Genomic DNA, 1080033 nt, shown 5'->3' with positions numbered 1-1080033 from the left:
GCCCAGCTGACATTGGACTATTTCTGAAGGAAGAGTCTTGCATTTTGCCCTTTAACAAGACTTCACAGGTGATTTAATGTGACTCCAATAGAGGCCACATCTGAGGTGTCCAATGGGTGTTATTTTTTGAAGCTCCTCTTTCATTTTTTCCAGTGAACGAGTTTCAGCAGGTGTTGAGAAGTCTGAGGCGGCACTGGGTGAGCTGCCATGAGACAGTGTATGTCTGGTGTCTAATTTGATTTGACTTGTTTTCATGTCCATGAGAACTTGGAGCCAGGAATAAAAAGCACAAGCGGCAGAGATGACAGCTCCTTGCCACACGTCCTGCCTCTCTCCACTCCAAGGGTTCACTCAGTAGTCACAAAGAGATGGGTCACAAAGGAGTGTGTCAAAGAATTCATGTCAGACACACATAGCATGGGTGATTGTTTTTGATTACTTGTTTTTTTTTTTGTGAGACAGAGTCTTGCTCTGTCGCCCAGGTTGAAGTGCAGTGGTGCAATCTCAGCTCACTGCAAGCTCTGCCTCCTGGGTTGAAGCGATTTTCCAGCCTCAGCCTCCCTCGTAGCTGAGATTACAGGTGCGCATTACCACGCCCAGCTAACTTTTGTGCTTTTAGTAGAGACATGGTTCCACCTTGAGGGCCAGGCTTGTCTCAAACTCCTGATCTCAGGTGATCCACCCGCCTCAGCCTCCCAAAGTGCTGGGATTACAGATGCCCGGCCTACTTTTGATTACTTCTGAAAAGCCTCAGAAAAACCTCTTCCCCAAACTAGCCACCATAAGGCAAGAGGGTGATTTATTAAGCATGAGTTGGACTGGCTTAGCTCTCCTGGTTGGCTAAAATTGGCCAGAAAAATAAAGTAATTTGTGGTTGTCAGATTCTAAATTAAATGATTCAAATACTACTGTGGCTGATTAAAAGGTTTTATTCAATTTCCTCCTGACCACATGCTCTCCTGTGAGAGGAGGAGATACTGTTTCTAGAAGAAATGCACTATTTGGAGTCTGTTGATCTAATCTAATGGATGGTGGTTATTAAATACCATCTCCCTACTTTTCTTCTAAATGAAAGGTGAGACTAAAGAAGAAGAAAGAAATGACTTCCTGTTTAACTATGAATGATTCTCTCTTGCCAGGTTTCTGGGTAGCACCCTCTACAGTGAACCAGGGTGGGTCTAAGACATTTTTAAGTATGCTTAAAAGACCTCTAGGCAACCATAACAAAGGTCAACAAATGAAACTCAAGCATGAATAAACAGGAAGAAGAGTCTGGGATTGCAGTTGACCATCTAATGGTGCCGTGCATCACCCACGGTACCCGCTGAAGGGACAGTCTCGTGCCAGCCACCTTAGTGCCCTCCCTTCTCGGCCTTGCTGATTAGACCCCGAGGGAACCAGGACCCAAGGCGGCCAATCCAGATGTGTCATGTGCCCTGGCAGAAAACAGATGAGCTGGCTTAGGAACATGAATGAGGAACTCCAGCAATGAGGAGGTTAGCAGCAGCTGATGCAGGCACTGAAAGGGGGAGAGAGAGGTCAGAGAGAGACCGCAGGACTCTGGGAGAGCGCTGGAGTAACCAGATGGCCAGAGTGGGCTTTACTCTGGTCCAGGCTCTGTCCCAGTTTGTTGCACTCATCTTGAAAGCAAGCTCAGCCCTTCTTCTTCTTCTTCTTTTTTTTTTTTTTGGAGACAGAGTCTCACTCTGTCGCCCAGGCTGGAGCGCAGTAGTGGGATCTCAGCTCACTGCAAGCTCCGCCTCCCGGGTTCACGCCATTCTGCCTCAGCCTCCCGAGTAGCTGGGACTACAGGCACCCGCCACCTCGCCTGGCTAGCTTTTTGTATTTTTTAGTAGAGACAGGGTTTCACCGTGTTAGCCAGGATGGTCTTGATCTCCTGACCTCACGATCCGCCCGTCTTGGCCTCCCAAAGTGCTGGGATTACAGGCTTGAGCCACCGCACCCGGCTTTTCTTCTTTTTTAAAAAAATTTTATTTACTTATTTTTTTGAGACAGGGTCTTGCTCTGACACTCAGGCTGGAGTGCAGTGGCGCCATCTCCACTCACTGCAACTTCTGCCTCCCAGGCTCAAGTGATTCTCCTGCCTCCCAAGTGAGTAGCTGGAACTTCAGCCACACATGACCACGCCTGGCTAATGTCTGTATTTGTAGTAGAGATGAGGTTTTGCCAAGTTGGCCAGGCTGATCTCAAACTCCTGGTCTCAAGTGATCTTCCCACTTTGGCCTCCCAAAGTGCTAGGATTACAGGTGTGAGCCACCACTCCCAGCCTGCAACCCTTCTTAAGGTGGCCTAAGCAGAACTCAAAGGAGCCCAGCTGAACCCAGGAATCAACAGAAGATTTTCAGCAGGAACCACAGAGCAGTTCACCACCATATGAAACAAAGCGGCTTTTGGAGAGTGAGTTGTGTAATCTACAAGGGATATGATGAGGCCAGACCATGGGGCAGGAAATGGCCCTTTGGCCAAAGCAAGGAGGAGGGTAGCAGGCACTGGGGGAGAATGGGGCTCACCTGCCTGCGGCCACCTCCCACTAACCTCGCCTCTAGGTTTCCGTCTCTGGAGGAAAGGATGCCACAGCCTGGCCCTCCTACCCCAGGCCAACAGACAAGGGGGCTCCCAGAAGGGAAGCTTGCTTTGAACTCCAAGTACCTCCAAGGTCTGGTAAGACAGCATGACCTTGGACCTTGGAAGGGAGCACAAGTGGAAACACACCCAGGCTCTGGCTTGGCCCATCGATAGGTGCAGAATCCCTCATCTGGGATTCCCTCGGTTTACTGGATGAATTTGTTTCCATTTACACTTTGGTTTTTAGCCAATGTATAATTTTCATTATGTTAAGAATTGGTCTCATGTAGTGAATAAGGCCATAGGCCTTGGTGCCAGGCTGTTGGGTGAGCTTCTGGCCCTGCTACTTAATGTGTGGCCTTGATCTAGTCACTTAGCCTCTCTGTGCCTCAGTTTACTCATCTGTAGAATAGGAACAATCTGCCCCTCCCTAGGAGCATTGTCTATGAGATTAAAGGAGCTGTCTGTTCTGTGCCAGGGCTTGTAACAGATCCTGCCCATGTCAATATCAGCTTGACTTTTTTTTATTTTTATTTTTTGAGACAAAGTCTGGCTCTGTTGCCCAGGCTGGAGTGCAGTGGCACGATCTCGGCTCACTGCAACCTCCGCCTCCTGGGTTCACACCATTCTCCTGCCTCAGCCTCCCGAGTAGCTGGGACTACAGGCACCCATCCCACGCCCGGCTAATTTTTTGTATTTTTGGTAGAAACGGGGTTTCACTGTGTTTGCCAGTATGGTCTCGATCTCCTGACCTTGTGATCCACCCGCCTTGGCCTCCCAAAGTGCTGGGATTACAGGCATGAGCCACTGCACCCGGCCAGCTTGACATTTTATTGGACATTTGTGTTTCTTTTCTTTCTTTCTTTTTTTTTTTGTTTTTTTTGTTTTTTGAGACTGAGTGTTGCTCTGTCACCCAGGCTGGAGTGCAGTGGCGCGATCTCGGCTCACTGCAAGCTCCGCCTCCCGGGTTCACACCATTCTCCTGCCTCAGCCTCCGAAGTAGCTGGGACTACAGGTGCCCGCCACCTCGCCCGGCTAATTTTTTGTATTTTTAGTAGAGACGGGGTTTCACCGTGTTAGCCAGGATGGTCTCGATCTCCTGACCTCGTGATCCGCCCACCTCGGCCTCCCAAAGTGCTGGGATTACAGGCTTGAGCCACCGCGCCCGGCCTCTTTCTTTTTTTTTTAAGACAGAGTTTTACTATTGTCACCCAGGCTGGAGTGCAATGGTGTGATCTTAGCTCACTGCAACCTCAACCTCCGCCTCCTGGGTTCAAGCGATTCTCCTGCCTCAGTCTCCCGAGTAGCTGGGATTATAGGCTCCCGCCACCACATCCAGCTAATTTTTGTATTTTTAGTAGAGACGGGGTTTTACCATGTTGGCCAGCCTGGTCTCAAACTCCTGACCTCGTGATTTGCCCACCTCAGCTTCTCATAGTACTGGGATTACAGGCATGAGCCACCGCGCCCAGCCCTTGTGTTTCATTTCAAATGCTTCTGTCCTGGCCCTTTGACCGTTTTTTATGGGGGGGTGTTTTTCCAGTTGACCAGCAGGAGTTTTTTTTTGTTTTGTTTTTTCGTTTTGTTTTTTGAGGCGCCCGCCACCACGACCAGCTAATTTTTTGTATTTTTAGTAGAGACGGGGTTTCACCGTGTTATCCAGGGTGGTCTCGATTTCCTGACCTCGTGATCCACCTGCCTCGGCTTCCCAAAGTACTGGGATTACAGGTGTGAGCCACCGCGCCCGGCCCAGCAGGAGTTCTTAATAACGCCAGCGCCCTCCTCCGTCTGCGCTGCGTGGCTGAGGCCCATACAACCTCCAGGGGGCGCCCGGGGCTCGCGCTGCCTCGACGCGGTGGCCCGTGGGTGTCCGGGCCGGAGAACTGCAGATCCGAGTGCGTCCTTCCTCTTGGTCCCCGAGCCTCCTCCCTCTCCCTTACCCAAAGACAGTGAGCTGGAGCGCGGGCGGCTGGATGCATAGCGCAGCCTTCGCAACGGGTCTTTTTTCGTCCCACTTTTTATGGGACCTTGGGCTTCCAAACCGACGTTGGATGGTTTGTCAGCGGATACTTTCACCGCCCACCGCAAACTTGCAGAGCCAAGCGGGGCTGCTCTCCGGAGGATCTCGGAGGACGCCCCCTGCCAGCTGCCAGCATCTGGGGGAGAGGGACTGCGTTTGGGGTGGGAAATGAAGTTCTGGTTTTTCACATTTACTGGCCTACACTGGCGTCTCACTGTGACCTAGGAACTGGAGATGGAGGCTAGGGGTGGGAGTTGGGGAGCCACAGGCGGTGGGACGGGGGTTTCCACCGAGATCGGTGGTCACCAGGCAACAGCTCCTCACCAGGCAGAGGCCTTAGACAGCAGCATCATGGGCGACGGATGGAGACCATGGGATTCAGGGGCCTGAGAGGGAGGCAATGGGATGGCCACAGAATCCAGCCAGAAATGAAGGGACAAAAAAATCCTTGGGGCTGCAGACCAGAGGCCTCTGTGGTGGCCAAGGATGAGGGAGACACAGGGTGCTAGGTATGGCAGAGGTGTTACCCTAAAGGCCAAGACTGTACAGGGCTGGACCTGGCAGCTTGGGTGTGGCAGGGAATGGAGAGAGACCAAGGAAGTTTGTGACCTGGACAGTGACATAGGTCGTTGTTACCCATCACAGTTGCCCAAGATGAAGGGAGGTCCTTGAGTTGAGAAAGGGGCTGGGTGCCTGTAATCCCAGTGCTTTGGGGGGGCTGAGGTGGGAGGCCAGGAGTTCAAGACTGCAGTGAGCCATGATCATGCCGCTGTACTCCAGCCTGAGTCACAGAGTGAGACTCTGTCTCTAAAAAAAAAAAAAAGAAAAGGAAAAAGACTGGGCGTGGTGGCTCCAGCCTGTAATCCCAACCCTTTGGGAGGCTAAGGCTGGCAGATGGCTTGAGCCCAGGAGTTCAAGATCAGCCTGGGCAACACAGTGAGACTCTGTCTCTACAAAAAATGCAAAAATGAGCCAGGCATAGTGGTGCTCACCTGTGGTCCCAGCTACTTGAGAAGGTGAGGCAGGAGGATGGTTCGAGCCTGTGAGGCAGAGGTTGCAGTGAGCCAAGATCGTGCCATTGCACTCCAGCCTGGGAAAAACGTGGGGAGAGAAAAAGTGAGCCAAGCCCCAAAGCAAGGGCTGGGAAGGGAGAACAGCAAGCAGGAGCCTCAAAAACTGGGGCAGTGGGGACAGGCGGTGTGAAGGGGGTGGGATTGTTCAAAGGCACAGGAGCAATGGTTTCCAGGGATATTGGGGGTTCTGGAGAAGGGACAGCAACTCCCAGGAGATGTGGGGAAGCTGTGGACAGCAGGGGTCACCTGCAAAGCTGGAGATGGAAGGAGAGGCTGAGGTTGTGTCTGTAACAGATGGCCCCGGCTTTCCAGAGCGTGGAGGACAGCACATGGGGAGTGGGTGAGAAGATATGAGACTTCAGTGGGTGGGAGGACAAGATGGGGTGACCAAGAGCATGAGGGTGGGAGTCTGGACAGGACCCTGGGCTCATCACATGGGCTTCTGGGCAGAACCAGGGTAGCAGAGCCTCCACTCACAGCCCGGACACCAGCCTCTCCTTGGAAGGACCCATCTCCTATTAAGAACCCCGTGGCACAGTGGCTCATGTCTGTAATCCCAGCACTTTGGGAGGCTGAGGTGGGCAGATCACCTGAGGTCAGGAGTTCGAAACCAGCCTGGCTAACATGGCAAAACCCCATCTCTACTAAAAATACAAAAATTAGCTGGGTGCGCTGACTCACGCCTGTAATCCCAGCACTTTGGGAGGCCGAGGCGGGCAGATCACGAGGTCAGGAGATCAAGACCATCCTGGCTAACATGGTGAAACCCCATCTCTGCTAAAAAAAAATACAAAAAAATTAGCCGGGCGTGGTGGTGGGTGCCTATAGTCCCAGCTACTCTGGAGGCTGAGGCAGGAGAATGGTATGAACCCGTGAGGTGGAGCTTGAAGTGAGCCGGAGCTTGCAGTGAGCTGGAGCTTGCAGTGAGCCGAGATTGTGCCACTGCACTCCAGCCTGGGCAACAGAGCGAGACTCTGTCTCAAAAAAAAAAAAAAATTAGCCAGGCATTGCGGGCGCCTGTAATCCCACCTACACGGGAGGCTGAGGCAGGAGAATCACTTGAACCTGGAACCCGGGAGGTGGAGGTTGCAGTGAGCTAAGATCATTCCATTGCACTCCAGCCTGGTCGACAAGAGCAAAACTCCGTCTCAAAAAAAAAAAAACAAAAAACCAAAACAAAACAAAAAACCACGCTGCACCATGACAGGTCCTTAGTGAGTGGGTCATGGGCTCTCACTGCACACCAAGGAGCCCCACATGTAAAAATGCTTCCAGAAACATTGAGTGCTTGTAAAGACCTACTGCTGGGCATATTGGCCCTATTAGAGGGAACATTTTATCACATTGGAGACAGAAGTAGGTTGTTTCGTGGTAATTGCTTTCCTAAACCATAGAGAAAAATGCATCACAAACCCAGCACAATTAACTAAAGTGGTCACATTCCTCTTCTTTGATTTAAAGCTGTTTAGAAATATTAGCAACTGACTTTGCTTCCAGGTTGTTGGTGCTTTTTTTTTTCTCAACTGTAACTTTTTCTTTTGAATCCCATAAAATATCCTGAGGACACCAGGAGGGAGGAATGAAAAGATGCTTGTGTTTCCAGCTCTGCAGCCAACTGCTACTCAGACAATACCCTCAATGTGTAACCTGGGAGTTTAATATTCTCAAATATTTATAATTATGCAGAAATAGCCCTAAGAAATGTTCAGCTTCTTCACAGCTGGATAATTATCTACATTCAACGTTCACAACCTCAGAGCTGCTTCTCAGAGTTTGGGGTGCCTCTCTGCCACTTGGGCATGCAGAGTACATGGGTTCTGTGGGCAGATTCCTAAGGGGGCATAGAGGTGGCATGGGGAGATCCCAGCGTGCTCTCTCTCTCAAGAGTCCTGCTCTGTGGCGCACGCTGGAGTGCAGTGGCATGATCATTGCTCACAGTACCTTCGAACTCCTGGGCTCAAGCAGTCCTCCCATCTCAGCCTCCCGAGTAGCTGGGACCACAGACGCATGCCACCACACCTGGTTATTATTATTTTTAAAAACTTCAATAGGTTTTTGGGGAACAGGTAGTGTTTGGTTACAAGGATATGTTCTTTAGTGGTGATTTCTGAGATTTTGACGCAGCCATCACTGAAGCAGTCTACACTGTACCCAATGTATATGTAGTCTTTTATCCCTCACCCCTCTCCTACTGATTTTTTTTTTCTGACTAATTAAAAAAAATTTTTTTTTGTTTTTGTAGAGACGGGAATCTCACTTTGTTGCCTAGGCTGGTCTTGAACTCCTGGCCTCAAACAGTCCTCCCACCTCAGCCTCCCAAAGTGCTGGCATTACAGGGTCAAGACAGGCTCAATCATTCCCAGCAAATCCTGCAGTGGACCCATGAATAAAGTCCTACATTGAAGAGTCCCTGTGGAAGTGTCTCATGGAGCCCCAGGTGCGCCCCACAAAAGGGTGCTGTGGTCAAAGCAGCGCTGCCTCTGTCTGCCTTTGGAGAGGCACCATGCATTCCGCTATTCATACATTTTCTCCTTGCCTGTCATCTCTCCTGCTGCTCCCTCTGTTCCACGCATATTTCCAGAAGAATATCAAGAAAACTATTTTTCCTGCATAATTACCCGCCTCCTCTCCACCCACCTCCACACATCTTTTCAGCTTTGACGTGGCAGCTGCTCTGATTTCTTTAAGTGGACTGCATTCTGCATTTACCAGGCAGGTGGAATTCTATGAAGGGAGCCTCCAGCTGAGCCTGGGAGTGAGGGCCCTGGACGTGATCATCCCTCCCTGCACCAGACCTGCGGCTCCCCTGTCTGCATTGAGGTTCTCCTTCCCACAGCCCCTGGGGCACAAAGCTATTGGTTCCTGAATGAGTGTCACCAACCAACTGCCTGGTCCTCTTTCTCCCATGCCTAGGCTGCCTCAGTCCTGACCCTGTGACCTGAAAGGAAATTCCTCTATAGTGAGATCAGCTGGCATCTTCTCAGTTGCAGCTTTCTGAACTCTCGACCCAAACTAGCACAAGCTGAAGAGAATGGGCTGTCCCATGGAACCAGTCTTGAAGCCCCAGCTGAGTTTCACTGTCGCTGCTGCTCTGGAATTCTTTCCACCTGCCCGCCTTGGGCTATGGGCTTCATCCCCAGGCTGGCCACATCCCGCACAGCAAAGGGGTCAAAGGTGTGCCAAACCCTGGTTCACACTCTGACTGCCTGGAAGAGCCAGCAGTTCCTTCTCCAGGTGGCTTCTACAAATTATCAGGAAAGCATCTTCCCTTGCTAGGTGCGGTGGCTCACACCTGTAATCCCAGTATTTTGGGAGGCAGAGGCCGGTGCATCACTTAAGGTCAGGAGTTTGAGACCAGCCTGACCAACATGGCAAAACCCCGTCTCTACTAAACATACACAAATTAGCTAGACTTGGTGGCACGTACCTATAATCCCAGCTACTTGGGAGGCTGAGGCAGGAGAATTGCTTGAACCTGGGAGGCGGAGGTTGCAGTGAGCCGAGATCATGCCACTGCACTCCAGCCTGGGCAACAGAGTGAGACTCTGTCTCTAAATAAATACATAAATAAATAAGAAAGCATCTTCCCAGGGGCCCATCAAAAGTCCTGTGGGTCCGATTGGTCCCAGTGGGGTCTGGTGCCCGTCCCTTAGCCAACCACTGTGGCCAGGTGGCTGGGACATGCTGATGAGTGTCAGTCTATCAAGGCCTGTCCCTGCAGCTGGGAGAGTGTGAGAAGTCCGTGAGCTGCATGGGGGAAGGACGGACACCCAAGTCAAATGTGGAATACTGGACCAACGAAAGTGGGACTGGACGGCAGAAGATCCCGGAAGTGAATGTTCACTTCTTTGTGTAACTTGCAATTGAGTCTCATCACCTTCTGTCTCTGAGAAGCAAAGACCAACCTCTTTCTCTGTGCACCTCAAGATGTAGTTTTCCAAGCAGGGTCCTTGCCTGTCTCATGGACTTGCTGTGTCCCCAGCACCGAGGACGCTGACTGGCCAATGAGGTGCTGCACCAGGATGAGCAGATGGAAGGAACCCAAGGGAGGAAGAAAGAGGCATGCTTGTGCGCAGGTGGCTTTGGGGCTCTGGATAGATAGAGACAGCCCTGGGATCCATGGAACCGTCTGGATGAGGGGCCCAGGGCCCAGAGTGACGCATCTCTTCTTCCACAGTCCTCACTCTAAGGTGGCCAGGAAGAGAGCTGTTACCAACAGAAGTGTGGATGCCTGTCACTCAAGTGTTTCACTGCACGAGGCTGCGGGAATCATTCAGTAAGATTCTAGAAGCATTCATGGGACATCTATTCATGCCAGGCCCGGGCATAGGCACTGCAGTGCCCACAACAAGTGGACAAGGCACAGCTAGTCTTTGCCCTGCAGGGGCACACTTGGCAAAATCAGGTCCCCACAAAGCCAGGACAAAAACAAAGGGAACCCTGTCATCGGAGGTAGGAAGAGCCACCCCACTGCCCCCTCGGCACCTCTGCCAGCCTTTCTCTCAGCAGCCAGAATGAGCCCCCAGGTGCCCTCACGTAGCTGTGAGGTGTGCCAGACACTTTTCTTTTATATACATATGATTTGTGACAAGTCAACCCCAACTTGCATCATAAGACACTAAAAGGCTTAGAGGGAATTTTTCCCACATGGAAGACTCAGAGATGCCCAGATAGTCTCTCCTTGGTTACCGCTAAGTCTGACATCAGTCATGGTGTTCCATTTGTTTGGTATGTCTATGATAATATGTAAATCATGAGCTTCCCATCACACCAAGGCTTAGAGGGAAGAGCCTCTCCCGAATTTCCCTTTTGAGGAAGTTGGTGCCTTGGACACAATGTTCTTCTCCCTTGAGGACTCTTCTTAGTAAGCAGAGTACATTTTTTCTTCACTAAAAAAATCTATTTCTCCAAATTTTTGAAAATTGGTTTAATATCCTGCTTTAACTTCTGTGCCCAATTCCAGAGGCACCAGCCCTCACCAGGACCAGGCTGTGTTTAGCACCCCATGCAGGCGAGCCCCCCAGCAGTGGATGGCACATTCTGGGGGCCTCACCTGAGTGTCGGACACATCTGCAATTTCTCCAGCCACAACGCAGCCTCCGCTGCCTGTGACCCTGAGGTGGTTGCTCGGGTCAGCGTGGTCAGTCTCTCTAGCCACCACCCCTGAGGCCCCTTTCTGGCTTCCAGAAGGGATTCTCTCTGCTTGGGGCCGAGACATCGGTCCTGACAGGGCTTGTTGGCAGATGACAGGGATTTTCAAAGTCAGAGCCCCAGAAATGGCTTGACTTTGGCCACTGTTGTGATCGCCCCTGAGTTGTCACCACCAACCCCTCCCAGCCAACAGCAGCTAACTCTGTTATCTAGTCCCTTGCTCCTTCTGCCTCAGCGTGGACAGCTGGGTCCCCACACTGGAACCACCCGGGTTCCAGTGTAGGGTCGTCCAATGGTCTTGCTTTGCCTGGGTCTGAGCGGTTTCCTGGGATGCGAGACTTTCCATGCTAAAACTTTCAGTGGGGTCGAATCCAGAGGTCTCTCAAGCGTCTGCAGAGAGAACAGAAGTCTCTTCCGTTACCAGTATCCTCCTTCTGTCCCCAAGAGTAATCACTTCTGAGACAGTTACCTAAGGAAATCATTTGTTTCTGGGGCAACTGCCCCTCAATCATCAAATAATCTGAGAGGAGTCCACATCCTGGCATCTGGGGAACCCCGCTCTGGGCATCACCCTCATTAGAGCCAACGTGAAACCGTCCCCGTTAACAGAGCCTACTGCTGGCAACTCAAGAGGCCGTGAAGTGCCTGGGAAAGACAGGCGAGGCAGAGCTATTACTGAGCATCTTCTCTGTGTCCAGTGCTGTTCTAGAGCCCACAGGCAAGAGGAGGCTGGTGAACTATGACTCATGCCCTCAGGACTTACAAACCCCAATTCTTGGGAGAGAGTCCCAGTTATTTCCTACTGGGATACCCGGCTTGACTTGAAATCTGAATGTTGGGGTGGGTCTTACGAAGGAAGTTAAAACCTAAATTCCACCTGCCCCTTAAGAAGAAGCAACAAAGGTTGCTTCTTCAAGGGAAAGGCTTTCCTGTGAACAACCTCCATTTCTGCATAGAACACTTATTTCCAGAGCCAATTCCTAACCTTATGAAAACACGAGGACATCAGTGAGTGTCAGTTTATCAAGGCCTGTCCCTTCAGCTGGGGAAGAGTGTCTTTGCTTTGCCCCTTAGACCTTGGTTAAAGTTGCCTACAAGCCAAATAAATTCCAGCTCTAGGTCATCAAGATGGACCCATCGAGGTACAAATGAAGTTTCCAATTCAAGCTTCTCCCTGGGCAGGCTGTGTTGCTCGCATATGAGTAGGCTCTGCTCGTCGACACATCCAGCAGGAAAATGCATGCATGGTGCCACCTGCATTCTCACCCTGTGTCCCAGGCTGGAGTGCCGTGGTGCGATCTTGGCTCACTGCAACCTCCGCCTCCAGAGTTCAAGCAATTCTCCTGCCTCAACCTCCTGAGTAGCTGGGACTACAGGCGTGCGTCATCACACCCGCCAATTTTTAGTATTTTTAGTATTTTTAGTAGAGGTGGGGTTTTGCCATGTTGGCCAGGCTGGTCTCGGACACACAGCCTCAAGTGATCCGCCTGCCTCGGCCTCCCAAAGTGCTGGGATTACAGGCGTGAGCCACCGTGCTCGGCCAGAAAACCAAGGTTTAGAGATGTTTGTGACTTGTTTATGGTCTTGTAGCCAGAAAATAGAAGCAGCTTTGGGGACCCAGGAAATTCAACTCCAGAGGCCACCAGCATAACCACCAACTTATAACAGGGACCCTTCCTAAAAGATAAGGAATCTTGCAACATTTGATGTGTGAACAATGTATTTGGGAAACCTTTTTTTTCTGGGAAGAGAGTCTAAAGCACTCAATGGATTTCGAGAACGCACCAGGACACCATACAAGTTGAAGAGAAAGTCTGGGGGTGGTGGACCACCTCCCTTTTACTCTGAAGATAGAAAAGGGCTGAACTGTGACATCAGGACTTGGGTGCAACCCCAGGAACACACGTGGAGGGTGGAACTGTGTGGACTAGAATGGACCCTGAGGAGTTGTGAAATCATCTTCCCTGGAAGCGTTTGTGAAGGGAAGGGTCCCCCACTTGGCTGCGAGGACTCAAGTTTGACCTATGCGAAGCTCTGGGAATGTGACCCCTTGAGGACCCCAACTTAGGGAGGGAGGAAACAGCTTGAGCTTTAGCAGCCCAGCGAGGCCACCTGCTCCCATGCCTGCCTGCCTGATACAGGCCATATACCCAATATCCACTGGGTGCCTACAGTTTGAAGCACTGTGCTTAGTGCTGCATATGAAAGAGCGTCTTCATTTCTCACAATAGCCCCAGGGGATAAATACTATTATCATTCCCATTTTACAGGATGAACTGAGCCTTCAAGACGCTAATGGGCTTGCTGAGGTCACCCAGCTGGTAAGAGCTGGCCCTGGGATTTGAACTCTGGCAATCGGCCAACAGATCCCCTCTATCCAGCACTCGGCTGCTTGCTCCTTCAACCAGGCCAACCTCCGTGGCCTGGATGACTACTCTTGCTCCTTCTTTCGGGCACCAAGGATGTTTGTCTGTGGAGTCCCTCTGGGGACGCTACAGCCATCAGCATGGTGACAGAGATGATCATTCCTACAGTAAGAATGGAAAGTGAGAGGAGAGAGAAGGAAGGAGGCCTCCTCACTCCATACCCTTGTGCCCATCTCCAGGATGAACCTGGCAAGACAAGGCTAAAGAGACCACAGCCACCCAGCCCCCTGAGTAGCTGGGATTACAGGTGTGTGCCACCACACCTGCCTAGTTTTTGTAATTTTTTTTAGTAGAGACAGGGTTTCACTATGTTGGCCAGGCTGGTCTCAAACTCCAGACCTCAGGTGATCCGCCCACCTTGGCTTCCCAAAGTGCTGGGTTTACAGGCATGAGCCACCACACCTGGCTCAGAAGTTGCACATCTGCCGTGGAGAAGGCCAGGGTGTCAGATCCCAGCTCCAGTGTCAAGAAAGCCCTTCTCAGGCCCTTGCTTCTCTTTCTCCCTCTCCCCAACTCTAGTCCATCCCTGAAGAGATGGACAGCACTTCAGCTGTCACATGGAGGATGAGTTGCAGCAGGGAAGAAGAGACCCGCCACAACCTCCTGTCACCACTGCAGGACGTGATTCTAAATAGGATAGATTTTTGATGATGTGATGATGGCTGGAAAAACTATGGAGCCTGCCCGGGAGTTTTTCCAATATGTGGGGATGAGAGTTGGAGGAAGAGCAGGTTTGCAGATGCCAAGCCCAACTTATTCCGTACACTGGGTACAGGAAAGTTGGAGATAGAAGGGTGCAAGGCCTGTCCAAGGAACCAGCCTCTGTGCCGCTCTTAGGTGGAATATGCTGGGGGAGGTTAGAGGGTGATGATGAGTAACTGGCAAGAATGGATCACATTGGCCTTATGGGCCAGGTCAAAGAACCTGGAACTTACCCTGAGGGCAATGGAGAGCCATAGAGGGCTGTAGGCAGGGAGTGTCATGATCCAATTCATGTACTCTAAAAGTTTGTTCCAGCTGTAACTATGGAGAGTGGGGCAGAGAGGCCGGAACAGCCTGGAGAGGCCTGAACTAGGACAGAGGTGACAGAGTTGGCAAAGAGGGGGTGAGCTGGTGCAAAATTAAGGAAATGAAACTGGCAGGCGATGCTATATACTAGTCTCAGGGCCCCTTGCTGCCCCAGTGAGTCACTGAGGCCTAGGGGAGGAGCTGAGCACCTACTGCACACCAGGCCCCATGCTGGGTCTCCCCACTTGTTCTCCCAAATAACCCTCAAATAATCCTTGAGACAGGAATTATCGTCCCCACACAGTCAGTGAGGAGATGGCCTCAGAGAAGCCTAGTTACTTGTCAGAGGCCCCACCCCTCTGGGCAGTGATGCTGCCAGGACTGGAATCCAAGTCTGCCCTGGGGCAGGGGCACAGTCCTGAGTCTACAGACCAACACATCTGCCAATAGCTGGGGCAGCATCTCTTGTGGAGGGCACCGTGTGTGGCTCCATGGTACCCCCTCACCAGGTACACCCTCACCAGGGACGTTCAGAGAAACAGCCAAAGTGCCAGAGGATTGCTGGGGGTCCCAAACAACACAGCAGGGCACCAGACATGGTACACACCGACAAGGACCCTGAGGGCAAAGTCGTGGGGGAAGCTGAGAACTTGGCCAGAGCTCCTTCCTGAGCAGAGGAAAGTGGGCAGGGACGTCAGCAGAAGGTGAGGGGGACTCGAATCCTACACGTGCCCAACACCCTAACCAGGCAGAGCCATAGCAGCTGGCAGCCTGCACTGCCTCACTGCCAGTCTCCGGTGCTGGGAGTCTTCCTTCCCTGCCCTTTGTGGTGGAGTTGCAGGTGACTAACTGTCCTTCATCTACTTGCTGAGGAACAGAGCAGGGCCAGCCAGGACTGGACTACAAGGGGCTGCAAAGTGCCAGGCACGGTTCTGGGCTCATACCTGTAATCCCGGGACTTTGGGAGGTTGAGACATGTGGATTGCTTGAGCCCAGGAGTTTGAGGCCAGCCTGGGCAACATGGTGAACTTTCATACTTAACTCACCCCTCTTAATGATCCTTGGTACAAGTGACTGTTACTATACCCATTTTACAGATGAGCAAATGGAGAAACAGAGAGGTTAAGCAGCCTGCCCAGGGTTATACCACACCTGGGCACTGACCAGGCTGGGGCTTAAACCCAGGCAGTCAGGCTCCACTATAACCACAGTACACCTGCACCCACCCATTCCTCCCACCTACCCCTCCTCAGCCTTCCCCTCTCTGTACCCCCTCCCCACCTTTCCCATCTCCAGAGATGCTTCCACACCCATGGCACGAGGACCTGGGTACTGACCAGGGCTGAGTGACCTTGACCTAGCCATGGCTTCTGGACGAGACCTTGGCTACTCGCCTAACCCTAGTGTCTGCTCTGCCCTGCCCACCTGGCTTGAGGGGAGTAAGGCCAGATCTCTGGGGTGAAGAATGGGCACCCTGCAGGCACGCTGGCCCACAGGAGGTCAGATGAGGGCTGAGAGCTAGGCCCATGAGTCCCACCCACCACAGCCTCACCATGTGCACAGACCACAAAGACACGGAGCCCTTCCCTTTGTCCCAGTTTAAAATGTCAGGCCACCCTCCTGAAATGTGCAAGAAGATCTAGGCATGCAACTTGGTAACCCACTGTGACCACATTAAACCACTTCAGCTGTCCCTCCCTACCTCTCCCGCTACTGGCTTCAGGGTGGCCTCCGTGAGAGGCTTCAGGGTAGCCCCCATTTCAGACACCATTGCTTTTCTCATCTTGGCCTGGTCAGTCCAGGCTCTCCTGCCTCCCAGACCAGTGGTCACTGTTGAACAGAAATGGAAGGAGGGCAGCTGTTCCCTGGACACAAAGAGGCATGAGGATGGGGTCTTGGGCCCAAAGGACAGGCCAGACTGGGTCTCAGCCTCTCCCACTCCTGCTGCTCAACTGTTCTTTGTCATTGCCATGGGGACTCTGCATCCCAGCCCACCAGAGGCTGAGGCAACCCATTCTTCTCGTTTTATTTTATTCTTTATTCATTTTGAGATGAGTCTTGCTCTGTCATTCGTGCTGGAGTGCAGTGGCATAACCATAGCTCACTGCAGCCTCCAACTTCTAAGTTCAAGCAATCCTCCCACCTCAACCTCCTGAGACGTTGGGACTGCAGGTGTGCACCACTACACCTGGCTAATTTTTTGTTATGTCTTTTTTCTTTTCTTTTGAGACAGAGTCTTGCTCTGTCGCCCAGGATGGAGTGCAGTTGCGTGATATCAGCTCACTGCAACCTCCATCTCCCGGGTTCAAGCAATTCTCCTGCCTCAGCCTCCTGAGTAGCTGGGATTACAGGCGCACACCACCATGCCCAGCTAATTTTTGTATTTCTAGTAGAGACCATGTTTGACCATGTTGTTCAGGCTGGCCTCGAACTCCTGACCTCGTGATCCACCTGCCTCAGCCTCCCAAAGTGCTGGGATTACAGGCATGAGCCACCCCATCCAGCCTCATTATTCTCACTTTAAAGACAAGGCTGGTGAAGTCTGGAGAGGTAGGGCCAGCTCAAGGGCACCCAGAGAGCTAGTTGCAAAGCCAGGATTCAGGCTTCAGTCTATTCCTATAGCAGTGGGTGCCCTGCCCTATGAGACCCTCCTAACATGCGCAGGAAAAGCCATTTCAGGTTCCGATGCCCTAGGACACCCTAAACATGCCATCGAAGCAGAGAACACAAAGCCCACTATTCCCCTCGGTAGATTTTCCGAACCACAACACCCATGATTTTCCCTTTCATTTGTTTTCCCACTGATCAACATGAAGACAACATAAAGAAAACATAATGAGAGGCTTCCTGAATTAGAGACGGACCATAATGGCAGAGAAGTTGAACTATAGATAGAAGAATGCTGGCCTTCTCCAAGCTGCCCCCAGGATGGTCTGCTCGGGCAGGGCCAGCACCCTCTCATTAAGCAGCCTCATAGCCCTCCCTTGGGTCCTGGGAGGCAGTTGGGTGGGGTCTGGGGCATGGGTGAGGTTGTTAGCAGGGCTGGATGGGGGGCACTTGCCAGGCACATCACATAAAGTTTTGGGGAGAGTTTCAGCATCCTTCTATCGTGGACAACATTTCCTCTGTTGGGGCAGGGGGCAGGGAGCTGGGGGCAGGACTGGGGTCAGGTTGTGGACAGGGGTCACCTGGGCTTTGGCAAAATGCCTGGCTGCCCTCTTAGGACAGATTCTTAGACATGGATGATGGATGTTCTGAGAGATCCAGGGGCAGGCGGTTCAGCATGATCGTTAGCTGACCTTAGCTGACCTTCCTTGGCTACTTACTGTACACCAGCCTGACGCTAAGCATTTTCCATTATGGTCCCATTTAATCCTCTTAATAACAATATACAGTAGTATTAGGATTGTCCTTATTGTACAGAGAGGTTAAGCAACTTGCCCAGGGTCACACAGCAGGTAAGAAGCAGAGAGAGACTGAACCTAGAACCTGTCTCTTGTGCCTGTTGGTGTAACCACAACACTACACTGCTTACCCCAGAGGGCTAGGGAAGAGACCTATGGAGGGAAGTCTCCAGCAGGGAGCCAGCAGGCTCTGGGCTCAGCCCCATCTGGTTTGACAGGCCCTGGATATGGGAAGAGATAGATAATGGCTGGCTATGTTTGAGGAAGACAGGAAGCCAGTAGGGGAAGAGGGAGGGAGGGACAGCTGACATGGAGGACAGTGTTCACGATCTTCAGAGCCTCCTGGCAGAAGTGACGAGTTACATCCACTAAGATGCAGCATACCTAGGGGAAACGGGGACAGCTGGGACTAGTCCCCAGAAACAGGATCCAACATCGGGGAGGCTGCACCGTGTCTTAGCAGTAGTGCACACAACTGGTACCCATCAAAGGGGGTTGGTTAGAAAAGCCAACATACCAGAAGTTGGCCGGGGGGCACAGGCTCCAGGGTCAGTGGGGGTTGGGGACTATGGGTCCCCTGAGTTGAGGACACCCAGAGCCACACATCCTTTGGGCTGCAGATCCTCAAGTTCATGGGCCTCCAGGGTTCCTAAATTGAAGGATCCCCAGGGTTATCGGCTCCAGAGCTGAGGGCACCCAGGGCCACAAATGCTGGCTCCTGGCCCATGTCTCCTTCTAGCTTCTACTCCCCTGGCCAGAGAACCACCCCAGTGGTTACAAATGGGTTTGTGGCTAGTATCCGAGGGCAGCGAGGCTCTGGTTAGAGTGGGAGGGGTTCCACATGGAATCCAGACACTCTTGCCGTCAACAGGGACCCCTGAAGATGGCATGAGATGCTCCTGGGTAGGTGGCTTACAGGATGATGTTGTCTTGTCAGAGGCGTTTGAGCCAGACCAACTCCATTTTGAGTAGGGGCTGGGTAAAATAAGGCTGAGGCCTACTGGGCTGCATTCCCAGATGGTTAAGGCATTCGAAGTCACAGGATGCAGCACAAGATACAGGTCATAAAGACCTTGCTAAAACACGTTGCAGTAAAGAAGTTGGCCAAAACCCACCAAAACCAAGATGGTGACGAGAGTGACCTCTGGCCGTCTTTGCTGCTACACTCCCACCAGTGCTATGACAATTTACAAATGCCATGGCAATGTCAGGAAGTTACCCTATTTGGTCTAAAAAGGGGAGACATGAACAATCTACCCCTTGTTTAGCATATCATTAAGAAATAACCATATAAATGGGCAACCAGCCGGAGTCGTCATTCTTTTATTACTTGACTTTCTTTTCTTTTTTTTTTGGATGAAGTGCAGTGGTGCCATCTCGGCTTACTGCAACCTCTGCCTCCCCGGTTCAAGTGATCCTGGTGTCTCAGCCACTGAGGAGCTGGGATTACAGGCATGTGCCACGATGCCTGGCTAATTTTTGTGTTTTTAGTAGAGATAAGGTTTCGCCATATTGGCCAAGCTGGTCTCTAACTCCTGACCTCAGGTGATCCACCCGCCTTGGCGTCCCAAAGTGTTGGGATTACAGGCATGAGCCACCATACCTGGCCATTACTTGCTTTCTGAAAAACTTGCTTTCACTTTACGGACTCGCCCTGAATTCTTTCTTATGTGAGATCCAAGAACCGTCTCTTGGGGTCTGGATCGGGACCCCTTTCCAGGGTCTGAGATGGGGTCTTGGAGGGGTGTCAGAACAAAGGAGAGGGGCTGTGCCCTGTGGCCTGAGGAGAGCAGGATACTTCTGTAGGGGGTGTGGGAGAGGGGTGGTTCTTGACCAGAGCAGAAAGGAGGCAGCAGGCAAGAAAGACTGGAGCTCAGGCAAGATGGAACGGCTCCCTGCCCCAGATTGCCCTAGGCTGAGGGGCAGTGTCAGTCCTCCCTGCAGGGCTCCAGAGAGCCTGGTGGTGCTTAGTCTAAGGAGGCACATCTAACACAGGAAGGACCGGCCATCTGGGAAGGTGACAGGTACCCTCACTGGGAGTCCTTCTTTAGGCCTGGAGGGACAATCACCAAGATTGCTGCAGGGGTCTGCCCTGTCGTCTCTCCAGATCCCCAAAGTGGAGGTCTTCTACTCACTGTCCACTAAGAGTCCGGCCACGCCTGCTACTCAGGGTGGCTGCCCTGGAGCTCCCGACCCTAGGAGTGGCCTGGAAAGCACGAGAAAGGCCACAACAGCCAGTGGCAGCCTGGCCTGGACTCCCTGGGACCAGCCCCTCCAGGGACCTACGTGAGTGACAAGAAGGCTAGCTTCTTTCTCCTGCATAATGCACTGGTGTTAATAAGGCCAGCGTTGTACACATTTACAGAACCTTTGATTTCACAATCACCAAGGGCCTTGCAAGTATTAATTAAGCCTCAAAACCCCTGGAGCCTGGAGCAGATTCTCATTAACCTCGTTCGGCAGAGGCTATGACTCTGCTTCCCTGCCAGAGCCTCATGCATGTAGCATGGCTCCAGCCCTGGGAGCCTGGCTGGCAGAGTTCCCTCCCCACGTTATGGGATGGCGGAGGTCAGGAAGGCTTTGGGGCTTCTAATAACTCCGTGGCGCTCATGACAAAGCCCAGTTCAGACCAGACAGATCACAGTCTTCTATTAGAGTAGCCGACACAGAAAGGATTCCCGCTCCCTTTAGGCTTTATTGAGATCTAAGTTACACACCGCACGCTGCACCTATTGAGCGCGTTCCATCCAGTGGCTTTTAGTGTATTCACAGAGCTGTGCATCCATCCCCACGATCAATTTTAGAACATTTCATTAACCCAGAAAGAAACCCTACATCCCTTGGCCATTTTCCTGGCATCCTCCCCAGCCCTAGGCAGCCACGGATCTACTTTCTGTCTCTAGAGATTTGCCTATTTTGATTTGTTTTTATTTATTTTTGTTGTGGTAAAATATCCTTAACATACAACTTTCCACTTTAACCATTTGCAAGTGTCCAATTCAGAGGCATTAAGTACATTCACCTTATGGTTCGACCGTCATGACCATTCATCTCCAGAGCTTTTTCATCTCCCCCAGCTGAAACTCTGTGGCACTGAACATCAACTCCCCGTTCCCCCTGCCCCTGGCAACCATCATGCTACTTTCTGTCTTTATGAATTTGACTACTCTAGGACCTCATATTAGTGGAATCATATAGTATTTGTTCTTTTGTGTCTGGCTTATTTCACTTGGCATAATGTGTGTGTGTGTGTTTGTGTGTGTGTGTGTGTGTGTGTGTTTGTGTGTGTGTGTGTGTGTTTGTGTGTGTGTTTTGAGACAGAGTTTTGCTCTTGTTGTCCAGGCTGGAGTGCAATGGCATGATCTCAGCTCACTGCAATCTCTGCCTCCCGGGTTCAAGCAATTCTCCTGCCTCAGCCTCCTGAGTAGCTGGGACTACAGGCATGCACCACCATGCCCAGCTAATTTTTTTTTTTTTTTTTTTGAGACAGAGTCTTGCTCTGTTGCCCAGGCTGGAGTGCAGTGGCGCAATCTCGGCTCACTGCAGGCTCTTCCTTCCAGATTCACACCATTCTCCTGCCTCAGCTTCCCTAGTAGCTGGGACTACAGGCACCCACCACCACGCCTGGCTAAATTTTTTTTTTTTTGTATTTTTTAGTGGAGACAGGGTTTCACCGTGTTAGCCAGGATGGTCTTGATCTCCTGACCTCATGATCCACCCACCTTGGCCTCCCAAAGTGCTAAGATTAACAAGCATGAGCCACCGCGCCCGGCCTAATTTTTGTATTTTTAGTAGAGACGGGGTTTCACCATGTTGGCCAGGCTGGTCTTGAACTCCTGGCCACAGGTGACCCACCCACCTCGGCCTCCCAAAGTGCTGGGATTACAGGCGTGAGCCACTGTGTCCAGCCTTGTTTTGTTTTTTTTTTCTTTTGTGAGACGGAGTTTGGCTCTTGCTGCCCAGGCTGGAGTGCAATGGCATGATCTTGGCTCACTGCAACCTCCGCCTGCTGGGTGCAATCGATTCTCCTGCCTCAGCCTTCCAAGTAGCTGGGATTACACACTTGGCATAATGTTCTTAAGGTTCATTTTGGCCTGTTTTTAAGATATGAAATACTTCAAGCAAAATTACAGAAAACAATACACAACGCATCCCCGTAATTTAACTCAGAAATCTCGGACTTAACAAGTGTTAACATTTTGCCATAATATTTGCTTTTTGTTTCTTTTTGTTTGTTTGTTTTGCTAATGCCCTCCCCAGAGCTAACCAAGTTCTAAAGTTAGCGTTTATCTTTCTGTTTTCTTTTTTTTTTTTTTTTTTTGAGACGGAGTCTCGCTCTGTCGCCCGGGCTGGAGTGCAGTGGCCGGATCTCAGCTCACTGCAAGCTCCGCCTCCCGGGTTTACGCCATTCTCCTGCCTCAGCCTCCCGAATAGCTGGGACTACAGGCGCCTGCCACCTCGTCTGGCTAGTTTTTTGTATTTTTTTTAGTAGAGACGGGGTTTCACCGTGTTAGCCAGGATGGTCTCGATCTCCTGACCCCGTGATCCGCCCGCCTCGGCCTCCCAGAGTGCTGGGATTACAGGCTTGAGCCACCGCGCCCGGCCTCTGTTTTCTTTTTTTAAAAAATTTTTTCTTAGCTACCCTATTAACTGAGAAGTTAGTATGTATGTTTCTTGTTCCTGTTTTTTTGTTTTATCACCTAAGTTTATATCCATAATCCCATACAGTACTATTTTGTGTTTTTAAAACATATACAAATGGTGTCATATATGTTCATCTTATCACTTATTCTCTTAACATTGTATTTTGAGATGTGCCCATCTCGACACACATAGCTCTGGTCTATTTGTTTTTTCTGCAGTACGTGATCTGACTATGTGTGATCAATAATTATATGTCCTATGTAACATGGGATTACACATCCTATGTAACGTGGAATTTATCCTGGGATTTCTCACTTCTGAATTCTCACCAGAAAACCATGGTGATATGGTTTGGCTGTGTCCCCACCCAAATCTCATCTTGAATTATAGTTCTCATAATCCCCATGTGTCATGGGAGAGACCCAGTGGGAGGTAATTGAATCATGGGGGCAGGTTTTTCCTGTGCTATTCTCATGATAGTAAATAAGTCTCACGAGATCTGGTGGTTTTATAAAGGGCAGTTCCCCTGCACACGGTCTCTTGCATGCTGCCATGTAAAATGTGCCTTTGCTCCTCCTTTGTCTTTCACCACAATTGTGAGGCCTCACCAGTCATGTGGAACTGTGAGTCCATTAAACCTCTTTTCCTTTATAAATTACCTAGTCTCAGGTATTTCTTCATAGCAGTATGTCTTTATTAACAGCATGAGAACGGACTAATACACAAGGCGACTCGTGTCTCACCTGGGCAGACACAGACACCTCCTGAGCAGAGGAAGAGCCACCTAGCAAGAAGTTGAACACATAAGTGGGCCCAGGACTTCGACTCTTCCACCACTACCCAGCTCTGTGATCAGAGCTGTGAGGGGCACATCTGGTGTAGGGACAGCACTTCATGGTTTTCATTTCAATTTCCCCAATGACTAATGATGTTGAATGGCTGTGTTTTATTACCAGTTAACCCTGTGGCAAATGGCCCAGATACAGATGCCCGTTCCCTGGGATGCTGGGAGCTCCCAGACCACCATGAGACCTCTGTGAGGGAAGGCTGCAGGCCCAGGGCTGTCCCAGGACCCCCACTGTGCTCAGCATGATTGGTGCTTACCACCCCTCCATGCTCAGTCCCTCACCTGTGACAGGCCAGCTGCTGGGTGACACCTGGTTCAAGCAGTACAAGGTGCTGAGAATTCCTCTGACCATCCATAGTGGCCCCTCTTGGGGCACAGATCCACTTGTAGTATCAGGAGTGGGCCTTCCTCTATAGTAAGCCATTGGGTGGAGCTGCCAATGCTAAAAGCCCATGCCAAAGGTGGTGTGCTGCCTCCCACGAGCTCCACTCCAAACTTGTCAGGAGAAGGGTGCTGCCCCATTGAATGGCTGGGGCCTCACAAAGAGGGGGAGTGTCTGCCTCTGCACCTAAAGTGGGCTCCCCAGTGACTCACTATCAGGTCCTGTCACCCTGTCCCACCTCCCAGCTCCTGCTGGCAAGAGCCCCAAGGGAGGCTGCAGGCAGTTGGGCCCCAGCCTTCACCCCACCATCCAGAGAGAGCCACACTCAGGTTTCTCACCCCTCCCCCATTGTCCTGTGTCTGACATTGACCACAACCCCAAGTGGTACCCCAATAAGGCCCCAGCTTCACCCAGGTTTGACGCTAGAAGTGCTTGGTGGCCATCGAGAAGGCCAGGGGCAGTGGCTCATTCGATCTGCTCAGGTTCCCTGACACACTGGAACCCCAGGACACCTTCCCTCCCCTGTGGGCCAGCGGAAGCCCCGGGGGCTGAGGGCCCATCTGTCTGGCCACCTTCCTCTGTAGGGGCATGCAGCCAGGGGTATTGCCACTCCTCCATGCAGGGCCCAGGTAGCACCTGAAAGACACAGAGGAAAGCCCAGAGGATCTTTGAGGGAGTGACTGAGCCTCAGGGCAAGGCCACACCACCCCCAGGCCGTGCACCTCACAACTGCAACTCCCAGGTGGTGCCAGGGGGCCTGGGGGAGTGTATGCTGCACAAATACACACAAAGATCACAGCCTCCCTCCTCAGGGCACACCCCACCCGGTTCCCCCACATTCCTCTGCTCCTGAGGCAAGTGGCAGCCATCCCAGGGGACCTCCCAGCAGGGCTGCAGGAGGCATGAGGGGCACCCCGCAGGCTCCACCTGAGTTGCTGGCAGGACTTTGTGCTCCAGGTGCAGGGATCCCCAGCCTGACCATCTGGCCTGTGGCCAAACACCTCCTCACTGAGCCTCTACCCCAGATTCCTCAGGCTGCACCCCCATTCAGTGCCTGGCTCCAGTCTTCACTGTCTAAGCCCCAGGGGAGTGCCCTGGACTGAGAATAGCAGCTACACCCACAGCTCCCCACCCTGTGCCAGGCATAGCCCAGCTCCTCACAAACCTTATCTCCTGGTACTGGGGCAGAGCCAAGGCCTCTGCCTCCACTCTGGCCTTGGACTCCCTGCCTTTGTTATCTGAGCCTGGACCCCTGCACCAGGACAGTTCCCCCCACTCCAACCCTGTGACTGCTACTGCTGCATTAGCCTGGCTAACATGAAACCAGTCCTGACTGGGCAGGCTCTCTTCTCTCAGGGATTTGATGTGCAAGGGGAGGAGGGCCCCACTGGTGGTGCCACAGGGCAAGGAACAGGCCAAGGCGGTGGCAGTGACCAGGGCAGTGACCACTGGGTGTACCCTGCAGTGCAGCCTAGAAGGCTGAAGCGTTGAGGTCCCTGGGAGCCCTCAGAGCCCATGCGGACAAGGTTGACCATTTCTAGCCAGGGCCTCGCTGGCTGTTCCTCCCCTCGGGATCTCCATTTCATATTATATCAAATAAAGGGTTCGGTGGATGTGTCTAAATGCCCTCCCAGCTTTTGGAAACACTGAGACTGAAACCCTGGATGGTCCAAAAGACTCGTGAGTGGCTCACAGGCCAGGAGCCATGGCCAAATAATCACATTCCTCACAATCAAATGAAATTCTCCCAGCTGGCCTGTTGTAGATCTCGGGTCGAGATTCATGCACTATAAACACTTGGTATCAACTGGCTGACAAGTTGCAGCCTGCACCAGAGAAACAAGAGGGAATGGCTTCCATCTATCTTCCCAAAGCCAACTCAGAGGGTCTGTGCCATGTCTCAACCCTGGCAGGCCCAGATTGAAGGCACGAGAACATGGATTTACAGTCCCTTGTGATCAGGGTCCAGAATCAGCTCAGCAAGGTGGAGTGAGTCTCGTGGGCCTCCAGCAAGTGGCACAGGGGCTTGGGATCCAGGCCTCCAGGCTTCCCCGCACATCCCCGGTGCTGTCCCCTCCACACCACAGAGACCCACAACCCCTGCCCCACTGCTCCTTCGGCCTCTTCTTCTCTGCCCCTTGGCCTCACATAGTGTTTTGAAGGTGAACTCTGCGTACAGTGATACAGTGAATGCCATTTTGAGGTCACCTGTGGACGGAGCCTTCTGTAGATCAGTATAAATGACAGAAACGTGCCTGGCCAGTGCTATACTCGCCATGCGTAACCAGAAAAAGGTTGTAGGATGCAAAGGCTCAGTGATCACAGCTGAGACCCAACTCCTCCTTGGCAGGGATCAAGTTCAGACTTTCAACCTCCTCACCGGGCGGTTTCCTCTCCCCTGCCCTCCTGCCCCTGAGGATGGGGGTCTCCAAAAACACCTGAGTCCCTTCCTTCCTAGAAGTTCAAAGTTGTGGTCCCAGGGAGTCCACAGCCCGAGGAATTCAGGGCAAGAAGGGATCATGTGCCCTTGTTTCACAGGTGACTAACAGCCTCCCAGAGCCTGTCCAGGCTGAGAGCTGTCAGACATGAGTCAGTGGTTTCCTGCTGGACAGGGGAGGACAAAGCAGTCCCCACCCGCACCTGGCGGTTCCACACTGGCTGTTCCACAATGGCGGTGGACGGGTGGGCGGGGAGATGCATGCCCTGGCCCCACTGCCACCTCACAGTGCTTGTTCCAAGCTTCGCCCCTGAGCCCAAACACCTATCCCTCATCCCTCCCACCATCCCTCCATCTATTTACACACACAGTGTATGGTGGGAACTGGTGAGAGCAGCATTGCTGAAGCCATGAGAGGAAAGGGTTGGGGGCACAGGATGTGCTGACTGTCCTCTGCCCTCACCCCACATCTGTCCTTCCCTGTCCTCCTGACACACTGCGCTGGTAGACCCTCCCTCAACTCCTCCGAATAAGCTTCCTGGGCTCTAAACCACTCTCCACATTGCCTGCCAGGGATCTTTCTAAAACACAAACCTTGGCGGGTATAGGTGGTGGCTCACACCTGTAATCCTAGCCCTTTGGGAGGGTGATGCAGGAGGATTGCTTGAGGCCAGGAGTTCGAGACCAGCCTGGGCAACATAAGACCCTGTCTCTTAAAAAAAAAGAAAAAATCCTGGACAGGATTTAACAAGTGTCCCTCTTGTTAAATACTGTCTAAATCCCTTGGCAGGGAATGGGAGGCTTCACAACTGGATCCAACCTGCCTGAGTCATATCTGGCTCCTAGGAGACATTGATAATGTTGATGAATGAATGGATGGATAAATGCATAGCACACCCCAAACTCTGGAGGGGCTCACACCCTACAGATTGTACCACCTCCTAACATCAGGGATCCTGAGTCACAAGCAGGGCCAGCTGGAAAGGCCAGGCCCCAGCAGTAATGGGTAGGTACATGGGCGTTGACATTGTCCTGTAGTCCTGGGCACTGGCCCATAGCTCCTTCCAGTGGGGAATGGGCCTAGATCAGTATCCTTCCACCCAGGAGGGTCCTCAGGACTCTAGGGCCCTCAGTTCTGCGGGTCCTTCCTGGGAAGTCTGCTGAGGGACACCTCCCTGGAACAGGTCTCTGAGCCAGTGACCATGACTGCTTCTGGGGGCCCTGGCACCAGCTCAGATACTTAGTTATGCAAAAGTGAGTTTCATGAGAGTTGGGCTGTAATATGGGACGGTGGCCTCTTCAGGTGCAGCGGGATTTTTTTTCCAATGCTGCGCTAGAAGGTCCCTCAGGCCCTGCTCAATATTTCCCACCCCTGGGGCATTCCTGGGGCCAAGAAGCTTCCTTAGAGAATGCAGATTCCTGACACTGTCTTCAGGAAGTATTTCTAGGACACCCCTCCCTCTTTGTCCTGGGCCCAGGGAGTGCAGGCCTCAGGGCTTTGGTTGTAGTCACCAGCCCGGTAAACCCAATGGGAGACTCAGTTCTGAAGCTTCCGATGCAGTTTGTAGCCAGCGAAGAAATGCTATGTGGAAGCCTCATACATGCTGATGGGAATGGCAAATGGAATGACGGCTTTAGAAGATACTTCAGCAGTTTCTTTAAAAGTTAAATATTTCCCCCGACATGGTGGTGCACACCTGTAATCCCAGCTACTCAGGAGGCTGAGGCAGGAGAATCACTTGAATCTGGGAAGAGGAGGTTGCGGTGAGCCGAGATCGTGCCATTGCACTCCAACCTGGGCGACAGAGCGAGACTCTATCTCAAAAAAAAAAAAAAAGTTAAATATTTCTATTCTGCTGTATTGGCCTAAAGAACAACAACAACAAAACATTAAAAATATAACTATTACATGACCCAGCCTTTCCACTCCCAGGTACTGATTGATTGATTAATTGACTGACTGAGACAGGGTCTTGCTCTGCCACCCAGGCTACAATGCAGTGGTGCAATCATAACTTACTACAGCCTCGAACTCCCGGACTCAAGCAATCCTCCTGCCTCAGCCTCCTGAGGAGCTAGGACTACAGGCTCATGCCACCACGCACAGCTAATTTTTAAATATTTTGTAGAGAAGTGGTCTCACTGTGTTGCCCAGGCTGGTCTGGAACTGCTGGCCTTAAGAGATCCTCCCACTTCTGCCTCCCAAAGTGCTGGGATTATAGGCATGAGCCACCGCTCCCAGCCTTCACTTCTAGGTATTTACCCAAGGGAAATAAAAGCATATATTCACACAGAACCTTGCATACGAACATTCATAGCAACTTTATTTGTAATAACCCCAAACTGGAATCAACCCAAATATCCATCAACAAGTGAAGAGTTAACAAATTGTGGTATAATCTATGCAATGGAATACTACTTAGCAATGAGAAGAAATTAACTATTAACATACACAACAAGGATGAATCTCAAAATAATTACACTGAATGAAAGAACAAAAATAGTACATAGTAGATAATTCCATTTATTTAAAATTCAGAAAATGCTAACTCATCTACAGTAACAGAGAGCAGCAGATGGGTGGTTGCCTGGAGACGGTGGAGATGGGAGGCAGAGATCACAAAGGGACAGGAGGAAACTTCTAGAGCTGATGGATGTGTTCATTATCTTGACGGTGGTAGTGGTTTCACAGGTGTATGCATACATATGTTAAAATTCATCAGATTGTACATTTTAAGTATGTGCAGTTTACATATTTCAACTATACCTTAATAAAGTTGTTTTTGTTTTTGTTTTTGTTTTTAGAGACAGGATCTTGTTCTGTTGCCCAGGCTACAGTGCAGTGGTGTGATCATAGCTCACTGCAGCCTCAAACTCCTGAGCTCAAGCAATCCTCTCACCTCAGCATCCTGAGTGGCTGGGACTACAGGTGTGTGCCACCATGCCTACTTTTGTGAAGTTTTGTAGAGAAGAAGTCTCATTTTGTTGCCCAGGCTGGTCTGGAACTCCTGGCCTGATCCTCGCCGCTCAGCCTCCCAAAGTGCTGATATTTCACACATATGACACTGTTCAGGGGTTCTGAGCAGGTCTCTGGCCTGATGACTGTGCAAGGGAGACTCGTTCCCTACCCAGCCCCATGGCCTTGTCCTTCCCATTCAGCTCCAGCCTTACATGAGCTGGTCTTTCTTGGGGGAGCTGGTTCATACAGGCAGGTGAGAACTCCTCCCCTGCCTAGATCAATCAGGGAACAGTGCAGAGGGAACAGTGCAGAGGACAAATATAGGAAGCCCTGGGGGAATCAGTCTTTGGGGATCAAATCTAGGAGAATAATGCCCCAAAATGATGCCCACCAAGCTGCTATGTTGGTAGCTAGAGACACATGTGTACCAAGGGCCAAAAGTCTTTGCACATAGCAGCATATTTGTGGGGAGGAGCAGCCAAGAGCCAGAGGCACTGTCCCAGGGGAATAGGCCTGAGCTGGAGGTAGAAGCGCTGTCCAGTGATGATCAAATGATTTCCTGATGCCACAGGCAGGCAATCATTTATGCAACAACTCTTTCAAAACCCAAGTGACACCCACGGGGGCTGTTTGCCTTGTTCATCCTTGAGCAGAGGCAGCTGTGAGCTGGTTGTTCTCAGATCTCTTCCCAGCTGGGTAACTTGTTTTCCACCAAAGGGCTCCTCAAAGTTCAGCCTCTTCTAGAAGGTACCTCTTTGCACCTTTTTGGGGGATAGACCCCCTAATGTCACATTGCCTTAAAATTTCTCAAGGTGGCACCCCAAAGTGAAGTCCTAGAAACTCACTTCGAAGCCCACAGATTTTAGCTTAGGAAAGTTGCTAAGGCTCTTGGCATCCTCCATCGCAAAGGATCTAAAATAAAGTCCGTTTTCTTTTTGCATTTCACAGTGTGTTTAAGGTAGCTGCTGCATGCGGAGCCCTGTACTAGACGCCTTGGGGAAGGCAGATGAATACCCTACTAGAGGGAGGCTTGCGCACTTGCTTACTGACTGCCACAGCCTTCAGAGCCAAGCCCAGCAAGGGTCCCTGGGGACATGGAGAGTGGGTGGAGTGGGTGTAAGGAGTGGAAGTCTCGGGACTTCTCTCAAAGAACTCACAATCCCATAGAGGCATGAAGAGGCAAACACAATGCAGGGTGCTTTATGCACTGCTGGAAGAATGTTCCAGAACAGGTGTACAGGAAGAAGGTGGGAATAGCACCTGTTTTATCTCATTCTCATTCATAACTGACTCTTCAGCAGAATTCAATGTGCTGGTCTTTCTGTTGGGAGTGCCAAGTGTCAGGGCAGGCTTTGTTGGGAGGTGCCATTTGAACAGTTTCTTGAATAATAAACAAAGCTTTGCCTGGCTGATAAAGGGAGGAGGGGCAGTCCGGGCCAAAGAAACAACATGAGCGAATCTCAGAAAACATCTTATGATGTAAGATAAGAAGTGCCTTAAAAGAAATACTAACTTTGCTATGGGAACTCAAAGAATTCCAGAGAAATTCCCAGATTACAAAAGATGCAGTGATGTTTGCCTCTTGATACCTGAATGTGTGCCTCTGAGTCTGGCACTGGCCTAATTCTCCTCCCTCTGCCACTGTAGGGAGGAGACAGCTCATGCTAAAAGCCCTTAGAAATGTTTTCCTCCGAAGACACACCAATTTCCCACTGGGTAATTAGGATGTAGTTGAAGCTTCCTAGAATGGTTGCGGTCTCTGAAGGATACAACTGCGGCAGGCCAGGGATTGGGACTTCTTAATTGATATATTTAATCCACATTTGAATCTCATTTTTCATTTGGCAAGGGCACATGCCTTTTTTTGCCATCTGGAGGAGCTTGTTTAAAAATTCATCTATGCGGCCGAGGAGGGCGGATCACCTGAGGTCAGGAGTTCAGGAGCAGCCTGGCCAACATGGTAAAACGCCGTCTCTACTAAAAAAAAAAAAAAAAAAAAAAAAAAAAAAAAAAAATTAGCTGGGTGTGTGGTGGACACCTGTAATCCCAGCTACTTGGAGACTAGGGCAGGAGAATAACTTGAACCCGGGAGGCAGAGGTTGCAGTGAGCCGAGATCGTGCCATTGCACTCCAGCCTGGGCAATAAGAGTAAAACTCTGTCTCAAAAAAAAAAAAAAAAAAATCATCTGTGCATGTATACAGGTAAAATGGCCAAAGTGCTGCATTTGATTGGAAAATGGCTTCATTCTATAATATATTCTCTAATGATTTAGGATCAGAGGACTTTTCATTCTTCCAGACCTCGGCTGCTCTATGGCCAATACAGTGTTTTCCAACCTGCTCCTTGTCCCAACCTGATTCTGAAATCTAGAAGGGCTTCTCTGGGCTGGGACCTTCCAATGCACACTGTTAGGGTGGACATGACCAGCCTGCCTGGCCAGACCTCACCTTCCAGGGATCTTGTGTAAGGGCCATGGTGACAGAAATGACTGCAGTAAGCTCAGGGAAGGACAGGAGGCTCCCTAACCAATACCAAATGGGGCTGAGGGGACAGGAGGCTGCAGTGCCAGCTGACCCTGAGTGTTGGGAACCTTCGCTGGGGAGAGAATGGCATCCACATTCTCTCATTAAAACCCTCTGGTGGGCCAGGCGTGGTGGCTCATGCCTGTAATACCAACACTTTGGGAGGCCGAGGCAGGTGGATCACTTGAGGTTAGGAGTTCGAGACCAGCCTGGCCAACATGGTGAAACCCCATCTCTACTAAAATACAAAAATTAGCCGGGCATGGTGGCCTGCACCTGTAATCCCAGCTACTCAGGAGGCTGAGGCAGGAGGAGAATCACTTTAACCGGAGAGGCAGAGGCTGCAGTAAGCCGAGATTACGCCATTGCACCCCAGCCTGGGTGACAGAGTGAGACTCCATCTCAAAAACAAACAAACAAAGAAAACACTCTGGTGTCAGGGAGGGCTATGGTGACCCTGGCCAGGTGGTGGGTGGCCAGGTGGGGGACTGTAATGGAGGGGATGGAGAGGTTAGAACTGACTCTGTGAAAAGTCTGCACTGCCCCCAGGAGACACTTATTCTAGCTCCCCACAGTGCAGAGGAGCACCCTAGCTTTCTGGTCTGGGAAGCTGGTCCCTCCAGGATAGGCATGTACCACTGGCTTCTAGATCCAAGTGGGAGAGTTTTCCCTAGAGGCCTGGCTCACAAGCCAGAGGCTACCCCAAGCCACTTGCAGTTAAGCCACCCTCACAAGCCAAATGGCAGCACTCCCAGGGATGCTGCGGTGCAGAGGCCATGAGTCCAGGCTCCCCCAGGGGCCTTTCATGCTCCCTGGTACTGGTACTGGGTCATGTGCCTCCCCTGCCATTGGCATCTGGCCCAGCTTGGTTAAGCTACAGGACTCCCATCTCTAGGAGCAAACATTTAGCTGGTACCTCAGGGGTTGAAAAAGGATGAAGAACTCTGGGCATAGGCACACAAAACTCAGCTGCTGCTGTAACCTAGACCTTAGGCCAGATTGGATGACTAGGCTTCTGTTTTATCCCAAGGACCCAGCCCCACCAGGCAGTAAGAGGGAAGAGAACTCATGTGTATTGAGTACCCTACGTGCCGAGCACTGTGCTAGCCCCTTTACCTTCGTGTTCTCATTTAATCCTCCCAATCATGCCATGGGGTAGGTGAGGTTACACAGCAAGATCTGCCAACTTCTGTTTTACAGGATATAATTGTTGAAAACAAGCAAAAATGCTGGATGAAGCATGAAAAACACTGCGTTAAAAGCAATGAAGAACTGGCAAGAGAAAAAGGAATAAGGTCAGAATCTAAGGAGAGGTAAGAACCTAGACAAGTAGGAAGCACTGAAGTCATTTTGGCTCTGTGGGTGTTTGCTGATATATAAGTTTGCTGATATATATATCAGGTTTTGGTTTTTTTGTTTGTTTTGTTTGTTTGTTTGTTTGTTTTGTGTGTGTGTGTATGTGTTTTTTTGATATGGAGTCTTGCTCTGTTGCCCAGGCTGGAGTACAGTGGTGTGATCTCGGCTCACTTCAACCTCTGCCTCCCAGGTTCCAACAATTCTCACGCCTCAGCCTCCTGAGTAGCCGGGATTACAGGCACCTGCCACCACGCCCGGCTAAGTTTTGTATTTTTAGTAGAGATAGGGTTTCACCATGTTGCCCAGGCTGGTCTCAAACTCCTGGCCTCAAGTGATCTGCCCCCTCGGCCTCCCAAAGTGCTGGGATTACAGGCGTGAGCCACCACACCTAGCCAAGAACCTCAGTTTTAATGATCTTGTGGGCCAGTGTGACAAATGTCAAATCTCAAGGCCTGTCCCCAGTGGAGAATCTATCAGGAGGCTCTCCTAGATTAAGCTGGCACCCTAACAGGTCTCCCTGCCTTGGGAATGCAAGAGAAGAGGGGAGGAGATGTCACTGAGATGTTGTAACCACAAGCTGGCCATCACTTAGATTGGCGGCCCAAGTTCACATCATTTGGGTGATTCATAAAACCTCTACTCATGAATTTAAAGTACCCCTGGGGCCAGGTGCAGTGGTTCATGCCTGTAATCCTAGCACTTTGGGAGGCCGAGGCAGGCAGATCATTTGAGGCCAGGAGTTCAAGACCAGCCTGGCCAACATGGTAAAACTCCGTCTTTACCAAAAATAAAAAAATTAGTCAGGCGTGATGGCACGTGTCTGTAATCCCAGCTACTTAGGAGGCTGAGGTAGAAGAATTGCTTGAACCCAAGAGGCGGAGGCTGCAGTGAGCTGAGATTGTGCCACTGCACTGTGGCCTGGGTGACAGAGAGAGACTCTGTCTCAAAAAATAAAATAAAATAAAATAAAATAAAATAATAAGGTACCCCTGGACTGCTAATGCCCCTGGCACCTGGTAGAGGGACCCATCATCCTTTCTGGAGAGAGGCATATTCATCCTAGGCCTCAGTTAAGTACCCACCAATAAGTTTTCAAATATACTCAGTGGTATATAAGCCCCAAATAAGTCAGCTACAAAAGGAAACCTGAGAACCAGAAGAAACAACAGACAGCAGACGGACCTACAACAACTTGAGATCATGGAATTATCTAGCATCGATTAGAAAACATAGTTACCATGTGTAACAAAATAAAAGACAAGCTTGAAAATACCTGTTGGGAGTAGAAAACTATAAAGAGTGACCTAACAGATTTGAGAAGGAAGCAAATTTTCAGCAGTCTTGAGAAAGGGGTATATTTTTCAGAGGTGAAAAAGATATCATAACTGAAATTTTAAAATGCAGTGGAAAGGACAGTTTGTGAGCTGGCAGATGGTTTAGAAAAAAGCAATGGGGGCCAGGCACGGTAGCTCATGCCTGTAATCCCAGCATTTTGGGAGTCTGAGCTAGGCAGATCACTTGAGGTCAGGAGTTCGAGACCAGCCTGGCCAACGTGGTGAAACTCCGTCTCTACTAAAAATACAAAAATTAGCTGGGTGTAGTGTCAGGCACCTGTAATCCCAGCTTCTCGGAAGGCTGAGGCAGGAGAATGACTTGAACCTGGGAGGTGGTGGTTGCAATGAGCTGAGATCGCACCACTGCACTCCAGCCTGGGTGACAGAGACAGACTTTGTCTCAGAAAAAATAAAAAATAGAAAAAAATAAAAATTGGCCAGGCATGGTGGTGTGGGCTTGTAATTCCAGCTACTAGGGAGGCTGAGGCACGAGAATCACCTGAACCTGGGAGGCAGAGGTTGCAGTGAATCGAGATCATGCCACTGCACTCCAGCCTGGGCAACAGAGCAAGACTCTGTCTCAAAAAGAAAAAAGAAAAAAGCAATGGAAAACAGCACAGAGAGACCAAAAGACAAAATATATGGAAGAAAAATTAAGAGACGTGGAAGAGATTAGCCTATGATTAGTAGGAGTTTTAGGAGAAAAGAAGAAGGAGAATGGAGAGAGGCAATATGTGAAGAGATATTGGCTGAGAATTTTTCCAGAATTGATAAGACACACCATTCATAGATGTTAAGAATCCTAAGGAATTCCTACCAGGATTTTTAAAAAACAAGAAAAGAAAGAAATACATATTTAAACGTGTATCGTAAATTGCAGAATACACACACATCACTCACATATGAGAGAGAGAGAGAGAGAGAAAACCAGAGGGAAAATGTCAGTATACCTTAGACTAACAGCTGATTTGTCAACCTCCACATAGAAAGGTAGGGAGGGATGACCTGACACCCTAGAATTCTTTATCCAGTGAAAATATCTTCCAGAATGAGCACCAAACAAACATATTGTCAGAAAAATGAAAACTGAGAATATATAATTAGTGAACTCTTATTAAATGATATTCTAAAGGATGCACATTAGGTGGAAGGAAAGTGATCCCAGATGGAAGATCTAGGACGCAAGAAGGTATGAGGAGCTATGAAAATGGTAAATACGTGGGTAGAGCTAGGCAAACATGGACTATATAATATAATAATCACTCTAAGGTTTTCTGAAGTTACAACAAAACAAGAGATAATGAAAATATGCAGAGTCAAGATGGGGGGAAACAGTTAAAATGCTTTAAGGTCTTGCAATACCGAAGAGGAAGGTAAAGTGATTGACTAACTTTAGACCTTGATAAGTATGCATGTGGTAATTTCCAGGGCAGCCACTAAAAAGAAAAAGAAAAAGAAAAAGAAACACCATGTATAACTTTCAATTTGTAGAGGAGAAAAAAGACAATAACAAAAAAATTAATGCAAAAGAAAAATAAACAAGAAAAAGAGAGAAAAATGGCACAAAATAGAACAGTGGATTCAGGATCACGTAGTATGTGTGTGACAGAGCTGGGCCTTGTTCCCTGTTCCACGGAGCTTTGGAAAGTTGTCCCCTACCCCTAGAGTACTCCAACTGTCTCCTACCCCTAGAATACCCCAACTGTCTCCTGACACAGCCCCCAGCACTACTTGTCTACTGTACCTGTCTGAGCACCACCAGGCTTCACACCCACCACTTCCTCTGCTCCCCGCTCAATGCTGGGATCCCTGAGGCCAGAGACTCAGACTATGGCAGGGGCTTATCCTGGGCGATGAGCTAATGACTATGTGTGGCCCTCTTAAGTGTCTGTACTTCTGTCACAGTCACCTGGGTTTTGCCTAACCCTGTCTTGAAGTTTGATACCTGCTAGTACTGTTGACCCACCTCCCCTCTCCTCTTTACCCCAGTTCTACTGGTGCCTGGATTCTGAACTTGTAAGCTCTCACCTGGGCCTTTGCAACAGCCTCACAACTGGTCTTCCTGACGCCACCTGACTCTTCTGATCCACCCTTTAAGAATGCTGAGGCCATGCTTCTCTTTGGCTCAGAAATGATCCATCCTATGAGAAGGCCCAGAGTCTGAACAGACAACATTAACAATGATCATCTGTTGGGCACTTACTGTATGCAGGCACCTACTGTGCACATCACAAGCAATATCTTCATTTACTCCTTACAGCTACCCTTTGAGTTGGTTTTACTGATGAGGAAACTGAGGCTTTGAGAGAGGAACCAACTTGCCCAAGGTTGCCCATCTATGAAGCAGTAAAGCTAGATCTATGTGTCTGACTCAGAGAGGTCATGCCCATAAAGCATTAAGTTGGCTTTCAAGGATGTTGATAAATTGATCCCAAGCCAATATCTTAGCCTCATCATCCCTATATTCACCTATATTAGGCAACACAGGCCATTTGTTGTCCCCTGAGCATGCCCTTGTTGATCTCCACTCCCTACCTTTGCTCACACATGTTCCTCCTCCTGAAATTTCCTTCTCTCGTTTCTATCCTTCCAGAAGTCTTGTCCTAAATGTCTCCTCCCCAGGGAAGATCTCCTTCCTTTAATGATTGTCAGAGCCTTGCATTACACTCAAGCATGTTCATGTGTCACCTTCTCTAGTGGGCAGCAAGTTAATTGGTAGCCGAGACCAAGCCTGATTCATTCTCAGCTCCTCAGAAGTGCCCCGTACTGTGCACGGCACGCATGTTTTCTGAATTCTTTCAATCCAGTTCACGCAGACAGGTAGAAGCTGCACACAAGCAGATCCTTTCCCGAGCAGCACAGCTTAGAGGATGTGGCACGTTTTACGGAGCTTGGCACGTGGGGCATTTGTGCATGTGCTGTGTAATCATCCCAGCCACATACCCTTTCTGGGTATGGTGCAAAGGAGACATTCTTGTGGGCAGAGGCGCTCCCGGGAGGTGTAAGCTCTGAGCTCAGGACCTCTTTTCGGTGGACGCTCTTATTTCTCTTACCTTCAGAAATGAATGCCAGCTTTATTAACCCCAAGCCTCCATCCCTGACAGGGGCATGCATCTCACTGTCAGTGTCCTTCCCAGAACTTATAGGAAAACTGTAAACTGCAGCTTGCAAACCTCCCACCTTCTCCTGCCAAAACTTGGACATGGGCAAATCACACTGAGACAATCCATACTGGCCGGGCGCAGTGGCTCACACCTGTAATCCCAGCATTTTGGGAGGTCAAGGTGGGTGGATTGCCTGAGCTCAGGAGTTCGAGATCAGCCTGGGAAACATGGCGAAATCCCATCTGTACTAAAAATACAAAAATATTAGCCAGGCGTGGTGGTGCTCACCGGTAGTCCCAGCTACTTAGGAGGCTGAGGCATGAGAATCACTTGAACCCGGGAGGCGGAGGTTGCAGTGAGCCAAGATCACATCACTGCACTCCAGCCTGGGCAACAGAGCAAGACTCTGTCTCAAAAACAACAACAATAACAATCCATATAGATTTGGGCGGTGTGGAGGATGCCAGATGAAGAGGAGATGTGATGGAATGAGGAAGAGTCAGACTTGTCTGTGCCCAGGAGTTTACAATTTAAGTGGGAAGATAAGACACATGGGAAAGCTATGCAGAGGGAAATGAGATGATGCTTAATTACCAGTTTCAGGTCACAGGTGAAGAGGTTTTGCAAGACTGAGCCTTGCAGACAGGCTTAGCACATGGAAGGGTGGCCAAGCCTGAGGGGTGACAGGGCAGGAAACAGGCCTGCTCACCTCACAGAAACTGGGATCCAAGCTGGGTCTTGGTCTCCTGAGAGGAAGGGCATTCGCGCATGCAGAGCTGAGGGTTAGGAGAAGGGTATGCACCTAGTAAAGGGTGTGGGTGTCCACCCTGGCTGGGTGGACAGAGACCCGAATGAAAAGGCTGGGAAAAAGTTTGGAAATTGGCCAGGTTGAGAAACTTAGGTCCTGAAGGGGTCAGCAAGGCATTGTGGAGGGCCTGCTGCAAGCAGAACTGAAGGAAGGTACATCCAGGCAGCCTTTACTTCCTCTCCTCCACAGCCTTGGTGCTGTGAACTGACACCCAAACCCTCCAGGAGCACTCCCTTTCTAGACCCAACAAAGGGCAGAAGAAAAAAATAAAGCCTGGATCCATTTGAAAAGGGGCCAACCAGCCCCTCCCAAACCTAGTTCTTTGACTTGCACCCAAGACTTAAATACACCCTTTGAAACTCCTCATCCATTGAAGTTCCTTTCCTTTGAAACCATAAAAGAATGTAGGGCTGCATTTTGCCTTGGTGGTAGGAAAATTCCACATGCAACTTGCAGCATTTACAGGGTGGAGACTTCTGTCCTGGGAGCAGGAGGTCTGAGCCCAGGCCTTTCTACAACAGTGACAGCCAGGGGCCTGGCAGTGCAGCCCAGAGGTCGAGGCATGTTCTGGAGTCAGGTCCTGTGTGATAAGCCAGTTAAGTGACCTTAAGCAGGCCACTGGATCTTGTGAAATCCCAGTTTTCTCACTCCTAAAATGAAGACAACATCTGCCCTCACTCTGGAAGGCTGCATACCTTTCATGCACAGGGGTGTATGCACGTGCCAACAAGGGTATCAGGCCAGCTGACATCTGGTTGTTTTTCTCTCCCTGTGGGAACTTCCATATCCTTTGGCAGTCACTGCTGCAGATGAATACATGGGATGGCAAATTGTCACCAGAAATAAACAGCCATCAAGAGTAGAATGGCCTCAAAGGTATGCCATCTAGTCTTTGCCTCTGTGACCAACACCAAATGAGGCTCCATGACATCCAGAGCAGGGTGAGAGGGATCTCTGTCCCCACCAAGTGCTTAAGTGTACAGCAGGAGGTCAGAGGCTGAAGAATGTATTATAGGAGACATCAGAGACTGGAATAGATGGCAGCTTCATTAAGAGGTGGAGACAGAGGTGTAGTGGGGAGAGGGCAGAATACTGACTCAGAGCACCAGGAATCTTAAAAAGAAAATGGCTGCACCGAGACCCTTACCTCATACCATAGACAACAATTAACCCAAAATGAATCATGGACCTAAATGTAAGAACTAAAACTATAAAACAACCAGAAGAGAACATAGGAGAAATTCTTTGTGGCTTTGGATTTACAAAGATTTCCTAAAAGTACACAAAAAACACAAGCTGTAAAGATAAACATCAATACCTTGATCTAAATATCATCATCATGATTTAAAACTTTTGTGGGCGGGGTACAGTGGCTCATGCCTGTAATCTTAGCATTTTGGGTGGCCGAGTGGGCGGATCACTTGAGGTCAGGAGTTCAAGACCAACCTGGCCAACATGGTGAAACCCTGTCTCTACTAAAAATACAAAAATTAGCTGGGTGTGGTGGCATGCACCTGTAATCCCAGCTACACGGGAAGCTGAAGCACAAGAATTACGTGAACTCTGGAGCTGAGATCATGCCACTGCACTCCAGCCTAGGCAACAGAGTAAGAGTCCATCTCAAAAAAATAAAAATAAAAATAGCTTCCTGCCATCTTGGATCATGTGGAAGCCTACTGGGAACAGGACTTCTAAAAGAAAATATATCTGGAAGGCTGTGGTCCAAGGCCATTTTTGCTGGGTATAAGCGGGGTCTCCAGAACCAAAGGGAGCACACAGCTCTTCTTAAAATTAAAGATGATTATGCCCGAGATGAAACAGAATTCTATTTGGACAAGAGACGCACTTATGTATACAAAGCAAAGAACAACACAGTGACTCCTGGCGGCAAACAAAACAAAACCAGAGTAATCTGGGGAAAGGTAACTCAAGCCCATGGAAACAGTGGCATGTTTCATACCAAGTTCCGAAGGAATCATCCTGCTAAGGCAGGAAGCCTGTCATGGGGACACAGAATCCGAGTGATGCTGTACCCCTCAAGGATTTAAACTAATGAAAAGTCAATAAATAAACATGGATTTGTGCTCTTGTAAAAAATAAATAAAATAAAATAAAAATAAAAAAGATTTAAAACTTTTGTGCTTCAAAATGCACTGCTACAAAAATGAAGAAGTATGGGCCAAGTGCAGTGGCTCACACCTGTAGTCCCAGCACTTTGGGAGGCCGAGGTGGGAGGATCAGTTGAGGTCAGGAGTTCAAGGCCAGCCTGGCCAACATGGTGAAACCTCGTCTCTACTAAAAATACAAAAATTAGCCAGGTGTGGTCGTGGGCACCTGTAATCGCAGGTACTTGGGAGGCTGAGGCATGAGAATGTCTTGAACCCAGAGGCAGAGGTTTCAGTGAGCTGAGATGGTGCCACTGCTCTCCAGCCTGGGAGACAGAGCAAAACTGTCTCAAAATACAAAAACAAAACCAATAAAAAGGGTAAAGAATTTGAAGAGACACTTCACCAAACAAGATGTTTGGATGGCAAGTAAGCATATGAAAAGATGCTCAACATCATTAGTCATTAGAGAAGTACAAATTAAAATTACAATGAGATACTACTACACACCCACTAGAATGGCTAAAATTAAAAAGACTGACCATACCTTGTGTTGACAAGGATATAGAGCAGCTGCAACTCTCATAAACAGCTGGTGTGGATAGAAAATGGTTCAACCACTTTGGAAAACAGTTGGCAGTTTCTTTAAAAGTTGAACATACGGCTGGGTGCAGTGGCTCATGCCTGTAATCCTAGCACTTTGGGAGGCCAAGGTGGGTGGATCACGAGGTCAGGAGATCGAGACCATCCTGGCTAACACGGTGAAACCCTGTCTCTACTAAAAATACAAAAGATTAGCCAGGTGTGGTGGCAGGTGCCTATAGTCCCAGCTACTTGGAAGGCTGAGGCAGGAGAATGGCATGAACCCAGGTGGTGGAGCTTCCAGTGAGCTGAGATCGTGCCACTGCACTCCAGCCTGGGCGACAGAGCAAGACTCGGTTTCAAAAAAAAAAAAAAAGTTGAACATACGCCAGTTATTCGATTTCTAGGTACTTTGCCAAGAGAAATAAAAGCATATATTCACATAAATACTTGTGAGTGAACAGTCATAGCAACTTTATTCGTAATAGCCCCCAAACTAGAAAGAACTCAAAGTCCACTGACTAATGAATGGATAAACAAATTGTGGTATATTCATATAATGGAATACTACTCAGCAATAGAAAGGAACAAACTGTTTATACAATGATATGGATGAGTCTTAAAACAATGACATTGAGTGAAAGAAGACAGACCCAAAAAAGTGTACATACTGCATGATTCTACATACATACAATTCTAGAAAATGTGAACTAATCCATAGTGACTGACAGCAGATCAGTGGTTGACTGGGGGCAGGAGGGCAGCAAGCAAGGATTTCCAGGGGTACAAGGAAATGAGTGATGGAGATAGTCATTGTCCACTGTGGTGCTGGTTTCACAGGGCAGACGTATGTCAAAAATCCATCAAAGTGTGCAGTTTACTGCATATCAATTATGCTCAATAAAACTGTGCAAAAGAAGGAGGACGGGAGGGAGGCAGTAGCTCTTGGCCCCAGGGGGACAACCAGTCACTCCTTAGGGTTTATCTACAGAATCTATGAATTCACTCTCCTCTACCACCCAGGGGTTCTTTACCAACTCAGTTACACCTCCCCAACTTGTCCCAGGTTCTTTGAGGGCAGGGACTGTGCCTTCTGTATCAAGTCTCTCCTGTTGAGAAAGTGGATAATGGCAATGATGAGGCAGCTTCCGTGGGTGGTAGGAGAGGGGCCGGTCTATCATTAGGACCAGGGCTGATCACATCTGGATCTTGGGGGAGTCTACCCAACTGTGGGGCAATAACACCACTGTCATTTCTACCTTGTTTGTAGAATTCATGGTGACTCATTCCAGGAAGACTCCCAGCACTGCTGAGGAACAGGATAAGGCAGAGGTGAGATGGTGAGCTACACTTGACTGTGAAGGAACTGAACCCCCAGGGCTCACCCTTCAAGTTGGGGCTGTCGGACAAGATGATCCTTATGTAATCTACAGAGAACCATTTACTTCTGGAGCGAGGAAGCCAATGCTGTGTGCAAGGTGCTCCTCCAAACCTGCTGAACCTAGATTCCAATGTTTACCACACTGACCTGATTGAAGTCTCTGTGGTCTTGGTCACCATCATTCTGGTTGAGGCACCCCGAGGCTGACAACCCTTGCTAAGCCAGAGCTGGAGCTCTCCCTTCTAGAAGCCAGGCCAGAATCCTGCGTGGCCACCAAGTCTTGACTTTCGGAGGCCAAACACTTGATTCAACATGATGAAGCTCATTTCTGTTGCATTCAAGCACCATGAGGGCCTTCGGTAGTGATGGTTCCCATAGATTTGTGTAAACCAAAGTATGGACTAGCTTACACATGCAATCCTTCACTTTGATGCTGGTCCTGCCAACCTCTATGATCTGCCCTCACCCCTGTGGATTTTCCTTGATAGCGTTACTCTTACTAAAGAAAAGCTTGATTCAAAAATCCAACCACATGGGCTGGTTCGAAGGTAGTGTGTTATCTCAGTTGATTGCTCACTGTCAGTTACAGGTTGAACTCCTTGTTCTACTCTTTCCCCCTTCTTGCCACTGCACTTGACTAGTTTAAAAAAAAATCCAACCACAAAATGGACATACGTGTTGGGTTATATGACACTTATGTGACAAAGGAATAAGTCATTTGATGAATAAGTGTCCTGGGTGTTCCTTTAAATCAGACACTTGAGCCAGGCACGGTGGCTTAGGTCTGTAATCCCAGCACTTTGGGAGGCCGAGGCAGCTGTATCACCTGAGGTCAAGAGTTTGAGACCAGCCCAGCCAATATGGTGAAACCACGTCTCTACTAAAAATACAAAAATTAGCTGGGTGTGGTAGCAGCGCCTGTAATCCCAGCTACTTGGGAGGCTGAGGCAGGAGAATCGCTTGAACCTGGGAGGCAGAGAGTGCAGTGAGCCAAGATGGTGCCACTGCACTCCAGCCTGGGCGAAAGAGTGAGACTCCATCTCAAAAAATAATTAATTATAATTAATAATTAATTAATAATTAATTAATTAATCACACAGTCTCTCATGGGCATTCACAAAATAATCTGGTCTGTGGAAACTCTCTGCAGGGGGATTTTCAAATGTGCCTGGGAAGTAAGGTGATACATCTAGTGAGAGCCATCCTTTCATCTGGGCCCTGCTAGGTGCTCCATTTCCTCAGGAAGTTCCCCTGACTTTGAAAGGGGCCAAGCTGCAGAGGGGGGAGAAGGGCGTGTGTGGCGGAGATCTGCACTTCCTCTCTAGGCCATTCTCGGTGCCCCGCTGACCTCCATTGACTCCACAGAACTTGCCCTGCTCTCTAGCCTGGCACAGTGGCTCCGTTGACTTTGAGCTCACCTCCCATGCTCCCAGGCACTCCTAACCGAGCTCAGCTCCTCAAATGGTGGGAAAGGTCTGTTGTTTAGATCTCTCATCCATTAGACATCAGGTGACACCACTTGGCCAAGTAACCTAGCAAATCCTGCTGATGCATTTTAATTGAAACCATATGCCCAGAATGGCCACCCCAGTGAGCAGGGCAAAATGAAGTGGCCTCTCCCCAGGATGAGCACCTACACAAGGCACAGCACATTGCCACAGCACACGTCTCCCCAGTACAAATGCACTTGTATCTTAACAGAAGAGCTCTCCTGGCCACTGCAACTGGGGACACAAGGGTGTGAAAATGAGCAGGGCACTAAGGCTAACTGCAGAGTCAGATGGAGGAGGACATAGGCATCTGAGATCTAAGACCGATCCTTGGAGCCCTGAGGCAAGCTGTGAATCCCACAATGGTGTGTGCATCTAAGTGGCACCAGGTGGAGGGGAATCACGGTTCTGACCCTGAGACCACCCACCTCCTTGATGGGAGCTCAGGCCCCTATCCAAATAGTTACGGTGTGCCCACTAAGTGCTGACACTGTGGACTCAGTGGTAAACAAGGACAAGCCCTTGCCCTCAAGTTTTCACAGCTTCATCTCTGTGGCATCAGCCCTGAGATATCATGAAGCAAGAGCAGGGCTGGCCAGATTGGGTGCCAAAAGTGGCCCAGGTAGAACTGCAGAACTCCATCTCTTAGTGAAGGGAGAGAGAACTCAGGATAGGACAGGGCAGGGCCAGACATTCTCAACTGAAGCCACTGAGACCTTGGCCAAAACCAAACAGGGACATGTGTGTGAATTCTGGCCGGGATCAGAAAGCAGCCAAGGCTGGCCAAGCTTCAAGAGGGCCTGAACCAAGTCGCAGGTCACATCAGAGCTTCTTCTAAAAGGGCAGCTCCTATAGCAGCCTGGGGCCAGAGGTGCAGCAGCCTGGGCTGGGAGCAAAGGCTGGGCTTGCAGGGAAGAGCAAGAGTGTACAAGTGAGTGGAAAGATTCAGAAGGTGGCCTGATAGGTGGCAGAGGAGGAGCAACCCTAGTGGGCATAGAGGTGACAGCTAAGGATGGGGCCATGCTGTGCATCACAGCCCAGGGGGCAGACCCTAGTCAGAACTATGGCTCCACGCTACCTTCCCACAAGTCCCCATCTGAGATGCTTGGAAGCCAGAGCCCCTCAGCTGCTCCAGCTGGCTTCTGGTTTCTGCTTTTCACTCACCACCTCCCTCCTAGCCACCCTTCATAGGCTTCAGCCTTCTTGACTGTGTTACCTGTGTCCCTGCTGTGGACCCCACATCAGGGTTGGGCTTCCTTGGCTTGGCTCTGGGGTAGCCCCATGTCCAGCTGTCTCTCCCGTCTTCTGTCTATTGGGGTCCCACCTGACCCAAGTCTGGCCTCACCCCACACCTACCTGACAAAGTATGAGGTTCGCTGGTGGTTCCTGACAAGGCTTTCCATGATCCCACTTTTTAAATTATTATTTTTATTATTATTTTTGAGACAGAGTCTCGCTTTGTGCCCCAGGCTGGAGTGCAGCGGCATGATTTCAACCCCTGGTTTCAAGCGATTCTCCCACCTCAGTCTCTCAAGTAGCTGGGACTACAGGCGTGCGCCATGCCCGGCTAATTTTTGTATTTTTAGCAGAGACAGGGTTTTGCTATGTTGCCCAGACTGGTCTCGAACTCCTGAGCTCAAGCGATCCATCTGCCTCAGCCGAGTGATCCATCACTCAGCTCAAGTGATCCATAGCTCACTACAGCCTCCACCTCCTGGGCTCAAGCAATCCTCCCACCTCAGCTTCCCTAAGTGCTGGGATTACAGGTGAGAGTCATTGCTCTCGGGCCTCGACCCCACTTGACGTGGGATGGTCCAGACAGGAACAAGGAGTATGTGGCTCTAGAGAAGTGGGCCAAATGCAGGAAATCAGAAGGTTGACACTTCGGTAAGAAACCAGGGACCACTCAGGAGCTGGGTCTGGAGGCGCCCCAGGTCTGCTGGGCAGGCATGAACTAGAAGTAGGTTTGGCTCCAGATTCAAGAGACAGAGTTCTGAGGGCAATCAAGGCTGGGGGCTGGGGAGCCTCCTGGAGACCCCAGGAGCTGAATGAGAGGTGTCGAGAGTGTCTAAGCTGAGGTTGGGGCAAGGAATCTGAAAGACTGCAGGGAACTAGGCAAGTGGCTGGGGACAACTGTCAAATTGGCATCTTTCTCACCTGGGCTTACTGTCTTCCTGTCCCTCGGCATCTCAGAAATGCTGCTGATCCCTGAAGGGTCGGGGCCACGCAAGCCAGAGAGGTGGAAGAGGCTGGCAGGGTAAAGAGCCACAGTGACCATGGGAGCTCGCCTTGTAGCCCTGGCTGGACAGGATCATCCCCAGGGCATGTCAGCCCTGGGGTCTTCAGAAAGTCCCTTAGCTCCTACAGGCCAGAGAGACATAGTTAGTAAGTCTTGTTCTAAGGAATTTCAGGTGAACTGCTCCCACCTATTCACCCCAAATCTAGAACAAAGTTGGGGTGACACATGAGACAAATACTCAAGATCCCAAGATCTCAAATATCAGTGAGTGAATTTAGTTTGGGGAAACATATAATCAATTCCCAAGGAAAATGTGGCTCCAAGGCTCCTAACAAATGAGAATGACACCAAGATACCAACACCCAGCAGTCCTACAAGTGGCATCTACAACCATTTGCAGCTGCATGGCCCATGCTGACTGGAGCAAAGGCTGCCAGAAGCCCAGTGCGGGAGCCACACTCTGCCACACAGTCTGCTGTGGGGTCCTGGGCAGATCACTTCTCCCTGGCCTCAGGTTCCTGATCAGCAGGACACTCGCAGCTCTTGTCAGGCTGCATGGGGGAGCCTCATCCACTGAATACCGCTCACTCCCCGAGGGCTGAGCTCTGGGCACAGGCTGTCAGGGCCATTCACCTTCTTCCATCAGATAAACTGAACTTCCCCTAAAGCTCTGCAGCTGGGGGAGCCTCAGCCCTCACAGAGCACTCAGGGACTGCCTCCAAAAACTGCCAATTCTCTCCACGTGATCAAGTGGAGTGACCAAGGACAACTGAAAGGAGAACAAAGAAAGGAGAACCAGACTAGAGGCATACATGACCTCAGAGAACACGCAGCTTCCTCCCCCAGACCACAGGGCTCAGTAGCACCCAATTCCCTGCTGTTCTCGAGAGGGACAGAGTGGTGTCAGCTGGACGGGCCCTGCAGCTTCTCCACTTGTGGCATTGGCCAAGTGACTACCCTGCCCTGCACCTCAGCTTCCCCACGTGCCAAGTGGCATGGTTGTGAGGATAAAATAAGAATGTGTATTAAACAAAGGTCACATAACACACACCCTGTGAGTGTAACTTCCAGGCTTCCCTTCTGACCACACCATCACTCCACCTCCAAGCAGGGCCAACAACTGCTCTGTCGCTCTCAGTTTATCAAAACACAAATTAGAAGTCTGTCTCCCCAGGCTGTCAGAGGAAATGGTTCAGAACTGTAAACACGTGTAGCTGCATTTCGAATAACAAAAACGTGGGTGTTCCGTGTTGCTTCCTTTACAATCTATTATTTTTTCTGCAAACGCTACCACTAACAGCACAGAACGTAGCATTTTGGAAAGTTTTAGTGGCTAGGAATAGAAAAAAAAACAAAAACAAAAAAAACCCTATGTCAGCCCCAATTACTTTAAAAGATGAAGAAAAGAAAAAGAAAACAAAACAAACCGAATTTATTTTTAGAAATGCCGTTCTTTGGGCAAATATTGATTTTAAAACAGCAAGAATATTTATACACACATTAACAGGATTTCTCTTACAAAATCTTTAGCTGCTGAATCTCAGGAAATCCTGGAGTTATTTTCAAATTTTTCATTCTGACACAAAGCCAATTTCAGTTCTTGTTAAGAAGAGATTCCATCCTGGCTAACATGGTGAAACCCCGTCTCTACTAAAAATACAAAAAAACTAGCCGGGCGAGGTGGCGGGCGCCTGTAGTCCCAGCTACTCGGGAGGCTGAGGCAGGAGAATGGCGTAAACCCAGGAGGCGGAGCTTGCAGTGAGCTGAGATCCGGCCACTGCACTCCAGCCTGGGCGACAGAGCGAGACTCCATCTCAAAAAAAAAAAAAAAAAAAAAAAGAAGAGATTGCCTTCTACTCATATGAAACAATGTGAAATTGATTTTTCTATTCTCGATAATATTTGTTGAGAAAATAGTCTTATAGTTTTAAAAACAAATCTGGAAATATTTTGAAAGTAACTTTACACTATTTCTTAATATGACATTATTATTTTGATTGGAATATAGTTTCATTAGTCAAAAATCACCTTTACTTTTACTAGTGGTTATCACGTTCACTTCATGTTTCACTACATTAGACAAGGAGCCACACAATGGATCAGCGAAACAGAGCTTTAGCCAGCTTAGTCTGTAGTGGGATTTCTGTACTTTTCCATCAAATCGTTTTAAACATTATTTTGGTACCCGAAGCCTTAGTGACATGACTGTAACCATCACGAACAAAACTATTATTACACTACAGAAACAAAGAGAAGAATTAGGTTAAGTGGCTGAGGCCACTGAGGAGAAAGGGACAAATACAAACTCCAAATAGACACAAACAATTATTTGGGGATCTTTTTGCAGAAACCATGACATCTGTGCCAGTGAAACTCAATATACACGCACCAGGGCCTCCAGTGAATCCAGGCTATGACAGGCGGGGGGGGTCTTGGGCACTGGGTCTGAGGAGTGAATCAGGCAGCTGCACAGGACCCTGAGCTTGAAGTTTAATGCTCTTCAGTCACCATCTCGAAATCCTTAATAATTCTATCATTGAGTTTGTGTTTTCTAAGTGATATCTGATGGGACAACACCTAGCAAAGAAAAGGAAGTAGGTATCTGAATTGAGGCAGGTGTGACTTGCGCCTTTTCCTTTGGTTAGAAACACGTTGCATGCTGGTACGAATGTACAGCCTTTAGCAGCAACTTGTTATTAACTAGTAAAATTCACGTGCCAGGAGCTGGGAGCCTCCATTCACTTGAGGTCCTACCTCCCTCCACCTCCCCACCTCCCTGGGACAAGTTCTGGGCCACCTGCCCCTCCACCCAGTGACTGCACCCATCCTGGCATGGGTCTGGGTGCAGATACGGGAAGGATCAGGGTTGGGCGTCTGTGTGAAGTGATGCTTCTCAGCCTTCCTGCCCATCAGCTTCCCTCTGTGAGCTTTTTAGTGAGAGGAGGTGTGAATGTGACCAGTGGCTGCTCAGCAGAGGGCAGAGCCTCAGGCACTGAGAGGATCTGCACTTGAGCTGTAAGGATCTCTTGTGCCCGAGGAAGAGCAGCATTAAATAGCAAATTAAAAACAAAAAACCAAAAAAACAAAAAAAACCCCACCATACAAGTAGAGAGAGACTGGGGGAAAAGGAAAAAGCTTTTTCCTGCTTCGTGAACAAGGGGCGTTACATTTTCATTGGCACTGGGTCCCACATATTATGTAGCTGGCCGTGGAAGCAGGCACTTAGAAAGAAAGTGCCAATCCTAGAAAAAGTAGAAATAGCCTCACTGTAGGGTATGGGGACTTCTCCCAGCAGGGCTCAAGCAAGAAGGCTGATAAACAGCACTGAGGGCCCAAGTGAGGGTGGAACCAGGCATAGGGAGTCTGGTATCTTTTCTACACAGTCATGTGGAAGGTTCAACCATCACCTAGCAACCTGGTAGCAAAGAAAAGGAAGTAGGTATCTGAATTGAGGCAGGCAGGGCTTGTGCCTTTTCCTTTGGCTAGAATGTTGGGGACGATGTTGCATGTCAGTAGGAATGTACAGCCTTTGGGAGCAACATGGCATTAACCAGTAAAATTCAAGATGCACATAGACCCTGGAGAAATCCCTGCATGTGTGCGAGAGGAGACCAGCATGAGAGTGTTATGGCAGCAGTATGGGAAATACCTCAAAACTGGAAATAATCTTAATGTTCATCAAGAGAATGGAGATGGGAGCATATCCATGCAGCAGGAAACCATAGAGCTATGAAGACAAATCAATCAGAGCTCCATGTGTCAGCATGGAAGACTCTGGAATGTAATATGGAGCAGACCTGTGGGCACCCAGCCTTTACAGGCCACACTTCTATGTCCCCCAAGTTGGCTGAGTCTTGGAGCAGGGAAAGGCCTGGCCTCCTGTGGGGTAATATGGGAGTCATCTACAAGACCTACCTACATCCAGTCCACCAAGGGCCCAATGCCTGAGTTTCCACCATTAGTAATCTGTTCCTTTGAGTCAAGGCTATGTGCTCTGTAGGCAATCAGAGAGACCAGTGGTTTCATTCTGCAGAGCTCTGCTGAGCAGCTATGGGTCACACTCATACCTCCTCTCACTAAAAAGCTAACGGAAGGAAGCTGATGGGCAGGAAGGCTGAGCAGCAGGGTCAGGCCTAAATTCAAAGCACAATGGTATTTAGGATGGGTCTGATGACAAGAGGTCAGAGGAGGCAGCTAGAAAGCATCAGGAAACAGAAATGCTAATGAAATTATAAGAATTTTAAGAAGGAGTTGCAGAAACTGGTCAAATATCAGGAGGTAGGTCAATTCAGGAGAAGATCAAAAATATGTCATTTAATAATCCAACAAGAAGTCACTGGTAACCTTAGTGGGGACAGTTTCAGTAGACTGATGGGGATGGAATCCAGACTTAGTGGGTAGTAAAAGAAGCTGAGGAAATAGAGGCACAAAATTCGGGCTCCTTTCAAGAAGTTTGTGAAGTGCAGGGTGGGAACTCTGAGGAGAGAGAAGGTAAAGGTTTTCCAGAATGAGAAAGAATTATGCTTGTGGGGTGAAGGAAAGGAACCACACAAGGGAAGGATTAGAGAATCAGAGAAAGAGGGGTAATTTATTGAACTGGATCCTGGGGGAGGCCAGAGAGTGTGGGAGGGAGAGCTTGAGGGAAGACTGGTCTTGGAAATACCATGTGGATCCTGTTAGAAGCAAAGAAAAGAGCAGTGAACCTGATGTGCTTCACTCTCCCAGGGAAGGAGACATTAAGGTCACTGGAGACAGAGATAGGAGTGGGGTGAACAATTTGAGGAGAGTTGGACACACAGGAAACAGTCATCATGGGGGAATGGAATTAGAGTCTAGCCTAAGGTGTATTAGGTGTAAGTAAAAGGACCAGCAAAGAGCTGGCTGAGTTGGAAACCATGTCTCTGTACTGGTGCTAATTTTCCTCTGTCCCAGTAGAACTTCACAGCCCCGAAGCCCCGCAGAGAAGCTGGAAGACTGGATTATTCCTGACTGGGGTAGGCAGGGAAAGTACAGCTGGACATGGGGCTTATGGCCACTGAGAGCTCTGGTTAGACAACAGCAGCTCAGGGACAGCTGGGGTTGACAAACAAAAGAGACTTTGCCAGTTCTCTTTTCTAACAGAGATCACTATCTGTTACAACTTTAAAAACGTTAAATAGAAAAGCATTTAGAATGGCTGGAGTTGATGTTTTCAACATTGAAGTAGCAACCTGCACCCCACCTTGCTCTGAGTCACTGACCAGGGTCAAGTGCCTTCTATCAGCACGCGGCCTTGCCAATCTTCAGCTCTTGGCATAGCATCAGGTCTGCCCTACAAACCCAGAGGTCAGTCATAGCGGGATGAGATTCTTATCTACTTCCACCCCAGCCCCTGTAGGCAACTGCTGCTGCAGGTGCTTAAGAAGAAAAGTTTATAAGTTCCTCAAATGTGGCATTTGGGTTAACCTATTGACCTACTGAAAAATTGACTGGATTGAAAACTATTATGTCCAGCGACTGCTTTTTTTTTTTTTTTTTTTTTTTTGAGGCGGGGTCTGGCTCTGTCACCCAGACTGGAGTGCAGTGGCACGATCTTGGCTCACTGCAGCCTCAGCCTCCTGGGTTCAAGCAATTCTCCTGTCTCAGCCTCCCAAGTAGCTGGGACTATAGGCACCTGCCACCATACCCAGCTAATTTTGTATTTTTGGTAGAGATGGGGTTTCACCATACTGTCCAGACTGGTCTCAAACTCCTGACCTCAGATGATCCACTCACTTTGGCCTCCCAAAGTGCTGGGATTACAGGCATGAGACACCATGCCCAGCCTTGCCACTGCTTTTTGAATAGGGAACATGCTGCTGGACACCAGCAGTTTTCTAACCCTGGTAAACACCTTTAAGGAATTTTCAGTTTTTCAGAATTTTGTTTATGGGTCTATTTTTAGTTTGTGTGTTTTATAACTTTTAAGTCATTTTTAGCCAATTATTTCTACTTGGCACTGTTTATACTTATAAAAAGAATTATTTAAATATCCAATGATAGGATCTGTTTACAGTTTCCTTTATTTATTTTTATTTATTTATTATATTTTTTGAGACAGAGTCTCGCTCTGTCGCCCAGGCTGGAGTGCAGTGGCCGGATCTCAGCTCACTGCAAGCTCCGCCTCCCAGGTTCACGCCATTCTCCTGCCTCAGCCTCCCGAGTAGCTGGGACTACAGGCGCCTGCCACCTCGCCCGGCTAGTTTTTTGTATTTTTTAGTAGAGACGGGGTTTCACCGTGTTAGCCAGGATGGTCTCGATCTCCTGACCTCGTGATCTACCCGTCTCGGCCTCCCAAAGTGCTGGGATTACAGGCTTGAGCCACCGTGCCCGGCCTCCTTTATTTTTTTCTTACTAGAAAAGCAGAATTTTGGCCAGGTGCGGTGGCTCATACCTACAATCCCAGCACTTTGGGAGCTGAAAGCAGGAGGATCTCTTGAAGCCAGGAGTTTGAGACCAGCCTGGGCAACATAGTGAGATCCTGTCTCAACGAAATATTTTGAAGTTAGCCAGGCATGGTGGTGTGTGCCTGTAGTCCCAGCTACTCAGGAGGCTGAGGTGAGAGGATCGCTTGAGCCCAGGAGGTTGAAGCTACACTGAGCCATGTTCATGCCACTGCACTCCAGCCTGGGTGACAGTGAGACCCTGTCTCTAAAAAAAAGAAAAGGAAAGAAATGCGTATTCATGACAAAAAAAATTAAAAGCAGAGAAGTGGCCGGGCGCAGTGGCTCATGTCTGTAATCCCAGCACTTTGAGAGGTTGAGACAGGTGGATCACTTGAAGTCAGGAGTTCAAGATCAGCCTGGCCAACATGGTGAAACCCAGTCTCTACTAAAAATACAAAAATTAGCTGGGTGTGGTGGCAGGTGTCTGTAATCCCAGCTACTTGGGAGGCTGAGGCAGGAGAATCGCTTGAACCTGGGAGGCAAAGGTTGCAGTGAGCCGAGATCATGCACTGCACGCCAGCCTCGGTGACAGAGCAAGACTCCATCTCAAAAGAAAAAAAAAGCAAAGAAGCAAAAGAAGAAATGAAGGATGCGTGTATTACTTCTCAGAGATGACCACTGTTAGTTAACACTGAGAAACACATCTTCTAGCTCCTTTGGTAAGCCTGTATATAATGAATTCACACCATATTTACTTTTTGCAACCATTTATAATTGCTTTAAGGAATCCAGCTCTCCAGAGCTGAAGTTCCCCTCACCCACCCACCTGCTCTGTGCCCTAAGTAAGGGGTGTTGGAAGCAAGAGTTGAGGGTGCTGTGAGGATAGCATAAGACAGAGACAGACATCGTGGGCTCCCTTTGGAAGGTGAAGTGGCCACATCTGCTTCAGGGACTGCAATGCTGTCACTGAATTACCAAGCTAACAACCACTCCTGGACATCTGTGAATAATCTGGAACCTTATAATTTTGTGTTTTTGGAGAGTTTGACAAAGCCATGGTGGCTCCCTCAACCAGGGTCGCTCAACTTATGGCTGAGTGGAGCTAGTGAAACTTGAACTTGAACCATAAACAGACTAAGAGCAAAGTTTGAAAGATAAAACAAGTGAAAATATCAACAACCATACTAAATGGTTGTTATCCTGTAGTAATATGGTAAGGCCATCCCTTTCCTCACACAGCATGCCAAGGTGCCCCCAGCAGTAACAGTATGGGTGTCCAGTTTCCCCTGAAGTTTCTGGGACAAGAATTGGACAAAGGTCAGTGAAGAACATTTAAACCAGCAGCTGCTCAGCCCACAGGGCTGCACTATGAGTGGGCAGCAGTGAGGAAGAACAGAACCAAGGTGGGCATAGTTGTGGCACTGCAGATTGGGGTCAAATCAGCAGACATGTCTCAAGACCAGTGTACCTTAGGGTCCTGCAGCCCGGAAAACACTGTTTGGGGACAAAAAGTCACGTACCCCTTATACAATGAAAAGTCACGGTCTACTTGGGCTTGGGAGGGACAACATTACACTTTATGCCTACATGCCTAGCTGCAAGGCCTGCTGGGGGAGAAGGGTTGGAAAGTTCTCCAGAAGCAAACTGGAGTTTGGGCCAGAAAAGGGCCAAGACAGAGGCCATGGGAAAGCCAGGCCAGAGGGGGCATGCAAACTGCAGACAGGACCTCAGATTTGGCCTCACAAGGTCCTGGGAACTGGACAGCTTGAAAATTTGCGGATAGGGATCTTAAGAGGTTTCAATGAGCTGTGAGTCCTCCAGGAGAATCTGGTCCACAAATGGGCAAGAAAGATGAGATTTGAGACTTGCAGGAATGAGGATGATGCAGCCCCCACCTCTATCCACTCCTTACTCAACAGATGAAGAAACTCATTGCCCAAGAGATTCAGGGAAAAGGGGGCTGAGGGAGCTCCAGGAAGAGGCATGGGTGGCAGTAGAAGGGAGAGAGCTTCAGCTCCACCAGACCATGATGGGGGTAGGCACTTTAATGGTAAGGTAGGGAGTAATGAAGGCACCTTCCAAAGCTCTGGTTTTCAGGGTAGGAGCTGAGCTCATCACCCCTGATTTGCTGGGCCAACTAGGTGGAGGTCTGCATGTGCCTAGGAGCTTAAGATGCACAGCTGGTGTGTATCTAGGCTGACTCCATCATCCGGGCAGTGCTGGAGGCCAAGGCTCAAAGAGGACAGGCTGATTTCCTGACTTGCAAGGCAGAGGACAATCAGGGCAATCTCAGCCCCAATTCCAGCTTCACTTGAGGTTCCAGTCCACTGGCTTAATCTCCAGCCTCTATGCAGAAAACTTCCTGCCTGAGATGGGGACAGGGCTCTGTCTTAGTCCCATTTTCTATTGCTAAAACTGAATACCTGAAAGTATTCAGTTATACTGAATATTTGGTATAACTGAATACCTGAAAGAATACCTGAATACCTGGGTAACTTATAAAGAAAAGAATGTATTTCTTACAGTTCTGGAGGCTGGGAAGTCCAAGAACAGGAAGCCACATCTGGTCACCTTCTGGTGAGGGCCTTGTGCTGTGTCATAACATGGCAGAAGGCATCACAGGGCAAGAGGGGTGCACTGAGAGCCAAACTGGCTTTTATAACATTAATCCATTAATCTGTTAACCCATTAATCCAGAGCCCTCATGACCCAATCATCCTTAAAGCCTCCACCTCTTAATATTGCTACATTGGAGATTAAGTTTCAACATGAGTCTTGGAGGGACAACCTACTCTTGCTCACCAGAGTTCATTCCTCTTCCTCTGCCTGCTTGGCCCACTTGGGGAATGAGGAGCTGCTCCAGACCCTCCAAGATACTGCCTTCCTGTGCCCACCATCGAGTCCTACAAACCTTGCCCTTTCAGCCTTCAATAAGGAAGACAGACATGAGGAGTTTCTTTCATGTCCCCAGGACACAGAAGTGGGTCATATTCCCCACGCAGTCTCTAAGAAAATGGTGAGTGAACTGGCCTCGGGGGCCTACATGGTATATAAGGAGAGCAGAGCCTCAGACAGATCAGGAAGGATTCCTATCTTGGTTCTATCCTATTCCAGACCTTAAGAAAGTTCCCTAATTTCTATGATTCTCCCATTTCTTGCTTATAAAATAAGCACCCTTGTAGGGTATAAAGATTAAACTGAAGCTATGTAGGTAACACCTGGCACCTTACCTGGTATATAGGTGGGGCCCACTGAATATTAATGTATTTACCTCTCAGCCTAGTGGGCTCACTATGCCTTTTCAGACCTGCTAGGACCTGAGCAAGGGCATCCTGGAGATGGGGGTGAACAACATTCATTCAACCAACATTTTCATAAAGTCCCTGTGCACTGATCACCCTGGACATCAACTTCACTTAAAGATTTTTCTTGAAAATAATTATTTTGATATTAAGATGAATATTCTGGGCCAGACGTGGTGGCTCACACGTGTAATCCCAGCACTTTGGGAGGCCAAGGTAGGTGGATCATCTGTGGTCAGGACTTTGAGACCAGCCTGGCCAACATGATGAAACCCCATTTCTACTAAAAATACAAAAATTAGCCGGGCGTGGTGGCACAGGCCTGTAATCCCAGCTACTCGGGAGGCTGAGGCAGGAGAATCACTTGAACTTGGGAGGCAGAGTTTGCAGTGAACTGAGATCACATCACTGCACTCCAACCTGAGTGACAGAATGAGATTCTGTCTCAAAAAAAAAAAAAAAAGAAAAAAAAAGAAAGAAAAGAAAAAAAAAAGTATAAAGACGAAGTTCCTCTTGCCTAGCTGTTTCCTAATGATTTTACATTCTGCATTCAAATTAGAAATTCAAAGCAGAAAGTCAGAATGTCTTTCCATAGGATACAAGGCTAGAAAGCCAATACCTCATGCATATTGCTCTTTATCAGGCTGAATCAAATTCAGATTTATACTTAGTGTTACACAATCAGATGAAATTACTTTAGAGAGCCTGGGTGCAGTGGCTCACACCTGTAGTCCTAGCACTTTGGGAGGCCAAGGCAGGTGGATCACCTGAGGTTAGGAAATCGAGACCAGTCTGACCAATATGATGAAACCCCGTCTCGACTAAAAATACAAAAACTAGCCAGGCGTGGTGGTGCACGCCTGTAATCCCAGCTTGTCAGGAGGCTGAGACAACAGAATCACTTGAACCGGGGAGGCAGAGGTTGCAGTGAGATGAGATCGCACCATTGCACTCCAGCCTGGGCAGCAAGAGGAAAACTCTGTCTCAAAAAAAAAAAAAAAAAAGATTGCTGTAGAGGCAGAGTTATTTATTCACTGTACTTTACATATTGTTAAGGCTATCTTCTTATGAGTCAAAATCACACAAAAATTAGAAAAATTGCTAGTAAGATAAGGGAAAACAAAATTCAAAGCATTGGACTTGGGAGATCACATTATTCCCCCCAAACAATTTAATAACACAAGAAAGTAGCACCAGATGTGGAATTGTACTGTTAACGCATTCAACAAATAGTTCAATATTTACTGTTCTCCAGGCACCATTCTAGGCACTGGGAACTCAGAAGTAACCAAAATTAGCAAAACCTGCTCTCAGGAAGCTTTCATTCTAGTCTGAGGAGCAGACAGAATATTCCTGTTCAGTAATACAATTCTTAGTGTAGTAGTAGTGCTGTTTCTGCTATTTTGTTTTCTTGCCATTTTTCTTGGGGAAAGAGAACGTTCTACCAATCCGCTTCTAAAGTTTGTGGTCATGTTTATGATTTCTTGCCATGCCCCTGCCAGGAGTAAGACAAACTGAATACCAGAACCTTTGGAGTCAAAGTAAACAAAGAACTGGAGAGCTACCTGCAGTGATTCTTCTAAGAACTTAGCTGATACAAAATGGTTCAGAGGTTCCTAGAGGAAGAACTTGAAGTGCCCCCGGGAACAAATGGGGTAGAGAACTGAGCCAGAAGAATGCGAGACCAGGAGCCGCCATGATGGGCTACTAGCATAAGCAGAAACAGGAGTGGGACTGACAGGGAGAAGCAAAGTTCAGTTCCATGTGAGGAAAAGCATTTCAAAAACTAGAGCCTCCCCCCAGTGGAATGGGCTGATGGAAGGGCAGTTCTCAGTCTCTGGGGGTGGGTAAACAGACATTTCATGGCTATGTGACCTTGGGCTAGTCCTGTAAGCCTCTGGGCATCCGTTTCCTTGGCTGTAAAATGGGGAATTCTTATATAATAGTACCTAGTTCATAGTGTTGTGGCTAAGATTAAATAATAGAAAGCATGTAAAATGTTGGAGCACTGCCTGACACAAAGTAACTTAGGCATTGAAAGCTGTCTAGATCAGATGATGCTTAAGAACGTACACTCTATGTTGATTTTGTAATGGATTTTATTTTAATTGGTATCAAAACAATATTATAGTCATATTTGGCAAGAAAATTAAAATCTGTAGTTGTGATCTTAACATAACAAAAACCAATCAGTCACAAAAACCAAACAGAACCTACAGTTCTCTACATGAGGATCCCTCTGAATGATGCTATCATATTTCTGATACGACTATAGTCCAACCCCAATACATGACCCCTGGCTGCTTTGGACACATGTGATCTCAGGCCTCCTTGAAGGTGTGCCAGGCTACTGGGCAAAGACAGGCATCCGGCCATACCAGTGTCCAGTGTACACTGGGATCAGGGAACACCCTAAGGGAGGAATACCCCCCAGCCCAAACACATGCTCTCCAGCAGGACTGACTTGGCGAAAATCTTCATGATAGGAAGACCCCAGCATCGTGACAACGCTACCGAGAGCCCATTACTCTCCTGAACAGAGCAACAGTGCCAGCCTCAGCCCCAGGGCTGATGGACCCAGGTGTCAGTCTGAGGGCAGCAAAGGATGGAATCCCAACTCACTCATGACGGCTTCTGGGTTCCAAGGGCAGAGGGCAAATCCAAGCAGGTGTCCTCTTCCACCCCCTGTGAGAATGCCCCACAGGCAGCTACAAATCCCCAGGTGACCTGCTTATATCCTAGCCCCACTTCCCAGCCCTGACAGTTGGTAATTGTCCAAGGGTCAGAGAGGCAGGCAGTCAATCTGCTTATGTGTGCCCAGCAAGCCCTCTGGTCTCTGCCATCCCTACGTCAAGCTAGTGTGGCTCTGTTCACACCTGCTTTAGGATCAATGACCAGCCTTTAACTATCAAGCCAATGTCCAGTCCCCAAGTTCTTTCTATCCCACTCTCCCACCGACCAGCTCTCTGGGCATGCTAGACTTGTCTGAACTCTCAGCAGATACGGAGCTCAGGCATATCCCCTCCCAATGCCCTCACCCCCACAACTTAAGAATGAAAATCTCAAACAACAATATCTTTTACACGTGCGGTGCTTAGCACTTTTCAATGCACTTTTCATATCCTGTATATATTGAGGATTTTTAGTTGCAAGCAAAAGTAACTACCTTTGGCTGTCATGTACAGCAAAGGAATTTATTTAAAAGATAGTGAGTAGGAAAAAAAAAAGAAAAAAGAGGAAAAAAAGATAGCGAGTAGCTCATAAAATCTCTAGGAGGCTAGGAGAACCAGGCTTGGAAGCACACAGTCAGGAACAACGCCCCAAATCCCAACTCAGCACTAGTCTAAGAAGACATTATTGTGACCACCGAGGCTGGAATACTGTCCCCGACCCCCACCACAGACGGTAACCCCATGCTGGATGCTGCCCATAAAACTCTTGTCACTGGTAACTGAGATCATGCCCATTGAATCACTAAAAGTGCTGCTAAGCAAGCCCTGCCCCTTTGCTGTCTTTTGCTTCCAATTAAAAATTGATGAAGGGAGCCAATAGTGGGTATGGTTTGTCTGGCCAGAGAAGCCTGAGTCTCAGGCCAGTGCTCATGCCCTAGGTGCAAAGGAATATGGCTCTACCTCATGACACATGGAATTCCTCAAGCACAGAAAGGAGGCTCAGACGTCAGGCAACCAAAATGAGTGACACACATCTAACCCTGCATCTCACAGTCAATCATCACACCTACACGTGAAGTTGTCAGGATGATTCTTATTTCCTTTTCAGATAGGAGGAGTGGGACCAGGGCAGCTTCTCTACAAGCAGGTTGAAATAAAACAGGGAGAAAACCAAACTCTTGCTTTCAGGTTTCAAAAAAAAAAAAAAATATATATATATATATATATATGTATGTGTGTGTGTGTGTGTGTGTGTGTATATATATATATATATGTGTGTGTGTATATATATATATATATATATACACACACTGCGGGAGTGTAGGATAAGAGGAACTAGGTTTGGCTGCAGGTCATATAAAGATCTCAGCATCTTAGCTTACCATAAGCTTCACATGAACCCAGCTGGAAAGGTTGCTGACTTGGCCACTGTGAAGACTTATGGCCAGGACAGGGTTCTGGCCTCTGGGCCTGCCAGATTTCACCTGGGGTTGAACATTCTGGTCTGGGCACATATTTGCTGAGATAGGCAGTTATGGTGGAGGAAGTTCTATAACACTTGGTGCATGGGCCCTGCTGTTCCTGAGGGTAGAACTGGGTCACATGAAAGCCACAGGGGTAGGCTGGGTACAGTGGCTCACACCTATAATGCCAGCACTTTGGGAGGCTGAGGCAGGTGGGTGACCTGAGGTCAGAAGTTTGAGACCAGCCTGGCCAACATGGTGAAACCGTGTCTCTACTAAAAATACAAAAATTAGCCAGGCATGGTGGTGCACGCCTGTAATCCCAGCTACTTGGGAGGTTGAGGCGGGAGAATCACTTGAACCTAGGAGGCAGAGATTGCAGTGAGCAGAGATAGCGCCACTGTACTCCAGCCTGGGCGACAGAGTGAGACTCCGTCTCAAAAAAAAAAAAAAAAAAGAATGAAAGTCACAGGGGGAAAATGCCAGCTCAACACCTGAAGCGCAGGTCAAAAACTGGACAGGCTGTCCCATGAGGTGGCAAGGTCCTCATTACCAGGGATGTGTAAGCAGACGACAGAAAGCCATCTGTCCGAAATTTTAGTTGAACTAGATGATGAACGCAGTCCCTTCCAACTCTAAGATGCTATGATAAGCTTCCGCTGTGTGCTAAATATTGGGCACCATCTACAAGGCAGGACATTGGCCCTCCAAGAGCCTCCTGGGGACCTACTGAACTAACCAATTACCAAAAAAAAAAAAAGAAAGAAAGAAAAAGAAAAGCAAAAAGGTGCATCCTTACTAGATATTAATTACACGTAAAAATAAAAGGAAGGATCATTTTATACTCTACATTAGTAAAACCTGAAAGTAATGCCTAATGTTGGTAAGGCTGCAATAAAGCTGAAACATTCATTCATATTGGTGTTTAGGTAAAATGGGTACTACCATTTTTAAAAGCAATGTAGCGTGCGATGGCTCACACCTGTAATCCCAGCACTTTGGGAGGCTGAGGTGGGCAGATCACCTGAGGTCAGGAGTTTGAGACCAGCCTGGCTAACATGGTGAAACCCCATCTCTACTAAAAATACAAAAATTAGCCGGGTGTGGTGGCACGCGCCTGTAATCCCAGTTGCTCAGGAGGCTGAGGAAGGAGAATCATTTAAACCCAGGAGGCAGAGGCTGCCGTGAGCTGAGATCATGCCACTGCACTCCAGCCTGGGCAACAGAGCGAGACTCCATCTCAAAAAAATAAAAAAATAAAAGCAATGTGGCAGATGGTATAAAAAAAAAAAAACCATATTTAATCCTACAACCCAAAAACTGCTTGGGAACTCACCTTAAGAATGATTTGTAAAAGGTAATTGCTATAAACTTGAAGATATTCATTACATTATTATTAATAGACAAAAAGTCCTAACTAGGGGAGAAGTTAAGTGTGGTATGGTAGATGATAGAATACTGGGCCATCATTACAAATGGTGTTTATAAAGAACCACTGTTTCTGAAAGGCAAATCCTGCATCTTGTTCACCACTATAGTCCCAGCACTGTCTAGAACATAGAAACGTTTCATTAAATATTTACTGAATGAATAAATGGACAACTGAACAAATGAATCCAAGCAAAGGAAAATGCTTATTATATGTTATATATTTTCTAAAAGAACCAAAAATTATTCCTAAGCTATGATTTCCAGAATATGAAAGATTATATACACATATGTCCTAGATGTGGACTATAATATGGAAAACTTAAAAAATTAAAAATAGGTCAGGCTTGGTGACTCACGCCTGTAAACCCAGCATTTTGGGAGGTCAAGGTGGGTGGATCACTTGAGATCAGGAGTTCAAGAGCAGTCTGGCCCAAACGGTGAAACCTGTTTCTACTGAAAATACAAAAGTTAGCTGGGTGCGGTGGTGGGCACCTGTAGTCCCAGCTCCTCGGGAGCTATGATTGCACAAGAACCGCTTGAACCCAGGAGGTGAAGGTTGCCGTGAGCCAAGATAGACTGCTGCACTCCAGCCTGGGCAACAGAGGGAGACTCTGTCTCAAAAAAAAAAAAAAAAGAAAAAAAAGAAAAGTTAGGTTTATGTATTAGGGAGGATATGCTGTTATTCTTATTCATTCAAAGCATTTTGCTGAGTACTTATTACGTACCAGATACTGTTCTACATGCTGAGTATAGCAGTGAACAAAATAGACAAAGTCTCTACCCTGATGGAGAGCTTATTCTACTGGGTCACTGGAGAGTTGAGAGTGGGTATACACAGACAAAAAAAAAAAAAAGAAAAAGAGAGAGAGAGAGAATGTATATGTCACATGGTGATAAGTGCTATTGACAAAAAAAAAAAAAAAAAAAAAAAAAAAAAAATACCAGGCAAGGGTGATAGTAAGTGTCAAGAGAGAAAAGGGTGCCATTTTATAGGACGACCATGAGCATATTAGGGAAAGAGCTTCCAAGCGAAGAAAACAGCAAGTACAAAGGCTACAAAGCTGCTGAGGCCACAGTGTTTGGTACAATCAAAGAAGATTAAGGTACTGGAGCAGAGAGTCTACGGGAGGGGTCAATGAGGCTACAGGAGTCAAAGTTCATGCTCTATAGGCTACCATAAGGACTTTAGGGTTTGCTCTCAATGACACAGAAAAGCCTCTAAGAGCAGAGGTGTGACATGATCTGACTTGGGTTTTAAAACAGTCACTCCTCTTGTAAAAATATTTTATGAAAGTTTAGGATAAAAAAGAAGAATTTTAAACATTGGCCAGATTATCATAACATTCATGAACTGATTCACAAAATATATTTTGAGCTGCCCCCAACCCCACTTCGAGGGGCTGGAATGCAGGCCTATTTCAAGATTACAAAGACATATCAACCATACGAAAATGTTTTAATATAACATTCTTTTTTTCAAAGATAGGGATTGCTCAAAGCAATTAACTGATTTTGTCCTTTTTTCTTTAGACATTACGGAGATTGTTTTTCTTAATTAACATTTAGATGCACGTTTCATATTCTATACCAAGTCCTGTAATTGCAAACTGAGCTCCTGCTTGGGAAATCCTAAAGTTGGCTGCTTATTTGACTTGTCTTAAATATCCCACGCACAGCACTTTGGCAACATCACTCACAATCCGGCATTATTGATAGGAGACCCTTGTGGGAAGTCTAAATGTGCTGGCAAAATTATTTGAAAAACTAATAAAATCCTTGTAATCCCTTTCAAAGATGCAGAGAGGAATATGGCTGCATTTCAAATTTGTGGCATTTCAAAGGCATGAATTAAGCTCTAAGCTCTACATTTGGAAAAAAATAAATCAACACAAGTTCTCTAATTTATGTTCTAAACTGAGAAAACAAATCGTTGCTAAGAAATAAAATTTGCAAAAAATATTCAAATTTGTTTCCGAAACACATTTTCTAGTTAATATGCACATACTTAAATCTACAAAGTATACCAAAACATAAATTACAGGAATCACTACTGTTGAACTTGGTTGATACAACTTCACCATGAAATCTGGAGTCACTTCTTGGTTTGGTTAATTTTATTCTGATAGTCTGCCTTTTAGGGATGTATAAAACTGATCATGTGTATTGATTTTGACACAAGACTTCTGTGAAAATGTATGAGAGGCCAGACGTGGTGGCTCACGCCTGTAATCTCAGCACTTTGGGAAGGCGAGGCAGGTGGATCACCTGAGGTCAGGAGTTCGAGACCAGCCTGGCCAACATGGTGATTCCCTGTCTCTACTAAAAATACAAAAATTCCATATGAACTTTAAAGCAGTTTTTTCCAATTCTGTGAAGAAACTCATTGGTAGCTTGATGGGGATGGCATTGAATCTATAAATAACCTTGGGCAGTATGGCCATTTTCACGATATTGATTCTTCCTATCCATGAGCATGGTATGTTCTTCCATTTGTTTGTGTCCTCTTTTATTTCACTGAGCAGTGGTTTGTAGTTCTCCTATTAATTCAAGATGGATTAGAGACTTAAATGTTAGACCTAATACCATAAAAACCCTAGAAGAAAACCTAGGTAGTACCATTCAGGACATAGGTATGGGCAAAGACTTCATGTCTAAAACACCAAAAGCAACGGCAGCAAAAGCCAAAATTGACAAATGGGATCTAATTAAACTAAAGAGCTTCTGCACAGCAAAAGGAACTACCATCAGAGTGAACAGGGAACCTACAGAATGGGAGAAAATTTTTGCAATCTACTCATCTGACAAAGGGCTAATATCCAGAACCTACAAAGAACTCAAACAAATTTACAAGAAAAAAACAAACAACCCCATCAAAAAGTGGGCAAAGGATATGAACAGACATTTCTCAAAAGAAGACATTCATACAGCCAACAGACACATGAAAAAATGCTCATCATCACTGGCCATCAGAGAAATGCAAATCAAAACCACAATGAGATACCATCTCACACCAGTTAGAATGGCAATCATTAAAAAGTCAGGAAACAACAGGTGCTGGAGAGGATGTGGAGAAATAGGAACACTTTTACACTGTTGGTGGGATTGTAAACTAGTTCAACCATTATGGAAAACAGTATGCCGATTCCTCAAGGATCTAGAACTAGATGTACCATATGACCCAGCCATCCCATTACTGGGTATATACCCAAAGGATTATAAATCATGCTGCTATAAAGACACATGCACACGTATGTTTATTGCGGCACTATTCACAATAGCAAAGACTTGGAATCACCCAAATGTCCATCAGTGACAGACTGGATTAAGAAAATGTGGCACATATACACCATGGAATACTATGCAGCCATAAAAAAGGATGAGTTTGTGTCCTTTGTAGGGACATGGATGCAGCTGGAAACCATCATTCTTAGCAAACTATCAGAAGAACAGAAAACCAAACACCGCATGTTCTCACTCATAGGTGGGAACTGAACAATGAGATCACTTGGACTCGGGAAGGGGAACATCACACACTGGGGCCTATCATGGGGAGGGGGGTGGGGGGAGGGATTGCACTGCGAGTTATACCTGATGTAAATGACGAGTTGATGGGTGCTGATGAGTTGATGGGTGCAGCACACCAACATGGCACAAGTATACCTATGTAACAAACCTGCACATTATGCACATGTACCCTAGAACTTAAAGTATAATAATAATAATAAATTTTTTAAAAATACAAAAATTAGCCAGGCATGGTGGCACACGCCTGTAATCCCAGCTGCTTGGGAGGCTGAGGTGGGAGGATTGCTTGAACCCAGGAGGCAGAGGCTGCAGTGAGCTGAGATCGTACCACTGCACTCCAGCCTGGGTGACAGAGCGAGACCCCATCTCAAAAAAAAAAAAAAAAAAAAGAAAGAAAGAAAGAAAACAAAGTGTATGAGAAAGCTCATTGCCTCGCTTCCTCCTCACCCCACCTATCCCGGGCAAGAGGGCTTCTTCTTAGCACCCAATATCTTGGTTTGTGTGAATCTCATGTCAGAGGGCTCTGTACTCCATCTCTCCACCTTGCCATCATCAAACACGCCACTCACTGTACATTGGCATGGAGCTACCAGGGTTCCTGTCTCCTTCAAACTGGTCATCTTTCCAGGAGACTTGCCAATAACCCATATAACAAACTTGCCTTTCTCTCTGTCCACCCCAGCCACCCTGCCCCCTCATTCCTGCCCAGAGCTCCTCCATCTCTGACCAGCATTGTTTGCCCTCCCTGCTCTTCCCTGCCACCCACAGCATCTGTCCTCTCACTCCACCAAGAACCTCACTACCTGCATCTGCCCTATCCATCCAGGCTTCACCTTCCTCTTAGTGGACCACCATTTCCACCTCTCTTGTCAGTGTCTCCAAGTCCCTTGCTTTCTTGTTTCCCTTGTCCAGCAAAGCCCAGTCTGGACCAGCCTCACCAAAGCTATCTCAGGGCCGACAAGATGCTGGAGAAAGCCCACAACCGCATGGATTAGTGCTTCCACACCCATGGTCTCCAACTTCAGCAGGCCCCCACCACTACCCTGCAGCCTCTGTGGATTGCCATTAGCTTTCCCTCCTGTTTTCCACAGCAGCCATCTTGAATCTTTTCTTCTTTCTCCAAGTTTCCCACCCCACTCCACCTCCTCACACTGAGCACATATCCTTGCTTCCAGCATTGGAGAAGAAGTAATGGCCATGGAATATGAACTCCCTCAATTTCCAGAGCCCACCTCTCAACTACCTAACAACATGTTTATTATCGTTAGATGTTCTAATTTCTCCCAACTCAAAACAAAATTGTTCCTCAACCTATATTCCTTCTGGTTTTCTCTCTGCTCCCTTTCCAAAGCAATCCATTCCCCCCAGTTGTCTACATGTACTCCCATTCACAGAGACTTCTGTCCCTGCTACTCCCCTGCACCCACTCTCTCCCAGGTCACCAGTGACCTTTTTGTTGCTAATTTGGTATTAGTTTTTTCAGACCTTGGCTTATCTGAAGGTACCACGCCACCCCACTTCCTCCCTGTGGCTTCTGTGGCACCCCACCCTATGATTTTCTTCCAGTCTCTCTGACTGGTCCCACCTTTTCCTCTGGGCTCCTCTTTCTCTACTTGTTCCCTAAATGTTGGCATTTCCCAAGAAATTTTGTTCTTTTCTTTGACCCTCTCTACTGAAGGATTTCATTCATTCCCATGGGTTCAATTATGATCTATATGGTGATAATTCGATAATTTATGACTATCCCTTAATCAGATCCCTCTCATAAGCTCCGAACCACCTCCTAGACACCTTGTTTGGACATACTATACCCAATTCAAACTTACCTACTCCTCTTCCTGCCTAAACTTGCTCCTTTACTGTATCACATCTCAGGGGACAGCACTCCCATCCATCCCCCTAGTTACCCGGGGCAGACACCTGAGCATCGTCTTTGACTTTTACCAGTTTCCTCCATGCCCTCAGCTCTCATTCACAAAGTCCTCGAATATTTACCTTCTTAATATCTCTTTGATGAGCTACTTTAAAAAGATGGGAAATTTGATGAACTATTAATACTTAAAAAACAAACAAACAAACAAATAAAAAAATATCTCTCAGATCTACCCCCTCTTTTCCACTCACCATGCTGGATCACTGCAGCACGTTCCCGATCCACATCCCAGCCTCATCTTCTCCTGGCCGTTCTCCAAACAGCCCCTCGACTTTTTCAAAATGCACATCTCCTTAAAAACCTTCATTAGCTTTAGAATAAAATTATATTCTCAGCCTAGAATACTAAGTTCTTCAGGATCCAGCCCTGGTCAATCACTCTAACCTCTCAGTGTCTGAGATTCAGCATTCTAGTTAATCTCCTCTACTTACTGAGAAGACCCATGGAACTTCACTGAGATCTTTTCTTCCCCAAGAAGAAGGGAGAAGGCCAGCACAGTGTTCCCCTGGAACCTTTCACAGCTCTAGCTTCAAAGCACTTAGAATTCCATTCATTCCTTTAGGTTCTGTGCCCTAAAACCACCCCTTAAAAATGACAAAACAAATATATTGAGCATTTTCTCATATGAGTCAGGCCTTTCATCTCATTTAACCCTCACAATTCTGAAGAACACATCATTTTAATTTCACAAATGAGAAAACTGAGACCCAGAACAATTAAATACTAAATAACCTAATCAAAGTCATAAAATTAGTAAGAGAGAGAAGGGGGATTCAAACTCAGATTACCCAAGAAATTATCCCCTGTTTATTCATAGTCAAACCAATTTCTGGTAATCCAAGAATAATGTGAAAACAGACTAACATTTGGCAAGTGCTTAATATTTATAAAGTACTTTACATAAGGAATCTCATTTATCCCTTATGACATTTTCAAATAAACAGACTGCAAATCCAAGAAGGTAGTTTAGGCAAGGTCACACAGCTAGTAAGTAGCTTTGAATTTCCCTACCTCTACGCTTAAAAAAAAATTTCTTTTTTTTTTAAAAAGACCAGCCCAAGCTGGTCTCAAATCCCTGGCCTCAAGCAATCCTCCTGCCTTGGCCTGTCAAACTGCTGAAATTACAGGTGTGAGCCACTGCACCCAGTCCCACCTCCATCCTTATTAGCTGCTACCTAACACCAATAAATAGCATTTTACAACTGAAGAAACAGCTCCAGCCCAGGGTCACACATCTAATCAGAGGCAAAGTCAGGATTAGGATCCAGGTTTCCTAACTCTACTTGGCTGGGCAGATGCTGTTATAGTCTCTGAGTGCTGACAGAATTGTGGAACCCTGACTTTTTCCTATTTATAACAATTTGCCAAAACTGAAATTGGATTCCAGTGGTAGATGGATGGTGGTGCACTACTTCTGAAGGGGTAAACTGACCTCCAAAGGGTTTCAGCTCTGGCTCCAGGTGGACTTCTTTGGTATCCCTCTGCAATACTCGGGTGATACTCTGCTGATGCCCACCTGGTGGCATGGTCCTCCCCTGATCCACTTTTCCAACAGCCTCTGCTCTCACTGCATCCACTGAACGAGGCACTCTGCTTTAGCACACGTCCCATTTCCCCCTGCCTCTTTACCATTTTCTCTTCAGTAATAAGTCCCCATCTGTTCAACCAGCTCCAATTGCCTTCCCTGATGGTTTGGCCAGGATCAAAGCCCCTCTGCCATGCCTCTTAAAGTCCTGTTGGTTCTTCCCTAAATGCCATCTGTTTTACTCACTCCCCCACCTTAGCCTTCCCTTCCTGGATGTTACTAACTCAAGGATGACAGAGCTGCTTTCTCTCAGGCTCTCTCTCTTTGGTTTGAATTAGGTTCAGAGTAAAAGTCCCCTTGGTCATTTCCTTGTTGTCCACAAGTTAATTATTCTCATATATTAAGGCATTCTCCCCAGAATGTATCGGCTGACATACACAAAAAAAGTCTGGAGAAGGTGATAAAATGAAATGTGTAGATTAACTAGGCCATCTAGCCAACAACGGAATGTTTAGTGGAGAAATATTCAGGAAAGATGCTACCTAGAATGAAGCCTAAGATGCTGAGCAGACGGTAGAAAGAAGAGCAGGAGGCCAGGCATGGTAGCTCACGCCTGTAATGTCAGCACTTTGGGAGACTGAGGTGGGCCTGGGAGGCAGAGGCTGCAGTGAGCTGAGATCACACCATTGCACTCCAGCCTGGGCAACAAGAGCAAAACTCCATCAAAAGAAAAGAAATAAAATAAAAGAAAATAAAAGAAACAGCAGGAATCTTAGGACGTCTTTGCTTTATAACTGACAGGGCAGATCTTTCTCAGAAAAGGAGTGGGAGGTAGGGCATTTAGGCACAGAAAGGAGTAGGGCCAATAGCTAGAAATAGCGGAACATGAAGAACTGATGACATTTCAGGGAGAACTGACAGCAATAATAGGCATGGGTCTATCAGTCTCTAGCATCAAAGGATTAAAAGGGTACTCAAAGCATTCAGGTAAAATCCCAACCCACTGTACAAATGAAATAAACATTTCTTCAAGGGGGCGGCATCCCTCTGATCGAACACTTCCAGCAATGAGAAATGCCCAACTTTAGGAAATCAGAATTTTGGAGGTGTATGTGAATGAGGTTCCTTTATTTTCTTTTTTAAAATTTTATTCTTTGTTTCTTTGTTTCTTTTTTTTTTTTTTTTTTTTTTTTGAGACAGGGTCTCACTCTGTTACCCAGGCTGGAGTGCAGTGGTGCAATCTCAGCTCACTGCAACCTCCGCCTCCAGGGGTTCAAGCGATTCTCCTGCCTCAGCCTCCTGAATAGCTGGGATTACAGGAATGCGCCACCATGCCTGACTAATTTTCGTATTTTTAGTAGAGTCAGGGTTTCACCATGTTGGCCAGACTGGTCTTGAACTCCTGGCCTTAGGTGATCGGCCTGCCTCAGCCTTCCAAAGTGCTGGGATTACAGGTGTGAGCCACCACGCCTGGCCCAATTCATTTTCAATTCAACAAATATCTATATTTATATCTAAATAGCTAGTGAGTGCCTACTACGTGCCAGATACTAGACACTGGACTGTAAGTATGAATAGTATAGACATGGCCCCTCCCCTGTGGATCTTATAATGAGGAAGACGAGTACATAAACATGCAAGTAGAACAGGGGAAGTAGAGGGTGCTGCTCAAACACAGGGTGGGGCACTCAACAGAGAGCCCAGCATCTAGATGTCTTCACAAAACAGGCGGTGTCTAGGTTGGGGCTTGCCGAGGAGTTAGCTGAGGGCAGGGTGGAGGGACCCAAGGGAGTAGGAGACTTCTCAGCTTCCAAAGAAGTTAAGAGTGTTGCAAAAAGGTGGAGTCCAGATCTCGAAGGGGAGAGTGGGCTTAAGTCCCGGGGCATGGGAAGCGCCCTCCATCTGCTGCGTTAGGGGAGATGCTGCGGTATCGGTAGTGGTGTGAAGGAGGCCAGGACCTGCGATGGGAAGACGGAGACGGGAAGGCCCTGGTAGCCCAAGGGATGACCAAAAGTGAAGCGCTCCTCTATGACAAGATTGAGACAAAAATAAAGGAATAAAGTTCTGAATGCGGTGGGAGAGTCTCCTCCGTCCTCCCTCACCTTTGCTGGGCAGGAACCAAAGCGGCTTGCCCTCGGTTTGCCCCATCACTGACGGGTGTGGTGGGGGCACAGCTCTTCGCCCTTCTTCTCAGATAGGAAAACTGAGGCCCCGGATCCTGAAGCAGAAATCAAGGTTTTCTCCTCGAAATGGCCTCCCAAGAGGCTGCCCGGGGTCTCACACGATCCTTCGAGGGTCCTGCGGCCTGCCCCACTTCTCTGCCAGCCATCCTCGCCTGGTCGTCTTTGCTATGGAAACGGTCCTCCCGCCCTGCTCCGCGCCTCCGTGTCTTCAGTGCACCCTGGGAAATGCAGTCCCTCTCTGTTTGCCTGCCCGCGGCGTGAGCCCACTCCGCGTCCTTAAAGAACTATAAGTCCCAGAAGGCTGTGTGAAACTCCACCGGTCTCTGGGGGATGTGGTCTTGAAGGATAGACCCAGGAACCAGCGGGCGGGGCCGGAGGGAGAGGGGACGACGCCCCCAATGGGCAGACTCCTGGGCGGGGTCCGGGTCACCATTGGCTACGGCGGCGCGAAGGAGGCGGGGTCAGAGGAATGAAGCGCGGAGCTGTTCGCCGCTCCAGGTGCTGAGTCTGAGGGAGGCTCCGGACCCGAGAGCCGCGAGAGCAGCCGCCGCTGCAGCCGCCGCCAGATCTGCGGCCGGGAGCCCGGGCTGAGGAGCCGGGAGGAGCAGGGTGCGCTGCCGGGCGCTGACCGCCCTCCCGCCCGCCGTCAGAGGTCGGTGCTGCTGAATTCGCTTTTGTTTTCTTGGGGAGGGGGCGAACCGAGGCGTGAGGGGCTCGGGGAGTTGACGGGACGTGTTCTCGCTGCTCTCAGGACCGTGGGTCCCGGACAGTCATAGACTGACTAGGGGCCTCCTGTGGCCCGGCGCCGGAGGTCGGAGCAGCTTGGGTTAGTTTTTGTTTTATCGTGGAGAAGGCTTTTGAGTATGAGGGTCGAGGGCTGGGGGACACCACCCCCAATCTCTCCTGGGAGAGCGAGGAGGCTTGGACCCTCCTTCCCACTGTGCCTGGCGACCGGACTGCTCGGATTACTGAGGACGGGAGGAGGGGGTGTTGTGGGATGAGGGGACTGGAGGCAGGGGGACCCCTCCCCGCAACACTTCGGCTGCTCGAGGTTACAAAGGAGTCTGGTGGTGATGGATGAGATCGCGGACCGCTATCCCCAGCCCAGACCCTCCCAGGGTTATTAAAGAAAGGCGTCTTGGGATGCCGGGAAGACCCTTCCCCAGACCCCTTCCTCCACACTCGCCCCCTCCCTATCCCCCCTCCTCCCCAGGCCCTAGGGTTTTGTAAAGAGGAGGATCGAGGATGTGGACGAGACAGAGGACTCTTACCCCTTCCACTTGGACCCTCCTAGGTTATTGGTGAGGGGTGGAATTGGGATGTGGCAGGGAAAGGCTGGGAGACCCCTCCCCATCCTGCTCGGAGTCGCGGGTGGAGGAAAGCACTGACTCTCGGAATCCCCCGCGCTCGGGCCCGCGCCTAGGGTTGGGTGGCCTGGGTGTGGGAGGTGGTGTAGGGGGATGTAAGAGGAGACGAGGGACCCCTCCCCATCTCTCCCCACCCGGGCCTCATCTCCCAGGCCCTCCCTACCTGGATCCAGGCCTGGGGCTCTAAGTCGAGACGACCCTCACTAGCCCACCACGCCCCGGGGACTGAGCCTCTGGCACCTCAGCTGGGGCCCAACCCCAGATGGGCATGTGCAGAGCGGGACGGGGCGGATCTCCTCTCAAGCACTCAAGAGCTCCAGGTAAATGCTACCCCCAACCTCGTGCCCGCGAATCTTTGGGGGCTGCTCCGCTCCGATGCAGGGCGCACCCCAAACCGAGGCTCGGGGACCTGCTTCTAGGACCCGTGGTGGCTGTTCCCAGGCACGGGGCTTTCGCGCTCGGCCCAGGCATCCTCGAGAGGACAAAGCGGCGGTCGCTGCACTGGCAGGCCTGCGCCGCGGGCTGGGCGGGGGGCGCGGCCTCGGAGGGGGGGCTTCGGGCGCGGCGCGGGCAGCTTCCACAGAAACGTGCTGGGAGCGGGGCGGGAGACAAAGCGCACGGGCTTCTAGCGGGCCAGCGCGAGCCGGGATGGAAAATCCCGAGGGAGGAGGCGGCTGAGCCGGGGCAGGGCACTATGCCCCACATCTTTCTCTTTTCCCATACCCCCTACCCTAAGGCCAGCCAGGCACCCAGGATTCTGTGCACACGATGGTAAACAGGGCCCCTTCGGGGGCCGGTACGGGGGGCGTTCAGGACCTGTGACCTGTGACCACTAGGACAGGGACAGGTGAGGGCTCCACCTTGAGCAAGGGGCCTGGAGTTCACGGGGCATGAGTGAACCAGGATCCAGAGGGACATCCTGACTGGACCCTCCCACGCCCCATCAGCCATGTTAGGTCAAATTTGGTTCTGGGGTGGGGATGTGTTTAAATGTGTGAGGGTTTGCATGGATGATGGTGTGGGTCAGAGTGTGGGTGTGAATGTGTGACCGGTTGAATGTACCCATGTGTGTTTCAGTCTTCATGTGTGTGTGTGTGTGTGTGTGTGTGTGTGTGTATGTAGGTGAACCACTTACTCATTTACTGCTGGACTTGGATGTTGTGGGGGTGGGGAGCAGGGTAGTCACATCTTCAACTCTCAAGCCACAGCAATGGCCTAGGGTCTGAGCGGATGCCCTCAGGGTGAAGGCAGCTTCAGGTTGCTTTGTGCCTAGCCTGCCTGGCCTGCGTAAGGCCCAGTAAGTGGGGAGTTCACAAGTATGTGGAGACTTCTTCAGCCCTTCTGAGGTCTCAGGTCTGACCCTAACATACTCACCAGTGCCCTGTCCTTCCCATTTTATCAGAAGCTTTATCCTACTGTAATAGGCTGCTCCAAAGACCTGAATTCTGCCCCCTCACCACCACCATGTGCTTCCAAGTGAGGCTTAGCAGGGGACTCATCAACAGAGTCACTTATGATGTGGGTGCAAGACTACGTGGCAAGACAACTTTTGCCGCTTTGGCCTCCATGTCTGGAAGGGCATGGCACTGATGTTGCTGGTCAGTCACAGGTGGTGTCTCAGAAATACTAGGTACACTCAGACAAAAAACAAGGGTAACACAGACGTACACTACAAGGTGATAACCCTAGAGGATGAGCATGGCCCTCCCAAACTTGCCCTCCCCAATAAGTTACCCTGATCTCACAGCGCTTGTATAGCAAAGGTACTGTGCAGCTTTGAGATAATCTTCACAGAGATCTACTTCCCATAGGATGAGAGACCAGATGATGGCCAGCAGAACAGCAGAAAGAGCAGGTACCACACAATGTAGCCACCATCTATCTAACCCAGGCTGCCTGGTCCAGTTCCCACAAGTATCCACTCCCAGTGTCCACAGCGACCTCTGCTGGAAAGAGGTTAAACCAGACACAATTTGGCAACTAACACTCCCCCACGGTGTAGAGGCTCAGAGTGGGTGTGAGCGTTGTTAGGTAAAATCACAAACCTTTTTACTGGGGGGCTCCCTCCTACCTTCAGAGTGTCAAGTTGATGTTCTTGTCTGAAGTTCTTTCAAGTTAGTTCAAGCCATGGAATTGCTGCTGTCTTCAGCAATGGAAATGTTTAAAGAGGGCTTGAAGGCCTTTGTTCAAGTTTCTGACCAGTGGAAGGTGGGCATCAAACCCATTTATAAGGATAATGCATGGAAAACACTTACCAAGGTCAAAGAGGTTTAGGCATCTCCTGTCTCTCCCTCTACCTCTACTACTCTCTTCTCCTCTTTTCCTGTTCCACATTTATCCTCTTCTTTCCCTCATTATTAAATTAGTCAATAACATTTTTCAAAAGTAAACCCTCTTTTCCTCAAAAACAATGTAGCCCAGAAAATGAAGGCATCTGGAGGCTATTATCAAATGCAAAAAGCTGCAAATACGGCTCTTCCAGGCCTAATGACAGAAGTGGGGGAGAGAGATGAGACATGCTCAATCCTAAATGCCCATCTGGTGACATGTGTCTCTTCTCCTGGAGTCACTCTGAAGGAATTTCGCACAGTTACAAAATCTTAAGAGCTCCTCAAAGGAAAGAAGGTATTTTAATACCTGGTATTGTTCTTACTTTGGCATCCATGTGATTTGCATTGAACTATGTGACTCAGTATCATAAAGTAAAAATAGGACTTTAATCTCTTCCTTGCCTGTTTGGAAGGTGACTGCATATGGTGTGTTGTGTTCTGCATTGGAGAGTGAAAAGCTAAATTGCCTCATAAATTGAACCACCTGCTTATCCTGATTAGAATGGTGCTTAACATCACCTACAGGCAATAACGTTATTTTATGTTTCTTTTAATTTATACCTGAATCTTTGTCTTGTAAAACATTTCCTCATGCTCATACATTATTACTTTCACTTGAAGTTAATCAAGAATGTTTAATCCTTGTACTGAAGCCAAACAAATTAAATATCAGCAGATTCAGGAAGATGTGGGTGGTGTTTCTGTTCTTTTTGGGCTCAAAAAAAAATTTGGAGTTCATAGAAAAGAAGGAAAAGGCCCTAAGATTTGGTAAATCTTGTGAGCATTTCTGAAAGGCTCCTTAGAAATTTCCAGAAGGGCTGGTCATGTTGAAGAATCTGAACATGCATGCAAGTGGCAGCATGCATGCTGGAAATGAGACTGCAGCCCTGGCATTCCTAAATCACTGCACTAATGCAGCCTTTGGAAAATTTCCCAAGACCCTCCTGTTCCCTGGGGCAGCCGGCTCGATCGCTGTGGAGTAGAGCTGTCCAAGGTTCTGGAGTGCTGGCCTCACCCACCTGGTGGGAAGGGAGGACTTCAGGGTGTGGACTAGAAGCAAGAGCTGAGGGCCATGGCCTCCGAGAGGATTCCCCCAAAGCTGATTACAGAATGGAATAGGAGGAAACAGAGCTGTGGAGGGTATTACTGAATTACTTCGAATGAACTCATCAGCAATCCCTGTTTAAAGAATTACGAGCTAATAAGAGGAGACATTTTCTGACTCAGGCTCTTCACATGTAAGAATGTATTTAATCCTCACAGTCCTATGAGGTAGGTGGTGGCATAATTCCCACTTTCAAGGTGAGGAAACAAAGCTTTGAGGGCGTTCCCAGGGTTGCACAGAAAGGGAAGAGTTTAGGTTCCATCCTGGATCTCAAACTCTGGAAGTTCCTCCTTACCACTGTTTTTCCCTATTGCTATTATAGAAATAAAATTGAACTATTGGATTGTCCTATGTAAGGTTATAACCAAATGCCAGAGGAATAGGATTGGGGGCCAACTAGGATTTAGACACAAATCAGTCTTTTCAAGTTCAGTAAGGATAGTGCCACCTACTTTACATCTTATCCAGGTTTGTTAACTGAACTTGTTTACCAAAGAATGGGGAGAGGGCAGTATAATGACCCTCATGACCAATAGCCCAGGGGTTTCTTTCCAGCGTGGAAAATTTTCATAGGAAGCCAAGCGTAGATGGCAACAAAGTGTTGTCATTGTTTTTCCTTTTTAAGAAAGGAAGGAAAATTTAAAAAAATGAGGAAGCTGTTATTATTTGACAAAGAGTACACATAGAGCCAAAGAAATAGAGCTTATCTTTATTTCCTAGCATCCTGTTACAAAGCTGAAGACACTCTTATTGTTAAGAGATTCCTTCCACCTATTCCCACTCTCAGATTTTCATAGCAAAGCCTCTAACACCTAAATAAAATTTTCACTGTGTGGGCCTCAGCCAATCTCAGGGAAGCATTACATTCCTGTCCTTATGCCACCCAACCAAAGCTCTACCTCCATATGTGGCTGCAAGACTCTAGAAGGTGGGAAGGTTTGGGGTTTGGTGAATTTCAGACCACAAGTCTGGTCCTCCTAAAGTGGCAGTTCCAACTGCTCCAATCTTGCAACATACACAGGGACTGGTTTCTGAGAACTCCCCTTTCAGTTTGGGTGTCTAAAGAGGGTAGAAAGGAATGAACTTACATTTTTTCTCCTCTCCCAGGGCCTCAGTCTGTACAACACTCAGATAGGGGGTTAGCCTTTTAAGAAAAATGCTTCATATCCAGCTGAGTCTCCATTACATTTTGAGTGATTTCTTCCCCTTCCAAGTTGGGGCTTTGCAGAGCTCTGATGAAAGGAGCAAAGGCTGCTGCTGCTTCTTCCGAGGGCACTTGGAAGCCAAGGACCCGGCACCCCGTCTGGGTCTGCTCTGACTCATATGACTGCAGACAGATTTGATTGTTTTCTTATTTAGAGTCATTAATTAACTCTCCTCAGCATCAGAACAGCATGTAATAAGAAGGAGACCATTTGCGGGGGTCTCTAGGCAGCCATGCCTAGGGCTGAGTACCATCTCCTTTGCACACAGGATCAGGAAATGGTTTCTAATCCTGGCTATAACCCTTCAGAAATCTTAGATTGTTAAGATTTTAGGCCAATATGAGAAAGTGCAATTAATTGCTCAGGCGGTTATGATCATTCTGGCAAAAACTGGGAGGCCTAGGAGTCCCTCAAAGGAGGACTGGATTTCCATTCATTCAACAGACGTTTCTTGTGCCTACAGAAATGTGTCAGGCACAGAGCTGGGCACAGGGAACACAACCACAATGTGGGATAAGTCCTTTCTTACAGAAATCTTGAATGGAACAAGGAAACAGGCACAGAAACCCTGAAAGAATGTGTACTGTAAGCAGAAAGAACTTTAGAAATGGGAAGAATCTTAATAATCATAAACCATCATGTATTTTTTAACATGAGGAAAGAGAGTGAGGGAAGTTGAGGGTTGCTCTGGCCACAGCCCTGGTTAGTGGTTCTAAGATGGGGCTTAGAACCCAGATTTTTTAATGCCTAAAGCATGTTCTTTCCACTGTCCTAAACTGTTGCTCTGTTCATTTAATTATGCAAAGGGCACATTTCCATTAATATAGGCTTCTTTGATCCAATACCAATGCAAAACCCAATTTTAAAGTTGAAATAGCCCAGGCACAGTTGCTCATGCCTATAATCCCAACACTTTGGGAGGCTGAGGCGGGAGGCTTGCTTGGGGCCAAGAGTTCAAGACTAGCCTGGGTAACATAGTGAGACCCTGTCTCTATAAAAAATGAAAACATTAGCTAGGCATGGTGGTGAATGCTTGTAGTCCCAACTACTTGGGAGGCTGAGATGGGAGGGTTGCTTGAGCCTGAGAGTTCAAGGCTGCAATGAGCTATGATTATACCACCACATCCTAGCCTGGGCAACAGAGCAAGATTCTAAAATTTTTTTTAATTTAAAAATGTTAAAAATAAAGTTGAAATAGAAACAAATAATAGAAAAAATAGGAAAAGTAGAATGTCCTTCTATATATCTGTTGTCCAATATGGGGCCATAAGCACTTGAAATATATCTAGCAGCAATTAAGATGTGCTGTAAGTATAAAACATACACCAGCTTTCAAAAAATTAGTATAAAAAATAATGTAAAATGTTGCATTAGTAATGGTAATATTGATTACAGGTTAAAATAATATTTTAGATATATTAAGTAAAATATATTTAAATTAATTTCACCTGTTTCTTTTTACTTTTGTAATGTAGCCACTAGAAAATTTATATTATATATGTGGCTTGCATTTATAACTCATATTATATTTCTACTGGGCAGTGTTGTTCTAGACCGCTTCCATTTAGGAGGATATTTTCTTTATAAACTGAGGCATTTAGCAAAGTAGGTCTGCAACCAATTAGCCTGGAATTTGAATCCTGGCTCTGTTATTTGGGCTGTGTAACCTTGAGCAAGTTGTGCGTTTGTTTCCTCACCTGTAGAATGAGGTGATAATAAAGCCTGCCTCCTAGATTTCGAGCTAAATCACTTAGAACAGTGACTGACAGGTCCAGAGTGAGTGTTCACTTAATATTAACTATTGTTATTACTATTGGAGGAAGCTTATGAAGTGTTACAAGATAAGGGCTGGGAGGCCGAGACAGGTGGATCACGAGGTCAGGAGATCAAGACCATTCTGGCTAACACGGTGAAACCCCGTCTCTACTAAAAAATACAAAAAACTAGCCGGGTGAGGTGGTGGGTGCCTGTAGTCCCAGCTACTCGGGAGGCTGAGGCAGGAGAATGGCGTAAACCCAGGAGGCGGAGCTTGCAGTGAGCTGAGATCTGGCCACTGCACTCCATCCTGGGTGACACAGCAAGACTCCGTCTCAAAAAAAAAAAAAAAAGATAAGGGCAACAGGAAGGAGAGCAAGCAGACAATTTTCAGATAAATCAAGCTAAAGATTTATTACTAGTTAAAACGTGATTGAAAACACTTGCTAAGTATGTGGCCCCTATTTTCTGACAGATAATGATGTTGAGGAAAGATTTCAAGCCATTTACATAAGCATACAATGAATAAACAAATTAGCTAACTGCATTATGCACAGGTCTTGACTTCAGCTAATGAGTTGAGGAAGAGGATGATTGTACCAGATGACTCAAGAGCTCTAAGTCTCTTGGACTCCCAGATTCCTCAGGGAATGACAACCTTGTGCTCTGGGAGAAAAATTCTGGACAGGAATCAGACATACCCAAGGTCAAAGCTACTCTGCCACTTACTGGGCTTGGTCAAGACACTGAGTCTCAGTTTTCTCTTCTGTAAAATGGAAGTAGTATCAACTCTCTCGCAGGTTGTAGTGAGGATTAAATTACGTAATACAAATAAAATATCAGGTACATAGTAGGCACTCAACAAATGATAGCTGTGACTAAATGGGATTTCAGGTATTCTTTAATAGAGAACTTTTTGTTCTTTAATATAGAATTTGCAGTTCAGGCCAAGCACAGTGGCTCATGCCTATAATCCCAGCACTTTGAGAGGTCGAAGCGAATGGATTTTTTTAGTCCAGGAGTTCAAGACCAGCCTGGGCAACATGGTGAAACCCTGTCTCTACTAAAAATACAAAAAATTAGCCAGGCACGGTGTGTGCACCTGTAGTCCCAGCTACTAAGGAGGAGGCTGAGGTGGGAGGATCACCTGAGCATGAAAGGTAGAGGCTGCAGTGAGCCAACATTGCACCACTGTACTCCAGCCTGGGCTACTGGAATGAGACCATTTCAAAAAAACAATGAAAAACAAGAGAGAGAATTTGCTGTTCAGAATCTTCAGAGCCTTTCCTACAACTCTACCGTGTCATTCCCTATCCTTATTCAGTCCCTGAGGAGATTGAATGGACAGTTTCACCTGATTAAGTGTGTCTACACCAAAACGTAGGATCTCAGGAACTTTGGGCACACTCTACACAATCTTTCATGTTCTTCTCTGTCTGATTAATGCACATGAGGCTCTTTCCCGGGATAATGAAGCAAGTAGCAAAATGGGCATTGTTCTCTATCATGTTTACTCTGAAGTTCTGACCTCAGTGTTTAGAGCACTTTACATGTAGCTTTGCTTTAAAAAAGAGATAACATAAATATGGAAACCAGAGCCCAGAGCCATTTCTCCCGACCCCTAGGGCAGACCATGGGTCCATTCACTGCGTAGCTCTGAGGGAACACACATTGTTGCTGTTCTCAACCATCGCCTCTTCTTCCAAAAGTTTGCCTTCTGGAGGAAGACGGCCGAAGACATATGTATTAAGCTCAGTGAAGGCTTATGTTAACAGAGCATGTTGAACTGTAAAGAAAATACTGAGATTAGTCCTATAGGAAAAGTGAGGATCCCTTCAAATGTTTTAGCAGGAGAGCAACACAGTTTCTTGACTCAAAGAGTGGTGGGTGAATTGAGGTGGAGGGAGGCTCACCTCTGGTTCTGTTGAGAGGCCCCTGACTTCCAGGTACCAAGTACCAGTGATAAGTTATCTGGGGATAGTCTGGAGTTAATATGCACATTTTCCTACTTATTCTTTCTTTTGTTCATTCAACAAATGCCAAATGATGGATAGCTACAGTGGGGTGTTTTGAGAACCTTCCCCAGGAGGAGACCAAGGTCTGGCTGGGGAGAGGAGAGACGCTCATATGCAGATTGAACCAAGGAACAGGGGCTGGAGTAACCATAGGAGGCCTGATTAAGGCAGGTTGGCTATGGCAGTGGAAAAGCTATGGATGCCAACCAAACTTGAGTCTGAATCACACTTTTACCACCAAATGTGTGGCCTTGGGCAAGTGCTTTAACCTTTCCAAACTTCCTCTTTCTCCTCTGGGGCAATAAAACTAACTTTTCCTGGGCTGCCATGGAAATTACATGGCAATATATATGAAAATGGTTAGAGACAATACTAACCCTCGTTCAAGTGTTTACAGTGGGTCAGGCATTGTGCTCAGCAACACATATGTGTAAAAGAATACCATTATTATCCCTACTTTATAGCTGAGGAAAGCAATGCTCAGGGACTTTAAGTAACTTGCTCAAGGTCATGCAGATAGTAAGAGGACCAGGACCCCAACCCAGGCAATCTGACTGCAGAGCCTGTTCTTAACCCCTGAGATCACTGCTTCTCTGGTTCAAGATCAGCAAGAACCCAATAACTATTATTTTGAAGGAGAGAGAGGTGATTTGTGGGTCAGCTTGTGGAGAAGTCTTATGCTTGGTCTTCAAGCATGGGTACAATATGGAGAATCTCTGAGGGGTGAGTGGGATGGGGAAGGAAGGCAAGGGAAAGTTGTGATCAAATGAAGAGGGGTAGGAATGAGAATGCTATGTTCTGGGAGCACTGAAACGGAGAAGTTTCCACATGAAATAGATGTTTGGAAGGAAGAGTTGAGAAAGCCTTGAATGTCAGACTAACAAGTGTTAGAGAATCAAAAAAGTTCATAGGCAAAGAAAGGGATATGAAATCTGAAGCCTTCAGTTTGAGGCATCTCACTGAATCTGGGTAATTTGTGGCAGTGTTGAGTGTGCTCACCAAGTATCTGAAAGCCAGAGCTTCTGGAGGGTATTGCCAGGTAGCACCACAGTCGAGCATTCCTACCAGTACTATTTAGTTTTCAAAGAATTTACATGGTCTTTTCTCTCATTTGGTCTTCACAAAAGCCCTGGGCAGGTGAAGGGTAGCAGGTCTGCCACAAGGATTCCTGCCTGTGTCAAGTTGCAGGCAGGAAAGTCTGCCACGAAGCACAGATGCCAAGAACAGCTGCAGTGCCCAAACCTAAGCACAAAGCTTAGAAGAGGCTTTCTCTGTGAGGGAAGAGAGAAGATTTGCTCCCTGTGCTCTGGGAGGCAGGAAATAGTATCCTTTGGTTCATGATTCCCAGTGACACCCCTGAGCAGCTGCCTCCCAAGGTGGCTGCTGGGAGGGCCTGAGTTGGGGTCACTGCAAATTCCACAGCCCTTTTTGGTTGCAGCACCATCAGTCACCTGCTCCCATGCAAACAGCTTGTCTCACAAAAGATTTTTTTAGACCTGCCATCTTGAATTCATTCTGCTTATTTCTCTGTAGGCTGCAGGGGCTGAAAACCAAACCCCATCCTTCTTAGGCTGGTTAGAAGGAAAATCTGTCTTTTCTAATGGCTGCAGTCGCACTCTGCGCCAGATTTCTCTCCATGGCTATGCTTCTAATGACAATGGAAAACAAAGGCAGGAAGGGAGAGGGGCACAGATGCAGCACTTCTTCCAAGAGGCACCAGCAGTTCTGTGGAGGATGCAAGGCAGTGAGGAGGTAACTTTCACAGCTATGAGAGAGTCTCTTGATGAGTAAAGAGTTTTGATGTGCCCGATGATAGAGGATGAAAGAGATCACTGTGTTTTGTTTGAAAAGTCATGCTAGAATTCCAGATGCTCTCCACAGTTCTGGAAGGGTGAATACAAGGGTGGGAAAGGCCACAACAATTTTGACAAGTTGTCCAGGGATAAGACCTTAGTGATTATAAACATATAACTAATGAGAAATGACAAACACCTGGAAATGAAATGTTAAGGCTCATCTGGCCATTGACCCCAGTAACAATGTGTGTCAGCACATGCTGAACTCAACAGGGTTGAATGGTGACTTCTGGAAAATAAAATCAAGTTGGAAAATCAGAATGATAATAATACAGGCACAGATGTTTGGAATGGCTGTGCATCCGAAAGTAGGGCTGTTTGGTTACGTCAGAGCAACTTCATCAGCCAGGACCAAGTGTTCACGCCTTGCTCACACACCTGGTTCCTACTCTGGGTTGAACCCTGTGCCAGACATTGGAGAGATGGAAGTGAATGAGACACAGTCCCTGTCCTCAGGGAGGTAGTCAATTCTAAAACAGAACAAGAGATGCAGTGTAGAAAATGTACAAACGAACATGGCCACTTCATGAAGTTCCCTTCTAGGTGCTTCCTCATGCCTCTGAAATTAATGTAGCCCAACAGGTGAGGCAAGTTGGGATCTTATAAATACTGCCAACCTTATCTCACATCAGGTCTATGCAGACCTGGTATGTGGAACCTGAGGTAGCAGAGTAAAGGCAAAGGAGGTAAAGGCTGGTGTATTTCAGAAGCTTGTATACAGTCAGTGAGGATGATTTGCCTTTGTATTCTTTATTTGAAAGACAAGCTCTTGAGACCCTTTGCCTGCAATTAGAGCATGCTGTCACAAGGGGCACCATGAATTAGTGTGGTCCAGGCAGCCATGTGTCCCACAGGCATGGTATGCTGAGCAAAGTACAGTTTTTCCATTGTTAACCTTCAGAAGAATATAATTTTAAATTAATTGACTATAATGGGATTGCACATTTAATAAGATCAAGCCATAGTAACCTATATGTAGTGAGTGGAGGGTTGTGAATTCATCAACATTCATTTAACAAAATCCATTGTGTGCCTACTACTATGTACAGAGAAAAGCACAAAGTCCCTGCTTGGTACTCAAGTCCTAGAAGGAAGACAGAGATAGATAATTACAGTGCAGTGAGATAAGTGGTAATATGGAAGGAGGAGCAGAGAGCACTGGGAACATGGAGGAGTGAATAATTCTACCGGGGAAACACACACCACACACACACATGCACACTGTTGTGTGTTGGGTCCAGACAGTAGCACCTGAGTCAGAGGGTTTATATCAACACACACAGAAGGGGAAAAGCCAATGTATTGGAATCCTTTTAGATGCTATAAGGGATTCAGATTGTTCTATTGCATGAACTTGGACATATCACCTCTGTCTCTTGACCTCAGTTTCCTAATCTGGTGCTCTGAGGGTTTGGCAGTGGCTATCTTGACTATGTGGGTAGAGCAGCATGGAGGTTAGAGTAATGACTTTGATCTCCAGTGACCAAGCCTGGGATTGTCCTTGCCCTGAGACCTCCTCAGCACTTGTATGTTGGGACCCTAGTGATGCCACCACTTGATTCCAGCTGAAATGTTCCAAGGAATCATAGAGGATAAGCTAAGATTCTGGTTCCAGAGGAACTTGGTGTTTGTGGGGTACAGACTTTGGTGTAGAGTGGAAATGGTCTAGATCTCCTGAGGTGCCATTGGCTTCACCACCCTCCCCAGTAGCCAGGCTGGCCCTGCCATAGCACTGACCGCTGCACACACTGCCTGCCCCCTTCTCCCCAGTGGTCTTCTGACCTGTGGCCTGTCCCTGAGGCCACTGTTGGGAAAGCCTTGTCCTGGTCAGGCAGAGGATCGCTGACAGCAGGCCAGTCCCACTCCTGCCCCTCCGGCCCCCCAGAAGATGAGGCCCTTCTTGGCCTGGGACTCCCTCTGGAGAACTTGGGCCCTGGCAGGATGTCCCTCCCACCCCAGCCAGCCCCCACCCTGCCTTTCCCAGGCCCCAGCCCTCCCTGTCTGTGGCCCTCAGCAGAACAGGCACCTCTGTGTTAGGGGATACAGAGGAGCAACCAACTTGAGTAAATGAAAAAAAAAAAAAAATGCCAGTGTTTAATTTTAAACAAACCATTTAAAGCTGCTAATTGCCCTATAGAGAGTTTTAATATGCAATATATTAGAGCAATACCTGGTTAAGAGAGCAGACAAATGGAGGCGCTGAAAAAGCCCTCACTGAAATTCCATTTACAAGTCTTTAAAAGGACTTTTTAGGTGAATGCCCAGGAAACAATTTGTATGCCCAGGAAATTTCACAGCTGAGACCAATAGGCCTTTACCCACCTGTCTAGGCCAGGGCCAGCTCAAGTCCCCTTCCCCCAACCTACCCTCACTCTGGTCCCTCAGCCCTAGAACCCTCTCTCTGCAGAGTTCATCCCTACCAGCAGGGACCAGATCTGCTCAGGCTGCCTTTCTCAAACAAGGGCCAGTGGAGCCAGAAAGAAGGGCTTCCAAACACAGGTGGTAGTGATGACACTTTCTGCCACGCCTCCTACCCACCATTGCCAAACACACACACCCTGTGGCCTGGACAATCCCTTCATCTTGCAGGAAGCACTGGGGCACCTCCCAGGAGTGGCCTGCCACTCTCCTGCTCCAGGCCTGCAGGACTCCCTTCCTGGAGCTAGCAAACAAAGAAAAACCAACATAGGGCCTTTAAAACCACTCTGCAGAGGATGTCGCCTCCACCAAAGATGAGAAGGGCAGGCTGAGATAAGCAGAGCTGCTTAGAAACCGAACACAGAGTCAAATTAAAACATTCATTGGAGGCAATAGAACGCGGATCAGTGGAGTGAGAAACAAGATGTCTCCCTTCCAAATCACTGCAAAAGAGAAAAGAAATCATCAGCTATGGCTCAAAAGTCAGAAAAGAAAGGAAATGCAGAAAACATAAAACAGATGACAGGGGGCCACCTGGAATGGTTATGACGATAAATCTAAGCATTTAACATTCCCTTGTAAGAAGACAAAGGTTCTAGATTAAATTAATACAGGAGACCCACCTAAAATTAAATGGCTCCAGGGTAGGCAAAGCCATCCCAGGTAAATGCAAACAAAAGAAAAAGCGTGAGTGGCTATATCAGACAAAGCACAATTTAAGGCAATAAGCAGTGTCAAGTAGGATAAAAAGGGTAATTTTATATTCATAGGAGCAATTGTGAAAGCATAACTGTTCTGAACATTTGTACACTGAGTACTTTAGCATCGAAATACATGAGGCAAAATTTGTTACCGTTAGAAATACAAGAAGCTGGCCAAATGACAGTTGTGGGCATAAATTTACATTCTTCTCTCAGTACCTGACCTCAAATAACCAAAACATATATGACAACAGAAAGGAGTAATATAATGAAAATTTAATTAAAAGGTGGGTACTGAACTTTGTACCAGTCTGAATGATGCTTGCCATGTTTTAAAAGCCATAAATTGATGCCTGTGACATGTGTTAAATTTAGTACACATTTATGTATACAACATAATTATAATAGCAGTTTTCAAAATCCTAAACCACTGAAAAGCCACTGAAAGAAAATAGACCAAAATGTTAACATATGGTATGTTTAGAAAGGTTGAAATTTAGGCATTTTTAATTTTTCTTTTTTTCACCTTTTCTTCCCGTGTTCTTTAATGATCAAATAAGATTCCATGACCTAAAAAAAAAAAAAAAAAAAAAAAAAAAAAAAAGAGAAAAAAAAGAGTAAGACTCATTCTCATAGCACAGGGTTTAGAATTTCCAAGATCTGAGACCATATATTCATGGGGTTTGGGTAAAATCTAGCAAGCAAGGGCAGCAGACAGGAATCCCAGCAGGCCCCACACAGCCTGGGTTTCTTTGCTCCTCCAGGTCCTCCTAGGTCATTGCCTACTTGAAATCCTTTGTTTTCCCCAGGGCACTGCATTCTCCTAACTCAGTTCCCACTCCTCCTGTCTCGTAGCTAAAACGTGGTTGCCCCAAGACATAGCCCGGTCTCCTTGCATACCCCATCTGCCGTGCCCTGGTGACTTCACCCACTCTTGTACAGGGATATAGCTCCCCATTATGTGCTATGGACTCCTGAATTCATCTCTAGCCCAAAACTCAACACAGAACATCAAGGGTGTACATCAGCCTGCTGACTGGACATCACTCCCTACATGTGGGGAAGGAATGGTAGATGCAGGTAGATGTGCCTGCAGTCAGTCCCTGTGAGCACATGAGGGTGGGGCAAAAGGATTGAGTGTGAGGCAGGGATGCCACAGAGGCTGGTGATGAGAGCATTTAAACATCCACAGTCAGATGTAGTAGAAGGTTCTTACGAAAGAATCAGAATAAATCATCACCTTGGGTACGGCCTACTCTATGCCATCCCAAAATAAAACCAATGGCTCTCTCTGACTTACATGATTATGAACTGTGCTTATTGCAGTAATCAAGAAAAGCAACAGCTGAGAAGGGAGGCTCATGCCCGTAATCCCAGCACTTTAGGAGGCCAAGGCAGGAGAGTCATTTGAGCCTGAGAGTTCAAGACCAACCTGGGCAACATAGTGAGACTTCATCTCTACCAGAACCAAAAACATCAGCTGAGCATGGTGGCACACACCTGTAGTCCCAGCTGCTCTGGAGACTGAGATGAGAGGATCACTTGAGCCTGGGAGATTGAAACTATAGTGAGCCATGATCGCACCACTGCACTTCAGCCTGGGCGACCCTGTCTCGGAAAAAGAGAAAAAAGAAAAGAAAAACAAAGGCAAATTTTTAAAACCAGACCCAGGCTGCCCTAGCACTTGGAATACTCACTTTGGACCCCTCAGATTTTCTTCTGCCCACCTCATACATCTAGCTGCCAGACAGACTCTGCTCCCCCACTGAGATTTGTTGGTCAGTGGTTTCTGGTCTGTTCTCCTTACTTCTCAGGGCAGAGCAGAAAGTCTGTAAGTTCCCTGAAGTTTTTAATCTAGCAGTAAAACAAGTAAGGATGAGATGAGGTTCTTAGCCCACTGATGTGGTATGTTAATTTAAAGGCTTTTATAACTACAAGGTACTGTCTCTTTTGAAAAAGACAAAAATAAACTTAAGTACTTTTTATAAACATATATTCTTATCAATTTCAGCTCTAAGTGCATATTCTCATTGGAAAGTAAATTACTTTAAGAGAGCTTTCTAAAATTATTACATATAATTTCTCTTATATAAGAATCCTAGGTTTGGATTGCTATCCAGTTACCATTTTATTTTAAAAGACAAACATGCATGAGACCACTCTGGAAAGATGGTTCCATGAAACGCTGCAGCTCTCTGGCTTTGGAGACGGAAGTGAGTCCTCTAACGAGTCACATAACTTTTATAATTTGCAATCTCCTCTTTTCAAAAGTGAAGAAAATAATACCTACCATAAAGGATTATTGTAAAGAAAATCCTGTTTCTTTTTTTTTTTCTTTTCTTTTCTTTTTTTTTTCTTGTGAGACAGAGTCTCACTGTGCCACCCAGGCCGGAGTGCAGTGGCACAATCTCAGCTCAGTGCATCTCTGCCTTCTGGGTTTAAGTCATTCTCATGCCTCAGCCTCCCAAGTAGTTGAGATTACAGGCCTGCACCACCACACCCAGCTAATTTTTGGTTTTTGGGTTTTTTTTTTTTTTCTTTTTTTTTGGAGACAGCATCTTGCTCTGTTGCCCAGGCTGGAGTACAGTGGTACAATCTCAGCTCACTGCAACCTCCACCTGCCGGGTTGAAGTCATTCTCCTGCCCCAGCCTCCCAAGTAGCTGGGATTACAGGTACCCACCACTATGCCTGGCTAATTTTTGTATTTTTAGTAGAGAAAAGTTTTCATCTTGTTGACCAGGCTGGTCTCGAACTCCTGACCTCAAGTGATCTGCCTGCCTTGGCCTCCCAAAGTGTTGGGATTACAGTGTGAGCCACCACACCTGGCCAAAATCCTGTTTCTTAAGTGTCTAGTACAGTCTTGCAGTACAAGCTCAGTAAACATAGCAGTTATTATTCTCATGTCAAACAGTGGTTTTCAGGCTCCCCACTCCTGCCCCATGTGCATTATAAATGGGAGTCCATGTGGGAAAAAACCTAGGTCTGATACAATTGCCAGCAGGACAGCTTTAACTCCACATCCCTTCTCCTCTCACTCAAGAAACATCAGAAGGCACTGATTCTGACTGCAACTGAAGCTAATACAGAAAAAGTCCCTAGACTCTTTACTTTTATTTTTAAGTAAATTAGTCCTGGACCTTATTGTCTTATCATTAGTAACAAATTAAAGGGCATGCACTAATGTCTACAAGACAAGTTCCAATTATCTGAGAGCCTGTTTTCTCAGAACCAGGCATGTCATCACTTCCCTGGGAGTCGGCAGCCCCCTTTATTATGTGAGACTTGGTGGCCTAGCTCCTTGCCTCAGTTATAATCTCAAGTAACTGAAAATCTAAGGCCACATTTTCTTACTCCCTCAGTCCCTGTCTTCCCACTGGTATGGTGCCTTGCCTTTAGCCAACAGTTCCTAAATGTTTCATAAAGAAATATATCTGAATTCTGCCCCCACTCCCGGCACAGGGACTAGCGAATATGCATTATGGGCCAAAATCAGGTCAGATGACCTGGCTTCCAGCAACAATGTGCACAGAAGGCAAATGATTCAATAGTGCATGTCTATCCACTTGACACGACATTCTGCAGCCACTGGAAATGATGCTCTCGAAGACTCAAAGGCCACGTGGAGATGGATCTAACATTAATTGAATAAATAGACCATAAAGAGAGTGTCCCGGTTCAGCCATCACATGCATGAATCCAGGCAGAAGAGGAAGGCCAAACAGGATTTGTTGCTATGAGAGGGGCGTGATTCTGCATGATGTGTTTCCAAATTCTCTTCCATGTTTTTTGGCTTTTATAATGAACAGTGGGGTGATGGGGCAGTGGGAGGGAGAAGGCCCCAAGACTTGAAATTAGCTCAGGGCTTCTTCATAGGCACGTAGCCAAACTCAGCGGGCTGAACTCAGAATGAAGGGTAAGGAGCCAGACCAGGGGAAAGGATGGGTAAGCTAGAGTCCATTTAGGGATGAAATGTGGACTTGACCCAAAATAGCCGTCATGCTCAGCCTCGGAGTCTAAATTAATCCTCCTCTTAGTTTATTGACATCTATGAAATTGATTCTCACAACAGAATCACAACCCCTGGCCCTAGCATTGCAGTCGATAAAGCATGACTGGGGAGGAGGTAGGAAGCATCTGCACCCAATATTCACAGAGGGGCACCATGGTGGGCTTTTCTAAGGCCTGTGTGTTATCCTATGCATTACTAGGGAGAAAGAGAAACTTTGGTGGAGGGAGGGGGCGTAGAGGGGAGATGGGAGTATGTTAGTGGCTGGGGGAGGCAGGGCAGCTTTTGCTGCTGTCAGGTCAAAGCTGACCTTGGGTACCACCTCCTCTACACTCATGCTGGAAGCCTGGACCCACTTTAATTGAATGAGCTCCTAACCCCACTCCAACCCCACCCTGCAGATTTGGGGGGTAACAGGTGCAGCAGCAGAAGGGCCTGGATGTCTTGCTCCAGAGGGGACTCTTCATCCTAAACTTTCTAAGAGGGGAGTGGGTTTATCCCTTTGTCTTGAGTCTGGACTTCAAAGGGCAGGAGGTAAATAGCAGAACTGGTCTCAGGGAGAAAAGGGCTTTCCAGGAAGTCATGCTGGGAATTGAAACATCTAACCCCTTCCCTTCCTTGCTGCTGACCCAGACTTCACTACCCTCTCCTAAGAAAGGACACAATGCTTGGTCCCAGGAACAGGTCCCTCCCTTCATCCTCAAGTCCTTCATTTTGAAAAGCACAGAGAAGGGCACAGCCCAAAGGGCTCATACTCATTGCTGACAAGAGTAACTAGGACAGGCCAGTATCAGCCCTGGGCTACACAGCCCCACCTCTCCCCAGCTGGGCTGCAACTGATCATGCTACCCGGCAGGAGTAAGGACCTGTGGTGCCCATTGCATGCACCCCAAGCTCCTTTTTTCTCCCCCAAGCTCTTGCTGAGAGCAGAAACAATTATCCTCCTGGAATCAATACAGGAGCCTTGAAGCCCTGTGCCCCCAAACCTACCCAGATCCCTCTCAGGAAATCCAGCCCAGCCCCAACGTTTCCAGAGTAGTCAGAGCGCCCTGATCACTGGGCACAGAGACTAACTGAGATTTTCAGAACAACCCTTCTCAAGCACAGAGCACTAACCAGCCCTCATGGAGCACTGACTGTTGCCTGGCTCTGGCAGCCCCTATTACACCGAGCTTTACAGGATCTGGCAGACAGCTAGACTGGAATGGAGCCCACTGTATCCAGCAAGAAAGCAGGCAGGCCTTGGCTTTGCCCACAATGGAGCCTAGACCACTAGCAATCCATCCCTGGGGCTTCCATGCACCCCACCTCAGGGTACCTGGTAGACTGGGGCCAACTCTGAGTCTATAACCCTGCAATGGCCTAGCCCATAGCCCATGTCTGCCCTGTCTATGGCACCCAATGTATAGCCAGAAGAGAGGGGTTATCTCCTACAGGGCAGCCAGATATAATTACATCACTGAGATTGACTTTCCTCTGGCTTGACTAGGCTGACCTGCTCTGACCACAGTCACCATTGTCTGCTGGGATTTTTTTATGTGACCATATTTCCTAGACAGCAGAACCCAACTGGGCCTGGTCTCCTCTGGGCTCTCCACACACACTGCTGTGCATGACCATCTGTGTCCAGGTCTGCCTCCCTTCTCTAGGGCAGGGACCAAGTGTGACCTCCTCCAGCCCCTAGTTCAGGTATCAATGGAGGGTTCTGTGATGTGGGGACCTTAGGGACTGTCTCTTGCAAACCTCCCAAGCTCACTTTTTCTCTTTCTTTGTCAGATATGGAAAAGAAGGGGTTAGATATTCCAGTTCCCAGCATGACTTCCTGGGAAGCCCTTTTCTCTCTGTGACCAGTTCTGCTATTTACCTCCTATGTTTTGAAGTCCGGACTCAAGACAGTATGAGAACAAAGGGATAAACCCACCCTCCCCTTCGAAAATCCAGGATGAGGAGTCCCTTCTGGAGCAAGCTGCCCAGGCCCTTCTGCTGCTGCTCCTGCTCCCCGCAAATCTGCAGAATGGGGTGGGAGCAGGGTGAAGGATGCATTCAATTTGTAAACCAGGGTGGAGTGGCTGTTTGAGGCAGCCTGTGTTTCTCCTCTGTTCAAAGCATTGCCTCTGGCACACTAGTCAAGGATTTGTCCTACTCTTTCTGATCATACACTGTTTATTGCCCTCTGCTTCCTAATGTCTTTTTTACCATGGCCAGATCTTCTTGGGAGATGCTCACAGGGCCTTTGAGCTGGAAAATCTTGGGCCGTTAGCCACTGTAAGTGAAGTCAAGTGAGTTTGTCTCCACGACGTTTATTTCCCTGATCCAAGGATGAGGCCTTGGCCTACTCACATACTCCAAAGCAACATAGAAATTGGGCGTGGATGAAGGTGGACATAGCTCATGGGAAGTCTAGGACTCCGACAGAGGCACAGGAAGATGCTTCCCTGTGGGTAGATCCACTAAGTGGCATGGGACCCTCCCCTCTCTGAAGTCTTCATCGTTCCTTTGCATTTCTGGGTCTCAAGCACAGGGAACAAGGGACTGGATCCTCAGGTGAACCTGTCTTGTATCTGCCCCCGCTTGCAAAGCTCCTCCCGTCCCCTCTGTCCTGCCCACTCCCTTCTTCCTTCCTTTCTCTGATTCGATGTCTCAGCTCCCACATTTGGAGGTGACTGCTCACAATGCATCAGCACCCCCCCAGTCATTTTTAACTCCCCATCCCACTCCTGTGACCCAAATGTTAGATGTTACACAGATCTCAACCCAGAATCATCCTGTTGACTTCTGCCCATAGCACTAGGGTTGTGCTGTCCAGTATGGGAGCCTCTAGCAACGTGTAACTATTTAAATAAAAATAAATAAGATTAAATTAAAAATTCAGTTTCTCAGTCACCCAAGCCACATTTCAAGTACTTGATAACCATGTGTGGCTACAGGCTACCATATTTGACAATGTCGAAACAAAACATTTCCATCATTGCAGAAAGTTCTATTGGACAGTTGCTACCAGAGCCTCCAGATACCTTAGGGTCCCAATTCTTTCACTAAATGCATTCACTATTCCTCCCAGTTCTTCTTGCAGTCTGGCAAGTCTGACGATACAGAAAAGTGGAAAGATCATCTTTGAAATCAGATAGACCTTAGTTTAAGGCTGGGCATGGTGGCTCATGCCTTAATCCCAGCACTTTGGGAGGCTGAGGCAGGTGGATCACTTGAGGTCAGGAGTTTGAGACAAGCCTGGCCAACATGGTGGAACCCTGTCTCTACTGAAAATACAAAAATTAGCCAGGCATGGTGGCACACTCCTGTAATCCCAGCTACTTGGGAGGCTGAGGCAGGAGAATCGCCTGAGCCCTGGAGGTGGAGGTTGCAGTGAGCTGAGATCTCACCACTGCACTCCAGCCTGGGTAACAGAGCAAAACTCTGTCTCAAAAAAACAAAAACAAAAACAAAAACAAAAACAAAAACAAAACAAAACAAAAAAACTCTGATTTTATTTATTTATATTTTAAATCTCTAATTTAAAATAGGCTGTTGAGTGGACCTAGGAAGCCTTAGCCTCCTCGTCTGTGAAATGGGAATAACCATATTGACCTACGTGGATTGATGGGAGGGTTAAATGAGTAAATTTACAGTAGCTGGCAGAAAGAAGCACTCCACAAATGAGGTTATTATTGTTCTTGTTATTAATAAAAAGTTGAAGAGCCCAGTGTGAGGCTGAGTCCGTATGAAATATTTACAAGTGTACACACAGTCAGGGTTGGAAAATGAGTGCAGTAACAGAAACAGCAATGACGAATGTACATCTATCCCTTGGCCTCTTGGGGATATTTCTATTTTGGGTGCTATTTCCACACCATATTGATTTTAAATCAATTGTTAAGAGCTTTTCATTGTTTCACAGTTTTCAGAAGCATGTCTCTCCCTCAGATATTCAGTAGCTCCCCCTGGCAACTTTCATCAACGAGTCACTTGTATGGAGGCCAAGCAGTAGGGACAAGCTAGTAGGTCAGCCAGGAGTCAGCTCCAGGCTGCTGTGGGGAGACCCACAGAAGCTTCTTGACATAGTCATGAACTGGTTGTCAGTGTGACCAGGGTCAGCCAGCTCACCACTCTTTGTTTCCTCTTCTTCCAGTCTCCAGTCCCCAAAATGACATAATAAATGGGGTTGTCAAAGATCAAATAAGGTTATTGAATCAACATTCATTTCCTTGTGGGTACACCTGTGTCTGACATCCGTGGGGCTTGGTTCTGCATTAAGCCTTAGTAGATTCTCTCTTCTAATGTTGACTAGATACCTGATCATATAAATGTTCTATTTAGAACTATGCTATGCATCTTACAAAAGTGGAACAGGATTATTGATACTGGAGTGGATAAGATGGTCTAAAATAGAGCCTCTATTTTATTTTCACCTTTGTTGTGTCTTAAGTCTGAGGTTTATTTTCCTTGAGGAAAATCTAGCCCATCATCAGCACTAGGGATCCCTGCTTCTTTTTAAGCAAATCCACTGTCAGTTCTCCCTTAGCATCCTCCACATGGAAGCCTCTGTGCTGGGGGTACCTTGTTACTTCAGAGACACACATGTGATTGACTTCCCTGCAGCAGAGTACAAGGGAGGAGGGCTGGCAAACCCAGGTGTCCTTCCTTCTGGGTGGCACACCTCTCCCTCTCTTTCAGCAGAGAGGGCTTGTTCTCCAGATCCTCACCACCCAGCCCCAGCCTGGGCTGGGCCAAGGCCAGATATCTTGCTGAGTATCCCACCAGCCTTCCAGCCTGTAGGTTCATGCATCCTCATTGCCTCACAGTGCTAACAACAATCTGAAGAGCTTAGGGTCAGCATTGATGCATCCCATGGGGCTGCCACCTTCCTGCCCCTGTCACCACAGCCTCCTTGGTTTCTGCCCATCCTTCTTCTGACTCTGGCTCCTTAGGGCCTCCCCCTTGTCCTCATGACATCCAATAGAGTTTGCCTCCCGTGGCTGTCACTCTGCAGAAGCCAAAGACCCTCTCCAAGAGATGAGGAAGCTAGGCTCCTTCGCTCCCTCCCACTGATTATTCATGTGGAACTTTGGAACCATCCAGCTGGAGGAGACCCTCTTGGCATGCAAGCCTCTTGGCCCCCCCTTCACCCACCCCAAGCAGTCTATTTCTTTTGAATAGGAAAGATTCTCCCTCACCAGTTCCAGCCTTGACTTCAGAGCACCTCCAGAGACATCCATGCAGTTCCCTTTTGATTTCCCATATGCACAGAATTGACAATAAAAGGTCTAAAGCCATAGATTCTAATTCTGGCCCTTGTAAGCCCTACTATCTGATAAGCAGGAGTGGGTGCTATGACTACCAACCCACAGGCACCATCCCATCAGCTGAGGCCCAGGCCTCTCTTCCACATCTTCCTGGGAGGAGATTTCTGCATCTTTTATTAGGGACTGTTTTCTTAAGAACGTTCTTCTGGTTTATAATACAGCCAGGCACAGTGGCTCAAACCTGAAATCCCAGCATTTTGGGAGGCCAAGGCGGGCAGATCACTTGAGACCAGGGGTTCGAGACCAGCCTGAGCAACTTGGTGAAACACTGTCTGTACCAAAAATACAAAAAATTAGCCAGGCATGGTGATATGCACCTGTAATCCCAGCTACTCAGGAGGCTGAGGTGGGAGGATCACTTAAGCCCAGGAGGCAGAGGTTGCAGTGAACCGAGATCGTGCCACTGCACTCCAGCCTAGGTCGCAGAGTAAGACCTGATCTCAAAAAAAAGAGAGAACATTCTTCTGGTTTATAATAGAGTCATCAAGACAACAGCTTTGCAGGAGAATGCCACAGCATCTATTGAGCATGCTGATGCCTGGCATGGGGCTGAACCATTCTGTGTGGATTCTCCCATTTCATCCCCTCAGCTGTCGTAGATGCAGCTACTCTGATTACCTCCATTTTACAGATGTGAGAATTGGGGTTCAGAAGTAAAATTACTTTTCCCAGGTCACTGTGGAGTCAGGCCTAACATGACTTGAGGGCCTGACTGTTTGACTATTATCCACAGGCCCTTGCACACAGGACCAAAGCTCTGCAGGCAGTGCCCAGGAGTCACAAGGGTCTCTGCTGATGCTCATTCCCCCTGCGGCACCTGCAGCCCCATTGTGGAGGGACAGGTGAAGAAGGCAGAAAGGCAGACTTAATGCTGGGGCTGGGAGTTCAGGATTCAAAGCTTCAAGATGGTATCTTTAGGATAATTATATCCTGCCATGTATACACAGGAGTAAGGACACGGCAGTACTCCTGGCCAAAGAGAGGATCCAGGAGAGACTGCTGTCCCCATAGCCAATGACCAGGGCAGGCTTAGCCAGGGGGCTTAGGACCCTCTGGCCCCCCTGGCTAAGCCTGCCCTGGCCATTGGCTAACTCCTTGGACTTTGTACAGGGAGGGCCTAGACTGGGCAGGTGACCTCCCCAGGCCAAGCCTTTGGTCACCTTGGGCCATGTCCACCCTCAGTGTGGACTGCTTACCCCCACTGAGGCCTCCAGACCTTCCATCTCCCGAGCACTGCTCTGCTAGGTGACATCACTCCCTCCTCAGCCACTGCTGGGGTCCAGAACCACCCACATTGGCCTCCATAACTTGCTTCACTTGTGCCAGTCTGTTCTTTCATGCTCAGAGTGCCCCATGGGGTCTGGAATAATGCCAGGCTTAGGAAGTACCTGCTGGTGGGTAAAAAATGAGGTGGTCCTAGGCTCCCTGGCTAAGCCTGAAGCAGAGATCTGGGGTGCAGGAACAAGACCACTAGGAAGAAAAAGACTCAACCCAGTCTTAGTTCATTTTCTGTTGCTGTAACAGAACACCTGAGACTGGGTAATTTAGAAAGACAAGAAATATATTTTTCTTACAGTTCTGGAGGCTGGGAAGTCCAAGGTCAAGGGGTCGCATCTGGTGAGGGTCTTCTTGCTGTGTCATAATATGGTGGAAGATGGAGAGAGATGGAGAGTATGCCAGCTCAGATCTCTCTTCCTCTTATAAAGCCGCCAGTCCCATCATGGAGCCCCACCCTAACTACCTTAACTAATCCTAATTACTACCCAAAGGCCTCACCTCCAAATGCCATCAATATATGAATTTGGAGATTAGGTTTCTAACACATGAAATTTGGGGGACACGTTAAAACCATAGCAGCTAGTAAGTCTCTGAGGAATCCCAGGAAGCATCTTCAGCTACTCAGAGCAAGGTCACAAGATGGGAATGATCTCTGAGATCCCTTTTGTGCCATAAAGGAGGTGACAAAGAGTCCAGAAAACCTGGGTCAAAATCCTGACTCTGATGCTAACTTGAACCAATTACTTCACCTCTTTGAGCCTTAGTTTCCTCAACTGTAAAATAAGGTGATACAAGTGCATGTCTCTTAGGTTGTTGTGAAGATCAATGAGCTAATAACTTTGAAAATGACTGTGAAGCCCCCACTGAGGACTGTGTGAAGGTTTACCATTACAACTAAAATCCTCTAAATCAGGTTGGGGCTGTATATATGTACAATGGTTAAGGAAACTGGTGCTTTTCAAGGAGACTCCAACATTTTAGCTGAAAAGGACCTCAGAGATCCTCACATTAACCTCCTCACTTTAACGAAGGAACCAGTGCAGCCCAGCCCAGAATCTCCCAGCAGCCTACACGCCACCTCTTTCTCTGCAGCAGGTACACCCAGGGGAGGCAGGGACTCGCCCACTGTTCCCTGGAGGTTAAAATAAGGAGACTGCATGGGAAGCTATTTGCAGTCATCTCAGATCTGTGGCTAAGGAGAAAATTCCCTCCCCTTTTCTCCAAACCTTCAGCATCATCAAACTAAACAACCCCTCAAGTGGGAGGTGGAATTCTTCACCACCAGTTCTCACCTGACTGGAGGCCTCCAAGCAGCTGGGCCTGTACTTTTTTTATTTCAGCAACAGCAAAATGTTCTTTTCCTCCTCTGAGTGCTTTACTATACTCTGTTTCCTGCACATTCTTCCAGCTCCTTTCTCGGGGGCTTTATAAGTCTGTCTTGTCCAAGCACCTGCCCAGATCACAGGTCAAATGAGAACCAGGTCCAACATCCATGACTTTCCCAGTTCTGGGCAAGGGAAGAAGTTAATTCAAATTCTGCGAGGGCCTCTGCCGAATCATAATAGTTCCTCACTTAGGATAAATTCCACTTCTTTCTGAGGATTTCTGCTGTAGTTTGGTGATGCTGAGGAATATGTTTTCTTACAGTTTTGGAGGTCAGAAACCCAAAATCAATTTCACTGAGCTAAAATCAAAGCGTCAGCAGGCTGGCGTTCCTTCGGGAAGCTCTAGGGGAGAATCTGTTTCCTTCTAACTTCTAGAGCCTGCCTATATTCCTTGGCTCCTGGCTCCTTCCTCCATCTTCAAAGCTTCAGCCTCTGCTTCCTTGTCAAACTCTTCCGCCTTCAGCGGTCTTGCTTCCCTCTCATAGGGATCCTTGTTGTTACATTGGGCCCATCTGGATAATCCAGGCTTCTCTCCCCATCTCGAGATGCTTGACCTTATCACACCTGCAAAGTTCCTTTTGCCACATAGAGTAGCATATTCACCAGTTCTGGAGATTAGGGTATGGACATCTTTCAGGATCTAATATCAATCCTACCACAGGCAGGTCACTGGACCCCTAAGCCTTGGTTTCATCAAATACGTAGGGAAGAAAACAATTGCCCACCCCTAGACTCTTTAATGGGTCTAACTCAATGGTGCCCTGGAATGTCAATGGCTAGGAATGGAGGCCGAGCTATGAGTATCAGGCCTCATTCCCTAGTCATGCCAGAGAGATGTGTCTGGGAGGTGGTAGGGTGAAGGAGTGGGGCTTGGACGTAATTGTTTTACCAGACATGGCTTCTTCAGGTATACTGGGGGTGTGGTTTGCACAAACACTATCAGGTTGGTCATAAGTCTGTCCCCCGAGCTCATTGCCATGCCGGCTTTGGCCCCATTGCCTCTGGCCTCTTCATCCCCCACCCCACGTACCTATCTTCCTGTGCTGTCATTCCAAAGCACACATATAACCACCACGTCTCTCCCTTTTGTGGCTCCGCTCATTCTTGGGTGGAGGTCCAATCTCTTTACCTTGAATTACACAGTCTCTGCCATTCCCCACAAGCACCAGACAGAGCCACAGCAAGCAGGTGGCAGATGTGGGAAGGCAGAGCTGGGAATGGGGGTGAAGCAGATGAGGGAGGATGAGGATACTGTGCAGATGGTGTTGCAGGAACGGGCCTGACTCCAGGGGCCCCTGTGTACAGAGGCATTTGGTGCCAACATGCTGGTGGTCTCTGGCTGTGAACCCAGGTGGGCCAGTGAATGAGTATCAGGTAGAGCCCAGCCCATCAGAGCTGTTGGCCTGGTCCTTACTCAAATGGGAGTGGCTTCTGAGTGCTGGTTGTTATTCTGAAGTCTGGAAGGATGAGAGGGGAAGTCTTTTCTCTGCAAATGATTTTGGCCAAACCCCAGGGATGGAGAATGCCCACTAGGACCTGGCTGAGCTGAAGGCCATAGCTTGCTGAGGGAGTAATTTGGTCTCTCTCTGCATTAGCTGAAGACATGTTGAAGTGGGTTCAGGGCCCCCACCTACCTGAATCACCACCATGAAGCTTAATTAATGCTTACAAAGTGCTCTGAGGCCTTGAGTGAGAGGCCTCATGTGAACACAGAATGTCCTTATTAATCACTGTGACAGCACCAAGTGAGGTGGCCTATGGGGCAGCTGCCTCCACACACAGAACAATGGATGCAGCCGAACAGTTAAATTGCGATTTTGAAGAGTCCTGATCAGCTGGTTCAAAAGCAGCTTAGCTGGAGGAGGCAGGCCTGCCTAGGAGCCACTTAACTCACCTGGCCCTTATCTCCCATGCATTCAGTTGAGGCAATAAAACACCCCTCCCTGCTGGGCAGGGATAATAGGAGGACTGTCAGGTAATGGTGAAGCATCCTTTTGAAACCTGGGTAACCAGGCTGTTAGTCTTGCCAGAGGGAGCCAACTGGAAGATCATATAGGCTCTGTACCAGGCTGAGTGTCTTTGGACAAGTCCCTCAACTTCTCTGAACCTCAATTTCGTCATCTGCAAAGTGGGACGATAACAATCACACCTTTTTCCTTATAGGATTGCAAGGTTCAAATGAAATGGATATGAAAGGTGCCTATAGTAATGACATCAGTAATAAGAATAATGGCCGGGCATGGTGGCTTACACCTATAATCCCAGCACTTTGGGAGGCTGAGGCGGGTGGATCACTTGAGGTCAGGAATTCGGTACCAGCCTGGCCAACATGGCAAAACCCCATCTCTACTAAAAATACAAAAATTACCCAGAAGCAGTGGCACGTGCCTGTAATCCCAGCTACTCAGGAGACTGAGGCAGGAGAATCACTTGAACCTGGAAGGTGGAGGTTGCAGTGAGCTGCGATCGAGGCACTGCACTCCAGCCTGGGCAACAGAGCTAGACTGTCTTAAAAATAAATAATAAATAAATAAAACAGGAAAAGAGAAAAGTAATAATAATAATGGTATCAGTAATAAGAAAAATAATATTAGTAGCAATAGGCTGGGTACAGTGGTGTATGCCTGTGGTCTCAGCTACTTGGGAGACAGGTTGGAGGACTGCTTGAGCCCAGGAGGCTGATGCTGCAGTAAGCCAAGATCACACCACTGCACTCCCGGCTGTGTGAAAAGCAAGATCCTGTCTCTTAAAAAAAAAAAAAAAAAAAAAAAAAAAAAAAAAGAATAGCTATTCAGGATACTACATGTTCCAATAATCAGTTACTCTGATCCCCATTTTACAGATGAGGAAGCCCAGGAACAAAGTGACCTCCAAGTTCCCACAATTAGCAAGAGGTGGAGCTGGAACTCAGGCAGTCTGGCTTCAAAGTCTGTTCTCTCCCCTACTCTCTGATGCTGCCTTTATCATTAGTGTCATTATACTCATTTTAGGAGTAAGGCTTCATTATAGTTGTCATCTTCATCATCATCATTTCATGGGGTTCATGGAAGCTGGGCCCTGGGGCATCTGTGCTATGTTGGAGGTGGGGAGGGTTCTCTCTATTCTCCATAGGAAGGGAAGAAAGTTATTGTTGTCAAGATAGAGGTTAAGTACATGGATTTTCTCACTCACCAAAACTCTGGAAATGCAAGGAAATGTGTAGGTAACAGGATGTGAGGAAAAACAGTCAACAGATCCTGGATGCTCCATCCCCATCCTGCCCCACCCCTCAGGCTAGGCATTGAGGGGGACATTGTCCCCACATGTGATAGACAATGGGCTGCCTGTGGGTGACAGGGCAGTAGATTCCTGGTCACCCAGCCATCACCTGTTTCTCTTGCACTGGCTGATCTCCCAAAGGAAGGTTCCAGAGACCTGACCCAAAATCCTCAGTCTTGTTAATGTGCTCAATCCTTGTTCCAGAACTTCAGCCAGTCCCTGCAGTGGGACCCTGGCTCAAGGGCCATCAACCTTGACTTCTTCCTGTCTCATTGGTGGCCATAGCTGCTCTGGGGCAACTTCCTCCAAGACACACCTGACCCTCCTAAACCAGCCTCAGAGGTTATGGTCCAGCATCCCCCACCCCTCCAGGACTAGACAGCCCAGCCAGATACTAGCTGGGGCTGCTAGCCACTACTTCTTCATCCCTCTCACCCCTCCTGAGGCCTATTTCTACAAATAGATAATACTGGGGCCTGCCCTGTACCCAGCTTTGCCCTCATGCCACACTCTCTACATCCAGCCCTTGTTCCCCTTCCTCAGCATCCTGCATTCACACCATCCCTCTCTCCCCTTTAAGAGGATACACCTAGCAGACCCATTCTAGACCCAGCACACAGAAGGTTCCCTGCTCTGGCCTTCTCATCCCCGAAAAGGACAAGGAAGTCCAGACCCATCTTTAGACAAGCTCAAGACTATGGTTCAGGCCCACCTGACATTTACAAGGAGACAGAGCCAGGGGCAGGCTTACTTTAGAAATGAACAAAAGACTTTCCCAAGCTATCTCCCCTTTGAAATGGGCTTCTCTGTTCTCATATGAGATCCAAACTGGTTTGCAAGGTACGTGTGGTATATGGGGTGCTCGTGTAGACTATAAAATGCACTGAATCCTCCTCTGCTGCCTGCAGGGGGATGTGATGTCAACATGGATGTTGTTCTTTGCCTTCCCCATTTGCCTTTTGGGGAACATGTCCCTATCAGGAAAGTGAGTCTCTCACCCTAGGAAAGCTCTCTACTTTAAAAAATTTAGTGCAATTCTTTTTATATCAGATGGTTATATTTAAAGTATTCAAAGGCCTAGATTTGCATCGTCTTAGTTAAATTACTCATCACCCATCTCTCATCTACAACCTTTTTTTTTTTTTTCATTTTATGAAGGCTTCATTTACATAAAGAGTCTAGTTTTCCTCCAGCCAAGTAGGTGCTCATTTCTCTTGTGGGTATTTGAGTCATGTATCTACCTGCATGGAGGAACTCGGTGGGCATCTACACGGGACCTTCTGCTGCTGCACACTGTCTGCTGTGAGCTGCAGGTGCCTGGGTAGGCATCTTTCTCCCATGAGAAAGTGAAACCCAACAAGCCAGAAATGCATCTTGGCTGACAGCCTGCACACAACAGGAAGGGGTGGGGGAGGATCCAGCAACATGATAGGGCACTTTCTTGAGAGCATGTGATTTTATAAAAAGTTGTTATGAATGTGTACCATTTATTGAGCATTTGATATGTACCAGGCATGTGCTTGTTGTATTTTTCTTCAGAATAATTATGTGATGCAGGCATCAGGCCCACTCCTTGGCTGAATAAAGTAGGGCTTAGAGAAGTTGTGACTTGGCAAATGTCCCAGAGCTGGTAACCGGCAGACAGGTCTGTCTGACACCACACCCCCATGGCTGTATGCATGTGTTTACTCATTTATACCCTACTTCATTCCACGCAGCATTTGAGGCAGCTCAGAGGGAGCTGTGTGATATAGCAAAACAACACAAAGAACAATAGCAAGGAAGGCATGTTAAGGGAACTCTGAAAGTACCAGCACCTTTGTCCAGTAGCACATAGGTCTAGGACTGGGCTCCAAGCTTCCTCGCAGCCAAAGCAAAGAAAGCCCAATCTCTTCCCCAGTTGTTGGTGTTTGTACCATAAACACAATCCAAACAGACCAAAGGCCTAAAGAAGCACAATGTTTCCTAAATCCAAGTTCAAAAATAAACAAATGTCTCTCAAGTGACTCCTTAGGGAGGCTTGAACGCAATAAAAGAGTAACAGTAGGACAATCGAGGGGGCTTTGTCAGTAGCCCCAGCACAGCAGGGCCAGAGTGGCTCTGGAATGGGGTAAGAGGCTATCAATCAACCCAGCCCCTCTTAGCTGAACCGGGACAGCTGTCATTGCCTGGGTTCCCTGAGTGTATGAAGATTTGTTGATGAGTTCAGGGAAGTGAAGAAGGCAGTATCAGGCAGATGGAGAAACAGACCCAGACTGTGGGTGCAACTGAGGCTTCGGCAGTTCTACAGGGAACTCAGGAGCTGAGATAGCCCCTCAGAGTTGTCCCAGATGGGGGCCAAGGGGCCTGGCCTTGGTACCCCCTTCCCATCTGCCAGTCATTTGGAAACGGCTTAATTTTGAGTGAGGCAGTTTCCCTCGGCTGAGGGCAATGCCCAGGGAGGGACACAGCTGTGAGATGCACTAGGGGATGGGTGCACCAGCCCTGCACCAGCCCTGAAGACAGGGTGTAAGTGGAAACCACAGCAGCCGCCCCAAAGAGCCTTTGGGTACAGCTTTTGTGACTGAGTGCCCTGGCAATCAGGAAGCAGCTTTCCAGCCACAGGGCTTTCCTGGGGACTGAGGCATCCTCCAGCGACACAGGCCTCCTGGACTTGACAGGCCTCAGGACCAGCCAAGTTGCCCCTGGAATATAGCACGGCCTATGCTCTGACACACCTGTGCTCTGACCCACCAGACAGATAGGGCTTGAAGCCCCAGGGTCTGCATGGGTGACAATAACTTCAGCCTGGAAACTATTAAACACTCACCTAAGGCACACCTACCTATATTCACACAACTTCAGAAATAAAAGCGCCACAAAGCACCTGGCTTTTGCAGTATTGTTACTTCCTGGTGAACCTGCCAAGGTAAACTGTTTGCTGAGCATACAAGGACAAGCTAGAATAAGGGGACGAGTTTGGTGTTGCTGTTAAGAGGGAAACTGCCAAGGTTAGAAGACAACAACAGCCTTAGATTGTGTAAGGTTTGCCAGTAACATTCTGGACAGGAGGGTCAGGAGGGATTAGGGACAAACCCAGCTGGGCGGTGGCAATGATTTGTGGAGGGAAGAGTGGGATGGGGAGTAGAAGCCTGGAACAACGCAGGGTCTGAGGCCCCAGAGAGAGGGATATGGGAAGGGGCTGACAGGGAACAATGGGGAGACTAGGGAAGAGGGCGAGGCCTAGAGCAAGAGAAAGGGTTGGGCTCTGAGCCATGACCCATGTCAGTTTTCATTCACAGGAGTTCTCCCTGACCTGGGCCCAGCAGGAAGTGCTGGCACACACCTGATTATGGGCACAGTGGCAGCAGCAACCTGTTACTGTCCTTCATAGAGGTCTGGTCTCAGAGTCTTGTAGAAGGCAGAATCCACAGTTCCATCCAGGTTCCATTTGGTTCTGCCCGGCTCTCCTAGCAGCCCTTGCAGCACAGATGTTGTCGGTTTGAATCTGATGTGATGAACTCTTTAAATAGCTACCCTAATGGATAATCAATCATTTCAGAGCTTTAATACTAAATCAGGCCGTTGGACACATTTGGGGGCAAAGCTGTTTGTAATGGAGCCAAAAACTGCCCTTACTCTTTTACTTTGTGAAGCAGAGTATGTCACATTAAATACCTAAGGGTCTAGGGCAAGTCTCTTGTGACCTAAAAAAAAAAAAAGCTGAAGAGGTAGACTCTTGAAGAGTCTGCAAATTACATATTTGTAGATCTTTTGAAATTAGATTCTTCATCTGAAGAGTATAATGAATAGTAAAATAGAACCTCATGTTAACATTTAAAATAAGCATCTGCTATATATATTTTTGCTATATTTTTAAAAGTCAATATTAAAATAATACAAACACAGTAGTCATGGTTACACTTTTCAGGTTACCTAAATTAAAAAGGTACTGGAAGAAAGAAATTTTAAGCCGTAGGTTAACGTTTCCGTAGACAGATCTCGTGAAAATGCCTGGGAAGCCTGCTTTGAACCTTCTGTCCAGGAAAACAAACCATCTGCAAAGCTGCAGAGTTGGCTCAAACTGCAGCTAGACCCTCAGCATTGCTGACCGGGCAGAATTCCCCACAGCTTGACCCAGTGATGAGCCCGGCCTCTCAGACATCCCCCTACTGCCTGACCCCTGTGGACTCTTGCCTCAGGGACCCACTCCATGCTCTCTAGCCACCCCTCTGCCGAATCCTTGGGTTTCTCCACAAACCCAAATGTCAGTGACTCCAGGAGCTTCTTCCTGGCCCTCTTTAGGTCTCACTTTGAACTCTCCCCATGGGATTTTATCCACTCTCTGGGCATTAATTACCAGCTACCTGTGGGGTGCCCTTGCCTACTTTTCAGTCTCTGGTTTGAGTTTCTTCCTAATGGCACAGTTTATGGCCCATGTTCTCATGGATCCACCTGGATGTTCTCCAGCCACCTTAGTTGTCCCCTGCCCATCTATGACTCATCATAGATGCCCAAACCCACACCACCCATTCCATCTCAAATGAGGCCTCAGCATCCACCCAATGCATAGGCCAGAGGCCTGAAAGACCCCTTGCTAGGCCCACTCCCTCTCACTGTCACTGTCACACAGGTCATTGGTCCATCAGTCTTCCAGATTCATCATCTCCTGCTTTCTGTCATCATGTCCCTGGGTGACCAAGGCCGCCTCCTACCTGGCCCTGCTGCCTCTGAGCCTTCCCCTCCCGGCAGCCCACGTGGCCTGTGTAGAACACAAATCAGAGCATGTCACTCAATCTGATGTCTGCAGGATCTGGCTGCTGCCAGCCTTCCTCATCTCATGCCGTACCCTGTTGGCCAGAGCCAAGAGCCAGCACTTTCCCTTACAAGTCTTTGTGCATTTTGCCATTCCTTCTGTTTCTGCTTGGACACAAACCAGGACATGAAGACTGGCTCCTACCTGTGGGGCTTAGAGGCCTCTCAGGCCCAGAGTCTCCCACCAGGAAATCTGACTGCCAGACCTAGCATTAGGACTGACTCCATCTCCCAAACTCCCTCCTCTATTCACCAGTGGGTGGCCCAATGTGGGAGAGACCAGGCTGAGCCTACCCTACAGGTGGGACTGCACATAATTGAGCCTGGGTCAAGTCTTGCTAAAGAAGAGTCACAGACATTTCTTATATTCCCAAAGTTACTTTCACAGATTTCCTCCAAGTTCTGAATTAATAAAGAGGAAAGTGAGGCTTTTACTGACCAGGCTGTTTTCAAAATATTCTATTGTCCTCCCTTTTCTTGTTCACTTCACAAAAGCAGTGAAATTCCAAGTGCCCTTTTAAAATGTCGTCGAAATAGCCATCTTGAAGTTATTTATCTTCCAGCTGGAAGGACTTCACAGGTCACCCAAGCCCATATTCAGCCTAGCCCTGTTAGACTATGGGAACAGAGTTGAGTGGCTGAGGTGGGGACAGAGACCAGAGCAGGGAATCTGTCTCTACGATAGCCTGGCAGCGCCGTCCTCAGATTCTGTATAGCCAGCAGGCCAACCCTTATCTGTCCACACCTCAGGTGGAAAGTCACAGCTAGGATGGTGAGAAGGTTCTGAGTGTCCACCCACCCAGACCTTGACAGGAAGTGCCCCAGGCCCTTCAGGAGAGCACCAGAACAGCACCAGAGCATGCCAGGCTTTATACTTGGTGTGTAGCAGCTGGTCAGGGATTCTGATCCAGGACTCCTGCTCTGCACAGCCCATGCTCTACCCACTAAAAATCACTGACTTTGTGTCCTTGAACCTACAAGCAGGAATTTAACACACGGAGGGGAGAGTGGAGAGGGGATTATTATGAGCTGTTTCCAGAGGAGGATTAAACCATTTTTTGGATCCATTTCAATGCACTGCCACGTTTTCATGACTAGCCTGGAGTTCTGAGTCCATGTATCTTTTTATAGTTTGACCTTTACACAGGAAAAAACCTCAATGATTTTCCACTATTTTGAATAAACTGAATGATTTTCTGTGTTTTCTGAATGATTAAGGAATGAAAAAACAGAGCCTCTCATCATCAAAGGCCTTCAGGGATAATTTTCTCTGGAGGACAGAGTTCACAAAACTCCCTTCCAGGTAAGCCAATCCCTTCCTCATGATGGAGACCTCCTGTTGGATAGAGCAGCTATTGGACTATCTTTCAGCTGCAAAGGCTTCACAGCTCATGCTTTCCCATGTGGAGAGCGGAGCTTTATCCTGGAGCAGAGGCAGAAGCAGGGCTGGTCCTTCACCTCTCAGAGTGGCCAAAGCTATGGAGGCCAGGGCAGGAACATCGGTCCCCACAGTGAACTGATGGGACAGTGACAACCATCACCACCACCCTGGAAAGCATCACCCAAACTCAGGCCCTGTGCATCCAGCAAAGCCTCATTCACTTGGTGTCAAAGAGCAGGCATTCCAGATAGGCCCCAGGCCAAGGACTTGAGCCACGCCAAGGGTGAAAAGAAAAAAGCATTAGCAGCATGAGCTGGGATACATCACTTCAGCTCTCTAAGTCTGTTTTCTTTTCCATAAAATGGCATAGATAATAGTTACTTGTAGGATTGTTAGGAGATTAACGTGTTTAAGAAGGTGTGTATGTAGTAGGTACTCAAAAAATGTGCTTTCATCCCCTCTTCAAATGCCTAACTTTTAAAAGCACAGTATATTCCTCTAACATCTACCATACACTACCCTGCCTTCTTAAGCAATGAAGATGGAATATTATTTTACAATGTCTTGATAATTTGGGGAGCCTCATTATGAAAATATGGGAATCATAGAATCTCCAACTTGAGTGGGAATTGGGAGCCTGTCCAGGCTGATTCCTCACTGTGATGATCTCGCACGTTCAAGATTTGCAGAGCCTCATAGTTTTTCTTTTGGGCTTGATTTTCTTTGTAATTGAAACCAGGTACCAATGTCTGTCAGAACTATGTGTTAAATGAAGCAGGTAGGCTCTGAGTGAGGGCCTCTGCCTACAGGTGAGCGTGCAGGGACTGGGGGTGCTGCGGCCACCATTTTGACTCTTCAGAGCTGCTTTCTACTTACTCCTGGATTTATCAGCTATGTTTGGAAAGATAGGTGTGGCTGGAAATCTGTTGGATTTCCTGATCTGAACCCTTTATATGTTTGATGTTAGGTGGTTTGGTCATTTGTGGGTCTTGGGGGCTATCATCCTGGCTGTGGGTTTCCTCCCTGCCCACTCCCAAGGGTTGTATCTGGCAACCAAGAATGGCAGTGTGTGTTGGCACAGGGCTTGGGCCGCTGTGAGCGTACCATGGCAGGCAGTGAGATTTTCTTCTGAGTCCCCACCAACCCCTCATTCCTCGTCATCTTCATGCCCTCCCCTCCTTAGGCTTTTCCTAGGAAGTTGCCCCAGGCCTCCCTCAGCCTCCTCTGGCCTGCTGGGCACAGCTCTGCCTAGCAACTGCCTCTGCCTCCCTGGCCCATGCACTGCACTTTCCCAGAGCACATCCTGCCTCCTTCTTCCTTCCCCCATGCCCTCATTTCTGTTCCAGGCATGCTGGCCTCCCAGACACCATGTCTCAAAACTCCCCAACCCCAGCCTCTCCCCTCTGGCCCAGGGGGTGGCCAGGTGCTGATTCAGACTCCTGGATTTCTCATGTCTATCATTTTCATTCCTGCTCCCAATTCTGAGCTGCCTCCCAGTCTTTGGCACTTTTTGATGCTGTCCCACTGCCCTAGCATCCCCAAGATGTCACAGTCACTTCCTCTGGCTGCTACCAGGGCAAGGCAGAGAAGGTATTAGGAGCTGCACTTTACGGACTAAAACATCAAGGTTAATGCATGGGACTTGCTTGAGTGACCCAGCTTGTTCTACAAGGATGCTCTACATGGCTGCTGTTCCTCCACTGCTGGGTGTAGGCCTCATCTTTGATTGTTATCCATTATCACTTCCACCTGCCCAGTCTCAAGTCCTGTGGCAGCCCTGCTGGCCATCAGCTCATGCTCAGTCTCTCCTCCCTCCATCACCCTCCCATCCCTCACTCCCCAGCCTCCACCCACGCCTGCAGTGAGAGGGTGGGAGAGGCCCTAAGCAGGAATCAAGATGGGTAGGTGTTCATTTGGGCCCTGCAAGACCAGGTCTGTAGCCTGAACTATCGTGGTGACCTTGTAGGTGATGGTGGTTGTCCTCAGACACCAGAGAGTTGTCCTCAGATACCAGCTCTGGGCTCCTATCTAACCAGGCAGTGTGGCCGCCACACCTGGAGCTCCCCACTCCAACACTGCAACAGCACCCAGGTGCCAAGAGCCCAAGGAGTTTGTGCCCCCTCTATGGTCACTGGACTGAGGTGGTCCTGGCAGAAGAACAGGCCTGGGCCTGAGGCTGGGGGAGGGCACTGTGCTGACACTCCCCGAAGATCTCTCCTGACCCAGGCCTGCTTTGCCTGGAGGCTGCCCTCCCTCACGCCCACAGGGACATTCTGGTCGTAGAGGAGTGCAGCCACATGGCCTCTTCCTGCTGGCTCCTCAACTCTGGCCTTCTCTCTCACCAAGCTGTGGCCACCCCCACACTCCAACACTGGCAGCTGATGATGCCCGCCCCTCCCTGCTTAGGCAGAACCCACTGGCATCTGCTGTGAAGTCTGAGCGATTCCTGACCTCACTGTGCAGATGCCACAGCCCATCATTAGGAGTCTTCACTCTGCCCGAATTCACAGATGCAGGGTGCCTTAATACTGCAGGCATTCCTATTACTCTTTATTTTACCTAAATGACTTGTAACAGGAACATTGGGCCCTTCAGTTGGCCTACGATTTAAGTCCTTCTCTGTGTCTGGGAAACTTTTGAATTAAAAACAAACAAACCAAAAAACTCAGGATGCTGGAGTATTTCCATCTGTGATGGTTGAGAAACAGATAAAATGACTCTCAGTCCAACTCTGCAAGAAAGTGAGGATTTATAGTCAGGAAGGCTCTGCGCTTACAGCTTTTTAATGAGCCTTAGGTGTCCAAAGTAGGGCTGATTTAAATCCAGTAGTATCTACTATGATTTTTAACCCCTTGGGTGGCCAGATTTGGCACATATAAATAGAGGACACTCCTAGCCCCACTGCCCAAATAGCCTGAGGCTGGGGGTGACAGTGCTGATGCCTGGCGGAATGGGGAGGAGATTCATGTGTGTTTGTGCCTGGACCTCAGAGTGGCATCCAAGATGACAACACCAACGATGTTCATGTTAGTGGGGCCACCCTAGTCTGTGGATGGCATGGCCCCTCGCCTCTGTCCTCACCTCCTCCCTCCCCCGGGAGCATCTGGGGTCTGAGCCCTGTGCTTCCTGACACCTGCAGGGTAACCACAGTTTGTGACACCAGCCCCAGCACCCACGGTGCACTCGTGTGTGCCGGGTGCTGGCTGCAGGTCCTCTGAGTACTGTCTTCAGTCCTCTTGTGGTGGAGTTGGGGGCAAGGAACTGCCCCACCAGGGCCTGCACTTGATTCTTACAGTCCTCAGGGTACAGGCAGGACTTGTCTCTGCCTCATTAGGGTCAGAGAGGCCATGGAGCTTGCCCACATGGGTGACTAACCTCAGCCTCCTCTCCCATGAGGTATAAAACCTCTGTCAGGTAGGTGACGGTCTGAGGGAGGGAGCTGGTGGCTCTTCCTACCTCCAGGACAGGATAATAACCAATCATCATGACCACGTACCAAGCACGTCTGAGTCGGACACTGGGACAGGATTTTGTGTGCAGTTTATCCCCATGACACCTTCACCTCGTGTTACTTAGGTACTGTTAAAACTCCCACTTCAGAGATGAAAAAACGGAATCCCAGAGAGGAAACCTGACTTACCCAAATCCCCCCAACTCCAGCAGGCGTTAGAGCTGCTGCCCACAACACAGACCCAACCTGAGTCAGGCATGTAAGACTCACACTACTCTGCCATGACCACAGGTGTGTCCTGCTTACAGATATGCCCCTCCCCTGGGGGCTCCATGTCCAAGCTATGGCCCTCTTCCCTCACTGCACCCCCTCCCCGCATCCCCAACCTCTCAGGAAAGGCATTCTCTGCTGGGGCCAAAGTGAGCCCTCCGGGCAAGGTTTCAAGCAAGATGATGAAACACAAAAGAGCTTTAGAGCCGCAAAGGAATGAGCACTGAGTAACTGAGTACAAAAGGTGACTGAAAAGCAGCTGGGAAAATGCAGTGCCTGCCGGAATTCCACCCTTAAAGCCTGCTGGGAGAACAGATAGAGACAGTTCAGCATTGTCAGCAAGGGCTCTCCCCCGGCCACACACACACCCCAGTCACCTGCAGTGCAGGACCCTTGTGAGACCTAGGTGACCTAGGCAGAGCCTCTTGGTGTGCACTCCATAGCGGCAGGAGTAGGGGTGCAAAACAGATCCTTCTAAAACAAAGCCCACTTTGGGATTGTGCCCACTCATCCAACACTTCATAACTGCCCAGCTGCCACTGGGCAGGCCCACTGAGGTGTTCTCCATGGCGAAAAACTGGCAAGTTTGATTGTTGTCATCAAGAGCTCCAAAAAGTGCCCACTATTGCAAATGACATTTGCCGTTTTATGGACACCTTTCCCTTTTTTTTTTTTTTTTTTTTTGAGGCGGAGTTTTGCTCTTCTCGCCCAGGCTGGAGTGCAGTGGCACAATCTCAGCCCACAGCAACCTCTGCCTCCCGGGTTCAAGCAATTCTCCTGCCTCAGTCTCCTGAGTAGCTGAGATTACAGGCACCCCAGATAATTTTTTGTATTACACCACACCCAGATAATTACACCACACCCAGATAAGTTTTTGTATTTTTAGTAGAGATGGGGTTTCACCATGTTGGCCAGACAGACCTCGGGTGATCTGCCCACCTCAGCCTTCCAAAGTGCTGGGATTACAGGTGTGAGCCACTACACTGGGCCCACCTTTCCTGTTTTTAGTTTGTGAGCTATTATCTTCCAACACTAGCAGTACTGGTGTCAGCTACCAGTACCAGGCAGAAACCTCAGGGATGCTGGGAATGTGTCTTTGCCCTCCTAGAGTTCTCAACCCAGGAGAGACAGAACCATGGTTGAGTTATTTATGTGCAAAATGTACCAGGCACTGTCTGGGCAGACCAGAGAAATAGAACACAGCCTCTACCTAAGGATAGGCGACAGACTGCCAAATGCCTAGGTCTAGGTCCATGGCCTTGACCTTGGGAAATGATTCATTCAGCAATACGCTGATTGAATGGGAGCCATCCCAGAGTCACCCAGATCTTCGCGGGCATGTCTGTCAGCATTGCCCAGGCTTTGCTTCTCACCAAAAAAATTTCTAAATCAATCTTTTCTTTTCTAAATATTCTTAAAATATTTCCCCCATTTTCCCAGAAGTTGCCCCTGACTCTCTTACTTGTATAAATTCATGAATAATTAAATACCCATGTGGGCAGAATATTCCTCACAGCTCAAAGGTAACAGTGGCCACATTAATTTCATAGGCAGCTTTATGTGTGGCTACAACAAATTTTACTAGCTTTTTCATTATCTTTCCACGATATGAAGTTGAGAAAATAATTTTCCCTTTGCAGATTGAAGTTTTGTTTATGCAATTATCTTTTATTTAATAATAAAAATGTTTTAAAAATCCATGAATTGGCATACTTTGTTCATTTTAGTAGCTGGGGCTATGTAATGAATTATGTTTCCCTTTTTCCTTGGATTCTAGGAAGCGCAAAGATAAATTTGGAGCTTAGTCACAGAAGTAAGACAAGCCACTGGTGGTTAGAAAATTTGTATTCTTTTCTGCCTGGGTTCCAATTTCCTATTTCTTTTTTTTTTTTTTTTTTTTTGAGACGGAGTCTCACGCTGTTGCCCAGGCTGGAGTGCAGTGGCGCGATCTCGGCTCACTGCAAGCTCCGCCTCCCGGGTTCCCGCCATTCTCCTGCCTCAGCCTCCTGAGTAGCTGGGACTACAGGCGCCCGCCACCGCGCCCGGCTAATTTTTTGTATTTTTAGTAGAGACGGGGTTTCACTGTGGTCTCGATCTCCTGACCTTGTGATCCGCCCGCCTCGGCCTCCCAAAGTGCTGGGATTACAGGCTTGAGCCACCGCGCCCGGCCACCAATTTCCTATTTCTATCTTAATAAACTCTCTGTTATATCTTCTGTTGTAAGCTTCACCAATTCTTTTTTGGTAAGAGGGAAATAAATGAAGTTGATTTTTAAAAGAAAGTACTTTTTTAAACACTTCTTTTTCCTCTGCCAGTAGAAACTATTATTTTCACTGTTTTTTATAAGTAGGCAAACACATATTGCAATATTATCAATACCAGAACTTCACATTCAGCAAGTTAGAGTTCGCACACCAGCCCAAACAATAAGGCATAAGAAGTATTTAAGATCACAGGTTAAAAATACAACAATATGCTACACATTCTAAGAGGTGATAATAAAGATTTTAGAATAAAAATTTAAAACAATTTTTAAAAATACAACAAAAGGCTGCTGTAGTAGTTCACACCTGTAATCCCAGCACTTTGGGAGGCTGAAGCGGGAGGATCCTTTGAGGGCTGGAGTTTGAGACCAACTTGGCCAACATAGCAAAGACCCCGTCTCTTAAAAAAAATAAAATTAAAAATACAACAATAGACTCGAAAGTCAAACATTAAAGTTGAATGTAATTTTGAATACCTACCAATCAGGAATTTTAAATTACATAAAAGAAAAAAATACTCTTAAAATAGTATTTCAAAAGAGGTTACTGGTCATTTAATGTATTCTTTTCCAGGAAAGATAGCTTTAATTTATGCCTAAGAGCAGGGTTGTCTGCCCTTCCATGATGCTGTCTCAGACATGAATGTTATAAATTGACGGAGACAGTTCTCCTCGCCTACGTTTGGTTTTCCCTAAATGCCCTTAGCAACCTATGTATAAATCCATGCATCTTGCCAAGCTACACTTATGGTTAAGCAGTAATTATAGTGTGCCTGGACAGAGCCCTCAAATGTTCACCTCAAGCAAGACGAATCTCCCTTCAATATTCTCCTGATCAAGTTTCTGCCCTATTTCTGGCCCCCACGTCCCAATCTTACTGGGCAGGAATCTAAAGACCACATTAATGAGCAAACAGCCCAGAACAGCCATCCGATTTTACAAGACTCCCCCAGGCAAGCATTAAATCCTCTGTCCCTACTGCCCTACCCCCATGCCCTGATGTGCTGCTGAGAGTGGATTTTTCATTCCTGCCAGCTGATTGTGTTCAGCAAATGTTTGTAAATGTCTGTGGCTGTGTCTCCTCCACGCTACGGTGAGCTTCCGCCCCCTGAAACTGTGTTTTCTGAGTCTTTTGTGTCTCCTAATGGTGCCTGGAACATTTTGCACATGATAAAGAACTCAAATAAAATGAACAATAAGCGTCCCCAACCAGCTAAAGCTTTTACGAGCTCTCAGTGAAAACTCTGAACCACATCAGCGTCTGATAAAGGCAAACATCTGGAGATGCCAGTGGCAGATGCCCAATTATGCTGAGTCTGATGAATGGGCACGGAGTTATTTGGGGCTCAGCAGCAATCCTCAGCTGGACCTGTTGGTACTGAGGGCGACAGGCTTCCCTCTTTCCAGGCACCATCCTGGCCTTCAAAGGAACTTCTGCTCATCTACCACCAGCCCCAGCCATCCCAACCAACCACTGCCACAAGATCTGCTGCCCCATCCCCAAGGAAGAGGATGGCCAGGTTAAATTGATTTTTTCATTCACTTTTTTATTTCACAGAAATATCATATTTTCTACAAGAAAGTGTTAATTATACCACAGACACCATCAAATGGTACTAAGTGATAACTAAATGTTCAGAAGGTTGACATGTATATTATTTCAAGTAGCTTCATGATTTATTATCTAATTTAGATAAATGGCAAATAGTGATATCATAATAGCCCCCTTTTATTCTGGTTTATGCCTCATTGTCTCTGGGTATAGAATAAAATGAATCATCAAACAGCCCCACAGGAAAGACTGGCAGACTGGTTAAGAGCATAGGCTCTAGCATCAGACCCTTGGGGGTTCAACTCCCCGCCCTGCTGTTGACCAAGGGCAAAAGTAGGCAGTACTAAGGGTGTCTCAGAGGGGACAAGGTTGATGATCAAGTGAGATAAACCACTTGACACTGTTCCGCATCAAGAATGTGCTCCACGTGTGTTAGCTGGAACTAAGTCTGGGGTTGAAGGCAGACTTAGTTGAAGGATTTCCACTCCAGGGCTCAGGCCCAGCTGAGAGGTGCATGCACCCATATCTGTCTCTGAATTGTACCCAGTGAGGATGGGGCTTCACTGTGAAGAGGCAGTAACTGTGGCATGCCATCCTGTGGCCAGGCGGGCATTTCTTCAGGGCCCAAGCTATGTTAACTTACATTTCTGAAAGAGGAAAAGGACTTTCAGACTGAGACTTTTACACCAAGAAGTCACCATTTTCATGAGTGTAGTTAGGCCCATGATGGGGGCAGAACACAAGGCCTCCCAGCCAAAGTTATTCTCTGTCTTTTCTTTGTCTTTTTTTTTTTTTTTTTTTTTTTTTTTTGAGACAGGGTCTTGCTCTGTCACCCAGGCTGGAGTGCAGGGGCACTATCATGGCTTCCTGCAGCCTCAACCCTTAGGGCTCAAGCAATCCTCCTACCTCAGCCTCCTGAGTAGCTGGGACCACAGGTGTGTGCCACCACATGGGCTAATTTTTGAATATTTTGTAGAGATGGGGTTTTGCCATGTTGCCCAGGCTGGTCCAAACTGCTGGGATTATAGGTGTGAGCCACCACGTCTGGCCTGTGCATATCTCTTAGTGAAACCTGCCAAGGAAGCTGGCAAAGTAACGGAACCGTGTGGTCCAGGCCAGCAGGATGGAAGATACAGAGCAGTCATGAGTCCTGAGGCTGTGACCCCAAGTCCTCATCAAAACATCTGCCTTGGGGGAAGAAACTCTGCTGGTAGAATAGGTGTCTACAAGCAGTCCCAAAAGCTATAGGTCCTAGAGGGCAGATGCCACAAATGACAAGTCCCCAAAGTTAAAAACAAAAGCAGCAGAAGAGGAAAAGTTCATTTTCCTCGAGTTACCAAATTCCCAGATAAGAGCCAGGTCCTACATCTGCTAGGCCCACAGGGCCGGGCAAGTCTGTACGCATGCGCCTGGGGTTACCGAGAGAAAGTTCAGAACCGCCCTGTTTCTGCTGCTGCCAAGGACAAGTCTCCCACACGGTGTTCCAAGCCACTGGAGTGGATCTGTCAAGCACCAGGGGCTTTTCATTCCCAATTTGGATGGAAAGACTTCTTTTCTATGCTGTGTTCCTGTGTTTCAGCCTGTGTTTCAGGTTGTCCTGATGCCCCCAGCATCTATACAAAGATGACAGCCTCTCCGGTCTAGCACCTCAATGGCAGGCGGGCTGGGGGCACAGGTAACCCCTATTTCCTACCTGGTGAACCCCTGACAAGTCCCTTCAGACCTGCTTCTAAAGGTTGCTTGCCAGCCCGTCCTCAAGCCCCACCCCCTGCACACCCACTCTCAAAATTGCTAAGCTGAGGCCCATGGAGATTCCAGGAGAAAACAGAGCAGCTGGGTGTGGTGGCTCATGCCTGGGAGGCCAAGGCAAACAAGAATCCCTTGAGTCCAGGAGTTCAAGACCAGCCGGGCAACGCGATGAAACCCTGTCCCTACAAAAAATACAAAGGTTAGCCGGGCCGGGCGTGGAGGCTCACGCCTATAATCCCAGCACTTTGGGAGGCTGAGGTGGGCAGATCACTTGAGGTCGGGAGTTCGAGACCAGCCTGACCAACATGGAGAAACCCCATCTCTACTAAAATACAAAATTAGCCGGGCATGGTGGCGCATGCCTGTAATCTCAGCTACTCAGGAGTCTGAGACAGGAGAATCGCTTGAACCCGGAAGGTGGAGGTTGCGGTGAGCTGACATCGTGCCATTGCACTCCAGCCTGGGCAACAAGAGTGAAACTCCATCTCAAAAAAAAAAGGTTAGCCGGGCGTGATGGTGTGCACAGAGTAGTCCCAGCTACTCAGGAGGCTGAGGTGGGAGGATTGCTTGAGCCCAAGAGGCAGAGGCTGCAGTGAACCATGATGGTACCACTGCAGAGAATGAGACCCTGTCAAAAAAAAAAAAAAAAAGAAAAAAAGAAAACAGAGAAACAATGGCAGGTTGTCATCCTGCCCAGCATCCCAGCTGCACCTCAGCCTCCCTGGGACCTGGTGTTCCTGCAAAAGAAAGTGCATGGGACTTCTGACAGCTGGCCCCTCTGACTCCTGTGTGTGTGGTCACCCCTCTAGTCACAGGCACTCAGTAAGTGCTGTCACACAAGAGTGGGGAGCTGTTCCCCTTCATTATGGAATATTTGTCAGGGTATCCTTCAAGGCATGAGGCCCAGCCCTGGTTTTTAAATGAGCTGGGGTAAAATTATTGTGCAAACAATCAAACCTCAGCAAATCCATTCTAATTCATTTCATTTAAAACTTTTGTTTTCCATAAAGGATTAGGCTAGGAAAGAATTTAATCACATCAAATCCACCTCTAAAATGGTTACAGATCCCGGGATCAAGAGTAATGATTACAAAAAAAGAATAAAAATCCCTGGATATAGAGAACTCATGTTTGGTACTGAATTGGTCAAACCAGCCTTCCTGACGTCAAGAAGTAGCCTTTTTACAGGACTAGGAAAACTGTATTTGTTGTTTTCAGGCATGAATGAAGGCAGAAATAGAGGTGAGGCCAGGTCAGCTCACTTCTCTTTACGCAAAGGTCAGTTCTGACCTGTAACAAATTTGTATTGGCATCTACTCTGAGCCTGGCACTGTTCTGGGTGTCACAGATCCAACAGTGAACACAACAGACAGAATCCCTGTCCTCAGGGAGCTCGTGTTTCAGTGGAAGAAGAAAGAAAACATAGAAATGCATAATGAGTTAAGTGGTGATGTTTTGGAAAGAAAAATGAAGCAGGGAAGGGAATAGAGGGGAGGGTGACAGGAGGCATTATTTGTCCGGGATGGTCAGAGAAAGCTATCCCAAGGGGGTGATGTTTGAAACAGGGACCTGAACAAAGTGTAGGAGGGAGCCACATCACATCTAAAATCAGAGCTGTAGGAACAAAGGCCCTGGGGCCAGAGGGAGCATGACACTCTGTGCTGCAGCCTGACACAGTGTCTACAAATCCACTCTACATACTCCAGAGGCAAGACTAGCTCATCATCATTATAGAAACAAAGCCTCCCCTCCAGCAAGTCAGCAGAGCACATCTCAGGCCCAACAAGCCCTTCTCAGCATCTTCCTGGAAGTCTCCTAACTCAGCATACACTGGTTTTCCAGGGGAATGACATTCCAGTTGGAGGCTGCATTCCTAAGAATTCCTAACTATTGAATGCATTCCAGCATCCAATCAGGAAAGGCACTGACCTGCCGTCACCTTGAACACTCAGGCATAGCACTCCCCATGCTATATAGCCAATCACTACCGAACAGACCGCTGGAAGGAGTCACCACGCCCTCCACCACCAGCATAAATGTACCCACTGACCTCACGTGGGCCCTGCTCTGTGGGGCTGCTACAGCTTGTGCAAGATGAAAAGCCACACTGAGTTGAGTCATGACTCTGGCTTATTGCTTGTCCTCAGATTATGACAAATATGCACACAGAATCAATCCCTGCCTCCTGGCCCTCAGCACCCAGCTGCAGCCCCCTTCCTAGGGTGGTGTGTCACATGTCACATACCATCTCCATTTTATAGAGGAGAGAAATGGAGGCCTGCAGAGGTGAGGTGCTGTATCACTCAGGGTTCAATCAGGGAAGCAGAATACTACAAGTATAATGGAATCAGAGATTTATTCTAAGAATTAGACCTTATTAATTGTAGGAAGAGTCAGGGAAATGACGGTCTAAAAGGGAGAGAGACGTGACTCAGAGGAAGGTCACTAGCCAGCCGTGGCGTGGGTGAAGGAGAGTCAGCGCTTGCAGGGAGGTCCTGCTAAGGAAGGCTGGGTAGGATTCTGTAGCACCTTGTTGCCTCTTTGTGGCTACCGCCTCTTTGAGTTTTCAGAGAATTGGCTGGTGTGGGCCTGGGGTCGCTATTGGTCATCTAGGCTGGCAGACAGGAAAGAGAGCTGAACACAAAGCCATGACAAGTGAGGATAAACTGGAAGCTGCTGTCCTCTTAGCCATTTGGCATGTTGGCCTTGCTGGGATTCTAAAGATCTGAGAGGAAGGCATTTATAAGGTCCTAGGTGCTTTAAGAAGGCTTCCAGGCCAGGCGCGGTGGTTCACGCCTGTAATCCCAGCACCTTGGGAGGCCGAGGCTGGTGGATCACGAGGTCGGGAGATCGAGACCATCCTGGCTCACACGGTGAAACCCCATCTCTACTAAAAATACAAAAAAAACTAGCCGGGCGTGGTGGCGGGTGCCTGTAGTCCCAGCTACTCGGGAGGCTGAGGCAGGAGAATGGTGTGAACCCAGGAGGCGGAGCTTGCAGTGAGCCGAGATCCCGCCACTGCACTCCAGCCTGGGCGACAGAGCGAGACTCTGTCTCAAAAAAAAAAAAAAAAAGAAGGCTTCCAGAAAACTGGTATGACAGCCTGCCTTGTACCTATGAAATTCTCCTGTCCTGGCCAGCACACTGCCCTGAAACTTCCCCTTGCAATAAGAAGACTGAAGTTCCTGGCACCAGGCTACTGGTGTGGGGATCTCAGACAATTACCATTTAGGCGAGGCCAGGATCAGGGAGATTCTTGGACAGATGCCCTGTCCCACCTCCACCCTGACTCTAAAGCATGCTCCAAAGACAGGGCCCTGTCTTCAAACTCACCCCCCATAACATCCCACTTACCCCCCAGCCCCTGCTGCCTCCTATACGCCATCACCCCCAATTCCACTTCCAGCCCCAACTGCCCAAACTCAAGTATTGCATTTTCTACTCCCTCCTGGATATCACCACTGAGCCAGGCAGCAAAAACCTGAAAAATTGGCTCAGAAAACCACCACTGCCAGTGACATCAGGTCCAAATGTGTCAGCTACATGTTGAAGTGCTCCCTGCAACAGGATATGGCATGCCGCTCCCCTCAGCCCGTTCTTCCGTCAGGTGGACTGGGACAGAAAAAGGGTGAGACCCAGGGATGCTGTGAAAAATGCCCAGACTTTGGAGCATGACAAATCGGAGCTCAAGTCCCAGTTCTGACACTCACTGATGCTGGCCTGCGTAGTTCATTCAAGACTCTGTACTTCTGTTTCACTGTCTGAGTTCTGAGGCCAGCACCTCACAGAGGGTGGCACTGGCAGTACTCTGAAGGCGATGGGTGGGAGTCAGGAGAAAAAAGTTCAATCCAGTGCAAAACTAACAGATCCAATCACAAGCATCCAATAATCTGATTATTATTTGGCCTCTGTGATCCCACAAACCACCACTTAGAAGAGAAATCCTCTCTCACTCAGAGCTGGCCAGAAGTTGCCATGTACCTGAACCCAGTTACACTCCTCAGCCACAGACGGGGCTGGTATGGCCAGCCCTGCACACTGGGTGATTGCCCAGGTTTGGTTTTGAACAGAGCAGTGTTTCAGGTGTCTAGGCACCTTTGTCGGTGCTTGAGAGGCACAACCATGGTAGATCAAGACTGCAGGGACTCATGGCCAGTCTGAAAGATGCCCCCATCTGTGTGTGGGACATACAAGTCTGCGTACTTATAGCATATAGTACTAAAAAAGTTCATCTCTTCCATTTAATTTTTAGAAAACTGTCAGAAAGTGCAAGTTGAGGATTCTTGTCTGAATCTAATCCAACCACTACTGTAGTCTAACCCATGGGCCAGCTTCTGTCCCTTGATAAATGTGACTTAGAACAACCATATTGAATTAGGAGCTGATTATATCTGATTTGCCCTGTAACAGGGTTAGGTCCATTTCCTGGGATGTAGCAGAAGGGCCTGATGGTCACCAGGCTAATCCACAATTATCGTTTAAAATTACAGACCAAATGGGTCATGCTGGCAAGGTCAGGGGGACACCCTAGCAGAGCTGGGCTGGACTTTCCAGCACCTCCACAAAGCCCTTGACTCTTACCCAGGACCACATCACCCCTGACACGTATTTGAGGTGGTTCCTTCTAGAGGCCACTTGGCAGAGGCAGGAGGTGGGACTAGGAGGTTCTGTGGCAGGGTGGATTGAGAAGAGCACTGGTTTTAGAGTCAGACAGACCTGGGTTCAAATCCCAGCTCCTCCACTGTGATCTTGGTAGCATGCTTTACCCCTCTAGGCCTCAGTTTCCTCATCTGTAAAATGGTGACTACAATAGTAGCTACCCTGCTATGGCGTAGAGTGGAGAGGTGTGGTGACATCCACACTGGTGCCTGGGGAGGCATGAGGCTGTGGAGAGAAGTTGGGCCCAGGCCAACTTGGCCTTAGCCCTGAGACAAGGCAGGGCTTTGGGTTTATCGTGGATGTCACTGATGTACTGTGTTTATAACAAGGGGCTCCTTTCTGGACATGGTCACTACAAAGCAAAGTCCATACCTGGCCACTGGTGCAGTCTTCCAAATGAAGAGGACAAGGCAACCTGGCAGTCTAGGCAAGCAGCAGCTGATTGGGTTCTAAGTCATCCAGAAGAATGGCCAGTGGGGGGTCTGACCACCATTCTTCCTTCCTCCCCACCCACCCGCCCCTACATTGTATCAGCTGCCTCTAGGGAGCCTGGGCCTCAAGGCTCCTTCTTTGTGGGTGTCTACAAGATGGGATGGATGGCACTTGGCTCTTAAAGGGGACCCCACAGCCCTAGAAGGGGTTCCTACTTCCCTCCATTCCAGGCAGCAGATGCACTGGGGGCGTGGGGACAGCAGAGTTTTTCTCTTTACATCCAAGGCCTGTGGGACCAGGGGCTGACACTCATAAATGAAGGATAGTGGTGAGTGGACATGCTATGGGGCACCAGACCATGGGGCAGTGGGGTAAGATGGTGGCTCCTCCTTCTCACCTCCTGACCTTCACCTTGAACCCAGAACAGGAGCCAGGTAATAGGAGAAGCCAGAAGTCCCCATGTGGGGAAAATGGGGCCTCACTGCACAGCCTAGCCAGTCTTGATTTTGAATCCTGAAGTGACCTCCCCTCAAGCCCACCCAGAGGGACATTTTCTGGCTTCAGCATTTGAATGAGAGTCTGAGAACCCAGAGGTATAGGCAGAGGCTGGGCGGGCCTGAGGAGGCCGGGAGGATTTGCTCTCTTTGTTCAGAGCCAACAACTACAGGCTCAGTGTTTTTAAACGTTTGAATCAACAGAGAGACTGTTTATCACTATTTTAAATAAGAAATGTAATTAGAGGTTAGTGAGCCCCCAGAGCTCCTGGCCACAATGTCAAAGGCTTCCTTGACCCGGAGTGGGGAACAGAATGAAAAGTGACCACAGACACACTCCGCTTCGGCGTGCTCTGCCACAAATCCCGCCTGATGGGTGCTCCCACCAAGGCCCATAAGAGATTCTGTGGCTAATGGAATGGCATTTCACGTAGGTCCACGTTTTTCTCATTCCTAGGTGGCTTTTCTTTCTAAACTTGGGAACATGGAGATTCTATTTTAAAAGCATGAATTACTGTCCAATTTTAATGTAACTAATGCCAACCAAAAACCAACTTTGAACTGAGGAAAGGAAACAAAAGCAATTTATGGGATAATTTTGTGTTCACATCCCTCAAGATTACTTGAGAACACTTGTCTGATGCATTTATTTCTGGTCAAGAAAAGTGAATAGCCAGCTTTTTGGTGGTTTCTGGAGAACAAGGTGAAGGTTGGCCACATCAGCCTGGAAGACTCCAGCTCGGCCACCTCAGGCCAGGATCCTCCTCGGGGCTCAAAGAGGTAGTGTCAGGAGGGTAAAAATAGCGCGAGGGATTCGGCACCAGCTTTCTGACACATGGTTTTCTCATCCCAGGGACTGCCACGTAGGGCCCTCCTTTTCCAGCTATTCTAAGTGAAAAAGAAAAAAGTCAGATTATTTGAGAACGAAATAAAAACAGTGCTATATTTTAACCACCTTTTCTGTGATCTGCCTCTTCTCCCAAGTGCTCTTTTTGGCTCTTCTTTCCTCACCAAGCCAAAAATGGGATGAGCCCCAAGCTTCTGTCCTTGACCCCCTTTTTCCCTCCGCCTGTTCTCCCTGAGAACAACATCCACAGCTGCAGCTCCAGCAGGGGCCCAGGTGGTCACAGCCCTAGCACGTTCCGGACGCCCACCCACCTCTTGGACTCCCTTCCTCCCTGACGAAGCCCCAACATCCCAGAACCAGATTCTGCATCTCCCTCTGAAAGGCTGCCTTTGGGGCATATTCCTCCCTGTGGTTGTCATCCCCTGGCCTTGCCTGTCTGCAGGAGGCCAGGACTGTTTGACATGTGACCCAGGTCCCAGACCCTCTAGAGGCCACCTCTGGGGTGGTGCCAGGAGCAATGGGGGCTCACTGTAGGAGGTCCTAAGACGAAGCACTGCCACCAGGGGAGGGGGGAAGGCTTCCTGAAGAGACCCCCCCGCAAAAGGCAAGAAGATGAGGAGGAGCTAACCAGACGAGGCGTGGAATTCCAGTTTGGGGAAAGGCCCTGCTGGAGAGAGACTGGGACCAAGGAGGAAAGAGGGGAGCTCTGAGGACAAGCTTGGCAAGAAGTGTGACAGGAGAGGAGGCAGGCGTGGGGCATGGATTTTATCCTGGGGGCCATGAAAGAGTTCTCAGCTGGGAGGGTGCCCAGATATGTACCTAGAAAGATCACTCTGGCTTCTGTATGGAGAACAAATGGAGGGCACGAGGCTGAAGGACACTAGGGAGAGACAATGGGCTTGACCGGGTGTTCCCCATCATCCCTCAGCCCCAGAGCAGAACACTACCTGGTTCCTGCTGGGTTTGTACCTCCCAATCCCCGCCAGTTTTCTGACCATTCAGATGTCCAGGACAACAGCTGATGGATGAATTCACACTCAAGTGTTAAGAACAAATCGTGGCAGCATCCACCTTGAATCCCTCTGGGACAGAGGAGGAGGCAGGTAAGAGGGGAAGGCGGCGGCTAGCAAGACTTCCCAACCCCTGGGGTGTTCCTCCCTTACCTAGGGGTGCTCCTGTCTATTAGAGAGCCCCATCGGTCAAAATGCTAACCAGGATGGGGCCATAGATAAGTCTTGCTCACAGAATCTGTGCCACCCTCTAGCTGTGTGACTGAGCAAGTCACTTATGCCCCTCCGAGCCTGTTTTCATCTCTGAGTACGGGATCGATAAGACCTACCCTCCCCAGGCTGTTTAGGGGGTAAAACAAGACATTGTGCATGGAATGCTCTGAACACAGTGCCTGGCACACAGTGGGTGCCCCAAAACATTTTTGATATAACTCATATTGATGAAAATGATGATTCCAGTAAGCTATAGGCACTCACGACATACACATGAGTTCACACAGTTTTTAGATTTCAAGTCTCCATGTTGCATTTTCGTTTTGTTTTCTTTTGTTTTATGAGAAAGTAGCCTCATTGAGGCACTAATTCAAACAATTGGGAGTAGTTCTCACAGCTCCTGCTGTGCCCCCTGGTGTGTACAAAGGGAATCGAAGCTTCTGGTGATGGACATGCCCGCCTGGCTAGAAATCACTTTATTGATTCCACCAAGGTTCCCGGAAGGCTTCTATCAGGGACTGGGCCCTGTGCTTGGAGCTGAGGGGGCTCTAGGCTGCCTGGAGTACAAAGCCCTGGGGTGTGAGACTGAGGGGAGGGGGTTGGAAGCTTTAAAGCTGAGCCTTGGAGGAGCTGGACCACCAGGGTGTTCCAGACACAGGGTACAGCATGTGCAAAGGCATGGAGGCGTGAAAGAGCATGATATGTTCCAGGAACAGTGAACGCTAGAGGTCAGGGCCGTCAGATCAAATCAGTAGGAGAAAGGGAGGGGCACAAATGAGGCTGGGGAGGGTGGGGCCTGGTCACTGGGGGCCCTCAAGACAGGCCGGGTAGAAGGATTGATCCTGGGGGTAGAGGGAGATCTGGAGATGCTCGACAAGGGCAGAATGAGCTCAGAGCTGCTGGTGGTAGGGATCACGGACTTCAGCCCGATTGGGAGGGAAGGGGCTCAATGCAGGCAAGACAGGAGGAGGCCCTGGTGGAGATGACAGCCAGGGAAAGGTTGGGAGTAGGGACTAGAAATGGACTCAGGAACTAGGAGTAATTGGCCTTGACTCTGGACAGGACACTTGGGGCTGAGGGAGGGGCCAAGGACAGAGTAGACAACTAGGAGCTGCACCCGCTGAGGCTGGAAGGGCAGGGCTGGGCTGCCCAGGCTAGGCACACTGAGCTGAGGCACCCATGAGACAGGACTCTGCTCCCTGCCTTCCCTCAACCACTTTCAGTCTGTTTGTCTCTCTTCTTTAACTGCCACAATAGGAAACCAAAGTCTTTTTCATTGTTTGATATATTCCTCATTTTTAATTTAAAAAAAAGAGTTAGTGAAATGTTTTCTATTTCCTTCTCAACAGAAAAGCAACATTACCTATATACATAGTCTCTCATATATAGGAATGTCTAGATTTTACTTTTCCCTTGATGTATTTTTTTAAGACAGTTTAGACACTGGGATGAAATTTAGAGCTGTCTGTCACCTTGGTGCTCAGCTAGCTGCCACTCAGGGTCACCCCCTAAGTGGGCCCAGACTAGGGCAGCCACAGGCCTGAGCTCACCTGCCCCATCTCAGGCTCATTGCTCAATGACTTGAGGTAAACTGGGACATGATGGCTATGGGACTCACCTATGGGACTGAGATCTTCCCTCAAAGCCAGAGGGCACACTTTAAACCCTGGAGATGATGACATTTTGATAAAGTTTAAAAAACTATTTAACTTTGCAAGACAAACAGCTAATAAAATAGAATCTTTTTTGGTAACCACCCATACACCAATCAATCTGTCACTCGAAAAACTAGTTCCCAAGAAGTGTGAAATGAGGCCACTCTCGAGTTCTGTGGGAACAGAGAGCCCCTGAAAAGCCTTCCTCTCGACCAGATTACAGTTGCCACCCAACACAAGGAAAATCTCTGATTCTGAGCACAGGAAATACACAGCTAATGAGTAGCTCAATCAATACTGAGTTTTGGAAGGTGAACCATGAGGTTAGGGGTCACTGTTACACTGTTTATGTGCCCCCAGCCCACATATGACCTATAATCCTGCCTCTTTTTTTTTTTTTTTTTCCTTTTCTTTTCAATTCCGTCCCCCTTGGGAAAGATATATATAAGCATTTCCCACCCCAGGGGGGGCTAGCCAAGGGAGTGATGCCATGGGGGCCTCTTCTGCACTGCAGCCATTCAAGCAAGAATTTAAAACAAAGGGTCATTCAACACCACCAACAAAAATCAATAGGACAAGCCTCAGTCATAAAACACATCTCTGTGCCCACCTGAGGCCACCATTGGAATGAGACTTCACCTCACTCACTCTCTCTGTATCTCTAGCTCTGCCTGATTGCCTCTTGTTTTTTCTGTTTTCCCTTAGCTCTAATTCCCTATTTAAACAAACAAACAAACAAACAAAGTCTCATACTGTGCATAGGATACAGTTTAAGTTATCTTAAATCTTTTGGGGAACAAGAGAAAATAAATGAATTAATTAATCAGAACCTGCCCAAAGCAGCTGTGACTGAAGAATTCTGAATCCTGCTGTACTAAGAAGGAAAGCAGACAGTTACAAGTGCTAAATGATGAGCAGCAGTGTCTGCATGCAGTAGGCACCCAATAAATGTCAATTAATTTGTTTTTTAAATGATGGAATCTGAAGGAACAAAGGAGATGAACTGGATTATAACTACTTTGAAAGAAATAAATGACAACAACAACAAAATACTAACAGAAACAGATCAGAAAAAAACAATAGCCTTAATTCCATGGTGAAAATGATAAAAGAATTGGAAAACACCTGGAAGTAGTAATTGGCATTAACAGAAACAAATAGAACAAAGAAATTAGTTATGTTGAGGATAAGGTAAGACATGAAACCTAAAATGTAGACAAAGAAAACAGAGGAGCAAATAACTGATTTGGAAAATGGAAAAATTGTATCACAGCCCTAAAGTAGTCCTAGAAAAGAGAGATGAATGGATGAGGAACACATAAAGGAGACATCAGGAAAGAAATAATATAAGTTTCCAGAAATGAAAAAACAGCTCAGCCTAGAACTAAAGAAAACACACTGTGCCTTTCAAGTTCAACTCTGAGGGAAAGAAATAAGCATTTGCTAGTTTAAATTTTGCATTATAAATTATCCAATAAGCTGAAGTGAAAGGAGATATGTTCTTCTGATATTGTGTAAGAATGACAGGAGAACTGACATCACAAATATTGAAGACAAAATGAGCCTCAAAAAAATGTGCAATTCTAACTGCACAAGTAGATTCTAACCACATCAGTTATGCTCCTAAACAAGACTTGTTCTCTACAAGTAGGGGAAAACAAAGTCATGTAAAAATTGGGGAAAGTTGTGCACAACTGTACTTTTTTAAAGCAAAGGAGAATATCTGATTTTTACAAAAATATAAAAGACAAAAGCTATCTTACATAACAAGAAATTAGAATTAGAATGGACCAATTGAAGAAGAAAGAAAGAGTAAGTGATCTGACAAAATGTAGTCACTCCCAAGAGTCCACCTACACACGAATAATTCTCAAGCCTGCTCCAATCTGGACCTCAACTCTGAGTTCTGGGTCTGAATATCCCACTTCTGTCTGGATATGTCTATGCAAATGTCATTCAACACCACAAACCCTGCCTTCACTCATTCACCCACCCCCACTGCCAGCAAACAACTTCACTAGCCATACAGTTACCTGAACCAGGAGACCTCTGAATAAATTCCTGGTTCATTTTCCTTTTTGTTTTTTGTTTTTTTTTTTGTTTATTTGAGACACAGTCTCACGCTCCATCGCCCAGGCTGGAGTGCAGTGGTGCCATCTCAGCTCACTGCAACCTTGACCTCCTGGGTTCAAGCAATTCCCCTGGCTTTGCCTCCCGAATAGCTGGGACTACAGGGTCATACCACCACACCCAGCTAATTTCTATATTTTTACTAGAGATGGGGTTTTACCATGTTGGCCACGGTGGTCTTGAACTCCTGACCTCAAGTGATCTGCCTGCCTCAGCCTCCCAAAGTTCTGGGATTATAAGCATGAGCCACCATGCCCAGCCTCCTGGTCCATTTTCATGTTACCCAGGTACCCCTTGGTCCCCATCCATTTGTATAAGTCTGCTTGGGCTACCATAACAAAATATCACAGACTGGGTGGGTTAAACAACTGAAATTTAGTTTCTTACAGGTTAGAGGCTAGAAATCTGAGTTCAATGTTCTGGTTGATTCAGTTTCTGGTAAGGGCTCTCTTCTGGGCTTGTAGACAGCCGCCTTCTCACTAAGTCCACATATGGCTTTTCCTTGGTTCATGTGAGCACTTTGGCATCTCTCTCTCTTTTTTTTTTTTTTTTCCCAGACAGCGTCTCATTCTGTCACACAATCTGAGCTCACTGCAACCTCCGCCTCCCGTGTTCAAGTGTGCCTCAGCCTCCCAAGTAACTGGGACTACAGGCGCACACCACCATACCCAGCTAATTTTTGTCTTTTTAGTAGAGACAGGGTTTCGTATGTTGGCCAGGCTGGTCTCTAACTCTTGGCCTCAAGTGATCCTCCTACCTTGGCCTCCCAAAGTGCTAGGATTACAGGTGTGAGCCACTGCACCTGGCCTGGCATCTCTTCTTATAAGAACACTAATCTTATCAGATCAGGGGTCCATCCTTATGACCACTTTTAAACTTAATTACAAATACTCCTCAACTTATCATGGGGTTACATCCCTATATACCCATCTTTTGTTGAAAATACAGTTCCTTGAAAATACATTTAATACACCTAAACTAGAAAACATTATAGCTTAACCTAGCCTATATTAAACATGTTCAAAACACTCACATTAGCTTACGGTTGGGCAAAATCATCCAACAAAGTCTATTTTATAATAATAACATTTTATAATAAAAAATTAAAATAATAAAAAGAAAAGGTCAAAATTCAAAGTACAATTTCTATGGAATGTCTCTTACTTTTGCACCATTGAAAAGTTGAAATATCTTGGCCAGGCACAGTGGCTTATGCTTGTAATCCCAGCACTCTGGAAGGCCAAGGTGGGCAGATCACGTGAGGTCAGAAGTTTGAGTCCAGCCTGGACCACATGGTGAAAGCCTGTCTCTACTAAAAATACAAAAACTAGCTGGATGTGGTGGTGGGCACCTGTAATCCCAGCTACTTGGGAGGCTAAGGCACGAGAATCACTTGAATCTGGGAGGTGGAGGTTGCAGTGAGCCAAGATGGCACCACTGCACTCCAGTGTGGGTAACAGAGTGAGACTCTGTCTCAAAAAAGAAAAAAGGAAAAGTAGAAAATTCTTAAGTCACACCATCGTAAGTCAGAGACCATCTATACTTCCTTAAAGCCTCCATCTGCAAATGCAGCCATGCAGTGGGTTTAGGGCTTCAACATATAAATTTGTTGGGGACACAAACATTCAGTCCATAACACCATTCTATCCTCTTAGATGTCCCCCAGATATGTGACCCTTCTCTCTTCCCACTGCCTTGGCCCTTCCATCTCCCTGCTTTGCCTACTGCACTGGCCTTCCTGCTTGTCTCCCCTCCTGCCTACCCCATGCTCCCTGCAGAATTATCTTTCCAAATGGATAACTGATCACTGAATGCTTACAAAGAGTCGTCACCAATATCATCTCATCTAATTCTCCCAACAGCCTTGCAAAGTAGTAGAAACCCAAGGCTCACAGAGACTAAGCGAAGGCCCAGTGTTGCCCAGGGCCAGGTTTGAACCTAGATGGGTCTCTGAAGTGCACAGTCTTTCCAAGTGTGTCTCTCACCTTTGTAATCCAAACTTCTGAAAGGGTGTCAGGTCCACAATATACATAACAATTAATGACTGGCAGATGAATGGGCTTCATATGTAATCATAACTTCAACTTCATCTTCTTCAGTATTTATAGGCAAGTTGATCTCCCTACTGAGTCCAACTAACAGAGATCCAGGCCCTCTGTTTTGCTGCTTCTTTGAGGGAAATGAGGGGTTAACATTTTGTTAATCAAAATGAAAATGTGTACTTCTCCTGTTAAAGACAGCTCCCTCATGTGACTTCAATTATTTACTAGCAGATTTATTTGCACTGTTAAAGGCAGAACTTTTTCAAGCATAAAATGACAAACTACTGCTTTGTCTTAATTCCCCATTAGCTTATGTCCTAATCTTTGTTCACTGAGGTGGGGGCACTGTCCCACTCACTGGAAGATGAAGTTGAACAAACCAGGTGAGACACTCCGCACCCTAGAGTGTTACTCGGAGACCTAGGAGGTTTGAAGGGCAGCTCCTCTCACCAACCATCCCTAGCAGCTACTCTGGGATACTTCTACACCTCTCCCCCAGGGTCTCACCCAAATGTAGACAGGATGCCTGACCATACCTGTTCAACCATGCCACCCCCCTTGCCTTGGTGTTGGCGTCAGAGGTGTTTGAACCAGGGCAACTCCATCTTGAATAGGTGCTGGGTAAAATGAGGCTGAGACGTACTGGGCTGCATTCCCAGAAGGTTAGGAATTCTTATTCTTTGTTTGAGACAGGGTCTCACTTTGTCACCCATGCTGGAGTGCACTGGCGCCATCACAGCTCACTGCAGCCTCGAACTCCTGGGCTCCAGCGATCTTCCCACTTCAGCAGTGCAAGTAGCTGGGACTACGGGCACACACCACCACACTCAGCTAGTTTTTGTATATTTTTTAGAAACAGAGTTGCACCATGTTGCCCGGGCTGGTCTCAAACTCCTGAGCTCAAGAGATCTGTCTGCCTAAGCCTCCAAAGTGCTGTGATTACAGTGTCAGCCACCACATCCAGCCTAGGTTAGGCATTCTTAGTCACCGGATGAGATAGGTCAGCACAAGATACAGGTCACAAAGACTCTGCTGATAAAACAGGATGCAGTAAAGAAGCTAGCCAAAACCTGCCAAAAGCAAGATTGTGACCAAAACCACCTCTGGTTGTCCTCACTGCTCATTATATGCTAATTCTAGTGCATTAGTATGGCAAAAGAGACTCCCACCAGCGCCATGACAGTTTACAAATGCCAGGGCAATGTTCCAGAAGTCATACTTGGTTTTATATGGTCTAAAAAGGAGAGGGGCCGGGCGCGGTGGCTCAAACCTGTAATCCCAGCACTTTAGGAGGCCGAGGCGGGTGGATCACGAGGTCAGGAGATCGAGACCATCCTGGCTAACATGGTGAAACCCCGTCTCTACTAAAAATACAAAAAACTAGCCGGGCGTGGTGGCGGGCGCCTGTAGTCCCAGCTACTCGGAGGCTGAGGCAGGAGAATGGCGTAAAACCCAGGAGGCGGAGCTTGCAGTGAGCTGAGATCCGGCCACTGCACTCCAGCCTGGGTGACACAGCGAGACTCCGTCTCAAAAAAATAAAATAAAATAAAAAGGAGAGGAACCCTCAGTTTCAGGAACTGCCCACCCCTTTCCTGGAAGAGTCATAAATAATCCACCCCTCGTTTAACACACTATCAAGAAATAACCACAAAAATAGCCAACCAGCACCCTCAGGGCTGCTCTGTGAAGCAGCCATTCTTTTGTTTCTTCTCTAATGAACTTGCTTTCACTTTACTGTGTGGACTCACCCTGAACTCTTTCCTGTGCCAGGTCCCAGAGCCCTTTCTTGAGGTCTGGATCAGGACCCTCTTCCCATAACACTGGGGGCTTAAAGGTAACCCCTTCACTAGGGTTCAATCAAGATTTTTCCCCAAGGTGAGCAGCTGCTCTTCACCCTCACTCACCCCAAACTTCAACTGTAGCATGAGGCTGGGAGGCCCCAGGTCTGCATGAGGTCTGACACTGACAGTCAGATGGAAGGCTGTGTGACTTTGGGTACATCACTAAACCTCTAGGCTCCAGCCTCATCAAAGGTACCTGGCCCCAGTATCACCATGTGGGTAAATAAATCAACCTCCTAGGTGCCAGGCGCTTTGCAAACATTATTTCTGGACCTGTAAAGTCAGTGTTATCCTCATTTTAAGAAGGCAGAAACTGAGGCTTGGAGAGAGGCCCTGGGGAACAGGTCCATCCATCTCCACAGCCGGTTCTGCTACAGAGGAGAGGTGGAAGTATCCAGGAACCTGACCAAGCTCAGTGCATCTAGGGACATCTCCCTTGGAGCTGCACATCCATCAGGGGTCACCCCAGGTGCTGGTCTGCGGTCTTGGGGCCTGTGGGCTTGAGGCCTCCTGGTGGACAGGCAGGCAGGCAGGCGCGTGCTTGGGACCACTGCTGTCTCCAGACACTGCCTTGCTGTGCTAGGTAAACGGCCCACTTTCCACACCCACCCTCTAGGCCCTCCCTGCTCTGCTCCCACTGCCTATTTAAACCAGAGGCCTGACTCGGCCCAGGCACAAGCCAGCTGCCGGAGCCAGGAGAGCAGCACTGCAGGCCCTGCTCAGCCAGCGTGAAAGGTTCTTCTGTTTCACCATTTCCTACCGGTGCGTTTTGAATGATGATGCTGAGCAGGTTTGGAGCAGGAGCTGATTCTGCTTACCTGGGAGTATATTGAGATGGGTAGCTGGCTGAGGGAGGCTCTGATTGAATTTTTCCCATTTCTAATCCCTACCTTGATGTGATCTTATTTTCAAAGAGGGAAAAAGTCCGTGGTTCGTGAAAGGATAGGGGGAGAGCATATTTCAAAACAAGGCCTGGCTCAGAATATCAATGATCTGACGTGTTTCTCTTTTCTTTGAGAAAAGAGAAGGGCCTATAATTTCAAGGTTGTCGAGATTCCATTTCCCCTCAGGAACCCCTCCCTAAATAGTCAGTTCTTGTTATTTAATTCTATTTTGAAAAAAACATGCAGGGAGTTTTCAGAGGAGTTGGTAGGGCATGGGAGGTGGGGTGGAGAGTGGGGAGGGGCTGTGCAGCTGTGCAGCTGTGCAGCTGGTGGGGGACAGTTTGGGAAATGTCGGAGGCCAAAGATCCTGCTTGACAAACTTCTCACTCAGGGATGAGAGGTGAGCTCCTCCCCACTTAGAGAGAGGGCAGTGGGGGCTGGGAGTCACACAGGCCCAAATGGCTAGGAGTGGCCTGCCTCCTTTATGTCTAATGCCAGATGCTTGCAAGCCTGTGACCTGGGTCAGGTCAGTCCAGCAAGAGGGTGAAGGACAGAGGTGCATGCAGGTTGTCAGCCAACTGTGAGTAAAGAGGCAGGAGTCCCAGGGACAGAGGACAGACTGGGACAGCAGGTCAGCCTCCGCTTCCCAGCAGGCTGGACTCCCCAGGCTATGGGTGGGGAGGGATCCTGCCAGGTACTTGGCTCTGAAGGCAAAAGCCAGGGTGTCCACATGAACATAAGATCTCCTGGGGAAGCCAGGTCACCACGTGCACAGCGTAGACCTGGGGGGCTCTGGCTTCCTTCTTCCCACTCTGATCTGGCACCAAATGCCGGTGCTCATTTGGTCCTGGCCATGGCCATCCAAGATCTTGTAGTGGCCCCTAATGTTACAGAGGAGGGAGCCTCTGGGGCTCAGAGGTTAAACGACTTGCCCAAGACCAATGGCCTAGACCAGAACCGGGTCTCATTGGAGTCAGAGGCTTTTCTGCGCAAATTCCTAGTCAGAAGGGAGCCAACTGTTTGCCGTGGAGGAGACGCTCCTGCCAGCACTGCTGCAACATCTTCGGCTAGGGGACAGAGAATGGACGGGGCCTCGGCTTTCAGATTCTTCTGAAACACTCAGTTTGGGTGATTTGCAAAATAAGTATACATAAGGGATGGGGTGTGAAGAGTAATGGGTCACCCTACTCTGGATGGAGGGGTGGTAAGAGGGCTTTGGACCGGGCCATGGGACTGGCTTAAGAAGGTGGAGCACACAAGGACAGCCCTGGCTGCACTAGGCGTTGGGCCGGGGGTGCTGAACTTGAAAGTAGAGACTGGGCCTGAGAAGCGGCAGGCCCTGGAGCCAAGGATTCGGCAGGTTAGTAGGAATGAGGCCTAGAACTGGGCCAGGGCTCAGGGAGCTGCCTGGGGCCAGGGATCAGGGGCGGGACTAGCGGGCAAGGGCGGGGACTACGAACTGGGACTGGGGCCCAAGTGTGGAGGGCAGCGTCCCTAGAGCATAGTGCCAGGATCCTTCACCTCAGTCAGCAAGGGGTGCAGGGAGCCAGTGACATTATGTCCAAAGCCCTAGGGTCACATGAATTCCCTCCTAGCTGTCCCCTTCAAAGACCCCTCTGGGTTCACCAAGTGTCCCGCTGAGCCTCCCTTCCACTGATCTGCTCCCCCTTATCTGCCACCAGATCCCTCTGGTTCCTCTCAGTGTTGCTCTTCCTCCCCTAATCCACCCCATCCCAGTGGCCACTGTCCCTCTTCCCTGGCCTGGGTTCAGCTGTCCCCTACCCTCAGTATCTTAGGGAAACAGAGATTGCACAAAGCTCCCAAAGCTCTGATTGTTCTGGTTCTCCTATTAGATTAAACCTGGGCCCTGTGGCTGGAGCTTTTGAATTCACCTCTTCCCCACCCTCCACCTTCACCCCTGCAACCCCTGGGCCCGGCCTGGGTCCCGGTGTCCACGTGGAGGGCTCATCCATCCCACCCTCAGAGTTCTCTCCTCTTGGCAACCGTCCTCCCTGAAAATCCGTCACACAAACCTCAGGCCCCACCCACTGGGGCTGCACTTCGTCCACTGGAACTGCCGGGCACACACCCGTGCCCTGGCGACGTGGAGGGTGTGGCAGTGCCTCTGGGCGCAGGTGGGGCCCCTTGGTCTTTGTACCTGGCTCACCTGTTGTGGGCTGCTTGGTGGCTGTTAGGGGAGCTCTGGAGATTGTTCCGGGCACCCCTGTGAACTGCTGATCTCCTTTCAGGTCTGCGGTGACAGCTTTTCTTCAGAGAGAAGGACAACGAGGTCCCAGTGGCCCCTCCTCAGGTAAAACCAAGGCTTCTGGAACCAGAGGGGTGGGGTGGGGGTGGGCAAGGGAGGGCTCCAAGCCTTTCCTCACAGGCTACTTGTTAGTGTTTTTATAAAGAGATGCTGTGTGAGATTAAGAAAAGGCTCTCCGTGGCTCAAGCCTGTAATCCCAGCACTTTGGGAGGCCGAGATGGGCGGATCACGAGGTCAGGAGATCGAGACCATCCTGGCTAACCCGGTGAAACCCCGTCTCTACTAAAAATATACAAAAAAAACAACTAGCCGGGCGGGGTGGCGGGCACCTGTAGTCCCAGCTACTCGGGAGGCTGAGGCAGGAGAATGGCGTAAACCCAGGAGGCGGAGCTTGCAGTGAGCTGAGATCCGGCTACTGCACTCCAACCTGGGTGACAGAGCAAGACTCCGTCTCAAAAAAAAAGAAGAAAAAAGAAAAGGCTCTCCTGCTTTTTAAAATGTTTGAAAACCACCACTCTGGGGTAAGTGATTTGGAGCTGACCGTCTGGGTCCCATCCCGAACCTGACTCAAGTGGAGTGCACCCAATCTATGGAGAAAATACTAACTCCTTCAATATATGGGAAAAGGATTTGAAGCAGCACTTCATAAAAGGAATACAAATTAAGCATTCTGAAAAATGTAACCGGATACCACTGCCCACTAAACCATCAAAAACTTTTTTTTTTTTTTGAGACCTGTCTCACTGTCTCTGGAGCTGGAGTGCAGTGGTGCGATCTCAGCTCACTGCAACCTCTACTTCCTAGGCTCAAGTGTTCCTCTCACCTTAGCCTCCTGATTAGCTGGAACAACAAGTACATGCCACCACACCTGGCTAATTTTTGCGTTTTTTGCAGAGACTGGGTTTCGCCATGTTGCCTTAGCTGGTCTCCAACTCCTGGGCTCAAGCAGTCTGCCCACCTTGGCCTCCCAATGTGCTAGGATTACAGGCATGAGCCACTGTGCCCGGCCAAAATCACATTTTTTAATGTTAAAACCCAGAGTTTGTAAGGATGTTGTGAAACACATATTCTCAAACAATCAGTAAATTGACAGAACCTTGGTAGAAAGCAGTTTGGCAATATGTATCAGAAGCTTTAAAATTTACTGAGTAATTCTACTCCTGAATCCATCCCAAAGAAGTAATTCAGACTACTGGACCATTCTCAGGAATAAAAGCAGAAACTAGTGACCCCTGACAGTCAGGAACCTCAGACTGAGAGTCAAAACAAGACCACTGTTAAGAACCCACGCTTTCCCAAATATTGACAAATTAAGTGTTTTCAGGGTTGCCAGGGTGGTCACCAGGCTGGGGGCAGGGAGATTTGGGGATCCAAGGTGGTGGTGACTGGATGGAAGAAAAAAAGCGGAAACAGATGACACCAGCAGCTCGCAGGGAGGGAGGAAGATCATTGGAGTTTTCACCAATGGCTCAGTGGGGGTAGGTGACAAATGTAACCTTCAGGGGACTGAAAAAAGAGGCAAAGGTCTTGTTTTGTGGGAATTGAGGGGGAAGGACAAAGACAGTGTAGGGAAAGTTACTCTTCCCCCAGAACTTGTCCTGGAAGTAAGGGTGGTGCTTGATGCTGCTCATTTACATGTTTCTGGGTATGTTTACATATCTCTTATATTCAGCCTTGGCAAGAAAAGTAGGGAGAAAAAGGAAATTGGAGTCAGGTGACTTGGCTGCACCTCTCAGGGACTGCCATTTACCTCTCTGAGTCTCCATTTCATCTGTAAGTGGGGCCAGCTGTACCCATTTGGAGTAGTTATGTGGGGTAGTTGTGCAGTGTAGCTGAACCCCCAGTGTGAAAAACATATTCTCTGAGGTATGTGCTGGGCAGTGCCTTCTCCGATGTCCCCAAGAGGCGGCTCCGTTACTCCTGCCTTTCTGATGCTCATGTCTAATCTCCCTCTTGTCTTTTTGCCATGGACTGGTTCATAGCTGTGTCCCCGCTACAGCAGGGAGAGAGAAAGGAAGGCAGGGAGGGAATGAGTTTGAGGTCCCAAGCAGGCCGCAGGTGGCCTCAGATGAGCCCACACTGGCTGCAGCTCCAGGTCAGCAGGGGGCAGGGCTGCCGCTTGTTCTCAGTTGGCAGGGGTTCCTATTATCTGCCTACTCTACACACAGCTAGGGTCAGGTGGTGGAATAAAATACTGAGTGCTTGCGGGGGGAGTTGGGGGCACAAGCTTTGTTCTCCTCATGTGGCCTCAGAGTTAGAAAACAGAACCCTCATTTGCTGGGACTGGAAGTTGGGATGGGTGGGCAAGCACCTTACCCCCCAACCCCAGGGCTCCACATGGGCAGGGTCCCTGGTCCTGTAGAGACAACCCACAGAGCCACACACACAAGGCCGTCCCTCCTTCTGCTTTGAAGGATGGAATTTGCTGACATAGCTTGAGCCTCCTGTCTCTCGGTTCTGTTTCTAGCTTGATAGATCTGAAGGTGTCAGATCTATCAGGGGCTGGTTACCTACCTTTCTAGTATGCAGACTGTAAGCTTGAGCAATACATTCTCAGAAACACTCAGCTATCAAGACAGAAAGGGCCTGTTTGACCTCAGCCTAAGGTCCTCTAGTCATCCCAGGGGCCATGGGATGGCTGGCTGAGTTTTGACAAAGGGATCATCTCTGTGAATCTTGAACCCTGAGCTCCTCGGCTGAGTCCACATTCCTTCACACAGATGACAGCTCTCAGGGAACAGCCCCAACAGAAGTGTGGAGGCCTGGAAGGGCAGAGTTGGGAATTGCTCGTGTCAGGGCCCCTGGAGCTCCAGGAGCAAGAGGAAACAGAGCAATCAGGCCACCTGCCCTTCCCTGCCTAGGTGCCTGGGCAACCTCCTGGAGTCAGCAGGCACTACTGAAGGGCCACAGGTGAGCAGTGTGGTATGACGTGTAGTTTAGAAAGACCCCACCAGCTGCCGGGTGGGCCAGACCAGGGAGATCAGGTGGAATCTGTTGCAGTGTCTAGGTTGAAGAGGGCGAGGCCTGAACTGGGATATGGCTGTGGGAATGGATCCAGGGGACTAGAGGGCAGAGTTGTAAGCTGGGAAGAGGAGACAGGGTATGGAGGAGATCCAGGGCCCAGAACTACTTGGGAGACAGAACTGTATGTGGGGAAGTGGGGGGAGGAGGAGTAATAAACTTCTAGAGGAAGATGTAGAGTTGTCAATCAAATACATGTGGACAGAGATCAGGAGATACCTGGGCTGGCTGTCCCCTGGAAAGAGGTGACCCACAAGGGATCAGCCAAGAAGGGAGGGAAGAGGCAAGAGAAAGTCCAGCCCCTAAGGAGAGGGCAGGGGAGGGGCTCTGAGGGATCCTCCAAGGGCCCTCAGAAGGAGCAGTCCCATGGTGCGGGGACATATCCAGCCCTTCTGGAGTGCAGGATACAGATGCAGCCGGCATGCTCTGAGCAGAAGGGATGACTTGAGCCAGCTTGCTCTGCACGGTGTAGGTGGGATACTATCCGGACAGGCTAAGCATTTAAGTTAAACAAACCTGGCTGGGCGCAGTGGCTCAAGCCTGTAATCCCAGCACTTTGGGAGGCTGAGACAGGTAGATCACCTGAGGTCAGGAATTCGAGACCAGCCTAACCAACATGGTGAAACCTCATCTCTACTAAAAATACAAAAAAAAAAAAAAAAAAAAAATTAGCTGACACATGCCTGTAATCGCAGATACTTGGGAGGCTGAGGCAGGAGAATCGCTTGAGCCTGGGAGGCAGAGGTTGCAGTGAGCAGAGATTGCACCATTGCACTCCAGCCTGGGTGACAGAGCAAGACTCCCTCTCCAAAACAAAAAACAAAACAAAAAAACAAAACAAAAAAAACCTAACTGGGGGCAAACTAAGTGAATGCAGGGGATCCTCCCCTCGGGCCCATGTTCCCCAGCTGCCCCTCCTGGAGGACGCCTCCTTGTCTGCAGTCAGTGATCCGGTAGTCATTACAGTCCTCAAAGGCATGGCCTTGGCAAGGCAGGATTCCCTAAGTGGCTCCACCTCCCTGAATCCACCCTCAGTTCCCTTTCTGTCCCACCACCACACCTGTTTCTCCCTTGCGCATGGCTTGCTCCACCCAATACCCACAACCTTCCTATCTCCACACCCTCCCTAGGAGACACCCCACCCTCAACTATACACATCTAATAGGCAAAGTCTCTGCTGCCAGAAACCCTAGGCCCTTTCCGTGCAATACTCTGAGCAGCCACGGTGCTGCATCTGACTCGCCCAGTGCCCCCAGCCTCCCTGCTTACCAGCTGCTGCCCAGCACTGCCCCTGCCAGCCCTGGGTACACTGTCAGCCAGTCAGACCTGGCAGTGTCTCGCCAAGCCGGGCCTCTGGGCTCTGACACTATCTGAGCCCACCTCAAAGGACCCCCAGTGCTGCCTCCTGCCCCTTCCCTGCAGGGCTCACTTGGCCCCTGTGACCAACCCATACCCTGACCCCTGGCAGAGGTTTCTGGTGGATTTACTTCTCCACGTCTATGGATTTACTGTGCTACCTGTGTCACCAAAGCAACCGCTTCTCTGAGCAGAAAGAGTTTCCACTACAAATTAAAAGATTAAGACTCAGCTCACCTGATGTTTCGTGGTGCTAGAGGAACTTGGGTAGGTAGGAATGGACTTTTTTAGGCCACATTGTGGGTGTGTGGAGTGAGTCTTCTGCCTGGCCTGGATTCAGGACAAAGGAACATCGTTATTGCTTCATTATCCTTGAGAGCAGGAAGAGTTGGATTGGATTGGAGGGTAGATCTGGCTGCATTCTTGGGAAACTGCGAGCTGTCCATAATAAGGCTTGTTTTCAGCATCAAGTAAATTGACTAATTACACAGCCAATCAGAAGCTGTCCTCTGTTGGTCAGGATGGGATGGGTCACGCGGTGGTTATAATCTAAGGTTTTCTTCTTGCCCACATTACATGTGGGTTAGCTAGGGCCCTGCTCGTGTCTCTTCACCCTGGACTGAGGCTGACGGAGCAGCCACCATCTCCAACACTGCAGGTCAATGTGGCAGAGGGAGAGAGCTCTGGAAGTTTCCACATCTACTGTTTAAGTACTTAAGCGCAGCAATACCCGATATCACGTTCACTCACAGCTCATTGGTCAGAACTCATCACATGATCCCACCCAATCACCAGGGGACCAGGAAGTGCAGTCCTACCTCTTGGCTGGACATCAGGTTCCAGATGCTCCAGGGGCCAGAGGAAGTGAGGCAAGAGTCCCGTCCCCGGCTTGGAAGTACAGGTAAACTAAAGGGAAAAGAGCTCTGGCCTCCCCTTTCAGATATACAGCAGCCCTTGGTTGGGCCTGAGCTGGGGCATCCTCTCTCAAAGGGGAGGGTGTTCTGGCTGGTTCTCTTGGAGCCAAGGGCTTTCATGGTGCCATGTGTAGAGCAGTGGCCTGGGGGTCAGAGGTCTCCAAAAGGGCTCAGGATGGGGCCTCAACCCTCAGCAGTGAGGCCTTGCTTCAGTTCGGAAAGCCCAGCCGCCTGGGAGGGTGAGTGAAATGCTGACACCTGATTTTATTTACTCATTCTCACTCACTTGCTTTTTAAGCTCTGCATAAATTTTCCTCTAGGACTCAGTTTGTTAAATGTTCTTTGCATAGAAAACTTTAGGCTGAATGTGAAATGATTCTGTTCCGAAGAATGTTAGCCCGTCTGTTCTGTTTTAGGAAGGTTTGTCGTCTTAATCTGTGTTCTCTGGTGCCTTGAAATGCCTACACATCGTGCAGTCGGCCAATCCGTTCCAGAAGGAAATGCTGTACTTGAAATGCAGGCGACACAGGGTCTACCTAAATCCTAGCATTTGTGTGGACTTGTGTTTAAAATTCTACTCCCACAGAAAGTATGCTGTCATTCCCTCTTAAGTAAAGTATATTCCAAGCCTTGTTTGGCTCATGAACCATTAACATCAGCCTTTGTGTCAGGGAAGTAGGGACTTGACTGGGACAGAAACCTCAACAGCAGAACCTGAGAGAAGCAAGGCCCTCCTGGTCTCCTTCCTGTGAAAGGCAGAGGTGGCGCTGAGGGCAGAGGGCCTCCTGAGGATGGAGGTGGTGCTGGTCAGCCAGGAACAGGTGACGTGACCTGCTTTGGTAGGATCCCTTGCTTTGGCGACTTGCAAGGCCCAGCCCAGGCACAGGCCTCAGGACTCAGGCAGGCCCAGAGCACTTTAGGTTGGAGGCCTTGTCTGGCTAGATGCTCAGCTGTGGCCTGCAGCCTCCTGACTCAGGACTGCTCTAGTTCAGCCCTGGAGCTGCCCCAATTGGAGGAGGTTCCCCATCTTCATCCTGAAGCAAGCTTTTGCCCCTGGCCTCCTCTCTGTCTTGGGCTCAGCCTCCATGAGGGCATAGGACTGGTGGGAGCCCCGCGGGCTTCTGCCCTTGCAAACACTGGCAGATAAGTCTGGTCACCAGGCGGGTTCGTGAGCAGAACGCAGGAATGAGAGGAGGTGCTGCCTGGTGTGGCTCAGATGTGGGTCTAGGTGTCAGCCTCCATCCAGTCATCTCCTTGCTGGCAGGCACCCTTTGTGGTCACCAATAGATGACTTTGGAGTGGCAGGTGGTAGAGAGTGGGCAGTCAGGTCTTCAAACTCAGCTGTCCCCCTAGGATGGGGTCCATGCCTTCAGGGCAACTGCCCATGTCACCGTGGCACAAGGTCCTGGACCCAGGGGTACTGCTGTTTGAATCATCACGTTGGCTGTTGCGCCTCTAGGGCATGCACCACACTCACCTGGCTTGAGATTTGCTTTCCAATCACGCCCGAGTTGGCTTCATCTGGGCTTTCTGACTTCACCAGGGAAATGCCGAGGCTGGCTGATTGAAGGAAGGCCCCAGAGCTGCTCACAGCCTGTTCCTATTCTCAGAAATCACACAGTGCAGTAATACCTCCTGTGGGAAGTTTCTTTTTGAAAACTGTATGGCCCCTTTGCCTGCACCTGGCTTCTGCAGAAGCCCGTGCCTCGGGCTTGCACAAGCAGCCCACAACAGATGGCTCTGATCACCTCCTGCGAGGAGATGGAGGCCCTGACGTCGTCCCCCGTACTGTCCTCGCCATGCACCTGGGAAAGCAGAGAACCCTCTTTGTAAGGCAAACCAGCCTCACGAGGAGGAGACTTTGAAGGCTCCGGCTGTATCTTCAGGCCTTTGCAGCAAGGGAATTAACAGTGATAGCAAAATGATAAAAGTAAGCATCCTAGAGATGAGGCAGGCACCACACTCGGTGCTGCATGTGCACCATCTGCAACTACCCTGAGACGGTTATTACCAAGGCTTAACACGTGAGGAAACTAAGGCACAGTCAGTTGAGCAGCCTGTCCAATATCCAGGAGGACGACCTGGCCCTGCTTGTCCAACACCAGAGTTTGTGCTCCCAGTGTCTGCTCCGCTGTGGTCTCCCAAGGGATGCTGATAAGGCACAGGCCAGAGGCACCAGGTTCTGCAGGGCCTCCCGGGACTCAGGGGAGCCTCCACTTTGCCCAGTGGGACGTCAAGGGGGAGCCACAGGAGGTTTGCACAGGAGAGGAGCTGATAGAATCGCATTTCAGAAAGATCACAGAGCTGGCATATCTGAGACAGGATCCCTTCAGTGGGAAATGCCAGAAACCAACTCAAAGGGACTAGAGCAAAGACAAGGGGAACTGCTGAATCATTCATTGGAAAGTGTGCGGGTTGTGCTGGCTTCGGCTGCAGGGAGATCAGAGCTCAATGATGTCTCTAGGACTTGGTCTCTTTCCTTCCAGCCCTAAGGTCTGTTTTCCTCTGAACTAGATTCATTCTCAAAGAAGGTTCCAGAAGCTTCAGGTTCCTAGTCTTCCATCTCAGATAAAATGCAGGCCTCTTTCCTCAAGGGCCCAATAAGAGTTTCAGGGAGAGCTTAGGGTAGTCTAGCTGGGTTTTGTGACCTTCCAGGTCAGGAGGGCTGGTGCTGAGTGGCCTGACTGGCTCACTGCCCTCGCTGTGGAGTGCAGCAGGGTGGGCTTTGGCCTTGTGGTGGTGCCAAGACTTGGAGCTCCATCCAGGACGTGCAAACAGACACGTGCCTGATTAGAGTGACAGACGTTGGGGGTGGGGGCATGGCTGTGTGCACGTGCGTGGGGTGTGCAGGTCACGGAGGACTGCAGGGAGAAGGAGGCAGGTGCTTTGGATCTAGATGGATGAACAGGCATTTACCTGGCACACCTGTGTCTGTAGGAGCCGCTGCCACAGCACACGTGTTCTTGCCGGACCCCAGACCCCAATTCTGCCTGGGATGTGGCTCTCAGGAGTTAGCGTGGATGTGTCCGACCTGCATCACTCAGAAAGGCATCCGCTTCTGTCTTTCTGTCCTCCCAGCCATGAGTTGACTTAAGTTTCAGCAGCTCAGAGCTCATGTTGCCATGCCAACTCCTCTGCAGCAGGCATCCAGGCAGAAATGGCCCGGCCTGAGCTCAGTGCCGCAGGCGGATGCAGGCACCTTGGGTAATTGGATTGGAGCAATCCACGTGGCTTTTCCTGCGGAAACCAGGGGCCTGGCGCAGCTCCTGTTTAGACATGAGCTTGTGGACACAACAGGGACTCAGAGGAGGCCTGTCTGCTCTGGGACTCCCAGCCCTGCTGCCGGGAAGAGCGGTGTCAGCAAGCATACGAGCCAGAGGAAAGGGCAGTGGAGGGGAGACAGGCCTCACCCTAGTGCGAAGGTGGGGCAACTCCCAAACCTCCTCAATTTTCCAGAAGCCCCCCAGACTCAGAGATCCCTAGAAAATGATGTAGGCTTCCTCATAGAGGCCAGGGCTTGCCTTACCAGCAGAACTGGTCTGGTTTGTTCACTTTCCCACCACCAGAGAAATTCAAATTCAAAGCCAAGATCCACCTAGGACCCTTTGCACCACTGTGCAGGCAGAGCCTGTGTGCCATTACACCTGCAAGTCTGTTGCCAGGGAGCTGGCGAATGGGATGGCTGTCTTGGTGCTGGTGGTATTTGACGTCCAGTAGCAGAGCTCCTGGCCACCATGGCTTGTCCAGACGGGACCAGCCTGGCCAGGCCTTATTCCTGGGATCACCCTTCGCTGGTGATGGCAGATCAGCTGCCCTCTGAGCCCTCAGGCCAGCATCTAGGGAGAGGGGCTCTGGCTCAGTGCAGGCCTCTGAGCAGCCATAGTCTCCCACCGTTCGTGCCGTGATGCCTCAGCTCACATGTCAGCAACAGGGGTCTCAGGGCTGCAGACTGACTGCAGATCATCAGTCGCTCACAGGAGCAGCCGCAGTGTGTGGCTGCCTGCTGTCAATGCCACACACCCACCAGGGGTGGCTGGGGCTGTGGCCTCTTGGGTCCTGCCCAGGACTTGTTCACTTCTTCCCCTCACATACGGACTTGGGGTTGTCTGGGCTCCCAAACTCCCAGGGCAAGTTCCCCTCCTACTTGGGTCAACCTGCAAACCATGGAGTTCTCTGCTCCCTGAAGCCCAGTCCCCTTGTCACAGTCAGGCCCAGTCCAGTCCCCACTGCAGGGAACAGCAACAAGCTAGTGAAGTCCAGCAGCTCCAGCCTCAGCAGTGTGACTGATGTCTCTGAGGCTCCTGAAGGCGCTCTGAGAGTTCTGTGGGTGGGCTCCAGTGACCCCCAGAACCATGCCCAGGACCACAGGCTGGGGAGAGCAAACAGGGCACACAGGGGCCAACCTCAGGGGAGGAGTGATTGGGAGGTCCTACCAGGAGGGGCACAGCAGGCAGGGAAGGAAGCAGGGCCTGGCCAGGTCACCAGCCTGGTCCCTTTCTGTCCTCATGATCGTCCTGGGAGGTGGGAAGTCCTGACTAGTGCAGGGTTGCACTCAGGTCACCCTGAGTCCCAAGCCCAAGCTAAGCAGTGGCCAGTGAGGCTGAGGGCCAGAGGCAGGTCTAAAGTCTCCTTTTCTAGGTCAGGGTTGACTCCCAGGAGCCCGGCCTTGGGGTGCCGTGTGGCCTCCCACACTGACCCCAGGGCTCAAGAGTGACCATGGGGCCTGCCAGGACCCATGACGACCTGGAGGCATCGGGACTCCAACTCAGGCCTGGAGAGCATGGTGTCGGGGATGTCATTCTGGGCAACCTCGGAAGCCACACACACCAGGATTCACAAAGGGGACAAACCCACAGATGACTGTGGACTTCAAAATAAGGAACCCTGGGGGAACAATGCAGTCTGAGGTTGAGCTGCAAAAACTCAGCCCACAAGGCCTTTGGGGGTCCTGCCAGTCCCCTCAGAGGGGTCCACAGTGGACTCTGCTTGGCAAAGTTGCCAGTCCAGGGACATGGAAGCAGAGAGCGGGGGCACGGAGTCCCCCACGTGGAGATAGAACCTGCACCGGGCCCACTCTGTGGCCCAACTAGGCCAAAGGAGTGCAGGCAACAGGGAGGGGACAGGCACCGGTGCGGCTGAGCACCGCCACGCAGCGGGCCCCGGGCCGGGGAGCGCGTCCTGCCTTGGCCACCTCTCTGAGGACTCAGAGAGGTGTTTCTCTGAAGGGGTTTCTCTGAAAAGTTGCCAGCCTCTAACGGTTAACTCTAGTTCTCCTCTTTCATGGGAAAGTGTAGATCAGACTAATTAATGTGTTGTTGCTTATTTACCCTCCTTTCATTTCCCTGAGACAAGATAATTAACCACAGAGCCTTAGAAACCAGCTCCAGGGTGGCGATCCCTTTTGTGTCTCCTGCACCAGCCGCTTCTGTGCAGAGGCGGGGGCCGCACACAGGAGCAGGGCAGGGGGCAGCAGCTGGGAGGCTGCGAGGGGCTGTGGATGGGGGACCTGGAGTCACTAGAAGGGGCCTGGAAGGGCAGCAGGAAGGGCTGATGTGCTTGGGTCTGCCACTTCCTAGAGGAATGCTCGTGGGCCACTCCTGGCCACCAACTGCCAGTCACCTCAAATCCCATCAATTCCTGAATAAGGACCAAAGACATTCCTCTGGCCGGCCCAGGAGAAGCATAAAGATCAGGACTGGCCGCTCACTACCATTGCTGGCAGGGCCATGGGGAGCTTGCCCAGAGGGTTTCTGGGGTCACAGCAGGAGAAAGGGGGGCCCAGGGCAGCTGAGGAGAGAGTCTGTCTCTTCTACACACTCCATAGCCCCATCTCAGCCACTAGCAGATCCCAACCCTGATGGACCAGTGTCAGGGATGCGCCACACGGGAGAGCAGGTTTGTGGAATTCCCTTAGGAACCTTTTGATGAAGTGAGTCTGCACCCTCCTCTGACCCATAAGGGAGCTCTGGCCACACTGTGGAATACCAGCCAGTTCTGCCAGGAGGGCAGCATGGTGCAGACAGGATAGACCTTCTCCTCCCAAATCCTTCTGCAAAAGTGTCCTCGGCCGGGCGCGGTGGCTGAAGCCTGTAGTCCCAGCACTTTGGGAGGCCGAGATGGGTGGATCACGAGGTCAGGAGATCAAGACCATCCTGGCTAACACGGTGAAACCCCATCTCTACTAAAAAAAAAAAAAATACAAAAAACTAGCCAGGTGAGGTGGCGGGCGCCTGTAGTCCCAGCTACTCGGGAGGCTGAAGCAGGAGAATGGGGTAAACCTGGGAGGCGGAGCTTGCAGTGAGCCGAGATCCAGCCACTGCACTCTAGCCTGGGCGACAGAGCGAGACTCCGTCTCAAAAAAAAAAAAAAAAAGTGTCCTCATGCCAGAGCTCAGCCTGCACAGCCCTTCCTGCTGGTGGAGCCCAGGGTGGGGGTGGATGAGGGAAGAGCTGGTGGCGGCAGAAGCATAAAGGGCCCCTAGACAGAGACTGGGAGACTGGACTTTGTCCCCCAAGACAATGAGACCACCAAGGGGAGAGAGAGGATCAGCTGTGTCTAGGAAGACCCTCTGCACACTGGTGGTGAGCTTGGGGCTGTGGCTGAGGCTGAGGACAGTAGGACAGTAGCAGGAACTCAGGTGAGGATGGTGCTGGCCAGGCTGGGCTGGTGACCTCAGGTCACAGAGATGAGGGAGACTCAGGAACAGCCCTGCTTCATGACACTGGGGTGACTTCCAGGTGGCCCCAAGAATCTGGGCTGGACCCCTACCCTGAGGCCTTAGTGCCAACTACAGGGACTACTGGTGGCTGGAGAGCCTTGGGAGACCCCATCCTACCCCCATTGTCCCCAGAGACAGGACCTGCAAGCTCTCCCTCTGGCCCCAGCTGGTCCAACAGAGACAGGTGCCTGTGGGTGGCTCCGTGTCCCCTCCTGTGGCTGTCAGTCCAGCCAGTGTGAAGGCAGCCAGCTCCACACAATGAGGGCTGCAGGTTTGCAGGGGGGAACCCTCCAGCTTGGTGAGGGAGAGCGAGTGGGCTGTCGCTCCCTCTGCAGGTTTGATTTATCTTGCAGCAATTGCTGGGATTTTAAAGAAAGAATGAGGGAGTACGTCCTGGAGTCTCCCAAGCCAGATGGCAGGCGGGGGCGGACCTGGACACCCACCAGTCCTGCTGAGCACTGAGCCACAAGCACTGGCCGCAGAGTGAGATGCCCATGTCCCAGATTTCACTGAGGCCCAACGCAGAGCTGGTTTCCCAAGGCTCCGGGTTGCCCGGCTGTGGTCTGCATAGACACATGTGCTGTTCCGAACTGCACCCTTCCAGTGTTGGCTTCAAAGGCATTTCCCCTGAGGAGAGTGACAGCCTTGTGAAGCTGCTTATCAGAACCAGATACAGACCCAGCTCAAGTTCACCTTTAGACACTAAGCCCTAGAGATGGTGGCTGCAGGCTTGTCCTGGGCTGACATGCCCCACAGAAACCCCGTCTGCAGGCGGGAAAACAGCTGCCCCCACTCTGGCTGGAGGCATCCAGGTGAACCTCCCCTCATCCCCCATCTCCTGCATACCTGCCAGGGCAAGCCTGGGACTCTAGGGCGCCCCTGTGCAGCCTGTTCTTTCCTGAAGCTTGCGGTCTGCTGGGCAGGTGGCCACATCCCATAGCATTTGTGATATAGAACTGCAGAGACCAGGCCACACGTGGTGGGGATGGGAGCCACCAGTGGAGACACCTAAGCCACCGGGGCAAGGGGTCCAAAGGTCTTCTAGGGAGGGAATTTCTAAGTTGAGTCTTAGAAAGGGTGAGTGAGGCGAGGGGCGGAGGGATGGGGAATGGCAGGCAGGGACGGGACATGAGTGAGAGGCAGGCGTCCAGGGGAGGGGGCTGCAGAGACCCGCAGGCCTGACGGAGGGGCTGGGCTCCCCACTAAGGGCTGAGGGAGCTCCAGTAGGTGTGAGGCAGCTGTGACACAGCGGACTACACGGAGAACGTCCCTGCAGCCCTTGTGGAGGCTGATAAAGTTGGGGAACCGTGATGCAGTCCCGGGCCAGCACAGGGGGTTCAGCAGGAGTGGCAGGGACTGATGGGGACTGAAGGAAGGCAGAGTCTGGTGACACCTAGGTCCCTGGCTTGGGTGACCATGGATTCAGGAGGAGGTGAAGGTGTGGGGCCAGGACAGATGGCACCATGGGCTCAGACCCCCCAAAGTGCCAGGGCAGGAGCTGGGCTGAGTCAGCAAGAGAGTGGGTGGAGAAAGAGTGGCCCAACTGCTCTAGTTATGAAAAGTCTGGGTTACACTTCTACAGGCTCCCGGACGGGGTGATGACACGTGGGTCCCTGGAGGCTGGGCAAACACTCCAGATGCTTGTCTTTATTGATTTTACATTCAGCACAATAGATGTACCTGGCAGCCTTGCCCAGGCAGAGCTCTGAGTCTGCTCCGAGACCCACTGTGGCTCCCACAGAGGACCCAGGGTGGGCTTATTCAGGTGGCTATGGGTCTCGACTGGGCTGCATCTTGGAGAACATGAGGGACAGCGGTTAAAGCTTAGGCCAGACCCATACAGCCCCAGGGAGCTTCTCCAAAAGTCACAGGGACTGTCGGGAACTCTGATGGTTCTGGAAGTTGGTAAGACCCAGGCTGTGCTGGGATCGTCATTGCTGGGGGGTTTCTCCCATGGTCAGTGGAGTGGAAACACCAGGCTTGGTGTGATCCTGCAGGATGGGGCCACAGTGAGAGCCCAGTTGTGCACGGAGGGGGACCGCCCTTCCCTGTGGCCCTGCCAGCCATACTGCCCTCTGCTCCAGGCGTCTCTGGCCCCTTTGCTCTGCCGTTTGTTCCTGCTCTGTCGTTACCTGGCAGGCACTCTGTGACGAGTGGCCATGTTTGTGGCTCCTCTGACCCAGGGTTACTGCTCTCCTGTTCTAAAAACCGCCCTGGCTCCTGAAGGGCTTCCAGCGGCCCCCGGCTAGGGTGGGCCCAGGCGTCCTCTAGGATGCCCTGCCTGCTCCCTTTGCACCCACAGATCTGTACCTCTCTGGAACCCAGGGCTATTTTCAAGCAATTGGGTTACAAGGTCAAGAAGATTAGTTAGGGGCAGTCATGTCACCAAGCTATTCGCTCCAAGAGAACAGCACGGATGGAGGAAGTGGTGTGCTGGGGCTGTCTCCCAGCCACCTGCTGAGCCTGCCGGCTCCAGCCTGGTTCTCAGAACTGTCCTGCTCATACCAGGGGAAGCAGGAGTGGGATGAGCTGGGGCGACGGCCCCATATCTGACCCGCTCCCTTAAGATCACTAAAAACAGTCCCCCTACTTTCTGTTTCTGCAGGGTCTGCAGTAGGTAGGCCTTGGCATGGCCCACCGAGGTGAACCATGACCGACTGGCCAATACTCACCATTGACCAGCCAGAGTTGCATCTCGCCAGGAGGTGACCCCTCCTCCAGCTGCCCCCAACTCCTCGCCCACCCTCGCCCAGGAAAGTGCCCGCGGCTGCCACGGACACCATGTAGTAGGGCCGGCTGCGGCGCCCAGTGAGCTGCGATGGTTTTGTACACGACCCCCTTTCCTAACAGCTGTCTGTCTGCCCTGCACTGTGTGTCCTGGGCCCTCATCTTCCCATGCTACTGGCTGGTGGACCGGCTTGCTGCCTCCTTTATACCCACCACCTACGAGAAGCGCCAGCGGGCGGACGACCCGTGCTGCCTGCAGCTGCTCTGCACCGCCCTCTTCACGCCCATCTACCTGGCCCTCCTGGTGGCCTCGCTGCCCTTTGCGTTTCTCGGCTTCCTCTTCTGGTCCCCGCTGCAGTCGGCCCGCCGGCCCTACATCTATTCACGACTGGAAGACAAGGGCCTGGCCGGTGGGGCAGCCCTGCTCAGTGAATGGAAGGGCACAGGGCCTGGCAAAAGCTTCTGCTTCGCCACTGCCAACGTCTGCCTCCTGCCCGACTCACTCGCCAGGATCAACAACCTTTTTAACACCCAAGCGCGGGCCAAGGAGATCGGGCAGAGGATCCGCAATGGGGCCGCCCGGCCCCAAATCAAAATCTACATCGACTCCCCCACCAACACCTCCATCAGCGCCGCTAGCTTCAGCAGCCTGGTGTCACCACAGGGCGGCGATGGGGTGGCCCGGGCCGTCCCCGGGAGCATTAAGAGGACAGCCTCTGTGGAGTACAAGGGTGACGGCGGGCGGCACCCTGGTGATGAGGCTGCCAACGGCCCAGCCTCTGGGGACCCTGTCGACGGCAGCAGCCCGGAGGATGCCTGCATCGTGCGCATTGGTGGCGAGGAGGGCAGCCGGCCACCCGAAGCTGACGACCCTGCGCCCGGGGGCCAGGCCAGGAACGGAGCTGGCGGGGGCCCGAGGGGCCAGACGCCCAATCACAATCAGCAGGACGGGGATTCGGGGAGCCTGGGCAGCCCCTCGGCCTCCAGGGAGTCCCTGGTGAAGGGGCGAGCTGGGCCAGACACCAGTGCCAGCGGGGAACCAGGTGCCAACAGCAAGCTCCTGTACAAGGCCTCGGTGGTGAAGAAGGCGGCCGCGCGTAGGAGGCGGCACCCCGACGAGGCCTTCGACCATGAGGTCTCTGCCTTCTTCCCCGCCAACCTGGACTTCCTGTGCCTGCAGGAGGTGTTTGACAAGCGGGCAGCCACCAAATTGAAAGAGCAGCTGCACGGCTACTTTGAGTACATCCTGTACGACGTTGGGGTCTACGGCTGCCAGGGCTGCTGCAGCTTCAAGTGTCTCAACAGCGGCCTCCTCTTTGCCAGCCGCTACCCCATCATGGACGTGGCCTATCACTGTTACCCCAACAAGTGTAATGACGACGCCCTGGCCTCTAAGGGAGCTCTGTTTCTCAAGGTAGGAGGCCTCGGCCCAGCCCGAGGACCACGCGCCCGCCGGTCCTAGAGCCACGCGGGCAGGGGGGCTGCAGTGGGGAGTCGTCATTGTGGGGGCTGGAGTGGGAGGTTGGAGTGGGAGGCAGACGCGGTCTTTCCTGGAGCTGAACCACAGGGCCCTGGCTCGGGGACACAGTCAACAAGAATGCAGGGATGAGCACCGAGGCTCTGGGCTCAGAAAGACCCATCTGAGTGATCCTGGGCCTGTTCCTCAGATCTCTGAGCCACCATTTCCCCAACTGTAAAGTGAGGAGACGGTGGGAGTGGACCAGAGCAGTAAGACCTGGGAAGGGTTCCAAGCTGGCGCAAGAGTGGCGATGGTGGTCGTGGAGATGGTGGCAGTGATTAAAGCGAAGAAGAGCAGGAGGCAGGGCCCCTGTCTGATCATACGAGGCAGAGAGACCAGCCCAGACCAAGCGCACCAGGCAGGCAGATGGGACCCTCATGTCTCCAGGCCCTGACACCGCCTGGCTCACTGAGGTCACTAGCTTCCCTGGCCTGGACAGCCCTCCCTCCTGGCTGTCGTGCAGCTGCCCTGCCAGGCTGTCTGCCCACCAGCCATGGTTTCGCTTCCATAGTCACTAATTAAAGTGAATCATAATTATTTCTGCTAATTTGGATTCGATTGGAGGAGTTTTTAGGCCGTGGTAATTTGGTCATTATACATTATCTTCCACTGCGCCTGAGACGCTCAGAGTGTTGACTTTTGTTCTCTATCCAAAAGCCGCTCATGGTGCTTCCAGAGTTTTCTGAAGCATCATTTGGCCAGTGGATGCAGCACAGGGCTTTCTGCCCCGAGAGGCAGCAGCCGCTTCAGATGTGGGTTCTGTCCCTTTAGGGTGAGACATGAAAAAGTGGCAGCTCTGCAGGGAGGGCTGTGGCTCAGAGGCCTGCCCAGGGCGGGTTTCCTCACTTCGCAGTTCCCCTCCAAAAGCAACCACGCTCTGCCTGCCCAGGGAAACACTGGTGCACGACCTGGTGCCTGCCAGGAGTGGCGGTGCTTGTCTCCAAGCCCTGCGGGAGCCAGGCAGACAGCAAGGGCCCTGGCCCCCACTTCTGGTTCCTCGATGGCTCTTGTGTGGCTGTGCCAGGCCCAGAGTTTGGGTCCTCTGCTCTTCATTAACTGCAAGGGATGCTGAAATTGAAGCAGCTCCTGACAGATAGATCCAGCGTTCCCATTTTGGCATATGGTTCGTTGGTGTTCTGTTCTCTGGATATATTTTTGTCTCAGCAGCTAGAGTGACTTTCTGGGGAAGAAGGGGATGTGTTGTCAGGCCCAGGGTGGGAGGGTGTGCCCCTCACTCCCACCCTACTACAGGTGGCTCAGAGGCCTCCCCTGCCCCCTACCCCAGCCCACTTCTGCACAGATCAATCCACACATCCTCTCCCCACCTCCCACTTCCCTCCTCCATGGGGCACCCTCACAGTTCCCACCGAGGTCAACAATGTCTCCCTGGGACAGCCCCTCCTCCCAGGTTCTGTCCTGAAAGTTCTTTTCATCTTCCTGTACCTCCTGGGTCTCAAACTGTAACCTGATCTATGACATTCAAAAAATTTTTTGTATTGATCTTTTTTTTTTTTTTTTTTTTGAGACGGAGTTTCACTCTCATTGCCCAGGCTGGAGTGCAATGGCACAATCTCGGCTCACCACAGCCTCCGCCTCCGGGGTTCAAGCAATTCTCCTGCCTCAGCCTCCCAAGTAGCTGGGATTACAGGCATGCACCACCATGCCCGGCTAATTTTGTATTTTTAGTAGAGATGGGGTTTCACCATGCTGGTCAGGCTGGTCTCAAACTCTCGACCTCAGGTGATCCGCCCGCCTCGGCCTTCCAAAGTGCTGGGATTACAGGCGTTTTCCACCACACCCAACCTTGACCAATATTTTAAAATCAAGATATTTCACAGACTTTGCAGGTTCTCTCAGCAGCCCCAGGCCCGCCACATTCCACACCCCACGTGGCTGCAGTGAGCTGGAGCCGTGGTTGGCTGCTCTGCAGTGGGGTTTCCCAGAGACCACCATGGTACCTGCCTGGGAGTGGGACTCTGCAGCTTCCATTTCTGTCCTTTCTAAGGCCCCTCTGCTTTGAACTGGCCCAGACCTCCCCCCCAAGCCCCCAGCCCCGCATTTGGCTGCCTCCAGGACACATCCCCATTCACTCGCAAACCAGACTCAGCCTCTGCCCCAGTCTGCCCCTTTTCCAGGTTCTGCCATCCTGAAGCCAGAAGGACCACCTTGGCTGCTCTGTCCTGTGCCCGATCCATACATCCCCGGCCCCTAGCTCACTTTCCAGATGGCCCTGGGTGCACCCCACATCTCCAGCTCCCTTGGCCCAGGCCCCCTCCTCTGCATCAGCCCTGCTGTGGTTTCGGTCACCCTCCCCTCCAGCTGTCCCCCGTCCTCCTTGTCCAAGGCCAGGTGTGACTCCTCTTATGCCCTCTACTGCCTCAGGAAAAGTCTGACCTTCACTTTGTACCACCTCCCCGCCGCCCACCCCCCCCGCCACCCTTAGCTCCAGCCCTGCCCCAGCCACAAACCCCACAAGGGGTCCCTGCACCCGTTGCCCCTGCCTGTCTTGGTCCCATACTGGATGTGGCTACACCACCTCATGGAGCTCCCTCAGCGGCCGCCCGCACAATCCACTCTTCCCTTCATGGGCTCCTCTGCCCTCATGCCCAGGGTCTTGTCTGTCCATCAGACAGAGCAGCAGGACAGCAGAGCTGTGGTGTGCCCGCCACACGCGGACCCCAGGGCGGCGAAGTGAAGTACATGGGGCTGCCTCAGGGAGGGGCCCAGCCGGAGAGGGGCCGGGATGCCGGAGGGACTCGCTGTAGAAGCCAGCGGTCCTCTCCTCCCCGGAAGGCCCTCGTGGTTTCCCGTGTGGGACTTCGGAGCCTTCAGGGAAATGTGGCTCTGTGAAGGAAGGGACTGGAATCCCTTTTTCCTCACCTACAATAGAGCCTCATTCTGGATGCCTCTCCTGTTGACAGTCTTTGCCCACCAGGACTCAAAGGCACAGCCCCTCGTGTGATTGTTTGTTTTTGCAAGAGAAACACAAGGCTCTGTGGCTCCCAAGGCCACGAGCCAGGAATCAATAAGGCCCAGCAAATAATCAAGTGGGTCTTGGCAAGATCACATAGCCGATGAGGAGGGAGAAGCGGGGTGGGAGGCAGCAGGGCCTCGCCACTCCTCCCTCCAGTGGGTTCTCGTCGTGCAGGCCAAGTCTGAGGCCTCCCTGCGGGTGTCCGACCCTGCCCGGGATGCAGCATGGGGCAGGTGACACCAAGTGCTGGGTGAGTGAGAGGCTTACGCCTAAGACCAACAAACGGGCTGCTGAGGAGACACCTGGCAAAGACACCAGTCCCTCAGAAAGCAGCGCAGAGCAGCTCCGACCAACAGATTCCACTGGAAGCTGCCTAGACCACGTGAGCCTGTGACCCCGGCCCACGACGCAACTTCTGGCCTCAGTGTGTTCAACGGTAAAAGTGGCATCGCTTTACCACGTGCCTGAGCCGTTATAAGGACCCAGCAAAGTAATATCCATGCGCCGCCCCACCCCAGCACAAGCATGCCCGGCCTGAGATGATCCTCACGGAGGAGGAGCAGTAGTTGCCTGGAGATGGCGCCCCCGTGTGGCCATTTATTTATTTATTTATTTAGAGACTCTTTCTGTCGCCCAGGCCAGAGTGGTCCAACGGGGGGTCTTGGCTCACTGCAACCTCCGCCCCGCAGGTCCAAGGGATTCTCCGGCCTCCTCAGCCTCCCTGATAGCTGGGATTACAGGCATGCACGCCCAGCTAATTTTTTTTTTTGGAGACAGAGTCTTACTCTGTCACCCAGGCTAGAGTGCAGTAGCATGATCTTGGCTCACTGTAACTTTCACCTCCCAGATTCAAGTGATTCTCCTGCCTCACCCTCCTGAGTAGCTGGGATTACAGGCACGTACCACCACGCCTGGCTAATTTTTGTATTTTTAGTAGAGGGTTTCGCCATGTTGGTCAGGCTGGTCTCGAACTCCTGACCTTGTGATCTGCCCGCCTCGGCCTCCCAAAGTGCTGGGATTACAGGCGTGAGCCACTGTGCCTGGCACGCCTGCTAATTTTTGTATTCTTAGTAAAGATGGGGTTTCACCACGTTGGCCAGGCTGGTCTCGAACTCTTGAACTCAGGTGATCCACCCACCTCGGTCTCCCAAATTACTGGGATTACAGGCATGAGCCACCGTGCCCAGCCTCATGTGGGCTTTTGAGCATGGCAGCTTCATAAATATTTTGTTTTTGTAGCAGAACCATCAATGCTGCGTGATCTCACAGCCATTCCGGGGGCAGGGATGCTGTTAGGCTAAGGTTTGGGTCTGTCTGTGAGCAAGAAGTGAATGGTGAACCTATGGGGCCGAACAGCCAGACGTTCCATACCCCTGGGTGCCGGGGAAGGAAGGCTGTGCATGTTAGGGCTGGGAAGGGGATGGAGAGCTGTAGAAGGCCGGGAGCACCTGCTGCTGAGGACCTCCAGAGGGAGGAGATAATACCAGCCCGACTGACCGCAGCAGCAAAGGAAGGACAGAGCCAATCGAAGCTGTCGGAGCAGATAGGCTGTGATGTTCGCACTGCTGTGAGCTCCACAGATGCGGGGCACCCACCCTGCAGCCCTCAGCCCTCAGCCAACAACTGGGAGAGGCTGCGTGTCCTGCCCAGCTACCTCCCTGGAGTGCTTTTTGGGTCTGGGGTCTCCTCATCTTGGGAAACCCAGTCTGGAATGGATTTGCACAGCTCGGGGAGGGCACAGAGGCACAAGAGGGAGGGAATCCCAGGGGTAGGGGATGAGGAGCCGGTGAGCAACCTCTCTGTGTGGGGTGTCTCCATGGCCATCCCTCACCTCTCCTGGGCCGGGCACTGACGAGGGTCCCATCTCGCCCCCACCTGGGGTAGGGCAGTTACGAGTTGCCTGTGGGGTACAGTGGAGATGCTCATTTGTATTAAGCCCGTCTTTGGGGGCCTGCCAGGGTCACCAGCCACCTGGCGGGTGGAAGGCTCTGTCTTGGGTAAAGGAGGTAAGCAGGAGGTTGGGGCAGAGGGGAGGCCTGAAGAGGCTGCCACCACAGTGGGCTCAGGATGGAGCCAGGGGTGTGCAGGGGCCAGCCTAGGACACGGACCAGCGAGCTCTCATCCAAGACTGGGGACGACAGGACCACGGCCTATAAAGCAGATGACTCACCATGTAGCCAGAAGGCGACGAGGCCAGGAGGGGCAGGGTCTGGGCCTCTTACCATGTGGGGTGGGCTCTGAGGCCACACCATGGCACAGGGGCAACCCCCTGAGATTTCAGAGGGAGAGAGCACCAGGGTGTGACTGAGGGAGGGAGGAAAGAGCCACAGGCAGGAGTGGACAAGGAACTAAGAGCCGTGGCCATGCTGGTCACTGGGAGATGGCAGGACCTGGGCCTTGGGGGAGCCTTGGTGCGGTTCGGCACTTCCCCCACGCTTTGCACAGATGGCCACCGGCTCTCCCCACGCCACAGGCCGAGAGTTTCAGCATCCGCCTCCAGCCCAGATCCGTAAGCTCTTAGAAGCAGGACGCGTCCTGTCCTTACTCGGGCCCTAGAATCTAGCCAGGAGCCTGTCTTGTGAGGGTCTGACCTCGTGGGTGGGCACTGCCAGCGTCCTGTGCTCTCAGGGCCACGGCAACTGGCAGGTGGCAGCACTGACCCCCTCCTCCCCCAGGTGCAGGTGGGAAGCACACCTCAGGACCAAAGAATCGTCGGGTACATCGCCTGCACACACCTGCACGCCCCGCAAGGTAGGGCTGCCACCCGCCTGTGCTTTTCTAGGGATGGGATCAGCGCCTGGTGCCTAGCTGGGGTCTGGGGCCAGCTTCATCATCCAGTCTCTGTACTTCTGCCCTGCAGAGGACAGCGCCATCCGGTGTGGGCAGCTGGACCTGCTTCAGGACTGGCTGGCTGATTTCCGAAAATCTACCTCCTCGTCCAGCACAGCCAACCCCGAGGAGCTGGTGGCATTTGATGTCGTCTGCGGAGATTTCAACTTTGACAACTGCTCCTCTGGTGAGGCCGGGCTCCTCCCCACTCGGGTCTCCAGCTCTGGGGAGGCTGTGGGCTCAGTCACAGCGAGACAGACTTCGTTACCAGCTCAGAGAATTCCTGCTCCTCGAGAGCGTGTGGGTGGGGTATTTAGCAAGACTGATTTCTCTGCCCCCTGGAAATCCTAGAACAGGAAGAGCCCACGCTCTGCCTAGAAAGCTGGAAACAGAGATGCCCTAAAAATGAACCTCTGACAAGGAAGGCTGGGGGCCTCTGAAGCAGACGCAGGACGAGTCCACTAGTAACACTCATCAACGGGGTGCCGCGCTCTCACTTTGAGCCAGCTGCCATTCTAATTGCTGTTTCACTTAAGTCTCTTAACAACCCTGAGAGGGAAGCATTGCATGTCTCCACGTGGTGTGGTGGAGAAGCTGAGACTCAGAGAGGCTGCAGAACCAGCCCAAGGTCACACAGCCAGGCAGTGATTGCACAGGGATCTGAACCCTGGGAATTGCGCCTTAAACCATTAGGGTAAAAGACTCATCATCAGTGAAACAGCAAACACTTGCTGTAAATAACTGATCTGTGGATCCGATGACCATACGGACCTTGTGGGGACCTTCTTTCCTCTGTCCAAGGATAGTGGTCACTGTCACTGTCCTCAGAGGGAAGGCCGAAGACCAGGGCGTGTGCTCGGGGAGGTGTTCTCAAGGACACAGAAAAGCAGCGACAAATGAAGCATGGGGGCACCTGACTGGGACCGAGATCCTACTCAGGGGCAGTGGCCTAAAGGACGGGGACCTGGCAGCATGTGGGGAGTAACTGATGGGAAGCAGGGGCGCAGGTCGTGTGGGACAGCAAAGCCCCCTGATGCCTCAGTGTTTCCTCCCTCCCCGCACAGACGACAAACTGGAGCAGCAGCACTCCCTGTTCACCCACTACAGGGATCCCTGCCGCCTGGGGCCTGGGGAGGAGAAGCCGTGGGCCATCGGTGAGCTGGGACTGGGGGAGGAAGATGGGGACTGGGCTCACCATAGGCTTCCCTCAAAGACCACTAGGACCTGCCCCCAAGACCTCACTGCTGGGAAGGGCCCCACTCTGCTGCCCCTGGCTAGCCCGTGCCCACAGAGACCACGCCCTAGAGGCTGCCTGGGCCCCACCTGCAGCAACTGCTGTCGTCCCCTTTTCCCCCGCAGGTACTCTGCTGGACACGAATGGCCTGTATGATGAGGACGTGTGCACCCCCGACAACCTGCAGAAGTAAGCACTGCACTCCCAGGCTGGGGACAAGGCACTGACGCCCTGACTCAGGTGGAGACAGGGACTGGGCAGGACCCACGCGGGAGAGCTCAGCTTGGGCTCATGAGGGCTTTTGTTTGGCGGAAACCTGTCCCTCATCCCACCTTTGATAGCTTTTGAGAGCTGGGAGCTGGGCCAGGCAGGTGGACGTCAGGCCCTTACGCCCAGGGGGACTGGCCTTGCTAAATCTCTAGGGGTGTTTCCTAAACCTGTTTTCAGGAGCTGGGCCTCGGCCTGCTGGGTACAGGAGAGGGCCTGGAATTTCCCAGGCCCAGGCCACAGGTCGACCCCTGTGAAAGAGTTGCTGGGTATGGCGCCTGCTGCAGGCAGCCTGGTAGCTTGCAGTGCCAATCAGGCAAATAGACACCAGCAGCAATAACACACCGACCATTTTCAAAGTAGACACAGTTCCATCCCAGCCAACATTCATTCTTGAGCCCAGTGAGATGTCCATAAAGAACACATCTGAGAGGCCAACAGCAGAACCAATTTATAATTCACAGCCTGAGACTGCAGTCATGGCGATGGTTCCTTGCAGCTAATTTAAGCCAATTAATTAGATTATAGACTAAATTTGAAACATCATCCTATGCTGAGAAAATTCTTTTTATGAGATGATGATTAAAAAATGACTACCAGTAACTCTCAGATCATTGACACTGGAATTAATTATCAAAGGCAAAGGACAGTGACGGATTCCATTTCTGAGCTGGAACAATGTTCTGAATGTCATTAGTGTATTTATCTTAAGGCTGAAAAAAACCTTGTGGAAGCCCATGTTTGCAGGCCCTGCCTCACCGGGTGCCCCTTTTCCATCCGTCCAGGCACTCATCGACCTGGCGGCCTGTGCAGGGTCTCTCAACACTGCACTTCCCATCCTAGGCCCTGGCCCAAGCCTGCCCTCTGCGGTGGGGGCTCCCAGGAGGGGGTCCTAGGTCTCTGGCCCAGTGGTGCTGAGGCCCCAGGGGACAGGCTGACAGGAAGGAGACGGGCACACTGCTTGTCTCAGGGCAACAGTGCCAGAAAGGGATTCCAGATGTCACATCCCCCCGCTCCAGCGTCCTGCCCTCCCTGTGGATCCCCTAGCACCATGGGTTTCCTCACTCAGAAGCGGGATGACAGCCTGTTCCCTGAAGTGTCTTGGGGCCCACAGCAACCACTCTCGTTTCAGAGGAGGAAACGGAGGCTTGGAGGCTCAGTGACATAAGCAGAGTCATACAGCCACGTAGGGACAGCCCCACATGAGACTCCTCGGAGGTGCTCTCCTGGTTCCCTCAGCCCAGTCAACCTGGGAACAACAGTCACAGGGGTCCCCGAGATTCACGGCAAAGACCAAGCTCCCCAAAACAGCCCCCCTATTGGCTCAGGGCAGAAGCCCATTCTGGGGAACGGGTGGGATCAGTTTTGTCCGAGTTCAGAAAGGGAAAGGGAGTGCTGGCCAGGCTGGGGTGGACGGGACACCTCGACAGGCTCCGGAGCCCCGATTCAGCCAGGAACCTGCAGGCGACTGGGCCTGCCCCCAGCTGAGGCCCTTTTTGGGCCTGCAGGAGAGACAGATCTTAAACCCAGAGCTTTGGTGCCACCACCCGCTCCCACACTGGGGGGAGACCATGGCTCCACAAACAGCCCCTGCCAGGCCCAGGGGCGGGCATGGGGGCTCACCTGCCTCCTGCGTGTGTGGACAGGGTCCTGGAGAGCGAGGAGGGCCGCAGGGAGTACCTGGCGTTTCCCACCAGCAAGAGCTCAGGCCAGAAGGGGCGGAAGGAGCTGCTGAAGGGCAACGGCCGGCGCATCGACTACATGCTGCACGCAGAGGAGGGGCTGTGCCCGGACTGGAAGGCCGTGAGTCGGGCGGGCCCATGCAAAGACAGAGTGGGGCCTGGGCCCTGCAGCTCTCGACAGCTGACTCCCTGAGACCCCACGCCCCGTCACTCCCTCAAACCCTTAGGGCCCCAGGTCCTCCAGGTCCCAGCCCACCCCAGCCAGGGGCCTCACTTCGGGGATCCCCAGCCCGCTCCCTGCAGGATGCCCTTGGAATCTGACCAAGGCTGTTTCTCCCCTCTCCCACTCACCCCAGGAGGTGGAAGAATTCAGTTTTATCACCCAGCTGTCCGGCCTGACGGACCACCTGCCAGTAGCCATGCGACTGACTGTGTCTTCAGGGGAGGAGGAGGCATAGACCGTCTGGAGCAGCGGGGCCTCTGCCAGCCCTTGGAGCCGCAGCCCATCCCTGGGCCGTGTCCCCTCCATCGAGCTCCTGGTGCTTGGGGGAGGAGGACAGGAACAGGGAGGGAGCCACAGTCAGTGCCCGGGAACCTGGAAGCTGCGCTGCTCTGCACCTCTGGGCCTCACCGCAGACAGACAGAGGAGTCAGGCCCGCCCCGGGAGCCTCCAGCTGCCTAACCAGTGCCATTCTTTCACAACGTGATTTTCTACAAATCTACAGCACAACCGAGTTTGTAACCCGTGGGTTAGTATGAGGACCGGGTTCATGTACTCTCTGTATCTCTTCTTAAGCTTCGTCCAGGGTTCTTTATTTTTGTCTGCTGCCAATGTCGTCTCGCATGCCTGCACCCTCGCATGCACGCTGCCCGCATGCCACGTGCCACGCTGTAGCCACAGACCCCTTGCTCGGGCCTCACCCAAGGCCAAACTCCAAACACAATCAGAACCAGCCAAAGAAGCACTTCCTGGGCACGGCCGCCAGCTCTCCCGCCTCCAGTGTGGGCTGGCTCCCGCAGGGTCCCAGGGCTGCGTCTCTACCAGCCAGCCAGGGCTCTTCCCAGGGTCTCCCATTCAAGGGCGATTACATTTTAAAAAGAAAAATAGAAAAAGGTTAATCGCAAAACCAACCCTCACTTCACAGGGTCTGTAAGTCACTCACAGAACTTTGCTCTTCCCGAGACAGGGTCCCTTCGCCAGCCCAGGCACAACAGGGTCCGGCAGGCTCTGGCGCCCCGGGCTTCCTCTGGGGGCCTCCCATCTGGGCAGTGGAGCCATAAACGGGGAATCCGAGAAGACAGCATCCATTTTTTTTTTTTTTTTTTTTTTTTTTTTTAACAGGAAGAAGGGACTCACAGCATAAAGGGGGGTGGGGGGATCCTGATTTTGAAAATAACCTATTTGTAGCTTCTCTTCTATCAAAACCAACACATCCTCTTCTTTCTGCCAATCCTCTCTCCCCTCCGGACACCTCTCTGGTTCGGGACCAATCCTTCCCTGGGGACGTGCCCCACCCGCGTGCCGGCTGAGCTCAGGAACCCCTGCCTGCCCCCTGGGTCTGCGGTTCTGGTCTCCCAGGCCCATCCTCAACAGCTATCCCAGCCAACACCAAGGCCACAAGGGGACCCCGGCCTAGGAGGCAGGAAGCCAAGGTGCAGACAGCAGCCTGGCCCTCACCAGTGCACGGGCTGGGGCAGCGAGGCTGACAGTTGCCGCATGCCCAGGGCAGGGTGTGGTACTGGCACCCAGGTTCAGCATGGCAGAGCTGGCCAACAGCCTGTGGTCCCCGATCTGCCTCCAGCCCCCAGGCCCCTTCGGCAGCACTGCCTCTGCCCACCTGCCTTTAACAGACGCCAGGGCTGCTCCTGTCATGCCGCGAAGGTTTTGTCTGTTTCATAGTTTGAGACTCAACTTGAGGGACTTTTTGACAATCCCCGCTGACCTCCGCTCCTCGTGGTGCCCTGGCCCTGTACCTAGCCTGGCCCAGGGCTGGCTTTGCCTGGCGAGGCTGGAGGGAGCACCAGGACCTGCTGTCTGTTGTCAGCCCCTCCTGGTGCTGGTGCCCTGATGCTGTGCCTTGTCACCCAATGAGCTGCAAGAGGGACCAAGAGGAGGCCACGCAGCCAGCCAGACACCCAGCCCTCTGCTGGGGCAGACAACGCCGCGGAGCCCGGCGCTAGGACGTGCGTCCTTGTGACACTGGCCTGTCTGAACTCACCTGGCCTGGGAAGCACCGTCTGTGCCCGGATCCAAGCCCTGCCACCTAGAGTCCAGAGCCAGGAAGGGGCTGCTGAGGGAGGGCATCCTGCTGGGCTCTCTACTCGGCCCGCCCCTCCAAGGGTCTGGCCTGTGAGCCTTGACTGGGCTTCATGCTGTGGAGGCCCCCCCCCCCCCCACTCCCTGAAGCAGCTGGGACTCTGCTCACACAAGCGACTGGGCTGGCCCTGGACCCTAAACCCCAAGCCCGTGCTGGCTGCCTGCACACACAGAACAGCTGAGGCCCAGGCAAGGCCCCCACACCAGACCCCAGCATAGCTTCCCCACCCAGGCACTCCCTTCCCAGGGCAGCAGGTGTGGGAGTCAGGGCCGCACGCTCCTCCCCTCCCACCTCACAGGCAGCCTTAGGCGAGTCATTTTCTGTCATCACAAGGTTGCCTCTGCCTAGTCAGGTCCTGGTGTCCAGAGTAAGGACGTGCGGCCCCCAGGCCCCTGCACACCTCCCTCAGCGCCAAGGCCGGGATCCCCTACCCACGTGTCCCATAGTGGCTGCCTGTGGATTCCCGGGCCTTGTGTACAGGCCAGGCCCTTCCACTGATTTTTAAGTGAAACATTGCTGAATCTCAGATTCTGTGGCATCTAAGGCCTAGCAGGGGTGGGCACACGGGTCACCCGAGGCCCGCACCAAGGCTCTGTGCCTGCCCCAGGCCCAGTCTCAAAGGAAGCCACGAGGCGCGGGGGCCGCTGAGGAAGGAAATGTTCATTTTCATTCGTCCATAACCACCTTAAGTTTTAAGTATATCAATCTTGATGCTTTTTAACTATTGCTTTTTAACTTGCTGAGATTTAGAAATACTGTTATAAAAAAACTTTTTTAATTTCTGTATTTTTTCTGTATTGTATCTTCACGGGACATTAGGGGTTTTCTATGGTAAGCACACCTACGGTTTTGGTAACATTATCAAATATATATCCAGACGGTTCTTCCCTAGAAGAAAAATCTTTACACCTGATAAGATATTTTGAAAAGAGAGGTGTTCTTTTTCCTTATTGGTGCTGAAAGGAAGGATGGATAACGAGGAGAAAATAAAACTGTGAGGCTCAAGGCTGGTGTTCTCCACTTATTTCAGCGACAAGCTGGGGCCAGGCCTCAGGGGCATGCCTGGGGGCAGGGGATGGAATTCCTGCCTCCAACTGCAGGACAGGAGCTGCCCAAGTCTGCCTAAATGCGAGGACACCGGAACTCTGCTCATACAGGCGGCTCGGCTGGCCTGGCACAAGCCTCACCTCCTGAGCTGTGAGCCGGAGGCCACTGGGTTCTCTCACTTGGTGTCTGCTGTTACCTGAGAGCTGGGACATAAGCAAGGGGGGTTAGTGTGTGAGAGAAGCAAGGCCACAGCGCCTCTGGCCTCTCAGGTGAAGTGGGGCTGGGCAGGGGCTGCTCCCCGCTGTACCCCACCTGCAGGAGGGGCTTTCCAATCCGAGGGCGGTACAGGGAACAGGGCTGCCTCGCGGCTCCTCTGATAGCCACTTTCCTGGGTCTGCATCTCAGTAACTGCTCTGGAACAGCTGCCTTGTGTCCAGTCTCAGGTCCTGGCAGGCTACCAGCTGGTGCAGCACTGAGGCCAGACACCTATGGATGTGGCTTGAAGTTACCTGGCAGATGAAAGGGCCAGAACCCAGGCCCAGCCAGGGTCTTCAAGCCCCAGAGACCCAGCCACATTCAGTGTCTCCACCCTCCCAGCAGAAGCCAGAGGAGCAGAGACCCGGAGATCCCCGAGTGGGACGGGCAGGACAGGCTGCCATGGGGACTGCTCGCCAAGGGTGGCGTGGACAACCGCACCCGCCAGCCCCACCAGCCCCCTGTGGTTCCACTTCCTCCCCAGCTGGGGAGAGATGTCTCCACACTGGAGCTTTCTCAGCACCTCGGACGCACAAGCAGGGGGGTCTCCCCCGCCTCTCCAGGGCTCCAAATTCAGTCACCCTCTCATGCTCCCTGCCACAGCTGGAGCCAGAGGCCAGCAGTACAAAGATACAACATGGCACAGTCTTTCCCATCCCCGAGGCCGAGCAGCTCCCGGAGAGAAGAGAGCCTTCAGCCTTCCCCACTAAAAAGCCATGAGCCACTCAGAACCCACAGCCCTCAGGCCACTTTATTGCCCAGGAGTGGTGAGTCTGGGGTGTCTGCAAGCCTGAACTCCATGGTGATGTCGCCTGTGCTGGGGTGAAACTCCACCACATAGCTGACCGTCTGCGGGCCACCCAGCGGTGCTCTGGGATCCAGGACAGGGCTGAAGAAGTAGACAGCCTGCTTGCAGTGGGGGTTCCAACAGCAGCCTCCCTGTAGGATGAAGAGCAGGAAGACGGTGAGAACTCCCTGGCACCGGAGCCTCCTTCCTGGCCAGCCTCCAGCCCAAGCAGCTCGCAGCAGAGAGAAGCTGCGCAGGGGCCAGATGTCCCAGGGGGTCATCATCTGGCCTGAAGAACTTGTGAGACACACCCAGAGCACAGGGGCAGGGAGGCCTCCCCAGGCGGCGCCTGCTCTCAGGGTCTGCACGCACACTGGGGCTCGGCGCGCAGGCACTACCTCAGGGTCTGCAGGCTCCAGGAGGCCAGTGCTGAGCGTGCACTCCGGTGTCAGGTGGTACTCCATCCACAGCACTGCTGCGTGGCTCCTCCCAGGCCTGCCAAGGAGAGGGGGGACCCAGCAGAAGCAGTCACACAAGAGGCAGGGGGGCACGGCTGCAGCTCCTGCTGCTTTCCAGAAACCTGTGGTCTTCCCCATTTCCTTCCTGCCCCTCCGGGAGCTCCTAGTGCCACATCCAACTGAATGTTCCTCAGAAAAACCCCAGCCAGAACAGCCGCAGCCGAGCCCCGACCTGAGCCAACCCGAGCCCTGCAGCCAGGCTACACATGGGGCAGGGCCAGTGTGGTTGCAGGGTCCGGGGGGCTTGAGGCACAGCCTGGCACTGAAGGCTGGAAAGCCCCTCTGATAGCCCAGACAGCAACCCTGGGAGCTCAGGTGGCGGCGCCCACCCTGCCTGGCTGTCTGTCCCGAGTTGGGAGGCGCTTCCGGGGAAGAAGTCACTCCTCGGGCGAGGTGGGGTGAGGGCCGGAGTGGGACAGGGCTGCCCGTGCCTGGACGCCAGCAGCACTCCCTGACCCTGACCTGCTTCAGCTCCCAGGAGGGTTCAGGAAAATGGTGCATCGGTGACCACAGGAACTAAGCTCCCATCTTCCTGAGGTGTGATCCAACAAGGGAGCCTCAGCTGTGGGGAGTGAGCAGCGCCCTCCCTGGCTCCCCCGGCCGACTGGCACACACGGGACCGTGGGAACCACCACACACGTAGGGCCGCTCTGACAGGGAAGGGCAAGGTCACGGGAAGGACGAATACCCCATCCACGTGTCAGCGTCTCCCAGGCCAGCTGTGCTCACCATGGGGGTGAGAACTCCAAGGGCAAGCAGCAGCCCCTCCCTGCCCCCCGGGGCCCTCCCTACACCCACCTCCTGAGCTCCATGGTGCCCTCGGCACACAGGGGCCGTGGGGGCACCAGCTGCCGGAAGTCAAAGGCCAGGATCTGCCGGGGCTCGGAGAGGCTGCGGCACGGGTACTCCCACAGTGGGTGGGGCTCAGCCTCCCTGCTCTCCCTGAAGTCCAGGGCACGCTGCGAACAGAAAGGGGCCTGGGGGCTGCAGAGACAGGCCGGCAGCCAGACAGAGGACCCCTCCCCGGCTTGGCTCTCACTGACTGCAGTCACAAGGGGTGTGTGTTCTCCCATAAAGATGCTGAGTGCCCAGCAGACCAGCGGCTCCCCAGGCACCGCTGGCTCTGAGCCCTCGCTCTCCGGATTTTTAAGATGGGGTGGTGTCGCCTGTCTCAAGCTGTTCTGAGGACCACATGTCTACGTCACTGGTGAGAACACCCAGCACCTAGAAACCTGGCGACCACAAAAGCTGTGTGGCCCTGACAGGTGGGCCCCAGGCCATGGGGAGGGATAAATGCGTGACAGTACAGCCCCGGTGCCTGGCAGCAGGTTGGGGGCACCTGCATCCAGGAGGGATGCAGAAAGCTGCCTGGAGGAGGGGAGCTGACAGTCAAATGGGAGCCAGCAGAAGGGCCAGAGGGGCCCTTGAGGATAGAGCTAAGCCAGGAGAGCAGGCCAGGGCATCCAGGCCAGCTGGGCCACTCTGCAGGGGTGGCGTGCGGGAGCTATCCAGGGCATTCCTGCAGTGGGGATGTGGCCAGACTCAGATCTACAAGTTCATGTGGGCTCCTTGTGGAGGACGGCCAGAGCAGGAGGGGCTCAAACCAGGACGGCAGCAGTCGGGGGACAGCCTGGGTTGGAGGCTCACTGGGAGCATGAAGACCAATGGCAGGGGACGGGAGGACTCTCGAGGGAGGATGCCCAGGGCCCTGGGCCTGGCTGGTCGTGTGAAGTGGTGCCAGGTCTAAGACAGGGCACTGGAAGGGCCAGGCTGAGGGTGGGGAAGGGCAGGTGGATTTGGAAAGCGTAAAAAAATGCCTGGCGCCCCACTGTGGGATACCCACCACTCTCGGCCATCTGCCTGAGCACACAAGAGACAGACACTGGCCCAGGACCAGAGTGGCAGAACCGTATCAGCAAGAGGGGACAGGGACAGCCAGGGTGGGCAGGCCGAGAGCAGGGGCCCAAGGGAGCACATGGATCCAGAGCACGTAGGGCTCAGCACGAAGGAGATTTCTAGAAGCATGGAACAGTCAGTGATCTGCTGTGAGGGGCAGGCAAGATGCAAACTGAAAATATCCACTAGGTTTAATTTACTTAAAAGTGTTCACACACAGGCAATCCATGTTCACTGTGGGAAAATGTGAACAGAAGGGTGAGCAGAGGCAGAAAAGCCCCACCTCCCGATGCACGGCCGCCGCTGCGGGGCCGCCACTGCTTCCCGCCCCTCTGGTGTCCATGAGATTTTTTTCTTGAGACAGGGTCTTCCTCTCTCACCCAGCCTGGAGGCAGTGGCGCAAACGCAGCTCACTGCAGCCTCGACCTCCCAGGCTAAAGCCATCCTCCCACCTTAGCCTCCTGAGTAGCTGGGAATACAGGTGTGCACTACCATGCCTGGCTTTTTTGTAGACACAGGATCTTGCTATATTGCCCAGGCGGGTCTCGAACTTCTGGGCTCAAGCAATCCACCTGCCTCAGCTTCCCAGAGTGCTGGGATGACAAGCAGGAGCCACGTGCATTTCCTTAATACACAGCACGGCCCATGCTCCTCACCCCGCCCCTCTCACATGGATGGAACAGGACTCTCAGCTTCAGTCCCCATGAATCCAAGAACCACTGGCACTGTCAGGACGGCCCATGGTTCTGGGGAACGTGGGCCCAGTTACTACTGTTCAGGGCGCTGCCAACCCCTACACCATGTAAATAACCTGTGGGACACTCCTCAGGTACCCCTCCCCGGGAATGGAGCCCCCACCGTGGAAATGACTAAGAAGGTTCCCAGACTGTTTTTGGAAAGGCTGCCCCAATAGGAAACAAGCTGCGGGCACTGGCAGGGGCAATTCCAATGACGGGACATGTGGGCCCAGTGGAGATTCTGACTCAGGGTGACAGCACGGAGCCAAGAACAGGGCTGGTACCAAGCAATGCTCATGGTGAACCACACAAAATGGCAGCACCTGACCTCACTGCCCCCAACAGAAGAGCCTGTGCTGCCCAAGCCAGGACCCTGTCAGAGGCCTGTGCCACAGGAGCAGGTGGGCGGGACTGCGCAGTGTGGCCCTGCTTACCTTAATCATGTCGTCCATGATGTGCACGTCGAAGCCTTCGCAGTCACCACAGGGGCTCCGGATCCGCCACAGGTCCTGTGAGGAAGGAGCAGCCCCGTCCACACCCGCCCGCCAGGGCACAGGGAAGTGTGGCAGCAAGAACAAGAGGCACATCTTGCTGTTCCCTGCACACCTGAAAGAGACCCCCAAGCATGAAGGGGCTCAGAGAGAACAAAGATCCACAGCGGTTTCTGTAACAGACTGGGTTGGGCGGGAACCTGCAAGCTCTGACATGACACCTGAGTCCTCTCCTATAAGGGACAGTCAGCCAAAGCTACCAGGCTGGGGGCTGCACACTCCTATCTGGGCCATCCTCAACACCATTTCTTCAGGAAGAAATCTGTAAGCCAGTTCTCTCCCCAGCATCACCTCCAGTTCACGAGGATGCCGGGGAAAGAAAAAGGCCCTGCCCAGAGGAATCCAGAGGACACTCAGGCCACACGGCCTTCCCTCCCTTCCTCCTGGTCACACGCATGGATCATGACATCCCCTCTTTGGCCACGAAAACCAGTATTCATGTGGAAATCTGATTAGGTAAACAAGTAACACAGGAGAAACGCCCAGAATGTGTGATGGAGCCACTCAGCTGAGACAGAAAACCACTCTCATCAAATGAGATGCGCTCTCCATCCAGGGCAAAGCTTTTCGAAATCCTTTTAATAAAACTGCCCTTCCCAAAATGACTTTGTGACTGTGGTTCTGCTTTGATGAGAAAATTAAAAGGAAGCTTTTCCATTTTTTCTTGCATAAAGCAGCTGACTCTCCCATCTCAAAATGCTTTTAACAACTAAAGCCTCGGCTCTTAACAAGAGCAGAGCAGGCCACACGGCGTGGCTTCTGAAATGCTTAATTTATATTTTTTAGGCCGGGCGCGGTGGCTCAAGCCTGTAATCCCAGCACTTTGGGAGGCCGAGACAGGCGGATCACGAGGTCAGGAGATCGAGACCATCCTGGCTAACACAGTGAAACCCCGTCTCTACTAAAAAATACAAAAAACTAGCCGGGCGAGGTGGCGGGCGCCTGTAGTCCCAGCTACTCGGGAGGCTGAGGCAGGAGAATGGCGTGAACCCGGGAGACGGAGCTTGCAGTGAGCCGAGATCCGGCCACTGCACTCCAGCCTGGGCGACAGAGTGAGACTCCGTCTCCAGAAAAAAAAAAAAAAAAAAAAAAAAAATTTATATTTTTTAATTATTCTGATAAGCCACAATTGTAAAATGACAACACTCAGCCATTTCCATTTCGTATGTCAAATTATCGCATTTCTAAAAAGGCAAGCATCTTCTATTCAACCCCACAGTGTGCTGACACAGAAAACACAAGCTCCAATCATCAAGGCCCGAGTTGCTCTACAGGCGCCCAAGGTTCCTGCAAGAAAACAAGGTTCCCCACTCGCCGCCTCTGCTTTTTTCTGCAACACCCCCTGGGTGGCCTACCCTGAACTCCACAACCACAGCGTGCAGCGAGGCTGCCTGGGGCATCACCACGGCGCCTGGCCCCAGGTGCTGGTCCACAGCGGTCCGCACGTACCAGAAGTAGAGGCTGTGCCACGGCAGCAGGCTGGTAGTGAAGAACGGCTCGCCCAGGAGGAGAGACACCTGGTGAGCAGGGCGAGAAGCAGGGCCCAGGTGTCAGGAGGTGTCAGGAGCGTTCACAGGAACAGGGAGCAATAGGCCACTCAGTCACTCAAGTTACTCCCTCGCTCCCTCCCTCCCTCAGTCACTCACTCATTCAGTCACTCATTCCCTCCCTCCCTCCTCAGTCCCTCTCTCCCTCAGTCAAAAAGCAAGGCAGCAAGGCACTCTGTACCTGCCCTGGAGGCTTTAAAGAATACAACCAGATACGAGTCCCCTGCTCAGGAGAGCAGAGTGGAAGAGGGAAGCAGACAAAGTGCAGCTGACCCCATGCGACAGAAAAAAGCAAGGAAGGGGGTCATGGCGGGACCCCAGAAATAAATGTGCCAGAGGGGGCTTCCAGAGTGGCATCCTGCCAACCCTCACTGGACACTTTATCTCAGGACTTACTCCATCTCCCTCCCCAGGCTCTGAGCACAAGAGCAGGGACTGGCGGCCCAGCATCCCCAGCAGTGGGCCAGTGCCGTGACCAGATGTTCCGTGAACATTTGTGAGTAAATGAACAAATGCATGGCAAGGAGCCTGAACGGCCAAGGGAGGAGCAGCAGAGGCAAGAGTGAGGCCAGGAGACAGCAAGGTCCCCCAAGGTGAGGGTGTGGAGCTGGACAGGAGCCAGGACAGGATAAGGGGCTGGACTCATCCCGGAGGCGGCAGCGGCGGGGGTGGTGGGTGTCACTAAAAGCTTTCAAGAGGGGTTCAAAATCAGAAGGAATGTGATTTAGAAGATCCTGCTGAGGACCATGAAGTGTGGAAGGGAATCTGCAGGTGCTCGGGACGGAGGTGACCTGGGAGAGTGCAGAAACAGTCCAGGCAAGAAATGGAGACTGCAGGGTGGGAGGGGTGGGAGGAGAGGAAGGGGTGGCAGAGGGTGAGGCAGCCGATCCCGGGCAGGCCCAAGCAAACAGGCACCAAAGCGGGGCCAGTCAGAGATGAGGGAGATGCAGCGGGAAATGCTGGGAGACAGAAAGGGCTGCCCTGAGTGCTTCCTGGCCTCCCCCCGACAGCATCAGGAGCAAGGCAAGAACGCCCACTCCCACCACTCCAATTCAACATGACCCGGTATACCGGTACACCACACAATGGCTTTCAGAATCATCTCCTATGCCCTCATCTATGACGGAGAAAAAGGGTGACTTGTGGATGAATATTTATAGCAGCATTACTCACAACAGCCTCAAAGTAGGAGCCACCCAAATGTCCATCAGCTGATGAACAGATAAATAACATGGTCTATCCACACAATGGAATCTTATTGAGCAAGAAAGAGAAATAAGGTATTGATTCAGGCTACGACATGGATGAGCCCTGATAACATGAAGCCATATGAGAGGCCAGCCACGAAAGACCACACACTGTCTAATTCCATTCACACGAGACGCCCAGAATGGGCAAGCTGAAGACAGAAAGGAGGAGAATGGGTGCCCTGGGCTGGGGACTGCAGACCAATGGTGTGTGACTGCCAATGGGTAACGAAAGGGTTCTTAAACTGATGTGGCGATGGTTACACAACCTTATGAATACACAAAAATCACTGAGTGAATCATAAGGTATGTGAATTATATCTCAATAAAACTGTTATTTTTAAAATGGGCAAAAGGCTTGAATAGACATTTCACCAAGCAAGACAAAAGCACATGAAATGATGCTCACCATCATCAGTCATTAGGCAAACACAAATTAAAACTATGCGGAGATATCACCACACTCCCACTAAAATGGTTATAAACAAGCCAATACTAAGTGCTGGTGAGGATCCGAGAACCTGGACCCTCAGACGTTATCGATGGGGATGTCAAATGGACAGCCACTTCGAACAACAGTTCAGCAGCTTCTTAAAAAGTTGACCGTAACTACCACATGACCCAGCAATCCACACCAAGGCACCTGCGTAAGAGAACTGAGGACCCATATCCTCACTAAGACCGGTGAACCCATGTTCACAGAAGCCTTATTCAAAGTGGCCAGAAACTGGACACAATCCAACTGTCGATAAGCAGGTGAAAGGACAGCCACACCGCGGAATGCCATGCAGCCTTAAAAAGAATGAAATGGGTGAACTTCAAAGACATGATGCTCAGTGAAAGAAGCCAGACTCGCAAGACCACACACTGTGTACCTCACTTTTCAGAAAAGCCAGAAGAGGCACACACTGGAGACAGAAACCAGACCAGTGGCTGCCAGGCCTGGGGCACGAGCATGCTGATTATCAACAGGCTCCCGGGAATTTGGGAGGTAACAGAAATGTTCTCTTTTCATTCCAATTTTTTTTTTAAGAGACAAGGTATCACTCTGTCAGCCACGCTGTAGTGCTCTGCCATAAGAATGGCTCACTAGGCCGGGCGCGGTGGCTCAAGCCTGTAATCCCAGCACTTTGGGAGGCCGAGGCGGGCGGATCACAAGGTCAGGAGATCGAGACCACAGTGAAACCCCGTCTCTACTAAAAATACAAAAAATTAGCCGGGCGCGGTGGCGGGCGCCTGTAGTCCCAGCTACTCAGGAGGCTGAGGCAGGAGAATGGCGGGAACCCGGGAGGCGGAGCTTGCAGTGAGCCGAGATCGCGCCACTGCACTCCAGCCTGGGCAACAGCGTGAGACTCCGTCTCAAAAAAAAAAAAAAAAGAATGGCTCACTGCGGCCTCCAACTCCTGGGGGCTCAGGCGATCCTCCCACCTCACCTTCCTGGGACTACAGGCACATGCCACCACTCTGGGTTAATTTTTCTTTCTTTCTTTTTTTTTTTTTTTTCAATAGAGACAGGATCTCCCTATGTTGTCCAGATTGGTCTTGAACTCCTGGGTCCAAGCGATCCTCCCACCTTGGCCTCCCAAAGTTCTGGGATTACAGGCATGTGCCACCATGCCTGGCCTGGAAATGTTCTAAATGAGACTGGGTGATGGTTGTTTAACTCCATACATTTACTTAAAAAATCACTGAACTGTATACTTGAAATGCATTAATTTTGTGGTATGTCAACTACATCTCAATAAAGCGTTTTTTTTGTTTTTTTTGTTTTTTTTTGAGACGGAGTCTCACTCTGTCGCCCAGGCTGGAGTGCAGCGGCCGGATCTCAGCTCACTGCAAGCTCTGCCTCCTGGGTTTATGCCATTCTCCTGCCTCAGCCTCCTGAGTAGCTGGGATTATAGGCGCCCACCACCTCGCCCGGCTAGTTTTTTTTTTTTTTTTGTATTTTTTAGTAGAGATGGGGTTTCACCGGGTTAGCCAGGATGGTCTCGATCTCCTGACCTTGTGATCCACCCCTCTCGGCCTCCCAAAGTGCTGGGATTACAGGCTTGAGCCACCGCACCCGGCCTAAAGCTGTTATTTAAAAAAAAAGACTAGCAGGAAAGATGAAAGATGACAGCTCTGCTTTGGATAAGTCTGGTTAGTGGGATATCCAAGGAAAGGTGACAGGATAGCAGCTGGACATGAGATTTGAATCCAAAATTGCAACGAGTGAAGGCCGGCTCTTATGGTCACTGACTCACACATGAGAAGGAACAGGATTACCAGAAAGGATGCAGTAGGGAGAAGTGGGGGACACGGGGAGACTGCCACGGAGCAGCGCGAGGGAAGGACAGCCAGGAAGGTGAGCGGAAAGACTTCCCCAGCACAGGAAGAAGTCCCAGGTCACAAGGACAAGCGGGTAGAGTAGATGAAGGACAAGCGGGTAGAGTAGATGAAGCCTGCAAGGAGACCATGGGAGTAACGACGAGGTTGCTGGCAGAAGCAGTTTCAGGGCCTGGAAGCCTGACTGCAGCAGGAAGCCATGGACGGGGAGTGAAGACAGGAGTGCGGTGGAGAGGAAAGGACACTCTCTGCTCCTAGGAAAGCTAAGAGAGAGGCTCTGTCCTGACCGGAAGGAGCAGAGATGAGGCTGAGCTAAGAGCAGTACAGCCAGGTGTGGTGGCTCACGCCTGTAATCCCAGCACTTTGGGATGCTGAGGCTGGCAGATCGCATGAGCCCAGGAGTTTAAGATCAGCCTGGGCCACATGATGAAACCCTGACTCTACGAAAAATACAAAGATTAGCCGGGCGTAATGGCATATGCCTATAGTCCCAGATTCTCGGGAGAGGTGGGAGGATCGCTTAAGGCTGGAAGGTCAAGGCTGCAGTGAGCCAAGATCGTGCCACTGCGCTCCAGCCTGGGTGATAGTGCCAGACTCCGTTTTCAAAAAAAAAAAAGAGCAGTGCAACCATCTGCTCACCAGGCAGCCCCATGAAAGCCTCACTACATCCTTGACAGTGGGAGCTCCTAGGAGGTAAGGTTACATGGAGGATCCACTGTGAGACCCCAAGGATGGGGTGGGGCCTGGGCTACTTCAGTGCCGTGCTGCCTACCCTAACACAGCCCAGCGCGGCCAGAAGGCTCCCGCTACTCACCTTTCTGCTCTTCAGGTCCTCACTTGTTAATAATTCCGGCCGTTTCTCTATGATGTTAATTTTATCTTCCAAGTGGTTAGCCTTGAAGATCTTAGAAAGAAAATCATAAAATTACTGTATTCATACTATTGTTTTTGTCAGGAAAAAAAACCTCTCCAAGTTGCATTCTCCGCTTTGAATTTTCTGGCAAATAGTTCTGGAGCACCACTTTTATCTGCTTTGTGGAAATTCTCTCCTTGGGGGGCATCCTATAGACCACAGACGAGATCAGGAGCAGAATGTGATGAAAGCAGAAGAAATTTCTCCCGCAGGCGCACACCAGGACTCAGTGCGGGCCTGGAGTTCTGGTGACGGGGGTTCCCCTTTGGAGAGGAACTGAAACCAGTTACTGGCCAGGGAGAGAAATGGCGTCTCCCATCAGGCTGTGAGCACTGGCTCCCTCAGCACGGATGTCCCAGAAACACGCCCTACACTCGGTTCTACCCCAACAGTAGCTTTATGTGAAGTGAGGAGAAAAGCCTCAACTTCAGACACAAAACAACAAAGCAGAGTGCAAATGCCTGCCTCTACTTCAGTGACAGCCCCCAAGGCCTTCGGCTGCTCTCCAGGCAGCAGCCAAGACAACACAGGGGTGCAAGTGAGCCGCCACTCCTTCGTTCCCCCGGGCCAATGCCACTTCAAAGCCATCAACCCAGACCCCACAGGTCCTCTCCTATTTCAGCAACAACAATTCTCACTTACTTTTCTCAACAGTTTGTGAGAAGCTGCTGAGCTCTCCACTGTGAATACCTAAAGGGAACACCATGCTATTAGTTGTAAGATATTCACTTAACAGAGAAGAAATTAAAGATTAAAATGCGACAAGACCATCCCAAGGCAGAGGACACACCTGAATAACCCTCCCTGCACTCATTCCCTCCCCGGGGCAGCTTGAGCACCAGCTCAGCAGCCTGACGCCTGCCTGCACGCACAGGCAATAAACCCCAGCCCCTAACCCGAGCATGCTGCACCCACGACAGTGGCCCTTGCAAAGAGCCTTGATCACAGAATTGTGCACCCGGACCACACAATGCCCTAACTCACGAGCCCACCTCAGGAGGCTGACAAGGGTGCACGTCTGTACCTGCTCCACCCCCAGGTGATGGGCCAGCACGGAGAGCAGGCTGCCATCGCTGACACACAGGCACACGCTGTCTGGCTTCAGCACCTGCGGGGAACGGGCACCCTCAGCACAGGGCTTCCTCCAGTTTGCCAGAAGATTCCTGCTGGTAAGCTGTCAGAAACGCGTCCCTTCTCACCCCGCTTGCCCAGACCTCAGACCATGCCCCTGTGTCCTCATGCAGTAACCACCCCCAGCCTCAAACACGCCCGCCTCGCTCACATCTCCCCACTTGTCCCCACTGTCAGAAAAGACACTCCTCAACCCAGCCTAGAGGCCCCGCTGAAGGCTGCCCCACGTGCAGGCCACCTCCCAGGCCATGACAACAGGCTTCTTCCCTGTCTGGTGACAGTACAGACAGCTAAGGGCCTCCAAGGCTCGAGGGTTCACAACTGACTTTCCAAAGGCAGGGATGCCTTTCTGGGTGACAGATCCCTCTGAGAGAAACTCAGGATGGCTTGGATCCTCCCCCATCCTCCAAAATGCACACGTGCACACTTATTTCTGTACACACCCCCAAGGGCCTCAAGAGACCCTCCCTCTAAGCCCCATCTATAATCCCCAGGCCGAGTCCCCTGCTACAGGTAGCAGGGAGCAAAGGTTTTCAGGCAGGAGAGTCCCATGATCAGATCTACATTTAGAAAACTGGAGAAATGTGGCAACTCATGAGAGGGGTGGCCGAATCCACTGCGACCACCCACAGTAACGACTGTGCCTGACAAGGCGAAGGCATCCAGCAGGAGCCCAGCCAGAGGCTCTCCCAGTACAGCAGAGAGTAGCCCCAGGTCTCCAGCTTTCTGCTGCAGTGCCCGCCCCAGAAGGCGCTCGCTGAAGCCATTCAGAGACAAGAGGACACAGGAAAGAACTTAGCAAATCATAAGCAGGGTGCTGGGGCTCATGGGACAAACTTCTTTTTCCCTTATCCCCTACAACCAGCCAAGGGGCTGGACACTTACGGTGCTCAGAGCCTGGATGTATCGATCAGTTCTGTCCTGATCATTGATCTCTCCAAACCGAGGCCGGTTCCAGAGCAGGTGAGCCTGGCAGTCGCACACGGGGCGCATCTGGTGGACTCTCTCATTCTTTTCAGGGCTAGGCCAGGAGATGAACAAACAGACGTGGGCTGTGAGCGCCTCCACAGGTCTCTAGAGGGCATGAATCTGGACACTGGTCTCCAGCTGGCATGAGAAGTTACAGCACCCGCTAATTCCAGACTTTTCCTACGCATCTGCTCTAAACAGATTCCAGCAACCCATGACAGCCTCTCCTGGGTACACACGAATGGACACTGACACATCGGTCACAAATCTTTGTTCTTATATTATTCTGTCCAGACATAAATCAACCCACTGGCGCCTCCAGAGGGTCTGTAAATGGGGAATTTACATTCAAGTTTCAGAGGCTCATCCTCCACCCCGACGACGCTCGGCGTACCTGGTCCTCTGCAGGCTGTACCACACGCAGTAGTCATCGTGGTGGGCTACCAGGCAGAGCGCTGAGCCCTGCACCACAGGCTCCTCTTGTGGTAGGAAGTACACACACTGCATCCAGTGGTCCCGCCACTGAAACGGGGAACAGAGTCAGCTGTCAACATGCCGCGGCATGAGCAATGCTTCTAATCCAGGAGCCAAATGCCAGAGAACTGCCAGTTTTCAGGCGTCCACAATGTAGACTGCAGCTGGCTATTGTGGCCAAGGAGATAAAGAAACAAACTCTAAACTCAGAGGCCAGTGGCCCAAAGTTTGTGGGAACCCTGCTGGCTTTAGGAAGACACAATGTGGCCAAGGGCAGCGATCTGCCAGAGTGGCTCAGGGGAGGGGACAAGTGCAGGCTCCAGTCCCCACCCCATCAGAGGAGCACCAAAGCTCTCTCTTCAACACGCAGGGCTGTGCCAAATGTTTCATTTGAAGGAAAAAACAACGGTTTAAACCTCGTGGTTTGAGGGGAATCTTTTCGGAACAGTCCCATGGCGCACACTCCAAAGGCTTTAACATACTCAGAATTTACAGAACAGTCAAATGCAATGCACTACACCTAACTGGATTGTAGACTGAGGAAACAAAAGCTATCAAGGACTTTTGGAGACAGAGAAATTTTATTTTGAACCATATGTTAGATGATACTATGGAACCAGTTTTTCTTAGGTGTGATCATGTGTTTCGTTTATGTTGCAGACTGGTTTCATTCTTGGGAGATATGTGTTGAGGTATTTAAAAGTAAAGTGTCAGATGTCTGCAACTTATTTTCAAATGATTTTGCAAAAAACTCCGCAAGCGTGTGCGTGTGTGTCTGTGTGTGTGTACCGAGAGATGCAGGGAGAGAGGCAGAAGACAAAGACAAAGCAGGTGTGGCAAACGTTAACAACTGGTCAATTTACATTAATAAAGGGACTATCAGTGTTCATTTTCACTTATTCTGTGGATTGATAATTTTTCAAAATAAAAAGTTGGGAAAATACAAAAAGGTTTTGGCTTATTCTTTGAATTGCAGTATTTAAATAACCGAAGATTCTAAATTGTGAAACATGGTTGACAATGATCCAGAGTCAATTTTTAATAGGCTGTGCTAGTCCTTACTACAAAGCCCACATACAGGATTTTATCCTAAAAAAACCCAAACAAAAAAAAAACAAAACAAAGAGTTATATTCCCATAAAAATGCAAACCACAGAATTATTTATACCAGCAAAAACTGGAACCCACCCAAATGGCCAGGGCTCAGAACGGGATATAAGCCCTCGTGCAGAACACGGACAGACATCTTAAACGCTGCTGCTGAAGGCCCGGAACAGAGATGAGCACCGACGACACCCACGCATTTGGAGAGGGACCAAAGAAAGGGAGCTATTTTGAGTGAAAGGGAGGACCATGAGTGATATTTTTATTTTATATAATGAGGTTTATTTCTCTCATAATTGTTAAGCTTCTTTTTGAAAAAGGAAGAACTGTCCTAAAAAGTAGATGCCAGCTGGACGCGGTGGCTCATGCCTGTAAATCCAACACTTTGGGAGGCCAAGACTGGCGAATCGCTTGAGGCCAGGCGTATGGGACCAGCCTGGGTAACATACCGGTGACCCCCACTTCTACAAAAAACATGAAATTAGCCAGGCATGGTGGCACATGCCTGTAGTCCCAGTTACTCAGGAGGCTGAGGTGGGAGGATCGCTTGTGCCCAGGAGTTCACAGCTGCAGTGAGCTAAGAGGTGCCACTACAATCCAACCTGAGCAATAGAGCAAGACCCTGTCTCTAACGAACAAAAACAGGAGATGCCTGGCTCAACTCTGATGAGACAACTGCCTGCTCATTCTGTTACCTTCAGGAACTAAGAAAAACTTTGCCCTGTGGGACTCCAAGAGCACAGGTAAGGAACGTACCCACCCGCCTGGTCTTGAATTTAACAAAAAGGCAGAGAATGACATTCCCACACACTTAAGACGCCTACTTGAACATAAAAACTAGAAAATGAAAATCTGACCAGATATGTTCTGGAAAAATAAACAGTAACAGGAATAATACAGGTTCTTTTAAACCTTTTATTCATTCCCACACTATGCAAATGTATGTGAAGAAGACAGGAGAACCCTTTCCCAAGCCCTCCTAGGCTCCCATGGCACTGCCCTGTCATCATGTCCTTCCCATGTTCCCACCACAGGGACCTCCTGGGTCCTAACGCCGAACAGCTGGTGACAGAACCCACTGTGCCAAGGTGGGACAGGCTAAGTATACTTAGGATCAAAGCAGTTTGATGAATTCATGAGGAAGATTCATTAGCAGCTTTCAAATTTCCAATCCAAAAGTCAACGCTGGTAGAGAAACGACACAAGACCCACAGTCAAGAGACCAGGGGCAGGACCCGCTCTACTGCTCCCGGACACAAGGTCCTGCTCTAATCCCTGGAGCCTGCTGAGTCCCGGGCTGGCTACGGTTGTGGTTACCTGGTTTGTCTACTAAGAGGATTCAAGGAGAAAAAATACACAGTAGTGTTCTGAAGATATGCAAACTAAAAGTACTCACTTTTTTTTTTTTGAGACGGAGTTTCGCTCTTGTTGCCCAGGCTGGAGTGCAATGGTGCAGTCTCAGCTTACTGCAACCTCCACCTCCCGGGTTCAAGCGATTCTCCTGCCTCAGCCTCCCAAGTAGCTGGGATTATAGGTGCCTGTCACCATGCCCAAGTAAGTTTTTTGTATTTTTAGTACAGACGGGGTTTCACCATGTTGGCCAGGCTGGTCTTGAACTCCTGACCTCAGATGATCCACCCACCTTGGCCTCCCAAAGTGCTGGGATTACAGGAGCAAGCCACCGGCCAAAAGTCCTAACATTTTAACACTATTCTCATGCTAATTCTGCAACACAGTCTTAGGAAGAATGTGGTGCAGTGCCAATCTCAACTCTGTGGGTGAATTCAGAGTGACACACACATACAGCCTGCAGAGGGAAGCTGGTACGCCCTGGCTGGACGCACGCCCACCTGAGGCCAGGCACCTGGAAGGTGGAGGGGAGACTAAGAAGCTCACATACTTCTAAAGCTCACATACTTCTTAGTCTCACATGCTGCTGTCGGTACGGGTATGCTGACTGACAGCAATCCCCCAGCAGTCACGACCCTTCGGCCTACACAGTAATTCTGGGAATGGGGTAGGGGAAGCTGCTAAAGCCTTCCAGGAAGTCAATGTTGTGGCCACCTAGAACCAGCAGGTGGGCATTTAAAACAAAGCCAGCGGTTAAGGCCAGGCAGGCTGGACCATGAACAAAGGATGGTGCCTAAGGCGCTCCTGGGTAGAGACAGGTTCTATTTCTTGGCCCTGAAACCAAAACTGCCTTTGCAAAAAACAGTGAGAGAATTATGACAGTGAAAGAGATCTCAACTAATCAACCCCATCTCGCTTTAACGTCCAAACTGCCCTTAATCATTCCTGGGTCTGGGCCAAGCTAACTTTGGGAGACATTTGGTTAATAGTTTATTTTTTATTCGTCTCACTCTGCCACCCAGGTATGAGGGCAGTGGCATGATCTCAGCTCACTTCAACCTCCCATCTCATGGGTTCAAGCAATTCTCCTGCCTCAGCCTCCTGAGTAGCTGGGATTATAGCCATGCACCACCACATCTGGCTAATTTTTGTATTTTTAGTAGAAGTGGGGTTTCTCCATGTTGGTCAGGATGGTCTCGAACTCCTGACATCAAATGATCCACCCACCTGGGCCTCCCAAAGTGTTGGGATTACAGGCGTCAGCCACCAAGCCCAGTCGATTAATACTTTAAATGATAACCGCCCTTCCCCAAAATTAAACTAAAACTTAATGAAAGATCATCAGGTTACGAGGATGAAAGGAGGTTGAATTTTGCTAGGGTGAAGCCATTATTAGGTCACAAGATCTGCAACCTTCCCTGACTCCTCCTGCAGATAACACCACCCTTGTAGAACCTAAGATTGACCCTTTGAAATGTCTTTTTGGGTTTTTACATTTCTGTCTGATGACTCCACCCAGAAGTGGACTCCCTGGCCTTCCAAACTGTCCTTGAAAAACCCTAGCCTGGGCCGGGCGCGGTGGCTTACACCTGTAATCCCAGGACCTTGGGAGGCTGGGTGGGGGCGGATCACCTGAGGTCAGGAGTTTGAGACCAGCCTGGCCAACATGGAGAAACCCCATCTCTACTAAAAATACAAAATTAGGCAGGCGTGGTGGCGCATGCCTGTAATTCCAGCTACTTGGAAGGCTGAGGCAGGAGAATCGCTTGAACCCAGGAGGTGGAGGTTGCAGTGAGCTGAGATCGCGCCACTGCACTCCAGCCTGGGCGACAAGAATGAAACTCCGTCTCAAAACAAACAAAAAACTCTAGCCTGTGAATTTTCAGGGAGACTGATTTGAGTAATAACTCTGTCTTCCACGTGGTGTGGCTGGCTTCATGTCAGTTAAACTCTTTATTGCAAAGCCATGGTGTCAGCGAATTGGTTTTGTCTAACGGTGGGAGGGAAGAACCCATCAGGCAATGACGACAAATCTTTCCCACTTTCTTCTCCTTTGAGTGTGAGAGGGAGGGAGGGTGGATAGGGGTGTAAATAACACAAGCACATAACAGAAAATTCAAAAGATATACAAGGACGCATAGTGAAAAATATGTTTCCTTTCTACCCCTAACCTCTAGTCCCCATTCCCAGATGCAGTCAGTTTTACCAATTTCTGGGAATTCTTCCAAAGATATCCTTATATGTACACCAGACAACTAACCACTCATAAACACACATATTCCTAATTTTACCAACACCAGTGCTACCACACGACACACCATTCTGCACCTTTATTTTTGTGTCAGGTAATAATCCACCCTGAAGCTTGTCCCACATCAGTGCACAGAGAGCTACCTCACCCACTGAGAGGATAACGGACTTGATCCCTGCTAGTGGCCTTTAGGTTGGCCTTTTTCTACTAAACCAGGTCTGGACACAACTATTCTGCACAGACGCAAATCCAGCCACAGCCCCACGTTTGGAAGCAGCATTGCTTTCTACCTGAGACATTCTGACGACTGGCTTTCCTGCTTTTTCCCTGAGCTTCACCAACAGTGTGCCTGCAAACTGTTTAAACTTTATTCACTAATAGGTGAAAATGATATATCATTGCAGTTGAAAGTTGCATTTCTCTCTTTTTTTTTTTAGAGACAGGGTCTCATCTTATTGCCCAGGCTGGAGTGCAGTAATGCAATCACGACTCACTGCAGCCTCGACTTTCTGGGTTCAAGCAATCCTCCTGTCTCAGTCTCCTGAGAGGCTGGGAGCACAGGTGCTGTGAACAGCTAATACTGCATTTCTCTTATTATGAGGGAGAGTGGGCAACTATCGCCGTCATCTCTATTTCCTTTTCTGTCTTTCATGTCCTCTGCCTACTTTCTATCGGGGTGGAGAAAGTAGATTTCGAGGCCACAGAAGGTGAGGCCGTAGTTCTCTATTCCAAGCTGATGGGAGCCCCCTGGGACTACTCAGGGGCTGAGCGGTGGTATCTAAGGAGAGCTGCATCATGATGAGGGGGAGAGAACAGCCAACTTCTCTGTTGCCCACTGTGTCCATGGGTGCTGACCATGAGCTCACCCTGGAAAGGCTACCTCACTACAGCTAGCCTTTGCTTGCATTTTAAAAACTTTTGTCTTTGATTCTGACACAGTCCTCCTGTCTCTAAATTCTCATGGGTCTAAGGTCCAACTGCTACTTTCCCATGAACAGCAGTGGACAAGTTTCCTGACAGGGCACATGCTCGGCTGCTCTTACCTGCATCTCCTCTGGGTCTGAGTGTGCCCAGAAGGGGGCCGTGGTGCACCTGATCTTCCCCTCAGGGTCCATTTCAATGTCCCACCACGAGAGAACCACCTGAGCTCGGCCAGATGTCAGAGGTTCAAATTGCCTGCTATGGCAGGCTGCTGAGCTACTGACTTGCTTGCTGAAGTCTATGCTGAGGAATAATATTCAAGAATGTAAGCAGAGTTTAACCTCACACACTCCCATTTTTTAAGCTTTTACAGTGACCTCACTGGCAATGACATTTGGCTACAAAGACTCTTGCCTTCGAGGCAGGTGACAGCAGCTAGGTTTCCTTCCCATGCAAAAAGAACTTCCTAAGACCCAACTTCCATCAAATGTCTTAAAGTGCCATCACCTATGGTGGCTCCTTGGTACCTGAACATGGGCAGCACATCGCTGAGGACTGTAAAGTCGGCTGGTGACACCTGGTTCAGCTGAATGTCACAGACAGAGGGTGCGCCAGGGCAGTTCTCCAGGTCCACAGGAGGGACGATGACCTGCTCTCCGAGGCTGGTCTGCAGGTGGATGGGAAACAGCTTGTTCCACGACCACATCCTCCTGGACTCCACCAGCTGTGCATAGATGGTGGCTCTGTGGGGCACGGCCTCACAATTTTCCTAAGTTTGTATTAAAAAACAAAACCAAACAAAAATCAGGTGCTCAGACCCACAGTAATTCCCACTGATCAAAAGAGGTTTATTCCTTAACATGAGGTTGGTTCAGTAATGCCCAACACCTTATACTATTAGAATAGTGAACTGTTTTCAGCCCTATGCCCTTGGAAAAGGGGAAAAAAAAAGGTACTAGATTTCAAAAAGAATACACACTGTGCCTAAAATGACTTATGTCAGCTAAGTTCCTGGCTACCTGGCATTCTTAAATGCTTTAAGTCCCGCTGCTGGCCAGTGATCCTGGCTCTGGGCTCAGCATCCCTTCAGTGCCACTCTTGCCCAGCACCAAAACAAGAGCCTCCTTGTGGCAAAGCCCTATGGACCATGGTGCCCACTCAGCTGCCCAGCCTTCTGGTGCCGCTGGGCATTGCTGTGCACTCAGCCCCCACGGCTGCGGCTCTCGCTCCTTGTCCAGCTTTCCTCCTAGCTCATGCATCCACTCCACATCCTCCATGCACCAGGCAACAGGGATCTGACAAGAGCACACTCACAGCTGCTACCCACGTGGCTTTCACCGCATGACACCACTAGCCTCTTGGACCAAATGATTCTCTGCTGTGGGGGTTGCTCCGGACATGGTAAAAGGTTAGCAGCACAAATGGCCTCCCCGTGAGGCGTCTCCCAACCTTGGTCTGGTAGAGAAATGCCACTCTAACTGGACTCGCTCCCGCCTCCTTCCCCAGGCTGTGCTTCCTTTGCCCCACCTCACAAGGGGACTCCCTGGTCTGGACCTTCTCCCTCCACACTCTCCAGTGACCTCAACCACGCCCTCTTCACTGACTAAATCCATGCATCTCTGGGCTTCTTGGGCTTCTCTACTTGGCTGACCTTTAGAGAGCTCAAACTGTCTAAACCATTTAAGAATCGCCCTCACCACTTTCCAACCTTCCCAGGGCTACCCCTCTTCCTGTGCTCTGAGGTGCCCAAACCCTGGCATCAATACCTCTACATCTAAGGGACCACCAACTCCTGGGACCACCCATCAGGCCCTTGGCTGAGGCCCACTGCACCACAGTGTCTGGATGACTCCACAGCCTTTTAACCCACCCGCAACCTCCAGCCCTATACCCCAACTGCCCTGCACATGTCTGCCTGCATAAATCTGCTATCAATCCTCTGCTTCAAATCCTCCTACGACGCCACCTCACCTTCTAGATGACAGCTACCCTCTGGGCATGGCCCCCAAGCCCCGCTCCATCTAGCCCCTGCCCAGCTCTCTAACCTCAGTTGCTAAGCCCATCTCTCCTGCCTCCCACACAGCACAAAATCCAAAGCAGGCTCCGGAGCCACCGCACCGATTCAGCCTCACGTCTAGCGCATGCTGCTCTCCTCTACCAGAAATATTCCATCTGCCAGGCCAACACCTGATCACTTCTCAGGATGACAGCTCAAGCATCGCCTTCCTGAGAATATTTGCTGAACTGAACTGAATTTGAAAATAGTTTCTGGCTTTTCAACTCTAACCTATTAAGATTTGGCATTCAAGGGACATGAAAGTCACAAGTGAGGAGAACCACAGCTCCCCAGGAATAGAGGGGTGTCCCAGGTGCATGAGAGGTGCTGAGAGCTTGGACTGTGTGGAGCACGGTGCATGAGTGAGTGCTGTGTGAGCTGGCTGAGACCAGACACGTCTGAGGGAGCCCTCTGTCCACTACCTCCACGAGATGCCTGTGTGCGTGCTCATAGGAGGGCAGCGCCCCCTCCCCTATCAGCTCTGTGTCAAACAACTCTGTGACCAGGATGTTGGCACGGCACGGCATGTCACCCTCTGAAAAACATAAGAAAACAGAGTCGGACGTAAGCAACAGACTAGGAAAAATATTTACAGCAAATACGGGAAAAATAAGTGGTGGGGTCATCACACTAAAAGCACATACACATGCTGAGGTATTCAGAAGCGTCAGGATGTCTGCGACTGATCTGCCAATGGTTCAGCAAAGAAAAAAAAAATCCGTATGTAAAATGTATGACAAAATGTTAACTGCTAAATCTAGGGTAAAGGATCATGGGTGTTTACTGTACCACTCTTTCAACTATTCTGTATGTTTAATATTGGGAGGGAGACCTGGAAAAAATGATAAGAAAACTATAAATACCCAATGGATTGCTTGAGCTCAGGAGTTTGCAATCAGCCTGGGCAACATGACGAAACCCCATTTCCACAAAAGATACAAAAATTGGCCAGGCGCGGTGGCTCACACCTGTAATCCTAGCACTTTGGGAGGCCAAGGCACGAGGATCACTTGAGGCCAGGAGTTCAAGACCAGCTTGGCCATCATGGCGAAACTCCATCTCTACCAAAAATACAAAAATTAGCCAGGTGTGGTGGCACACGCCACCCCAGTTACCCAGGAGGCTAAGGCATAAGAATCACTTGAACCTGGGAGGCAGAGGTTGCAGTGAGCCAAGATCGTGCCACTGTACTTCAGCCTGGGCGACAGAGTGAGACTCTGTCTCAAAGAAAAAAAGAAAAAAATACACACGCAAAAAGAAACCAGGTAAAAATAAAAACATACAATTCAAAACAGAAATCAAACATATGGAAATTTTTTCATCCCTATTAGCAATTAGAGAGATATAAATTAACAAACTATTAACCACTAAATTAGAAAAATTATTTGAAAAGCAAAAACCAAATGCTGGTACTTCAAATACTTTTAGGTTGCAGGGAGACAGAGGGAAAGCCAAAGCAAGACAGCAAGTTTCTTTGATGATCTTCCAGCTACTGTGAGTACAGCTCTGGCAGCCAAAATTGAGATCCATGACTTAGAATCCCCAGATCACTATGGTAAATCCCCTTAATGAACTTAGCGCCTTGTCACCAAACAATCTCTTAAATAACAGTTGTTTTAGGACAGTAGGATTTTAGAGGAGGGTAGGATTTGGGACGGTTCTTCTGTTAACTGTTTTCTAAATCTCAGTAACGTACTGCTACTTCTACAATTATAATTTTTAATGAGCCAAGAGCCAAAACAGACTTTGGAAGGGGCTATTCATCAGGAAGAATTAACTGTAAACACTTTTAATGCCTCGTGAATTATAATCTGACAAAGCCCACTCATCTCCCCTGAACAGAGCACAAGTCTCACAGATGACACAAGAAAAAGAGAAACATGAAAGCAGCTGACGGGGGCCAGGCACGGTGGCTCCCGCCTGTAATCCCAGCACTTTGGGAGGTCGAGATGGGCAGATCACCTGAGGTCAGAAGTTTGAAACCAGCCTGGCCAACATGATGAAACGCTGTCTCTACTAAAAATACAAAAATTAACCAGGCGTGGTGATGGGTGCCTATAATCCTAGCTACTTGAGAGGCTGAGGCAGGAGAATCACTTCAACCCGGGAGGCAGAGGTTGCGGTAAACTGAGATCGCGCCATTGCACTCTAATCTGGGCCAAAGTGAGACTCCGTTTCAAAAAAAAAAAAAGAAATGAGCTGATAGAAGAGCACAACAAAGAGAGTGTGAACCTCGAGCTCGAGGCTGGAGCCTGGCCTGGATCTCACTTCCTATCCCTGAGCCCTTAGTTCTGACCATCAGTTGCCTCACCAGTAAAGTGGGTGAATGGGCTGTCTCATGTGGTGGTGGTTGGGATGATGAAGATTAAAAAAAACACGCACACTTCCTATGAAGCTCACCTGTGCTCCATGACAGTATCAGTGGAGGAGCTTAAGAAAAAACTTCTGTCTTCTGCCACAGAGACCACCCTCCCGAGTAGCCCTGCCCATCCTCTCTGATGTCATGCCAAACTCCAACTGGAATACACTGTCCAAAACTCATCCAACCCACCCCACCTAACACACCTGCTCCTCCCTCCAGGGTTTCTGCCTCAATGAGTCACACAGTCCAGGAACCTAGGCATCATTTACTAGCTCCAGGACAGCAGGACCGCTGACTGCCTGTCCACTACTGTACCCCAGTGCCCACAACAAGGTCTAGTGCCCCGTAAGTGAACACACACTAGATAAATTCTTGATTTCTGTCACCCTACAACCCACTGATCACCTACTCTGCCAATTTTATCTCCTAAATGTTTAAACCAACTATATAACTTAAAATGCTTTACAGTCCAAATTGCTTCATTAAAATAAAAATCAAGAGCCAGGCACAGTGACTCACACCCATAATTCCAGCAGTTTGAGAGGCCAAGGTGGGCAGATCACTTGAGGCCAGGAGTTCGATACCAGCCTGGCCAATGTGGTGAAACCTTGTCTCTACTAAAAATACAAAAATTAGCCAGGTGTGGCAGCACATGCCTGTAGTCCCAGCTACTCAGGAGGCTGAGGCATGAGAATTGCCTGAACCCAGGAGGCAGAAGCTGTACTGAGCTGAGACTGCCCCACCACACTCCATCTTGGGCAATACAGTGAGACTGTCTCAAGAAGCGGGTAGCCACCGCAGGAGCTTCCTAAGCCCTTACCAAATGAATGAAACAGACGGATGAACAAACGCTGCTCCCTGGGTTGGCTCTCCGCAAGCCTCAGCACGTAATCCAGCTCTAGGGAACAGGACACTTCAGATGCCACTTTTAAAAAGGGCTGAGAGCAGAACCTTGGAAAGCACACATTTGGAGCAGAAAGAAAGCAACACAGGAGAACCAAGATGAAGAGATGTCACTAAGGTCCAGGGAGAGTTTCAAGAAGGAAGGAATGGCAGAAGTACCAAAGCCACAGTGATTAGAGAGGAAAAGCAGAGGAAAGGCCACCCAACCTGGCAATGAGGAAGTCACTTATCACGCTACAGGATCGGAAACAAAGTCGCATTTACAAGGGATTATGGATGAAGCACGACTGACGATCTACTCACTTAACAAAAATAACTGAACTCCTTTACATGACAGGCCCTGAGCAAATAACAGAATGGAGTAGTTAATACAACCCACGCAGTGCATGACCTCAGGATGCCTCAGCTGGGTGGGGGACAGACATTAAATACATAACTACATGATTTAATGATTGCAGTGATAAGTGTTATGAAGAAAAAGTATTAAGAAATTGGCCAGGCGTGGTGGTCCACGCCTGTAATCCCAGCATTTTGGGAGGCTGAAGCAGGCGGATTGCTTGAGGTCAGGAGCTCAAGACCAGCCTGGCCAACACAGTGAAACCCCATCTCTACTAAAAATACAAAAATTAGCCGGGTGGTGGTGCATGCCTGTAATATCAGCTACCTAGGAGGCTGAGGTGGAAGGATCACTTGAATCCAGGAGGTGGAGGTTGCAGTGAGCCAAGGTCATGCCACTGTACTCCAGCCTGGGCAACAGAGCCACTCCGTCTAAAAAAAAAAAAAATTTTTTTTTTTTAAAATAAGAAATCATATGTGAGGTCTGGCCTAAGCTGAGGTGCGTGTGAACAATGCTGCCTGGAGGCAGAGTCAGCACACTGCACGGCCAACCTTGCCGTCAAAATGGATGGATTTTCAAGAATAAATGATCTCGGCAGATGCAGTGGCTCCCATTTGTAATCCCAGCACTTTGGGAGGCTGAGGCAGGAGGACTGCTCGAAGCCTGGCACTCAAGACCAGCCTGGGCAACAAAGCGAGACCTAGTTTTTCTTTTTTTTTTTTTTTTTTTTTTGAGACAGAGTTTCGCTCTTGTTGCCCAGGCTGGAGTGCCATAGCGCAATCTCGGCTTACCGCAACCTTTGCCTCCCAGATTCAAGCAATTCTGCTGCCTCAGCCTCCCGAGTAGCTGGGATTACAGGCATGCGCCACCACGCCTGGCTAATTTTGTATTTTTAGTAGGGACAGGGTTTCTCCATGTTGGTCAGGCTGGTTGCGAACTCCCAACCTCAGGTGATCTGCCTGCCTTGGCCTCCCAAAGTGCTGGGATTACAGACATGAGCCACCACACCCAGCTACAAGACTTAGTTTCTAATAAAAATTTTAAAAAAACAAAAAAAACTAGTTGGGTGTAGTGGCGCCTGCCTGTGGGAAACAAACCAAGTAACCCTTACCCTGCTCTGGCTATCAGCCAGGAGACCCTTTCCAGACCACAGTACAGGGTAAGAGGTCACGCAGAGCACGGCAGTCTTGCTGAGCTAGACAGGAAATAAGTTCAGGGAATGGAAGCAGCTGGAACTTGCCAGGCAGGGAATCAGAGAGGAAGTTACACAGAAAAAAAGCCTTCAGAATGCTGCACAGGGGTCCTCTAGGGTCTGTGTTAATACATTCACACACACAGAGGGTAACACTCTATAAAGCCGAGCAAAGGGTGCATGAGTGATAACAATCTCCAGAACTCTCAGAGGCCTGGGAAACATTCAAGTTCTGATCAGTCAGACAATGGAATCCCTGCTGAACACCTAGGAGCTCTCAGGAGACACCCCAGAAAGGTTGCAGTAACTGTCTGGCTAAATAGCCTTAGAGCAGTGGTTCTCAACAGGTGATAATTTTACACACTCGAGACCAAGGAAGACATGTGGCAATCTGGAGACATCTTTAGTTGGCAAGAATGGTGGGAGGAGGGAGTGCTACTGACATCCACTGTAAAGAGGCCAGGGATGCTGCAAACCACCTACAATGCAAAGGACAGGGTCCACAACAAAGAATTATCAAAATGGCACTTAGTTGGAGAATGCCAAAATGTCACAACGCTACTGTTGAAAAGGCCTAACTTAAAGCTACTCTAACCCTGCCCCAAAGAAAGCTTAAACAAGCCCTGAAAGGATCAATCTGAACTGCAAGTAACCCAACTGCATGCCAAAGTTTAAAAAGCAAAAACAAAGTCTAGCACTCAACAATGGGGAAATCCCAATAGCCACAGCATCCAAACAAAAATGATTAGACATGTGAAGAAGGAAAATGTGACCCAGAACAGGGATAAAAATGAGTCAAGAGAACAAACCCAGAAAAAATAAAGATGGTGGGAACAGAAGATAAGGATGTTCGAAAAGCTAAAATAAATGTGCTTACAGGAAACTATGAACATGAGAAAAAATGGAAGTTATGAAAAATAATCAAGTGGAACTTTCAGAGATAAAAAATACAGTATCAAAAATGAGACCAGGCACAGCAGCTCACACCTATAATTCTAGGACTTCGGAAGGTGGGAGAATTGCTTGAGCCCAGGAATTTGAGACCAGCTTAGACAACAAACTGAGACCCCACCTCTACCAAAAAAAATTTTTTTAGGCTAGCCAGGCATGGTGGCATGAGCCTGTGGTCCCAGCTACACAGGAGGCTGAAGCAGGAGGACTGCTTGAGCCCAAGAGGTCAAGGCTGCAATGAGATGTGCTCACACCTCTGCACTCCAGCCTGGGGGACAGGTCAAGACCCTGTCTCCAAAAAAAAAAAAAAAAAAAAAAAAGAAAGAAAGAGAAATGAAGAGCTTACTAGATATACTTAACATTAACAGCATATTAGACACTGCAAAAAAAAAGATCAGTGAATCTAAAGTCCTATCCAAGAAATCCCTGTCCATCAACAGGTAGAGGGATAAACAAGCTATGGTTCATCTATCTAATAGAGTGCTGCTCGGTAATACAAAAGAACGAAACCCCAAGACACGAACGGTGTGGAAGAGCCTTATCAGCATCACGCTATATAAAAGAGAACACACATACAAGAGTCCACACTTCTATGATTCCACTTCCTTGAAATCCTAGAGAAGCAAATCTAATCTACAATGAAGAAGTCTATGAGTGGATGCCTAGGACCAGGATATGGGGGGACTGACTAGAAAGGGTCATGAAGAATCTCTTTGAGCATGATGGAGATATTCTATTACCTTAATCATGGTGGTTACAAGTGTGTTTATATTTGTCGAAACTCATCAAACTAATGAAAATGGATATTCATTTAATGTAAATCATACTTCAATAATGTTGATTGTAAATGGAATGACTTGTAAACTTGTTTGTATGTTTTAAAGATAAAAAAGGCCGGGCGCGGTGGTTCACATCTGTAATCCCAGCACTTTCAGAGGCCAAGGCAGGCGGGTCACCTGAGGTCGGGAGTTTGAGACTAGCCTGGCCAACATGGTGAAACCTCGTCTCCACTAAAAATACAAAAATTAGCTGGGCATGGTGGTATATCCCAGCTACTCGGGAGGCTGAGGCAGGATAATCGCCTGAACATGGGAGACAGAGGTTGCAGTGAGCTGAGATCCTGCCATTGTACTCCAGCCTGGACAACAAGAGTGAGACTCTGTCTCAAATAAATACATAAGATAGTATCTACTTCTTTTGTACGTTCCAGATTCTCCATTTAAAAAAAAAAATTGTTAAATGGGAGAATAATGTTGACCTTAGGTAGAAGCTTTAATTCAGAATGATACTGCATTCTTCAAAACCGTGGTGAAAAAGTCAGGCGCAGTGGTGCACACCCGTAGTCCCAGGTACTTGCGTGACTGAGATGGGAGGATCACTTTAGCATAAATAAGAGTTAGAGTTCAGCCTGAGCAACATAGTAATACCCTATCGCCACAAAAAATTAGAAAAAACCCATGGTGTTATCTATAACTTCACCATGGAAGTTTTTCCTTTGCAAATCTTTCAACTATGTTTTCTAAGTGTCAGTGGCATGTGAAATTTTCAATGACTGAAACAAAGTTCTAGACTATAAAAAATATTCTGGGCTGGGCGCGGTGGCTCAAGCCTGTAATCCCAGCACTTTGGGAGGCCGAGGCAGATGGATAACTTAAGGTCAGTAGTTAAAGACCAGCCTGGCCAACATGGTGAAACCCTGTCTCTACTAAAAATACAAAAATTAGCCAGGCATGGTGGCAGGCACCTGTAATCCCAGCTACCTGGGAGGCTGAGGCAGGAGAATCACTTGAACCTGGGAGGTGGAGGATGCAGTGAGCCAAGACTGCACCATTGCAACGCAGCCTGGGTGACACAGTGAGATTCCGTCTCAAAAAAAAAAAAATATATATATATATATAAAATATATATATATGTGTGTGTATGTGTACATACACACATTCTGGAAACCTTAAGAGACAATGTAATACAGGAAAATCGTTCATGTTGTATGCAGAGGCAGGATGTCAGAACTAAGTACTCTCTACCTGATGAAACTCAGAGTTGAGCTTTGCACAGTGGCAGTATCATAGCCAATGAGGTTTATCGAAGGCATGATTATTGGTAGTTGAAACTCTAGAGTTGAGCCCCATAAGAATTCCAACTTGCTTAAAGCAAATGCAGGCTTTGTTTGCGTCTCCACTGCTGGACCTGACTAGCTCTAGTCTACTCCTTGCTGGCTAGTTTTAACTAGCAGGAAAATAAACATCAAGAGAAACCAAGTCCTTATTGAAGGGAGCTCCACACAGAGAGGCCCCATTTCTATGCTCTGACCTGGATTTGTTCCAGGTAACTGGAATAACCTTTTCCTCTCTCACACAAGGGCAAGCAAAGCTTTCAACACAGGATGTGTAGATCTCACCTGGACCTAGAGTCACCTCGGTGGAATGCTTGTTGATAACCATAATCTTATCACTAAAGCCATTTTTCTCCACAATCTTCACAGCAGCATCAGCCATAGGCTTAAAAACCTAGAAAACAGAGCCAAAACCCAAGGAAAAGTGAGCAATAAATTAAACAGTAGTCTGACCTTTAAGGTGAGCAAGCTATTGCTTGATTCTGGTCCTAAGATACGTAACTCAAATACTTTACTCTCCAAATACGCATCATGAAAAAGGGCTGAGAGTCAGCTGGCTTTAACTTGTGGTTAGGGCCTCCCATTCTGCGCCAGGCACAGCGGGGTTGCCGGGGATCCCGAGGAGGCTGCACTACTTAGCAAGAGCAGTAGGTGTCAGTGCCACACCAAGGGGACGCCAAAAAGTCAGGAAAGGGACTTGCCTTGTAAACCTGGGAGACGTGCTGTGCCCTCCAGAGGAGAGCAAGACTGCAGGTGTGAGTAAGCAGGTCATCCTCTAGGCTCAAAATTGTCCCAAATCCCCAATGTTGGCAGAACACAGCCTACATTTTCTTACAGTGCAGCAGTGCCTCTTGTCCATGGGGGATATATTTTAAGACCCTTGGTGGATGCTTGAAACCTCAGATAGTACTGACCCCTATATATACCTTAATTTTTTTTTTTTTTTTTTTTTGCTATGCATACACACATACTGTTCTGTGGTGGGCAGCTCTATGTAAACCTACCCCAAGAGGTCATGGGAGCCGAGAGGTTGAGGAAAGACACATTTTATAGGAATGTACAAACATAAGCCTTGTCTCGGGCAGTGAGACACTGGGCCCCCACACTGTTATGGCTCAGATGCAGGACTTACATACCACAGCAAATTTGACTAAGGGCAGGATTTATGGCAAGTATGTATTTATGATAACATCAAAGTTGTTCTGACCTGAGGGCAGGATTTACATCAAAGTGCATGAGAGTGGAAATTTTAGAGGCATTCCTGAAGCCGGGGTTGGTCAGAAGTCAGCGTGGAGGATTAGCATTCATGGTGGAACTGCTCCAGCCTCCAAGCTTACCTATGACCAGGTTTAATTTAAAAATTAGGCACAATAAGAGATTAATAACTAAAAATAGAACAATTACGTAATAATACTCAGAATGGCACACAATTTACAACTTACAAATAATTTCTGGAATTTTCCATTTAATTTTCTTTTTTTGAGAAGGGTCTCGCTCTGTTGTCCAGGCTGGAGTGCAGTGGCATGATCACAGTTCACTGCAGCTTCCACCTCCCAGGCTCAGGCAATTTCCCGCCTCAACGTCCCGAGTAGCTGGGATTACAGGCATAGACCACCATGCCCAGCAACTTTTTGTAGAGGCGGGGTTTCACCATGTTGCCCAGGCTGGTCTCCAACTCTGGGACTCAAGGGTTCCACCTGTTTCAGCCACCCAAAGTACTGGGATTGCAGGCTGAGCCACCGCATCTGGCTCCATTTAATATTTTTGGACCTCAGTTGACCACAGATAACTGAAATCACGAAAAGTGAAACCATAGATAAGGAGGAACTACTGCTTTGGAGGCCCTCCCTTACCTTCCCAGCCTTCCTTCCCCTTTCCCCCAACAACCAACGCTCCAGCCACACTGATCTCATGATCACTAGGCAAGCCTGAGCCTTCCCTGTCCCAGCCCCACCTGCCAAATCAAACCCCACTTCCCAGGGCAGCATGAATCCCCAGTACAGAAATCCTTCCTGAACTCTTCGTCTCCCTGAGCATAAATAAGCACCTCCAACTCTTTGTTTTCAATTTATCCAGTTTAGATTCCACAGCCCCAAGAGCTAGCACGTAAAACACACAGACTCACATGTGGCCCCTCACACGGAGTGGAAACAACAAAATGATAACGAGACTGATCCTGATAAGATTTTCATGTTTTCAAAATCCTTTTCTGTATTTCCCACATTTTCTACCATGAATACCTATGTTTTTGACTACAATCGAGGGACAGATGCTGTATCCTTTCGTAAAGAGTACAAGTACATACGTGAGCAGCTCCAGTTTCACAATTGATTAGCGTGCAGTACTTACATGGAATACACACATACGTTCTGCTAGAAAAATCATCATCATCTAGTTAAAATCATTTCTAGGATTTGCCTTGATGTTTTTAGATGTGGTTTGAGGGCCTTAAACCCTGGTTCTCACCAATCACTTTGCCTCCACCCTGACAATATCCAAAGCCAGTGTCGTCCCTCATCCCTGCTGCCTTCTGACTCATCAGTCACCTCTCCCTGAACCTGCAGGCTGGTACCTTCACACCTCCTCCTCAGCCGCTCAGGATCTCACCCAAAACACTACCAGGAGTGGACACTGAAGATGACTTCCCGACATCCACTCTGTCCTCCCTCTCCCCTGAAATCAGGTGAGGGTACAGTGTGGGGAACTGACCTTTGCAGTGGTGCACTTGTCTGAGCTAAGAGTAACTGAATCCCTGAATAAGATTTAACCTCATTCTAGCCGATGGTACCCCAGCAGAGGTTTGCTATAATAGAAATTCCTGGGAAAGTTAGTCTTCCTTTTAAAAAAGAAACAAGGCAGGGCGTAGTAGTTCACACCTGTAATCCCAGCACTTTGGGAGGCCAAGGTGGGAGGATCACCTGAGGTCAGGGGTTCAAGATCAGCCTGGCCAACACGGTGAAACCCTATCTCTACTAAAAATACAAAAATTAGCCAGGTGCAGTGGTACACACCTGTAATCCCAGCTATTTGGGAGGCTGAGACAAAAGAACTGCTTGAACCCAGGAGGCGGAGGTTGCAGTGAGTAGAGATCACGCCACTAAAAAGCAAAAAACTACCTTGTTTAAGTCACTGTAATTTTGAGGCTTTATTTCCAACTCAATCACTACAGGAACCCAGTTTTGTAGGGAAAGTATTTATATCATGCTCCCTGCCTGCCCCCAAAACTCAGAAGAATATACATAAAAATGTTAACGGTACTTAACTTTGAGTCAACATACTATTTTTATTTGGTATTTGCCAACTTTCCTACAATAATATGCATTATTTGTTTGAGAAAAATAACATGTTTAATTTTTAATTTTAGTTTTTAATTTTTCTCGCTCTGTGGGCTCAAACTGCTTCATGTTTTATTAAAGAGATGACAAATTGGTAAACATAAGAGAGCTGGCTCTGCAGGGACATTGAAGGTAGTATCCTCAACCTTGCCGCACATTCCAAAGTCCCAAGGCTCAGGCCTCGCCCCAGAAAAGTTAAATCAAAATCTGTTAGGGGTGGGGACTAGGCATAAGATTGCTTTGTTTTGTTTTGAGATGGAGTCTTACTGTGTCACCCAGGCTGGAGTGCAGTGGCACGATCTTGGCTCATTGTAACCTCTGCCTCCTGGGTTCAAGCGATTCTCCTGCCTCAGCCTCTTAAGTAGCTAGGATTACAGGTGTGCACCACCACGCCCGGATAATTTTTATATTTTTAGTAGAGATGGGGTTTCACCATGTTGGTCAGGCTGGTCTTGAACTCCTGACCTCATGATCCACTCGCCTCAGCCTCCCAAAGTGCTGGAATTACAGGGGTGAGACACTGTGCCTAGACTTTGTTTTGTTTTGATTTTTTTGAGATAAAGTCTCACTCTGTCACCCAGGCTGGAGTGTGGTGGTGTGGGGGCATGTATTTAAATACTTTCCCCTACAAAACTGAGTTCATATACTGATTCGTTGGAAACAACAAAGTCCCACAATAACTGGCTTAAACACGGTAGAAGTAATTTTTTGCTTTCTCACACAAAGTCCAAATCGTGGCTCACTGCAGCCTTGCCTTTCTGGGCTCAGCCTCAAGAATAGCTGGAACACAGGCACGTGCCACCATGCCCAGCTAATATTTAAAAGTTTTTCTGTGGAGATGGGATCTCACATGTTGCCCAGGCTGGTCTCAAACTCCTGGGGTCAAGGAATTCTCTTGCCTCAGCCATCCAAAGTGCTAGGATTACAGATGTGAGCCACTGTGCCCAGCCTGTAAGTATTTTCCAAGGCTCCTAGTGATTCTGATGTGCAGCCTAGGCTGACAGAGGAGAAAACTAGCCACAGGAGGAAGGAACTGTGTCTAACTCATCTCTATACACTCTGTGCTTGGCACAAAGAGAGCACTCCACGAAAGTCTGTGAAGGAACAGATAGGTAAAGTCCAAGAGCATAGGAGATTTCCCATGCAAGATGCAGGACACACATCTGAAGGGGGTGACTTACCTCGATGGCATAGCAGAAGTCGGCGCCTGCTGTGACCGCCATCATTGACAAGAGTCCCGTGCCAGTGCCAATGTCGAGAACCAAGGCCTTCTGTCCTCTGTCCTTCACCCTGCTCACGGCAGCCCGGATACCTTGGTAGTATTTTATATTCTAAGGAAGACATGGCCGTCACTTACTGCCAGTTATTCTAAGTGGAAAGGTGCTTTGCAAAGTTCTAGAGTCACAGCTGGCAGCAGCCGTGCAAGTCAGGGCCCTGTGGCCTTTCTGGCCCCTGGCAGAACAGCACTGGCTGAGTTGGGCAGGCCTTGTGAGTCAGCCCCTTGCCCTTTATTAAGCGACTGTCCCTGCTCCTCACTCACTCTTCTATCCTCTACTAAGTGATGCCAGAGCCCTGTAAACCATGTTCTCCTTTTTCCAACTGTTAGGTTCAGCCAAGAGGAGGACCAAGAGGGCAACTGGAAGGCAGGAGGACAGAGTAGGCTTGCTCCTTTCTGCATGCTGCTGCTCTCATCAGGGTCCTCTCGGTAGGGGCAGTTAATTGCAGACTCCAGCTTCTCCCAGTGATCTCATAACCAGCTCCTTGGGTCCCTCAGAGCTGCAGCCGTACTTGGACAGTGGTCCACAGGATCTCTCCTCAATGCTTGTGGCTTCTGGAAACCCTAATCTTCTCATTTAGTTTCTCAGTCCTAGGCAAGGTACCTGTTCCCTACAGTCTCTACTGCTAGGTTACTCAGCGTTCCCATTTGCTTTCTAGCCCTCCCACAGCTGGGTAACCAGCTCCTTGCGTTAAAGTCCCTCTGTTGCATATGTAATGTGGCTTCTATTTTCCTTTACCGACTTTTTTTTTTTTTTTTTTTTGAGACGGAGTCTTGCTCTGTCACCCAGGCTGGAGTGCAGTGGTGTGATCTCGGCTCACTGTAACCTCCACCTCCCAGGTTCACGCCATTCTCCTGCCTCAGCCTCCCAAGTAGCTGGGACTACAGGCGTCCGCCACCACGCCCGGCTAATTTTGTATTTTTTTTTATTAGAGACTGGGTTTCACTGTGTTAGCCAGGATGGTCTCGATCTCCTGACCTCATGATCCGCCTGCCTTGGCCTCCCAAAGTGCTGGGATTACAGGCGTGAGCCACCGCGCCCGGCCCCTTTACCGACTCTTAACTCAGAGAGCTTGACTAAAAAGTATTTTCCCCATCAGAAAATAACTTCTTTGCATCTTGAAGATTTTTAGTTCTTCTTTAGTAACGTAAACAGATACATCTTTCATCTATAACAGTCTGACTCAATAGGCACAGTGACCCTTCTGTTGAAAATAGCTAAAGATGATGGAAAAAATATGTGCAAATCTTTTAAATAGACTGATGACCTGCCAAATTAGTAAGAAATATTAAGAGGCTATTAAAATTTAAGGTAATTTGTTAAATAACAGTAGACAGCTAATACAGAACTGGCATCAAAAGGGCGATATTCTCTGACCACAATGCAAAACAAATTAGAAATCTTAGTATCAGAAACACAACTAAAGAAAAAAAAATTTTCGAACATTAAGAAACACACTTCTAAGATAGGCAAAAGACTAAATCAGAGAGGAATTAGAAAATATCTAGAACTGAATATTCTTTAGAATTACCAGGCATGGTGCGGTGACTCACAACTGTAATCCCAGCACTTTGGGAGGCTGAGGCAGGTGGATCACCTGAGGTCAGGAGTTGGAGACCAGCCTGGCCAACATGGTGAAACCCCATCTCTACTAAAGACACAAAAAATTAGCCAGGTGTGGTGGCACACGCCTGTAAGCCCAGCTACTCGGGAGGCTGAGGCAGGAGAATCACTTGAACTCGGGAGGTGGAGGTTGCAGTGAGCTGAGATTGCACCACTGCACTCCAGCCTGGCAACAGAGGGAGACTCATTCTCATTAAAAAAAAAAAAAAAAAAGAAGAAGAAGAAATGATGTTGCCTCTGAAGTAAAGCACAAAAATGTTTAGTCTGGGTGAAATATTTTTCACAGAAATATCTTATAGAACTATTTCACTGTTAAAGTATGTGCATTTATGTCTTGGATACCATCAGTATGGTACATTTATGTTACATGTTTTTACCACAATTTTTTTTTTTTTTTTGAAAAGGAGTCTCCCTCTGTCACCCAGGCTGGAGTGCAGTGGCAGCATCTCTACTCCCTACAAGCTCCGCCTCCCGGGTTCACACCGTTCTCCTGCCTCCGCCTCCCAAGTAGCTGGGACTACAGGCCCTGCTCGCCACCACGGCTGGCTAACTTTTTTTTGTATTTTTAGTAGAGATGGGGTTTCACCGTGTTAGCCAGGATAGTCTCGATCTCCTGACCTCATGATCCGCCCACCTCGGCCTCCCAAAGTGCTGGGATTACAAGTATGAGTCACCGTGCCAGGCCTTGTTTTATTTATTTTTTAAGTTTAAAAAAAAAATTGATGAACAGTATCCTCAATTGCAAACCAGGGATGGCACAGCCGTCACTTTAACGATGCCATTAAATTAGCTGTCACTTTTTAATGACCCAGTTTTGAAGATTCTACAGTGAAACTGGAACCCTTTTTGAAGGCAATGTGGCAGTGTCTATCAAGAATCACACCTATGTTCATAACCCTAGACTATGCCAAAGATATACGCATGGTAAATAAGCACATGAAAAGGTATTTGATGGCCGGGCACGGTGGCTCATGCCCATAATCCCAGCACTTTGGGAGGCCGAGGCGGGTGGATCACTTGACCTCAAGAGTTCAAGACCAGCCTGGGCAACATGGCGAAACTCCATCTCTACAAAACATATAAAAATTAGCCGGGCGTGGTGGTGTGCCTGTAGTCCCAGCTACCGGGGAGGCTGAGGTTGAGGGCTCGCTTAAGCCCGGGAAGTCAAGGCTGCAGTGAAGCCAAGCTCACACCACTGCACTGGGCAACAGAGGCCCTGTCTCAAAAAATAAAATTAAAATTAAAAATGGCAATTAAAACTACAGTGAAGGCCAGGTGTCGTGGCACACACCTGTAATCCCAGCTACTAGGCAGGCTGAGGCAGGAGAATCGTTTGAACCCAGGAGACTGAGGTTGCAGTGAGCTGAGATCTCGCCACTGCACTCTAGCCTGGGTGACAGTAAGAATCTGACTCAAAAAAAAAAAAAAGTTGAACTCACAGAAACCCAGAGAATGGTACCCGCTGAGGGAAAGGATCTGATGTTTCAGTTAGACAGGATGAATAAGGTCTGGATATCTGCTGTACGGCATGGTGAACTATAGTTAATAATGTACACTTAAAAATTACTAAGTGAGATCTTAAATGTTCTCACCACACACAAAAAAGTATGAGGTGGTAGACATGTTCATTAGCTTGATTTAATCACTTCATACCATACACATACATTCATCACATTGTATACCATAAACATAGACAATTTTCATCTTGATAAAGCTGGGAGATTAAACAACAACAACAAAAAAAACAGAGCCAGAAGCAGGACCCAGCCTCTCCACAGATTTCCTGACCACTACACCATACTGCCTCTCAGTGTCATTTAACATCATGACCCCCAGGGATTTTTAACCTTCTTGTAATCCAAGACTTCAAAACACCCCCACATCAAGATAATAGTTTCCTTTTACACTTACTCTGTCTTTGTCATGTAGCATATCTGCATAGGAGGACCTAAAAAACAAAAAAGACAGGTCAGCAACCTTTGCATGATACACATCAACACACAAGAGTATTCACATATATAAACACATTCCTAAAAAGATAGAACAAACGTGTCATCTATTTTAAACTACTTTTTGTTGTCTTTTTTTTTTTGGGGGGGGGGGAGGGTCTCACCCTATCACCCAGGCTGGAGTGCAGTGGCGCAATCTCAGCTCACTGCAACCTGCCTCCCAAGTTCAAGCGATTCTCATGCCTCAGCCTCCCAGGGAGCTGGGATTACAGGCACTCACCACCATGCCTGGCTAATTTTTGTATTTTCATTAGAGATGGGGTTTCACCATGTTGGCCAGGCTGGTCTTGAACTCCTGACCTCGAATGATCCGCCAGCCTCGGCCTCCTAAAGTGCTGGGATTACAGGTGTGAGCCACCGCGCCTGGCCTATTTTTTTCTTTATTTTTAAAAACAGGGTCTTGCTATGTCACCCACGCTGGAGTATAATGGCTATGAACAGTCTCAATCATTGGGCACTGCAGTCTTGAACTCCTAGCTCAAGAGATCCTCTTGCCTCAGCAGAACTACAAGCATCCGTCACTGTACCTGGCCACTTTATTTTAATAGAGTTTTAAGTTGTTGTTCTCTAGTGCTGCAGAAAAAAGTCTCAGAGAAAGATGTTCTCAGACCTAAAAATGCTCCAGCAGTTAGCTGTTGGGAACAGGCCCCAAAACTGGCCATTAACAAAATCTCTGCAGCACTGTGACATGCTCTTGATGGCTACCATACCCACACTGAAGGTTGTGGGTTTACCGGAATGAGGACAAGGGACACCTGGCCCACCCAGGGCGGTTTTCGCTTAAGGTGTTTCTCAACTACAAACAATAGCATGAGCGGTCTGTGCCTCAAGGACATGTGCCTGCTGCAGATAACTAGCCAGACCCATCCCTTTGTTCCCCTGTTTTAATCTATAGTCTATAGGAACAATGTTTATCACTGGCTTGCTGTCAATAAATGAGTAGGTAAAACTCTGTTTGTGGCTCTCCGCTCTGAAGGCTGTCAGCCCCGATTCCCACTCCACACCCTGTGTGTGTGTGTGTGTCTTTAATTCCTCTAGCACCGCTGGGTTAGCTCAGTTAGCACCTCTAACTGAGCTGGTCTCAGCAGTTAGCCCTGTCACAGTAATTCCACAGCCACTAGCGTCCTGATCTTGTTATATGCTATACATTTTCCTCCTCAGGAAAAACTCAGACTCAATCTTCCTAATACTTGACCTAACCTTGCGTACATCTGTGCCTGGGGATAACCATTGATGTAATATTAGGGAGAGCAGCTGGGGAAAGAGAAGTACTCACATACACCCACTGTATATGTGACAGGTACCCCACTGGGTATGTTCACTTAACATCATCAGGGAAAACTAAGAGTTCACCAATACCGTTCTAAGGGGAGGAGAGTCACTTCTCCATATTTCCTATTGCAGTAATTCACACATTGAAACTCAGGCGGGGTCGGGATGAGCACCCAAAACTAGGCAGGCCCTCCCACGCTTTCTGGGAATTCTAGGGGACAGCTAAGGAGCTCACACTAAAACAGAGGCCCTCCCGCCTTGGGTCAACACCAGAATCACCAGAAAGCTTACTTGAAATGCAGAGTCCCCCGCCCCCCCCCCCCCAACACACACTCTCTCTCATTGAGAAGGATGGGCTAACGCGCTCCAGGCAATTGTGTCACAGGCGGTCCACATTCCACACTTTGAGGAGCGGTGCACCGAAAGAAGGGGGATTTTTTTTTAAATGACATGTCAAGGTTTTATATCTGAAGTCAGCTATGGATGCTTAACTGAAATGTAGTCATTTCTACCTCTGCTCACTATTTAAAAGGCATCTCACTCACCACCTTCCTGGTCTCTTCACACACTTGCTGCCCATCATTCCACTGACATCACTCTCGGTAACCGCCACCAGCTCACTCCTGCAGCTGATGTCAGTCATCAGGATCTGGGACTTCCCAGTGCCTCTGACCCTGCTAGACATTCCCTCTTTCTTCCTTTCCACGCTGGCCATCTCCCTCACCCTTCTCCTTTTGCCTCCTCAGCTATTCCGGGATTCCTTCTTCAACCCTCTACCTTTCGTATTTCACACCCCCTTGAGAGACAGCAACCTCTCCCAGTTTCAATTCTAACAACTAGAAATTCTGTCTCTAGACCCAAAATTCTACCTGCCACTGGCATCTCTATGTGGATGTCCAAACTTAAACACCTGATCTCTATCGTGTTCCTCTCCCCCACGCCACCCATTCCTCCTGGGTTCTCCCTTGCAGTCCCATCCACTTTGTCATTCTAACCAGAAGTCGTGGTACTTCTTGAATCTTCTCTCTCCCTCCATCATATGCAGTGAGTTACCAAACTCAAGCTCCCCTGAGCTGTCTCCTCTGGGACTATGCAGCTCTGGGACTGTAATATCCCCAAATGCTCTCCTCTCCATGCTGCTCTCAGTGAGTGTTCCAAAATGCAATCCAATCCTCTTTCTCTCCTGTTTAATATATCACTTAGAAAATAATGTCCAGGCCAGCTGTAGTGGCTCACACCTGTAATCCCAGCACTATGGGAGGCAGAAGCAGGTGGATCACCTGAGGTCAGGAGATCAAGACCAGGCTGGCCAACAGGTGAAACTCCCATTTCTACTAAAAATGGAAAAATTAGCCATGTGTGGTGGCAGGTGCCTGTAATCCCAGCTACCTAGGAGGCTGAGGCAAGAGAATCGCTTGAACCTGGGAGGCAGAGATTGCAAGAAGCCGAGATTGCGCCACTGCATTCCAGCCCGGGCAACAGAGCAAGACTCCGTCTCAACAACAAAACAAGAAAATGTCCAAAATGTTTAGAAATATTTTAAGCTCTGGCCAGGTGCAGTGGCTCACACCTGTAATCCCAGGACTTTGGGAGGCCGAGGTAGGCGGATCATGAGGTCAGGAGATGGAGACCATCCTGGCTAACACAGTGAAACCCCGTCTCTATTAAAAATACAAAAAATTAGCCGGGCATGGCGGCAGGCGCCTGTAGTCCCAGCTACTCGGGAGGCTGAGGCAGGAGAATGGCGTGAACCTGGGAGGCGGAGCTTGCAGTGAGCCGAGATCACGCCACTGCACTCCAGCCTGGGCGACAGAGCAAGATTCCGTCTCAAAAAAAAAAAATTTTAAGCCCTAATTCTGCACCAGACACTGTATTACACTTAATCATCAAACAATTCTAAGATAATTGTATTACACTGTGAGACAATGTATTATCATATTGAAGTATATATTATGTTAGATTAAGGCTCAGAGAAGTAACTTGGCCAAGAGAGTAGAGAAGTGGCAGAGCTCGGACTTAAACTCGTGTTCCTCTTCCTGCATTTTGCTACCATCCTTTACAGAATGACCCCGCCTATGCTTTCAGCAGCCTCTCTTACCATAGTACTTTTGCACCACACTCCAAACACGCTAAACTGCTAGCTGCTCCCCAAATTAGCCCATCTGTTTTTTTGTGGGTTTTTTTTTTTTTTTTTTTTTTTTTGAGACAGTTTCGCTCTTGTTGCCCAGGCTGGAGTGCAATGGCACGATCTCAGCTCACGGCAACCTCTGCCTCCCCGGTTCAAGTGATTCTCCTGCCTCAGCCTCCCGAGCAGCTGGGATTATAGGCGTGTGCCACCACGCCCAGCTAATTTTGTAGTTTTAGTAGAGACTGGGTTTCTCCATGTTGATCAGGCTGTTCTTGAACTCCCGACCTCAGGACGGACCTCAACCAACCTCGAACTCCCGCTCACCTTGGCCTCCCAAAGTGCTGGGATTACAGGCGTGAGCCACAGTGTCCGGCCTGTTTTTGGTCTTTTTTTTCCTGTTTGTGAGACAGGGTTTTACTATGTTGCCCATGCTGGACTTGAACTCGTGGGCACAAGCAATCCTCCTGCCTTGGCCTCCCAAGTAGCTGGGACTACAGGTGTGGGCCACTGCACCCAGTCACAAACTGGCCCATCTGAAAGCTTACATGTAATCCCTACAGCTCAGACTTCAGCTTCTCTTCCTTTAGAACTGAGAAATTATTCAAACATTACCTCCCACCCCAAGTCCAGCTGGTTCTTGTTGCTTCCATGACCTTTTGTGCCTTTATCTCACCGTGCTGTAATCTTTTTTTTTTTTTTTTTTTTGAGACAGAATCTCACTCTGTTACCCAGGCTGGGGTGCAGTGGCACAACCTCGGCTCACTGCAACCTGCACCTCTCGAGTTCAAGTGATTTTCCTGCCTCAGCCTCCCAAGTAGCTGGAAATTACAGGCACCCACCACCACTCCCAGCTAATTTTTTTTGTGTAGAGACGGGGTTTCACCATGTTGGCCAGGCTGGTCTCGAACTGCTGACCGTCAAGTGATCCCAAAGTGCTAGGATTACAGGCATGACCCACCGTGCCGGCCTTTGTGCTATAATTTTTTACGTGCCCGTCTCTTCCACAAAACTGCATAGTCCTTGAAGATAAGAACGGGATCTTCCTCATCTGGTATCCACAGCCTTAGCACAATGCTGGCACACCGAATGCACTTAACGATTGCTACATAACAACTCACATACTTTTTTTTTGAGACAGAGTTTTGCTCTTGTTGCCCAGGCTGGAGTGCAATGGTGCGATCTTGGCTCAACACAACCTCTGCCTCCCAGGTTCAAGCAATTCTCCTGTCTCAGCCTCCCAAGTAAGCTGGGATCACAGGCATGAGCCACAATGCCCGGCTAATTTTGTATTTTTAGTAGAGACTGGGTTTCTCCATGTTGGCCAGGCTGGTCTCAAACTCCTGATCTCAGGTGATCTGCCCACCTCAGCCTCCAAAGTGCTAGAATTACAGGCATGAGCCACTGTGCCTGGCCAACAACTCACATACTTTTAAATATTTCTTCTAAGGAAAAAAAAAATCTCATTTTTTTTCATTCAAAAGAATTTAACCAAATGATGAACACTGTCACCATTTCAGTAAGGCAAGTAAATGATTCAACTTCATCAACACTACTGAGGCTTGGGTTTTCTTTGCTCCACTAAACAGATGCTGAGGCTCTGCTAAGGCTGCTACATAATGTCTGACACTCCAAACAAGCATGACTTTGCCTAACTGCCACATATACCTACCTGGCTGAGCAGACCTGCTCAGCACCAACACCAGCACTCATCATAAGCACTGGGTGACACTCTAGCCCACGCTCAGACTGGATCCCAAGGCATCTGCTTTGAGATCAGTGCCCCACCCAGCTGCAGCCTGCTATAAACCAAGCCAGTACCTTGCAATCTCCTGGTGGTAATCATAATGTTCGTCCTCCTCCAGCCACTCCACAGACCCCGTGGTCGGATTGGCCCGACTGCAGAAGATCTTCATGGTGCCCACCAGCTCCCCAGTTTTAGCACAGAAAAGCAGCCTTGCCAGTTGAGTTCTTGTGGACAAGTCTGACTGTCAGAAACCTATTAACATCAGAAGGAAACAGGAGGTGTATAAACAAACGAACAGAAAAAAATCTATTAACAGCATAATGCCCCAAAATGTGGAGGAGGGGAGGGGAGACAAAAAGTGGGGGGAAAATCAAGAAACTGACAAAAATGTCAAAGCCACTGACAGTATTTGTTAATCAATATTGTAAATGTTTCCAGCAGGAGTTACTTGGTTTTATATCCAGCGTATAACATTTAAAAAACTACAACAGATTTATACAGATGTCTGGAAACTTCAGCAGGCTTCGGTGCTTCCAAAAGGGTCAAATGAGCCTCACAGGTTCATCCAGGTGCAGCCCTCAAGGCTAGGAGGAGAAGAGATGGGGTGCTGGTAAAGAAGTGCCACCAATACCGCCTTTGTATCCTGAACCCTTAGCTTAAGGAAAAATATGAAGATAGAGCAAGTCAAACCAGGAAAACTTTCATCTAAACAATATAAATCACAGCAACACATAAACCTAAAAATGGATAACGCCAGGAATATAATGACGAGCAAAAACAGCAAATCACACAACACATGCAATACGACTCCATTGCCATAAAATTTATAACTATGCAAAATGGAATGATACCTTCTTCAGGAATCACACTAAAAAGCATAGCAGGGAATCAGGACAGTTCACTTCTAAAAGAGAAGGGAGAGATGGGATCAAGGAGGGGTACACAGCACACTTCAAAAGTATTGTTCTTTTTCTTAAACTGGGTGGTGGGAACATAAATGTTCATGATATTACCATTCTTCTTAAGACGGGGTCTCGTTATATTGCCCAGGCTGGACTCAAATTCCTGGGCTCAAGCATTCCTCCTGCCTCAGCCTCTCCAGTAGCTCGAACTACAAGTGAGTGCCCTACTCCCAGCTAATACTAGCAAGTAAAAAAGTTTACTAGTAAGTAAACATGGAATTCTTACACAAATAGATGAGAAACAGGTTGGGCTCGGTGGCTCACACCTATAATCCCAGCACTTTGGGAGGCCAAAGCAGGCGGATCACCTGAGGTCAGGAGTTCAAGACCAGCCTGGCCAACATGGTAAAACCTCCGTCTCTACTAAAACTACAAAAATTAGCCAGGTATGGTGGCGCACATCTGTAATCCCAGCTACTCGGGAGGCTGAGGCAGGAGAATCGCTTGAACCCGGGAGGCGGAGGTTGCAGTGAGCCGAGACCGTGCCACCGCACTCCAGCCTGGGCGAGAGAGTAAGACTCCGTCCCCAAAACAAACAAACAAAAAAGCAGCCGGGCGCAGTGGCTCAAGCCTGTAATCCCAGCACTTTGGGAGGCCGAGACGGGTGGATCACGAGGTCAGGAGATCGAGACCATCCTGGCTAACACGGTGAAACCCCGTCTCTACTAAAAAATACAAAAAACTAGCCGGGCGAGGTGGCGGGCGCCTGTAGTCCCAGCTACTCGGGAGGCTGAGGCAGGAGAATGGCATAAACCCGGGAGGCGGAGCTTGCAGTGAGCTGAGATCCGGCCACTGCACTCCAGCCTGGGCGACAGAGCAAGACTCCGTCTCAAAAAAAAAAAAAAAAAAAAAAGCAAATAGATTAGAAACAACCTTCCCTGAACAAACACAGTCAGACAGTCAGGTTCAAAGTAGACAATTTGTCCAGGTAAAACTCTACTTTTAAAATCCCAGCATACCTATCCCCAGTCTAATGGCCTTCAAACTTTCTGATAACCCCAGTAAGAAATATACTTTACAATGAGCCTCAATACACACATACGCATGTAACTAAAAGTTCCACGAAACAATACTGACTTCCTACGAACAAGGCCCTCTGATACGCTCTATTTCATTTCCGCTGTTTTTAAGAGATGGGATCTCCCCGCTGTCCAGGTTGTAGTGCAGTGGCTATTCACAGGCATGATATTATACTCTACAGCCTTGAACTCCCGGACTCAAGGTCCTCCTACATCAGCCTCCCAAGTAGCTAGTCTACCGGCATGCACCACAGCACCCAGCTGCACTTTTACTTGCTGGTCAGGACCCATCAATGGGTTGCAACCAGCAGTTTAACAGCATTGCTATAATCCACTTTATCTCGTACTAATACTTATTTTACAGATAGAATATTTAGAACTATCAGAATCTGTAATGTGCATTGGAAAACTGTGTCCAACAAATGCTAAAGAAATGGCCATACCTAGCTGAATGTTCAGGGAAAGCTTAAAAGGTGGATTCAGCTGAGGCACGAGAAGGTGGGGTATGTGGAGGGAGAAGGCATTTCATCCAATTAGAAAGGCTTGGACAATCACGCACATTAAATCAATCAGTTTGGTGAAGTAAAACTGGACCAGGTGTCAAACATTGTCAATAGGCTCCACATGGTAGAGTCCTGAAATACTAATCCTGTGGTCCACGTGGAATCAATTCTGAAGTTACTTAAAGGTTAAGAGTGATCCTTTTGTAACTCACAAGCGTGATGACTGGATGTTCATGCGCCTGTGTCAGACGTGCCTCCCCTCAAACCTTTACTACACTGGCACATTACCTATCTGAAGTGGAGGAAAAAAAAAAAACGTATAGTAAAGAACTTTAATCCATAGGATTCCTTTCCTGTCTGTGATGTTGCTGAGTCGAACACCAGGACCACAGTGTTTTCAAAACCTGGAAGAGCCCAGGCGCGGTGACTCACGCCTATAATCCCAGCACTTTGGGAGACCAAGGCAGGTGGATCACCTGAGGTCAGGAGTTTGAGACCAGTCTGGCCAGCATGGCGAAATCCTATCTCTACTAAAAATAAAAAAAATTAGTGGGCGTGGTGGCAGGTGCCTGCAATCCCTGCTACTTGGGAGGCTGAGGCAGGAGAATTGCTTAAACCTGGGAGGCAGAGGTTGCAGTGAGCCAAGATCACGCCACTGCACTCCAGCCTGGGCAACAGAGCAAGACTGTATCTCAAAAAAAAACCAACCAACCTGGAACCTTGTCTTGTGTTAACAATTTTATGAAGGCACGAACCTCTTCTGGTGGGCACTACACACCTTCTCTGGCTAAATGCCCTCATCCATTATTATTTGTCCTCTCCCAGAAGAAGTCTACACTACAGATTGAGGAGATATTCTCTGACCCCCTCCTCATTCTCCAAGAGTTGTAAACTCGCATGGCCATTTACAAGTAGGAAATAGAAACCACCATGCCAAGCCCTAATTGTATTACCCGTCAAACTGCAGAGCAGATGGTCCTTAACATTCACTCAAAATGTATTTGCTAGGGTGTGGTGGCTCACACCTGTGATCCCAGCACTTTGGGAGGCCGAGGCGCAAGGATATCGGATCTGGGAGTTCCAGACCAGCCTGCGCAACATAGTGAGACCCCGTTCTCTACAAAAAATTTTTTTAAAAAATTAGCCGGGCGCGGTGACCTGTGCCTGTAGTCCCAGTTACTCGGGAGGCTGAGGTAGGAGAATCACTTGAGCCCCGGAGGCGGAGGTTGCAGTGAGCCGAGATGGCGCCACTGAACTCCAGCCTGGGTGACAGAGTGAGACCCTGTCTTGAAAATATATATGTATACATTAAATATACATATACTAAAATTAAAAATTAGCCGAGTATAGTGGCGCATGCCTGTAGTCCCAGCTACTCTGGAGGCTGAGGTGAGAGGATTGCCTGAGCCCAGGAGGTCAAGGCTGCAGTGGGCCTTGATCACACCACTGCACTCAGCCTAGGCAGCAGAGTGAGGCTCTCTCTCGAAAAAATAAAATAACAAACTTGACTGAATACCTTCTACGTGCCAGGCACTATATTAGGGACTGGAGCCACCACCATAAGCTAGAGAAAACCCTTGCCCTCCAAGAGCTTAGACTAATGAGAGAGTAATACAAATTACAGACTACATGAATGCAAGAAATACACAGAGCGTTGTAGAAAGAGAAAACCAAGGTTACAGAAGGACTCTTTGAGGAAGGTAGCATTTGAGATCTACAAGACAAACCAGGATAAAAGTTGGGGAAGAGTTTTTACAGGTCAGGAATCCTTACCCCAACTTTCCCAAAAAAAGGCCCTAAGGTAGAAAGAACTAGGTGCACAAGCAAAATGTGCCAAAAGCCTGAGCTACCGAAGCACTTTTGCAGAAGCCCCCATTCCTCACCTCCTATCACATCTTCTGCTCAATCAAGCTGGGCCTTGTCGACTTTGGAAAGGCGTTTGGATCTTGTTCCAAAAGCAGTGGGAGCCACTCAAGAGCTTTAAGCAGAAGCATATCTACACTGGACGTACGCTTTTACAGAACCACTCTGGCTGGCATGTAGTGAATACATGACTCTCCAATTACTCAGAACACAGTGAGCGGGGAAGACATCAGCAGGTCAATCAGAGAACTCGTGGCCCAGTTAGGGATGCGATGGTTGGAGCTACTGCGGCCTCTAAGGGGAGGCTCCAGGCACCAGTACTGCGACCCAGCCCCGCGAGCAGCAGGCACCCGGCTGGACTGCAGAGCCGGGGCCAGCCTGGAACCCCGCTCTCCTGCAGGCCAGGGTGCTCCGAGCTGCCCCACGCGGACTCTAGAAAAGTCCCCGGAGTCCAAGTACGCCCACGCCAGGCTCCTCTGCCGAGGCCCTGGTGCTAAGGACATGATGCTGGCTGCACCCCGAACCCCAAAGCGACCCCACCTTCCCCGCATACCCAGCGCCTCACCTGCCACGGGAAACGCTTCGCTCGCCTTCTCTGCTACCACCATTTTGCCGCGTCCAGCACGCGGGGCGGGATCTATCTGCGCCGAGGAGCGTGCGGGGGGCGGGGGGCGGGGGGCGGGGGGCGGGGGGCGGGTCCCAAGGCAGAACTAGAAGGCTATCCCATCACACCCCGCGCGTTCCCACAATGCTCAGCGGCAGCCACTATGGAGGCCGGCAGGACAGCTGTGCTGCGGGTGAAGCGGAAGCGCAGTGCGGAGCCGGCCGAGGCTCTTGTGCTCGCTTGTAAACGCCTCCGGAGCGACGAGGTCGAGTCGGCGGCACAGAAGACGTCGGCGAGTTTGGAGAGAGCAGCGGAGAATAATGTCTTCCACTTGGTGGCCACTGTGTGCTCCCAGGTATTGGGCGTGGTGCAGTGATGTGGAGGGCATCTTAGGGTGCAGCCGTTAGGAAACCCGATCCCTGACCCGCTCGCGAACTCCTGCTTACGCTGGCCTCCCTCCCCTGTTGCCCCCTAGGAGGAACCAGTCCAGCCTCTCCTGCGGGCAGTTCTGCGCCCGTCACGGGACAGCCAGCAGCGTGTCCGCTGCAATCTCCGCGCCTCGGCTCGGGAGATCCGGCAGGAGGGCCGCTACCGGGTGGTTTCCAGCCGCCGATCCTTGGGGACCACCTCGAGCGGCCAGGAGTCCGAGTACACGCCGGGGAACCCAGAAGCCGCCGGGGACTCGGGCTTTCAGTTGTTAGACCTTGTCCACGAGGAGGGAGAACCTGAAGCCGCCGCTGCAGGCTCCTGCAAAGTGAGTACGCCTCGGAAGGTGGTGCTGGGCTTCTCAGGACGGTAATGCCAGAAGACTGGGCCCAGTAGCAGCACAGTTTCATCTTAAGGGGATGCATGATCCATCCGGCGTGACGGCCTCATTTTACAGTTTTGGTTATTCATCCAACATGTGTTTACTACGTGCCTACTAAATGCCAGGTATTTTTTTTAGATTCTGTGGATACAGCAGTGTGAACCTAACATGCAGGTAAACAGAAACAGTAAACAAGTCAATTCAGTGTCAGATGATGATAAGGGATGTAAGGAGGCGGGGAGACAAAGCAGAAAGAGTTGTGCCACTTCAGTGAGAGTGTCACTGAGAAAATGACATTTGAGTGAAGACTTGCAGAAGGTGAATGGCAGGGCATTCCACATATGGAGAGGACTTCTAGGCAGAGAACCTGAAAGTAAAGAGGCTCTGAAGCCGAGTTTCCCTGCTCCTTGCAAGGTGCCTGGAGCCGGGTGAGCTAGAGGAGACCAGTAAGGAATTTGAGGGGAGGAGTGCCTGCTAGACACTCTAGGTACTTGTAAGGAAATGTCTTTACAAGTCCTTTCAGCCTGACTGAGATGGGGGGGGTCACTGGAGCAAAGCAGAGAGAGAGCAGGTAGGAAAATTGATCAAAGAGAGCTTAAAGGAATAGTTCTGGGTAGCATACCCAGTTTGAGGTAGATTGAGGTCTAGAACGCAAGTCTTCTAACATTTAATCCAGTGCTTTTCTTTATATTACATTTGCTAAATTCATTTGCACTCACTTCCAGAAGAAGTCTATTACATGCAGCGAAACTACAGAAATGGAAAATTTTCCTCGAGGCTGGGCACAGTAGCTGACGCCAGTAGTCCTAGCACGTAGGGAGGCCCAGGCGGGAGGATCACCTGAGCCTAGAGCGGTCAAGGCTACGGTGAGCCATGATTGTGCGGCAGTGGCATTTCAGCCTAGGTGACAGAGTGAGGCCCTGTCTCAAAAAAAATAAAATAAAATTCTTCTTGTAATCCCAGCGCTTTGAGAGGCTGAGGCAGGAGGGTCGCTTGAGACCAGCCTGGGCAATAAAGCAAGACCTTGTCACTACAAAAAGAAAAAGGAAATTAGCTGGGCATGGTGGCATGCACTTGTAGTGCTAGCTACTGGGGAGGCTGGGGTAGGAGGATCATTTAAACTCAGGAATTAGAGATTGCAGTGAGCTATGATCAAGTCACTGCCCTCTGGTTTGGGCAACAGAGCAAGATACTGTCTCTAAAAAAAACGAAAACTCTCAACATAAGGTGTGCCTTTTTTTTTTTGAGTTGGACTCTCACTCTGTGGCCCAGGCTGGAGTGCACTGGCATGATCCCGGCTCACTGCAACCTCCAACTCCCGGGTTCAAGCAATTCTCCTGCCTCAGCCTCCCAAATAGCTGGGATTACAAGTGTGAGCCACCACATCCGGCTAACTTTTGTATTTTTAGTAGAGACGGGATTTCGCGATGTTGGCCAGGCTGGTTTCAAACTCCTGGCCTCAAGTGATCCGCCCACCTCAACCTCCCAAAGTGCTGGGATTACAGGCATGAGCCACTGCGCCCAGCCAATGTGCCCTCTCTTGATAAACATTTTTATAGAGCTCAATCATTTTTGAAACTTAAAAAAATTACAATTCAAAATGAATCCACAAGCAACAAGCAAATGGTACTACTGTAATTGTTTATTGTTATTGTTTTTGTTTTGTTTGAGATGGAGTCTCGCCCTTGTCGCCCAGGCTGTAGTGCAGTGGCGCGATCTTGGCTCACTGCAGCCTCCACCTCCTGGGGGTTCAAGTCGTTCTCATGCCTCAGCCTCCCGAGTAGCTGGGATTACAGGCGTGAGCCACCACATCCAGCTAATTTTGTATTTTTAGTTAGAGACAGGGTTTCACTATGTTGGCCAGGCTGGTCTTGAACTCCTGACCTCAGGTGATCCACCCACCTCGGCCTCCCAAAATGCTAGGATTACAGGCGTGCGCCACCATGCCTGGCTGGTGCTAGTGTAACTGATAGCAATTTGTGTATGATGTCCATAGCAACATCTTTCACCAAAACATTCCAGACTAATGCATGACTTATAAAATGTGTAAAGTAAACTAATGCTCAGTGGAATTGAATCAAGTAAATAGTTCATTAGGCCGGGCACAGTGGCTCACGTCTATAATCCCAGCACTTTGGGAGGCCGAGGCAGGTAGATCACTTGAGGTCAGGAGTTCAAGACCAGCCTGGCCAATATGGCGAAACCCTGTTTCTACTAAAAATACAAAAATTAGCCGGGCGTGGTGGTATGTGCCTGTAATCCCAGCTACTTCGGAGGCTGAGGCAGGAGAATCACCTGAACGCAGGAGGCGGAGGTTGCAGTAAGCCAAGATTGCACCACTGCACTCCAGCTTGGGCAAGAAGAACAAAACTCCATCTCAAAAAAAAAGAGTAAATGGCTAATTTAATTTTAATTAAGAAAACTAGGAGATAAACTGATGATGGATATGAACAGAGATTTTTCCAGTAAAGCAATACCGACTCTAAGCATACCAAAAATGTTTGCATAGAGTAATTATAGGGGGAAAAATGAATTTAAGCTTAAAGCATGCTTGAGGTTTTATGCATACTAGACTAGCAGGAAAAAAGTAGTTGATAGCACTGCTGGCAAGGCAGTGATTAAAAGTGTATACAATTGTAGGAATAAAATTGATGCAAGCCTTTTGGAAAACAGCATGGCTTTACGGGGGTGGGAGCCATATTTTTACATATGTAAACTTATTGTTTGGATCTAAAGTCATGCATAATCTAGGAAAATTTTAAAATTAAAAATTTCTAAGGAAATTTTAAAATGACAGCATTTCTGTTATGTTACAATGAATTTCTCCTTAAATTGACATAATTTACATTTTAAGCAAATAAATTCCTATTAGATAAATTTAATAGGAAATTTAAAAATTAAAGGACTTCAGTTCCTTTTAACTAGTAGTCTCACCTCCAAGATTTATCCTAGGGAAATAATTCAGCAGAAGCAAATAGCTAAGCTATGATATTAACGAAAGCTACCATTGATTGACTAAGTGATTATGTCAAATAGTGTGTTAGGTACTTGTTATATTTTCTTTTAATTAACTCATTTAATCCTCACAAAACCGTTATGAGTTAGATACTTACATCTCCATTTTCAAATGCAGGAAATGGCACATTCATTGCAACACTATACATGGAGGTTAAAAATTGTATCCAAGAGATTGACACATGTAACTGTCTGGACCCTTAGAACTGATAACCGTGAAGACTGGTTGTAGGGGAAAATATATATGTTTAACAGTACAAAATGCTGTGTGTAGCGTAACTGAAAATATGGGCTGGGCTCAGTGGTTCATACCTGTAGTCCCAACACTTTGGGAGGCCAAGAAAGGAACACTTGAGCCCAGGAATTCAAGGCTGCAGTGAGCCATGATCATACTGCCGCCTTCCAGCCTGGGCGACAGAGCAAGACCCTGATTCTGAGTGAATGAATGAAGGAATGAATACACATAGACATAGACTTTAAAATAATTTTCAGCAAGGGGCACGGTGGGTTACTCCTATAATCCTAGCACTTTGGGAGGCTAAGGCAGGAGGATTGAGGCCTGAAATTCGAGACCATCCTGAGCAACACAGCAAGACTCCATCTCTGCAGAAATAATAATAATAATTTTTCTTCTAGCTAAGAGCAGTGGTGCACACCTTTAGTCCCAGCTACTCAGGAGGGTGAAATAGAAAGATCACCTAAGGCTCGGAGTTAAAAGCCAGTGTGGGCAACATAGTGAAAACCGCCTCTTTAAGCAATAATAGGCCGGGCACGGTGGCTTATGCCTGTGATACCAACACTTTGGGAGGCCAAGGTGGGTGGATCATGAGGTCAGGAGTTTGAGACCAGCCTGACCAACATGGTGAAACCCTGTCTCTACTAAAAATACAAAAATTGGCCAGGCATGGTGGTGCGCACCTGTAATCGCAGCTACTCAGGAGGCTGAGGCAGGAGAATTGCTTGAACCTGGGAGGCAGAGGTTGCAGTGAGCCGAGATTGCGCTGTTGCACTCAAGCCTGGGCGACAAGAGCGAAACTCCATCTCAAAAAAGAAAAAGAAAATAATTTATACTCATTATAGGAAATTTGAAAAAATACAACAAAGGAGAAAATCTCCCATTTTACTACCAACCCAAAAGTAGGTAGAATAGAACTGGTTTCTTTCCTTGTACAAAATTCTGTATCTGTCATTTTTCTGTATTGCTACTCTTGTACTTTTTTTTTGAGATAGCATCTCGCTCTGTTGCCCAGGCTGGAGTGCAGTGGCATGATCACAGCTCGGTGCAGCCTCCACCTCCTGGGCTCATGTGATCCTCCTGCCTCAGCCTCTTGAGTAGCTGGAACCACAGGCCTGTGCCACCACACCCAGCTAATTTTTGTATTTTTTGTAGAGACTAGGTTTTGCCATGTTGCCCAGGCTAGTCTCAAACTCCTGGGCTCCAACATTCCTCCCACCTTGGCTTCCCAAAGTGCTGTGATTACAGGCATGAGCCACTGTGCCCAGCAATCTTGTATTTTAATGGCTGCATAATTTGACTGAGTGGAGGGACTTGTGGATTGGAGCCAGAACTTTTGTAATGGGTAGCTTTAAGTTTGCTCAAAAGCCTGCAGAAAAACTGGCATCTCTAGTTTTTGACTTAGGAGCAAGGAAGAATTCCTTAGTCTGTAAATTATAGCATTGGTCTCCCCTTATATGCCTCGGTCGTGGGATCCTCCCCATTTTCCTGCATGGTGTCTGCTTGGAGCTGTGCAGTGTCCTCTGATGAACCTATCAAGAGGAGCCATCTGCAGCATGTCCCTGTGGTTAACAAACTGACCCATGCCACCAGGCCCCTGGATGACACAGCCTGTCAGCACTGGAGCACATCTTACCTGGGCCATTTCTGTTCAAGGGCATTGCATTTCAAACTGTTCTTTCCAGTAGAAAGACTATAGGTGAGCCCATTCCCAATTTGTAGTTAAAAGTGGGATGTAAATATATGGCAAGCCAAATGATGGGCAATGGTAGAGGTCACCAGGAAACACCTGTTGGCTTCCACAGGAGGCCACACAGAGACTCATTTCAGGTTCAGCCATAGGGGTGCTACTGTGTGCCTACTGATCCCCAAAGAGAGAACATTGTGTGTTACCAAAGGATCTCAGAAGACCTATAGAAGCAGGTCTGACTCAGAGCTTGGGGTCAAGACTGGCCAGGTCTTCTGTCTTTCCCCTCTCCTTAGGTCAGTCTTCCCATATTTTTTTTTTCTTTCATTGTTTTGAGACAGGTCTCACTCTGTCACCCAGGATGGAGTACAGTGGCATGATCACAGCTCTCTGCAGCCTCAACCTCCCGAGTACCTGGGACTACAGGTGCACACCACCACACCCAGCTAATTTTTGTATTTCTTTGTAGAGGCGGGGGTTTTGCCATGTTGCCCAGGCTGTTCTTGAGTTTCTGGCCTCAAGCAATTTGTCCACCTTGGCTTCCTGAAGTGTTGGGATTATAGGTGTGAGAGCCGAGCACAAAAGAGCAGGAGGCTATTTTGTAGGTTTCTATCTTAAAATAAGAACTACACAGTAATTTTACAGAGATTCTTGATTATTTAATGTAATAACTAGTTAAAAGACTAGGAATTCATGGGGATAAGAATCTTGACCACAACACTATGGAACTGTGGCTGGGCAAGGTGGCTCACGCCTGTAATCCCAGCACTTTGAGAGGCCGGGGTGCGCAGATTTCTTGAGGTCAGGAGATCAAAACCATCCTGGCTAATACGGTGAAACCCCATCTCTACTAAAAACACAAAAAATTAGCCGGGTGTGGTGGCACATGCCTGTAGTCCCAGCTACTTGGGAAGCTGAGGCAGGAGAAACACTTGAACCCGGGAGGCAGAGGTTGCAGTGAGCCAAGATCATGCCACTGCACTCCAACCTGGGCGACAGAGCAGAGTGAGACTCCCGCTCAAACACACACACACACACACACACACACACACACACAACTGTAGGGAGCCTTCCTTCACCCAACTTATAGGTTCCTCCTCATGGAACATCATGTTTTGGGTCATGCATGTGTGTGTGTGTGTGATCTGTGGTTTCTTTACAGACATCTGACCCAGATGTGATCCTCTGCAATTCTGTAGAGTTGATCCGTGAGCGATTGACTGTGTCTGAGGATGGACCTGGAGTCGGGCACCAGGAAGAACAAAAACACGATGACTATGTGTATGACATTTACTACTTGGAGACGGCCACTCCAGGCTGGCTTGAGAACATCCTCTCTGTGCAGCCCTACAGCCAAGAGTGGGAGCTGGTAAGGGGCCCATGAGGAGAGGGGGCTGGAGGCATCCTAGCTCTTTCTCTAATCAGAATGCTTTGCTTCCCTGGGCTCCACTCCTGATCAACATTGTCCTTAGTTCTTTTCCTCCTTAAAAAGAAAAATTTCTTTGGGAGGCCGAGGTGGGTGGATCACGAGGTCAGGAGATCGAGACCATCCTGGCGAACACGGTGAAACCCCGTCTCTACTAAAAAAATACAAAAAACTAGCCAGGTGAGTTGGCGGGCACCTGTAATCCCAGTTACTCGGGAGGCTGAGGCAGGAGAATGGCATAAACCCGGGAGGCGGAGCTTGCAGTGAGCTGAGATCCGGCCACTGCACTCCAGCCCGGGCAACAGCGCGAGACTCCGTCTCAAAAAAAAAAAAAAAAGAAAAATTTATTCTAAGTGCCTTTTAGGAACCTGACTTTATAGTACAGGGAATTTTGGGAAAGATCATCTTAGATTGATAATTTTTACATTAACGAACATTTTAGAAGGTTTGCAACATCATCTTTATTGTTTATAGCTATCCATTCTTGGGGGGAAATATGTATATAGGATTTATGAGTAAGATAAAGACAAGATAAAACCAGAAATTCTTAATGTGAATGACAACAAAACCTATTTTTTAATTCGTACCTTAGAAGTAGAGAAAACTTTGCATGAAGGAAGCTAACATCCTGACATTATTTTTTTTTTTCTTTTTTGAGACAAGGTCTCACACTGTCACCCAAGCTGGACTGCAGTGTTGCTATCTGAGCTCACTGCAGCCTCTGTCTCCCAGGCTCAAGCCATCCTCCCATCTCAGCCTCCCAAGCAGCCAGCCAGGAGTACAGGCATGCACCATAATGCCCAATTTTTGTTGATTTTTTTGTAGAGGCAGGGTCTCACTGTGTTGTCCAGGCTGGTCTTGTGGTCTTGAACTCCTGGGCTCAAGTGATCCTCCCACCTTGGCCTCCCAAAGTGCTGGGATTACAGCTATGAGCCACCACACCTAGCTGACACCATTATCTTTTTTTTTTTTTTTTTTTTTTTTTGAGATGGAGTCTTGCTCTGTCACCCAGGCCGGAGTGCAGTGGCACCATCTTGGCTCATTGCAACCTCCCCCTCCTGGGTTCAAGCGATTCTCCTGCTTCAGCCTCCCGAGTAGCTGGGATTACAGGTGCATGCCACCACACCTAGCTAATTCTTGTATTTTTAGTAGAGACAGGGTTTTACCACGTTGCCTAGGCTGGTCTCAAACTTCTGACCTCAAGTGATCCGCCCACCTCAGCCTCCCAGAGTCCTGGGATTACAGGCGTGAGCCACTGCGCCTGGCCTATTCTTAAATTCTAAAATGATTAACAAGAAAACTTAAGGTGGCACCTAACTGTCATGCTTAGACTGTAATCAAGAAGCACTGTATCAGGCCGGGCGCGGTGGCTCAAGCCTGTAATCCCAGCACTTTGGGAGGCCGAGGTGGGCGGATCACAAGGTCAGGAGATCGAGACCACAGTGAAACCCCGTCTCTACTAAAAATACAAAAAATTAGCCGGGCGCGGTGGCGGGCGCCTGTAGTCCCAGCTACTCAGGAGGCTGAGGCAGGAGAATGGCGGGAACCCGGGAGGCGGAGCTTGCAGTGAGTGGAGATCGCGCCACTGCACTCCAGCCTGGGCAACAACGTGAGACTCCGTCTCAAAAAAAAAAAAAAAAAAAAAAAAAGAAGCACTGTATCCTGCACCTGCGTTAGGACAGAGAGTGGCAGTCAGGTACCCACCTTGGACCACTGCATGGCCCTTCCTCCTGCCTTTCTGCACCTCTTATGCTTGGGTTTTGGTTTTGACCTTTGGAATTTAAAGGAATCGCTCAGAGCCATCACTTCTCTTTTCCCTGTGTTCCCTTCTCATGGAGTTCAGCGTGTCCTATCATTCTGGAGCTGGACTCTGGGTGGAAGGAGGCTATTATCTCCCTCTCATAGCCTCTTGTGCAACGAAGTCAAACTACCTCCTAGTCTGCAGTTTTTTCACATGGCACTTTTACATGACATCCCTCCAACTGGTATGCTAACAACTTCCCCCTGAGCATAACCTTAGAGGTTTTGATTTGGACTCATGTTTGTGTTGAGATGTGTAGGTGAATGAAGATCAAGAACCAGAGGACATTTACGACGATGAAGATGATGAGAACAGTGAGAATAACTGGCGCAATGAGTACCCAGAGGAGGAGAGCAGTGATGGAGATGAGGATTCCAGAGGTGGGTGGCAGCCCCAGACGGGGAGGGACTGGTAGGATCTGAGACTGAGGGGCAGGCATAGTTGACAGGTGCATCTTAACTGCCTTTCCTTCTCTGCCATTGAGCAATTCGTGCTGTAGGAGACCCAAAGACCAGTGTTTCCCAGGGGCCTCCTGGGGGTGTAATAATCCATCAGGCCTGGGTTCAAATCTGTAGTTGTCATTACTTTGCTGTGGCTCTTGGGCAGTTAGTTCACCTCACTGAGCCTCATTTTCTCTGCAGATGAGATGGTTCTATATGAATTTTGGTGGTTGAGATTGTGTAAAATATGTAGCTCATTGTCTTTTTCCCTGCCCCAGTCAAGAAACCAAGGAAGAGAGAGGTTTGCCAGTAGGAATAAGCCCAGAGTTTTCACAAATCAGTTATCTAACTTCTCAAAAAACTGCTGCATGTACACCTGTTTTGAGAAAGATGCAACACAGACATAATACCTGGGGGAAGAAGAAAGAAAGATGACCTGACAACATAATTCCTGTGGTAACTATGTTAAAGAAGGTAGAAGAAGGCCCAAAAAAAGAATTTATTGGTGTCTGACAACAGAGAAATGAAACAAACAATTGAATATTCTATTGGGGAGGTTTGTCAATAACACGTTAAAAGGAGAAAGGTACAAAAATATTTACAATATGACTACAACTGTTACAACAACAAAAAAAATACTATACGGAGGGGAGAAGTGACAGAATACTCCAGTGTGAAGGAACTTGTTTTAGATGATAGGAAAGTGATTGCTTCTTTAAAAAAAAAAAAAATTCTATATGCTTTATTTTCTTTATTGAGCAAGCATTTTGCATTACAATCGGGAACAAAAACAGACCTTTCTGAGAAGAGAAGGGGTTCCTGCAGTAGCCTAGGAAAATCACATTTAGAATCCATTCCCGGAATCTCATTCTAGGCTCTGCTGACTACAACAGCCTGAGTGAGGAGGAAAGAGGCAGCAGCAGACAACGGATGTGGAGCAAATACCCTCTGGATGTGCAGAAGGAGTTTGGCTATGACAGCCCCCACGACCTGGATTCAGACTGATCGTCTTGTGATGTCCAGCCATGAGGTTCTGCCACAAGCCCTTGAGGGCTCTGAGTCCAGGGTTAACTGCCCTGCTGACATCCTTTTAGGTTTCCTAGCTTAACACGTGCAAGGAAAAGCATATCAAGCATGTCAGGCAGCACCATCCTACCACAGTGAAAACTTATGTTAAAGGAGTGAGTCTTTTCCACTTATAGTAGGGCCCCTTTGCCTCAATCAAAAGTGACCCTACAGTTTGAAAGAAAAAAAAAATGTGTAAAAAGGAAGGTTTCTTTAGCTTTAGCTTCTTGGCCCAGGAATTTTTCCTGGCATTCAGGTGCTGTGCTGAAACCACAAGGGAAGGAGAGGTTCCCGTTTCATTAGCAGTAAGTTTCTGCTCTGCCATACCACCAGGCTGCCTGCCTCTGGGAAAACCCTGTTCCTTTTGATCGAATCTAAAAGGGGGACTGTGGGTCCCTTGTAGCAACACAGACTGGATAGTAATGGCCATTAGGGCAGAAAGCAGTCTGTGTGAGCTGTGGGAGATTTCAGTTAACAGCTATTTCGGCTTCCAAACTCTGGTAATAGTTGTGAAATGACTGACTGACTTCCTTTGGCAGTGGGGCCAAGAAACAATGTGTATGAATGTGATACATGTGTTTAGTAAAGTCTAGCTTTGAACATGGAAGAAAGTAATTCTTTTAAAGCCTTTTAAATCTGAATATCTAAAATGGAGTGGTAGTGAGACCGAAGTTTCAGCATTGATTATAAATACCAAGGACTTAAAGCAAAGGAGGAAAAACAAAGCACATTCTGAACTTAGCTTTCCACTGAGTAACGTTTACTCTTCACAGCACTCACCACAAAAACAAACTACTATCAGCAGGATCAGTTTTATTACCACAACTTGTATCTCTTCTAAGCACACTCTGTTCCTATGCCTTTCCAAACCATAGCTGCCTTAACTGACTGCCTTGGTGTTTATTCTAGTGTAACATTGTCCAGTAGAACTATCTGCAGTGAGGCTGTGTTCTGTGTCTGCCCTGTGTAGTAGTAGACACAGGTGGCTGCTGAGCACTTGAAATGTGATTAGCGCAACTGAAGCGAAACTGAGCTTTAGTTTTATTTCATTTTAATGTAATTAGCTACATGTGGCTAGTAGCTATTTCGGACAACAGAACATTCAGCTAGGGCTGTGCCCTCATAACCTGTGAGTGTCTCTGACTCACTGTCATGGGGGAAGGGAATTTACACAGGGAGATGCCTTCTTGCCGCCTCTTTTAGGATTTCCTAAGTATCTCTCCTTCATCCTACCTGCCATCACTTTGACTTTATGTCCATTTTCTAAACGTTTACCTACACTAGCTCTTATCTACATGGAGTTGTTCAACCTGCCGAAGTGATTAAATTCTGTGTACACAGGCCCTATATATTGCAGCTAATTAAAACAACAAACATCCTAGGTATGCACAAATTCAACATTATAACAGGCAGCAACTTGTATGTCTAATATTAGACATCTCGTTTTCTGTCTGTAGACATAGAAACAAAGGATTGAAAGCCATTCTTGGACTCACAGCAACCAGGTGAAAAAACAAAACACTGCTGTTACAGGGTGCTCCCTGCCATTTATACTCATTAAGTTTCCCCAATATTAAAGGGCTGATAACTTAATAAACCGTACTCACTGCAAAAGGGATAAGCACACCAGGAGAAGGATTTGAGACAGACAACAAAGAGCTGGCAGAAATTAATTCCACCCTGAAGCTTGAGTGCTGTAGGGATTGTCTGGCTTTGCTCCCAAAAAAGGGATCCTGGGAGAAGTCTGTATCCAGCACAAAGGGGAAGAATGCTGTCACCATCCAAAAATGAAAGGAGGATGACACGGCTCACTGAGCAAGTACTAGGGCACCTGGCATGTGAGGTCCTTGCTTTCCCTAGAAGCCACTGGGGGCGGGGGCAGGAGGCAGTAAATTCCTGTTAGCTGGTTATCTGGTGGAGAAAGCTAAAGCTGGGGTCAGGGATCTTTCAAAGATCTTTAAAAGGCAAGCACATTTTGCTTAAAGGATTAGCTCCAGAGGAGCCCTGGGATGGGTGCCAGCTTGGCTCAGACAAAAGTCATGTTCTTAGAGTTCAGGCAAGTCAGCCTTTGCACAAGACACCCTGTCTTGGGGCAGGAATTTGCCGTACAAATCCCAAACCCATGACAGTAAGAATGTCACCCCATGCTTCACATATGCATTATGCTCTGAACCCAAGGCAACTGTGACCATGCTTTCTTCAATCTTTATTGAGCAAATATATAGCCAAGGTTATTCCCTTATCTGTGAGTGGGTGAAGAATGGTCAGAAAGGGAGACTGCCTCACTGTTCACCAATTCCAAAACCTAAGAATAAGAAGCCCATGGGGTATGTCAAGCTAGCAGGTTTTTCTGGGCCCAGGATGACAGTGTCCGGGGGCATCACAAAACAGTTGTACAATCCAGTGCAGCCGTCCTGCTCATACAGTAAGATCCATTAGGCCAGAGCAGGCCTAACTTGGGTGGAGAACCCAGCCTGAGCACCAGAATTAGTTGCTTCCACTTGTGCAGCCTGCTGAAGAGCCCAACTCAGGTTGAAGCAGCTTTCCTCCCAGTCGTCACTGATCTCCACAGGGAGAAAACGGAAGTCCCCACAAGTACCAAGCTCTTCCTGAGACTGCAGCCACCACACCTCGGGGAAGGGGAGGCTGGCAGGAGAGGAGTACACTGTCCTGGTGACCCACACCAAGGCGGCTCCAAGTGTAAACAAAGCCTGGTGCCAGGGACAGAAGGGGATGCAGTCTGATGTGAGGTTTTCAGAAAAAGTGAAATGACCTCTTCTAGCACCAGGGTGGGTTTGCTTGGGTCTGCGCAGCAGTCCCTCACCCTTCCCTTACGGAGAGGTTATTTGATGACTTGGGCCCTTGAGATGTTCTCCAAGCCACTGACAGCTGAGAGAATTCAGGTGATCCACCTGAATTTCAGAAGTTTCAGTCCTCTTAAGAGTTCATAACAGAAACCCAGAGATTTACTGTCAGCTAGAACAAAGATGCAAGGTCTCAAGTAAAATAAAGGATTATCCTTCAAAACAGCCATATTAACAGACTTCTGACTTATGAATTTGTTCATCTGTCCTGAGCCAAGTGCTTATAACATGATCTATCTATATGCTAAAGTGTAACAGGTACGTGAGTAAAAAAATCTGTAAGGTTCATTGTTGCAGGTAAGACTCAATAGAAGATTGTGCTAAACAGCATAAAATCTGTGGTCAGAGTCTGACCCGATACCACAGACATTCCTGAGCCCAGAGGGACTCAGTTTTGGGTACTCTGAATTTTAAATACAATCAGCCTATTGCATCCTGTAGATGAAGAGACACTCATGCTTCGTTAGAACTGGTGTTCTGGACTAAATATCAATAAATAAGGAACTATAACTCTCTCCCCAGGGAAGAATTTTGAGCTAGAGGAAGAAACGGTAGCATTTCAGGCCTTTAAAGTCAGGTGTTGGACCTGGTCAGAGGAAAACTTCCCATAGAGCAGCCCCTCTATAGGGACTCCTAGTTCAAATCTCAAATACCAAATTCAGAAGTCACCAGCCCTATCAACCTAGTATTCTCTCTTCCCCACTGCACCTTGCCAAGTAAATATCTGTAAGAGCTGCCTCTACCTATCAGGAGTAAAACTAAATGACCATGCCCCTGTTCCCCAATCTTCCCCCCACCCTCTGAAGCCTCCACCTTGAGGTTGGCCCAGATCCTGAGTCTCCTATAGCTTACCAAGAAGAGTGAGCACTGGCCCTGAGCCCCGTTATATGATGTGGGTCAAAAGGCTCCTTTAATTCAGGAGAGTTGGGCCCATAGAGTCTTGTTACCAGGATTTCGCTGTGTGGCCAGCCTTCCAGGCCTAGGAAAGCCACCTCTGACCTCTAGTCAGTTTTCATCTCATCCTTTTTCTCTTCGGTTACATCAAGCTCAGTCAGGACACAAAAGCAAAGGTGCTGGATGCCTCTGGTGATAGCAGCTGAATGAAAATAGAGCAAGCACAGGATTTAGTAAGTATCTAGCTACAGCCCTAACCTGAACACAAGGCTGACTGGTAACATCTATGGCTCCCTCCCCACCTGCCCCTTGAGTACTCTATATCGGGCTTTGCCCCTGTCTCCCAACAAGCCTCATCATCCTCTGCCCCATTCCCAGCCAGAGTCTGATGCATGACTTCTTCCCAGGTGATTTGTGTTGTCAGAAGGTAATGTTTTAGCCCCAAAATAGGACACGAAAATTAGAACTAAAGTGATCATGTCAAAATCAAAAGGGAAGTCGTCGACAGCTGGGTCTAAGCAAATTCTGAGTATGGGGAAGCTATTAGCCACCCCCCCACCTCTGCATGCGCATGCACACACAGCCGCCAGTGAGTAATGGGGCGCAGAGAAGCTCACCCAGGACATTCCGAATAAACAGTGGCCTCTGCGACTCCGGCAGGTAAACACCCATGAAGTAGAAAGGGACTCCAGAAAGGGCAATCGCGATGCCAATGAGGGAATTAATGGTGTCAGTGAAGAGGGGCACTATCACCAGAAACACGGAGCATATGCAGAACACGATGGGGAAAAACACGCTCAGCTGAAATAGAAGGGGTGAGATACTAAGTAACGTGGGGAGAGGAAACAGCTCATGGGCAAAAAGCCACCTGAGGGAGATGGCCCACCCCTCCTAGTCTGCCCAGAGCTGCTGACCTTGAGAGGCCGGGGCCTTTCGGGCTCCTTCCAGCGGAGGTAGAGCTGTCCAACAACAGACAGGCCCACGAAGAACCAGTAGCTGAAGCTGAAGTAGTTGATGAGCTGGAAAACGTCCTCCACGATGAGGTAGATGAGCGTCATGGTGCACTGTGGGAAAGCAGTGGGGAGACAGGTGAGCATCGTCACCACCTGTACCCCCAGGAGACTCCCCCACCCAGCAGTCAGTACTAGATCTGATGCCACTTCACCAGATTACCTCCAGCTCTTTTCATTGACCCCTTGGCATCAGATAGGTCCATCCTTGATGTACCCTGAGGTACATTAACCCTCAGGGTAGCAGCTTTCCCTCTTCTGTTGCAGCCATTCCTGCACGCAGTGCCTTCCCCTTGTTGCAAGCACTTTAGAAAAAGGCAGACGCTGAGGCCTTCCTCACTTCAGTGCACCAACCTTAACATGGATTACACAGTGTCCTAGAGAAGGCTCAGACCTGGGTCCCAACTACCTGGCATACAAATGGGGGAAACGCCTTCAGAACCATCTCACTGTCCTGGGGCCTGAGAAATGCTAACTAGCAAAATGGATCCCTACCTATCTGGACTAAATAATGTCAATAAATAATGGAATGTAACTCTCTCCCCATGGACAAATTTTGAGCCACAGGAAGAACTGGTAGCATTTCAGGCCTCTGAAGTCAGGTGTTGGACCTGGAAACTAGCAAAATGGATCCATCCAGACATATAACAGCATTAGCATCTGGAACAAAAGAATCCTAGAAGACAAGGATCAGGGCCTAGAGTCCTGGGACAAGGTCAAATGTGTTTAAATTTCAATAATCTTTTCATTACAAATTATCAACAAAGGATTTAAAACAAAATAGCTCATTCTATGGAGATAAGGGAGAACCCTGTATTAAGAAGAGAAGGCTGGGCATGGTGGCTCGTGCCTATAATCCCAGCACTTTGGGAGACCGAAGTGGCAGCTCACTGGAGCCCAGGAGCTCAAGACCAGCCTGGGCAAATAGTGAGACCTCATCTCTACAAAAAATAAATTAACCAGGCTTAGTGGTATGTGCCTGTAGTCAGATAACTTCCTAAATTTATAAATTCAATGCTGACCCTGTCAAAATATCAAGAGGATTTTTCTATTATTTTGATGAATTGATAGAAAAGTTCATCAAGACAAATAAACGAATGTGAGAATTGCTAGGAAAATTCTAAGGGTGGGGGACTAAAGAAGTACGCTTGGTCCCTCTTTAGTTTTCAGATAGTCAGTATGAAGCTAAACTAAGGAGGCTTGGCACTGATGGGGAGGATGAGTTGAGATGGCACATTTAAGGGGCAGACAGTAATAACTGGCACATATTAAGGACCCTAAAAAATTAGCTATTATTACTTCTCTATGATAGAAGTTTGAAAACTGTGGAAAAATGGATTGTTCAGTAAACAATATTGGTGTAGCTGGCTGCCATTTGAGAAAAAATTAAGTGAATCCCCACCTTTCTCAATACTATGCTATAATATAAATTCCAGATTAATCCAAAATTTAAACTTAGTAAAACTATAAAAGAACTAAATGACAACAAAAAATGACCTGTTTTTCAAATCTTAGAGCAAGACCTTTCTCAGGGTCCCTCTTATTTAACAACTTAGCACAAATCAGAAGGAGCAATGCACAGATCCGCCCAAGCCCCGTGGTCCCGGCAAAACTTACATTGAACAATAAAGCAGGGATAGGTGTAAAACGCTCAATGTGGATCATGGACAGAAGGTCTGGGAGATGGCCCTCCCGGGAGCCCACGAAGAACAACCTAGAAGGATGAGAAATGTGTCAGCGGGATCCTTTTACTCCTTTTACTCAGCGATACAACCACACTCCTCACTCAGACAAACTCAGCTCAGAGCCCCCCAGGAAAGCAGGACGCAGCCTCCCAGGAGCATCCCAGGTCCTTGGTGCATCACCAGTCCCACCTCCCCGCTCCCTGCTTCCTTACAGACTTTGCCTCCCTCTTCATCCCCGGGCACCTCACCACTACCCAGATGCCCCATCCACCATTGTCCACTGACCAACCGCCCAAGGCCCTCAGCTATGAAACCCACCATCACCCAGACACCCCCTCTTCTCTCAGCCACAGATACCTCACCAACATCCAATAGATGCCTCACCCTGCTGTCACCCACTAACAGACTCACCCAATCCATGCCACAGATTCATAGCTAACATAATGGCTTTTGAAGGGCAGCCAGATTTCTGTTCATGCCTTACATATATTTTCCCTGAGCTGATGTATGATACGCCAAGGCAAGACTGAGGGTCAAAGAGAAAACCCAGGCTGCCTTTCTACACCTAAAGAGCTCCACCAACTGGGAAAAAGACTGGCACAGTGGCCGGGCATGGGGGCTTACACCTGTAATCCCAGCACTCAGAGGCTGAGGCAGGCAGATCACCTGAGGTCGGGAGTTTGAGACCAGCCTGACCAACATGGAGAAACCCCATCTCTACTAAAAATACAAAATTAGCCAGGAGAGGCCAGGCGCGGTGGCTCATGCCTATAATCCCAGCACTCTGAGAGGCCGAGGTGGGCAGATCACCTGAGGTCAGAAGTTCAAGACCAGTCTGGCCATGGTGAAACCCCGTCTCTACTAAAAATATAAAAAATTAGCCGGGCGTGGTGGTACACGCCTGTAATCCCAGCTACTCAGGAGGCTGAGGCAGGAGAATTGCTTGAACTCAGGAGGCAGAGGTTGCAGTGAGCCGAGATCGCACCGTTGTGCTCCAGCCTGGGCAACAAGAGCGAAACTCTGTCTCAAAAAAAAAAAAAAAAAAATTAGCTAGGTGTGGTAGCACATGCCTGTAATCCCAGCTACTCAGGAGGCTGAGGCGAGAATCACTTTAATCCGGGAGGCGGAGGTTGCAGTGAGCCGAGATTACACCATTGGACTCCAGCCTGGGCAACAAGAGCTAAACTCTGTCTCAAAAACAAACAAAAAAAGACTGGCACAGAAATGAACTGCCCCTCAGCATGGTCAGCATCACCTTGGAGTACACGACACTCACTCGCTAGGCTAGAGGCTTGTGCCAAAACGCTTTGCAAGAGAAGAGATGCAAAGAAGAGTTTCCAGAAGCAAGTTGGTAGGTGGAGAAAACAAGCATGTGCAAAGGCAAAATGTGTGGAGGCATGAAAGAGCGTGGCCTTTTTGGAGGTTGATGTAGAATGCCTAGAGCCTCAGGACAAGCTGTGTGAGAAGAGGGTGCTGGGAAGAATCTGCATGCAAGGCCACACTGTGGAGTCTGAACAAACACAGAGTCAGCTGTGGCTTTGAGGTAAGGGCCTGACAGGATTTGACACCAGTCTGGAGGGCAAACTAGAGGAGGGGAGGCTAGGGTGTCAGGGAAAGGCTAGACAAGAAGTCCATCTATCAAAACGAGGCTGAGCAAAGGGAAGATGACACTACTTTTCTTTTTTTTTTTTTTTTTTTTTTTTTTTTTTTTTTTTTGAGGCGGAGTCTCGCTCTGTCGCCCAGGCTGGAGTGCAGTGGCGCGATCTCGGCTCACTGCAAGCTCCGCCTCCCGGGTTCCCACCATTCTCCTGCCTCAGCCTCCCGAGTAGCTGGGACTACAGGCGCCGCCACCACGCCCGGCTAATTTTTTTGTATTTTTAGTGGAGACGGGGTTTCATTGTGTTAGCCAGGATGGTCTCGATCTCCTGACCTCGTGATCCGCCCGTCTCGGCCTCCCAAAGTGCTGGGATTACAGGCTTGAGCCACCGTGCCCGGCCTCTTTTTTTTTTGAGTCAGAGTCTCGCTCTGTCGCCCAGGCTGGAGTGCAATGGTACAATCTCAGCTCACTGCAACCTCCGCCTCCTGGGTTCAAGCAATTCTCCTGCCTCAGCCTCCCGAGTGGCTGGGACTACAAGCACATGCCACCATGCCCAGCTAATTTTTTTTTGTATTTTTAGTAGAGACAGGGTTTCACCATATTGGTCAGGCTGGTCTCGAACTCCTGACCTCAGGTGATCTTCCCACCTCAGCCTCCCAAAGTGCTGGGATTACAGGCGTGAGCCCTGTGCCCAGCTGGACACTATGTTCTTTTATAAGGCCTTGACTTCTCTAATTCTTCGGCTGCCCCAGGGAGGCACAATACATGGACTGGTGTGTGAAAACCAGTAAAAAGAATGAACAGGACAAAACTCTTTTATTTTTCATCCTTCTCTGTGTTCATGTGGCAAATATTTATTGGATGACTATTATACCCCCGGCCCTGGGGACAACACCAGTTATAGGGTGAGTGGAAGAGAAATCAGGATACTTTCTTCTCAGGTATTTTATGTCATAGAAGCCATGGAGATCGTTTCAAAATTGGCAAGTGGTCAGCATCACTTGCTTCAGAGGTCCAATAGGATGAGGACTACAGACAGGCTAAGAAAGAGATAGCCTTAATAAGAATAGTTTTCAGGTAGTAGAAGCCAAACTGTAACAGGTAGGAAAATGAATGAAAGTTGAAGCACAGACTGCTGTCTCACAAGTGCATCCAGGGCCAGGCATGGTGGCGCACGCCTTTAATCCCAGCTACTCAGGAGGCTAAGGTGGGAAGATCACTTGAGACCAGGAGTTTGAGACCAGCCTGGGCAACATAGTGAGACCCCAATCTCTCAAAAAAAAATTAATTTAAAAACAAAAAGAAGTACATCCAGTAAGTGGGAAGAGGGCAGATGTGAAATGCTATTTTGTGACTCACCTAAGTGGAGAGGAGAGAAGCTCATGGAGAGCTGGTCTCCAAGTGAGCACCCACCAAAGAGAAGGGCCAACTGATGAAGCAAACTGCTGAAGAGGGGAAGCGCTGGAACCCTGAGCCCAGGTAGGGTCTGCCAGGAAAGGCACACCTGCTCCTTCCTCTGCAACAACAGGAAGGACCAGCGCGCTTACTGATGTCTGCACAGACAGGAGATCAGGAGACCTGATGGCCTCGGCATTTTCTGGGAAGTGAGGGGAAAAGTCTTTCTGTACACAGCACCAATACCTGGTACACAGCAAGTGGTATTATGATTTACTGAAGAAATAAATCCCGGGGCTACAGCATAACCCACAAGGAGCCTAGAATCTGGTCCCTGCCTGAGTCACCACTCCAAGCTGTTGCCTTTCTCCCCTATACCTTTCATCAATCTGTCCTCATCTCAGATGGAAACATGAGCTACCAGTACATAAACATGAGCTACCAGCACATAAAACATGAGCTACCAGCACATAAACATGAGCTACCAGCACACAAAATATGAGCTACCAGCACATAAACATGAGCTATCAGCACATAACATGAGCTATCAGCACACAATCTGTCCTCATCTCAGATGGAAACATGAGCTACCAGCACACAGATGTGCTACTTGCACAAAGGCAAGTACATGCCCACATATCAAACACACACAAACACACACACACAAACACACACACACACACACACACACACACACACACCCCGTATGCCCATGAGAAGAAGGGAAAAAAGAACTCTTACCCCAAAGCCCCAGAGAATGAAATATTGTGGTCTACTATCAGTGACACAGAGACACAGTACCTTGATGAAGCAAAGATGGATGCATTGAGGCCCCCAAAGCAGGACAGGGCAACAGCAATGGGGATGGTCCAGCTGAACATGCCAAACGTCTGGTCAGCAAATGTCTGGGGGCAGGGCACAGAAGAGGCACTTAAACAGGACAGGGTTTCATAATCCTCCTGCATCTACGATCTCGGAACAAATGCAGTCACTGCTCAGCAGCCCACCCTCTGGCCTAGACTCATGACCTCATCCTGCAGAGCTGAGGAGAGTGCAGTAAGAGAGACTGAACTGTGCAGGGTGGCCCAGCATCATGAGATGATGAACAAATGGGGATCCCAAGAGACTCACCACAGCCACAGCATCACTGCTAAGGACATCTGAAATGTTCAGCACTGTGTAATAGGCCACATTTGTCAGGATGTAGATGAGCGTCACAATTGGCATAGAAATCCCAATGGCCAAGGGCAAATTTCTGTCAGGACAAGTGAGAAAGGACTACCTAGAACCAACTTCTCCTTGGGAACAAAGTTTATCAAGTCTCCACTAGGATTTTCCTAACATTTCACAGTTCACTGGCCTCTGAGTCTTTGAGGTAGGGTCACCTTCCCCTTGACCCTGGGCTCTTTCTACTGAAAAAGAGAGCTTTCTCTGTGAAGATAGCTCATGATCAATATTTGATCTTTGTCACAGTAGGGCCAGTGGGTCCCACTGGGTTTCATAATCGTCCTGCATCTATGATCTCAGAGGAACAGTGCAAGGAACAGTGTCTTGGGGACTAGATGCCAGGCTGGGGACCCAGCTGGCCAGAATAAGTTTTGGTTCTGTGGGCTGTAGTGTCAGCACTACAGTGCAAGGTCTAATTCCTTTGCCCCAGCTGGGCCTGCTGCTCCCCACTGAAGGTTCAAGGTCCTAATTCCTTAGCCCCAGCTCGGCCTGCTGCTCCCCACTGAAGGGCCTCTCCTCTAGGAAGGACCCTATGTATCCTCCAGTGTGAACATAAGGACAGGGAGCCGAAGGCTTTCCCACCTTCACTCACTCCCATTCTAGCCCTCAGCCCCTCCTAGCTGGAGAAGGGGGAGTAGGGAGAAGAGGGGAGGAGAGTCGGAGGGAGGAGGAGAAGGATGAGGGCAGCCACGCCCACTATCAGCAGGAGTTCCAGCCAAGCTGGGGAGTGAGAGTGTGATCCCGCCTTTACCTTTCTGGGTTTTTGATTTCTTCTGTTACAAAATTAAGGGTGTCCCAACCTGAGTAAGAGAAGAGGGCAGAGTAGAGGGCAAGAGAAAGGTTTCCCATGTCCCAGGAGGAACCCTCAAAGGCGTCCTGAAAGTGCTCAGAGTGTCCTGTGGGGGCAAAGGCAGGTGAGGGGTTCAGAGAGAAGGAACAGGCCAAAGAAGAAAGGAGGAGATGGGAGGTGTAAGAGAAAGATACGAAAGGAGAATAGGGAAGAGGAAGGGAAGATGAAAAAAAGGAGGAATGGGGAGGAACAAGAAAGAAGAAACAAGAAGGTAGGGGAAAGAAAAAAAAAAAAAAACATAATTTAACACCAAAAGATCAGCAACCACTAGCTCCCTACACTTTACCACACCACCCACTTCCTCAGGAAAGCTCCATTCCTCTAATAAAACTAGACAATAAAAAACCAAAGACATTCCTGGCTGCCCTCTGATGTGACAATACTTCTTCCAAAACCCTAAAGAATTTCCATTTCCTGCAAGTGATCTCACAGCAAGCCCCAGCTCTTCTACCTATTTATGTCAAGAACCCCGTTTCACAGGAAGAAGTCATTTTTTATCGAAAATTAGACCTTCCTGTGAACTACCTCTCCTGGGCCAGACTACTGCAGAATTTGGTCAAATGGGTTTATCAGCCTCATGGGAAGGACTCTCTGCTGCTCTACTTGCGGTGGCTATGGTTGCATGGGGGAGATCACATGCTATAGAGGAACTGAGACCTTATCTTTCACTAGGCCTGGGCCACCCCTACCCTTTGGGGAGAAGTGGCCCAGGCCCAGACGCCTGTCATTCTCCTCAGAGGTCTCAGAGACTGCAGACACAAAAGCCCAGGGGACAGCACCCAGCTACCCAGGACAGAGACCCTCTGGACACACTGGGGTTTTTAACAAGACCCAGACTTCTAAGGAACCCCATTGTCATACCCTGAAGAAAGCCTAGACCCAGCTCTCATGTGGTAAAATGAGCTGGTTATGCAGCAAGAGAAGAGAAAATAGAAACCCCTGTCCTCAGGGGTGTCCATCCTCATACACAGCAGTGGTTCCCTAAGGAACAGATCTTCAGGGGAGGATTACTCAAAATGCAATTTGACCCCAGGATGCTCCCGAGCCTCCAGGAACATCCACGTGGCTAGCTCTACTAACTTAATAAAAGTACACAGGCTAGACCAGCAGCCCGAGAATCAACAAAGGCAATTCTGTTTTTCTTTTTCTTTTTTTTTTGAGATGGAGTTTTGCTCTTGTTGCCCAGGCTGGAGTGCAATGGCAAGATCTCGGCTCACTGCAACCTCCGCCTCCCGGGGTTCAAATGATTCTCCTGCCTCAGCTTCCCAAGTATCTGGGATTACAGGCATCTGCCACCACGCCCAGCTAATTTTTTGTATTTTTAGTAGAGACAGGGTTTCTCCATGTTGGCGAGGCTGGTCTCGAACTCCTGACCTCAGGTGATCCACCTGCCTCAGCCTCCCGGCCTCCCAGAGTGCTGAGATTACAGGCGTGAGCCACCGCAGCCAGCCCAACAAGGGCAATTCTTTTTTTTTTTTTTTTTTTGAGACTGAGTCTTTTTTTTTTTTTTTTTTTTTTTTTTTTTTTTTTTGAGACGGAGTCTCACGCTGTTGCCCAGGCTGGAGTGCAGTGGCGCGATCTCGGCTCACTGCAATCGCCGCCTCCCGGGTTCCCGCCATTCTCCTGCCTCAGCCTCCTGAGTAGCTGGGACTACAGGCGCCCGCCACCGCGCCCGGCTAATTTTTTGTATTTTTAGTAGAGACGGGGTTTCACTGTGGTCTCGATCTCCTGACCTTGTGATCCGCCCGCCTCGGCCTCCCAAAGTGCTGGGATTACAGGCTTGAGCCACCGCGCCCGGCCGAGACTGAGTCTTGCTCTGTCACCCAGGCTGGAGGACAGTGGCACAATCTTGGCTTACTGCAACTTCCACCTCCTGGTTTCAAGCCATTCTCCTCCCTCAGCCTCCCTAACTAGCTGGGATTACAGGCGCGCACCACCACGCCCGGCTAATGTTTTTATTTTTAGTAGGGATGGGGTTTCTCCATGTTGGCCAGGCCAAGGGCAACTCCTCACCCGCTGATTCACCCGCCTTAGCCTCCCAAAGTGCTGGGATTACAGGCGTGAGCCACCGCGCCCGGCCAAGGGCAATTCTTTTTTTTTTTTTTTTTTTTTTTTTTTTTTGAGACGGAGTCTCGCTCTGTCACCCAGGCTGGAGTGCAGTGGCCAGATCTCAGCTCACTGCAAGCTCCGCCTCCCGGGTTCACGCCATTCTCCTGCCTCAGCCTCCCGAGTAGCTGGGACTACAGGCGCCCGCCACCTCGCCCAGCTAGTTTTTTGTATTTTTTTAGTAGAGATGGGGTTTCACCGTATTAACCAGGATGGTCTCGATCTCCCGACCTCGTGATCCGCCCGTCTCGGCCTCCCAAAGTGCTGGGATTACAGGCTTGAGCCACCGCGCCCGGCCAAAGGGCAATTCTTAAATGCACAGCTTCTTAGACTCCAAACCAACCAGAATGTGATCCAATAGATTTGAGATTAGGGTCTCAGCTCCCCAGGTGATTGTAAACAGCCGGGGAGCTGTGTACAATCACTAGGACTGATGACCTAGAGAACTAGGCTGTGAGATGATTGAGATATCTGTGGCTAAATACACCTCAAGACCTCTCCAGGGCTCATGAGATCTTGGTAGGCCTATTACCCTCACTGCCAGTCCTCTCTGATCCAGGAACGAAAAGCTTTCTAAAGCCAACATGCAGGAAAGACACTGCCAATTTCACATTTTAATATTTTTCTGAGAGCTGACTTGGGGAGGGATTGTTGAATACAAGTTCAGATGAAAAGTAAAGGCTGCAAAATAACCACCCATTTCCATACCCCACTTTCAACTCCATATCCCCTGCCACCTGTCTCAAGGAGGGCCCAGTCTTCCTGCTTGTAGCTTGGCAGTCACAGACCACAAATAGGAGCCACTGTATCCCCACAGATCACTTTTATGACCCAATCATGACCCAAGCTTCAGTAGCTCCTAGGCCCTTGGCTGGCTTCCTGCAATGCTCCCAGCCTCCACCAAAGGAAACCAGCCCTGAGGGAGAGGCTGACTCATGTCCACTTGGCCAAGCCAGCCTGGCCCAGAAAGCCCAGAAAGAAATCTACTCCCATCTCTTGCACTCACTGACACATGCTAGCATGTACATAGAAACAGCTGAGCAGTGAAGCTAACAGAGTCCCCATGTCCTCCTCAGGGAATCCAGAGGAACTCTTGGTGGTACCGCCCCTTCCCACCACTTACCCTGGCACAGTTTAACAAGGCCCATGACAATGATGGCAATGAGCGCTACGACCTTGGCGTAAGTGAACGTGTCCTGCACACGTGTGCCCCACTTGACATAGGCACAGTTCACAAATGTCAGCAGGCCTAGGAGGAAAACCACAAAGTCACTGGTAGGCTTGAGTTGAGGGCACAGGGACCCAACCCCTCTTTACAGAGAGCACCACTTTCTGCCCTTCCTGCCTAAGGCAGAGGGACCAATAGACCAGTCAGAACAAGGTGAACTGGCAAGCGAGGGGACACCCTGCACCCGCCCCAGCTGACAGCACACAGGCACGTCCATCACTACTGGCACTCAAGGATACGAAGGCATGCGCGAATACATAGTTATGCATCCTGATGGCCAGCACCATTTCTGGGAATCCCCCCCAGGCCCAGGGATGGGTGATTTCACCCACTCTTTCCCACCCAGACTCCCAAGGTTGCAAACCACAGGAGACATAAGACCTCTTCATGGCCAAAAGAAACACATCAGTAAGTGAGGTAAATTTGAATGCAGATGGCAGGTTACCTAAGAAATTAGAGAGACAGTGTTTTGCATGTAAGTGTAAAAATGAGGCCAGGTGCAGTGGCTCACACCTATAATCCCAGCACTTTGGGAAACTGAGGTAGATGGATCCTGTGAGCCCAGGAGTTAGAGACCAGCCTGGGCAACATGGAGAAACCCTGTCACTACAAAAAATACAAAAATTAGCTGGGTGTAGTGGTGCACACCTGTAGTCCCAGCTACTCAGGAGGCTGAGGCGGGAGGGTCGCCTGAGCCTAGGAGGTTGAGGCTGCAGTGAGCTGTGCACTCCAGCCTGGATGACAGAGTAAGACCCTGTCTCAAAAAAAAATAATAAAAAAAAAAAGAAAGAAAGAAAGAAAAAAAGTCTGTTATATGCCTGAAAATTTCACATACACCTCTGCATCAATTCTCATGACTCCAAAATACAGATATTCCTATTCCCATTTTATGGATGAGGAAACTGAGGCTGAGAGAAGCTAACTACCATTTCTAAGTTCACATTCCCAAGCCCACTGATGACTTCCACCCTCATTCCTACCCATACCTCCCAATTCTCAATGAAGTCCATGGAGAAGCGCACCCACTAGGGTACTCCCTAGGCTTAAGTTCTAGCTCCTCACACACCTCAGTGACATCTGGGCCCTGTGCTCAGGGCCCTGGCACTTTGCTCCTGCTAAACAATGACTGCTCTGATCCATAGGGAGGACATAAGAGCAATATCCAGCAGGAAGGAACGCAGTGACATCTGTAAGTACTGCCTCTAGCATCCAAAAATAGAACTTTTATGTGCACCTCAAATCTTATTACAAAATCTTTTGGGCCCATCTCTAGGCCAACTCCACTTACTCCTACCCACTTTGCACTCTCTCCTTCAGCCAGACTCTCTCTCTTATTCGTACCAGACATACACATAAAAAGAAACGTCCTCCCCTCCTCTTCCTGCCATAGCTAACAGCAACTCCCACTTTCAAGGTCTAGTTCAGCCCCCGCTTCCTCTTCCTCTGTAAAACCTTCTCTAAATACACCAGCCAGCCCCTCTCTGAGCTCTTTGTCTCCTGAACCACATGGCATTCCTGCTTCTTAGCACAGCTTAGTGTCTATGCTATCGTCACGTAGACACCTGTCTCAAATCTCTCCCTCAGGTGACTGGGTCATGCTTCTCCCAAGATCACAAATTCTCAGAAGGCAACAGCAGTATATCACTTTATTTTCTTTCTTCCTCCTTTTTTTTTTTTTTTTTTTTTTTTTTTTTTGAGACAGGGTCTTGCTTTGTCACCCAGGCTGGAATGGGCACAATCACAGCTCACTGCAGTCTCGATCTCCAGGGCTCAAGTGACCCTCAGCCTCCTATTAGCTGGGACCACAGGTGCACACAACCACACCCAGCTAATTAAAAAAACAAAAATTAGGCCGGGCGCGGTGGCTCAAGCCTGTAATCCCAGCACTTTGGGAGGCCGAGATGGGCGGATCACGAGGTCAGGAGATCGAGACCATCCTGGCTAACAGGTGAAACCCCGTCTCTACTAAGAAATACAAAAAATAGCCGGGCGAGGTGGCAGCGCCTGTAGTCCCAGCTACTCGGGAGGCTGAGGCAGGAGAATGGCGTAAACCCAGGAGGCGGAGCTTGCAGTGAGCTGAGATCCGGCCACTGCACTCCAGCCTGGGCTACAGAGCGAGACTCCGTCTCAAAAAAAAAAAAAAAAATTAGAGACAGGGCTCTCGCTATGTTCCCCAGGCTGGTCTGGAACTCCTGGGCTCAAGCAGTCTTCCTGCCTCAGCCTCCCAAAGTATTAGGATTACAGGCATGAGCCACTGTTGTTTTCTTAAGCTCATCACCAAGCAAAGAGGGGTACTGATAAACTCTGGTTGGAACCAAGGTGGTAAGATTTTCACTCTAACTTCCAATTCCCTGGGGCAAGGCAAATTGTCAGAAAGTTGGATATTCTTCCATTCAAATGGAGAGAAGTACCTACGGCCAGCCTGTGAAAATGAACACAGGTGGCAGGTGGCAGGCTCGATGGCTTCAAAGAGCTTTCACTCAGTACACTGGGAAGTAACACAGGTGCTTACTAGTCAATCATGATGTGGAAGTAGGGGGACAGTGGTCAAATGGGAGGGGAGAAAAAGCCCAAAGAAATGCATGCTGCTGGCAGCTCTTCCCAGGCCCCTACCCTGATGATCAAAGGTATCGGTATGGGGTTAAGCCTCAATCAGCTAACATACGGATTACCTAGTTAATAGGCATCAGTAATCCATAGGCCCCTGTACAGTACAGTAGCCATGTTTTGAAGTACCTGCCCAGCTCCTTCTTGGGAATTGCTCCCCCTTCCCTATCATGACTGATGGAGCCAGACACTGGACCCAAGTTGACTCTGTTATATTGCCTCTCCCAGAAACACAGAATTGGAATACCAAGAAACTGAATCTAATAGTAATGGACAGAAGGGTCAGGAGCTACAGCAAGTCAAAGTCACATACAAGCCCTTAGTAACAAAGGGACAGAAACCATAAGTAAGTAGAGGAAGGAAGCAGGACCACAAAAAGAAGCAGAAGTGGGAGGGCATGCAGCTTAGACAAAAAGACTGACGGGGTCGGGGCAGCGTTGCACACCTGGAGTCCCAACTGTGTGGGAGGCTGAGGTGGGAGAACTGCTGAACCCAGGAGTCCGGGCCTATAGTGCACTGTAATAGCATCTGTGAATAGTCACTGCACTCCAGCCAGGGCAACAGAGTGAGAACTTGTCTCTAAAAAAAAAAAAAAAAACAAAAAAAGAAAGACAAGAAAACACACAGAAGACAGAGACAGAGGGGTGAGAGATAAGAGACAAGGAGGCAGAGACAGAGAGAAGAGGACAAAAGGAGAAAGACACAAAAAGGTAGAAATACAGATGGAGAAAGAGACTGACAGTATCCTGGCAGTGCTAACTGTGCTTCTTGTTTGCAGCTCCAAGGGGAAGAGAAGCTGATGCACTCCTCAGACCCACTAACAGGCAGTGGGTCTCACTTCTGATCCTTCTCCTTCCCTCTATCTTGCCGTAAATGTCCTACAGGTTTGGTCTCTCTGCACACAGGTAAATATTACACACAGTGGAAATTCAACAACTATGTGCTAAACTAATGAATGAAGGCAGCTGTTTGTGGAAATGCCTGCAGAGTCCATTCCAGTAGACCAGCTGGAAGGATACAAAAGCACCTGGTGAGAGTGGCTTCTCTGGGGAGAAAGACTAAAGCTGTGGAGAGGGAGGGAGACTTTTTCCACTGTGTGCCCTTATGACTGGTTTACCATGAACATACGCCTCTTTCTAGATAAAAATAAAAATAGTTCGTGCTCACTTCAGCAGCACATATACTAAAATTGGAATGATGCAAAGATTAGCATGGCCCCTGAAAAATTTTAAAAGAATTTGTTTAAAAATAAAAATTGTTCATTAGCAACAATGTAGCACCAGAAGGCAGAGCCAGGGCAGTGTGAAGCTAGGAGGCACCTAGAGCACAGAATTTAAGGAGGCACTCATTCTCAGGGGACCACATGCAGGAACCTGAGAGTGAGAACGCCCTTCAACGCTGGCCCAAGGCATCTCGCTTGCCTCACCCTATTCTCAGCCCTGCCAGAGAACAGAGAGCTCCTAGAACAGTCTGTCAAGCAGAAGCCAAGTCCCTTGACTGTTCTCCTGTTTCTAATTAAGAAACAAAATTTCACCATCTGATCCTTGCTCCTTTATTGCTTCCTAGAACTCCCAGCCCCTCTAGCCTTACCATAAACTATCAGAGTTCAAACAAAGTCAACAGCTGGGCCTTAAAGCCAGATGCTAAGATTCAGCTACCACAATTAAAACCTTCCCTCTGCTCCTGATCTCATTTCCTTGCTGGACAGGCCTGCACCAATGAGCGTGGGACCCACATGAGGGTCTTCAAGGCTCTCTAGGAGCTTATTGCTGAGAAAGGAGAACTCAAATGGCAGATCCAGACTGAAAGCCAAAGCAGAAACAAATCTCCAAAGTCTCTGTGGCACAGATGGCTAGTTATCTTCCTCTATCTGTTCTTCCCTTTTTCCTTCGTAATAGAAATTTTAGCTGAAGTCATGTCTGTCCAAAATAAAGCTGACGTGTCCTAGCCTCTCCTGCAGGTAGGCATGGCTGTGCAACCAGGTTTTCTCCCGGGATGTACGCAAACATTTCATATAAGACCTCAGAAAGTGTCTTTAAATGAGGGAGGCAGTGTCTTTGTCCTTCCTGTCAGTTACAATGCAGACATGACAGCTAGAGCTTCAGTAACCATCCTGGACCATCCTGGACCACCGGCTAGAAGTCACAGGCTGAGGATGGCAGAGCAGGAAGACAGAAGGAATGAACCTGACTGCCTGAAGAACTGAAGTCATCCAACCCACACTGCCTCCTTTTAACATGTGAGAGAAACAAACATCAACATGTTTGAGCCATGCTGCTAAAGGTTTTCTGTTGTCTGAAACCCAAGTTAATAGTGAATAACATATGCACCCTCTGGCAGAACTGTGCCTTTCATACTCTCTTTCTGATGAGGAGATGGCCTGGCAATCTGAAGCTGTACTCCCAGCTACGCTGACAGTAGTCACAACTCTCTTTTCCCACAGGCAACAGAAAGCGGAGGGAAACCTTCCAATTCCTCCCAGACAGGCTGAGTGTTATAAAGGGGCATTCAAGGACAAAGGATTGCAACCCTAAACAAAAAATAATTTTAAAAATGTGGAAGAAAGGCCAGGCGCGGTGGCTCATGTCTGTAATCCCAGCACTTTGGGAGGCCAAGGCGGGTACATCACAAGGTCAAGAGTTCGAGACTAGCCTGGCCAGTATGGTGAAACCCCGTCTCTACTAAAAATACACAATAATTAGCTGGACATAGTGGCGTGTGCTAATTAGTCCCAGCTAATCGGCAGACTAAGGCAGAAGAATCGCTTGAACCCAGGTGGCAGAGGTTGCAGTGAGCCAAGATCACGCCACTGGACTCCAGCCTGGGCAACAGAGTGAGACTCCGTCTAAAAAAAGAAAAAATGTGGAAGGAAGAAAGGCAGGGTAGGGAGGGGACAACTACAAGACATTCAGGAGTGAAATGTTCTCCAACACTCTAGGGAAGGTAAACCCTTCCAAATGGGGATCCCAGAATCAGTAGCTACCTCCTGGGATGTATATAAATATGTAATGTATGTATCTTTTTTAAAAGTATTCTTGCCCGGCGCAGTGGCTCATGCCTGTAATCCCAGCACTTTGGGAGGCTGAGGCGGGCAGATCAACGAGGTTAGGAGATCGAGACCATCCTGGCTAACACGGTGAAACCCCATCTCTATTAAAAATACAAAAAATTAGCCGGGTGTAGTGGTTGGCACCTGTAGTCCCAGCTACTTGGGAGGCTGAGGCAGGAGAATGGCGTGAACCCGGGAGGCAGAGATGGCAGTGAGCAGAGATCATGCCACATAACTCCAGCCTGGTCAACAGTGCCAGACTCCGTCTCAAAAAAAAGTAAAATAATACAAATAAATAAAAGTATCCTTGTTTTTTTGTGTGGTTTTTTGTTTTATTTTGTTTTTTAAGAGACGAGTTCTTGCTATGTTGCCCAGGCTGGTCAGGAACTCCTGGGCTCAAGTGATCCTTCTGCCTTGGCCTCCCAAACTGCTGAGATTACAGGCATGAGCCACTGAGCCTGGCCAGTGTCTTTGTTTTTTTTTTTTTTTTTTTTTTGAGACGGAGTCTCGCTCTGTCACCCAGGCTGGAGTGCAGTGGCCGGATCTCAGCTCACTGCAAGCTCCGCCTCCCGGGTTCACGCCATTCTCCTGCCTCAGCCTCCAGAGTAGCTGGGACTACAGGCGCCTGCCACCTCGCCCGGCTAAGTTTTTGTATTTTTAGTAGAGACGGGGTTTCACTGTGTTAGCCAGGATGGTCTCGATCTCCTGACCTCGTGATCCGCCCGTCTCGGCCTCCCAAAGTGCTGGGATTACAGGCTTGAGCCACCGCGCCCGGCCGTGTCTTTGTTTTTAATTATACAAATACATTTAGTCTCATTATGAAGACATTCAAACTATATATATAGGGTTGGAGTCTTGAAGCAACTATGATCAAGACCCAGTCCTCCCTAGGTCCGTTATCACTCTCAGAACATGAAAGCTGTCTGTCCATAGCAACTAGCCAAAATGAGGAGTGTATCCTTTCTACTGAGAACTCTGACCAGGCCTGGGTCCAAGACAGCAAGAAACCATGGAAACAATGGATACTCAGGGATCATACAGTGTTTCTTCTTCCCTCCAGTCTCATCCTTCCCAGTCTCCCTCCTTCTCTTCCTCCTGCTCACTGTCACCCTTGCCAAACAAACCCCGCTGAGCTTTGATGCTGCTGTGTCAGCAATGAACTACTTCCATGTTGAAATCTTCAAAGCAAATACTTTCCATTGATGTGTATGAGCCTACACAAGAGGGAGGATCCTGAGGTCAAAGCCCACAAAGATAAATGGGCTGAGAATACCTAAGCCAGAAACATCACCCTTCTGCAGCCAAATCAAGTACTCATAATACTTGGCACCTGGGTTACTGTGAATCCTGCTGGTCACCTAGGCAAAGAGGAGACCCTGTGTACCTACCTCAAGAACGAATATTTCTCCCCATTCGTCCCACAAGTGAGTATAAGCCCCTAAACTTCCTGAGTTCAGTCAGCAGCCTGCGGCCCTGCCTCACCACATTCCAAAACCCCAGAACACATATGAACAGAGTACACCCTTAAGACAGAGTTTCTCAACCTCAGCACTATTGACATTTTAGGCCAGGTAAGTCTTTATTGTGAGAAGCTGTTCTATGCATGGCGGTATGTTCAGCAGCCCCCGTGACCTCTGTCATTAGAAGCAAAAAGCACCTCCTCCCAGGAGCTGTGACAACCAAGTGTCTCCAGATATTGCTAAATGTCTCCTGGAAGACAAACTTCCCTCTGGCTGAGAACCACTGTTCTAGGATAATTAGTAGGTAAAATAAAATAGCCTGAAATCCGCAAAAAGTTGCTTGGATCTCCTTGCCAGTATAACCTGGGAATGGGATGGGGTACAGCCAGAAAGCCAGGATCTGAAAGTGCAGTGCCTTCAGGGGCCAGGAAACTAACACGAGTGAGCAAAGGCAAGAAAGTCTGGGTATAATACAAGAAGTGGAGGACTACAGTGGATTGGGGAGTCCATACTCCTTTAAAAGGAGCCATAGCCGGCCGGGCGCAGTGGCTCACACCTGTAATCCCAGCACTTTGGGAGGCTGAGGCAGGCGGATCACGAGGTCAGGAGATAGAGACCATCCTGGCTAACATGGTGAAACCCCATCTCTACTAAAAATACAAAAAATTAGCCGGACGTGGTGGCGGGCACCTGTTGTCCCAGCTACTCGGGAGGCTGAGGCAGGAGAATGGCATGAACCTGGGAGGCGGAGCTTGCAGTGAGCCAAGATGGTGCCACTGCACTCCAGCCTGGGTGGCAGAGCAAGACTCCATCTCAAAAAAAAAGAAAGGCCGGGCGCGGTGGCTCACGCCTGTAATCCCAGCACTTTGGGAGGCCGAGACGGGCGGATCACAAGGTCAGGAGATCGAGACCACGGTGAAACCCCGTCTCTACTAAAAATACAAAAAATTAGCCGGGCGCGGTTGTGGGCGCCTGTAGTCCCAGCTACTCGGGAGGCTGAGGCAGGAGAATGGCGTGAACCCGGGAGGCAGAGCTTGCAGTGAGCCGAGATCGCGCCACTGCACTCCAGCCTGGGCGACAGAGCGAGACTCCGTCTCAAAAAAAAAAAAAAAAAGAAAGAAAAAGGAGCCACAGCTCTCCACAGCGGCTCACACCTGTAATCCCAACACTTGTAGAGGCTGAGGCGGGAGCATCACTTGAGCCAGGAGTTTGAGACCAGCCTGGGCAACATAGGGATACTCCTTTTAAATAAACAAAAACAAAAACAAAAACAAAATTTTTTAAAGGAGCTACAACTACTCAAATCCAGCTCATTGTATCAGGCAGGAATTTGGGTCCAACAATGCCAGAACTTTTGATTTTTCAAGAGAAAAGGCAAGTCCTGATTTTAAATTGTTGGCAAATAATTCAAAATTATTTACAACACCACAAACCAAACAGATCTATCTCTGGGGCCCAAGTCTGGCTCACAGGCCACCAGCTTACAGCCTCTGCCCTAGAGTTGGTTATATACAGACTTCCTGGGCCCTCCCTTCTAGGATGGAACTTTTAAGTGTCTAGAATGGCGTGGCTATAACTTGTTTAGGCAGTCTCCCAACCAACGAGCCGGACCCCTCTCATGCCTCAATTTCAAGACTAACTTAATTCTCCTATCCTATCGAAGTCTAACCCTAGATTCAGTGCAGACCTTTGGTTTTTTCCCCCTAAATAACCTAATTGGTTTTGTGCAATTTATGTCTTCTGAAACCATGTTGTTCCCACTGCTGCCTTTACTCAAGGAAACTCTCTCAGCATATCCTAGCTCTGTAGAAAGCCTGATACTGCAACCTAAGTTCCAAGAAGGTAAGTAAGCTGAACCCTAAAGCCTACCCTTGTCGGAAGAGGATATGGTTTTATGACTTGGCCATTACTATGGCAAGCAAGTTCTTGCCCTCAGGCCTGGATTCTGGAAAAGCCAGTGCTTCTAGGAGAGAAAGCTTGCAGGAATTCAGATCCCCAGGAATCTAGATGAAAGTACACATTGAATGAAACAGGCTGGCCTGCCCGACTTACAGGCTCACACTTATGATCCCAGCACTCTGGGAGGCCAAGGTGGGCAGATCACTTGAGCTCAGGAATTTGAGACCAGTGTGGCCAATATGGTGAAACCCCCTCTCTACTAAAAATATAAAAATTAGCCAGGAGCTCGCACCTGTAATCCCAGCTACTTGGGAGGCTGAGGCAGAAGAATCACTTGAACCTGGGAGGCGGAGGTGGCAGTGAGCCAAGATTGAGCCACTGCCCTCCAGCCTGGGCAACAAAGCAAGACTCTGTCTCAAAAAATAAAAATAAAAGAGGAAATTGAGGTAGCAATTAGTTAACTCCCCAAGATCAACAGTTGGTCAATGATAAAGCTGGCCGGGCGCGGTGGCTCAAGCCTGTAATCCCAGCACTTTGGGAGGCCGAGACGGGCGGATCACGAGGTCAGGAGATCGAGACCATCCTGGCTAACACGGTGAAACCCCGTCTCTACTAAAAAATACAAAAAACTAGCCGGGTGAGGTGGCGGGCGCCTGTAGTCCCAGCTACACAGGAGGCTGAGGCAGGAGAATGGCGTGAACCCGGGAGGCGGAGCTTGCAGTGAGCTGAGATCCGGCCACAGCACTCCAGCCTGGGTGACAGAGCGAGACTCCGTCTCAAAAAAAAAAAAAAAAAAAAAAAATGATAAAGCTGAAAATTAAATCCAGTCTGGTATGGGGGCCTGCAATCCTAACCACTATACTATACTGCCTGGAAATTGCTTATGTGTCTTCAAACCATGTTTTCTAAGAGTATTTGATGAAAGAGATTAAATATTAATTTTTTTTGAGACAAAGTCTCATTCTGTCACCTAGGCTGGAGTGCAGTGGCATGATCATAGCTCACTGCAACCTTGAATTTCTGGGCTCAAGGGATCCTCCCTCCTCAGGCTTCCGAGTAGCTAGGATTACAGATGCACACCAGTGCCACTGCCACCACGCCTGATTATTTTTTTTTTTAGAGGTAGGGTCTTGCTTTGTTGCCCAGGCTGGTCTCAAACTCCTGTGCTCAAGTGATCCTCCCTCCTCAGCCTCCCAAAGTGCTAGAATTATAAGGCATGAGCTACCATGCCCAGCCAATATTAGTTTTAAAAAATTTTTATAAAGCAGTATACAACCTACAAGAAAAGATGACTTCAAAAGGTACTTATGACTGGGCATGGTGGCTCACACCTGTAATCCTAGCATTTTGGGAGGCCAAAGCAGGCAGATCACGAGGTCAAGAGATCAAGACCATCCTGACCAATATGGTGAAGCCCCGTCTCTACCAAAAATACAAAAATTAGCTGGGCATGGTGGCATGCACCTGTAGTCCCAGCTACTCAGGAGGCTGCGGCAGGAGAATCTCTTGAACCCGGGAGGCGGAGGTTGCAGTGAGGAGAGATCGTGTGCCACTGCACTCCAGCCTGGGTGACAGAGCAAGACTCCGTCTCAAAAAAGAAAAAAATGATAATAATAATAGATAGGCTGGGTGTGGGGGCTCACACCTATAATCCCATCACTTTGGGAGGCTGGGGTGGGCAGATCACCTGAGGTCAGGAGTTCAAGACCAGCCTGACCAACATGGAGAAACCCTGTCTCTACTAAAAATACAAAATTAGCCAGGTGTGGTGGCGAATGCCTGAAATCCCAGTTATTTGGGAGGCTGAGTCAGGAGAATCGCTTGAACCCAGTAGGCGGAGGTTCCAATGAGCCGAGATCATGCCATTATACTCTAGCCTGGGCAGCAAAAGCAAAACTCCATCTCAAAAAAAATTTTTTTTAATTTAAAAATAATACATATTTACACAAAAAATACTAGAAAGTATTTCACCCAAATAGTAATAAGAGTACTGTAGGAGGTAAACTCATGGGTGATTCTTAATTTTCTTTTTTCTATTTTTCTGTATTTTTAAAATTATGTATAAAATCTATGTTTTACCTTTTAATTAAAAAATACTAGGCTGGGTGCGGTGGCTCACACCTGTAATCCCAGCACTTTGGGAGGCCGAGGCAGGTGGATCATCTGAGGTCAGGAGTTCGAGACCAGCCTGGCTAACATGGTGAAACCCTGTTTCTACTAAAAATACAAAAAATTAGCCGGGTGTGGTAGAGCATGCCTGTAATCCCAGCTACTTGGGAGGCTGAGGCAGGAGAATTGCTTGAATCCAGGAGGCAGAAGTTGCAGTGAGCCAAAATCATGCCATTGTACTCTGGCTTGGGCAACAAGAGCAAAACTCCATCTCAAGGAAAAAAAAAAAAAAACACTAAAAAGTGTTGATTTTGAAGAGCATTTTATGAAATGGGGAAAAGCTTGTGATACACTAAGTTTAAAAAGCAGAATATAAAATTAAAAGCAAAGTATGGTGCCAAGTCTACAAACAAAAGAAAGACACTATCAAACTATTAAAAGTACTCTTCTTGGCTGGGCGCGGTGGCTCACACCTGTAATCCCAGCACTTTGGGAGGCCAAGGAGGGCGGATCATGAGGTCATGAGATCGAGACCATCCTAGCTAACATGGTGAAACCCCATCTCTACTAAAAAAGTACAAAAAAATTAGCTGGGCATGGTGGCGGGTGCCTGTAGTAGTCCTAGCTGCTTGGGAGGCTGAGGCAGGAGAATGGCGTGAACCCGGGAGGTGGAGCTTGCAGTGAGCTGAGATCACCCCACTGCATTCCAGCCTGGGCGACAGAGCTAGACTCCATTTCAAAAAAAATTAAAAATAAATAAATAAATAAAAGTACTCTTCTCGACCAGCCTGACCAACATGGTGAAGCCCCCTCTCTACTAAAAATACAAAAATTAGCTGGGCGTGGTGGCAGGCGCCTGTAATCCCAGCTACTCGGGAGGCTGAGGCAGGAAAATCGTTTGAACCCAGGAAGCGGAGGTTGCAGTGAGCCGAGATTGTGCCATTGTACTCCAGCCTGGGCAACAGAGCAAGATTCCATCTCAAAAAAAAAAGTACTCTTCTTTTGGTGGTAGATTTTGGATGACTTAAGAGTAATTTAATTTTTTAAATAAACATGCTTTGTGAGGCTTTTTTGTTTTGATTTGTTTTGTTTTGTTTTGTTGGAGACAGGGTCTTGCTCTGTCTTCTTGGAGACAGGGTCAGGCTGGAGTGCAGTGGCGTGAACACAGCTCACCGCAGCCTCGACCTCCCAGGCTCAAGAGATCTTCCCATCTCAGCCTCCTGAATTGCTGGGACCACAGGCACACACCAACATGCCCAGCTAATTTGATTTTTTGTAGAGACAGGGTCTTACCATCTTGCCCAGGACGGTCTCAAATTCCTGAGCTCAAGCAATCCTCCTACCTCAGCCTCCCAAAGTGCTGGGATTACAGGTGTGACCCACCATGCCTGCCCTAATAAATATATTTTATAATCAGAAAATTACTCCCTTTTTGAGAAAGCTCAGTCAGACCAGAGTCTCCCTAGCCAAAGCCTGTCAGACATATAGCTGAGCAGCTGCCTTCCCTAATCCTAAGGGTATCTGTTTCCCTCTCACTATCCTAAGGAATATGGAGCGTTTTCCCTTTAATTTGTCTTTAGCAAGTTTTATAAAGTCAAGAGGCACGGGTATTCTACAGTCCTTTATTGCTAACTCCAAGGTACTCTCGGGCTATTTTTAATACTGGATAAACTGCATATACTGCCAATGCTTTTGCAAGCGGAGATGTGGAAAGAACAGAATATTATTAAGTACCTCTGGCAGTACCGTGCTAAGGAACATAGAATTCTGGGCCTTTTTCATTTAAAACACTAGTTCTGCAAGGCTGGGTAAATTCACAGCAATCTTTTCTCCTTACTACCCCGTAAGAGAAAAAGGAAAATAAAGAGGGGTCAACTGGGATCTCTCAGTTCTATCTGCAGAAACTCAAATGTGGCTGCAGGCAGAGCTTGTTTACGAAGTCAGTGTAAAGAAGTCTGGTACAGTAGGAAGAAAAGGTGTTTCGTTGTCGTACCTGCTGCTCAGAGCAAGCCACAAAGAGCAGCAGTGGCAGACAGGAAAGGGTCCTGTGGGCCTCAGGTTTAACACCATAGGACTCCCAGTGTCTAGTGAAGCCTATTTTCTCAATGATGCCTTTAACTGGTTTAAGATAAAAATCTGGGAAATAAAATAATTCTTTTTTTTTTTTTTCCTTCAGCAACAGAATAAAGGCCTCAACACTGGTGGGGTTTTTTTCTGGGCTTACAACTAGTGATGTTGACTTCAACCAAAACAGCTGTCAAGACAAAAGACATGCCCCAACCTGTCACACAGACCACAAAACAGAACAAGGGCAGCCAAGAGAGGAGGAATATGAGGCACCAAAAACCATGAACAGATTCAAACTTCTCCCGTCCCCATCCTTTATGCTTGCTTATCTTTCAGGACCAAATGACTGGTAAAATTACTTCCTCAAAAGGTAAGAAGCCTCCCTCCCCTCCAAAATGCAAAATATGCTATTCAAATATAAAGTATCTTTTTATTTTTTTGGAGACAGAGTTTTGCTCTTGTTGCCCAGGCTGGAGTACAATGGCATGATAACTGCTCACTGCAACCTCCACCTCCCGGGTTCAAGCAATTCTCCTGCCTCAGCCTCCCGAGTAGCTGGGATTACGGGCATGCACCACCACGCCCAGCTAATTTTGTATTTTAAGTAGAGACGGGGTTTCTCCATGTTGGTCAGGCTGGTCTTGAACTCCCAGCCTCAGGTGATTCGCCCACCTCAGCCTACCAAAGTGCTGGGATTACAGGCATGAGCCACCACACCCAGCCTAAAGTACCATTATTATAGTACCCACCACCCCCCAACATCCTCCCAATCTCAGCCCCCACTTACATATGCAAGCAGCAGCGAGGAGACGGCAGGCCAGGTATGGGGGATCACAGCTGGGGAAGGACGGCTGGATGATGTAGTTGGCGAAGGTGATGGCGATGATGGCCTGACTGGTGGGTTCAACAACTAGCAGCGAGACCCACAGGCGGATGAAGGCAATGAAGCCCCCAAAGGCCTCTAGAATATAAGCATAGCTGGCTCCCGACTTGGTGATGGTCGTCCCCAGCTCTGCATAACAAAGGGCACCCACAACAGAGAAGAGCCCACCAATGGCCCACACAATCAGCGACATCCCATAGGAGGCAGTGTGTACCAGCACACCCTTGGGTGAGACGAAGATCCCTGAGCCGATCATGTTGCCCACCACCAGGCTGACCCCATTCAGCAGGGAGATCTCCTTTTTCAGCTGCATACTTTCGGAGGACCTTTGAGGTGGCGAGCTGACATCTTCTTCCACCTGGGACTGGCTGGTGTTAGGGACAAGATGGTAGGTGGGTGTGGGCCTCCCAGGCTCCCTGGCTTCCATGACAAACAGTTCCTGCACACCTGTGTTTACTGTGGCCTGGCAAAGAATACAAGTATGTCAGTCTAGGGCAGGAGCTGGTGAGGCTCTATTTAGACCAGATTTCCCTGCCCACTTCCTATTTAGGGACAGCATGCCATGCACACAGCCCTAACTACAATACGCCTGTCTCAGTTCCTACCACAGGACACAGGGAAACAGAAGTGGGCAGACCTTCACTGCTCCCAAGAAAGACACCAGGAGAGCTCACGCATGATGTGATGACGACTTCCAATGACAAATACCTGTCTTGCAGCCCAGAGTAGGCTGGCATTAAATTTGTCCAATGATTGGATTCTCCCTGAGTTACAGATTTTTGCTCTGTTCTCACCAGCTTAAAACCCACAAACCTGCCCTGCAGAGAAGACCAGAGTCCCTGCACCTGGTACACAGTCGTCACCAGCCTGAAAGGCTTCTCACTGTCCATACCCAGGTAATCCTGCCCACTCACCTCCACCCAAACATAAACTGGGACTTCTGCAGCGTCCAGCAAGACATGGAGACGTCTGCAGCTACTCTCAGGCCAGTACAGAACGTGAGGAGGTGGTGGGAAGGGTGAGGAAGACGCTAAGACAGGCGCATATCATCACTGTAGTGACTAGACCAAGGGAAAGTCCCTCATGAAAATACATGCCTGGCCGGGCGCAGTGGCTCCCACCTGTAATCTCAGAATGTAGGGAGGCCGAGGCAGGCAGATCACGGGTCAGGAGATCGAGACCATCCTAGCCAAAATGGTGAAACCCCGTCTCTACTGAAAATACAAAAATTAGCTGGGCATGGTGACACATACCTGTAATCCCCACTCGGGAGGCTGAGGCAGGAGAATCGCTTGAACCAGGGAGTCGGAGGTTGCAGTGAGCCAAGGTCGCACCACTGCACTATAGCCTGGTGACAGAGCAAGACTCGGTCTCAAAAAAAAAAAAAAAAAAAAAATACATGCCTACGTATCACTGTGTCTGCAACACCTACCTTACTCTCCCATGTTGCTGCTTGCCCATTCAACATCTTTCTTTTTCCAAAGTACCCAAAAGAGAGGGGTTACATAATAAGACAGGGTGGAGAAAGGACATCCAGGGGCATCCCAACCCAGGGCTAATTTGCCATTGGCGTATTTGCTTTCTTCCCCAGCATGCTCCTCGTGTTGGATTCCACATTAACCTACCTAGGAAGGACCCAGAATCTATCAAAGGAAAATCAGCACCTTCCTGACCCTGCACCCAGCGTCACCTTCTCCCTCCCTCAACTCCTATGCCAGTCACACTTCCGATCCCTTGATCCCATCTCATCTTCAGAAGAAATCTGGTGGGCCATTTGATTCCCACCCACGAATTAGTCCTTTAAGGTCACGGAGATAACCTCCAAGAATCAGCAGTAGGAACAGGATTGGCAAGCACATCATCTTTCCAGAAGCCTCTTATCTATTCAACAAACGTGTATGTGATGTGCCGAACCTGGCCTCATGGAGCTCAGAGCAAGGAAACCACAGTCAAGAGTGAGTAGTTCTTAGGGAAAATGCTGATCTCCACAGCTGCCACCCAAAACTCCTCCCTTCCCTATCCCAAACCCCATCAAGTCTGGACCTGAGCCCAAGTAAAAAAGCTCCTCCCAGGCCCCAGTCAAGCCTTCCCCCAGTCCCAGGAGTGCCCACCTCTGCTTCAGTGAGGCTGAGCTTTAAGGCAGCACCACTTTTGCTCTCGTTCTGGCACCAAGTCATGCAGGTTTCCCTACACAGGCACGTGGAAACATACTTGTTTTCATGTGCCTGTCAGGTGAGCCCCAGCATCCATTAGAACAAAACCAGTAAACAACTGGGGAGCCTATAGTCTCACATAAGAGTCAGGTGCAAAGAGACCTAGGATGCCTTTTCTACCCAAGTCAACATAGAGACCAGGAGAGAAATCTGACCCCAGTGACCAATACAGCTCCCCCTATTCCATCGCACTCTAGCTGGGAGGAGGGATTGGGGTTACTAGGTATTCCCTTTGTATTCATAAAACCTGGCACTGGTGATGCTGATATGGCTTTATCAGGTTTGTCAGATACACTGGTGAAACTACCCAGTGGCCTTATTTGGAGAGGTGGGGCACAGTCACAGTCCCACAAGACCTCATGCCTAGGATTTCAGTCGCAGCACCTGAATGAAAGACAAGGTTCCTGCTGGAAGGTTAAGGACTCCTTCTGCCAAGGAGAGTAGCAGAATCACACATAACTGAAGGCAGATAAGACTTCTTTCTCTTTCAATCTCTCTCTCTCTCTCTTTTTTATTCAAGAGACAGGGTCTCACTTTGTCACCCAGGCTGGAGTGCAATCATGCAATCGTAGCTCACTGCAGCCTCCAACTCCTAGGCTCAAGCAGTCCTCTATCTCGGCCTCCTGAGTAGCTAGGACTACAGTTGCTCACCACCATGCCCAGCTGTTTTTTTTTTTTTAATTTGTTTGTAGAGACAGTGTTTCACTATGTTGCCCAGGCTGGTCTTGAACTCCTGGCCTCAATTGATCCTCCTACCTTGGCCTTCTGAAGTGCACAAATTACAGGTGTGAGCCACCATGCCAGGCTTCGTTCTCTTCATTCAGTAACAAAATGCATGCTGGGTGCAGTGGCTCACACCTGTAATCCCAGCACTTTGGGAGGCTGAGGCAGGTGGATCACAAGTCTAAGAGATTGAGACCATCCTGGTCAACATGGTGAAACCCCGTCTCTACTAAAAATACAAAAAAATTTAGCTGGGCGTGATGGCATGCACTTGTAGTCCCAGCTACTCAGGAGGCTGAGGCAGGAGAATCACCTGAACCTGCGAGGCAGAAGTTGCAGTGAGCCGAGATAGCACCACTGCACTCCAGTCTGGTGACAGAGCAAGACTCTGTCTCAAAAAGAAAGAAAGAGAGAGAGCGAGCGGGGCGGGGGGGGGGAGAGAAAGAAAAGAAAAATGCAATTGTTATCAAGAGCCTGTCCTTGGCAAAAGTAATTAAAGTTCCTACCTGTTTGCTAAACACCCAAGAGCAAAATTGTAATGTAACCCTAGCAGCTCCCAAGAGCACGTGACTAAGTCCTAGGCTGGCTTGGCCATACATACAACCTCAAGGCCATCCCTTACCTCCTCCCCATATCTAAACTTCACCTTGGCAGGGCACAGTGGTGCACACCTGTAATCCCAGCACTCTGGGAGGCCAAAGCAGGTGGATCACTTGAGCCCAGGAGACCAGCCTGGGCAATGGCAAAACCCTGTCTACACCACAAAACTACAAAAGTTAGCTGGGCATGGTGGCACACACCTGTAGTCTTAGTTACTCAGGAGGCTGAAGTGGGAGGATCACCTGAGCCCAAGAAGGTTGAGGCTGTAGTGAGCCATGATCACACCACTGCACTCCCGCCTGGGTGACAGAGAGAGACCCTGTCTCAAAAAACAAACAACAAAAGTTACAAATAAAATGGGGCCAGACATGATGGCTCACGCCTGTAATCCTAGTACATTGGGAGACCAAGGCCGGAGGATCGCCTGAAGCCAGGAGTTCAAGAGTAGCCTGGGCAACATAGGGAGGCTCCGTCTCTACAAAAAAATGAAATAAGAAAAAACTAGGCCAGGGACAGTGGTCCACACCTGTAATCCAGCACTTTGGGAGGCTGAGGCAAGAGGATTGCTTGAGCCCGGGAGTCCGAGACCAGCCTAGACAACATGGCAAGACTCCATCTCTACAAAAATACAAAAATTAGCTGGGCACAGTGGCACATGCCAGCTACTTGGGAGGCCAAGGTGGGAGTATCTCTTGAGCCAAAGAAGTCAGGGCTGCGGTGAGCCATTATCACGCCACTGCATTCCAGCCTGGGCGACAGAGCAAGACTCTGTTTCAAAAAACAAAAAAATCTAGTATAAAATGGAAAGTCCTCAACTTCCGCCTTCCACTCAGGATGCATAGCACCATTCCCACTCCAGTGACAAACAACACTTTTTCTTGGAGCCATCAGAAAGCTGAAGTTACAAAGCAACCAACTAGATTGAAACTCATGGGGCTGGGCGCAGTGGCTCACACCTGTAATCCCAGCACTTTGGGAGGCTGAGGCGGGTGGATCATGAGGTCAGGAGATCAAGACCATCCTAACTAACACAGTGAAACCCCGTCTCTACTAAAAATACAAAAAATTAGCTGAGCATGGTGGCGGGCGCCTGTAGTCCCAGCTACTCAGGAGGCTGAGGCAGGAGAATGGCGTGAACCTGGGAGGCGGAGCTTGCAGTGAGCAGAGATCACGCCACTGCACTCCAGCCTGGGGGACAGAGCCAGACTCCATCTCAAAAAAAAAAAAAAAGAAAGAAACTGATGGAAAGACAGCCACCTCCAAGGAGATAGAGAGATACAAGGTCTGGCTCACCTGTGGCAGTGGGAGAAAGATGAGACAACCATTTAGGTGAGTCAGAAGAATTCAGGTAAATTTTTTTAAAAATTACCAAATGTCAATTGTGGGTTAGGAAGAGCCACAGACACTCAGGTTATTTCCATAGACCTCAGTGGGTACTCAAAAGAAATACTGGGCAGGTAACCTGAGAAAACCTCTCTTGGTAGTGCTGGCTTATGGGAGGGAAAATACAAAGGCCAACCTATACCCTTCTTCTCTAAAGAATAAATACCATAAACCCCTGGGAAAGGGCAGCAAACTCTGTCACTCCTGAGGCAGCTGGGGCAGGATAAAAACAAAAACAAAAACAAAATAAAACAAAACAAAACTCTATGCCTGGAGGAGGGGTAGGAAATTCTGGGCAAGACCACTGGAGGTGCTTTCTCCTGGGAAAAGGGCAGGAGCACCCAGAAAGATCCACTCCCAAGACCCAGGGAAACAAACAGGGCCTGCCTAAGACTGAGGCTGAACCAGGACAACAGAGAAATCCCCACTCCCTACCACCAGGTTAGCAAGCACCCAGGAACAAGCAACAGTAGTCTACCACTGAGACTGTACTGAGGCATAGGTGCACAGAGAAATCCTAAAGCTGAGGGTGGCTGGACGCAGTGGCTTACACCTGTAATCTCCAGGGGCTAAGGCTGGAGGAACTTGAGGTCAAGAGTTCGAGACCAGCCTGGGCAACATAGCAAGACCCCGTCTCTAAAAAAAAAAATTAAAAAATAGCCAGGCATGATGGCACATGCCTGTAGCCCCAGCTATTTACTCAGAAGGCTAAGAGGTAAGTTTGAGCTCAGGAGTTGGAGGCTGCAGTGAACCATGATGGCACTACTGGCATTCCAGTCTGGGTGACAGAGTGAGATGACTGAGTGAGACCTTATTTTTCTTTCTTTTTTTTTTTTTTGAGACAGAGTCTTGCTTTGTCACGCAGGCTGGAGTGCAGTGGTACGATCTCGGCTCACTGTAACCTCTGCCTCCTGGGTTCGAGGGATTCTCTCGCCTCAGCCTCCAGAGTAGCTGGGACTACAGGGGTGCACTACCACGCCTGGCTAATAAGCTGAGGGTATGGATGGAGGATAACCACTGAGAAAAAGCCTCCCTCAGGCAAACCAACCATAAGCTGGCAAGGAAACACGAGAAGAATTTGAAGCCACTGGTGCACCTAACGTAACCATAGCAACAATAACACCCAAACACAACTGTCTCCTGACTAGGAGTTCAAACTCCCATACAAACAGTCTAGCAAAGAAAAGCTGTACCCAGTTCCCAAAATAAATGCTATGTACCTCAGTCTCTACTGCTCCACGTACCATATCTAGCAATCAATAACAAGTTACAAGCAACATTAAAAAAGCAAGAAAAACAACCCATTATCAAGAGGTAAAGTAATCAATAGGACCAGACTTAGAGATGACCCAGATAATGGAAACATCAAACAATGAATTTAAAATAATTGTGTTTGATACATTAAAGACTCTACTGAAAAAGTTGAACAGCATGAGGAAACAAATGTGGAACTTTAGCAGTGAGATGAAAACCAAAAGGGTTAAAATGGAAAAAGTAAAAAAATAGAACAGAACATCAAGTTGTGGGGCAATACCAAATAGCCTAGATAAATATTTTTTAAATACATATTTTTGGGTTTTTGGTGTTTTTTTTTTGAGACAAAGTCTTGCTTTGTCGCCCAGGTTGGAGTGCTGTGGCGCAATCTCAGCTCACTGCAATCTCTGTCTCCCGGGTTCAAGCAATTCTCCTGCTGCAGCCTCCTAAGTAGCTGGGATTATAGGCGTGTGCCACCACACCCAGCTAATTTTTGTATCTTTAGTAGAGACAGGGTTTCACTATGTTGATCAGGCTGGTCTCAAACTCCTGACCTCATGATCTGCCCGCCTCGGCCTCCCAGAGTGCTGGGATTACAGGCGTGAGCCACTGCACCCAACCACATTTTTGCTCATTTTTAATAACTTTAGAATATAACTGACCACCCAAAACAAAAATAGTAGTAATGTATTATGGGATTATAGCATATTTAAATGTAAAAATGTCAAGCTGGGCACAGTGGCCCACACCTATAATCCTTGCACTTTGGGAGGCTGAGGCAGGGGGAATCATTTGAGCCCAGGAGTTTGAGACCAGCTGGGCAACACAGCAAGACCCTGTCTCTACAAAAAATACAAAAATTAGCCAGGCATGGTGACACACACCTGTAGTCCCAGCTACTCAGGAGGCTAAGACAGGATGATCCCTTGAACCCAGGAGTCAGAGGTTGCACTGAGCTGAGAGATCGCATCACTGCACTCCAGCCTGGGCAGTTGAGTGAGACTTGGTCTCCAAAAAAACAAGTGAAATATCTGGCCAGTCAGTGGGAGGCCAAAAAAGGGAGGGAGGATCACTTGAGGCCGAGTTCAAGACCAGCCTGGGCCACATAGGGAGACCTCTGTCTCTACAAAAGGAAGGAAAGAAAGAAGGAGGGAAGAGGAGGGAAGAGGGAAGGAGGGAAGAAGGGAGGAAGGGAGGAAGGCAGGTGAACTGGCTGTATTAACATCAGACATTTTCTGTCACGGTACTTATTCTTCAGGTAACAATTGATAAAAAAGAATAAATAATGGCAAAAAGCTACTAAGACTTGATTTTGAAGGAATTTGCATTTAATTAATCACAACAGTAGCTACATACATTCCAAAAACAGCAGTGCCTACCTGTGTGAGACGCGTTGTCTATCCTGTCCCCAGAGTAGATCTGCAGACCCTCTGTAACAATGGACTGAAAATCGCTGATTCAAAAGGCCAATAATTAAGACATTACCTCCAGCTAGGCATTATGACAGAGTCATCAAAATTCTACCAGATCACCCTCCTGAATTAGCTATCCTTTCCCTCAATTTTTATCCATTTCATAAGAGAAATTGCTACTTCCAATTAGTTACAGGTGCAATGAAAAAAAAGAGAGAAATTGGTATGTAAGGATCATACACAATATCAATCTCTCTCAGCCTGGGTAACATGGCAAAATCCCATCTCTACAAAAAAAAAAAAAACACGGCCGGCCGCGGTGGCTCAAGCCTGTAATCCCAGCACTTTGGGAGGCCGAGACGGGCGGATCACAAGGTCAGGAGATCGAGACCATCCTGGCTAACACAATGAAACCCCGTCTCTACTAAAAATACAAAAAAATTAGCCGGGCAAGGTGGCGGGCGCCTGTAGTCCCAGCTACTCGGGAGACTGAGGCAGGAGAATGGCGTAAACCCGGGAGGCGGAGCTTGCAGTGAGCCGAGATAGCGCCACTGCACTCCAGCCTGGGCGACAGAGCGAGACTCCGTCTCAAAAAAAAAAAAAAAAAAAAAAAACACACAAAATTAGGCTGGGTGCAGTAGCTCAAGTCTGTAATCCCAGCACTTTAAGAGGCCAAGGTAAGAGGATGGCTTGAGGCCAGAAGTTTGAGACCAACCTGGGCAACACAGCAAAAACAAAAAAAATTTTTTTTTTTTGAGACAGAGTTCTGCTCTTGTTGCCCAGGCTGGAGTGCAATGACGCGATCTTGGCTCACTGCAACCTCCGCCTCCTGGGTTCAAGCGATTCTCCTGCCTCAGCCTTCTGAGTAGCTGGGATTACAGGCCTGCGCCACCATGCCTGGCTATTTTTTATATTTAGTAGAGACGAGGTTTCACCATGTTGGTCAGGCTGGTCTCGGACTCCTGGGACCTCAGGAGATCCGCCTGCCTCGGCTTCCCAAAGTGCTAGGATTACAGGTGTGAGCCACCGCGCCCAGCCAACAAAAAAAATTAAATTTTTTTTTTTAATTCCTGCAGTCTCCTGCAGCAGGTAATAAAGGAATTTAACAGACTACTAAAATTTCCCCATGAAAATTAACCACGAAACTGCCACAAGCAATTTTTGGAATAAATGAATTTATCACAATTCAATTACATCAGAAAACGATGGGATGAAATGGGGGAAGCTCAATTACAAAGGAAGTTTTATAAACTGGATTTGAAACCAAAATTTCTGTAATGAATAAAGGAAAAAATGCTATTGAGAATATTTGGAAAAACTCAAAACCATTTTTACTGTGTACTCTCACACCACAACAATCAACACAGAAGAGTTCTGTGAGCAAATGTTGGGGGGAGGGTTCCCCACTAACAAGCAATCATTTCTCCCCAGGGACACCAGCTGAGTGTCCTCCAGTTCAATCTCAACACTATCTACCTGGAAACAGCATCAGATCCCACAGCGGAAGGGCTCAGTCCCACAGACTGCCCCTTCCCCACAGGATACCTGGCACAAATCCAGGCCTCCTGAACTTCTGACCGAACTGTTTGAAGTTGGGGCTCCCAAGACCCCTCTTTCAGTTCAATTATTTTGCTAGAATGGCTCACAGAACTCAGAGAAACACTTACTTACATTTACTGGTATATTATAAAGGGTGTTACAAAGGATACAGATGAAGAGGTTTGCAGAGCCAGGAAGGGGGAAGGGTCACAGACTTTTCTTGTCCTCCTAGGGAGAAGTACCATCCAGGAACCTCCACGTGTCCAGCTATCCGGAAGCTCCCTAAACCCCCGGCCTCTTGGGTTTTTATGCAGGCTTCATTACATAGGCATGAGTGATTAAGCCACTGGCCATTGGTGATCAACTTAACCTCACCCTCCTCCTTCTCCCCTCCCCCGAGGTTGGGGGTAGGGCTCAAAGTCCCAACCCTCTAATCCTGACTTGGTCTCTCCAGTGACCAGTCCCCATCCTGAAGCTCTCTAGGGGCTGCCAGCCACCAGTCATCAGCATACAAAAATACATTACTTTGGTCTTTCTAAGTAGTTTAGGAGTTGTATGCTAGGAAATGGGCTGAAGACCAAAAAATAGTTTGCTGTATCACAGAGAAATACATCAAAATATTTTTATTTCCCCCTCTGGTTGAATCAAAATCTTAACTGTGGTGAAAACACAGAAGACTTTTTCTTATAAAACTCTGAGTTTATGGTTGGGCGCAGTGTCTCACGCCTGTAATCCCAGCATTTTGGGAGGCTGAGGCGGGTGGATCGCCTGAGGTCAGGAGTTCAGGACCAGCCTGGCCAACACAGTGAAACCCCATCTGTGCTAGAAATATAAAAAATTGTCCAGGCATGATGGCGGGCGCCTATAATCCCAGCTATTCGGGAGGCTGAGGCAGGAGAATCACTTGAACCCGGGAGGTGGAGGTTGCAGTGATCCGAGATTGCGCCATTGCACTCCAGCCTGGGCAACAAGAGCAAAACTCCGTCTCAAAAAAAAAAAAAAAAATCCACCACAATTGGGAGGCCAAGGCAGGCAGATTACCTGAGCTCAGGAGTTCGTGACCAGCCTGGCCAAGATGGTGAAGCCCCGTCTCTACTAAAAATACAATAATTAAGGCCGGGCGCGGTGGCTCACGCCTGTAATCCCAGCACTTTGGGAGGCCGAGACGGGCGGATCACGAGGTCAGGAGATCGAGACCATCCTGGCTAACACGGTGAAACCCCGTCTCTACTAAAAAATACAAAAAACTAGCCGGGCGAGGTGGCGGGCGCCTGTAGTCCCAGCTACTCGGGAGGCTGAGGCAGGAGAATGGCGTGAACCCGGGAGGCGGAGCTTGCAGTGAGCTGAGATCTGGCCACCGCACTCCAGCCTGGGTGACAGAGCGAGACTCCGTCTCAAAAAAAAAAAAAAAAAAATACAATAATTAGCTGGGCATGGTGGCGGGCGCCTGTAATCCCAGCTGCTTGGGAGGCTGAGGCAGAAGAATCACTTGAACTCGGGAGGCAGAGGTTGCAGTGAGCAGAGATCACACCACTGCACCCCAGCCTGGGTGACAGAATGATACTCTGTCTCCAAAAAGAAAAATAAGAAAAAACCCACCCAATTACTCTTCAGAAAGAGTTGTAATATAAATAAATATATAATTTATTTTTATAATAAATTACAGTGTTATTTAACATGTAATACTAAAGAATTGTTAATTATGTGTAAGCCATTCTCTTTACTAGTATTGTGTTCATACTGTATACAAATAAGTAAAAACTCTTTGTAAATCACACAAACAAAAGAAAAGACAGCGCAACAATATTCACCTGTCAAGAAATACGTGAACATCACACTTTCATAAGCCACCTCCTCATAAATGGGTCCAGTACTGAGAAGGAAATGAAGTCCCTGCAGCAAGGCCTAATTTCACTTGTCTGCCTCGGCCACATAAACTCTGCAACAAAGAGTGGGAGGGAACTGATCAAAAAATGAACCCTTTTAACCTGAGAAAGCTGATTTTAAAAAATATGTATATATATATTTACGTAATTTTTAAAAATTAACCAAGAAAGCAGCAGAATGATATTTCCTTGTAAAATCTAAATTTTACATGCCGAGCAGGGGCAGTCCTAATTACTGGCAGGTTCCAAGACACCCACAGGGTGGGTATAACTGAAGCAGTCAGTCCAAACCTGTCAGAGAACTGGCCTTGTCACATTAAATCATGCATGTCTAGGCAGCTCTGGGGCCCCAGGTCCCATGGGCACCGTTTGCATAACTTTTTTCTTTTTTTTTGGAGACGGAGTCTCACTCTGTCGCCCAGGCTACAGTGCAATGGCACACTCTTGGTTCACTGCAACCTCTGCCTCTCGGGTTCAAGCCATTCTCCTGCCTCAGCCTCCCGAGTAGCTGGGACTACAGGCACCCGCCACCACGCCTGGCTCATCTTTTGTATTTTTAGTAGAGACGGGATTTCACCATGTTAGCCAGAATGGTCTCGATCTCCTGACCTCGTGATCTGCCCACCTCAGCCTCCCAAAGTGCTGGGATTACAGGCCTGAGCCACTGTGCCCGGCCTGCATAACTTTTTTAGAAACTAATCTACATCCAAGAGATTACAGCAGGAAACACAAAGGTCAGCAAATTTCTTCTACTAAGAAGTTCCAGGGAGATGGGGATCATAAAAGCAGTATATGCCATAAAAATACATCCATGGCCAAATAGGGAAGGAGGACAAGGAGAGGAAGAGAGGAGAAAATCAGGCTGGTGGTTTTCCACACACTTGCCAGGAAAATAAACTCCAGTATAATGACTTGAATGACGATCTGAGATCAAAGTTGGGAAGCAAAAGCCATCTGCACAGCACACACGGGACCCGAGTAATGCAGGTGGCCTGGGCAGGTCCCCAAAGGGCCTCACCGCCACCAAAAAGAGGTGGAACTGATATCAGGAAGCAGTCACAGCCTTTCAAGTCTGCTCCTCCCAGATCTGAAATCTGGGAGCAGCTCTGAGAGATAAGCTCCCGATGGCTGGGCACTGAACTGCCGCCCTGCGAGCTGAGCTGGCCCTGGCTTTTTCCCCCATCAAGGGCAGAGACTGAATTCTTTTTAACTGTGTCACCAAGCCCAGGGCATACAAGAGGTACTCAAAAACGTGTTCGCCGACACCCTGATTCCTATTTATACTGACCATTACACAACATGTTTGCTTAGAGCCCAGCAAAGAATTTTCAGAATGTTTCACGTCTATCTCCCCACATTCAGGACGAGAGATAGTCACACAAGATGACAGGCTATGGGGACGCTCAAAGAGCCATAATCACCGGGGCCACGTGGGTTCCCCAGCGCCAGCAGCCCAACGCTCCAGGCCCCAACACGCCGCAAAACCTTGCGGCATTCTCTAAAGTAAATGGACTGATTTTAAAATGATAATCGTCATTCTTGCGACAGCCCCAGGAAGCCTGGCTCCTGCAGTCCTGAGCCCGCATCTTTCTCCGCCCCACCGCGGCCACCACACAGCACAGGTTCTCTGTCCTGCAGTCGGAAGCGCAGTCACAGTCCCACTCTGGGTCACCGTCGCACAGTCTCACGCTCGCAGCGCGGCCCGCACACACAGAGTCCCGGTCACCCTGGTACCTGGGGTTTCCCTCTCCACACACACCCCCGGTCTCCCTCACACTCGCCGCGTCGCCAGCACACTCCAAGACTGGCTCCCTCGCGGTCACCATCAGCCTCCGGGGCTCGCACCCATACAGCATTTCTCCCACACTCGGCCCTCACGCTCGAGGTCCCTCGCTCCTCGTGTAGCCACCCCTCAGCCGCAGCGCCTCTCGCGCGGCCCCGACCGGCCAGCCCCGCGCCGTTTCTGGGCCCCATCCCGCTCCCGACGGCGGTGGCCAAGACCCAGAGGGTTCCGCTCCCACAGAACGCGGCCCGGCCCCGGCCCCTTTCCCCGCGCGCCCGCCCATAGCCCGGCCCGTTACCTCCCAGTGGCCCGGCGCCGCCAGGATGCTCGGTCGCGCCGCCGTCGCCGCGGCCGCTCAGGCCCCGCCCCGCCACGTCACCCGCCACCGGATCGCGATAGCGCGCGCCGCGTCGGGACACAGTTCCGTGCGGGGCCAGCTGGCGGTGGCGCTTCCAGGCCCCCGTGGCCGCCACGGCCTGGCCGGTACGGGGTCCTCTGGCCCAGACCGTGAGTGTGGACGCCCGACAGCCCCCGGTGGCCTCGCCAGGGCCGGCGCAGCCCGTGACCTGGGCCCGGCCACCCTCGCCACCCTGGAGTTAGATGGGGCCTCCGAGGGCGTCCACACCGGGACATTCCCGCGGGGAGCTCTCATCGGCCCCCGCACCCCGTTCCTATCTCGCCCTTGACCTGGGCCCGGCGCCCCCTACAGCTCACACAGGGATCCAAACGGCCTCCGCCACCGCCGGGCCACTGCCACCCTGCGTCTAGGAACCCCGAGAAGACACACACTCCGGGGACTTGTCCAAACACACGCACAGCTCAGATTCCCATCCCTTGAGGCCGCCGCACCCACAAAGAAACTGCAGGCTCCCTTGGCCAATCCCAGACCTCCCTGGGGCTCTGTCCTCATCTTCCCAAGAGAGCTGCCACCCCTCTTGGGGGAGCTGCACCTCCTGCCCACTTCCCCTCCCTCTGTTTGCTCCTCCATCTTCCTCTCGAGTTCCTTTTCCTCTGGTGTCTCTGGGGCTCTCTTGTCTAGAGCCTCCTGACCTCATGGGCCCCTGAGCCCTCCACCGAAATTTCCTGTCAACACCTCAAGCACTGACTTGGTCCAGGGCCCTGGGGTCTTTTCCCCCAGCCTTATGACCACAAGTGCATGTCCTCTGGTTCCAGACCATACCCAAGACCCTGCTCCCTGCCACCCAGTGACAGGGACCCAGCCAGAGATGGGCAGCACTTCAGACCCTTCCTCCCCACTCCTTCCACGGCCTACACCCTGCTTTCTTCTCCCCAGCCACAGTGGCTTCCCAATCCCTTTCCTGCTCCCCTTAACCCATCTCCACAGAGTAGGGGATGCTCCTAAATTACAGATTGCGATGACTTTGTATCTCCCCTGCCTAAAAACCCTTCCATTCTCCTCTCTGCGGGCCTGGATGACAATGCTTGAGGAGCCCTCGCTGGTGCTGCCCTCCTGCCCTCTGCTTGGAACACCTCCCGTGTCAGTGAGTGAACATATATATTTGGATCAATCGAGTTGCACCCTTTGCCTCCCAGATCAGTTCCTCCGGCCTCCCTGGCTGGGCAGAAGGACAACTCTGGACACTTGTGTCAGCACCCAGCCACTTGTCCCTGCCACAGCTTCATATAAGGTATGCCGGCTCAGCTGGGCCTGGTGGCTCACACCTGTAATCCCAGAACTTTGGGAGGCTGAGTCAGGCGGATCACCTGAGGTTGGGAATTCGAGACCAGCCTGACCAACGGAGAAACCCCGTCTCTACTAAAAATACAAAATTAGCCTATTATGGTGGCACATGCCTGTAATTGCAGCTACTTGGGAGACTGAGGCAGGAGAATCGCTTTAACCTGGGAGGCAGAGGTTGCAGTAAGCCGAGATCGCGCCATCGCACTCCAGCCTGGGCGATAAAGAGCGAAACTCCATCTCAAAAAAAAAAAAAAAAAAGGAAACAAAAAAAACATACGCCGGCTCCCTCTGGCTTTGCAGTCTCACACCCAGTTACCTAGCCCATCAGCTAAAAGCCCCATGTACATCACACCCTGAATCAGATGTTCTCTAACACCATCAGTGTTCCTCAGGACCACCCTGCAAGATACATTTATTTGTAACCATTCTTTTCTTTTGCTTTCAGAGATCTGTTGCCCAGGCTGGAGTGCAATGGCTATTCACAGTTGTGATCATAGCTCACTGCAGCCTCAAACTCCTAGTTTCAAGCGATCTTCCTGCCTCAGCTTCCTACTTGGGACTACAGATTTATTTTTATTTCATCTTTTTTTTTTTTTTTGAGACGGAGTCTCGATCTGCCGCCCAGGCTGGAGCACAGTGGCGCGATCTCGGCTCACTGCAAGCTCTGCCTCCCGGGTTCACACCATTCTCCTGCCTCAGCCTCCCGAATAGCTGGGACTACAGGTGCCCACCACCATGCCCAGCTAATTTTTTGTATTTTTAGTAGAGACGGAGTTTCACCGTGTTAGCCAGGATGGTCTCGATCTCCTGACCTCGTGATCCACCCGCCTCGGCCTCCCAAAGTATTGGGATTACAGGTGTGAGCCACTGCGGCGGCCTTTGTTTTTTTTTTTTTGTTTTTTTTTTTTGTTTGTTTTTTTGAGATCTAGCTCGCTCTATCTTGCCCAGGCTAGAGTACGGTGGCACCATCTTGACTCACTGCAGCCTCCACCTCCCAGGTTCCAGCGATTCTCCTGTCTCTGTCTCCAGAGTAGCTAGGACTACAAGCCATGTGCCACCACACCTGGCTAATTTTGTATTTTTAGTAGATATGGGGTTTCACCATGTTGGCCAGGCTGGTCTTGAACTCCTGACCTGAGGTGATCCACCCCCCCCTTGGCCTCCCAAAGTGCTGGGATTACAGGCGCGAACCACGTCACCCGGCCTATTTCACCTTTAAAGTCTTGCCCAGGCTGGTCTCAAACTCCTGGGCTCAAGCAATCCTCCTGCCTTAGCCTCCTGAGTAGGTGGAACTACAAGCGTGAGCCAGTGCACCCAGATGTCCCCATTCTTTGGATGAGGAAACTGAGGGTCAGAAGGCTCCCCAGACAACTTGGCTGTAGCTAGTAGAGCTTTGAACCCTAGTGTGCTAGTCCTAAAGCCTTCTCTGATTCCATGCCCTCTCTCTCTGCAGCTATGAAACTGAGGGTGACAGTGAAGCTAAAATGGGTCAGGGGTGAGTGGGGTGCCATGAGTAGGGGGGTGTCAGGGCCAAGCAGGGAGTGAGGTTGGGCAGGGCCTGGGGTGAAGCTCCCTTTCATGTTGTCATCCTTTTACTGAGGCCAGAGCTGCAGCTGGACCCGAGTATTTTTACCCCAGGCATTTTTACCCTCACTCTGGGTCACCCTGTCCTTCCAGGGTTAGCTAACAGGTGGTTCGGTGAGGGGGTTCAGAGCGCCCTCTTGTGGCCTCTGGTGTATCAAAGCCTGGCGCCCCAGCTGGTGGGGCTGAGTGGATAGAACTGGGTACTGGCTGGGCTCTGGACTACAAAATTCAGGCCAGGACCATATCCCCTATCCATGTTTCCCTGTCTCTGTCTCTATTTCAGTCTTTGTCCATACTAGTCTCAGCCCAGTAGTCTCTTTTCCTCCCTTGATCTCTCTCGTCTGTACCTCCCCAGGGGTACAGATGGCAGGCTGATGAGCTGAAGATGCAAAGAAGGGTGGCATCCTAAAAAGAACTCTAGGTTCAAAGGATGCTGACACTTGCAAGCTGAGGGAAGACAGAGGCTGGGAAGGAGGGTCTAGTCAGGTGACTGCAGGACTGTCCTTGCTCCCAGCTCCTGGGTGGCATGTGGGGCCTGCTGACCAGGCAGAAGCAGGGGGAGGACAGGACCCCATTTCCACAGGAATGTTTCAGGTTCTGGTTCTTAGTCCCAGGAGGGGAACTGGATTCCAGGAGAGAGGGCAGGCGGATGAAGTCCACAGAAGGGCACAGGAACCATGCTTTGATGCTGACAGAACCTGTCAAGGCTCCTGTAAAGGCCCAGCCCCTGATTTCCTGCCTCTCCAGCCACCTTGTACCTCCAACACCTCCCTCCCCTCATGCTCAGAGCAGAGCGTAGGCCAGGGCACCTTACAGCATCCAGAGTACTTTTATTGCCAGAATCCAGATTCAGCCTGCTCAGAGCCCCATGCGGGGCCCACCAGTCAGGAACAAAGGGAGACAGATGCCAGGCATGTATGCAACAGAGAAAATCCAGCTGCACAGAAATCCTGTGGGAGAGCAGCTCAGTCCAGCCTGAAGGCAGCTTTGGGAACCCCACCTAGAGGCTGCACCCTTTTCTCAGCCTGTGGCCAGTCACCCACTTAAAGCCTACTGCCATGAAGGCAGCTCTGACTCTCCATGCCTGCTACCACAGGGAGACCCATGGAGCACCCTGGGGCAGACAGAAAGCCCCTAGGGGGGCCTCAGGGGACCCCTGGCTCTCTCAGGGTCCCATTCAGCCCCGTCCTCAGCCCCGCGCTGACCCACTTGGGTACTAGTGAGACCCTAGGGCAGGGTGGCAGTGTGGTGGTGGGGTTAGCAAGAGGTACAGCTCAGGGAAGCTGCGAGCAGCCTTGGCTGCTTCCTTGGATTCCCTTTCTCCACAGGTCCCTAGAAGGCCGTGGCTCCAACGCCTGCTCTCATCCTTGGAACCACAGTCCCAGGGTGAAGGGAGGCAGCTTCAGTCCTGGGGCCAACAGCACATCTGAGGAAATCAGAGCTCCTGGGACACAGCCTTCAGGACTGGGGGCACATCTGCTGCCCAATCCAGAGCTTGACTGCTCCTGGCGGTAAGGGAGGTAGGAGTAGAGTGAAATGTCCCAGGGCCTGGGAACCATGAAGAATGCAACAAACTGCCCCTGCCTGCAGGAGCTACTGGGCTCAGCCAGGAAGCCAGTGAGGCTGGCCACCAGCTAAGCCACAGGGAAGCCAGCAGCTCTAGCTACCCATGGCCAGTGGCAGGCCTACCTGTGGCTGGTGTGTGGGAAGGGTCACCCAAGGGGCCAGGAGCCCATCCCTGGGACCTCTGGGTACAGGACCACAGCACAGTAACATCCCTCATAGGAAGGCAGTGGGGCCAGGGCCCAGTAGGCAAGTATGAAAAGCCCATAGGAGTAGGGGGACACACGGCCCCAGGTAGGGATTGGGACCAGGGCCCAGCCAGCCCACCCTGTGGAGCCAGTCCTGAGGTCACAGCAATTCCACCATCAGCAGCATTCTTGCCATCCAGTGTCCCTGAGTCCAGACTCTCATTTCTTCCTTCTTCACTGCCACAGAGAAAGGATAACAAACAGCACTTCCCCACGGCAGATGCTTCACAGTCCAAGACTCGGGGCCTTGAATAGTCAGTCACAAACTCTGTGAAACTCATGGGCCATGACAGCACCAGAGGCCAAGAGCAGGTCCACAGCTGAGCCATCCAGCCCTGCCTGGCACAGGAGTCAGGGCCCAAGGAGCACACGTTTCAGATAGGCCAGGGTGGTGGCGTTGGCCAGCATCTCGATGTGCTCGCTGCCTGGCAGCTCCTGTAGCAACACTTGGTGCTCCTGGAGGCTCTGCCAGGCCTGGCACTGCAGGGCACTCTTCAAGTTCACAGTACCATCGCCGTCACCAAAGCAGATTTTAGGGTCACGGTCAGGGAAGCTCTCATAGTAGAACGAGTCTGGTGTGGGGACACCAGTGCCATAGAGGCAGTGCAGCTGCACGCCAGGTGGCATCGTGGCTTCCACCAGCCCTTCTGTGTCCTGCCGCATGAGCCAGCCGTCTTCAAAGCCGATGTCCTGGAAGAACCTGCGGTAGTCCCGCAGTGTGTAGTTGGTCGTGGGCGTCTGCACAAACACCTTCTCAGGTGACCACGTGTAGCTATAGGGCAGCAGCCAGCTGGTGGAGACAGCTGACCGCTGCTGCTCCCGGATCTTCAGGGGCCCGATGACTGGGATCCGGTTGTTGTCTCCTGCAGGGAGAAGGCTCTGGTCAGTCTGTGCTTAGGAATGCCAGCTGGTTGGGCAGCATGTTCACCACCAGGCCCCTGCCAGGGGCCCAGTCCACAGTCCCGCATCTCTACCCTCTTATCATCATTGTAATCACTGTGACTCCCTTCCCTGCCTTGGCTTTTTTTTTTTTATTTTCTTTTTGAGACAGGGTCTCACTCTGTTGCCCAGGCTGGAGTATAGTGGCATGATAACGGCTCACGGCAGCCTCAACCTCTCAGGCTCAACCAATCCTCCCGCCTCAGTCTTCCGAGTAGCTGGGACTACAGGTATGCGCCACCATGCCTCATGCCTGGCAAATTTTACCTTTTTTTTTTTTTTTTGAGGTAGGATATTATTCTGTCACCCAGGCGGGAGTGCAGTGGTGCCATCTTGGCTCACTGCAACCTCCACCTCCTGGGTTCAAGTGATCCTCCTGTGTCAGCCTTCTGAGTAGCTGGAACTACACTCACGTCCCACCATGCCCAGCTAAAAATGTTTCCACTTTTTATACAGATGGGGTCTTGCTATGTTGCCCAGGCTGCTTGCCTTGGCTCTGTTTCTCTTTATTTTTGCTACATCTGGGAACCACACATCCAAGATGTTTTGTTTCTTTTGCTTTCCTCACCAGGGAGTGAGGCGGCACATACCCACAGTGTGATTTATGATGCTTCCTTGTCTGTAAACTCTGCCATCCTCCGAGTGCTGATCAGTCTGTGGGCACTGACCTAGTCTAGTGAGTCAGCAGGTTGGCAGCCCAGAGATGACATGTTCTGCTTTCCCTTTTATGACACTGAACTGTGTACCAGTTTTTCTTTTCCTAAGCTCAGACCAGTGTTCAGCCAGCAGTGGCCTCATTCCGCCCACTTGCCTGTGCGCTGACCTGGGCAGCCAGGCATGCTGGAGACAGGGCAGGAGGGGAGGCTGCAGATGGAGGCGGAGCCCCTGTACACAGGAATGGGAACAACACAAACACCCGGCAGCCAGGGAGGCCTCCGGGAAGTAAAAGCTGCAACTTGGAAACAGGGGCCTCTGGACTGTTCAGGATCCATGGTCGCCCATCACCCCACCCTGTATCTGAAAGCAGGGAAGCCTCTCGGACTGACTGTAGGGCCTCAGCTCTGCCTGCTGTGGCCTGGCTGGGGGACCCCTAAGGCAAGGAAAGCCCCGAGGGGTGCACGGACACCTCCCTGCACCCCCCACCCCAGTCCTGGACTGCCAAGGCGGGACAGAACAGCTTCCCAGCCTTTGAAGCAAAGCTCTAAGGGGACTCACAGAGAAACTCTGAAAGGGGCCAGGGTTACCTGTCTAAACTCAGGGTATGCCCACATCCGTCCCTGAGGCCCAGGCTAGACAAAAGGAGTGGCTCTAATGAGTCCTCACTAAAGCTGAGTGTCTTCCAGCCAATTCAGAGTCACTGGGCCTGACCCAATCACAATGCCAGTAGACCAAGCAGGTCAAGCAATGGCAGGGACTTGAGCTCATGAGATGCTTGGCACAGCCCTGGCTCATAGCTCCCAAAGCGAGGGTCCATAAGCCTCCCTCAAGTCCTAGCAGAGGGAGGAAACTCTCTAGCTGCAGCTGGTGAGCTGCAACAGTCATGAAAAGATGGGGGAGGAACCAGAAAAGGGGTGGCTTTCCCAACTGCCAGGCAAGCAGGTGCAGCCAGATCTGCACCTGCTTCCTCCCTGTGTTGCCTACAGAGGCTCCTTGCCGCCCACAGATGGAGGTGAACTCATAAATTAAAAACTGTAGTCTAGAGGCCAGGTGCAGGGGCTCATCCTTGTAATCCCAGAACTTTGGGAGGCCAAGGTGGGCAGATCATTTGAGGTCAGGAGTTCAAGACCAGCCTGACCAAAATGGTGAAACCCCATCTCTACTAAAAATACAAAAAAAATCTGGCTGGCTGTGGTGGTTCATGCTTGTAATCCCAGCACTTTGGGAGGCTGAGGCAGGCAGATCCTCCTGACTTGAGGTCAGGAGTTGGAGACCAGCCTAGCGAACATAGCAAAACCCGGTCTCTACTAAAAATACAAAAATTAGCCAGGTGTGGTGGTACACGCCTGTAGTCCCAGCTCCCCGGGAGGCTGAGGCAGGAGAATCACTTTACCTGGAAAATGGGGGTTGCATGAACCAAGATCACGCTACTGCACTCTAGCCTGAGTGGCAGAGTGAGAAAGACCCTGCCTCAAAAAAATAAAATAAAATAAAATAAAATGCTCTAGCCTTCCTCCTCTGGGGTGAAGGTGGGGATGAAGAAGCAAGGATGGGGGTAAGAAGGAGGGACAGCCGGGCACAGAGGCTCACGCCTGTAATCCCAGCACTTTGGGAGGCCAAGGCGAGTGGATCACCTGAGGTCAGGAGTTTGAGACTAGCCTGGCCAACATAGCAAAACCCCATATCTACTTAAAATACAAAAATTAGCTGGGTGTGGTGGTGAGCACCTGTGATCCCAGCTACTTGGGAGGCTGAGGCAGGAGAACTGCTTGAACCCAAAAGACAGAGGTTGCAGTGAACCGAGATCATGCCACTGTACTCCAGCCTGGGCAACAAAGCAGGACCTTGTCTCAAAAAAAAAAAAAAAAAAAAAAAAAAGCCGGGCGCGGTGGCTCAAGCCTGTAATCCCAGCACTTTGGGAGGCCGAGACGGGCGGATCACGAGGTCAGGAGATCGAGACCATCCTGGCTAACACGGTGAAACTCCGTCTCTACTAAAAAATATAAAAAACTAGCAGGGCGAGGTGGCGGGCGCCTGTAGTCCCAGCTACTCGGGAGGCTGAGGCAGGAGAATGGCGTGAACCCGGGAGGCGGAGCTTGCAGTGAGCGTAGATCCGGCCACTGCACTCCAGCCTGGGCGACAGAGCGAGACTCCGTCTCAAAAAAAATAAAAATAAAAATAAAATAAATAATAAAATAAAATAAAATTAAAAAAAAAAAAAAAGAGGGAGGGACAAGGTTTAACCACACCTGAGCACTCTGGCCAACCACGCCTGAGCACTGTGTGTATATATGTGTGTTTTGTGTGTGTGTTGTGTGTATGTACAAATGAGTACTTGCGTGACCAACAGTTATGCTACTCTGTATACATGCTTTAAGAAACCTATACAGATTACAAGGCCTATCGGCTAGATAGGTGAAATTAGGAGTAGTATTAGATTTTCTCTCTCTTTCTCTCTCTCTTTTTTCATACCTAGTCCCCCAGAAGATTCTCTTCTGGAAAAAAAAAAAAAGATATTTGAAAAAGAATGGGGCTGGGCACAGTGGTTCATGCCTGTAATCCCAGCACTTTGGGAGGCTGAGGTGGGCAGATTCCTCGAGCTCAGGAATTCAAGACCAGCCTGGGCAACACGGTAAAACCTTGTCTTTATAAAAAAGTACAAAAATTATCCAGATGTGGTGCATGCCTGTGGTCCCAGCTATTCAGAAGGCTGAGGCCAGAGGACCGCTTGAACCCAGGAGGTGGAGGTTGCAGTGAGCTGAAATAGCTGTACTATCAGCCTGTACTTCAGCCTGGGTGAGACCCTGTACCAAAAAAAAAAAGAAAAAAGAAAAGAAAAAAAGAAGTGGCCGGGCGCGGTGGCTCAAGCCTGTAATCCCAGCACTTTGGGAGGCCGAGACGGGCGAATCACGAGGTCAGGAGATCGAGACCATCCTGGCTAACATGGTGAAACCCCGTCGCTACTAAAAAATACAAAAAACTAGCCAGGCGAGGTGGCGGGCGCCTGTAGTCCCAGCTACTCAGGAGGCTGAGGCAGGAGAATGGCATAAACCCGGGAGGCGGAGCTTGCAGTGAGCTGAGATCTGGCCACTGCACTCCAGCCTGGACGACAGAGCGAGACTCCGTCTCAGAAAAAAAAAAAAAAGAAAAAAAGAAGAAAAAAAGAACGCCACTCTGAAGGAAAAAGAGTGCTGGCCGGGCACGGCGGCTCACACTTGTAATCCCAGCACTTCAGGAGGCCGAGGCGGGCGGATCACCTGAGGTCAGGAATTCAAGCCCAGCCTGGTCAACGTGATGAAACCCTGTCTCTACTAAAATACAAAATTTAGCCAGGTGTCGTGGTGGGCACCTGTAATCCCAGCTACTCGGGAGGCTGAGGCAGGAGAATAGCTTGAACCCAGGAGGCAGAGGTTGCAGTGAGCCGAGATTACGCCACTGTACTCCAGCCTGGGTGACAGAGACAGACTCTGTCTCAAAAAAAAAAAAGAGGGCTGACCCAAGAGAAGAGTCATTGTGGAGACCAAAGCAACTCCATCTTGGATACTAATCCACCGTGTTGGCTTCTGATTAACCCCAGATCCAGGAAGGCCACTGAGATTTCCACTTTATCTACTGTTCCTTGTGCATATATTTACCATAAATCTCACACAGCCTCTGTGTTATCATCCTTCAATGTTCAACACATCGCATCAGAGTCGCCCTTTCCCTATAGAATATAAGCTCTGGGTCTGGGGGCTAATAGTGTGGGGATCCACCATCTTGTCTAGCCACCACCTGAGACACAGATGTGGCTTCTACTCGTATGTCCCTATTAAATGTTTTTCTCTGAGAAACTAGATTTGTCAGCCTCTTTCTTCCTTGGACTTTTAAGGGTAGATTTGCATAGACCCCACACACCGTGGGACAGGCATGAGGCATGCTGGCCTAGGAGGACACTTTGGAAGGGAAGAGAGGGCAGAATTCCTGGCAACAGCCCCCCATACTGGGCCAGGCAGGGTCTTACCTGAAGCCAGGACGCGCAGGGTCTTGGCCACGCCCCCCCAGGGCGCACCCAGTGACACGAAGGCCCGGATATACTTGTCCTTCCAGGCCTGCGGCTGCCGCTGCAGAAAGTAGAGCGTGTACATGTTGCCCATACTGTGGGCAACCAGCACCACGGGGCCCCCATACAGCTGGTACATCTCCTCGATCATCTCGCGGAGGGCCAGGAAGTAAGGCCCGTTTTCATCTGCAGGCCAGAGCCAGGCAGGGGTCAGGCGGGAAGGGTCCTGGAGCCCGAACCACTGAGCTTTTCTCAGGCCAGACACAAGATGAGAGGGGAGGGGAGGGTGCTCACATTCAAACGGAGTGATCTGGGTCCCCCTGCCTTCCATGAAGGGAGGAAGCCTTATATTTCTCCCCAGGGCTCAGAGGCCCCGAGGTCCCAGGGTGGGAAATGGAGGACAGGATAAGACTGACCAAGGGTGGTGGCTGTGACCACTAGACTGGATGCCAGAGGCCCAGGGACAGGGGACAGCCAAGGACAAGGGGAGAGCCCAAGACCTGTGGTGCCCATGATCACCTCGCCCCTACCTCCCGAGACTTCAGGGAGGGAACGAGAGTGCCTGCTTACTTGGGGCTCGGCGCCAGTCATAGGGAGCCCCTCGGACATCCTCACCCCGTGTGTAGCCCCAGCCCACAAGGCTCTCCACCATGGTGTGGAAATAGGAACCTGTAGACAGAAATACAGAGGATAAGAAAAGATATAGCTAGTGCCGGCCACCTACACTATGCCCAGCATGGAGACTGTGAGAGTCGGCAGGTCCCTGGAAGAATGCTACAGGGCTCTGTGCCAACGCTGATCAGAGACAGCTTACAGGCTGTCTGTACAAACCAGCAGAGTTCCTCCAGCTCCAGCTCGAATCCAGCAGAACCCCCATCCCAGCTCCCGGAGGCCTTGAGTGAGGGCTACATACCCACGCTGCTTTTGCTGGGGTCCAGGAACTCCAGTGAGAAGGTCTTCCCAAAGCCAGGGACACGTACATCCACACCATCAGGAAACTGGGTGGCCCTGGATGTTTTGTTGTAAACCAGCCTGTTGTGAGAGGATATCGAGCCAGTGACCCAGAGGGGACACGGAGCTTGGTGTGTCCCAACAGTGCATCATGTCCTGAGTCATACTCCCTTCCCATGCCCAGGTTTAGTCAGATGGATAGGAGAGACCAAAAAGTAACAAAGCAGGTTGATAAAGCACAGATGTCCTATAATCCCAGCACTTTGGGAGGCTGAGGCGGGCAGATCACCTGAGGTCAGGAGTTTGAAACCAGCCTGGCCAATGTGGTGAAACCCCGTCTCTACTAAACATACAAAAATTGTCCGGATGCAGTGGCTCAGGTCTGTTAATCCCAGCACTTTGGGAGGCTGAGGCTGGCAGGTCACCTGAGGTCAGGAGTTTGAGACCAGCCTGACCAACATGGCGAAACCCCGTCTCTACTAAAGATACAAAATTAGCCAGGTGTGGTGGCAGGCTACTGTAATCCCAGCTGCTTAGGAGGCTGAGGCAGGAGAATCGCTTGAACCCAGGAGGCAGAGGTTGCAGTGAGCCAAGATCACGCCATTGCACTCGAGCCTGGGCGACAGAGCAAGACTCCGTCTCAAAAAAAAAAAAAAAAAAAAGCACAGATCAGAGTAATTACATTCAAACAAGAACCTCACCAACACATACTTACTCCAAACACTGACCCCAGGACCCCTGTCAAAGCAACATTCCCCTCTCCCCCGTGACCCTACCCTAGAATGAGGGTCTTGGACCTGGTTGGGAGAAGGAGGCAGCAGTCCTGGTTCTGCTGTGAACGTCACACTGGACCCCAAGATGCAGTCCACCCTCTTTCAGCTTCCCATCGCTCCATCTCCTTGCATCCAGCTCCTGCCACCCAACATATCCCAGGCAAAGGAGATGGTGAATGCAGTACACAACAGAACCAGACAAGGGCCGGGTGCAGTGGCTGACACCTGTAGTTCCAACGCTTTGCAAGGCCAAGGTGGGAGGAATGCTTGAGGCCAGGAGTTCAAGGCCAGCCTGGGCAATATAGTGAGGCCTTGTTGCTACTAAAAATAAAAAATTATCCAGGCATGGTGGTGCAGGCCTGTGGTCCCAGCTACTTGGAAGGCTGAGGCAGGAGGATGACTTGCACCTGGGATATTGAGGCTGTAGTGAGCCATGATCATGCCACTACACACCAGTCTGGGCAGGAAAGTAAGACCCTATCTCATAAAAACAAAAACAAAAACAAAAAAACCACTAGGCCAGATGCAGTGGCTCACGCCTATAATCTCGGCATTTTGGGAGGCCGAGGCAGGTAGATCACTTGAGGTCAGGAGTTCGAGACCAGCCTGGCCAACATGGTGAAACCCCATCTCTATTAAAAACACAAAAATTAACCAGGTATGGTGACATGAACCTGTCATCCCAGTTACTCGGGAGGCTGAGGCAGGGGAATTGCTTGAGCCTGGGAGGCAGAGGTGCAGTGAGCCGAGATCGTGCCACTGCACTCCAGCCTGGGCAGTAAGAGCGAAACTCCATCTCAAAAAAAAAAACAAAAAAAAAACCTAGAAAGGCACCATGCTTCAGGGCTGCTATGTGGGTGGGTAGGCAGACAGAAGGGGCAAGGCCCAGAGAAATGATGGGAGCTGGTGGGGAGAGACAGGAGGAAGGCCTTGTGTGGCCCCAGGTAGGTATAATTGGGTCCCACTTCCTCTGGGCATTGGACACAGCAGCCAGTCAACCTCCAAACACATCCTCCATGGAGGAAGGGAATGAACCACGCTCCTATGACCCCCTGGCACCCCAGGGCTGTATCACCTGTCAGACTGCAACCACAAGGCCCAGGGCTTGCCCAGCAAATTCCTAAGCGCCATGACATAGGACATGGACCACCAGCTACTGACTTGAGATCCCTAACAGCCCTTTCTTAGTTTTCTTTCTTCTTCTTTTTTGAGACAGGGTCTCACTCTGTCCAGGCTGCAGTGCAGTGAGGGCATCATAGCTCACTGTAGCCATAACCTCCTGGGCTCAAGTGATCCTCTTACCTCATCCTCCTGAATAGCTAGGCAGGCACCACCGTGCCTGGCTTATTTATTTATTTATTTGTTTATTTATTTTGTAGGGATAGGGCCACACTATGCTGCTCATGCTGGTCTCAAACTCCTGGGCTCAAGTGATCCTCCTGCCTCAGCCTCCCAAAGCACTAGGATTACAGGCATGAGCCACTGCACCCGGCCTATTAGTTTTCTGGAACTGTGCAATAAATTACCGCAGACTCAGCAACTTCTAACACCACACACATTATCTCATAGTTTCTGTAGCTGCAGTGCCAAACAGAACCAGACAGGACAGACCCCGCCTCAGGCCTAAGTACACGGCTATGGCACCATATCCTGTGGGAAGAGGGTTGTCAAGGCCTGAATAAATGATGGGAACAGGGTGAGGGGCAGACGGACACCTTATACCAGAAGAAAAGCCTTATGCCTGGCCGGGCGCGGTGGCTCAAGCCTGTAATCCCAGCACTTTGGGAGGCCGAGACGGGCGGATCACGAGGTCAGGAGATCGAGACCATCCTGGCTAACACAATGAAACCCCGTCTCCACTAAAAATACAAAAAAATTAGCCGGGCGTGGTGGCAGCGCCTGTAGTCCCAGCTACTCGGGAGGCTGAGGCAGGAGAATGGCGGGAACCCGGGAGGCGGAGCTTGCAGTGAGCCGAGATCCGGCCACTGCACTCCAGCCTGGGCGACAGAGCGAGACTCCGCCTCAAAAAAAAAAAAAAAAAAAGAAAAGCCTTATGCCTTTGTGCTAGGCCGGGAACCTTGCTCTGGCCTCACCTCACACTGAAGAGGTAAATGTGCCCCCAAAAACACAGGAACCTGGAGTTTCTGGTGGTTCTGAGTCCCACTTGTCCCCTTAGATATCAGCCACAGAAAGCTGACAGGATCCCCACAACTGACCCAGATAACAGGTCCTAGAGGCCCATGCTCTCCAGAGGAATTTGTAGATTATCCCAATGGCCACACAGCAAAGTAGCTTGTTGCTACTAAAAATAAAAAATTATCAAACAGCAAAATGCAGAAAACTGTTCTGGAAAGCCAAAGCAGTTCTGTCTGGGTGAAAATCTAAACAGGTCAGAGAAGCAGTGAAGGCAGACAGGCCCCTCTTGGTATCAGCTGGCACTCAACTGGCAACACCTGAAGCCGTGTCCCCAGTATAAAAATAGAAATGCACATCAACAGCCCAGAAATAACCCCAGTCACACAACACACAGAGGAGGAAGGAGTCAACAAAACGGGCATCACAAACAGCCGGCAGGCCAGGGCGCCTGGAGGAGCAGCTAGAAAGTCTCTGGGAAAAACTTTTTTTTTTTTTGAGACAGTCTCATTCTGTCACCCAGGCTAGAGTGCAGATCTCTGCTCACTGCAACCTCTGCCTCCCAAGTTCAAGTGATTCTCCTGTCTCAGCCTCCCGAGTAGCTGGGATTACAGGTGTGTACCACCACGCCCAGCTAATTTTTGTATTTTTGTATTTTCTTATTTTTTTTTTTTGAGACAGAGTCTTGTACTGTCCCCTGGGCTGGAGTGTAATGGCACAATCTCAGTTCACTGCAACCTTCACCTCCCAGGTTCAAGCGATTCTGCCTCAGCCTCTTGAGTAGCTGGGATTACAGGTGTGAACCACTACGCCCAGTCTTAATTTTTGTATTTTTAGTAGAGACAGGGTTTCACTGTGTTGGCCAGGTTGGTCTCGAACTCCTGACCTCATGATCTGCCCACCTCAGCCTCCCAAAGTGCTGGGATTACAGGCATGAGCCACCGCACCCGACTGGGAAAACTTTTTAATTTGGGAGACTCCATTCAGCTCAAACATGTATGGCGCACCAACTGTGTTTCTGGTTCTACTGCTATAAAGATAAAACAGAGACTCCCTCCCTTCACGGAGCTCAGACTGGGAGGGAACCTCAGCTCAGAGCCACACATTCTGGGTTTGAATTCTGATTCTACCACTTATTAGCTGAGTGAGCACAGGTAATCACTGTAACCTCGTTGAGCTTCCAGATTTCCCAGCTGTAAAGCAGGTTTAAAAACCACCTGTTGGCAAGTAACGCTGGTGAAAAAACAAAAAAACAAAAAAACCACCACCTATTTCAAAATGGGGTTGCTGTAAGACTAAACGAAAGTAAGTATATAAAATGTGTAGTGCCTGTGTAATTTGGGGAAATATGCCTGGAGACAAATTTGGGCACGTGATGACATTTAGAGGAAACAAGCACGGGGCCTGGGGGGAGGAGAGGCGAACCTCTCTGGGGAGTCAAAAGGGAGCCATCACAAAGGCACCAGGGTCAGGTTGATTTGTTGTTGTTGTTGTTGTTTTGAGACAGGGTCTTGCTCTGCCGCCCAGGCTGGAGTACAGTAGTGTGATCTCTGCTCACTGCAACCTCTGCCTCTCTGGCTCAAGCAATTCTCCTGCCTCAGCCCCCTAAGTAGCTGGGACTACAGGTGCATGCCCAGCTAATCTTTTTGTAATTTTGGAAGAGATGGGGTTTTACCATGTTGCCCAGGCTGGTCTTCAACTCGTGAGCTCAGGTGATCTGCTTGCCTCAGCCTCCCAAAGTGATGGGATTATAGGAGAGCCACAGTGCCTGGCCTAGGGTCATGTTTTAAAGGGTGAATGGAAGCACATTTATCAGGCAAAGGGTATAGAAATAGATTCCAGGCCAAAAGAACAGCGGGTGCAAAGACATGGCGTGTCCCAAGAAGAACAAGCAGCTGGAGACATAGGGGAGGCCAAGTCACAGACAAGGAAAGGGGTGGGGGCCATGCCGAGGCTCTGAATAGCAGCTGGGGCACAGAAATTTTGTGTAGGCAGGCGCAGTGGCTCATGCCTGTAATCCCAGCACTTTGGGAGGCCAAGGTGGGCAGACCACTTGAGCTCAGGAGTTCGAGACCAGCATGGCCAACATGGTGAAACCCCATCTCTACTAAAAATACAAAAAAATTAGCCAGGCATGGTGGTGGGCGCCTATAGTCCCAGCTACTTGGGAGGCTGAGGCACAAGAGTTGCTTGAACCTGGGAGGTGGAGGTTGCAGTGAGCCAAGAAGGCGCCAGCCTGAGTGACACAGCGAGACTCCGTCCCAAAATAAAAGAAAAAAAAAATTGTGTGTAGGCCTGAGAGGCCAGGGCTGGAGAGTAGAAGAACAAGGGTAGCTGGAAGGGAAAGTTAGTTCTGCCTGGGAGTGCAGAGGTGGTGCCAACCAGACCAGACCAAGGACCTGGGGAAGGAGAGAGGTCAGTGACCTCGAGATGAGGATAGAAGAAACAGGCTCCGGAGGCCTCTCAGGCCTGTTGGTAAGCAGCACCCCCGCTGTGTGCCCCAGCCCCCACCTGATATTGTCAATCCAGCAGTCAATGATGACAGGCAGCAGCAGTTCCAGGTTCAGCCAGATTGTGAAGTAGCTTTCGGTCTTCTTGGAGCAGAGGTAGTGCACCACTGTCGGCTTATCCAGTTTGGCTTCCAGCTGGTTCCCCAAATCACCAGGGACTGCAGGGGGCACAGGACATGTGTGAGCCCTCGCCCCGGCAGGTTCAAGACTCCCAAGAACTTTGATGTCTGCAGCAGACCCCCTGAAGAGCCACAGATACTATGGCAGACCTGTGCAGTTCCACACCTCAAATTAAAGCACAGTGCCAGTGGCAGGAAATTCAGAGCAGGGACCTTGACTCAAAGGCCAGGGAACCATTTTTGTGCAGAAAAGCTGCTACTGCTGTGTAGTGCAGAGATGCCTGTGGGGGGCTTGGGAGAGGCCTGACATGTTTGGGGAAGGGCCCTAACACTGTCTCCAACTCCAGATAAAGTAAGTCTCCTAGATATTCACTGGAACATCCTCCTGGGCCATTCAGATTATTGGAAAGGGGTTTAAGGTAAAGTCACTCCCCATGCTAGGCCTCTGTTTCCATATCTGTTAAATGAGATTTTGGTCTGAATCACCCCCAGCAAACACAGACACACCTTTACACATAGTTTCTATGGTTAATGGACCCAGATGGGAGCTGTGTCTGGGAGGAGGGGCTTGGAGACCCCTTTGCATTCCAGAACCTCCAAAGTTTGGCCAAGGCCCTATCATTAGATATATACCCTTGAGGTGGGGTATGGTGGCTCATGCCTGTAATCCCAGCACTTTGGGAGGTGAGGAGGTGAGTGGATCATTTGTGGTCAGGAGTTCAAGACCAGCCTGGCAGGCCGGGCACAGTAGCTCACGCCTGTAATCCCAGCACTTTGGGAGGCCGAGGTGGGTGGATCACGAGGTCAGGAGATAGAGACCATCCTGGCTAACACGGTGAAACCCCGTCTCTACTAAAAATACAAAAATTAGCCGGGTGTGGTGGCGCGCACCTGTAATGCCAGCTACTCAGGAGGCTGAGGCAGGAGAATCGCTTGAACCTGGGAGTCGGAGGTTACAGTGAGCCAAGATCACCACTGCACTCCAGCCTGGCAACAGAATGAGACCCCGTCTCTAAAAAAAAAAAAAAAAAAAAAAAAAAAGACCAGCCTGGCCAACATGGTAAAAGCCCATCTCTACTAAAAATACAAAAAATCACCTTGGCATGGTAGCACATGCCTGTAATCCCAGCTACTTGGGAGGCTGAGACTGAGACAGGAGAATTGCTTGAACCCAAGAGGAGAGGTTGCAGTGAGCTCGTGCCATTGCACTCCAGCCTGGGCGACAGAGCAAGACCCGGTCTCAAAAAAAAAAAAAAAGAAGATATATACACTGGGGGCTTGAACCCAAAGTCTTCCACCCATAGCTATCCCAGGCTACAGGGAAGACAGGGTCCTGTTCACCGTGAGAGAGGAAGAAGGAAACAGAACAGGGCTCTTGGCCACTTGGCTAAAATTCAACCAAAGTATCCAGGATAGGCTTCTGGGAGGGAAATGAACAGAAACATAGCTGAGAGAAGCTTACACTGGCACCCGCCAGCCTACCAAGGGCCCAGGCCTTACTAAAGGCCAGAGTCCAGTAAGGTGCCAGAGAACAGATCATCTGGAGGGCCCTGGCATGGCTGGGAGCCCATGTTGGAAACAGCCATCCTGAACCAGCACCATTATCACCACAGTCCAGGCCCTCGCGTGACTTCTCTCCATCCCAGCCAGCCCGTTCAGTCTACTCAGAACTCTGGGGCCCTGGTGACACCCAAATCCCTCCCCACTGCTTCAAAGCCCTTCACAGTTTCGTTACTCCCAGTGACCTTTCAGGCCTCACCTGCCCCCCACATGCCATGCTCTCACCACTTCCCAAACACATCCCCGTTTAGGGTCCACAATCATCTAGTGAAAACCAGCACTGGGCTCTCCTGGACATTCACTGGGCACTGACTGTAAATCCAGTCCTGCATAGGGCACGCCCTCCCTGGGCACCATCCCAGTGTCTTCAGGGTGCCATGAGAGGCAGGGGTGGCACCTGCCTTCACCTCCCCTCATGGTATGGGTGCAGAGGTGGGGAGTCCCCAACACGATAGCCTCTGGATGACACGCCTGTGGACTGGGCAGGGCAGGGCGAAGACCCTGGTCACTGTCTCTACCAAACGGGAAATGGCTAAAAGAGGAAGTCACCAGATCTGCTTTGCTCAGATGCTCCTTGCCCTGGTCAGGCTGTGTGGCCTCTAAAAATAGCAGTGGCCACTTCCTGAGCCCCTCTGTGCCTGGAACTAGGACAAGAGCCATCTGCATGCCTTTCACCTCAAGTAACACTGGGAGGGGACAGCCTTACTATTCCACTTAACAGATGAGGAGACTGAGGCTGCAAGAGGTGGAAATGGCCTTGCCATTTCCTTCCCCTTGCCCAGGGTCTTCTGTATCACATCTCTCCGGCCTCTCTTTCCTCCACCACCATTTCAGGACCCACCCCTAGAGGATTCTGGTCCTCTGACAGTCAAGGTCAGATCCCTGCTCTGTGCCCAGGAGCTGCTTGTCCAACTGCCCACCACGATGTCTCCCAGGGCTAAGGCCAGCAGCTTCCCTCCCTGAGAAGCTGGGCAGGTTAGGACTCCTGCTTCTCTGTGATTCTGGGTGGGGTCTGAGGCTCTTCTGCTGTGACCTAGAATAAACAGACTGACTGAATTGGTGAGTGTGGTTAGCATTAATCCAGGCAAAATGGCTGTGTGCCAGCCACAGACCACGTGTTTCCCAATGCCATGCCCCTCAGACTCAGAAATCTGCAGGCCCACCCAAGACTCCCTGAGGCCCTCAAGATAAAGTCCAGATGACCCAAACAGTCACAAGGCCTGTGCAGTCCACTGCTCCCCTGACTCGATCCCAGGCAGCCTGAGATGCTCACCTCTCTCCCCCTGCCCAGTACTCTCTCCTGGCCTTAGCTCCAGCTATATACTCCAGGAAGCCTTACTTGACACCCACCCATCTGCTGGGTTGGTGGATTCTCTGTGCCTGCCCCACACAAGCTTCCTCTCTGGGGATCATTGTTATTGCTATCCTGCAAGCTTTGGGGAGGCAGGGCCAAGTCTGCCCAAATCCCATGGTGAACCTGGGCCTAGAATCCCCCTGGAGCATTTCCTGGCTGGGAACTCCTGGTGGGGCCTGCCTGGCACCACGCTGCCTGCCAACTCTACCCTTCTGTGATTTGCATTGTACCCATTTAAAGTACTCTCAGCAGAAAGAGCACGGAGATCACGCTGCACTAGACTCCACTTGTAACTCATGCCTCGGATGCCTCTGCTTTCAGGAATCCTGGCTGGCCACGGACACGCCAGCTGTGGATGGGAGTGACAGCCTGAATGAGGCACCCAAGACCCCTAGACAGAGGTCTCATCCCTGCCCATCCCCACAAGGAAATACTGTGGCCGCTGTAGAATTGCCAGGGTTGTGATCAAGGAGCGGCGTGGGCAGGGGAGGTCACTCAGCCTCGACATAGTCTAGTCCAAGCATGTGTGTCAGGGTAAGAATACAAGCATGTTGCCTGACACAGGTTCATGGCCATTGCCCCAACCCTTTCCTCCGACTTCAGCGTCTTCAGTTTCCCTTAGGCCTTTTCCCTCAGAAAATGCTACACATCTGATAAGTTGTGGGAGTTGGTGGCCAGCTAGGAGAGCAATCCTTTCCCTAAGGAGGTTCCCTTCAGTAATGACTTCTGGTATATGTGGCATTGGAAGGGTCGAGGGTGACAGCCTCCTAGCCAGGCCCAAGTCGATGCAGAGGTCAACTCAGGAGCCACTCTACACACCCCCACCATCCCTCAGGAGTGGGGCTGAAGCACCTGTCTTTCCAGCTAAAAAATGGGGTAAGGGGAGGCAAGGCTTGGGAATGATGCAGACAAGTGGAACTATGAATAACCAGATGGTAACTCACCCACTCACCCCCATTTTCTACCAGGGCAGGAGATGGGGAGCTGACCACACCCGGCCCAGCATGGCGGGAGGTGCGCCGGCAGATCTAGATCACCTAAGTGACAAGACAGACACCAATACGCTCCCCCATTTCGTGACTGGAACAGATGCAGACCGGGAAGGTAGCCCCGCCCGCGGCCCGTCCCGCCCGACCGACTGACCCACCACAAGACCCATGCCTCACCCAGCACCACTGGGGGGTGACGTCCGGCCGGGAGCGCTGGGTCTGCGAGCAGCATTAGCAGCAGCAAGAGGAACAGGAGGCCATCCGGGAGCAGCCCCACACGGTAGGGGCGGAGGTGGAGGCCCATGGTGTACGACGGTCGCTGCAGGTCCAGGCTGCAGGTTCAGCTCTCTGGGCTCTCGCCTAGGCGGGGGCGGTGGCGACGCACTTAACCCCGCCGCCCGCATCCCCCGCATCCTCCCGGCCAATCAGAGCCCTCCTCCCGCAAACGGCCTGCCAATAGGGACTCGCCGCCATATACGTCCCTCCCAGTCAGGGCTCACCGCCCTGCGCTTGCCCAACCCCCTGCTCCCCGGACCACGCTGCACGCCGAGCGCATCGATAGATCGAGGTACTTACCGCCTGGCTCCGGGCTCTCAGTCGCCCACCCGGGGACCCACCTCGCCGCTGCTGTGTACCCCGCCCAGCCCTGAGTACCCGAAATCCGCGCTGCGCAGCCCTCACCTGGCGACGCCCTGACCTGGAGGATCTGGAACGGACAAGACAGAGAGAGGATAAGGGGTGCAGCGCTCGCTGCTGCTGAGCGACCCCGGTTAAAGCAAGAAGAGGGGAAGTGAGTGCCTGACAGTTCTTGGGCCTCAGGTGACCAGGAGCTGACCAGGACCTTTGTGCAACCCGCACACCAATTCTTAACACACCCTGCCCCGAGGGCACCTGGGTTCGGCCAGTCAGCCCCCGTAACTCTGCCCCGGGGTTACAGATGCGGAGGGAACCGGGAGAGGCCAGGTCAGCATGTTCAGTTCCCAAGAGTGGGGTTAATCTGTTCGTTTTAGGGGCGCAGAGTGCAGCGTCACCCCGCTAGTCCGGGTAGTTCGGGCGCGGGGTTGGGAGTGGGCTTCAGCCTCGATCCTGCGCCATGGGCCATCTGCAAGTTCGCCTGTAGAGCAGGAGAGGCATCGGGAGCTCGTGATCCCTCTCCACTCACGCAAACCTGGGGAACCGGAGAGGACACAGACTCCCTGCGCCAGGAAGCAGGGGCAAACAGAGTGGACAAAGACCTGACAGCCGGCACCATAGGTCACTGTGGGATAGAGAGACGAGAGTATTTGGGAAATAGAGGTCTTGATCCTCCACACACACACCCCTTCGAAGGGGCAGCTGTGCCCTGGTCATCCCATCTGGTCCCAATAAATTTGTCCTGCCACTTCCTTCCTTCTTCTTGGTAAGCAGCTGACCTGGCTATGAAGCCACGATCTTGCCCTGCCCTTCTCGAGTTCTTATAATGAAACATGTTGGTGACTGGGCTACCACTACCCTCCCTCTTTCTTTTTTCATTCTTTATTTTATTTTATTTTATTTTGAGACAGGGTCTGTCTGTCACCCAAGCTGAAGTACAGTGGCGCAATCATGGCTCATTGCATCCTTGACTTCTCAGGCTCAAGCGATCTTCCCACCTCAGCCTCCTGAGTAGCTGAGACTACAGGTGTACACCCCCACTCAGCTAGTTTTTTTATTTTTTGTAGAGTTGGGGGTCTCACTATGTTGCCCAGGCCAGTCTTGAACTCTTGGCCTTAAGTAATCCACCTGCTTCACCCTCCCAAAGTGCTGAGATTACAGGTGTGTGCCACTGTGCCCAGCCCCATCCTCTCTTAAGGTCCAGCCATCTCCCCCTAAGGCCCTGGCTCAGGATTCCCAAAGCCCCTTCCTCCCCCACCTTCACCCGACAGAAGATCGGTGAAGACCCATCTGGTGAAATCCCAGCGTGGGAGACCATAGAGACTCTTCTGCAGGCCTAGGCACAGGCAGGAGTCCAGTCAAAGGTTAAGTGGAGGAAGGGAAAGATCAAGAGGTGCTGGGCCACCTTGGACTCTGGCCACAGTCTAAATGTCTTGCCAGCCCAGCAGCATCCAGGGTCCCATGTCATGGGCCCCTGGAAGCGTAGCCCTGTCCTCAAGAGGGGTTCCCTGGTGCTTCACCCCCACAGGCCCTGCATGTGTTAGGAACCACAGCCATTAGGGGCAGGATGGCAAGGCCTAGTCAGCAATGACCCATGCTGGCACTGTGGAGAAGAATCAGAAGGTGAGGTCCTCCCTTTTCACAATAAGTCTGCCATCCACCTGATCCCCCAGGCTGCAGACTTGGCATCATCCTGAGCTCTGGATGCCTCCATGCTTCTCAGAACCACAACTCAGGTGGTCATAAGGGCTAGCCAGCTCTACCCTTCCCAAACCACACTACCCTATTCCCACAACAGCCTCATCACTGATGTCCCAATGCACACCCTCGTTCCTGTGGGTCGTTCTCCACATGCCAGGCTGACACTGTTTTTTTTTTTAGAGACAGAGTCTTGCTCTGTCACCCAGGCTGGAGTGCAGTGGTGCGATCCCAGCTCACTGCAACCTCTGCCTCCCGGATTCAAGCGATTCTCCTGCCTCAGCCTCCAGAGTAGCTGGGATTACAGGCACCCGCCACCACGCCCAGCTAATTTTTGTATTTTTTAGTAGAGACAGGGTTTCGCCATGTTGGCCAGGCTGGTCTTGAACTCCTGAACTCAGGTGATCCGCCCACCTAGGTCTCCCAAAGTGCTGGGATTACAGATGTGAGCCACCAGGCCCGGCCCTGATTTTTTTTGAAATCTTGCTCAAATTACTATCTCAAATTGTATGGTTTGCCCTACAAACCATAAATTCTCATTGGATGGGTTTTATTTAATCCTATATATCGGGACTTTCCAATCTGACTCTGGCATAACATTAGGTGACAAGAAAGTCAAAATATTCCAAAACAATGTTTCTTTGCCAAACTTTGAAATGGCCCTGCACAACTGTCCTTTGTGGAGGAAAATTTGCATCTGTAAAGAATCTCTATTGGCCTGGCACGGTGACTCACGCCTATAATCCCAGCACTTTGGGAGGCGGGTGGATCACAAGGTCAGGAGATTGAAACCATCCTGGCTAACACCGTGAAACCCCATCTCTAATAAAAATACAAAAAATTAGCCGGGCGTGGTGGCGGGCACCTGTAGTCCCAGCTACTTGGGAGGCTGAGGCAGGAGAATGGCGTGAACCTGGGGGGCGGAGCTTGCAGTGAGGCGAGATGGCGCCACTGTAAGGGAGGAGATTACCCCTCATATCATCTTATGCCCAATTTCTGCCTCCAAAGAAAGAAGAAGTAAAAACTAAAAGGCAGAAATGAAATCCACAGGCAGACAGCCCGGCGCCGTACCCTGGGCCTGGTGGTTAAAGATCGACCCCTGACCTAATTGGTTCTGTTATCTGTAGATGACAGACATTGTATAGGAATGCACTGTGAAAATCCCTATCTTGTTTTGTTCCGATCTAATTACCAGTGCATGCAGCCCCCAGTCACGTACCCCCTGCTTGCTCAATCAATCACGACCCTCTCACTTGCACCCCCTTAGAGTTGTGAGCCCTTAAAAGGGACAGGAATTGCTCACTCGGGGAACTCGGCTCTTGAGACAGAAGTCTTGCCGATGCCCCCGGCCAAATAAACCCCTTCCTTCTTTAACTAGGTGTCTGAGGAGTTTTGTCTGCCGCTGGTCCTGCTACAACTGCACTCCAGCCTAGGCGACAGAGTGAGACTCCGTCTCAAAAAAAAAAAAAAAAAGAAATTATATTAACATAGCTAGTTCTTTTTCTTCCAGGCCCTCCCAATCCTGAAAAGATTAAGAGTCTAGCAACTTTTAAAGGTCTGATCGTCTGAGGTCAGGAGTTTGAAACTAGCCTGGCGGCCAACATGGCGAAACCCATCTCTACAAAAATAGAAAAATTAGCTGGCCATGGTGGCGGGCACCTGTAGTCCCAGCTACTCAGGAGGCTGAGGCAGGAGACTCACTTGAACCTGGGAGGCGGAGGTTGCAATGAGCCAATATCACATCACTGCACTCCAGCCTGGGAGGCAGAGCAAGACTCCATCTAAAAAAAAAAGTGTCCAAATATTTTACAGAGTTTGACTCTTTTCAACAGAATAAATCCGGAGACTAAGGAGCCAGTCCAGTTGTGGTATCTTCCTTGGGTGAGCACACAGCCAACACCCTTCACCCCTCCTGCTACTGGGCCCTTTGCACTCCCTCTCGCTGTCCTAAGCTCCAAGCTCCTGTACCAGAACTAGGTGGATCCTGGGCTTGAGGCAACCAAACTAAGACCAGGGCTTCCAGGCTCATTTGGTGGCCAAAGCTGAGTCCATTTAGAGGCCGGTGGAATCTCCCTAAAGCTCATGGCTCAGCAGGTCCCCATTCCTCTGCAGCCAGTCTCCCTGCAGCCAGGAGAGGCCTAACACTGATCCAGCCACAACAGAACCCTGGAGGCAAAGAGCCCAGAACAGAGATCATGCCGCTGCACTCCAGTCTGGGCGACAGAGGGAAACTCCGTTTCAATAAAATAATATAAAATAAAAGGCTGGGTACGGTGGCTCACACCTGTAATCCTAGCACTTTGGGAGGCTGAGGCGGGCAGATTGCCTGAGTTCAGAAGTTTAAGACTAGCCTGCGCAACGTAGCGAAACCCTGTCTCTACTAAAAATACAAAAAATTAGCCAGGCGTGGTGGTGCACGCCTGTAATCTCAGCTACTCAGGAGGCTGAGGCAGGAGAATCGCTTGAACCCGGGAGGCGGAGGTTGCAGTGAGCCAAGATCCTGCCACTGCACTCCAGCCTGGTTGACACAGCAAGACTCTGTCTCAAAAAAATAAAATAAAATAAAGCAAAATAAAATAGGCCAGGCGCAGTGGCTCACGCCTATAATCCCAGCACTTTGGGAGGTGGAGGTGGGCAGATCACCTGAGGTCAGGAGTTTGAAATCAGCCTGGCTAACATGGTGAAACCCCGTCTCTACTAAAAATACAAAAATTAGCCGGGCGTAGTGGCGGGCGCTTGTAATCCCAGCTACTCAGGAGACTGAGGTAGGAGAATGGCCTGAACTCAGGAGGCGGAAGTTGCAGTGAGCCGAGATCGCGCCATTGCACTCCAGCCTGGGAGACAAGAGCAAAACTCCGTCTCAAAATAAAATAAAAATAAAGCCAGAGGGTATTGGCCTGATGGCATCGAGGGGACCCCTTTGTCACCACTGTCCTGGTGCTTCGCTCGACCTCGAGCGCACGCCCCTCCCCCTCCGCTTCTAGCAACGGAGTCAGCGCGCCCTCTGGCGTGTGCTCTGCAGCCACTCTGCACAGGTGCGGGGATCCCAACTCAGCAGGTGGGGCCCAACGCGCTGCCTAGTGGGGTGGCCCCCACATGCCATGCTCTCACCCTCTCAAGGAGGGTCGCTGAGAGAGGGGACGGGTCTGGGCAGGCAAGTGTGGATCTCTGCGGTGTTCCCCAGCGTCGAATCCTCTTGCACTGAGAGATCTTTCCTGGCGGGGAAGGGAAGGAGGGAGGGTGTTTTCGCACCGCTCCTAGACGCCCTGGAGGTTCCCGAGACCCGCCGCACTTCCCGCCTTACACCCTGTATCTGCCCGGGCTTTCATGTCCCCGCAGCCACAGCGCCGGCTGCCTTTAGGGGTCCAACCCAGGCAGGTCTGAGAGCCAAGGTGAGGGTAAAATTTTGCGAGTATGAGGCCCACGGAACACAGTCCTTTCTTCCAAATATCTGGCACGCGGTTTTGAGAAAGGCGTCTGACCTCGGGCAGCCTGGGCCATGGGGGCCTTGCCTACCTCTCTGCCGTACCAATCTCCTATTCATTAATTCATGAACCCCAGGGGAGCGAGGAGTGGGGTGGGGGTGGGAGACAATTTTCAGAGAAGTACAGAAATCTCAAAACTACAGAGGGGACCCCTGCTGCGGAAGGTAGAAAATCTGGAGGAAGGCCGGGAGCAGTGGCTCACGCCTGTAATCCCAACACTTTGGGAGGCCGAGGCGGACGGATCACGAGGTTAGGAGTTCGAGACCAGCCTGGTCAATATGGGGAACTCCCATCTTTATTAAAAATATAAAAATTGGCCGGGCGCGGTGGCTCAAGCCTGTAATCCCAGCACTTTGGGAGGCCGAGACGGGCGGATCACGAGGTTAGGAGATCGAGACCATCCTGGCTAACACGGTGAAACCCCGTCTCTACTAAAAAAAAATACAAAAAACTAGCCGGGCGAGGTGGCGGGCACCTGTAGTCCCAGCTACTCGGGAGGCTGAGGCAGGAGAATGGCGCAAACCCGGGAGGCGGAGCTTGCAGTGAGCTGAGATCCGGCCACTGCACTCCAGCCTGGGTGACAAAGCGAGACTCCGTCTCAACAACAACAACAAAAAATAAATAAATAAATAAATAAAAATTAACCGAGCATGGTGGCGTGCGCCTGTAGTCCCAGCTACTCGGAAGGCTGAGGCAGAAGAATCGCGTCAACCCGGGAGGCGGAGGTTGCAGTGAGCCGGGATCATTGCACTCTAACCTGGGGCACGGAGCAGACTCTAAAAAAAAAAAAAAAAAAAAAAAAAAAAAAAAAAAAAAAATTCTGGAGGAAGAACTGGGGTTAACTAGACAAGGGGCAGGACTGGAGAGGAGGAAAGGACACAGATGAGACCCTACTGCGAAGGCCTGTGTCTTACCATTGCTGAAATACCCTATGGCAGAAGCAGCTAGCCTTAGACAACGGTTCATTCGGAATATTCAGTGACAGGCAATGGGGGTAAGCCTCTATCTTCGAGGATGGGATGATGGAGAAGGGAGACAATAAACGATTAAAAAACAAGTTATAAGTTGGTTAAGTTGGGGGGGTCGGGGGGGGCAGAAAGAAGCAATGAGGGACGGTTGGGGTTAGCAGTGTGGGTTGTTTAGTAATAATGGGGTGATCTGGGAGGACTCATCTGAAGATGAGTAAGGGATCTCAGCAAAGCAGAACCGCACCCTCCGGCCCGGTATTTAAACGAATTTGGTTTTTAAAGAAGAATCCAAGGGTTGGAGCTGGGCCCGCGGTGGCTCACGCCTGTAATTCTAGCCCTTCGGGAAGCCGAGGTGGGCGTATTTCGAGACCAGCCTGGTCAACATGGCGAGACCCCGTCTCTGCAAAAAATACAAAAATTAGCCGGGCGTGGTGGCGGCTCACACCTGTGGTCCCAGCAACTTGGAAGGCTGAGGTGGGCGGATCGCTTGGGCCCCGGGGATGTTGCGGCTGCTGTGATCAGAGATTGCGCTGTTGCACTCCAGCCTGGGCGACAGTGAGACCCTGTCTCAAAAATAAATAAATAAATAAATAAATAAATAAATAAATAAATAGAATATGCCGGGCTCACGCCTGTAATCCCAGTACTTTGGGAGGCCGAGGTGTGTGTATCACTTGAGGTCAGGAGTTCGAGACCATCCAGCCTGATCAACATGGTGAATCCCAGTCTCTACTAAAGAAGCACAGGCGTGGTGGTGCATGCCTGTAATCCCAGCTACTTGGGAGGCTGAGGCAGGAGAATCACTTGAACCTGGGAAGTGGAGGTTGCAGTCGCGCCATTGCACTCCTGTCTGGGCAACAAGAGCGAAACTCCGTCTTAAAGAAAAGAATAATAAAAATTAAAAAAAATAAAAAATATAAAGAATCCAAGCGACAGGAGTTGTCTTGCTATGGGGCCGGCCGGATGGGCTCTCGGGGTAGTTTAGGGGAGTCGCACTGCGCTACCAGCCCGCGCCTCAGGTTCACGACCCAGCGGCAACTTGGGCACGCATAAGCGCGTCATCCATGGGAAAGCGCTCAGGACGGCCAGAGACGCCACAACGGAGCAGTCACCTCGCGAAGGAGGCTTCCGTGAAGAGTGAGTGTCGAGACCCACACTGAAGAGGAAAAAGGGCCTAGAGGCTGCACAGATGAGGTCGCCAGGACGGACGAAATGGAGACCGAGTAGCGCCCGGATCCCCGGGCGGGGACGCTGTGACCCTGTGCTGTAGGAGTGGAACCCAGACAGGGGCCGAGGAGGAAACGACGTGCTTCTGTGGAGCTTTAGGACTGCGGGGGTTAGGGACACAGGTTCATGGAAATTGTCTGGAAGGGCGTGGCCGCAGGAAGGGCCGCCTCCGCCAGGCGCAGGCGCGCTACGGGGCGGGAGGGGGAGGAGCCTTACTCGCGGATGCGCCCCGCCCCGCGAACAAATATTTGACATTCCGGGCTTATCGGGAGGCGGGGTCCGAAGAGCAACGTTCTCCCTTCCCCCCGCGCCTGATTTGCTTACCGTTTCCGGGGGAAGAGACACATGGGCCAGTGCCCGGGTGGGCGGTCCGGAGATGGGCAGCCGCGCACCAAGGCCCGCCTCCACCTGTAAGGAAAGTAAAGTGCTAGTGGCTCGAACCCGCCGGGCGAAGGATGCACTTTCCTTTCTCTCCCTGTCGCCGTGTCCGGGCGGGAGTCATTTCCGTCCCGGGCGCCTGTTTCTTTAGCTGCCAAGTGGAGCTACGCCGAGCTCTCTAGCCCCGGGCCTCGCCCCTTCCCCGGGCATGAGCTCTGGGGATGCGCCAGGGTGCTCCGCTCTCTCCATTGTCCGGGGGCGGGGACGCAGCACCCTCCTTGTCCGAAAGCGCGTGGCGTGGCTCCTGTCTCAGTCTCGAGTCGGGCTAGGCAACGGCGTGACTCAGTTCCCGCCAGGCTGGAGCCCCCTCCTTCCTGCTGGATTATTCAGTTTCTCAGTCACTTATTCAGTTTCTCAGTCACCTCCCTGGGAGAGTTTGGGAAAGTAAGGAACGGCCGGGAAATGCACCATAAAGGAGCCTCACCAAGCTCCACTGGGCGAAGGGGGCACTGGGAGCCCCCAACGCGGGACTGTCAATGGGGTTGTAGGTGCGGGATGGAAAAGGGAGGATCCGCAGCCCGCACGCGCGCACACACGCTCAACGCTAGCTCCCCCATCCGCCAGAGCGCTCGCAATCTCCAGGCAGCTTCTCCATCGTCGAGAAAGGGACGAAAGCAGGCAGGCCCCCACACGTGGGAGTTCCGAGGCTTCAGGCCCCTTCTACCCCTCTCAGCCTTGTCTAGGGTGCAGCTCTCTGGGGTTGGGGGGGTTCCTTTCCCCAGCATTGAGGCCTGCTCACTTCCAACCCACAACGACTTCTCAGTGCCAGGCTACCGCTCGGCCCTAGCGTCTGCATGGACAAACCCTTACCTGTGATCCCTGGTGACCACCCCACAGCTCTAACAACCCTGATGTTCCCGCCGCCCTCCCCTTTCCCAGCTGACTTCTGGTGATCCCCCCACAGGGTGATACCCGGCAACTCTCGCCGCCCCCTTGACCCTTTGACTTCCATCAACCCCAGACCTGCCGTGGTGACCCCCACAGCCCCTAGACTGCCTCCTGGCGCCTTCCATAGGTCCTGTGTGACTCTCTCGGAGTAGAGAAGGCCTCTTGCATGGTCCTTTGCAGAGGCCTGACGGCCCCTGGGGAAGAGTGGGGGGAGAGCGAAGAACGGGTTAGCCCCAAGAATCAGGCAGGACCAGCCCTAGAAGCAGGAATCCGGATCCTGAGCGTACACCCACACCGGGATTATGAGTTCTTGCGTCCTGGGCTGGGTTGTGGCGGCCCTCCCCCAAGGTTCCCGGGGCCGCCCCGGTCACGTGGCCGGCGGGGCAGGCAGGTAACTAGCCTGGAGAGGGCGTGGGCCGGTAGCTGCCCCGCCCCGCGGGGCGCCACGGGCGGGTCTCGGCAGCGCCCACTGAGCCAGCCGGGCCGCAGGTGCCGCCCCCGACACACGGTGTCCCGCCCAAGCTGATCCGCGTCTGCCGTCGGTCGGTGCCTGCGTGCGCCTCGTCGGTCCGCGTGTGTCTGGCCGAGCGCCGCCTTCCTCTGCGGCCATGACTCCGCCGCCGCCCCCGCCCCCAGGCCCTGACCCCGGGGCTGACCCCGCCGCAGACCCCTGCCCCTGTCCCGGATCACTGGTCGTCCTGTTCGGGGCTACGGCGGGTGCGCTGGGACGAGACCTGGGCTCGGATGAGACCGACTTAATCCTCCTAGTCTGGCAAGTGGTTGAGCCGCGGAGCCGCCAGGTAGGGTGGAAAGGAGGCGGTGAGGTCCCCAAGGAGCTTCCGGGGTCGAGGGGTGCGGCTGATCGGTTTCCCCCGCCGCTCACAGGTGGGGACGCTGCACAAATCTCTGGTTCGCGCCGAGGCGGCCGCACTGAGTACGCAATGCCGCGAGGCTAGCGGCCTGAGCGCCGACAGCCTGGCGCGGGCAGAGCCGCTGGACAAGGTGCTGCAGCAGGTGAGCGCTGGGGTGGGTGGCGGCACGGCCTGGCCGTGAGGACATTTCTGGGCGGGAGAGGCTGCCGGAGGCTAGACCTGGCGTGCCGCAACCAACCGGACCGGGCGGCAGGACGGGGTCTTGTTTGAAACTTTGAGCGACTCTCGCGTGTGCGTGTCCCTTTCATCCGCGCGTGCCGGCCATTCCCCTGGGCGCCTTACTTTTCAACCATTGCAGGAACCTACTCCTACCGAAGGGATCGGGACGCAGGCTTTGGGATCCATCCCCAGTTCCCGCCCGGGGAGCGAGGCCGAGACGCCTTTGGGAGACCTGCTGGGTCAGGTCTCCCTGAGCCGCAGTCGGAAGCGAAAAGGGTCGAGGGGCCCATATAGGTCGCCAGTCCTTGCCGCCCGCGTCTTCGGCCCGCTTGGGAGCCGCTGGAGTGGAGGCGTAGGGCGGTGTCGGCCCTAGAGGTAGACGCCGCCAGGTGTAAACTGCTCGTCTAGGCCTGTCCCGGCCGGCTGGCCAGGCGTGGGCGCTGTCCCGGCCTGGCCTGGGGGACTATCTATCTGCCTGCTGAGTGCAAAGGCCTGGGGTGCTTCCTGCCCTAGCTGAAGTGGGAGGTGGTTTCCATTGCTGTTTTCTTTTCCTTATCTTCACTACGTCGCTCACTCTGTGTCTGACTCTTGAGTGTAATAGTCTAAGTCCTTTATACGCACACATTCTTTCATCTTCCAACAACTCTTGTGGTTCCTGATGAGGAGGCACCACGATGATGATTCTTTGTTTCAGAAGGGCTTTGGGCCCTTCACTTGGGGAGTTTGCTGGAGGAGAGCTGGGTTGCCTTGCTCTGTCAGCCTCAGGTTGTAAAGTTTCACAGAATTGGCAGGGAGGGTCCGTGGGTCAGTGATTAGTGCTTATACTTCTCCAGCCAGCATGGAGGCTGGGGGAGGGCTGGGCAGCCTCAGGAGTGCCACCCCCTCTATGAGCAAACAGCTCAGTGCCAGCCGGTCGATAGGGTGTGGGTCAAAGCTCATGCTGCCCCTGATGTCCAAGTGTGGAGCTCTGTCCTTGGAGTTTCTCTGCCCCTCGGTTGGTCAGACCTGGAGGCGGGGCTGCCATTGACCATGAGCCTTCTGGGCCTCAGGCAGGACTGGGCCTCCCCCACCTGTCTGAGGGTGGTGCCTGGTCAGAGACAGGTTTAACCTGCTTTGCTCCGCCTCTTCCCACCTGCTTGTCCCACTCCAGGTGTTTGCTCTGGCCCCACTCCAAACTCCTGGAGTGTGTGTGTTGAGGGCTTGGGTTATGTGTGATTGCCCTCATTTGGCCTGGAGGAGGTGACAGTGGACTGGAACAAGGTTGGGGGGTGAGGGGAAGGGACATAGGGCTAGGCTCAACAGGTGTGGCCTCTTCTTCCCAGGCAGGATAGGGTTGAACATCTGGCTGAACCAGCTTTGCAGCCTGCCTCCTTCCTCCTCCTACCCTCACTTCCTGCCTGCCCAGCTGTGAATCTGTGTGTTTCTCTCTCCCCACTCCCTATCCCCAGTTCTCACAGCTGGTGAATGGGGATGTGGCTCTGCTGGGCGGGGGCCCCTACATGCTCTGCACTGATGGGCAGCAGCTATTGCGACAGGTCCTGCACCCTGAGGCCTCCAGGAAGGTATGCCCCTGAAGGAAAACCGGGTGGGGGGGCAGGGTCAGTAAGGGTCCCAGGACCCCTGTTGTCCTGAGGGTGGGCAGGGCAACTCATCCCCAATCCTATGTGCCCCCAGAACCTGGTGCTCCCCGACACATTCTTCTCCTTCTATGACCTCCGAAGAGAGTTCCATATGCAACATCCAAGTACCTGCCCTGCCAGGGACCTCACTGTGGCCACCATGGCACAGGGTATCTGTGACCCAGAAGGGTTAGGGTGGACAAGTCACTGTGGGTACATGTATCTGAGTATGCGCATGCTGGTGGGTGGGTAATATGGACACATGCAAGTCTGCATCATCTGCTAAGTCCCTGAGTGTACCTGTGTCTGTGTGTCTGTGCTAGGATGAGTTTGGAATGTGGGTATGTGTCTATGTCTGGACTGGGGATCTGTAAGTGCACACATGAACTGGGCCAAAACAGATGTATATGCTGGTCTCCAGCATGTGTCTATGGAGGGGAGTTGGGCCCAGGGGTAAACAGGATTCGTGCTTATGCTGTCTTCACTGTCACTTCTCTACCCATAGATTTAGGACTGGAGACAGATGCCACAGAGGATGACTTTGGGGTCTGGGAAGTGAAGACAATGGTAGCTGTTATCCTCGATCTACTCAAAGAGTCCAGCAGTAAGTTTTCCCTCACTGCCTGTCACCTGTTCTCAGGGATGACGAATGCCGGCCTATTACTCCTCCCCACTGTGACCTTCTCTAAGAGACCACAGGGGAAGCCTCTTTGTCATTTCTTCTTTTTCTTTGTGACAGAGCCTTGCTCTGTAGCCTAGGCTAGAGTGCAGTGGTGCAAACTCAGCTCACTGCAACCTCCACTTTCCGGGTTCAAGTTATTCTCCTGCCTCAGCCTCCAGAGTAGCTGGGATTACAGGCGCTCGCCACCACGCCTGGCTAATTTTTGTATTTTTAGTCGAGACTGGGTTTCACCATGTTGGCCAGGCTGGTCTCGAACTCCTGACCGCAAATGATCCACCCACCTTGACCTCCCAAAGTGCTGGGATTATAGGCCTGAGCCACTGCGCTCAGCCTGTCATTTCTTCATCTCCCTCAACTGTCCTCTTTTTGCAGAACTTGGTGGGGAGACCCCTCTCCAGCAGACCCTGCTGACCCCCACACCATCTTTTCTCAGGTCAATTGTTTTCGAAGCCTGAGGTGATAAAGCAGAAATATGAGACGGGGCCTTGGTGAGTGTGGGAGCAGGGGCTAGGGGGTGACAACAGCTGGATAGCTCTGACAGCACTGTGCCCTGCCCCTACAGCAGCAAGGCAGATGTGGTGGACAGTGAGACTGTGGTACGGGCTCGTGGGTTGCCCTGGCAGTCATCAGACCAGGACGTGGCTCGCTTCTTCAAAGGGCTCAACGTGGCCAGGTGGGTGTGGTGGGCTGGGTGGGCCCAACTGGACAGGCCTACCCAGGAGGCACTAACAGCACTGGCTCCACAGGGGTGGTGTAGCGCTCTGCCTCAACGCCCAGGGCCGCAGAAATGGTGAGGCCCTCATCCGCTTTGTGGACAGCGAGCAGCGGGACCTAGCGCTGCAGAGACACAAGCATCACATGGGCGTCCGCTATATTGAGGTGGGGCTTTGGGCTGGGAGCGGAGCAGGGCCAATCTGAGCCAGGCCTGAGACCCACGGGCTGCTGCTCTCTGTACCCACAGGTGTATAAGGCGACAGGGGAGGAGTTTGTAAAGATCGCAGGGGGTGAGTATACCCCAAACAGGGCCTGGCTCCCCTGGTCCTTGATCCATATCTCACTTCCCCACCACCCCCTTGCCTGCCTGCTCCCCTGCATGGGTGAGTGTCTGAAGGGGCACGAGTGAAGTCAGCAGGTGACTCCCATGTCCCCCACACAGGCACATCACTAGAGGTGGCTCGTTTCTTGTCACGGGAAGACCAAGTGATCTTGCGGCTGCGAGGACTGCCCTTCTCGGCTGGGCCAATGGACGTGCTAGGCTTCCTGGGGCCAGAGTGCCCAGTGACTGGGGGTGCCGAGGGGCTGCTCTTTGTGCGCCACCCTGACGGCCGGCCGACTGGTGACGCCTTCGCCCTCTTTGCTTGTGAGGAGCTGGCACAGGCTGCACTGCGCAGGCACAAGGGCATGCTGGGTAAGCGATACATTGAACTCTTCCGGAGCACTGCAGCCGAGGTGCAGCAGGTGAGCACCCAGGGCTTTCCACCCCTAGAAGTACTGTTACTCTAGGGTGGCACTCTGTGCCCCCATCCTACTCGGCATGACCAGTCTGTTGCTGCCTTCCTTACTAGGTCTTGAACCGCTATGCATCTGGCCCACTCCTTCCCACACTGACTGCCCCACTGCTGCCCATCCCCTTCCCACTGGCACCTGGGACTGGGAGGGACTGTGTACGCCTCCGAGGCCTGCCCTACACAGCCACCATTGAAGACATCCTGAGCTTTCTGGGGGAGGCAGCAGCTGACATCCGGCCCCATGGTGTGCACATGGTGCTCAACCAGCAGGTGAGGCCACTGTTTGGTAGGGGGAACACATCAATGGGAAGGGGTGTGTGTTGGGGTAAGGCACCCTTACACATGACAAACTGCTCACAAGATGGTGTGCACAGGGCCGGCCATCGGGCGATGCCTTCATCCAGATGACATCAGCAGAGCGAGCCCTAGCTACTGCTCAGCGTTGCCATAAGAAGGTGATGAAGGAACGCTACGTGGAGGTGGTCCCCTGTTCCACAGAGGAGATGAGCCGTGTGCTGATGGGGGGCACCTTGGGCCGCAGTGGCATGTCCCCTCCGCCCTGCAAGCTGCCCTGTGAGTGCCCTAGGGGCTAGGGAAGGAGGCCTGTGGGAGTCAGGCTGTTGTAAGCCCCTACTACTTTGTATAGCGGGAACTCCTTTCTGGCTGCCCCACCCAGGGCAGTGCTAGGCTCCGTGCACATGCACTTTTTCCTTCTGTCTCTAGGCCTCTCACCACCTACCTACGCCACCTTCCAAGCCACCCCAACCCTCATTCCCACGGAGACGGCAGCTCTATACCCCTCTTCAGCACTGCTCCCAGCTGCCAGGGTACCTGCTGCCCCCACCCCTGTTGCCTACTATCCAGGGCCAGCCACTCAACTCTACCTGAACTACACAGCCTACTACCCAAGGTACCCTGCAGCTAAGAGAACACCACAGTCCCGCTCCCTGTCCCAATCTGGGGAAGGGTCACGATCCCCTTTCTGGACCAGATGACAAGGGAGTAAGGTGGGAGCTGGCTAATGCCATCTACAAAACAGATCGAAGATGACTTTGTAGAAGCTGGGGCTTCAGGGAGGAGGAACTGAACTAATCACAAGGCAGAAGCAAGGGAGGAGGGAAACAGGACTTGGTCTAGGCCACATGTGGCATGCATGACTAAACCTTGTCTCTCCCACCCTAGCCCCCCAGTCTCCCCCACCACTGTGGGCTACCTCACCACACCCACTGCTGCCCTGGCCTCTGCTCCCACCTCAGTGTTGTCCCAGCCAGGAGCTTTGGTCCGCATGCAGGGTGTCCCATACACAGCTGGTATGAAGGATCTGCTTAGCGTCTTCCAGGCCTACCAGGTGAGATTGTGTGGCTGGAGGGCCTGGCGGGTCTGGCTGAGCTCTTTGCCCTAAATCTGCATCCCTTCTGTAGCTACCTGCTGATGACTACACCAGTCTGATGCCTGTTGGTGACCCACCTCGCACTGTGTTACAAGCCCCCAAGGAATGGGTGTGTTTGTAGGAGAGAAAGCCAGGAGGTAAGAGCCAGCTGATATCCTCAGTGAACATGTCTCTCCTGCATCCAGACCAGCACCCTCAACCTGGTAGCTTCTTTCTGGCTTGTCAAAGCTCTCAGAAGGTACCTAGAGGAGCCCAAGCCCCAGCTCCACCCTCCACTTATTCTTCTGCCTGTTTCCCCCAAAGACAATGGCTGAACCCTGCATGCAGGGCTAGGGGTGGAATGGGGCTAACCGGCTCCTGATGGCCTGAGCCAGGCATCTTGACTGGCACCTGGAGAGCCCTTTAGTGTGTCCTGGCTGTGGCCCATGCCAACAGATACGGTGGGGCTGATAGGTCCATGGCAGGCTTGCTTTCTTTTTTAAAATGGAAGCTCTGGTACCTTCAATGTATGATTCCTGGGAGAATCAAGGGTCCATCTGAGCCTCTGAGTAAAGATCCCAATGTTCTACCTCCCCCTGTCCCTCTGGTGGGGGATAAGGAGGCAGAGAGAGCCAGCCCTACCCTCAGAATATCTGGACCTCAGAGACCATGTTGTGCCAGGGATGGTCCCACCTAAAGATGCTAGCCCCTCCCGAGGTGGGCATAAGGAGTAACAGATGGCAAAACCACGAACTATTTTGATGGACTGTGCTGCAGTATCACCAGAAGACATTAGGGGGCAGGAGGCCCCCACACAAAAACTCAGGCTTGACTTTTAAAGGGGACTTTGCCAACTTTTCTTGTATGCCTTCGGAAAGCCAGTTGCCCTGAACCCAGCAGACACCGTGGAATGTCCTTTGCACGCATTAAATGGTACAGAACTGAAGCCTCAGAAGCAATTTGGAACTCGATTTTCTCTTCCTTAAATGAAAAGTTATTAACCAAATGGACTTTTTAAAAGCCACAGGACCCTTAACTTTGCCCCAAAGTGAGGAGCTCCACACCAACCCCAGGCACAGGAACACTCAGACAGATTAAGGAGACTGTTGACCTGTCATTGTTTATTATTTCAGCACTAAAACTGAGGAGCCTCAACTGCTGGCTCTTCTTCCCTTTGTATTTGTGTAAGGAGCACCGCACTCCCATAAAAGGTTTTAAAATACAAAATGTACAAGAACACACAATTCCAAGTGCTGTAAACATAACTGAGAACCAGTTCCTTTACTAAACATCCATTTTATAAATCACAAGGTTTCAATTTGAGCCCATCTGAGCCTTAAAGATCCATTCTGAATACCAAAGACAAGGCTTCACAGCCAGGCCCAGAAGAGGTCTGGTGATAATGGCTGGCCCTGGGTGGGGATAGTTTACACCTGGGCAGCAGCACCACACATGAACCCGAAGACATGTTCCTTTTAAAGCTGTTTTCAGCCATGTTTCTCTGTGCATCTCCAGTAAGCAGAAGGCTACTCATTCCATTCCTCAACCCAAGAGCTAGCACAGTTAGAGTAGGAGGGGGTGCATACTAGCACGTGCCCAGTTGCTCAGTGCTGCTACTATAAATTGATTTGCATAGTCCAATGGATGTGTGCTTTAACACCACTATGTTGCACAAAAATTTAAGTCTTTATCTACAAAGCCAAAAAATATTGACTCTTAACACCAAAGCTTTTACAAAGCTGATATAAAAATGCTTACATAGTATACAAAGCTCTATTTTAAAATTTAATGTTTATTTTAAATAGGAAAGCATTTCTAGTGCTACAGGCATCAAGGTATTTAGAAGGCATCAAAATTTGGTGCATAGCAACTCTGGATCATAGAGGCTTTTAATTCTTGAGGGCAGCAAAGCAGCCCCCAAAGGGTATTGCAAGGGGAACTCTTGCAATAATCCCATGTGAGGCAGCTACACCAGGGGCAAAAGGGTAGAGGCAAGTCTGGCCATTTCTCTGGAATGTCAATCGAGAGGCCAACTTCTTGCCCCTCCAAAGGAAGCTGTGGGCTTCCAACCACAGGCCCAGAAGCAAATCTCACTATCCACATTCTGTGACACAACTCACTTTTCAAGAAAATTTGAAACCACCCAGCTCCAAGATGGGCCACAGTGATCTGCTGAAGGACAGATCTTTTTCTCTAACTTTAGAGGAGAAATCTGAAATACATTTTTGTTTTTTTTTAAAGACCATACTTCCTCATCCTGAGTCAACAGCTCCAACCCTACTGACAACAGGTGGTGGGCAATAGGCCAGCTCCCTTTCCCAGGCCTGAACTGGCCTCAGTAGAGAGAGTCCTGGCATCAAGGGCCTGCAGTCTCCTGGAATAACAGCATCAGGCCTTCAACCAGCACACTGTCTCACATATAGGCACTCAAAAAATCTGCTTCCTGAATCAGTGGAAGTATATTATTTCATTTGAAAGCATACTGCAAACTTCAGAGGCTCTGTAATAGGCCCAGGAACAGGTAAAAGATCCCACTAGGGAGAGGGGTAAGGGCAGGTTTTTTTTTTTTTTAAAGTACCCAACTTGGGTACCTCCTTTGGTAGACAGCAGGCTGCAGTTTCTGCTGGGCCCTGCCTTAGACACCAGTCTCACCAGCAGCAGCACCAGGGTGTCTTTGGTGTGGAGGGTCAGGTTATCACTTCTGGATGTGCTCAGAGCCTTCTGGGGAAAAGGCTGGTTTTTAGATCATACAGACAGGACAGGGTAGGTCAGAATCATTTTGGGCTATAAACAGAATGGCAGATAAGCCTTCCATGCTAGTGTGACTCTTAAAACCTTCCCATCTGGAGTCCTCTATTTTCTCTGCCCATGCTGATGTACAGCTCACCTGTGCTTTAGCTCTGCACACAGCCTGGCCTCTAGAGAAGAGTTACAACTGCGAAGCTGCCTAAACCACCGTGAGACTGACTTCAAAGGTCACAGAACAGCAAAGGCAGATGCTCCTGTTTGGAAAAGGTTCTAGGACCAGATGACACAAATAGGAAGAGCACTGAACAGCTTACTAGTTTTTAATCATGGCAAGAAATGAAAGTGACCAAGCTAAAACCCCATCATTCAGAGTCACCTTAAATGTAGCCATGTAACCCAGGGTCCTGAGGGAAAAAGCAATTTCAACATGGAGCCAGTATGGAGAGATTGCAAGATTACCTAGAAAGTTACCAAAAGGCTATGCTCTGGAATGTCTTTTTCTATTCCAACACTTCAATGATGGAATGGTCTCTTCTCATTTTATCTAACAACAGTTTAGTTTTATAAAGAGGTATGAGCTACATTTGGCTTTATTTCCTATAAATCTATGAAAATCTTTAGGACACATGCTGACTTTCTGAGGCATAGGTGTGGGCTTGGGATTTTTTTCTTTTTTTTCTTTTTCTTTTTTTTTTTTTTTTTTTTTTGCTTCTGGAGGGTCTTATCAAAAGTTCCTATTTTAAAAATTATCATAAAAACTAAAGGGCCCTTCAAATGACCATAAAGCAGTACAAATCACCAATCCTCTCTAAGTAACCAGGTCACCTGCAAAAGCAGCACCTCGGAAACAAGAGCCTGCTGCATTCACACTCAAAGCACCCATCACGTAAAAGTATCCTAGTTAAATATAAAAAGCAAAGCTCGTTTCCCCAAAGTTCAAACAGCCTATGCTGCTCCTGTTCTTTTACAAAATCTACCCAAGGCCTGAGGTGGAGGAACACTGCTTTCCCCACAAATGGTGAGTCCCACTCCTGGTGCCAGACCTGAAGGCTGCAGAGTTGGAAACCCAAGGTCCAAGGAGAGAAACATGCTGAGAAGTTGGTGGTGGACACAAGGCTGCAGTGAGCACTGTTAGAGTCCATCAGATCTTCCTAAATCCAGGGACTCAGGACTCAGGAGGGGAGCCTGCCTGCTCACCCCTGCTCCTTGGGAAACAGAAATCTGGGACATGTCTCTCCCAATTATCTCGTTCACTGAAAAACAAGAAAAGGGAGAGTGATTAGTGACCTCTGAGTGACTAGCCTTATGATGCGAAGTGCTGAGCTCTACCTCAGACATTTTCCTTCCCATGGCTTTCTGTAACGATAAAGGCAGTATCTGAAGCCTGCTCCTGAGCTAAGTGGCATTAGAGATGGAAACATCACTCCACAAACTGCTCCGGACCTCTTTTTCTCTCCCTCTCATTCAGTTCATTTTGGGTTGGGAAGGGGGCTTACCCTCACTCTAAAGGTACTTTTAAACAAGTATTCACCTTACTCTAACTTTTCTTTAATTTGTATCTCTTCGAGAAAGTTTTTATTTTCTACAATGCCACCTCCTATATAAATGGAATGAAAATAAATGCTTTGGTCAGAATAAACCACTGTGATGTGGGGGTGATTTTGCTACTCTATCCTAATATAAGCACTCTTTATTATGTGGGGGCATTTCTGTTGTTTGTGATCTTTTCTGATTGGAGACTCTAGCTTTTCTATTAATTTCTCTGATGTTCCAAGCACCTCAGGGAGGTACAGTGCTCTGTGAGGTCCAGAGCAAAGAATTTCCATCTTATGGAACTAACATAGAAGGGAACATCCCAAATCCCCCAAATAAGAAACTTTAGTTCTCATATCATTTCATTCCTTGCCTTATCAACTAAAGTCTACGCTAATTCCACTCCTAGGCATATATACAAGAGAATTGAAAACATATGTCCACAATAAAAACTTTCAAATGTTCACAGCAGCATTATTAATAGCCAAAAAGTGGAAACAATCCAAATGTCTACCAAGTGATGAATGGATAAACGGGAAGTTGTCTCTATCCATAAAATGGAATATCGGCCTTGAAATGTAATGAAGTTCTGATATATGCTTCAGCCTTGAAAACAGTCTGCTAAGTCAAAGAGGCCAGATACGAAAGGTCATATATGATTCCATTTATATGAAATGTCCAGAACAGGCCAATCCATAGGACAGAAAACAGATTACAGGTTGTGGAGAGGGAGAAACGGGGAGTGATTACTAATAGGTATGGAGTTTCTTTTCAGAGTAATGAAAATGGAGTTATAAAATTAGATACAAGTAGCCAGGTGCGGTGGCTCATGCCTGTAATCCCAGCACTTTGGGAGGCTGAGGCGGGCGGGTCACCTGAGGTCGGGAGTTTGAGACCGGCCTAACCAAAATGGAGAAACCCCATCTCTACTAAAAATACAAAATTAGGCGGGTGTGGTGACGCATGCCTGTAATCCCAGCTACTTGGGAGGGTGAGGCAGGAGAATCGCTTGAACCCGGGAGGTGGAGGTTGCAGTGAGCCGAGACTGCACCATGTACTCCAGTCTGGGAAACAAGAGCGAGACTCCATCTCAAAAAATAAATAAATAAAAATAAATAAAAATAGATACTAGTAATAGTTGCAAAACTCTGACTATACTAAAAACCACTCAGTTGTATACTTTTAAGGATAATTTTTTTTTCGTTTTTGAGACAGAGTCTCGAACTGTCGCCTGGACTGGAGTGCAGTGACGTGATCTCAGCTCACTGCAACCTCCGCCTCCTGGGTTCAAGTAATTCTCCTGTCTCAGCCTAAGTAGCTGGGATTACAGGCGCCCACCACCACGCCCAGCTAATATTTTTGTATTTTTAGTAGAGAACGGGTTTCACTATGTTGGCCAGGCTGGTCTCAAACTCCTGACCTCGTGATCCACCCACCTCAGCCTCCCAAAGTGCTGGGATTACAGGTGTGAGCCACTGCACCCAGCCTTTAAGGACAAATTTTATGGTATGTGAATTATATCTCGTTACAGCTATTATAAACAAAAATAGACCAAAACCAAAAGTTTTCTATACTTAGAATTTGATGTGATCATAGAGCAAAGAAACACTAACAAACATATAAAAAATCTTGCAAGTATTAACATCTAATCTTTTCTGGTTTACCACAGTTAAGAACAAAAATTTCTCAAACTCATATGGTTATAAGGAGAAGGGAATTAATATTTACTAATTCAGTTGCTTGAACCCAGGATGTGGAGGTTGCAGTGAGCCAAGATTGTGCCACTGCAGTCCAGCCTGGGTGACAGAGCAAGACTCCATCTCAAAAAAAAAAAAAAAAAAGGCCGGGCGCAGTGGCTCATGCCTGTAATCCCAGCACTCTGAGAGGCCGAGGAGGACAGATCACCTGAGGTCAGAAGTTCAAGACCAGCCTGGCCATGGTGAAACCCCGTCTCTACTTAAAATACAAAAAATTAGCTGGGCGTGGTGGTACGCGCCTGTAATCCCAGTTACTCAGGAGGCTGAAGCAGGAGAATTGTTTGAACCTGGGAGGCAGAGGTTGCAGTGAGCCGAGATCATGCCATTGCACTCCAGACTGGGGGACAAGAGCGAAACTTTGCCTCAAAACAAAAACAAAAACACTACTAATTCAGGACGGGCATGGTAGCTCACACCTGTAATCCCAGCACTTTGGGAGGCCGAGGTGGGTGGATCACCTGAGGTCAGGAGTTCGAGACTAGCCTGGCCAACACGGTGAAATCCCATCTCTATTAAAAATACCAAAAAGTTAGCCGGGTATAGTGATGCACGCCTGTAGTCCCAGCTACTTGGGAGGCTGAGGCAGAAGAATTGCTTGAACCCAGGAGGTGGAGGTTGCAGTGAGCCAAGATGGCGCCATTGTACTCCAGCCTGGGAGACAAGAGAGAAACTCTGTCTAAAAATATGTGTGTGTGTGTGTGTGTGTGTGTGTGTGTGTGTGTGTGTGTACTGAATGTAGTAAGTACTGAATGTAGAACAGTAAAGAAGTAGGGACTAGAAGCCAAATACATACATATATTTACTAATTCCACAAATATTTACTGAGCATTTATAGTTTAGGTTTTACAACTGAAATTAAATCTTATTTCAGTTAATCTTCACAATACTTTAAATATTATCTCACTTTACAGATGAATTAACTGAGGCTTTGACAGGTCACATAATTTGCCTTAAAGTTACATGCTCGTGGAATCAGCCTCAAAATACCAGTTGCGTTCTCAGAAGTCAAAATGTAGAGATGGAAGGAAATGACTGAGATAAAGAAAATGCAAAGGAGCTGGGTAAAATGTGGTGATCCTAGTGGGAGGGAGAGCAAGTGTGATGGTAAGGAGGAGATAAAAGAAGTGGTGATTTACCATCACTAAAGTTTTGAGACTAAAAGAGAAAACAATGGTGCAGTCACAACAGGGAAGGAGGAGTTCAGAGGAGGAAGGTGGTAGGTTAGGTCTGGAATTGGAAATTAGAAACCCCAAATGGAAAAATCAGTGGGCATGGGGCTACAATCAATGGTCAGAACAAGAAGAGATTTAGGTATATTCATACTCACTAGAGACCTAGAAGCATGAGGGAAATTTTGCACAGAAGTTATATCACCGAAAAGCAGAGGCTGATAATAATAAGTGGGAGTAGTATCATTGTGCTCTGATGAGAAGATAGGACCTGGGAAGGCAAATATGTGAGTAGAGGAGTGGCCTAGAAATTAGGTTTGGTTTGAATTCAGGCTCTGCCACTAACTTCATGTTGTGTCCTTGGACAAATTATTTCATATATCTAAAACACCCTTTATTTGTACTATGACAGTGTTAGATTAGTACGATGTCTTTTAGCTGCAGTAGTCAACAGTTTTATGTCAGTAGACAGTTTTCAAGTGGCAGTACACAAAGGTATGCAGAGAAATAAAGGATGAAGGCTGGGTGCAGTGGCTCACTCCTGTAAACCCAGCACTCTGGGAGGCCGAGGCGGGTGGATCACAAGGTCAGGAGTTCAAGACCAGCCTGGCCAAGATGGTGAAACCCCCGTCTCTACTAAAAATACAAAAATTAGCTGGGCATGGTGGCAGGCGAGTGTAATCCCAGCTACTCGGGAGGCTGAGGCAGGAGAATCGCTTGAACCTGGGGGACGGAGGTTGCAGTGAGCCAAGATTGCACCACTGCACTCCAGCCTGGGCAACAGAGTAAGACTCTCAAAAAAAAAAAAAAAAAAAAAAGGTTTGGCTTGACTGTGGTTAGTACTGAATGTAGAATAGTAAAGAAGTAGGGACTTGAAGCCAAAGGACTCTACAAAACAGTGAAGATTAATCAATACTGGTGAGCTAATAATCACTAAGTGATAAGCCTTTTTTTTTTTTTTTTTTTTTTTTTTTTTTTTACAGGCTCCTGTCACCGCGCCTGGCCGATTTAGCTGCAGTAGTCAACAGTTTTATGTCAGTAGACAGTTTTCAAGTGGCAGTAAACTGCAGTAAAAATACAAAAAAATTTTTTGTATTTTTAGTAGAGACTGGGTTTCACCGTGTTAGCCAGGATGGTCTCGATCTCCTGACCTCGTGATCCACCTGCCTCAGCCTCCCAAAGTGCTGGGATTACAGGCATGAGCCTCCGCGCCCGGCCAGCGATAAGCAATTTTTTTTTTTTTTTTTGAGACGGAGTCTCGCTCTGTCGCCCAGGCTGGAGTGCAGTGGCCAGATCTCAGCTCACTGTAAGCTCCTCCTCCAGGGTTTACGCCATTCTCCTGCCTCAGCCTCCCAAATAGCTGGGACTACAGGCGCTTGCCACCTCGCCCGGCTAGTTTTTTGTATTTTTTTTTAGTAGAGATGGGGTTTCACCGTGTTAGCCAGGATGGTCTCGATCTCCTGACCTCGTGATCCGCCCGTCTCGGCCTCCCAAAGTGCTGGGATTACAGGCTTGAGCCACCGCGCCTGGCCGATAAGCAATTTTTTAAGATACAGATTGATAAAGTACTTTGTCAGATTTTTTTTTTTTTTTTTTTTTTTTTTTTTGAGATGGAGTCTTCCTCTGTCGCCCAGGCTAGAATGCAGTGGCACAATCTTGGCTCACTGCAACCTCTGTCTCCCAGGTTCATCTCCTGCCTTAGCCTCCAGAGTAGCTGGGATTACAGGTGCCCACCATCGCACCTGGCTAATTTTTCTATTTTTAGTAGAGACAGGGTGTCACCATCTTGGCCAGGCTGGTCTCTAACTCCTGACCTCATGATCCACCTGCCTCAGCCTCCCGAAGTGCTAGGATTACAGGTGTGAGCCACCGCGCCCGGTGTTTTATTTTTTGTTTTTTAAGAGACAGGCTCTGGCTCTGTTACCCAGACTGGAGCGCAGTGGTGCGATCATAGCTCAAACTCGAACTCCTGGGCTCAAGCCATCCTCTCACCTCAGCCTCCCAAGTATTCGGTTGGTACAAAAGTAACTGTGGTTTTTGACATTACTTCTAATGGCAAGAACCGTGATTACTTCTGCACCAACCTAATAGCTGGGACTGTAGGCACACACCACCACACCTGGCTGATTTTTAAATTTTTTTTGTAGAGATAGGGTCTTGCTGTTTTGCCAAAGCTGATCTGTAACTCCTGGCCTCAAGCAATCTTCCCACAGTGCTGGGAATACAGGTGTGAGCCATTGTGCCTGACCTGTCAGATAATATTTAAGTAAATTTGCCAGGCTAGGATTTATTAACCATTCATAATGGATGCTGCAAAGAATAATGGAATATAAACTAAACTTACTCCTGACTCTAAAAATAACTCACTGGAATAGCTTCTTTGTAAATGAAAAGTTGTGAGGATGCTTTGCATAGTAATATATTTTTCTCTTCAGTTTCCTCATCAGTACAATGGAGAGGAAAAATACCTCTTATATAGTACACAGAGAGGGAATATAAAGGGAGCATAAGAAGGCAAGGCAGCCCTTGGTACCTGTTATTTCAAGCCACAAAAAATACAAGGAACAGTGTTTTCCATGTAGATTCTGGGGGTTCTACAGGCTAGTCTTGTGCTAAGACGGAGCACAAGGATGGCCCACAAATCTCTGTGCATGACTTCTAACATTCCTCCTCATCATTATGTCTCCCAAATAGGCTATGAGCTCCCAAAAGGCAAGAACCTTGCCACTGAGGAAACATCCATTCCTGATGACTAAATAAATGGACCCTAATTCAATACAATCACTTGGAAGCTATTTAGAACAAGCACAGTGAAAGTTCATTAGGTGGTAGGTAGGAAGAGGACCACAGAATGTTAAAACTAATGCATGTCATTTGATTTTCACAATGTCTATTTCAAGCAGGGGTTATAGCAGTGGCAAAAAGCCAAATATATAAGCAAGCACCTTGCTCACAATCAAATCATCTTTTCTTATCACTTATCACTTCCAAAGGCGGTAACTTTAAAGATGTTCCAGGCTGCTATGAAAAATACTTTTTACAATTTGTATTTCACTGCTCAAGTTTTTTTTTTTTTTTTTGAGACGGAGTCTCGCTGTATCGCCCAGGCTGGAGTGCAGTGGCCGGATCTCAGCTCACTGCAAGCTCTGCCTCCCGGGTTTTTACGCCATTCTCCTGCCTCAGCCTCCCGAGTAGCCGGGACTACAGGCGCCCGCCACCTCGCCCGGCTAGTTTTTTGTATTTTTTAGTAGAGACGGGGTTTCACCGTGTTAGCCAGGATGGTCTCGAACTCCTGACCTCGTGATCCGCCCATCTCGGCCTCCCAAAGTGCTGGGATTACAGGCTTGAGCCACCGCGCCCGGCCTCACTGCTCAAGTTTTAAAACTACAAACTGATTTACAATGGTGCTTTATCATCAAAAACCACATGATGTGTTTTCTCTCTCTCTTTTTTTTTTGGCAATAGAGTACTCACTCTGTTGCCCAGGCTGGAGTGCAGGGGGCACAATCACGGCTCACTGCAGCCTTGAATTCCTGGGCTCAGGTGATCTTACCACCTCAGCCTCCTGAGTAGCTGGGCCTACAGGCATGTGCTACCACGCCCACAACTGGCTAATTTTTGGACTTTTTTTTTTTTTCTGCAGAGACGAGGTCTCGCCATGTTGCCCAAGCTAGTCTCAAACTCCTGGGCTCAAGTGATCCTCCTGCCTCAGCCTCCTAAAGTACTAGGATTACAGGCGTGAGCCACTGCACCCAGCTGAGGTACTGTTCTATGTCTTATACGAAGTCAATGCTTACATTTTCCTGACGATGAGGGTCGATATCGAGCACTGTCCATCCACTTACCAAGTACACTTACGTAGGATGAAACCATCATTTTCTAAAATAGGCATGTGGTATTGTTTATAACAGAAGCTTGTTCAATGCTGTGTTATTATTTCTGCTCCCCCTTATCAAAGCTCTGCTGTTCCTTTGCCTGGTGTGCCTCACCTTACTTAGCTGAAGGAACCTGGAAAGTTCCTGACAGTTTAGGATTTTAAGACTATGTTAAAGTCAGAAGATTTTCCACAAAGTAGCACTCAAGCCGACTATACGCAACCATACATTATACTACAGGATTCACTTATTTATAAATTCACCAGCAGTCAGGAGATTTAAGTTCCAATAGGGCAGACTTTCTCTATCTTGTTTTCCCCTGAATCCCTAGTGCTTACATATATTGAGTACTAAATAAAATTACTTGCCAACTGAATCTTTAATACAATTTGGGGACTTGGAACAATGACAACAAAAATCATGTTCATGTAATTGCTACAGGTGAGCACTGAATATGAATTTTAGGCTAGGGAGTCAGAACTGCAACAAAGTGCTTTCACAGACCTTTAGCAATAACTTGAACCAAGTGTTAATCATGCAAGTCCTCTGCTTTCCTTCTCCCTCACTTCTCCCTCGAGCTGAGGGCTCTGGGTTCAGGCTCTCACCTCTAGATTCTTCAGATATCTTCCTGCTGGGACTGGCCAAAACATAGGTCTCAAATTAAGCAAGTCAAAATTATTAATGGTAAACAAATCTATGATGTAATGTAAATTTAAGTCATTAACAATCTTGATAAGCACAATTTTTAAGTTGTTAAAAATACTGCTTACAATTTAATTTTTCAAGTCATTTTGAATGGATATATGCATGAATTTACTGATTTATTTAAACCATAATCCAGGCCAGGTGCCATGGCTCATGCCTGTTATGGGAATAAGCCAAGGCAGGAAGACTGTTTGAGGCCAGGAGTTCAAGAATAGCCTGACCAACAAACAAAGGGACAATTTTTTTTCTTTTTTTTTTTGAAACAGTCTTGCTCTGTCTCCCAGGCTGGAGTGCAGTGGCATGATCTCGGCTCACTGCAAGTTCCACCTCCCGGGTTCACAACATTCTCCTGCCTCAGCCTCCCGAGTAGCTGGGACTATAGGTGCCCACCACAATGCCCGGCTTTTTTTTTTTTTTTTTGTATATTTTTTAGTAAAGACAGGGTTTCACCATGTTAGCCAGGATGGTCTTGATCTCCTGACCTCGTGATCTACCCGCCCTGGCCTCCCAAAGAGTTGAGATTACAGGCGTGAGCCACCCCGCCCGGCCGTGACAATTTGCCTTTCTCTTAAAAAAAAAAAAAAAAAAAGTAAAAATAAACCCTAGTCCACTAAGTATGTGATGTGGCTTCCTATTTTTTCACCAAATTAAGATAAGAGTGTAAGGAATTGTTTATGCCCCTAATGTACAATTTTATCATTTTTCTTCCCAATTTTTTTTTGAGTTGGAGTCTCACTCTGTCGCCCAGGCTAGAGTACAGTGGTGTGATCTTGGTTCACTGTAACCTCTGCCTCCCACCCAGCTAATTTTTGTATTTTTGGTAGAAACGGGGTTTCTGCCATGTTGGCCAGACTGGTCTCAAACTCCTGACCTCACGTAATCCGCCCACCTCGGCCTCCCAAAGTGCTGGGATTACAGGCATGAGTCACTGCACCCGGCCCTCATTTTCCTCCCTTTAACGAGCAAAGTGAATTAAAAGCCTAGAACAAGAGTGAACAGTCCTCAATAAGGGTGCTAACAGGTTATGTAGGTCACAGGATCTGGCACACTTTTGGCAGCCACCATCTGTGACTTCCACTACCTCAACATCTAAATTTGCCTGTGCCACCACAACAAAAGTAGAGTCAGAGCTATCAATAATGTTTGCTGTAAGAAAAAAATGTTCCTATTCAAGAAATGTTCAAATTGGCAGTCCACTGGAATGCTATTTCTACACACAAGAATGAGGTGCTTGAGTACCAACAGGCCTCTTATTTAGAGCTATTTCCCATGCTTAAGAATTCAAAGTTAGAACTGACAAGTATATAGTATGGAACCTCACAACCAGGTAGAGAGGGGTAGGGTAACCCAGGGCACTCCCTCTTTGAAGGGAGTAGATACACATTGCCACATACACAAAATCCCAACGGACCTTTCTAATTTGCAATTTTGTAAAGGATTTTTGGGTATTATTAGACTCCACTTATATGTTATTTCCTCTTGAAGCTACAATGAACATTCACCAGTTTGGTCACGTTAATCTTTTCTTTCTTTTCCTGAGCCAGAAGATTAAAGGTATTCATTCCCTGGGTAAACAATTTTGTGAAGGTGTTATTTTATTATTATTATTACTATTATTATTTTAGGAGAGAGTGTCTTAGCCTGCCACCCAGGCTAGAGTGAAGTGGTGTGATCATAGCTCACTACAGCCGTGATCTCCTCTCGTGGCTCAAGTGATCCTCCTGCTTCATACCCCTGCCCCAAGTAGCTGAGACTGCAGGCATGTGCCACCATGCCCAGTTAATTTATTTTATTTTTTTTGAGATGGAGTCTTGCTCTGTCGCCCAGGCTGGAGTGCAGTGGCACGATCTCAGCTCACTGCAACCTCCACCTCCCGGGTTCAAGCAATTCTCCCGCCTCAGCCTCCTGAGTAGCTGGGATTACAGGTACCTGCCACCATGCCCAGCTAATCTTTTTTGTATTTTAGTAGAGGCAGGGTTTCACCACGTTCAGGCTGGTCTCAAACTCCTGATCTTGTGATTCGCCCATCTCAGCCTCCCAAAGTGCTGGGATTACAGGCGTGAGCCACCGCTCCCGGCCCAGCTAATTTATTTTTGGGGAGGACAGAGACAGGGTCCTATTATGTTGCCCAGGCTGGTCTTGGACTTCTGGCCTCAACTGATCCTCCCACCTCGCCTCAGCCTCCTAAAGCACTGGCATTACAGGCATGAATCACTGTGCCCAGCCGAGATGTTGTTTTTATAAAATAAAGATTAAATATTTTTTTTAAAATGAAGCCTACATGTATGCAATTGTTATAAAAGCAACATCTAAACTAAATACAGGAAATACTGAATTCACCTTTTTTTTTTTTTGAGGGTCTCATTCTGTCGCACAGGCTTGAGTGCAGTGGCACGATCTTGGCTCACTGCAACCTGCAACCTAAGCAGCACCACAACCGGCTAATTTTTTCTTAAATTTTTTGTAGAGACAGGGTTTTGCCATGTTGCCCACGCTGGTCTCAAACTCCTGAACTCAAGTCATCTGTCTGCCTCAGCCTTTCAAATGCTGAGATAACAGGCGAGAGCCACCATGTCTGAACTGAATTCACCTATTTATGGCATGAGTTGAGGAATTAATTTGGAATTTTCAAAATCTGATTAATTTGGCTAGGTGTGGTGGCTCATGCTTGTAATCCCAGCACTTTGGGAGGTTGAAGCAGGAGGATCACTTGAACCCAGTGAGTTCCAGGCTGCAGCAAGCTATGATCGCGCACCACTGCACTCAAGCCTAGGCAACAGTGCGAGATCCTGTCTCCAAATAAAACAAAAAAAAGGGAAAAACCAAAAAAACATTAATTTGACTTTTCAAGCTACAGACAGAAATAAGTTCCTGAAAATTTAGAAGGTATCTATGATAGGCTGCTAATTATCTTAATTCATTCTTCCACAGTAATTGAGGTTTAGTTAGTCACACTGGCATCCAGCTCCAGAGTATATTTCTTGGCTTCCCCATTGTAGCTAGGTATGGCCCATGTAATTCGTTTTCTTTAATGAAATGTGAACAAAAGTGACGTATGTATCTTCCTCATCACTTCCTTGGCTTCTTTGTTCCTCCCCTTTTCCCATCCCTTCCTGGGGCTAAGACTCAGTCATGACTAAGTGGTTTCTCTGCTTTGACAAAACCTAAGGAGAAAGAGGAACAACAAATTGAAAGGAATCTTGATCTCTGAATTACCACGAGGTGTAAGAGAAATTTCCTATGTGGAAATTTCTTTGAGATCTCCATTATACTAACTTAGCTAATACTACTAACAAAAATAAAACTTACCACCATAATTATAACACAGGAAGAATAAGTATTGTAAGCAAGAAAATCAGCTTGAGCTCTTTTATGCCAGATTTTTTTTTTTTTTTTTTTTTTGAGACAGAGACTAGAGTCTTGCTCTGTTGCCCAGGCTGGAGTGCAGTGGCGTGATCTCGAAGGCTGGAGTGAACTGGCGTGATCCTGCCTCACTGAAACCTCACCTCCCATGCTCAAGGGATCCTCCTGCCTCAACCTCCCGAGTAGCTGGGACTATAGGCATAAGCCACCATGCCCAGCTAATTTTTGTATTTTTTTTGTAAAGATGGGGTTTTGCCATGTTGCCCAGGCTGGTCTCAAACTCCTGGGCTCGAGCAGTCGCCTGCCTCGGCCTCCCAAAGTGTTGGGATTACAGGCATGAGCTACTGCATCCAAGCCTAATTATTTTTTTTCTTCTTTTTACCTCATACAATGGGGTGGACTGATAGATTTTTAACTAAGTTATCTTAAATTTCACCCTGAATTCTAGACAGCTTCCTACCATTGGACAGATTAAAAACACATGCACAATGATTTGAAGATATCCTTTACTTTTTTTATATAAAAAATTTCACCAGCAATAGATCAGAGATTCACTTTTAACATTAGCTCTAATACTAGTAAAGGAAAATTATTATACCTTCCCCCCACCCCACCCAATGGATTGAGGGGGAAAATTAGTCCTTTTAAGACTTCTTCCTTTTTAAGAAATCTCTTCTTGGCCGGGTGTGGTAGCTCACGCTTGTAATCCTAGCACTTTGGGAGGCCAAGGTTGGCGGATCACTTGAGGTCAGGAGTTTAAAACCAGCCTGGCCAACATGGTGAAACCCCATCTCTATTAAAAATACAAAAAAAAATTAGCCAGGTGTGGTGGCAGGTGCCTGTAATTTTAGCTACTTGGGAGGCTGAGGCAGGAGAATTGCTTGAACCTGGGAGGCAGAGGTTGCAGTGAGCCAGTATGGATGGTGCCAATGCACTCCAGCGTGGGTGACAGAGCGAGACTCTCTCAAGAGAAAAAAAAAAAAAGGAAACCTCTTCTATGTGTGATGCTATAATCAGTGTCATAACAATCTTTCCTCTAGGAATGTTTTTAACTGAAAACATTCTACAAAGACAAACATTAAATCTCCAGCTGAGTAAACAGTACACAGGTACTTGAAAGTATATTCAAGTATCAGCATGTACTCTTTTCTATCAGCAAAAGCTGAAATGTGAAAAAATAAACAACTTCTCTCAATTTGGCTTAAGATGTGGGGACTCAGAAGCATTTCAAAATTATCAGAAGAATCCTCATCCCTATTTTGTTTTCTCATTTTGTACATTTTCCTCTGAATAATCTTGTCCACTGTTGACTCCCAAATCTACTACCTCTAAGGGCCAAACCTGAGCTCCAGACCCAAAAATCCACAGGATCCATTCCACTACCTGTGCTCTGGATCCCCTTGAACACCTTGCTGCATCAATTTTCTTCACTTCTTTGTCCCTATCAACTCATCTCCCCAGATCCTTCTCATCAGCACTTAATATGTGTAAATCACAGCCGGGTGCGGTGGCTCACGCCCGTAATCCCAGCACTTTGGGAGGCTGAGGCGGGCGGATCACGAGGTCAGGAGATCAAGACCATCCTGGCTAACACGGTAAAACCCCATCTCTACTAAAAATATAAAAAATTAGCCGGGCATGGAGGCGGGCGCCTGTAGTCCCAGCTACTCGGGAGCCTGAGGCAGGAGAAAGGCATCAACCCGGGAGGTGGAGCTTGCAGTGAGCCAAGATCATGCCACTGTACTCCAGCCTGGGTGACAGAGGGAGACTCCATCTCAAAAGAAAAAAAAAAAAAAGTGTAAATCTCTCTATCTCAAAAAAGCAAGCAAGCAAGCAAGCAAACAAATAAAATCACTGGACCCCACATTCCCCTCTGTATCTAATTCTTTCTTTCATGGCTTAACATCTTAAAGGAGTTGTCTACCACACTGCTGTTTCTTCTATGTTCTCACCCTTATTCACTCGGTCATCCATTGATCCCTTCACTTCACAGAAATATTTCCTTCATACCAAGATTATCAGTGACCAACTTGTTGTTTCACACATGGGAAGCACACTGGGCTAAACACTGGAAGAAGTAAGTTTTAGTCTTAGTTTAGCTGTGACGTGACTCGGGTGACTTAACTAATCTTTCTGCAACTTATTTTCTCACCCCTAATATGAGGAAATTATTTTAAATCCTCTGGTTATAACTCTCCTGAGAGTGTTATATACATTCAATGCAGGAATTAAGTTACCACTCCTCTCATGGCTGGACAAGAATGATGTGAGACCAGGGTAGGCCCAGCTCTGGGAGAAGCCAGGGTTTTGGTATCTTGCCTGATAAGTCATCAGGAGGCTGCAGAAACCTAAATATAAAGGTTTGGGTAGTGAACATGATTTCCAAGGCCCCTTCCAAATCCAAATTCATTTTAAAATAAAATTCAAATGGCATTTAGGAAGTTATAATCTGTATATTTATAATTTCTTTTTTTTTTTTTTTTTTTTTGCATTTTTTTTTTTAGTAGAGACACGGTTTCACCATGTTAGCCAGGATGGTCTCGATCTCCTGACCTTGTGATTCGCCCGTCTCGGCCTCCCAAAGTGCTGGGATTACAGGCTTGAGCCACCGCGCCCGGCCCTTATATTTATAATTTCTATCACATATTTTCTTTTTCTTTTTTTTTTTTTTTTGAGGCGGAGTCTTCACTCTGTCGCCCAGGCTGGAGTGCAGTGGCACCATCTCGGCTCACTGCAAGCTCCGCCTCCCGGGTTCGCGCCATTCTCCTGCCTCAGCCTCCCGAGTAGCTGGGACTACAGGCGCCCGCCACCGCGCCCGGCTAATTTTTTGTATTTTAGTAGAGACGGGGTTTCACCGTGTTAGCCAGGATGGTCTCGATCTCCTGACCTCGTGATCTGCCCGCCTCGGCCTCCCAAAGTGCAGGGATTACAGGCGTGAGCCACCGCACCCGGCCTCACATATTTTCTTAAGTGGCTTTGACAGTATTTGAAGAAAGGAGCCAACATGACAGCAAGGAATAGCTTCGTTCCTCCTTGGCTGCTGAGTCTAGAAGCCTAAGCCTAGACACAGACTAACTGGCTCTAGTGCTACAGCTTCCTTCCAAGTAGAGCCCCAGAGAACTACCAGAAGTGCAAACATGGGCCCACAGGGCAGGCTAGGGATAAATATTCTGGGTTGCCTCTGAAAAATGGACAAAATTTCCTGATTTAATTCACATCAAAACCTAAGAGTACTTGACCCAGGAATGAGTAGGCTTACAAACCTGATCAGCAACCACATTTACTCAGCACCCAAACCATAGAATTCACAGATATGGAACCTCTTTCTGCTTTGGTCTAATAAATCTAAGTCAACACTTGCCTTTCATTCAATAATAAAATCATAAGAACAAGTGTAAGAGCCTGAGCGTGGTTAAGTTTAAAAAGCAGAGTCTTTTAGTCAAAGTGTAGTTCCAAAGATAATGAGTGGGCCTACTAGAAAGTGCCCGTGCATACCCCCTCCTCTGTAGCACATGCAAATCCAGCCACTGCATGCAAATACCAGACTTGGGCACAAAAACAATGACACATTTCAATCAACACTCACCCTCTAGATTCTCCAGAAAGGAGCTGGACATGAGAGCACACTGTGGTTAGGCCATTTCTCTGCTGAACCTGATGGCTGGTGTTCCAAGTCAGATATAAATTGGTCTGTGTCAAAGAAGACAACATCACTACTGAATGGAACAAACCAGAGGGTAAACTTAATCTACTACAGTGTCCAGCCTGTTTTTTTTCTATAAGCAAAAGAAATTTAACTTTTACTTGTCAATCACTGCATAAAATGGCTCTCCACATTTTACTAGATAATATAAATATTGGAGTTCAGACAGCTTAGGTACTAAGATGATTTTTTAAAAATTTGAAGGGCAATAACTTTAAGAGTTACAATTATGGTTTTCAGTGGTTTTAAGGGATAAATTTAGCTTTAAATAAACTAGTTTTTATTACATTATATCTATTAGTAGTTCCCAAACACTTGGCTAAGGCTACATCAGAATTATCTGGGCAACTGATAAAAATATAAACTCCTGAATGCTTTATAAAAATATAAACTCAAACCACAAAATCAAAATCTCTACAGGTAGCAGCCCAGAAAACTGTATGTACAGACAAATCTGAGTCATGAAGGAGTATTTTTATTTTTTGAGATGGAGTCTTCACTCTGTCACCCAGGCTGGAGTGCAGTGGCACAATTTCTGCTCACTGCAACCTCTGCCTCCCGGATTCAAGTGATTCTCCTGCCTCAGCCTCCCTAGTAGCTGGGACTACAGGCACCTGCCACCGCGCCTGGCTAGTTTTTGTATTTTTAGTAGAGATGGAGTTTCAACCATGTTGGACAGGTTGGTCTCAAACTCTTGGCCTCAGGTGATCTGCCCACCTAAGCCTCCCAAAGTGCTAGGATTACAGGTGTGAGCCACTACACCCGGCTGGAGGAGTATTTTTTAAACTAAAGTTCACATCCATCAGAAATTTATGAAATCAATTCAAGTTGAAACTAGTATTTTAAAAAAGAGAAAGAAATAGGCCAGGCGCGGTAGCTCACGCCTGTAATCCCAGCACTTTGGGAGGCTGAGACGAGCGGATCACGAGGTCAGGACATTGAGACTATCCTGGCTAACAAGGTGAAACCCTGTCTCTACTAAAAATACAAAAAAATTAGCTGGGCGTGGCAGCAGGGCCTGTAGTCCTAGCTACTCAGGAGGCTGAGGCAGGAGAATGGCGTGAACCTGGGAGGTGGAGCTTGCAGTGAGCCGAGATCGCACCACTGCACTCCAGCCTGCGTGACAGAGCGAGACTCCATCTCAAAAAAAGAAAAAAAAAAGAAAAAAAAAAAAAAAGAAAAAAAAATAGAACAAAATAGAAGATGGCAGGCTGCGTTTCCTCTAATAAAGGTTAAGAATTGGTTTGTGAGACTTTAACACTAGCTGCATATGTATATATTTTTTGTGTACTGGGTCACAACATAAACCTTGTTTTTTATTGTACGCAGTTGTCAAAAATGTTTGAAAGTCACTACACCAGCCGGGCGCGGTGGCTCAAGCCTGTAATCCCAGCACTTTGGGAGGCCGAGACGGGCGGATCACGAGGTCAGGAGATCGAGACCATCCTGGCTAACATGGTGAAACCCCGTCTCTACTAAAAAATACAAAAAACTAACCGGGCGAGGTGGCGGGCGCCTGTAGTCCCAGCTACTCAGGAGGCTGAGGCAGGAGAATGGTGTAAACCCGGGAGGCGGAGCTTGCAGTGAGCTGAGATCCGGCCACTGCACTCCAGCCTGGGCAACAGCGAGACTCCGTCTCAAAAAAAAAAACAAAAGGAAAGTCACTACACAAAAGAAGAGTCACCACTGGTCAGTTCTGCAGTACTGGCTAAAGCATTCAGATGCCCCAAGAGTCTAAAACACAATAACGAAATAGGCAAACTCTCATCTTTTTGCCTGTAAGGAATTATTCTTGGCCTCTGTTGTACAACTTCAAGCAAAAGGACCTAACCTTCTTAGAAGGGAAAAATCTGCATGTAGTCTCTATGAACACTAACTAAAATGAAGCCAGAATTTACTCTGACACCAAAGCCGGAAAAACATACTATAAGAAAAGGCTGCATGTAGTGGCTCACACCTGTAATCCTAACACTTTAGGAGGCCAAGGTGGGTGGATCACGAGGTCAGGAGTTCGAGACCAGCCCAGCCAATATGGTGAAACCCCATCTCTACTAAAAATACAAAAAAATTAGCTGGGCACGGTGGTGCGCGCTTGTAGTCCCAGCTACTCGGGAGGCTAAAGCAGAAGATTTGCTTGAACTGGGGAGGCAGAGGTTGCAGTGAGCCGAGATTGTACCGCTGCATTCCAGCCTGGGCAACAGAGCAAGACTCCATCTCAAAAAAAAAAAAGAAAGAAAGAAACAAAACTACAGAATATTCTTTATTCACATAGATGCAAAAATCAACAAAACACTAACACAATTCAGCAGCATATTAAAAGGACGATACATTAAGACCAAGGGAGTTTTATTCCCAGAATGCAAGGATGATTCAACAAGTGAAAATCAATTAAAGTAATATGTCAAATTAATTGAACAACAACAACAACAAAAAACCCATATTCCTGATCAGCATGGGCAAGATGGCAAGACCCTGCCTCTACAAAAATTAATTTAAAAACCACATGATCATCTCAACAGATGCAGAAAAGCATTTGTAAAAAAAATTTTTTTTGAGACAAGGTCTCACTCTGTCACCAAGGCTGGTGTGCAGTGGCACAATAATGGCTCACTGCAGCCTCTACCTCCCAGGCTCAAGCAATCCTCCCACTTCAGCTTCCCAAGTATCTGGGACCACAGCACCTGGCTAATTTTTTGTATTCTTAGCAGAGATGGGATTTTATCATGTTGCCCAGGCTGGACTTGAACTCTAGGGCTCAAGCAGTCTGCCCACCTCAGCCTCCCAAAGTGCTAGGACTACAGGATTGAACCATCGTGCCAGATTGTGTGACTGTGAGTGTGTGTGTGTGTGTGTGTGTGTGTGTGTGTGTGTGTGTGTGTGTTGGGGGAGAGGGGGGTAAGCCAGAGTTCTATTTGTTCATTTCTTGCATTTGAAGTACCCTTCAACTACTACGCAACTGCAACCAACCACTTTATGGGGTTTTCCCTTTCTATCAATTTTACAGAGACCTAACTATTCCCCCTAGTTTCTTGCCATCAACCTTAATTAGGTTGATTTGGTGTTCAGCACAAAGAACCTTTATGAACTTGACATAGGCTCATCACAGTTGGATGCAAACACACAAAAGATGGGCCTGACGCTTCAGCAGCTTCGCGAATTCCACGTGCCAGGCCATCATGGGTGAGAACAGTCTTCAACACCTTTTGTAAAGCAGTATTAACATCCACTACACCTCCAGCAACAACGCCTTCCTTGGCCATGGTGGTGGTCTACGGGTGAAGTCGAATCGTGAACACACCCAAGCCTCTGCCTCCACTTGACTTGGCAGTGGCAGGGAAAGAACTCTTTTTCGAGACAGGGTCTCACTCTGTTGCCCAGGCTGGAGTACAGTGGCATCCCAATCACGGCTCACTGCAGCCTCCCCCTCCTGGGTTCTAGCTATCTGCCTGCCTCACCCTCCCAAAGTGCTGGTATCACAGGTGTGAGCCACCGCGCCCAACCCATTTATCAAAATTCAATGCTCTTTCAAGATGAAAACATTCAATAAACGAAGAATAGAAGGAATTTCCTCAATATGAAAAAGGCCATATATGAAAAACCGTTAGTTCCTGTCATTATCAACAAAGAACAAAAGTTTTCCCCCTAAGATCACAAAGCAAAGATGCTCACTCTTTCACCACTTCTACCAGCCTACCACTAGAAGTTCTAGCCAGAGCAATTAGGTTAGAAAAATAAACAAACAAATAAATAAAGGCCATCCAAATTAAAAAGGAAGAAATAAAATTATCTCTGTTCACGAATGGCATGATAGTATAAATATAAAACTCTAAAGAATCCACACAAACAAAAAAATGTTAGCACTAACAAAGTCATCAAAGTTGCAAAATATAGAATCAACACACAATATTCAGTTGTACTTCTATATACTTGGAATAAAAGGTCCAAGAAAACAAGTCTTGTTTTTGGGTTTTTTTTTTCTTTTCGTTTGTCTGTTTTTGAGACGGAGTCTCAGGCTGGAGTGCAGTGCCATGATCTCGGTTCACTGCAATCTCCGCCTCCGGGTTCAAGCGATTCTCCTGCCTCAGCCCCCCGAATAGGCTGGGATTATAAGCATATGCCACCACGCCCAGCTAATTTTTGTATTTTTAGTAGAGACAGGGTTTCCCCTTGTTGGCCAGGCAGGCCCATGTTAGCCAGGCTGGTCTTGAACTCCTGACCTCAGGTGATCCGCCTGCCTCGGCCTCCCAAAGTACTGGGATTACAAGTGTGAGCCCCCACGGCTGACCGTAAGAAAAACAATTATATTTACAGTAGCATCAAAAATAATAAAATACTTAGGAATTAATCAAAGAGGTATAAGATTTCTACATTGAAAACTAAGCCGGGCGTGGTGGCTCATGCCTGTAATCCCTGCACTTGGGGAGGCTGCGGCGGGTGGCTCACCTGAGGTCAGGAGTTCAAGACCAGCCTGGCCAACATGGCAAAACCCCATCGCTAATAAAGATACAAAAAATTAGCCAGGCATGGTGGTGTGCTCCTATAATCCCAGCTACTTGGGAGGCTGAGACAGGAGAATCGCTTGAACTCGGGAGGTGGAGGCTGCAGTGAGCCGAGATCACACCACTATACTCCAGCCTGGGTGACAGAACCAGACTCTGTCTCAAAAAAAAAAAAAAAAAAAAAAGAATAAAGGATTTGGATAGACAAGCAAATATACAAATGGACAACAGGCACATGAAAAGATGCTCAACATCATTAGTAGAGAAATGCAAATCAAAATTATAATGAGATATCACTTAATACCCAGTAGAATGGCTATTATTTTAAAAATGGAAAATAACATGTGTTGGCAAGGGTATAAAGAAACTGAAAGCCTTATACATTATAAATGTAAAATGGTGTGACTGCTGTAGGATAAAAAAAAAAATTCAGTAGTTCCTCAAAAAGTTGAACATGGAGGCTGGGCTCGGTGGCTCACGCCTGTAATCCCAGCGCTTTGGGAGGCTGAGGAGGGCGGGTGACCTAAGGTCAGAAGATTGAGACCAGCCTGGCCAACATGGTGAAACCCCGTTTTTACTAAAAATACAAAATTAGCTGGGCTCGATGGCACACGCCTGTAATCCCAGCTACTCAGGAGGCTGAGGCATGAGAATCGCTTGAACCCAGGAGGCAGAGACTTCAGTGAGCCCAGATCGTACCACTGCACTCCAGCCTGGGTGACAGAGCGAGACTCCATCTCAAAAAGAAAGCCGAACACAGAATTACCATAGGACTCAGCAATTCCACTCTTATGTAAACACCCAAAAGTACTGGAAAGAGAGACTCAAACAGTATGTATGCCAGTGTTCACGGCAGCATTATTCACAACAGCCAAGGGAGGGAAATAACACAAATTATCTTTTTTATTGAGATAGAGTCTTGCTCTTGTTGCCCAGGCTGGAATGCAATGGCGTGGTCTCAGCTCACTGCAACCTTTGCCTCCTGGGCTCAAGCAATTCTCCTGCCTCAGTCTCCCGAGTAGCTGAGATTACAGGTGCCTATCACCATGCCCAACTAATTTTTATATTTTTAGTAGAGATGGGGTTTCACCATGTTGGTCAGGCTGGTCTCGAACTCCTGACCTCAGGTGATCCACCTGCCTCAGCCTCCCAAGTGCTGGGATTACAGACGTAAGCCACCAAGCCCCGTCCATCTTTTTTTTTTTTTTAAATATGTGTGTGTTCATCAACTGTTTTTTTGAGACAGGGTCTCTGTTGCCCAGGTTGGAGTGCATGGTGCAATCTCAGCTCACTGCAACCTCCGTCTCCTAAGCTCATGGCGATCCTCTCATCTCAGCCTCCTGAGTAGCTGGAACTACAGGTGCACAGCACCACATTCAGCTCATTTTTTAATTTTTTATAGACATGGGGTCTCACCATGTTGCCCAGGCTGGTCCTGAACTCCTGGGCTCAGGGAATCCACCCACCTCAGCTTCCCAACGTGCTGGGATTAGAGACGTGAGCTACTGTGCCTAGCCCCAAATTATTTTTCGCCAGATGAGTGGATAAATAAAATGTGGTGTACACACACAATTGAATATTATTCCTCCATACGGAATATTATATATAAATAATATGCTACATAAAAATATTCTAATAGATTATTCCTCCATATGCTTACAATATGGATGAGCCTTGAAAACATTATGCTAAGTGAAATAAGCCACAGAAGAAAGGAAAAATATTGTGTAATCCCACTTATATCAAGTATCTAGAGTAGGGAAATCATAGAGACAGAAAGCAGAGTAGTGGTTACCAGGGGCTGGGAGTCAGGAAGGAAATGAGTAGTTATTACCTAATGGTTATAGAGTTGTAATGTTTGGGTGATGAAAAAGTTCTGGAAACAGATAGTGGTGGTGGTTATACAATATTGTGAATGTATTTAATGCCACTTAACTATATACTTAAAATGATTAAAGTGGTAAATTTTAAATTTTAAACAAACTTTGGCTTTTCTCATGAGAGAACATTGTATGAAATGACTTAATTAGGTTTTCACAGCTCTAACCATTAACTCAAAGCAAGACTTGGAGGACTTTTGTAAATTCCTCTTTTAAAATAATCTGGGTACATTTAACTCACACCTCAATGAGCTAATGAACCTAACAAAGGGTTTCTATAAATCAGTAAGAGGATGGATCAACAATCTAATAGAAAAGTAAGCAAATATGAACAGAGATCACAGATTTGGGAGGTGGGGGTTGCAGTGAGCCGATATGGTGCCACTGTACTCCAGCCTGGGCAGCAGAGCGAGAATTCATCTCTAAATAAATAAATTAATTAATTAATTAATTAACAGTGGTACAAATATTCACAGCAGTATTTTATAGAATATTTAATGGAATATGCTATTTTAAGAATATCTTTCAAGGAAGCTCTTTTATGTTACACTATAGAAAAATCTCCCAAGATTCTATATTACATGGGAAATGCAAAGTATAAACTAGTATACATAATATGCTAGTAAAAATAAGGAAAAAAATATGCAACTGTTTATAAATGCACAGAATGACAACCAAGAAACTAGTAAACTCCAATTCTCCCTACAGAGGACAACGGAGTATCTACCTAGAAGACAGATTTCTTTTTTTACTATGTATAATTTGTAATTTTAGCATTTTGAACCATATGAATGTATTACTTGTTCAAAAAAATTATTATATTAAGAAACACAGGCCAGGCATGGTGGCTCACGCCTGTAATCCTAGCACTTTGGGAGGCCGAGACCAACCTGAGCAACATAGTGAGAGCCCACCTCTACAAAAAAATTTAAAAATTAGCTGGACGTGGTGGTAGGCACCTGTAGTCCCAGCTACTAGGGAGGCTGAGGTGGGAGAATTGCGGGAGCCTGGGAGATCGAGGCTGCAGTGAGCCATGATTGTCACATTGCACTCCAGCCTGATCAACACAGCAAACTCCTGTCTCTGCTACCTCATCAAAGAAATAAACACAAATAAAATGTTAAAATTTCCATTCTACATAAAATCATCTATAGATGTTTTTAAATATACAACATGATTATCAAGAACTTAATCTGTACCACATTCTTGTAGATGTAAAGTTAAAATGCTTGTAACCATCACTCTCAACTCTACCCTATTTTCCAGCATAAATGAGACTTTCACACTTTTTCTATTGCCCAGATAGAGAGGCTAACCATAGGCTTTAGAAATGTCTTAAAAAAAAAAAAAAAAACAATAAAACAACAAAAAAAACAGAGCCAGGCATCTTCAAGCAGAGAAAAGCTGTTTGAACACATTTATCTAAGTCTAACAAATGCTATGATTGTTGGCAAGAGGAAACCTTGTAATGCCAAGGCAGAAAACTGCCACCAAACCACAAAAAGCTTGTTTAACTGCTGAACCTAAAATTAAACAATTTATCTCTCAATTAAAAAAATTTTTTGTTCCTGTGAATAATCCATCTTCGAAGGAACTCGAAAAAAGGATATCAATTTTAAAATAGAATACATCTTTAAGACAGGTTTTGCTATCTTACACATGGCAGCACATTAGAAAGTTACAATGCTAGCCGGGCGTGGTGGCTCACGCCTGTAATCCCAGCACTTTGGGAGGCTGAGGCGGGCGGATCACAAGGTCAGGAGATCGAGACCTTCCTGGCTAACACGGTGAAACCTCGTCTCTACTAAAAATACAAAAAATTAGCCGGGTGTGGTGGCGGGCACCTGTGGTCCCAGCTACTCGGGAGGCTGAGGCAGGAGAATGGCGTGGGCCCGGGAGGCAGAGCTTGCAGTGAGCCAAGATTGCGCCACTGCACTCCAGCCTGGGCAACAGAGCGAGACTCCGTCTCCAAAAAAAAAAAAAAAAAGAAAGTTACAATGCTATTATCTTTACAGAAGCAAGATTATATAAGTAATCAATTATAGCTATTTTAGAAGCCACTAAAAACACGTGAGAAAATCTACATTTCAGACAGATCTGGATTCAAATGCCTGTTCCAATTATTTGTGGCCATATAACACTGGGATGTGCGTAAGGTCTCTGAGCCACATCTATGCAAAATTAAGATTAATAATTCACATTTCATACATTGTTGGGAAAAATGAGCTACTAGCAAAGTGTTAAAAAAATGAGTTTATCAAGAAACAGTAACCATAATTTATTACCTTTTCTTGTATTTTTGAGACAGAGTATCACTGTGTTGCCCAGGCTGGAGTGCAGTGGCATGATCTTGGCTCACTGCGACCACCGCCACCCAGGTTCAAGTGATTCTCCTGCCTCAGCCTCATGAGTAGCTGAAATTACAGGCGTTCACCACCATGCCTAGCTAATTTTTACTATTTTCTTTTTCTCTGAGATGGAGTCTTGCTCTGTTGCCTAGGCTGGAGTGCAGTGGCACCATCTCACCTCACTGCAACCTCTGCCTCACAGGTTCAAGCGATTCTCCTGCCTCAGTCTCCCAAGTAGCTTAGATTACAGGTGTATGCCACCATACCCAGCTTATTTTTGTATTTTTAGTAGAGACGGGGTTTCACCATGTTGGCTAGGCTGGTCTCGAACTCCTGGCCTCCAGTGATCCGCCCGCCTCAGCCTCCCAAAGTGCTGGGATTACAGCCATGAGCCATTGTGCCTGGCCCAAGTTTTACTATTTTAGTAGAGATGAGGTTTCACCACATTGTTCAGGCTGGTCTTGAACTCCTGATGTCAAATGATCCTCCCATCTCGGCCTGTCAAAGTGCTGGGATTACAGGCATAAGCCACCGCACCCAGCCATCAACTATTTTTAAATATACATTTTGAGGGGAACTTAGTTTGAAGACTTCTGATATGCTGCTTTAGTGGTAGCCTCTCTTGGACTTTTCCTAGCTTATGCATAAATTTATATTTTTAAATTGCATTTTATTTATTTATTTTGAGACAGGGTCTCATCTGTCGCTCAGGCTGAAGTGCAGTGGCATGATCTTTGCTAATTTCAACCTCTGCCTTCCAGGCTTCAGTGATCCTCCCACCTCAGCCTCTCGAGTAGCTGGAACTACAGGTACACGCCACCACACCTGGCCTAATTTTTGTATTTTTTATAGAGACAGGGTTTCACCATGTTGCCCAGGCTGGTCTCAAACTCCTGAGCTCAAGCAATCTGCCCGCTTTGGCCTCCCAAAGTGCTGGGATTACAGGCATGAGCCACAGTACCTGGCCATGTATAAATCTTAATGTAGGTTGATTAAAATAAATTTTTTGTTCAGAAATAATACATTCATTAAAAAAAAAAAGGTCAACTTATTTATGTTCATGGAAGTACACAGACACATTTGATATAAAAAGTAAAAAATCTTCTCAAATGTTTGTTGTTCTTTCTTCATTAGGCCTAAAACTCAATTTTTCTTATTGTATGTCCCAGGGTGATTGTGTCTAAGGTCTTAAATTCCCATTGTGATCCATCTCGCATAAGCCACGATTTAAAGTCTACATGGGCATTATTTACAAGACCTTTCAGCTTCTGGAATCAATCATTCTAAATATGTTTGAGGCTGTATAGTACATGCATGCTTCCCAAAAGAGGATTCGTGAGTCATCTAGTGTCCAAGTTAATAGAGAAATTTCAGCATTATCTACCTCGCTCCACTCCTGTGCCCATAGTGATTATACCTCATAGATGACACACTCTCACCACTGGCTGTGCATGGCTTTTATTTAATTTAATTAATTTATTTATTTAAGTTTTATTATTTATTTCGAGACAGAGTTTTGCTCCTGTTGCCCAGACTGGAGTGCAATGGCATGATCTCGGCTCACTGCAACCTCCACCTCCCGGGTTCAAGCGATTCTCCTGCCTCCCTCAGGCTCCAGAGTAGCTGGGATTACAGGGGCCTACCACCACGCCCAGCTAATTTTTTTGTATTTTTAGTAGAGACGGGGTTTCACTATGTTGGCCAGGCTGGTCTCCAACTCCTGACCTCAGGCGATCTACCCACCTCGGCCTCCCAAAGTGCTGGGATTACAGGCGTGAGCCACCACGCCCGGCCTTGTTTTATTAATTTTAATAAAATAGACACCAGTGAAACCACTAACCAACAGGTGCAAGAGAACACTGACAATATTAACCTCTCTGTTCCTCCTCCATACCAGTCTCCTGCTTCCCACATCCAAGTAACCACCTGAATGTTGTGTTCATCATTCCCTTGATTTTAAAAAGCACCTGCTTTTTGAAAGCAGGCTCTTCTGCTTGTCTTTTATATACAGAACTGAAGCAGCTGAGGTCATGACTAGAGTCCCTGTTTACTGCTGAATTACCAAATGCCCTACATTCAGGATCAGCATGTTACCGAACAGAGCCTGCAAGTGGCAGTGTCAGTTTTCACCACAGCAGCAGGTCAGGCTATATTTAACATGCATCCTCTTCTCTGCTGAAGAGCTGCAGCTGTGGCTCTGTTAGTCTGTGAACAAGGAGGACAAGTGGGAACTGAGGGACTTTAATGGAAAGTTGTAACAGGATTCGGTTAACTCAATCATAAATTAAATGGGCCTGTATTTAAACGTCTAAGACAGTCTAGTTTCACAATACTATAATTTTTTTTTTTTTTTTTTTTGAGATGGAGTCTCGTTCTGTTGCCCAGGCTGGAGTGCAGTGGTGCCATCTCAGCTCACTGCAACCTCCACCTCCCAGGTTCAAGTGATTCTCCTATCCCAGTCTCCCAAGTAGCTGGGACTACAGGCATACACCATTACGCTCCGTTTTTATTTATTTATTTATTTTTTGTATTTTTGGTAGAGATGGGGTTTTGCCATGTTGGCCAGGCTGGACTCGAACTCCTGACCTCATGTGATCCACCCACCTCAGCCTCCCAAAATGCTGGGATTACAGGCATGAGCCACTGTGTCTGGTCGCTATAATCTTTGTTTAAAAAAAAAAAACCAAAAACCAGTATCAACTACCACACTGAATCAAATTTTAATTAAAATGTTTAAAACAGCTTGACAAACGGGCACAGTAGCTCACGCCTATAATCCCAGCACTTTGGGAGGCCAAGGAGGGCAGATCACTTGAGCCCAGGAGTTTGAGACCAGCCTCGGCAACATGGCGAAACCCTATCTCTACCAAAAAAACAAAAACAAACAAAAAAAAACCAAAAATGAGCCACGCATGGTGGTGTGTGCCTGTAGTCCCTGCTACTTGGGGAGCTAAAGTGGGAGGATCACCTGAGTCCCGGGAGGTCAAGGCTGCAGTAAGCCATGATTGCGCCACTGCACTCCAGCCTGTGCGACAGAGTGAGACCCTGTCTCAAAACAAATTTTAAAAAGGCCAGGTGCATTGGCTCATGCCTGTAATCCCAGCACTTTAGGAGGCTAAGGTAGGCAGATCGCTTGAGGTCAGGAGTTCAAGACCAGCCTAGCCAACATGACTAAACTCTGTCTCTACTAAAAACACAAAAATTAGCTGGGCATGGCAGCGGGCACCCGTAACCCCAGCTACTCGGGAGGCTGAGGCATGAGAATTGCTTGAACCTGGGAGGCAGAGGTTGCAATGAGCTGATATCGCGCCACTGCACTCCAGCCCAGGTGACAAGGGAAACTCCATCTCAAAAAATAAATAAATGAATAACAGCTTGACAGTTTCCATATCTATTATAAAATCAACTGTTTTAATGTTTATTATCTTGTCCAAAAACTGCAGCATAAAAACCATAATGAACATAAATGTTTACAGAAAATTACATTTCCAGGCATACAAATTGTAAATATGAGTAAAATTCAGTGATAATTGGATAGCCATAGAACATGCTTTTCAAGGAGGTACAATGATATATGGAGGTAGTGAAGAAAATATAAAGGCAAGAAGCAAAATAGTCATGAACTATGCCTTAATTGTTTGATTAAGTTTATATTACAGCCTTCCAGGGGGACTACTTGAAAGAGAACACCACTTGGTGATATGTCAGTACTGTGCTGCTGTTGTAACCGCCAAAGGATTATCTGCCTTGCCCCAGGAAGCCTGAGACTAAGAAATGCTTCTGGGATTCTTCTGAGCTTGGAAAGTTGATATGAGGCACCAAAATCATCTCAATGAAACTGAACAAGGATAATTATAAACTTTAGCCTTTGGTTCATCTAACACTTCATCTAATACTAAAAATCCATAATACTTTTTTTTTTTTTTTTAAACAGGGTCTTGCTCTGTTGCCCAGGCTGGAGTGCAGTGGCGCCATCTCGGCTCACTGTAACCTCCACCTCCTGGGTTCAAGCAATCCTCCCACTTCAGTCTCCTGAATAGCTGGGACTATAGGCACACATCACCATGATCAGCTAATTGTTTTTTTCCTTTTGAGACGGAGTCTCGCTCTGTCTCCAGGCTGGAGTGCAATGGCGTGATCTTGGCTCACTGCAATCTCCGCCTCCTGGGTTCAAGCGATTCCCCTGCCTCAGCCTCCTGAGTAGCTGGGACTACAGGCACGCACCACCATGCCTGGCTAGTTTTTTTGTATTTTAGTAGAGACGGGGTATCATCATGTTGGCCAGGAATGTCTCGATCTCCTGACCTCAGGTGATCTGTCTGCCTTGGCCTCCCATAGTGCTGGGATTACAGGCGTGAGCCACCATGCCCGACTATGCTCAGCTAATTTTTAAATTTTTAGTGGAGACAGGGTATATTGCCCAGGCTGGTCTAGAGCTCCTGGGCTCAAGCGATCCTCCCACCTTGGCCTCAAGAAGTGCTGGGATTACAAGGCATGAGCCACTGCACCCAGCCAGAATCTATAATCTTAAGATTACCCTGGTCCCTCTCACAATCAAGGCTCTATGGAGAAAACAGCATTCTCTTTCATGTATTCTTTGTTTGACACCCATTCTAAAACCTCAACACACTGACTAGAAACTTGATTACACATACTGGAAAAACTCCTAGAGTCAGGAAACAGGTTTTAGTCTTTATTCTGCCATAATTCAAGTGTGTTACCCTGGATGAATACCTTAGGCTCTGTGTAAAATTCAGATGCTTTATCCATAACATGAGAGCTATATTCGAATATTTTCCAGCTCTATAACTATTTTTGAGACAGGGTCTCATTCTGTCACCTGGGCTGGAGTGTAGTAGCATGATCACCGCTCACTGCAGCCTTGACCTCCTGAGCTCAAGCAATCTTCCCAGTTCAGCCTCCCAAGTAGCTGGGACTACAGGCACATGTTACCATGCCGAGGTAACTTTTGTAATTTTTCCAGACAGGGTTTTGCCATGTTGTCCAGGCTGTTCTCAAACTCCTGGGCTCAAGTGATCTGCCTGCCTGGGCCTCCCAAAGTGGTGGGACTACAAGCAAGAGCCACCATGCACAGACTATAACTCTTGAAATTCTGAGCTGAGTTACACTACTATCTTCTCTAGTAAATGTCACTGAATTTATAATAAAAAATTGATGTTAACATCCACATTTCTAAAAGTAACAGTCAACTAATACATGAATGATTCCTAAGAGATACCATCTTACTTAAAAACTTCAAAAATTAAAGAAAGTGTGTTTTAATCTTTGATTTGGTTAAAAGAGGATATATAAATTTGAATATAAAACAGAATTAACAAAAGTTATTAGGATTAAGTATCTTTAAGTAGTATAGCAAAAAAGTTTTTAAATTACTGTGCCCTCTGGTTGTAGAGTGGAAATTACTTTGGACTTAACAGTTAACATAATATGAAAAAGTTTTAAAAAATTGAGCTTGGGCTAACTACAAAGTTCACTTTAGTCCCTTTCGATCCTTTCTGGTATGTTCTATGACTCACTTACAATATTTAGAGACAGGGTCTTGCTATGTTCTCCAGGCTAGCCTCAAACTAGGCGCAAGTGATCTTCCTGCCTTAGCCTTCCTTAGTAGCTGGGATGACAGGCACACACCACCATGCCTGGCTCTATGACTTTTCAAGTTAAGTATTAGCAGGGCATGGTGGCATGTGCCTGTGGTCCCAGTTGCTCAGGAGGCTGAAGCAGGAGGATTGCTTCAGCCCAGGAGGTTGAGGATGCAGTGAGCTGTGTTCACAGCACTGCATTCCAGCCTGGGTGACAGAGTGAGATGCCATCTTCAAGAATAATAAAATGAAATAAAGTAAAATAAAATAAAGCTAACCAGAAAGGGGACATTTGGCCAGATATGATGGCTCCCAGAACTTTGAGAGGCCAAGGTGGGAGAATTACTTAAGGCCATAAGTTCTAGACCAGCCTGGGCAGTATAGCAAGACTTCATCCCTACAAAAATAAAAATAAAAAAATTTTTAAAAAGGAGATATTCCAGTGCTATAGAGTTCAAGGTCTATGATAATTTTTTTTTTTTTTTTTTTTTGAGATGGAGTTTCACTCTTGTTGCCTGGGCTGGAGTGCAATGGCACAATCTCGGCTCACTGCAACCTCTGCCTCCCAGGTTCAAGCGATTCTCCTGCCTCAGCCTCCCAAGTAGCTGGGATTACAGGCATGTGCCACCACACCAGGCTAATTTTGTGTTTTTGGTAGAGACGGGGTTTCTCCATGTTGGTCAGGCTGGTCGAGAACTCCTGACCTCAGGTATCTGCCCGCCTCAGCCTCCCAAAGTGCTGGGATACAGGTGTGAGCCACTGCGCCCAGCCATTTCAATTTTTATTTTATGGATTTATGTTAAAAGGTTGTTTTTTCCTTTTTTGAGATGGAGTCTCTCACTCTGTCACCCAGGCTGGAGTGTAGTGGTGCAATCTCCGCTCACTGCAACCTTCACCTCTTGGGTTCAAACAATTCTCCCCGCCTCAGCCTCCCAAATAGCTGGGATTACAAGCGCCTACCACCACACCCAGCTAATTTGAATTTACATTAAAAGGCTGCAGAACTTTAGGATTTTCTAAGCATCTAGAAATTCTATCTTCAAAGGCAAATCCAAATATCATAATAAATGAGTCAAATTAAAAATATTAAAAATTCATTTTAGGCTGGGCATGGTGGCTCTTGCCTGTAATCTCAGCACTTTGGGAGGCTGAGACAGGCAGATCACCTGAGGTCAGGAGTTTGAGACCAGCCTGGCCAACATGGCGAAACCCCATCTCTACTAAAATATACAAAAATTAGCCAGGTGTAGTAGCGCATGCCTGTAGTCCCAGCTACTCGGGGGGCTGAAGGAGGAGAATCTCTTTGAACCTGGAAGATGGAGGTTGCAGTGAGCGGTAATTACACCGCTGCAATTCAGCCTGGGTGATAGAGACTCCGTCTCAAAAAATAAAAATAAAAATAAAGATAAATTCATTCTGGAGCTTAAATTAAGCATCAAAAATTCAATTTGCAAAAATTATACAGCCAATAATCTAAGGTGTTCAGAAGTGCATTTTAACAAAAATTGGTCAGGTGTGGTGGCACATGCCTGTAGTCCCAGCTACTCAGGAGGCTGAAGTGGGAAGATTGATCCGTTTAGCCAAGGAAATCGAGGCTGCAGTGAGCCAAGACTGCACTACTACGCTTCAGCCCAGGTGACAGGGTGAGACTACCATCACAAAAAAATAAAAAGAGCGCATTTCAGTTTTTTCTGTCCTTATTTTTTTTTTAATTTTAGAGACAGGGTCTCACTGTATTGGCAAGATTGGACTCAAACTCCTGAGCCCAAGTGATCCTTCCATCTCACATTCCCAAGTGGCCGGGACTATAGGTGCACACCATTGTGTCCAGCTCTTCCCCCTCTGTAATTACTGCTTGGCAGCACTGAGCTTCTATCAAGTCCCCTGAGGGGTGGCAATGAGCGAATGTGATAGCTAGTCCCTGGGGGTCTACAATCTAGGAACATTTCTGGCTTTTTCTTTTGAGACAGAGTTTTGTTCTCGTCGCCCAGGCTGGAGTACCATGGCGTGATCTCAGCTCACTGCAACCTCCACCTCCCAAGTTCAAGCAATTCTCTTTTCTCAGCCTCCCGAGTAGCTGGGAGTACAGGCGCCCACCACCACGCCGGCTAATTTTTTATTTTTTTGTATTTTTAGTAGAGACAGGGTTTCACCATATTGACCGGGCTGGAACTCCTGACCTTGGGTGATCCACTCACCTCGGCCTCCCAAAGTGCTGGGATTACAGGCGTGAGCCACGGCACCTGGCCCCTTTCTTGCTTGTATGCTCTACCATAATAAAGGGGGCAAAAATAAAATTGCTTTTACAGCTGCCCTCACAGACCCCACCTTTCCAGAGCTTCTGTTTTTGAAACAAATCTTAATATATTCAAATAATGATACATTTTCCCAAAACCTTTCTAGAAATCTGATTTGTTGCCTATCCTACCTTCCACCCCCAAATCTCTCAACTTGTGGTAAATTAGAAAGAGCAGGTTCTAGCTTTGGGCTCTTTTTAGAAGGAAAAAATATCTTCATTGGTAAAGAAAATGAGCTGAAATGCCCTTAAAGACCCACTCAATATATCTCCTATCTTCAGTTATATCACAAATGAGTGACTCAAGGTCTCACTCCTTGTTTCAGGGTGAAAAGCAATGTGAAGAGTTAGTCTAAAACTGCTAAAAGAAGAAACAGGTAACAATTTTAAAGCCAATATTTGCATAAGCCTTTATTTCAAATCTGTTTTGCATAAAAGTAGCAGCCTGCTCTCCATGTTTTGGTTTCATCATTTCGTAGGGAGTGACACTTACGCTAGCTGTGCACAAAGAACAGCAAAAAGCTTAAATAGCAGAGCCCTCAAGTACGCCAAACACAGTGTGGCAGATTAGATGCAGTTGTGAACATGGGTTAATGCAGTGAAATTGTGCACATGCGTTTCTGGAGAATATTCTCCAGGAATTAGAAAAACCTGAAAGGATTCCGTTTAGTACAGAGTTCTATTCTAACCACCATGGCCTGCTATTTCTGGGAGGCAGCTGTAGTGCCACAAGAAAAAGACTGGATTGATCCAGTCTCAGTTCTGCTGCTTACTAGTTGTGTGATCTTTCAAAAGTCCAACTCTGTAAATGTCACTATCTACCTCAGAGTTTGAGGAATGATAAGATTAGATAATAAATAGAAGAATGCTATGCAAATTTTAGGTGTTGCTCTAGTTTACACATATACCTTCTGTTTACACACAAATGACCTGACATGTCCCCTCATGGCTTTAAAACCATCCTGCACTGTACCAATCACCCCATCCCCCAATTCCATCCCCATACTTCACCCCACCACAGACATATCCTTCCCTGACAAACACATCCTTCTTCTCTATTTTTGCTATATTATCTGACTTGCCTCTGATCTTCATTTACTGAAAACATACTCAGGTGACCCTTGAACAACAAAACTTTGAGCTGCCTGGGTCCACTTATACACAGCTTTTTTCAACCAAACATGGATCTAAAAAAGAATATTCTCAAATGTGAAATCTGCATATGTGGAAGGCTTTTTAATTTTTTTAGAGACAGGGTCTCACTTTGCTACCCAGGCTGGAGTGCAATAGTATGCCATCAGTTCACTGCAGCCTCGAACTCCTGGGCTCAAGCGATCCTCCCACTTCAGTCTTCCTAGTAGCTAGGACTACAGGCACACACCACCATACCCAGCTAATTTTTGTGTTTTTTTTTCTGGTAGAGATGAGGTCTCATTATGTTGCCCAGGCTGGTCTCAAACTCCTAGTCTCAAGTAATCCTCCTACCCTGGCCTCCCAAAGCACTGAGACCACAGCTGCTTTTCTTGCATGTGGGTTCCACAGGATGACCATGGAACTTGAGCATGCATGATTTGGTTGTACACAGGCGGTCCTAAAACCAATTCCTTGAGTACACTGAGAAATGACTATGTCCATGGAGACTGGTTTTACAACCCCCCCCCGTACCAAAATCCATGAATGCGCAAGTCCCTTATATAAAACAGCATACTATTTGCATGTAATCTACTCACATCCCCCCTTTAAATCATATCTACATTATTTACAATACCAAATACAATGTAAATGCTATGGGAACAGTTGTAATATTATATTATTTAAGGAATAATGACAAGAAAAAAAAAAGTCTGTATGTACACGTTCAATATAGATGCAACCATCCATTTTCTTCCCCCAGATATTTTCAATCCACAGATGGTTGAATCCAAGGTGCGGAACCCATGCATACAGAAAGTCAACTGTACTCATCCTCCAAACCTTGGCTCAAATGTCACCTACTCACAGAAGACTTGCTGAATCCTTCCTGTGAAATCTGTTACATATCTCTGCAGATATGTTTTTTTCATTTGAGGCAGGGTCTCACTCCATCACCCAAGCTGGAGTGCAGTGGCATGATCACAGCTCACTGCAGCTTCAACCTCTCCAGCTCAGGTGATCCTCCCACCTTAGCCTCCTGGTTAGCTAGGACTACAGGCCCACACCACTATGCCTGGTTAATTTTTTGTATTTTGTTTTGTAGACATGGGGTTCTGCCATGTTGCCCAGGCTGGTCTTGCAGTTCTGGGCTCAAGTGATCCACCTGCCTCAGCCTTCCAAAGTGCTGGGATTACAGGTGTGAATCAATCACTGCACCCGGCGGAGATCTCTATCTTAATACATCCTTCATATTCCCAGCATCTAGCTTCATCTTGCAAAAGGACAGGATTCAGTAATATTTATGGAACTAACGACCTTGAATTTCATTCCCTAGACACTGTGATCTCACTATATATTCTGGAAGAAAAGATGCTATATTCAGCAACAGATATTAGTGGCAAAGCAGATGCTAAGGCATGGATTTTCATATCTATCCTCAAAGTTATATATATATAATTTTTTTTTTCCCCTCGAGACGGAGTCTTGCTGTGTTGCCCAGGCTGGAGTGCAATAGTGTGATCTTGGCTCCCTACAACCTCCACCTGCCGGGTTTAAGCTATTCTCCTGCACGCCTGCCGAGTAGCTGGGATTATAGGCTGCACCACCATGCCCAGCTAATTTTTTGTATTTTTAGTAGAGACAGGGTTTCACCATGTTGGCCAGGCTGGTCTCAAACTCCTGACCTTGTGATCCACCCGCCTCAGCCTTCCAAAGTGCTGGGATACAGGCGTGAGCCGCCGTGCCAGGCAAAATTATATATTAACATATATTTCTAATAACAACTTATTTAAAAGCCCAACCATATGCCAATAAGCAATCCATAGAAACTTTTTCATGACACTTGGGAGAATAAAGTTCCTGAATCTACACTATTTCAAGAACATATCATAGATGAACTTACCATCATCTAAAGTGATGTCCTGCAGACCAATGGTTGCAAAGTTAGGCTCCCGATCTTCTGGTTCAGGTTTAATGCTCACGGTTGCCCCATCAGGTGGAAATGAAGCTGGATCACACAAACTGTGACATATTAAGGATGAAGGTGCAGAAAGACCCCCCTGGCCTGTACTTTGTGCTTGAGTTGAGTGCTGTCCAGAATGCATTCTGGTGGCTGGAGACGGTGATGAGGCAGTTCCTGAGCTAGGAGATTGGTAAGGCATAGACTGAAGCTGAGGAGACGGTGGCCCAGAAAGTGGTGAACTAGCCAAGGGATGAGAAGCTGCTGGGGAAGCTGTTGTAGCAGACCCTGAATGTGAAGGACCATATGTAACAGGTTGTAACTGAGAAGAAGGCTGACCGCTAATCTGGTCAGCCACTGGAGAAGAAAGAGATCTTTGTCCTGTATTTGAACAATGATATCCCATTGATTGTAGATGAGGCAGGGCATGCACAGAATGAGGTGTATGGGCTAAGAGATGTCCTGTTGAGCCTGAATTTGACGAATGAAATGGTATGGATGACAGTGGTTGACAGCCAAGATTCACTAAACCAGGAAGAGTTGCATCCTGCTGAAACAAAACTGAATCAAATTCTTGACTAGAGGCAGCATTAATAGGAAGACAAGTTGGTCCATTGTACACAACGTTAGTTTGCATAGGCTGATAGGAAGACCCCACAGGAGGTGTTGGTGTGACTTGAAAAGGCTGGTGTACAACTGGAGAAGGAATCATATGCTGTTCTTTACTAGCACTCTCATCTCCACACTGCAACTGTGGCAGATGGGATGAGGTCACCATGGATGCATATGTTTGTGGGATGGAACAAACCAAACTTCTCTGTGCTGACAGTACACTGTCATGTGAATGCCCTGAATCAGAGGAAGGCCTCTGGGTCTGAGCAGGATGAGGCACAGGCAAAGATGGAACTGAAGACAAATCAATCTCTTCTCTGTGTTCTTGCTTCATCAAAACTGAAAATAAAATGATTAAAGCAAATATTATTATATAATACATAAAATAATTCTGACAGGCCTTCATGCTAGGTTACACAACTACAGCATAAGCTGAGGGGCAAACTCAAATGCCTTTAAGGAACTTCATGTAAAATATCGGGTATTTCTCTGTGTATGTGTAGACGTACATACATATGTATACACATACACGTTTTGCTTGTGTATAATATGAATATCTTTGGGAAGAGGCACAAGAAACTATGCTAGAGTCACTGCTAGGAAGGAAAACTAGGTGACTAAAGGACAGAATTCAGAGGTTTACCTTTTACTACATACTATTTTAGTCTTTTGAATGTTTTTCACTGTGTATTTATTACCTATTCAAAATTAAGTAACTAAAACAAAAAACAAAGCCCTAGGGCCTAATAAAGTATTGAATTTGGGATCCCTGATCGGAAGCCTACCAATCATCTGGTTTTACATGTTGCATCATACACCAGAAACCGTGACTCTGACATTCACAGAACTTCTGCTTTACAATGGTTCTCACACACATCTCACTTGATCCTCTGCCATTATGTGGGGATCAAAAAAAGTACTAAAATCCACAAAAAAACTAACAAATACATTCTGCAAAGTTGCAGGATACAAAATCAACATACAAAAATAATGTTATATTTCTATAAACTAGCAATAAACATCTAAATAAAAATTCAGAAAACAATTTCTTGTCGGCCAGGCTGGAGTGCCGTGGTGCAATCTTGGGTTACTGCAGCAAGTGATCCTCCCACCTCCGCCTCCTGAGTAGCTGGAATACAGGCATGTGCCACCATGCTCATGCTTATTTTTTGTAGAGACGAAGTCTTACTGTGTTGCCCAGGCTGGTCTCAGACTCCCATACTCAAGCAAACTTCCCACCTCAGCCTCCCAAAGTGCTGGGACTATAGACATAAGCCACTGTGCATAGCCAACAATTCCATTTATAATAACATCAAAAAACAATAAAATACTCAGAAATGATTTAACCATGGAAGGCAGGACTCATAACTAAAATCTATAAAACACTGCTGAAAGAAATTAAAGAAGCCCTAAATAAATGGAAAGACATTCCAGGTTCATGGATTGAAGACTTAATATTGCTAAGATGACAACACTCTCCAAAGTGATCTTTTGTCAAAAAAAATTGATGTCCTTGAGTCATATAAAGTGATCTTCAGATTCAATGTAATCCCTATCAAAGTCTCAGTGACAGTTTTTGCAGAAATAGAAAAACTCACTCTAAAATACACATGGAATCTCAAGATTCCAAATAGCCAACATGATCTTTTTTCCCATGTGTCCAAGGCATAAACCAGGTATGGGCACAGACCAAAAGCCAAGCTGGGATAAATAAGGCATTGATTCATCCCTGGCTTATATGAGATAGACAGCACCAAGCAGACATCACTCTACCCAAGTCAAGGACAACCAACATCATCTTGAAAAAGAATAGAGTTGGAGGAAATCAGGATTTCCTGATTTAAAAACTTACTACACAAAGCTACAATAATTAAAACAGTGTAATATTAACATAAGGATAGACATAATCAATATAATGGAATAGAGTCCAGAAATAAATCCTCACATATTTGGTCAACTAATCTTCAAAAACAAGGGTGCCAAAACCATTCGATGGTTTTCAACAATGGCGCGAAGAAAACTAGACATCGACATGTAAAATAATGAAGGTCGGGCTGGGTGCGGTGCCTCACACCTGTAATCTCAGCACTTTGAGAGGCCAAGGTGGGAGGATCACTTGAGGTAAGGAATTCGAGACCAGCCTGGCCAACATGATGAAACTCTGTCTCTACTAAAAACACAAAATTAGCCAGGCGTCGTGATGCACCCGTGTAATCCCAGCTACTCAGGAGGCTGAGGCAGGAGAATCACTTGAACCCGGGAGGCAGAGGTTGCAGTGAAATGAGACAACGCCACTGCACTCTAGCCTGGGCCAACAAGAGTGAAATTCTGTCTCAAACAAAAATAAAAATAAAAAATAAAACTTAAAAACCCTAAAAGAATCAGCCATTTGCAATTAATGATCATCCCTCCACTGGATATTGATATTGGTTGGATCCCTATTGCAAAGGGATTGCCAAAAAGGTAATAAATTCAGAAATACTTTAATAAAAAAAAAAAAGCAACTATTGATGGCAGTGGTTGCCCATCTGGAGTGGCCACTGCCATGACACTGGCTGCAGTGGGCGAGGTGCGGCCAGCACTGCATGCTCCACATCTTCTGAGTTGGCAGGGCGGGAGCCTTGTACTTCCTGGGTGCAGTTGTGGCCACCCAGTTGCGGCTGCTGACCTGGGCATCCCTGTGCTCTTGGCGGGGGGAGTGGGGTGGTAGCAGGCAGAAGCCCCACCATCCTGGGTACAGCTACAGCCATTCAAACCATGGCTGCTGACCTAGGCATCTCTGCACTCTCAGGGACCCAGAAAGTCCACCTCCCCCAACAGACTCAGAGGTGCCTGCTCCTGGTGCCTGGCCTCTCCCTGCTCCTGGTGCCCATTTCAATCTTGGAGGGAAGTTGAGGCCGAGCCCAGGCGATGTTGCAACTCAGCAGGGTGTGTGTATGCTTGGGGCAGTGCTGACACGCCAGCCCCCTGCTGCCTCAGCCCCCTTCAGTCTTCGGGCACTGACGAGCACAGGAGGGATGTTGAGGTAGGGGTGAGGGCAGCTCAACCCTGGTTTGCAGGCACCCCTTGACACAAACAACCTGGGCACCATGAAAAGCAACAGGAGGCGGACAGGTTCCTGGGCGGAAAGGGGTGGGTCACCAGTGAAGCCCCACCTTCAAGCTGGAGAAGGCCTGAAGCCTGGGGACTGGGTTGCCAGTCCTGCGGACCAGAATGCAAACTTACGGTGCTTTTTCCGGGCCCACCCACGGCCACCCCATGGAACAGTTAGCATGCACTTTCTCTCCTCTGAAGCCCATATAAAACCTGGACTCAGCCATACTCAAAAAGAGAAAACAGGACGACCAGCTGTGGAAAGGAGCTACCCACCTCAGGGTCTCCTCTCTGCTGAGAGCTGCTGAGAGCTGAGAAGACAACAGGACAACCTGCCTGTGGAGAGGAGCTACCCATTCTAGAGTTTCCTCTCTGCTGAGGGCTGAACACTTGGGACACCCTGGCTGCAGAGAGGAGCTACCCTCTGTGGGTCTTCTCTGAGCTGTTCTATTGCTCAAAAAAAGCTCCTCTTCATCCCACTCACCCTCCATTTGTCCGCGTACCTCAGTCTTCCTGGGCATAGGACAAGAACTCAGTGGGGCTGAAAGAGTTGTAACACAAACAGGGTTGAAAGAGGCCCCTTGCTCGCCATGTTGGCAGCACCAAGAAGGAGAGAAGAGCTGCGGTCTTTAGGGAGCCCAGACCTAGAAGCTCCCTGAGCCAGCGCTGTGACACTCTCTTTGGGGCTCTGAGGTTCCTGGCATCTCCAAGTTTCTGGGGGCCACCATGTTCCCCAGTGCCAGCCATGGAAGCTGCCTGTGGTATCCCTGGTCTAGCTGCAGCCTCACAGGGAGCCACCACCCATGCTGGTGCCTAGAGCTGCCAGCCCCTCCATAGCCAGCGTGCCGACTCCACGCTCGCTCACTCACACACCCCTTCCCACTCTGCTCACCCTTGGCAGGCATGGGATCCAGGCCGGTAGCGCAAGCCACATGTAGCTTGCCAGGCCGAGTGGGCCCAGAGGGGCCATGGGCAAAGGTGCCACTAGCCACAGGGGTTTCCGGCTGGCAAAGTGACACCTCAAGGGTCCCGTAACAATATGACTATCTAAAAATTGTATAAGTAAAATTTTAAAAGGAATTATTTGCCATAAACAAACAAAAGGTTAGAATCTCTAAATAAAGAATTCATACAAATTAATGAGATAAAATAACACTAACATAACAGAGATCAGGTCATACAACAGAATACTAAGAAGTTATTACAATTCTGTAAAACTCTGTCGATGAAGAAAAATTAAAATGTTCAGTTACAAAACCATATACAGGCTGGTCCCATTTCCATTTTTAAAAAATTTTGTTTATATGTGGATCAAAGGAATCTGGAAGGACAGAATGATAGTCTCAGAAGAGAAGAGAATTTGAATTTTTTTTTTTTTTTTTTTTTTTGAGACAGTCTTGCCCTGTTACCCAGGCTGGAGTGCAGTGGCATGATCTCAGCTCACTACAAGCTCCGCCTCCCAGGTTCACACATTCTCCTGCCTCAGCCTCCCCAGCAGCTGGGACTATAGGCGCACGACGCCATTCCTGGCTAATTTTTTTGTATTTTTAGTAGAGACGGGGTTTCACTGTGTTAGCCAGGATGGTCTCCATCTCCTGACTTCATGATCCGCCCACCTCGGCCTCCCAAAGTGTTGGAATTACAGGCATGAGCCACTGCGCCCAGCCGAGAATTTGAATGTTTTTAAAAAAAACCTATCTTTAAAAAAAAAATTACAGTAATGTACTGGCTTTTGTAAAAATTTTATAAAAAATTTCATTTTAGAAACATTTTATTCAAAATTTCATTTTAGAAAAAAATGAAAAAAGTTAAATGCTACAGAGAAAGACAATAACCAACCAGAATGAGTACTATACAAACATTCCTGTGTGCCTATTCTTCTGTTAGTTTATGCCACCTGATTTGTCATCTATCAACCATAAGGGCAGTGATGAGTTATAGTGCAATCGAATGTTTTCTTTCCATTCCAGAGCTCTACTGATTTCCATTCCCAAATTAATATCCTCTAGGATTCTGCCTTTTTATTGTCCTCCCAATTCATGGGCTGAAAGGCAGCAAACTCTCCTGGTTTGCCTTTCAATTACTACCATTATGAGGTAGTAATCAAACCCCCTAATCTGCTTGACTGATTTTGCTTTTCTTATTGCAATCTGGAAAGCCCTCTTCCTTCTCATTCAGGTTAGAGTCTACAATCCCTCATCTCAACAGTATTTAATAACCTCTTTGGACAGGACGTTTGCTATACCCCATTCTGGAGGAGATGCATACCTTGCCACCTGCCCTGAAGAATTTGAGTGCTACTTAAGAAAGTTAAACGGCAGGTCAACTTGTTACCAACTGGTATGAAAAACAAAAAGGGAGGAAAAAGAAAATTAAACCCCTGGGCCAGACACGGAGGCTCACACCTGTAATCCCAGCACTTTGGAAGGCCAAGGCAAGCGGATTGCCTGAGGTCAGGAGTTCAAGACCAGCCTGGCCAACATGGTGAAACCCCGTCTCTACTAAAAATACAAAAATCAGCCAGGGTGCCTGTAATCCCAGCTACTTGGGAGGCTGAGGCAGGAAAATCATTTGAACTTGAACCTGGGAGGCAGAGGTTGCAGTGAGCCAAGATTGCACCACTGCACTCAAGCCAGAGCAACAGGGTAAGACTCCGTCTCAAAAAAAAAAAAAAAAAAAAAAAAAAAATTAAACCCCTAATTATAGGATTAATTACAATAGTATCTGTAAATTGATGATCAACATCAACCTTCAATCAAGTCTAGAATGCTACCAGGTTTCTGTAGAGAACTTTCTCTCTCTTTACAAAAACAATTTCAAACATTCTCCATGATTGTCCAACTATGAAATCACCCAAACTTCCCTCTGCTCACAATAGGATATTTCCTGTCATTTTTTGTGGGAAAAAACCTAAAGCTATCATATGGAAGCTCCTTAAACTCTCCATTACTAAATCTACAAACTTTCTTCATCTACATCCATCTCAATCCATCTTTTTTATTTTCCCTTCTGTTCCTTCTCCCCTCTAAGGCCCATTTTAAATCCTATCCCCTCTCATCTTTCCCCAAAACCTGATATTCTTTATTGTCACTGATGTTCTGTCTGTATATTCAAAACACTCTTGGTGTTTGAATCACCTTCTTCGACTTACCGCATGTAAATCTCACTCCTCAGTCACTAATTTCAGAAAAGATTAAACTGGTTCTTGACACTTTATAAAGAAAAGAAATATGGGGAAAATGGCTTTTGAAACACAAGTCTGATCATGTTACCTTTCTGTTAAAGCTCATTTTGTGTGTGTGTGTGTGTGTGTGTGTGTGACAGAGTTTCGCTCTTGTTTCCCAGGCTGGAGTGCAATCACGCAGTCTCGGCTCTCTGCAACCTCCACTCCCGGGTTCAAGCAATTCTCCTGCCTCGGTCTCCTGAGTAGCTGGGATTACAGGCTTGCACCACCACGCCTGGCTAATTTTGTATTTTTAGTAAAGGGGCAGTTTCTCCATGTTGGTCAGGCTGGTCTTGAACTCCCGACCTCAGGTGATCCTCCCGCCTCGGCCTCCCAAAGTGCTGGGATTACAGGCATGAGCCACTGCGTCTGGCCACACTGCCTTTTTATGGTGCTAAGGGTACAAGGGGAGTTCATGACCCAGGAACACACACATACTCACAAACACCTGCCCCTCTGTAATGCTGGGAATTTTTGATAAAAATTCTGAAAAAAAGACTTTAAAACTATCATTCATCTTCTAATTTCCTTATAATATATCATTACAAAATAACAACTGAGACCACATATAATATTTAAAGTCAACAAAACTTTAGAATGAGCATCTGTTGGTGTTTTCATTGTTTATAAGCACTCTACCTTAAACATTCTAATATAGGATTCATTAAATAACTTTTTATTCATTAGGAAAGAAAGCTCTATAGTAAACCATCATGACTCCTCCTCGTACCTGGTGTGTAAGTAAAACGTTGAGACTGGCTTTTTTTCCTCTTGCCATTGCAAAGATAAAAGTGCACCTGCACTGCAGCTGTAACTGCTGGGTTATGATATGGAGGAACTTCAAGGACAATGTGAGCCTAAGGATGGAAAGCAAGATTGTGTTACACTCAGAACTAAAAATGAAATGCACCTGTTAAACACATCACAACTCATGAGTCTTAACTACAAGGCTCCAGCATAGATAATTCTGCACATCAGCTAGTCATATACATCATCTGGAAATTTACTATAGGGATACTTCAGTCTTGAAAGAGATTAAGACCTTTAATCAATAAAAGAGAAACTGCTTTTTACTCACCCAACTGGGTTTCTGGTTGTAGCAGAAGTAAAAAGTCTTACATACTACGTAGTAAGATGTTTTGCTCTACTGAATATTACATGTTACTATGTTGTTGTTGTTGTTGTTGTTGTTGTTTTTTGAGATGGAGTCTCGCTCTGTTGCCCAGGCTGGAGTGCAGTGGCATGATCTCGGCTTACTGCAAGCTCTGCCTCCCGGGTTCATGCCATTCTCCTGCCTCAGTCTCCCGAGCAGCTGCGACTACAGGCGCCCACTACCTTGCCCGACTAATTTTTTGTATTTTCAGTAGAGACAGGTTTTCACCATGTTAGCCAGGATGGTCTCCATCTGCTGACCTCATGATCCACCCGCCTCAGCCTCCCAAAGTGCTGGGATTACAGGCGTGAGCCACCGCACCCGGCCCTAGTTTAGATTTCTTTTCTTAAATTTTACATTCAAAATGTTCTAAACTGGAGCCAGGTACAATAGCTCACACCTGTAATCCCAGCACTTTGGGAGGCTAAGGCAGGCAGATCAGTTGAGGTCAGTAGTCTGAGACCAGCCTAGCCAACATGTTGAAACCCCATCTCTACTAAAAATACAAAAATTAGCTGGGCATGATGTTGCATGCCTGTAGTCCTAGCTACTCAGGAGTCTGAGGCAGGAGAATCACTTGAACTTGGGAGGCAGAGGTTGCAGTGAGCCGAGACTGCACCACTGCACTCCAGCCTGCATGACAGAGCTAGACTCCATCTAAAATAAATAAATAAAAATTAAAAAATTAAATAATCCAAAATGTTCTAAACTAGCATTAAACAAAACGTGTATCTACATCAAAAATAATTTTACAAAACCCAAGGTGAAAATCTTTAGCCCCAAACCAAATGCAATCCTCAACCTAAATTGCTCCAGATCTTTGGAAAGCACTGTAGGAAGTGGTATTCCCTAGCCCAGAAAATACTCTGTCTCCATTCCAACCACGATAACAAGACCAAAACTTTCAATGTAGAATCCTAGAAGGCTTAACTAAATAGCTGAAGGGTTAGAAATAGTGTGTTAAGTATACAATTCCCTAAGGACTTTCTTGCTCCTATCTTTTACCTACTACATATGTTCTTTCTCTTTTTTATTTCTCCATGAAGGCCTATACATATGTTCTTTATTGAATTTGTTTTTATTCCTAAATGAGTTCAGAGAAATTAATGATAATTTCAATAAGAACCTTCTGATGGTCTTTCATTTCTAGTTTCTCTCCCCTGTATGCAATAGGGAGAAAACAAGATACTAACTGGCTACCTTTTCTAAATTTTAATTTAATTTGCTTTAATACTAGGTAAGTATTTTACTTCCAAACCTCGAGAAATTGTTTTTGCAGCTGGAAACCATCATTCTTAGCAAACTATCACAAGAACAGAAAACCAAACACCGCATGTTCTCACTCATAGGTGGGAACTGAACAATGAGATCACTTGGACTCGGGAAGGGGAACATCATCTCTAGAAATTTTACTTTTTTAGACAGGGTCTCACTCTGTCACCCAGGCTGGAGTGCAGTGGCATGATCATGGCTTACTGCAGCCTTGATCTCCCAGGCTCAGGTGATCCTCCCACGTCAGCCTCCCAAGTGGCCGGGACTACAGGTGCATGTCACCACACATGGCTTATTTTTTGTAGACACAGGGTTGCTCAGGCTTGTCTTGAACTCCTGGGCTCAAACAATCCTCCTGCCTCAGCCTCCCAAAGTGCTGGGATTATAGGCATGAGCCTCATGCCCGGCCTAATTTTACTTTTTTATTAATCAATATACAAAAGAGTCATCCATACCATAAAGCAGCATTATTCAATTTTCTATTCAGTGTCTTAAATATTTCTTAAGAATTAAGGTGGGCCGGGCGCGGTGGCTCAAGCTTGTAATCCCAGCACTTTGGGAGGCTGAGACGGGCGGATCACGAGGTCAGGAGATCGAGACCATCCTGGCTAACACGATGAAACTCCGTCTCTACTAAAAAATACAAAAAAACTAGCAGGGCGAGGTGGCGGGCGCCTGTAGTCCCAGCTACTCAGGAGGCTGAGGCAGGAGAATGGCGTGAACCCGGGAGGCGGAGCTCGCAGTGAGCTGAGATCGCGCCATTGCACTCCAGACTGGGCGATAAAGTGACACTCCGTCTCAAAAAAAAAAAAGAATTAAGGTGAATTTCTTACCCCTTGACATTTTTCCCTGATTATCTTCCCTTCTACCTCCCAATGAGGTCGTCCATCTATTGAAAGAAAGAGTTTATAGTTAAAAGAAATTCATATCAGAAAGCATACAGACAAAATCTAATGCATGTAGTATCACAAATTTATTAGCAAAGGGGATCTTTTTTCCACTGACTTCCATTATGAAAATAAAATGTAAATGCATACAAATGGGGAAAAAATAAGGAGAAAGATCATGGGCTGCCCAGGTTAGCAGATCCCACAGAGTTCATTCTAACCATCTACCCAAGTGATGTTTAAAAGCCCTCTGAGAACACCCCCATCAAGTGGTGGCCAACTTTTGCTTGTGTAACTAAAATGATAGGAAACTCACTTCCTCACCAGGTAACTCTTTCCATCTTGGATAATAATTGCTGCTAGAAAGTTCCTCATGATAAATGAAATGTCTCTTTATGGTATCCAACAACTAGTCTAAATATTATTCCTTGCTGTCACAAAATAAAATCTTGATTGCTTCTCTGTGAGATTATATTTCAGATGTTGAAAAGCTGTTATATCTGCTTGTGTCTCCTCTCCTACTGGCTAGCATCCCCAGTTCTGTGCCTATTCCTTACATAATATTTTAGACTTCATGGTCTCTGGTTAAATATGCTCCTCCAAATTCACAAGGCCCAGGACTGAATAGCCTACGTGAGAAATGACCAAGTGTGGTACAGAATGACTGAGGCTCTAACCACTGTACATGGAAATGCTGTGTCTTTGTTAATGAAAGCTTTCTTGAGGTGCGGGGGGGAAGTTTTCTTGGGAGCACCATATGCTGATTCTCACACTAAGTATATGACCAAGTGTCTATACATTTCCTACTGCCATGTTCCCACACTGTGCACTTATGCAGCTGAGTTGTTTTTTTTCTCCCAACCATTTGGAATATTACTTACTCCCAGCAGGGAGACTTCATTTTGTTGGATCCCTTGACTTGCCAAAATATTTTTTAGATACTGATGGTCCTAAAAAATGTTTCCTAGGCTTTCCAGATTTCTGTCACCTGAAGATTTGGCCAACACATTTTCTGTCTCTTCATCCCAAGTGAACTACTCATTTGGAGACAGCCTTATCTGCTATTAAAGCTCTCCAACTGATGTACAATTATTCCAAAGCATTTTGTGTGTGTGTGTCATGGGCATTCACTCAGTGACTAAGCCACACACAGCTTGCAGCACTTCTTCATCTGGTCTGCGAAGTTATCGTGAGAGATTTCATCAAATGCTTTCCAGGTTGTAACCATCACTTTCCAGTCCAGTAATTAGAAAGTGGCTACTTCTGCTGCACAAGAGATACTACAGGCAAGTGCTACACCTACTTAGAATTATAGCTCAGTTCAGCAATCATTTGCTGGATCCTTATGTGCCACTTTGTGTTACTGACATAACTGAGACAGGATGCTCTGCCTTCAGCCTGTGGATGAAAGGCAAATGCAAACAGTTCATTATAATAAAATGTGTTGGGTACAATAATTAATAAAGGTACACTCTGGATAAACCAAGAACACAGGGATCAGGGTCTTTAACCTAATCTTGGGGAGGGGTAGTGAGACAAGGAAGGCTTCCTGGAAGAGCTCTTGAACTGAGACTTAACATGAGAAAGAACTCATATGAGGAAAGGGTAAATTATAGACAGAAGAGACAGCATGAGCAAAGACAAGATGACAAGAACTCCTAAGATACAGAGACTTACAAGTAGCTGTGATGTTGTATAAAGTATGAGGCAAGGATCAGTAAGAAAGAGGGTTGGAAAGACTGGCAGCAGATTACGGCCTGAATGCCATAATAAGGAGCCTAGAAAATGAAGGGGATTGCTGAAGGTGCTTTTAAAATGGGAGTTACATGTTTACAACTGCAATCTCCTCTAAAGCCAGTAACTGTCACCATTTAACATGATTCAACTTCAATCAAAAGTTCTTAAATGTGAAGCTCTGGGTCAAATAAATGAATTCAATAATACCTATTAATTGTATTCAGGCACAGATGAATTTTTAGAGTGGAAAGGAAGGGACGGCTCTGAGACACCGTCTCTTTCTCATGCTCCTTATTCACGTAAAACGTGACACCTACAGAAAGACACTCCTTGATGACTTGATAAAAACAGTTCACAATTCAGTCTCTATCACTCTACCCTCTTACTTCATACAGTTTTACCTGGAATAATCTTGTTCATTTATTTGTTTATAAGTGCTTTCCCACTAGAATGTAAGCTCTATCAGAGCACGCAACCTGAAGGTTGTATTCAACATTATATCCCCAATGTCTAGACTAGTGTCTATATCACATAGCAATGCTTCATAAATAATTGATGAATTAATAAATGATGAAACAGAACTGATGTTTTTTGAAGACAGGCAGGGTATGGGTCAGGGTTGAAGGGAAATGAATTTTAAAGGAGAAGAAGACAGCCACATACTTTCCAGCTCAAAGAGAAGATGCTATTATTAATCAAGTTAAGAAACCCAGAGAGATAAACTAGTTTGTGAAGTCAGGTATGTTTTCATATTTTAAGTCTCAGTGAGACATTTATAAAGCAATATCTAGTGGGTACTTTAAATTTCAGGTTAAAATTTAAGAGAAACATGTTGCTACAGAGAGAGATTTGGGAGCTAATAAAATTTATCAAAAAGAAGAAAGATAATGAGAAGAAACATTAATATAAAACCTTAGAAAATATCTATATTTAAGAGCCAGAAAAATTCACATAAAAAGACGAACAAGAATAAAGATGTGTGAGAACCAGATAACAACAAAGTCAAGAGGGAAAAGTGTTAAGAAGGAGAGGAAGTAGCTGGCTGTCAAATTTTTAGGCGATTATGATTTCAATGAAGTGAAAGACAAAAGATTAAAGAGTAGCAGGTAAGGAAATGAAAGCAAATGACACTACTTTTTTGAGAGGGTGGATGCTAAGCGATAGAGAAATGAAACAAAAGCTTAAGAGGATGACAGATTTAAGAGAAAGGGAATGTTTAGGATGAGAAGACAGAAACATAATTAAACTCCAAAAAGAAGGATCCAGTAGAAAAAGATAGAGAAATTATAAAAGAGAGGTGATGGGGACACAGTATAGCCTTTAATACTTAAGTTTTAAAAAGATAAAAGAATGAAAACTGATATTAAAATTTTAATTAAGAAAAAACATAATAAACAAAAAAAAGTGAAAAGAAGTTAAATACAGAAATCAGTGAAACAGAAAGGCACACTGAAAGGTTTGATAAAGCCAAGAACTATGGAAAGACTGGTTAAAAATCCAGAAATGGCATAAATAAATAGCAGGAATAAAAGAATGGGGGATATAACTCCAGATGCAAAAAGAGAATACTGTGAGCTAATTAATATCAACATATTTGAAAACGTAGGGGAAAGGAATAAAGTCCTAGAAAAATATATATGACCAGGCGGGCACAAAGGCTCACACCTGTAATCTGAGCACTTTGGGAGGCCAAGATGGGCGCATCACCTGAGATCAGGAGTTCGAGACCAACCTGGCCAACATGATGAAACCCCATCTCTACTAAAAAGACACAAAAGTTAGATGGGCATGGTAGCGGGCACCTGTAATCCCAGCTACTTGGCAGACAGAGGCAGGAGAATCACTTGAACCCGGGAGGCAGAGGTTGCAGTGAGCCAAGACTGCACCACGGCACTGCAGCCTGGGAAACATGAGTGAAACTCTGTATCAAAATTAAGAAAGAAAAGAAAGAAAGATATACATGACCAGAACAAACTCAGGAAGAAACAAATCTGACTAGTCCTGCAACCACGAATAGAAATATATCACAAGCTAATGGCTCCCCACAAAGACAGTTCCCTGTCCAGAAGGTTTTGGAGGTGAGCTCTGTCACATGTGCAAGGGAATATGAGAGTACCCAACACAAATGCTGTTAAGGAATGGGAAAAGATGAGGCACTTCCCCCAATTCACTCTGCTATCCAGAATATATAAAGAATTCCTTAAGTCACTAAGAAAATGAAAAATGATCCAATGGAGAAAATAGGCAAGGACACAGTTATTGCACAGCAAATGAATATGAATGGTCCATAACAACCTCAATAGCTATCAGGGAAATTCAAACCCAAACTTCAAGATACCATTTCACCCCTTCTGGATTAACAAAATTTAAGAATATTAATATTCTTGCCTATGTTTACCAGGTACAGCAGTGTCAAAAACTGGACAATATCCAAATATCTAGTAAGAGAAACGATAATAAACTGTGGTACATTCATACAATGAAAAACTTTATAGTAGTGAAAGGTCTTCAGTTACATGGATCAGTCTTAAAACATTAAGACCTCTGAAAATACAATTTTTCAAGAATACAGGCAATATTGTACAAAGCCTAAAAACAGGGGGGAAAAAAAAAAGATGTGAGCATTTACGTTGTTTCCACTTTTTGGGCACCTGTAATCCCAGCAACTCGGGAGGCTGAGGCAGGAGAATCGCTTGAACGTGGGAGAAGGAGGCTGCAGTGAGCTGAGAAAGTCCCACTGCACTCCAGCCTGGGTGACAGAGTGAGGCTCCATTTCAAAAAAAAGAAAAGCAAGGGTCGATTTGGGTGGCGGTTCCATTTGAGAAGGGGGACCCAGAGGCCTTCAAAGGTAAATGTATTTCTTAAACTTGGCAGTAGGTTTAAGTATTTGTTATATTACTCTTATAAAAATAGTGTTTCATGACTGGCACGTAGATCTTAGCACTTTGGGAGGGTGTGGGCAGATCACTCGAGGTCAAGAGTTCAAGAACCAGGCTGGTCAACATGGCAAAACCCCATGTCTACCAAAAATACAAAAATTAGCCAGGTGTGGTGGCACATGCCTGTAATCCCAGCTACTCAGGAGACTGAGGCAGGAGAATCGCTTTAACCTAGGAGGCGGAGGTTGCAGTCAGCCAAGATTGTGCCATTGCATTCCAGCCTAGGTGACAGAACAAGTCACTGTCTCAAAAAAAAAAGTCTTTCATAAGCTCTAAATGTTTTTAAAACTGAGAGGAAATAACTGACGTAAAAGTGTTTTAAATATGCACAAGAAAGAATAAAATCAAGGCCGGGCATGGTGGCTCACGCCTGTAATCCCAGCACTTTGGGAGGCCAAGATGGGCGGATCACGAGGTCAGGACATTGAGACCAGCCTGGCTAACACGGTGAAACCCCGTCTCTACTAAAAATACAAAAAATTGGCCGGGCCGTGGTGGTGGGCACCTGTAGTCCCAGCTACTTGGGAGACTGAGGCAGGAGAATGGCGTGAACCCAGGAGGCGGAGCTTGCGGTGAGCCGAGATCGTGCCACTGCACTGCAAGCCTGGGAAAGAGCAAGACTCCCTCTCAAAAAAAAAAGAAAAAATCAAACACCCTGATAAATATTGAATTCTTCTACTTTAAAAATAATTGAGGTATAATTCAAATACTACAAAATTTATCCTTTTAAAGTATACAACTCAGAGGGTTGGGGGATATTCACAGAGCAGTACAATCATCACCACTAATTCCAGAACATTTCCATCACTCCAAAAGGAAACCCAGTTCCCATCAGCGGTCACTCACCACTAACAACTTCCTCCAACCACTGGTAACCAGTAATCTACTTTTGGTTTCTGGATTGCCTATACTGGACATTTGATATAAATGGGGTCATATACTATGTGTCCTTTTGTGCTAGCTTCCTTCTCTGAGTCTATTTTCAGGGTTTATCCATGCTGTAGCATGTATGAGTACTTCATTAATTTTTATGACTAAATAATATTCCACTGTGTGGATATATCACATTTTGTTTACCCATTTATCGGTTGGTGAGCATTTAGGTTGTTTACATTTTTTTTGGCAATTATAAATAAAGTTGCTATAAATACTTGTCTGTAAGTTCATGTATGGACATGTATTTCTAACCCTTTCAAGTATATACCTAGGAGTAGAGTTGCTGGGGGAATTCTACTTTTCAGACATCTTAAATTACTATTATTATATTATTATTTAGAAACAAGGTTTCACTTTGTTGCCCAGGCTGAGGAGTGAAGTGGCACAATCAGAGCTCACTGTAACCTAGAACTTCTGGGCTCAAGTGATCCTCCTGCCTCAGCCTGAGTAGCTGGAACTATAGGCATGTGCCACCATGCCCAGCTCCTTAAAGATAATTTAACATTTATATGAAAATTTAATAAATATTTGGTTTAAAATAGACTCTAGTGCAAAATGACACCCATAGCTTTATGAAAACTACTTTGTAATTTTTGTTACTGAAACATCTAAATAATTTATTTTACCCTTTGCCCCTTAGTTTGAAGTCAATCAACTCATATATTACTTACCTTGTCCTTTTTCAAGAAAAATGATTTTGGATTCTGGAAGAAAATTAGATCCAGTCACAATCATTTCATGACCTCCATTTACAGAACAACTGTTGATACTGTACTTCTCAATATGAGGAAGTTCTTGAGCAGACCGCTGGGCTGTTTTGAATTTTTTTAAAGAGTTGAGAAAAAACAAAATATTAGTTAAAAATCTTTCATACACAAATGACAAACTCAAGCCACAAAAAGAAAATAAAGAGAAGCAAATTTTGGGATTAATTCATTCAGACTTTTAAAATTCAAGACAATGGTAACACAACACACTAAAAGAACTAAGTTGTTTATAAAACAAAATAGATATATTAATGTGATTTCTAAGTATATTTATTTATTTAAGACAGGGTCTCACTCTGTTGCCCAAACTGGAGCACGGTGACGTGATCATAGCTCCCTGCAGCCTCCAATTCCTGGGCTCAAGTGATGCTCCCATCTCAGCCTCCCAAGTAGCTAGGATTACAGATGCACGCCACTGTGCCCAGCCAATTTTTTTTTTTTTTTAAACAGCAACATGGTCTCACTTTGTTGCCCAGCCTGGTCTCAAACTCCTGGCTTCAAACAGTCCTCCTGCCTTGGCCTCCCAAAGTGCTGGCATTATAGGCCTGAGCCACCACACCCAGCCAATTATTTTCTTAGACTACAACTATAAAGAAACTAATAAAACTTCATTAATATCTTCAACTTCATACTGACTCCAACACATTTACCTCATCTGCTTTTCTCTTTTTTGCTTAAATGTTTAATATGTTTCTTCCATGCAACAACTATCCATTAAAATCTATAAATCTAATTATAAAAAGTATGTTAAGTTCAAAGATGTAAAATTATATTGCATGCAATGAAGAGAAGACAAGTTCTAGGGAACTACTAGCGGACAAACACCAAGTAAGCCTTTCTTTTTAAATTCATTTTTAAAATTTTATTTATTTATTTTTTGAGACGGAGTCTCGCTCTCTCGCCCAGGCTGGAGTGCAGTGGCGCAATCTCAGCTCATGGCAACCTCTGCCTCCGGAGTTCAAGCGAATCTCCTGCCTCAGTCTCCTGAGTAGCTGGCATAACAGGCACGTGCCACCATGCCCAGCTAATTTTTGTATTTTTAGTAGAGACGGGGTTTCACCATGTTGGTCAGGCTGGTCTCAAACTCCTGGCCTCAGGTGATCTGCCCACCTCAGCCTCCCAAAGTGCTGGGATTACAGGCGTGAGCCACTGCGCCCAGCCTGTATTTTTATTTTTTTAGAGACAGAGTCTTGCTCTGCTGCCCAGGTTATTTATTGCCCAGTGTAGCATGATCACAGTTTACCGAAGCATCAAACTCCTGGGCTCAAGTAATCCTCTCACCTCAGCCTCCCAAGTAGCCAGGACTACAAGCATGTGCCATCGTGCCTAGCCGATTTTTAAATTTTTATTTTTGTAGAGACAGGGTCTCACTTTGTTGCCCAAGCTGTTCTCGAATTCCTGGGCTCAAGTGATCCTCCCATGTTGGCCTCCCAAAGTGCTGGGATTACAGGTGTGAGCCAGTGTGTCCAGCTATTTACAATATCAACTTTTATAAACAGCATTTATGGTGCCACCTTTCTCTGATAATGACTGGTTCCAAGTTGCTACATTTTCTGGAGATCCTATTTCTGGCATTTCTTTCTTTCTTTTTTTTTTTTTGAGACAGAGTCTCGCTCTGTCGCCCAGGCTGGAGTGCAGTGGCCAGATCTCAGTTCACTGCAAGCTCCGCCTCCCGGGTTTACGCCATTCTCCTGCCTCAGCCTCCCAAGTAGCTGGGACTACAGGCGCCTGCCACCTTGCCCTGCTAGTTTTTTTGTATTTTTTAGTAGAGACGGGGTTTCACCGTGTTAGCCAGGATGGTCTCGATCTCCTGACCTCGTGATCCGCCCGTCTCAGCCTCCCAAAGTGCTGGGATTACAGGCTTGAGCCACCGCACCCGGCCCATTTCTTTCTTTTAATTGCTTGAGTTTCAAATTGTAGATTATACTTATTTTCATTGTGTAGGTTCTCTAACGGTTGTTTTTGTTTGTTAGATTTCAGAAAGGGTCATCCGCTGTCACCCAGGATGAAGTGCAGTGGCGTGATCACAGCTCTGCCACCTCAATCTTTTGTGCTCAAGTGATCCTCAGATTTCACCCTCCCTAGGAGCTGGGACTACAGGAATGCATTACCACACACAACTAAAAAAAAATTTTTTTTGTAGAGACAGGGTCTTATTATGTTACTCAGGCTGGCTCAACTCCTGGGCTCAAGCTGTCCTTCTGGACATAAGCAGTACTCCTGCCTATGCCTCCCAAAGAGTTGGGATTACAGGTGTGAGTTGGCACACCTGGCCTCTAATGGTTTCTCCTTGCCAACTACCTAGATACCTAGGTTTCTCTCTGAATTAAAACAAAATTTAAAAGTGTTGATTATATCTCTTCACATTTGGAAAACAGGTCCACTTTTATTCCTAGTATGTGGGTGGGAAAACTGGTGGGTTTGAAGATCAGCTGTGTTTTGTTTGGCTAGCAGAGTATTTTAAGGACATTTAAAAATCAATGCCGTTAGGAAATCATCCATTCCCAGGTCACAACAGCTCTCAACTACTTAATACCTAGTCACAAAAGTACATAAATTGGGACCCCAGCCCCATTCAAAGAGAGTATTGTAATCAATTATTTCATAGAAGATGCCTATGCAGACCAGGCGTGGTGGCTCACACCTGTAATCCCAGCACTTTGGGAGGCCGAGGCAGGCAGATCACCAGGTCAGGAGTTCGTGACCAGTCTGACCAACATGGTGAAAACCCGTCTCTACTAAAAATACAAAAATTAGCCAGGCGTGGTGGTGCGTGCCTGTAATCCCAGCTACTCTGGAGGCTGAAGCAGAAGAATCGCTTGAACTCCGGAGGCGGAGGTTGCAGTGAGCCAAGAGATCACGCCACTGCACTCCACCCCTGGGCGAAAGAGTGAGACTCCATCTCAAAAAAAAAAAAAAAAGAAAAGAAAAGAAAAGAAAAAGATGTGTATGCAGCCAGGCGCAGTGGCTCATGCCTGTAATCCCAGCACTTTGGAAGGCAGAGGCAAGTGGATCACCTGAGGTCAGGAGTTTGAGACCAGTCTGGCCAATATGGTGAAACCCCATCTTCACTTAAAAATAAAACAATTAGTCGGGCGCGGTGGTGCATGCCTGTAATCCCAGCTATTTGGGAGGCTGAGGCAGGAGAATCTCTTGAACCTGGAAGGCAGAGATTGTAGCAAGCCAAGATCATGCCATTGCACTCCAGCCTGGGCAATAGAGTGAGACTCTGTCTCTAGAAAAAAAAAAAGAAAAGAAAAAAAAGATAGGTATGGGATTTAGGATTAACTATTACTTGGGATGTACCAAGCACCAACCTAGATCTCAGAAAATACTCATGTCTCTACTGTTCTAAATAGGTCATGGAGAAGGGGCCTGAAAACAAACACTGATTACAGGTACATTCTAAGTAACAGCAAAAGTGTGTTCAGGCTGGTTGTGTTGGCTCACACCTGTAATCCCAGCACTTTAGGAGGCCAAGGCCAGCAGATTATCTGAGGTCAGGAGTTCAAGACCAACCTGGCCAACATGGTGAAACCCCATCTCTACTGAAAAATACAAAAATTAGCCAGGCGTAGTGGCAGGCACCTGCAATCACAGCTACTCGGAAGGTTGAGGCAGGGTGAATTGTTTGAACCCACGAGGCGGAGGCTGCAGTGAGCTGAGATTGTGCCACGATACTCTAGCCTGGGTGACAGAGCAAATCTCCATCTCAAAAGAAAATAAAAATCTGTTCAACAGATGGCATAAACATGCCAAAAAACTACTCGTGTGGTGAAGATATTTTTGAAGAATATTTATTATTTAATAACATTTAAATAATACTTAATATTTAATAAAAGAAAATGTCTATGATAGTATAAGTGAAAACTGCAAAACAAGATATAAAACTGTATCAGATAAGGCCAATTAAAAAACATTGTGTGTGTATGTGTATTTATAAAAAGACATACAAATACAATAAAAGAAAATCCAGGCTGGGCCTAGTGGGATTACGCCTGTAATCCCAACCCTTTGGAAGGCTGAGGTGGGCAGATTACTTGAAGTCAGGAGTTCAAGACCAGCGTGACCAACATAGTAAAACCCCATCTCTACTAAAAATACAAAAATCAGCTGTGTGTGGTGGCCGGTAATCCCAGCTACTTGGGAGGCTGAGGCACAAGAATTACTTAAACCTGGGAGGCAGAGGTTGCAGTCAGCTGAGATTGCGCCACTGCACTCCAGCCTGGATCACACAGGGAGACTCCATCTCAAAAAAAAAAAAAAAAAAAGAGCCAGAAAAGGTTAATACTGACTATATAAAAATAGTAATATTACAAAATTATTTAATATTATACTATTCTTTGTACCATTTTGAGTTTTCTCTTTTTTTTTTTTTTGAGACGGAATCTCATTCTGTTGCAGGGTGGAGTACAATGGCATGATCTCAGCTCATAGCAACCTCTGCCTCCCAGATTCAAGCGATTCCTCTGCCTCAGCCTCCCGAGTAGCTGGGACTACAGGCACATGTCACCACGCCCATTTAAGTTTTGCATTTTTAGTATAGATGGGGTTTCACCGTGTTGGCCAGGATGGTCTTGATCTCTTGACCTCGTGATCTGCCCAACTTGGCCTCCCAAAGTGCTGGGATTACAGGCGTCACACCATGCCCAGCCCCATTTTGCATTTTCTATATTCTCAATAATCACATGCTAATTTTATTTTTATTTTTTATTATTTATTTTTGAGATGGAGTCTCACTCTGTCGCCCAGGCTGGAGTGCAGTGGTGCTCCTAGAATTTCTCTACATCCCACTTTTCTCCCCACTCCATCCATTTCCTTTCTTGTTTTTTGAGATGGAGTTTCGCTCTTGTTGCCCAATCTGTAGTGCAATGGCGTGATCTCGGCTCACTGCAACCTCCGCCTCCCGGGTTCAAGTGATTCTCCTCTCTCAGCCTCTGGAGTAGCTGGGATTACAGGCATGTGCCACCACGCCCAGCTAATTTTTGTATTTTTAGTAGAGATGGGGTTTCACCATGTTGGCCAGGCTGGTCTCGAACTCCTGACCTCAGGTGATCCACCCACCTTGGCCTCCCAAAGTACTGGGACTACAGTCATGAGCCACAGCGACTGGCCAATTTTATTTTTAAAAAAAGAAAAAAAAAAAAAAGAATTGTTTTAGCGTAACTTCATCTTAAACACTCAAACTACTCTATGAACTTAATTTATATTACTTTGCCAGCCCGGCATGGTGGCTCATACCTGTAATCCCAGCACTTTGAAAGGCCAAGGTGGGCAGATTACTTAAGTCCAGGAGTTCAAGATCAACCTGGGCAACATGGGGAAAAGTGCAAAACTTAGTCAGTTGTGGTGGCTTGTGCCTGCAGTCCCAGCTACTTGGGAGGCTGAGGTGGGAGGACTGCTTGAGCCTGGGAGGCAAAGGCTGCAGTGAACCGAGATCATGCCATTGCACTCCAGCCTGGGCAAAAGAGTGAGACCCTGTCTCAAATAAATGAATGAATAACTTTGCTTTAAAAATAGAGTGATCTATGCTTACATGGGCATAGAACACTCTGGCAGGATAATTAAGAAGCTGGCAATGGTAGCTGTTTCTAAGAAAGAGAACTGGTTGACTTGGAAATTTATCTTGTACCCTATATTTTTGAATTTTGTAGCATATACCTATATTAGCCATTAAAAAGTTAATATAGGCTGAAAGTGGTAGCTCATGCCTATAATCCCAGAAATTTGGGAGGCTGAGATGGGAGGATGACTTGTGCTCAGGATTTCAAGACCAGTTTGAGAAACGCAGTGAGACCCTATCTATACAAAGAATACTTTTAATTTTAAAAATACAAAAATTAGTTCTACAGCTAATTCACCACAGATTTACTCAGTGATTCCCACAGTCAACTGGCAAATGATAAAGTATCACTCCAATTCAGCAAACAGCAAAAGAAGGCATAAAAGATTTTATAGCAGATGTGGCCCCAAATTAAGAATACAGGGCTAGGTCCGGTGGCTCACACCTGTAATCTCAGCACTTTGGGAGGGCAAGGTGGGCAAATCACGAAGTCAGGAGTTCAAGACCAGCCTGGCCAATATGGTGAAACCCCATCTCTACTAAAAATACAAAAATTAGCTGAGCGTGGTGGCACACGCCTGTAATCTCAACTACTCAGGAGACTGAGGCAGGAGAATCGCTTGAACACGGGAGGTAGAAGTTGCAGTGAGCCGAGATCGTGCCATTGCACTCAAGCCTGGTTGAAAGAGTGAGGCTCTGTCTAAAAAAAAAATAATAATAATAATAATGAAAGAATACAAGCTGGGTGCAGTGGCTCATACCTGTAATCCCAGAATTTTGGGAGGCTGAGGTGGGCAGATTACTTCAGGTCATAAGCTCAAGACCAGCCTGGCCAACATGGTGAAACCCCATCTCTACTAAAAACACAAAAATTTGCCGGGTACGGTGGCATGCCCCTGTAGTCTCAGCTACTCAGGAGGCTGAGGCGGGAGAAACGCTTGAACCCTGGAGGTGGAGGATGCAGTGAGCTGAGATTGCACCACCACATTCCAGGCTAGGCAAGAGAGTGAGACTCCATCTCGAAAAAAACCCAACCCCCTCACCCCAAAAAAAGAATACATGTGTTTGGCCAAGCGCGGTGGCTCACGCCTGTAATCCCTGCACATTGGGAGGCCGAGGCAGGTGGATCACCTGAGGTCAGGATTTCCAGACCAGCCTGGCCAACATGACGAAACTCTGTCTCTACTAAAAATACAAAAACTTAGCCAGATGTGGTGGTGGGTGCTTGTAATCCCAGCTACTTGGGAGGCTGAGGCAGGAGAATTGCTCGAACCTAGGAGGTGGAGGCTGCAGTGAGCCAAGATCACACCACTGCACTCCAATCAGGGTGAGAAGAGCAAAACTCCGTCTCAAAAAAAAAAAAAAAAAAAAATACATATGGTTAACAGAAATAAAGCATTATTATATAACCAAAAGAGTATAAGAAAATCTGTTTTCTAGGCAGGACAGCTCTATCACCAAAAAGCAAATAACCTTGAATGAGTACTAGAGATACTTGTGCCTGTTTCCTCCTATGCAAATAAAACATGGAATCAGAATCATCTAAATTATGTCCTAAAGATCTAAGTACTAGTCTCAATATTTCAAGTCATACCAGCTAACCTGCCCAAGGTCCACAGTTCCCCAGGATTGAGTACACGTCAGGTTCCAGGGTCTTTTCTTATATCTGGCTTTTGTATATGTCAGGAAAAAACATTCACTATCTCAATCGGATGTTGTAAATAATTTGAACAAAAGCTCTGTTAAGTCTTATACAGCTAAAGTGTCAGCTTACAGAGGTTAAGCACCTCCTAGCATGAAGGCTGACATTTTAATGAAATGAAGATGATCAAGTGATACTTAAAGCATCTGAATCATAGCTTCATGATTTGGTCCTTAGATGGCATCAAGCCCCCATTCTCATTTACAGATAAGAAAACTGTGGCCAATAGAGTTTGTCTATAGTTTACAGAGCTACATAGTCAAACTATCATGAGAAACCATTTTCTAATTCCAAGATCAGTACTCTTCCACCCAAACATGTTAGCTCATTTCCACATGAGAAAATCAAACCAGCAACCCAGACTGTATGCCTCAGCCTACACTTCAGACACATACATTACATTATAAGTAAAACAGAAAATAAGCTATTATAAATAAGATCTTAAAACATCATCAAAAGCTCACTTACAGCACTCAACGGGTATAGAGGCTATCTGCAGAGAAAGGACTTTTCCATTGGGCTGTGGGATGTGTACACGAAACACAAGTCGTACTCTAGTATTCTTTCTGCCAATATCAGTTTCTCCTTTTCGAAGTTCTATATCTGAATTGCGGAGTTTCAAAATACCTGCACAATCAATACTAAAGAGAAAAATATAAAAATTTAATTTGTTTATTGATAATTGTGGTTATAAACAACTCAACTACACAGAAATTGTTAATTTGTCAGAAAAAAACTACCCAAAATTCGGTCAAAACAGAAAGATATGTATGATTGCTATTCTCTGCTAAACTGAAGTTTAGGCATTAAAAATATTTTTGTATGATAAAAGTGCAAAACTAAGTAGAGCAGATTGTCTGCAAAGGTTAGTAATTTCTCTTCATTCCTGTACTTGCATGCCTATCCTCCTGCCATTAAGATGTACAGTATCTATGCCTGCTCTCCTTGAGAATTGGCCTATGACGTGCTTTGACAAATGGAGTGTGGCCAAGTGACAGTATGCAAGTTATGAGCCTAACACTGAAGAACGCTGGTAACTTCCACTTTTGCTATCTTGGAGTCCTGAGTAAGAAGTCCAACTAGCATGGTGCAGAGAAAGGCCCAGACAATCCCTAACCACTCCAGCCACCCTAGCCATTCTGGATGTTCAACCCCAGCTGAGCTCCCACTGAATCCAGGTACTTAAGTGACCCCAGCTGACACCATGTGAATGGACCAGCTGAGCTCAGTCAACCCAAAGAATCATGCAAAATAACAGAGTGATTACTATAAGCCATTACATTTTCGGAGTGTTAGAACTAAACAGTTGAAATAAAGTAAAGACTCTTTAATTCTATACATGTAACTAGGTCAGAACAACAAATAATTCATTAACAGCATATTTAGACTTTTATAGTGATGTATTTATTAATAAAAACAATCCATCAGGCTAAAATTCTTGAATTTTTAAGGAATGCACATATAAGATGAAGGTTCTGCATTTAAGGTATAACATTTCATCATCTGCTAACTTTATTATTAAGTATGACTGTTTAACACACTATTGTGGCAGGAAACAACAGAAGCTACAAATACCTTTGTTACTCACATATTGGAAGAATAAAGCAAACGGATAACTAATTATGATCAAATATACTAGTTAACCTTGCTAACAAGGCATTCCTTGTTATCTGTCCTCTTATTGGATCTATCAACAGTTCCAACCCCAATGCACAGAGGTTGCAGAAGTCACTTTGAAGGACAATATATTACAGAACTAGGATACCAAGACAAGAACCGGCCAGGTGCACTGGCTCATACCTGTAATCCCAGAACTTTGGGAGGCTGAGGTGGGCAGATTACTTCAGGTCATAAGTTCAAGACCAGCCTGACCAACATGGTGAAACCCTGTCTCTACTAAAATACAAAAATTAGCCAGGCATGGTGGTGTGTGCCTGTAGTCCCAGCTACTTGGGAGGCTGAGGCAGGAAAATTGCTTGAGCCCAGGAGGCAGAGGTGCAGTGAGCCGAGATCACACCATTGCTCTCCAGCCTGGGCGACAGAGCAAGACTCCATCTCCACAAAAAAAAAAAAAAAAAGACAACCAGTAAAGCAGAAGAAGAATCCCAAAAGGAATTAAACCACTCCAAATTTTTCATCTTCAGAAAGACACAGAAGACATTTTTTAAATGCAACAATTTTGAAAACTAAAAAAGCATTTGCCATTTATAGATAACAAATTATATAACTGATATTGAACAATTGCACTGTAGCTCAAAGCAGTATTGATCAAGTTACATCAAATTAGTGATTATTCATGCTAACATGTCAACATGGGTCTTCAAGGGAAATAGCAGAGATCATCTGTGTTATTAAGTATTGAGCAAAGGCATTCTAGCAGTAAGCTAAGTTTCTAATAGATGTGAAATAACAGTACTAGAAAGTACATCTGAAAACTCTTAAATACAAAAAACAAAAAAGCAAGCAAAACAAAACAAGAAAAAAACTCTTATGTAGCAATGAAAATAAGTATTAAATTATCTTTAAAACTACATTTATTTATTTATTTAAAGTATGTATTTATGTTTTGAGACAGAGTCTTGCTCTGTTGCCAGGCTGGAGTGCAGTGGTGCCATCTCGGCTCACTGCAACCTCCACCTCCCAGGTTCAAGGGATTCTCCTGCCTCAGCCTCCCAAGTAGCTGGGATTACAGCCACGCACCACCATGCCCAGCTAATTTTTTTGTATTTTCAGTAGAGACGGGTTTCACCATGTTGTCCAGGATGGTCTCGATCTTCTGACCTTGTGATCCGCCCACCTCAGACTCCCAAAATGCTGGGATTACAGGCGTGAGCCATCAAGCCATTTTAAATCAAGGTGTAGCACTGCTACATTGATATTAATCCAATGTTAAAAAACAGAGGAGCTGCAAATAGCTAAGGCAATAAATACTGGCATCCTATATTTAAAGCATCTTGTACGGTAGGCTTATGGGTTAGTGTAATGGTCTTAAAAAAGAGATTAGGCTTGAAATAACCAAGCCTGTGGCTTAGTAGGCAAAACCAAGGGAATATCTACCAATTTTTCCACACCTTATTGCCTTAAAAGAACAGTAAAGACACTTAATACATACTTAAGGCTCACTTATGCATAAATTATTTTGAACCATGGTCTTATCTGTCACCTGGGAATTTTAAACCCACCATTATCTGAAACTATTATTATATTTAACCACTGTACTGAATAATATAGTTACATTCAACAAGCTACTAGGATACTTCTATCCTAACAATTAGCTACTGAGTAAATAGGCTCATTTATATTAGCTACCCTGTTACCTACAGGACCTAAAAAAGGTTTCTTAGGTTTAGTAACATCCTAGTTTCCCCTTATTTAATCCTCTCTCCAATATACATAATGCTTGGGTCCTACAGAACTCCTGTTCCACAATCTACCAGTACAGAGCAGACTGAATGGTCAAGAAGTTTCAGGTATGTGTGTGGTAGGGTTGCAGGGGGAGGACTAGCTGTATGTTACTAGTCAAGTGGTATTTCTGCAGCCTGGTCCTTTCTGGTCTAATACACACAGACAGTATATGCCAGATCTGGCTGAGGAAGGGACATAAATTATGACTATTACCCTTGTTCCACATGCTAGTAAATGGAAGATGATGGAGGAGACAGGTAAATTTAGATCCTACTGCTCCAATTCTTTCACATTATTTGGGATATGAGCCTTTCCCAATTTCTTGATAATTTTTCATAGAAATTAATGTACTCTTTTCTATTTATTGGTTTATATACTATTTTCAGAAAGGATATGAGGCATTGTACAATATAGATACAAATAAAGCCAAGAAAAAATAAATAGAAAAAATTTTAAAACACAATAGGAAGTAAATCCAAGTCTAGAGTTGAAGAAATTACTATAATTACTGTAAATGAGCTTGACTATGAAGTTCCTGGAAGCCAAGGCTAAAAGTAAATGTGATAAAGTTGTTATAGGCCGCTTGTTGTATGGTAAAGCAAAATCTACCACGCCATCAGGAAACACTAACATTTTTCCTTTAAGTTGAAAGGACTGTGTGTGTGTGTGTGTGCATGCACACATGCATGCAATAGTGACCAACCTAAGAGAAACTGTCTTTAATAGTGGTTTTTCAGATTATGAAGTATGTTTATGGCTATTTCTCATACTGTCCCTTAAGTCAAGAAACAGAATAAACTTGTAATTTTTCTATTTAACTTGATTCGAATATCGTGCTTTGAATATCCAGAGGAATGAACGCAAACATGGCCTGCAAACTATCGTCTAGGGATCAATTTCTTGAGTTTTTGGAAAAAGATAGTTCAAAGGTGATTTTTAAATGTCCCTCTACAACTGACTAATCACATATCACATGCTTCTGATGCTATATAAAAAAGTAAGATGCCAGAACAAAAGGGAAGAAGGCTACCTGCATTCTCATTCAGAGGTTGGGCACCTTACCTTATTTGAAAATGTGTCCAATAGGATGCCTAGTGTCAATATTTTTCTCAAGAAAAAGTTTTGCTCGAGTATCTGAATAAATACAGGCTGAGATTCCAAAGTTCTTTCTACATTATAGAACACAAATGTTTAAGGCCGGTGCAGTGGCTCACATCTACATTCCCAGCACTTTGGGAGGCTAAAGCAGGTGGACTGTTTGAGGCCAGGAGTTCGAGACCAGCCTGGTCAACATGGCAAAACCCTGTCTCTACTAAAAATACAAAAATTAGCCAGGAGTGGTGGCGCACAGTGTGTAATCTCAGCTACTTGGGTGGCTGAAGCACGAGAATCACCTGAGCCTGGGAGGCAGAGGTTGTAGTGAGCCAAGATGGTGCCACTGTACTCCAGCCTGCGCAACAGACTGAGACTGTCTTTAAAAAAAAAAAAAAGGCCGGGCGCGGTGGCTCAAGCCTGTAATCCCAGCACTTTGGGAGGCCGAGACGGGTGGATCACGAGGTCAGGAGATCGAGACCATCCTGGCTAACACAGTGAAACTCCGTCTCTACTAAAACTACAAAAAAAAAACTAGCCGGGCGAGGTGGCGGGCGCCTGTAGTCCCAGCTACTCAGGAGGCTGAGGCAGGAGAATGGTGTAAACCCGGGAGGCGGAGCTTGCAGTGAGCTGAGATCCGGCCACTGCACTCCAGCCTGGGCGACAGAGCGAGACTCCGTCTCAAAAAAAAAAAAAAAAAAATTAAGAGTAGAGATTATCAGCTTAGCTGTCTGCCTTTGCCATGAAAAAACTCCGTCACAGCCCCTTTGCAATGATTTGCTGGGTTGGGTTCTTGAGTACCGTTCTTGCAGTAGCCTGGGATGGATGTTATTCCCACCTTAAGAAAGGTCTGTGGGCCAGGTGCGGTGGCTCACGCCTGTAATCTCAGCACTTTGGGAGGCCGAGATGGGCAGATCACGAGGTCAGGAGATCGAGACCATCCTGGCTAACACGGTGAAACCCCATCTCTACTAAAAATACAAAAAAATTAGCCAGGCGTGGTGGTGGGCGCCTGTAGTCTCAGCTGCTCGGGAGGCTGGGGCAGGAGAATGGCATCAACCCAGGAGGCGGAGCTTGCAGTGAGCCAAGATCATGCCACTGCACTCCAGCATGGGCAACAGAGCGAGACTCCGTCTCAAAAAAAAAAAAAAAAAAAAAAAAAAAGTCTGTAGTGTAGTTTGAAAACAATTTCTGTAATAAAAATCTAAGTTTCCCATGCCTGGTTGTGCCTACTACCCATTGATAGGTGCCTACTCAATATCCTTCTTTACTTCTTCCTTAGTAACAGGCCCCTACATTGTTTTGTTTGTTTTTTGTTTTTAAAGACAGGATCTCACTCTTGCCTAGGCTGCAGTGTAGTGGCACTATCTCGGCTAATGGCAACCTCTGCCTCCCGGGCAAGCGATTCTCCCACCTCAGACTCCCAAGCAGCTAGGACTACAGACAGGCACCACTGCACCCGGTTAATTTTTGTAATTTTAGTAGAGACAGGGTTTCGCCATGTTGCTCAGGCTAGTCTCAAACTCCTGAGCTCAGGTGATTCGCCTGCCTCGGCCTCCTGAAGTACTGGGATTACAGGCATGAGCCATGGTGTTTGGCCTCCCTAAATTATTTGAGGTGACAATGTGTTCTGGTAAACATAACTATGTGTTCCTTACATATAAGCATGATCAATGAGATGTAGAGTTGTTAAGTAGGTTTTAGGGAAAGGCTCTTAAAAGAGGATTCAACTCCAATGGAAGTTCCCTTTTACCTTTCCTCCACACCTTTCTCTTTATTATCCCTTCTGGTAATAAGGATGTCATGGCTAGAGCTCCAGCAGCCATTTTAGATCGTAAGACAATCTTTAGGATGGAAACTACATGCTAAAGATGTCAGAGAAGAAAAAACTTGCTTGGGGCCCTAATGACTTACGCAGCTACTGTGCTAGCCCTAAAATGTCTACCTGTATATTTCTTTTATGTGATAAAACACTAAACCTCTAACTGTTCAAGCCACTGCATATCAGGTTTCTATTAGAGGCAACTATATATAATCCTAACTGATCCTTCGGTACAAAACTCTATTGCATTCTCTTTCAGAAGTTGGCCACCTTATCTTATTTGGAAATGGGTCAAGTGGGATGCCTGGAGGTAAAGTCAAAAGTTTTCCTTAAAGAAATAAAAAAATCGTAATTGTATCATAATTATTTATTGTCTACCCTATTAAATAGACTGTGGGCCATTTGATGAAAATCCAGATACAGTATTTATATCTCTCTTACCTAGGATAATGGCTTGCCTGGTAGTATATAGTATAGAAACACTTACTGAATTGAATTTTCCTTCTGGAAATATGCTACCACTCTCAGAAAATGTACTAAATGTACATTATTTACGTAATACCATTAGAACAATATTTTATATTTATATTCAAAAATATATTTACTTTTTTTCTGAAAGTATAGAGAAAAAAAGAACTGCACATTTTAGGTATATTTCAAAATACCTGGCTGACATATTGTTTTCAGGAAGAAGTGGAATTTCCAGAACTTTTGTACTGGCAATTATTATCTCTTGGCTTGCAGTAGCGACTGTCTTCCCAGTGATTCGATGCACCTGGTAAAATGCATGAGGTCGTAAATATCGATCATCTGCTGTCCCAATAAACATTTGTAGATTTATCGGCTTTTCGTTATAGCCCAGGAGCTAATCAGGAAGAATAAACATAGAAAAGCACAATTCATTATCCATTTGCATTTTACAATAAGCCAACAATAGTAAGTCTATTATATCTCTATCATATACTATTGATACACAAAATATTATTTCAAAAAATACAACCAAAAGTAACCAGTGAGCAGCCCTCCAAATTTCTTTAAGAAATAAAACATTGTATATGTTACATAAAGGGATGTGGGGTTTTGTTTTTTTTTTTTAAGATAAATATCTAGATAGACCAAAATTGTACAAAGCTTTCTGACTCTGCTGTAGAAAACACAAAAGAAATACTGATTCTGCACTCTGGGCAACATTAACCATTCAGACTGGACCTAAAGATTTGGGTATATGGGAAGGTCCTCTAACAGACTGTTAAATCAGAGGCACTTTGTTTTAGTAGAAAGAGTCTGAAAACCCCTATTGTATATATTATAAACTTACAATTTCAACTGACTTAACAGGCCTGGGCTAACTGACTTTCCTTGGTATCCTTCACTACTGCTAAGGTTAACTATGTTAGACTGACATGGGAGAGCTGCTGGAGGCAAAAACAGTGATCACAAGAAAGCAGGCAATTAAAAGAAATAGAACTTGAAGATGTATACAAATAGCACTTAGGGAGACATGGATGGCTGAGTAGCACCGACTTGACCCATCTTCCTGCAGATAACAACTATAAACTGGAAAAAACATAAAAAATGACCTGATGGAGAGCAACCAAAAACAAGCAGATACTGGAGGCGAGTTGAAATATACACGTTATAACATATGTGTTATTACAAAGGGCATGTTTCCTGTTTTTATGGCTTTTAACCTGAGAAAAAGCCATAGTCCATGCCTTACAGACCAGCTAAAACTCCCATAAAAAACCTATAGCCCGTGGCCGGGCGCGGTGGCTCACACCTGTAATCTCAGCACTTTGGGAGGCCGAGGCGGGTGGATCACGAGGTCAGGATATCAAGACCATCCTAACACAGTGAAACCCTGTCTCTACTAAAAATACAAAAAATTAGCCAGGCATGGTGGCATGCACCTGTAGTCCCAGCTACTTGGGAGGCTGAGGCAGGAGAATTGCGAGCCCGGAAGGTGGAGGTTGCAGTGAGCCGAGATTGAACCACTGCACTATAGCCTGGGTGACAGAGCAAGACTCCGTCTCAAAAAAAAAAGACACACACACACACAAAACAAAACAAAACAAAACAAAACAAAAAACAGAAAACACCAAACCTACAGCCCAAAGCCTCTGGAAAGTGATAAGGAAACCCCAGAAAGGAGTCAGAGGCAGGGAGCTCCAAGCTACACATAGAAACTCTGCCCAAACCTTTCTTTGGCTGACTTCTGAAACATGATCAAACAGGACAGACCCCAAGCAGCCTAGCTAAGGCTAAAACTGAAATGAGATTTTGAGCTGCCACCAACCTCAGGGAGACAAGTTTTCCAGGCTGACTCCAACCAAGTTAAATGCCTACTTAAGCAAACAATTTCAACAATCTTCAGGGGAGAGACAGACAGACAGACAGAGAGGGAGAGAAGGAGAGAGACAGAGGGAGAGAGAGAGGCAGAGAGAGAGGGGGAGAGAAAGGGGGGAGAGAGAGAGAGAGAGAGACAGAGGCAGATAGAGACAGAGAGAGAGAGAGAGAGAGAGAGAGAGAGAGAGAGAGAGAATGTGTCTGTGCCTTTGTTTTCTATGTCTTTTTTTTTTCTTTTTTATTGCCTAATTGCTCTGGCTAGGACTTATAGCATAAAGCTGAATCGCAGTAGTGAAAGCAAGCATCCTTGTCTTGTTCCTGACGTTAGAGGGAAACCTTTCAGTCTTTAACCATTAAGTATGATGTTAGCTGTGGGTTTTTCTTTTTTTTTTTTTTTTTTTTTTGAGACGGAGTCTCGCTCTGTAGCCCAGGCTGGAGTGCAGTGGCCGGATCTCAGCTCACTGCAAGCTCCACCTCCCGGGTTTACTCCATTCTCCTGCCTCAGCCTCCCGAGTAGCTGGGACTACAGGCGCCCGCCACCTCGCCCAGCTAGTTTTTTATGTATTTTTAGTAGAGACGGGGTTTCACCGTGTTCGCCAGGATGGTCTCGATCTCCTGACCTTGTGATCCGCCCGTCTCGGCCTCCCAAAGTGCTGGGATTACAGGCTTGAGCCACCGCGCCCGGCCAAGCTGTGGGTTTTTCAAGATTCCCCTCTATTCCCAGTTTGCTGTTTTGTTTTGCCTTTTTTTTTTTTTTTTTTTTGAGACAGAGTCTCGCTGTGTCACCCAGGCTGGAGTACAGTGGTGCGATCTCGGCTCACTGCAACCTCCACCTCCTGGGTTCAAGCAATTTTCCTGCCTCAGCCTCCTGAGTAGCTGGGATTACAGGAGCCCGCCACCATGCCCAGCTAATTTTTGTATTTTTAGTAGAGACGGAGTTTCACCATGTTGGCCAGGGCAATATTGAACTCCTGACCTCAGGTGATCCGCCCGCCTTGGCCTCCCAAAGTGCTTGGGATTACAGGCACTCATGAGCCACTGCGTCTGGCTGTTTTGCTTTTTTTTAAATCATAAAAGGCTGCTGAATTTTGTCAAAGGTTTTTTTCTCTATCAACTGAGATGACCACATGGTTTTTCCCTTCATTCTACTATGTGGTATATTACATAGATTAATTTTCATATGTTGAACCACTCTTGCTTTCCTGGGACAGATCCCACTTGATCATGGTGTATAATCTTTTGTAGTGTGCTGCTGGATTTGGTTGCTGAGCCTTTTGTTGAAGACTGTTGCATGTATATTCATGAAGGATATTGGTTTGCAGTTTTCTTCTCTTGCATCTTTGTCCCCATCATTATCCATTTGTTTGTTGTTGTTTTTGAGACGAAGTCTCGCTCTTGTCCCACAGGCTGGAGTGCAGTGACACGATCTTGGCTCACTGCAACCTCCACCTCCCGGGTTCAAGCAATTATCCTGCCTCAGCCTCCCAAGAAGCTGGGATTACAGGTGCCTGCCACCACACCCAGCTAATTCTTATATTTTTAGTAGAGACGCAGTTTCACCATGTTGGCCAGGCTGGTCTCAAACTCCTGACCTCAGGCGATCCACCTGCCTCAGCCTCCCAAAGTGCTGGGATTACAGGCGTGAGCCACCACGCCCAGCCAATCCATTTGACTAAAAAAAAAAAAAACTGTCCCTGCCCTACTGAAATTCTTCCATCTCTTCATGTATACAGAGCCCACCTTTTCCTCAAGGTAATTTAGAGTTCTATTATAGTAATTCCAAAGTCTCTTTCCAATATCTAATCTAAGCCTTCTCTCAGTCTGCTACCATTGAGTGTTTTCTCTCTTTAATGTGGGCCACATTTTCGTGTGTGTGTGTGTGTGTGTGTGTGTGTGGTTGTTTATTGTTTTAATGGACCTTTAGTATAAAAAAGTCTAGAGACTCAAGCAGAAAATATTTACCTCCAGAAAGGGGCATGCTATTTCTTTTGTAAGGTCACAGTTCTTAAACTGTGTCTGGACTTTAACTGAAGGAATAGTCTGATTCAGTATAGCACTGGCTTCAAAGGCCTGGCGGGTGGAATGTCTCTCTCTTTTGCCTGGCACGGAATCTGAGAGCTGGCAAGGAATCTGAGAGCTGGCAAGATTCCAGAGGTCTACCTATGCTTCACAACCAAGTCTCCGATCCTTGAAACTGTTGGAAGACCTTCCTCTGATTTACCACCTGGCTGCTGATTTTTTAATCTATGAGGATTTCTCTATGCTCTTCAGTCTTGCTCTTTGTTTCTGAGCCTCAGGGTATCTCTTCAGCTTTGTTACTAGATCTTGGGTCTTTTGAGATTGGCTTGGAGAGACTTCTTTCAGCTCTCCTGATAATACTCCAGTCTTTGTAAATGAGAGCCTAAGTGCCTAAGGGTTTCTGCCTTCAGCAGGTAAAACTATGAAGAGAGGGGGTCTCAGTTCTCCTGCCATGCCTCCTCCTCCTTGGGATGGTAGCCTTCTTGTATTTGGTGGAGTCTTACAGGTGAGTTTTATTCCCCTCCACTTGCCCAGTCTTGGCTTTACAGTGGAATTTGTAGCCAGGCAACTTCATAATTTATTGGTTATCCTCCCTGTACCCAGAAGAAGACATTAAGACTTTTGCCTATTATTGGGTAATATAATTTTACCCAGGATATTTTTCAGTGCTGTAACATTTATAAAGAAGCAATTAAAGCTGGACTATTGCAATAGCCTTATAACTGCTCTGTCTTCCCTCTTGTTGCCCTATAGCCCATTCTCTATCCAAGAGTCAGAATAAACTTGTTAACATGAATTGGATAACTTTGACTCCCCTGCTCAGAACTCTCTAATGGCTTCCCTTCACATTTAGAACTAATTCAAATTCCCTATGATGGTTTACACAGCATAAGGTGATTAAGGCCCTGGCTAAATTGTTGGCCTTACCTTTGCCTACTCCCTCCCTTGCACAGTCTGCTCTAGCCTTACTGGCCTTATTGCATGAACCACTCAAGCTCATTCCTACTGTCAGGGCTTTCACACTAAATATTTTATCCCTCTGAAATATCATTCCCTCTGATCTTCATGCTACTTGACTTGATTCAAATACATAAAGGTCAGTTCCCTCAGAGGAGACCACAATATTTAAAATATCGTATCTGTCTCCTTATCTTGCGCTTGCCTACATCCTATATTAAGAATAAATTCCTGCCCTTTCAGGAGCTTCAGGTAAGCATATGATAAAAATCAATTAAGGCTCTATGAAAGAGAAAGGATGAAATCATGGAAACAAGTTGAGAGAGCTGAAGCACTAAAATCATGTGTGCTGAAAGTTTAAACTAGGGTGGAGGCAGGATCATAAATAGAAAATAGAAATGGAAAGGGATGAATGCAATAAATCTTTCCTAGAAGGCCCTAAAGAGATTTTCGTAACTAACTATACATAGAATAAAAGAGGGATCAAATAAGTCAGAAGTTCTGAGCTTCAGTACCCAGGAGAATGATGGTATCACTAGCAAACAAAGTATAGGCCTGGCCATCATGGCTCACACCAGTAATCTCAACACTTTGGGAGGCTGAGGCAGGAGGAACTGCTTGAGGCCAGGAGTTCAAGACCAGCAACACAATGAGACCCCCCTCTCCACACACACACACACACACACACACACACACACACACACACACACACACTAGCTGAGCATGGTGGTGTGCTCCTGTAGTCCTAGCTACTTTGGAAAGCTAAGGTGGGAGGGTTGCCTGATCCCAGAGTTCAAGGTTACAGTGAGCTATGATTATGCCACTAAACTCCAGGTTGGGTGACAGAGTGTGAGACATTGTCTCTTAAAAAAATACTAATGTGAAGAAGTCACTGATTTTGGAAAAAAATGATGTCAATGCTGGTCACACTGTAGTCAAGGTAACAGTGAGACATCTATATGGAAATATGAGGTTACATAAGATGTACATGCTTTTAGCCCAGCTATAATGCTATGGCACAATAAATACAATGCTTTGCTATCTAACCTTATTTTTTGGGGGGGGAGGGGATGGAGTCTCACTCTGTCACCCAGCCTGGAGTGCAATGGTGCCACCCAGGCTCACTGCAACCCCTCCTGGGTTCAAGCAATTCTCCTGACTCAGCCTCCCAAGTAGCTGCGAGTACAGGTGTGCGCCACCATGCCCAGCTAAATTTTTGTATTTTTAATAGAGATGGAGTTTCACCTTGTTGGTCATGCTGGTCTTGAACTCCTGGCCTCAGGTGATCCACCTGCCTCAGTCTCCCAAAGTGCTGAGATTACAGGCGTGAGCCACTGCACCCAGCCTGCTATCTAATTTGATAACAAGATAACACACAGTCCACTGTGCCTCAAAATAATGACATTCGATATCTGCTTTCTTTTTCTTGACATGATGAGTATGTACTGATTATTATTATTATTATTATTTTTTTTTTTTTTGAGACGGAATCTCGCTCAGTCGCCCAGGCTGGAGTGCAGTGGCGCGATCTCGGCTCACTGCAAGCTCCGCCTCTGGGTTCACGCCATTCTCCTGCCTCAGCCTCCCAAGTAGCTGGGATTACAGGCGCCCGCTGCCACGCCCGGCTAATTTTTTGCATTTTTAGTAGAGATGGGGTTTCACTGTGTTAGCCTGGATGGTCTTGATCTCCTGACCTCGTGATCCGCCCGCCTTGGCCTCCCAAAGTGCTGGGATTACAGGTGTGAGCCACCATGCCCGGCTGATTATTATTTTTTTAAAGTCCCAATGTAGCAATATATGTGGCACTTGAAACACTACTGAGTTTTAACTGCATCACTGTGATTTGTACTGCCCTGAGCAGTAGTGTGAAGTGATGAGAGTGCCACTTATGTTCTCTGCCTTACTCTGTCATTGTAATACAAAAGTAACCAGTCAATACATAAATGAAAAACAATAGTTATGGATGCTTAGTGTGGAATTCCACATAATTTTCAAATAACAAAATAGTATTCTTTTGATTTTTTTTTCTCCAACCATGTAAAAATGTATAAAAACCACTCCTAGATCACAAGCTATACAAAAACAGGTAGAGCCAATGTGAAGGCATGTACCTGTAGTCCCAGCCACCTGAAAGACTGAGGCAGGAGGATCATTCCTGCCTCTGAGGCCAGTTCAAGGCTGCAGTGAGCTATGATTGCACCACTACACTCCAGCCTGGGCGAGAGCAAGGTCTTTAAAAACAAAACACCAGGTGTAGGGCCCATTTTGGCCTATAAAAGCCATATTTTGATAACCCCTGGTTTAGAATGGTATTTCTTTTTCTTCCTAGCAAATGCTTTAACATCCAGTAGAATGGTACTTTTTTTTTTTTTTTTTTTTTTTTTTTTTTGAGACAGTCTCACTCTGTTGCCCAGGCTGGAGTGCGGTGGCATGATCTCGACTCACTGCAATATTCGCTTCCCCGGTTCAAGTGATTCTCCTGACTCAGCCTTCCTAATAGCTGGGACTGCAGGCACACACCACCATGCCCAGCTAATTTTTTTTTTTTTCGGGGGGGTATTTTTAGTAGAGATGGTGTTTCACCATGTTGGCCAGGCTGGTCTTGAACTCCTGACCTCAAGTGATCCGTCCACCTCGGCCTCTCAAAGTGCTGGGATTATAGGCATGAGTCACTGTGCCCTAACTTTTTTTTTTTTTTTCTTTTTTTTTGAAACAGAGCCTCACTCACTTTGTCTGTCAGGCTACAGTGCAGCGGCGCAATCTAGGCTCACTGGAACCTCTGCCTCCCAGGTTCAAGTGATTCTCCTGCCTCAGCCTTCCAAGTAGCTAGGATTACAGGTACCTGCCATCACACCCAGCTAATTTTTGTATTTTTAGTAGAGACGGGGTTTCACCATGTTGGCTAGGCTGGTCTCAAACTCCTGGCCTCTGGTGATCCACCCGCCTCGGTCTCCCAAAGTGCTGGGATGATAGGCGTGAGCCACTGTGCCCAGCCTAGAATGGTATTTCTTAACTTGGACAGTATCACCCTCTGCAGGGGAAGGTGGTGGTAGAGCAGAGGCATTTTTTAAATGTTGTGAAGATGTGTTTAGTTGCCAACATAAGTGGGGTGCACTATAGGTACTTAAGGAGAGAGGGCCAGAGATTCAAATTTCACTCAATACATGGGATAACTACAGTTCTTCAAAGTGAATAGTCTACATCTCACAGAACTTGAGAATATCCCATCAGACATTCATGTATAAGTAAAATGTTTATAAACTTAGAACTCCTTACTATATATTAATACCCCCAAATGATGCAGTTTTAACATACATGAATTTTTCATGAGTACAACTTACCAGGAAAAGAGCTCATCATTTCAGAAAATCATGTCATTTTCAGTAATGCCACTCAGGGAATTTAGGGTGATGATCAAACGCCTGCCTTTGTACCTGGCAACATTCACACTGATAGTGCAGGTGTAAGTGTCTAACTACTTCACTGTGTCTTCTAGTCATTATCAAGCAGGTGTAAGTGTCCAACTACTTCACTGTGTCTTCTATAGTCATTATCAAGCCTTTTCACTTTGAAACTTTTTTTTTTTTTTTTAGATGGGGGCCCACTACTTTGCTCAAGCTGGTCTCGAACTCCTGGACTCAAACGTCCTCCTGCCGCAGCCACCCAAGTAGCTGTGATTACAGGTGTGAGCCACAATGCACAGTCATGCTTTTAAACTACTGTATTAGTCCATTCTCATACTGCTATAAGAAACTGCCCAAGACCGGGTAATTTATAAAGGAAAGAGGTTAAATTGACTCAAAGTCCCCCATGGCTAGGGGGACCTCAGGAAACTTACAGTCATGGTGGAAGGTAAAGGGGAACCAAGGTACCTTCTTCACAAGGTGGCAGGAGGGAGAATGAATACAGGAAAAACTACCAAACACTTATAAAGCCATCAGATCTCATGAGAACTTACTATCAAGAGAACAGTAAGGGGAAACCACCGCCATGATTCAATTACCCCCATCTGGTCTCTCCCTTGACACGTGGGAATTATGCGGATTACAATTCAAGATGAGATTTTGGGTGGAGACATAGCCAAACCATATCAACTATAATGTAGTTTATATATTTTTTCCTCTTAATAGTATTGCATTATAACTGATATTCTTAAAATTATACATGTAGTCAATTATATCACTTTTTTTTTTTGGATTCAGGGTCTTGCTATGTCACCTAAGCTACAGTGCAATGGCACAATCATAGCTCAACACAAACCTGAGCTTCTGGGCTCAAAGGATCCTTCCACTTCAGTCTCTAGAGTAGCTAGGACTTCAGGAGTGTGCCTCCAAACCTGGCTTATTTTTTGTTGTTGTTGTAGATATAGAAGTCTCGCTAGGTTGCCCTGGCTAGTCTTAAACTCTTGGTTTCAAGCAATCTTCCTACCTTGGCCTTCCAAAATGCTATTACAGGCATGAGCCACTGTGCCTGGCCTAACTGTATTATCTCTAAATTTCCATTTCATGTTAATAAAGTAGCATTACAAAATGGATGTGGGGCTTTTTTTGAGAGTCGGGCTGGGTCTGATAAGAGTTGAGAACCACTGGTCTAGAAGACTTGTAACCCAAGAGGCACAAAGACCTCAGGATATAACCACCAAAGGTTTATAACAATGTTTTGCAAGAGGCAAGATTCTTTATTATAATTCATACTGCAGAAACAATTCCACATTCAAGGAAGATGACAAATCATAATTCCAACTACCCTTCTCAAAGGATAAAAGTAGAGCATATAAAGCAGGAAAAAATAGCTAATAAATAAATGGAAAAATGCTCAAGCTTATTAGATATCAAATAAATAAGAAAACCATTTTTAACCTATCAAAAAAGCAAAGAACAGAGAAGTGGTAATAGTCTACACAGACTTTTCCCCTTTGTGACTGTTTATATGATTTGCTCATTTTCTGTTTTGATTTTAGCATTATTAATTTTATAAGCCCTTTATATATACTAAGCATATTAACCCTTTGTCTGCCTTACAAGTTATAAATATGGGTTTTGTTTTCCATTTATCACCGATTCTGGTTCAATTTCTGCTCCTCAAAAGGCAACCATTTGTAAGCCTTTTCACCGTTTCTTTTGGAACTTACTTCTATATTTCTAAGGAACATGTTAATACTGCTATTTCCTAATGTTTTTCAAGGTTAAATATATTATCTTTTGAACTTTCAATGTTTGCATTATAACTGTATATATGTTACTTGCAGCTCAGCCATGCAGTGTATTTTAATTATATTTCCTTTTTCATATAACTTATTTGGTTACAATTAATAATTGCCTTCTATATTAGGATTAAGTTTGGCTGCATAAACAAAAATCCAAAGTAACAGTAACTTAAACATGTTAAAAGTAAAGTTTATTTCTTACAATCTACAGGTCTTTTCTACTGGACCAGTGAGTTTGCCTAAAACACATCCTGCAGTCTTCTGCCTAGAGAGCATAATAAACCTATTGCAAGCATTGTAGGAACTAAGAAAATGGTCAGAGGTCTCGCAATTCAGTATGCAGACTTCCATTATACCATTATGCCTTCCCTTCCACCCACCCCTCCCCCATTTTAAGAACAGATCATTAAGCCTTGCGTTTAGCTCTTCTAGAATCTAGAACCTCCACTTCATTCTATAGAATCACCAGATTCTCTCAGGGTAAGACAGGCATTATCACTAGGCTGTAACACACAAGTAAGAAACATCTGGGAAATTTAACTCCTTTTTAAATTCAACTTAATTTTTTTTTCTTTTTGAGACAGAGTCTCGCTCTGCTGCCCAGGCTGGAGTGCAGTGGTGCTCCAACCTCCACCTCCCAGGTTCAAGCAATTCTCCTACCTCAGCCTCCTGAGTAGCTGGAACTACAAGCATGAGCCACCACACCCAGCTAACTTTTTGTATTTTTAGTAGAGACAGGGTTTCACCATGTTGGCCAGGTGGTCCCAAACTCCTACCCTGACGTGATCCACCCGCCTCAGCCTCCTAAGGTGCTAGGATTACAGGTGTGTGAACCACCGCGCCCAGGCTTAGCTCCTTCTTTTATAAACTTTTTTTTTTTTTTTTTTTTTTTTTTTTTGAGACAGAGTTTTGCTCTGTTGCCCTGGCTGGAGTGCAGTGGCACAATCTCGGCTCACTGCAAGCTCCGCCTCCCAGGTTCATGTCATTCTCCTGCCTCAGCCTCCTGAGTAGCTGGGACTACAGGCGCCCGCCACCATGCCCGGCTAATTTTTTGTATTTTTAGTAGAGACGGGGTTTCACAGTGTTAGCCAGGATGGTCTCGATCTCCTAACCTCGTGATCCGCCTGTCTCGGCCTCCCAAAGGGCTGGGATTATAGGCGTGAGCCACGGCGCCCGGTTTTTATAGACTTTTTATCCAATCTTCTTGTTTTCAGTCTCACCTCACATCCCACTTTCAGAGATACTCAGTATCTCAAATTCCTGAACCCTTCCAGAGCTCTTAGATGCAAAATGACTTGTGCTGCTTATTGGTTTTTTCTCACCTGCCAGCAGGCTTAAGCTACAGTTGTCTTATGTTTAGTGAAAGTAAACGTGTTCAATTTATTACATTTATGTTTCCATTTTCTGTAAATATTTTAATTTTTATGTAGTCAAGAAATCTATCAGTATTCTAATTTGTGATTTTTTTTACAAATTTTAGTGTAAAATTAATAAATTTCAAAGCTTTAATTAATGGAAACTATTCCATAAAACTATAAAATGCCAACAGGATCACAATAACAAAAATAAAGCCTAGGCCAGGTGTGATGGCTGACGCCTGTAATCCCAGCACTTTGGGAGGCCAAGACCGGCGGATCACCTGAGGTCAGGAGTTCGAGACCAGCCTGACCAACATGGAGAAACTCCGTTTCTACTAAAAATACAAAATTAGCCAGGCATGGTGGCAAATGCCTGTAATCCCAGCTACTCCGGAAGGCTGAGGCAGGAGAACTGCTTGAACCCGGGAGGCAGAGATTGTGGTAAGCCAAGATCGCGCCATTGCACTCCAGCCTGGGCAACAAGAGCGAAACTCCATCTCTAAATAAATAAATAAATCCTAAATAATCAATAACTAAAAAGAAATTGGAAAAGTTTGAGCATATATTTTATGTGTATCTGTGCAAAAACAAATTTCAGCCATTACTCTTTGGGTTTATGTGGAGGCAGATGGGATAAGTAATAATGCCACATGAGATTCATCCAGATTTATACCCAGAGATAAAAAAATGAAGGTAGAGAGTGGTTATAGTTCATTGCATCCTAAAACTCCTGTGGACTATATGTCTTTTTTTTTTTTTAGTTCACAGTTAAAGAACCTGAAGCTAACAATGATCAGGCAACTTCCTCAAATTCATGGCTATTAAGTGATTAGTCATTCCTTTTTGGAATACCTGTTGCTCTTTCATATTTAATCATAAATTTAACACATTATTCTACATGACCAACTGTTCATCTAGTGGAGAAATAAACAGCAACAACTTTACCACTTGCCTGTGAGTACTGTGAAGAGGACAGTATCTATCTTGTTATCTCCAGAGCCTAGCAGAGCGCCTAGCACACTACACACATTCAATCATTGTTGAAAGAATAAATTTTAGAATAACAAGAGTACAATTTGGTGAAGCAAAATAACTCATGAAGTTAGCCAATACGTTATTTTTCAAAGAGTTACAGGAAATTTGCTTTTATACAGAAAAAGAAAAAACAAAACAAAAGATTACAGGCATTCAAGTAGCTGGTCAAAATAAGGTAGTTAAATCTAAAATAGAGAACACAAATAAAAAATTTTGCTATTACTTATTAAGTCATCCAAATATCAAATAACATACCGGCAAGTACTCTATACCAAAGAATCCTAGTCATATTAGATGGCTGACATGTATAACAGCTTGGCAAAGTCATAAGCCACTTGCTTTTTATACTTTGATAAAATAAACTGATGTTGGAGGAAGGTATTCGCACATATAAGATTTCAAAGGGAATATATTTCATAACACATATTTTGACCAACATCTGCTCCAGATGTATATATAATACCGTAACATAGGAAAAATAGGGCTATGCCGGCTGGGCATGGTGTCTCGCACCTGTAATCCCAGCACTTTGGGAGGCCGAGGCGGGTGGATCACAAGGTCAGGAGATCGAAACCATCCTGGCTAACATGGTGAAACCCCGTCTCTACTAAAAACACAAAAAATTAGCCAGGCGTGGTGGCGGGTGCCTGTAGTCCCATACTTGGGAGGCTGAGGCAGGAGAATGGCCTGAACCCAGAAGGTGGAGCTGGCAGTGAGCCGAGATTGTGCCACTGCGCTCTAGCCTGGGCAACACAGCGAGACTCCATCTCAAAAAAAAAAAAAGGAAAAGGAAAATAGGGCTATGCCTTTCTCTCTGAGAGATTTTTAAAGGAAGATCAAATAAACTAATTAGACTATTATCCCATCTGATTTCCAGAGAAGCATTTATGTTGTAGGCAATAAATAAATTACTATTACTGTTAACACTAGTCACTAAAAACTTTCACCAGTATCAATATTCTCTTCAGTCCACCCACTGCTTCGCAGAAGAAAGTAAGCCAAATTGTTTGTTATGCTTCTGTATCGTTTCCATAGCAAAGGTCTGTGCCTGCTTAATTTAACTAAAGCTGGAGGGTTAAAGCCTGAAGGTCACTACAGGACAGACTACAGCAACTTCAATAACAGCAGTTCTATTATCAGTTCTGCTAATTAGTTGGGGGGATGGGCTCTAAATATATTAGACCCATGACAACACATTGTAGAAATACAAAGAATACAAAATTAAATTTCTATAATTGCTTAAAACAAAAGTATGCATAAAAATGAAAAAATAATACAAACTTCATTTTTCAAATTTCAGTAACATTTGGGATAAGATTAAAAATATGTATACCTTAATAAAATTTATCACTGTACAATATATAAGCTTTTTACCCCCCCACTTTTTTTTCTTTTGGGAGACAAGGTCTTGCTATGTTGCCCAGGCTGGTCTTGAATTCCTGGGCTCAAGTATTGATCCTCTTGCCTCAGTCTCCCAAGTAACTGGGATTACAGAATCACACCACTACACCTGGCTAAAACTTTTATTCTTAAATAATTAGACTCATAGGAAGTTGCAAAAATAGTATATATATGTACTACAGGTTGAATATCCCTAATCTGAAAATCCAAAATGCTCCAAAATTTGAAACTTTCTGAGCACTGATATGACATTAAAAAGTAAATGCTCACTGGAACATATTGGAATTCAAATTTTTGAATCAGGGATGCTCAACCAGTATGTATTCTGGAAATATTCCAAAATTTGAAAAAATCCAAAATCTAAGACACTTCTGACTTCTGGCCCCAAGCAGACAAGCGATACTACAGCCCCATGTATCCTGCACCTAGCCTCCCCCAACTATAATACAGTACATAGACCCAGACCCACAATATTGAACTGTAGTTAGTACAATATGAAAACCAGGACATTGACACTGGTATAATACTGCTAACTAGACTACAGATCTTATTCAGTTGCCATTGTTCTACATGCATTCATTTGTATGTGTGCATAGTTTTATGCAATTTTATCCCATATATAGATTCAAGTAACTACTACCACAGTCAAGATATGAAGAAATTCTCTTGGGCCACCCCTTCATATTTGCACCCCTCAACCTGACCCTGTTTCCTGGCACCAATCTATTCTCCATCTCTACAGTTCTGTCATTTTGAAAATATTATATAAATAGAATCATATAGTATATTTACTTTTTTCCACTCAGCATAATTACCTGGAGAACTGTACAAGTTGCTGCATGTATCAATAGTTTATTCTTTTATATTGCGGAGTGGTAGTAAGTTGTATGGATAAACCAGAGTTTATTCATGTATTTAGTTTGTTTCTAACCTTGGGCTATTAAAAATAAAGTGTGGCAGGGCGTGGAGACTCACGCCTGTAATCCCAGCTCTTTGGGAGGCTGAAGTGGATGAATCGCTGGAGCTCAGGAGTTCAAAACCAGCCTGCCTGGACAAGATGGTGAAACCCCATCTGTACAAAAAGCAAAAGAATAGCTGGGCATGGTGGCGCACACCTGTAGTCCCAACTACTAGGAAGACTGAGATGTGAGAACGGCTTGGGCCTGGGAGTCTGAAGTTGCAGTGAGCTGAGATCGCATCACTGCACTTCAGCCTGAGTGATCTGCAATCTGCAGAGCTAGACCCTGTCACAAAAAAAAAAAAAAAAAAAAAAAAAGAAGAGAGAGAGAGAAAGAAAAGTTGTTAGGCCAGGCACAGTGGGTCAAGCTTGTGATCCCAGGGCAGGGAGGCCAAGGTGGGAGGATCACTTGAGGCTAGGAGTTGTAGACCAGCCTGGGCAACAAAATGAGACTGCCATCTCTACAAAAAATTTTTTAAAAATCAAATTGAGGCAGTCAGGTGTGGTGGCTCATGCCTGTAATCCCAGCACTTCGGGAGGCCGAGGCGGGTGGATCACCTGAGATCAAGAGTTCCAGACCAGCCTGGTCAACGAGGTGAAACCCCGTTTCTATTAAAAATGCAAAAATTGGCCGGGCGCAGTGGCTCAAGCCTGTAATCCCAGCACTTTGGGAGGCCGAGACGGGCGGATCACGAGGTCAGGAGATCGAGACCATCCTGGCTAACACAGTGAAACCCCGTCTCTACTAAAAAATACAAAAAACTAGCCGGGCGAGGTGGCGGGCGCCTGTAGTCCCAGCTACTCCAGAGGCTGAGGCAGGAGAATGGCGTAAACCCAGGAGGGGGAGCTTGCAGTGAGCTGAGATCCGGCCACTGCACTCCAGTCTGGGCGACAGAGCGAGACTCCGTCTCAAAAAAAAAAAAAAAAAAAAAAATGCAAAAATTAGCTGGGCATGGTGGTGGGCACCTGTAATCCCAGCTACTCGTGAGATTGAGGCAGGAGAATCTCTTGAACCCGGGAGGCGGAGGTTGCAGTGAGCTGAGATGGAGTCACTGTACTCCAGGCTAGGTGACAGAGCGAGACTCCATCTAAAAAATTAAAAAAAAAAAAAAAAAAAAAAAAGGTTGAGGCTAGGGGCAGTGGCTCACGCCTGTAATTCCAGCACTTTAGGAGGGCAAGATGGGCAGATCACTTGAGCTCAGGGGCATATGGGAAGCTTAGTTTTTAAAGAACCTAATAAACTGTATTTCAGAGTGGCTGTATCATTTTAACTCTCACTAGCAGTTTATGAAGCATCCAGTTTCTGTGAATCCTTGACAACATTTAGTATTCTATTTTTTATTTTAGCTGTTCTAATAGGTATGTAATGATAACTCATTGTGGTTTTAATTTGCATTTCCCTAATGGCTGGTGATGTGAGACATCTTTTCACATGCCTATTTGCCATCTTATCTCCTTTTTGGTGAAATGTCTGTTCATGTCTTTGGCATATTTTCTAACTGAATTGTTTTTTATTGTTGAGTTTTGAGAGTTCTTTATACATTCTAGATACAATATCTTTGACAGATATATGCTTTGCACATGTTTTCTCCCTGTCTGTAGCTTATCTTTTCATCCTTTTAATAGTGTCTTTCACAGAGTTAAAGTTTTTAATTTTGATGAAATCCAATTTATCAATTTTTTTCTTTTAGGTATGATGCTTTTGGTATTATGTCCTAGAGATCTTTGCTTAGCCTGAGATCTTAAAGATCTCCTGTTTCTTCTAAAAGTTTTATACTTTTATGCTTTATTTTTTATGTTATTTTATTTTTTGAGATGGAATCTCACTCTGTTGCCCAGGATGGAGTACAGGGGCATGATAGCAACTTACTGCAGCCTCCACCTCCCGGATTCAAGCAATTCTCCCGTCTCAGCCTCCAGACTAGCTGGGTCTAGAGGTGAGCACCACCATGCCCAGCTAATTTTTGTATTTTTTAGTAGAGATGGGGCTTCATTATGTTGGCCAGGTTGGCCTTGAATTCCTGACCTCAGGTCATCTGTCCGCCTCAGTCTCCCAGAATGCTAGGGTCACAGGTGTGAGCCACCGCGCCTGATCTATGTTTTATAACTAAATTCACAACCCATTTTGAATTAATTTTTGTGAAAGATGTGAAGTTTGGGTTAAGGTTTATTCTTTTGCCTTATGAGTGTCCAACTGCTCCAGCACTATTACTAAAAAGACAATGTAAAACCTCTTGAAGAATACTCATCTTTGTCTATAAACAGTATGTTACATAGAGTTACTATTACCTATTTTAAATTAAAAATTGACAATTCCAACTGATTTTCACATTTTGAAAAACAGTAACATATCTCAAGTAATTCCTACAATGCTAACATTTTTTAGATAAATAAAATCAAATTTTATAACTATATAGCTTTTTTTTTTTCCCTAAAGCAAGGTCTTTCTCTGTTTCCCAGGCTACAGTGCATAACTCACTGCAGCCTCAACCTCCTGGGCTCAAACAATCCTCCCAAATAGCTGAGACTCCAGGTGGGTACCACCACGCCTGGTTAAATTGTTTATTTTTATTTTTTGGTAGAGACAGGTTCTCACACTATTGCTCAGGCTGGTCTCCAACTCCTGACCTCAAGTGATCCTGCCTCCTCGGCACCCCCAAGGTGCTGGGATTACAGGTGCAAGCCACTTCATGTAGCTACTATATATTTCTTGTGATTTATTAATACAGGAAATCCTAGCCAGAACAATCAGGCAAGAGAAAGAAATAAGGGGCATTTAAGTTGGAAAACAAGAAGTCAAACTATCTCTATATGCCAAAGATATGATCATATACCTAGGAAACCCTAAAGACTTACCCAAAAGACTCCTAGATTTTTTTTTTTTTCTTTCCTGGAGACAAAGTCTCATTCTGTCACCCAGGCTGAAGTGCAGTGGCATGATGTCAGCTCACTGCAACCTCTGCCTTCCAAGTTCAAGTGATTCTCATGCCTCAGCCTCCCAAGTAGCTGGGATTACAGGCACCCACCACCACGCCCAGCTAATTTTTGTATTTTTAGTAGAGACAGGGTTTCACCATGTTGGCCAGGCTGGTCTCTTAACTCCTCCTGACCTCATGTGATCCGCCCGCCTTGCCTCTCAGTGTTGGGATTACAGGCATGAGCCATCATGCCAGGCCGACTCCTAGATTTGGTAAATGAATCAGTAGCCTCAGGTTACAAAAGCAATGTACACAAATCGGTAGCACTGCTATACACCCCCACCAACAACCAAGCTAATAATCAAATCAAGAACTCAATCCCTTTTACAACAGCTACAACAAAAATAGTAAGATACCTAGGAGTGTACTTACACAAGTAGGTGAAAGATCTTTACAAGGAGAACTACCAAACACTGCTGAAAAAAATCACAGATGACACAAACAAACGGAAACATCCCATGCTCACAGACTGGAAGACTCAGTATTGTGAAAATGACCACAGTACGCAAGGCAATCTACAGATTCAATGTAATTCCTATCAAAATACCAACATCATCTTTCACAGAATTAGAAAAAAAAAGTCCTAAAATTCATATGGAACCAAAAAAGAGTCTGCATAGCCAAAGCAATCCTAAGGAGAAAAAAAAAAAAAAAAAAAAAAACCAAATCTGGAAGCCTCACATTATCTGACTTCAAATTACAAGGCTATAGTAACCAAAACAGCATGGTACTGGTATAAAAGTAGATATGCAGATTCATAGAACAGAATAGAGAACCTAGGAATAAAGCCAACTACTTATAACCAACTGATCTTTGACAAAGCATACAAAAACATAAATTGAAAAAATGATACCCTATTCAATAAATGCTGCTGGGAAAACAGGACAGCCACATGTAGAAGAATGAAACTGGATCCCTATCTCTCACCACATATAAAAATCAACTCAAGATGGATTAAACACTTAAAAGACATGAAACCATAAAAATTCTAGAGGAAAACCTAGGAAAAACTTCTGGACATTACCCTAGGCAAAGAATTTATGATTAAGACCCCAAAAACAAATGTAACAAAACCAAAAATAAATAAATGGGGCCTAATTAAACTAAAAAGCTTCTGCACTGCAAAAGAAATAATCATTGCAACAGACAAGTCACAGAATGGGATAAAATATCAGCAAACTATACATCCAACAAAGGACTAATACAAGGAACTCAATCTTGTAGAAGAGAATCTACAAGGAACTCAAATCAGCAGGAAAAAAAATAATAATCCCATCAAAAAGTAGGTAAATGACATGAACAGACACTTCTCAAAAGAAGAAACACAAATGGCCCATAAACGTATAAAAAAATGCTCAACATCACTAATAACCAGGTAAATGCAAATTAAAACCACAACGAAATACCACCTTACTCCAGCCAGAATGGCCATTATTAAAAACTCAAGAAAACAATAGAAGTTGGCATTGATGTGATGAAAAGGGAACACTTGTACACTGCTGGTGGGAATGTAAATTATAAATTAATACAACCATTATGGAAAACGGTATGGAGATTTCTCAAAAAACTAAAAGCAGATCTACCATTCAATCTGATAATCCCAGTACTGCGTATCTATACAAAGGAAAAGAAGTCATTATATCAAAAAGACACCTGCACACATACATTCACAGCACAATTAACAACTGCAAAGATACGGAACCAACCTAAACGCCCATCAGCCACTGAGTAGATGAAGAAAATGTGGTATGTCTACACCATGGAATACTACTCAGCCACAAAAAGAATGAGATAATGTCTTTTGCAGCAACTTGGATGGTGCTGAAGGCCATTATTCAAAGTGAAGTAATTCAGGAATGGAAAACCAAATAGCATTGGAAATTCAGTATGTTTTCACTTATAAGTAGGAGCAAAGCTATGGGTACACAAAAGCATAGTGTGGTATAATGGGTATTGTAGACTCAGAAAAGGGTAGGAGGGGGTGAGGGACAGAAAACGACATACTGGGTACAATGTACACTACTTGGGTAAGAGGTGCACTGAAATCTCAGACTTCACCACTACACAATTCATCCACTTAACAAAAAACCACTTGTACCCCAAAAGCTACTGAAAAAAATACACAAATAACTCATTAATATACTATAGTCTCTCTGTCTTATAGGCTTCTAAACCAGCACTGTCCAAGATAACTTTCTGCAGTCACTAAAATACTCCTTTTTTTAAATTTCAATAGGCTTTTGGGTAAAATACTCTATATCCAATTTTTTTTTTTCACATCCATGACCATTTTGTATTAATTTTATAAGATATAAGGCTTAGGTCAAGGCTTATTTTCTTACCTATAGATATCCAGTTGCTCTGGCATCATCTGTTGAAAAGAAAATGTAGTCAGTATCCACATGTGGCTACTAAGCCTTGGAATGTTGTCAATGCAACTGAATAACTGAATTTTTAATTTCACTTAATTTAAATTGAAATAGCCACGTGTAGCTAGTGGCTTCTGGATTCCACTTTTGGACAGTGCAGCTCTAAACCCTTCCCTCTACTTAATACTTTTCCCTCCTTAGTATCTACCTTTTCCCTAGATGTCTGCTTATTAATTAGCTAGACACTATCCTCAAATAAGAAGTCCCCTTTCTGGCCAGGCGCAGTGGCTCACGCCAATAATCCCAACGTGGGCGGATCACCTGAGGCCAGGAGTTCTGAGACCAGCCGGACCAACATGGTGAAACCCTGTCTCTACTAAAAATACAAAAAAACTAGCTGGGCATGGTGGCATGCGCCTTGTAGTCCCAACTACTTGGGAGGCTGAGGCATGACAATCGCTTAAATCTGGGAGGCAGAGGTTGCAGTGAGCCAAGATTGTACCATGTACTCCAGCCTGGGTGACACAGCGAGACTCTGTCTCAAATAATAATAATAATAATAATTTAAAAATAAAAATCTCTTTTCTTTCTTGTGGAAAGAAAAAATAAGCACCTGATTCAACTCTGTCAAATTTCAGGTCTCTATTTGCTCTCACAAAGATCTGAATTTCCTCCATTAAACGTTTATCATACTTTATTGGTACTATCTTATTTGCAAGTCTCAATGGACAATAAAATTCATGGGAGTAGGCAACATGTCTGATTTCCCTCAGTGAATCCCGAGCTACATTAGCAAACTGCTTTGAATGTATTATTTGGTGACCATAATAAGGAATCAGATAACTTATTTGGAAGAAAAGAAAAAGTTTTTTTTTTTTTTTTTTGTCAGTTAATTTGTCAGTTGGCTACAAGGTAGGTGGTATTTTCCAACAGCACCACAGCTTGCATTCCTTCATAATTTCAAAAAATATGTATTTCAGAAATTTCTTAGCTCTCTTGAAATTGTCCTTTGCAGAATAACAGGAAGATCATCATAACTGATGTTTAAGTACCCTTCTACTTTCCATTTTCACATATCACTAGCCCATTAATTCACAACTCCTTAAAATGTCAGTAACAAACCTAGCTTAATTCTAGGATGCCAATGTAGATAGCTTATTCTGCTACATACTCTTCATCAGTGTTGAAGTGTTGGTCAAACTGTTCCAAGAAACCTAAGTAATAATACTAGCTAACTTTTACTGAGCATTTACAATGTGCAAGGTACTACGCCATGTTCCTTACAATGTTTCATTTACTCCTCACAACAGCTCTTAGGTAGATTATATTATTATATATTATCCTCATTTTATAAAGAAAAAAATCCCAAGGTAAACTCTTCACAATTAACCTCTACCACACCACATACTGATTTCCAATATAGCACTTACTATATTCTAAAGTTTTGTTTGTTTATTTACTTACTCATTGTCTCTCTCGGTATATAAAGTGAGAAAGGCCCTTGAAGACAGGAGTTTTGTCTGTCTTGTTCATCTCTGCATCCCTAGCACCTACAATATTGTCTATAATGTAGTGAGCAATCAAAAAATACACATTGAATGAGTAAATGGATAGATAAGTGAATAAATTAAGCAATGAACGACTAAACAAAAGGTCTAGAAAGAAAAGTTAAGTTACTTGGCCAAGGATATAGTAAAATCCAGGATTCAACTGAAACAATCTGGCTCTAGAGCCCATATTAGTGACTTAGCCATGATTTATTCCTGTGTGGAGCATGTGGCATAGAAGGCAAGCTAACCACCAAAGATTTAAGTATAGAGTTCTATATTATACTACAGAATACAGAGTTTTGCTGAGGAAAGGCTGCCCAGCCAGGGACTACTTTTCCCAGTACTTCTGCATGTAAGTAGGGCTATGTGACTACTTCTAGCCAAAAAATTGTAAGTGGTGATAATTGACAGTAATTTCCAGGTTAGTGTAGTTAAATATCTTGAATGCTTTCCATACACCTTCTTCTTTCCCAGGGACAGTAGAAGCTTTGCATTAAAGATGGCATCAAAAGATGAACATATCTTGGATTCCTGAGTAACAATTTGAAAGAAAATGCAAAATAAACTTTTTTTTTTTTTTTGGTCTTAAACCACTGAGAATTGGGGGTTATTAGTTACAATAGTTAGGCTACCATGATTAATCCAAGGAAGGAGAGCTTGAACTATAATAATAGTAAACGAGCATTAAGATTTTTATCAGGGCCCGTGCACGGTGGCTTACACCTGTAACCCCAGCACTTGGGGAGGCTGAGGCAGTGCATCACTTGAGGTCAGGAGTTCGAGACTAGCCTGGCCAACATGATGGAATCCCGTCTCTACTAAAAATACAAAAATTAACTGGGTGGGTGTGTTGGTGGGTGCCTGTAATCCCAGCTACTTGGGAGGTTGAGGCAGGAGAATCACTTGAACCCGGGAGGCAGGGGTTGCAGTGAACTGAGATATGGGCCATTGCACTCTAGCCTGGGCAACAGCACAAGACTCCGTCTCAAGGGGAAAAAAAATTTTTTTAAAGTAAGAGAAAGAATATCTGACTTTAAGTCGAAGACCAGGCTTTCTAAAATAGTTTATTTGGAGAATTAAATGAGATAATGTGAAAGTGCTTTAGAAAATGAAACATACTAAGAAATTATGAGATAACTACAGTGTAAGAAGTAATATGGTAAAACAGAAAGAGAAACGACAGTCAAAAGACCTGGGCTTAAGATCTCTCTGCCAATTACAACATACATAACCTCAGATCACCTGTAAAATGTACAGTCATGAGCTACATAACAGTGGTTCAGTAAATGACAGACCGTATACAATAGTGGTCCCATAGGTAATAACGGAGTTGAAAAAGTCCTGTTGCCTAGTGACATCTTGATGTTCCTGACCCTGTGAAGGCCTAGGCTAATGTGTGCGTTGGTGTCAGCATTTTAAACAAAAAAGTTTTAAAAGTAAAAAAACAAAATAAAATAAAAAATTTGAAGATAGAAAAAAGTTCATGGAATAAGGATATAAAGAAATAAAATATCTTTGTACAGCTGTACAACATGTCTGTGTTTTAATCTAAGTGTTACTACAAAAGACTTCTTTTTAATTCACAACTTATAAAGCGAAAAAGTTAGATTATTAAAGAAAAAAATTTTTATAAATATAGTATAGTCTAAGGGTACTGTGTTTAGAAAGTCTACAGTAGTGTACAGTAATGTCCCAGGCCTTCACATTCATTCACTATTCACTCACTGATTCACCCAGAGCAACTTCCAGTCCTATAAGCTCCATTAATGGTAAGTGCTCTATTCAGGTATACCATTTTTAATATTTTATACCATATTTTCTTAAGTAAATCTTTGTTGTTGTTGTTGTTTAAGAGAGAAGCTCTCAACATGTTGCCCAGGCTAGACTCTAACTCCTGGGCTCAAGCAATCCTCCTGACTCACCCTCCCAAGTAGCTGGGACTGCAAGCCTGGTGCCAACGTGACTGGTTATACCATATATTAGGGTATACCATCTAGGTTTGTATAAGTACACTCTCTCGTGTTCATAAAACGAGGAAATCGCCCAATGATGCATTTCTCAGAACATATCCCGGGTGTTAAGTGGCATATGACTGTAACCGATTTGCCCTTTTCAAAGAACTTTTGTAAAGATTAAATATGTAAACTCTGAGGCCAGGTGTGGTGGCTCAAGCCTATAATCCTAGCACTTTGAGAAGCCAAGGCAGGTGGATCACTTGAGTCTAGGAGTTCGAGACCAGCCTGCCCAACATGGCAAAATCTTACCTCCACAAAAAATACAAAAATTAGCCAGGCATGGTGGTATGCCCCTGCAGTCCCAGCCATGGCAGAAGTTGAGGCAGACAGGATCGCCTGAGCCCAGGAAGCGTAGGCTGCAGTGAGCTGACATTGCACTACTGCACTGCAGCCTGGGCAACAGAGTGAGACACTGTCTCATAAAAGAAAAAAGAAAAAGAAAAGGTAAACTCCGGGAAAACATTTTGTAAACTATAAAACACTACAAAAAGTAAACTATTGCAATTAATAGCAGCACGAACCTACAAAATGCCATTGAAATTAGTAACTTCAGTAGCATTTTGTCTTCAAGCGCTTTTTAGACAAATGTTCACAGTAAAGCAAATTCTTTCAAACTATTTTTATTTTTTATTTTTTGAGATGGAGTGTTTCACTCTTGTTGCCCAGGCTGGAGTGCAATGGCGCGATCTCGGCTCACTGCAACCTCTGCCTCCCGAGTTCAAGTGATACTCTCACTTCAGCCTCCTGAGTAGCTGGGATTACAGGAATGCACCACCACGCCCGGCTAATTTTTGTATTTTTAGTAGAATGGGGTTTCATGGTGTTGCCCAGGCTGGTCTCGAACTCCTGACCTCGGGTGATCCACCTGCCTCAGCCTCCCAAAGTGCTGGGATTATAGGCGTGAGCCACTGCACCCAGCCTAAACTAATTTTCGTTTAACCAAACATTATCTTAAAACATACAGATAATCTACGTTAAATCATCTAAAACAAAACTCAGAAAATTAAGACCTACAAAAGTCTCTTCCAATTTTAATAACTGAAAATGTGCATTTTCACCAGGTAATTCCAATAAAAATTATCGGCTTTAATTAAACAGACAATTCTCCCATATTTAGAATAAGAACTAAAAAGTAAAATAATCTGATTAAATATTCATTAAACACTATTTTAAAATTTATTAAAGATTAGTTTCCCAGCAACAAGTACACAATTCAGTTTCATTTGAGATTCAATTGCATCTGTTTCTCACTTGTGTACTCTGAAGGCACTGTGAAGTCCCCCACCACCAACACAAAGATATTGTGGATATATAAAACCCAAAAAAATGGGAACTTGGAGGGAGATTCTTAACAGTGATACATAATTCTACAGTTCCTAACCATAAACTATAAAAAGAAATGAGACTGTATCAGTCCAATTTAATAATACAAGAACATTATCTCTATTTTACTTTAATATTAAATTACCACATTACAGAAAACAAGCCAGTGGCAGACACTGGCTGCATGGTTCGCTTCTTGTGTCCTTAAAATAGAAAACAAGTCTGCAAGAAAAGCACTTGACAACACTCAACACCTATTCATAAATTCAAAAAACAAAAATAGAAACCTCCCAACAAATTAGAAAATAATATCCTTAGTCTGATAAAAGGTATTCCCACCCCCCCAAAAAAAAAACCCAAAACAACCAACCAAACAAAACCCTAGCAAATTACTTAATGGCACAATTATTAATCCTTTTTTGCCCTGAGTTTGGTAAATTTGTCCTCCATCACCACCTCTAATCAACAATGTGTCAGAGGTCCTAGTCAATACAATAAAGCAAGAAAAAGGGGGGAAAAGTACAAAAATTAAGAAGGGGCCGGGCGCAGTGGCTCACGTCTATAATCCCAGCACTTTGAGAGGCCAAGACGGGTGGATCACGAGGTCAGGAGATCGAGACCACGCTCGCTAACAGGGTGAAACCCTGTCTCTACTAAAAAAAAAACAAAAACAAAATTAGCCAGGCACGGTGGCTGGTGCCTGTAGTCCCAGCTACTCGGGAGGCTGAGGCAGGAGAATGGCGTGAACCCAGGAGGCAGAGCTTGTAGTGAGTGGAGATCGTGCCACTGCACTCCAGCCTGGGCAACAGAGCGAGACTCCGTCCCCAAAAAATAAAATAAAATAAAAATTAAGAAGGAAAAAGTAAAACCGGTATTATTCGAAGATGAGCTGGCTGGACACAGTGGCTCATGTCTGTAATTCCAGCACTTTGGGAGGCTGAGGTGGGAGGATCAATCACTTGAGGCCAAGAGTTTCAGACAAGAAAACAAGCAAGTGGCAGACACTAGGCCTGGGCAACATAGTGAGGCCCTGTCTACAAGAAAGATTTTAAAAATTAGTCAAACGTGGTGGTACATGCCTGTAGCCCCAGCTACTTGGGAGGCCAAGGTGGGAAGATCGCTTGAGCCCATGAGTTGGAGGTTGCAATGGGTCATGATTGTGCCACTATCACAAAAAGGTCAAAAGATGTAAACAAACACTTCATGAAAGATATCCAAATGTCCAACAAATATATAAGATGTTCAAAATCATTGGTCATCAAGAAATCACAAATTAAAACCACAGCCAGATACCATTATATCTTTACAATAATGGTTAAAATTAAAAGACTAACAAGTGTTACTATTGGTGAGGATGTGGAGGAACAAGAACTTTATATATGGCTGACTGGGAGTATAAATTGGTACAGCCACTTTGGAATATCAGTAACTACACTCCCGGACATATTCCCAAGTAAGTAAATGCTTTGTCCATCGAAAGTCATGGTTTTTTTTTTGTTTTTCGTTTTTTTAAAAAAGGCACAAAGCAACTTTATTCAAAATTGTCCAACACTCCATACAAATCAAATGTTTATGAAAAGAAAACAAAGAAACACTTGCAAATTCATACACGAGACTAACATGAAGCAATGAAAAAAATAAACAACAAAAATTTGATGAATCCCACAATCATAATGTTGAATACATGATGTTAGATACAAAACAGGACCTCCATTTATATAAAATATAGAAATAAGAAAACTAATATATGGTGATGAGAGTTGAGAAGCATGATTATCTTTGGTTGGGGGTATAAACTGAGAAGGGACACAAGGGAGACTCATGAAGTGCTTAAAATGTTCTATATGTTAACTTGTGTGGTTTTTTGAGTATTTATACTTGTGTGTTAAATATTCATTGTGTTGTACAACTTAAGATTTGTATACTTGATTATTTGTTCCTCTTTTTAGTTGACATGTAATAATTATACATATTTGTACAGTAAATAGTGATATTTTGATATACGTATATAATGTGTAATAATCAAATCAAGTTGACTAAGATATCTATCACTTCAAACACTTATCATGTGTGTTAAAAACATTCAAAATCCTTTCTAGCTTTGTGAACATACACAATAAATTTATTTTTAGACAGAGTCTTACTGTGTTGCCCAGGCTAGAGTGCAGTGGTGCAATCTCAGCTAACTACAACCTCCGCCTCCCGGGTTCATGCGATTCTGCTGCCTCAGCCTACTGAGTAGCTGAGATTACAGGCATGTGCCACCACATCCAGCTAATTTTTGTATTTTTAAGAGACACAGGGTTTCACCATGTTGGCCAGGCTGGTCTCGAACTCCTGATCTCAAGGGATCTACCCAACTCAGCCTCCCAAAGTGCTGGGATTACAGGTGTGTAATCCCACAATAAATTTTTGTTAACTATATTCACCCCACAATGCTACATAACACAAGACTTATTCTTCCCCTTTAGCTGTAATTTTGTATCCATTGACCAACTTCTCCCCATCCTTACCTCCTGCAATCCTTTCTCAGCCTCTAATAACCAAAATTCTATTTCTGTGAGCTGAAATTTTTTAGCCCCTTCATATAAGTGAGAACATGCCGTATTTATCTTTCTGTGCCTGACTTATTTCATTTAATATAATTTCCTCCAGGTTCATCCATGTTGCCACAAATGACAGGATTTCATTCTTTTTTTATGCCTGAATAGTATTGTATTGTGCATATCTGTCACATTTTCTTTATTCATTCATCAGTTGATGGACAGTTAGGTTGATTCCATATCTTGGCTACTGTGATCTCTTCAATATACTGATTTCCTCTTCTGTAGATGAATTCCCAACAGTGGAATTGCTGGATCATACGGTAGTTCCATTTTTAAATTTTTTGAGCAACGTTTAGACTGTTTTCCATCATGGCTATATTAGTTTACATTCCCATTAGCAGTGTAAAGGATCTTTTATTCTTTTATTTTTGAGGGTTTTTCCTTGACTTACTACTCTTCCTGATGGATGAAAGTATGTGTGGGTTAGCAGCTCTGCTATACACTACACCAGAATCTCTTCTATTACACATTCCTCACCTTACCCCACCCTCCATCCTCTATCACCGCTCTTTGAAGTTTATAGACCAAAGTTTGTGTTCTTCTTTGCTTGTTTGGGTGTTACCAATAGATTTTTGGCTGTTTCCTCACATCCTACACACACATACATTTTGTTTATTTTGTTAGTTATTGGGGGAAGATTGCGATACTACTTCATTTTACTATCTAAAAGTTATTTTTCTAATATCGAGGGGAAAATAAGCAGTACACATGACAGCAGGTCATTTAAAAGGGAAAGTGGAACTGATACCTGATTCTATATACTCCAACATATTTGCAGAGATGTGCAATGTATGGAACACTATACTAGTATATGCCCACCTTGTGAGACTACATTTTTTCCCTTTAACAGAGGTGGTTCTTCTCCAGCAACTGAGAAGAGCTGGTAGATTTCTCCACTATTCTGAGGATTTTAAATTCTCAGAAAGAGAGAAAGGCATCAGTTATTCCAGACTGGTCTGAGCCTCACACATAAAAGTGGTATGTTTAGGTCAGGTGCAGTGGCTCACACCTGCAATCCCAGCACTTTGGAAGACTGAGGCAAGAGGAATGCTTGACCCTAGGAGTTCAAGACCAAACCGGGCAATACAGTGAGACCCCGTCTCTACTTAAAAACACAAACAAAAAAAGTGCCTTGATTGTGCTCGGTATCTGCTGGCTTGTTTCTTTTTGTCTTTTAAAAGTTTTGTGGTGTGAGGCGAGCGCACCTGGAGATGAGACCAGAGGCCGAACTCGGGTTCTGACAAGATGGCTGGGCTGCTCCGCAGAATCATCAAGGAAACCCAGCGTTTGCTGGCAGAACTAGTTTCTGGCATCAAAGCAGAACCAGATGAGAGCAACGCCCGTTATTTTCATGTGGTCACTGCTGGCCCTCAAGATTCCCCCTCTGAGGGAGGGACTTTTAAACTTGAGCTATTCCTTCCTGAAGAATACCCAATGGCAGCCCCTAAAGTACGTTTCATGACCAAAATTTATTATCCTATTGTAGACAAGCTGGGAAGAATATGTTTAGATATTTTGAAAGATAAGTGGTCCCCAGCACTGCAGATCCGCACAGTTCTGCTACCGATCCAGGCCTTGTTAAGTGCTCCCAATCCAGATGATCCATTAGCAAATGATGTAGTGGAGCAGTGGAAGACCAACGAAGCCCAAGCCATAGAAACAGCTAGAGCATGGACTAGGCTATATGCCATGAGTAATATTTAAATTGATCCGATCATCAAGTGTGCATCACTTCTCCTGTTCTGCCAAGATTTCCTCCTTTTTGTCTGCATTTAATGGACACAGTCTTAGAAATATTACAGAATAAAAAAGCCCAGACATCTTCAGTCCTTTGGTGATTAAATGCACATTAGCAAATCTACGTCTTGTCCTGATTCACTGTCATAGAGCATGATCAGAGGCTAGAAGTATCATCTGGATTGCTGTGAAACGTTTAAAAGCAGTGGCCCCTCCCTGCTTTTATTCATTTCCCCCATCCTGGTTTAAGTATAAAGCACTGTGAATGAAGGTAGTTGTCAGGTTAGCTGCAGGGGTGTGGGTGTTTTTCTTTATTTTATTTTATTTTTTTGAGGGGGGAGGTAGTTTTATTTTAATTTTATGGGCTCCTTTCCCCCCTTTTTTGGTGATCTAATTGCATTGGTTAAAAGCAGCTAACCAGGTCTTTAGAATATGCTCTCTAGCCAAATCTAACTTTATTTAGACGCTGTACATGGACAAGCTTGACTGTTTGAACCAAAATGGGAACATTAAACAAACATCACAGCCCTCACTAATAACATTGCTGTCAAGTGTAGATCCCCCCTTCAAAAAAGGCTTGTGACCATTTTGTATGGCTTGTTTGCAAACTTCTGTAAATCTTATGTTTTAATAAAATATTTTTAGTTATTCTAAAAAAAAAGCAAAAAAAAAGTTTTGTTGGCCAGGCACAGTGGCTCACGCCTCTAATCCCAGCACTCTGGGAGGCTGAGGTGGGTGGATCACTTGACGTCAGGAGTTCGAGACCAGCCTGGACAACATGGTAAAAACCAGTCTCTACCAAAATACAAAAAATTAGCCAGGCATGGTGGTGTGTGCCTGTAATCCTAGCTACTCAGGAGGCTAAGGCAGGAGAATCACCTGAACCAGGGAGGCAGAGGTTGCAGTGAGCCAGTATCACATCACTGCACTCCAGGTGGTGTAACAGAGTGAGACTCTGTCTCAAAAAACAAAAACAAACAAACAAAAAAAGTTGTTGTGTATAAGAATGTATCAATAAATACTACCAAAAACAATCTACGGATTCAATGCAATCTCTGTCAAAATACCAATGACATTCTTCACAGAAATAGAAAAAATAATCTTAAAATTTAAATTGAACCACCAAAGACTCCAAAGAGCCAAAGCTTAACTGAACAAAAAGAACAAAATTAAAGGCATTATACTACTTGACTTCAAAATATATTACAAAATGACAGTAACCAGAAAAGCACAATATTGATATAAAAACAGACACACAGACCCATGTGACAGAATAGAGAGCACAGAAATAAATTCCTGTATTTACAGCTAACTCCTTTTCAACAAAGTTGCTAAGAAGAACATACACTGGGGAAAGGATACCCTCTTCAATACATATGCTGGGAACACTGGATATTCACATGCAGAAGAATGAAATTAGACACCCATCTTTCATAACATACAAAAAAATCAACTCAAAATGGATTAAAGACTTAAATTTAAGATCTAAAACTACAAAACTACTAGAAGAAAACATAGGGGGAAAGCTCCATTACATTGATCTAAGCAAAGATTTTATGAGTAATGTTATAAAATCACAGCCAACAAAAACAGAGAAAACAATTTCTATCAACTAAAAAGCTTCTGTACAGCAAAGGAAATAATCAACAGAATGAGGAGATAACCTATACAATGGCAGAAAATATCTTCAAACTATTCATCCAACAAAGGACTAATACTAAGAATGCACAAGGTACTCAAACAACTCAACAGCCAAGGAACCCTGAACAATCTAACTAAAAAGTGGGCAAAGGATCTAAAACGACATTTCTCAAAAGGAGATATACAAATGGCAAATAGGTATATGAAAAAATGCTCAACATCACTAATCATCAGGGAAATGCAAATCAAAACCACAATGAGACATAATATCACTCCAGTTAGCATGGCTATTTATCAAAATGCAAAAAGAAGGAAAATTCTGGTGTGGATAAGGAGAAAAGGGAATACCGGCACACTGTTATGGGAATGTGAGTACAGCCATTACAGAAAACAGTATGGAGGTTACACAAAAAATTAAAAACAGAACTACCATATGATCCAGCAATTCCACTACAGGGTATATTATATATCCAAAGGAAATGAAATCAGTAGGTTAAAAAGATATTTATGCTGTTTCTTGCAGTATTATTCATAACGGCCAACATATGGAACCAAATTAAGTGTTTGTCAATGGATGAATGGATTTCTAAAATGTGGTATGTATACACAATTGAATACTATTCCACCACAAGAAAAGAGAGAAATCAGCCAGGCCTGGCAGCTCACACCTATAATATCTGTACTTTGGAAGGCCAAGGCAGGAGGATCACTTGAAGCCAGGAGTTTTGAGACCAGCCTGGGCAACAAATCAAGACTCTATCTCCACAAAAAAATTAAAAAGTTAGCCAGATGCAGTGGCATGGACCTGTAGTCCCAGCGACTCAGGAGGCTGAGGCAGGAGAATGCCCTGAGCCTAGGAGTCTGAGGCTGCAGTTAAGTATGATCATGACACTGAACTCCAGCCTAGGTAACAGAGCAAGAGCCTATCTCTTAAAAAAAAAAAAAAAAAAAGGTTGGGGGGCAAGGTGGGAGGATCGTTTGAGGCCAAGGGTTCAAGAACAGCCTGGGCAACATAGCAAGACCTAAGATAAGCCAACATTTGAATAATAATTAGAGTCACTTAAGTAAACAACAAAATAAAAGGAAAAGGAAATATATACATCTTTTTCTGGCCATGAAGCAAGAAAGAATTTCAGATTGAAAGGGAGCATCAACAGTACTGGAAAAGACTGATAAAGAACTATTAACATTCAGACATACTCTGGTTAAGTCAATCATTTCAAGTATAAAGAAATAATTCTTCAATCAATAAGTTAGAAAACAAAAAGTCACTTACAAGAAGAAAATAAAAACTGCTAATACCAGGAGTTGTAGTCTCCCCTTAAGGAGAGACTCAGCTGTTTTGTCTTGGTTTTTGAGAAGTGCCTTGCTCTGTCACCCAATCTGGAGTGCAGCGTTATGATCACAGATCACTGCAGCCTCAAATTCCTGGGCTCAAAAGATCCTTCCACCTCAGCTTCTGAAAGAGCAGGGACTACAGGCACAAGCTACTTATTGCACTTGGCTATTCTTCAAATTTTTTGTAGAAATAGGGTCGCTCTGTTGCCCAGGCTGAAGTGCAGTGGCACAATCATAGCTCACAGCAGCCTCAAATTCCCGGCTACAGCAATCCTGCTGCCTCAGCCTCTGGAGTAGCTGGGACTACAAGTGTGTGCCACAATGCCCAGCTAATTTTACTCATTTATTTGTTGTCCAGTCTGGTCTCAAACTCCTGGCCTCAAGCAATCCTCTCACCTCAGCATCCCAGTCCACCATGTCACCTGGATTACAGGCATGAGCCACAGCACCAGTTCTGCTTTTGTTTTTTAGAGACATGTTGCCCAGACTGGAGTGCAGTGGCTATTTCCAGCCACAGTCATCATATACCACAGCCCTGAACTCTTGGCTTCCAGCGATACTTAAGCCTCAGTCTCCCCAGTAGCTGGGACTACAAGCACACACCATTGTTCCTGGCTCAGTTTTTGTTTTTGTTTTTGTTTTTTTTAATCTTTTAAAATGCCTTTTTTTTTTTTTTTTTTGAGACACAGTCTTGCTCTGTTGCCCAGGCTGGAGTGCAATGGCCGGATCTCAGCTCACTGCACGCTCTGCCTCCCGGGTTTACGCCATTCTCCTGCCTCAGCCTCCCGAGTAGCTGGGACTACAGGCGCCCGTCACCTCGCCCAGCTAGCTTTTTGTATTTTTGTTAGTAGAGACGGGGTTTCACCGTTTTAGCCAGGACAATCTCGATCTCCTGACCTCGTGATCCGCCCGTCTCGGCCTCCCAAAGTGCTGGGATTACAGGCTTGAGCCACCGTGCCCGGCCTTAGAATGCTTTTTTTAACTTTGTTTTTTGCTTTTGATCACAGCACATGCATCAGTTTTTTCATTAAAGGAAAACTGTGGAAACAAATCATGTACCCTCCCAAAGGACTTGTTCATTTATACACTTGTAAATAATTTGTTTATTGCTGTGAAAATTAAAGATATAGAAAACTAAGCAACAAACCTGCTTCTTTTATCAAAATGAAATAAGCTCATTTAACAACAAAATATGACTTATGAACAAAATGACAAAATTCTTATGTTTTGTTTTCCTGGCATTTCTTAATACAAATCATTAAAAAACCCATCTAAAATGTAAATCTTTATATGTAAAGAACTATAAAACATGATCAGATAATAATCATAAAGCATAGCTCATAAAAGAGATGATAGTTCGTAGATTTTATTTGTTGAAAATCACTTCAGTGTAATTAGTTTTTCCACTACAGTATTCAATACCATTAAGACAAGAGGGAAAAATGTCTACACAGTTCTAAGAGATTATTATCTACAGTCATTTCTATATTTGAGTATATAAAGGCAAAAAACACATTTTCAAACATGAAAGAACCTATGGAACACAGAATCCAAAGCCCTCCTCACATAAAAACAAAAAAACTTAACAATGAAATAAATAAAAAAGAAGTAGTAGTGAGCATTGAATCTAACTAGAAATAGAACTAAGGCTAAATAATTGGTGGAGAAGTTAGGGAGGATGTAAATTTGAAAGGAAAAATACCATAAGCAAGAAAATTCAGGAGGTAAAGAATAGAAAAGGTGAAGGAAGTTTAAGAAAGACAATTACCTTACTTTTCAGAGTAGAAGTCAATCCATGCCATCTAAATCTGAAACAATAACTTCAATCTCTCAATAATGTATTTAATCTCTTTTTGTGACCTTAGAAAGATATTTTAGGAATTCTTTTTTTTGAGACAGGGTCTCATTCTGTTGCCCAGGCTGGAGTGCAGTGGCGTGATCATGGCTCACTACAGCCTCAACCTCCCAGGCTCAATTGGTCTTCCCATCTTAGCCTCCGGAATGGCTGGGACTATAGGCATACAACCACCATGCCCAGTTAATTTTTGTATTTTTTTTGTAGAGACTGGGTCTCACTGTATTATCCAGGCTGGCTTTAAATTCCTGGGCTCAAGTGATCCACTTGCCTCAGCCTCACAAAGTACTGGGATTACAGGTGTAATCTCTTTCCTTAAAAAAATCGAATCATTTTTCTAGCTATCCATTCAGTCTTCCACTAAATATATACATAGAGAGTTATTTGGAATGTTAATCAAATGTTAACACTGCTTATTTCTGAGAGGGTTAGATTTTGGGTAATTTGTTGCTTTATTCTTTCTATTTTTCTGTATTAGATTTTATTTATTTATCTATTTAGAGACGGAGTCTAGTTCTGTTGCCCAGGCTGGAGTACAGTGACACGATCTCGGCTTACTGCAACCTCCACCTCCCGAGTTCAAGCAATTCTCCTGCCTCAGCCTGCCGCGTAGCTGGGATTACAGGCACCTGCCAACACGCCCTGCTAATTTTTGTATTTTTAATAGAGACAGGGTTTCACCATGTTGGCCAGGCTGGTCTTGAACTCCTGAGCTCAAGATCCACCTGCCTCGGCCTCCCAAAGTACTGGGATACAGGCATGAGCCACCGCACCCGGCCTGTATTAAATTTTAAATAAGCATATATTTTATTCATAAATATAATACGGCCGTATTTTTTTGTCAGTAAAACAGCTATTTGGCCGCTGTAATCTTTCCCTAGAGTCTCCACAGAAGGAAAGTCAGTCCACGAAAGAACATCTTTTAGCCTAGCAAATATAACTCAATGCAGAAGTGTAGTCACATCAACAAGCCCCCAAAACAACAGAGGCTCTCTAGTTTTGAGTTTTTGCTCTTTGTACTCTCTAGTACCTAACTGAATAGATTTGTCTAATCATCACTAGTTGTATGGTATCTGCAAAACAAGCCCCAAAAGTCTCATACCTTCACAACAGGATGTCCCCCAGTAGATGCTTTTACTGCCCCTCGGCTACCTTCAGTTTCATAATGGGCTCGATGATGAGTTTTAGGTTGCACTTCTATTTTCAGTTCACATTGTCCAAAATGAGCTGGTAAAGGCCAGTCTAGTGGAGGTAATGATGATGTGCTACAAACAAAACACACAAAGATGCATGTCACCATACTATTATTGCCAAGCAACGACTCAAATGGCTTCTTTGCCAGCACCAACATTTCTTCCTTTGATCTCTGAAACAATGTATTACAAAATAAAACTTCACTCAGTAAGTTATAATTCTGGTTATGGTGAGTGCTTAATAAATAATTATTTCATCTTTAGAATAAAATCTATTTTATTTCCCAAAGGTGGTACGTGCTTAAAGATAAATAAATTTTAGAAAATAAAAATAAAGGCCAGGTGTGGTGGCTCATGCCTGTAATCCCAGCACTTTGGGGGCTGAGGCAGGCAGATTACCTGAGATCAGGAGTTCGAGACCAGCCTTGCCAGCATGGTGAAACCCCACCTCTAGTAAAACTACAAAAATTTGCTGGGCATGGTGGCACTCGCCTGTAATCCCAGCTACTAGGGAGGCTAAGGCAGGAGAATTGTTTGAGCCCAGGAGACAGAGGCTGCAATGAGCCAAGATTGTACCACTGCACTCCAGCCTGGCCAATAGAGCGAGACTCTGTCTCAAAAAATAATAATAATAGTAAAATCAAATAAAATTTAAAAATCTGTCTTACCTTCATTTTGGTTTCCCACTTTTTTTGAAAAAGACAAATTCTAATAATTTATAAAACTGTAAATTTTTCTCAATTATGTGTATGTACTTAACAAAAATAACCAAAAAATAATAATTCAATTTTTTTAAACAAAGAGGCACATTTCTGTTTATGTGTATCAGTATCTCTCCACATATCCAAACATCTCTCTCTCCGTGTCAGGATGTCTCTCTCCCTCCCTGGTACAATCTGTGGATGTCAACCTATTGAAGTTATCACTTCCCGCACTTCCTCCCTATCGCTCCTTTCCCTACTTCCTCCCTACTGTGCCTTTCCCTGTCTCTCTGAAAAATTGCTTCTGTTCAGCAATATACTGCAATTTGAAGTAAAAATTTAATTTTGGTACGTTTGGTCGGAAAACAGCCCGTCACTCCAGCATCTCTAAATGTTACTTTTTTTTTACCTTATCAATAAGAACATTTAAATTGCTTAAAGGCCCAAAGGTTCATTTTGATATATTAACATTAAAATATGGATTATAAAAGAAAAACTTCATATGTCTACAGGTCAAGTACAATTTCTAAATTATTTCATTGTTTCCTTCCATGTTCTCAGCCTAGCTTTAAGTCCTACTCCTATGAAATTCAAGGATATTAATTTTTATTAGTCTGAAAAAATCCAACTTCAACTCTCAGTTACTTCTGTATTTGTTTTGCAGTCTTAAGCAAACCACTAGAAAAATTAAGATAAATTTCAGTAGCAAAGGGATGGGTTCAAAGTTGTCTTCATTACCATAATTCTATTTTTCTTTTTTTTTTTTTTTTTTTTGAGACGGAGTCTCGCTCTGTCGCCGGGGCTGGAGCGCAGTGGCCGGATCTCAGCTCACTGCAAGCTCCGCCTCCCGGGTTTACGCCATTCTCCTGCCTCAGCCTCCTGTGTAGCTGGGACTACAGGCGCCCGCCACCTCGCCCGGCTAGTTTTTTGTATTTTTTTAGTAGAGACGGGGTTTCACCGTGTTCGCCAGGATGGTCTCGATCTCCTGACCTCGTGATCCGCCTGTCTCGGCCTCCCAAAGTGCTGGGATTACAGGCTTGAGCCACCGCGCCCGGCCAATAATTCTATTTTTCTAAAGATCAGGATTGAGAAATAAAGATTCTCAATGAGAAAAAAAGCATTGGCCGGGCACGGTGGCTCACACCTGTAATCCCAGCACTTTGGGAGGCCGAGGTGGGAAGATCACCTGACGTCAGGAGCCTGGCCAACAAGGGGGAAACCCGTCTCTACTAAAAATACAAAAAAATTAGCCAGGGGTGGTGGCAGGTGCCTGGAATCCCAGCAACTTGGGAGGCTGAGGCAGGAGAATCGCTTGAACCTGGAAGGCAGAGGTTGCAGTGAGCTGAGACCGTGCCACTGCACTCCAGCCTTGGCGACAGTGACATTCCGTCTCAAAAAAAAAAAAAAAAAGGCCGGGCGCGGTGGCTCAAGCCTGTAATCCCAGCACTTTGGGAGGCCGAGGCGGGTGGATCACGAGGTCAGGAGATCGAGACCATCCTGGCTAACATGGTGAAACCCCATCTCTACTAAAAATACAAAAAACTAGCCAGGCGTGGTGGCGGGCGCCTGTAGTCCCAGCTACTCAGAGGCTGAGGCGGGAGAATGGCGTGAACCCGGGAGGTGGAGCTTGCAGTGAGCTGATATCCGGCCACTGCACTCCAGCCTGGGCGACAGAGCGAGACTCCATCTCAAAAAAAAAAAAAAAAAGGAAAAAAATAAAATAAAAGAAAAACCCCTGGCTGGGCACAGTGGCTCCTGCCTATAATCCTGGCACTTTGCAAACTGAGGCAGGAGGATCACTTGAGGCCAGGAGTGAGATCAGCCTGAGCAACAAAGCAAGACTCCATCTCTACCAAAAAAAAAAAAAAAAAAATTTTTTCCCCCCCAAATAATTGAGTGTGGTGGTATATGCTTATAGTCCCAGCTACTCAGGAGCCTGAGGTATAAGGATTGCTTGAGTCTGGGAGGTCGAACCTGCAGTGAGCTATGATTGCACCACTGCACTCCAGCCTGGGCAACAAGATGCTGTCTCAAAAAAACAAAACAAAAATCCTAACAGGTACAACTCCATGTGGGAATTTAATACATAAAAGTTGTTTTTTCTAATCAATTATAGATTAAATTGATTCTGTAAATGTAATTAATAGGTTCTTTTTTTTTCTTTTTTGTGGGGAGTGGTCCAGACAGGGTCTTACTTTCACCCAGGTTGCAGTGCAGTGGCACGATCTCAGCTCACTGCAGCCTCCATCTCCCATCTCAGGTGATGCTCCCGTCTCAGGCTCCCTAGTACCTGGGACTACAGGTGTGTGCCACCACACCTGGCTAATTTTTATATTTTTTGTAGAGACATGGTTTTGCCACGTCAGCCAGGCTGGTGACTCCTGGACTCAAGTGATTTGCCTGGCAGGGCCTCCCAAAGTTGGGATTACAGGCATGAGACACCACGCCTGGCCCCATATAGTTTTCTTAGTAATTAAATTCATATTATTATCCAAGTTTTACAATAAACTTGTTTTTTTTTTTTTGGTAGAAATAGGATGGAGTACAATGGCATGATCATGGTTCACTGCAGCCTTGAAGTTCTGGGCTCAAGCAATCCTTCTACCTCAGCCTCCCAAGCAACTAGGACTACAGGCACATATTACTATGCCTGGTTAATTCTTTTGTAGAGACAGGATCTTGCTATGTTGCCCAGGCTGGTTTCAAACTCCTGGGCTCAATCCATCCTCCTGCCTCAGCTTCCCAAGTGCTGGGAATACAAAGCAGAAGCCTCCAAACCCAGCCAGGATTTTTAAATGTAATTTATTATTATCAACAATTCATTGGCTATATACTTTTAAAATTATATTTAACCTATCTAAAAATATTTTTAAGATTCAAATGAAAATAAACATTAAGTTTTTTGGTAGAATTTTTTTTAAAAAATAGGAAGAGGAGAAATAGTCAAATCATTATATATTGATAATGTAGTTATATGCCACGACCCATAAACATGAAAAATGACCAGCAGCCATTTCCATCAACTCACCGAAATATAGGGGTGTGGCCAGGCTTTGGTTTGCTCCAGGTAAAGGGTGAAGGAACTGAAAGAAACTGATCACCAGATGAATCTTTCTTTAAAGGATACTGAGATCCAAGGCCATCATCTATTGAAGTCTCCCGGGATGGTGATAAACTTCCTTGGTCATCTGAACAGAGCTCTAATTTTCCTGGTACTATGGCAGCTTGATCTTCAGAAGTTTTCCTTGTTTTCAGAGGGATGTCAGTCTCTACACAGTACTGAAATGGAAAAACTGCAGGGCCAAAGCCTGACCCACCATGGACAGAAGCATTTAGCCAGGTATCTTCTGTCACACTTCCCCTGGGGGAGTGACCAGGAGAAGGAACAGGTGAGTGATGGGGTGAAAGGGACCCAGCATAACAAACTTCAGCACTGGAGTGCCTCCGTTTCCCACAGGGAGACGTGGGCCTTGATGAGGGTCCTGAGGCTGGCCTGGGGCTCAGCCAATTCTCATCAGTGACACTGGATCTAGGAGAGTGGCAAGGAGATTGCCTGGGTGATAATGAGTGTCCAAGTCCATACTGTTGATGCCAAGTTTCTTCTCCAGGGCAGCCCCCTGGAGAGCCACCAGGAGAAGTCAGAGGGGATCCAAGGGTAAATCGGGCTGCAGCTTCATTCAACTCTGAGTCCACATCATCATAAATATGTGAAAGTGATTCACAAGAAGATGCATCAGAGAACCAGCTCCTAGAAGAGATGCTGCTGGCAGGACTAGGACTAAGAGAAGACTCCCGGTAGGATGGCTCAAGAGGAAGATAGAGATGATCTCTAGAAGGCCTTTCCAAAAATTCCCGTTCTGGGTCATTTATCTGTAGGTCATCTTCATGTGCATCTATTTCTTGATGACAGTTAGGAGAGATAGATGTAATTTGAATACTTGGGCACTCAAAGGGTTTGGGACCACCTAATGGGCTATATTTAGATTCAGGACTCTCACAAGTTCCTTCATAGTTTTTGTGACTTTGGAGCTGAAACGATGGTGACAAAACAGAAGAGTGAGACGGTAATCCATGATGTGGTAAGCAAAGTGGTGTGTTTAAAGTAGATGGAGGTGGATCTACATTAAAGATGTAAATGGATGCACAATCATCTGGCTCAAGATCTATGGGAAGGAAGGCAAAAAAAAAAGAAAACCAACAAAACAAGAAATTAGAAAACTCAGACGTATAAATTACTCGATGAGAAAGTAAATAATAACAATCTTGAGAGAAAAAAGTGAGATATAAAATGTATGTCATCAGCTCCACTAAAGAGGTGGCATGTGTGTGTTTTTTCAATGCATCTGGTTATTTCTGCAGATATGTGTGATTATTACATATACAATTACATATGTAATTTTTCCTTTTTATTTCCACATTTTCTAAAAAGATAATCAGGAAAAATTATGCTCTGAAAAAGATTTTATTCTTTTTTTTTTGAGACAGGGTCTCACTCTGTCACCTAGACTGGTGTGCAATGGTGTGATTATAGCTCACTGAAGCCTCACCCTCCCATCCCAGGCTCAAGTGATCCTTTCCTCAGCCTCCGGAGTAGCTGGGACACAGGTACATGCCACACTCCTGGTTACTTTCTATTGTCATTTTTGGTAGATACATGGCCTTGCTTTGTTGCCCAGGCTGGGCTCAAGCTATCCTCTCACCTTAGCCTCCCAAAGTGCTGGGATTACAGGTGTGAGGGAGCCTCTGTGCCCAGCCCAATAAATGGTTTTTTTTTTTTTTTTTTTTTTTTTGAGACGGAGTCTCACTCTGTCGCCCAGGCTGGAGTGCAGTGGCCGGATCTCAGCTCACTGCAAGCTCCGCCTCCTGGGTTCACGCCATTCTCCTGCCTCAGCCTCCCGAGTAGCTGGGACTACAGGCGCCCGCCACCTCGCCCGGCTAGTTTTTTGTACTTTTTAGTAGAGACGGGGTTTCACCGTGTTAGCCAGGATGGTCTCGATCTCCCGACCTCGTGATCCGCCCGTCTCGGCCTCCCAAAGTGCTGGGATTACAGGCTTGAGCCACCGCGCCCGGCCAATAAATGTATTTAAAAAAAAAAAAAATCACATCCATAATTCTAAAAAATACTCATAGAATTACAGGTTGCAGTGAGCTGAGATCACACCACCGTACTCCAGCCCGGGTGACACAGCAAGACTCCATCTCAAAAAAAAAAAAAAAAAAAAAAAAGAAAAGAAATGAGATATTCCTAGGCTACAATGAACAGAAAATCCAACTCAATGTAGCTGAAAAAGGGGGAGGGGACACAAGCTGAATATCCCTTATCCAAAATGCTTGAGGCCAAAAGTGTTTAGGAATTTGGATTTTTTTTTTTTTTGGCCCATTTACATATACACAATGAGATATCTTGATATGGGACCCAAGTCTAAACATGAAATTCATTTATGTTTCATATATACCTTATATATATAGCCTGAAAGGTAATTTTGGATAATATTTTTTAATAATTTGGTGAATGAAAAAAAAGTCTGTGTTAAGAATTCTCCACTTGTGGCATCATGTCAGAGCTAAGAAGTGTAGGATATTGGAACATTCCAGATTTTGAATATGACCTGTATATATTATCCAACTTAACAACCTGCATTATCAACCTGTATATATTTATCCAACACAACAAGAAGTCAAAGGTAGGAGAGCTCCAAAAGTGGGTTTTTCTTTGTTTTTGTTTTTGTTTTTCTTCCTTTGAGATGGAGTCTTGCTCTGTCACCCAGGCTGGAGTGCAGTGAGTGGCGCAATCTTGCCTCCTGGGTTCAAGTAATTCTCCTGCCTCCTGCCTCAGCCTCCTGAGTAGCCGGGACTACACGCACTTGCCACCACGCCTAATTTTTTTTTTTTTTTTTCCTGAGACAGAGTCTCACTCTGGCTGGAATGCAATGGCGTGATCTTGGCTCACTGCAACCTCTGCCTCACAAGTTCAGGTGATTCTCAAACCTCAGCCTCCCAAATAGCTGGAATTACAGGCGCCTGTCACAACACTCGGCTAATTTTTGTATTTTTAGTAGAGACAGAGTTTTCCATGTTGTCCAGGCTGGTCTCAAACTCCTGACCTCAAGTGATCTACCCGCCTTGGCCTCCCAAAGTGCTGTGATTACAACCATGAGCCACCATGCCCGGACTTTTTTTTTTTTTTTTTTTTTCGAGACCAGGTCTCGCTCTGTCACCCAGGCTGGAGTGCAGTGGTACACTCATAGCTCACTGCTGCCTAAAACTCCCGGGTCAAGCGATCCTCCCACCTCAATCTTTTGGGTAGCTGAGACCACAGGTGCATGCCACCATTCCCAGCACATTTTTTTTTCTTTTTTTTGTAGAGACAGGGTCTCGTTTTGTTGCCCAAGCTAATCTTGAACTCCTGGGCTCAGGCAATCCAACTGCCCCAGCCTCCCAAAGTGCTGGGATTACAGTTCAACAATGTCCTTCAGAAATGTTTCTTTACTCCACTTTGCCATTTTTGGGGTGCTAACTTTGTGCTGTTCATTTTTCAATCACATATACCTATTCTATCTACACTGGAAACAACATGATTCAGTTTATTCATTTAACAAAATTTTTTTTAGCAACTACTATGTAAGCAGGCATATTCTGAATATTAAAAACACCATGGTAAACAAAACAAAGTCCTCTCCTCATGGAGCTTACATTTCAGTAAAATATGTCAGGCAGTGATATTTGCTATAAGAGAAAATAAAACGGGAAAAAATACAGACGACGTGAAGATGTTAATTTAATAGGAAAGTTTGGAAAGCCTTCTCTAATATTTGAGGAAACAGCAGAAGAATATTAATGTAACTGAGCTATACAGAAAGTTAGCAGCATAATACAGGCAGAGGATAATAGTAAGTGCAAAGACCTGAGGTAGAGCATTGTTGAAGTGCACTGTGAGAAAAAGCAAGGCCAGTGGGACTTTTGAGTAAGGAGGTAGAATAACGAGTAAGGCAGAATAACTGAGTAAGGAGGCAGAATAATGAGGGCCAGGGGTGGTCAGGGAGAGAGCAGTCAGGTAAGGCCTTGCGAAATGGGAAACCACTGGAGCATTCCAAACAGAAAAGTAACATCATCTGATATATATGATCTGATATAAACTTAGGAGGCTACTGTAATCACCCAGGTGAGAAATGATGGAATACAGGACCTAAGTGGTAGTGAGTGGTAAAAGTAGAAGCAGCATTAAGAAGTCAGATTTTGGATTAAGGTAGTGCTGATGGAACTTCGTTGACTGGATGTGAAAGAACAGTCAAGGGTGACACCAAGGTTTAAAGCCTTGAACTATTATTAAAAACACAGTATTGGCCGGGCGCGGTGGCTCACGCCTATAATCCCAGCACTCTGGGAGGCTGAGTCGGGCAGATCACGAGGTCAGGAGATCGAGACCATCCTGGCTAACACGGTGAAACCCCATCTCTACTAAAAATACAAAAAATTAGCCAGGCGTGGTGGCAGGCGCCTGTGGTCCCAACTGCTCGGGAGGCTGAGGCAGGAGAACGGCGTGAACCTGGGAGGCGGAGCTTGCAGTGAGCCGAGATCGCGCCACTGCACTCTAGCCTCGGGAACAGAGCAAGACTCCATCTCAAAAAAAACAAAAACAAAAAATAAAAAAAACACAGTATTGGCTGGGGGCAGTGGCTCACACCTGTAATCCCAGGGCTTTGAGAGGCCGAGGCAGGCAGATCATGAGGGGTCAGGAGATCGACACCATCCTGGCTAACACGGTGAAACCCTGTCTCTACTGAAAACACAAAAAATTAGCCGGGCGTGGTGGTGGGCGCCTGTGGTCCCAGCTGCTCGGGAAGTTGAGGCGAGAGAATGGCGTGAACCCAGGAGGCGGAGATGCAGTAAGCCGAGATCGTGCCACTGCACTCCAGGCCCAGCAACAGAGAGAGACTCTGTCTCAAACAAAAACAAAAACAAAAACAAACACACACACACACACACACACACACACACACACACACAGAAAATTTATTTCTGAAATTTTCTGAATTTCTGAAAGAATAGCAATTACTGAAATAAAGTGAGACAGACTTGAGATAAGAAACCAAAACTTCTACTCTGTACATATTAAATATGAGATTTCAGTAAGCTTTCCAAGAGGAAATGTCAAGTAGATATTTGTACATAAGAACACAAGCTAGTTATGTAAAATTGCGAGTCATTAATGTATACTTGAAATTTATGCCATAAGACCAAAAGATCACTAAGAAATTAGTACAAATAGAGAAGAAAGCAGGCAACTGAGGCACAAGGAACTCCAAAGTTTAGGATTAGGGAGAAAAAGAAGAATGAGTTAAGAGGTTAGAAGAGACATCAGTGAAACGGAAGAATAACTGAAAGAATGCAGCATCCCACAAGCCAAGTGAAGAAGGTGCTCATTCATTCACCATCTATTAATAATGTGATTAATATTTTATAGAAACTGTTCTAGATGGTAGGTACATAAAAAGTAAATAAGACACATATGGTCCCTGCTTTCATTAAGCAGTCTCAGTCTCCAGGAGAGACTGACAAAAACACAAATTAAAAATGGTGAAGTGTTACTAAGCGGTAGAAGAGAGAATTAGAGAAGGAACACATTTTACAGAGTACAAAGATGGCCTTTTTGAGAAGGTAGCATGTAAGCTAAAACCTGAAAGATAAATAGGAACCAGCAAGCAAAGAAAGGGAGTCAGTGGGGCTGGGGAGAGAAGGTGATGGTTCCAACACAGGAGAATAGGCATAAACAGTCTGAGACAAATAACACCTTGGTTTCTTTAAGAAACGCCCAAGATGGCTAGAGTTAACAACTGAAAGCGTAGAGCTAGAAGAAGCCAAGACCTAGAAGAACCGTAGTAAGGAGTTTGGATTTTATTCAAAGAATAATGGAAACCATGTAAGAATTTTTAAAAGGGGAATGACATGATTTCTATTATATTTGAGAACAACTTCAACTGCTGTTATCTCCAGTACCTACCAAGTAAGTCCCTGACATTTATTAGGTCTATAATAAACCATTTGTTCAAGTTTTTGGGGCCAAGCATGGTGGCTCACACCTGTAATCCCAGAACTTTGGGAGGCCAAGGCAGGCAAATGGCTTGAGTTCAGGAGTTCAAGACCAGTCTGGACGATGTGGCAAAAACCCATTCCTAAAAAAAAAAAAAAAAAAATACAAAAGTGAGCCAGGCATGTCTAAATACAAAAATTAGACTACAGGCTGGTACTGTAGTCCCAGGTACCTAAGAGACTGAGGCAGGAGGGTCATTTGAGCCTGAGATTCAGAGGTTGCTGTAAGCCAAGATAGCGCCACTGCACTCCAGCCTCGATGACAGAGCAAGACCCCGTCAAAATAAATAAATAAATAAATAAATAAATAAATAAGGTTGTTGGAATTGCTTCCCTTAGAGAATCTATGTTACTCCTAAGTTATGTCAGCAAAATCCTCAATTAGGAATTTTTGAGCCATGTTTCTTGGCAATGCTATCAGACTGTTGAATTACGATGACAGCTAAAACTTTCTAAAACTTAGCTCACAATGTCAACTATCTAAATGGTGCTCAAGCGCACAGAAGTAAAACAAGCCTCTGAACACTCAAAATATACAGCATAAAGCTCATGTGTTTAACTCACAGAAATTTTCCTTGGCCCCTTGTTCAGATCCTCTCTACTCAATTTTAGATCCCATGATATTATATGCTCATCTAGTCCACAGATTAGAAGCAGGAAATCTAAAATGAGAGAAGATGGTTGCAAAGAAAAGGAAAGAGACAGGAAAAACAAGCAAACAGTTTTTCAAAGGGCATAGCACCTTGAAGTCATGCAGAACAACTGTTCTTTACTAATTTCATCTAATCGTATTGCTTATTTTCAAACTGCCTTTTTCCTTAAGAATGTACTTGATTAAATAGGAAAAATTAATTAAATCCCAACCCTTTGAGAAAAAAAGGACAGAAAGTCACCCATGGAATTACAGTTTATTCAAATGTAATTATTGTATCAGCCCATTTCAGTTGTTGACTAATGCTGAAATCCACACCCTTCTCCCAAATAAACTGTAGATGGAGCAAACATATTCTACGTCAGAATGATGTCTTAAAGTACTGCAGAGATCTGAACACAAAATTTGTGGGAATGCTGCTTTATCTTTTTCCCAAGTGTCCAACCTCTGGAAATGATACAAGCAGCTACTACAATCTATGACAAACAGTCCTAGATCCAGATTTCCAAGTCTAGAGTTCTCAAATTCAAGGTACTTCAGAAATTTCACCATCTCAAGAATTACTTGTTCCATGTTCCTTCAACCACCAGATGGCCCCATGCAAGCATACAGTAGTCTGGACAACCCAAGTTGTCTTATGAATGTTTTTATGTATAGTATGAAGCAGAGGTTGGCAAAATACAGTCCATGTGCCAAATCTGGCCTTGGTGGTAGGTCACATTTAAAATCATTAGTTTGTAGGCTATAGAAAGCCTACAAACAATAGTTTGTCTTTCTATAGCCGACAAGCTAATGGTTTTAAATGGTTTCAAAAAATTGTTTTTAACTGTGTCATGACAAAAAAAAAGTTATGATTCAAATTCTGGCATTCATAAATAAAGTTTTATTGAAACACAGCCATGCTCATTCATTTATATACTATCTATGGTTATTTTCACACAAGGGTAGAGCTGAGTAGCTGTCAAAGGGACCACATGTACTACCCCTTATTCCTTCACATTGCTGCTTGATGGACACAAATTGCAGTAACAAAGTTCTAATGAGAGCAACGCATACGTATATACTGTGACTTTAAAAAAATTTTACTAGTGCATAACACAAAAAGAAAAGTAGACTTTGAATGTTGCCCTCTTAAAGCATAGTAGAGTGTGGTTATACCGTTACTAAATTAGATGTGCAATAACATTATGGCCATATATATATATATATACATTACTGTGGTAATGCATGTGTATTACACATGCATTACCACAGTAAATCATTCATCATAATACTCCCAACTCATAGGAAAAGAAAAAAAAATTTTTTAAACCTAATCAGGTGTGGTGGCTCACGCCTGTGATCCCAGCACTTTGGGAGGCCAAGCAGGGCAGATAACTTGAGGTCAGGAGTCTGAGACCAGTCTGGCCAACATGGTGAAACCCTGTCTCTACTAAAAATACAAAAATTAGCTGGGCATGGTGCCACACACCTCTAATCCCAGCTACTTGGAAGGCTGAAGCAGCGGAATCAGTTGAACCCAGGAGGCGGAGGTCGCAGTAAGCCGAGATTGCACTACTACTGCACTCCAGCCTGGGTGACAAGAGCAAGAGTCCGTCTCCCAAAAAAAAAAAAAAAAAAAAAAAAAACCAGAGAGAGAGAAAATAAAATGGCTCATTTGTTAGCAAAGTAAAGAAAGTCATTTACTGGGGCCAGGCCCAGTGGCTCACGCCTGTAATCCCAGCACTTTGAGAGGCCGAGGCTGGCGGATTACGAGGTCAGGAGTTCGAGACCGGCCTAGCCAGCATGGCAAAACCTCGTCTTTACTAAAATACAAAAATTAGCCAGGTGTAGTGGCGGGCGTCTGTAATCCCAGCTACTTGGGAGGCTGAGGCAAGGAGAACCACTTGAACCCGGGAGGCGGAGGTTGCAGTGAGCTGAGATTGCAGCACTGCACTCCAGCCTGGGTGACAGAGTAACACTCGGTCTCAAAAAAAAAAAAAAAACAAAAGAAAGTCATTTACTGATGGTGAGTTATTTAAATTGTATTTGACTGGAGAAATCAAAGAAATATGTTCAGAGAAAAACTTACAAGACTATTAGCCTTTCAGCAAGAACAACTGGTAGAAAAACTGAGGACACTGGTAGCAACATTAATAGGTTAATTACAAAATAAGACAAACGATTTCCTTAAAAAGTGGTTTTCTGGCTGGGCGCAGTGCCTCATGACTGTAATCCCAGCACTTTGGGAGGCCAAGGCAGGTGGATCACAAGGTCAGGAGTTCGAGATCATCCTGGCCAACATGGTGAAACCCCACCCCTACTAAAAATACAAAAATCATCTGGGCGTGGTGGCACATGCCTGTAACCCCAGCAACATGGGAGGCTGAGGCAGAGGCAGAAGAATGGTTTGAACCAGGGAGTTGGAGGTTGCAGTGAGCCAAGATCACGCCACAGCACTCCAGTCTGGCAACAGAACAAGATTCCGTCTCCAAAAAAAAAAAAAAAAAAGGTGGTTTTCCTTGGCCCTTGATGTGCTGCCAGATGTTACCAGCATCTGCTCAGTTGTTATTTATTGAAGAGCCAATGCTGAGTTTAAAGTAATTAAACAATTAGCCTCCATGAACAGTGTGAAAGAAACAACTTAAAGTAAAAGCATTTTCAAAGAAGTAAAGAAAACACTAATTTAGGCAGGAGGAGCCAAGAAGGCCGATTAGAAGCCACTCCAGTCTGCGGTTCCCACTGAGAACAAAAATGGCCAGTGAATCCTGCTCCATCAACTGAGGTATCCAAGTTATTTCACTGGGACTGACTAGGTGGTTGGTGTGACCCACACAGAGCTAGGAAAAGCAAGGTGGAGCAACAACCTGACCCGGTAGCCACAAAGGCAAACTCCCACACCCAACCAAGGGAGATGGTGAGTGACTGTGCTACCCCATGCGGGAAACCACTTTTTCCACAGATCCGTACATCCCATGGATCAAGAGATCCCCTCATGAGCCTATGCCACCAGGGCCTTGGGACCCAAGCACAGAGCTGTGTAACCTGCTCAGGTTGTGGCCAGCAGCAGCAGGCTGGACACTGCCTAAGACTACCAAGTTCCTATGGAAAGGGGCAGTTGCCATCACTGTGGTTCCTGTCTGCCGTTTTGCCCTGCTGGTGTTGGGGAGACCTGGCAGTTTGGACCAAGAGGAATTCCCCACAGCGCAACACAGTGGTGGTGGCAGATTGTGGCCAGATTGTTTCCTTAGGTGGGACCCAGACCCTTCCCTCCTCACCAGGCGAAATTTCCTTGCAGGAAATGCAGGAACTCTAGCCAGGAGTTTATGGACAGAACTCTGATATCCTGGGAAGAAGCCTCTGTGGGTAGGGGTGGCTATGGTCTCACGGTTCAGCTGACCTAGTCTTTCCTGCCTGTTGGCAGTCCAGACGAGAATTCTCCCCGTCACAGCTGAACCTGCTCACCCAAGGGGCAGCCAGACTGCTTCTTTAAGCAGGTCCCTGATCCCATCCCTCCTGACTGGGTGAGACCTCCCAACAGGGGTCGCCAGGCACCTCATACAGGAGCATTCCAGCCAGCATCAGCTCCGTGCCCTCTGGGATGAAGCTCCCAGAGGAAGGAGTAGTCAGCCATCTTTGCTGTTCTGCAGCCTCCATTGCTTATACCTCCAGGTGCGGGAGGGGGCAGATGAATTAGGTCTGGAGTGGTCCCCTAGTAAACTGCAGCAGCCCTATCCTATGGAAGAGGGGCCTTACTATTAAAAGAAAAACAAACAGAAAGCAACAACATCAACAAAAAAGATCCCATAAAAATCCCATCCAAAGGTCAGCAGCCTCAAAGATCAAAGGCAGATAAATCCACAAAGATGAGAAAGAATCAACACAAGAATGCTAAAATCTCAAAGAGCCAGAGTGTCTCTTCTCTAAATGATCGCAACACTTCTCCATCAAGGGCAGAGAACTGGGTTGAGAGGCTGAGAAGAATGAATTGACAGGCTTCAAAAGGTAGGTAATAACAAACTTCACTGAGCTAAAGGAGTATGTTCTAACCCAATGCAAAGAAGCGCAAAACTACGATAAACATTACAGGAGCTGTTAACCAGAATGGCTAGTTTAGAGAGGAACATAAATGACCTGACTGAGCTGAAAAACACAACAAGAGAGCTTCACAATTACAACCACAAGTATCAATAGCTGAACAGACCAGGCAGAGGAAAGGATTATCAGAGCCTGAAGACTATCTTGCTGAAATAAGACAGGCAAACAATGCTAGAGGAAAAGAAAAAAAAATGAAAAGAAATGAACAAAATCTCCAAGAACTATGGGATTACGTAAAAAGACTGAACCTGGTCAGGTGAGGTGGCTCACGCCTGTAATCTCAGCACTGTGGGAGGCCAAGGCAGGTGGATCACAAGACCATGAGTTCAAGATCAGCCTGACCAAGATGGTGAAACCCCATCTCTACTAAAAATATAAAAATTAGCCAGGCGTGGTGGTGCATGCCTGTAGTCCCAGCTACTCAGGAGGCTGAGGCAGAAGAATTGCTTGAACCCAGGAGGCAGAGGTTGCAGTGAGCCAAGATCGCGCCACTGCACTCTAGCCTGGGCAACAGAGCGAGACTCCATCTCAAAAAAAAAAAAAAAAGACCAAACCTATGACTGGGGTAACTGAAAGAGACGGGGAAAACGGAACCAAGTCGGAAGACATACTTCATGGTATCATCCATGAGAACTTCCCCAACCTAGAAAGATAGGCCAACATTCAAATTCAGAAAATCCACAGAAACCCAGTAAGATACTCCATGAGAAGATCAATCCCAAAACACATTATCATCAGATTCTCTCAAGGTTGAAATGAAGGAAAAAATGTTAAGGGCAGGAAGAGAGAGGACAGGTCACCACAAAGGGAAGCCCATCAAACTAACAGTGGACCTCTCAGCAGAAACCCTACAAGCCAGAAGAGATTGGAGGCCAATATTCAACATTCTTAGAAAAGAATTTCCAACCCAAATGTCATATCTGGACAAATTAAGCTTCATAAGCAAAAGAGAAATAAAGTCCTTTTCAGACAAGCAAATGCTGAGGGAATTCAGCACCACCAGGTCTGCTTTACAAGAGTTCCTGAAGGAAGCACTAAATATGGAAAGGAAAAACCATTACCAGCCACTACAAAAACACACTCAAGTACAAAGACCAATGACACTATGAAGCAACTACACTAACAGGTCTGCAAAATAACCAGCCAGCATCATGATGACAGGACCAAATTCACACATAACAATATTAACCTTAAATGTAAATGGACTAAATACCCCAATTAAAAGACACAAAATGGCAAGCTGGCTAAAAAGACAAGAATCATCGGTGTGCTGTATTCAACAGACCCATCTAACATGCAAAGACATGCACAGGCTCAAAATAAAGAGATGGAGGAAAATTTACAAAGCAAATGGAAAGCAGGAAAAAAGCAGGGGTTCCAATCCTAGTTTCTGACAAAACAGATTTTAAAACAACAAGATCAAAAAAAGACAAAGAAGGGCATACAGCATGGTAAAGGGTTCAATTCAACAAGAGCTAACTATCCTAAATATATATGCACCCAAATATATATGCACTCAGTTTCATAAAACAAATTTTTAGAGACCTACAAAGAGACTTAGACTCCCACACAACAAAAGTGGGAGACTTAACACCCCACTGTCAATATCAGACAGATAATCGAGACAAAAATTAACAAAGATATTCAGGACTTGAATTCAGCTCTAGATCAAGTAGACTTACCCAAAAACAGAATATACATTCTTCTCAGTGCCACATGGCACTTTAGATTCAATCATATACTTGGAAGTAAAACACTCCTCAGCAAATGCAAAAGAACTGAAATCATAACAGTCTCTCAGACCACAGCACAATAAAATTAGAACTTAACATTAAGAAACTCACTCAAACCCACACAACTACATGGAAATTGAACAACCTGCCCCTGAATGACTCCTGGGTAAATAATGAAATTAAGACAGAAATCAAGAAGTTATTTGAAACCAATGAGAACAAAGAGACAATGTACCAGAATCTCTGGGATGTAGTTAAAGCAGTGTCAAGAGGGAAATTTATAGCACTAAGTGCCCACATCAAAAAGCTAGAAAAAACTCAAATCGATGTCCTAACATCACAACTAAAAGACTAGCAAACCAAGAGTAAACAAATCCCAAATCTAGCAGAAGACAAGACATAACCAAGATCAGAGCAGAAATGAAGGAAATAGAGACACAAAAAAAAACCCTTAAAAAAAAAAAAAAAATCAGGCCAGGCGTGGTGGCTCACACCTGTAATCCTAGCACTTTGAGAGGCCGAGGCAGGCAGATCACTTGAGGTCAGGAGTTGAAGACCAGCCTGGCCAACGTGGTTAAACCCTGTCTTTACTAAAAATACAAAAATTAGGCGGTGTGGTGGTGGGTGCCTGTAATCCCAGCTACTTGGGAGGCTAAGGCAAAGAATTGCCTGAACCTGGGAGGTGGAGGTTACAGTGAGCTGAGATCACACTACTGCACTCCAGCCTGAATGACAGAGTGAGACTCCATCTCAAAAACAAAACAAAACAAAATAAAAACAAACAAAAAAAAAAAAACACAATTCATCCAGGAGCCTGGCTAGACTAATGAAGAAGAGAGACAAGAATCAAATCAACACAATAAAAAATGATAAAGGGGATATCACCACTGACCCCACAGAAATACAAACAACCACAGAGAATACTATAAATACCTTTATGCAAATAAGCTAGAAAATCTAGAAGAAACTGATAAATTCCTGGACACATACACCCTCCCAAGACTGAACCAGAAAGAAGCTGAATACCTGAATAGACCAATAATGAACTACAAAATTGAGGCTGTAATAAATAGCCTACCAACCAAAATAAGCCCAGGACCAGACAGATTTACGGCTGAATTCTATCAGAGGTACAAAGAGAAGCTGGTACCATTTCTTCTGAAACTATTCCAAACAACTGAAAAGGAAGGACTACTCCCTAACTCATTTTATGAGGCCAGTATTATCCTGATACCAAAACCTGAAAGAGATATAACAAAAAAAGAAAACTACAGGCCAATATCCCTGATGAACATTAATCAAAAAATCCTCAAACAAATAGGTAAACTGAATCCAGCAGCACATCAAAAAGCTTACCTACCAGGATCAAGTCAACTTCATTCCCAGAATGCAAAGCTGATTCAACATATTCAAATCAATAGACATAATTCATCACATAAACAGAACTAAAGACAAAAATCACATGATTATCTCAATAGATGCAGAAAAGGCCTTCGATAAAATCCAACATCGCTTCATGTTAAAAACTCTCAATAAACCAGGCATTGAAGGAACAAACCTCAAAATAATAAGAGCCATTTATGACAAACCCACATCCAATGTTATACCGGATAAAAAAGCTAGAAGCGTTCCCCTTGAAAACTGACACAAGACAAGGATGCCCCTCTCTCACCACTCCTATTCAACATAATAACGGAAATTCTGGCCAGGGCAATGAGGCAAGAGAAGGAAATAAAGGGTATTCACATAGGAAGAGACAGGGTCAAATTGTCTTTGTTTGCAGACAGCATGATCCTCTATCTAGAAAACCCCCTAGTCTGGGCCCAAAAGCTTAAGCTGAGAAGCAACTTTAGCAAAGTCTCAGGATACAAAATGAATGTGCAAAAGTCACAAGCATTCCTTTATGCCAACAACAGACAAGCAGACAGCCAAATCGTGAATGAACTCCCATTCGCAATTGCTACAAAGAGAATAAAATACCTAGGAACACAGCTAACAAGGGAAGTGAAGGACCTCTTCAAGGAGAACTACAAACCACTGCTCAAGGAAATCAGAGAGGACACAAACAAACATGGAAAAACACTCCATGCTCATGGATAGGAAGAATCAATATTGTGAAAACACCCGTACTGCCCAAAGCAATTTATAGATTCAATGCTATTCCCATTGAATAGCACTACCATTGACATTCTTCCCAGAATTAGGAAAAACTATTTTAAAAGTCATACAGAACCAAAAGAGAGCCCATATAGCCAAAACAATCCTAAGCAAAAAGAACACAGCTAGAGGCATCACGTTACCCGACTTCAAACTATACTACAAGGCTCCAGTCACCAAAACAGCATGGTACTGGTACAAAAACAGACACACAAACCAATGAAACAGAATAGAGAACTCAGAAATAAGACCACACATGTACAATCATCTGATCTTTGACAAACCTGACAAAAACAAGCAATGGGGAAAGGATTCTCTATTTAATAAGTAGTGTTGGGAGAAGTGGCTAGCCATATGCAGAAAACTGACACTGGATTCCTTCCTTACACCTTATACAAAAATTAACTCAAGATGGATTAAAGACTTAAATGTAAAACCCCAAACTATAAAAACCCTAGAAGAAAACCTAGGCAATACCATTCAGGACACAGGCATGAGCAAAGATTTCTTGATGAAAACGGCAATAGCAATTGCAACAAAAGCAAAAACTGACAAATGGGATCTAATTAAACTAAAGAGCTTCCGCACAGCAAAAGAAACTATCATCACAGTGAACAGGCAGCCTGTTCCATTTCAGCCTGAATGGGAGAAAACTTTTGCAATTTATCCATCTAACTAAGGTCTAATATCCAGAGTCTACAAGAAACTTAAATAAATTTCAAAAAAAAAAACCCACCCCATTAAAAAGTAGGCAAAGGACATGAACAGACATTTCTCAAAAGAAGACATTTATGCAGGCCAACAAGCATGAAAAAAAGCTCAACATCACTGATGATCAGAGAAATGCAAATCAAAACCACAATCAGGTACCATCTCAAACCAGTCAGAAAGGCAATTATTATTATTATTATCATCATCATCATCATCATCATCATTATATATTTTTGAGACAGAGTCTCACTCTGTTGCTTAGGCTGGATCATCATCATCATCATCATTATATATTTTTGAGACAGAGTCTCACTCTGTTGCCTAGGCTGGAGTGCAATGGTATGATCTCGGCTCGCTGCAACCTCTATTTCCTGGGTTCGAGTGATTCTCCTGTCTCAGCCTCCCGAGTAGCTGGGACTACAGGCATGCACCACAACGCCCAGCAAATTTTTGTATTTTTAGTAGAGATGAGGTTTCATCATGTTGGCCAGGCTGGTCTCAAACTCCTGACCTCAATTGATTTGTCCACCCCGGTCTCTCAAAGTGCTGGGATTACAGGCATAAGCCACCACGCCCGGACAAGAATGGCAGTTATTAAAAAGTCAAGAAATTGCCGGGCGCGGTGGCTCAAGCCTGTAATCCCAGCACTTTGGGAGGCCGAGACGGGCGGATCACGAGGTCAGGAGATCGAGACCATCCTGGCTAACATGGTGAAACCCCGTCTCTACTCAAAAAATACAAAAAACTAGCCGGGAGAGGTGGCGGGCGCCTGTAGTCCCAGCTACTCGAGAGGCTGAGGCAGGAGAATGGCGTAAACCCGGGAGGCGGAGCTTGCAGTGAGCCGAGATCCGGCCACTGCACTCCAGCCTGGGCGACAGAGCCAGACTCCGTCTCAAAAATAATAATAATAATAAAAAGTCAAGAAACAACAGATGTTGGCGAGGCTGAGATAGAAACACTCTTACACTGTTGGTAGGAATGTAAATCAGTTCAACCATTGTGGAAGACAGTGTAGCAATTATTCTCCCAAAGACCTAGAACCAAAAATACCATTTTACCTAGCAATCCCATTACTGAGTATATACCCAAAGAAATATAAATCTTTCTAATATAAAGATACACGCATGTGTATGTTTACTGCAGCACCATTCACAATAGCAAAGACATAGAATCAACCCAAATGCCCATCAATGACAGACAACATAAAGAAAATGTAGTACACACACACCATGGAATACTGTGCAGCCATAAAAAGAACAAGATCATGAATGGAGCTGGAAGCCATTATCCTTAGCAAACTAATTCAGGAATAGAAAACCGAACACCACACGTTCTCACTTATAAATGGGAGTGAACAATGAGAACACATGGACACAGGGAGGGGAACAACACACACTGGGGCCTGTCTGGGGGTGGGGGTCACGAGAGAGGGACAGCATCAGGAAAAATAGCTAATGCATGCTGGGCTTAATTAACACTTACGTAATGGCTTGATAGGTGTGGCAAACTACCATGGCACACATTTTCCTATGTAACAAACCTTCATATTCTGCACATGTATTCAAGAACTTAAAATCAAATTAAATTGAAAAAAAAAAAAAAAGAAGGCCGGGCGCAGTGGCTCACATCTGAAATCCCAGCTCTTTGGGAGGCTGAGGCGGGCAGATCACCTGAGGTCAGGAGTTCAAGACCAGCCCAGCCAACATGGTGAAACCCTATCTCTACTAAAAATACAAAAAAAAGGTTAGGTGCAGTGGCTCACACCTGTAATCCTAGCACTTTGGGAGGCCGAGGCAGTCAGATCACAAGGTCAGGAGTTTGAGACCAGCCTGGCCAACAGGGAGAAACCCTGTCTCCACTAAACATACAAAAATTAGCCTGGCGTGATAGTGCGTGCCTGTATTCTCAGCTATTCGGGAGGCTGAGGCAGGCAAATCACTTGAGCCTGGGAGGTGGAGGCTACAGTGAGCCAAGATCACGCCATTGCACTCCAACCTGGGCAACTAGAGTGAAACTCCGTCTCAAAAAAAAAAAAAAAAGGAAAAGAAAAAAGAGGCCGGGCGCAGTGGCTCACACTTGTAATCCCGGCACTTTGGGAGGCCGAGGTGGGCGGATCACGAGGTCAGGAGATCGAGACCATCCTGGCTAACACAGTGAAACTCCATCTCTACTAAAAATACAAAAAATTAGCCAGGCGTGGTGGCAGGCGTCTGTAGTCCCAGCTACTCGGGAGGCTGAGGCAGGAGAATGGCATGAACCCAGGAGGCGGAGCTTGCAGTGAGCTGAGATGGCACCATAGCACTCGAGCCTGGGCGACAGAGCGAGACTCCGCCCCCCCCAAAAAAAAGAAAAAAGAAAAAAGAAAACACTACCTTAGAACAACGTAAGTGGATTGTGTTAGAATGTATTACAACTGGTGTTTGCAAAAATACATACGAGAATACTATGATAATAAGAATACTATGAACAGGATCGGGTGCGGTGGCTCACACCTATAATCATCACTTTTGGGAGGCCAAGGCAGGCAGATCACTTGAGGTCAAGAGTTCAAGACCAGCATGGTTAACATGGTGAAACCCCATTTCTACTAAAATATACAAAAATTAGCCTGGCGTAGTGGTGCCTGGTGTGGTGATAGTACCAGCTACTAGGGAGGCTGAGGCAGGAAAATCACCTGAACCCAGGAGATGGAGGCTGCAGTGAGCCTAGATTGCGCCACCACACTCGAGCCTGAGCAACAGAGTGAGACTCTGTCTCAAAAAAAAAAAAAAAGAAGAAGAATACTACGAACAATCATACATCAACAAATCAGATAATCTAGAAGGAATGAGCAAACTCCTAGAAATACAGAGATTACCAAAACTGACTCAGAAGAAAAAGAAAATCTCAACAGACCTCTAATAAGTAAAGAGATTGAATCATAGTCAAAATTCTCCCAAGAACAGATGGCTTCACTGGTCAGTTCTAACAAACACTTAGACAAAAATTAACAGCATTCTTTCTCACACTCTTCCAAAAAATAGAGGGAATGTTTCCTAATACATTCTATGAGGTCAGTATTTTCCTGATACCAAAGCAAGACACTACAGACCAATATCCCGTATGAATGTAAACACAAAAATCCTCAACAAAATACACAGTAGCAAACTGAATCCAAGAACACATTTAAAAAGACCAAATGTGATTTATCCAAGGAATGCAAGGGAGGCTCAACATGTGAAAATCAACTGATATAACATATCACATTAACAGAGTGAAGAAAAAAAATCTACACAATCAGGGGCCGGGTGCAGTGGTTCATGCCTATAATCCCAGCACTTTGGGAGGCTGAAGTGGGTGGATCACTTGAGGTCGGGAGTTCGAGACCAGCCTGGCCAACATGGTGAAACCCGGTCTCTACTAAAAACACAAAAACTTAGCCAGGCATGGTGGCAGGCGCCTGTAATCCCAGTTACTTGGGAGGCTGAGGCAGGAGAATCACATGACCCTGGGAGGTGAAGATTGCAGTGAGCCAAGATCACACCAGTGCACTCCAGCCTGGGTGACAAAGTGAGACTCCGTCTCAAAAAAAAAAAAAAAAAAGAAACAAACAAAACAAACCCACACAGTCACCTCAACTGACAGAAGAAGGATTTGATAGAATTCAACATCTTTTTAAGACTGAAACAAACAAAAACCTCAGCAAACTAGGAATAGAAGGAAACTTCCTTAACACGATTAAGAGCATTTGTGAGGCCAGGTGCGGTGGCTCACGCCTGTAATCCCAACACTTTGGGAGGCTGAGGTGGGCAGATCACGAGGTCAGGAGATGGAGACCATCCTGGCTAACATGGTGAAACCCCGTCTCTACTAAAAATACAAAAAAATCAACCAGGCGTGGTGGCAGGTGCCTGTAGTCCCAGCTACTTGGGAGGCTGAGACAGGACAATGGCGTGAACCCGGGAGGTGGAGCTTGCAGTGAGCAGAGATTGTGCCACTGCACTCCAGCCTGGGTGACAGAGCAAGACTCCGTATCAAAACAAAAACAGCATTTGTGAAAAACCCACAGCTAACATCATAGTGGTGTAAAACAAAGCCTTCCCCCAAGATGAGGAGCAAGATAAGGATGCATGCTTTCAACACTGCTATTCAACATTGCACTGGGAGTCAACGGAATTAAAAGACATCCAAATTGGAAAGGAAGAAGTAAAACTATTTCTACTTGCAGAAGACATGATTCTATATAAAGTAAAACCCACAAGACCTACAAAAAACTACAGCTAATAAATGAATTCATTAAAGGTGCAGGGTAAAACATAAAATTCTGTTGTTTTTATACACAAGCAATAAACAATCTGAAAAGGAAATTAAGAAAATTCTATTTACAACAACCTCCAAAAGAAATAATACTCAGGAATAATTTTAACCAGGGAAGTGAAAAACTTATACACTAAAAACTACAAAACATTGCTGAAATAAATTAAAGACCTAAATAAGTGGTAAGATTTCTTGTGCTCATGGATTGAAAAACAATGTTAACACGCAATACTCTCCAAAGTGATGTACAATGCAATCCCTACCAAAATTTCAACGGCCTTTTCTAGAGAAATGGAAAAGCCAATCCTCAAATTTATACGGAAATGCAAGGGCCCCAGAATATTCTCTGAACAGCCAAAATAACATTGAAAAAGAAAGTAGGATTAACACTCCAAAACTTACTATAAAGGAACAGTAATCAAAACAGTGTAGTGCGGCCGGGCGCGGTGGCTCAAGCCTGTAATCCCAGCACTTTGGGAGGCCGAGGCGGGCGGATCACAAGGTCAGGAGATCGAGACCACAGTGAAACCCCGTCTCTACTAAAAATACAAAAAATTAGCCGGGTGCGGTGGCGGGCGCCTGTAGTCCCAGCTACTCAGGAGGCTGAGGCAGGAGAATGGCGGGAACCCGGGAGGCGGAGCTTGCAGTGAGCCGAGATCGCGCCACTGCACTCCAGCCTGGGCAACAGCGTGAGACTCCGTCTCAAAAAAAAAAAAAACAGTGTAGTGCTGGCATAAGAAGAGATGTATTAACCAATGAAATAGAACTGAGAGTTCAGAAATAAACCCAAATATCTATGGCCAATTGATTTTTTTACAAGGGTGCTAAGACTTTAAACGAAAAAGAACAGTTCCTTCAACAAATAGTTCCAGTACTAGGAAAACTGGATTATCACATGCAAAAGAACAAAGTTGAATCCCTTTCTCATACCACATAAAAAAATTAACTCAAAAAGGATCAAAAAACCTAAATATTAGAGCTAAAAGCATAGAACTCTTAGAAGCAAAAATAGGAGTACACTGTCCTGACTTCAGATTTGGCGATGGATTCTTAACAGTAAAAGCACAAGCAACAAAAGAACTCAATCAATACAACTTGGTAAAATTAAAAACTTTTGTGCACCAAAGGGCAGCATAAAGAAAGTGAGGCCAAGCCCAGTGGCTCATGCCTGTAATCCCAACTCTTTGAGAGGCTGAGGCAGGCAGATCACTTGAGCCCAGGAGTTTGAGACCAACCTGGGCAACATGGTGAAATCTCATCTCCACAAAATAATACAAAACTTAGCTGGGCATGGTGGCGTGCGCCTGTAGTCCCAGCTACTCGGAAGGCTGAGGTGGGAAGCTAACTTGAGCCAAGGAGGTCAAGGCTGCCATGAGCTGACATCCCACTATGGCAACAGAGTGAGACCTTGTCTCAAAAATTAATAAATAAATAAATAAATAAAAGAAGAAGAAGAAAAAAGAAAAGTGAAAAGACAACCTACAGAATGGGAAAAAAAAATCTGTAAATCTTAGATCTGATAAGACTTTAGAATCCAGAATATAAAGAGTTTTTATAACTGAACAGCAAAAAGTCAAACAGCTCAATTAAAAAACGGGCAAGGCACATGAATAGGCATTTCTCCAAGGAAGATATACAAATGACCAACATGCACATGAAAAGATGTTCAACATCACTGGTCATTAGGAAATGCAAATAAAAACCACAGAGAGGGCGGGCGCGGTGGCTCAAGCCTGTAATCCCAGCACTTTGGGAGGCCGAGACGGGCGGATCACGAGGTCAGGAGATCCAGACCATCCTGGCTAACATGGTGAAACCCCGTCTCTACTAAAAAATACAAAAAAACTAGCCGGGCGAGGTGGTGGGCGCCTCTCAGCTACTCGGGAGGCTGAGACAGGAGAATGGCTTAAACCCGGGAGGCAGAGCTTGCAGTGAGCTGAGATCCAGCCACCGCACTCCAGCCTGGGCGACAGAGCGAGACTCTGTCTCAAAAAAAAAAAAAAAAAAACCACAGAGAGATACCATTTCACACCCCCTAGGATGGCTTTAATTTAAGAAAATAGGCCAGGTGCAGGGGCTCATGCCTGTAATCCCAGTACTTTGGGAGGCCAAGGCGGGCGGATCACAAGGTCAGGAGCTCGAGACCACGCTAAACCCCGTCTCTACTAAAAATACAAAAAATTAGCCAGGCACAGTGGCAGGCACCTGCAGTCCCAGCTACTCGGGAGGCTGAGGCAGGAGAATGGCGTGAACCCAGGAGGCGGAGCTTGCAGTGAGCTGAGATCGCGCCACTGCACTCCAGCCTGGGTGACAGAGCAAAACTCCGTCTCAGAAAAAAAAAAAGAAAATAAACAAAAAGAGAAAATAACAAGTGTTACTGTGAATACAGATAAATAAGAACCCTCATATATTACTCATGGCAATGTAAAGTGATACAGCTGAGTTGCTGTAGAAGAGAGTTTGACAGTGCCTCAAAAATTTAAATACAGAATTACCACATGACAAGCAATTCCATTTGTAGGTAGTCAGGTACCATTTGATGATGTTTTGGTCAACAACAGACCACATATGTGAAAATGGTCCCCTGAGCCGGGCCCAGTGGCTCACGCCTGTAATCCCAGCGCTTTGGGAGGCCGAGGCAGGCGGATCACAAGGTCAGAAGATCAAGACCATCCTGGCTAACAAGGTGAAATCCCGTCTCTACTAAAAACACAAAAAATTAGTCGGGCGTGGTGGAGGGCGCCTGTAGTCCCAGCTACTCGGAGGCTGAGACAGGAGAATGGCGTGAAGCCGGGAGGCGTAGCTTGCAGTAAGCCGAGATCACACCACTGCACTCCTGCCTGGGCAACAGAGCGAGACTCTGTCTCAAAAAGAAAAGAAAATGGTCCCCTGAGATTACAATGGAACTGAAAAAATCAGAACACAAAGGACAAAGAGAAGAACCTAAAAGACTCAGAGGAGAGTAACAGGTTACACATGAAGAATCAAGACTCAGAATGGCATCAGACTTTTCAACAACCATGGAATAAAATGGAGAAAATGGAGAGGAATGCCTTCAAATTTATAAGAGAAAATGATATCTAATTTAGAATTCTACAACCAGCCAAAATTAAGTGTGAGGGGAGAATGAAGACTTTTTTTTTTTTTTTGAGATGGAGTCTCGCACTGCCGCCCAGGCTGGAGTGCAGTGGTGCAATCTCGGCTCACTGCAACCTCCACCTCCTGGGTTCAAGCGATTCTCCTGCCTCAATCTCCCAAGTAGCTGGGATTACAGCCACGAGCCACCACACCCAGCTAATTTTTTGTATTTTTAGTAGAGACAGGGTTTCACCATGTTGGCCAGGCTAGTCTCTAACTCCTGAGCTTGTGATTCGCCTGCCTCAGCCTCCCAAAGTGCTGGGATTACAGGCGTGAGCCACCGTGCCTGGTGAAGACCTTTAAATATTTAAGGTCACAAAAATTTACCTCCTATTACCATTAGTAAGCTACTGAAGGAAGTACTCCACCAAAATGAGTTGCAAAGAAACAAAGACTCAACACAATAAAAGAAAGGCAAAGGAACTCAAGATGACAGAGAAGTGAGGTCTCACAATGACAGATGTACAACACACTAGGTATCCACTAATCCAGATTAGTTTAGAAGGCTCTGAGAGAAAGCAAAGTCTCCAAGAAAATAAAACCGACAGATGAATTGATGTGTCAAAAATCCTGAGATTCAGGCACCTAAAAGATACTTTGAGACCAGGCGTGGTCGCTCACACCTGTAATTCCAGCACTTTGGGAGGCTAAGGTAGGCGGATCACGAGGTCAGGAGATCAAGACCATCCTGGCTAATATGGCGCAACTCCATCTCTACCAAAACTACAAAAAATTAGCCAGGCGGGGTGGCGGGTGCCTGTAGTCCCAGCTACTTCGGACGCTGAGGCAGGAGAATGGCTTGAACCTGGGAGGCGGAGCTTGCAGTGAGCTGAGCTAGCACCACTGCACTCCAGCCTGGGCGACAGAGCAAGACTCTGTCAAAAAAAAAAAAAAAAAGAAGATACTTTGGAATGAAGTTTCATAAATACATAGAACAACAATAATCATTCATTCTTAAAACAATATTAAATTGTACAAGGAAGGAAAAATAGTAGTACAGTATACTACATGGCTTAACTATGAATAGCACAATATGCAATCATAATAATATAAACAAATTGACATTAAATCTATTATGATATAACCATATTGGGGAACAAGAAGGATGCCTGTGTAGAGTTGAGAGTTTAGAATCTGCTAAATGTCTTTTTTCATAATGAGAAGTCAATAAATAACAGCTACAGCAGTATAAGCATGTTACCTAGAGATGAAGGCAAATACCAAAAGAAACTGCTAAAAGAATTTGAAAGCAGCTGCCTCTAGGCAACAGAGAAAGGAAGGTAAGACAGAGTTGGAGTCACAGGACTACTTTTTTCAGAATAAGCTTTATTGATCTATTTGATACTTTAAACAAAGTTCATGTGCAACTTTGATACTACTTACAATAACTAAAAAAACAGTACTTTTGTAAGAAAATGAGTTAACAAGCTATCAATTGACTAAACCCAAAATTCTTCAGGAAATTAGAAAGGAAAATGAGAACACAAGAAAAAGAAACTATGTTGAAAATGAGATTATTAGCATAGCTAGCACGTAAAAAAATAATGCAACAAAGAAACAAAAAGAGGCCGAGAGGCCAGGCTCAGTGGCTCATGCCTGTAATCCCAGCACTTTGGGGAGGCCAAGGTAGGCGGATCACTTGAGTTCAAGGGAGACCAGCCAGGACAAAATGGCGAGACCCCAACTCTACCAAAAATACAAAAAAATAGCCAGGCATTGTGGTGCACGCCTGTGGTTCCAGAAGTGGGAGAATCACTTGATCCTGGGGGACAAAGGTTGCAGTGAGCCCAGATAGCGCCCACTCCACTCCTTGGGTAACAGTGAGACCCTGCTTCAAAAAAAGGGAGAAAGTGAACTAATGTATACCTTAAATTCATTAAGCAACAGAAATTCACTTCACTCAATAACATACTGAAAAGCACTGTGGTAGAATGAATGTGGAATTTCAGATAGGTACTCAATTATATACTCAATCAACTACTATATATCCATAAAGCAGAAAGAAAATATTTCCTGAGACAGGCTTTTAAAAAGCAAATAATTCCACTGACTTTAGGTTCTATCATTGCTGAAAAACAGTCATAATAAACAGTTGTTCAAAGAAATTATCACTACAAACAGAAAAAAAAGAAGTCGGGAAAACCACTCAGCAACCACAACTATGCTTAATTACAGGTGCAAAATTAACAGTATAGAAATGGTGTAGAAATCACAGTTTAACATCCACATGTAAGAAAAAATATATAAGTTCAATTGAGAGAACACAGGATATGTACTTGTATACGTCTATAAAAGTATAAAAAGCCAAAATAATTTATTTTTTTCCTAAGATAACCATTATAGTGGCCTATAACAGGAAACAATTAGGAAAAAACCACATTCAGCTACATTTATATAAGCCTTTGAGTTCATGCCACGCAATATTCTCACCAACTGGCAAGGAAAATGACGTAGCAATTAGGAAGGTAAACTGCAGTTTTGAAAACAATGACCCATAGATAACATTCAGATCTTGTCCTTTTCAAATTATTTATGAATAAACAATGTAAAATTTTCCAATATACATCCACATTTCCAATTATTATAGTATTTGTATTAATTTTACATAATGGCTGTTCCTACGGAGGACAAGATTCAAAATGACCATAAAAAGCTGGATGTGGGGGGAATCCTCCTGACCTTAAGTGATTACAAAGTGCTGGGATTACAAGTATGAGCCACATTGCTGGCCTAATTGTACGATTTATATGGAAAAGCAAAGCATTTAGAGTAGCCAGAACAACATAAACAAAAAGAAAAATGCAGTTGGAAGAATCATACTATCTGGTTTCGATAGTAACTGTAAAGGTATGGTAATCATGATAGTGTGGCATCAGTAAAGGACAGACACATAGCTCAAGGGAACAGAACAGAGTCCAAAAATACACTCACATATATATGGTCTACTGATTTTTTACAAAGGTATAAAAGCAATGCAGTGGAAAAAGGATAGCCTTTCAACAAAGGAGCTGGAAAAATTATATGCAAAAACAATGAACCTGGGGATCCACACCTCACACTATACATAAAAATTAACTCAAAATGGATCAACTTAAATGTAAAACCTAAAACTAGGCCAGGTGCGGTGGCTCACACCTATAATCCCAGCACTTTGGGAGGCCAAGGCAGGTGGATCACCTGAGGTCAGGAGTTCGAGACCAGCCTGGCCAACGTGGTGAAACCCTGTCTCTACTAAAAATACAAAAATTAGCCAGGCGTGGTGGTGCGTGTCTGTAATCCCAGCTACTGAGGAGGCTGAGGCAGGAGAATCACTTGAACCCGATGGGGCAGAGATTGCAGTGAGCCAAGACTGCACCACTGCACTCCAGCCTGGGCGACAGAGCAAGACTCCATCTCACAAAAAAAGAAAAAAAAAACTAACACTTCCAAAAGAAAACCTAGCAGCCAGGCACAGTGGCTCACTCCTGTAATCCCAACACTTTGAAGGCCAAGGAGGAAGGATCGCTTGAGCCCTGGAGTTCGAGACAAGCCTGGCCAATACATGAAGCCATTATCTCTACAAAAAATTTAAAAATTGGCGGGACATAGTGGCGCACACCTGTGGTTCCAGCTATCACAGAGGCTCAGGTAGGAGAAATAGCTTGAGCCCAGGAGGCTGATGCTGCAGCGAGTCATAATCACACCACTGCACTCCATTCTGGGCAATACGAGCAAGACCCTGTCTCAAAACAGTAAAAGAAAAGAAAACCCAGGAGAAAATCTTTGTAAGCATGGGTTAGGCAAAGATTTCTCAGCTGTAACACCAAAAGTGCAATCCATAAAAGAACAAATTGGTAAGGCAAACTTCATCAAAATGTAAAACTTCTACAAAAGATCCTATTAATAGAATTAAAAAAATAAGCCACAGATTGAGAGAAACTCTTTGCAAAGCATATATTTGATAAAAGACTTGTTTCATATATATAAACACACACATACACACACACAGAGAGAGAGCTCTCAAAATTCAACAAGAAAACAGCCCAATCTAAAAAAGGGCAAAGACTTAGATACTAGACCAAAAATAATATACAAATGGCAAAAATCACATAAAACAATGGTCAACATTACTAGTCATGAGAAGAATATAATTAAAACTACAATGAGATATCACTACACACCTATCAGATGATTAAAAAAAAAAAAAAAAGGTGATAATACCAAATGCTGCCCAAGATGCAGAGAAACTGGGTAACTCATACACCTGCTGGTGGGAATGAAAACATTTGGCAGTTGTTTTTTTTTTTTTTTGAAACAGAGCCTTGCTCTGTTGCCCAGGCTGGAGTGCAGTGGCACAGTCTCGGCGCATTGCAACCTCCGCCTCCTGGGTTCAAGTGATTTTTCATGCCTCAGCCTTCCAAGTAGCCGGGACTAACGCCATGCATCATCATGCCTAGCTAATTTTTGTATTTTTAGTAGAGATGGGGTTTTGTCATGTTGCCCAGGCTGGTCTCGAACTCCTGGCCTCAAGTGATCTGCCTACCTCAGCCTCCCAAAGTGCTGGGATTACAGGTGTGAGCCACCACACGCGGCCAAAGTTTGGCAGTTTCTTATAAAACTAAATTCATAGATTGGAGGTCAGGAGGCATTTGTACTTCTGGGTATTTGTACCAGGAAAAAAATAACACATATTCACATACAAATCTGTACACAAATGTTCATAGCAATTTTCATAATAGCCAAAAACTGGAAACAACCCAAATGTCCTTCAAAGGGTAAACAATTAAACTGTAGTACATCTATATCATGGAATACTACTCAGCAATAAAACGGAACAAACTATTAATATACTCGACAACTTGGAAGGATTTCCAGGCAATGAGTGAAGAAAAAGCCAACCTCAAATGGTCATATAAGGCCTGGCACAGTGGCTCATAACTGTAATCCCAGCACTTCGGGAGGCTGAGTCGGGAGGAGAGCTTGAGCCCAGGAGTTCGAGGCTGCAGTGAGCCATAATCATGCCACTGCACTCCAGCCTTGGCAACCTAGTGAGACCCTGTCCCCCTAAACTCCCCCAAAAATGTTGCATAGTATATGACTCAATTTATGTAGCTAACATTTTCTTGAAATAATACTTTGGAGATGTAGAATAGATTAGTGGTTGCCAGAAATTTGAGACTGGGTTGGGGAGGAGGGAGGGAAATGGATGCGCTTATAAACAAGTTAGTGAGATGAAACAGTTCTCTATTTTTTTTAATTACTTTTTATTTTGAGACAGAGTCTCACTCTGTCACCCGGGCTAGAGTGAAATGGCCCAATCTTGGCTCGCTGCAACCCTCGTCTCCCAGGTTCAAGTGATTCTCCTGTCTCAGCCTCGCCAGTAGCTGAGATTACAGGCGCCCACCACCACACCCAGCTAATTTTTGTATTTTTAGTAGAGACAGGGTTTCACCATGTTGGCCAGGCTGGTCGCGAACTCCTGACCTCAGGTGATCCACCCGCCTCAGGCTCCCAAAGCGCTGGGATTACAGGCATGAGCCACCACACCCAGCCCAGTTCTGTATCTTGATCATGGTAGTAGTTACACTAATCTACATGTGATAAAACCGCAGAGAACTACACACATAAATACACACAAATCAGTGCATGTAAAATTGGTCACATCTGAGTTAGTTCAGTGGACTGTATCAATGTCATTTTCCTGGTCTCAATATTGTACTATAGTGATGCAAGATGTTATTGTTGGGAGAAACTGAGTAAAGGGTACACAGAACCTCTTTATATTTTATTTACAACTTCCTGTGGATCTACTATTTCAAAATAAAAAGTTTTTTTAAAATGGGTAAAAAGCTTAAACAGACACTTAACCAAAAAAGATAAACAGACAGCAAATAAGCACATAAAAAGATGTTCAAGAGCATTAGTTATTTGGGAAATATAAACTAAACCTACAAAAGATACCACTACACACCTGTTAGAATGGCCAAAATTAAAAAGACTATCTAAACCTAATGTTGGTTAGGATGTCAAAATATGTATTTCCACCGCTAGCGGGAATTTAAAATGATATAACCACTTTGGAAAGCAGTTTGGCAGTTTCTTAAAAAATTAAATGTGGGCCAGGTGCTGTGGCTCACACCTGCAATCCCAGCACTTTGGGAGGCTGAGGCGGGCGGATCATGAGGTCAGAAGATCAAGACCATCCTGGCTAACATGGTGAAACCCCATCTTTACTAAAAACACAAAAAATTAGCTGGACATGGTGGCGGGTGCCTGTAGTCCCAGCTACTCAGGAGGGTGAGGCAGGAGAATGGTGTGAACCTAGGGGGCGGAGCTTGCAGTGAGCCAAGATCACGCCACTGCACTCCAGCCTGGGCAACAGAGCTAGACTCCATCTCAAAAAAAAAAAAAAAAAAGAACAGTTAAATGTGCTGGGCACGGTGGCTCACACCTGTAATCCCAGCACTTTGGGAGGCCGAGGCAGGCGGATCACAAGGTCAGGAAATCAAGACCATCCTGGCCAACATGGTGAAACCCTGTCTCTACTAAAAATACAAAAATTAGCTGGGCATGGTGGCGTGTGCTGTAATACCAGCTACTCAGGAGGCTGAGGCAGGAGAACAGCTTGAACAAGGGAGCTGGGAAGTTGCAGTGAGCCGAGATTGCACCACTGCACTCCAGTCTGGTGACAGAGTGAGACTCCAGCCTGGTGACAGAGTGAGACTCCATCTCAAAAAAAAAAAAAAAGTTAAATGTACACCTACCAAATGACCCAACCATAATATTCTTACGTATTTACCCAAGGGAAAGGGAAAGATGTGTCCATACAAAGACAATACATGAATATTCATTGCTGCTTTATTCGTAACAGCCAACACCTGGAAACAATCCAAAAGTCCATCAATAGGTGAATGGATAAAACAAATTGTGTTATACATACATAATGGCAACTACTCCCCAATAAAAATTAATGACCTACTGATAAACTAAATAACATAGACATATCTCAAAATAACGACGATAAGAAGCCAGCAGCCCCCCTCCAAAAAAAAGGGTACGTGCTTTACAATTCCACTTATATAACCATTCTAGTGTCTTCAGTGGTTGTCTGGGAAAGGAAGAAAGGTGTATGGGAAGGGAGGGAGTGATAACAAAGGCACACAAATTTCTTTTTGGAGTGGTGGATATGTCCACCATATTGAATCTGGTAAAAGTTTCATGGGTCTCCACATGTGTCAAAACTTAAACTGCACACTTTAAATATGTTGTTTATTAAATGTCAATTTTATCTCAATAAAGCTGTTTAAATAGATAAAACCCTTTTCTACCTTGGCTTTCCCCATACCATTCTCTGGATTGTCTAATTTAACTCTCTGACAGCATCTTCTCAGACTTCTCTCCTTGCCATCCTTGCAATGTTGTCGTTTCCAGAGTTCTGTTCTTAGCCTCCTTTTCACATTCTAATCCATACTCTCTTGCAGTGACTTCATCCATGCCCATTACTTCAACTATCATCAATATCTATAGATCAATAACTTTCAAATCTCTTTTGTGCAAGTTTCTCTTTTGAGCTCTACACTTATACTTCCACTTGCCTAATAAATCTACAGATGCTTCAAACTAGACATACACAAAACTGAACTCCTTTTTACTATATGCTCTCATAGCACTTTATACTTTCACTTTCATGACACTAATTACATTAATAATTAGACCATGCACTTCATGAGGGCAGGGGCCATGTCTTGTTCACCACTATTTCTACAGATCTCTCATAATAGCACATTTTATTAAAATGAATCACCTTTCTCCCTCCCCACCTCCAAAGCGGATTCTCCTACCACAATTGACCCAAACTAGAGAAACAGAAATAATCCTGCCTCCTCCCCTTTCCTTACTCAGCGGATACCAGGTCCTATTGATTTCTTTCCTGTAAATCTATCTCAGCACTATTCCCACTTTGTCGTCTTCACTGCTCTACCCTTATCATTTCTCAAATACATGTGTCCACCACCTCCATTCCTGTCTTCCTCAATCTATTACCCACAGTATAGCAGAGTGATGGAGCTACAAATCTGACATTTCTGCCCAATTTGAAATCCTTCAGTGGCTCCCTGCTATCTTCAAACTAAAATCCAAACTCCTCAATACAGTATAATAGTCTCTCCCTCTCCAGCCACATCTGGACACGACAGAACCCCGATCTTCCACTTTCCAAATTAAAGAACCATGCTCTTTAACCTGTCTTTGGGTGTGATAATCAACTGGCCTGAAATGTTATGTCCTCCCTTAGCCACCTGGTGAACTCACCCCACTGGATCCCGCTCAACCGTACTCTTTTCTCTGACCTCTCTACTCAGAGTTACTCTGTGTCATTATACGCTCAGAGGGCCTTCTCTGTACCTCTATTATATTAATATTGTTGTAGTCATTTATATGTCCACTCCAATAGACTGAATTATATTTAATTTGCATTACGAGTATTTGGCACATAATAATATTGACACTTAACAAAACTTAATTAAAAGATTAAATGATTTAGTATATTTACCCACCTAATGGAAGGGGACTTTCTTGAGGTCCCTTCCAGCTCAATTACTCTAAGATCTCATACAATGTTCCTCTCTGGTTACTACTTTCTCTTCTACATATTCTTCTATTTTATCCTTTAACAACAGCTAGTTTCTTTCAGATTAGCCTTCAAAAGAGTGAAACAAAGCACTTTAAAAAGAATTTTGAGGGTGGCCATGGTGGCTCACACCTGTAATCCCAGTACATTGGGAGGCCGAGGTGGGAGGATTGCTCCAGCCCGGGAGTTTGAGACTGGCCTGGGCAACACAGAAAGACTTCGTCTCTATCAAAAATAATTTTTAAAAAGTAGCTGGGCGGACCTGTGGTTCGAGCTACTTGGGAGGCTGAGTTGAGGCTGCAGTGAGTTGTGATTGAGCCACTGAACTCCAGCCTGGGCAACAGAGTGAGACCCTGCCTCAAAATAAATTTTAAAAAATAAAATAAGCATTTTAAAAACACTTTACTATCTCAATTTTGACAAATCAGGATTTGACACGGTCTTTCTGCTTCTGTATGTCTGTATAATCATCAGATTCCACCTGAATCACACACAAAAAAATGAATTTTGTGTCCCAGACCTCTCACCCATCAGACACCAACCCCACTGTTATTAATCTGGGATCAATAGGCATACTTCTCTCTCTTTCTTGGCACCTCTATCAACTCCCATGCCAATCCCCAAGGACTCTGACAAAGCAAGAGAAAAAGCAAGTGCCAGAAAAAGTAATTGCATAGCAAAAGTCAGGTTTACCTTATAAAGTCCCACAACTGGCTGGGCACAGTGGCTCATGCCTATAATCCCAGCACTTTGGGAGGCCGAGGCGGGCGGATCACCTGAGGTAGAGAGTTCAAGACCAGCCTATCCAACATGGTGAAACCTGTCTCTACTAAAAATACAAAAATTAGCTGGGCACAGTGGCACACATCTGTAATCCCAGCTACTCGGGAGGCTGAGGCAGAAGAATCACTTGAACCTGGGAGGCGGAAGTTGCAGTGAGCAGAGATATGCCACTGTGCTCCAGTCTGGGTGACAGAGCAAGACTCTGTCTCAAAAAAAAAAATTAGCTGGGCATGTGGTGCATACCTGTAATTCCAGCTACTTCAGCTACTTGGGAGGCTGAGGCATGAGAATCACCTGAACCCAGGAGGCAGAGGTTACACTCCAGCCTGGGCAATAGAATGAGATTCTCTCTCAAAAAAAAAAAAAAAAAATGGGGCCGGGCGCGGTGGCTCAAGCCTGTAATCCCAGCACTTTGGGAGGCCGAGACGGGCGGATCACGAGGTCAGGAGTTCGAGACCATCCTGGCTAACACGGTGAAACCCCGTCTCTACTAAAAAATACAAAAAACTAGCCGGGCGAGGTGGCGGGCGCCTGTAATCCCAGCTACTCGGGAGGCTGAGGCAGGAGAATGGCGTAAACCCGGGAGGCGGAGCTTGCAGTGAGCTGAGATCCGGCCACTGCATTCCAGCCTGGGCGACAGAGCGAGACTCCGTCTCAAAAAAAAAAAAAAAAAAAAAGTCCCTCATCAATTGCTAGAATACCGTGGATAGTAAGCACAGACGATTCTTTTGGTTGACCCCCTCCCAGCATCCATTTTCTCTTTCTTCCTCCCTAACAGATTTTCTACCTTGTATCCACTCCTCTCCCAAGCAGCCTTGTGTTTTGGGAAAGCCAACCACATCCTCAGGCCAAGGCATAGGTCTGGTTGGCTAAGAATAATTCCACTCATCTCCCACGCAGCCTTGTGTTTTGGGGAAGCCAACCACATCCTCAGGCCAAGGCACAGGTCTGGTTGGCTAAGAATAATTCCACTCATCTTTACCAGTAACTAATTTAGGAAAGGGAATGTAACCCAGTTTTGGTCAATGAAATGCAAGGTTAAGTTTGCTGAAGGCTTCTGGAAAAGTCCTTTGTCACTCTTAAAAAGAAAACAGCTGTGTGAAGCCAGCATCTGTGTCTCCTTCCTTCCCCTCGGGAAATATCAATACAAATATAACTATTTTGCATATATTTAAACTAGAAAATTAAGAGTATTTTACTATTTCTTTCAAATAGTAATCAGATGATTAAAAAGTCAACAGAAGTTCTAAAACCATGATCACCTAACATTTACTAGGTAACATGTATGACAAAACAGCTTTCTTGCCTTTGCTCTCAAAGGGAGAGTTCTGGTAAAACTCAGAGACAACTGGGTATGTATAAAAGAGAGAAAAATTCCAAAAGAGTACTGATCTTGAGAGAGAAGAATAAATGGCAGATGGCAAACTGGTCAAAACATGTGGCTATAGAAGGTAGAATAGTTTTGCTTGCATCCTAAATTCAATCAAATAAATAGTACTCATTTTTTTTTGAACATGTGAAAGCAAAATGTTAACCGTGATAAATGAAACTACCCTAACAATTGAGCATTTTTGAAATTCTGAATTTTTCCTCATTCAGGTTTAGGGCAATTTTGATGACAGATTTAAATGCTTTAAACTTTAAAAGCAAAACAGCCTGCAAGATGACAAATCAGACCCTAATCATGACAACATGGGGGGGATGGTGCCAAAGACAAAGGCCAATTTCTCCTTAGAGTAAACTGCCTCAAAACCTAAAACGGTATCACCTCTTGACCTCCAGATCCACAAAGCAGCAAAGAGAAAAGGCCCCAAAGAGCTAAATTTGGGCCTAGCACAGTTAGCGATATAGCGATACAGTACCCTCTATTGGTCTAACTGTATCACTGCTACCCTTTAAAATTTTCTAGAGCAGGCAGGAATAAGAAGCATCCCTCAAGTAGCTCTTTTGAGCCCGAAGCAGAAAATCTAGTCACAGGAACACGTGTAATTTGTAAGACATGACTCAGATATGTTTGATTCCATATGCCCAACATGACCCTTGCTTCACCATAGGAAAAACTGAGTATTTCTGTACTTAAACTCTTTCTGAGAATAGCAAGGCAAGAGGCAGGCATAGCAGAAAGGGCCCAAAATTTGAAGTCAGAAAACCAAGGTTCAAATCCCAGCTAATTCCACTTTCTAGATGGTCAAATCCATCTGCATTTCTGTTTCTCATGTATTAAATGGAAATAATACCTCTCTCTAGGTTATCATGAGATAATGCACATAAAAATACCTTGCACATAATAGGTACTCAATAACACCGGATTAAATATTTATCTAATATATCACAAAAAGTTACAAAATGATCAAAATTATAGGTTGTGCAAAAAGAACTGTAGGATTCTCTTTGTTGTTGTTCTTGTTTTTAATCCACAAGAAGGAACTTTAGGCTTTTCAAGCAAAAATTAAGCAACTTACTGGAGAAGACCAAAGGACTAGGAGTCAGAAGTCCTGGATCTCTATTTTGATACTAACCAGTTAAATGACCTTGGGCAGGTCAATTTGAATCTCAATTTCCTCTCCTGTAAAACAGAAGGACTGAATTAACTTGAAACTCTATGCTTTTTAACAATATCACACAATTAGCAACAGAAATGAATCTAGAATCCAGATCTAGTTCAGTACTACATCAAAATATCTGTAAGTTGTCTCACTAAAGAGAAAGTCTTTGGTGAACACGTTGATGGCAGATCAGGAAAATGGGTGAAAGGAAAGGTTTCACACTGGGACTGAAAAGAGATGAATAAAGGTGATGAGCTTGATGTACAAAGTAACAGATACAAAATGGCAGAGCACAAAAACTGTAAGGAGAGGCAAGTTACAGACAAAAAGGAGTGGGAATTGAAGATAACCTCAGCTATGACTTTCAGAACTGAATTAGAAGAAAATATAAAGAGAAAACTATTAATAAACAAATCCAAATGGAAGGAGACCAAGACTTTCACCACAGGGCAGACAGAAAGGGGGAAATAAAAGTCATTTTCAGGAAGTGGCAAAATTTACCAGCCAATTAACCCAATAAATGGACAGCAATAAGCTAAGTCAATTTTTAAAGTTTAACGTATTAAAGAACTACAGACATGGGAAATATGGTTTTAATAATAAGGACAACTCGATGCACTAACAGTTTGTTTTTGTTTTTTAAGAAACAGGTCTCCTTATGTTGTCCAGACTGGTCTAGAATCCCCAGGCTCAAGAGATACTTCCAAGTAGCTGGGACTAAAGGCACAGGTCACTGCACCCAGCTTCGATGTACTAACAGTTTCAATCAGAACCATGAAACCATCTCCAAGAGCTCTGTTTTTCAAACTGAAGGTACTAAGTGATCTGTCAGTGAGCTGTGACAAATTTTTTAATGTAATGAAAATGTCAGAGTAATGCCACGCAGTAAAACTAAACACTGTTCTACATGGAACATCTGTCTCAGTTTGTGTGTATAAACACGTATGTGTGTGTTGGGTTGAAACAAAATGTATTTCTTGCTCTGGTTCATGGTTAAGAGGTCTCAAAGGCCGGGTGAGGTAGCGCATGCCTATTAATTCCATCACTTCGGGAGGCCAAGGCTGGAGGATCGCTTGAATCCAGGAGTTTGAGACCACCTGGGGCAACACAGCAAGACCTCATCTCTACAAAAAATTTTAAAAATTAGCCAGGCATGGTGGCACACCTGTGGTCCCAGCTACTCAAGAAGCTGAGGTGGGTGGATCAATTGAGCCCAGGAGGTTGAGGCTGCAGGAAGCTGAGATCACAACACTGCACTCCAGCGTGGGCAACAGAGAAAGACCCTATCTCAAAAACAAAAGTCCCCAAAACTTTGTATAATGGAAGTTTTCAAATATACCTGAAGTACAGAGTCCCCATATACCTATCATCTTGCCTCAACAACTTCTGATCATCTTTTTTCTTGAGTGTTATTTGAACTACCTTTACAGACAGAAAGTGAAAACTATAAAGAAGTGTTGATAGCAGAGGAGCTATCAAATTTCCTTAAACCTTTCATGTGCAATAAAAAATAAGTAAAATTTAGATTAAACTTTCTATATTTTCCCCAAAGATATTTTTTATGTAAAGGACAAGATTAAAACTTTAGTATTCAGCCAGGCGCGGTGGTTCACGCCTGTAATCCCAGCATTTTAGGAGGCCAAGCCAGGCAGATCACCTGAGGTTGGGAGTTTGAAACCAGTCTGACCAACATGGAGAAATCCCCCCTCTACTAAAAATACAAAATTAGACGGGTGTGGTGGCATATGCCTGTAATCCCAGCTACTTGGGAGGCTGAGGCAGGAAAATCGCTTGAACCCGGGAGGCAGAGGTTGCGGTGAGTCGAGATCCCACCATTGCACCCCAGCCTGGGCAACAAGAGCAAAACTCCGTCTCAAAAAAAAAACTTTAGTACTCAATATGATCTCACAACTGACAAGATGTGAAATACAAATTTCAGACCTTGTTTGCTCTAAAATGTTCACAAATAAAAAGAAATTATGTCTATTATTTTTGTTTCTACCAATTATTAAAAATGCAGATTAAAAATTTTAAATGATTAAAAATGTAGTCTTAAAATCATGAACAAGTTATCTAGCTTCTTTTCATCATGAATAAACTGAAAAGTTCATAGAAATGACAACATCAGACTGACAGATACAAGCAACATGATCAAACAAATTAAAACTTTATAAACAATTTCAAGCTCTTAAATTACTAGATAATAAATGGATTTTTCTAGCATCATACAGTTAATTAGAAAATATTTTTACAATGGAAAAGCATCTACTCAAAAGCATAAGATCAGTTTACTTCCTATTTATTTGTGCCACTAACTCACCCACCATCTCACTGTTAACACTACACAATCAAAGGGAGAAATGAGTTTTGTAAATCAGACATATCACGCTAATTTTTATTTTCTGTTAATTTGTTAAGCCAGTTTTTTTTAACTACAAACAACGAATCCTATTAACTTCACAATGCTGTTTTAAAAAGTGAATATTTTTCCTATCCTAATCTAGTGCCTTAAAGAATTTGAAGAGCTTTTGAATGTCATTTTTTAAACTTTTTATTTTATGGAAATTTAAGAACATAAAGAACAGAGAATATTATTGTGAACCCCCACATACCCATCATCTAACTTCAACAATTTCTGAATGTCATTTTTTCCTAAAAGCCATTTTTATTTAACAATTTTTACTGAAAGATTTTTTAAAGCAATACTGAAAAATATTTACATTTAAGTACAACTCACAGTCTATTAAAGTGTTCTAGTCAGTGATTATCTTGATGAGAAAAAAACGCTTTTATAAATATTTTTACATTTAATACAAATCAACTTACTGAAAAAGTTTTAAGAGAAAAGAATTAACCTGAATGTAATCCAATTTCAGAGCTCAAATAATCCTATTTTCTAATTAAATCAAACAGCAAAGCTGATGAAAATTAATAAATACAAAATTAACACAAAATTTTAAGACAATGAAAAACATATTTTAAAATGTAAAACTCTCACCTGCTGCTGTAACATAAGACATTCTGAAACTGTACATTACGTAGGAAAATGAAGCCTTCAGGTTACTTCTCTGGTATACCTGGGATATTCAGGCTTTCATAGACTTGTGGTTCCTTTTCACACGATTTTTTTTTTTTTTTTTTTTTTTGGAGATGGAGTTTCACTCATTGCCCAGACTGGAGTGCAATGGCACGATCTCGGCTCACTGCAACCTCTGCCTCCCAGGGTTCAAGTGATTCTCCTGCCTCAGCCTCCCGAGTAGCTGGGATTACAACAGGTATGCGCTACCACACTCAGCTAATTTTGTATTTTTAGTAGAGGCGGGGTTTCTCGATGTTGGTCAGGCTGGTCTCGAACTCCTGCCTCGTGATCCGCCTGCCTCAGCCACTCAAAGTGCAGGGATTATAGGCGTAAGCCACCGTGCCCAGGCTTTTTTGTTGTTGTTTTTTCTTTTTTGTTTTTGAGTTTTACTCTGACCCCCAGGCTGGAGTGCAATGGTACCATCTCGGCTCATTGCAACCTCCACCTCCCGGGTTCAAGGAATTCTTCTGTCTCAGCCTCCCAAGTAGCTGGGATTACAAGCACCTGCAACCACACCCAGCTAATTTTTTATATTTTCAATAGAGACAGGGTTTCACCATGTTGGCCAGGCTGGTCTCGAACTCCTGACCTCAGGTGATCCACCCGCCTCAGCCTCCCAAAGTGCTGGGATTACAGGTGTGAGCCATCATGCCCAGGCTCACACATGAATATTAACTAATATTAACTAGAACTGTCCCAAAAGATTAACTTTCAGCTGTTGGTAAACTACCAATTCGTAGCCTATGTTACTTAAATTTTAGAGCTCCAATTGCCAACAGGTGAAAGTCATACAATACAATTATGTAAACATTACTAGAAATGCAAAAATATATGCAGACCCACATTATGTTTCAGTTTAAATGATGGCTCTTAAAAAAGCTTGCTCCTGCTTGTGACTCTCCTAAGCCTACCTGAACAAACTCACTCCTCTTAAATTCCACTGTTACTTGAACCTCATATGGCATGCCTGGGCAAATTTGATGACTTGGATTTTGTTTTAGAAGCCAGGCCTACTGCCAAGTCTGCTGTGTCTACTCCCTGACCCAGCAGGACAGCTTTAGACAACACCTTCCTTATTTATGTTACTGCTGTGAGCAAACTACTGCTTACTATCAAATGAGGCTCAACCTACTCAGGTTTCCTATCTTTTAAGAGTAACGTGGGCTGGGCGCGGTGGCTCAAGCCTGTAATCCCAGCACTTTGGGAGGCCGAGACGGGTGGATCACGAGGTCAGGAGATCGAGACCATTCTGACTAACACGGTGAAACCTCGTCTCTACTAAAAAATACAAAAAACTAGCCGGGCGAGGTGGCGGGCGCCTGTAGTCCCAGCTACTCGGGAGGCTGAGGCAGGAAAATAGTATAAACCCGGGAGGCGGAGCTTGCAGTGAGCTGAGATCCAGCCACTGCACTCCAGCCTGGGCGACAGAGCCAGACTCCGTCTCAAAAAAAAAAAAAAAAAAAAAACAACAAGAGTAATGTGACTACCTTCACTATATTATGGCTTCTTAAACCTCACCTCTTATTTAAAAGAAAACATTACCACACTGAACCATCTACTACTCAGCTAGCAATACGGAGAGGGAAATCAGTGACACAACTCATTAACTTCTCTTAAAAGGTCCCCATTTTATATATCACTATTTATGACTTTCTCTGAAGAAAAAGTAATACTACATTTTCTCACCAAAAATGTCCGTATGATTCCATTTCATTTAAAAAACAAATATAGAGCAAACCTCAAAAGCAGAATTTGGACTATGCCTTCGATAAAAATAAATACAATTTTAGGCAAAGTTTACTGGTTGCCAAAGAAAGGCAAGTCATTATTATAAGTTGATTCTACAGCTTACTCTAAATTATTATCTTGAACGCTTAAGATACAGGCCTTACTTAACCTCCACAACTTCTGGGCTATGTATATAATACCCAAGTTTTAACTTTTATATCACCTAATAAAACTACTACAGTATTACTTCTAATAGTTAAGAATATATGCCAAAATATCCTTTCTGGATTGGTAAATAGGAACACCTAAGAAGGTACAGGAACAGCTCTTGCAATGATGAACGTTTTTAACAAAAACATGACAATGAAACTTTTTCCTCGATTTTTCCCCATACTTGCTCAAACACATTTTTTCACTAATCTAGACCACAAAATTCTGCCAGTTACCCCCAGAAGCATCTTTGACACATCAGGAAATGTGTCAAAGAAACAGAGTATTATTCTTCCAAATGAAACGTTAAAATATTTACCATCGACTCAGTCGTCTAATACATATTCTCACTACAGAAAATGCTGACCTAAGGTATGAAAATAAAGCTACTAAGCAGCATCCAAAACCTCCTTCACAGTACCTAATGGGCTGTACAAACACACCATCAAATTTCTACAAGAAACCAAGCAACTTCCTCCTTTTCATACTGATTTAAATATCCAATTATATACTTAAATGTTCAGCAAATCAACCAACTTTCACACTGTACTAAGAACTTAATTCAAGAAAGTGGAAAAATATAATTAAAAGTGTATTACTTTCAGTATTTGATAAAATATAAGAGGTAAGTAACATTTAAAAGACTGGAATTAAACAGATAAAAATGTCTTAAGACCAAATATTCTAACTCATGTAAGGTTTAAATTGCTGAATCTCTCATCTGCCCTAATCTCTTTTTTTCTTCTTTTTAAACTGCTACTGTTTGTAAATGCCCTACTGTCTCTCAATGTTTTAATTTAGCATGTGGAGAAAGGTCTAGGAAAGAGAAGGAAGTAAAAACTAGCCTATTTGTGTGTGTGTGCGCGCGCGGGCGTGTGTGTGTGTGTGTGTGTTTAAAGAAGTGTGTGTGTGTGTGTGTGTGTGTGTGTGTGTGTGTGTGTGTGTGTGTGTTTAAAGAAATGTTGGCCGGGCGCGGTGGCTCACGCCTGTAATCCCAACACTTTGAGAGGCGGAGGCGAGCGGATCACGAGGTCAGGAGATCGAGACTATCCTGGCTAACACGGTGAAACCCCGTCTCTACTAAAAATACAAAAAAAAAAAAAGTAGCCAGGCGTGGTGGCATTCGCCTGTTGTCCCAGCTGCTGGGGAGGCTGAGGCAGGAGAATGGCGTGAACCCTGGAGGCGGAGCTTGCAGTGAGCGGAGATTGCACCACTGCACTCCAGCCTGGGTGACAGAGCAAGACTCCATCTCAAAAAAAACAGAAATGTTAGGGGGGAGTGTGTGTGCGTGTGTTTAAAAAAATTTTAGTTACCACCACTTAAATAAGACCAGGACTTAGGCCGGGCGCGGTGGCTCAAGCCTGTAATCCCAGCACTTTGGGAGGCCGAGGTGGGCGGATCACAAGGTCAGGAGATCGAGACCACAGTGAAACCCCGTCTCTACTAAAAATACAAAAAATTAGCCGGGCGCGGTGGTGGGCGCCTGTAGTCCCAGCTACTCAGGAGGCTGAGGCAGGAGAATGGCGTGAACCCAGGAGGCGGAGCTTGCAGTGAGCCGAGATCGCGCCACTGCACTCCAGCCTGGGCAACAGCGTGAGACTCCGTCTCAAAAAAAAAAAAAAAAAAAAAAGACCAGGACTGTGCTAAGTGCTTTAAATACATTATCTCATTTACACAAGATAAAACAAAAACCTTGACTACAAATGATCAATAAACACTGAAAAGTGAGAAAATAAAATTATCTAAGAGACAGTAAACTGGATCAGATCTCCAAGCACTAAGCAAAGTAAAAACATTGTTGATTAAATTCTAGGACAATTTCTAGGAAAAGTTCCTCAACTTGCCATATGAAAAAGTTGTATATTAAAGGAATATCTGAAAAAATTACACATATCTTATCATCAAGTAAACCTCTTACAAAAATACATATTGTAGCTAAGATATTTCTCCCCTTTGAAAAAACAGCAGTAGATAAGATAGTATATAGCACATTCCTTCCAGTAACTCTCATTCAGGACTAGAAAGTCAATATTTAGTAATGAACCCTGAGAATGAAACTCTGAATTTGCAAAGTACAGATTATTATAACATCAAACTTAGAGATAAACAATCACTACGCTAAAATAGAGTACCAGAGGCTGCCCTTTATAATGGCAAATAATGTTAATGCAAAACATTAAACATGTGCCTATTTTAAATTTCCTATTTACTGCTGAGGTATATCATCTATTTAGAGTTAGATATTAAGTAAAAGAATGTTTAAAAAAATAGTTTAGTTCATTTTTAACTGGAGAAATCAGAGACAGCACTGTCATCTTATATTTTAAAAAAACAAGGTAGGCTGGTCTGATGGTAGTGAGTAATTAGAATGTATTAACATTAGTGTCACTAAAGTTGGTATACAACTCCCCACTGCTAAATGTGACTGTCTGAAAAAAAAAAAAGAAAGAAAGCTAAAGACTCTAGGGTCTTAAATTTTCTTTAATGGAATAAAAATCTCAAAATACCTCTGCAAATAACAGTCTTAAAAAGTCAGTCTTCAGTCACAAATGTATACAACATACAACATTATCAAGCATTATTAAGTCCATCTCACATCATCTAATTTCCACTTTACCAAGCTTGCTTAGGACATTCACTAAAATCATCCCTTGCCCTGTCCTCACTCTCTATCCAGTCACCTCACTATTTTTCAAAAATCTTTTCACTGTATGGAAATTTAGTTGTGATACAAGTACTCCCAAACCTTTAGAGATGTAAAACCACTGCAGCCCCAAATTACCAAGATGTAATTTATGGAACTCATCAATAAAAGCCAAAGAACTGAAACAACTCTCATCAATTTCCTTTACCACGAAAAAGCAGTGAGCAATGATTCAGAACTTAGATGTTATTTATTCACTTATTTAACAAAATATTGGGACTGTGTGCAGTGGCTCACACCTGTAATCCCAGCATTTTGGGAGGCTGGAGTTCCAGAGTAGCCTGGGCAAGATAGTGAGACCTCCGTCTCTATTTAAAAATATATATATTGGGCCGGGTGTGGGGGCTCATGCCTGTAATTCCACCACTTTGGGAGGCTGAGGCAAGAGGATCACTTGAGGTCAGGAGTTTGAGACCAGCCTAGCCAACATGGTGAAACTCTATCTCTACTAAAAACACAAAAGGTAGCCAGGTGCGGTGGCACACGACTGTAGTCCCAACTACTCGGGAGGCAGAGGCGGGAGAATCACTTGAATCCTGGAGGTCTAGGCTGCAGTGAGCTGAAATCACGCCACTGCACTCCAGCCTGGGCGACAGGGCGAGACCCTGCCTCAAAAAAGAAAAAAAAAAAAAACAAACATATATATATATAAAATATATATGTAAAAGAACTGTGCTAGGCACTGATAATATAACTGAAAAAGATACAGACACTATATCTGACCTCAAGGAACTTCCATTCCAGTGAGGAAGAGAATCCAAAAATGAGTTCAGCAAACACACTGATACAACCCAGCAAGGATCTGAATTCTACCAACAATTTTATTCTTATTTTCCACATTATTGCATATATTATCCTAAAATCATTTCAGTGAATCCACTTTGTTCCTTCAAACTACATACTCATAATTATGCTTAGTAAAATGAAAACTTATTCTGTGAACAAATAATTCTGAAAACTTAGCTGTGAATATATAACACATCCTCAACAGAATTTCAAAATTAATTGCTATGTGTTCATAGCAGCACTATTCACAATAGCCAAAAGGTAGAAAAAGCCCAAATGTCCATCAATTGGTGAACAAATTGTGTTCCTTTATACACACACACACACACACACACACACACACACACACGATGGAATATTATTCAGCCACAGAAAGGAATGAGGTAGTCAGACACAAAAGGTCACATATTATATTACCCTATTTACATAAAATATCCAGAAGAGGTACCATAGAGACAGATCCCAGACTGGTGGCTGCTAGGGATTGGGAGGAGGGAAGGGAAAATATGGGGCAACTGTTTAATGGATACTGAGTTTTCTTTTGGATGAATAAAATGTTTTAGAAGTAGACAGAAGCAGTAGCTGCACAACACTGAATGCAGTAAATTGTTCACTTTAAGAAGGTTTGTTTTTTCATACGTATTTTGCCTTAATATTAAAAAAAAACTTTTAAAAAATTACCGCTCAAAATATTTTAAAGTGGACTTTTTGTCACAAATAAAACTGCGGATGTTTACCTTTGGAAATTTCAGTTATAAATCAAGCTACAGATAACTCCTTTTAGACCTATTTTAATAGCAAAATGGCTTTTGTGTATGACAAAGATCATTAAAATTTTTTTCATAGCTTTGAAATGTTATTCAATACTTTGGTTGTATATACAATTCCTACTTATGTAGTCACTCAATTCCTTTATTATTCATATGTTTGGTTAACACCCTTATTGATCATATTTTTTTTTTTTTTTTTTTTTTTGAGACGGAGTCTCACGCTGTTGCCCAGGCTGGAGTGCAGTGGCGCGATCTCGGCTCACTGCAAGCTCCGCCTCCCGGGTTCCGGCCATTCTCCTGCCTCAGCCTCCTGAGTAGCTGGGACTACAGGCGCCCGCCACCGCGCCCGGCTAATTTTTTTTTTTTTTTTGTATTTTTAGTAGAGACGGGGTTTCACTGTGGTCTCGATCTCCTGACCTTGTGATTCGCCCGCCTCGGCCTCCCAAAGTGCTGGGATTACAGGCTTGAGCCACCGCGCCCGGCCGATCATATATTTGTATATAATGTGCTCTAATCAAGTTTGTGCCCAATAAAAGTTTGCTGACATCATCAACTGTTTCTCTCTTTTACAATAAAAATACTCAAGCTGTTTTTCTTTCAAGTCCCGATAATCTAGGTACAATTCAATGCTACACTCTTCACAAATGCCACTTTTTTTGTTTCTTCCTCTACTACAAAATGCATCACCATTCACAGATTTCCTAGTAGCACAGTTATTACTTGGACTACGTGTCTCCTCCAACTACTTCTCAAACTCCTTAAGGAGCCTCAGTCCTCTGCATCATCATCATAACACAACAAGGTCCGTAAGAGTGGTTCAACGTAATAGGTGCTCAAATTATGTGAATGGAATTGAAAATAAACGCAGCCAACACATAACTATTATAAATTATGTACTACAGTGAAAAAGACATCTAGCATATTAAGACTAAAAGGACCAATAAAATAAGTACCGCCTAGAGAATCCTCATGCCTCACGTTCAGGTATGTTTTGCAATGCAACTCTACAGAACAGTCTATTGAACATCAACATGAACATTAAGAAATTCACCTCACACCAGGCAAGAAAAAATATCTTACCCATTTCCTTTGCGAAGTTCGTATGCATATGTAACAGGGAAACTGAACTTAATGAACCACAGTATTCCAAACCAGGTCACAAAAGACCTCTAAGTCCCCAGTCATCCTGTTTCTATTTCCTGATTGGTCTGACCTGCAAGCATTATGGTGCCCAGCTTGCCCAATTCAAGATTTCCTTTAAAATATCTTCCAAGGAGAGGTTTTTCTTTAAATAAAAATCGACTTCTAGAACTTTCCAGGAAAATTATGAAAAAAGCAACCCGCGATTAAAAAAAAAAAAAAATTTTCCGGAACATTTTATTCAAGTAAGGAAATCGAGTCTCCAGAAAAGTCCCGTTACAGTTACACTTCGAATTAACTGTGGGTCATAAACTTGCACGAGTGGACGTTAACTCAAAAGCATTACTCTCCTAGCAAAGTAGATTTAAAGAAACATGTGCGTGATTTTTAGAGGGGTCCTACCGTTGAAAAACAAGCATCTTTCAAACGCACATTTCAAGAAACGACCTAGAATAGATGAAAAACCCAGTGCGCTAACAATTCACAGGGACAACATTTTCCTTGCAACACATTGGCAAAGCAGCAACAACCAGACGCCACTTGGGCAGCAGCCCGGACCCTGGGCCTCCAAACCCCGATCGTCCCGGAGTCGAGTTCCCCACTAGTTTGCTTCCAGCCAAGCCCGCCACCACTTCCACGTTGCAGCGACCCACACGCCTCCTCAGCGATTTAAATCCGTTTTTAACTCACCACACACACGCGCGCGCGCACACACACACACAAGGGGTTATCGGTCTCCGGTCATCCAAGGGAACAGGGAGGGAGCGAGAGATCCTGCGAGCGAGAAGCGGGGTCGCTCCACGGTCCCGCCTGGCCCGGCACCCACCTGCAGGCCGCGAGCCCGGGGGCGGCGGCGCCGGCGCCCCGTCCTCGCCAAAGACGAGTTTGAAGTCGAGCTCGTCGTGGGCACCACAGTTTGCAGTAGTCATCGGCGTGGCCCAGGGTGCTGCGGCTCTTCCTCAGGCGGCGGCGGCGGCGGCGGCGGCAAGCGGCGGCAAGCGGCGGCAAGCGGCGGCAGCAGCTCCTTAACGCCGCTTCATGCCGGGCCGCGCGGGCCAAGAGGTCGCAACTCCACAGCAAACTTTCCGGGCGGGGCCCGGGACGCCGAGCGTTCCGTTCCGAGCTAGAAAGCTGGCCGCGCGCCGAGCAGCACCAGGAGCCGCAGCCGCCCGCCACCGGTGCCTAAGCCTCCACTGTCGCCTTAGCCAATATTCCCCGCCCCCCAACAGTCGCCGCCGCCGCCGCCGCGGGCGCGCTCTCGCGCCGTGCCGCGCGCCCGGCCCCGCCCCCTACGCGTGCCCGTCCGACCTGGCTGCCCATTGGCTACTAGCGCGGCGAACTGGCGCCGGGCCCCGCCCCCTCACAGGCCTATCGCGTAACTCGGTCTCCGCGAGAAGGAAGTCACGTGAACACCCAGCCCCGAAGAGCCCAGTTATTTCTCGGGAGTTGTAGTTGGTCTGCATTCCCTCGGCGATTCCTTCTAAATTAGACGAGAGAAGGCCGATAGCCTCTGTAATTGGATAGGGGACCACCACTGGCCAGTGGAGAAGACCTTTTTCCTCATTGGGCGGAGCTCATGTTCAAGAAGGGGTGCCGAAGCACTGAGGTTCTGGGTTCGGTGATGTGGGTGCGCATCGTGTTACTCCTGATGGCTGGCTTTAGGGAAGGCATTAGGGCCCCGCAGGGTTACCTGGACGCCGCCCACATCCTCATCCCCCCACCTCAACTTTAATGGCTGAGTCTCCAGAGGGCGGGGACCGGACCTAGTGTCCAGCTAGGTTGGGGCGAAACCGAAGGAGGCAGGTTGCGCGACAAGTCCGGACTCTGAGCTCGCGGTCACCGCAGGCCCACCCTCTGCGGGGCGGAGCCTGCGCTCCGGTGGCTGCGCCTTTGTCCCTACTAGCGGGCCCCCGCAGCTGCTCCCTAGACAGCGTGCGCGTTTGAGGCCTCGGCGAAGCCCAATGGGCAGGGCCTGTCCCTTGCTGGAAGTTGAGTAGATTGAGCGGGAGAGCCAGTTGTGAGCTCTGTGTCCTGGTGCATATCCATGAAAGCGGGAGGGATGAAGCCGCCCAAATTGGGTGTCTGGCAGTGGAGAGGAAGTGACACTGCCTAAAGAACCGTTTTCGTGATCTGCCCCTCTTGAGCAAGCTAGCCTTCCCGAGATGGCCCAAGACGCCTCCTCCTGGGGTCTGGGATGAAGGCCGTCCTTGGGGACTGGGAGCCTGACTTGTTTACCTAGGGCTCCGCTGAGGCGCAAGGTGGACGGGGAGGTGAGAGAAGTGGGGTGACCGCTTCCCCCAGCTCCGTGCCCCGGGCACAAGGCCCACAGGGTATAGCATCCCTAGATGCGTGTTGCTGGAGGAACCCAGGGCTGTGTCTGAGGCTTGGGTACAGGTGCGTCCAAGAAATGCTGCCCTCTCAGAGGATACAATAGGTTGTAAAAAAAAAAAAAAAGAAAGAGAGAAAAGAAAAAAAAGAAATGCCGCTCTCACAAGGCCTACAGCACATTCCACACCGCCCACAAAAGCCAGTGGGAAGAGAGGGTAAAGGGAAGCTCCTTGCAGAGATCTCAATCTCTGGACAGACACTTGAGCTACCAGGGAGCCCTAGAGGGAGCCAAACTAGACGTTGGGTCAGGAAGACAGGGAATGTCCAGAGCATCCAAGACGTTCAACTTGTATTGGTTCATTTCTGCCCAGTGTTCTGTACCGGTACCTGTGCTGTTCCTGGGGATTCAGAGATAAATTAAGTCTCCCTTCAGGGGTAGGGGAGAGGGGACCAGCAAATCTATAACTACTGTGCAAAGAAATGAGGGTTGTGCCAGGAGCTCAGAGACAGTTCATAAGCCCACTGGCTGCAGGGCCTTGACAGGGGTTAGTAGGAACTGGAGTGACAGGCAAGAAGTGAGCAAGTTTCATTCCAGGCAGAGAACAGATTTCCAAAGACTTGATGACCAGAAAGTACCTGCAGTGGGCAGAAGCCAAAGGTGGGGCTGGATGAGTGGGCAGAATGCTGCAGGCCACTGCAAAGTGTCTGGACTTTATCCTGACGGCAGTAGGGAGCAGTGGAAGGACTTAGAGCAGGGGATTTACATGGTCAGCATTCTGGATGGATCACTGGATTCAACTGGGACAGGGGTGAATGAAGTTAGAGGAAGAAGGTAACAGTGGTCAAGGAGAGGGAACAACTGGCATCAGATGGGTGGAATATCCTTCCTGGTAACCTGTCCTGCCTGCAAATCTCCAACCTTGAGGGCCTCAGTGTGGAACTTGGGGCCCAAATGCCACATCAGCTCTGGAGCCCTCTGCCTCAGGCAGGCTGCTGGTCCACCTATTTGTACCACATATACCAGGATCCTGATACAGTATAAGGTCCCAGAGGCTTGGCCAGCTCATCTGAAGTCCTTTCAGACATGACTTCACCTAAACCATGGGATCAGCCATAGTCAGACCAGATGGCAGGCAGGAGGGAGACCTTGGGCTGGTCAGCCCCTCCACTGGGAAGGGACCACAGAGAAGCTGTAGATGGCTTGAAAAATTCAACCACACATCAAATGCTCAGCTATGCATCTATGTTCCCAGCCACTGAGCACCTGGAGAACACTTAGAACAGGTTACATTGTAGGGAGGGTTTCTGATCTGGGGTAAACTGAGAAGCTACCAAGGAATGGTGAGGGCTGGGACATGGATGGGCACCAACTGCAGGAAGGGAGTCACCATGTGTGTAAGAAAGTCAGCAATGGCTGGGAACTCTGCAGCCTGTGAAGGGGCCTGACCACACACACCGATATGTACATACTCTTTCAGCCTTTGCCCCAGCTAGGGCCAGGACGTCCCCCCATGAGCTCTTCCTCAGGCAGTTCCAAAGCTCCTGCAGGTCATCTGGGCCCAGCTCCAGCCCTCTGGGAGCCCTGTGAGACCAGGAGGCCCACAGGACCAGTGCAGCAGGTGGAACCCCAGGGTGGACAAGGGCTATGTGGGTCACTGTACAACCACTCTCTCCTGTATGAATGCCACCCAAGACTGGGAATTAGGGAAAGCCATCTTTATCATCAGCTGTTACAGGACTGGCCCTAAGCACCCATTGTTGAAGTTCTTCAGTGCCCTCTGAGCCATGGGATGACACAGTTTAGCCTACCCCAGTCCCTTATTCCCCATTAGGCAAAACAGGAGCCTCTGAGGAAATTCAGAGTTTAGAAAAGTTCTTCCTCTCCATGCCAAACATCCCCCTTTGTCCCAAGCTCTTGTTTGATTCTTCTGTGCCTGCTCCCCAGACCCATGCCAAGGTAGCCACAGGGGACACAAGGACTGCCCTTGAGCAGCTCCCAATCTGGGAGGAGAGGGTAAGACCAGCCAACTACAACCTCAGAAAGCTAGTTGCTGAAGTCAGCACAGGGTGCTGAGAAGACAGGGTCAGCACTTTGTCCTCAAATGCCAGGCTGAGGAGTTTGGACTTGGTCCAGAGAGCAGACTTAAGAGACCCATGGAAGAGTTCTGAGCAGAGTAACACCTGGAAGGACCCAAGTGTCTGGAACTGCAGGTAGAAGAGATTCTTTGCACACAGCCCAGTCTTCCTGCTGTGGCCTTTGAGAGACCTGCCACCCTCTCCAGCCTTACTCATCCCTTCCTCTCATGCTCATACCAAAACCATTTGTCCCCCAAATGTGATGAGCTAAGAGGAAATCCTCAATCAGGCTGGCTGGAATGGATGGATGTTGTGCTGTGGCTACTAGCCCAGGGAGAGGTTTGGGAATCTAAGTGGCCTAGTTTAAGGTGGAAATGGTGAGAACAATGGGCAGAGCTTTCAGGCCTAACTGCGCCCCGTCCACCCCCTGTCAGTCCCATCCTTGGGCAGGTCACTTTGAGATCAGGAAAAGCAACACTGAGGTATGCTAAAGTGAGATCATTTGAGGACCAACATATTCAACCAGGATCTCTGCCACATCCTCAGTCACAGAATATATACTAGACCCGCCCCACCTTCCTCCCCTGTGAAGGATCCTCTTCCCAGTACTTCCCAGGTCCCTCAAAGCCCCCACATTCCAGCCTCTATCTTAATAGCAGACCTACATAGAGCCCAGAAATGAACCTGACCCTGCCAGCGGAGGGGCTTCCCCAGGCTTCCATACTGGTGGGAGAAGTGGCCTGAGATCAAAGCCCAGTCCCACCACTGGAAGGTAGATCTTAGGACTCAGTGACTTAGTGGGGTAGGGGACCACTGCAGCCTCTGTCTAACCAGTTCCAGTTGGAGTATAAGAAAAGGCAAAGGGGGCATTTTTGTTTTTTGTTGTTGTTTTTTGAGACAGGGTCTTGCTCTGTCGCCTCGGCTGAAACACAGTGGTGCCATCACAGCTCACTGCAGCTTCAACCCCCTGGGCTCAAGTGATCCACCCACCTCAGCCTCCTGATAGCTAGGACTGTAGGCACATGCCACCACACCTGGCTTTTTTTTTTTTTTTGAGACGGAGTCTCGCTTTGTCACCCAGGCTGGAGTGCAGTGGCGTGATCTTGGCTCACTGCAAGGTCCACCTCCCAGGTTCATGCCATTCTCCCGCCTCAGTCTCCCAAGTACCTGGGACTACAGGTGCCCGCCATCATGCCCAGCTAATTTTTTGTATTTTTAGTAGAGACGGGGTTTCACCGTGTTAGCCAGGATGGTCTCGATCTCCTGACCTCGTGATCCCCCCCATCTCGGCCACCCACAGTGCTAGGATTACAGGCGTGAGCCACCGCACCTGGCCACACCCAGCTAATTTTTATATTTTTTGTAGACAGGGTTTTGGCGCACTGCCCAGCAGGCTAGTCTTGAACTCCTGAGCTCAAGTGATCTGCCCACCTCAGCCTCCCAAAGTGCTAGGATTACAGTGTGAGCCACCACGCCCAGCCAAAAGAGGCATTTTGATTGAGATTGTTTTTAGTATGAAAAATCAGAAGTAGGCCAGGTGCAGTAGCTCATGCCTGTAATCTCAGCACTTTGGGAGGGCGAAGTAGGAGGATTGCTCGAGGCCAAGGGTTCAAGATCAACCTAGCCAACATAGCAAGACCCTATCTCAATAAAAAAAGAAAAACAAAAGAAGAAGAAAAATCAGAAATTGTGCCTAAAGCTTGGTGGCTGAGACTGGACCAAGCCTCAGTCTTACTCCTGAGTAGAGCCCTTTCTCTGGGAGCACTGGTCTGGGAAGTCAGTTAGGGCAGCCTGGCATGGAGTGACCCCATTAGCCACAGAGTCCTATCAAAGGGCCAGCCTATTGTCCTCCAGCCAGCCTCACACAGGCAGAGGACAGTTGATCCCCTCTAAGAGGAGGGCCCTCAGGACAGAGAGGACTAGCAGTGAATTGCCCAAGGTCAAAGAGCAATGGGCTCTGGGAGGCAGTGGGTAGTGCGGTATCCTTATCTGCATATAGAAAGGCAAGCGTGGGTGGCAGGGGGGAGGAGGGCAGTGCTGGAACTGAGACAGAGGCCTCACCCACCAAACCCTAGACTCAGAGGCCAGCAGGGCCAGGGGCTGCTGGCTGGCACAGGTGCCTGACCCTGTGTTAAAGTTGCCACAAAACAGTGAGGCTCTGACACACGGGAGATGTGGGAAATACAGCTTTGACCCAGAAGGGAATCCTCCCCTCCCCACCACCCCAAAAGAGCCTGGAAAAAGGGAGGAGAAGCAGCCTGTTTACAGCTGAGGAAGCGGGGGCAGGACAGGGCAGGGATCTTTGGTCAGAACGCCCCTCCCAGTAAGCGGGGGAGGCCCCATGAGATGCGGTAGCCGTTTGTTTGCTTCTCACTGCCAGGAGGAAATTAAAGAGAATCTGCCACTTCCTTCCGCCCCAAGTGGGATGAGGAAGGCGGGGGACGGGAGGGACTGTGTGGTGTGATCTGCCAAACATAAGGGCCCCAAATTGCTGTCATCAGCCACCTCCAGTGCCCCACTGCCCAGAGCAGGAACTTCATCAGGTCTGAGGTTCCAGGCAGCTATCAGGCTTGAAGGAGACTCCGGGGATCAGACCAACAGTCCCCACCCCACTGGACTAGTCCCTTACTGGGGTACCAGTTACCCTAGTCCTTCTTCCAGATTTCATATCACCTCTCATCAGAACAGACAATTGATGTCCAGCGCGGCAGGTATACCATCAGTAAAATGGGCTTCTTGGGCCTTTCTAACTTGGCCCAAGTCCAGTGATACCCCATTCCCCACCTCTACCAGAACCACAGAGATGGGCAGGAGATTCACTTTGGGAATCTCTAGCTCTACTCAGGAGAAAGACTGAGGCTTGGTCCAGTCTCAGCCACCAAGCTTTAGATTGGTGCACAGAGGGTGGGAGTAGAATAATCATGCCAGGACACAAGCCCATTTATGAAGATGCCCAAGGCTGAAGCAGCCAGCCATGGGTGAGGGTAGGGGGTGTCTTTATTGCACAGTACCAATGTCAGGTTGGGGAGGTACCACCTGAAAAGCTCCTGTTTTCAAAGAGAACTTGACCCTGTCAGATCCACCAAAGGGGCCAGGATCCACCCTTGGGTGGCCCCTGGTCCATGCTCTAGGCTGATGGCCCCTGCCAGGACATCTAACTCCTGCCAGGCAAGACCAGCATCTGGTTCATGCTGTGGCATCCACAGCCACCTTAGCACCAGGCCCATGGAGGGGGTGACTAGGGCAGGAAGAGTAGTCACCAGCCTTCCAGAGGGCTCTCTTCACCACTTCCTAAGGCCACAAAGGGCTTCTTGCACAGCTCCCCAGGTTGTGCTAGCTCCTGAGCTCTGGGGCCCCCAGGGTCTTGGTCAGGAGCCTCCCTCTTTCGCTTGTGCAAGGAAGGGCTCTCCTCACCCAGCCGACCCTCAGGGAGGCCCTGGCTCCGCAGACAGACGATGGCTGCAGCCTGCTCCGCCAGTTTCTTGGACTTGTCCCTGGGCAGACAGAGGACAATAAGGTGGGTGGGCAGGGTGCAGGGCTGTGAGGCCTGACTCTACACACCCTTGGCAGATTCTGACAAAACTGAGTAAGGGGTCACCATCCAGGGATGCCACTGCCCACATACACCATCTACCCACCCCTCCTAGGACATGATAATGCTGGATGCATGGCACTCTCCTCCTCACCCCAAGCCTCCTCTCCTATGATGAGGAAACTTACCACAAGGTAGATTGATACTTTTGTTCAGCAACGGTGACAATAGAAGAGAACAGACGATCTAGAGGGCGTTGAACCTGGTACAAAGAGAAAAGGAAACACATGGCCAGAGAAATGAGCCCTGTAGGCCAACCTGCTGGAGTCAAATCAAAGGCAGATAAAAGGAAGTATTTCCAGCCTAAGTCAAATGAAGGCTGCCTGTATCACATGCTCCTCCCAAGCAAAAGTGCCCAGTAGAGAAAGGCAGATGCACAAATACACAATGACCTCAAGTGTCTGGAGCTGTCATGGACCTAAGCAAAGCCCAGCAGAACCCTTAGCTGCACATGGCTATGGAGCCTCCTGCTGACATCTGGATAGGCCAGGTCCCCAAAATGAGGAGTCACCAGATGCCAAAAGGGTGAGAAGGGACAAGCTAGGAGCAGAGAAGGCACACCTGGAAGAGGGACCAGGTGAGTGGCTGGAGCAAAGAGCTGCAGGGATGAAACTGCAAGGAGCGAGGCACGTGGAAGGGTCTCACGCTCTATGCTGAGGTGCTGGCTTGATCCTTCAGACACTGGGGAGCCTCTGACTTGAGGAGACAGAAGTTAGATTTGTTTTGGAAAAGTCACTGTGCTGGGGGTGGGCGGTGGGGTGGGGACACAGACACAACCCCCTTCCCCTTGTAGGGGAAGGTATAAGCCTCGAGGCCAGAAGACCAGTCCAGATGAGGCAGAACAGCCTAAGGAAGGCATGGCCGCAAGGACCAAAGGAAGTGAAGCAAGCCTATCTCATGGTTTCCACCCCAGGGGTACCACATCTGGAGCCCAATTCTGTGCCCCATTGGCTGAGGCCTTATCCAAAAACATGTCTGGGCCAGGCGCTGTGGCTCATGCCTGTAATCCTAGCACTTTGGGAGGCTGAGGTGGGTGGATCATCTGAGGTCAGGAGTTCGAGACCAGCCTGGTCAACATGGCGAAACCCCGTCTCTACTAAAAATACAAAAAAGTTAGCCAGGCGTGCTGGTGAGCACCTGTAATCCCAGCTACTCAGGGAGCTGAGGCAGGAGAATCACTTGAACCTGGAGGTGGAGGTTGCAGTGAGCCAAGATCATGCCACTGCACTCCAGCCTAGGCAACAGAGTGAGACTCTGTCTCCAGAAAAAAAAAAAACAGAGTGAGACTCCATCTCAAAAAAAAATAAATAGAATAATAATAATAATTAAATAAAAAAATTTTTAAAAGGCTCATGACATAATCCCAGCACTTTGGGAGGCTGAGGAGGGAGGACCACTTGAACACAGGAGTTTGAGACCAGCCTGCCTGGGCAACAAAGCAAGACCCCGTTTCTTTTTTTCGAGACAGACTCGCTCTGCCGCCCAGGCTGGAGTGCAGTAGCGTGATCTCAGCTAACGGCAACCTCCGCCTCCCAGGTTTAAGCAGTTCTCTGCCTCAGCCTCCCAAGTAGCTGGGATTACAGGCACCCACCACCACGCCCAACTATTTTTTTGTATTTTTAGGAGAGACAGGGTTTCACCATCTTGGCCAGGCTGGTCTTGAACTCCTGACCTCATGATCCACCTGCCTCAGCCTCCCAAAGTGCTGGGATTACAGGCGTGAGCCACGGCGCCCAGCCAAGACCCCTTAAAAAAAAAAAAAAAAAAAAAAAAAAAATTAGACTCTGTTTCCAAAAAAAAAAAAAAAAAGAGATGTCTGGCTGAATTGGACAACCGGCCACTGTAAGAGGGGGAGGGGCTATCAGCAACTGACCTGGCCACCAGCAGCTTCTCCATGCCTACAGAGAGCAAGGCCAGGCTCCAGCCTGGCAGTCTAGAGTTGAGGGTGTAAACCATGGGAGTGCCATGGCTGGCTGCAGGGCAGGCCACAGCCAGGAACTCACCGTTTCATACACAGGCTGTGCCAACTTCTCCCTCCGGCACCACTCTAGTAGGCACATCTTGGGGGTGATCTGGGCTGGGTATGCTCTCCTGGGGAAAGGAAGGGAAGCAGTTGGGGCTCGCCTACCATCACCACTCCCTCCCTCAGCCAGGGCATTACTCAGCTCCTGATAGGAGCTGCAGAAATGAGAGGAACTGAGACACCGAGCTGCTGCCTTAAGGCTTCTGTGCGTGCTCCCCTAGGCTCCCATTCCTGTCCCACCAGCAGCTTGGACCTGGGTTCTCCCTAAAGGGAAGATGAATTTTGGCATGCTCAGGAAATTGTAGGGGAAGGGGGAATGAACTCCCAGTACTCTGGGGTCCAGCCTGGAAAAACAATCTTCAACATCCAAGAAAGAAGCTTGCCACTCAAGACAAGATCAGTAGGGAGTGGGTGGAGGTGGGCAATGGAGGTGGCCAGACAATGGTCTCGGGGATCTGGCTCAGCACCCACCCTGATTACGCCTGCCAAGTGTCAAGATCATCTGCTGCAGCCATGGACACATGGAATCTGGTTTCAGAGTCAGCCTGTGACAGGGTGACACGGTGACAGGGTGGGAGGGGTCATATTCCAACTTCCCAACTGGAACTCTCCCTGGCATCTGACTGCCCAACATCTATCCCCCCACCGCTCCCCCCTCCACCCCTCTGCCAGACAACACTGGCTCCTGTCTGGTCGTGGGGAATGGAGAAAGGCTCACATCCCAGAGGAGGGCACCATTCAAAGCTGAGTCACAATCTGAGGCGTAAGCAGCTTGAGAGGGCACCACAGGGGTGGTGAGGGGCACTGGGTGTGGGCAGGGCTGCAGAGCCAAATGAGGGCTAGGGTCCTACTGTTGTTTGAGGAGCTCCATGCAAGCAGCCAGCTTCTCAGGGCCTTGGAAAAGCACAGACTTTCAGGAACAGGAGACAAGTCCCCCCTGCCCTGAGTTGTGGGAGGCGGTGGTAAGTCAGGGAAAAAGTAGAGTTCAGTCACCCTTGGGACAGCCTTTCAGGAACTATCTTCCCTGAAAGCACCTTCTATGGGATGCTGAAAATTTAGAACAAGTTTCCAACCCAAGAAGACCTGTGGCCCCTATGTTTGACATTACATACAGCAGCCAATTTGCTGGCCCATTGGGACCCCAAGGGTGGTGGCCCCAGCCCAAGCTGAGGCCAAGCTGGAGACCTACCGGTCAAACTTGACAGCCATCTTAATGACACCAGAGGTATCTTCAGCTGGCTCCCCTGTCTCCTCTGAAGTCCTGGCTGACAGCTTGGCCCGCTGGGCATCCAGCTCCTGTGTGGTCTCCTCATAGAAGGCACCAAGGCCAAAGGCCTCACTAAAGAGGAAGAAGAAGACCAGGGCAAACACTTTAGCGGAGCCAGCATCCAGGGTACTGCAGGACCCCAGGGCCCCACCACTGAGAAACTCCTCTACCACAAACAACAAAACACCACCGGGGCCTGGCCATCAGAATGTGCCTCCTGCCCAGCCCTGGGATTACCCTGGACTGGAAGATGGGCAGTGAATGCGAACCCAAGTGTGTACACTGGAGGGAGGCTGGACTGGTTGGCAAAGGTTGTAAAGGTCAGCCCCACCACCTGCAGCCTCTCTCCTGAGGGGGAGCACACAGATAGTGTCCCCAGTCAGCCGTGACTGAGTTGACCAATGCTGATCAAGCACATGGGCCCATGGGAGGAAGAGACAGAGGCCTGACCACTAAGTGGTTCCCCACTTCCCGCCCAGCCACAGGCAGTTATACATGGGTCTCAGCTGACACTGAGGCACCACCCAGAGCTACAGAGTTATGTGGGGTAGGGACTGAACCAATGCCACAAGCCAAGGGTGGGAGGAGGGCTCTGGCAAGGGTTTTTCCCTTCTAGGAAACATCTTGAGGGCCGGAAGACTCAAATGAAGATAGATCCCCAATGGCAAAAGTGGTTCAGAAAGGCATCTATAAAAGACGGAAGCTATAGATAGCTCATGTGAGAGGGAGAGAGCCTTCCAGGCAGAGGACCCATTACAAGCACAGGTGTGGAGGTCTGGAAGCAGACAGGTAGACAGGGAGCTGTGGGGGCAGTGGCTAGGCCAGCTTGTGAAGGGCCTCAACTGTCAACCATCTGAGCTAGAGCTGCGCCTGATCTAGAGAATCAACAGGTGGTCTCTCAAACTGCAGGGTGATGGGTGTGAGTGCAGGCTCAAGGGAGAGGCTCCATGCTACAGCCCAATTCTCCTCAACACTGGTTCCTGGTGGCCTGGCGTGTGACCATCCCATTTATGGGAAACCCCCTTCCTTTGCATTCCTCTATCCTCCTAGTACCCTAGTTCCCAGAGCTCTGCTAATCCGTCCAGGGATGGGACGTTTCAAAGCTTTCAAATAATCCCCTCCTGGGAGGCAAAGCTATACCATCACTCCACTCCTCTACATCTACATCCAGAAGCTGTGTCCCTGGTCCCCTAGTGGAGTCAGCTTAGGGCTCAAAGTCAAACTTGGGCAATGTGTACAAGGACAGATGGACATCTTATTGTGCCTCTTACCAAATTTCCCGGGAAGACTGGGCAGCATGGAGCAACCTTCCCTGGGGCGACTCCAGCTGTTCTCGTAGCATCTGGCACAAGCAGTACTTGGTGTTGGTGTAGTGGTTGTCATACTGCACCGCCTGAGAGAAGAAATGACTCGCCTGATGCCCAGGCAGGCTCTAAGGCCTGGGCTATGTTCTAATGGCAGGGAAAGGGGCTCCAAGAAGGCACTAGAGATGTATGTGCAGCAAGGCAATGTGACCCCCATAAGAAGAACCACCACTGGCCAGGAGCAGTGGCTCGCATCTGTAGGAAGATTGCTTGAGGCTGGGAGTTCAAGAGCAGCCTGGGCAACATAAGACTCAACTCTACAAAAATTTAAAAAAGAATATTGGCCGGGCGCGGTGGCTCAAGCCTGTAATCCCAGCACTTTGGGAGGCCGAGATGGGCAGATCACAAGGTCGGGAGATCGAGACCATCCTGGCTAACACGGTGAAACCCCGTCTCTACTAATAAAAATACAAAAAAAAAAAAAAACTAGCCAGGCGAGGTGGTGGGTGCCTGTAGTCCCAGCTACTCGGGAGGCTGAGGGAGGAAAATGGTGTAAACCTGGGAGGCAGAGCTTGTAGTGGGCTGAGATCCAGCCACTGCACTCCAGCCTGGGCGACAGAGCGAGACCGTCTCAAAAAAAAAAAGAAAAGAAAATTATCGGCTGGGCACAGTGGCCTGTAATCACAGCACATTGGGAGGCCAAGGCAGGCAGATCACCTGAGGTTGGGAGTTTGAGACCAGCCAGACCAACATGGAGAAACTCCATCTCTCCTAAAAATACAAAATTAGCCAGGCGTGGTGGCGGGCGCCTGTAATCCCAGCTACTCGGGAGGCTGAGGCAGAAGAATGGCTTGAACCCTGGAGGCAGAGGTTGCGGTGAGCCAATATAGTGCCACTGCACTCCAGCCTGGGTGACAACAGCGAAACTCCGTCTCAAAAAATAAATAAATAAATAAAAGAAAATTAGCCAGGCATGTTGGCACACACCTGTAGCCATAGCTACTAGGGAGGCTAAGGCAAGACAATTGCTTGCACCCAGGAGTTGTGGCTATAGTGAGCTATGATCATGCCACTGCACTCCAGTCTGGGCAAGAGTGAGACCCTATCTAAAATAAAAATAAAAAATAAATTAAAAAGCCACTTTGACCTTGGTCATCTACTCCTCCAGCTAGTGATACAAAGCTTGAGGGTCACAGCCAAGGCCCACGGTCAGAAACACACTCTCCTGGACAGCCTGACTGAGGTCTTGAAGTGCGGAAGCCCCTTCCTGCTTCAGCCACCACAGAGGACCTACTGCCAAGTATCTTCCAGGGCAGGGAGGGGAAACACACCAAATTCTGGCATGGCAGGTCCAGTGCTGGGAAAGGGGTTGAGGTTCTTCTATTCCTTCTAACCAGAATGGGCACCTTCCCTTCCCACATCTTGAATAGCCTCTAACTTCCCCCTACATGGGTAAAACACAGCATCATTTAGTTCACATGTGTTACTCATCACTACATTTATCTATACAAGTGTGAGGCGCAACTGTTACCATCACTCCACAGACTATGAAATGAAGGCTCAGGGAGGCAAGATGACTGCCAGGGATACCCAGTAGAAGCCGGCTGGCTGGGGGCAGAGCAGGAGAGCAGTAGTGGGTGATGGTGGCCTTCCCCAGCCCTCCAGGACACCCTCCCATCCCCCACCTCCTATGCTACTCTAGTAACTCCACCTGGGCCTATGACTTCAGTGCCTGGGAAAGTGCCATGGCACGCCCGGGACAAAGTGGGAAGTTGGGGAGCCCGGGCTAGCGGCAAGTCCTCGATTCAGCTTGTCTGGAAAGAAGGCACCTGGCTGTACCAGAAGCAGCCCTGCCTATGCTTGAAAGCTGCTCCCTTTCTCTGTGATAGCACACCCTCTTGAGGAGCTGCCAAGGGATGGCTCAGCAGGAATGATAACATCACTTTTCACCCAGTGAGCAAGCTCAGCACTGTTCAGCACGTCTTCTTGGCCACAGACTTGCCAGCTGGCCAAAAAGCTGAACAGCTGACCTGGGCTGGGGCAAGCCCTCCCTTGCCATGGAGCTATCCCAGACCATTGGAGAGGTGGTGGTCACCAACTTGCCCAGCAGGACACCAGAACCAGGGGGTGAGGGCCGCATCATTGAACAGGAAATAGGACAAAGGCTGCCCCACTCTGGACACAGACCTCAGGGCATCTTACCATCCCAGTTTGCACAGCCATGGAAACACTCACATACCATGGCAGCCACAGGCACTCCTAGGCAGGTATGAACCCTAGAACTGAAGAGGAGGATGGAACTCTGCTCTGGGCAAGGACTGAACCCTCTGCTCAGACCCAATTCACTGAAGAATTTGAGGACCACTCACTGTCTCTCCCTGTAGACACGTGCAGCTGATCGGAGTCCTGCAGAGTTTCAGGGTTGTGCCAAAGAGATAAGGCAAGTGAACTCTTCATTTTCTTTTATAGGGATATGCCCTTGGCACTACCATCAACCTCTCAATGAGAAGAAACTGGTTTAGAAAAGGCCATTCCCAGCCTGGGCAACATAGGGAGACTTCACCTCTATTTAAAAAATAAAAAATTAGCTGAGTGTGGTGGCACATGCTTGTAGTCCCAGCTACTTGGGAGGCTGAGGCAGGAGGATCACTTGAGCCCAGGAGGTCAAGACTGCAGTGAGTCATGATTATGCCACTATGCTCACACCTGCGCAACAGAGCGAGACCCCCATCTCAAAAAAACAAAAAGGCTATTCCCTAAGTCGAGGGTTATGGTTAAAGCATTCTGGAATCAGCAATAGAAAAGTTTTAGAAGTGATTTTGACTGATGAGTCAAATCAGGTGAGAAATTTCTCAATTGCTCCTCTTGGCTGTGGCTGCTCCTGAGCCAACCTAGAGGCACATATGCCTTTGATGATGTAGAACCCACAGTCCATGTGCATATGCCTCTGTATGTGCAGCGTGTGAGAAAAAGAAAGATATATATCATGCATTTGGGGCTCCAACAGCATCCTGGATCTAGAAGGTCCTTGCTACGACCTGCAAACCTCTGGAAGCTTTAGGAGATGGTAGGGGCATGCCCCCCAGCATCCTCTCTTAGCACTGCAGCTGGGAGACCCAATACAGCAGTGAGCTAGTGCAGCTACACTACATGAGCTAAAAAGAAAAGGAGAGAAACAGCAAGCACTGCTGGCAGCTGGGGGCTCACACAAAGTGCTCTCTGCAGGAGTGTGGTAGACAGAAATGCTTGTTTCAAAAAAGTACAGAGACGTACATATCTGATGTATTTCTGCATGACCTCCTCCAGGGGCCGCAGACCCTCCTTGAGGAATATAGATGGGTTCCACATGGCTGCTCGGGCCACCATCACAGAAGAGGCTGCCGTGGCTTGTCGAAAGTCCTCTATGTCCGAATACCGTTGGATGTGGTCATGAGATCCTCCGCTAAAAAGCAATCGGAGGGTTAGGGGTGTCCCCATCATGGAACCTATCAGCATTTTCAGAAAAAGTCAGCTTTCAGATCTGCCACTGATTAACAATGTAAATTTGCCCAAGTCCCTTCAGCTATCATAGCTTCAGTAAAGTGGATATTAGAATCCATATCCCCTTATGAAGTTAGGAGCACTAACCAAGATAATACATGTAAAGTGCCTGGCACTTAATAGGTAATCTAGGAAATTTACTTTCCTTGCCCCTAATCTAAAACAGTGGCTACAGCCAGCCCACATCTGGAGACATGGGTCCATAACTGGGCTATTGGGACTACAGGAAAACCCCCAAGCTGAATGGGCCACTTACATGTTCACTGAGGGCTAAGTCAAAACCCTGGTAAGAGGAATAGACACCGTGGTGATCACGAGAGGAGGGAAGGAGGCCCACTTAGGTCATACTTTCCCCTCCCTGCAGCCTGCTGCTCCAAGGACCCCCTGCTCTGTCTCCATACATTTCATCAGGAGTCAGGCGGCAGCCTCAGTCCAGAGACAGGCATGCAGAGGGGAGGGTCTCAGGTGGCAGCAGAAGGAACAGGGTCTGGGGTCTTGTGGAAAGCCCTGCCCTTTCCAAGCCACCCCTAAAACTTTTCACTCTAGGGAAGGCTGGGCCTGGCTACCCCCAGCCCTTAGCTCTGTGGGACACGGAGTACATGATGAAGAAAGGAGGCTTACTTGGCTATGACAGGAATGGAGAGGGTATCAGCAATGGCTTTGATGACTTCACAGCTGACAGGATGCTGAGGTCGCTCCTCCCGCTTCCTTGGAGATAGAAAGATGGGGCTGAGGGCTGAGCACCAAAAGCCACATCACCACTCACAGGATTACCTCAGTCAAACCTTACTGTCCTCCCCACTGACCCTCAGGAAGGTCAGGTGGCCATGTGGCCATCAAGGACAGGTGGCAGGGGATGGCTCTCCCTGCCCTCTGGAGAAGAACTGTGAGGGGCAGGGGCAGCACAGATCCATGCTGAGTCCAGCTCTTGGAGGCCTGCAGGTGAAGCCTAGCTGCAGGGGGGCGAGGTGGGTGGACCAGCTCCCAAGGTCATGTTGCTTTTCCCTACCTTCCCTTTGCCTCTGCCAGAGATGAGGGACAGGGCCATAAGAGTGCTGCCCCTACTGTCCCAGTCCTGCCCTCTCCAAGGGACTGGGAACAGCTGCTGCTGCTCAGACTGGCCACTCCCACACAGCTGCCAATGCCAAAGCCAAGTTGCAGAGCTGATCCTAGGGAGAGGCACCTGATACAGGGTAGGCCCCGCACCCAGGGCAGGCCACGGACCATGGTTGTCACACCACAGCACAAGCGAGGCAGGACCACAACCTGGGGCCCCTCCTTCCAAGGTCAACTGCAAGTTCTTGTGCATGAGTTTTAGGGCTGCTGATGTGAGGTCTGACCTGAGCTGTGCTCAGAGACAAAGCAGAGAAGACGGTCGACCAGATAGCCCTTGTCCAGCTCTTGTCTGAGTATGTCCCCTCTGCTATACTCTTGTTCTTTTTTTTTTTTTTTTTTGAGACAGTGTTTTGCTCTTGTTGCCCAGGTTGGAGTGCAGTGGTGCAACCTCAGCTCAGTGCAACCTCCACTTCCTGAGTTCAGGCAATTCTCCTGCCTCAGCCTCCCAAGTAGCTGGGATTACAGGCATGAGCTACCATACCTGGCTAATTTTGTGTATTTTTTAGTAGAAACGGGGTTTCACCATGTTGGTCAGGCTGGTCTTGAACTCCTGACCTCATGTGATCCACCTGCCTTGGCCTCCTAAAGTGCTGGGATTCTAGGCATTAGCCACCATACCTGGGCCCCTCTGCTATACTCTTCTTCAACAAAAGGGTCAAGGGCCACAGGCCTCAGAGGGCCTTGTCAACCTAGCCTCTACCTCTGTCTCCCAACATCTCCAGTAGTCACTTTTAGCCCATCTTAACAACTTTGATGGTCAGAAAGGGCTTCTTCAAACTCACCCAAATCTGTCTTCTGAGTGTTCCCAACTACTGGTAAAAAATAATAGCTTCCTTTATTAAGAGAATACTGGCTGGGCACAGTGGCTCACGCCTGTAATCCCTGCACTTTGGGAGGCCAAGGTGGATGAATCACTTGAGGTCAGGAGTTTGAAACTAGCCTGGCCAACATGGTGAAACCCCATCTCTACTAAAAATTTAAATTAAAAAAAAAATACCCAGGCATGATGGCAGGCACCTATAATCCCAGCTACTCAAGAGGCTGAGGCAGGAAAATTGCTTGAATCCTGGAGGCGAAGGTTGCAGTGAGCTGAGATCGCGCCACTGTACTCCAGCCTGGGCAACAGAGCAAGACTCTGTCTCAAAAGAAAAAGAGAAAGAATACTACATGCCACGCACTGTGCCAAGGATTTATATTCACAATCTCATAAAAGCCTTGGGACAACCCTATAAAGTAGAAATTATCTTAATTTCTAAACAAGGAATGTTGTGCTCAGAAAGGTTAAGTGATTTCCCAAGGATATACAGTTATCAAGCAGCAGAGCCGAGATCTCAAACCAGGGAGTCTGAATCCAAAGCCTGCTGCCTTGGGAAAGAGCATATGTATACAAGTGTGTACTCCTCCCTCCTGGCTTCAACCCAAGCAACTGTGCTTTGCTCTGCTTTGTATGACGGGAGTTCTGGGTTCTCTTCTCTGAAAATGTTGTAAGAGCACAATCAACAACTTGAGCTCTTCCTATAAGACCCCAAGCCCAAAGGAACATCACTCAGAGAAGAGAGGTCCCCCTGGCCCAGGTCTACTGACCTGAGATGCTGTACAAAAGCAGCACATCCTGGACACAGAAAACAAGTGTGACTGTAAGCCACTGGTGGCCTTCAGAACCTCAGCTCTCAGCAATTACATTAGCTACAGCTAGAAGGATTGTTTAGTCATTGTGACAGCTGGCAGTCCAACAAATGCAGACAAGAGAGGCAGAGACTTTAAAAGAATAGGCTGGTTGTGGTGGCTCACGCCTGTAATCCCCGCACTTTGAGGGGCTGAGGTAGGAGGATCACTTAAGCCCAGGAGTTTGAGACCAGCCTGGGCAACATAAGGAGATCCCGTCACAACAAAAAAATATAAAATTAGCCAAGTGTGGTGGCATGTGCCTATAGTTTCAGCCACTCAGGAGGCTGAGACGGGAGGATCACTTGAGCCCAGGAGTTTGAGGCTGCAGTGAACTATGATTGTGCCACTTCACTCCAGCCTGGGTAACAGAACAAGACTGTCTCAAAAAACAACAACAACAATGAAAAACAAATAAACAAAGCAATCTATCTGGGATTATTCAAGGGAGAAGTCATTGCTCAATATAATAGAAAGAAAATAAGGCTGAGCCTAGAGGCTCATGCCTGTAATCACAGCACTTTGGGAGGCCAAGGTGGGTGGATCACCTGAGATCAGGAGTTCGAAACCAGCCCGGCCAACGTGGTGAAACCCCGTCTCTACTAAAAAATATAAAAATTAGCTGGGCATGGTGGAGCATGCCTGTAATCTTAGCTACTCAGGAGGCTGAGGCAGGAGAATTACTTGAACCCGGGAGATGGAGACTGCAGTGAGCCAAGACTGCGCTATTGCACTCCAGCCTGGGTGACAGAATGGCAAAAAGATAGAAGGAGAGGAGAAGAGGGGAAAGGAGAGGAGAGGGGGGAGGGGAGGAGATGGGAGGGGAGGAAGGAGAGGAAGGAGAGGAAGGAAAGAGAGAAGGAGGGAGGGAGGGAGGGAGGGAGGGAGGGAAGGAGGGAAGGAAGGAAGGAAGGAAGGAAGGAAGGAAGGAAGGAAGGAAGGAAGGAAGGAAGGAAGGAGGGAAGGAAGGAAATAAATGAGATTTTCTCATGAGGGTCAGAATTCCACCACGAACTGGCTGCATGGTACGATTTTGAGCAAGTCACTCAATCTCTAGCATTTACACATCCTGATGGTAGAGGCGTTTCTCCTTTCTTAGTCTCTCTGCATCTCTAAACCTCAGTACCTACCCTCAATAGGTGCTCCATAAATGAAACAAAGGCAAATGCAGGCTCATTCAGGGTCTGCCTGCCCTCAAGACTCATAGGATATCAAAGAGCTAGGCAGATATAGGCTGAATATGTAAAAGAGAAATTGTCACTTGGGATGACAGATCAATTAAGGAAGAATCACTAATATGGGTTAGGACCTCCCTGCCAGTCAGTCACTAGAAATGTGACCACTCACCTCCCATGAACTGCGATGGCAGCAATGCCAGTCCTCTCTATCCGCTTCACAAGGCTCAGAGTATCTTCTAGCTGAGGAAGAGGACCACACAGGATGGTTACTGAAGCCCCAGAAGGAGCAGCTGCTGGCTCCTAAAGTAGGCTCAGCTCCACTCTCTCCTCCAAGCCTAATTTAGCACCTCAAGAATCATTCACAAACCTAAATCCAACATCACCAGAGAGAATGGACCTTCAAATGTAACACACCATCCTTACCGACGGCAGGATGCGAATCTTGCAGGTCACAGGTCTGCGTATCCCTTTAACAAGAGTGCTGAGGATCTGCAGAGAGGAAAACACAAGAGCACCTATGTCTTCTAGAACAAACCACCACACTGCCTGAACTAATTAACTCCGCTATAGGCTGTGCATTCTGGTGGCATGAACAGTTTGTGTATGTGTGAATGCATGTGTGTGTCTGTTACACACATACACAAATAAGCTCCACGAGGCAAGGGACCTGCCTTTGTTCTACACTGGAGCCCCAGCGCCTGCCTAGCACCTAGTGGTATATACATATTTGTCAAATATGCTGAATGAATGAGTGAGTGAACGGGTATGCGTGCACACCTGTGTGCAACTCACTGAGCCTCTGCCAGGACAAATACCAGAATTATCTGGAGAACTGAAGAAATACAAACTCTTGAATTCCACACTGTTATTTCCTGAATCAGTCTCTAAGGGCAGGGCTTAGGAATGTGTGTTTTCAAAAGGCTCTGCCCAACACACTCCACCCCATCCTCAGTATCATTCTGAGCCTAGCCTTGGTTAAGAACACGTGGCTAAAAATAATAATAATAATAATAAGTAAGAAAAAAAGAACACATAGCTAACTGGGTGTGGTGGTTCATGCCTGTAATCCCAACACTTTGAGAGGCTGAAGTGGGAAGACTGCTTGAAGCCAGGAGTTCGAGACCACCCTGGGCAACACAGCAAGACCCTGTTCCCTTTTTGTTTGTTTGTTTGTTTGTTTTGTTTTGAGACAGGGTCTGGCTCTGTTTCCCAAGCTAGTGTGCAGTGGTGCAATCTTGGCTCACTGCAACCTCTGCCTCCCTAGCTCAAGCAATCCTCCCACCTCAGCCTCCATAGTAGCTGGGACCACCATGTTGGCCAGGCTGGTCTCAAACTCCTGAGCTCAAGCAATCTACCTGCTTCAGCCTCCCAAAGTCCTGGGATTACAGGCTTGAGTCACTGCACCTAGCCCATCCCTGTTGGTATTTTAAAAAAAGGGGGGGGGCGTGGGGAGGGGGGAACAGCTTCTTTCCTGGGTGAAGAGAATGTTCCCTGAGTGTTGTTCCAGGACTTGCAGGGTGAGGGAACAGGAAGGCTCTTAAGGGCCTGCATTCCTCTTTAGGGGAGTCAGATATACTCCCCTAAACTGGCAAAGAAAAGACAATGTACTCAACATATTTAAAAGTGCTTACCACATGGCAATTGCAAAAGATTTCAAAGAAAGATCAAGACATCATGCAGGAAAGTGACAGGGAGGTAGCAAGACCAGACCACACAAGAATCAGAGATAGAGAGGTGTAGATGACACTGCATGTCTGTGTCATTGCTATCTTCTTCCGTTATCAGAAATTTCAGGCCAGGCAAGCTGGAGGAAAGATGAACCCAAGAACCCTCTTCCAAGAACTGGATGTCTGTCTAGCAGAGCAGGGGGATATCTAGGTGGCTGCTGCCAGTCTTGATTCTAGACAGGCGGGGGCAGCAGAGAGCCAGGTTGCAAAAACCAGTAGTGGAGGCCTTTCAGGGGACAGGCTGAATGAAGCAGGCCATGCCAGAAGACATCTAACCAAGAGGCTGGATGGACTGACAGACAGGTGGACAGTTCATGAGCAAGACAGGACCTGCTGGCCCAACTGCCAGGGACTGGCAGGAATGAACAGTCCCTAGGTGCTGTCCCAGGAGGCAGACTGGGCCTGAGGTCTTAGGGTCACCCTGGCAGGCCTTAAACAGGCACTGACCTTTTAAGTCGGGGTCTGACAGGTTCATCAAGAAATACAATAAAAATTCTCATTCTAGTCCCATCTTTCATGCTCAAAGCAACATCTCCGAAAGTTTCCATTACAAGTGCTCACTTAGAATCCTCTGACATTTGGTGATTTAAGCAACACCACCTGGTCTGATCCAATTCTCTGTCTTGTAGAGCTTCCTTTTGCTGTATTCTATCCAAGTAGCTCTCAGTACTTTTTTCAGTATTTCTGTGCATTTCATGTGTGTGTTAAGGGCTAGGAAGGAAATTAGGTAACCAAAAACCCTAGCCACTTGCAAGGGTCACAATGAGGGGAAATGGCAACTAGAAATTGTCTTCTGGCCAGGGTCTAGCATGAAACTCTCCTGGACACCAACTCTCCAGATCCAAGTCTTTGGGGAGAAAGAACGAGAGACAAGTCCATATTTGAGCAGAGGAACAACACATTTACCTACAAGAAGGCTTGCCTCAATAGACTCACTGGCCAACTGAAGAAAAGTAGGCTCCTTCGCTCCCCTGGTTTCTGGGAGGCAGCAAATGAGGATAGGAAAGCATAGGCCTGGAAAGCAGTGAGACCTGAGCTCAAGTCCTGGCCCTGCCAGTTGTCAGCCATGGCCCAAGTGCAGTGTACACAAGGGGGATGCCCTGCGCATGCTTGTAATCCCAGCACTTTGGGAGGCCAGATCACCTGTGGTTAGGAGTTCCAGGCTAGCCTAAACAACAAGGTGAAACCCTGTACCTACTAATAATACAAAAATTAGCCAGGCATTGTGGTGCACGCCTGTAATCTCAGCTACTCAGAGGCTGAGGCAGGAGAATCTCTTGAACCCAGGAGGTGGAAGTTGCAGTGAGCTGAGATTGCACCACTGCACTCCAGCCTGGGCCACAGAGTGAGACTCCCTCTCAAAATAAATAAATATTTTTAAAAATAAAATAAAACTGAGGTTCTTAATCCAGGTAGCATATCCAGAGTTACCTGGTAGAAGCTTTCTCAAAGAGATTGATATCCCACTCTCCACCCCTACTCACCCCAAGGGTCTGCAGAATTCTCAACGGATAGCATCCTTTATTTATAACTGGGGTAAAATATATATAACATGAAATTTGCCATCTTAAACTTTTTTTTTTTTTTTTTGAGGCAGAGTTTTGCTCTTTTTGCCCAGGTGGAGTGCAATGGCATGATCTTGGCTCACCGCAACCTCTGCCTCCCGGGTTCAAGCGATTCTCCTGCCTCGGCCTCCCGAGTAGCTGGGATTACAGGCATGCGCCGCCACCCTGGCTAATTTTTTGTATTTTTAGTAGAGACGGGGTTTCTCCATGTTGGTCAGGCTGGTCTTGAACTCCCAACCTCAGGTGATCCACCTGCCTCGGCCTCCCAAAGTGCTGGGATTATAGGCGTGAGCCACTGCACCCGGCAACATTTTTAAGTGTATAATTCAGTGGCATTAAGTACATTCACAATGTTGTACAACCACCAATGTTATGTGTTTCCAAGGTTTTCATAACCCCAAATAAGAATCTTTGAGAAAATTTCTAGAGGTGGTCTTAAGACACTCCCACAGATGGAACCATGGGCCTAAAACACCAAGCCTGGAAAGACCCACAAAGCTCTCACCCAGGCCACCCAGCTTGCCAGCATGGTCTGGACCCAAACTGAATCCAGCCCCTACACCTAAGCCACATCTGGCTTTGTTGTGGAAGCCTGCAACCTCCCCACGATGGGGCAAACCCCATCTATCAGTCCAACCTGGCCCATCTAAGTACCCAATCAGAGAAGTAGTGGAATGAACTAGGCTTCTGAAGTTGAATGTATCTCTGCTGCCTCATGGATGAAATCTGCCTCATTCAAAGAGGGGCAGTAGAGAGGATAGAGCCAACAGCCTGGGTCTGAGAAAACAGGAGGCTGGAGGAAAACAAAAATGCCTGTGTGCTCTTGTTGTGAACCACATCCTCCCTGCTGGGGCCCTCTCTCCTAGGTGTGGAAACCAATTTGACATCCAAGATGTCTCCTTCCACTCCACCCTGCACAGAAGTGTCTAACCGGAGATTTCCAAGTTGAGGTGCCTATTGACCTGACACTTACAAACTATACCCAGGCACCTGGAACCTGAGATGCTACTGGAGAGGGTGCTGACACTAGGAGTCAGAAGAGACTATGGCTCACAAGCTGGCTCTGCCTGCCACTTATTTACTATATGATCTTAAGCAAATTACTTTCTTTCTTTGTGCTTTAGTTTATTGTCCTTGATCAAACGGAGATAAATGCCAATCCTGTCTACTTCAAGGGTTTTCAGAATCAAATGAAAGGCACATTATGGCTGCGCACAGTGGCTCACATCTGTAATCCCACCACTTTGGGAGGCCGAGGTGGGCGGATCACCTGAGGTCAGGAGCTCAAGACCAGCATGACCAACATGAGGAAACTCCATCTCTATTAAAAAATACAAAAATTAGCCGGGCGTCATGACGGGCACCTGTAATCCCACCTACTGAGGAGGCTGAGGCAGAAGAATCACTTGAACCCTGGAGGCAGAGGTTGCAGTGAGCCGAGACTGTGCCACTGCACTCCAGCCTGGGTGACAGAGCAAGACTCTGTCTCAAAAAAAAGAAAGGCACATTATACGAGTACACTACAGATCGAGTATCTCTGGCTGCACATGGGGAAAATGAGAAGGCACGTATCCAGCAAGCACAGTGGTCTTCCTATGTCCCAGAGACAGCGGGGCTGGAGGAACATGCAGGGTTGAGCTGCTGATACAGCAACCATGCAGCTCTCATTGGCAATGATGGCAGCTCTCATTGGTGGTGCCTGAGTCCCAAGTTGCTCTAGCCTCCAGGAAGCAGGATGAGGCTTAAAGCCCAGACACGGAAGTAGTGATAGAGAATGAAAAGGAAAACAAAGGAGCTAAAAGGAAAGGGCTGGCAGACTGGGAGAGGAACACAAAGGATACAGATGGTGTGGCAGAGAATGTCATTGCCACATACCCTGGCAGCTCACAATGCCAGGTAGTAAATGCCAACCTGTCCCCAGGGCCTCATTAAGGTAGCCTACAGAATCACCAAAGAAAGGGGAACAGAGAGAGACTAACTTCAGCTTGCCTCCCCTAACCCTGGCCTGGGCTGCTCTCCAAGGGCTGGGGTAGACTCTTTCAGGACACAGGGGACCCACTGCTGCTCTCCTCAAGTGCCCTGGGAGAGGCCAATCCACCCACACACATACAAACACATATGGCCACTGAGCTTGTCCTCGCCACAGGTGGCCTGGCCTCTGCTCTCAAGACCTTCCCAGAAGGGAGACAGGCAATACAGAAGAGGTTCTCTATGAGTCCTCAGGACCCCTGGCCCTTTGTTGACATGTCTCTAGCTCTGGGCTTTTTAGGAACTTCAAAGCTGCTGTAGGCTGGCTCAAGGGTTCCCAAACTTGGCTGCATGTCAAAATCACTGGGAAGATTTTTTGGAAATTGCTAGGCCTCAGGGAGAGAAACTGGGTGGACATCAGTAAATCTGGTATTAGTGGAAGGAGGCATTCTAGACAACTCTAGTTTGGAGCTGTGTTTGAGGACCCCTGCTTTCACCTGTGGAGGACTTACCTTCTCAATCTTGTCAGGGTCTGACAGCAGAGCAGCTCCCATTCCTCCCTAAGGAGAAACACACAAAAGGTCTTCTTACAGCTGGGAGACAGTATGGCCCTCTCCATGGGATGGGGTCTGGCAACTGGGCATCACCTCGACACTCACCTCCAGGGGACCAAGGCCCACTGGCAACCGTCACTTCTTTTAAACAAGTAGGAGGGCAGCAGTATCTGTGCCCACAACATCTGGGACTGAAGTGTGATAATTTTTTTTTTTTTTTTTTTTTTTTTTTTTAGACAAGAGTCTCGCTTTGTCACCCAGGCTGGAGTGCAGTGGTGCAATCTCAGCTCACTGCAACCTCCACCTCCCTGGTTCAAGTGATTCTTCTGCCTCAGCCTCCTAAGTAGCCAGGACTGCAGGCATGCACCACCATACCTGGCTAATTTTTTAATATATTTTTAGTAGAGAGAGGGTTTCACCATGTTGACCAGGCTGGCCGGACCAGAGTGATGACTTTTAAAATTTATAGGCTGGGCGTGGTGGCTCACACCTATAATCTGAGCACTTTGGGAAGCTGAGTCAGGTGGATCACCTGAGGTCAGGAGTTCGAAACCAGCCTGGCCAACATGGTGAGACCCTGTCTCTACCAAAAATACAAAAATCAGCTGAGCATGGTGGTGTGCGCCTGTAGTCCCAGCTATTCAGGAGGCTGAGGCAGAAGAATTGCTTGAACCCAGGAGGCAGAGGTCGCAGTGAGCCGAGATTGCGCCACTGTACCCCAGCCTGGGTGACAGAGCAAGACCCCATCTCAAACAAAAAAAAGTCATCGTTCTGATCCCCTTGGTAAAACCCACAAATCTATCTAGAAATGGGCTATATAAAACTTATTTTTCTTTTTTTTTTCTTTTTTTCTTTTTTTTTGAGACGGAGTCTCGCTCTGTCGCCCAGGCTGGAGTGCAGTGGCGCAATCTCGGCTCACTGCAAGCTCCGCCTCCCGGGTTCACGCCATTCTCCTGCCTCAGCCTCCCGAGTATCTGGGACTACAGGCGCCCGCCCCTGCGCCCGGCTAATTTTTTCTATTTTTAGTAGAGACGGGGTTTCACCATGGTCTCGATCTCCTGACCTTGTGATCCGCCCACCTCGGCCTCCCAAAGTGCTGGGATTACAGGCGTGAGCCACCACGCCCGGCCATAAAACTTATTTTTCAAGACTGCCCATTCCCTAACCCACATCTCAGTGTCTTAATAAACTAAATCCCACCATCTTCCAAGCCCTTAAAAAACAATCAGGCCGGGCGCGGTGGCTCAAGCCTGTAATCCCAGCACTTTGGGAGGCCGAGGCGGGTGGATCACGAGGTCAGGAGATCGAGACCATCCTGGCTAACATGGTGAAACCCCGTCTCTACTAAAAATACAAAAAACTAGCCAGGCGTGGTGGCGGGCACTTGTAGTCCCAGCTACTCGGAGGCTGAGGCAGGAGAATGGCGTAAACCCGGGAGGCGGAGCTTGCAGTGAGCCGAGATCGCGCCACTGCACTCCAGCCTCGGTGACACAGCGAGACTCCGTCTCAAAAAAAAAAAAAAAAAAAAAAAAAACAATGAATCATCCTTCCTTTGAAATAAGATCAAATGCGCCTTCTTCCTATCATACCCAATGCTTGCATAGGCATCAACACCACCAGCAAAGCTACTAAGGTGCACACAACTTACGAACCTTGTCTAGGCCCTTCTCTTCTGCCAGCAACAATGTCCCAGCCCAGACCCATACCCAACTCTAACAAAAGCCTCAGGAAATGGAAGCCACCAACCCACACAACCGCTTGAATCTTAATAATAGTAATGGTGGTTGCTCTTTATGGTGAGTTACTGGTGATTTTCCCACTCTTTTCTGTACTTGTATATATTTTCCAACTTCTAGACAATGGTATTAATTACTTTAATAATGGAGGACGGGGATCTTTAAAAATCTGAATCCATTAAGAGCGAGATGAAGGCAAAAAAAAAAAAAAAAAATTCCAATAAATATATGCTGCCAGTGTAAATATTACATACTAATGCTCACAGAAAATGCTCAGAAGGTGTAAGTTCGGTTATTACACTTCAATTTCATGCTTAAGGATGACAAACTGGAATCAGAGAGAACATTAAACCACCACAGACTCGGCCAGGCTGAGCCTGGATTTTAGAGAAAAAGGGGTAGGCTGGAAAATCTACCAAGCCTGGACTACACTGGTCATAAAAGAAACCTTGAAGGCCTAGAGGAAGCCCCAGCACTCCCCCTGGCTCCATCTGTCCTTTTACTCACATATATCCAGCCCTTCCTTATAGAATCACAGGATCTAGAATTCAGTTTCACTGCCCCTTCCACAATAATAGCCTTCTCAACAACGGAATTTCCTTCCTTCCTTCCTTTCTATTTAACTTACTTGCTTTTTTGAATAGGTAAAACATTCAAAATTTGAGAGATTCAAATGGGTAACAAGTAAGAAGTCTCCCTCCCTAAAGAATGAGAAACGTTTCAATCTATACTTTTTTTTTTTGGATACAGGGTCTCACTCTGTGGCCCAGAGTGGAGTGCAGTGGCATGATCTTGGCTCACTGCGACCTCCGCCTCTGGGGTTCATGTGATTCTCCTGCCTCAGCCTCTCAAGTAGCTGGGACTACAGGTGTGTGCCACCACACCTGGCTAATTTTTATATTTTTTGGTAGACATGGGGTTTCACCCTTTTGGCCAGCCTGGTCTTGAACTCCTGACCTCAGGTGATCTGCCCACCTCAGCCTCCCAAAGTGCTGGGATTACAGACATGAGCCATCGCACCCAACCTCAATCTATACTTTTTATCTGGCTTCAATTTTTGAACCATGAGAACAAAGCAGATATTCAGCTAGTATGTACATGTGTGGCATACTGATTGGTATCTCTTCTGACTGATCAGTGCCAGTGTTGTGCCAGTTAATTATTTTCAGTAGCACCCCTGTAATGGGAATTTACTATCTATGCACAACCAAATAAAAACTTAAGTTTCGGCCGGGCGCGGTGGCTCATGTCTGTAATCCCAGCACTTTGGGAGGCTGAGGCGGGTGGATCATGAGGTCAGGAGTTCGAGACCATCCTGGCTAACATGGTGAAACCCCATCTCTACTAAAATTATAAAAAATTAGCCAGTCGTGGTGGCGTGTGCCTGTAGTCCCAGCTACTTGGGAAGCTGAGGCAGGAGAATGGCGTGAACCCGGGAGGCGGAGCGGAGCTTGCAGTGAGCCGAGATTGTGCCACTGCACTCCAGCCTGGGCGACAGAGCGAGACTCTGTCTCAAAAAAAAAAAAAAAAAAAACAACTTAAGTTTCCTTCCCCAGAGGAAACCAATGTTACTAGTTTCTTCTGTGTGTCTCCAAAAATCTTCCCTGAATAAACTAATAAATATATATAATCATCCCCTATCCTCCTTATATAAATGGTATATACCACCATACCCTGCCTCCAAATCATTTTAACGCTGCTCCTCACATACTTTAGGAACACAAAGAAGTAATCAGAAAAGAGCAAAACCGCCGGGCGCAGTGGCTCACACCTGTAATCCCTACACTGTGGGAGGTCAAGGCAGGTGGATCACGAGGTCAGGCGTTCGAGACCAGCCTGGCCAACATGGCAAAACCCCATCTTTACTAAAATTACAAAAAAAATTAGTCGGGCATAGTGGCGGGCACCTATAGTCCCAGCTACTCAGGAAGCTGAGGCAGGAGAATGGCGTGAACCCAGGAGACGGAGGTTGCAGTGAGACGAGATCACACCACTGCACTCCAGCCTACACGACAAGAGTGAGACTCCATCTCAAAAAAAAAAAAAAAAAAAAGACCAAAGATACCTAAAGTCCAAGTCCAGCTGATCTTTTACCAACCAAGGTTTTCAATCCTGCACTCCGCTTCTTCTTCATCATCTTCCACTCGACAAACCTCTGGTCAAATCGAGCTACTCACGCCTCCCTGTGTCTACTTCATATTCATCCCCAGGCCCTGCTTATATCACACCCTCTGATTACAGGGTCCCAAATCTCAGCCCAAGGACCACATTTCCCTATAAAACTCCAAGTTTAAAGGCTGTCTTTCCACTCCCTTCTCTGGGCTACCATAGTCTGATTTCTTCTGATATGACAATGGGAACATTTGCACTGTATCCGCTTTTTTTTTTTTTTTTTTTTTTTTTAAGACAGAGTTTTGCTCTTGTCACCCAGGCTGCAGTGCAGTGGCATGATCTCGGCTCACTGCAACCTCTGTCTCCCAGGTTCAAGCGATTCTCATGCCTCAGCCTCCCAAGTAGCTGGGATTACAGGCACACACCACCACGCCCAGCTAATGGCTTGTAATTTTAGTACACATGGGGTTTCACCATGTTGGTCAGGCTGGTCTCAAACTCCTGACCTCAGGTGATCTGCCCGCCTCAGCCTCCCAAAGTGCTGGGATTACAGGCATGAGCCACCAGGCCTGGCCTTTTTTTTTTTTAACTTTTAAGAATTTTTATAAAGACAGTGTCTTACTCTGTTGCCCAGGCTCATCTCAATCTCCTGAGATCAAGTGATCCTCCTGCATCAGCCTCCCAAAGTGCTAGGATTACATGTGTGAGCCACCACTCCCAGCCTCCTCTCTTTTTTTTAAATGTATGTCTCAGTTGTTTTCCCTTGTTTTCTTTTTTTTTTTTTTCAATTTTATAACTTTATTTGATGTATTTGATGATCAGCGATTAGTTCTCATCCACATTGACTGTCTGCAGATTTTTGAAAGTGGTAACAGGTACATAGGTAACCAAAGTATAGAGCTTATTTGGTGAATCTTCATCCTCATTACGTTTTCTGGACAGCCGCACACGGATTCGGTATGGGACATTCCTTATTCCTTTGGCCCAGACAGCTTTGTTGAGCCTGGTATCAATGCACACATCTGGAGTTCCCATCTCCTTCATGGCAAATTTCCGAATCTCTTTGAGTGCCCGAGGGGCACGCTTCTTGAAGCCCACTCCATGGATGCACTTGTGAATGTTGATGGTGTATTCTCGGGTCACCACCTCGTTGATGGCAGAACGGCCCTTTTTCTTCTCGGCACCCTTCTTTGCGGGAGCCATTCTGCCGGGTCCAAGTTGGAAAGCCCTTTTTTTCTTTATAATCCTTCTCTGGGCTTTCTGGGATATGTGTCTCAGTTTTATTCATGAAAAGACACAGCCTTGTCCACTCTATTTTTCTCCGTACATTTGCATTGTTTTATTACTTGGGCATGAGTTCTCTCTCTATATATATATGTATACACACACACACACATAATTACATATATTTATATATGTAATATATAATTATATATTACATATTATATATGTATTACTATATGTGGAATACATATATATCATATGTAATATACGTATATATTATGTAATATATAATATATAACATATATAATATATATTATTTATATATAATATAAAATATATATAATCTATGAATCTATATATGTGTGTGGGTGATATATGAGTGTGTGTGTATATGTATAAACCATTCGAGGGTAAGTTACATATATCATAGCCCCTTACTCCTAAATATTTCAGCATGTATTCTCTAAGAATAGGGATAGTCTGTTACATAACCACAGAAGAGTCATCTTCATAAGTTTACATTGATACAGCATATTTAGCTAATATACTATGGTCCCTATTCTAATTTTGTCAGTTCATCTAACAATATCTTTTTGAGCATTTCCCCCATCTAGTACAGAATCCAATCCAGAGTTAGGTACTATACTTAATTATGTCTTGTTAGCCTCTTAATCTGCATCCTACATTTACATGTACATGTACATCCTATATTGTACATTTATATCCTACAATATACATCCCACATTAGGAGTATAAAGAAACCAGTTTACCTTGGTGGAATATTCTTTTGGACAGCCCATGTTGACGTCAATGCCAGCCACATCATTTTCTCTGGAAAAGGATGAAGGAGTAAAGGTAATAAATATTGAATTAGAGCAAAGAAGGTAAAATTAAAGGCATGGATGGGCCTGTGCTCATGAACCTCTTACCCTGTCCCTGACCCTATGAAACACACCAACCCCCAATGACAGAAGCTAAAAAATGGGAAAGAAATCCATCCCTAAAATGTGCACCTGCCTCATCTGAGCAGAAATCCAGAGAAAAGATATAACGTGTGCACACATTTACAAAGGGCTAGATGCAGAGGACTTTGCTACTTTGGAGTTGTATCAGATAACTCAGATGGGCACACTGAACTTGGCTGAAATAGTAAAAGTCATTTGTCAATACAGAAAAGTGACATGAGCCTAAGAGCCCTTTCCCAGACGACAGCTTCTGGTGGAAGTTCTAGCACTGTCTGGTATGTATTAGGTTGGTGCAAAAGTAATTGTGTTTTTTTCCACTGAAAGTAATGGCAAAAACCGCAATTACTTTTGCATCAACCTAAATATTAATACATGTTAATAGTCCGTGATCAGCAGCAATAACTGCCTGAGTTCCCTCTCACTCTCTTTGTAATGATAACAATAGCTAACACTTACTAAGATCTCATTATGTACCACATGCTGCAAAGACATTTACATACATTACTTCATTTACCTTTCCCTATGTCAGAGGTTGGTAGCACTATTTTATAGGTGAGAAAACTAGGTTCTCATTAAGGTTAAGTAACTTATCTCAGGTCACACAGTTAACAAGTAGCAAAATCAGAATTCCAAACCAGATCTGTCTTAACTTCAAAACCTATCACAAACTATAGCGCACTCTCCTGCCTTTGTTTTTGTTTTTGAGACAGGGTCTCACTCTGTTCCCTAGGCTGGAGTCCAGTGGCGCAATGGAGGCTCACTGCAGCCTGGGCCCAAGTGATCCTTGCACGTCAGCCTTCCAAGTAGCTGGGACCACTGGCATGCACCACCTTTTCTGTAGAGATGAGGTCTGCCTGTGTTCCCCAGGCTTCCTGTCTTTGTTAATTCAGGAAGCAATATGTCTTACCTATACTTTGATACTTAAAGCTTTAGGACTCATAGTCATTGGGGTCCCTGGAAAGGGAGTTTCATGAATAACTACAAAAATACAGCTCCCCACAATACGCATAGAGGGTCTCTGAGATCTAGGGCACTGAGGGTACACATGAGTTCCAGGCCAGCCCTTGGATGCCACAAACAGAAGGAAACCAGACACTCTTTTTTTTTTTTAAGACGGAGTCTTGCTCTGTCACCAGGCTGGAGTGCAGTGGTGCAATCTCAACTCACTGCAACCTCTGCCTCCCAGGTTCAAGAGATTCTCCTGCCTCAGCCTCGTGAGCAACTGGGACTACAGGTGTGTACCACCACACCCGGCTAATTTTTGTAATTTTAGTAGAGACAGGGTTTCACCATGTTGGCCAGGATGGTCTTGATCTCTTGACCTCATGATCCACCTGCCTTGGCCTCCCAAAGTGCTGGGATTACAGGCATGAGTCACCGTGCCTGGCCGGAAACCAGACACTATTAACCTGGAAATAGAACGTAATGGGCTAGGAGGCAGAAGGGTGGGTCAACTCCAAAGTCACCAGGACATTAAACCCTCACAGCTCAAAGGAGAGGCAAAGGCAGTGCTAAAGACGGAGGAAGAACTTACACAAGCCTGGCCACAGCAAGGGCTCGCTCTGCGTCTGAAGTCCCCTGGGAACACAAGAGGCTGCATCAACCACTGCCCTGATACAGATACACATGCACTGACAAACACACCCATGCAGCACACACATACACACACACACCCCACACACCAATAACAGAGTCAGGCTGGCTTTCTCTTAAACAGCCAGCCCACTAGACTAGCTTGCTGCCAGCAGAAAAAGGTGGACTTGGAAGGTTGAGAAAATGTTATCAATACTATGATTACACCCAAACATATAAAAAACTTGAAAACATTTTATAGTGACCATTCAAACACTCACCATTTAGATTCTACAATTAACATTTTGCTAGATTTGCTTTATCACATGGTTACCCACTATTATCAATTTTTTAGAAACCTAAACATCATTCAGGATGTTTCTGAAAAAGTACCAAGAAATTCCCAAAGTGACAGAAGAGCACCATAGAGTCATCACAACTCAAATACAAATCTTAACTACTCTTGAAAAATCCTAATTTCTTTCTATGAGAAATATATATACACTACATAAAAACAAAGACTATGATCTGAGTAATCAATGCTAGGGATTAAAACAATAGAGAAATCATGCCAAACAGACAATTCCTACAAGTAAGTAAATTAAATTTGAGACTAGAGGCATACATGACTGTGATAGTTTGATTTCCATAAACCGTCTCCAATAGTGTAATTACTCATGACTGGCTCTTTGGAAAACATTAAAGCGGATCTTCAGGAAGCCATCGTTGTGCAATGTACCCCAGGTATTCAACACTGGCCTGGCACAGGGCATGAGTTGGGAAATCCCAGGGGATGGTGAGACTCGGGAGGGTATGCAGCGATGGCATCTCTCACCATCTGGAAGACCACCCTGTTCTGCTCTCTTTCACAGGTGCGGAAGACAACTCGATCATCAGGGGCGACAAAGTCCACTGTGCTGAGCACCTCTGCAAGAAAACACAAACACATAGCGTCACTCAATGAAGATGCAAATTCAACCCTAGCCTAAGTCCTGGAAGAAAACACGGCCAGAGTATAAGCTTGGAGGGGAAAGAGATCCTAAATGTATACCATTCTTACCAAAAATAACTATGCACATGGGAGGCGTCTGTGATGATGACAATGGTCTATTTCCTGACCTGGGTGATGGTTGTTCGTTTTGCAATTACTTGTTCAACTGCATGTTTGTGTTTAATGCACTTTTTCCGAATGGTGGTTAACATTTTGCTGTGTTTAAAATGTTAAAACAGGGCCGGCTATGGTGGCTCACACCTGTAATCCCAGCACTTTGGGAGGCCGAGGCGGGCAGATCATGAGGTCAAGAGTTTGAGACCAGCCTGGCCAACATGGTGAAACCCCGTCTCTACTAAGAATACAAAAATAAGCCGGACGTGGTAGGGCGTGCCTGTAATCCCAGCTACTCGGAAGGCTGAGGCAGGAGAATCTTGAACCCGGGAGGCAGAGGCTGCAGTGAGCCAAGATTGCGCCATTGCACTCCAGCCTGGGGGACAGAGCAAGACTCCGTCTTGGGGGAAAAAAAAAAGTTGAAACAAAATGTACATACGTAGCAGTAGCTCACGCCTGTAATCCCAGCACTTTGGGAGGCCAAGGCAGGTGGATCACGTGAGGTTAGGAGTTCAAGACCAGCCTAGCCAACATGGCAAAACCCCATCTCTACTAAAAATACAAAAAATTGCTGGGCATGGTGGAGGGTGCCTGTAATACCAGCTACTCAAGAGGCTGAGGCAGGAGAATCGCTTGAACCTGGGAGGCAGAGGTTGCAGTGAGCTGAGATTGTGCCACTGCACTCCAGCCTGAGCAACAGAGGGAAGCTCTGTCTCAAAAAAAAAAATGTTTGTCTGTTTCAGTTTTGGCCCAAATTTTCCCAGAAAACATCACTCTGAAGTTCAGCAAATTTACTATTTACTTACAGTGAGACAGGTGCTGCTAGTGGAAGGTTACTATATAACAATCAGTCTCCTATACTATTCATAGTTGCATATTTGCAAATGTGCCTATTTGCTAACATTTATTCGTGACCCCAAAATCAATACTTGTGATGTTTTCATGGTCATCCAACGACAGGAACAGAGTGGTGAAAGTTTTGAGTTGCCCGTTGTGCATGTTCCCAGCTGAGGTCAAACAAGGTGATGCTCTGTCTTCTCCCTTCAGCTCTCATACTGTCAACAAGTGGCCCTTTTGTGGTATATTTCATGCCACATTTCTGCATGTTTATGCTTTTTGTTGGTGATCTCACTGTTTAAAATGGTCCCAAGTGGCCAGGTGTGGTGGCTCACACCTGTAATCCCAGCACTTTGGTAGGCCAAGGCAGGTGGGTTACCTGAGGTCAGGGAGTTCGAAACCACCCTGGGCAACATGGTAAAACTCAGTCTCTACTGAAACACACACACAAAAAATTAGCTGGGTGTGGTGGTGCATACCTGTAGTCCCAATTACTTGGAAGGCTGAGGCACAAGTATCTCTTGAGCTGGGAAGGCGGAGTTGCAGTGAGCCAAGATCGCGCCACTGCACTCTAGTTTGGACTACAGAGTGAGACTGCATCTCAAAAAAAATAAAATAAAATGGTCCCAACCATACTGCTGAAATGCTGTCTAATGTTCCTAAGCACAAGAAAACTGTCATGGGCCTTACGGAGAAAATATACATCTTGAATAAGCTTTGTTTAGGCCTGAAATTATAGCACAATTACCCATGTTAGGGAGTTCAATGTTAGCGAATCAATGGTATATATTAAATAATATGCCTTTAAACAGAAACACATGGCTGGTGTGATGGCTCAGTCCTGTAATCCCAGTATTTTGGGAGGCTGAGGCAGGGGGATCACTTGAGGCCAGGAGTTTGAGACCAGCTGGGGAACACAGCAAGAACCCCATCTCTACAAAAAATTTAAAAATTGGCTGGGCATGAAGGTGTGCACCTGAAGTCCTAGCTACTTGGAAGGCTGAGGCAGGATGATCATTTGAGCCCAGGAGTTTGAGGCTGCGGTGATCTATGCTCACACCACTACACTCCAGCCAGGGCAATAGAGTGAGACCTGGTCACAAAAAAGAAACCAAACAAAAACAAAGAAACACATAACAAAAGTTATGGACTGACGAGTTGATGAAAGTATGACCAGAGGTTTGCACAAACCTAAACCTTTGTTTCCCCCAGGGTCAGTGGTTCAGTATCTGCTCATCTGATGTTTAAAGCAACTTTACAGAAACAACAACTGTGCATAATGAGAAGCAACTGTATTTTATCTGTCAGCTTCCTAAAGAAGCTCCACAAATAGTTGCGAACATTATTACCTTTCAAAGATCACTAGACATGAAAAAGACTGAACATGGCAGATGGGAGAATATGCCTACCTCAAAGCCTGTCTTTAGAAATAAATGAGATCTTTGACGCACTTAAAGCATTTCCATACATGGACGGTGTTATTATCATCCCAGCACTAAACAGATGAGAAGGTTTTTAGGGTGGGGTAAAGGCGTGACATGTTGAGAGAGGTAATCAAAGTATCACTGACAGAGACAGCTCATGACTGGCAGTAAGATGTGTGAGAGAAGAACCACAAAATCTTTGTGTGTTTATGATGCAACTCTGTTTATAACAGCAAAACACTGGGAACCCCTGTTAAGGCTCTGGTAAGATCAATTCTGTCATAGTTGCCCCTAGGTACTGACATGGGCAAATGACCTAGTAGATAAGCAAATGGCAAAACAACATGTGTTGTATGATCTCATGGGGTGGAGAGATAGATGATATAGATATAGATACAGATACATTTTTTTCTCCTTATCTTTGACCTAGAAGAGGGATAAACATGTCATATTTTGTACACACACATTATTTACTATATGTATAGAAAAACATACATTATTTCTCTTTCTGATTACCTCTTTAGGTAGAGGATTATGGAGGATTTTCATTTTCTAGGTTATACAGATCTGTAATATTGAATTTTTTATCACACAGAAAAAAATATATACATTTAAAACAATTCAGCCAAGTGTGGCAGCTCACACCTGTAATCCCAGCACTTTGGGAGGCCAAGGCAGGTGGATCATGAGGTCAGGAGTTCAAGACCAGACTGGCCACCATGGTGAAACCCCTTCTCTACTAAAAATACAAAAATTAGGCCGGGCGCGGTGGCTCACGCCTGTAATCCCAGCACTTTGGGAGGCCGAGGCGGGCGGATCACAAGGTCAGGAGATCGAGACCACGGTGAAACCCCGTCTCTACTAAAAATACAAAAAATTAGCCGGGCGCGGTGGCGGGCGCCTGTAGTCCCAGCTACTCAGGAGGCTGAGGCAGGAGAATGGCGTGAACCCGGGAGGCGGAGCTTGCAGTGAGCCGAGATCGCGCCACTGCACTCCAGCCTGGGCGACAGAGCAAGACTCCGTCTCAAAAAAAAAAAAAAAAAAAAAAAAAAAAAAAAAAAAAAATTAGCTGGGTGTGGTGGCGTGCCTCTGTAATCCCAGCAACTTGGGAGGCTGAGGCAGGAGAATTGCTTGAACCTGGGAGGCAGAGGTTGCAGTGAACCAAGACTGTGCCATTGCACTCCAGCCTAGGCCATAGAGGGAGATCCCATCTCAAAAAAAAAAAAAAAAAAGGATTCCACGAGCATATACACATGTATCAAAAACCTCAAGGAATACACCACAACTCTAATCAAAGCAGAATCAGCCTCATCAATAAAGTATCAGCAAAACTACAATTTATCACAATCATATTTGCACAGAGCACAGGGTGTCCACAGCACTTACATGTACCTTATCTTATTTGGTCCTCACTCCAACCCTATGATTTCAGTAAAGCAAAGACTATGATTTCATTTTACAGATAAAGTAACTGAGGCAGACAGAGGTCATATGGCCTGCCCAAGGTCACACACCTAGCAAGTGGCCAAGCCAGGGCCAATGCTAAAGCCATCCTGACTCCAAAGCTCCTAGAGTTCCTCCTATGCTATGATACATGGTGATTTCTATGCCAGCAAGCCTGTGAGTGAAAGGCACTCTTAGCCCGTTTCACATCAGGCTTTTTGTCATGGCCTCTGGAGATCAGTGACTGCTCTCAAGGGAGCATCTGATCTACAAAATTACTCAATGAAGCCAGGCAAGACACTTTCACCCCAGGCAAGGGCAGTGGCAGTGCTGCTTGAGCCCAGCAGGGCACATGCATCAGTCTGAAGCCAGATCTGTACTCACCATTGACAACTCTCTTGCACTGAATCATCTTGAGGTCGATCAGCTCCTGCAGAGGAATGACAGGACGCTTGTCAGTCCTGAATATGTAGGCTCTGGGCATGAAGGATTTTCATCACACACCCACTGAGGATCGCTTGGCCAGTCGCCCTACTACCAACAATAAACCACAGCTTTTGGGACATGTAGTGCTATCCTCCCCACCCAAGTATGGCAAGCAGGAGCCAGAGTGAGCTACCCTAAATTAGCTGCTCTTCCCAGGAAACTTGGAGATGTTTGGAGCCTAGAATGAATGAACCACTTAGCCAGAAAGACGATAATCATCCAGGATGTAGTCACCTGGAAATTTTTCTCACCTACTGGTCTCAGCAGAAGTTCCCCCCATCAAAGAATATCCCACCTATCCCTAAGCAAAGGGCAGGCATTGAAGGGCTCCTAAGAAACATCCAAGAACAAAACTGGAACCAGTGAATAGAAGCAAAGGGAGGAAGATCTGAGATGAACACAGGAAAGAAAAGTCTAAAACCTCTATCCAACATGGGTCACACTATGTGGAAATGAAAAGGGTGAGGTGCTCAATTCTGGAGATACTCAAACAGACTCAGGAAAGAAAGAAAAAGGGGGGTTTCTTCAAAATCACATCACAAAAATGGAGGAAAATCTCCTATCTGCCAGAGCACTGAGATTCTCTAATTCTTAATTGGAGACAAGACTGTTCTGCTTTGCTGTATCATAATCTCAGCACACACCTGTCACACTGCCCAGAAGTTCATGCCCATGGATTCTGGGGGTCCAGAAAAGAAAAGAAGAGGCACTCACTCCTAGTACTAACCCCCACACTGACTCCCTGTGAGCCCCAGCAGGTCATAACCCCAGCCAGGTGGGCACAATGACCTCCTACTCACTCATGGGAGTACCTAGGGACAATGGCGAAAGAATCCCCATAGTGTCCATGGGACTTACCCCAGCATACCCACCATCAGGTTAAGAAATGCTCTAGGTGTTTCTGTGGCCATTCTCTCCATGCAGTATTCAGGTCATCAAATATCTGATGCCCACTAGGCCTGAACAAACAAATCACCACAACCAAGCAGTTCGGATATGGTTGACATCCAACCCCCAAAAATCAGTGTGGCATCCCAAGGGATGGGCAGAGCCCAACTCAGAGCCCCGGTAGCCAGTGATCCTAGTTGCAGGGACAGGCAACAAGGCAAGTGGACAAGTAGGAAGGACTGAATGGCCTGTGCTTATAAAAATAAATTCAGTAGCCAAACTGAGCTTTGGTAGGGAGTGGAACAGGAAAAAGTAAGACATGTATCACATCAAAGATTGGGAAGTTTATTGGTTCCAAGTATTTACAGAAATCTCTGTCCAAACATTAGCTAACAATTAAGCTAACCCAGGAGAACTTTATAGGCCACACATGGCAAAGAACACAGGCCTTACAAAATTAGTTCAGAATAGTCACTAAGCAAACAAACAACAACAAACTCTGGCCAGACATGATGGCTCACGTCTGTAATCCCTACACTTTAGAAAACTGAAGCGGGAGGATTGCTTGAGCTCAGGAGTTCAAGACCAGCCTGGGCAACAAAGTGAGACCTTGTCTCTACAAAAAATTTTTAAAACAGCTGGGCATGGTGGCATGTGCCTGTGGTCCCAGCTACACGGGATGCTGAGGCAGGAGAATCGCTTAAGCCCAGATGGTCAAGGTTGCAGTGAGCTGTCATTGTGCCACTGCATACCACCCTGGCCAACAGAGTGACACCTGTCTTTTTTTTTTTTTTTTTTTTTTTTGAGACAGAGTCTCGCTCTGTCGCCCGGGCTGGAGTGCAGTGGCCGGATCTCAGCTCACTGCAAGCTCCGCCTCCCGGGTTTACGCCATTCTCCTGCCTCAGCCTCCCGAGTAGCTGGGACTACAGGCGCCCGCCACCTCGCCCGGTAGAGACGGGGTTTCACCGTATTAGCCAGGATGGTCTCGATCTTCTGACCTCGTGATCCTCCCGTCTCGGCCTCCCAAAGTGCTGGGATTACAGGCTTGAGCCACCGCGCCTGGCCGACACCTGTCTTAAAAAGAAAACACACTGGACACGGTGGCTCATGTCTAATCCCAGCACTCTGGGAGGCCGAGGCAGGCAGCTCACTTGAGGTCAGGAGTTCAAGACCACCCTGGCCAACATGGTGAAACCCCATCTCTACTAAAATACGAAAATTAGCTGGCCATGGTGGTAATCCCAGCTACTCAGGAGGCTGAGGCAGGAGAATTACTTGAACCCGGGAGGCAGAGGTTGCAGTGAGCTGAGATCACGCCACTGCACTCCAGCCTGGGCGACAGTGCAAGACTCCATCTCGCGAAAAAACAACAACAACAACAACAACAAAAATACTTTGTTATTTGAGAATATCTACAAAACTGACAAACTCTTAGCTAGACTACCAGTGGAAAAAAAGAGAGAAGACTCAAATTATTAAAATCAGAATGAGAGAGGCCAGGCGCGGTGGCTCACGCCTGTAATCCCATCACTTTGGGAGGCTGAGGTGGGCGGATCATGAGGTCAGGAGTTCAAGGCCAGCCTGGCCAACATGGTGAAACCCCATCTCTACTAAAAATACAAAAATTAGCTGGGTGTGGTGGCGTGTGCCTGTAATCCCAGCTACTTGGGAGGCTGAGGCAGGAGAATCGCTTGAACCCAGGAGGCGGAGGTTGTAGTGAGCCAAGATGGCGCCACTGCACTCCAGCCTGGCAACAGAGCAAGATCTCATCTCAAAAAAAAATAAATAAATAAAATCAGAATGAGAGAGAAAACATTACTTCTGATCTTAAAGAAATAAAAAGGATTATAAGGAAATAATATAAACCATTCTATGCCAAAAAATTAGATAACCTACATGAAATGGACACACAATACTGAATCTGACTGAAGAAATAAAAAATGGGAACAGACCTAAAACAAGAAATTAAGGCTGGGCACAGTTGGCTTATGCCAACAAAAATTAGCCAAGCGTGGTGGCACGGGCCTGTAATCCCAGCTACTGGGGAGGCTGAGACAGCAGAATTGCTTGAACCCGGGAGGCGGAGGCTACAGTGAGCTGAAATCATGCCACTGCACTCCAGCCTGGGCAACAGAGGGAGACTCCGTTTCAAAAAAAAAAAAAAAAAATGAATGAAATCATGTACTTTACAGCAATATAGATGCAGCTGGCGACCATTATCCTAAGCAAATTAATACAGAAACAAACCCAAATAACATACGTTCTCACTTATAAGCGGGAGCTAAGCATTGGGTACACACGAACATAAAGATGGGAACAACAGATACTGGAGACTTCGGAAGGCAGGAAGCAGAGAGGGGGCAAGCGATGAAAAACATCCTATTGGGTATTATGTTCACTATCTGGGTGACAGGATCAATAGAAGCCCAAAGCTTCAGCATCACACATGGTGCCCTTGTAACAAATCCTCATATACACCCCTGAATCTAAAATTTTGAAAATAAGAGTAAATTTTAAAATTAAAAAGTTTCCCAGGCCAGGGACTGTGGCTCACGCCTGTAATCCTAGCACTTCAGGAGGCCAAGGAGGGCGGATCACCTGAGGTCAGGAGTTCAAGACCAGCCTGGCCAACATGATGAAACCCCGTCTCTACTAAAAATACAAAAATCAGCCAGGTATGGTGGTGGGCACCTGTAATCCCAGCTACTCAGGAGGCTGAGGCAGGAAAATCACATGAACTTGGGAGGCGGAGGTTGCAGTAAGACGAGATCACACCACTGAACTCCCGCCTGCTGGGCAACAAAGTGAGACTCCATCTCAAAAAAATTTTTAAAAATAAAGTTTCCCACAAAGAAAAGCTCAGGACCAAATGCCTTACTGGTAAATTCTACCAAATGATTAAAGGACCAATCCTGCACAAACTCTTCCAAATAACAGAAAAAGAGGTAACACTTTCTTTTTTTTGAAACAGAGTCTCACTCTGTCACCCAGGCTGGGGTGCAGCGGCTCAATCTCAGCTCACTGCAATCTCTGCCTCCCAGAATCAAAAAATTCTCCTGCCTCAGCCTCCGAAGTATCTGGGATTACAGGTGTGCACTACCACGCCCAGCTAATCTTTTCTTGTATTTTTAGTACAGTCAGGGTTTCACCATGTTGGCCAGGCTGTTCTCGAATTCCTGACCTCGTGATCCACCCACCTTCGCCTCCCAAAGTGCTGGAATTACGGGTGTGAGCCACTGCACCCAGCTGACACTTTCAAACTCATTAGTTGAGGCCAACATTTCCCTGGTACCAAAACCAAAGGCATCACAAGAAAAGAAATATAATAATCAATATTTCTCATAAAGACCAAAAACAAAAAATCCATAACAAAATACTAGCAAGCCAAGTCCAGCAACACATAAAAAGATTCTATACCATGACCAAGTAGGATTTATCCCTGGTTGGTGTAAAACCCAAAAATCAACTGATATAATGCACCATATCAATGGAATAAAAAGCAAAAACCGGCCGGGCGCGGTGGCTCAAGCCTGTAATCCCAGCACTTTGGGAGGCCGAGACGGGCGGATCACGAGGTCGGGAGATCGAGACCATCCTGGCGAACACGGTGAAACCCCGTCTCTACTAAAAAAATACAAAAAACTAGCCGGGCGAGGTGGCGGGCGCCTGTAGTCCCAGCTACTCGGGAGGCTGAGGCAGGAGAATGGCGTAAACCCGGGAGGCGGAGCTTGCAGTGAGCTGAGATCCGGCCACTGCACTCCAGCCTGGGAGACAGAGCGAGACTCCGTCTCAAAAAAAAAAAAAAAAAAAAAAAAGCAAAAACCACATGATCTTCTCAATAAACACAAAAATTTTCTGACAAAATCCAACACCCTTTCATGATAAAAACACTCAACAAACTAGGAATAGAAAAAAACTTTCTTTACTTGCTGAAGGCATCTATGAAAAACCCACAGCTAACAACATATTAAATGATGAAAAACAAAGCTTTCCCCCTAAGAACAGGAACTAAACAAGTATATCTACTCTTGTCACTTATAATCTACATTATATTGAAAGTTCCAGGCCGGGCACAGTGGTTCATGCCTGTAATCCCAGCACTTTGAGAGGCCAAGGCAGTGGATCACCTGAGCTCAGGAGTTCAAGACCAGCCTGACTAACATCGTGAAACTCTGTATCTACTAAAAATACAAAAATTAGCCGAGCATAGTGGTGCATGCCTGTAATCCCAGCTACTCAGGAATCTGAGGCAGGAGAATCACTTGAACCCAGGAGGCGGAGGTTGCAGTGAGCCGAGATCATGCCATTGCACTCCAGTCCACGGCCTGGGCAACAAGAGCAAAACTCCGTCTCAAAAAAAAAAAAGAAAAGAAAGTTCCAGGCCGGGCGCGGTGGCTCAAGCCTGTAATCCCAGCACTTTGGGACGCCGAGACGGGCGGATCACGAGGTCAGGAGTTCGAGACCATCCTGGCTAACAAGGTGAAACCCCATCTCAACTAAAAAATACAAAAAATAACTAGCCGGGAGAGGTGGCGGGCGCCTGTAGTCCCAGCTACTCGGGAGGCTGAGGCAGGAGAATGGCGTAAACCCGGGAGGCGGAGCTTGCAGTGAGCTGAGATCCAGCCACTGCATCCCAGCCTGGGCGACAGAGCGAGACTCCCTCTCAAAAAAAAAAAAAAAAAAAAAAAGAAAGTTCCAGCCAGGACAATTAAGCAGAAAAATAAAATAAAATAAAAGGCATTCATATTAGAAAGGAAAAAGTAAAACTATATTTGCAGATGATTTGATCTTTTTCTTGCTTTTTTTTTAAGACGGAGTTTCGCGCTTGTTGCCTAAGCTGAAGTGCAGTGGCACGATCTCGGCTCACTGCAACCTCTGCCTCCTGGATTCAAGCGATTCTCTTGCCTCAGCCTCCCTAGTAGCTGGGATTACAGGCGTCCACCACCATGCCTGGCTAATTTTTTGTATTTTTTTTTAGTAGAGACGGGGTTTCATCATGTTGGCCAGGCTGGTCTGAAACTCCCAACCACAGGTGATCCACCCACCTCAGCTTCCCAAAGTGCTGGGATTACAGGTGTGAGCCACCACGCCGGGCCGATGTGATCTTGTATATAGAAAGCCTATGGAAGTTTCCCCCACCCATACAGACACTAGAGACACAGAGAGACAGAAAGAGAAAATACATGCTAATAAGCAAGTTCAGCAAGGTCAAGGACACAAGATCAATACACAAAAATCAATTCTATTTTATATAATGAACAATCCAAAACTGAAATTAAGAAATCCCATTTGTAATAACAGCTAAAAGAATAAAACGGCTGGGCACAGTGGCTCACACCTATATTCCCAGCACTTTGGGAGGCCGAGGTAGGCAGACTGCCTGAGGTCAGGAGTTTAAGATCAGCCTGGCCAACATGGTGAAGCCCTGTTTCTATTAAAAACATAAATATTACCCGGGCATGGTGGTGGGCACCTGTAATCCCAGCTACTCGGGAGGCTGAGGCAGGAAAATGGCCTGAGCCCGGGAGGCAGAGGTTGCGGTGAGCCAAGATTGCGCCACTGCACTCCAACCTGAGCAACTGAGTGGGACTGTGTCTCAAAAAATAAAAAATAAATAAAAATAAAACACATAAGAAATAATTCAAAAAAAGAAGTATAAGACTCACATACTGAAAACTATGAAACACTGTTGAAAGAAATCGAAGAAGACCTGACCCAGCCCAATGGCTCATGGTTTTAATCCCAGCACTTTGGGAGGCCTAGGCAGGCAGATCACTTTGAGATCAGGAGTTCGAGACCAGCATGGGCCACATGGTGAAAACCCCAGTTCTACAAAAATATACAAAAATTAGCCATGTGGGGTGGTGCATGGCTATAGTCCCATCTACTCAGGAGGCTGAGGCAGGAGGATGGCTTGAGCCCAGGAGGCAGAGGTTGCAGTGAGCTGAGATCATGCCACTGTACTTCAGTCTGAGTAAGAGTGAGACCTCATCTCAAAAAAAAAAAAAATTAATTAATTAATTAAAGAATACCTAAATAAAGACATCTCATGTTCATGGATTGGAATACTAAATATTGTTATGACAGCAATAATCCCTAAACTAATCTACAGATTCAATGCAAACTCTATCAAAATCCCAGCTGCCTTTCTGGCAGAAATTGACCAGCTGATCCTAAAATTCATATAGCAATGCAAAAAACCCAGATTAGACAAAACAATCTTGAAAGAGAGAACAAAGTTGGAGAATGTATACTTCCCGATCTTAAAATCTACCAAGCTACAATAATCAAGACTGTTGTGTCCTCAATTCACCAGTAAGAAGAAAGAAAAAAAAGAGGCTGTGGTACTGGCATACACGTAGACATACAGACCAGCAAAACAGAAATGAGAGTCCAGATATAAATCAAAACATCTATGATTAATTGATTTTTTACAAGACCTCAGACCCAGTGCAGTGGCTCAAGCCTGTAATCCCAGCACTTTGTGAGGCCAAGGCAGGAGGATCACTTGAGGCCAGGAGCACAATACGAGTCCGGCCAACATGCCAAAACCCTGTCTCTACCAAAAATACCTAAATTAAGCAGGCGTGGGGTCCCAGCTCCTTGGGAGGCCGAGGCAGGAGAATTGCTTGAACCCAGGAGATGGAGGTTGCAGTGAGCTGAGATGATGCCACTGCACTCCTGCCCAGGCAATAGAGACAGACTCCGTTTCAAAAAAAAAAAAAGAAAGAAAGAAATTATTTCTTTGTAAATAAATAATTTTTAATTTTTTTTTGTTTTTTAAAAATTCCCTATTCTGGGTGAATATGACATACAAATGGCCAAAAAAGCATATAAAAATATATTCACCATCACTAACCATCACTAATCAGAGAAATAAACCACAATGAAGTATCACCTCATACCCATTAGGATGGCTACCATCGGAAAAACAGTAAGTGGGCCAGGCATGGTGGCTCACACCTGTAATCCCAGCACTTTTTTTTTTTTCCTGAGACACAGTCTTGCTCTGACACCCAGAGCTGGAGTGCAATGGCGTGATCTCGGCTCACTGCAACCTGTGCATCATGGGTTCAAGCAATTCTCAGCCTCCCAAGTAGCTGGGATTACAGACGCGCACCACCACGCCCAGCTAATTTTTGTATTTTTGTAGAGATGGGGTTTCACCATGTTGCCCAGGCTGGTCTCAAACTCCTGACCTCGAGATCCACCCACCTCGGCCTCCCAAAGTTCTGGGATTACAGGCGTGAGCCACTGCACCCAGCCAATCCCAGCACTTTGAGAGGCCCAGGCGAGAGGATCACTTGAGGCCACCTGTTTGGGACCAGCCTGGGCAACATAGCAAAATCCTATCTCTACAAAAGATTTTAAAATTAGCCAGACGTGGTTGGGCATGGTGGCTCAACATGGCAAAACACCATCTCTACCAAAAATACAAAAATTAGCCAGATGTGGTGGTATACGCCTGTAATCCCAGCTACTCAGGAGGCTGAGGAACAAGAATTGCTTGAACCGAGGAAGCAGAGGTTGCAATGAGCTGAGATCACGCCATGGCATTCCAGTCTGGGCGACAGGGCAAGACTCTGTATTAAATAAATAAATAAATAAAATAAAATTAGCCAGGTGTGGTGGCAAAAGCCTGTAGTCCCAGCTACTCAGGAGGCTGAAGCAGGAGGATCCCTTGAGCCCAGGAGCTCCAGGCTGGAATGAACTATGATCATGTCACTACACTCCAGCCTGGGCCACAGGATAAGACTGTCTCAAAAACAACAAACAAACAAGCATTTCTGAGGATGTAGAGAAACCAGAAGCTTTGTGTGCTGTTAGTGGGACTGTAAAATGATGCAGCCATTATGGTTATAAGAAACAGTATGGAGGGTCCTCAAAAAATTAAAAATAGAACTACCATATGATCTAGCAATCCCAATTCCGGATATATAATCAAAAGAATTAAAAGCCGGGTCTCAAAGAGATTATTTGTACACCCATGTTCACAGCAGCATTATTCACAATCGCAAGAGATAGAAGCAACCTAATGGCCATTAATGGATGAATGGATAAACCACACGTGATATATACATACAATAGAGTACTATTCAGCCTTAAAAAGGAAGGAAATCAGCTAGGAGCGGTGGCTTACATCTGTAATCCCAACACTTTGGGAGGCCAAGGTGGGCGGATCACGAGGTCAGGAGATGAGACCATTCTGGCTAACACGACCCGTCTCTACTAAAAATACAAAAAAAAAAATTAGCCGGGCGTCTGTAGTCCCAGCTACTCAGGAGGCTGAGGCAGGAGAATGGCGTGAACCCGGGAGGTGGAGCTTGCAGTGAGCCGAGATCGTGCCACTGCACTCCAGCCTGGGCAACAATGCAAGACTCCGTCTCAAAAAAAAAAAAAGGGAGGAAATCATATTGTCACATGCTATAACATAACATAGGTCAGCCTTGACGACATTATGCTAAGGGAAATAAGCCAGTCACAAACAATAAATACTACATGATTCCACTTATATAAGGTATCTAAAGTCATCAAATTCATAGAAACAGAAAGTAGAATGACAGTTACCAGTGGCTGGGAAAGGGGGAATGGGGGAATTGCTGTTTAATGGCTACAGGGTTTCCGTTTCACAAGATGAAAAAGTTCCGGAGATCTGTTTCACAACAATGTGAATCTCCATAACACTACTGAACAGTACACTTACAAATGGTTAAGACGGTAAATCTTGGCCGGGCGCGGTGGCTCAAGCCTGTAATCCCAGCACTTTGGGAGGCCGAGATGGGCGGATCACAAGGTCAGGAGATCGAGACCATCCTGGCTAACACGGCGAAACCCCATCTCTACTAAAAACACAAAAAATTAGCCGGGCGAGGTGGCGGCGCCTGTGGTCCCAGCTACTCGGGAGGCTGAGGCAGGAGAATGGCGTGAACCCGGGAGGCGGAGCTTGCAGTGAGCTGAGATCTGGCCACTGCACTCCAGCCTGGGCGACAGAGCGAGACTCCGTCTCAAAAAAAAAAAAAAAAAAAGACGGTAAATCTTAAATGTTTTTTGTCACAATAAGAAAAAAAAAAAACTTTTAAAAAAATCACTCATTTCTCTTTTTTTTTTTTTTGACACAGAGTTTCGCTCTTGTCACCCAGGCTGGAGTGCAATGGTGCACTGGGCACACTGCAACCTCTGCCTTGCGGGTTCAAGCGATTCTCCTGCCTTAACCTCCCAAGCAGCTGGGATTACAGGCATGCACCGTCATGCTCGGCTAAATTTGTATTTTCAGTAGAGACAGGGTTTCACCATGTTGGCCAGGCTAGTTTCAAACTCCTGACCTCAGGTGATCCGCCCGCCTCGGTCTCCCAAAGTGCTGGGATTACAGGCATGAGCTACTGTGCATAACCTAAATCAATCATTTGTGGGCCTCTGGACTGTGGGACTCTGGGCCTCTTAAGAACACTGCCTTTTCCCTTGATCCTACTTACTAAGAAGTTTAGGTCTAACAGGTCAGTGTCTCTTCACAGACTGGAACACCAAATCCCACCATTCTTATAAAAAGAAACAGGAACGCAGCCTCTGCAGCACCTCCCAAAAAACTGTCATGACTCCTCAAAAATTCCTGGCAGACCCTGATGCAGAAAGACTACTGCTCCCTTGACTTTTACAGATTGGCTTATCCTCCAGATGCTGAGGACTTTGTGGGTTGTTTGTTTTGTTTTGTTTTGAGACGGAGTCTTACTCTGTCGCCCAGGCTGGAGTGCAGTGGCGCGATCTCAGCTCACTGCAACCTCCGCCTCCCAGGTTCAAGTGATTCTCCTACCTCAGCCTCCCAAGCAGCTGGGACTACAGGCGTGCACCATCATGTCCAGCTAATTTTTTGTATTTTTGTAGAGACGGGGTTTCACCATGCTGTTCAGGCTCGTCTCAAACTCCTGACCTCAGGTGATCCACCCATCTTGGCCTCTCAAAGTGCTGGGATTACAGGTGTGAGCCACCACACCCAGTGACTTTGTGGGGTTTTTAAGGAGGTGCCTACATGCCTGATATGCCCGAGGTCCTGTGAGCTGGGTGGGGTCATTTGATTATCTAATCCCACAGATAGGCCACCTCAGATGAACTCCCCCGCTCCAGTAAGAACATCCAGGCAACTGGTACTCCAAAGCTCACCGGCAGAACAACCATGGAGCCACCAGGGGGCACCAGACACCACAGTCAGCCATGCCCTGGTGCCCAGTCCCAGCCACCTACACAACCCAGGCTGACCTGCCTGCCTGTCTGCTCTCCACAGGGGACAGGTCTGGGTGGAAGGCTTAGGTCTCTGAATAGGTAGAGACCCCTTTGTTTATTCGTAACCTACACTGACTCTATCAGGGAAGAGCACATCAAACAATGCTAACACATTTTAATTCATATTTCCTCTGCTCCATACAGGAGCACGACCCTGGAAGAAAGGAATGGGCACATTTACTAGGAAAACCAAGTCTTGCCCAATTAGGAGGGTCACATACTGAAGTAATCACATAAATCGTGGGCCCTAAACTTCCAAAGGGCTTGAAAACAACCCTAAGGCTAGGTGCAGTAGCTCACGCCTATAATGCCAGCACTTTGGGAGGCCGAGGCAGGTAGATTACCTGAGGTCAGGGATTCAAGACCAGCCTGGCCAACATGGCAAAACCCCATCTCTACTAAAAATACAAAAATTAGCTAGGCGTGGAGGTGGGCATCTGTGATCCCAGCTACTCGGGAGGCTGAGGCAGGAGAATCGCTTGAACCTGGGAAGCAGACGTTGCAGTGAGCCAAGATTGCACCACTGCACTCCAGCCTGGGAAGGCAGAGTGAGATACTGTCTTAAAAAACAAACAAAAAAAAAGATTCCTGTCCTCACCAAGCCCTGACCTTCAGGCTTCCTTCTAACGCCTTCCTTCCTCTTATACTACAAACATGCAAGTCATCTAGAAACAACTCACTTCACCCTACTTCCCCCACCTCAAGCTACCTGCCTGTACCTCCCTTAACTGAAGGGGTAGTCAGCAGCCCTACTTCTACTCCCTCACCTGCTATTCACTCCTCAAGCCATTAACTCCATGAGTGTTCACGTCTATGTGCTAGAGCTGTCCTCCAGTGGTCTAATTTTCTTTTCCCTCCCTCCCTCCCTCCCTCCCTCCTTCCTTCCTTCCTTCCTTCCTTGCTTTTTTTTTCAAGAAACAAGGTCTCACTATGTTGCTAGGGCTGGTTTTGAACTCCTGGGCTCAAGCAATCCTCCTACCTAGCCTCCCATAGGCATGAGCCTAATTTTCAAATCAAATACCTGCTTGGTCTTTTTGCATCTGGATTTCTCTGCATTATCTGACATGGTTAACAAACCTGACTTTTACCTTCCCTGACACTATACTCTTTTTAATTTGCCTATTTTTCTCACTCTTTTACGTCTTCTGTTATTGATTCCTATGCGCCAACACACATACCTAGCACGTAAGAGTATGTTTTCCCCCAATCTCCTCTTAAGTCCTCCATTCTCTCTACATAGTGGTTTTCTTTTTCTATTGTACCTTTTTTATTTTTTTATTTTTTGGTAGAGACAGGGTTTCACTATGTTGCCCAGGCTGGTCTCGAACTCCTGGACTCAAGTAATCCTCCTGTCTCAGCCTCCCAAAGTGCTGGGATTACAGGTATGAGCCACCACACCAGGGTTATTTTTTTTAATATATAAAAACTTTTTTAAAAAGAGATGGAGTCTTACTATATTGCCTAGGCTGGTCTCAAACTCCTAGGCTCAAGTGATCCTCCTGCCTTGGCCTCCCGAAGTGCTAGTATTACGGCATGAGCTACCATGCCCAGTCTCTTTTTATCTTTTATTTTTATTATTATTATTGAGATGGAGTCTTACTCTGTTGCCAAGGCTGGAGTTCAGTGGCATGATCTTGGCTCACTGCAACCTCCACTTCCCAGGTTCAAGCAATTCTCCTGCCTTACCCTCCCGAGTAGCTGGGACTACAGGCATGTACCACTACGCCCAGCTAATTTTTGTATTTTTAGTAGAGACAAGGTTTCACCACGTTATCCAGACTGGTCTCAAACTCCTGACCTCAGGTGATCTGCCTGCCTTGGCCTCCCAAAGTGCTGGGATTGCAGCCATAAGCCACTGTGCCAGGCCTCTTTAATTTTTTAAAATGGAGTTAAGGTCCCACTGTGTTGCCCAGACACGTCATGCAACTTATCTATTCACCCGGCCCAAGGTATCCCAGAACGCTTCCGTGCTACCAGGCTCCTGGGCCTTGGCAGGGTGCACAAGACTCATCAGAGTCACACATGTTCATCTCCTCCAGCCTTTGGTGAGCACCTATAAAGTCAATTCCCATTCTGTCCCCCCTAACTCCTGACCACTCCCACACACAAATGAAGAGGAGTCTGCACTTGTAGAGAAGCCCACCCAGAAAATCAGAGGCCCTTACCTCACAGTAAACAATGTCCGCTCCATAATCCAAGGCCAGCAGCCTCATTGGAAGAGTCCCTACCCGAACCATTGGGGCCAGGATTAGCTTATTATGATAACACAGAGAGAGGCTATTCAAAATCATTTCCTCCTCTGTTACAGCCTGAAAATAAAGGAAACAAGAGTCAGAAATTCAAATGGAGAAAATCTCTTCTGTTATCAAGAGCAGGCTTCCCTTCTTCAAGCTTCTAGCACACAGTAGTTTCTTTTCCTTTTCTTTTGGTTGGTTGTTTATGTTTGTTTGTTTTTGTGTTTGAGACAGTCTTGCTTTGTCACCCAGGCTGGAGTGCCATGTAGTGCAGGGCTCACGGCAACCTCTGACTCCCGGATTCAAGCAATTCTCGCACCTCAGTCTCCCAAGTAACTGGGATTATGGGCGTCTGCCACCACAACCAGCTAATTTTTGTATTTTGAGTAAAGATGGAGTTTTACAGCTGGGCACGATGGTTCACACCTGTAATTCCAGCACTTTGGGAGGCCGATGCAGGCAGATCACCTGAGGTCAGGAATTGAGATCAGCCTGGCCAATATGGTGAAACCCCATCTCTACTAAAAAATACAAAAATTAGCTGGGCATGGTGGCGGGCACCTATAATCCCAGATACTCAGGAGGCTGAGGCAGGAGAATCATTTGAACCCAGAAGGCAGAGGTTGCAGTAAGGCAAGATGGCACTATTGTACCCCAGCCTGGGCAACAAGAGCAAGACTCCATCTCAAAAAATATATATATATATATATGGGAGTTTCACTACATTGGCCAGGCTGGTCTTGAACTCCAGATCTCAAGTAATCCACCCACCTTGGCCTCTCAGAGTGTTGGGATTACAGGCGTGAGCCACTGCTCCTGGCCTGTTTTCCTTTTCCCTGAACATAAAAATTAGTATACATGCACATTCATTCATCTAACAAACATTTTTTTTTTTTTTTTTTTTTTTTTTTGAGACGGAGTCTCGCTCTGTCGCCCAGGCTGGAGTGCAGTGGCGCAATCTCGGCTCACTGCAAGCTCCGCCTCCCGGGTTCACACCATTCTCCTGCCTCAGCCTCCCGAGTAGCTGGGACTACAGGCGCCCGCCCCTGCGCCCGGCTAATTTTTTCTATTTTTAGTAGAGATGGGGTTTCACCATGGTCTCGATCTCCTGACCTTGTGATCCGCCCACCTCGGCCTCCCAAAGTGCTGGGATTACAGGCGTGAGCCACCACGCCCGGCCCATCTAACAAACATTTATTAAATGACTAGTCTGTGCCAGTCACTGTCCCAGTCTCCTGGGACACATTAGAGAAAAAAGAAAAAAAAAAAAAACATAGAAAAATTCCTGCTCTGGAAGTTTTCATTCTTTTTTTTTTTTTTTTTTTTTTTTTTCAGAGAGTATAGGCAAAAAAAAAACAAAAAGCATAACAAATAAGTAAACTATATAGTATGTTGGAAAACTGGTAATGCTAGATAGAGCAGGGAGAAGGGAGATTGAAAGTGCTGGGGATGGGTTGCAATTTCAAATAGAGAAGTCAACATGGGCTTTAATGAGAAGATAAGATTTGATCAGTGAAGACCCCCTTTTTATTATAAAAATAATAAAAAGCCAGGCAACGGCTCACGCCAGTTATCTCAGCACTAAGGAGGTCATGGTGGGGAGATCGCTTGAGTTGGAGATGGAGATCAGCTTGGAGTTGGAGATCAGCCTGGGTAACATGGCAAGACCTCATCTCTACAGAAACATAAAAATTAGCCAGGAGTGGTAGTGCATGCCTGTAGTATCAGCTCCTCAGGAAGCTGAGGTGAGATCACTTGAGCCTGGGTGGCAGAGGTTGCTGAGCTGAGCTGAGATCATACCCCTGCACTCCAGCCTGGGTGACAGTGAGACCCTGTCTGAAAATAAAAATAAAACTAGGCCAGGCAAGGTGCCTCACGCCTATAATCCCAGAACTTTGGGAGGCCAAGGTAGACAGATTGCTTGAACTCAGGATTTCAAGACCAGCCTGGGCAACATGGTGAAACCCCATCTCTACAAAAAATACAAAAATTGGGCTGGGCATGGTGGCATACGTCTGTAATCCTAACGCTTTGGGAGGCCAAGGCGGGTGGATCACTTGAGGTCAGGAATTCAAGACCAGCCTAGCCAATATGGTGAAACCCCATGTCTACTAAAACACAAAAATTAGCCAGGCGTGGTGGCACGCGCCTGTAATCCCAGCTACTCAGGAGGCTGAGGCAAGAGAATCACTTGAACCCAGGAGACGGAAGTTGTGGCGAGCTGAGATCACACCACTGCACTCCAGCCTAGGCAACAAAGCAAGACTTTACCTGAAAAAAAAAAAAAAATAGCACCTGTAGTCTCAGCTACTTGGGAGGATGAAGTCAGAGTATCACTTGGGCCTAGGAGGTTGAGACTACAGTGAGCCATGATCATACCACTGCACTCCAGCCTGGTGACAGAGCAAGACCCTGTCTCAAAAAAAATTTTTATTTTTAAATAAAAATAATTTTAAAAAGAAATAATCTCTGATCCAAGGACTAAAGGAAGAGAATGTGTTAACCAGTCCAATAAGTGGAAAGAAAATCTTTCCCCTTTCATTAATAGCATCTCCAGTCTCCCAATTACTCATCCTTAACCCACATTCCCCACATTCAATCCATCACTAACTCCTATTCAAATAACCTTCAAAATATAACTCTAACCCACACGCTTTACTACACCCCAATGGCCACCACTGCACGCCAAAAACCCTCTGCTCATCTGCTGCCAGGACTTCAGCATAGACCCCAAATAGATCTCCAAAAATCTACACTTGCCCCTTCCTATCCAATCTATTTACAATAGCCAGCATGGGATCCTAAAAAGGCAACTCTGATAATATCACTCCCCCCATTTATACCTTTCAGTGGCTTCCCACTGACTTTAGGAAAAATCCTAAACCTTTATAATGGCCCACAAGGCCCTGCATGATCAGTCCCTACCCACCTCTCCAGTCTCACCCTCACCTGTGTCTCTCTCACCCTCCCTCTCTGCCCTGGCCACCCTGGCATTCCCTTTTTTTTTTTTTTTTTTTGAAATGGAGTCTCACTTTGTTGCCCAGGCTGGAGTGTAGTGGTGCAATCTCAGCTCACTGCAACCTCCACCTTTCAGGTTCAGCCTCCTGCCTTAGCCTCCCGAGTAGCCGGGATTATAGGTACCCACCACCACACCCACCTAACTGCTGACCTCAGGTGATCCGCCTATTTTGGCCTCCCAAAGAGCTGGGATTACAAGTGTGAGCCACTGTGCCCGGCCACCCTGGCCTTCCTTTAAAGTCTCCCACACCAAACTGTCTGCTGCCCTGGGGCCTGCCCACTTGCAGTTCTGTCTGGAATACTCTCCCCATCTCCCCAACTTGGACATGCATGCCCATACTAAGGTCCCCTTGTCCTTGAATGCCCCCTTTGTGGAGATGTGTCCCTGTAGAAAATCAAATTCAGGTCCCTGGTCCCATGCTTTCCCAACACCCTACATTTCTCTGCAGCTCAGTTACACTCCATGTGTCCACACTGAGTGCTGTCGTTTCTTGTTCAATGCCCAGCTCCTCCTGGAGACCACCAGGACAACAAGCTCTATAAGAACAGGAGTGTGGCTGCTTAGTTCACTGCCAGGTTTCTAGCACTAAGCCAAGTACATGGCCTTTAGAGGCTGCTTTGTAAGGTATGACTGAATACCCCACTGTGGTAGCCGAGAGGACAGCCTCTTGTAGGGTGACTGGTCTGGGAACTTCCTCTGGCACTCTGTCAGAGGTGCCTGACTCACCCTGCCTCTAAGGAGGCTCCTCTGAGAAAAACTAGGCAGACCCCATGCCTTTCCCAGTTACTGCCACAACCACTCACCCCACCCTGAGATCACACCCACATCACACTTTAGTCACTTATTTCCAATCTCTTCTACCATTCCTTTTAAGGGCTGGTCTCCTCTATTACTTCCAATTTCTTAAGACAGTAACCTTGGCCAGGCACAGTGGCTCACGCCTGTAATCCCAGCACTTTGGGAGGCCAAGGTGGGAGGATCACCTGAGATCAGGAGTTCGAGACCAGCATGGCCAACATGGTGAAACCCTGTCTCTACTAAAAATAAAAAAATTAGCCAGGCATGGTGGTGCGCACCTGTAATCCCAGCAACTCGGGAGGCTGAAGCAGAAGAATCACTCGAACCAGGGAGGCGGAGGTTGCAGTTAGCCGAGATCACACCACTGCCCTCTAGCCTGGGCAACAGAGTGAGACTCCATCTCAAAAAGTAAAAAATAGTAACCTTAACTTCAGTTACATGGACATCATATCCTGTTAACCTTAAAAAAAAAAAAGACATTAAAGAAAAATTATCGGCCGGGCGCGGTGGCTCAAGCCTGTAATCCCAGCACTTTGGGAGGCCGAGACAGGCGGATCACGAGGTCAGGAGATCGAGACCATCCTGGCGAACACGGTGAAACCCCGTCTCTACTAAAAAATACAAAAAACTAGCCGGGCGAGGTGGCGGGCGCCTGTAATCCCAGCTACTCCGGAGGCTGAGGCAGGAGAATGGCGTAAACCCGGAAGGCGGAGCTTGCAGTGAGCTGAGATCCGGCCACTGCACTCCAGCCTGGGCGACAGAGCGAGACTCTGTCTCAAAAAAAAAAAAAAAGAAAAATTATCTCCAAACATGTTGAGTTTATTTGAGAATGGGAGAAAAGGATTATAATCCAGGATGCAGCAAGCCACAAGTACATATGGTGATAGAAGGGGAAAAGGAAGCTTTTATTAGCAGAAAGGGAGAGATTTATATAAGTTGCTTAGAAACAGAGTTCACGGCCAGACACAGTGGCTCACACCTGTAATCCCTAGCACTTTACGAGGCCAAGGCAAGGCAGATCACGAGGTCAAGAAATCGAGACCATCCTGGCCAACATGGTGAAACTCCATCTCTACTACAAATATAAAAATTAGCAGGGTGTGGCAGCACACGCCTGTAGTCCCAGCTACTCAGGAAGCTGAGGCAGGAGAATTACTTGAACCTGGGAGGCAGAGGTTGCAGTGAGTCAAGATCACGCCATTGCACTCCAGCCTGGTGACAGAACAAGACTCTGTCTCAAAAATAAAATAAAATAAAATAAACAAGTTCATGAGTTCCCCAGAGGATCAAAGCCAGCGCCGTCTTCAGTTCATTGGTGGAGATGCCATTACTGGGAAAGTATTCTTTCCAGAGCATTTTATGTGAATTATGATAGTCCTAAAAAATGTCTATGCCAGGCAAGGTGGCTCACACCTGTTATCCCATCACTTTGGGAGGCCAAGGCAGGAGGATCACTTGAGGCCAGGAGTTTGAGACCAGTCTGCGCAACATAGCAAGACCCCATCTCTACCAAAAAATATATATATTTTTTAACTAGCCAGGAGCGATGGAAGGTGCCTGCAGTCCCAGCCACTACAGGAGTCTTAAGCAGAATCATTTGGAGTCCAGGAGTTCGATGCAGCAGTGAGCCATGATTGTGCAACTGTACTCCAGCCTGGGTGACAGAGCAAGGCCCTGTCTCCAAAAAAAAAAAAAAGTGGCCGGGCGCGGTGGCTCAAGCCTGTAATCCCAGCACTTTGGGAGGCCGAGATGGGCGGATCACGAGGTCAGGAGATCGAGACCATCCTGGCTAACACGGTGAAACCCCGTCTCTACTAAGAAATACAAAAAAATAGCCGGGCGAGGTGGCAGCGCCTGTAGTCCCAGCTACTCGGGAGGCTGAGGCCGGAGAATGGCGTGAACCCGGGAGGCGGAGTTTGCAGTGAGCTGAGATCCGGCCACTGCACTCCAGCCTGGGCGACAGCGCAAGACTCCGTCTCAAAAAAAAAAAAAAAAAAAAAAGAAAAAAAAAAAAATATCTACTGATAAACCTTGTCATAGAAATATATATACACATGCAAAACATGCAGGCCATGCAAAGCAGGTGATTCATGAAAGACATGAAGGGATTTCTAGTGGGTTTTTATTCACTTATTTATTTATATATATATATATATATATATATATTTTTTTTTTTTTTTTTTTTTTTGAGACGGAGTCTCACGCTGTTGCCCAGGCTGGAGTGCAGTGGCGCGATCTCGGCTCACTGCAAGCTCCGCCTCCCGGGTTCCCGCCATTCTCCTGCCTCAGCCTCCTGAGTAGCTGGGACTACAGGAGCCCGCCACCGCGCCCGGCTAATTTTTTGTATTTTTAGTAGAGACGGGGTTTCACTGTGGTCTCGATCTCCTGACCTTGTGATCCGCCCGCCTCGGCCTCCCAAAGTGCTGGGATTACAGGCTTGAGCCACCGCGCCCGGCCAATTTATTTATATATATATTTTTTGAGATGGAGTCTCACTCTGTCGCCCAGGCTGGAGTGCAGTGGCGTGATCTTGGCTCACTGTAACCTCCACCTCCCAGGTTCGAGCAATTCTCCTGCCTCAGCCTCCCGACTAGCTGGGACAAAAATTAACCACCATGCCCGGCTAATTTTTGTGTTTTCAGTAGAGATGGGGTTTCACCATGTTGGCCAGGATGGTCTCGAACTCCTGACCTCAAGTGATGCGCCCGCCTCAGCCTCCCAAAGTGCTGGGATTGGAGGTGTGAGTCACCACTCCTGTCCTCTAGTGGAGTTTTTAGAAAAGCCTTGAAAATAGTTCTTATCTCGGACATGTAAGCATGAGCTCCCTCTACTTCACACCTTCCTTGTCCTATTTTGACAAAAGCGGTTTCATCCTGGTATCTACAACTTTCATAATCCCATTAATTATAATGCTTTCAGATTGAACATAGCACTATTCAGGGAAAACAATGGGTATAAACAAACTTTACCATTCCCTTCTCTGTCAATTTTCTCCAAAGACAATGCATGCTTAAAAAGCTATTTCTGGCCAGGCATGCTGGTTCACACCTGTAATCCCAGCACTTTGGGAGGCTGAGGCGGGAGGATCATTTGAGGCCAAGAGTTCAAGACCAGCCCAGGCAACATGATAAGACCCCACCTCTACAAAAAATTAGCTGGGCATGGTGGTGCAGGCACCTGTGGTCCTAGCTACTCCACCTGCCTCAGTCTCCCAAAGTGTTGGGATTACCAGCGTAAGCCACTGCATCTAGCTCTAAAATACAAATTTATAAAGTCAACTAGAATTAAATATTTAGAGAATTATCCTATTTCCTACTCTGAATGTGTGGTTGGGTGCAGTGGCTCATGCCTATAATCCCAACACTCTGGGAGGCCAAGGTGGGCAGATTACCTGAGCTCAGTAGTTCGAGACCAGCCTGGGCAACATGGCAAACCCCATATCCACCAAAAAATACAAAAATTAGCCGGGTATGGTGGCGCGGGCCTGTGATCCCACCTACTTGGAGGGCTGAGGCAGGAGAATCATTTGAATTTGTGAGACGGAGGCTGCAGTGAGCCAAGATCGTATCACTGCACTCTAGCCTGGAAATCAGAGCAAGACTCTGCCTCAAAAAAAAATTTTTTAAGTATAAATACACCAGGTGTGGTAGCTCACACATGTAATCCTAACACTTTGGGAGGCTGAGGCAAGAGGATCATTTGAGCCCAAGAGTTCAAGACCAGTCAGGGCAACATAGTAAGACCCCCATCTCTAATAAAAATAAAAAATTTAAAAATAAATAAATAAATAAAATTAAAAACAAAAAATATATATATATATACATGACAAAAAGTAAAAATGATTTGTTAGATTTGAGGAGAAAGAGATGACATAGCTTTTTTTTTTTTTTTTTTTAGCAATGGGACCTTGCTGGGTTACCCAGGCTGGAGTGCAGTGGCACAATCATGGCTCACTGCAGTCCTAAACTCCTGGGCTCTAGGGATCCTCCCATCTCAGCGTCTGCAGTAACTGGGACTACAGGCATGTTCCACCACATCTAGCTAAGTTTGTGTTTAAATTTTTCTGTCGCGATAGGGTCTTGCTATGTTGCTCAGGCTAGTCTCCAACTCCTGGCCTCTAGCGATTCTTCTGCCTAACTTTCCGAAGTGCTGGAATCAGGCTTGACCCACTGTGCCCAGCCCTGATATAGCATTTCATAGTTAAGATTCTGAGCTCTGGAATTGAACAGACCTTCATTTGAATCCCAGTTGTTCCTCGGGCACAGTAATTAACCCGGCTGAGCCTCAGCTTCTCCTTATGGAATATGAGGCTCCACTATAGGAGTCAAAGGAAATGCTGTGAAGAGTGAATTCCATGGTGTACAACAGTTCTCAGCATATACTAAAGGCTTAATAAATGTTAGCCATAACATCTCATCATCATGCTTTCACGGTTTCAACACTCTAATGCTTTTTTTTTTTTTTTTTTTTGAGATGGAGTCTCGTACTGTCTCCCAGGCTGGAGTGCAGTGGCGCGATCTCGGCTCACTGCAACCTCTGCCTCCTGGGTTCAAGCAATTCTCCTGCCTCAGCCTCCCGAGTAGCTGGGATTACAGGTTCCCGCCACCATGCCCAGCTAATTTTTTATATATATTTTTTTTAGTAGAGACAGGGTTTTACCAGGTTGGCCAGGCTGGTCTCAAACTCCTGACTTCGTGATTCACCTGCCTTGGCCTCCTAAAGTGCTGGGATTACAGGCGTGACCCACCGCGCCCAGCCTCTAATGTCTATTATTATGTTGTCATATCGACAAACATATGCTAGCTCTTTTAAGATCAAGGCGTGAGGTGTAAAGACATGAAAAGCACTAAGCTCTTAACCTCAAAGAGCTTCTCGGCTCTACCACTGCCATCATCTATCAACTGAACCACAACAATAGTCTCCAAACCAGTCTCTGTGCTTCCAGGCTTATCACTTCCAATCCATGCTCCTTCCAGCCAAAGGGCTCTTTTCAAAAGCAAATCAAGACATGATATTTCCATTTCTGGACATCTTCCCTACTGCCTGTAAAATTAAGTCTGCACTCTTTAACACAGTAAATATAAGGTCTGGTCTCTTCTGCCACAGAAGCCTCTTTCATCACTTGCCTCCTGCCCTCAGAACTCCCCCATGCTAAGCTTCAGCTATTCTGAAATATTTCTAGTTCCTCAACCTGGCCTGCTCTCTCTCAGTATGGGGTCTCTGGACAAGCTGCCCCTGCCCAGGGGCCACATCCCTATTCTTCCACCTGACTGACTCCCTGTAGACTTTTAGAACCTCATTACAGGCCGGGCGCGGTGGCTCAAGCCTGTAATCCCAGCACTTTGGGAGGCCGAGACGGGCGGATCACAAGGTCAGGAGATCGAGACCATCCTGGCTAACACGGTGAAACCCCGTCTCTACTGAAAAATACAAAAAACTAGCCGGGCGAGGCGGCGGGCGCCTGTAGTCCCAGCTACTCGGGAGGCTGAGGCAGGAGAATGGCGTGAACCCGGGAGACGGAGCTTGCAGTGAGCTGAGATCCGGCCACTGCACTCCAGCCTGGGCTACAGAGCGAGACTCTGTCTCAAAAAAAAAAAAAAAAAAAAAAAGAACCTCATTACAGATGTCACCTCCTCCTGGAAGCCTTCTCTGACCAACATCTCCCAAAACAGGGTAAAGGCACCTCTGAGCTCACTCCTGTCCTGGCATGGAGCTATCCTGGCACCTATTAATAGAAGAACAAGTATCTGTCAATATGCCTTCTTCACTGTAAGGTGAAAGTAGGCACTGTGGCTTGTTCATCACCAGATCCTCATCAGAGAGTATACAATCTGGCATATGGTGGACGCTTAGTGTTTGCTGTAAAAAGAAGTTAATGGCAGCCGGGTGAGGTGGCTCATGCCTATAATTCCAGCACTTTGGGAGGCCAAGGCAGGCGGATTACCTGAGGTCGGGAGTTTGAGACCAGATCAGCCCGACCAACATGGAGAAACCCCGTCTCTACTAAAAATACAAAATTAGCCGGGCGTGATGGTGCATGCCAGTAATCCCAGCTACTCAGGAGGCTGAGGCAGGAGAATTGCTTGAACCCAGGAGGCGGAGGTCGCGGTGAGCTGAGATCACGCCACTGCACTCTAGCCTGGGCAACAAAAGCGAAACTCCATCTCCAAAAAAAAAAAAAAAGAAGTTAATGGACCACATGCAACAAGAGCTATGATTCAGTGCATGCTTTGGTCACAGAAGAACTCTATCCCAGCCAAAGTGCATTTAAAGTGCTTTGTTATCACTCAAGTTTGGTTTTAGAGGAGACGAATGACTACTCCAATCTCTGGCTTACCCAGTAAAAGACTACAAGCCCTTTGGCCAACTTACATGGGAGCCATCACTTGAGTGAGCAAGATTCAGATAAGGAAGCAATAGAAGAGGTTGAGCCCAATTCTGGATACTGATTAGGAGATAATCTGCAGGCAACAGGGATTCATGAATGGCTTTTGAGTCAAAGGGTAACATGGCCATAGCTGTTGTTTATTTTTTTTTTTTTTTAGACGGACTCTTGCTCTATCACCCAGGCTGGAGTGCAATGGCATGATCTCAGCTTACTGCAACCTCCACCTCCCTGGTTCAAGTGATTCTTCCGCCTCAGCCTCCCTAGTAGCTGGGATTACAGGCGTGTGCCACCACGCCCAGCTAATTTTTGTATTTTTGTAGAGACGGAGTTTCACCACGTTGGCCAGGCTGGTCTTGAACTCCTGACCTCGTGATCTGCCTGCCTTGGCCTCTCAAAGTGCTGGGATTACAGGCGTGAGCCACCACACCCAGCCTAGCTGTGCTTTAATAACATCATTTGGGAAACAGAAGGTGGACTAGAGGGTAAAAGACAAAGAGCAGGTAGGGAGCTGGATAAGAAGGAAGGTCAAAGGGTCCAGGCATACTATAGTGACAATGACTGAAATATGATTACCTGTGCAACAGTCCTGCTACAGGTGGGAAAACGGAGGAACAATAAAGGAATATTAACAGCACTTTTTATTGTTGTAATGCTTGCAATTTCCAAAGTGCTTCATTTATAACTGTGATTCTCAAGCCTAGTTACATCTGGAGAGGTTTTTAAAAATACCAATTTCTAGGCCGGGCACAGTGGCTCACATCTGTAATCCCAGCACTTTGGGAGGCCGAGGTAGGCGGATCAACTGAGGTCAGGAGTTCAAGATCAGCCTGGTCAACATGGCAAAACCTCATCTCTACTAAAAATACAGAATTAGCCAGGTGTGGTAGCACGCACCTGTAATCCCAGCTACTGGGGTGGCTGAGGCAGAAGAATCACTTGAACCTGGGAGGCAGAGGTTGCAGTGAGTCGAGATTGTGCCACTGAAGTCTAACCTGGGTGACAGAGTAAGACTCTGTCTAGGCCTTACCCCAAATCAATTAAATCAGAATGTAAATTCCACAAGGGCAGGAATTTTGGCTGTTTTGTTCACAGTCAGTGCCTGGCACATGCATGGTGCTCAGGAAGTATTTGTTGAATGAATGAATATACCATTATTAACTGAGATCCAAGGAACACACCAAGCTCCTGATCCCAGGAGCTTAGATTTTTTTCACAATAAGGACACCTTTCCTATTTCTAAAGCACTACTTATAAAAATATCTCAAGAAAACAATTAGAAGTTACTCAATGTCTACCGTGAGTGAGGGGGAAAAAAGGTAGGCAGTGTTGCCGGGCGTGGTGGCTCACGCCTGTAATCCCAGCACTTTGGGAGGCCGAGACGGGCAGATCATGAGGTCAGGAGATCGAGACCATCCTGGCTAACACGGTGAAACCCCGTCTCTACTAAAAATACAAGAAAATTAGCCGGGCGAGGTGGCGGGCGCCTGTAGTCCCAGCTACTCGGGAGGCTGAGGCAGGAGAATGGCGTGAACCCGGGGGAGCGGAGCTTGCAGTGAGCCGAGATCGCGCCACTGCACTCCAGCCTGGGGCACAGAGCAAGACTCCGCGTCAAAAAAAAAAAAAAAAATTAGCCGGGCGTGGTGGCAGGCGCCTGTAGTCCCAGCTACTTGGGAGGCTGAGGCAGGAGAATGGCGTGAACCGGGGAGGTGGAGCTTGCAGTGAGCCGAGATGGTGCCACTGCACTACAGCCTGGGCGATAGAGCGTGACTCTGTCTCAAAAAAAAAAAAGGCAGGCAATGTCTAGTGATGTGACAAGAAGAAATTAGTGGCCATGGGCACAGACAGGCTTAGGCAAGCTCTAACTCCTGTGAAATTTTGAGGTAATCATATTGTAAGGACTCAAGCATAATGAGAAAACAACTATATATTAACCAGCTACCCTACTCTGGATGTTTGAACAAAACCCAAAAACCCAAATGCACATACATACATATTATTTTGTTCTGATACTTCGGAATTACTTTGATATATTTGTTCTGGCTTTGTACAGAGTAATTCTTTGTTTGATATCTGAAAAACAGTGGCACATGGAAATGGATGAAACCTGTTGGGACAAACATCCAAAGGACTTTTTTTTTTTTTTTTTTTTTTAGACAGAGCGTCGCCCTGTCGCCCAGGCTGGAGTGCAGTGGTGTGATCTCGGCTCACCGCAACAACCTCCACCTCCTGGGTTCAAATGATTGTCCTGCCTCAGCCTCCGGAGTAGCTGGGATTACAGGCATGAGCCTGGCCCCAAGGAACTATTTGGATAAGGAGGAGCCCTGAGTTTGTAGAATCATAAAAGTAGCATAGAATCCGGCCGGGCACAGCAGCTCACACCTGTAATCTCAGCAAAGACGGGCAAATCACCAGGTCAGGAGTTTGAGATCAGCCTGCCCATCATAGTGAAACTCTGTCTCTATTAAAAACACAAAAGTTACCTGGGCGTGGTAGCGCATGCCTGTAATTCCAGCTACTCAGATGGCTGAGGCAGGAGAATCCCTTGAACCCAGAAGGCAGAGGCTGCAGTGAGCCAAGACTGCAACACTGCACTTCAGCCTGGGCAACACAGTGAGACTGTCTCAAAAAAAAAAAAAAAAAAAAAGTCTCCAGCCATTGTCAAATATGGTGGGAGGGAAAGGGGGGAAAGGGCAAAATCACCCTTGTTTTAGAACCACTACCTTATCCAATGACTGTTCATTCACCCATCACTACTCAAAACTTTCTCTTCGTACTTCCAGATGTTTTCTTGTGGAGAAAAAAAGCCTCTACTCCTCTGGTTTATCTGGCAACTCTCCAGAAAGTCTAATTGTGTAGCACAAGGGTAGAGTGTACTTAAAATTGTAAAAGTTTTTCCTCATACTATTCCAAAAAAAAGCAGTTTTTATCTTTTCAGTGGTATTTGATGAAACTAAAACGCTTTCTCCAGATGTTACGAACCTCCCAGAGTTAACCCATAAACATTTACCTTATCTCCCACGCCAGGCACTGCGGATTACAGAAAATATCTGACACCTATTTTCCAGATCTGTTCAAGAAGTGTCTGTTGGGCATGGTGGCTCACGCTTGTAATCCCATCACTTTGGGAGGTCGAGGTGGGAAGATCACTTGAGGCCAGGAGTTCCAGACCAGCGAGGCCAACATGGTGAAACCCTGCCTCTACTAAAAATAGAAAAAATTAGCCGGGAGTGGGTGGTGCATGCCTGTAGCCTCTGCTACTCGGGAGGCAGAGGCAGGAGAATCGCTTGAACCCCGGAGGCGGAGGTTGCAGTGAGCCGAGATCGCGCCACTGCACTCCAGCCTGGGTGACAGAATGAGACTGTGTCTCAGGACAAAAAAAAAAAAAAAGGTGACTCACATAGTTCTTGTTTTTACAACCCGAATATCTGAATTCAGGTAAAATATTCTGCCTGACCAGGGCTACATGATAAGCCACATACCTGCTCACTTCGCAGGGTCGCAGCACCCTTCTTACTACTATTTAGGCAATATAGGTTTCTGACCGGGAAACCAGCGGAGCTGAGCGGGCTGCAAGAGGGGTGGGTTCAGGATGAGAAGTTGGGATGGGTGACGAAGGAGTAGAGAGTGAATCTTGGCTGAAAAGTAAGGAAAATAACTGTGAAGAAGAGATGACCCAGCTTGAAATAAAGACTGAAGACCTCACCTCCCACTTGAGAGAGAGAAGCAGCTGAAAGCCATCAGCTTGCACTCTGGGCTTTCAGACAGGGAGCGTGAGGGGTTGAGACCAGATCTACGATTTCACACCTCTGTCTCGGCCCCTAGGCCTGACCATTCATTCAAATTCTCAATAAAAAAGGATTACCAGACCCTGCGCAGGGAACACATCTGGGAAAACAGCTGCAACCTCGGAGACCAGCACGGGACAAGCTATCTCTGGGCAATAAGGAACAACTAAAGAGAATCCCAGGAACCAGGTAACCAATCGCCAGAAGCCCTCCGCCCTCATGATCCATTGGGTCAAGGCCCCACTGCCGCCTCGTATCGCCAGCCTCCAGTCCTGCCTCCACGACGCACCCTTCCCCAAGGCTGGCCGGGTCTGGATGTCGCCATCCCCTATTCCGAGCTACAGACCTCGCAGCTGAACTCTTAAAGAGAACTTCCCTTCTTCCTCACGGTGCTGCAGCTCCGTACAATGTACTGAGCCTCGCCAGCCACCGTAGGCGAGGTCGCGGCGCGTCCGTGACGTCACTTGTGTGCGCTTCTGCCGCACTAAGGGAAACATGGCTCTATCGCGGCCAGTGAGGCTCTTTTCCCTCGTGGCTCGGTTGATCCTGGCGCCCCGACGAGGTCTCACGGTCCGCAGTCCCGACGAACCCCTGCCGGTGGTGCGTATTCCAGTGGCTCTACAGCGGCAGTTGGAACAACGGCAGAGCAGGCAGCGGAACCTCCCGAGGCCGGTGCTGGTTCGACCTGGACGGCTGCTGGTCTCGGCGCGGCGGCCGGAGTTCAACCAGCCGGCGCGCCTCACACTGGGTCGTTGGGAGAGCGCGCCGCTAGCCTCTCAAGGCTGGAAGAGTCGACGCGCGCGTCGGGACCACTTCTCCATCGAGCGAGCGCAACAGGAGGCGCCAGCTGTGCAAAAGCTCTCGTCTGAGGGCAACTTTGCTGACCTGGGCCTGGAGCCCCGTGTGCTGCACGCACTACAGGAGGTTGCGCCTGAAGTCGTTCAGCCCACAACCGTGCAGTCTAACACCATCCCCCAACTACTTCGCGGCCGCCACGTCCTTTGCGCCGCAGAAACCGGCAGTGGCAAGACTCTCAGCTACCTCCTGCCGCTGTTTCAACGGCTCATGGTCCAGCCAAGCCTGGACTCCCTTCGTATCCCCGCTCCCCGAGGCCTAGTCCTTGTTCCTTCCCGAGAACTGGCCCAACAGGTGCAGGCTGTGGCCCAACCCTTGGGCCGCTCCTTGGGCCTGCTGGTGCGGGACCTGGAGGGAGGCCACGGCGTGTGTAGGATCAGGATGCAATTGGCCAGACAACCTTCAGCAGATGTGCTAGTGGCCACTCCAGGGGCTCTGTGGAAGGCCCTGAAAAGTCGACTGATTAGTCTGGAGCAACTCTCGTTCTTGGTGTTGGATGAGGCAGACACACTGCTGGATGAAAGCTTCCTGGAACTGGTGGACTGCATCTTAGAGAAGAGCCACATAGCAGACGGCCCAGCTGACTTGGAAGACCGCTTCAATCCCAAAGCTCAGTTAGTGCTGGTAGGAGCCACATTTCCCGAAGGTGTAGGCCAGTTGCTGGATAAAGTCGCCAGCCCAGATGCTGTCACCACCATCACCAGCTCCAATCTCCACTGTATCATGCCTCATGTGAAACAGACATTTCTGAGACTGAAGGGAGCAGATAAGGTAGCCGAGCTGGTGCACATTCTCAAGCATCATAACAGAGCAGAAAGGACTGGCCCCTCAGGAACTGTTCTGGTGTTCTGTAATAGCTCCAGCACTGTGAACTGGCTGGGATATATTCTGGATGATCACAAAATCCAACACCTAAGGTTGCAGGGGCAAATGCCGGCCTTAATGAGGGCAGGAATCTTCCAGTCCTTCCAGAAGAGCTCCCGAGACATACTTCTCTGCACAGACATAGCCTCTCGGGGCCTGGACAGCACCGGTGTGGAGCTGGTTGTCAATTATGATTTCCCCCCAACGCTGCAAGATTACATCCACAGAGCAGGGAGAGTGGGCCGTGTGGGGAGCGAGGTTCCAGGCACCGTCATCAGTTTTGTGACCCATCCCTGGGATGTGAGCCTGGTTCAGAAGATTGAGCTGGCGGCTCGCCGAAGGAGAAGTCTTCCAGGACTAGTATCCTCGGTGAAAGAGCCTTTGCCGCAGCAACCTGATTTTGACAAATCTGATTAAAATGTGATGCTAGAGGCCGGGCGCGGTGGCTCAAGCCTGTAATCCCAGCACTTTGGGAGGCCGAGGTGGGTGGATCACGAGGTCAGGAGATCGAGACTATCCTGGCTAACATGGTGAAACCCCGTCTCTACTAAAAATACAAAAAACTAGCCGGGCATGGTGGCGGGCGCCTGTAGTCTCAGCTACTTGGGAGGCTGAGGCGGGAGAATGGCGTGAACCCGGGAGGCGGAGCTTGCAGTGAGCCGAGATCACGCCACTGCACTCCAGCCTGGGAGACACAGTGAGACTCCTTCTCAAAAAAAAAAAAAAAAAAATGTGATGCTAGAACAGGGATATTTCCCAGTATCTTGGGTGGGTGATCACACTTGTAAGTGGGAGGCTGTGGGCTGCCGTCAGCTCCTTGAGGGTAGGATGAACTGCCATGTGACTTGGAAAGGTAAGATGCTAGCCAGCATTGGAGAAGAAGCTGCTGAGCATGGCTTTCTGTAGTCTTTCACAAGACACAAGTGGATTTTGACTTTGTATCATGTCATGATTTCTAATAATAAATGATGTTTTTATGTGCCTCCCCTAAGAATATTTAGCACTGGAGTGGAATTCAGTAGTTTCTGAGGATTCATACCCCAGACTGCCACATCTAGGACAAAGGCTCTTTCAGTTGATGTTTTAATTTATAAACATTGAGTTTTTATTTCCTGCCCCCAAAAAGGTATCCATTAAGCCCCCAGGGAAAGGAAAGGAACTATGACCAGCAGTAGACAGAGTTCTTCACTAACAGCGCTCAAGACAAACGGGCATCTTGGCGAAATCTCTGTGGAAGGTACCGGCAGGAAAGTAAAGGGTAGACTAACACAGAAGTTTTGCTTGTACTTCTATCCCAACTCAGTGGCCGAGAAAGAGGAGAGATGATTAAACTGTTTTACAAAACTGGCAAGATAACCATATAGCATTTTTTAAATATATATATATACAAAAAAATTATAAAAATTAACCCGGCGTGGTGGCACGTGCCTGTAGTCCCAGCTACTCGGGAGGCTGAGGCAGGAGAGTCACTTGAACCTGGGAGGCGGAGGGTGCAGTGAGCCAAGATCATACCACTACACTCCAGCCTGGGGGACAGAGCAAGACTCTTATCTCAGAAGAAAAAAGCCGGGTGTGGTGGCTCACACCTGTAATCCCAGCACTTTGGGAGGCTGAGGCGGAAGGATCACTTAAGATCAGGAGTTTAAGACCAGCCTGGCAAACATGGCAAAACCCTATCTCTACTAAAAATACAAAAAAAATTAGCTGAATGTGGTGGTGCACGCCTGAAATCCCAACTACTTGGGGGGCTGAGGCGCAAGAATGGCTTGAACCCGGGAGGCGGAGGTTTCGGTGAGCTAAGATTGCACCTCTGCACTCCAGCCTGGGTGACAGAGCCAATACCCTGTCTCAAAAAAAAAAAAAACAATCCTGAGCCCCACTCCAGATGGGATTAAGCTCTCTAAAGTTTGACCTGAGAATACTGTCTTTGTAAACTCCCCTGGGTGATACTCTGGCCCTCCTAAATCGATGAACCATTTGTCTATGCTGTACTGCCTTTCCCAGAGTCCCAGCAAATTCCTATAAGGCTGTGTACCCCCACAAGACCAGAGGGATGCTTCCGGACAAGTACTCTCTCCAGAGCACTGGAGAATCTGAGTGATGTCTTGCTAGCCCTCCCGCCAGAACAAACTTCCCAGGAACCGTACCCTTGATATTTTGGCCGGGCGCGGTGGCTCACGCCTGTAATCCCAGCACTTTGGGAGGCCGAGGCGGGCGGATCACAAGGTCAGGAGATCGAGACCACGGTGAAACCCCGTCTCTACTAAAAATACAAAAAATTAGCCGGGCGCGGTTGTGGGCGCCTGTAGTCCCAGCTACTCGGGAGGCTGAGGCAGGAGAATGGCGTGAACCCGGGAGGCGGAGCTTGCAGTGAGCCGAGATCGTGCCACTGCACTCCAGCCTGGGCGACAGAGCGAGACTCCGTCTCAAAAAAAAAAAAAAAAAAAAAAAAAATAGACACAAGGTCTAGCTATGTTACCCAGGCTGGTCTCAAACTCCTGGGCTCAAGAGATACTCCTGCCTCCACCTTCCAAAGTGCTAGGATTACAGGCGTGAGTCACCATGCCTGGCCCAAATGACCTTTTGGTACCTCTTTACAGTGCTGACCTGGGCTGCTGCTGGGGGCTAAACCTCATCCTTTCATAGTGATGAGACTGTCATTGTTTGCCTATTTAAAGAGAGGGCAGTGTAATGATAAGGTTATGATTTTGTATTGTTACTTTTTTTTTTTTTTGAGACAGAGTCTTACTCTGTCACCCAGGCTGGAGTACAGTGGCACAATCTCGGCTCATTGCAACCTCCGCCTCCCAGGTTCAAGCAATTCTTGGGCCTCAGCCTCCTGAGTAGCTGGGATTACAAGTGCACATCAACATGCGCAGCTAGTTTTTATATTTTTAGTAGAGACAGGGTTTTGCCATGTTAGCCAGGCTGGCTGTGAACTCCTGGCCTCAAGTGACCCACCTGCCTCAGCCTCCCAAAGTGCTGGAATTACAGGCGTGAGCCAAGGCGCTTCGCCAGTCATTTGGGATTCTTATCTTGTCATGAATTTGTTTGAATTTCATGTTAAAATAGGCTCACCTGTAGACGTGGCATCTCACATCTATAATCCCAGCACTTTGGGAGGCCAAGGCAGGAGGATCACTTGAGTCCAGGAGTTCCAGGTTACAGTGAGCTATGATGGTGCCACTGTACTCTAGCCTGGATGACAAAGTGAGACTCTGTTTCTGAAAAAAGAATAAATTTTAAAAATAGAACCATCATGTGCACTTCAGACAGTCATTTGGGAGCCTCATTTTGCCTTAGAGCACATTTAACATACCTCCCAGTGTACATCACCTTTTTTTTTGGAGGGGGGGATGGAGTCTTGCTCTGTCGCCCAGGCTGGAGTGCAGTGGCACGATCTCGGCTCACTGCAAGCTCTGACTCCCAAGTTCACGCCATTCTCCTGCCTCAGCCTCCTGAGTAGCTGGGACTACAGGCGCCCGCCACCACTCTTGGCTAATTTTTTGTATTTTTAGTAGAGACGGGGTTTCACCATGTTAGCCAGGATGATCTCGATCTCCTGACCTCGTGATCCGCCCGCCTCGGCCTCCCAAAGTGCTGGGATTACAGGCGTGAGCCACCGCGCCCAGCCACACCACCTTCAAATGTAATGAGCTTGTCCTCATTCTTAATAGCTACAAATCTGGAGCTCCAAACGAAGCCCTGCTGACAGAATGCCTCTCTGCTACCTGTATGACCTTGGATAGACCCCTAACCTCTTGGCTTTCTTGAGTCTTAGGTGGTAAAAATGTGAGGGTGCTATGAATTTACATTGGGGCAGAACAAAGTCAAGAAGAGCCTGTATGTTTTCAGTCTTCTTAATTGGAATGTATTCCCTCTCCTATTGAAACCGCCATGGCAAAATTACAACCGAGACAGTGAAAGAGAGTTGATCTAACCAACTCCATCTTGCTTGTAACCTCCAAGCTGTCCTTGTTCATTCCTGACCATAGGCTGAACTAACTTTGGGAGGAACTTAGTTTATAGTTTAAAACAAAGAAGATAACAGCCCTTTCCCAAAAGAAACCCCCTTTTTGCCTGGGGACTAGACTGCCTTTGTAACAAAATCAGCCAAAAGATTAGAAATTATGGTTTAGGAGTCATGCAGCTAAAGGCTACAGGGTTCTTTTTTCTTTTTCTTTTTTTTTTTTTTTTTTGAGATGGAGTCACTCTTGTTGCCCATGCTGGAGTGCAAAGGCGCTATCTCGACTCACTGCAACCTCCGCCTCCCGGGTTCAAACAATTCTCCTGCCTCAGCCTCCTGACTAACTGGGATTACAGGCATCCGCCACCACACCCGGCTAATTTTTGTATTTTTAGTAGAGATGGGTTTCACCATGTTGGCCAGGTTGCTCTTGAACTCTTGACCTCAGCTGATCCACCCACCTCGGCCTCCCAAAGTGCTGGGATTACAGGCGTCAGCCACTGCGCCCAGCCGAGGCTACAAGATTCTGACCATTCCCCAAATTGTTCTTGGGGATAACATCACTATATAAAACCTAAGATCATGCTCACTTCAGCAATACATATAATAAAATTGGAACTATAGAGAAGATTAGCACGGCCCCTTGTGCAAGGATGACATGCAAATCCATGAAGCGTTCCATATTTGTTAATGTTTTAATTTTTAAAAATTATATACATAGGCCAGGTGTGGTGGCTCATGCTTGTAATCTCGGAACTTTGGGAGGCCAAGGCAGGTGGATCACTTGAGGTCAGGAGTTGAAGATCAGCCTGACCAACATGGTGAAACCTCATCTCTACTAAAAATACAAACATTAGCCAGCGTGGTAGAGGGTGCCTGTAATCCCAGCTACTCAGGAGGCTGAGGCAGGAGAATCACTTGAACCTGGGAAGTGGAGGTTGCAGTGAGCCGAGATCGTGCCACTGCACTCCAGCCTGGGCAACAAAGTTGGACTGCGTCTCAAAAAAAAAAAAATATATATATATATATATATATGTGTGTGTGTGTGTATACATATATATACACATACGTGTCATATATACGTTATATATTATATATGCAACATAATATCAGTGCTTGAGATATTCTGCAGAGCCTACGCTTGATTGGCTAGGCACAGTGGCTCACACCTGTAATCCCAGCACTTTGGAAGGCCAAGGCAGGTGGATCCCTTGAGGACGGGGGAGTTTGAGAGCAGCCTGGCCAACATGACAAAACCCCGTCTCTACTAAAATTACAAAAATTAGCTGGGTGTGGTGGCGGGTGCCTGTAGTCCCAGCTCCTCAGGATGCTGAAACACGAGAATCCCTTGGGGAGCTTGCAGTGAGTCAAGATCATTGTGCCACTGCACTCCAGCCTGGGCAACAGAGTGAGACTCTGTCTCAAAAAATATAAATAAAATAAAAAAGACCTTGCACTTGATGGATCAGCTGACCATCAAGTGGTCAATCTTGTGGCTCTGGTCAATCTTGTGGCTCCCCAACCCAGGAACTGACTCGGGGCAAGAGGATACCTTCGACTACCTGTGATTTTTTTTTTTTTTTCTTTGAGACAGAGTCTCACTCTGTCGCGTAGGCTGAAGTGCAGTGGCACGATTTTGACTCACTGCAGTCTCTGCCTCCTGGGCTTCAGTGATTTTAGTTCTTCAGCCTCCCAAGTAGCTAGCTGGGATTACAGATGTGCACCACCATGCCCAGCTAACTTCTGTTTTTGTTGTTGTTTTTGTTTTTGAGACAGAGTCTCGTCTCACTGTCACAAGGCTGGAATGCAATGGGTGGATCTCAGCTCACTGCAACCTCCACCTCCTGGGTTCAGGATTCTTCTGCCTCAGCCTCCCAAGTAGCTGGGACTACAGGCGCATGCCACCACACCCAGCTAATTTTTGTATTTTTAGTAGAGACAGGGTTTCACCATATTGGCCAGGATGGTCTCAATCTCTTGACCTCGTGATCCACCCACCTTGGCCTCCAAAAGTGCTGGGATTACAGGCATGAGCCACCACATCCAGCCTAATTTTTGTTTTCTCAGTAGAGACAGGATTTCGCCATGTTGGCCAGGCTTGTCAGCCTCCCAGAGTGCTGGGATTACAAGCATGAGCTGCTACGCCCAAGTCAACTCCCTATGATTTCATCTCTGACCCAACCAATCAGCTTTCCCGACTCACTGCCCACCACCCACCAAATTATATTTAAAAACTCTGATCCCTGAATGTTTAGGGAGACTGATTTGAGTAATAATAAAACAGTCTCCTGCACAGCTAGCTCTGCGTGAATTACTCTTTCTCTATTGCAATTTCCCTGTCTTGATAAATCAGCTTTGTCTAGGCAGTGGCAAAGGGAACCCGTAGGGCAGTTACACTTTGTGTGTGTCCAGATCTCACTTGTCCTTCAAGTCCAGCTGGAAGGAGCCTTCCATGATCCCTTTGTCCATCCCAATCTCTGCCTCTCCTGCTGTTGATTGTTTAGCACCAGTGCGTGGCTACCTATCTATCTCTTAGATTAATCTTGCCTCTCCAGTTCATCTCAGAATTTAGATTTCTCTTGCCCTCCTGTGGTCACTGGAACTTGCACCAGCCAACAGATGTGCCCCACAGAGTGGCTACTAGGCATTTGTAGGGAGGGCTGGATGGGAGGGCCCAAGCAGGATTCCTCTCTATCTCTGCCCTGCTCTCCTCCACAAAACCCTGAAGGCCCAAAGCCTGCCCCTTAGGTCACAGATTCCTTATGTGACTTCACTGGGTAGTGATGACCTCACAAGCTTTCACAGTTTCCATGGCAGCGTGACTACACACCTGTGTCCTAGGGAAACCTCCCTACCATTTCTCTGTGAGATACCAATCTGGTTGGTTGGCTGAGAGACAATGTCTGACCGGATCCTCTATATTCTCTCTAACATGTCCTCTGTCCCCTGGGAGGGCAGCGCAGCAGGTAGGCATACAGGGGGCATCTATACAGGAGGCGTTGCTGTACCCACAGCTTCACCTGGCTGACACGTTCCTTTTGGGCTGGCCCACCACACCTCACAGCTTTCCTAGCCTAAGTAATATCGAGGGCGTGGCCACTCAGGGACCCACAGTCTTCCTGCTCACTGCTAAGGGCAAGTGAAATGTCATCTGAGCAGGTGTTCAGACAGGTTCTCATCTTTTTTTTTTTTTTTTTAATTGAGACGGGGTCTTGCTATGTTGCCGGGGCTGGTCTGAATTTTTTGTTTTGTTTTGTTTTGGTTTGGTTTGAGACAGGGTCTCTGTCGCCCAGGTTGGAGTGCACTGGCATAATCACAGCTCACTGAAACCTCAGCTTCCTGGGCTCAGGGGATTCTCCCAACTCAGTCTCGCTAGTACCTGGGACTACAGGCATGCGCCACCACACCCAGCTAATTTTTTCTATTTTTAGCAGTGGCAGGGTTTCGCCATGTTGCCTAGGCTGGTCTTGAACTCCTGAGCTCAAGCGATCTGCCCACCTCAGCCTCCCAAAATACTAGGATTACGGGCATGAGGCACTGTGCCTGGCCCACCAATTGGTATTAGATATTTTTATTTTACTCTCGCTCTGTTACCCAGGCTGGAGTGCAGTGGCATATTAGATCCTTTTTTTTTTTTTTTTCTTTTTTGAGACGGAGTCTCGCTCTGTCGCCCAGGCTGGAGTGCAGTGGCCAGATCTCAGCTCACTGCAAGCTCCGCCTCCCGGGTTCACGCTATTCTCCTGCCTCAGCCTCCCGAGTAGCTGGGACTACAGGCGCCTGCCACCTCTCCCGGCTAGTTTTTTGTATTTTTTAGTAGAGACGGGGTTTCACCGTGTTAGCCAGGATGGTCTCGATCTCCTGACCTCGTGATCCACCCGTCTCGGCCTCCCAAAGTGCTGGGATTACAGGCTTGAGCCACCGCGCCCAGCGTTTTTTTTTTTTTTTTTTTTTTTGAGACAATGTCTCGCTCTGTCACCCAGGCTGGGGAGTGCAGTGGTACGATCTTAGCTCACTGCAACCTCCGCCTCCCAGGTTCAAGCGATTCTCCTGCCTCAGCCTCCCAAGCAGCTGGAACTACAGGTGCCCGCCGCCACGCCTGCCTAATTTTTTGTATTTTTAGTAGAGATGGGGTTTCATCATGTTGGCCAGGCTGGTGCTCCTGGACTCAAGTGATATTCCCTCCTCAGCTTCTCAAAGTGCTGAGATTACAAGCGTGAACCACCACACCCAGCCAATAGTAGATGATTTTTTACAAAACTTGAAAATAATTTCCGAGGCCGGGCGCAGTGGCTCAAGCCTGTAATCCCAGCACTTTGGGAGGCCGAGACGGGCGGATCACGAGGTCAGGAGATCGAGACCATCCTGGCTAACACGGTGAAACCCCGTCTCTACTAAAAAATACAACAAACTAGCCGGGCGAGGTGGTGGGCGCCTGTAGTCCCGGCTACTCGGGAGGCTGAGGCAGGAGACTGGCGGGAACCCGGGAGGCGGAGCTTGCAGTGAGCTGAGATCCGGCCACTGCACTCCAGCCTGGGCGATAGAGCGAGACTCCGTCTCAAAAAAAAAAAAAAAAAAAAGAAAAGAATTTCCATTAAAGCCTGAGATGTGACAGACCTTAAGAAATGTATTTTTTGGAAGGGATGAGGAGTATCTCGTGGTCTCCTGCTGCTACCACAGGCTCCACATAACTGCTTTCACAGCCAGCATCCTGTCTTAGGGGACACACAGAGGTGATAGGCCAAGGCTGTGTCTGGAATGCGAAGAAGATGAAAGGACTTCTTAGGAAGAGACGTGAGAGACAGGAGGCAACACAGTGTATAAGGTAAAAGTTACTAATTCTGGTTTTCTTTCCAGCTGCAGTGCCTGCCACTTCTCCTCCCACACCTGGGCACTACCATGTTCTCTACCGAGGGTGTGGAGAAACTCAGGTAGGCTGGCATGGGGAGACGTACTGCCTGGTTGGTGGCTACCGGGCCTATGGGGATACCCCTTTGGCCACCTCAACAAAGGCTGAAGCAGAGAAGCCAGCCCCCAGCCGTGCTCCCAAGAGACGTCAAGCTACAACAGAGTCAGATAAAGACCTCGGTTGCTCTAGCCCCAAAATTCGGCGCTTGGAGTATAGTGGCAGGAGACTGACCCCACAGAAGCTTGCTGGATGAGCCATTTGGGAGAAGGGACAAATGTTTAGCTGTCTGAGACAGCTAATGCCTCTTCTGCAGTGACCTCCCCTGCCCACCACTGCAGATAGCGCCTGAGTCATTCTACCTAAGCCTTCCTCATCCAGAAGCCCCCTTCCATGCTAACTACCCATGGGCAAGGAGCCTCAGAAACTGTGGTTTAAAATGAGAGGTTGCTTTGAATATCCCAACGCTGAAGCTGGCCTGGAAGAAAACCTGATGTTCCTCTATTCATCTCTCCAGAGTCCCTTTTTGGGCAGAAGAAAGAAAAATCTGTACTCTTGCTAGCCAAGGAGTCAACTGCAGAAAGAGGGTGCAGCATAGCCTAGCAGGGGCCTGGTCTACCAGATGGGCTTTTGCTTTGAGTTACTGCCAGCAACTACCAGCACAAACCAGGAGGGCCAGGACTTGCTGAAACTGGAAGAAGCAGCCCATGGCTAGTCACAGCAGGAGAAAGGCTCCTGCTGGGCATCTCAGGAGGTAGAAGAAAGAGACCTAGGGAGACCTGCCACCTACATCAAGAGCAATATGGAGGAAGTTGAGTAACATCCCCCCTGAAGCTCACGTGTTCCTTTATTTCCTCCCCATTATGGCCCCAGTGAGGTCCCTACTGCTCAATTTTTTAAAAAATGATCTAAAAAATTATTTTTCCATAACAGTGTTTGACTTGATCTTCTTTCTTTCTTCTTTTTTTTTTTTTTCTTTTTGATGGAGTCTTGTTCTGTCGCCCAGGCTGGAGTGTAGTGGCGCTATCTCGGCTCACTGCAAGCTCCGCCTCCCAGGTTCACACCATTCTCCTGCCTCAGCCTCCCGAGTAGCTGGGACTACAAGCGCCCACCACCATGCCCAGCTAATTTTTGTATTTTTAGTAGAGACAGGGTTTCACCGTGTTGACCAGGATGGTCTCGATCTCTAGACCTCATGATCTGCCTGCCTTGGCCTCCCAAAGTGCTGGGATTACAGGCGTGAGCCACTGCGCCTGGCCTCTTTCTTTTATTTTTCTTCTTCTTCTCCTTCTCCTTCTTCTTCTCTCTCTCTCTTTCTCTCTTTGTCTTTCTTAGACGGGGTCTCGGCCCGGCACGGTGGCTCACTCCTGTAATCCCTGCACTTTGGGAGGCTAAGGCGGTGGATCACCTGAGGTCAGGAGTTCAAGACCAACCTGGCCAACACAATGAAACCCCGTCTCTTACTAAAAATACAAAAAATTGGCCGGGCACAGTGGCTCACGCCTGTAATCCCAGCACTTTGGGAGGCCGAGGCGGGCGGATCACGAGGTCAGGAGATTGAGACCATCCTGACTAACACAGTGAAACCCTGTCTCTACTAAAAATACAAAAAATTAGCCCGGCATGTTGGCGGGCGCCTGTAGTGCCAGCTACTCAGGAGGCTGAGGCAGGAGAATGGCGTGAACCCGGGAGGCGGAGCTTGTAGTGAGCCGAGATAGCACCACTGCACTTCAGCCTGGGCGACAGAGCGAGACTCCATCTCAAAAAAAAAAAAAAAAAAATTACCGAACATGGTGGTGGGCCCTTGTAATCCCAGCTACTCAGGAACCTGAGGCAGGAGAATCGCTTGAACCTGGGAGGCGAAGGTTGCAGTGAGCTGAGATCGCGCCACTGCACTTCAGCCTGGGTGACAGAGTGAGACTCCATCTTATTAAAAAAAAAAAAAAAGGCCGGCGCGGTGGCTCAAGCCTGTAATCCCAGCACTTTGGGAGGCTGAGACGGGTGGATTACGAGGTCAGGAGATCGAGACCATCCTGGCTAACACGGTGAAACCCCGTCTCTACTAAAAAATACAAAAAACTGGCTCAAGCCTGTAATCCCAGCACTTTGGGAGGCCGAGACGGGCGGATCACGAGGTCAGGAGATCGAGACCATCCTGGCTAACACGGTGAAACCCCGTCTCTACTAAAAAATACAAAAAACTAGCCGGGCGAGGTGGCGGGCGCCTGTAGTCCCAGCTACTCGGGAGGCTGAGGCAGGAGAATGGCGTGAACCCGGGAGGCGGAGCTTGCAGTGAGCTGAGATCCGGCCACTGCACCCCAGCCTGGGCAACAGAGCAAGACTCTGTCTCAAAAAAAAAAAAAAAAAAATACAAAAAACTAGCCGGGTGATGTGGCGGACACCTGTAGTCCCAGCTACTCGGGAGGCTGAGGCAGGAGAATGGCGTGAACCCGGGAGGCGGAGCTTGCAGTGAGCTGAGATCCGGCCACTGCACCCCAGCCTGGGCGACAGAGCGAGACTCCGTCTCAAAAAAAAAAAAAAAAAAAAGATGGGGTCTTGCCATGTTGTCCAGGCTGATGTTGAACTTCTGGGCTCAAATGACACATCTGCCTTGGCCTCCCAAATAAATAAAAATTAAAAAAAGAAACGCAGAACCTGGCCGACCACAGTGGCTCACACCTGTAATCCCAATACTTTGGGAGGCCAAGGGGGGAGAATTGCTTGAAGCCAGGAGTTCGAGATGAGCTGGGCAACTAGTGAGATCCTGTCTCTACAAAAGTAAAAATAGGTATGGTGGTGTGCACCTGTAGTCCTAACCACTTCGGGGGGATGAGGCATGAGGATCGCTTAAAGCCAGGAGTTGAAGGCTGCAGTAAGCTATGATCACACCACTGCATTTCAGCAGTCTGGGTGACTGGTCTCAAAAAAGAAAAAAAGGCTCAAGCCTGTAATCCCAGCACTTTGGGAGGCCGAGACGGGCGGATCACGAGGTCAGGAGATCGAGACCATCCTGGCTAACACGGTGAAACCCCGTCTCTACTAAAAAATACAAAAAACTAGCCGGGCGAGGTGGCGGGCGCCTGTAGTCCCAGCTACTCGGGAGGCTGAGGCAGGAGAATGGCGTAAACCCGGGAGGCGGAGCTTGCAGTGAGCCGAGATCGCGCCACTGCACTCCAGCCTGGGTGACAGAGCCAGACTCCGTCTCAAAAAAAAAAAAAAAAAAAGAAAAAAAAAAAAAAGCCAAAAAAATGTAGAGCCCAGTGAGTCTTTCCGTGTGTGTGTGTGTGTGTGTGTGTGTGTGTGTGTGTGTGTGTTTGAGTGTTAGGAGAGAGAGGAAATGACTAAGAAGATGCTATTCAATCTATCAATCCACCCGTCCATCCATTCGTTTATTCAACAAGTATTTATTGGGCACTTTTTTTTTTTTTTGTAGAGACGGAGTTTTCTCTCCTGTTGCCCAGGCTGGAGTGCAGTGGTGTGATCTCGGCTCACCGCAACCTCCGCCTTCTGAGTTCAAGCAATTCTCCTGCCTCAGCCTCCTGAGTAGCTGGGACTACAGAGGCATGCCACTAAGCCCAGCTAATTTTTGTATTTTTAGTAGAGGTGGGGTTTCACCATATCGGTCAAGCTGGTCTCAAACTCCTAACCTCAGGCGATCCATCCTCCTTGGCCTCAGCCTCCCAAAGTGCTGGGATTACAGACATGACCACCACACCCAGCCTATCGAGCACCTCTTACATACCAGCCACTGTGCTGGTTTCTTGAGATATATTGGTGAATGAGAAACCCCTCCCCTCAAGGCACCCACAAACAATATAATTTGTTTATAGAGACAAACAAACAATATAATGCTTTGTTGTTGCTGTTGTTTGAGATGGAGTCTCACTCTATCACCCAGGGTAGAGTGGCGCGATCTCAGCTCACTGCAAGCTCCGCCTCCTGGGTTCACACCATTCTCCTGCCTCAGCCTCCCCAAACGATATAATTTTAGATAACTATCACTGCTATAAAGAAAAATGAAACTGGATAAGCGAATACAGTGATGAGGTGTGCTGTGTTATACAAGGTGGTCAGGGAAGGCTTCTCTGAGATGATGACACTGTGGCTGAGATGTGAGGGAGTCATGTGAGGAGTCAAAGGGAGAGCATTACTGGAGGAAATTTCAAGTATAATGGTAAGAATGAGACTGATCGACCAGGCGCAATAGCCTAAGCCTGTAATCCCAGCACTTTGGGAGGCCAAAGTGGGAGGATTGCTTGAGCCCAGGAGTTTGAGACCAGCCTGGGGAACAAAACAAGACCCTGTCTCTACAAATTTTAAAAGTACTGTTGGCCGGGCGCGGTGGCTCAAGCCTGTAATCCCAGCACTTTGGGAGGCCGAGACGGGCGGATCACGAGGTCAGGAGATCGAGACCATCCTGGTTAACACGGTGAAACCCCGTCTCTACTAAAAAATACAAAAAACTAGCCGGGCGAGGTGGCGGGCGCCTGTAGTCCCAGCTACTCGGGAGGCTGAGGCAGGAGAATGGCGTGAACCCGGGAGGCGGAGCTTGCAGTGAGCTGAGATCCGGCCACTGCACTCCAGCCTGGGTGACAGCGCGAGACTCCGTCTCAAAAAAAAAAAAAAAAAAAAAAAGTACTGTTAACTTTTATAAGGGCCATAATGGTATGGTAATTGCCATTTATTTATTTATTTTATTTTTCAGAAACAGGGTTTTATTATGTTGCCCAGGCTGGCCTCAAACTCCTGGGCTCAAGCAATCCTCCTGTTTCAGCCTCCCAAGTAGCTAGGACTACAGGAATGGCCCAGTGCATCTGGCTTGTAGTTGTCTTTAAAAAGGAGCCATTGGCCGGGCGCGGTGGCTCAAGCCTGTAATCTCAGCACTTTGGGAGGCCGAGATGGGCAGATCACGAGGTCAGGAGATTGAGACCATCCTGGCTAACACGGTGAAACCCCGTCTCCACTAAAAAAAATACAAAAAAAAAAAACTAGCTGGGCGTGGTGGCGGGCACCTGTAGTCCCAGCTACTCGGGAGGCTGAGGCAGGAGAATGGCGTAAACCCAGGAGGCAGAGCTTGCAGTGAGCTGAGATCCGGCCACTGCACTCCAGCCTGGGCGACAGAGCGAGACTCTGTCTCAAAAAAAAAGGAGCCATTACCATTTATTTATTTATTTATTTATTTAGAGACAGAGTCTTTCTCTGTCCCCCAGGCTAGGTGCAGTGGCACAATCTCAGCTCACTGCAATCTCCGCCTCCTGGGTTCAAGCAGTTCTCCTGTCTCAGACTGCCGAGTAGCTGGGACTATAGGCACCCTCCACAACACCCAGCCAATTTTTGTATTTTTAGCAGAGATGGGGTTCGCCATGTTAGTCAGGCTGGTCTCCAACTCCTGACCTCAGGTGATCCACTTCAGCCTTCCAAAGTGCTGTGATTTCAGGCATGAGCTACGCGCCCAGCCTAAAAAGAGCCCTTACCTTTTAGAGAGGCATACTTAAAAATGGATGAAATAGATGTCTATGATTTGCTTTAAAATAATCTGTAGAAAGGGGTGAGTGAGAGATCAATGAAATAAGATGGACCATCATTTGATAATCGTTGAAACTGGGTGATGGCTACATGGGAGTTAATACACTTTTCTCCCTCCTTTCTCATGTATTTGCAATTTTCCCTATAAAAAGTGTTTTGGTCTGGTCACAGTGGCTCATGCTTATAATCCCAACACTGTGGGAGGCTAAGGTGGGAGGATCGCTTGAGACCCGGAGTTTGAGACCAGCCTGGGCAACATGGTGAAATCTCGTCTTTATAAAAAAAAAAAAAAAAAAAAAAAAAAAAAAAAAATTTAGCTGGGTGTGGTAGCCCCACCCTGTAGTCCCTGCTACTCAGGAAGCTGAGGTGGGAGGATCACCTGAGCCCCGAAGTTTGAGGCTGCAGTGAGCCACGACGGCACCACTGCACTCCAGCCTGGGCCACAGAGCGAGATACAGTTTCAAAAAAAAAAAAAAAGTTTTGCGTTGTTGTTGTTAACTAAGCTTCTCAGATTCACCCAGATTCCGAGTCAGTGAGATCTCACATGGTCAGTTTCACAGGAGGGCAGGCTTTCTGCATAAAAACAGGAAGCTCAGAGCGCTCTGGGGCAGGGTGTGCTGTGACTTCACTGTGTTTTTGCAGAAACAGATCTGATAGCCCTCCGGGATGAGCAGACTAGGTTAAGCAAAAGAGACAGCAAGTCTGAATTTGAGGTTAAATGTGAAATCACACATGCTGCCTAGTAGATGTTTGGTCAGCACTGGCTCCTGGATCCTGGGGCCCCTACAGAGCCCACCCTCCACCCCCATGTGCTTATGCCAGCACATGAAATAGCTGGAGACTTATCCAGCCACCTCACTGCACACCCCAGCAAATGGCCAGCACCAGTGGGTGATCAGGAAAGGATGCCCAGACAAACTGATAGGTATAAGGAATTTGAGGCCAGGCACAGTGGCTCACGCCTGTAATCCCAGCACTTTGGGAGACTGAGGTGGGCAGATCACTTGAGGTCATGAGTTTGAGACCAGCCTGGCCAACATGGAGAAACCCCCGTCTCTACTAAAAATACAAAAATTAGCCAGGCATGGTGGCGTGCGCCTATAATCCCAGGAGGCTGAGGCAGAGGAATCACTTGAACCCAGGAGGTGGGGGTTGCAGTGAGCTGAGATTGCGCCACTGCACTCCATCCTGGGTGACAGAGCCAGACTCTGTCTCAAAAACAAAACAAAACAAAAAAGATGTAAGGAATTTGAGGCCTTTCCTAGAGGCAGCAGCTGGAAGTGTAGGGATTGAAGGAACCCCTCATCTGACCAGCTGCTCAATTTTCTCACCTACACAATAAGACTGGTTCCTTAAGTACACAGCCACATGAAAAAAAGCAAAAACCAGGGCCAGGCGCAGCGGCTCACTCCTATATTCCAGCACTTTGGGAGGCTGATGCGGGAGGATCACTTGAGGCCCGGAGTTCAAGACCAGCCTGGCCAACATGACAAAAACCCATCTCTACTAAAAATGCGAATATTTAGCCAGGAGTGGTGGTGGGTGCCTGTAGCCTTGGTTACTCTGGAGGATGAGGTACGAGAATCTCTTGAACCCTGGAGGCAGAAGTTGCAGTGAGCCGAGATTGCGCCACTGCACTTCAGCCTGAGCAACAGAGCGAGACTTCATCTCAAAAAGAAAAGAAAAAGAAAAAAAAAACCAGACTTTTGGGTCAGGCCCTCCGGGAAGATGACTACAGCACAAGGGGCCAAGGTTAAAGTGGATGGTGGTGAGTCAAAACTGAGCAAGAACAAGCTGAAGAGATACCTGAAAGCCAAGAAGAAAGTGGCAGAGAAGGCGGCCACGCAGTAAGAGCTCAGTGAGAAACAGCTAAGCCCGGGTCACTGCTGCTGCCACCAACCATACCATTGACAATGGTGTGGGTCCTGAGGAGGAGAGCCTGGACCCAAATCAGTGCTACAAAATCCACAGCCAAGGCCAGGCCCAGTGGTTCACACCTGTAATCCTAGCACTTCGGGAGGCTGAGGCAGGCAGATCACTTGAAGTCAGGGGTTCGAGGCCAGGCTGGCCAACATGCTGAAACCTCATCTCTACTAAAAATACAAAAATTAGCTGGGAATGGTGGCGCATGCCTATAATTTCAGCTACTTGGGAGGCTGAGGCAGGAGAATCGCTTGAATCTGGGAGGTGGAGCTTGCAGTGAGCTGAGACTGCGCTACTGCACTCCAGCCTGGGCGACAGAGTGAGACTCTGTCTCAAAAAAAAAAAAAAAGATTTGCAATCAGGTAGGTCAATGGGAAAGATCCATACCCCAACAAGATCCATGTAGACATCTCCCTCACTGACTTCATCCAAGAATACTGTCACCTACAAACTGGGGATCTCCAGACTGATATCACCTTAAAGGTGGCAGGTAGGATCCATGCCAAAAAAGCTTCTGGAGGAAAGCCGAACTTCTATGATTTTTTTTTTTTTTTTGAGATGGAGTTTCACTCTTGTCGACCAGGCTGGAATGCAGTGGCACAATCTCAGCTCACTGCAACCTCCTCCTCCCTGGGTTTAAGCAATTCTCCTGCCTCAGCCTCCCTAATAGCTGGGATTACAGGCATGTGCCACCATGCCTGGCTCAATTTGTATTTTCAGGAGAAACGAAGTTTCCCTATGTTGGTCAGGCTGATCTCAAACTCCCAACCTCAGGTGATCTGCCTGCCTTGGCCTCCCAAAGTGCTGGGATTACAGGCGTGAGACACAGTTCCCAGCCATGAACTTCTATGATCTTTGAGCAGAGGGGGTCAAGTTGTAAGTCATGGCCAAATTCAGGAATTATAAATCAGAAGAATAACTCATATTAATAACAAACTGTGTTGGGGAAACATAATTGGAAATCAGGGGAATCCTGGGAAAAACAAAGAAGAGTGAGCAGAGCTTCATTCCCTATGAGATCACACTGCTGTGGCCTTGCTTGCATATGTTACCTCATCTTCACTTTGGTCTCAAAGACAAGGAAACAAGGTATGGTCAGAGATACTTGGACTTGATCCTGAATGACTTTGTGAGGCAGAAATTTATCATCCGCTGTAAGATCATCACATGTATAATAAGTTTCTTAGGCCAGGCGCAGTGGCTCACGCCTGTAATCCCAGCACTTTGAGAGGCCAAGGCAGGCAGATCACCTGAGGTCAGAAGTTCAAGACCAGTCTGGACAACATGGTGAAACCCCACCTCTACTAAAAATACAAAAATTAGATAGGCATGGTGGCAGGCGCCCATAATCCTAGCTACTCAGGAGGCTGAAGCAGGAGAATTGCTTGAACCCAGGAGGTGGAGGTTGCAGTAAGCCAAGATTGTACCACTATACTCCAGCCAGAGCAGTAAGAGCAAAACTCCATCTCAAAAAAAAAAAAAGTTTATTGGATGAGCTGGGATTCCTAGAGATTGAAACTCCCATGAATGAACATCATCCCAGGGGGAGCTATAACCAAGCCTTTCATCACTTATCACAACAAGCTGGACATGAACTGCTCCAGAACTCTACCATAAGATGCTAGTGGGTGGTGGCATTGACCAGGTTTATGAAATTGCATTCCAGTTCTGGAATGAAGGAATTGATTTGACGTAAAATCCTGAGTTCAGCACCCCTGGGTTCTGCATGGCCTATGCAGACTATGGTAATCTCATGTAAATCACTGGGAAGATGGTTCCAGGGATGGTGAAGCATAATACAGGTAGTTACAAGGTCACCTACTATCCAGATGTCCCAGAGGGATAAGCCTGCAATATTGACTTCACCCTACTCTTCCAGAGGATCAGCATGATAGAAGAGCTTGAGAAAGCCCTGGGGGTGAAGCTGCAGAAAGTAACCTGTTTGAAACGGAAGCAACTGGCAAAATTCTTGATGATATCTGTGTGCAAACGCTATTGCATGCCCTCCACCTAGGACCACAGCCAGGCTCCTTGACGAGCTTGTGGGTGAGTTCCTGGAAGTGATTTGCATCAATTCTACATTCATCTGTGATCACCCCCAGATAATGAGCCCTTTAGCTAAATGGCACCACTCTAAAGAAGGTCTGGCCCAGCGCTTTAAGCTATTTGTCGTAAAGAAAGCAATAAGCAATGCCTACACTGATCTAAATGATCCTATGCAGCAGCGGCAGCTTTTTGAAGAACAGGCCGCAGGTGATGATGAGGCCATGTTCATAGATGAAAACTTCTGTGCCGCCATGGAATACGGGCTGTCCCCCACAGCTGCCTGGGGCATGGGTATTGACCGGGTCACCATGTTTCTCACAGACTCCACCAGCAACTCGGAAGGCTGAGGCAGGAGGACCGCCTGAGCCCAGGAGTTTGAAGTTTCAGGGAACAACACAGTGAGACCCTGCCTCTAAAAGGAATTTTTTTTTTTTTTTTTAATTTTTAATTTTTTTTTTTTTTTTTTTGAGACAGAGTCTCGCTCTGTCACCCAGGCTGGAGTGCAGTGGCCGGATCTCAGCTCACTGCAAGCTCTGCCTCCCGGGTTCACGCCATTCTCCTGCCTCAGCCTCCCGAGTAGCTGGGACTGCAGGCGCCCGCCACCTCGCCCGGCTAGTTTTTTGTATTTTTTTTAGTAGAGACGGGGTTTCATGGGGTTAGCCAGGATGGTCTCGATCTCCTGACCTCGTGATCCGCCCGTCTCGGCCTCCCAAAGTGCTGGGATTACAGGCTTGAGCCACCGCGCCCGGCCAGGAATTTTTTTTTTTAAAGACAGAGTTTCGCTCTAGTTGCCCAGGATGGAGTGCAGTAGCACGAGCTCAGCTCACTGCAACCTCCGCTTCCTGGGTTCAAGCGATTCTCCTGCTGCAGCCTCCCAAGTAGCTGGGATTACAGGTGTGTACCACCACACCTGGCTAACTTTTGTATTTTTTGTAAAGACAGGGTTTCATCATGTTGCCTAGGCTGCTCTCTAACTCCTGAGCTCAAGCAATTGGCCTCCTAAAGTGCTGGGATTACAGGCATGAGCCACCATACCCAACCTTTTAAAAATTTTCTTTTCTCTTTTGTTTTCTTTCTTCCTTCCTTCTTTCCTTCCTTCTTTCCTCCTTTCCTTCTTTTCTTTTTCTTTTTCTTTTTTTTTTTTTTTGAGAGGGAGTCTTGCTCTGTCGCCCGGGCTGGAGTGCAGTGGCCGAATCTCAGCTCACTGCAAGCTCCGCCTCCCGGATTTACGCCATTCTCCTGCCTCAGCCTCCTGAGTAGCTGGGACTACAGGTGCCCGCCACCTCGCCCGGCTAGTTTTTTGTATTTTTTAGTAGAGACGGGGTTTCACTGTGTTAGCCAGGATGGTCTCGATCTCCTGACCTCGTGATCCGCCCATCTCGGCCTCCCAAAGTGCTGGGATTACAGGCTTGAGCCACCGCGCCCGGCCTCATTTTTTATCTTACGAAAAATGTTTCAGAAAAGGTATTTTATTTATTTATTTATTTTTATTTATTTATTTTTTTGAGACGGAGTCTCGCTCTGTCGCCCAGGCTGGAGTGCAGTGGCACAATCTCGGCTCACTGCAAGCTTCGCCTCCTGGGTTCACGCCATTCTCCTGCCTCAGCCTCCCGAGTAGCTGGGACTACAGGCGCCTGCCACCACGCCCGGCTAATTTTTTGTATTTTTAATACAGACAGGGTTTCACAGTGTTAGCCAGGATGGTCTCGATCTCCTGACCTCGTGATCTACCCACCTTGGCCTCCCAAAGTGCTGGGATTACAGGCGTGAGCCACCGCGCCCAGCCAGGTATTTTATTTTTAAGACAGGGTCTTGCTCTGCCCAGATGCTGGAATGCAGTGGAGCGACCATAGCTCACTGTAGCCTCTAACTCCTGAGCTCAAGCAATTCTCCCACCTCAGCCTCCTGAGTAGCTGGGACTACAGGCATGTGCCACCATGCCCAGCTACTTTTTAAACAATTTTTAGAGAAGGGGTCTCACTATGTTTCCCAGGCTGGTCTTGAACTCCTGGCCTCAAGCAATCCTCATGCCTTGGCCTCCCAAAGTGCTAGGATTACAGGCATGAGCCACCACCTCCTGTCCCCTGAGGTTTTTTTTTTTTTTGAGATGGAGTCTTGCTCTGTCACCCAGGCTGGAGTCTAGTGGCACAATCTCTGCTCACTGCAAGCTCTGCCTCCCAGGTTCACGCCATTCTCCTGCCTCAGCCTCCCAAGTAGCTGGGACTACAGGCGCCTGACACTGTGCCCAGCTAATTTCCCTGAGATACTTTTGAAGGCCTTGCTGGATCCAGTTCTTGCACCCCAGGGCCCTCCAGTCCCCTCCCCACCCTCGGCTGATGGCACTACCTCAAGGACATGGGATAGCATGCAACCTTGTGTCCCAGATCCTCGGTACTGCCTGAAATCAGGCAGAGCCCAGCTGCAAGAGGAACTCAATGGCACACATGGGACCGAAGTCATCAATCATCTCCATCAAAAAGCAACCCAGGACCAGGCGCGGTGGCTCAGTCCTGTAATCCCAGCACTTTGGGAGTCCAAGGCGGGTGGATCATCTGAGGCCAGGAGTTCACGGCCAATGTGGTGAAATTCCGTCTCTACTAAATATACAAAAATTAGCTGGGTATGGTGGTGTATGCCTGTAGCTCCAGCTACTAGGGAGGTTGGGGTGGGAGGATTGCTTGAACCTGGGAGGCAGAGGTTGCAGTGAGCCAAGATGGCACCATTGCACTCCAGCCTGAGCAACAGAGCAAGACCCTGTCTCAAAAAAAAGAAAAAAAAAAAAAAGGCTGGGTGCAGTGTCTCATGCCTGTAATCCCAGCACTTTCGGAGGCCGAGGCTGGTGGGTCACTCGAGGTCAGGAGTTCCAGACCATCCAGCCTGATCAACATGGTGAAATCCCGTCTCTACTAAAAAATATATATATATAAATTAGCCAGGCATGGTGGTGCATGCCTGTAATCCCAGCTACTTGCGAGGCTGAGGCAGGAGAATCGCCTGAACCTGGGAGGTGGAGGTTGCAGTGAGCCGAGATCATGCCACTGCACTCCAGCCTGGGCAACAAGAACAACAAGAACAAAACTCTGTCTCCAAAAAAAAAAAAAAAAAGCACCCCAGGAATGTTGAACAGAGAGGCTGGCAGGGTAGGGGTTGGTAGGGGTTGAGGAGAAGGTTCAAGATGCATTCAGGAGATTCAGGAGATAAAAGACGCATTTGGGGTTATTGCACTTCTCCTAGAAAGATAAACATTGACTGCCTTTTGAGGAAGAAAAATGTTATGTTAGCTATTTGCCATTTCGGGAAGGGTGGCTTCAGCTTGGTGATTGGAGGATGTTTGTCTACAGTGGCCAGGCTGTTTTCTGGCTTGGAAGACTATTGTTTCTTGGGAATTGTCTGTATCAGACATCATGGGAGCAGATCCAGGGCAACATCAAAGGGAAGCATGAGTCTCCAGGACCAGGGGGCTTGGATGCAGATGATCATCATCTGGGCACTGCTGGATACTGAGTAAGCCCCACCTACACCCCACCCCTGCACTCTGAGCATGGGAGGCAGCCTGTGCACCTATAACTCAGCCTGACCTTTTCCTTCTCTGCAAACTCTTGAAATACACTGGAGATGAGTAGGGGCGGGTGAGCTGCACACCAGAATAAGTTTGGTCCTTGGAGCAAACTGTTTCTACCGCTGCCTCCTCTGCAGGTCTTGATCTATGCAAACACTGCATAGAAGAGGAAGTAGAGGGAAAAGCTGCTCACCTACCTACTCCTTCCTTGTAGTAAGATTTCCTATCCTGGCTTTGCCTCAACAGCCCTACCAGTTGGAGGCTGAGATTGCACCAAGGCCCTGTGGTGGGACGTAGCATCACTGATGTGGTGAGATTTTGGAGGACAGGAAGGTTAGTTCTATTTGCTGAGACTGGAGAGGCTGGTGGGAGCAGACTCTCCAGGAGTTGAAAGCCAAAGAAAGAAATTTGGTAGATTTCTGCAATGAGAAGCCACAGAAGAGCTTTAGGCAGGAGGATGCATTGGCTTTTGTTTTTGTTTTGTTAGAGATGAGGTCTTACTCTGTTGCCCAGGCTAGGGAGCAGTGGTGCAATCATAACTCACTGCAACCTTAAACTCCTGGGCTCAGGCGAACCTCCCACCTCAGCCTCCTAAGTACCTGGGACCACAGGCATGCACCACCTTTTTTTTTTCTTAGAGAGAGTTCTCACTATGTCACCTAGACTGGTCTCAAACCTCTGGCTTCAAGAGATCCTCTTACCTCGACTCCCAAATTACTGGGATTAAAGGCATGAGCCACCATGTCCTACTAGATTTTGTTAAAAGAGGAATAGGCCAGGCATGGTGGCTCACATGAACACTCATGCCCCAGAGGTAAACAAGTGTTAGCCAACAAGGTGGTCTATCCTCCCCATAACCTCACCCAAAGCCATCTCTGTGCTCTCCCCCTTGCAGGGGAAATAGCACACACTAGTGAAGTCTTGTCTTAGGATCTGCCAATATCAGTGACACAGACCTGAGAATAGGAATAATTTGGGGTCAGAGGCTATAATCTAAGTTAGCTAGATGCTGGCAGTGGGCAGAATGGAAACGAGGCAGAGGCAGGGAAACTCAGGGCCTGACTCCAGAGCCGACCCTAAGTGTCACCGCTGATACCTCCTTACTGTCTCCCACCAACCCTGCTTCAAAGCATCTCCAAATCCTGTGGGTTCAACCTCCAAACATCTCCCAGGTATGTGTCTTTCCTGTTCCCACTGCTTCTCCCCCGCACAGGCCCCCTTCATTCCTTGTCCCCTCCTGATCTCCTGACCTCCAGCCCATTCCCTATAGAGAAACCATATCTATTTCTTTCATTTAAAAAAATTTGGGCTGGGCGCAGTGGTTCAAGCCTGTAATTCCAGCACTTTGGGAGGCCGAGACGGGCGGATCACGAGGTCAGGAGATCGAGACCATCCTGGCTAACACAGTGAAACCCCATCTCTACTAAAAAATACAAAAAACTAGCCGGGCGAGGTGGCGGGCGCCTGTAGTCCCAGCTATTCGGGAGGCTGAGGAAGGAGAATGGCATAAACCTGGGAGGTGGAGCTTGCAGTGAGCTGAGATCCGGCCACTGCACTCCGGCCTGGGCGACAGAGCAAGACTTTGTCTCAGAAAAAAAAAAAAAAAAAGCCCGGGTGTGGTAGTTTACCCCAGTAATCCCAGCATTTTGGGAGGCTGAGGCAGACAGATTGCTTGAGACCAGGAGTTTGAGACCAGCCTGGGCAACATGGCAAAACCCCATCTCTACTAAACATACAAAATTTAGCCAGGCTTGGTGGCACATGTCTGTAGTCCCAGCTACTCGGGAGGTTAAAGCACAAGAACCGCTTGAACCCAGGAGGCAGAGATTGCAGTGAGCCGAGATTGTGCCACTACACTCTAGCCTGGGCAACAAAGTGAGACTCTGTCTCAAAACAAACAAACAATAAAAGGTCCCCTTCGGCAGCAGTAGACATGAGAGTTAACCCACCTCGAGCACTTGGTCATCAATCTGCCTTTCTCCTGGACAGCAGACACTGGGCAACATCAAATGTGCAGTCCCTAAAATACATCAAAGCTAGGATCACTTCCCCTCCTGGGTAGCTTGGGACCTCCAATCCCTTTGGAAGAGCTGGCTTATTTTCTTTTTAGGAGGCCTTCTTGCATCTCTAGTTGTCAGGTTTAGGTCACACTACCCATGCACTGATCGGCCCTGCCACGTAGGGGAGACTCCAAAGATGGAGCAGCTCCAGTGGGTGCCAAGGTTCAGAGCAGAGTCTTGAGAGCCTGAGGGGCAGGAGGAGGCAAAGGTCTCTGAGGACCAAGGGGTTTGGCCAAAGTCCCTGAAGCTCTCAGGTGGTGGGGCTTCTGTGAGCAGGCACATCCCTTATGGATGTGTGATTGTGTGCTTGTGTGCTTGTGTGGTTGGGGGGTCCTTCCTGGAGGAGGCACCTAGGTTGAGGGCCCCAGGCTGGGAATGGGGTGGGGCCTGTTGTCAAGGAAGAGAACTCAGCCCTGGAGGTTTCCGTGAGCGCTCCAGTCACAGGAGCCACAAGATAAGAAGAGTGTGGCTGCAGAACCCAGGTGGCAGGCCTTTCCTCAGGCCCCTTACTCCTGACCTGGACGAGGCTGGGGCTTCCTCACAGAGGTAGGAGGTATCCTGGCCAGCAGTGCAGCCAGAAGCTCTAGGAGGAAGGTGCTGTGGTCGGGGACTCTGCTGCCCTAGATATGATTTCATTTCCTTCCATGCAGATGGCTGGGTGGGTTCCTGCTCTGTTGAGTGAATGTTCCCCGGCAGTGGCCAGATGCTTGCTCTGCCCTCATCCCTCCACTGGGGTCCTGGGGAGGTGTGGCAGATCCTTAGGAAGGAGCTCTTTCCTAAGGCTGATTGGAGAAAGTGGGGTGGGGGGGGACAGAGGGGTGCTCCTGACAGGTCCTAGTAGCTGGGAGAGTCCCCAGGGTATAGACTTGAGGCCCTAGGTATAGACTTGAGGGCCTAAATTACGGGAGACAGAAGGCCAGGGCCAGGGGGGGCCCTTCCTGAATCCAGTCCACAGGGTTAACCCCTCATTTCCAGAGCCTATCTCCTCCCCCACACCCACCCACACAACCCAGCACCAGGAAATCCAGAGCCCAGAGCACTGTGGTCACAGGGACACATGTGGCCCTGGGTGTGGCCGGGACATGTTGCAGGCGGCTGGGGACATGATGTGGTCCGCAGATCTCCCAGGGCAGGGCAGAGGGCCACTGTTTGGGAGAAGCACCCCAGGCCCTCTCTCTTAGAGAGGGGGCCTAGGGGCAGCAGAGGAGCCACCTGGGTCGGACCCCTGGGGACAGTGAGAGGGGTAACAGGGAGAGTGGAGGGGCCTGAGACAGGCCGCGAGTGGGTGCCCAGGACAGGGATCAGCCCAGCCAGCGGGAGCGCCCTTGGGGATGACGGCTGGAGGGCTGGGCGCCCCCTGGTGGCCACACTGTGCGGTGCCGCCGCTCCCCGCACATCCTTCGCGGGGCCCTGTGACTTCGTTACCCTCCTCGTGAGGCCACTCCGCCGGGTGGCCTGAATCGAGGGTCAGGACTCCATCGTCGCGCTCTGCCCCTCGCCCGCCCCTTTCAGGCTCTCTGACCGCCACCCCTGCCCGCCTGCCCGGCCCTGCACAACATGCAGCCCGCGGGCGTTGAGGGTCCCGGCACGTTTGGTCGGTGGCCTCTGCTGAGTCCGCTGCTCCTGCTCCTGCTCCTGCTGCTGCTGCTCCAGCCTGTAACCTGCGTCTACACCACGCCGGGCGCCCCCAGAGCCCGCACCACGCTGGGCGCCTCCAGAGCCCACACCATGCCAGGCACCTACGCTCCCTCGACCACACTCGGTAGTCCCAGCACCCAGGGCCTGCGAGAGCAGGCACGGGCCCTGATGCGGGACTTCCCGCTAGTGGACGGGTGCGTAATTGCTGCAAGGGGGCTATGGGACTGAGCGCACTCCTGGGCAAGGGAGGGTCCCAGAGTATGCAGGGCTGTGGAGGAGGCTCCCTCACATCTCACCTGGATGCCCTCTCCCGTCATGCATGGATACTCTTTCCCCTCTGTCACCCCCTCTTGGGTGGGCACTCCTAGCCCGGGCCTCAGGGGGTCTCAGTATAGTCGTGTGACAATGTGGGATGGGGATCCCCAGATGTGTCCTTCCTGAACTGGAGGGCTAAGAGGCCCATCTGTCTGTTCTTCACCTGACCCTGCCTTGACATCCCTCCAGCCACAACGACCTGCCCCTGGTCCTGAGGCAGGTTTACCAGAAAGGGCTACCGGATGTTAACCTGCGCAATTTCAGCCATGGCCAGACCAGCCTGGACAGGCTTAGAGATGGCCTCGTGGGCGCCCAGGTACCACAGGGATACATGAGCTGCCACAGCATGGCTGCTGGGGTATGTTGGAGAGAGTGGGGACCCCAGAGATCACAAGTTAGTCACATGAGAACTCAGTTACCATAGTGACCCAAAAAGTGTCATGATATGGATGCTGGGGGCTGCAGAGGCTACAATGAACCAGCTTGGTGGCCAGGAAGACCCCGTGGAAGAAGCAGTGCATTACATGTGACCTCCTGGCCCACTGGGTGCTGTGTCAGCTGTGGAGGCTGTGAGCAGTCCAGGGTGCTCCAAAGCAGCCCCTGTCCAAGCCAACCCCTGGCTTTCCCCCCAGTTCTGGTCAGCCTACGTTCCATGCCAGACCCAGGACCGGGATGCCCTGCGCCTCACCCTAGAGCAGATTGACCTCATTCGCCGCATGTGTGCCTCCTATTCTGAGCTGGAGCTTGTGACCTCGGCTAAAGGTAGGTGAGTTGATGGGAAGTGTTAGGAACTTGATTGAGCTACTCCAGACCTCGAGAGTAATCACCTGACCTACCTGCCCCCAGCTCTGAATGACACCCAGAAATTGGCCTGCCTCATCGGTGTGGAGGGTGGCCACTCGCTGGACAATAGCCTCTCCGTCTTACGTACCTTCTACATGCTGGGAGTGCGCTACCTGACGCTCACCCACACCTGCAACACGCCCTGGTGAGCCTAGCACAGATGGTGTGGGACTGCCGCGGCAGGGGCAGAGATGTGCCTGAGGTCACTGTGGTCCCAGAACAAGCTTTACCCATGGGGTCTGGCACTGACTCGAGTGGGGAGGGAAGCTGGGATTCTGGTTTTCAGAATATGACTGGACCCCTGGCCAGATGCGGTGGCTCACACCTGTAATCGCAACACTTTGGGAGGCTGAGGCGGACAGATGACTAAAGGCCAGGAGTTCCAGACTAGCCTGGCCAAGATGGTGAAACCCTGTCTTGACGGAAAATACAAAAATTAGCCATGCGTGGTGGTGCATGCCTGTAATCCCAGATACTTGGGAGGCTGAGGCACGAGAATCTCTTGAACCCAGGAGGTGCAAGTTGCAGTGAGCCAAGATCGCACCACTGCACTCCTGCCTGGGAGACAGAGCGAGACTCTATCTCAAAAAAAAAAAAAAGAAAAAAAGAAAAGGGGAAAAAAAAAAAAAAAAAAGACTGGACCCAGCAGGGCACTCCTGCTGCCAGGCATGGCCCATTTGCATGGCCCATTTTGGATCCCTGTTTTTGTTTCAGGAGGTTGCAGGGATGGAGGGTGGGTAGGGCCTCTAGGCTCTTGAGGCCACGGAACAGCTACCAGTTAGACTGCTTCCTGGCCACCTGCAGGGCAGAGAGCTCAGCTAAGGGAGTCCACTCCTTCTACAACAACATCAGCGGGCTGACTGGCTTTGGTGAGGTGAGGACCCTGGTTCACAACTCCACCCCACACAGATGTGCACACCCCAGCTGTTTCTTACAGATAAATGTACATGGGCATCCCTGATACCCTTCCCCCAACATGTCCCTGCAGAAGGTGGTGGCAGAAATGAACCGCCTGGGCATGATGGTAGACTTGTCCCACGTCTCAGATGCTGTGGCACGGCGGGCCCTGGAAGTATCACAGGCACCTGTGATCTTCTCCCACTCGGCTGCCCGGGGTGTATGCAACAGTGCTCGGAATGTTCCTGATGACATCCTGCAGCTTCTGGTGAGAAACTGCCCAGCACAGGAACCTCAAGCAAGAGGTTCAAACCAGGAGCCCTTTGGCCAGGCACGGTGGCTCACACCTGTAATCCCAGCACTTTGGGAGGCAGAGGTGGGTGGATCACTTCAGGTCAGGAGTTCAAGACCAGCCTGGCCAACATGGGGAAACGCCATCTCTACTAAAAATACAAAAATTAGCCAGGTGTGGTGGCATATTCCTGTAATCCCGGCTACTTGGGAGGCTGAGGCAGGAGAATCTCTGGAACCTGGGAGGCGGAGGTTGCAGTGAGCCAAGATCACACCACAGCACTCCAGCCTGGGTGACAGAGTGGGACCCTGCCACGGAAAACAAAGACAAAAACAAAAAACAGGAGCCCTCAAACCTGAGGCCCTGCTCCCTCCACTTCCTGTAACTTCAGGCTGAACACCTTTTGCTCCACAACCCCACAGTCCACATCCAGGAGTGGGGGGTTCTAGATGATAAATATGTATATTCCTCTACTCCTTAAAGTAAGTGCCAAGACACCTGTGCCAGACCAGGGCCTAGACTCCGCCATTCACACAAAACCAGAGAGGTAAAATTTCCTCTGACTCCTGAAGCCAGGACTGAACACCCCCTCCAGGGATCCAGAGGGTGGCAGGGTGGGAATGCAGTTTGCTGAGGGGCCAGGCTGAGTGTCCACTTGCCCGCCCCTGCAGAAGAAGAACGGTGGCATCGTGATGGTGTCTCTGTCCATGGGAGTAATACAGTGCAACCCGTCAGCCAATGTGTCCACTGTGGCAGGTAACCCCTACTCCTGGGCTCTCTGAACAGTTCTGATTTGCACCTGAAGACTTGGGAGGGCCTCAGTACTGTCCCAGTGGTTTCACTGAAAAAAATGCAATGATAGACAGTACACAGCACCTTGGTCATGTGGAGCTGCAGCCACAGAGTCAATGCTGCAGTCCTGATAGGTATAAGGGAGGAAACTACACATAGAACCTGAGTGCTAACTGTCTGCGCCTCTGCAGGGGGTCACAAAAGCACCCTGCCTCAGCCTCTGGCCAAGAGACTGGAAGGCCCCTTAGGTCTCTGGGGTCTTTGTCGATTGTACTCTTTGTCCCTCTGTCATCTCCCACAACCATAGAAAAGAGTTCCTACCGGCCAGGCGCGGTGGCTCACGCCTGTAATCCCAGCACTTTGGGAGGCCGAGACGGGCGGATCATGAGGTCAGGAGATCGACACCATCCTGGCTAACATGGTGAAACCCTGTCTCTACTAAAAGTACAAAAAATTAGCCAGGCGTGGTGGCAGGCGCCTGTAGTCCCAGCTACTCAGGAGGCTGAGGCAGGAGAATGGCGTGAACCCAGGAGGCGGAGCTTGCAGTGAGCCGAGATTGTGCCACCGCACTCCAACCTGGGCAACAGAGCGAGACACTGTCTCAGAAAAAATAAAAAAGGAAAAGAAAAGAGTTCCTACCAGATTCTAAAGAGACTAGAGGCAGGTTTAATCCTAGGTGGGAAATGGCCCAGACAGGTGGCTCTGTGGATCCACTCCAAACCTGAAGTCCAGGCCAGAACCAGCTGAATCCATTCAGGTCGAACCTCAGGGTTCTCAGGTTGCCAAGCTATGTGGCAGGCCATGAAGGAATCAGCCTGCCTGGCCTACAGGCTGCAAAGAGACTCACTGCCGTCCAGCCCCAGTGGCACCCCTGCCCTGGAAGCCCTACGCAGCTGACTCTCCACCTGCCCCCTCCCCAGATCACTTCGACCACATCAAGGCAGTCATCGGATCCAAGTTCATTGGGATTGGCGGAGATTATGATGGGGCCGGCAAGTGAGTGCTTCCCTGTGGCTTGTCTGGAGCTAGCTGTACAGCAGTGGGGACTTCACAGTCACCATAGCCATCATGTCCTTTAGGCCTTGACCACCTGGCATCTCCCTACTCCCAGGATCAGTTCTTTGGGTTCTCCTGTTTGTCTTCATCCCAGTGACCCCACTTTGGACGTTATACTTGGCTAAACTACCAGACAGCTCATCCCCCAGCCCCAGTAGACCCACTCTCTCTGAACAGACCATCAGCAAGGTCTGGTGTGTGCTGACCATCTTCTCTGCCCTGTGCACAGTGGCTGTGTTTGCAACCATTATTTTCTGAAGAAGCTCTTCCTCTCCTTCTCCTTTTCTTTCTCCTTCTCCTTCTCTTCCTCCTCCTCCTCCTTTTTCTTCTTCATCTCTTCCTCCTTCTTTCTTCTTCTCTTTCTTCTTTCTTCCTTTTCTTCTGTTTATTCTTCTTCTTTTCTTCTCAGGGTATTGCTCCGTTGGCCAGGCTGGGGTGCAGTGGCGCAATCTTGGCTCACTGCAGCCTTGACTTTCTGGGCTCAAGTGATCCTGCCATCTCAGCCTGCAAGTAGCTGTGGCTACAGGCATGTGCCATCATGCCCAGATAATTTTATTTTTTGCAGAGATGGGTTCTCACTATGTTGCCCAGGCTGGTCTTGAACTCCTGGACTCAAATGGTCCTCCTGCCTTGGCCTCCTAAAATGCTGGAATTACAGGCCTGAGACACCTCACTGGGCCTTTTCTTCTTCTTCTTTTTTTTTTTTTTGAGATGGAGTCTCACTCTGTTGCCCAGCCTGGAGTGCAGTGGCGCAGTCTCAGCTCACTGCAACTCTGCTTCCTGGGTTCAAGCAAATCTCCTGCCTCAGCTTCCCAAGTAGTTGGGATTATAGGCATGCACCACAATGCCCAGCTAATTTTCTTTCTTTCTTTCTTTGGAGACAGAGTCTCACTCTGTTGCCCAGGCTGGAGTGCAGTAGCATGATCTGGGCTCACTGTAAGCTCCGCCTCCCGGGTTCAGCCATTCTCCTGCCTTGGCCTCCAGAGTAGCTGGGACTACAGGCGCCCGCCACCACGCCCAGCTAATTTTTGTGTACTTTTAGTAGAGACGGGGTTTCACCATGTTAGCCAGGATGGTCTCGATCTCCTGACCTCGTGATCCTCCTGCCTCGGCCTCCCAAAGTGCTGCGATAACAGGCGTGAGTCACCACGCCTGGCCTCTTTTTTGTATTTTTAGTAGAGACTGGGTTTCACCATGTTGGCCAGGCTGGTCTCGAACTCCTGACCTCAAATGATCCACCCACTTTGTCCTCCCAAAGTGCTGGGATTACAGGTGTGAGTCACCACACCTGGCCATTTTCTTCTTTTTAACTCTGGTTGGTAGGGGGGGATCATTTGCATTCAGTAAAAGGCATAGATCTTAATAGTATGATTCAATGAGTTTTGATAAATATTCAAGGAGGTTTTGAGGCCTCCTTCTGAAGGATGAAGAGCAGAGGAAGATTACCTACTCTCTCCAAGTCTCCACTTCCCATACCTGACTACGGCTGGGGTTTCATGGACCCTGGACTGTGGTTCTCAGTCAGGATCAGGGAATCAGGTCTGAAACCCACTGGCTGGTGGCCACATAGATTCCCTCAGGGGCTGGAGGACGTTTCCACATACCCGGTCCTGATAGAGGAGTTGCTGAGTCGTGGCTGGAGTAAGGAAGAGCTTCAGGGTGTCCTTCGCGGAAACCTGCTGCGGGTCTTCAGTCGAGTGGAAAAGGTACTCTGGGCTGGGCAAGAGAGTAGCCGAGGGGTCTGAGCAGGTGTGTCGAGGACAGCTGTGGAAGCTGAGCACCAACTGCCACCTCTAGGTACAGGAAGAAAACGAATGGCGAAGCCCGTTGGAAGACAAGTTCCCGGATGAGCAGCTGAGCAGTTCCTGCCGCTCCGACCTCTCACGTCTGCGTCAGAGACAGAGTCTGACTTCAGACCAGAAACTCACTGAGATTCCCACACACTGGACACCCAAGTTATCAGCCAAGTTGCCACTCTCAGAGTCCTCCCCCAACATGGCCCCAGTCTTCGCAGTTGTGGTCACCTTCCCAGTCCTTATTCTGTGGCTCTGATGACCCAGTTAGTCCTGCCAGATGTCACTGTAGCAAGCCACAGACACCCCACAAATTTCCCCTGTTGTGCAGGCACAAATATTTCCTGAAAATAAATGTTTTGGACATAGAACCAGACATGAGTTTCCTTCTCTGCAGTGGGGTCTGGTGGCATAGTCCCCCAATGCTGGTGGCTGGTAGGGGAATCCTTCATTTCAGCCACCAGTTGTTCAAGGAAAGACTGTTGGCAGGAGCCCGAGGTGACCCAGGTGGTTGGGCTCAGCACTGGACGAAAACAGTGGTGAATCCGGTGGCAGGAGGTAGACCCTATTCCGTATTCCTTCTGAGTAGCTCATCTCTTACTTTATATTTTTACTTATTTATCTATTTATTTTTGAGGCAGAGTCTCACTTTGTCCCCCAGGCTGGAGTACAGTGCCACAATCATAGCTCATTGCAGCTTTGAACTCTTGGGCTCAAGTGATCCTCCTGCCTCAGCCTCTCAAGTAGCTGAGATTATAGGCATGCGCCACCACACTCAGCTAATTTATTTTATTTTATTTTTATTTTTACTTTCTGGATTTTTTTTTTTTTTTTTTTTTTTTTTTTGAGATGGAGTCTTGCTCCGTCGCCCAGGCTGGAGTGCAGTGGCACAATCTTGGCTCACTGCAACTTCCACCTCCCGGCTTCAAGCAAGTTTCCTGTCTCAGCCTCCTGAGCAGCTGGGACTAGAGGCGCCACCACCATGCCCAGCTAATTTTTGTATTTTTAGTAGAGATGGGGTTTCACCTTGTTGATCAGGCTGGTCTCGAACTCCTGACCTCAGGTGATTCACCTGCCTCGGCCTCCCAAAGTGCTGGGGGATTATAGATGTGAGCCACCGTGCCTGGCTTTTTATTATTTTATTTTTTATTATTATTGTTTTGAGATGGAGTCTCGCTCTGTCGTCCAGGCTGGAATGCAGTAGCATGATCTCAGCGCACTGCAACCTCAGCCTCCCGGTTTTAAGCGATTCTCCAGCCTCAGATCCTGAGCAGCTAGGACTACTAGCACGCACCACCACGCCCAGCTGATTTTTCTTTTTTCGGTAGAGATGGAGTTTCACTATATTAGCCAGGCTGGTCTCAAACTCCTGACCTTGTGATCCACCCGCCTTGGCCTCCCAAAGTGTTGGGATTATAGGCGTGAGCCACCGCATCCGGCCAGCTTTCTTTTTTTTCATCACTTCACTTAAAGGAAGATTTTAAAAAATTTTTTATAGAGACAGGGATCTCCCTATGTTGCCCAGGCTGGTCTCCAACTCCTAGACTCAAGCAATCCTCCCACCTTGGCCTCCCAAAGTGCCAGGATTACAGGAGTGAGCCACCATGCCCAGATGGAGTAGGGTAACTTTGATTTACCTAGTAAACCATAAGCAAACATTTTAAACTGTGCTTATGTATTATTTTGATAACATTTTAAAAATTAATTGTAACTTCATGCCCTCTCCTTTCATGTGTCTAATGTAGGAAATAGGGAGTCCTCTGAACCTCTTCCAGTTCTGGGGGCTGCCCATTAAAATAATACTTTTTTTTTTTTTTTTTCCTGAGACAGGGTCTCACTCTGTCACCGCTGGAGTGCAGTAGCACGATCATGCCTCACTGCAGCCTCAACCTCCTGGGCTCAAGTGATCCTCCCACCTCTGTTTCCTGAGTAGCTGGGGCTATAGGCGCGCACCACCATGTCCAGATAATTTTTGTATTTTTTGGAGAGACGAGGTTTCACCATGTTGCCCAGGCTGGTCTCAAACTGCCAAACGCCAGTGATCCACCCACCTTGCCCTCCCAAAGTGCTGGGATTACAGGCATGAGCCTCTGCGCCCGGCCTAAACAATTTAAAATAATAGGCTGGGAGCGGTGGCTCACACCTGTCATCACAGCACTTTGGGAGGCCAAGGCGGGCAGATCACGAGGTCGAAGATCGAGACCATCTTGGCTAGCATGGTGACCCCCCATCTCTACTAAAGACACAAAAAATTAGCCGGCTGTAGTGGCACACGCCTGTGGTCCCAGCTTCTCAGGAGGCTGAGGCAGGAGAATTGCTTGAACCCAGGAAGCAAAGGTTGCAGTGAGCTGAGATCACACCACTAAACTCCAGCCTGGGTAACAGAGACTCCATCTCAAAAAAAGAACCCAAAACAACAACAAAACAAAACTAAAATAATAATAATAATATAGGAAACAGCTGTACATGCAATTCTTCTACACTTTTCTTAAACTATTAGCAAAGTTGCCATTCTTCATGTTGTTACAAGTCACTTAAATAACGACCTTCATGGCAGGTCGGGAGACCAAAATAAACATGACCTTTCTGTGCCCTTCCTGAGAGAACCAAAGCTAGAAGCAGCTGGGTCACACTTGGCCATTAACACCCAGGCATGAGGAGGAGCAGACAGCAACCAACAAGGGGAAGTAGTCACGAGAGGCCAAGGCCCTTCTCGATGTGCCCTCTCAGAAAGGGATGCACATTTATCAGGGAGCCCAGGTGGAAAAACAAGAGACAGAAACAGATGCAGAGGGAGGATAACTTAGATTCGGTTTGTATCATTGACCTTTCTCAGCAGGACCTGGTTCAAGCCGAGGGGTTCAGATGCTACCCAGATGCAGGGTTTGTTTTTTTTTTTTTGAGACGGAATTTTGCTCTTGTTGCCCAGGCTGGAGTGAAGTAACACGATCTTGGATCATTGCAACCTCTGCCTCCCAGGTTCAAGCGATTCTCCTGCCTCAGTCTCCTAAGTAGGTGGGATTACAGGCACCCGCCACAATGCCCGGCTAATTTTTGTGTGTGTGTGTATTTTTAGTAGAGACAGGGTTTCACTATGTTGGCCAGGCTGGTTTCCAACTCCTGACCTCAGGTGATCCACCCAACTTGGCCTCCCAAAGTGCTAGGAATATAGGCCTGAGCCACAATGCCCGGCCTTTTTTTTTTTCTTTTTTTTTTTTTGATACAGGGTCTCACTCCCATTGCCTAGGATGGAGTGCAGTGGCAGGATCTCAGCTCACTGCAGCCTCAACTTCCTGGCCTCAAGTGATTCTCCTACCTAAGCCTCTGGAGTAGCTGGGACCTCAGGTGCGCACCACCATGCCTGGCTAGTATTTTGTATTTTTTTTTTTTTTTTTTTTTTTTTTTTTTTTGAGACAGAGTCTGGCTCTGCCGCCCAGGCTGGAGTGCAGTGGCCGGATCTCAGCTCACTGCAAGCTCCGCCTCCCGGGTTCACGCCATTCTCCTGCCTCAGCCTCCCGAGTAGTTGGGACTACAGGCGCCCGCCACCGCGCCCGGCTAGTTTTTTGTATTTTTTAGCAGAGACGGGGTTTCACCGTGTTAGCCAGGATGGTCTCGATCTCCTGACCTCGTGATCCGCCCGTCTCGGCCTCCCAAAGTGCTGGGATTACAGGCTTGAGCCACCGCGCCCGGCCGTATTTTGTAGTTTTAGTAAAGATAGCATTTCACCATGTTGCCTAGGCTGGTCTTAAACTCCTGGACTCAAGCAATCTACCTGCCTTGGCTTCCCAAAGTGCTAGGATTGCAGACATGAGCCACTTCACTGGCCCAGATGCAGTTGTTTTGTTTGTTTGTTTTGAGACGGAGTCTCGCTCTGTAGCCCAGGCTGGAGTGCAGTGGTGCAATCTCGGCTCACTGCAACCTCCGCCCCCCAGATCCAAGTGATTCTCCTGCCTCAGCCTCTTGAGTAGCTAGGATTACAGGCAGGTGCCACCATGCCTGGCTAATTTTTGTATTTTTAGTAGAGATGGGGTTTCACTGTGTTGGCCAGGCTGGTCTCAAATTCCTAGACTCAAGCAATCTGCCCACCTCAGCTTCACAAAGGGCTGGGATTACAGGCATGAGCCACCGCGCCCGGCCCGAGATGCAGTTTTGACATCATTTCCCCTGCACCAGGGTTTTCTCAACAGGAAATGATGAGGGGCTGCTGGAAGCTGCCTTGTGTTGTCTTGAAGGAGGATTTCTGCCCCAGGTGAAATAATGTGTCAGAGCAAGCCCCCTCGTGCTCTCAGGACCAAGAGCCCTAGTCTGATCTTGTCCCACAACTCCATGCCTTAGAGGACCCACCTGTGCCTCCTCCACAGCAGTTGTTGTAATGCCCAAACTAGATCTCTGCTGGGCTGTTAGCCAACACAGGATCCCCTCTCCACTTCTCCTGCCTGATCCAGACCCCATCCTTTCAAGCAAGGTTCAGCTACTGCTGTGGTGCTTCCACCAACCCCCTATGACCCTGATTAGCCCTCACCAGCACTACCCATGAATTCCCTTAGCCAGTATCACCATAATACAGAAAGAAATGAGATGCAAACTGATCAGGGTGTAGGTATATCTCTTGCTGAGAGGGCCACTATTAACTAACATTTGATGTGTAGACTCTTCTGGGTCTTTTTGTGTGTGTATATTAACATATATAGAGAAAAAATATTCAACACTAAATGCTAAAACAGGTCCAGATGCAGTGGCCCATGCCTGCAACTGGAACACTTTGGGAGGCCAAGGTGGGAGGATCACTTGAGGCCAGGAGTTTGAGACCAACCTGGACAACACAGAAAGACCCTATCTCTAAAAAAGAACTAAGGCTGGATGTGGTGGCTCATGCCTGTAATCCCAGCACTTTGGGAGACCTAGGTGGGCAGATCGCTTGAGCTCAGGAGTTCAAGGCTGCAGCGAGCTATGATCACCCCACTGCAACTCCAAGGAAAAAAGCTAAAATAATGATCCCCCATAAAAATTGTTCTTAAATTTCATTTTCGGGGCTGGGCACAGTGGCTCATGCCTGTAATCCCAGCACTTTGAGAGGTCGAGGCAGGCAAATCACTTGAGGTCAGCAGCTCAAAACAGCCTGGCCAACATGGTGAAACCCCATCTCTACTGAAAAAACAAAAATTATCCAGGCATGGTGGCCGGCGCCTGTAATCCCAGCTACTTGGGAGGCTAAGGAAGAATGGCTTGAACCCACGAGGTGGAGGTTGCAGTGAGCCGAGACTGCACCATTGCACTCCAGGCTGGGCAACAAGAGCCAAAACTCTGTATCAAAACATGAAATGAAATGAAATAATGAAATGAAATGAAATATCTATAGTGAATCTTTTTCTGTCAGTCAAAACAGACAGATCGAATTAACTCTTTTGAGCCTCAGCTTAGAGTATTTTACCTGCCTGGGAGCTGGGCACAAGCCAGCAGCTAACCCCCACGTGGGCCTGGGTAGGAGGTGAGATCAGGAAGATCCCTGGGCCCCTACTAGTTCCCCGCCTGGCCTGCTCCCCTACTTGTCTTGGGGGTCTACGGAGCCAGCATTGGGGGTGGAAGGGCGAGGGGTCCTCGACGCTGCAGCGGCGGTTCCGGCCCATGGGGGCGCTCTCCTACCTGGAGACGGAAAAGCCGTGGCGCCCCCTTGCGTGGCTCTTGGGTCGCAGAGTCGCGTGACTTCAATCCCCTGTTCGCGAGGCCACGAGGCTGGGTCGTCATGGTCCGGACCCCATTGTCGGCCTCTGCCCGTCGCCTGCTCCTCCCAGGCTCCCGCGACCGACCCCAGCGCCATATGCAGCCCACAGGCCACGAGGGTTCCCTCGCGCTCAGCCGGCGGCATCTGCGGCGTCTGCTGCTCCTGCTATTGCTGTTGCTGCTGCGGCAGCCCGTCACCCGCGGGGAGACCACGACGGGCGCCCCCAGAGCCCTCTCCACGCTGGGCTTCCCCAGCCCCTTCACCACGCCGGGAGTCCCCAGCACCCTCACTACGCCAGGCCTCACTACTCCAGGCACCACCAAAACCCTGGACCTTCGGAGTCGCGCGCAGGCCCTGATGAGGGATTTCCCCCTCGTGGACGGGTATGTAGGTGCAGCGTTTGGGCAATGCAGGGTGAACACACCTTGGGCAGGAGAGGAGGTTCTGACATGCAGGGCTATCAAGGAGGCTCCCTCACACCACCCCTGGATGCCCTCTCTCCTCCATCACCCATGGGTGCCCTTCCCCCCATTGCCGCATTCCTGGTGGAACCTAACCCCCTCCCTCCAACCCGACTTCAGGAGATTTCTATATGGTCTGTGTGAGGAGCTGCCTGGTGGGGTGGGGGAGGGTAGACCCAAGCACCTGGTGTATCCTGACTGATCTGAAGGCCTTGTTTCCATCTGACCTTCACGCCCCCAGCCACAATGACCTGCCCCAGGTCCTGAGACAGCGTTACAAGAATGTGCTTCAAGATGTTAACTTGCGAAATTTCAGTCACAGTCAGACCAGCCTGGACAGGCTTAGAGACGGCCTCGTGGGTGCCCAGGTACCACAGGGACACACAGGGTGCCACAGCATGGCTGCTGGGGGATGTTGGGGTCACAGAAACCTGGATCGGCCAGCCTCTGGGTGACTAAATACAATGGGGCATGCAGTGTGCCATCATGTGGCTTCTAAGGAGAGTGGGGCCTTAGAGGCCAAGACAGGCTAGCTGCATGGATGCCCAGGTTCTGTGGAAACATGCAGAAAATGACCAGAAAATCCCTGGTGTGGGGTCAGTCTGCTGTAATTACAAAGGACATTGTAATGTGGATTGCCTTGGGGCATTCACATAGCACATGGACTAAAAGCAGTTTTTTGCTTGTTTGGTTGTATTTTTGAGACAGTGTCTCCTTCTGTAGCCTAGGCTGGAGTGCAGTGGCAGGATCTCGGTTCACTGCAACCTCTGCCTCCCAGGTTCAAGCAATTCTCCCTGCCTCAGCCTCCTGAGTAGCTGGGATTACAGGCACTCGCCACCATGTCTGGCTAATTTTTGTAGTTTTAGTAGAGACAAGGTTTTACCGTGCTGGCCAGGCTGGTCTCCAACTCCTGACCTTGGGTGATGCACCCTCCTAGGCCTTCCACAGTGTGAGAATTACAGGCGTGAGCCCCTGGGCCTGGCCGTAACAGTAATTTATGATGTGTTGTGAGTCCATCATTTGACTGCTGGCAGCCATCATCAAGGAACCGGGGCTCGGTGGTTCACAGCTGTAATGCCAACACTTTGGGAGGCTGAGGTAGGAGGATTGTTTGAGCCTGGGGGGTCAAGGCTGCAATAAGCCATGATCACACCACTGCACTCTAGCCTGGGTGACAGAGCAAGACCCTGTCTCAAATTTTAAAATAAAAAATATAAAAAATAAATTTAAAAAAAGTCATCGAGGTACCATGGAGTCATGTAGTGCCTCGCTTGGGGCCACTGACCCAAATGGGTATTATGGGGTCTAAGGCAGGAGTGGCAGGCCTAGGGGATGAAGACGACCCTGGCCTCATTCTGGACCCCTTGACCTACCCTCAGTTCTGGTCAGCGTCCGTCTCATGCCAGACTCAGGACCAGACTGCCGTGCGCCTCGCCCTGGAGCAGATTGACCTCATTCGCCGCATGTGTGCCTCCTACTCTGAACTCGAGCTTGTGACCTCAGCTGAAGGTGGGCCCGCAGATGAGAGAATAGTCAGGATGTCACTCTGGAGATTCTGTTCCTGGGATCTAACCACTTGACTCTCTACCTCCTTCTAGGTCTGAACAGCTCTCAAAAGCTGGCCTGCCTCATTGGCGTGGAGGGTGGTCACTCACTGGACAGCAGCCTGTCTGTGCTGCGCAGTTTCTATGTACTGGGAGTGCGCTACTTGACACTCACCTTCACCTGCAATACACCATGGTGAGCACAGCACCTGGCCAGGATGCTAGATGGCATGGTGTGGAAACTGCCCCATCCGTGGCATGGGTGTGACCAGGCCGTTGAGGATAAAGGGGTCTGCAGAGGGAGGCTGGACACCCAGCGGGTCTCTCACAGTCCCAGAAAGCAGCTGGTCCTGCACCTGTTCTGGAAGTGGGATGGATGGATAGACCCAGGGCTCCCAGGACCTGATGGCCCAAGGTGTGATCAGCTAAATTGCCCTTCCATGGCTGTCCTGCAGGGCAGAGAGTTCCACCAAGTTCACACACCACATGTACACCAATGTCAGCGGGTTGACAAGCTTTGGTGAGGTGAGGACTCCTGTTTTGTACCCCACCCCACCTGCTCCCTATGGATATGTGTATACACCTTTGCATCCCAACACCCTCCCCCACAAAAAAACTAATTGTTTCTGCAGAAAGTGGTAGAAGAATTGAACCGCCTGGGCATGATGATAGATTTGTCCTATGCATCGGACACCTTGATGAGAAGGGTCCTGGAAGTGTCTCGGGCTCCTGTGATCTTCTCCCACTCAGCTGCCAGAGCTGTGTGTGACAATTCGTTGAATGTTCCCGATGACATCCTGCAGCTTCTGGTGGGTGGCCATCCCAGCTCTCAAACCTAGGGCTAGGCGTGTGTTATCCAAAGGTTCTTGACCCTGAGGAGAGAAAGCCACCAGGCCGGGTTTCACATACCCTTGAACCACAGGCTGGTGAATCCTCCATCCCTGAAACTCAAGGCCAAGTCATTTCCACCCAGGGACCCACAAGCCCAGAGAGGTGAAGCCTCTTCCAACCCCTGAAGCCAGGACGGAGCACAGTCCTACCAGGGCCCCCACAGCACAGGAGGCATGCTTTCAGGCCAGAAGGGCTGAGATGAGTGTCCCTTTATCCGTCTAGAAGAAGAATGGTGGCATCGTGATGGTGACACTGTCCATGGGGGTGCTGCAGTGCAACCTGCTGGCTAACGTGTCCACGGTGGCAGGTGAGTCCCTCCTCAGTTTTGTGCAGCGCCAGCTTGGGCTGTGGCTGCCAGGGCTCTCAGGATGACTCTAGCAGTCTAGTGCACCTGTTGGGCAACGGGCAGACCTCCCAATGACCCAGAGGCAGCAGACACGGCTCTTCAGTGCCACCCAGATCTGCAGCCACAGAGTCGGCGCTGATGGGTTTGATGCCTCTTGGTTTTGCTCCCGATCCTTGAACTTCTCTCATTCCCCACATGTCTGGGCAGGACAGGCTGAGCCCCACAAGGCTCTCAAGGAACCCAGAGGCAGGGTGGCTCCTGGGCAGGAAAAGGCCCAAAGGGGTGGCTCTGAGGTCCCCACTCTAGGTCCATGGACCAGCATGTAGCCGCTTCAGGACTCATGACTGGCCATGAGCTAGCTCTGTGGAGCCAACTGCCACAGCCTGGAGTGCTGGGGACAGGGCTGGTGCCAGGGTCTAACTCCAGCCTAGTGCTGCCCACACTCACTTCCACCTTAGATCACTTTGACCACATCAGGGCAGTCATTGGATCTGAGTTCATCGGGATTGGTGGAAATTACGACGGGGCTGGCCGGTGAGTGCTTCCCTGAGGTTTCTCTTAGGCTGGGGTGCCGCAGGGAGTCCTTTAGTCTTCGTTCCCATCCTGCCATCCTCCTATCCAGGCCTCAGCCACAGGCTCTGGTCTCGTAGCCCACCCGACACTCCCCACTCTCAGGGCCTGTTTCCTAGGTTCTCCCTGTCCCTTCAGTGGCCCAGTGGCCCTACTCCAAGTTGTCATACTTGCTAAATACTCCCCTCCCCAGGCAGGGCTCATCTGTCCAAGATAAGCTCCACTCCCAGCCCTGCAGACCAGCTGTGGGCTGACCATCTGCTCAGCAGGTGGAGGCTACAGAAGCCCAGTCCTGGCCGGGCGCGGTGGCTCAAGCCTGTAATCCCAGCACTTTGGGAGGCCGAGGCGGGCGGATCACAAGGTCAGATCGAGACCACAGTGAAACCCCGTCTCTACTAAAAATACAAAAAATTAGCCGGGCGCGGTGGCGGGCGCCTGTAGTCCTAGCTACTCAGGAGGCTGAGGCAGGAGAATGGCGTGAACCCAGGAGGCGGAGCTTGCAGTGAGCCGAGATCGCGCCACTGCACTCCAGCCTGGGCAACAGCGTGAGACTCCGTCTCAAAAAAAAAAAAAAAAAAAGAAGCCCAGTCCTCCAGGAGCCTCCACGGTTGCATTCACTAGCCTGAAGAACTTGGCCTTCAGTTTCCCCTGTGTGACTAGGGCTGGTGGGTAGCAGGCCCTAACCCAGGATCAGGGCTGAGGTCCCACAGCTGGCTGGTGGGTGGCCACACAGGTTCCCTCAGGGGCTGGAGGACGTGTCCACATACCCAGTCCTGATAGAGGAGTTGCTGAGTCGTAGCTGGAGTGAGAAAGAGCTTCAAGGTGTCCTTCGTGGAAACCTGCTGCGGGTCTTCAGACAAGTGGAAAAGGTAAGCTGGGCTGGTGGACAGGATGGTTCAGTGGTTTGAGCAAGGGAGGGGATTGCTGTGGGAGCCTCTGACTGTGGACTTCCTCCCCCAGGTGAGAGAGGAGAGCAGGGCGCAGAGCCCCATGGAGGCTGAGTTTCCATATGGGCAACTGAGCACATCCTGCCACTCCCACCTCGTGCCTCAGAATGGACACCAAGCTACGCATCTGGAGGTGACCAAGTGGCCAACCAATCGGGTCCCCTGGAGGTCCTCAGATGCCTCCCCATACCTTCTTCCAGGCCTGGTGGCTGCTGCCACCTTCCCAACTGTCATCCAGTGGCTTTGCTGACACGGCCGGTCCCCCAAGAGGTCACTGTGGCAAAGTCTCACGAAGTCCCCCGTCCTAGTTCATTCTTAAGCACATGCTGAGAATAAACATTTTACACATGGAGCCAGGTGCACATGTCCTTCCTTCTCCCTAGCGGGAGTGGGGGCAGGTGGGCTCTTGGTCAGTAAGGGATCTTGTGGTCTAGCCACAGCTGGTCAAGGTGGGTGCTTCCCACTCACCTCCAGCTTTGGCTCTCTCAGGAAGGCCAGAGGCATCTTATGAAATTCTTCAGCTAAAAGCTTGAGCCCACAGAAGAACACAAAGGAAGTGAGTTCAGTTTCAGTCCCTTCGTGGAGTGTGACAGTGGGGTGCTTCCCAGTTTCTGTCAAAGAGGTTAAATGTGTTTGTTTTTTTTAGAAGCTGATACTATTTATAGAATAAAGAACTTGGCCAGGTGCGGTGGCTCACACCTGTAATCCCGGAATTTGGGAGGTGGAGGTGGGCAGATCATGAGTTCAGGAGATCAAGACTATTCTGGCTAACACAGTGAAACCCCGTCTCTACTAAAAATACAAAAAATTAGTCGGACGTGGTGGCACGTGCCGGTGGTCCCAGCTATTTGGGAGGTTGAGGCAGGAGAATCACTTGAACCCAGAAGACAGAGGTTGCAGTGAGCCGAGATTGCACCACTACACTCCAACCTGGGCAAAAGAGTGAGACTCCGTTTCCGCCGACCCCCCTAAAAAAGAATAACTTGTTTGGAATTATCTGGAGAGTACCTTTGTAAAAGATTCTCAGATTAGGTCCTCTGATTTTTTTTAAAAAACTTATTTTTAAATGTGGGGGTGCAGAATCACCAAATCTTAAAAAAAAAAAAAAAAGAAAGAAATGAAACTCATGGGGTCTGCATGACTCACTCGAATGGCCTCTTCCTTTGGCCGCTTTCCTCTCCAGTTGGGCCAGAGCCAGATCTAAGTTCCTTCCATGGGAACCTTGAATTGGGAGAAAGAATGACTCCAGTGCCACCTATGTTATAAACCAAGGGTCTATATATGTCTGGGTCTGTTCCATTTATTTGGACTATGTGTTTATCATATTAATACCACACTGTCTTCATTACGGCAACTTTAAAATAAGTTTTGAGGCCGGGCACAATGGTTCATGTCTGTAATCCTAGCACTTTCGGAGGCCAAGGGAGGCGGATCACTTCAGGTCAGGAGTTTGAGATCAGCGTGGCCAACATGGTGAAACCCCATCTCCACTAATAATACAAAAAGTAGCTGGGCGTGGTGGAACATGCCTGTAATCCCAGCTACTCAGGAGGTTGGGACATGAGAATTGCTTGAACCTAAGAGGAGGAGGTTGCAGTGAACTGAGATCACACCAGTGCACTCCAGCCTGGGCAACAGAGTGAAACTGTGCCTCATAAAATATAAAATAAATAGCCGGGCATGGTGGCTCACGCCTGTAATCCCAGCACTTTGGGAGGCCAAGGCAGGCGGATCACAAGGTCAGGAGATCGAGACCATCCTGGCTAACATGGTGAAACCCCATCTCTACTAAAAATACAAAAAATTAGCCCAGTGTGGTGGCGAGCACCTGTAGTCGCAGCTGCTTGGGAGGCTGAGGCAGAAGAATGGCATGAACCTAGTAGGCGGAGCTTTCAGTGAGCCGACATCACACCACTGCACTCCAGCCTGGGAGATACAGCAAGACTCAGTCTCAAAAAAAAAAAAAAAAGAACAAGCAGAAATGTAAGACCCAGGCACCGACCCTATACCCATTAAGCACTTAACCACCATATGCTTTTTTCTTTTTTCAACCCAGGCTGGAGTGCAATGGTGGGATCTTGACTCACTGCAACCTCCGCCTCACAGGTTCAAGCGATTCTCCTGCCTCAGCCTCCCAGATAGCTGGGATTACAGGTGCCCACCACCACGCCTGACTAATTTTTGTATTTTTAGTAGAAACGGGGTTTCACCATATTGATCTTGCTGGTCTTGAACTCCTAACCTCAGGTGATCCAACCCCCTCTACCTCCCAGGTGGCTGGCCTGCTTTTTTTTTTTTTTTTTTTTTTTTTGGAGAGAGAGTTCTGCTCTGTCGCCCAGGCTGGAGTGCAGTGGCGCAATCTTGGCTCACTGCAAGCTCCACCTCCCGGGTTCATGCCATTCTCCTGCCTCAGCCTCCCAAGTAGCTGGAACTACAGGCGCGGCCACCACGCCCGGCTAATTTTTTGTATTTTTAGTAGAGACGGGGTTTCACCGTGTTAACCAGGATGGTCTCGATCTCCTGACCTTGTGATCTGCCTGTCTTGGCCTCCCAACGTGCTGGGATTACAGGCGTGATCCACCGGGTCGGCCTTGAAGGTTTTTTTGTTTGTTTGTTTGAGACAGTGTTTTGCTCTTGCTGGAGTGCAATGGTGCCATCTCGGTTCACTGAAACCTCCGCCTCCCGGGTTCAAGTGATTCTCCTGCTTCAGCCTCCCAACTAGCTGGGATTACAGGCACCCGCCACCATGCCCAGCTTATTTTTTTGTATTTTTAGTAGAGATGGGGTTTCACCATTTGACCAGGCTGGTCTCAAACTCCTCACCTCAGGTGATCCTACCGCCTCAACCTCCCCAAGTGTTGGGATTACCGGCGGCGTGAGCCACCGCGTCCGGCCTGGATCAGGAGTTTGATAAGTGAGGGTAGGGACAGAGGCTAGGTAGATGTCCCCCAGAGTGAACAGTGGGTGATGCCCAGAAACTCCACAAGTCTCAGGTGAGAGAGAGATTTGAAGGGCTGAGGCTGTGAGTTGGGTGGCGAAGTATGCCCCTGCAGAGGTCGGGGTCGGGCAGCATTGGGCAGGGCCTTATGGGCCGGGAGCTAGTAGGATTTTCCTTTGGAAGAGGCGGCTCTACGTGAGCAGGCGCGAGGGCAGGGAGTCCAGTAGGAAGGACGCTACTGTGGGCGGCCGAAGGTGGCGTGAGGGGCGGATGGGTCAGGTCGGCGGGGCTCGCCGCGGGGGCCGTGGGGGAGGGGTCAGAGGGTGGTAAGCTCGGGGGTCGTCTCACGGGGCCCAGCGGCTCTGATTCCGCACCCCCCCACCCCCGAGCTGGAGGCTAGTAGGAGGCGTATTCAGAGGACGCCACCCGAGCCACGTGAGGGAGAAGAGTGGAGATAGACAAGTAAGATGGGCTCCGGGGTTTTCTGATAGACAAAAAAATAGTAAAGCCAACTAGATAAGTAATCTGAAGCAGTGGAGAAGAAAGTGAAAGAAACGTTAGGAGCAAATAAGTCAACGGCTTGCGTAGAGGAACACCCAGGAGGTGAGATAGTCAGAGTAAGTTAAAATGAAGGGACTTGGCTAAAGCACCCAGTGTACAGGCCCAAAAAGGCAAGCGGGGCAGGCGCGGCGCGGGAGGGTGGGTGTGGGTGTTCTTCCTGCCGAGGACGTAGCAGCCCCTGGGGAAGGACCGAGAATCCCCAGCTGCCTCCAACAGGAGAGGATGCGGCTAGAGGGCCCAGGGCTGGGACGGGACCTTCGCGGGGATCCGGTTTCCAGGGTCGCGGAGAAGTTGGATGCAGACGCTGGAAATGGGAAGGAGGTATCCGGGGATGGCAGGAGGCCCTGGGCAAGTGGCTTCCGCAGTCCTGGGCCGGTCCGGCCTGCCCTGCCCTGTCCAGGGCGCAGAGCAAGGACACCCCGCGACCCATCTCACAGAGCCCTAAAATAACCCCTAGGTGGAAGTGTGTTTCCCCCATTTTACAAATATTGCATCTGGGGCTCAGAGAGGGCGGCCTCTCACCCGACGTCACACAGGAATCGGGCCCGCCCCCAGGCCGTGGAGCCAGTAGGAGTGCCCCCGCCTAGGGGTCTTCCCGCCACCAGGGCCCCCGCTCTGGGAGGAGCCGGCCCGAGCCCCTCCCGCTCTCCGCCCCCGAGGGGCGGCCCGGGGGCGGGCGGAGGAAGTGAGCGCAGCGGGGAGGAATGCGAGCGGGCGGGGCGTGTCGGCCCGGGGCGGCGGGGACAGCTGCGGGCCGCCAGGACGGCGGGTGCGGCGGGGCTGAGTGTGCGCGATGCCTCACTTCACCGTGGTGCCGGTGGACGGGCCGCGGCGCGGCGACTATGACAACCTCGAGGGGCTCAGTTGGGTGGACTACGGGGAGCGCGCGGAGCGGGAGGACTCGGACGGTGAGGGCGCGTTCTGAGGGGCCGTGGCGGGGCGGCGGGGCCTGCCACCCGGGGCCGCCATCCCGGGCCCGCGCCCGCACTTATCCCGGGACCTTGCGCGCACACGTCGGTGTGGACTCAACTTTCTTTGGTCTGCGCCGCAGCCACTGGCTCGTCGCCCCGCGCGCGCAGACACGATTTTCCTCGGCCCCCGGCGCCCGCGCCCGGCCACTTTCTCCACCCCAGCTCCTCCCCTGTGGGCCGCGGGCGGGGGCTGCAGACGTGGCCGCCCAGGGAGGCCAGCCGGCCGGGGCGCCCGGCTTGGGGACAGGGCCGAGACCCCATCTCAGGCCCTTCCCGGCCTTTCACCTTCGGTGAATCCCACATCCTCTTCTCGCCTCGGTTCCCCACTTGAGATTCAGCGTCTTTGCCTGTGAGACGACCCTCTGCCCAACTACCCAAACCCCTCCGTGTGCCTCTCTGCGCCAACCTGCACTCTGGCCAGAGTGTACCCACTGGGGGTCTATGGGTAACTGCCTGTGAGTGCGCCCGGTGTAGATCTGTAGGGACAGTGGGCCTCTGTGAAGCACTCAACACGGAGCCAAACGTTTAATCCTCCAGCATCACCCGTGGGATAAGTACGGTTACTCCCAATTAGGAAGCAGTGAAGGGAGGGGTGGCGGTTATGTAACTTGCCCAGGGGCAGTCAAGCCTGGGTGTGAGATTCCAGCACCTTAACTCTTTAACCTAGGTGCCAGGGCCCAGAGGTAAGCCCCATCTCCCTCCTCCTTCCTTCCAGGTGCCTGCCTCTCTCCACAGCCCTTTCTCCATCTCCTACCCCAAGAGGCCCCCTTGTTAAGGCCCATCCTTGGAGTGCAAACACGGCTGAGGACGTGTGTCTGTGTATGTAGTGGCCTATGCATGTGTAATTGTGCTTGTATAAGTGTGTGGCTGTGGGTATCACAGTGTGAAGTCTGGTTCAGGTCAGGGCATTCTCACAGCCCCTGTTTCCTGCAGGGTTGACAGTGATGAGGATGGTGATTTGACTGATGACAAATGCCTGTGATATGTGTGACCAATCATGATGGAGATATGTAGGAAGTGTGTGGTTGACACTTGCCAGGTGACATGATCTGGACCTCTGATCTGTCTGTGATGATGACTGAGGTGATCCATGCTTGATGTAAATGATGGCTATGTGTGTGTATCACTTGACTGCCATGTGCAGAGGTAGCACAGGACAGTGGCATGGGCTGCTGGACATTGCAGAGGTTTTATAGGCTTGACAGCTGTGTGAGTGCCCCAGCCTCCATGCCCTTATCTGCCCCTAGCTTGATTCAAGTGGTCAAAGCAAAAGCCAGCATCCCTGCTTTCCTAACCCTGGGAGGACCTCTCTCCCCAGAGGGTGGACTGGGCTGCATCCCCAGGATCAGCCTGGACCAGTGGGCAGGCAGAGAGCTGAGCCTAGCTGCTGGCCCCGCCTTGGCCACGCCTTGGCCCCTACAGGGTGACTGGAGGGACCTGGAGCTACATTGGCTGAGTCCTGCTAGATCCCCGCAAGCTAGGCCAGCTCCTCCCACTACCTCCCTTCCTCTTTCTCCTCCTCTTACTCCTTTTCAGCCAGACCTTGGCTGTCTGCAGGATGGGGGACACCCTGAGCCCCGGTGAGTGATTTTGATCCTTGATGGGGACTGCAAAGGGTCAGAGGGCACAAAGCACAGTGAGCCTCAGATCCATCTCCTGCCCCTTCCGCAGCTCAGTGCCCACACCTCTGCTCTGGGAGGCCTAGATGGGCTTGCTCATCCCGCCTTGGCCTGTGGGCAGGGGGTAGGGAGGTCCTGGAGGGGGCACCTCAGGCAGATATCCATGTGCACAGGAATCAGGAGGGTCACCTGGATCCCCACCTGCCACTGGTGCAGACACAGTTGCTGATGGAAACACAATTGTGTAGCTCACAGGCAGTCCCTAGGCCTAGGCCATACTCAGATTTACTGGGGATCTCAAGTGGTGTCTGAGCAGCTTCGGCCTGGCAGGCATGTCCAGACCTGCCCTGGAATTTTTGAAATGGCTGAGGCCAGAACAGGAGGTCTGAAGCTGAGGGCAGTACAGACATCCAGGCACTGCTTAGACCCTTACATTCCCACAAGCCCTTGGGGGCTTTGGAGGAACCCCGAGGAGTGCCCGCTGGGTGTCTGGCACTAATTGTCCCTTTTCTAGTGCATCTGGGCAGTTGGAAAAACAAGTGTTACCATCTCCACTTCATAGAAGAGGAAACCAAGGCCACACAGGGAGTAAGCAGGTTTCCCTGGGTCACACGGGGGAAGGGCCGGGAATCCAAGCCAGTCTGCCGTAGTCTGAACGTGCAGAGGCCTGGCTGTACATACCCTGGCCAAATTGCAGCACTCTTCTCTATGTTTAAAGATTGTGCTGCATAGAGGGACTGGAGTCTGTAGTAGTAACGGAACCTGCAGCCCAGCCCCCACCTGGCTCTGATGGACCCTGGGACCCAGATGTGGCCTTCTGCCTGGGTGGCCTTGCCTCAGAACATCTCTGAACTTCACTCTTGTTGTCCCTAAAAGGGAGTAAATGCTGTCTACTGGAATGTTGCTGTGAGAACTAGAGACAACTTTTGGAAGGGACTCGAGCCATCCTAGAGTGATGGCTGAAGGGACAAGGGATAGGCTAGGTCTTAGAGGACCATTTACAGGCATTTGTGGGGGAGCTGCTGTGTGCCCAGCTATATGTTTTCTGGATAGCAATACAGTCTCCCCAGAAAGACTAGGCAACAGTGATGGGGCAGGCTGCAGTACGTGAGTTTAGAATAAATTACAATTGATTTCCAGCCAACTTCCACAAAAGAATCAGAAGCAATAGCCAACAAAAGAGTCTCCCCAAGTGATTGTTACTCTCAGGAAGATCGAAAACCATGCAGAGGAAGGGGGCAAGGACTCTGAGATGAGACAGATGGTGACTTTATCTAAAGTGTAAATTTAGCTTGGAGATTCCTGGCAGCCAAAGCAGAAAGAGAAGTAAGACGAGCTGTATAGCTGCCATTTTCTGACAAAATGAAGCATCTGATTTATCAAAGGGAGACACTTTTTTTTGTCACAAAAATCCAAGAGTAATTTTCAAAGGCTTTTCACTAAAGGGCCATTAATGTCATTAATGTAAGGGGCAGAGTGTTACTGGGTTTTCAGATTTTTCTTGGGACTCCTGATCCTGAACAAGCATGGAGGGCACAGCAGATATCATAGAGTGTCCAAAGAGCTACATGACCTCACCTGGCTTTAATATGACATGGTGGACTATCTTGACCTCTGGCCGCCTTTGTCCACTGTAGTCCTGGCTCCCATTTTTCTCCCTGCTCAGTCCGACACCCACCGGTCCGACTTTCTTAGGCGACTCTAGAAGGCTCCTGGCATCCACTTCTGCTCTCCATGGCCTAGGGCTTGCCCCGCCTCCCGGCATGCCCTGGGCTGCCCTGCAGGATGCCGCCGCGCAGTGCATAGTGGGGTAGCCAGCCAGCCACCTTCGGGCCATGGCAGCCGAAGGTGCTCTGTGGGGCTTCGTGTATCTGGAGGGTACTGCCTGGGCGGTCCCCGAGGACACCGAGCCCTTGGTATCCTGCACATTGGGTACTCCGGAAAGGCTGGGAAAGGGACTGGGGCAGGGAGGGGATCTGGGGGCGGGTCAAAGGCTAGCCCCGCCCACCAGCAGGCCCCGCCCCTCAGTGTCCACACGTGCTTGTGCTAGGGTGCCTGCTCCCTCACCTGGATTCCCTTCTCTGGAGGGAATGATGTCCCAGGTTTTGGTCACTGGCCACTCTCTGGCTATCTCTGGCCCTTCAAGGGCATTGTCATGGTGCGATGTGGAAACTGAGTTCCAACCTGGTGACACTGCAGCTCCAAAGTGCTCCACAGAAACGATGTTTTGGGGACTGGCTTTCTGGGAAGGGGCACAGGCTGGGGGGGCTCAGGAAGCAGGCCCTGATTGTTCCTCTCTCTTCACAGGACATGGCAACCACAGAGAGAGCAGCCCTTTTCTTTCCCCCTTGGAGGCTTCCAGAGGAAGTGACTACTATGACAGGAACCTGGCACTGTTTGAGGTAGCTGAGGAGCCATTTTGGGTCACAGGTTTGGCAGACAGAGGCTTTAGCTAAGCAGTCAGGCTGGACACGTGGCCCTCCTCTGTCTGGCTCTTCCTCTCATTTCCTCTTGTCTTCCTGGCTCTCATGGCAGCCGGGCTGCAGTTCCCTTGGCCCTTTCAACTGAAACTGCCTTCCCAGAGGCCACTCACAACCCCACCCCCATTGCTACCTCCAGGACTGTTCACCTCTGACTTCCTTACAACCCCTCAGCAAGGAAACGCCCGCTTAGGATTTCCCAACTCAGGATTTCTCCTCTTCCCTCCACTCCTGGTTCTTCTCCAAGTCCATAGTTCTTCGCTCTCCCGAGGATTCTTCCTTGTCCTTCTTGGTTGGCTCTTCCAGCTCTGTCTCCCTCTAGTTTCCCGAGTCCTGGTCCATTTGCAGCTTTAGGGGATACCTCTGTGGAAAGATTCCCAAATATCTGCCTCTGTACTTGAGTTTTATCTTCTTCAGACTCAAGCTGAGCAGTGAGATCTGGATTTAAAATGTAGTTTAAGCTCCTAAACTCTGACCCACGCATTCAGCCATTGCATGGCTGAATAATGGAGACTCCTTAATCTCTCTTTTTTTTTTTTCTTTTTTCGTTGAGATGGAATCTCACTGTGTTGCCCCAGGCTGGAGTGCAGTGACGTGATCTTGGCTCATTGCAAGCTCTGCCTCCCAAGCTCAGTGATTCTTCTGCCTCAGCCTCCCGAGTAGCCGGGATTACAGGCGCCTGCCACCACACCTGGGGAATTTTTGTATTTTTAGAGACGGGGTTTCACCCTGTTGGCCAGGCTTGTCTTGAACTCCTGACCTTTAGTGATCCTCCTGCTCGGCCTCCCAAAGTGCTGGAATTATCACTGTCAGCCACCACATCCGGCTGAGGCTCCTCAATCTCCACATGCCCCCAAGGGCCCTCATCTTCCCCTCTCACACCAAAGCAACTTCTCCCTGTGTGTAGGTCAGAAGGGAGCTGACAGAGAGGGAAAAGCTAAATGTGGGCAGGAGGCAGGTGGAGGCACAGCATCGAGAAGGCTGCAGGAGCAGGGATCATCGCCTAGACCCCGGTGGGGCTGGGGAGCCTGAGCTCTGGGAGGCCTCCTGACCTGGGAAAGCAGCAAGGTTCTGCAGTGAAGGCCTTGGCCCAGCCCCACCTGAGGATGGGCTGGAGGGTCAGGATCCCATCTCTGTGATTGACGTGGGTACTCGCAGGACTGGGGTCAGGGGAAGACCATCCAGGGAGATCAGGGTTTGAGCAGACAAGAGAGACTTCATTTGTCCGAGACATCACTCTTTTGCCCTCTTTTGTTCCCTGAGGTGACTAGGGTGACTTTTTTGTGGGGAGGGTAGGCGTGAGTCCTAGAGGTGCAGCCATAGCTGGGAGGTGGCTGCGCAGAGCAGGCAGGATGAAGTGTGCCATTGCCCGCCTGCCAGGCGTGTTCTTCCCTGCCCTCTCTCCCCTGAGGCAGGTGGTTTTCACAAATGGGCTGGCAGTGATTGTAGCCAAGGTGGGGTAGAGAAAAGCAGCCGCGGGGCTGGGCCTTTTGAGTGCCACGTCCTGGGGTGTGGTGTCCACACCTGTCCAGTTGGATGGCTTGGGCTTCCCCAGGCAGGAACTGGGATCAGGCCCAGGCCTGTCTGAGGGCTTGGAACAGGGCCAGGGATCAGGCAGCTGGCTTCACACAGCTGGTACCCGCCTGGCCCAATGCCATCTTGCCCTGTGGCTCTGTTTACAGGAAGAGCTGGACATCCGCCCAAAGGTATCGTCTCTTCTGGGCAAGCTCGTCAGCTACACCAACCTCACCCAGGGTGCCAAGGAGCATGAGGAGGCTGAGAGTGGGGAGGGCACCCGCCGGAGGGCAGCCGAGGTGAGCTGAGTGGGGCAGCAGAGGGGCCACACCTGGGAAGACAGACACAGCACCATGGAATTGGCTGTTTCCCCACATGGTGGTGAGCACACCAGGGGAAGTGGGTGCAAACCATGGTGAGCAGGGAGGATGGGCACTGAGTGCCTTGGCTCAGGAGGCTTTAAGAAGTGAGCTAATGAGAATCTCCCCAGGGACAGAGGGCCAGGGAGGCCCTCAGGAATGACGGCGGGAGACACAGCTGCCTGTACTCAGCCTTTACTGTGTGCGAGGTACCACACCAGGCAGTGGGCCTGGGTTCTCACATGTCATCTGTTCAACAAAACCAAGAGGCAGGTGCTACTATAATCCCCATGTTTCAGATGAGGAAATAGTGTCAGGGACATTAAGGAACTTGTGTAAAGTGACTGAGCTAGACAAGATCAATGTGTAATGCTGGGAGATGGATTCGTGGATTTTATGGGAGACAGATTTGTGGGATATGTAACTACACAAAATGCCAGATCAGTGACATTGTGTAAGGGTGGCTAAAGGTGTTGCCCTTGGAGCCAGGAACCAGGTTGTCTCTCGGAGGTCATGCAATCCAGAGCAAGTCACAAACCCTTCTGCTACTCACAGTGTTGGCCCAAGGCTCCATTGGCAGAACCCTCCAACAACCCCCTGGGTTCCTTGAGTGCCAGGGTCGGGGGACATGTGTATGTGATCGGAGCCTGATGTTGCCTTATGGGGCTTCCCTGTCCCACTTTTTGGTCACTAATCCAGTTTTCTGGCCCTTCAGCCCTCCTCTCTTTGGGGTGACTGTTACCTCTTTGCCTAGCTCCTCTGTGTTATTGGGGCTCAGTGTAGCTGAGGGCTGGGGATTTTTCTACATTTTTCATTTGGAGGCTAGGGACCCTCCCTCTACATACTGACTCCCTGAGGTGTGGGAAGCAGCAGTATTTTGGGAGGAGCTGAGGTCTGGCACTGGCTGTAGTATTCTCAGAGGTTGGCACAAGCAGAAGGAGCTCCTGGCTGGGATAAGCCAGGCCTGCAGCCTCACATCTGGTTGTGAGATTTGGGCTTCTCTGGGGTGGGGCCAGCAGAGAAGGTGGACCTCACTGAAGCACATCTCTCACCTTGCCCGTCAGAGAGGCAAACCAGCACACAGACTTGACCCTGACCCTGTCCAGCCAGGTGTGATTTTGCTGGCATGTTCTGGACTAGATAGTGGAGAACCCTAACTGCATCTGGCCATGTCTGTCCAGCACTGCAGGAGTGTCTCAACCTCTGAGAGTGCTCTGCCCACAGTGGGTGACAGGATCCTTAGGTCAGAGCCTCATCCCTGTCCCTTAAGGCCGAGCCAGGGAGCTGGTGGCGGGGAGTGAAGAGGCCCCTGAGAACAGCTAGTGCACATCTCAGCAGGAATGTGGGAGGGATGCATGGGCCAGAGAAGACCCATCATCCCTTGGCCCAGTGGGGAACCCATGAGGATGCTTAGCTTAGCTATCCAGCTTACCTGGTCCCACAGTAAGGATGGGAGAGGGTGGCTGGGTGTCCTAGCTCCAATAGTTTTTCCATGGAAGAAAGAGGAGCCTTGGCCGGGTGCAGTGGCTCACGCCTGTAATCCCAGCACTTTGGGAGGCCAAGGCGGGTGGAGCACAAGGTCAGGAGATCGAGACCATCCTGGCTAATGTGGTGAAATCCCGTCTCTACTAAAGATACAAAAAATTAGCCGGGCGTGGTGGCGGGCACCTGTAGTCCCAGCTGCTCGATAGGCTGAGGCAGGAGAATGGCATGAACCTGGGAGGCGGAGCTTGCAGTGAGCCGACATTGCGCCACTGCACTCCAGCCTGGGCGACAGAGCGAGACTTTGTCTCAAAAAAAAAAAAGAAAGAGGAGCCGGCCCAAGTCTTTAAGGAGTCAGTAGGAAGCTAGGGATCTGGGGCTGCTGAGCCGTGGTCCTCACCCAGGGTAGGCCCAAGCAGGGGCCTCGGAAAAGGAAGGCTTGAAGCAGGAAGGGTGGGCCTCCAACCAGACGATGCCAAGACCCAAAGCAGCCTCTCCCCAGCAGCTTGTCCAGCTCCAGCTCCAGCTCCAGCTGTGGCCTGATGACCTTCTGAGGCTGCCAGAGGTTATTTGGGGATGCAGAAAGCATTTCCGGCCCGCCCTGCCCTTTCCCACACTGCCCTTTTCTTAGAGTGACTCAGCTTGGGATGGGGGTGGGACTGGGAGCTCTTGCCGTTGCTATTCCGTGGGTGGCATCCTCTGAGAAGGGCTCAGACAATGCCCAGATGAGGGGGATCCGTCCCCTGCACTGCTCTACGCAGGACAGGTTGAGGAGCCATTTGTTTTTGCTGAGACTTTTCTGAAGTCCTTTAGTTTGCTCACAGGTCCTGCCCCAGGCCAGGACCCTTCAGGAGGGGCATTAAGGAACTTGTCTAAGGTGACTCAGCTAGACAAGATCATGGCCATGGAGTTCTCTTCTCCCTAGCTTCTGGGCAGCACAGGCACTCTCTCGTGGGGCTTCCCTGTCTCTTCTCCCTGAATGATTTTCACTAATCCAGTCCTTTGGATCAGTGAGGAGGCTTTGTTGGAGCTCCAGTGGAAGCTGTCAGGGCCACGTTGTGCAGGCTGCACTCTTGGGGGCCCAGTGCCTCAAAAAGATGTCAGCCAGCCTCTGTGCTCTCAGCCTCTGCCCTGGCCTCCTGGCTGGCCCCTACTCTGCCCTAAATTGAGAAAGCCTGCCTGGATTTGCATATTAGATCTTCCTCACCTGCCCTAAAGCCTGAGCACTTTCTCTGTAGGATTTTCCCAACAGGATGTCCCAGGGGCTTCCAAAACACCACTCACTGGGTTCAGAAGCACCTTTTGGGTACCTGCAGGGCCTGCCGGTGATAGAACCATAAACAAGCCAAGCCTGCTCTAATATGGTCACAAAACATACAAGTACATTCTGTTACCATGACCTGTAGTGACTACTGTGATAGGGAGTATCAGCTGCTGAAGGACTGCGAGAGGGAGGACCAGCTCCACCTAAGGCAACCTGGGGACATCTTCCTGGGGGAGGTAACAGTTTCACTGAAGAGGAGTTTGCCAGGCCGTGAGGCAGGGCCGACTCTCCCAGGCAGAGTCCAGCACATTCTCAGGTTCGGAGAATCTGGGGGACCCATGTAGTCAGGGGCTGGGGCTAACAAGAGAGGTGATGGGACATGTCTGGTGGCCCAAGCCAAGGCGTTGGACTGCACACTGGATTACAAGACAGCACAGAGGGTTTTCAGCGTGGGTGATGAGATTAGACTTGCTTTCAGAGACCTACTCTAGCAGCAGAGTGGGCTGGAATGTGGAGAGGTTGAAAGGCTCAGGAGGGTACCACCCAGGTGCCTGAGGTTCAAGGGACTAAGGCTGGGACAAGGCAGGCGGATCTCAGGGCAGCAGGGAGACAGACTGGGTAGGAGTTAGTGTCCATCAGGACTGGAGTTGGGGGTTGAGGAGAGGTAGGGCCAGGGATGACTTTTGGGACTTTGCCTTGGGTGACTTAGGGCCTGCTGGGTGAGAAGGTAGAGATCTGAGACAAACCCCTCTTTCTAGAAGTTTAGCAGGAGAGAGGAAGGGAAGGAGGCAGTACCTTGAGAGAGAGTTAAGGTTCTAAAGCTCAATGTGGGTTTTTAAAAAGAATCAGGTTTTACACCTTCCCAGACTCAACTGTCTTCCTATATGAAAGTCAATAGAGACATCCTAGCTGTCACCCCTACCCGCTGTGTTCCCTGGGGCCCCATCAGGGGAGGGGGCCTGCTGAGTGACTAGGGCTGACCCTCCATGGTGCATCCCTCTGATGCTCTACTCGCCCCCTCCCTTCGTGTTCGTACAGGCGCCCAGCATGGGCACCCTCATGGGGGTGTACCTGCCCTGCCTGCAGAATATCTTCGGGGTTATCCTATTCCTGCGGCTGACCTGGATGGTGGGCACGGCTGGTGTGCTACAGGCTCTCCTCATCGTGCTCATCTGCTGCTGCTGTGTGAGTGTCCTGGCGTGGCAGGGGTGGGCTGGGCGTGGGCCATGGCTGCTGCCACAGAGCCCACTCAGCTGAGCCGCTCACCCAGGCCCTCCTTCCCACAGACCCTGCTGACGGCCATCTCCATGAGCGCCATTGCCACCAACGGTGTTGTTCCAGGTCAGTGAGCGCCACCCAAGGCCTGGTGGAAGATAAAAGGGCCCAGAATCTGCCTTGACCTACCTGGGAACCCCCATAGCACACCCCTGCCCCAAGCAGTTCTGTAGTGGGCTCCCAATCCCTGATGCCAGGACAGTGCCCACGTAGAAGCTTTACTGCTAGACAGAGCTGGAGAGTGCCATTGTGGTTTTCGTTAATGTAAAAGCAATACCAAAAAATAAAAAGGACAATGTATGTTTACTGTAAGGAGGTTTGAAAGTACAGAAAAGGCCGGGCGCGGTGGCTCACGCCTGTAATCCCAGCACTTTGGGAGGCCAAGGCGGGTGCATCACAATGTCAGGAGTTCAAGACCAGCCTGGCCAAGATGGTGAAATACCATTTCTACTAATAATACCAAAATTAGCCAGGCATGGTGGTGGGTGGCTGTAATCCCAGCTACTTGGGAGGCTGAGGCAGAGAATTGCTTGAACCTGGGAGGCAGAGGTTGCAGTGAGCCAAGATTGTGCCAGCTTGGGTGACAGAGCAAGACTTCATCTCAAAAAAAATAAATAAAAAAGTGCAGATGGCCGGGCGCGGTGGCTCAAGCCTGTAATCCCAGCACTTTGGGAGGCCGAGGCAGTCGGATCACAAGGTCAGGAGATCGAGACCACGGTGAAACCCCGTCTCTACTAAAAATACAAAAAATTAGCCGGGCGCGGTTGTGGGCGCCTGTAGTCCCAGCTACTCGGGAGGCTGAGGCAGGAGAATGGTGTGAACCCGGGAGGCGGAGCTTGCAGTGAGCCGAGATCGCGCCACTGCACTCCAGCCTGGGCGACAGAGCGAGACTCCGTCTCAAAAAAAAAAAAAAAAAAAAAAGTGCAGAAAAGTGTAGAATGGAAAAGTAAAAGCACCAATAATCCCACCATCCCGAGATCATTACTATTCGCCTTTTGGTATATATAGGTCTTAGGGTCTTTTTTTTTTTTTTTTTTTTTTGAGACGGAGTCATGCTCTGTCGCCCAGGCTGGAGTGCAGTGGCCGGATCTCAGCTCACTGCAAGCTCCGCCTCCTGGGTTCACGCCATTCTCCTGCCTCAGCCTCCCAAGTAGCTGGGACTACAGGCGCCCGCCACTTCGCCCGGCTAGTTTTTTGTATTTTTTAGTAGAGACGGGGTTTCACCGTGTTAGCCAGGATGGTCTCGATCTCCTGACCTCGTGATCCGCCCGTCTCGGCCTCCCAAAGTGCTGGGATTACAGGCTTGAGCCACCGCGCCCAGCCGTCTTAGGGTCTTATGAAGTATCGCACACGCACACTCTCTTTATATAAATTATATATATTTCCCAAAAGTATATGTGTGTATATATATCTATGCATTTATGTGTATGTGTTTACATGTGTACGTGTGTGTGTTTCCCAAGTGTTGAGAACAGTTTTTTGATTTTGGTTTTTCGGTGTGTTTTTTGAGACAGAGTCTTGCTTTATTACCCAGGCTGGAGTGCAGTGGCATGATCTCAGACCACTGCAACCTCCACTTTCCAGGTTTAAGCAATTCTTTTTTTTTTTTTTTTTTTTTTTTGAGACGGAGTCTTGCTCTGTCACCCAGGCTGGAGTGCAGTGGCCGGATCTCAGCTCACTGCAAGCTCCTCCTCTCGGGTTCACGCCATTCTCCTGCCTCAGCCTCCCGAGTAGCTGGGACTACAGGCACCCACCACTTCGCCCGGCTTTTTTTTTGTATTTTTTAGTAGAGACGGGGTTTCACCATGTTAGCCAGGATGGTCTCGATCTCCTGACCTCGTGATCCGCCCGTCTCGGCCTCCCAAAGTGCTGGGATTACAGGCTTGAGCCACTGCGCCCGGCCTAGGTTTAAGCAATTCTAAGTGATTCTCATGCCTCAGCCTCCTGAGTAGCTGGGATTACAGGCAACCACCACATTTTTGTATTTTTAGTAGAGACGAGGTTTCACCATGTTGGCCAGGATGGCTTCGAACTCCTGACCTTAACTGATCCACCCACCTCCGCCTCTCAAAGTGCTGTGATTACAGGTGTGAGCCACTGCACCCTGCCGAAAATGATTTTTTGAAAACAGCACTCTCCATGGTACACCACATAACCTAATTAATGTGATTATTCTCCTGCCTGTGGGTTCCACTTTTTCACCATTGTATACATTGTTGTCATGAACATCCTTGAACATGAATCTTTGTTCATGCCCCAGCAGTTCCCTTAGGAGAGGGTCCTGGAGGTGGATTACAGCATGAAAAAGATTGACTTTTCATTTATTTATTTTAGTATTTTTTTTTGAGATGCAGTCTCTGTTGCCCAGGCTGGAGTGCAGTGGCACAATCTCAGCTCACTGCAACCTCCGCCTCCTAGGTTTAAGTGATTCTCCTACCTCAACCTCCCGAGTAGCTGGGATTACAGGCATGTGCCACCATGCTCTGCTAATTTTTGTATTTTTAGTAGAGACAGGGTTTCACCATGTTGGCCAGGCAGGTCTCGAACTCCTGACCTCAAGTCATCTGCCTACCTCGGCCTCCCAAAGTGCTGGGATTACGGACGTGAGCCACTGTGCCCAGCTGACTTTTTCTTTTTTTTTTTTGAGACAGAGTCTCACTCTGTCGCCTAGGCTGGAGTGAAGTGGCTCACTTCACTCTAATCTCGGCTCACTGCAACCTCTGCCTCCCAGGTTCAGACGATTCTTCTGCCTCAGCCTCCTCAGTAGCTGGGACTGTAGGCACTCACCACCACACCTGGCTAATTTTTTGTATTTTAGTAGAGACGGAGTTTCATCGTGTTGCCCAGGCTGGTCACAAACTTCTGAGCTCAGGCAATCTGCCAATCTCGGCCTCCCAAAGTGCTAGGATTACAGGCGTGGGCCACTGCGCCCAGCCTTTTTTTTTAAATGTATATTTTTTATAATTTCCTTTTTTTAGTAGAGACGGGGTCTCGCCATGTTGCCCAGACTGGTCTGGAACCCCTGAGCTCAAGCAATCCACTCACCTCAGCCTCCCAGAATGCTGGGATTATAGGCATGAGCCACCACGCCCCAGCCAGATTGACTCTGAAAGAATTTCTTGATCCCTGTTTCCAGATTTTCACAAGAGACATTGTCTCAGCAGCAGATATAACCAGCAACATGAGATGACTTGTCCCCCTGTGCTTGTCACCCTGGGGCCTAGTCATGACTCTCTGAGTCTTGCAAGGGTGTTAGACTTTGGTAGAAGCACAGATTCAGGGCAGGACCTGTGGACACTCACCTGGTGGCAGGCCCTGTGGTGGGCCTTAGGGCCAAAAGACTGGATAAGACACAGTCCCTGCCCTGGTCTGGAGGGGTCAGACTAACAAAGGCACAGGCCTCAGGAGGGTGAGGCGGGCTGAGATGGGACACACCCAGCCAGAAGAGGCTGGGGGCTGTGCACAGGGCATTGGAGGACAGTGGCCACTCAGCCACTGCTGCAGACTAGAGCTGCTCCCACAAAGCAGTCATTTCCATGTTCCATGCTGGACATACAAATCAGATGGGGATAGGATCGAATGCCAGCCTGGATGCTTACCCACCATGCAGCCTTGGGCAGGTTTCCCAGCCCCTCTACTCATCCATAAATGGGAAAAGCAGTCCCTGTCCTTCCGGGCAGTTGTGCAGGCTTGTCACAGGGAGACCCCTTGAAGAAGAACCTGCCTTGACCTGTGCACATTTTCATTTCTCTGCTGTAGCTGGGGGCTCCTATTTCATGATTTCTCGTTCACTGGGGCCAGAATTTGGAGGTGCTGTGGGCCTGTGCTTCTACCTGGGAACGACATTCGCAGCAGCCATGTACATCCTGGGGGCCATCGAGATCTTGCTGGTGAGTCAGGCTAAGCCCTGGCCAACTCTGGCCATGTCCAGACAGTCCCTTTGGACTCTAAACAGAAGTTCCAGGCTGTTCATCCCCACACCTCTGGCCACCGCCTGGGCATTATAAAGTAGAAAGCCTCTTCAAGAGACAAAGACCTTTGCTCAGGCTGGTTTTTCTTTCACTTCCATGCCAGTTTGGGTCAGGCAAGAAAGAGGCCTGGCCGCCTTCACCTCGGCCCTGGATGTTCCGTCCACCTGGGCACCATGGCAGCCATGGCAAGGGTTCCAGGAACTGTTGTATTTAGCTCAGTGACAGATCTTGGTGGTGATGCAGGCTTCCTTCTGGGCTTGTGTGGGCTCTGGCTAGCTCTGTGTCCCCTGGGGCTCTGTGCCAGGGCACTTCAGATCCACCTTCTCCTTGTCCTTCAATCAGGATAAGCAGCCACAGGACCCTGCTGGAGGTTGGTGCCCGCTCCATGAGCCCCATGGGAGCTCTGTCAGCCTCAGCTTCTCATTCCCCAATTAACTGCCACAGCAGTGGGAGAAGAGGCAAGGAGCTGCGGGAGGCATGGGGTGACAGGTGCCTGCCCCTGGGGATCCAGAGGGTAGGAGGTACCTAGAGGGACTGCCTGGCTGCTTTTGCCTCCAGGTCCTCTACCTGCAGCATGGACCCTGCACCTTCTGATTTTGGGGGGCTTTGGTTTGTTTTCGTTTTTTATATCCTTTCTACATTCGTTATGTGGGATTTGTCCCTTCTCCTGTTTATGTATTCAGCCATGTCATTATATCTGAATGGACTTCTGGATATTTACTTTATTCTTTGGGTTGTAATCCAATACTATCATTATTTATTTTCGTGCTCAAACTGTTCCACTTTGGCTATTTAGTGATTCAGGTTGGCATCTATGTTCGGATCCTTTTTGTTTGCTTGTTTTTACATAATAGCTTTATTAACATATAATTTACATACCATGCAATTCCCATGCCAATTTACATACCATTGGAAGTATACAATTCAATGTTTTATAGTATATTCACAGAGTTGCGGTCAATTCTAGAACATTTTCATCATCCCCAGAACCCCCTTAGCAGTTACTCTCCATTCGCTGCCAGCACTGGCAACCAGGAATCTGCTTTCTGCCTCGGGATTTGCTTATTCTGGACATTTCATATAAACAGAATCATATAATATGTGGCCTTTTGTGACTGGCTTCTTTTAGGTACTCTTATTTTTTATTTTTAAAATTTATTTATTTATTTATTTATTTATTTTGAGACGGAGTCTCTCTCTGTTGCTTAAGCTGGAGTGCAGTGGCGTGATCACAGCTCACTGCAATTTCTACCACCTAGGTTCAAGCGATTCTCCTGCCTCAGCCTCCCGAGTAGCTGGTATTACAGGCTCACGCCACCATGCCCAGCTAATTTTTTGTGTTTCAGTTTCAACAAGTTGCCTGGGATTGTCTCGAACTCTTGAGTTCAGGCAATCCTCCCGCCTCGGCCTCTCAGAGTGCTGAGATTACAGGCGTGAGCCATTGCGCCCGGCCTATTCATTTATTTTTTTGATGGTCTCACTTTGTCGCCCAGACTGGAGTGCAGTGGCGTGATCTCTACTCACTGCAACCATCGCCTCTGAGACTGAAGTGATTCTCCTGCCTCAGCCTCCGGAGTAGCTGGGATTACAGGCGTGCACCACTACCACCAGTTTTTGCACCACTAATTTTTGTATTTTTAGTAGAGATGGGGTTTCACCATATTGGCCAGGCTGGTCTCAAACTCCTGACCTCAAGTGATCCACTGCCTCAGCCTCCCAAAGTGCTGGGATTATAGATGTGAACCACAGCGCTGGCCTATTTTTTATTTTTTTTTTTGAGACGGAGTCTCCCTCTGTCACCCAGGCTGGAGTGCAGTGGTGTGATCTCTGCTCACTGCAACTTCTGCTTCCTGGATTCAAGCGATTCTCCTGCCTCAGCCTCCAGTAGCTGGGATTACAGGCATGTGCCACCACGCCCAACTAATTTTTGTATTTTTAGTAGAGATGGGGTTTCCCCATGTTAGCCAGGCTAGTCATGAACTCCTGACCTCAAGTGATCCCCTTACCTCGGCCTCCCAAAGAGCTGGGATTACAGGCCTGAGCCACTGCGCCCAGCCTCTTTTAGGTACTCTTAAAAAGCAAACCAAATTGCAAGTTTCACTTTCCAAATAAGAAGATAAAACCCTCCTTATCCATCTTCTTGTTTCAGACCTACATTGCCCCACCAGCTGCCATTTTTTACCCATTGGGCGCTCATGACACGTCGAATGCCACTTTGAACAATATGCGTGTGTATGGGACCATTTTCCTGACCTTTATGACCCTGGTGGTGTTTGTGGGGGTCAAGTATGTGAACAAATTTGCCTCACTCTTCCTGGCCTGTGTGATCATCTCCATCCTTTCCATCTATGCTGGGGGCATCAAGTCTATATTTGACCCTCCCGTGTTTCCGTAAGTAACCCAGGAATTTATCTGGGCATTGCATGGACATCCCTCTCATGTAGCCAGCCTTTGATGCCCTAGATCCCAGAGACTGCAGGGTGAGCACAAGCAGGGGCCTCAAGCTGAGCAGGTGCCAATGCTTCTGTCCCTCATAGGGTATGCATGCTGGGCAACAGGACCCTGTCCCGGGACCAGTTTGACATCTGTGCCAAGACAGCTGTAGTAGACAATGAGACAGTGGCCACCCGGCTATGGAGTCTCTTCTGCCACAGCCCCAACCTTACCACCGACTCCTGCGACCCCTACTTCCTGCTCAACAATGTGACCGAGATCCCTGGCATCCCCGGGGCAGCTGCTGGTGTGCTCCAGGGTGGGTCCTCCCTCCCATCCTCCTGCTCTCGAACCCACAGGCTGAGCAGGGGTGCAGAGCACAGAGCTGTCCTTGTGCGGTCAGCTTGGGAATGGGGGCAGGACTGGCCGCCTTCCCAGCCCAGCAGTGTCCTCCCAGCCTGGCTCCTGGCAGCCGAGTTTGGAGTGAGTGAAGCCTGTCTGGCCAGCATCCAAGGCCTGCAGCAGCCTGTCTTCCCTAGCCACCAGCCCCTGACACTGCCTGGGGATGTTCCCACAGGATCCATAAAGGCCTTTGTGTGAGGCGGGCAGTAGGGGGCTCTGGGTGATGGTGGTTCAGCCACCTTTGTCTGTTGACTTCTAGCTGGGCAGCTCCTTCCCTGTGGTCAGGGTAGCCCTGTGGCTGACACTGCAGTCATTGAGCTGAAGCTGTCTCCTGAGTCCCCAAAACTGCCTGCATCTGCAGCCTCTGGCTAGGCTGCCCCAAACTGCCCGGGGTAGTCGGGGGCGGCTGTGGTGGTGACACAGCTATCCCTGCAGAAAACCTGTGGAGCGCCTACCTGGAGAAGGGTGACATCGTGGAGAAGCATGGGCTGCCCTCTGCAGATGCCCCGAGCCTGAAAGAGAGCCTGCCTCTGTACGTGGTGGCCGACATCGCCACATCATTCACCGTGCTGGTCGGCATCTTCTTCCCTTCTGTGACAGGTGAGCCCCGCCTGCCTACCCACCCATCCCTGTCCCCAATCCCGGGGAGCCCCTGAGGGAGTCTCATCTGTTTTTGGAGGTATCATGGCTGGCTCAAACCGCTCTGGGGACCTCCGTGATGCCCAGAAGTCCATCCCTGTGGGGACCATTCTGGCCATCATTACAACTTCCCTCGTGTGTATCCTTTCCCAGGCCTGGGGCAGGTTGGGCAGAGGACGGGAGGCGCTTGGCCTGTGCACATCGCCAGCTCACATGCACATACACCCCACACACTCATATATGGCTCCCCTTCTCATGCACACATACACATACACACCATGATACTCCCAGTCCTTGCGGTCTGGCTGGGGTGGGGGCACGTGGTCCTGTTCAGGGACAGTGGGGTGGCGGAGGCCGAGTTTTCCTTGATGCCACCACAGACTTCAGCAGTGTGGTTCTCTTTGGCGCCTGCATCGAGGGTGTGGTTCTCCGGGACAAGTGAGTGAGCTGGGCCCCTCTCTGTAGCAGCGGCTGGGCTTTGGCCTGCCTTCACACCAGCCCCCAACCCTGTGGGTGGTCCTCAGGCTGCTGGCTACCTTTGGTGGTCTGTGTTGTCCTTCCGGATCCCTGACATCCCTCACTCTGGTGGCCCCTGCAGGTATGGCGATGGCGTCAGCAGGAACTTGGTGGTGGGCACACTGGCCTGGCCTTCACCCTGGGTCATTGTCATCGGCTCCTTCTTTTCAACATGTGGTGCTGGCCTCCAGAGCCTCACGGGGGCACCGCGCCTATTGCAGGCCATTGCCAAGGACAACATCATCCCCTTCCTCCGGGTGAGCCCTTCTGCACTCCCCCATGGCCTGGCTGCTCCCAGGCCCTCGCCCAGCTGGGGAGAGAGATAGGGAACACAGATGCAGTGTGTCCTGTCCTCAGTAGCCCCGGGGCCAGGCGGCCATCCATGAGGAGCTACTGAGAAGTGCCCTGGGCTGACACTGCCCTGGGCCTGGAGCTGCCTGGAACCAGAATCTTCATGGCCTGTTTAGGGCTCATCCAAAGGAGAGAGGCCTGGGGAGGTGGAGTCAGGGAGACTGGTGACACCCACAGGGATAGGCACAGAGGCGGCCTAAGCCCCCAAGGAGGGCCCTGGGGGTGAGGGAGGCCAGGCTGGGGTCTGGGGCCCAAGGTGTGGAATGGAGGTGACAGGGCCAGCTTCCTTCCTGGTGCACACAGGTATTTGGCCACGGGAAGGTGAATGGTGAACCCACATGGGCACTCCTCCTGACGGCACTCATCGCTGAGCTGGGCATCCTCATCGCCTCCCTCGACATGGTGGCCCCCATCCTATCCATGTGAGCTGGGGCTGGGCAGGGCAGGGGGATGTTCTGGGAAAGGGTCCCTGAACCCCAGCACCTCCCCGTGGCTGTGTCTGGTGTTGGGGGCGCAGCTGGGAGATGTGGCAGGCTGCATGGGGAGATGTGGCCTGGCAGGGCTCAGCCCACCCCTGCATTTAGAAGCAAGCCTGGCACCTATGCCAAAGCTATAAAGTGACCAACAGGTCCATACCTCCCTGAGAGAGCCCCCAAAGCAGGTGGCTGGCAGACCTCTCCCCTGGACAGGGCAATCACCACGTCCCTCATGCCTCCCTGAAGCCACTGCTGCCCCTTCCATCTGTTGTTGTTTTTTTGTTTTGTTTTGTTTTGTTTTGTTTTGTTTTGAGACGGAGTCTCACTCTGTCACCCAGGCTGGAGTGCAATGGCGTGATCTTGGCTCACTGCAACCTCCGCCTCCTGGGTTCAAGCAATTCTCCTGCCTCAGCCTCCTGAGTAGCTGGGATTACAGACATGCACCACCACGCCCAGCTAATTTTTTGTATTTTTAGTAGACATGAGGTTTTACCATCTTGACCAGGCTGGTGTCGAACTCCTGACATCAGATGATCCACCTGCCTCCTTCCTTCCTGTGCTCCCATCCTCAGCTGCCTTCCCTGAGGGCTGATGCAGCCAGCCCTGCCCATGCCTGGGACTCCCACACCCACCACAGGGACTCTTAAGTGTCTCTGACTGGGTGCATTCAAATGGTCCGGCTCATCTTGCATCCTCCCCTTCATGCATGGCAGCCCCTCATCCAGCTGGTCACCCAGGCCAGAGGCCTGAGTGTGGCCTAGAGTCTCCAGGCACTGAGCTCTTCCTACCACCCCTGTACCACCCTCCAGCTCTGTCCCATTACTCCCTTTCCTACCTCCTCCGCTGGCGAACCCTTGCCCATCCTCTGCAATCTCCAAGGACTCCTCCACAGTAGTCTCATCACCTCAGGCCATGAAAGTGGCAGCAATGAGGTTGAGAAGACCTGGCCAAGCCATGCAGGGCAGGGCCAGTCCCAGCTTGATGTCAGGCCCCTGGCTGCCAAGGTGGCTGCTCTTCACCAACCGTCCCCTGTGCCACAGGTTCTTTCTGATGTGCTACCTGTTCGTGAACCTGGCCTGTGCAGTGCAGACACTCCTGAGGACCCCCAACTGGCGGCCCCGGTTCAAGTACTATCACTGGTGAGCCACGCCTCTGACACGGGAGGCCCTGGGGAGGCCAGGAGCTTCATTCTGGATGAGGCCTAGGCTTCCCGGGTAGGTAGGTCTTGATGAAACACTGTGGGGAGGGAGTTTATGGGGCTGGGGAGAAACTGGACCTGGGTCTCCCACCCAGTGACCTGACCACCCACCTGGGACCTCCCACCTGGGACCTGACAGGGCCGCCAGGGCATGGGCCAGGCTGTGGCCAGGGGCCCTCCTGGTCCTGCCCTGACTCTGCCCTCCCCTCTGGCCCAGGGCGCTGTCCTTCCTGGGCATGAGCCTCTGCCTGGCCCTTATGTTTGTCTCCTCCTGGTACTATGCCCTGGTGGCCATGCTCATCGCCGGCATGATCTACAAATACATCGAGTACCAAGGGTGAGTGAGTGCTGCCACCTGGCCTCTGCCGGCAGCCTGCACCACCCTGAGGGGGCCCAGCCGAACAGGCAGGGTGGTTGGACGTTGGGGTGGGCGGGGAGCTGGGCCACCGTGGGTGCCAAGACTGGGGACTGTAACTCAGGACCCGGGGTGGTCTTGAGGGGCAGAACCCCTCCATCTCACATCCACATAGACAGAACCCCGTGGGCAGCACCAGGGGCTCATCAGCTGTGGTGGAATCTGCAGGGCTGAGAAGGAGTGGGGTGACGGGATCCGAGGCCTGTCCCTGAGTGCCGCCCGCTACGCGCTGTTGCGGCTGGAGGAGGGGCCTCCTCATACCAAGAACTGGCGGTGAGTTCCCACCAGACCCTGGCCAGGGCGCAGAGGTTCTCAGGGGTCGCTGTCGGGGTCAGAGGGTTGAGAGGTGTCAGCTCCCCGTCCTGGGGCTGCCAGGGGCACCCTCCTGGGCCATGCTACCCAAACCCGCAGGGACCATCACCCAAGAAGAGAAGAAGAGGAGGGGGTCCCTGGAACGGCCGGCCCTGGTCTCAGGCTCCCCCACCCGGCCACTGCAGGCCACAGCTGCTGGTGCTGCTGAAGCTGGACGAGGACCTGCACGTGAAGTACCCACGGCTCCTCACCTTCGCCTCCCAGCTCAAGGCTGGCAAGGGCCTGACCATTGTTGGTTCTGTCATCCAGGGGAGCTTCTTGGAGAGCTATGGCGAGGCCCAGGCTGCCGAGCAGGTACCTGCTCCGGGGGTGAGAGCTGAGCCAGACTACAGGAGTCTGGGCTGCAGCTGACGGAGGGGAAGGGCCCAATCTTGGTGAGCGTGACCAGCCAGGCAGCCAGCACTGCTGCCACCTGAGAGCTGGCACAAGGGGGGGCCGGCAGTCCCATCTTGAAAACTTGGGCTCCGGGTAGGCAGCTTGTTGCCCCCAGGCCCTCCTCCACCCCAAAGTCGTTTTGTTCCCAAGGGGCCTTGGGAGGGAGCCCAGAGGCGGGAAGCTGATGGCTTCCCGTTGGCCCTGGGTGTGTTCCCCACAGACCATCAAGAACATGATGGAGATTGAGAAGGTGAAGGGTTTCTGCCAGGTGGTGGTGGCCAGCAAGGTGCGGGAGGGGCTGGCCCACCTCATCCAGTCCTGTGGCCTGGGCGGCATGCGGCATAACTCTGTGGTGCTGGGCTGGCCCTACGGCTGGCGACAGAGCGAGGACCCCCGTGCCTGGAAGACCTTCATTGGTGTGTGAGGGCCTGGGGCCTGGGCTGAGCCTGGTGGGCAGGGGTGAAGTGAGGTGGCAGCGGCCGGAGGGCCACAGGCTGGTGGTCAGCCGTGCCCCTCCTCCCCAGACACCGTGCGCTGCACTACGGCTGCCCACCTGGCCCTGCTCGTGCCCAAGAACATCGCCTTCTACCCCAGCAACCACGAGCGCTACCTGGAGGGCCACATAGACGTGTGGTGGATCGTGCACGACGGCGGCATGCTTATGCTTCTGCCCTTCCTGCTGCGCCAGCATAAGGTGGGCTGGGGGGTGGGTGCAGGTGAGAGGGGCTAGGCCCTCGGAGGAGCGGCTGTGACCAAATGGCCCACCCGGTCCCTTGCCTCAGGTCTGGAGGAAGTGCCGGATGCGCATCTTCACAGTGGCCCAGATGGATGATAATAGCATCCAGATGAAAAAGGACCTGGCCGTCTTCCTGTACCATCTGCGCCTTGAGGCCGAGGTGGAGGTGGTGGAGATGGTGAGCCCCCTGTCCTGCCCTGGCCCGTGGATACCATGTCCCATGCAGCTGGGTCCTCATGGCCTACCCTCTCCCCAGCATAACAGTGACATCTCTGCATACACCTACGAGCGGACGCTGATGATGGAGCAGCGGTCGCAGATGCTGCGGCAGATGAGACTGACCAAGACTGAGCGGGAGCGAGAAGTCAGTGCCCTTTGTGGTTCAGGCCAGGGCGGGTGGCAGGGTCAGGCCTTTAGAGACCGCGTCAGTGGGTGTGGAGGAATCAGAACGACTCACCGCAGCCCTACCCAAGCCAGTGCTCATTTCCCGGAGGCAGGGTGGTCACATTGGGCCAGACAGGCCCCGTCCCCCTTTTCCTATGGGACCAAGGCTACCTCCTGCGATTGTCCCCAGGCCCAGCTGGTCAAGGATCGGCACTCGGCCCTGCGGCTGGAGAGCCTGTACTCAGACGAGGAAGATGAGTCTGCAGTGGGGGCTGACAAGATCCAGATGACATGGACCAGGGACAAGTACATGACTGAGACCTGGGACCCCAGCCATGCCCCTGACAATTTCCGGGAGCTGGTACATATTAAGCCGTGAGTGCAGCAAAAACAGACCCAGTGGCGCTGGAATCTAGGGGTGGAGGTGGGGTGGGGCAGACAAGCGGTGTTAGGTGGACCAGGGGTGGGGACCCTCCTTGCAGGATGGCTTATGGTGACCTGTGATTGGCTGCACTACGTGTAGGGACCAGTCCAACGTGCGACGCATGCACACCGCTGTGAAGCTCAATGAAGTCATTGTCACGCGCTCCCACGACGCCCGCCTGGTTCTCCTAAACATGCCTGGCCCACCCAAGAACAGCGAGGGCGACGAGAACTGGATCCCTTTGTGGAGGGGCAGCAACTGGGAGGTGGGCAGCGTGGGAGGTCAGGCCAGCAGCTCCTCTCCCGGGCCCCCTGGGTGGGTGTGGCCCAGGTGGCCCTGGTTACCCATTGATTCTGTTGCTGCCTCCTTGACTTGAGGCCCTGCAGACATGGAGTTCCTCGAGGTACTGACCGAGGGCCTTGAGCGGGTGCTGTTGGTGCGTGGTGGTGGCCGTGAAGTCATCACCATCTACTCCTGAGCCCAGTGTCACCTTGTGGCCTGGAGTCGAGGTCTTGGCCAGGATATCACAAGCTGTGGTCTGGGGTAACAGCCTCTTCCCAGCACCCACTTGCCAGCCCTGCTTGCCTGGCCCTGTCCTGGACCCAGCTTTGCTAGGTCTCCTTGGAAACCAGGCCTGGGCCTCAAAATGGAGATGGATCCCAGGTCTTGTGGGACTGTGGGAGGTTTGGGGACTTTACTGTCTAGCACCCCAGTAGGCCTGTCCTGGCGAGAGAAGACTGGTTGGGGCCGAGTGGGGTTTGAAGGCAGCTGGCGCAGCCCAGTCCAGGAGCGCTATTTATTGCATATTTATTATTTGGATCTCACCATCAGAGACGAAGGGAAGGGTAGCCAGGGAGGGAGTCCAGCCCAGCTGCCTGCAGGAAGATCTGGCTCAGTCAACTATGGGCAGGGCCCCCCACCAAGCTGAGCCGAATGGAGACAGCCGAGCTGAGGCCTGACTTTTTCAATAAAACATTGTGTACTTCTGGGCCTCCTGCTGCCCCGGCTCTGTTTCCCCTGGCGCCAAGAGAAGAAGGCGGAACTGAACCCAGGCCCAGAGCCGGCTCCCTAAGGCTGTGCCCCTTTCCGGCAATCTCTGGCCACAACCCCCACTGGCCAGGCCGTCCCTCCCACTGGCCCTAGGGCCCCTCCCACTCCCACACCAGATAAGGCCAGCCCAGTGCCGCTTCCTCTGGCAGTAGGCACCAGGGCTGGAATGGGGCCGCCCGGCTCCCCATGGCAGTGGGTGCCGCTGCTGCTGGGGCTGCTGCTCCCTCCTGCCGCCCCCTTCTGGCTCCTCAATGTGCTCTTCCCCCCGCACACCACGCCCAAGGCTGAGCTCAGTAACCACACACGGCCCGTCATCCTCGGTAAGCCCCCACCAGGCCCCTGATGCAAAACGCCAGACCCTGGGGAGCCTGGGCCCCAGCCCCTGGCAGCTGACCCGGCCAAAACCCTTCTGCCCTGCATATGCCCCGGTGTAAGTACCTGCCTTGGTGTGGGGAGGGGCCAAAAGCTTGTCCCATGGAGGAATGACCTCCCTTCTCCCGGACGCCCAACTACGTGTCTCTCAGTTGCCTACCCCAGGGGGGCGGAGTGGGGGACAGGATGTGCCTGAGGTCTTGGCTGGGGCATCACAAGCTGTGGTCAGCCACAGCCACACCAGACTCTGGGCCAAACCCCACCACTCCTTCCTTGGCCCCCACCCACCAAGGACAAGATGCCCAGCCCAGGACCGGTGAGCAGGAGAGGCCCATCCATGCCCGGCCCCTATTAAGCCCAGCCCCCCTGCCCCTAGACCTATCTGTTCCCACCCTGGACTTTGGAAATAAAGGAGCGCCAGGCTGGGTGTTTGCTCTGCAGAGGCAGGGGTCAGCGGCCTTGGCCTCAGCACCTCAGCACCTTCCCTTCCTCAGGGAGGCCTGGGCTTTGGCTACTGGGGGGACAGCGGGGAGAGGGGGTGTGAGCAGGGGAGGGTAAGTGTGCTTTGTACCTAGGGTTGAGGGTGTGGGAGGTTGGGGGTGGGTCTAGTCACTGCAGCATCTGGGGTGACTGGGGTAAGGGTCACCGGGGGAATCCAGAGTCCAGAGTGAGGGCCGCTACTCACAGTGCCCGGCTGCCTGGGGAATCAGCTAGAAGCCAAGCTGGACAAGCCAGATGTGGTGAACTGGATGTGCTACCGCAAGACAGAGGACTTCTTCACCATCTGGCTGGATCTCAACATGTTCCTACCCCTCGGGGTAGACTGCTGGATCGATAACACCAGGTACAGCCATGTGCTCCGCCCCAGCCCCGACACACTGCCCCTTGGCTATTGGCTGCTGAGTGGCACCCCCGCCCTGCAGGGTTGTCTACAACCGGAGCTCTGGGCTTGTGTCCAACGCCCCCGGTGTCCAGATCCGCGTCCCCGGCTTTGGCAAGACCTACTCTGTGGAGTACCTGGACAGCAGCAAGCTGGCAGGTTTGTGTCAGAGGGCAGGGCTGGGGCTCCAGGCTGCGGTGCTGGCCCGCAGCAGGCATGGCCCAGACCCCGGTGCTGCTGCTCCCCCCACAGGGTACCTGCACACACTGGTGCAGAACCTGGTCAACAATGGCTACGTGCGGGACGAGACTGTGCGCGCCGCCCCCTATGACTGGCGGCTGGAGCCCGGTGAGTGTCTCTACGGATGACCAGCTTGGGGTGGGGCAGGTGCCCCGGACCCCAACTGCCCTGACCCCTCCCACCCACTGCAGGCCAGCAGGAGGAGTACTACCACAAGCTCGCAGGGCTGGTGGAGGAGATGCACGCTGCCTATGGGAAGCCTGTCTTCCTCATTGGCCACAGCCTTGGCTGTCTACACTTGCTCTATTTCCTGCTGCGCCAGCCCCAGGCCTGGAAGGACCGCTTCATCGATGGCTTCATCTCTCTTGGGGCTCCCTGGGGCGGCTCCATCAAGCCCATGCTGGTCTTGGCCTCAGGTGAGAAGGCCTCGACCACTTAGGCCCAGCGATGGGTGAGACGAAGCTGATCCTGGGCCTGCCTTCACTGCGGCTCCTGCTCACGGTGGCCTCTGGGGGTGCCATCTACCACCCCTGGGCAGGCATGCTCGCTGTCACTGGCCTCCAGAGCAGTGACCCTGGCCTGAGCAATTAGGGTGGCTCCTTCCAGAGTCTGTGTCAGTGATGACAAAAGGGCGGTGAAAACAGAAAGTGAACCCCAGCTATCTGCCCCCAGGTTTGTTCCTTGTAGCCCCAGAGCCTGCCTACCCAACCCTTGCCTGCCTTCCGCTTGCTCGCAGGAGCGCCTTTGCCGAGGGATGTGCTTTACTGAGGATGGGTCTGCCAGAGCTAGGGCCAGACCCCCCGGAGCCCCGCCTGCCCTTCCCTAGGGAGTGGCACCAGGGCCCAGCACTGACACAGCTACCACCTACTCCCCACCCCCTGTACCGTGGGAGCTGGTCTGGAGAGAGAAACACAGTCTGGACAGAGAAACACTCATCAGACACCACCAATAAATGCCAAACAGACACCATCTTGTTTCTCCCTTTCTGGAGCACAAGTCTGTGGCCCCCAATGCAGCACAAGCCACACAAGGAGCAGAGAGACACATGCCCAAGGGAAGACAGCCAGCACCGCCCTGACCATCCCCACACATCCCGGGCCTCACCCACCATCCCCACACACCCCGTCTTCAGGAAGCCCCGCCTACATTTTTTTTTTTTTTTTTTTTTGAGACAGGGTCTCACTCTGTTGCCCAGGCTGGAGTGCAGTGGCACGATCATAGCCGCAGCCTCAATCTCCCTGGCCCAAGCAACCCTCCTGCCTCAGCCTCCTAGGTAGCTGAGACGATAGGCACGCACCACCACACCTAATTTATTTTTATTTTTTAGTAGAAACAAAGTCTTGCTATGTTGCCCAGGCTGGTCTCAAACTCCTGAGTTTAAGTGATTTCCTGCCTCAGCCTCCCAAAGTGCTGGGATTACAGGCGTGAGCCACTGTGCTGGGCCTTTTACAAAATACTTGTTTATTTATTTTGAGATGGAGTCTCACTCTGTTTCCCAGGCTGGAATGCAGTAGTGCAATCTCCGCTCACTGCAACCTCCGCCTCCCAGGTTCAAGTGATTCTCTTGCCTCAGCCTCCCTAGTAGCTAGGATCACAGGCATGTGCCACCATGCCTGGCTAATTTTTGTATTTTTAGTAGAGACGGGGCTTCCCCATGTTGGCCAGGCTGGTCTTGAACTCCTGACCTCAAGTCAACTGCCTGCCTCGGCCTCCCAAAGTGCTGGGATTACAGGCGTGAGCCAACATAACCAGCCCTATTTATTTATTTATTTATTTATTTATTTTTATTTATTTATTTATTTTGAGACGGAGTCTCGCTGTGTCGCCCAGGCTGGAGTGCAGTGGCCGGATCTCAGCTCACTGCAAGCTCTGCCTCCCGGGTTTTTACGCCATTCTCCTGCCTCAGCCTCCCGAGTAGCCGGGACTACAGGCGCCCGCCACCTCGCCCGGCTAGTTTTTGTATTTTTTAGTAGAGACGGGGGTTTCACCGTGTTAGCCAGGATGGTCTCGAACTCCTGACCTCGTGATCCGCCCGTCTCAGCCTCCCAAAGTGCTGGGATTACAGGCTTGAGCCACCGCGCCCGGCCCCTATTTATTTTTAGGCTGGGATCTCGTCCTGTCACCCAGGCTACAGTGCAGTGGCATGATCATAGTTACTATAACCTTAAATTCCTAGGGTCAAGCAATCTTCCTGCCTTTGCCTTTTGAGTAGCTAAGGACTAAAGGTGCAATCCAGTATGCCCAGCTGATTTTTTTTTTTTTTTTTTTTTGTAGAGACAGGGTCTCACTGCATTGCCTAGGCTGGTCTTGGACTCCTGGCCTCAAGTGATCCTCCTGCCTCAGCCTCCCAAAGTGTTGGGATTACAGGAGTGAGCCATGGTGCCTGCCCCTGCCCTTCTTTTGAAGCCCTACAGCTCTGCCCAACAGCTTCTCACTGAGTAAGCCGACACTGAGCATCATTGAATATCAGGCCTTCTCAAGCCTGTGGCTTAGAGTCTATGTCTAGATTGGGCAGGGGCAAGAGTGAGCATCTGGCTGAGCCTACACTCAGCAGGTTGTGGGCCAGGGGTAGCCAGGCCTGGCTCCCTGTCCCACCTTGCTCCCTATCCACAGGTGACAACCAGGGCATCCCCATCATGTCCAGCATCAAGCTGAAAGAGGAGCAGCGCATAACGACCACCTCCCCCTGGATGTTTCCCTCTCGCATGGCTTGGCCTGAGGACCACGTGTTCATTTCCACCCCCAGCTTCAACTACACAGGCCGTGACTTCCAGCGCTTCTTTGCAGACCTGCACTTTGAGGAAGGCTGGTACATGTGGCTGCAGTCACGTGACCTCCTGGCAGGCCTCCCAGCGCCTGGCGTGGAAGTATACTGTCTTTATGGCGTGGGCCTGCCCACACCCCGCACCTACATCTACGACCACGGCTTCCCCTACACGGACCCTGTGGATGTGCTCTATGAGGACGGTGACGACACAGTGGCCACGCGCAGCACTGAGCTCTGTGGCCTCTGGCAGGGCCGCCAGCCGCAGCCCGTGCACCTGCTGCCCCTGCGTGGGATACAGCATCTCAACATGGTCTTCAGCAACCAGACCCTGGAGCACATCAATGCTATCCTGCTGGGTGCCTACCGCCAGGGTCCCCCTGCACCCCTGACTGCCAGCCCAGAGCCCCCGCCTCCTGAATAAAGACCTTCCTTTGCTGCCGTAAGCCCTGATGTGTATATTGCAGGTTGAAGGGAGGCACTAGAGTCCCACACCAGGTTTCACTCATCACCAGCCACAGGCTCAGTGCTGTGCAGAGTGGGGCAAGATGGGCTCTGCTGAGGCCTGGGACTGAGGTGGGCACCCTAGATGTGCAGCTGTCCACTCTCCTGGTTGAGCTGTTGAGGCAGCGTGCACCAGGCCTGCCTCAGTGCTGGGCGTGGGGACTGGAGCTGGCTGCATCCACCAACCCTGTCAGAGGAGTACAGGGAGGGGATGATTTGAGCTGTCCCTCCCAGCTCCCAAAAGGGCAAGTGGGACAGCCTTTTGAGTGCTGGGTGAATGACAGGGCCACAAGAGTTTAGAAGCCAGGCACAGTGGCTCACGCCGGTAATCTCAGCACTTTGAGAGACCGAGGCAGGCGGATCACCTGATCTCAGGAGTTTGAGACCAGCCTGGCCAACATGGTAGAAACCCCATCGCTACTAAAATACAAAACATTTGCCAGGTGTGGTGGCGCACGCCTGTCGTCCCAGCTACTCTGGAAGCTGAGGCACAAGAATCATTTGAACCTGGGAGGTGGAGGTCACTGTGAGCTGAGATCATGTCACTGCACTCCAGACTGGGCGACAGAGTGAGACTCTCAAAAAAAAAAAGACTGGGTCTCAAAAAAAAAAAAAAAATTTAGAATTTGAATCTGGGAATGACAACCATTAATCAGATCATTTCACTAATGAAAGTTTAATTACTAATGAAGCTAAATGCTCTGAGGAAAGCTTAGGGAGCACAAGAGGCTGAGTCTTTTGGGTCAGCAAAGGCCTCCCAGAGGAGGCAGTGCCTATACTGAAGTCAGAGGGACAAGAAGAGTAATGGACCACTGTAAAGACTTGGGTTTGACTTGATTGAGCCCAGGAGTTCGAGACCAGCCTGGGCAATATAGTGAGACCTCATCTCTACAAAAATTTAAAAAATTAGGCCGGGCGTGGTGGCTCATGCCTGTAATCCCAGCACTTTGGGAGGCCAAGGCGGGCGGATCACTTGAGATTGGAAGTTTGAGACCAGCCTGACCAACATGGAGAAACCCCGTCTGTACTAAAAATACAAAATTAGCCAGGCATGGTGGCGCATGCCTGTAATCCCAGCTACTCAGGAGGCTGAGGCAGGAGAATCGTTTGAACCTGAGAGGTGGATGTTGCGGTGAGCCGAGATCACGCTATTGCACTCCAGCCTGGGCAACAAGAGCAAAACTCCATCTCAAAAAAAAAAAAAAAATTTTAAATTAGTCAGGTGTGGCCACACCTGTAGTCAAATCTTCTAGGGAGGCTGAGGTTGCAGTGAGCCAAGATGGTGCCATGGCACTCCAGCCTGCGCAACAGCAAGACCTTGTGTCAAAAAAAAAAAAAAGTAGTGGGCTAGGCGCGGTGGCTCACGCCTGTAATCCCAGCACTTTGGGAGGCCGAGACGGGCGGATCATGAGGTCAGGAGATCGAGACCATCCTGGCTAACACACTGAAACCCCGTCTCTCCTAAACATATAAAAAATTAGCCGGGCGTGGTGGCGGGCACCTGTAGTCCCAGCTACTCGGGAGGCTGAGGCAGGAGAATGGCGTGAACCCAGGAGGCGGAGCTTGCAATGAGCTGAGATCGCGGCACTGCACTCCAGCCTGGGCGACAGAGCAAGACTCTGTCTCAAAAAAAAAAAAAAAAAAAAGTAAAATAGGCCAGGCACAACCAACCATGGTGGTTCATGGTTGTAAGCCAAGCACTTTGGGAGGCTGAGGAGGGTGGATCACCTGAGCTCAGGAGTTCAAGACCAGCCTGGGCAACATGGTGAAACCCCATCTCCACCAAAAAAAAACAAAAACAAAAAATTAGCCAGGCATGGTGGTATGTGCCTGTGATCCCAGCTATTCAGGAGGCTGAGGTGGAAGAGTGCTTGTGCCTGGGAGGCAGAGGTTCCAGTGAAATGAGATCGCACCACTGTACTCCAGCCTGGGCAACAGAGTAAGACCCCGTCTCAAAAAAAAAAAAAAAAAAAGTAAACCCTTTGGCAGCTGCGTGCTGCTCTTAGGCTCAAACCTAAGTCTTTTTTTTTCCCCTTTTGAGATGGGGTCTGTTGCCCAGGCTGGAGTGCAATGGCATGATCCGTACTCACTGCAGCCTCGAACTCCTGGGCTTCCAAAGTGCTGGGATTACAGGTGTGAGCCACCAGGCCCAGATTGCTGAAGGGTTTAAACCAGAGAAAGAGTGTGACCAGATTTCCAATTCAGAAAGACCCGCTCTCTGCAGGGTAAGGTGTAGCCTGAGGTAGGGGGCAAGAATCGCAAGGTAATCAGGGAGGCCAGTGCAATGTCCAGGTGGGAGAGGTTGCTAGCTGAGACGAGAAGTGCTAGGAGAAAGATGTGTGCAGATAAGAGGTCACTGGGGAGGTGAAAACAAGGCTTGGCCGTGAGTGGAACCCAGCACCCATGGTGCCCCTCTTGAGAGGGGGAAGATGTCACCTGAGATGGAAGATGGAAAGACCAGGGTCCCTGTGGCTGAGGACTGAGCCTGTGTTTGAGGTTTCACAGAGGAGTGAAGGCAACACAAGAGGCAAGAGTTGGAAGAAAGGTGACAAGGAACAAAAGTCAGCCATGCCTGATGCTACTGGGTGGCCAGCAACAATGCAGACTTGGCCAAGGCTCTGAGAGCTTTATTATGCTGGGACTGGAGGTCAGAGTTGAGGCTAGGGTAAGAGCAGGGGGCTCAGATGGAGGGGGAGGAGGACCTGAACAATGTCCAGAAGGGAAGAGATTTGAATCTCTATCCAACAGAGGACCCTGTGAGCAGCACAGAGGGCACAGCAAGGGACATCGCCCAGTTCTCCAAATGCTCAGAGCCACAAGTGAAGCCGAAAGTGAAAGACAAGATGCAGAAAACCGCCACGGGCCTTTGAAGGGTAAAGGCGAAAGCGAAAGCAGGAAGGACAGACGTCGAGCCTAGCAGAAGACTTTTTAGTTCCTCACTGGCCCCACTTGTCTGACCGACTCATCCACCTGCGACCCCTAATCCGCTCTGCCTGCCCCAAGATGCTGAAGCCAGCCTTGGAGCCCCGAGGGGGCTTCTCCTTCGAGAACTGCCAAAGGTGAAGCGGGGGATGGGGAGGGGACGATCACTCCTGAGTCACCTCTGCTTGGTCGTGGCCTTTTTTCCTGGCTGGGGGTGGGAGAGGGTGTGTTGGGCGACTTGGGTTCCAGGCTTACCCCGGAAGATGAGGGAGACGGGGACCAGGTTAGGGGAAGCAACAGGGGTACTGGAAGCAGAGCCGAAACCTGGGCGCTCTCCTCCGTTTCCAGAAATGCATCCTTGGAACGCGTCCTCCCGGGGCTCAAGGTCCCTCATGCACGCAAGACAGGGACAACCATCGCGGGCCTTGTGTTCCAAGTGAGCAGCGGGGAAGGACAGGGGAGCTGGAGGGGAGCCGGGAGTATCGAGCAGGCACTGAGGCTGCGGTCCCTCCCTCTCCTCAGGACGGAGTCATTCTGGGCGCCGACACGCGAGCCACTAACGATTCGGTCGTGGCGGACAAGAGCTGTGAGAAGATCCACTTCATCGCCCCCAAAATCTAGTGAGACTCACCAGCCCAGTTCCCTCACGCAAAAGAGAACGGCCCCCTCGTTCCCACTCCGGTCCCGGCACGTGCCAGCCCTGCCCACACCGATCCTCCCTTTTCCCTCAGCTGCTGTGGGGCTGGAGTAGCCGCTGACGCCGAGATGACCACAAGGATGGTGGCGTCCAAGATGGAGCTACACGCGCTATCCACGGGCCGAGAGCCCCGCGTGGCCACGGTCACTCGCGTCCTGTGCCAGACGCTCTTCCGGTGCGGGGGCGGGGCTAACAGGATCCCCGGAGGGGTCGTTGCCGGCACGGGGCCGATGGAAGGCGGGACAGAAAGGGGGGCGGGGCCGCGACGGGCCAGGTGACCGGAAGAGGCCAGCCCAAGAGAAGCTGGGCTATCAGAAAAGGCTATGTCAGTCATCGGGCGCCACATCACAGGAAGGGGCGGGGATAGTACCTAAGGGCGGAGGCAGAGGGGCGGGGCCTAGGCCCCTGCTTGTGACCGACCCCGCCCATCCTCGAGCAGGTACCGGGGCCACGTGGGTGCATCGCTGATCGTGGGCGGCGTAGACCTGACTGGACCGCAGCTCTACAGCGTGCATCCCCATGGCTCCTACAGCCGTCTGCCCTTCACAGCCCTGGGTGAGCACTTCTGTCCCTTCTCCTCGAACCCTGCCCCTGTGACCTTGGCCTCACGGTTGTACTCCAAACTGGGTGGCAGCGGTTGACTTCAGATGGTTCTCCTGCCTTCAGGCTCTGGCCAGGGCGAGGCCCTGGCGGTACTAGAAGACCGGTTCCAGCCGAACATGACGGTGAGCGGCCTCTGTCCCCGACTATGTGGTCGCTGGTGGGATGTGCACCCGGGAGCTGGGGGAGCACAGGACCCTAGCCCGGTGTGGAGGTGGGGGAAGGCTTGGAGGTGGTGACCACTGAAGGGTGAGTGGATTAAGGGCAGAGAAGTGCGGTCCTGGCACAACACCGTCCAATACCAAAGCCTGGACGGTTGGGAGAAGTCGAAGCTCACAGAGGATCTTTTGGAGCCGAGGGCGGAGGGAAGGACCAGTAGGGTCACACTTATATCAACGTCTGGAGCCTACATTTTGTTTGGGGTGGGATGGAAGCAGGTGATATTGCCTCAGAGGTGGCTAAGGCTCAGAGGGAGAAACACAGTGGGGGTTTGGGGTGCAAGACCAGATTGGGTGAGTGGACAGGCAAGTCCCCAGGCTGTAGCCTAAGTTAACAGCAGAGGGCCCGTCAGGCCTCACACACTCATCACCGCAGCTAGAGGCCGCTCAGGGGCTGCTGGTGGAAGCCATCACCGCCGGAATCTTGGGTGACCTGGGCTCCGGGGGCAATGTGGACGCATGTGTGATCACGAAGACTGGCGCCAAGCTGCTGCGGACACTGAGCTCACCCACAGAGCCCATGAAGAGGTGAGTGCTGGAGATGGGGTACCACAGGGATGTGTGGGGCTGCAGCAGGGGAGATGGAGGGCTGCAAGAAGGGGATGGGCCACATGACAGGCCCATGTTCAGAGGCCGTCCCTCCTCTCTCCCAGGTCTGGCCGCTACCACTTTGTGCCTGGAACCACAGCTGTCCTGACCCAAACCGTGAAGCCACTAACCCTGGAGCTAGTGGAGGAAACTGTGCAGGCTATGGAGGTGGAGTAAAATAGGTTGAGGCTTAGAGCTTGGAACAAGGGGGAATAAACCCAGAAAATACAGTTAAACAGATGGCTGTGTCATTCTTGAGTGGAGTAGGGTGGGCAGGCAGCCAGCAGGGCTCTGTAGCTAAGGTGTCCCTGCAGGGACCATTACTTCCCATAGCTCTAGTTTCTGGCCTAAGAGATGCTCTTCACCCATCACCTCAGGCACCTACAGCTCCAGAACCCCAGCCCTGGCCAGCATTGCAGGCTTGATCTCCATCCAAACCTTCCTTCTGACTCCACACCTTGGAGGCTCCCCCATCACTCCACTGCCTTGCTCTTGCCCTCTAGTCCACTGGAGACTTGTAAAACACAAAAGACCCCATGACCCCTCCTAGGGACTTTCCATGGCTCCTCAGTGGCCCAGGACAAAGCTCATACCTTTCAGTAAGGCCTCACTGAGGGCTAAAGTGCTGACAAGAGGAGCCACTCCCTGACTCCAAGGCAAGTTCTCACCAAGCACTTCTCAACCTCACAACATCTTTACCGGTAACACCCCTCAGATGGCGAGGCATGCCTGCACTGCTCACCTGAAGCTTGGCTTCTGTCTGCACATGTTGGACTTGTGACTCCAAGTTTTCCGGGTTAAGAAGGCTCACAGGACTCACATGGGGAGAGAGGACACATTTCTCCAACAAACCTTTGCTGGGCCCCTGCTGAGTCTCAGGCCTGGCTGCTGGGTGCCAGCAAGAGCATCCTGCCCTTAGTGAAACAAACAGATGAACACCACTGCAGCTTCAGAACTGTCAGGGAGAGTCGGCCCAGGCTCCAGGGAGGGTCTATGCCAGGCTGGACATCCCTGGGCCGCTGACTGCTCCCTGAGCCCCAACATTCTATTATGAATATTTGTAAATGTAACAGAAAAGTAGAGTTGTATATTGAACCTGATAGTATTTTGTTATATTTGCTTTATCATCTATCCATCTCTCTATCATCTATCCATCTCTCTATCATCTATCCATCTCTCTATCCATTAATTCAGAGTTTTGCTCTGTCACCGAGGCTGGAGTACAGTGGCGTGATCTCGGCTCACTGCAAGCTCTGCCTCCCGGGTTCACACCATTCTCCTGCCTCAGCCTCCTGAGTAGCTGGGACTATAGGCGCCCGCCACCACACCCAGCTATTTTTTGTATTTTTAGTAAAGACAGGGTTTCACTGTGTTAGCCAGGATGGTCTCAATCTCCTGACCTCATGATCCGCCCGTCTCGGCCTCCCAAAGTGCTGGGGTTACAGGCATGAGCCACTGCGCCTGGCCAATTCATCTCATTTTTTAAATGATGCGGTTTCTTTTTTTGAGACGGGGTCTAGCTCCATCGCCCAGGCTGGAATATAGTGGTGCACTCATGGCTCACTGCAGCCTTGAAAAGGGCTCAAGTGATCCCTCCTGCCTCAGCCTTCTCAGTTGCTGGGACTACAGGTGTGTACCACCATGCCCAGATCATTTTTTAATTAAAAAAATTTTTTTTTTGTAGAGACAGGGTTTCATCACGTTGCCCAGGCTGGTCTCAAACTCCTGCAATCAAGCCTCCTACCTCTGCCTCCCAAAGTTTTGGCATTACAGGCGTAAGCCACCACACCCAGCCCTGATCTGTTCTTGAATCAGTTAAAGCCCTCACACTCCCGGAAGCAGGCCAGCCAATGCACCTGTTGGAATTCTACACACAGGGTGTCTTCTCCCTTCAAGTTTGGCCTGCATCTCAGTAACAAATGGGCTGCAGACACCAGGGGCTTGCCCATGGGAGCCCCCAGGCCTAGAGAGGGTGGCAGAGTTTTGATGGCTGTCACTCTCCACCTCCAACTGCAGCCTCAGTTCAGGGTCTGCCAGGCACCAAGAGCTCACACTTTGCCCTCCTAAATGCCAGGCACTTCACAAGCATCATCTCATTGTTAAGAGTGGGGGCTTCTTGGCCGAGCTCGGTGGCTCACGCCTGTAATCCCAGCACTCTGGGAGGCCGAGGTGGGCGGATCACAAAGTCAGGAGATCCAGACCATCCTGGCTAACACAGTGAAATCCCATCTCCACTAAAAATACAAAAGATTAGCCGGGCATGGTGGCGGGCGCCTGTAGTCCCAGCTACACGGGAGGCTGAGGCAGGAGAATGGTGTGAACCCGGGAGGCGGAGCTTGCAGTGAGCCAAGATTGAGCCACTGCACTCCAGCCTGGGCGAAGAGTGAGACTCTGTCTCAAAAAAAAAAAAAAAAAAAAGACTGGGGGCTTCAGTGCCAGACAAATGCAGGTTTGTGTCCAACTCAACCACGTGCTGGTGGGAGAGTCACCATCTCTGAGCAGACCTGTGACTCCTGTTCCAAACGGATGAGGAACCACTGAGATGATGTGTTAGGACTCCCAACCTGCCAGAACCTCACGGCCCCTGACCCTTCACAGCAAAGTCGACCACAGTGAGCATTCCCTCCACCAGTCAGAACACCCTGGATGCTGAGTGGCCTTCTCTGAGAGCCTGGTGCCTTTGATAGCCCTGGGAGACTCCTCTGATCCCAGCCACCAGGTTGTCACTATAGACCTAATTTAACCATCTGCCCTCGGTACCGAGGGCTCAACATTTGGAATGGGAGGTGGTTCTGGGAGCCAATTAGAGGCCAGGCTTTGGGAGGTGGCAGAGGTGAGAGCCTCACACCTGGGCTCTGTCCGATAAGTATAGGCCTGGGTCAGGGGACCTTGCCTAAAGGGCCTCTCTTGACTGGAGCGTGGGAGGGGGCTGAGTCTACACAGCTGGCCTGGCCTCAGGCCTGGAGCTTTAGCTCAAGGACGAGAAGACCCATAAAGCCAGGCCCAGCTCCCAACCTCACATCTGCCACGATGCTGCTGCTCAGCCTGACCCTAAGCCTGGTTCTCCTCGGTTCCTCCTGGGGTGAGTGGGCCAGGACCAGCCCTGATTTAGACCTGGGAACAACTCAGCTCCCAGCACTAGCCCAGGGAAGGGGCCAGGCTGGCTGGAAGGGACAAAGGTGGACAGAGTGGGCAAAGGAAACAGGATATGCCAGGGCAGGGGAGCAGGACCAGGCCTGCAGGGCTGGGAGGGGGCAAGAGGTGGGGTGGGGGAGTCTCACGAATAGGACCAGAGCTTGAGCAAGGCTCTGGAGCCCAGGAGTGTTTAGGAAGCTGAGACAGGAAGAGCTGCCCATGACTTTTAGAAAGAACCTTCTGGCTGCATGAAGGGTATGTACTGTTCAGGCCTGGAGCGGGCAGAGAGACCAGGGGTAGAGATGGGGAACAGCGGGGACTAGGCTGGAGAAAGATGTGAGAGAACAGAAGCACTGGGGGACTGGTTGGATGGGGATAACCAAGATAGCTGTGGGGCCCGAAGGTGCCTGCATGTACCCTGTTGGGAAAGGGGTAGTGTTGTACCCTCTTGACTGACCTATCTGGGGTGCACAGCCTCGGGCACCCAGAAGGAGGTGGGGAAAGGTGGGCTGAGGCATAGGAAGCAGGTCCTCATTAGCCCAATGGCCAGGCTGCGGTGTTCCTGCCATCAAACCAGCCCTGAGCTTCAGCCAGAGGATTGTCAACGGGGAGAATGCAGTACCAGGCTCCTGGCCCTGGCAGGTGTCCCTGCAGGTATACCACCGGAGGGGTGGGCAGGGTCCTGGGTACGTCATGCCTAGGGGCAGCCTAAGCAGCCCAACCCCACTCTGACCTCTGAGCCCTGACCCCAGGACAGCAGCGGCTTCCACTTTTGTGGTGGTTCTCTCATCAGCCAGTCTTGGGTGGTCACTGCTGCCCACTGCAATGTCAGGTGAGCACCTGCACTCCACCTGCCCCGCCCCTCGCCTCTTCCTGCCTCCTCCCCTGGCTGTCCCCCTCTCGCTCTGGCCTCCCTGCAGCTGCCTAACCCCACCCCTCTGCAGCCCTGGCCGCCACTTTGTTGTCCTGGGCGAGCATGACCTATCGTCGAACGCTGAGCCCTTGCAGGTTCTGTCCATCTCTCAGGTGAGTGCCTGGGTTGCAGACACAGAGGAAAAGTGGGCAGTGCAAGTGGATGGGTGCTGGGAACGGGGAATTCAGGACACGCCCTGGCCTACCCTGCTCAGCACCCATCAGCCCCAGGTGCCGGGGCCCACCCCAGCCCAACATAGACTGTATCTGACCCCACAGGCCATTACACACCCTAGCTGGAACCCTACCACCATGAACAATGATGTGACACTGCTGAAGCTCGCCTCACCAGCCCAGTACACAACACGCATCTCGCCAGTTTGCCTGGCATCCTCAAACGAGGCTCTGACTGAAGGCCTCACATGTGTCACCACCGGCTGGGGTCGCCTCAGTGGCGTGGGTAGGAACTCAGGCCAAAGCTCAGGGTGGGAGGACTGGGGTGGGGACCAGTGTTCTGGGCCCCACCTGACTACCCCTCCTGGCCCACAGGCAATGTGACACCAGCACGTCTGCAGCAGGTGGCTTTGCCCCTGGTCACTGTGAATCAGTGCCGGCAGTACTGGGGCTCAGATATCACCGACTCCATGATCTGTGCAGGTGGCGCAGGTGCTTCCTCATGCCAGGTGAGCCCAGCACCCGGTCCTCTGCGCTGTCCTGTGGCACACCTCCCCAACCCCCCACACTCACTTCTCCCTCCCTCTTCCCTCTCAGGGTGACTCCGGAGGCCCTCTTGTCTGCCAGAAGGGAAACACGTGGGTGCTTATTGGTATTGTCTCCTGGGGTACCAAAAACTGCAATGTGCGCGCACCTGCCGTGTATACTCGAGTTAGCAAGTTCAGCGCCTGGATCAACCAGGTCATTGCCTACAACTGAGCCCACCACAGGCCCCTCCCCAGCTCAACCCATTAAAGACCCAGGCCCTGTCCCATCATGCATTCGTGTCTGTCTTCCTGGCTCAGGAGAAAGCAGAGGCTGTTGAGGGTTCGACTCCCTACTTGGACTTCTGGCATGGACGGGGCTGAGTGGCTCCTTGAGTAGCAGTGGCTCTTCCTAGAGTAGTCATGCCCAGGCCAGGGACTCCACCCCTCCTCCAGGGCAACCCCTTGGTCCTACAGCAAGAAGCCAGAGCTGTTGGAATGAATGGCAGCCCTCCCTGGAGAGGCAGCCTGTTTACTGAATACAGAGGATACATTTACAAACTGAATACGCATAATAAATAACTGCACATTCTCCATCCACAGTCCATGGCATGAAGGCCCAAGTGGGTCTATCAAAGGCACACATCTCCAAACCCCCTGTCCCGCCCTCAGGACCAGGCCCACCCTGGGCGAGAGAGAACATAATCCCCAGAGCTTCAGGTCCTCAGAGACAGTTAGGGAACTGGGAGGAAATCCTGAGGCCATGGGGCTTGGTTCTCCACTGCCTCCTGCCCAGGGGGCAGTGAGGATGGCAGGAGGATGTGTCTAAGGCACAGTTGACTTGGCACAGAGTGGTCTCTTTAGTTTTGTTTCCCACTGTAGGTGGCACATGCAGGAAGAGGAGGGCCTGGCCCAGGCTGCCAACTGGCAGAAGCTGAGTGGGAGCCAAACCCTCCCCTAATGCCAGGGGCCCTGCAGTTGACCCAAGGCCAAAGCTGGGCCCTGGCCCCATTCTACCCAAGGCAGCTGTGGAGGGAGGGGCTTGGGTTCCAGCCTGGTTTGTGGTGGGGGAGATACCACAACAGAAATGGGGACGGTTCTGCCTCAGGCCTCTGGGAAAGCAGCCACCCAACCCCACCTACCTCCCACAGGGGCTCCTTCCAGCTTTCGACTCAGCGGGACCCAGACTGGAAGGTTAATGCTGTGAAGGGAAGCAGCACAGGGTGGATGGGGCAAGGCCAGGTGTCAGAAGGCAGTGCCCCAGGCACCCAGGGTTCAGAGGCAGGTCACACAGTACGGCTAAGTTCCAGGGAGGGGTGCGCAGAAGCTCAGCAGAAGGGGAGAGGTGAGCAGCCTGGGACCCTCCCCCAGGGCGGCAACTCCTACCTTCCCATGTCTTCGTGGAGGACTACAGGTGTGCACGATGAGCGGGTGTGCACGATGGGTGTGCAGTGATCACTCCCAGGTTGCCAACACCCATGCAGACACCAGATGGCGTCTTTGTGCAGCTGCAGAGGAGGGAGCGACAGACCCTGAAGGGAAAGGGCAATGGGCTGCACCAAAGGATAGAACCCAGGCTGACACTGGACCCTAATGGGGAGGGGCCCCCTGCCCTCTGCCTTGGCCCCCAGGTGCCCTATCCCCCAGGTAGCAGCAGTGGGGCTCCCTTTAACCCCTCCCAGTTGGGAAGGAGGCACCTGGGGAATGGAATGAACATCCAATGGGGAGAGGGAGGTAGCAGTAGACTCTACAAAGAAGGCACCAAGGGCAGTGGGCTGGTGGGCAGAGACCCCTCAGAGTCTGAAGAGGTTGAAGCCTGGGCAAGCCGACGACCAGCATGGCCACAGAGTCCAGAAGGGTGAAAGTCCACGCCATGGCCCTACCACCAGAGGTCCTGGGACCAGGAAGGCTCCCTCGGGGCACCATGCAGGAAGACAGATCTTGATTACGAGGTGGTGGGTTGTTTGGATCTAGCTAGGGGCTACGGTTTCAGTCAAGGCACAAGCTTTGTGCCTACCAGGGTCTCCCACTGGAGCACAATCTGAAGGATCAGGATGCATGGGAATGTGTGGAGCCAGAGAGAGGGGCTCTGTGGAGGAAAGGGGGTCCCAGAAGTAACTGTCCCAAAGGGTCCTGAGGCCACAGGACACTTCACCCAGCACTGCAGGCCCCTTTGATTTGGGAAGAGTCAAAGGGCAAGGGAGACAGTGAAGGCCAGGTCCTATCCCTTCCCAGCTCCACCAGAGCAGCTGCCCACCAAGAGGGGTATCAGTGCCAAGCCAGGCTCTCAGTTCAGGGGGAGTCACAGCCCCCTGGGCTACCTCCACTCTGTCACACCTGGCCCAGGTCCATAGTGAGGACAGGGGCTGCTGAGGGCACAGAGAAAGGGCCGGAGCCAGACATTCTTCACCTACTGCGGGCTACATGAGCCTATCTCCAGAGAGGGCATCAGGCACAGATGGCACCGCAGTGTGTGGCCAGGCTGGGCCATGCTGCATGTATGCAGAGCCAGGCGGCTCAGCCATTGTACTGCTGTTGGTAGCGCAGGTTGAGCTCCCGCAGCTCCCGCTCCCGCACACGGCGTGACTTGTTGGAGCGTGTGGAGCGGCTGGAACGCGTGGACTGGGCAGATTTGGTGCTCTGGCAGCGCGAGGAGGCACGTTTGAGGAGGTTCTGGGATATGGAGCGGTGCAGGTTCTTCATGGATGAAGAGGCAGCCATGCTCACCACCCACGGGTGCCTCAGGGCCTGCAGTGCAGTCATACGGGCTCCAGGGTCCACTGTCAGCAGGCGGTCAATGAAGTCCTTGGCCAGGTTGGACACACTAGGCCAGGGCTAGAGACCAAGGACAAGCATTAGAGTGAGAGTATCCGACACTGCCCACCCCATCTGGATGAGGCCACTACCCAGCATCCCTTCACTTTCCTAAGGTGCTGCCCCTCCTCTCATGTAGTGCTTGGGGCCTCCCTGCCCAACGCTGGCCCAGGCTGAACAGGGGCTGCTCTCCAGGTGATGGAGTCTGGCAAGGAAGGAAAGGACCCGTCCACTCTCCCAGGGAGCAAACTTCTATGGTGCACTGGACCCAAAGCCTGGCTCAGGGAGATGGCCTCTGCCAAGACCCCCCAACCTGCCCCAGGAGTATCGTAACTCAGGGGAATGTAAGAGAATGACTCAAACTTTTCCACCACATCCTAAGTCAGATTGAAGCTCCAATCTCTGGATGACCAGGATCAGGCCACTTAGAGGGGAATTTCCCAGTCCTTACAGAGAAGGTCCAACCTCTCTCCAACTGCCAAAGCAGTGGTAGGAGACCACTACTCCCTGCCTCCGCCTCCCAGCGTGGGGAGGAAAGGAAACAACTCAAGGCAACTAGATTTCCCCGTTGGCTGAGGGCAGGTACCCCTGGGACCAGGCAGGAACCAGGACCCTTCTCAGTGGCACCCTCCAGCCCTCATTACTTCTCTAAGCCACAAAGGGCTCCTGGCAGTGCTGTGCACCAGCCTCTTTTTTTTTTTTTTTTTTTTTTTTGAGATGGAGTCTTGCTCTGTCACCCAGGCTGGAGTGCAGTGGCCGGATCTCAGCTCACTGCAAGCTCCGCCTCCTGGGTTTACGCCATTCTCCTGCCTCAGCCTCCCGAGTAGCTGGGACTACAGGCGCCCGCCACCTCGCCCGGCTAGTTTTTTGTTTTTTTGTTTTGTTTTTTTTTTTGAGATGGAGTCTCGCTCTGTCGCCCAGGCTGGAGTGCAGTGGCCGGATCTCAGCTCACTGCAAGCTCTGCCTCCCAGGTTCACGCCATTCTCCTGCCTCAGCCTCCCGAGTAGCTGGGACTACAGGCGCCCGCCACCACACCCGGCTAGTTTTTTGTATTTTTTAGTAGAGACGGGGTTTCACCGTGTTAGCCAGGATGGTCTTGATCTCCTGACCTCGTGATCCACCCGTCTCGGCCTCCCAAAGTGCTGGGATTACAGGCTTGAGCCACCGCGCCCGGCCCAGCCTCATTTTAGTACATTCTGTCCCCTGGGAGGAACTCCACAAAGCCCACTCTACCACGTGCACCCAGGGCTGCCTCATCTCAGCTGTGAACCCAGCAGCTGTCTGTCTCAGGGCCTCAGGTTGCATGCTGTCTTCACCTGGCTGGATCCTCAGGTTCTCAGGGTAAAAGACACTTGCTTAGACTCCCTCTTAGCCCCAAGTGCTTCCAACAATTATTCCAGCTGTAACTTGAGACTGCAATTTCATGTTGGTTTATTATTCCCATGAGATCATGCTGAGCTGGATGAGCCCCAGTGCCTGGTGCTGCACATATAGGAAGCACTCAGCAGGCACAGGCTCAGCGAGTAAACAACCCACGGTGCTGCCGGATGGGTGCCCTTTCCCGAAGCTGCTTCCAGGCCTTGGGGCTTAGCCAGGTGAGTCCTTGCGTCCCTGCATCTCCTAGGAGCACTTTTGGCACAGGCTCTGATGCCTACCCAAAGGGTAGGCAGCTAGGACCTTTCCTGAGCATGCTGCAGATGACTCAACAGGGACGCTAAGGATGCCATCACTTTCCTTCCTGCCAGCTGAGGTCTGCCTGTTCCACCCATGGTACCCTTCACCTTGAGGAACCCCTGAACATGCCAGGGATCTGAGAGCCCACCTTCAGGGCAGGTGCACAGCCATGTAGCAGACACACACACACACTGACTACTGCTACCCCCAGTCTGGCTCCCTTGACTTCTAACTCTTCCCCTACCCCCTTCCCCACTGCCACAGAGGGGTGAGGCAGGGAGAACATGCTTCCACCTTCCTGAGGAAGGGCTGGGGCTACCTGCAGCTTCTGTCCTCACCCACTCTTTGGAAGGTTATTCCAAGTTTTACTGAGCTGAAGTGGGAGCAACAAGGGAACCACATTCCCAAACACACCTAATAGGGTCATCCTCATCATTGGGCCAGCAGCACCCAGTGACTCTTGGGGAGACGCTGGGCCTGAGGAGGAGGAAAGTCAGGGAGGGTCCAGGAGCATGCAGTCAACGGAGGCCCATAGATGCCTTACTATCCAAGGGCTGTGGGTGGGCGCAGAGAGCAACAGCCCTCCCACATAGGCAGGTAAGTCTCCTGGGGGCTTGTGTACTTCAATATTCATATTGAAGGCCGGGCGTGGTGGCTCACACCTGTAATCCCAGCAGTTTGGGAGGCTGAGGCAGGTGGATCACAAGGTCAGGAGATCAAGACCATTCTGGCTAACACGGTGAAACCCGGTCTCTACTAAAAATACAAAAATTAGCCGGGCATGGTATGTGCCTGTAGTCCCAGCTACTCAGGAAGCTGAGGCAGAAGAATTGCTTGAACCCAAGAGGCGGAGGTTGCAGTGAGCCGAGATCGCACCACTGCACTCCAGCCTGGGGAACAGAGTAAGCCTCCATCTCAAAAAAAAAAAAAAAAAGATTCATATTGAGGTATTGAGACCGATATGCAGGGCAACTGGACTAGACAGCTGCCACAATAGCTTTTGGATAACAGCTCAAGAAAGCCCCAAAAGCCAGGAGCAGTGGCTTCTGCCTGTAATCCCAACACTTTGGGAGTCTGAGGCAGGAGGATTGCTTGATTCCAAGAGTTCAAGATCACCCTGGACAAGATGGTTAAGACTCCGTCTCAAAGAAAAACAAAAATTAAAAAAAATCTTTTAAGAAAGCAAGCTCCATGGTTGCCCCCTGAATACAAGGAACAACTACTGGGGGCAGCCAGTCCAGACCACAGACATTCACTGTAGCCCCCATTACCCACTGGAGAGACAGAAAGAAGCTGGACGCAGACAGCACACACACAGCTGAACAGAGTGGGTCAGGGGACACCTCTGCTGCCCGCTGGCTTTCTACAGTCTCCAGGAAGAGGAGGACTCACTAGGAAGCACGCTGCAGCTCAGCCTGGCCTGTTGCTGGAACAGCCCCAAGACAGGGTTGACAGCCCAGGGTGTCCCAATAGGGCTGGGACATGGATTCTGCCCCTGCCCCTTGGTCCAGCCAAGACAAAAGAGGGGCAACTCCCCTACAGAGGCCAGGAGCCTGAACACGGATGGACTGGAGGTCTCACCACTTCACATCCACATCCAGCCAAACCGTGGACTTGAAACTCCAAACAAGTCACCAGTGCAGTCTTGGAGGGGCCTCTCCCCAGACCAGCCCTATAGGCTTAAGTGTCTCCATCTTCAGAGTGGCACAGGCTCACACTAGCAGGCATCGACCCCTGCTGATCGCGGAGCGGCAGCCAGATCGATCCCTCTCCCGCTGCTCCCCAAGATTCTCACCTCACCAATTACTGTGGACGTGTGGCTGTGTGCAGAATGCAGATGGACTCATTTGTCTGAGGGCTGGCCTGGCCTCTCTGGCAGGTCCCAGCTCTCCCCATCTCTGAAGAGCTGTGAGCAGCTGGGCCAGGTGGATCCCCCAAGCCAAAGTGACTCAAGTCGTCCTGACCTGGCCCCCAGCTTAACCCTTGTACACAGAGGAACCTACAGAAGAAAGTCAGGCTGAACACAAGAAGGTGGTCCTCATCCAGCTCACTGACAGTCAGGCAGGGGCTTAAGATGACCTCCAGAATAGCAGCCTCTGGAAGCCCTGCTGAGGCCTCCCACTGGGCTCAGAAAAGTAAGGCTTTCCACACTCGCCCACAGCCAGGCTTCAGGCCCCACATCAACTCAGCATCTCCTAAGAAAGCACTCAACATTAGCAGCCCAACCCACCTGCTTCCCCTGGAGCCACGTAAGTATGTGTGTCAGCCAAGGACTGACTGGCTGGGAAGCATTCTAAGCAGGAGAAAAGGGAACATGATGAATAGTCATGCCCTTCGGTCTCCACAACTCTGTTTGTTCTGGGTGAAGAACAGAGCTCGTGCCTCAGTATACTTATTTGAGGCCACACAAGGGACACACATGGCCTCAGTTGGCTGACAGATGGCACAGGTGCCAAGACCCACCTGGGCAGTCTCTGAGGCTTCCACCTGCTTCTGGGCCAACGTGGAACACAAGGCACAGAGGGAAACACTAAGATGTCAGCTGGCTCTAGGCCCAGACTCTCAGGTCTTCCCTTGCTCTGGGATCAGAGAACAGCTTCCATACCCAAGGTGACAGCCTCCACTCTCTCCTTTCCACAGTCTCTGGACAAGTCAGTGGCTCATGCCTCTAATCCCAGCACTCCAGGAGGCTACTGTGTGAGTGAGGGCTGGGCCCTGCTTCAAGAGGAGGACAAGCAGGGTCTGTGGGAGGAGGGCATCACCTCCACTCTGATTCCGACCATCAAGCTGGCTGCCTTTCTGAGTCCATGGCCCTCAAAAAGTCCTTTTCCCCTTGCACTTAGGGTACCTGCTCCTGATGTTGGAACAGCAATGATGCCAACAGTGGGTATGGGGAGGGACCTCTTCAGTGAGCACCTCCTTACCAACTGGACTTCCTCATCCCCCTACCCATGATGCGCTAAAGCCACTCCTAGGCAGTGGAGTCCTACTCCCCCTGGAGAGGGAGAGGCGGCAGAGCAGGAAGGGCTTTCCGCTCCTGCCTGAGGACCCCCTGCACCAACCCTTTTCGTTTGCTCTAGCTCTAATACCTGGCACAAGCGCCTGGAATGAACACTACCCAAGCCACTGCCAGCAGTCTCACCTTGAGCCAAAGGGCTAAGGAAACAGAACAGCGCCAGCAGTCTAGCACAGGCTGCAGCCAGAGGAGGAAGCTGCTGCTTTCTGGCAGCAAACACAGCTTACAGGGTGGCCCTAGACTTCCTCTGGCAGGCAGGGCTGCCTACTGGCAAGTGAGGCTGGGAGAGAAAGGCCCCTTGGTGTCTCTTCTGAGTGGCATCTGGGATAGGTTAAAGGGTTAGATTGCAAGCCCAGCAACCTGAGTTCTAGTTCTGCCTTCTCTATCGGCCTTACAGAAATCACACTGCCTTCACTTTTAACACGAGGAAGGGGCTGAATGTCATGAACTCTAAGTCACTTCCAGTTCTAAAGTCCTGGATTCCTTTTTCTCCACCTTTTCCTTCATATGGCCACATACGAAGCACAGAGTCTAGCATTTAAGCTGACCTCTTGAGCCCTGAGCTCCTTATCTAACCCATGACGATTCTGGGGCAGGCTGGCTGGCTGGCAGAGAAGGTGGCCCCAACACAGCGCTGCTAGAGAAGGGATGGGAAGGGAGAAAGAAGCCTGGGCTTTGCTACCATGACTCAGTTCTTCCCTCAGCTCTATTTCAAGATGTATTTTCAGACCCACTATTCCCACCTTCAAAGGCCTCCTTTCTGTACTTACGTGGGCCTGAATGAGAGCAGAGAAAAGGGCACAGAGGAAATTCTGGAAACAGGGCTTTGAGTTTACTCAGGAAAGCAGCATGACAACAAGAACTGTGATGCTGCCCACGACGAAGAGCATCAGCAGAATTAGACACTGTGTGGCAGCAGAGCCAGCATCCCCTCCTCTGGTCAAAAACCCATCATCCTGGTATCTGGGCTTCCAGACCAGACAGAATCTACCACCCTGGAATCTGGCAGAGGGCAGGTGAGGGGCCAGCAACAGAAAAGGGAAGGGTATGCGGGGAGAGAGTCTGAGGAGAGAAATAGAGGGAAGAGAATGCAGTTTTAAAAACAAGTAGAGAATTAAAAAAAAAAAAAAAAAAAAAAAAGAGAATAAAGATTAAAATGAGAAAAGGCGGGACAACTTAAAGGTTAGTAAAGCTGTGTTCTGAAACTTGAAATGTGTAACAAAATGAAATCGTGTGCCCCCACCTGTCCCTGCCCAGAGCCAAAGTGGAGGGGAAAGAGAGGAGGGAGACGGGGCACAACTCAAGATCGAGAAGGATGCTATTTGCTAGCTTTGCAATCGGCCCGTGCCACCAAAATAGTGATGTCTGCTTTTAACAATGTCCTGGAGTAGCCCTGGAAGGTTCCAGATTTAGAACCCTGCTGCAGCATAATCTCTTTTATCTATACTCATCATAGGTTCCGCTGAGGCCAAGTGGTTCCCAGGGCCGAGCCTGGATTTTTGGGTTTTTTTTTTTTGAGAGAGAGACGGAGTCTCGTTCTGTCACCCAGGTTGGAGTGCAGTGGCGCGATGTGGCGCGATCTCGGCTAACTGTAACCTCTGCCTCCCAGGTTCAACGGATTCTCCTGCCTCAGCCTCCCAAGTAGCTGGGACTACAGGGGTGTGCCATCATGTCTGGTTAATTTTTTGTAATTTTTTGTATTTTTAGTAGAGACGGGGTTTCACCGTGTCAGCCAGGATAGTCTCCATCTCCTGACTTCATGATCTGCCCACCTCGGCCTCCCAAAGTGCTGGGATACAGGCATGAGCCACGGCACCTGGCATTTTTTGTTTCTTTTTTTGAGACGGAGTTCCATTCTTGTTGCCCAGGCTGGAGTGCAATGGCACGATCTCACTGCAAACTCCACCTCCTGGGTTCAAGCAATTCTCCTGCCTCCACCTCCCAAGTAGCTGGGATTACAAGCATGCACCACAATGCCCAGCTAATTTTGTATTTTTAGTAGAGATGAGGTTTCACCATGTTGATCAGGTTGGTCTCGAACTCCTGACCTCAGGGGCCAGCCACCTTGGCCTCCCAAAGGGCTGGGATTACAGGTGTGAGCCACTGTGCACGGTCTTTTTTTTTTTTTTTTTCTTAAACTTCCTCTCATCCTAAGTTCTGAAGCAGTTTGGAGGCTCAGTGGCTATAACCATCTCATCCACAGGTCTCTGTCCCTGGAACCCCAGGCATATAAGACTTGGCTCAGGGCCAGCGGACGGTCAACATGGGATGGCAGGAAGAACGAAGACATGAATGTGACTGAGCCTTCTGTTCCAAACTGGATGGGCCACAGGGAACAGAGCTCTCTGGGCACCACACGTCTACCGAGGGACATCAGGCACGATGGAGAAGGGTAACCTTGTGTGATGGGAGCACTGACCTGGAAAGGTGAGCCTGGAGGGGCACAGCCAGTGAGGTTGGCTGGACCAAGTCACCATCAGCTATGCTATGCAATTGAGAGCAAGCCTCCACCTCAGTAGGGGTAGGAGGAGGATGAGCATGGGAAGCTATGAGTGGATCTAAAGAGGTCAGGGCTGGGCACAATGGCTCACACCTCTAATCCCAGCCCTTTGGGAGGCCAAGGCAGGAGGATCACTTGAGGCCAGGAGTTCAAGACCAGGCTAGGCAACATAGTAAGACCCTATCTCTACCAAAAAAAACCTAAAAAATTAGCCGGGTATGGTGGCCCACACCTGTAGAACCAGCTGTTCGGGAGGCTGAGACAGGAAGATGGCTTGGGCCCAGGAGTTTAAGGTAACAATGAACTATAATCACACTACTGCACTCCAGCCTAGGCTCTACAAGACCTTGTCTCTATTAAAAAATAAAATAAAATAAATAAAAATAAAGAGGTCAGAATGTGGGAGAGATGACGGCCCAGCAGCTCCCAGAGGAACTCGAGGGCCCAGAAGCGACAGAGCCTGTGAAGGGCAGTGCTGTCCAGGTGGAGACAGACAATGAAAAGACAGGAGAGGGAGGGGATTGCTGACGCACCAGGGATGGCTCTGAGCACAAGCCACCACACCCTGCTCTTTGTTGGCAAAGCCTCAAGGGCTGGAGGTGGAAAAAGTGATGAAAGGCAGCTGTGACCCAGGCTGACGTGATGCTATGGGTGGTCAGCAGGAACGGCTGAATGCAGCAGTGTGGGGGGTGGGTCTGCTCCTGCCACTACAGGGAAGCTGCTGCTCTCTGGGGTGTATGCAACCACGGCAGCAGTGACAAAGGGAAACCTAGAGGACAGGGCTCTGGGGAGCCCAGTGGTGGCACAGAGGTGACACAAGATGGGGCTGCTGCTCTTCTCCACTCAGAGCTGCCTCCAGCCTCACATGGAGAGAGCTTCCCTCTGCCTTCCTGCCAGAGGTCTCCAAGGGCAGGTCCCCAACCACAGTGACAAACTGAGGGTCCACTGCCTCCATCCAGTGGCCTAAACCATGCCACCTCCCAGTGACCAGGCAGGAATCCAGCCTGAGGACATCTGCTCCTGCAGTGAAAGAGGGAGACTTAATCTGTTGAACGCTTCATGTTTTGGTGAAGTAGGGATGGCTTTTCCCGAGGGAACCTTCCTGGCCAGGTATGGGGGCATGTGATCATCCTGATGGGATCCTCACACACAGACAGCACCAGCATCCGGCACTTGACATGCAGCAGCCCCAGCAGGCCGGCAGGGCAGGAGGACAGATGCCTCATAGCGAAGGATTCTAAATTGATTTGTGTTTGCTCGTGCTGTCAGCTATTGAGAGAGTCATGGAAAAGCCATCCTCTGACTCTGGGAGCAGAGGCCAGTGAGAAGAGAGGTGAGCTGATGGGTCCATCACAGTCCCCACCCACACTGAAGGTGAGAAAAGTCAAGCAACTGAAGCATCCAGGAGAATCCAAGCATAAGCCAGGAAACACAATCCCTGCCTCCCTGCCTCCACTCTGCCACCAGCATATACATTTGGTCTCCTGCTCTCCAGACACCCAGACAGTGCTCCCCATGACTCTGGGATGAGGTCCTATCCCTGCTCACATGGCTGCTCCTTGTGACATATGGGGGCAGGTGAGGGGCAGGGAGGGAGACATAAAGTCAGAGCATAGGACCAGGCTGCATAACCAAGTCCCGTCACCTAGAGAGCCCTGAGACATGCCACATTCTCTGCATCTCATTTTATCTTCTACATCCCAACGCATGTTAGAGTCACTTTAAGAAGTGGGGAGGCCAGGTGTGGTGGCTCACACCTGTAATCCCAGTACTTTGGGAGGCTGAGGCAGGCAGATCACCTGAGGTCAGGAGTTCCAGACTAGCCTGGCCAATGAGGTGAAACCCCATCCCTACTAAAAATACAAAAATTAACCAGGTGCGGCAGCTGGTGCTTGTAATCCCAGCTACTTGGGAGACTGAGGCAGGAGAATCGCTTGAACCCAAAAGGTGGAGGCTTTGGTGAGCCAAGATCACACCACTGCACTCCAGCCTGGGCAACAGAGTAAGACTCCATCTCAAAAAAAAAGAACTACACGTAGTCAAGCTCACTGCCTCTTCAGGTATATTTAGCCCTAGATCAATGTATGGTCAACCTGCAGACCAGACACCCACCCCTGGGAAGCCACCTCCCACCAGCCCTTGTCACCCAGGTAGCAGCAGAGTGGCCATGAAGGTGGGCATCCTCTCTCAACAGTAGTCTGTCCCCTAACCAGCAGCACTCATAAGGCTCTGTGAGAATTTCTACCCAAGCCCACCTGTTCCTGGTATAGTCACCTGGGCTCACCCACAGCTCAGAGACTGCCCAAACAGAGGAGGGTGATAATTCAGGATGCTGAATGCAGCACACAGCAAAGCTCCTAATGGCATCACTCTAATATCAATCCTACAAGAGCCCCTTCATCTGTCCTGCCTCTAGGAATAGAACTCTTGACAAAAGCACTGACATCAAGGATGTCACATTTCATGTCAAGTAAATCACAGACTCTCCGCATTGGAGGACCCTGACAGTCCTCTACCATGAGTCTGCAGCTGATGACTCACCTTCTGTGCCGTCCTTTAGAAACAGCTCCTCCAGGCCTCCTAGGCCTCCTGTGATAGGAAGCCTCCTCTCAAGGTGACTGTGTCCTCAGACGGCTCTCATATTCACATAGGTCTTCCGTACCTCTCCCAACCTGTGTCTCTACCCAACTTCCAGCATGCCCTCTCCACTCCAGTGCCTCTGGGTGCTGCGTAAACATTCAGATTTCTCCTTTCCAGTAATCCTCTCCTCAGCATTTACTCCTCTTCCAAGAGTCTTGGATTTGCCCTAAAAGTTGACAAGCACACACCAGCCCTGGGCCTTTAAGTCTTCCTACTGCCTGTGCCCCCAGGCAGCTGTGGCCAGCAGCCTCCTAACTGCATTGCTAGCAGGCTCTCTGCTTCTTCCTGGAGTCTGACCCCTTGAGGGGAGCACTCCACAGGCTGCACAGTCTGTCTGCCTGCCAGCAGTCACATTTGGGACCCTTCCCAGGGTGTCACCAGTAGCCACTGGTGCTTCCCTCAGGAGAAGCCAAGAGAAAGTTCCCCCACCAGTTATCACTTATAAATACTCCAGTTCAACCCAGCACACAGGTACCGCTGTGCACTAAGCCTGGACACGACAGTGGAGAGCATATGTACTGATGTACATGCTGTCCTCAAGGACCCTACAGGCTAGACAGGAGAGATGTGTCCACTGATCAGCAGCCAGAAAGTACTGAAACAAGAAACCAACAATGTGCTGAGGCACACATACCAGGGAGAGCAGACTGCAGCACTAGACAGGCCAAGAACTCTGAAGCCAAGATAGCCTGGAATGAAATCCCAGACCTGCCACTCTCCGGCTGGTAGACCATGGCCAAGTTACGTAACCTCACCATCCTCAGTTTCCTCATCTGTAAGGTGGGGGATTACATACCGCCTGGCATGGTTGTCATAGATTGGAGGTGGGGGGTGCAGAACGTCCAGCTCTGGGTCTGCTACTCAGTAGGCACCACACAATGGCAGTAGGCAGCATTATTTCTAAACAACTAAGACCGATACTGGGAGCTGCGTGAACAGTTGAGGCAGAAGCGTGGTGTGGAGAGTGAACAGAGGCAATGGCTCAGACCTGTGGTATGCAGGGAGTGGGGTGGGGTCTAGGGCACGGGCTTTGGGCTGGGGGATCTGGAGTGCCAGGATGGCAGGCAGGACCCCACATGCCCTCCAGGTCAGAGGGTAGCCCAGAATGCTCTCCAAGTCTGCCCATACAAGCTGATGTCCCTCCTGCAGAGCTAGGGCTCTGCCCCATACTCCAGTTAGCCTTCCTCCTGCCAGGCTCCCTTCCCACTTTCTGCTGCCTTCCTCCTCCACTACCCAGAACCCAGAGGGCTCCTCCCACAGTGCAGAGGGCTCCCAACAACAAACACCAGGCCTGCCCAAGCCTCTTCAACCTCTGCTCCGTCACTCCCAATCTGTTTATTCTGGAGCACTCAGCAATGCTCCCTTCTCTGGGCCTCCTCCTTCTCAAAACCCATCTTCTGCAGGAAGCTTTCTATTCAAGTCCATGGAAGCCACTGAGCCTTACAGAGAACTGGGGCTGCATGGACAGAGCCCACAGGAAACAGGCACACCAGACCGGGCCTGGTATACAAGGGACAGCACTCTACCGGATCAGTGAACAGGAAAGGTGCCCCTAGAAAGGCATCAAGCGCCATGAGACACTCGCTGGTGAGGAATGCATACCTCCAAACGCTGCTGCGTCGGAGGTCCTTCATTCACACAGCAACATCCCCCTCACCATGGCACACTCTCTCTCTCAGAGGTTATCCCAGCGGAGCCTTGCTCTCTTACACGGCCTTCCTAAGGGCAAATGCCTATCACGCATACAGGACAGATGGCTGGAGTGGGTGGGGTGAAGGCCCAACCACCTGACCTGAGCACCACAGTCCACGTTGCAGACTGTCCAGGCCCAGTGGCTCTATGCCAAGGCCTGTGTTCACGTGTGCCTGCCAATGCAGGTTCATCCTATGACCATTCCCTATTCTAGTTCCTTACCCCCAGGCAATCTCAACCTCCATGGATAGGAAGAACAGGCCTTCACGTCTCTTGCATTTTCCCCAGGTGTGTGCAGGTGTGTTTGTGGGTGGGCAGTGGCCAGGAGAACAACAAAAAAGCCTGTCCTAGTGTCCTGGGATAGAGCTATAAAAGCATGCCAGGTTGCTGGCAGGAACTTGAAGGAGGTGCTGCCTCTGCTTACCAGGAGACTGTCTAGCTGTGAAGTGAATGGCTAGAAGGAGTGATTGCTGGGTCCCATTCTAGCAATGTCTGTCCTCACCTCCATGCAGAAACATAAAGAGAAACCAGGGCCCTGCCAGGGAGTGGCAGAGGCTGGTACTTCTCAGACACCTGATGTTCATGCACATCCCCTGGAATCTCGTTAAAATGTAGATTCTGATTTATTAGGTCTTGTGGGGCCTGAGGGTCTGCTGGACTGGTCTCCAGCTGAGAGAGCCTGATCTCATGATAAGGACCCCTCCCCCAGGAAATGTCCCAGACTGATCCCTCCCAACCCAGAGCTCTCCACAGGGGGTGGTAGAATCTGATTTTTGGGGTCAGGCAAGCTCCCGGTCACAGATTAGGGCCACCAGAGTCTGCCAGGATTTGCCTCTGGAGCTGGGAACTGATGCTTTTCAGCTCCGGGTAAAGCGTAGTAGGAGCAAAGGCAGGGCAGTGACACACACACACACACACACACACACACACACACACACACACACACACACACACACACACACACACACACACACACACACACACGGTAAAGCGTAGTAGGAGCAAAGGCAGGGCAGTGACACACACACACACACACACACACACACACACACACACACACACTCTCTCTCTCTCTCTGTCTCTCTCTCTCTCTCTCTCTCTCTCTCTCTCTCTCTCACTGACTGAGTCGCAGAATCCTGCCCTGTGATTCCAGCAGAGCAGCAAGCAGAATCTAAGGACCCAGTCTTTCAGCTACAGTAGGACTGGGCAGGAATCCACTCCCCACCCCATTTGTCATGTTCCAACCCTCAGGTAATCAATAGCCAATTAGCAAGACTGTGCAAGCTCCAATTAGATAAACTGCCAGGTCAACAACTGCCAGAATCAGGAACTCAGGCAAACCTACAGGCTTGTAGCAGAGTCTTTCCTCTGTCAGCACATCTTGGGAAATCTCTCTCCCTCCCTCCTGGTCTAAGCTCAATGCTCCCCTCTGCCAGCTGGACCCTCAACAGCCTGGCACCATGCAGAGCTCCCAGAACACAACCAGCTTCTCGAACTTCAGACATTCCCAGATCTATCTTAAAATTTCAGTTTCACCAGGCGTGGTGGCTCACACTTGTAATCCTAGCACTTTGGGAGCCTGAGGCGGGCAGATCACCTCAGGTCAGGAGTTTGAGACCAGTCTAGCCAATATGCCAAACCCCCGTCTCTACTAAAAATACAAAAATTAGCCGGGCATGGTGGCACACTCCTGTAATCCCAGCTACTCTGGAGGCTGAGGCAGGAGAATCGCTGGAACCTGGGAGATGGAGGCTACAATGGGCTGAGATCATGCCACCACTCTCCAGCCTGGGCGACAGAGCGAGACTACGTCTCAAAGGAAAAAAAAAAAAAAATTCAGGCCGGGAGCAGTGGCTCACGCCTGTAATCCCAGAACTTTGGGAGGCTGACGCAGGCAGATCACCTGAGGTTGGGAGTTCGAGACCAGCCTGACCAACATGGAGAAACCCCGTCTCTACTAAAAATACAAAATTAGCTGGGCATGGTGGCACATGCCTGTAATCCCAGCTACTTGGGAGGCTGAGGCAGGAGAATCTCTTGAACCCAGGAGGCACAGGTTGCAGTGAGCCAAGATCACGCCACTGTACTCCAGCCTGGGCAATAAGAGCGAAACTCCATACCAAAAAAAAAAAAAAAAAAAAAAATTCAGTTTCAGCTACAACCTCACATGGTTCTCCAGAGCCTGCTATCAGGACAACTGAACTTCCCACGTGCCCTGCAGGGTCCTCTGATGGACCTCAGCTATATATGAACCTGTCCCTCAGACCACTGCCCCCAGGCCTGCCTCCTGCTTTCTCCCTCCTATACTTCTGTGGCTGTCATTCTCTTTTTCTTCGTCTAACTCCTCATGGCCATGCTCCAAATTCCAGGTTCCCTCTTCTCTAAGACTGTCCCTGACCACCCCAGCCCATTTTTAAGGCACTTGCCTAAAAACCCACTCCTAAAGCATGTTCTTATAGGTCAATGTTATCAACACCACCTGGTGTTTGTTAGAAATGCAGACCCTCAGGCCCCACCTAGACCTATTAAATCAGAATCTACATTTTAACGAGATTCCAGGGGATGTGCATGAACATCAGGTGTCTGAGAAGTACCAGCCTCTGCCACTCCCTGGCAGGGCCCTGGTTTCTCTTTATGTTTCCGCATGGAGGTGAGGACAGACATTGCTAGAATGGGACCCAGCAATCACTCCTTCTAGCCATTCACTTCACAGCTAGACAGTCTCCTGGTAAGCAGAGGCAGCACCTCCTTCAAGTTCCTGCCAGCAACCTGGCATGCTTTTATAGCTGTATCAGAGAACACCAGGACAGGCTTTAAAAAAAAAAACAATTTTTTTTAAGACAGGGTCTTGGCCAGGTGTGGTGGCTCACACCTGTAATCCCAGCACTTTAGGAGGCTGAGGCAGGCGGATCACCTGAGGTCAGGAGTTCAAGACCAGCCTGGCCAACATGGTGAAACCCCATCTCTACTAAAAATATAAAAAATTAGCCGTGCGTGGTGGCATGTGCCTGTAGTCCCAGCTACTCGGGAGGTTGAGGCAGGAGAATCACTTGAATCTGGGAGATGGAAGCTGCAGTGAGCCAAGATGGCACCCCTGCACTCCAGCCTGGGTAACACAGCAAGACACCATCTTCACACAGGCTGGAGTGCAGTGGCACATTCACAGCTCCCTGCAACCTTGAACTCCTGGGCTTAAGTGATCCTCCTACCTCAGCCTCCTGAGTAGCTGGGACTACAGGCATGTGCCCACACCTGGCTAAATTTTGTTTTATTTTGTTTTATTTTAGGATGGAGTCTCACTATATTGCCCAGGCAGTCTCAAATTCCTGGCTTCAGGTGATCCTCCTGCCTCAGCTGAGATTACAAATGTGAGCCACCATGCCCAGCCTGGGAGAGGATTTTTTTTGTTTTTGTTTTCCTTTTTTTGAGACAAGAGTTTCACTCTTGTTGCCCAGGCTGAAGTGCAATGGCACAATCTCAGCTCACTGCAACCTCTGCCTTGTGGATTCAAGCGATTCTCCTGCCTTAGCCTCCCAAGTAGCTGGGATTACAGGCATATGCCACCATGCCCGACTAATTTTGCATTTTTAGTAGAGATGGATTTCACCATGCTGGTCAGGCTGGTCTCGAACTCCCGACCTCAAGTGATCCTCCCGCCTTGGCCTCCCAAAGTGCTGGGATTACAGGTGTGAGCCACCACGCCCAGTTAGGAGAGGATTTATTTTTGTTTGTTTGTTTTTGAGACAGAGTCTCACTCACGCCCAGGCTGGAGTGCACTGGCACCATCGCGGCTCACTGCAAGCTCCACCTCCCGGGTTCACGCCATTATCCTGCCTCAGCCTCCTGAGTAGCTGAGACTACAGGCGCCCGCCACCACACCCGGCTAATTTTTGTATTTTTAGTATAGACGAGGTTTCACTGTGTTAGCCAGAATGGTCTCCATCTCCTGACCTCATGATCTGCCCACCTCAGCCTCCCAACATGCTGGGATTACAGGCATGAGCCACCGTGCCCAGCCTTGGAAGAGGATTTCTTATCTCCAGTTTATAGCTATAGATTGTGCCAACCTGATGGCCAATCCATATCTGACAACCAAGTAAACATCAGGGCATTGCCCCAACGTTACTGAGGGGATCATCATCAGGATCAAGGGGCTCGTCTTTAAATTGTTCCCTCTGTCACCACCTGTGCCTGCTCCTCTCACACTTCCCAGTGCCTTCCATAGACACCAAAAGCTCACACTTGCCATGATGATGCTGGGAACCAAATTATCTGAACCCTGAATCAAATCTAATTAGACTGGAATGGTCCCGAGTGTGATAGTTAATTCACTGTTGGGCACTTCTGACTTTTAACTGAGTATTGGGGACTGTTCTCTGGCTTCGCAGGCTCTCATTCAGTACCAGTATGGTCCCATTTATCGCCCAGTGCTATAAGCATGTGACAGATTTTCTGCAGAACTCACCTGTCCACTTAAAACCTGAGAATGACAGTGGGCCAGGACTGAGTTCTCCACAAGGCTGACCACTCTGCAGTAAGCACCTGGTGGTCTACAGTGGCCCCTTCACCCTTAGGCCCACAGATCCCAGTTACTGGTATAAATCTTCACCACCTGCCTGACGCCTACTCAACCATCTCCTAAGAGTGGTACAAACAAACACCATCCCCTGTGCCTGCAACAGAGCCAGCCTGAGGAGGAAAGCTTCCCTCCCTTCCTTGTGCCACCTTTGAGAGGCATAACATGGGGATGCCCCTAGGGAATGCCAACCCCCTCCCCAGCAGGAGGAAGTCCTCAATGGATCCCATAGCCACATCTGGAAGCTGTCAGGGAAGGTGATACAGCACAGGACCTCAAGTGCTAAAGGCAAAGTAAGTGGCATGAGGCTGTTAGGTGACTTTTTTTTTTTTTTTGAGACGGAGTTTTACTCTTTTTGCCCAGGCTGGAGTGCAATGGCACAGCCTCGGTTTACTGCAACCTCTGCCTCCCGGGTTCAAGTGATTCTCTTACCTCAGCCTCCCGAGTAGCTGGGATTATAGGTGCCCATTGCCACACCTGGCTAATTTTGTGTTTTCAGTAGAGATAAGGTTTCACCATGTTGGCCAGGCTGGTCTTAAACTCCTGACTTCCAGTAATCCACCTGTCTCGGCCTCCCAAAGTTCTGGGATTACAGGTGTGAGCCACCGCACCTGGCCAGCTGTTGGGTGACTCTTGAAGGAAATGCTGGCTGGGGCCAGAGAGGGTCCAGCCCATACCCCTGGGAGGAAAGCTGGGCCACAGAAGGGAGCTCTTCCAGAGCTCCTTCCCTTCTACAGAAGATGTACAAGAGGCACAGATAGCACCTCAGCAGGTCCATGTCTGAGAGAAACACTCTATGGGGAGCCCCCTAGAAGAGGGAGCTCTCACTGCCTGGGCAAAATCTTGTCATCCTGCCAAGCTCACCTCCCTCCCACATAAAGCTGACACATACTCTCTTCTTCACAGCCTTCCCAGCACACCACTAGGCTCCAGCTGCCATGCTTGCTGCTTCCTACGGTCAGCCTTGTCTTCTACCCAGTCAGCATCCTTCCTAAGGACCAATCAGCCCTCACTTTTTCTGTACCTTCCTTCGGCTCCCAACGGTGCTGAAACCTCACACATTTTGGGAGGTATCAGGACTATCAATGGATCCAAAGACACAAACTGATGGCCTGGCGGTTGAATCTGACCTGCAGGTTACTGTTTGTTGGCGCACAAGAAGCTGCTTAAATATGTGAATCAGAATATTCTAACATTTTAAGATTAGACTTTCTGGCCGGGTGCAGTGGCTCACACCTGTAATCCCAAAACTTTGGGAGGCCAAGGCGGGCAGATCACCTGAGGTCTGGAGTTCGAGACCAGCCTGGCCAACATGGCGAAACCTCATCTCTACTAAAAATGCAAAAATTAGCTGGGCGAGGTGGTGCGGGCCTGTAATCCCAGGTCTGTAATCCCAGCCACTTAGGAGGCTGAGGCAGGAGAATCGCTCGGACCCAGGAGGTGGAGATTACAATGAGCCAAGATTGTGCCACTGCACTCCAGCCTGGGCAACAGAGCAAGACTCCATCTCAAAAAATAAAAGATCAGATTTTCTGGCTTCTCTTCTAAAAAAAAATCAGATATGGACACATGAGGTCCTCACTGTGTGGCAAAACTGGACAGAGATGAGAAGCTGCTTTCTGAGATGGGCATGTTCAGTCTAGCTTGGCTGGGGCCCCACAGAGCAGATGCAGATACCCACATACTTTCAGCCCACCTCTGAGCTCATCTGCAGCTGTGGCACACTGCTTGGTGCCTGGCAACAGCTTCCCACCGCCAGTGCCTGCATCTCTCTGCTTCTCTGCCTAAAGACTTTCTCTAGCACTAGTTAGTATCAGGACAGCCCAGAAGCACCAGGGATTTAGTGCCCTCAAAGAAATTCTCAACCCATGAAGTACAGGAGTCGGTGGATAAAAAAAAAAAAGAAAGAAAGAAAGAAACTCACGTTCCTGCTCTTTGGTGGTACAACTGTGAGGCACGTTCCACATGGTTATTACCATGGTCTCCAGTGGCCCACAGTGGCAGCCACTTCTCAATCTACTCTACTGACTTTCTCCCTTTCCTGCCTCGCTTTCCCCACTCCTTCACTTGCAGTTACTCAAATCACATCCTAAATAAACTATCTGCTCCCAAGCCCTTGTCTCAGGGCTCACCTTGAGGGAACCCAAACTACACTGTGATAGTCTCACTTTGTCCCTTTTACATGACCTGCCTGGCCCTCATGAGCATGGCCCTGAGGACGTACCTCTGACAGAGCTGCAGGAAATACCTGCCCCCGCAGGTGCCTCCCCAACATGCCGGGACAGGGCAGCACAGACTCACCTCCCCAGAGTAACTGTACTTGCCCCTGAGGATCTGCCGGTACAGCCGGGTACGGTTGTCGTCCTCAAACGGCATGGTGCCACTGAGTAGGATGTAGGCAATGACGCCCAGCGCCCACATGTCCACTGAGTTGGTGTAGGGCTTGCGGACCAGGACTTCTGGGGCAATGTACTCAGGCGTGCCACAGGTGGTCTTCATCAAGCAGTCGTCACCCTTCTTGCGAGCACTGGCCAGGCCAAAGTCGGTGATGATGATCTTAGAGTCAGTGCCTGGATGGTAGTAGAGCAGATTCTCAGGTTTGAGGTCTCGGTGTGTGATGCCCAGTGCGTGCAGATACCGGACGCCATCCAGCACCATCTGTAGCACCCGTGTGGCATCACGCTCGGTGAAGGAGCCCTTGGCAATGATGCGGTCAAAGAGCTCTCCACCAGTGGCCAGCTCCATCACCATGTACACCCGCTCCTGCGTCTCGAACACCTCCACCAGCTGGATGATATTAGCATGACGCACCCGACGCAGCACACGCAGCTCCGACTCACACACCTCCCGTCCCTCCCGGTACTTGGTCTCAATCATCTTGATGGCATATGGCTGCCGGGTTGCCCGGTGCTCTACACGTACCACTCGGCTGAAGCTGCCTCGGCCAATTAGGGCCTTGATGTCATACTTAGCTGTCACACGTGGGTCAAACTTGGCCCTGTACTTAGCTACCCTGGCCCTGCGTGGTGGTTCTGAGGGAGGCTCCGTGTGGCCAGCAGTCGGGGGACTGGGACAGGGGTGTGCATATTGACTTGCTGCTGGGAACCCAGCTTTGACAGGGCCAACACTGTCCACCTCTGTGATGAAGTGCTTGTACACATCACTCTTAGTGCCACTGAAGGGCTCCACCTTCTTGACCAGATCCAGCTGGACATCCTTGGGTGGCTCGGGAAGGACCTTGCTTGTCCCACAGCCCATCACGGACACGAGGGCATCCTCTCCAGCGAGGCTGGCAGGACCTGCTCTGAAGGCAGTGCCCCGTCTACACCTACACACAAAGAGAGAACAAGTCAGCACAGCCAGGACAACTCTAAGGAAACCAGCCGTCCTCCTCAGCTCTCCCTCTCCAGAAACCCAGTCTCATTAAAACCAAACTCCTAGCCAGGCGTGATGGCTCACACTTGTAATCCCAACACCTCGGGAAGCTGAGGCAAGTGGATTACCTAAGGTCAGGAGTTCAAGACCAGCCTGGCCAACATGGTGAAAACCCGTCTCTACTAAAATTACAAAAATTAGCCGGTCACGGTGGCATACACCTGTAATCCCAGCTACTCGGGAGGCTGAGGCACAAGAATTGATTGAACCCAGGAGGTGGAGGTTGCAGTGAGCTGAGATTGCACCACTGCACTCCAGCATGGGTGACAGAGCGAGACTCTGTCTCAAACAAACAAACAAAAAACCGAAGTCCTGGCTCTCATTTATTTCCCTGGTCAGGAGTATAGCTTTGCTGTTCAAGAGCCCAGACTCAACATAGGGTCTAGCTGAAAAGATGGCCCGAGCATCACGGCTTCTTTTTTTTTTTTTGATACGGAGTCTCGCTCTGTCACCCAGGCTTGAGTGCAGTGGCGCACGGTCTCTGCTCATTGCAAGCTCCGCCACCCGGGTTCACGCCATTCTCCTGCCTCAGCCTCCCAAGTAGCTGGGACTACAGGCGCCCACCACCACGCCCAGCTAATTTTTTGTATTTTTTTTTAATAGAGACGGGGTTTCACCATGTTAACCAGGATGGTCTCAATCTCCTGACCTCGTGATCCGCCCGCCTCAGCCTCCCGAAGTGCTGGGATTACAGGTGTGAGCCATCACGCCCAGCCACATCACGGCTTTGACTCATATATCCCTGGGCCTCAGTCTCATGCTGCTCTTCAACCCTGAGAGGGGGCAGGAACACGCACAGCCTCAGCCGTCAGGGCGCCCACCCTCCTCACTCCTCTGCCTGGGCCCCTTATCCTAGTTGAAGTCCCATGTTTCTAAAATGTTAAAATCATTCCTCTTATTATTCTGACTCATCTTTTCCAAAATGGGGGTGTGAAGTGTTGGAGGCCTGCTCTCTAACACCATCACCCACCAGGGCTCAGAAAGCTGCTTCTCCAAGGCATCCTTCATGGATATCTTTCCCAGCCCTCTGGGCTTCCTACAGGGGTTGGTCCCTCTGCAACAAACAACAAACCACTTCCCTGGGGCTCTCCCTCATTCTCCTGGAAGGCTTCCACTCCTTCGCTAATGCACCGTCCCCACCCTAGCAGTTTAACTCCCTATTCCAGGGTCTCTCACTTCCCCAGCACACTACATGGATGGCTGAAATCCCACACAAGGCCCAGAGCTGCTGTAATCAACTCCAGTGAACTTGGGACCACAAGCCTCAGCACACACCACCTGGTGACTGCAAAACTTGCCTGGTCTTCATTCAAGAGTCAGAGGCGGGGCCGGGCATGGTGGCTCATGCCTGTGATCCCATCACTTTGGAAGGCCGAGGCAGGCAGATCACCTGAGGTCAGGAGTTTGAGGTCAGCCTGGCCAACATGGTAAAACCCCATTTCTACTAAAAGTATAAAAATTAGCTGGGCGTGGTGACGGGCGCCTGTAATCCCAGCTACTTGGGCAAGAATCGCTTGAACCCGAGAGGCAAGAGGTTGCTGTGAGCTGACATTGTGCCACCCCACTCTAGCCTGGGCAAAAGAGTGAGACTCCATCTCAAAAAAAAAAAAAAAAAAGAGTCAGAGGGGCTTGAGCTCAGAGACGACACTGGCAGTTTCACTCAGATTTAACTCAGGATGAAGATCAGGGTTATTTTGCTTCCTTACGATGGGGATTCAGGAGCCCTTCCAGTTTGATTCCCAGAGATGTTCCAACCATGAACAATACCCTGGGGCTGGTGGGGCCCCGGACAAGGTGCAGTGCTGAAGTTACTGCTTTCCAGAGGTACAACCTTTCTAACGAGAGGGCTCTTCTCTATGTCTACCCGAGTGCTCCAAGGGTTGAAGAGAGCTAAGGATTTCCTATTAATTATGACACACAGGCTGAGCCCAGTGGCTCACGCCTGTAATCCCAGCACTTTGGGAGGCCGAGGTGGGCGGATCACTTGAAGTCCAGAGTTCAAGACCAGCCTAGGCAACATGGTAAAACCTCGTCTCTACTAAAAAAAAAAAACATTAGCTGGGTGTGGTGATGCACACCTGTTTGTAACCCCAGCTACTAGGGAGGCTGAGGCAGAAGAATCACTTGAACCCGGTGAAGGTTGCACTGAGCCAAGACTGCGCCACTGCACTCCAGCCCGGGCAACAGAGCGAGATCTGTCTTAAAAGAAAAAAAAAAGGCTGGGCACAGTGGCTCACGTTTGTAATCCCAGCACTTTGGGAGGCCGAGGCGGGTGGATCACGAGGTCAGGAGATCGAGACCATCCTGGCTAACACGGTGAAACCCCGTCTCTACTAAAAAATACAAAAAATTAGCCAGGCGAGGTGGCGGGCGCCTGTAGTCCCAGCTACTTGGGAGGCTGAGGCAGGAGAATGGCGTGAACCCGGGAGGCGGAGCTTGCAGTGAGCTGAGATCCGGCCACTGTACTCCAGCCTGGGCGACAAAGAGAGAGTCCATCTCCAAAAAAAACAGGCTGGGTGCGGTGGCTCACGCCTGTAATCCCAGCACTTTGGGAGGCCAAGGCGGGCGGATCACCAGAGGTCGGGAGTTCAAGACCAGCCTGGCCAACATCGTGAAACCCCGTCTCTACTAGAAATACAAAATTAGCCGGGCTTGGTGGCACATGCCTGCAATCCCAGCTACTTGGGAGGCTGAGGCAGGAGAATCATTTGAACCCAGGAGGCAGAGGTTGGAGTGAGCCGAGATCACTCCATAGAACTCCAGCCTGGGCAACAACAGCGAAACTCTGTCAAAAAGAAAAAAAATTATGACACACAGAACTGGAAGACGAATGATCAATTCAAATAAAACATTTATTAAATATCTAGTAGATACCAGGGGCACAGGAATAAATAAAACATGGTCCAATGTAGGTTATATTTTCACACACACACACACACACAAACAAGTAGAACATGGTCAACTGACTCACAATCTAAAAAAAGAGAGAAGCATAAAAAGAGATGATTTTTTTTTTTCTTTTTTTGAGACAGAGTCTCCTTCACCCAGGCTGGAGTGCAGAGGCACAACCTCAGCTAACTGCAGCTTCTGTCTCCCAAGTTCAAGCGATTCTCATGCCTCAGGCTCACAAGCAGCTGGGATTACAGGCACCTGCCATCTCGCCTGGGTAATTGAGAGAAAGGGTTTCATGTTGGCCAGGTTGGTCTCCAAATCCTGACCTCAGGTGATCTGCCAGCTTTGGCTTTCCAAAGTGCTCGGATAACAGGTGTGAGCCACTGCGACCAGCCAAAAACATAATTTCAATATAACACGGTAAGTGTTAAGTTTAAGAACCAACAGTAGATAACGTAGAGTGAAGCCGGGGTTAGGAAAACCTTCCTGAAGGAGGTAACCTCCATGCTGAATTTTGAAGCAAGAATGAGTCAGATGAGGAAAGGTAGGAATGGTGTTTCAGGGAGAGAGAATAACACACTGTAAAGGCTCAGAAACCCAGAGTAACATCCTGTGTCTAGGAATGGGCAATTTGGTGGTATAAAGGCAGGAATGTGGAGATGAAGTTATAGAAGGTCAGCAGAAGCTGGTTCTGGAGAGCAACACAAGTGAGGACCAGGACCTTCCTGGGAAGTGAAGGAGAGCTATGAAAGCGTTTACGAGAAAAGAGGCAGTCAGATCTGTGTTTAGAGAGAAGGATGAGGTTGACCTGGAGGAGGGTCAAAGTGGATTAAAAGGGCCAGTAAGAGCTGGGCGTGGTGACTCATGCCTTTAATCCCAGCACTTTGGGAGGTCGAGGCGGGCGGATCACGAGGTCAGGAGATCAAGATCATAGTGGCTAACACGGTGAAACCCTGTCTCCACTAAAAATACAAAAAATTAGCTGGGCGTGGTGGCAGGCACCTGTATTCCCACCTATGCGGGAGGCTAAGGCAGGAGAATGGCGTGAACCCGGGAGGCGGAGGTTGCACTGAGCAGAGATTGCACCACTGCACTCCAGCCTGGGCGACAGAGTGAGACTCTGTCTCAAAAAAAAAAAAAAAAAAAAGACGAGTAAGAGTATGGTGTCCCATTGGCCAGGTGTGGTCATCCCAGCACTGGGAGTAATCCCAGCACTTTGGGAGTAATCCCAACTCTTTGGGAGGCTGAGGTTCCGGGGATAGCTTGAGTGCAGGAGTTCGAGACTCGCCTGGACAACACAGTGAGACCCTGTCTCTACAAAAGATTACAAAATTAGCTGGGTAGGCTGGGCACGGTGGCTCACGCCTGTAATCCTAGCACTTTGGGAGGCTGAGGCAGGTGAATCACCTGAGGTTGGGAGTTTGAGACCAGCCTGACCAACATGGAGAAACTCTGTCTCTACTAAAAATACAAAAATTAGGCTGGGCGCGGTGGCTCAGACCTGTAATCCCAGCACTTTTGGGAGGTCGAGGTGGGCGGATCATAAGATCAGGAGCTCGAGACCAGTCTGACCAATATAGTAAAACCCCATCTCTACCAAAAGAATACAAAAATATGGCCGGGCGCGGTGGCTCAAGCCTGTAATCCCAGCACTTTGGGAGGCCGAGACGGGCGGATCACAAGGTCAGGAGATCGAGACCATCCTGGCTAACACGGCGAAACCCCGTCTCTACTAAAAACACAAAAAATTAGCCGGGCGAGGTGGCAGCGCCTGTGGTCCCAGCTACTCGGGAGGCTGAGGCAGGAGAATGACGGGAACCCGGGAGGCGGAGCTTGCAGTGAGCTGAGATCTGGCCACTGCACTCCAGCCTGGGCGACAGAGCGAGACTCCGTCTCAAAAAAAAAAAAAAAAAAAAAAAAATTATTAGCTGGGTGTGGTGGCGCATGCCTGTAATCCTAGCTACTCGGGAGGCTGAGGCAGAAGAATTACTTGAACCCGGGAGGCGGAGGTTACAATGAGCCAAGACTGCACCACTGCACACCAGCCTGGATGACACAGTGAGACTCTGTCTCAAAAAATATGTAAAAAAATACAAATACAAATACAAAAACTAGCCAGGCATTGTGGCAGGCGCCTGCAATCCCAGCTAATCTGGAGGCTGAGGCAGGAGAATTGCTTGAACCTGGGAGGCGTAGGTTGCAGTGAGCCGAGATCACACCACCGCATTCCAGCCTGGGCAACAGAGTGAGACTCCGTCTCAAAAAAAAAAAAAAAAAAAAAAAAAATCAGCTGGGTATGATGGTATGCACCTGTAGTCCCAGTTACTTTGGAGGCTAAGGCAGGAAGATTGCTTGAGCCCAAGAGATCAAGGCTGCAGTGAGCTATGATCACACCACTGCACTCCAGCCTGGGTGACAGAGCAAGACCCTGTTTTAAAAAGGAAAATAAAAAAAAGAATGTAGTGCCCCAAACAGTAGAGTAGAATCGAGAGATAACAGCAGCAGAACTTCCATGCTGGGCGGAAGGGAAGAATGAGGACAGCACCCAGTTCCTTGCACAGCTCAGGGGCAAGTGGTCAGGAGTGTAGCAGGAAGCACAGATTTGGGAAGCAGTGTAAAGAGTTCAGTTTTGGATGTGTGGTGTGCATGTGGACCATGCATGTGACATTTACTGTGGGTTTCTGGATATAGAACCTGATGTCTGAAAAGAGCTGATCAGAGTCAGGGACTCCAGGGCTGCCCAAGGATAGTGCTTGGGGCCATGGGGCAACACTGACACCTCCTCACACTCTTGTGAAGTTTGCAGCAGATCCCATCATAGGTGGCAGAGGGAGGCCCAAGCAGGTTTTACTGTGGCATCTTGAGGGCCATAGAGAACCCACAGAGACCATCAGATTACAGTGAGTCAAAGGCCTGAATTCGGCTGGGTGTGGTGACTCACGCCTATAATCCTAACACTTTGGGAGGCCGAGGCGGGCAGATTACAAGGTCAGGAGATCGAGACAATCCTGGCTAACACGGTGAAACCCCGTCTCTACTAGAAATACTAAAAAAAAAAAAAAAATAGCCGGCCGGGCGTGGTGGCTCACACCTGTAATCCCAGCACTTTGGGAGGCTGAGGCAGGTAGATCACAAGGTCAGGAGATCAAGACCATTCTGGCTAACACAGTGAAACCCCGTCTCTACTAAAAATATAAAAATTAGCAGAGCATGGTGGTGCACACCTGTCATCGCAGCTACTCAGGAGGCTGAGGTAGGAGAATCACTTGAACCAGGGAGGCGGAGGTTGCAGTGAGCCGAGACCGCACCACTGCACTCCAGCCTGGGTGAGAGAGCGAGACTGTCTCCAAAAAACAAAAAACAAAAGGCCTAACTTTTCAATTCATTTTTACTTTTTTTTTTTTTTTGAGATGGAGTCTCGCTTTATCACCTAAGTTGAAGTGCAGTGACACAATCTCAGCTCACTGCAACCTCTGCTTTCCAAGTTCAAATGATTCTCGTGCCTTAGCCTCCCAAGTAGCTGATTATAGGCATGTGCCATCATGCCTGGTTAATTTTTGTATTTTTAGTAGAGACAGCGTTACGACACGTTGGCCACTGGTCTTGAACTCCTGGCCTCAAGTGATCCGCCCACCCTGCCTCCTAAAGTGTTGGGATTACAGGGGTGAGCCACTGCACCTGGCCTGACTTTTCACTTCAAACAAACAAAGCCTGCACAGGGATCAAAAGTAAGTCAGCACCAGGACACAGTGGTTGACACTGTGATCCTAGCACTTTGGGAGGCCAAGGTGGAAAGACTGCTTGAGCCCTGGAGTCTGAGACCAGCCAGGGCAACGTAGTAAGACCCCATCTCTACAAAAAATTAGTCAGGCATGGTGGCATGCACCTGTAGTCCCAGATACTCAGGAGGCTGAGGTGGGAGGATCGCTTGAGCCAGGGAAGTTGAGGCTGCAATGTGCTGTTTGTGCCACAGCACTCCAGCCTGGGCGACAGAGCAAGACCCTGTCTCCAAAAAAAAAATAGGCTGGGCACAGTGGCTCATGCCTGTAATGCTAGCACTTTGGGAGGCTGAGGCAGGTGGATTGCCTGAGCTCAGGAGTTTGAGCCAGCCTGGGCAACACGGTGAAACCCCATCTCTGCTAAAATACAAAAAAAAATTAGCCAGGCGTAGTGGCATGCGCCTGTAGTCGCAGCTACTCGGGAGGCTGAGGCAGGAGAACTGCTTGAACCCAGGAGGCGGAGGTTGCAGTGAGCCGAGATTGCGCCACTGCACTCCAGCCTGGGCGACACAGCAAAACTCTGTCTCTTCAAAAATAAATAGGCCAGGCGCGGTGGCTCACGCCTGTAATCCCAGCACTTTGGGAGGCTGAGGCGGGCAGATTACGAGGTCAGGAGATTGAGACCATCCTGGCTAACAGGGTGAAACCCCGTCTCTACTAAAAAAGACAAAAATTAGCCAGGTAAGGTGGCAGGTGCCTATAATCCCAGCTACTCAGGAGGCTGAGGCAGGAGAATTGCTTGAACCCGGGAGGCAGAGCTTGTAGTGAGCCAAGATCGCGCCACTGCACTCCAGCCTGAGCGACAGAACGAGACTCTGTCTCAAAAAATAAATAAATAGGCCGGGCGCGGTGGCTCAAGCCTGTAATCCCGGCACTTTGGGAGGCCGAGACGGGCGGATCACGAAGTCAGGAGATCGAAGCCATCCTGGCTAACATGGTGAAACCCCGCCTCTATTAAAAAATACAAAAAACTAGCCGGGCGCGGTGGCGGGCCCCTGTAGTCCCAGCTACTCGGGAGGCTGAGGCAGGAGAATGGCGTAAACCCGGGAGGCGGAGCTTGCAGTGAGCTGAGATCTGGCCACTGCACTCCAGCGTGGGCGACAGAGCAAGACTCCGTCTCAAAAAAAAAAAAAGAAAAAAATAAATAAAAATAAATAGATAAATAAATAAAGTCAGTCGGCAGTAAGAGAGTCAAGGATTTTCCCTCTGACCTTCCTTTTCTTTTCCTGGGACACAGTTTCTCTCCCATTGATTCCAATCAGAAACTCTGTAAAGACAGGCTGATGCAGGTACTCCACCATCCCAACTACAGATTGAAACTGGAGGATGATATTAGACTAAATTGGCCAAGAGAGGGGAAAAAAAAAAAAAAAAGAAAGTGGACAAGAGAGGGTGCTGGCTAAGAGGTGGAGATCATGGGCAACAGCCCCCAGGTGATCACAGCTGCTCCACAGTCCCATCACATCTGTTTTTTTTTTTTTTTGAGACGGAGTCTCGTTCTGTCGCCCAGGCTGGAGTGCGGTGGCCGGATCTCAGCTCACTGCAAGCTCTGCCTCCTGGGTTTACGCCATTCTCCTGCCTCAGCCTCCCCAGTAGCTGGGACTACAGGAACCTGCCACCATGCCTGGCTAGTTTTTTGTTATTTTTTTTTAGTAAAGACGGGGTTTCACCGTGTTAGCCGGGATGGTCTCGATCTCCTGACCTCGTGATCCGCCCGTCCCATCTCAGCCTCCCAAAGTGCTGGGATTACAGGCTTGAGCCACCGCGCCCGGCCATCACATCTGTTAAACTCCCTCTCCACACTGTGGTCAGGTGAAAATGCAGACTCTATGACACGGGAGGTGGCTGGTAAAGCTCCTAGGAAGAAAAGCAGAGCCTTTTCCTGTTCCCAGCATCTCTTGTGTGTGCCTCTAGCCCAGTGACCATGGTGGGTGTAGGGGTGGGCAAGGATGAGTAAGGAAGCTTCAGAAAGAGAGACTTCCCAGGAGGGTCACACTATGTCATCTTGCAGAAAGTACCCAACTCTCTAGAGTCCGCCTCCAAACCTTCAACTCCCAGCCTGGTCCAAAGCACTCTTCAAGGAAGGCATGCACATTGGACAGTGTGGCAATGAGTGTAAGCATTCAGCATTATCATCCTCACTGACACTCTACAGAAATGACAGTCCAGGAGAGGTAAAGAGACTCGTCCAAAGCCACTCAGACGGTGGTGACGAAGCATCTTGGACCCAAATCTCCTAGTTCCCCATCTGGGGCTCCTTCTAGCACTCAGGAAAGACTCCAGCAGTGCTGGGCCTCATCCAGTCCAGGCCTCGAACCTTCCCCATGCCACTGAGTTGATGAACCCACAAAGCTTTCCTGAGGATCTTTCCCGAAAGGTCTGCTTTAGAAACCTCCATTCTAACTATAATCTGAGTCACGCTGCTCACTGCTCTATTCCGGACGGCCTTTGATCACTACAGCTGTCAGACCCTTGAGGGAAGGGGCCATTCTCAGGTTTCCAGAACTCCCTTGGTATTTATCAAAGTGCTGAACTCAGAGCAAATGAAATGTGGTCTGGCCGGGTGCAGTGGCTCACGCCTGTAATCCCAGCACTTTGGGAGGCCAAGGCGGGCAGATCACCTGAGGTCAGGAGTACAAGATCAGCCTGGCCAACATGGTGAAACCCGTCTCTACTAAAAATACAAAAAAATTTCCAGGCATCGTGGTGGGTGCCTGTAATCCCAGCTACTCAGAAGCTGAGGGAGGAGAATCGTTTGACCCTGGGAAGCGGAGGTTGCAGTGAGCTGAGATCATGCCACTGCACTCCAGCCTGAGCGACAGGGCAACACTCCGAAGAAGAAAAAAAAAGAAAAAGAAAGAAAAAGAAAAACAGGCCGGGCACAGTGGCTCCTGCCTGTAACCCTAGCACTCTGGGAGGCTGAGGCAAGTGGATCACTTGAGATCAGGAGTTTGAAACCACCTGTCCAACATGGTGAAACCCCATCTCTACTAAAAATACAAAAAAATTAGCCGAGTGTGGTGGTGAACACCTGGAATCTCAGATACTCGGGAGGCTGAGGCTGAAAAATCGCTTGAACCTGGAAGGTAGAGGTTGCAGTGAGTCGAGATCACGCCACTGCACTCCAGCCTGGGCGACAGAGCGAGACTCCATCTCAAAAAAAAAAAAGAAAAGAAAAGAAATGTGGTCTGGCTCTTGGATTTCTCTTTGCTGCAAGGCAAAGAGAACCTCAGAAATTTTGAAGAGGCCAGATCGGTGGTTAAACCATAGCCACACTCTTTGGACACCCTGTAAGTATCCTCAACAATGAAGGAAGGAAGTTTGAGTTTTACAGATTCTTATCTGAATGCCAAAGCAAGTTTGTTCACAAGCTGCCAAAGCTAGCCCCATTTGTGGGGAAAGCCAGGGTCCCGGAGCAGGGAGCAAGGATGAATCCTGAAGCAATTTCCTGGCCATAGAGGCAGGGTCTGTGAATGTCTTCCAGACAAGGAAACATAGGAACCTTGCCCTCTCCAAGCAAAGCTTTATAACCTGTCACCTGCAAAGATCTCCATATTCTACTGCCATGTTTTGAAAAACTGTCTACCGGCTGGGTGGTGCTGCTCACACCTGTAATCCCAGCACTTTGGGAGGTCGAGGCAGGCGGATCACAAGGTCAGGAGTTCAAGCCCAGCCTGGCCAAGACAGTGAAACCCTGTCTCTACTCAAAACACAAAAATTAGCCAGGTATGGTGGCACGTGCCTGTAATCCCAGCTACTCGGGAGGCTGAGGCAGAGAACTGCTCGAACCCGGAAGGCAGAGGTGGCAGTGAGCCAAGATCGTGCCACTGCACTCCAGCCTGGGCAACAGAGCGAGACTCCATTTCCAAAAAAAAAAAAAAAAAAGAAAAAGAAAAACTGTCTACCAAAATGAAGTAGTTAGTAATTTCTCAATAATTCCAGAAATAAGGCTGGATGCAGTGGCACACGCCTATAATCTCAACACTCTGGGGGCAAGGACAGGAGGATTGCTTGAAGCCAGGAGTTTCAAACCAGGCTGGGCAACATAACAAGACCTGGTCTCTACAGAAAAAAAAGTTTTTTCTTTTTTTTCGGGATAGGGTCTCACTCTGTCACCCAGGTTGGAGTGCAGTGGCACAATCTCGGCTTGCTGCAGCCTCCGCCTCCTGGGTTCAAGTGGTTCTTGTGCCTCAGCCTCCCGAGAACTAGGATGCCCGGCTAATCTTTGTATTTTCAGTAGAGACAGGGTTTCACCATGTTGCCCAGGCTGTTCTCGAACTCTTGAGCCCAAGTGATCTGCCTGTCTTGGCCTCTCTACAAAAAAATGTTAAAAAAATTAGCTGGGTGTGGCCGGGCGCAGTGGCTCACACCTGTAATCCCAGCACTTTGGAAGGCTGATGAAGGTGGATCATGGGGTCAAGAGTTCAAGACCACCCTGGCCAACAGAATGAAACCCCATCTCTACTAAAAATAGACAAAAAATTAGCCGGGCATGGTGGTGTGCGCCTGTAGTCCCAGCTACTTGGGAGGCTGAGGCAGGAGAATGGTGTGAACCCGGGAGGCAGAGCTTCCAGTGAGCCGAGATGGTGCCACTGCACTCCAGCCTGGGCGACAGAGCAAGACTCCATCTCAAAAAAACAAAAAAAAATTAGCTGGGTGTGGTGCTGTGTGCCTGTAGTCCCACTCAGGAGGCTGAGGTGAGAGTCACTTGAACATGGGAAGGCAAGGTTGCAGTGAGCTATGATTATGCCACTGCAATCCAGCCTGGCAACAGAGTGAGACCATGCCATCATCAGAAATATAGACCCTGGCAATGCACCTGGGGTTCTCCTTCCAAAATTCCATGTTCAACCCAGAAATATTTACTGAATTCCTGCTGTGGGTCAGGAACTCTGCCAGAGGTTGTGACAAACAAAAAGCAGGTAGCCATAGTCTCTACTCTCAAGGAACTTACAGCCTGGATGGCTCCACACCAACAGTCCCTTGATCCATGACTCTTAGGATGCCCTGAGAGGCCATTTCAAGGGTGGCAGCTTGGAAAGAAAACGTTCTCCCAGCAAATGAAAACATCACATTTTTCCACCTTAGCATCACATCAGACACCATGGCAACAGAGGGCTGTACCAAGAATTAGTTCAGTGATGACCTAGCCAACACAAACTAGCTTAATGCTCATTGAGTAAGATTCCTGGAAGGAAAGGGAGTTCAAATAAATAAGTCTCTCTCCAGTTCTCAACAAGCAAAACTGCTTCCCTTCTTCCAGTGCTGTACTTCTTTCTCTCAAAAATTTTTCTCCATGCCAACATATACACAGAGAATGATAGAATGATACTATTGCATAACACCCAGGAGTCAATGGAGACAGCTGTTCTCAGCTATCGTGAAGCTTAAGGGTTGATACTTTGGCACACCTATAGCCCATTCACATCATACAGCTGGGAAGCTGTGAAGAGGACCTAAGTTGCCCATATTACAAACTCACACTTCCAAAGTAAAACAGAAGGCCAAAGCAAAGTCTCACTCATTTAACTATGAACTTGTGATTGATAGAGAACTCCAGCACCTACTTCAGATTCTCCGTCTCAAAAAAAAAAAAAAAAAAGCAAGCACACTATTATCAGTTTTCCCCAATGACCAGAAATGACCTTGAGGAAATCATATAATACAAAGCACTTCCTACACACAACTAAGCCTGAAGAACAAACAGGCTTATTAAGACAAGACCTTCTAGCCAGTTGTGGTGGCTCAGGCTTGTAATCCCAGCACTTTGGGAGGCCGAGGTTAGTGGATCACCTGAGGTCAGGAATTTGAGACCAGCCTGAGCAATATGGTGAAACCTCATCTCTACTAAAAATACAAAAATTAGCTGGGTGTGTAAGCTGGGCAACATGGCTCACGCCTGTAATCCCAGCACTTTGGGAGGCCGAGGTGGGTGGATCACCTGAGGTCAGGAATTTGAGACCAGCCTGACCCACATGGAGAAACCCCATCTCTACTAAAAATACAATGGGCTTGGTGGCGCATGCCTATAATCCCAGCTATTTGGGAAGGCTGAGGTAGGAGAATTGCTTGAACCTGGGAGGTGGAGGTTGCGGTGAGCTGAGATCGCGCCATTGCATTCTAGCCTGGGCAACAAGAGCAAAACTCCGTCTCAAAAAAAAAAAAAAAAAAAAAAAAAAAAAAAATTAGGGTATGGTGGCAGGCATCTGTAGTCCCAGCTACTCGGGAGGCTGAGACAGGAGAACGGCTTGAACCTGGGAGTCGGAGGTTGTAGCTAGCCGAGCTCACGCCATCGCACTCCAGCCTGGCGACAGAGCGAGGTATCGTCTCAAAAAAAAAAAAAGAAAAGAAAAAAGAAGACAAGTCCTTCTTTTGACAAGGGAAACTCTGCGAAGAGGAGCATTAGCAATAAAAGTGGCTTCCATTAACTGAGTGCCAACTATGCTAAGGATCTTATATGTACAATCTCACTCCTCTCTACAAGCACATGTAGTAGGCACGATTATTCCTATTTTTGAATAAGGAAATTAGGACTTAGAGAACCTCAAGATTTCAGAAAAGCCAGAAACTGAATCCAGGTCTTTCTGACACCAAAGCCCATGCTTCTAGGCATGAGACGACAACAGGAGTTCACAAGGCAAGCCCTTCTCACTGGACAAAGGAGACAACAGTTTTCTTAGGCAATGACAAAGATCTTCAACAAGAAAGCACAGTAAAGTTACCTGGGAAGTTTTTTCAATATACAGATACCTTGCCGGACGAGGTGGCTCACGCCTGTAATCCCAACACTTTGGGAGGCTGAGACGGGTGGATCACGAGGTCAAGAGTTCAAGACCAGCCTGGCTAACAGGATGAAACCCCGTCTCTACTAAGAATACAAAAATTAGCCAGGTGTGGTGGTGCGTGCCTATAATCCCAGCTACTCGGAAGGCTGAGGCAGGAGAATCGCTTGAACCTGGGAGGCAAAGGTTGCAGTGAGCTGAGATCGCACCACTGCACTACCAGCCTGGGTGACAAAGCAAGACTCCATCTCAAAAAAAAAAAAAAACAGATTCCAGCTGTGCGCGATGGCTCACGCCTGTAATCCCAACACTTTGGGAGGCCGAGGTGGGCGGATCACGAGGTCAGGAGATTGAGACCATCCTGGCTAACACGGTGAAACCACGTCTCTACTAAAAATATAAAAAATTAGCTAGGCATGGTGGTGGGCGCCTGTAGTCCCAGCTGGTAGGGAGGCTGAGGCAGGAGAATGGCATGGAGGCAGGAGAATGGCGTGAACCCAGGAGGCGGAGCTTGCAGTGAGCCGAGATGGCGCCACTGCACTCCAGCCTGGGCGACACAGCGAGACTCCGTCTCAAAGAAAAAAAAAAATACAGATTTCTACCCCAGATCTTCTTCATCAAAATCTCAAAGAGTGGGCCAGGTGCAGTGGCTCTTGCCTGTAACCCCAAAACTTTGGGAGGCCAAGGTGGGAGGACTGCTTGAGCCCAGGAGTTCGACACCAGCTGGGGCAACATGGCAAGACATCGTCTCTGTTTAAAAAAAAAAAAGAAGAATCTCAGCCGGGCATAGTGGCTCATTCCTGTAATCCCAGCACTTTGGGAGGCCGAGGCAGGTGGACCACCTGAGGTCAGGAGTTCGAGACCAGCCTGGCCAACATGGTAAAACCCCATCTCTACTAAAAATACAAAAATTAGTTGGGTGTAGTGGCGCTTGCCTGTAATCCCAGCTACTCTGGAGGCTGAGGCAGGAGAATCACTTGAACCTGGGGGACAGAGGTTGCAGTGAACCAAGATTGTGCCACTGCACTCCAGCCTGGGCAAAAAGAGCGAAACTCCGTCTCAAAAAGAAAAAAAACCGGCCGGGCGCGGTGGCTCAAGCCTGTAATCCCAGCACTTTGGGAGGCCGAGACGGGCGGATCACTAGGTCAGGAGATCGAGACCATCCTGGCTAACACGGTGAAACCCCGTCTCTACTAAAAAATACAAAAAACTAGCCGGGCGAGGTGGCGGGCGCCTGTAGTCCCAGCTACTCAGGAGGCTGAGACAGGAGAATGGCCCGAACCCGGAAGGCGGAGCTTGCAGTGAGCTGAGATCCGGCCACTGCACTCCAGCCTGGGCGACAGAGCGAGACTCCGTCTCAAAAAAAAAAAAAAAAAAAAAAAAAAAAAGAAAAAAAACCTCAGACAGTGAGGCTTTTGAATTTGTATCACAAAATTATCCCAGGAGATTTTGGACTATCCAGGATTAAGAGGCTGTACCACCTACCACACACATACGTTGCATTTGCTGTGCTCATCTCAGATCCTAGCCCTGACAGGTGCTCAAAAATACAGCTGAATCTATCCATTCATAAGTCAGCATTCAGCAAATGCTACTGGAGGCTAGCCCCTATTTTATGCCAGGCACAGAGCCAGACATATGCACACAGAAGACCACCATGTGACACAACAGGATGTACTCAATAGTAGCAGCATGGATATGAGGAGTTAATGGTTATATGTCAAGCAAGGGAGATTTTTTTTCCTAGGAAGTGACATCTCAGGTGGATTTTATAGGACAGATGTAAGTTTCCAACACTGGTAGGTGGTCGGTGGGGTGGAAGGCAGCGTATTGCGAACTGAGAAAACTGCGTATCTAAAGCACAAGGGGACCAAGCACAGTGGCTCACGCTTGTATTAATAATCTCAATACGTTGGGAGCCTAGGCGGGAGGGTCTCTTGAAGCCAGCCCTGGCAACAAAGCCAGACTCCCAGGCTCTACAAAAAATGTTAAAACTTAGCCAGGCGTGGAGGGGAGCGCCTGTTGTCTCAGCTACTCGGGAGGTTGAGGTGGGAGGATCATTTGAATCCAGGAGTTCAAGGCTGCAGTGAGCTATGAATGAGCCATTGCACTCCAGCTTGGGCAAGAGACCTTGTCTCAAAATTAGTAATACTAAAGCACAAAGGTATGAATCCAGAGCTAACAGAAGCACCACACGCTTTAACAACAATAAACTACGTAAAGGGAGCACAAAAGCGCTCTGGTGTTGACTGGCTGGTTAAGCCTTCACCAGATTTTGAAGAGCCCTGAATGCCTTGCTAAGAAGCGTGGCCTTTGTCTTGAAGGCACTAAGGAACCACTTTCAGGCAGTGACGGACTTATTCAGATTTTCAGGTGGGAATTATCACTTCAGCCGCTTTATGGAGGGGGACTAAGTGTGAGGGGCTAGGCTTCCCCTTGCAGGTAGAGGAATGACAAGCTTGCCAAGCAGGCAATCCAGCTGGGCTCAAACCTGCTATTTCCCAGCCTGCACAAGGAAGCGATCAGCTGCCCCGCCGGCCCCAGGCAGATGCAAAGGAGGAGTGTGGAGTAGGCGCCGGGCGCGAGAAGGGAGTAAGGACAAGGACAACCAGGTTGGATCAACCTGACCCGCTCTGGACGCGGGGCGGCTAAACAGCAAGCAGGCAGGGCAACCGACCACGTCCACCAGGCCCACGCGGGCCTAGAGACGGGATACCCAGCAAGACAGCACGTTCCGAGGCCAGTCCGAACTCGGACGCCGGGGACCCGAGCAGCCATCGCCCGACCTGCTCTCCAACCCTGTAGGCCCTGGCGCATGGGACACGGGCCGACGCTGCGGACTGACCAGGGGCAGGCCCCGGTGCGCCAGAAAGCGACCACGACCACAGTTCGGCCGCCCCTCCCGCCCGTCGGGCCGTCGTCCTGGGCCGGGCCGCCTCACCTCGCGCGGGCGGCGGGCTCTTCGGCGTCTCGGTGGCTCTGTGGGCCATCTCCAGGCAGTGGCCGCGGCCACCGACTTCGCCGCCGCCGCCGCTGCTGCCGCCATTCTCGGGCGTTAGCGTCGTGGCGTCATCACAGAGCGCAGCTGAAGCCAAAACAAACCTACGGGGCGGGACGGGGCGGACTCTCACGAAGCTGGGCTACGCGGCTGGCGGATCTCCGAGCGTGGCCTGCCAATCAACCTGTTCGGGGCGGGGACAGGCACTCTCCTGAGCGGGTGGATCTATTTGTCGCTCAAAGAAACTTGACCGCTGTCTGCCGGACAGATCCGTGATAGAAAAACGAGGGATCGCGGGAAATAAGGAGAAAGTTTCAAGTTTCTGGTTGGGGGAAAGGGGACTCTGTAGTGCTAGCTTGGGTAAACAACAGAGGTTTCTGGAAGTGCCTCTGGAACTCCGCAAAGGATTGACTTAAATTTCATTAACAAAATATATTTTTTAAAACTGCAATTAGAATAATTTCAGAACTCCATGTGTTGAATTTGGCCTCTATCAAAGAAGAGGTGCAAATGGTTAACTTGTAGATTGGTGAAGTCAATCTTGGGCCAACTTCTGGACTCATGGTTATTTGTTGTTGTTAATTTAGTTTATATCCCGAGTCTGAAAAGCAAGCGGATTTTTAAAAAATTGTTACCATTCACAATGACTTCTCTATAGGATCAGAACTGGTTCACTTTACAGTCAACCCAACTTGGAGGGGGAAAAATAGGTGCTGCAGATGGTAAGTGCATTGTAACCTCCATCCATCTTCCCCATTTCAGTGGCTCATGTATTCAAATCTTTATTGAGTATGTACTTTGCACATGGAACTGTCTTTGATTGACTGTATAAGCTAATGTTATACTTTAAACCTAAAAATAAATTAACACCAATAAAACATTGTCGTCGGCTGGGTGCAGTTGCTCACGCTTGTAATCCCTGCACTTTGGGAGGCTAAGGCAGGTGGATCACCTCAGGTCAGGAGTTTGAGACCAGTCTGACCAACAAGGTGAAACCCCGTCTCTACTAAAAATACAAAAATTATCCAGGCATGCCCGGTTAATTTTCTTATTTTTATTTTTAATTTTAATTTTTTTTTTTTTGTTGAGATGGAGTCTCGCTCTGTCACCCAGGCTGGAGTGCAGTGGCGCAATCTCGGCTCACTGCAAGCTCTGTCTCCTGGGTTCATGCCATTCTCCTGCCTCAGCCTCCCGAGTAGCTGGAACTACAGGGGCCCACCACCACACCTGGGTAATTTTTTATATTTTTAGTAGAGACAGGGTTTCACCGTGTTAGCCGAGATGGTCTCGATCTCCTGACCTCCTGATCCACCCACCTCAGCCTCCCAAAGTGCTGGGATTACAGGCGTGAGCCACCACGCTCAGCCCTTTTGTATTTTTAGTAGAGACAGGGTTTCACCATGTTGGCCAAGCTGGTCTCGAACTCCTAACCTCAGGCGATCTGCCCTCCTCGGCCTCCCAAAGTGCTGGGATTACAGGTGTGAGACACCACGCCCAGCCGTAGTAAGGTTTCATACAAGATTTCTTTTTTCTTTTTTTTTTTTTTTTTTTTTTTTGAGACGGAGTCTCGCTCTGCCACCCAGGCTGGAGTGCAGTGGCCGGATCTCAGCTCACTGCAAGCTCCGCCTCCCGGGTTCACGCCATTCTCCTGCCTCAGCCTCCCGAGTAGTTGGGACTACAGGCGCCCGCCACTGCGCCCGGCTAGTTTTTTGTATTTTTTAGTAGAGACGGGGTTTCACCGTGTTAGCCAGGATGGTCTCGATCTCCTGACCTCGTGATCCGCCCGTCTCGGCCTCCCAAAGTGCTGGGATTACAGGCTTGAGCCACCGCGCCTGGCCAAGATTTCATTTAAAAAGAACAATGGTGGCCAGTGCAGTGCCTCATGCCTGTAATCCTAGCACTTTTGGAGGCCCAGGTGGGCAGATCACCTGAGGTCAGGAGTTCGAGACCAGCCTGGCTAACATGGTTGAAACCCCATTGCTACCAAAAATACAAAAATTAGCTAGGTGTGGTGGCGGGCGCCTGTAATCCCAGCTACTTGGGAGGCTGAGGCAGAAGAATTGCTTGAACCCGGGAGGCAGAGGTTGTAGTGAACCGAGATCGTGCCATTGCATGCCAGCCTGGGCGACAAGAGTGAAACTCCGTCTCAAAAAAAAAAAAAAAAGTTAAAAAATTGTTTCCAAAAGTCTAGTGCAATAATTAAGGGTATAGACTTTGGGGCCAAACATACCTGGGATCAAATCCCAGCTCTGACACTTCCAGAGCTGTTTGACTTTAAGCAAGACATCTGCCTCATTAGCCTCATTTTATTTTTTAAATTTTGGCCAGGTTGGTCTTGAACTCCTGACCTCAGGTGATCCACTGGCCTCAGCCTCCCAAAGTGCTGGGATTATAGGCGTGAGCTACTGCTCCCAGCCTTTTTTATTTTTTTATTTTATTTTATTTTATTTTTTTTTGAGACAGAGTCTCACGCTGTTGCCCAGGCTGGAGTACAGTGGCGCGATCTCGGCTCACTGCAAGCTCCGCCTCCCAGGTTCCCGCCATTCTCCTACCTCAGCCTCCCGAGTAGCTGGGACTACAGGCGCCTGCCACCGCGCCCGGCTAATTTTTTTTTGTATTTTTAGTAGAGACGGGGTTTCACTGTGGTCTCGATCTCCTGACCTTGTGATCCGCCCGCCTCGGCCTCCCAAAGTGCTGGGATTACAGGCTTGAGCCACCGCGCCCGGCCCTTTTTTATTTTTTTAATAGAGACAGGGTCTTGCTCTGTCATCCAGGCTGGAGTGCGTGGCATCAATCAAAGCTCACTGTAACCTCGAACTCCTAGGCTCAAGGGATCCTTTGCCTCTGGAACAGGAATTAAAAGAAATTGAAGAATGTGTAAGCAGAAACTCAGTTGTATATAAGAAAATCCAATTCTCCCTGAGAAAGAGAAAGAGCTGGAGTCCTTTAAAAATTAACTGCCTGTTTTTCTGCGGCTAGTGAGCCTTATCTCTCCTCCTTTCCCAGGCATTGTGAAGACCCCGTTTCCCTAGCTGTGCAGTTGCAAGGTCACTAGACAGATAAACTCAAGTCGTAAAACATGCTTCTCCTTGAAAAGTAAGAAATGATGTAATGCATGTCTCAATTAATTTAATAACGGGCTTTGTTTCTTCCTTCTGTAATATGCTTCCCCCTGCAAAGAGCTCCCCCTGCCCCACAAAATGCTTAAAAGGTAACTTAACTCTTTGTTCAGGGCTCAGTCCTTCAGATTTTAATCCAACTGGGCCGGTGCACCTAAATAATTAATAAATATCCTCCTGAACCCCATTGGTCTCTCTGATTCCTTAAAATCCCCCTATACCTCAGCCTCCCAAATAGCTAAGTCTACAGGCACGCACCACCATGCCTGACTTGCTTATTTATTTATGTATTTTGAGACGGAGTTTTGCTCGTTTTCCAGGCTGGAGTGCAATTGCATGATCTCAGCTCACTGCAACCTCTGCCTCCCAGGTTCAAGCGATTCTCCTGCCTCAGCTTCCCAAAGTGCTGGGATTACAGGTGTGAGCTATCGTGCCTGGCCTAATTTTGTACTTGTAGTAGAGAGAGGGTTTCTTCATGTTGGTTAGGCTGGTCTCGAACTCTCCTCAACCTCAGGTGACCTGCCAGCCTCAGCCTCCCAAAGTGCTGGGATTACAGGCCTGAGCCACCACGCCTGGCCTATTTGTTGACACAGGGCCTTAAGTGATCCTCCCACCTCAGCCTTCCAAGGTGCTGGGATTACAGGCATGGACCACTGCACTGGGCCATAAGCCTCATTTTTCTTTTTCTTTTTTTTTTTTTTTGAGATGGAGTTTCACTCTTGTTCAGGCTAGAGTGCAATGGCACGATCTTGCCTCACCGTAACCTCTGCCTTCCAGGTTCAAGCAATTCTCCTGCCTCAGCCTCCTGAGTAGCTCAGATTACAGGCATGCACCACCACACCCAGCTAATTTTTTGTATTTTTAGTAGAGACAGGGTTTCTCCATGTTGGTTAGACTGGTCTTGAACTCCCAACCTCAGGTGATCCACCTGCCTCGGCCTCCCAAAATGCAGGGCTTACAGGCATGAACCACCACGTCTGGCCCATGAGCCTCATTTTTCTTAGCTATATAAGGTTAGCTCCGTGCTTGTAATCTCAACACTTTGGGTGGCTGAGGGAGGAGGATCATTTGAGGCCAAGAGTTTGAGACCAGCCTGGGTGACATAATGAGACCCTGTCTCTGCCAAAATATAAAATTAGCTGGGTGTGATAGCACAGACCTATAGTCCTAGCTACACAAGAGGCTGAGGCTGGAGAATCGCTTGAGCCCAGGAGGTCAAGGCTGCAGTGAGCCAGGATTGGGTTGCTGCACTCCAGCCTGAGTGACAGAATGAGACTTTGTCTCAAAAAATAAAATAAAGGCTGGGTGCGGTGGCTCACGCCTGTACTCCCAGCACTTTGGGAGGCCGAGGCGGACGGATCACGAGATCAGGAGATCGAGACCATCCTGACTAACACGGTGAAGCCCCGTCTCTACTAAAAACGCAAAAAATTAGCCGGGCGCAGTGGCAGGCGCTTGTAGTCCCAGCTACTTGGGAGGCTGAGGCAGGAGAATGGCGTGAACACAGGAGGCGGAGCTTGCAGTGAGCCAAGATCGCGCCACTGCACTAACAGAGCGAGACTCCGTCTCAAAAATAAATAAATAAATAAATAAATAAATAAAATAAAAATAAAATAAATAAATAAAATAAAATATAAGCGGGGGGGTCATAATCCTGACCTTACAGAGTTGTTGTGAGGGTTAAAAGTAATATGAATTCCAGGTTGATGGCACTCAGAAATCTACACAACACTCCTGTTTTACAGACATTCAGTGCATTAATTAACAAATATTTATTGAACCCTTACTGTGTGCTGGTTTGGGCTCTGGAGAAGAGCAGGAGGGAGGTCCTTAGGTGAAGAGATACATTAATGCAGAGGGGACTGGATTCAGGACATCCATCCCTCAGGCTCTCTCAGAACAATAAGGTACTCCTTGTCCACAGTGCTTCAAATGTGTGAAACACCATCACCATGATGCTCTGGCCTGGGCAGCTGTGCCCAGGGCCCAGCCAGCTTGGCTATCAGCCCACCCCTCTCCTCCAGCTCTAGGATAAAACACACAAAGCCCTTAAGCCCCTGGCCAGAGAGCAGATTCTTTCCCCCCTCCCCAAGCCCCACTCTATTCCATGGAAGAGTAGGGACTTAGCAAAAACCAGGGGAAAAGTAGGTCACAGCAGGAGGATGGTAATCTCCCTGATGGCTGGCCAGAACAGCCAGGCCCCTGCTCCTGGTCATCCAAGCCCAGCTCTGGAAGACTTCTGGGATATACAGCCCCAGCACCATCCTTCCTAGCAGTATGCCCAGGGTAAAGGTGCCACCCTAAAATGACACACCTCCACAGTGGGGTCATTCTCAGTCCAAGCTCTTGCTGACTGTAGCACTACCCATGCTGGACTTAAGAGCTCTATCTTTCATTCCACACCCTCCCACAAGTGCACCCTTTATATCCAGCCCTAGGATGGATGCTAGAGACACAACGAGGATTCTGACAAAAAGGACTTCCTGCCCTTGGGGAATCCACAGTGGGGAATTCTGACCTGTACCTAGACAATAACAAGCTAGTGCTATCAGTACTGAGGCAGAAGGGAATCCAGGAGCCGTGTGGACCTAGAGGAGCCTTCTGATTCAGCTTGTAGTCAGGGTTAGGGAATAGTTCCTAGAGGAGGTGATACTACAAGAGTGAGCCACTGCACCCGGCTGAGTTTTTCAATTTAGAAAGTAAAGAATAAGGCGGAACGTGGTGGCTCATGCCTGCAATCCCAGCACTTTGGGAGGCCAAGGGGGTTAGATCACCTGAGGTCAGGAGTTCGAGACCAGCCTGGCCAACATGGTGAAACCCATCTCTACTAAAAATACAAAATTAGTTGGGCATGGTGGCGGGCACCTGTAATCCCAGCTACCAGGGAGGCTGAGGCAGGAGAACTACTTGAACCCAGGAGGTGGAGGTTGCAGTAAGCCAAGATTGCGCCACTGCATTCCAGCCTGGGTGACAAGAGCAAGACTCCGTCTCAAAAAAAATAAATAAAAATAAAGTGGAGGGAACGATAATATAAGTCAATGAGGAGACTATGGCAGTTCCTCTATAAACCGTGGGGTGGTGGCTTGGAATAGGATCCTGGCAGTGGTGGGAGAAGGCTGATCAGAAGAAGGTCCCACCCCCAGAAGGCTTCCTCCTTCCTCAGATTCTGCCTAGCTGATTTTGCTCTTCCTTTCCACCGGTATGAAGAGGGGCTCCTCGCACACCACATGCTGTCATTCCACGGCTTCCAGAAAGCCTTCTGCAGTTGTTTTGACAACACACCGCCTACCTCTTCTCAAAGAACAAGGTTGTGGAGAGCAGAGGCCAGAGGAACCCTTACAGTAACCCCAGTTTTTGCCACTTCAGGTCATATCAGGGGCTTGAATGTGGACTTCAACAGAGGCTCCCCACCTTCTAGAACAGGCCTCCTTCAGACAGACCAGAAAGCCAGAGGAAGGGACTGAGCACACAGTCTGTGCTGTGCCTTGAAGGCTGAGGTGACAGGCAGAGAGAGGAGGAGGTGAAATGGTCAGGAGCCCAGAGGCTGGGGAGGGGGTGGAGCTGAGATCAAGGGCACTTCACCAGCTCACCTGGCCCCCAGGGGCCGGGATAGAAGGGGTAGGCAGTGCTAGGAGTGCGGGGCTGAGACCCCGCCCTCCCGACCCCAAGCCAGCATAGGAAAGTAGAGGAAGACTGTGCATTCCGGCAGATCTCTGGTCTCCACTGGAGGAGCTCTTGGGACCTGCACGAAATGGAAAGCTTTGCGCTGCCACTGGGAAACCAGTGTTCGTAAGGAGGAAGATTGAGTCCCCTGTGGTGGCCCTCAGCCCCGCCCATTCCATCCAAGCAAAGGATCAGTTTCTGGGAGTCCCTGGCCCCAGCCAAGCAAGGCCGCAGCCAGGAGAAAGGAAGGAGCTTAGTACAAATATAAATACCTTTAATGAAAAGCCCTGCTGCGCTCTGCAGGGCCTGGACAACCACCGCCAGGGCAGGGCTGGAGGCACAGGCACTGCCACCTGACCTGATAGGCTAAGCCAGAGGCCCCAGGAGGTAGGTCAGAGCCAGAGCAGCCGCCAGCAGTGGGGGCGCAGGGGCCATGGGGAGTGCAGGTGCTGCAGCTGGCAGTGTCTCCTGGTTGGTTTCGGAGCCTGTACCGCGCTCCCGAACATGCACCGGGGCGCTGCACAGAGTGTGCAAGTTATTCGGATGGGGGGCCCGGCGAGCTTCTTGCTGTAGTGATTCCCACACTGCAGCTGCCTCCTCCGGACAGCCCAACAGGACCCGAGAGGCACAGGCATGGAAGTCATTCCAAGATCTGTTAAGGGAGTGGGATTAGGGGGATTAGGTGAGGCAAGGAGATTTTGGTTTGGGAAATAAAAGGTTCAGTCCCCAATGGTGGCACAGGTTGGGCCACTGCCTCGCACCCGCTGGTACCTGCAGATGGTCTCCAGCTCGCCTCCGCGGCCCATGCCGTCCCCCAAGCGGATGAGACACTCGGCGAAGCCCTGGTATATGGTGTCACAGCGGTTTGGGCCCACTGCAGCTGCTGCCAGGGGAGGTACAAGGACTAGAAATGGGGTGGGGGTGGGGGAATGGTAGATAGGATGAGCCAGGCCCGTCCCCCAGCCCCCAGGGGCTTGTTTACCTGGGAGCACTCTGGGGATGTGACTCAGCGGAAAAAGGGTGCCCTAAGGAACTAAAGGGCAAATCTGGGGATTACCTACCCAGGCCCCCTTCAAGGTAAGACCCAGACTGGGATTTGCACAGGGGGAGGGGATGTTGTGTCCCCCAAATCAGCTCTTCCTCCGAGCTTCTGGGGCCCCAGATGGGATGAGGAGGGTTCACGTGAAGGAATCAGGATAGGGTGGAGGGGAGGGTGGTCCAGAGGCCCGGGACTAGAAACAAGTGCATCTCTCTGCGGTTTAGACAAGCTTTGCTTGGCCCTCCAAACTCTCTCTAAAGATAGGTATTTTTGGAGAGACAGGGCAGGATGCAGAGGTATTGGGATCCAGGCCAGACCCTCAGAGAGGACTTAGGGATCCTATGACCGATCTATAAGTCCTGCCATTGGCATGTCTCCCTTTATCATAAGAGGGGATGCAAATTTTGGAGTCCTTCCCCCATAACTAGGGCTGTTTGTGCCTCTCACCTTCTGTCCTGAAGTCACCAGCACACCTTCCTGGAGCCCTTGCAACTCTTCTCCACCCTGGTGCCCAGTGTTCCCACACACCCTATGCCCAGTCTGGCCTGGCTGGGCAAGAAGGGGGTGTGCCCCGGGCCCCGGACGCCCGCACTCACCGAGGGGCAGCAACAGCAACGGCCTCAGGGCACGGGGTGGTTGCCAGCAGCAGCGGCAGCGGCAGTGGCAGCGGCGCATCGTCCCTGGCTGAGAGCCTAGTGCGAGAGCTAGCAGCTTGGAGCGCAGCCCGTCCGCCCAGCCCCCGGAGGGAGGGACGGTGATTGGATGGAAGCCGGGGGTGGGGCTCCGAACCCAGCCGGCGGCTCCACCTCCAACACCCAAATGGGAAAAGGAGCGAGAAGGGACCTCAGAGAGCAGAAATTCCCAGGAGCACAGGCTGGTGCTGAGCAGGCCCCTGGACCCTCACCCCATAAAAGTAGGGAGAAGGGAGATCTGGGAAGGCAGTTGGAGCAGATGAGTGGGTAACCCCGCCCCTTGGCTGGGTTGGCCTAGACAGAGCTCCACAGGGAAGAGAGGGGCAGGGAAGGAACAGAGGGCAGTTATGAGAGTCACACCAAAGACAAACCAAAAGCACACACATACTCCATTTTATTCCAAAAGCATTTAATTGAATTTCTCAACATTTTTCAAAAACAAAAAGATCCAAATTAGAGGTAAAAAGGAACATGGAAAATTCCACTCAAGTGGTGTCACGATCTCAGGGTCATGCTCCAGGCATGGCAGAACCCAAGCAGGCACAATACCTGCCCTGGGCCCAGCCTAAACCTTCTGACTACCACACCCTGTAGACCACGGCCAGTGCTCCCTGCTCCCTGACCCCCAAACACCCCAGAGATGGGGGCCTGAGCAGGTCAAGGCCAGCCGTGACCCTGCCTCGGCCTAGGCCTGTCTGATGGCCTTCAGTGCCATCCCACCCCTGGGCAAGGCAGGCTTAGCAGCTAAGGGAGGCTGGGGGTCACAAGACCATGCAGCATGAGGCTGAGACGCCGGGCCGCTTTGCCAAGTGAGTTGTGTGGCTCAGCCTGCAGGAACTGAAAAAGCTTTTGGCGCACCTGGGCCATAACGGAGCCCATGTGGTCCCGAGTGATGGGGTCACTGTGGTCCAGATGCATCACGGCCTCTTCCAGGTAGCTGGGGATGGGGGAAAGGACAGGCTACAGGTGGGCACCAGCAGATGGGAGCGCCCCCTGGTGGCACTGAAGCCCAGAGGAAACCCTCTGGGTGAGGGCAGAGAGGATTGGTGGAGAAAATTAGGGAGAGGATTCAGGCAGAAGTGGGTGTCAGATTCAAACTGCTCGCTCCCACTCCCCCACTCCCCAGTTCATCTCCCCATTCCTGGCTGCCCCCACTTACCTGAGCTTGAGGTCAGTTCGAGTGCCAAGGTCAGATGCCAGCTGCTGGATGAGGGAAAGGAGCACAGGCTGAGAGAGTGGGCAGGGTGGCTGCCCAAAAACCTGGGCTGGGTCTACAGTTTCACACACATACAGCACCAGGTTCAGGTCAGCAGCTGTCAGTGCCTGGAGGAGAAAAAAAGAGCAGTGTTTATAGCAAATATCAGGATGGAATGTCTGTTTATCTGAACTGTGTGGCCTGAGGGAGGAAGACAACGGGGTGCGCTAGTGAGGGCTCCAGAGGGACTCAGAGAGAGCCCCGCAGAGTTGTATAGTTACCCTAGGGGATTGGGAAATGGTTCCTGAGAAGGGTAGTTGTAAAGCAAGGTGGGCTAGGTGGGAAGAAGGGGGTCCAGGAAGAGGAAGCAGCAGGGACAATGGCCTCGAGGCCAAAGGGAACCAAGAACAGTCTGCTGGGACCAGAAGGTACAAAGCTGGTGGGTGGAATGTATGGTGTGTGGGCCTTGTCAAGAGACACGTGACCCTTACCAGGGCCTAACGCCTATCATACCTGCTGGAAGGCCTGATTGAGGTGGCCCTGCTGCAGCAGCTGCAGGATATGGGCTTGCTGGGCCTGGCAGTCAAGGTGGGCAGAGGGGACAGGTGTGCCAGCAGCTGAGCGCATGGCCTGCATGATGCTGGAGGTGACGGCGGCCTGCTGCTCCTTGAGCGCCACACTCACCTCACCCTTAACGATGCGCTGTACCTGTGCTAAAATGGACTCCTGAAGGCTGCAAAGGGAAGTGAGTGAGGTGAAGTGAACAGGGAGCCCAGTCTGGCCTTTCTCAAGCCCACCACCTTGCCCAGTACTCTGCCCACACACCTGCCCACAGCCACATGCAGCTGGTGCTGCACCTCAGCCCGAACACTGCTGGCCACGGTGGCTGCCATCTGCTCAGTGGCACTCTGCAGTGTGCTGACCAGGCCCCGCAGCTGGGCCAGCACAGGCTCCCTGGCCTCCTGTTCCCGTGCCTTCCGGCTCTTCATGTGGCTTTCTAGCTGCTGCAAGTCTGAGGGGTGACCACAGGGACTATAAGAGGAACAGAAGGAAAGAGGATAACCGCTCCCACCTTGGGCCATATGACCCCACTCACATTCCTGTGTCCCCAGTCGGAAGCTATCATTGATTTGCTGGAACATGGCCTGGCAGCTCTTCTCAAAGGCCGGCAGCACCACACTCTGGAAGGCTTCCCGGTAGGCTGCCTGCATCGGCCCCTGTAATGTGTCTGCAGCTGCTCGGGCGATGGCATCAGTCAAGTTCTGGGGTTAGAAGAGGGGGCCAAGTTGAAAACCTGAGCCTGCTGGGCACAGTGGCTCACACCTGTAATCCTAGCACTTTGGGAGGCCGAGGCGGGCGGATCATGAGATCAGGAGATCGAGATCACCCTGGCCAACATGGTGAAATCCTGTCTCCACTAAAAATACAAAAATTAGCTGGGTGTGGTGGCACGCGCCTGTATCCCCAGCTACTTGGCAGGCTGAGGCAGGAGAATCACTTGAACCCGGAAGGCAGAGGTTGCAGTGAGCTGAGATTGCACCATTGCACTCCAGCCTGGGAGGCAGAGTGAGACTCCATCTCAAAAAAAAAAAAAAAAACAAAACAAAAAAAAAGAAAACCTGAAAACCTGAGCCCAACCTGGCCTGACTAGGCCCAGGAACCACCACCTCCACCCACATCTTGGGCCCTATAGCACCTTGGACTTGAGCAGCTTGGAGATGTTCTCTTTCATGCTGCCCTCCACAGCTGTGAGCTTGGTAGCCACTGAGTTGCTCAGTTGGCCTGCCATAGGCTCCAGACTCCTTGAGACACCTGGCAGAGTGGAAGAGGGGGAGGTGGAGCCATGAGAAGAAGCTTGACAGGTACCCCCACTTCCACCTGAACCACCCAAAAGGAATCTGCATGCAAAACTCACATGGAGGGACTGTCTTCTTGATCTCATCCCTTATGCTGCGCTCTAGCCGCCCAGCTACAGCTGAAGACAGTGCTTGGGACAACTGTTGTGTCAGCTGCTCCTGCAGCTGCCCTCCCCGCTGCTGCCCCTCAGCCAGTGCTCGCTCCAGCCGCCGCTCTGCACCGTAGCTAAGGAACAGGCCTGGAGCAGGTCGTGTACTCCTTCCCAGGCCAAGAATGCTGCCCCCATCCCTATGCCATGTTGTGCTACCAGTCTCAAGGATACGCTCCTGCTCGTGCCGGGTCTCAAGGGCACGTTCTACGTGGCCTGTAACCGTGCTCTGCAGGCCTTCGAGTTGGGTACACAGACGCTGCAGCAGCTCTTCTTGGCTGTGCCGCAGCTCTGCCAGCTCTCTCTGCTGTTGCCAAATTAGGGCTGGCCAGTCCTCAGGGGGCTCTGGCACCTGTCAATAGCACTGACAGTCACATGATGCCTGCCCCACCCATCCCCACACACCAGACCAGGGAATGGCCCAGAGCCCTTCTCCACCCCCGCAGGGTGAAGTTCCACAAGTACAAAGTGGGCTCGTTCACTTACCTGGTGCTCTGTGAGCCGGGATCCCATGGCTGCATCCCTGCCATAGGTGAAAAGCACCTCAGGCTACGTCAGGCAGCCTGGAGACCACCCTCTCCCTCCCTAGGATTCCTCCCTACCCATCATCCTTCTTGCTTTTCCTTTTGAGCTTGGGTGAGGTTCGAGGGGATCCCTTGGTCTTCCAGTCCTTGGCAGGCAGCCGTGGAGCAGGAACTTTGGTGCCAAAGCCTCCTGAAGCAGAGGCAAGACTGGCCACCTCATCATCATGGTCACTGTGGGAAGGGGAAGGAGAAGTAAGCCTCTGCCCACTTGCTGCCCATCCCCCCATGAGGACAATGGTGTAGAGTGGCACCCACCTTTGCTCAGCACTGGCATCCTGACTGTCACGTTGCTGCAGCAGGTGATATGGTGGTCGGTGGAAGGCCAGGCTCTTGTGCTTTTCCTGAAGGCCATTCCTGGGGCTGGAAGGACAGGCCAACTCAGCAGAGGATGAATCTATCTGAAGTCCCTCCTGCTAACATACTTTTCCCCTCCCAAGCTCCTCACCTTTCTGCCAGGGTGCTGCAGGTCTCACGAGTAATGTCAGGTGCTGTGGGCCAAACCTGACTGTCAGGAGTCGAGGCCTCCTGGGTCAAGGCTGCCTCCAGGAGGGAGGGGGTACTATGCCGATCTCCGTCCCCAGGGCCTCCATCAAGGCCAAGCTGGGGGCCGAGCTCGGGCCCTGGCCGGGGCCGTGGGGACAGTAGGTGCAGTGCTGAGGCGGCTGAAGCCATACTGTCTGGCTCAAGACCCTCTGGTGCAGAGGAGCCAAAACCACGGGACAGGGCCTCAGATGCAATCTCAGGGATGTCCTGGGACAGGGCAGTGGAAGCTGAGGAGATGACATCAGGGGAACGGGTGCGGCTAGGGGAGGCTTGGGGTAGCCCCAGGGGCTCCACTTCCTGCAGCTCCAGGGACAGTGCAGAGGCGGCAGTAGGCACCTGAGGTGGGCCAAAGATGGAGGCTTAAGTGACAGGAGGTGAGGCAGGGATGGGGGCACAGACACGAAGCATTAGTATTAGTAGTAATGAGAGACGGGGCAGCAGAGTCAAAAGGTCAAGTGGGGATACAGGTCAAAAACGAGGCCACAGCCCAGAAGAGGAGGTGGGGGCAGGGAGGCTGAGAGGACACCCACCAAGAAACACAGGAGGGTGAAATAACCTCAGGGAAACATGGACCATGTTGGGTAGAGCAGGATCAGCAGCAGGGGGGTCGGGAGGAACCCACCACCTACCTTCCCTGCTGCCGCCCACCTGCTCCCACTTCACACACACACCCATTCACACACCTGGCCCGGCCCCTTGGGAGTCAGTTTGTCGGCTGGAGCTGGGAGCAGGCCGGGCAGGAGGCCGCGTGGGCTTGCCTGCAGGCTGCCGCTGCTGCTCATTGTCAGGCTGCCATCCAGCTGCAGCTTGGGGCTCAAAGTCAGCTCCTCAGGTGGCCTGGTAGGGGAAGCTTGAGGTGTCAGCAGCCAGAGCCTGGCATCATCTGGTACCAGCCCCTGCCATCCTCCATCTCTGACCCTTGCCTCACCTAGTCAAGGAGGGGTCCACAGCTGAGGTGCTGCTCATGGCAGACACAGCTGTAAGGGAGCTGCTGCTGCTGCTGCTGCTGCTGCTGCTACCACTGCTGCTGCTGCTGGGAGAGGCAGTGATCTGGGGAGATGCAGGGAATAAGACCTGTGGCCTATGGCTGAGGCATTCCCAGGTCCCCCTACCTTGGGAGAGTACCTGCTGCAAGGAGGCGCTAGGTGTCATGAAGGCGTCAGGCGTCATCAACTTGGGCTTGGTCTCACTGCTCAGACTGAGGAAGTTGGCAGGTGCAGGCAGCTCCACGATTCGTCGGAGGTCAGGCTGGGAGCCGTGAGCGGCTGACCCCAGGCCCTCGGAGCCCAGTTCGGGCCGAGACTCTCCAAATGCTGCAGGGGAAGTTGCCACTTGAGTCAGATCTCAGACCCTGGTCAGTCCAACTTACCCTACCTCCCTCTCACGCCCTACTCACTAAAGTCCTCGTGGGCAGTGTGGGTGGGGAGTGGGGCCACCACATCAGGGTTCAGCTGTGGCTGGAAGCGGATCTGCACATCTTGCAGTGCCCTGCAGGAAAAGAAGGGGGAGAATAAAGTGCTCCAAGGGCAAGGATCAGTAGAGTGGAGACAGACACAGACAGGGCACTGATGGGCCTCCCCACTCACTCACTTAGTATGCACACAAAAGAGCTTGATGAGCACACCAGCTGCAGACTCCATGGCACCAGCTCCATGGGTACCATCTGAAAGGATAGTGTGGATGATGAAGCCCCTGGCCCTCTCTGTGCCTCCACACCCCCTAGATATATGGACACATAGCTCTGACCCTGGGGCAGCTCACCAGCACCCAGGCTGTCATTTTCCTCTTCGGCAGGCAGCACCTCAGTGTGCCGTAGCCGGCAGCGACTCACAACCTGGATACCGAAGCTCAGCACAGGGTGGGTGAGCAGGAACTCCGAGATGGAGCTGAAGCAGGCATGGCCCTCCTCCTGGTTCTGCAGCAGCTCCATCACATAGAGGACCTGCACAGGCAGAACGTTCCTAGCTGAGCTCAGAGGCTAAGGGCTGCAATGCGCCACCTGCCCCCCGGCCTTCCTCTATAATCCCAGCTCTGCCCAGGGTACCCCATGGCAGCCTACCTTCCGTTGCACATCACTGAGAATCAGGTATTCTGCTGAGAGGTCCAAGCAAACCTTGAGGCTAGGGGGCACACTCACTGAGCTGAAGATATCTGGGGAGAAGCTAGAGAGCCACAAAGCAGAGTGAATGAGGCTGAGAACTGAAGGAAGCCACATTCCCAACCCTGCTGCCCCTGCCCAGTCCCCCAGCCTTCCAACTACTCCTTACCGAATAGTCTGCAGGCAGGTCCAGGACACCGTACACCACATCTTTAGCTCTCGGTTCTGGTCAGCACCAGTAATAAGGAACCTCCAGAAAGGGACACTGCAAGGCAACAAGGCACTGACTGGCTGGCTGGGCCGCCTGCTGGGAGCCATGGTCCAGCCCACCACCCACTAGGCTGCCCACTCACTCACTCAGGGTCTTGTTTCTTATGGTTGTCACAGAACAGGAGGCAGGAGAGGGGCCGCCCATCATGAGGCTTCCACTCGTGCAGACACCTGCAGGTAGGCAGATGAGGGGCCTGAGTGAGCAGTCCGGTCGGCTACCTCGGGAGGATCCTGGTCCCTGAGGCCCTGCCTTACCTTGGCTCATCTTGCCCCTCAATGTAGATCTGCCAGAACTTGACATAGCCATCATGGCTCGCAGTAGCCAGCACAGTCCCATCAGGGGAGAGGGCTCCTTCACTGAGGCACTAGAAAGAACCCAAAAAGCTTTGCTGACTAGAGGTGAGAACAAGTCCCTCCCAAGTGAGGATGGTAATGAGCTGGACTGACTCATGGTGGGACTGGCATGCTTGTGTGACTGACTGAATGAACAGGGTCCCTAGAGAAGGCCAGACCTGCAGGGTGCTGTGAGGTAAGGAGAAAACTGCACAGGCAAGGGCCACTTTGAGCTCAGAGTCCCCATGGACAGAATGCTAGTAAAGCTGCCCGGACAGCTGTGGATATAGGGAACAGAGGACGGATATGAGGAAAGAGAGGACAGGGGAGGCAGGCAGTCATAGGCTTACCGTGCTATGACCTTTTACCACAATGAAGCCCTGCTTGATCTGGCTGACATCCACAGGCCAAGTGCTGTGGCTGGAGCGGAGCATGTCCAGGTCCCACACCTCAGCCTGGAAGGCAGAGAGAGGTGAGTGTGCAGCCCATCCCCACACTATGGCTTCTCTGGCGCCTCCTTGCCATGCCAGCCCCCTCACCCGGTCTTCATGCAGCAGGGCCACCGTCGGGCTGCTCTCCTCACAGCAGTCCTCGCTCTCCTCAGGGATGAAGGGGCACCAGATGATCCTGCGAAAGTGGTTCAGTGGCGTGCCCTCTGGCTGCCGGATATGGACCAAGATCTCTTCTCTGAGCAGGGTGTTAAGGGCTAGATAGGTGAATGAAGAGGCGTGACACCCCAGCTCCGCCCACCCTTCTTCAGTCCCACCACCCACGGGAAGGAATGGATACTGAATTTTGCCATTAACCAGAGCCAAGCGCCACACGAACAGGTTGCCTGCCTCATCCAGGCAGGCCAGCTGTGGAGAGTTGAGGTGTGCAAAAGCCAGATCAGCCACACTGCCTGTGAAGCCCTTGAGCAAGGTCCGCTCCGAAGTGCTGACACTGATCACCCGCACCATGGCGGAACCATTGTTGGCAGCTGGAATCAGGAGAGCAGTGGACCATGAGTACACATCCAGGCTCAGGCAGCAGCAGAGAAGCGCTGCCCCTGTCTGTCTCCTGCCACCACCATAGTCGCAAGTTTGGTTTTCCCACCCAGCTCCCCAAGAGGCAGCATGGACAAACCTTCCATTGTACCCCTAAGGCCTGAGTGGCCTGATGTTGGAACTGGCTCTGTTGGACGTCCAGCATAGGAGGAAGGACGTCCTTCCTCCCCACTGTCTTTACTCACCCCGAATGGCATAGGCCAAGAAGGAGTTAGACACAGCAATCAGGTTGCCATAGTAGTACTTCTGCTCCCAGTCATACTTGGCGACAGGCTGAATTTTCACCTGAGAACCCAGGGTGAGAAAAGTCACGGAACTTCCCTAGAGCCTAGGTGGCCCCCAACATCCCTGGGGATGGGAGAGGACACAGATGCAAGTCCAGCTACCCACTGTTACCTCCTGGAGCCAGACTCCCACAGAGGCTTGGCACCCAGCCCTGGCTTCCTGAAACTGGGAAAGTGTCAAGGTGGCCCCACAGGAACTGGCAGCATGAGGGAGACCGGAAAGGCTGGGTGTGCCCCTATACATTATATATGCCACAGCATCCTAGTACCTACCTTGTTGCTTCCCCGGGCCTTGCTTGAAATGCTAGAGTCACTGCTGGCCACAATCTCCACCTCCTTGGCCAAAATCCCAATGCAGGTGGAGCTATCATCTCCTGAGAGACAGCTGTGGGCAAGAGTGCAAAAACTTTGTCTCTTGTTCACCCAAAGGCTCAATGGGCAGGGACGGGAGGAAGCGAGGACATAGCCAGCCTGGTAAAGGTATCTAGTCCAATGTCAGCTTTGCCTGGTACACTGGCCCCAGACCCACAGCTCCGCTTGCTCACCTCCTTCCTTGGGAATGAGTCTACTTTCATTTTAAACCAGGTATCCAGGAAAAACCCTTGAGCTTGTCCTTGCCTCTCATCCTAGTGCAAGCTCAAGCCCCATCCCAGGTCATCTAGAGAGGAAGCAGCAGAGGCTGCTGGCTCTGCTCACTCCCCATCTCATGGCTTCAGCTAGGAAGACACCCCAAACACACCATCACCACCATTGTCGTCTCCTAGGTACTCACATGACCTGCTTCTCTTGCAGGTTAATGGGTGGCATGGTCCGAAGACCAGTCTTGTTTGTTGAGGTACCATCACCTGAGCAGAGCGGGTCTGGGACCAGAAGCCCATTGAGGTCCCCATTGTAGGCACTGGATGGCCGTGGGCTCTCTGCACTGGGGCCTGGGGACAGAGAGGGTCACTCTGATAAGGTTGCTCGACCTGCCCACAAGCTTCTCCCCTTGCAGAATTTCCTTCAAGAACTATGAGGTGTTCTAGGAACACTCAACTGAGCAAAGCATGTCCATGAGGAGGAGGGCCCTGTGTTCATCTCTCGTTCCATAAACGCTGACGTATGCAGGACCAAGGATGAGCATGAGGCTCTTCTGCCTGGGGGAGGGGTACAAGCCATCAAGGACCCTTTGAGGCCAGTTAATACTCAGGCCTGGGTTACTACAGAACTCTGTGGACTCTGAGTGAGGGCATAGGAACGGTCAGGAAAGACTTTATACAGCAGTTAGTGTGGCCAGAACACACAAACACAGGAAGGATGGAGGGAAAACAAAGCTGCAGAGGCATCAGGTATGATGCTGTGGCACTTAGACTCTTCCCTGTGGGCCATGAGAACCATAAAGAGTTTCAAAGGGGAAGGTGACGCGGTCAGTTCTGGCCAGTGGGATGATTAAGATAGCAGGCAGAATGGTTGAGAATCTGGGTGAGAGAGATCACGGCCTAGACCAATGTAATGTCAAGATCTGGAGAGAAGATGGGCTCCTAAGGCATGGAAGGGCACTGGTAGGATGTGGAAGGGGCTGCCCCACACAGAAATAGCTCCGAAGAAGCTATCTTGGGCAAGTAAACACAGAATGCAGGGACATAAAGGAGCTGGACCAAAAGGAGAGAAACTATGGGACAGAGTGTGGAGTAACGAAAGACAGCATTTCAGTTCTTTGCAACTGGCTGGGTTTCAAACACTCTCATAGGCTCAGACACCATTTCCAAAATCCCCAAATGGCAAGGAGCCTAGGGCTCCACATTCAGGAACATAGTAAGTTTCCAGTCACAACAGTCTTTCGGTTCTTTTGGCGCGATCCTGGCTCACTGCAACCTCCACCCTCTGGGTTCAAGCAGTTCTCCTGCACCAGCCTCCCAAGTAGCTGGGATTACAGCTCAGCTAATTTTTTTTTTTTTAGATGGAGTCTCGCTCTGTTGCCCAGGCTAGAGTGCAGTGGCATGATCTCAGCTCACAGCAACCTCCGCCTCCCAGGTTCAAGGGATTCTCCTGCCTCAGCCTCCCAAGTAGCTGGGACTACAGGCACGTGCCACCATGCCCGGCTACTTTTTTTTTATTTTTAGTAGAGATGGGGTTTCACCATCTTGACCAGGCTGGTCTCGAACTCCTGACCTTGTGATCCACGCGCCTCGGCCTCCCAAAGTGCTGGGATTACAGGCATGAGCCACCATACCCAGCTTTTTTTTTCTTTGGAGTCTTGCTCTGTCGCCCAGGCTGGAATGCAGTGGCGTGATCTTGGCTCACTGCAAGCTCCGCCTCCCAGGTTCACACCATTCTTCTGCCTCAGCCTCCCGAGCAGCTGGGACTACAGGTGCCCGCCACCATGCCCAGCTAATTTTTTGTATGTTTAGTAGAGACGGGGTTTCACCGAGTTAGCCAGGATGGTCTCGATCTCATGACCTTGTGATCCGCCCACCTCGGCCTCCCAAAGTGCTGAGATTACAGGCGTGAGCCACTGTGCCCGGCCAATTTTTATATTTTTAGTAGAGACGAGGTTTCACCATGTTGGGAAACCATGTTGGCCAGGCTGGTCTCGAACTTCTGGCCTCAAGCAATCTACCCACCTCGGCCTCCCAAAGTGCTGGGATTATAGGCGGGAGACACCGCACCCAGCCCTCAACAGTCTGAGTTCTGACCTGGTCCTCCAGTGAGAGGAAACAAGAAAGAGCTGCTTGGCAAACAAGGGAATCAAGTGCCAATCAATAAACAAAGGAGTTATAAGGAAAGCCTGCAGGCCACTTCATTCGGATCAGAGCCACTTTAGCTGTTCAGTGACAAGCTGACCACTCTTCCTTCCATGAAGGGTACCATGAGGACAACCAAAAAGCAGGCCCAGGCTGTACATGGTTGGCCATGCCAGGCTCTACCAAATATCTGCAGAGTCTAGTCTGCAAAGCAGCTGAGCAGCAGAAGAGGTCCACGCCCAACTCATGAGTGAAGAGGGCACACACTCCAGGCCTGGCACAAAGGCCCCAGTGGTCTCAGGCAGCAGATGGATTTTCTGAAAGTAGGGGTTAGCTGAATCCACCCCTAGTGAGCACCAGTGCCTGCTTCCAGAAGCAGCCAGTCTGGGCCTCCCAGCAGGTGTAAGAACAAGATCTGAGGAAACATCAGTCCTCCACTGTACACCCACACCATCATCACCGGCCACTTCAGAGATCCCTAAACCTGTCAGTAAACTAGTGCCTCCACACGTGCTATTTCCTTTTCCTAATAGGTGGCGTCTACATACATGCCTTGGGTGCCTTTTCTGACACCCAAGACCCTGTTCACATTACCAGACCTAGCCCACTCTCCCCTCTCAGACCTGCACTCTGCACTCATCAGCCTCCACCCTTCCCATGCCCATCACAGTATCGAGACACTCCTCTCTTTCAATGACAACAGTATATTACAACCCTGTTAGCTGCGTCTTGGGGAATCTTTGGGGGCAAGATTAGTTCTGAGGTATCATTAAGAGCCAAAGAGAAATATGAATGAATGGGAACAAATTAGGGCTTGGAGATATTTGTAGCCTAATTCAGTCAGGGTGGTGCGGTCTGTGGTTTGCCTTCATCCCAGAAAGAACACGGAATTGAGGCTGGACACCTTCCTCCTGGAAATCAGTTTCAGAACGGGAGGCCTGGAGTCTTTATTCCAGAGAGAAGGACAAGTTATGGCGGGGACCGGCGGCTCTTCAGCATCGCGCTTAAGCCTAGGCCCAGAATTCCATATACGGAGCCCAGACCAGGCCTCTGAACCATGGCGAAAGGGAAGAGAAGCTAGGCCAGTCCCAGGAACACTAGAGACCTGGGGCCAGGAAACGAGGGGCGCAGTCAATCCCCGTCCACCCTTACCCGCCAGGAGGATCCAGAGCTGGTCCTAAGGGAGCTGCGGGCCCCAAGGGCGGTTCAGACGCGCGCCGCCCTTTTGTCAGCTCGCCTGGGGCCCACCCCCGCAACCCCCGCTCACCGCCCGCGGGTCGGTCCAGCTTGAGGATGTCCCGCAGGTGCTGCGTGGCGTCCTCGATATCGATGCTCGCGCAGGAGGCCATGAGCCCAGCGGCGGGCGCCCCGCCCGCACCGCGTTCGTTCCGCCGCCGCCGCGCACCACCCACCCTCGCCCACCCGCGACGGGGCGAGACAGCAGGACGCCGGTCACTACACTCAGTCCACCCGCAGTTCGCAAACCACCGCCCGCGCAGCGTCCCCGAGCCCCGCCAACACCACCAACCGCCTCCACTTCCGGCCCCCACTAGCCGAGGCTCCCGGAACCTGCCAGGGACGGAGAAGAAAGGTTCCGGGCTGGGGGCGGAAGCCTAAACCCTTCCCGCAGCCCGTCCCCTTCGGCGGCCCCGCCCCTGTGCCCGCGAGGTCAGGGAAGTTCCACAGGGATGAGGTAAACGTCCACACACTGGGCCACCCAGAACCCTACTCGACTCAGAAGCCGCCAGGTCCCTGCCCACTCCCAGAGCATGGCTCCAATGGTCCCAGGACGGGGTCAACTCAGCCGCCCATGCTAAGGTCCTTCAGACCCCCAGAATATGCTGAATTGGCAGGTGCCTCAGGTTTCCTTTGGAGAATGGGTGGGAATAACTCAAGGCCTGAGGCGACCCTCGAGGTCATAAAACTCAGGAATTGCAAGAGCAGAGATGGTCCCACCACAATGATCAGTCATTGTTCCCTACTGTCCCCCAGCATCCCCTTGTCCCACCTGGCACCCTCAGGTTAGAAGAAAGAAACCACAGTTTACAAATTCTTCTTTATTGCAGACAGTTCAGGCACAGGTACATGGAAGAAGCTGTATTGCAGATTTTACACAAGGTGGTTTGAGGCAGCAGGCACCTACCTCTTCCCCACCCCCACTTCCCCAAATACACATCAGTCTAGAGATCACTCCTATTGAAATCTCCTGAGCATGCTGTCCTCTCAAACAGCACACCATCCAGCCCTGTGCCCAATGTCACCCGGCAATCTATGGGATCTGAAGAGGTGGGGATACAGTCCACCCGCACTGGGACGGGGAAAGGGTATCCTTTTACACGTCAGATTTAGCTGTGGTGTCCTTACCAATCCTAAAACCCGTAACAGGGCACTGACCCAAATCTTGGGTTTGGTTCTGGCCTATCGTTGCTACGTTGCCACTAGGTTTATACCATCCAGAAGTCTGTGGGATGGGGGGCTAGATTTGTATTGGGCAAGGCATTTGTCCCCAAAATGGAGAAGCAGAAACTGCCCTAATAGCTAAGACTCCCTGGGATTTGAAGACAGCATGAAGTCTGTATTCTGAGGAAGGGAATAGAGGCCTGGCAATGTCCTGCAGCGGTCTGAGGGGTGAGGACTCCTAAATTATGAGTCCCTCACAGACTGCCTCCTTCCACAGCTCTTGACCTATACTCCAACCCAACTGGGCCTGGCTCTGTGGGCAGTGGAGGCTGGCTCTTCAGATTACCTGCCTTTGGGTAATGATATCCAAAGCAGATGGGACAGGAGCTGAGCTGCCCTCTGCCTGGTTTGGTGTATGTGGGGCACCCTGGATATGATCCTGATCCTTCTGGGGATACAGCGGACCCCTCCCTTGATACTGCTGAGACCTCAGCCCACAGGGCCTAAATGTGATGGGCCATTTTGCCAAGGCCTCTCCAGCTTCAGCAGGATTCAGGATCATCTCTCCTGCTACTAGAGCCCTGAACCTCGCCACAGCAGAAGTCACAGGAGGTATCAGAACTGACTGCACAGGCTTCAGTGCGAGAAGCTTCAAGTCGGACCTGAGCTCTTCCTGCCTGCTTTCCCAAGACCAGTCACCCTGTGGAGTGGGAGAGAACTGCCCTACAGGGCTTCTGAGAGGCTAGCTGGGAGTGCTGCTTCAGCAGTTTCTCCCTGAAACAGGTATTCAGAGTTGGGGCAGAAGTGGGAGGGTGAGACATGAGACAGACAATGGGTCCGGGTGGCTTTTGATGCCCAGCCAACTAGTAAACTAATTAAAACAATTTAAACTGTTAAGAAAATTTTTGTGGTTTTATTGTATCATGAGGCATTGAAACATCTGAACAAATCAATGTCTGGGCGGTGAGGCAGCTGCTTTCTCCTTCACTTCTTTGGGTTACTAGAGCAACTTGTCAGTAGATTAAAAAAAAAAAAAAAAAAAAAAAAAGGACAACCTTTTGCATTACTTAAGTCTTTCCAAGGCATGCGCTGGTACAACACAAATTTCTCCCATCAGATGCAACTAGTCTAGTGTCCAAACATCATGCACAACACCTCGGTGGCAGCAGCGCACTGCGCCCACTCCCGCCGCGGCCCTGCTCATTTGTGCATGATATTTGGAGCATCTGGAGGAGTGGGAATAGTATTGGGAAGAGGAGGGAGGAGGAAACAGCATGAGTGCCTAGTTGAGAGGAGGTCAGCCGAAGTTGTGCAGGGCGAGCCTGAACATGTCATTGGTGCAAACCCAAGCATCGTTGATGTTCTTTAATAGGAACATCTGGTGGAACCCCATGATGGGGTCTTCATCCGCCTGTGAGGAGAGAGAAGAGGATTCAGTAAGGGGATCAAGAAACAGGAAGATAATTCAGTGGTAGGAGAATAGGGCAAAAAAATGTGGACTTTAGGATCAGGCCCTACTGTCCTGAACTCAAATCCCAGTATAGCCAAGGGGTACTTGTGAATGTGAATTGATATAATGTATGAAACAAGGCCCTGGGCACATGGAGGTCAACAATCAGCCACGCCTACTGCTATGTGTGCTTAAACTGCACAATAATTCACCCTTAGCTATAGCAAAGACAGAGGATGTACCTGCCTCCAAGCACATACCTCCAGGCACAAGTGATCACAATTTTGAAATTAATCCCATAGTATTTACCAAGTACTTAGCGTATCAAAAAAACCTGCAAACAATATTGAAAACATAGGTTCACCATCTGATGATGTTTCCTGTCATGTAATAAACAGTATTTGAGATGAAAAAAAAGGCAAGAAACCTGCAGCCAAACTGCAGAAAACTAGGATGAGGCCTAGTTGAAACAGGAGCCTAGCTAACCAGCACTGTCTCTAACATCACCTGCTTTCTGGGAATTATCGTCATCAAGGAGGCAAATCAGTTGTTTGGGAGCTCCAAATTGGACAGAATCACCAGGAAGAACATGAAGCCAGGTGGGAAGGAGCAGTGTTTACTACCTTTGCCTGAGAAAGTGAGCAATGAACTCCCTACAGAGACCTCCTGAATTCTGTCCCTCTTCAGGCGCAGGCACTGAGCAAGACATCTTGGACAGGCAGGATAAACTGACACAGGAAAGTCCAGGCCAGAAAGCAGGTGCCTCTGCGTCCACTGCAGAGGCCCACAGGACCACCTACACACCCACTCTGGACTCAGGAAGCCCTGTCCCAGCTAGGCTAGAGAGAGCGAGCATGTGACCATGTTATTGTGAGACACAAGCCCAGGCCAAGGGGCAGCCAATTTGTCCTGCTATTTTTGGGAAGAAGGGTGTTTTTGGAAACAGAATCTGGCTTGCTTTATTTATTTATTTATTTATTTAGAGCCAGAGTTTCGCTCTCATTGCCCAGGCTAGAGTGCAATGGTGCAATCTCGGCTCACCACAACCTCCGCCTCCTGAGTTCAAGCAATTCTCCTGCCACAGCCTCCCGAGTAGCTGGGATTACAGGCATGTGCCACCACACCTGGCTAATTTTGTATTTTTAGTAGAGACAGGGTTTCTCCATGTTGGTCAGGCTGGTCCCGAACTCCTGACCTCAGGTGATCTACCTGCCTCGGCCTCCCAAAGTGCTGGGATTACAGGCATGAACCACTGCGCCTGGCCCAGAATCTGGCTTTAATAGGCTGAAGCACAGCAGGTCCTTGGAGAGTTCCTGGCAGGTCTGCGGGACCACAGGAAGTCTCTGAGAATAACAGGTCTTGAGAAGGAGAAAGGAAAATGCAAAGAGAAATAGGAGTTCCAGGCTGGGCGGTGGCTCATGCCTATAATCCCAGCAGTTTGGGAGGCCAAGGCGGGTGGATCACCTGAGGTCAAGGAGTTGAAGACTAGCCTGGCCAACATGGTGAAACCCTGTCTCTACTAAAAATACAAAAAATTAGCTGGGCATGGTGGCAGGCGGCTGTAATCCCAGCTACTCAGGAAGCTGAGGCTGGAGAATCGCTTGAACCCGGGAGGTAGAGGTGCAGTGAGCTGAGATTGTGCCACTGCACTCCAGCCTGAGCAACAAGAGAGAGACTCTGTCTTCAAAAAAAAAAAAAAAAAAAGAAAAAGAGAAAGAAAGAGAAGAAAGAAACAAAGAAAGAGAATAGAAAGAGAAGAAATAGAAAGAGAAGAAAGAAAGAAAGAAAGAAAGAAAAAGAAAGAAAGAAAGAAAGAAAGAAAGAAAAAGAAAAGAAAAGAAAAGAGAGAGAGAGAAAGAAAGAAAGAAAGAGAAAGAGAGAGTTCCACGAATCTGCTTTGCTCAGCAGGTGAGGAGCCAGCAGCCAGCCTGAGGAGTGGTAGCAAGGGCTGCAGTAGTGGACTGCCTCTCAACACCCAGCTGGCCTGTCCACCTTGACCTTGGGGCAGGTGGGAGCCTAGTGGCTTGGCACCCCAGTCCCATCCTGCTCCAATACTTCTCGCTTTTCCAGATAAAGGCTCTAGACCAGTGTCTGCCAATAGGACTTTCTGCAGTCACAAAAATGTTCTATATGGCTAGTATAGCCAAAGAAGTATGTTTTAATCTTAATTAATGTAACTTAAAAATTGCCACCTATATGTGGATAATGGCTAGCATACTGAACTACGCAGCTCTAGACAGTCACTTTGTCTGGGTGTCCCTAGATAAGCCGGCCACATCCACAGGGAAAGCAGGGACACAAGACTCTCCTCTGCCTGCCCACCCCTCCCTACCACTGCGACAGCACCATTACCTTAAGCTGGCCCACAACCATGCTGATGATGCAGCTATCTGGAGTGGGCTGATGGTCCTGCGCGGTGATGCTGTGCTGGATTTTCTGGAACGGAAGGCTCTGCAAGAGAGAGAGTGGGAGGTGGGAGAACCAAGGCCCGAAGAGGTGGGAAAGGAGCCACCTGCACCCTGGCTTTCATCCCTACTTACAGACAACTTCTCCACAATGGCAGCTTTCCCCTGGAACTGTTGTCCTTCCCACGTAAGGCATGACGCGTCAATCTGAAAAATGCAGAGGAAACCCCAGGGTTGGGACCTCAGAGTACAGGTATCTCTAAGGCCCTGGAAAGACTCTGAAAAGGGTCTTGCTTGGAGAAGTGTGCCCACACTTCAGTTTCCCTGTCTAAAGAGGGAGACTGAGTATAACCTCCAAACATTACACTGTCAGCATCTTCAAGTATACCCCATTGTCCCATGGACCCAGGCTCTGAAAGACTATTTAATAAAATATACTTCCCATTTGTATTTAAGAAGTCATACGGCCACTGATATGCATAGGCCCGGGAGGGCTATATGTGGCCTGAGCTCAGCCATCCTGCTGTGTGGTGTCAGTCCCCAAAAGGTGTCGGAAATATGGCCAGGCACGGTGGCTCATGACTGTAATCCCAGAACTTTGGGAGGCCAAGGCAGGCAGATCACAAGGTCAGGAGATCAAGACCAGCCTGACCAACATGGTGAAACCCCAGCTCTACTAAAAAATACACAAATTATCTGGGCGTGGTGGCGCACGCCTGTAATCCCAGCTACTCAGGAGGCTGAGGCAGGAGAATCGCTTGAACCTGGGAAGGGGAGGTTGTAGTGAGCCAAAATTGCGCCACTGCCCTCCAGCCTGGGTGACAGAGTGAGACTCCATCTCAAAAAAAAAAAAAGAAGTCATCAGAAATAACTTGGAAAAATTCCACATTCATCACCTTCCACGGCCCAGGCTCAGTTCTACTGTGGACCTTCTAGCTAGCCTTCTGGATACCCCTGGGGTCAGGGAGAGATACAGGCTGACAGATAAAGGCCTCCCAAGGCCTAGTCTGGGACCCTCCCTACCACCAAGAAGCAATATCTCACATGTAACCCACTTAGCTTAGTTCCACCTCAAATCTTCCCTTCCACAGCCTTCAAGGGCAGAACTCAAAAGGACCTCTGCTACTTACTAGCTGTGATATTAGTAAGTTATTTCTCTGAGTCTTAGTTTCCTAACCTTCAAAGGGGTAATGTGCTGAATATTATGAAATAATAAATATAAATTGTTATTTTAGGACCTTCCTAACTCTCTGGCTCAGGCCTGCTCTAAGAGATAATGAGGCCAGGCTGGGCACAGTGGCTCACGCTTGTAATCCCAGCACTTCGGAAGGCCAAGGCGGGTGGATCACGAGGTCAGGAGATCGAGACCATCCTGGCTAACATGGTGAAACCCCATCTCTACTAAAAATACAAAAAATTAGCCGGGCATGGTGGCGGGCGCCTGTAGTCCCAGCTACTTGGGAGGTTGAGGCAGGAGAATGGCATGAACCCAGGGGACAGAGCTTGCAGTGGGCCAAGATGGCGCCACTGCACTCCAGCCTAGGCGACAGAGCAAGACTCTGTCTCAAAAAAAAAAAAAAAAAAAAAAAGAGATAATGAGGCCAGTGGTTCACACCTGTAATCCCAGCACTTTGGGAGGTCAAAGTGGGCAGATCACTTGAGGTCAGGCATTCCAGACCAGTCTGGCCAACATGGTGAAACCCCATCTCCTAAAAATATAAAAATTAGCTGGGCATGGTGGTGCGCACCTGTAACCCCAGCTACTTGGGAGGCTGAGGCATGAGAATTGCTTGAAGCTGGGAGGCGGAGGATGCAGTGAGCCAAAATTGCACAAATGCAGTACAGCCTGGGTGACAGAGTGAGACTCCACCCCCCCCGCCCCCACAAAAAAAAAAAAAAAAAGAGAGATAATGAGGCAGAATTGCCAGGATCTCAGGTCAGATCACTTCAAGTTTTCAAAAACTCTATGCTGGGCATGGTAACTCACACCTGTAAATCCTAGTACTTTGGGAGGCCAAGGCAGGCGGATCACCTGAGGTCAGGAGTTGGAGACCAGCCTAGCCAACATGGTGAAATGTCACCTCTACTAAAAATACAAAAATTAGGCGTAGCCGGACGCGGTGGCTCATGCCTGTAATCCCAGCACTTTGGGAAGCTGAGGCGAGCGAATCACCTGAGGTCAGGAGTTCAAGACCAGCCTGGCTAACATGGTGAAACCCCATCTCTTACTAAAAAATACAAAAATTAGCCAGGCGTGGTGACATGTGCCTGTAGTCCCAAATACTTGGGAGGCTGAGACAGAAGAATAGCTTGAACCCAGGAGGCAGACGTTGCAGTGAGCCGAGATTGCGCCACTGCACTCCAGCCTGGGCGACAGAGTGAGACTACATCTCAAAAAAAAAAAGAAAAAAAAAATTAGGCTTGGTGGTGCATGCCTGTAGTCTCAGCTACTCCTGAGGTTGAGGCACAAGAATCGCTTGAATCCAGGAGGCAGAGGCTGCAGTGAGCCGAGATCACCGCACTGCACTCCAGCCTTGGTGACAGAGTGAGACTCTGTCTCAAAAAACAACAACAACAACAACAAAAAACTCTACTATGATAATGACAATCAAATAATATCTGTGCTGGAATTGGTCTTCCACTAATAAGATTTCTTTATTTTTTCCAAAATTTCTGAATGGACCCTGACTTTCTGGAGACAGACACGGAAGACTATGGACACTCAGCCCAGTCAGGCTCTGAGACTGTGCCTGGATTACTCCTATCACTCCCATCAGGATCACCTGCCTGATCAATCACACTTTTGTGACTGAATCTCAGGCAGAATCAAGTACAATTAGTTCTTGGTGTATATGAACACCACTATAAGAGCAGCAAACACCGGGAGTGGTGGCTCACGCCTGTAATCCCAGCATTTTGGGAGGCCAAGGTGGGTGGATCATGAGGTCAGGAGTTCGAGACCAGCCTGGCCTGGTGAAACCCCGTCTCTACTAAAAATACAAAAAATTAACTGGCCAGGCCGGGCACGGTGGCTCAAGCCTGTAATCCCAGCACTTTGGGAGGCCGAGACGGGCGGATCACGAGGTCAGGAGATCGAGACCATCCTGGCTAACACGGTGAAACCCCGTCTCTACTAAAAAATACAAAAAAAACTAGCCGGGCGAGGTGGCGGGCGCCTGTAGTCCCAGCTACTCGGGAGGCTGAGGCAGGAGAATGGTCTAAACCCGGGAGGCGGAGCTTGCAGTGAGCTGAGATCCGGCCACTGCACCCCAGCCTGGGTGACAGAGCAAGACTCTGTCTCAAAAAAGAAAAAAAAAAAAAAAAAAAATTAACTGGCCATGGTGGCAGGCACCTGTAATCCCAGCTACTCAGGAGACTGAGGCAGGAGAATCACTTGAACCCAGGAGGCAGAGGTTGCAGTGAGCTGAGATCGAGCCATTACACTGCAGCCCAGTGAAAGAATGGCTGGGTGCGGTGGCTCAAGCCTGTAATCCCAGCACTTTGGGAGGCCGAGACGGGTGGATCACGAGGTCAGGAGATCGAGACCATCCTGGCTAACACAGTGAAACCCCGTCTCTACTAAAAATACAAAAACTTAGCCGGGCGAGGTGGCAGGCGCCTGTAGTCCCAGCTACTCGGGAGGCTGAGGCAGGAGAATGGCGTAAACCCGGGAGGCGGAGCTTGCAGTGAGCTGAGATCCAGCCACTGCACTCCAGCCTGGGCGACAGAGCGAGACTCCATCTCAAAAAAAAAAAAAAAAAAAAAAAAAAAAGAGAAAGAGCAAGACTCCATCTCAAAAAAGGAGCAGTCAACAATGCCTGCATAGAAGGGTTTGTCAAATGACATATCAGCCTCCCTTGGGCTAACCCCATTTGTTTCCCATGAGCATTCAGGAGCTTTGGATCCAAAAGGAAGCTGGACCCCAGGCCTCCAGGAGAGCTTAGCTTTGCACTGAGGATGCTCATGGCTGCTGCCTCCAGAGGGCACCATGAGCCCTAACCTCTGCCTATTGCTGCCCAACCCAAAACCATGTGCCATGACAAGTGCTGGCCACATGGAATGGCAAGTCCAGAATACCCTGCCCAGAATAGCAGGATTCCCACTCTTGTGGGAAGTTGACAAAAGGAAAAGTATAGACCAGGTAGTTAGTTGGGCCAGGCCTCAGACCCGTCCCATGGACAAAAGCTCAGATACAGAGGTGTAGCCAGTCCAGATAGGGCTGCCAAAACTTGTGAACTGGACATACTCGCCCAACATCCAGATTGATTCCCTTAGGTCCTATTCTGGCCCTAGAGCTGGAAACTTACGTAAATTGCGCCTAGTTGGGTTCTATCATTATCAAATAACTGGTAGTAATGTTGAATGAAGCTGGATCCAATCTGCTCCCAAATTGGCTTGTCTCCCATTCTGGAGCGTCACCCGGCCTCACGGAGACCTGCAAGACCAATGAGACCAGGAGGGAAGCATTGGTACCACAAAAGTAGGTGACCAGCCACTGACCCCCACCCCTCACTGGCCTTCCTGGAGTCCTTTGCTGAGATCTGTTCTCTCAGAGTACACGGAGAGGCCCTGGGGAACTGGCAGGAGACCCCTCCCAAGTCAGACCAGTGCTGGGAGCCCAGAGGTGGACCAGACCCAGCTTTTCCTTTGAGTTCTTGGTTGATGAGACACATAGATGACAGGGTCGTGGAGCACACAGGAGGGATGCTGAGGGTGGATCTACAACAAAGTAAGGTCAGAGCAGGCCCTTGAAAGCCCAGTAAGGGGAGGGTCCTTATGGGAGGAGTTAAGCACTCTTCCAATATCTTTCCATGTAATCCTCTCAACAAACTGCAAGGTCAGAGTTATTGCTGTTCTTCCCACTTTACAGCCCAGAACAACTGATATCTGTGTGTGTGTACTATTTTGTATTACAGCGCTCAGGCACCCAACACTGTCCCAGGGCTATGCTGACAGATGGAAGAAGACCCAATGAGGATGGGGGCAGATTCTCAAGGCCCCTCTTCTTCTTCTTTTTTTTTTGAGATGGAGTTTCACTCTTGTTGCCCAGGCTGGAGTGCAATGGCACGATCTTGGCTCACTGCAACCTCTGCTCCCCGGGTTCAAGGGATTCTCCTGCCTCAGCCTCGGGAGTAGCTGGGATTACAGGCGCCCTCCAACATACCCAGCTGATTTGTATTTTTAGTAGAAATTGGATTTCACCGTGTTGGCCAGGCTGGTCTCGAACTCTAGACCTCAGATGATCCACCCACCTTGGCCTCCCAAAGTGCTGGGATTACAGGCATGAGTCACTGCACCCAGTCAAGGCCCCTCTTCTGACAAAAACAGCAAGTGACCCCTTAGTCTCATGGGGGCAGTTTACTTCCCCGAGGCCAGGTGATACCTGACCTGGCCCTTTCTAGGATATTTCTTCATTGACTGGAGTAACTCCTACCCACTTCAGAACTGGGGACATGAGTTCAAGGATCAGAGGGAAAGCTGAGGGTTGTGGAAAGCAGGGCTGAAGGCTGTGAGGGGAAACATGTCATCACTTCATATCCCCTCATCCCAGCATTGCCTTCACCCTAAGGAGCTGTCTCTCTTGGGTCTCTGAGAGAGAGGGGAGGCCCCTTCCCAACTAGAAACCATGGCTGCAAGGATACTGGATGGAAAACCCAAGCCCCAGATGGGAGAGTCGCTTGGGCTTTGCTAGGCTTCTTCCAAGTAGGGAAGCCCACATCTCGCTGCAGATCCCCTGACTGCAGACCCACGTGTTGTTCTGTGGTTGGCCCCGACTGTAGAGGAGCCCATCCCCTCTGTCCTGATAATAGGACTCTGAACCAAAGCAGTGAGGACGTGGGTTCTATCCCAGCAGACAAGCATTCGCAGTGGTGGGATCTGATGCAAGTCACTGCCCTTCTTAGGGCCTCAGCCTCCTCCACTGTAAGATGGGGATGGCAACCTGACAGTGCCAGTGGTTGTGAAGCTTCTCTAAGGGAACGTGATAAAGCCCTCAGCTCAACATGGTAAATGCTAGCTCACTCCAGTCCTTGTGACCTCACCCAAAGCCAGAGGAGCCAGTGGGGAGGAATTATGTAGGGGAAGAGTGACAACACAGCCAATCCTCCACTCTATGACCAACACTCAAGCCAATGAGGGACCAGGAAGCTAAGCCAGCTTTATTTTAGGTCCCCTAGGAGGTAGTGGCACTAAAAATAGAAGCTTAGTGCTGGGATGACTAAGAAATGTCCAGGAAAATCTAAAGCAAGCAGGGGAGAAAGCTTGGATCCAGTCATGCCTGCCACACAGGAACACAAGGTGTATCCTAGTTCATTCTGCCAAGAAACAAATCAACAAGTGGGGAAAGCACAGGACCATCATCTAGTCTTCACTGTGGTCTTGGTCACATTTCCAAGGGGTCAGACTCTGGCTGTACCCACACACAAACTTAGAGGACCTAAGGCAGAGCACAGCTCCCGCCCCTGGCATTTCTGCCCCTTCCACCCTAGCATTTGCTATGCTTAGTCACTCAACATGCCCTGACCTTGCTGCAGCTTCCAAGGTGCCATACCCAGTGCCTAAGAGCTCTGAGGGTAGGGGAAAAGCTGGAGGAATGATAAGGGCCATGTCTCCTTCTACCCTTGGCTCACAGCAAAGTTGGGCAGTCCTCAGAAAGGATATGCCAACCAGAAGAAACAGCACCAGCAAATGTCTTGGGGCATGAAAAGGGTGTCTCCCTCTGTCCCCCAGGTCAGGGTACAGTGGTGCCATCTCAGCTCCCTGTAGCCTCAACCTCCAGGACTCAAGCAATCCTCCCACTTCAGCCTCCCAGGGAGATGAGACTCCAGGCAAGCACCACCACGCCTGGCTCCCTTTTGTGTTTTCTACAGAGACCGGGCTTCGCCATATTGCTCAAACTGGTCTCAAACTCCTGAGCTCAAGTGATCCGCCCAGCTTGGCCTCACAAAGTGCTGGGACTATAGGCGTGCGCCACCACACCCAGCCTGTGATAACTTTCTGATACAAAAACTCCTTGACTGAAGTAGTGGTAGAAGGAAATGGGGTGGAAGAATAAAGGAAGAAAAGGATCCTTTGGCCTGGTAGGGCAAGGCAGAGTGGGGAAGAGTAAGCTCTCTGAGGAATAGGACAGATCAGGGGCTCCCAGAAAATGAGAAGGAACCTTCAAAACTATGTGGATTGAGGCCTGCTTCACCGTCTTGTGTTTATTTCCACGTAGTGATCACAACAGCCACATTGTCAGAATCCACCATCATCCAGTGATGTCGCTGGGTCTTGCCCTAAGCTCATCTGGTACATCAGTGCTGACACTGGGTCCTCTGGTCAAGGCCCGTCTCTTTCTCTGCTAACTCTGCATCCCTGAGCTCTAAACCACAAAGCTGACCATGCTCCTCCCCTACAACACCCTTGCTTTTGGCTTAAAGGCCAAACCCCCTAAGTTCCACCCTCATCCCCATCTCTCTAGCCATTCCCTCCTACATCAATCCAGCTACATACACAGACACAACAGAACCTACTGAAAGCCTATTCACTGTGTTTGGTACACAGGCAAGTCCCCTCCTGCGATCCCCACCCTTCTCACATCCTCCAGGCCAGGCTGGACGATGTTTCCCAAAATAGCCAGCAAGCTCTGATCTTGTTTCTAACACATTTACTGTACAAGTAATAGGCTGGAAAGAAACAAAAAAAGCCTGGGCTCAGAGGCAGCCTCACATTAGACTGGGAACTGACCATCATGACAGCTTCTCCTACAGCTCTTGTGAGAGGGCCGCTGACCACACCATCTCCTGCTTCACCCCAAGAGTCTGCAGGCTGAGGCCCGGCTCCTTGAGGAGCAGAAAAGACTCTGATGACCTCTGAACACCAGCCTTCGCTGACCATTAGGTCTCTGTGAGCACAAAGACCCTCTAAGAATGTCTCGGCAACTGTGGCCCTCTCCCAACACATTTGCTCAGAGGCAGAGATATCCCAGCCTTGTGAATAATTTTCAACTGTTTAGCCATAGATCCCAGGTTAAAACCTCTGACCCAGGAGATCCCGTTAGACAACAGAAAAACCCCATTTTTATCCTCCAATTTTAAGTGTTTCCAAGAACAAAACTCAAAATAACAGTGTCTGGTTGTGAACACTTCATCTTCACCAATGCATATTAGGCATAGAAATGTGCAAAGAGCTTAGGTGCACTTGTTTGTAACCACACCCTGTGAGTCAACCCCCACGTTACAGATGACCAAAAGGAGATTCAGTGAGGTTAGCCAACTCCAACTCACTCTAGGTCAGCAGCTGATAGGTGGTGGAATTGGACTGACTAGATTTGGAGGCCTCTCCAGAGTCAGGACTCCTAGTGACAACTTGGGCCTGGAGACAAAAACAAACAGACCACATCAGTGAGAGCACTCCTCTGAGCCTGGCTCTCTCAGAAAGGGGCAAGGCAGTCCTGAACCAGGGCTTCCACCTCCAAACAAAGGCCTCAGGCAGAAGAGTTCCACATCAAACCCAAAGTCCAAACACATGAGTTTTCATGGAGGATAATGTCAGTTTTCTCAAACCTTCAAAGTCACAACACTGTTCTACCATCTCAGCAAAGCAGAGCAGACAAAGATGCTAGCCCGAGGCAGGAGAGTGATTGGGAAGACCATGTCACTCCTTCCAGACTGCACACAGAAAGATTCTAATGTGTCTGAAGCCACAGAGAATGCCAGTAGATCTGCATGACCTGCAGTGAGGGCCCTGAAATCGGTACCAGTCGTGGCTATCCCCCACACATGCTATCATGGAGGCCAAAAACACAGCCCTGAAGCACAGCCCAGAAAGGACTCTTCCAACAGGGAGACTGATAGCCAACCTGGCTTAAAACCCTCAGGCCCAAGGCAGAGCATGGTAGCTCACATCTGTAATCTCAGCACTTTGGGAGGCCCAAGCAGGAGGATCACTTGAGTCTAGGAGTTCTAGAAGCACCTCAGCAACAAAGCCTCATATCTACAAAAAATTCTAAAAATTAGCCAGGCATGGTGGTTCACTCCTGTAGTGTCAGCTACTCAGGAGGCTGAGGTGGGAGGATCACCTGAGTCCAGGAGGTAAAAGCTACAGTGAGCTGTGAACTTACCACTGCAATCCACCCTGAGTGACAGGGCAAGACTCTGCCTCAGAAGAAACAAACAGGCTGGGCATGGTGGCTCATACCTGTAATTCCAGCACTTTGGAAGGCCGAGGTGGGCGGATCACGAGGTCAGGAGATTGAGACCATCCTGGCTAACACGGTAGAACAACTAAAAATTCAAAAAATTAGCTGGGCGTGGTGGCGGGCGCCTGTAGTCCCAGCTACTTGGGAGGCTGAGGCAGGAGAATGGTGTGAACCCAGGAGGCGGAGCTTGCAGTGAGTGGAGATTGTGCCACTGCGCTCCAGCCTGGGCAACAGAGTGAGACTCCATCTCAAAATAAGATAAAATAAAATACGATAAAGTAAAATTAAATTAAATTAAATTAAATTAAAATAAAACTAAATTAGCTGGCCGCGGTGGGTATACCTGTAATCCCAGCTACCCGGGAGGCTGAGGCTGCAGTGAGCTGAGAACACCCCACTGCACTCCAGCCTGGGTGACAGAGTGAGGCTCCAACTCAAAAAAAAAAAAAAAAAAAGGCCTAAGCAGTGGCTCAGGCCCGTAATCCCAACACTTTGGTAGGCCAAGGCTGGTGGATTACCTGAGGTCAGGAGTTCCAGACCAGCCTGGGAAACATAGAGAAACCCCATCTCTACTAAAAATACAAAAAATTAGCTGGGCATGGTGGCACATGCCTGTAATCCCAGCTACTTGGGAGGCTGAGGCAGGAGCATTGCTTGAACCCGGGAGGCAGAGGATGCGGTGAACCGAGATTGTGCCATTGCACTTCAGCCTGGGAAACAAGAACAAAATTCCATCTCAAAAAAAAAAAGAAAAAGAAAAAACAAAATCAGCTGGGTGTGGTGGCACGCGCCTGTAATCCCAGCTACTTGGGAGGCTTAGGCAGGAGAACTGCTTGAATCCGAGAGGTGGAGGTGGCAGTGTGCCAAGAACGCTCCACTGCACTCCAGCCTGGGCAACAGAGTGAGACTTTGTCTCAAAAAAACAAACAAATGGCCGGGCGTGGTGGCTCACTCCTGTAATCCCAGCACTTTGGGAGGCTGAGGCGGGTGGATCACGAGGTCAGGAGATGGAGACCATCCCGGCGAACACGCTGAAACCCCATCTCTACTATAAATACAAAAAAATTAGCCGGGCATGGTGACGGGCGCCTGTAGTCCCAGCTACTCGGGAGGCTGAGGCAGGAGAATGGTGTGAACCCGGAGGCGGAGCTTGCAGTAAGCTGAGATCACGCCACTGCACTCCAGCCTGGGGGACAGAGCGAGACTCCGTCTCAAACAAACAAACAAACAAAAACAAAAACAAACCCTTGGAGCCAGAGTGCAAAAAGTATCTTGAGGGTACGGTGGCTCACACCCGTAATCATAAATGTAATCCCTCGGACACTTTGGGAGTCCAAGGCAGGAGCACTGCTTAAGCCCAGCAGTTCGAGATCAGCCTGGACAACACAGTGAGACCTCATGTCTACAGGTAAAAAAAAAAAAAAAAAAAAAAAAAAAAGCTGGACATAGTGGAATATGCCTGTAGTCCCAGTTACTCAGGAGGCTGAGGTGGGAGGATGGCTTGAGCCAGGGAGGTCCAGACTGGGCAACACAGCGAGACCTTGTCTCAAAAAAAAAAAAATCCTGAAGGCAGAGCAGCAGCAACTAGACAGGAAGACACTGCTGGGTGTTAGTCTTTCAGGAAAAACTGTCCCCCACTGATTTTATGGTCTGACAAGGGGTGCTACTATGCATTCTGTCCCATGGCACCTGGAACAGTCTCAACCACTTATCCTGTCTTCAAGTATCAACCTCTTGTCCTGTCCTAGGTGACCTGGCCCTCCTGGCTGTCCAACCTCATCTCTTGCCACTCCCTCCCCTCCTCTCCAGTCGCACCAGGCACTTTCCTCCATCTGGAACATGCTGAGTCTGTTCTCACTACAGGGCGTTGTAACTGTTGCTCCTTCTACTGGACCACTCTACTTCCTAGACCTTCCTGTGTCACATATGTGCCAGCTCAAATGTCACCTCCTCATTCACACCTTCCCTGACCACTCAGTCTAAAGTAGCTGTCTAGTGGCTCGGTCTAAAGTAGCTGTCTAGTGGTCAGGTACAGTGGCTCATGCCTGTAATCCCAGCACTTTGGGAGGCTGAGCAGGCAGATCACTTTAGGTCAGGAGTTCGAGACCAGCCTGGCCAACATGGTGAAACCCTGTCTCTACTAAAAATACAAAAATTAGCCAGAAATGGTGACATGTGCCTATAGTCCCAGCTACTTGGGAGGCTGAGGTGGTAGAATGACTTGAACCCGGGAGGCAGAGGTTGTAGTGAGCCGAGATCATGCCGCCCCACATGCCACCCTGAGCGACAGTCAGTCTTTATTATTTATTTATAAATAAATAAATAATTTTAATAAATAAATTAATAAATTAATTAATTATAAATAAATTATTTATAAATAAATAAATAAAGTAGCTGTCTAGTTACCCATTTTGCCTCCTGTATTGTTTTCTTAGCACTTATCACTACATGACATTGTCACATTTTGGTATTTGTTTACGGTCTATCTCCTTGACAAAGCACCCCTAGTCATCCCTGTTCCCATGGTACCTGGCCCAGCCCTCAATAACTATTTGTCGACTAAGTGCATGAGTGTGTCAGAGCCTGGGCTGAGAGGCCAGTCCTTCTTCTCTGGAGGAGGAGTGAGTTCTGTGCAAACTTCACTCAAGTGGCCTACTGACCCACTTCCCCTCCACCCACACCTTCTGTCCAAGCTGTGAGGAAACAATTATTTCTTGTCCACCCAGCTATCTGTCTGTAGCATGTGGCAAGTGGGGCTTAGCCCCAATACTCTCTCATTCCCAAGGTCCAAGTGACGTGACAGACAGCTGTGGTTGAACAGCAGGCACAGCCACACCCTCAAAAACCTAGCCTCTAGCCTGCTCCACGTCTCCCTTGTTATGTGACCCTTTGACTCTGTCCTATCATTAGTAATTGTAGGATGTTAGGAGGAAATGATGGGGTATGGAGCAGGACCCAGCTGTTAGGAGTTAGTACGGGTTCCTAGGTGAATACTAGGTCAACAGCTAGGAAGAAGGTAGGTATCTCACCCACACCATGGAGTAGGCCTAGAACCAGGAATGGAACCTGTGTGGCCCGCCACTCCCCTGCCTGAAGGATGAAGTGAAATCAGCCCAGATGGCTGACCAGGACAGAATCCTTTCCTGGGGCTGTCACCTGAGGTCTAGGTGCCCACAGCACCCTAAGGGCTCCTTCCTCCTCTTTTACCTGCAGGGAGGGTTCTATAGCCACTGGGCTTCCCTGACTGGCCCAGCTGAATCCCAAGACCTGCATTCTGGTCTCTGCTCTGCACTTACTCCATATGCAACCTCCCTTTCCCCAGTGACTCAGAAGACCTCTGGGGCCCCATTCCTTCTACCCAGCTCCCATCCCTGAACTGAGCCTCAGGCTATGAACTTGATGGTCAGGTAAATATGGACTTGGCTCCCCTAATGGGGCTTGAGACCCCTAAGGGACCACTCCTGTGGCCTGGCCAATACTGTTGTGACACGCTGAGATTGAGAAGAGCCGGGAATAAAGGGATGACCATGGCGTCCACAGGGTGGTGGAGGGAACACCTCCTGTGAGTCAAACACTTCTGTGTTCTCTCACTTGAGTCTCACAACAAGCCCTGTGAAGCTGGTATGATTATCTTCACTTTATAGACAAGGAAACAAAGACTCCAAGAGGTTAAGAAAGAATTTAAGACCACAAAAAGCCACTGGTATAGCTAGCATTAGAATGTTCACAAAACTGGCCGAGATGGGGCCGGCACAGTGGCTCACACTTGTAAACCCAGCACTTTGGGAGGCCAAGGCAAGTGGATCACCTAAGGTCAGGAGTTCAAGACCAGCCTGGCCAACATGATGAAACTCTGTCCCTACTAAAAATACAAAAAATTGGCCATGCGTGGTGGCAGGTGCCTGTAATCCCAGCTACTCCGGATGCTGAGGCAGGAGAATTGCTTGAACCCGGGAAGTAGAGTTTGCAGTGAGCCAGGATCGTGCCACTGCACTCCAGCCTGGGCAATGAGAGCGAAACTCCAACTCAAAAAGAAAAAAAAAAAAAACACAAAACTGGGCTGGGTGTGGTGGCCCACACCTGTAATCCCAGCACTTTGGGAAACTGAGGCAGATGGAGCATGAGGTCAGGAGTTCAAGACCAGCCTGGCCAAGATGGCGAAACCCTGTCTCTATTAAAAATACAAAAATTTCACTTTGGGAGGCTGAAGCGGGCAGATCATGAGGTCAGGAGATTGAGACCATCCTGGCTAACATGGTGAAACCCCGTCTCTACTGAAAATACAAAAAATTAGCCGGGCGCGGTGGCAGGCACCTGTAGTCCCAGCTACTCGGGAGGCTGAGGCAGGAGAATGGCGTGAACCCAGGAGGCAGAGTTTGCAGTGAGCCGAGATTGCGCCACTGCACTCCAGCCTGGGCGACAGAGTAAGACTCCCTCTCAAAAAAAAAAAAAACAAAAAACAAAAAAAAAACCAACCACACAAAAATTTGCTAGGCGTGGTGGTGGGTGCCTGTAATCCCAGCTACTCAGGAGGCTGAGGCAAATAATTGCTTGAACCTGGGAGGTGGAGGTTGCAGTGAGCCGAAATCACACCACGGCACTTCAGCCTGGGCGACAGAGCGAAACTCTCTCCAAAAAAAAAAAAAAAAAAAAACTGGCCAAGATGCGAACAGCTGAAAGCCAATGTGGAGTAGCAGAAAGCACCTAAGTGACAAAATCAGGTAACACAAGAACATGTCCATACACTTCTCCACCTGCTTCAGGGACGTCCACATTGGCCACATCGTAACAGTGGGTGAGTGCCAGCCCCTGAGCAAGACAGTGCACTTCATCATGTTCAAGGTCACCAAGGCCGTTGGCACCAAGAAGCAGTTCCAGAAGTTCTAAGGCTGGACGTCTGCCCACTCCCCGCAATGAAATAAAGTTATTCTCATTTCCCCCACCCCCCGAAAAAAAAAATCGGGTGGCAAGGAATGCAGCCCAGGCCTTGTCTTCCCCTACGAAATCAGCAAGCTCCATGAGCCTTAGAATGGAAGAACCTGAGCACCTACTCAGCAGGTCAAAGCACCTTTATACCTTAAAGACATCAGAATTTTCATTCTCCTAGTCCTGAAACCACCTGCAAGTGGAACCAGTATCTCCACACAGAGTTCCTTCCTGGGGCAGCAAGCTTTCCAGTTTCTGCCCTGGGGAGACCCACTGGCTCTGAGGGAATCATTCGAGGTTTTAAGAAACAAACATCCCAAAATTCCCCCAGTTTACTGAGGACACTGGGGCAAACAGCCCTCAGTTCCCAGGTACCCCAGAAACCCCTCTCTTATGAGGAAAGTTCCCCATCCCCATAGCTGCCCTGTCTCCAGCCTGGGGGCTTAGGGAGCTGGCACACAGCAGGTACAGCAACAAGTGAGTAACGCCCAAGGCAGTGAAAAGAAGTTCTTGGCCACTGGTCACCCTGCAGTAGGAGCCCTGGGGTCACTAGGCAGGCCACCCTGGGCCTCGTGTCCCTCTCCCTTGGCCACCAAGACACGTTCCCAGCCAAACCGAGACCCAAGCAAAGCATTCTGCCCAGGAGGGCACACTCCAGCTGACAGGGTGAGGAAAAAGAGGGTGAATATTATTACATGGCCTAAATCACCCCAAAGATAATCCAAACACTGCTGGCTCCCCGAGGGAGGGACTTAAGAATTCCTGCCATACATGATCAAAGGAGGAGAGAATCACAGAATCTCAAAGCCAGAAAAGGGGTAGCCAACTCAAACTAAACTGCAAACACACAAACATCATTCTCAAATGCCCTACCAAAACATTAATTAAACATTAAAAAAAAAAACAAAAAAAACCCAGCACCCAGCACATAGTTCGGCTCAAACTTTTTTTTTTTTTTTTTAAAGACAGAGACCTCCTTTTGTCACCCACGGTGGAGTGCAGTGGCACAACCTTGGCTCACCGCAACCTCAGTCTCCCAGGTTCAAGCGATTCTCTTGCCTCCCGAGTAGCTGGGATTACATGTACCTGCCACCATGCCTGGCTAAGTTTTTGGAATCTTAGTAGAGATGGGGTTTTTCCATATTGGCCAGGTTGGTCTCAAACTCCTGACCTCAGATGATCCACCCACCTTGGCCTCCCAAAGTGCTGGGATTACAGGTGTGAGCCTTGTGCCCGGCCAAGAAATCATGCCCAACTTTCAATGTCCATTCTGTGGAAAACTTTTTGGATTCACTCCCCTTACCCCAAAAGGACTATTCCTCTGTCCCGGAGGCCTCAAGGAAAACGGTCTGAATTGCATTCTAAAACAAGCACTATTGGTATTTCCAAAGTCCCTGCTGTCTCCGGCTTCCCTCTGTAAGCCCCCAGGCAACGGCCATCTGTTGAAGGAACATCCAAGGAGCCTCCCTGACCAGGTCTGCTGAACCTCCCACCTCTGTGGAGAATTCCTGTCTGGCGCCTGGGAAGATGCCCTGATGGGTACTACCACAGGAACAATTAAAAAGTGACCATAAGAGGGTCTCAGTGAAAGGAGCAGAAGCCACAAACCCATGCTCCAGGAAGGGAATTAGAAGGTCTCGCACAGGCCAGGCACGCGGTGGCTCATGCCTGTAATCCCAGCATTGTGGGAGGCCGAGGTGGGCAGACCAAGAGTTGAAGAGATCGAGATCATCATAGCCAACATGGTGAAACCCCATCTCTACTAAAAATACAAAAATTAACTGGGCATGGTGGCGCATGCCTGTAGTCCCAGCTACTCGAGAGGCTGAGACAGGAGAACCGCTTGAACCCGGGAGGCAGAGGTTGCAGTGAGCCGAGATCGTGCCACTGCACTCTAGCCTGGGTGACAGAGTGAGACTCCATCTCAAAAAGAAGGTCACGCACAACAGACAAGGCGTGGTGGCTGTTCCCTATAATCCCAGTACTTGGGAGGTTGAGAAAGGAGGATCACCTGAGCTCAAGAATTCTGAGACCAGCCTGGGCAACACTGTGAGATCCCGTCTCTACAAAAAGTTGTATAACTTGGCCGGGCACGGTGGCTCACATCTGTAATCCCAGGACTTTGAGAGGATTACTTGAGCCCAGAGTTCAAGACCAGCCTGGGCAAGATAGTGAGACTTCTGTCTCCACAAAAACTAAAAAATAAAATATAAAGCTTAGCAGGTGTGGCCAGGCGCAATGGCTCACGCCTGTAATCCCAGAACTTTGGGAGGCTGAGCAGGCGGACCACAAGGTCAGGAGTTCGAGACCAGCCTGGCCAATGTGGTGAAACCCTGTCTATACTAAAAATACAAAAATTAGCCAAGCATGGTGGCGGGAGCCTGTAGTCCCAACTACTCAGGAAGCTGAGACAGGAGAATCACTTGAACCTGGAAGGCAGAGGTTGCTGTGAGCTGAGATTGTGCCACTGCACTCTGGCCTGGGCAAGAGTGAGACTCCGTCTCAAAAATAATAATAATAATTAGCTGGGCGTGATGGTGAGCACCTGTAATCCCAGCTACTCAGGAGGCTGAGGTGGGAGGACTGCTTGAGCCCAGGAGGTCAAGGCTGCAGTGAGCTGAGATGGCACCACTGCACTTCAGCAGTGACACAATCACACCTCACTGCAGACTTGAACTTCCCGGCTGAAGTGATCCTTTTGCCTCACCTCCCAAGTAGCTGGGACTATAGGCACCCACCACCATATCTGGCTAGTTTTTATTTATTTAATTTATTTTAAAGATAGCATCTAGCCCCGGGTGCGGTGGCTCACGCCTGTAATCCCAGCACTTTGGGAGGCTGAGGTGGGCGGATCACGAGGTCAGAAGATTGAGACCATCCTGGCTAACACGGTGAAACCCCGTCTCTACTAAAAATACAAAAAATTAGTCGGGCGTGGTGGCGGGCACTTGGAGTCCCAGCTACTTGAGAGGCTGAGGCAGGAGAATGGCATGAACCCAGGAGGCGGAGCTTGTAGTGAGCTGAGATCACGCCACTGCACTCCAGCCTGGGCGACAGAGGGAGACTCCATCTCAAAAAAAAAATAAAAATAAATAAATAAAATAAAATAAATAAATAAATAAAGACAGGGTCTCACTGTTGGTGAAAGAGTGAGACCCTATCTCATTAAAATAAAAAAAAAGGCTGCTGATGTACACTAAGAAAAATTTTTAAAAGAGAGAAAAAAGGGGCCGGGCGCGGTGGCTCACGCCTGTAATCCCAGCACTTTGGGAGGCCGAGGCGGGCGGATCACAAGGTCAGGAGATCGAGACCACGGTGAAACCCCGTCTCTACTAAAAATTACAAAAAATTAGCCGGGCGCGGTTGTGGGCGCCTGTAGTCCCAGCTACTCGGGAGGCTGAGGCAGGAGAATGGCGTGAACCCGGGAGGCGGAGCTTGCAGTGAGCCGAGATCGCGCCACTGCACTCCAGCCTGGGCTGGGCGACAGAGCGAGACTCCGTCTCAAAAAAAAAAAAAAAAAAAAAAAAAAAAAAAAAAAAAAAAAAAAAAGAGAAAAAAGGGCCAGGCGCGGTGGCTCATGCCTGCAATCCCAGCACTTTGGGAGACCAAGGTGGGTGGATTACCTGAGGTCAGGAGTTCGAGACCAGCCTCACCAACATGGAGAAACCCCGTTTCTACTAAAAATATAAAATCAGCCAGGCATGGTGGCACATGCCTGTAATCCCAGCTACTAGGGAGGCTGAGGGAGGAGAATCGCTTGAATCCAGGAGGCGGAGGTTGCAGTGAGCCAAGATCACGCCATTGCACTCCAGCCTGGGCAACAAGAGCAAAACTCAGTCTTAAATAAATAAATAAATAAATAAATAGAAAGAAAGAAAGAAAAAATGGCCAGGCACGGTGGCTCACGCTTCTAAACCCAGCACTTTGGGAAGCCAAGGTGGGCAGATCACCTGAGGTCAGGAGTTTGAGACCAGCATGGCCAACATGGCAATACCCCATCTCTACTAGAAATATAAAAATTAGCCAGGTGTGATGGCAGGCGGGTATAATCCCAGCCACTCGGGAGGCTGACACAGGAGAAACGCTTGAACCTGGGGGGCCGGGGTTGCAGTGAGCCGAGATTGTGCCACTACACTCCAGCCTGGGCAAGAGTGACACTTCACTCCAGCCTGGGTGGAAAAAAAAAAAGAAAAGAAAAAAGATACCAGTGTTTCATTAAGGGAATCCTAGCTTTTTTTTTTTTTTTTTTTTTTAGAGACAGGGTCTTGTAGAGTGTCCCCAGTCTACAGTGCAGTGGCATGATCATAGCTCACAGAACCTTGACCTCCTGCAGCCTCTTGAGCAGCTGAAACTACAGGTATACAACACCATAACCACACTAGCTATTTTTTTATTTTTCTTTTGTAGAAATGGGTATTGCAATGTTGACAAGGCTGGTTTTGAACTCCTGGCCTCAAGCAATACTCCAGCTTCGGAGCTGGTGCTGAATCCTAGAATTTTTGATATAAGGTGGCTTCCGAGACAGAGTTTCGCTGTTGTTGCCCAGGCTGGAGTACGTTGGCACCATCTCAGCTCACTGCAAACTCTACCTCCCAGGTTCAAGCGATTCTCCTGCCTCAGTCTCCAGAGTAGCTGGGATTATAGGCATCTACCACCACGCCCAGCTAATTTTTGTATTTTTAGTAGAGACAGGGTTTCTCCATGTTGGTCAGGCTGATTTCAAACTCCTGACCTCAAGCGGTCCACCCTCCTCAGCCTCCCAAAGTGTTGGGATTACAGGCGTTTTGAGCCACTGCGCCCGGCCTAGTTCTGAAATTTGAAAATTCTGTGTCTCCAGGGTGGGGAACATCAAACACCGGGCCTGCTGTGGGGTGGGGGGAGCGGGGAGGGATAGCATTAGGAGATACACCTAACGTAAATGAGGAGTTAATGGGTGCAGCACACCAACATGGCACATGTATACATATGTAACAAATCTGCACATTGTGAACATGTACCCTAGTACTTAAAGTATTAAAAAAAAAAAACTCTGTGTCTCCTTTTATTTTTTGAGACACAGTCTCACTCTGTTGCCAGGCTGGAGTGCAGTGGCACAATCTTGGCTCACTGCAGCCTCCTCCTGGGTTCAAGCAATTCTCCTGCCTCAGCCTCCTAAGTAGCTGGGATTACAGGCAACCGCCACCATGCTCGGCTAATTTTTGTATTTTTAATAGAAACAGAGTTTCGCTATATTGGCAAGGCTAGTCTCGAACTCCTGACCTCCTGATCCGCCCGCCTTGGCCTCCCAAAGTGCTGGAATTACAGGTGTGAGTCACCGCACCTTGACTAGTCTGTGTCTCTCTTAAGTAATTCTTCCCCTCCCAAACTACCAACTCCAAAGGCAGCAGAATAAAACAAGACATGGCTCGGAGAGAAGAGATGGGCTCAGCCAGGTGCGGTGGCTCACACCTATAATCCTAGCACTTTAGGCAGCCGAGGCGAGTGGGTCACTTGAGGTCAGGAGTTCAAGACCAGCCTTGCCAATATGGTAAAACCCCATCTCTACTAAGAATACAAAAATTAGCCGGGTGTGGTGGTAGGTACCTGTAACCCCAGCTACTCGGGGGGCTGAGGCAGGAGAATCGCTTGAACCCAGGAGGCGGAGATTGCAGTGAGCCAAGATGGCGCCACTGCACTCCAGCCTGGGCAACAGAGCAAGACTCTGGCTCAAAAAAAACTGATAGGCAGATAGGCCTCTACACATGAAAGGACATAATTTTGAGCTAATTGAGAACTGAAGCATCTTGATATCCCGCCTCATCCTTGTGCAGCCAAATCCCAACCACCGCATGCCAGGTCCCACTTCCAAGTCAGCCTTACATGAACAGAGGATGCAGATAGATCCCCGAGAACCTCAGGGTACTTCTCTTATATCTGAGACCTAGATGGCCTGCCAAGTTCCAGAAACGTTAACAAATTATCAGGATCAGGATGCCTAGCGATGGCTAGCTGACCTCAGACAAAGAAGTTACAGGGAACTTCTAGAGGTTGGAATGAGAGGGAGGCACCTGGATTCCTCCTACTCTTGAGTAACCTCGGAGAAGGAAAAGTATCTTTTTCACCCTGAAGAAAACCCTTGTGATCACTGGGCAATTGTTCATGTCTGTAATCCCAGCACTTTGGGAGGCTGAGGTGGGAGTATCACTTGAACTCAGGAGTTTGAGACCAGCCTGGGCAATATATGGAGATCACATCACTACAAAAAATAAAAATAAAAATAAAATTAGGCTGGGATCAGTGGCTCACGCCTGTAATCCCAGCACTTTGGGGTGGCCAAGGCAGGTGGATCACCTGAGGTCAGGAGTTCAAGACTAGCCTGACCAATATGGTGAAACCTCATCTCTATTAAAATTACAAAAATAGCCAGGCATAGTGGCGTGCCCCTGTAGTCCCAGCTACTCGGGAGGCTGAGGCAGGAGAGTCGCTTGAACCCCGGAGGCGGAGGTTGCAGTGAGCTGAGATCGTGCCATTGCACTCCAGCCTGGGCGAAAGATCAAGACTCTGTCTAATAAATAAATAAATAAATAAATAAATAAATAAATAAAATAAAAAATAAAAAATTTGCCAGAGTACTAATACATGCCTGTAGTCCCAGCTACTTGGGAGACTGAAAGGGAGGATTACTTGAGCCCGGGTGGTCGAGGCTACAGTCGGCCACGACTGAGCCACTGCACTCCAACCTGGAGGGCGAAGCAATATCTTATCTCAAAAAAAACAAAAACAGGCCAGGCGTGGTGGCTCAGGCCTGTAATCTCAACACTTTAGGAGGCCAAGGCAGGTGGATCACCTGAGGCCAGGAGTTCGACCAGCCTGACAAATATGGTGAAACCCCATCTCTAATAAAAATACAGAAATTAGCCAGGTGTGGTGGTATGCACCTGTAGTTCCAGCTACTCGGGAGGCTGAGGCAGGAGAATTGTTTGAACCCAGGAGGCAGGGGTTGCAGTGGGCCGAGATCGCACCACAGCACTCCAGTCTGGGTGACGGAGCGAGACTCTGTCTCCAAAGAAACAAACAAAAACAAAAAAACAAAAAAAACCTCTCCTGGTCAAGCCACCCAGGGCCACGAAATACGCAAACTAAGCCAGAGCCATAAGCCAGCTCACCTGAAATCTGTGTCCTAGAAAGTACCAATCCAGACAATCTACGGAGAGTCTTGAAATAACTGCTTCTAGTTCTAGATTTCACCTCATTGTCCTGTGGGTAGTCCCTTTTGGATGAACCTGATTTCCATGTCCTCATGGGCCAGAATATGGACTAGGAAAGTTAAATCCAAAGAGAAGGCAGGGTTTGATAAGATCTGAGCAGCATCCTTGCCTGTTCTTCCTGACCAGGGAAAATAACTAGGCAGAGCAATTCATATGCAAGAAAACTTCTAAGTCAAGAGTACTTGGAGGCCGGGCGCGGTGGCTCAAGCCTGTAATCCCAGCACTTTGGGAGGCCGAGACGGGTGGATCACGAGGTCAGGAGATCGAGACCATCCTGGCTAACACGGTGAAACCCTGTCTCTACTAAAAAATACAAAAAACTAGCCGGGCGAGGTGGCGGGCGCCTGTAGTCCCAGCTACTCGGGAGGCTGAGGTAGGAGAATGGCATGAACCCGGGAGGCGGAGCTTGCAGTGAGCCGAGATCTGGCCACTGCACTCCAGCCTGGGTGCAGAGCAAGACTCCGTCTCAAAAAAAAAAAAAAAAAAAAGAGTACTTGGAAGAAGTGACCAGAAATGACCAGAAAAATATTACATGGGAAAATACTCAAGGGGGAAGAAAAAAAAATGTAGGGGCAGTTGCTTTCTTCACCTTGGGTCTCAATCAGCCCTCCTAAGAGCCCTGATATTCTGCTTGCTGCTGAGGCCAGGGCTGCAGAGACTGAGCTGCTGCTTTTTTTTTTTTTTTTTTGAGACGGAGTCTTGCTCTGTTGCCCAGGCTGGAGTGCAGTGGCATGCTCTCTGCTCACTGCAACTTCTGCCTCCCGGATTCAAGCGATTCTCCTGCCTCAACCTCCCGAGTAGCTAGCTGGGTTTACAGGTGCGTGCCACCATACCCAGCTTTTTTTTTTTTTTAGACAGAGTCTTGCCCTGTCACCCAGGCTGGAGTGCAGTGGTGTGATCTCAGCTCACTGCGATCTCCACCTCCCGGGTTCAAGCAATTCTCCTGCCTCAGTCTCCTGAGTAGCTATCATTACAAACATGCACCACCACGTCCAGCTAATTTTTTTATTTTTAGTAGAGATGCGCTTTCGCCATGTTGGCCATGCTGGTCTGGAACTCTTGACCTCAGGTGATCCGCTGGCCTTGGCCTCCCAAAGTTCTGGGATTGCAGGTGTGAGCCACCGCGCCAGGCCTGAGCTGCTTCTTTAGTCTCTGGAAAGACTGCAGCTCAGAGAAATCAAGGCTTTACATGCCATCTCTCCCCTAGTCCCAAGGTCTTCTCTGGACTGGTTCCTAAATTTACCATCTCTCAATCAGAAGCGCCTTGACAAAAGCTATCAGGATAGTATTTTCTGGTCAAAGATAACCCTTCTCCCAGAACTCAGTAGGGTCTCTGATGGCAGCAGTAAGGGCAATTTCATAAAGCAACCACGTTCCTGCCTGTTTATAGGCGGCTCCAGTTGTTGGGAAGTGAGCAAGCAAGTGAGGGAAAGCCAGACTTTCTGCAGCTTCCAGCCCTAGTTCTGCCGCCCAGGCTTCGGAAGGGCCCTACAAAGTCTGAAATCTACATGCTCCACACAGAGGCCCCTTCCAGCCCAGGTTTTGGTTTAGCACTAGGCTCAAGAACCTCAGGCCTGAATTCTACTTTCCCGTGCATTAAGTCCCACCTTAACATCCCATTCTTATGAAGTCATCCTGCGGGGCAATTCTATAGTTGCCGCTGGGGCCTGATCACTGATAGAGAAGGGCGTGGGCTGGGCCTACCCGCCAGAAGCCGCCTCACCCCATCAGGCCCAGCCAGGGGTAAAGTCTCCCGTGGAATCCCCTCCCGCCTCATATTCCCTGACCCTGCCCTCCCTGCGAGAACTCTAGTACGGGCTCCACAGAGCGAGCGGTAAGAAACGTACACTCCCGAGGGGCAGACAAGCAGGGGGCGTTCACCTACACCCCGGCCGGGCTATGGTCGGGAACAGGGTGAGGGGCCCAAGCCCCAGCTGCGGCAGGCGGGCGCCCTTACCCATGCTGACTCTGGAGCGGGCCGGGTGGCGCTGCCCATCCCCGGATCCTTCGTAGGTGGGTAGCAGGAGGTGGGACTGGGGTCTGCCCGCTAGCCAGCCTGCAGAGCTTGTGGGGCTCGCGCAGGCCGGGCCAGGCTAGACGGGGCGGGGCCCTAAGGCCCCATCCGGATGGTCCCGACTAGAGAAAAAGGCCCGGCCATGGCGCAGGCCAGTGCATCAGCCACCAGCACGGTACGGCCCAGATAGGCGCCTGGCTGGCTCTCTCTGCGTTCCCCCAGGCCGCCGCCTCACAGGACCGGCGGGAGGCGGAGCCGCGCTCGACACATGGCCCGGGCCCCGCGCGGCTTCGGGCCGCCGGGGGGGGGGAGGGGAGGGGCCGCCCGGAGACTCTCAGCGGAGCCTCCCGGCAGCCCGGAGAGCGGCTCCTGCGGCCCAGCCCCCGCCCCGGCGTGCTGGCCCCGACACTCACCCGAGGGGCTGGCACGATGGCGGCAGCGGCGGCGGCAACCCAGCGCGGTCTGCGACCGACTGTCCCTTCCCCCCTGCCTTCCTTCGCCCGCCCCGCTGCACTCTGGGAGACGCAGTCCCATCGCCCCCCCTTTCCGGCATGAGCACGCCAAGAGAAAACTACAATTCCCGGTGTGCTATGCGCGGAGGCCCAGACACGGCCCGCAGCGCGGGAGGTGAGGCTAAGCCAGGGAGGGAGGCTGCCGGGGCAAGCCCCTGAGAATTGTGGTCTAGTGGAAGCCTCTGGAACACTGGAGGTTGGCGCCAGGCTAGGGTCAGGGCTCAGTTGTTGCCTGGTCTCAGCTGGCTCGGCCCCGCCCGGTCTGTGCACTGGGGTGGGGGTTGGCCCCGCCTCCGTGGGAGCCCAGCCCGGCCCCAAGCAGGCCCAGCTGCCCCTCCCTGGGCCCCTGGGCCGTTTCCGCTCACGAAACCCCTTCCCCTTGGGGCTATGGCTGCCGCTGCTGCTCTTCGGAGCTGTGTGGCCTTAACCATCCCGGGCGGAACGCAAAGCTCTTGCAATTCCAACATTCGTTCGCCTGCCCCTGGGCGAGCTGGGCCCAAAGCTGGTTTCGAGCAGGCTAGGCTGTTCTTGGGCCGGAGACTCAGATGTCCCTCAGGTGGGGCTTGGCTGGAGAGGTTACCCTCAAACTTCTACAGTCAGGGGTCCCCAAAACATTCTGTAAGGTTTTTTTTGCAGCAGACAGAGAAGCTAAGTGTTTCATTTTTATTAATGAGGAAAGAAATAACTGACTTACCCAAAATTTCCCTGTGATTTAAGTGACCAGATTGTAAATAGTTCTCTTCCTACCCGTTGCCCTTTCCTTTCAACGCCCATTTCATTGTTTCCTTGGTAACACAAACATTTGTGGTAAGGCCAGTCTTAGGTCAGACATGTGCTTGGCAAAGAGATCTGCAGCCAACCTGGGGTACCACAGGTAAGGGAAATGGCTGCAAGGCCTCTCCAGGCAACTCCTAGCCTTCCCTCCTGGCCGGAGATCTCTCAGTACTCATGTTCTTCCAGAAGAGTTTTGCACCTTTACCCACCCCTAGGCTACCCCTCCAAGAGATGACTGGTAAGATCGGACCACGCTTGTTTTTTAAATCTCAGGTCTGTCAGCATTACACTTTGCCAGACTAGATGCTTACTACTCAGCTAGTGAGAACTCTGCATTGCCCCGCTTGTACATCTGCATCTGGGATCTCCATTGCTCTGTGAACTGTCTTCTTCTCCCTAAGAAGCCAAAACACTGCCCATAACCTCTGAACACCAGAGAGGGTCCAGGGAGTACTGCTGAGAGCCTCAAGGGAGCCAAGGCAGAAACAGCAGAAGTCCCTTCAATAAACAGGAGCTCAAGGATGCACTGAAGAGCATGGCTACAGCCTGGAAAAGGCCTCGCTCCAAGGAAGGAAACTGGGAAGATGAGAGACTGGCCCAATAGGAGCAACAAAGGGCACTGCTGTGCTTCCACCACCTGATTACCAGCCAGATCTAACCATAGGAAGGCAGAGTTCCAGTCCATCCCCCAACCAGGCACCCACACAACCTATGTCTCACCCCTTCTTCCCCACCAGACTTCTTTCCCAACTCAGTGCTAAGGGACTAGAAGGGAAATAGAGACTTGAGTTTTAGGACCATTCCAGCATGTTGCCACAGGCAAGTCCCCAGGCAGATGGCTTTGTCCATAAGTAACAGAAGGGAGTCATATTTTATGGGGTCTGAAAGTCTCTATTTGTACCCCACCACCCACAGTAAACCCATAGCTTTAAAGGCATTCACTTTGAGACACTGGCTTTGAGCTAAATTACTTGGAGCTACAGACAAAAACAATGTCATCCTTGCCCCTTCGATATCCAATTTAAGAAAAGATAGAAGCTGGGCAGGTGGCTCACACTTGTAATCTCAGCACTTTGGAAGGCAGAGGCAGGCGGATCACCTGAGGTCAGGAGTTCGAGACCAGCCTGGCCAACATGGTGAAATCCGTCTCTACTGAAAATACAAAAATCAGCCAGATGTGGTGGCCGGCGCCTGTAATCCCAGCTACTCGGGAGGGTGAGGCAGGAGAATCGCATGAACCCAGGAGGCAGAGGTTGCAGTGAGCTGAGATCATACCATTGCACTCCAGCCTGGGCAACATGAGCAAAGCTCCATCTCAAAAAAAAAAAAAAAAAGGAAAAAAAAATAGAGGCAGCCAAGAAAATGAGTCAAGGGATCACACCTCCCAACTTCTTAATGCCCCCTGTGGATACAGATCTGTCACACCAAAGGTGTACCAAGGCCAAGGTATCTATACAAGAGTCCTTGTGCCTGAAGAAGCTTTGGCTAGCTCCAGCTGTGGTCTTACTGGTTCGTAGAGTAACTGCATGCACATGCATACCAGAGGCTGTGCTAAGCCTAAGGGATGTCATGGTGAGCAAAATTCAATCCCAGCTGAGAATTCAAAACCCTCAGAGGTGAACTATCACAATATAGTTTAGTTAGCAGTTGGTCCTTGTTGAAAGGATACAGGGAGATAACCCACGGACAAACTGGGCCCATTTGGTGCAGTTTCCAAACTCTTTAGGGTGAGCTGGGCCAGGAACTCTGTGAGGACCTTGTAAGGCCAGGATCCATGTGCTTAGGGTCCATTTTTGGAAAAACCTGGTCACTGAAGCATCTCTACTTTCAGGGTCAGCCTGGTCTTTCAAATAGGCTGAGGCCTATTTCCCCATGTTTCAAGGACATTTAACTATGTTTTTGTAAAAATAAAATGGCGAGACCCAAATAAAAACCTTACTTTTTGTTTAATTTGTTTTGCCAAACAAACACAGTGAAAACTTTAGTCTGACTAATTGTACAGAAAATAGAATTTGTAACCAGTAGCAAACAAAACAGGATAAACCTAAATCCCTGGCAAGCTGGATCTCCATCAGCAGGTCATCCAGATCCCCTTGTAAATGGTCTCCTGGGAAAATAAATCCTAGGAGGCAGAGGCACAGATTTACCAGTCCCCATCAGAATCACAGGCTGCACCTGGGAAGGAAAAGCATGAAAAGGAGAACTGATGTTACTTGCATCTCTTATCACTACACACATTAGAGTTGTCTGACTGCTGACCAACCTTAAGGTATGGTTTATCCCAAACTCATAGTCCCTGGACATATCACCTGCATCCCTAGAGGGTAAGTTTCAAGTTCAGTGGTTCTGAAGCCTCTGCTTAACCAGAATCTGCAACAATAACTGGGGAAGAAGGGTAGACAAAGTCATAATTGCTGGTGTCACCAGGGCAGAGTCTAAGGCCCCAGCTTCCACTTCAGGAGGAAACAGTTGAGGATGCCAGGTCACCAGCAAGAGAGTCCAGCTGCCTTAAGCCTCAGTACTGTCAACCAGTGCCCCAGGAGTATAGAGGAGTTCAACAATGGCCTGCAGTCCCCTGGCTGGATGGGGTCTGGGAGTCCAGCAGGCCGCCGGGGCACCAGTTCACATTCCGTGCTTCTTGCGGATGACAGCCATGGCAAGCAGCCGATCCTTCTCGCGCAGTTCTTCGCGCAGCTTGGCCTCGGTGAGACGCAGATGGCGAATGCTGCCTTTCATCTCTTTCATCTTCACTTCCATCAGCGCCAGGATGTCCCGCTGCTCATTCAGCTTGCGCAGGAGCTCCTCCTCCGTGGTGCCTGACGACAAGGAGTACGAATGGTCGGAGCCAGTATCAGGGAAACCCTCTTCTCCTACCACCACCAACTGGGGGCCCATAGGGCACTCGGCAGCCTCCAGCCCTGCGGTAGCAGCCTGTAACTCCGACGCGGCGGCCGCAGCGGCTGCGCCCTCTGTGGCTGCAAACTCAACTTGCACTGTAAGATCGATGGGCTTCACGTCTTCTCCAGTGGGAGTGATGGGCGTCGGCGGCACGGATCCCGCAGCCTGACTGCTGTCTACAGCGGCCTGAAGGGTAAGAAGCACGGCCGCGGAAGCAGACACCAGGTTCGGCTGCAGCTGGGAAGTCTGGGCAGTGGAGGCAGAGGGTGACGGCTGCTGCTGTTGCTGCTGCTGCTGCTGCTGTTGTTGTTGTTGCTGCTGCTGCTGCTGCTGCTGCCTGCGGCGGGCGGCCGCGGCCCCAGCGGGTCTGCGCGCTACTTTGCGCTCATTGACGCCGCGCAGCGGGAAGATGGTGGGGACGCGTACCGTGTAGGTCTTGCGGCCGCCCTGGAAGTGAACGCTGCAGAGACGGTGGCCTGTGGTGGGCTGGAAGGTGGAGAAGCACCCACTGACGCCGGCACGCGACACGTTCTTGAGCCAGAGGCGCCGCAACTCAGCGTCCTTTGGAAACGTGTAGAAGTGCAGCGCCTTGTCCCGGTGCGAGTTGTTGTAGCAGCCTGGCACGCAGCACGTAAAGCCAGGCATGGCTGCGCCGCGCGGCCCGGCCCGGCCCACCGGCCTCCTGCGCCCTTCGACGGCCCAGTGGCTCCGCCGCCGCCCGCCCCTCGACGGGCGGCGCCGCGCGAGGCCTTGGGTGGTATCCCACCACTGCCGCTAGGCGCAGCCGGCCCGCCCGGCGCCCCGTGCCCAGGATACGCTTCCTGCCGGCCCGCGCCGCGCCGCCCGCCTGGCTGCCCGCCTGCGCTCGGGAGTCGGCCCCGGGGACGCCGCGAAGGACCGCCTGAGAAAGAGACTACGCCCCCCACAATGCCCCGCGCCAGGAGCCGCTCACTTCCGGGGCGGGTGTGTGCGGATTCCGGCCGCCTTCCAAGGCACGGCGCCAGCTTCCGAAGAGCGGATTCTTTCTCCAGCCCGGCTTGTCCCCGGCGGGCGAGAGAGGCGTATTAGGTTGGAACGCTGTCGCCTGGACTGCTCCTTACGAGGACCCGAATCCTGATAGGGGCGTGGAGAGGGGCGGTGCGCGCCTCACTGGTGCGCAAGCGCGGTGGGTATATGCCCACGGAGACTACAAATCCCGTGATGCCTCGCCCTGAACTGGGCGCCTGCGAACCTAAGCGCCGCCTAAGGGAAAGATCAAGTTACTGCGGACCAGTATTCGGGCGAGGTTGTGCTGTTTGCCAGAACCAGTCCCCCAGCCCTGAGCGCCTTTGAGTCGACGGCATTGCTGCAGCAGAGGGAGACGAAAACCTGGGCCTCGGCGCCCCGAAGGGTCTCAGGAGCCCCTTTGTCTGCGTTGGGGACTCTCTCCTGATTCAGCTGCTGCCTGCGTTGACTCCCTGACCTAAACAAAGTCTCCAGTAGACGCCTACTATGTGGCTGACCCAGTGCACGGAGTTTCCGGGAGTCAGACCGACTGGGCTCCTCTCTTGGAGCCTGACTGCCTAGACGGATGAGCCTCTGTCTTTTGGATAATAGATCTGAATGCACGCGAATGGATGTCTACTCACAGAAAGTAATCGCTCTAAAGGAATGAACAGGAGAGCAGAGAAATGGAAGCGGGGGAGGGGGTGGCCAGGAATAAAGAACGAAAGCTTGGGTAGGGAGAAGTACCCAGTTCGTGTCCCGGGAACCAGTCTGTAAGGCCACATGGCAGAAAAGAGCTAGGCTCCGCCCTTAAAGAACCTGGAAGGGGGTGGCCCAGGTAGACCAAGCGTAGGAAAATACCAAACTGGGACATGTTAAGGATTTGGGGTTTTATTCTGCAGGCCACACTGAGAGCTATTAAAGGATTTAATGCGAAAGGATTTGCATTGTAACAATACACCTCCCCCCTACCTCAACTTATTTGAGGGAAATTTTTGTGTGTGTGTGTAAAGGAGTCTCACTCTGTCGCCAGGTTGGAGTGCAGTGGTGAGATCTCGGCTCACAGCAACGTCCGCCTCTTGGGTTCAAGCAATTCTCCTGCCTCAGCCTCACGAGTAGCTGGGACGACAGGTGCACGCCGCCATGCCCGGCTAATTTTTTTTTTTTTTTTTTCAGTAGAGAAGTGGTTTCACCATATTTCCCAGGCTGGTCTCGAACTCCTGAGCTCAGGCAATCCGCCCGCCTCGGCCTCCCAAGGTGCTAGGATTACAAGCGTGAGCTAGTATCACAGCGCCTGGCCGGGGGAAAATGTTTTAAAGAACACAAAATGTTGTGGAAAGCCAGGGAGGGGCCAGGCAGTCCTTCAGGGGAATTACCTGCAAACTAGCCCTCCTCTGCCGAGTTCTTCCTTCTCCCAATTTTTTAAAAACTTATTTTTGGTTCGGGGGTACGTGTGAAGATGTATTGCATAGGGGAAGTCGTGTCACTGCGATTTGTTGTACAGATTATTTCATCACCCAGGTATTAAGCCCAGTACCCAATAGTTATCTTTTCTGCTCCTCTCTCTCCTCCCACCCCCCTCCCTCAAGTAGACCCCAGTGTCTGTTGTTCCCTTCTTTGTGTTCATGAGTTCTCATCATTTAACTCACACTTGTGAGAATATGTGGTATTTGGTTTTCTGTTCCTTCATTAGTTTGCTAAGGATAACGGCCCCCAGCTCCATCCATATTCCCACAAAAGACATGATCTTGGTCTCCTCCCAATTTTTCTTGTCTTTCTTTACCCTTTCACCTAACTCTCACTCCTCATTTTTTCTCTCCTGGTAGCAGGTCACAGGCATGAAATGGAAACCTAATATACATTATTTCTAATTATAGTATTTGACATAAAAACAAAATAGGGCCGGATGCGGTGGCTCACGCCTGTAATCACAGCATTTTGGGAGGCCGTGGCGGGCGGATCACGAGGTCAGGAATTCGAGACCAGCCTGGCTGACATAGTGAAACCCCGTCTCTACTAAAAATACAAAAAAATTAGCCGGGCGTTGTCTCAGGCACCTGTAATCCCAACTACTCGAGGGGCTGAGGCAGGAGAATTGCTTGAACCTAGGAGGTCGAGGTTGCAGTGAGCCGAGATCACACCACTGCACTCCAGCCCAGGTGACAGTGCGAGACTCTGTCTCAAAAAAAAAAAAAAAAAAAGCTGTGCTTGGTGTCTCAGGACTGTAATCCCAGCACTTTGGGAGGCCATAGCAGGCGGATTACTTGAGGTCAGGAGTTCGAGACCAGTCTGGCCGACATTATGAAACTCTGTCTCTACTAAAAATATAGATCCAGAAATCCAGAAAAAATCCAGAAATGCACCCTCTACTATGTTTAGCCCCTGGTAAAAGATATGCATTCATTTAGGCGAATCATTTATACAAGAGTATAAACATGAACACACATATTACATGTTTATTTATGTATTTATTTGAGACAGAATTTCGTTCTTGTTGCTCAGGCTGGAGTGCAGTGGTGTGATCTCGGCTCACTGCAACCTCCACCTCTTGGGTTCAAGAGAGTCTCCTGCCTCAGCCTCCCAAGTAGCTGGGATTACAGGCGCCAGGCACCACGCACAGCTAATTTTGTGTATTTTTAGTAAAGACAGGGTTTCACCATGTTGGACTGGCTGGTCTCGAACTCCTGACCTCAGGTGATCCACCCACTTTGGCCTCCCAAAGTGCTGGGATTACAGGCGTGAGCCACCGCGCCCAGCCTATTTATTTATTTATTTATTTTTAATTTTTATTTTTCTTAGAGGATGTCTCACTCTGTTGCCCAGGCTGGAGTGCAGTGGTGCAATCTTGGCTCACTGCAACCTCCGCCTCCTGGGTTCAAGCAATTCTCCTGCCTTAGCCTCCCAGGTAGCTGGGATTACAGGCGCATGCCACCACGCCCAGCTAATTTTTGTTTTGTGGTTTTTCGTTTTTTTTTTTTTTTTTTAGATGGAGTTTTGTTCTTGGTCAGGCTGGAGTGAAGTGGCAGGATATAGGCTCACTGCAACCTCTGCTTCCCGGATTCAAGCAATTCTCCTGCCTCAGCCTCCCAAGAGCTGGTAGTAGTATAGGTGCCCACCACCATGCCCGACTAATTTTTGTTTTTGTTTTTGTTTTTGTTTTGAGACGGAGTCTTGCTCTGTTGCCCAGGCTGGACTGCAGTGGCTGGATCTCAGCTCACTGCAAGCTCCGCCTCCCGGGTTTACGCCATTCTCCTGCCTCAGCCTCCCGAGCAGCTGGGACTACAGGCGCCCGCCACCTCGCCCGGCTAGATTTTTGTATTTTTTAGTAGAGACGGGGTTTCACCGTGTTAGCCAGGATGGTCTCGATCTCCTGACCTCGTGATCCGCCCGTCTCGGCCTCCCAAAGTGCTGGGATTACAGGCTTGAGCCACCGCGCCCGGCCTAATTTTTGTATTTTTATAGAGCGGGGATTTCCTCATGTTGGCCAGGTTTGGTCTCAAACTCCTGACCTCATGCGATCCACCCATCTCAGCCTCCCAAAGTGCTGGGATTACAGGTGTGAGCCACTGCACTTGACCTAATTTTTGTATTTTTAGAAGAAACGGAGTTTCAACATGTTGGGCAGGCTTGTCTGAAACTTCTGACCTCAGGTGATCTGGCCACCTTGGCCTCCTAAAGTGCTGGGATTACAAGCGTGAGCCACTGCACCCGGCCTATATTACATGTTTAAATTTTTTTTTTTTCTTTTTTGAGACAGTCTTGCACTCGCACTGTCACCCGGGGTGGAGTGCAGTGGCACAGTCTCGGCTCAGTGTAATCTCTGCCTCCCGGGTTCACTCGATCTTCCTGCCTCAGCCTCCTGAGTAGGTGGAATTACAGGCGCACACCACCACACTCGACTAATTTTTTGTATTTTTCATAGAGACAGGGTTTCATTATGTTGGCCAGACTCGCCTCGACCTCCTGACTTCATGATCCACCTACCTCAGCCTCCCAAAATGCTGGAATTACAGGTGTGAGCCACCACACTTGGCCTTTTTTTTTTTTTTTTTTTTGAGACAGACTCTTGCTCTGTCACCCAGGCTGGAGTGCAATGGCACAATCTCGGCTCACAGCAACCTTCATCTTCCGGGTTCAAGCCATTCTCCTGCCTCAGTCTCCCAAGTAGCTGGGACTACAGGCATGTGCACCATGCCTGGCTAATTTTTGTGATTTTAGTAAAGATGGGGTTTCATGTTGTCCAGGCTGGTCTCGAACTCCTGACCTTAGGTGATCAGCCTGCCTTGGCCTCCCAAAGTGCTGGGATTACAGGCATGAGCCACCGTGCCTGGCCATGTTTAAATTTTTATAAAACGTGTGTAATAGAGATAAAATTCAGCAAAAGATAATTGTAACTGTTATGGTTCAAACTCTACCTGTCTCAGGACTCACCTTGCTCAAAAAGTGGTGAGAGGCCAAATTGATGTAATTTCTTTATGCACAGAATATTGAAAATTATGCCCAATGAAACTCTAATTTCCAGTACATAAAATCACCTGTCATCTACACTTAATCTTCTAACTCAAAGCATATCTGGAATGCATGGCTTTCTCCTCACCTCCACTGCCCAGCTCATTCTCTGTCTTAATCACCTCTGGAGAAAGGCAAGAACCTCGTCGCATGTCTCCCTGCCTCCAATCTTGCCTCTCCTGCAATCTTTTCTTCACATGGCTGCCAAATAAAATCTGATCTGTCATACCTCTGCTTAAATTCCTCCAGTGGCTTCCTATTCCATTTAGAATAATGTCCAGATTCACCAGGCATGGTGGCTCACGCCTGTAATCCCAGCACTTTGGGAGATTGAGGTGGGTGGATCACCTGAGGTCAGGAGTTCAAGACCAACACGGAGAAACCCTGTCTCTACTAACATTAAAAAATTAGCCGAGCGTGGTGGCACATGCCTGTAATCCCAGCTACTCGGGAGGCTGAGGCAGGAGATTGCTTGAACCCAGGAGGCAGAGGTTGCCTTGAGCCAAGATGGTGCCATTGCACTCCAGCCTGGGCAACAAGAGCAAAACTCCGTCTCAAAAAAAAAAAAAAAGAATAATGTCCAGACTCTTTCCCAGAGCCTGCAAGACCCCACATTAGTTTAGCCCTGCCATTCTCTTTTACTCCTCCCTGCCTCACTTCATCCCAGTAATTTTTTAAAACAAGTAATTATAATATTTAATTATGTGAACAAACAGAATACTGCTATGCAAAGAATGAAGCTCATGGTTGGTTGGTTGGTTGGTTTTTGAGACGGAGTCTCACTCTGTCGCCCAGGCTGGAGTGCGATCTTGGCTCACCACAACCTCCACCCTCCAAGTTCAAGTGATTCTCCTGCGTGAGCCACCGCGCCCAGCCAAAGCTCATGTTTTAATCTTTTTTGAAACATGTTTGACCAGCCTGGGCAACATGGTGAAACTCCGCCTGTACATAAAATACAATAATTAGCTGGGCATGGTGGCTTACTCTGGTAATTCCAACTACTCAGAAGGCTGAGGTGGGAAGGTGGCTTGAGTTCAGAAGGTTGAGATCTGCAGTGAGCTGTGATCCCACCATTGCACTCCAGCATGGGTGACAGAGCGAGACCCTGTCTCAAGAAAAAAAAAAAAAAAAAGGCCTGGCGCGGTGGCTCATGCCTGTAATCCCAGCACTTTGGGAGGCCAAGGAGGGCGGATCACCTGAGGTTAGGAGTTGGAGACCAGCCTGGTCAACATAGCGAAATCCTGTCTCTACTAAAAATACAAAAAATTGGCCGGGCGCGGTGGCTCAAGCCTGTAATCCCAGCACTTTGGGAGGCCGAGACGGGCGGATCACGAGGTCAGGAGATCGAGACCATCCTGGCTAACACAGTGAAACCCCGTCTCTACTAAAAAATACAAAAAAAACTAGCCGGGGGAGGTGGCGGGCGCCTGTAGTCCCAGCTACTCGGGAGGCTGAGGCAGGAGAATGGCGTAAACCCGGGAGGCGGAGCTTGCAGTGAGCTGAGATCCGGCCACTGCACTCCAGCCTGGGAGACAGAGCGAAACTCCGCCTCAAAAAAAAAAAAAAAAAAAAAAAAAAAAAAAAATTTCGCAATGGTTCACGCCTGTAATCCCAACACTTTGGGAGGCCGAGGCGGGTGGATCACGAGGTCAGGAGATTGAGATCATCCTGGCTAACATGGTGAAACCCCGTCTGTACTAAAAATACAAAAGATTAGCCGGGCATGGTAGTGGGTGCCTGTAGTCCCAGCTACTCGGGAGGGTGAGGCAGGAGAATGGTGTGAACCTGGGAGGCGGAGCTTGCAGTGAGCCGAGATTGCGCTATGCACTCCAGCCTGGGCGACAGAGGGAGACTCTGTCTCAAAAAAAAAATTGGGGGCCGGGCGCGGTGGCTCAAGCCTGTAATCCCAGCACTTTGGGAGGCCGAGGCGGGTGGATCACGAGGTCAGGAGATCGAGACCATCCTGGCTAACATGGTGAAACCCCGTCTCTACTAAAAATACAAAAAAAAACTAGCCGGGCGTGGTGGCGGGCGCCTGTAGTCCCAGCTACTCGGAGGCTGAGGCGGGAGAATGGCGTGAACCCGGGAGGTGGAGCTTGCAGTGAGCCGAGATCGCGCCACTGCACTCCAGCCTGGGCGACAGAGCCAGACTCCGTCTCAAAAAAAAAAAAAAAAAAAAAATTGGCAGAGCACGGTGGCTCACGCTTGTAATCCCAGCACTTTGGGAGCCTGAGGCAGGCAGATCACCTGAGGTCGGGAGCTCAAGACCAGCCTGACCAACATGGAGAAATCCCATCACTACTAAAAATACAAAATTAGCCAGGTGTGGTGGCACATGCCTGTAATCCCAGCTACTTGGGAGGCTGAGGCGGGAGAATCACTTGAACCCAGGAGGCAGAGGTTGCGGTGACCCGAGATCACGGCATTGCACTCTAGCCTGGGCAACAAGAGCAAAACTCCGTCTCAAAAAAAGAAAAAAAAGAAATTAGCCAGGCATGGTAGTGGGCACCTGTAATCCCAGCTACTTGGGAGGCTGAGGCAGGGAGAATTGCTTGAACCCAGGAGGCAGAGGTTGCAGTGAGCTGAGATCGCACCACTACACTCCAGCCTGGGCAACAAAGCGAGACACCATCTAAAAAAAAAAAAAAAGTTTGTTTTTTTCCATATTATTCAGTAGTTCATGGTTTTACTAGTAAATGAATAAATAATTTAAAACTGCAGGCTGGGGCCAGGTGTGGTGGCTCACGCCTGTAATCCTAGCACTTTGGGAGGCTGAGGCAGGCGGCTCATGAGGTCAGGAGGTTGAGACCATCCTGGCCAACATGGTGAAACCCTGTCTCTACTAAAAATACAAAAAATTAGCCTGGTGTGGTGGCAGGCACCTGTAATCCCAGCTACTTGGGAGGCTGAGGCAGGGAGAATTGCTTGAAGCTGGGAGGCAGAGGTTGCAGTGAGCTGAGATTATGCCACTGCACTCCATCCCAGGCAACAGAGTGAGACTCTGTCTTAGAAAACAAAAACAAAAACAAAACTGCAGACCAGGCACCATGGCTCATGCCTGTAATCCCAGCACTTTGGAGGCTGAGGTGGGCAGATCATGAGGAGTTCGAGACCAGTCTGACCAAAATGGTGACCGTCTCTACTAAAAATACAAAAATTAGCTGGGCATGGTGGTATCTGCCTGTAATCCCAGCTGCTCAGGAGACTGAGGCAGGAGAACATTTCAAAACAAAAAACAAACAACTGCATTTAGGTAGTAACCATGGAAATATGTCTGCAAAAGGATAGCAAATTGAGTAAGATAACATATTGGATCTAAATGACAAGGAATATTGATAGCTTTTTCTCTACAGTTCTCTTATTTTGAGAAGCAATAATCTAATTTTTTGCTTATTTTTGTTTTTTTTTTTTCGAGATGCAGTCTTGCTTAGTTGCCCAGGCTGGAGTATTATGGCCGGATCTCAGCAACCTCTGCCTACCAGGATTCAAGCGATTCTCCTGCCTCAGCTTCCAGAGTAGCTGGAATTATAGGTATATGCCACTACACCCGGCTAATTTTTGTGTTTTTAGTAGAGACGGGGTTTTACCATGTTGGCCAGACTGGTGTTGAACTCCTGACCTCAAGTGATCTGCCCGCCTCACCCTCCCAAAGTGCTGGGATTACAGGCATGAGCTACCGTGCCTGGACTTCTTGGCTCAGTTTTTTTTTTTTTTTAACACAAGCACAAATATGCCCATGCCTGTGTCAGGTATCTGATAATTTACACTTGGTCTTGGTGGAGATTCTGCGAAAGCGAACTCCACAGAATACTCAGAAACCAAGTTCTAATTCAGTTGCCAGGAAAACTTAAGGTGAGGGGATTGTCAGTCAGTGAAAAATACGGAGGAAAACACTAACAGAATATGGTAAGCATCTCTAGCATTAATAATTTTTATTGGCTGGGTGCGGTGGCTCACGCCTGTAATCCCAGCACTTTGGGAGGCCGAGGCAGGCAGATCACCTGAGGTCAGGAGTTTGAGACCAGCCTGACCAATATAGAGAAAAACCCATCTCTACTAAAAATACAAAATTAACCGGGCATGGTGGTGCATGTCTGTAATCCCAGTTACTCGGGAGGCTGAGGCAGGAGAATCGCTTGAACCTGGGAGGTGGAGGTTGCGGCGAGCCGAGATTGGGCCATTGCACTCCGGCCTGGGCAACAAGAGCAAAAATCTGTCTCAAAAGAAAACCCAATTTTTATTTATTTGTTTTCCTAGATGTGGTAATGGGGAAAAGATTAACAGAACTTTTTTTTTTTTTTTTTTTTTGAGACGGAGTCTCGCTCTGTCACCCAGGCTGGAGTGCAGTGGCCGGATCTCAGCTCACTGCAAGCTCCGCCTCCCGGGTTCACGCCATTCTCCTGCCTCAGCCTCCCGAGTAGCTGGGACTACAGGCGCCTGCCACCTCGCCCGGCTAAGTTTTTGTATTTTTAGTAGAGACGGGGTTTCACTGTGTTAGCCAGGATGGTCTCGATCTCCTGACCTCGTGATCCGCCCGTCTCGGCCTCCCAAAGTGCTGGGATTACAGGCTTGAGCCACCTCGCCCGGCCGATTAACAGAACTTTTGAGAGCCAGAATTCATCTCAAAATTGCTCGTGTTTGGAGATCATAACATCAGTGCTGGATCACAAACAGCCTATTAGCCTTGGAGCTTCCTGGTCTCTTCTGATAGAGATAGGCCCTATAGACAGATTTGCAAATGCGGATCTTTTCAAAATGCTTTTATTATTTTTTGAGACGGGGTCTCTCTCTGTTGCCCAGACTGGAGTGCGATCATGACTCACTGAAGTCTTGAACTCCTGGGCTCAAGCAATGCTCCTGCCTCAGCCTCCCAATTAGCTGGGACTACAGGCGCGCACCACCATGCCTGACTAATTTATTTTTATTTTTTGTAGAGACCAGGGGGTGGGGTCTCACTTTGTTGCCCAGGCTGCTCTCGAACTCCTGAGCTCAACCTATCCTCCTGCCTCGGTGTCCTAAAGTATTGGAATTACAGGCGTGAGCCACCGCCTAGCCTGCAAATGCAAATCTAACCAGGTCGTATGTAGGATAAAATTCTTTTTCCTGGCCCAAGCGTCTCTCCTCCTCTTCGGAGAGAGAGATGGGAATGAGAGAGCCTTCTAATAATAGCAATTGCTAGTTACCAATGCCCTGGCTTACCGTGTTTTAGACTCTATGAGTTAAACATTAACTCCTTGAATCATTATAAGCTCCTTGTTAGGTGGGTATCAACCTCAATTTACAGATGAAGAAGCCAAGACTTGGGCTACTTGCATTACATTAACCGAGGTTTACCCGCAGCGAGGCTGCCTCCAAAGCAGACCGAGCTTGCAACCATCACCGTCCACCCCGCGAGTTGTGATAGGGCGAGAACTACAATTCCCGTGGGGCTGTGCGGGAGCATCGCGAGAGTTAGCTTAACTGTGGCGGCGGGAAGGCGGACCCTGCTGCTGGCTGGGCGGTTAGGAGGGCCCGGGGCCGAGACGATGGCTGACCACAACCCTGACGGCGACCCTACGCCGCGCACTCTGCTGCGACGCGTGCTGGATACAGCGGACCCGCGCACCCCGCGGCGACCCCGGAGTGCTCGGGCTGGGTATGTGAGGGGGCTCCCCGAGTACTTGAGCAACTAGAGGGACTGGGGAGTGGGGTCTGGGTGGGACCCAGGGCCGACTCTGTTCGAGAGGAAAACTAAGTCTCAGAGAGGAGCAGGGCCTGGGACTCTGAGAACTGGCTCTATTGCTCTAGCCGGGCCCGGGCCAGCGGTTTGTGCCCTGCCCCCAGGGCTCCAGCAGCCAGGCCTCGGGACCACAGGGCCTGACTGATCCCAAGTCTTTGGGGGCTCGGCCACTGGAGATGGAGGATAGGCGCTCAGAATCTCACCTTCTGCTCTATTCTCTAGGCTGCTTTCCTCAAACCAGCCAGGGTTTGCCTAAGCATTTGCCCTGAACTTTTTTTTTTTGCCCGAGGGTTCCCACTGTTCCTGCGCATCGTCTTACTGTCTCCAGCTTGGAAATGGGAAAGGAGCTAGAGGACAGCCTGGGCAGAAGTTGGGAGGCAGCAACTGGAAGATGCTTTGCTAAGGAGCAGGGAATTTGGCCTGACTTGGTGGGAGTGGCAGTGGGTGAGGGCTGTGGTGTGCTCATGGTGCATCGAATGCATACGTTGACATCTGCCAGACTGGGACAATGGAGTTCCTTTATAGGAAATGAGAAGCCATTCATTATAGGTTTTACACCCATGAGGTGGGAGCTGCGCCCTGGGAACACCCAGAGACTAAGGTGTCTGGGGTACCAGGTTCTTAAAAGATTTTAAAATACTTTAATATCCTTCATGGATTGTTACTTTCATGTCTGGGATGGATGCTCTTCCAATTGCTCCTCTTGTCTGTGTGGCTAACCCCTACTTACCCTTTGTGATTATGCTGAAGTCATCTCTGTGAAGCCTTTCCCAGCCCCTCCTGGTTGGTTCACTCATATGCCGTCTCATTCCCATACCCCAGGGGTCTTCTTCGTCCACACTGCTGACATAGGGCTGGGAACAGGGGCGACAGTAGGGGCAAGTGGTTTCTGGGTCCCTTGCCCTGAGGGAAAAAGCCTTCAACCAAGACCCAGATGAAGGCATGTCTCTATGTTCTCTGTCCCTCCTCACTGTAATTCTCAGCGTTGCTGGTCTTTACGCAGAGCCCAGAGAGCCCTGCTTGAAACGGCTTCCTCCAGGAGGTTGAGTGGCCAAACAAAGACAATAGCCAAAGGGCGTTCCCGTGGAGCCAGGGTAAGTACCCCACCCACTGACCCCAAAGGGCCCTGGCTGCCTCGGGGAGGGGGGTTAAGGTCTAGCTCTGCTCTGGAGCCCACCTTGAGGAAATCTCAAGGCAAACGGACAGACTGGTTGCTTGGTGCTTTTGCCGATAGTCTATTGGCAGATCGGCCCATGTTCAGGCCAGGGGGCACTTGGAGGAACAGACACCTCGGACGCTGCTGAAGAACATCCTACTAACTGGTGAGTGAGTGCTGGCCTGCCGGTCAGAGTTAGGTACCAGTCCAACACCAGTCTTGTGGTATCTTTCATTCAGGGTGACCTGTTCTGTCAGCCCCACCCTCTCCCTGGTGTTTCTGCAGCCCCAGAATCTTCCATCCTGATGCCCGAGTCGGTAGTGAAGCCAGTGCCAGCACCACAGGTGGTCCAACCCTCCAGAAGAGAGAGCAGTCGCAGCAGGTACACAGAACTCCACCCCCTTGGACTGTGCTATGGGCAGCTTAGTCAGGGAGTTTCTTGAGGGTTGCAAAAGCCAGAATTGGACTTCCTGGCCTGTCTGAGATAAGCTCCATTCTTATAGCCTGGAGCTGCAACTTCCTGAGCTCGAGCCCTCCACAACCCTGGCTCCAGGTCTGCTGGCCCCTGGAAGGAGGAAACAGAGGCTGAGACTGTCAATGTTTCAGCAGGGAGTGGACCAGGGGCTGCCTCTCTCCCAAGGTGAGGCCCTGGACACCACTTTTGCTACCCTCTCCCTCCTGTCCTCTGGAGAGGCTGAGGAGTCCTGAGAGAGGGCCCTCAGAGGCCTGGATCACTTAGCACGGTTTTCTTCTTTTACATTATCTTGCCGGTTGCTGACAGAGCCTCAAGGGAATGCTGATGCCTCTTCCCTCACCAGGTGCTGTTCTGGGGGTGGGTGGAGGAGAGGCTTGGGGAGGGAGGTGCTGCCTGGGATGGAATCTGGCCACACTACTCCCTGCCAGTTTTAGCCTCACAGCATGTTGGCTCTGTTCTAAGAGATGAGAGCCCCAGGGCAGATGGAGGGATCTCTGGGCAAACTGGGTGTCAGGTACCTGACTCCTCTGTGCCTCCCTCCTCTCACCAGCTCCCTCAACCTGACCTTTGCCACACCTCTTCAGCCACAGTCAGTTCAGAGGCCTGGCTTGGCCCGCAGACCTCCCGCCCGCCGAGCTGTAGATGTGGGTGCCTTTTTGCAGGATCTGCGAGATACTTCCTTGGCTCCTCCAAGTAAGATTGAGGTTTTCCCCTGCTGACCTTTGGGGAAAGCTCTCCCTGCCATGACAGATAGGAGGTGATGCTGAGTCAGGGTTGCACCCCTCTCGGTGGGGTCAAGGACAGCGAGCAACTCTGGTCAGTGGGTCTACAAGGAATTTCTGCTTTCTTTCCACAGGGGGCCCCTTACCTTGGTCCCTCGGTGTCTCCCAGGGCCCCATATCCTTAAACTATAGGGCTGGAGGTCGGAAGGGGGTGTGGTGTGGTGGCTGAAACTTTTTGAAAGGGGCCAGGTTTTAGGATCAGCTGGCCAATTCGAGCTGACCTGGGAGCCTGATTGCAGAAAACAAGTTCACCAGGGTAAGAAGAGAGTTTGGGAAGAAGGAGCAGAACAAGCAGTGAAGAGGTTTTTTAAGTGGGCAGCTGGTGGGTGGGCAGCTGTGGGGGCTTGGGACTGCCAGGCAGAGGAACAGGAAGGTAAGCAAGGAGGGCTGTAGGAGATAAGGCCTCACGTGCTAGATCGTCTTCTTTCTCTGAAGGCCACTCAGGGCGAACTCATGCGGCCCACTGTCCAGGCTCTGGCAATGCTGAGTAGCAGCCAGTGGGCCTGGAATAAGCTGAGAGCCAGCTGGCCCCTGATCTCCATGTGACAGCCTCAAAACCTGTTACTACTCTGCCCACAGACATTGTGTTGGAGGACACCCAACCCTTCTCTCAGCCCACAGTTGGCTCCCCCAACGTGTATCACTCCCTGCCCTGCACGCCTCACACTGGGGCTGAAGACGCTGAGCAGGCTGCAGGTCGCAGGACACAGAGCAGTGGGCCTGGGCTGCAGAACAATAGTGAGTGTGTGGTGCCGATGGCCTGGAGCCAAACTTAGCTTGGGTGAGAGTTGACAATGGTGGTTTTCCTTCTTCAAGCCCCTCTGTGCCCCTAGAGCCCCCTGGCTGTGGCTGCCTCCTTCATCTAAGAGCAGAGTCCATGTTGGGCCAGGAGACTTCAGATCCATGTCCTGGTGCTGCATCTGGCTTTGTCTTTCCTCAGTGGGCAGGGCTGGGTCTGCTAGTCCATCTTTACCCTTCTCTGCGCTATGCAGCCTTGGCCTGCTGCATCTCCAGCCTGTATTCTCTTCCCTTCACTCAGGGCCTGGGAAACCAGCCCAGTTTCTGGCAGGAGAGGCAGAGGAGGTCGATGCCTTTGCTCTGGGCTTCCTGAGCACCAGCAGTGGTGTCTCTGGAGAAGATGAAGTAGAGCCCTTACACAATGGAGTTGAAGAGGCAGAGAAAAAGATGAAAGAAGAAGGTGTGAGTGTGAGTGAAATCGAGGCAACAGGAGCACAAGGACCCAGCAGGGCAGAAGAGCCTGAGGGACACACACAGGTGACAGAAGCAGAGGGATCCCAGGGGACTGCTGAGGCCGAGGGGCCAGGAGCATCTTCAGGGGATGAGGATGCCTCTAGCAGGGCAGGTAAGAGGCCCAGTGCAGGGGGTGACTGGTGACAGCTGTGTTCAGGCCCCAGCACACAGAAAGGCCTTGCCTGGGTTGTGTTTCCGGGCACTGGTGGTGGTAGGGGTTCAGGGAGACTCTGAGGGGCACCCGCTTGGCTGGAGCTAGATGGGTTCCACCAGAAACAGGACAGAAATACTGTGGCTGTGCTGGCCTGGGTGAGATGGTCAGGCCTGGAATTCCTGTGACCCCATCCTTCTTCCTTTGTAGCAAGTCCAGAGTCGGCCTCCGGCACCCCTGAGTCTCTCCAGGCCAGACGACATCATCAGTTTCCTGAGCCAGCCCCACCGCCTGGTGCTGCAGTGTAAGATCCCACAACCCCATTCCTCATGGGCCTCTTGGGAAGGGAGCATTGGGTACGCTGTGTACATAGGGTCCTCCCCCTTCCTACGGGTATGCAGATGATTACCTAGCAGGGCAGCCGGAGCTGGGCTGGGGAGAGCTCACCAAGAGCACCTCTGCCTCCAGAGCTTAGAGGAGCCTGGGTGAGGGGAAAGGGGAAAGTATGTGGTCGGTTTGTAGTCAGAAAAGTCTTCCTGGAGGATGATTAGCAGAATCGGGAAAGGCAGCAGTAGAGTAAGGGAAGAGACTGTCCATTCTAAGGCCTGGGGTCATGGACCCAAGCAGGTATCAATACAGATAAGCCTGAACTAGGATGTCAAGTCGACTGTGGAGGAACAGAGCCCCAGGGAAAGACTGGCCTCTTTGTGGCCCCCTGACCCAGCTGCCCCTCAGCAGGTGGTCAGGGCTGCTGGTCCTGGCTGGTCAGGGCACATGGTCCCCAGCCTCGGCAGGAGCCAGCAAGACTTGCCCTTGAATAAGGGCCTACTGAGGCAAGTTCAGCTCCCTCTGTGCACTGTTGCCCTCAGCTTATCTTCAGAGCCTGCAGAGCCTCTGTTGGTCAGGTGTCCCCCTAGGCCCCGGACCACCGGCCCCAGGCCCCGGCAAGATCCCCACAAGGCTGGACTGAGCCACTATGTGAAACTCTTTAGCTTCTTTGCCAAGATGCCCATGGAGAGGAAGGCTCTTGAGATGGTGGAGAAGTGGTGAGTCCTGGGCACGTGGGGTAGGGAGAGGAACCCCTTAGGTCATGATCAGACTGTTCAGCCCGCTCTATCCCCACCTTCTTGGCAGCCTAGATAAATATTTCCAGCATCTTTGTGATGACCTGGAGGTATTTGCTGCTCATGCTGGCCGCAAGACTGTGAAGCCAGAGGACCTGGAGCTGCTGATGCGGCGGTGAGAGGGCGGAAAGTGTGGGGGTGCTGGCTGGGGGAGCTCTGGCGCTGATTCTGCCTGTCCTTTCTCTTCCTCCACTGCAGGCAGGGCCTGGTCACTGACCAAGTCTCACTGCACGTGCTAGTGGAGCGGCACCTGCCCCTGGAGTACCGGCAGCTGCTCATCCCCTGTGCGTACAGTGGCAACTCTGTCTTCCCTGCCCAGTAGTGGCCAGGCCTTGACACTTTCCCTGTCCCCACCTGGGGCCTCTTGCCCCCACATATTTCTCCAGGTCTCCTCCCCACCCCCCCAGCATCAATAAAGTGTCATAAACAGAATATTCTGCATTTTGGTACATGTCCTGGGGCCAGCCAGGCAAGGACTGATTCCCCCCCACAACTCCCCAGCACAGTCTGGAGAATGGCATGGGTTTAGACAAACGCTTTTATACTAAAAGCTAGGGGTTAGCAGGACGAGCACGCAGGCTGCACACAGGCTCTAGTTTGCAGGCTCTGGCTCTCGAGGTCCCGCACGCCTGATGTCAATCACCTGAAGCCGCTCCAGGGCAGTCTGGAGGATTTCCACCACGCCTTCTTCCTTCTCGTCACTGTCCTCTGGCAGTTCCAACTCAGGGAGCTGGAAGGCCTGGCTCATGTAGGTGTTCACAGTCTGCTTGTCCAGGCTGGGGTCGATGGTCATCAGGGCCCCTCGCAGCTTGGGCAGAGTCACCTCCTCATGGCTGCCCCACAGGAAAAGAGAGTGACAGGCCCTGACCCCTCCTCTCCATGCCCCAGACTCCCAGGTGCCCTCCTCTGTGCTGAGCTTGAGTAGTGGATGGTGCATGGTACACAGGGAGACCCAGGGGCTTCAGGGGCCCAGCCTGTGGGACTTGCCTATGGATCAGGGTCACTCACAGTTCTATGCCCAGCTCCTGCTTTAGCTGCAGTAAGTACTCATCCTTCTCATCCATGTATTGTTCCCAGAGCTTTTGCACAAAGGGCTCACTCTGGCCCTCCTCATCCTGGGATGGGCCACAAGTCAGGGGGAGGGCATATTGGCCTGGGTCCAACCAAGGCTGGGGCAGGGGCCAGGCCAGTTCCCGGACCCACATACCCACCTCCATAAACAGTGAACGGTAGTTGAGCAAGTCTGCATTGCTGCTGCTGGGATGCCAGCCCCCTGCCTCCATCAGCTCCTGGATTTGCTCTTCTGTCTTGAGAGGGAAGGTACTCTTGAGGACAGTGCTGTAGGGGAGACATGAGGGCCAACAGGGACCTGCTGAGGCCTGCTTGTGCCTCTCCGTAGTGCTCAAAAGGGAGTGAGTTCCAAGGCTGTGGCCCTTCCCACCAGGTGCCCCTTTTCCCTGCAGATGCAGGAACAGTTGGGTAGGAGTTGGGGGTGGCCTGGACCAGCCTCTCACTTGAACTGCTCCATGGTTAGTAGCCCCTCGTTCTGACTGTCAGCATTTGTCATCTCCTTCAGCAGCTGGGCTACTGTCTCCTTCTGGGTGACATACACATTCTCACTCCGCTATAAGGAGAGAAGCATTATTCACTTGCTCTTCCTGGGAGTGGTGGGGGCAAAGCTGGTCTATGCTAGGGACAAAGACCCCTCTCAGTCTCCCCAAGGGGAATAGGCCCCAGCTCACCTTTCCCATCAAGACTGCATAGAACTGACTCATAAGCTCGTTGGAGTGGAAGATCTTGATATTTTCAAAAATAGTGTAAGCCCAGGCCATGGCATCACTGGGCCCAAAGCGACGCTCAAGGAAATTGAAGAAGAAGTCTGGGAATGTCTCTTTCTGCGGGATTGAGGAAATGCTCGGCCAGCCTGCCTTACGGTTGGTTGGCCCTCATCCCTGGCACCTCTGGACCTCCAGAGGACCCTGGATATGAAGACCACGCTGGACCAGAGTGGCTGGTGAGATCTGACCTGCTCCTCAGCAAGACGTTCCTTCCAGGCATCCTTGAGAAGGTCGACCACATCCTTCTTGCTTGGCTTCTTGTTCTCCACGAGGCCATCAAACCGAAGAAAAGCAGGGATGGCTTCCCCATAACCCTAGGAGGGAGGATATCAGCTCATCTCTGGACCCATCTGTGGCCCCACCCTCAAGCAGGGAAGAGCCCCAGTTGGTTCCCCGAAAGCTCATCTGAGCAGCAGGGCATAGCTGTTCTGACTCTGGCCCAAGCCCCACTCCTGGGGCCTCCCCTACCAGACCAGGGAAGAATTCTTTCTCCCGCAGCAGCCCTGAGCCAATCTCTTCCAGGAGCACGTCCACCAGCTGGTCGCTGTTCTTGCCCTCAGCCAGCATCTGCCAGCGCTCTGGGCCCCCAGCCACCACATCTGCATGTGGGGAGAGGGAGCTAGAGTCTGGGCCCACATGTAAGCAGGACCTGGGCCCCCGCTGGCTGCCCTCACCTTCACATTTGGTCCAGTCAGGCCTTGGCGTGGAAGTGCGCTGGATCTCCTGCAGCTCAGAGAAGAACTGGTCCCGCTCCTTCAGCGTGCTCATGTGCAGCTGCATCAGGATCTCATGCTCCTTGCGAACCTCCTCGTAGCTGGCTCTCAGGGTGTCCAGCTGTGGGCAAGGACATTGGCCCTGGCCCCCCACCTGTGAGACCCCGTCCTACCCTCCTGGCCCTGCCTGCCTGCCTCAGCACCTGCTCCTGAAGATCCTTGTTGGTCTTCTCCTGCATTTCAAAGTCCCTCCTAGGGACTACATCTCCAAAGTTGGCCTTCATGGTGTTGAGTTCCATCTGCGTGCGGGTCAGGTCTTGCCGGGTCATCTTAAGAGCCAGGGTTAACTTCACAGGGTCCTCCCCCCAGATGCCTGCCAGGGGAGGGGGCCCACCAGCCCGTGTCACCCTGGCTTTCTCGGGTTGCCCGAAGCCCTCTGCCCTTCCCGTTTGGGGTTCCCTGGGTCTTGCCCACAGTGCTACCAGCCTAGGGTTTCAGGCTAAAGTCTAGAAGCCCAGGAAACTGAGTAACAGGCCTGTCCAGCCCACCAGGAGCCTAGGCTGCCTCAGCTACCAACTGTGTTCCTACAATTCTCAGTTCAACTCAGAAGATACACAGCCCTGGGAGAGGCAGGGACATCTCCCCCCTGAATGGTTATGGAATGAGCAGGTCTTAGGAATGTTGAATGAATGGGGCTTAGGAGTGAGACCAGACTCCTCCAGCATCTCAGAGAAGAGAGAAACCCGATTCAGGCTTACCTGGGGACTGGGCTAATGACATGTCCTCTCGCTGGTACCGCAGCTCGTTCAGGTCTGCGATGAGTATCTTACGGGCATCTCGCTCACTGAGGTAGTGCAGGTACTCCTCAGCCAAGTTCTTCCTCAGTTTGGCCACCTGTGGAGAAGGTGGCTGTGTGGTCAGGGGCTGCCCTTGAACCCCTGTATGCAGTCGGTCACCCCAGGGAGTGGGCTGGGTGCTGGGTTGCCCCATTAGGGCCTGCGAACAGGAAAGGTGAAAGAAGAAGGAGATTGGCCATTTCTGAGAATTCGGCAAGGTACCACTGCTTCCCCCTTTGGGGAAAGTGCTGAGCCTAGCAGCAGGGCAGAGGGTGGAGTTAGCAAGGCTCTGGGGGTAAGGTGGTGGCTCAGTGTGTCACTCCTTGTAGAAAGGCAGAGCGGGGTAGGGGGTCACCCTTGTAGTGGGATTGGCAGGAATTCGGGGTCATCACACCACTTCCATTCACCTCGCTCTGCAGTGAAATCTTCTCCTCATTCTTTTTGTCGATGAGTTTTAGTAAATTCATCTTCTCTTTCTTGAGCAGGGAGATTTCATGTTTCTCCTCAGCTCTCATGGCCAGGATCCTCTCATTGCAGTCCTCATTCACAGTGACAAGCTTGGCCTTCAGGGGCTCCAGAGCCCGGATCTTCTCCCTTTGGTGGGCTAAGCAGAGACAGGTGGGAGAGCTGCTTTGGGGCCATGGACAGAAGACACAGACCCTAAGGTCATGGGTGAGTGGCTATGTCACTTGCAAACCCCAAGAGTCTCTGCATGCCTTGTTCAAAGCCATGGTCCCTGTTTCAGGCCTTCCTGCACTTGATTTTAAACCAAGGGCAGAGTTCAGATGAAGACCAGGGTGTCTCCCGTGTCCTTTCCCCTACAGCCTTAAGTCCTGCAGCTGCACTATGCCCTGTACCTCCTGAGCCTGGCAGGGGAGCCTGCTGACTCCCAGAGGTGCTCACTCTCTCCTGGGGTTCACTCTGTTTTCAACAGGGACGGCTCCACTGTGCTTCTCAATGACAGGGGTGGTCAGGTGCTCTGGGGTGCCCTATAACGGAACAGTCTGTGCAGAATGGCTGAGGGGCTTTGGTGACCTCAAGGCCCAGTTGGGTAGCTGCCCCCGCCCTGCTGTGGAGCGCCAGAAGGTCGAATAGGATCTTCTCCACCCCTTCCAGGCTGGGACAAGGAGGGGAGCTGCATTTCTGCATTTTTTTTTTTTTTTTTTTTTTTGCGATGGAGTCTTGTTCTTTTGCCCAGGCTAGAGTGCAGTGGTGTGATCTCAACTCACTGCAACCTCCACCTCCTAAGTTCAAGCAATTCTCCTGCCTCAGTCTCCCAAGTAGCTGAGATTATAGGTGTGTGCCACCATGCACAGCTAATTTTTTTGTGTTTTTAGTAGAGACAGGGTTTCACTATATTGGCCAGGCTGGTCTCAAACTCCTGACCTCAAGTGATCCACCACCTTGGCCTCCCACAGTGCTGGGATTACAGGTGTGAGCTACTGTGCCTGGCAGGAGGTGCATTCTTACCCAGCATCCCCTCATATGCATTCTTGATGGAGGATAGTAATGGCTTGTACGTTTTGAAGTCCTCTATGAAGAACTCAAATATCTCTCTGTAAGGCTGGCAAGAAAAAGGAACCCATCATCTCCTGGCCCACAGCTGCCACCCTTAGTGGGGAACTATTTTTCTTTTTCTTTTTTCCTGAAATGGAGTCTTGCTCTGTCACCCAGGCTGGAGTGCAGTGGTGCGATCTTGGCTCACTGCAACCTCCGCCTCCCAGGTTCAAGTGATTCTCCTGCCTCAGCCTTCTGAGTAGCTGGGATTACAGGTGCCCGCCACCATGCTAGGCTAATTTTTGTATTTTTAGTAGAAACGGGGTTTCACCATGTTGGCCAGGATGGTCTCAATCTCCTGACCTCATGATCCACCCACCTCGGCCTCCCAAAGTAGAGGGATTACAGGCGTGAGCTACTGTGCCCGGTCCTGTGTTTTTCTTTACTGGGCTTAGTAGTATTCCGGCGTAAGGCTGCCAGGTCACTTATATTCAAGTAAATGCCCTAGACACTACCTGGGTACCTCACAGTGCCATGGAGCCTGGGGGGCAGCTCTCTGGAGGCCTGTCCTGATGCTGTCTTTGAGGCCTAGTGGACCACCATGACCATAGACAGATCTCCACTCTGTGCCTGAGCCCCTCTCTGGCTCTCCAGGCAGCCAGCCTCTTGCCTTCTAGACACAGTATCATTGGCCTCTCACTTGTAACCTCTTCCCATCTTAGAGCCTGGTAGATTCAGGAGATTGAAGGTTGTACCCTTGCGTCCTGACATGCAAGTAGGGGTGTGGTCCCCTGTCCCATTTGGACACATGGGAGGTTTCTGGAGGCAGCATTGCTCACTGAAATGAGCACAGTTAGCCGGGCGCGGTGGCTCACGCCTGTAATCCCAGCACTTTGGGAGGCGGAGGCGGGTGGATCACCTGAGGTTGGGAGTTCGAGACCAGCCTGACCAACATGGAGAAACCCCGTCTCCACTAAAAATACAAAATTGGCCGGGCATGGTGGCACATGCCTATAATCCCAGCTACTAGGGAGGCTGAGGCAGGAGAATCGCTTGAACCTGGGAGGCGGAGGTTGCGGTGAGCCGTGATCGTGCCATTGCACTCCAGCCTGGGCAAACAAGAGTGAAACTCCGCCTAAAGAAAAAAAAAAAAAAAAAAAGAAATGAGCACAGTCTCCAGAGTCAGCCCTGAGTTTGAAGCCCAGTCCCACTACACCATAGTGGTATGCCTTCTTCCTTATCTGCTCAGGAGATCGATGTAAGGCCCCAGCCCAGGGCCTTGCACTTGCACACAGCCAGTGCTCAGTAAATGCTTTAGTCAATGACTAAGTCAAAAGGCAGGAATTATCTGTCATCATCCTTGTTTGAGCAGATTTGGTGATTCTCTCCCTAATATATACCGGAATCTGGGTTGGATCTTATGTATATATATCTCTGTCTCCCTCCCTCCCTCCTTATGCATCTGGGCTGGTTCCTTAAGCTTGGGGTTGTTGCCACTGGGCTGGTAAACACGGCGTGACCCCTGCTTGCCCAACTGCCAGCATCAGGCTCCATTCACTGATGTCGTGACCTAACCTGGGCACCAGGGATCACAGAGCTGTAGGGACTGGGCACAGCATCCAGGCCACCTGACTCAGGTGAGGAAACTCTAGCCTCAGGAGACTTTCACATCCACATTGCAGCCTTGCCTGATCACTGGCGTTTTCTTTCTTTTTTTTTTTTTTTTGAGACAGCGTCTCACTCTGTCGCCCAGGCTAGAGTGCAGTGGCACGAACTTGGCTTACTGCAAGCTCTGCCTCCTGGGTTCATGCCATTCTCCTGCCTCAGCCTCCTGAGCAGCTGGGACTACAGGCGCCCGCCACCACGCCCAGCTAATTTTTTGTATTTTTAGTAAAGATGGGGTTTCACTGTGTTAGCCAGGATGGTCTCGATCTCCTGACCTGGTGATCTGCCCGCCTTGGCCTCCCAAAGTGCTGGGATTACAGGTGTGGGCCACCGTGCCCGGCCTTCTTTTTTTTTTTGACAGAGTCTCACTCCGTTGCCCAGGCTGTAGTGCTGTGGCACGATCTTGGCTTACTGTAACCTCTGCCTCCTGGGTTCAAGCTTGCAGCTGGGACTACAGGCGCCCGCCAACACGCCCGGCTAATTTTTTTGTATTTTTAGTAGAGACGGGGTTTCACCGTGGTCTCGATATCCTGACCTCGTGATCCATGTTGGCCAGGCTGGTCTTGAACTCCTGACCTCAAGCGATCCTCCTGCCTCAGCCTCCCAAAGTGCCGGGATTACAGGTGTGAGCCTGAGCCACTGTGCCCGGCCTCACTGGCATTTTCATAGGATGTTTCTTGCTTCTGTTCAGGGAAGGAGACCCAGGAGAGCTGGGAGAGGTGGGTATCCCCTGAAGGTCTGAGGTGCTCACCTGGTAGGTGAGGCTTTTTTTGTTTTTGAGACGGAGACTCACTCTTGTCGCCCAGGTTGGAGTGCAGTGGTGTGACCTCGTCTCACTGCAACCGCTCCCTCCCGGGCTCAAGTGATTCTCCTGCCTCAGCCTCCTGAGTAACTGGGACTACCAGTGCTTACCACCATGCCCGGCTAAATTTTGTACTTTTAGTAGAGACGGGGTTTTGCCATGTTGGCCAGGCTGGTCTCGAACTCCTGACCTCAGGTGATCCACCCGCCTCGGCCTCCCAAAGTGCTGGGATTACAGGTGTGAGCCACTGTACCTGGCCGGTAGGTGAAGCTTCTTCCCACCCTTTCCCCGCCCTCCCCAAGTTTCTTCTGTGGCTCTGACCTGCAGCCTTAGTTCCTGGGTGGAATCTGTGCCCAGGTCCAGCAGGAGGAGCTCCTTGCGTAGGTAGTTTTCCAGCTCCTCCAAGTACCGGGGCTTGGCAGTGCGAAAGGGATGCTGCTGGCAGCTCCTGCAGGGGATGGTGGCTGATAATGTGGCCAGCACCCCCACGGGGCTCTTGTGCCCTCAGTCTGGGGCAACACACACCCCTGCCGTCTCCTGGCCCAAAGCCTGGCCCATGCCAGCCCACTCACCATGGGACTGACCCTGGCTTACCCTACTCGCTTCCGGTAGTCATCTGAACAGGGTTTTCGATTTTGCAAAATGGTCTGGCCACTGGTGTATGTGGGCCATGGGGACAGGTGCCCACCCATGGAGAACTGACCAGTCTGCAGGGAGGGACAGGTGGGGTTACCATGGCAACATTGCTCCCCTTACTAATGTTTCTCTCCATCCCTCCTCCCCCAGTCCTGACTTTTTTTTTTCTTTTTGAGACAGTCTTGCTCTGTTCCCCAGGCTGGAGTGCAGTGGTACGATCTCAGCTCACTGCAACCTCCACCTCCTGGGTTCAAGCTATTCTCTGCCTCAGCCTCCCGAGTAGCTGGGATTATAGGCACCCACCACCATGCCTGGCTAATTTTTGTATTTTTAGTAGATACAGGGTTTTACCATCTTTACCACACCCAGCCAGCCCTGAGGTTTTTTACAGACATCTCTCAACATGGTTCATAATTAAGACTGTGGGTTCTTGAGTTAGAGAGGGCTGGGGTTAAGTCTCAGATGTCCCTTATTAGCTATGTCAACTTCTCTGAGCCTTAGTCCTCACGTCTGTAAAAGAGGGATGATGGTAGTCTTTGTCACAGTGTATTGATGTGAGGATGCAATGAGAAAGCATAGTCGGGCATAGTGGCTCACGCCTGTAATTCCCAGCACTTTCCGAGGCTAAGGTGGGCAGACACAAGGTCAGGAGATCGAGACCATCCTGGCTAACACGGTGAAACCCCGTCTCTACTAAAAATACAAAAAAAATTAGGCTGGGCGCAGTGGCTCACGCGTGTAATCTCAGCACTTTGGGAGGCCAATGCGGGATCATGAGGTCAGGAGATTGAGACCATCCTGGCTAATGTGGTGAAACCCTGTCTCTACTAAAAGTACAAAAACAAAATTATCTGGGCGTGGGGTGAGTGCCCTTAGTCCCAGCTACTCGGGAGGCTGAGGCAGGAGAATGGTGTGAACCTGGGACGCGGAGTTTGCAGTGAGCAGAGATCGTGCCACTGCACTCCAGCCTGGTGACAGAGCAAGACTCAGTTTCACAAAAAAAAAAAAAAAAAAAAAAAAAAAGCTGGGTGTGGTGGCATGTGCTTGTAGTCCCAGCTACTTGGGAGGCTGAGGCAGGAGAATCGCTTGAACCCGGGAGGCAGAGGTTGCAGTGAACCGAGATCGCGCCATTGTGCTCCAGCCTGGGCAACAAGAGCAAAACTGTCTCGAAGAAAAAAAAAGAGAAATAGAGAAAGCATAATGTGCGCTTTATATGGACCCTGGCACCTGCTAGGAACTCAGTAAAGATCAGCCATTCTGTCCTGGCCAATGGCTTATGCCTGTAATCCCAGCAGTTTGGGAGGCCAAGGTGGGCAGCTTTTAGCACTTTGAGGCCAAGGTGGGCAGATCACTTGAGGTCAGGAGTTTGAGACCAACCTGGCCAACATGGTGAAACTCCATCTCTATTAAAAATACAAAAATTAGCTGGGCATGGTGGCGCATGCCTGTAATCCCAGCTACTTGGGAGGCTGAGGCAGGAGAATCTCTTGAACTCGGGAGGCAGAGGTTGCAGTGAGCTGAGATTGAGCCATTGCACTCTAGGGGGGGAGACAAGAGTGAAACTCCATCTCAAAAAAAAAAAGACTATCAAAATGGATGTAATTATTTATGTATGTATGTTTATATGTATGTATGTATTTATTTGAGATGGAGTCACACTCTCTTGCCCAGGCTGGAGTGCAGTAGTGCAAACTCTGCTCACTGCAGCCTCTGCCTCTTTTTTTTTTTTTTTTGAGACAGAGTCGCTCTGCCGCCCAGGCTGGAGTGCAGTGGCCGGATCTCAGCTCACTGCAAGCTCCGCCTCCCGGGTTCACGCCATTCTCCTGCCTCAGCCTCCCGAGTAGCTGGGACTACAGGCGCCCGCCACCGCGCCCGGCTAGTTTTTTGTATTTTTTTAATAGAGACGGGGTTTCACCGTGTTAGCCAGGATGGTCTCGATCTCCTGACCTCGTGATCCGCCCGTCTTGGCCTCCCAAAGTGCTGGGATTACAGGCTTGAGCCACCGCGCCCGGCCAGCCTCTGCCTCTTGAGTTCAAGCGATTCTCCTGCCTCAGCCTCCTGAGTAGCTGAGATTACCAGTGCCTGCCACCACGCCCAGTTCTTTTGTATTTTTAGTAGAGATTACAGGTGTGAGCCACCGCACCCAGCTCACACCTGATTCTCAGCACTTCGGGAGGCCCAGGCAGGTGGATAACCTGAGGCCAGGAATTTGAGACCAGTCTGGCCAACATGTTGAAACCCCATCTCTTCCAAAAATACAAAAATTAGCCGGGACTGGTGGTACACGCCTGTAATCCCAGCTGCTCCGGAGGCCAATGCAGAAGAATTACTTGAACCCTGGAGGAAGAGGCTACAGTAAGCAGAGATTGCACGACTGCACTCTAGTCTGGGCGACAGAGAGAGACTCTCTCTCACCAAAAAAAAAAAAAAAAAAAAGAGATGGGGTCTCACTATGTTGCCCGGGCTGGTCTCGAACTGCTGAGATCAAGAGATCCTCCTGCCTTGTCCTCCCAAAGTGCTGGGATTACAGGCTTAAGTCATGGCGCCCAGCCTAATTTTTATAAAAGCACAAAATAATCCTGGAAGACACCTGAGAGTTTATTTTTTATTTTTTTCTTAGAGACAGGGTCTTACTCTGTCACCTAGGCTGGAGTGCAGTGACCCGATAACACCTCACAGTAACTTCAAACTCCCGGGCTCAAGAGATCCTCCCACCTCAGTCTCCCTAGTAGCTAGGACTACAGGGGCACACCACCACTCCTGGTTAGTTTAAAAAATCTTTTTTGTAGAGATGAAATCTCCCTATGTTGCCAGGCTGGTCTCAAACTCCTGGTCTCAAGCAATCTTCCTTCTTTGGCCTCCCAAAGTGTTAGGATTACAGGTGTGAGCTGGCCTTGTTTTTCAGACTTTATTTTTTGAGACTGAGTCTCGCTCTGTCGCCCAGGCTGGAGTGCAGTGGCACAATCTCTGCTCACTGCAGCCTCCGCCTCCTGGGTTCAAGCGATTCTCCTGCCTCAGCCTCCCTAATAGCTGGAATTATAGGCGCATGCCACCACGCCCAGCTAATTTTTGTATTTTTAGTAGAGATGGGGTTTCACCATGTTGGCCAGGCTGGTCTTGAACTGACCTCAGGTGATCCACCCACTTCGGCCTTCCAAAGTGCTGGGATTACAGGCGTGAGCCACCGTGCCCCGTGGTTTTTCAGACTTGTGAAAGACCAGCCCTTGGCCGGACGCGGTGGCTCATGCCTGTAATCCCAGCACTTTGGGAGGCCAAGTCGAGCAAATCACGAGGTCAGGAGAACCAGACCATCCTGGCTAACACGGTGAAACCTCGTCTCTACTAAAAATGCAAAAAATTAGACAGGTGTGGTGACACCTGCCTGTAGTCCCAGCTACTCGGGAGGCTGAGGCAGAAGAATCGCTTGAACCTGGGAAGCGGAGGTTGCAGTGAGCGAAGATTGTGCCGCTGCGCTCCAGCCTGGGCGACAGAGCGAGGCTCCGTCTCAAAAAAAAACCACCACCACCACCACCACCACACACACACACACACACACACACAAAACAGTCCTCGTGTTCTGTCTACTGTTTCTACCGGGAGAAAATGGGGCTACCCTCCTTTGCTTGCAGAGGCGAGTGGAAGCTGGAGAACCAGCTGCCATGGCCGATTGTTGGTGAGGTTATTAACAGCTGAGGGATCTCCGCCCGGTAGGCTGGAACGCAATGCTCCCCGGGCGCTCCGTGCTCTCTGCTTCTCCCGGTAGGTAAAAACGGGAAGGCGGCCCTGGAGGGACGGCGGGAGGGAACACTGCCCCCTGGTGGTTGATGTCGCTCTAAAGAAAGTTGAAATGAAAAAGCCTGGCTCACGGAAGGTGGCAGCTGAGAAGGCTGCCTGGGAGCCTCAGGGCTCTCCCCTAGTCATCAGGTCTTTGGGTTGCGCTTGGTCTCTGCGAATAATCCATATTGACCCCAGCTTTCTCCTCCCTGGAGTCACTCCCACAGGAGTGTTGGACCAGCCCCACAAAGTGTGTGGCCCATGTGTTTCCTAATTCCCCACGAGGGTCATGGTCACACAAGGAAAACCCATGCTGTTCCACTGTGAGCCAGAGTTGTAAGTTTACTCAAATGTGTTTTTTCCCTTATGAGATTTGGACAATGGCTATTTGCTGATTAATAACAATCCTATGATCATATCAACAAGAGCCCAAAAGTACTTAATAAGACAGCATTGGGGCTGGGCACAGTGGCTCACGCCTGTAATCCCAGCACTTTGGGAGACCGAGGCAGGCGGATCACGAGGTCAGGAGTTCAAAACCAGCCTGACCAACATGATGAAACCCTGTCTCTACTAAAAATACAAAAATTCACCAGGCATGGCTGGGCGTGGTGGTTCACGCTTGTAATCCCAGCACTTTGGGAGGTGGAGGCAGGCAGATCACGAGGTTAGGAGATCAAGACCATCCTGGCTAACATGGTGAAACCCCGTCTTTACTAAAAATACCAAAAAAATTAGCCGGGCGTGGTGGCGGGCGCCTGTAGTCCCAGCTACTTGGGAGGCTGAGGCAGGAGAATGGCATGAACCTGGGAGGCAGAGCTTGCAGTGAGCCAAGATGGCACCACTGCACTACAGCCTGGGCAACAGAGCGAGATTCCATCTCAAAAAAAAAAATTATCCAGGCGTGGTGGTGCACGCCTGTAATCCCAGCTACTCAGGAGGCTGAGGTAGGATAATCACTTGAACCCGGGAGGCGGAGGTTGCAGTGAGCTGAGATGGCGCCACTGTACTCCTTCCTGGGCAACAGAGCACGACTCTCAAAAAAAAAAAAAAAAAACAGCATTGGGCTCGGTGTGGTGGCTCACACCTGTAATCCCAGTGCTTTGGGAGGCCAAGGAAGAAGGATAGCTTGAGCCCAGGAGTTCAAGACCAGCCTGGGCAACGTAGTTAGATCCACTACAAAAAATACAAAAAATAGCCAGGTGTGGTGGTGCACTCCTGTAGTCTCAGCTACTCAGGAGGCTGAGTGGGAGGATTGGTTGAGCATGGGAGGTGGAGTCTGCAGTGAGCTGTGTTTGTGCCACTGCACTCCAGCCTGTGTCAGAGCAAAACTCTGTCTCAAAAAAATAAGATTAGCTGGGTGTGGTGGCATGTGTCTATAGTTCCAGCTACTTGGGAGTGTAAGGTGGGAGGATCACTTGAGCCCAGGCATTTGAGACTGAAGCAAGCCATAACTGTACCACTGCACCCTGACAGGCAAAAGCCTGTCTCAAAACAAACAAACAAACAAACAAACAAAACGCATTCATTTCTTTTTTTTTTTTTTTTGAGATGGAGTCTTGCTCTGTTGCCCAGGCTAGAGTGCAGTGGTGTGATCTCGGCTCACTGCAACCTCCACCTCCCGGGTTAAAGCGATTCTTGTGCCTCAGCCTCCTGAGTAGCTGGGACTACAGATGCACCACCATGCATGACTAATTTTTATAATTTTAGTAGATATGGGGTTTCACCATGTTGGCCAAGCTGGTCAAACTCCTGACCTCATGTGATCTGTCTGCCTTGGCCTCCCAAAGTACTGGGATTATAGGCATGGGTCACTGCACTCAGTTCTTTTTTTTTTTTTTTCAATTTAAATTTCATTTCTCGGCCGGGCGCGTGGCTCAAGCCTGTAATCCCAGCACTTTGGGAGGCCGAGGCGGGTGGATCACGAGGTCAGGAGATCGAGACTATCCTGGCTAACATGGTGAAACCCCGTCTCTACTAAAAATACAAAAAACTAGCCGGGCGTGGTGGCGGGCGCCTGTAGTTTCAGCTACTTGGGAGGCTGAGGCGGGAGAATGGCGTGAACCCGGGAGGCGGAGCTTGCAGTGAGCCGAGATCACACCACTGCACTCCAGCCTGGGAGACACAGCGAGACTCCGTCTCAAAAAAAAAAAAAAAAAAAAAAAAAAAAAAAAAAAAAAAAAAAAAAAAAACTTTAAAACAAAGGAATGGCGGAGAGATCTGGAGTGAACATGGTAGAGACACATCTCTTTCCTACTGCCTTCACACACCTACTCAGCAATGATGGAGCTATCAACATTTGGCAGCCATTCAGGTAGCCTGTTAGATACTAGGGCCATAAAGACAGAAAGATATAGTCACAGCCTTGAAGGACCTTGGCAGATCGGGTGTGACCATCCCAGCAGGTAGCACAGTGCCTGGCGTGTTGGCGGGAGGGATGTGAAGTGAGGTCCACTGCAGAATGCTGAGCTGCAGGCGAGGGGTGTCTGTGGGCAGAGGTGAGTTCTCTCTCTGCCTGGGGAGATCCGGGAAGGCTTTTCCGGTGAGGAGCAGGCAGCCAGAGTACACCTTTCTTCCCAAAGCGTGGTGGGCCTGGCCTCTCTGAGCCATACTCTCTGAGAAGAAGCCACTTGGTGGGCATGTTTCAGGTGGGTATGTTTCAGGTAGGTGGTACTCTTGGGTTGCAGGAAGGGAGACAGATAGGGTCTGGGGACTGATATTTGAGGTTCCAAAACAACACTGTCACTAACCAGCGTCCTTCGTTTCTGAAGAAGCTTGCGTTTCTGGGTACTCTTGTTTTCTGTGATAAAGGATTCATCTATGGTCACTCCTGAAGGTTGTGGCTGTAATCTGCACAGAGAAGGGAAAACTGATGGTGGGTGACAGAGTCCAGAGTTGGGAGAGAACCCCCATCCTTCCTAGATCCACAAGGCATAGCCATCTCCCCGAGCTAGGCTCTGAGTCTTCCCAGTGCTGCTCCAGATTCCCAGAGAAACTGCCAAGCAAGTCCCTGGCCTTGGGTCCAAACCATTTGCCCTACATTCCCAGAAACATTCTTTTCATCACCAAAATTTCACCAACTACTGCAGCAAGATACCGATATCCCCCCATGAACCCAGAGAACCCCATGGGCCTATACTTCTGTTCAGTGTTCAACTGTGGCTGTGATGTTGGTTTCACGTACACAACTCTGGCACACTCTGGGGCTGTGATACAAAGGGCAGGTGCTGTAGGACAAGAAGCACAGGGTCTGGGGTCCAGGATCTGGGGTGTAAGTCTGAATCCTGCACTTACTGGCTGATAGGGTCTAAGGGCTGACATCTGGGGTTCCAATAGGACCACCCTTGAGCAAGTCATTTAATATCTCTCAGACTGGTTTCTTCACAAAGAAGTGGAGACAACTGTTTTTTTTTTTTTTTTTTTTTTTTTGAGACAGAGTCTCACTCTGTCACCCAGGCTGGAGTGTGGTGGTGCGATCTCAGGCCACTGCAACCTTCATCTTGCGGGTTCAAGCAGTTCTCTGCCTTAGCCTCCTGAGTAGCTAGGATTACAGGCACCGGCCACCACGCCTGGATAATTTTTGTATTTTTAGTAGAGATGGGGTTTCACCATGTTGGCAGGCTGGTCTTGAACTCCTGACCTCGTGATAAACCTGCCTTGGCCTCCCAAAGTGCTGGGATTACCGGCGTGAGCCACTGTGCCCGGCCAGAGACAACTCTTGCTTTGCGTATCTTACACAGTTGTGAAGTTTATTTTATTTATTTATTTATTTTAAGACGGAGTCTCGCTCTGTCACCCAGGGTAGAGTGCAGTGGCACCATCTCAGCTCACTGCAATCTCCACCTCCCGGGTTCAAGCGATTCTCCTTCCTCAGCCTCCTGAGTAGCTGGGACTACAGTCCCCTGCCACCATGCCCAGCTAATTTTTGTATTTTTAGTAGAGATGGGGGTTTCACCATGTTGGCTAGGCTGTCTTGAATACCTGACCTCAAATGATCCATCCACCTCCGCCTCCCAAAGTGCTGGGATTACAGGCATGAGCCACCACCGCGACTGGTCTGAAGTTTTTTTTTTTTTTTTTTTTTTTGAGACGGAGTCTCACGCTGTTGCCCAGGCTGGAGTGCAGTGGCGCGATCTCGGCTCACTGCAAGCTCCGCCTCCCGGGTTCCCGCCATTCTCCTGCCTCAGCCTCCTGAGTAGCTGGGACTACAGGCGCCCGCCACCGCGCCCGGCTAATTTTTTGTATTTTTAGTAGAGACGGGGTTTCACAGTGGTCTCGATCTCCTGACCTTGTGATCCGCCCGCCTCGGCCTCCCAAAGTGCTGGGATTACAGGCTTGAGCCACCGCGCCCGGCCTGGTCTGAAGTTTAAATACGAATTAGCTGGGTGTGGTGGTGGGTGCCTCTAATTCCAGCTACTTGGGAGGCTGAGGCAGAAGAAGCACTTGAATCTGGGAGGCGGGGGTTGCAGTGAGCCGAGATCGCACCACTGCACTCCCGCCTCAGTGACAGAGTAAAACTCTGTCTGAAAACAAAACAAAAAAAATTAGATGTGTATCTGGGCGTGGTAGCTCATGCCTGTAATCCCAGCACTTTGGGAAGCCAAGACAGACAGATTGCTTGAGCCCAAGAGTTCGAGATGAGCCTGAGCAACATAGTGAGACTTTGCCTCTATTTATTTATTTGTTTATTTATTTATTTCTGGTTTCAAACTCCTGACCTCAGGTGATCCGCCTGCCTCAGCCTCCCAAAGTGCTGGGATTACAGGCGTGAGCCACTGCACCCAGTCAATTTTTTTTTTTCTTTTTTCTTTTTGAGACAGAGTCTTACTCTGTCACCCAGGCTGGAGTGCAATGGCGTGATCTTGGCTCACTGCAGCCTCTAACTCCCAGGTTCAAGCGATTCTCCTGCCTCAGCCTCCTGAGTAGCTGGGACTAAAGGTGCATACCACCACGCCTGGCTAATTTTTGTATTTTTATTAGAGACAGGGCTTCACCATGTTGCCCAGGATGGTCTCGATCTGACCTTGTGATCTGCCCGCCTCAGTCTTCCAAAGTGCTGGGATTACGGGTGTGAGCCACCATGCCCGGCCTATTTTTTTTAATAAATAAAAAAAATGAGATATGCAAAATACCATGTAAACTGCAATGAACTGCTAGATGTTCATTATGACTGTAGAACGGGAAAAGCCTCTTAGGACAGCCATCCTAGGAAGGCATTTGAGGACCAACAGGGAGGGCTACTGTGGGCAGGCAGGCTCAGGTGGAACAAAAGGAAGAAGTAATTCCAACAATCCATGGGGTGGGGGTGTATGTTGCCAGATAGATCTTGTGTTCACTCCTCTTGCTTGCTGGTGACTTTGGGCATGCCGTTTAACATCTCTGAACCTCAGTGTCTTTGCCCATAAAAGTAGGATTAGGACTACCCAAACTCCAGGGAAGTTGAGACCCCTAATGTGAACTCAGTTGAGAAACTCTGTCCTGTAATGCTCCTCAGCTATAGTCCATGGAGCAGTAATATTCCAAACCCTAGTCCTCTATTGCCTCTCGACATTGGACAAGTGTGAGCAAAACACATGGAGTAAGCAGTTGGTGAGGAGAAGGAAGAGTGTCTGCCCAGATGAGTGTGGGTGTAAGACAGTCTTGGAGACCAACAAGGTACAACAGATCAACCCCAAGTGCTCACTGGGTTAAATCAATACCTTCTTATCAAAACTAATCTATTATCCGCCGGTGTGGTGGCTCAAGCCTGTAATCCCAGCACTTTGGGAGGCAGAGGTGGGCAAATCACGAGGTCAGGAGTTCAAGACCAGCCTGGCCAACATAGTGAAACCCTGTCTCTACTAAGAAAATACAAAAATTAGCTGGGTGTGGTGGCAGGTACCTGTAGTCCCAGCTACTCGGGAGGCTGAGGCAGGAGAATCTCTTGAACCTGGGAGTCGAAGGTCGCAGTGAGCCGAGATGGAGCCACTGCACTACAGCCTGGGTGACACAGCGAGACTCTGTCTCAAAAAAAAGTAAAGACTAATAAATTCTCCAAACTCTGTTCTTGCTCATGCTGGAACCACCAGGAAAGGCAAGGTAAGCAAGAAAATTGGGGAATTCTATAAATTCTGAGAAGCTGTTGAATGGAAAAGTTTAGTAGGTAACAGATGTTGTTAGTTTTGAATATCAAAGGAGACAACATTATAAAACAGACCTAAAACAAGGCAAACCAAACACCTTCTAAGGCCTGTACACTTATCCAAAAAGCTTAGGATGCTTGGGCTGGGCGTGGTGGCTCACGTCTGTAATCCCAGCACGTTGGGAGGCTGAGGTGGGCAGATCACAAGGTCAGGAGACCGAGACCATCCTGGCTAAGACAGTGAAACCCTGTCTCTACTAAAAATACAAAAAATTAGCCAGATGTGTTGGCATGCGCCTATAGTCCCAGCTACTCAGGAGGCTGAGGCAGGAGCATCACTTGAGCCTGGGAGGCAGAGGTTGCAGTGAGCTGAGATCGCGCCACTGCACTCCAGCCTGGGCAACAGAGCGAGACACTCCATTTCAAAAAAAAAAAAAAAAGGAGCTTAGGATGTATTATGTTAAATATTTTACGGTAACCCTCAGAGGGGAATGGGAAACATTTATATTTCTACCTCAAAGCTAGACAAAACTCATTTTTTTCTTTTTTTTTTGAGACAGAGTCTCACTCTGTCGCCCAGGCTGGAGTGCAGTGGCGCGATCTCGGCTCACTGCAAGCTCCGACCCCTGGGTTCACGCCATTCTCCTGCCTCAGCCTCCCGTGTAGCTGGGACTACAGGTGCCCACCACCACGCCCGGCTAATTTATTTTTTTGTATTTTTAGTAGAGACGGGGTTTACACCATGTTAGCCAGGATGGTCTCGATCTCCTGACCTCGTGATCCGCCCGTCTCGGCCTCCCAAAGTGCTGGGATTACAGACGTGAGCCACCGCGCCCGGCCTTAAGCTCAGTTATTTAAGAGGTAGTAGGCAGTGGGTTTGTCAGGAACGTATCTTGGTATTCAGTGAACGCAAGCTGCTGAGTTCTATCCACCAAGTGCCAGGGTTATGAGTGTGAAGGGAAAAAAGCCAATAGGGAGGAGAAGCCTGCCCCAGGAAAATGCACAATTTGAAGGTCCCTTGCAGAGGGTCCTGATGACATGTTCCACAGTGCTAAGGTCTAGCCTATCCATCATCCTGCCCCTCTTTAAAGGGAAAGGATGGGCCGGGCGCGGTGGCTCAAGCCTGTAATCCCAGCACTTTGGGAGGCCGAGACCATTCTGGCTGACACGGTGAAACCCCGTCTCTACTAAAAAAAATACAAAAACTTAGCCGGGCGAGGTGGCGGGCGCCTGTAGTCCCAGCTACTCGGGAGGCTGAGGCAGGAGAATGGTGTAAACCCGGGAGGCGGAGCTTGCAGTGAGCTGAGATCCGGCCAGTGCACTCCAGCCTGGGCGACAGAGCGAGACTCCGTCTCAAAAAAAAAAAAAAAAAAAAAAAAAAAAAGGGAAAGGATGAGGACACCCACAGTGTCTCTAAGAGAAACAGTGACTCTGGCCCAACATATATCACTAAATCCTGGTGAATAAGGAATATGGTAGATTAATGATGTTTGTATTTGCTTTTAATTTTATTTATTTACTATTTTTGAGACAGGCTCTCACTCTCTTGCCCGAACCGGAGTCCGATCTCGGCTCACTGCAACCTTCGCCTCCCAGGTTCAAGCGATTCTCCTGCCTCAGCCTTCTGAGTAGCTGGGATTACAGGTGCCCGCCACCATGCCCGGCTAATTTTTGTATTTTTAGTAGAGACAGGGTTTCATCATGTTGGCCAGGATGGTCTCGATCTCTTGACTCCATGATCTGCCCACCTCGGCCTCCCAAAGTGCTGGGATTACAGGTGTGAGCCACCGCGCCTGGCCAATATTTTGTATTGCTATTAGAAACGGGGTTTTTGCCATATTGCCCAGCCTGGTCTCAAACTCCTGAGCTCAGGCAATCCACCCACCTTGGCCTCCCAAGGTAATAGGATTATAGGGGTGAGCCACCGTGCTTGGCTGTGCTTTTTTTTTTTTTTTTTTAATAGACAGGGTCTTGGCCGGACGCGGTGGCTCAAGCCTGTAATCCCAGCACTTTGGGAGGCCGAGACGGGCGGATCACGAGGTCAGGAGATCGAGACCATCCTGGCTAACATAGTGAAACCCCGTCTCTACCAAAAAAATACAAAAAATTAGCCGGGTAAGGTGGCGGGCGTCTGTAGTCCCAGCTACTCGGGAGGCTGAGGCAGGAGAATGGCGTAAACCCGGGAGGCGGAGCTTGCAGTGAGCTGAGATCCGGCCACGGCACTCCAGTCTGGGTGATAGAGCGAGACTCCGTCTCAAAAAAAAAAAAAAAAAAAAAAAAGATAGGGGTCTTGCCTTGTTGCCCAGGCTACAGGGCACTAGTGTGATCAGAGTTCACTGCACCCTCTCGAACTCCTGGGTTCAAGTAATCCTCCTGCCTCGGCCTCCTGAGTAGCTGAAACTTTTTTTTTTTTTTTTTTTTGTAGGGACAGGGTCTTACTATAGTGTTTCCCAGGCTGGTCTTGAACTCCTTACCTCAAGTGATCCTCCCACCTTGGCCTCCCAAAGTGTTGGGATTACAGGCATGAGCCACCATGACCAGCCCTGTGCTTCTTTCTTAAAATGGATGGGGATTCTCTTTCTGGGTCTGCTTCATATCCTTTTCATAGAGAATGGAAGTTTACTAAATTATTCCTGTGCTGGGTAGCAATTCTCTCTCTCTCTCTGTCTCTCTCTCTCCCCCTTTTTTTCTTTTTGAGACAGAGTCTCACTCTGTCACCCAGGATAGAGTGCAGTGGCGTGATCTCGGCTCACTGCAACCTCTGCCCTCTGCCTCCCTGGTTCAAGCGATTCTCCTGCCTCAGCCTCCCAAGTAGCTGGGATTACATGTGCCTGCCACCATGCCCCGCTAATTTTTTCTTTTTTTTTGAGACGGAGTCTCACTCTGTTGCCCAGGTTGGAGTACAGTGGTGTGAGCTCGGCTCATTGCAAGCTCTGCCTCCCAGGTTCACGCCATTCTCCTGCCTCAGCCTCCTGAGTAGCTGGGACCACAGGCACCTGCGACTGCGCCCGGCTAATTTTTTTTGTATTTTTAGTAGAAACGCTTAGTGTCACTGTGTTAGCCAGGATGGTCTTGATCTTCTGACCTCGTGATCCGCTTGCTTCGGCCTCCCAAAGTGCTGGGATTACAGGCATGAGCCACCGCCTGGCTAATTTTTGTATTTTTAGTAGAGACGGGGTTTCGCCATGTTGGCCAGGCTTGTCTCAAACTCCTGATCTCAGGTGATACACCCGCCTCGGCTTCCCAAAGTGCTGGGATTTTAGGCATGAGCCACCGTGCCTGGCCCCAACAATTATCTTTCTCAAGCCTGCTGCCTGGTTCTTGTAGACTAATTTTAACTCTGGATAAAAATCATCAAATTGGCATTTCCTGTTCTTAGGGACCTTTTTTTTTTTTTGAGATGGAGTCTCACTCTGTTGCCCAGGCTGGAGTGCAGTGGCACAATCTCGGCTCACTGCAAGCTCTGCCTCCCGGGTTCACACCATTCTCCTGCCTCAGCCTCCCGAGTAGCTGGGACTACAGGCGCCCGCCACCTCGCCCGGCTAATTTTTTTTATTTTTAGTAGAGATGGGGTTTCACCGTGTTAGCCAGGATGGTCTCGATCTCCTGACCTCATGATCTGCCTGCCTCGGCTTCCCAAAGTGCTGGGATTATAGGCGTGAGCCACCGCGCCTGGCCTTTTAGGGACTTTTGTAGGCTTTTCACTGTCAAGGCAGCAGACCCTGAAGGCTGAGAGTTTAGTTGGGATTGGGTGGTGGTTTTTTTTTTTTTTTTTTTCCCCCCACTGGGAATGAGTAGAAGGGGGGACACAACATTCATTCAACACTTACTGGGTGCCTATTTACATACAAGAGCTGTGGTAAGAGCTTCACATATTCTGTCTAAATGTTCCCAACAATGTTTGTGGGGTGGACTGTATCATTCCCATGTTTGAGATATATAAGCTGAGGCCTGGAACTTGAAGGGCCTTCTCTGAAGTCCCAAAACTAGAAAATGATTTGGCCAAAATTTTTGTTTTAATCCATATATATGGCTTTCCAAGCTGATGGAGCTGGTCATATTTTGCAGTATCCAGAGGCTATACACCTGAGTACAGGTAGAAGCTACCCAAAGGATGATCTCACCAGGTTTCTAAAGTATTTCTTTACTTGTACATGGTAATATTACTACTTTATACAGTTGTTATGAGGATTAAATATGGTACGTAGGCCGCGTGCAGGGGGTTCATGCTTGTAATCCCAGTTTGAGAGGTCAAAGTGGGAGGGTCGCTTGAGTCTAGGAGTTCAAAACAAGCCTGGGCAACTTGGTGAAACCTCGTCTCTACAAAACACAAACTAACAAAGAAACACCCACAAATTATCCGAGCGTGGTGGCGCATGCCTGTAGTCCCAGCTACTCGGGAGGCTGAGGCAGGAGGATTGCTTGAGCCTGGGAGGTCGAGGCTGCAGTGAGCCGTAGTAGTGCCACTGCACTCCAGCCTGGGCGACTGAGTGAGATCTTGTCTCAAAAATAAAATGTTTAAAAATGTGGTATATAAAGCATGTGGCATATAGTACATTCAATACAAGTTGGTTGTTACTAGCAATGATAAAGTACGCCTGCCCTTTTGCTAGCACGTACCGTCTTCACTGGGCTAAATCAGCCCGATTTTAACCGTTCCTGCAACCACTGACTCTGTGGTGCTGGAGCCCTAGATCAATGGTCAGAGGCCAGCAGGAGGTGCAGAGGTCCTATCAAGTGCCATTTCCCTCTCTAGAAATACTCCAGCCATCCTCTCTGCCCTCATCCCGGCCAGCGCCTACCTCGACGCGGACGAGAAGCTGTGGTACCGCGACTGCTGGCAGGCCATGACCCACGGGCAGGGGGGCAACCAGCACCCGCGGCCTGGGAAATTGTGGTAGTGTACAGCCCGTCGCCATGGCGACCAGGCCCCAGAAGCCCCCGCGGTGAGGGCGGAGTCAGGGATGCGCCGCGCCCCTGAGCCTAGCGCCCGCAGGCTGGGAGCAGGACAAAGTAGCAAAGGTGGACTGGGACCCAGCATCGGGTGCCCTGAGAGTCAATCACTACAGCCGATTTGACCCCAGGTACCAGAACTGGGGCAGGGGGATGAACAGAGGCCATGGGGAGAGAAGTCGGCTGAGAGGCCGGAGCCGCTTTGCCGGCGGGAATTGTAGTTTTCGGTGTCCCGACCTCTCCATGGGATAGGCTTATAGCTGAGAGGGGTTGTACTACATCTCCCAGAATTCTCTACCAGCCCGAGTTGCTCCGCCTCTCGAGAGCTCTGCATTGTGGGGTATGGAGTTCGAAATGTGGCAAAGGGGTGTCAGTGTCCAAAGAGAGGTGCCGGACTCGGACTCGGTTTCCCTGCGGCCCAAGGAGGCTCACGGGCCATTGGCTGAGCGTGGCGGATCTGGTCCCGCTCCTCCCCGCCCCCAGTGACACAATAGCAGCTCCCTCCAAGATGGCGGCAGCGACGGCAGACCCGGGAGCTGGGAACCCGCAGGCTGGGGACTCCTCCGGCGGGGGCGCTGGGGGCGGGCTGCCGTCTCCCGGGGAGCAGGAGCTGAGCCGGCGCTTGCAGCGCCTGTATCCCGCGGTCAACCAGCAAGAGACTCCGCTGCCGCGCTCCTGGAGCCCCAAGGACAAATACAACTACATTGGTCTCTCCCAGGGCAACCTCCGCGTCCACTACAAAGGTATCGGCCCGTCAGGCTGCGGGGAATCAAGGCTAGAGCGTCCGTGGGGTGGCTCTGCGGCCAGGCCCCCGCCCCATCACTTCCCTTTGCCTGCCTAGGTGCTCCAAGTTAGGCCTTGGCCCTTTCAGGATGTCCAGGGTGGTGAGGCTGACCAGGCCGAGGGTTGACTGTTCTCGGTCCCGAGACACCTGCAGTCAAGAGAACCGCAACAGGTGTCCAAACCCAGTGCTGGGCCGGACCTTCCACTCCAGGACCTCCCTGCTTGTCCTAGGCAGGCTCCAACTCCAGCGGGACCCTTCGCCACTGCTTAGAAGAAAGGGGTGGTCACATCCCTACCATTACATTAGCCTGAGACTCATGGGCTTGCCCACCTGCTAGGCACCTAGACTGGGCCTGGGGTTCCGTGCTAGAGTTTGGGGGGTGTGTTACAGGTCGGCCTCCTTCTTCCACTGGCCTCCTAGGTGGGCTGCCTGGATTCTAGAGAGGCTGCCAGCAGCACTTGGGTATCTCTCACGTTGCCTGTACCCTTGTGGGTATCTCTCACATTGCCTGTACCCTTGTTTTGTTTGTATGGGCAGTGTCTCAGGCAGGACTGCTGTTTTCAGGAGGAGGTGAGGCACAGGTGGAAGGTTTAAGTGTTTACTCAGTTGTCTAATGATTCCTTGGACTGCGTAAGTGCTTCCTTTGGCCACAGAGGAGTGGAGTTGCCATGGAGGAGTTGCAGAGAAAAATGAGGCTTCCATTTGCATTTCCTTCTGCTGAAATTTTTTCCTTGCCCTCCCCTGTTAGGTCATGGCAAAAATCACAAAGATGCGGCCTCGGTGCGTGCCACCCACCCCATACCTGCTGCCTGTGGCATTTATTACTTTGAAGTGAAGATTGTCAGCAAAGGAAGAGATGGGTAAGCCGTTTATGACCACCCTCTTTCCCTGAACACGAGCTGATCCCTGTGGTCAGAGTTCAGGTCCCTTGGCTGGCACTTGCTGATGTGAGCAGGTGAGCTGCATGGGTCTGGGCTGCCACTGTTTCCTGACTGTGAGCACAGTCTGGTCGAAGCAGCAGATCTTGATGGCCAGTGGGTGTGTTGGGGGTAAAGCAGGGGATTCTTTTTAGTGATGATGTAATTTGATACCTAGAAGGTTAGACAAACAAGTAACAAGTTTACTTTAAAAATTTAGTGTCCAAAATGGGGTTTCCCTCATAAGCATGTGGTGTTTTCGTGACTTCCTTCCTTTCACATTCTTACTGTATTCATGAGGTTCTTTTTTATGGCATTTAGTCATGTAGAGGCCCTGGTAGCCTTCAAAGAGGTAGTAGAGTCTTTGCAGCATTCATGAAAGCTGCTGTGGCCCCTGACCTGTCATCTCAGTGTAAACAGCATACACATGGTCTGAATCAGGTGACCTTGCTGCTCATAAACTTGTTTTTCAGTCCAAGGACTTGAACACTACTAGTTGGATCAGCTTTAGGAAGGTCCTCATTAAAGTCAGCATTAGGAGCCCGGCGCGGTGGCTCACGCCTGTAATCGCAGCACTTTGGGAGGCTAAGATGGGCAGATCACCTGAGGTCAGGAGTTGGAGACCAGCCTGGAAAACATGATGAAACCCTGTCTCTACTAAAAATACAAAAAAATTAGCTGGCATACCTGTAATCCCAGCACTTTGGAAGGCCGAGGCGGGCAGATCACTTCAGATCAGGAGTTCAAGACCAACCTGGCCAACATGGTAAAATCCCATCTCTACAAAAAAAATTCAAAAATAAGCTGGGTGTGGTGGCGTGCACCTGTAATCCCATCTACTTCGGAGGCTGAGGCGTGAGAATCACTTGAACACGGGAGGCGGAAGTTGTAGTGAGCTGAGATTATGCCACTGCACTCCAGCCTGGGCAACAGAGCGAGACTCCGTCCCAAAACCAAACAAAAAAAAGTCAGCATTAGGGAGACTCCCTATTTTAAGATGATCCAAGCAGGCACAGGAAATCATAAGGGAGATACTTAATTTTTCTTTTTCTTTTTCTTCTTTCTCCCAGTCTCCCTTTTTTTCCTAGTGATTGTGACGAAGCAGGTGTTTAAGTTATGAAATAACATGACTGCAGCTATCTTGGAAAGGCTTTCCTCATCAGACTTTAGGTTTGGTGTCTGAAGTTTGCCACCCCCTCTGGTGACCATGCCAACGCTGAGAGTGTGTTCTCAGACATTGAGAACTTCTTTCCCCTAGGGACTGTCCGCTTTGTGGTGCATGCAAAATGCTTGACCAAGGGACTAGGCTGGGGGCAACACTGCCAGAGTCAGAGCCTCGTCTACTTCCTCAGTGATGTAACTTCTCTGCCTGTGAGGTCTCTGTGGTCTTGGGTGGATGTTGGAGCTTCAGTCTCCTGATCTACACTGTGGGGATCCAGGCCAGCATCTAAGCTGCCTGAACTCCAGAATTCTGTGCCTCTGAAATTCTGATCATGGGAAGCTACTGCATCTTTCTCTCTCTCTTTTTTTTTTTTTTTTTTTAAACGAGATGGGGTGTTGCTTTGTCTCCCAGGCTGGAGTGCAGTGGCAAGATCACAGCTCACTGCAGCTTCGACCTTCTGGGCTCAAGTTATGCTCCCACCTCAGCCTCCTGAGTAGCTGGGAGTACAGGTGCATGCCACCACGCCTAGCTAACTTTTTTTTTTTTTTTTTTTTGGGGACGGAGTTTCACTCCTGTTGCCCAGGCTGGAGTGCAATGGCGCGATCTCAGCTCACCACAACCTTTGCCTCCTGGGTTCAAGTGATTCTCCTGCCTCAGCCTCCTGAGTAGCTGGGCTTACAGGCATGTGCCACCATGCCTGGCTAATTTTGTATTTTTAGTAGAGACGGGGTTTCTCCCTGTTGGTCAGGCTGGTCTCAAACTCCTGACCTCAGGTTATCCACCTGCCTCGGCCTCCCAAAGTGCTGGAATTACAGGTGTGGGTCAGTGCACCCAGCCTAATTTTAAAAATTGTTTGTAGAGATGAGGTCTTCCTGTGTTGCCCAGGCTGGTCTCAAACTCCTGGGCTCGAGTGATCCTCCCACCTTGGTGTCTCAAACTGCTGGGACTATAGGCATGAGCTACCATACCCGGCTGTCTTTTATTTTTATTCCATCTAGTGCATTTACAGATAGGAAAGTTAAATTTATAGGAGGTCTTCAAAGCTCCTATTTTCCCCTTCCACCATCTGATAGAAGCACATGTATTTAGCGTGCTTGAACTAGTGTGAATGAGAATAGCCCCTTTAAACAAGCACCTCAAAAATAATGTTGACTGAAATGTTGGTGCTAGAGTCTCATACTGCCAGAGAAACTGAGGTGCACTTCTTTTTTTTTTTTTTTTTTTTTTTGAGACGGAGTCTCGCTCTGTCGCCCAGGCTGGAGTGCAGTGGCGCGATCTTGGCTCACTGCAAGCTCTGCCTCCCGGGCCCACGCCATTCTCCTGCCTCAGCCTCCCGAGTAGCTGGGACCACAGGTGCCCGCCACCACACCCAGCTAATTTTTTGTATTTTTAGTAGAGACGAAGTTTCACCGTGTTAGCCAGGAAGGTCTCGATCTCCTGACCTTGTGATCCGCCCGCCTCAGCCTCCCAAAGTGCTGGGATTACAGGCGTGAGCCACCACGCCCGGCTTGAGGTGCACTTCTTAAACTTGTAGGGAAGAAAATGGATTGTTTTCTCCTAGTCTTTATCATAGATAACAGCTGAATTAGTTATCTAGCTAGAGAGCAGAGACCAACTTCAGAAGGAAAGTGTTCATACTTAGAGACCTGGATTCTTTTTTTCTTTTTGTATTTTTTTGAGAGATGAGGTCTGGTTATGTTGGAGATCTGGATTCTTTCAACTGGCTTTTAACATTTCAGTTTTAGTCAATCTTGCTGGAAAAGGCCCTGTGTCATGTTAGATTGGTGAACTATAGGTGTTGACTGGAAGTCTAAAGAAAGGTGGGCATCTATTCCCAGCATTTTACATGTGGTAAGCATAGCTGTTGAGCTGATCTGGAAACATCAGATGTTAATTAATTAATTTATTTATTTGCCAGGCAGTTTCCCTTATCACCCAGGCTGGAGTGCGGTGACTCAATCTCAGCTCACTGCAACCTCTACTTTCTGGGTTCATGCCTCAGCCTCCCGAGTAGCTGGGATTACAGGCATACGCTACCACGCCTGGCTAAGTTTTGTATTTTTAGTAGAGATGGGGTTTTGCCATGTTGGCCAGTCTGGTTTCGAACTCCTGACCTCAAGTGATTCGCCTGCATCAGTCTCCCAAAGTGCTAGGATTACAGGCATGAGCCACGATGCCCAGCAAGGAAACATCAGTTTTAGAAAGGTCTCAGGTCGGCCGGGCGCGGTGGCTCAAGCCTGTAATCCCAGCACTTTGGGAGGCCGAGACGGGCGGATCACGAGGCCAGGAGGTCGAGACCATCCTGGCTAACACAGTGAAACCCTGTCTCTACTAAAAAAATACAAAAAACTAGCCGGGCGAGGTGGCGGGCGCCTGTAGTCCCAGCTACTCAGGAGGCTGAGGCAGGAGAATGGCATAAACCTGGGAGGCGGAGCTTGCAGTGAGCTGAGATCCGGCCACTGTACTCCAGCCCGGGCGACAGAGTGAGACTCCGTCTCAAAAAAAAAAAAAAAAAAAAAAGAAAGGTCTCAGGTCATGTATGCCTGTGGTAGCCTGCTTCAGTTGACCACTGTCAGATGGCAAAAGTATAAATAGCTCCTCGTGGTCTCTTTACGGAATCCCCGAAAGCCTTCTCATGGCTGGGATGCAGTCGCATGTTAGTATGGGCCAGGTGTGGTTTTGAGGAGGCCAAAGGCAGTTACACAGGGCAGGCAGACATCAACTGGCTCATTTCCCTTTTTCTGTAGATTTTTTTTTTTTTTTTTTTTTTTTTTTTGAGACAGGGTCTCGCTCTGTTGCTTAGGCTGGAGTGCAATAGCATCACAGCTCACTGCCGCCTCAACTTCCTGGGCTCAGTCAATCCTCCCGCCTCAGCTTCCTGAGTAGCTGGGACTATAGGCGTGTACCATCATGCTTGACTCCTTTTCTTATTTTTGTAGAGATGGGGTCTCACAATGTTTCCTAGGCTGGTCTTGAATTCCTGGGCTCAAGTGTTTCTTCCACCTCAGCCTCCCAAAGTGCTGGGATTACAGGCATGAGCCACCGTGCCTGGCTGATATATAAATTTTTTTTAAAACTGTTTTGTAGAGATGGGATCTTGCTGAGTTGTCCAGGCTGGTCTCCAACTCCTAGCCTCAGGTGATCCTCCTGCCTCGAAGTGATCCAAAGCACTGGGATTGCAGGCATGAGCCACCATGGCCAGCGTCCCATGGATTTTGGAGGTGTGTTTTTGATCCTGGTTTAGTCCATGACCCAAGCATTAACTGGTTGTCTAGCTTTCCTGTGTTACCTAGTTTGATCCTCACAGCATCTCTGGCAAGTGGCTAGAGCAGATGATCATGTACATTCCTGTTTTGTGAGTGAGCCCTGAGTCCCTGGGATGTTTGGTGTCCTACCCTGGTTGCAGGGCTTAGGGTGTGCAGTGGAGTAGCCTGAATCAGATGTCCTCGCCTGATCCTAGGCACACATGTTCATGCTGCTGCTGCCTTTCTCCATTGTAGCTATTGCCTTCCTTCCCTGGGTAGAGTGAAGGAATGTTCTGTTGGATTCCTACCAGATTGCAATGTTAGGGGACAGAGCTGAAAGGTACATGGTGCTTTGTAGGGCCAGAGAATTGTGACATGCTGTGGGCCAGGCTTGATCAACTTACTGTTCCATTTAATCTGTAAACTTGCTTTTCTGTAGATTTGAGTACCCTTCCTTTGTAAAAGATATTTATAAACCCAGTTGTTAGTGTCATTGTTCTCCAGAACGTCGTTTTGACAATATCTTTTGGAGAAGAACACACTAAGCTAGCCTAATAAGGAAAGTTTCATGTCAAGGTTTCACAGAATATTTATATATACCTACTATGTGCTAGGTCCTATACTAGGTGTAGGGAGAACAGAGGTAAAGCCAGCACAGATCAGCTTTGTCCTCAGGAAGCCTGTGGCCCATTCAGTAGAGAGTGGACTGAAAGTCTGCAAGAGGAGGCAGAGCCTGGGAACAGTTGCGAGGGATGAGTAGGAGTTCCCCAGGAGGCGAGACCTGTTAGACCTATGAGTCTAATGGGTAACTAGCTTGACGTCTGGGTGCTAGGCTTTCTGGGTACTCCTCAAGTATAAGAGAGCACTGTGGAGAAGGAGGGACTGTGTTTGAGCTAAGAGCTTGGCACAGACTGATATGCTTCAGCTGCATTTTGCTGAGTCACCAGAGCTGTGAATTCGGGGAGCGGGTCTGGTGGGGTGAGGAGACATCAGAGCACTGCCAGTGGTGCCAGGAGATAAGGGGCATCCAGGTCTGTCTTTCTAGGAAGCGAAGGAGGGCCTGAAGCTGAGAGTCCCTGGGGAGGAGCAACGTCCACAGACAGAGTTCATGGACCTGTGGGTGTCCCTGGCTCTTAGTGATGACACATGGAGGGTGTGGCTGGCTAGGCTGACAGATGCTCCAGTGTGACCCTCAAAATAGACTGTAACATCATCCCAGTGGCGGAGGCCTCCTGACATGTGATGGTTGCTTTACCCAAGAGTAGTAGGCCTGGGCTAGAGCACTGGATGGCATGGAGAGGGGTGGGGGCATTCTCCTCTGTAGCTAGTGTCCAGGCCCAGGCCCAGAGCAGGGGTCTCTGACCACAGCCTGCCAGCCTTCCCTTGCTCCTGCAGCTGACTTCCTTTGGCCAGGCAGCAGTGCACTTACTCATTCATTCCAGACACCAGGGCACAGCACGCATTGTTTTTGTTGTTGTTGTTGTTGCTGTTTTGAGACGGAGTCTCGCTCTGTTGCCAGGTTGGAGTGCAGTGGCACAATCTTGGCTCACTGCAAACCTCTGCCTCCTGGGTTCAAGCAATTCTCCTGCCTCAGCCTCCCGAATAGCTGGGACTACAGGCGTGCACCACCACACCCAGCTAATTTTTGTATTTTTAGTAGAGATGGTGTTTCACCATGTTGGCCAGGATGGTCTCGATCTCTCGACCTCATGATCCGCCCTCCTCGGCCTCCCAAAGTGCTGGGATTACAGGCGTGAGCTACCACGCCTGGCTGTACCCTTTTTTTTTTTTTTTTTTTGAGACGGAGTCTTGCTCTGTCGCGCGGGCTGGAGTGCAGTGTCGCGATCTCAGCTCACTGCAAGCTCCGCCTCCCGGGTTCACGCTGTTCTCCTGCCTCAGCCTCCTGAGTAGCTGGGACTACAGGCGCCTGCCAACACGCCCGGCTAATTTTTTTGTATTTTTAGTAGAGACGGGGTTTTACCGTGGTCTCGATCTCCTGACCTTGTGATCCGCCCGCCTCGGCGTCCCAAAGTGCTGGGATTACAGGCGTGAGCCACCACGCCTGGCCATACCCATTGTTTTGTCCCAGCCTGGGCCCCAGGAGCACAGGCATGAGGCCCCACAGGTGGTGTCGAAGGGTCAGTCCACAGTGTGTGCCATATCCAAGGGTGGCCTGGAGGATGGACTGTACCTCAGAGTTTGAGGAAAACATCATAGAATCATAGAAGAGGTGATGATGTGGGCTCTGGAAAGAGGAGTTAGAGTGTTCTAGGTGAACAAAGTGAGAAGCAGATGATTCAGGCAGAAGAAAAAGTGCATAAAATGACATGGAGTGCAGAGCATGAGGTCAGCAGGGCCAGACTGAAAATACCTTGTGTGTGTCCTGGCTCATGCCTGTAATCCCAGCACTTTAGGAGATTGAGGTGGGCGGATCACTTGAGTTCAGGAGTTCGAGAACAGCCTGGCCAACATGGCAAAACCCCATCTCTACTAAAAATACAAAAATTAGCCAGGTGCTAATAATAGTGGTGGTGTGTGCTGTAATCCCAGCTACTTGGGAGGCTGAGGCAGGAGAATCACTCGAACCTGGGAGGTGGAGGTTGCAGTGAGCCGAGATCACACCACTGCTCTCCAGCCTGGGTGACAGAGTGATAAAGATAAAGAAGAAAAGATAAAGAAGAAAATACCTTGTGTGCTGTGACCGGGGAGCGTGGGCTTTATCCTGAGGGCAGTGGCAGTGTGGGGGGCTGTGGATCTACCCATGCTTTTGAGAGTGAAGAAGAGAAGAAGAGACTCTGCCAGTCTGGTTCAGCCAGGCTTCTCTGGCCAAGAGCTCTGTCCAGGATGGGCCAGTGACTTGAGGTCTTTGGCTCTAGCATGGTTTTCTCATAGCGGTTGTCTTTTTTTTCTCTTGGCTGGCCCGTCTGTATGGAGAGATGCAGGGATGGGGTGTGAAAGACTGGTAGCCAGGAGGCTTCTCGGAGGTGAGAGGACTCTGCTTGTGCCAGAGTTCTGGTATTTTGGTTTTGCCAACTCCCATCTGAAAGACAGTAATGTCGCATGTTTTATATCCAAGCATCTCCTCTTGTGAATCAGAATCAGCCAAAGTGATTTTCCATGGAGACCTAGAGAGCCACTGTTAATTAAGTTACCTTGATTAAGATCTCACCTGCCACATTCCTGGTCTGGAGGGCCCTTCATGTTGGGCTTAGGCCCTTCCAGCTGAGAGACAGCTGTGGCTGGCTCCTCACTCTGGCTCTCCTCACCAAATTCCAGTCTACATGCATTGTACAGTGCTGTTGAGAACTTTGGTGCTCATATGTCATCTGGGGAAGGCCTTGTCCTGCCCGCCCTGAGAAGAAGGTGCTGTCCTTGCCCAAGGCAGGTACAGGCTGTGGTTGTGCCCTGTTTTCCCTGACTGCCCCTCTGGAGTTGATGGCCTTACAGGCAGATGCTGAGCTTTGGGCTGCTCTTCTACTCAGGTAACACGTTGTGCTATTTGTGGAGACATGGAATGTTTGGGTTCTGGAACACAGGGTAAGATGTTTGGGTTCTGGAACACGGGGTAAGAAAGCTGGAGTCTCGATAGTGGCCACTGTTCTTTGCTCTTTTTTTTTTTTTTTTTTTTGAGATAGGGAGGGTCTCGCTGTGTCACTCAGGCTGGAGTGCAGTGGCACAATCATGGCTCACTGCAGCCTCGACCTCCTGGGTTCAAGCAGTCTTCCTGCCTCAGCCTCCTGAATAGCTGGGACTGCAGGTACATGCCACCATGCCTGGCTAATTTTTATTTTATTTGTTTAATTTATTTTTTGAGACAGAGTATCACTGTGTCACCCAGGCTGGAGTTCAGTGGAGTGATCTCGGCTCACTGCAACCTCCGTCTCCAGGGTTCAAATGATTCTCATGCCTCAGCCTCCTGAGTAGCTGGAATTACAGGCATGTGCCATGACACCTGGCTAATTTTGGTATTTTTAGTAGAGACGAGGTTTTGCCATGTTGGCCAGGCTGGTTTCGAACTCCTAACCTCAAGTGATCTGCCCACATCAGCCTCCCAAAGTGCTGGGATTACAGGTGTGAGCCACCATCCCCAGCCCGGGCTAATTTTTAAATTTTTTGTAGAGATAGGGTCTCGCTGTATTTCCTAGGCTGGTCTGGAACTCCTGGGCTCAATCAATCCTCCTGCCTCAGCCTCCCAAAGTACTGAGATTACAGGCATGAGTCACCACCACGCCTGGCCTGTGGCCACTTTTCTGGTAGGGCCTCCTTCCTCACTATGTGTTGCTACCCAGGCTCCAACTGCGAGCTGGGGAGCGTTGTTGCCTTCTTTATAGCTGGGGCCTTCCTTGGTCAAGGATTAGCTTTTAGAGAAATTCCTAGAATTCACTTCACGTCCTTCTTTTCTGCCTCTGATGTTTTTGTTCTCTGGAACTTCTGGTCTTTTCCCTGTATGGGTCACCATGTAAGGGAGATTCCTTGTTAGAAGAGAAGCAGGAGCTCATCAGGCCAGAGCACAGGAGGATGAACCTAGCAGCCCCATGTGGCAGGCACCGTGTGCCATTCCTATTATGGGACCATTGGGAAGGAATAAAGGGCCCCAGAGTGGGTCTGTGTGGTCGGGTCAAGTAGGAAAGAAGGGACTCATCAGTGGAAGAGGGATGGGTAATTATGTCTAAATGCAAAGATGTTCCTCTGCCTCTCCAGAAATTCTGTTCAAAATCCGTATAAAATGTCTTTGTAATTCTGGGATCGTTGGTGTTGTGACTTGGTGGTGGAACAGAGCCCAGCCCTTCTGTCATGAAGGGGCCAGAACAAGATGCTCTGTACTATGTAGGAAAGTTCGGGAGGGACTGGGGAAGCCCTTGGCACCCCTCTTATGCCATTTCTTCTTTCTTAACTTTTGGACTTAGAGATGCTTGGGGTTTCAGGGGGGTTTAGTTTAGGTCAGGGATGGCAAGTGTGAAGGCTCCAATACCCCACAATACCCTCAGCTTCTATGACCAACATTGCTGATTGACAGTAGCGCTTGTTCTTGTCCAGACAGAGCCCAGAATTTTTCTCAATGCACAGCACACCAGGCAGCTGTAATTTAATGGTCAGAGTTTCATCATGAGATGAAATCTACCAGCCCTCAGCATGGAGGCGGTTGGAAGATAAGAAGTGGATAGAGGCCCAGATGGTCTGAGGGCTCAGCTTATTTCTTCTAAAGGAGAGTCCCAAGGCAGAGCTGAACCAAGAGGAAAGAAACAGAGGGGTTGGATTACTGAGTAGAACTGATTCTAACCCAGTTTATAAAGCCATGTATCTGAAATTGGCATGGACTTTTAAAAAAAATGGAATGCTCTGTTTTAATAACAACTTGCACCAGGAGTTTGTCAGTAGTTACATTTACTTCTATAAAAATCAAAATAGGCCGGGTGCGGTGGCTCACGCCTGTAATCCCAGTGCTTTGGGAGGCTGAGGTGGGCGGATCACAAGGTCAGGAGTTTGAAACCAGCCTGGCCAACATGGCGAAACCCTATCTCTACTAGAAGTAAAAAAATATTAGCTGGGCGTGGTGGCAGGTGCCTGTAATCCCAGCTACTCGGGAGGCTGAGGCAAGAGAATCACCTGAACCCGGGAGGTGGAGCTTGCAGTGAGCTGAGATCCGGCCACTGCACTCCAGCCCGGGCTACAGAGCGAGACTCCGTCCTGGGTTTACGCCATTCTCCTGCCTCAGCCTCCCGAGTAGCTGGGACTACAGGCGCCCGCCACCTCGCCCGGCTAGTTTTTTGTATTTTTAGTAGAGACGGGGTTTCACGGTGTTAGCCAGGATGGTCTCGATCTCCTGACCTCGTGATCCGCCCGTCTCGGCCTCCCAAAGTGGTGGGATTACAGGCTTGAGCCACCGCGCCCGGCCAAAATATTTTTATTTTACCTATAAAAAACTTTTTTTTTGGAGACGGAGTCCTGCTCTGTCGCCCAGGCTGGAGTGCAGTGGCGCGATCTTGGCTCACTGCAAGCTCCACCTCCCGGGTTCACGTCATTCTCCTCCCTCAGCCTCCTGAGCAGCTGGGACTACAGGGGCCCGCCACCACGCCCGGCTAGTTTTTCGTATTTTTTAGTCGAGACGGGGTTTCACTGTGTTAGCCAGGATGGTTTCAATCTCCTGACCTCGTGATCCAGCCGTCTTGGCTTCCCAAAGTGCTGGGATTACAGGCGTGAGCCACCGCGCCAGGCCTTTTTTTAAAATTATGTAATTTGTTTATTTATTTTGCGATGGAGTTTCACTCTTGTTGCCCAGGCTGGAGTGCCATGGCACCATCTCAGTTCACCATAACCTCCACCTCCCAGGTTCAAGCGATTCTCCTGCCTCAGTCTCCTGAATAGCTGGGATTACAGGCATACACTACCATGCCTGGCTAATTTTGTATTTTTAGTAAAGACGGGGTTTCTCCATGTTGGTCAGGCTGGTCTTGAACTCCTGACCTTAGGTCATCCTCCCACCTCAGCCTTCCAAAGTGCTGGGATTATAGGCGTGGGCCACTGTGCCCAGCCTATTTATTTATTTTTTTGAGGCAGGATCTCACTCTGTTGCCCAGGTTGGAGTGCAGTGTTGTGACCATGGCTCTGTAACCTCCCCTTGTACTCAAGAGATTCTCCCACCTTAGCCTCCTGAGTAGCTGGGACTACAGACACATGCCATCATGCTGAGCTAATTTTTTTTTTTTTTTTTTTTTGAGACGGAGTCTGGCTCTCTCGCCCAGGCTGGAGTGCAGTGGCATGATCTTGGCTCACTGCAAGCTCTGCCTCCTGGGTTCATGCCCAGCCTCCCAAGTAGCTGGGACTATAGGTGCCTGCCACCATGCCTGGCTAATTTTTTTGTATTTTGGTAGAGACAGGGTTTCACCATGTTAGCCAGGATGGTCTCGATCTCCTGACCTTGTGATCCGCCCACCTCTGCCTCCCAGAGTGCTGGGATTACAGGCGTGAGCCACTGTGCCCGGCCTTTTTTTTTTTTTTTTAAGTAGAAATGGAATTTCACCACTTGTCCAGGGTGGTCTCCTGGGGCTTAAGTGATCTGCCTGTCTCGGCCTCCCAAAGTACTGGGATTACAGGTGTGAGCCACTGCACCTGGCCTTTTTTTTTTTTTTTTTTTTTAATTTGAGGCAGGGTCTCACTCTTGTTACCTAGGCTGGAGTGCAGTGGCAAGATCGTGGCCTGAAATTTTTTTTTTTTTTTTTTTGAGACAGAGTCTTGCTTTGTCACCCAGGCTGGAGTGCAGTGGCCGGATCTCAGCTCACTGCAAGCTCCGCCTCCCGGGTTTACGCCATTTTCCTGCCTCAGCCTCCCTAGTAGCTGGGACTACAGGCACCCGCCACCTTGCCCGGCTAGTTTTTTTGTATTTTTTAGTAGAGACAGAGTTTCACTGTATTAGCCAGGATGGTCCCGATCTCCTGACCTCGTGATCCGCCCGTCTCGGCCTCCCAAAGTGCTGGGATTACAGGCTTGAGCCACCGCACCCGGCCAAATTTTTTTTTTCTGACTGTTAAAGAATATGTAAGATTTTTTTTAGGCCAGGTGCAGTGGCTCATGCCTGTAATCCCAGCACTTTGGGAGGCAGAGGTGGGTGGATCCCCCGAGGTCAGGAGTTTGAGACCAGCCTGACCAACATGGCGAAACCTCATTTCTACTAAAAATACAAACATTAGCCAGGCATGGTGGCACATGTCTGTAATCCTAGCTACTCAGGAGGCTGAGGCAGGAGCATTGCTTGAACCTGGGAGGTGGAGGTTGCAATGAGCTATGGTTGCGCCATTGCACTCCAGCCAGGGAAACAAGGAAAACTCCATCTAAAAAAAAAAAAAATTACAAACCAGCCAAATCAAGGCCAGTGTCTGGATGAACACCTGTAACTAAAGTTAAGGGTAGTGTCTGAGTACCTAAGGACATTTGTGGTGTTCACACACTGCTATGCTTGTGTACTTCAGCTCTGTAATTACACGGGGCCATAGAGGTGGAGGTTAGGGCCCAGAGCCTACCGGCTGTGGGGCATTAGTGGCTACACCCTCTGGTTAAGGGCAGTGCATTTGGGTTTTTGAATGTGGCAGGCTCTAGAAAGTCAAAGTTTGGTACTTGAGACTCTGTTAGTACGTTAGAGAAGGAGCTCAGAACCAAGGGTGTGTAACCTGCCTAGGGCCACCGATAGGGGCTGTTCTGCCCCTTTTGTCTCTGTGTGCTTTGATAGTGCTGGTGACATTGGGCACAGGAGGGTCTCCTGACCCATACACAGAACCGCTTTTCTCCATATGAGCACCCTAACTTGAGGCCTCTGTGCTTTCTGGCCTATTCTTTTTTTTTTTTTTTTTTGAGACGGAGTCTCCCTCCGTTGCCAGGCTGGAGCGCAGTGGTGTGATCTCAGCTCACTGCAACCTCTGACTCCCAGTTTTAAGCGATTCTCCTGCCTCAGCCTCCTGAGTAGCTGGGACTATAGGCACGCACCACCATGCCAGGTAATTTTTGTATTTTTGTATTTTATGGGGCTTCACCATATTGGCCAGGATTGTTTTGATTTCTTTTTTTTTTTTTTGAGACGGAGTCTCACTTTGTCACCCAGGCTGGAGTGCAGTCTCGGGATCTTGGCTCACTGCAAGCTCTGCCTCCTGGGTTCATGCCATTCTCCTGCCTCAGCCTCCCGAGTAGCTAGGACTACAGGTGCCCGCCACTGCGCCTGGCTAATTTTTTTTTTTTGTAGTTTTTTAGTAGAGACAGGTTTCACTGTGTTAGCCAGGGTGGTCTCGATCTCCTGACCTTGTGATCCTCCTGCCTCAGCCTCTCAAAGTGCTGGAATTACAGGTGTGAGCCTCCGCGCCCGGCCCACTTTTGATTTCTTGACCTTGTGGTCCTCCTGCCTCAGCCTCCCAAAGTGCTGGGATTACAGGCGTGAGCCACTGTGCCTGGTCTGGCCTATATTTGTTGTGGATAGTGCTGGGGCCCAGGCCACTCATCACTGTAATGCCCTTCCTCTTAGTGGGAAGCCTACACAGAATTGGGCTCAGTGGGTGACTGCATGGCTTCCTGGGGAAGAGGCGCTTATGGATGCTTGCTGGAGGAGTAGCTTATATGTAGCAGCCAGTGTCATGATGGACTGTAGCTTGCTTTATTTATTTACTTTTTTTTTTTTGAGACGGAGTCTCACTCTGTTGCCTAGCCTGGAGTGCAGTGGCGTGATCTCGGCTTACTGCAACCTCCACCTCCTGGGTTCAAGTGATTCTCCTGCCTCAGCCTCCCTAGTAGCTCGGACTACAGGCGTGCGCCATCATGCCCAGCTAATTTTTGTATTTTTAGTAGAGACGGGGTTTCACCATTTCGGCCAGGATGGTTCGATCTCTTGACCGCATGATCTGCCCACCTTGGCTTCACAAAGTGCTGGGATTACAGGTGTGAGCCACCGCACCCGGCTTCTTTTTTTTTTTTTGAGACGGAGTCTCAATCTGTCGCCTAGGCTGGAGTACAGTGGTGCGATCTTGGTTCACTGCGACCTCTGCCTCCCGGGTTCAAGCAGTTCTCCTGCCTGAGTAGCTGGGATTACAGGTGCGCACCACCATGCCTGGCTAATTTTTGTATTTTTAGTAGAGGTAGGGTTTCACCATGTTGGTCAGGCTGGTCTCAAACTCCTGACCTCGTGATCTGCCTGTCTCGGCCTCCCAAAGTGCTGGAATTACAGGCGTGAGCCACCATGCCCGTCTATTTATTTACTTTTGGAGGCAAGGTCTTGCTTGCTCTGTCACCTAGGCTGGAGTGCAGTGGTGTGATCATAACTCACTGCAGCCTCAAACTCTTGGGCACTAGCAGTCCTCCTGCCTTGGCCTATCAAAGGCTGGTATTACAGGTGTGAGCCAGCACACCTGGCATTGACTATGGCCTTAAGTGGGCCCATTAGACTATGAAATAAAATTCCTAACACTGAATATTAGCCCTCATTTCAGACCTAAATATCAGTTGGTGTTTTTCCTGAACCATCTTCCAAGGATCATTTTGTAACTGAGGTCCCAGAGTTCCCCTTTGTTGTAGAGGCTGTTGATTTCTTTTCTGGGGCAGGTTCTGATAGCAACAAGATTGCCAGCCTGCTGAGCTGTGGCTAAGGTATTAGATGTCAAGATGAAACTGTCAGGTGAGATTCCAGGAGCCCCTGGGAGGTCTAGGGTTGGGGGTAGTGGTGACTAGCCCTTTCACCTGAGGGTGGGCGGCAGAGCTGGTACCTTCCTGCAGTCTCCAACAGCCATCTTAGCCCTGAGGCTGAAGACCTTGTCTATTCTCTCCTCTTCATCACTTCCTGCCAGAGCCCTGTGGGTGTGGGGACATCCTGCTGATGGGGCTTAAATTAAGAATGTTCAAGCCCCATTGGCTCCCATATCCTATGCAGCAGTTCTTAAAAGTGCCCATAGGCTTCCCAGCCTGTGAAATATACCTTCTCTCTAAAAATAAATGGGTAAAACTGGGCCGGGCGTAGTGGCTCACGCCTGTAATCCCAGCACTCTGGGAGGCCAAAGTGGGTAGATCACAAGGTCAGGAGATTAAGACCAGCCTGGCTAACACAGTGAAACCCTGTCTCTAATAAAAATACAAAAAAAGTAGCCAGGCATGGTGGTACGTGCCTACAGTCCCAGCTACTTGGGAGGCTGAGGCAGGAGAATCACTTGAACCCAGGAGACAGAGAGGTTGCAGTGAGCCAAGATCATGCCACTGCACTCCAGCCTGGGCGACAGAGTGAGACTCCGTCTCAAAAAAAAAAGAAAGAAATTGGTAAAACTGGCCAGGCTCTGTGGCTCATGCCCGTAATCACAGCACTTTGGGAGGCTGAGGTGGGTGGATCATGAGGTCAAGAGTTCGAGACCAGCCTGATCAACATGATGAGACTCCGTCTCTATTAAAAATACAAAAATTAGCCAGGCGTGGTGGCGAGTGCCTGTAATCCCAGCAACTCGGGAGGCTGAGGCAGGAGAATTGCTTGAATCTGGGAGGCAGAGGTTGCAGTGAGCCGAGACTATGCCACTGCACTCCAGCCTGGGCAACAGAGTGAGACTCCATCTCAAAAAATAAAAAAAATAAAAAATTGGTAAAAGTAAAAACAGTTGGGTCTTTCTTCACTCTTGTTATTTGCTGTGGGCTAAGTGTGGGACTTCTTGCCCCAATGTGAGGCCAGAATACTCTTATGCTGTCCATTGTGCTCTGTGCCAGGGCCTCCCTTGTCATATCGGGAAAAGCCAGATGCGGTCCATGCTGGTTTGCAGGGCCATAGGGGTGTTCTTGGTGTCTGTGTGTGTGTGTGTATTTGTGTGTGTATGTGTGTGGTAAAATATATGTAACTTAAAATATGCCATTTTATCAATTTTCAGTGTATAATTCAGTGGTATTAATTGCATCCACAATGTTGTGCAACCATCACCACATCACTGTCTATTTCTAGAACTTTTCCATCACCCCAAACAGAAACTCTGTACCCATTAAGCAGTAACTCTCCATTTCTCCCTCCTCCTAGTCCCTGTTAACTTCTGATCTACTTTCTGTTTCTATGAATTTGCTTATTCTTGATTGTTCACGTAAGGGGAATCCTACAATATTGGTCCTTTTGTGTCTGATCCATTTCACGTAGCATTATGTTTTCAAGGTTTATCTGTGTTGTGGCATGTTTCATAACTTCATTTCTTCTTTTTTTTTTTGAGACGGAGTCTCATTCTGACACCCAGGCTGGAGTGCAGTGGTGCGATCTCGGCTCACTGCAACCTCCACCTCCTGGGTTCAGTGATTCTGCTGCCTCAGCCTCCCGAGTAGCTGGGATTACAGCCACTGCACCTGGCCCATTTCTTCTTATTTATTTATTTAGTTAGTTAGTTATTTTTATTTTATTTTTATGTTTGAGAGGGATTCTCGCTCTGTTGCCCAGGCTGGAGTGCAGTGGCCGGATCTCAGCTCACTGCAAGCTCCGCCTCCTGAGGGTTTACGCCATTCTCCTGCCTCAGCCTCCTGAGTAGCTGGGACTACAGGCGCCTGCCAACTCGCCCGGCTAGTTTTTTGTATTTTTTAGTAGAGACGGGGTTTCACCATGTTAGCCAGGATGGGCTCCATCTCCTGACCTCGTGATCCGCCCGTCTCGTCCTCCCAAAGTGCTAGGATTACAGGCTTGAGCCACCATGTCTGGCCTAGTTGGTTATTTTTAAGAGATATGGTTGGCCAGGCATGGTGGCTCACTCCTGTAATCCCAGCACTTTGGGAGACCGAGGCAGGTGGATCACCTGAGGTCATGAGTTTGAGACCATCCTGACCAATATGGTGAAACCCCATCTGTACTAAAAATACAAAAAATTAGCCAGGTGTGGTAGCATGTGCCTGTAATCCCAGCTACTCGGGAGGCTGAGGCAGGAGAATCACTTGAATCCAGGAGGTGGAGGTTGCAGTGAGCTGAGATCGTGCCATTGACTCCAGCCTAGGCAACAGAGTGAGACTCCGTCTCAAAAAAAAAGGAGAGATATGGTCTTGTTCTGTTGCCCCGGCTGGAGTGCAGTGGCACAATCATGGTTCACTGTATCCTTGAGCTCTTAGGCTCAAGAAATTCTCTAGCCTCAGCCTCCTGAGTAGCTGGGACTGCAGGCATATGTCAACATGCCTGGGTTACTTTTTTTTTTTTTTTTTTGAGATGGAGTCTTATTCTGGTGCCCAGGCTGGAGTGCAGTGGCGCGATCTTGGCTCACTGCAATCTCTGCCTTCCAGGTTCAAGCTATTCCCCTGCCTCAGCTTCCCAATTAGCTGAGACTATAGGCATGCACCACCACACCTGGCTAATTTTTGTATTTTTAGTAGAGATAGTGGTTCACCATGTTGGCCAGGCTGGTCTTGAATTCTTGACCTCAAGTGATCTGCCCACTTTGGCCTCCCAAAGTGCTGGGATTATAGGCGTGAGCCACTGTGCCCAGACTGCCTGGATAATTTTTTTTTTTTTTCTCCTTTGAGACGGAGTCTCACTCTGTTGCCCAGGCTGGAGTACAGTGGTGCAATCTTGGCTCACTGCAACCCCCACCTCCCAGGTTCAAGCTATTCCCCTGCCTCAGCTTCCCAATTAGCTGAGACTACAGGCATGCACCACCACACCTGGCTAATTTTTGTATTTTTAGTAGAGATAGTGGTTCACCATGTTGGCCAGGCTGGTCTTGAATTCTTTACCTCAAGTGATCTGCCCACTTTGGCCTCCCAAAGTGCTGGGATTATAGGCGTGAGCCACTGTGCCCAGACTGCCTGGATAATTTTTTTTTTTTTTCTCCTTTGAGACAGAGTCTCACTCTGTTGCCCAGGCTGGAGTACAGTGGTGCAATCTTTTTTTTTTTTTTTTTGAGAAGGAGTCTTGCTTTGTCGCCCAGGCTGGAGTGCAGTGGCCGGATCTCAGCTCACTGCAAGCTCCGCCTCCCGGGTTTACGCCATTCTCCTGCCTCAGCCTCCCGAGTAGCTGGGACTACAGGCGCCCACCACCTCGCCCGGCTATTTTTTTGTATTTTTTTTAGTAGAGACGGGGTTTCACCATATTAGCCAGGATGGTCTCGATCTCCTGACCTCGTGATCCGCCCGTCTCGGCCTCCCAAAGTGCTGGGATTACAGGCTTGAGCCACCGCGCCCGGCCTAATGGTGCAATCTTGGCTCACTGCAACCCCCACCTCCCAGGTTCAAGCTATTCCCCTGCCTCAGCTTCCCAATTAGCTGAGACTACAGGCATGCACCACCACACCTGGCTAATTTTTGTATTTTTAGTAGAGATAGTGGTTCACCATGTTGGCCAGGCTGGTCTTGAATTCTTGACCTCAAGTGATCTGCCCACTTTGGCCTCCCAAAGTGCTGGGATTATAGGCGTGAGCCACTGTGCCCAGACTGCCTGGATAATTTTTTTTTTTTTTCTCCTTTGAGACAGAGTCTCACTCTGTTGCCCAGGCTGGAGTACAGTGGTGCAATCTTTTTTTTTTTTTTTTGAGAAGGAGTCTTGCTTTGTCGCCCAGGCTGGAGTGCAGTGGCCGGATCTCAGCTCACTGCAAGCTCCGCCTCCCGGGTTTACGCCATTCTCCTGCCTCAGCCTCCCGAGTAGCTGGGACTACAGGCGCCCACCACCTCGCCCGGCTATTTTTTTGTATTTTTTTTAGTAGAGACGGGGTTTCACCATATTAGCCAGGATGGTCTCGATCTCCTGACCTCGTGATCCGCTCGTCTCGGCCTCCCAAAGTGCTGGGATTACAGGCTTGAGCCACCGCGCCCGGCCTAGTGGTGCAATCTTGGCTCACTGCAACCCCCACCTCCCGGGTTCAAGCTATTCCCCTGCCTCAGCTTCCCAATTAGCTGAGACTACAGGCATGCACCACCACACCTGGCTAATTTTTGTATTTTTAGTAGAGATAGTGGTTCACCATGTTGGCCAGGCTGGTCTTGAATTCTTGACCTCAAGTGATCTGCCCACTTTGGCCTCCCAAAGTGCTGGGATTATAGGCGTGAGCCACTGTGCCCAGACTACCTGGATAATTTTTTTTTTTCTCCTTTGAGACGGAGTCTCACTCTGTTGCCCAGGCTGGAGTACAGTGGTGCTATCTTGGCTCACTGCAACCCCCACCTCCCAGGTTCAAGCTATTCCCCTGCCTCAGCCTCCCAAGTAGCTGGGACTACAGGTGTGTGCCACCACACCTGGCTAATTTTTGTATTTTGAGTAGAGATGGAGTTTTACCATGTTGGCCAGGCTGGTCTCAAACTCCTGACCTCAAGTGATCTGCCTGCGTCGGCCTCCCAGAGTGCTGTAATTATAAGTGTGAGCCACTGTGCCTGGCCTCCCTAGCTAATTTAAAAAACATTTTTGGGGCCGGTGCAGTGTTTCATGCCTGTAATCCCAGCACTTTGGGAGGCCAAGGCAGGCAGATCACGAGGTCAAGAGATCAAGACCATCCTGGTTAATATGGTGAAACACCGTCTTTACTAAAAAAAAAAAAAAAAATTAGCTGGGCATGGTGGCGGGTGCCTGTGATCCTAGCTACTCGGGAGGGTGAGGCAGGAGAATGGCGTGAACCCAGGAGGCAGAGCTTGCAGTGAGTCGAGATAGCGCCATTGAATTCCAGCTTGGGCGACAGAGCGAGACTCCGTCTCCAAAAAAAAAAAAAAAAAATTTGGGCTGGGCGTGGTGGCTCATGCCTGTAATCCCAGCACTTTGGGAGGCCAAGGCAGGGGGCTCACAAGGTCAGGACTTTGAGACCAGCCTGACCAGCATGGTGAAACACCCGTCTCTACTGAAAATGCAAAAATTAGCCCAATGTAGTGGTGTGTGCCTGTAATCCCAGCTACTTGGGAGGCTGAGGCAGAAGAATTGCTTGAACCCGGGAGATGGAGGTTGTAGTGAGCCGAGATTGCACCATTGTGCTCCAGCCTGGGCAACAGAGTGAGACTCTGTCTCAGAAAAAAATTGTAGAGGCCAGGCGAGGTGGCTCACACCTATAATCCCAGCACTTTGGGAGGCCGAGACGGGCGGATCACGAGGTCAGGAGATCGAGACCATCCTGGCTAACACGATGAAACCCCGTCTCTACTAAAAAATACAAAAAACTAGCCGGGCGCGGTGGCGGGCGCCTGTAGTCCCAGCTACTCGGGAGGCTGAGGCAGGAGAATGGCGTAAACCCGGGAGGCGGAGCTTGCAGTGAGCTGAGATCCGGCCACTGCACTCCAGCCTGGGCGACAGAGCGAGACTCCGTCTCAAAAAAAAAAAAAAAAAAAAAAAAAAAAAAGAGATCGAGACCACCCTGGACAACATGGTGAAACTCCACCTCTACTAAAAATACAAAAATTAGCTGAGTGTGGTGGCATACGCCTGTAGTCCCAGCTACTTGGGAGGCTGAAGCAGGAGAATTGCTTGAACCCGGGAAGTGGAGGTTACAGTGAGCCAAGATCGCACTACTGCACTCCAACCTGGTGACAGGGCGAGACTCCATCTCAAAAAATATATATATATATATTTTTTGTGGAGACGGAATCTTGCTATGTTACCCAGGCTGGTCCTTGATACCTGGCCTCAAGTGATCCTCTTGCCTCAGCCTCCCAACGTGCTGGGATTACAGGCATGTGCCACCATACCCAGCCTAGAACTTCATTCCTTTTTATGGCTGAATAATATTTTGTTGTACTTACATATACATCACGTTTTGTTTTCCCTTCATCTATTGATGGATGCTTAGGTTGCTTCTACCTTTTGGTTATTGTGAACAATGCTGCAGTGAACATTGGTGTACATAGTGTTTGAGTTCCTATTTTTAGTTCTTTTGGGTGTTCACCTGAGAATGGTATTCCTGGTCATATGATAATTTTTGTTTAACTTTTTTGGGGAACCACCGAACTTTTCCATAGTGGCTGCACCATTTTACATCCCCACCAGCAGTGTGTGAAGGCTCCAATTTCTCTACATCCTTGCCAACATTTATTTTATTTTTTAAAGCCTTGCTGTCTTGCGTAGTCTGGTCTTGAACTCCTGAGCTCAAGCAATCCTCTTGCTTCAGCCTCTCAAGTAGCTGGAACTTTTATTGATTGATTGAATATGGAGTCTCACTCTGTCACCCAGGCTAGATGGCACTGGCACTATCTCAGCTCATTGGAACTTCTGTCTCCTGGGTTCAAGCGATTCTCCCACCTCAGCCTCCCAAGTAGCTGGGATCACAGGCATGTGCCACCACGCCTGGCTAATTTTTGTATTTTTAGTAGAGACAGGGTTTCACCATGTTGGCCAGGCTGCTCTCGAACTCCTGACCTCAAGTGAGCTGCCTGCCTTGGTCTCCCAAAGTGCTGGAATTACAGGTGTGAGCCACCATGCCTGGCCTATGTATTCTTTTTTTTTTTTTGAGATGGAGTCTAGCTCTGTCCCCCAGGCTGGAGTGCAGTGGCTCGATCTGGGCTCACTTCAACCACCACCTCCCTGGTTCAAGTGATTCTCATATCTCAGCCTCCTGAGTAGCTGAAATTACAGGTGTGTACCACTTTGCCTGGCTGATTTTTGTATTTTTAGTGGAGACGGGTTTCATCACGTTGGCCAGGCCATCCTCGAACTCCTGACCTTAATTGATCTGCCTGCCTCGGCCTCCCAAAGTACTGGAATTTCAGGCGTGAGCCACTGCACTTGGCGTGGAACTTTTAAATTATAGCTATTCTAGGTATGAAGTGGTAACTCCTTGTGGTTTTGATTTACATTTCCTAATGACTAGTGATGTTGAGGATCTTGTAATGTACTTATTGTATGTGGCTATCTGTATATCTTCTTTGGAGAAATGTCTGTTCAAGTCCTTTGCCTATTTGGGTTGTTTGTCTTTTTGTTGTTGAGTTATAGGAATTCTTTCTTTATTTTTGATATTAAACCCTTATCAGATCTATGATTTCCAAATACTTTTTCCTATTCCATAGGTTGTCTTTTCACTGTCTTGATTCTTCTTTTTTTTTTTTTTTGAGGTAAGTTTTTGCTCTGTTGCACAGGCTGGAGTGCAGTGGTGCAATCTTGGCTAACTGCAGACTTAACCTCCTGTGCTCAAGTGATCATTCCACCTCAGCATCCCAAGTAGCTGGGACTACAGGTACATGCCACCATGATTGGCTAATTTTTAAATTTTTTGTAGAGATGGGGTCTTGCCATGTTGCCTAGGCTGGTTTTGAACTCCTGGAGTCAAGCAGTCCTCCCACCTCCACAGCCTCCCAAAGCACTGGTATTACAGGTGTGAACTACCATGCCTGGCCTCTTGATGATGTCTTTGTTTTTTTTTTTTTGAGATGGAGTCTCACTCTGTTTCCGAGGCAGGAGTGCAGTGGCATGATCTCAGTTCAGTGCAACCTCCGCCTCCCGGGTTCAAGCGATTCTCCTGCCTCAGCCCCCTGAGTAGTTGGGATTACAGGCATGGACCACCACACCCGGCTAATTTTTGTATTTTTTGTTGAGACAGGGTTTTGCCACGTCGATCAGGCTGGTCTTGAATACCTGACCTCAAGTGATCTGCCTGCGTCAGCCTCTCAAAGTGCTGGGATTATAGGCATGAGCCCCGTTGAAATCTGAGGTCATGAATATTTACCCTTACGCTTTCTTCTAAGAATTTTATGGTTTTAGCTCTTTCCTTATTCATTTACTTACTTACTTACTTACTTATTTATTTATTTATTTATTTTTGAGACTGAGTCTCACTCTGTCACCCAGGATGGAATGCAGTGGCACGATCTCGGCTCACTGCAACTTCTGCCTCCCGGGTTCCAGTGATTCTCCTGCCTCAACCTCCCGAGTATCTGGGATTACAGGCACTTGCCACCGCGCCTGGCTACTTTTTTTGTATTTTTAGTAGAGATAGGGTTTCACCATGTTGGCTAGGTTGGTCTCAGACTTCTGACCTCAGGTTGTCTGCCCGCCTCGGCCTCCAGAAGTGCTGGGATTACAGGTGTGAGCCACTGTGCCCAGCCTTTATTTATTTATTTATTTATTTATGAGACGAGTCTCGCTCTGTTGCCCAGGCTGGAGTGCAGTGGCGCGATCTCTGCTGACTGCAAGCTCTGCCTGCCGGGTTCACACCATTCTCCTGCCTCAGCCTCCTGAGTAGCTGGGACTACAGGTGCCCGCCAACATGCTGGCTGATTTTTTGTATTTTTAGTTAAGATGGGGTTTCACTGTGTTAACCAGGATAGTCTCAATCTCCTGACCTCGTAATCCGCCTGCCTCTGCCTCCCAAAGTGCTGGGATTACAGGCGTGAGCCAATGCGCCCGGGCTATTTTTTTTTTTTTTTTTTTAGTGCCACTGGGTCAGTGTCAGATTTTTGGCCCAGGGCCTTACCTCTTATATTTAGATCATTTTCTTTTCTTTTCTTTTGTTTTTTTTTTTGAGACGGAGTTTCGCTCTTGTCATCCAGGCTGGAGTGCAATGGCGCAATCGTAGCTCACTGCAACCTCTGCCTCCTGGGTTCAAGTGATTCTTCTGCCTCAGCCTCCCAAGTAGCTGGGATTACAGGCATATACCACCATGCCTGGCTAATTTTTTTTTTTTTTTTTTTTGAGATGGAGTTTCACTCTTGTGGCCCAGGCTGGAGTGCAATGGCTCGATCTCAGCTCACTGCAGCCTCCACCTCCCAGGTTCAAGCAATTCTCCTGCCTCAGCCTCCCAAGTAGCTGGGATTACAGGCATGGGCCACCACACCCGGCTAATTTTGTGTTTTTAGCAGAGACAGGGTTTCTCCATGTTGGTCAGGTTGGTCTCAAACTCCCGACCTCAGGTGATCCTCTTGCCTTGGCCTCCCAAAGTGCTGGGATTACAGGCGTGAGCCACTGTGCCCGGCCTAATTTGTAGTTTTAGTAGAGATGGGATTTCACCATGTTGGTCAGGCTGGTTTCAAACTTCTGACCTCAAGTGATCCACCCACCTTGGGCTCCCAAAATACTGGGATTACAAGTGTGAGCCACCTCACCCGGCCTCGGCCTGATTTTCTTATGTTGAATCACCCTTGCCTGTCTGGGATAAATCCCATTTGGTTGTGGTATCTAATCCTTTGAATATACTGTTGGATTTGGTCTGCTACTATTCTGTTCAGGATTTTTGGATCTATATTCATCTATATTGCTCTGTAACTTTCTTTTCCTTTGATATCTTTTTTTTTTTTTTTTGAGACAGAGTCTTTCTCTGTCACCCAGGCTGGAGTGCAGTGGCGCAATCTCAGCTCACTGCAACCTCCGCCTCCTGGGTTCACACAATTCTCTGCCTCAGTCTCCCGAGTAGCTGGGATTACAGGCGCCTGCCAGCACGCCTGGCTAATTTTTTTTGTATTTTTAGTAGAGATGGGGTTTTACCATCTTGGCTAGGCTGGTCTTGAACTCCTGACCTTGTGATCCACCCGCCTCGCCCTCCCAAAGTGCTGGAATTACAGGTGTGAGCCACCACACCCAGCCTGATGTCTTCTTAGTGACTTTTTGATTGCTGTTCCAGGGTCTTCCTCATCTTGGGTTTGCATCTGGGCACTGCACATTTACAATGTGCACAGACATTTTTCTGTGAAGAACTGAAGTCTCTAGGTCAGAGCTGGGAAGGAACTTAAGAGCCTTTGGTTTAACCTTTCCTCTTCTAATAAGGAACCTGATATGTGGGTTGAAATCTAAGACCCATAGTCCTGAATTAGGCTGGAGTGTCTGAGGTCAGTCTTTCAGAGTCAAGGGTGTTGTGTTTGGAGCCTTGCTGCGAAGTGTTCCTGTCACCTTAGAACTCTTCAGGAGGCAGGAAGGGAAGTCAGACTTGTTGTCAAAAGGGTTCTCTGTGCAGGGGTCTCAAACTTGCTGTCAGGAGAGGGTGGTAGAGTACAGTAAAGGGGTCGTCTCCTTCCTGTGGCCTTGTACGTATCTGGAAGGTGTGAGAGTCAGGTGGCCCTGGTTTCTAAGGTTCTGTCCTCTGTCCACCACCAGGCCTGCCTGGGTCGCAGAAGAAACTCTAGTCAGTTGGAGCTGTGCTAAGTCCATCTCACTGCAGCAGGGTCTCCTGCGTGTGTGCTCTGTGCCCAGCTTGGGACACACTAGGTGCCATGTGAGCCGGAGCCCCAGTGCCTCTGCTCAGCAAGGATTTTGACTGTTTCTTCTGTTTCTGAAGCTGTACTGTTGTGATGCAGCCTCTGCCCTTCTGTCAAGACTTGGGGTGCTAGGTGGACCAAAGAGCTGACCATGGAAACCACGTTCCCTAATGTGTCCCCCATCACTGAAATATTGTCCTGGGGTGATCCAGAGAGAGTCTGATGAGTGAGAGCCAACAAACTCTGCAGTTTGTAGCCATTGCTCTTAAAAGTGGTTTTTAAGAGATGGCTCTTACAGTGATTTTTGGCCCAGCATGGTGGCTTATGCCTGTAATCCCAGCACTTTGGGAGGCCGAGCTGGGCAGATTACATGAGGTCACCAGTTTAAGACCAGCCTGGCCAACATATAGTGAAACCCCATCTCTACTGAAAAAATACAAAAATTAACTGGACGTGGTAGCGCACACCTTGTAGTCCCAGCTAGTTGGGAAGCTGAGGCAAGAGAATTGCCTGAACCTGGGAGGCAGAGGTTGCAGTGAGCCAAGATCGCGGCACTGCACTCCAGCCTGGGTGACAGAACAAGACTTCATCTCTAAAAAAATAATAAATAAAATAAAATATAAAATAAACTATTTGGCTGGGTGCGGTAGCTCACGCTTGTTATCCAAGCATTTTGGGAGGCCGAGGCAGGCTGCTTGCTTGAGCTCAGGGGTTCAAGACTAGCCTAGGCAACAGGGCAAATCCCCGTCTCTAAACTACCCAGGTGTGGTGGCACTCACCTGTGGTCCCAGCTATTCAGGGGGCTGAGGTGGGAGGATGGCTTGAGCCTGGGAGGCAGAGGTTGCAGTGAGCAAGATCTCACCACTGCACTCCAGCTTGGGAGACAGAGTGAGACCCTGTCTCAAATAAAAAAAATTAGAAATTAAAATTTAAAAATTGTAAAAAGTAATTTGTGTTAGTTGTAGAAAATCTGGAAAACGAGAAAAAGGAATCCAAGAGGACTGGACTGTATTTGCAGCTCTCCATATGACTGCAGGGTTTCAGCAGACTTGCTCAGGTGGCAGGGCTGGGTGGACCCCCTTGCTTGGGTGGCAGCATGGACCCCCTGCCACCTGTAGTGGATGGTGGGAGCTTCTGGGTGGACTCGTGAGTGTGGACAGCTGTGGGCCTTTGCTGCTTGCTTCTAGGTGCGGTTGCTTCTCTATCTCATGTTCTGGTGGATCTCAACTCCACTTGGCCCAAGCAGCGCCTATTTGCTGCCCTCTTGTCTCTTGTGCTAGATGGGGCAGAGTAGCTGTTCTTGTATCTCCAACTAGCATTGTGGTTTTGGCAGGCAAGGGTAGGAACTGAGAAGTTATAGGCCCACTCGTGGCCTCACTGCCGCGAAGAGCTTGTCTGTTGTCTCTCTGTGCTTGCTTCCTGTCTCACCTCTCTGGCATGATGTCTCTTCTCCACTTTGCTGCCATATAGAAGAAAGGAGTAAGTCAGATGGCTTTACCTTACTTTCACTTGTGTCACAGCGTAAATAATTCCCTCTCTCCAGCTCCTTAAATGTATCCTGCAGTTAGAAAAGGAGGCCCTAGTAGAGAAGTGTTGGGAGCTAAGTTGCTCTATCTATTCCAGTCACCTGCTCCGGGTGTAAGAGCCCTTGTTGCCGCCCTCCCTCCCAGGCTGACCCAGGCAGGCTGTATCCGTGAGTGTTCCTGGCATAGCCTGGCCCGTTACCAACTAGGAAGCAAATACCTCCTTTCTCCTTGGTAATCTCAAGTAAACAGGCGTTTGTTTTAGATGTCCTGAGATCCAGGCCTTCCAGAATGGCCTCCTTTCCTTACCAGATCCTGATGCTGGAAGATCCTCCAGTGTATGAATGAATGGACAAAGTGGGGTTATCCCGTCAACCACCTTCAGCCCCCGGCACTGCACCCAGGTGCTCATTTGTCTGATCCTGTTGAATGGCTGCACTGGGGGCTCTCCAGCCTCATGGTAATAGCTGATAAAGCAGGCTCTGAGAGCACATGAGACATGCCAGTGGGCGTGTGGTGAACTCAGTGGTGGAGGTGAGATTGGAGTCTGGGATTGTCAACTGTATTTGCTCCATGGAGCAAATACATAGCATCAGTGCCAGGGCTAGATAGCACAGCTGGAGAATGGCTGCTGCTAACTCTGGCTGAGCACTTTGGCTCTAGTATTTCCAAGTGGGTCTCAGAGAATTGACCTTGGTGCCTGGTTGTGCTGGGCAGTGTCTTGGGCTTCTCTAGCCCCTCCCCCACCCAATAAATTCACTGTGTTCTAGAGCGCACTTGCCTGTCTCCACATCATTCCACTGCTCCTGTCCTGCCCTTGTCATCTTCCATGGGAATGACTCTGGAAGTGTCCAGTTTTGGTTCTTCGATCCATTTTTCAAATATCAGCTGTTTGATTAGCTGTGCCCTTTCTTTTTTTTAGAGACATAGGTGGTCTTGTTATGTTGCCTAGGCTGGTCTTGCACTCCTGGCATCCAGTGATCTTCCCGCCTTGGCCTCCCAAGTAGCTAGGATTATAGGCTGAAGCCACCATCCCCAGCTTAGCCCCTTCTGTGGCTTGCCATTTACCTCTCATGAAGTTCAGATTTCTTAAGCTAGCATGCAGGCTGTGCATGCACAGCCCATTTCCTGATCCAGCTGGGTCTGCCCAGACTGTAACCCTGTCACACAGAACTTCTCTTAGTTCCCTGACCATGTGGCTGCTTTCTTGCCTCTATGCCTTTTCACATTCTGCTGTGTTTTTTTGTTTATTTATTTGTTTTTTGAGACGGAGTCTCGCTTTGCCTCCAGGCTGGAGTGCAGTGGTGCAATCTCGGCTCACTGCAACCTCCGCCTCCCGGGTTCAAGTGATTCTCCTGCCTCAGCCTCTTGAGTAGCTGGGACTACAGGCACCCACCACCACGCGCGGGTAAATTTTGTATTTTTAGTAGAGATGGGGGTTTCGCTATGTTGGCCAGAATGGTCTCGATCTCTTGACCTCGTGATCCACCTGCCTCGGCCTCCCAAAGTGCTGGGATTACTGGCGTGAGCCAGTGTGCCTGGCCCACATTCTGCTGTTTCTGCGCGGACCATGATCCTCTTTCTCCTCTCATCTCCTTTACCAGGCCTTGGCTCAGCCTTCACTTCCTGAGGGAATTCCTGACTTTGAGTCAGCACACCTTGAGTCTCTGGCTTGCCCCGACTTGACATTAGAACTGTTGAAGGGCAAGGATTGAGCCCAGGCTCCCATCCATGTGTCCCCAGCACCATACTGGGTACAGGGGATTTTTGTTGATGACATGAGTGACTGGAAGAACCTCTATGAAAAGAAATTTATCACACCTGTTTTTACTGAATTATTCAACGTTGGCAAGGACCCAAGAGCTCCTGATAACTCAGCCATATTCAAGTGCCTCCAGAGATCAATAGAGGAAAGGTAGTGTCAGTGGCCTCCTATGGGGATTCTTCCTGTTCCATAGATGCAAAGATATTGTAGTATGTGTACAGGAGAACGAGTTTGAGGTTTTTGTTACGCCCTTTCCTTATTTTTTTGTCTCATTCTTGGCAGCTCAAAGGGTACAAAGTGGTATCTCGCTGTTTTTTGTTTTTGTTTTTTCCTTTGAGAGAACGTCTGGCTCTGTCTCCCGTGCTGGAGTGCAGTGGTGCCATCTTGGCTTGCTGCCACCTCCACCCACCCCAGGCTCAAGCCATCCTCCCACCTCAGCCTCCTGAGTAGGTGGGACTACAGGTGCGCACCACCATGTCTGGCTAATTTTTGTATTTTTGGTGGAGACAGGGTTTCACCATTTTGCCCAGGCTGGTCTCGAACTCCTGGTCTCAAACCATCAGCCCTCCTTGGCCTCCCAAAGTGCTGGGATTACAGTCATGAGCCACTGCGCCTAGACTATTTTTATTTTATTTTTCTTTTGACACAGTGTCTCACTTTGTCACCCAAGCTAGAGTGCAATGGCATGAGGCATTGCAGCCTTGACTTCGTGGGCCTCAAGCTGTGCTCCCACCTCAGCCTCTCAAGTAGCTGGGACTACAGACAAGTACCACCATGCCCAGCTGATTTTTATATTTCTTTCGTAGAGATAGGGTTTTGCCATGTTGCCCAGACTGGTCTTGAACTCCTGAGCTCAAGCAATCCACCTGCCTTTGTCTCCCAAAGTGCTAGGATTACAGGCATGAGCCACTGTGTCCGGCCTTATTGTAGTTTTGATTTGCATTTCTGTAATGATAGTGATGGTGAGCATCTTTTCAGGTGCTTGTTGGCCACGTGTACACCTTCTTTAGGGAAACATCTGCTCAAGGACTTTGCCCCTCTCATTTTTTAGAGACTAGGTTTTGCTGTGTTGCCCGGACTAGTCCCAAACTCCTGGGCTCAAGCAATCCTCCTGCCTCAGCCTCCCACATTGCTGAAACTACAGGTGTACACCACCGTTCCTAGCTAAAAGTTTTAAAGTTTGATGAAGTTTATCTATATTTTCTCTTATTGCCTGTGCTTTTGTCCAAGAAATTATTGCCAAATCCAATGTCATGAAGCTTTCTTTCTATGTCTTTTCCTGAGAGTTGAAGTTTTAGCTCTTATGATTAGGTCTTTGATCCATTTTGAGTTGATTTTTGTATATGGTATAATGTAAGCAAAAAACTTTCTTCTTCTTTTTTTGTTTTAGACAGAGTTTCATTCTTGGTGCCCGGGCTGGAGTGCAGTGGAACGATCTCGGCTTACTGCAACCTCCACCTCCTGGGTTCAAGTGATTCTCCTGCCTCAGCCTCCCAAGTAGCTGTGATTTCAGGCATGCGCCACCATACCCGGCTAATTTTGTATTTTTAGTAGAGACGGGGTTTCTCCATGTAGGTCAGGCTTGTCTTGAACTCCGACCTCAGGTGATCTGCCCACCTTGGCCTCCCAAAGTGCTGAGATTACAGGCATGAGCCACCACACCTGGCCAAACTTTATTCTTTTGTTTGTGATTATCCAGATGTCCCAGCATTATTTGTTGAAAAAACTGTCATTTTCCCATCTAATGGTCTTGGCATCCTTGTTGAAATCAGCTGACGGTACCTGTGAGGGTTTCTTTCTGGGATCTCTATTCTATTCCTTGGACTGTATGTCTATCTTTATGCGAGTCTTACACCGATTTGATTATTGTAGCTTTGTAGTAAGTTTTGAAATCAGAAAGTGTAAGCCCTCCAACTTTGTTCGTTTTGAAGATTGTTTTGACTGTTTCTGTCCCTTGAGATTCCATATGGATTTTTCTATTTTTGTGAAAAACATCATTGGGATTTTGATAGGGATGGTCTTGAATCTGTGTATCACTTTGGGTAGTATTGACATCTCTTTTTTTTTTTTTTTTTTTTTTTTTGAGATGGAGTCTCGCTCTGTCGCCCAGGCTGGAGTGCAGTGGCCGGATCTCAGCTCACTGCAAGCTCCACCCCCTGGGTTTACGCCATTCTCCTGCCTCAGCCTCCCGAATAGCTGGGACTACAGGCGCCCACCACCTCGCCCGGCTAATTTTTTGTATTTTTTTAGGAGAGACGGGGTTTCACCGGGTTAGCCAGGATGGTCTCTATCTCCTGACCTCGTGATCCTCCCGTCTCGGCCTCCCAAAGTGCTGGGATTACAGGCTTGAGCCACCGCGCCCGGCCAGTATTGACATCTTAACAATAGTGAGTCTTATAATCAGTGAACAGAGGATGTCTTTCCATTTATTTGTGTCTGTAATTTCCTTCATCAACATTTTACAGTTTTTAGTGTCTTTTGCCTCCTTGGTTAAGTTTGTTTACTTTTAATTATTTTATTCTTTTTTTTTGGTGGGGGATGGAGTTTCGCTCTTGTCCCCCAGGCTAGAGTGCAGTGCTGTGATCTTGGCTCACTGCAACTTCCACCTCCCGGGTTCCAGCAATTCTGCCTCAGCCTCCCGAGTAGCTGGGATTATAGGCATGCGCCACCACACCTGGCTAATTTTTGTATTTTTAGTAAAGATGGGGTTTCACCATGTTGGTCAGGCTGGTCTTGAACTTCTGACCTCGTGATCCAGCCGCCTTGGCCTCCCAAAGTGCTAGGATTATAGGCGTGAGCCACCGTACCCAGCTTAAGTATTTTATTCTTTTGATGCTATTGGAAATGGAATTGTTTCTCAGTTTTTTTTGATTGTTCATCGTTAGTGTGTAGCAACACAACTGAAAAGTGAGAAATAGGGTAACTTATTAGTTCTTTTTTTTTCTTTTTCTTTTCTTTCTTTTTTTTTTTTTTTTTTTTGAGGCAGGGTCTTGCTCTGTCACCCAGGCGGAATACAGTGGCTTGATCTCTGCTCATTGCCACTTCTGCCCCCAGGTTCATGTGATTCTCCTGCCTTGGCCTCCTGAGTAGCTGGGATTACAGGCACGCGCCACCACGCCTGGCTAATTTTTGTATTTTTAATAGAGACGGGGTTTCACCATGTTGGGCAGGCTGATCTTGAACTCCTGACCTCAGGTGATCTGCCTGTCTTAGCCTCCCAAAGTGCTGGGATTACAGGCATGAGCCACCGCACCTAGCCCTGCACCTGGCCAATTCTAATTTTTTTTTTTTTTTTGAGATGGAGTCTCACTCTGTCACCCAGGCTGGAGTGCAGTGGCGCCATCTCAGCTCACTGCAAGCTCCGCCTCCCGGGTTCATGCCATTCTCCTGCCTCAGCCTCACAAGTAGCTGGGACTACGGGAGCCTGCCACCACGCCTGGCAAATTTTTTGTATTTTTAGTAGAGACAGGGTTTCACCATGTTAGCCAGGATGGTCTCGATCTCCTGACCTCGTGATCTGCCCACCTCGGCCTCCCAAAGTGCTGGGATTACAGGCGTGAGCCACTGCGCCTGGCAAGTTTTTTGTTTTGTGCAATCTTTAGGGTTTCCCTTTCTTTTCTTTCCTGTTTTTTTTTTTTGGAGACAGAGTCTCACTCTGTCACCCAGGCTGGAGTGCAGTGGCACAGTCTTGCTTACTGCAGTCTTGATCTCCTGTGCTCAGGTGCTCTTCCCACCTCAGTCTTCTAAGCAACTGGGATTACAGGTGCACTTCACCATGTGCACCGAATTTTTTGTATAGACAGGATATCGCTATGTTGCCCAGGCTGGTCTCGAACTCCTGGGCTCAAGCGATCCTCCTGCTTCGACCTCCCATAGTTCTAGGACTACAGGCATGAGCCACCGCACCCTGCAAGGTTTTCTACGTATGGGAACATGTCATCTGTGAACAGAGATAGTTTTACTTTCCAATTTGGATGTCTTTCATTCCTTTTTCTTGTCTGATTGCTTCACTAGAACTCCCAATACTGTCTTGAATAGAAGTAGTGAAAGCAGGCATCTTAGATGAAAGGCTTTCAGTCTTCCACCATTGAGTATGATGTTAGCTGTGGGTTTTTTTAAATTTATTTTTTGAGACAGAGTCTCGCTTTCTCACCCTGGCTGAAGTGCAGTGACCTGATCTTGGCTCACTGCAACCTCTGCCTTCTGGGTTCAAGTGATTCTTCTGCCTCAGCCTCCCTGGTAGCTGGGGGATTACAGGCGTGTGCCAGCACACCCTGCTAATTTTTGTATTTTTAGTAGAGACGGTGTTTCACCATTTTGGCCAGTTTGGTCTCGAACTCCTGACCTCAAGTGATCCACCTGCCTCGGCTTCCCACAGTGCTGGGATTACAGGTGTGAGCCACTACACCTGGCCAGGCTTTTCATATATGACCTTTGTTGTGTTAAGGTAGTTTTCTTTTATTCCCACTTTTTTGAGTGTTATTGACATGTAATTTAACATGCTATACAAGTCACCATTTAAAGTGTACAATTCAGTGTATTTTAATATATTCACAGAGTCTGCTTTGTTTCTCTCAGATTGGTTGGATGATAGTCTTCAAGTTTATGAAAAGTTTCTGGAAGATAGAAGAGTGCATTTTTTGGTAGCTTTAAAACACCATGCTTTTGGAAAAGACTTAATGTTACCCAGTATTTGAAGAGTGGGGGCTTATTCTCCTTGAACCCTGACTCAGCTGTGACCTCATTGGAGTATGCAACCTGGGCTCCTGTGGGGCTGCTCCCTGTGTCATTGACACGTGGAGGTGGAATGGCGCCCAAATGTGGGTGTCAGCTTCCTCTGGCTGCTATCCCCTTAGACAGTCCACTCAGATTCTCAACTTGAAGCAGGGGTTTGTACAGAGGCTTCCAGACCATCCACTAATAAACACCGTCTTACCTGTGGAACAGAGTCTATAGGAAGGTGTTTAGGGCTAGCTGCTGGAGAATAGAGAGACTTCTCCTATGGGGAGGACTAAGCAATTTGTGTTTTGAGCACAGGTGCTTTAGTGATTCCTCATTCCCATAGAATGTTGTGGAACAAGTTGCAGCGACCGAGCATAACTCTTCTTGAGTGACCTTTGACCTCCCCCTTTGCACATGTGCTCCAAACATAAACCCTTACCTAGTGTCAGGAAACCTGTGTGCCAGGGATGAGATGACATGTGGTGTTGGGCGTAGCCCCAGGCCCCTCTGAACAGGGCATGGTGAGTGGCTGTTGTCTAAGTCAAGGAAAGCCCTGGCTGTGTTGCACTTGTGCCTGTTGGACTGCTGACTGCAGGGCAGCTGGGGTCGTTTGCTGCTTGTTCAGCTGAGGTACTGAAGGAACGGAGACTGACTTTTAGCAGCCTCTGCCATGTAAAGTCAGGAAGCTGATTATTTGGGCTACAGTTTTTCTGGAAAAATGTTCAAGTTTTAATCTAATGGGAATTCTGCCAGCAGGCTAAGACACCTTCTGTTCCTGATGGTCCTTGAAGCTAGCCCCTCTGGCAGGAGGTGGCAGGCAGTTTGTGTGTTTCTGGGAATGACTGAGCAGTCCTGTCCAACTACAGGATATATTGGTTCATGTCTTTGACCTTTAAGGATCCAACTCTGTCTCAAATGCTGCTTAAAACAAAGCAGAAGACAAATTCCCTTTGAACCATGAAACTCCCTCTTTGAAGTGCTGTTCCTTTTGCTTTGCTCCTTTCCCTTCTCTACCTTTTTCCCTAAGCCATGTGGGCCAAGTTATCAGGGCCATATATTGAGTTGTATCCTTTCCTGGTTCCTGCCCAGCATGATTGGGATAGCTGGTTTCAGAGGAAGGTGAGTAGGTCAGAGCCTTCCCTCCCTGCCTGATCCTTTTTTTGGGTAGTAGAGGCTGCTCCCCCAAATATAGTGGTGCAGCAACCCAGAGAAAGGCAAAAGGGCATTTACTGCCAATAAAGGACTGGCAGGGGCAGTATATTAAGCCTTTTTAATGTTACTATAAAGAAATACCTGAGACACGGTAATTTATAAAGAAAAGAGGTTTCATTGGCTCACAATTCTACAGGCTTTACAGGAAGCATGGTGCCGGCAAAGGCCTCAGGAACCTTACAATCACAGTGGATGGTGACTAGGAGCCAGCATGTCACATGGCAGAAACGGGAACAAGTTGCAGAGAGGTGCCATACTCTTTTAAACAACCAGAACTTGCAGGAACATAGAGAACTTGTTCATTACTGTGAGGACTGCCCCAAGACATTCATGAGGGATCTATCCCCATGATCTTAACACCTACCACCAGGCCCCACCTCCAGCCCTGGGGATTACATGTCTACATGAAATTTGGAGAGGATAAACATCGAAACCATATCATTCTACCCTGGGCCCCCAAATTTCATGTTTTTCTTACATTGCAAAATATAATCATGCCTTCCCAGTAGTCCCCCAGAGTATTAACTTGTTCCAGTGTTAACTTAAAAGTCCCAAGTCCAAAGGTAAGACGGTGTTTATTAGTAGATGGTCTGGGAGCCTCTGTACAAACCCCTGCCTCAACTTGAGAATCTGAGTGGACTGTCTAAGGGGAGAGCAGCCAGAGGAAGCTGACACCCACATTTGGGCGCCATTCCACCTCCATGTGTCAATGACACAGGGAGCAGCCCCACAGGAGCCCAGGTTGCGTACTCCACTGAGGTCACAGCTGAGTCAGGGTTCAAGGAGAATAAGCCCTCACTCTTCAAAGAGTGGGAGGAGTTAGGGGATCTCTCGGGGCCTCATATATCACTACTCCCAGCTTTGTGTGGTTTGGGAGGCCAATGTGAATGTATGTCGGGAAGGTAATTAATTTTGAGACCCAGAGAACAAGCTCTGTGTGAGCAGTCTTGATTGATGATCCTAGGTAGATCCAACATGGCTTTACTTTTTCCATGTCCTGGTCTTTGGTGCAAACTGGGTTGTCCCTGTGGAACGACCGTGCATTGCTCTGTCAAGCACTACCTTGGATTGAGATACTTCAGGCACATCTTAGGAATAGATTCTGGCCGGGCGCGGTGGCTCAAGCCTGTAATCCCAGCACTTTGGGAGGCCGAGACGGGTGGATCACGAGGTCAGGAGATCGAGACCATCCTGGCTAACATGGTGAAACCCCGTCTCTACTAAAAAATAACAAAAAACTAGCCGGGCGATGTGGCGGACGCCTGTAGTCCCAGCTACTCGGGAGGCTGAGGCAGGAGAATGGCGTGAACCCGGGAGGCGGAGCTTGCAGTGAGCTGAGATCCGGCCACTGCACTCCAGCCTGGGCGACAGAGCAAGACTCCGTCTCAAAAAAAAAAAAAAAAAAAAAAAAAAAAAGGAATAGATTCTGTGCCTTAGCTACATCCAGAACACCAAAGAACTGGAAACCGTGAATTCATGACACTGTCCTCTGAAACTGAAGCCAGTGGTTCACAGTGACACGTACACACAACCTTCTGTTTCTCTAGCTGGGTGAGGCAGTAAGATGCTTTCCATTAGCAAATCGAAATGTCAGGTTTCTCCAAGAACCATTAGTATAAGAGCCTCTACATTCATTGCTTTTCTCATTTTTTTGTCTTTTACCAAGAAATATTTGAGAAGGGAGAAACATGAGCGTTTGCTAACCAAAAATTTTGTGTTTTTTTTTTTTTTTGAAGTTACATGGGAATAGGACTCTCGGCTCAAGGCGTCAACATGAACAGACTTCCTGGTGAGTCACTGTTGAAGAGAACATTTGTTCTGCTCTCCTGATCCAATTGGTGTTGAGAGTCATGGTGGTAGCAGAGAGGCTGGGGAGGACTTTGTTTGCTAGCTGCCTGCCTCAAGCCATGCCACTGGTTGGAGGATCCTGAAAGGTAGCCTTTGGGCCAGGATGGTGTGCATTTCCATTCCAAAAATTAATTGACAAGTGATTGTCATTAATGGAATTTGAACTGTTTGCCATCAAAGTCAACTGACCTGAGTTTGCTCCAGGTGGGGATACGCCTCAGTAGCCCTTGCTCCCATTGGCCTAGCTGAGCAGACTCAGGCATGTACTGGGAGGAAGACTGCTGCCAACCTTGGCTCCTTTGTTACTTCATCGTGTTAAAGATCAAAGTTTTTGTCTGGGTGCAGCGGCTCACGCCTGTAATCCCACTTTGGGAGGCTGAGGCGGGCGGATCATCTAAGGTCAGGAGTTTGAGACCAGCCTGGCCAACATGGTGAAACCCTGCCTCTGCTAAAAATAAGAAATTAGCTGGGGGTCGTGGCACACACCTGTAATCCCAGCTACTTGGGAGGTGGAGGCAGGAGAATTGCTTGAACCCGGGAGGTGGAGGTTGCAGTGAGCTGAGATTGTGCCACTGCACTCCAGCCTGAGCGACAGAGTGAGACTCCATCTCAAAAAAAAAAAAAAAAATCAAAGATTTTAAGTGACCTCCCACGTAGAACATGATTAAAACAGTTTCTTACTTTTATTTTTTTATTTTTTAATATATATATATTTTTGAGACAGGGTCTCACTCTGTAACCCAGGCTGGAGAGCAGTGGCTCAATCACAGTTTACTGCAGCTTCAACCTCCCAGACTGAGGTGATCCTCCCACCTCAGCCTTCCTAGTAGCTGGGATCATAGGAGCTCATCACCATGCCCAGCTAATTTTTTGTAATTTTTGTACAGACAGAGTTCTGCCATTGCCTAGGCTGGTCTTGAACTCCTGGGCTCAAGCCATCAGCCTGCCTCAGCCTCCCAAAGTTCTGGGATAACAGGAGTGAGCCACTGCACCCAGCCTTATTTTTATCATCTATTATTTTTCTTTTGAGACAGGGTCTCACTTTTCACCCAGGCTGGAGTGTAGTGGTGCAATGTTGGCACCACCTTCTTAACCTTCTGGTTGGCTCAACCTTCTGGGCTCAAGCGCTCCTCCCACCTCATCCTCTCAAGTGGCTGGGATTATAGGCATGTGCTACCACACCTGGCTAATTTATAGGCCTGTGCTATCACACCTGGCTAATTTCAGCTATTTTCTGCCCAGCAGCTCATACCTAGACCTGGACTGGCTGCAACTGGGGAGACAAAGCTTCTGCCATGAACTGATGGATTCCAGAAAATGGTCTTAAGTCCGTTGGTCCCTTGAGTGGCAGAAGTGACATGATCCAGGCTTCCCTGACACTGTCATGGGGTCAGGAAAAGTCCTTGTGTTTTTTTTCCTGGCCTCCTCCTCTTTGTGCCTATGACACAGAGAAGGCAGCTGGCTTTTCCCAAACAGGGAGTAACACTCAGACCTTACATCTTTTCTGATCAATGTTTAATGTGAATCACTGATTTTTTTCTAGTAGACTGATTTCAAATACTTTCAATCTAGGATGCTTAGGATTCAACTAATTGTCAGGAATCTTACTTTTTTCCCCCTTTGATTAGTCTGAGTGAAAACTGGTTTTTCATTATTAATCAGAATGTGTGTGGCTGTGTTCTTTGTTATACGAGTGTCTGGCCTTGGCTAAGGAGATGTAGCTGTAGTATCTGTAGCTCTGCCTCTTAATGAACAGGAAAAATAATTTCCTGTCAAGTGCAAACTGATTCTTAATTTTGTTTGTTTGCTCTAGGTGTGCTCTTTCAACTTTTGCACTGAGTTGGTAGTGGAGAAGAGAGACTTTTATGAGCTTTTTTTTGTTTTGTTTTTGGAGACAAGGTCTCATTCTGCTGCCCAGGCTGGAGTGCAGTGGCATAATCATGGCTCACTGCAGTCTTGACCTCCCATCCTCAAGTGATTCTCCCACCTCATTCTCCCCTTTAGGTGGGGCTTACAGGTACAAGCCACCATACTCAGCTAATTTTTCTTTTTTTATAGAGACGGGGTCTCACTGTGTTGCCCCAACTGGTCTCAAACTCCTGCGTTCAAGCAGTCCTTCTGCCTCAGTCTCCCAAAATATTAGGAGTACAGGCATGAGCCAGCCTGCCTGGTAGGGGACTTTTTTTTTTTCTTTTTTTTGAGGCAGGGTTTTGCTTCGTTTCCCAGGCTGGAGTGCAGTGGCGCAAACACTGCTCACTGCAGTCTCAACCTGCTGGGTTCAAGCGATCCTCCCACCTCAGCCTCCTGAGTAGCTGGAACTCTAGGTACATGCCACCACGCCCAGCTAGTTTTTTTCGTATTTTTAATAAAGACAGGGTTTCGCCAGGTTGCCCAGGCTCGTCTGGAACTCCTGAGCTTGAGCGGTTCACCCATCTTGGCCTCCCAGAGTGCTGAGATTACAGGCATGAGCCACTGCTCCTGGCCGGAGACTCTTTAGGTGCCAATTTGGAATCATCTGTAGGATATATTGGGAAATTAAAAATATAAAGCATGGAAATACATAATATGCTACCAACTGTGCAGAAAAAGAGAAAACAAACATATCTGTGTTTACTTGTACATGTATAGATCATCTTTGGAAAGCTACAGAAAAACTTGTAATATTGGCTGTTCCTTGGGAAGGGATGGGTGGCAGGAGCCAGGACTGAGAAAGAAAAATTTTGACTTTCGATCTTTTGGAATTTTCTTTCTTGTAAATATGTTATCTGTTTTAAAAATGTAAATGAAATTAAAACAAAATAAACCGAAGCAAATGACTCTGTATTAGGAAACCCTCATGTTTGTCTTTTAGGTAGTCTTAGGATGTGGCTTGTTACGCCATGTGTTGGACTTAGTATTCTTTTCTTCATATGTTCTTTTTTTTTTTTTTTTTTTTTAAGACAGGGTCTCACTTTGTCGCCCAGGCTGCAGTGCAGTGGTGCACACATGGCTCACTGCAGCCTCAACCTTGCAGGCTCAAGCGATTCTCCCGCCTAAGCCCCGCAAGTAGCTGGGACTACCAGCACGTGCCACCATGCTCAGCTAGTTTTTGTATTTTTTTTTTTTTTTGAGACAGAGTCTTGCCGTGTCACCCAGGTTTTAGTGAAGTGGCGCGATCTTGGCTCACTGCAACCTCCACCTCCTGGGTTCAAGTGATTCTTGTGCCTCAGCCTCCCCAGTAGTTGGGATTACAGGCGCACACCACCATGCCCGGCTAATTTTTTCTATTTTTAGTAGAACGGGGTTTTGCCATGTTGCTAAGGCTGGTCTCGAACTCCTGAGCTCAGGCAATTTGCCTGCTCAGCCTCCCAAAGTGGTAAGATTACAGTGTGAGCCACCGCACCCGGTTGTTTTTGTATTTTTTGTAGAGACAGGGTTTTGCCATGTTGCCCAGGCTGGTCTTTTTTTTTTTTTGAGACGGAGTCTTGCTCTGTCCCCCAGGCTGGAGTGAAGTGACGCATCTCGGCTCACTGCAAGCTCTGCCTCCTGTGTTCTCGCCATTCTCCTGCCTCAGCCTCCCAAGTGTCTGGGACTGCAGGCGACTGCCTCCATGCCCGGCTAATTTTTTGTATTTTTAGTAGAGACGGGGTCACCATGTTAGCCAGGATGGTCTCAATCTCCTGACCTCGTGATCCGCCCGCCTCAGCTTCCCAAAGTGCTGGGATTACAGGCATGAGCCACTGCGCCCAGCCTTCCCAGGCTGGTCTTGAACTGAGCTCAAGCAATCCACTCATCTCGGCCTCCCAAAGTGCTGGGATTACAAGTATGAGCCATCATGCCTGGCCGTATGTTCTTTTTTCTTTAGTAAAAACCCTTTTTTTTTTTTTCATGAGACAAGTCTTGCCCTGTTGCCCAGGCTGGAGTTCAGTGACATGATATGGTTCACTGCAACTTTGACCTCCCAGGCTTAAGTGATCCTCCCACCTTAGTCTCCTGAGTAGCTGGGACTACAGGTGCACACCACCATGCCTTTTTAATTTTTAAAAATTTTTTGTAGAGACAAGGTCTCCCTGTGTTGCCCAGGCAGGTCTCTAACTTCTGGACTCAAGCGATCGTCTCATCTAGGCCTCTCAAAGTACTGGGATTACAGGCATGAGTTACCGTGCCCGGCTTTTTTTTTTTTTTTTTTTTTTTTGGAAACAGGGTCTCACTATCGCCCAGCTTGGAGTATAATGGAGTGGTCACGGCTCACTGCAGCCCTGAGTTCCTAGGCTCAAATGATCTTCCTGCCTCAGCCTCCCAAGTAGATGGGAACTACAGGTGTATACCACCATGCCTGCCTAGTAAAAACTGTTTTTGTGTCACCCATTGAGTTTCAGATCCATGGAGTGGAGTAGACGAGGTGAGAGGTGTTCAGAGTCTGCTGGGCTGATCTGAGTCTCTTTGAGATGGGACCATATGGAGCCAGCCTAGTCTGTTTCCCTTTTTCACAGTGTGAGACTTTTTAACCTCTCTGGGCTGGTCTGAGGCCAGCTACTGGTCATGTCCTTTGACATTGCTAATATAAAGCCGTAGGGAAATCTATTTTCCTCATGGGTGCACCTCTCTTTGGCAAGAGGAAGGGGCCTAAGTGTTCAGTAGATATTGCACTTGTCTTTGCTTCACTCTGCCTGCCAGCTCCTCAGGGTTTTCCTTCCTGCCATATCTGATCATCTCCCTGATTATCTTTAAGGTGGAAAGGAGGAATTACATTGCATCTAGATAGCCCTTCTCCCTGGGAAGGATGGATGCCCCTGGCTCTTCCAGAATATAGGGCTAGCCGAATGTCCGGACAGATCTAGCACGGGGCAGATGTAAGGTTGGAGTAGAGGGCACCCCTCTCAGGGGTGATAGTGGGCCTTTTTGTTAGTTTGTGTTCCTGTCAAGGAATACCTGAGGCTGGATCATTTATAAATAAAAAAATTTTATTTGGCTCATGATTCAGGGCTATACATGCCTAGCTCCAGCATCTGCTTCTGGTGAGGGCCTATGGAAGCTTAAAATCGTGGTGGAATGGAAGGGGAGCTGGTATATCACATGGCTAGAGGGAGCAATGTGGAGGCAGGAAGTACCAGCCTCGTTTTCTTTTTCTTTTTTTTTTTTTTTTTTTGAGATGGAGTCTCGCTCTGTCGCCCAAGCTGGAGTGCAGTGGCGCTATCCTGGCTCACTGCAAGCTCCGCCTCCCGGGTTCACGCCATTCTCCTGCCTCAGCCTCCCGAGTAGCTGGAACTACAGGCGCCCGCCACCGCGCCCGGCTCATTTTTTTTTGTATTTTTAGTAGAGACGGGGTTTCACCATGGTCTCGATCTCCTGACCTTGTGATCCGCCCGCCTCGGCCTCCCAAAGTGCTGGGATTACAGGCGTGAGCCACCGCGCCCGGCCTCCAGCCTCGTTTTCAAACAACCAGATCTCACGTGAAATCATTACCGCTGGGAGGGCACCAAGCAATTCATGAGGGATGCCACCATAACCCAAACACCTCCCACTCACCAGGCTCCATTCCGTCATTGAGAATCACATTTCAACGGAGATTTGGTGGGGACAAACATCCCAACTGTATCAGCTTGCCGTTATTCATTGCAATGCTGGGTTTTGAAGATCAGAATCCCTTTTGGTGCTTTCCACTTTCTGGGATCACTTTTTTATTTCTGGTGATGAGCATACATTCTGTAGAACTGAAAGCATCATCATTCATAAACAGAGATGAAGGTCCTGGTATTTTCGTGGGGAGGTGGGATGGAAGACGATAGCAGCTAAAGCCTTTCTGCCAGCCGCTGCTGATTTTCAAGAGGCCCTTGGTTGAGACGCAGGTCAATTGAATGGTTCAAATGTGTGGTTGGTAGGAGGGCAGTAGTGGTGGTGGCCTAGGCTGGGTCCAGACTTTGAGACTTTGGTGTTTGTTTGTTTCTTTATTTATTTATCTGAGACAGGGTCTTACTCTGTCTCCCAGACTAGTGCAGTGGCACAGTCACAGCTCACTGCAGCCTCAACTTCCTGGACCAAGTGCTCCTTCCACCTCAGCCTCCAAGTAGCTAGTACTACAGGCATGTGCCACCAGGCCCGACTTATTTATTTATTTATTTAGACGGAATATCACTCTGCTCCCCAGGCTGGAATGCAGTAGCGCTATCTCGGCTCACTGCAAGCACCGCCTCCCAAGTTCACGCCATTCTCCTGCCTCAGCCTCCTGAGTAGCTGAGACTATAGGCGCCCGCCACCACACCCGGCTACTTTTTGTATTTTTAGGAGAGATGGGGTTTCACTGTGTTAGCCAGGATGGGCTCGATCTCCTGACATCATGATCTGACCGCCTCGGCCTCCCAAAGTGCTGGGACTACAGGCGTGAGCCACTGTACCTGGCCCAGACTAATTTATTTATTTATTTATTTTTGAGACAGAGTTTCACTCTTGCTGCCCAAGCTGAAGTGCAATGGCACAATCTCAGCTCACTGCAACCTCCGCCTCCCAGGTTCAAGCGGTTCTCCGCCTCCTCAGCCTCCCAAGTAGCTGGGATTACAGGCATGCGCCACCACACCCAGCTAATTTTGTATTTTTTGTAGAGACAGGATTTCTCCATGTTGGTCAGGCTGGTCTGGAACTCCCAACCTCAGGTGATTCACCCGCCTTGGCCTCCCAAAGTGCTGGGATTACAGGTGTGAGCCACTGTGCCCGGCTTATTTTTAAATTTTTAATTGATATGAGGTCTCACTGCATTGCCCAGGCTGGTCTCAAACTCCTGAACTCAAGCAGTCTGCCCACCTTGGCCTTCCAAAGTGCCGGGATTACAGGTGTGAGCTACCATGCTCGGCCTGGTGTTAACTTTAAATGAGATATTTGAGGGTTGATGTATCCTCAGGCTTGCTTGCCGTCACTTGGGACTTCAGTTGCCTGCAGGTCAGTGTTACATTTATCCCCATTTGCCCCAAGGGTCTTTGTGCGCATTCATGAAGTGTGTGCACACTGAGATAAGTGTGGGCGTGTGTAATTGGCATAAACTCTTGCTGCCTATGTAAGTAGTCCATGCATGTGGAGCCATTTTGTATATGTGCACCATGTTTGAACAAACCTCCCTCCTAATTGGATATTTTTATTTGTCCGGAGGAGTTTACTTTTTTTTTTTGATAAAGGGTCTTACTGTGTCACTAAGGGTGTAGTGGAGTGGCACGATCACAGCTCACTGCAGCCTGGACTTCCTGGTTCCCACAATCCCCTTTCCTCAGCCTCCCAAGTAATTGGGACTATAAGTGTGTACCACTACACCTGGCTAGTGAAAAACATTTTTTTTTTGTAAAGGTGGGGTTTCGCTGTGTTGCCCAGGCTGGTCTTGAACTCCTGGGCTCAAGTGATTCTCCTGCCTCAGCCTCCCAAAGTGCTGGGTTTATAGGCATGAGCCACTACACCCACCTAAGTTTGCTGTTTTGACCGGTACTTACACATCTTTGTGCAAAGTCCTTGTTTTTGCTTCTTGTACTATTTTTGAGGGGTGTTAATGTTTTAATACAGTTAAGATGTTCAGGTTTATAGCCCTTACATTTTATTGGGCTAGACTATTTTGGGGTTTCATTAGCAACATGCCTGTTTCTTTGATGGGCCTATCAATCAGACTTTTATTAAATGTTCCAAAATGTTCTACTGGCATTTCAATTGATAATGTGTTGCATAAAATCAATGGATTAGTATGGAAAACCTCAATCTTACTGAAAATTTAGTCTTCCGAACCAGAAATGACATATGTCTGTTTATTTTTACATTGCTTTATTTAATTTATAGATAGGATCTCACTTTGTCCCCCAGGTTTGGATACAGTGGCACGATCATAGCTCACTGTGACAGGATTGACAAGCCCTATGGGAGGTGATTCAGCTGGACTTGGTGTCTTCACAGTAGATTATTAGACTGTAAGCTACGAAGTGTGCCTCTAGAGTGTTCCTGATTATTTGTTTTAAGAATGCTTTTATTGGCTGGGCGCGGTGGCTCAAGCCTGTAATCCCAGCACTTTGGGAGGCCGAGTCGGGCGGATCACGAGGTCAGGAGATCAAGACCATCCTGGCTAACACGGTGAAACCCCGTCTCTACTAAAAAAAAATACAAAAAAAAACCTAGCCGGGTGAGGTGGCGGGCGCCTGTAGTCCCAGCTGCTCGGGAGGCTGAGGCAGGAGAATGGCATAAACCCAGGAGGCGGAGCTTGCAGTGAGCTGAGATCCGGCCACTGCACTCCAGCCTGGGCAACAGAGCGAGACTCCGTCTCAAAAAAAAAAAAGAATGCTTTTATTAATAAAATGGCCTGGCAATGGCCATTTTATTATTATTTTTTTCTCTGTTCTGGCTTCTCAGTACAATGGCCATTTTATTTTATTTTATTTTATTTTATTTTATTTATTTATTTTTTTTTGAGACGGAGTCTCACTCTGTCACCCAGGCTGGAGTGCAGTGGCCAGATCTCAGCTCACTGCAAGCTCCGCCTCCCGGGTTCCCGCCATTCTCCTGCCTCAGCCTCCCGAGTAGCTGGGACCACAGGCGCCGCCACCTCGCCCGGCTAATTTTTTGTGTTTTTAGTAGAGACGGGGTTTCGCCGTGTTAGCCAGGATGGTCTCGATCTCCTGACCTTGTGATCCGCCCGTCTCGGCCTCCCAAAGTGCTGGGATTACAGGCTTGAGCCACCGCGCCCGGCCACAATGGCCATTTTAGATGCTGAGTCGCAGTGTGGTTAGGAGCAAGTGGGCAGAACGTGAGTTAAGCGGCCCTTATCTGAGTCAGCCCAAGATAAGAGGTTAACTTAGAAATTCTATCCTTGGCCTGTCCAGCCGCTGCTGTCTGGAAGTACTTAGTCTTTGGCCTTTTATGAGCCCTTGGAAGAGAGGCTTGGGGTGAAGGAGAGGCCCAAGTGTGGAACTAAGCCCCTTTTCTTCTGGGGCCTGATCTGGTTGAGTGTTTGAAACCAACAAGAAATTGATGAGACTGTCCTGAGAGAGCCTCTGCCTCTTTCTCTCTAAAGTGTTTCTTGAATATAGAGGATAATCTCCATCTCCGTGATTTCCTCCTGTATACTGGACTGCTCTTTTCTCTGGTCCTTTTGGGTCTAGTTCCTGATTAAAATTTCCAGTACTTGGTTGGGCGCGGTGGCTCATGCCTGTAATCCCAGCACTTTGCGAGGCCTAGGCGGGAGGATCATTTGGGGTCAGGAGTTTGAGACTAGCCTGGGCAACATGGTAAAACCCTGTCTCTACTAATAAAGTACAAAAAAATTAACCGGGCATGGTGGTGGGCACCTATAGTCTTAGCTACTTGGGAGGCTGAGGCTGGGGAATCACTTGAACCCAGGAGGCAGAGGTTGCAGTGAGCCAAGATGGAGCCACTGCACTCCAGCCTGGGTGGACAGAGTGAGACTCTGTCTCAAATAAATAAATATTAATTAATCAATCAGGTACCTGAGTAAAGTGGGTGTGGGGGTGGTCGGGACAGGACTCATCTTCCTTGAGGGATCCAGAAGACTCATGAGGCCTATGAATGGTGACTGTGCTTTGCCAGACCCTAAGAAAGCAGGGAAGGGGCAGCTGGTGCCCCCGGCAGGAGTATTCAAGCCATTCCACTCATTGTGCCCTGCCCTTGAGCAAATCCCACTTCCAGAAACCTGAGTTCTTTGCTCCAGGTCCAGCAGAGGTGAACCCATTTGCCCCAGACTGGGGTTATTTTCCTGCAAAAACCAGATCCTCATGTTTTCCCCATCTCTGCTGACAGCCACTGTCCACCCTGGCCCCCAGGTGATACTCCTCAGTGTAATCTTATGTCCTCCCTCTCCCTCAGCTGTGGTTCTGCTGCTCCACAGATATCTCTTTAATCTGGCTCCTGTCTCTGTCCCTATTGCCATTGCCTCTCCATTGGCTGTTTCTATGATCTGTGCCACATGCCTCTGCTCTCTGTGTGCACTGTGCCCCTTGCCTGCTTCGGGCCTCTGGCTCCTCTGCCCAGTAGACAGTCTCCTGCTCAGCCTCATCTTCCTGTACCTCTGCCCTCTGCACATGCCACACACCAGCATGGCTATGTGAGGTGCCAAACATGCTGCTGACACTCCCTGCTCTGCCCCTTGGCAGATGTCCTTCTTGCCCGGGGACTGCCCTTCCTCCTTGACCCCCACTCAGTTTTGTCTGACCCCTTTAGCCCTGACCATGTCTTGGATGACACTTGCCACCCTGCCTGGTGTGTGTCTTTCACATTTACCCAGAGTGTCCTCACTGGGTTGTGAGATCCTTGGGACTTCCCCAGAGTGGGCACAGCACCTGGCATCATGCACTTGGGCTGTGGGATGAGTTGTTTCTGCATTTTGCTGTGCTTTGTCTAAGTGTGTTGGACTTCAGCAAATTGCATCAGGCTGTGTCAGTCTGCGGTCTGTCTACAGCTTGAAGCCGTCATTTGGAGCTCAGCCTCACCCCACTGCCCTAATCATTATGGCACTGATTGTGTGTAGGGGCTGTGCTACCACCTTCTACCTGGAGAGATAGAAAAGTGACTGCTCCCTTTTCTGTATGTTAGGACTAAGTGTCATTGAATCTACTCCTGACTCACATTTAGTCATGTGGGGAAACAGACATCAAGGGCTGTGGTCAGCTGGTGGAGCAGAGCATGGTTTCTGGAGCCATACTGCCTGCATTTGCATCCTGGCGGCTGTGTTACCTGGAGTGAGTTAGTGTACTGCTCTGCCTCAGTTTCCCCCTCTGCAAATGAAAGTGATACTAGTATCTAACTCGTATATAGGATGGTTATGAGGGTTAATTCCTGTAACTTGCTTAGACTAGTGCCTGACACAAAAAGGGGTACATAAATATTAGCTATTTTTACTTTTTAGAGATTGGGATCTCACTCTGTTGCCCAGGCTAGAGTGCAGTAGCATGATCATAGCTCCCTTGTAACTTCAAACTCCTGGGCTCAAGTGATTTTCTTGCCTCAGCTTCCCGAGTAGCTGGAACTACAGGCACGCAACCACCACATCTGGCTAATGTGTTTTTTGTTTTTTTTTTTTTTTTTTAGATATGAGGGTCTTGCTATGTTGCCCAGGCTGATCTTGATCTCCTGGCCTCAGGCGTCCTCCTCTGGCCTCCCAAAGTGTTGGGGTTACAGGTGTGAGCCACTATGCCCACCTATATTAGCTATTCTTATTATTGAGAAAAGATGTGTTTTTTTCTACCTGAAGAAGGAAGTACCTATATATTTAAAGTTCTTTTATAAACGTTTATGTATGGCCGGGCATGGTGGCTTATACCTATAATTCTAGCACTGGGAGGCCAAGGCGGGTGGATTACTTGAGGTCAGGAGGTCGATACCAGCCAGGCCAATGTGGTAAAACCCCATCTCTACCAGAGATATAAAAAATTAGCTGGGTGTGGTGGTGCACGCCTGTAGTCCCAGCTACTTAGGAGGCTGAGACAGGAGAATTGCTCGAACCCAGGATGCAGAGGTTGCAGTGAGCCAAGATCGTGCCACTGCATTCTAGCCTGGGTGACAGAGTGAGACTCTGCCTTTCTCAAAAAAAAAAAAAAAAAAAAATAGGCCGGGTGCGGTGGCTCACGCCTATAATCCTAGCACTTTGGGAGGCCGAGGTGGGCGGATCACAAGGTTGGGAGATCGAGACCATCCTGGCTAACATGGTGAAACCCTGTCTCTACTAAAAATGCAAAAAATTCGCCGGGTGTGGTGGCGGGCGCCTGTAGTCCCAGCTACTCAGGAGGCTGAGGCAGGAGAATGGTGTGAACCCAGGAGGTGGAGCTTGCAGTGAGCCGAGATTGCGCCACTGCACTCCAGCCTAGGCGACTGAGTGAGACTCCGTCTCAAAAATAAAATAAAATAAAATAAAAATTAAAAATACATAAATGTTGATGTATTAGAGTGGAGTTAGGTGTCATTGAAACTACCCTTTCTCTCAAGGCTTGGCCTTCTGTGTTTGCATAGGCGTGTTTATTATGGTAGCTGTAGTTGAATTATAGAGAAAGATGGCACAGCAATCAAAGTCAAGATGTTGATGTTTTGAGTGTTTTCTTGTAGGTTGCACTGGCTCAGCAAGGACATCTTTGCCGGTAGGGCTGTCAGAGGCAGAGGGCAGACACCCTGGGGTCTTGCTTGGAACCTGGAGCAGATGATAACAATAAGTGCCTCTCCAGTGAGGCTGTGGTGCTCACACTTTCCTGGGAGCCTATGGGCATGTCTGAGCTTGCATGGTCAGAGGTTTCTGCTGGAAGATGTGGAAGTTTTTTTTTTTTTTTTTTTTTTTTTGAGACGGAGTCTTGCTCTGTCACCCAGGCTGGAGTGCAGTGGCCGGATCTCAGCTCACTGCAAGCTCCGCCTCCCGGGTTTACGCCATTCTCCTGCCTCAGCCTCCCGAGTAGCTGGGACTACAGGCGCCCGCCACCGCGCCCGGCTAGTTTTTTGTATTTTTAGTAGAGACGGGGTTTCACCGTGTTAGCCAGGATGGTCTCGATCTCCTGACCTCGTGATCTGCCTGCCTCGGCCTCCCAAAGTGCTGGGATTACAGGCTTGAGCCACCGCGCCCGGCCGATGTGGAAGTTTTTATGTTCATCTTTCGCAAGGTGTTTTTTGGCCTTCTTTTTTTTTTTTTTTTTTTTTTGAGACAGAGTCTCGCTCTGTCACCCAGGCTGGAGTGCAGTGGCCAGATCTCAGCTCACTGCAAGCTCCGCCTCCCGGGTTCATGCCATTCTCCTGCCTCAGCCTCCCGAGTAGCTGGGACTACAGGCGCCCGCCACCTCGCCCGGCTAGTTTTTTGTATTTTTTTTAGTAGAGACGGGGTTTCACCGGGTTAGCCAGGATGGTCTCGATCTCCTGACCTCGTGATCCGCCTGTCTCGGCCTCCCAAAGTGCTGGGATTACAGGCTTGAGCCACCACGCTTGGCCTTTTGGCCTTCTTAAGTGTGAAACCAAGGAACAGGTGTCACCCCAAAATAAAAATGTCAGAATCCTTGGCTAAATGACTCGGAAGCAGGGCAGGTGAACCTACCTGCAGCCCCACCCTGACGTCGGTGAGCTGGCAGGGAAGGGCAGAGGCTAGGATACTGAATTGGGGAAGCAAGAAGACAAAGTCTGTAAGAAGACTAAAGTACTTTAAGGGAGTAGGAGAAGACAAATCTTGCTTCTGTGTCTTGTGCCTCAGCCAGAGCCAGGGAGACTCAGGCTGTATTGATAGGAGGCCCAGCTGCATCAGAACTGGGTAGTTGATAATTTCCTCTTTGCCGTTTCTGTAGCTCAGGCAGCTGTTCCCTTGGTGTGGCATATATTACCTTAGTTACTACAATGCTTCAGAGCAGCATCAGGCCCTTTGAAGCATACTTTCCTTGACTATAACTGTTGGAAAAGGAATAGCTGGAAGAACTACAGCAGGGATTGGGGATAGGAGACATACCTCCTGAAACAGGTGGTGCCCGGCAACCAGGCCCTGGCCTTTGCAGGAGGAGGGATAGGGGCTGTCTGCTTTACTACCACAGGATGGTCCTGATCAAGTGAGCATCTTTCCTTCCCCTAGAACTTACCTTACCAGGCTTGCTGTGAGTGAGCTGTTAGAGTCATAGGCCCAGCAGGAAGCTGCTTCTGCTGGGTAGGACACATTCTGCAAACAGCTGATATTTCACATCTGTGTGTGCCATGGAAGCAGAACCACTGATAGCAGAGATCAGGGCAGAACACCAGGGGTCCGTGCCAGGTTCACAAGGACAGAGGCTAGTCCCTGCCTGAGTGGCAAGCAATGAAAAGAAATAACAAGGTGTTTGATATCGTTCCTCCCTGTCCTCCTAAGAGTACAGCACATCTGGTGAAAGACACCTCTGCTTTTAGCAAATACCAGTAGCAGGTGACTTTATGCAGTGGCTGTCTTAGAGATTATTGGCACGTAGATGGGTTTCTTTTTTTTTTTTTTTTTTTTTTTTTTTTTTTTTTTTGTGAGACGGAGTTTTGCTCTGTTGCCCAGGCTGGAGTGCAGTGGTATGATCTCGGCTCATGGCAAGCTCCACCTCCTGGGTTCATGCCATTCTCCTGCCTCAGCCTCCCGAGTAACTGGGACTACAGGCGCCCGCCACCACGCCCGGCTAAATTTTTGTATTTTTAGTAGAGATGGGGTTTCACTGTGTTAGCCAGGATGGTCTCGATCTCCTGACCTCATGATCCGCCCACCTCAGCCTCCCAAAGTGCTGGGATTACAGGCGTGAACCTCCGCACCCGGCCCCAATATAGGTGGGTTTCTAGTAGTCTGGAAATGCTATTTGTCTATACCTGCCAAATAGGCACTGCTTCTTTGCTGCTCCGTATAGCCTGGGACCCATGTAGTCCCTGCAGTGTCCACCATTAACACCACCTCTCTTTGGAGCATCTTTCACCTTGGGATCTGCAGTACCTCACAGGGGTCTGCCGTGGGGCAGCCAGGTCCCTCTGTGAGGGAAGCCATGTTTCTCCCGAGCTGGGTGAGTTGAGCCATCAGGGCCCACTATGCTTCTGGGTGTCCCTCCTTCTGGGAACAAGTCTCTGCTCCCCTGGCATGATTGGGCACTCTGTCAGCCGGTACCTAACTGAGGCTGGTAGGGGGAAGAAACCAACTGATTGTCACCCTGTAGTTCAAGCCTATAGGGTGCCTCCAGGCAGCCCTGTCTGGAAAAGGGCTCATGGCACAGGAGGGTCTCTGAATTAGCTGGAGCAGCTGTTCAGGACCAGGGCCGTGGGAAGATAGGTTGGGTTTGTGTACCTGGTGCTGCCTTGCCCCTCTCTGCCTTTCTTATTCTGTCATTTCTCCTTCTGAGAGGCCCTTGGCACATGGCCTAGATGGGAGTGAAGGAGTAGATGTCCAAGGCCTTGTAGCTCTGAGCAGCAACAGGTTCTCCAGGGCAGTCCAGAACAGAGGGTGGTTTGGCATTTGAGCCCCAGAGGTACTTAGCTGGTGATTCAAGCTGTGACTAATGGTGTAAGTGCTGCAGGACACTGTGCTCCATGCTGAGAAGCTTGTTTCATGCAAGTTGCTCTCTGCTTCCCTGCCACTCCTGCCCGGGCTGGCAGCACCCTTGGCCCTATGGCCAGCAAGCACTCGTTCCTTTTCTGTGGGCCTCCTCCCTGACCCACAGGAGACCTGTATCACCCCGGCACACCCGGGCTGCTCAGCAGCCTTTTCAAGTGAGGCAGCTCAGCCAGACCTAAAAACTCTTATTCCTGGGCATGGGATTCCTCCTCTATACTGTCCGGTTTTCATCTTCCAAATACCAGCCCCCAGCCTTTCTCACAGAAGTAAACATTCTAAGACTGGATTTTTCAGGGCAAGTTAAGTCCTTTGAAAGAAAAGGTTTCATCGACAGCAGAGGGCCAGTTCTGAAACCTGAGTTTGTCAGTGTCTCAAAACAGAGATTCTCAAGTGTCTTGGGTGAGGCTGAGGCCATATTAGGGTGAAGCAGAGTGGAGACCAGTTCCCATTCAGTCCCCTGCCTTCCTAGTGCCAGCAGAGGATCTGTATCCTGAGACCCTGGGAATGTGGGGATGCCACTCCAGGGATTCCTTTCGGGAAGGGGTTGGCCTTTGCTTAGGACCCAATGATGTACACAGAGCCACAGGCATATGTTACCATAGGTCACCCGTCCAGTGACTTTCCCAGGAGGCTCAAAAGGAGCTTGGGGAAACAAGCAAAAGTCAAACCCAGCCCTAGAAGAGAGACACCTAGCCTGGCGAGCTGATATTGCACCTCAGTTTTGCAGGATACCGCAACACCTTTCCTTAGCCTGGTTCAGTATGGGTTACCGAGCCAGCTTGTCCTGTCGGGACAAGGTGTTGGCAGGTAGCGCTGCCGGATGGGCCAGATGCCATCTGAGCCATGTCCTATCCAGACTCAGCTAGATCCAGCCTGGCCCCCCTAGGCCTCTCCTGGCCATCAGGAATCTACTTCTTCTGGGTGGGGAGGGTGTGATCTGTGCAAGGCCCCCCCCCCCTTTTTTTTTTTTTTTTTTTTTTGAGACAGAGTCTCACTCTGTCCCCCTGGCTGGAGTGCAGTGGCGCGATCTCCGCTCACTGCAAGCTCTGCCTCCCGGGATCATGTCATTCTCCTGCCTCAGCCTCCTGAGTAACTGGGACTACAGGTGCCCGCCACTGCGCCAGTCTAATTTTTTTTTTTGTATTTTTAGTAGAGACGGGGTTTCACCGTGGTCTCGATCTCCTGACCTTGTGATCCGCCCGCCTTGGCCTCCCAAAGTGCTGGAATTACAGGCGTGAGCCACCGCGCCTGGCCGCAAGGCCCCTTTTTCTGCAGGTGCTAGCTGTATTGTTCTTTGCCCTGCCCGTGACTTCAAGCTGACACCTGGGTCCTATCTCAGTGGAGGGCCTAGGTGCCCATGGGAAGGCATGCCCCACTTGGTGTCAGCCCCTGGTATCATCAGCTACCTGTAGAGGTAGCCTTTTTCTCCTGCCCCTTTACCATGGCTTCCATGCTGAGCTACCGTGAAGAGAAGACGCTGCACCCAGGGCACTGCCAGATCTCCTGCCTGCAGTGCCAGAGGCATCGCCTTATGGTTACGTTGGTCCTGGTTCTTGGTTCTAAAAGGAACAGCCATGGGAGTGCTGTGACAGGGGTGTTCTCTGATGCCACCCCACAGCATTTGCTGAATGAAAAAAATCTCTTTTGCTTTCCCATTATCCATTGCTGAGCTGCTCCAGGCCATGGGTCCTGCCAGATTTTTTAAGATAGTTGAGGTTATGGGGATAGCATCTGTCTGCTGGATTTCTGGGGAGTGATGGCTCTGTGTGAGTGACCACCCTTGTGGAGCAGCCCTGCCATGATGTCCTGCAATGTACCTGGGCCCAGCCCCACGCTCAGGAAGCACTCTGGCCAAGCCAGCGCAGCGCTCATCCCTCCACAGCCAGCCTCAAGAGGGACGTTCTGAGAGCCACTGGGCATGGCTGTTGAACCCTGCCTGGTGCTGCAAGGGTTAGATGGCCTCCCCAGGAGGCCAGAAACAAGCAAGAGTGGAGCAGGTCTGGGGCTGCTGCCTGTGGCCACTCATTAGGAGAGGGGCTAGTGACCAGCTCCACCCCTACCCGCTCCCTCAGGGCAGAAGGGAGCAGAACATGTGAAGTGCCCAGAGTCGGCTGCAGAGCCAGGGTTTAAGATGGTGAGGAAAGGGAATCTCCCTGGTGAGTGTCTCTCCTGCGGACTTGTGTCCTATGCACATTCCCTCTTTTTTTTTTTTTTTTGAGATGGAGTTTCACTCTTGGGCCCAGGCTGGAGTGCAATGGTGCAATCTCAGCTCACCGCAACCTCCGCCTCCTAGGTTGAAGCTATTCTCCTGCCTCAGCCTCCTGAATAGCTGGGATTACAGGCATGCTCCACCACGCCCGGCTAATTTTTAAAATATTTTTAGTTAAGACAGGGTTTCTCCATGTTGGTCAGGGTGGTCTCGAACTCCCGACTTGAGGTGATCCGCCCGCCTTGGCCTCCCAAAGTGCTGGGATAACAGGCGTGAGCCGCTGCACATGGCACACATTCTGTTTTAATCTTCCTGCCATCCCCGAGAGAAGTTTAGCTAAGGGAACTTGGGGGCTAAGAAGTGACAGAATTGGGATCCAAGCTCGAGTCTTCTGACCCACAGTGAGTGATGGCTGGGACCCATGTGTTGGGAAGAGATGACTGGCTTGGTGATCAGTGCTCAGGCTAGCTTTTTAGGGGTTGCTTTGTTTTGTTTCGTTTTGTTTTCTGAGACAGAGTCTAACTCTTTTACCCAGCCTGGAGTGCAGTGGTGCAATTTTGGCTCACTGCAACCTCTGCCTCCCAGGTTCAAGCCATTCTCCCGCCTCAGCCTCCCAAGTAGCTGGGATTACAGGCACCCGCCACTACACTTGGCTAGTTGTTACATTTTTAGTAGATGCGGGGTTTCACCATTTTGGCCAGGCTGGTCTTGAACGCCCGCCTTGGCCTCCCAAAGTGCTGGGATTACAGGCGTGAGTCACCGCGCCCGGCCTCAGGTTAGCTTTGTGAGGGAGATGTGTCTGGCCCCTGTGTGCTGGTCAGCTGGGCCAGGACCAGAACCTGGTGGGCAAGCACAGCTCTAGCCACTTCCAGGTTCCAGACTAACATGCTGCTTCTGAGGAAATCTTTCCATTCAGCAGTAGGAGTGTTCTCCATTCCTCGATGCCCTGGGACTGAGGCCTTGGATGTGCCATGGTGGATGGGAGTGGAATGGGTGGGCTGCTGGAACGGTCATGCTGGAGTCCCTGGCACCCTACAGGAGGAGTCTCCCATCTCTAGGGCACTGTCCAGGGATGATACCTGGGAGTGCCAAGGTGATAAACCATTTCTGCAGCCACCCTGGCATTTCTGTGACTGTCTAAGTGATGATGCAGGGGGAAGTGGGTGGTGCCAGAACATCTGCACTGGCCTCCTGGGGTCTCCTGCCTGCTGGTTCAAATGTGGCTTAGTTTATTCTTGTGTCACTGGCATCTCCTAGGTACTTGACATGGCCAGGCATAGACTTTTGTGTATGGGTGCCAGGCTGACTGCCCATCCCTTCTCTCTGGGAGTGACAAGGCTTATTCTCTTTGGAGATAAAAGAATGGTTAGTTGGGTGGTCCTCTCTGCCAGAGTGTTGTCCCCATCATGTGGCCCCAGCCATCCTTCTGACCCAGAGCCAGCCAGATGTGACTCCCTGAGGGCCTGACCCAGGTAGCCATGTCCGCTTGTTTTTTTTGTTTTTTTGTTTTTTTTGAGGCAGTCTTGCTCTGTCACCTGGGCTGGAGTGTGCAGTGGCGCCATCTTAGCTCACTGCAACCTCCGCCTCCCAAGTTCAAGCAGTTCTCCTGCCTCAGCCTCCTGAGCAGCTGGGATTACAGGCATGTACCACAATGCCCGGCTACTTTTTGTATTTTTAGTAGAGAAGGGGTTTTGCCATGTTGGCCAGGCTGGTCTTGAACTCCTGACCTCTGGTGATCCACCCACCTTGGCCTCCCAAGTGCTGAGGTGTGAGCCACCACGCCCAGCCCACTTGTTCTTTTCTGGCCCTCACATCCCAGTGCCCTCTGAGACAGCCATCTCTGGCCTCATGGTATGGGTGACAACTCTCACTTCTAGGCACATCTCCAGCCTCTCACTAGACCCACCCAGGGAGGGGTGGCGTGTTTAGAAAGTTGCTGACTTTGGCTTCAGGACAGGAGTGGGAAAAGGGTTGTCCGGTTCTGAAGCACAAGGTGGTGGGGCTGGAGGGGCTGCTCACCCAGGCATAGTTGCTGGACTCCTCTTAATGGGAAGGGCAGCGCCCTAGGCATGGTGCTGGGTGGTTGGCTCAGGAAGGAGGAGGTAACTTCACCATCACAAATACCAGCTTGGTGCTCCCCTGGGTGTCCCTCAGAGGAGGGGAGAAGTGTTGTCTACATGACCACAGGCCTCCACTCAGCCTCTTAGTGCCTCAGTTTCCTCTGTCCTCTGATGGGATTTATCATACCTGCCAGTGGGTTGGAGTCTTAGAATGTTTCCTACACGTAGACATCCAGGGCCCTTTGACAACCATGCCTAGTCCCTTTCCTCTCATTTTGTAGAGAAGGGAACCAAAGTCTGAGGTCTAAGGATGAGTGACTGGCCAGGGCCTGTCACAAGAAGGACAGTGCTATGGCCAGAACCAGACAGCAGAAGCGCTTCAGCCCCACTGGCTGTCCTGGCACCCAGGGCCATAGTCTGTTTCTAACAGAGGCCAGTTTGCCTGTGTGAGGATCCTAGCCTGAGGCTGACAGCAGACTCACTGCAAAATGTGGGGCCGGGGCTAAGCCCTGGCCTTGTGGTTTCCAGTTTCTCAAGACGGCAGTGTCGTGCCAGTTCCTCTCCACTGTACAACTTCCCAAGGCCTGGGGAATGGGTTCACAGCGGGGCGGATGACTGAATCCATCATCTCAGCTTCTTTGGGCTTCTGGTGCCTTTGTTGCATGTTTGTCCTGTCCTTTCTAGCCCTTAGCTAGCCTGAATCTTTCTCACAAAGGAAAAACAGAAAACCATTGTATGTATCAGGACAACACAAGAGGAAGATCCTCCAGTGACTTCACTCAAAGTTTTCTGTCCACACCACTGTTTGTTTAATGAGCATTTCCCCATCACAGTCTTTCCGCATCTGGGAAGGAGCCACAAAGTCCCTGGACCTGCCACCATCTTACCTGCCTTGTTCAGCTGCTGGCTACGTGGATGTCTAATAAGACATCTCAAGCTTAGCATTTCCGAAGGGCCTGTTCCTTCCGCCCATCTTCCTTGTCTCTTGATAAGTGGTGCCACCATGTACACGTTTGCTTAGGCCAGAAACCTGGGTGCCATCCTTTTATCCTCTCACATTAGCTGCACCCACACCTGGCGAGTCCTGCCCACTCTGCTCTGAGTTTTCCTAAGTCTCGCTCAGCTTCAGCCCCACTGCATGCTTTTCTGTTTCTCAGACATGCTGAGTTCATACCCTTTACCCCGAAGGTTTTTCCTTCTGTTTCTCTTGTCCAGCAGACCTCTGCTCAGGAGTCACCCTCTCAGCAGGAACTCAATGGACTGCCCCATTCCAATCAGTCCTCATCTCCCCCCACCCACACTGCTAGCCCATCATCTGACTTTGCATTTTCTTTTCTTTTATAGATAGAGTCTTTGTTGCCCAGGCTGGAGTGCACTAGCATGATTATAGCTCACTGCCACTTCAAACTCCTGGGTTCAAGAGATCCTCCCTCCTCAGCAGTACTACAGGTGCGCACCACAGCGCCTGGCTAATTTTTTTATTTTTTGTAGAGATGGGGTGTCGCCATGTTGTCCAGGATAGTCTCGAACTCCTGGGCTCAAGCGATCCCCTTTCCTTGGCCTCCCAAAGTGCTGGGGTTGCAGGCATGAGCTGCTGCACACAGCCTTTTTTTTTTTTTCTTTTAGGATGAGATATCTCTCTGTTGCCCAGGCTAGAGTACAGTGGCATGATCCAATCTTCCCAACTTAGCCTCCTGTGTAGCTGGGACCACAAGTACGCACCGCCACACCCAGCTAGTTTTTGTAATTTTTTGTCGATATGGGGGGGTCTCACCATGTTTCCCAGGCTGGTCTCGAACACCTGGACTGAAGCAGTCCTCCTGCCTTGGCCTCCCAAAATGCTGGGATTATAGGCATGAGCCACTGCACCCAGCCCAGCCTTGTTTTCTTTAGAGCATACTTGATCTACCAGGTGTTTCTTGTTTTCCTGTTTGTTTACTTACATTTTCCCTGTCTTTATTCCTTTCACACTTCCTACTCCCACTTTGCAAACTCCCTGGGGCAGGCCTTTGTTAGTTATTTGGTGGCGAGCAGATAGTGCTTGTCCTTTCCAGAGGATGTGAAGGCAACACGGTGGCCATAAACCGTGCTGCTGCAGCAGCCAGTGATACTAAATGAGGTATGCCACATTCTGTTTTTAACTTCAGACTGCCTTTTGCACACGTACTTTGTGTGTGTGTGTGTGTGTATACATACATGTATTTATGGTATATACCTTATATACACACACAGACACTGTGTCTGGAAAAAAATATTGGTAGCTTCAGTTGAAGATACATTACAGCTCTGTAATGGCAGACCCCTGACCAGAATAGGTTCAGATTTCCTGTTGCTACTGTAACAACAATGGTGGCTTGAAATAATCATTTTACAGTTCTGGAGAACAGAAATTCTAAAGTCCAGATGTTGGCAGGGCTGAGTTCTCTCTGGAGGCCCTAGGGGAGAATTCATTCCTTGCCTTTTCTAGCTTCTGGCGGCCTCCTGTGTTCCTTGACTCATGGCCTCTTCTTCCATCTTCAAAGCCAGCAGTGAGGCATCTTCCATTTCATAAAGACCCCTGTGATTGCATTGGCCCACCTGATAATCCACTGTCATCCCCTACTTCAAGGGCTTTAACTTAATCATTCTGCAACATCCTTTTTACTATGAAAGGTGACATAGTCACAGGTTCTGGGGATTAGACCGTGGACATCTTTGGGGTGGGGGTCTTATCTGGCCTATAACAGGTACTGTGTATTTTTGCCCTCTGGGAAAATCTATAAAAATTGATAAATCATTTGGGAATTGGAAAAGCAGAAAACTTATCTCTTTTTTGGCCAAACTGAGGTGATGGTGAATCCTGAATTGACTCTAATTTTTTTTTTAATTGAGCTCTTTGGTTTTTTTAAATTTAAAATCCATATTTATAGCCAGAGTTAAAAATTTTTAAATTTTCTTTTTTTTTTTTTTTCTTTTTGAGATGGAGTGAAGTGGCACAATTTCAGCTCACTGCAACCTCCGCCTCCCAGGTTCAAGCGATTCTCCTGCCTCAGCCTCCTGAGTAGCTGGGATTACAGGAGCGGTGCTAGCATGCCCAGCTAATTTTTGTATTTTCAGTAGAGATGGGGTTTTTCCATGTTGGCCAGGCTGGTCTCAAACACCTGACCTCAGGTGATCTACCCACCTCAGCCTCCCAAAGTACTGGGCTTATAGGTGTGAGCCACTGAGCCTGGCCCCCCTTTTTTTTTTTTTGAGACAATGTCTTGCTCTGTTGCCCAGGCTGGAGTGCATTGGCACAGTCTCAGGTCACTCCAACCTCCGCCTCCCCGGTTCAAGTGATTCTCATGCTTCAGCCTCCCAAGTAGCTGGGACTATAGGCATGTGCTACCACACCCAGCTAACTTTTGTATTTTTAAGTAGAGACGGGATTTCACCATGTTGGCCAGGCTGGTTTCAAACTCCTGGCCACAAGTGATCCGCCCACCTCGTCCTCTCAAAGTGCTGGGATTACAGGCAAAATCTAAAAATTCTGTGCTCGTTTTGTCAAAATAGTTATATAGTTTATTTTTAAAGAAAATTATTTAAAATACTTATTTTAATTTTAGGTCTTTGAAAATTTAAGCATCTGTTGTTTTCATAGTGGTTATTGAACTCCCATACACTGAAACAAAAATATCTCCCAAATATCCTTGAGTCGCTCACTAAGTAGGTTCTTCCTGATGATTTCATGAGCTTTCATAAATCAAATGACCAAATTATTGTTAGGTTTTCTAGGATATCTACTGTTCTAACCTGAGAAAGTGAAAAAAGGAAAGCTTCTAGCTTATGTCTTGGACCTCCTGGACAGTAAAATTTGCATAAAAATCTGTCATACAGGACCATCCTTGTGTGAGAAAGAGGCAGGCTGACAGCTGGGGCTGGTCACTGGTGGTACATGAACACACATATGTGCATGTGCACACACTTGTACCACCTGTCAGACTCCTGACATGCTGGGCACTGGAGGAATTGTCCTGAGATCATTTGGCCCCGTACCAAGGAGCTCATGATCTTGGGGGAAGGGGCATGACAGTCGCGGGAACAGTGACTGGTGATTGAAGAGGTTCAGTAGGCACCAGGCAATGGACCAGGGATATGGGCTGTGTGCAAGGGGAGGACCAAAGGATGTTATGGAAGACTCCAGGAGGCAGAAATTTGAACTGGATCATGATGCCCTGGCAAGAGGGGAGGACAGAGTGGATACTACTAGTTCTTGGACATAGTTCTAAGAGGACCCAGAGGAGCAGCAGGCAACCTTCCTGAAAGACTATTTGGGGAGGGTGGAATGGGCAGTGGCTTTGCTGGATGGTGTGCTCCCATGGCCACATAAGCAGTGGACTTGACTTTAGGGGGCTGTGCAGGTCAGGGAGCATTGAAGAGAGCCCCGTCCTACCTTCTGGCATCCCAGACCCCTGGCAACATCTGTTGTGCTCTGCCAAACACACAGGGTTATGTTTGCTCTCCTAACAGTTGCCACATTGTTGTCAGTTACTGCCTTGCAGTGGGAAATCCCTGTGCTCTATCTGAGGGATGAGGGGCAGCGGGAGGAGGAGGGCTTCTGTGGCTGCTGTAGCCCATGGTTGTGGATCCTGTCAGGGCAAGCTGGTGGGCATGCCTGGGGCCACCACAGTCTGAGCCAGACCTGGAGGCATGATTGTCACTTTGCTCCTCACTGCTGTCCAGCTGGCCGCCCTCATCTATAGCCTGCTATAGACCAGGGGAACAGCTGCCGCCATCAGGAGCCATGGTGCCTCCCGAGTTGATGCCTGAGAAAAGGCCTTGACTGTGATGGCCTCATGAGCCTGCCTCTTGGTGGGGAATGGGCATTGTTCGCCAGAAGAGCTATTTCTCTGAGGTCAAATGATTTGCATACCCACTAGCAACAGAAAGGCCTCTCCCACTGCTGGGCCTGGTGAGCTTAGGAGCTGAGTTGATGCTCAGAGCAGCAATGTGTGCCCTGAGCCAGGCAGTTCCAATGTCTTTGGGGAATTCAGAAAGTGAGAATAGAGTCTGGATCCAGGTAGAGGCTTTGGCCCCTCTAAAGCCAGTCTCAAGCAGTTCTCACACTGGTTTCCTGGTGATGCAGTGGGGAGATGCAGGAGGGACCAGCAGGGCTGAGGTCCTCTACCAGTCTCCGAGAGCCCTTCAGTCTTGGCCTGTTTCCCACTGTGGGTGCTGGAGAATCTTTGTTTAAATAGAGGCTTCCTGGATGAAAAGACATGAAAGCTCAGGGTACACTAGGCTTGGGACGGGTGCTGTGACCAAGGGGACAACTTCCCTTGTGCTCGCTGATTCAAATGCTGAGTTTAGGCTCCAGGGTTTGGGCTGTGTCACCTCTCCAGTCACACTCTCTGCCTCCCTTGTCAGCCCTTGGCCCTGTTATCCTTCTTTTCTCACCCCCACACCTTTGCTTGCTGCCTGCCCACACCCTGTGCCTTGCCCGTCCACATACACACATGTACTGTGAATGTTTGAGCTTTGCCCTGCTTTCTAGCTACTCAGATCCTCTACTCAGAGGAGAGCCTCTACCCACGCCACTTGGGAGGGGAGGGATGTGCTTAAGCATGTTCATATGGTGTGCTGTTCAGGCCCCAAGGAGAAAGCAGGCAGACAGTGGGGAAGCTACCTGGAGGGGTGCCTGGGGAGTAGACCTGCCTGTCAGCCCATCAGCTCCCTAGCCTGTGCAGGTCCTGGGCTTGTCATGGCTCTATGGGTTCCATTTCTCCTCCTTAGCCAGGCAGTCGAGCTCCTCTGCAGCTCCACCGCTCCTGCCCCACCTGTTCTCATGCCTTTGCCTGCACATCCTCCTCCCTTTTTCACTTCCCTCTCCCCTTGCATAAAACCGTGGTGCAGAGGTGGGAGGATCGCTTGAGGCCAGGAGTTTGAGACCAGCCTGGGCAACATAGAAAGACCCTATCTGTACAAATAATAGTAATATATATATTTTTTGCCTTCCTGAGTACCATGCACGTTTTTTTTTAAGACAGAATTTCGCTCTTGTTGCCCAGGCTGGAGTGCAGTGGCATGATGTCAGCTCACTGCAACCTCCACCTTCCCAGATTCAAGCTATTCTCCTGCCTTAGCCTCCCGAGTAGTTGGGATTGCAGGCACCCGCCACCATACCCGGCTAATTTTTTTTGTATTTTTTTACAGACAGGGTTTCACCATATTGGCTAGGTTGGCTTCAAACTCCTGGGCCCAAGCAATCCTCCTGCCTCAGCCTCCCAAAGTGCTGGGATTATAAGCAGGAGCCACTGCGCCCGGCCAGAATAATTAATATTGTTAAGCTATCTATTCTCTCCAAATTGATCTAGAGAGTGAACACAGTCCCAATCACGATCACAGCCCACCTTTGAAAGACATTTTTTTTTTTTTTTTTTTGAGACGGAGTCTTGCTCTGTGCCCCAGGCTGGAGTGCATTCACGCCATTCTCCTGACTCAGCCTCCTGAGTAGCTGGGACTACAGGTGCCCGCCACCACGCCCGGCTAATTTTCTTTTTTGAGACGGAGTCTCGCTCTGTCGCCCAAGCTGGAGTGCAGTGGCCGGATCTCAGCTCACTGCAAGCTCCGCCGCCCGAGTTTACACCATTCTCCTGCCTCAGCCTCCCGAGTAGCTGGGACTACAGGCGCCTGCCACCTCGCCCGGCTAGTTTTTTGTATTTTTTAGTAGAGACGGGGTTTCACCGTGTTAGCCAGGATGGTCTCGATCTCCTGACCTTGTGATCCGCCCGTCTCGGCCTCCCAAAGTGCTGGGATTACAGGCTTGAGCCACCGCGCCCGGCCAATTTTCTTGTATTTTTAGTAGAGACGGGGTTTCACCGTGTTAGCCAGGATGGTCTCAATCTCCTGACCTCGTGATCCGCCTGCCTCGGCCTCCCAAAGTGCTGGGATTACAGGCTTGAGCCACCGCGCCCAGCCTGAAAGGCATTATTAAGAAAGTGAGGGGCCAGGCACGGTGGCTCACACCTGTAATCCCAGCACTTTGGGAGGCCGAGACGGGCGGATCACGAGGTCAGGAGATTGAGACCATCCTGGCTAACATGGTGAAACCCCGTCTCTACTAAAATACAAAAAAATTCGCCGGGCGTGGTGGCGGGCGCCTGTAGTCCCAGCTACTCGGGAGGCTGAGGCAGGAGAATGGCGTGAACCCGGGAGGCGGAGCTTGCAGTGAGCCGAGATCGTGCCACTGCACTCCAGCCTGGGCGACACAGTGAGACTCCGTCTCAAAAAAAAAAAAAAAAAAAGAAAGTGAGGGCTGGGCGCAGTGGCTCACGCCTGTAATCCCAGCCCTTTGGGAGATCCAGACCATCCTGGCTAACACGGTGAAACCCCGTCTCTACTAAAAAATACAAAAACAAAATTAGCCAGGCATGGTGGCGGGCGCCTGTAGTCCCAACTACTTGGGAGACTGAGGTGGGAGAAGGTGTGAACCCAGGAGGCAGAGCTTGCAGTGAGTCGAAATCACGCCACTGCATTCCAGACTGGGCGATAGAGCGAGACTCCGTCTTAAAAAAAAAGTAAAGAAAAATAAAAGAAAATGAGGCTGGATGGCCATGGCTCATGCCTGTAATCCCAACACTTTGGGAGGCCAAGGCACGTGGATCATTTGAGGTCAGGAGTTCGAAACCAGCCTGGCCAACATGGCGAAACCCTGTCTCTACTAAAAATACAAAAATTAGCCTGGTGGTAGTGGCGTGTGCCTGTAATCCCAGCTACTCAGGAGTCTGAGGCAGGAGAATCCCTTGAGCCTGGGAGGCGGAGGTTGTGGTGAGCTGAGATTGGGCTACTGCATTCCAGTCTAGAAGAGAGAGTGAGACCCTTTCTCACCCCCCCCCCAAAAAAAATGATGATAAGCCACAGACTGGAAGAAATACTCACAGAACATAAAAGGACTTGTATCTAAAATATATCAACCTTTACAGTGCAATACAGTAAACAAGTGCAATACAATAAACAATCCAAAAAAAAAATGAGTTAAAAATTTGAATAGACAGTTGAATAGTTTTCCAACAAATAGATGGCAAATGAGTACATTAAAAGATACTCAATATATTTTGTCATAGGGAAAATGTATATTAAAACCACAGTGATATCAAAGCCACTATAGGCCGGGCGCGGTGGCTCAAGCCTGTAATCCCAGCACTTTGGGAGGCCGAGACAGGCGAATCACGAGGTCAGGAGATCGAGACCATCCTGGCTAACATGGTGAAACCCCGTCTCTACTAAAAAATACAAAAAACTAGCCAGGCGAGGTGGCGGGCGCCTGTAGTCCCAGCTGCTCGGGAGGCGGAGGCAGGAGAATGGCGTAAACCCGGGAGGCGGAGCTTGCAGTGAGCTGAGATCTGGCCACTGCACTCCAGCCTGGACGACAGAGCCAGACTCTGTCTCAAAAATAAAATAAAATAAAATAAAACCACTATATATACACTAAAAGGCCAAAATTTAAAAAAACTGAGAATAGTAAATACTGAAGAAGATATGGAACTCATACATTGCTGGTTGGAAAGCAAAATAGCACAGCCACTTTGGAAAACAGTTTGACAGTTTCTTATCAAATTAAACATACACTTATCTTATAACCCAGCAATACCACTTGTAAATATTTATCCAAGAGAAATGAAAACATATGTCTGTGCAAATACCTTAAAGCAAATATTTGTTGGCTTTATTCATAATAGCTAAAAATTATAACAACTCAAGTGTCATCAACTGGTGTATAAACAGACAGAAAAACTGGGGTGTATCCATAACATGGAGTACTACTCAGCAATAAAAAGGAATGGAACACTGCTTCTCCTAACAACATGGATGGATTGCAGATGCATTGTGCTAAGTGTAAGAAGCCAGGCAAGACACCTCATGTTCTATGATTCCATTTATGTGAAATTCTGGAAAAGGCAAAACCATAGGAACACATCAGATCAGTGTTGCCAGGGACTGGGGATAGATGGAATAAATTGACTCCCAAGAGGCCTGAGGGAACTTTTCTTGGGGAGATAGGGTCTCACTTTGTTGCCCAGGCTGGAGTACACTGGCATGATCACAGCTCACTGCAGCCTTGAACTCCTGGGCTTAAATAATCCTCCCACCTCAGCCTCCTGAGTACCTGGGACTACAGGCAGGCACCAGCACACCTGGCTAATTTATTATTATTATTATTTTTGAGACAGAGTCTTGCTCTATCGCCCAGGCTGGAGTGCAGTGGCACGATCTCATCTCACCACAACCTCTGCCTCCTGGGTTCAAGCGATTCTCCTGCCTCAGCCTCCCAAGTAGCTGGGATTATAGGTGTGCCCCACCACGCCCGACTAATTTTGTATTTTTAGTAGAGACGGGGTTTCTCCATGTTGGTCAGGCTGGTCTTGAACTCCCGACCTCAGGTGATCCACCCGCCACGGCCTCCCAAAGTATAGGGATTACAGGTGTGAGCCACTGCCCCTGGACTATTTTTAAAATTTTTTATACAGATGAGGTCCCACTATGTTGTCCCAGGCTGATCTTGACCAAGCTCAGCTTTAGTGATGGAAATGTTCTGTGTCTTGATTGTGTCTTGATTGTGGTGGTGGTAATTCAACTGTATACATTTGTTAAAACTCATTTGAATTGTACAGTTTAAAAGAGAGAATTGGCCGGGCACGGTGGCTCAAGCCTGTAATCCCAGCACTTTGGGAGGCCGAGACGGGTGGATCACGAGGTCAGGAGATCGAGACCATCCTGGCTAATATGGTGAAACCCCATCTCTACTAAAAAATACAAAAAACTGGCCGGGCGCGGTGGCTCAAGCCTGTAATCCCAGCACTTTGGGAGGCCGAGGCGGGCGGATCACAAGGTCAGGAGATCGAGACCACAGTGAAACCCCGTCTCTACTAAAAATACAAAAAATTAGCCGGGCGCGGTGGCGGGCGCCTGTAGTCCCAGCTACTCAGGAGGCTGAGGCAGGAGAATGGCGGGAACCCGGGAGGCGGAGCTTGCAGTGAGCCGAGATCGCGCCACTGCACTCCAGCCTGGGCAACAGCGTGAGACTCCGTCTCAAAAAAAAAAAAAAAAAAAAAAAATACAAAAAACTAGCTGGGCGAGGTGGCGGGCGCCTGTAGTCCCAGCTACACAGGAGGCTGAGGCAGGAGAATGGCGTGAACCCGGGAGGCGGAGCTTGCAGTGAGCTGAGATCCGGCCACTGCACTCCAGCCCGGGTGACAGAGCAAGACTCCGTCTCAAAAAAATAAATAAATAAATAAATAAAAGGGAGAATTGGCTGGGTATGGTGGCTCATGTCTGTAATCTTAGCACTTTGGGATGCCGAGACTGGAGGATCACCTGAGGTCAGGAGTTTGAGACTAGCCTGGCCAACATGTTGAAACACCGTCTCTACTAAAAATACAAAAATTAGCTAGGCACCTGTAATCCCAGTTACTCCAGAGGCCAAGGCAAGAGAATCCCTTGAAACTGGGAGGCGGAGGTTGCAGTGAGCCAAGATCACACTACTGCACTCCAGCCTGGGTGACAGAGGGAGACTCTGTGTCAAAAAATAAATAAATAAAAGAGAGAATCTTACTATGTGTAAACTAATTCTCAATATAAAATACATTTTAGGTCGGGTGCGGTGGCTCACGCCTGTAATCCTAGCACTTTGGTAGGCCAAGGCAGGTGGATCACAAGTTCAGGAGATCAAGACCATCCTGGCTAACAGGGTGAAACCCCGTCTCTACTAAAAATACAAAAAAATTAGTTGGGCGTTGGCCAGGCGCGGTGGCTCACTCCTGTAATCCCAGCACTTTGGGAGGCCGAGGCAGGTGGATCACGAGGTCAGGAAATCGAGACCATCCTGGCTAACATGGTGAAACCCCATCTCTACTAAAAATAAAAAAAAAATTAGCCAGGTATTGTGGTGGGTCCCTGTAGTCCCAGCTACTCCAGAGGCTGAGGCAGGAGAATGGCATGAACCTGGGAGGCAGAGCTTGCAGTGAGCCGAGGTCGCGCCACGGCACTCCAGCCTGGGCGACAGAGTGAGACTCCATCTCAAAACAAACAGACAAACAAAAAACCATTTTTAACAACCTGCCAGGTACACTTCCAAGGTCACTTCTAGCTCTCGCTCCTTCACAAGGCTTCCCCTGACCACCTCCTTGTTGTGCCACCCTCTCGTGTGTTCTTTCCGGGTCACTGATCCTGTTAACCACAGCATGGGATCATTCCTCTGTGGGGCTGCATCAGCTACTTGGGCGGTCACCTGCTGGACTCACAGCCAGACTCTGTCTACTGGTGGCTCTGTTAGAAGCCAAGAGTGCTGACAGAGGTGGGGCAGGCTGAGGAGAGGCTGAGAGACCTGGGTGGGCTTCTGTGACTGTCTTGTTCCTCCCTCAAGTACCTACTCAGTTATTGCTGCTCTCTTCCCCCACAGGTTGGGACAAACATTCCTATGGTTACCATGGTGACGATGGGCATTCCTTCTGCTCCTCGGGGACTGGCCAGCCCTATGGTCCCACATTCACCACAGGAGACGTGATCGGCTGCTGCGTCAACCTCATCAATGGCACCTGCTTCTACACCAAGAATGGCCACAGCCTTGGTGTGTGCATGAGGGACCTTGGAGGCTCTGCTCTGTGGAGCCACTTTGGTTGGTGAGAGGCTCAGGGGCAAGTGCTCAAAGCAGTGTCGCCTCTGCTGAGCTCTGGGGTACCGCACCATTGCCAGGCATTGGAGCCCTTTCAGGTGAATAGAGGGTAGCAGGGGCACGCCTTTGTTCATCCAGCCGGTCAGCTGCATTTATCCAGCCCGGGGAGGATGCTGAGAGTGCAGTAGTATCCTGGTCGTGATCTTGGCTTTGGTGGCACTTGATGGAGCAAGGTTTGGCATCTGATGAGAAGTTTGGGGAACCCTCGCATAGGTTGTGTGATGATGGTTTGCGTGCCTGTGACTTGGCCCAGACTTTGGTGCTGGTTGCTGTGGAGCAGCAGTGAGGGTGGCACTAGTCCAAGAGGTAAACAGGCTGGAGTCAGATAGGGCCAGACCTCTGGTCTGTTCTTGGTGAATGGGCAGCAGCTGGGGCAGTTACATTGAAAAAGGCTTCTGGTGAAACCATGAAGGATGGACCAGAGTAAAGACCAGGGGAAGAGGCAGATAGCCTGAGGTAAGGCAGTAGTGATGAATACAGGACAAAGGCCCAGGTGTGGCCTTGCGGGGCTTGGTGACAGATGGGGTTCACTTGCAAGAAGGCAAGGTGGGAAAATGGCTGGATTGGTATTGCTGTTAACCAGGAGAAGAAACCCAGGAGAAATTGCAATCAGTGGAAGAGGATGGGGCCTGTGGGATCCCTGGAAGGAGCATTCCTGTACGTGCGTAGACATTTAGGATTAGGGCTTGAGAGGAAGAGACTTTGGCTATTCTGATGCCTTGCCTACTGGGTGCTAACTGGTATTTGACCACATTGGCCCTGAGGTGGTGACTAACTGCCTGGTCTGCCTGCCTGGGTTTGCAGAGGTCTCCAGTCTACACACCCTAGTTCTCCAGAATGGAATGGTATAGTGAGGAGAGGACTGGCAGAACTCTACCAGCCCAGCTGCCAGCAGCTCTGCCAGGAAAGGGAGTGGGCATTTTACTTGGAACCCAACTCCTAGAAGTCCCATTTCCCTTGGCTTGAGGGTCAGTAAAAAGGTGGCTGCAACTCTCCACATCCCCTCTATGACTTCTCCAGGAGATGAGCGCAGCTAGAATCAGGGCACCTGAGTGGGAATTGGATTGCTGATGGCTGGGGCTGCATGCCTAGGAGCCAGCATTCCTCAATAGGGCAACTGGATGCCCCAGCTAAGAGTTGGCAGGAAAGCCTTGGTAGCTAGGCAGCCGAGAACATAGCACAGACACTACTGAGCTGACCTAGGTGCACATCAGAGAAACCCTCCTCTGAAATTGATGACCACCTGGCTGCAGTTGCTAGTGACCAGCTGGTGAGGAGCTAGCGGGTAGAGGGTGGGCCAGGGCCTCAAGACAGCTCTTCACTCTCCACTCGGCACTCTGACTCCAGCTATTTCTTGGTTCTGGGTTCTGCTATCAAAGTCCCAGGGGCCACTATTGTGGGCTTTCACCCTATATGCAAGCCCCCCTTCACCGGCCCCCTTGTATAGCTGCCTTCCTCACATCCCTCCAGCTTGTCCACATTTTGCTCATGGATGGGGGCAGACTCTGCTGTTCCCTCTGTACCTGCATCTGTCTCCTCCAGGCCCTTCATGTGCACCAGGACAACCAAAGGGCCATGAGCTCTTTGTCAGTCAAGTCCCAAGGTCCCATAGAGAGCAGATGGCCACTTTAATGTCACCTCAAACCCTTCGGCTGTTTTTAGAAACCCATCTCCTTAGTGGATGCTTTTTATAGACCCTCATCCAAGACCTCACACATCTTGTAATGAAACTTCATCTAGTAGTATTTTGACTTTTTTTCCAGCCTGTCAGCACTTTCTGTGTTCTTACTTGTTCTATCTCAAATATTTGATATCCTTTTCAGTCTTGTATTAATCTAAAATTTGTTGTTTGTGTTTATGTTTTCATGACGATGTTGTTAAAAAATATAGAAAGAAGAGAAGGTTAAGATTTGAGCCCTTCAGTGTACAGTTGAGCTTGTCCTGGGAGACATCAGCCATTTAAGAATAATTAAGTTGGCCGGGCACGGTGGCTCATGCCTGTAATCCCAGCACTTTGGGAGGCCAAGGCGGGTGGATCACAAGGTCAGGAGATCGAGACCATCCTGACTAACATGGTGAAACCTGTCTCTACTAAAAATACAAAAAATTAGTTGGGCGCAGTGGCAGGCACCTGTGGTCCCAGCTACTCGGGAGGCTGAGGCAGGAGAATGGCGTGGGCCCAGGAGGCGGAGCTTGCAGTGAGTCGAGATCGCGCCACTGCACTCCAGCCTGGGCGACAGAGCCAGACTCCATCTCAAAAAAAAAAAAAAAAAAAAGGAATAACTAAGTTGGTCAAGCGCAGTGGCTTACACCTGTATTCCCAGCACTTTGAGAGGCCGAGGTGGGCAGATGGCTTGAGCCCAGGAATTCGAGATGAGTCTGGGCAAGTGGTGAGATCCGGTCCCTATTAAAAAAAAAAAAATCAGTTCCTGAAGCTCATATTTTTCCATTTTTTCCACATGGATATTATTGAAACCTTACTGAAAATGGGATATGGCCTGTCCCCTGCATTTTTAGATCACAAAATGTAATGGGAAAGCAGTGAAGTTGGAGTGACAGAATGCGTGGTGAATCTTCTACTGTCCCTGTTTCCTTTTCCCAAGCCATCCTATCAATAATGTGCTTCAGAATCGAACCCTTCCCCATTTTACAGCAGCGGAATGATGTCTCCTGCCTCTGGCCTCCCTGCTCCTTTCCTCTGTCAACAGCCCTTGCCCTATGTACTATTGGTCAGTTATCTGCATAATTGTTAGTCATATGCCATCTCTCTTGCTGGAATCTGAGGGCCAGGCTCTGCAGCTGTTTCTCTAGTCTTGTGACAGCAAATACTTGGTAGAAGGATGAAGGAATGAGTGAACAGAGATACGGACTGATGTCTCATTTGCAAGGGGTCCATGTGCTCACAGAGTCATTTCCACACAGCTCTGTGCTTTCCCACAAGGTCTTTATGTTCTCAGCCTCAGAGGTCCCTGACCTATGTCTGTTTGACTCAGGGTACTCCTTATCAGCAAGTTTGGCTATCCTATTTGCATTCTGGATCTTTGCCTGAACCTTCTTCCCGTGGGCCAACTCAGATCTTGCCATCAAAGTGACGTTGCAGGCTGGAGGAGCAGTGTTGCCCTTGTCTAGTGCAGTAGTGGGTGGAGTAGCGTCTTTCCTCATTCTCCTGGAAGCACCTCAAGGCCTTATCCTTCCTGGGTGCCATTGAGAGGCAGAGTTGGGCAAGCCTGGGTAAGTCATCCCCTGACCAAAAGTGTTGCAGTTTCCTCACCCTGTGGCATTACTGCAGCTGACTTATATGTAGACCTCAGAGTTCATGAAGTAGCTTTCACAGAATGTCTCATTTTCTCCCTTTTTCCTTGAAGTCGAGATATCGATATTATCTCTTTTTTTCAGATGAGCTCAGAGAGGTTGGGATACTCGCCAAAGGTCACACTGCATATAACTTATGGAGCTTGGATTCCCTTTTTCCAGGCTTCTTGGGGACTCCTCCATGAGCCCTGGAGTAAGCAATATCCTGGCCATGCTGAGATCCATGAGGGCAGCTCCTGGGCAGACCTGGAGGGTGGACATTGGGGTCTCCTCCTGGGTAGAGAGATTTCCAGATTCAGTCCTGCCAGCATGCCAGAGTCATGCCGACTGTGCATGTGGGGCCCAGAAGTGGCCTCAGACAGGCAGACCATGTGGCTTATGAGCATCCCTCAGTGAGAAGCAAACAAAATAGCCAAACAAAGAATATAAACCATCTCTCTGCACCTTGGTTTTTTCATATGTGACCTAGTGTCAGAGCCAAGGTTGTCTAAGGATTGAATGGTGCCTTATAAGACACTCAGTCCAGTGCCCAGCAGAAAGGAAGCATGTGGTATGCACTGGCTGACATGATTCCAGCCAGGTTTCTGGGAGACCTGTTGTCAGATCCTCACCTGTTCTATTTTGCAGGGCTTCAGTTTCTTTTCTGGGTAGGGGTTGGAGTAGCAGACTGGAGATCTCTTAAGGAATCAGCAGTTTGAAAACCTCTGAGGCCAAAAGCTCAGGAGCTTCTGGGAGATGTAAGACTTTATTTAGGGCTGGGCGCGGTGGCTCACGCCTGTAATCCCAGCACTTTGGGAGGCCGAGATGGGTGGATAATGAGGTCAGGAGATTGAGACCATCCTGGCTAACACAGTGAAACCCCGTCTCTACTAAAAATACAAAAAAATTGCCGGACGTGGTGGCAGGATCCTGTAGTCCCAGCTACTCCGGAGGCTGAGACAGGAGAATGGCGTGAACTTGGCCGGGCGCGGTGGCTCACGCCTGTAATCCCAACACTTTGGGAAGCCGAATCAGGCGGATCACGAGGTCAGGAGATCGAGACCATCCTGGCTAACACGGTGAAACCCTGTCTCCACTAAAAATACAAAAAAAGTAGCCGGGCATGGTGGCAGACACCTGTAGTCCCAGCTACTTGGGAGGCTAAGGCAGGAGAATGGCGTGAACCTGGGAGGCGGAGCTTGCAGTGAGCCGAGATCGCGCCACTGCCCTCCAGCCTGGGTGACAGAACTAGACTCCATCTTAAAAAAAAGACTTTATCTAAAAAATGAGAGGGTTTTGAGTCCTTGGGAGAATCTCCACTGGTCCTGAGTCATTTCCCAATGTGAATAACATGGGTGCTCTGGTGGCTTGCTTATATAGTTGGGGTCCCACTGCCCTCTACTCTCACTTCCAATTCAGAGTTGAGGTCCCTAGAAATGCAGCCACTTCTCTTGGCAGGAGGGTTTTTGACAAGCTATTTTTTGTTTTTGGTTTTTTGGAACGGGGTCTTGCTCTGTCACCCAAGCTGGAACCCAGTGGCACAATCATACTAGCTCACTGCAGCCTCAACCTGCAGGGCTCAAGTGGTCCTCCTGTCTCAGCCTCCCAAGTCGCTGGTACCACAGCTAATTTTATATATTTTGTAGACACGGAGCCTCGCTGTGTTGCTCATGCTGGTCTTGAACTCCTGTTCTCAAGAGATCCTCCCACACAGGCCATTGTTAACCTGCGCTTTGCCAGCTTGGAACCTCTGAGGACTCTGACTGCGTATGGTCTGGAGATAGGCAGCTGCCACCCTCCCTGTTTCCGCTTCTCTGTCAGCTTAGAGATGACGTTGGAGCATCGGACTAGGAACGAATCCAGCCCCACCACTTTTGCTAGCTTTATGACTACTGGCAAATTGTCGAACCTCTGAGGCTTTTCTCCTTTGTAAAATGGGATAAGCCTGCTTCCCAAAGTTGGTATGAGGATCAGACGAAGTAATGGATGGAAAAGGGGTGAGGCATGGTGGCTCACGCCTGTAATCCCAGCACTTTGGGAGGCCAAGGCGGGCAGATCACTTGAGGTCAGGAATTCAAGACCAGCCTGGCCAACATGGTGAAACCCCATCTCTACCAAAAATACAAAAATATGTATTAGCTGGGCGTGGTGGTATGTGCCTGTAGTCCCAGCTACTCAGGAGGCTGAGGCAGGAGAATTGCTTGAACTCGGGAAGCAGAGGTTGAAGTGAGCCAAGATTGTGCTACTGCACTCTAGCCTGGGCGACAGAGTGAGACCCTGTTTCCAAAAAAGGATCTGGCATGCACAATAGGTTTCCATAAATATGTGTCGAATCAAGAGAAGAATCAGGCCTTCTAAAGGGCCGCAGGGGATAGATCTTTTGAATTTAGTTCCCCTTAGCAGGCTTTCTTTGAGGGTGGAAGAGCTGTGCACCTACCTAAGCATCTGATTTCACTTCTGGCCAGGCCGCCAGTGAAGAGAAGGTCATGGTGTGATTAAAACTACTTAGCCCGGGCCAGGCTCAGTGGCTCACGCCTGTAATCCCAGTACTTTGGGAGGCCAAGGTGGGCGGATCACGAGGTCAGGAGATCGAGACCATCCTGGCTAACCCGGTGAAACCCCGTCTCTACTAAAAATACACAAAAATTAGCCCAGCGTAGTGGCAGGTGCTTGTATTCCCAGCTACTCGGAGGCTGAGGCAGGAGAATGGCGTGAACCTGAGAGGCAGAGCTTGCAGTGAGCCGAGATCGCACCACTGCATTCCAGCCTGGGCGACAAAGCGAGACTCCATCTCAAAAAAAAAAAAAAAAAAAACCTGCCCAGCCGGACACGATAGCTCATGCCTGTAATCCCAGCACTTTGGGAGGCTGAGGCGGGCAGATTACTTGAGGTCAGGGGTTCAAGACCAGCCTGGCCAACATGGTGAAATGCTGTCTTTACTAAAAATATAATACGAGTGTGGTGGTGGGCACCTGTAATCTCAGCTACTCTTGAGGCTGAGGCAGGAGAATCGCTTGAACTGGGAGGCAGAGGTTGCGGTGAGCCAAGATCGCACTACTGCACTCCAGCCTGGGCTACAGAGGGAGACTCTGTCTCAAAACAACAACAACAACAACAAGAAACCAAAAAAACAATACCTGGCCCTAGCACTGGCTCCACCATGGGGTGCAGAGGCAGAGTAGCCCCAGGGGCTGGCCCTGATAACTGTTCCTTTCCCCCCACAGGTATAGCCTTCACAGACCTCCCGGTGAGTACTACTATTGGGTCTTCCCCTCCTGGGCTTCTGGGGGCTGACTGGGGTGGGCATGGTGGTACCTGCAAGTGCAGGGTGTGGAGTCTGGTTCTTTCCCCAACCAGGGATGTGTGCCATGCTGTCAGCTTGAGGGTACCAGGAGGGGCACTTGCTGGCCTTCCTCTCTCTCCAGCAGCAAGGTCTGGTCTTCCTACGACTCTTAGCAGGTGACAGTAATTTGTGGCATTTCCAGAGGCAGCTGTGGGCCTGGGGGGGTTAGGGTGGTGGAATGAAGATAGCTCCATGGCTCAGCTGGTCTAAGCCAGCTCTGTGTCACCTGGGGTGCAGAGTGTAGGGAATTATTCCTGAACTGTGAGGGAACCCAGTCCCTGTACATACCCATCAGAGATCCCTGAGGAAAGCCAGTGCCCTAGGGGAACTCATCTGCTACTACCTAGGGCACCCCCAAGCCAGAGAGGTGAGCTATGTGGGGTCTTCTCTTCTTATAAAAGGATGGGGTTTTCTGCTTGCTTAGTTCAGGGTGTATCCTCACCTCCAGCCATCCCACACCTGTACCCCAGTACCTCTTTATTATGAGTCATCACAGGCCTAATCACATGCAGTGCCTCCACCCAGGATGCTGGGAGCCTGGCCTGGCTCTGTGTGTTCTGGCTGGGTTCTGGGAGGAAGGAAGGTTTACTGACTCTGGTGGCTGCTTTGGGATCCCAGACACCCCAGTGATGCCCCAGGAAATGCCTTTGTGATCTTATGGGCCTCTGAAACCCAGACCATAGCACCCAGGGTCCTGTTAGAACCTCTAGTCTATGGCTCAGAATCCTTCCCTCCTACCTGGAAGCCCCAGAGAGAGGCTGTGGTCCTAGGCAAAGAGCAGATTCAGGTGGAGAATGCTGACCCTGGCTAGGGAAGAGTCTAGTTATGGGGACGTGACATGAAATGACCAGGCATGAGCATGGCCAGTATGCATCCACATGCAAGAAGGTATGGGGGATGACACTGTGGGCAGTGACGGTCAGGGAAGGCTTGCTGGAGGAGGTGGGCCTTGCCTGTGGTGTGGAGGATGGTAGGGGAAAAAAAGGAAGCGAGAGGTCCTCTGTGTGCAGAGCCCATGGTGGGCTGAAGCCAGCATACAGGAAAAGGTCCCACACCTTGTGCAGATACAAAAATGCATGGTTAGCCGGGTGCGCTGGCTCATGCCTGTGATCCCAGCACTTTAGGAGGCCAAGGTGGGCAGATCACCTGAGGTCGGGAGTTCAAGACCAGCCTGACCAACATGGAGAAACCCTGTCTCTACTAAAAATACAAAATTAGCCGGGCATGGTGGCGCATGCCTGTAATCTCAGCTGCTCAGGAGACTGAGGCAGGAGAATCACTTGAACCCAGGAGGTGGAGGTTGCGGTGAGCTGAAATCGCGCCATTGCACTCCAGCCTGGGCAACAAGAGCGAAACTCCGTCTCAAAGAAAAAAAGTGCATGGTACTCAGGAAGGAACATGGCCTGAGCATGGGATGAAGAGTGGACTGAGGGCCCTAAGAAGACCATCTGCAGTGACAGTGGGGAGGAGGCTAGCGAGGCTCTGGATAGTAGCAGCGGGGAGCCCCAGGAACCATCAAGTGAGGGAGGGACTGGACAAAAGCCAGTCATGGCAGAGGCTAGGTGGAAAGCAGGGAGCCCTACACCCTACTGGCCAGAAGATCCTCCTCTTAGCAAGTGTCTAACAGGAAGGGTAGCTTCTCTTCACCCTTTGCCAGCACCAGGGGTCTAGACCACTGGTTCCCTTTTGCCATGCTCCCCTCCTCCCTCCTTTCCTGTGTCATCCCATCTCTGCCTACCCCATTGTGTATCTATTTTTTTTTTTTTTTTTGAGGCAGGGACTCACTCTTGACACCAAGACTGGGTTGTAGTGGCAGAATCGCAGCTCACTGCAGCCTCAATTTCCTGGACTCAAGCCATCTTCCACCTTAGCCTCCTGTGTAGCTGGGATCACAGGTGCACACCACCACACCTGGCTAATTTTTATTTTTTTATTTTTTGTAGAGACAGGGTCTCACTTCGTTGCCCAAGCTGGTCTCGAAAACCTGGGCTCAAGCGATCCTCCTAAATTGGCCTCCCAAAGTGCTGGGATTACAGGCATGAGCCACCGTGCCCAGCCTCATGTGTCTATTTTTTTGTGGCAGAGAGATCCTTGGCCCTGGAACTTTCCAAGAGGAGCCATGATCCACCATTGCAGCAGACCTTCACAGGCATGTCTGCAGGGTCGTGGAGCCCAGCCCATCTCTGTATGCCTTGACTGAGTTCCAGAAAGGGTTCTTGGGCCTTGAGGACACAAAGGCCTCTGATGCAGGGCAGGACACTCTCCATGATGTGCCTTGCTTGCTTTTCTTTTGCTTTCTCCCCTCAAGCTTTGGGGCATAATGTCTCTGCTAGGGAGGTGGACAGAGGTGGCTCTGCCCTGCCTCCTCCAGCCTTGCTGCAACTCTCCCAGCCCGAGTATGGGGCGGCAGCAGCCATGGAGGTGAGGTGAGGCCTTACCACCCCACTGCCCTTAGGGCCTGACTGACATTTCATTCTCCTCCTCAGGCCAACCTCTACCCCACCGTAGGCCTGCAGACACCTGGGGAGATTGTGGACGCCAACTTTGGTCAGCAGCCCTTCCTGTTTGACATTGAGGACTACATGCGGGAGTGGCGTGCCAAGGTCCAGGGCACGGTCCACTGCTTCCCCATCAGTGCTCGGCTTGGCGAGTGGCAGGCAGTGCTGCAGAAGTGAGTGCCCTGCTCCCGCCCTTACCCACCCCCACGCCACCCCAGCCCACTTCACTCTAGGCGCCTGTAGGGCTACAAGCTGTTCTTAAAAATTCCAGCGGGTGGATCCTTTCTGGGAAACATTCCCAGGGCGATTCAGCCTGCAGCTCTCCTGCTTCTCTCTCGTCAGATGGACAGTTCCCGCCAAGTTCTCCGGGCTACTCCTAATTAAACCTTTGCCTCTCAGCCAGATTGGAGGTTCCTGTATATAAGATCACCAGCAGGGCTGTTTTCCTTCACCAGGTCATTTTGCAGAGGGTTTTGCAGAGGATGCCCTGTGGTCTCTTCCTTTGTGGACCCTTTTTCTACCATAGGGAGTATCCATGATGCCGTGACTCTGGCCTGAGGCCACCTCACAGGGCCCAGCATCCAGCTGAGTCTCATTTGTCTGTAGCAGTGGTGGAAGGAAGGGAGTCCTCCCTAGGACCAGCTAAGCTAGCTCCTTGGCTGATTAATTCCCAGACTGTCCTGGAAGCCAGTGTCGCTGAACTCCCAAGGGAGGCCAGCTTTGGGTTTCTCTTGCACTTGCCAGCTGCAAGCCTGAGTGAGGCAGTGACCAGTACCCACTCTGCCAGGAGGTGGGTGTTAGCTTAGCTCCCAAGGATGGGCAGATGGGCACGGGGAACAGCTAGGCTTCCACTACCTCTGGTCATTGCCCTGCAAAGGCACCAGGGTGCTAGGGTCCTTGGGGTGGGGTTGGGGTGCACACTGGTTTCTTTGTACAGCCTTTGTCCCTTGAGGCAGACCCCAAGGATGGGCTGAGGCAGGGACTAGGTGGCCAGACCTTCCCCAGGAAAAACAGCATTGTTGCCTCTTGTTCCCAGTCCCCCAGAGCAGATGACAAGGACTTCCTTGGATGGCCAGGACAGTGCCACTCCCATAGCAGGCTTGGTGGGATGGGCAAGGAGAGGGGTGAAGATGCCAAGTCTGTGTAGAGGAGGAACTGATCCTCTCAGTTTTCAGGGCCTCGGCTCAGCACATGGATGTGTTTTTGTTTCGGGGTTTTAAAAAAAATATTGAGATGGAGTCGCACTATGTTGCCTAGGTTGGACTCCTGGGCTCAAGTGATCCTCCCACCTCAGCCTCCTGAGTAGCTGGCATCACAGGCATGTGCTACCATGTCCGGCATAGCACATAGGTGTTTCTGTTTCCATGTGTGTATCCATGTGCTTGTGTGTGTTCATATGTAGCATTTGCCAAGACCTGCATATAATTTGTGTACTATGGTTTTATATAACTTCATTTAATGAATATTGATAATGGCTATGTTATCACAGAGACAAATTTGTCACACGCCTTTTGGCTGGCTTCCTCTAGTGGAAGGTCTGGTAATTTCCTCTCTTTTACTTGTGTAGGTAACCCTCTTGTAGGTAAAGAATTTTTCATATTTCCCCTTGTGTTTATAATAATAATATGGTGTAATAATAATAATTATACTTACTTTACTTTTTTCTGAGTCAGGATTTTACTGTATTGCCCAGGCAGAGTGCAGTGACACAGTCATGGCTCACTGCAGCATCGACCTTCTGGGCTCAAGCAATTCCCCTACCTCAGTCTCCTGAGTAGCTGGGACTGTAGGCATACACCACCATGCATGGCTAATTTTTTGTATTTTTTGAGGGGAAGGGTTTCACCATGTTGCCCAGATTGGTCTCAAACTCCTGGGCTCAAGTGATTTGCCTGCCTCGGCCTCCCAAAGTGTTGGGATTACAGGCGAGAGCCACTACACCCAGCCAATAATTATTTTTAAAGTAGAGATGAGATCTTGCAATGATGGCCAGGTTGGTCTTGAACTCCTGGCCTCAAGTGATCCTCTCACCTTGTCCTCCCAAAGTGCTGGGATGACAGTCATGAGCCATCACGCCCAGCTGATAATTATTTATACTATAATATTATGTAATATATCATTTCATAATAAGAAGAAGTCTTATTTATGGACTTCTTCCTGCCGGGTACTTTGTGTGTATTATCTCATTTACCCCTTAAAGCCTGAGAGAACACACACCCAAACTTCTGTGCCTTCCACCTGACAACCCTTCAGACATTTGTGTTTAGAGTTACAGTAATGACATCAGATACATGCACACACCAAGGTGTTCACTCCTGTACACATCAGATTCGAGGGTTCAGCCTCTGCTCTATATGTGTACACACATGTGCCACTGTTCAGCCAGCTTCTGCTGGGGTAAAATGGCTACTGGGAGTCAGACTCCTCCAGACCATTTCCCAGTGACTGTGTTCCCACTGGCCCTGCTGCTGCCTATCTCTGCCTGGCAAAATCAGCCTGATCGCTTGGCTTCTTGGGCCCCTGATTTGTGGCATATCATGGTGTAACTCTGTGTTGTGAGTTAGCTTCCCATCACTCACTCACTAGAGCTGGAACTGCTGAGGGCAGGTTCACCTGGGGGACTGAAATGCTTCTGTCAGGTACATGGCACAGCCTGCAGAGGGGCTCCTGTATCTGTAGAAGGTGTGCATGTGGCATGCATCTTGTCTGGGAAGCTGCCAGATTACCTGACTGGCTGCAGTTTTGGGACGCTATCAGTGAGACCATTGGCCCCGTAGGCTTGCTGCAGTTCCCAAAGAGGCAGCCACCTGTGAGGAGTGTGCCTGTGTGTGTACTTCTGTTATCGTACTCGCTTACTTGTGGGCAGCATGTCTCAGAGAAACTGCAGCCACTCCTCTGAACTGTGGGCACACAGGTGAACAGCCCCTCCGCAGCCTGACTTCGTGACCACGGGGCACCATGGGGGAAGTTTTCATTTTGTTTCAGCCCCTTTATTCTCATTCTGTGGAGGTTACACCTCCAGGATGTGTTTAGGGAGACCTCTGGGGGAGGTAATCTGCCCTGAGTCCATCAGGTGGTCATTGAGAAGTGCAGTTCTTGAGTGTCACCTGAAGCTCTTCCTTTCTTCTAGCATGGTCTCATCTTACCTCGTGCATCATGGGTATTGTGCCACAGCCACAGCTTTTGCTCGAATGACTGAAACCCCGATTCAGGAAGAACAGGCATCCATAAAGAACAGACAAAGTAAGGTTTATTCTGCTTTCCCCTTTTCCTCCCTCACCTGTCCCTAACTCTGCTCTCTGGCTCATGCCAACCCTGGTTCACCTGTCAGGAGTCCATTCAGCTCTGGTCCTCATGACCAGCCTGCAGCCCAAGGCCATGTTCCTGTCCCACCTTCAAGATGGCACTGCCCCGATGGACAGTTGGCAAGACGGAGACATCTCAGGGCAGCCTCCCTAATGCATATTCTGAAGGCTGGGCGCAGGCCAGGCCCTGGCATGGCTGGTTCCATTCCTCCATTTCCTCCCTGCTTGTTTCCTTCCCCTCTGAATCCTGGATTCCTCTCAGCCTCCTGTTCATGGTCTTCCAGGAAGACTGTTTGCCTGTTACCAAACTCTCTGCCTTTCTCACCATTTACTCAGCCTTAGTAGTTGTGCTTATTCTTAGCCAGAGAGGGGACTGAAGTGGTCAGACAGGGCAAAGCCAGTGCTCAATGACTGCTATGGGGGCACTGCTCTCCGCTCCCCACCTCTGGTCCTGCCCTTTGCTGACCACCTAGAGTCCTCGCTTCGCCAGAGCTCTCCCAGTGTTGATGCTGGCCTGGATGCTGTGCATCTGGAGGCTCTTTCATGGAAGGAGCGGTGTTGGAAAAGTGGAAAAAGAGCCCAGCGAGGAGCTAGAAGGAGAAAAGGAGAGTGAGGGCGAGTGGGTGTGGATATGCGTGTCTGTGAGTGCCTGCCTGCCCCTTTCCGAGCCTGCTGTCTCTTCTGTATATGCATGTTTCTGTCTCCCAGAGAAGCTGTGTTCAGCCAGACAGAAAGGGATCCCAGACTTGGGATCTATGAATGAGAGCCTCAGACCCTGAAGTTGCTCCCAGCGAGATGCACGAGGCCCCATGGCAAGAGCAAAAAGGCAGCAGCAAGATGCTGATGGCCTGAGAGGTGTCAACGTCAGAGGTGCCAGCATGAGGAGGATGGCCTCCTCTCCCAGCAGGGGGCATGCTGCAGCCCTTGAAGACCACCAGGCACAACCCTGATCAGAAACCAGTGTGATTTCCTTGCCATTACCCTGTGAGGCCTGGAAAGAGAGGAGTGTATCTGAAGAGGAGCCCCTCAGGCCACCAAGCTGCCTGGGTGCCCATCCCCAGATCATGCTGCCCCAGCTGGGGCCCTACCCTGCCCCCAGGTTCCTGGCACCATGTGCCTTGCAGGAACAGGCCTCCACATTTACCCTCCTGCCTTTGGACTGAGTTTCCCCTCCATCTTCCCCGTATTCTTGAGGACTCTGATGCTTGGCAGAAACCAGGATCTGTTGGGCTGGGCAGTCAGGTTCTTTCTCCAGCCTCCTCTCCTGTGAGCATTTCAAGCTGGCGAGGCACTCTGAGCCAGCCCATCTGATCATGGCCGGCCCCTGCCCTGAGGCTGGCAGCATCCCAGGCATGTGGCTGTGGGAGAGGTCTGTAGCCCTTGCTCACTGCTGTGTTCTTGCACCCTGCAGAGATCCAGAAGCTGGTGCTGGAGGGCCGTGTGGGCGAGGCCATCGAGACCACCCAGCGCTTCTACCCAGGGCTGCTGGAGCACAACCCCAACCTCCTCTTCATGCTCAAGTAAGTCTTGGGCATGACCCCAGCTCCCCCAGAGTCCAGCCCCTCTCAGCTGGTGATGGGAACGTCAGCCTGGACCACAACCAGAGCATTATTGCTCCGCTCCCTCCGCAGGTGCCGGCAGTTTGTGGAGATGGTGAATGGGACGGACAGTGAGGTCCGCAGCTTGAGCTCCCGAAGCCCCAAGTCCCAGGACAGCTACCCTGGCTCCCCCAGCCTCAGCCCCCGACATGGCCCCAGTAGTTCCCACATGCACAACACAGGTCAGCCACTCTCCAGAGGGCTCTGGGAAGAACTGGTGTGGAGGAGAGAGGCCACCCCACATACCCTTTCCTGGGCTGGGCTCCGGGCTCGCTGCTGGATTTGGGAGAAGGGAAATGGGACCACTGTGGTTATTCTTGGGGCTCCACTTGAGGGCAAGCTGCCCCTCCTCTTCTGACTGTCCCCCTGGCTTCTAGGAGCAGACAGTCCCAACTGTAGCAATGGCGTCGTGTCCACCAAGAGCAAACAGAACCACAGTAAATACCCTGCACCCAGCTCCTCATCCTCGTCCTCCTCCTCCTCGTCCTCCTCTTCCCCATCCTCCATCAATTACTCCGAGTCCAACTCAACAGACTCCACCAAGTCCCAGCCCCACAGCAGTACCAGTAACCAGGAGACCAGGTGCCTGCCTTGCTCTGCTTCCTCCTCTGCCTTCTGCCCCATGCCAGCTGGGCCCATTGCAGTCTATCCTTTGAGTGCCCTTCCCTTCACCCCCAGCCTCCATCTCAGGTCTGTGCCTGGAGTCCTAGCTTTTGGCCCACTGGGCCAGATGTCAGCTCTGGCTTCTAGTCCTCCCCATGATTTAGCTGCACTTTCCTTGGCCTTGGCTTTCTCCAGAGGCTCCAGTGATACCAGGCTGAGGATGTGGTCTCCTCCAAAGAGGCCGGGCCTGTGAGAACCCTCAGGGTCCATCATGAGGGAGCTTTCCCTGGCTCTGGCTTTATAGACAGCCAGGTTGGGCAGGCAGGGGAAGCTAAGCTGCAGGCTAGAGCTCTAGGTGGCTCTCAGCATCCCCAGATACACCTCAAGGCTGACCTGGGTTTGGCTCCCAAGCAAGGCCACAGAGATGCCCATGGGGGCCATGGGGCCCAGTCAGTAGGTTGGGGAATATGTAGAAGAGGTGTGTGAACTCAGAGGAGGGCCAGGGACGGGAAAATCACAGAGGCAGCACTGGGACAAGGGTGGGAATCAGGTGACAGGCCTCTGAGGATAGCTGGTGTCACAGTAGGGGTCAAGTGCTGAAGACTTGGAAGCCTGAGCTGTCCTTTCATGTTCCTGGGGGGTCCTCGGTTTACCCACAGCAACCCATGGCTATAGCCTGAAAGGAGGCCCAACCAGGCAGCTCCAACCACACCCCCTGGGCCAACTCCCACCTCAACCCTTCCCCACAGCGACAGTGAGATGGAGATGGAGGCAGAGCACTACCCCAACGGTGTGCTAGGAAGCATGTCCACGCGCATTGTTAACGGTGCCTACAAGCATGAGGACCTGCAGACGGATGAGTCCAGCATGGGTGAGAGCCACGGCCTGGTGTGCTATTCTTTGAGGGCAGTGTGCAGTCTGGGTGCCCTCTTCCCCTGGGAGGAGCTGGGCTAGGCAGGCTTTGGCATCTTGAGAAGCTCCAGCCAGACCTTGTCCACTGCCTCCTTAGCCAATTGTGGATGGGTCCTTGAGGTGGCTCCAAATGTACGAAGGCCCTGGCCTGTGCCAAGACCACCTGTGTTTGAGGCTAGAGTGTGTTCGAGAGCGTGGCCACCCTAATGAGCACCCTGCGTCTGTGCGGGCTGGGAAGAGGGACAGCTTCCAAGTCCTCCCTGAACCCTAGACTGTGTGCCAGGTGGACGAAGAGAAGAATGCCTCAACTGTAGCTGCCTTACCTGTTCCTCCCAGTCCTTCCTGCCCCACCCCAGTCCTGCCCTTCCCTCCTCACCTCTCCTAATGTATTCTCCACTGCGTTCTGGATGCAGATGACGGGCATCCTCGGCGGCAGCTCTGCGGGGGCAACCAGGCTGCCACAGAAAGGATCATTCTGTTTGGCCGTGAGTTGCAGGCATTGAGTGAGCAGTTGGGCCGGGAGTACGGCAATAATTTGGCCCACACAGAGATGTTGCAGGTACAGGATGAGCCAGACCTCATGCAGAGCAGGCCCCATTTGGTGTTGGGGGCAGGGTGGCTCTGGGAGAGTCCAGGGGGCAGCAGAAAAGAGTGGGCTCCAGCCAGGTCTGCAGAGGGAAGTGGGGCATCTGGGCCCACTGGACATGCGTGTCCAGGCTCTGGGGAGAGTATAGCCCCGCTCGACCCTACACCCCACATTCCAGGCTGGGCATCATGCAGGGCCCTGTCTCCCTCTGGAGCCATGGGTAGCAGGGCGGGCTATGGTGTGTGCCACAGTCCTCTCAAGAATGCCCTGTTCTATAGGATGCCTTCAGCCTGCTGGCATACTCAGACCCCTGGAGCTGCCCAGTAGGCCAGCAGCTTGACCCCATCCAGAGGGAACCTGTGTGTGCTGCCCTCAACAGCGCCATTTTAGGTGAGTGAATCTATTTTTTATTATTATTAGAGACAGAATCTGCTCTGTAGCCCAAGCTGGAGTGCAGTGGCACAATCTTGGCTCACCGCAATCTCCACCTCCGCCTCCCGGGTTTAAGCGATTTTCGTGCCTCAGCCTCCTGAGTCGCTGGGACTAAGGTGCATGCCACCATGCCTGGCTAGTTGTATTTTTTGTAGAGATGGGGTTTTGCCATGTTGGCCAGGTTGGTCTTGAACTTCTGGCCTCAGGTGATCTGCCTGCTTCAGCCCACCAAAGTGCTGGGATTACAGGTGTGAGCCACCATGCCTGGCCTAGGTGAGTGGATCTAACAAAAACAGAAGCTGGCCCATGGCTACCTGGGTGGTTCCCACTCCCAACCCCAATTGGCCCCAGTAAGAGCTGTTTGTCCACACTGGGGCAGCAGGCTCTGCATAGGCCCTCTCTGGTGACTCAGGACTCCTAGGCTCCCATGGTTGAACCTAAACCCTGACCTCCATCTGCCCAGCTGAGTTCATGATGGGTCCTAGGCCATGGCGGTGGGCCCAGGCCAGCCCAGTGCTCTACACTGGGCTAAGGACCTCAGGTTCCTGGCATGACCTCAGGGCCATGGCCTGGTGGCTGGGACACACTTACACAGAGGTACTGAACACTCTGTTCCAAGAGAATCTGTCTACTGCCCCCTCTTTCCACTCCCAAGGGAACTTTGACCTGGGCCCAAACCCTGGGCAGGGCAGTGACCAGGCCTTTTCTTTCCTCCACAGAGTCCCAGAACCTGCCAAAGCAGCCCCCTCTGATGCTCGCCCTGGGCCAGGCATCTGAGTGTCTCCGGCTCATGGCCCGAGCAGGCCTGGGTTCTTGCTCCTTTGCCAGAGTCGACGACTACTTGCACTAGCTGACCGTGCTGGCTGGCTCCGGCTGGCCCTCCGCTGGCCCCAGGGCTGGAGCTGCCCTGCCCTCCATAGGCACCTGGTGCAGGGACTGGGAAGCCATGGACAGAGTCCACTCCTCCTGCCTGGCCTTTTCTCCTCTCCCTTTCCTTCCTTCCTTCCTTTCTCTGCCCATCACCCCCTCAGTCTCTCTCTCTCCCCTTCACGTGCAGCGGCCTGTGACACAGTATTGGCTGGTTACTCTCATGTAGCGCCTTCTATTTTGAAAGGGGGGGGTTTGTTTTGAGGAGGGGTTGGGGTTTTTAAATTTTTTTTCTCCTGACTGAGCCACCAGTATTTATCTCTGGAGAGTTTGTGCTGAGCTGGTTTCTGCTAATTTAGTGATGAAGCCTATCCAAGTTGGTGATAGCTTATTATTTTCATAAATAAAAAACAAATGAGATTTTTTATATATATATATATATAAAAAAATATATATATATTAAAAAAAAGACAGTATTTATCGTAGCATTAGTGGTCCAGCACCTCTTGGGTGAGGCTGTCCAGGCACCATGTTTTCTTTGAGTCCAACTCATTAAAAAAGAATCATCTTTGTCACCTCAGCCAAGTGATTTATTTTTTGCTCCCTCTTTTTTGAGTCACAGGCCGAGCTGCAGCCTAGGAAACCCAAATAGGGTTTGGTGGGCCACTTAGTGGGCATGGTTATGTTGGTTTATAGCACCCCAAGAACTGTGGGTCCCTAGGCCCCTGAGAGCTGGACAGAGCAGAGAACTACAGGGCCAAGGGTCCAGAGAAGTGATAACTTGACCCAGGGCCACACAGCAGAGGTAGAGGGTCCTTGGCCAGCACACTATCTACCACTCTACCCCACCTCCCACTGCTTGCCTTGCTCCCCTTTCCTCCCTTTTCAATACCCTACCTTCCCTTGTTGTTAAGATGGCCAAATAATACATTTACTCTAAATTGATTGCCTGGAAACTACCTGCCTTCGTCCTGAGAGCTTCTGTGTGTCAGGCTGCCGGAAAGAAGACTCCATTCCCAGGACAGAGGCCCTTGAGTACAGGGGCTGCTTTCTTCCTGCCTGGATCTTCACCATCTCTGCACAGCTCTGAGAGAATGGATGCTTTCTGTTGAGAAACCAGTACCTTGTGGAGGCAGGTTCTTGGGCTGCTACTCCAGGGAGTGTTTGGAATCCTTGATCCCCTAGGCCAGACTTCACTGCCACTGTACCAGACAGCTCCCTGCAGCTGGACCCTAGCCAGTCTTAGGAAAGACTGTTGGGAGTATTTGCTGGCCAGAGGATGGGACTCCATCAGCTTTACAGATGTCCCACCAGCTGTTTCAGATAGATCCTCACAGCTGGCGGAGTAAAAATGGTCCCGCTACCATTGGGGAATAAGAAAAGGAAAGGCTGAGATGGTTGCCAGGACTTGGGGTGGCCCATCTGTGGAGAGGACTGGCTGCCCTGGAGGAGGAAAGGGAGGAAGCCTACACAGAGGAGCACCAGGACGGGCTGGAATTATCATACGTGCTTCACAGTGTGAGGGGAGTGCAGAAGCCGCCCATGCAAAGAGTAGGGTCAGCCATGGCAAGGCCAGAAGTTGAACTTTCAGTCCCTGCCTGAATCTGGGCTGTGCAAGCTCCTGCTCCATATTGGTGGACATGGGAATGGTTGCTGTGGCCTGAGATACTCATTGCTCACCAGGCCTCACTGGGCCCACAGCTGGGCAACAAGAAAAATGATTGAATTGGACCAACTGCTGGTGATGGGGCCAGGGCCCTGGGCCCTATGCTCTCAGAATTCTGCCTTGGGAAATGATCCTATAGCTGCTGCTTTTTCTTGGTCCTTGGGGCTGGCAGGCCCATAGACCATGGCCTGTTAGGAGGTGTCCTGTCCGTAAAGGAAATTCATCTCTTGTGACAGCCTGGGGCTACCTAGCTCCCAAACCCAGAGGTTGGAAATATCAGGCTGTTAAAATGATCACAGCCTAGCAGGATTGGGAATTGAAACCACAGGCTTTTGCAGTTGGAATGGGGTTCAGTGAACATCTCCCCCATTCCTCTCCTGCTACAGATAAGGAAACAGACCCAGGAGATTAAGTGACTTGGCTAAAGTCACACAGCAAATTAGTAGCCGAGCCGAGACTATCCCTTATCCCTGTGGGTTGGGCAACACTGTTTATTTAGTCCTGAAACTGAATGGCAGATAAGCCCCATGAGGGGTTAGGCTGATGTGCCCTCCCGCAGTATGTGAGAAGCTGCTACCTTCAGAGTTGTGTCAGGGATGAGGATGGGTGCCTGAGCTTAGGTTGTGGAGTGGCTGAGAGGGCCCAGGAGGGCTCGGGACAGCTGTGTGCTGCATGGGGTTGGGTGTCTGCCTGGCTTGCACTCGGTACCCATGGCCACCTCCCCATTTTCTGTGCCTTATCTCACTGTTTCAGCTGAGTCCAAGTTGTTTACTCTGTTCCTCTCCAGAGGGGCTCTCTGTCCCAGTTGGGCAGCTCACCTTTGGGACATAAGCCTTTGCCCCACAAGCTGTGGAGAGGGCCAAAACCAAGCTGCTTGAGCCCACTCTCTTGCTGAGAGTCCAGGCCTGCCTGCCAGCCGGAGGTGCCCCTTATGCACATCCAGTCCTACCAGCCTGCTTCCAGGAGCCTAGGGTGGGAAAGGCACCTGGGGGAGCCCTGGTGAAGGGCTGGACCTGACTCGTGGCGGCAGGAGGAAGACCTGGCTTTCTTGGTTTGTCCAGCTCTGGGGAGCAGCCTTCCCTACTCACTTTCCCCTTGCGGCACCAAATGGTCACTCCTTCCAGAGCAAAAACTGGCACTCAGCAAGCCAGAACCCCCATTCCCATCCACATGGGTCTGTGGCTGGGTGCAGGCCATGAAAACGGACACCACGAGACAGAAGTGGGGACTGCCTGGCCACCCAGCGCCTTCCCACTCCTTAAGCAAGCACAAAGAAGATAAGGCAGAGAACTGTCAGAGCTGAAAGTTCCTTTGGTTGCTCACAACTCAGGTATGCACCCGTGTGGCAGCCAGGCAGCGGAGCCCTACTAGACTGCCAGTCTCATGCACCCAGACCTGTGGCCAGACTGTGGCCTCTGGCTGCCTCAGGCACTTGCCTCTTTGCATCGGGTTTTCCTCCATTAGTAACTACAGCTGAAACAGACATCCTCCACATTGTGCACACTGGTTTTGCCTTTGTCCTCGAGAGTTGATACTTGGCATTAGCATGAAACTTGTGGGTGTGGGAGGATGGAGAGAGAACTCTAACACAAAACATCTTATTAAAATTGTACTTGAGAGATTAAAAAAAAAAAAAAAAACTCCTGTTGTATTTTGACAGAATTATTTTTATTAAAATACACATCCATGAGCAGTCATGTGTGTCTGGTCTCTGTTTTGAGTCTTATTGAGGTTGGCACCCCTTCTATGACACATCCTGTCCTAAAGGATTTGGGCCCTTCCCAGCCTCTCAAGTGCCCAGGCCCTTAGGTGCCTTCCTCAAGGACCCTTGAAACTGTATTTGTAAGACCCCAAAGAGGACAGGTACTTAAACCTTAGTTCTCTCTTGAAATGGCTTTCATCTTAGACAAGGAAAAAGTAGCAAATTCACCTAAAGAGCCTGGGAGCAGTGACTCACGCCAATAATCTTAGCACGTTGGGAGGCTGAGGCAGGTGGATCCCTTGAGCTCAGGAGTTCGAGAACAGCCTGGGCAACATGGCGAAACCCTTTCTCTACAAAAAATACAAAAATTGGCCAGGTGCAGTGGCTCACGCCTGTAATCCCAGCACTTTGGGAGGCCGAGGTGGGTGGATCACGAGGTCAGGAGATCGAGACCATCCTGGCTAACATGGTGAAACCCCATCTCTACTAAAAATACAAAAAATTAGCTGGGCGTGGTGGCAGGTGCCTGTAGTCCCAGTTACTCGGGAGGCTGAGGCAGGAGAATGGTGTGAACCCGGGACGCGGAGCTTGCAGTGAGCCGAAGTCATACCACTGCACTCCAGCCTGGGTCAAGGCTGCAGTCAGCTGAGATCGTACCACTGCACTCCAGCCTGGGTGACAGAGTGAGACCCTGTCTCAAAAAAAAAATTCAACTAAATAAAGGTGGGCCACAGGAACTTCTCCCAACAAAAATAAGATATTAAGAATACATTCCAGAGCCAGGTGCAGTGGCTCACACCTGTAATCTCAGCACTTTGGGAGGTCGAGGCGAGCAGATCACCTGAGGTCAGGAGTTTGAGACCAGCCTAGCCAACATGGTGAAACCCCATCTCTACTAAAAGTACACAAATTAGCCGGGCGTGGTGGCGGGCTCCTGTAATCCCAGCTACTAGGGAGGCTGAGGCAGGAGAATTGCTTGAACCTGAGAGGCAAAGGTTTCAGTGAGCCAAGATCGCACCACTGCACTCCACCCTGGGTGACAAGAGCAAAACTCCATCTCAAACAACAACAACAACAAAACATTCCAGGGCCAGGTGCAGTGGCTCATGCCTGTAATCCCAGCACTTTGGGAGACCAAGGCAGGAGGATCGCTTGACCCCAGGAATTCGAGGCCAATCTGGGCAACATAGTGAGACCCTGTCTCTACACAAAATGGAAAAAATTAGACATGTTGGTGTGTGCCTGTGGCCCCAGCTTCTCAGGAGGCTGAGGCTGGAGGATTGCTTGAGCCTGGGTGGTTGAGGTTGCAGTGAGCCATGATCGAGCCACTGTACTCCAGCCTGGATGACAGAGCAAGGCCCTGTCTGGAAAAAAAAAAAATTCTAAATATTATTCTCCTCAAATATTGCACAGTCAGAAAGTTTTCTGAGCATACCTCTTTTGAGAGTTGTTGTTTTTGGGGTGGTTTTTTTTTGAGACAAAATCTTGCTGGGTGCGGTGGCTCACGCCTGTAATCCCAGCACTTTGGGAGGCCGAGGCGGGTGGATCACGAGGCCAGGAGATCCAGACCACGGTGAAACCCCATCTCTACTAAAAATAAAAAAATAAATTAAAAAAAAAAAATTACCCAGGTGTGGTGGCGGGCGCCTGTAGTCCCAGCTACTTGGGAGGCTGAGGCAGGAGAATGGCGTGAACTCGGGAGGCGGAGCTTGCTGTGAGCCGAGATGATGCCACTGCACTCCAGCCTTGGTGACACAGTGAGACTCCATCTCAAAAAAAAAAAAAAAAAAAAAGAATGCTCTTAGGGAAGAGGTAGCATAGAGGGGAAAATGTAGGTTTTACATTAAGCATAAACTCCTGGTTCTATATAAATAAAGCCAGAGTAGGCTCATTTTCCTCTAGACTAGTGGTTCTCAACTGGGAATGATTTTGCTCCCAGGGAGACACTTGGCAATGTCTGGAGATTTTTTGGTAGTCACAACTGGGCTTGGGGTGCTACTGGCATCTACTGGGTAGAGCCAGGGATGCTGCCAAACATCCTACAATGCAGACAGCTCCCCCCATCCCTGCCCAACAAAGAATTATCAGGTCCAAAATGTCAGTAGTGCCATTGTTGAGAAATCCTACTCAAGAAGAGTGGAACTCTGAACAATGACTAAGAAACAGATCAAACAGGCACATTTTGACTCTGCCTCCCTTCCACCTGGCTCTTGAGGATCCAGGAGAGAAAGGATAAAACACCATTAGAAGAGGGGGGTTTAGGGGTTACAACTTATCACTCGGGGAGCCTTCCATGCTCACAGGTGGTAGGAGTCCTGTCTCCTCCGCTCAAAGCAGGCATAGCTCTACTGCTACTTAGCATATCTTAGTAGGAACTGCCTCACGCTTAGGTCAGCTGACATATTCTGTCATCACAGGCTGCTCTGGAATGATGGCTGGGAGACCATCCTAATGCCAGCTGAGTGGGGATCTTGATACTCAGCAGGAGGGTCAGACAAGCAGGGATGGGGGCTCCCCATGCAGATACAAACCCCAATCACATTTCCTACACAGCCAGTTTTATTCTAAGATCTACCGGCTTCCTTACTCTAGCGGACAGTCTTCTATTTACTTTGGTGGGGCATAGGCTTCAGTAAAGAGGCCAAGGGGACTGAGGTCACAATCCTGAAGAGCACTGATATTTAAAGAACAATCAAAAAACATCCAGAGGAAGAGGAGCCCAGATAGGCACCTGAGAAAACGGAAAAACGAGTCACTGGGAGTCAGGAAGCCAGGAAGTCCGACGAGTTCGAGAGAACTGGCCTTCTGCAGATATGTCGTTGTCCAACAAGAAATCGTCTTTCATTCCAGGACCACCAAGGCTAACCACAGCTCCCAAAACCTGGTTCTTGACGCCGGTCAGCGGACCGGAGAGAAGCCAAGCTTAGGAAACCGCTGGCTCCGCCGCCTCCGCCGCCGGAAATGAACGACCTGAGCCTCCTAGCCAGGCTGCTTAACCTCCGCCCCCAACCTGCGAGCATGCGCAGTTCCCCGCTATGGCCCCTCCCAGCGTAGGCCCACTCCCGTTATAGAGCATGCGCAGTCCTTATGCCGTCCCGCCCCTCCCTTTCCAGAGCCCCCCGTTCCTTAGAAACCAGGCGGCGCGTTCCGGGTGGCGGCGCCCTTTACTCCTGGGCCCGCGCATCCCCGCCAGCCTTCCTTAAAGCGGATGGGTGGCTGCCGAGACCCCCTGGGACCCATGGTCTCCAGTGCAGCGCGGAGTGGGCGATGCCAGCGTGCCAGGTGAGAGGCGGCCAGCGGCGGCGGGTGAGGGCGAAGGAGGGCATGGCGCGGGGAGCTGGCGGCGACAGGGCCTCCTCCGCGGCCCGGCGCCGGAGGTTGGAGGCGTGGACCCGCAGAGCCGGGGCTGGAGGGGGCTTGTTCCAACTGCCTGCAGGCGGGCGGAGTGAAGGGTCGCCTTGGGGTTCGCCCTTTCCACCGCAGAAATAGGACCCGCAGGCTTGGTGGTAGAATTATAGGATTTGGGATCCTGGAAGAACCTGAGACATAATCCATCCTTTACCAGATGCAAAAACCTAGTCTCCCCTGCCCTGTGCCTAGCCGACCTCCTGCCTGTGTTAGGATGGACGCTTTGTGGATGAGGATGTGTGTGAGGTGTAGAAGCTTGGGACAAAGGGCTCGTGGGGTAGCTAGTTCATCCCCTTTCAGAATGATATGGGACTTTTGGGGATAGATATTTAAGAAACGGGTTTTCAGTTGACAGGTGGAAGAAGGGACACCCCAGAAGGTGCGAGTGACTCTGCCAGCCCCCATATACCCTATGGCCACGTCTCAGTGGCTCTGGCCTACCTTTGTAGCTCTGGAAGGAAGCAGATGGACTTGAGACAAAAGGTGAAGTGAGGTATTCCCATCAAGGCCCTATCACACTTAAAAGGTGAGGGAGGAAGAGTGGACAGGAACATGAGGGCTTGGGAATGATTGTGTGAAGAGTTTATCCTCCAGACTACAGCACGATCTAAAGAGCGAGGCAGGGTAGAAGAGTTGAAAGCTGCATTGGATAGGCATCAAGGAAGCTTATTTAACTGTCTTATTTATGTTCATTGTTCCCATAATGTCATCCTGAGGGCAAGAAAGTGGATGCCCTTTTAAATGTCCAAAAAGAACTGGGGCAGGGCACCACCTTTGTGATCTGTGGGGCCCAAAAGCCTCTAAAGGAATAGCCCTTAGTGTGTGGCCCTTAAGTTGAAGGGAACAGCATTTAATTTAGAAAAGGAAGACACTTAAATTTATTGTGATATGGAGCAATATAGAGAAGATGGTTTTCTTTGAGTCGGGGAAGCTAGATTCATTCTTGATAAGGAAACTTACTTCCTTCTGAAAAGCTACACTAGAGAACAAAAGAATTTTAAGGCCATCTATTTTACAGAAATCGTGAAAAAATTAACTGCTTTTGGGATTGGGAGTTTAGAGAACCTGCCTGGACCAAGAGAGGAAAATTTTCAACAGACGCTTCTGTTGGTCGATTCCTTATTTCACAGATAAAGATCCTATTGTGAGAGGTTTTCTCTTACCACCTGGTTTTCCCACTTTTGCTATGGAATAATCATTGGTTTGGGTTTGTTTATTTATTTATTTATTTATTGAGACGGAGTCTCTGTCACCCCTGCTGGAGTGCAGTGGTGCAATCTCAGCTCACTGCAACCTCCGTCTCCCAGGTTCAAGCGATTCTCCGGCCTCAGCCTCCCAAGTAGCTGGGACTACAGGCATGTACCACCATGCCCAGCTAATTTTTGTATGTTTAGTAGAGAAGGGGTTTCACATGTTGGCCAGACTGGTCTCGAACTCCTGACCTCAGATGATCTACCTGCCTCGGCCTCCCAAAGTGCTGAGATTACAGGTGTGAGCCACCACGCCCAGCCCTCATTATTGTTTTTATTTGCTAGGGCAATTGATATCTGATTTCTATAGTAATACTAGAACACATTAGTAGTAGAACTAGGTATTTTTTAAAAAGCCTCTCCTGACCCAAAACTTAAAAATTAGAAGTATGTGATTTTTAAAAGATGGTCCCTGATTCTAATCATCAAAGCTAGTTTGTCCCTCGCTTGATAAAAACAAATTTTCTATTTACATTTGACTTTGCAGCAGGTTTTTCCCCTTGCCCTTATAAGAAGATAGATTGGAAGTATAATAATGTTAACAGGTGAAATCAGTTTAAAGAAGAAAGCTTTGGGCCGGGCACAGTGGCTCATGCCTGTAATCCTAGCACTTTGAGAGGCCGAGGTGGGTGGATCATCTGAGGTCAGGAGTTTGAGACCAGCCTCACCAACATAATGAAACCCCATCTCTACTGAAAATACAAAATTAGCTGGGCATGGTGGTACACGTCTGTAATCCCAGCTACTTGGGACACTGAGGCAGGAGAATCGCTTGAACCTGGGAGGCAGAATTCGCAGTGAGCCGATACCGCGCCATTGCACTCCAGCCTGGATGACAAGAGCTAAACTCTGGTTCAAAAAAAAAAAGAAGAAAACTTTGTTTTGGCTTCATAATTTCAGCATCATACCATAACTATGGGTATTGTGACTGTGCTTTTTACTGACTTTTCTTGCACTTGTGGGGTTATTTTGTATAAATACCTCAGGAGATATAATGGAGCATTATCAGAAGCAGATGTAACCTGTGCGGAAAATCAGTACTGTTAACCAAATTCTGTCAGAAAGACTTCATGAAAATCATTGTGTTCTGTGCAGAAACCTTCATTACTTTCAGGTTGACCCAGAGGAAGGTAAGACAAGGAGGCCAAAATCAAGTCAAGGTAAAATGGAAGGGAGCAGTTGCCATCTGTGGAACTGGATGGAGTGTGGGAGAGTGTTTTGAACGTGGGCCCAAATACTTTGAATGAGCTTTGGAGAGGGTACTGCTTAAATATGGCTGTGGTGTGCCCTGTGGATTTGTGTGCGTTTTCTGAACTCCAATCAGAAAAACACTTGTTTTCAGAGAAGGGTAGATTTACAGAGGACTCTCAAAAGTCCTGGTTGCTATGACAGTGAAACCTTTGACAAATAATTACTTAACTTCTATGCCATTTTCTGGAGCAACTGAGGGCAGTTATCATATCTGGCCTGTAATAAAGTAATCAACAGTGTTTGACAGGCCAACCGTGAGGAAACTACCAGATAAACCAGCAATGCTAACAGAAGCTACTTTCACTGAACTGATTTTCTAGTTTTCCCATAAGAGGAGAAATGGAATGGGGATGCAATGTCATCTGATGTTAGAAGTTGAAATGCAGAGGTTGGTGTTCAGAAAACACAGGAATCAGAGAGACCGCTAACTTAGAAATAGGAAAAGTGCCTTTCTGATGCCTGAAAAGTCACTCATGCATATTTTTTTTAAATGTTTATTCATTTTTGAGACAGGGTCTTGCTCTGTCACCAAGGCTGAAATACAGTGGCGTGATCACAGCTCACTGCAGCCTCTGACTCCTGGGCTCAAGTGATCCCCCCCACCTCAGCCTCCTGAGTAGCTGGGACCACAGGTGCATGTCACCATAGCCAGCTAATAAAAAAAAGTTTGTCTTTTTTTTTTTTTTTTTTTTAAGAGATGGGGGTCTCTATGACAGGGGGTCCAATTCTAGAACAAATCCACAATTGGAATTAGAGTACATCTAGGAAAGAATGGAATTGGAGATTTTGCTATTTTTGAGAACTTATATGCAGTTTAGCAATGGAACATTATCTTTCTTACATTCAAAAGTAGTAGGTTTATATTAGCAAACTTAAAAGTAAACTGAAATTTGGAGTCTAAAAGTCCTTATGGAAAATTTAAATGGCAGGTGTTTTAAAAATTGAGAATGAAAGATACTTGAAAAACTTGGGTTCATGAAAGTTAGAATGATAAGAGATACTGAGAAAAACATGAAAGCAGGAAGACTTCCCTATACTCTAACACCACCTTATAAGTTAGACATTGGGTCAGGAATGAGCTCACTAAAGTACCTTGTCTTCAAAGACGTAAGAAATGAAAATTTTCTCTCATAGTGATGTGAATAAACACTTAGAAAATATGGATTAGACTTTGGGAGGCTGAGGTGGGCAGATCACGAGATCAGGAGATTGAGACCATCCTGGCTAACACGGTGAAACCCCGTCTCTACTAAAAGTACAAAAAATTAGCTGGGTGTGGTGGCGGACACCTGTAGTCCCAGCTACTCTGGAGGCTGAGGCAGGAGAATGGCGTGAACCTGGAAGGCGGAGCTTGCAGTGAGCCGAGATTGAGCCACTGCACTCCAGCCTGGGTGACAGAGCGAGACTCCGTCTCAAAAAAAAAGAAAATAGGGATTAGAGCCAGGCGCAATGGCTCACGCCTGTAATCCCAGCACTTTGGGAGGCCAAGGCGGGTGGATCGCCTGAGGTCAGGAGTTGGAGACCAGCCTGGCCAACATAGTGAAACCCTGTCTCTACTAAAAATACAAAAAATTAGCTGGGTATCCTGGCGGGTCCTTGTGATCCCAGCTACTAGGGAGGCTGAGGCAGGAGAATCGCTTGAACCCAGGAGGCAGAGGTTGCAGTGAGCCAAGATCATGCCGTTGCACTCCAGCCTGGGCAACAAGAGCAAAAGTATGTCTCAAAAACAAACAAACAAACAAAAAAAAAGCAAATATGGATTAAACATTAAGAAGGAAGAGTTGAGTATTTCCACGTTACTTAGTACACTTAAACCCTATCCTTAAGCACTTGTTTGCTAGCTCCTGCTCTTAGAAAGGGAGTTGCAAGTGGTGTTTTTGTCCAAAGTACTGTCATTTCTCAAGGTAGCCGGTGATAAAATGTATATACTCTTTGGGACCCTGGATAGTCTTGAAATTCATGGGAACATAGCTCACTCTCTCTGCCACCTCTCTAAGTCGTTCCCAAGAGCTTCTGTAAAGATTTCTATCAATCCTCTATTTGATCCAAATCCAAGGATTTGGAATGAAGGCTGTGAGAAATGGGAACTGGGTATTTAGTGTGGTCTTCCTTTCTGACCTGGGATAACTGCTTCTCTCAAATTGTCAGCTCTCAATTTCTCATGAGACTAGATAACCCCAAAATAGAACCCAGAACACTTCTACTTGGCTTTGAGATTCTACTGTATCACTTTATAACCTCAAAATCTTCATCATTTACTTTCACAATTGTATTTTACTTAGGATGATAACCTTAGGCAAATCGTGTAATTTCTGGATCATAATTTTTTTTGAGACAGTGTTTCTATCTCCCAGGCTGGAGTGTATTAGCACAATCGCGGCTCACTGCAGTGTCCACCTCCTGGGTTCAAGCGATTCTTGTGCCTCAGCCTCCCGAGTAGCTGGGATTACAGGTGTGCGCCTTCATGCCTGGCTAATTTTTGTATTTTTAGTAGAGATGGGGGTTTTGTCATGTTGGCCAGGCTGGTCTTGAACTCCTGGCCTCAGTGATCTGCTCACCTCAACCTCCCAAAGTGCTGGGATTACAGGTGGGGGAGCGACCCTGACTGGCCACTAGACCATAATTTCTTAACCTGTATAACAGGAAGCAAAATGAAAATGTCGTAAATGTGTAACAGTAGAGAATGAAAAGCTCGTTCACATGGTCAGTGGCTGTGATATTGTGAAATGTATATTTGGTCTTCTGTCTCTGTTTCCTGGCATGCAATTTCAGTAGGTTGGTGCAAAAGCAGTTGGGGATTTTGTTGCAAAGTAATGGCAAAAACCACGATTGCTTTTGCACCAACCAAATCGCTGGAATCTCCTAAGTGATGGATTTTTGTATGCTAGTGAGTTGGCTGGTGGCTGGCAGCTCCTGGGTAGTTTCAGGCTGAGGACTGGTCACAGGAAACATCAAAGCATTATTAGAGGGTTGTGACTTTCAGCCCCACTCCCCAGCCTCTGGGGAGGAGAGCAGGACTGAAGGTTAAGTTGATCATCAATGGCCAGTGGTTTAATCAATCATGCCTAGTTAATGAAGCCTCCATAAACACAGGGAGGTCACGAAAGCTCCAAGCCCCTTTCCCCATACCTTGCCCTATGTACCTTCTTCATCTCTATCCTTTATAATTTTCTTTATAATAAACTAGTAAATAAAAGTACGTTTTCCACAGAGTTCTGTGAGCTGCCCTAGCAAATTAATTAATCTGAAGGAGAGAGTCATAGGATCTCCATTCTGTAGCCCATCAGGCAGAGGCACAGTTGAAATAACCTGGGGCTTTTGATGGCATTGGAAGTTGGGGAGGGGAAGTCTGTGGGACTGAGCCCTCTACCCGGGGGATCTGATGTGATTCTCCAGGTAGATAACGTCACAATTAAATTGAGGGACACCCAACAGGTGTTGACTGCAGAATTGCTTGCTAGCCTGGTGTATGGGGAGAAACCCCCACACATTGGTCTTCTGTGTTGATCGTTGTGGTGTAAAAGCAGAGGAAAAACAATTTAAGTTTGTCTTTCCACTTTCACAATGACATATCTATTATGTAACCCATAAAACTATTTATGATACCATGAAAAATCCTTATGTCTGGCTGGGTGTGGTGGCTCACGCATGTAATCCCAACACTTTCAGAGGCTGAGGTGGGCGGATCACTTGAGGCCAGGAGTTCAAGACCAGCCTGACCCAGATGGCGAAACCCTGTCTCCACGAAAAAACACAGAAAATTAGCTGGGTGTGGTGGTGCATGCTTGTAGTCCCAGCTACTAGGGAGGCTGAGGCAGGAGAATCACTTGAACCTGGGAGGCAGAGGTTGCAGTGAGCCGAGATTGCATCACTGCACTCTAACCTGGGCGACAGTAAGACTCCATCTCAAAAAGAAAAAAGAAAAATGCTTGTGTCAAAAGAGTAAGTAAAATAACTCAGGATACAAAACTGTGAATACAATATGATTACCAAACAAATGTAAAAAAGTAGCCAAAATAGAACATAAGAAAACACCATAGTTTTCTTAGTATGTATTTTTTTATTATTATTATTATTTATGATTTTTGGTTGAATTTCTTTGTAAAAACATTGACCACCATTTAACATGTAGTGGCAGCCAGGCACGGTGGCTCATACCTGTAATCCCAGCACTTTGGGAGGCCAAGACAGGCCAGTCACCTGAGGTCAGGAGTTCAAGACCAGCCTGGCCAACATGGTGAAACCCCATCTCTACTAAAAATACAAAAATTAGCTGGGTGTGGTGGCACCTGCCTGAAGTCCCGGCTACTCAGGAGGCTGAGGCAGGAGAATTGCTTTAACCCAGGAGGCAGAGGCTGCAGTAAGCCGAGATCATGCCACTGCTCTCCAGCCTGGGCAACAGAGCAAGACTCTGTCTCAAAAAATAAATAATAAATAAATAAATATTAGCCAGTGGTGGTGGTGCACACCTGTAATCTCAGCTACTCAGGAGGCTGAAGCAGGAGAATGGCTTGAACCCAGGAAGCAGAGGTTGCAGTGAACTGAGATTGTGCCACTGCACTCCAGCCTGGGCGACACAGTGAGACTCCTTAAAATACAAACATGCAGTGGCAACAAAATGCATCCAATTTACATGCATCAACAAGTTAAATCACAATACATGAACAACACAAATTTCAAACAAACAGTACTGAAATAGCTTGTGTTGCATTTACTACAGTACTTGTACTCCTAATAGAGATGGGTCTATATCTGAAAAAGTAAACCCTCTTAAAAGTTTTTTGCTGGTATAAATGAGGATATAAACTCATCTTCTGAGAGACTTCACCCCCTCTCACTCTATGAAAATTGGTTTGTGAGTGGGGAGAATGATGGCAGGGACTACTAGGTGGCACTGATGTTTCCTTTCCCAGGTGTCAGTGAACCAAACAGTAATGAGGTTACCTGGATAACGAGTGTGTGTGTTTGTGTGTGTGTAATTGAAAGGTGACTATACACGACTGGGCACAGTGGCTCACACCTGTAATCCCAGCACTTTGGGAGGCCGAGGCGGGTGGATCACTTGAGGTCAGGAGTTCGAGATGACCCCGGGCAACATAGTGAAACCCCATCTCTACTAAAACTACAAAAATTAGCCAGGTGTGGTGGTGCATGCCTATAATCACAGCTTCTTGGGAGGCTGAGGCAGGAAAATCACTTAAACCTAGGAGGCGGAGGTTGCGGTGAGCCGAGATCATGCCACCACACTCCAACCTGGGTGACAGAGCAAGACTCTGTCTCCAAAAAAAAAAAAAGTGACTATATAGATCATAAATGTTGCTTTCTAAGACTGCTGTTTCTTGTTGACAGGTGGTTTTGACCATTTGGGTTTCTTTCTTTTTTTTTTTTTTTTTTTTGAGACGGAGTCTCGCTCTGTCACCCAGGCTGGAGTGCAGTGGCCGGATCTCAGCTCACTGCAAGCTCCGCCTCCCGGGTTTATGCCATTCTCCGGCCTCAGCCTCCCGAGTAGCTGGGACTACAGGCGCCCGCCACCTCGCCCGGCTAGTTTTTTGTATTTCTTAATAGAGATGGGGTTTCACCGTGTTAGCCAGGATGGTCTCGATCTCCTGACCTCGTGATCCGCCCGTCTCGGCCTCCCAAAGTGCTGGGATTACAGGCTTGAGCCACCGCGCCCGGCCTATTTGGGTTTCTTTAGTGGTGCTTGATGGACAGCAAGTATATTATAGGATGTTCCATGTGGCTAGTGGTTTTTATGGCAGGGTAGCTCCTCCTAGGAAATGATTCTCTCTGAGAGGCCCTTCTAGGGGTGACTCTGGGAGCACGTGAGATTGTGTAATTGTCCTGCAAAGCATCCTCTGATTGTCAGGGAGAAGGGGGATGGAAGAGAGGTCAGTTATACATCCGGTTGCTTTTCAACCTTTTGTATTCATATTCCTGAACTCACATTCAGAAGCTCAGGGGACACAGCTTGTATTTTGGAGCAATGGGGAAGATGATTAAACATAGTATTTCTTATCTGATGTTATTTTCAAAATAAATCACTGTAATTCAATGACTGTTTTAGTTCTCTTAGCCCTGGGCTTGCTCCTGTTCATGGTGGGTTTTTTTGTTTTTGTTTTTTTGCTTTTTTTTTTTCCTTTGAGACGGAGTTTCGCTCTTGTTGCCCAGGCTAGAGTGCAGTGGTGCAATCTTGGCTCACTGCAACCTCCGCCTCCCAGGTTCAACTGATTCTCCTGTCTCACCCTCCCAAGTAGCTGGGATTACAGGAGCATGCCACCATGCCTGGGTAATTTCTGTATTTTTAGTAGAGACGGGGTTTCATCATATTGGTTAGGCTGGTCTTGAACTCCTGACCTCAGGTGATCCACCCGTCTCAGCCTCCCAAGTCCTGGGATTACAGGCATCAGCCACCGCGCCTGGCCTCGTGGTGTTTTTTTTTTTTTTTTTTTTGAGACAATCTTGCTCTGTTGCCCAGGCTGGAGTGCAGTGCTGGGATCTTAGCTCACTGCTGCCTCCACCTCCTGGGTTCAAGTGATTCTCATGCCTCAGCCACTGAGATTCGATATTTTACATCTCTCATTTAGCAGCTAGCTGGAAGATTGTTAACTCACTACTCAACATGATCATGGCCCAGCTGGTAAGCCGTTTTCTGTGTATAAGTAGGTGGTGCTTGTGAAGGGCCCTGGACCTTTCCTGTCACGGGGGAACTACTTAACCTTCCCAGTGACCAGAGACTATGTAACACAGAGTTAGAGAACACCCATCAGGGTCCCTGCACTCTTGAGTACCCTGAAATCCAGAAGGAAGACAGATGGGTGACCCAAAGTGTCTTTTGCTACCATTGAAATAGCAAGCACTTTTCTCAGAAACAGAACACTCCTATCTATATAGAAGGTAGAAAACACAAGAAAACTTCAGTCAATTAGGTTTGCACATTGAAAAATGTTTAGCGGCCGGGCGCGGTGGCTCAAGCCTGTAATCCCAGCACTTTGGGAGGCCGAGATGGGCGGATCACGAGGTCAGGAGATCAAGACCATCCTGGCTAACACGGTGAAACCCCGTCTCTACTAAAAAAATACAAAAAACTAGCCGGGCGAGGTGGCAGGCGCCTGTAGTCCCAGCTACTCGGGAGGCTGAGGCAGGAGAATGGCATAAACCTGGGAGGCGGAGCTTGCAGTGAGCTGAGATCCGGCCACTGCACTCCAGCTTGGGCGACAGAGCGAGACTCCGTCTCAAAAAAAAAAAAAAAAAAAAAAAAAAAAGTTTAGCATAATTAAATACCCTCTTCTTGGGACCACAGGTAACACCTCTCTAGGGTTGGCTACTTCATGTGCATCGCAGACAAGTGTGCTTTACCTCAGTGATTCAAAGGCAAAGGCAGAGTCTTGGTTTACATGCCTGCCACAGGGAAAGGTCTTTGAACACTCACTATGTTCTTCAGTCACATCAGTCCTTGGTATTTGGCTAAGGGTAGCAAGAAATGGAAACTGTAAGCTCCAGGGACCTGGCCTGTTTGTTTGGATCATGCTTGTATGTCCCAACTCCTGGCATAATGCTTGATTCAGGTGGCATTTAAAAATGTTAGGGAATGACTGGGCACAGAGGCTCATGCCTGTTATCCCAGCACTTTGGGAGGCCAGATCACTTGAGGTCAGACGTTCGAGACCATCCTGGCCAACATGGTGAAACCCCGTCTCTACTAAAACTACAACAGTTAGCCAGGTGTGGTGGTGTGTACCTGTAATCCCAGCTACTCGGGAGGCAGACGCTTGAGAATTGCTTGAACACTGGAGGCAGAGGTTGCAGTAAGCCGAGATGGTGCCACTGCACTCCAGCCTGGGTGACAGAGGGAGACTCCATTTCAAAAAATAAATAGGCCGAGTGCAGTGGCTCACACGTATAATCCCAGCACTTTGGGAGGCCGAGGTGGGTGGATTACTGGAGGTCAGGAGTTCAAGACCAGCCTGGCCAACATGGTGAAACCCTGTCTCTACTAAAACTACAAAATTGTCTGGGCGTAGTGGTGTGCACCTGTAATCCCAGCTACTTGGGAAGCTGAGGCAGAAGAATCGCTTGAACCTGAGAGGCGGAGGTTGCAGTGAGCTGAGATTGTGCCATTGCACTCCAGCCTAGGCAAAAAAGAGGGAAACTCCATCTCAAAAAAATATATATAAAGGCCGGGTGCGGTGGCTCACGCCTATAATCCCAGCACTTTGGGAGGCCGAGACGGGTGGATCACAAGGTCAGGAGATCGAGACCATCCTGGCTAACACGGTGAAACCCCGTCTCTACTAAAAATACAAAAAATTAGCTGGGCGCGGTGGCGGGCGCCTGTAGTCCCAGCTACTCGGGAGGCTGAGGCAGGAGAATGGTGTGAACCCGGGAGGCGGAGCTTGCAGTGAGCTGAGATCCGGCCACTGTACTCCAGCCTGGGCGACAGAGCAAGACTCCATCTCAAAAAAAAAAAAAAAAAAATATATATATATATATATATATATACATATATAAAATCAATAAATACCTAATGTAGCCAGTAGATAAGTACTTTGCCTATGTTAGTAAGTAGCTGAGGTGGGGTGCGATGGCTCATTCCTGTAATTCCAGCACTTTGGGAGGCCAAGGCAGACAGATCACAAGGTCGGGAGTTTGAGACCACCCTGGCCCACATGATGAAACCCCATCTCTACCAAAAATACAACAATTAGCCCGGTGTGGTGGCACGTGCCTATAATCCCAGCTCCTCAGGAGGCTGAGGCAGGAGAATCGCTTGAACCTGGGAGGTGGAGGTTGCAGTGAGCCAAGATCGTGCCACTGCACTCCCGCCTGGGCGACAGAATAAGACTCCATTTCAAAAAAATAAAACCTCACAGTGATCCAGATACTCCTGTGAGTGTTAAATTTACTTCTCCTTTATAATCCAATTTTTCTGATCCTTTTTGTACATTGGGTAGTTATGCTTCATAGGATAGATCATTAGCCTGTCATTAGTGTCCTTCCTGGGACACTGTGTGGAGCAAGGTAGAATTAGGAGCTGGCATCTCTGGCTAGGGCTTGGTCTGTTCTCTGATGACATGGTAGTTGCCTAGCAGTTTACTGCCATGTCAACTATAGAGCTGGAGGGGTAGCATTTCTTTCCTTTGCTTTTCCTTTATTTATTTATTTATTTATTTATTTATTTATTTATTTTGAGACAGAGTCTCACTCTGTCCCCCAGGTTGGAGCGCAGTGGCGTGATCTTGGCTCACTGCAACGTCCACATCCCAGGTTCAAGCAATTCTCCTGCCTTGGCCTCCTGAGTAGCTGGGATTACAGGCATGCACCACCATGGTCAGCTAATTATTATTATTATTTTGTATTTTTAGTAAAGACAGGGTTTCTCCGTGTTGGCCAGGCTGGTCTCGAACTCCTAGCAGCAGGTGATCCACCTGCCTTGGCCTCCCAAAGTTCTGGGATTACAGGTGTGAGCCACCACGTCCCACCTGTATGCTTGTTTTTCAATCGTTACTCAGCACCTACTCCATGTCAGGCACTGTGCTCTGTCCTGGTGACATAGCAGCATGTGAGACAAGCAAGGTCCTGCCATCATGACAGACACTAAATAGGTGAGCCAGTGAAGCATGCTGAGCCTTTGAAAGCCAAAGCTCAGGCTGCTGTGGGGACTGTGAATAGAATCACTTAACCAGCTGAGGCACAGCTTCTCTGAAGAAATGTTGTTTAACTGGAGACCTAACAGATCTCCTGAGAAGGAGTTAACCTGGGATAGTCGGAAAAGGTTGTCCCAGGCAAAGCAAACAGCATGGACCACAATCTCTGAGCAGAACTGAAAGGGTCAGGCATGGTAGCTTCTAGCCTGACAAATGCAGTCATAGGAGAAAGATGAAGAACGGTCCCACCCACACTAGGGAGATGCTTTGTGAGCCCCATCAAGGAATTTGGGCTTTATCCTATGGGCACTTAAGGGTTGGGGAAGAAAATGGTCAGAACCAGGAGAGAGACATCAGGATGTCCAGCTGATGGAATGGAAGGATGGACTGGCCATGGGGGCAAGGAGGCTTCACTGCAGCCATAGTGGTTCCTGAACTGGTCAGGTTTCAGTCACTATCATTTATTTGGGTCCATTATCACTTGCCTTCCCTTCACATTTGTCTGTTGACATTTGACTCAGTATGTCCCTTAGGTGCTAGGTCACTGTTGTCCTGCAAGGCTTGCTCAACACAATATAACTTCTCTGGTAAGAGGGAGGAAACTTGACTACAAGGGGACTGAGGTGATGGATAGGCCTGGGTCATGCCCTGTGGAGGAGGCATGATGGTTGGAGAGACAGTTCTATGTGAGAGCAGCATCTTGGCGTATCATAATGTAGTAGAAGACAGAGCAGCAGCTCATCTTCCTTACCCCAAGCATCAAGCAAAGCTATTATGGTGCTTGTTTTCTTTCCTGAACCTTCAAGCCAGATTCCGCTCCAAAGTACTTAGGCTAGTGACATAAGAAATCTCTTTATTACTTTTTTGTTGTTGTTGTTGAGATGGAGTCTTGCTCTGTCACCCAGGCTGGAGTGCAGTGGCGCCATCTCTGCTCACTGCAAGCTCCACCTCCCGGGTTCACGCCATTCTCCTGCCTCAGCCTCCTGAGTAGCTGGGACTATAGGTGTCCACCAGCATGCCCGGCTAATTTTTTGTATTTTTAGTAGAGACTGGGTTTCACTGTGTTAGCCAGGGTGGTCTCAATCTCCTGACCTCATGATCCACCTGCCTTGGCCTCCTAAAGTGCTGGGATTACAGGCGTGAGCCACCGCGCCTGGCCTCTTCATTACATTTTTAAGCATATCCCAAGAGCCTACTGAATTATGTATGGTTTTGATGAGCTCAGTATATATCTTAGTTTATTGACTGACTATGCAGGAACTAGGCCTGAAATCTTTCATTCTTTTAGCAAATATTTAGCACCAACTACATGTCAGAACTTGTTTTAGGCACTGGGGATATAGCAGTGAACAAAACAGACAAAAAATTCGCTGTCTTCAGGGAGCATACATTCTAGCAGGGATGGTGGGGAGAGACAAACAATGGAAAAATATACCTGTTTCTGTAAAGACAACATAGAAGTAGAGACCTAAAGGAAACATGAGAGAGAGAGAAAGCCAAGTGGATGTCTGCACAGTAGAGGACAATGTAAGTGCAAAGGTCCTGAGGCAGGATGTACCTGACATGTTTGGGGTGCAGACACCAGAAAGCTACCATTACTGGAGCAGAGTGAGTGAAGGAAGAGTGAGTAGGATATAAGATCGGAAAGGTAGGCCAGGTGCAGTGGCTCACACCTGTAATCCCAGCACTTTGGGAGGCCAAGGCGAGCGGATTACGAGGTCAGAAGATTGAGACCATCCTGGCTAACGTGGTGAAACCCCATCTCTACTAAAAATACAAAAAATTAGCTGGGAGTGGTGTCAGGCGCCTGTAGTCCCAGCTACTTGGGAGGCTGAGGCAGGATAATCACTTGAACCCAGGAGACAGAGGTTACAGTGAGCCGAGATTGCGCCACTGCACTCCAGCCTGGGCAACAGAGCGAGACTCCGTCTCAAAAAAAAAAAAAAAAAAATCAGAAAGGTAAAAGGAGTGTGGGATTGCAGACATGTATCATGTAGGGCCTTGTAGGTCAGTGAAAGAACTTTGGCTTTTACTCCAAGAGAGATGGGAAACGTTTGGAGGTTTGGACAGAGGAGTGGCTTAATCTGACTACATTTTAATCGAGTTCCTCTCAGTGGTATGTTGAGAGTAGATGGGAGGCAGGGGGTCAGGTAGGGTAGAAGCTGGGAGACCAGTTAGGCTATTGCAATAATGTAGGAAAGAGGTAAGGGTGGACTGAACAAAGGTGGTAGTAATAGCAGTTGTGGGAGGTGGTTGAATGCAGGGTATATTTTGTAGGTAGAGAGTTAGCAAAACTTGTTAATGGATCAGATGTGAAGTGTGAAAGAAAAAGAAGAATCAAGGATAACTCCAAGATTTTAATTTGAACAACTGAAAAATTTGTGTTACCAGTTTCTGAGATGAAGGCATTGTGGGAAGAGTATGTTTGTTGGGGAGAAACATCAGGAGTTTAGTTCTGGACATTTTAAGTCTGAGATGCCTATTAAACATCCAAGTAGAGATTTTTTTTTTTTTTTTTTTTTGTTTTTTTTTGAGACAGAGTCTGACTCTGTCACCCAGGCTGGAGTGCAGTGGCCAGATCTCAGCTTACTGCAAGCTCCGCCTCCCAAGTTTATGGCATTCTCCTGCCTCAGCCTCCCGAGTAGCTGGGACTACAGGTGCCCGCCACCTCGCCTGGCTAGTTTTTTTTTTTTTTTTTGTATTTTTTAGTAGAGATGGGGTTTTACCGTGTTAGCCAGGATGGTCTTGATCTCCTGACCTTGTGATCCGCCCGTCTCGGCCTCCCAAAGTGCTGGGATTACAGGCTTGAGCCACCGCGCCCGGCCCAAGTAGAGATGTTAATAGGCAGTTGTTTGCACCCGTCTGGAGCTCAAAGAGGACCTGGCTGATAACTTTGGGAGTCAGCAGGGAATAGATAACATTTAAAAGCCATAACACTGAATGGAACCACCAAGGGAGTGAGTATAGTTGGAAAGGAGAAATAGACTGGGGACTGAGCCATGGTTACTACAGTCACCATCAGGAGAAACGAGCAGAAGGAACCGAGAAGTGATCAGAGAGGTAAGAGGAAAATCAGGAGAAATTTGTGTTGTGGAAGTCAGGTGAAGAGTGTTTCAGAGAGGTTGGAATCTGCCATGTCAGATGCTGCTGATAGGTCAAAGTGGGATGAAGGTGGGAATTGACCACCGGATTTAATTGTATTTGATAAAGATCAGATAGCTGAAGCTTGGTTATTTGTAGTGTGATTTACAACCAATAATCTAGGGTTTTCAGCCACGATGCCTGAACACAGAGCATCATGAGAGAGTAGCATAATTGCAGTTTGAATTTCTGAACATTTTACTTTTCTTTCCTACCTCTTTTGGACTCTTCATTCTGAAGAAATGCTTTTGGGTCTGGTTACTGCTCTGGGGAAGGGGAGTGTCTGTTAATCACAAATTGGGTTTTTAATGACGTTGGGCTGCTGTGCCTTTTACTGCACTACCAGTGTCAATGTTTGGGTTTTTTTCATGATGATGAAGACTTTATTCAGGACCATGGTGATAGGTATAGGTACCTCTGCAATGAGTCTTGCAGTCGGGGAGAGAGACTGAGCTCAACTCTGAATACAGCACAGCCAGTGGGGATTGATAGTCAAGGAGCAGGGTAAGGGTCAGTGGATAGAAAATGACTCACAATGTCAGTGTTTTATCGTAATTCAGCCTCAGAGTGTGAAACCTTTCTCACGTGGAACTTGAAGTGCATTATAAATCTGTCATTGAACACTTTTAAATTAAGGCTAACTTTGGGAGGCCAAGGCGGGCAGATCACTTGAGGTGAGGAGTTTGAGACCAGCCCGGCCAACATGGTGAAACCCAGTTTCTACTAAAAATACAGGACTGGCATGGTGGCTCATGCCTGTAATCCCAGCACTTTGGGAGGCCAAGGCAGGAGGATCATTTGAGCCCAGGAGTTCGAGGTTACAGTAAGCTGTGATTGCCCCATTGCCCTCCAGCTAGAGCAACAGAGCGAGACCCTGTCTCTAAAAAAAATAATAAATAAAAATACAAAAAAAAAAATCAGCTGGGCGTCATAGTGCACGCCTGTAATCCCAGGTACTCAGGAGGCTGAGGCAGGAGAATCACTTGCACCCAGGGAGCAGAGATTGTGGTGAGGCAAGATTTACCACCCTAAAAAATAAAAAATAATAATAAACATAAGGCTAATTTGGCTGGGCACGGTGGCTCACGCCCATAATCCCAACACTTTGGGAGGCTGAGACAGGCAGATCACTTGAGGACAAGAGTTGAATACCAGCCTCAAGACCAGCCTGGGCAACATAGGAAACCCCATCTCTACCAAAAAATAAAAAAATAGCTGGGTATGGTGGCACGTGCCTGTGGTCCTAGCTACTCAGGGGGCTGAGGTGGGAGGAATGCTTGAACCCAGGAGGCAGAGGTTGCAGTGAGCTGAGATCATGCCACTGCACTCCAGTCTGGTGACAGAGTGAGACCCAATAATAATAATAATCATAAGGCTAATTTATATCCTGTTGAGTCTCTCATAGCACTATTTATAGTTATATTAGGATAAAATTACTCAAAAGAATTCACCCACAGAAAAATCAAATTCTCAAACAAGTCTTATTTGCATTTCAAATAAATGGAATTCTACAGTATGGGTCTTGACACTGGCCCTTTGGAATGTGCCTGAGGGGACAGAAGTGTGCAGCAAGTCTGTGGAGGTGCCTCTCAAGATTCAGTGCTCTGGAAGGTGGGGGCTGGCTCTGGGGCTAGTTCATGGTGAGTGGCCCTTGAGGCACAGTAGAGGCTGACACTAAGTGAGGGCTTGCCACTCTTTCAGTGCCAAGTCTTATTGCCCAACCTGTATAGCTACAACTACAAACTGATACATACCAATGCTCTATGAATAGCCATCGTTAAGTTTGCTTGCCAGAAGTGATACCAGAGAACCCCTCTTGAACCCTCCCTTCCTCAGTATGAGTTGTTGGTGAGTGGTGAGGACTTCTAACATCTGGAGCTCAGCCACTCACCCAGTGTGACACTGCCCAGGGAAAAGTGCCATCTTCAGATATGTTCAGCAAGTTCTGGGACTCACCAGCCTACTGGGCCTTAGCTTGAAGTTATTTTCTCAGAAAACTTATTCTTTTGGCCCCAGCCTGTATTGATGATGTTCCCAAAAGTAAGCTTACAGGTTTTTTTTGTTTTTTTTTTTAAAGGAAGAAGACTTCTAATTCGCACATACCCCTTTAGTTTGATTACAGAACTGAATCTGCAAGCTGTGAACGGGTTGTTCTATGGCCTTGGGCACAACTACTTAAGGCTATGAAAAATTAAGGTATACTTGGCCGGGCGCGGTGGCTCAAGCCTGTAATCCCAGCACTCTGGGAGGCCGAGGCGGGCGGATCACGAGGTCAGGAGATCGAGACCATCCTGGCTAACACGGTGAAACCCCGTCTCTACTAAAAAAAAAAATACAAAAAACTAGCCGGGCGAGGTGGCGGGCGCCTGTAGTCCCAGCTATTCGGGAGGCTGAGGCAGGAGAATGGCGTAAACCCGGGAGGCGGAGCTTGCAGTGAGCTGAGATCCGGCCACTGCACTCCAGCCCGGGCGACACAGCGAGACTCCGTCTCAAAAAAAAAAAAAAAAAAAAATTAAGGTATACTTTACATACGATTAAAAACACAGATCTTAAATATTCAATTTGATGAGTTTTGACAATTGTACCGCCATGTAACCCAAGCACCACACAAGATATAGAACATTTCCATCACTCTAGAATGTGGCCTTGTGCCCCTTTTTGGTTGATTCCCTCCACCAAAGCCACCACCGCCACTGCCGCCTTCTGACTAGTATCACTGTAAATAAGGCTGGCTCCTGAATTTCAAAAAAGTGGAATTCTACAGTATGGGTCTTTTGTGTGCGGACCTGCCATCTTTCACTCTACATAAGTTTTTAAGATTCATACAGGCTAGGCGAGGTGGCTCATTGTAATCCCAGCGCTTTGGAAGACTGAGGCAGGAGGATGACTTGAGGCCAGCAGGTTGAGACCAGCCTGGGCAACATAGTGAGACTCCCATCTCTACAAAAAATTAATGAAATTTTTAAAAAGAAAAAAATTCATTAATAGTTAATTCCTTTTTACTGTTTTACTGTATTCCATTGTGTGACATCATAATTTATGATGTTCTGTGAACGTTTGTTTCCAGTGTGGGGCCATTATGAATAAGGCTGCTGTGAACATTTGTATAATTTTTTTTTGTGGACTTATGTTTTTCTTACATAAATGTCTGTAAGTGGAGTTGCTGTGATTGGGTTGATATATGTTTAACTATAAGAAACTGTCAATTTTCCAAAGTGGTTGTACTGTTTCACACTCCCACCAAGAACGTATGAGAGTTCCATTTGCCACATATCCTCTCCAAACTTCAGGATTGTAAGTCTTTTTTTTTTTTTTTTTTTGAGACGGAGTCTTGCTCTGTGCCCCAGGCTGGAGTGCAGTGGTGCGATCTCGGCTCACTGCAAGCTCCGCCTCCCCGGGTTCACGCCATTCTCCTGCCTCAGCCTCCCGAGTAGCTGGGACTACAGGCGCCCGCCACCTCGCCCAGCTAATTTTCTTGTATTTTTAGTAGAGACGGGGTTTCGCCGTGTTAGCCAGGATGGTCTCGATCTCCTGACCTCGTGATCCGCCTGTCTCGGCCTCCAAAGTGCTGGGATTACAGGCTTGAGCCACCGCGCCCGGCCTGTAAGTCTTTTTTTTTTTTTTTTTTTTTTTTTTTTTTTTTTTTTTAAGATGGAGTTTCACTCTTGTGGCCCAGACTGGAGTGCAGTGGCACAATCTCGGCTCACTGCAACCTCCGCTTCCCGGGTTCACACCATTCTCCTGCCTCACCCTCCTGAGTAGCTGGGACTACAGGCACCCGGCCACCATGCCCGGATAATTTTTTTGTAATTTTAGTAGGGACAGGGTTTTACCATGTTAGCCAGGATGGTCTCAATCTCCTGACCTTGTGATCCACCCGCCTCAGCCTCCCAAAGTGCTGGGATTACAGGCGTGAGCCACTGCACCTGGCCCTTTTTTTTTTTTTTTTTTTTTTTTTTTTTGATGGAGTCTTGCTCTGTCACCCAGGCTGGAGTGCAGTGGCACGATCTCGGCTCACTGCAAGCTCCCGGGTTTACACCATTCTCCTGCCTCAGCCTCCCGAATAACTGGGACTACAGGCACCCGCCACCATACCTGGCTAATTTTTTTGTATTTTTAGTAGAGACGGGGTTTCACCGTGTGTTAGCCAAGGTGGTCTCGATCTCCTCACCTTGTGATCCGCCCACCTCAGCCTTCCAAAGTGCTGGGATTACAGGCATGAGCTACTGTGCCCGGCGACAAGTTTTTTAATTGGGTGGTTCATCTTTTTATTGTTAATTTGTAGGAGTTCTGCAGACAAGTCCTTTGTTACATATATGTTCAGCTCATGTTTTTTCCCAGCCTGTGGCTTGCCTTTTCATTTTTTTAATGATGTCTTTTAATGAGCAGAAATTGTTTTAAATTTTGAAATCCAGTTTTCAATTAGTTAGTGCTTTTGGTGTCCTGTCTGAGAAATCCTTACCCTATGATTTCAAAAAGTACTCTCTGATGTATTTTTCTAGAAGCTTTATGGTTCTGGCTTCTACATTTAGGTCTTTGATCTGTCTTGAATTAATTTTTGCATATAAGAGGGGTTAAGGTTAATTGTTTGCCATGTGGATATCCAATTGTTCCAACACCATTTCTTAAGAAGAATTTTTTTTCCCCATTGAATTGATTTAATGCTTTGGCTGAAAATCAGTTTACTGCATTTGTGTGACTTGCAGGGTAAAGATAGTATTACAAGGCTATAACTTTGTCTATAGAAGTCTCTAATGGTTCTTTTTAAAAACCCGGCACTGAGACATAAAAAGCATATTTTGTAATTTTAAAAAGTATGGTCAGGCCAGGCGCAGTGGCTCATGCCTGTAATCCTAACACTTTGGGAGGCCAAGGCAGGCAGATCTCACAAGGTTAGGAGTTCAAGACCAGCCTGGCCAACGTGGTGAAACCCCATCTCTACAAAAAATACAAAAATTGGCTGGGCGTGGTGGCACGCGTCTGTAATCCCAGCTACTTGGGAGGCAGGAGAATTGCTTGAACCCCAGAGGCGGAGGTTGCAGTGAGCCATGATTTCCCCACTGCACTCCAGCCTGGGTGACAGAGCGAGACTCCATCTCAAAAAAAAAAAAAAAGAGTTTCACTCTGTTGCCCAGCCTGGAGTGCAGTGGCACAATCTCGGCTCACTGCAACCTCCGCCTCCCGGGTTCAAGTGATTCTCGTGCCTCAGCCTCCTGAGTAGCTGGGACTACAGGCATCTGCCACCGTGCCCAGCTAATTTTTTGTATTTTTAGTAGAGACAGAGTATCACCATGTTGGCCAGGCTGGTCTTGAACTCCTGACCTCAAGTGATCTGCCTGCCTCGGCTTCCCAAAGTGCTGGGATTACAGGCATGAGCCACCACACCCAGCCTATTATGGTACATTTTTAAAAAGCTTAGATGGAACCACCCAGGTTCCATTCATCTATAAGTTTCTGAAGAGCTCGCTGCTGCTAATAGGATCAGGGAGACACAATCCCAGAACAAGTAATGACACTTGAAAAAACCTGTAGATAGGCCGGGCACAGTGGCTTACACCTGTGTTCTCAGCACTTTGCAGGGCTGAGGCAGGTGGATCACTTGAGGCCAGGAGTTCGAGACCAGTCTGGCCAACTTGGCAAAACCCCGTCTCTACTGAAAATACAAAATTTAGCTGGGCGTGGTGGCACATGCCTGTAATCTCAGCTACTTGGGAGGCTGAGGCAGGGGAATTGCTTGAACCTGGGAGGCGAAGGTTGCAGTGAGCTGAGATCATGCCACTGCATTCCAGCCTGTGCAACAAAGTGGGATTCTGTTTAAAAAAAGAAAAAAAAAAGAAAAAACTGGCAGGCGATCAAAAGTATTCTTGAAAATGTACTGAGAGGTATTTAGGATGAATAATGGATACCATGGCAGGGAAAACAACTATTCAACTCCTATATTTCTCTTTCATCAGAGACCCAGCTGGAAGGACCAGGTGCAGGGAAGGTAGACTACCCAGTGCCCAGTGGGTTTGTTTCCTCTGATCAATTTGAATTACATCCCATGGGTCTTAGAAAAGTAGCAGCTGAGGCCGGGCGCGGTGGCTCAAGCCTGTAATCCCAGCACTTTGGGAGGCCGAGGCGGGCGGATCACAAGGTCAGGAGATCGAGACCACAGTGAAACCCCGTCTCTACTAAAAATACAAAAAATTAGCCGGGCGCGGTGGCGGGCGCCTGTAGTCCCAGCTACTCAGGAGGCTGAGGCAGGAGAATGGCAGGAACCCGGGAGGCGGAGCTTGCAGTGAGCCGAGATCGCGCCACTGCACTCCAGCCTGGGCAACAGCGTGAGACTCCGTCTCAAAAAAAAAAAAAAAAAAAAGAAAAGAAAAGAAAAGTAGCAGCTGACCATGATATACTTCATAAACTACTGTCAGTAAGCGTTGAGGCATTGTGGAGCAGAGGCAGGTGCCCGATGATGGGAGATACACAACATCTGTGATGTTTGAGCCTGATGCTGGTGATTCCTCAGAACAATGTGAGAACATCTCATCAAAGAAATGATCCCTGAACACCTGGAAAGAGGACTGGCAAACACTGCAAGATGTGTGGATTTATAAAGGACATCATCATCTAACATTTATTAAGGCCTAACTCTATGTCAGGTGCCTATACATGTCTGGTTGTTGGCCTTGTGGATATCATGGTCAGTTCTGACTGTGCTCTTGGTAACAATTTGTTTTTTTTAGTATGCTTGCTGGATTATTGGTAACCTTGAGGGGAGTGCCAAATATAAATATCATTTATTTAGATGTGAGCTGTGGGGGTTTTTTGTATTCCCTCATCCCATTGGGCAAAAAGAGAAATGAGAGCTAGTATAGTTCTGTGAAATTGTAAATTACTGTACTTGAAATCACTAATCCAGAAAATGATGGCAGCCTCAGTTTCCTCATATGTAAAATGAAGATAATAATAATAATGGCACCTGCCTCTGGAAGTTATAATTGTTAAATCAGATGATGCCTGTAAAGCACGGGGCACGTAATGTTTACTCAAAAAGAGGTGTTGTTATGCTGATCTGATTTTCAGCTGACACAAAAGTGGTAGGGACAGTGAGTAAATATCCAAAATTATCTCAGCCGGTAAACAGTCACTCAAATTAAACTAAATGAAATTTATTAGAGTGAAAATTTAAAGTACTGGACTTGGGGTCAAAAAACTGTAATTTGTACATCCAAGTTCATAGCAGCATTATGGACATAGTAAAATGTAGAAGCAACCCGAGCATTCACTGACGTAAATGGATAAGCAAAATGTGGTATCTACACATGATGGAATATTATTATTCAGCCCTTATAAAAGGAAGGAACATCTGACACATACTACAACATGGATGAACCTTGAGGACATTACGCTGAGTGAAATCAGCCAGACATAGAAGCACATATACTGTATGATTCCACTTATGTGAGGTACCTAGAGTAGTCAGATTCAGAGACAGAAAGTAGAATGGTGATTGCCAGAGGCTGGGCAGAGGGGTAATGCGGAGTTATGTCATCTCCAGGAAGTCTTTCCTGCCTGTACACTGCGTCTAGCCCCTGTAGTTAATGGTGCTCTTCTCTGCACCAGAGGCAAGTTTCTGTTGCTCTGCCTGTCATATCATATGATAGATTTGCTCAAGTGCCTGTCTGATCTATGGAGTTCTTTGAGGGTACAGGTAACATCTGATTTATCTTTTCAGTGTCAAAATCTGCAAGAAATTGTGTTTTATCCTCAAGTCACCTCCTGGTGGTAATTCCAGACAGACAGGGGCAGGGGTGACAGTACCTGCCAGTTGAGATTGCCTCCTTTAAAGAACATTTCCAGACATTCTACCAAACTAAACCTTCTATATTTATCTCATTTGACACACCTCTTTACAAGTAATGCTAGGAAATACAGGGTTTTTTTTTTTTTTTTTTTTGAGACAGAATTTTGCTCTTGTTGCCCAGGCCGGAGTGCAATGGCGTGATCTCGGCTCACCACAACCTCCACCTCCTGGGTTCAAGTGATTTGCCTTCCTCAGCCTCCCAAGTAGCTGGGATTATAGGCATGCACCACCACACCTGGCTGATTTTGTATTTTTAGTAGAGATGGGGTTTCACCATGTTGGTCAGGCTGATCTGGAACTCCCAACCTCAGGTGATCCACCCGCCTTGGCCTCCCAGAGTGCTGGGATTTGGGCATAAGCCACCATGCCTGGCCAGGAAATATAGGTTTTAACTCTGCACTTTAAAACCCCAACATTAGGCCGGGCTGGTGGCTCACGCCTGTAATCCCAGCACTTTGGAAGGCTGAGGTGGGCAGATCGCGAGGTCACGAGATCGAGACCATCCTGGCTAACACGGTGAAACCCCATCTCTACTAAAAAAAATACAAAAAATTAGCTGGGTGTGGTGGTGGGCGCCTTTAGTCCCAGCTACTCAGGAGGCCGAGGCAGGAGCCTGGCATGAACCCGGGAGGCGGAGCTTGCAGTGAGCCGAGATGGCACCACTGCACTTCAACCTGGGCGACAGAGCGAGACTCCGTCTCAAAAAAAAAAAAAAAACCAACATTATAAAGACTGTTGGCAGGAAAGAAGGATTCTTAGGCACCTTCTGCTGAGGGTCTGACCACTATACAAGCTGCCTAATGAGCAAGTGACCTCTAAAGTTATCCACTGACTCCAAAATTCCCAGAATCTGATTTCTCACACACAGTGAGTGATCCTTCTTTTACTATAATCCTGGCTACTGGCCGGGCTCAGTGGCTCACTCCTGTAATCCCAGCACTTTGGGAGGCCAAGGCAGGCAGATCATCTGAGGTCAGGAGTTCAGTACTAGCCTGGCCAACATGGTGAAACCCCATCTCTACTAAAAATACAAAAATTAGCCAGGCATGGTGGCATACGCCTATGATCCCAGCTACTTGGGAGGCTGAGGCAGGAGAATCACTTGAACCCGGGAGGCAGAGGTTGTAGTGAGCTCAGATTGTGTCACTGTGCTCCGGACTGGGCGACAGAGTGAGACTCCATCTCAAAAAAAAAAAATTAAAAAAATCCTGGCTACCTTCATGACGATACTGTGTCACTTGGAGTTCCTGAGCCTTATAACGGAGCGTAGGGCAGGGGTCAGCAAATCTTTTCTGTAAAGGGCCAAATTGTAAATTTTTTTTTTTTTTTTTTTGAGACAGAGTCGCTCTGTTGCCCAGGCTGGAGTGCAGTGACGTGATCTCTGTTCACTGCAACCTCCGCCTCCCAGGTTCAAGTGATTCTTCTGCCTCCGCCTCCTGAGTAGCTAGGATTACAGGTACACACCCCGAAGCCTGGCTAATTTGTGTATTTTTAGTAGAGACAGTGTTTCATGTGTTGGTCTTGAACTCCTAGCCTCAAGCAATCCGCCTGCCTCAGCCTCTCAAAGTACTGGGATTACAGGTGTGAGCTACTGCACCAGCCTCCAAATTTTAAATATTTTAAGCTGTGTGGGCCATATAGGCTTCTGTTGTACCTGCTCTGCTGTTGGTGGTACAAAAGCAACCAAAAAAAAGGAGTATTACCTACTGTGTTCCGTCATACCTGTAAAATTATTTACAAAAACAGTTATCAGATTGGATTTCTCCCACCCCTGTGATAGCCAGTGGGTCGTGGCCTCTAGTTTGGCAGAAGCATGGGCTCTACAGACTAGATATACAGAAGGTAAGATGATGTTTGGGCAGTCTGGGAAAAAACAATTCACAAATCTCAGCTTCCACACCAAAGTCTCAACAGTCAGGCCTTTTGGGTTCCATGTTTCTCTTAAGGACACTGCAGTTTCTGTCACTTAGGCTTAGAACTTCAGGGTCTTTTTTTTTTTTTTTTTTTTTGTGGGGGCAGTCATATTTATTGAAGTATAGTTTACAGAACAGTGAAGTTTATCCTTTTTCTGTATATTCTGTGCTATCAGTTTTGACAAATGCTCTCATGTAATCGCCACTCTAGACAAGATATAGAACAGTTTCATCACCCCGCAAAACTTCCCATGCCCCTTTGTTGTCTACACTTGGCCCCAGTTCCAACCCTTGACAACCACTGATCTATTCTCTGTCCCTATAGTTTTGCTTTTCCATTATGGCATTTAAATGGGATCACACAGTATGGTGCCTTTGAGTAGGGCATCTTTCAGTTAGCAGAATGCATTTGTTCATTGTGGCATACATCCGTAGTATGTTCTTTTTATCGCTGAGTAGTTTCCATTGGCATTGATATACTACTGTTCATCTATTCACCAATTGAAGGATATTTGTGTTGATATTGTGTTGATTACAGGATGTGGCAGTTATGAATAAAACTGCTATAGACATTCATGTATAGGTTTTTGTGTGAATATAAGTTTTCATTTCTCTTGCTAAGTACTAAACCTAGAAGTAGGATTGTTAGGTTGTATGATAGGTATCTATTTAGCTTTGTAAGATGGGAAACTTTTCCAAAGTGGCTATATTATTTTACATTTTCATCAATAATGAATAGTTGCTTCTTACCCTTGCCAGTATTTGATATCAGGTTTTCTGAATTTCAGACTTGTAATGTGTATTTAATACGTTTTAATTTGTATTTCTTTCTTTCTTTCTTTCTTTTTTTTTTTTTTTTGAGAGATAGAATCTCACTCTGTCGCCCAGGCTGGAGTGCAATGGCGCAATCTTAGCTCAATACAACCTCTGCCTCTTGGGTTCAAGCTATTCTCCTGCCTCTGCCTCCTGAGTAGCTGGGATTACAGGCATGCACCACCACACCTGGCTAATTTTTTTTTTTTTTTTTTTTTTTTCTAGTAGGAACGGGATTTCACCATGTTGTCCAGGCTGGTCTCGAACTCCTGACCTCAGATGATCTGCCCGCCTTGGCCTCCCAAAGTGCTGGGATTACAGGCATGAGCCACTGAACCCAGCCTTAATTTTTTGTTTGTTTGTTTGTTTGTTTTTGAGACAGTCTTGCTCTGTCACCCAGGCTGAAATGCAGTGGCACCGTCTCGGTTCAGTGCAACCTCTGCCACCCGACTTCACACAATTCTCCAGTCTCACCCTTCCGAGCAGCTGGGATTACCAGGCACCCGCCACTATGCCTTGCTAATTTTTGTATTTTTAGTAGAGACAGGGTTTCACCATGTTGGCCAGGCTGGTCTCGAACTCCTGACCTCAGGTGATCTGCCCTCCTCAGCCTCCCAAAGTGCTGGGATTACAGGCTTGAGCCACTGTGCCCGGCCTTAATTTGTATTTCTAATTAATGCTGTCTAATGACTATTAATATAGTGAGTTATAGTAATTGATTTTATTACTTTTTTACATTTTTTTTTTTTCGAGACGGAGTCTCAGTCTGTTGCCCAGGCTGGAGTGCAGTTGTACGAGCTCGGCTCACTGCAACCTCCGCCTCCCAGGTTCAAGCAATTCTCCTGCCTCAGTCTCCCAAGTAGCTGGGATTACAGGCACGTGCTGCCATGCCCGGCTAATTTTTTTGTGTTTTAGTAGAGACGGGGTTTTACCTTGTTGCCCAGGCTGGTTGTGAACTCCTGAGCTCAGGCAATCTGCCCACCTCAGCCTTCCGAAGTGCTGAGATTACAGGTGTGAGCCTCCGCATCTGGCCTATTTTTTATTTTTTTGAGGCAGGGTCATGCTCTTGTTGCCCAGGCTGAAGTGTAGTGGTACAAACATGGCTCACTGCAACCTCCACCTACTGGGCTCAAGTGTTCCTCCCATCTTAGCCTCCTGAGTAGCCACAGGTGTGTGCCACTGCACCTGGCTTTTTTTTGTTTTTTTGTAAAGACAGGGTTTCACCATGTTCACCAGGCTGGTCTTGAATTCCTGGCCTCAAGCAATCCATCTGCCTTGGCCTCCAAAAATACTGGGATTACAGGTGAACCACTGCACCTGGCCTTTTTTTTTTTTTTCAGTTAAACATTTTGCTATCCAGGCTGGGAGCGGTGGCTTGCTCCTGTTATCCCAGCACTTTGGGAGGCTGAGGCTGGTAGATTGCTTGAGGCCTGGAGTTCGAGACCAGGCTGGCCAACATGGCAAAACCCCTTCTCTACAAAATGTACAAAAATTAGCCAGGCGTGGTGGTACACATCTGTGGTCCCAGCTACTCAGGTGGCTGAGGCAGGAGAATCACCTGAACCCAGGAGGCGGAGGTTGCAGTAAGCTGAGATTGCACTACTGCATTCCAGTCTGGGTGACAGAGTGAGACTGTCTCAAACAAAAACAACCCATATTATCCTATCCAATAGTAGTTGATTTTAGAATGTTGAGTCAGCCTTGCATTCCTGGGATTAAACCCCTCTTGGTCATGGTGTATTTTATTTTATTTTATTTTTTATTATTGATTTTTTGTTTTGTTTTGTTTGTTTGTTTCTGAGATGGAGTCTTGCTCTGTCGTCCAGGCTGGAGTGCAGTGGCGTGATCTCAGCTCACTGCAAGCTCCGCCTCCCGGGTTCACGCCATTCTCCTGCCTCAGCCTCCCGAGTAGCTGGGACTACAGGCGCCCGCCGCCTCGCCTGGCTAGTTTTTTGTATTTTTTAGTAGAGACGGGGTTTCACAGTGTTAGCCAGGATGGTCTCGATCTCCTGACCTCGTGATCCACCCGTCTCGGCCTCCCAAAGTGCTGGGATTACAGGCTTGAGCCACCACGCCCGGCAATTTTTTGTATTTTTTAGTAGAGACGGAGTTTCACTGTGTTAGCCAGGATGGTGTCGATCTCCTGACCTCATGATCTGCCTGCCTCGGCCTCCCAAAGTTCTGGGATTACAGGCTTGAGCCACTGTGCCCGGCCTTGTTTTGTTTTTTAAGAGATGAAGTCTTGCTCTGTCACCCAGGCTGGAGTGCTAGTGGTGCAATATCAGCTCACTGCAGCCTCTGCCTCCCTGGTTCCAGCGATTCTCCTGCCTCAGTCTCCTGGGTAGTTTGGATTACAGGCACACACCACCATGCCTGGCTAATTTTTGTATTTTCAGTAGAGATAGGATTTCACCATGTTGGCCAGGCTTGTCTCAAACTCCTGATCTCAGGTAATCTGCCCACCTTGGCCTCCCAAAGTGCTAGGATTACAGATGTGAGCCACCACACCTGGCCAGTGTGTTGCCTTTTAACTCATTGCTAGATTTAATTTGCTAATATTTTATTGAGGATTTTTGTGCCTAAGTTTATGAGAGGTGTTGGTCTATAGGTCAGTTTTTTTTTTTTTTTTTTTGGCTCTCCCACCCCCTGATAATCCCAAATCCTAGTGATAACTGTCTGCTCCATTTCATTCTAATTTCTAAAATGGAGGGAACTCCATTAGACCCTTCTTATGTCTTACCTGATATCCTAACTGGTTCTCTGTGTCTAGTGTCTCCTAAACTCTATCCTACCTACATCTTTCTGCCAAATTAAAGAAAAAAAATTCAGGCCGGGCGCAGTGGCTGACGCCTGTAATCCCAACACTTTGGGAGGCCGATGCGTGCAGATCACCAGAGGTCAGGAGTTCGAGACCAGCCTGGCCAATATGGGAAAACCCCGTCTCTATTAAAATACAAAAATTAGCTGGGCATGATGGCGGGCACCTGTAATCCCAGCTACTCGGGAGGCTGAGGCAGGAGAATTGCTTGAACCTGGGAAGCGGAGGTTGCAGTGAGCCGAGATCACACCACTGCACTCCAGCCTGGGTGACAGAGCAAGACTCCATCTCAAAAAAAAAAAAAAAAGAAAAAAGAAAAAAAAAAAACAGTTCAGTGGTTCTTATTGCTTACCTACATTAGTCAAGGTCTAGGCAGGAAACAGTGTACTCAAAGGGTTAATTAAAAACTCTTTAATGAAGGGATTATTCACAATAGTGTGAGTAGTAAAGGAAACATACAAGGGATGGTGGAGCACCCAGGGACTGGCAAGATAGTGTCAGCACGCCAGGTGCAATGATGGAGTGGGGATGTGTCACTGGAACCTAGCAAAAGCTATGGTCATGGGAGAGAGGGGTCCTCCAAAGGAGCTGTGACCTTGGTTAAGGAACACAGCTCCTGCCAGAACCACATCCTGGCAGGGAGAGAAGGCAGAGAATAAACACCTTGGCCTTTCTTCCTTCTCGCTGATCTCTTCCTGGTTCTTTCTCTTGGCTGGACTCAGATGGAAGCCAGAGGACCTGGAGCCCAGGCCTTTAGAGACTGACCTGACTCCAGAGACAAAAAGCGGGGCAGAGAGGATCAGGTAGGGAAGGAGGAGCAGACCAAGAATACCGAGTACACCCACCTGTCAAAATCCAAACTCCTGAGATTAACACTTTATGCCACCAGCTCTGGCTCCTACTCACCTTGCTAACTTGTCACCCCTGAAATTAGGACTTTTAATCTTTTTATGTCCCACAGCTCCCTTGTTAGCTCCTCAGGAAAGGTGAGATGTATGAACAGGTTAGTACTGGTTTTGAACAGTGGATCAGAGGCAAACAGTCACCCCCCAGGGCAGACAGCGGAAGGAACTTCCCTGGCTCACACTCATCACGAAGGATGGAAGAAGAGTTGCTCCACACATGCACATGTTACAAAATGACTGTTTTTCTTTCTTGTTTTTATAGAGGCTCAGAGAAGCAAAGTAACCTGCTCAAGGTTTCATGCTGGTTGCAGCAGGTCATGCACACAGCCAGGCATGGAATCCTGGGAGAGTTACCTTGCCTCTTTGAGCATGTTTTCTCATCTGTACAACAGGGTTGCATGGACCCAGGGACGGACTAAACACTGGCTGGCCTATTAAACTCACTTCATATTAGCTCAGAATTATGACCTTCGTATTTCTACCCAACTTTTGAAGAAGAGACATCTAAGTCACAGATGGTTAATAGATATCTTTTTTTAAGAAAAAGATTCCCTATGTGCTGACGCGTATCTAATTGGCCAGGCCCAATTATAGGTATTTTACAAATATTAACTCAATCCTTAAATCCCCTGTGAGGTAGATAAAATTTCCCCATTTTACAGATGAGGAAATGGAGATACAGAGTGACTAAGGGACTTACTGAGGTCACTCAGCTGGTAAATGACAGAGCCAGGATTTGAACCCAGGCAAGGCCTTGTGAAATTGTATATAGCCTGTCTTGCCAAGGCACCCTTCATTGCTGACCAGCATGTGGTGATGGGAAATGCATGTGGCCTTGGCAGGACTGGGTTTGTGGAGATCTTTGGAGGCATGTGAAGGATATGTGCAAGGATGTTAAAGACAAAGAGTGGGGAAATTTTAGGGGTGAGAAAGCGTAACCACTGAAATAAACAAGGAAAACCAGCTCTGCCTGCTTGGGCAGGAAATAGCTAGTCAGCAAGCCTGCCTGCCTTCATGCCATCTGGCTTCCTCGGGGACCAGCCAGTACCCCTTTATGGGTGTTTGGGTGTTAATGAAGCTTCCTCTTGAGTCAGTGGCAATAAAACAGGTTATTAAAATTTTTTCTAGTCCATTCTGTTGTTTTAAGCTACCGATACTTACATATTTTTTTTTTCACTTCACATTGGCTCAAAATTATTATCCTCATATTCCTACACAGCTTTTGAAGAGGAGACATCTAAGTCGGTCATAGATACGTAACAGAGCTTAAAAAAAAAATTCCCTATGTAGTGGGTATATATAGTCCCTATATATACCCAAATACAACTAGAGTGAGAAGGAACAGTGTGAGAGTGGAAGAAGTGTGCCCTGGTCATGAATTTACAGAAGACATGGACTGTGTCTCACTCCCTTAGCCCTGTAACAGTTGGTAATTAATGACCAACAAAATTTGGGTTGGCACGGTGGCTCATGCCTGTAATCTTAGCACTTTGGGAGGCCGAGGCGGGCGGATCACCTGAGGTCAGGAATTCGAGACCAGCCTGGCCAACATAGCGAAACCCTGTCTCTACTAAAAATACAAAAATTAGCCAGGTATGGTGGCGCATGCCTGTAATCCCAGCTACTCGGAAGGCCGAGACAGGATAATCACTTGAACTCGGGAGGCTGAGGTTGCAGTGAGCCAAGATCATGCTACAGCACTCCAGCCTGGGTGACAGGAGACTGTATCAAAAAACAAAACAAAACAAAAAACCTTAAGTAGAATCTCACTGTTTATCTAATGCTGCATACTTGACACTGTCAAGCTCCTATAATAGCCATAACTTATAAATAACCAAAACACCTGTAAAAGCAAACAGTGACCAAAATAGCTGAAGGGAGTCTAGGACATGAAAATTGTAGAAGATAACTGTGTGCTTGACCTGTTTTCTAAGAAAACTAGAAGAGAAGGCTGTAAGGGCAGAATTAGCAGAGAAAAGAGAGAGAGGGTGGCCAGGCTCAGTGGCTCATATCTGTAATCCCAGCACTTTGGGAGGTCAAGGTGGGTGGATCACCTGAGGTCAAGAGTTCGAGACCAGCCTGGCCAACATGGTGAAACCCTGTCTCTACTAAAAATACAAAAATTAGCTGGGTATGGTGGTGCGTGCCTGTAATCCAATTTACTTGGGAAGCTGAGGCCGGGAGAATCGCTTGAACTGAGGCGGCGAAGGTTGCAGTGAGCCGATATTGCACGATTACACTCCAGCTAGGTGACAGAGTGAGACTCCATCTCAAAAAAAAAAAAAAGAGAGAGAGAGATGGAGAAAGTAGAAAAGGAAAGCGAGGTGACTGAGTGGCCACAGACACTGTTTACCATCAGAAAGAAAGAAAGATGGTTAAGATAAAACAGAACCTCAGTGAGAGTACAGGAGGCAAGCCAAGCTTCACAGTCACAGAGAGTGAAGATAAGAGGCACGAATTGGCAGGGGTCTGGACTTAGAGGCAGCCCAAGTCATGTGTAATTTAGTGGTTCACAAAGGAGCAGGTGTACTTCAGGTAGAATCGAGCAGTACAGGATGCTATACCGGGCTATGCTGACAAACCATCCCCTAACGTAGACATTTTCTTAGCCCAGTATACTTATGTCTACAGTAGGAGGAAAAGAGATGCTGGGCTTGAAAATGGAATTAAGAAAACAATTTTGCCAGCCATGGTGTCTCACACCTATACTCCCAGCATTTTGGGTGGCCGAGGTGGGAGGATCACTTGAAGCCAGGAATTCAAGACCAGCCTGGGCAACATAGTAAGATGCTGTCTCTATATTAAAATTAAAACAAACAAAAAAACCTTTTTTATTAAAAAACCAGGCTCAGTGGCTCACGCTTATAATCCCACCACCTTGGGAGGCTGAGCCGAGAGGATCACTTGAGGCCAGGAGTTTGAGACCAGCCTGGGTAACACAGCGAGACCCCATCTCTACAAAAAAATAAAAAATTAGGATGGGCTCGGTGACTCATGCCTATAATCCCAGCACTTCAGGAGGCCCAGGTGGGCGGATAAGCTGAGGTCAGGAGTTTGAGACCAGCCTGGGGAACATGGTGAAACCCCGTCTCTACTAAAAATACAAAAAAATTAGCCAGGTGTGATGGCGCATGACTGTAATCCCAGCTAGTCAGGAGGCTGAGGCAGGAGAATCGCCTCAGCCTCAGAGCTTGGGAGGTGGAAGTTGCAGTGAGCCAAGGTCGAACCCACTGCATTCCAGCCTGGGTGATAGATCAAGACTCTGTCTTAAAAAACAAACAAACAAAAGTGCATGTCCTAAATGCCACTGGATTGTGGGGGTTTGTTTTTTGGAGTTTTTGGTTTTCTTTTTTTTTTTTCTTTTTTTTTTTGAGACAGGGTCTTGCTCTGTCACCCAGGCTGGAGTGCAGTGCCATGATCATAACCCACTATAGCCTGAAACTCCTGGGCACAAGTAATCCACCTCAGCCTCCCAAAGTGCTGGGATTATAGGCGTGAGGCTTTGCACCCAGCCAACACTGAATTGTTCACTTTAAAATGGTTAATTTCAGCTGGATACAGAGTTTCAGTATGGAATGAAGTAGTCCTGGAGGTGGGTGTTGGTGATGGTTGCTCAATACAAATGTATTAGTGTACTGAACTGTACACCTAAAAATGGTTTAAAATGGTAAATTCTATAATGTACACTTTTCCACTTCCCAAAAAAGATTCTAGCCAGGCACCATGGCTCATTCCTGTAATGTCAGCAATTTGGGAGGCCAAGGCAGGAGGATTGCTTGGGCCCAGGAGTTTGAGACCAGCCTGGGCAACGTGATGGAACCCTGTCTCTACAAAAAATACAAAAAATTAGCCAGGTGTGATTAGCGGGGCGTGATGGCATGCACCTGTAGTCCCAGTCACTTGCTTGAACCCAGGAGGCGGAGGTTGTGGTGAGTTGAGATCGCACTACTCGACTCCAGCCTGGGTGACGGAGTGAGACTCTGTGTAAAAAAAAAAAAAAAAATTCCAGGTGTGGTAGCTAATTTGAAATACGGTTCTTTAAGTTATAAGTGGTCCTGGGCCGAATATGCAGATGAAGTGCTCTCCCTGGATTTGGCTAGATCAGATAGCTTTTTTTTTTTTTTTGAGACGGAGTCTTGCTCTGTCGCCCAGGCTGGAGTGTGGTGGCGCCATCTCGGCTCACTGCAAGCTCCGCCTCCCGGGTTCACGCCATTCTCCTGCCTCAGCCTCCCAAGTAGCTGGGACTACAGGCACCCGCCACCTCACCCAGCTAATTTTTTTGTATTTTTAGTAGAGACGGGGTTTCACCGTGTTAGCCAGGATGGTCTCGATCTCCTGACCTCGTGATCCACCCATCTCGGCCTCCCAAAGTGCTGGGATTACAGGCGTGAGCCACCGCGCCCGGCTCGATCAGATAGCTTTTGCTGGTGTCCCATTAGTAGGACCAGAGGTACATATATCTGTCACTTTGTGTTTGAAATGCAAGCTTTTTATTTAAAAAGTGAGGAGGGATTCCTTTTAGAACCACATTTTCCTTTTTTGTTGTTTTTGTTTTTGTTTTTGAGACAGAGTCTCACTGTGTCACCCAGGCTGGAGTGCAGTGGTGGGATCTCGGCTCACTGCAAGCTCTGCCTCCCGTGTTCACACCATTCTCCTGCCTAAGCCTCCCGAGTGGCTGGGACTACAGGTGCCCACCACCACACCTGGCTAATTTTGTTTTTGTATTTTTAGTAGAGACGGGGTTTCACCGTGTTAGCCAGGATGGTCTTGAACTCCTGACCTCATGATCCGCCTGCCTTGGCCTCCCAAAGTGCTGGGATTACAGGCACGAGCCACTGTGCCCGGCCTTTTTTTTTTTTTTTTTTTTTTTTTAATTATTCTCCTTTATCCCCTTTCTCTACTCTGGTTTCCCTATCTCCTGTAAATGTATTTAGTATGTATCCTTTTGTTTGTAAAAGTTCCTGTGAAGCATTTTTGTTTCTGTGTATGTGTGTGGGGTTTTGTTTTGTTTTGTTTGAGACAGAGTCTTGCTCTGTCGCCCAAGCTGGTGTGCAGTGGCATTATCTCGGCTCACTGCAACCTCTGCCTCCCGGGTTCAAACAATTCTCCTGCCTCAGCCTCCTGAGTAGCTGGGACTACAGGCGTGCACAATCACACCCAGCTAATTTTTTTTATTTTTTAGTAGAGATGGGGTTTTGTCATGTTGGCCAGGCTGGTCGTGAACTCCTGACCTCAGGTGATTCACCCGCCTCTGGCTCCCAAAGTGCTGGAATTACAGGTGTGAGCCACTGCACTCAGCCTGTGTGTGTATTTTTAGCTTATATAAATAATGTATTAGAGCTCACTGTGTTTTCTTTTTTTTACCAAGTTCATTCATGTGACTATATTCATCTAGTATTGTTTCTAACTTGCAGAGAACCCCAGTAGGTACATCCCCCACACTTTACCTGCCCGCTTCTGACCCCCAGATTGTCTCCAACTCTGCACCTCAGACATGATGTGGTAAATATCTTTGTATCCCTTATCAGTGGATCCCTATGAGAATTTCTTTGGGAACACACACACACACGAGTAGAATTTGTGAGTCATAAAATGCAGTTTTAATTATAAATAAGGCCAGATTACTTCTTACTTGGAACAGCTGTACGATTCTATATCACTATCAGCAGCACGTGAGGATAGAACCTCCAGTATGTTTTCAAAGGGTAACTTTGGTGTTTCATGGACAAACGTGGCCATCAGAAGCTGGTGACACCAGTGAGTGGGCGCATCCAGAAAACACTTTACTGAGCGCAGTGAATTCATTAATTTATTCATTCACTAATCAGTGGAGGGCCTGCTGTGTTTGTGGCCCTGAGGACACAAAAGAGGAATAAGTTTAGTTCCTATTGCAAGTGTATAGAAGGTCCAGAGGGAGGAGCTCCTCGTGGGGTACAGTCAGAAAAGATTTACAGAGGAGGGAAGATGCAGGGTAGAGAGGAGTTCCAGGAGTTGGTCATCTCAAAGAAAGCAGAAGCTGTGCTATGCAGAGGGACCTACCGCAGTCTTAATTTTTTTTTTTTTTTTTTTTTTTGGTCTAGGCACAATGTGGCTTGCTCCTGTAATCCTAGCACTTTGGGAGGCCAGAGTGGGCAGATCACTTGAGGCCAGGAGTTCGAGACCAGCCTGGGTGACATAGTGAAACCCTATCTCTACAGAAAATGCAAAAATTAGCCTGGCACAGTGGTGTGCACCTGTAATCCCAGCTACTCGGGAGGCTGAGATGGGAGGATCCCTTGAGCCTGTGAGGTTGAGGCTGCAGTGAGCCATGATCAAACCACTGCACTCCAGCCTGGGCAACAGAGCAAGAATCTGTCTCAAAATAAAAATTGTGATAGTGACCAAGATCAGGAGTAGTTAGCTTTTTAAAGGTAATCGGTAGGCCAGGCACGGTGGCTCACACCTGTGATCCCAGCACTTTGGGAGGCCAAGGCAGGCGGATCGCCTGAGGTCAGGAGTTCAAGACCAGCCTGGCCAACATGGGGAAACCCCATCTGTACTAAAAATTAAAAAATTAGCCAGGCATGATGGCACATGCCTGTAGTCCCAGTTACTCAGGAGGCTGAGGCACAAGAATTGTTTGAACCCAAGAGGCGGAGGTTGCAGTGAGGTGAGATTATGCCACTGCACTCCAGCCTGGATGACAGAGTGAGACTCCATCTCAAAAAAGAATCAATAAATGTAATTGGTAAACAAAGGGACTGTATGGTATTTATAAAATTATTGGTAAAATGATGTTACTGAAGGAAATACATAGAAGTTAAAATAGTTGTGTTAGAGATTTTTCCCTCTTAATGACAGATTTGTCCTTTTAATCATAGTACAGAGGGTGAGAAGGTTCAGGAAAGTGTACATATGACAAACAGGACATTTTGTTATGGCTCCAAATGTAGATAATTTTTCACATGTGGTAAACATAGCTCAGAGGTTCTCATCTGGTGGCTACACACTAGGATCACCTGAGGAGCTTTAGAAGTGAATGATAAAAGTGAATGGTGAGGCCAGGCACAGTGGCTCACGCCTGTAATCCCAGCACTTTGGGCAACCGAGACGGGCGGATCCCTTGAAGTTGGGAGTTCAAGACCAGTGCCACTCCACTCCAGCCAGGGTGACAAGAGTGAGACTCTGTCTCAAAAAAAAAAAAAAAAAAAAAAGGTGAATAATGGTCACCTCACTTCCATCAGAATGGCTAACCAACAGAAAGCACCAGAAAGTAACAAGGGTTGGTGAGGACGTGGAGAAATCAGAAGGCTTGCACACTGTTGGAGGGAATGTAAAATGGTACAGCCACTGTGGAAAACAGTATGTGGTTCCTCAGAAAATTAAAAATCTAATTACCATGGCCTGGCAATTCCACTTCTGGATATATGCTCCAAGCAAATGAAAGCAGAGTCTAGAAGAGATTCTTGTTCACCATGTTCATATCAGTATTATTCACAGTAGCTAAAACGTGGAAGCAATCCAGGTGTCCATTGATAGAGGAATGTATCAGCCATACAATGGCGTATTACTCAGCCTTGAAAAGGAAGGAAGTCCTGACATATGCTACAAGTTTCGTAAGGGTGAACCTTGAAGGCATTATGCTAACCGAAATAAGCCCATGACAGAAGCACAGATAATGTATGATTTCACTTATATGAGGTATCTAAAGTAGTCAAATTCATAGAGACAAAGTAGAATAATGGTTGCCAGGGGCTGGGGCGGGGGTAGAGGGAATGGGAAGTTATTATTTAATGGGAATAATGGGTATTATTTAAAGAGTTTTTAGTTTTGCAAGGTGAAAAGAGTTCCAGAGATGGGTGGTGCTGATGGTTACACAACAATGTAAATGTATTTATTTATTTACTTATTTATTTTATTTTATTTTATTTTGAGACAGATTCTTGCTCTGTTACCCAGGCTGGAGTGCAGTGGCTTGATCTCGGCTCACTGCATCCTCCGCCTCCCAGGTTCCAGCAATTCTCCTGTCTCTGCCTCCCGAGTAGCTAGAATTACAGGCACGTGCGACCAGGCCGGCTAATTTTTGTTTTTTTAGTAGAGATGGGGTTTCACGATGTTGGTCAGGCTGGTCTCGAACTCCTGACCTCAGGTGATCCACCCTCCTCTGCTTACCAAAGTGCTAGGATTACAGGCGTGAGCCACTGCGCCCAGCTGTAAATGTATTTAATACCACTGATGTATATACTTAAAAATAGTTAAGATGGGCCGGGCACGGTGGCTCACGCCTGTAATCCCAGCACTTTGGGAGGCCGAGGCGGGCGAATCACAAGATCAGGAGATCAAGACCATCCTGGCTAACTCGGTGAAATGCCGTCTCTACTAAAAATACAAAAAATTAGCCAGGCGTGGTGGCGGGCACCTGTAGTTCCAGCTACACAGGAGGCTGAGGCAGGAGAATGGCGTGAACCCGGGAGGCGGAGCTTGCAGTGAGCCGAGATTGCGCCACTGCACTCCAGCCTGGGCGACAGAGCAAGACTCTGTCTCAAAAAAAAAAAAAAAAAATAGTTAAGATGGGCTGGGTGTGGTGCCTCACGCCTGTAATCCCAGCACTTTGGGAGGCCAAGGTGGGTAGATCGCTTGAGCTCAGGAGTTCGAGACCAGCCTGGCCAACATGGTGAAACCTTGTCACTACCAAAAATACAAAAATTAGCCGGGGGTGATGGCACACACCTGTAATCCCAGCTACACGTGTGGCTGAGGCAGGAGAATTGCTTGAAACCAGGGAGGGGGAGGTTCCAGTGAGCCGAGATTGCGCCACTGCACTCCAACCTGGGCGACAGAGTGAGACTCTGTCTTTAAAAAAGCAAAAAATAGGCCGGGCGCTGTGGCTCATGCCTGTAATCCCAGCACTTTGGGAGGCTGAAGTGGGCGGATCATGAGGTCAGGAGATTGAGACCATCCTGGCTAACATGGTGAAACCCCATCTCTACTAAAAATACAAAAAAAATTAACTGGGCATGGCGGTAGGCCCCTGTAGTCCCAGCTACTTGGGAGGCTGAGGCAGGAGAATGGCGTGAACCCAGGAGGCGGAGCCTGCAGTGAGCTAAGATCACGCCACTGCACTCCAACCTGGGCAACACAGCGAGACTCCATCTCAAAAAAAAAAAAAAAAGTGAATTTTATGTATATTGTACCACAATTTAAAAAATTACATTAAAGTTTAAAAAGAGAAAAAATGATGATGATGTGGCCCACATCGCTCTCGTCTGATTCAGTGGGTCTAGGGTCACCAATGACGCTAATACAGAGTGGGGAGCTGCTGGTTTAGCTGAGGGAAATGTTGGATGGAGAACCTGGATATTCTGAGCACACCTACATCTCATCTTGGTTTTCTTACATGACATTGATCCCAAGCAAAGGACTTTTGTTTGGTTTTATTATTTATTGTATAACCCTTGTGATCAGAAGAAAAACTCTACAATGAATAAGGCATAATCATGTCTCAGAAAATTTGCAAAGTTCAAAAAAAATTGAAACAAAAATCATTCATAATCCCATCCACCTCAGCAGCAAATTCAGTAGTATTCTGGTCCTTCTACAGCATTGAATAGAGATATTTTTATAGATATATTACAGATATCCTTATATATTCTCATACCTATTATCCTTCTTTTGTGTGCTTTTAAAAAAAAAAACCCATACTTCTAATAGTGTGTGTTTTCCCCTTTCAGTGACTATGTGGTGAATGTCTTTCAGGTTATTGAGGGCCTTCTACTTCATGGTTTTCAGTAGCTCCACAGCATTCTTTGTCTAACCCATTACTTGTATTGGACATCTAGATTGTCTCCCAGTTTTTCATTATGATAGCCAATGCTATAGTAAATATCTGTATACAAAAAAACCTTTTTTGAGACAGTCTCACTCTGTTGCTCAGGCTGGAGTGCAGTAGCACTGTCATAGCTCACGGCAGTCTGGACTCCTGGGCTCAAGCGATCCTCCTACCTCAGCCTCCCAAATAGCTGGGACTATAGGCACATGCCACTATGCCGGGCTAATTTTTTTTTTTTTTTTTAAAGTAGAGATGGGGGTCTCACTACGATGCTTATGCTGGTCTTGAATTGTTGATCTCAAGCAGTCCTCCTGCTTTGGCCCCGCAAAGTGCTGAGATTGCAGACACATGAGCCACCATACCCAGCCCAATAAAATCTTTTTAAGTATACGCTTTATTTTAGCCAGTTTGATGGAAAAAGTTTTTTGGTATTTTTTTTTTCTAGTGAGCATTTTCCTATGTTTGCTACCATAAAAATTTTAATTATACTTAATCTACGTAGCAATTAGTTCTTTCACTTTCCTCTTGAACTGGTTTTTGTTGTCCATTCTTTTTTTTTTTTTTTTTTTTTTTTGAGATGGAGTCTCGTTCTGTCACACACGCTGGAGTGCAGTGGCACAATCTCGGATCACTGCAACTTTCACCTCCCAGCTTCAAGTGATTCTCCTGGCTCAGCCCCTCGAGTAGCTGGGACTACAGGCGTGTACCACCATACCCGGCTAATTTTTTATATTTTTGGTAGAGACGGGGTTTCACCATGTTGGCCAGGCTGGTCTCGAACTCTTGACTTCAAGTGATCCGTCCGCCTCAGCCTCCCAAAGTGCTGGGATTACAGGCATGAGCCACCGCACGCGACTTCCTTCCTTCCTTCCTTCCTTCCTTCCTTCCTTCCTTCCTTCCTTCCTTCCTTCCTTCCTTCCTTCTTTCCTCCCTTCCTCCCTTCCACCCTCCCTCCCTCCCTCCCTCCCTCTCTCCCTCCCTCCCTCCCTCTCTCCCTCCCTCCCTCCCTTCCTCCTTCCCTCCCTCCCTCCCTTCCTTCTTTCCTTATTTTTTTTTTTTAGACAGAGTCTCCCTCTTGTTGCCTAGGTTGGAGTGCAGTGGCACGACCTCGGCTCACTGCAACCTCTGCCTCCTGAGTTCAAGCAATTCTCCTGCCTCAGCCTCCCGAGTAACTAGGACTACAGGCATGCACCACCACGCCTGGCTAATTTTGTATTTTTAATACAGACGGGGTTGGCCATGTTGGCCAGGCCGGTCTCGAACTCCTGACCTCAGATGATCTGCCCGCCTCAGCCCCCCAAAGTGCTGGGATTACAGGCGTGAGCCACCGCGCCCAGCTTCTTTTTCTTCTTCTTTTTTTTTTTTTTTTTTTTTTTTTTTTTTTTTTTTGAGACAGCGGAGTCTCACTCTGTCACCCAGGTAGGAGTGCAATAGTGTGATCTCGGCTCACTGCAACCTCTGCCTCCTGGGTCAAGTGATTCTACTTCCTCAGCTTCCTGAGTAGCTGGGATTATAGGCATCTGCCACCATGCCTGGCTAAATTTTTTTGTATTTTTAGTAGAGATGGGGTTTCACCATGTTGACCCAGCTGGTTTTGAACTCTTTACCTCAGGCGATCCACCCACCTTGGCCTCCCAAAGTGCTGGGATTACCGGTGTGAGCCACTGTACCTGGCCTCCACTCTTCTTTTTCTTTGTCATATATAGAATCATGAACTTTTACAGCAAGAAGGAACTTTAAAGATCAATCACTCCCCTTATTATACATTTAAGGCCTTGAAGGTTGAATGGTTTGACCAGGGTTACACAGAAAATTAAGTAGCAGAACAGAGACTTAAATCCAGCTTTATTCATTTTCCATTTTTCCTCCTATCATTCAGTCTCCATGCAAGAAGATTCTACAGTTTTTCATCTTGGAACAGTATTTGTTTTTTCTTTCGAGACAAGGTCTTGCACTGTTGCCCAAGCTGGAATGCAGTAGTGCAATTATAGCTCACTACAGTTGTGAAATCCTGGGCTCATGTGATCCTTTCACCTCAGCCTCCCAGGTAGCTAGGACTACAATGAGCGCATGCCACCACATCCGGCTATTTTTAAATTTTTTTTTTATAGAGATGACATCTCGCCATGTTGCCCAGGCTACTCTCAAACTCCTGGCCTCAAGTGATCTTCCCACCTCGGCCTCCCAAAATGCTGAGGTTACAGGCGTGCGTGAGCCACCATGCCTGGCCTTGAGCTGTATTTCATTTGTGCTTTTCTGGCAGAGAACTTGTTGCTTCCTTATTTGAAAGTAGCCTTCGCACCACTGCACTCCAGCCTGGGCGACAGAGCAAGACTCCATCTGAAAAAAAAGAAGAAAGTAGCCTCAGCTGAGTGTCTTCTCCAGTAGTGACCAGTGTAATGCTTGCTATTCTAGGAGCCATGTCTGACCAGGACGTTTGGAAGATCATATCCATGCCGGAGGCTCTTGTGAGGAGATGAGTTGGTAAAGAGAGAGGCCGGGATGAAGATGCTGCCAGGAGTGGGCGTGTTTGGGACTGGCAGCTCCGCCCGAGTTCTGGTCCCACTGCTGAGGGCAGAAGGGTTCACTGTTGAGGCCCTGTGGGGGAAGACTGAGGAGGAGGCAAAGCAGCTTGCTGAGGAGATGAACATCGCCTTCTATACCAGCCGGACTGATGACATCTTGCTGCATCAAGACGTGGATCTGGTGTGCATCAGCATCCCCCCTCCACTCACCCGGCAGATATCCGTGAAGGCTCTAGGTACGCCCGGCAGGCCACGGCAGGGGCAGATCGTGTCTCCCTCTGGGCAGTCCTCTGAGGGTCACTCCCCTCCTCTGAGCTCTCCGTCCTAGGCTCGCATCTGCAGGGAGGAGAACTCTGGGACATCACTTGTCCCTGAAGCAGTGCTTGGGGAGGGCATATTGGGAGTTCTTATAACTATAGGAGAAAAAAGACATAGCCTAACCTACCTCCCATCTATAAATCCCTGAACAGAAACTAAGGAAATACTCTAAGAGACAGCCATCAAGGGGCTGGAGATGGTTCATAAACTTTGAGGTTTATGTGAAGTTAGAGGTCCGAGCCCTGGGCGCCGGGGAATTGCTTGTGACTGGTGTGTTTGTTCTCCCATTTCTGGGGCATACAGCACCACAGGAAGGAGAGGCTGTGTAGCAAGGCTACCATTTCCCATGTTTTGTCAGCGTTTGACTATAGTGAGCACACACCCTTCCTGCCGAATTGCAGTCTTGTATTGCCAGAGGACAGGAAGGCTCTGACAGCATTGGCTTCCCTGACAAGATCCGTTGACAGCCTGCTCACATGACATCTCCACTCCCTTGGGAAATTTTGGCTTGGTAACCTCCTGCCCCTGGCTGGGCGTGGCCTGCTGAGCTGTTCTCCTGCAGTTCCCATTGGTCTCTTTCTAGTTAACTGGAGTCAACTTCTTCTCTTTATCTAATATAAATCAGAACCTAGTTTAGTAAGTAAACCAGTAAACATTCAGCCAGAAATTTTTATTTTATTTTAGTTTAGTTTAGTTTAGTTTTGTTTGAGACGGAGTTTCACCGTTGTTGCCCAGGCTGGAGTGCACTGGCGCAATCCCGGTTCACTGCAACCTTCGCCTCCTGGGTTCAAGTGATTCTCCTGCCTCAGCCTCCTGAGTAGCTGGGATTACAGGCACCCGCCACCATACTCAGCTAATTTTTGTATTTTTAGTAGAGACGGTTTCACTGTGTGAGCAGGGGTGGTCTCGAACTCCTGACCTCAGGTGATCCATCCGCCTCGGCCTCTCAAAGTGCTGGGATTACAGGTGTGAGCCACCGTGCCCAGCATTTTTGTTTTTTTCTTTTGAGACGGAGTCTCGATCTGTCACCCAGGCTGGAGTGCAGTGGCGCAATCTCCGCTCACTGCAAGCTCCGCCTCCCGGGTTCACACCATTCTCCTGCCTCAGCCTCCCAAGTAGCTGGGACTACAGGTGCCTGCCACCATGCCCGGCTAAATTTTCTGTATTTTTAGTAGAGACGGGGTTTCACTTTGTGAGCTGGAATGGTCTTGATCTCCTAACCTCATGATCCGTCCGCCTCAGCCTCCCAACGTGCTGGGATTACAGGCGTGAGCCACCACGCCCGGCCTACATTTTATTATTATTATTATTATTATTATTATTATTTTAATTTTTTTAGATGGAGTCTCACTCTGTTGCCCAGGCTGGAGTATGCATTGGCACAATCTCGGCTCACTGCAACCTCCACCTCCCAGTTCAAGCGATACTCCTGCCTCGGCCTCGCAAGTAGCTGGGACTACAAGCGTGTGCCACCATGCCTGGCTAATTTTTGTATTTTTAGTAGAGATGGGGTTTTGCCATGTTGGCCAGGCTGGTCTTGAACTCCTGACCTCAGGTGATCCACCCGCCTTGGCCTCCCAAGGTGCTGGGATTACAGGCATGAGCCACCACACCCAGCCTCAATTATTTTTTTTAGTGCCTCCTGTGTGCCAGTCACTGTCCTGATGTCATTTTGGACATTCAAAGCTGTGTTAGATTGGACCCCTCCCTGCCTTCAGATTTTATAGTCTAATTGAGGCAACTAGAAATAACACACATTACAAGGTAGATGACAGAAGACATAGTCACAATTCAAGTAGCATATACTTACTTGACTGAGTAACTGTTTTATGTGAGGTGATAGGAGCCAAGTGTCTCTTTGATGCAGCTGAAGATCTCTAGGTCCAGGAATTGGTGCCATGAGGCTGTCCTCCACTCTTCCTGACCACTGCCATGGTGGAAAACCTCGGGGTCTGCTACTTATCTCTCCCTCATTCTGAGGAATGTCATACGAAGGTGTCTGTCATCTCTGGTCCTGTGGGTGGGGAAGGATAAATGTTCATTGAAGTGAGAAAGAACTTTAGTCTGTCTGGTTGTCAATTTGGAGCAAGTAAGTTTTGGCCTTATTGTTTGTTTCTTCCAGAGAGCTCTCTCTGAGGATGTGTGACATTGGAGTTATTCATTCATTGGTCACCAAATACTTGGGAGGTCAGACAGTGGCTCCCAGATTGAATTCAGAAATAGACCTAAGTCAACACTTTAGCAGCAAGTTGGTTCAAGGGGAAGCAAGCCGCTATGGTCACTTGACTCCTTGCCATCCCTTGTGGCTTGAATGCAGGCTGGAAAGGTGAGGTGTGTCCAGAGCCAGAGCCCTGGAGGCTCTCTGTCTTCTCCCTGAATTTTAGGGTTCCCCACGTAGACCATTTCCAAGCTGTACAGGAGGAAGGAGAAAACCCCAGGGTTCTTTGGCAGCAAGCTTGCTTTTTTTCTGGTTCTTGGTATGCTCCACCAGCAGCATCATCACCTGGGGTTTGTTAGAAATCTGAATTCTCAGCCGGGTGCGGCGGCTCACACCTTTAATCCCAGCACTTTGGGAGGCCGAGGCGGGCGGATCGTGAGGTCAAGAGATCAAGACCATCATGGCCAACATGGTGAAACCCCATCTCTATTAAAAATATAAGAATTAGCTGGGCATGGTGGAGGGTGCCTGTAGTCCCAGCTACTCAGGAGGCTGGGGCAGGAGAATCGCTTGAACCCAGGAGGCGGAGGTTGCAGTGAGCCGAGATCATGCCATTGCACTCCAGGCTGGGCGACAGAGCGAGATGCCATCTCAAAAAAAAAAAAAAGAAATCTGAATTCTCAGCTAGGCAACATAGTGGGATCCCATCTCCACAAAAAAAGTTTAAAAGTTAGCCAGGCATGGTGGCAGATGACTGGTGCCAGCTACTCGGAAGGCTGAGGCAGAAGGATCGCTTGAGCCCAGGAGATAGAGGCTGCAGTCAGCAGTGATCATGCACTCCAGCTTGAGTGACAGAGTAAGACTGTCTCAAAGGCAAACAAACAAAAAGAAATCTAAGGCCAGGCGCGGTGGCTCAAGCCTGTAATCCCAGCACTTTGGGAGGCCGAGACAGGCGGATCACGAGGTCAGGAGATCGAGACCATCCTGGCTGACACAGTGAAACCCCGTCTCTACTAAAAAATACAAAAAACTAGCCGGGCGAGGTGGCGGGCGCCTGTAGTCCCAGCTACTCGGGAGGCTGAGGCAGGAGAATGGTGTAAACCCAGGAGGCGGGGCTTGCAGTGAGCTGAGATCCAGCCACTGCACTCCAGCCTGGGCGACAGAGCAAGACTCCGTCTCAAAAAAAAAAAAAATCTAAATTCTTAGGCCTCAGTCCAAACCTACTGAATGTCTGGGATCCAGCTATCTGTGTCTGAACAAGCCTTGCAGGTGACTCTGGTGGACATTAAGGATTGAGAGCCACTGATCCAATCATTTTGAATTAAACTGAGGCCCAGGAACATTAAGGAATGACACCTTGGTTACATTTCACCAAGTCTTCGTGCTGTGATTTTTCTCTCCTTGCTAGAGCTTTGTATTTTTACCTTACTTCTAAGGCCATGAGATCATTTCTTGCCCTTGTTGTTACTAGTTTTTCCTAAAATTAATGATTGAACTTACCTTCCAGAGATAGACTTTTCATATGATAGCTCTTTTTATGGCATCTTGTTTTCTGCTTTGGTCTTCATCTTCTACCTCCGATTTTATCCTTAAAGCTTTCCAGTCAATTTCTTAAAGGGGAGAGGGGAAGAGCCCTAATATATTTCATTCTTCAGTTCAGAAGTGGTTCAGGAAATTGTATTTTAAGTGCAAGGTGCCCCGGCATTTTTGCCACAGTTGAATGTTTTCTTAAGTCTGTCACCTTTAAAAGGTGGGCTTCTGTGCCCAATTCTTGGCACTTCTGTGGTTCATTAGAAAAACACTTTGGGCCGGGCGTGGTGGCTCACGCCTGTAATCCCAGCACTTTGGGAGGCCGAGGTGGGCGGATCACGAGGTCAGGAGATCGAGACCATGGTGAAACCCCGTCTCTACTAAAAATACAAAAAATTAGCCGGGCGCAGGGGCGGGCGCCTGTAGTCCCAGCTACTCGGGAGGCTGAGGCAGGAGAATGGCGTGAACCCGGGAGGCGGAGCTTGCAGTGAGCCGAGATTGCGCCACTGCACTCCAGCCTGGGCAACAGAGCGAGACTCCGTCTCAAAAAAAAAAAAAAAAAAGAAAAGAAAAACACTTTGCAGGCCAGGCGCAGTGGCTTATACCTGTAATCCCAGCACTTTGGGAGGCCGAGGCGGGCAGATCACGAGGTCAGGAGTTCGAGACCAGCCTGACCGACGTAGTGAAACCTCGTCTATACTAAAAATACAAAAATTAGCTGGGTGTGTTGGCGCGCGCCTGTAATCCCAGCTACTCAGGAGGCTGAGGCAGGAGAATCGCTTGAACCCAGGAGGCGGAGGTTGCAGTGAGCCGAGATCGCACCACCGCACTCCAGTCTGGGCGACAGAGCGAGACTCTGTCTCAAAAAAAAAAAAGAAGAAAGCATTTTTGTAGAGACAGGATCTCCCTATGTTGTTCAAACTGGCCTCAAACTCCCAACCTCAGGCAATCATCCTACTTTGGCCCCTGCAAAGTGCTGGAATTATAGGTAGGAGCCACTGTGCCCAGCAGATTTCAGCTTCTCTAATCTCTCCCTTGACTTCCTGGCAGGAAAGCTAGATAAACTCAGGTAGACATGTCTTTCATGGCTACCCAAAGACCCTGTACAACTAGCCCGCAGGAGCCTGTTTAACTCAAGATGTCCTTTCAGTCCCACACTGATACTATTGGGTCCTAAGTTTAAGCATGCTGTTGGCCGGGCGCGGTGGCTCAAGCCTGTAATCCCAGCACTTTGGGAGGCCGAGGCGGGCGGATCACAAGGTCAGGAGATCGAGACCACAGTGAAACCCCGTCTCTACTAAAAATACAAAAAAAAAATTAGCCGGGCGCGGTGGCGGGCGCCTGTAGTCCCAGCTACTCAGGAGGCTGAGGCAGGAGAATGGCGGGAACCCGGGAGGCGGAGCTTGCAGTGAGCCGAGATCGCGCCACTGCACTCCAGCCTGGGCAACAGCGTGAGACTCCGTCTCAAAAAAAAAAAAAAAAAAAAAGCATGCTGTTGTTCAGGGTTGGGCACGGTGCCTCACACCTCTAATCCAACACTTTGGGAGGCCAAGGCGGGCAGATTGCTTGAACTCGGGAATTAAAGACCAGCCTGGGCAACATGATAAAACCCCGTCTTTACCAGAAATACAAAAAATTAGCTGGGCACAGTGGTGTGCACCTGTGGTCCCAGCTACTTGGGAGGCTGAGGTGGGAGGTTAGCTTGAGCCCAGGAGGCAGAGGTTGCAGTGAGCCAAGATTATACCACTGCAGTCCAGCCTGGGTAACAAAACAGGACCCCATCTAAAAAAACAAAAGCATACTGTTTTTCAGGTTCAAGAAGAGAGGCCTTTCTCCCTTTCCTCACCTCTTGAGGCATGAAACAGGGATTCCTTATCCTAGTTTTATTACCACCAAACTCCTAGCAGTCATAAAAGTCCTTTTTCCTCTCAACCCACCTCCTCGCTGCCTCACACTGCAATATCCACTCTGTCGCCAGCAGTGAGGCATTATAGCAGGAGGCTTCTGAGGTGGTCAGAGTGGCAGCTCTCAAATGGGGTGTCTGAGAACCTCATTTCCTCGTTACATCCCTCCCTGGTCAGCCATATGTGTTCAGCAGCCAAATGGCAGAATTCACCCCCGGAACTGTGATTGTCTTATCCCTAATCTGGAAGGCCCACAAGTGTGGAGAAGCACTGGAGACCCTCCAGAAGCAGTAGTGCTAGCAGTCAGGGGCTACTTTCCCTGCTGGGCCCCATGCAAAGCCTGGCCACCCTACCCCAGGTATGTGACACTTGGCTGGCCGTTCTTTATTGTCCTGCTAGTACCTGTTGAAAAGCTTCTTTTATTAAAGAAGAGTAGGAGATTGAAGTGTCATAAATTGAAGAGATTGAATGATGTCATAGACTACCGACCCATATGCCTTGTTCCTTGCTACAGAACTGAGGTTTGTAATCCTGGGAGTTCAAGCCTAAGATGCCCATAAGTACGAATAACAGATGCTCTGTGGGGTTCTTCAGGGTCAAGGCGGCAGAGGTGGGGGTAGGAAGTAAGAAGAGCTGGAAGGGTTGACCAGAGGCACCAATTTGTCTCCTGTGGGCTTGGTCTGGATGTGAGCTACCAGGGGGCCAGGCTGGGCCTGACTCTCAGAGAGGCCTGATAAACAGTACATATGATAAAACAACTCCTGTATGTTCATTTTGATTTTATTTGTTTTTTGAGACAGAGTCTTGCTCTGTCATCCAGGCTGGAGTACAGTGGCTCAATCATAACTCACCACAGCCTCTAACTCCTGGACTCAAGTGATTCTTCCACCCTAGCCTCCTGTGTATCTGGGACTACAGCTGTGTACTGCCACACCTGTGAGCCATCTCACCCAGCCTGAAAATTAGATTTTCTGAAAAGACATTATAAAATCAACATGGGTTGGGCATGGTGGCTCATGACTGTAATCCTGGCACTTTGGGAGGCCAAGGCAGGAGGATCACCTGAGGCCAGGAGTTTGAGACCAGCCTTGGCAACATAGCAAGACCCTGTATTTACAAAAAATTTAAAAATCAGCTTGGCCGGGCGTGGTGGCTCAAGCCTGTAACCCCAGCACTTTGGGAGGCCGAGGCAGGCAGATCACGAGATCAGGAGCTCAAGACCATCCTGGCTAATATGGTGAAACCCCGTCTCTACTAAAAAAAATACAAAAAAATTAGCCGGCCATGGTGGTGCATGCCTGTAGTCCCAGCTACTCGGGAGGCTGAGGCAAGAGAATGGCGGCAGCCTGGGAGGCGGAGCTTGCAGTGAGCCAAGATTGCGGATTGCGTCATTGCACTCCAGCCTGGGTGACAGAGCGAGACTCCGTCTCAAAATAAAAGAAAAAAAAAATCAGCTGGGTGTGCTGGCCACGTACCTGTGGTCCTTGCTACTTGGAAAGCTGAGAGGAAGGCTCTGCTTGAGGCCAGACCAAGACTGTAGTGAACCAGAATCATGCTACTGCACTCCAGCCTAAGTGACAAAGCAAGACCCTGTCTCCTAAAAAGAGGAAGAAGAAACTAAATCAGATTTTCAAAATACAGAACATAGAAATTATTTACCTGGGGCTGACGCGATGGTTCACGCCTGTAATCCCAGCACTTTGGGAGGCCAAGGTGAGTGAATCACCTGAGGTCAGGAGTTCAAGACTAGCCTGGCCAACATGGTGAAACCCCGTCTCTACTAAAAATACAAAAAAATTATCTGGGCATGGCGGCAGGCGCCTGTAATCCCAGCTGAGGCAGGAAAATGGCTTGAACCCGGGAGGCAGAGGTTGCAGTGAGCTGAGATCACGCCATTGCACTCCAGCCTGGGCAACAAGAGCAAAACTCTGTCTCAAAAAAAAAAAAAAAAAAAAAAAAGGAAAAGAAAAGAAATTATTTACCTGGAAAATGTAGTTTCTATGTGAGTCTTATTTATTTATTTATTTATTTATTTATTTATTTATTTGGGACAAAGTCTCATTCTGTCGCCCACGCTGGAGCGCAGTGGCTTGATCATAGCTAACTGCAGCCCCAGTCTCCTGGGCTCAAGGGATCCTCCTACCTCAGCCTCCCAAGTAGCTGGGACTACAGGTACATGCCACCATGCCTGGCTTATTTTTTATTTTGTTTAAATAGATACTAGGTCTTGCTATGTTGCCCAGGCTGATTTTGAACTCCTGAACTCAAGTGATCCTCCCACCTTGGCCTCCCAAAGTGCTGGGATTATAAGCGTGAACCACCATGCCCAGCCAAGTCTTAATATCCAAGTCGCAATGGGCTTTTTTCCTCTGAATTTGTGACATTGGCTGAATCCCTCCCTTGGTGATGGTAATAAAATGTACTGTTGACAGAGCTGTACTGAGCCAGGTACTTTACATATACTGCTTTGGTTGACTTAGTCCTCTTTTCTTCCCTGTAACTGTAAAATCCTGCTTTACGTTAACAGTAGTAAACAAAAACCCAGAGAAGTTTAGAAATTTCCCAGGTCATCTAGCAATGAAGTGAGAGAGCCAAGATTTGAGCATAGGAATTTCTGGCTCCAAAGCTTGAGTCTTGCACCAATAATTGACTCTTCCTGGGCAGTCAGTTGTCTTGGGGCCCATCCATCACGTGGGACATCGGCCACTTCTTTTTTTTTTTTGAGACAGAGTTTCGCTCTTGTTGCCCAGGCTGGCGTGCAATGGCGCAATCTCAACTCATTGCAACCTTCACCTTCCGGGTTCAAGTGATTTTCCTGCCTCAGCCTCCCGAGTAGCTGGGATTACAGGCATGTGCCACCACACTCGGCTAATTTTGTATTTTTAGTAGAGACAGGGTTTCTTCCTGTTGGTTAGGCTAGTCTCAAACTCCTGACCTCAGTTTGTCTGCCCACCTCAGCCTCCCAAAGTGCTGGGATTATAGGCGTGAGCCACCATGCCCAGCCGAGACATCGGCCATTTCTATAAAGTTTTCTTAGTTTTTTGTTGCAAGATTTATTGTGTGTAGTTACTATTGTTTCTGCTGCAAGCTGGCCCCACCTGAACCTGTGTGGAAAGAATCCATCTTGGTCCATCAGGGTAAGCTGCACCCTGCAGTGAGCCATCAGAAATAATCTGTGTCTTTACCATTGCCCCATCTGAAAACACTCAGAAAATGTTCAGGGGCCTGAGGGAAGATGAACACCATGGTTATTGAAGATGCACATACCTGGAGAAGGCACACTCTTGACTCGGTTACCCCAGGTCACAGGCATCCAGGCCTAAGGCTGCCCCTCCAACCAGGAAGTACCTGTGGAGTGCCAGAGTGGAGCCTGGATGGCCATGGAGGAGAAGCCCAGGTGCACACATTGCCCAAATGGGCTTCAACTAGAAGGGTAAGCACACGAATTAATCCAGACCAAGACTTGGTATTCCGTTTTCCACATTGCATATAGGCTCTGTGTAATGCTTTCAGTCTCGTTTCCTAACCCAGCCCTGCCTTCTCAGTCCTTCAGCATTTTGTGATCATTGCCTCTCCCCAGTCACCAAGTCCTTCTGCATAGCAGCTCCCATCTCTCATTCAGTGGCTAGAGCAGGATGAGCAGCTGAAAGACCACAGGAGGCAAAGAGATCAAAAAGAAAATTTTGGAGTGGCTAGGCATGGCAGCTCATGCCTTAATCCCAGCACTTTGGGAAGCCAAGGCAGGTGGATCACCTGAGGTCAGGAGTTGGAGACCAGCCTGGCCAACGTGGTGAAACCCTTTCTCCACTAAAAATACAAAAATTAGCCGGGCATGGTGGTGGGTGCCTGTAATCCCAGCTACTCAGGAGGCTGAAGCAGGAGAACTGCTTGAAGCCGGGAGGTGGAAGTTGTAGTGATCTGAGATCAAGCCACTGCACTCCAGCTTGGGCAACAGAGTGAGACTCTATCTCAATTAAAAAAAAAAAAGGAAAAGAAAATTTTGGAGGAGTGCACAGATCACGTATCAAGACCTTATGGGTGGGGCCTTTGTAAGGACTTCGGCTTTTATTCCAAGAAGCAATTGGTCATTGGAGAGCTTTTTCGTGAGTATTTACCCTTCCTGGCTTACTATGACTTGTAAACTTCTGTATGTGTCTAGTCCATACTGCTTTTTGGGCTTTTTAAGTTTTCTATTTAAGGTATTAGCACAGGATTTCCTTTGACTTGAACCACATGAAGCTTGCAGGAACACTGCAGGTGTTAGTGTCTCATCGCTGCTCATATCCTCACGAGCTTTCATCTTGAAACATGGAGCAGCATTCATCCCTTCAGTTTCCAGCTGCTCATCCTCTAGCACTCTCTTCAGGGCTTTGTCCAGCTTTGTTTAGCTCTGGGTGCGTGTTGACTGCAGCGTACCCAGAATGGGTGTGAGGGCAAAAAGGGTATTCTCACTTCCTTCCCGTCCTACGAGAGCCGAGCATTTTCTAGCCTTGGGCCACTCTAACTTGTTGGACCAGTGTTTTCAGAAAACAATCTGCAGGGACTCTTAGGGCCCTCTCTGGAGTTATGACTAAGAGTGGGAGTTATGACTAGCCCATCCCCTAGAAAATAGGTTAGATTCCCTTGCCCCAAGCTGATGACCTAATAAATGCATGACAGCATAGAGACACATCCATGAAGTGTGCCAACCTCTCTAGCCCACCTGTATTATTCAGGGTTCTCCAGAGAAACAGAACCAATAGGGTGTTTAAGAGAGAGATTTATTTGAAGAAATGTGGGGCCAGGCATGGCAGCTAACACCTGTAATCTCAGCACTTTGGGAGGCCAAGGCAGGAGGATCACTTGGGCCCAGGAGTTCTAGACCAGCCTATGCAACAGAGGGAGACCCCATCCCTACAAAAAAAATTTAAAATTAGCCAGATGTGGTGGTACACACCTGTGGTCCCAGTTACTCAGGAGGCCAAGGTGGAGGATCGCTTGAGGCCAGGAGTTTGAGACTATCCTGGGCAACATAGCAAGACCCCACCTCTACAAAAAAGAAAACAAAAAAATTAGTTCATGCAGTTGTGAGGCAGACAAGTCCAGAATCCTCAGGGCAGGTGGACATGCTGGAGATTCCTCCTTGGAACTTTGAGATTTCCTGTTGTGTCCTATTGTTAGGTATTGGGAAGAATGTCGTTTGCGAGAAGGCAGCAACATCGGTGGATGCCTTCCGGATGGTGACAGCCTCGCGCTACTACCCACAGCTCATGAGCCTGGTAGGGAACGTGCTGCGCTTCCTGCCTGCCTTCGTGCGCATGAAGCAGCTGATCTCAGAGCACTACGTGGGAGCAGTGATGATCTGCGATGCCCGCATCTACTCAGGCAGCCTGCTGAGCCCCAGCTATGGCTGGATCTGTGATGAGCTCATGGGTGGCGGGGGCCTGCACACCATGGGGACCTACATTGTGGACCTGCTGACCCACCTGACCGGCCGGAGAGCTGAGAAGGTGCACGGGCTGCTCAAGACATTTGTGAGGCAGAACGCTGCCATCCGTGGCATCCGGCACGTCACCAGCGATGACTTCTGTTTCTTCCAAATGCTCATGGGTGGGGGTGTGTGTAGCACAGTGACACTCAACTTCAACATGCCAGGCGCCTTTGTGCATGAAGTCATGGTGGTAGGCTCTGCAGGACGCCTCGTCGCCCGGGGAGCTGACCTCTATGGGCAGAAGAACTCTGCCACGCAAGAGGAGCTGCTGTTGAGGGACTCGCTGGCCGTGGGTGCGGGGCTGCCAGAACAGGGGCCCCAGGACGTCCCGCTGCTGTACCTGAAGGGCATGGTCTACATGGTGCAGGCCTTGCGCCAGTCCTTCCAGGGGCAGGGCGACCGCCGAACCTGGGACCGCACCCCTGTCTCCATGGCCGCCTCCTTCGAAGATGGGCTGTACATGCAGAGTGTGGTAGACGCCATCAAGAGGTCGAGCCGATCCGGGGAGTGGGAGGCTGTGGAGGTGCTGACGGAGGAGCCCGACACCAACCAGAACTTGTGTGAGGCACTTCAGCGGAACAACCTATGAACCTGCACCTGGGCTCCTTGCCACAGGGCAGAGGGACCAGGGAGGGGAACAGGAGCCAGATGTGACAGGGGCTTGGCCCTAGCAGAGATGGTATCTTTCACCCTTAATGAGTCTGGGTGAAGCCAGAGGTGGCCCTGGGACTTCGCCCCTTCCAGCGACTCACCTGCTCCTCAGACTTGCAGGGTGGCAAATGTTCTTGTTGGCCAGGTTACCACAGCGTGCAGAGGGCAGAGCTGCCGCCGGGCCTCCTCATGGCAATGCCAGTGAGTGGGACTTGGAAAGGCTCACCCTGGTGAGCCCCTCAGCCTGATCCGCAGTCCTAATGGTGAGAAAGCACAATAGGGCCAGCTCGGCTGAGGCCCGAGGAGAAATGATGAGAAGTTTCGTTTCCTTCTTGGGCTGGGACATCTCAGGAACAGTGAGGGCAACAAGCTGTCCCTCAGGGACCCTCACCTGCCCTCCCATGTGACCAGGCCCTTCCCAGGTGGGGACTGGGGCTTGCTTTATTAAGTGAGCTCTCAGGCTTTTGAAGTAGGACAGAGGGCCCTGATTTGGCAGAGAGGAGGCAAGGGAGGGCTTTAGAACATCTGAGAAATGTTAATAAATAATTGAGAAAATAGGACATGGCATGTGGTGTTTGTTTGGTAGGTTGGGTTTCTTTAATACTGAAAGGCTTGTTTCTTGCTGTAGGGGGTTTTTCTCTTCACTCATTGCTCCACAGCAGCTTGAAGCCAGCCGTGGGTCATCACCGTCAACTGTGCCACACGGGCTGCTGCCCCTCCAGCCCTCGTCTCCTACCTGTTCCCTCATAGCCAAATCCCAGGAGCCGCCGAAGAAAAGATTTCCTCAGAGAACAGGAGTCAGGACTTCCTGATGGGCTGCTGCTGCGCCTGCCGTCTCAGCAGATATCGGGAGAGTTTGGGGCCTCACTGGGCTGGAGGTCAGGAGGGGTTCTGTTCTTAATGTCATGGTGCTGGCTGCCAGAGTGCCCTTGAGGTGGCGGGGAGGAGTGGTTTCAGGGAGGTGGCACAGGGTGAGAAGTAGGAGGAAGAGCTCCAGGCATGCCCCGTGGAGCAGCTGTGACTGGACCTGAGGGCCAATCACCCACTGTGCTCTTGACTGTGCTCTGCACAGGGCCAGCCTTCTACCCACCTCCAGAAGCTGGGGTGGGGAGTGGTGTTGAGAAAGGACACGCCCTCCCCATTGCGTCTTTGACCAGCCTGCCAGGCTCATTCAGCCTGGACCGAGTTCTGTTCCCTTCTCTAACCTTCCGCCCACTTCCCTGCCCTGGGCTCCTTGCCAGAAAAGCCCAGGGAGGGCTTCCTTTTCCTCTTGGCACCTCTTCTAGAAGTCACCAGGCTTGTTTTCCTGTCATGTACTGGATTCAGATATCCTTGTGAGAGGGAATAACAAGGGATGGGGTTGGAGTGTGCCTACTGCATGCTGACCCTCAGGGCAAACATGTATGTTATTATTTCACTTAATCTCCAAACCACTCTCTGACGGTAAATATTCCCATCATTCAGATCATAAAATGGAGGCACAGAGGGCAAAGCTACTTGTCTCCTGTAGGTTGTCCATGATGGAGCTGGGAGCCTGGTCAGGACCATCTAACCGCAGAGCCTGACCTTGAACCACACTTCCTCCCAGCACTTGGGAGTCTTCACACCCGAGGGCCCGGCATTGCCTCTGCCTGCTGCAGAAGCCTCGGCCTGGCCTGAACTAGGAAGTGAAGTGCAGACAGCACCCACCACCAGGCAGGACACTGAAGGTTAAAGGGGAGGCTGCCCCCTTGTCCCTGGGACAGTTAGCTCAGCTCAGTCCTCCCATGTTGTTGCTAGGATGTTGAGGTTGCTCTGAAATGTGGGAATTGACCAGGAAAGCACAAGCCCGACTTACATGCTCCCACATAAGAAAGGGCCATGTGGCCATCCAGAATGGCACTTGGGTTCCCAGAATGTGCTGGGGCTTAGTGCAGAGCTACTTCAATGAGGATCCCGTTTCCTCTAAGGGAATCCCCAGAGCCTAGATTCATGGCCAGAGGGGTACATGGCCTCTTCCCTCAGATGTCTTTACCATCGAGTATCTCCTGGGTATCAGAGCTGGTCAGTCCCACATGGGATGGGGAAGACAGATGTGCTCAGATACCTGTGGCCAAGGGAGCCCACAGGGTTCTGGTCTCCATGCGGGACTGAACCCACACTGGTTCCAGACTTGTCCAGCAGTGCCCCCTCCTGGAAGAAGACAGCATCTCCCAGGACCTGTTTCCAAATCTCAGGATGTTACTAGCTAGCTCTTTCTCAGGTCAAAATAAAGTATTTCCAGGACAGTAAAAATGCAGTTAGCTTTGCTCATCAGATACAGCAACCAGAAGAGAACTTCCAGAATACCTGTTGCTTATTCTTCAACCTCCAGCCAAATCCAGGACTGTTTTCACCAAATCCAGAACTGTTTTCACCCAGACAGTGGCAGCCGCTTCCTTTCCTGTTCTGCCCGTCACCCTGCCGGCCAAGCAGCCTCTCCTGAACGCCTCGCCAAGATCCCTCCCTGTCCACACCCCTCTTCCTCACCCCCGGACTTGCCCAACCTGGTTTCCATATGGCCGTGCCCTCCACTCCAGCCACACTAAGCAGCCCTCCTGCAGAGGTGGCAGCTTCCATACTAGCAGGGCTTTGTCCCTGGCACGTCCTCTGCCTGGAAGGCACCACCTCTCTCAGGAGTCAGCTGGAGGACTGCCTGGTCACCACTTCTGCCCTCGGCAAAGTAGCCACTCCCCAACCTGTGGTCCCACAGCCTTGGTCCTCAGTTGCACTGAGGTTGCATCTCCCTCCCTCCCTCCCTCTCTCTTTCTTTTTTCTTTCTTTCTCTCTCTCTTTCTTTCTTTTTCTTTTCTTTCTTTCTCTCTTTCTTTTTCTTTTCTTTCTCTCTCTCTCTCCCCCTTCCTTCCTTCCTTTATTCCTTCCCTCCCTCCCTCCCTTCCTTCCTCCCTTCCTTCCTTTATTCCCTCCCTCCCTCCATTCCTCTTTCCCTCTCTCCCTCCCCTCCCCTCCCCTTCCCTTCCCTATCCTCCCCTTCCCTTCCCTTCCCTCCTTTCTTTTCTTGACAGAGTCTCACTCTGTCACCCAGGCCAAAGTGCAGTGGCATCACCTTGGCTCACAGCCACCTCCACCTCCCGGGTTCAAGTGATTCTCCTGCCTCAGCCTCCCAAGTTGCTGGGACTGCAGGTGCCCGCCACCACACCTGGCTAATTTTGGGGGGGTTTTTTGTTTGCTTTTGAGACGGAGTTTCGCTCTTGTTGCCTAGGCTGGAGTGGAGTGGCGTGATCTCGGCTCACTGCAACCTCCACCCCCCTGGTTCAAGCAATTCTCCTGCCTCAGCCTCCCGAGTAGGTAGCTGGAATTACAGGCGCACACCACCACGTCCGACTAATTTTTTTGTATTTTTAGTAGAGACGGGGTTTCACCATGTTGGCCGGCTGGCTGGTTTCGAACTCCTGACCTCGTGATCCACCCATCTTGGCCTCCCAAAGTACTGGGATTACAGGCGTGAGCCACCGCCCCCAGCCTAATTTTTGTATTTTTAGTAGAGACGGGGTTTCACCACGTTGTCCAGGCTGGTCTTGAACTTCTGGCCTAAGTGATCTGCCCCCCTCAGCCTCCCAAGGTGCTAGGATTACAGGCATGAACCACTGCACCTGGCCACTTGTTTTGAATATATAATTTCAACTTTTATTTTACATTCAGGGGGTACATGTGTAAGTTTGTTACATGTGTATACTGTGTGATGCTGAGGTTTGGGGACGATTGGTCTCATCACCCAGGTAGTGAACACAGTACTCAATAGGTTTTTTCAACACTCACCCCACCCCCTCTCTGCCCCCTCTCGTAGTCTTGTGTTTGTGTTTCCCATCTTTGTGTCCATGTGTACCCAATGTGTAGCTCCCACTTGTGAGAACATGTTCTATTTGGTTTCCTGTTCCTGTGTTAATTTGCTTAGGATAGTGGTCTCAGCCGTTTCCATGTTGCTGCAACGGACACGATTTCATTCTTTTTTATGGCTGCATCATTTTTACTTCTTGAGACAGGGAAAAATGTTGCCCAGGCTGGTCTTGAACTCCCGGGCTCAAACGATCCTCCTGCCTCAGCCTCCCAAATATCTGGGACTACAGACACAGACCACCACACCCAGCTACACATGTCTCCCTAAATCATGTAGCATTGCCCCTTTACAGCGAGCTTCTAGGAGTAGTAGGGACTTGATCCTTTCTGCAGTTCCTGCCACCCACCCTGCTTAGACAAGTCCATTGGGTAATAGGCCTCAGGAATTGCAGACTAGTTCTCCCACGATTTCTAATTCCTGCCTCGCCTGTGAGCAGACAGGACCAGCTCTTCCTTATCAGTGCTGGCCTTGCTCACACTTCCAGCCCTGGAGGCTGCACAAAGAGGGGGGCCTTCGGGGGTTAGGCCTTAGCCAGAGAGTCCCCAGGTCGGCAGATCCTGCACAACTGAGGACAGGGATTCCTAGATCCCAGGGTGTAGTCTCCTGCAAGGCCACTTCTCTCCAGACCTCTGCCTTCCCAACCATAAAGCGAGGAGGTTAAGCTCCATTATCTTGGCTGGGTGTGTTGGCTCATGCCTGTAATCCCAGCACTTTGGGAGGCCAAGGAGGGAGGATTGCTTGGGGTCCAGAGTTTGAGACCAACCTGAGGAACACAGACCCTATCTCCACAAAAACATTTTTTGGCCAGGCACGGTGGCTCACATTTGTAATCCTTGAGTCCGGGAGGTGGAGGTTGCAGTGAGCCAAGATTGTGCCACTGCACTCCAGCCTGGGTGACAGAAGGAGACCCTGTCTCAAAGAAGAAAAAAACATCCTGAGCCCATGGCTTGCCATGGGGCCAGTGAGCCCCCAAGTGACCCTGTCAAAGGAGGGAGCAGCCTGGGATGATGCCAGAAAGGGGACCCTGCTTTTCCCACCCGAACCTGCCCATCCCACTTCCTCCAGTGACCTTCCCAGGCCATATTCCGGGGAACCTACACATGACTGTGTCCTCGGGATGACCTCAGCCTTTCAGATTCCGGCATGTCCCTCTCTGCAACTTCCTCCACCCTCACTTCGGTCTCATCACCTTGGTGCCTTTTAGGGGGCCCTCTGGCTTGGTGGATGTGATGCAATGAGATGTGCCCTTAGGGAGCTCACAATCTAGCCCTGAAGACAGTTAAAACCCACATGATAGTAGTATGTAGGTGTTACAATGCAGGGCAACATGGCATGCTGTCTGCCTCCCCAGGAAGCAGGGTTTTCAAAGGTGTATGTGCACTAGCCAGGGGGAGAGGTGGGAATAAAGGCATTTTAGGCAGAGGAAACCCCACATGTACAGAGTAAAGGGAGGAAAAGGTGTAACTGCTCAGGGAATTACAGGAAGCCACTGAGTTCTAAGGTAGCTGGGGCAAGAGAAGGGGAATCCCAAGGGGGAGTGACACCATCAGGGGCTCAGGTGTGTGTGTCGCAGGGCCACTGGATGGATCTGTGGGCCAAGGGACGACAGGCAGGGAGACCAGTGAGGCTGTCACCTGGAGATGACAGTGGTCCAGGCAACGGTGCTGACTGTGGGGTCCGAGAGGTTCTCAGCCTGAAAGGGTATGTTCACTGGCCTCAATGTCTGCTTAGCTTGTAGGAATCAGGGGGCAAAGAACAGGATGGAGTCTGGGGTGACATCCAAGATTCTAGCTTAAACAATTGCGCAGATGAGATACAGGAGGAAAAGCCAGTTGGAGGGAGGGGAAATTATCCATGAACTTGAAATTCCCTGTGTCTGTCTGCGGTGTCCAAGGAACACACAGGAGGCCCAGGATGTGCAGTTTCCAAAATGGCCAACACTGGCTGGCTCTGGCAGCAGAGATCCCTGCCGGTTGGACACAGTTGTCATCCAGTGGCTTGGCCTCAGGGCCCCAGATGCACTTACTGCCCCTGCCCACCCCTGCCTGTCAGGAAAACATCACTGATGCCCTGTCACCTGTGACCAGGGGCTACTCCATGGACAAGGTCCGGTCCAGCTATGGTCTGGCAATGAGTGGAAAACATCCCAAAGCTGTCACTCCGGCGACAGGCAAAAGAACTCTGAGCTACCTCCTAGGAGGATCCCAAGTTTTGATTCCCTCAAGGTGAAACCAAATGCAGGCCCTTCCCCAGGAGACAAAGAGTAGGGCCAAACACCTGCTTCCCATGACCCTACAGACCCTTTCTTTCCTCTGCTCCAAGTTCCTCCTTCTCACTTCCCTCTTCATCACCCAGTTAGCCGCCTGACCCTCAGATTCACCTAAACACACAGTACCAGGTCCACCCCAATTCAGTGAGGCATGGGGTGGCACAAAGGCATCTGTCATTGTCAAAGTCTCAGGAGATGCAGATGACCATTCAGGCCTCAAACCCTGCACTGTTGAGTCCTCCATCCTCTTTCCCAGTTCAGGAAACCTATCCGGGGAATCACAAAGTCTTTGAAAAAGAAAAATATTTATTTTCAGCAAGCCCAAAGTCCCAAGTGGGGGCAGGTGCCAAATTTGCCCCCTCCACCAGAGGGCCTAGGCCCACAGGAAGCCTGAAGCCAAATTCAGGCATGGAAGGAGGGGAGCCACCAGCGGGGCGGGACAGTCACTTGTACTGAGGAGAGAGCGGGGGGACAAGCGGAGCAGTGCAGACACTCAGCATCTTGTCGATGTCCACCTGGGTTGACTTATCCACCTCAGCCTTGTGGTGGTCACTCACCCCCAAGCTGGGCAAGCCCCCAGCCTCCTCTCCAGCCTCCTCTCCGAGGGGAGCCAGAGCATGGATGGGGGTCACTAATGGACTGGGACAGGGCAAAGCGAGGCCTGGGCCCAGCTCACCTGCCAAGGGCAGCAAGGCCTGCAGTTGCTCCACACCTGCCTCCTCGGGAACCAGGGCCAGCTCTGCCTCTGCCTCCACCTCGGCCTCCCCGTCCCCCTCCCCTGCCTGGTTCAGCTCGGGGTTGCAATAGTTGATGTACTGGTACAGGGGCCGCAGGCGCTGGGCCTTTCCTGCAAAAACCCAGGGCAGGGCAGAGGCTAGAGCGCCAGGTTGTGCCATGTCAGGCCCCACAGGGAGAAGGAACAGCCCAGGGACTGCCACTCACGCTCCAGCCCCAATGTCTCTAAGGGTGCAGACACCGTGCTGGCCACAGCGTGGAGCACGGGAGCCCCCAGGCTCTTGCGCTTCTTGGCTTTTTTGTGCTGTTTGGCAGATGGTGAGGGCTCACTCTGGCTGCCCTCTGGCTCCTCCTCCTGCAGCGGCAGCCTGGGTGGCAGCTCAGCTTCAGCCTTGGGATGGGCACGAAGGCCCGGGAGGCTGAGGGACCTGAGCCAGGGACAAGAGACCTGACCCAGGGAATACCCCAGCCTGCCCACCGCCCCAGGACTCGACGCCTGCCCCTTTCCTGGTCGATGAGGCCCCAGGCCCAAAAGGCTTAGAGGCCAGTGAGCCCAGTGCCCTACAAACCCTGAAGCTCCCACTCTCCTGCTGCTCCCTACATGGGGGCTCTGGAAGAACGGGAGAGGAGAGTGATGGTAGTGACAGGGGACAAGAATCCTTCCTGCAGGAGTGCAGGAATCAGGAATGCTACTGGGGTGTGTGCCCCAACCCCGGGCCTGCAGCTCCTTCCCCTCCTCCTCCCCCAGAGCCCCCTCACTTGACAGGCTTTCTCTTTGGACCATGACGGGGCCTCACAATGGAGACCACGGGCCTGGGGCCTCTCTCCTCTAGCGCCCCGGCTTCCGGCTTGGGCCTCTCCTGCCCCAGCTTGGGTCCTTCCTCCTGGAGCTCCAGCTCCGAAGCTGCGCCTGCAGGGCGCTGGTCTTCACCCTGGGTTCCGCGGGCCTCATGGGCTGGCACCAGGAAATGTTCTTCCGCCACTGGACACTAGAGGTGACACACAGGCCATCGGTCACCATGGTCGGGCAAAGGACCTAGGGATCCGTCACTGAACACCTAACATTAGACACCGAAACGGGAATAAGGACACCAGCCTGTGCCCCTCCCCGCCTGGAGGGCCCAGCCTGGCAGTTAGCGGGTCGGGGCGCTCAGAGTTCCGCCTCTCAGAGTGCTGCGGCCCCCTGTTTGAAGGTTAAACAGCCTGACGGTCACCTCGGAGGTCTGAGCGCTGCCGGGGTCCTCCGCGAGCTGTCCCTGCCCCACGACCGTAACCTCCTGGACCCCCGGCCGCCTCTCCGCCCCTGCCGAGGCCATGGCTGCGCAGGCTCAGTGCATCCTCCACAGCTGCTTGGGGAGGGCCCCGAGCGGCTGGATGGTGGCCCCGCGCTGACCCTGGAGACGGGCCAGCAAGCGAGGGCAGAGCTGGGAAGCGAAACCCGCGACCGCGGAGCCCACACTCAGCGGAAACTACAAGCCCCAGGACGCTTTGCGCCAGGGTCAGTGGGCCCTGACCCCGGGAACGGAAGCCACGGTTGCCCGGCAACAACAACTCCCGTCGGGTGGCAGCGGCTGGCGGCAAAACCTCTCGAGTGAGCCCCTGCCCAAGTGCCGCGGGGGAGAGGCCGCGAGCGGGACCGAGAAGTGGGCTGGGGGGAGAGGTCGCGGAGGCGGCGAGCGAGGCCGGGGCCCAGGCAGGGACCGGCAGGGGCCCGGGAGTGACGGGCACGCCAGGGTCAGGGTCCCCGGCGAGGGAGGAGGCCCGGGGTTGGGGAAGGGGGCCCGGGGAGGGAGGTGCACAGCCCTGCAGGCCTCGGGGCACCGTTGCTGGGCGGTGCCGGCGGCATGTGCGAGGGCCCGTCCCGCATCTCGGGGCCCATCCCCCCAGACCCGACGCTCTGCCCTGACTACTACCGGCGGCCGGCCTCGGGTGAGTCCGGGGGCTTGGCGGTGGTGCTAGGCTCAGGGGTCGGCCCCGGCTCCACCTGAGTCCTGGACTCCGCCCGGCTCCGCCCCACAGCTCAAGGGCGCCTCGAGGGAAACGCGCTGAAGCTGGACTTGCTGACCTCGGACCGGGCCCTGGACGCCACCGCTCCCTGTGGCCCCCGCATCGGTCCCGGTGCCCGAGAGATCCTGGAGCGCGGCCGGCGCGGCGTCGGGGACGTGCTGTTGCAACTCGAGGGGATCTCCCTAGGTCCTGGGGCCTCTTTTAAGAGTAAGTCCCAGGAATGGAAGAAGGGGCAGAGAGGCAATGCGGGGTGGAAAGAGATCAAAAGCAGCTGCTCTTTCCGCCCTGACCTGGGCCCAGGCTTTGCATCTCTTGAGTCTCAGTTTCCCCAACTATAAAAGGGGGAGAAATGTGCTACCTTCTCGAAGGAAGTGAACTGAATAAGGTAGTTTGCACGAAGCCCTAGCTCTGCTTCGTGCATTTATTTGTTTATTTATTTATTTATTTATTTATTTATTTTTATTTTTTGAGACGGAGTCTCGCTCTGTCGCCCAGGCTGGAGTGCAGTGGCCGGATCTCAGCTCACTGCAAGCTCCGCCTCCCGGGTTCACGCCATTCTCCTGCCTCAGCCTCCCGAGTAGCTGGGACTACAGGCGCCCGCCACCATGCCCAGCTAAGTTTTTGTATTTTTAGTAGAGACGGGGTTTCACCGTGTTAGCTAGGATGGTCTCGATCTCCTGACCTCGTGATCCGCCCGTTTCGGCCTCCCAAAGTGCTGGGATTAGAGGCTTGAACCACCGCGCCCGGCCTGCTCGTGCATTTATTACCCGTCAAATTTGTTTGTTGAGTGCCCACTGTGTGCCAGGCCATATAGGTGCTAGAACACAGGGTTGAAGATAAGCATGAGCCATCATTGAGTCAAGGTGGGAGACAAAGAACAAGAGATGAATGTCATATATGAGATGATCTATGGTATACTTCACTATAATAATGGAGAAAATCACCCGGACGCAGTGGCTCACTCCTGGAATCCCAGCACTTTGGGAGGCTCAGGCAGGCGGATCACTTGAGCCCAGGAGATGGAAACCAGCCTGGCCAACATGGTGAAACCCCATCTCTACAAAAAATACAAAAATTAGCCTGGCGTGGTGGCGTGTGTCTGTAATCCCAGCTACTCAGCAGGCTGAAGTGGGAGGATCCCTTGAGCTGGGGAGGTCAAGGCTGCAGTGAGCTGTGATCGTGCCGCTGTACTCCAGCCTGGGTGACAGAGCGAGACACTGTCTCAAATAATAATAATAATAATGGAGACAGTCATCCTGAAATACTACATGAGGAAGGGAACTCTTTCTGTAGGAGGCAGGGGGCAGGCCTGTGTGTGAACTAGTGGAAGTTGGATTGTGTGGGCCCTATGTAGGGCAGAGACTGGTGGCATCTTTTCTCCAGGGAAGGACCCTAAAGACCATGAGAAGGAGAACCTGAGGCGGATCAGGGAGATTCAGAAGCGCTTCAGAGAACAGGAGCGCAGCCGAGAGCATGGACAGCCCAGGCCCCTGAAAGCTCTGTGGCGCTCACCCAAGTACGATAAGGTGGAGTCCCAGGTCAAGGCCCAGCTCCAGGTACCTGCTCCAGGGAGCCAGAAGTATTATCCTTTTTGTTGGCCAACAGGCAGCTATACCCTGATCCGAGTTCTGGGGAGGGAGGGAACTAAGAGACCCTGGCTCTGCTGCAGGGCGAGGCTGGGGGGCTTCTCAGAAGTGGTGATGGCGGGGCTGATCCTCAGGGGCAAGCAGCAGTTAGTCAAGGGGACAGCAGAGGAGAACATTCCCAAAAGATGGAACCTCACAGACCACAGGGCACGCAGCAGTGGAGATGCCAGGTGTACAGTTCACTGTGAGGAAAGAAAGGCGTGAAGTTAGGCCAAGAAGTCAGCTGGGCCCACATCAGGGGCCACAAAAGCCACTTTTCAGTCCTTATTTCTGAGGACAGTGGGAAGGGCAGGGGTATGGTGGGGGGCTCTGTCTCGGGTAGAGAGTAGCACCATCTTTCCATCCAGGGACTCAGCAGGAGGAGCAGGAGTGAGAGGAAAGGCAAGGTCACACAAATGTGTCTGGGCTGAAGCATCTGTGGGGCTCCCAGGGGGTGGGAGTGTGTCCAGGAAGCAGATGGAAATTCAGGCCTGGATCTCAGGAGTGAGACCCAGGAGTTATTGACGATCAGGTTGAGGACAACGAGACCAAGGAAGTGACCGCCTGGATTTGAGGACTTGGAGGCCAGCCGTCAGGAACCTTGCGGGGCTAGAGCCAGGAAGCTTGGCTAGGAAGGATGAAAGAGAGTGGTAGGTGGGCCAGTACTGAGGTGGAAGGAGAGATGGTTTGTTGTTTTCTTAAAAATGTGACGTACTCACACGTTTGTGTGCTGATGAGGACAACTGTCTCTTGAAGAGGGAAGAGGGCCCGAGGGACACGGATGCAAAGGTCAGAAGGGCCAAGAGGGCCAGGGTTTTGCAGCTTGAGCCCCAGACCTCAGCCTGCCTGGTCTCTCTGCTGTGCCCTGCCCTCCAGGAGCCTGGCCCTGCCTTTGGGACAGAGTCTGCACACTTCCTGCGGGCGCATTCCCGCTGCGGCCCTGGCCTCCCACCACCCCGTGTACCTAGTCCCCAGCCAACACCACCAGGTCCCAAAGCTAAGGTGAGAGGATGTGTGGGGGCTGGATGGTGGTTGGGCAGGGTTCCTGGTGTGTGGTGGGGGTTCAGGGACACAACATAATGCTGTCTGCCCCCACCCATGCTTGCTGTGTCCTGCAGGAGCCAGGCCTGGGGGTGGACTTCATTCGTCACAATGCACGAGCTGCGAAGAGGGCCCCCCGGAGGCATTCCTGCTCGCTGCAGGTCCTGGCACAAGTGCTAGAGCAGCAGCGGCAGGCCCAGGAGCACTACAATGCCACACAGAAGGGCCGTGTGCCGCATTAGTAGGTCTCACTGCCTGACACTCAGGGTGAGGGAGACACCTGTGGAGGGCGGGAACCAACCTCTGCCCTGGGGTCATCAACCCTGAACCTGTGTACCCACAGCTTGTTGGAGCGCAGGGACCTGTGGCAGCGGGAGGCTGAGGCTCGCAAGCAGAGCCAGCCAGACCCTGCCATGCCCCCAGGCCACACGCGCATGCCTGAAAACCAGCGGCTGGAAACACTGACCAAGCTGCTCCAGAGTGAGTACCTGGGCAGGGAGGCTGGAGGGGGACCCCACTGGGGACCAGGCACCCCTGCCCAACACTCACTGTTCTCACTGTTCCCGGGCCCCCTGTAGGCCAGAGCCAGCTGCTGCGTGAGCTGGTACTGCTGCCTGCCGGGGCAGACTCACTCAGGGCCCAGAGCCACCGTGCTGAGCTGGATCGGAAACTGGTGCAGGTAGAGGAGGCCATCAAGATCTTTTCTCGGCCCAAAGTCTTCGTGAAGATGGATACCTGGCCGGGCGCGGTGGCTCACGCCTGTAATCCCAGCACTTTGGGAGGCCGAGACGGGCGGATCACGAGGTCAGGAGATCGAGACCATCCTGGCTAACACGGTGAAACCCCGTCTCTACTAAAAATGCAAAAAATTAGCCGGGCGAGGCGGCGGGCGCCTGTAGTCCCAGCTACTCGGGAGGCTGAGGCAGGAGAATGGCGTGAACCCGGGAGGCGGAGCTTGCAGTGAGCCGAGATCGCGCCATTGCACTCCAGCCTGGGCGACTAAGCGAGACTCTGTCTCAAAAAAAAAAAAAAAAAAAAAAAAAAAAAAAAGATGGATACCTGAGCCCCTCTGAGGGACAGTGGCAGGGAGCTCCATGCTGAGGATCGCCACATGGCTGCAAAGGACAGAGTCGGACCCAATCCCAGAGCAGAGGTCTGAAGACAGGAGCAGGGGGGTGGCCAGTGTCCCTAGAGCACTCCTCCCAGCCACCAGTGGCTGCAGAAGGGCCACCCCAGCCTTTTAACCGCTTTGCCAAAATTAAACCTTTTGTACACAGGATTTGTTTCCATAAGAGCTTTTTTTACCCTAAAAATGCCAAGCCTGGTGGCCCTCCTGCTGCTTGATTGCAGGAAGTTTTCCCCATTGTCACTCCGGACTTAGTCCAGAGCAGAAGACAAGCTGGTGGGACCAGGGAGGAGGCTGGGACTGGGACACAGAAGGACCAAGACTGTATTTGTAGAAAAACCTTTAATGTTCCCCAGGCTGAGGGAGCCCTGGGAGCCAGCTAAAAACCCCCACTGTGAAGTCCCTGCCATGTCCCAGCAGTTTGGAGTGGCATGGGGCTGCATCCTGCCTGTCAGAGGCTGAAGCCACTACCATCTTGCATGCGACTCCCCCAGCCAGAACTGGCCTGCTCCTGGTCATCCAGGGAGGGCAGAGAGCTGCGGGTACCAGGACGTCGGCAGCCAGGGTGCAGGTCCCAGCATGGGGGCCCCTGAGACAGCCCATTGGAACTGGGAGGCTGGCGGTTCTCAATGACCAGGTCACTGCTGTCATCATCACTATCAGGCTCAGCAGGCCCAGGCCCTGCAGAGGGAGGACCTGTCAAACGCCCAGATGCCCCTCGCACCACGTTATTGCGCTGGTTGGCCGGCTTGACAGTGACAATGAGGTTATGGCTGTTGGCGACCATCATGTCCGTCACTTGGTCCAAGGTCTTCCCGGCTACTTCAATGCCATTGACCTCAAGGATCTCATCACTGACCGCCAGCAGCCCTGTACTCTCAGCCAGGCCCCCACGTACCAGGCGGGAGATGAAGATTCCTGGAACCCGCTCCAGGCCCTGGGGAGCCACACGAACACTCATGCCATCTCGGATGTAGAAGCCCAGGGGGCGGTCTGAACCATGCTTGTGCAGCCGCACCCGTCGGTGGGTCTCAGGCAGTAGGTCCACATCTATGACTGACGAAACCTGGCGGAAATCTTGGGGCAGGCTGATTAGCAGGGGTGGACGGGTGCGAAGGGGTGCCACTGGCCGCAGCAGGAGCCCTTTCTTGCGCCGCTGCAGAGAGTTGGAGGCAAAAGCCAGGCCGCTGGAGTCAGCTTCTGCTGCAGAAGAGGGGGGTGTTGAGATCAGAGACCTGCTCCCCAACTTGGGCTCTTTACAGGGCCACTGTAGCTATTTCCTACCACTTGGAGGTCAGGTCAAGGGCAGGGACTGCAGAGGGTGACACGTGGGTACCCTGGGCATGGACTAACCCTTGTAGACCTGCCCCACAGGCACCTTACCCCACAGAGGCTGCCCACTGTACCCCTCCTCACCCCGCTTCTGCACCAATAGGCGCAGTGGTGGGGGCCCGCTGGCCAGGGCCCGGTGCAGACTGTCGTCGTTGGTGAGGGGCAGCAGGTCGCCGTGAGCATCCGTATAGCCAAGTAGCACGTCCAGGCCCGGGATCTGGTGCACTGCCCGCAGCAACCGCGAGAACTCCTGGAAGCCGCTCACCGAAGCGCGGGGCAGCGCGAAGCGTCGGAACTCGGCGTCAAACTGGAAGTCGGGGTTGGGGGAGAGGAGTCAGGACAGCCTGCGCCCCTTTCTCACCGCAGGCTGGCAGGGGTGGGAAAGATACCGGCTGCCGCAAAAGCGGCAGCCTTAAGCCCAGACCTCAGCTCCAGTACCAGGGACGCTGTCCAAGGTCTTCTCACCGCCCTCCAGGTACTCAGGCCACAGAGAGATCTGGAGACCAGCAGTGGAGGAAGGAAGATGGATGGGGGAAGGCGAGCAGAAATGCAGAATGGGACTTGGAAGATAGAGGGAAGAGGTGGCGGGGACCAAGGAGCTGGGAAGGGGAGAAAGAGGGAATTGGGAGCGCCTAGGGCCGAGGCCGGAGGAGCCCTTACTTTGCTCTTCACCTCGACGATGCTATCGGGACTGCGCGCCGGAGTCCTCTGCGGCCGGGCCATGGCGGGGCCGGGCGGGCCGGGGACGGTGCCCCAGGCGGCCCGCCGAGGCGCAGGTGCACAGCCCGGCCGGCCTGCCCGCGCCGCCCCGCCCCTGGCGGTAGCACACGCCCCGCCTTCCCAGCCGGAGCCTGACGTCAAGGGGGCAGCGAAGCAGAGTGGAACGCGGAGTCCACGTTTCCTAGGAAACGGAGCCGGGGGTGGAGAGGAACCTTCTTCCGCTCTTGCGTCATCACGCTGAGGTCCACGCGCCCCCGGAGTCTGGCGAGGAGAGCTCGGCCAATCCGAGAGGAGGGCCAAGGAAGTACCATTTATTGGACGTTGTGTGTGTGCTCTTATTTCCACTGGCCTTACAAGACCGTGCATTGTGTAGATGAGGAAACTGAGTCATAAAAAATATGTGCTGAACCCCTCGGGGGTCACACGGCGCTGAAATGGTTTCGAGTCAACTTAACGGACGGCACTCGGCCGCAGGCCCCTGCCCTGGATTCCTCTCCAGAGACCGGACCAGCTCTTGTTCTGTTCCCTCTCGGTACCACAGGCATCTTGACGAATGGCCGAAACGCCGGGCTGCTGTCGGAGTGACGCCGCGATGAGAGTAAACGGGCCAGCATCCCGAGGACCAGCGGGAGTCTCCACATAACCTCCCGAGCAGGACGCTCTCCTGCGCAGGCGCGGGGTGTACGTGGGCGGGGCCTCCTCCTCAGGCCCCGCCCAGCCGAAGGCGCTTCCTCTTCCGAGGAGAGGCGGGGCCTTGGCGCCCGCGGGAAACCCGGGCGGTTTGCCTCCGCTAGGTGCAGCCGCCGGGATGGCAGGTTCGGGAAGGCTGGTCCTACGGCCCTGGATTCGAGAGCTGATTTTGGGGTCGGAGACACTCTCTAGCCCACGAGCCGGGCAGCTGCTCGAGGTGAGCCCCCACTCAGGGCCCGGAGACCGAGGCGGAGGCCCGGGGTGGTGGGATTGACGCCGCTCACCGCCGTCAGGTACTACAGGAGGCCGAGGCCGCGGCCGCGGGCCCATCCCACGCCCCTGATGCGTCCGACGTCGGGGCCACGCTGCTTGTGTCTGACGGGACCTACAGTGTCCGATGCCTGGTGACGCGGGAGGCCCTGGACACCTCGGACTGGTGAGAGGCCCCGCGCGGCTCCGGAGGTCGGAGTCCCTCAGGAGAGCGCGAGGTGGGCGGGCCTTGTGTTCCCGTGGGCCCGGCAGTGAGGGTCCTGCTCGCCGCAGGGAGGAGAAGGAGTTCGGCTTCCGCGGGACAGAGGGCCGGCTGCTGCTGCTGCAGGACTGCGGGGTTCATATCCAGGTCGCTGAGGGCGGCGCGGTGAGTGGTGAGACTGCCTTGGGCGGGTTACCGGGCATGACTCTTCGTGACGATTCCTGAGACCTCCCCTTCCCCCCGAACTCCTCCAGCCCGCAGAGTTCTATCTCCAGGTGGACCGCTTCAGCCTGCTGCCCACGGAGCAGCCCCGGCTACGGGTGCCTGGTTGGTAAGTGATGCCTTCGCCCTCCAGCAGCTCTCCCCACCCCAGCCTGGCCGGCGCTGGCAGAAGCCTTTGGGGTAGGAGGGCTTGGGCCCCCATTAACTACCCTTATCTTTTTCTTAGCAACCAAGACTTAGATGTTCAGAAAAAGCTCTATGACTGCCTTGAGTGAGTCTGGGGTTGGGCTCGGGGGCCATGTGTGGTTTGGTGAGGGGTTGGTGTGTCTGGGTAGACAGGCTTCAGCATGGTTCCTGAGTCCTGGCCACTCTCTTCCTGTAGGGAGCACCTTTCAGAGTCCACCTCGTCCAATGCAGGTACTGTAGGGCTTGGCCAGCCGTCCTAACACCCTGTGCAGTGACCTCTCCAGCCTTAAACTCCCACTTCCTCAATAAGCTCTCCTCCCACTTCCCCTCCCGGTCCTCTCCTTTAAGCCTTGATTCATCCCATGGTCCCCTGTCCCCAGGCCTATCACTGTCCCAGCTTCTGGATGAAATGCGGGAGGATCAGGAGCATCAGGGGGCGCTGGTGTGCCTGGCTGAAAGCTGCCTGACGCTGGAGGGCCCTTGCACAGCACCTCCGCTCACCCACTGGGCTGCCTCACGATGCAAGGCCACGGTCAGTCTGGGGCTTTTCTTGGGAGATGTCAGGGTGAGGAGTTGGGCAAGGGTCATGTCCCACAGGACATGAGAGTAAACGGGCCTGTCCTACAGAGTTTATGTCCCACAGGGAGAAGCTGTGTACACTGTCCCCAGCTCAATGCTATGCATCTCTGAGAATGACCAGCTAATTCTGAGCTCTCTAGGCCCCTGTCAGAGGACACAGGGTAAGGGGGACTGGAGAGGTTGGGGGGATACCTGGGGCCCAGGTCCACAGTGCTGATAAGCCTTCCTGAACCCACCAGGCCGTGAGCTGCCCCCACCAGACCCGGCTCTGCAGGACCTATCTCTGACCCTCATAGCCTCTCCTTCCTCACCCAGTTCCTCAGGTGAGGTGATGCACAGGTCACAGGCACTCACTGCCATCTGTCAGGTTCCCGGGCTGCGCGGGATGCTGTTAAAGTTGCACGGCGGGTGGGGAATGAACACGGTCCCTGCAGTCCTGTCTGAGCTCACAGGCCACTCAGCTGCTCTAAGCGGAGAGGGCTCTGCCTACAATGAGTCCCCTCCTCCTCAGGAACCCCAGCCTTACCCGGCCACATGTCATCCGAAGAAAGTGGTACCAGCATCAGCCTTCTGCCTGCCCTGTCCTTGGCTGCTCCAGACCCAGGGCAGAGGAGCAGCTCCCAGCCCCCACCAGCCATCTGCTCAGCCCCTGCCCCCCTGATCCCCAGGTCCCCACACCCCAGCCAAACCCCTAGCTCCCCACTCCAGAGCTGCACTCCCAATCTCTCACCCCGTGGCCATGTCCCCAGTCCACACCAGGCTCTTGTGACCAGGCCCCAGAAACCTAGCCTGGAGTTCAAGGAGTTCGTAGGGTTGCCCTGCAAGAATCAGCGGCCTTCTCCCAGGACCGGAGCTACCAAAGGAGCCCAGGAGCCCTGCCGTGTCTGGGTGAGTGTAGCCCCTCTGCAGCTGGAGGGTGGAATGAGGAAGGCCTGAGGTGGAGCTGGGAGGGAGCATGGGTAGCCTTGGATGGGGCTGGGGTCCTTGTTAGCTCTTCCCCAGACACCATACCCCTTTCAGGAACCCCCAAAGAGGCATCGTGATGGTTCTGCCTTCCAATATGAGTATGAGCCACCCTGCACGTCCCTCTGTGCTCGGGTCCAAGCTGCCAGGTGAGTTCCTGGGTCTGCCCCCACTCTTGGTCACTAGTCCCAGGCTCCATTGACCTGCAGCCGTGGTTTCTTTCCAGGCTTCCTCCCCAGCTCATGGCCTGGGCCTTGCACTTTCTGATGGATCCAGAGTCTGAGCCAACTCCAATGTGAGAGGTCACGCAGGACAGATACTGCTCCACACTCTGCTTCCTTTGAGTTTTTTAATAAAATAATCTCATGCGGCAGGAGAGGAGAGGATCAGGGACTGGGGCCGCCGCCTCTTTGGTCTGTGGCTGGGGAGGGTGGGCTCTGCTCAGGGCTGGAGGGCTCTGTGGGCTGTGGGGGCAGATGCTCCGTTCCAAGGCCAGATCCTGTGAGGAGAGGGAGGGGGAGAGAGGAAGGTTCAGGGCTGGGCTAAGCAGTCCTGCCACCCTCCCAGCTGGCCTGGACCCCCTCTTACCTAGGCTTGGGGATGGAGGTGCCTCAAGTTTTGGCCTGCGTTTGAGGACCGGGGAGCGCTGCAGCCGCAGGGGCCGTTCTAAGGGACACAGAAAGGCTCGGGGTCAGTGCTAAGGCTCGGGGTCTGTCCATCCTCTGCCCCTCTCTTCCACCTCCAGTGCATGTAAGTATGCGCTCACACACACTGCTGCCTTCAGAGCATCCCTCATCCCTGCGTCCTCACCCCTGACAAGATGCTGCTCTTCGGGACATGGAGCCAGTGCTAGTTGAAAGGGCTTATTGTCAAACCCTTGCACCTGGCCTTCTGGCTCCCTGATTTCTTGAGCCCTCACACACTGGTGGCTCCCTCCAAGGACCAAAGCCATGAAGGGAGCCCCAGAAGCCCACCCTCCCGCATCTCCTGCATTCAAGCACACGTGGAGGTGTCTCCCCTCACCAGCAGGGGCCTGGAGCTGGTCCTCATGCACAGACACTGCTTGCCGCCCTGCCGAGAGAGGCCTCGGCCTCAGCTGGCCATCTGAGGGAGGCCAGGGAATCAGGGGTGTTCCAACAGCTGTCCCCACTCCAGCCCTTGCCTCCCACCCTCAGGGTCCTTAGAGGAGCCGAGTTCCCAGCAGGAACTCTTCCAGCACCCAACCCAGGATTGGGATGGGGAATCGGGTGCCTGCCTACCTTCATTCCTAGGGCCCAAGCAAGGGTCCTCTGGGAGGCCCAGGCTGTCTCGGGAGGGGCTGGTTCTGCAGGGACTTGGGCTTTGACCAGGAGAGGGAGGGCCTGGACCATCCTGTTGGCCCCAACCACGGCTCCTGAGCTCTGCATTCAACTGCTGCCCCAGTGTCTTCCAGGTGGCAGACTCGGGCCCCTGGCTCCCTGGGCAAGGTCTGCAGGAGGGGTCTGTGGGGAGAAGGGTGTCAGCCAAGACCTGGTCAGGTCTTGGAGATAGGTCTGAACAACGGTCTGACCCTGCTCCTGCCTGTCCCTGCTCCCCCTACCAACACACACAGTGGCCATCACTCACCAGCAGACACAGAGTGGGTGCGGGACTTGATCGAGATGGGAGGGGCCTCCGTGGAACTGTCCATAATGTCACCTGCAAGGCGGAGCTGGGGACTCAGGTACCAGACCTTGGAGGCGAGGGGAAGAAAAACCTGGCCTCTCCCCTTCCTCCCCCAGGAGAGCAAGTGCCTTGGGGGCTGTCTGTAAGGACACCTCCCAGCGAATGTGCTGCCACACCCCAGGCTCCCACTTACCATCTGAGCCAGCTTTCTTGATTTCGCCATCTTTGCTCTGTAGGAAACAGGGCAATCAGATTCCAGCCCTGCCCTGGCCCCAAACCCTAGCCTTTTGTTCATTATTGTTCTTATAATCCAGCCACTGAATGCCCACCATGGACTGGACAAGAACATGGCAAACCCAGTCCAGCCCTCTTAGAACTCTTCGCACACTTCAATGTTTCTAAATTCAGGCCAACTTCATGCTTTGTTTTGTTTTGTTTTAAGATATTGAATGGGGCCGGGCGCGGTGGCTCAAGCCTGTAATCCCAGCAGTTTGGGAGGTCGAGAAGGGCGGATCACGAGGTCAGGAGATGGAGACCATCCCGGCTAACACTGTGAAACCCCGTCTCTACTAAGAAATACAAAAAACTAGCTGGGCAAGGTGGCGGGCACCTGTAGTCCCAGCTACTCGGGAGGCTGAGGCAGGAGAATGGCGTAAACCCGGGAGGCAGAGCTTGCAGTGAGCTGAGATCTGGCCACTGCACTCCAGCCTGGGCAACAGAACGAGACTCCGCCTCAAAAAAAAAAAAAAAGATATTGAATGGTATGGAGGACTGGGGTTCTCTGGGATTGTGATGAGAGTGACATTAGCAGGGTGGCCACAGAGGAGAGTCAGGGAAGAACCATGGGCAATGCAGGGATGGCTGAGGAGGGACCTGGTGTAACCCACAATTAGAGACTGGAAGCGAGGCAGGGAGGACATCCAGACCACCCAGGGATGTGTGTGGAGGTTCTGATTTGCACCTAGGGGAGGAAAGCAGTGAGGTTTTAAGGTGGCCAGGGCCAAGACCCCACAGGGCCCCCAAGCAGGGTGTGAAGTCTGAACAGTGTCTTGAGAAGAAGCCCCTGGAGGACTTGCTATTTCAAGTACAGGTGACAAGGTCAGATTTTTTTTTTTCTTTCTTTCTTTTTTTTTTTGAGACGGAGTCTCGCTCTGTCGCCCAGGCTGGGGTGCAGTGGCCAGATCTCAGCTCACTACAAGCTCCGCCTCCCGGGTTCCCGCCATTCTCCTGCCTCAGCCTCCTGAGTAGCTGGGACTACAGGCGCCCGCCACCTCGCCCGGCTAGTTTTTTGTACTTTTTAGTAGAGACGGGGTTTCACCGTGTTAGCCAGGATGGTCTCGATCTCCTGACCTCGTGATCCGCCCGTCTCGGCCTCCCAAAGTGCTGGGATTACAGGCTTGAGCCACCGCGCCCCGCCCTTTTTTTTTTTTTAATTGAGATGGAGTCTCACTCTTGTTGTCCAGGCTAGAGTGCAGTGGCACGATCTAGGCTCACTGCCCTGTCTCCCAGGTTGAAGCAATTCTCATGCCTCAGCCTCCCAAGTAGCTGGGACTACAGGTGCCCACCACCACACCCGGCTAATTTTTGTATTTTTAGTAGAGACAGGGTTTCACCATGTTGGCCAGGTTGGTCTCTTAACTCCTGACCTCAGGTAATCCACCTGCCTCAGCCTTCCAAAGGGCTGGGAATACAGGCGTGAGCCACGGCACCCGGCCCAGGCCTTAGATTTCTGTTAGACCTGCAGAGAAAAGACTTTCTCAGGTCCGAAGAGGAGATACTGGTGGCCTGTGCCTGGGTCGAGAAGCCAAGAGGGAAGAAAGGTCGATTCTGTAACCACTTTGAGGAGGATGGAGTAGAACTGATAATTAGACCTATCTGTCATGAGTCTCCTCCATCTTGGTCACATATGTCACCCACAGCATGCCACCTGCCCTCTCACTTCACGGTCATGTGCCCCCAACTCACTTGCTTCCTCTTGCCTTCGGCACCCCCGCTGCCTCGGCTGACGCCTATCCTCTGCAGCATTACTTGTACCCGCTGTTCAAAGGATGGAGCCAGCTCTGTTTCTCCCCGCTCCAGGGGCCGCCTCTAGGGACAGAGATGCTTGGGTTGGAGAGAGTCCATGCCCTGGGTCCCAGAAGTGCCTTAGCCCTGCCATCAGCAAGCCTTACCTTGTCGGGTCTGGCACCCAGCGTTGCCTCCTCCTCAGCAGGCAGCAGTATCATCGAGTAGGCCTTGCTATCTCTTGTGTACCGAGGTCGGCTCCTGCGGGCAGGGTCAGGGCTGCTGGTGTCCCCCTCAGCCCCACCAGGCTCCTCACCACGGCTGGGACGGGTTGGCGGCCGCAGTAGGTCGCCAAACGTAGTTTTTCGGGTTCGGGGAGCTGCCCCAGGGCTGGTCTCTAGATCAGGTCGTGGACCCCGCGTTGAACGAGGCTTCTTGAAGGCAAAGAGGGTGCCCAGCTTCTTTCGCAGTGTACGGGGGACAGGAGTGGCACCCCCCTCAGTGGCCGGGTCCTCCTCGGGGGCCCAGCTGTGGGGACACCCAGCAGTGAGTGAGAAAGCCCATCAGGCATCCCACCCTCTCCCACCCCCAGCAGATGCCCCTCACTCACAGGCGATCCTGCTGGATCAGCCTTTTAGAGAAGAATTCCTCCACGCCCTCGTCCACGCGGGCACTGAGCCCATTCCCTTCCTGCGGCAAGGCTGGGGGCACCTGGGGGGCATCATGGGGTCAGGGGTCAGGGCTGAGTGCAACTCTGGCTTCTTCCCCGCCCCTGGCCGGCAGCCTGGACTGAGTAACTCCAGGATTCCAGACTGGGGTGACCCTAGGGGCTGCTGATACCAGCCTCCTACTGTCCTGCTGCTGGACAGAGACGCCAGATTTCACACACTCCTCACCCGCTGCTGGCTCCCGCACACCCAGTCCACACCCGTCCTTGTCCCACAGAGTATCCTACATGCCCGAGCCACCCAGTCACCAGCAAACCTAGCCCCCACGTGCCCCCAGGGTCACCCATTCCCACTTGCCACCAGCTCTGCTGCGAACAGTTCCCTGCAGTGTCCCCCACCCCACCCCCACTCCACCCGGCCTGCTGCCGGCTCAGTGGCGCCGGCTGCTGCGTCAGACCCTCTGGGGGGCCTCAAGCCAGCTCCTCCCCGCCCTCCAACAGTGCCCGCTGCCCCCGCGGGCTTGCAGCCCACACACGCATCTCCCCACACGCGCCGCCGCCGGACGCGCAGCAGACGCAGGCTTGGCCCCGCGGCCCGGCTACCCGGTGCCCGGCATCTCTCAGCAGCCCCGGGGGAGGGAGGGAGGATGGACACCCTCTCTCGCGCAGCCACGGAGGCCGCGGGCCGCCCCGAGGCGGAGTCCCACACCCAGGCACACCCCGAACGGAACCCGCACACCCATGGTCCTGCACAGGCATGGCCTGGGGTGCGGGGTGACCAGGAAGAAGCCAGGATGTGACCGCGGCCGCACGACCAGGTGGCTTTGGGCCCCTACCAACCCCTCTCCTTGACCGCCACCACCCATGAGGAGCGGCCGGGTCACCTGCGATCCCCAATTACACGCGCTCCGGAGTGGGGGAGGGGTGCTCACCTGGGGGCCCCCCCGGCGGCGGGCGGTGGTGGTGCTGGCGGCGCGGCCGCGGCCGGGCCCGGGTCGGATGGCGCAGGGGCTGCCCCGCCGGTGGCAGGTCCATGCGGGGCAGTGGGGCGGCGGGGGGCCCGGGGGCGGCAGGGCTCGGAGAGCCGCGCGCAGACGGCCCAGCCTGCGGCTCCGCATCTTCTCCCGGAGCCGCCAGCTCGGGCTCCGGCTCCGCTTCCTCAGCAGCACCTGAGGGGACAGCACCAGAAGAGCACCGAACGCCGAGCCCGGGGAGGTGGCGGCGGAGGCGCTAGGGCGGCGGGGGACCCGCCCAGGGCGCGGGGAGGGGCCCGGCTACGCCGCCCGTCCCCCCGCCCCTCCGCCCCTCCGCCCCTCCCCCGCCGCCGCCGCTGTCCGTGGTGCTGAGCGCGGCCCCGAGCGCGCGCGGCTCCGCGCCGCCGCCAAGCATGCGCGTCCCGGGGGTAGGGAAAGGGGCATGGGGGAGGCGAGTCGAGCCGGTGTTCAGTCCCTAGTCTGCCCAGGTCCCGCCCCGGGCTGACCACAGCAGACCCCAGCTTTGCAAGTTACACGGGGGTCCTGGCCTGGCCCAGTCAAGGGCTGGGTGTACCCAGACAAGGCTGAATGAATTCATCCAGGTACCCGGGTCCCCAGTCTAATGGAGCTTCAGCCCACCCATGTAAACTCCCTTCCCCAAGGCCCTGACTTACTTTGAATGAAGGGAACCAGGTGAAGACCGTGGCTGAGCTCAGGCCATTTCTGTGGAGGACTGTCATCCTGGTGGGGAGGGCACAAACTCAGCCTGAGGTAGGAGAGCACCACCCCAAAAGAACTGCCTTTCACCTTCCACACTCCACAGCAAGATGGGAAGATTGGGAGTGCTATGCCCCGTGTTCTAAAACTACTTACCTTCTCCTCCTCCTCTTCCTTCTCTTCCTCGGGGAAGAAAAGACCTCCCAATTCCCCAGGCTCAAGGAGGCCGGGCTCACCTCCGTCTAGTGCCGGTAGGGCAGAGGGCATTATCACTGTGGCCTGATGAGCCAGACTCTCCACCTGCAATACCAAGCAGCCAAAGATGGCAGGTAGGGCCTCAGCCATGATCCCATTGGTGCTAAGGGGACCCTGAAATAGCCCTACGCTACATGACCCCAGAAGACATTACAGAGCCCCTGCAAGGGAGATGGCCAAGTCACTGCATGTGTGTGTTTGCACGAAAGTGTGTGCACATCTCCCCCTCACCAGCTGATCCCGGGCTGCACTCAGGCCTGCCAAAGCCTGAGCCACAATGCTCTCTGCCAAGGTCCCTGTGATTGATAGCCGCATATCCCTAAGGGCAGGAGAGGACAGAGGTTAATGGGCTGGCTTTGCTTAGCCTTGCCCAGCCCAGCCCCATCCAGCCTACCTGAGCCTAGTGAAGGCATCTTGCAGCAGCTGCTCTGGGAGCAGCTCTGGGAGGCCCCTCGAGCCTGCCAGGACCCCCTCTAGCTGCTCCCTCCAGCTGGATCCCTGCAGCATCTGTGGGCAGAGGCTCCTTGCTGTGTCCAGTGTGGCCTGAGTGAAGTCCTGGACAAAGGTCAGAGCATGGTGAGGATATGTCCAGACACCAGGCTGCTGGCTTGAGGCTCCAACTCCAAAAGAATATTGAGTCAGGGGATATCATAGTTAAAACTAAAGGATGGGGGTCAAACCTGCGAACGGAGGTGGGGCTGGGGCAGGAGTACCCTCTCACCTGGATGTCCTGGCGGCAGACCTCGCCCACCTGTCCCAGAAGGCCCTCCAGCTTCTGCCCAAGCTGCCAGTGATGGCTTGGGGAGCTTCCAGCTTCATATAGAATGGGGAGAATCTGAGGGCCAAAGAGGAAAAGCAGTTGCAAGCTGACAGCTGACTAAGAGGGGAAGGGTCCTTGTAGCAGGAGGCGGAGTGCTCACGCTGAGAGAGAAGTTGGCATTTTGGATGGCATCCTCAGCCTGGTGCACAGCGGCTTCACCCTGGGGTCCAGCCCCACAGCCCAGCAGCTCCACATGCTCCTGCACCGACTGACACAATTCATTCACTTCCTGGGGGGGAATGGGGATCAGTCTCAGCCTAGCTCCCTCCCAGTCTCCCAGATCCTGCCTGCCTTCCTCCCAGGCTCTTTAACAGAGGGAAGTCCTGAAGCTGGCACTCTTAGACCAGCCAATTTGGAACCCTATCTGTTCAAGGAGGGAAGGAACTATCTGTTGCTTTGGTTCATTTTAAGGACTTTATATATACTTCCTAAGTGCCCAGAATAGGAAGGAAAGCAGTTGTAAATCATGTCTGTGTTTTAGAAGCTCAGTCTGTCCACACAGAGGACAGACTGGGAGAGGGGTGGAAAAGAGAGTGAGTAGCCCTGGAGGAGGGACCAGGAGGAGCAAGGGAATAATTGGTGTGGGGGTAAAGAGTGGCACGTTTGAAGGTTGGTCTAGAGGCAGGATGAAGGAGGGCTATGAGGGCTCCAGTGTGACCAGGAGAGACCTGGAAGGATGCCCCAACCTCTGTCCACAGCACTGGGTGGCTGTGGGCACCAGTGGAATTGGGCTCCAGGGTAGAGAACAGGGTTTGTGGAAGACGATAACATCACTTGGAAAGTGCAGAGCATGAAGCTCTGCAGGATGTCTGGATTAAGACCTTTGGGCTCTGCAGCTTAGGAAAGAAGAGGTATTTGGGAATGGAGAGGTGGAAACACCTCCAATAGATAAGGTAGTGGAGGGAGATGAAGACAGTGAAGGAGCAGCTGGGTTTGGACACACCATGGAGAGGAGAGGGGAGCTCTGAATATGTGAGGTCAGAGATGGGGTTACAATTGGGGGAAAACTGAGGGAGGACATAAAAATTCCTCTTTAACAGGACACCCTGTTTACATGCTTAACGTTACGCAACCAAGGGTGTCATTGGAGAGCTATTTAAGGGGTGTTTAGCAGTCTCCAGATCAAGGAGAGGGACTTTGTCTGGGACAGCAGGGTTCAGGCACTCTGGCTCCAGGAAAGTCAGACCCTCTGACTCATGGAGGCTCCCGGATGCCACAGGTCTCCTCATGCCCTACCTCTCGTGGTTGGGGAGGGGACACTGACCTGCTCTGAGGGGTCTGAGACCAGACCGAGTGGCTGAAGGCAGGTCGTGTGGTCAGAAGAGGCAGGGTCTGCGCGGTTGTTCCTCAAGAGACAGGCTTGGATCTAGGGGTAAGGGGTATTGAGAAATGCCGAGGGACAGAGCCAGGGTGCAGAGAAGGACAAGGGAAGAGGGGGACGCCCACCTGATGGACTGCACGTGCTGTCAGTTCAGGGCGGCTGCGCTGCGCCTGGGCCACGTCGTTCAGTGGCAGAGGCATGGCCTTCAAGCTGTGGTTCTGCTCCAGCGCCTGTGCCACGTCCAGCAGACCCAGAGCAGATGTGTGGTTCCGGTCCCAGACCACAGACCTGGGCCGGGCCTGGCTTCAGTCGGGGACAGAGTTCCACAACGCCCCACCCAACCCTCGGCCTCGTCCGTTCGCCTCGTCTACCTGCTCCATTTGCTCCGCCTCATTCAGTCCCGCCCCTTAGCTCGGTACCCTCCTCTCCACCGCGCCCCCTGCCCGCTGGTCCCACCCCTCTGACCCCGCCCACCGGAGCCTGGAGTTGACCCGGAGCGCCTTGGCCAGCAACTTGGCGCCCGCGTCCCCCATGGCGTTGCCGCTGATATCCAGCGCGGTCAGGTTAGGATTGGTGGCTAGGGCCCGGAGTAGGACGCTGGCGCCCAGCTTCAGCCGAGACTCAGCCACCGACAGAGACTGAAGAGGCTGGGGTTAAGAGAAAGCCATTGATGGCTGGAGTCAGGGGTCAGTGAGGGCAGGTCACAGGGTCTGAGGGAACAAGAGAAGGGAGGACCAAAGGGGTCTAATTGCCCGAGGACCCTGCAAGGTCCCGTGAACTCACACAGTCGTCGTCCTGCATGAGCTGGACAATCCGGTGCAGGACGTCGTCCAGGGTCTCCCTGTGGGCAGGGGCCGCAGTTGTGGGGGACAGGGGTGGTAGGGTGTTGTCTGGGAGGCCCAGGAGTGGGGTGGGGGCTCACTTGCACCGGACGTTGAAGTTCCTTCCAAGCGCCACATGTCTCAGGGACCGGCTTCTCCCGATGGCCAGCACCAGAGTCACCATGTCCGAGCCGAAGCCTGGGGGTGACTCGGGTCACGCACCAGGCGAAGTTGCAAGGATAGGGTGGGGACTGGGAATCGAGTGGATGATGCGAGGATGGGCTCCTGTGCAGCCTCACCGTTATCCGCCAGATCCAGGGAGCTCACAGCGCCTGCGTCACACACTAAGTCTTGTATCACCTGGGCGCCGGCCGAGCGCAGCTGGATGTGGGAGGTAGGAGATGGGACCCATTCAGGCCGCGAGTGGGGAGGGGTAGGCGGCCCACGGCCCTGCCCTCCCGCCTCCAGCGCCACTCCCAATGTGTGTTCTCTGGGGGCCGGCGCTCACCTCGCAAGCGCTGAGGTCCAGGTGCAGGTCGCGGAGGTGGGTGTTGAGCGCGAGGCCATCCAAAAGAGCCCTGGGAGGGGACGTTACAGGGGGTGGCGGGAGCTGGGACAGGGGGCTCCAGGGTGCGAACGAAGGAGGCAGGGCCAGGATCTGGGGGAGGTTGTGGGAGCGACCGGAGCAGAAGCGGGGAGGGGCGAAGGCCAGGGCGGGGTTGGAGCGCCCGCGGGGCGTGGCCGGGGTCAGACACTGACCTGAGCGCGTCCGGCGGCAGCTTGCAGCCCGCCAGGCCCAGGTGCCGCAGCGTCCGCGCGCGGCTGAGGAAGAGCTGCAGCGCGGCCGGCGCAGCGCGGGACTTCCTGGGGGAAGTGGGAAGGTGGGCCTGGGGGCGCAAGGAGGCGGCTTCCAGCTGCCTCCCCCGGCCCGGACAGGTCCCCCTTACGTGCGGGAAAAGACGTTCCTTGAAGCGTCGAGGTGGGTAAGGCTGGTGCAGCAGCCTCGGGACAGTGCTGCGAAGAGCTGCGGGGGGAGGCTGTTGGCTGCACCCGCTGGGGGACCGAGCCCTCCCTGTCCTGCCCTCCAGTCTGCCCTATCGGTCATCCATCCCCCCACGGAGCACCCCCTCACAGTGTCCAGGGCGGTGTCGGTGCCTGCGAGATTCAGGAACGACAGCACGTTAGGACGGCTCAGGAAGCTATAGAGGCCCTGGCGGGAGGACAGGGGTGGGATGGAGTCGGGGATGGCCTCCCAGGGCTTCCGAGCAACCCCAGGATCCCACCCTGAAGACAGTCACTTACCCCACTGTCCTCAGAGGACCCCAGCGCCCCGGGATTCCCGGAAAGATCCAGGTGGGTCAGGGCGGAGTCGAAGGCAGTATTGGTGGCCAGTGCCCGGCCCAGAGCCCTCATTCCTGGTGGTGGGGTGGGGTAGCTCAGCAGTTGGGCAGACCCCACCCCCCTCCCCTCATCCCCTCCCTCATCCAGCCTACCTCTCGGAGTCAACCCTGTCTGGGCGAGGCTGAGTCTCCTCAGGGCTCCTGGACAATGCTCGAGGTGTCTGCTGAGTGCAGCCATGCCTAGGGGGTGGGACCAGCCACGTGGGTCTCACCTACTCCTGCTGCCCGCCCCTGCGGTCCCCAGGCTCATCCATACCTCGGTCATCCAGCAGGTTCCCTGCCAGGCTGAGCTCCCGCAGCCCAGAGCTCGAGTGTCCCGCCAGAGCCTGGGCCAGTCGTCGGACAAAGTCTCTGGGGACCAGACCCCAGGCATGAGATTCTGCCCCTGGCTTGCCAACCCCTTCCAGTCCACTAGCCCCCAATCCCAAGCCCCCAGACTCTCCTCTCCAAGCCCTGCCCTGTCCCCTCACCCCCTCAGGCCGCAGGTCTCCAGCACCAGCTCCTCCAGGTGCGATGACTGACTCATCATGTGTAGAATCTGTTCTGAGACCTCAAGGCTCTGAAAAGCAGAGGGTGGCGGCTCACAGGCTGCACCCTGGCCCTCAGCGGGTTGTACCCTGGCTCACACCCTTGGCCCCTCCCTGCCCTTACCCCCCACCCCCTCACCAGTTTCATGTCAACACAGGAGAGGCACCGGAACCACAGGTTGTAGGATAGGGCAGCCACACTCAAGGCCAGGTCCCTGGTGGGAGGGTGGAAAGAGAGGCAGAGCTCAGGGCCCTCCAGCCAGGTCCCAGGCCCAGCAGCCCCTCCATGGAGAAGATGAGGCCTAGGGATATGGGCCCCGGGATCTTCCTCCTCTCCCATCCTGGCAGGCTGCACACCGACTGCCGAGGTGGCTGAAGTCTCCCAGGCTGAAATGGTGGCAGCCCTGGCGATGGTAGATGGTGTCCACGTCCTGGGCAAGAAGGAGATGCTTACAATTTGCTTGGGACCACAAGGGGCAGGGAGGGGCTCAGCACACATGGGGGACCAGATGTCTCCAGAGCCCTCCAAAAGGGCCCTACCCTCACCCACTGAATCTCCTCTCGGAAAGGGAAGCCATTGTAGTCACACAGAGCCTCATATGTCTCCAAGAAGCCACCTGGGGAGGGGACAGGGGTGCAATGGGGGGAAGGAGAGAGACAAAAGGTCAGCAATGGAGGAAGACCAGACCCACAGGCTAGGTGGTGGCTGTGACCTGAATGGCTCTGTTCAGTGTGGACTCCCCCCCTATCTTGCGGGTCTGGGGAGGCAGAGTTGGGGCAGGCTGGAAGGCCTGTGGTCCTGCCTTTGCCCTTACCACAGGGGCTGCAGGGGCCAGTGGACTCCAAGGGGCTGCTTCTCTCCAGCCGAGCCAGCATGGAGGCAGGTGTGGGCCTCCGGAATAGCTTCCTGGTAGGGGGTTAAGCAGAAGGAGGCAAGGGACTTCCAGCCTCTGGGATGGGAAGCAGCCCTTCTCATGCACTCCCTCCTCCTTCCTCCCCTGTCAGCCCCTCAAATTTGCCAGGCCTCACCCAAGGGTCGAGCGAGGGAAGACCTTCTTGATGGCTGCAGCCACATGCTGGGCCAGCTGTTCCAGGGCGGCCACACCAGGAAACTCCAGGACCAACTCACGCAGGGACTCCAGCTCAAAGGTGACCTAGGGAAGGGGGACTACTGGGCCTCGGCTCCACGCATGGGCACAGGTGATGGTGGTAGCATGAAGACCAGGCTGCAGGCCCAGGTGGGGTACTAGATGTCTCACCTGAGGGGGTGTCTCCTGCAGCGCCATGGCCTGGACCTCCAGGTAGCTGAATGTGCAGTCCACCTAGGAAGCACCTAGATCAGCTGGGACCAAGCCCCAAACCCCGCCTTCATGGAAGCCCAGTCCTTTGGGCAGCCTGGAGCAGAGCCAGACCTGCCTGGACTCCACTCCTGTTGGCTGCCCGGAGCCGACTGCTGGTGCAAAGTCAGGGCCCACAAGGCCAAGAAGGACCGCAGATGCAGCCCTTTGCCGAGGTAGCTGCTGGAGGGTGGGAGGTGTGGCCAGGCCCTGGGACTCACCCTCAGCGGGAGGCAGGTGGTGTGTAGCAGGTAGGCTCTCCATCGTAGCAGCGCCTGGGGAAAGACAGTCTGATACCCTGGGCAGAACAAGAGGCTCTTTCTGTGGGGCCACAGCTGCCTCCCCGGCTCTGTCCCCTGCCCCATACCAGGACATGGTTTTGCACAGCACCCTCCCCGGGTAGCCAGGTTTTCAGCAGCAGCTCCACCTCTTTGGGCCACAGGAACCTGGTGATCTCGCCTGTGGAAGGGCAGCCTGCTGGATGACTTCGGTCCTTGCACATAAGCCACTGGTGCCCGCAGTCTGTGCCAGGCTGGGGCCCTGGGGCTAATCTGCAGCCAGCGAGGAAGGAAGGGAGAGGATCTGGGGCGCCCGCCCTCCTGGGGAGCAGAGAGAACCTCTGACCGGGCCCTCCGGGGCGCTGGGTGGGCCTCTGATTTTGGGGCTGCACTACTTCCTCCCAGCCAAGAAGGCGGGAAGAGCCAGCGCTTACCTCGCAGCTCACAGGAGATGCCGTCGGGGGTCTGGGCCATGGGCAGGGTGGGCCCGGGAGGCCCAACAAGCTCCGGCGGGAAACAGCAGCGGACGAGCGCGCACACAGGAAGCCAGGGGCCCCGACCCGCACGGCAGCCACCTGCTCCCCCGGCGGCGGAAGGTGCGCGCCGCTTCCTGCCAGGCCGCCCCCGGCCCGGCCCCTCCCCGCCCCGGCCTCGCGGCCCTAGAGCTCACCAGGGAGCGGGGTTGTGGGAGGGGGGCCGAGTCCCACCTGCCCTCCCACCCTGTCGCCCAGGAGCTTCTCCGCCAGGGTAGACGTTGCGGTGGGGAGTGGCGTGGCCAGGAGGGTGGCGCGTGTGGCGGGCCTCCAGCTGGTCCTCGCCCCCTGCTTCCACCCCGCCCCGCAGTCCCTGCCGCGAACACCAGGGGACGCTGCCTGCCCGGGGATCCCCGCGGCCCACCCAGGCTGGTCCCCTCCAGAGTCCAGGCTGCGGAGGTGGACGAGGCGCCTGGCAGAAGGGGGACTGTTCAGCAAGGAGCACCCGATATCTGCCAACACCGGGGGTCCTGCCCGTTGCTCCGAACCTGGAGTCCATGACCGTGTTACAGATCCAAGAGATTTTGAATAGGTGGGAAAAAATGCCAGATGGGGCCAGGCGCGGTGGCTCACGCCTGTAATCCCAGCACCTTGGAAGGCTGAGGCGGGAGGAACGTTTGAGCCAAGGAGTTCGAGACCAAGCTGGCCAACACAGGGAGACCCTGTCTCTACAAAAAAAAAAAAAAAAAAAAAAAAAATTAAAACTTAGCCGGTGTGATGGCGTGTGTCTGTAATCCCAGCTACTTGGGAGGCTGAGGTGGGAGGATCGCTTGAGCTTGGGAGGCAGAGGTTGTAGTGAGCGGAGATTGCACAACTATACTCCAGTCTGGGTGACAAAGCCAGGTCCTGTCTGGAAAAAAAAAAAAAGCCTGATGGGTCCAGCGCCCTTCCTTGCCGGCAGTGGTGAGGTCAGGGCTGAAGGTGAGGGTGTACCTGGGGCCTTCAGGGGGGCAGCCTGGGGCTGAGTCCTGAACCCCAAGCACTTCATAGAGGGCCGGAGTGAGTCCTCCAGGTACATGGGGGGTCTTCCTGTGTCTGCCTTCTCCCCAAGTTGGACAGAGTTTGGGAGGGGCAGCCAGAGAGAGAGATAAGCTAGTGTCTCCAGGGCTGAGAGGGGTCAGACAGTCATGGGGTAGGGCCTGCTAGCCTGTTGCCCTCTAAAAGACCAGGACCTAGATTCTGGAAGGTTCACAGGAAGAGGCTGCATTTTTTTTTCTTCTATTACAATCTAAACTCCACTTAAGCGGTAAGGATCAGCAGTCTACCCTGCCCGTAGCTCAGCAAGGTGGAGGTGAAAAGACAGCTAAGGGTGACAGGGAGGAGTCAGCTGGAGAAGATGCTGCACAGAGAGTTCCTGCTGCCTTCCCGATTGAAGAGACATACTTGGTTTGTTGGTTTGTTTGTTTTGAGACAGAGTCTTGCTCTGTGGTCCAGACTGGAGTGCAGTGGCACAATCTTGGCTCACTGCAGCCTCTGCCTCCCAGGTTCCAGCGATTCTCCTCCCTCAGTCTCCTGAGTAGCTGGGATTACAGGCGCCTACCATCATGCCCAGGCTAATTATTATTATTATTATTAGAGACAGAGTTTCGGTCTTGTTGCCCAGGCTGGAGTGCAGTGGAGAGATCTTGGTTCACTGCAACCTCTGCCTCCCGGGTTCAAGCAATTCTTCTGCCTCAGCCTTCCAAGTAGCTGGAATTAGGCACGTGCCACCACACCCAGCGAATTTTTCTATTTTTAGTAGAGATGGGGTTTCACCATGTTTGTCAGGCTGGTCTCCAACTCCTGACCTCAGGCAATCCGCCCACCTCAGCCTCCCAAAGTGCTGGGATTACAGGTGTGAGCCACTATGCCTGGCCACGAAGAGACATAATTTGGATTAAAATCTAAGGCTCGAAGACCACACAGAACCCTCAAACTGCTTGTAGGGTGACAATTCAGTAGGTCTCACACAGTACTGCCAAGGAACCAAGAATGCAGGTTCTGGCCAGGTGTAGTGGCTCATGCCTATAATCCCAGCACTTTGGGAGGCCAAGGTGGATCGCCTGAGCTCAGGAGTTTGAGACCAACCTGGCCAACATGGTGAAACCTTGTCTCTACTAAAATACAAAAAGCTGAGCGTGGTCATGAGCACCTGTAGTCCCAGCTACTGGGGAGGCTGAGGCACGAGAATTGCTTGAGTCCAGGAGGTAGAGGTTGCAGTGAGCCAAGATCTCACCACTGCACTCCAGCCTGGGTGACAGAGCAAGACTCCATTTCAAAAAAAAAAAAAAAAAAAAAAAAGCAGATTCTGCAGGCACACTGCCTAGATGACACCTAACATGTTACTTAGCCTTTCTGGTCTTCCAGTTTTGTTTGTAAGCCGGAGCTATTAACTAACCTCAAGCCTTGCTCTAAGGATTCAATGTTTATTTTTATTTCTTTATTTTTTTTTTGAGACGGAGTCTCGCTCTGTCGCCCAGGCTGGAGTGCAGTGGCCAGATCTCAGCTCACTGCAAGCTCCGCCTCCCGGGTTTACGCCATTCTCGTGCCTCAGCCTCCCAAGTAGCTGGGACTAGACCGGCTAGTTTTTTGTATTTTTTAGTAGACACGGGGTTTCACCGGGTTAGCCAGGATGGTCTCGATCTCCTGACCTCGTGATCCGCCCGTCTCCGCCTCCCAAAGTGCTGGGATTACAGGCTTGAGCCACCGCGCCCGGCCATCAATGTTTATTAAGGGAAGTGCCCACAACAGTGCCTGGCACTCAGATAACACTCACATTTGCCAAGTCTACCATGACAACCCAGGGATTCCAAAACAGAATGACAGAAAATCCACCTCACTGGGATTTTTCTGTTTAGAATGACAAGGAGGAAAGATGAGAGTGACTGCCAAAAGGGTTGGAGTCATGCCCAGGTGGAGGGCCTCTGGAGGCTACAGCGACGCCAGTGGGGCCAGTCCCTGTGTGTGTGAGCACATGGGGGCAGGCAGGGACAACTAAGAAATCAGGCCAGGCTTGCAGGACTAGCCACGTGGCTGGTGGCAGTCAGGGCGGTAGTAACACAGCAAACCTGATCTCAGAGACCAAGTGAACACATGGGACTCAGTTCTTACAAGTGACAGTGACTCAATGAGAAGTTGTCAGCTTGTTCAAGCCCTTCTGTGTTCTGGATGGCATGTTACTCCATGGGCGTTCAGGAAATGCCAAAGCTCCTGAGAGTATTAGCCTTGCCTGTTCTGGGTAGCACAGGCTGAGGACGAGACTTGCCTCCCAGGTGGGCTGGGCTACGCCCCCTTGGTGCTGCCACAAGGCTCACCTCAGATGATTTTCGAAGACCAGGTCCTGACAAGCCAGAGAAGAGCTCAGGTACTTGCTGAGCTGGGCAGCAATAGGGTGGTGATGCCAGCCCAGGGGTGAAAAGGGCATAGATTCTTTACTTCTGTGGCTTAACAGTGAGGGAGCTGCACACGGGTTCAGGAACTTCCCCGTCAACAGTTCTCTGGGGTGCAGTAACAAAACTGGCTTCTGCTGCTAAAGGTTTTATAATTAAGGGTCAGACAGGATGCATCCTGGGCTATGCAGCAGGAGGATCCCTTTTCAGCCTTAACTCCCCCACAATGTCAATTCTTTTGTCCCCTCCCAAGCTAAAACAAATCCACTTACAGAGGGCCGGGATTGGTGGTGCACGCCTGTAATCCCAGCAGTTTGGGAGGCCGAGGTGGGCGGATCATGAGGTCAGGAGATGGGAGACCATCCTGGCCAACACGGTGAAACTCCGTCTCTACTAAAATTCAATTAGTCAGGTGTGGTTGCATGCGCCTGTATTCCCAGCTACTGCAGAGGTTGAGGCAGGAGAATCGCTTGAATTTGGGAGGCAGAGGTTGCAGTGAACCCAGCTCGTGCTACTGCACTCCAGCCTGGCAACAGACAGAGACTCTTAAAACAAACAAACAAACAAACAAACAAACAAACACCTTTCAAACAGAATATGTACAATCAGGAATGACAGGCGGTGTTGAAAAACTGAGCCTCGTTGTTCTGCAAAAAGGTTATATATGCTTAGGTGGCTGGGCATCGTGGTTCATGCCTATAATCCAGCACTTTGGGAGGCTGAGGCAGGAAGATCACTTCAGTCCAGGAGTTTGAGACTAGCCTGGGTAACATAGCAAGACCCTATATCTACAAAAAACCTAAAAAAAACAAAACAAAACAAAAATGAGCCAGGTGTGATGGCATGGCCTGTAGTCCCAGCTATCCAGGAGGCTGAGGTAGGAGGATTGCTTGAGCCTAGTTCGAGGTCACAGTGAGTTGTTTGTGCCACCACATCCCAGCCTAGGTGACAGTGAGACCCTGTCTCAAAAAAAACTTGGAATTAAAAAAAAGTTGGGGCCAGGTGTGGTGGCTCATGCCTGTAATCCCAGAACTTTGGGAGGCTGAGGCGGGCGGATCACCTGAGGTCAGGAATTCGAAACTAGCCTGACCAACATGGTGAAACCCCATCTCTACTAAAAATACAAAAATTAGCTGGGTGTGGTGGTGGGTGCCTGTAATCCCAGCTTCTCAGGAGGCTGAGGCAGGAGAATCCCTTGAACCCAGGAGGTGGAGGTTGAAGTGATCCGAGATTGTGCCACTGTACTCCAGCTTGGGTGACAAAGTGAGACTCCGTCTCAAAAAAAAAAAAAAAAAGTTTTGGCTGACTGGTAGTGGGTAACCTGGTGGGTAAACCATGGATGGGAGACAGAATTCAAGCTCCAACAGACCGAGACCACTAACTTTCAGAGCAAGGAGTTCACTGCCTGGCTGAATCCCGAGGCCCCAGGAGGCCCTGGATTGTTTTCCTGGGAGACCCATCTGTGTGGACAGCACTAGGCAGCCAAAAGCTTCACATATTTTGCTGTTACTTCTCATTGAAAACTTGTAAGTTGGAATTTTGGTTAAAAAACTCGAGTAAGTGGTTTAAACTTTCACCTAAAGTGGGTTTGCCAAAGCAATCTGCTTAGAAACAGCAGCAGCAGCAAGATGATTTTCCAGTCACGCCTAAGATTCCAAACACGACACAACTCCATCCACCTTCCTGGGGTGCTAACAGGCAGTTCTATTATCTAAGACAGTCTCCTCACTACCCGGTGGTTGTGCATCTGTCTCTCCTTTCAAATGAACTTCTCTAGGGCAGGCTGGGTCCAGCTTCTCTGTTCCCTTACACCTGCCAGAGCTCCAGGTACATCTGATCCCAGGCCTCCTTGAGCTGAGATGCTGAGAGCCTCCCATTAGCCCCTTTCACTCTAAGCAGCTCTATGGCCCATCTACTCTGTGCACAGGGCATCTACTCAAGTGGATCACAGAAGCTGGCTGCCGTCCATCTACTCACCTGTACTCAAGCACATTTTTTGGGGAGTTAAGAGTTACAGCAGGGGCTGGGTGCGGTGGCTCATGCCTGTAATCCCAGCACTTTGGGAGGCTGAGGCGGGCGGATCACGAGGTCAGGAGATTGAGACCATCTGGCTAACACGGTGAAACCCTGTCTCAAATACAAAAAATTGGCCAGGCGTGGTGGCAGGCGCCTGTAGTCCCAGCTACTTGGGAGGTTGACGCAGGAGAATGGCGTGAATCCAGGAGACGGAGGTTGCAGTGAGCCGAGATTGCGCCACTGCGCTCCAGCCTGGGCAACAGAGCGAGACTCCATCTCAAAAAAAAAAAAAAAAAAAAAAAAGTTATAGCAGGATGTGCTCAATATCCAGTCACCGCCAAGATCATATCCTCCCATCTGCTAGAGAAAGTACCATCCCAGGAACAGAGGTTGCCTGTGAAAGGCAGCAGCCTGCACAGCTTGGAACCACGTATGCAGTCCCCCAACCTCCCTCAAGCAGGCAGGAATCACACAAGATGGAGTCTTTGAAGCACTTGTTAATCCGTTATGATTTATTAGCTGTACAGCAGTAGATCCTCCTCCCCAGCTTTCAACCCCATTACATATTTTATTACAGGTCTCATGTTGGCGTCCTAAAATAATGAAAAATATCACACAGTACAGCTAAGTACAAAATGCATCAACCTAGAGTCTGATAGCTAACTGATGGCTCTCTTAAAAGCAATACACAGAAGAAAAAAGTGTTTGAAATCAGTAAGACTGAGGCTCTCTAAAAAACACATTTTTAAACATGTGACAGTTCATGTGCAAGAATCACTTTTTAGTTGGTTTTGTTTCACATTATTATTTTTTGAAGATCCAAAGTTTAAATTACTGACCTAGTGAAATTTTCTGGCCCAGCTTATAAGGGCTGCTGTGACCCACTCATAATCACCCTTCTGCTTTAACAGAAGACTTATAAAACACAACAATCAGCTACAAACAGGGCAAAGAAAATGTTGATGGGAAATCATAACTGAAAGTTAATTGTACAAGGTTCAAATGCTGGCTCCGTGGGCTGGAAATCATGATCTGCCACGTGGGTGTCCGTCACTGGTGGGCAGTGGTCTGGGTGCCATTCTGCTACATGATTGTGATCCAATTCCTTGTCAACATTTACACACTACAGAGTCTGTGGTAACTTAATTTGCAAGTAATTAAAATGCTGGGTTTTCTTACACTGCACTTCTTTTCAACCTCTTAATTAATGGAAAAGATTAAAATGTAAAAAAAGTTATTTACAAGCTTGACCATACCAGAAACTTTGCCAAGAAAGAGGCAAAGCTTTCAGGACAGAACCTGATCGTAGCATGCCATACTACTGGTGTGCAGCTGACTCCAAGCAAAGGGAGTCAGGGAAAAGCAAAAGCAAAAAACAGTTTAAAAGTCTAAGTCCTTCCCAAGTATGCATTTACAATTAAAAACTCTCTTGGGAAGAAGACCATAGAACTCTGGGAAGCCTGGTGGCCATTCTGGAGTGGTTTACCACATGGAGGGAGGGGTCAATGTCTCCGTTTCCATCTAGGAAAACGAGTTAGTCGTCAACACTGTCCTCAGCACTTCACAGTAAACCCTCGGGGACTCAGAACATTCCATGATTTGCTAACATCAGACAGCAAATTCTAGTTAAATCACATTTTTTTCTAACATCATCCTTGAAGTTTTCGTTCTTGGTATGTTTGGTAAAATGATGCTTTTCCCAAAGCCAAAAAAAGAAAGGGAGAAAAATTAAGATGCGGGCCGTTTAAACACAGCCCAGAGCAGTCCTGGCGACACACAAGGCTCCGCCATCACCGGTCCATCATGCTGAGGATCATCTCGGGCGTGAGGTCTCCGTTGGGGGCGTCTGTGGCAGCTGGCTGGGGCTCCTCTTCCTCTCCCTCTGCGGGCTCAGCATCTGGCTCTTTTTTTACTTCAACTATAATGTTTTCAATTGCACCTGTATTCTGATCTTCAACCTGAATGATAGCTGTTGCTGGCAAAGAAGAGCACAGACAGAACAAATGGTGCATTAAAGCCCCAAGAATCACAAGGGTCCTTCAGACTGACATCAAACAGGATGTCAGCAATGCAGGAAAGCCTTATTAGATAGTGGTCCAGAGAGAGTCAATTTATTTATTTATTTATTTATTTATTTTTTTTTGAGACTGAGTCTGGCTCTGTCGCCCAGGCTGGAGTGCAGTGGCGCGATCTCAGCTCACTGCAAGCTCCGCCTCCCGGGTTTACGCCATTCTCCTGCCTCAGCCTCCCGAGTAGCTGGGACTACAGGCGCCCGCCACTTCGCCCGGCTAGTTTTTTTTTGTATTTTTTAGCAGAGATGGGGTTTCACCGTGTTAGCCAGGATGGTCTCGATCTCCTGACCTCGTGATCCGCCCGTCTCAGCCTCCCAAAGTGTTGGGATTACAGGCTTGAGCCACCGCGTCTGGCCTCAATTTATTTTTTATTTTATTTTTTGAGACGGAGTCTTGTTCTATCACCAGGCTGGAGTGCACTGGCACGATCTCGGCTCACTGCAACCTCTGCCTCCCGGGTTAAAGCGTTTCTCCTACCTCAGCCTCCTGAGTAGCTGGGACTACAGGGGCCTGCCCCTACGCCTGGCTAATTTTTGTATTTTTAGCAGAGATGGGGTTTTACCATGTTGGCCAGGCTGGTATGGAACTCCTGACCTCAGGTGATCCTCTCGCCTTGACCCCCCAAAGTGCTGGGATCAAAGGTGTGAGCCACCGTGCCTCACCCTGAGTTTCTTAGAAGGGGCAATCTCAGCACAGAAACTGCTTTCCCTCTCCACCCTTTACGATTTGGCTCTTTTATATTCATTACTGCATCCATTCTGCCAGCTGACTGTGACTTTGGTTGTTTTTCAAAACCCGCCCACATTAACAGTACCCATCTTGTAGAACACAAGTACCCTTCTACTCTGGACTTCTTCTCCTTGAAATGTAACAGGCCTCTAAAGATTTCCTCAGATGTTCCTCAGTAAAAACTCCTAAAAAACCATTTCCTGAGAGTTTGTTCTCGACATGCCCTTAACTTGTTCTCATGGCTTAGTTCCCACCTCCCCAAAGAACAAGGACCCATCTGGCTCCCCCACATGCTCGGAGAAGACTCCAGCCTCCAGAGCAGAGATGAACAACTTACGCTGGTTCTGTTTGGGCTGGTTGGTTCTGCCAGGGGGTCGTCCTCTCCGCTTCTTGGCAGGTGGTGGGGCTGGGGTCACAGGCTGAGGCTCTGGCTCGGGTTCAATTTCTACGGCAGGCTCCTCCTCATCCTCATTGTCGTCCAGATCTGGTTCAGCATTTTCTTTTCATGAAATCAGGAAGCACAGGTGGTGGGACAAGGAGAAGGGTGGTGGAAGAAGAAAGAAAACAATTACATATTCTTTGAAGTCTTGTTTTTTTATATATATATATTTCTTTTCTTTTTTTTTTGAGACAGGGTCTCACTCTGCTGCCTAGGCTGGAGTGCAGTAGCACGATCTCGGCTCACTGCCACCTCCACCTCCCAGATTCAAGTAATTCTCATGGCTCAGCCTCCTGAGTGGCCGGGACTACAGGCATGCACCGCTATGCCCAAGTAATTTTTCTTTTTCTTTTTTTTTTTGAGACAGAGTCTCACTCTGTCTCCCAGGCTAGAATGTAGTGGCACGATCTCGGCTCACTGCAACCTCCGCAACCTGGGTTCAAGCAATTCTCCTGTCTCAGCCTCCTAAGTAGTTGTGACTACAGGCATACGCCACCACGCCCAGCTGATGTTTGTATTTTTAGTAGAGATGGGGTTTCACCATATTGGTCAGGCTGATCTTGAACTCCCGACCTCAGGTGATCCACCTGCCTTGGCCTCCCAAAGTGCTGGGATTACAGGCATGAGCCAACTTGCCCAGCCAATCCAGGTAATCTTTGTATTTTTTGTAGAGACGGGGTTTCGCCATGTTGGCCAAGCTGGTCTCAAACTCCGGATCTCAGGTGATCTGCCCACTTCGACCTCCCAAAGTGCTGGGATTACAGGCGTGAGCCACTGTGCTCAGTCTATTATTTTATTAAGAAAAACCAATTTAAGGCTGGGCACAGTGGTTCACACCTATAACCCCAGCACTCTGGGAGGCTGAGATTGGAGGATCACTCATGTTCAGGAATTCAAGACCAGCTTGGGTAACATAGTGAGACATTATCTCTACAAGAAATAAGAAACTGGCAGCTGGGCGCGGTGGCTCACGCCTGTAATCCCAGCACTTTGGGAGGCTGAGGCGGGTGGATCACCTGAGGTTGGAAGTTCAAGACCAGCCTGACCAACATGGAGAAACCCTGACTCTACTAAAAATACAAAATTAGCTGGGCATGGTGGCGCATACCTGTAATCCCAGCTACTCGGGAGGCTGAGGCAGAAGAATCACTTGAACCCAGGAGGCAGAGATTGCGTGGAGCTGAGATCCGCCATTGCACTCCAGCCTGGACAACAAGAATGAAACTCTGTCTCCAGAGAGAGAGAGAGAAAAGAAAAAAACAAAAAACAAAAAACAAAACAAACGAAATTGGCTTGGTGTGGTGGCTCATGCCTGTAATCCCAGCACTTTGGGAGGGCGAGGTGGGCGGCTTACTTGAGTTCAAGAGTTCGAGATGAGACCAGCCTGGCAAATATGGTGAAACCCCATTTCTACTCCAAAAAAAAAAAAAATGTGGCCAGGCATGGTGGCTCAGGCCTGTAATTCCAGCACTTTGGAAGGCCGAGGCGGGTGGACTGCAAGGTCAGGAGATTGAAACCATCCTGGCCAACGTGGTAAAACCCCGTCTCTACTAAAAATACAAAAATTAGCCAGGTGTGGTGGCAGGCACTTGTAATCCTAGCTACTCAGGAGGCTGAGGCATGAGAATCACTTGAACCTGAGAGGCAGAGGTTGCAGTGAGCTGAGATCATGCCACTGCACTCCAGTCTGGGTGACAGAGTAAGACTTTGGGAAAAACAAACAACAAAAAAAGACAAATTAAAAATTAAACACAAAACAAAACAAAAGTCCATTTAAAAATGCTTTTAGGGGAGCAGGGTGTGAGGTTCCAAAGTAATAAATAAAAATGCTTTTGCTGGAATTTTTGCTATCAGGATTAATATAACAAACAGGTATTGCAGCAAAATGAAGCAAATTGACTTGAATACTATTATTCGCACTTTATGTGGGATTGGCTATTAGTTTTTCCTTTTAGCTTTAGACCCTACTTTTTTGATTCAACACAATACTGAATTTCAAATTTTAATGATCCCCCTACCTACTATACCAGGATAAAGCAGGACACTAAGCCTGAAATGGACCCTTGCAGATGTGGTTCTGCTCATCTCTAAGTGGGCAGGAGGGCTAAGAGTGAGTGTGTGTGTGTGTGTGTGTGTGTGTGTGTGTGTGTGTGTGTGTGTGTGTGTGTGTGTGTGTGTGTGTGTGTGTGTGTGTGTGTGTGTGTGTGTCAGGGGACAAGACAGAAATTCTTTTTCTTTTTTTTTTTTTTTGAGATGGGGTGTGTGTGTGTGTGTGTGTCAGGGGACAAGACAGAAATTCTTTTTCTTTTTTTTTTTTGAGATGGGGTGTGTGTGTGTGTGTGTGTGTGTGTGTGTGTGTGTGTGTGTGTGTGTCAGGGGACAAGACAGAAATTCTTTTTCTTTTTTTTTTTTTTTGAGATGGGGTCTTGCTCTGTCACCCAGGCTAGAGTGCAGTGGTGTGATCATAGCTCACTGCAGCTTCTAACTCCTGACCTCCCAAAGTGTTAGGATTATAGGCTTCATCCATCATGCCTGGCCAGAAATTCTTACGCATTGTGAGGTCCTATTTACTAAGGTAAGTAGCAAGAGTTTTTTTGAAACTATTATTGATTCTCTTTTAAAGTCAAGTTTTTGGACTTAATTCCCAGCTGTACCAGACCTAATGCATCATTCCCAACCCTTTTGCTCTCCTCCCTAATGCCACAGTTGTCCATCCATGGTAAAGTAAGTGGTACATAAAAGTGAGGAAATTATTGTATAAAGAATACTGATGAGGAGTCAGGTAATGAGGCTCTGAGTCTCAGATCTCTTACTAGATATGTGACCTGGGACATCTGACCAGCTGAGACTCAGTTTCCCTGAGCAATTTCTGTAGCACTCTCACTCCACTTAATAGTGACCTGGAGATCAACAGGACTGAGGCAACTCATGTAATCCTGCTCCATAACCTACAGTCTACCACAAACACAGCTTTTACTTATAGCAAACATCACAATTTTAAAATTCACCATTTTCCACTTAGGCTTCGGTACTTCACTGAATGAGGGTGTTACCCTCATTTTATAGAAAAAGTGAGAAACTAAGTGATTGCAATGCACAGCCAAGTCACAGCAGGTAGAATTCAAACCTCTACCCTCAGTCTGGGCTGTTCTGGCGCCCACATCTGCAGGCAGCTAAAGAGCTTTTGTTATCCCTCCCCCATGGCTGTGGCACAAAATGTACAATGCCTGCCTTCCTCTAGAAAGCACAGGTTATTGACGTGTACTCTTTTTCTCTGGAACAAAATGTTTAAATTTAGAGATCTGTGGGTAAACTCCTGATCTTCCAGATAAAATGCCTTATTTCTCAAGTGACTGAAATCCTAAGTGAAAATGTGGGGAATGTAGAGATAAGTGGCAGTGTGTCAAGAACGAGAGATGCTTCCCTGCTGAACTTCTTCAAGCCCCCTATTGCCTAAGTTGGCCCAATGCCTAGAAAACTAAACAAATTCAGTCAGAATTGGGGGGAAAAGCACACAAAAGCAGGCTAACAGGATCAAAGGCTTATTGGCTTGGTGGTATTTCGGCAAAAAGCCTTGAAAACAGCAGTAGACCATCTGCTGGTCGATTTCTGTAGATAGCCGACAAGCAGAACTTCTGGGTCAGGACAAGTAACACTGCACGGCCATCAGTGGCATGGAGCCCAGGCTGACGTCCATTTTCTGGGGGAGATAAAGAGTCACTAGGTATAAGGCCTTGAACCAAATTTCGTGCTCTACTAAACAGCAGCAGACCGAAGGAAGAACTGTAGAAATCTATCAGAAGCTATCAATAATCTCTTTAGACTTAAGATGCTTCTGGTTACATATGATGAGGGAAAGAAGCTGGTCTTCCTGGAGATGAATCACAAAAGTGAACAAGGAAGTATCAGGAGAAAGCAGGACACAGGACAGAGTCTGACAGCAGGGGGCTTTGCAACTAAGAGCAACTATAAAGGTTAAGATTATCTGATCACTGGTAATATCTGGGAGTCTCCCAACATTTCTGAAAACCCCCAACAGTTCACTGCAGTAATTTTTTTCTTTTTTTTTTTTTTTGAGACAGGGTCTCACTCCGTCGCCCAGGCTGGAGTGCAGTGACACTATCTCAGTTCACTGCAGCCTCAACCTACTGGGCTCAAGCCATCCTCCCACCTCAGCCTCCCAGATAGCTGGGACCAAAGGTGCAGGTCACAACCCCCTGCTGATTTTTGTATTTTTTTGTAGATACAGGGTTTTGCCATGTTCCCCAGGCTGGTCTTGAACTCCTGAGCTAAGGTGATCTGTCTGCCTTGGCCTACCGAAGTGCTGGGATTACAGGCGTGAGCCACCATGACCAGGGGCAAATTGACATCTTAAAGGAGGCATACACTTAACACCCAGTGACTGAAGAAGATGCTACTTAAAACAGATACTCCAAGCCGGGCGCGGTGGCTCATGCCTGTAATCCCAGCTACTTGGGAGACTGAGGCAGGAGAATTGCTTGAACCTGGGAGGCGGAGGTTGCAGTGAGCCGAGCTCATACCACTGCACTCCAGCCTGGGCAACAGAGTGAGACTCCGTCTCGGGGGGAAAAAAAAAAAAATGTAAAAAAGTAATAGAATCAATTACTATAACTCACCATATTAATAGTCATTAGACAGCATTAATTAGAAATACAAATTAAGGCCGGGCACAGTGGCTCAAGCCTGTAATCCCAGCACTTTGGGAGGCTGAGGAGGGCAGATCATCTGAGGTCAGGGGTTCGGGACCAGCCTGGCCAACATGGTGAAACCCTATCTCTACTAAAAATACAAAAATTAATAGGGCGTGGTGGGGCAAGCCTGTAATCCCAGCTACCTGGGAGGCTGAGGCAGGAGAATCGCTTGAACCCAGGAGGTAGAGGTGCAGGGAGCAGAGATCACGCCACTGCACTCCAGCCTGGGCAACAAGAGGGAGATACCATCTCAAAAAACAAAAAAGAACACCAAACAAACAAAAAACTCAAAAACAAAAAAGCCCAATAAGTGACTAAAGTTCTTCAATATGTTACTTATTCAAAAAATCTCATCCCCTCCCCACTATTTCTACTGACAACCAGTGCAAAACACAAAATGAAGAATCCCTAGACTATCAGGCATCATCTATAATCTCTCCAGTTTAATGGTGCTTCTGGGAAGTCCATTCCCTAAAACCAAACTCTCTACCACCTTTTCCATCCACACCTTAAGTCTTTAGTTACAGAGGTGTCTTCCCACCTGGATGCCAGCAACCCACATATCCACACTATAGAATCTAACACTCTGAACATGTTTGTGTAATTAAACGTGGCCTCCAAATTACCAAGACTCTTGTTCTTCCACCCTCTTTGTGAGGCTTGGCACTTCTTTTTTTGGAGACAAAAAAAAGACGCCTAGGATGGAGGGCAGTGGCATGATCACAGCTCACTGCAGCCTCTATTTCCCGGGCTCAGGTGATTCTCCTACTTCAGCCTCTCGAGTAGCTGGCACTATGGGCATGTACCACCACACCGGGCTAATTTTAAAATTTTTTGTAGAGACAAGGTTTTGCCATGTTCCCCAGGCTGGTCTCGAACTCCTGACCTCAAGTGATCTGCCCATCTTCGTCTCCCAAAGTGCTAGGATTACAGGCATGAGCCACTGTGCCCGACCAAGGCTTGGCACTTCTTTTTTTTTTTTTTTTTGAGACGGAGTCTCGCTCTGTCGCCCGGGCTGGAGTGCAGTGGCCGGATCTCAGCTCACTGCAAGCTCCGCCTCCCGGGTTTACGCCATTCTCCTGCCTCAGCCTCCCAAATAGCTGGGACTACAGGCGCCTGCCACCTCGCCCGGCTAGTTTTTTGTATTTTTTTTAGTAGAGACGGGGTTTCACCGTGTTAGCCAGGATGGTCTCGATCTCCTGACCTCGTGATCCGCCCGCCTCGGCCTCCCAGAGTGCTGGGATTACAGGCTTGAGCCACCACGCCCGGCCAAGGCTTGGCACTTCTAAGCATAACCTCCTGCCTGGGTTTCATGACTAGAGAGGCAAAAAACACTCCAAAGAGTACCTGTGGTAGGAAAATAGGCAAGATTTTAAACTTTAAATGGAGAGATTAAGGTAGGAAGAGAAAGGCTGACCTTCACTGACTTGATCAGCACCTCTCAAGGCTAGGCTGACACAGGCAGTCAAACCATAAGTGAAGAGGCTTAAACAACTTTCTTCATGTCCATTAGATTCACTGCTCAAATCTAGACCAGCTACCTAAATGTAAAAGTTAAGAACATAGGACAAGAAACTCGGCTGGCCTTAGAATATCACAAATTTGAATAAACTAAATAAAAATATTAATTTTGCTTTGACTTTAACTGAAGATTACTTATAAGGCATTAATAAGTGGAATGCCACGAGGAGAAAAGAAAATGTGCCCCAGAAAAACACTAACTGCTGTTGTAAATAGACATTAGGAGATGAGAAGTTTAAAGAAAGGAAGAGCATGTGCCTGCCTCTATATCTCAGCATATCCATACATAAATACACTGGAAACTGGGCTCCAAGGCCTGCCATAGTAAGCAAACCAAGAAACAAGTCACCTACCACTGTCAGAGGAATCTTCTTTCTTAGAGCGCATCTTTCTTTTTCTTCCACGTTTACTCTTCTTCGTTTCTCCTCCATTCTCCCCCTCTACACCATCTGGGCCAGCACAATTATCAGCATGTCTTGCCATGGTATTCTAACAAAAAGAACAAAATCCTCTTTCACACCACTAAAAAAGCTAAGATCAGATTGAAAGTTATTTACTTTAATAAAATCCATATTAAGCCTAAAAATTCTAGTATCTGCTAAGTGTGTCCTGAACACGCTGTCTCTGCTCAGGGGAAATGGGTAAGGCTAGCTTCTTTGAGGGGAGGCTCAGCAGCCTACAGACAGAGACAGGAGAGGATTCAGACCAGCTCCTAGTTCTGTCAAGATCTAACACAGCCCTCAAGACCCCGCACAGGCTACAGCTAGCTAGGGGTGGGGTGGGGTGCAGGTTTCAATCCACCTAGGGAAATTTCTTTTTTTTTTGAGACGGAGTCTCGCTTTTTCGCCTAGGCTGGAGTGCAGTGGTGTGATCTCGGCTCACTCAAGCTCCGCCTCCCTGGTTCCCGCCATTCTCCTGGCTCAGCCTCCCGAGTAGCTGGGATTACAGGGGCCAGCTCTGCACCCGGCTAATTTTTTGTATTTTTAGTAGACAGGGTTTCACCGTGTTAGCCAGGATGGTCTCGATCTCCTGACCTCATGATCCACCCACCACGGCCTCCCAAAGTGCTGAGATTACAGGTGTAAGCCACCGTGCCCAGCAGGAAATTTCTTTATACAATGAATCTATTCAAAGATACTGTGTTCCCCATCAGTGGAAGGGCTCACACATGGATAGAAACATCAAGATGGGGTGACTAACACTTTCCAAACAATGGAACATCTCTGTTTATAACCTCAGTGAAAAAAACTACCTTGCTCTGCAGAGGAAGACCAAAAATCCAATATTCAGTATCATAATAGGAAAAGTGAAGTTCTGACCCTTACCCGACGTGTAAATGTTTTCCCACACTTAGAACAGACAAACGCCGCAGGGACAAAGTTGGGGTCGTGATAGCGCTTGAAGTGCATGTCGAGAAGCTGCTTCTGGCGGAAGGTCTTATCGCAGTGGCTGCAGGCATAAGGCTTCTCCCCGGTGTGGGTGCGCTTGTGCATGATCATGTGCCTCTCCTGAAATGGCATGGGGGAAAGGCCTCTGAGCCTGCTCATGGGGCTACTATCCCAGCTGCCACCTGCATGCAAGTGGCCAACAGGTCTTTCTCACCCAAGCTAGGTCTAGACTCAACACGGCTTGAGATGATAAAGCTATACATTTAGAGACAGGGTCTTGCTCTGTTGCAAAGGCTGGAGAGCAGTGGTGTGATCATGGTTTACTGCAGCTTCAAAATGGGACCATAGACATGAGCCACCATGCCCAACTAATTTTTTTTTTTTCTTTTGAGACGGAGTCTTGCTCTGTCGCCCAGGATGGAGTGCAGTGCCGCCATCTCGGCTCGCTGCAACCTCCACCTCCCAGGTTTAAGCAGTTCTCCTGCCTTAGCCTCTGGAGTAGCTGCGATTACAGGTGCCTGCCACCACGCCCAGGTGATTTTTGTAGTTTTTAGTAGAGATGGGGTTTCATTAGGTTGGCCAGGCTGGTCTTGAACTCCCAACCTCAAATGATCTGCCTGCCTTGGCTTCTCAAAGTGGTGGGATTACAGGTGTGAGTCACCTGGCCCCAGCTAAATTTTTTTTTTTTTTGGAGACAGTCTCACTCTGTCGCCCAGGCTGGAGCGCAGTGGCGCAATCTCGGCTCAACGCAACCTCCGCTGCAGGTTCAAGCAATTCTCCTGCCTAAGCATCTGGAGTAGCTGGGATTACAGATGTCTATCACCACGCCTGGCTAATTTTTGTATTTTTAGTAGAGGCAGGGTTTCACCGTCTTGGCCAAGCTGGTCTCGAGCTCTTGACCTCAAATGATCCACCCACCTCGGCCTCCCAAAGTGCTGGGATTACAGGCACTTGAGCCACCGTGCCCGGCCCTAATTTTTCTTTCTGTAGAGACAGGGTCTCTCTCCGTTGCCTATCTCGGCCTCCCAAAGTGCTAGGATTACAGGTGTGAGCCACTGGGCCCTGCTTGATAAAGGTATTTTTAGTGTGGTGCAGAACTGCTTCCATAATTCTAGCACAGACAGAGCTGCTTATTCCTGCTGAGCTCCTTCTCTGGCTCTCCAAGAGTCATGTCCCCGCATGAGATTCTTCCCCTCTCTCAAGTCCTGGACTTACTTTCCACAGTTTTCAGAGAGATGTCTGCTTAAGGAAGAGGTAAGCTGTGACTGAATAAAACATCAGCGGGACATGGTATAATACAATTGACAAGGAGCATGACCTTTGATTTTGGTGACATTCCTCATAATCCAGTTTGAAAATACTATCCTTAAAATATGTAAATGCCTTCTGATAACACCAGACACTGAGGAAGCACCAACAACTTTCAGTGAAGGTTCCTACCTGTCTACAAGCGTAATCACACTGGTCGCACTTAAAGCGCTTCTCATTCTTGTGTGACTTCTGATGCTGGATGAGGGCATAGCGCTCATGAAACACAGCATCACAGTAACGGCATTTCTTGCCTTGCTCAATATAGGAATGCTGCTTTCGCAAGTGGACACCTGAAAGCACAGTAAAAAGCCCAGTGTAATGTTAAAACACAAACAAGCACTTTAATAAGTTACTAATACATTTCTCCTGATTTTTTTTTTTTTTTTTTTTTGAGACGGAGTCTTGTTCTGTCGCCCAGGCAGGAGTGCAGTGGCACAATCTCGGCTTACTGCAAGCTCCACCTCCCAGGTTCATGCCATCCTCCTGCCTCAGCCTCCCGAGTAGCTGGGGACTATAGGCGCCTGCCACCACGCCCGGCTGTTTTTGTTTTTTTTTTTTTGTATTTTTAATAAAGACGAGGTTTCGTCATGTTAGCCAGGATGGTCTCAATCTCCTGCCCGCCTCGGCCTCCCAAAGTGCTGGAATTATAGGTGTGAACCACTGCACCAGGCCCATTTCTCCTGATTTTTAAGTTTACTCTGGGTGTTACACAAAAAATGAATGAAAAGGCAGAGTAACAGGTGCAGGGAGAACAATTAAGATTGTTCAAATAGGATAGGTGGGAGAAGATGGTGGCTGGGACAAGGGTGATGACAATGGGTATGGATGGAAGGAGAAGAACTGATGAGAGATGGAAGCAGTTGCATCAATAGGATTTAGTGACTGTAGAGTGAAGAAGAAAGTAGGCATCAGGCCTGGAAAACCAGGTAGGTGTTGGGGTCATTTACTGAGACAAGAATAGAGGAAGAGGGCTTAAGACCAAGTTGTATGTGTTATTTTTGGGGTCGGGGAGTCGGGGGGTATAAGGGATAGAGAAGTTTTAGACCTTCAGTTTTAGACATGCTGAATTTGAAATGCCAGAGACATCAATGCAGGGGTGGGATGGCAAGGGATACACAGTTATATAAGGTTAACTCAAGAGAAAGATCTGGAGTAGGAATATAAATGTACAAGTTGTTAGGATTTGAAAGCAGCTATGCTTATCACTGTACCACCAATGCCACAAAGAGTTGTTAGAATTTGAAACCATGGGAGCTGATAAGATCACTAAGGCAAAAAGTAGAATTAAAATAAAAAGTATGGGTCATGCTTTAAGAAGTCTAAGAGTTGGCAGGCACAGTGGCTCATGCCTGTAATCCCAGGACTTTGGGAGGCTGAGGCAGGTGGATCACCTGGGGTGAGGAGTTCAAGACCAGCCTGGCCAACATGGCAAAACTCTGTCTCTTCCTAAAAAAAAAAAAAATTAGCTGGCCGTGGTGGTGTATGCCTGTAAACCTGTAATCCCAGTCACTCGGGAGGCTGAGGCAAGAGAACGGCTTGAACCTGGGAGGCGGAGGTTGCAGTGAGCCAAGATTATGCCACTGCACTGCACTCTAGCCTGGGCGACAAAGACTCCATCTCAAAAGGAATCCTAGCACTTTGGAAGGCAAAGGCATGTGGATCACCTGAGGTCAGAAGTTTGAGACGTGGCCCTGTAGTGAAACCCCCTCTCTACTACAAAATACAAAAATTAGCTGGGCATGGTGGTGTACACCTGGAGTCCCAGGTACTCGGGAAAATGAGAAAGGAGAATCATTTAAACCAGGGCAGCAGTGGCTACAGTGAGCCGAGATCGTGCCGCTCTACTCCAGCCTGGGTGACAGAGTGAAACTCTGTCTCTCACACAAAGTACACACGCACACACACAAACAAAGAAGTCTAAGAGTTGGGCCAGGCATGGTGGCTCACACCTCTAATCCCAGCACATTGGAAGGCTGAGGTGGGTGGATTGCTTGAGTCCAGTACAAGACCAGCCCGGGCAACATAGTGAAACCCTGTCTCTACCAAAAAAAAAAAAAAATTAGCTGGTCATTGTGGCATGTGCCTGAGGTCCCAGCTACCAGGGAGGTTGAGGTGGGAGGATTGCTTGAGCCTGGGAAGTCGAGGCTGCAGTGAGCCAAGATTGCGCCACCGAAATCCAGCCTGGGCAACAGAGAAAGACACAGTCTCCAATAATTAAAAAAAACAAAACAACAACAACAAAAAACCTCAGAGTTAAGGCTAGCGAGAGAAAAAAAGGTTAAAACAACAGAAAGTTGAAAGGAATAAGAGAAAGAAGAAAACCAACAGGATTTAGTGTCACAGACGCCAAGGGAAGAAAGTGTTTCAAAGGAAGAGGGTACTGTCAACTATGAAGAACACTGCTAAGAGATCAACTCATCTTTTAGGAAGAAGAGTGGAAAGGAGTCTTCACTACATTCAGAGTGTGGGGTCATTCATGACCTTAAGCAAGAGTCATTATACCAGAGTGATGCGGAATAAGCTAGACAAGAGAGAATGAGAGAAGACTGTGAGGGATGCAACTCTTCATAAAGGCTGGCTGGGAAAGAGAGAAGAGCAGAAGAGTTAAACCTAGAGAGTGAACACACACACACACACACACATATATATATATATATATATTTTTTTTTTTTTTTTTCTTTTCTTCTTGAGATAGTCTCACTCTCTTGCCCAGGCTGGAGTGCCGTGGCACGATCTCAGCTCAGCCTCCCAAGTAACTGGGACCACAGGTGCCTGCCACCACGCCTGGCTAATTTTTTGTATTTTTAGTAGAGATGGGGTTTCACCATGTTAGCCAGGATGGTCTTCATCTCCTGACCTTGTGATCCACACACCTCAGCCTCCCAAAGTGCTGGGATTAGAGGCGTGAGCCACTGCGCCCAGCCATATTTTTGTTTAAGAGATTGGGTCTTGCTGTATCACACAGGTTGGTCTAGAACTCCTGGCCCATCCTCCTGAATAGCTGAAACTACAGGTGTGAGCCACTGTGCCTGGCTAAGATTCTTTTTTTTAGACATGGGGTCTGTCACCCAAGCTGGAGTGCAGTGGCACGATCTCAGCTCATTGCAACCTCTACACCTCCTAAGCTCAAGTGATCCTCCCACCTCAGCCTCCTGAGTAGCTGGAACCACAGGTGCACCTCACCACAACCGGCTGTTTTGTATTTTTGGTAGAGATGGGAGTTTTGCCATGTTGTTCAGGCTGGTCTGGAACTCCTAAGCTCAAACGATCCGCCCACCTCAGCCTCCCAAAGTGCTGGGATTACAGGCGTGAGCCACCGCGCCTGGCCCTTTGTCTTTATTTTTTAAGGAGGAAGAGAAGTCATTTACTGAGACCAAGAAGGGAGAGAAAAAAGACGGAAAATTAGAGGTTATAAGAAAGTAGGAGTAGGGGGTCTGGTGTGGTAGCTCATGCCTGTAATCCCAACATTTTGGGAGGCCAATGAGGGCAGATCATCTGAGGTCAGGAGTTCGAGAGCAGCCTGGCCAACAGGGTGAAACCCTATCTCTACTAAAAATATAAAAATCAGCCGTGGTGGCGGGCACTTGTAGTCCCAGCTACTCAGGAGGCTGAGGCAGGAGAACAGCTTGAACCCAGGAGGTGGAGGTTGCAGTGAACAGAGATCGGACCACTGCGCTCCAGCATGGGTGACAAGTGCAAAACTTTGTCACAAAAAAAATAAGTGAGGGCTGGGCGCAGTGGCTCATGTCTGTAATCTCAGCACTTTGGGAGGCCGAGGCAGGCAGATCACCTGAGGTCAGGAGTTCAAGACCAGCCTGACCAACATAGTGAAACCCCATCTCTACTAAAAAATACAAAAAAAAAACTTAGCTGGGCATGGTGGTATGTGCCTATAATCCCAGCTACTCAGGAGGCTGAGGCAGGAGAATCACTTGAACCTGGGAGGCAGAGGTTTGCAGTGAGCTGAGTTCGCACCATTGCACTCCAGCCTGGGTGACAAGAAGGTAATTCCATCTCAACAACAACAACAACAAAAAAAAGTAAGAGTAGGGTGCCCAACTCTATATAACAAGCACCAAATATTGTGGAATGAATTTGCTGACTCATAAAGAAGAACTGGAGCACACCTGACAAGAACAAACAGCTGGAATAGCTAGAAGCAGTGAGGGCCTAGCTACATTTGGGATCATTAATTTATGTATTTACAGTGCTATAAGTTGTATCAACTGAGGTGACATCCCACCAAACTTAAAGAGAGCTAATTATTGGGAGTAGAATGAGGTAAGGGAGAGGATGGCTCTCACTTTTCACTCGCTACCTATTTATGAGAGTAAAATCTAACCTGTTTTCAAAGAGGAAATACAAACTTTTTTAGAATTGGCTTTTTTCGGCCGGGCGCGGTGGCTCAAGCCTGTAATCCCAGCACTTTGGGAGGCCGAGACGGGCGGATCACAAGGTCAGGAGATCGAGACCATCCTGGCTAACATGGTGAAACCCCGTCTCTACTAAAAATACAAAAAACTAGCCGGGCGAGGTGGCGGGCGCCTGTAGTCCCAGCTACTCAGGAGGCTGAGGCAGGAGAATGGCGTAAACCCGGGAGGCAGAGCTTGCAGTGAGCTGAGATCCGGCCACTGCACTCCAGCCTGGGCGACAGAGCGAGACTCCGTCTCAAAAAAAAAAAAAAAAAAAAAAAAAAAAGAATTGGCTTTTTTCTTTTTTTTGAGACAGAGTCTCACGCTCTGTCACTCAGGCTGGAGTGCAGTGGCAAGATCTCAGCTCACTGCAACCTCCGCTTCCCAGATTCAAGCAATTCTCCTGCCTCAGCCTCCCAAATAGCTGGGACTATAGGTGTGCACCACCACATCTGGCTAATTTTTTTTTGGAGACAGTCTTACTCTATTGCCTAGGCCAGGGTGCAGTGGCACGATCTTACTCACTGCAACCTCCACCTCCCGGGTTCACGCGATTCTTTTGCCTTGGTCTCCTGAGTGGCTGGGATTACAGGCACTTGCCACCATGCCCAACTAATTTTGGTATTTCTTTAGTAAAAGACAAGAGTTTCACCATGTTAGCCAGGCTGGTCTCAAACTACTCTCGTGATCTGCCCACCTCAGCCTCCCAAAGTAATGGGATTACAGGAGTGAGTCACTACACCTGGCCTGAAAGATTTAATTTCTAACACAAAACTCTTAACAGTCGACCAGAATGAATGTATGACTCATGGGTCTTACATGGAGCCCAAAGTCGTTTACTTCAAGCTCATGGTTTCATCTTCAAAATATATGTGACGTTGGCCAGGTGTGATGGCTCATGCCTATAATGCCAGCACTTTGGGAGACTGAGGTGGGTGGATCACTTGAGGTCAGGAGTTCATGACCAGCCTGGCCAACATGGTGAAACCCTATCTCCACTAAAAATACAAAATTAGCTGGGCATGGTGGTGCGAGCCTACAATCCCAGTTACTTGGGAGGCTGAGGCAGGAGAATCGCTTGAACCCGGGAGGTGGAGGTTGCAGTGAGCCAAGATTGTGCCACTGCACTCCTGCCTGGGCGACAGAACGAGACTCATCTCAAACAAAGAAAATAAATAAAATAAAATAACATTTGCATTTTGCTTAATATATTAATATTTTTAAAAAGTTTGTTTTTTTGAGATGGAGTCTTGCTTTGTTGCCCAGGCTGGAGTGCAGGGGTGCGATTTCAGCTCACTGCAACCTCTGCCTCCCGGGTTCAAGCGATTCTCCTGCCTGAGCCTCCCAACTAGCTGGGACTACAGGCACGTGCGACCAGCCACCACGCCTGGCTAATTTTTTGTATTTTTAGTTAAGACGGGTTTTTACCGTGTTAGCCAGGATGGTCTCAATCTCCTGACCTCATGATCCGCCCGCCTTGGCTTCCCAAAGTGCTGGGATTACAGGCGTAAGCCACCGCGCCTGGCTATATAAAAAAGTTTTAATAGAACTATTACATAGCAATACAAAAATACAAATAATTTTTTTTTTTTTTTGGAGACAGAGTCTCTGTCGCCCACGCTGGTGTGCAATGGCACAATCTTGGCTCACTGCAACCTCCGCCTCCCACGTTCAAGAGATTCTCCCACCTCAGCCTCCTGAGTAGCTGGGATTACAGGCACCCGCCATCATGCCAGGCTAATTTTTGTATTTTTGTAGAGACGAGGTTTCACCATGTTGGCCAGGCTGGTCTCGAACTCCTCATCTCAGGTGATCTGCCCACCTCGGACTCCCAAAGTGCTGGGATTACAGGCATGAGCCACCGTGCCCAGCCCCAATAAAAATAAATTTTAAAAAGTATTAAGATGGCAGAGCGCAGTGGCTCATGCCTATAATCCCAGCACTTTGGGAGGCTGAGGCAGGCAGATCATGAGGTCAGGAATTTGAGACCAGCCTGGCCAATATGGTAAAACCTCATCTCTACCAAAAATACAAAAATTAGTCGGGCATGGAAGTACATGCCTGTAGTCCTAGCTACTCAGGAGACTGAGGCAGAAGAATCGCTTGAACCAGGGAGGTGGAGGTTTCAGTGAGCCGAGATCGTGCCAGTGCACTCCAGACTGTGCGACAGAGTGAGATTCCGTATCAAAAAAAAAAAAAAAAAAAAGTGTTAAGACACCAGCTAAATTGCATAAAGTTTCTTCAAAACTCTTCTGAGTAAAACCACTGCTGCAGAAAGACAGGCCATGTTTATGCTGGGGATGGACAAGCTGCTGCTATGGCCTGGGTACTAATATACACCCCAGTGTGAGAAGGAGCTGGGGCAGGCTCAAGAGAACTTAGCTTGGTTTTGCCACCCAGAAGCTGTGTTGCAAAGCTTTGGTAAAGACAGCTCTCTGAGTCTTAGGCTTATCACCTATCAAATCAGAGTAAGATGAGCCTTCATTACTTCATATGGTTGTTGTGAAATTCAATGAGCAAAAAAGTAAAACAATGGGCAATACTTATTTCTGCTTTGAATAAAAAAAACACAGCAGGCAATCCAAGTGACTATCTTTCTGTATGAGTTACACTAAATGTGTTTTTTTTTTTTTTTTGAGACAGTGTCTCGCCCTGTTGCCCAGGCTAGAGTGCAGTGGTGCGATCTCGGCTTACTGCAAGCTCCGTCCCCCAAGTTCACACCATTCTCCTGCCTCAGAGTCCCGAGTAGCTGGGATTACAGATGCCCACCACCATGCCCGCTAATTTTTTTTATTTTTAGTAGAGACAGGGTTTCACCTTGTTAGCCAGGATGGTCTCGATCTCCTGACCTTGTGATCCACCTGCCTTGGCCTCCCAAAGTGCTGGGATTACAGGCATGAGCCACCGTGCCGGCCTAAATATTATTAATAAACTCCATATCTATGTAAACTCTAGTTTATGCACAGAAAAACAGTTGCTACTAAACCAATAAAACAGTCCCATTACTTAGAGAAAGTACAGATGTTCTCAAAAAAATACAATAGAATGACCTGAGTTTGAATTACACTATGTTACTTTCCTATTTGGGGAAGGAGGGCTACTAATTAAAGGTGTACTCTGTTTCCTCCCATCACAGCTCCCATTAATTTATAGATGAGTTTTATTCAGGACAGAATCTTGTGGCCTGACTACAGTAAGAAAAAGAAGAAACAGGAAAAAAAAAAAAAAAAAAGTAGCTAAGCAATGGCTTTTACTAAGTGACAGGCCATTCCTATACATAAAATGTATGAGAGTCAGAAGGTGAAGTTATTTATGATCCCCATATTTCAAAATATAAATCCTTCAAAATATGTTTTTCACCTGTCACTGATCTACTTACCCAAATCACTTTTTCGGGCTATGACTGTGTCACAGTGGGGACAGTGAAATTTGGCCACATTTTCTGTGTGCTTCTGTAAAATGTGCATCTTCATGGTACCACTTTGGGTAAACCGAGCATGACAAATATAACATTCATAAGGCTTTTCTCCTTTAAAGAAAATACAGAATTGAACACATTAAATGAAATGAATAAATACTGTAATTTAATTGGAGGGTAACTCAGGTGGCAGATATGCTACATCACAGAGAATCTACAGGTCTCAGGAAGGCTGAGGCTCAGTCCCAGTGCCCAGATCATGTCTATCTTCAGACATGGCCAAGTCCTAAACTGCTACTGGCCACCTCTGCTCTGTCCAGCTCTGCTCTGGAATCCTCCACATTATAGCAATGCTTACCTTTGGGGGAGACTGAATGGAGAACCCACAAGTTTTTCTTTTTAAGAAAAGGCAGTATCCAGGAAAACTGAATAAGGTGGGTTAGGAAATCCACCCAGACTTTCAAAATTAAAATCTGTCCATTTTAACTTAATTTCTCCCTTAAAAAGTATTATTTTCTTGTTATAGGCAGATTCAAGTTGAACAAAACAAAAGGTACTATTTTCTAATGTATTTCCGAACAATGAATTCAGAGGATATGCCAGAGAAGCATTAATCAATTCCATACTATTTTCATGCCAGTCTTCCATTTGCATAAACAATGGGGGCACACAGTGGTCCACAGGGTCCCATGGGATTCACTGAAAAGCAGCTCATTAATACAGTAAGGAGTGGAGAAGTCCTACCTGAATGGGTTCTCATGTGCCTTTTCAGCTTGTATGTGTCCCTGCTGGCATAACTGCACAAACTGCACTGAAATGGACGCTCTCCAGTATGAGAGCGAATGTGACGTTTTAATTTGCTGACCTGAAATATGAAAACAAAACTTTAACTTCTGTTTACACAGACTGTAACATGAGCACTGTAGGTTAGGCACAAAAGCTTAGCTTTGGGGCACTGAAATTCAGAATACAGAAGAAGTCTAAAAGATAACCTTCTCTCTTCATTATTTGTAAACTTTGCTTCTCGAATCCTTATCATTATCTAAGAGAAGTGGGTAAATGAATACGGGTGTAGATGAGTCAAGATTGGTCATTACTTGGGAAGCCAAGGTGGGCGGATCATCTGAGGTCAGGAGTTCAAGACCAGCCTGGCCAACATGCTGAGACCCCCTATCTACTAAAAATACAAAAATTAGCCAGGCATGGTGGCACACACCTACTCGGAAGACTGAGGCTGGAGAATCTCTTGAACCCAGAAGGTGGAGGTCGCAGTGACCCAAGATCATGCCATTGCACTCCAACCTGGGCAACAAGAGCGAAACTGTCTCAAAAAAAAGATTGCATGTGACTAGTAACTGTTTAAGCTGGGTGGTAGGCACATGAGGATGTATTACAATCTTTACTTCTACATGTTTGAAATTTTCCGTAATAGTTTAAAACTAATCCATGCCTATTTACAGATCAATTTGTTCCAAATCCTGAGTTACTGAATACATGTTTTAATTCCACTCATCCTCTTTTCCTATCATTAGGGTTTCCTAGACAGGCCAGGCTCGAAGGGCCTCTCATCTATCATCCTCCCATTATCCATCCTTTAGTCCCCTGCAGGATACCTTATACTAAAACAGTGAGTTTCAAACTTGATTCTACGAAGTGCTTTGAGGGCAGGGTGCGGTGGCTCACACCTGTAATCCCAGCACTTTGGCAGGCCAAGGCGTGTGCAGATCACTTGAGGTCAGGAGTTCGAGACCAGCCTGGGCAACATGGCAAAACCCTGTCTCTACAAAAAATACAAAAATTAGATGGGTGTGGTGGTACATGCCTGTAGTCCCAGCTACATGAGGAGCAGCTCAAGTGGGAGGATCACCTGATCCCAGTAGTTTAAGGCTACAGTGAGCCATGATCACACCACTGCACTCCAGCCTGGGCGACAGAGTGAGAGACCCTGTCCCCCACGCACCCCCTGCCCCAAAAAGCGCTTTGAACATTCACTAATGTTTCAATGTTTGTTTTGAAAAATTTAAAAAGTTTCCCAATTTTAAGGAAAAAACAAACAAAAACAAGCACTGCACTCTTAAGTGTTGTTGGTTTCTCTTTTGAGATGAAATCTCGCTCTGTTGCCCAGGCTGGAGTGCAGTGTCACGATTGTGGGTCACTGCAACCTCCACCTCCCAGAGTCAAGCAATTCTCCTGGCTTGGCCTCCCAAGTAGCTGAGACTACAGGCGCCCACCACCACGCCTGGCTAACTTTTGTATCTTTAGTAGAGATGGGGTTTCACCATGTTGGTCAGGCTGGTCTCGAACTCCTGATCTCAGGTGACCAACCCGCCTTGGTTTCCCAAAGTGCTGGGATTATAGGGGTGAGCTACCATGCCCGGCCCCAGTTATAAGTGTTACACACCAAGTTTTCAACACATAAGTCGATAACTATCCTAACAGCATTACTAACTCTCTTCCTTCAAGATTTCCCTATTTAACCTGTTAACTCGTATGTACCAGAACCCACTCTGCTCCAATGAGCTATCTATTCCTGCTGCAATATCACACTGGTTTCATTTACTATAGTTTTACAAAATCCAATTACATAACCCCTCATTCTATTTTCAAATTTATCTTAGCCATTCACATTTATTCTTCCAGCTGAAAGTTAGAATTAACTTGTAATGTTTCTTCATTTATTCATGTCCTTTGGAAAAGCTTGAGGTTTTCTTCATGTAGATTTCATAGATATTGTTGCTGTTGTTTTTGAAACCGAGTCTCGCTCTGTCGCCCAGGCTGGAGGTCAGTGGCATGACCTCGGCTCACTGCAAGCTCCACCTCCTGGGTTCACCCCATTCTCCTGCCTCAGCCTCCTGAGTAGCTGGGACTACAGGTGACCGCCACCACGCCCAGCTAATTTTTTGTATTTTGTTTGTGTTAGCCAGGATGGTCTCGATCTCCTGACCTAGTGATCTGCCCGCCTCGGCCTCCCAAAGTGCTGGGATTACAGGCGTGAGCCATCATGCCCAGCCAGATATTGTTTTTTGTTGTTCAGTTTATCCCTAAGTTATTTTATTGCTATTAGAATCCATTTTACACCTTCCTATCACTATAGAAGTTACTGATTTCTGTATGCTTATCTTATATCCGGTCAGTGAACTGAACTCTTCCCGCTCTAAGTTTTTGTTTTGATACTCTTAGATTTTCTCTGTAAGCAAATCTCTCTGCAAGAAATAACAGTTTTATCTTTCCATTAATAATTCATTTCTTACTTTATTCTATTAGCTAGGATTTCCAGTACAACGTTGAAACAGTAACATTAAGAATGAATATCTTGTCACATTCCAGAATTTAGTGGAAATACTTTCAATGTTTCAGAATTAATTAGGATAAGTTTATTATACATTTCTGGTATATATATGCTTTTTTTTTTTTTTGAGGTAGTCTCACTCGTCACCCAGGCTGGAGTTCAGTGGAGTGATCCTGCCTCAATGCAACTTACACCTCCCAGGTTCAAATGATTCTCCTGCCTCAGCCTCCCGAGTAGCTGAGACTACAGGCGCATGCCACCGTGCCCAGCTAATTTCTGTATTTTTAGTAGAGATGGGGTTTCACCATGTTGGCCAGGCTGGTCAACTCCTGACCTCAGGTGATCTGCCCACCTCAACCTCCCAAAGTACTGGGATTACAGGCATTGAGCCACCGTGCCCAGCCTAAACACATTAAAGAAATTTTCTCCTATACTTAACTTGCTAGGACATTAAACAGTAATTAACAATTACTGAATTTTAGCGCCCCCTCCCATCTACAGAAATAATATAGTTTTTCTTCAATCCTTCAATGTAATATATATCAGTAATTTCCCAATGATAAACTATCATTGTGTTTCAGATATATTCAGTATCACTTATTTTTTTAGAACGTATTACTAAATTAGGTTGGCTCACTGGCTAATAATTTCATTTAAAATTTTTGTTTCTTTCTGAGGATAATTTTTCTTTTTGGTAGTTTTCTGACCCAGTTTTGGTAACAGTGTAGCTTCAAATAATAAAACTGATAAACCTAGCTTTTTTTTTTTTTGAGATGGAGTCTTGCTCTGTTGCCCAGGCTGGAGTACAGTGACGTGATTTTGGCTCACTGCAAGCTCCACCTCCCAGGTTCACGCCATTCTCCTGCCTCAGCCTCCCAAGTAGCTGGGACTACAGGCACCCGACACCATGCCCGGCGAATTTTTTGTATTTTTAGTCGAGATGGGGTTTCACCGTGTTAGCCAGGATGGTCTCGATCTCCTGACCTTGTGATCTGCCCACCTCAGCCTCCCAAAGTGCTGGGATTACAGGCGTGAGCCACCGCACCCCGCCTAAACCTACCATTTTAAAATGCTCTGGGTACAGTTTTTTTTCTAAGTTTGACAGAATTTGCCTGTACTAACATGTGAAACTGGTACTCTTTTTAAGACAGTTCCGCTCTTGTTGCCCAGGCTGGAGTGCAATGGCGCGATCTCGGCGCACTGCAACCTCCTCCTTCCAGGTTCAAGCGATTCTCCTGCCTCAGCCTCCTGAGTAGCTGGGATTACAGGCATGTGCCACCACACCCAGCTAGTATTTATTTATTTAGAGATGGAGTCTCGCTCTGTCGCCCAGGCTGGAGTGCAGAGGCGGGATCTCGGCTCACTGCAAGCTTCGCCTCCCAGATTCACGCCATTCTCCTGCCTCAGCCTCCCGAGTAGCTGGGACTACAGGCACCGGTCACCACGCCCGGCTAATTTTTTGTGTTTTTAGTAGAGATGGGGTTTTACCATTTTAGCCAGGAGGGTCTCGATCTCCTGACGTCATGATCTGCCCGCCTCGGCCTCCCAAAGTGCTGGGATTACAGGCGTGAACCACCGTGCCCAGCCTAAATTTTTTATTTTTTAGTAGAGATGGGGTTTCTCCATGTTAGTTAGGCTGGTCTCAAACTCCCGACCACAGGTGATCCGCCCGCCTTGGCCTCCCAAAGTGCTGGGATTATAGGTGTGAGCCACCACACACGGCCAGATACTGGTACTCTTTTTAACAGGTAAATCTTTCACACTCGTAAGTTTTTTTCGGGGAGGGGTGTTGTGTGGGAGTATTCATAATTTACTAACATTTTTCTTATTATTTTTTTTTGAGACGGAGTCTCACTCTGTCGCCCAGGCTGGAGTGTGGTGGTCGGATCTCGGCTCACTGCAAGCTCCGCCTCCCGGGTTTACGCCATTCTCCTGCCTCAGCCTCCCAAGTAGCTGGGACTACAGGCGCCTGCCACCTCGCCCTGGCTAGTTTTTTTGTATTTTTTTTTTTAGTAGAGACGGGGTTTCACCGTGTTAGCCAGGATGGTCTCGATCTTCTGACCTCATGATCCGCCCGTCTCGGCCTCCCAAAGTGCTGGGATTACAGGCTTGAGCCACCGCGCCTGGTCTCCTTTTTTTTGAGACGGAGTCTTGCTCTGTTGCCCAGGCTGGAGTGCAGTGGTGCAATCTCGGCTCACTGCAAGCTCCGCCTGCCAGGTTCACGCCATTCTCCTGCTTCAGCCTCCCGAGTAGCTGGGACTACAGGCGCCCGCCACCACACCTGGCTAATTTTTTTTGTATTTTTAGTAGAGACGGGGTTTCACTGTGTTAGCCAGGATGGTCTCATCTCCTGACCTTGTGATCCACCCGCCTCAGCCTCCCAAAGTGCTGGGATTACAGGCTTGAGTCACTGCACGCAGCCAATAATTTACTAACATTTTTCTACCTCATCTTAAGTCAGTTTGGGTAGTTACAGCTTTGTACAGAAATACATCATGGCCTGCCTAAGACAGATACCAACAAAAAGCTGAACACTCACTTCTACACTGGCGTAATCGCACATGGAACACTTGAATGGCTTCTCGTGGGTGTGTTTGTAACGACGATGCCGAACCAATTCTCCACTGGTCACAAAGGCCATGTCGCAGTCTGGGCACTTGTGAGGACGAGTACCTAGAGAAAGGATGGAACAACAGGAAGAGCAAGATCAAGGGCACAGTTAATGACAGATATCAATGTGTGGCATAGAACTGCTGTGAGACTGAACCCTAGTCATCCCATCAATTGCAGTAGCTTGTAAGTAGATCCAAAAGTGAGCTCCAAAAACTATGGGAGGGCCTGGATGGATTTATAATACTAACGCCGGGATATTGTAACACATGCCAAACATTTAGTTTCTTTTAATTACCCATCTGAATCTGCTGCCTTTTAACATCATAAAAACCTTCTTATTCCTATTTTGTGAATATCCTGGTCATTATGGATTAAAAGTTAATAGAGACTGGTCTTGGTGGCTCAGGCCTCTAATCCCAGAACTCTGGGAGGCTAAGAGTTTGAGACCAGCCTGGGCAACATGGCAAGATCCCGTCTCTCAAATCTCACTGTATTATGACTATAAATATAGGGCCATTGGGCTGTCCATATTCTGAAACTTTCTTTTAAAAACACAAGCATGGCCGGTCGTGGTGGCTCACACCTGTAATCCCAGCACTTTGGGAGGCCGAAGCGGGCGGATCACGCAGTCAGGAGACTGAGACCATCCTGGCTAACCCGGTGAAACCCCGTCTCTACTAAAAATACAAAAAATTAACCGGGTGTGGTGGCAGGCGCCTGTAGTCCCAGCTACTGGGGAAGCTGAGGCAGGAGAATGGCGTAAACCCAGGAGGCGGAGCTTGCAGTGAGCCGAGATCGCGCCACTGCACTCCAGCTTGGGCGACAGAGCGAACTCTGTCTCAAAAAAAAAACAAAAACAAAAACAAAAAACCACAAGCATATAGCTTGTTTTCTATATTTGTCTCTCTTGATAAGGAATTTCACAGGCTTATCACAGGCTTTACATAGTATTGCCTTTTATGTGATTTAAACAAATGATTTTCAAGCACCCTTGTCTAATATGCTGTGATCATTCTGAATGTCAATTCATCCAATATAAAACATTTATGAATAATATACTCTCTACATTTCTTGTCTTTCACTGAAGGAATCCTAGAGACAAAACTGATAGCACAATGCAATGCCAGTTTCACAGACTAGTGACCATCTGTAATTGTGGGCAGCAGCTAAGGGGTGACAGCAAGGTAATACCAAACACTAAAACCAAAAGAAGGCTGCCTCTGAGAATACAATTAGGAAGAGCCACAATGTAATGAATAGAACCAGCCATCTGCAGAAATGATTCTCTTAGAGAATGACGAGAATGGTGGAGAGGAAGAGTGACTGGAGTATAATAAAAAGTAAGCAATTCCAAGGAATGTTCATTTGTTCATTCAATTTGATTCTTTAGAACCACCATGGATCTAACGGTAAAGCACAGACTTCTTCCTGTGAAAAGTGTAGAGTATGGTGGATGGATGAGAAGTAAAACAATTAACAAGAGAAGAAAAGTGGCATCCAATTTTCTTTTCCTTGTTTTTGAGCCAGGGTCTTCCTCTGTTGCCCAGCAGGAGTGCAGTGATAGGATCAAGGCTCACTGTAGCCTTGACTTCCCAGGCTCAAGTGATCCTCCTACTTCAGCCTCTCCAGTAGCTGAGACTACAGGCTTGCACCACCATGCCTGGCTAATTTTTTCTATTTTGTAGAGATGGAGTCTTGCCACGTTGCCCAGGCTTGTCTCAAACTCCTGGGCTCAAGCAATCCTCCAGCCTCGGTCTCACAAATTGCTGAGATTACAGGTGTGAGCCACCATGCCTGGTCTTCTTTTAGAAAAAAGTAAGCTAAAAAATAAATGCTGGTGTTTACCTAGTACTATCCAGGGGAGAAAGAGGCCTGCCCCTGGCAGACATAAGCATGGCAATTAGCAAAGAAGTGGACACTGCTGTAGAGCAGGGATTTCCATTAGGCTGCGCCACATGACCACCTACATTCCTTCACTCAAGGCCCATCCTCTTTTTTTCTTTTTGTGAGATGGAGTCTCTTGCTCTGTCGCCTCGGTTGTAGTGCAGTAGCACGATTTTGGCTCACTGCAACCTCTACCTTCCAGGTTGAAGCAATTCTCTTGCCTCAGCCTCCTCAGTAGCTGGGACTACAGATACGTGCCACCACACCTGGCTTTTTTTTTTTTGTATTTTTAGTAGAGACGGGGTTTCACCATGCTGGCCAGGACGGTCTCGATCTCCTGACCTTGTGATCTGCCTGTCTCGGCCTCCCAAAGTGCTGAGATTACAGGCGTAAGCCACCATGCCCAGCTTTTTTTTCTGAGACCGAGTTTTGCTCTTGTTGCCCAGGATGGAGTGCAATGGCACAATCTCAGCTCACTGCAACCTCCACCTCCCAGGTTCAAGCGATTCTCCTGCCTCAGCCTCCCGAGTAGCTAGAATTACAGGCATGTGCCACCATGCCCAGCTAATTTTGTATTTTTAGTAGAGACGGGGTTTCCCCATGTTGGTCAGGCTGGTCTTGAACTCCCGACCTCAGGAGATCCGCCTGCCTTGGCCTCCCAAAGTGCTGGGATTACAGGCATAAGCCACCACACCCAGCCACCTGGCTAATTTTTGTATTTTTAGTCGAGACAGGGTTTACTCCTGACCTCAAGTGATCCACCAGCCTCGGCCTCCCCAGGTGCGGGGATTACAGGTGTGAGCCACCATGCCCAGCCATCAAGGCTCATCCTCACCAAGTTAGCTTTCAACTGCTACAGCATCTTTTTTTTTTTTTGAGACAGAGTCTCGCTCTGTCACCTGGGCTGGAGTGCAATGGTGTGATCTCCACTCACTGCAATTTCTGCTTCCTGGATTTAAGCAATTCTCCTGCCTCAGTCTTCCAAGTAGCTGGGACTACAGGCATGCGCCACCACGCCCAGCTAAATTTTTTATATTTTTAGTAGAGACAGGGTTTCGCCATGGTGGCCAGGCTGGTCTTGAACTCCTGACCTCAGGTGATCCACCCACCTCGGCCTCCCAAAGTGCTGGGATTACAGGCAAGAGCTATGGTGCCTGGCTGCTACAGCATCATAACAAAGGCAATGGCGCCCCCTAGAATACAATGCAACTGCATCTGGAACATGAAAAGGTATACTCTTCACCATAAACTGATACTCTTGTGTAGGCACCTGTCTGCTCTTGCGGGTTTTCTTGATATGAATTAGTCCTGCCAAATCTGCTGAGTAACCAGACTGCACCTCTTACTTTCAAAGCTGAAGACTAGATAGAGAATGCCCACATCAAGGCACACCCATCCTGGGAAGTCCTGTCATGGGGCCATTTATTTATTGATTTTGGTGAGACAGAGTCTTGCTCTGTCACCTAGGTTGGGGTGCAGTGGCACAATCTCGCCTTACTGCAACCTCTATGTCCCGCATTCAAGTGATTCTCCTGCCTCAACCACCCAAGTAGCTAGGTTTACTGGCGTGTGCCACCACACCCAGCTGATTTTTTGTATTTTTAGTACAGAGGCAGTTTTGCCATGTTGGCCAGGCTGGTCTAGACCTCCTGGCCTCAAGTGATCTACCTCCCATCGGATTTCCAAAGTGCTGGGATTACCCAGTTACTTTTACGTAGTCATATGCCCCATCCTAGTGTCTTCAAAGTATCAAATAAAACATATTATCAAGTGTCTGAGTAGAAATTATAGAGATGTTTAAAAGTCAGTCATATTAGTGAAGAATGTGCCAATGTACAGCATACTGTTTATGATTAACACCCACTTGATCATGGTCATCTGACAACCAGCACAAACAAATCTAAAACAAGAGTTGTCATTAGAAATTTTTAGAAGCCTGAAAAACAAAAACAAGAGTTGTCATATGAAATGAAGTACAGAATATGGACAGAAGAAAGTTATTCTGCATGAAAAACCATGTGAGAAGACTTGCAACTAAGTTCCTACACTGGAATAACAAACAGCCCAGGAGAGCTTAAAGAGAGGTTTAGTGCATACAGTCCCTCTACTTTAGACCTCATGGAACCTGGCCATAGCCAACATGAAGCTAATATCAGAATATCTGAACACTAAAGTAAGTAGGGTGCTCAAATAAATGTTTGAATTATCAAGAACGGTGCCTTAACTTTTCCATTCTGAAATTATGAATTACTTATCCTGAAACAACCAGAACAAAAAATGGTATGGTGTGTTTGAGAGACAGAGTCTCACTGTCACCCAGGCTGGAGTGCAGTAGCGCTATCTCATCTCACTGCAACATCTGCCTCCCAGGTTTCAAGCGATTCTCCTGCCTGAGCCTCCTGAGTAGCTGGGATTACAGGCACCCGCCACCACACCTAGCTAATTTATGTATTGCTAGTAGAGATGGATGGGGTTTTGTCATGTTGGCCAGGCTGGTCTCCAACTTCTAATCTCAAGTGATCTGCCCACCTCAGCCTCCCAAAGTCCTAGGATTACAGGCATGAGTCACTCTGCCCAGCCTTTTTTTGTTTTTTTTTTTTTTTTTTTTGTAAATAAAGGTAAGATTTCACTTCCATTTGTTGTTTTTTTTTTTTTTTTTGGATGGAGACTCACAGTCGCCCAGGCTGGAGTGCAGTGGCGGGATATCTCGGCTCACTGCAAGCTCCACCTCCCGGGTTCACACCATTCTCCTGCCTCAGCCTCCCGAGTAGCTGGGACTACAGGCACCCGCCACCACACCCAGCTAATTTTTTGTATTTTTAGTAGAGACGGGGTTTCACTGGGATTTCACTTCTATTTCTAATGTTCTTCCTCAGAGTACCAGGCATCTATTGCCAGAGACTCTTTTTTTTTTTTAAGAGACAGGGTGTTATTTTTCATTAAATTTTCTTTACATTTGTCTATAATAACTAAATCCAAGTGCTTACAATAAAATCATGATTACAAAAAGGGCATCATAAGAAATAATAAAAACTTCCTTTAAATTCCCACTGGAGTGAGCTTGAATGAATATTAAAAAGCCAAGTCTGAGCATTTGCTGTTGTAGCCCCCAACATTCTTATCCAGCACCTGTGTGTGTGTTAAGGTGATTCCTCAGGAGGGTGACTGTTCTGAATGCCCTGCCACAGAGATGGCACTTGTGTGGTCTCTCATCAGTGTGGCTTTTCATGTGACGATCCAAATTTGAACGCCGTGGACACGTGTAACTGCAAAGCTCACACTGGAATGTCTTCTTTACACCTATGTGCAAAATAAAACACTTGCTGCAGAGTTTCAAAGTGTTAAAATTAATCCTAATCTTAAATTTCTACAAATATATTTTATTAGCTTTTAATAACAAAACCCAATATAAGTCATAATTATCTCATATCATTGATACATTTACTTCTTCTTTGGGATTAAAAACAGAGCATTTGATCTGTAAAAAAACTTACTTTAGACTGGTTTTAAAGAACTGTACCCACATAATGACCTTTTACAAATACGGTTAATATAAAACAACTTGCATAGGCACTGTGTTGTGTGCTTATCCCAAAATGGTTTTATGAAACCACTATGGATAAACTTGTTTTACCTTTCTTTTTAATTTTTGTTGGCTTTGGAGGCTTCATATTACCAACCACTTTCTCTGCATTAACCTCTGATAGCAGACCCTCCTGCTGTTCTTCCTCAAAATCGTAGACAGACACATCTACATCTTTGCCCTCCTCTGTATAACGCAGTTTGCTCTTTTTGGTTTTCTTTGTTTTTTTGGCTGGTGGCTGATAGTCTGGGTCTTTTTGCCAACTAGGATCTTCCTGGGGTGGAAGTTCCCCTTGTTCTAGTGTCTCCACCTCTCCATTGGCCCCCACTTTAACCACCTGAAACCCTTCAGGCAAGGGTAGGGTGTGGCATATCATGGGTTCACTTTCCGCAAGGCCCTCTTTAGACACTTCATTTTCATAAGCCCCCTGAAGTTCTTCTACGGAAGTGGTAGCAACAGGTACAGTCACAGGAACAGGTACTTGAACAAGCTGAAGCTCTCCTATGTTTATGGGCTGTTCCTCCATATTTACAACTTGTAAAGTTATAATCTGGGTATCGTCCACAGCAGCCTCTGCTTCTGGAGCCACTGTGCCCTCCATTACTTCAGTCTTCATCTGAAGAAGGGTGGGGTCCAGCTGTTCCATCATTACCATCTGTACACTGCTGTTGACATCCTGGACCACCTCACCCCCATCCGTCTGGTTCTGGGGTAAGTGGCAGGCATCTTCTTCCTGGCCCCCTTCCCGGCGTCTCTGGTAAGTCTTTCTCTCCTTTCCTTTAATAAAAGTTTCGGACTCCTCCACAATGGCTTCGACCGCCTCACCTTCCATTTCCCCTGCCTTTATTAAGGGAGAACACAGATTGTTATTTAAAGCAAAGCAGCCTAAATAAAAACATACATTTTAAAACATAAAGACCCTGTGGTGAATGAATTAGGCATCGATGGTTGTTAATATTAAAAAAAGACACAACAGACATTATGTGCCTCTTGATGAAAGAAAAAACCACACCTATAATGCAATCTTGTCAAACCCAAAAACTCCGAAACCAATCAAGTCTCTAGATCAAACCCAATTAACAGGAAATTGGTGACTGAAGATGTTAAATTACACTACAGGGATTAAATCAGTGAAATCCATACTGAGGGAAACACTGCAAGATTATACTCAGGTTCTTCTGCAAATAGATAACCAGAAGAATAAAGAGAAGACTGGAGGGAGAACCAGTAGATCAGTGGTGCTCAGCCTGGGGTGACTCTGCCTCTAGGAACATTTGGCTAAGACATTTTTGGTTGTCACTACTGGGCTGGGATGTGCTACTGGTATCTAGTGGGTGGAAGCTAGAGATGCTATTAAACATCCTCCAAGGCACAGGTCAGTCCTCCACCACAAAGAATTATCAGGCCCAAGATGTCAAGAGCACTGAGGTTGAGAAACTCTGATATAAAGAGTCTTAAGAGACCAGTAATCAATCACAATGCGTGAATCTTCTTTGGATCCTGATTCAAACCAATAAATGATGAAAAAGATGTGACACAGGCCGGGCGCGGTGGCTCACGCCTGTAATCCCAGCACTTTGGGAGGCCGAGGCGGGTGGATCATGAGGTCAGGAGATCAAGACCATCCTGGCTAACATGGTGAAACCGCGCCTCTACTAAAAATACAAAAACAGTTAGCCAAGCATGATGGCAGGCGCCTGTAGTCCCAGCTACTCGGGAGGCTGAGGCAGGAGAATGGCGTGAACCCAGGGGCAGAGCTTGCAGTGAGCAGAGATCCCGCCACTGCACTCCAGCCTGGGCAACAGAGCGAGACTCTGTCTCAAAAAAAAAAAAAAGAAAAAGATGTGCACAAGACAATTAGAAATTTCAACTCTGGATATCTGATGATATTAAAGAATTACTAACAAAACTAATTTAAATCTTACACATGTAGTGGGGAAGACATTGGTCAAAGGACATAAAATTTCAGTTAGTGGGAATAAGTTCAAGAGATCTATTGTACAACATGACTATTATACTTAATAATGTACACCTGAAAATAACTGAGAGCAGATTTTTAAGTGTTCTCATCACAAAAAATGACAAGGATGTGAGATGATGCATATATGAATTAGCTTAATTTTCTGCAATGATGGGGTCTTGCCATGTTTCCAGACTGGCCTTGAACTGGGCTCAAGCAATCCTCCCACCTAAGCCTCCCAAAATGCTGGGATTATACGTGTGAGCGAGTCACTCTGCCCGGGCCTGCCAATGTTTTGTAAAAAGCTTTATTGAGGTAGCTATATTAAGGGCATCATGGCTCACGCCTATAATCCCAGGACTTTGGGAGGCCAAGGTGAGCAGATCACCTGAGGTCAGGAGTTCGAGACCAGCCTGACCAACATGAAGAAACCCCATCCTTACTAAAAATACAAAATTAGCTGGGTTTGGTGGCACATACCTGTAATCCTGGCTACTTGGGAGGCTGAGGCAGGAGAATCGCTTGAACCCGGGAGGTGGAGGTTGCAGTGAGCTGAGATTGCGTCACTATACTGCAGCCTGGGTAACAAGCAAAACTCCGTCTCAAAAAAAAAAAAAAAAAAAAAAAAAAAGCACTAAACATACCTCCAAAATTTCCTTGTATTTTTGTTTTTGGTGATAACATTTATCATGAGATCCATCCTCAACATAATTCAAAGTGCATAATACCATATGATTAATATAGGAACTATGTTGTGCAGCAGATCTCTAGAACTTACTCATCTTGCATAACTGAAATTTTATACCCACTAAACAGCAATTCCCCATTTTCCCCACCCTGTCAAAGTTTTTTGACCTTGTTTTTTGAAGCTAAACTCAGAACTTAGATCCAGACTGCAATGGCCCTGTTTGTAGACACCACACAAAACTGCCCATGTCATACCATCAACTTGACATTCGCTTCTCTCCCAACAATGAATCATGAATTCCCTGAGGATAAGATCCACATCTAACAAGTGGGGCTTTTTTTTTTTTTTTTTCCTGAGATGGAGTCTTACTGTGTCGCCCAGGCTGGAGTGCAGTGGTGAGATCTCTGCTCACTGCAAGCTCCGCCTCCCGGGTTCACGCCATTCTCCTGCCTCAGCCTTCTGAGTAGCTGGGACTACAGATGCCTGCCACCACGCCTGGCTAATTTTTTGTATTTTTAGTACAGATGGGGTTTCACTGTTAGCCAGGATGCTCTCGATCTCCTGACCTTGTGATCTGCCTGCATAGGCCTCCCAAAGTGCTGGGATTACAGGCGTGAGCCACCGGGCCTGGCCAACAAGTGGTTTTCACTATTTTTGTTTTTGAGACGGAGTCTTGCTCTGTCGCCCAGGCTGGAGTGCAGTGGCGCGATCTCAGTTTACTGCAAGCTCTACCTCCCGGGTTCACGCCATTCTCCTGCATCAGCCTCCCAAGTAGCTGGGACTACAGGCACCCGCCACCACGCCCAGCTAATTTTTTTTGTATTTTTAGTAGAGATGGAGTTTCACCGTGTTAGCCAGGGTGGTCTCGATCTCCTGACCTCGTGATCCACCTGCCTCGGCCTCCCAAAGTGCTGGGATTACAGGCGTGAGCCACTGCGCCCAGCCGATTTTTACTATTTTGGTTTTTTTTTTTTGAGTCAGTCTCGTACTGTTGCCTGGGCTGGACAATGGCATGATCTCGGCTCACTGCAACCTCCGCCTCCCAGGTTTAAGTGATTCTCCTGCCTCAGCCTCCTGAGTAGCTGGGATTACAGGTGCCCACCACCACACCTGGCTAATTTTTTGTATTTTTAGCAGAGATGGGGTTTCACTATGTTGGCCAGGCTGGTCTTGAACTTCTGACCTTGTGATCTGCCTGCCTCCGCCTCCAAAAGTGCTGGGATTAGAGGTGTGAGCCACCATGCCCGGCCATGATTGTTACTCTTTAGCACTGTGCCCAGGCTGGTAACTACTCAATAAATGCTAACCAAATTGAATATATAATAGAAAGCAGAAAACAAATCGGCCAATTCATAGTTTTTGGCTCTTAAATCTTGTGAATGGGCCGGGCACGGTGGCTCACACCTGTAATCCCAGCACTTTGGGAGGCCAAGGCTGGTGGATCAGTTGAGGCCAGGAGTTCAGAACCAGTCTGGCTAACATGGCAAAACCCCATCTCTACTAAAAATACAAAAATCAGCCAGGCGGCGCAGTGCGCACCTGTAATCCCAGCTACTTCAGAGGCTGAGGCACGAGATAGAGCTTCAACCCTGGAGGTGGCGGTTGCAGTGAGCTGAGAACGTGCCCCTGCAATCCAGCCTGGGTGACAGAGCGAAACTTGGTCTCAGAAACAAAAAACAAAAACCTTGTGAATGACATCACCTAAACAAGAGTAAAATAAGGGCCAAGCGTGGTGGCTCATACCTGTAATCCCAGCATTTTGGGAGGCCAAAGCGGGCAGATCACTTGAAGTCAGGAGATCGAGACAAGCCTGGCCAACACGGTAAAACCCCATTTCCATTAAAAATACAAAAATTAGCCAGGTGTGGTTGCACACACCTGTAATCCCAGCTACTTGGGAGACTGAGGCAGGAGAATTGCTTGAACTTGGGAGCTGGAGGTTGCAGTGAGCTGTACTCCCTCCACCCAGGGCAACAGCGAGCCTCTGTCTCAAAAAAAAAAAAAAAAAAAAAATTAAAATAATAATAATAATAAATAAAATAAAACAAAATGTGTAGCTGGGTGTGGTGGGGTGTGCCTCTAATCCCAGCTACTTGGAAGGCTGAGTGAGGCAGGAGAATTGCTTGAACCCTGGAGGCGGAGATTGCAATGAGCTGAGTGCCACTGCACTCCAGCCTGGAGCCTGGGCAATAAGAGTGAAAACTGTGTCTCAAAACAACAACAACAACAACAACAACAACAACAACAACAACAACATTAAAGTGTTTTGTATTTTTGGCCAAGAATACAGTTCAAACGAAGCTTTTGCTACTTCTATTAGAGACACTTTGACACTTTTCTCTAATTCTCTGTCTAGGCACCTTAACATTGTATTATATCCACGTTAGCAGTCAGAGAAGACTCCTTAAGCCAGGACCACCTGCGAGGCAGTACAAGAACTACAGAGAGACGGGCAAGGCCTGGTCCTACATTCTAGGAGTTACTGTCTAACATAAAGGACGACATAGGTAGTACAATGGCTCAAGGTAATACGAGGCAGGTCTGGAGAAAGATAACATAACCAGGTGTGATAGAAAAATGCTTCATAAACATGGAATTTTAATGGAACCCTGAAACACGAGCAGGACATTTAAAGGCAGAGTTTGACAGTGGGGGGCAGAGGGTGTATTTTATAGGGGAAGGGTCTGGATTTTTGGGTAAAATAAATACATGTAGGAATTATAAGTAAGAAAAAGAACTGGTTTAAAGCACAGGACAGAGGAGAGGGCTGTAAGACAGGTGAAAGATGTACTGGTTGCCCCATAGTTTGGACAGTCTTGAATAACAAAATACCTCAGATGGCTGGCAAAGGAAAACCACTTACACTTTCTAGGCACAGAAGTAAAGATTAACTCATTTCACAAAGAACAGGACTTAATTTCCTCAAAAAGTGTGTCTCTATTTTTGCAAAAACTGCTTGATGCACTTACCACCCTTCTGGCTCACAAAGCCCTTCAGGCTCACCTGACCCCATGATAACCTATTCAGATTTATGTCTTGCCCTCTAGCACTTTCCCCTTCAGTCAAGCTGTCTTTTCATCCAGACACAGTTCCCACTGTCATCTCCCTGTTTTCACTCTGTACTTTACGTCTGATCCACTCTTCTCAACACCAGCTCATCTTTGGCACAACAAAGTTTTCTGAGGTTCTTGTGGCCATTACTTTGCTCCAAATGTGTTTCTGATAAAATAAAGACACAGTTTAGCACTTAAAATTTTCTCAAAACGATCTATTTTTAAGGGCAAAAGCCAGGCTTGAAGCAACATACATTTTTGGACAGATTCAGCAAACCCCACCATATGCCTAGAGAAAAACAAGGCTCATGGTAAACTCCCGAGGTTGAGTTGCCAGGTTGGTTTATTCTGCCACTACCTTCTTTCTTTCATTAGTCCCTTGTTCTCAACAACCAAGAGAAAAATACAACATCCAATGCAAAGGCTTCTTACTATGCTGTTCATGATAGTGGGGACAAACATAAAAAAATGTTACTGCAGAAGGTGGGGATCAAAGAACATTTGTAGAATGCTTTATGGTTTGCCTATAAATTAAAAATGTGCAAAGTGCTAGCATTTTTATTATAAGATCTCATTTATATCTCTGATTGGAAAAGACTAAGCATGACCTTAACTATATAATTAATTTTATATACTCAGTACTGTTCAGACAGATTACGTTTAGCATAGAAATTCTCTATGCTGGCACTATTCAATAGAAATATAATGCAAGCCACAAACATAAGCCACATTACCTGCAATTTTAAGTAAAAAAAATTCATATTAAAAAGTAAAAAAAAAAAAAAAAAAAATCCAGGTGAAATTAATTTTAGTAATCTATTTTGCTTAACGTGGTAGGTCCAAAATATCAATTCAAGGTTTAATCAATTTAAAAAATTGTTGGCTGGGCGCGGTGGCTCATGCCTGTAAACCCAGCACTTTGGGAAGCCGAGGCAGGTGGATCATGAGGTCAGGAGATCGAGACCATCCTGGCTAACATGGCAAAACCCCGTCTCCATGAAAAATACAAAAATTAGCCGGGCGTGGTGTTGGGCGCCTGTAGTCCCAGCTACTCAGGAGGCTGAGGCAGGAGAATGGTGTGAACCCAGAAGGCGGAGCTTGCAGTGAGCCGAGATCGCACCACTGTATTCCAGCCTGGCGACAGAGCGAGACTCCATCTCAAAAACAAACAACAACAACAACAAAACCCCAAAACAAACAAACAAAAAAAAATTGTTATATTTGAGACACAGACTTGCTCTGTTGCCCAGACTGGAGTGCAGTGGCAGGACCACAGCTCACTGTAACCTCCAATTCCTGGGCTCCAGTGATCCTTCTGCCTCAGTCAGCCGAGGAGCTAGGACTACAGTTCATGCCACCATACTCAACTAATTTCTTTTTTTTTTTTTTTGCCCAGGCTGGAGTGCAACAGAATGGTCACGGCTCACTGCAGCCTTGACTTCCTGGGCTCAGGTGATTTTCCCACCTCAGACTCCAGCGGGTTCATGCCTTTGTATTTTTAGTAGAAGTGGGGTTTCACCATGTTGCGCAGACTGGTCTCGAACTCCTGGGCTTGAGTGATCTGCCCGCCTCAGCCTCCCAAAGTGCTAGGATTACAGGAATAAGTCACCATGCCTGGCCTCTAATTTATTTATTTATTTTTTTGAGACAGAGTCTTGCATTGTTGCCAACGCTGGAGTGCAGTGGCACAATCTCGGCTCACTGTAAGTTCTGCCTCCCAGGTTCACGCCACTCTCCTGCCTCAGCCTCCCGGGCAGGTGGGACTACAGGCGCCTGACACCACACCTGGCTAATTTTTTGTACTTTCAGTAGAGACGGGGTTTCACTCTGTTAGCCAGGATGGTCTTGATCTCCTGACCTCGTGCTCTGCCCACCTCGGCCTCCCAAAGTGCTGGGATTACGGGCATAAGCCACCATGCCCGGACTTTTTTTTTTTTTTTTTTTTTTTTAAGAGGGAGTCTTGCTCTGTCGCTCAGGCTGGAGTGCAGGGGTGTGATCTCAGCTCACTGCAAGCTCTGCCTCCCGGGTTCATGCCATTCTCCTGCCTCAGCCTCCTGAATAGCTGAGACTACAGGAACCCACTACCACGCCCACCTAATTTTGTTTTTGTATTTTTAGTAGAGATGGGGTTTCACCATGTTAGGCAGGATGGTCTTGATCTCCTGACCTCATGATCCGCCCGCCTCAGCCTCCCAAAGTGCTGGGATTACAGGTGTGAGCCACCACTCCCAGCCTAATTTTTTTTTTTTTTTAAATTTTGTAAAGGTGAGCTCTCACTATGTTGCCCAGGCTGGTCTTCACCTCCCAGTCTCAAGTGATTGTCCCATCTTAGACTACCAAGGTGCTGGGATTACAGGTATGTGCCATCATGCCCAGCTATATTTTACATTTACAGCATATCTTAATCTGAACCAGTAAAACTCTAAATTCTCAACAGCAACATGAGGCTAGCGGCTTCTGTACTGGGCAGCACAGCTTTGTACTTGTGTTACTCAAAATATGGTCTGAGGACCAGCAGCACTGGCACAACCTTGGAGCTTCTTAGAAACACAGACCTTCAGGTCCCACCCTTGACCCACAGAATTAGATTTTGCAATTTAACATTATACTATTACTGTTTCCCCATTAAGATTTTTTTTTTCTTTTTGAGACGAAGTTTCACTCTTGTCGCCTAGGCTGGACTGCAATGGCACAATCTTGGCTCAATGCAACCTCCGACTCCTGGGTTCAAGCGATTCTCCTGCCTCAGCCTCCCAAGTAGCTGGGATTACAGGCATGCGCCACTATGCCTGGCTAGTTTTGTATTTTTATTAGAGACGGGGTTTCTCCATGTTGGTGAGGCTGGTCTCGAACTCCTGACCTCAGGTGATCCGCCTGCCTCAGCCTCCCAAAGTGCTGGGATTAAAGGTATGAGCTACCGTGCCCGGCCCTAAGAAAAAAATTTTTTAAGAGAAGTTTTTCAGTCCCTGAAAAGCCCCAAAAGTTAGTATTCCTGCAAAGGGAATGATAATCCAAATGTCTGGAGCTAGGGAACAGACAAAAATCCAATTTACTTCAGAGTGACATTCTCAGAAAAGGTATCAAAGTACAAAAAATTCAGATGCTGTCAATGTAAATGTGGTGACCCTGCCAGAGTCACCACATAATCCCAGACTATTTAAATATTCTCAATAATAAAATCGGTGGAGGAAAAACAATCTTTGGGGTCTCCAGGATTTTGTAGCATACAATTCGATGCTACAACTTGAAGATGATGGAAAAAAATTCCATCTTGTCTCTGGTGTTAATCTGAAAACTTAAAATGTTACAGGCTTGTAAACAGGCCTGGCAGGGTGGCTCATGCCTATAATGCCAGCATTTTGGGAGGCCGAGGTGGGCGGATCACCTGAGGTCAGGAGTTCGAGACCAGCCTGACCAACATGGTGAAACCCCATCTCTACTAAAAATACAAAAATTAGCCAGGCGTGGTGGCAGGCGCCGACAGGCCCAGTTATTCAGGAGGCTGAGGCAGGAGAATCGCATGAACCTGGGAGGCGGAGGTTGCACTGAGCCGAGATTAAGCCACTGCATTCCAGCCTGGGCGACAGAGCGAAATTCCACCTCAAAAAAAAAAAAAAGGCCGGGCGCGGTGGCTCACGCCTGTAATCCCAGCACTTTGGGAGGCCGAGGCGGGCGGATCACAAGGTCAGGAGATCGAGACCACGGTGAAACCCTGTCTCTACTAAAAATACAAAAAATTAGCCGGGCGCGGTTGTGGGCGCCTGTAGTCCCAGCTACTCGGGAGGCTGAGGCAGGAGAATGGCGTGAACCCGGGAGGCGGAGCTTGCAGTGAGCCGAGATCGCGCCACTGCACTCCAGCCTGGGCGACAGAGCGAGACTCCGTCTCAAAAAAAAAAAAAAAAAAAAAAAAAAAAATGCTTGTAAACAACCAAGTCCAATCTAAAAGAGGTCACAGATTTATAAACCAGGTAGAAACAGAAGTGGTACAAAAGATACAAATTGAAACCAACTGTGCTTCCAAGTAGCTGAGCTGACAAGAGTATTGTCTTCCTGAAAAAAAAAAAACACATGGCATAAAGTCCACAAAACAACAGCATCTACTCAGGTCTTAAAGCCATAGCTTCTATTTTTAACAGAGAAAAATCAGACACAAAGTAGCAAGCCATCAGCCTCTCAATACACTGCTTAGAAATCTCAGTGCATCCTCGAGGTGACCGAGACCATCCTGGCTAACATGATGAAACCCTGTCTCTACTGGAAATACAAAAACAAAATTAGCCAGGCGTGGTGGCAGGTGCCTGTAGTCCCAGCTACTGGGGAGGCTGAGGTGGGAGAATGGCGTGAACCCAAGAGGTGGAGCTTGCAGTGAGCTGAGATTGTGTCACTGCACTCCAGCCTGGGCGACAGAGCGAGACTCTGTCTCAAAAAAACAAAAAAAAACAAAAAAAAAAACCCAGAAAACTCAGTGCATCCCATCAACCAGTGGATCCTCTTTTTACTTAACTTCTTTTACTTTCTTTCCAGAGGATGGGAGTCTCTCCTCTGAATCAGTAAGTAACCAATAGGCTGGACCAGGTCACTCTCTCCACTCCCTGGGGACTGTGCTTCTAGTTGCCTCTCCCGACACTAGCATCTCCAATCCATCTCCTCCCTTTCTTTACTGCTTTCAAATACTCAGTTCCTCTTAGCACAAAACATACCCAGTCACTCTAATTCCTACATATTTTTCGGCTCTATCCTTGCTTGAGTTGCCCATGCCTTCTAGGTTTTGTCAAAACTTTTTTTGGGGACCAATACCACCACCAAAAAGAAGTTTGTATCACTCAAAACGGTTTTAATTTACTTACAAGACACAATTTTTTTCCTCCAGATTACGAAAATCACTTAATATTCTTTTTTTTTTTTTTTTTTGAGACGGAGTCTCGCTCTGTCACCCAGGCTGGAGTGCAGTGGCCAGATCTCAGTTCACTGCAACCTCCGCCTCCTGGGTTCACGTCATTCTCCTGCCTCAGCCTCCCGAGTAGCTGGGACTACAGGTGCCTGCCACCTCACCCGGCTAGTTTTTTGTATTTTTTAGTAGACACGGGGTTTCACTGTGTTAGCCAGGATGGTCTCGATCTCCTGACCTCGTGATCCGCCCGTCTCGGCCTCCCAAAGTGCTGGGATTACAGGCTTGAGCCACCACGCCCGGCCAAAAATCACCTAATATTCTGATGCTGTTTTCTCAGCTGTTCAATTAAAGGTACATATTTTATATATATATGAAATCATATCATATATAGAATTTATATACACTTCTATATATGGCTTTGCTCTCCTATCTTAAAAATCTGTCCTTACGACTAGGTGTGATGGCTCAAGCCTGTAATCCCAGCACTTTGGGAGGCTGAGGTAGATGACTTGAGCCCAGGAGTTCAAGCCTAGCATGGGCAACATAGGGAGACCCTAACTCTAAAAATGAATTTAAAAAAAAAACACACATTAGCCAGGCTGGGCATGGTGGCTCACATCTATAATCCCAGGACTTTGGGAGGCTGAGGTGGGCAGATCCCTTAAGTCCAGGAGTTCGAGACCAGCTTGGGCAACGTGGTGAAACACCATCTCTACAAAATATAGCCAGGCATGGTGGTGCATGCCTGTAGCCCCAGCTACCTGGGAAGCTGAAGCAGGAGGATCATTTCAGCCCAGGATGCAGAGGTTGCAGTGAGCTGAGATCACACCATTGAACTCCAACCTGGGCATGGGACCCCCTGTTCCTCAAAAATAAATCAAAAAAATAATAAATTTAAATATCTGTCCTTATTAAAAAGGACTCAACTCCCTCCTTAGCCCTCTGTGGCCCCTTCGTTTGGTCCATAGGTACCATCCCTCAAGAACCACCAAAGCCAACCCAAACACCTTTCCTTCATCCTCAATCTCAGTTCCTCTGGTATCTGACAAGATGAAACTCATCTTCTTCCTTCATAAGCCTCTTTCCACCCATAGATCCCTTCCTTTGTCTCTGAGCACTCTTTTCACCAGCCTCCCTGAGTACACCAAGGCTCTGTAGCCGTCCCTTGCACTAGCCTTTTAACTTCCACTGTTTCTACACAGAGGTCTTTCCAATCCATATCTGCAATCCAAGTTTCACTGCCTAAAGGATCTCTCTATTAATGTTGGCTGTCACCTTCAATTCAATGGCACTGGACAGGGAATACACGGAAACTCCAGTATACCCAATCCATCACTAACCAACTAAATGAGCTTGGTAAAGTGGGTGGGTCAGTCATCCAGACTGTGATATCACCATAAAATGGAGCTCCTAAGACCAGATCCTTATTGCGTTTCTCTATCATCTAGGTGAAAAAGTGAAGCTTAGATAAAAAAGTTTTATTATTCGGTCAACTTCTGTGTTGAGGATAAACAGGAGGTTCCTCCAGAATGAGGAAGAAATATCCAGGCAATAGGGGATGAGGGCTAAAAGGAAGGAAAATTGGCATCTTAATGCTTCTCTGCCCCTACTGACTGATGAGTGTGAGGATGCAAGGGCCTAGGTGCCAACACAGAGACCCCAGAGGCCTGTATCCTTGGGGAGCATGGATCAGCCCTTCCTTCTCTTGCTTCAGCCACTTTTTTTTTTTTTTTGAGACAGAGTCTTGCTGTATCGCCCAGGCTGGAATGCAGTGGCGCGACCTCGGCTCACTGCAACCTCTGCCTCCCAGGTTCAAGCGATTCTCTTGCCTCAGCCTCCTGAGTAGCTAGGACTACAGGTGCGCGCCACCAGGCCCAGCTAGTTTTTGTATTTTTAGTAGAGACGAGGTTTCACCATGTTGGCCAGGATGGTCTCAATCTTGTGACCTCATGATCCACTCACCTTGGCCTCCCAAAGTGCTGGGATTACAGATGTGAGCCACCGCACCCAGCCAATTTTTTGTATTTTTAGTAGAGATGAGGTTTCACCACGTTAGCCAGGCTGGTCTCGATCTCCTGACCTCGTGATCCGCCCGCCTTGGCCTCTCAAAGTGCTGGGATTACAGGCATGAGCCACACATTTGGCCGCTTCAGCTACTTCTTTTTTTTTTTTTTTTTTTTGAGACGGAGTCTCGCTCTGTGGCCCAGGCTGGAGTGCAGTGGCTGCATCTCAGCTCACTGCAAGCTCCGCCTCCCGGGTCTATGCCATTCTCCTGCCTCAGCCTCCCGAGTAGCTGGGACTACAGGCGCCCGCCACCTCACCCGGCTAGTTTTTTGTATTTTTTAGTAGAGACGGGGTTTCACCGTATTTAGCCAGGCTGGTCTCGATCTCCTGACCTCGTGATCCGCCCGTCTCGGCCTCCCAAAGTGCTGGGATTACAGGCTTGAGCCACCGCGCCCGGCCTGATGACTGAAAACACACAAATGGCAGATGAATAAAAAACCAAACCTCATTAACAGTAAAACAAATGCTAATTAAAATAATGTGACAGCATTTGCCTCTGTTAACTGCTATGGTTGTTTTGAAAGATATTTCCCAGACTGCGCATGGTGGCTCATGCTTGTAATCCCAGCACTTTGGGAGGCCAAGGCGGGTGGATCATGAGGTCAGGAGATCGAGACCATCCTGACCAAGATGGTGAAACTCCGTCTCTACTAAAAATACAAACATTAACTGGGCGTGGTGGCGTGCACCTATAGTCCCAGCTACTCGGGAGGCTGAGGCAGGAGAATCACTTGAACCCAGGAAGCGGAGGTTGCAGTGAGCCGAGTCTGTGTCACTGCACTCCAGCCTGGCAACAGAGAGAGACTCTGTCTTAAAAAAAAAAAAAAAAAAAAAAAGGCCGGGAGCGGTGGCTCACGCCGGTAATCCCAGCACTTTGGGAGGCCGAGACGGGCGGATCACTAGGTCAGGAGATCGAGACCATCCTGGCTAACACAGTGAAACCCCATCTCTACTAAAAAATAAAAAAAAAAAAAACTAGCCGGGCGAGGTGTCGGGTGTCTGTAGTCCCAGCTACTCGGGAGGCTGAGGCAGGAGAATGGTGTAAACCCGGGAGGCGGAGCTTGCAGTGAGCCGAGATCACGCCACTGCACTCCAGCCCGGGCGACAGAGCAAGACTGTCTCAAAAAAAAAAAAAAAAAAGGAAAAGAAAAAAAGAAAGATATTCCCTAATGTTGGCCTTGGTGCAGTGAAACCAGCACAATTCTACTGAAGGTAATTGGTAGTGTGAATCGTAGACATTAAAAATAGTGCATTGTAATACATAATATGGAGAAAATGTTTGTTCTATATTTAAAAAGGGAGGGCGGACAGGAGAGGCAGAATGGAATAACTGTTAAGAGTCAGACGTGCATCCCAATTCTGGTTTTTCTAATTAGCAGTGTGACCTGGAGTGAGATATGCTACCTTCTCGCTGCAGTTTTCTTTTCTATAAAATAAGGAAATGGCACCCATTTCACAGGCTATCATAAAAACCCAATGAAACAACACATGCATGGTGCCAACTGTCATCCTCTGCATCCTTATAGGCCAGCCAAGAAGCCATTCAACATGGTTAACTCAACAATATATGCTTTTTCGGCGGCTTAGATTTCTAATTAGATTCATAGAATCTAATCTTATCTGAACCTTTGATAAACTTTCCCCACAAAAATGACTTCTCTGATAAAGTACTGGATTTCTGTAGGATGAAGGTAGCATTATCAGTCAGTTGACAGAAGCTGGTGACTGACTAAATCCAGGAATGGAGGAGAAAGAGTAAAAAAGAAACAGAACAAGCCTGGCATGGTGGTTTGTACCTATAGTTCCAGCTACTTGAGAAGCTGAGGCAGGAGGATGGCTTGGGCCCAGGAGTTTGAGGTCAGTCAAAGGAAGGGTGGGGGAGGGTGGTAGGAAGAGACAGAACAGCTTTGCAGGCTGGCCAGTCTTGTTCTGTCCAGAATATTGATGCCACATTAAACTTCCCTGAAATGAGGCTCAAAAATTCCAAAAATTCACGATTGGTGATACTTACTGAATCAGGTCCAAATTCTCCATCTTAGCTCCCAGAGCTCTGTACAATTTGTTCCCATTCCCTTCCACCCACCCAACCTCACCTTTGACTATTTCCTGCTGGGCATCTTCCGTATCAGTATCTGCTGTCTTGTCCCTTCCCAGCTCAAGTCACTTTCTAAATCAAAGTCATCTCAACCCTGACCAGTGCAAACTGACCACAAGTTTTAACTGTAGCATAATGTTCTACGTGTTTTTGCCCCCAGTATTAGCTTTTTAAGGGCAGTAACTATGCCTTTTATTTCTGTAGTCTCTATAGCAATGGATACAAAACAGTGTTAGACAAACAGGAATTATCAGTGACTTTGTCAGGTGAAACAGATGTAAATGGTTCCTGCACAGGACAAGAGCAGGAAGGGAACATGGAAAAACAAAACACTGTTTATATGCTAAGTGAAAGCCTAAGTATATCAATTTACCTTTATTGCTCTCTTTGCATCACTATTTTTTTAGTGATGCAAAGTTTAGCAACTTTGAAAGACCAAGTTTCATTATGTTGCCCAGGCTGTTCTCGAACCCCTGGGCTCAAGGGATCCTCCCACCTCAGCCCCCACAAAATGCTGGGAATATAGGCATGAGCCACTGCACCTAGCCTGTGTCAATTCTTACACCTATTTTTTTTTTTTTTTTTTTTTTTGAGACAGGGTCCCACCCTGTCGCTCAGGTTGGAGTGTAGTGGCACAATTATGGCTCACTACAGCATTGACATCCTGGGTTCAAGTGATCCTCCCACCTCAGCCTCTCAAGTAGCTGGGACTACAGGCATATGCCACCATACTTGGCTCATTTTATTTTACAGAGATGGGATCTCACTGTATTGCCTAGGCTGGTCTCCTAAGCTCAAGTGATCCTTCCACCTTGGCCCCCTAAAGTGCTGGGATTACAGGCATGAACCACCATGCTCAGCCTGTGTCACTTAATACAGAAAAATAAAACTTCCCAAACACACAATTACAGGTTAGATTTTTTAAAATCCTGCCTTGTAAAAATGGAGGCTAATTTTGAATACATTAATTTTTGAAGACATTAAGGTTTAGTAATTTATCACCTATGATTGACTACATAGCAAACATGTCACACAATTTCCAAAAGAAAACCACCAAAATAACTTTTTTTTTTTTTTTTTTGAGACGGAGTCTCGCTCTCACCCAGGGTGGAGTGCAGTGGCGCGATCTCGGCTCACTGCAAGCTCTACCTCCCGGGTTCACACCGTTCTCCTGCCTCAGCCTCCTGAGTAGCTGGGACCACAGGCGCCCGCCACCACGCCTGGCTAATTTTTTGTATTTTTAGTAGAGACAGGGTTTCACCGTGTTAGCCAGGATGGTCTCGATCTCCTGATCTCGTGATCTGCCCGCCTCGGCCTCCCAAAGTGCTGGGATTACAGGCGTGAGCCACTGCGCTTGGCTCAAAATAACCTTTTATACTCACCACTGCAGAGTTTAGTCAGTTAAGTAGACTGGTTATTATACTAGGAATAATCCATGTGTACCGAGAATAAGACAGTAGAGAAGAATGATTTCCAGCAGTCTATTTTATAACTAAACCCACAACTTTTTAATATACTACTTACTATCCATTATAAGGGGCAACTGATTGCTAAAATCCCCAACTTATTTCCTGGAGAGATCAGAAGTCTATCTGCATTCTCTTGGTAAGAAACACATTAGCAGCTCTAAGACCCCATGAACTTTCACAAGCCACAGAAATTCTGAAAGTCAACCTGAAGGGCACCTAACAAATGGCCTAACAAGAGATTGATAGCAACCCTCAGACATAATGAGAAGGCAGAGAACGCACAGCCACAAAAAAGAATGAAATAATGTCCTTTATAGCAACACAGATGCAGCCGGAGGTCATTATCCTAAGCGAATTAAGGCAGAACAGAAAACCAAATACTTCATGTTCTCACATTTAAGTGGGAGCTACACACTGGGTACACATGGACATAAACATAACAATAGACCTTAGGGACTAGGAGGGGGAGGAAGAAAACAGGGTAAGGGCTGAAAAACTAATTACTGGGTACTATGCGCATTACCTGGGTGATGAGAACAACTGTACCCCCAAACTTCAGTATCACACAATATACCCATGTACACAAAAAAACTTGGACATGTACCCCGAATCTAAAGTAAAAGCTGAAACTGTAAAAAATTTTAAGAGAACAGAAGATACCTTGCAGCTTTCTCTTTACATGTATAAAATATATATTTAAAATAACATATTAAAATATAAAATATATATCCAAATATATAAATATAATATATATTAAAATATATTAAATATATAGATATAAAATTTATATTTGAAATTTATACATATATATATATATAATTTTTTTTCCAGACAGAGTTTCACTCTGTCACCCAGGCTGGAATGCAGCGGTGCCATCTCGGCTCACTGCAGCCTCCCGGGTTCAACCGATTCTCCTGCCTCAGCCTCCTGAGTAGCTGGGGCTACAGGTGCATGCCACTGTGCCCGGCTAATTTTTGTATTTTTTAGTAGAGATGGGGTTTCACCATGTTGCCAGGCTGGTCTCAAACTCCTGAGCTCAAGTGATCCACCCGCCTCAGCCTCCCAAAGTGCTGGGATTACTGACGTCGAGCCACCACGCCAGACCTCTGTATGTCTCTTTTTTTTTTTTTTTGGAGACGGAGTCTCGTTCTGTTGCCCAGGCTAGAGTGCAGTGGCCGGATCTCAGCTCACTGCAAGCTCCGCCTCCCGGGTTTACGCCATTCTCCTGCCTCAGCCTCCCGAGTAGCTGGGACTACAGGCGCCCGCCACCTTGCCTGGCTAGTTTTTTTGTATTTTTTAGTAGAGACGGGGTTTCACCGTGTTAGCCAGGATGGTCTCGATCTCCTGACCTCGTGATCCGCCCGTCTCGGCCTCCCAAAGTGCTGGGATTACAGGCTTGAGCAAGCAACATAGTGAGTTCAAGCAACATAGTGAGGCCTTGTCTCTACTAAAAATTTTTTAAAAAATTAGCCGGGTATGATGGCATCCATCTGTAGTCCCAGCTATTCAGGGGGCTGAGGTGGGAGGATCGCCTGAGCCCAGACTGCAGTGAACCATCATCACACCATCGCACTCCAGTCTGGGTGACAGAGCAAGACTCTGTCCCCTCCCCCCGCAAAAAAAGTTATCAGTTTTTCCTGAGGATGAAAGGAAAAGCTAAGTAACTTTTACTAGATGCAGGACACCAGCCAAAACAAAAAAAAAGTTATTAACTCTTTTAGAATAAAATAACCATTTTACTCTGCTATTCCTGAAAACACACCATCATCTTATTTGAGAGCTTAAAATTCATCAAAGCAAAGTATCAGTGAACTAGTACCAGGAAAGTTGCAGACTACAATAAAGACTGGGGAAGAGCTAAATTGGGAGAACAACTTGGGCTGAGAAGCAGAAAAATAATAGTGACCATTTCTTTCATAGTGATTTGGAATGGAAGCAGTCTTTATCTGAAGCAGCACTCATTTATTTAATCACAAGTGTACCTCTCACTTCTCTTCTCTCACATTAATTTTCATTTTTTTTTTTGAGACAGAGTCTCGCTCTGTCACCCAGGCTGCAGTACAGTTGTGCGATGTCCGCTCACTGCAACCTCCACCTCCTGTGTTCAAGCAATTCTCAGTCTCAGCCTCCTGAGTAGCTGGGATTACAGGCGCGCATCGCCACGCCCAGCTAATTTTCATACTTTTCATAGAGATGGGGTTTCACTATGTTGGCTAGGCTGGTCTCAAAATCCAGACCTCAAGTGATCTGCCTGCCTCAGCCTTCCAAAGTGCTGGGATTACGGTGGCTCACGTCTGTAATTCCAGCATTTGTGTGAGCCACCCAGCCCAGCATTTTTTTTTTTTTCCTTTGAGATGGAGTCTCACTCCATCTCAAAGGAAGAGATGGTGCAATCTCAGCTTTCTGCAACCTCCACCTCCCGGGTTCAAGCGATTCTACCCCCTCAGCCTCCCAAGTAGCTGGGATTACAGGCACCAACCATCATATCTGGCTAATATTTGTATTTTTAGTAGAGACAGCGTTTCACCATGTTGGCCACGCTAGGCTTGAGCTTCTGACCTTAGGTGATCCACCCGCCTTAGCCTCCCAAAGTGCTAGGATTATAGGTGTGAGCCACCATGCCTGGCTGGCCACCATGCCCGGCCAATTTTTAAAAGAACAGTTAGGGCTTTTTGTATGTGTGTGTGTGTAGAAATAATTAAAAGGGAAATAAAAATGCTTCTTGTAAGTTAAAAAAAAAAAAAAAAAGTTGAGCATTCTAGTATTTTGTTAACAATCTCTCCTCCCATTTGTTAATATTAAAGGGTACAGTATTCTAACAGCTACTTGAAGAAAGCCCACTGAAGCTTTGAATCTAGGAAATACATACTAATAAAATATTTGTAATGGCAACAGTGAAACTAGTATGGGAGGAGCGGAAGAAGGAGTTCCTTTGCTACAAAGAATAATAAAGGCTAGACAATAATTCTTTCACCAAAAGGTGGCTGATGCTGCTATAGAGAGGAACTCTCTCTTTAAAAAAAAAAAAAAAATGGTCCGGCCAGGCGCGGTGGCTCACGCCTGTAATTCCAGCACTTTGGGAGGCCAAGGCGGGTGGATCACGAGGTCAGGAGATGGAGGCCATCCTGGCTAACACTGTGAAACCCCGTCTCTACTAAAAAATACAAAACAAAATCAGCCAGGCGTGGTGGTGGGCGCCTGTGGTCCCAGTTACTCGGAAGACTGAGGCAGGAGAATGCCGTGAACCCGGGAGGCGGGGCTTGCACTGAGCTGAGATCGCGCCACTGCACTCCAGCCTGGGCGACAGAGCAAGACTCTGTCTCAAAAAAAAAAAAAAAAAAAAAAAAAAAAAAAAAAAAAAGTCTAACTGTTCTTCTTCTTCTTCTTTTTTTTTTGTTTTGTTTTTGTTTCTGTGAGACAGAGTCTTGCTCTGTCGCCCAGGCTGGAGTGCAGTGGCCGGATCTCAGCTCACTGCAAGCTCCGCCTCCCAGGTTCACGCCATTCTCCTGCCTCAGCCTCCCGAGTAGCTGGGACTACAGGCGCCCGCTACCTCGCCCGGCTAGTTTTTTGTATTTTTTTAGTAGAGACGGGGTTTCACGTGTTAGCCAGGATGCTCTCGATCTCCTGACCTCGTGATCCACCCGTCTCGGCCTCCCAAAGTGCTGGGATTACAGGCGTGAGCCACCGCGCCCGGCCATTCTTCTTGTTTTCTTGAGACAGAGTTTCGCTCTTGTTGCCCAGTCTGGAGTGCAATGGCGCCATCTTGGCTCACTGCAATGGCCCCCTCCCGGGTTCAAGTGATTCTCCCGTCTCAGCCTCCTGAGTAGCTGGGACTACAGATGTCCACCATCATCCCAGGCTAATTTTTGGATTTTTAGTAGAGATAGGGTTTCACCATGTTGGCCACGCTGGTCTCAAACTCCTGACTTCAGGTGATCCACCCACCTCAGTCTCCCGAAATGCTGGGATTACAAGTGTGAGCCACTGCATCCCGGCTCCTTTTCAAGTTAATGGAAGAAATGGGGTATTAGGTGTTGAAGTGTCATTTGGGGCTGGAGGCACAGAAGGGAAAGAGAGTAAGAGCATATGTACTGGGGACAGTCTTCAATCAGTACTGTGGTAAAGCTGACTCCCAGATAAGCTTTGTCTTCTGCACAGGGTTCAGTTCTTAGGGAGCTCCTTGTCTGGCAGGCAGAAAGAACAAATAGCAGCTATAGGGTATGATGACTACTGTAACAAGGGTTAACATACTTCCTACCACCCTGGCATAAAGGATGACTTCAGTGGGTGAAGGGCTTTAAGGAGAGGAATTGCTACAGCTGGATATTAAAGGATGAGATGGACCTTGCCTAACTAACTACAGAACAGGTGAAAAGTATATAACAAAAACTTAAATACGTATGGAATTAGACCAATTCTGTGCAGAAAAAATTTAATGTAACTGAGTGGAACTGTATTAAGCCATTTCAAATTAATATTATTATAATTATTAATCTTTTTTAAAAGGTGGAGTCTTGCTCTGTCTCCTAGACTGGAATGAGCACAGTGATGCAATCGTAGCTTGCCACAGCCTCGAACTCCTGGGATCAAGTGCTTCTCTTGTCTCAGCCTCCTGGGTAGCTGGGACACTACAGGCATGCACCACTGCACCCTGCTATTTTATTATTATTATTTTGTAGAGGTGGGGTCTTGCTTTGTTGCCCTAGCTGGTCTTGAGCTTCTGGCTTCAAACGATCCTCCTGCCTCAGCCTCCCAACATGTTGGGATTATAGGCATGAGCCATTATATCCAGGCCTCAAATTTATTATTTTGAGGCTGGGCATGGTGGCTCACACCTGTAATCCCAGCATGTTGGGAGGCCAAGGCCGGTGGATCACTTGAGGTTAGGAGTCTGAGACCAGCCTGGCCAACATGGCAAAACCTTGTCTCTATTAAAAAAAATACAAAAATTAGCTGGCTGTGGTGGCGTGCACCTGTAATCTTAGCTACCTGGGAGGCTGATACATGAGAATCACTTGAACCCGGGAGGTGGAGGCTGCAGTGAGCTGAGTTCACACTACTGCACTCTAGTCTGGGGTAGAGTGAGAATCTGTCTCCAAAAAAAAAAAATTATTTTGATGTGGTTTCAGAGACCATGTTCTAGCCCTCTGTTAGGGTAGCCTGTTTATTTCACTTATTTAACATTTATACATGAAACCAAAGATAATCCTTATCTGTGAGTTGATGCTGGTGCCATAGTACCAACAGAAGGCTGCCTCTCAAGCACATGCTGTCCTCTCTCTGCTCTCCATAGCCCAAATGACATTTCTGCTGGTGTAAAGTAACCTAAGCTTCACTTCTTGTTCTCCCAATAAGAGACTATGTTAGAGACCATCAGATCCCTCCTTGCCACACTGCAGACCCATATCCCTGGAAGCAGCTCTGAGTTAAGACTGTCTTTGGAGCAGCCCTACAGTCTTTTCATCACTTGGAATATGAGAAAGACTGAGGATCTACAGCAAGTCTATCACCTTGAACAAACATGCTACAAAATAGGAACAAATTACACACACATAATGCAGGATTTATACAACACCTAACAGGTACTTCTATGAATTTTGGACAGATGCTGCCTGAGCAATGATTCCCAAACCTACTCTACTATCAGAATATTCTGAATATTCTACTATCAGAATATTCTGAATATTCTACTATCAGAATATTCTGGTGAGCTTTAAAAAATATAGATCCTGGGCCGGGCGCGGTGGCTCACGCCTGTAATCCCAGCACTTTGGGAGGCCGAGGCGGGCGGATCACAAGGTCAGGAGATCGAGACCACGGTGAAACCCCGTCTCTACTAAAAATACAAAAAATTAGCCGGGCGCGGTGGCGGGCGCCTGTAGTCCCAGCTACTCAGGAGGCTGAGGCAGGAGAATGGCATGAACCCGGGAGGCGGAGCTTGCAGTGAGCCGAGATCGCGCCACTGCACTCCAGCCTGGGCGACAGAGCGAGACTCCGTCTCAAAAAAAAGAATATATATATATATATATATATAGATCCTGGCTGGACATGGTGGCTCATCCCTGCAATCCCAGCACTTTGGGAGACCAAGACAGGTGAATCACCGGAGGTCAGGAGTTCAAGACCAGCCTGGCCAACGTGGTAAAACCCCATCTCTACTAAAAGTACAAAATTAGCCTGGTGTGGTGGTGCATACCTGTAATCCCAGCTACTCAGGAGGCTGAGTCAGGAGAATCGCTTGAACCTGGGAGGCGGAGGCTGCAGTGAGCCAAGATTGCGCTACTGCATTCCAGCCTGGGTGACACTGTCTCAAAACAAAACAAACAACAACAAAAAACTACAAAGCCTATCTCAAAACTAATATAATCCTCATATATGCAATAATAGAATGTATGACTCAATGACTAAGTCTTTTGTCTTTTTCCCCTTTTGTGGAGAATGGGGTCTTGTTATGTCACCCAGGCAGGTCTTGAACTCCTGGGCTCAAGCTATCCTCCTGCCTCTGCCTCCCTAAGTGCTGGTATCACAGGCATGAGCCACTGTGCCTGGCAGAGTAAGCCTTGAAGTTTCACTTCTATTGTGGGTACAACCAATATTTAACACAATCTCTAGGTAGTAAGGACAATCTCTAGGCATGGAAGAAAGGGAAAAAAAAAAAAAAAGCCTGCAGAAATGGGCACACATGATAGGGTGAACTGTTGTGGTTTTTATTTTTATGAATTATAGTATCTCTGTAACCTAGGACTCACTCATGAAGGCTACTTAGTAAAACCAAGACAACTTTTATTTGGTAAAGGGGTTCACCTGTAAAGTTAACATTAAATCAGAAGCTAACAGTTTAAATACAACAATGGACACTTGTACCAAATACCAATGTGGTAATAATAAATAGCAATATAATGTCTTCGACAACAATCAAGAAAGTTATTGGCTGGGCAGGGTGGCTCATGCCTACCATCCCAGCATTGCAGGATGCCAAGGCAGGAGGATTGCTTGCGCCCAGAATTTTGACGCTGCAGCAAGCTGTGATCGTGCCAGCCTGGGCAACAGAGCAAGACTCTGTCTCAAAAAAAAAAGAAAAAGAAACAAAAAATTTTTTAACAGTTACCCCCCTCAAATGACATATTTAGCAAGTAGCAGGCCAGGCAAGTGGCTCACACCTGTAATCCCAAGAGATGGGGACCAGCCTAAGCAACATGGCAAAATCTCGTCTCTACAAAAAGATACAAAAACTAGTCAAGCATGGATGGTGCGGGCCTGCAGTCCCAGCTACTCAGGAGGCTGAGGTGGGAGGATTGCAGGTGCCCAGGAGCCAGAGGTTGCAGTGAGCTGAGATTGAGCCACTGCACTCCAGCCTGGTTAAGAAAGTGAGACCCTGTCTCAAAAAACAAAACAACAAAAGAGTATAGTAGCATAGAATATGGATAATGAAGTATTATTGAATAGCTACGAAGAATAAAAGAGGCTGAAAAAACAAAAAAGATATACATGTAGAAGTTTAAACAACAAAAGAAACAAAATGTTGCTTCGTTTGCTTTTTTTGAGACACAGTCTGGAATCTCCACCTCCCAGGGGGTTCAAGCAATTCTTGTACCTCAGCCTCCCTAGTAGCTGGAGCTGGGACTACAGGGGCCATGCCCAGGAAATTTTTTTTTTTTTTTTTTTTGAGACAGAGTCTCACTCTGTCACCCAGACTGGAGTGCAGTGGAATGATCTCGGCTCACTGCAACCTCCACCTCCCGGGTTCAAGCAATTCTCCGCCTCAGCCTCCTGAGTAGCTAGGATTACAGGCACTCACCACCATGCCCAGCTAATTTTTTTGTATTTTTAGTAGAGACAGGACTTCACCACCTTGGCCAGGCTGGTCTCAAACTCCTGACCTTGTGATCCACCTGCCTCGGCCTTCCAAAGTGCTGGGATTACAGGCGTTAGCCACCATGCCCAGCCTAATTTTTTGTACTTTTGGTAGAAATGCGGTTTTGCAATGTTGGCCAGGCTGTTCTCAAACTCCTGGCCTCAAGTGATCCACGTGCCTCAGCCTCCCAAAGTGCTGGAATTATAGGTGTAAGCCACCGCACCCAGCCTCAAAATGTTACTTTGAACCAAGATGATTTAAACAAGTAATTTGTCAATTTGGTTACTTCTTAGAAATACTGAAACAAACATGTATAGGAAACAAAAAAATGCGGACAATACCATAACCAAGAAATTGCATGGGGATAGGGTGGGGGGCAGGGAGGGGTATATATTTATATATACCCAAAAGACACAATAAAGACAGAGGAAGAAGCAAATACTTTGTTGGACAGGGAAAAAAAATTACAAACCAAGAGTCACTATTATTTTATACTCTCAACATAACCTTAAAAATTTTTAAGTAGGAGTAGAAAGGTATAAGAGATAAAACACAGGAAATACTAAAAAGAATTAGGATATTCTCTATTATAGAAAAGTTCTGCATCATACCTCTGTAAATGTAAAATATCTTCTACCTGCTTTATAATATGTGATAGTGACCATGCTAGTCCAGAGATTTGTTATATTAGAGTTTATTTAAGCAAATAAACAAAAAGTAGTGGTTGGAATAATTAAAAATTTTCAGTGGTCCAAGTGCACTGCATTAAAAACAGAAGTGCTAACCAATATCGCCTCTAAGGATGTTCTGTTCTTATCACACAAAGATGATTGAAGAATTCTGAAAAGACCTGGGTTAAGAAGAAGATGAGTAAGCTCAAAATCTTATTAGATACTGAACTTTAATATTATCGTCAGTCAGAGCCTAGTAATGCATCACTGCAAACGTTGGCAAACTTTTTAAAAGTTGGTAACATTACTGCTCGTCTGAAAAATACACACTGAAGACATGTATAAACCAGGCACAGTGGCTCACGCCTGTAATCCCAGCACTTTGGGAGGCCAAGGTGGGTGGATCACCTGAGATCAGGAGTTCGAAACAAGCCTGACCAACATGGTGAAACCCCGTCTCTACTAAATACAAAAAATCAGCCGGGTGTGGTGGCACATGCCTGTAGTCCCAGCTACTTGGGAGGCTGAGGCAGGAGAATTGTTTGAACCTGGCAGGTGGAGGTTGCAGTGAGCCAAGACTGCGCCACAGTACTCCAGCCTGGGCAATAAGAGCGAAACTCTAACAAAAAAAAAAAAAAAAAAAAAAGGCCTGTATACTATACCCAAGAGCAGTAATGTACAGCCTCGACATTGTTTTTCTAGAGATACACATTGATGAATGTTTTTCTGTCAAAAGAGATTTTAAAAATGAATGTATAAAATAATTAGCTACAGAACCAAAAGCAGGAGAAAATTCTGGGAAACACAAAGACTATTCAGAGCCAGTCTAGGGAAGAACAAAAAAGGCATAAGCACTTGTCCTACATCCGTGACCTTAGGTGAATCACTTTGCCTCTTAGTTTTCTTATCTGTAAAATGAAGGGATTGACTTAAATTTTCTTTTGGCTTTAATATCCTACAGTTTTTTTAGGTTATCAATTCAAGTAATACTTATAGGTTAGAAGGGAACCAGTATCACCACTTCACAGTTTTTTTTAAAAAAAAACGACTTTTTTTTTGTTTTGAGAAGGAGTTTTGTTCGTCATCCAGGCTGGCGTGCAATGGCGCGATCTCAGCCCACTGCAACCTCCACCTCCCGAGTTCAAGCAAGTCTCCTGCCTCAGTCTCCCAAGTAGCTGGGATTACAGGCACCCACCACCATAACTAGCTCATTTTTGTATTTTTAGCAGAGACCGAGTTTCATCATGTTGCCCAAGCTGGTCTTGAACTCCTGAACTCAAGCGATCTGTTTACCTCAGCCTCCCAAAGTGCTGTGATTACAGGCGTGAGCCACCATGTCTGGTCAATGCTCATATTTTAGAAATAATTCAATTAATGAGGAATAGGTAGAAACAACGTACTAGAGGCAAAAAGTTAGGGCAAACAAGGATTGCTATGCCCAAAAGAACAGTTCTGAAAACTAAAGCATGTACACATGCCACTTAACATCCAACAACAAAGTTCCTACTAATTTGAAGTAACAAAAGTTTTTTTTTTTTTTGAGAGGAGTCTTGCTCTGTCGCCCAGGCTGGAGTGCAATGGCGCAATTCTCGGCTTACTGCAAGCTCCGTTCATGCCATTCTCCTGCCTCAGCCTCCCCAGTAGCTGGGACAACAGGTGCCCGCCACCATGCCCGGCTAATTTTTTGGTCAGGAGTTCAACATCAGCCCAGTCAACGTGACAAAAATTAGTGCTGGGCGCTATGGCTCACAGCTGTAATCCCAGCACTTTTGGAGGCCAAAGTGGGTGTATCACCTGCAGTCAGGAGTTCTAGACCAGCCTGGCCAACGTGGTAAAACCCCATCTCTACTAAAAGTACAAAATTAGCTGGGCGTGGTGGTGCACGCCTGTAATCCCAGCTATTCCGGAGGCTGAGGCAGGAGAATCACTTGAACCCGGGAGGCGGAGGTTGCAGTGAGTCAAGAAGGCGCCACCACACTCCAGACTGGGCAAAAGAGGAAGAGTCTGTCTCAAATAAATAAATAAAATAAAAATAAAATAAGCCGGGCCTGGTGAGCATGTCTGTAATCCCAGCTACTCAGGAGGCTAAGGCACAAGAATCACTTGAACCCAGGCAGCACAGGTAGCAGTGAGCCTAGATCATGCCACTGTACTCCAGCATGGGTGATGGACACTGTCTCAAAAAAAAAAAAAAAAAAAGATATCTAACAGGATAAATGTTCATAACACGCAGCAAGGTTACAAAGGAGGATGCAGAATAGGATTCCAACCTAATTAAAAATAAGTAAGGCCTGGTGTGGTGGCTCATGCCTATAATCCCAGCACTTTGGGAGGCCGAGGTGGGTGGATCACCCGAGGTCAGGAGTTCTAGACCAGCCTGGCCAACATGGTGAATCCCCATCTCTACTTTAAAAAAAAAAAAAAAAAAAATTAGCCTGGCGCAGTGGCAGGCTCCTCTACTAAAAGTACAAAATTAGCCGGGTGTGGTGGTACACGCCTGTAATGCCCAGGCCGAGGCAGAAGAATCACTTGAACCCGGGAGGCAGAGGTTGCAGTGAGCTGAGATCACGCCATTGCACTCCAGCCTGGGGGACAAGAGCGAGACTTCATCTCAAAAATAACAAATAAATAATAAGTAAATAAATAAAATATAAATAAATAAATAATTTAAAATCTAAGCTGGGTGTGGTGGCTGACATCTGTAATCCCAACATCTTGGACGGCCTGGGGGGGTGGGATTGCTTGAGGCCAGGAGTTCAAGGCCAGCCTGGGCAACCAACACAAGACTCCAAGACTCCGTCTCAAAAAAACATCTTTTCTCCCTTCAATTAGTAGGAACTTTGTTGCTGGATGTCTTTACAAAAAAAATTAGCTGGGCCTGGTGATACGCACCCTACACTCCTAGCTACCCAGGAGCTTAAGACCACAGGATCGCTTAAGGCCAGGAGTTCAAGGTTATAGTGAGCTATGATCACACCACAGCGCTCTAGCCTGGGGAACAGAGTGAGACTCTGTCTCTAACTTAATTAATTTAAAATAATCATAATTTAACGAACTAGACAAACAGCAATCCCAATTATCTCACCTTAAGTCAGGACAGCATTACATCTTGCTTGGACCAATGCAATGGCCTTCTAACCAGTTTCCCTGCTTCCCCTCTTGCTCCATTACCTACCATTTTTCACGCAGTGGCCACGGATTTCTAAAATGTAAATCCATTATCAGCAAGAAGACTTCCCTTCTGAAACCACCATGCTGAAAACTCTTTAAAGTCCAAACTCTTTCACATGGCCTACCATGTGCTTCAGGGCCCTATCAGCAGATCTGCATCCAGTCTGATATACTCTCCTCTCATCATACTGAACTGCTTTCAGTAGCCAGAACATTCTAGGTCTTTCCTTTCTTGCCTCTGGGCCTTTGTACATGACCATTCCCTCTTCTACGAGTATACAAGCAATTCAATTTCTCTGAACTTACTCTATGTTTACACTAGTACGCGAGTCTAAAGATATGTATGTAAGAAGGTTATCTACTACTAGGGTATTTTTCTCTAATGGCAAAAGATTGAAAACAGGCTGGGCATAGTGGCTCATACCTGTAATCCCAGCACTTCAGGAAGCCTGGGCAGTTGGGAGGCCGAAACAGGTGGATCACCTGAGGTCAGGAGTTCGAAGCCAGCCTGGCCAACATGGCAAAAACCTGTCTCTACTAAAAATACAAAAATTAGCTGGGCATGGCGGCATGTGCCACCATGCCCAGCTACTCGGGAGGCTGAGACAGAACTGCCTAAACCTGGGAGGCGAGGGTTGCAGTGAGCCGAGATCATACCACTGCACGCCAGCCTAGGTGACAGAGCAAGACTTCATCTGCAAAAAAAAACAAATTGAAAACAATTCAAACGTCTAGAACCACGAGTATAGTAAGCTACTATTTGTGTTTTTTTATTTCTTATTTTTATTATTTATTTATTTTTGAGATAGAGTTTCACTCTCGTTGCACAGGCTGGAGTGTAATGGCACAATCTCAGCTCACTGCAACCTCCACCTCCCAGGTTCAAGCGATTCTCCTGCCTCAGCCTCCTGAGTAGCTGAGATTACAGGCGCATGCCACCGTGCCCGGCTACTTTTTGTATTTTTAGTACAGACAGGGTTTCACCATGTTGGGGTCAGGCTGGTCTTGAACTCCTGACTTCAGGTGATCCACTCACCTCGGCCTCCCAAAGTGCTGGGATTATAGGCGTGAGCCACCACGCACGGCCTTTTATTTTTATTTATTTTTGAGACGAAGTCTTGCTCTTGTCCCCCAGGCTGGAGTGCAATTGCGCGATTTCGGCTCACTGCAACCTCCGCTTCCCAGGTTCAAGTGATTCTCCTGCCTTGGCCTCCTGAGTAGCTGGGATACAGGCGCCTGCCACCATGCCCAGCTAATTTATGTATTTTCAGTAGAGACGGGGTTTCACCATGTTGGCCAGGCTGGTCTCGAACTCCTGACCTCAGGTGATCCACCCACCTCAGCCTCCCAAAGTACTGGGACTATAGGCGTGAGACACCATGCCCAGCCTATTTGTGCTTTTTCAAAAAGATACATAAACTTGGCCAGGCACATTGGCTCATGCTTGTAATCCAGGCAATCTGGGAAGCCGAGCCAGGTGAAACACATGAGGCCAAGAGTTTGAGACCAGCCTGGCCAACATGGTGAAATCATGTCTCTACTAAAACTACAAAAATAAGCTGGGCATGGCCGCACATGTCTGTAATCCCAGCTACCTGGGAGGCTGAGGCACAAAATCACTTCAATTCAGGAGTTGGAGGTTGCAGTAAGCCAAGATCACGCCTCTCAGTCCAGCCTGGGCAACAGAGTGAAAACTCTGTCTCAGGAAAAAACAAAACAAAACAAAACAAAAAAACAAGATACATAAACTTATATGTTTGAATATACGCAGAATTTTCTCTGGATGGATACATGAAAAATTGGTATTTATTGCCTCTGAGGAAGAAAACTGAGAGTTCAGAGGTGGGACTGAAGATTACTTTTCATTATTAACATTTTGTACTGTTTGAAGTATTTTCCCCTCATGTTCTTACATTAAATGTGGTGGTTATAGAAAATTTGCATAGCACAATTATATTTTGTTTAAAAAGTTGTATTGGCCGGGTGCGGTGGCTCACGCCTGTAATCCCAGCACTTTGGGAGGCTGAGGCAGGTGGATCACGAGGTCAGGAGATCGAGACCATCCTGGCTAACACGGTGAAACCCCGTCTCTACTAAAATACAAAAAAAAAAATTAGCCGGGTGTGGTGGTGGGCGCCTGTAGTCCCAACTACTCGGGAGGCCAAGGCAGGAGAATGGCATGAACCCGGGAGGCAGAGCTTGCAGTGAGCCGAGATTGCGCCACTGCACTCCAGCCTGGGTGACAGAGTAAGACTCCGTCTCAAAACAAAACAAAACAAAAAAGTTGTATTATACGTACATGCCTGCTAATAAAAGCACAAAGTCAACAAACCAGATTATTAACAGTTTTCAGCTCTGGGGAAACAAAGTTAAAGCATTCTTTAGGTTCTAATGTAATTCTACAATCATTAGACTCTTCCAAAGAATGAAACTAAATATTACTTTAGTAATATTTTTAAAAAGTTTAAGACTAACTTTAAGGGAGGAACACTGCAAGAACTGCCTCTGCAACCTCAATCCCCTCTAACAGTTGGGCAGATGCAGCAGCTTCCTCCTGCCTTACTCTCCTCCTGGCTGCACTTCTGTAACTGTTCCAGTGGGCCTCTCGATTCCACTCAAGAAGTCTAGACATTACTGCCAAGTAAACTAGGCAAAAACACCTTTTATCATTTCATTATCTTTTTTTTTGAGACGGAGCCTCACTCTGTCGTCCAGGCTGAAGTGAGGTGGTGCAAAATCGGCTCACTGCAAGCTCTGCCTCACAGGTTCACGCCATTATCTTGCCTCAGCCTCCCGAGTAGCTGGGACTACAGGCGCCCGCCATCACACCTGCCTAATTTTTGTCTTTTCAGTACAGACGGGGTTTCACCATGTTAGCCAGGATGGTCTCGATCTCCTAACCTTGTAATCTGCCCACCTCAGCCTCCCAAAGTGCTGGGATTACAGGTGTGAGACACTACACCCGGCCCATTTCATTATCTTTATTAGAAAGTTTCAGTGCTACTTCCTACTGTACTGCATTCCCTTTTCCTTTAGAAATTATGCATACAGGCGGCTAGGCGCGGTGGCTCAAGCCTATAATCCCAGCACTTTGGGAGGCCGAGACGGGTGGATCACGAGGTCAGGAGATCGAGACCATCCTGGCTAACACGGTGAAACCCAGTCTCTACTAAAAATACAAAAAACTCGCCGGGCGAGGTGGCAGGCGCCTGTAGTCCCAGCAAAGTAGTCCCAGCTACTCGGGAGGCTGAGGCAGGAGAATGGCGGGAACCCGGGAGGCGGAGCTTGCAGTGAGCTGAGATCCAGCCACTGCACTCCAGCCTGGGTGACAGAGCGAGACTCCATCTCAAAAAAAAAAAAGAAATTATGCATACAGGCAACAGGAAAAGCTTAAAGAAACCTACCTATAGGTTTTACATACACATTCTGGCGTATATCCAAATCCGTCGTCCCCTCCCCAATATATACACAGTTACTCTCGCATGAGATCATATCATACATATTGTTGATAATCTGCTTTCTTCTGTACTTTTTTTCAAGTATCTTGCCATTTCAACATATTTTTTATACATAATGACTACACAACATTGTATTATAGGGATGTATCATAATTTAACCAATCCCCATTGTTAAATATTGTTATAGCCAGATTTTGGTAATTCTGCTTTAATCTAACTTAAGAAAAAAACTTATTTGCATTAAAAAATTACACAAACTATACAAAACCAACAAAAAGTGACCCCCAAACCAAACTACCCTCACACTACTAGTTTTGACTAATTATTTCCATGTCTGTTTAGTCTTTTGCCCTGGTCATTATTCATCCAATTACTTACTTATTGAGCTTCTGCTATATGCCAGGTTTCAGTTCGGGATTTTCTTTACTTTTATTCCATAATAATTAATTTTTTGGTACTATGCTATTAAAAAACCTCTCTCATAAGCATTTTGCTGGTTAACAGTCCTCTTTTTTTTTTTTTTTTTTTTTAAAGGCAGAGTCTCACTCTGTCACTCAGGCTGGAGTGCATGAAGCCTCAACCTCCTGGCTCAGGTGATCCTCCCATCTCAGCCTCCCAAGTAGCTGAGACTACAGGTGTGCACCACCACACCTGGCTACATTTTTCTTTTTTTTAACAGACAAGGTCTCACTAAGTTGCCCAGGCTGGTATTCATCTTTTTAAATGGGTTAGGGTTTTATATCCCTCACAACATGCGATGTGACCTTGTTCTCTTACCCACTTCTCCACTGCTCAACAGATTTTCTGATAAATCTAACTCATTTTCCTCTGGCACAATATTTCTGTTTAGTTTATTAACATCTGTATTATCTGGGGGTCACTGAAGTTCAGTTTAATGCAAAATATATACAATAACCAACTTGGCCTGGCGCAGTGGCTCACGCTTGTAATCCCAGCACTTTGGGAGGCCGAGGTGGGCGGATCACCTGAGGTCAGGAGTTTGAGACCAGCCCGGCCAATACAGCGAAACCCTGTATCTACTAAAAATACAAAAATTAGCTGGGCATAGTGGTGCGCGCCTGTAGTCCCAGCTACTCAGGAGGCTGAGGCAGGAGAATCAGTTGAATCCAGGAAGCGGAGGTTGCAGTGAGCCGAGATCGCGCCACTGCACTCCAGCCTGGCGACAGAGCGAGACTCCATCTCAAAAATAAAGAGGAAAGGGAAGCCCGAGGAAGTCACCTCTAATAGACTTGCCCGAGGCCATACAGCTATTAAGCTGCATGGCCAGGACTTGATGTCCTAATATGATTAAAATCAAATTTATGCTTCTTTTGCATTTCCTGTTACACCCAGATCAGGGCCTCTTCTTCAGAAAGTCTTTCCTAATATCTTTCCCAAACTCCTGTAACTGACAATCTCTCCCTACACCCTGAACACTTTTTTTTCCTGGGAGACTGAGTTCCGCTCTTTTACCCGGGCTGGAGTGCAATGGCACAATATTGGCTCACTGCAACCTCTGCCTCCCGGATTCAAATGATTCTCCCACCTCAGCCTCCTGAGTAGCTGGGATTACAAGTGCCCGCCACCACACCCAGCTAATTTTTGTATTTTTAGTAGAGACAGGGTTTCACCATGTTGGCCAGGCTGGTCTCGAACTACCGACCTCAGGTGATCCACCCGCCTCGACCTTCCGAAGTGCTGGGATTACAGGTGTGAGCCATCGTGCCCTGCCCACCCTGAATACACTTTTATCAGAGCACCAATGACACTTATATACAGATCTCCTGCCCAGTCTACCTAAGACCCTCAGGAGAAGGTTCCTTTTCTTATTCATCTTTGAAACCCTAGCACCTAGTGTAGTACCTGGCACAGGATAGAAAGCCATGTGTTCAAGTATAAAATGAGCACATTACAGGGGTTTCATAAATATTGCAGATGCAGGACAGGCACATCTGGGTTGATCCAATTCACATCATTTCAGGGAAAGTCACCTTTCAGTATATTCAGAATCAACTAGGTTCAAATACAAAACCCATATCCAAAAAACGGGCACTATCAATATAGAAAATGTGTTTTTTCCTTTTTTCTTTTAAAGACAGAGTTTTGCTCTGCCACCCAGGCTGGAATGAAGTGGTGCAATCTCGGCTCACTGCAACCTTCACCTCCTGGATTCAAGCAATTCTTGTGCCTCAGCCACCTGAGTAGCTGGGATCACAGCATGAGCTACCACACCAAGCTAATTTTTGTATTTTCAGTAAAGACAAGGTTTTGCCATGTTGTCCGGGCTGGTCTCGAACTCCTGGCCTTAAGTGATTTACCCGCCTCAGCCTCCCAAAGTGCTGGGATTATAGGCATGAGCCACCATGCCCAGCCTCAGAAAACTTAATTCTTACTTATTTGTTTATTGAGACAGGGTCTTACTCTGTCACCCAGGCTGAAAAGAAGTGGTGGGACCATGGCTCACTGCAACCTTGACCTCCTGAGCTCAGCCGATCCTACTGCCTCAGCTTCCTGAATAGCTAGGATTACAGGCACGCACCAGGATGCGTGACTAAAGAAAATGTAATTCTTTTTTTTACCTCTACCCACAAGGACATACGGAGAAAATGTAATTCTTAAATGCTACTTACATTAAGAGCAGTATGTTAATAACAATACTGGGCCGGGCGTGGTGGCTCACGCCTGTAATACCAGCACTTTGGGAGGCCGAGGCGGGTAGATCACGAGGTCAGGAGATCGAGACCACAGTGAAACCCCATCTCTACTAAAAATACAAAAAATTAGCTGGGTGTGGTGGCGGGCGCCTACAATCCCAGCTACTCGGGAGGCTGAGGCAGGAGAATGGCGTGAACCTGGGGTGTGGAGCTTGCAGTGAGCCAAGATCACGCCACTGCACTCCAGCCTAGGCAACAGAGTGAGACTCCGTCTCAAAAAAAACAAAAAAAACCCACAATACTTAGTAATTATAAAACACACAGTTAAGAATAGATGTTTTTTGGCCGGGTGCGGTGGCTCACACCTGAAATCCCAGCACTTTGGGAGGCCGAGGCGGGCGGATCACGAAGTCAAGAGATTGAGACCACCCTGGCCAACACGGTGAAACCCTGTCTCTACTAAAAACACACACACAAAAAAAAAGTAGCCGGGCATGGTGGTGGGTGCCTGTAGTCCCAGCTACTCGGGAGGATCAGGCAGGAGAATGGTGTGAACCCAGGAGGCAGAGCTTGCAGTGAGCCGCCGAGATCATGCCACTGCACTCCATCTTGGGCAACAGAGCAAGACTCCGTCTCAAAAAAAAAAAAAAAAAAAAAAAAAAAAGAATAGATGCTTTTGGCCAGGCGCAGTGGCTCATGCCTGTAATCCCAGCACTTTGGGAGGCCGAAGTGGACAGATCACAAGGTCAGGAGATTGAGACCATCCTGGCTAACAAGGTGAAACCCCATCTCTGCTAAAAATACAAAAATTAGCCAGGCATGGCAGTGGGCGCCTGTAGTCCCAGCTACTCGGGAGGCTGAGGCAGGAGAATGGTGTGAACCTGGGAGGCAGAGCTTGCAGTGAGCCAGGATTTTACCACGGCACTACAGCCTGGGCAACAGAGCAAGACTCCATCTCAAAAAAAGAAAAAGAATAGACGCTTTTGGCTGGGTGCAGTGGTGCATGCCTATAATCCCAGCACTCTGGGAGGCCGAATTGGGTGGATCACCTGAGGTCAGGAGTTTGAGACCAGCCTGGCCAACATGGCAAAACCCCATCTCTACTAAAAATACCAAAATTAGCTGGGCATGGGGGTGGACACCTGTAATCCCAGCTACTCGGCAGACTGACGCAGGAGAATCGCTTGAACCTGGGACGGGGAAGTTGCAGTGAGCAGAGATCGCGCCACTGCACTCCAGCCTGGGCAATGCAGTGAGACTGTCTCAAAAATAATCTTCTTAACAAACTGGCAAATCTAAAGAAGTGTTTCCTTGAGGACTGTGAACTGCTCTAGCAAATTAATGGAACCCAAGAAAGAGGTCGTGGGAATCTCAACTTGAAGCCAGTTGGTTAGAAGCTCTGAAGGACTGGGCTTGTGACTAGTAGGACGGATGGGTGGGACTGAACCCTAAACGTGTGGGATCTGACACCATCTTGGGTAGATGGTGTTGGAACTGAATTGGAGGACACCTAGCTGGTATCCACTGTTTGGTGTGTGGGGAAAATCCCTCCACCCCATCTTTGGTCACGAAAGTCTTCTCTTTTTTTTTTTTTTTTTTTTGAGATGGAGTCTTGCTCTGTCACCCAGGCTGGAGTGCAGTGGCCGGATCTCAGCTCACTGCAAGCTCCGCCTCCCAGGTTTACGCCATTCTCCTGCCTCAGCCTCCCGAGTAGCTGGGACTACAGGCGCCCGCCACCTCGCCCGGCTAGTTTTTTGTATTTTTTAGTAGAGACGGGGTTTCACCGTGTTAGCCGGGATCGTCTCTCGATCTCCTGACCTCGTGATCCGCCCATCTCGGCCTCCCAAAGTGCTGGGATTACAGGCTTGAGCCACCGCGCCCGGCCTCTTCTCTTTTTTTTGAGATGGAATCTCACCCTGTCACCAGGCCAGAGTACAGCGGCATGATCTCAGCTCACTGCAACTTCCACCTCCCGGGTTCAAGCGATTCTCCTGCCTCAGCCTCCCGAGTAGCTGGGACTATAGGCGTGAGCCACCACGCCCAGCTAATTTTTGTATTTTCAGTAGAGATGGGATTTTACCATGTTGGTCAGGATGGTCTCGATCTCTTGACCTTGTGGATCTGCCCACCTCAGCCTCCCAAAGTGCTGGGATTACAGGCTGAGCCATTGGACCCAGCCACGTAAGTCTTCTTTTGTGTTGATGGTGGTTGTGTGAAAGCAAAGGAAAAACCTGGGCTTGAGAGTTTTTCCCTACACAAATACGACAAGGACAAAGTAAGGAGGATTGCAGAGCTGTTCTATAGCTCAAATGTATTGCTTCTCAAATGTATCCACTATAGAACCTATACAAAGAGAGCTTCTCACCCTCAGGCACTCATGCCTCATTTTGTTGAAGACCTGTGTTATCTTAATCATACAGTTTTCATTCTGCTCCAAAAATGTCTGTTTTAATATTACAATATTTTTATATATATATTTTTTTGAGACAGGGTCTTGCTCTGTCACCCAGGCTAGAGTGCAGTGGTGTGATCTTGGCTCACTGCAACCTCTGCCTGCCTCCTGGTTCAGGTGATTCTCCTGCCTCAGCCTCCCGAGTAGTTGGGATTACAGGCACGCACTATCATATCCAGCTAATTGGTTTTTTTTTTGTTTTTTTTTGTTTTTTTGAGACAGTCTTGCTCTGTTGCCTGGGCTGGAGTGCAGTGATCTCGGCTCACTGCAACCTCCACCTCCCGGGTTCGAGCAATTCTCCTGCCTCAGACTCCCAAGAAACTGGGATTACAGGTGCCCACCACTACACCTAGCTAATTTTTTATATTTTTAGTAGAGACGGGGTTTCACCATGTTGGCCAGGTTGGTCTTGAACTCCTGACTTTGTGATCCACCCACCTCGGCCTCCCAAAGTTCTGGGATTACAGGCATGAGCCATCGCACCTGGCTTTTTTTTTTGCGGGGGCGGGGAGGAGGCGGACAAAGTCACTCTGTCGCCCAGAGTGGAGTGCAGTGGCACAATCCTGGCTCACGGTAACCTCCGCCTCCCAGGTTTAAGCAATTCTCCTGTCTCAGACTCCCAAGTAGCTGAGATTACAGGCACCCACCACCACACCCGGCTAGTTTTTGTATTTTTAGTCGAGATGGGGTTTCACCATGTTGGCCAGGCTGGTCTGGAACTCATGACCTTAAGTGATCCGCCTGCCTTGGCCTCCCAAAGTACTGGGCGTGAGCTATGTGCCCGGCCAATATTTAGTATTTAATCACTTACCAGTTAAATTACTTAACTCAGCACCTCCTCAATGAGCATAACTGAAGTTCTAAGAAGACGGGTCAGGTCTATCTTGTGACTCCAAGTAATCTGAAATCACACCACCTGATTCCCTAAGAGTATTCATATCCCAATTTGAGAAACAGGGATCTAAGCAATTAAGCTAGTCATAACACTTGAAAATGATTAACATGTTCCTATAAACCCATTCCCTAAACTCTTAAAGCTTAGATTTCTCAATAGTTTTTAAATCAGCATTATTTCTTTTTTCAGCAACTTATTAGTATGCACTCTGTGTCAACACTCCTGAAAGAACCTGCAGGGCATAAGTTATTTCTGGAGCGACAGAATACTACCACAGACCTTGTACTTCCCATCTAGCAGGAAAACAAGTTGCCCATTTGGAAAATAAAGGTTTGAAGAATAACAAACTTTCATTCCTATTCCCTTCTCTTTATTTGCTCCAGGCAGAGCTTGTAAGAAAAATCTCAGTAGTCATTTAGATGATTCATTCATATAAGCTTATCTAATCTTGGCATTTGTAATTTCCACTTCTACATTCCTTTTTGCCATTACCCATGTACAATTAAATTATTTTCACATTTTTCTAGGGTCTAAAAAAGATGTGCTTTCTGATACCGTGAGAAGAGATAATTTTTACAACCAGAATCCCACTTTGTTTGAGATCCCAAAGCACAGCAGATTCCAATATTTATAAGAGGACTGTTCCAAGTTCCATATAATATCCATTATATTTTATAGCAGAAATTATAGGCTAAATTAAAATAATAATTATTGTCACTCTCTGATGCAAAATGGGCAATAAGCTAGGCTAACTCAAATTATGACAATTTTTATCCAGGATACCAGGTTACCCAATAACAGGATTCCATTTGTTTCTCATCAAAATTACAAGTAGCCACAGATCATGGACTTTCTTTTCAGTTCATTTGCCAATAATCAAAATATACATTTCAAGGGTTTCTACAGAAAAGAAACCACAATTTCCTGAGATCTTTCTATGTACATGTTCAGAATAGTACTTAACGCTTTACAAAACACATTCTCATTAAATCTGAGAATAGTCTCTGAGATTGGTGGTGTTATTCTCTCACAAGTGAGGACGACAGGAGTAGACAGGTTAAAGTAACTTGCCCTATTATTACCCAGCTAATATATCATCGTTAAGAGTTTCAAACCCAGGACTCTGATTATGAAGCCTGTATGCTCTCAATCACCTGATTCCTGCATCCTCTATACCCAAGAATTAGCCAACAAATCCTCTAACTCCAGGAGGGTTATATTACTACCATTTTTAAGATAGAAAAAAATGGAAATAGCACTTACCTCTCCGTGGCTGCAAAGTCAGTTTGAGGAGGGAAAACAGAATCCAGCTCTCAAGCCCCTGGTCAGCAATCCATCCACTAGTGCATCTTGTTCTTTGGCTTCAGGTCCGTAATCATTCTAAAAGAAAAGCATAAATCATTTTGTGAAACACTCAATTCATACAAATACACATAGATTATAAAAAATAAAATGAGGGAAAACTGAAGACAGAAAAAATTGGGAAAGAAACAAAACACCTGTTAATGTCATGTCACTAACTGAGCCATTCCATAAATGTCCACCATCAAGCCAATAACAAAACATTCACTTATTTTTCCACACGTTTGCTAAATATATAAATGACTAAAGATTTGTAATTAGCAAAATGGTACTCTAGGCTCACACCAGTAATCCTAACACTTTGGGAAGCCAGGGTGGGAGATTCGCCCAAGAGTTTGAGGCTGTAGTGAGCAGAGACTGTGCCACTGCATTCCAGCCTGCTTGACAAAGTGAGAGATCTTGTCCCCTCTAAAACAAGAACAACAACAAAAAACTCCACTGCAATATTGCAACCAAATAACGGCACACACACTCAAAATTCCAAAAAATTAATTCTTGGCCGGGTGTGGTGGCTCACACCTGTAATCCCAGCACTTTGGGAGGCTGAGGCAGGTGGATCACGAGGTCAGGAGATCAAGACCATCCTGGCTAACATGGTGAAACCCCGTCTCTACTAAAAATACAAAAAAATAAAAAAATTAGGCCGGACGCGGTGGCTCACACCTGTAATCCCAGCACTTTGGGAGGCTGAGGCAGGGGGATCACAGGGTCAGGAGATTGAGACCATCCTGGCTAACAAGGTGAAACCCTGTATCTACTAAAAATACAAAAATTAGCTGGGCTTGGAGGCGTGCGCCTGTAGTCCCAGCTGCTGGCGAGGCTGAGGCAGGAGAATGGTGTGAACCCAGGAGGCAGAGCTTGCAGTGAGCCGAGATCGCACCACTGTACTGCACTGCACTCCAGCCTGGGCAACAGAGCGAAGTTCCATCTTTTAAAAAAAAAAAAAAAAAAAAAAAAAAAAATTAGCCGGGCGTGGTGGCAGGCACCTGTAGTCCCAGCTACTCGGGAGGCTGAGGCAAGAAAATGGCATGAACCCGGGAGGCAGAGCTTGCAGTGAGCCGAGATCGTGCCACTGCATTCCAGCCTGGGCAACAGAGTGTGACTCCGTCTCAAAAAAAAATAAATACATAACAATAAAAATAATTCTTATGGCTGCAGTAATGGCCCTCTAACAGTCTATTTCCATATCTTCAGCAAGCAGCAGTCTTCCTGATTAAGTCTGTTCATGCCACAACTAAAGGCTATGCTTTCCAGTTTAGTAAGATAACTGAGGAGGCCGAGTAAAGTGGGTAGATCACCTGAGGTTAGGAGTTTGAGAACAGCCTGAACTACATGGTGAAACCCCATCTCTACTAAAAGTACAAAAATTAGCCAGGCGTGGTGGCGCACACCTGCAATCCCAGCTACTCAGGAGGCTGAGGCAGGAGAATTGCTTGAACCCAGGAGCTGGAGGTTGGAGTGAGCCGAGATCACGCCACTGTACTCCAGCCTGGGCAACAGAGCAAGATTCCGTCTTTAAAAAACTGGTAGAAGGAGCTTTTATTGAGCTTTGAAAATCCTAGAAGCGAGGTGGGAGGATAGCTTGAGCCAGGAGTTCGAGACCTGCCTGGGTAATATAGCAAGACCCCGTTCTCCATGAAAAGGAAAAAAAAAAAAAAAAAAGGAAATCCTAGAAGCAGAGCAATGAAACAGTTTTTTTAGTCAAATAATGGAATACTTTGTTAGATGGCATCTTTTCACCCTAAATTACAAAATGAACTGTCAAGCTTCGAGCAAAGGTAGAGTAGAACCTATGTCTAGAGAGAGAAAAAAAAAAAAAAAAAAGCAAATCCCAGGCCAGGCATAATGAATGGCTCACACCTGTAATCCCAGCACTTTGGGAGGCCAAGGTGGGCAGATCACGAGGTAAAGAAATTGAGACCATCCTGGCCAACATAGTGAAACCCTGTCTCTACTAAAAATACAAAAACTAGCTGGGCATGGTGGCGCGAGCCTGTAGCCCTAGCTACTCATACTCAGGAGGCTGAGGCAGGAGAATCGTTTGAACCCAGGAGGCAGAGTTGCAGTGAGCCAAGATCGTGCCACTGCATTCCAGCCTGGCGACAGAGTGAGACTTTGTCTCAAAGAAAGAAAAAAAGAAAATCCCAAGTGAAATAAACAGCTAAATTTGAATTAAGTGTTTCCAAATAGGCTGGGGAAAGTGGCTCACACCTGTAATCCCAGCACTTTGGGAAGCCAAAGCGGGCAGATCATGAGGTCAAGGGTTCGAGACCAGCCTGACCAACATGGTGAAACCCTGTCTCTACTAAAAAAACACAAAAATTAGCCAGACATAGTGGTGCACGCCTGTTATCCCAACTACTGAGGAGGCTGAGGCAGAAGAATTGCTTGAACCCAGGAAGCAGAGGTTTCAGTGAGCTGAGATCGCACCACTGCACTCCAGCCTGGGTGACAGAGCAAGACTCAGTCCCCCCCAAAAAAAAAAAAAAAAGTTTCCAAATAATATGGCCAGGTGTGATGGCTCACACCAGCAATCCCAGCACTTTGGGAGGCCATGGTAGAGGACTGCTCAAGCCTAGGAGTTTGAAGCCAGTTGGGGCACCGTGGCTCATGCCTGTAATCCCAGCACTTTGGGAGGCCGAGCCAGGTGGATCACGAGGTTAGGAGTTCAAGACCACCCTGGCCAACGTGGTGAAAAAACCCGGTCTCTACTAAAGATACAAAAACTAGCTGGGCATGGTGGCACACGCCTGTAATCCCAGCTTCTCAGGAGGCTGAGGCAGGAGAACTGGTTGAACCTGGAAGACAGAGGTTGCGGTGGGCCATCATCGCGCCACTGCACTCCAGCCTGGGTGACAGAGCAAGACTTCGTCTCAGGGAAGAAGAAGAAAAAAAAGGCCAGGCACGGTGGCTCACGTCTGCAGTCCGAGCACTTTGGGAGGTTGAGGTGGGTGGATAACCTGAGGTCAGGAGTTCCAGACCAGCCTGGCCAACATGGTGAAACCCTGTCTCTACTAAAAATACAAAAATTAGCTGGACACGGTGGCAGGCACCTGTAATCCCAGCTACTTGCGAGGCTGAAGCAGGAGAATCACTTGAACCTGGGAGGCCGAGTTTGCACTGAGCCCAGAACATGGCACTGCACTCCAGCCTGTGCGACCGAGCAAACTCCATCTTAAAAAATATATATATATGCACACATATACACATATATATACACACACGTGTGTGTGTGTGTGTATATACATATATATAAGCCAGGCATGGTGGTGTGTGCCTGTGGTCCTGGCTACTTGGAAGGCTGAGGTTGGAGGATCACTTGGGGGAGGTGGGGGACAAGGCTGCAGTGAGCCATGATCACACCACTGCACTGCAGTGCGGGCAACAGGGTGACAACCTGTCTCCAAAAAAAAAAAAAAAAAAGAAAAAAGAAAAAAAGCCCAGTATGGTGGCTCACAGCTGTAATGTCAACACTTTGGGAAGCTGAGGTGGGAGACTTGCTTGAGTCCAGGAGTTCAAGACCAGCCTGAGCAACATAGTAGGATCCTGTCTCTACAAAAAAATTTTAAAAAATCAGCTGGGCATGGTGGCACACGCCAATAGTATCAGCTACTTGGGAGGCTGCAGCAGGAAGACTGCTTGAGCCCAGGAGTTCAAGGCTGCAGTGAGCTATGATCATGCCACTGCACTCTAACCTGGGCAACAGAGTAAGACCCTGCCTCAATTAAAATGTATTTTTAAAAAAGTTTCCAAACAATTTGGCATATGAGGTACATCTTCTAAGAGGAAATCCATCTCACAATTAGCTAAACTCCACAAAACTGATATAATACTCTCTTAGATGAAGCTAGTCTCCTCTGTTGAGAGACAATTTTTAGTAACAGAAATAGGTGATTAGCGTAGTTAGTCCAAGCAACACTTCTGTATTGAAGTCCATTATTATTACTAGCATACCTCAAAGGGAATGAAATTTTCTGCCCCCGAAAATTCCAAGAGTGACCAAAAACAAGGATCACGTGTGAAAGAATATCATCCTAACCCTGATCTTTGGACTGTATTTTGGCAGTCTATATGCAGTGCCACACCTTTGGATTCAAATATTAAATCACTGAGAAAATGCACAAAGATACTAGCAGGGAAGATACAAAGATAGACTACACAAAGTTTACAGGTGTTTAAAAAAAAATGGGCTGGGCACAGTGGCTCACACCTAATCCCAGAACTTTGGGAGGCCAAGGCAGACAGATTGCTTGAGCCCACGAGTTTGAGACCAGCCTGGGTAGGCAACATGACAAAAACCTGTCTCTAGAAAAAATTAGTCCCAGCTACCCAGGAAGCTGAGGTGGCAGGATCATTTGAGCCAGGGAGGTGGAGGCTGCAGCGAGCTGTGATCACACCACTGCACTCCAGTCTAGGTAAAAGAGCAAGACCCTGTCTTAAAACAAACAAAACAAAACAAAAAAACCCCACAGGCTGGGCATGGTGGCTCACACCTGTAATCTCAGAACTTTGGGAGGCCAAGGCAGGCAGATCACAAGGTCAGGAGATCGAAACCATCCTGGTTAACACAGTGAAACCCAGCCTCTACTAAAAATACAAAACATTAGCCGGGCATGGTGGTGGGCGCCTATAGTCCTCCCAGCTACTCAGGAGGTTGAGGCAAGACAATGGCGTGAACCCAGGAGGCAGAGCTTGCAGTGAGCCAAGATCACGCCACTGCACTCCAGCCTGGGAGACAGAGCGAGACTCCATCTCAAGAAAAAAAAAAAAAAACCAACAACAACAACAAAATAAATGCGGTAAGACAAATCTTTTTTTTTTTTTTTTTTTTTTTTTGAGACACAGTCTCACTCTGTCAACCAGGCTGGAGTGCAATGGCACGATCTCAACTCACTGCAACCTCTGCCTCCAGGGTTCAAGCGATTCTCCTGCCTCAGCCTCCTGAGTAGCTGGGATTACAGACACATGCCACCACGCCCAGCTATTTTTTGTGTTTTTAGTACAGATGGGGTCTCACCATGTTGGCCAGGCTGGTCTCAAACTCCTGACCTCAGGTGATCCGCCCGCCTCAGCCTCCCAAAGTGCTGGGATTACAAGTGTAAACCACCATGTCCCACCTACAAATCTACACATCAGTTGAGAACCATGGTCTTCAAAGTTATACATTATTTGCCATTACTGTTCTTTTTTAAATCATAATGCATCTGAGTTGTTTGAAGAGGGATCTAATTGTTGGCAAAACAGTCATCTGGAGCCAAGACAGGTAAATTAGGCAGACAGATGGTCTAGTTTTAAAAAATTAGGTGGATTCTATAACATAGATGATGTGGAGTGGTTGTGACAGCAGCAGCATCCCTGAAGCAAAAAAGAGAGTCTCTAGAGGTGACTCTTGGCCAGCAAGCACCAGCCTACAAGGCTCTGCCCAAGATTCCACCCCAGGGCCTTAAGTCAGGCACAAGTGGCTTCCACCAAGGAACTCCCCAAGCCACTCACAAGTCCCAGGTGAGTGCCCTCATTTGCATGTGTACTTTAAAATAAAACCCTAAAGCTCTTAGAATTTGAATGCATCTTAAGGATAACTTCACCTCCTAAATTCTTACATAGGTTGAATAGATCCCGCTGAAGTTAACCTTTACAACTACTTTTTTTTTTTTGAGATGGAGTCTCGCTCTGTTGCCCAGGCTGGAGTGCTGTGGCGCGATCTGGGCTCACTGCAACCTCCACCTTCTAGGTTCAAGCGATTCTCCTGCCTCAGCCTCCCTAGTAGCTTGGACTACAGTGCATGCCACCATGCCTGGCTAATTTTTTGTATTTTTAGTAGAGACAGGGTTTCACCGTGTTAGTCAGGATGGTCTCAATCTCCTGACCTCATGATTCACCCGCCTCGGCCTCCCAAAGTGTTGGGATTACAGGTGTGAGCCACCGCACCCAGCCAGAACTACTCTTAAATAGACAGTATTTTCTTATGTAAGCAAACATTCCTGTTTTAATCATCCTCCTATCACTGATTTAAATAATAGGTCCTGGCCTGCCGAGATGGCTCATGCCTGGAATCCCAGCACTTTGGGAGGCGGAGGCGGGTGGATCATCTGAGGTCAGAAGTTCGAGACCAGCCTGGCCAACATTGTGAAACCCTGGCCAACATTGTGAAACCCCGTCTCTACTAAAAATACAAAAATTAGCCGGGTGTGGTGGCGCGGGCCTGTAATTCCTGCTACTTGGGAGGCGGAGACAGGAGAATTGCTTGAATCTGGGAGGCGGACGTTGCAGTGAGAAAAGATTGCACCACTGCTGCTCCAGCCTAGGCGGCAGAATGAGACTCCGTCTCAAAAAAAAAAAAAAAAGTCTTCTGGGTTACCCTGACATATCATTTCATCCTCAATTTATTCTCTCTGTAGATTTAGTTTTCTAATAAAAACAAAACAAAGTATGATTCCTGGCATATGGGAATTTCAAAGGATAGCAACTATGTGGAAAAGGTCTATCCCACTAAAACAGCATAAATGATGTATAAACTCAAGAAGCCGATGACTGCATATGAAACAACCAAACCAAGAAGTAAAATATGGTCTATGGAGCACAGTACTAACCCGGGAAAACAAGCTTTACTCCTGGCTCAATTACACACCTGCTGTATTTTAATTTTTAACTCAATATTGAGCTTAAATAAAACATGCCACTTAACCACAATTTCAAAAGGAAAACAAAGTCACAAAAGAATGCAATAAATTACACAATTGGATTAATATATTAGATAAAGGTGATTCTATTCCCAAGTCTATCAATCAACGCTACTGCATTTACTCATTCCAATTTTATTTAGGAAGAGGGGCAGCAGGAACATATTGCAGGGTTCCAAAAGGAGACGTAGAAAGCGTGCCTACGAAGAGGACTGCAGTGAGGAGCTACAGATTGAGATTACATACAGTGGACTGGACAACTTTGGTTAGGATCAGGCTGTTTAATTTCTTCATAAACTTAACATAGCTTCCTTCCTAAAAAGATGTTAATCCAGACTTTTTTTTCTCCAAAACAACCCAAACTGATACAGCCACTGCTGCACTGAACTATATTAAGGCACTAGAATATTTAAGGAAAAGCAAAAGACTCCCGCAATTCAACGGGAAGCTTTTTAGTGAAGAAAACTTAAGGACCGAATAAATTTAAATATATGCCCTGTTTAACCTCCTTTCCCACCTATGCGGACTTGGAGTTTTAACTTTCCTAGTTGATTGAAACTCAAAGTATGAAGACTACGTATGCGAGAATGTTTACTTAACGCTGAACTCGGGGCTACAGGAAGTCTCCTACTAAACAGTAGTTACATTAGGCGTAAATATTTATAAACCATCTGCAGCAAGTGACCCAGGATTCAATTACAACATCAACCCTCATATTTCATTGTATGGGCAAATTACCAGTCAAGAATAAATTCATTCTGCCCTACTGGCGCTCTAGATCGAGTTGCACAATCCCGGGGCAGAACCGCCTTCGCCTAGCCCTAGAGCATCAGGTACTAAGTTAGTGTGAGGACATTTTAAAGCGGGAGGGAAACTCTAAGGTCTCAGCCCATACTCCCAAATTCAGAAATTTGTCACGTCACTTGAGATCAGAGTGAAATTTAAGTTTCAGTCCCTTTGAGATCTCTGAGCGCACAGTCAGGTTGCCATCACTCCAAGGGGCTGGGGAGTCCGAACCCGGATGGATAAAAACTACTTGGTGCGGAACTCGCATCTTTTCCGCCCCTGAAGGGGGGCCCGCACCGGTCGGGTCCGGCCAGGAGCCCGGGCGCGAGTTTGGGGGCGCAGCGGGGGCGGCGAGCGCGCGTGCCCCCGCCCGCTCAGGCGGCGTAGAGGTGCGAGCAGCTCAGCCAGCCTTGCAGAGGGAGCTCTCGGCAGCTCTGGGGTCCCTCTGCTCGCAGCCGCTGCAGCGCCGCCTGCGCCACTCGGCGGAGACGGAGACCAGCGGCGGCGACGCGCGGACTGGGAGCGACCGCCGAGCAGCCAAGCAGCTGGGGAGGCACGCAGGGCGGCAGGGTAGGTTCCGGGGACGGGGCGGGCTGGAGGAGGGGCAGCCCGAGACGCGACGGCCAGGGCCCGACACCCATACGGCACCGGGACCTGGTTGAGCGCGCGGTGGCAGTGGGTCCGAACCCTTTAGCTAGGCGGGCGCCGAAGCCGGGACGCGGAGATAGCGTCTCAGCTGGTGCCACCCGCCACAGGAGGGGCGGAGGACACAGGACAGAGGGCGGGCCGCGGCCGGGCGATCGGCCGGCCAAGAACCGGCCTCGAGGGCAGAGACAAAGGAAGGAAAATGGAGTCGCCGGGCGCGCGGGCCTCTGCCTCTGCCGCCGCCCAAGGCCTAGCGCGCTGCCAGGAGGGAGGCCTAGCGGACGGGCGTGGGGGTGGGGGGGCGGCCAGGCCACGGCGGCGACGGGCAATGGCGGCGGCCGCGCCGCAGCAGGGACGGTAGAGGGAGACAAACACCCCCCGGCGGCGGCGCTGGCGCCGGGCTGCAGCCAGCGCCGACCGGAGCGGCCCCATCGTGACACCTAGAGGCGGCCCGCGAAACCTCCTCCACCCCGGGCCCCCTTACCTCCGCGCCACACCCCCCGCGGCGCCCGCTCCGCCGCCGCTCCACGGCTCCGGCCACCCGGCGTCTCCGGCGAGCTCCGCGCGTCCGCACCGGCTACCGCCGCCGCCGCTGCCGCCAAAGAAGCAGCTCCGCGCACGGTTTAATCGCTCCACAGGCTCGGACACAAAATGGCGGCGGCGCGGTGCAGTGCGCCTGCGTCGGCGCTGCCGGGGCCGCGGGTGCTGATAAGGGAAGGGACGGGTGGGGGGGCCGGCCGGGCGGCGAGTAGAGGGCGGGGGAGGAAAGGTGAGGGGAGGGGTTGGCGCAGGGCAGCATGGGAGGCGGCCCCGGGCGCCAACTTTCAAAAGCGGGCGCGATGGCGTCACGGGACGCGCCGCGAGTCGCGTCGTCACGCTGCGCGCGCCCTTCCGCGCCCTCGCCGGGTCGCGCGTGGGCTCTGCCGGCGCCGCGGCGTCCCGGCTCCCGCTGGGTGGGGCTTCCTGGGCGGAGGCCGCCGCCCCTGGGCGGTGCCGGATCCAGTCCGCTTGACCTGATTCCCCAGCTGCTGTCTCCGGCCCCTTGAACCCGTACAGGGTTGGGGAAATGGGGGGTGGCTGGAGGAAGCGCGCGCGGGGCCGGCCAGTGGAGCAGAGGAGGCTCCTGGGCCCGGCCCCGCCCAGTCTCCGCCCCAGCCAGGCCCGACCCGCCTTCCGAACGTCTCACAGCTGCCCGCCACCGAGTAAGGCCGGGTCGGTTCCCGCGCGCTCCTAGCTCCGTCCTCGCGAGCGACGGCTGGAAAGGCTGTCCTTGCTCAGCGGCTTTTGATGATCTCTCCGACCTAGAAGAGGGCCACCTAAAAGTGGGTGCGAGAGAAGAGTAGGAGGGCTTCCTCTGGGTGTCCCCAAGCCACCTCAGCCCGGAGAGGCAGCGGAAGACCAGACTTGATGCTTTAACACGATCATAGCAGTCGCCTTATTTACCGAAAGGTCTTTCTGTATTTAGCACTGAAACGTACATTTCTTGTCTGTACGGGAGAGCTGTTCTCTGTGAGCGGAGGCATTCAGTCCCACCCCTCCCCAGGAGGCACCTACGGACCCTTCCCAACCTGCAGTCAAGTTGACCAAGAACTGACTGCAAGGTGCTGGTGGCTCTGGGAGGAGAGCCTTTTGGTACTTACAGGGAATATGATTCTTCCATTAGATATCAAATGGACCCAGCATCTAGGGAGCAGCTTCTGCCCCATCCAGCTGACCGTTCCGTTGTGAGAATGCTGGCCCAATAACAGATACTCTTTTTTTTTCCCTAAAGGAATAAAAAAATCTGTATTTTTAAGATGTCAAATCTCCAGAGTTTTTAGATGTTAGCAACTGAATCAGATGCTTTTAAACTTCATGAGCTGATTAAACCACACAGATGAGCTGTCAGTTTACGACCCCTGGCTTGGCTTGAAGGAAAGAGTGAAGAGAAATTCCAAAGCCAAATCCTGGGGCACTCCAATATTGGAAGGGTAATGGAGAAGGAGTCTGAAAGGGAGCATCTAGGAAGTCATGAAATCTAGCGCTGAGTTGTGGAATCCCTGGGCAGAGAAGGTTTCAGGTAGGAGGCATCCGCTGAGCAGTGTGATAAACTTGGGCCAGAGATATGGCTGTTGGATTGGGTCACCTTGCAAGTCACTGGAGAATGTCATTGATGGCCTTGGCTTGATTGATGTGGGTATATCAGGGAGGTGGACCTGACCGGATTGGGTTGAAGAGTGACCAGGAAAGTGGGGAAATGGAGACAGCACATGTATGCAATTTGAGAGAGGTTTTGCTGTGAAGGGACCAGATAAGTTTGGGGATAGATAATAGAAAGAAGAGATGTTTTAAAAGATGCTACGGGCCAGGCGCGGTGGCTCGCCTGTTATCCTGGCACTTTGGGAGGCCAAGGCAGGTGAATCACTTGAGGTCGGGAGTTCGAGACCAGCCTGGCCAATATGGTGAAACCCCGTCTCTACTAAAAATACAAAAATTAGTTGGGCATGGTGGCACGTGCCTGTAATCCCAGCTACTTGGGAGGCTGAGGCTGGAGAATTGCTTGAACCCGGGAGGCAGAGGTTGCAGAGAGCCAAGATTGCGCCACAGCACTCCAGCCTGGGCAGCAAAGCGAGACTCTCTCTCAAAAAATAATAAAGATGGTAGGATTCCCAGAGCATGTTTATGTGCCGTTGGGAGGGATACAGTGGGGAAGAAAGATAGGTGATCCAGGAGAGAGAAGGCTTGCTTGACCCATATAGGAGTGAAATCCATGAGAAGATGTAAGGAAACAGGGAGGGTTGACCTTGGAGAGGAACAGGGATGTTTCCATTCATGATAAGGGCAACAAAAGTGAAGACAGATGCAAATGCAGGGGAGAGGGAAGGCAAGTCCTTAACAGGATTGCCTTGGTGGCATTGGGTGCTCATCTGAGGTTTGTGATCATAACGTTAAAGGTAAACCAGTTGGCCCAGTGTGTTCGTTTTTCTCCAACATTCAGCTGCTTGGGTACAGACATGAAGAAAAGCAATAGTATAGCTTCTCAACACCAGGACCCAAGTTTTCTCCTTTTTTTTTTTTTTTTTTTTTTATTTGAGACGGAGTTTCACTCTTATTGCCCAGGCTGGAGTGCAGTGGTATGATCTCGGCTCACCACAACCTCCACCATACTGGGTTCAAGCGATTCTCCTGCCTCATCCTCCTGAGTAGCTGGGATTACAGGCATGCGCCACCACCCCAACTAATTTTGTATTTTTAGTAGAGATGGGGTTTCTCCATGTTGGTCAGGCTGGGCTTGAACTCCCGACCTCAGGTAATCCGCCCGCCTCGGCCTCCCAAAGTGCTGGGGATTACAGGCACGAGCTACCGCACCCGGCAAGTTTTCTCATTTCTAATCCCAGTTACTTACCTTATACCATTAGATACTATTTTAGGAATGTGTGAAGTATTTGGAAAATTTACACCTGACCCTTCTTTTTGTAGAAACCAAGTTATCCCATTTGCCTCTTATGTACACATTAGGACTCAGACATAAAGAAAAGACAAACTTAGAGGAAAATTACCAAACAGATGCCTCTGGAATACTTGCATTTTGCACTCTCCTCAGCCCAAATAGCTCCTGGTATACTTAGGAACTTATGTATTAAAAACAAAAAAGCTGACTTTCACATAGGGAGACCCTGTTTATACAAAATAATTTAAAAATTAGCTGAGTGTGGTGGCATATGACTGTGGTCCCAGCTACTTGGGAGGCTGAGGTGGGAGTATCGCTTGAGCCCAGGAGGTCAAGGCTACAGGGAGCCATGTGTGTGCCACTGTACTCCAGCCTGGGTGATGAAGCAAGACCCTGTCTCAAAAAAATAAAAAATAGGCCAGGCACAGTGGCTCATGCCTGTAATCCCAGCACTTTGGGAGGCAAAGGTAGGTGGATCACTTGAGCCCAGGAGTTTGAGACCAGCCTGGGTAACATGGCAAAATCTCATCTTTACAAAAAATTAACTGAACGTGGTGGTGTGCACCTGTAGTCCCAGCTACTTGGGAGGCTGAGGCAGGAGGATCACTTGAGCCTAGGAGGTTGAAGCTGCAGTGAGCCCTGATTGCACCACTGTATTCTAGCCTGAGTGACAGAGCAAGACATGGTCTCAAAGATTAAAAAAAAATTAAAAGCTGACTTGCATTTAAACTTTAGATTTTCTTTCTAGTAACATTAATAAGCTAATTAGTTCACTTTCTCTTAAGATTTTACCTCAAATCATCTTCCTTTTTTTATTTCCCCCTTTTCTTTTGTGGAGATGAGGTCTCACTGTGTTGCCCAGGCTGGTCTCAGGCTTAAGCAATTCTGTCTTGGCCTTCCAAAGTGCTGGGATTATAGGTGTAAGCCACCACACCTGTCCCCATCTTCTTTAAGAGTAGACTACAAGAACACCTAAAGCTTCCATATAGGCAAATATGAAGTAGTGGATTGATTATTTTATTTTATTTTATTTTTAGATGTAGTCTTACTCTGTCACCTGGGCTGGAATGCAGTGGCTCGATCTCAGCTCGCTGCAACTTCTACTTCCTGGGTTCAAGCAATTCTGCCTCAGCCTCCTGAGTAGCTGGGACTACAGGTGTGCACTACCACTCCTGGCTAATTTTTTATATTTTTAGTGGAGACTGGGTTTCACCATATTGGCCAGGCTGGTCTCGAACTCCTGATCTCAGGATATCTGCCTACCTCAGCCTCTCAAAGTCTTGGGATTACAGAGGTAAGCCACCACACCCAGCCTGAGGCAGTGGATTTAGAGGGAAAAAACCCTCAGCTATATTTATGATTATATTTACAACTATATATTAATTATATTTACAACTCTATGATCTCTGAGGCATCAAAAGTCAGGAATGGGGTCCAAGTGGCCTTGGAGCCTGCTTTCTGAAGACAAGGACCCTATGTACTGCTCTCACATAGGGCTGAGAAAATGCGAAGGATCACTAAGGAAGGAAGAAAATAAAATATTTTCTGACTGGGCACAGTGGCTCACACCTATAATCCTAGCACTGTGGGAGGCCAAGGCAGGCGGATCACCTGAGATCAGGAGTTTGAGACCAGCCTGGCCAACATGGTGAAACCCTATTTCTATTGGAAATATAAAAATTAGCCAGGTGTGGTGGTGCGCCTGTAGTCCCAGCTACTTGGGAGGCTGAGGCAGAATTGCTTGAACCTGGGAGGCGGAGGTTGCAGTGAGCCAAGATTGCGCCACTGTATACCACCCTGGATGACAGAGCAAGACTTCATCTCAAAAATAAATAAATAAAATATTTTCTTCTCTTTATGGTAAATCATGATGTGTCCTACTTTATGGAGTCAGCTCCAAAGACGAACAGAAGGCCAAACAAAAGGGATAGGATGTTTGAGGCTGGAAAGAAGCAAGCTGAGGGAAAATATGATGAGAGGCTGCAAAACAGTTGAGGTGATAAAAATAAAGCTAGGCCGGGTATGGTGGCTCACACCTGTAATCCCAGCACTTTCAGAGGCCGAGGTGGGCGGATCACAAGGTCAAGAGATCGAGACTATCCTGGCCAACATGGCGAAATCCCGTCTCTACTAAAAATACAGAAATTAGCTGGACGTGGTGGCAGGTGCCTGTAGTCCCAGCTACTCAGGAGGCTGAGGCAGGAGAATCGCTTGAACCTGGGAGGCGGAGGTTGCAGTGAGCTGAGATCGCACCACTGCACTCCAGCCTGGGGACAGAGCGAGACTCTGTCTTAAAAAAAAAAAAAAAGAAAGATCTGGCCCTGAGCCTCACATACAGAACCAGAAACCCAATGTGGTTTGTACCGTAAGAGCAGATTCCTTCCTCAGGGACTTGTCAGGTGCATAGCCACTTGCTAGATAAGCAGAGTGCTGTTAGCAACAGGCAAGTAGACCATTGTCCCCGTGCTGGCGAAAGGCATATCGATCCCCTATAGGAGAGCATCCTGGGAAGCCAAATTACTAGAAATATTTGATGAGCAGTTAATTAGATTAAGCAGTGTTAGTCATATAACTTAAATGTTTAATGTCACCCTCTCTGGATGCTGGAATTAGATTGTTTGGGATTCAAGTCTAGTTTTGGTTTCTTATTAGCTGTGTGGTCTCTGTTGAATTAGTAACAACTCAACTATAAGTTTGTCTTCTATAAAATGGGATGATAGGTTGGGTGTAGTGGCTCATGCCTGTAATCCCAGCACTTTGGGAGGCCAAGGCAGGCGGATCACCTATGGTCAGGAGTTCAAGACCAGCCTAGCCAACATGGTGAAACCCTGTCTCTACAAAAATACAAAAATTAGCCATGTGGGTGCCTGTAATCCCAGCTACTCAGGAGGCTGAGGTGGGAGAACTGCTTGAACCTGGAAGGCAGGGGTTGCAGTGAGCCAAGATCACGCCACTGCACTCTAGCCTGGGCAACAGAGGAGACTCGGTCTCAAAAAAATAAATAAATAAAATGGGATGATAATTGTGCTTGATACAGCCGTAAGGATTAGACAAGAAAATGCAAGTAAAGCTTTTTTATTTTTATTTTTTGGAGACAGGGTCGCATTGTCCACTGTCACCCAGGCTGGAGTGTGGAGTGCAGTGGCGAACTCTGCTCACTGCACACTTTGCCTCAGGCTTCCGAGTTGCTGGGACTATAGGCGAGTGCCAACACACCTAGCTAAGTTTTTTTGTTTTTTGTAGAGATGGGGGTCTTACTATGTTGCCCAGGCTGGTCTCGAACTCCTGGTGTGAAGCAATCCTTCTACGTCAACCTCCCAAAGTGCTGGGATTACAGGCATGAGCCACTGCACCCGGCCAGAAATCATTATCCTATAATTCTCAGAACAATTGTATTTCCAAGATCTTCCTTGGCTCCTATTATTACCCCTGTAAAGCTTGCAACGATTATGATCATTTACATGTTTTTTAAAAAACTCTTTAATCAAGATAATCAACAAATGAAGGGGAGACGTGTTGAAAGATACAATGGGCAGGAATCTTTCTGCCCTATCTGGGGTAAGGCCTAAAGTTACATGTGAACACTCCTGTTTTCTCTATACCTATTGAGAACATGTGTGAGACATGATGCAGCTCACCAAGTAATTGTTGAATACCTGCTGTGTGCAGCTTCCTGTTCTAGGCACTGGAGATTCAAAGATGACTCACGATGTGTTTCCTGCCCTTGGACTCAAAATTTAACTAGTAAAACTAGTGAAAACAAACACATAAAAAATTAATGCAATAATTGTTATAGTGGAAAGAAATGAGCTCACAGCTAAAGGAGTAAATCACTCCAGGAGTATCTCATTTCAGCTGGGTCTAAAGGATTAACAAGGCATTAACAAGTGACACAAGACATGTAAGGTAAAGAGCCATGATCAAAGGCATAAAAGTCTACAAGAGTATTTGGGGGACAGCAAGTCATCTTACACCATTGGATGAGGGTGTAGAGTAGTGATGCTAAACTTTTAAAGACATTTGGAAAGCTTTCATTGTCTACCAACATAAACCACCAAGCATAACCACTTCTAACATTTTAATTTTTTTTTTTTTTTTTTTTTCACCCAAGATGGAGTCTTGCTCCGTTGCCCAGCCTGGAGTGCAGTGGTGCAATCTTGTCTCACTGCAACCTCTGCCTCCCAGGTTCAAGTGATTCTCCTGCCTGAACCTCTCAAATTTCTGTGATTACAGGCACGCACCACCATGCCCGGCTAATTTTTGTATTTTTGGTAGAGATGGGGTTTCACCATGTTGGCCAAACTGGTCTCAATCTCCTGACCTCACGATCCACCTGCCTTGGCCTCCCAAAGTGCTGATTACCGGCATGAGCCACCAAGCCCAGTCTCTTGTAACATTTTAAAGACTCATCCTTCTGTATCATCTGCCTAGACTGTAGGAGTTTTTTTCCTTATTAATGTCTGCTTTTTTCAGACCCCTGTGAAAGCCTTATTTATTTATTTATTCGTTTATTTTTGAGATGGAGTTTCGCTCTTGTTGCCCAGGCTGGAGTGCAATGGCACGATCTTGGCTCACCACAACCTCCACCTCCTGGGTTCAAGCGATTCTCCTGCCTCAGTCTCCCAAGTAGCTGGGATTGCAGGCATGCACCACGATGGCCGGCTAATTTTGTATTTTTAGTAGAAACGGGGCTTCTCCACGTTAGTCAGGCTGGTCTCGAACTCCCGACCTCAGGTGATCTGCCCACCTCAGCCTCCCGAAGAGCTGGTATTACAGGCGTGAGCTGTGCCGGCTTATTTATTTATTTTGAGATGGAGTCTTGCTCTGTCACTCAGGCTGCAGTGCAGTGGCGAGATCTTGGCTCACTGCAGCTCCCGCCTCCCAGGTTCAAGCAATTCTTCTGCCTCAGCCTCCCGAGTAGCTGGGACTACAGGTGTGTGCCACCATGTCCAGCTAATGTTTTTGTATTTTTAGTAGAGATGGGGTTTCACTGTGTTAGCCAGGATGGACTCAATCTCCTGACCTTGTGATCTGCCCACCTCAGCCTCCCAAAGTGCTGGGGTTACCCCAGCCAGCCATATTTCTTTTTTACCTCTCAGCTCAAATGACTGCTCTCTAAAGTATAAAGGACTGTTCCTAGACCTACATCCAATGTTTTAGAAGTTGATTTTGTTTTCTGCACTGTTACTTACTTTTCCAAACATGCATGGATCACCCTTTATAATCCATCTCTATATTTTTCATTTTGCAAAACACCTTCATGTCTGCCTTTTCAAGTGATGCTCACAGCTCTATTTGATGTCCTAAATTCAGAAATGAAGTGACTTGCTCAGGGTTGTCCAGCAACTTGTTGGCAAAATCAGAATGAGTACAGTAGTCCCCCGCCTTGTTCACAGCTTCAGTTTCTGCTATTTTCTGCTATTGGTTACCCATGGTCAACTGCAGTCTGAAAATACTAAATGGAAACTTCCAGAAATAAACAATTCATAAGTTTTGAATTGCACACCATTCTGAGTAGAGTGGTGAAATCTCACAACATCCTGCTGCATACTGCTGGGAATGTGACTCGTTCCATTGTCCAGCGTACCCATGCTGTATACACTACCCACCTGTTAGCCACTTAGTAGCCATCTCAGTTATCAGATTGATAATGCATATGCATATATAGGGTTCAGGACTATCCTTGATTTCAGACATCCACCAGACAGCTTGGAACATATCCCCCCAAAAAATGGGGGACTGTAGGCTTGGTGTGGTGGCTTATGCCTATAATCCCAGCACTTTGCGAGGCTGAGGTGGGTGCATCACGAGGTCAGGAGTTCGAGACCAGCCTGACCAACATGGTGAAACCCCGTCTCTAGTAAAAATACAAAAAGTAGCTGGGCATGGTGGCGCATGCCTGTCATCCTAGCTACTCAGGAGGCTGAGGCAGGGGAATCACTTGAAACTGGGAGGTGGAAGCTGCAGTGAGCCGAGATTACATCACTGCACCCCAGCCTGGACAACAGAGCGAGACTCTGTCTCAGAAGAAAAAAAACAAAAAAGATGGGATCTCACTCTGTCGCCCAGGCTGAAGTGCAATGGCGTAATCATAGCTCACTGCAGCCTTTAACTCCTGGGCTCAAGCAATCCTCCTGAGTAATCCTCCTGAGCAATCCTCCTAGGACTATAGGCACATGCACCATGTTCGGCTAATTAAAAAAAAAAAAATTTATTTATAGAGACAGGGTCTCGCTATGTTGCCCAGGCTGGGAAGGGCTTTAATTGTGGAAACTTTAGGCTCTCAGGCAGGCAGCAGAGGTATTTAGGTGATGACTTATTAATCTGTAAGTATGTCCTGAATAACTGCTTAGGACCAAGGTCTATGTTCGAGGTTAGGTAATACCAGAGATAGATAGAGGATGTCCGTAGCCTTTTAGTGCCTTCTATTTCGTTTTATGTTAGTGTGAAGATATCAGACTAAACCTCAAGTATTAGTAGGTAAAAGTCAAGGATGAAAAAGGAAGTGTAGGCCGTGCACGGTGGCTCACGCCTGTAATCCCAGCACTTTGGGAGGCTGAGGTGGGCGGATCATGAGGTCAGGAGATCAAGACCATCCTGGCTAGCATGGTGAAACCCCGTCTCTACTAAAAATGCAAAAAGAATTAGCCGAGTGTGGTGGTGGGCACCTGTGGTCCCAGCTACTCAAGAGGCTGAGGCTGGAGAATGGCGTGAACCCGGGAGGTGGAGCTTGCAGTGAGCTGAGATCGTGCCACTGGACTCCAGCCTGGGCGACAGAGCGAGACTCCATCTCAAAAAAAAAAAAATGGAGTGGTCACTGGACATCACAGTAGTCATATGAAACCGCATGCTAAAGTGAGCATGACTTTCGAACCTCTGCTTCTAGCTTATACGCACTCTGGCCCAGGCTACTCTTGCTGCTTCTTTTTTTTTTTTTTGAAATGGGGTCTCACTCTGTTGCCCAGGCTGTCATGCAGCGGTGCAATCACGGCTCACGCAGCCCTGACCTCCCGGGCTCAAGTTCTCCTGCCTCAGCCTCCTCAGTAGATGATGCTATAGGCGCACACCACCATGCCCAGCTAATTTTTATATTTTTTGTAGAGATGGGGTTTTGCCATGTTGCCCAGGCTGGTCTTGAACTTCTGAGCTCAAGTGATCCACCTGCTTCAGCTTCCCAAAGTGCTGGGATTACAAGCGTGAGCTACCACGCCCAGACTCTTGCTTCTTCTAATGGTAACTGCAGGCTTCTCCCTGCTTCCGGCCTTCTCCCTCTCACAGCTGCCAGAGTGACCTTTCCAAAGCACAAACGTGATCACAAAAGCCCCCTGCATCAAGCCCACGGGTGGCTCCCCAGTACCCTGGGATAAATTCCAAACTCCTCAGCCACACCACAAGGCCCCCCATGACCAAGCCCCTGCTCATCCCCTCAGCCTCATCTGTAACTGCCCCCTCTGGCCTCTGGATTCAGCTTGCTTGCTTCCTCCACCAGTCTGACCTCAGTCCTCCCTCCCTCTGTTGTCCCCTCCTCAGGCTTCTGTTCCATTCCTTAATTGGGATCCTGGTGGTGAAAGTGCATTCTAAAGCACTATGCCCCATGGGGGGACTAGGGAGAGTGTTTTTGAGTTTCCAGGCTTTTTCCACACTGAACATATGGTACTTTCACACTCAAAGTGCTTTTCAGGTTGCTTTTGAGATAAGACAAGGCCATCAGTTGAGGAGGTGTATTTAAGGGAAACCAGAGCTAGAGACAGGTTTTAGAGGTGTTCATCAAAAGATATTTCTGGACCACTTACTGTGTATCTGGCCTTGGGTGCTGGGCATAGCAAAGGCAGATGCAGCCTGAACAAATAGAGAATTTGCTGGCCCCACGCCAGACCTGCTGCATTGGAATCTCCAGGGAAGTTCTCAGGTGAATCTTAGAACTGGGTAAGTTGGAAAGCCCTAACCTGATTTCATTTGTAAGACATATCCAGAATAGGCAAATCTGTAGAGACAGAAAGTAGATTAGTGGTTGCCTGGGGGTAAGGAGAATATGGAAGCGTAGGGATGACAGCTAAGGGGTGCAGGGTTTCTTTTTGGGTTGATGAAAATGTTCTAAAATGGTGGTGATGGCTGTGCAGCTTTGAATATACTAATAGCCATTGAAATGTACACTTTTTTTTTTTTTTTTTGAGATGGAGTCTCGCTCTGTCATCTAGGTTGGAGTGCAGTAGCATGATCTAACTCACTGCAACCTCCGCCTCCCAGGTTCAAGAGATTCTTCTGCCTCAGCTTCCCAAGTAGCTGGGATTAGAAGCATCTGCTACCATGCCCAGCTAATTTTTTTATTTTTTAAGTAGAGACAACATGGGGTTTCACCATGTTGGCCAGGCTGGTCTAGAACTCCTGACCTCAGGTGATCCACCTGCCTTGGCCTCCAAAAGTGATGGGATTACAGACATGAGCCACTGCACCTGGCCAAATTGTACACTTTAAATGGTTGAATTGCATGGTTGTGCACTAAATCTCAAAAAGAGCTGTTAAAAAAAAAAAAAAGGCTGGGTGTGATGGCTCATACCTGTGATCCCAGCACTTTAGAAGGCCAAGGTGGAAGGATCACTTGAAGCCAGCCTGGGCAACATAGCGAGACCCCCTCTTTAGCAGGGCATAGTGGCGTGTGCCTATAGTCCCAGCTACTTGGTAGGCTGAGGCAGAAGGATCCCTTGAGCCCATGAGTTCAAAGTTACGGTGAGCTATGATCATACCACTGCACTCCAGCAAGGACAACAGAGCAAGACCCCATCTCAAAAACAAAACAAAACACTTGGACCAAGTTCCAGAGGGAAGGCACCCACCTCAGACCTGGGTGGTTACCCAGTAAAATTGTCAGCGTATATTACGAATGTATGTTCCAGAGGGTACAAACTAAATAAGCAATTGCAGGCCAGGTGCAGTGGCTCACGCCTGTAATCCCAACACTTTGGGAGGCTGAGGTGGTTGGATCACCTGAGGTAAGGAGTTCGAGACTAGCCTGACCAATATGGAGAAACCCCATCTCTACTAAAAATACAAAATTAGCCAGGTATGATGGCATATGCCTGTAATCCCAGCTACTCGGGAGGCTGAGGCAGGACAATCACTTGAACTCAGGAGGCAGAGGTTGCGGTGAGCCGAGATCGTGCCATTGCACTCCAGCCTGGACAACAAGAGTGAAACTCCATCTCAAAAAAATAAAAAATAAAAAAAGTAAGCAATTGCAATGAAGTGTGATTAGTCTTACAGAAGGGAAAATGCAGGCTTCTGTGACAAGAGCAGGTGGGCATGCAGCTTCCTAAAGAAATACATGGGCCAGGTGCTGTGACTCACACCTGTAATCCCAGCACTTTGGGAGGCTGAGGCGGGTGGGTCACTTGGGGTTAGGAGTTAGAGACCAGCCTGGCCAACAAGGTGAAATGTCGTCTCTACTAAAAATACAAAAATTAGCTGGGCGTGGTGGCAGGCATCTGTAATCCCAGCAACTCCAGAGGCTGAGGCACAAGAATCGCTTGAACCCGGGAGGCAGAAATTACAGTGAGCCGAGATCACACAACGGCACTCAGCCTGGGCAACAGCACAAGACTCGATATAAAAAATATATATATTTAGGGCATTTAATTGGGAGGATTCTGATGGCTAGGATGTGGGTACAGAGGAAAGAGGAAGGGTGAGGCTCTGTTGTATGGCTTGGATACCTGGGTAATTGGTAACCCCTAGAGCTGTTGGAGGAGAAACAAGTTTTGAGAAGATATTGAGTCTGATTTTGAGCATGCTGAGTTTGAAATGCCCCAGATGTTCAAAAGGAAGTGTCCCGTGAGCAGTCGGATGTGGGGGTCTGGAAGCAAGGTAAGAACCACGTGAATGATTGGCATGCAGCCTCAGCATGTGGATGGAAGTCAGTGGAATGGGGAGGTCATCTAGGGGTGTGTTTTGAGAGAGGAGAAAAGGGCCTAGAATGGAACCCTGTGAGGTGATGTTTAAGACATGCCTGAGGAGGAGGAGAAGGTTGTAAGGAGATTAAGAGGAGACAGCTAGAAATCTAGGTGTTGCATATAGCAATTCAGCTGCTCTCAGTCAGCATTCACTGAGTGTCCATATGCCCTGTGTGTATCTGGAGACAAGTGAGACAAGTGAGACTTGACCCTTGACATTAAACTCAGAGTAGTGGCCATCACCCAACTGCCATCAACCTTCTGAAACAAGAGACCCCTTTCTCGTAGGCCAATGTCAGTCTTATTTTCTAAATGATAGATTGTGCTTCATTAGCAGTTTATATGAGGCTTGGGCGTCCTTCCCAAGCTCACCCTCCTGTATTACCCAGGCCCAGAAAAGCCAGGCCTTGCAGCCAAGCCAAGAGCCTTCTGTCCATGGGAGATGGATGGCCTGAAGGGGACACTCCAGGAGTGTTTGGGGTGGGGAGGGGGGTATGGAGGAAAAGGAGGGTCATATGTCTGGGGTTCAGCAAATTGTACCCACATACCAGGCACAGAAACATACAAGGCAGGCACCCCCGCTCTGTGGGCGAGACAAAGCGGCAGTCCTCTTCCCACGTGCTAACCCATCTGCTTCTTTGCCTTCACAAATGTGCCGTTTTTCTTTCTTTTTTGGTCCCCTGCAGCTTGGAATACATGAGGAAGAAGAGTGAGAGACAGGAGGAAAGGTAAGGTTGGGAGAGGGCAAGAGGAAAGAGGGGAGTAGAGTGTACACTCCATCGATTGCCAACACAATAAACTGTATCATGGACTACTTCAGCCTGGCCCCTGTTTTGCAGTGTGCGTGGATCACTTTCCTCTGGGCAGTCTCAGAGATGATGGCCAAGACATGACTGTGGCCTCAATGGACTTAACTGATAGGGCACTTCTCAGTGTGTCACAGGCCTTGGAGGCCCACTTCCATCTGTCCCCTCAGAGGCTGGGCAGAGGCTTTCCCTGCCCTGATACCTTTGACTCGTGATGGTATCATCAACCGCCCATCACCTGGGGCAGGGGGCTCCCAACTGTCCTCAGTCCCAGACAGCAGGAACATGTGCCTCCCTGACCCACATGACAGCAGGGCGGGGGGGAGAGTGCAATGGGCAGGTTTGCCCTGTGGGAGTCCCCTGTGAGGCAGAGGGCGTCAGGAGAGATATAGAGGTGGGAGGACAAGGGTTCTCCCTGCCCCTCTACCATCTGAGGAACCTGGGCATGGGCCTGGGTATAGGAGGCCATCCAGCCTGCCTTCAAGCCACTGATGGAGAGAGGCCGAGTGGCTGTTTTGGGGTTGATCCATGCTGCTCTGAGTCAGATAGGCATCATGGGCTTCACCTGGCTGTGCTCACAGTGCCCTCATTCCAGCTCCTGTCCCCTTCCGATCCTCACACCCACCCCTGGCTAGAGCTGAATATTAGGCTCTGGCCTCAGGACTTGCAGAGCACAGAGAGTCAGGGGTCTGTCCCTTCCCAGCATTGGAGAGCAGGGATTCTCAGTGACAACCCCAGTGGACCCCTTGGCTGGGATGATGACATTTTTCCATCCTCCATTTCTTGCCCAAGCCCTGCCCTCTCCTGTGTACTGAGCTGTGAGCTTGTGCTGGCTCAGTCACCCCAATCTGCACTTTCCCAGGACCTGGTCAACCACTGTTCACTTCCTCTTTCCCCCCATGACAGGCTATGCTTTTGATGCAGGTGGACAGCCCTGCTGTACCACAAGAGGGCCTCTGTGGGGTCCTCAGGACTGAGGGCTGCTAGGGGCAGTTCTGGGATTGCCGACCTCCTGCATGGACCTCTGGGGCAGGCCCCAGCTGTGGCCAGCCTTGGGTGCTGGCTGGTCTCCATCATTTGTTTGCCTCCTCTGCCCCATGCTGCTCCAGCTGACCACCCCAAATACTGAGCTGCACCATCCCGTGCCATCCTTCGTTACCCAGGGAGCAAAGAGCTGCGCCAGTGTGCAGAGGGCTGCCTGCCTGCCCCTGCCCACCCTCGCCCTAGCATCTGGAATGAGCCACCTGCATCCACACAGGTGTTTCCTGTGCTCCTTCCTGTTGCCGTTTTTTCTGCTCAGCTTGGCTTCCCCAGCAGGTGGTTAAGGCCCCAGCCAAACCTCTTCATATCTAGCTCTAAAACACTTGGGGGCAGGGCTCCCCGGGGATCTGGGTCACCCTCCAGGGGACTGTTGGCACTTCACTGGCTCTTCCTGAGGGGCAGGCTCCCCAACGTGACATGTCCTGCACAGGCCAAGCTGCTGCCACAAGCACTGGGACATCAGAGTGGCCTCAATGAGTTGGGGAGGTGCTGCCTGTGCATCATCTCCTTGCCCCTGGATACTGGAAGTGCTGAGGGAGAGGGGAAGGGTGGAGAGCCTGTTTCTCTAGCCACAGGTGTGGGCCTCCCTCAGCCCCTCCTTAGAACAGTCCTGCCATCCTGAAGTCCCACCCCACCCTCCAGTTCCTCACACAGGACTCAGCCTTCTGGGGTTAACACATTTACTGGCCAGGCAGCTCTGGGGCGAGGTGAGGCAGGGCAAAGGCAAGCCCTCCCCTGGGATCTCTGCTTCCTGAAGCAGCAGAGGTTGGCTGGCTGTTGGGGATCACAGAGTTCAGGCAGGTTTGTTATTACAGAGGGGGAGACAGCTGGGGAGGGAAGGGACTTGCTGTCTTGGGTCACAGGGTAGCCATCCAGCTCTTCTGCCTCCCAGGTCCCAGCTCTTCCCCTCTGCAAGGAGCTCCTCTCCCCTGCCACCCAGCCTCAAGGAGCTCCTTCAGCCCCCTCTGCAGAAAGCTGCCCAAGCTGCAGAAGACCCAAACCTGGCATCTGCTGATGCAGATCTGCTGCCCCCTGGTGGGCAGAAGCTCCAGCCACCCCATGCCTCCTTTCCCTTCCTGTTTTTCCTTTCCCTTCCCCTTTGCTCCCAGGCCACAGCCTGGGATTGGCACCCTTTGGTGTTTTCTGGGCCAACTCCAGTTTAGCTCCACCTTGGGCCATAGTTCCCAGGCCCAGGGTAGGCCCCACCTGTCGGCTGAACCACCCTTTTCCCCTGCTCTCTTCTCCAAGCCCAGTTCCAGTCTCTGGGCTTTCTTCCACCTGGATTTCCAGGGCAAGTGCACATGGCACTGTCACAGCTGCAGTGTGGACACACCAGTGTCAGGCAGGGCCGCAGCCAGAGGGTGTTGGAGCAGAGGATCAGGAGTGTACCAGGCCATGTAGGAAAGGCATTTTGCTTTTTTATTTTCTGTAAAACTCTGTAAATAAAATACAAAATCAAGGGATGTGGCTGGGCAGAGGCAGGGTGGCCAAGCCCTGGACACTGATTTGTGGCAAGGGATGTGCTGAGCCTAGGCTGGGAGGCACTTGACTGCAGGCACTGACTCTTCAACCCCAGGGGCAACAGAAGAATATATTAGATTTGCATTGCTAGGAATCTGTGGGGGAGGGGTATCTGGAGCCAGCCCTTACCCTCCCTGCCAGTGCCTGGTGAGCCCTGAAAGTACAGGGAAGGGGCGCCAGGAACCCGTGGGTGAATAGTTTAGAATGCTGTGCTCGCCATGCTGCCAGGACCAAAGATGCGGGGCAGGGCGTCCAGGGACTCCTCTAGCCGTCGATGGGCAGACTGTCCCTCTTCTCCTGTAATGAGTGAGGATGGCGTCAGGGGTGGCCCTAGCCCCATCCCACTCTCCCACCCCTGGCGCCATCTCTCCTACCCCCATCAGCCAAGATGTTCCAGAACTCCACCCATCTCTCCTACCCCCCAGCCTCACCACACTGCTGTAGGCTCTGCCGGGCAGCTTCCCTCACAGCTTCTGTGTCAGTTTGGCAGAGGTACACCAGGGGCTCAATGCCCTCGGGAGCCTGTCAGGGGAGGGAGCATTGAGGTGGGCCCAGGGGAGCAGATGGGAGGGGCTCAGGGGTGGGGGTGCCGGAAGGGGACAGAAGGGTGGGAGGGTTGGCAGGGGTCACCTTGATGCAGCCTAGGGCCAGGCAGCCAGCCACTCGAGTCTGCACGTCCTCATCCTCCAGCTGGTCCAGAAAGCACAGGAGGGCCTGTGGAAGGGTGGGAGGACAGACTTAGCCAGATGCTGGGAGCCCAGGACTCCAGCCCTCGCCCTCAAGGGAGCCCTGTCCGACTCACCCTCTCCCGGAAGGCAGGGCCCAGTGACAGGCTCCGGAGCTGGGTGCTGACAGCAGCCATCACCTTGTTGTTGCCATGGACGAGCAGGGAGCTGAGGGCCCGCAGCCCATCCCTTCGCAGACGCCCCTCGGGCGCCAATCTCAGGGCCTTCAGCACGACAGCCTGGTCATCTGAGTTCAGATTCCGCACCAGTAGCACTGAAAAAAGGGGATATGGTGGGTGGATGGGCAAAGTGGCAGGGTGAGGAGCTCCCGAGGGTGGACTCATGTCCTCAGATCCAAAGAGTCAGGCCACTTTGTGATCAGGGCCACTGCCTCACCCTCCTCGGCAGTCTCGGTCACGTAGGCCTCCATGGTGGGGCTGTCCAAGGTTTCCACAAAACTCCAGAACTGGAAGACCGTGAGCTGCTCTCCAGGCCCTGGCTGGGGCCTTCTGGGCAGCTTCTGCCCCAGGGCATCCTCCAGGAACTTCACACAAACTGCAGAAGGCAATAGCATGGGCCTCAGAGTTTGGGTGAACACAGGTTTTTAGAGGGGAGAGATGCTCCTATCCCAGGCTCAGGTCTAGGGGCCCTCTGTTCAAACCCCACCCATCTGGGTCCTTCTGCTTTAAGGCCCAAGTCTTTGCTGGTCTCCTCGGTGCCCAGTTCTGCGTGGACTGACCTGGCTTCCCCGAGCTTCCTGTCACTGGGAATCTGAGCAAGGGTGGAAGGAGGAGGCAGCCCACTCACCAGCCTCAGCCAAGCCTGGCTGGCGCAGGGAGAGGCGGGCACCATACTGGTTGCAGAAGGTGAGAAGCACCCGCTCCACTGGGCAGAGGAAGCAGCTGAGTCTCTCTGTGCACTGGTCCCAGAAGGTCAAGAAGCCAGGCCGAGAGGCCGAGAACTGCACCACTGTGAGGGCGTGAGGGAAACTGTCAGCAATAGAGCAGGCGGGTGAGTAGAGAGCATGCAGATGGTGGTAGGCTGAGGTAGGAGCTTCAAGGCAGATGGCAGAGCCCCAACCCACTGGGCCTTTACCTTCTTGGGCAGAGCTGGCCGGGATCTCCCACCGCCTGCTGAACTCGCATACTGCCTCCAGCACTCGGGCTTCCCGCAGCAGCCGCTCCAGGGCCCATGCCTCCTGGCATCGCAGAGGCCCAAATGTGCCCAGTTTCTGGAGAATATGGATGGCCAAGTAGCTCAGGCATCAGGGTAGGGCTTGGGAGGATCGTGCTCAGGGACAAGTCCCTCCCCACTGGGGGAGGTTGGGGCTACAGAGTTGGAAGATACTCCACTCAGCAAGGGCCCTGGGGCACTGGGTGTGGCACTCAGAGGAGCTATAGAGGACCAGGATTGAAGGACAGGACTCCCTGGGGTTAGGGGTTACAAGGGAAGGGTGGGGGAACACCATCAGCCTCACCAGCAGGAGGCAACTGCAGTGGTACAGGTGCCGGACCAAGGCAGCGTCCAGAGCTGGACACCCCGTGCTGAGGGGGCGGGCACTGGGTGAGTCAATGCTGTCCTCAGCCCCAGCCTCTGGGCTGCTTGGAGGCCTGAGGGAAAAATGGGGTCAACCACCCCAGAGGCACACATCACCACCTGGTCACCAGGAGGCACACATCACCACCTGGTCACCAGCGTTTATTTTTTTTTTTATTTTTATTTTTATTTTTTTTGAGACGGAGTCTCGCTCTGTCGCCCAGGCTGGAGTGCAGTGGCGCGATCTCGGCTCACTGCAAGCTCCGCCTCCTGGGTTTACGCCATTCTCCTGCCTCAGCCTCCTGAGTAGCTGGGACTACAGGCGCCCGCCACCGCGCCCGGCTAATTTTTTGTATTTTTAGTAGAGACGGGGTTTCACCGTGGTCTCGATCTCCTGACCTTGTGATCCGCCCGCCTTGGCCTCCCAAAGTGCTGGGATTACAGGCGTGAGCCACCGCGCCCAGCCCAGCGTTTATTTTTATTAAGCTTCCCCCATCCCAGAAAGGAAGATGATGATGCACTGACAGCAGACAGTGGGGTAAGTTCGTGGAGGATTTCTAGAAGGAGGAAGGGGCTGGGATCAGCTGGTGGTAGAAGGGATTTCTGGAGTCAGTCTGCTCCATGCTACCTCCAGCTGGGACCACTGGGGATGGCATGGGTAGGAGTAGGCTGCAGGCGGGATAGTTTATGACAAATGGACTGCAAAGGGTGCAGGGCATGGTGCTGTAGCCTGGGCAACAGCAGAGGGAGGAGGGACCTGGCACAACTCTCAACTGGGAACCAGCAAAGGCCACTCCGGGACTGACAGTTGAGGGGCGAGGGCCTCTGGGAGAGTTGGGGTCAAGAAGGAGTGGGGCAGTGCTGGGGTCCCAGGGTGAACTGCGAGGCATTGAGAGAGCTTCTTCAAAGGGCAGGTCCAAGGTGAGGCCAAGGGGAAGAGGAGGGGCTGGAGGCACCCAAGCTGATGGGGCCTGGAAGAGGAGGCAGACATTGCAGAGATGAGGAGGGCGGTCAGAAGCACTGGGGGGATACGTAGGGTTGGAGACATGCGCATGAAGGACATGGGAGGGGTGGACACAGGTGCACCTGCCAGCAACTCAGTCCTCATGTGCTCCACCTGACCCTGCCTCACCTGTCCTCCCCTTTGACTTTCTCCCAATTCACCTGTTCCACCTTCCCCTGGTCCTACCTCACCTTTTCCCTCTCACTGAGCCTCACACCCATCTTGCCTAGCCCCCTCACCTGTCCCCAGGAACATCGTTGTCTTCATCTTCGTCTTCATTGAGGAAGCTGAAGCTCTCCAAGGCATGCTCCACGGTGATGCTGAGACTGGAGGCCCGGCTGCGAGTCAGACCTTGTCTCTGCTGAGGTTGTGAAGGGCGTCAGAGCAGCTGCCGCCCCCTGGCTGCCCTCCCTGGTTGCCCTAGCCCAGCCCAGCCCTCCTCACCATGAGCAGACTCTCTAGTCGGGTCACCTCCTGCTCCAGGCCCTGCAGCTCAGGAAACTGGCCACGGTAGTCATCCAGGGCAGCCATTAGGGCCCCCAGTGCCTCCTCCAGGATCTTGTCCCCAGACCCTCCGGCTGCCCCTGGGACTGGGGTCTGGACAGCCATGGCCAGGCTAAGGTCTGAATGCTGGGGTGCAGGGGTTGGGGGTGAGGGAGTGGGGCTTAGACTCTGAACCATAGACTCTGGGGGATCTGGGGCAGGGCTTGTGAGGGGTTTCCTACTGGAATGGGCAGGACTTGGGTGGGAGGTGCTGGGGGCTATAGGGTCTGCCTGAGTGCAGGAATTGGAGGCTGGGGGACTACAGGGAAGGGAGTCGGTGGCTGGGAGGGTGGGGTCTGAGTGTTTGGAGGGGCTGGAGAGGGTAGCAAGTTCTGGAGAAGTAGAAGGACTTAGATTTATAAGGGTGGGGCTTGTGGCAGTCTGGACTAGGCCCATAGCACTGGGGTTAGGACTTGTAGTGGTGGGAGGTGACATCCTGGTTTTATGGGTGGGACTTGTGGGGGTATGGGTGGGACTTATAGTGGTAGGAGTTGACATCCTGGTTTTATGGGTGGGACTTGTAGGGGTATGGCTTGTGGTAGTCTGGACTGGGCCTATGATATTGACGGTAGGGCCTGTAGTAGTAAGGGTAGAGATTATGGGCTTGTGGGTAGAGCCTGTAGTAGTGTGAGTGAGGGGGCTTTGAATGGCACTACAGGTGGAGCCTGTAGTGGTGTGAGTGGGGCCTGGCAGTTCTGAAGGGCCAGAGTCTGTGGCCTTATGAACTGAGTCTAGGTGTGCAGATGGGGCAGGGTCTGTAGATGTGGGGACAGAGCCTGTTGTACCGAGGGTGGAGCTTGTGGCAGAGTGGCCAGGGTCCAGGGTCGGAGGAACAGGGCTGGGGTGCTCTCCATGGGTGGGAGCTGGGTGTGTAGGTGGGCTAGGTCCCCAGGCTAGGCTTTCTGGGCCAATGGCCTCCACTGAAGCCTCAGCCAAGGCAGCGTCTACACTAGCCTCACTGATGTGGCTAAGAGTCCGACTGTAGGGTGCATGCCCATTTGCCAGGACTGGGGCCACGGCCCCCTCCTCATCCAGGGGACCAGAGCTGGGGGTCTCAGGCCTACGGAAGGCAACTTGGATGGGAAGGAGTTCAGGCTGCTGCACCAGGGGCCTAGGGGCTGATGAGTGGCGGGCAGTGCCTGAGAGCTGTGGGCTGGATGAGTCGTCTGAAGATTCGGATGACAGGGACCATGCTGTCCCATTCTCCAGCTCCTCCTGCCGTCGCAGCATGTTCTGAGAAAGAGGAAAGGGCGTGTCAGAACCACCCCCAGGGAGCCTCTGGGGGATGGCAAGGCCTGGACCTGGGCTATGACTCACATAGAAGGCCTGTTCCCGAAGTGAGGGTGTGTCTGGTGGGCTCTGGCTATAGGTGGAGAAGCGCTTGGTGACTGTGGAGGCCTTGTTGACAGAAGAAGCGGCTGAGGGCTGGTCATCCTTGTCGAAGGGGCTGGGAAGGGAAGAGGCTGTTGGCAGGTGCCACAGCCCTCCTGGCCCTCCCCCGAACCCCTCAGCCCCACCAACCTCCATGTGACTTCCAGGCTGAGCTTGATGGTGCCAAGGTCATTGATATCCACAGCCACAACCTGGGGCAGGGCAGCAAACAGGTCCTTGGTCTCACAGGAGACACTGCCCACAACCACATGGTTGGCCAGGCCCTTCAGTTCTGTCACCTGTAGCCAAGAGTGTATGGTGGGGTCACAAGGGTGCAGGGGCTATGAGATCATGGGCAATCTGAGGTCTGAATTTGCATAGAACTTATAAAATGGTCATGGGAGGCTGAGGCGGGAGGATCACTTAAGGCCAGGAGTTCAAAACCAGCCTGGGCAACATAGCAAGACTGTCTCAAAAAAAAAAAAAAAGGCCAGGCGCGGTGGCTCAAGCCTGTAATCCCAGCACTTTGGGAGGCCGAGACGGGCAGATCACGAGGTCAGGAGATCGAGACCATCCTGGTTAACACGGTGAAACCCCGTCTCTACTAAAAAATACAAAAAACTAGCCGGCCGAGGTGGCGGACGCCTGTAGTCCCAGCTACTCGGGAGGCTGAGGCAGGAGAATGGCGTGAACCCGGGAGGCGGAGCTTGCAGTGAGCTGAGATCTGGCCACTGCACTCCAGCCTGGGTGACAGCGCGAGACTCGGTCTCAAAAAAAAAAAAAAAAAAAAAAAAAAAAAATTCAGCCAGGCATGGTGGTGCACCTGTAGTCCCAGCTACTTGGGAGGCTGAAGTGGGAAGATGGGTTGAGCCCAGGAGTTTGAGGCTGCAGTGAGGTATGATTGCACTGCTGCACTCCAGCCTGGGTGACAGAGTAAGACCTGCTATCTCCTAGATAGATAGATAGATAGATAGATAGATAGATAGATAGATAGATAGATAGATAGATAGATAGATAGATAGATAGATAGATAGATGGATGCTCATGGAGCCATTGATGCTTGAAGCAGCCTGGGAGCATGGGAATCACAGAGGTCTGCATGGTAGGGTCACTGAGGTCATGGAGGTCACAGCCTCATGGGAGCTTAGGAGGCCAAATATTCACAGGGTCAAAAGATCATGAGGAGGTCACAGGGTCAGGAGGCCATGATGTCCTAAGAGTCACAAAGATTGTTCCTCTCAGGGCCACAGAGATCATGAAGGTCATGGGATATCTTCCCAGGGCTATGGAGCCATGAGGGGATTACAGGAGTAAGGGACTCAGGGTAATGGGGGTCACAAGGGGTTCACAGGACCATGGTGGCCTGTTGTCCTGGGCAGAGACATCACCTTGATAGACAGAAATTCCGTGAGCAGTGGGAGAAAGATGGTTTCTTCACTGTCCCACACCTGCTTTCCACTACCCTCAATTCGGCCCCGTAGTTTCCAGCGCTGACGCCCATATTTCATGCAGATCTGGGGGAACAGGCGGGATGAGGCAGCCTAAGTGTTGGGACCCTACCAACCCAGCCTTTCCCTGTACATTCTCATACCTCATATTGATCGCCTACACACAGCCTGGCAAAGCCAGCCAGCCCTGGGAGTTGGTGGAGAAGGGGAGAAGTTGGTGAGCCATAAGCATACTTCCTCCGGCCCCCCGCCTGCCCCCACAACTCAGTACCTTTCATTCGGAGATGAAACTCGCCCAGCTGTGCCTCCAGCTCGCTCTCCAGCAGACACATGCTCTGGGAGGGAAGGGCAGGGACAGGAGGGGGTCAAGAGCCAGCCACTAGCCCTGCCACACCCTGTGCCTCTGCTTTGTGGGCACCCATCCCTCACCTCCGTGTACTCGCGATGCCCCCGAGTGGCCTCTGCTAGGCTGTCCCGGGCCTCTCGGCTCCCCGGGGACCCAGTGGTGTAGGCACGGACCATGTTGTAGGCACCATCCCGGAGACGCCGCTGGACACAGTATGCCTCATACAGCTCGTCGATCTGGGAAGGTGAGTGGCGTGACAGTAGGGGGACTGAGACTCACCTCTGGGTTTACTCACCTTTGGGGTTGTTCACCCTGGGCCTGGCACTGCCCCTCTTCTCCCTATGATATCCAACCCCCCACCCACCCTGCACACATGCTGCACTCGTACCTTGCTGGCATGGAACTCCAGTCGTCGCAGGAAGCGTTCAATGGACTTGACTTGCTGGAGAAGAGGTGGGTCAGGAGGGGCCTGAGGCCCAGGGCCCTTACCCTCCCTGTGAGCCAACCCCTTCCAGTACCATTCCAAGCATACTCACCTTGTCCAGATCATACAGGAAGCCCTGCAGGGAGTGGGGAGAAGGGGCAAATATTTAGGAGGGATGAGGAGGACTCCAGCAGAGGCACTCAGACTCATCACAGCTCCCCTCTCTCACACCACAGTCCACAAGCACTCCCATCACAGTAGCAACTGATGCCCCTTCATGCTGGCCTAGCCCTTGGTGGATGCTGGTAGCACAGATCTGGTCCCTTCAACCCCCTCCAGGACCTCTCCCCACACCTCTTCCCTGGGATTCCTTTTCCTGCAGGCCCCTGGAGAGAGCTCTGTGCTTCCTTGGACAAGGTTCCCTCTGCAGGGGAACTCCCATCAAGACCCAGCAGAAGTGTTCCCTCCTCCGGGAAGCCCGTCTTCCCAAGAAGCACCATGCAGCAGTACCACTGCTCAATACCAATGGCAGCAGAATCTCCTGCTGTCCATGTCTGTAGGGGTCCCACCTACCCCACTGGAAGCTCCTGGAGCAGGTACTGAGCCCCAAGCAGAAAGTATGCACAGCAAAGTTTGGGAATAGAAAAGCCCTCAGCCTTTCTTGATATCCCCTTTTCTACTCACACCTGAACCAGATCACTTCAGAAAATAACCCAGATATCACCCAGGGCTGGCATTGCCCAGCCCTCCACACCAAAGAGGCAAAGGGCATCCCTACCTCCCGCCACTCACCAAGCGGGAATTCCTCTTGGACTCCCTTATCTGGCCCTGGAGTTTCTCCTGCTCCTGCTGGTGCACTTCCAAGTAGGCCCTGAGGAAAGGGGCGACCACAAGAATGAACTCGGTTCTCCAGCCTCATGCTGCCCAGGGTGCAGACAGCAGGGAGAGGGCATGGGGCTGGAGAAGGTTCCCGCTAGCAGGAGGCGGACTTGGGAAGGGATCCCGGGACAGGGCTGGGAAGAGAGGAGCTGCTCACGTCAGGCCCCGCTTCAGCGCCGCATACACCAGGTCCAGCCGCTCGGGTTGCGGCACCTTGGCGGCTGGATGAGCCATGGAAAACATCCTGGACACTCGGGAGAGCGCGGGGGGCTTCCGTGGGGGCCCTGGCGGGCTGAAGACCGGGAAGCTCCTGAAGGAGAGGCTGTCCTCAGAGGAGAGCAGAAGTCCCCCCAGACCCTCACTACGCACCCCCAGATCCTCACTAGCGCCCAGTCCCAGCCCCATCTGACGCCCTTTGACCCCACCAACCCTGCGAGGCCGCGTACCTGGGCCCCCGCTCGTGGCTGCCGAGGACGCCTGCGAAGGACTGGCTCCTACTGACCCGGGCGCTGAGCAGGCGGCGCTGCGGCCGCACCGACAGGGACATCATAGAGTGAGTCCGCGCGGGGCTCCCTGCGGGGGATGGGGGGGGATGTCCAGTACCAGTCGGATCCCCGAAGCCCTCTCCCCACAGCTGGAATCCAGGGCTGGCGCAGGTCTTTCCTGTCGCTAGGCACAGCTTTCCCAGCGGGCTCCGGCCGGGTCCTCCTAGTCCCGCCGACCCGGGCGCTAATGACAGGCCAGCCGCAGGCGACTCGGTCTCGGACTCAGCGTGGCCTCGGCTCGGGCCCCACTTCCTGCCGAGGTGCGGGCTCCGCCCGCCGCGGGGCAGGAAGGGGGGTCGCGCGGGGACCCTCCTCTGGCTGGGAAGGGGCAGGAAAGAGGCGGCTCGCGGGAAGAATGTGCGGAAGCGCCTGTTTACCCGGGGGCGGGGCGGCCTCCCCAGCCCTGCCCCCGACGCCCCCCTCCAGGGCACCCGGAGCTCGGGCGCCCCCACCCCGGGAGGCCGAGGAGGTCACGGGGCGGGGCAGGGCGCACGCTCGGAGCTCTGCGGAGCTGCCCGACAGGCCCAGCCGGTGCGGGTTTGTTGCCTGCCCCCTGCCCGCCAGCGTGACCTGCTCCCCCCAGCCCCCACCGGCCCCGGCGTCCCGGCGCCCTCCCGGCCGGGGGATTCCCAGAGCTGGGCGCGATGCCGAGAAGGGCCCCGCCCCCTCCTCTTTCATGCGGCTCCCACCTGGAAACTGAGTCACGGACGTGCGCCTCCACCCCGGCCTCGGCGGGGAGAGCTCCTCGGCAGACCCCCACCCCGCTTCGGCGAAACACGCACTCCTGGGCCCCGAACCCGGCCTGTGCCCCCTGGGGCCAGTCCCTGAGCTTTCGAAGCCCCGAGCCGGGTCCTACCTCTCTTCTTGGTGTTCATGGTGGGTCCGGGACGGCCCCCGACCCGCGCTCGCCCACCGCGGACCCTGCAGCCCTGGCCACTTGGAGCCGCCCGGCTGGGCTCGCGGCTCGCTCCCAGCGGCTCTGGCTCGGCTTCGGCTCCTCCCGGCGCCGCCCCCCGCCCAGTTCCTGCCGCCTGACTCAGCCCGCCTGGATGGGGCGGAACCGGTGACTGGGGTTCCCCTCGGGGAGGGGACCGACGGGGGAGTGGGGGGTCTTCTCGGCTGGGGTCAATAATGTGCGTAAAGGGATTTGAGCATGGGGATGAATATGGAGGGATAGAATGAAGGCGCTAAGTGGAGGAAGTATCGGACATTAGAGTAGGGGCCTTAAAGAGTCGCTGTTGAGGCCGGGCGCAGTGGCTCACGCCTGTAATCCCAGCACTTTGGGAGGCTGAGGCGGGCGGATCACGAGGTCAGGAGTTCGAGACCAGCCTGGCCAACATGACAAAACCCCCATCTCTATTAAAAATACAAAAATTAGCCAGGCACGAAGGCGCACACCTGTAATCTCAGCTACTCAGGAGGCTGAGGCAGGAGAATCGCTTGAACCCGGGAGGTGGCGCCACTGCACTCCAGCCTGGGCGACAGAGCAATACTCCATTCCCCCCAAAAAAAGAGTTGCTGTTGAGCAGTGCTAAGGCTGAACACACAGAGGGCTGACAGCTGGGGTTCTAAGTGTGCGAAGATGGATAGTAGGGGGCTGAAGAGTGGAAGGATGGGCCAAGGGTGCTGATTGGAGGGGCTGTGCCAATGGAGGGAGGAGAGTTAGGACACTGATCACCAGGGGACTGGGAGGCTGAGAAGAGAGGCTGAAAGTGTGGGACTAGATCCACCCCATAGTGTGTGCTGCTGCGCCAAGAGGGATGCAGAGAAGGAACTGGATGCAGAGTCCCACAGCCCTATGCACCACCCCACCCCTACTCCCACAGAGTGAGTGCTCAGTCTGAGCACTCCCCTCCTCCCAGGACCCAGGGGAAAGGATCAGGTCCGGCTGCCAGCCAGGGCCTCCTCCCTAGTCAAGCTGCATCCTAGGCTAATGTCCCATTCTTACTGCCCCCAGCTCACATGGGCCTCTCAGCTTCTGCGTTCCCATCCTGATCCCCATCCCCAGTGTCTCTTTGTTTTTTTTTTTGGAGACAGAGTCTCGTGCTATCACCCAGACTGTAGTGCAGTGGCACGATCTCGGCTCACTGCAACCTCCGCCTCTCAGATTTAAACGATTCTCCTGCCTCAGGCTCCCAAGTAGCTGGTATTACAAGCACCCACCACTATGCCCGGCTAATGTTTGTATTTTTAGTAGAGACTGGGTTTCACCATGTTGGCCAGTCTGGTCTCGAACTCCTGACCTCAAGTGATCAGCCTGCCTCATTCTCCCAAAGTGCTGGGATTACAGGCATGAGCCACCACGCCCAGCCTATCTCTTCTTTGAATATCCCATGTCCACCTCTAGCCTGGATAGATGCCACCATGCCCATCCCTCCCCTGACCTTGGAGGGGCTGGATGCTCCCCCATCCCATAAACACTCTTCCTCCTTGAGGCTCAATTCTCCCATACTGTGCTTACTTTCTCCCCAAGAGTCTGGGTTGGGCCCAGGGGTCTGCATTTCCACAAGTTCCCCCTCCCCCCGACAGATTCAGGTGCAAGAGGTCCAGGGACCTCAGTTTGAGACATGTTATTCTCCCCTCCTCCTTGAAGCCGAAGCCTGGGTACCCTGCACCCTACACTGGTGACCTGTGCATTTCCATGGATTGCCTGCTTAAAACTGGCCTCTCTGCTCCCTTCAGCCATCCCCAGCCTTATCACCTGCCTTTGGAATGCCCCTTTCCTAAACCACAACCACACTGATACAACCCTCAGGCTTTCCATCACCCCCACCTCAGCTGCTTTTTACCTGAGACCTCTGGCCCCTCGAGCTCTCGCTCATTTATTCACCTGTTCACTGAATGGCAACCCTGTGCCAAGCATGTGCCAGTCACTGGAGATACAGCCCAGAATTTCACAGACACCACCCTGTGCAGAGCTCACACAGTCCGCCTCTGCTTTCTTTTTTTCTGCCAGCTCCCTCCTACCTTCTCTTCCCTACCTTCGCTGCATAGCCTCCTCCCCAGCCTGGATTCACAGCCACCATCCCATCACTCGCCTGCTGCAAGTATCCTCAGCACTGCCTGCCTTTCTCCCAGCTGGTAGAAACCAGCCCTGGGGAACCCAACTCCTGGTCTTCTCTACACCTGCACACAGGTTGGCAGGAGTTGCCAGAGGTCTTGGCACAGCAGCCTGGCTGGAATCACAGAGCAATCCTCAACCTTGGCCAAGCCCTCACCACCCACCTGGCAAATCCTCAAGTGTGACTCTAGTCTTCTTTCTCCTTTTGGGGTGTTTCAGACTTTCTCCACAAGTCTCAGACAAGCTCAAGTCACTCCCACATGAAAAATAAAAATGGGCTGGGTGCAGTGGCTCATGCCTGTAATCCCAACACTTTGGGAGGCAGAGGCAGGTGGATCACTTGAGGTCAGGAGTTCGAGACCAGCTTGGCCAACATGGTGAAACCCCATCTCTGCTAAAAATACAAAAATTAGCTGGGCGTGGTTGTGCGCACCTATAGTGCCAGCTACCTGGGAGGCTGAGGCAGGAGAATCGCTTGAACCTGGGATGCAGAGGCTGCATAGAGCTGATATTGTGCCACTGCACTCCAGGCTGGGTGACAGAGCGGGAGTCTGTCTCAAAAAAGAAAAAAAGAAAACCCTGGAAACTGTCCAGATACCTGTCAATGAATAATGGAATTACCACACAGCAAAAAGAATGAAAAATACACGGTGACATGCAACAATATGGGTGAATCTGAGAGCAAACCCAAGAGAGGACGAATGTATGATCCCCTTGATAATGAAGTTCAAAAGCAAGCAAACTAATCTATCGTGATAGAAGTTAGCCTGGGAGTCTTCCTCCAGGTGTTGTGACTGAAGGGGCCACAATGAGTCTTCCAGGATGCTGGTAATGTCCTATTTCCTGCTCTGGGTTAAATTTCCTGATCCTATATGAGTGTGCTCTCTTATGAAAATGTACAGGCCGGGCGCGGTGGCTCAAGCCTGTAATCCCAGCACTTTGGGAGGCCGAGACGGGCGGATCACGAGGTCAGGAGATCGAGACCATCCTGGCTAACATGGTGAAACCCCGTCTCTACTAAAAAATACAAAAAAAACTAGCCGGGCGAGGTGGCGGGCGCCTGTAGTCCCAGCTACTCGGGAGGCTGAGAAAGGAGAATGGCGTAAACCCGGGAGGCGGAGCTTGCAGTGAGCTGAGATCCGGCCACTGCACTCCAGCCTGGGAGACAGAGCGAAACTCCGCCTCAAAAAAAAAAAAAAAAGAAAATGTACAGAGTTGTACACTTAGGACATACACACTTTTTGTGTGCCTATTATATTTCAATGTAAAATTGGTTATAAATAATTACAAAATGTTGGGCCAGTGCGGTGGCTCACGCCTGTAATCCCAGCACTTTGGGAGGCTGAGGCAGGTGGATCACTCAAGGCTAGGAGTTTGAGACCAGCCTGGCCAACATGGTGAAACCCTGACTCTATTAAAATACAAAAATTAGCCAGGCGTGGTGGCACGGCCTGTAGTCCCAGCTACTCGGGAGGCTGAGGCAGGTGGATCACTCAAGGCTAGGAGTTTGAGACCAGCCTGGCCAACATGGTGAAACCCTGACTCTATTAAAAATACAAAAATTAGCCAGGCGTGGTGGCACGGCCTGTAGTCCCAGCTACTCGGGAGGCTGAGGCATGAGAATTGCTGAACCCAGGAGGCAGAGGTTTTAGTGAGCCAAGATCGCACTGTACTACAACCTGGGTGACAGAGCAAGATTCTTTCTTAAAAAAAAAAAAAAAAATTACAAAAAAGAAATGACTCAGCCCAGTGCAGCGACTCATGCCTATAATCCTAGTACTTTGGGAGGCCGAGGCAGGTGGATCACCTGAAGTAAGGAATTCGAGACCAGCCTGACCAACTTGGTGAAACCCCGTCTCTACTAAAAAAAAAAAAAAAAAAAAAAAAAATTAACCAGCATGGTAGTGCATGACTATAATCCCAATTACTCAGAAGGCTGAGGCAGGAGAATTGCTTGAACCCGGGAGGTGGGGGTTGCAGTGAGCCAAGATGGCACCATTGCACTCCAGCCTGGGAGACAAGAGCAAAAGTCTGTCTCAAAAAAAAAAAAAAAAAAAAAGGCTGCCCTGTGGACCTTCTGTCTTTCTCTAGCTACCGAATTCCTTATTCCATCTCTCTCCTCTCCTTTCAAAGCCAAGTGTCTTGAAGAGATGTCTACCTGCATTTTCTCACTACACCCGCCTGCTCCTCTTCCCACCCTGGTCCAGTTTTTGTACCCACCATTCCCCTGACTAGTCTGGACAAGGTCACCAGTGACCTCCCTTTTGCTGAACCCAGTGCCCATGTTTCATCCTTATCCTGCTTGATCTCAGCAAAACTTTGGACTTCGTGGCTCCTCTCCTCTTCTTTAAGCCCTTCCTTCCCCTGAATTTCAACAGGCAATACACTGGTTTTCTATCTACCTCTCTGGCTGCATATCTTACTTTCCCACAGAGGCCCCTTCTCTCCCCGCATCCCTGAAAGGGCCTTATCCTCCCTGCCCTTGGGCTGTGCACAGCTCCTGCAGCTCAATGCCATCTAAATGTTGCCAGCTTCCTTATCTCTCCTTCACCCAAGCCACTCTTCTGAGCACCAGGCCTCTGTATCCAACTGCCCGCTTGCTGCCTCCCCAGATGCTGAGTGCACTGTCACAGTGCATGCTGGGTTTCAGGTTCCCAAACCAAATTCACCACTTTCCACCTGATTCTTCTCAGTCTCAACTTCTCCATGACACCTCACCATCTATGTACCCCGTTGTTCAAGACAGAAACTAGGAGTCATCCTGGATGTCTCAGTTAGCCTCCTTGGCCACTCAGTCATCCCCTCCTGCCAGGTCTGGCTCTTAAATCTCTCTGCAATCTGCCACCTCACCTCTACCCCTATAGCCATAATTCAGGTCCAAGCCATCACCAACTCTCCCCTCGAGCCCTACAGCTGGGCCTCTGATGAGTTAGAACCTTCCGGAGGGGCTCCCTGTCTCCACTCTAACCTGCAATCATCCATTCGTTATTCAGTAACAACACTGACCTTAAAATTCTAGCCACTTGGCAGTGCCAAAAACTGTCCTTTATTGAGAGCATTCTATATGCCAGGCATTGAGCTTAGCAAACATCATCTCATTTAATCCTGGCAACAGCCTTATGGGGGTAAGTCCTATTAGCCCCACTTCACATTTGAGAAACCTGAGGTTAACTGTGTGACCTTGGGCAAGACACTTATTCAGCCTTTTGGGCTTCAGACACCCATCTGTAAAAAGAGGACAATAATAATAATAACAACAGCTATTTCCCAAGGCTGCTGGGAGGATGAAATGAGATCTCCTCTCATGAGAGTGTCCCTCTATAGGAAGTGTTTGGGGAAGGGAGAATTGTATGTGGGGTAGGGATGTTGAGGTAGACTCACTACCTAACTTTTTTTTTTTTTTTGAGACGGAGTCTCGCTCTGTCACCCAGGCTGGAGTGCAGTGGCCGGATCTCAGCTTACTGCAAGGCGCCCACCACCGCACCTGGCTAGTTTTTTTTGTATTTTTTAGTAGAGACGGGGTTTCACCGTGTTAGTCAGGATGGTCTCGATCTCCTGACCTCGTGATCCGCCCGTCTCGGCCTCCCAAAGTGCTGGGATTACAGGCTTGAGCTACTGCGCCCAGCCTTTTTCTTTTTTTTTTTTTTTAGACAAGGTCTCACTCTGTCACCTAGGTCTCAGTGCAGTGGTGCATTCATAGCTCACTGCAGCCTTAAACTCCTAGGCTCAAGCGATCTTACTGCCTTAGCCTCCCAAGTAGCTGGAACCACAGGCATATACCACCATGCTTAGCTAACATCTCACTGTGAACACACAACAAATACTAACTGCGGTTATTTTTAACAGTCACACAGCTAGTAAGTGGCAAGACCGTGATTCAAACCCAGGCTGTCTGACCCCAGGACTCTAAATCTTTAATATCACTCTATTCAGACTGATGTGAAATAGCCACAGCCACTCTTGTCCCAGGAAAAAAGACTGGACTCTCTAACATGACCCACAAGGCCCTTCAGGATATGTCCTGTCCCTCACATTCTTTCAACCACTCCTCCCCTCCCAGTCCCCTGCTTTCTCTGTTCCAGCAACTGAGACCCTCTCTCAGTATCTGCAAAGTTCTTCAGACTGTGACCAGCAGCCCCCATCACTCCTATTCCTTCTTCCCACTACTCAGCCCCAAGTCCCTCTCCTTCCTCAAGTCTACCCTATGACTTCTTCCTCCAGTAAGCAGGCCCTGGGTTGGTTCCCCCTTTTTGGCTTCCTCCCTCTGAACCCCAAAACCACATAACCCAGTTGTCAGTTCTCCTTTAGGGCCTGTCTTCCCACCAGACTGAACCTTGTGAGGCCTGGGGCATATCTGCTTGGCTCACTATAGCACTCTGGAGGCCCTGTAGCACCTGGGAGATGAAGGAGGGGGAGCAGTGGGGGAAATTGGGCTGCCTAGACACAGGAACAGCAGGTCCTGAGCTGTTTGTTGGTGGGGAGGATTTCAAGTCTGTGTCCACCCCAACTCCCTTACCCCACATACAGTCAGTCTCCCTTCCCACTGACTGATGGTATCATATACCATCAGCAAGTGGGGCTCTGCTCCCTGGGATGATGCACCGTGGGGGTCCCCTGGGATTCTGGACTTGGAAAAGGCTGACTGTTCCATCAGTTTTCTCTCTCTGGTTGGCCCTCTGCTGCCACCATCCCCCGAGTCCCATAGGAACCAGGATGTCTAACTGTTGGTACAAATGACCCTCAGAATGTCCATCTGAGTGACCGCTTCGGGAGATGGGTGGGCAGGACTGCCCTTGCTGGGTAGGGAAAGAGCTGAACCCCTTGAGCTAAGGCAGAAGGGCCACCTCAACTGGTGGGGGACTGGCTGATAAGAGCCAGGGGACTCTCTGGGCTCATGTCAGCCCTATAGTCTGTTCCCAAGATGGGAAATAACCCAGATCCAAGGTTCCAAAGGGGCTTGCAGCACAGCCAGGTCAGGATGGCTGTGAGTGGAGTCCTGACCTGTGCGCATGGCCCCAGATCCTGCAGCCCCACTATACTTCCTACACGCCAAGCCTGGCACACCTGGATGCAGGGGAATATCCCACCACCTGGGCTGCCCAGCTTAGCACTGTGCCAGGCCAGCCGCCTCTCTGGGAGTCCCCAGGTCTAGCCCCGCTCCGCCCCGGGGCCGCTCCGACCGAGGTAAACAGAGGCTAAAAATAACCTGGGCAAGGGGGGCTGCAAGGGAGAAGGGGGTCCCCTCTGAGCCTGCCCCTGTCTCCATGGCAACTGCCCCCAAACCTGGCGGCTGACGTCATCTCACAGCTGCCCAATCGTATAGGAGGGAGAGGGAGCGGTGCAGCCCCGGACCCCCCACCCCGGAACCGGGCGGAGGCTGTTGGGTGGCCTCACTTCCTGCCGGCCCCCTCCCTGGTCAGCTGGTTACATTCCCTGGCCGTGTGCTGGGAGCCGGGCGGCCTCCCCCGGGCCGGGCCGGGTCAGGGCTGAGTCCGAGCAGCGGTGGCAGAGGGGCCGCCGTGACTCACCCGCGCCCTCCCTGCCCGCTTCTCCCCAGCAGGACCCAGCCCGGAGTCCTGAGTCCTCCCCTCACCCACACCCAAACCCAGATCCCTGGGACTGCTCACCTTGCTCCTCTCTCCCGCCGTAGTCACAGGACCCAAGCCGGGGAGGGGGATGGAAGAAGGAGCTATGCCAGTCCTCCTTGTCCCGCTGGAGTATTTTGTACCTCAGTCCCCAATTAACATCCCTCCCGTCCTTCTAATACCACGGAGGTGGGTGTCGCAGAGGCAAGGACTCAGATCTAATCCCCGCTTCTCCCAAACCAGCTGTGTGACCTTGAGAATACTACTAACCTCTCTGGGCCTGTTTCTGCATCTGCCAGATGGTCATAACCCTCCTCAGAAGCTGTGCCTTGGCCGAAAGCGGCAGGCCCAGGGCGCGGCCCCGCAGATGGCAGCCAGGGCACAAGGATTGTTACATGAGGCTGCCCACAGTAGGTGCTGGGGCGGCCAGCCTGGACACGCGTTAGAACTGGCTGGGGAGGGTCGGTAGGGGAGGTGGGACTCAGGCCTCACCCTGGAGAGGAGGACAAAGGGTGCTGAAGCTGGATTGAATCCGACCTCTAGCCCTGGTGAGCAGCCCCTTGCCCAAACCAGTTCTGCAGAGTGCCCAGGCCCGGCTGTTGCAGGGACCTCGCACCAGCCTCCATTTCCAGGGAAAAGCTCTATTCCCCCACCAGGACAATCCTCTCCGGCTTCGGCTACGCCAGGTTTGGGCGGAGAACCCGGCTCCAGCCCAGGCTCGGTCACCTCGCGGCCGGCCACAAAGCCGCTTAGGCCGGCCCCTAGAGCTAGGAGGATTAGCTCAGCTCGTAGGCCTGCCCGCACCCTTCGTCGCCCCCTCCCCATTTCCAGCCCAGCCTCCCCTGCGGCGAAGGCAGCAAAGGCTCCCGGGGAGCGCGCGTGCCAGGGCCCAGGCCGGAGCCTTGAGCCCGCGCTCCGGCCTGGCCCACCCCAGCGCCCTGGGGCACCGGCTGCCAGGGCCTTGCCGTGGGAGGAAGGCGGCAGCGCCAGGCGCTGCAGGCCCGGAGGCGGCGGCTTTTGTGGGAGAAGTTCTCCGCGCCCGGGGAAGGCAGGAAAGACACGGCGCGGTCGGGGTCGGATGGATGGGGTGAGGCGGGACAGAGCCGCAGATTCCGGACCCACCGGGCGGCGCCAGCAGGGGAGGCACCAGAACCTCCGCGCCTGCCCCCCGCCCGGCTTGCAGCCCCGGAAACGGTGCGGACACTCACATGGCTGCGCTGGGCTGCGCGGACCTCGCGCTGTCCTTGCGCTCGGAGGTGCCCGGCCTGGTCGCACCGCAGCTGCCGCTGTCGCCGCCGCCGGCGCCCGCCCTCCCTCCGCCCGCCGCCCCGCTGCCCCTCCCCTGGCCCGCCGGGCCCCACCCCCCTGCGCTCCCGCGGCTCCCGCACCCCTGGAGACGCCCAGGGCTCGCTCCGCCCTCTCGGGTAACGGGGCAGGCCGGTGGCCCATGCAGCCCACCAGCTTGCAGGGAGGGCAGACCCTGGGGACGTGAGGGCGGCTTTCTGGGAACCTCACGCAGACCCTAAAACGGGGAGCGCCAGGGAGCCCCGCCTGCTTGTCCCCTCCCCAGATCCCTCGGGCTCTGGAGACCTTGCGGGCCCCCTGTCTGTGGCCACCTGAAACAGGTCCTGGAGCTGCTACTGCTGGCTTAGGTTGGTTGATGGAAAGGATCCAGGACTGTTTCGGTGAAGGCCTTGGGGAGTCCAGAAGCCTCCTGACACCTTCTGGGTCCAGACGCTGCCCTTCAGCCCTGCCATTTCAGCCAGCCTCAGCCTCTCCACTGTAGAGGCGGGCCGCCCTTTCTGCCACTGTCTGGCTGGTAAGTCCAGGCTCATAGCCGGGTCATGCATTCCCCACTTATTGGGTACTGGTTTCCAGGCAGTCTTGGGGTGGGGACGCTGGCAGGGTCCAGGTACAGGGCCATGTGTTGGCCAACCCAGTCCTTTCCAAAGCCGGGGCTGGAATGCTGGCCCTCCACACAGTGGGTAAAGGTGGGGCTGAGAGTCGACCCCATGTTGGGGTCAAAGGGCCAATTCCACTTCCCCACCCCTCCCATCAATCAGACACCCCTGGCCCTTTCCAACCTGGACACCCCTGAGGCTTCTCCAGGCCTTGCACTCCCACAGCCCCTCATGTATGTCAGACCTACCCAGGAATGGTTTCAGGGACAGTAAGAGGTTCCTAAATATCTGTACCCCGCCGCTACCAGTGTCCTGAGGGCTGTTTCTTTGTGTGTTTTGTTTGGTTGGTTTTGTTTGGTGGTTTGTGTTTTTTTTTTTTTTTTTCTGAAATGGAGTCTTGCTGTTGCCCAGGCTGTAGTGCAGTGGCTCACTGCAAGCTCCACCTCCCAGATTCATGCCATTCTCCTGCCTCAACCTCCTGAGTAGTTGGGACTACAGGCATCCGCACCACGCCCAGCTAATTTTTTTGTATTTTTAGTAGAGACGGGGTTTCACCATGTTAGCCAGGATGGTCTTGATCTCCTGACCTAGTGATCCGCCCGCCTCGGCCTCCCAAAGTGCTGGGATTACAGGCATGAGCCACCGCGCCCGGCCTGTTTGGTCAGTTTTTTAGAGATGGGGTTTCTTCATGTTGCTCAGACTGGTCTCTAACTGGGCTCAAGCGATCCTCCCACCTCAGCCTCCCAAAGTGCTGGGATTACAAGCTTGAGCCACCTCTGCCTCGCAGTTCTCCATTCTCCAGCCCCTCCTCTTGGGCTTCCTTTGTAGTGCCCTTTTCTTTCTTTCTTTTTTGTTTTTCTTTTTAGGGGGTGGGGACGGAGTCTCCCTCTGTTGCCCAGGCTGGAGTGCAGTGACGCGATTTTAGTCAACTCACTGCAACCTCCACCTTCTAATTTTTATATTTTTGCTAGAGATGGCCCGGCTAATTTTTATATTTTTGGTACAGATGGTATATTTTCCATGTTGGCCAGGCTGACCAACTCCTGGCCTCAAGTGATCCACCCGCCTCAGCCTCTCAAAGTGCTGCAATTACAGGCATGAACCACTGTGCCGGTCAGTGCCCTTTTCTCTGAAGTCCTTAAACCTGGGCATGACTTCCAGGGGCTGAGTTCTTCTCTTTATTCCCTCTACCCTAAAATATCATCCAGTCTCAGGGCTCCCATCATTCATTGCTGACCATCCCAAGCTTCCCTCTGTGCCCAGAGCCCTCTCCTGTTCCAGAGCCCTTGGCTGCTCTCTGGTTGACTCACCAGTCCTCATGATTGTCCCCATACCTGCAAAGTGCCAGTCTACCCAGGCATCCATTTAAGCCAGAGACTGGGGTTCTTTGGAATTCTCAAAGCTGGCACCAATTGGCCCCTGCCCCACTAAAGTCACCTCTCAGCCAGGCATCCTCTGAGTACCTTCTTTGCAGACACCCTCTGTTCCAGCCTCCTATTGACTCCCTTCATACTGCTCACCATGGCCAGGCAGCAGCGTGCACACCATGTGTGCTCATGGGCCTGAGCCTGCCTGACTGTGTTGTCTCTAAGTAGTGTAGGGGTAGGAACCACAGAAGTCCTTATCATCACGGTCCCTGGCTCACGGTGGGAGTTCAAGAAATATTTGTGGAATGAGCAAATAACTGAACGTGTAAATGCGTGAGCCCTTGGCATCCCCCTCTCCTGCCCTCACCTTCCTTCAGCAGCCCAGCCCTCTTGTTTCTTTCTCCTTAACATCTTTTGAATTAATTCCCTCCTAATACCATGCCCACCCACTCCAGTGGATAGTCCATACTTTGTGGTGGGGTCTCTGAGGCCCAGGAGATCTGGCCTCAGATGACCTCAACTCCTTATCTTACACTTATTCTGCGGCCCCTGTGATCTGGCTTCTACTACACTCCCAGCCTGCAGCTCCCTGGATGCAGCCTCTACCCTCTGGCCTCTGCCTTTTTTTCCCAGCTTGCCTTCTGCCTGGGATGCTTCTCCCCCTCATTCACTTGGAAAACAGCTCAGATGTCCCCTCCTCCAGGGAACCTGTGTCCTCTGAGCACCCATCATTGCCTATTGTCCTTGTCCATGGCCAGGCCTGTGACCACCAGGCCAGGCACAGATGGGGCTGCAGTGATTAAATGGAACACCTGGGAGTTCACCTGGCTCTTCCCCCACATCCAAGGGGCCTCAAGGTAAGGGCAGCATCCCTCCAAGGGTCACAGGGTGCTGGTGGCCTTCAAGGCCTCTCCCTAAAAATTTGGTGAGCTAAGCACAGGGAGGACACAACTTGAAACCCACTTCACAGAGAAGACACCTGAAGCTCAGGGAAGGCAAGAACTTCCCACAGAAACTGTCACATTGTTGGGAAGGGCAGACTCTGAGCTCCAACTTGGCTCCCTGGGTCGTGGTCAGTTGGGCCCTGTTTGAATCAGGCATCATTTCCTGAGCCCTGTCCTCTGCCTGGGACTCAGCTGGGAGCTGTGGTGTGTGTAGAAGGGAATTAGCACTTCTAACCACTGGGAGATCACATTCTCAGAGGGGTGGACTCAGGCCTGAGAAAAATCCCTAGGACAGACAGCAGAGGGTGGTGAGAGCCGCAGTGAACCCCCAGTCCTCACACATGGCGCTGCTAGCTCCATTTTTGGAAGGAATGCAGTTCAAGTCCAAAACCCCAGAAAAACTGTGGCTTTCCCCACCCTCCAGCCCCCATGGATGACAACTCTCTGCTATGCAACGCCCCCCCATCCCAGCTTTCTGTGAACAGATAGAATAGAAGCTTGCCCTGGACTGTGCCTGGGGCCACATCATTCATTCATTTGCCAGATATACAGCAAGCATTTGTGGAATGTCGGTTGTGCCTGGGCCGCCCTGAGGGGACCAGAGGTGAGATCTCCCTAGTCCCTTCCCACAGGGCTCACAGTCAAAAAGAACAGGTACGTCCAAGTCTCTGCACCTCCCGAGTCCCCAGATGCTAAGAGAGTGTGTGTACGTGAGTGTGTGGGACTATGTCTGTGTGCACATGTGTGCTGGTTAGGAAGAGCTTTGTGGCCGGGTGCAGTGGCTCAAGCCTGTAATCCCAGCACTTTGGGAGGTCGAGACGGGTGGATCACGAGGTCAGGAGATCGAGACCATCCTGGCTAACACAGTGAAACTACTAAAAAATACAAAAAAAAAAACTAGCCGGGCGAGGTGGCGGGCGCCTGTAGTCCCAGCTACTCAGGAGGCTGAGGCAGGAGAATGGCGTAAACCTGGGAGGCGGAGCTTGCAGTGAGCCAAGATCTGGCCACTGCACTCCAGCCTGGGCGACAGAGCGGGACTCTGTCTCAAAAAAAAAAAAGGAAGGGCTTTGCAGAGAAGGGGCCCTTAGTGTGACTAGTTGTTGGGGCTCCCTAGGCAGACAGTGGGTAGGTCCTGGAAGGAGCAGCTGAGGCTGGGGGAGCAACAGAGTTTAAGCCACAGGAAGAAGGAGCAGCCTCTTTTGCTGGACCAGAGCAAAAGCTGGAGAATTGCGTGCAGGGCCTTGGGGCAGGCTGGGGAACAAGGATTTTACCCTTGGGGTGATAGGGAGCCTGGGCTTTAGGCTGGGGGATTTTGTGGTCATATCTGGGCTTTGCAAACGTCACTCAGGCACTGTGTGTGTGTATGAGGGGAGGCAGGAGGCCTCAAGGAGGCTGGTGCCATTTCCAGCCCAGTGGATGGTAGCCTGGGCCAGAGTGAGGGCAGTGGGGATGGAGAGAAGGAGACATTTAAGAGATGTTCAGGAGGCAGAATGCAGAGCTTGGTGACTGAAGGGATGTGGAGTCTGGAGAGAGGGAGACATCCCAGATGAGGCAGTGACTTTGGGTGGATAGTGGGAGGCCTGGAGGATCTGGTTAAGGGGAAGGTGATATGGTCAATTTGGGCAGGTGGCATCTGAGGGATCTAGGGACCACCGAGGAGGAAGTGTCCAGAAGGCAGCTGGACAGGCAGGGAGAGGAGAGAGGGGTCTGAGCTGGAGACATCTTCTGAGGGGAACAGTGGTCGACTGGGTCACCAAGAGATCAAGTGAGGAAAGGCCCAAAGCACCATGGCCTGCTGGAGCACTTCAGTGCATGGTGGGGCAAAGGCAGGCTTGGAGGAGGTAGGTATGAGGCTTGCGGGTATACTTGACCCACCACCAGCCTCCACACCCCTCCAGCGCCAGCCTGGACTCTACTTTCCTTTGTGTGTGTCAAAAGACAAGAGCCAGAGATGCTGCCCCACATTCAAGTCCTGGCTTTACCGCTCTCATCAGGCTCCTGCTAGAACCACTTCTTTCTGATGCTTTAAGTGCACCCATCCATTTAATCGTTAACATTGCAATTTGAAGAAGTGCTGCATCTCGTTAATAATCAACACAATGCAAACACAAACAACAGGAGACACTGTTTTTTTTTTTTTTTTTGCCTCTGAGATGGGCAGTGATGAACATGATGTGTGAGTGGACACTCAAGAGAGTAGGAATTGGTTTAAATGTTTAAGGGTAGGCTGGGTGTGGTAGTGGCTCACACCTGTAATCTCAGCACTTCAGGAGGTCAGGTGGGAGGATGGCTTCAGCCAGGAGTTAGAGACCAGCCTGGGCAACATAGTAAAACTCAGTCTCTACTAAAAACACAAAAATGAGCACGTCATGGTGGCACATGTGTGTAATCCCAGCTCGAGACTGAGGTGGGAGAATCGCTTCAGTCCCGGAGGTTGAGGCTATAGTGAGCCGTGATTGCGCCACTGCACTCCAGCCTGGGCAACAGAGCCAGACCCTGTCTCACAAAAAAAAAAAAAAAAAGTTTAAGGGTAGTTTTTTCAGAATGTATCAGGATGGCAAGTGCAAACCTCCCTTTCACCAAATTTCAGCAAATTTACCCCAAAGAAATAGCTGTTCACGCAGGAAAATATCTGTGCCAAAAGATGTTGACTACTGGGTTGGTTTTTTTTTTTTTTTGACGGAGCCTAGCTTTGTCTCTCTGTTGCCAGGCTGGAGTGCAGTGGTGCAATCTCGGCTCACTGCAACCTCTGCCTCCCGGGTTCAAGCGATTCTCGTGCCTCAGCCTCCCGAGTAGCTGGGATTACAGGCGCATGCCACCATGCCCAGCTAATTTTTGTATTTTTAGTAGAGATGGGGTTTCACCATGTTGGCCAGGCTGGTCTTGAATTCCTGACCTCAGGTGATCTGCCTGCCTCGGCCTCCCAAAGTACTGGCTTGTTTAATCGGGGATAGAGGGATAACATAGTCCCTCAGTGCGAGATGGAGGGCTAAAGGAGGTGCACAGTGGCCTGAGATGCTCCATAGCCACTGCAAATGGATGTCAGGCATGGATTGAGCATGTGCTGTGTGCCTGGCATCATTCTGGATGCTGGGGACACAGTGACAGACCAGTTCGGCAAGGTCCCCGCTCTCAAGGAGTTTGCACTCTGCCAAAGGATACTGACAACAAATGAGTTAACACATAAACAAGATGATTTCAGAGAGAGAGAGAGAGGAGAGCTGTGAAGAAGCCAAACCAGGTGATGTGGTTTGGCGTGGTGGGTCTGAGGGGCTGCTTTAGTCAGGTTGGTCAGGGAAGGCCTCTTTGAGGCAGTGACATTGGAGCTGAGACCTGAATGACAGGAAAGAAATAGTCACTGAACAACACAGAGGAATAGTGTCCCGGGCAGAGGGAACAGCAAAGGTGGGGTGTGGGGGGAGGGTAGGAGGTGAGAATGAGCCAACAGTGGTTGAGTCATGTGGGCTAGAGGAGAGGTCAGGAGGTGAGGTCTGAGAGGAGAGTGGGGTGAGGGCAGGGTAGGGAGTGAGGGACATGGGAGGGACCGAACATGGAAAGGTGTTCAATATAATAAGCATGGTGGACGCTGGGCGCGGTGGCTTATGCCTGTAATCCTAACACTTTGGGAGGCTGAGGCGGGCAAATCACGAGGTCAAGAGATTGAGACCATCCTGGCCAACATGGTGAAACCCTGTCTCTACTAAAAATACAAAAATTGGCCAGGCACGGTGGCTCACGCCTGTGATCCCAGCACTTTGGGAGGCTGAGGCAGACAGATCACCTGAGGTCAGGAGTTCGAGACCAGCCTGGCCAACATGGGGAAATGCTGTCTCTACTAAAAATACAAAATAAGCCAGGCATGGTGATGCGTGCCTGTAATCCCAGCTACCCAGGAGGCTGAGGCAGGAGAATTGCTCGAACCTGGGAGGCAGAGGTTGCAGTGAGCCAAGATCGCGCCACTGCACTCCAGCCTGGGGGACAGAGCAAGACTCTGTCTCAAAAAAAAAAAAAATTATCTGGGTGTGGTGTCACGCGCCTGTAGTCTCAGCTACTTGGGAGACTGAGGCAGGAAAATAGCTTGAATCCGGGAGGCAGAGGTTGCAGTGAGCTGAGATCGTACCACTGTACTTCACCCTGGTGACAGAGCGAGACTCTGTCTCAAACAACAACAACAACAACAACAGCAAACATGGTGGAGTGGAGAAAGTTCCAGAAGAGCCTGCATAGCAGGAATCTCCTCAGGTGAGAACTACATCCATGGGTCCTGAGGGCCACAATGCCCATCATCTCCAGGTGTTGTACTTTCACTTGGTTTATTTGATTCTTTGTATTTATTCATACAAATAATGGTTTGCAATGAACATGGCATCGTTTTCAAAAGCAACATGGCCATTACTTACTGGGGCATCTCCAGGCTGGCCTCTGCACTGAGGAGGTGTAAATTTCTAGGCTTGGCAATCTCTTCCCTGGGGACACCATCTGAGGCTGGCTGGTGTCACTGTCATTGTCCCCACTAGTCCAGCCTCAGACTCCAGGGGGAGCTGTGAGCTGGGCGGTGCTCTGCTGGTTTGAGCAAGGGGTGGGGCGACTGACTGTGTGTCTCGCGGTCTGGGCTGGGCGTCCTTCCTTCCTTCCTGACTCCTTTCTCCTAAGGGACAAGTGGGAGGGACGTCTTTGTCTCTCCCAGCTCAAGGGATCAACTGCTCCCCTGGGACCCTGTCAGCCCAGGCCCCCTGACAAAGGCTGCAGTGTGTGGTGCATAGTTTATTTCTGTGAGTTGCTAATGCTAGGTGAACTGCTCTGACAGAGACTTGCAGGGTGTTGTGGTAGGAGAGACCCGGCCACCGGGCATCTGGAAATCCCCCGATCCCATCGGATGACGACCTGGGGCTGAGAATCCCCAAGCGGAGCCCGGCTCTGCTCCCAAGAAGTAGAGTTTTTCTTTGGCGTCACCGTATGGGAAGTGTCTACACTGCAGTGTCGGACTTGGCAAAATACCGCCAGCTCAAGGGGGTGCCCCTGGCGGCCAGTCCTGGGTTCAAGAACCAACAGTCACTGTGCAGTGCACAACCTGTTCGGTTCTGTGTGACAGCTCTGCTGACACTCAGACCTGATCACGGATCCTGGGAACCCCACCGCTACCATTGAACGCCATACGCCAAAGCCTCTTCAAGAGGGAGAAATGCTCCCTGTCCCTCCACTTCTCCGTCCTCTCCTCCTTTAACCTTTCCAGGCGTGTTGGGCACAGCTGGTCCTCTCCATCTTCTGAAGCGTCCTTTGGCTTCTGTGATCCAAGAGAAGGATTTCTAGCTGCTTCTCTGGCTATCTCCCTTCATGCACCTCAGTGGGCTCCTCCAGGAGCTCAGCCCCCTTCCCTCATTTTTTTTTTTTTTTTTTTTGATATGGAGTCTCACTCTGTTGCCTAGGCTGGAGTGCAGTGGCACGATCTCAGCTCACTGTAACCTCCACCTCCCAGGTTCAAGCAATTCTCGTGCCTCAGCCTCCTGAGTAGCTGAGATTACAGGTGCCCACCACCACACCTGGCTAATTTTTTCTATCTTTAGTAGAGACGGGGTTTCACCATGTTAGCCAGGATGGTCTTGATCTCCTGACCTCATGATCCGCCTGCCTTGGCCTCCAAAGTGCTGGGATTACAGGCATGAGCCACCGTGCCCGGCCTCTTTTTTTTTTTTTTTTTTTTTTAGACAGAGTCTTGCTCTGTTGCCCAGGTAGAGTGCAGTGGCACAATCTCCACTCACTGCAACCTCCACCTCCCAGGTTCAAGCAATTCTCGTGCCTCAGCATCCTGAGAAGCTGGGACTACAAGTATGCATCACTACACGGCTAATTCTTTTTACATTTTTAGTAGAGGCTGGGTTTCACCATGTTGGCCAGGCTGGTCTCAAACTCCTGACCTCATGTGATCCACCCACCTCGGCCTCCCAAAGTACTGGGATTACAGGCATGAGCCACTGTGCCTGGCCTGGGCCATGCAGTTGAATGCCTTTTCCTCTTTCCTTCACCTGCCTAACTCCTGCTCACCCTTGATGTCTCAGCCAAGACACCACTTCCTTTGAGACAGCTTCCTGAACCACAGGCTGAGTCTGGAACCTCTCCTTCACTCTTATAAAGCCCTGTGCAACCTCCTTCTCTGCCCTTGTCTGCCTCCCCTTCCAAGAGGGCCACCTGCTCTGCTCAGGGTTCCATACCCCAAGACCAGGTACAAGTTGAGTCACCTGACTCTGTGCCCAATTCCCAGACTCAGGGGTCCCAGATCTCAAAGGTCACTGAGTTCCAGAGGGAGCAAGGCCATGCTTGAGGGTCGCCACAGTGAGTTAGTGGCCAGGCTGGTCTGGGACCCAAGACTCTTACCTTCCCCTCCAGGGCTCCCGCGCTCCCCCAGATGCCATCGTGAGCAGAGTTGGGATCCTTGAGGGCCCAAGGGGCCTCAACCAGAAGGGACTTGATGGGCTCCTGTCCTGGGTAGATGGCAACCACCAGCCCAGGCTCTTGAGAGCCCAGGATGCTGGCGAGGGCTGTCCCAGAAAGCCAAGAGGGCCAGTATCAGCACATCTAATGAGTTGCCTCCTTCTCCAACAGGGCTGGGCTGTGGGAGTGCTGGCCAATATGCCAGGCAGGGAGGGCCTGAATTCCTGAAGGTGGTGGTGGCAGCTGTTAGGGTCTGCAGGTTAATGATCTCCAACGTCACACAGAAGAGAATGTGCTGAGGTGTGACCTCCCTCACCCTGCCTTGGCTGCATGGGGCACTGTCTCTCCAGGACTCACCCTGCCCCCCACTAGACTGAAGTCTGAAGATCAGCCCAGTCTTCCTTCAGGCCTCAATGCCCTCTCGCTTCCTCAGCCCTAGGGACTCCTGGGTCTTCCCAGAGGCTGCTCTGCGAGGTCCCTCTGGGCCTTTGCTAATGCTGTGCCCTCTGCCTGTCTCAGAGTTGAGCCTGGCCCGTTTCTCAGGGAGCTCCTGAACACCGGGGAATTGCATTGCTTTGTAAATAAACAAAAAGTGCCAAACAAGCCTGCCTGTCACTTGGGAGATGGTCCCTCTCCGCCCCACCAAATTTGCTAATCAAATAAATAACCTAAAATAGAATAGAAAGAACTCATCTAGACTTTTCTTGTACCTCCACTCCCCAAACAGCTTCTCCTTTTAGGTCTCCAGAGCAGCCCTGTTCTCTCTGGCCCAGGCCTCTGCCGGAAATTCAGCCTGACTTTAATTAATTATTATTATTTTTCATTAAAAAAATTAAATATATACAGACGGGTGAGTGTGGTGGCTCATGCCTGTAATCCCAGCACTTTGGAAGGCCGAGGCTGGCGGATCATTTGAGATCAGGAGTTTGAGACCAGCTCAGGAGTTTGAGACTAGCCTGGCCAACATGGTAAAACCCCATCATCTCTACTAAAAATACAAAAATTAGTTGGGCATGGTGGTGCATACCTATAATCCCAGCTACTAGGGAAGCTGAGGCAGAAGAGTCACTTGAACCCAGGAACCCAAGCAATATACATACGTAAATGAGGTTTCACCATGTTGCCTAGGCTGATCTCGAACTCCTGAGCTCAAGCAATCCACCCACCTTGGCCTCCAAAAGTGTTGGGATTACAGCCATGAGCCACTGTGCTCAGCCTTATTATTTGAGTAAGGGTCTCACTCTTTCACCCAGGCTGGAGTGCAGTGTCATGATCATGGCTCACTGCAACTTTGAACTCCTGGGTTTAAGTGATCTTCCTGCCTCAGCTTCCTGAGTAGCTGGGACTATAGGTGTGTGCCAGCATGCTCAGCTAATTTCTTTAAAAAATTTTTTTTTGTAAAGACAAGGTCTCACTATTTTGCCCAGGCTAGTCTTGAACTACTGCACTCAAGCAATGCTCCCACCTCAGCCTCTCAAAATGTTGGGATTACAGATGTAAGCCACCATGCCCAGCCTCAGCTTGACCTTTATATCTGAACGATCCTTCCCTAGGTGTTGGAGAAGCCTTCTAGGACCCCCATCCCAAACCTTCCTCCTTCTCACTTAACACAAGTTCGATGACTTGCTCAATGGCTGTGAGCTCTGTGGGGCCGGGGATGGTGGTGCCTCATTCATCAATCCATGTGCACTCCTTCCACAGGAACTGGATGGATGCTCAATGACTGTCTGTTGGATTATGAATGGCAGGGGGCCTTGGAAACTGGGATATTGTCTTCCTCTCTGGAGCTGCCTAGTTTTTTTTGTTTTGTTTTGTTTTGTTTTTTGCATAGTAGGTGCATCTCAGTCTTCTATTAATAAATTGCCCAGAGGCACAGAGTCTCTCAGGCAAGCTGTCTGGTTCCTTGCTATTTCGCTAGTCTTTCTCACTGTTTTTTCTCTCCCTGAGTTTCCACTGGAGCAAGCGACTTGACAGTTTCACACTAAAACGAAACACTTTCCCCAAGATTCCTCCTTGCTTAGTTCCTGGAATCTGCTTTTCATCTTTCTTGGCTTATAAAGCCAGTGACTCATTTACTGAGCCAGGATTCACTTCTCCACTGGGATTTCTTGTAGGAAAACTGAGAGTGGCAGGTGACATCATTTTTCATTCCGCCTGCCCCCTCTTGTCTCTGAATTTACTTATCTAAAACTCCAGATTTGTTGAATCATAAGAGGCAGTGGAATTGTTAGTTTTCCTTTGATTTAGGCAGCCCTCATTACACCATGGCCCTATACCCCTAGGGGCTCACCCCAGGGCCTTCGTAGAGCTTCCAAGGCCCCCAACCTCCAAACCTTACAAAGACACAAAATCACCTGTATTTCCTCGCTAAGTTTCCACATAATGACAACAACTGGCTCTCACTGGAAATCTAGAAAGTCACTGGATTATTTCTAATGTACTTTCAAAATGCCAACCCTTCTCACCTTTCTAGTTACCCAGAAATCACACATACACACAAGTACAATTCCTAATTTGTAATAATCTAAAAGCTCAAATGAAAAATATAGAGTCCACAACCTGAACATAGTCAGTGTTTATGTTGTGACTGAAATGACCTAGGGGTTTGGTCTAGGTCCTGCTGCTCGCCACACAGAAAGCTAATCACTGAAACGAGCATTGCCAGGAAAGAAGGCTTTATTCATGTATTGCAGCTGAGATGAGAGATCAGTCTCAAATCTGTCTCTTTGAACGAAATTAGGGGTTTAGGCCAGGTGTGGTGGCTCATGCCTGTAATCCCAGCACTTTGGGAGGCCGAGAGGGGCAGATCACGAGGTCAGGAGTTTGAGACCAGCCTGGCCAACATGGCAAAACCCCGTCTGTACTAAAAATACAAAAATCAGCCAGGCGTGATGGTGTGCGCCGATAATCCCAGCTACTCAGGAGGCTGATGCAGGAGAATCACTGAACCCAGGAGGCGGAGGTTGCAGTGAGCCAAGATGGTGCCACTGCACTCCAGGCTACAGAGCCAGACTTTGTATCCAAAAAAAGAGACCAGGCGCGGTGGCTCACGCCTGTAATCCCAGCACTTTGGGAGGCCAAGGCAGGCAGATCATCTGAGATCAGGAGTTTGAGACCAGCCTGGCCAACACGATGAAACCCCATCTCTACTAAAACTACAAAAAATTAGCCAGGCATGGTGGCAGGTGCCTGTAATCCCAGCTATTCGGGAGGTTGAGGTGGGAGAATTACTTGAACCTGGGAAGCAGAGGTTGCAGTGAGCCGAGATCGTGCCACTGCACTCCAGCCTGGGCAACAAGAGCGAAACTCTGTCTCAAAAAAAAAAAAAAAAAAAAAAAATTAGGGGGTTATATAGCAGGGAGAAGTGTGACCTTGTATAGGAAAACAGGAATTAAGGAAGGGCAAGGAAGAGGAGTTGATTGATAGGAAGCAGGTGGCTGGTTAGGCAGTTATTTATTTATTTATTTAGAGACAGTCTTACTTTGTCACCCAGGCTGGAGTGCAGTGGTGTGATCTCGGCTTACTGAAACCTCTGTCTCCTGGGTTCAAGTGATTCTTGTGCCTCAGCCTCTCAAGTAGCTGGGATTACAGGCATGCCACCACGCCTGGCTAATTTTTGTATTTTTAGGAGAGATGGGGTTTTAACCATGTTGGCCAGGCTGGTCTCAAACTCCTGACCTCAAGTGATCCTCCTGCCTCAGTCTCCCAAAGCGCTGGGATTACAGATGTGAGCCACTGTGCCCAGCCTGATTAGGCAGTTATGATGGGTATGGTGTCTGATAACATATTGTCCAGATGCAGTGATCTGGTAAGTTTCAGCTCCTTGATACTACCTGGGAGGCCTGATGGTTGGTTTCCTGAGATAAGACAGGAAAACTCAGATAAGACAAATGTAACTTTCTCAAGTTTTAAGAATGGGAGGATCAATTCCTATGTTTATTCAAATAAGCCATAAATGTCAATTCTAGGGGACAGTTGGGCCAGTTTCAATATGGCAGATGGGATCATGCAGATATTGCCCACACTCAGCCAGATGACCTGAGGGTGTGTGTCTGTGTGAACTTTGAGAGAATCTGGCAGCTGGGTGGGGGATGGAGTAGGACTTTATGAACTGTTGATGCAACTGGGGAATGGCGGTAATATCTGGATGAGGATATATATATTAGTCTGTTTTCATGCTGCTGATAAAGACATACCCAAGACTGGGAAGAAAAAGAGGTTTAATTGGATTTACAGTTCCACATGGCTGGGGAGGCCTCAGAATTATGGTGGGAGGCAAAGGGCGCTTCTTACCTGGTGGCAGCAAGATAAAATGAAGAAGTTTCCACAAAAGCGGAAACCCCTCATAAAACCATCAGATCTCATGAGGCTTATTCACTACCATGAGAACAGTATGGGGAAAGCCAACCCCATGATTCAAATTATCTCCCACTGGGTCCCCTCAACAACATGTGGAAATTATGGGAGTATAATTCAAGATGAGATTTGGGTGGGGACACAGAGCTAAACCTTATCAGTATATAACATCTCAGCATGTTTTGTTTTGTTTTGTGTTGTTTTGAGACAGAGTCTTGCCGTTACCCAGGCTGGTAACAGTGACAACATCATAGCTCACTGCAACCCCAAACTTCTGGGCTCAAGAGATTCTCCCTCCTCAGCCTCCTGAATAGCTAGGACTACAGGCATAAGCCACTGCGCCCGGTCTCTGTGGGTGTTTGAAAGACTGGGTGTGTGGGCCAGGCCCGGTGGCTCATGCCTGTAATCCCAGCACTTTGGGAGGCTGAGGTGGGTGGATTACCAGAGGTCAGGAGTTTGAGACCAGCCTGGCCAACATGGCGAAACCCCATCTCTACTAAAAATACAAAAATTAGTTTGGTGTGGTGGCAGGCGCCTGAGATCCCAGCTACTTGGGAGGGTGAGGTAGGAGAATCACTTGAACCTGGGAGGCAGAGGTTGCAGTTGCAATGAGCCGAGATCGCGCCATTGCACTCCAGCCTGGGCGATAAAAGTAAAACTTTGTCTCAAAAACAAAACAAAACAACAACAACAACAAAAAAGAATGCCAAAAAATTAGCTGGGTGGGGTGGTGGGCGCCTGTAATCCCAGCTACTCAGGAGGCTGAGGCTGGAGAATCACTTGAACCCAGGAGGCAGAGGCTTCAGTGAGCTGAGATCATGCCACTGCACTCTAGCCAGGGCAACAATAGCGAAACTCTGTCTCAAAAAAAAAAGAAAAGAAAAAAGAAAGGCTGGGTGTACGTGTTGAGTTTCCTGAGGGTTGCCAAAGGGACTGCTTGAATAAAAAATGCTTTGCAAATGCACCAGTGAAACAAAGCAGAATGATGGCATGTGGATTCTGAATTAACCAGGCTGCGATGAAGTTTGAAAAACAGCTTTGGAGCAGTTCGCCAACTCTTATCATCATCATCAATGACACACAGTAGTAATAGCCATTGTTTTTGAGGGGTTAATATGTGACCATCCTGGCTAACACGGTGAAACCCCGTCTCTACTAAGAATGCAAAAAAAAAAAAAAAAAAAAATTAGCCGGGAGAGGTGGCGGGGGCCTGTAGTCCCAGCTACTCGGGAGGCTGAGGCAGGAGAATGGGGTGAACCTGGGAGCCGGAGCTTGCAATGAGCGGAGATCGCGCCACTGCACTCCAGCCTGGGCGACAGAGCGAAACTCCATCTCAAAAAAAAAACAAACTGTCAGACACAACTGTCACGCCCTCCTCCACACAAACTTGAGTATCATGGCTCATGCAAGCCAAGGCTGTCTTATCCCCTGAGGGTCTTCTGCTCTGCCATGGGCTTGGAACATTTTACCCAGGACATACATTGTGGGACTTAGTGCAAAATGAAAATGCAGAGTGCCTTATTCAATCTTATTATGAATTTCAAGATGATGACAGCAAAGCATAAAAGCAGTCATGGGACACTTTTGAGCATGGAGCCCTGCATGACGGCACAAATTTCAGGCCCATGAAGCCAGCCCTACTTTCACCACTGAATTATACCCAGGTGGCTAATGTGACCTTGAGTGGAAAGATTCTACACACTCGTCCCAGGGTACCATCTGCCCTCATAGAAGTCAGCTGTGCACTCATCCAGGGGCTCTACCCGTACAGTGTGACTGCTATTGATTGACTACCCTCAGTGCGTGTGTGTGTGTGTATGTATGTGTGTGTATGGTTAATGTTGTGGGTTCTGTGTCTGGATGTTTCTGACTGATGTCGGCCACCTGTGGAGGAATCTCTTTTATTGCAATCAAGTCAGACTCTGGGATGCAGAGCTATGCATCAGCTTGGGGAATTCAGCACAGGGCTGGGGCTTTCTGGGAGTCTAATCAATAGATCGGAGCGAGAACAGAGCTGTAGGGCCATAACCCCCGTGAACAGAGAAGACCAAGTGAGAAGTTCCTGGGAAGTCCCAAAAGGAGAGCAAGTGTAAACATGCACCCACAAGGGGGCGTGCATTTACTGTCCTTCAATTAAAAACAATTTTTTTTTTTGAGTTAGCCTCTTGGTCTGGTGTGCAATGGTGCAATCACAGTTCACTGTAACCTCCAACTCCTGAACTCAAGTGATCCTCCGGCCTCAGTCTTCTAAGTAGCTAGGACCACAGGTTCGTGCCACCATACCTGGCTAATTTTATTTTTTAATTTTAATGGTTTTTTTTTTTTTTTTTTTGAGACAGGGTCTTGCTCTGTCACTCAGACTGGAGTGCAGTGACGTGATCATGGCTCACTGCAGCCTCAACCTCTTGTACTCAAGTGATCCTCCCATCTTAGCCTCCAAAGTAGCTGGGATCACAGGCATGTGCCACCACACCTGGCTAAGTTTTGTATTTTTTTTGTAAGACGTGGTCTCACTATGTTGCCTAGGCTGGTCTCCCACTCTGACGCTCAAGAGCTCCACCTGCGGGGGCAATCTTGGCTCACTGCAACCTCCAGCCCCCGGGTTCAAGCAATTCTCCCACCTCAACCTCCCAAGTAGCTGGGACTAAAGGCGTGTGCCATCACGCCCAGCTAATTTTTGTATTTTTAGTAGAGACAGGGTTTCACCGTGTTGGCCAGGATGGTCTTGATCTCTTAACCTCGTGATCCACCCACCTCGGCCTCCCAAAGTGCTGGGATTACAGGCGTGAGCCGCCACACCCAGCCTAGTCTTTTCTTTTTCTTTTTATTTCTTTCTTTATTTGTTTATTTTGAGACAGAGTCTCGCTCTGTCGCCCAGGCTGGAGTGCAGTGGCATGATCTCGGCTCACTGCAAGCTCCGCCTCCCGGGTTCACACCATTCTCCTGCCTCAGCCTCTCGAGTAGTTGGGACTACCGGCTCCCACCACCACGCCCGGTTAGTGTGTGTGTGTGTGTGTGTGTGTGTGTGTATTTTTAGTTGAGATAGGGTTTCACCATATTAGCCAGGATGGTCTTGATCTCCTGACCTTGTGATCCATCTGTCTTGGCCTCCCAAAGTACTGGGATTACAGGCGTGAGCCACGGCACCTGGCCAGTCTTTTCTTTTTAAATTATTTTTTAACCTTTTTTTTTGTTTTTTTTTTTGAGACAGCATCTCACTCTGTTGCCCAGGCTGAAGTTTAGTGGCATGATCATAGCTCCCTGCAGCCTTGAACTCCTGGGCTCAAGGGATCCTCCCACCTCAGCCTCCCGAGTAGCTGGGCCAACAGGTGCATGGCACCACTCCTGGTTAATTTTTAAATATTCTGTAGAGATGGGATCTTCCTATGTTTCCCAGGCTGGGCAACATAATAACATCACATCACATCACATCACATCACAACACAACACAACACAACACAACACAACACAATATAACATAACATAACATATTTTAAAGGTGATAGGCCGGGTGTGGGGACTCACACCCGTAATCCCAGCACTTTCCACTTGAGGTGGTAGGATTGCTTGAGCCTAGGAGTTCGAGACTAACCTGGGCAACATAGCGAGCCTCAGCCTCACCTGATCTCCCTTCCTTCTCCTCCCTGGGGTTCACGGCTGGCCACCAGCCTGTCCTGTCATTCCCGTCATCTGCCTGACTCCCTCCTGCACAAAGGTTCAACAGCAGGCCAGCTTCAGGTTCCTGCACCTCTGGCAAAATATCTTGCCTCTTTTTACTTGTCAAAATGATGATGGAATGACCTCAAAGATACATTCACAAAAGCCACCTTCCTATCCCATCACTGAGGCTTCGCCAGAGAGCTTGCTGCCCCAGGGCTGCATACAGTCACCCTCGCAGCAGGGTTCTCATTTTGCCTCCCCTGTCACCTGAGAGTGAGATGGAGAGCTCTGGGCAGGCGGACCCCCTCCAGATTAGTTCAGAAAGTCGGCATAACTACAATTGTTTAAAAAAAACCCTATGCAATGTGGATATAATTTTTGCTCCAGACCAGGCACAGTTACTCATGCCTGTAGTCCCAGCACTTTGGGAGGCCAAGGCAGGTGGATCGCTTCAGGCCAGGAGTTCAAGACCAGCCTGGCCAACATGGCTAAAACCTGTCTCTGCTAAAAATACAAAAATCACGGCCGGGTGCGGTGGCTCATGCTTGTAATCCTAGCACTTTGGGAGGCCGAGGCTGGCAAATTGCCTAAGCTCAGGAGTTTGAGACCAGCCTTGGCAACACGGTAAAACCCTGTCTCTACTAAAAAAATACAAAAAATTAGCCGGGCGTGGCGGCATGCGCCTGTAGTCCCAGCTACTCAGGAGGCTAAGGCAGGACAATTGCTTGAACCTGGGAAGTGGATGCTGCAGTAAGCTGAGAGCACACCAGCCTGGGCAACAAAGCAAGACTCCCTCTCCAAAAAACAAATAATAATAATACAAAAATCAGCCAGGCAGGGTGGCATGTGCCTGTAATCCCAGCTACTTGGGTGGCTGAGGAATGAGAATCGCTTGAACCTGGGAGGCGGAGGCTGCAGTGAGCCGAGATTGCACCATTGCACTCCAGTCTGGGTGACAGAGTGAGACCTTTGTCTCAAAAAAAAAAAAAAAAAAAAAAAAAAAAGATCGGGGCAGTGGCTCACACCTGTAATCCCAGCACTTTGGGAGGCCAAGGCAGGTGGATCATTTGAGGTCAGGAGTTCAAGACCAGCCTGGCCAACATGGTGAAACCCCGTCTCTACTAAAAATACAAAAAAAAAAAAACTAGCCGGGAGTGGTCAGGCACAGTGGCTCACACCTGTAATTCCAGCACTTTGGGAGGCCAAGGAGGGCGGATCATGAGGTCGGGAGATCAATACCATCCTGGCTAACATGCTGAAACCCCATTTCTACTGAAAAAAAAAAAAATAGCCGGGCATAGTGGTGGGCGCTGCAGTCCCAGCTACTCGGGAGGCTGAGGCAGGAGAATGGAGTGAATCCAGGAGGTGGAGCTTGCAGTGAGCCAAGATCGCGCCACTGCACTCCAGCCTAGGTGACAGAGCGAGATTCCATCTTAAAAAAAAAAAAAAAAAAAAGGCCGCGCGCGGTGGCTCAAGCCTGTAATCCCAGCACTTTGGGAGGCTGAGGTGGGTGGATCACAAGGTCAGGAGATCGAGACCATCCTGGCTAACACGGTGAAACCCCGTCTCTACTAAAAATACAAAAAACTAGCCGGGCGTGGTGGCAGGCGCCTGTAGTCCCAGCTACTCGGAGGCTGAGGCGGGAGAATGGCATGAACCCGGGAGGTGGAGCTTGCAGTGAGCCGAGATCGGGCCACTGCACTCCAGCCTGGGCCACACAGCGAGACTCCATCTCAAAAAAAAAAAAAATTAGCTGGGAGTTGTGCTGAGGCAGGAGAATCGCTTGAACCTGAGAGGTGGAGGTTGCAGTGAGCCGAGATCATGCCACTGCACTCTAGCCTGGGAGACAGAGCGAGACTCCATCTCAAAAAAAAAAAAAAAAAAAATTGTTCCAAATACCACCTTTGTGCAAGAAACATCAATCTGAATCTGAATTCCCTTCTGTCAAGTGATTACAGTCATGCAGCACTTAACAATGGTAACACGTTCTGAGAAATAAGTTCTATTTTATCATTGTGTGAACATCACAGACTGTACTTATACAACCCCAGATTGTATAGCCTACTACACGCCTAGGCTACAAACCTGCACAGCATGTTATTGTGCTGAATACTGTAGGCAGTTGTACCACAACAGCTAATATCTGTTCATGTAAACATCTAAACATAGAGAAGGTTCAGTAAAAATACAGTATTATGATCTTATGCGACCACTGTCATATATGCAGTCCACTGTTGATCAAATCATCATTACCCTGTGCATGACCCTGTTGGGGTCCCCTTCCCTCCCGTGGCTGAGAAACGACCCGGGTCTTGCTTGGAGCAGAGCTTTGACCTTGTGTCCTTTTTGGCCTACCACTGAGGGTCTGTCACTCTCCACACTCACAAGGCCCTAGAAGGGGCAGCTCAGATAGGACTCAAGGACCTTAGTCAAGACTGATGCCTAATTCTTTTTCTTATTTATTTATTTTTTGAAATGGAATCTCACTCTGTTGCCAGGCTGGAGTGCAAGTGGAGTCTCACTCTGTTGCCAGGCTTACTGCAATCTCCGCCTCCTCGGTTCAAGCAATTCTCCTGCCTCAGCCTCCTGAGTAGCAGGGACTACAGGCATGCACCACCACACCCATCTAATTTTTGTATTTTTAATAGAGATGGGGTTTCACCATATTGGCCAGGATGGTCTCCATCTCCTGACCTCACCATCTGCCTGCCTCAGCCTCCCAAAGTGCTGGGATTATAGGCGTGAGCCACTGCCCCCAGTCAACTGGTGCCTAATTCTTAGGGTTCAGCCTTGCTGGGTACACTTCGTACTCGTTCCCCACTGAGGTCTTGCCACTGTTCTGGATGTGGTGAGGGAGTGGACACTGCTTCAGCTGTGTTGAGCCATGCCACCCACTGTCCACTCCCACTCCTTGTTGTGCCAGTGACATCCCACCAAGAGGAGTTCAAGTGTTTCTCCTCGGCTATCATACTTCTTGATCTTTGCCAATAGTCTGGGGTAGAGGGATTGGCTCATAGCCAAATCTAGCCCACTTCTAGTTTTTGTGCAGCTCCTGAGCTAAGAATGTTGGCTTGTTTTGTTTTGTTTTGTTTTCTTTGAGACAGGATCTCACTCTGTCACCCAGGCTAGTGTAGTAGTGTGATCACAGCTCACTGCAGACTCAGTCGCCTGGGTTCAGGTAATCCTTCCACCTCAGCCTCCCAAGTAGTTGGTTCTACAGGTGTGAGCCACCACACCAGGCTAATTTTTAAAATTTTCAATAGAGATAAGGGTCTTAGGCTGGTCTCTCAAGCAACCCTCCTGCCTCCCAAAGTGCTGGGATTACAGGTGTGAGCCACTGTGCCCAGTCAAGAACTTTTTTTTTTTTTTTGATACAGAGTCTCGCTCTGTCGCCCAGGTTGGAGTGCAGTGCTGCGATCTCTGCTCACTGCAATCTCCGCCTCCCAGGTTCACGCCATTCTCTTGCCTTAGCCTCCTGAGTAGCTGGGACTACAGGCGCCTGCCACCATGCTGGGCTATTTTTTGTGTGTTTTTAGTAGAGATGGGGTTTCACTGTATTAGCCAGGATGGTCTCCATCTCCTGACCTCATGATCCGCCCACCTCAGCCTCCCAAAGTGCTGGGATTACAGGCATGAGCCACGGCGCCCAGTCTTTTTTTTCTTTTTTCCTTTTCTTGAGACGGAGTCTGGCTCTGTCACCACTCCCGACCTCAAATGATCCACCCACCTCAGCCTTTCAGAGTGCTGGAATTACAGGCATGAGCCAACATGCCCACCCCCAAAAGAGTAATTTTAATGCACTTAGCAGCAGTGTGAAGTGGTGAGAGCACCACTCGTGATCTCTGTCCCAATTATTCAACTCTGCATTTATAGAACCAAAGAAGACATAGAGGATACATAAACGAGTGAGCCTGGCTCTGTTACAATAAAACTTTATTTCTCGCTGTCTAACTGGGTGCGGTGGCTCATGCCTGTAATCCCAGCACTTTGGGAGGCCAAGGTGGGCGGATCACGAGGTCAGAAGATCGAGACCATCCTGGCTAACACAGTGAAACTCCGTCTCTAGTAAAAATACAAAAAAAAAAAAAAAAAAAGAAAAGAAAAGAAAATTAGCCGGGCGTGGTGATGGGCACCTGTAGTCCCAGCTCCTTGGGAGGCTGAGGCAGGAGAATGGTGTGAACCCAGGAGGAGGAGCTTGCAGTGAGCTGAGATCGCGCCACTGCACTCCAGCCAGGGCGACAGAGACTCCGTCTCAAAAACAAACAAACAAAAAAACTTTATTTCTGCACACTGAAATTTGAGTTTCAGATAATTCTCACATATCACAAAATATTATTCTGCACATGATTTTTCCTTTGGCCGGGTGCTGTAGCTCACGCCTGTAATCCCAGCACTTTGGGAGGCCGAGGCGGGCGGATCACGAGGTCAGGAGATTGAGACCATCCTGGCTAACACGGTGAAACCCTGTCTCTACTAAAAATACAAAAAATTAGCCAGGTATGGGCCAGGCACGGTGGCTCTCGCCTGTAATCCCAGTAGTTTGGGAGGCTGAGGCAGGCAGATCATGAGGTCAGAAGATCGAGACCATCATGGCTAACACGGTGAAACCCGATCTCTAATAAAGATACAAAAAATTAGCCAGGCGTGGTGGAGGGCGCCTGTAGTCCCAGCTACTTGGGAGGCTGAGGCAGGAGAAAGGCGTGAACCCGGAAGGCAGAGCTTGCAGTGAGCCAAGATAGCCGGGTATGGTGGCTGGGGCCTGTAGTTGCAGCTACTCAGGAGGCTGAGGCAGGAGAATGGCGTGAACTCAGGCGGCAGAGCTTGTAGTGAGCCGAGATCATGCCTCTGCACTCCAGCCTGAGCAACAAACAGAGTGAGACACCATCTCAAAAAAAAAAAAAAAGAAAAGAAAAAAAAGAAAAAAAAGGTGGAGGATGTTTAAGTAAAATAATTCACTAAAATAATTTAAGACTACTAGACTTCTTTTTTGTTGTTGTCGTCTTGAGATAGTCTTGCTGTTTTGAGATGGTTTCGCCATGTTGGCCAGGCTAGTCTTGGTCTTGAACTCTCAACCTCAAGTGATCTTCCCACCTCAACCTCCCAAAGTGCTGGGATTACAGGTGTGAGACACTGTCTGCTTGGCCGTCTGCTATCCTTTTGGAGAGAACAGTTGGTCAAAAAGTTGAGGACTGGCTGGGCATGGTGGCTCATGCCTGTAATCCCAGCACTTTGAGAGGCTGAGGTGGGAGCATCCAAGCATTGCTTGAGGCCAGGAGTTTGAGAGCAGCCTGAGCAACATATTGAGACACCATTTCCTAAAAAAAAAAAAAAAAAAAAAAAAATTAACCAGGCATGGTGGCGTGAGCCTGTGGTCCCAGCTACTTGGGAGGCTGAGGTAGGGGGATCGCGTGAATCCAGAAGGTCAAGGCTGCAGTGAGCCATGATAGTGCCACTGCACTCCAGCCGGGGTGACAGAACGAGATCCTGTCTTTTTTTTTTTTTTTTGAGATGGAGTCTCACTTTGTCACCCAAGCTGGAGTGCAGTGGCATGATCTTTCTCGGCTCACTGCAGCCTCTGCCTCCCAGGTTCAAGCAGTTCTCCTGCCTCAGCCTCCTGAGTAGCTGGGATTACAGGCACCCACCACCACACCTGGGTAATTTTTGTAGTTTTAGTAGAGACGGAGTTTCACCATGTTGGCCAGGCTGGTCTTGAACTCCTGAGCTCTTAATCTGCCCGCCTCAGCCTCCCAAAGTGCTGGAATTACAGGCATGAGCCACTACACCAGGCATTAGAAATCCTGTCTTAAAAAAAAAAAGGACTGCGGACAGTGACTCATGTCTTTAATCCCAGCACTTTGGGAGGCCAAGGTAGGCAGATCACTTGAGGTCAGGAGTTTGAGACCAGCCTGGCCAACATGGTGAAATCCCGTCTCTACTAAAAATACAAAAATTAGCCAGGCCTGGTGGTGGGCACCTGTAATCCCAGCTACTTGGGAGGCTGGGGCAGGAGAACTGCTTGAACCTGGGAGATGAAGGTTGCATAGAGCCGAGATTGTACCATTGGAGTTTGTGCCATTGCACTCCAGCCTGGGCAACAGAAGGAGACTCCATCTTAAGGTCTGGAAGTAGATAGTGGCGATGGGTGTACAACATTATGAATGTACTTAATGCTACTGACATATGCTTAAAAATGGTTAAATGGTAAGTTTTGTTTTGTTTTGTTTTGTTTTGTTTTTGAGACGGAGTCTTGCTCTGTCGCCCAGGCTAGAGTGCAGTGGCGCAATCTCGGCTCACTGCAAGCTCCGCCTCCCGGGTTCACGCCGTTCTCCCGCCTCAGCCTCCCGAGTAGCGGGGACTACAGGCGCCCGCCAACACAGCCGGCTAATTTTTTGTATTTTTAGTAGAGACGCGGTTTCAGCGTGTTAGCCAGGACGGTCGCGGTTTCAACGTGTTAGCCAGGACCGTCTCGGTTTCCTGACCTCATGATCCACCCGCCTCGGACTCGCAAAGTGCTGGGATTACAGGCGTGAGCCACCGCGCCCGGCCCTGTTATGTTTTTTAAAACCACAGTTTAAAAAAACTACTTTAAAGAAAGAAGAAGTGGCTGAACCCCATATCCCTTCCTCAACTCAATCCAAATGGTGCTGCCCTTCTCCCATACCAGCAGATGATAGAGAACAGAGTGTCTCTAGACTGGGGAACACCAGGCAGTTAAGAGTCAGATTATCATCTGAAAAGCAGAATGATTACAGATAAGTTTATATACTGAATATGTAAGCTCCGCGCTTCTTCTTTAGGAAGGATCTAGAATGCTTACAGCCAGAGTATACCTGCAGGCAGGAGACTGGCAGAGACCTCAAGAGAAAATAATAAACACATTGACATTGACATCAAACAGAGTGGGAAAGGAGGTTCTAAAGGAAATGACCACTCAGATTATACAACACTGAAACTGTGGACAAGCCCCACTCAATGCCTCCTACTGCCAATCAGTTTTCTAGGGCCTGACTCTTCTGTATAAGGAGACAACCAATAATCAGCAGCTATCAGAGAAATGAAAGTAACGTGGTAAGCGGAGATGAAAGCAACAATAACAAATCAGAGGAAATGTGCATTCTGCATTAATATTCTCAGAGATATTAGAGAAGACATTACATCCATAAAGCAAGAACAGCATGCCTCAGGAAAAAAAGGGGGGAAGAAAAGAAATTCCAGAAAGCAATGTTAAAGCTCTTGAAAAATGAAACTTATGATAGCAGAAGTGAGAAACTCAATATAAGGGTTGGAAATAGAGTTGAAGAAATCTCCAGGAAGTAGAGCAAAATGACAGTAATGGAAAATGTAAAGTAAAAGGGACCAGGTGCCGTGCTCACGCCTGTAATCCCAGCACTTTGGGAGGCCGAGGTGAGAGGATTACTTGAGGTCAGGAGTTCGAGACCAGCCTGGTCAACATGGTGAAACCCCGTCTCTACTAAAAATACAAAAATTAGCTAGATGTGGTGGTGCACATCTGTAATCTCAGCTACTCAGGAGGCTGAGGTGGGAGAATCGCTTGAACGCAGGAGGCGGAGGTTGCAGTGAGCCAAGATTGCGCCACTGCACTCCAGCCTGGGTGATGGAGCGAGACTTCATCTCAAAAGAAAAAAAAAAGGCCGGGCTCGGTGGCTCAAGCCTGTAATCCCAGCACTTTGGGAGGCCAAGACGGGCGGATCACGAGGTCAGGAGATCGAGACCATCCTGGCTAACATGGTGAAACCCCATCTCTACTAAAAAATACAAAAAAATAGCCGGGCGAGGTGGCGGGCGCCTGTAGTCCCAGCTACTCGGGAGGCTGAGGCAGGAGAATGGCGTGAACCCGGGAGGCGGAGCTTGCAGTGAGCTGAGATCCGGCCACTGCACTCCAGCCTGGGCGGCAGAGCAAGACTCCGTCTCAAAAAAAAAAAAAAAAAAAATACAAAAAACTAGCCAGGCGAGGTGGCGGGCGCCTGTAGTCCCAGCTACTGGGGAGGCTGAAGCATGAGAATGGCGTGAACCTGGGAGGCGGAGCTTGCAGTGAGCTGAGATCCGGCCACTACACTCCAGCCTGGGCGACAGAGCAAGACTCCGTCTCAAAAAAAAAAAAAAAAGAAAAAAGAGAGAGAGAGAGAATTTCCTATAACTGAGGTACTGTGTGTGTGTTTTCCAGATTGTAATGGACTGTCCCAGGATGGCTAGCTGTCACAGAGCAAAGGATCTCAAACCTTTTGATCTCATAACCTCTTTTCACTCTTCAGTATTTTTTAGGATTCTAAAGAATTTTGTTCATGTTGGTTATATCTATTATGAAAGGAAAATAAAATCTTGGGACCCCAAACTCATTATGTCAAAGGGAAAGTTAAGCTTGGGAACCACAAAAACTGCCTTCCTTTCCCAAACGGACAGCTGTAATTTCACAGGCTTAGTTATGTAAAATGTAGATCTACTAAGCCCGAGACAATGCATAATTGACTCCCCCGATCCCTTTTCACATATAAAATGTAGAGTCACCGAGCTGCTAATCAGAGCCTCACAACAATGTCACCACTTGCCGCCCTGCCTACCCTCCTGCCCGCTTTTTTCCCCTTTCCTCCCTCCCCTCCTGCCGCCTCTTCCCTCTTTGGAAAAAGCACAGGACACAGATCATACTGTGACTTGTGTCTCTTTTTCCCTGGGTGTGTCTTCAACCTTGGCAAGATAAACCTCTAAATCGACTGAGATGCCTCAATCACTTTTTGGTTCACACCATTAATATCTACCATGTGAGAAATTAAAACAGAGAAAATGTTTACACATTTATTAATTAATTTATTTAAAATAATATCGTAAAACCATTACATGTTAACACAACTTTTTTTTTTTTGAGAAGGTGTCTCGCTCCGTTTCCCAGGCTGGAGTGCAGTGGTGCGATCTCGGCTCACTGCGACATGTACCTCCCAGGTACAAGCAATTCTGCTTCAGCCTCTCAAGTAGCTGGGATTATAGGCGCGTGCCACCACGCCCAGCTAATTTTTGTATTGTGAGTAGAGATGGGGTTTCACTATGTTGGTCAGTCTGGTCTCAAACTCCTGATCTCAAGTGATCCTCCCATCTCAGTCTCCCAGTGTTGAGATTACAGGCATGAGCCATTGTGCCCAGCCAACACAACATATTTTTAATGAAAAATAACTACATTTTTCCAAACCAAAACGAAGGTGAAAACAGTGGTATTGTTTTGTATTTTTTGCAAATCTCTTCAATGTCTGGTTTAATATTCTGGTTTAATTCCCATATCTGCTTCTACACTCAACCTGTTTCAACATCACATATCACAAACAGCTAGGCGCAGTGGCTCACACCTATAATCCCAGCACTTGGGAGGTCAAGACGGGAGGATCACTTGAGGCCAGGAGTTGGAAGACCAGTCTGGGCAACATAAACAAGACCCCTCTGTCTCTATAAAAACAAAACAAAAAATCACATGTCACGTATCCTCTGGAAAATCCCACTGTACACTCATGAGAGACAAATAATATCTTTTTTTTTTTTTTTTTTTTTGGAGATGGTATCTTGCTCCATCACCCAGGCTGGAGTGCAGTGGTGAGATTTCAGCTCACTGCAACCTCTACCTCCTGGGTTCAAGCGATTCTCCTGCCTCAGCCTCCCCAGTAGCTGGGGTTACAGGCATGTATCACCCAGGTAATTTTTGTATTTTTAGTAAAGATTAGGTTTCACCATGTTGGCCAGGCTGGTCTCAAACTCCTGACCTCATGATCCGTTTGCCTCGGCCTCCCAAAGTGCTGAGATTACAGGTGTGAGCCACCACGCCCAGCTGACAAATAACATCTTAATATTGCTGTGAACCCAGTGTAGACTTTATGGATACTTTGAAAGGATCGCACTTTGGAAACCACAGAGTTAAACAATATTTGCTTCTGCTAATGTTCAAGTCTCATTGGCTTCATGCGATAAAAATGTACTCCAGTGAAGACTGGCCAGCTTCCCATGGAGAGCTGGCTTTTTCCATCATGCTGTAAATTATACCATCTGGAATGTGTGGTTTCCAAGTTTACAGAGAGAGAGGAGAAGGGGGCTGGTGAATCAGGTGGGATGCTTTTAAGGGTAGGGCCTGAGCCAGGCACACTGGCTCATGTCTATAACGTCAGCTATTATGGAGGCTGAGGTGTTTGAGCCCAGGAGGTTGAGGCTGCAGTGAGTCATGATCACAGCACGGCACTCCAGCCTGGGTGACAGAACGAGACTCAGACCCTTGAACAAAAAAAAGACTAGGGCCTAGAGGTGGGCATGTCACTACTGTCCATATTTATTGGCCAGACCTCTGTCACTAGACCTCAGTTTAACTGCAAAGGGCCTGGGAAATGTCATCTTCCTATGTGTCCAGGAAGAGAATTGGGTGTGGTGAACACTTAGCATCTGCTCCACCCCTGGGGTGATCATGGCACTCACATGATCCTGTGACCGGAAGCCTCCACAGGGTCACTTCATGAACATTTCTCATATTTCTGCAGCATTTTCAAACAGTTGCCCTATTAGTGACAGCAGTTATAACAGGCGACTTTGACTTCAAGCATTTGTACCATTGAAATTAATTTTTCTATTTTAATTATAAAAATAATACATGTTCACACACACAAAGCATCATTTCAATGATCAGAGGGATAAAAGAGAAAGGTAAACATGACACCCCATAGAACCTCCTTGAACTGTGTCACCACCAGAGAGAAGCAAAGAAACTCTCTCAAAAAGTTTCTTTGCATCTCTAACTTACATCTACATCTATTTTTTGGAATGCAGTTGGGGTCATATTATGCATACTGTTCTATAAATCCGGAAGGAGGGGCATGTAAGTAGACAAGATGATATGCAGAAGCAGATGGAAGGTAGAGTAACTCCTCTGCATCAATTCAGGGCTCCCTCTGGCTGAAAGAAGAAAAAGAAGAGTGTGGCTGGGGATGTGGCCATAGAGCAACGACAGTCAGGCCCAGCCTCCCAGCAGCATGCAGGAGAGGCAGCCAGACCCCCAGATGGACTGCCCAGGCCTCACAGGCAGATAGGGTGTGGACAGCCTCACAAAGATGCCTGGGTCCCCAGCATTGCAGAGGTTTCAGCAAATTGCTGGGCCTAGAGTTGTGACGACCGGGCATGGTGGCCTTCTCAGTGGTCATCTGTGAGCACACATAACCATGGACCAATGCCCCTCCTACTCCCTGTGTGGCATAACCCTGAACAGAGGGAAAGAATAACAAACCTAGTGTCAGGAGTGGAACCCTGCCTGTTTTTGTATAACCCACAAGTCAAGAATCTTTCTTCCTTCCTTCCTTCCTTCCTTCCTTCCTTCCTTCCTTCCTTCCTTCCTTCCTTCCTTCCTTCTTTCCTTCCTTCCTTCTCTCTCTCTTTCTCGCTTTCTTTCTTTCTTTTCTTTCTTTCAGAGGGAGTCTTGCTGTGTCTCCCACGCTGGAGTGCAGTGGCATGATTTCGGCTCACTGCAATCTCCACCTCCTGGGTTCAAGCAATTCTCCTGCCTCAGTCTCCTGAGTAGCTGGGATTACAGGCACCTGCCACTACACCCGGCTAATTTTTGTATTTTAGTAGAGACAGGGTTTCACTATGTAGGTCAAGCTGGTCTTGAACTCCTGACCTCAAATTATCCATCCACCTCGGCCTCCCAAAGCGCTGGGATTACAGATATGAGCCACTGTTGGGCCGGGCGCGGTGGCTCAAGCCTGTAATCCCAGCACGTTGGGAGGCCGAGACGGGCGGATCACGAGGTCAGGAGATCGAGACCATCCTGGCGAACACGGTGAAACCCCGTCTCTACTAAAAAAATACAAAAAACTAGCCGGGCGAGGTGGCGGGCGCCTGTAGTCCCAGCTACACAGGAGGCTGAGGCAGGAGAATGGCGTAAACCCGGGAGGCGGAGCTTGCAGTGAGCTGAGATCCGGCCACTGCACTCCAGCCCCGGCGACAGAGCGAGACTCCGTCTCAAAAAAAAAAAAAGATATGAGCCACTGCGCCCGGCCTTATTTATTTATTTATTTATTGAGACAGGGTTTCATTCTGTCATGCAGGCTGAGTGCAGTAGTGGGATCACAGCTCACTGCAGCCTCAACCTCCTGGGCTCAAGTAATCCTCCAGCCTCAGCCTCCCGAGGAGCTTTTTTTTTTTTTTAAACCTACTAAGAATCACTGAAGTTTTTCTGAAGTTTTTATATTTCTCTCCCTCTCCCTCCATCTCTCTCTTTCTCTATCTCTCTTTCCAAGACATGGTCTCTCTCTTGTCCAGGCTGGAGTGTAGTGAGCTCCTGGGCTCAAACGATTCTCCTGCCTCAGCCTCCCAAAAGATAGGGACTACAGGTGCACACCACCACACTCAGCTAATTAAAACATTTTTTTGTAGAGATAGGGTCTCCTGATGTTGCCCAGACTGTGTCAACTCTTGGGCTTAAGTCATCTGCCTGCCTTGGCCTCCCAAAGGGCCAGGATTACAGGCGTGAACCACCACGAAAAAAAAATCAAATGGAGACTATTTTGTGACACATTAAAGTTATCTAAAATTCTAATTTCAGTGTGCAGACATGGAGTTTTATTGAAACATAGCCAGGTTCATCTGTTACATGGTGCCTGTGTCTGCTTTTGGGCTCCAACAGCAGAGTCGAGTTGTTGGAACAGAGATCGTAAGTGGTGCTCTGTCACTTTGCTTTGCAGCTCAGTGCACTATAAATTGCAGTTTTGGGCTGGGCGTGGTGGCTCACACCTGTAATCCCAGCACTTTGGGAGGCCAAAGCAGATGAATCACCTGAGGTCAGGAGTTTGAGACCAACCTGGCCAGCATGGTGAAACCCTGTCTCTACCAAAAATACAAAAATTAGTTGGGCGTGGTGGCGGGGGCCTGTAATTCCAGCTATTTGGGAGGCTGAGGCAGGAGAATCGCTTGAACCTGGGAGGCAGAAGTTGCAGTGAGCTGAGATCGCGCCATTGCACTACAGCCTGGGCAACAGAGTGAGACTCCGTCTCAAAATAAATAAATAAATTTCAGTTTTGCAGTTACAACTTGATCGTTTTGTTGTTGTTGTTGTTGTTTGAGATGGAATTTCGCTCTGTTGCCCAGGCTGGAGTGCAGTGGTATGATCTCAGCTCACTGCAACCTTCACCTCCCACGTTCAAGCCATTCTCCTGCCTCAGCCTCCCAAGTAGCTGGGATTTCAGGTGTGTGCCATCATGCCCAGCTAATTTTTGTATTTTTAGTAGAGACGAGGTTTCGCCATGTTGGCCAGGCTGGTCTCAAACTCCTGACCTCAAGTGATCCACCAGCGTTGGCCTCCCAAAATGCTGGGATTACAGGCATGAGTCACTGCGCTTGGCCACAACTTGATAAGTTTGAGGGCCAACTGTATCATCATACAGTGACAATTTATATTATATTATTTCACTTTATTTTATTTTTGAGACAGAGTCTTACTCTGTCCCCCAGGCTGGAGTACAGTGGCGCAATCTCGGCTCACTGCAGCCTCTGCCTCCTGGGTTCAAGCAATTTTTGTGCCTCAGCCTCTGAATAGCTGGGATTACAGGCACGTGCCACCATGGTCGGCTAATTTTTGTATTTTTAGTAGAGATGTGGTCTTGCCATGTTGGCCAGGCTGGTCTTGAACTCCTGACCTCAGGTGATTCGCCTGCCTCAGCCTCCCAAAGTGCTGGGATTACAGATGTGTGTCGTTGCACCTGGCCTATTTTATTCTATTACCAGTGCATACCTATCATGTGAAAAGAAGAAAGTAAGCCGGGCACGGTGGCTCACGCCTGTAATCCCAGCACTTTGGGAGGCCGAGGTGGGTAGATCACCTAAAGTCAGGAGTTGGATGCCAGCCTGACCCACATGGTGAAATCCCGTCTCTATTAAAAATACAGAAATTGGCTGGGCATGGTGGCAGGCACCTGTAATCCCAGCTACTCAGGAGGCTAGGGCAGAAGAATCACTTGAACCCGAGAGGCAGAGGTTGCGATGAGCTGAGATTGTGCCATTGCACTCCAGCCTGGGCAACAACAGCAATACTCTGTCTCAAAATAAATAAAAAAATAAAAAAGAGAGAAAAGGGAGAAAGAAGAGTCAGTCATTGTACTGGGGACATGCCTTATGCTGGAGCCTAGAGATCTTAGGGCTTTTCTGACTTTCCAAGGATGGGACTCAGTGTGGCTATTTATATATATATATTTATATATATATTTATATATATATTTATATATATATTTATATATATTTATATATATTTATATTTATATATATTTATATATATATTTATATATATTTATATATATATTTATATATATATTTATATATATTTATATATATATTTATATATATTTATATATATATTTATATGTTTATATTTATATATTTATATATATTTATATATATTTATATATATTTATATATATATTTATATATTTTTTTTATATATATATTTATATATATATTTATAAGAGTTTCACCACCATGTTGGCCAGGCTGGTCTCCAACTACTGACCTCAAGTGATCTGCCCGCCTTGGCCTCCCAAAGTGCTGGGATTATAGGCATGAGCCACTGCGCCTGGCCCCTTCTTTTTTTCTTGCCTTTCCTCATCAGGCTGCACCCCAGGGCCGAGACCTACAACCTCCCTCTGGGTCAATATCTAGGGTGCCATGCCCAGTGATAGTATATGTCCGTCCTATCTATGACATGCCTGATTGGGGTCCACCTCATGTCCCATTCTCTCTCATACTCCATTATCAGAAGAATGAAGTGCCAGGGAATAGGCAGCAGGTGGTCTAGTGCCTCATCACCCTGTGATATCCACGGATCTGCTGTAACCTCAGCCTTCAGTTGGGGGTTGAGCATGGGGTGAGGAGGGTACATTCATAGTCCACAAAGCAGAATCGTACCCTAAAGTGGTGACTCAGCTTGGCCCCGATCAGGCCAGCAGCATCTGGGCTATGCAGTATTTGGTGGAACCAGTGATTTCTATGTCATGTGTCTGCTGCCAAGGGGATAAGGGGAGGGAGGATCAGGCAAGGGCCTGAGGCCAACTCTGCCTCCGCTCCACGTGCTGGCCCAGAATAGACCCTGCCCCTGGTCTGATGCTCTTCCTCCATCCCCAGGGTCCTTAGGCAAGGGGGGAAAATGAGCAGGTCCGGGTTGGGGAGAGAGTTGGGCTCCAGTGCTCCTGACACCTGCTCCCCAGCTGAGAAAAGTAGACTTTTTGTGAAATGAGAATATCATCAGCTTGGTTGTCAGGTTTAGATTTGCCAAGAATAGGAGGCTGAGGCCTTGTTCCTTCTTGTCTGCACCCCCTCTCCTCTGTCCTAGGCCTTTGGATCACTACTGAGGAAGGCTTCCCAAACCCATCCCCAGAAAGAACTGAGCTTGGCCAGGCGCAGTGGCTCATGCCTGTAATCCCAGCACTTTGAAAGGCTGATGCAGAAGGATTGCTTGAGCCCAGGAGTTCAAGAGCCTGGGCAACATAGCAAGACCCTGTCCTTAAATTAAAAAAAATTAAAAATCAGGCCGGGCGCGGTGGCTCAAGCCTGTAATCCCAGCACTTTGGGAGGCCAAGGTGGGCGGATCACAAGGTCAGGAGATCGAGACCATCCTGGCTAACACCGTGAAACCCCGTCTCTACTAAAAAAAAAAAAATACAAAAAACTAGCCGGGCGTGGTGGCGGGCACCTGTAGTCCCAGCTACTTGGGAGGCTGAGGCAGGAGAATGGCGTGAACCCGGGGGGCGGAGCTTGCAGTGAGCCGAGATAGCGCCACTGCACTCCAGCCTGGGGCACAGAGCAAGACTCTGTCTCAAAAAAAAAATAAAATAAAATAAAAATAAAAATAAAAAAAGTATATATATATATAAAAATCAGGCCCTTGCCTGATCCCCCTGCCCCACCTTATTCCCTTGGCAACAGACACATGACAAAAAAAAAAATGTAATCCCAGCACTTTGGGAGGCTAAGGCAGGTGGATCACCTGAGATCAGGAGTTTGAGACCAGCCTGACCAACACGGTGAAACCCCGTCTGTACTAAAAATACAAAATTAGCTGGACATGGTGGTGCGCGCCTGTAATCCCAGCTACTCAGGAGGCTGAGGCAGGAGAATCGCTTGAATCCGGGAGGCGGAGGTTGCAGTGAGCCGAGATCGTGCCATTGCACTCCAGCCTGGGCAACAAGAGCAAAACTCCGTCTCAAAAACAAAAAAAAAAAGAAAGAAGGAGAGAGAGAAAAAAAGAGAAAGAGAAAGAAGGAGGAAGAGAGAGAGAGAAAGAAAATAAATAAAGAACTGAGCTGGGTGTAAGCCACTGTCTTCAACCTTTGCAGTACTGCAGGCTCCCTGACAGAAGTTCTGAGCTGGGACTCTAGGCACAATGTATCTTGTCTTACCACTATAGAGTAAGGTGACAAGAGCAGGAGGACCTGGGACTTGGTGTATTTGGGGCCTCCCTGGGTTGGTCACAGCTCTTTCCAGCTCATTCTTCTTGTAGGCCACCCTGAATTTGCCAGACTCTGGCCTATGGTGAGGAAGCCATCCTGTGTGCTGGCACCCACACGCCAGTTCCTTGGGAGTCAGTTTTCTGACCCCTGATGTTATGTCCCAGCTGGAATCTGAGGACAGGGCTGCTCAGTTGGGTTCTCAGGAGCCTGGTGAAGATATCAGGTCCAATGGGGCCTATGACCTTGAACTCCATTTTTTCAGGGCTGTCAATATCAGGAGGAGCATAGGTTGTCATTGGGTGAAGTTGCCCAAGATGGTTGCCTAGAAGGAGTTTAGGGGGTTGGATCCTGGGGTCCAGGCCACACATGGAGGCTGCAGGGAGTGGAACTTGGGAAGCCAGTGCTGGAAAGGTGGGGGACTCCAGAGGGAGGAGGGAGGGGTGCTCCAGAAAAGGTGATGGGTTGGAGTAATCCGTAGGAATCCCTGGGGTGTCCACATAAGTGTCATCTCCTGGCATGGGCAAGTGGTGAGCGGCATTCGGACCCAGGACCCCTCCCTGACTTTGGTTCACCCTGCAAGTAAGGCTGTGGGCTGACCTGTGGCCGGGTGGTCTCAGCTGGACCACGAGGGCTGTGTGCTTAGAAGGCCCCAGTAACAGTGACAAAATCCACTCAGGACATGCTGAAGGTGATAAGGTGATGGCTGGGCTCACAGAAAAAGAGGTGGGGGCCTTCCTGGGCTGGGAAGGCTGAGTTGTCTCCTAGTGGGTATCTCTGAGGAGTGGACCAGACCACAGGAGCCCCAAAAGATCCAAATTATTTGTGTTCAATCCCCAGCCTTCACATCAACCCTGCTCCCTCCACCCCAAGGTTCCTAGTAGGCCCTAAGTATCTGTACCAGGCCCTGGCATGCAGTAGGTGCTCAGGACATATTTCAAAATAAAGGAATGAGCTATGCCTGCTCACTGGGTTCCAATGACCACCACCTATTTGGTGTTCCCGGAGCTGAGTGTCAGGCTGCTTATTCTTCTGCCTCTAACATCCCCAGCAGCCCTTCCCCGAAACTCATTGGCTGCAGGCCTCAGCCATCATCTGGTACCAGAAAGGCCTTGGGCTTTGGAGTTAGAAACGGTGGGTTAGGGCAGAGATTCTCAAAGCTCAGTCCCATCAGAGCCACCTGAAGGGTTTGTTAAAACTGTAGTAGCTGGCTGGGTGCAGTGGCTCACGTCTGTAATCCCAGCACTTTGGGAGGCCAAGGTAGGCAGATCACAAGGTCAGAAGTTCGAGACCAGCCTGGCCAATATAGTGAAAGCTCGTCTCTACTGAAAAACACAAAAATTAGCTGGGTGTGGTGGCACGTGCCTGTAGTTCCAGCTACTCAGGAGGCTGAGGCAGGAGAATCACTGGACCCTGGGAGGTGGAGGTTGCAGTGAGCCGAGATGGAGCCACTGCACTCCAGCCTGGGCGACAGAGTGAGACTCCGTCTCGAAACAAACAAACAAACAAACAAACAAACTCTAGCAGCTGAGCCCTACCCAGGGGTTTCTGATTCATTATGTTGGGGCAGAGCCAGACTTACATGCTCCCAAGTTCCTAACTTATGCTGATGCTATTGGTGTGGGTGCCAAATTTTGGGGGATGAACATGTTTAGACACACCTGGAACAGACTCTTGGTGTCCACAGCTGGTATCTGCCTCTGATGTGCCTGAGGCTTTCTGAGCTCACTCTACAAGTTGGTCAGAAGTGCCAGGAATTAACTCTTCCCCAACAACCCTCCAAGGGACTGAGAGGGGGTTGCTGTATATCTACTCACCTTCCTCCTGCCTTGGGTGGAACTTCTCTGAGACATGCATTCTGCACTGCAGCCCAGAGTTCCCCATCCACATCCCGGGGGGACCAGGCATCCCCAGTGGAACCCTGCTTATGACCCACTTTATAGTGGCTGTCTTCCCTCCCTGTATTTTTGTAACTTGTTCTTTGTATCCTCTTTTATTTACTTATTTATTTTTGAGACAGGGTCTTGCTCTGTCGCCCAGACTGAGTGCAGTGGCATGCTCATGGCTTACTGCAGTCTTGACCTCCTAGGCTCAAGCAATCCTCCCACCCCAGTCTCCCTAATAGCTGGGACTGCAGGTGTGTGCCACTATGCCAGGCTATTTTTTTTTTATTTTTTATTTTTGAGACAGACTCTCGCTCTGTCACCTAGGCTGGGTGCAGTGGCATGATCTCGGCTCTCTGCAACCTCTGCCTCCCAGGTGCAAGTGATCCTCCTGCCTCAGCCTCCCAAGTAGCTGGGATTACAGGTGCACACCACAATGCCTGGTTAATCTTTGTATTTTTAGTAGAAATGGGGTTTCATTCACCATTTTGGCCAAGCTGATCTCAAACTCCTGACCTCAAGTGATCCAGCCATCTCGGCCTCCCAGAGTGCTGGGGTTACAGGCCTGAGCCACTGCGCCCAGCCTAAGTTTTGTATTTTTTATAGACAGGATTTCCCCATGTTGCCCAGGCTGGTTTCGAACTCCTGGGCTCAGGTAATCTGTAAGCCTGGTCTCCCAAAGTGTTGGGATTACAGGCGTGAGCCACCATGCCTGGCTTGTATCCTCTTATAAACTTCCTATGCTACAATGTTTGTCTCAAGGTTTTCTGAAGTGGGAACTCAAACTAAGACAATGTCTCTGCCTCTTGTTTGTCTATGACTATGGTCAGTTCACACCACTGCACTTGATCTTAACCAAAAGGCCGGGAAATGACAGGTTCGTGCCATTGTTCTGGGCCTCCATTCATTCTTCTGTGAAGTGGAGAGAAGTCTACCAACATTCTCATTGACTTGCAGTAACAGCACAATGGGTGTGAGCATTGTAGAGCAGGGACTCACTGGGGCTCTGGGATTATGGAGGAGGAAACTCATTTCTTTTTTTTTTTTCGCTCTTGTCACCCAGGCTGGAGTGCAATGGTGTGATCTCAGCTCACTGCAAGCTCTGCCTCCTGAGTTCAAGCGAGTCTCCTGCCTTAGCCTCTCAAGTAGCTGTGATTCCAAGCACATGCCACCACGCCTGGCTAATTTTTGTATTTTTAGTAGAGATGGGGCTTCACCATGTTGGCCAGGCTCGTCTCAAACTCCTGACCTTGAGTGATCTGCCAGCCTTGGCCTCCCAAACTGCTGGGATTACAGGTGTGAGCCACCGCACCTGGCCTAATAACATTTTTTATTGGGAAAATTTACATAACCTAAAATTCACCATTTTAACCATTTTAAAGGGTACAGTACAATGGCTTTTTGTATATTCACGATGTTATGCAACCATCACCACTACCTATTTGGAAAACATTTGACATTTTTAGTTGTTGCAACTAAAGAGGTATGGTGCTCCTGACACCTAGTGGGCGGAGACCAGAACTGCTGTTAAACATCCCACCAGAAAGAATTACCTGGGCGTGGGGTTGCTGGTAATCCCAACACTTTGGGAGGCAGGGGTGGGAGAATCACTTGAGCCCAAGAGTTCAAGAGCAGCCTGGGCAAAAAAGTGAGACTCCATCTTTACAAAAAATACAAAAAATTAGCCGGGCGTGGCAACGTGGGCCCGTGGTCCCAGCTACTCGGGAAGCTGAGCTGGGAGGATCGCTTGAGCCTGGGAAGGGGAGGTTGTAGTGAGCCATGATTGCACCACTGCACACCAGCCTGGGTAACATAGCAAGATCCTGCCTCAAAAAAAAAAAAAAAATAGAAAGAAAGAAAAAGAAAAAAAGAATAGTCTGCACCAAAATGTTAACAGCAGAGGTTGAGAAGCTTGCTGTACACAATGAAAACACCATCACCACACCAACAGTAATTCAGCAGTATCAACCTGACTTGTTCCAAGAATGCCGTTTTACCATGTTCTTTTTTTGTGTTTTTTTGTTTGTTTGTTTTGTTTTTTGTTTTTTTGAGACGGAATTTCGCTCTTGTTGCCCAGGCTGGAGTGCAATGGCGCGATCTCGGCTCACCGCAATCTCTGCCTCCCGGGTTCAAGCAATTCTCCTGCCTCAGCCTCCCGAGTAGCTGGGATTACAGGCATATGCCACCACATCCAGCTAATTTTGTATTTTTGGTAGAGATGGGATTTCTCCATGTTGATCAGGCTGGTCTCAAACTCCCGACCTCAGGTGATCCGCCCACCTCAGCCTCCCAAAGTGCTGGGATTACAGGCGTGAGCCATCACGCCCAGCCCATTTTAGCATTCTTATTTTAGTCCAGGAGCCAAACAAGTTTCATGAATTGGATTTAGTTATGTCTCTCTATTGTCTTTTAATATAGAAGAGTATCATCTGCCCCACACTCAGCCTGTTTGTTTTTCATGTCTTTGATTTTCTTTTTAGGAGTTCAGGCCAGGCCAGTTTTCTAGTATCATATTCTGGATTTACCTGATTGCTTCTTCAAGATTGGATCCATGGTAAATACTTTTGTCAAGAATACTACATTGGTGATTTTTGCATCACATCAGGAGGCCCATCGTATACGATTGCTGTGCTCTTTACAATGTTGAAACTAGAAGATAGCATAGTTCAGAAGACAGAATCCGGTGCAGCCTCCCCTCCCCTTCTCCTCCAAGTATGGTGTCCAGGAAGCTATTGTAGTTGGTCTACCCTTTCTGAAAAGTAGTGAGCTGGGTGAGGTAGTGCATGCCTGTAGTCTCAGCTATTCAGGAGGCTGAGGTAGGAATATTACTTGAACCAGGGAGTTCAAGGCTGCTGTGTTATGTGCATCAGCCTGGGCTACGCAGTGAGTTTCGATCTCAAAAAAAAAAAAAAAAAAAAAAAGTAAAAAACAGTGAAAAAGTCAGGGTAGCCTGAGGCAGATAACACTCAGCCAGCAGGAAGTCTTCAGACCCTCCTCTCTCCTCCTTTTTTTTTTTTTTTTTTTTTTTAGATGGTGTCTTGCTCTGTCACCCAGGCTGGAGTGCAGTGGTGTAATCTTGGCTTACTGCAACCTCTGCCTCCTGGATTCAAGCAATTCTCCTGCCTCGGCCTCTTGAATAGCTGGGACTATAGGTGTGTGACACCAGCTGGCTAATTATTTTGTATTTTTAGTAGAGACAGGGTTTCACCATGTTGGCCAGGCTGTTCTCGAACTCCTGACCTCAAGCCATCTGCCTACCTTGGCTTCCTGAAGTGCTGAGATTACAGGTGTGAGCCACTGCACCCAGCCCTCTCTTCTCTTTATTACAGCAGTAAGAAACCTCACCTTTGGGCCGGGCACGGTCAGGAGGTCCTAATCATGAGATCAGGGATTCGAGGCCAGCCTGACCAACATGGTGAAACCCCGTCTCTACTAAAAATACAAAAAAAATTTAGCCGGGCATGGTGGTGTGCATCTGTAATCCCAGCTACTCAGGAGGCTGAGGCAGGAGGATCGCTTGAACCCGGGAGGTAGAGGTTGCAGTAAGCTGAGATTGCACCACTGTACTCCAGCCTGGGCAACAGAGGGAGACTCCATCTCAAAAAAAGAAAAAAAAAAGGCCTCACCTTCAAAGATGGTTCCCTTTGCCAACACCAGGGAGTAGGCTCCAGCCTGGGTTGCTGAGAGGACATGGGAGGATTCCTGGGACTTCTTCAGCTGTTACTTGGTTCCCAGGGAGAAAAAAATGAGGACAGAAGTGAGCAGAATCCCTTGAGACTAGAACCAGGAAGCTAAGGGTGTGAGACAGTGGGGGTTGGGAGCTGTGCTGCTGGAAACTGCAGGGCCTGTAGGATTCCTGTCATGAACAATTCTGCAAAAACCACACTTAAGTTACCCCCTATCTTCCTTCTCTTTAGAAAGTAATTTCCTCCTCTCTCTACCTTTTAGGAACCCCGCCTATAGACCATCTTCTCCAGGAAACCTAGCAGTGCTGCAGGAGGAAGGATCTCTTCACTTCTGGTCTCAAGGCACTTCAGGCTGGAACCACCATGAAGGCCGAAATTCTATCCAGTTACCCTGGAAGTGGGAAACCAACAACCTGCATGGCATTTTCTGAAGCTAGACATGTAAACATCATTTAAAAGTTCTGTTTTCTTGACTAACGCCTGTAATCCCAGCACTTTGGGAGGCCAAGGTGGGCAGATCATGAGGTCAGAAGATCGAGACCATCCTGGCTAACACAGTGAAACCCTGTCTCTATTAAAAATACAAAAAATTAGCTGGGCATGGTGGCAGACACCTGTAGTTCCAGCTACTTGGGAGGCTGAGGCAGGAGAATGGCGTGAACCTGGGAGGCAGAGCTTGCAGTGAGCCGAGATTGTGCCACTGCACTCCAGCCTGGGCGACAGAGTGAGACTCCATCTCGAAAAAATAAATAAATAAATAAAAAGTTCTGTTTTCTCTCTTCTTTAAAAATCTGAAGCTCTTAGCTGGTGTGGTGGCACATGCCTGTAATCCCAGCTACTCAGGAGGCTGAGGCAGGAGAATTGCTTGAACCCAGGAGGCGGAGGTTGCAGTGAGCCAAGATTGCGCCACTGTACTCCAGCCTGGGCGACAGAGCGAGATTCCATCTTAAAAAAAAGTTGGCCGGGTGTGGTGGCTGACACCTGTAATCCCAGCACTTTGGGAGGCCGAGGCGGGCGGATCACAAGGTCAGGAGATCGAGACCATCCTGTGAATGGTGAAACCCCCTCTCTACTAAAAATACAAAAAATTATCCGGTTGTGGTGGTGGGCACCTATAGTCCCAGCTACTTGGGAGGATGAGGTGGGAGAATGGCATGAACCCAGGAGGCAGAGCTTGCAGTGAGCCGTGATCGCGCCACTGTATTCCAGCCTGGGTGACAGAGCGAGAGTCTGTCTCAAAAGAAAAAAAAAAAAGTCTGAAGCTCTGGCAAACCAGGACCTACATCTTTGCCTGCCATCAATGGCTTCTCCCTTCAGGTGAAACTCACACTCTTCAAACTGTTATTAAAATACCACAGGTTTGGTCTAGGTCCTGCTGCTCACCACACAGAAAGCCAACCACTGAGACAATTATTGCCAAGGAGAAGGCTTTAATTGGGTGCTGCAGGTGAGGAGATGGGAGATCAGTCTCAAATCCATCTCCCTAATGGACTAAAATTAGGAGTTTATATAGCAGGGAAGAAATGTAACGGTGTGTGGGAAAATGAATGCAAGGGATAAGGAAGCAAATCATGATGAATGAAGGCCCTTGAGTCTCATTGTCTGGATGAGATGATCTGGTGGGTTTCAGTTCTTTGATACTTTTTGAGAGGACTGGGGGTCCTTTCCTGAGAGGGGAACTCAGATAAAACAAATGTAAGTTTCAAGCTTTAAGATCAGAAGGGTTGATTTCTATGTTTATCCAAAAAAGCTGTCTATGGGACTATTGGGTTAGTTTCAAAACTTCCCCAATATTGAGTCAGAGTGTGGTCATTGTTAATGTTGAAATACAGAACTAGGCCGGGTGTGATGGCTCAAGCCTGTAATCCCAGCACTTTGGGAGGCCGAGACGGGCAGATCATGAGGTCAGGCGATCGAGACCATCCTGGCCAACACGGTGAAACCCCGTCTCTACTAAAAAAAAATACAAAAAACTAGCCGGGCGAGGTGGCAGGCGCCTGTAGTCCCAGCTACTCGGGAGGCTGAGGCAGGAGAATGGCGTAAACCTGGGAGGCGGAGCTTGCAGTGAGCTGAGATCCAGCCACAGCACTCCAGCCTGCGTGACAGAGCAAGACCCCGTCTCAAAAAAAAAAAAAAAAAAAAAAAAAAGAAATACAGAACTAATCTTCTGTTTCTGAAGGAAAGTATGACAGGCCGGGCATGGTGGCTCATGGCTGTAATCCTAGCACTTTGAGAGGCCAAGGTGGGTGGATCACCTGAAGTCAGGAGTTCAAGATCAGCCTGGCCAACATGTTGAAACCCCATCTACACTAAAAATACAAAAATTAGCTGGGTGTGGTGATGCACACCTGTATCCCAGATACCTGGGAGGCTGAGGCAGGAGAATTGCTTGAACCCAGGAGGGGTTGCAGGGAGCCAAGATCGTGCCACTGCATTCCAGCCTGGGCGACAGAGCCAGACTTCATCTCAAAAAAAAAAAAAAAAAAGTATGAAAATAAAAGAGAGGCCAAAGGGCCATGTGTGCTTCAGGGAAGATGAGAAATGGCATAATTGTGTGTGTGTGTGTGTGTGTGTGTGTGTGTAACTGGAGAAATATTCTTACGTATTTATTATACAAAGTCGATCTGTGCTGAAAAATACAACTCCAGGTGTCATTACTTCTGATCATAGTGACCAGGGGGTCATTACAGGGTCAGACTCCCCAATATGACTCTCAGCTGTACCACTTGCAAGCTACTGACTTCAGACAAGACTGTGACAATATCCAGATGCCTCTAGTTTAAACTGCTTTGACTGCTCAAATATAGCCCAACTGCTATCTTAGCAAGAAAACACCCTGCACACGTGGCTTTCAAGGCTGTGCTAAAGACAACATGAAATCCCACACCCCATATTATTATTTCTGGGATGAGAATGTGCCCAAAGTCAATACTAGCCCAAGCCAAAAGCTAAATCTGGCTCCCACGGGTAGGTTTCTGGCCCTGAGTTTGGCAGATGGTGCTGGCCCATGTAACCCACTCTACCCCAAAGGCCACAGCAGGGGGAAGGCTCTGGAAGTCAGAACTTCTGTGAAAGTCACAGGCTGACCTTGGGGATGCTCACATCCTGGGACAGCTCAGCTTAGGTCAAGTGAGGACCATTAGACCCTGTCCAGATCAGAGTAGCTCACTGAATTCTCCAGCCACAGCCTTCAGCAGTAGGTGCCAGCAGGATTTTCAAAACCAGGACCAAGGAATTTGCAGACAAAGGTGACTTTCTCCTATAGGATGTTGAGGGAGGAGAAAGGGAAAAAAGCAGTTGGGCAGACAGCTAAGGCTAGTCCTTGGTAAAATTCTTTTGAAAAATCAAAGCTACAGGCACAGATAGAGCAGCCTGGGGAAAAATCAAGCTGCACCTGCACAGATAAGGGAGCAAGGCCCAGGATAGAGGTCTTTGTTCTTTGCATAATCAGCGGGCTCCCGGGAAAATGTTTCCTCCCCTTTTCAGGCAAGTAAATGGTGAGCTCTGTGGGAACTTGCACAGGGAGGGGGATGGGGGGACTTACCTAAAACATAACTGCAACTACAGAGACAAGAGAAGCTACATGTGCTTTCCTAAAGACATGCCCACAGCTGCACAGTTAATGGTAGTTACACAGATAGGAGAAGTTACACAAATAGCTACAGAGATGAGGGAAGTTAGTTTCTTTCTTTCTTTCTTTCTTTTCTTTCTTTCTTTCTTTCTTTCTTTCTTTCTTTCTCTCTCTCTTTCTCTTTCTTTCTTTCTCTTTCTTTCTTTCTCCTTCCTTCCTTCCTTCCTTCCTTCCTTCCTTCCTTCCTTCCTTCCTTCCTTCCTTCCTTCTTTCCTTCGTTCCTTCCTTCGTTTTTTTTTTGAGACAGAGTCTCACTCTGTCGCCCAGGCTGGAGTGCAGTGGCGTGATCTCGGCTTACTGCAACCCTCCATCTCCTGGGTTCAAGTGATTCTCCCGTCTCAGTCTCCTGAGTAGCTGGGATTACAGGCATGTGCCACCATGCCTGGTCAGTGTTTGTATTCTTAGTAGAGATGGGGTTTCACCATGTTGGTCAGGCTGGTCTCGAACTCCTGACCTCATGATCTGCCCACCTCGGCCTCCCAAAGTCTTGGGATTACAGGTGTGAGCCACCACGCCGAGCCAGACACTCCATTATTTTTTGAGCCACTAATAAAGGAAAAGAAAAAACGTTTTCATTGAGACATAATGTCCAGTAAAAAATACATGTCTTTTTTTTTTTTTTTTTTTTTTTTTTTTGAGATGAAGTCTCACTCTGTCACCCAGGCTGGAGTGCAGAGGCACAATCTTGGCTGACTGCAACCTCCTCCTCCTGGGTTCAAGTGATTCTCCTGCCTCAGCCTCCTGAGAGGCTGGGACTACAGGCACATACCACCACATCTGGCGAATTTTTCTATTTTTAGTGGAGACGAGGTTTCACCATGTTGGCCAGGCTGGTCTCGAACTCCTGACCTCAGGTGATCTGCCCACTTTGGCCTCCCAAAGTGCTGGGATTACAGGTGTGAGCCACTGCACTTGGCAAAATGCACAAGTCTTAAATGTGCAGTTCAATGAAATTTTACACATGTATATACCTGTGTGACCACCACTCAGATCAAGATACAAAACCTTTCCAACACCTCACACGTTTTCCTCATTTCCCCCCTCAGTCAATAATTCCCCACCCTCCCAGAGTTAACCACTGTGTGTTTTATCACCATTTATTAAAATTTTCCTTGGGTCTGAATGTTACAGGGCTGGAATCATACCATCCTCTCTTCTCCAGCGTGCTTCTTTCATTCAACCTTATGTCTGTGCAATTCATTCATGTTGCAGTGTGTAGCAGCAGTTCATTCTCTTTTCATTGCTGTATAGTTGTCAATTATATAAACATACTGTTTGTTTGTTTGTTTGTTTGAGACAGGGTCTCACTCTGTCACCCAGGCTGGAGTGCAGTGGCGCAGTCTTGGTTCACTGCAACCTCTGCCTCCTGGATTCAAGCGATCCTCTCACCTCAGCCTCTCCAGAAGCTGGGACTACAGGCTTGAGCCACCATGCCTGGCTAATTTTTGTAATTTTTTAAGAGACAGGGTTTTGTCACATTGCTCAGGCTGGTCTTGAACTCCTGAGCTCAAGTGATGCACCCCCAATGTGCCGGGATTACAGGTGTGAGCCACTGTGTCTGGCCCAATTGTATCAATATACTGTTATTATCCGTTTTGCTGTTGATGGATATTTGGATTGTTTCCAGTTTTCTTTCTTTCTTTTCTTTTTTCTTTTTTTAGACAGGTCTTGTGTGCATAGACTGGAATGTAGTAGTGTGATCATGGCTCACTACAGCTTTAACCTCCTGGGATCAAGCGATCCTCCCCACCTCAGCCTCTGGAGTCACTGGGACCACAGATATGCACTACTGTGCCTGGCTATTTTAAAATTTTTTGTAGAGATGGGGTCTCCCTATGTTGCCCAGGCTGGTCTCAAACTCCTGGGCTCAAGGGAGTCTCCCACCTCAGCTTCCCAAAGTGGTGGGATTACAGGCATGAGCCACGGCACCAACTTTATGTTTTTGTTTTATTCCCACCCTCAAAGGATTGGATGGGAAACACCCTCACAGGCACAACTAGAAATAATATTTAACCAGATATCTTGGCATTCCTGGCCCAGTCAAGTTGACACATAAAATTAACCATCACAGATCCCCTCCAGCTCAGGGCTCAATACACCAGCCTGAGAGAACCCCCATCCATCCTTCTCCCCTCCCTGAATGACCGAGGAGACCATGCCTCTCCAGGAAACCTCTGCCTTAGGAAATCCTACAGATGATTCACAGGAAACATGACTGTGCTCTCTGGGGCAGGGTCAGTGGGCTGGGTAGGGGTTTCAAAATCAACCCCGATTCAAAAAGCACCTGATTGACAGGGCCACAGGTGCTTGCAGTTTTTCCCTGCATCCCCCGCTCTCTCCCCTAGACGAAGTGGGAACAGGGCCCTTGAAGGGGAGTACACTGCAGGAGGAAAAAGAAGAGAAGGGAGAGGGTTTGAGCACCCCTCTCTGTCCTTGTGTGGTCTGCTGGCACAAGCATGCACACTCTCCCTTTTCTCCTCCCTGCAGAGTCCCTGTGTACTGGGCCCCCACCCTCACTCAGGAGGCTCTGCCTCCCCCAGGGTTTCCCAAAACCTCCTCCCAGAACATGCACATATATCTGAAGGTCCTTTTGCCAACAAGCATTGTCCTGGGAATATCAGGGTGGTTCCTTACCAGTAAAATCACCCACATAGTGAAACCTTTTTTTTTTTTTTTTTTTTTTTGATATGGAGTCTCACTCTGTCACCAGGCTGGAGTGTAGTGGCACGATCTCAGCCAACTGCAACCTCTGCCTCCCGGGTCCAGGTTCAAGTAAGTCTCCTGCCTTAGCCTCCCGAGTAGCTAGGATTATAGGTGCGTGCCACCATGCCCAGCTAATTTTTGTATTTTTAGTAGAGGTGGGGCTTCACCATGTTGGCCAGGCTGGCTTTGAACTCCTTACCTCATGATCTGCTCACCTTGGCCTCCCAAAATACTGGGATTACAGGCATGAGCCACTGCACCTGGCCATGAAACTTTTTTTGTTGTTGTTTGTTTGTTTAATGGAGACTGGGTTTCACCATGTTGCCCAGGCTGGCCTCGAACTCCTAGGCTCAGGTGATCTGCCTGCCTCAGTCTCCCAAAGTGCTGGGATTATAGGCATGAGCCACCATCAACACGGCTCACTGCAGCCTCAATCTCCTGGGCCGAGTTATCTTCCTCCCTGTCTCCTGAGTAGCTGGGACTACAGGTGTGCACCACCACATTCAGCTAATTAAAATTTTTTTTGTAGAGACAGAGTCTCACTATGTTGTCCAGGCCGGTCTTAAACTCCTGGGCTCAAGAAGGTGTAAATCACTACACCTGGCTGTGTTTTTCTTTAGTTTTGTTTTTGTTTTTTGAGACAGCATCTTGCTTTGTCGCCCAGGCTGGAGTGCAGTGGCGCGATTACAGGTCATTGTGTTTTGGTGGTGGGTTTTCTT

General features: G+C 49.2%; 34 protein-coding genes, 5 long non-coding RNA genes, 5 other non-coding genes and 2 pseudogenes across 121 annotated transcripts; 24 read left to right on the top strand and 22 right to left on the bottom strand.

Moving 5' to 3' along the window:
- Positions 1 to 32199: 32199 nt before the first annotated feature.
- LOC112428290 (large ribosomal subunit protein eL33 pseudogene) lies at positions 32200 to 40110 on the top strand (annotated as a pseudogene).
- A 30684-nt stretch (positions 40111 to 70794) lies between these two features.
- Positions 70795 to 162774, top strand: LOC105491376 (sphingomyelin phosphodiesterase 3). Of its 5 annotated transcripts, none has more exons than XM_071084791.1 (10): positions 70812 to 70949; positions 134194 to 134255; positions 139383 to 139488; positions 148825 to 150360; positions 156115 to 156190; positions 156300 to 156455; positions 157333 to 157422; positions 157628 to 157691; positions 159416 to 159572; positions 159808 to 162774. In XM_071084791.1, the coding sequence occupies exons 4-10, from the start codon at positions 149038 to 149040 to the stop codon at positions 159907 to 159909; spliced, it is 1968 nt and encodes a 655-aa protein (XP_070940892.1). In that variant the 5' UTR covers positions 70812 to 70949; positions 134194 to 134255; positions 139383 to 139488; positions 148825 to 149037; the 3' UTR covers positions 159910 to 162774. The 5 variants fall into 5 exon arrangements, with proteins under 5 accessions (XP_011756025.1, XP_070940892.1, XP_011756027.1 ...); XM_011757725.3 differs by lacking the exon at positions 139383 to 139488 and adding an exon at positions 123098 to 123272 and having other exon boundaries at positions 70821 to 70949; XM_011757723.3 differs by lacking the exon at positions 139383 to 139488 and having other exon boundaries at positions 70795 to 70949.
- Positions 122130 to 139109, bottom strand: LOC105491377 (uncharacterized). Its single transcript, XR_011616543.1, has 3 exons — positions 138825 to 139109; positions 134112 to 134270; positions 122130 to 122205 (listed from the first exon to the last, which is right to left on the bottom strand). It is a non-coding gene; the product is annotated as an uncharacterized lncRNA (long non-coding RNA).
- On the bottom strand, positions 162688 to 210149 carry LOC105491378 (protein arginine methyltransferase 7). 6 transcript variants are annotated; one of them, XM_071084787.1, is made up of 19 exons: positions 210007 to 210148; positions 205169 to 205346; positions 199853 to 199889; positions 196223 to 196372; positions 191992 to 192100; positions 184271 to 184383; positions 182320 to 182561; positions 181915 to 182095; positions 176087 to 176214; positions 175609 to 175744; positions 174617 to 174700; positions 174235 to 174282; positions 173494 to 173583; positions 168916 to 169077; positions 167444 to 167518; positions 165175 to 165335; positions 164257 to 164353; positions 163862 to 164010; positions 162688 to 163302 (listed from the first exon to the last, which is right to left on the bottom strand). In XM_071084787.1, exons 2-19 carry the CDS (start codon positions 205261 to 205263, stop codon positions 163218 to 163220), a joined length of 2142 nt encoding a protein of 713 aa, XP_070940888.1. In that variant the 5' UTR covers positions 205264 to 205346; positions 210007 to 210148; the 3' UTR covers positions 162688 to 163217. The 6 variants fall into 6 exon arrangements, with proteins under 6 accessions (XP_070940888.1, XP_070940885.1, XP_070940884.1 ...); XM_071084784.1 differs by lacking the exon at positions 162688 to 163302 and adding an exon at positions 205946 to 205998 and having other exon boundaries at positions 163800 to 164010; positions 174617 to 174766; positions 210007 to 210105; XM_071084783.1 differs by lacking the exon at positions 162688 to 163302 and having other exon boundaries at positions 163800 to 164010; positions 174617 to 174766; positions 210007 to 210149.
- LOC112428297 (U4 spliceosomal RNA) lies at positions 191637 to 191779 on the top strand. Its single transcript, XR_003020337.1, has one exon. It is a non-coding gene; the product is annotated as a U4 spliceosomal RNA (small nuclear RNA).
- On the top strand, positions 207774 to 207876 carry LOC112428325 (small nucleolar RNA U13). Its single transcript, XR_003020359.1, has one exon. It is a non-coding gene; the product is annotated as a small nucleolar RNA U13 (small nucleolar RNA).
- Positions 210150 to 210186: 37 nt separating the features above from the next.
- Positions 210187 to 220585, top strand: LOC105491381 (solute carrier family 7 member 6 opposite strand). The gene is made up of 5 exons (XM_011757739.2): positions 210187 to 210400; positions 210521 to 210799; positions 216953 to 217159; positions 219277 to 219397; positions 220332 to 220585. Exons 1-5 carry the CDS (start codon positions 210209 to 210211, stop codon positions 220460 to 220462), a joined length of 930 nt encoding a protein of 309 aa, XP_011756041.2. The 5' UTR covers positions 210187 to 210208; the 3' UTR covers positions 220463 to 220585.
- Positions 220586 to 222705: 2120 nt separating this feature from the next.
- LOC105491380 (solute carrier family 7 member 6) lies at positions 222706 to 262667 on the bottom strand. Of its 12 annotated transcripts, XM_071084798.1 has the most exons (14): positions 260388 to 262470; positions 258709 to 258804; positions 257005 to 257078; positions 250885 to 250924; positions 250706 to 250800; positions 249357 to 249915; positions 235274 to 235399; positions 231946 to 232090; positions 231099 to 231222; positions 230769 to 230872; positions 226908 to 227004; positions 225195 to 225344; positions 224898 to 225081; positions 222706 to 224482 (listed from the first exon to the last, which is right to left on the bottom strand). In XM_071084798.1, the coding sequence occupies exons 6-14, from the start codon at positions 249877 to 249879 to the stop codon at positions 224388 to 224390; spliced, it is 1548 nt and encodes a 515-aa protein (XP_070940899.1). In that variant the 5' UTR covers positions 249880 to 249915; positions 250706 to 250800; positions 250885 to 250924; positions 257005 to 257078; positions 258709 to 258804; positions 260388 to 262470; the 3' UTR covers positions 222706 to 224387. The 12 variants fall into 12 exon arrangements, with proteins under 12 accessions (XP_070940899.1, XP_070940898.1, XP_070940895.1 ...); XM_071084797.1 differs by lacking the exon at positions 250885 to 250924; XM_071084794.1 differs by lacking the exons at positions 250885 to 250924; positions 257005 to 257078; positions 258709 to 258804 and adding an exon at positions 262544 to 262667 and having other exon boundaries at positions 260388 to 260515.
- Positions 239145 to 239248, top strand: LOC112428310 (U6 spliceosomal RNA). Its single transcript, XR_003020347.1, has one exon. It is a non-coding gene; the product is annotated as a U6 spliceosomal RNA (small nuclear RNA).
- A 3674-nt stretch (positions 262668 to 266341) lies between the features above and the next one.
- LOC105491386 (phospholipase A2 group XV) lies at positions 266342 to 290693 on the bottom strand. Of its 3 annotated transcripts, XM_071084815.1 has the most exons (9): positions 290100 to 290693; positions 288812 to 288915; positions 284051 to 284075; positions 283547 to 283729; positions 279349 to 279505; positions 273894 to 274012; positions 273551 to 273649; positions 272942 to 273166; positions 266342 to 268205 (listed from the first exon to the last, which is right to left on the bottom strand). In XM_071084815.1, exons 4-9 carry the CDS (start codon positions 283671 to 283673, stop codon positions 267694 to 267696), a joined length of 1239 nt encoding a protein of 412 aa, XP_070940916.1. In that variant the 5' UTR covers positions 283674 to 283729; positions 284051 to 284075; positions 288812 to 288915; positions 290100 to 290693; the 3' UTR covers positions 266342 to 267693. The 3 variants fall into 3 exon arrangements, with proteins under 3 accessions (XP_070940916.1, XP_011756051.2, XP_070940917.1); XM_011757749.3 differs by lacking the exons at positions 288812 to 288915; positions 290100 to 290693 and having other exon boundaries at positions 283547 to 284984; XM_071084816.1 differs by lacking the exons at positions 288812 to 288915; positions 290100 to 290693 and having other exon boundaries at positions 267965 to 268205; positions 272942 to 273041; positions 283547 to 284627.
- A 2536-nt stretch (positions 290694 to 293229) lies between these two features.
- Positions 293230 to 308959, top strand: LOC105491384 (epithelial splicing regulatory protein 2). Of its 5 annotated transcripts, XM_011757746.3 has the most exons (16): positions 293230 to 293506; positions 293592 to 293720; positions 295246 to 295359; positions 295472 to 295586; positions 295922 to 296020; positions 296532 to 296586; positions 296661 to 296771; positions 296845 to 296977; positions 297060 to 297102; positions 297255 to 297556; positions 297664 to 297876; positions 297981 to 298179; positions 298330 to 298516; positions 298789 to 298954; positions 299028 to 299133; positions 308877 to 308959. In XM_011757746.3, the coding sequence occupies exons 1-15, from the start codon at positions 293315 to 293317 to the stop codon at positions 299115 to 299117; spliced, it is 2148 nt and encodes a 715-aa protein (XP_011756048.1). In that variant the 5' UTR covers positions 293230 to 293314; the 3' UTR covers positions 299118 to 299133; positions 308877 to 308959. The 5 variants fall into 5 exon arrangements, with proteins under 5 accessions (XP_011756048.1, XP_011756047.1, XP_070940891.1 ...); XM_011757745.3 differs by lacking the exon at positions 308877 to 308959 and having other exon boundaries at positions 299028 to 299921; XM_011757747.3 differs by lacking the exon at positions 308877 to 308959 and having other exon boundaries at positions 293253 to 293506; positions 296664 to 296771; positions 299028 to 299921.
- LOC105491383 (nuclear factor of activated T cells 3) lies at positions 300077 to 453805 on the bottom strand. 6 transcript variants are annotated; one of them, XM_071084781.1, is made up of 12 exons: positions 453366 to 453755; positions 413412 to 413504; positions 407360 to 408494; positions 403540 to 403702; positions 368411 to 368610; positions 361895 to 362067; positions 354066 to 354206; positions 347729 to 347784; positions 345201 to 345327; positions 337486 to 338493; positions 317712 to 317815; positions 300077 to 302976 (listed from the first exon to the last, which is right to left on the bottom strand). In XM_071084781.1, the coding sequence occupies exons 1-11, from the start codon at positions 453466 to 453468 to the stop codon at positions 317715 to 317717; spliced, it is 3300 nt and encodes a 1099-aa protein (XP_070940882.1). In that variant the 5' UTR covers positions 453469 to 453755; the 3' UTR covers positions 300077 to 302976; positions 317712 to 317714. The 6 variants fall into 6 exon arrangements, with proteins under 6 accessions (XP_070940882.1, XP_011756044.1, XP_070940881.1 ...); XM_011757742.3 differs by lacking the exon at positions 413412 to 413504 and having other exon boundaries at positions 453366 to 453805; XM_071084780.1 differs by lacking the exon at positions 317712 to 317815 and having other exon boundaries at positions 453366 to 453754.
- Positions 339807 to 339941, bottom strand: LOC112428319 (small nucleolar RNA SNORA48). The gene has a single exon (XR_003020354.1). It is a non-coding gene; the product is annotated as a small nucleolar RNA SNORA48 (small nucleolar RNA).
- On the top strand, positions 372279 to 376735 carry LOC139359900 (uncharacterized). The gene is made up of 3 exons (XR_011616544.1): positions 372279 to 372389; positions 372524 to 372615; positions 376661 to 376735. It is a non-coding gene; the product is annotated as an uncharacterized lncRNA (long non-coding RNA).
- Positions 397102 to 397936, top strand: LOC105491382 (ubiquitin-conjugating enzyme E2 N-like). Its single transcript, XM_011757740.3, has one exon. The coding sequence runs from the start codon at positions 397112 to 397114 to the stop codon at positions 397568 to 397570; it is 459 nt and encodes a 152-aa protein (XP_011756042.2). The 5' UTR covers positions 397102 to 397111; the 3' UTR covers positions 397571 to 397936.
- Positions 453806 to 459883: 6078 nt separating the features above from the next.
- LOC105491390 (dihydrouridine synthase 2) lies at positions 459884 to 526859 on the bottom strand. Of its 12 annotated transcripts, none has more exons than XR_011616542.1 (17): positions 518811 to 519016; positions 504675 to 504818; positions 491245 to 491290; positions 486887 to 486978; positions 486014 to 486057; positions 484285 to 484345; positions 478401 to 478448; positions 473052 to 473117; positions 472798 to 472868; positions 469291 to 469377; positions 468403 to 468571; positions 466461 to 466573; positions 465097 to 465218; positions 463748 to 463897; positions 462539 to 462626; positions 460664 to 460737; positions 459884 to 460437 (listed from the first exon to the last, which is right to left on the bottom strand). XR_011616542.1 is itself a non-coding variant. In XM_011757754.2 (17 exons), the coding sequence occupies exons 3-17, from the start codon at positions 504798 to 504800 to the stop codon at positions 460200 to 460202; spliced, it is 1482 nt and encodes a 493-aa protein (XP_011756056.1). In that variant the 5' UTR covers positions 504801 to 504818; positions 518428 to 518583; positions 519080 to 519146; the 3' UTR covers positions 459884 to 460199. The 12 variants fall into 12 exon arrangements, 11 of the variants coding, with proteins under 11 accessions (XP_011756056.1, XP_070940905.1, XP_011756061.1 ...); XM_011757754.2 differs by lacking the exons at positions 466461 to 466573; positions 518811 to 519016 and adding exons at positions 518428 to 518583; positions 519080 to 519146; XM_071084804.1 differs by lacking the exons at positions 466461 to 466573; positions 518811 to 519016 and adding exons at positions 517429 to 517792; positions 517956 to 518149.
- LOC139359899 (large ribosomal subunit protein eL31-like) lies at positions 479994 to 483518 on the bottom strand. Its single transcript, XM_071084779.1, has one exon. It carries the CDS (start codon positions 483491 to 483493, stop codon positions 483116 to 483118), a length of 378 nt encoding a protein of 125 aa, XP_070940880.1. The 5' UTR covers positions 483494 to 483518; the 3' UTR covers positions 479994 to 483115.
- LOC105491387 (DEAD-box helicase 28) lies at positions 519108 to 522861 on the top strand. The gene has a single exon (XM_071084811.1). The coding sequence runs from the start codon at positions 519229 to 519231 to the stop codon at positions 520867 to 520869; it is 1641 nt and encodes a 546-aa protein (XP_070940912.1). The 5' UTR covers positions 519108 to 519228; the 3' UTR covers positions 520870 to 522861.
- Positions 522904 to 530252, top strand: DPEP2NB (DPEP2 neighbor). The gene is made up of 2 exons (XM_011757761.2): positions 522904 to 527385; positions 529274 to 530252. The coding sequence occupies exons 1-2, from the start codon at positions 527319 to 527321 to the stop codon at positions 529576 to 529578; spliced, it is 372 nt and encodes a 123-aa protein (XP_011756063.1). The 5' UTR covers positions 522904 to 527318; the 3' UTR covers positions 529579 to 530252.
- On the top strand, positions 525002 to 525107 carry LOC112428303 (U6 spliceosomal RNA). The gene has a single exon (XR_003020342.2). It is a non-coding gene; the product is annotated as a U6 spliceosomal RNA (small nuclear RNA).
- A 6180-nt stretch (positions 530253 to 536432) lies between the features above and the next one.
- Positions 536433 to 539164, top strand: LOC105491553 (lysine--tRNA ligase-like; annotated as a pseudogene).
- Positions 539165 to 542105: 2941 nt separating this feature from the next.
- LOC105491392 (dipeptidase 2) lies at positions 542106 to 552433 on the top strand. 4 transcript variants are annotated; one of them, XM_071084812.1, is made up of 11 exons: positions 542106 to 542321; positions 545949 to 546268; positions 546579 to 546747; positions 547022 to 547151; positions 547236 to 547377; positions 548037 to 548106; positions 548221 to 548397; positions 549093 to 549177; positions 550134 to 550209; positions 551840 to 551975; positions 552067 to 552433. In XM_071084812.1, the coding sequence occupies exons 2-11, from the start codon at positions 545994 to 545996 to the stop codon at positions 552319 to 552321; spliced, it is 1515 nt and encodes a 504-aa protein (XP_070940913.1). In that variant the 5' UTR covers positions 542106 to 542321; positions 545949 to 545993; the 3' UTR covers positions 552322 to 552433. The 4 variants fall into 4 exon arrangements, with proteins under 4 accessions (XP_070940913.1, XP_011756066.1, XP_011756068.1 ...); XM_011757764.3 differs by lacking the exon at positions 542106 to 542321 and adding an exon at positions 544818 to 544982; XM_011757766.3 differs by lacking the exon at positions 542106 to 542321 and adding an exon at positions 544819 to 544982 and having other exon boundaries at positions 546579 to 546705.
- Positions 552434 to 557750: 5317 nt separating this feature from the next.
- LOC105491396 (dipeptidase 3) lies at positions 557751 to 562895 on the top strand. Its single transcript, XM_011757771.2, has 10 exons — positions 557751 to 558167; positions 558487 to 558613; positions 559625 to 559754; positions 559844 to 559985; positions 560245 to 560314; positions 560422 to 560598; positions 560903 to 560987; positions 561485 to 561560; positions 562330 to 562465; positions 562557 to 562895. The coding sequence occupies exons 1-10, from the start codon at positions 557806 to 557808 to the stop codon at positions 562791 to 562793; spliced, it is 1542 nt and encodes a 513-aa protein (XP_011756073.1). The 5' UTR covers positions 557751 to 557805; the 3' UTR covers positions 562794 to 562895.
- On the bottom strand, positions 560523 to 562476 carry LOC139359898 (uncharacterized). The gene is made up of 3 exons (XR_011616540.1): positions 562364 to 562476; positions 560830 to 561071; positions 560523 to 560661 (listed from the first exon to the last, which is right to left on the bottom strand). It is a non-coding gene; the product is annotated as an uncharacterized lncRNA (long non-coding RNA).
- On the bottom strand, positions 562741 to 564185 carry LOC105491395 (uncharacterized). Its single transcript, XR_011616541.1, has 3 exons — positions 563690 to 564185; positions 563012 to 563154; positions 562741 to 562869 (listed from the first exon to the last, which is right to left on the bottom strand). It is a non-coding gene; the product is annotated as an uncharacterized lncRNA (long non-coding RNA).
- A 2159-nt stretch (positions 564186 to 566344) lies between these two features.
- On the top strand, positions 566345 to 590347 carry LOC105491394 (solute carrier family 12 member 4). 3 transcript variants are annotated; one of them, XM_071084776.1, is made up of 23 exons: positions 566345 to 566363; positions 570940 to 571034; positions 572795 to 572926; positions 576771 to 576917; positions 577019 to 577073; positions 580767 to 580897; positions 583128 to 583369; positions 583516 to 583730; positions 584249 to 584413; positions 584493 to 584591; positions 584833 to 584890; positions 585051 to 585225; positions 585623 to 585741; positions 586836 to 586934; positions 587211 to 587330; positions 587577 to 587681; positions 587906 to 588074; positions 588376 to 588571; positions 588680 to 588849; positions 588938 to 589069; positions 589148 to 589255; positions 589466 to 589650; positions 589799 to 590347. In XM_071084776.1, exons 4-23 carry the CDS (start codon positions 576780 to 576782, stop codon positions 590073 to 590075), a joined length of 2958 nt encoding a protein of 985 aa, XP_070940877.1. In that variant the 5' UTR covers positions 566345 to 566363; positions 570940 to 571034; positions 572795 to 572926; positions 576771 to 576779; the 3' UTR covers positions 590076 to 590347. The 3 variants fall into 3 exon arrangements, with proteins under 3 accessions (XP_070940877.1, XP_070940878.1, XP_070940876.1); XM_071084777.1 differs by lacking the exons at positions 566345 to 566363; positions 570940 to 571034 and adding an exon at positions 566695 to 566950 and having other exon boundaries at positions 589799 to 589934; positions 590088 to 590347; XM_071084775.1 differs by lacking the exon at positions 566345 to 566363 and adding an exon at positions 566777 to 566950.
- Positions 590348 to 590354: 7 nt separating this feature from the next.
- Positions 590355 to 595451, top strand: LOC105491393 (lecithin-cholesterol acyltransferase). 2 transcript variants are annotated; one of them, XM_011757768.2, is made up of 6 exons: positions 590355 to 591069; positions 591809 to 591965; positions 592045 to 592160; positions 592254 to 592349; positions 592433 to 592657; positions 594855 to 595451. In XM_011757768.2, exons 1-6 carry the CDS (start codon positions 590916 to 590918, stop codon positions 595427 to 595429), a joined length of 1323 nt encoding a protein of 440 aa, XP_011756070.1. In that variant the 5' UTR covers positions 590355 to 590915; the 3' UTR covers positions 595430 to 595451. The 2 variants fall into 2 exon arrangements, with proteins under 2 accessions (XP_011756070.1, XP_011756071.1); XM_011757769.3 differs by having other exon boundaries at positions 590991 to 591069; positions 591762 to 591965.
- Positions 595452 to 597634: 2183 nt separating this feature from the next.
- LOC105491397 (proteasome 20S subunit beta 10) lies at positions 597635 to 601634 on the top strand. The gene is made up of 8 exons (XM_011757772.3): positions 597635 to 598568; positions 598780 to 598867; positions 598954 to 599051; positions 599163 to 599303; positions 599568 to 599683; positions 599795 to 599853; positions 600323 to 600474; positions 600600 to 601634. The coding sequence occupies exons 1-8, from the start codon at positions 598513 to 598515 to the stop codon at positions 600709 to 600711; spliced, it is 822 nt and encodes a 273-aa protein (XP_011756074.2). The 5' UTR covers positions 597635 to 598512; the 3' UTR covers positions 600712 to 601634.
- A 1812-nt stretch (positions 601635 to 603446) lies between these two features.
- On the top strand, positions 603447 to 605681 carry LOC105491400 (chymotrypsin like). Its single transcript, XM_011757774.3, has 7 exons — positions 603447 to 603616; positions 604220 to 604323; positions 604422 to 604501; positions 604614 to 604695; positions 604861 to 605041; positions 605131 to 605264; positions 605353 to 605681. The coding sequence occupies exons 1-7, from the start codon at positions 603565 to 603567 to the stop codon at positions 605512 to 605514; spliced, it is 795 nt and encodes a 264-aa protein (XP_011756076.1). The 5' UTR covers positions 603447 to 603564; the 3' UTR covers positions 605515 to 605681.
- A 91-nt stretch (positions 605682 to 605772) lies between these two features.
- Positions 605773 to 644174, bottom strand: LOC105491399 (protein serine kinase H1). 2 transcript variants are annotated; one of them, XR_011616539.1, is made up of 4 exons: positions 644021 to 644174; positions 626493 to 627519; positions 606666 to 608114; positions 605773 to 606480 (listed from the first exon to the last, which is right to left on the bottom strand). XR_011616539.1 is itself a non-coding variant. In XM_011757773.2 (3 exons), the coding sequence occupies exons 2-3, from the start codon at positions 627447 to 627449 to the stop codon at positions 607797 to 607799; spliced, it is 1275 nt and encodes a 424-aa protein (XP_011756075.1). In that variant the 5' UTR covers positions 627450 to 627519; positions 644021 to 644174; the 3' UTR covers positions 605773 to 607796. The 2 variants fall into 2 exon arrangements, 1 of the variants encoding a protein (XP_011756075.1); XM_011757773.2 differs by having other exon boundaries at positions 605773 to 608114.
- Positions 644175 to 648926: 4752 nt separating this feature from the next.
- On the bottom strand, positions 648927 to 652817 carry LOC105491401 (neuritin 1 like). Of its 3 annotated transcripts, none has more exons than XM_024795962.2 (3): positions 652495 to 652817; positions 651631 to 651763; positions 648927 to 649122 (listed from the first exon to the last, which is right to left on the bottom strand). In XM_024795962.2, the coding sequence occupies exons 1-3, from the start codon at positions 652571 to 652573 to the stop codon at positions 649065 to 649067; spliced, it is 270 nt and encodes an 89-aa protein (XP_024651730.2). In that variant the 5' UTR covers positions 652574 to 652817; the 3' UTR covers positions 648927 to 649064. The 3 variants fall into 3 exon arrangements, with proteins under 3 accessions (XP_024651730.2, XP_011756077.2, XP_011756078.2); XM_011757775.2 differs by lacking the exon at positions 648927 to 649122 and adding an exon at positions 651117 to 651511; XM_011757776.2 differs by lacking the exon at positions 648927 to 649122 and adding an exon at positions 651117 to 651511 and having other exon boundaries at positions 651631 to 651742.
- A 148-nt stretch (positions 652818 to 652965) lies between these two features.
- LOC105491402 (enhancer of mRNA decapping 4) lies at positions 652966 to 665233 on the bottom strand. 3 transcript variants are annotated; one of them, XM_011757778.3, is made up of 29 exons: positions 664939 to 665233; positions 661721 to 661877; positions 661222 to 661333; positions 660850 to 660949; positions 660408 to 660597; positions 660158 to 660305; positions 659969 to 660073; positions 659541 to 659650; positions 659373 to 659456; positions 659185 to 659280; positions 658977 to 659079; positions 658679 to 658859; positions 658508 to 658580; positions 658314 to 658405; positions 658043 to 658230; positions 657846 to 657967; positions 657601 to 657754; positions 656820 to 657253; positions 656630 to 656734; positions 656393 to 656545; positions 656277 to 656313; positions 655965 to 656142; positions 655701 to 655856; positions 655482 to 655597; positions 654882 to 655047; positions 654611 to 654797; positions 654299 to 654518; positions 653750 to 653913; positions 652966 to 653527 (listed from the first exon to the last, which is right to left on the bottom strand). In XM_011757778.3, exons 1-29 carry the CDS (start codon positions 665018 to 665020, stop codon positions 653335 to 653337), a joined length of 4206 nt encoding a protein of 1401 aa, XP_011756080.1. In that variant the 5' UTR covers positions 665021 to 665233; the 3' UTR covers positions 652966 to 653334. The 3 variants fall into 3 exon arrangements, with proteins under 3 accessions (XP_011756080.1, XP_011756081.1, XP_011756079.1); XM_011757779.3 differs by adding an exon at positions 661985 to 662084 and having other exon boundaries at positions 655701 to 656142; positions 664939 to 665198; XM_011757777.3 differs by having other exon boundaries at positions 655701 to 656142.
- Positions 665234 to 666962: 1729 nt separating this feature from the next.
- LOC105491404 (nuclear transport factor 2) lies at positions 666963 to 693821 on the bottom strand. Of its 3 annotated transcripts, none has more exons than XM_011757780.3 (5): positions 693708 to 693821; positions 674234 to 674361; positions 670062 to 670133; positions 669874 to 669972; positions 666963 to 667482 (listed from the first exon to the last, which is right to left on the bottom strand). In XM_011757780.3, the coding sequence occupies exons 2-5, from the start codon at positions 674330 to 674332 to the stop codon at positions 667369 to 667371; spliced, it is 384 nt and encodes a 127-aa protein (XP_011756082.1). In that variant the 5' UTR covers positions 674333 to 674361; positions 693708 to 693821; the 3' UTR covers positions 666963 to 667368. The 3 variants fall into 3 exon arrangements, with proteins under 3 accessions (XP_011756082.1, XP_011756083.1, XP_011756084.1); XM_011757781.3 differs by lacking the exon at positions 693708 to 693821 and adding an exon at positions 693238 to 693508; XM_011757782.3 differs by lacking the exon at positions 693708 to 693821 and adding an exon at positions 678194 to 678213.
- Positions 693822 to 696507: 2686 nt separating this feature from the next.
- LOC105491405 (THAP domain containing 11) lies at positions 696508 to 698590 on the bottom strand. Its single transcript, XM_011757783.3, has 2 exons — positions 696844 to 698590; positions 696508 to 696755 (listed from the first exon to the last, which is right to left on the bottom strand). Exon 1 carries the CDS (start codon positions 698121 to 698123, stop codon positions 697203 to 697205), a length of 921 nt encoding a protein of 306 aa, XP_011756085.2. The 5' UTR covers positions 698124 to 698590; the 3' UTR covers positions 696508 to 696755; positions 696844 to 697202.
- Positions 698591 to 708261: 9671 nt separating this feature from the next.
- LOC139355264 (centromere protein T) lies at positions 708262 to 714061 on the top strand. 2 transcript variants are annotated; one of them, XM_071084769.1, is made up of 13 exons: positions 708323 to 708606; positions 709694 to 709784; positions 709925 to 710012; positions 710132 to 710228; positions 710350 to 710486; positions 710628 to 710664; positions 710872 to 711014; positions 711683 to 711841; positions 712143 to 712466; positions 712716 to 712809; positions 713375 to 713551; positions 713640 to 713744; positions 713828 to 714061. In XM_071084769.1, the coding sequence occupies exons 1-13, from the start codon at positions 708497 to 708499 to the stop codon at positions 713949 to 713951; spliced, it is 1686 nt and encodes a 561-aa protein (XP_070940870.1). In that variant the 5' UTR covers positions 708323 to 708496; the 3' UTR covers positions 713952 to 714061. The 2 variants fall into 2 exon arrangements, with proteins under 2 accessions (XP_070940869.1, XP_070940870.1); XM_071084768.1 differs by lacking the exon at positions 711683 to 711841 and having other exon boundaries at positions 708262 to 708606.
- An 88-nt stretch (positions 714062 to 714149) lies between these two features.
- LOC105491409 (translin associated factor X interacting protein 1) lies at positions 714150 to 736620 on the bottom strand. Of its 6 annotated transcripts, XM_011757790.3 has the most exons (16): positions 736314 to 736620; positions 728141 to 728240; positions 721575 to 721687; positions 721302 to 721428; positions 718487 to 718580; positions 717424 to 717620; positions 716939 to 717074; positions 716384 to 716553; positions 716142 to 716301; positions 715936 to 716066; positions 715656 to 715781; positions 715372 to 715524; positions 715144 to 715253; positions 714841 to 714967; positions 714638 to 714744; positions 714150 to 714462 (listed from the first exon to the last, which is right to left on the bottom strand). In XM_011757790.3, the coding sequence occupies exons 1-16, from the start codon at positions 736550 to 736552 to the stop codon at positions 714222 to 714224; spliced, it is 2331 nt and encodes a 776-aa protein (XP_011756092.2). In that variant the 5' UTR covers positions 736553 to 736620; the 3' UTR covers positions 714150 to 714221. The 6 variants fall into 6 exon arrangements, with proteins under 6 accessions (XP_011756092.2, XP_070940865.1, XP_011756096.3 ...); XM_071084764.1 differs by lacking the exons at positions 728141 to 728240; positions 736314 to 736620 and adding an exon at positions 727765 to 728121; XM_011757794.3 differs by lacking the exons at positions 718487 to 718580; positions 721575 to 721687 and having other exon boundaries at positions 736314 to 736455.
- Positions 736621 to 736702: 82 nt separating this feature from the next.
- Positions 736703 to 823552, top strand: LOC105491408 (RAN binding protein 10). Of its 3 annotated transcripts, XM_011757787.3 has the most exons (14): positions 736703 to 737207; positions 737997 to 738108; positions 774084 to 774136; positions 804900 to 805067; positions 811688 to 811710; positions 814293 to 814477; positions 817435 to 817547; positions 819021 to 819129; positions 819241 to 819389; positions 819585 to 819789; positions 820560 to 820681; positions 821136 to 821281; positions 821587 to 821698; positions 822460 to 823552. In XM_011757787.3, the coding sequence occupies exons 1-14, from the start codon at positions 736973 to 736975 to the stop codon at positions 822588 to 822590; spliced, it is 1863 nt and encodes a 620-aa protein (XP_011756089.1). In that variant the 5' UTR covers positions 736703 to 736972; the 3' UTR covers positions 822591 to 823552. The 3 variants fall into 3 exon arrangements, with proteins under 3 accessions (XP_011756089.1, XP_024651729.1, XP_070940868.1); XM_024795961.2 differs by lacking the exons at positions 736703 to 737207; positions 737997 to 738108; positions 774084 to 774136; positions 804900 to 805067 and adding an exon at positions 805077 to 805210; XM_071084767.1 differs by lacking the exons at positions 736703 to 737207; positions 737997 to 738108; positions 774084 to 774136; positions 804900 to 805067; positions 811688 to 811710 and adding an exon at positions 811898 to 811922.
- A 4834-nt stretch (positions 823553 to 828386) lies between these two features.
- On the top strand, positions 828387 to 883888 carry LOC105491411 (Gfo/Idh/MocA-like oxidoreductase domain containing 2). Its single transcript, XM_011757795.3, has 3 exons — positions 828387 to 829257; positions 871188 to 871533; positions 882368 to 883888. The coding sequence occupies exons 2-3, from the start codon at positions 871275 to 871277 to the stop codon at positions 883264 to 883266; spliced, it is 1158 nt and encodes a 385-aa protein (XP_011756097.1). The 5' UTR covers positions 828387 to 829257; positions 871188 to 871274; the 3' UTR covers positions 883267 to 883888.
- On the bottom strand, positions 871519 to 875494 carry LOC139359897 (uncharacterized). The gene is made up of 3 exons (XR_011616537.1): positions 875274 to 875494; positions 873426 to 873629; positions 871519 to 872226 (listed from the first exon to the last, which is right to left on the bottom strand). It is a non-coding gene; the product is annotated as an uncharacterized lncRNA (long non-coding RNA).
- Positions 883889 to 889746: 5858 nt separating the features above from the next.
- On the bottom strand, positions 889747 to 891707 carry C18H16orf86 (chromosome 18 C16orf86 homolog). 2 transcript variants are annotated; one of them, XM_071084773.1, is made up of 4 exons: positions 891424 to 891707; positions 890969 to 891198; positions 890417 to 890577; positions 889747 to 890321 (listed from the first exon to the last, which is right to left on the bottom strand). In XM_071084773.1, the coding sequence occupies exons 1-4, from the start codon at positions 891523 to 891525 to the stop codon at positions 889918 to 889920; spliced, it is 897 nt and encodes a 298-aa protein (XP_070940874.1). In that variant the 5' UTR covers positions 891526 to 891707; the 3' UTR covers positions 889747 to 889917. The 2 variants fall into 2 exon arrangements, with proteins under 2 accessions (XP_070940874.1, XP_011756103.1); XM_011757801.3 differs by having other exon boundaries at positions 889748 to 890321; positions 890417 to 890637.
- Positions 891708 to 891759: 52 nt separating this feature from the next.
- On the top strand, positions 891760 to 896159 carry LOC105491412 (enkurin domain containing 1). Of its 4 annotated transcripts, none has more exons than XM_071084771.1 (8): positions 891760 to 892138; positions 892229 to 892423; positions 893600 to 893772; positions 894718 to 894843; positions 894960 to 895123; positions 895226 to 895362; positions 895461 to 895617; positions 895942 to 896159. In XM_071084771.1, the coding sequence occupies exons 1-8, from the start codon at positions 892054 to 892056 to the stop codon at positions 895943 to 895945; spliced, it is 1041 nt and encodes a 346-aa protein (XP_070940872.1). In that variant the 5' UTR covers positions 891760 to 892053; the 3' UTR covers positions 895946 to 896159. The 4 variants fall into 4 exon arrangements, with proteins under 4 accessions (XP_070940872.1, XP_070940871.1, XP_070940873.1 ...); XM_071084770.1 differs by having other exon boundaries at positions 894598 to 894843; XM_071084772.1 differs by lacking the exons at positions 895461 to 895617; positions 895942 to 896159 and having other exon boundaries at positions 894598 to 894843; positions 894960 to 895127; positions 895226 to 895363.
- Positions 896160 to 896331: 172 nt separating this feature from the next.
- On the bottom strand, positions 896332 to 898426 carry LOC105491416 (par-6 family cell polarity regulator alpha). 2 transcript variants are annotated; one of them, XM_011757810.2, is made up of 3 exons: positions 898001 to 898426; positions 897425 to 897647; positions 896332 to 897211 (listed from the first exon to the last, which is right to left on the bottom strand). In XM_011757810.2, the coding sequence occupies exons 1-3, from the start codon at positions 898424 to 898426 to the stop codon at positions 896460 to 896462; spliced, it is 1401 nt and encodes a 466-aa protein (XP_011756112.2). In that variant the 3' UTR covers positions 896332 to 896459. The 2 variants fall into 2 exon arrangements, with proteins under 2 accessions (XP_011756112.2, XP_011756113.2); XM_011757811.3 differs by having other exon boundaries at positions 896332 to 897208.
- Positions 898427 to 898785: 359 nt separating this feature from the next.
- On the top strand, positions 898786 to 901545 carry LOC105491415 (ACD shelterin complex subunit and telomerase recruitment factor). 2 transcript variants are annotated; one of them, XM_071084766.1, is made up of 12 exons: positions 898786 to 898967; positions 899053 to 899186; positions 899294 to 899387; positions 899477 to 899553; positions 899671 to 899715; positions 899827 to 899861; positions 900011 to 900162; positions 900274 to 900370; positions 900449 to 900532; positions 900721 to 901097; positions 901230 to 901321; positions 901399 to 901545. In XM_071084766.1, exons 1-12 carry the CDS (start codon positions 898869 to 898871, stop codon positions 901469 to 901471), a joined length of 1359 nt encoding a protein of 452 aa, XP_070940867.1. In that variant the 5' UTR covers positions 898786 to 898868; the 3' UTR covers positions 901472 to 901545. The 2 variants fall into 2 exon arrangements, with proteins under 2 accessions (XP_070940867.1, XP_011756111.2); XM_011757809.3 differs by having other exon boundaries at positions 898836 to 898967; positions 899044 to 899186.
- LOC105491414 (capping protein regulator and myosin 1 linker 2) lies at positions 901508 to 914536 on the bottom strand. Of its 4 annotated transcripts, none has more exons than XM_071084761.1 (39): positions 914372 to 914534; positions 914027 to 914118; positions 913881 to 913934; positions 913582 to 913644; positions 913352 to 913476; positions 913138 to 913229; positions 912869 to 912939; positions 912680 to 912753; positions 912462 to 912537; positions 912266 to 912354; positions 912052 to 912146; positions 911889 to 911975; positions 911698 to 911810; positions 911528 to 911605; positions 911343 to 911419; positions 911155 to 911259; positions 910904 to 910973; positions 910695 to 910776; positions 910497 to 910593; positions 910358 to 910415; positions 910049 to 910221; positions 909700 to 909862; positions 909518 to 909619; positions 908354 to 908482; positions 908155 to 908268; positions 907828 to 907988; positions 907665 to 907752; positions 907335 to 907478; positions 907136 to 907202; positions 906428 to 906656; positions 905431 to 905538; positions 904988 to 905348; positions 904782 to 904904; positions 903010 to 903046; positions 902778 to 902849; positions 902432 to 902653; positions 902196 to 902276; positions 901761 to 901838; positions 901508 to 901671 (listed from the first exon to the last, which is right to left on the bottom strand). In XM_071084761.1, the coding sequence occupies exons 1-39, from the start codon at positions 914409 to 914411 to the stop codon at positions 901559 to 901561; spliced, it is 4203 nt and encodes a 1400-aa protein (XP_070940862.1). In that variant the 5' UTR covers positions 914412 to 914534; the 3' UTR covers positions 901508 to 901558. The 4 variants fall into 4 exon arrangements, with proteins under 4 accessions (XP_070940862.1, XP_070940863.1, XP_070940861.1 ...); XM_071084762.1 differs by having other exon boundaries at positions 902196 to 902243; XM_071084760.1 differs by having other exon boundaries at positions 911343 to 911605; positions 914372 to 914536.
- Positions 914537 to 920344: 5808 nt separating this feature from the next.
- On the bottom strand, positions 920345 to 998758 carry LOC105491417 (CCCTC-binding factor). Of its 2 annotated transcripts, none has more exons than XM_011757812.3 (12): positions 998559 to 998758; positions 989865 to 989981; positions 951277 to 952066; positions 950772 to 950942; positions 945685 to 945818; positions 940601 to 940721; positions 939818 to 939967; positions 932156 to 932316; positions 930653 to 930835; positions 929681 to 929816; positions 922993 to 923154; positions 920345 to 921829 (listed from the first exon to the last, which is right to left on the bottom strand). In XM_011757812.3, exons 3-12 carry the CDS (start codon positions 952055 to 952057, stop codon positions 921645 to 921647), a joined length of 2184 nt encoding a protein of 727 aa, XP_011756114.1. In that variant the 5' UTR covers positions 952058 to 952066; positions 989865 to 989981; positions 998559 to 998758; the 3' UTR covers positions 920345 to 921644. The 2 variants fall into 2 exon arrangements, with proteins under 2 accessions (XP_011756114.1, XP_011756115.1); XM_011757813.3 differs by having other exon boundaries at positions 920345 to 921823; positions 998559 to 998708.
- A 15938-nt stretch (positions 998759 to 1014696) lies between these two features.
- RIPOR1 (RHO family interacting cell polarization regulator 1) lies at positions 1014697 to 1033611 on the bottom strand. Of its 5 annotated transcripts, none has more exons than XM_071084759.1 (22): positions 1024496 to 1024615; positions 1023541 to 1023667; positions 1023252 to 1023404; positions 1023008 to 1023086; positions 1022328 to 1022351; positions 1022180 to 1022233; positions 1021875 to 1022027; positions 1021717 to 1021780; positions 1021589 to 1021632; positions 1021386 to 1021511; positions 1020148 to 1020296; positions 1019944 to 1020073; positions 1018528 to 1019859; positions 1018323 to 1018441; positions 1017022 to 1017154; positions 1016640 to 1016775; positions 1016352 to 1016513; positions 1015941 to 1016099; positions 1015622 to 1015818; positions 1015450 to 1015533; positions 1015251 to 1015341; positions 1014697 to 1015116 (listed from the first exon to the last, which is right to left on the bottom strand). In XM_071084759.1, exons 1-22 carry the CDS (start codon positions 1024512 to 1024514, stop codon positions 1015019 to 1015021), a joined length of 3633 nt encoding a protein of 1210 aa, XP_070940860.1. In that variant the 5' UTR covers positions 1024515 to 1024615; the 3' UTR covers positions 1014697 to 1015018. The 5 variants fall into 5 exon arrangements, with proteins under 5 accessions (XP_070940860.1, XP_011756123.1, XP_011756120.1 ...); XM_011757821.3 differs by having other exon boundaries at positions 1018323 to 1018444; positions 1024496 to 1024614; XM_011757818.3 differs by lacking the exon at positions 1024496 to 1024615 and adding an exon at positions 1033494 to 1033611 and having other exon boundaries at positions 1018323 to 1018444; positions 1021589 to 1021780.
- Between the last annotated feature and the right edge of the window lie 46422 nt (positions 1033612 to 1080033).

The sequence above is a fragment of the Macaca nemestrina genome, chromosome 18 (assembly GCF_043159975.1).
Source record: "Macaca nemestrina isolate mMacNem1 chromosome 18, mMacNem.hap1, whole genome shotgun sequence".
Classification (NCBI taxonomy): domain Eukaryota; kingdom Metazoa; phylum Chordata; class Mammalia; order Primates; family Cercopithecidae; genus Macaca; species Macaca nemestrina.
The sequence above is the reverse complement of the archived record's forward strand: the minus strand, read 5'-3'. Positions and strand labels throughout refer to the sequence as shown.

Excerpts from the sequence above, each read along its gene's own strand:
- LOC105491376 (XM_011757723.3), top strand. The coding sequence starts at position 149,038 with ATGGTTTTGTACACGACCCCCTTTCCTAACAGCTGTCTGTCTGCCCTG. Across the intron at positions 150,361-156,114 it reads AGGGAGCTCTGTTTCTCAAG|GTGCAGGTGGGAAGCACACC; the intron begins GTAGGAGGCCTC and ends CTCCTCCCCCAG. Across the intron at positions 156,191-156,299 it reads ACACCTGCACGCCCCGCAAG|AGGACAGCGCCATCCGGTGT; the intron begins GTAGGGCTGCCA and ends TCTGCCCTGCAG.
- LOC105491378 (XM_071084783.1), bottom strand. The coding sequence starts at position 205,263 with ATGAAGATCTTCTGCAGTCGGGCCAATCCGACCACGGGGTCTGTGGAG. Across the intron at positions 174,283-174,616 it reads ATCACCTGGGGGTGGAGCAG|GTATTCACAGTGGAGAGCTC; the intron begins GTACAGACGTGC and ends TGTTCCCTTTAG. Across the intron at positions 173,584-174,234 it reads CTCACAAACTGTTGAGAAAA|ATCTTCAAGGCTAACCACTT; the intron begins GTAAGTGAGAAT and ends TTTCTTTCTAAG.
- LOC105491381 (XM_011757739.2), top strand. The coding sequence starts at position 210,209 with ATGGAGGCCGGCAGGACAGCTGTGCTGCGGGTGAAGCGGAAGCGCAGT. Across the intron at positions 210,401-210,520 it reads TGGCCACTGTGTGCTCCCAG|GAGGAACCAGTCCAGCCTCT; the intron begins GTATTGGGCGTG and ends GTTGCCCCCTAG. Across the intron at positions 219,398-220,331 it reads TGGAGATGAGGATTCCAGAG|GCTCTGCTGACTACAACAGC; the intron begins GTGGGTGGCAGC and ends ATCTCATTCTAG.
- LOC105491380 (XM_071084794.1), bottom strand. The coding sequence starts at position 260,409 with ATGTTCACGTATTTCTTGACAG. Across the intron at positions 249,916-250,705 it reads CTCCCGAGTGGGGATTACAG|GCCACAGTAAACACAGGTGT; the intron begins GTATGTGTCACC and ends ATTCTTTGCCAG. Across the intron at positions 225,082-225,194 it reads AAAGGCCCCGGCCTCTCAAG|CTGAGCGTGTTTTTCCCCAT; the intron begins GTCAGCAGCTCT and ends CTTCTATTTCAG.
- LOC105491386 (XM_071084815.1), bottom strand. The coding sequence starts at position 283,673 with ATGGGCCTCCACCTCCGCCCCTACCGTGTGGGGCTGCTCCCGGATGGC. Across the intron at positions 273,650-273,893 it reads CCCCAGCAAAAGCAGCGTGG|GTTCCTATTTCCACACCATG; the intron begins GTATGTAGCCCT and ends TTCTGTCTACAG. Across the intron at positions 268,206-272,941 it reads CCTGCGCGTCCTGGCTTCAG|GAGACAACAACCGGATCCCA; the intron begins GTAAGACCCTGC and ends TTCTCCCTGCAG.
- LOC105491384 (XM_011757746.3), top strand. The coding sequence starts at position 293,315 with ATGACTCCGCCGCCGCCCCCGCCCCCAGGCCCTGACCCCGGGGCTGAC. Across the intron at positions 295,360-295,471 it reads ACCCTGAGGCCTCCAGGAAG|AACCTGGTGCTCCCCGACAC; the intron begins GTATGCCCCTGA and ends ATGTGCCCCCAG. Across the intron at positions 297,877-297,980 it reads ACATGGTGCTCAACCAGCAG|GGCCGGCCATCGGGCGATGC; the intron begins GTGAGGCCACTG and ends TGGTGTGCACAG.
- LOC105491382 (XM_011757740.3), top strand. The coding sequence starts at position 397,112 with ATGGCTGGGCTGCTCCGCAGAATCATCAAGGAAACCCAGCGTTTGCTG.
- LOC105491383 (XM_071084780.1), bottom strand. The coding sequence starts at position 453,468 with ATGACTACTGCAAACTGTGGTGCCCACGACGAGCTCGACTTCAAACTC. Across the intron at positions 403,703-407,359 it reads GGCCACACCCCTATATTTCG|CACATCATCATTACCTCCAC; the intron begins GTGAGTTGATGG and ends TTTTGTTTGTAG. Across the intron at positions 368,611-403,539 it reads GGGGACATCCTGTTGTGAAG|CTCCTGGGCTATAACGAAAA; the intron begins GTATGAGACTTT and ends CTTCCTGATTAG.
- LOC139359899 (XM_071084779.1), bottom strand. The coding sequence starts at position 483,493 with ATGGCTCCCGCAAAGAAGGGTGCCGAGAAGAAAAAGGGCCGTTCTGCC.
- LOC105491390 (XM_011757752.3), bottom strand. The coding sequence starts at position 518,954 with ATGAGGGCGGAGGGCTTCTGGCGATTGGTTACCTGGTTCCTGGGATTC. Across the intron at positions 469,378-472,797 it reads GCCATCGCAGTTCATGGGAG|GAAGCGGGAGGAGCGACCTC; the intron begins GTGAGTGGTCAC and ends TCTATCTCCAAG. Across the intron at positions 465,219-468,402 it reads TGCAGAAATACATCAGATAT|GCGGTGCAGTATGACAACCA; the intron begins GTACGTCTCTGT and ends TTCTTCTCTCAG.
- LOC105491387 (XM_071084811.1), top strand. The coding sequence starts at position 519,229 with ATGGCTCTATCGCGGCCAGTGAGGCTCTTTTCCCTCGTGGCTCGGTTG.
- DPEP2NB (XM_011757761.2), top strand. The coding sequence starts at position 527,319 with ATGTCTGACCGGATCCTCTATATTCTCTCTAACATGTCCTCTGTCCCC. Across the intron at positions 527,386-529,273 it reads CTGGGAGGGCAGCGCAGCAG|CTGCAGTGCCTGCCACTTCT; the intron begins GTAGGCATACAG and ends TTTTCTTTCCAG.
- LOC105491392 (XM_071084812.1), top strand. The coding sequence starts at position 545,994 with ATGCAGCCCGCGGGCGTTGAGGGTCCCGGCACGTTTGGTCGGTGGCCT. Across the intron at positions 548,398-549,092 it reads ATGACATCCTGCAGCTTCTG|AAGAAGAACGGTGGCATCGT; the intron begins GTGAGAAACTGC and ends CCGCCCCTGCAG. Across the intron at positions 551,976-552,066 it reads TCTTCAGTCGAGTGGAAAAG|GTACAGGAAGAAAACGAATG; the intron begins GTACTCTGGGCT and ends TGCCACCTCTAG.
- LOC105491396 (XM_011757771.2), top strand. The coding sequence starts at position 557,806 with ATGGTCCGGACCCCATTGTCGGCCTCTGCCCGTCGCCTGCTCCTCCCA. Across the intron at positions 561,561-562,329 it reads AATTACGACGGGGCTGGCCG|GTTCCCTCAGGGGCTGGAGG; the intron begins GTGAGTGCTTCC and ends GTGGCCACACAG. Across the intron at positions 562,466-562,556 it reads TCTTCAGACAAGTGGAAAAG|GTGAGAGAGGAGAGCAGGGC; the intron begins GTAAGCTGGGCT and ends TTCCTCCCCCAG.
- LOC105491394 (XM_071084775.1), top strand. The coding sequence starts at position 566,836 with ATGCCTCACTTCACCGTGGTGCCGGTGGACGGGCCGCGGCGCGGCGAC. Across the intron at positions 580,898-583,127 it reads GGGCCATCGAGATCTTGCTG|ACCTACATTGCCCCACCAGC; the intron begins GTGAGTCAGGCT and ends TTCTTGTTTCAG. Across the intron at positions 584,891-585,050 it reads GGTGTGGTTCTCCGGGACAA|GTATGGCGATGGCGTCAGCA; the intron begins GTGAGTGAGCTG and ends TGGCCCCTGCAG.
- LOC105491393 (XM_011757768.2), top strand. The coding sequence starts at position 590,916 with ATGGGGCCGCCCGGCTCCCCATGGCAGTGGGTGCCGCTGCTGCTGGGG. Across the intron at positions 591,966-592,044 it reads TGCTGGATCGATAACACCAG|GGTTGTCTACAACCGGAGCT; the intron begins GTACAGCCATGT and ends CCCGCCCTGCAG. Across the intron at positions 592,161-592,253 it reads GGACAGCAGCAAGCTGGCAG|GGTACCTGCACACACTGGTG; the intron begins GTTTGTGTCAGA and ends CTCCCCCCACAG.
- LOC105491397 (XM_011757772.3), top strand. The coding sequence starts at position 598,513 with ATGCTGAAGCCAGCCTTGGAGCCCCGAGGGGGCTTCTCCTTCGAGAAC. Across the intron at positions 599,304-599,567 it reads CTGTGCCAGACGCTCTTCCG|GTACCGGGGCCACGTGGGTG; the intron begins GTGCGGGGGCGG and ends ATCCTCGAGCAG. Across the intron at positions 600,475-600,599 it reads CCCACAGAGCCCATGAAGAG|GTCTGGCCGCTACCACTTTG; the intron begins GTGAGTGCTGGA and ends CCTCTCTCCCAG.
- LOC105491400 (XM_011757774.3), top strand. The coding sequence starts at position 603,565 with ATGCTGCTGCTCAGCCTGACCCTAAGCCTGGTTCTCCTCGGTTCCTCC. Across the intron at positions 604,502-604,613 it reads GCTGCCCACTGCAATGTCAG|CCCTGGCCGCCACTTTGTTG; the intron begins GTGAGCACCTGC and ends ACCCCTCTGCAG. Across the intron at positions 605,042-605,130 it reads GGGTCGCCTCAGTGGCGTGG|GCAATGTGACACCAGCACGT; the intron begins GTAGGAACTCAG and ends CCTGGCCCACAG.
- LOC105491399 (XM_011757773.2), bottom strand. The coding sequence starts at position 627,449 with ATGGGCTGTGGGACAAGCAAGGTCCTTCCCGAGCCACCCAAGGATGTC. Across the intron at positions 608,115-626,492 it reads AGTACAGTTACTCTGGGGAG|CCCTGGCCTAGTGTGTCCAA; the intron begins GTGAGTCTGTGC and ends CTTGGTCTCTAG.
- LOC105491401 (XM_011757775.2), bottom strand. The coding sequence starts at position 652,573 with ATGCGCCGCTGCCACTGCCGCTGCCGCTGCTGCTGGCAACCACCCCGT. Across the intron at positions 651,764-652,494 it reads GTTGCTGTTGCTGCCCCTCG|TCCTTGTACCTCCCCTGGCA; the intron begins GTGAGTGCGGGC and ends CCCCATTTCTAG. Across the intron at positions 651,512-651,630 it reads GAGCTGGAGACCATCTGCAG|ATCTTGGAATGACTTCCATG; the intron begins GTACCAGCGGGT and ends CTCCCTTAACAG.
- LOC105491402 (XM_011757777.3), bottom strand. The coding sequence starts at position 665,020 with ATGGCCTCCTGCGCGAGCATCGATATCGAGGACGCCACGCAGCACCTG. Across the intron at positions 661,878-664,938 it reads GCTGGACCGACCCGCGGGCG|GCCCCAGTGCAGAGAGCCCA; the intron begins GTGAGCGGGGGT and ends CTCTGTCCCCAG. Across the intron at positions 657,755-657,845 it reads GTGGACCCCTCCTTGACTAG|GCCACCTGAGGAGCTGACTT; the intron begins GTGAGGCAAGGG and ends TTCCCCTACCAG.
- LOC105491404 (XM_011757780.3), bottom strand. The coding sequence starts at position 674,332 with ATGGGAGACAAGCCAATTTGGGAGCAGATTGGATCCAGCTTCATTCAA. Across the intron at positions 670,134-674,233 it reads CCCAACTAGGCGCAATTTAC|ATTGACGCGTCATGCCTTAC; the intron begins GTAAGTTTCCAG and ends TGCATTTTTCAG. Across the intron at positions 667,483-669,873 it reads TGGTTGTGGGCCAGCTTAAG|GCGGATGAAGACCCCATCAT; the intron begins GTAATGGTGCTG and ends CTCTCCTCACAG.
- LOC105491405 (XM_011757783.3), bottom strand. The coding sequence starts at position 698,123 with ATGCCTGGCTTTACGTGCTGCGTGCCAGGCTGCTACAACAACTCGCAC.
- LOC139355264 (XM_071084769.1), top strand. The coding sequence starts at position 708,497 with ATGGCTGACCACAACCCTGACGGCGACCCTACGCCGCGCACTCTGCTG. Across the intron at positions 709,785-709,924 it reads GGCGTTCCCGTGGAGCCAGG|TCTATTGGCAGATCGGCCCA; the intron begins GTAAGTACCCCA and ends TTTTGCCGATAG. Across the intron at positions 710,013-710,131 it reads GAAGAACATCCTACTAACTG|CCCCAGAATCTTCCATCCTG; the intron begins GTGAGTGAGTGC and ends GTGTTTCTGCAG.
- LOC105491409 (XM_011757790.3), bottom strand. The coding sequence starts at position 736,552 with ATGCTGGGTCCCAGTCCACCTTTGCTACTTTGTCCTGCTCCCAGCCTG. Across the intron at positions 716,554-716,938 it reads GTCATTAGCCCAGTCCCCAG|GCATCTGGGGGGAGGACCCT; the intron begins GTAAGCCTGAAT and ends CTCCCCTGGCAG. Across the intron at positions 716,067-716,141 it reads TGACTGGACCAAATGTGAAG|ATGTGGTGGCTGGGGGCCCA; the intron begins GTGAGGGCAGCC and ends CCCCACATGCAG.
- LOC105491408 (XM_011757787.3), top strand. The coding sequence starts at position 736,973 with ATGGCGGCAGCGACGGCAGACCCGGGAGCTGGGAACCCGCAGGCTGGG. Across the intron at positions 774,137-804,899 it reads CAACATGAACAGACTTCCTG|GTTGGGACAAACATTCCTAT; the intron begins GTGAGTCACTGT and ends CTTCCCCCACAG. Across the intron at positions 819,130-819,240 it reads AACCTCCTCTTCATGCTCAA|GTGCCGGCAGTTTGTGGAGA; the intron begins GTAAGTCTTGGG and ends CTCCCTCCGCAG.
- LOC105491411 (XM_011757795.3), top strand. The coding sequence starts at position 871,275 with ATGAAGATGCTGCCAGGAGTGGGCGTGTTTGGGACTGGCAGCTCCGCC. Across the intron at positions 871,534-882,367 it reads GATATCCGTGAAGGCTCTAG|GTATTGGGAAGAATGTCGTT; the intron begins GTACGCCCGGCA and ends TCCTATTGTTAG.
- C18H16orf86 (XM_011757801.3), bottom strand. The coding sequence starts at position 891,525 with ATGGCCTCGGCAGGGGCGGAGAGGCGGCCGGGGGTCCAGGAGGTTACG. Across the intron at positions 891,199-891,423 it reads GCAGCGCTCAGACCTCCGAG|TGTCCAGTGGCGGAAGAACA; the intron begins GTGACCGTCAGG and ends TGTCACCTCTAG. Across the intron at positions 890,322-890,416 it reads AGAGACATTGGGGCTGGAGC|GAAAGGCCCAGCGCCTGCGG; the intron begins GTGAGTGGCAGT and ends GGGTTTTTGCAG.
- LOC105491412 (XM_071084770.1), top strand. The coding sequence starts at position 892,054 with ATGTGCGAGGGCCCGTCCCGCATCTCGGGGCCCATCCCCCCAGACCCG. Across the intron at positions 894,844-894,959 it reads CACCAGGTCCCAAAGCTAAG|GAGCCAGGCCTGGGGGTGGA; the intron begins GTGAGAGGATGT and ends TGTGTCCTGCAG. Across the intron at positions 895,124-895,225 it reads AAGGGCCGTGTGCCGCATTA|CTTGTTGGAGCGCAGGGACC; the intron begins GTAGGTCTCACT and ends GTGTACCCACAG.
- LOC105491416 (XM_011757810.2), bottom strand. The coding sequence starts at position 898,426 with ATGCACGGTCTTGTAAGGCCAGTGGAAATAAGAGCACACACACAACGT. Across the intron at positions 897,648-898,000 it reads TCGTCGAGGTGAAGAGCAAA|TTTGACGCCGAGTTCCGACG; the intron begins GTAAGGGCTCCT and ends CCCGACTTCCAG. Across the intron at positions 897,212-897,424 it reads CCTATTGGTGCAGAAGCGGG|CAGAAGCTGACTCCAGCGGC; the intron begins GTGAGGAGGGGT and ends CCTCTTCTGCAG.
- LOC105491415 (XM_011757809.3), top strand. The coding sequence starts at position 898,869 with ATGGCAGGTTCGGGAAGGCTGGTCCTACGGCCCTGGATTCGAGAGCTG. Across the intron at positions 900,163-900,273 it reads CCTCACGATGCAAGGCCACG|GGAGAAGCTGTGTACACTGT; the intron begins GTCAGTCTGGGG and ends TATGTCCCACAG. Across the intron at positions 900,371-900,448 it reads CCCCTGTCAGAGGACACAGG|GCCGTGAGCTGCCCCCACCA; the intron begins GTAAGGGGGACT and ends TGAACCCACCAG.
- LOC105491414 (XM_071084760.1), bottom strand. The coding sequence starts at position 914,411 with ATGGCCCAGACCCCCGACGGCATCTCCTGTGAGCTGCGAG. Across the intron at positions 912,940-913,137 it reads TGGCCCCTGCAGCCCCTGTG|GTGGCTTCTTGGAGACATAT; the intron begins GTAAGGGCAAAG and ends TCCCCTCCCCAG. Across the intron at positions 912,147-912,265 it reads GAGACCTGCGGCCTGAGGGG|AGACTTTGTCCGACGACTGG; the intron begins GTGAGGGGACAG and ends TCTGGTCCCCAG.
- LOC105491417 (XM_011757812.3), bottom strand. The coding sequence starts at position 952,057 with ATGGAAGGTGAGGCGGTCGAAGCCATTGTGGAGGAGTCCGAAACTTTT. Across the intron at positions 939,968-940,600 it reads GCACATGAGAACCCATTCAG|GAGAAAAGCCTTATGAATGT; the intron begins GTAGGACTTCTC and ends TTTTCTTTAAAG. Across the intron at positions 932,317-939,817 it reads AGCCCGAAAAAGTGATTTGG|GTGTCCACTTGCGAAAGCAG; the intron begins GTAAGTAGATCA and ends CTGTGCTTTCAG.
- RIPOR1 (XM_011757814.2), bottom strand. Across the intron at positions 1,019,860-1,019,943 it reads TTCGGGAACAGGCCTTCTAT|AACATGCTGCGACGGCAGGA; the intron begins GTGAGTCATAGC and ends CCTCTTTCTCAG. Across the intron at positions 1,016,514-1,016,639 it reads GGCCAGCTCTGCCCAAGAAG|TGGTGCAGTTCTCGGCCTCT; the intron begins GTAAAGGCCCAG and ends ACGCCCTCACAG.